This window comes from Nylanderia fulva, unplaced genomic scaffold (genome assembly GCF_048542155.1).
Source record: "Nylanderia fulva isolate GAGA-0341 unplaced genomic scaffold, ASM4854215v1 Scaffold9, whole genome shotgun sequence".
Lineage (NCBI taxonomy): Eukaryota > Metazoa > Arthropoda > Insecta > Hymenoptera > Formicidae > Nylanderia > Nylanderia fulva.
The window spans coordinates 3,865,940-4,895,930 of NW_028191026.1; the positions used below are offsets into that span (position 1 = coordinate 3,865,940).

Below are 1,029,991 nucleotides of genomic sequence, written 5' to 3' on the forward strand. Positions count from 1 at the left end.
AATATTTATTAATTTAACTTGGTCAATATTTACAATCGAATAAATATAAATTCTCAAAAAGATCACTTTGCAACATGTTTAAAAAATCATTTTGATTAAACTCTGATTAATTTAACCGGCAAATTTAATTTTGTTATGAGTAATTCTAATTGAACTAAATATTTATTAAATTAATCAAAGTTTGATCAAAATAGCTGTAATAAATTTTGTAATATTTTAGTGGACATTGCATAATAATGAGAACTTAATTATTTTGATTACAGTAAATTATTTGTTGGTCCCATAAATATCGATTCATCGGTTGTATCAAATTAATATTTGCTCAATGCTTTAGATGGATTTGTATATTTTTATATAAAATAATATCATGTTTAAACTTAATAAGCTTTTGCTTAAAATCGTATATGAAAAATGAATATTGTTTAATGAAAATTTATAATTTTGTTAATTTAATAAAAATAAATATTTAAACGCTTATGTATTTCCTATTTTTAAGCATTCCAGCTATTTATTTTGTGTCTTTATTTTGGTCTGAGCATAATTGTTTGACAATAATGTTATAATTATTTTAACGATTAATAATCTATGATTTTTTTTAAATTTTGAATTCAGATGTTTAACTTTCGAAGATATCATACCTTCTTGATTAATTAATTCTATTACTATTATTGTCCCTGTTGCAGTACGATTACAGCAAATATTTAACACACATAATACAGATATATGTATACATATATATATATACGCTAACAAGATTAGGTATTCCATCTTTTAAAAAATATCATGATTAACACTTTCATTATTGTTCCTATTTTAACGACGTATTTTAACAACTATAGAATATTTGCAAATGAAATGGAGATTTATGAACTAAATTTTGAAGAGAATAAGTAAAGGAAGCAAAAACACAGATATGCGCAAAGTGATAAAAATGACAACATGTCACGTACATACATCGATTTTACAACATATTTATAATTTAAATTTATAACATATATACAACATAATTACTTTATTCTAGTACATACAATTTCAACGTGCACGAAAATTATAATAATGAAGAAGAGGTTTATCAAAAAGACTTATTAATTCTTCGTGGACGCTTGAAAGATTGTAAATTATTTCGGTGGGAAATCTATATAGATATAGGAATGCACAAAGTTTTTTCATTCATAATGGAATTACATGACTGATCATATGTTCTTGACATATCAATCGGAAAAGATTGAATACTCACAATCAAAAATAAAATTTTAATGTCAAATAAATAAGGACCGCGCGTTTCGAGAAATATTTTACGTGTGTGCAAAATTAAACGTCAAAAAATAAAAAATTGCGTTAACGTCGCTGCACACTTTTTCAACGCCAAACGTACAACTTTCATTGCACAATGTACTTACAAGGATATTTTCTAAAAGGAATTCACGTAGTAACATCGAGACGGTGCTCGAGGCGAAAGTGGCACAAGGCGACACACAATACTGCAATACATCTATTATTATGCTGCTAACATGCATCCCAGCGACCTGCGACGACTAATTTCTGACAGAGCGGTTGTTTTAAGATGCGTCTCTTTACACGGAACAAAAAGGAAGAGTGTCGTAATCGACAAATGGTCGGTGAAAAGATTTCAATGTACGCACGCATTATTTTAGACAAAATTACAACGCGTTTCTCAAATTATATTATACGCTGGCAACAATTTTACGTCCAGTTTTACATAATAAATTACTTCCTCGTAATAACATACTGTAATATATAACATATTAACATTCGCATATATAGTAACACGTGTGATCCTGTCCAAGGAAAGGAAGCATATGGCGATTGATTTTATTTTTGATAGGAACAAGTTTCGAAGAAATTGAGTCTGTGAAAAATCAATTTAAACATTTTAAGCCATAAACTTTCCATCTTTGGACAGAATTATTATGTCTATAAATAACAATATAACAAGTATCACGCATTTTCAACTTCTATCTTTATACATTTACGTTGAGCGTTTACGGGATTATAGCTTCAACGGAGTATAATTCGATAATTAGGTATCGATGAGATGTAAAATATTTGTTGATTGTTAAAATATACAGAAAGCAGAGAGATATCTATACAAAATAAAATATAGAGATAGAAGGATGAGTTTTTAAGGAAAATATTCCTCATAGAACCTATTTATGAATTCTTAATTCGACACATATAGCAATACTCCATTTAAAAAAAGTAATAATTGTCAAATAAAAATATCAAAATATTATGTTAGAGACAGAAACATGACTATAAATAAAATATTTATCAACATAACAAGCTTTCGAAAACTTTCATTTTTGAATCGCTTTCGGAACTTCAACGTTATTGCACAAGATGATAATTTTTCGTCGCCTAACGTTACTCGCTTAACTCTACTTGGTCCTCAAAAGTCGCTGGGACATAAGGAAAAATCTCGAGCTAAGATTGGTTGCAGGTGGCAGGAGCCAGCGATCTACAACCGCGAGCAATTTGAGCGCGCCATCACTTCGTAAGTGATTGCTCCTCTAAAACCTCATTAGTTCTCAGTTTGATCTCTTTCCAAGAATACTGTATGTCCTTGCTCTCGCTGAATCGAGAGCAGACAGCGAATCGTAAGAAATACGTGTCTTTTATCTTTGACGGGACGAGATGGATATTTCCCGCGCCATTGATTCGCTTTAGGAGGATTTCATTCAGTTCGTTAGAACCCTGTAAATCGTACCAGAATTATCTCTCTTTCTCTAAGTGCGATTTATATAAAATATAAATAAAATAGTTTTGCAAAAAATGCATTTTATATGCAAAATATAGAATAGTTTTACATTTTGTATTCCCATTTTAAATGCATCTATTTCAAATAATATACAATTGTAATCTCTGATTACAATAAATTATAAAACACTAGATATAGCATTGTATTAGATATTATTTGAAATGCAAAATGTAAAATGCACCTGTTGCACTTTGCATTTAAAATACATTTTCTGAAAAATTTCAATTGATTTACCTTTAATCGAAAGCAGACCAGTCCCATGAGAACTTCACCCACAATTTCGAAACGAGGATCGGAGAGCACCAACGCTTCAAATTCGTGCGCTTGAGCGATATGCGATCTTATGTGGTTCTGAAGGTTTTCGACTCCGTATAGCCTTAAAACGAACCAGAGTTTCAGAGCTCGGAATCTACGGCCGAGTGGAATTTGCCAATGCTGTAACAAAATATATACCGACTAATTAATGAGTAGTACTTTGCACAAAATCGTTTCAAGTAATTTCACATCAATCAGCTCAAAGGATGTATGTCAAAGATCCGCGTTACATGTTAAAATCAATTTAAGCGAGACTTTCGAAAGGTTACCCTGTAATCAGGTGCCGAACCCTGCATATCGTGCTTCAGGTACAAGGGATCGACATTGAAGGCGTTTATGACGTATGTCGGATCCTTGAGCCACATTGTGGAACAATCAAAATTAACTAGCATCCATTTATGAGGGTTAAAGTTAAACGATTCCGCCAGCTCGATACCTTTCATAAGGTATCGATATTCTGGACAAATAAAAGAAGATCCTGCAATAAAAATAGATTATTATATTATTATTATTATTATTATTATTTTGCACATGACAGTACACCGAAAAAATTATATTCTCGAAGTAAGAGGAATATAAAATCCCTTTTTTACCAGGTATTCTAAAAAACAGAATCCTGCAAAATTAAGAACATATTCTTTGTCGACAATAAACGGTCGTATATTTTTTATGCGGATTGTTGATTTGACGTTATATGATCATATCGTTGCAGCTATATATATAATTATATAGTGTTGTAATTCACAATTAGGAATATCTGACATTAATCTTTAGAGGATTTTCCTCTTAAGATAAGAGGCTTATTTTCGAACAAGATATTCTAGAATAAATGGAAAATTCTTAAAATAAAAATATAATTTTTTTCGTGTAGCGATAATAAGATTGATTCATACCTGCATAAGCAGCATCCACATGCAACCAAATGTCTTCACGATTCGCTACAATGCCCATTTCGTCGAGACGATCGAAGGCGCAATTAACGGTTGTGCCTAAAGTAGCGACAGCCTGAAACAATAAGACAACTCTTATATATGTATAAACTCAAGAGATTAATATATTATAATTTATATATAATTTTTAATTTATTGTCAATATATATATAGGTCGCTAGTAAATCAAATAAAAAATACTTTGGATTTAATTGACCAAAAACTAGCAATTTTATTAGCTTAATAGTTCACTTGGTGAACTTAAGTTTTTGGTTTTATAATTTATGGATTGGAAGTATTTTTTATAATTTATTGAATCAATTATTCTGGATCTAATGTGTGTATCAACATTTTTTACAAATTTTTAGTATAAAATTTTAATCATCGAGAAAAAATAGAAATTATGAACCGTGACAAATTGTTCGAGAATATCGGTTAAGCTGGACTTACGTAAAACGGTATAAATCCTTGCTCCTTATCCTTTCGGACTGCCTCGGCCATCGTGTCACCCCGCAACTTATATTTCTCGTCGACTTCCAATTGTCTGAATTTTACTCCACCGAGGAGTCCAGCTCGTTCAACCGAACTGTGCGCTTGACCTAAAGAAAATATATCTCGTCACAAAATTAATCCGATTAAATTATATTAATTATCTTTGACTGACGAAAAATTTACAAAATTATTTTAGATGCAGCCTTTCTCATTTTATTTTTTTTCGCTATTATATCGAATTATTTACATGACCGCAACGTTAATTAGCAATATTAATAGATTTACTATTTATATATATAATGTCAATATATTTAATATTTATGGAAATAATATTTAACTTGCACAGATTACTAGGATCTGGTATTGTATGAATAAATAGATAAATTTTATTAATTATTATCAATTATAAAGTATGAAAGCATAATTACTTCTTCAAATTATTTTTGGAATATTTTTCAACGAAATGTAATGTTTCGTAATTTTTCAATATCTGTAATTGATAGCGACGAAGGAGAGAGAAAAATTGTAAACATTTTTCCAATCATTATTATAGCACAGAAAAAAATAAAAAAATACTTTATTCTCTTTGAACAATGGGCGATCCATATAGTTTCGTTCGAGATTTCTAATCAAAAAACCAACTCATCTATTATAATCGTCGACGATGAACTATATATATTTTTATTCTTTTATTTCGATAGAGCTGCAAAATTATTGTGGGAATTGAGAATAGTAGAGAGAAAATTCGGTCTGTGAAATATAACTGGAGCGGTTATTATATATACGAGTTGCCATGGCGACAAAGTGCTGCTTGATGAAGTACCATGAACTACCCCCCTATATTCACCCTATCACTCCATTCACCCCCTCTCATTCCCTCTATTCACGTGCCTTTGAACTGATTGCGCCTGGTCACTGAAAGCGACCGGACACTTTTCAGCACCTTGATACGCGTCGACGTAATGACGTAATGTAATAAACACACGAATGAAAAATTGCATGAAAATTATCAAACAATGATACACTATGTTAATCGTATAAATAAATTATCGTATAAATAAAAAAAAAATTAGTAAGTTTATTACTCTTGTCATATTCTGACAAAGAGTTGAATTTACAAATTTTAGGTAAAACTATCCATTCTGTTACAAAATCCTTTTCATTCGCTGTAATAATATATGCATAGTTTAACGAACGTATACGTAAATACAAAGAATTGTTTTAAAACGTTCGAATAAATTTACGAATAACACGTCATATGTTAAAGAATTAATATACATATAAAAGGCAATAAGAGCTAATTAAGTTCTGTTATTAATATTTATTTGTGGAAAAAAATTTTTTAACATAAAATATTAGACAAAAAAGTGGCGAACTTTTTTGTCTAATATTTTATGTTAAAAAATTTTTTTCCACAAATAAATATTAATAACAGAACTTAATTAGCTCTTATTGCCTTTTATATGTATATTAATTTTTAAAGAGCTGTTACAAATTATGTTAAAGAATTAATTTAAACGATCCTTGTAGGGATTTATTTTGAAATTTTATAAAACACTATTCTCTTCTATCTTTATTCATGTATCCGTTGCTATTATAAGTTAAATGTGACTCGCATAGCTAATTCATACTCATCGAGGTATATGTCACAGTTCAAGTGTCTATTAAAGCCATTGAATTTTATGCATAATTGAAGACGTATTCTCTGTCGTTTTTTATTCGATAAAAATCAACAAAAATAATTGACTGAGAAATAATTTATATGATTTAATTGATACTTTATATGTCGATATTTCATGTATAAAATTATTTTTAATTTGAAAAATAGTTTGAACAATAGCTCGAACTGCTTTACACAAATTGTTTTTGACAAAATGCTGCTAATTTATTATAAATTTTCGCATTAATAACAAATATTATAACAAAATGATTAAATATGTACTCACAGGAACAGTATGCGACTAGCTTGCTGATGATTTGGTTTTCCGTCCAATCGGGATGCTGCTCTTTAACTTGCTTTATTTTCCTGGCCTTCGCTCCCAGTAAAGCTACCAAAGTAGCTTCGCTAGCAGTTCCCTATAGGTGAAAATTGCAATTGAAAGACATTTTTAATAGCACCTTTGTTCTCCTCGCGAATGAGATTGTATCATCTAGTACCTAAAAGCAGCTTTTACAAATGCAACAGCGCTTTCAAAATATTGTTTACCTGAATAACGCCACCACCTCTTCCGCCGCTGCAAGCAAGAAATTCTTTCGGCAAATCCAACATTTTTCCTAACCAATCTAACATTACTACTTCTAGTTCAGTACAAGCAGGACTCGCGATCTAAAATTGAGGAAAAAAATTACGCGTTAAAATTAACTACAAAGACAATGCGATGTTAATTTTAGTCTCGGATTTCTCTCTCTTTTCGCCTTTCCATCAGTTTATTATAATATAATTTATTAGAAGAGATATTTTATTATGTTTGATATGATCTTAGCTGTGTGACCGACTTTTTGTTACTCTATGGAAAATTATAAAGTAAAAGTATAAGAAGATAAGAATTGTGTCATCAATAATATTGCAACATTTCTACGTCGCAAGATAGAAAGATGCAAAACTCACAAGTAAATTCTCAAGATATGAGAAAAATATTTAATCAGAAAATGTTTAAAAAGAAAATATTTAAAGAGAAAATATTTAAAGAGGAAATATTTAAAGAGAAAAATATTTAAAAGTCTCTAATTTTACTTTCTTATACTTACCCACGTGAAACCGATACAAGCAATAGCTCCACTTAACATATCGGCCAGAATCGCTGGATACGATTGTGCCGTCGGAAAGTACGCATGGAATTTTGGACTATGCCAATGAGTAACCTAGAAACAAAATTGTTGCTATAAATAATATAATATAATTTACAAAAATATAATTATATAATTATAATGAATTAAATAAAAAATATAAAAAATAAATCATAAAAATATTAATTATATTTAATTATATATATAATTCAAACAAAATTATTTATGCTAATCTAGAACATTTAAAATTGCTTACACCAGGCATTATTATTCGTTCGATGTCAGTCATTATATCTTTCCATTCTTCAGGGGTATTCGGTGCCTCGGATGGCAAAAGAGGCTTCATATATCCCGGTTCTACCGTAGGCAAAACTCTTCTGTCTCTAATATTTTCTAAATAATTTGTAATATATTCCGCCATATCTTTTGCGTAATCCTTGAAACTGTCAGGATCCATGATTTACTTCCTATCGCCTGTAATATATATTGAGACAAAAATGATTATTGATAGAATATAATGATGTCCAAAATTGAATATGTACTGTTATTGATGAGGAAACTGTAGGACAAAGTGATATACTGTGTGCAGTTGGCATATCAGTTTGTTCTTAGGCATTTTTTTTGGTTTAATCGTCAGAACAATTTGTTTAAATCATTAATAATTCTAGTTCTGTTGAAAATAAAGCCAGTGATATGCTAGCTTTACGTAAACATGTAGTAGGTGTGGTTCTGACATCCTTGGCGTGTAAGTATATGCATATAACATGCACTTTGAATGAATCTAATACAGGCATAAAACTCGTAGAATTCTTATTTCCTTTCAGGAATAGGCGTTTGATTACAGAATGACACCGATTCAATTTCCGCATATTACGTATCAAAGATTGATATAGATAATGATAAGAATCTTGCTGACATCGCAATATCCTGCAATAATAATTTATAGAAAACTAGTGAAATATAGATGAAGTTGTTTTGTCAGATTCAAGGAGACGCATGCTAAACTAAAAACTGTGGTTGCCGATAAAAAGTGAAAGTGATACTTGTTGCTAGTTTCTGTCTCTAGAATTAATGAAATTGCTATAAGAAATTACATAAAATAACGCACCACATTTTTGCATACGTATGCGATTGCATATGTTATATAGGCTCAGTATCGCTGATTTTAACAAGTGGAATGATTAAAATTATTTTATCCAATATATAATACATATACGTCAAATATGCGAGAAAATATGAAACAAATGAATTATCATTGAAATAAATAAATAATGTTTTTTAATCTTTATATTTTTTCTGTTAACAATTATTTTAAAAAATTATTAAGTACTCTATATATCTTCTTTTTCACATTTACTTTATATATATTATGTGTTCGTTCTTGAAACTATATTTAATAAAGAAAAACTGACAACGTAAAAGATACATTTACTTTATATATATTATGTGTTTGTTCTTGAAACTATATTTAATAAAGAAAAACTGACAACGTAAAAGATTTATCACGTAACTTAAAGTGACTGACGTTTTTATTTGCGTCACATCCTACTTTCCATCATTTTCGCGAAAAAGTACATGACGATAGAGAAATAAAATATATACATTTAGCCTTTCGAGCAAAATGCTTAACAAGTTAATCAATAATTAACTACGCCTCCAATGACGTAGGTCTTGAGAAACTCAGCAGCAAGAGTGATCGTTGTTGGATAGAATGTCTCGACGAGATCGAAAGTGGTAGGAGAAGGACGACGAGAACGAAAGAATGTTCACGCGACGATCAGCAAAAGATCGCCTTCGTAGAGAAGTAAGAGTGAATTCGTCCGTAATGACCATGACTCATTTTCATTGAGGTTTCGTTCGGATCGTTGTTTATCTCTATCGTGATTTTTGTCTGCCACGATTTTTTTTAAACTTGCTGACCTACCCATGGAATTTCGCAAATTTTAAAAGTACGGTCGCACGAATAAAAGTTGAAATTTTTTTATTCTTTCGCAATACTTACCGTACGGCTCGCACGTGACGAATAGAAGATATTTCCGCGTGGATTTTTTGCTTTTGTGTCATACTTAATATTATTGTTCTCATTTCAAGAGTATTGAGTCACTCTTAGGATAAAGACCTTAGCATAGTTAATGGAGAAAGTAATAGTGAATTTTGCGTAAAAATGTCATTATGCGAAAGAGCTACTTACACTATAATGGAATTTTATTTATTATTTTATATTATCATTTCTTATACATATATAAGATTATACAATTTGTTTGTTATGATTTTCCGGTTTATCAAAATTGTGAAATTTAATTAATCATAATAATTAAAAATTGATATGGCTGTATATTATATATTATGGGAATACCTATATTCTATATTATACAGGGAAATACCCGCGGAAATGATAATCAGGGTTTTTTTGAAAATAATTAACTATTTCCGAAGCGCCTTGACACGTGAGGAAACGAGGATATACAGAAACGAATGACTCCTCACGCGATAGAGAAAACTCCCGCGGCGCTCTTGGGGAATCCCCTCTTGATACCTCTGACAGCAAATATTTCTTCGAAGAGAAATATAAATGCGTCTTCCGCATGAGTACTTTATAGATTACGGGTCGTATCAAACTATTTTTTTAACTGAGAATGTTTATTATAGAACGTCATATCGCGATTAATATGTTTGTGAGTTTGGACGTTGACAGATTATACTATCCTTTGAAATTATTACATGTATCAGACAATTGTTTACGTATGCATATATACGCGTATTATCTATTATTTTCTTGATCTACTCATTGAGAAAAAATTTGTGCATAGACTTTGACTTGTATTTTTCTCTTTCTCTCGCGTTATATACATTAAATGTGATACGTTTAGATCATCAACTGTATTGTTGAGTTATAAAATATATTATTGTATATTTCATAAAATATCTGACCGATCAACTGTTCTTTTAGATTTCACGAAAGGATATAAATAAAATGTCAAGTTATCAAACCATCTTTTATCATTTATTTTTTACGAATTAATTAATCGGCATTGCATATTTTTGCCATACGAAATATTTTTTCTTATATTTCTGTTATGATAATTGCTTATATAATTTTTTCAAATAGTTTCTTAAAATTCTATACTATATTTTCATGCAAATGACAAAAAAACCTATACAGAATGTTTAGCAAAATTACAAGAAGGCTTGGTTTAAATTAATATTACAGATAAGAGAATCAGCTTGATTGCGTTTATCGATTCTTCTCTAACGTATCAATTATCAAATTAAATATCGAATTAATTATACTTATCACGCACAAGCATATTATGTTGTAATGCGGGGAAAACTTTCGATGAAATATAAAATGACATTAAGTAAAAGTGCATATCTGAATACTTTTCGATAAGGAAAATGATAGCGCTCTATCTCAATAGTATATCTTTCGCTTATTATAAGTGTTTTCCCAGATATCATTTGATATTCTTCTCTAATGATTTGCAAATATATAAGAGACCGTGTATAAGAGGCCGAATAACATCGCAAAACTAAAATATACTCTCGGGATGTATTTATGTAGATGTCAAATATAGCGAGAGTGAGCGTCGAAACGTTCCTTATTCGTATAATTATATCCAGACAGCTTTATTTATAACGCATATATACATGAAAATAGCTCGAGATATTAGATAATCTTAAAGTAATATTTAGTTCATTTTCGTGTAAAGTTTCATCGTCGTTTTTCTCGAGAGCGTAACAGATTAATTCAGCGAGCTGATGCAATTATAGTGTGCTCTTCGATCTCTACTATGTCGGAGCGGAAAGCTTAACTAAGCGAAAGCTCAATAATTAGCTTTAGACCGTTGCGAGTTTAGAAAGCTATTATATATAGTTCATACAGATATAGATCTTTTACAATTTTAAGCATTTTTATCATAAAATTGTCGTTATGAGATTTTTTCTTATTTTTGCATATAAACAATTTATCAAACACAACAAGAATATTGATATTTTTCTCCAAATTTTTCAAGCTCTTTTGATATATTACGTTACATTACAAGAAATGAAAAATGTCAAGAGAACTAGATTAATACCAGTTACAAAACTTATCGCGTGAGCATTTCTTTATTAATTAGTAATTAATTAAATTCTAAATAAAGCCGCAGTTATAATTGTTACGAAATAAAGTCCAAACTCGACTCACCTTTTGAGTATTGAGCGAGCCTGGATTCGCAGGATGATTCCCTCTCGTCGATATATCCACGTGTCTGCGGATGACAGGTCTGCGTTCCCGCGCGACGATGATCAGCTGGTATTCCACGGTGGATTGCCGCTCCGTTCGCGTCGCGCCGCGTTTTATGTAACACCCCACTCTTCGTCGTTCGCGAGCGGCGTGATTGTGGTCGCATATACGTCGAGATTCGCTTACCTTGTCCCGTTGCGTGTACCGAGGACCAAGATCGATAGCGGATATGCAAGATCGATAAAACGACCGGTCACTCTCGACTAACTATGTAGACCGCGCGTCAATTTTCCTTCTTCTACACGTTGACAAAAAAGTGCGATTTGATTTTATTTGGTTATTCAGTTTTTGTTTATATATGAAGATTAATGATTGAATAGATGATGAAGTTATTTGGTTCGCGATATCATTATTTTATCCTCAAGATTTTTATTTAAACTTTTCATGACTTTACACGAGAGATGTGCTGTTTAATATTACGAAAGAAGTGTGTCAGACTGATGAAATCATCATCATTAAAAAATGCCTCCTAGATTTAATGATATCATACATAATGTCTGGAAACTTGATTTGGCACACACATAAATTGTTTTATTTATATTCGTTGTTTTAAGTAAACTGTTGCTGAAATGTGTTATATTGGATAAACACCACGTAACATGATCTTTCGCCTTAAATTATTCTGTCAGTGGATCATTTGAAATTTATGTCGCATAATATAGTTTAAAGAGTTTCTTTAAAATAATTATAGTGTATGCTGCAAAAAGAAATTTGATCAGCCTACCAACAACAGAATATTTTAAGGTGATCACATTTAGGCAATTCGCCCCGTATATAGTTTTTAATTAATTTCTTCCAAGATAATGAAACAAATGGATTACGTAAAGAAAGCGACATCGCGAAGTTAAAGGGGCATAATGACATCTTGAAGGCGAAATTAGGACGTTTAGAGCGAGTGCTCATCTACGATTTGATTACAGACGCGAAATCAAGGAAGCATTCAAGTGACAAGTGATCGAATTAGCTCTGGATAAGCTCAATTCTAGTTTCCAATTGTATACGTCCTCCTCGCCAACGTCAGAAGAAATACTTGACACTCACAGGTTCTGGCACAAGATCTTAGGCAATCGTGATCTAGAAAGGAATCTTAGCGAAAACAATCGTCCTTTCGCAATACCTTAAGTAAACGAAGGTTACTTCACAGGAACTGAACAGAAAAGTTTCCTCGGCTTTATTCTTACTGAATTCGTCGTAGCACTTTACACGATCAATTGCTTCATAATTGCAAAAATTATCTCCGGCGAAGAAAGAACGCATCTTGAATTTTATAATGTCTGTACAATAAGAAAGAAGTTTATGAAACTATTGATTTCATGCATAAGGGCGGATACTTATTTAAACGTTTAGAAATCTACACATGGCATTAGCGGATGTCTATACATATATTGCACTGATTGCATGGGTCATTAGTGAACACGCATAATAATTACAGGAGCGCTCGAATCGGAAATAATTATATGTATCAAGTGTTATATCTTATCTTGATTACATATTAATTTAAATCCTGCAAATATGTCATAATGTAAATTATTAAATTGTACTACTGAATATATTGGGCAAAAGTATGAATAAAAATATTAATTATAATAAAATAATTTATAATGATTTCTTTCGCTGTTTTTGTTCGGATAAAACTTATTTCCATATTAAAACAATGAAAAAATGTTACGTTCAAACGCGAATAAATTCATGTCAGAAGAGACAATAAAATTTTATAAAATTTTCATTTACTCGGATAAATATTCCTATATATTCTGACAAAATGCGAAAGTAATCATTTAATATAATAAAAGATTTGATTTTATAATAGTATAAGAAAGATGAATTCCCCGAGCGCAGATTAATTCATCTGATATGCGAAACGGAGGACGGGAGCAATTCGATAATAATCCTCGAGCATAAGAATGAAAGTAAGAAGTTCCTCGGTATGTTCCCGAGAAAAACCCATTTCCTTCCCTATTCGTGAGAAAGGAAGAGGGATGACGACGAGAAGGACGCGCTAAGAGCGGTCGACTTTCCTCTTTTCGAGGACCCTCGCTCGCTCGGATTTTCTTCCTCCTCTTTAACCGTACTTTAACTCCCCATGCCTCTTTTATTGCCGTGCTCCTTGCGCGTCAGAGGAAGTTGAATCTCGGAAACGAATGTACTTTTTCCTCGGTGCACTGTGCCGTCGTCATGGTTACCCGCCAAGTTGCACTGTATCTCGTAATCGCTGGGAATTTCCGCGAATGTGTCGCGAATCATATTGGGCCACTTTTACGCGTGGATCTTCTTATTGCGAACTTGTATCTCTGACGTCAGAAGCTGGGCCGCTCCTGACGTCGATTAAGGAAAGTACAGCAGATAGCGCGAAGAGAAACGTTCATTCTCGGAGCGATCCGGTTTACCATAAAGATACTTCGATTTTTATCTTACGACTGACGTCTGCGCGGAGTAAATTTTATTATAATAAATCATATAAATAAAAAGATAAAAATATTATACTATCTGTTGCAGTATGTTTTAGTCAATTAATTGCGTAAATATTAAATATGTAATTTTATAAATACATTTTATTTTTATATTTTTTTAATAAATTTTTTTATTATATGATTAAATTTTATTATATATTTAAATTATTTACAAGCGATTTTACATATTTTTCTATGGAGAATAATATCAATATTTTTCTCCAATGATAATCTTATCCTTCAACCGTAATCCGCATTTACGTAGCGAGATTGTCAACCGCATAAAGAACAGACAAAGGGAGTGGATTGAAGAGAGAGCAATTTCCTGAAGCGCTCTACTTGAGTGCCCAAACTTATTCAACTATACTAGGTCTGTGGAAGTGACGAGCTTTAACATCAAATCCCTACAGATATTGTGAAAATCGTAATATATATCGCTATTTTACTACTTATTTAATTATCGATTTACATTTTAAATTTTTTAACAAATATTTCCGACCCATCCATAAAGTAAAAAAGACCTGTCATACATAATAAAAAATAATGAAATGAAATTTATCGATTTACATTTTAAATTTTTTAACAAATATTTCTGACCAATCCATAAAGTAAAAAAGATCTGTCATACATAATAAAAAATAATGAAATGAAATTTATTTGAAGCTTCAATGTACATAAAAATAAATGTATACAATTTTGAGAAAGAGAGAAACGTCAATGTTCTTTACACATTTAATTTGCTCCTATATAAATACAATGAATTATTTAAAGTATTTGATATAATTTACACACAAAAAAATAAGAGACCACAACTTTTCAAAAATTTATTTGCTTTAAGTCATTTTCATAATTAAACATTCTTAGGATCAGTATGAATTAAAAATTACGATTTTTATATTCTTTTTTTGTGAATGATACCAATAATCTTAACTCGCAATTTCGATTTAACAAATAGAAGACCTTGTTATTCAACGTCATTTGTTTTCGTAGCAGCTACAGAAACCTTATCACCAAATGCAATGCATTATGTATGAAAGCAAAGTACAAACCCCATTGCTTATAGAAAGTATACAGATCCAAAGAGTATAGTGGCTATTGCAGAGAATAATGGCCTCTCCTTTTTATTGAAATGATAAACTAAGAAATAGTAGCAGTAGAAATATATAGGATGTAAATTTGGCAAAAAATTAATAATCACTTTAATGACTTAAAGTAATTAAAAAATGAAGGAGCGAGCTTCAAAATATGGGAGACCATCAATGAAACGATCTTTAATTTTATAATAAAACATTTTGAAAAGACACGTGTCCGCATCAAAAATAATGATACGTAAATCGGGACCTTTAAAATTAAAAAAAAATTAATTATCGCTTTTATGGTTGAAACTAATAGTTTCAAAAAATGTTGTATAACTATAGAACTCGTACGAGATGAACAGATGCGAGATGATCTTGAAGTTTATAACGTTACATGACAGTTTAAAGAAAATTGTAACCTAAGTCCTCGATGTGTGCGCATCGAGATAATAATATTGCAATGATAAATTAATAGTTGGTGCTGCAAGCTACAATTATCTACATCGACATTTGCTGATGAATACTTCAGCAAGCAGAAGAAATACATTCGTGTCAAACATTCGCGTATCCGTGATTTTCTGTTAATGTCAGAAATGAAACATTAACCAAAGAAATTTCTCCGAAAAAAGTTTTGAGTTTGCAAAAAAAAAAATATATATGTGTAACACTATAAAAGCATCGTTTTATAATACTGTTTTCTTCTTGATTTATTCTCATCATGCAAGGTTCGTTTTTGGGATAAACAGATATATATATATATATATATATATATATATATAGTTTGATATAATTTATTTCATATTAATGTTATTTAATATTTTAGAAAATTTCTTGTTTATATTCAATTTAAATTTTACGAAATTAGAATACAGTTACGAAAGTATTTTCTTTTAGGTTTAGTCGATCCATATTTTGATCCGAAATCGTGAGATCATTAGGAAACGAGAAACGTATAATTAGAGAACGATTATTTGTCTTAAACCCTTGAAAACTGTCGTGTATTAGTTGAAAATGGAAACAGTGAAATATTATGCCAGATTCATAGATCCTCACTGGATAGCCGTAGTGGCAACAGGATTGTACACGCATCTTCGACAGATTTGTATAATCGGGCTGTGTTTCGAGGAAGATAATCTACCTTTCGATTCTTCATATGCATCGGTACTTTTCGTTTTTTCGGTTTTATGTCTCTTAGCGGAATATAGATTGTGGCCTGTAACCCTTAAAGAACCACCGATTCAGTTGCTGTATATTTATGAAGTAAGTATTTATATATAACATTACCTTATCGATTTAAATAGATAATAAAAGATTGTATTTTTGTGCAGTATTTTTTTAATGAGAAAGCGAAAATAAAATTTTATTAATATATAAAAAAAATAAAATATATATATAATTTTGTAGTAATTTTGGAGTATAAAAGCAATAAAACATTAAAATTGATTAATATCTGTAACTGGTACGAAAAAAATAATGAGAGATTATCTCATTTAATTATAATAATAATAGTAAATAATAATTAATAATAATATTAATTATATTAATTATAAAAGAGTCTCAAAATTTATATAAATGTATAAATAATATTAATTGAAAGCCGATTTTATTATACAGATGTTGATAGCTGCATTGAGTACGAATTTAGCAATTCATACGGTATGGATACCAATAATGCACGCAATCTTTTGTCTAACTCAAGAATCCAGTAAATGGGTATGTAATATTCACAAAAGATATAATGCTGTGGTTTTTTGCAATTTCCTTAAATCGTAATTTTAATTTCGTCAATTATTTATAAAGTTAAATCTCATAATTTTCTTCAAAAATTTCTGTCAAGTGTTATATAAAATTATATAAAATTTTCGTCATTCGACACAATATATAAAGGTTTTATAAAATTCGAAGTTTAATCAGTAAAACTGTCAAATTCATGCAATGACATTTCAATGAAAAAACTTTCATACTTTCCTTATCGTCTCATGTTTCGCTGATTATGGTAAGATTTGATTGAAATAAGTCATCAGTTGATTTTTTTCAGTGAGTTTTTACATTGTACAGCTATATTTATAAATAAAAATACTACTTATCAGATAATATATTTATTCCATTGAAGAGAATGTTTGTTCGTTTCAATTATTTTTGTTGGTTTTTTGTTCGTTTTAGTTGTTTTGGTTGAATAGCACGATAGGTCTGGATAGCTATTCTTGGTTGACTTCGATCGCGGATTACATGGCTAGCGAAAATGCAGCGATTCACATGGCGTTTTGCATGTCTTTATTATCTTTCGTGTGGATGCTGGACGCCACCGAATCTCTGGAAACATTTCTGGATACGTGGAGCAAGTAGTGAATCCTGACACCTTCCAAATTTTATCCGCAAAATTGTCACTGACATGTAATAAAATTACAATGTATAATTTTTTATGAACATATACAATTTCTCGTCTTAATGAAAAAAAAATTTGCCTCTCTCGCAAGATACTTTATAATATTTAAAACAACGCTTATACATTTCGTTAGACTCTCTCAGCAAAGTTTCATTCTTATTAAAATATGTATTAAATTTATTAAAATATTATTTTAATTATTTATAAAAAAATATAAATTCCACGTTTGTTTAGTCTAATAACAATTTTTCTTATTTCTCTTGTTCTCGGAAGACGTTTACAATTCGTGAATGTTGCAAAAAGTCGCAAACGTAAAAAGAAGAGGATTACATTTAGCAATCCTGAAGTGACCCAATCGTTCTTTTATCGGCTTTGTCGAATGAATTCGTTTATGACAAATCACAGAAGTTAGAGCTAATCTGTTACATATTTATTATTTACATATTTGTTTTATGATAAATTTTTTGTGTTTTAATAAATATTTGTAAATTTTTTTAAATTATTACATTTGTCATTATCTGTGTATTGCATAAATATATATAAGAATAAATCATATTTCTCTAAACTTTATCGATTTAATTCCAAAACAAGGCAGAATTTATAGACATTATGTCAGCAATTTTAGAACAATGTTATTTTACATACAGATTTATATTTAGTTTATTTATTATAATATATATAGCGATGCTTTTTCTATGACAAATATAATATACACATTTTTATTAAGTTTTTTCATTTTTTATTATTTGAAAGAATTATGTTCAACAAATCTGACCAATTAGAAATTGCAAAGCTGACTTCATATCATAAATGCCATTGAAAATTATTTGCTCCTCTTCTGATTTAGAAATTTTCTATTGGAAATCAATATAATTAATAAATTAATTTTGAATGGATAAAGCACGATTATTTATCGTTTTACAACATGGTACAATTGTTGTGTACGATATGGGCATTAATACTCAACAGCTTAAAAATTTCGACATTTCAAACGTGCTTTGCTAATGCTTTGGAAGACGAATTCGGTTATCCTCTAATATCAAGCCCACCGATCACCATATTTTTAATTGCAACAAGTGTCTACATTATCATCGTTAATTCAACAATATTTCCACAATCTTTTCGACAACCAAAACCTGTTTTTATGTGTTTGTACGAGGTTAGTGACAATGAGTATGTTCTACTTCCTTTTTTCACAAATTTAAATTGGAATTTTCATTTTCGATTGCAGTTTCTCGTAACAGCATTCTTTCTGGAATTTGCAATTGCTTGTATTTGGACGCCGATAGATGTATTCGTCTTAAGCACGTTGCCAAAGAAAATTTGTCACGTAATGATATCTGCTCTATTTCATTTTAATTTTAATTATTAACAAAACGAGAGAGATTTTAATAAAATTAAAATATGTAATTAAATTATTTTATTTTAAAATTTATATTCTAATATTTATTTATATAATAAATATTGTATATTTATATTATATAATAAATTATATAAATAATTTATATAATAATTATATAAATTTATATAATAAATTTATTTATATAATAAAATTATACTTATTCGATTTGAATATTTGCATACATGAATATTTTACTGAAATTTTATAATCAATTTATGCCAAAGTTTATATTGAATTGAAACTTAATTTAAGCAGACACTTAGACGATTGGGATTGGAAAACGCAGCCGAAGTATTCAATGCGAATAAATCGTCTATGACGATTCTTACAAATGGAATTGCAACAACAATTTTTCTCATTACTCTTCATGTTACAAAATCTGTCGATTTCAAGGAGCTTACGTGAGTTTGAAATCCCATTCTAAAAATGATCATCTTCTTAGTATTGTAATATAAATATACAGAATTTTTATTTTGAAAATTACTAATTATAAGTAACGTTGGGGCTCTTAGTAAAAGATGCTTTTGAATTTTGATTTATTATACAGGGTGATTCAAAACAATTAAAATTATGTCGAGACATAAAAAATTCGATGAATTAAATTTGTGTCGCAACATAATAAAAATTCGATGTATTAAAATTATGTCGCCACATAATAAAAAATCGATGAATTAAAATTATGTCGAAACAATTTTAATTCTTGAATTTTTATTATATGGCGACATAATTTTAATTCATCGAATTTTTATTATGTCTCGACATAATTTTAATTTAATTTTTATTATGTTTCGACATAATTTTAATTCATCGAATTTTTATTGTCGTGACATAATAAAATTCGGTGAATTAAAATTATGCCGGGACATAATAAAAATTCGGTGAATTAAAATTATGCCAGGACATAATAAAAATTCGGTGAATTAAAATTATGCCGTGACATAATAAAAATTCGGCGAATTAAAATTATGCCGAGACATAATAAAAATTCGGTGAATTAAAATTATGTCTGGGTATAAAAATAATTCCCAATTTTTATTATGTCTTGACATAATTTTAGTTCATCGAATTTTTTTTATGTGGTGACATAATAATGTTGTTTTAAATCATCCTGTATATTATTTGAAAAATGTAATATAAATTAATCGTAAATTCAGGGATAACGGAGTAATGTATTTCCTATCGCACTTGAGAATTAAACTGTGGCAACGTATACGAAAAGAACTTCCAGAAGCTAAGAATAACAGAGAAAATGAATATTGTTCTAATAACCACAGGAAAAATCGTAGTAAAAACCGTAGTAAAAATCGTGCGAGAAATCAGCGCAGATAACATTTTAATATTCGTCGAAGATTTGAAATAGAAGATGGAAATTAGAACTATCTATTCTCTACATAATAAATTTTCACAATAATTTCCGCACATTGATATATGATTCCTACGAATAATTTAAAAAAAAGGAAAAGGGATAATGTATTTGGATCTAATAAGAATAAATACGCTTTCCACAACATTATCATTCCATCGGCCGTTTTATGAAAAAGAAGGCATTTATTTCGTTCGAACTAAAGTGTAAAGTACAAATGGTATAGATAATATAGTGGTAATAATGTAATAATTATAATCATTAATAAATATCAATTTAATTAATAATACGGTGTGTCCCAGTATATACTGCAGGTTATTAATATTATTATTATTAATTATTATTATTATATACGGTAATTGTACTAATGGGATGTGTTCAGTGGCAGCGTTACATTATGTAGTAATATGTATATTTTACAGATCTCTCTTTTCTTCAATCAATAGATAATGCCATCTCTCCTTTTTTTTCTTTCGCTCTACGATTATTGTTTATTTGCGTTGCTCCGAAGAGGCACTATGTAATCCATGAATCCATTACGAAAGAACTTCTCGTAGATATGAATAAATTGCTTGAAATTGTAAGAATCGATTATTTTTGAAGCTTCATTTTTTTTTTAATGTCTCGTAATGAAATATTTTAATAAAATTAATTTTTAATCTCATCAAATTTTTTCTCTTTGTATATTTTAACATTACATATTTGCATTTATTATTATTAATATTATTATGCATTTATAATTTATTATTGTGTTTAACTTTTATAAAAACAATAATTTAAGAACTTAATTTTTTAAATATTATTTTTGCAAAAAAATTATACAATTTTATAAAAAATAAAAATAGTTTCTTCTTGTTCTTGGAATAATGCCTCTTCAAAATTTTTCTTTGTCTTTCCTTCTCACATCTGTCTCTCATTTCAACTCTCTTTGAAATTGTGAACGGAATTCATTGTCAGTTACATTAATTATGAGTTTCGCTCGCGCTCGGCCCTGTAATACCCCATTTACAAAGTATAATCTTTGTGCACGATTGGGCAGTGCTCAGAGAAAGGGTTGAGGATATGTAGGATGAGCGTAATATCCCTTTCCTTTTTTTATATTTTGCGAAAAATTTTCGAAAAGATTAATCCCGATCTTTTTCGATAAAATTCAATGTAAAAAAATGAGATCTTCATTTTTAAAAAATTCCGTAAGTACGATACTTAGACGGTAAATTTCCCTATATATTACAAAAAGGGAAATGTTCCAATTAATTCGCGCCTTCATTTACAATATTACCAATTTTTTTTTAATTACACGCACGAATCAAGCAAGCACAGATACTATAATCTAAACGACAATAAATAACTTTGAGCCGAATTTTTTTTCTTTTTTGACTATTAATTATATTAATAGCAACGCGAAATTGCGTTTTGGAATGGATTTAAGGAACGTGTCGTTTATTTTATTAATTTTTCTTCGTCGTAAATCTTCAACACTGCTCGTTAAAAGTAAGTACGAGTAAAGTCAGTCGATCGCAAATGAAATCGTGTATTTCTTTTTATCTCTTTTTTCTGATTTATATAAACTTTTTGAAGATCTCACGCAAAAATTGAAACCGATTTTTAGCGTTAGATACTTTAGATACGTCAACTGACGATTTTTACGAATGATACATACAACATATTATATGATCTTATTAGAATATTACAATCTTATACATGTGTAATAAATAAATTTTAAAATTAAATTATTTTTTACTTAAATATAAATTATTATATATATATAATAATTATATATAAATAAATTATTTACATATATAAAGACTATCTTTTTTTATCGTATCGAGAAATTTTAATTTATCGTGATTATACTGAAATCAATTCAAAATATTATTAAACATATTATGAAGGTATTTAAAAATGATCAATATAAGGAAAAAATATTGAATCTTGCAGAAGTATATTTTAAATGTCGTTGAAGACGTCTCACAGATATTTTCGCGCTGTTAAAGTACCGGTTTCAATCTTTGCATTCCTTCAGCCATCACTTCGGAACTTTAGATTCCGATCTCTTGCCATCGTCGCGCTAGGCGCACAAGTCCTTCGCAATGTTTTTACTAGCGAAACTATCGGAGGTGTACTCGGGTCGAGCGAACGGAGGAGACTTCGATGCCTCGTCGATGCATAGATCAACTGTTATCGCAAAAATCTTTGCGTAAAACGAAAGGGTACGCGAAATCTCGATCGCTGTATCCAGTTTGTAAATTTAATTAGATGAAATCCGCTTGGAATAATTTATATCTCCAAACGAAGATCGAATACATTGACACTTTAACAATCGAAAAATCGTTCTCATTATTATTTAGATCAATCGATATCCATTTTGGATTATACGTTTTAAATTAAAGGGACCAGAAATTTTATCTTTATCTTGATCCTCAAGTCGATCGCATCTTCATCGACGTGTGTTTACTCGTATATAATCGGACTGCCTTTTTTTCTTTCTTTTTTTTCTTTTTTGCCACTGCACACACGCAACGCGCGCTCGCGCGCTACTCAATACAGTTTTACTCAACGATAATTCTTTCGTTCTTTAATAATAATCCCCATTCAAATACTGTCTCTGCTTAGAATCTACAGGTTCGAGCACATGACAAGGAATGAATAAACCTAGGATGAATCGGGCGTGCGGGCACCGAGAGATCATGACAGTTTTTCAAATAATAAACTGTATATATACAAAAGTCTTTAAAAAATATAAGATTAGAATTAATTAAAATTTATGAGATGAAAAAATTTTCGGCGATTTCTTTAAGCTCTTCAAATAACCCATTTGTCTCCAAAAATAAATCTTTTTATCTATTTTGGTGCATTAAGATACATCTGTATATCTTTCTCTTTTCGAGAATTCTTTATGCAATCAATTTTTATTACGAATACACGATCGAGTTAAATAAACTCAAATTTTTACGATGACACATGTAAAACTGAACTTGTATGTATTGCTAGTGAACTTATTGCTCGCATGGGATTTATTGCATGATAAAATTATGTTCGGACATTTGTTGTAATGCGAAAAAATCTATTTCTTCAAAATTCTCTATCATTAATCTATTCACTAATTTAGATATAAAGAAATTGGAAATTGCAACAGTTATTTCATAGCTGTTTCCCTTGAAACTGGTTATTCATATAAATTCTAAGTCTAAAAAAATGTTTCTTCGTTGGATGCGTCAGAGCTCGGTGCTCGCAGCCCTCGGGAGGCAACGATTGTACGCGGGACGTGTATTTAAATAGGTAGATGTAGTAGACATACGCAACTTAATATCACAAATTCGTTGAGAAACCATACGCAAACACGATCATCGGTAGGACAGTTATACAGCGTTGACGCAGGATACTGCGCGCGCCGACACACTCATACACATGTTAATTACAATATTCGTACAAGTGCTTACGACGTACATCTTTATAACGCCATCTCTTTCTCTCTCTCTCTTTCTCTCTCTAACTGGTAATAAATTGACTATTAATAATTCCCATTGAGAATTTTACAGGTTTCAGTCGGGGCTCAGTGCGTGGAAAATCTTTTACGCGAAAGGCTGCGACGACATAATTCAGTGTGCACGAGGATTATTCCGCTTCTTATTTAAGGATCTCTTTTTTTAGGTCGATTGATTCACTTTCATTCTCTATTCTTCTAACTTTATCGAGATAAAAAATCTGAAGTATCCTTAATTCACTAATTCAATCTAATCTAAAATTGACATTTCTCCCCTATTTTTTATATATTGATTTTCATATCTTTTTAAATCGAAGTAAAAGAAAAAAAAAAAGAATTTTCGACAATTTAGCGTTAGATAGAAATTTTATAATTTTACCGTACTAGTATTATTTTTATGGAGAACGTTAAGGAAATCCAATTCGGGATGACTAGAATCCGAAATCCTACATTTTTTTCCGGTTCCCTCCTCGTGCACTTCTATTATCTCATGTATCATCCCGTCGTGCCTTTTCGCGTTCCAAATTCTCCTATATCTCCCCTCTCTCTTCGATGACGTAAAATAAATATTAAAACTATTTCGAGATATATCAACGTGAGCATAGTTTAGCGGATGCGTATTCATCTCATTTTTCTCGTGTTGTCTGTATGTTCGTACGTGTCCTCTGTCTGTATGTATAATATATATTTGTATTTATATTTATATTTATATATATATTTATATATATATATATATATATTTGTATTTATACTTAGATTTTTTTTTTACGTTCGCTATATTAAAATTATAATAATTACATTACGCACACGGTAAACTCGTGCTCTTTCTCTGTGAGCTTTCTTTCCCTCATCTCTCTTTGCTTGGACTTTCTCGCTTTTCCGCTTCGTGCGCTCTTCTATATATATATATAAATATTTATAATATATATTATATAATATTTAATAGTATATAATACTATCACTAATGAGGATGGTGATGACGATGACAATGACGACAATGAGCCGATGTCGCGACAACTAACGATACCTTAATGTTAATCCCTATTATGGCAGACTATCTACGGTAGGATCGTCCGTCACGAACGAGAGTGCACTGTTCTTAGGACTCCTTCGCTTTCAGGACAATGAGAAATGTACTCATCGAGGATACGTCGTGTCCTGTGGGAGGACTCGTGCAAAAGAACGAAGAACTAAAAAAAAAGTTTGGGCGACAGAAGTCGTCGCTGACGAATCATGATACGCTGAGAGGATTGATATCGTGTTAACATGTATCTGTGGTCTATGTGTATGTGTATATGGGAGTGTGAATGCCCTTGATTAATCGTTACAACACATCTAACGCGTTCGCCCGAATCGCGACGATAAATAAATAAATAAACGATCCCGGTTGCGCGAGGACGACACGCTGATCTAAGATCCAACACTGATGACAACAACGTGATATACACCTACACGTATATATGTATGTATATATAAGTGTACGCACGCGGGGAGAAGAGGGGGTGAATGAAGGGAGGAAGAGAGGAATAATTTACCCCGATAGTGATCGATGAGCGAGGAATTGATGCAATGAGGGAGGGAGGAGGGAAGGATCCGTTAGAAAAAATTTCGTCACGTAAATCTTTGGATATTTCACTACACGTTGCTTTACGTTACATAACGTACTATACAGATATAGGTATGCTGCGACCTTTTTCTCTCTCTCTCTCCGCCTTCTCATTAAACATCTCTACCATTCGTCTTAACCATCGCATTTTATTGCAACGTTCGCCTTTTTTTCGACCCCGAGTATGTATGTATATATATATGTGCGTGTGTTGTATGTGTTTTTTTTTTGTGCACGCACCGCGGATGACACTGCGACGTGTGACGTAACATTTAACGTCGCGTGTGTCATAGTACTTTCACTAGCCGCACACAACTATGAGAATATATATGCTGCCGCTCCTCGAGAAATTCATCACTCTCGCGCGAGGATTTTCGCGCGTGCATCCCTCGAGATCCTCCGAATGTTCGTGATGTAGAGCCCTGATCCCCACGATTTCGACGAGGTTCAGGGTCGCCTCGATCAAGATCAAGAGCACTACTCATTCGGATGATATGGATCGCGTGACTTGGTGTGGTGTAATGTAGAGACTACTCGGCTGTATTGTTTTTTTTTTTTTTTTTGGACGCTAACTTAGTCCTCCTCTTCGCTTATCTCCTCCGCGGGACCGTACATGTCGGCCAGTTTGTCGAATCTCGGACCCCAGGCGCCTAAATACTCGTACTCGTGTTGCTCGTCATCCGTACCTGCATGATTTGATGAATAATTATATTTCAATATTTATTAATTTACAGTATATTTATTTATATATTTTTCTAATTAATAAATTGTTTATATATTTGTATCTGCATGATTTTATTAATAATTACATTTCAATATTTATTTATTCTTAATTTGCAAATGTATTCTTAAGAATAAAAGGAAAGATTTTTCGAAAGATGCTGATTTCTTCAAAATAAATATTTCCAAAATTCTCCTTTTCACATACCGGAGGCTAATGATTCCAGAGATCCCGCGGTACTTCCGCCACCCTCGTAAGCGTAATTTCGCAAATCATCGAAGGGCGGTGCATTCGGGTCACTGTCGGCTCTCTTCTTATGATCCTCGATGAAGATGCCGACATTCGGTTCCGGTCCAAGTGGATCTAAAGAAATGAGATGTATTCTTGTTGTTATCAGTTCTCATAAAAAAAAATAATGAAAAACACAAAATGCGTACAGGCCACTTTACACGGAGGCATCTTGCCGCCCATTTCCGGAATCGGGCCACCGATCGGGATCTGCAGAGGCGTGATGTCGAACGCAGTCATGTCATCCTCTCCGCCACCCTCGTCATCGTAGTTGATAATATTCTCCCTCACGTCATCATCCGGACCAGGATACTTTATGTGAGATTCTCGTCTTCTGTTGTAGACGACGAACACCAACACGAGAACTGAAATAGATAAAATAATTCGTATTATTAAATGTGCAAAAAAATTCATCATTTTATCAATGTCAAAGTAATACTTCTCTTTTCAAGGAGTTCAAGCAAGTGCAAAGGGTAACAAAGTCCATCGCGGAAACATAAGTTTTACGATGTTGCAATGTACAAAGCGGATATCAATCTTGTCAGGTAAAACATCATTTTTTTTAAACGAAAGCTTATTTTGAAAGATTTTTAAAAGTGCAGTTTTTATTAGCGCGAAACAAAAATTAAAGCAGTTTTCAAAGAGAGCGCAAAGAGAAAATGGTGTAAAAGGAAAAGAAAATAAAGAAACATATAAGCTTTCGTAATGCAATTTGTTTTATTTTTCGATCAATCAGCTGACTGTATGTGTGCCGCAGCAAATATAACTGAAACATAATTGGACGTGCTCAAACATAAAATAAAAAATCAATAAAAAATCAATAAAAATTTGGAATAATAAAAATAATATAAAAAGCATGCGTTATAAACTTATTTAGCATTCAAAATATTCGATATAATCGACCAGATTGACTATACTAACCAAGAATGATCAGCAGACAGACGAGAATGGCTGCCAGTGCACCCATACTCAGCTTAAGCGTTTGACCTTCTTGCACCAGTTCGCAGTTTTCACCCCAGAAACCATCAGGACAGATGCATCGATATCGGAATCGCGGATCCTGATTGATGCATCTACCACCATTCAAGCAAGGATAGTCGATGCACTCATTCTTGTCCATACATCCTTTATTATCCGGCGATGGAATCCTTCCTTCTCCGCAGCTGTGCAAGATAAGAAAAATATATATAATATCGTAACAGTGTCGCAGAAATAAAAGACGTAGAGTGTAAAAGTGATACTCACGTGCAGTCATACTCGTTCCACAGATCGATGCACTCGAAAGGATCTTGGCAAATGACGTTGGCGCACGGTTTATTCGATGGACAGTTCCTTTCCAAGTTTCGCGCCATCGTTGCCTGACCCCACTGTGTCCCGTTCATGGCAGGTGGTAACGGAAGATGTTTTCCTTCTAATCTTATGTCGTCCAAGCAACCTGAAATTTTTATTTAAAAAAAAATTTGTAGACATAGCAACAACTTTCCTGTATTAAAACAAGTCGAAATTCAATTAAAGATTATTACATGCATATTTATAATTACTTTTTTTGCAAAATGACCCAACTTACCTTTCTGATAGTCCGCATAAACCTCAAATGTGCGGACACCAGTATATTCCGCTTTGCCACCAGCGTAGACACCTTCCTGCTTGTCCACCAGGAGCCACTGATGTCCTTCGAAGGAGAAGGTCTCGTTGAATCTTCGTCCTTCGCCACCGTCCAGTTCCAGGGTAGCTGCAGATCCGTATCTTGATACCCGCACTGTATGCCATTGCCCGTCATCAACGGCTATCGCCGAGAGCCAGATATCTCGCTCCTCTGTTCTAAGACTGTTCAGATTATACCTGAAGTGCAGTCTACTGTCTTTGATCTGGAATTACAAGGATAGTCATATCAGCTGTTCTACCTTTCTCAATGAATTTTACTTAAATAAAAATAAATTTCATAAAGAAAATTACAAAGAAAAATTGTTACTAAAGAACAATTAATTTTACAATTATAAAATACGTCAAACACTCACTTCCAAAATAGCGTATTCCCTGTTGTGTTGATCGCTCACTCTAAAGAGTTCACCGTGAATCTCGCGAGTGCGGAATCTCAATTGTATCTGCGTGGAATATTTGTCCGGCTCGAAGGATAACGCGTACTTGACGTAGCTCTGCGGCTTGAAGGTGGTCGGAATTGTCGGTGTCATACATCCAGGACCGGTCCAGCCAGGATTGCACTGGCACTTCGCGTCGGTGAAGCTGCCTACGCAGGTGCCGTGCTCCCAGCAACGGAACGTCGATTCTTGATTATTGCAGATCTCTTCTGTTTGCGGACAACCGGCGACGCTGTTTCGCGACAGACCCGGATGAGCGAGATCGTACAGTTTGCTGTTGTGGAAGAGGTTCTTAATGCAGCCGTCGAAGCCCTTCCCGACCGGCATGTGTTTCCATTTGTAGTGCGTAGGGTCGAATTGTTCCACGTAAAGTCCACCGATCTGCAGAGGCGCGTTCACGTTCAGATATTCATTGAAGGGTGGCACCGTTCCCGTAGCCTGGCAACTATTGTCGATGAATTCCGGCGGGCTTCCATCCTCCAACTCGGATATATTTGCAGTTTTGCAGTAATCGATGATGAGTTTTACAGTCTGCAGAAAATAAAACCCACGTTTAAAATCGCTTCGAATTTATGAAGGAGAATCAAGAAGCGAAGAGCTACGGATTATTTTTACCTCTGTATTCCAGAAAATATCGAGTCGATGCCACTCGCCGTTGTCCAAGGGTTGTTTTGGTTTCACCTTCAATTCCAAAGTGCCGGAACCAAAATCGATCAGCAACCTCGGTGCACCACGTTCCAATTCGACCGAAATAAAATCTGTTGGCGCGATAAGAAAAGATTATTAAGACATTGTTAATTTTAACTGATGACATAATTAAAATGTAAAAGAATGAAAACCTTACCGGAAACCATTACTTCATCGGTTTCAGGAGGAACGATTGGACCATTGTACAATAATAATCCGTCGGGCTTCTTTGTAATAAATTCGAAGCTCAAGTGACTGTTGTCGCACATTTCCAAAGCAGGATACCACGCCCAACCGTTGCCTCGGAAACTTCTGGCAGTTTGTTGACACCTCGGACCATTGTAACCAGATGGACATTGACATCTAAAATAGTAAAAGGAAAAAACGCATGAACTATCGTTGACGATCGAAGAACAAAAATTCATATAAATGCATATAATGTTAGTGATATGAAATTTGCTTGATTTTCACACTTACGATAATCCAAACCGATCTTCCACACAGCGTCCACCATTGTAACAAGGACTGTTCCTGCAGGACTCTCCCTTACTGAAGTTTCGTGCTCCACAGGTACATTCGGCTATCACATCCACTCGTACACCAACAAGGGCAGTTCTGTTTGCGTTCACCATGTATGGCAGGTTGCTGATGTCAAGGGTGTTTGTACAGCTACCTTCACACATCTCATTTTCGTAGTAACACTCGTCGATGCCGACCATAGTTATATTGATACCCACGTCTTTCTCGATCTGCCAATTAAAAATGCGATTTTAATCGACACTATTTAAAAACTTGTTAAATTTTTTTTTGCGACTTATTGATGAAATTTACCTCTTCACGATGCATAAGTACCATGCCATTAAGCCTGACTGGTTTATAGTACAGCGAACCATGTGCAGCAAATCTAACATCTGTCAATGGTGGATGTACTCTCCTTAATTGAACGCTGAACACGTCTACATTATCCCTGTCTATGCTCAACAGATGCGACAGCTTGTCCTTAAACAGATCCGCTTTGCTCCTAGATAAAGTTTGATTCTGTGAACATTGAAAAAATCTCATATTATTCTTCTGATTAAAATAAATTTGAAAAGATTTTATTAATAAAAATATATTAATAAGTTATATATATATAAATATATATATTTTCTCACCTGATAATTCCAGACTCGAATAAAATCTTCGTCCGTTATCCCTGATATTCGAACCGACCCTGAGTTTAATACTGCTTCATGCGGAATACTCTTCACGGTGACAGTCACGTTCGCAGGTACGTCCGTTTGCGTGTGCTTCCGATCGTAGACCTTAAACCGTAGATGATATTTGCCATCGTGCGTGCCGGACTTCATGTAAATCATTCCTGTATCCTCATCGAGTCTAAATTGCGCGTGTTCCAGTCCTTCCCAATAAAATTTCTTATCCGGTAAGTCCCAGTCGTCCAGATCGTACACATACACCCTACCTATTTCGGTATCTGGCGATTGTCCCTGAAAATTAATTATGAAATAATTAGATCATTTATTACATCGAGAAACCATAATGTAAGAGAGTGCAGTTAGAATTTACAACTAAAATCTGAATGTAATTAATAAAATTTAATGTAAATACATACTGCGTAATTATATACAAAGATTTCCTTAGAACCAGGCTGCATTTTATTATCATTAACATCCCCTATGATAACTGTTAAGGTACTGGTCCCAGACATAGAAGGATTTCCAGAATCCTTGATGACGATGGGGATTAAAAACTCCTTCTGTTGTTCCCTGTCAAAGGATCGTAAGGATGACACTACAGCCATTCCATCTCCATTGGCTCCCTCTGCAAAATAGCAAGAATATGAGTGATGGATATATTATATTTTCAATATTAAAATATTTTACTATAAAATAGTACAAATGACACATTCTCAAAAAATAATTTAGAGCATAAAAATATTGGAGAGAAAACTTGTAGCAAATTACTTTAAATATTATAATTTTGTATTAATCAAACTTACTGTTATCGCTTTCAACTTTGAAGCTAGCTCTGATAACATCGTTTGCATTAGGATCCATCCTGAAAGTGAATGGAGGGCCGTTGCTCCTCGACCGGTCATCGTCATCGGTAGCAAGAATCTCGACGACCTTCTTCGTTTGTGCGTATTCGGGTAAAACTGGACGATAGTCCTTGAGGAACCTCGGCGGATTGTCATTAATGTCTTGTACAACGACTGTCAAAGTGGCTGTCGCGGTCTTAGGTGGTATTCCATCATCGATCGCCAAAATTTTAACCTAAGGGCAGCAAACCGTTTATGATTTTCATTACGATTATTTAATAATAATTGAATGTATATGTAATAATTTATATCTGTTAATTTACATCGACATTTTATAATTTACCTGATGTCGAGGCGTCTCTTCGCGATCTAGACTTCTCTGTATCGATACGGTGCCATTTTCATTGATGAAGAACTGCCTCTTTCGATCGGAACTTCTATCAATAGAATAGGAGACCTTGCTCTTTCCACCTTGGTCTGGATCAGTGGCTTTGAACGTTTCCAGGCTGCTACCTATGCGGGCGTTCTCCGGGACAGTAGTTTCGATATTGGCTTTCTCAAATTGTGGTTGATTGTCGTTGATGTCTCGCAATTTCACAACTACCCAAGAATAGGCCACGTGGTACTTGTCATTATCGTTGTCTTCGCCCTAAAAAAATATTTACTGATCAGCTCAGAATATGAAGAGTCACTTCCATTGAATACTTTTCTCGTAATTTATTAGACTAAAATCTTCTTAAAAAGTTTTGTAAAATTTAATTAAAAAAGTTTTTTGAAGAGAGAAAGATATATTTAATTAAATTATACTACAAATTTTCTTTGTATTCAAGTTCTTAATTTTTTTATATATTTCTTTTAATTCCCTCATTACTCACCTTATCGTTCACTTGTATTCTAAATCTAAAGCCGTTACTCTGCAGTTGGTCCTCGTAATCCAGCGACTGTACAATTTTCAATGATCCTGTGCCATCGTTGTTTCGTACCATGGTAAATTTATCAGCACCGTAACCACTGTTTTCGATTACCTGAAAGCCGCGATAAATATTCACCCTTTAATCGCTTGACTTATTTATTGGCATTGAATAGAAGACACAACGATTGTATTATTTCAATTATTGGAAAGTAGTAGCAAGAATAATAAATGTGCTAAAATACTTTGCGAAATTACTAACAATTTCAATATTTATAATTGCATTCTACTATCAAACTTTATTGTATCCATTCTTATTTAACTTTGCGTCCGATTGAAAATAGTTATATCGCGCAGAAATGCGAGAGATACCTTGTATTGGAATTTATTGGTCTCATCTTCGTCGTGAACGGTAACAGTGAGTATCGGCATTTCCGGCAGATCTGGCCCCTCTGTTTCGTCCACCTCGGTAAACCACTCCTCTTTCGTAAATGCTGGCGGCATATCGTTTATATCTTTTACCCGTATCGATGCCGTCCCGGTACCTGAGAGGAAAAGCATATGCAATGTTCTACAATAATGTTCTCGGATGGGAATATCCCGCGGAAACGCTTAAAATATGCAAAATCCGCCCGGAAATAGCCTAGTTCTATGCACACGGCGGGTGCGGACTTCCAACTTTTTCGAATGAATACTTGAAACCGGAACGTGACTTGTAAGATACATACAAAACACAATTGACGTTCTTAGCCCGTTGAAATGTAAAGCATAATAAAAAAGTATAAAATGTAGAAACAATGCCTCTTTTTACTTTTTTCTACGATTAATATTCTGCTGAATAAAATTTATCACGAATTATATTATTAAATCCTCTTTCTTTTCGATACCATCTGACATGAAAATCTACTAAATGCGACATTACTAATAACTGTAATTAGAGAAGAATCTGTGCGATAAATTTTGAAAATTAAGTTATTCCTACTAAAATTGAATTGAAAATGGAATTGAAAGAAAATTCTACCTTTTAACCCCCCTCCATCCATTGCAACGACTTGTATAGAATAATCCGGTGTACGTTCTCGGTCCAAGCAGCATACTGCAGTCTTGATTACACCAGTTTCCGACTCAATCTCGAAAATGGGCGAGCCAGTCTCCTCCTCGATGACATTCTTCTCGATGGAATAAATGAGCCTTGCATTCGTACCTTCGCTCGGATCATCATAATCCACGGCTGTCATTGTCATCACAACCATTCCTAATAAAAAAAGAAAATCAAAAGCATATTAATCCATAAAATTCCACCCTTTTATATCGATAAGAATAAGAAATTGAATTTTTAATCTATATATTTTAAGATAAACTCTTTTCATCTAGTCTATTTAACTCATTATAAGCTAACGTTGAAGTTTTGTCTCTAGAGATTTTTATGGATTTTGTTTATTGGATTGTTTCAGTTTTCCCACAAACCTGCGGTGCCGTTCTCGGTGACGTTGCCGAAGTAGACTCCTTGCGGGAATATTGGAGCGTTGTCATTGATGTCCTTGAGATTAACCTGAACGTCGGCATAACCCACAAGACCCTCTCCACCCTCGTCTTGAGCAAACACGGTGAATCGCCACTGCGGTCGACCAGTCGGTTGATCTCTGTCAAGCGGCTACAGGAAGAAAAAGGAGAGTCACATGAGGATCGTTTGGAGAAGCCAGTCAAACGTAGGATTCTCTAGGCGAGGATGTCATATATTGACCCAGTCTTTACCCGAAACTCAATATCATCTCGCGGAGCCGATATTTGAATTATTATTCCATCGCGATATTGCAATAGTGCACACACGTGCACAAATATATGCATTCTGTAGTTAAGGAAGAATTAATTTCTGCGTCAACAGCTGTCGGATTACGTCAGGTGTTTAAATATCGATTTAAAATTAATCTTTGACTTATGAAGAGAGATAATTGAATCATCTTTTTATTTTTTTTTTTAATTTTAAATCAACCCTTCGTTAAAGTAAAATCCATCTCACATTACTTAAATCATGATGACGTTATCTACTGAACATTTTTTAAATTAATTCGATAAAGCTGTTTAATTCTGTTACGTCAGTTTTTATTTTATAATTATTAGTAAAAGGAACACCGGTGTCATTTTTGTTTAATTCGATTACAAGTATTAATTAAACACAAAGCTAAAATTTTATTGTTGTATAAATATAAATAATAACATTAGTGAGAGAAAATTTTCTTTTTTCATTTCAAATAAAATCTTCGTTAAACAGTAAAACATATCTCAGAATTTAATTCTGTTACGCTAATTTATTTTGTATTGATATAAGAAACATTGTTTTTTAAATTCGATTACCGGTATTGATTATTTATTGGAGAATGTAATAATGCGCAAAAATGCATTAATAAATATGTATTTATATTAATAAAATTATATCTTGCTGAAATTATTGCTCTATAATATACGTTGATAATTTTGTGCAATTGTCATATATTGCAAGAATTTTTTTAGCAATAATATTCATTACGAGAAAAAAATAATATTGATAGAACTTGGAAACAAACCTTCAGAACAAAGATCGCGATGTTACGCTAATTTATTTTGTATTGATATAAGGAACACTGATGATAATTTTTTTTAAATTCGATTACCGGTATTGATTATTTATTGGAGAATGTAATAATGCACAAAAATGCATCAATAAATATGTATTTATATTAATAAAATTATATCTTGCTGAAATTATTGCTCTATAATATACGTTGATAATTTTGTGCAATTGTCATATATTGCAAGAATTTTTTTTAGCAATAATATTCATTACGAGAAAAAAATAATATTGATAGAACTCGGAAACAAACCTTCAGAACAAAGATCTCTCCGGTCGTACGGTTGATATCGAACTTGCTGTTAGCAGGATTATCGGGATCGATACCTTGCCCGGTTAGGAAGTAGACAATGTTCTGCGGTCTGTCCTTATCCCCGTCAGTCGCAGTTACCTGAGGATCAAATATTAATTGCAAATTTACCGTAAATGCGTCGTGGTCAGCGGTAAATGTTCATTCAGACTACACAAGTTCAATGTTACATAAGGAGAGAGAACAATTACCCCGAGCACGCGTTTCGGCAGAGTCCTGTCGTCCTCCTCCGTAATTTGTGTTCTGTAATTTGGTCGCTCGAAGACAGGCGGGTTGTCGTTTACGTCCTTCACGTGAATTACAACCGTCGTGTAATTCTCCTTCAAGTTATCCGAGGCAGTAAGCCGAAGCTCGTACTGCAAAAAGCACGCGCGAATTTTATCGTGAAGAATGTACCATTCTTTCGAATTCTTCTACGTCTATTAAATATCTTCTATGTGTATAAAAAAATTTCAAAAAAATAATTAATTAAACTGCAATTTTATTTTTATTACATTAAATGAGATTATTTCATTCTTATACTGTATCAAAGACCTATTTTAATATTGCATATATAAGTAATGTGAAAAAAATAATAAAAAATAATTATAATTAATCTTCAAAAGAGACGATTTTTTGAAAATGTATAAAAAAGAAAGCTTTATTATTAAATTTATTACTTTAAATGGCTTCTGAACGTAAAAAAGACTGACACTAACAATAAAATCTAAAGTGAATTAAATTATCTCCTTTTTTATACTGTCCAAAAAAAATTAATTATATAATTATAATTAAAGATCATTTTTGAAAAATGCAGAAAAAAGATTTATTGTTAAGCTTCTATTCTTCTATAAAGGGTGATACCTTAAATAATTTCTGAACAAAAATAAAGATACTTAACTCCTCTCTTATATTGCTCTCAAATAATGAAACTATAATAAATTATCCTTAAAGATCATTCTTAAAAAACGCAAAAAAAAAAGATTTATCGTTAGATCTATTCTTCTGTAAGGAGTCACATTAAATAATATCTGAACATAAATAAAGGCACTAAGGAAGCTATAAAGTGGAGTAAAGTATCTGCTGCTTTTATTGTCCAAATAATTAAAAAAAAAATATATATATATATATATAATTAATGATTAAAAAATGCAGAAAAAAAAGACTTGTTATTAGGTTCATTCTTCTGTAAGGGGTGTCACTTTAAATAATTGCTGAACGTAAACAAAGACGCCAAGCTATAAAGGAGCTAGGGAGTAAAAGTGTCCAGTCGGCACGCTCGAATGACATTAATGGGGATACCAACCCTCTTCCTCGTCTCATAGTCCAACGCACCCGCGACGTAAATGGCGCCGGTCATGTTTTTCACGGCGAATGCACCGCCTATGTTCCCGCTCGTGATCTCGTATCGAATACGCGAGGCTGGAATAGAGAAAGGAGGGTGCGCTTTTAATAAAAGCAAGTCTCGCGCGCGACTTTTCCTCTCGCTCTCGCTCTTTTTTTCTTTCCAACATTCGCTCGCAATCGAATGAATTTCAAGATAAAAGTTCTCTCTGCGAGGGAGTTTTATCGCGTAACAAAGTTCGGAGATACAGGCGGTGTCGCCTTCGATCGTTTCACCCCATCTCCTCAATTTTATTCTCGATCTGACTCACCGATAATTCGAATTCGTTTTATAAATACGAATTTGCAATAAAATGTTGACAAAAATAATATTCATTAAAATCGATCTTGTATATTACTTTTCGTATCGTGTAATATGTTCAAATTTGATTTTAATGAAATTTAGTTTTCAACATCCGCCGTCATTATTCCCTCGATGCGTAATTTAAGGTGTGTATACAGCGTTATTTGCGTGATTTTTAATTGGAACAATAAATATGGAAGAAAATAATGACATGCACACGTACACACACGTAGGAGAGAACGCGATGCATTTATTTATACGGGATTTTAATTGCATAGAGCCTGCATCACCCGTCACGTACCATCACGTTAATGTGTTTACGCAATGTTGGGCTACGTTTAAAAAGGATACAGTCTGAATAAAATATGTGAATATTTCTTGTATGCTTATTATACATTGAGGAATACAGATATTAATTTCGTTAACATTATTAATATTTATTGAATCACGAACGAAATGTTTTTCGGCTATAAAACTGTGCAAATTTGTGTATATATTTCACCACACTCAAAAAGATAAAATATCGAAATAAATTAAATGCACCAGGGGAAACTTTGTTTAATTTACATACAGAGCATATTGCAAATACAATCCTCACAAATCGCGTTTTATTATCGAGCTGAAGTGTCTCGACCGAAATGAGAATCAAAATTTTCATGATACAAATGTAATTGTAAATTTTAGACTATACGTTGAAGAACAAATGGAATAATTCGAATTTTCAGAAATGATACTCCTTCTGTATGAAATATCATAGCTGAAAATGATATAATTTCATAAAAACATTATACTTGCATCACATTAAACTTCTCATCTTGCAAGAAACAAAGATCATAATTCGAAGCTCATATATATTTTTAGAATTAATATACACTCCTCAAAAAATTAAAGGATAAAAAAATTGTCCAAAAATGGGCAAATTTTAAATAACTAATTTTGTTTCGGAAAATGATAATTTAAATTTTAAAAAAGAATTTTCAAGCTTGAAATCTCATCTTTCGAAAAGTCATAGCTTTTTTCATTTCGTCCAATTCTGATATTTTTTACATACAGAAAACGACGAACGACAACATAACGAAATGGAAAATTTTCTCTCACTTTTATAGACATATCGCATACACAAGATAAAAAAATTTTTTGACGTTTGCACGTTAAAGCCTGAAATTTTCCCTGCAAAATCTTTTTTTAAATTTAAATTTCGATCTTTCCTCATCAAGTTATCTCAAATTGAATTTTTTTTAACTCGTACTTTTTACAAATAGATGAAAATAACGAAAAAATTCGAGTTTTCTTCTTTCTGTTTAAACTTTGAAAAAAAGTTACGTAAGGTGACTACAAAAATTTTATCGACTGAAATTTTTGTGCCTCCTAATACCCCAAACTTGGCTGTGGTTTTTTGCCAAGTAGAGATTTCAAGCTTTAAAACCCTTTTTTAAAATTTAAATTATCATTTTCCGAAACAAAGTTTAACAGCTATTTAAAATTTGCCTATTTTTTCGACAATTTTTCTTATCCTTTAATTATTTTGAGAAGCGTATATTATTTAAAATATCTTCGAACACATATATTTCAGCGATCTGTCTAAATAACATAATTATATAAAATAATATTTATGTATTACTAGTTTATATATTATATAAATTATTATCATTTAATAGATTATAAAATGTAAAAAAATATATTATATATAAATATATAAATATAAATATATAAATATTATATAATTTTTTACATTTTATAATATAATAAATTTATAATCATAATTAATTATAAATTTATTATATTATAAAATGTAAAAAAATATATAATCTATTAAATTATAATTTATAATTAATTGTGCATATTTATTTAGACAGGTCGTTGAAAAAATATATCGACAGAAATTCACATAATTACATATCTACGTGGATTATAAATTTTATTATAACTTTGACTGTATATTAAGCAAATGAAAGCGATATTAATGCGGCAATATCAATCAAGTACTTACACTCGTCGTGATCTTTGGCGGTGACGGTGAGTACCGTGTGCTGAATGTCTTCATTTTCATCTACCTCTGCCTCGTAGAGGCCCTTGTCGAAGTACGGGGGATTGTCGTTCTTGTCAGCTATCCCAATTCGGATGAATTTCGTTACTGTAACAAAGAAATTTCAACCATGCTAAATAAATTATATCGTGGTTATTTCAAAAAATTAATTTTGCAAAATTATTATCACCTGTTTAAAAGTCTAAAAATCTCCGATTCGAGAGATGAAAAAATCGCGAGAACTTTTTCAACCTTGATTTTAGTTAGTCTCAAGAGTTTATTCCTGCTTAAAATTTAAATGGTTTTAATGATTCATAAATAAAGAATAAAAGTATATTTGCATCTAACTAGAGAGTCTTTCAATAAATCAAAAAGCAAACTAGATACTAGAATCAAGATATATTTCAAGTCTACCTCCTTTTGAGGGAATGATATACTTTACATATCAAATACAATAAACAACTGGAAGCATCTACTTTGCACACTATTGAGTGCAAATGCAAAATTCATACGGCGAATTAGTTATATTTTTGAATTCCGGATAGAACCTCGGTAATATCCATCGTTTCTCACAAGAAACTTGTGAAAGTTTCTGCAGAAGAGCGCGCAGACAATTATATATTAAAATCTCGACTGAATAGTGACGAATCTCTTATACCGCGTAATAAAACTCATTAATATACGCGAGAAAGTTTTTCCGTAATTTTGTAAAAAGTCGGAGAATGATTTTAAATAAAAATCATTCGTAATTGCTTACATTTCGTGCAATTAATTAAATTTTTTTTTTTATATACTAAATAGATGATGCTTATAATATTGAATATTGTGTAAAGTAAAAAATGACCGATCAATGAATGAATGTATCGTCGAAGGTATAATCAAATAAATAAAAATAAAAATAAAATTAAAAGAAGGACATTATATTATAAATGACGTAAAAGGGAGATAATATCTCCTCGTGAAGTTTTTCGAAACTCGCCATCCTGACTTCATTCTACGCATTATATATCGGTCTTAATGTACTTTGCGCTAAAGTATGGAAGTTGAGCGATAAAGAATCCCGGGGACCGTTAATCATTTTTTCGCCCCGCTACAGAAATTTAAGATGGGCAATTACCGGTCGCCGATGGCAAGAAGGTTAAGTAGTTTCAGATAACGGCACTTCATTCCAGAAGTAGACATTTATTGATGGAACTAGGTTGTGGCCGTTAGGAGAAAAATGTATAATTGCGGACGCTTTTTCTCTAGATTGGTACATTAAGCTCTCAACCGCATTTTATAGTGGTAAGAAGAGAGTCGGCAAACATCATTAATTCTGCTTAATGCATATAACGAGGATTTGTCATTTTATATCAACGCGATACGATACACGAAGTACATTACGAGGAGATTTAAACGAAACGTACGATTAATTACGCATCGCTCTGGCTTATTAAAAGTTCAGACAGAGACCCGTATATCGCTGTCATTTAATGAGCCGAGTTGAATTTACTTTAATTAATCGCCGAATTAAATCAATGGAATAGTCGCGTTTTATATGTATATTCGTCGTATATTGTGTTGAAGGGAAAAAGGGAGAGAGAGAGGATGAAAGCTATTTAAAAGAGGCGCAAATCGAGCGTCTATTTATTTAGTAAAATTACTCGAATCCGAATGTATGAGTTCGAATCGATGTGAGAGAATTCGGTCACAGCTTCGGTTTCTATAATGTAAAAATAAATAATTTCGTACGATTTTTTTGTTGAATCTTTTTCTATTTATTTAACCGATAAATGTATTTTAAATTTAGAATTTAGTTATGTATATAAGTAGATATTTTGAAAGTTCAAGATTTTAAGTTCAACAATAAAATTAAATTAAGAAATATTACTTTGACAGATGAGTGTATTAAATTAAAAATTCAATTATAGTATATAAGCAAATATTTTGAAAATAGTGTACCAGCAACTAATAATAATTTTTCAACCAAATTAAATATTTCATAAGTTTAATAATTTTATTACAAAATTAAAACATTTCTTTCGCAGATAAATGTATTTTAAATTTAGAATTTAGTTATGTATATAAGTAGATATTTTGAAAATTCAAGATTTTATATTAAGAAATATTACTTTGACAGATGAGTGTATTAAATTTAAAATTTAATTATGGCATATAAGCAAATATTTTGAAAATAGTGTACCAGTAACTAATAATAATTTTTCAACCAAATTAAATATTTCATAAGTTTAATAGTTTTACTATTCAATTAAATTTATTCCGATAGATATGCATTCGAGAAGCACGTTAAGCAGAAAATCTATTATATTAAAATGTATTCCCGTAAAAGTCCATTCGCATGACGTCTGTGATATTGCAAACCGCGGCCAATTTGCTCCAAGTATATCCTGCCAAGAATTCTCTCTCTCTCTCTCTTCATCTTATTGCTCGAGATCGTTTCCTTTCCTCGACAAATACTCAGTTGATTAACTTAATCCGGACGCGAGTCTCTCTCTCTCTCTTTTACTACTTCACAAAGTGCAATAGTTGAGAAATAGAGGGAGGAGCACATGTGAATCTCTTAAATGCAATTGTGTTGTTTAATTTACTGAAAACCAATTATGTATATTTAAAAAATGTTTAACTATGATTATTTTCTTAATAGGATACGAAAATATTTTACAAGCAAATATGATTTTTTACAAACAGCGAATAACACAAATTCATTAACTCAGCGAAAATTAATACTCCCAGAAGCATATAAACTCTTTGTAATTATGTAATTATGTTATTTAATTTTTTAATGATACAATAAACGCGCCCGGAAAATAAATCGATTGACAGCTCCGATGTACATTGCCGAGTGTTTTTCTCTCTCTCTCTTGTTTCGTTTACCGAATAAATATACTTCACTCCATTCGAACATGACGATTTCAAATATATAGGGAGCAGTCGGGGGAAACTGTTGTAAATTACATGAATATGTAATACGATTCAAATATTATCGCGAAACGTGACTGGAGCTCGCATTAATCTAATTTTCCCTATGTAAATAAACTCGCAGAAAGCAATACGTATGGTATCTATCTCGCGCGCGCATCATCAATATGCACAATTACGCGGCTACATAGACCGATCTGACGCGAGAGAAAATTTGTTATCGCACCGAATGCCGTTAAATTCCGGGCGCGCGTTATTAATCCATCGATCGTTATTAAAGCATCGTCGGGGCGAGAAATTTATTTTCGCGTCGGCCGTAACTGACATGACGTAACAACTCGCGCATCCAATTTTTATACTCGAGATAAGAGGTTCGGTACATTATAAAATCCCTCTCAAGATATTCTTGAGTGTTTGCAAAAATTAAAATAAATAAAAATAAGAATGAAGAAAAAATTATGAGTTTTTTTTATATAAAAAAAATATATAAATTAATGGAATTATAATATAGTAATTTCAATATCAAAAATTTAAAAAATTAATCTAATAATAAAAAATTGAATTCTAAATGGAATTCGAGAATTTGATAAAGGATCGAATCCACATTCAAAAGGGGGATGTTTTTTCTCGATTTTGTAAAGATTTAATTGAAATTAAGAAATTTAATAATATAACTAGAAGAGATATAATAATAAATATAAAAAAGATAAAAACGTCCGTCAAAATTAAGATTATATTTCTTTGATAATAAACAGTTTTTTTTTTCGAACCGTTCATCTGACGTCATATAATCATATTTTTGCAGTAAAACGTATATATAATTATATAATGTTGCAATTTATAATAGTGCAGTGCAGTGTTGGTCTCTACATGGTTTTAATTTATTAGGAGAATGGATGAAGTTAATCAGTGGCTCGAAAAACGAGACTTAGCGACTTAAGCGACTCACGAGTAAATAACGTGTAACGACATAATTTAATTTAATCGTTCAGCAGTCAGGTCTCGTACGGTTTATACATATATACTATGCTTTCTTTACGGTCTTATTTTTTGCCTGTATGCGCTGTAAAATAATGTAATTTTTTATTAATGTAAAAATAAATCCCATCGCGTCTACATTTTGATAAGTTAAGAATATTTATTTTTAATCTTTAGAGGACTCTCTTCTCAAGGTAATCCTCTTTTAGAGAATAAAGTATTGTAAGTATAAGTGAAAAATTCTCGAAAAGAGACTACAAATTTTTTTCAGCCAGGAAAATAAACCCGCGGTTTATTTTCGCCAAGATAATGGATTTAGAAAAACGTCGTGATTGATTTGCTTCCAACATAATCGGGAGGTAAAGTTTTACATACGTGACGCATATATCTCGTCACAAGTGCATGATGAGATGAGATGATGATACATGAAATTTACGTAATGATAATTCATCATTGCGCTTATCGTAAATGTGCTCCGGGTTGTACATCATTGTTAACGGAGGAACGTCAGAGAGAGTTTTCCTTTTAATAGATTGCATCGGCTTTTGGGTAACACGATGTGTTTGCATTTTACGCGAATCGCATTACCATAATCGAGACAGATCGTGCGGAATCTTTCGGAAAAGTTACGGGATTTTATCCTTGGGAGAGAGAAACGTTGATGGTACACAATCCCCGGAATTAACGAACGTACACGTATAGTAACTGTCCTCGTTCTCCTTCTCTCTCTTGAACTTTCGACTTTTATTCCTATACATCTTTATTTCGCGCAAACTTTCCTTGGGATTTTCAACTTTTAATTAACACGCGCCAAATACTAAATTTAATGCTTTCTTCGAAATTCTTCGCGAGGAAAGATTCGCTCCTTTTTTGCGTAGCGGAAAAGTAATTGAATGATAATACATTTAATAACTTCAAGACTATATATAATTATCTCAATTCTCTTTATAACAAACTTGAATTAGACATATGATCGAGAATGATTTAATTGCAGGTAAGGAACGTTTTCAGTTATATAGAAATAATCTGTTCAATGTTTCAAATATATAGTAATGACACACGTAAATATATACATAGATATACGTTTAGTGAATTATCAGCAAACAGTTTAACGCGGCTAATGGACATTCCAATTAATTATTGATTTATTCGCGTGTATTAATGGAACTTGATGCAATAATACGATATATATATTATATAACCCATTCAATCGCTGAACAATGATTCGAGATGCTGGGCGGCGATTAATCCAATTTATTTATTTGGAATTTCTTTATAAACGAGACTCGCCCAACTTCTCTCGCTAATGTCGCAAAATCGAGAGAAAGAGAGACCCGCCTCCGAGTCGTAAAACAGCCAAAGTTCGGCGCGTTCTAACGAGAGGATTAAGCACCCCCGTTCGCGGGTAAAAAGCCAACGCGAACGATCGAAGGGACAATCGAAGGGCGATTTTCTCGAGCTCGGTGCATTTTGCGGCGCATCAAGATCTCTCTCTCTCTCTCGCGCGCGCGAGAGAAGCTGCGCCCAATGACGGTCCACGAAACGGCGTTACTGGGCCACGGGGTAAGAAATCGATGAAGCCCCCCACCCCCGTCTCTCTCACCCTTCGTTTCCTACCCCCTTCATCCCACAACCCTTTGCCACCGAAGCGTAGCCCCGACGACGCCGAGACGAACATTCGCTTCTTAGCCGCACCCTGCAACACTCGATTGGCTCCTATAAATACGAGCACCCTCGAGGCTTTTCACCACTCTCGATCTCGAGGCGACGCAGGGTTGGTGGGTCGGTTAACACCGAGACGGCTCCCCCGAGACGTTGCGTTCGTCTCCGGTCCAGGAGTTGTACACTAGTGAATTAAGACCTCCTTTTGCACTCGGTGTCACTTAGTATATCGCGACTGCTGCGGGTGAAATTCCGCTTCGATTAATTTGCAGAAATTTTGTTAACCTCTCATCACCTTAATATCCCCCGATGCATCTGAGATATGTATATCGCGTGGCAGATGTTGTATCTCGAAGCGTTTCTAGCTTCCGCATTTGCTTATTGATATTTATTAAATAAAGAGTCATATTTTCGAAATAATTGTATACCACTTAGAGGAATTCAAAATCGTTTTATATCACTTAAAATATTTGAATACCCCGTGATCGTATTGATTTTTTTTTCTACTAGTCTTAATGTGATTATTGCGAAATCTTTGAAGGCGTAATTATTTATTCAATGAATAAAATAAAATTACATATGTGTGATCAATCGACTGATCAAGTATGTCGCGACTGCTGCGGAGAAATTCCGCTTCGATTAATTTGCAGAAATTTTGTTAACCTCTCATCACCCTAATGCATCTCAGATATGTATATTGCGTGGCAGATGTTGTATCTCGAAGCGTTTCTAGCTTCCGCATTTGCTTATTGATATTTATTAAATAAAGAGTCATATATTCGAAATAATTGTATACCACTTAGAGGAATTCAAAATCGTTTTATATCACTTAAAATATTTGAATGCCCCGTAATCAACTTGGTTTTTTTAGTCTTAATGTGATTGTTGCGAAATCTTTGAAGGCGTAATTATTTATTCAATGAATAAAATAAAATTACATATGTGTGATCAATCGACTGATCAAGTATATCGCGACTGCTGCGGAGAAATACCGCTTCGATTAATTTCCAGTAATTTTGTTAACCTCTCATCACCCTAATATCCCCGGATGCATCTGAGATATGTATATCGCGTGGCAGATGTTGTATCTCGAAGCGTTTCTAGCTTCCGCATTTGCTTATTGATATTTATTGAATAAGGAGTCATATATGTATCATATCCTGTTTATATTCGAAATAATTGTATACCACTTAGGGGAATTCAAGATCATATTATATCACTTAAAATATTCGAATGCCCCGTAATCATCTTGGTTTTTTTTATAGTCTTAATATGATTGTTGCGAAATCTTTGAAGGAAGCAATGATTTATTCAATGAAAAAAATTATATATATGTGATCAATCAATTATATCTATCTTTTGATAATTATTCATTCAGAAAAAATACGATTATATTTATCAAAGGATCTATAAAGAGTTACACCCATAAAGATTTTTTGTGGTTGATCTAGAACCTTGATACTTTTCACGGTTTCGAAGAGACTCATGATGCATTTTTTATCCGCTCGCCTCTTGATTGCTTTATAGCCCATAATGCACTTTGTACCTTGTCAGTGTAATAAAGCGAATGCATTGACGGTTTTACGCTGAGATAGAGAAGGGAACGGTTTACCGCCTCTAGTAAAGTTTTATTACTGCTCAACTTTTTGTTTTGTTATCCTGAACAACATAAACCGAATATGATGAATGACTAGTTGAAGAGTAAACCGTTGAACGAGACACTTCATTCTTTTTTTACATAAAAATATTATTTTTCCATTTTAACTATATTAATAAGTTTCTCTCCAATGTAAATTTTATGTAAAAAGGTATTATTCAAAATTCAGAAGACTAATAATATCGTTATTGAAATATATTTTAAATAAAAAAGTTATTAAATATTCAAAATGATGAATTATATATTAATTATTAAATATTAAAAATTGTGAAAATTAATAAATAATTAAATATTTGAAGTAAAATGAAAAATCTCCCTTTCTCTCTTCCTCTGCGTATTATTTTTTATAAATATATATACATTAGAATAAAGATTGTGTAAAAGAAAGATGTGATAAAGATAGAGGTCAAGCATACGATATTCAAATTTTCAAGCGATTTAATTTCATGCAAGTTAATCTTCCAGAAGAAGGTAAGACTTTTACCTCTTGATGCTGCTGCATCCTCTGATTCTGTTTAATTGAAATCGCTATTGGATTATCGAAACTCTAAGAGGAACGGTCGCAACATCGATTAACGTAAATCCTAATTAATTCAATTCTCGGTTTCTTCAACTACAATCGACGGGACGATTAAATATTTTTTAGATGCGATTTTCACGAGGGAAAAATTTTTTTGCTCGAATCCCTTTTCGAGCATGATCGCGTTTCAACGATCTACAAAATGCGGGCGTAGGAATGGGATTGGAAACCGGCCAATTAATCGATTAACGCAAATTACAGAATACGTATCGTCGAGAGATACCGCCGCGGAATTTCGCCGCAAATTTATAGCGATAGCACGCGCGATGCAAATTCATTATCCGGATGATCAACTCCTGCGTTGCGGGAAGTTTATATCATCGCGGAATGGAGAAAAAAAAATCGGCTCGAAACTTCGTTGCACTCGTTAATGTAATTGGGATACGTCGCCGTCTCGTCGCTGACGTAACCACATTATGGCTAATTCGCGTAATAGCGAATGTTCTGTCAACGCGGTTTTTCGTCGGTACACCTTTATTATACGTTTATTATGCGCTAATAAGGATGCGGACATAAAGAGAGTCAATCTAAAAATGAGATAATCGATTAATCGAAGCCGCCATTTAATTACTGCCAGAGCAACTCTGCGTTATCTCAAGAGAGAATCATTTGTTAAAATCGCAGTAAAAATGGAATTCTTTAAAATTTGTTATTCTTGTAAATAAAAATAAATTTTTTAAATCAAATAAAATACATTTTTTCTAATTGTTCAAATAGTTAAAACCAGCCGTGTGAATAACATTGACGTGTAATCGCGTGTAAAGCATTTTATTAATAATTATTGAAATCCACAATTTGCAGGAAATAATAAAATCTCATTGAAAGATTATCGCGATGCAAGTGTACTTGCAACTATATAGTTATTAGCAATCATATAATTTTCTGTAATTAAATCACGTTGCTTTCCGATCATTTTATTTACCGCACTCGCGTTTATCCGCGTTATTACGCATTTATTTGCCAAAATCTATCTCGTGGGAGATTATCACATTAAAATATATCCTCTTTCCCTAAAACCGACTTTTGCAGTTAAAATTTCTAAATTATTCGCGATATTAGTGATATCGACATAATTAACAGCATCGTTACTAACTTTCATAATCGAGAATCCAGGGAACAATTCCAGCTACCGTCCTACAACCACCGTGAGCTTATTAATATCTCGATCCCCCTGCTAGCATCCTATGTTATAAAGCCAACGATTAATTAGTCTTCCGACGTTACGTGCGCAACACACGCTTAGTTATTAATCCCGCACGAGCGGAGATGCAGCGAGATGAGCGATCGATTCTGACAAAATATCGAAGGGGAATGTATGACTTCATGAGACTCCGACGGATTGTAACGAGACAGAGATTGATTCACCGGGATTCACCGCAACGTCATTCGACATCTCTCTTTCGTCATGGCTTGGTGAAAAATCGACCTATCGGGATGCGAGGTAATCCGCCGCAGCACTTCAGCCATCTTGCTCTCGTTTCCTGCCTTCCGTGAGGATTTGGCGGATTGAAAGGCGGAGACTTGGAAATTCTGTTCTTTGCGCAACAAAAAAAAAAAGAAAAAGAAAAAGAACCACGAACGAGTTCGCAACGGAACTTCCGCCGTCGCGAATGACATCATATAATCCCGTCGCGACCGTATACTGCGAACTTTTTCGCACATTTTTAACTAAGTACAAGTCTGTGTGTATCTTCCTCGTTTTAATTCTGTTTCGAAAGTATATGTGTCTCACATCGTTCTGTATATATATATATGTACATTAATGTTTTTCAATTTGACGGAGATATGTATCTTTGATATTTCGCGATGAATAAATCGCAGGCTGTTTTCATTCTTCTAAAAAGAGAGATTATTCAGCTGGATAAATTTGTACAGAAATATTGTCACAATGTAAAGACGAGCGGTGGTAAATTTGCGCTCAGTTTACCGATCTTATCTGATCTTTCTCTTTCTGAAATAAAACTGCGAAAAAGAACGAGGTGTGAAAACGCTCGAGAAACTGACTTAAAAATATCTTTTTCCTCTCACGTCTTACAGTTAACGCTTTTTCGCAGTTTTCTGTTATACGTCTCGGGTGAAACTGCGTGAAATAAAGAGACATAGTGCACACGGAAATGTTCTTGAGAAAAAATGAGAAATTCCGTTCACACACGAAAAAACCGTGTCCAAGTTAATTATTGAGTTAATTCATAAATAAGTTCCGTTTCTTTAAAATTATTTGCAATAACTTCAAATCTGTCGTATATTCTCCATTTTTAAATACAACCAATTTTCATTTAGATGATAATTTGTTAGTTCCTTTCTCGAAGAATGTTGAAGATTTTTACAAATTTTCATCGATTTCAGCATTATGAATTTTTTTTTCATTTAATAAAGTTTTGGAGTGACTTTAAACGGATGGAAATCTGATGGAGTAAAATTCAGAGAGTAAGGAGGGTGAGATAGAACTGGTTACGAAAGTTCCAGAATTTTCTCCTGGATTATTTCAGCCGTATGTAGTCGGGCAACAAAAAAAAAAAATTTTTGCGATTGACAAAAGCCGGTCGTTCTTTTTTTCTGCATTTTCTTTGCACACTCGCCTGCGTCCGCCGCGATTGCTTCGTTTCGTTAAAAAAAAATTCAGTAATTATCTCGAGCAAAACTGTGTCATGAATCAACCCCAAATTCTCCCGTCTTTCGCGACATGATGCGGAATAAATCTCGAACATGGGAGCAACACCGATATATCGGCGCGAAAAAATGGTGTCGCGCGAGTATAGAATCCACGTGGTATCGAATCCACGCGTGATATCGGATCCATGCTTCACGGCGAGATTCTACAAAAGAGGACGAGGGAGAAAGAGAGAAATCGGATGCTCTCGTGGAGAGAGAATGCCGACACAATGTCGCCCATAATTCGCCCTATACCAGTCCCACCAGCAGCTGTCCGCCCGCGCGACTTGAACAAAACGCGCGGATCTGTTCCGTATTTCACTTGTCAGTCTACGCGAGAGAGACTGTATCGCTGCGCCATTACTCGTCGCCGTTTTGCTCCTTGGGATATAAATCGCGGGGAACGATGTGCGTATACACCGGCTGTCTCGACATCGGTCGTATCTCCTTGCGGCCGTAAATTTTTCTCAGGATTAATCTTCCGGCGGGATACCGAGTATATCCCGGATCACACACGGGGCTAACCTGGGCTTCGCCACAGCCCGTGTGATACTACACTTGCCTCGACTCTTTGATTAATCCCGATCGATCTGTTCGCATCAACGTTGTGTGTGTCCACCAACGTGTCGCAGAGATACATGCAAATAGCGACCGCGTCAGAGATACGCCCTGCCAAGATTATTTGACAGAATTAATTATGGGAAATTGCTAATTCGGAATTCATTGGAATTAGATTAGCTCTCGAATTTTCGGATTTTCAATGAGGAGTTTAGATATGGGAAGGATTAGTGAGAGATAGTAGGCGGGGCAAAATTATTTTTTAATTTTGACGTTTCTTATTTTGACGTTTAGGAAGAATCGAAACAATTTTGTTGCCTGATGTCTATTCCCGCTTTTTAGTAGCCCTTCATATCTAAATGTGTGTATTCATTTTTATATCTCATACAGACTCAGAACGTGTCTGTTACACTAAGTACTCTTTTAAGAAGAAAAAAATTACGATAAAAAAGAGTTAAACGGTCTCACGTGCCGCAAAGTTATCGCGTAACCACGTGCAGACGCGTATATAATGGACGGATCGTAAAAAAGCCCTGAGAAATTGACGGAGAACGCGAGAGAGCTCGTCCTTCGGACGAGACAAACTTTTTTAAACGCGACAGACGTGGAATTTCAAACGAGTCCCGCGACGACGAGAAAGAGATTTACAGCCATCGACTCCGAAATTTCCCTCGCAAGTTCGTTCTCGCCGAAAATATTCGATATTTTTCCCCGTTTTACGTACAGTCGGTTCGGAGAAGATGCGGCGAGTGGAAATTTATCCATCGACTTTGCTAACTCATGGGAGTTCGGGGAGGAAAAGGATGGACAGAGAGGGTGTTAGCGAGGGCCATATATCTCTCTGGACCGGGCGACGTCAAACGCTCGGCCGGGACGATATATTTTGCTTATCGGGAAATGTTAAATCCGCGCGCGCACGCGACGAGGATTATTTCAGCGGTAAAGTCACTCGACGTAGTGAAACGCCCCGAATATCGCGGTCGAAAATGTCGTCCACGAGAATCCCTCCGCGGATTATTATTATCATTTTTTTCCCTCTCTCGTTATTTAGCGGGACTCCGGCTCGCCAGAGTTTCACCATCAGCTTAGAGGATAGTATACGTTGCATCGTTGCAAATCTCCGGTTAAGCGAAGAGATTTTTCCTCTCGCGTCAACCATTCGCCGAGATTGCATTTTCGGTTCTACCGGGTGTATAATGCAGAGAGACGGAGAATTAGTTGAAGCTGGTAGAGAGAGAGTTTACTTTATCTTCGCGCTGCAAGTAGTTGCTATCAGTGAAGCAAGACGCTAAGTAGTTACTGCGTAGAGGAAGTAAAACAAACTTCAATAAAGTATCTTACTCCGTGGATGAAGTATATAGCTTGGGAAAAATCAATCTTTATATTTCAACATTTTTAGATTATTTTTTAATTCGCTAAAATTTTATTCCGCGTATATATGAAGTAATAGCGTGAGAAAGCAAATATTTTCACAGTTTCTAAAATTTTACATATTTGCGAAAACGAGCGCAGATAATTTCAATTACTATAGCAATTTATATTACGACAGAAATTCTTCCAAGATTATTTTATACCTGTTCTTTCTCCGAGATATATATTTATGCTCGTGAAATTAAACAAACGATAATACACTCATAAATATAATAAAACTGTTCGAGTTTTTCGACAATTATTATACACTTATATTTATTACATGTTTTACAAGAGATCGATATAAATTTCTATTATTTTATATAAATGTTGTATCAACTATACAATATTATTTTATCATATTGTTCAATTTCGTTCAAATAAATTGTTACTTTCGAAAATAAAAATGTATAGTGCAGCGTTATATAAATGTTGAAATTTAAAAAAATGTCCTAAAAAGTGCGTTTTAACAAGAGAATTATATATCTCCTTTCTAGTTTCTCTATCTCCCATTACGTACAAAACATTTCAAGATATCACGAAAACTTTCCTTCGAAAAGGCTTTCAGTCTCTTGAGTCTGTCAACTTAAAATCGATCTTTCTTTCGGCGAAAGTTTCTTGACTATCTTTTGTGTTACTCGACATACAAAATAATAGAAGCATTACATTGTAAAGTGCGCATCATCGTTCTTTGGCCACGTGTTTATCGGAGGATACTCCACGTGCTCGTATATATTCGAGCAACTTTCTCGGGTCTTGTTTGCGTAGAGATTTATCGACACTGCTAGAAAAGAACTTCTTTGTGGGTTAAAGTAGAATAATGTTGCCAAACGAGACTATGTAGCGCGGTGACGTTGATCCACGATCGGAAGCGTGCAAAATCGGGAAAATGTTCCGTCCCACACAAAGAAATGTTTGTATCGAGTTGAAAATTTGCGCAAGTGGCGAAGAAAGGCAAACAAACTAAGTTTTCCCTACGACTATCATTAATTCTTATCTAACGTGGCCATATTTCACGTCAATACCGTATTCGATATACGCGTCAGATTGACAAGTCTGCGTTAAAATTGACAAAATACTCTTACAGAAATATATATAATTGAAAAAATACATGAAATAATTTTACAAGAAATGGCTGTATTTAAAATATAAAAGTAATAAAAAAAATAATACATTAGATAATTCTGATTAATAAATATGTAGACAAATACTTACAGAAATATATAATTAAAAAAATACATGAAATAATTTTACAAGAAATGGCTGTATTTAAAATATAAAAGTAATAAAAAAAATAATACATTAGATAATTCTGATTAATAAATATGTAGACAAATACTTACAGAAATATATAATTAAAAAAATACATGAAATAATTTTACAAGAAATGGCTGTATTTAAAATATAAAAGTAATAAAAAAATAATACATTAGATAATTCTGGTTAATAAATATGTAGTAGACACCATAATTCAAAATGTCTATTATAATAAGTTTAAATTCTTAATTTTTTTGTACCTGTAAATATAATAATATTCAAATTTTCAAGAGGAAAGTCTTTAGACGACTTCTTATTGTTCGTAATTTTTGTTATAAAAATTAAATCCTCTCAAATATGAAGTTACTCGATTTCGGAAGGACATTTTAACAATCAGATTAACATTTTGACGGAAAATTGAAAGAGAACCGAAAGAGTTGAAGAGTACTTGAAGAGTTTTATCACAAAATTCATCATTGATAGTTGATATGGCAGCAGTTTACTGCTGATGCTATCTGTTCTGTCAATATTGATATTTACATTTCAATATCGGACTTTCGCGCGGCCATTTGCAATCGAAAATATTTCCCTTCAAAATATATCTCAGTTTAAGTATTTTTCGTGCAACGGCGACAATTGAAACGTGAAGGAGTATCTTCGGGTCCCCGACAGTGGAAAATATAAAATATTCAAATACGAGAGAAGAACAAGTCAAGAAATAGCGCAGGGAGAATTTTCTAGATGGGATATTGCATCGTCCAACTGAGTGCACAATAGAGAAAGAAATTCGCGCGTCGAGCACAAGAAAGATTAAGAATAAAACGGCTACGCTTTTTCCGAGTGGCGACAATATTATCCTGGAAGGAAAAGTGCCGTAATCTCCGGCGTTTCCATACAATTTTTTTTATGTGTCCGCGCGCGCGATCTTCTTTCGTTTCGATATAAAATGAAAAGAAATGGAAAAAAAAAAGAGAATAGAGCCTTGCGTGTGCTCTCCGGAAACGCTTTCTGAAGAGGGTCCGATTCACCGGAAGCTTTATATTCGACGTAAAAATTTCAACGATCCACTCGACATCGAATTTATACCATATGAACGCGAATTTCCGGACCGAAGAGACTCGACGTTTCCATCAAAATCATAAGAAAGGGTAATCAGATTTATTCATGAGTGGTAATCAGAGTAAACCTAAACTCGGGGAAAAATCGTATACTACGATGTAAAGAAATTTTTATAGAACCGCGAAGCACGTTTCTAACGCACATTTTTCAATCCTATAAAATTACCCGCGCACTGACTTTGATAAAAATTGAATGTGTCTGCAGACACGTCACGCGTGAGATTTGATATGCAATCTTACGTTTTCAATCAAAAATCTAACAAAGACCTTCTTTTGATTTTTTAAATAATTATTTAATAATTATATATTACTTTAAAAATTATTAAATTCGTTCATTTTTATGTCCTTTTATAAAATCACACAATATCAATTTTTTATCACAATTTTTTATTTACATATCTATATATTAATTTTTGTATTGTACAAGTCTAGAGCAGTAACGAAAATAAATATTGTTATTAATTTTATAAAAAAAAAAAAAAAAACAATATTAACAATTATAAAATAAAAATCAATTTTTAAATCTTTATTTCTCAATATTTTCCCCTGCTATTGTGCGCTCAGTTTCTCTCTCTCTCCGGGGTTTAATTGAACAAATACAACCGAGAGATATTTTCACCGCGAGACGAGTAATTCGGGCGTAATACGAAGACAAGAGTCGGAGTATGAAGATCATACGGTGCACTACTTGGGGCGCTTTATTATCGTCGCGTTGTTTAATCGCGCAGGCTGCCACGATGTGTGCAAGCATGTAATATACTTCATGTTTCTCATGACATTTTCCCGGGATAATTATATGGAGGGATAATCACTTTTCGCGAAATTACAATCGCGCGCGCGCGCGCAAGCGCTCCCGACAGTTTACATAATATAACGAAGCGGATATAATCATGCGCCCGCGATGGATCCTTAGGATCCCATTCATCGACCGTGATAAATGGCAGAATTTTATCCACCATCATCTCCCGCCTTTAACGAACGTTCGTCGCGGTGATTACGTGGCTCTTGAGAAGCGGATTATTTCTAGACTGATGCGAAAGCGTGCCTGCAAGATTTTAATTAAATTGAAGCCGGAGGCAACATAATCCTTTGAATACCTGAAGTTTCTTATATTTGTCAAAAATAAAATTCTCTGTTATGACTTGATAAAAATTCCAGAAAATATAGAGCAGAATTTCAAAATAAGACGACGGAATGTTATGCATTGCTCGTCTTCGTTCAAAGAATTTTTTATACTTTGTTTTCAATTACGAGATTGCAATTTTCTTAATGCCTATAGGTATATAAATATGTCCATAGAATTAATTGGATAAAATTATGATGTTGACATTCATAATGTTGTATTAACATTTTTCGCAAAATTATGAATAATTTGTGTAACGAAATATTATTTCATCATTATAAAAGTCACTCGGAGCGTAAAAAAGCCGAGATGAATGTATATTATTGTACAATTATATGTTGGTTTCATTTTTGCGCGGGAAGCTTTTTGCCGTTTCCGTTTTGACAATTTAGCCGACACAGCTTGTGCAAGCGAGCTATTATATATTATAAATTCCTCTTTATGCAAATACGGGACCGCGTGAACAATGCTATACTAATTTGCGGACTGTTCGTTGGAACTTACTTGTTGGCAACTGGCTACCTATTATTCGTTGTTTTCCCAGGCACATACGTGTAAGCGAGTATCATTGGACCATCCCAAGCTTCCCAAGTACATACATAGTGTAAAACCCTATATAGAATATCTCTTTGACAAATGCAGACGTGTAATTCATTATATCAAAATTATATTACGCGCAATCAGCGAAAAACAACCATGTGTAATTGTTCCCGATATAAATTTAATGTACAAATATTTTTATCTGCTTTTATTAAGCATTTCAAATACATTACTGCGATCGATTGTTTTTTTTTTATTTTGATAATTAAAGTCTCAAAATAAAATATGTCGTTGAAATAAATCAAACTGGAAATTAAGATGCTGTTTTCGACGTGATTCTTAAAGATTAATAGATAAAATCGTTTCTGTTTGATAATGAATAACCATCAGGCTGACAAAAAATTCAATCATAATAATAAGTAATTGTTCCCGATATAAATTTAATGTACAAATATTTTTATCTGCTTTTATTAAGCATTTCAAATACATTACTGCGATCGATTGTTTTTTTTTTTATTTTGATAATTAAAGTCTCAAAATAAAATATGTCGTTGAAATAAATCAAACTGGAAATTAAGATGCTGTTTTCGATTCTTAAAGATTAATAGATAAAATCGTTTCTGTTTGATAATGAATAACCATCAGGCTGACAAAAAATTCAATCATAATAATAAGTAATTGTTCCCGATATAAATTTAATGTACAAATATTTTTATCTGCTTTTATTAAGCATTTCAAATACATTACTGCGATCGATTGTTTTTTTTTTATTTTGATAATTAAAGTCTCAAAATAAAATATGTCGTTGAAATAAATCAAACTGGAAATTAAGATGCTGTTTTCGATTCTTAAAGATTAATAGATAAAATCGTTTCTGTTTGATAATGAATAACCATCAGGCTGACAAAAAATTCAATCATAATAATAAGTAATTGTTCCCGATATAAATTTAATGTACAAATATTTTTATCTGCTTTTATTAAGCATTTCAAATACATTACTGCGATCGATTGTTTTTTTTTTATTTTGATAATTAAAGTCTCAAAATAAAATATGTCGTTGAAATAAATCAAACTGGAAATTAAGATGCTGTTTTCGATTCTTAAAGATTAATAGATAAAATTGTTTCTGTTTGATAAAATGAATAACCATCAAACTGGCAAAAAATTTCTAACAAAATATCTTAATCGTAATAATAAGTGTCGAAAAGAAGTTGCGGCAAATTTCGAGAAAAATCGTGTGTACCGTCTGCTCTGCGAATTCTACGATAGTCCAGGTCGCGGATGCGCGCTATAAATCAGGCTTTAAACCCGGGACAAGGTGGCTCCGGCCTCTTCCCCACCGTTGTCGTTGATAATGAAAATCCTCCAGCGGATGTTCGCGGATTCTTCCCACAATTCCGGGGGTAAAGCGCGCGCTTGAAAGGCTGCCAAAATAATTTTGGGGGAGTTCGAGGCGAAGGCAACATGTGTGCAATTTCTCCCCGAGGCGGTTCACCGAGTTTCGCTGGTTTCCTTTTCCCGAGATCAGTCGAATTCGCGATGTGGTAGATTAGATCAGCCCCTTTGCGAGATTAAAAATTCTCGTTTCTCTCGCGCGGAATAATTCGAATGTTCGCGATAAAGGTTCTCCTTCCCGCGTCGAGCCATAAATAATCTCTTTCGATACACTGCGCTAAATCCGTGCACAGGTGCACCATACAGTATTGATTTATACACAACGATGCCCTTAGATGGTACACGATGAAAAATTAGTCGCGATTCGTTATTGGGTGTATTCCGGTTTGCCTCAAGTTGGTTTAATTCATTGATTTGAAGGGAAAGAAGAGAAAACAGTTGACATTTTAGAGATTCGAGAAGATTTTTTTCGCTTTATGTGTCGCTTGATCAAATTTTATTGTTAGATATTCTATGCGCTACTATTATTCATACATTGTCACCGCGAGTATATATATCAATTTTGATGAATTCCTGCTTCCATTTTTGTTACAGAGGATACTGTACATCAAAGTTCAAAATTTTTGATGAAACACAAGTTTTAAAAAATATATTTTATTGTTAAGAAAATTATATCAATTTTTTAAGAAATCATGAATTTGTAATAATAAATAATTTGAATACTTTCTTTTACTTTTATCAAAACTTTTTCCATGGAAAAAGAAAATATCTGAAAATATCGATATAAAAATTACATTTGTAACACACGAGTAAGTCAAGATGTATCATCAATCTTTTTCAACATATCGTATTTTGTAGCTAGATCAATTTGTGTTCAAATGTTAATTATACGTAACTTTATACAAGACGGAGCAAAATGTTAATGCAAAGATAACTCCATCGTTGTCTACGACAGCTTGACATCTAAACTTTTCGTAACAAAATATTAATATTAATATGATATTTGCATTAACAAGATGATATTATAGTAACACACGCGAGTATGGATATATTGATGAAGCATTCTATTTTCGACGGAATTATAATTTCATGGAATGGAGCATTTATTAATCGCGATTGATGCGATGTAATTTGTAATAATGACTATGCATGATATGGTAACATAATTACATGATTATATGTACATTATTTTACAGCGGTTATTGTCAGCACTATCGCGACTTTATTGAAGTCCTACATATAATGATTGTCATTTCATTATTAACATATATTTTATTAATTTTAATAATTTTAATATCATTCAATTCTTGAGATTTTTATTTCATGTAAAAATTAAATTATCTTCGATAAAAAGCAATATTCTTACACAAGCGACTCTCGTTATTCCTCCGACAAAATTTCCTAAAAATCCTATAAATATCATAGGGCTAAAGAATCGCTCGTTCTATACCACCTAGGATTCATTAAAATCATTCGCGGCTCGTAATTTGAGGGTTGCGGTTATGGGGACGCAAAGTGCATCGGGAGAAGTTCCGGAAAACTTCTTCCGGCGACGTCGTCTGTCGCTGCGGTTAGAAAGACGACGGCGAACTTCCCGTAGGAATGCGGCCGGTTGGTAGGTGTGCAAAATTCCAGCTGCGTCAGGGCAAGAACCGCTGATGAAGTCGTACTATCGTCCTCGTTAAACGGCTCTCTCTCTCTCTCTTGGCTCGGCCTCTTGCGGAAAGCAAGACGGATGCGGAAAGCCGCCTATTTCACACGAGGAGGAAATTCTCGACATATCCCTGAGAAAGAGAGAGAGAGAGAAAGCATGACGGGAATAAGAATATAAACTACGAGCTCTCTCTCTCTCTCTCGAGGCTGGTTGGCAGACAGGTCGGCCGCATTTTCGTTCGAGAAGATACAAACGCTCGCGGAATGCGCGCCAGGAATTCGTGTTGTATTTGACTGGCTCGGGTGAAGAGTTACTTTCGGAAGCAATTTTAGGTTTCGCGATCCCGCATCGTGCCGAGAGAGTATCTTTCATTCGGACGGATGGATGGATCCGCATCCCTCGATCAAACACGATTGCCAAAACTTTGAATGACTTATCGTATACGGCAAACAGCAATATATCGTACCACTCTGTAGCACGAGGTAGAGTATATATCTGTCCTATGAGCGTTGGAGAAGGGAATTTTGCCTCTCTGAATACAATTCTTAAAATTCTTTCATATGCTGCCAACATTCCGCGGAGAACAAAAATATTTATGAAAATGCTGAATGAAAGTATAATTCAGCTCTTTCATTATAATATTCTCTGTATGTTTCTGTAATTCTGCCAGAATCTTACTCTGAATAGAGAATAATAAGCGCGCTTATTAATATACAAAAAAATACTTCTCTAAATAAACACGAGAAATACGGAATAAAAAGTTTTTTACGAATTTGAATAGCGTATTTTTTAATTACAAATTAATTAAAGTTTAATTAAAATTTGATAGTTTAGTACGCCATTACCCAATAATAGCGCACTCTAGTAATACACGAAAAAATGTTGCAAATAAACACGATATATTAAATGAATAATACTGAAGAAAAATATTTTTGAAGAAAATTTTTACGGATTTTAAATACTAAAACTTTCATGTATTTTTTAATTTAAAATTAATTAAAGTTTAATTAAATCATAACAGTTTAATATGTTGTTGCCAAACTTGTTAATTATCTGTTTTTGCAGCGTAAGGCTGCCATATCAATCATAATATTTAATTATAGATCGCAAACAAAATTATTTGCAAGATATTACATTACCTAAACGCCGATAAAATTCCTTTTCGATGACAATATTAAATGAGATTATATAAATCGAAAATATTCATTTTTGATTTACGCACATAAATTTGACAATGCGAATAATATAATCTATAGGATATTCATGCAGCAGCATTAATATGTACTATGCAATAATGTGCTGATTTCGATTAAAGGCTTTAAAAATATGCATGGATGTTGAGCGTTATACATATATGAGATGATAAATGAACACTAATGAAAAATGATGCGTGAGCAGCGGAATAAATGAATTTTCCGACCGAGTGCAAATTAATTTACAACCCAGCTGTATATTTTAACAGCAGAACCAAAGTTTCAACTCGCACACTTATTTCGCGAGACGGAAAATGGCGCGATTCTTTCTCGTAAACATATTTTTTCCTCGATCGAGATAATTTATGCTTGATAGCGGGATTAGAAAATTTTCATCGCTTCTATTAGTCATCGATTCCGGAAATGAGTTTTTTTTCTCGCGCTGATTAAAGTTACATCGTGAAATTGCGCGAATTCTGCCAATTTATACGAGCGTTAAATTCTTATCGACTTTCGACTAACGACATATTTAACGACTAACGACACCGATCGTTGAAAAACGCTTGCAACTTGATCGCCCGACTTTTACTACGGACTCGTTTTTTTTTTTTTTTTACGGCGCGATTCGCGAGTCGAATATTAGAATTTTCCGTGTGAGATGATTTTTTTTATAACCGCGGGGTCCGAATTATTAAAAGGTTCGTCGAAAGTTGGAACGACGTTTACGACTCTGTCTGTTACATACTTTCTCGAAATGAGATTTTTAAGTACATTTCTGAAGAAACCAAGATATATTTCCATCTTTTTTTTTGTAAGTAAAAATCTCTGGTCAAATTTTTGATCAACGAGATATCCCAATGTTTGACAAATGCATATACTTATTAAGAAAATATTCTTTTGCACGTTTGTGCAATAAAGTTATAAATAATAGCAATATCTTTTAGTTTTCAAACGCTGACAGTTTTAATGAAACGTACTTAATAAAAAAATACAGATGTCTGTTAAGATGATTATAATGTTCAAAGAGATAAATCGAAGCGTGTTATCCGATATATAGACGAAAAAAAAGCGTATTTAGGTGATGCAAACGTTAATAGTCAACGTAAACTTCTTTGTTTTGCGACGAATTTTAACGAGCAACTATCACAGGACGTCGAAATTATTACTTGCAATGTCACAACAATCATTAAACTTAAATCGATTCACTGAACTTGCTTGTTATCCCGCATCGAATGGGATTTCTGTGAAATTTCGCTATGATCCCCGACGAGAGATTGTGATAAGAATCTCCTGTGAAAGGAGATATTGATCTAGAATGAGAAATGGCAGCTAGTTGCCTCCTATTGCGAGAATAGACGAAGTAATCAGAGTCGCGTCAAGTATCAAGTTGAACTAGCCGTAAATGGCGAGATTATAAATAAAATCGCAGATATATCAGGTCAGTTAAAAATAAACTCTCGAAAAATATCCAGTCTAAATACATTAAATAAAATTTAAAAAATTGGACAATTATTTTTAACCCCTTAATTATCTTGAAAAATGTATAAGAAATATGTTCACATATATTTAAACGAATTTAAATTGCCCTCTTTATTTCGAGTTATAGCTCTCTCATTTCCTGTTTTCGTATATAATTGTAAATTAAAATAGAGAGAGAGGAAGAGAGAAATATAATTTTTCCTCGTTTAAAAAAAGTCCAGTTTATCGAGTTTATTAAATAATCTATAAAATCCTCAATTTTCAAGCAGTTGACATATTATATATAACGCTCCAACATCTTATTTGATGTTAGTATTTCGCTTAACGTAGTGTCATCAGACAATTCAATTGCCCCTGCGCAATTCGTCGATGCAATTAGCTTGTCGCTTTTGATTAAACGCATCCTCCATACTGTCGGCGAGAGCAGTAAATTCAATTGGCTATCGTGAGGGATGATAAACATGACGGATGGTAAGACGAAGGACCGGATAGTCCGGGTTTGGCCATTAGAGCTAATACGATAAATGCATTTCCCGCTTGTCGAATGACAACAACGTACTTCTCTCTCTTTCTTTCAGAGACACTTTCAGGACACTCTTCTTCAAGCAGAGCTGAAGAGACTAACCTGCCGGAAATCGTTGCGCACGTCTCTGTCCACTTCGGCAAAATGGGATGACTTTTATTTCCGACACGATTCCTCTGCCGTATGAAAGTGTATATAGGGTACTTCACGAAAACGAGATGGCAAACTTCCAAGAGTGTACCCTTTCACTTGCGGTCAATTGCCACGATTTGCAGTTATTTTTCTTCATCTAAAGTTCGATTGGTTATCGTCCCTTATTTCTCCTCGCGATTCCTTTTTCAATTTCTTTGAACGTCAAATAATTTAACTATATAAGTTTCTAGTTGTTTAAAATTTTATTCGACTTAAAAAAATATGTGGCCATTAAATATAACGTTTTTACCGCGAGAAGTTGAATCGCTTGTAATTAAAAAATTAACATCTAATCAATAATAATTTTATCGAAAAAATATATTCCTACGATTGATAATTTATATTATAATCAGTCACACATTAGGAAAGTTATTAAAGGAAGAGAGATTAGTATTCTACTTATTGTTAGTATTTCTCCTCGCGATTCCTTTTTCAATTGCTTTGAACGTCAAATAATTTAACTATATAAGTTTCTAGTTGTTTAAAATTTTATTCGGCTTAAAAAATATGTGGCCATTAAATATAACGTTTTTACCGCGAGAAGTTGAGTCGCTTGTAATTAAAAAATTAATGACATCTAATCAACAATAATTTAATCGAAAAAATATATCCCTTTTTATCTTCTTTATAATTTATATTATAATCAGTCACACACTAGGAAAGTTATTAAAGGAAGAAAGATTAGTATTCTACTTAGTATTTCTCCTCGCGATTCCTTTTTCAATTTCTTTGAACGTCAAATAATTTAACTATATAAGTTTCTAGTTGTTTAAAATTTTATTCGACTTGAAAAATATGTGGCCATTAAATATAACGTTTTTACCGCGAGAAGTTGAATCGCTTGTAATTAAAAAATTAACGACATCTAATCAACAATAATTTAATCGAAAAAATATATTCCTTCGATCGATAATTTATATTATAATCAGTCACACACTAGGAAAGTTATTAAAGGAAGAGAGATTAGTATTCTACTAATCAGAGTAAACATAACTTCGCCTCGGCGAATCTCCTATGAATTAAGAGCAAAAGCGGTCAGAAGCCGCAAAAGCCGGCCTCTTTGAAGCGCCGAAACCGCGCTAGGATATGTGGTTCACATTATTTGCCATCTCGACTAATTCATTTGGCGAGATACACACCTTGCTTACTGACGTTTGTTCGTGTGCGTCTGAGCTGCATTTGTGAGTTTCTCGATTGCGTCCTTTTGAAATTGCGATGTAGACTAAATGCGAAATTGCCCTAATCGTGGAAATTTGTAAACGATTCGAATGCGCACCGAGAACGAGAGAGGAGATTTGAGAATACAATGCACGCAGAAGTGCATCAATGCACGTCGAAATCATGCGCTTCTACTTAGTAGATTCTCCGTCGAAACAAAGCTTTAAAAAATTCGATTATATAGAATTATATCATAAAGCAATATTTTTAAATTAATGTTCAAAAATAATGTTAATAATGTTAATTTTGAAATTAATAAGAAACTTCTAAAGAAAATGTGTAATTGTTGCATAACTTATTACATTATTATAAAAAATTATAGCAATTAAAATTATTAAAATATTATAAACTTGTAAAAACGTAATATTTTACGTATTTTTCAATTATTTAAAAAATTGTCAATACTTATTGTCAAGTATTTCGAAGGAGAAAAAGATCGTTAATTTAATCCTTCAATATTAGAGTGAAATTCGAATATACGTATATTTACACCAAAATATGAAGGCGAGTTAAATCGCTTTGTAGTGAAAATATCCATGACTAGCGTTAAACAATAGAATCAGCTAACACGTGTTATATAGATGACTTTCATGGAAAAAATACAAACACGGGCAGCTTTGTGCACAGGGCGATATTTTTTTCACCGATCTTTCATGTCACGTACAAAATGCTGATCATGCATATATGAGAGAGCAAAATTGATTGCGGCAATATCGTTAGAAAATATGCGCATTGATGTACGTGATATATGTATATTATTGTTAAACTTATAGAGACATGTGATATAAAAAAATATATGCCAATTTATATCAATTTGAATTTATATACAAGTATGTTAAAAAAAATAATTGGTAATATCGCTATAAAAATGGATGTTCGGATACAATTTATATTGAATTTATTAAATAACAAACGGTGTTACGTGAACTGTATTATTTAAAGTAATGCCCTACAAATCCTCTTCCCCATTTTTTTAATGCATGCAACATAAGTCTTTAAATCAGTCGCGCATTTATTTTCGAGCCATTTGGAAAACTGAAATATCGCATTCAATACACAAACAATTCGTATATATTATGTATATTCATCTCGCAATCCCTCAGAACGGTCAATTATTATCAATTTAAATTATGTACATATACGCTGAAACAATTGATAATATCGCTGCAAATGAATTTTCAGGACGATTTGTATAGAGTTTATTGAGTCGCACACAAGTCGCGTTATGCTGCTTATTTAAATTTAAAGTGTGTTACTACAACAGGTCCTCTTGCATTTTTTTTTTTTTTTTTATATTCATGCAACATAACGGGTCTCTCTAAATCAGCGGGCGTGCATTTATTTTCGAGCTATTTGGAAAACTGAAATATCGCGTCGCGCAAACGACTCATACATATTCGTCACTCTCGGTCGAAAGAGATACCGAAAGTGCTTGGCTACAAAGCGACGTGATTGATTTCCGGTAGCGTTATACGGAACCGCGACGTTCACTGACAACGACTATGCGGTGGCAAATTGAGCGAGAAGAGGGCAGAGGGTGAAATGCAAGCACACCTTTTAAAACGATGTAAACGCAACATTACCTCGCTCGGAAAATTGTGTATTTTTTGGGGAAAAAAAAAACTGTCGAATTTCGACGACGAAGTTAATTTCGTCGCCGCATACGTATGAAAATATCACGAGTGGAACGCCATTATTTTCCATCGAAAATTGTATTATCGATCACGCATTCATTGGACGGGCAATAACTATCGTTTAATATTAATTAGGAATAAATCGTTAATTGGTTATTAAACGGTAATTAATAAATATTGATTTTCCTTTAATTAAATATCGCGATTTTACATATTTTGTGTACTATATAATCGCGCTTATGTATACAATAAATGAAAAAGTTTCTTTTGGGAAAACGTAATTACTTGTAATACGTGCTTTAAATTCTTCTCGGCTCAAGAATATTTTATAAATGATGCTGCAATATTTTAAACACCGAATTGTAAAAACCCTCGATCACAGAAAACCGACCTATATTTTAATCGAAAAATGTATTTCCACATAAAATATTTTGTTTGTATATTTCTCTTTTTTTTTTCTAGAGAACTAAAACAAATTAATAGACGTGTGTCGGACATAAAAGTTGATTTTTAGAATAAAACCAGAAAGGAGAAACGGAAAAATAACAAAAAGGATAATGCGCAGTGTTGTTCGCTTGCGCGAATAATAACAATAATAATAAATAATAATAATAATGATAAATAATCAGTTTTTTTGCCCGTTTCGATAATCGAACGTGTTATTTATTTAACGAATAGCATTCGTCGGTAAAAAATAATGATGCAAGTTTCGTTATTAACGGCAAACGAGATAGAATTTGCGTGACCGCGATATTCGCGAATCTCCCATCCGTCATCGATATTTCATCTCGTTAATAAAATGCACGCGCACCTCGCGGCGCTAAATGCATCGTTTCATCGGGTAATGACGTCGATTGTGCCCGCTATATGCGGCCGTCATTGCGTTTTCGTAAATTCCATCTCGTCACCCGGGAGCGTTGTCCTTCGAAATTGCTCTTGCCGAGGGAAAAGAAGATTTCTGCGCACAATACGTCGCCGTTGAATAGGCGCGCTTCGGGGATTTGCTATGCTTTCGCGTGAAAAGAAACGGAAAAGAAATTCTCTTCTGAACGGGATGACGGAGAAAAAGAATTCTTAGAAGAAACAATTAATTTTCCTAATTTTTTTTCTGTCATAATCGTCGAACGTATTAAAGGAATTCGGTTGAATGTGCCGAGAGGATAGTTGCCGCGAAACTTTTAATTAAATGCACGTGAACGATTTCAACTATGTATTTAAAGATTGCGGGAATTTTGCTCCCGCGTTTTCAAGAGTTTTCAAGATTTTACTATAGGTTTTCGTAATCTCTTAAAACTTTAATATCAGATTCCTTTTAAATAATTCGAGTTTCCCTTAAGAATAAATTCGGGCAACATTTCGTTGGCGGTAATTTAAGTGAAATTGCTTAATAGCATTTAAAAAATAGCTACGACATTATTTTTCAATTTAATCAATGAACTAATTTTAAATTAAATTGTTTTTAAAGAACACTTTCTTTCGCGATTTTTGTGTTTATCTGAAACAACTAAATCGGAAAAATATTTAATTCATAAACATTCATTCTGCAGTCTTTCTCTACCGATCGCTTTTACGTTATAAATACCTATATTTTGTTTATTTTAATTATATATTGTTCAAATTAAAAGATCGTGTTTATTCTCGATATTTCTCATATTCAGTATCTGGCAGACACGATAAATATTGTCAGCATGCAATATAAAGTGATTGACGTTTTAATCAATATTATTCACGTGTCGCGTTCCATGTCGAAGCGAGCTTGTTGGCGAACGAGCATGAAAATATTCAGATAGCACGTACATTCAAAGAAGTTTCCGATAATGAAACTTTCTTTGGCGCATGAAAGACAACTTTACATAATTCGATTCTTTGCAGATCGCAAGCGAACCGCTTTTCGTAACCAAGTTCTTCCCTTGTTATCTCTAATAATGAAAATTGACCGTATAAAATTTTGATTGTAGATCAATGTAAAATTAACATTTAAATAATTTATCTTCTCTTTCTCTCTCTATCTCTCATTTTTTCATTTGCGATAATTAATTTAGCCAGATATATGTTCAATTTCACAATAAGTATATTAATATTCTATCACATCATCCGTTCTTAAACATTAACATTACACATAATATTGTATAAAATAACAATATAAAAATTAATAATAAAATTTTTGTGCAAATTTGTAAATACAAAATTGCTCCTGAAATATAAAATCATTTATATAGAAGTGTCATTCAGAGCCAATTTTTATATCTACAAAAACTTTTTTCTACATGAGAGAATAAAATATTTCTTCTTTTTTTTAATTTTATACTTTTGTATTTTTGATGAGAATCGGGATTAATAAATTTAATTAACATATAAATGCAAATCCATTTAAATTTAAATTTAAATCTGGTGAAATGTAAAATGGCAAATTTAAATTGGACTTATATGAATCTAAAATTATAAAATGCATACGCATGTATTCATATTTTCAATAATTCATAAAACATTTTAATGTTTTAGTTAAGGTTATAACAATCGCATAAAGCAATCGATACATCTAATTTATTCTTCAATGAGTCATATTTTATGGTTCTTATATCATTATATAGTTTTAACAGTACTACAAAATAAACTGAAAAAAAGTTTAGAGGAAAGATAAGGTAGGATTAAGTTTTTAATACAGCATGAAAATTATTTGGCTTGGCGATAATAACCAGCATTAAAGCTCTAATCATTTTCGATTTACGACTTATAATAAATTGCGGATATTCTACCGTGAATAAAGAGCTAAAGTTAGCAAGGAATCCCTAGACATTATAAGATTATATTAGAAACATAAAAACAGTTTTAGACGATATTTCATTGAAATTACACAAGTTCGACGAACACATCGATAATTCTATTTCAAAGTCCTCCGTTTAATTAAAATATGGTTTTTTGTTAAATAATATACTGTTTGAGAAATATTAAATTTTCTGATCTTTTTGGCTAAAGAAAAAAGAAGAAAACATGTGTATCCATTAATTTTTGAATGGAAGCACAGAATGCACTAGAGAAATCTATCGATAAACTTTCAAAAGTAGTTTTCAATAAACTTGAACTTTTTCTTCAGAGAGAGAAAGAGAGACAGAGAGGAAAGAGCGCATTTTGTAATAAATTTTAGCTTTTGCTCAACATAATATATTAAAAAAATGTTTCAGGAATTTTATCGGAATTTTTTCGTAATATAATTAAAATAAATATTACAAATATTTTGATCGATAATATTTAAGACACAATTATTAACGAGATTTAAAGAATATTTATCTTACATTTTGCGCATGTAAAAAAAGATATATATATATATTTTGTCGCTTTATTTGAAATACTGTTGTACAAAATTTTTCCAACGGGAAAATGTGTAGTATTTGATTCACATATGATTTATATACCTTACCACCACCGAAATTCTGACTTTCTCACATTTACTGTTCAGAGTATAAAAATACAGATCTATTGGCACGAAAGCCGCGGTGAACATTAATCTCTTAAAATATCGGCATGACATTGTGTTGTAACTCTGTGTAACGTTGAATATAAAATCCTACGTGAAAACTGAACGTTTCAAAAAGATATTGTTACACGTTATGTATAAAATGTCTGTATAAATGTCTATCTCTATGTAAAATTTCATATTAAAATTTTCATTTACATATATCATAATGTTGATTAATTATACCAGTCAAAAATTGAAAAAAGAATGTTACCCGAATGGAATATATAAAATCAAATATAAAAATTTCCTAGATTTATAATTTAAGAGAGATGAAAACAGTATAATAAATCTGTAGCCAAAAAGCGCGAATCAGAAAGCGAGAGAGAGAGACGGGTCGGATTTTCGAATATTTTCCGATTTTCATGTTTTATATATTCGTATTTTCCGAGGTAGAGTTGTCATTACATGAACCGACGGCGTTGCCGGCAAAATCGACGGGCGTGTCGTCAAGTTCTGCAACGACAAAATCGGATTTCCGTGTAACGCAGGATCGGGTAATCGGATGCAAATGATAGGAATTCCGAAAAGGTCGGAAACGAGTGATTTCCGCATGAGAAAATACGTGCGATTTTCCACGGCGTGCATGCAGCTAAATACTGCATATGTATATGTGGCGTGTTTTTGTACGCGTATATTAGTGACTGAATAAAACTGTAAATCATTCTTAATCCACGATTATGTCGGTGATATTTCGTTAATGTGATATGTTGCGAACTAGAATAGAAAGAGAGAGGGCAGAAAAACAGGCGCCTCTATATAACATTTTAACAAAATCCGCCATGTAAAATTCAACATCTCTCTTCAGCTGTGAATAATTTCTGAATTAATGATTAAATAATGAAAAATAGTTTAAAGTTTTATTAGAATTTCTCACAAGAAATCTCTCGCATTAATATGTTATATATTTAATGACGTAAATCGATAAGATTATATATATTTCTAACATGTGTGGTGTGTCAGAATTATTGATGAAAGTATATATCGTTGATAAATTTTTTATCTTCGAGAACGAGACTATTTTTTTATTTTAATCGTGTTGAATTCATCTTCATTCTTCTTTATTTCGTCTATTTATTTTTCAACATTAGAAAAATTATAATTAGAAAAATAAATAGGTACCTCTCTCCTAACAAAAGTTAAAATATTATGAGTTCTTCCTCCTTTATTTTATTTTTTTCGTTCTAGTTTCCGTTCTAGTTTACCCATTTAATTGCATCGCTAAGCGTACTGAAAATAAAAAGATGTATAAAAAATCTGAGAAATTTTAAAACTACACATACATATATAGGTTCTCGATATACAAAACTCTTTTTCCAATTTAAAGTTTGTTAAAATAATCTGGTGAAAATCCCGCGTGAATTCACTTGTTTAGAACTTAGATCAGGCAAAAAATTGAATTAAAATCCGTCACCAATATTAATATTTATACGAGCGAGAACGGATGTGCATACAAAGATGGAACAATCCCTCCGGAAGTGTCTCGCACAAAATTTCTCACACGGCGCATGGATACCCGTATAAAATTTTCCCTTGGGAGGAAGATGTGATAAAAGTATATCCTCGGTACTTATCTTACACAAACACACACACACTTATTATATTTTCTATTTTTAATTTACATCAGGCTAAGTCGAGACAAGAAAATAATTTATAAGATTTCTAAGGAGAGCTTAAAAGAGAGCGAAAATAAACAACCCTAATTAAATTCGTCATACTCTCTCACTCGCCAAGATCCAATCAGCGATCGAATCGGGTCTCTTCATCGCGCTGAAAAAATTTTAATTAACTAATGACGACGACGTTGGGGTCCGCAGTTCGTGTTTGATCTCGTAAAATCTCTCATTCAAAGCCGGCCATATATTTTAATCGAATTTTCCTTTCCCTGACGCGGCACGAAAATGCGGCCGATATATCCGCATGCAGGCGGAAGCCGTCGACGCCTCGCGAATCTCTCCGGAAGTCCATTCGTTCCTGACGCGACGATATCCCCGGGATGCGCCACCGCCGGGAGACATAAAAGCCGGATGCTGCGACGCGGCGAGTTACGGGCGTAACATCGTAAGGAAGTTTATCTCGCTGTTCGCAGAACGTAAAACGTGAAACTAGCCGTGTTTTCATTACAGTGTGTACGCGCGATGTAAATATCTACGCTCGTAAAATCGAGCTAATGTAGGCGAGAGAGATAGAGAGTCGGAATTAAAGAAGAACCGCACAAATAGGTGTGCACCATTCAAATATTTACAACAGCTGACTAAACAGAAAAAAGAAAGAAAATATAAAAGTCTTCTCACGAATAATTGTTTATTTGCGTTAGAGGTTCTTTTCATGTAATAAAAAATATAAATTGTGTACTCTAAAATACATATTAAATCGTATGTGCTAAAATGCAATATAATGTCCTCTTTTCAACTAATGTGAAAGATGTAAAAATTGTAAAAGATTTAACTAAGAATTTTTTAAAGAGAAATATTTGAAAAAAAGATCTGCAATATATATGTCAGAAAATATGCGTAATACGATACAATCGTCTAAAACATGAGTACACAATCGTTCAACGCGACAGTTGCTTTGACCGATTTGCGTATAAGCATGAAAGAGAAACAACGGTATATAAATGTGCTTTTACAGTGTTGTAAAGGCGTCTGGAATACAAAAGAGACGAAGTCAAAAGTCATACGAACGCGAACGAAAGCTTCTTATCTGCTCGCAGAAGTGGCTGTTAAATCATCGATATAAAAGTCGAATGCGCGATTCTTAACATCCACTTGTGCTCTCTCTCTCCTCTCGTTTCGCTTCTACTTTTTTTATTCCTCTTATGTCGCGATAAACGGCATTGAGAAGATTTACTGCACTGACGATTCGAGAAGTGGCCCGCATGCTTCGTTAATTCGAAAAGCGTCGGAAGCTATATAGAGTATCGTTTTCATATTGTAATGGTCGGATGCTGGAGATCGTGTGAGAAGATTACCAGATATTTTACGTTTCTATTCTATTATATGTACCATTATCATATTAATTTTTTATTATTGTCCAAAAATGTAAATTTACTATCACTGAAAAAAATTTAGTTAATTCTTATAAGTATTTATTTCGATACTGTCAAATAGATCATTTATTTGAAACTAGTAATATTTATTTGACATGAAACATATTTATTTGATACAAGAAAATTTTTTTTAAAAGAAATAAATATTTATTTGTTTTAAATTAATGATTTAATTGGCAGTATTGAACTAAATATGTATTAATTTAGTCATTTTTTTCAGTGTACTCCGTTAATTTTCTAATGACAACTTTAATGAAATACCAAATAATTATAAAATTAAATAACATTTTTTTCCAAAATATCTGATGTATCTACCATTATCATATTAATTTTTTATTATTCTCCAAAAATGTAAATTTACTACACTGAAAAAAATTTAGTTAATTCTTATAAGTATTTATTTCAATACTGCCAAATAGATCATTTATTTGAAACTAGTGATATTTATTTGACATGAAAAATATTTATTTGATATAAGAAAATCCTTTTTAAAAGAAAATAAATGTTTATTTGTTTGAAATTAATGATTTAATTGGCAGTATTGAACTAAATATGTATTAATTTAGTCATTTTTTTCAGTGTACTCCGTTAATTTTCTAATGACAACTTTAATGAAATACCAAATAATTATAAAATTAAATAACATTTCTTTCCAAAATATCTGATGTATCTTAAATAAAACAGAGATACAGTAAAAAAATTGCACGCGAAGTTTAGATTATGCATGAAGTATATCAAGAAGAATTGTTGAAAAATAAATGTAATTTTAAAGAATGAAAGATGAAATCAAATTTAAATAATATAAAAGACACGAGAAAATAATACAAGACGTTTGCTAGCTGTCTCATATCACTTTATAGAGATAAAATTAGTCTCGATTTCTCTTTCTCAGAGATGCAGAAAATTATCAAAGAGAAGCTTTAAGAAATCTAATGCAAGTTCTTCATTGAGAATTCATTCATTAACATTCCTTTTCTCGTCTAATATTATCGTCAATGTGACATTCATTTCTCGAGATTCGAATCATTTTGAAATGCCCTCGATTCATGTTCATCATGAACTACTCTTCATCAGCTTCTGGCCAGAAGCATCGATTTCGCGATGAGCTTATTCAGCAAAGACGAATATTCAGCGATAGTTAAATTGACATAGAGATAACAACCGACTGACAATCGAACTTGATTTGTTGAATCTGATAGATTAAATTCAAACATACCTAACAATATTGCAAAATAAATGTTATAATATATAAAAATAGATAAATAATAAAATTAATGACATATGAATTTTATATTTTATATAAGATTCTCTTGAGTTCAATAGGTTGCAATGTTTGAAGAAAATAAAGAAAATAGAAAGAAAACCTTGAAAAAGATTACTTTGTCGGAGAATATTCGTGTCTATATTCTAAAATATATATGCATTAGCATATATATTATAATTATCCTATTATTTTAGAGAGAAGATGTTTCGAATTCTTATTGCAAAAATTTAATTGCTATATAATTACGTGACAGATGTCATGCAATGAGAAATGAAATATACGCGGAGATAAAAGCGAAATAAAGTTATAATTTGTTGAAGCTTTCATTTAAATGAAAGTTATTCATGAATAAATAAAACTTTTTTAATATCCCAGTCATTACAATGACCGAGCAAAATTATTTTTCGCGCGCAAAAAAAAATAGAAGACAAGATTATTCTTTTTTCTATTTTTACTCTACATGCATTTTTTAAATAAAATTTCTAAAAGTTTCAAGCAATTTTCTGATTCAAAGATTACAAATCCAATTTTGCGCACACATAGGAAGAAATTTCTCTCCAACATTAGTTCACAAATTTTTGGCGCCTCCGTTGCATCGCGCAACTTCTTATTAAGCCCCTAGTGAATACCCGCTAGTAAAGTAGTTAAATACTTGTTAAATTTCGCAATCCCAATGGTATACAGAATTACAATACTGTTTCGCTGCTCTTGTAATCTTTCCGAGATTCGTAAATGTAACAAACAGCTCGAATAAATGCAAATGGAAGCTTACCGAGAGGAATTTCGTAAACAATATGAGAAACAGATTGCAAAAGCCAAAGATTGCTTGGCGAAAGATTAACTTTATTGGAATGCCGCGGCATTTGCTTGAATCTAAATTTCTTTTTAATTTGACTTGTCATTAGATATCCATTAGATAGCTCTTCGATTTAAAAATAGCTTCATTTTCAATTTCGCACGGAGTTATCATCGTGATAAAGATTTTGATAAAGTTATTAACGGGAAATGATCAAGGAAAGAGCAATCTTTTAACTTTAATGTGTCAAATATATTTTTAAAATATTATATACGTATTAATTTTAAATTAGAGAATTAATAAACTTTTTCAAAATAACATTGTACTCTTCTTACACACAAATATTTTAAATCTCTTTACGAAGAAAATTTTCTTCGATTACAAATTGTTTTCCATATTTTTAATTTCAAAAATCTGCACACACATAATCAGTTTTGAATTTTTCTTCTTGAACACATACTATATCTGTACTTTTCAGAAGAGGTTCAGTCTATATAAAGTTTCGTGACTATATAAAGCAATGCGCATATATATAAAAATATATTCCTTGTGGAAATTTCATGCAAGAAAAATACACAATTTCCTGAGAGAGAACGCGAGAACAAGCCCGAAGGTGCTTTTTATCTGCTCAACTTGCGTCCTCTAACGCGCATATTTTTAATGTAAATAAATGCGTTTAAACGTTGTGTCTCTAGAGCGAATAAACGCGTATTTCGCTCGCTTCTTCTGTGCTTCGCTATGCATTGATTGTCAGCGAGCATCGCTTTGTTTACGCGAATTTTCAACGACGCGGCGTCGGCGCCGTCACGTAACAGGAAGGGGGTGGAAAAAGGGGGAGGGAACGAGGGGGTGGTAATCCATTTTATACATTGTCGTTGATGCTGAAGAATATATACGTCGGAACCGGAGGAGTGAGGATTTTTACCGAGCAAGCAATTTCTTCGTCTTTTTTTTTTTCCCACTTTCTTTCTTTCTCTCCTCGAAAACACGAATATTGCATATCTCTTTTGCGCGGGAAATCAAAATATCGGCGATTTACATCCCCGAGCGATCGAGTGACTCCGATAAGCAAACACTAACGGGGGTGCATGAGAGTAAAATGCAGTTCGATCAAAAAGACAAGCCTAGATAGTGTCGAACCAGCTCCTAGATTTTTCCCCCTAGATTTTTCCGCGGCGTCAAGCACAAACAGCTTTTTCGTTCTCTCCCGTCGTCGTTCTTTTTCCCTTTAAATTATTCTCCGCGCGGTTTTTACACGCGTCCGCTATTCGTCATTTTTTTTTTTTTTTTATTTTTCGGATTGCGCGAGATTTAGAGGATCGAAGAAAATAAAATCGAGAGACAGCGGCGAACGTGAAAATTTTTGTGGAAATAACTTTTTCCTTTTTTCCTCCGCACGCGATAATGTGACAATCGAAATTCGTCCTGCGTAAATATATATATATATATATATATATAGAACAGCGTTGTACGAATTCACCGAATACGTGAATTGACGAATGCGCGCGTTGTTTGACGCCGGTAACAGAAACAAGAGTGACGACCGAGAGCTTCCCTTTTCGCGAAATGCACAAATGTTTGTGCATGTGCACGCATTACCACGTTCATGAAGGTAGAGAGTGTAAAACGACCAAGTGCGCACGCTGCGAGTGAAACATGTTTGTTCGTATATCACTCGGTGAGTGCGTGTATTCGGTTGTTCTGTCGTATATCTATGCAGAAAAACCATACGGGATTCGCACAAAAAGGGGAGAAAAAGAGACGATTGAATACATTTTCTCATTTTACGAACAAAGCCCGAGAATTCCATGTTTTTTTAATTCGAACAATATTTTCTTCCCTTAAAAAGAAAAAAAAAAAAAATTTTTTAATTCAACAAAAATTGTTTGGTTTGTCTATTTATTTAAATAAAATTTCTTTCTCTCTCTCTTTTTTTCCTTCTTTATTACACACTTTAACCATTCGAAATTTTGCTTGTGCTATCTCCATCGCATCTCTTCATCGTATTCTTTTTCCGACGAAAAATGTTGTAAAAAAACACGAGCTTCTCTATAGATACGTTTAACCGGGGATGAGATACAATCAAGGGGATGTGTCGCAACATCCACTTCTATCGGCGGATCAGCACGTGCGCGTCACGAGACAGGAGAGAGAGAGAGAGAGAGAGAGTGCAATAGCATACAGCTTATGCATATCCATGGGAGGTAATTAAATGCCGCGGCATGCTCCGTTTATATGTATGTGCGTAACTTTTTTTCCTTTTTCTGTTACCTTTCGCGCTAGATCGCTGTAGCCTGATACACGAAACGCGCGCGCTCACGAGTGATAAAAAATACTAATTTTTTTAAAAAATCTGGGTCATTCGTTGCTGGAAAAACCGCTCGCAAATATTACATCGTGTAATATACGTGTTTCCGTAAGATTTTAATATACGACTATTCGGTCTAGCACAAGCATATATTAATCTTACAGCCATTCATTGCGAGAAAAAATATTTTTAGACGAGTAGATCTAATAAGTTATTTTTTTCTTTCCCCCGTTTTAATAAGCGCAAAATTTTTCGAAATTCAATAACTCTTTACGTTTTTTTCTTTAACCTGGATTTCGCAGAATCCGAAAGTGTTTCACTTAAAATAATCGATAAATAATATTATTTTGACATCTTTTTCTCACGCTGTAGGAATTGTTCGATATTTTTATTAGAGGAAGAAGACTTCAAATTGTGATCAAATGACTTATTGTTATTGAAATTACATGCCTCGCGAGTTTTATGAAGATATAATACTCTATGTAATAAATATTTATTCAATGCACACTATATAAAAAAGACTAGAAAAATGATACACGCAAAATTAGAAAATGATAAACTATCGTTTTACGTATTCATTACACGTGACGGTGTCATTATCATTGTTTCAAACATTGCAAAAAGTTGCGGAATGAATTTTCATCTGTAATGAAGACACAGGTGCACATAAAGAAAAGTTGCTACTAGTTTTGATGACATCTGCTTCGCCGGAAGTAGAATTTTCAGGCTTTGAAACTGCTTTAGCTCTTCAAACTTCTCGCTTTTCCTCACTTTTGTACAAGCAAGTTTTATTTGACGTAAATTAACGTGATTATTAAACTATTGAATAACTTTCCACTCGTTTTTATTGATAATAATGTCTTTCGGACGGAACGGAAATTGTACGTTTTTTCCCTTCAAAGAATATATATTTGTATCCAAATTATGCGAAAAAGCGATATAATTATAAATCATAAAAGAGTAAAGGTTGTAATATATAATTTGTAATATGTGTTGTGCTTTTCATAAAAGCACCAATGCCTTTCATTCCGAAAATGACAAATCTCTTCATATATTAAATAATAATTCCTCTCATATAATATAATTTTCATTATCGAATAATAATTTTCGCAACAGATTAATATTGAATAACATTTTTAAAAAAGTGTAATGTGTTCATTTTCACGATGATAAAAAAATAATCAAATGCGAACATTTAATGACAGCGGTGTATTAAATTCATAATATAAAATTCATAATATTTGAGCGTCAAATTCATACTAAAATTCATATAATGCTCTGCAGCGCAACACGCTGCCGCAACAATCAATTAAATCATTATCAGGCGAAATGACGGCGGAATCATTAGCACAGCTACCTTTTCCCATCAGTATCACCAAGCGTTCTAATAAAATTGCGCTCGCTTTCCGACCTCGCTTATTTGTCGAGCATCGTTTGTACCCGGGGAAACCATATCTAAGTCGGTAAAACCAATTATGCGTCGTGCAAAAGCTCTCGGGAGTCGAGATTATTACGTGGAAATTCGCGGAAGGAGTGTGAACGATGTAGCATCTCTTTAAAAAAAAAAAAGTCCTAGATTTCTACAAAGCGCAATATAGGAAACGTTAATTAGCCTTCGAGATAGACGGAGCGTAGAGCCGGGCGTGAATGCCATATAATCCGAAAGAAGGAGGATTAAATAATAAAACACCCTCATTACGTAAACGAGTCTGTAACCCGTGTAACGTCGCGTGCACAATCCTATGCATTTATGTTCGCGGTGAGCGAGCGTTCGGATAAAAACTCCGAAAGGAAACGTTCTCTTCTCTCTCTCATCCCCCACTCGGAGAAGGATTTTCCAAGGGGTCGTTCCAAAGGGGATCGTAAACTCGCGCGAGAAAGAGTCCACGTGCATTCTTTCCCGTCGCAGGATGAGTAAGAATTTTTATCATTCCGCGTAAAGCGACGACAGGGGAGAGACGGAAATTTAAACAACCTAAGAATTTTAAAAGAGAATTTTTCGAGTGCTTGATGGAAATTTAAATAAAGTGTTTAAGAAGAGATTTAGAGGTGTGTTTGCACACGAGGAGAGGAGATATTTCTTTGCGTAAAACGCGAAGTAACTGTGTGTGCCGCCGTACTTAATTTTTTACCTTCAATTAAAAACGATGATAATGCAAGAACACGTAGATATATTGTAACGTGTTTTATGGATATAATATTACATATAAGAATATTATTTTAAAAACTGTGTGGATTTCTTTGCACAAAAATTAATTATAGAAAAATCGTTCATTTTAATGTAATATGTAACCAATATGTGAGTTGGCATAATTAATTATTAGAAAATTTTAGTTTCAAGTTTCACCAAATTGCATTATATTTTAACTTTAAATATTTTTATTTTATACAAATTCTTCACCTTTATATATTTGTATTTTATATAAACTTTACGTCAGTAATATATATGCACGTATATATTTTATTAAATATTGGCATGCTGCAGTTTTAATATAATTATTTTAAAATTTTGCTTTGACCGAATTTTTATAAATAGAAAGCAAAATATAAATGACATAAGATAATAAGTGCTTATATCCCTGGGCATAATCAAAAGAATATTTATTTTAAATTGAATAACCTCGCACAAATTATTCGGTTGTGTAAATGATTTGATGTAATAAATAATTTTTAATATAATTCTTCCTCTTTCTTTCTCTTGCATAACATAAAATTCAAAACTTGATTATTTTTAAAACATGTACGGTTGTTTCAATTATACGTTTTCGATAATATTTTAATACGCTTGCTATATTTGTTTTTCTTTTAAATTAATTAAAGCCGTTCCTCTCTCTTTTGCTATACATATACATATTTGCATATAATTCAAGATGATAATTTGTTTGCAGTATTTTTTTTCACGCTACAAAATAATGGTATACATTACATTGCAAGTTATATCGTCCTTCCTCAAACACCCTGGATAACTTTGAATATCAGAAATAAATTCTGTATGCAAAATAAGGGAGACAAATTTTACCGAGCGTGAAAATTTTGAACAAGTTCGAATATGTTCTATCGTTATGTATAACAGTATATTACGTATAAGCATGAAAATTATGATATACACGGGATTGAATGCAGAACATTATCCATTTATCGGTACATTGAGGCATAATTTAATTGCAACGAAGCTACAAGCGATGTAGTAATATTCTCGTACAACGTGTGAAGATTCGAGTTATACGAAATAGTATTTAGTAGTTTCCCACAAACTGAATTAGCCGTATCAAATCTGTTCGTCAAAATCACGATCAAAATTGATCTGGTAATATCTCTAAAATATTTCTCCCGTGTCTATACATTTTCGGTACACATTTTATCATCAGCTGCCGTAATTTTCGAATACACTACAGTATACCTTATTTTGCATATAATCGATGTAATAAATGTTTTGTATATAGATTGCGTACGAAATGCAAATTTACATAATAGTAGCGATGTAAATTCTCTTTACATATCGCGTCAATGTGTCAACATTACAAATTTACGTAAGTATCTCACGAAGCGAAGCACACAATGATGAGAATTCACAAGCGTGAATACATGTGACAAATTACGCGAAATTAGCGGCACGCGAATTAATTACGACGCAAAATTCGAATACGTCTGAACGAATTAATCCGCAACTCGATTCATGCTTCGAAGGATAAAAAAAAGGAAAAAGGTCCCGCCTTCTCTTTTATATAGAGAATATGGACGAAGCTTGTTTAATCAGAGCTAACGAGCTGCTTTATTTCGATTACAAAAGCTTTTCCGAAACTCTTTTATATTCTATATGACATTAAATCGAGTATCGACACAAAGCGCGCGCACATGTACACACGCAGGAAATATCGCTGGAAAATAATAAACTTATTACAGGCTCGTTAGTAATTCTCGCGCGGTATCAAATCATTCTGCAAACCGCGAACAAAAATATGAAAAAAAAAAAAACCTAGTCCACCAATTTGCGGCAACACAAATCGGCCGCGACGGATTTAACCACAATTCATCGAGATCTGATGATACACACGTCCACGATTTATAAAATATTTCCATCATCGTGTGACAGATAAATGGTTGCTCGACAGAGACAGAGAAAGAGAGAGAGGGTCTACGAATATCACGTGTTCTATCCGTAAATGATATTTTCTGTTACAACGTTTGCGTACACATGTATAATGACATAATGCTAGTAATATCTGATTTGCGGTCGCAATTAATCTCGCGATACAAAAATCCGAACCGCAGGGATGACGATATGATATTCATGTCGCGATAGGATAGTTGAATATCCGAAAAATTTAATAATTATATGTATATATTTTACTTTAAATAAAACTTTTGACGGATAATCTTCGATATGAACGTCACTGATAATATTACGTTACTGATTGTAAATTTGCAGAAAGGTTTGCTGCAAATAAAAATGAGTTTCACGTAAAAATTAATATTTAATAATATGCATGAAATTTAATAATAATCACACACGCATATATTGATTATTGACAGATATAATAATTAATATATTAACAGATACATTTATTAGTAATAAATTACGCGAAAGAAATGGCCAAAATGTTTTAAAAAATGTAAATTCTATATAAAAAATTGATGTTATAACATTATATATTCTCTCATAGAATGTTGACGTACAAATGTAAAATATAAAACTTGGCAAACTAAAATATAAAATATAAAATATATATATATTACTTCGCTTTCAAATGTAATAACGTATTAAATATAAAAATATACCGAACACAGAACTGACGGGAAAATTAGAAATATATTGTATATATACATATACATATATCAGAACGACGTACACCGAGGCATCGTTTAATTTCAAATAAAGACTTCTCCATTCACAGTATACACGCGAGCATAAAAAAATGTATGCGCGATCGCGATCCGGTCGCTCTCCGCGATTTTCGTATATTAAATGCGGTCCCTCTTTGTTTTCAGCTCGCGTGTCTATTAATCTTACGACGTCGTCCGACGTTCTCCCGTAAATCCACGACGACGGAAATGCGTTACGTAAATAGGATTTGCGGTTTTACGGTAGCATATTTTATGCACCTGTACAAACACAACCCGCCGGATTACGGTCGGGGAGGAAGATACAATATGTACGATTTGTATCCCTGGACCGCCGAGAGAGAGAGAGAGAGAGTCTCATAGCGCCGGAATTTTTTCGGTGCACCTCGATATAATAGCAAAATTCCGCGCACAATAGCATTTCTTTCGAATCCGGCCCGTCCGTACGGTACTTAACATTAATCCCGCCCGGTTCTTAATCCCTCGCCCCCGTTTCACCCCCTCCCACCCCCAGGTGGTCGTAAATGAAATTTTCCGCAACGTACAAAGCAGACAATTCTTTCCCAACGTCCGGCTTCTTCGTTAAAACGCGGCGGGTAATTGCATTCCTACGAGAGAGAGAGAGAGAGAGAGAAAATAATTCATGCTCGACAGGATTTTATCGTTAGCGCGACCGTTTTAGAGGCGTAGACAAAATGAACTTGTTAATTGTTATATCGTTCATTAAAGCCACGAGCGTATGTAAAAATCTTTGCAAACGCGAGTCCGTGCATTGTAACTAGAGCGAAGCTAACATCATTCCCAGTATTTTCTCTACATTCTGCAAGCATATTAAATGCAGAGATAGATGGTGAATGAGTAAAAAAAAAAAATAATAATATAGTGTGTATGTACACAGAAAAAACAGTATCCTTGAAAGAATGCAAATGTGCCTTGATTCAAGTACATTTTATCCTTATAATAGCGCCGAATATAAATAATTTTGGATAAAGGATAATTTATCCTTAAAACAAAGTGCAAAATATTTCTTGGTTGAAGCTGAAATTTACTTATAAAAATTCTTAGTTCAAATGTGTGACTAAGTTTGTTTTTACTATATGCGATTTTTAAAACCAGAATATATCTGAAGGATAAAATATACTTCACGCAAAACTTATTTATTATTCAGGCGAATGAAAATTTGTGATTACAAAGAGCATTCTATGCTTAAATCAATCAAATAGCGTTCGAGAATAAAACTATATACTTGAATCAAGGATTCCTTTTTTTCTGTGTATGTACATACACGTAAAGTGAAAGAAACACGATTATATATAGGTACAGCTTTTTTAACCGGGGCTCTCGCGATTCTACGATCCTTTCTATCGTTTCCCGTCGTATGCGATTGAGTTATGATCGATTGTACATTTTCCGATGCTTCGCGTAGTCGACGTAGTTTAACCGAAAAAAGCACGGGTCCTTCAAAAGCGAGATATCGATGGCTCTCGATGGGGAGAATAAAAAGGGGTGTCTCCTTCACGGCTCAAGGGACTCGCAAAGTGCCATAAATCGCAATCTTGCGGGTAATGCAAATATATGAACGCCGAAAGTGAACCGGATTGAGCGACGTCCCCTTTCTCGATCGACCGTCATAAATCACACAAGTGATAAAAGAACTCGGAAAAAAAAAGGGAAAACGATAGAGAAACGTGTCACCTATCGCATATATGCGATCGCACGCGTTTGGATCATTCATTTTTTCCTCCCTTTTTCACGAAAATGGGAACTACGTTTCTCGGCTTAATCGGTTTCATTCGCGTCATTTTGACGCGCGAAATAAATGACGTCACTAATTGTCAATTTATAGCGCTCGATGCACATCCAGCGGAAACAAAAGCTACATCTATATTCTATGTCGGATTTTCTTTTATCGCAAACACAGATTAAAATGTTAGGAAGATAATGCTACACGGAGTTATAAGAAAATGTACTTTAATTAGAGCTAATTAGGAAAAATGTTTTCTAAAAATTTATAACTCGTATATTTCCATAGCATTTTGTTACTCGTATGAGAACTGTACATACATCAAAATTACGCGATATTAAACAATTTATATTCTTTATATGACAATATTTTGATAATACCTAACAAATGTTTTATATTTGTATTTACACGTTCAGCAACGAAAGAAGAAAAGAGCTATTAGTTAATTATAAGAGTTATTTAAGACACGTGCAAACGACGATAACTCGATGATAAATCATCGACATACCCGGTATATAATTGCTAAATTACAACGGGATGTGATTAAGGAGGTATTTGAACGAGCACATGCGCGCGCTCGCGAGTGATACAATAATGCATACAATACTTTGTTCCAATTTCATTGTGAAACGATTTTCAGCTCGCTATCTCGTTCAGAGCAACGTTGCAATAAATAGAATTTATTATCGCCGTCTCGCACAATGGACGGCCTTTTGCGTGTGTAACATGGCGTGACATGTGTCTGTGCGCTCGTGTGTAGGTGGGATAAATATAAGATTTCCGCGGTAAAAAGGCATTTTACAGTCGGCTGCGCATTTTGTTGTTTGATCGGGCTGCGCTTGATGCACTAGCGCATTCATTTCGTTTCCATGACGGACGATGCATTATGCAACACGTTGCAGGCAGAGAAAGAGGAGGACAGAAAGAGAGACGGATTGAGATAATATTTTCATACTAGCAATGACCGAAAAGTCTTTGTCGCTCGACTGTTTGTAAAATGCATTACAAATACTTTGATTTCGCGAGAGCGGCAACACATGGAAAATTGTTTTCGCGCGAAATAAGTAGAAAAAAATTAATCAGAGAGAAATAGTTTTATCGGCTCTCGATATTAAGAATATAAATATATTTTTTAAATCGGCCAACAGAGAGAGCCAAAGCACGAAAAATTAATTATTCGGAACTGTATCTCTTGGTTTGAGATCACTAAGTTCCATATATAAATTAATCTCGAAACTTACATATGGAGAAATAGGCGCGAAAAATATAGGTAGTGATCTCAAACCAAGAGATACAGTTCCGAATAATTAATTTTTCGTGCTTTGGCTCTGTTGGCCGATTTAAAAAAACGTCAAAAAAAAATAAATGTTATAAAAAATCTTAAAACTCTCGTAAAATTTTTTCCGCGCTGGTAAATTTAAATTCATCCCTTGAAGAATTTTATAATTTTAATTTCACGATACGCTACGTAAAATACGTAAAATATGTTGATAAAAAATTTTTTTTCCTACTTGAAGTAATATTAATATGAAATTTTTAAAGAATTTTCAACGGAGAAAGCCTTAGAGAGACTTACTATTTATTTCAATTATCTTTAAAATAAATTAAATATGTTTCTTCGATATAAATATCAGAAACGCGACGATTTCTTAAGGCATTTTGGAGAATCTGAATTTGGATAAAGTGAAGCTTTCTGCAAAATAATCCTCAAACAGATAGGGGACAGAGAGAAAGAAAGAGAGAAGATAGATAGATAGATAGATAGATATATATATATATATATATATATATATATATATATAGAGAGAGAGAGAGAGAGAGAGATGAAATGCGCAGCTTCATATTTGTCATGCACTATGTAAACGTAAATATGGTCTATTGACGAGAACGCTCTGAAATCGTGCAAAATGGAAAGCATACGAATGAAACTCCCTCTGTATTCCCATCTATAATACGCCGCTTTCTGTCGCTGTTAATACCGCGTCGTTAATGTTTATAAGCGCCCAGCTGACCATTTGTAATATTTTGCCCGCGTTCATAAATTTCGGATTTGCTGATTAAAAGCAGGTCAATTCCGCAAAAATGGAGAATCGCTGTGTACGTCATCAGCAACATGGATCCATAGAGATTATATTACATGTATTTTAGTTCATATATTGCATGTACATATTTTTAAAATTGTCTCCGATTAAATTTAAAATTGTCCTCTATTATGTTGAAATTAAATAAAAGGATATCTCGTTTGTCCATCTCCCGACTATTTAAACTTAAATATTCTGATAATTAATCGGAAAATTGTTATTAAATAAAATTTAATTTATATTGACAATTTCATTTTCTAATAATACGTTTTAATTGCCATTATCAGGTAATTACACGTTATTAATTTTACAATATCGTAATTATCAATACTTTTCTTAATATAACAAAATTCTTCTATCTAGCTTTTTATCGTTAAAAATACAGATTATATTAATTAAAAGCCAGAATCGCGCATGCAACTCTCGTGTTTTATCTCCTGATTATATGTTACGTATTTATTTAACACAACGAGAACTCGCATTCTTCGCGCTTTGTATATGTAATTAAGTCAGGACACTCGTTTTCCGAAGAAAATATTATATTATTAAAACGCGCGTGCGCGTTATAATCTGTCTCTGGAAATGAGATGGAGACAAAAACGTCGTGTATTTGAATTTTCAAATTAAAAACTAGTGCTTTGCGGTAATTGCGGCCGGCAAAGTTGTGGAATTACAAGCACTTGAAAAGTTCCATCGCTTTAATCGTGAGAAATTATTATTTATGCCGTTGAACGTTTCGCATTTGCATCTTGTATATCATTGTGCGAATTACTGCGGAGAAATTAATAGACAAAGAAGGGAAATAATAATAAAATGATCGGGCGAATAATTTGGTACAGCAAGGGATACACATACATATAACATCGGTGACGTTAACACACAAAACCATTTAATAATAGAATTTCCAAAACATTTGTTACGTGCATAATGCGTAAGAGTAGCTTTTTGTTCGAATATAATGAATGTCATATGTTTGGACATGCTTGATTTAAAAGTTATTATATAATAAAATATTAAATTGGAATTAAAAGGGAAAGAGATATTTTGTACATGTATTTATAAATATATAAAATATCTCTTTTCCATTTAATTCATTTATATGAAGAAATTTATGCAATGTTCTAAAAATATATTCTAAAAATGAAAAATATGCGTTATATGTTGAAAGATTAATATTGACGTTAACAAAAGAGCCATTATAATCATTCTGTAATTTTGTCTAACGGCTTTACTTCGCTTGCTTCGAATTGAGCGACAACTCCCGACAAAGGACAACGTCGTTTCCTCATAAAGGGAGAAAAGTTGCGAGGAAAAGTTCCGTTATGAACGCTGTGTGGCCGCACAAAGTAACTGACAAGTCAATTATTATTGGCAAAAAGGTACCGCGCGGATCCTCTAATAAATGTCGCGCTAAAATAACGGACTGTCAGTTAAACAGAGGCTCTTAACAATGCAGTTTTAATCTATCGAGTAGACCTTTAACGGAGAAAGGACGAACCGAAGGAAGTAGATTCCATTTGGTCGACAAAGACGTCCCGGTTTCGTCAGAAATGAAGGGATTATTCGAGACTTATGGGAATTTCTGACCCAGAAGACGAGGCACGACGGAAATCGAGCACAGGGAAAGGAACGGAAATACAGAGGAAAGCAGAAAGGGATCGAGAGAGAGAATAATAATCTTTCGTCAGTCGACAAACGTGAATAGTCGATAATTGAGGCGGCGAGACACAGATGGGAAAATGAAGGAAAAAAATTGCATTTGCAAACGCAAATACGCACAGTAGCGGAATTAAATCTCAGCACTTTTGTTCGTATGGATCTACGCGATGAATGAAAAAAAAAAAAAAAAAAAAAAAAAAAAAAATGCACACCCACACGTACGAGAGACAGAATAGTAGATTGTAGGAGAGAAGAAAAGTAATCAACCGCGCGCGGACATGATGACCTGAAATCGACGAATGCATCCTTGGAATGATGCATGATCGAGCAGCATGAATGCGAGTTCTCGGGAAGAATCCTGAGGTTTATTAAACGATGGCGGACACGCGAGCATAACCGGGAAGAAAATGAAGAAGGAGCTTGTTTGCTCCACTTAATGACGTTGAGGCGTCGTTTCGAATCCTAAAGAAGCGATGATTAAATCGGCAGACATAGAACATCGTTACTCGACAGCATGACGGATTTAATCAATAATTCTACGATAACAAATGCGCGTGACGATTCGATTATTATTTACATTACGTGCTCGTCGCGTTGCTTCAAGATTTTGATTCTAACTTTCTGCTTTCTTTCGAAAACTAGTTTTGTTCAACAAGGGTGAAAAAATATAACTTTGCCTTGCGTTTAATAATGTATTGAAAATTTTATATTAAATTATAATATTCTGGGGAAAAAAAATAAAGTTTATTCAAATTAAAAATTTTAATTAATGCCCCAGTTTCCTAAAATTAGTTTGCGAATAAAAGCTTTTTACAAAATAATTTTGTTCATAATCATTTAAAATATAGCTTTGCATTATACATATAACAATGTATCATATATTTTAGCGTGTGATATTTAATTTATGATATGGGAAATATATTTCGAAAAACTTTTAATAAATACACTGAACGATATATTCTAAAAAAATAAAGTGTATTCAAATTAAAAAAGAACAAGGAACATTTTTAATCAATCTTTCCCATCATTTCTAAAATTATGGTTTGCGAATGAATCAACTTTATTTTTTCAGAAAAATATGCTTATTTCATGTATTTAAATTACCACAATAATTCAGCTCAAAAATTAAAATCAAAGATCCGAGAGAATACGGAAAAAAATTAGCTACTATAGCTAAATTTTAGCTGTCCATATATTGCACATAAAATTTAGGCATGATAACTAAATTTCAGGTTGTAATATATGGACAGCTAAAATATAGCTATGGTAGCTAATTATTTTTTCCCGTAGAAAACACACACAGAAAAATATGATTCTATCGCTAAGAAAACTAATTATTCATTTTCCTTTCCTTATTTTAAGTAACAATTAGCTTTAATAAAGAATATTTTCTTCCTATAGACTTAAAATAAACTCGACACAAATATTAGAAATACTCATTATCATACATTCAAAAGAAGAAATTATTTTCTTTTCAAGAATATTATAAACTTTTATCAAAGAATTTTTTTAATGTAATATTTTTTATTGAAATATTAAACTTATTAGCATTAAGAACACATTTTGAATAAACTTGATGCTTATGATGAACTTATGAAATATTTACGAAACAGATATTTACAGTATATATTTTTCTGTGTGCACCCGTAATTAAATCTCAATCCCTTGAATTTTCCGCGAAGAAAAGGGCATATCTCGCGTTTATATCGTCGTGCATTTAATCTCCTCTGGTTTGCGCGAATATACGCCAACAATTTTGACGCGTTACACGCATCTATCAAAGACGTCAAATAAAAAACAACAAATAGAATTTTTTTAAATGTAATATTTTTTATTGAAATATCAAACTTATTAGCATTAAGAACACATTTCGAATAAACTTGATGCTTACGATGAACTTATGAAATATTTGTGAAACAGATATTTACAGTATATATTTTTCTGTGTGCACTCGTAATTAAATCTCAATCCCTTAAATTTTCCGCGAAGAAAAGAGCATATCTCGCGTTTATATCGTCGCGCATTTAATCTCCTCTGGTTTGCGCGAATATACGCCAACAATTTTGACGCGTTACACGCATCTATCAAAGACGTCAGATAAAAAACAACAAATAGAATTTTTTTAAATGTAATATTTTTTATTGAAATATCAAACTTATTAGCATTAAGAACACATTTCGAATAAACTTGATGCTTACGATGAACTTATGAAATATTTGTGAAACAGATATTTACAGTATATATTTTTCTGTGTGCACTCGTAATTAAATCTCAATCCCTTGAATTTTCCGCGAAGAAAAGGGCATATCTCGCGTTTATATCGTCGCGCATTTAATCTCCTCTGGTTTGCGCGAATATACGCTAACAATTTTGACGCGTTACACGCATCTGACGTCACACGTCACTATATACCGCGAGGGATGACTCGGCCGCGCGCAAATCCTCGAGATTTATGCTATGCGTGTCATCCGCGGCATCCCCATGATTCGGCCCCGCTGTCGCCGATGGGGATCATTCATCGGCCCGAGCCGGGCGTAAACCCAACTACTATGCCCGAAGAGGGGCATAAATCCGCGGATGTGTGCAAAACGTGCCTATGGCACGCTTGTCCCGCGATATAAATCCGCGATTCGGCCGAATACCTCGGCGAGGCTCGCGTACGACGTAATTACCAGCGACCTGCCGGATTGATTTTCCGTTCGTTCAATGGAACGATACCCCCAATTGCCCGCCCGATCGAACACAACACACACACAACACATCGTATCGGGAAATACCCTTTGAAGCGGTGCCCGATGGCTCCGATTGGCCGATTGACAAAACTGCGCTGCGTGCGATACATCGTTTGTAATGGTGAAAAGAATCGCCCTTTTCGCGGCGACGACGACGACGTGTAGGAAATTCTCACTGAGGAAAAGGGCAAACCCAGGGGTATTGAATTTTTGTCGCCGCGCACTTGCTCCGGATAACGACCGCCAGCAATTTTTCTCGGGTTCGTTTTAACACCTTCGAAGCGATCGAAAGAACCGAGGAAAGGACAAGCTCGTGGAAAAAGGAGCGAGTCGAATGAATGGGATTGGCGGCGGGTGAATAGGATTTTAGATGAACCCTAAGAGAGATGGGGTAAAGTGATTGTCTATCAATGTAGCTTTTACGTTCGGCGCTGATGTATAAAACAACCGTCGCTAGAAACGGTACATCGTTCGCGTATCTTTAATATCGACGATTAATCCGATGAATATAAATGTCAGATCAATACAGAGAGAGAGAGGTGAAATATTGTATATATCGAAAGAGATTATTGAGAAAAATTTCTCTAAAATACTTTTTCACAGTAATGTCGAGAGAGAGAGAGAGAGACGCGGAGATTAAAGTCCAACATTAATTTGTGACGCTAATAAATTCCTGCTCCGTCGCGAGACGTAATTTTTCTAAAATTACCTCTCAGAATTACGGGGCCCTTCCGGATTTACCGGAGGAAAGCGTATTGTACTCAAAGTATTGATCGGTAGTGCAGCAATAATGCCGCCACTACCAATACTCTCGTATAATCTCGACTATATGTATACTATGGCAAATTCATTTCGATCTCTCGACCGAACGAGTTGTACAAATTAAAAAAGATAGAAATAATGAAAAAACAAGTGCAAACCGCAGAACAAGCTGCTTTTAAACGATTGGAGTAGAATGAAAATTTCTGATAGCCTCTGAATCAGGGTCCATATAAAAAATTTGCGCCATTATTTTCACGACAAAAAAATTCTCTCTTCCTTTGCGATTTATTACTTTTTAACGTTAGAAAATGTTTTTTTCGAACGCTAAAGTATTCTCGTTTATTATTAACTTGATATTATATTTTATTATTTTTTTAACGTTACAATTTCTTTTGGAAAAATACAATATTAGTCTTTAACAAGCTTTGTAAAAATTACAAGCATATGTACCTTCTCAGTAATTTTTGCATGAACAAAGAACATCGCTTCCTTATTTCTATCTAACGAATATATCTCAGCTATTCTCGGTAAAGTAAGCCCGAGAGCGCCGTCTGCGTTTAAAATTTAGAACGGCTTAACTCGTCGACGAGGCGCGATTATCGGACCGGATTTGAATGGAGAGAAGGAACTTAAATTTTAATTCCCACCCATTTCCCGTGCAAAGAAGTCCTGCGCAAGATAGCCATCGATACGCTTAAACACGATGAAAACGCGATCGCGATTCGATGTTCCTGCTCCGCTGTCATGAATTTTTCAGTGAGCGAAGTTCATCGGCGATGAAAATGATGGGAAAGAAAGAGAGAGAGAGAGAGAAAGAAATGGACAAATTTCCGCTGGGGAAAAACGTGCGGTTATCCTGCGGTGCCTTTTCTTTTCGAAAAGGCAAACGAGCACATCCGATAATGACTCGCTCCGGAACGAGAGGAAAAAAGTTCCGACAACCTGCCAACTTTTCGCGTAGCTCGTGAAAGGCCAAGACTGGCAGAGTGCCTTCTGCAACTTAAGCTCGCTCGTTAACCCGGTTGATCACCTGTTGGCAATCCGGTACAACGAAGATTCAACATCAATCTGTAATTCCGGTAGGAATGGGGCAAACGACTATCGCGCTTCGAGTTCATTTGCGTTTTTAAAACGAAACATATTGCGTTCTCTCGTATTCATAGGAATGCGCTCTCTCTCTCTCTCTCTCTCTCTCACTTTCTATATATAGGTATGGAAAACGAAATTTAAAACTACAAAGATCGTAACGAATCGCAGCGGGATAATATTCGAGAAATTTTTCATAATTCTCGCGGTACGAGGTCTTAATAATTCGTTGATCGAGCGCAATCGAGAACAAAGCTTCAACGTGAATATGTAATCTAAAAAGAGAGCGAATATCAAAAAAATTTGCAAATTTCGCGAAGCGCAATTTTATTGCGCTCATACTTAATATTGCAAAAACACCCTCCCTGATCTTCTTTTAATATAAAATGTACATATATTTAATATAACATCTTTTCTTATAAAATAATGCAGAATTTTGATTTCGACATTTAATTCTAATTGGTTTTCCACTTTTTATTTCAATTATAATTCATTCACACTTCCAATTAATAGTATCTATCGTTCTAAATATTTTCTCCAAATATTCCAATTCTAATTCCGCATATATGTACATTTCTTTAAAAAATGTCACATTATTTATTATCCCTGATTTTCTTTTAATATAAAATATATGTACATATATTTAATATAAAATCTTTTCCTATAAAATAATGCAGAATTTTGATTTCGACATTTAATTCTAATTGGTTTTCCACTTTTTATTTCAATTATAATTCATTCACACTTCCAATTAATAGTATCTATCGTTCTAAATATTTTCTCCAAATATTCCAATTCTAATTCCGCATATATGTACATTTCTTTAAAAAATGTTCAAAATTTTCACATTATTTATTAGGCACGCGAGGGAACCAGATTCGCGGATTATGTTAACTCCCGTCGCAGTTGGAAATATTGTATAGCTGACGAAATTGGAGGAAATGGACTATGCGCAGAGTATATATATATATATATCCCATTCTCTCTCGCGGTCGCTTCTGGATATATCCAGAATATAACTCTTAATAACCGCGAGCACGGCGGCTGAATATAGAGAGGCGCGATTGCGCGGCTTCGATTGCAGAGGCGGCGATTTCGCTGAGGAAAACACAGAGAAATGGGGAGATGCGAGAGAGAGGAGGAAAGGCTTTGACTTGATTTCCCGCTGAATCAAACGCGCTCTTGTTTCGCGCCCGCGGGCGCGCGTTTAATTCGTCAGATCGCGCGCAAGCAATTTGCGAGGGTGTGCGCGTGATGCACATGCAAAGTGCATCATCCAGGGCGACGCGACTATCATGGGGGATGAACGCGGCATTGTTTCGACGACTGTCTACAAAGTTTCTTCCGAAAGAAAGGGGTTTCGACAAACTCCTTTGGGGGAAAAGACGATGCGGTTTTCTCGAGAGCGCATTCTCCACGAAATGCTTGGAATGTCGGTATATATAGTTTTCTCTTTGTCGAGACGGGCGAAAAAACGAGGGTGGGAGGGAGAAAGACTCTTTGACGCGAAATACGGTAGTTGCAAATTTCACAAAGCGAAGTGGCTTCGACGCCGCCTGCCGTCAGTTTTACGTCGATTACCACTCGGCAACAGCATTCCGCGAGATGCCAACGAGCTTGTTTTTGTCGATTCGCGCGTTGCAAAAAACATCCCCTTCCCTCAACCCCGGGTGTGCACTTCTCACCGCGATCACGTTACGAGAACACGACTCTTGTGTAACGACAGGGATGGATTGGAGGGTATCGAGCGTGTAACCAAGCTTCAAACAGTCTCGATGTATGCACATGCACGGATATTTTGCACCGTTGCTGGTGATTGTGATCTCTCGTTAAAAGATCCTTCTTTTCACTTCCACATCTTTATCATTCGGAACACACATAATTACCTACACTTTTTTTTATATAACTGCATAATAAGCGCATCTCGGATACGAAAAAGCTTCGATTTGACAGATGTTTATATAATCGGCGCGAGTGTAATTCAAATTTATATCGATGATTGTAATGAAATTTTCGACAGCAAGGAAAAATATTTCTGCTCTCTTCTAGCGAGATTAAAATATTATCCCTTTCACCAGGTGATTAAACATTAATTTCAATGGCGGATACACATTTAGAGATGCAGCAGAGAAAATGGGATACAATCGTGATAATTACGAGAATTTTTAACATTTCGTGTATAACATATATTATATACAATTCAGCGGAGAGTGCGAATTTTGCCACATTACATTGAACCACTTGTGAAATTACTCTCTTCACCTGTGCATTGAAACACATAAACAAACAGCCGTGTAATTGTGTTCCCATTTTCCCCCGAGGTCCTTCATTCACAAAGAGAAACGTACCTAGGTAGGTGCTGTTGGTAATAACCCAGAAGAGTTTTAGCGGATCAACCATTAAACCACGTTCACATCACATAAACGAGCCGGTCCGATGAAACCGACGACGGACCCACAAGAACTCCCAGGGAACTCTCACCCACCAACAAAGATCACTCCCGATTATTCACGCTTCCGAGCACTTTTCGGAGCGCATACGCACTCTCGCACTCTCGCACACATGCACGCACAAAAAAAACAAATACGGGGACGATACACTGTCAAACCACCTTCGCCACTATACGTTCCCACGTAACGAGACGGATCTCTCTACTTCCTTTCGGCGCGGATACTTCCTCGCGTCAGCCGCTTCCGTTCGCTTCTGGCGAATTCCCGCCGCGCGCGGCCGCGTCGATTCCGCGCACTACACTTCCGGCGACGCGTTATCTCCGCGCGGGCCGGTACCGACGTATCGCAACGAGTCCCGTCATCGACATGCCTTCATCCGCGGATATCCCGTACGACGTGCACGTGTGCGCGGCAAAAGGGATGCATACGAAGAATCGCGAAAGAAACTGGAGAAAGAGAGAGAGAGGGTAACGAATGACAGAGAGGGTTGATAGGAGGGAGGAAGAGTGGTCAGGAGAGAGGAGTCCTATATTATACGATGGGGCAGAGGAGCACACACAGGGCTATATACGTGCGATACGTACGCAGGGAAAGCAATGGGTAAGGTATATGGAGAGAGAGGAGGCCGATGTGGTGGCCGACGTGGGGCCCCCAGATTTGCGCAGCCGCGCCAAATCAGTCGGCGGGGGACGAGAAGGCGCGCGATCCACCCTCAGTCAATATACTGTGTCACCGTGTTACACTGAACGCGGAATCGCCTCGGAATGCGGTATATTCCGTATATAGTTTACGAGATACACACCTGGCCCTATGGGGCGAACTCGGAGAGAGAGAGAGAGAGAGAGAGTCGCGTAACAACTGACAGCCGACACCATCATCCCTTTCTGTCATCCAAGCACGTGTCGCGACGATCGCGGGTAACTCGAAGGGCTTAGGGTAAACTAAACGGCGGTTTATGTTACGAGAGTAAAGATCCTCCTCGTGTGTATGTCTCTTTATACCGGGAGGTGAGAAAGCAGGGGGTCCAGCAGACTCGATGAAAAAAATTCCCTGAATTTTTTAGTATTATTTTTTCCAAAATATGTAATTTGCGTGTAGCTATGTGATAAACTAATTAAATGTTAAATTATGAAATCCTTGAGATATTTTTGTCAACGATGAAAAGGTTCGGAAGTTAAAGAAAAAATTAAATTAATTATACAATCTGCATTATATGCACGATAATCGAGACAAACATGTCACTATAAATTATTTAAATTATCATTTTTTTTATTTATATTCTATCAAATTTTTTTAGTTTTATCTCTATTAAATACATTGAAATATAAAATAACACGATGATGAAAATAATAAATTAATGAACACGCTGTAGATGAATTGATTCTTAACACAGAAAATTAGCGTGCTGGGAGTCAAGAAAAATATTTATATTTATGTGATAAAAAATTTCAAATTATTGAGATAAATATGTAGAATAATGTGAAAAAATCCAGATAAATAATAAAATTTCCTGACTTTTTAGTATTATTTTTTTCCAAAATATGTAATTTGCGTGTAGCTATGTGATAAACTAATTAAATGTTAAATTATGAAATCCTTGAGATATTTTTGTCAACGATGAAAAGGTTCGGAAGTTAAAGAAAAATTTAAATTAATTATACAATCTGCATTATATGCACGATAATCGAGACAAACATGTCACTATAAATTATTTAAATAATCACTTTTTTTTATTTATATTCTATCGAATTTTTTTAGTTTTATCTCTGTTAAATATATTGAAATAAAATAACACGACGATGAAAATAATAAATTAATGAATACGCTGTAGATGAATTGATTCTTAACACAGAAAATTAGCGTGCTGGGAGTCAAGAAAAATATTTATATTTATGTGATAAAAAATTTCAATATATTGAGATAAATATGTAGAATAATGTGAAAAAATCCAGATAAATAATAAAATTTCCTGACTTTTTAGTATTATTTTTTTCAAAATATGTAATTTGCGTGTAGCTATGTGATAAACTAATTAAATGTTAAATCGTGAAATCCTTGAGATATTTTTGTCAACGATGAAAAGGTTCGGAAGTTAAAAGAAAAATTTAAATCAATTTTGCAATCTGCATTATGTGCACGATAATCGAGACAAACATGTCACTATAAATTATTTAAATAATCACCTTTTTTATTTATATTCTATCAAATTTTTTTAGTTTTATCTCTGTTAAATACATTGAAATAAAATAATACGATGATGAAAATAATAAATTAATGAACACGCTGTAGATGAATTGATTCTTAACACAGAAAATTAGCGTGCTGGGAGTCAAGAAAAATATTTATATTTATGTAATAAAAAATTTCAAATTATTGAGACAAATGTGGAATAATGTGAAAAAATCTAGATTTTCTCTGACAATCCCAGATTTATAAAATTCCCTGATAATGCCCGGTTTTCCAGATTTCCCTGGCCACTAGACCCTATCTCTTTATATCGGGGGTAAAAAAGAAAAGCAGTGAAAAAAAAATCGGTTGTGATTTTATTAGTAAATTATTATCACTTGCGTTTTTTGATGAAAAATCGATAATCTCTGTTGGATGAAAGATATTCTCTCTATTTGAAAACTGGGTAATAACAAACCACTTCGAATTATTTAACTCATTAAACAAAAGGTCGAAACTTGGCTAAATGTGTGCCGACTGTGTATAAACGTTAGGTATATTTCATTTCAACTATAGCGTTTCCACATTGATCAATCTCCAACGTCTGAGAGAGCTGGACAATGAAATTTCTATATGACTAACCTGAAAAGCGCTGCACAATTGCACATGAGAATATTTCAAAGTACTAATTCTATAATAATTAATACCTTTCTCGGAGCAAAAAAAGCTTTCAAACATATAATCATCATCCTAACGTATTATATGTATATTAATCCTCATTTCAATTATAATAGAGAGATAGATGAGACTAAAATATAATAATAAAGAAATTGAATATATAATTTTATAACTTCCTCTTTTAAACAAAATTACTAAAGATAATTTAAAATATATTTCATTATACATTATTTCGTATTATATTTGATATCTTGTTTTACATTATAGTTGTTATAAATTGTATATATAAATAGATTTCTATCAAATGTGTATCATTAGGAGTCATGTGTTCTCTATTCAGTATAATTTTATTACTCCCTATTTTGAACAACATTAATAATTGTATATATAAATAGATTTCTATCAAATATGTATCATTAGGAATCATGTGTTCTCTATTCAGTATAATTTTATTACTCCCTATTTTCAACAAAATTAATAATTGTATATATAAATTGTATATATAAATAGCTCGTATAATTAGGAGTCATGTGTTCTCTATTCAGTATAATTTTATTACTCCCTATTTTAAACAAAATTAATAATTGTATATATAAATAGATTTCTATCAAATACTTATGTATCATCAGGAGTCATGTGTTCTCTATTCAGTATAATTTTAGTACTCCTTATTTTGAACAAAATTAGCAAAAGCAACATAGCTTAAAATATTAAAAATTTTACATTATATATCGTTAAATCTTTTATAATATATATATTATATTATATTATTGCATAACGACTGAATAAATATGCATTGTATAAGTGGCATTGCTATCAAATATCTCGCGGGGGAGCCTTGTTTCTCCATTTAGTCTTTGTTCTCGGATCTTTGATTATTTCGAATGCGATTCCGAATAGTTTTGCATACAACGATCGGGAGAAGGAGAATCGTGGCACGTGCTTCGAGTTCAGTGGAGCCGAGAACTTAGATTCAACACTTATTCAACGCTCCATTTCGGTACGTCCCGACACTAAATTCGCGTAAACACGGGCACGCTTTCCTTCCTGCGGAAGGGCCGCAGAAATGTAAATGGAACAACTGATTCTCGTAATATACCCGACATTCATATAAAGCGCTGCCAAAATACGAAACGGAAATGTCTCTTTCACGCTCTCCTTCGGACGAAATATCGCGATATCCTGTCTAAGTCGCGAAAGACTGATCCATCCTATAAGTAACTGTCAATATCCTGCATTTATTGACACGCATATCTTGCGAGAAGAGAGAGAGAAAGAGAGAAAAAAAAAAAGCTCGTCGTAGCTCGAGGCAATTTTCAAAGTTAACTATCTCGGAAGTTAATTCTCCATTAAGTTTCCGTGAAAGTTTTCCATATGAAGTTAACGCAAAAATTTCATTACCAATTTTCAGCTTGAAAAATTGGACCAAACTTTTGCTATCAGGTATTCCCCCCTGAGGGAAATTCGCAACGTTAACTGAAAGCTCCGGGAATATGACGGATATATCGAAGCGTATACAGCGGCGCGTGGTATGTGGATAGTTAATAGTGCTCTCGTCAACAGATTATTCGAGATTACGGCGACTATCTAATACTATGACGACGTCCGTTTAAATATACAGTTACATTTGCTTTGGATTAAAGCGCGCCGCGTTAAATCTCGGTCGGTACAGTTTCCGGAATTCACGGAATGCCATCCGCAAATCCGGGACATTCTACGACGACGTGCTACACACACATATATATATATATATATATGTATATGTATATAGATATATACATAGATGCCGTAAACAGCGGTAGCAAAACACGGTGGTGTCGGTTAGCAAAGAGCTGCTCGGATCTCCGTCTCCTCCATATTATAGCGAATATTGTAGCCCTCGACTAATTGAGTGCGCGAAATGCTAGGGAGTTACAATTCTCAGTTGTCATATAAATATATAGATCGATAGATGGACATCGAAGATGTGGAAATGACAAAAATGAAAATTAATCTACTCAGAGAGAGCGATTCTCAAAATCATAATTTTCTTCCTCATAGAATCCTCAAAAATATTTCCCGATTATTATTACGGATCTAATTAACGCGAACCGCGCTAATAAGATTCAAGATATATATATACTAAAGACTGCTTCTCTGGAAGAAATATATTTAGCAATGAAAGCAACTATTTACTTTGCCCGCGATATCAATCTGTCTCTGATGAAAACGCAAGCGCAATAGAGAGACTGCATGTCAAACGAGTTTGCGGATCACTGTTTACCTTTACCTCGACGATATTTTTTTAAACCGGTACAATACATCATCCGAGCGTTTTTTTTCCACGTGCGCAGGCTCGTCAATTAGCGTTTTCGCGACACGTTGCTCTTTCTCTGGTGGTGGAATTATTTATAGATAGCCGCAAGAGAGCGCGAAATGTGGCTCGCTCCAAATCTAATGGCATTGTATATCGATATCGAGGGATAATCCTGGATTCATCACGCGTTCGAATATGAAATGATAAGTGTGAGGAAGGACAAAAAAAATATACGATACAATATATACGAAATGCGCGGCACGCAAAGTGTCATCTGTCAAGAGAAAATGCGCTCGATATTTTGCGCTCTTTTTTTCGCGTGTTTGCACACGCGCTTTTAAATCCCCATCGTGTCTGACGTTAATCGCAATTGGATTTTCGGCCGGTAGAATTCGGCGAATTCGCGAAATATCGAATTTCCGCCAAGTTTCCGTTAATGGCCGGACGAATATGTTACGGCCGAATTCGAGAATGAATTTTTCGACGAAAAAGTGCGAACGGTAGCGCTTGTTATTATTCTCCCTTTTCTCGTTTTTTTTCTCGTATTTTATTTTTGCGCAAGCTTCGCGAAAACAGCATGCTAACGACAATTCTCCACGCGAGAGCAAAGGATATTATTAAATTTCGCGAAAATTCGGCATGTTTTATCCTCGGCGAACACACAGAAAAAAATGTATTCGATGATTGCATTTAATTTCGATAATGATACATATCTCTTTTGGTTGTTTTGAATTTGAAGGTAATTTTTCGATAAAAAGACTGGATAATTGACCTAATTAGCTATATTTATATAATTAATATTTTTTATATAATTTAGCCAAGCAACAATCTGTAAACGTTAAAAATGTTCGAGTATTTTCAAGTTGAATTTGCTTCAAATAAAATTTAATTAATTTTAATTGATACAATAAAAAATATGCAGCAGCAATAAGTATTTATGAATTGCGACTATATGATGCAATTTCTATAAAAATGTTACAAAAAATGAGTTGCAAATTTATATTTAAAAAAACCTATAATAAAAAAAAAACAAACTGTAAGCTATCGTTATATTGTAGTTACAAAGAGTTCTTAATTATTTAATCATATTCAAATATGAAAACTTTATAATTAATGCTCTGCTGTTAATTAAACCCTTTAATGACGTAATATGATTAAAACCTAAATGAATAATGAGATTTGATATACTATTAAATCGACATTAATTTCTTACCTTTTATCACACATATACGTATCTCTCCATTTTCAAATGATATTGACACGTGAAATAAATTTTGCATAATTAAGTGATTATTATATTTCATTATATTAAAAGATTAGGGAGATGTAGTTAAAATAAAATATTAAATGGCAATACAGATAAAATGTTATAGAACTGTACAATTTTTACTACACCAGTCATTCTGAAATAAAAAAGAACGTGGCGTAATGCAATCGTGAAATATGAAATTTAGCGGTTCCACCTTTTATGTACGAATATAACATGGTTATTTCGTATTTTAATACAACGAAAATAGTCGCAAAAAATTTCTATATATTTATATTATATATTGGGGGAAGTTAACTTTTTATATTACGTTTAATTTAATAGACGGCAAGAGAAATTTTATAGGATTCAACGAAGTTAACGTTTAAACAAAACTCGCGAGTAAACATAACAACAAAACGCCGCTGGCTGGTTAGATATATTTGTATAGAGCCGAGAGAAAGCTTGCCCAAAACACATTAATCTATTTTAGTAACTAACTTTTCTAGCAGTTTAATATAGAAAGAAAAAGGAAATCGCAAAAAGACAATCATCCTTGCTGCAACGTGGTTTTTATCAGTCAGCGGTCAGTTTAATAATTACGAGACGCTCTCGCCTCATATTTAAACAAGAGTAAAATTTTGATGAATCTTTCTCTCCGCGGTATCGTTGTTACAAATTGGATTCAAGCGAGATATGAACTTTGTAAAAGTGCCGTTCGTGTGAAACATCGAATACATTATTTCCATTGGGGCCGAGTAAACTTCGTCGAATAAATTTTGCATAGAAAGGAACGGTATTATTTTTTCTAACAACTTGGTTTTCAGATTATTAATTCTCACCTCATAGAGAGAGAGACACAATTTTATGTCGAGATAGGCAAAGTCTATTTTATATCGAAAACAAGGATCAAAAATATAAAAATAATTAAATTCACTTTTTAAGAATGGATTATGAATTATTTCCTTTTTTACTTCGTGATTTTTAGCATTAAATGTATCTTGTTAAATAAATATCCAAAGTTACGATCTTTAAATTATCTAAAAGCTTTAAATTATTTAAAAGTTTAAAGAAGGATAAAATTATACCATCGAGTATATCTAGAGTTTAAGATGTAAAAACATTATTTAATGTAGCTTGTAGCGTGAAAGTTATCGAACGTAATTCTTGGAAAATTTATTATTTTCTTTAAATTAATATTTGCGTACATACGACATATCCTATATATATATTGCAATAATGATAATAATCCTGAAATAGCATATCTGGTATATCGGATGCGGAAGATTGACATTTCGCTGCTTAGCATCTGCGCATCTCCGTCATCGTTATTTTATGCAACAAGGCGCGAAACAAGGGCAGAATAGAAGAGGAAGTAACTATAGAGTAAAGACAGTAGCTCGTAAATACAAAAATTTCAGATACAAATACAGAGATCCCGCGAATCTATCTATCTATCTATATAGCGATGCAGGAATAATGAAGCGCGAGATTCGCGCCGAAAGTTACGGTAACGTCGTATCATCAATTATGATCTCCGTGCAATATAAGGAATAAAAAAAAAAAAAAGAAGAAGAACCGGTCGGCTCGATATCCTCGGGTTCGATGGCGCTTCTAGCCTTGCAATTTTTAATACGATCGATCGGTCGACGAGCGCACACGTCTCTGCGATCTCTCTTGGAAATTCAGGAAGAAAGGAATAGGAAGGGAAAGAAAGTGTACCCACATAACAAAGTCGGACATAAAATAGGAGAAAATTAAAATTAGAAAAAATACGCCGTTTGCTAATTTTTTGCTAGGCAAAAAAATTGTTTTCTGCTTTTGTTGTACGGAAGAATCCCATCCGGCGCATAAATTATGTGCGATGACCGGTGTGAGAAGAAAAAGCGAAGAGGAAATGGGAGAGAAGGAAATAAAGAGAAAATGAGAGATAGAGATGAGAGATGCTGTGATAATCACGTACGTGAATCAATGATAAAGCGACGTAAAAACGACGCATTAAAAAATTTCGAATGCGCAAGAACAGTATTTTTCCCCGCTGACAGTTTTCGAACAGGAATGGATTTTATATCTGTCTGTAAATATATACGCATATGTGTATAATATACAATATGCCAATCCTATATAAATTTTTCAAAATATGAAGAGCTTAAGGACCAGCTTAAGCTTAATACATAAATTCTTAATTCAATTTGTTTTACTATTATACGAACATTGATTTATTTTATAAAAAGCAAGCAATTTAAAATCTAAAATATAATATATACTTAATATTTCTATTCGTTCTTATCTTTTCTATGTATTTCTAAAAAAATTTTACGATATGTCTCGTATTACAGGAAAATATTTCATCTTGATCATTTGATATTCATATATCATGACTTAGATTTTGGCATTTTATATGTATATGCGTCGAAATTAAAATGGCTATTCTTTTGCGCGTTGTTTTACTAAATCGAGAAAGTTGAAATTACAAGATGTGACTCGCTTTTTTACGAGCGTTCATAAGAATCTTAAATAAATCTGAACAAAATAAATTACGTATCTTTTATACAGTTTTTAACGACATAAATCGATATGAGACCAGAGATCAGTGTCCATAAACTATAGATTAAAGATCACAGACGAAAACCATAGATCAGAAACCAAAAAATCAAAGATCACAGACCAGAGATCATAAATCATAGACTACTGACTAGAGATCTTAAATTATCGTAGACCAGAGACATGAAAAACGAGAGATCATAAACCATAGATCAAAGATCAGAGACCAGAGATCACAAACTAGAGACCAGAAACCAAACTTTTTGAAACTTAATGAATGAGAAAAATAAAGGTGGAGACGAGAAAAAGAGCGTAAAAGGGATAACAACTCTTTCATCTAGTTCAGCGAAGTCGCCAAATGTAGTTTGTACAAATTAATCTATACATCTATAGTATATTGATAGCATAAATTATATACTTTTTTGTAATTTCATATTTTGTGATGAGAGAATAAGGAATATAAAAAAAAGAAATATATATATATATATATATTTTATTCAACATCTAAATAAAAATAATTTTCTTTTATTATGAAAAACCATAAACTAAAAACGAGAAACGAGAGACCAAAAATTAAAGACTAAAAATAATATTAATCAAATACGTGAGTAATCAGCTATTTCTAATATTCGCGACACAGTCAAATTTGAATTTAATAATAATTCCTCGATTGAATTCCTTGCATTTTGTATAGAATAAAACGTAAGATTGGAACGTCGAATAAGAGGGCAGCCGCGGATGCAAAGAGAACAATAGTAAGAAAGGTACTTTCTGCGTTGAAAAACGACTTTTCGGGTTGTAGTCGTCATGATTGTCCGTATTGTCGTGACTGGAAAATGCTAAATGCTTAGGGATGAAAAGATAAAAGCTCAAGATGAAAGCCGAAAGGCCGATATTACGTTTCTTACCGCAATTTTATTTGAAAAAGCAAGCACATAATATATACGAGTTTATTTTGTTCCGACATATTCATATAAGAGTCTATAAAGATGACATGAAAATTTTATGCAGGTTTATTCAGAAAGATGAGACCTCGTGCACATTTACGCAATATGAAAGTAGTAATAGGGATAGTAGAAAAGTATATTTATCCAATAATAAAGCTTAATAAAACATAAAAATTTCTGGTGTATAAAATTTTATAAAGAAAAGAGAAATATATCCACACACAAGAAATATCCATTATGTCTTTACATGATAAAGATGAACGTATAATTTTTAGATTAGTCGGTTATGTTTATGTATGTCTCGAATATTACATACAATAAACGCAAATTATGTAAGATGCTTATTGAAAAGTGATCATATATTTCTTTAAAAAAAATTAAAAATTTTGCAATATCTGTATCTTCAATTTTTATTTATATACAATATAAGTTACTAAATAATTTAAAATTTATATATTTGAAATATTTATTTACACACTCGCGATTTATGTACTTATAAAAATAATATAAAAAATATTTTAAAGATTAACATATATTGTACATAAATAATATATTACAGCACGCGGGAGAAAATAATAGCTACTACAGGACATATAATCCCTCAATTTTTTTAAATTTATTTATTTACTTTTATAAAACAATATACATATTTTAAGCGGTTAAAAAATTTAAATACCTGAGTGCTTTTAACCGCATTTCGATATCGAAAACTCTCAACTTCTCTACCAAATGAATGTTTGAAAGTGCTTTACGCCAATACATTTACGATTATAAAAGCATTACACAAAATTTATATAAGAACTCTAAATCGAAAATTCGAAAATATAATATACATATATTACATTTGCGTGTTATTGTTAGTAAATTTTATTTTTTTTCTCCATTTTTACAGAAAAAGAGTAAAATAAATGGATATAATTGGAATTCAAAATTAAACTGTGGACACAGATAAGTCATAAAACATAAAATAAAATAATGTTACTGCACGATAAGACAAACACATACATCCATGCAATCGCTCTTGAGAGTTTCGCGTGTAGGATGTTTTTATTTCGTCCACGCAAGCGATACTTCGCGGGTGGGGAATCGAGATCGACGCGAAACTACATTTGGCGACTTCGCTGAACTAGATGGAAGTTATCCCTTTTACGCCCTTTTTCTCGTCTCCACCTTTATTTTTCTCACGATTCAATTCCCATCACGTCGACGAAGTCGGAAATTATTCTGCTTGCGGCGGCTAGGAGCAGAATCCATATTCCACGTGATTTCCGCGATTGTTGGAAACTTCGACTTCCAGCACGCGTTTATATATACAAAACAAAATCAATATCTCATTTTAAATATAATATTCCTTTATTTATCTCCATCCGTTCTTTCGCATATATGCAAAAGTCAAACACGAATTAAGTACAATCAATTGATATTTTAACAAATCTGTTTGTATATAATAAATCAATTATCTAAAATGATTGATTTTTAAAAATTAAATCAGAGATCACAGACAAAAACCACATATCAGGGACCAAAGATTAAAAATATAGATCAGAGAGTGTAAATCATAGACTATAGACTACAGACCATAGATCATAGATCGTAGACCAAAAACATGAAAAACGAGAGACTATAGACCAAAGATCAGAACTAGAGACTATAAATTATAGACCAGAGACGAGAAACCAGAGACCAAAAAATCACAGATCATAGACCAGAAACCAGAGATCGATAATAATATTAATTAGATAATATATTCAATAAGATATATTTTTAAAAATCAATTATTACGTACAATTGTTTTAACTGTACTTTAAGCAGATATTTAATAAATTGCATAATTACCAAAGTTTTTTAAAAACTTTGAGATATACGATAAATAAAAATATAATTTAGAAAATGTAAAAGAATATATTTTTAAAATAATATAAATAAATTCAGCTCTTCCGCGGTAAAACAAGATTTTACTGTGGTTTCCTGACATTGCAAATTCCATTAGTCGATTTATAATGTATAACGTAAACTGATCGACAGATTCAAAATAAATCTGAAGAGAAAATAATAACTCGAGTTTTCTATGCTACGCCTGCAAATTGCAAAAAAGAAAGAGAAAGAAACATTTCCCGATGTAATTTCGTTATGCACAGTAATATGCTGAATTCTCGTTTATTGTATATTTATTTTTCATTACGCCCTGAATGTAAATGTTTTGAAAGCTTCGATTTTTCTTACAATTAAAGATTTTTTTTCATATTTTGAATCAATTCTTAATGAATATTCGCTTGCAACCTCTGCTACTGATTATTTTTCGATATTAAATATTTTTATTCAAGTTCCGCATCAAATCTATTTCTAAAAATTTTGCAAGCTCAATTGCAATTTAATTCATTGAAATTCTCTTGAATTTTTCATTGGTAAATTATAAAATTATTATTATTAAATTATGTCGCATTGAATTATTCATTTTCCTCAAGTATACTATTAGTTACATCAAGATTCAAAATATATTCTCTAACATTTTTATTATATAATTATTTAACTAATCACATATTAATGACTCTGTTACATTAATACACAAGATAATTTACTTGTATCATAGAAAACGCAAAATATACCGAGTCACAATTGCAATTTAATTCATTAAAATTTTTTTGAAGTTTTCATTGGTAAATTATAAAATTATTATTATTAAATTATGTCGCATTGAATTATTCATTTTCCTCAAGTATACTATTAGTTACATCAAGATTCAAAATATATTCTCTAACATTTTTATTATATAATTATTTAACTAATCACATATTAATGACTCTGTTACATTAATACACAAAATAATATACTTGTATCATAGAAAACACAAAATATACCGAGTCACGACTTGTATGGATTATGTTTAGGAGCTTCACTGAAAACGGCGTTATTAATCACTCGTAGCTTAAAGTTTTCCGCGATTTCTCGTAAATTTCATCTAACTCGCATCCAACAGAGTTAGAGCAACTTGATACTGGGTCAACGATATGTAAGATGCGAGTACAAAGTGTTAGGTGCCGCAGTTTACGTCCCCGAGCATTCTGCGAGATTTCGAGTTTCGCTACGTGGCGTACGGAACAAGTACCCGTAATTAAGTCGATTCCGTCTATTCGCGTTAACTTTGATAATTTATTTTGGAATGCACATCCTACTTCTCTCGCCGGCGTGCTACTAAACTTTAGCTTCGCGCGACGCGATGCTTCGTTCTCAGCCATAAATTAACAAACTCGAGACGCAAATTTTTTTACCCGTTATATTAGACAATAATGGACACAAAATATTTAAAGAATTTTTACAGTGTTTATTTTATGTATATCATATTTTGCCAATGAATAAAAAAAACTTCGCGCGACGCGATGCTTCGTTCTCAGCCATAAATTAACAAACTCGAGACGCAAATTTTTTTACCAGATATATTAGACAATAATGAACACAAAATATTTAAAGAATTTTTACAGTGTTTATTTTATGTATATCATATTTTGCCAATGAATAAAACAAAAAACTTTTAATGTCAGTATAAAAAGGACTAATATAAGAGCCAAATGCGAGATAAAGATGAGAATAAATTAAATTTAAATTAATTTATTAGTTTAAAATAATTACGTTAAGTTTCCTGTTACTTTTTGCCCAATTATTCCTGTAATAAACGATTTAATTTCCATCTTAAATAAAATCCTACAATATTTCACGATCTTATATCCGTAAACAGGTCAAAGAAACATTCTATATAGTTCCTTCAATTTACTATTCGTTTACCGCAATTTGAATTTGATTTTCCTCTCGCGGAACAGCAAAGAGAATATTTGAATATATTACAAATTCGGTCTTAGCTATCCAGATGCGCGAAATATCGGCGGTTCACCCTATAGAAACGAAAGAAACAAGGAATTCTGTTTTTAGGTGAAACGCCGATTTTCGCCGCGTCCACAAATTCGGGAATTCATTTGCGTGACGAATATCGATTTCGCTGCCGGTTTTGGAACACCACCCCTGGAGAGGCGACTACCCCGAGTTGCATGACGGGAAAAGGGTGGAGAGGAAAGGGGATGGCTCCGCACCAACTATTCCCCTTATTGCACGTACTTCCTGTCACGGCGTATTGACCCGGAAACCCATATATTCCGATGACAATATCGATGCCGGTCTCGGCCGGTGAGGCCAGGTGCCATGGATATGATTCGGGATAATACCCGGATCGCTGTGCTATCGAGTGTAAGATTTAACGCGAGCCCCCGAATACCTTTGCCCCGAAAGCGTCGATCTCTTCGACGCCACTCAATTCTTCTTTCTTTAACGAAAAATATTATATAAAATCGCGAGACGACCGATGTGAATCTGACGTTCGTGATCGAACTTAATAAAAATTAATATAATTTATAAAAGCTTATTAGAAAATTTTTATCTACAAATAAAAAGGCAATAAGAGCTACATAAGTTCTATACTAGAAATATATATATTTGTGAAACGAATTATAACATAAATTATTAAAAATTATACAGAAGTAAGTTCAATTCGGTCGTCGTACGTTTCGGTTGTCTTTTCCAACCTTCTTCAGCGCAATTAATAATTAAAATATTAGTATAAATTAACAATAAATTATTCATCGATGTCCGGAAAATAAAAATAAAAATGTCCGGAGTCAAGTTATATGATATAATATGCTGTAAGCATATAACTTGACTCCGGACATTTTTATTTTTATTTTCCGGACATCGATGAATAATTTATTGTTAATTTATACTAATATTTTAATTATTAATTGCGCTGAAGAAGGTTGGAAAAGACAACCGAAACGTACGACGAATTGAACTTACTTCTGTATAATTTTTAATAATTTATGTTATAATTCGTTTCACAAATATATTTCTATAGTATAGAACTTATGTAGCTCTTATTGCCTTTTTATTTGTAGATTAATAAAAATTAAAAATATGTAATACAGTTCCTCGAAGGATTAAAAGTTTAATACTTTTCAATTTACGGTATATAATGACCTATTTAAAACAAGTCATCAAATTTTCAGCCGACTAATTAAAACAAGCCAGAAAAATTGATTGGCTATTTAAAGCGAGTCATCGAATTCAGCCAACGAATTAAAGCGAATCAGAAAAATTGACCGGCTATTTAAAGCAATTCATCGAGTTCAGTCGACTAATTAAAACGAGCCAGAAAAATTAATCGGCTATTTAAAACAAGTCAGCATTTGTTTTAAATTACTTTAATTAGTGTAATTATTATTATGTAAGGTTGTATATAAATGAGATTATATAACATGTAAATGTATGTAAATATATGTAAATAATATAGAATACATATATGTACGTATCAATATATATATATATATGCATACATTGAAAATTCATAATTTCGATCAATCGCAGGGGTTTTAAGACGCTTACAGTTAAATTACTCGAAACAATAATCCGCTTTCGTTATTTTTGTAACTGTCATCAAATTGTCTGTCATTATATTTTCCCGAGTCTAAGCACTTTTATAATTCTACTCGAAATCGGAAATATCAAGCTTTTTCATGCGTGAGCAATATACCTACACCCGAAATATTTTACCAAAAATCGCGCGGATTTTTTGCCAAAAATATTTCGCCCGAACAATTTGCAATTGTTCACGCATTCGCGATTGCCATTCCAATCCATCGGATCGCGACGAAACTTCTATTTGATGGGTAAACTTCCCTCTCACTTCGAACGCCAAACTTCACAAACAATTAATCCCAGGGCTGACCCGTCGAAAGATTGCCGACCAGCATCACATTCCGTGATTCTTTTTGCGACTGCGTGGCCATATTTTGTGGTAATAGGAATATAACAAAAATATTGTAGTCTGTGTTGCCAGAGGAAATAATGTAGTTTAGAAATATGATAATTTCTTGTACATGATTGATTTTATATTTCTCTTCTTAATTTTGAATCGGATTTAAAAATTATACATAACTAAAATATTTAATTACAAGAGTGACTATTATAAATAAAAAAAGGTTTTTTATATTTTTTTTTAAATGTGAAAAAGCCAGTTTAATGAGATCACAGACAAAAATCACAGATCAGAGATTATTAGAAACTAGAAATCATAAACTATAAATTATAAGAACCATAGATCACAAATCGAGACAAAAAACGAGAGACCAGAAATCACAGATCAGAAACATGAGACTAAAGCTGATTGCTGTCATGCATCTTAATTAATATTATCTTCTTTTATATTCGCGACATTATCAAATTTAATAATAATGTTGACAAATAAAAAAAATCTTTTTCCAATAAAAAATATATGAGACCAGAGATTATAAGCCACAGATCAGAAATTATAGACTAAAACGCAGAAATCAGAGAGACCAAAGAAAATAAAAATATAATTATATTTCTAATTAACAAAAATAATATATATTTTATACTATTACATTAATAACGATAAATGTACTCTCGTGAGATAAATGAGATAATGATATTTTTAATGCTTCTCTTAATTTTCAAGCAACATTAGTATTTTCTGGAACAGAGACCATTTTAAAGAATGTTAAAAATGCTCTCTTAACGCGAAGATTTACGAAACGCGATAAAATCAGCTCGAGTGAGTGAAAAACAGTTCCGCGAGAGGAAAATAAAGATTGTCGGAAAGGCGCCTCTTGTTTTTCGACGAAGCATAAATCCTTTGTTGGTGTGAATCCTTTAGCTGTAGCGCAAAAATTAAATTGCGTCGCAAATACGCGTAGATGTATAATGTAAGTTGAATTCAGTGATTCCGCAAATGTCGCGCTCATCGAATTCAACGAAAAACTGTCACGTCTCGGGAATTTCTCAAATCGAACGATCTTCGCGTCTGGATCCTCGTGAATATTTATGAGGTGGGAAATCTCGAGTGCGCGAAACTCCGTCTCTATATACATCTTCCGTAAACTGTATATACATACGAATTCGCGTATTTGATTTTTATAACACATTTATAATCTCTTCATGTGCAATTAATGCAGATGTACGATTAAAGATAAGTGATGTTTCTCGATAAACGTGAGAAAAAAAAATACACAATTTTAAAATATATAACATAATTTCCCTGATCTGTGGTTTTTGGTATATTTATGTACCAAAAATATACTAAATATTTGGTATATTTTTGGTACATGAAAAAATCATCAAATATACAAATCACGAAACCAAAGAATATGAATAAAAACATAAATTATATAAAGAATATGAATCATATTTAAAAATCTTTAACAAAGAATTAAAAGTCAGTTATTAACCAAAAAAAAATCATGAAAATATAAATCATATAAAGAATAATCATTCAAGAATAAAATTTGTACATTTTATAATAATTTGATTTAATAAACCATTCTTTAGCTTTATTCTTTGATTTAAACTCTTAGCTTAACAATTTGCTCCGAAATCTTTTATATGGATAAACCATATGAAGAATATGAACCATATTTAAAAATCTTTAAAGATATAAATATATGTATATTTATATAAGATATATTTTGCATACACATAAATATTTATTTTATAAATAATTATTTCTTTCTCCCAGTATATTTATTTGAATTTGTATATAATCTACGAACATAGAAAAAAATAGAAATTGAAATAAAAATTAAAACATACTTCAAGCGCTATAAAAATTTTGAAAATAATTCTAAAATGAAGAGTTATAAAAACATATCTGTAAAATATCTATAAAAATTTGATTAAAAAATAATAGTAAATTCGCTAAAAGATTTATAAACAAAAAAGCAATATAATTTTCTTTTCATGAAATCAAAAGAACAACACAGATAAGATAAAATAAAGATTTATTTATTTAGATGATTCATTAACTATCAGACTCATTCTATGAAAATTGGCAGATAACTACTGATAATAATTCAATATTATCGAACAGTTACGATGCATTATTGTCAATTAACGTCAAACTCAGGAACCATCAAAACCCGCGACTTTAATAGATAGTTTACAGAATGAAATATTACCTAGGATGCGCCATATATAGTTGATGTTGTTCCGATATTAAACGGATGCGATCGAATCACGTGACGCTAGCGTTAAATGTGCTCGTTTTAATGGAATTACTTAGTGCGACAGCATCCACAAACGCGTACTTAAATACGCAATGACGTAAACCCCATGTAAAGTTTCGTTTGCGTAATAAACTCTTGAATTTATGAAAATGCACTCGCCTGTTCGTACTGTGTTGTTTATATGCCGCATCAAGAGTATGAAATTAAAGACTATGTTGTACCATAAAAATATAAATCTTATTGAAGAATAAAATTTGTTTATTCTATAATTTAATATGAACCAAAAAAATATGAAGAATATTAAGCATATGAAGAATATTTTGTATGTTCTATAATAAGAATATAAACAAAAAATTATTTATATTTAATAATCTTAACGAAGATTTGGGAACCAAAAAAACACGAGTAACACGATGGTATAATATGAATTGATTATACGACGAACGTTTGTGATTCTTTGAAAAATCGAAACAATATATTCAACTATACATGATCGTACGTTTTACATTTTTAGAGATTTTTCAAAGCATCACAAAAATATAAATGTTTTCATGTATGAAAATACTTTTCAAGCCATCCTTTTTACGTAATTTCAAAAGATTTCATGTTTACCTTTGTAGAACTTTTATTTAAATTTCTCGGTGAGAAAACTTTTTCGCAAAAGTTGCAGCACGAAATTTTCGCAACAACTCCGCAATATATTTTCTCTGTAAAAAGATAAATTGATGCGTTGCATGATAAATATGACTTTATCTATCCAGAAGAATAGAGTCAATTACCAGATTTCTCCACGTGACATATACAGTCTTGACTGCTTGTCTCAGGGTATGATCTAACTAGTCTTTGGTACAACTCTAACAAGATTACTCTATGCAGCGTATACACTGTCCTAGATTAACTTTGCACGATCTGGTTTGACCTAGCTAGGGCATCTAGTTGGAATAATCTATAGCGAACGCGAATTGCATTATCAACGATGGTCAGCGTTAAACACCGACTTGCCGCATTAAAGCATCGTTTCATTTATGATATTATATAAATAAATAAAAATTAAATTTGGGGAAGAAAAGGAGGGGCAAGATCCAGAAATATGTATTATTTTATTCATTTTGAAAAAGTGATTGGAATATATAGAGATATTAATTTTATCGAAATATACATATGTCAGCTTAATTTTTTGGGGAAAAAAATTTTGCATAATTTTGCGCTGATGGAGTAGAAAGGAGCTATCGTTCGCGGGTGTCTTTTCACAAAACCGGTCACGTATTACGAACATGGATTTTCGGCGGAACGCTTTCGCCATGTTGAAAAGCAGGGAACAGAGCAGACAAGCAATTAGTCTCCTGTGGACTAACTATACTTAGGAAGTAAGTGCATCATCATCGTACCGTAGCGCGGAACGCGCGAGTAGTAAAAACTTTCTAACGTCGCAAATTTTCCCGTTGCGCGTAAACAAACCATCGATGACGCCAGACACGACGCGCACAACGAAAACGTAGTGGAAAGAGAGAGAGAGAGAGAGAGATGGTGGATGCATCGCTTCGTTGCACGCCGGTAAATAACGAGCGCAATAACGCTGTAGCGTGCCTCCGATGCATCTCGATCTCTCGCAGAATCGATTTTAACAGGGTCGAAGCCGCGATGTAGTTTTGATATCGCTCGATACTCTGAGATATACATATATATATATATATATATATATATAGATAGTTTCATAAAATATATATATATATATATATATGAATTTCAAGACTGAGTATAACTCAAAAAATAGTAAAAGATTTGAGAACTAATTGTTAATCAAAAAATATGAATCATAAGAATATAAACACTATGAAGAATATGAAACACTGAGAAATAAAATTTGTATGTCTTATAATAATTCAAAATAAACCATCTGAAGAATATAAACCATATTTAAAAATTTTTAACGAAAATTTGAGAACTAATTATTAATCAAAGAATATGAAACATATATGTAAGAATATAAAACATAAAAAATATAAATTATTCAAGAATTAAAAATTAATAAAATATTATAACTTAATTAAGTGCATTATTTTTCCTAATATCTGTGACTTTAAATTTGATTAAAGAAGTTGAGGGCTATGCTCTTTCGACATTCTTAGAATTTTAAAATTTTGCACAGTCAGGAGGAAATTCGAGCAAAGTCGCGCATCTGTTCGTGCAACTACTTTCAACGGCTGTCGGGATATTACCACGATCCACTGGATCTATCATCCTTCATTGAATCTTCAAAGAGCATTTCGCATTCAGCTCTGACATTCACTAATCTATTCCCGAACACGATAGACGAGATCGCACGTCAGTGCTCTGATTTATATCTTCACAAAGTGTCTGGCACTGAACTTGATGAAATTAGATATATTTGTAGATCGAACGCTTGCAATTTTGTCATATACATTTTTTTAATTTCAATTTTAAAGACACGAAAAATCTGCGAAAAACTAGATAAGATGTATCAAAAATTATCGAAAATAAACGATTTCTTATTTCTCTGTAAATATAATAGTATATTATTATTTTTAAAACATCACGAAGAGAGTTTAATTTTTTTCATTTTTAATAGATAGTACTGATAGTTAGAGTTAATCTGTAGTCTTGATAAATAATAAAATTCAAAGACAAACTGATTTTCTCGTTCGTTGAAAACTTGCCAAGATTCGTCAAAAAAGTCAAAGGAAAAACATTCGTAAATATTTCTACGAAAAGGAGTTTCCGATCTAAAGTATCAGACTTTATTTCCGAAGAGACGCTATGCAAGTTGACCCGATAAATAATACACGAATCGATAAGGCCGGAAGTCATCGCACGACCTCTCGTAGTATGCACAAAAATATAACAAAATAATATATAACATATAATATAACAAACTATAGTATGACATTAAATAATATAAAAGATTAAATAATATAAAGAGGTTAAAAATGGTCAAAAAACGAATGGTATAAACACGGGTAGGTACATATAGGAAAAATCGTCTTCAAATCGCCTCAGGAATCTCCCATTAACGTGTTATATAATAGGTCTGGGACACCCTGTATATATAGTTTCATAAAATGAATAATAAATATATATGAATTTCAACACTGAGTATGTACTAAAAAAATAGTAAAAATAAGTAAAATAATAAATGATTTAAGAGCCAATTGTTAATTAAAAAATATAAATCAAGAAACAATCTGAAGAATATGAACCATTCAAGAATAACTATATTGTAAATATTTCTGCTAAAACTAAAAGAATGTACAATTGTAAATTCATTGTGGCGCGAGCAAGCATTTTATAATGAGACCATTTTTATAAAAAAGTTTATATTGCGGTTAAATTTATTTTAATCTGTACGCGGTCATTTAATATTTAAGTTATGCGACTCTACAACTAAGCGCTCGCTTTTATATTACCGTAGTTTTTTTACATTACAAATTGTTATTTTCTCCGAAAGAAAACGCGACGTGAAAAAATATTGAAATTGTTCAACAATTCATCCACGGAGAGGTTCAACCCTCGTGCGTGTATTTTCATAAATATTCATAAAGAACCTATAAAAAATAAAAAAATGTCACATGCCGGAATAATATTAAAATAAATACCATTGTTAACAAAAAATTCTATAAAGATATTTTTTAATATCATTTTTATAATAATCGATATAAATGTTATTATAAAAGATTGAATAAACATCGATTTTATATAAATCGCCGATTATATATTAAAGTTTTAAAAAAAAACTGCACCACAGATTTGGATTATAAGTTTTGACGCGACGAGCTGGAAAATATCAAATGTCAAAGAGGAAGAGCAAAAGCGACGAAGGGAGGGAATCGAAACTTTCTGAACGTGCGCTCCAATATAGTCGATCTTCGCGTTCTGTCGTTCTGCGGTCTTTCCGTCCATCGGGCACCAGTCGAACAAACGGATTCGTGAGCCCGCATGAATTTGCCCGGAGGGTCGAATTTTCGATCAGCTGGCGATGTAGTGACGCCGGAACGTCGTGCCTGTCAACGACTTGTACCCGACTTGTCGTACGAATATGCGAATCGCATTTCACAGGAGGGATGAGAGAAGTTCTATATCCCTGCACGTATAATCATCATCCGGTCATCCAATACGTCTTTCTCATTGATTGTGCATGTCAATTATCGAGAAAAGGACTTTCGTCGATATTATCATGTCGCGTAATTTTTACTTTATTAGAAAGACATTCAAGTGTAAATTTTTGAGAATTTATACGATAAAATCATCGCAAGATATTTGGTCGTGAGATATAGATATTCATGTCCATATCGCGAGAAATCTCTGCTATTCTGTTTTTTCAATTATTCAGTTGTAAATGTCAATGAAATCTTCATTGTCGATTTGCATATTTAATATTTGCATATCTAATGAAGAAGAAACTTGCTATTATTAACAATTCCGTAAAAAATCGAAATATTAAAAAAATTATTAAATTAAATTTATTTATTAAATTTAATTGCGTGTAAGAATATTCTTTTTCAAATGTGATGCAGAAACATTACAATTATTAAAAATGAGATATATTGACGAGTAGAAATATATATTTAAATCCTCGGTATAAAATATGAGATTAAAATGCTAAATAAAGAAATTACAAGAATTAATTAGAGATGCAAGGTATTTTTAAACAGAATATGCTCTCTAGCCAATACAATTTATAACTTGTTTTCAAGAGTCTCATTGACTTATTTTGAAATATTATTGCAAACTTTTTTCTGAAACAAACATTAAATTTGCTAGTACAGTTTTTCTGTTATATTGTTTACATATTTACATAGTAATATCAATTTTACAGCTACTAGTATTTTATTATGTAAACAATATAAAAGAAAACTATACTAGCAAACCTAATGTTTATTTCAGAAAAAAGTTTGCAATAATATTTCAAAATAAGTCAATTTATGTCATACAATTTTAAAGTTAATGTTTATATTTCGAAGATAATATAAGGTGACTCTTGTGTATGTGTAATACACACGCATGGCATTACGTGCATGGTCACCGCTAAATTGATGGTTGCATTAATAGTTACTATTTATGCTACTCGATCCCGCGAAACTCATTATCGACGTTTACGTAACAATTGCAATGTAATTAGTCTCTATATGCATAGCAAAGGAGATGGACCAGTTGATAATCGAAATTGCAACAATCGTATTTTCTAGAGTTATCTGGTGAAAAAATTTCCACCGGTCATTCCTTTATATAAATATAATTACAGAATGGTAAATAATGCATTCAAAAAGCATCGCTTTTTCAGTAAACATATACGTATGTATGTTGCACAATATTTGCTTCCTCCGATATTAGTAATATCAATTTTTTAGCCATTATAACCGAGCGAATCCGCGTGTTTATCTCGAAATGTGTGTCGTTGTTTCAACATGTAAGTAATTAATTAATATAGCATGTTATAGTAGATATAGTAGTTATGTCAATAAAAAATTTTGTTAAATATTATAAAGCCAATTTATGTAATTGATGTATACATATGTATGTATACAATTTCAAATTGAAAATATTTTCTTATCAAAAATGTATCAGGAGATATATATATATATATATATATATATATATATATATATATATATACATCGAATATTCGCGCGCACAAATGGATATTATTTTATTCGTTATTTATGTAAAGAAATTATGATATAAATCTTTTTGAGAATATAAAAGAAGAAATATAAAATATATAAATTATATTTTATATCACATATTATCGTTTTGCAGAGTGTAATCATATAATAATTAAAAATACAATAATACAACGCGTTATTTGAAATCTTCGATATATGGTGCGATGAGGTTTCTCGTGATAATGCGTGGTTGGTTGTATTAATACACGATCGATTTAATCTTAAAATGAATAATTGATATCAAGAAAGGAAATTGCACTCGCGATCTGCGTTTTGAACACGTGTTTATATATGTTTTGTTTTCAAAAATATTAAATTTGATATCCCTCTTGTACATTATCTTTATATCTCCTTCTTTTGCTAAAGACGGATTTTATTTTAAGAGTACACTGGTTGATAAAACCATTTCTAAGCGATAAAGTTGTAATGGAATACTGTTTGACCGTTCGCCATTTCGCTTGCCAAGTGGAAAGAAAAAAGTGAGATATTTCAATGTCGGAAGTTTCGAGCCGAGAGCTGCTGACTTACTTGGAATTAATTTTACAGAGAGGGAGATGATATTTCAGGCAAAAGGGTATTACTTTGGATTAATTCCTTAGGAAATGGATTTAAGATGATAAAAGAGAGATGATAGTGTTAAATGGACGAGCGAAAAGTCCTTTAATCCTATGATATCCACAATGTCATTTCTCGTCGTAAAATTGTTACATTTAGTTCGCTTAGCAAGAAAATTTACAATTCGTCAAACAATAATTGTTGATCATTATCGCGAAAAGCCAAAAGGCAATCCGCGCAACGATTATTTAATCGTGCAATTAAAACAACGTTCGAAATTTTCTGTTTTCGAATGAAAAATAACCTCAATTAAACATGAATATTGTTGATTGATTGATAGAAATTAATGAAAAGTTCACATATTTCGAATATGGATTAAAATTATAGCTGCTTCTTTAAAGATACATATATATTGTATCAATATTGATATCAAATATATTATTTTCGTTTTTTAAGCATTGCAATTGAAAATATATCGCACACTTGCAAAAGAATAAAATCAAATAATTAAAATATATACAAAAGCGAAGAAGGAGGCGACAGAAAGTGCATCGTAATTAATTTAATCTATAGAATCTGCCCAGCAAATCGACATCCATCACGACACGATATGCATCCATCTTAAATCGGTGCATCCCATTTGCCTCTGCAAATGCAGGGAATTGCTGGTATGCAATCTAGACTGGCGACGACATGACCGAGTCGACACAACGCGATCCTATCGATTCCCAGTTCTCGTACATAGTTTCAAGACACAAGCTCCAAGATAACGATTGGCCGTCCGATTATATCAACAACGCGGATTCACGGAGATGAAATGTTACTGCCTTCGTTTCACGAAGAGCGTCTAGCTTTACGCGAATATTCATGCAAAATAAGAAATGCACGGTAATTGAAGTGAAACTTGGGACACTCGTTACCCTGAGATTCTTTGAGGAAGGAAAAAGTTCCTCGAACTCTTTGAATGCGTTTCTGTCTTCGCGTTTCTCTTATCCGCGCTTCACAATTTTCGTTCTCCTTTTTCCCTAAGCTTTCTCATCTCGAGAATTTTGCTATGATTCTCATGTGTTTTTCTCGCTTTGAAGATGAAGAAACATACAATTATTATGCTAAAAAGATTCAAAAATGCAAATTTTACACGAGCGATCAAGAGTCATGGAAAAATATTATTCGTATTATTTTTTTTAATTTCTAGCGTCGCTCTCAACTGTCAAAAAAAAGAAGCCAGTATTGTTGCAAAATTTTCGTTTTTGTGCAGATTGTAGAATATATGTATATGAATTTTAACACTGAGCGTATACTCAAAAAATAAAAAAGATTTGCCAATTGTTAATCAAAAAATATGAATCATAAGAATATCAATAAAATGAAGAATATAAACCACTGAAAAATAAAATTTGTATATCCTATGACAATCATATGAATCATATAAAGAACATAAATATTTAAAAATTAACAAAAATTTGAGAGCCAATTGTCTAATCAAAAATAATCACAAAAGATAAATCATAAGAATAGAGAAAGCGTAGGGAGGGAAGGCAAGTTCTCTTCAGTCTGTTCATTTGGATATGTTGTGGGATACCAAAGATTAATAGCCCGGAAGCTCGAGAATCCACCAGCCCGTCCCTTTATACGCAGATTGTCACAAGATTGAGAAACCGAAATCAGTAGCCGGCAAGCCATAAAGCGGAGAGTGTTTTCGAAGTTGTTCGAGAACTACCTCGCAGAACATGGAACATGAAAGACGAATTGGGATATTTTGCGAAATCTATCGACCACTTCTCTACCGAGTCAGTTGTCCGGAAATCGAGTTCTTACAATCTAACGTAACTTACGTACCGCTAACTTGGCCTGTGAGAAACGCGAACGACAGATCGAGTCGACGTAAAAATCGCCGCCAAGTTTCACGCCATAACTCACCAGATAAGTTTCGAGCATCCGAGTTAAGCGAAACGAGCACAACACGAACAACTTTGTGTGTTAATTCTTAAAATTTACGTTAATCTAATTTCTTTAGCTCTTTTCTCTGATGATAAAAATGTGAAAGATTTATAAAAATATAAATTAAGTAAAGTTTACACACTTTATTCTCTAATTTTAATATATTATCCTTGAACTAATTTATATTTTTTTAAAGAAAAAAAATACGAAGAAAAATCTATCATTTGTTTAGAACTCTTACTGTTATTTATAATCCATTAAATATTTCGAGAAATTAAATATTTAACAAAGATTTTAGAATCGATCAATTATATATTAACTAATATAAATATATGAATCATAAGAATAACCATATTAAGAATATAAGCCATTGAATATAAAACCATATATTAAAAATATAAGCCACTGAAAATAAATTTGTAATTTCGATGTAAACATGGGCCAAACTTTAGTGATCCGATCACGTTTAAGACTAATTCCGCAATCAGGACACGGGCCAATATGCCGGAATTAATTCCGGCCGTTGTAATTCGAATCGGGAGACGAAAGGATTACACTCCGGAAAGGAGGAGAGTGAGACCGTTGATTGAATAGACATGAAATGACGTCACGTTTGCCTTCACTGCAGCATTTAATTCTCGTTCGTGCCACTAAATCGTACAACTCGGAAGTGCATCGTTGGAAAATCGCGATTACATCGAAAATACAGCTTGGGACATTCATTATTTTCCCACCGATCCCGCATTGCGGTCGTCTTAATGTTGATCAAGTGATTAACTTTCGTAATATGTTATATACATGCATATATACATATATATATATATATATATTGTCTCGCAGTAACGGAATTTCTGAAATTTGTGCCCGGTTTAATAACTAATGTTAAATTGCGGTTAAACGCACTCTGGAAGGTTTCCAGGAATTTTCGTTCGTCCATTGCTACTGATCAGCTGTGCACGATGTGTGCGAGAGTGGAAGAGAAGAGGAGAAGAGAAGAGGCGAATGTACAATACGATTAAAATCCGCGCCCTGCAACGAGATTATACTCGCTATTTTCCATCGTCCGCGAGAACCGCAACGAGACGCGATGCATAGCTAATGAGCGATCGATAGAGGCCGCAATCCCTTCGGCTACGATTACTTTACAAGAGCCGCTCGTCCATTAAAGCTATCTGCACGCATAATACTGATTACATATACCGGTTACGTCTAGCGATACGATTTGCGTGGCATTGACATCTTTGAGCACTTTGTGGAAATAGATTTTTCTTTCGCCGATACATAAAATTATTATTTATATTTAAATATATGTTATGTGAAAAACAAGTATCTGACAAAAATGATTTTTTCTGTAGAAAATGTAGAAATATATGTGTGTGTGTGTGTAAATTCTGTATTATTTATCATTAATATCAGTATAATATTTTTCAATTTATCAGTAATATTTATCATTAATAAATTTTATTATTCATAAGTAATTAAAAAATTGTAAAAATATAAATAACTATCTCGCTGAAGATAAAATGTTTTAATTTATATAATTAAAAAGTACTTTATTTGTTATAAAATTGTGTTATTAAGATACATGAATATTAAAAGTAAATATAATTATACTGCGTAAATTACTCGTTATTACAATTAAGGCAAATGAGAATCTGAGTGACGCATCTAGTCATTATCTAATCTTTGACTGCTTGCGATATCTCGCGCGTGTCCGACAGGGAAACGTAATGCAAATGACAGTTGCAAGCAAACGTCATTTCACTAAACGTGAAACATGACAGCAAAATAGCTGAGAACAATCAAGGATGATGATATGATAGACTTAACTCTGAATCGTCAATCATTAGATTACAATGTATATATATATATATATGTATATATATATTCGGCGATTGCAGTCTATAATTTTAATTTTTTTTTAACCAAAGCAGCGCGAAACTTTTTCAACACGTATTTTATGAAAAGAGATGTAGACATCAGAATTTCGACAAATATACATTTTGCTTTACCAAATCTTAGAGGAAATGTGCTCTCAAGATATTTCAGACTTTCTGGTAAAAGTATGTCCCATGATAATTCGATGTACATCATATAAAATATATATGAAGAATACAAACCATATTTAAAAGACTTTAACAAAGATGTGAGAGTCAATTGTTAACCAAAGAATCATAATATGAATTATAAGAATAAAAACCGAAAAATATAATTAACAATTTTTACCATATAATTATAAAAGTCCATGTGAGAAATCAAGAGATCGTAAACTGTCAAATTGTGTGTATGTACGAAAATGAGACGAAAGCATTCCCCCAATTGTTAACCAAAGAATCATAAGAATAAAAACCATATAAAGAATATAAACATTGAAGAATATAATTTTTATGTCCTATGATAACTCGATATAAATCATACAAATCATATGAAAGAATATAAATCATATTTAAAAGTTTTTAACACAGATGTAGGAGCCAATTGTGTTAACTAAAGAATATGAATTATAAAAATAGATATAAATCAGATAAACCATTGAAAAATAAAATTTGTATGTTCTGATAAAATTGGATGTAAATCATATGAAAAATATGAATCACAAGAATATATAAATCATATAAAGAATATGAAAAATTTGCATCCCTTCGCGAAATAAAGGCACATTTTCTCTGTCAGTTGGAAAAACATATGAATTGAAAATGCCTGTATACGAAGAACAGACAGCGAGGTGCGTCATAGTTACGAGAATCTTACTTACTGTGTGTGTGTGCGTGTATAACGATGCCTCGCATCGCGTTATCTCACGGTAGTGAGATGTGTCAATATCCTGTCAAAGTAACAATTTGCATATTGACGTTTCGCTTACACGCACACATATAATTTTCTAGGGGAATGCTTTCGTCTCTTTCTCGTACATACACGTACGTACACACAGTTCGGCAGCCTACGATCTCTTGATTTCTCGCGGACATAGACGGGCATTATGCGAGAAACGCATGAAACTCCAAGTTGAAATCAGTGACATTTCGAGATGGAGAGTCTACATCTACGATGTTGGTAGGCAAAATCCAATTGTCGTTCGCCAGTCCATTAAGTCCCTTGTAAATCTCATTTCGTGCGAAGTCGCGAAAAGGAATACGGCGCAATAATTTGTGTTTTATTTTATTTTTCTGGAAGCAGTCTCCCATTAATCGTCACTTATTGTTAGCATTTATTCAATAAATATCTTCAACAATTAAATAAAATTGACTAATTATATAATAAACAATATGAACATGAACCATAAGAATATAAACCATTATAAAGAATATAAACCAATATAAACCGTAATAAAACGAAATTGCCGTGTTATATTAACTGTGTAACAAATTTTACCGTATGATTATAAAAGATGATGAGATTAATTTCATTTAATAATTTTTTAAAGAAAGGGATTATTGAAAAGTCTTTTTCATTAAAAGAAAAAGTTCTTTATTTTATCCAAATGAAGAATATAAATCACGTTTAAATATTATCGTAGCCAAAATACTACTTGTGAAAATATTATTCCAACGTAAGTGTTATCGATTTTTCATAAAAGGCAATTTTATCTCTGCAGCATGGCAAATGTATAGTACAAATATTATTAATTATTATATATATGTATAACGACAAAACAAATGAGTAACATTTCTGAATTCAATTTTGAAGGGTTTATATCTAAAGTAAACTTTGACAAAAAAAAAATGAAATTTCTGTTATTCTCGTAAAGGCGTCTTGCAACGAAGTTTTTTTATACCCATCAGTATCTTTGATATCAGAATCGTCCAACGTAACAGAATAAAAATGTGAGAGAACAAGAACGGAATAAAATGCATATCTCTCTTTTCTATCTTTCAACCTTTAAAAAGTGTTCGCCAACGAGCGCAACTTAAGAATTCTGAAAATTGAATTTTCTGTATATTGAATCATATTTCTCTGCTCTGTACCGCGTTCACAAAAACCTGCAATTTCCATGTGAATTTTTTTTTTTTTTTTTTTTAAGGAAACGACGAAATCCTGAATTATAATCTGCTTTATGTTTATGCGCGCACTTGCATTTGCGAAATAAATATATTATGAGTCAACACACGTACCATTAGAATGTGTAATTTTTTTTGCTACACAAACATTTTCTTAATTTTAACATAACTTGTGTCTCGAATAAAAGTAAAAAAAATTAGAAGTGTGTAAAAATGAGATGATATATAATAGTAATTTTTACATTATTTTCCATCACCATAAGAGGTGGAAGATGATTCCTTCCCCCTTTTAAAATCTGAATTTCTCATGTATTCGAGATATTAGAAGCAAAACGATCCAGTATAAACCTATCCGACATGCTAAACGCGGTCAACCTTAACAATCTTATAATATACAGAATCTGCTACAAATAATCCAGGAGGAAACATTTCCGATCCGATGTTTACAGAAACTTTTGTTGTTCTTGGTCTCTCAAACAATCTCTCAAAGTTTGTAATGGGAATTTTGATTTATCCTATGCAGTAATCCGAAACGTGTATAACGTTTCGCTTCACTTCCTTTATACGCTATCGCACTTTAGAAGTACTTTTATCTTCTTAATCAAAATAGAAATGGCAATAAAATGGAAAATAATTTTGGAGTAAAATAATAAAGATTATATGACATATGTGATTAATATTTAAATATTTCAACTTGAGAAACGATCACGAACTAAACGCATTTTCACCAATTATTAATTATTAAGAATATATAAAAATATGAACCATATTTAATAATCTTTACATTATTATCCTCTCTCTCATACACTGGCAATTATCGTTCATAATTATTTTAAATATACGTGTAAGAATATTAGTTAATCAGTTTAAGGATTCTAATATTATCGATTCTCCTTTTCGAGCTAGTGGTACTGTCATGCAATCAACTAATGCAAGACGCGTATTGGCTCGGACATCGTAATCATGTTAATGCACGAAACTTCACACCATAAAGGTCCGATAATGCAAATCACATGCTCTGTGAAAAAATCCCAAAGAGCCTCCGTTGGCTGAAGGTGCCTACACAAATTTCCCAGGGGATGTGCTCTCGCACACGTATTCGTGGATGATATTAAAGTCACCGATATATCGATTGTCGCTGCGACTCGATAATTCTTTTGTAAAACGCAAAAACTGGTACTCAAATCCGAATCATTCATCGTCACGAAAATAATAAAAGAAGTTTCGCAGCACCGTAAAACACAGCAATGAATATAAATTAGAGAAAATTCTATTCTCTCTTGGAGAAGTGAGAAATAGATTACAAAAGTAAAGGTAGAAAATACATAATGCAATTAATACATTTTATAACTTCTGCGCGACCGAATCCGTTAATTTATAAAAATTCCAGGTAACATGACTTTTTTTTTCTTGCTGCCGGCGAGCGATAAGCTGAACATTCTACCTCTTTACTATTTTATACTGTAATTTCGTATGGTCTGCACGCATTTCACATGAATATAAATATTATTCTTCTACAACCCATTATTTACTCGAATTTATCAAATGCGCGGAAGCAGAGTGTGTGTGTTTGCCCCTTTCATATCTCGGCCATTTCAGTCACGATTTCAAAAACAACAAACACGTTACTTTCAATCTCTCTTTGGTAATTAATCTTTTTCAGCTGACGATTAATCTTTTCTTGCATTCCAAAAATTTTTTCTAAACAAATGTTTCGAAAACGATGACACTCGTGAAATATGACTGTAATGAATTTACATGATTTTGAATGCAAGATTTTCTAACGTGAAAAAATATCAGCTATACATATAAGTCATATATCTTTAAATACGGATTTATTACATCAAGCTAGAGAGGTGTGAGTTTTTTCCGCTGCAATATCGTTTATTTATACGATAATTTTTTCATGGTTGACATACTCTCAGAGAGAGAACCACCCATGAACCTAAATATAAATATACTGCTGCTACGGTTTATTATTTATCGTGTAATAATTTATAATGTATATACAATATACAAAAGTTTGGGAACCAATTGTGTTTTCCAGATAATTTCGATTATTCATTATAAGTAATTAATATTTTATTATATTTTAATTTAATAGAAAATTAAATTTAGTTCGACACTGCCAAATAAGTATCAAGAAATATACTAAAAAAATATGAACCATAAGAATATTAATTATATGAAGATTGTAAACCAATATATATCACGGGGAAAGTATTTATCGATCAACAATATTTTTCGAAGAATGCAATATAATTTTGTAATATATAAAATTTATTACTGGTTACCTGCGTACGATTTTTCTTGCGTTCGCCTGGTGCGAATTATTTAGCCGTACCCCGAGCTCGATGAAACACACCTTCGGTATTAATGCGAGATTATGGAATATTCGAACCCGTATCTCTCTCACCAGTTGTACACCGGTTCCATCTTTTTCTGTATATCTAATAAGAAACGCATTCGTGCCGAATGCATTCGAAAAAGATCGAACTGCATGTTCAATCATACATTCCGTACACCATCTGCAACAACGATATCCGCAGCTTCGGATTTGTAGGAAAGTAAAAAATGTGAGAGAGAGAGAGAGAGAGAGATCAACTGTTTTTAAACGATTGAATGTTTTTGTTAATCGTACATGTGTTACAACAATAAATGTTACTTAAAGAATATGAACAAAAGACAATTAAAAAGAGATGTATTTAACAATTGTATAGCAAATTTTGATTAAACTTGCAATAAACATGATCGATTTTTAATTAATACTTTTTTTTATTTAAGTAAAGACTAATATTTGTCGCAATGCAATTTGACGGCACAAGCTATATTTTTCTACCAGAAAAATAATATAAAACACATGTATAAATCATGCGAAGAATATAAACCATGGAAAAATAAAATGTGTTTGTTCATTCGATATAAAGCATACCTATAAATCATATGAAAAATACAAATCATATTTAAAAGACTTTAACAAAGATTTGGGAGCCAATTGTTAATCAAAGAATCATAAGAATAAAAATCGTATAAAGAATATAAACTATTGAAAAATATAATTTGTATATCCTACGATAACTCGGTATAAATTATATCAATGATCCTATTATCTCTACCGACGAATATAAAATTATATCTAGAGATAATTGATCACGCCCAGACCATCCGAACTGTTGAAAAAATAGCGGTTGGGATTCTCGCAAAATTGGATACGTGTGATATAGATCAAACGTATCAACAGAAAAGCCATATTGCATGAAATCGTAAATCACTATCAGCCGTTTAGGGCAACTAATCTTTACAAACGAAATTGTTTTTCCCATACACCGATACGTAAGAATTTTTTTTACTTTATTGTATATGTATCAATCAAAATTTGGAAAAAGGAAAACGAAAATATAACGGCATACAAAACTGTAAAATCTTACGCTTACAACATATTTGTAATATTTCGAAGTAAGATTTAATTTTATCAAGACATTTAATGTACAAAAAAATATCAAAATAAAACTTAGTAATTCAAAAATTATGCATGAAAATAACATTTAATTTTCTGTAAGGCAAGACTTGAAGTTGATAAAAAAATTGATAAAAATGACATAAGCGATGTAATAGTTATATCGCGTATTTTCTAATGAAATTTTCATTTTGCTGCGCGCGCATAAAGAATAACAATTTCAATAATTTCTGATTTGCTGAGCTGAAGATTACCTTGCGGCAAAATTATTCCCGCTTACGATGGAATTAACCTAAATTTTGTGTTATGTCAGCAAATAATCGGATTCAAATTGGATTTTCTATTAAAATAGTTTACGACTGTGTAAAATCTAGAAAAGAAACACCAAATTTGCATTATAAAGCAGGCTCGCTTTACATGAACTAGACGTTAATTTGGGCTAATATGCCATGAAATTTCAGACGATTTAGACGAAGTTTGAACTTGATCGATATTAGATTTAGTCTGAGACTGCGATTCGGCGTCGATTAGAGTTGCGCGAGAAATTGAGTGTTAGCCAAGATTTGGTTAGGATCGAACTAGGAACCAGTTGCGTTAGTAACAAATTTATGGCACATCTGATCTAACTTAGAAAGGATTAGCTGAGCATAGACTGACGTGAAAGGAAATGCAGAATATATTTCAAAGAAATGATAACAAAAACTAAATGTATTTAATCAAATTAACAATTTTTTTTTCAACGCAGAGAAAAGTCAAGCATTTAAATAAAATAAATTATTCAAATTGTAGGTGTAAAGAATATGAACCATGTGAAAAAATATGAACTATTGCAAAATAAAATTGATATATCTTATGTGGAAAATATAAACCATATTTAAAAAACTGTAACGAAGATATTTAAAGAACTGTAACCGTAACATAGTTCATATTCTTTACACTTACAATTTGAACAAGTTATTTTATTATATATATATTAACTTTGCAAAGTCACGTCTACATCAACATGTTCTATGAAAATTATACGAGGAGTTAATATATTGCGTCGCGCCGTCTACAAAATATCGCTTATTTCCTGCCGCGTTTGTATAAGCAGGAGTAATTTTACTTTCTTCAACGCGCCTGTGCGTCTCTCCCGTCATCGTCGCATCGTCCTGCGAATGACGTTAAAAACCTACTTAAGGGAAAAACGGAGCTCGAAGCGAGATTGCACGGATCTCCTATAAAAGAAGCAGGAACTGCTTCTTTTACTTTGCAAGACCATTATATGTCGGCGCAGATAAGTCGGTGCAGAGAGTGAAATCTCGTTTAAGCAATCGCGATATTCGCCGGAGTCGAGTTGACCATATCGGTCATTCCGTTAATAACCAAGATTTATAACATTTTCGACCGACAGCTTCCGTTTTCGCAGGATACGCGGACAGACGATAGCTGTAAGATAAATGAGCGCGTCGCCAAACTTTTCTGCACTCGAAAATAATTAATAACGGGAAATATCTTCGCTCTCTCGCCGAATTGGCGTCATCGCGATCGGGAAACTTATCGACACTTTATGCATTTAAAACACAAATGTTAGATTTATAAATGCCATAGTTTGATTTATTTCTCTCGAATGCAGTATATTTAATTAAAACAGTCTTATAGAAATGTATATTAGAATATTTTTATTCGGAAAATATATATAAGAGAAAGAGAGCAAATTGCGTCGGTCAGATGTAATGAAGAATATAAGTATGAACCATAGAAAAATAAAATTTGTATGTTCATTCTATATAAAAAAGCATATAAATCATATATAAAGAATATAAACCATGTTTACAAATCTTTAATGAAGATTTGAGAATTATTAATAAATAAAACTAATCTCATCATATATAATTTACACAACAAGATTCCAACAATTCATATGAAGAATTAAAATGAATCATTAAAATGAAAAACTTTTTTATGAAATAATCATTTTTTAAAATAATCGTCTTCTCAAAATTTCTTAATTAAAAATTTAATTTAAAAACTGTTTCCGCGAAACAATGACCATGTCGATTATAAAAATTTGTTATAGCATTTTCAAATCTGGACTGAGAAATATGAAAAATTCACATATTGAATAATTTAAAATTATAAATGAACTCGATTATAAAAATAATTAGCATTTATAAAATATTTCATATTTAAAATAACAAAGTTATTCTATATACCTACACACATATAAATAAATTGTCTAACTATTGATCTGTTTATATCTCGAGTATTCTATCTTCAATCCTGGCGTCAGAGAATCGAATATTTTTAAATGTGTGAATATTTTTAAATAAAAAAAAAAAACAATAATGTCATATATGAGAGGAGAATTTTTCGAGCAAAATGACGGATCATACGACGTTTCTGAAATTAAAACGCACAACGATCCAAATCTACTTTCCAAGTAAGCTGTTCAATTAGGGACGTTTCAGCAATCTCGCGGCGCACTTCCGCCAGGATATCGATTCTGTCCGATGCAATCTCTGACCACCGCACAGAGGCGACTGGCTCGGCTCGCTTCTGGTTCGCCGACCCCGGCGGCTGGCAAACTTACCCGGGGAAAGTTTCAAAGCGGGGGTGTACAATCCCTCTCTCTTTCTCTCTCTATCTCTATCTATCTCTCTCTCCCTCTCGTGTTTATCCGGGTGCAATGTGGCGACGTAGCGAGCTCAGGGAGGCGTAAGGGCGACTTAAGGGCCAGGTCGGGCCGAATCGAGGCCGGGCCAAAGGGAACGTTCCCTGAATTCTGATTTCTAGCGCCACTTGTGTGTCCCTTCCGATTTTCCTGACAATGGCGCGATACGCCACTGTTATCGCTTTCGGCGGTTTTCGCCGGCGGTTCGCTTGTGGTTGTGTCACGAGCGAAACTACCGACGGTTTATTGCCGCCCAGATTACTCCGCGTTAAGGCGATCGCCCACCGATAACGTGGATTTGGATTATTTGGACAATCGTCGCTTCGAGATGAATCGCTCGTATATTGGGCAACCGATTGGAAGAATGAAACAAGGATTTGAAGCTAGTTTATCAAGCTTCTTATTTTAAGAAAGAGTGGCAAAAAATATCAAACGGAGGCATTCTGTTTCTACTAATTTTCTACTCGTCCGGAAAGACTTTACGAATCTTTTTTTTTTTAATATATTATATTTAATAATTATATATATAAATTGATTTTTTCATATCCGAGAAAATAATTTTTTGCAACTTTCTAAAATCGCAATTCGATATTGCGCCATCGACATTGTAAAAGTTTTAATAGTACACACTTTTGCATTATTCATTTAGAATAATTTTGCCGAGGTCTTTTTTATTTTTTGTACCGGACATATAATTTCTGTCACAAGTTTGATGGTAGAATAAAATTTTAAGAGCGTAGTCCATTCACCGCGAAAGTTCCGGTCCGATGGTGAATTTAACTGCATTCGATGCACTGTATTTTGGGGTGGGACATAGAGAAAGAGAGAGAAAGAACGAGATTCGCGCGAACGTCTCTGAATTTCGATCGCTGTACTTTTGTTCGTCGCGAACATGTTACACGCAATACGATATCGCTTAACACGCTGCCAATTCGTTGAATGTGCGTTCGCGTGGTAAACTGTAGAATCACGCGGGCGTGGAATTTCGCCCGCGGAGTTTCCAAGAATGATTTCACGTGCCAATAAATCACCAATGACGGACCGCATCGAAATAACGCGGAAATAGGGAAACAATTCCCCGGGAATATGTAGAACTTTCATTTCAAATTTTACTGTAATTTGCGAGATTTTTAATTTTATTTTTATTAATGGAATTTAATCATCTCGGATAATATATGATGGTTTTTAGATTTTCTATCAAAATTAATTAATAATACAAACCCTTCGAATATTTCAAATATTCAGCATGTATATATATGCCTATATATGACTCTCTATAATCGATATTCATGAATTCTCGAAAACTATATCGCAACAGCACACAGCTATATCTCGCCTAGATAACAATACCGAATTGCGCTCAGCATTTTCTCTATTACGATGCGCACTCAAACGCGCTGTAAAAGTACAGGTACCGCTACAGGGCAAACTGCGTCGTCCAATCAGATAATGAAGAATGAACCAGAAGAAAAATAAAATTTGTATATCCATTCGATATTTATATATAAATCATATGAAGAATATAAACCATGTTTAAAAATCTTTAACGAAGATTTGACAATTGACCAATTATTCAACATTAAATAAAACAGTTCATTGTTAAATAAGGAAGAAGATTAATAAAATTTGAATGTCCTATGATAATTCGATATAAATCATACACCGAAAAAATTGTATTCTAAGCGCCAAGAGGATCCTCTTAATTTAAGAAATTCCTCTAAATTTTTTAGTATATTTTTTTCTAAATATAAGAATATTATCTTAAATTAAGAGGATCCTCTTGGCGCTTTAGAATACAATTTTTCCGGTGTATAAACATTATAAATGATAATTCGATATAAATCATATAAACATTATAAACCATATGAAGAATATGAACCATTGCAGAATAAAATTTGTATTGTCCTGTATTGATAATTTGATATAAACCATAAAAAATATCAACCATATTTAAAAAACTGTAACAAAGATTTGGGAAATGTTTATACTTTTAATATAATTTATGGTTCATACTTAATTAATAGTTGAGTACTGAAGAATATAATTATAATATTTATTAATATATAATTTATTTTAATAATTATATTACATTGTCCTTTAAACGCAACATCGCTTCTATTACTCAATCTGATTAAACCGTGTTCAATATTAGATTATTTTTCATTTCTCGTATATATTTAGATAAATGCAAAAACGAAAAACACATTTTGCCAAATGCTTTCTTTCTTTAAAAAAGTAAAAATATTTTAAGATCTAATACATCTTAAAAACACAAATTAAAAATGATTAGAATATTTTTCCTATTATACATTACGATATTTTTTTCCAATAAATGTTTAAATATTTATTATAAAGAGCAAATTTTTTATTTTTTGAAAATTTTCAATAAATTTTTTTCAACATAAATATGTACGTTTCATACTGTCCATAAATTTTTAAACTTAGAATCACCAATTTATCGACATTAACATCGTACAGCAACTACTTTTTCTACTTTTTTGTACACTTCGATTCGTATTAAATGTAATTAATTAACACTCTAACTGCGCCGAGTGGTTGCTCCAAACACAATTCGCACACTTCCGTTAATTAAAAGCTAGATCCAAGAACCTCGAGAGCAGATAATTAGTCCTTAACGTCGATATACGTTGCACGCCGCATCGAATCGCATTAATGTTGCATTATAATGCACAAGACATATATAGTTCGCGTCATCGTAAATGAGATTGATTCCTATTCGATATTCGTCCCCTTTCCGCCATTAGTTGCCGAGAAAATTGCGTTCGCGAAGATATATGGTCTGAAAGGTTGCGCGAGATTAGACGTTTCTTATGAAGCTCTTTGCGAGAATTTTTACATCCAATACCACGACGATGTAACTCCCTTATTTTACAGCCTTCGGCTCGGGTTCTCCTAAAATCCTAAATTATCGAGAAACGAGCCACGTCGGGCGTCTTCCTCTCTTGTCTCTTTTGAAAGCTTCGCTTATCAGGAAGTGGCTTTATAACATCCACCATCATGAATATCTTTCTTAAGCCCACGGCTATATTTCCAGTAAAAGCCATATAGAAATTGTTTTAATGTTTAATCGGTGTTTAGAATTCTCTTTCGAGAAAAAGAAAGAAAAAGATATAAAGATTAATGTGATGTTATAAATTGATCAATTATTAACCAATATAAATATGAATCATAAAAATATAAACCATATTAAGAATATAAGCCACCGGAAAAAAATTGTATAGATGTGATAATAAATGTATAAATATATAATCAAGTGACTAAAATTTAAAAAAGCTTTTTTATTGAGCTAATAATTTCGTAATTTACAAAAAACGCAATTTTATTATTTTATTAAATAATTTCTCAAAGCAAAAACGGCTAAATTTTAAATAACCGTAAATTAATAATAATAAAATATATATTTATAATTTATTTTGAATAAGCAAACAATTATTTATTATTACAATAGTACCCAAACAACTTAAGTGATTTTTATAAAATTGTTATATTTGAAATTTAAAAACGTTATATACCTTATCGTTTTACTTGCAAATTAATGTAAATGCGTGTCTGTTGCCAATTTCAGGAAATTGAATTTGTTTTATCAATTTTAGTAATGCTTACTTTTGAAATGAATTTATACATCTCTTTAAAAATACCAAAAAATACAATAGTATTAAACTGGTACGATCGAATTGATCTGTTTAAACACAAAATACACGCATCGGTGAAATTATAACCGTGTTTGATCAGCGATTTATATCTCGCTCTGCACATCGCGAAGATTACATAGTTGTATAAAAAAAAGAAATCCTGCTTTGGAACTCGAGTTACTCTTATTCGCGCGTTGAAAGCATATTTCCATTTGCCTCTTGCATCGCTTTTGAAGATTTTCATGAGCATCTGTCGGAAAAGTTGTGAACTTTATTGACTTTTCCTCTCTGCGGAAGGTCGAAAGAGCACGTAAGTTGCAATCTCTGTGTAAGCCTCGATCCTACTTATTTCTAATAAATTCATGATTGATTCGATGCGGTGCGCCAACATCAATTCCTTTTACAATCTTCCGACTACAAATTGAGTGATTTTGCACAGTCAGACGAAGCAAATAGTATTTCTCGACTAAAAATTCAAAATTTAATTTGAGATTATTGAAACGTGTTCTCGCACGTTAAATCGGAAAATTTAATAATACTTAAAATTTAAAAATATATATTTATTAAATATATTATAAATATAAAGAGTACGAACTCCAAAGAATATAAACCATGTGAAGAATATGAACTATAGAAAAATAAAATTTGTATGTTCATTCTATATAAAAAAGCATATAAATCATATATGAAGAATATAACCCATGTTTACAAATCTTTAATGAAGATTTGAGAATTATTAATAAATAAAACTAATCTCATCATATACAATTTATAGAACAAAATTGTGGAAAATGCAGTAAAGTTTCTGTGAATCAGAATTACGCTAAAAACTATCAAATATCTCTTGGAGAAATTGCCCTACAGATATAAAACAAAATCCAATTTTCTTCGTATTTTACCTTGCGTGCATATACAAACGACACATGTCTATATGCATCCATGTGTCATGCAACATAATTCCATACGATATGCCGCAAAACTTGGACCATATCACGGAAAGAGTCAGAAATATCCAGATATGAAATATAAAATATAGATTTATAGTCGAAGAAAGTTTTTTCCGTATTCTGTTCAGGACGGTAACAAAGTGTCAAACACAAAAATTATTCCTCGATAATAAAATAAATTTTGATTAAATCGTGAAATAATATTTCAAATTTATAATACCTAATTTTTTTAAATAAATGCAAAACAATAAATATGGTTCATATAAACCATATGAAGAATTTAAATTACGTTTAAATCCCGTTTTAATGTATTTTCTCTACGCGCAACTTTTATTAAAAAAATTTTTTCAGAGATGGATTTTATGGAGAAAACTCTGCAAAATAGTTCCATAAAGATAGTAATGGAGTCTATATAGTAAAACTAGATTATCCGTTTGGCTGTATTACATATATGATAATGTAAAACGATATATATATATATATATATAAAAAGAACTTTTATATTGCCTTCGTCACGTATTCGCACTGGCGACATGACAGTCCGCGATGCAAAAATTTTCCTGCGGAAATGTTATATTTGTCTTTGTCGGGAAATTTCGTCAAGTATTTAAAACACCTGCTCGAAAACTGGCAGCAAGAAAAAATATTGTTCTAATCCCGCCCAACACAAGAATGCGAAACTCTAAAGAATATGAATCATAAAAACATTAATTACATTAGGAATATAAACCATATAAGGAATATGAACTATAAGAAGTATTATAACCATATGATTAATTCTCACGGTTATATTTAAAACTATTCAGTACACAACATCTGCTCGAAAACCAGAGGACAAACTGCACTCGACTCGTCGACCGAACTTCGCTAGGGAAACTTTCGCGAAACTTTATTAATTATAAAGTCCACTCGACAATTTCTGATCGTACGTCGTGAAAGTAATACGGAAAACAATACGTTTCTCGATAGACGGAAAGTCTGAACGGACTCGACACGCGACATTTTACAACGACGCGAACTATTCCGACTCTTCCCGCCATTATGCGATTCGTGACGTCACACCGTAACCGATCAACAATATTCTTCGAAATTTTCACGAATCGGAATTGCGTCTAAGATCAGAGAGGACGTCTCTTCTCCACGTGCGTTTGTTATCTTTCTGGAAAACAATCTTGCACTTTCGCGAACATCCCTTTGATGTTCGTCAAAGTTGAAAAAGTAGGCTGGAAGCCTTTGACGGAGGCTGCAACATCTTCTCGTTTTTGTTACATCTGTTGTGCAAAAAACTTTCTTTCGATGTGTGTTATGGAGTGGACATTATTATTTTCGCATATCATATAATAGATAACAGCAGTTACAGAGTTTCAAATTAAATTTCTGTTATCTAACAAAGTTCTCTTTTCAACACAGCTCGTAAAAAGCTCTGGTTTCTTCGTCATACATAGCGACGAACGAAAAAATATAACGTTGAAGAAGAAATTGAGAATAAAAGACAAATCATTTAAAAAAGATATAGTTAAAAATAATTCTATAGCAAATTTTGATTAAATTTGCGACACAGAGATGATTGATTTTTAATTAATATTTTTTTATTTCAGTAATAAAACTTTTTTATTTAATCGTTGAAAACTAATATTCGTCTCAATGCAAATTGACGGCAACTGATAGACTTTTCTATCAGAAAAATAATATAAAGCACGTGTATAAACCATATAAAGAATATAAATCATATTTAAAAAACTGTAACGAAGATTTGGGCGCGAAATGTTAACTAAATATGAACCAAATCATATTACAATTATAAACATTCGAATTTTTAATCAGTCGGTAGTTTACAAATTATATATATTTTTTAAATTTCGCTACTTATGTATTGGAATAATATAATGGAAAAAGCTACAATACTTTTTGCTCGTGGATGAGGCATTCAGAGCACTTAACTTATTCATTTACTTTCTTGCCAGAGCGGTGGAATGCCAGCAATAGGCGGTTTTGGATTGAATGGAAAATAAAAACCGACGGAGGGAGATAAATATGAACGAGGAATTCCGCGAGGCTCCCGCATTGTTCTGTATATAGCGAATATTGAAACTGAACCCAGGATGTTCTCTTTGCGTCGCTCGCTCTTTTTTTCCACGTATTCGCGGATTATCCTCGTTTTTGTGTTATTTATCTTTTTTTTTTTCGAAACGCAACGCGACAACTCTCGTCCGCTATGGATAATTAGCGAACATTGAGATCGTGCACGATGAATCGTCCATCGCCAGTTCGCTAGGATGGATTACGCGAGTTCAAGCTCAGATGCCCGGGATAATTACAGCTCTGTTTAATTATCCGGAAACTTCATCAGTGAAAAATGCTCTCGTTAAATATGATACTTTATAAATATGACGTACCAATTTAATTAAGGTAGAAAATATTTTCGTACAAATTTTCGACAACATTTCATATTATAATATGTTGCCAAAGTATTTGAAGAATTATAAAATTGTGTCCATACAATAAAAATTAGCTTCGTGAACCATCTTATAGTTTATAATTAATTTTAATTTTATTGAAAGAAACAGAAAGAGAAAATGTATCATTTTCTAAAAAAAGAGAAAATAGTACAAATAAAAGTATATAAATATATAAAAATAGATTTTTTTTATTATATTCTTCTATATATTAAAAAATATAATGAATTACATTCTTCACAGTACTTTATATTTTTAATATATCTAACACTTTCTTTCTTTTTTCTAATTATCACAATACTCAAATTTTTTAATATTTTTAAATATAATAATATTTAAAATAAATTTTGTTGTAAATTGAATTTGATACTTAATTTTCCTATTTGAAAATGAAAGAGTGAAGATTGCGAGACTCTTTTTCGTATATGAATAACCAACGTAACTTGTTCATAGAAATTATCATTGACATAAAGAGAAAGAACGGCAAGCACTTGGCAATCCTAGAAAGATAAAGCACCGAGGGTATAAAGGACCCGAGGATTGGGAGGGCGGGATATTATAAAAGCTCAAAGAGAGAGATACTCGCGGACGTTATTGATTGCACTCGTACGCCGAGCGCATTCCGCAACATTTCATGCCAAGGAGCAAGAAACTCGCGTTAACCTTTTCCTTCTCTCTCCTACCTCTATTCCTCGGAAAAGAGATGAACGTTCGCGTTTAGTCGAGCAACGGAGTGCGGTGCCGAAACTGCAAATGCAATTTAACGTTTACCGTTTGAAGCGTGCATTCGAAGAAAAACACGGCAACAAGCTTGAAGTTGCGATGTAATTCGGCTCCGTCGGTGCCTAGAGAGGTATGCGTCTACCTAGGGCTCCGCATGTGCAGCCCCTTTAACCTCCGGGAACCCAAGAAACGTCCGAGGAAGCTGTGCGGACCGCGAATGCAACGGGCGTAAAACGCTATCAGTTTTTCTGGCCTCGCGAGTGAGCGCGCAGAAAACGTCGGGGTCGCTAAAGCCACCATTTAAAACCGCGGAAAAATATCAGGCGCTCTCTCTGTGTGTTAGCGGGTCACAGAACAAACAAAAATAATCACCGTAAATGCGAACGAAGATCAGAGAGGACGTCTCTTCTCCACGCGCGTTTGTTATCTTTCTGGAAAACAATCTTGCACTTTCGCGAACATCCCTTTGATGTTCGTCAAAGTTGAAAAAGCAGGCTGGAAGCCTTTGACGGAGGCTGCAACATCTTCTCGTTTTTGTTACATCTGTTGTGCAAAAAACTTTCTTTCCATGTGTTATGGAGTGGACATTATTATTTTCGCATATTATATAATAGATAACAGCAGTTACAGAATTTCAAATAAAATTTCTGTTATCTAACAAAGTTCTCTTTTCAACTCAGCTCGTAAGAGGCTCTTAATTTTTTAAATATTATTATATATATTTAAATATATTTAAAAAATGTTTTAAATGTTTTTATAATATTAAAATTATGAGATCCTCTAATTCACACAACTACTATATAAATCTATCTTCATCTCATTAAACTATAAAATACTTTGTGCAAAAATACAAAAAGAAGTCTTTTCTTTAAAAACACAAAAAAAGAAGGTAATTTATGATATTTACAGATTTTTCACAAGCATAAATATATCGGTATATCTCGAAGCAAAACAGAGATATTCTCAATGTGTATCGATCAGCTGTTTTGTGTCAAAACCACGCGCGTATTCATTGAGATTCATCTATATCTTGCTGTTAATTATCGTTCGCGATATGCGATTAATTACAGACAGCATTATATGTGTATGTGTAAAACAAGTGGCCGTTTGTTCGCGGCAGAGAACACGGGCCGAATTTTACAATGATTTTGACCGTATTGTTAATTGCACGCCGTATTGTTAACGAGCATGTACCGACCATATAATATGCACGTTCGCGCCCCCGAAAATGGCACGAAGTTCTCGGCTCGGTTTAGCATAATTGTAATTTAACACTCGCTACTGGGATGATACCTACTGTCACGCTCGTGCCTGAAACGTGCACACGAAGAAATAACCTCGATCGCGCGTGCAAGAGCGATGTTACTGTTTGCAGCAAACTCGAATTTAACGTTGTCTGTCAACCTGGACCGTTTTCACATCTGTTGAAAATAAACGTTTGCAGAAAGAAAATGTTAGGATATACCTTCGTCAAACTTGTTGTTTGCTTAACAAATCTATACGTATACAGAATGTTTTATTTGTATAAATATAGTCGAACATCGCTGAAACTGTTACGATAAAATTTTTCATACCAAGTGAAAATTTCGAAAAAAAATTGTATCTTGATAATTTTGACTATCTCTTCTAATATTATTTTTAAGTCGATCTAGTTTTTAAATGGAATCATTCTAGTTTTTTATTTTATTTATTTATTTTTACTTATTTTATTTATTTTATTTTTTATGCCTCATAATATTTGGTATAAAATATAAGAATAAGATGGACAAAAAGTGATTAGTTTACAAGATATTTGGTATATTTAATTTGATATAATTTTATATAAAATATGTTGTAAAATATTCACTTTTCAATGAAAATTTTTAATCTTATCTCAATATTTTTATACACAAAATAATAAGAGGAATTAATTGGTATAAAGAAAACATATATATATGTATAGTTGTTTCTCAAGATTATCGACTTTTTCCTCTCGAAACTTTCTAACTTTTGTATATGAAATCTTTTCTTGTTACATCCATAGTTTCAACAATATTCGATTATTAATTAAAGTAAAATAACTGTGTACACGTAACTTTGGACAAATATAAATTGTAACTTAAAGTATTAAATCTTGGGAATAAAAATCGCGTGAAATAATCTATAAATTAAATCTCGAGTCGAAGATATTGACGTGAATTTTCTTTATAATATCTTTGTAATATAACGAAACTTAAATCAAAAGTTCATAATGTTTGAGAATATATTGATGCTTGTGAAAATCGTATTAACGATTTAATTCTCACATACATGAATGTTAAAATCACTGATATTAGCTCGTTTCTCGAGCGCTCTACGTGCACGAAATGCATTTCCCTATCTTTTCCATGTTAATGTTTCATGTTCCTCGTGCAGCTTTTTATTCTGCGCGCAAAGGGAGAAAGAGAGAGAGAGAGAGTGAGAGAGAGAGAGAGTGGCTAGACTAATATAATCCGTTAGCTTAAAGTCGAACTACTTGCGCCAGGAGTCGTGCTTGGAAATTCACGGCTGTACATTCCGTTTTCCCTTTAACATCCGACGGTGTAATACGGTTTTGCATAATTGCGATTTAACGCTTCCCATTAAATTCTTTCGTTTATACGGAGCAATATGGATGCACTTTGCTATACTTAAATCGACGTTAATGCGATTCTTGTATCTCACGTTAATTTTCAACTGCAATTTAAACATTACAGAGTTGGCATAAGTTTTAATGAAGGGTCGCAAATAGATTTGTTAAATATTAACGATTCCTCGAATCTGAATTTCTGAATTTTTCGTTTTTTTTTTTTTGTATAAAATTTGTGACTCTGAATACTTTTATTCGCGTCGGAGAAGAATCGGTGAAAAATAACAGAAATTTCTCACACAAACTTTTTGTATATAAAATTTTTCTAAATAATATGTTTCTGTAACGTCATTTGTAGAAAAATACGAGCACTTTCGAGTTTCCATGTTATCATCGATTGCTTCATATTTACTCTGCGCAAAATACATTGCACGTAGCATGTGTTACCATTGGGAAAGAAAGGCTTACATGCAATGTTTACGATTTTCGACACATCTAGACGACAACCGCGAAGTCAACACTTTTCTCTCGAAGTTGGTAGTCGAAATGGAAGTCGGGCCAGTATGAGAAAAATACAAGATACAACTCTGTGACGACATGGTCGGATTTCCAGAGTTGCAGAAAAATTTTCTCCCGATGTGCGATGTAATACATAATATTAGAATTTAATTTGAAATTTTTTCAAAATATTCTCACATTAAATTGAAAAATTTAATAATATTTAAAATCTCGAAAAAAATACAAAATTATATCAATAGCTCTTTTTATGACAGAAATAAATAAATATATAATTCTGCATCGGAGTTGTTTGTTTCGATGCGATGTCTTGTAATATACGATATGGTATATTTGATGAAAGAAAATAATATAATACAAGAAAGAATATTATACTTTTAATATTTTTATTTATAAACTACATCGATATTCTGTCAAAATATTATACGATAGTTGCGAATCTATATTTGAAAACGTGTAAAAAATTATAAAATTTTAAATATAAATATACATTAAGTGTATATTAAAAGTAATGTTTGAAAAAAAAGAAAACTATTTAATTTAAACGTTAAATTTTTATAAAAGAAAAAATGTTCAAAATCATATATTTATATGTTTCTATTTAAAAAAAACGCTATTGAGAAATACAGATTTATATTCTTTTCTATTATATATTATATTAATATAATTTATTAATATAAGTATGTCTTATGATAATGTGTATAAATATAAAGCATATATAAAGCATAAAATTATAAATCATATTTAATAATCTTTAACAAAGGTTTGGAAACAAATTGTCAAGCAAATTTCTGTTATTTATCATAAATGAAGTAATTAATATTTTTAATTATTATATTTTAATTTAACGGCGAATTATAATCCCACCCAACACAAAAATGCGAAACTCTGAAGAATATGAACCATAATATATTGAGAAGATAAACCATAAATATAAACTATGTTTTATATTGAATATTTTTTAATAACCATAAGAATTAATTATATGGTTAATAATTCTCAATTAAAAGATATTGAATATAAAACACCTATCGAAAACTGACAGCAAAAAAAAATATTGTTCTTGCGTATAAAAAAGAATTTTAAAAATCCTAAAGTTAGTTATCCTAATGTTTTATTTTTCATAATATTAGTTTTATTTTTCCTTACGTTAGTATTATTTTTCCTAATGTAACAAACAAAAAAATAAACTCACATTGCGTTGAGTCAATTTATCTAACCTCTCTGCTTTAATATATCCGCCTTAATCCACTGCTGCTCTGCTAATCCCATATGGTTTGACACTTACACTAATCATTGCACTGTTTTTTCTATTTTATATTTGCAATAACTTATCGCACTTCACTACACACCGATGCACTTCGAAATGAACGAATACGAAAAAAAAACGGAAGATTACTCGCGACTATTCCGGGAAAGCGAGCGTCCGAATATTAATGCCCTTACAATTAGGTTAAGTCGCGACATCTCCCGGCGCGCCGCGTCATTACGTGACTTCGTGAAGTGAGCGGAAAGTGTCATGGCGGAGAGACGCTCTTGCGCGCCGTTACGCGGATAGTCTCGGTACCAATCTCTCAAGCAACAGGCGCCAACTTCTCCACAATTTGACCCGCCGATTTCGAAGAACTCGCGCTTTTCGAACACTTTTACCGATACTCGGGCACTCCTGGAGACGCTGGAGTACTCCCGAAGCTCCGTGTACGTCAAGATATAATCGAAATGTAGTCAAAAACGATATCTCAATAGTACCTTCCCTCCTTCCTACAACCCTCCGCCACGCAGCTTGCTAATTCCGTGAATTCGCGAGACTCCCAGACACCCGTCGACGCCCGGATGCTCTTCGAGAATTTACTCGGCCCATCGCGTCGAAACACGACACTCCCGGACTTGCACTCCCGATTATTCGTATTATTCGCGCACAAAATCCAGACAAGACGCGGGAGCACGACTCACTCGCGACCGCCATCTTCGGAATGGAAAAAAGGCGCAATTTTGTGCTTCTTCACGATGACGTCACCGAAGTGATGCCAACCGCGAAAATTATTTATGTATTGCGAAAAACAGCAATTTGATTGATCGATCGAGGGAGCCGAGAGATTACCTGATTGGTCGACGTAGTTTGCCCTCTCTCTCTATTCGCGATATCAACCGTGACATAAAAAAAATGAGGAAATAATAAAAATTGATCATTGTATCCAAGAATGTCACTTAATTACTTGTTAATTACTTAATGTGTATCTTAATTTAGGCTCTCCCTACACTTTGACAGTCATTCGCGACTGAAATTCTTTCGTCGCGACTACAAACCCGACATACAAGAAAATCTCAAGTAAATATGAAACGCGACCAGGGAAAAAATGTTCTATTATATAACAATATAAAATTATATAGAAATATATAAAATTATATATATAATCGCAAAATTATATTTAAAATATTTTCATACATAATTAGATAAAAGTGATTTTATATACAATTATATAAATGTATATACAGGGTATTAAAAAAGTGTCGCATATGCCATTCGACACAGAATGGCAATCTAAGAAAAAATGTCTAATACTATTTTTCAATACAATAAATACTTTCGCCGTAATTAATTATTGTAATCAGTTAATTTTTAGACATAAAATGTAAAATATCTTGTAAAATATTCAATTGTCAATTCTGTGCATATAAATGTATTAAGGTAATGTTACCGAGATTTGAATAATTCATAAGATTTTTTACATTATGTCTAAAAATTGATTGATTGAAATAATTAATTGTGGTTAAACTATTAATTGTATTGAAAAATTATATTAGACATTTATTCTTAGATTTCCATTCTTTATCGAATGGCACTAAACGTAAGCAAATTTTAACATCCGATATATATGTATATAATAAATATTTCTTTATATATAAATATACGTTTCATATATAATTTAACATAATTATATATGAATTTTCATAATTTATATATATAACCGTAATAGCACAACATATCCAAAATATATTCAGAGGAACATCCTCCCCAGCAAACACAATATATAAATGTTATATACTTAAGCATGTTACATGTAACGTATATGTTAGTTGTAATTTCCCACTCATAGATGTAACATTTTTAATATTACATATATTACATTGTAGTTATATTGTCATTATATCCCAAGATAGCACTGACTTATCAATACATCAATGTGCTATTTGGTATATAATTACAATATAACTACAATGTAATATATGTTATATTAAAATGTTACATCTATGAGTGGGAAATTACAACTAACATGGATGTTACATGTAACGTTCACGTTATATTACCTATTATATTCCGTTTTATTATAGCAATGTAACAATTATATATCGGTGTTTGCTGGGTCAGGATGCTCTCTGAACGTCTTCGGGATATGTGTGTTGTTGGGGAAATTTATATAATTATGTATAAAAATAGACATATGTCACATTTAATTTTACGATTATATGTATAATTATACAATTATTTATATATAATTATATATAAAATTTTTTTTCTCGTAGAGTGAAAACAATGCACATAAAGGCGAACATTGAATTAATAGTTTATACATACGTCATACATACGCGACAGCCAATCAGAGCATTTGATCGCTTTTCCTTAAAGCCCGTATCGCACGCGATAATTGAAAATAAAGGATAAAAATTTTCGACTTCGATTAATAAAAGAAAGAAGCTAATATTTTTTCTATTCAATAATTAAACTTTAATCTTTAATTTCTATACGTAATTAAAAACGAAAAATCTGATTGGTCATAAATAATCACTCATATAGTCGCTATATACAATAAACTTTATCGCCATAGACTGTACATGAAGTATATAGACTGCAGGTATAAAGTTGCAGGACTACCAACATCAATTGAGCGTCTCATCTAATGTTTTCGATAATAATTAATACAAGTATTAATTACGTTAAAGCATATCAGCGACAATATTTTAATTTTTATACATATACGAATATATACGAGAATAATAGATTTTATTTTTATGACAGCGAGACGCCGGCGTCTCTGTCATTATTTTGATGAATGCCGTATGTTTACATGCAAGCTGTCGTCGATGTGTCATGTGCCGTGTCGCGGTTGTCATAGCAAAAGAAAAGAGGTAAGTTAATTATTTCAGTCGCGAATAAATCTCATAAATTAATATCAAGATTGATCGAGACGACGCTTCCAAAAATGCCAAATAATGTCGTTCAGCAATTAATAGCATCGCTTGACATTTGTCATTGTCGTCTCGAACATATTATTTCGACTTCCCTTACTTTCTCAGATACATCATTCTTTATTATTTACTTGCTAAAATTTTGAATGGCACTCATCTAATATATATTGTTCAGTTCATGAAAATGTGATCGAATTCCCGCTCGAATCTCGCGAGCCGTGAAGTTGTCTTGGCGTCCCTTTGGTCCTCTGCATCTTCAGACAGTTTCGCGAACGGAATCGGCACGGGCACGTTTCACGAGGGCTCCTCGTTTCGCGTTACACAATTGTTTAATTACACGTTGCACAGTGCGTCTCGTATGTGACAAGTGTCGAAGGAGTCGAACTGAACGACGAGCGATCATGGAGAAGCGCGGAATTGGCGAATAATAATATTATTTGACATTTTTCGAGGCGTCGTCTCGTCAGTCGGAGCCTTGGAATTTTCGATGCATTTTAATGCCTCGTTTCTCGCTTCTTGCTCGATCAAGGTAAAGTAATACGATTTCGAGGATCATTGAGATGACTCCTAATTAATTGAGGTAATAATTAATTATTTTTATGATATAATTTTTCAGATTTGTGATCGTCCCGTGACGTCACGACGTGCAACGACGTGAAGTGCTCGTTGCGTCCCTACAAGTTTTTCGAGTACGTCACGCATCACGTGATCAATTTTGGCGCAAAATGTATCACGAGCGCAGTGAATGTCGGGAGTTAATCGAGAATGCCGAAAGTGTAACGACGGACGTAAGTATTAATTAGTAATTAACAGTATTCCTCGATGTTTGGTAATCTGCACGTATGTGTGTTGTGTGATCTATCAATTGAAACTCATTGTCTTGTATTTATTATTTGCTCAACCGAAATAGATTACGCACAATCAATCAGCAAAATCGCTGAATAAATCTTGTAAATATTTAAAGTACATAATAATATAATTAACTATTATTAGCCTTATAGTATATAAATTCTAATTGTGTTATATAGTTTTTCAATTTTATGTCACTAAATATATCGCAAAATGTATGCGCAAACAGGAATAATGTGTGAAATGCGAGAACAAAAATTGTTAATTAGTGATAGTAATTAGTAGTATATTTTTCAGATTGCCTGGTATCAATGAGAATATTCAATGAGCAACGGAACGACCTGACGAGAAATTGACGGCGAGAACATATTATTCTCTCAACCGAAACAGTGCACAATTAGGAATCGTCAAGTGGATCTTGTAATTAATTAAAGTATGATAATATAATTAACACTATTATTAGCCTTGTGTGAATTCCGATCGTGTTACATACACTGAAAAAAAATTTGTTAACTTGACCAAACCTTTCAACTAAATATTATTTTGTTAATTGAACATATAAAAATATCTAAATGAAATGTAACATTAAATCTAACAAAACGTAGACTTAAATACTAATATATGTTCAATAAACAAAATAGTAATTTAGTTGAAAGGTTTAGTTAAGTTAATAAATTTTGTTTCAGTGTAGTTTTTCAATTATATGTCACAAAATATATCGCAAAATCTGTGCGCGAGCAAGAATAATATGTAAAATGCGAGGGTAAAAATCGTTAATTAGTGATTGTAATTAATTATATTTTTTTCAGATTGTTTGATATCCATGCGAATGTTCAATGATCAACGGAGCGACCTGACGAGAAATTGGCGGTGAGAACGAATTAACTCGTGAGTAAATAAATTCAGTTATTATATTTGCATGGTTAACTGTTCTGTTTATTTGATGATTGCAATTGCGCTTTAGCGCGCGCGCTTTATATCGTCGTCAATTGCGTTGTCGCAAATTAACCTTTGAATTGAATTGTCGGTCTCTGATATTCGATGTTGATTTATAATTTGAATGTTTGATAATATTAAGAGAATAGTAATTCAGTAGGAGACTAATGTGGACTATATGAATAAACAAAACTCATAAATAGAGTAAAATAATTCTGGCATATTTCGGAAGAGAAAAAGAATATTTAAAATATTTTAGAATTTTTCATATGTTTGAAAAAACAAACATTTTTCAATTTTTATTATTTTGTCATTACATACTGTAACGACTTTTCTATATATGGTCTTCCCCTTTTTAAAACTACAAATTTTTGCTAAATATTTTTTTATATAAGCTAGATTTTTTATTTTTAATGAACCTTTTTGTCTGTAAAATTGTTATCAAAAATAACAAACATTAATATTAAAATAAGTGCGCGAAACCGGCTTATCGATGTTAAGCATACATAATTGAAGTTATTACAAATATAATTAAATATATAATTTCTCCAAATTTATGTAATAATAATAATATAAATCGGATATTTGTTGACTTCATATTTACGTATTCTATATATGATTACGTATTATTACGCGCATTATCTCTAATTTAGCAGAAAATTACAATTCGCATGATAACAATTTTCAGTATTAAAACGGTTAGAAAGATTATATAGTATATTTTCTATAACATGATGGAATTATACAAGAGAAAAGAAAGATAAATACTTGGAGATTCGGTTTACTAATGTCACTGCGGTCACAAATATAATCCCGCGACATTTTCCGATATATGATTTAACGGAAAATGAGTACTATATCCCGAAAAAAATTTAGTTAATTAAATAAGCCGCGTAGAAAATCCAAAGCTCGTAGAAAATCCAAAGATATCAAAATAAATAACATATTTTGAAATGTATTGTAGTAAAAACACGATCTCTCCGCGCTCGTTGTAAATCCATTGCTGATTTTTATCAATAAGAGATATTTTTATTCACATCTTTTTGCTCTTTTTATTGTCTTGTATTGAAAGGACGAATTACTGTTGTTCTCTTTATCGAATAACTCAGAAAATTCGTACACAGAGAGAATTTTCTCTTAGAATTTACCTGAAAATCATGGTAATTGTGGGACAATATCGGACAATATAATATTGGAAGAATTTTCTAAGAGTTTCTTTGATTAATATTTATCACAATAAAAAATATTAATATTTACCACAATAAGATATAAAATATGTTCGATTAATTTTACTGTACATATTAATATTTTTTATTGTGATAAACATTAAAGAAACTTTTATAAAATTCCTCCATATTGTCGCACGATTACCATAATTTTCAGGGTAAATTCTAAGAGAAAATTTTCTTCGTGTATGTGTGTATATGTCATTCAATCGAATATCATATAGGAACATACTCGCAAGAGAAGAGAAGCAGAAAAAGAGAGAGAAACATTGTAGAAAAAATTATCGGAAAAATCAAGCGTTATTAAGTTGGATCAGCAAAAGGGCCGACACCGATCGCGAATTTTCCAGAGGAAAAGGCTGCCTGCGTTTATTGCAAGATGCACTTCAGAAAGTATACATGTATGCGAAGCGATATCGTAAGCGCGAAATGTGCGGCAACCCTCTCTCTCTCCTTTACTATCTCTTCCTCTACTGTCGAATACACTTTACCGTGCATAGTACGGAGCGCGATGCAGCGACTTAATGATGCTCGTCCAATTACCGTTATTAATTGCCATTGTGATATACATCGCGGTACGTACAGCGGTTGCTATATTAACGTCTGACTGTGCTTACGATGCAAAGACCTTTCAGAGATCCGGGAGTTATGCGCTTAGTTCGCTTATTATTAATTGTAAGTGCACATCGATCGTTTAGAAAATAACGATGCATTTTCCTCGCCGACTGTGAAACAATTCATTCGTTTCCAAAAGCACACGAATACGAATCAGAATCAGAAGTTGATTGAACGCGAGCACTTAATTGCAACTGTCTGTCAAGAACTTGTGAATTATATATATATATATATATATATATATATATATATATATATATAATACTTTGATAAAATAAAATCTCTAATCTTTTACGAAGGAAAATCTGCAGCAAATTAGTTGCAAAATAAAAGCGAGATTTGTTACGAAATTATACCTTTGCGGTGAACTCGGAAAACTCTTTAATTATCGATATCGTTAATATTAATGCAAAGTAAAATATTTCTTGAGAAGAAAAAAGGAAAATGGGAAACTTGCGTGAAAAACAAATTCTTTTCTATATATTCTTATAAATATATTTTTAATATAATATCTCAAAACATGCATCTTTAACATTTAGATATAAATAAAAATACGCGGACTAACATGCAAGTACATGAATATTTTTAATACCATATCGTATTCTACGTATAAATAAAAAAAATAGCACGCTGTAGCTATACAATTTTTTCGCGAAAATTGGAATATCAAAATGGCAAAGATAATGATGAGAACGCTTCATGTTGACACAACTATCGAGGAAATTTTGCAGCAACCACGAAACATAGTTAATCGCGGAATTTCATCCAGCAAAGTAGTTTCCATCCAAAATTATACAGCAACGCGTTTATATTGCACGTTTACTTTATAAACTGAAATGTGAACTGATATGTTTTCTCACTTGTAGAATGAAGATTTTAATTGAATCATTATTAATATTAAAATTCGCGAATTTTTATTGTCTACTTTTCTATATTTTAGAGCTTAATTGCACAATATTATTAATAAATTAGTAATAAGTAAATATATATATATATATATTATATTTAAAAATTTTTTAAGTAAATTTTATAAGGTTGAATATATTTAATTTTAAATAATTAAATTAAATACATTTTTTATTGGCGACTATGTTATAAAAGAGAATAGAATAAATTTGAGACAGAATTAAATTATTTTTGAAATTCTCAAGTTCTGTGTTTAGAAATTTGATATCTTCATTATAATATACTTTGTACAAAATATTTAAGTGAGATTACTTGGTTAATTCTGGTTATTATTAAAGTAATAACGAGACTAGCTGTAGTTAAGGTAACGCATCGTATTCTGAAGCCGTCAACAAGTTAGCACTGAAATTCAATAATACTCATATGACAAGCTCGCAGTTACTGATATTAATAATGGGAGGAGTTTAATTGGAGACTAATGCAATTCATTATGTCGACGCGTTTTTGAATATGCAAATTTTCCATCTACTCAAATTAGGAATTATATATGCCATCGCACATGAATGAATATAATACCATAGATAATGCACAATTATACCGGATGCATTCATTTCTCATAATTTCTGGAATAATGTTTATATTTCATATAATGATCCAGATTTACTTCGCGTTGACATTTATTATTTTGCCAAAGTTACTCGATTTCATAAACTCATTGTTTAAGAGAAAAGTGAATATTATTGATCATATCTTTTTAAAACATTTATTGCAATTTTTCAATAGAAAGGAACAGTTGAACAGTGAATTAAATTATATCAGTATGTAGCAATCTCCATTTTTATAATTTATTATTGCAAAAATGAGAAATATTTGTAAGAACGTGTACTATTTTTACTAAAATGGAAGGATAAATCAGCTCAAAAATATTTTCTCTCTCTCGAATTTATGAAAAATTCATTCTTGTCAATGTAAGAATTGAATCGCAAAAATATTAACAAGATCTCCGTTTGTATTTTATTTTTATTAAACTGACACTATAAATCATCAATTTAATGTAAAATTTTATGGTTACCAACCTGATTCAGAATATTGAGATCGATATTTTAATATAAACGGCAGACTCTTATTTTAGTAAAGTTCATAAAATTGATTAAATTCTGAGCTTCCAACAGGATCAAAGCGTCATTTCTGATATAAGCGTAAGAAAATAATAGATTCCTAAGAAAATTAATGCCAACACAATTTTTTGCTTATGGTAATTTCTTTTCGAAAGTTTCATTATTTATCCTGTTTTATATTGATTTTTAATAATATTTTTGCATAAAATTTACATTTTTTTCTATTTTAAAAATATTCTTACAATTTCTCTCTATTTGATAAATATTCTTTTGAACGTTAATCAAATGCAAATATATGTATCAAAATATCGGCGATTGAAAAAAAAGGCTTACAATTAAATAGTTCTCCGATTTTGATTGCGAAAAACAAACTGTATTTAAACATCTACGATTCGCTGCCATAAAATACGCAAACTGTGGGACGAGACCTTTACATAGAAGCTGCGCAAACTGCAAGTCGATAGTCAATCCTCTATTGTAGTCGCGCACACAACATATCACGAGTAAAACAAAGAGAGGCGTCAAAGCACCTACACCATTTTACACATCCATTCTAGATTACAGGAATCCCTAGTCCGGATTTCACGTTTGTATCAGTAGCGCGTATTGTCGCAGAAACTTTTGCAAGCCTGTCCTTTTTTAACATTCTGTTTGTCGTTATCAACTCGGTCAAATCAATTGTCGTCAATTTTGCCGATCGCATAACACGATAATATCAATTGGAAAAATATCGATATCATATCGAGATATCCGATCGAAATCAAACATTATAAAATCTGGCAACGCGTGCGATATAAAATGAAAAAAATTTATTTAAAGTATGCAGATAAAAAGAAATTTTATTAAATATAATTTTAGATTCAAGCTGATGCGCAGGCAAATCTGTTTGCAAATGTCCTAACTATAAATGTGAATAAAATTAAATATCTGATTGAAATCACTATTTGATTTTTTTCTCATTTTGCCGATAAAGAATTAGACTTTTTATTTAATATTATTATAGATAAAATTCAGAAATTTTGAAGACAACTATTTTTTAAATATTTTTCTTAATGTTGAGTTTTAATATTACAAGCTATTCTGCATCTGAATTAAAAATCATATGATAAAATTGTATTTCAATTTTTTACCTTTGCAAACATTTTATAACATCAAATATTTTTTTCAAAGAGATTGATGGACAATTTAAAAAGGGCCTATCTGTTCTCTATATAGGATAAGTTATTATCAAAAACCATGTTTATTGTACGCGTGTTTCACAAATTCTTCATTTTAAACATACGACGGCTTCGTAGATAAATTATCTCAGCTCAAAGCTTCCACGTTAACCTTCGTTATAAGAGCCGGCAACATGACATGTAATTAGATGTGCCGTGTATTACGTTCTCCCGAGAAATTCCAGCATAAAATATAGAAATTGATGAGTACAGTATAAAGCCGGGTATTATCGTGCACACTTTATTTTATATCGCGTTGCGCTCAATTTTATGGGGAGAACCCGCATGAACGTTATCACGTTCAATAAAAGTTAGGATCTGCATATTGACTGTAGGGATGTGTGCCGCTTTTTGACTATTCCGTTGAACTATTGGCAAAATACTATGTCCAAATTGCAATCATAGAATCTATAAAATTATAATTTATTTTTAAAGGACGTTACATTATCGAAGCGCGCATCTTGTGAGAAAATTGAATAAAAATAACGATTTTGTTAAAAAGTGAAAAAAGTCATTAATTATATAGGAGAATAATTTTCATTTAGGAAACGCACGTGACTCTAGAAATGACAAAAATTATTAGATTGAAAAAAATATGATACTAATTTATTTAATTTGAGTTACTCTGCATTGTAAAAACGATATATCCATATACAAATTTAAAACTAAAAAAGAATAAAAAGTAATAGAAATAAAAATGTCAAGCTTTTTTTATATGATGTTAAAATAAAAATTTATCTATTAACTAGATTTTTCGCATTGAAAGAGATATGCATGAAATGCAATTTGTCAATGAAAAATGGACTGGATATTGTTTTAAAATAACTTATAGAATTATATACAGATCTACATTTTATTACATTATTTGCTGTCATCAGATATTTAATCTATTTTTAATTTTTCATTGATAAATGTCAATTATTTTGTAAACACGCTTTCGTAAATGTGATTATATACTGACGTAATCAAATAGAAGAGAAAAGACAGAAAGAGGACAAAAATAAAAATAACGAAAGATTTGTAATTATCTGAGGAAAATGAGAAACGATGAGAAATGAAAGTTTGAAAAGCGAAAAGAAAATGTTAACCCTCTTCTTCATTTTGATTCTGCCGGTGACCAATCGATGATAAGCCTATTATAAGTTTTGTAACAGAGTTAATGGCTGTCTCGCTAATGAAGCGAGAACTTCGCGTTAAGGAAACTAGAGATGCTTTCAAGAAATAAATGATAGATGCCATTCGCGCAAAGCAAGTATAAAATAACGTTGGCGCATTCGAAGAGATGATGCGTGTGTGAAGCTGGCGTTTGATTTCGTAAAAATTCATAAATAATTAAAAGTTCTGGCTTTATTTTCAATAGAGTTCCAGAGTTCTTGATAGTTTAAACAAATAGTTCTAGCCATTAAAGCAACAAAAATGCCTTGGAATAAACTTCACGCAGCGTCTCACTTTATTTTACAGCATTTTTCTTATTAATAATTACTTACATATGTCATGTCTGTTATAATGTAAAAAATAATAAGATGTATTTGGTTTGTTATTACAGGTAGTGTGATTCACGCGTCGCGTCGGGAGTGCCGTGTAAAGTATCGCGCGTCGGGAGTGCCGTGTAAAATTTTACATGTCGGGAGTGCCGTGTAAAGTTTCGCGCGTCGGGAGTGCCGTGTAAAGTGTCGGGCGATCGTAATTTTGCGAGTGTCGTGAGTGCTAAGGACCACGAGAGGAGGAGGAGGCCTGGGGAAGGCATCGGGCGACATCGGGGCAGCTGTGAGGTATGCAAAATAATTAAATATACTCAATTTATAAAAAAATATTGCGCATTATTACTTCGAAATAATAATTACTTGTACATTAATAGGCATTTCCCTATATTATATGTGCATAATTTGAATATTTTGTTTTTAGATCCATGTGGCTGTGTATTACAACTCTATTGCAGGTATCGGTGAGTGAGAAATTGTTTATTTTCTAACAAGGTTGACCCCGCGTTCAGCACGTCGGATATTTTATACTAGATCGCTTTGCTTTTAATATCTCGAATATATGAGAAATTCAGATTTTGATGAAGAGGGAAGGAAACATCTTCCATCTCTTATGTTGATAAAAATTTTTGTTATCCAAAATTTTATATTATTCTGCATTAAACTAAGCTGACCGTCCATTTATCGTCGATTTTTTAATAAGGTGGTAATTGCATAGAGATTTAAATCAATGTTCGCAAATCACTCCAGAAACTTTTCACAGTCTCTCTGATTAATCTTTTATTCTATCACTTGTCTAAAGTTTAACAGAAAAAAATTGACGAGTATATTGATCAGTTATATTTTAAAGTCATAATTAACCAGTTATTTTGCGAAGACATTTTTGACTTTTTTATATTTGATTTTTTTATTGATAATTCATTCATTAACCGTATTATATATGTATATCAACGATTATTATATGCCTACGTATATGCATATCCCTGCATACACAGACAGATCAATGCACATTTTATGGTGCGGCGGACAGCTTTGAAATAAAATTTTCTACATCACCTACCTGAATTTGGATGACCATTGCTGTTGGGTCTCGCTGAAGGAGCTCCATCTCTGGCCTCCACCTCGAGGGCGTAAGCGCCCTGCTTTTCACGATCGAACATTACTTTTGTGAAGATCTCGCCGGTCTCCCTGTTGATCTCGAAGTAATCCTTGCCCTCGTTCCTGTCGCTCTCCACCACGTAATATGTAACCTAGATAAACAACGCGTGTAAAGTTTATCGACTTCACCTATGGTCCACGTACAAAAATAGCTAACGAAGGATTATCCGGAATCCCACTCGGCGAGCACAAAAATTATATTTGTTTGCATTAACCTAACCGAATAAATCTCGGTTAAGTCTAGCACAGCCGCGTAAATTAACGAGATTTTTTTGTTTACTTGAAATTTTCGTATGAAACACAAAGATTTATGAAATTGTAGTATAAAATATTATATATATTTCGTAATGTTCTATAATTATATACAATGAGATATATGTCTTAAAAAAGCATTAACGATTCATTTACGATAAATTATAAAAATAATTATATTTTATATATGTATATTATATTAAAAATTATTAGAATTATTAAAATTACGAGAAAAACAATATAATATAAAAAATAAAATATTGTTGCAAATATAATATATACAATTACATATAATATAATATTATATTATATTTGCAACAATATTTTAATTTTTATACTATTAATGTTTTCCTCGTGATTGTAATAATTATAGTAATTTTTAATATATAATACATATATAAAATATAACTATAAAAAATATTATTGTAAAAGAATAGTTAATGTTTTCAAGATATATCCGCGGTTTTATATCATTCAGGGATATGGTTTCTCTCGCGCACTACATACTGAGCATGTCATGAGCTCTTTTACAATCCGACTTACTTTACCTTTATTCGCGAAAACTTCCTGTTTCATATTAAAGTGCATGCATGTATAAAGCACGTGAAACGCATAAAAATGCCACGGTCCGGATCGGATGATGATTCCGAGAGTGAGGAACTTTCATAAAGTGGTTATCGAGAAGTACAAGAAAATTTGAATGAATATTTTGCGAGAGAAGATTTTTCTTCGACTAGTTTTAGAATTGTCCACGCACTTTGCGCGTTTCAATTTCGTTTTAATGAAACGGTAAATGATATTACTGCATTTCAAAGAAAAAGACGTATAATAATAGATTAGTTATCTCTCTCTCTCTCTCTCTTTCGAGCTGCTTTATACTTCTTTTTGAACCTTCAATTAAGAAGGCTGAAGGAAACAAACTCAATTAAGTCATTAGCATAAATTCTTGTTACCTAGTTTTTTTTCAGCAAAAATCAAATATTCATCATTTGGGGGAGGGTACATTTTTATTGGAATCCTACACATTAGGTACATATTATATCTGTTGTCATATTAATTCAACTTTTTTCATGTTTCCTGTAATAGATTTATTAATAAAAATTAATAAATGTATTAACTTTTGTTAATAAATCTATTACAGCGAAAAGTGAAAATTATAAAGATTATATTTTCTATTATTTCTATGTATTCTATTGTTATCTCTGCTATTCATAATTAATTTCTGTAATATTTTTGTCTCTATATATTATCGCAAAAATATTTTTTTGCCCCGCAATTGTCAGTAATGGCGCGCATGCAAGAAAGAATAGACGAGCGAAGAAAAGGCGATATCGAGTTTGCAGTAACGCGATTACAACGCTCGGCTACACGTTCGTCCACTTTCGTCGTATCCCTTTTGTCTCGTAAATTTCTGTCGTACCTAGCGCCCGTAACACGTGCAAATGGAATGCGCATATATTTGACAGATCTCGCGTGCGCGAGACACTTTCGCGCGCGCTTTTCTGCGAGATTTACAGTCGCGTGTCCGCGTATCTCACGAGTTACCTAATCGGCAAATTTCCAGCGGAAATTCCGCTATGTTATGCTTTCGTTTATGCCGCGGAGGGAGAGCCTTTTTTCCTTTCTACAGCTACGTGCGCCCCATTTTCACGAAGCTACTCGTTTAAGAATGCTCTTACTTTTTGTTTAATGTACAAAGGATGAAAAAAAAATTCACTCAGCAGCAGTAAAGTGCATACGAGATTTTTCTCACCCTACAGATTTCTTCCAAGTTCTAGTGTATATAAATATTTTGTGAAATATAATGTGCATGTGTATAACGCTTTGGATGCAGTATTTATGTCATTTTCTAAAAATACGGAAACAAAAGATTCACACGGTAAAGTGAAAAAGAATTTTAGAAAAATTAAACCTTGAATTATACATATTCCTGAATAAAAAATATATTTTTGCGTAATTAATCAGTAATGAAAATTTTCTCCTGATTCTACAGAATAAAGTCCTTTCTACGCGTTCGAATTTTAAATCAGAATTTTGAAAAGATTATCATAAAAATAACGATACAAGTCCGAGTATTGAATTTTCCAACAAAAAGGAAATTAATCCAATTTAAGCTGAGGCTCAAACCATCCTATATCTGCGTTTGATATCTTGTTCCTCCTTTCTCCCTCGAAAGCCTCCAGCAACTAACATCTCAATATTCAGTGCGTAATATCACGTTTATCCATAATCGCAAAGCTCCACCTACACATCGCAAAATACGTTTCGTAGCAGCCAGGTATCAGACGCAAAACGAATGAGATAATCGTGCGCGATTAAACATCGACATGGTAATATATACCCGTCGTTAACGCGTGTATCCATAATAATGCTCTCGTACGTGATAAATTCAACGCCACTCAAACACGATCGTCGGAATTGCGTTACTCCGTTACGGAGTTTATAACGGCACAGCGAGAATACCTACCGGTTTTGCTGTGCATGAAATCATTAAAGTTTCGACGCGACGATCTAAGTTACAAGTCTAAAGCACCCCCGTATTCCCCAATTCCCGGCCGTTCTTCCGCCTCTCGTCCCTCAATCAGGACTTCGACGACTGAGCTCCCTTAAGTCCCGCTCAAGTGCCCCGGGTCTAGCGCGATACGAGTGTGTTCTTTTGTTCTTTTGTGCACTCTCAATGCAATCCCTCTGCAATTGATCCGCTCGAAATCGGATCTGCGCGATAAAGAAATGGAAAGACCTATGTCGATGCGCCTTTTCTAGCTATCTTTCATTATGATCGAGAGCTAATTTTCTCAATAATATTATTTTACAAACGCACGATAAACGTGGGTAAATCTATGAAATATCTTGCTCCTTCTTTGATAAATTTAATTGCGTTCGAATTGTGCATCAAAACATCGATATTAAAAAAATTGAAAATAGCACACTGATAAGTTTATCAAAAGAATATCGAAATATTTCATACGCAATTTATATTTTTCCTTACATTTTAAAATTATGCCTAGAAATAATTGCCTTTAGAATCAACAAGTTTCTAATTGCATTTTAAAAATCAAAAACACCCCAATGTTGAGAATTAATTTTATCAAGAGCATATCAAAATATTTAATATTCTTTCTCATTTTAAAAATCAACAAAGATTGATAGGTATATATATATATATATATATCACGATGATTTTTATGCTGAAATTTATATATGTATGATTCGCTTCATATAAATTCACTTTATATGATTCGAGACCTATATATTTCTCCGAAGTGTACTTCAAATATTTAATTAACATTAGGTGACCCATGTATATCCGAAAAATATTATTTTTTCGCTGTATATTATCACGGTTGCGGAGACATCAAAAGGAAGGACGTAAAATCAATAGGGCAGAGTCCGTATCGCGTGTTCGCTCGTTGTCTTGTTAAATAATTGGTCAGTATCGTAATTAATTGATTGCTATCGCTATATGTGTCGCCTGAGTATACGTCGATCTGTTTCACTATGTGCAATAACGCTTGCTATCGATTTACCTGATTATTGGGGAATGTCCCGTCCTTGTCGATCGCGTTCACCTGGGTGACTTTGCTGCCCACCGGTTCACCTTCGAGTACGGTTTCCTGTTCTCGTTCGGTGAACAGCGGTATCTCATCGTTAACATCCTCTAGCTGGATGAACACGGTCGCCTCGGAAGCTAGCTGTTGGGCTCCATTATTCTGAAGGAATAAAATTGATTCGCGATTACAAAATCGTACTTCTCGACGACACTCTTTGTTTTCATTGAAAGTAAAATTGCAGTCAAATATTATTTTGCTATAATACATTCACGGAAAAAAATTAGCTACCATAGCTAAATTTTAGCTATCCATATAAGCTGTTACACATAAAATTTAGTTATCATGTCTAAATTTTAGCTATGACAATTAATATTTTTAGCTGTGACATTCTTCGTCAAATTATGGCTAAGAAATATTAGTTACCATTGCTAAAATTTAGGCATGATAACTGAATTTCAGGTTGTAATTACGGACAGCTAAAATTTAGCTATGATAGCTAATTCTTTTTTTCGTGTTACTTTTATTAATAATCAAATTGTAACAGAGATAGCGGGTGCCGCAAAATCAGATATATATTTTTTTTGTCATAAAAGATATACGAAATTATTACTTTTTGTTGGAAGAATATTGCAAATATAATATCAAAAGGTACTAAAATAAGAAATAAATATTTGACAAAGTAAAAGCTTGAACGCGAGTAAAAATAAAATGTCTATTAAATTTTGTTGCGTATTATTGCATATTACATTTTTAAAAAATATATTTTTGTTGAACATACTAATAATATAACACAAATTTGAGAGTCTGATTTTAAAAATCATAAAAAATGCGATTTAGTAATCGTGAAGTAATACTAATACATTTGATATCGCGATTTATGTTTGTCATTTGCATTTTCTTGAAAAACTGTCTTTCCGTTTAAGTATGTTCTCCGACATACTTAAACATAATATATAATATATAATTTCCACAATCCAAATAAAATTATGTAGATAAAACAATTCCACAAAAATTGAATTAAACATATCGTTAAACATTTTCGCTGATGCAGATATAAATATCGGATCTCGAGTTTTTTTTTTTTTTTTTTAATAAAAGATATTCAATTGCGCGAGGATTTTCTGAGATGATATACAGAGATGCGAAAAACGAGCCGTACCTCCACTCGTATGGTGAGATTGTATTCCTTTATGCTCTCATAGTCCAGGGGATGGTTAACCTTAATGTCGGCCCAAGTCACCGATTGATCGGGGCGTTGCTGAAGGTAAAACGTATGAAACTTGTTCGTCTGAGCCGTGGAACCGGGCATTAAGTGGTAAAAGACCGTCGGATTATTGTCGATTCCAGAGCTGTCGACACACACAAAGGCACATATTACAAAGGCACCACTGGTTGCCCGGGAGCGCCGTGAACGGCTTAACGAAACGGAAACGGAAAACGGAAAAACAGAAACGAGAACGGAAATTTTCTAAGATAGAAGTGAAAGAGAGAGAGAAAAAAAAAGAGAGAGAGAGAGAAACGAAAGGCTGATATATATACATATCGATATTTTGAAGATGGAACAACTGATATCCTTTACGTGACTCGGGAATCGAAGGACGATTGTTACTCGGTTATGTAACAATGTTTGACCTTTTCGCGAAACGATATTGGTTGTTCCAGTTTCAAGATAGAGAATATACAGAAATGCCCCGTGGCTAAACATGATCCCCTTTCACCAATGCCATGATATTCGTATTCGATTCGCACATATCTTTAACGTAAATAGGAAAATTTGAAGTTTCATTTCTATATAAAAATTGCATTTATTATTTTTATCATGCTGGGAAATATGTAGTCATATTTAATGAAAAATATTGAGTGAAATACGTGGATGCAAGTTTCTTTTGATAAATAGATCGGTATTATTTGGAAAAATATTATTTATTCAATTTTTTATTAGAGGACATTAATTAATGACGTAATTTTTTTTTTTTAAATGCAAATGCATCGAATTTTTTATATTCAAATTTTAAAAAATATTTAATTTTTAAATAATAAATCAAATATTATTCATAAATATACATATATACTTTATAATAAATATAAATAGTAAATACATTTTTTCAGAATATTTTTGCACAATAATGTCTTGTTTTTAGCTTTTGAGTTGCATTAATTTCAAATTTATTTTAACATTGTTTCAACCGTTCAATAATTATTCAGAATCATTTGAGAAAAACAATCATACAAAAATTGAAACTCTATTCGATGTCATTCAACCAAATACCTGTCGAAGAAAAATAAATTGTTATTGCGTTAGTTATCTAAGAACTCACAGATAAAAGAAACGATAGATGCTTCAGGGCATTCTGTATATATATGTATATATATAGAACTATTGTTACTGCCAATATAACGAGAAGAAAAATAAATTTTGAAAAGATATCGTCATGCCATGTGTCGTATACGCGCCATCGTATACGTACACAGTTAAAGAGAAAGAGAAATTACTAAATAGATAGATAGATAGAGAGAGAGAGAGACAAGTATAAATAGGGTTTTTTTTCTGTTTTTTAAACGCCCGATCGTCTTTATAGAATAAAGAGTCTTTCGCTGGGGCGTGTCAACACATCTAATAATATAAGATAAAACGACGATTTCTCTCGTAGAATAGAGAGTTTACAACAACAAAATCTCACTGATCTCTACACAATAACGCTCATCATCCGCGTGGTTATCCTTGCTCGAAACCGATATAATTTCACGGATCTCCGAGCAGAATATGCATTATATGGAAAAATGAGTTAATCCGTGAAATAAAAGAATGAAAAAAAAAGAAAAGGATTTATGTACATTTTTGCGCATGATAATCAGCAACATGAAACAACTCCGCATTTCAAATTTAATTTACGAAAAAACTACTGCTCACAATATATGGGTCGACTCATTTTTCCATAACACCATTTTTTCCTTTATATACAGACGCGGGAGAAAACTATAATTTCAACATATAATGAACACATCGACCTACAGCAATTTGCTACGCGAATCGCAAATTATACATGGATGACACGTATTGAAATTATATCGATTGACATGTGACAGTGATCAGTGGAGTGATTTCTACCTAAAATGCGTCATATATTTTTTTTTCTTTTTCGCTTCCCGTCGTCGCCCGCGTTCCTTCTTTTTCCCTTCCGTTTCTCTATTTGGTGCGCTTAATTAACACACATTTGCGCGTGTACATACAAAATCGTATACGTGTATAATAATATATATATATATATATATATATATATATTTATATTATTATATTTTGCATATAACACACTCACACAGAACGATAGCTCTTGCCGAAGAGCGGCCATAATCTTAAAGTTCACGCAGTCAAAAGATATTTATACGTATATATCTGCTGCTCTCTAGCTACATTCATCCCATTTGCTCGCGTGAGCTAATTATACTATCCCCAACTTTGTTAATTCAATAGTAAAAGTGTTACGTTTCCATTGTATGTGCCGTGTTAGAACGCGCGAGTCTTACTCGGGAAGCTTCGCGATTGAATTATTAGTCGATCAGACTGTTATTTGTTAATGTCTTTATTGTCTGTTAATGCAGTTTGCATGTTTCGACATGATAACTTTATTCCAAGTTTGCTTAACTGACGAATCTGATTATTAGAATTTATATATTTTAAAGATATGCAAGAATATAAAACTGTATATATTTTGAAGCATGATTGCTTATTATGATAATATCCAAGGAAATGGGCTATCAGTTAAATGTGTAAGTCGATAATGCAAGTAGTTCACTCGTAAAATTCGTAAAATTCCTTCTTGGCGATTTAAATTGCTACGGCAATTCTATTACCGTGAGTTTAAAATGTTAAAACCAATATATTCGTTGGAAAAAGACATAAGAAAGATCTTTGCAGAATTGCTCGATGGAATAAGAAATTAGCGTTATTATCTGGAAAAGGTATTTTACATTTCTTTCCCTAAAATTTATTAATCCAATTTGCGATAACTGGAAAATATACTGGTATAATGAGATACGAAAGCGATGCAGAAAAGAACAAAATTGGAAATATTAACATTAATCATGATATAAAATTGATTAATATTGATATAGTTTAGGAAATAGTTTAATTAATAATTAGCACGTATATAATTATTGAAAAATATAGACACATTAAAATTTTCATTTAAATAATTTATCATTATACTCAAATATTATTGCTTACTTGAATATTACGCATACAAACACATGTACACCGTGTGTATTTTTTTATATTTGTTAAACAAATCTCCCAACAGCTTATTTTATATGAAATTATTAATTAACAAAATCAATTAGTACATATAAATATTTACGTCATTAAATATTTTATTATATATATGTATGTATTATATTTTCAAATTTAATGAATTATTAAAATTATTTCTATAAGTCTATAACACAAAGTCTACAATTTATCTCGCGACTAAGTACCGGATAAAAGATGCAGGGTAAACTTCTGTCTAGGAAATTTCGCTCGAGCGATTATCGCGCTTTGGATCAATAATAGTTACGTAAAATTCATTAACTGCAATTTGTCTTTATTTACTAATTTGCGATTTGTGAAATGCTCTATTTGAGATTAATTATTTCAATTGCGCATTATCGCTTGGGTCTCTAATTCGATTTAAATAAATTAAATTAATTATCTTCTCGAAAATGCACAAATGTATTCCACATAAATGATTACATTAAATAGAATTATACAACCAGAATTGTTAATATATAATATATATATATTTTGAATTTATATAATTAAAATTCTTGATTTTTAATCTTTCAAATTGAAGTTTGACGTTAGGGAATTTTTCTAAACGTAAAATGAAATACATTATCTTAATCTTGAAATAAATTTGACAAAAATGTTTAAATCAATTTTTTAGCTTATGTATTTGTTTTTACGAAAACAAAATAATTTTTGTTTTAAGCAAATTAGATTGGATCTCTCTTAATTAATCCTTCCCTCTTAAGATTCATAACAGTCTGATTCAGTATAATTATTCGCATATGTGTCTGAGCTCAGCTCATTAATCGAACGTATCTCACGATTGTATTACATGCTCGATTATTACGTGTTCGATCGTATGTTGTCTATGCACGCGCACATTGTGTGTATTGCGTGTATATATAGGTGTGTGTGTATGTGTCTAGTATGTGTGTGATGCGTGCGTTTCCTTGTCCCATGCGTACGAATAACGCACCGCGTATACGCAGCTGTCATGTCATCCGTTAGACGTCCACGAAATGTCCATTGATACGGAAGGATTCCGCTGTCTCTTGAGAGGAATCCCTCTCTGATTCAGATACGCGACCGAAATTGACAGCACCATTTGTCAACTCAAACACGGACACGGAGTCGTGACATCTCCGTACGATGTTCCGAAATCGCCAACCGTAATTTTAATCATTGATTATCATCAAAATGTCTTCTTGCGGATCAGGCTGAAGTTTATTTGCCTTTAAATAAAATGTTTGAGTACTCTAATCATTTTTAAATTATGAAAACAAAAGTGGAAGAATTTTTTAATTTGTCGAAATATGAATAAACGTTTTAAGCTCATTTTTAAACTTAAATAAAGAAATGTTGTCTTGTTTTATTATTTAATTTATGAAATTTAACTATCTTTTGAGATATTTATATATCAGATTTTAATAACTTAGGAAGAATTCTTGCAAAATCTTGTTCTTGGAAGAAACATTGATTTTAAATTCATAAAATGATTATATAGTATTAAAATTACGGTTAGTTTTGGGAACATTTTGCATAAGATTTTAAGAAGAGGGAATGAGATGGAAACAAAAAAAAAATAAATTTTTAGGCGACTTTTTCTAGATGTTCCTTCGGCAAAAAAAATTTTTTTTTTTGTAATTCGAGAATAATTGAAAAATTACATTAAATTACCTTTTTCTGAAATAGCTTTATTTCTGAAAACTAATGGACCTTTCATTAAATTTATGTTAAGAAAGTTATTTTATGTTTAAAAAATAAAATTCATTCCGATTATGTCTTTGTATTGAGCGCGTTATATAATGGCTGCTTATCAAAGTTAACTCTCAGACTGCCTCTTTTATTACGTGCAAATTACGGACGGTATCAAAGTGCCAATATAAATGACACTTACGAAATTATTACTTTTTGTTGGAAGAATATTGCAAATATAATATCAAAAGATACTAAAATAAGAAATAAATGTTTGACAAAGTAAAAGCTTGAACACGAGTAAAAATAAAATGTCTATTAATTTTTGTTGCATATTATTACATATTAATTAAAAAATATATTTTTGTTGAACATACTAATAATATATTGTGCTATTAATAAATATTTTATTTAACATCTTTCAATCACAATCTCGGTAAGTTTTTTTATAACACAAATTTGAGAGTCTGATCTTAAAAATCATAAATAATGCGATTTAGTAATCGTAAAATAATACTAATACATTTGATAACGCGATTTATTTTTGTCATTTGCATTTTCTTAAAAAAAAATGTTTTTCTCCGACATATTTAAACATAATATATAATTTCCACAATCCAAATAAAATTATGTAGATAAAGCAACCCCACAAAAATTGAATTAAACGTATCGTTAAACATTTTCACCGATGCAGATATAAATACCGGATCTCGAGTTAAATGTAGCAAACATCTCCAGCCATTGTATATCATGCTTAATGAGATCTGTGAAAGATTCAATCCCCAGACATCGTTCTGCGTTAGCGAAACGAGCTCGTTTGTGAATACGCAAAGATCTGTTAAGTGCTCGTGTTTCGCCCGGAGCTCAATCATTTAGGTCGCGCCGTATTACATTTTGAATCCGTCGCCATGTTAAGTTTGCTCGAAGACCAAGATATTGCGAGAGACGTGCACTATCTCTCCTGTCCTCGTCGCTTAACTTGGAATGGAAAGTGAGTTTCAGCATTAAAATATCATTTCCCACGGATATATTCTTAAAACGTCGTCCGGAGATCTTAAGTCACGTCCGTCCCGGAAGTGAGAGACTGTCTCTTCCGAACGCGATCCAAAACGAATTTAAATTCGGATTTACTAGAAATTACATTAAACCGCAAAAAGATTATGTTTGAAAAATGTTGCAGAAATATTCCCGCGAATATACGTTTTACGACCAATTTTATTTAAATAGGCGAGAGTATCACCGAATTGCGGAAAATGCCACTTTTATGTACGGATGGAAGGATTTTCCTATGAAAAATGCTGGCATCCTTTTACCAGAGATGGCAAAACTGGCATGGTACGACGTATTTTATGTTTAATCCCGATAGCATTCTTTTTTTCTTATATCAACCATATTTTTCCGGTCTAACATAAAATCCATGTGATACTATCTATTTCGTTACGAAAGTAACAGCCAGCGGGATTTTAATTCATGAATCATATTTATTTGAACATGTTTTATGTTATAGGTATGTTAACGTTGAAACGATACAAATATAATTCCATTATAAATTAATTATTATGATTATATTTCCCTTACAAATGAAAATTTCAATATTCGTAACTTCCTGTTTATAATTTCTAATATCGTAATTCTTAATTTATTACACAATTTATTGAGAAGAATATTATATAAAATATTAAAATTTTATTAATATATAATTTTATCTTTGATTTTTTATTATTAAATTTATTAATGTGTAATATTTTATTATTAATATATAATTTGGCAATATTATAAAAAATAATTTATATAAAATATTGAAATTTTATCATAGGACAAGTATTTTTAATGAAACAATAATAAACGTTGTCAAAAACTGGTACATTACATAATCGATATATTTTCGACTAAAAAAGTTCTCTTTTAATATTTTTTAAACAAATTTATTTCCGCTCGCGCATCTATTCAAGCACATTCACGGCAACCTTTTTCCGGATCCGCGAAACAGATAAAATAGATATCAAAGACGCAAATACTATGAGTGATTCATTTACTATCGCCACCCATAAACGCGCGATACATTTTTTACATTTTTTTCACGTTTGTCGTGCAAAAATCTACGGAATCGCCAAAAGCGACCGGCAGCGGTGACGAGGAATAACGCGATGTATTGGACAAATGGATGGTAATATTGACACACGCGGACACGTTTTTGACCATTAAAAATCGCAAAGGATACTTTGTCGCAGTTTAACAGAATATGAAAAAAAAATGGCAATTCAGTGATGCGGTATGCGATGTGCGCATCACGTTTTCATACGCACGCAACTCGACAGTCTGATCAATATTGAATTCCAAAATACATTTTCAGCGGAACTTAAGTGCTGATGTGAATGTTCAATTTAACACGCACGATTACAAAATAGCGCAATATATATATATATATATATATATATATATATATATACGCCTAAATACTTGTGATTTTTGCTGCAATCATTTCATTTATCTCTCTACTTATAATATATAGTATATTATATATAGTATAATATATAGTATAATATATAGTATAATATAATATATAGTATAATATATAATATATATATATATATATATATATTTATTTATAAATATTATTATTATGAATTACTTTAAAGTTTTAGCTTGTTCGATTGCAAGTTGAGTTTTTATTGTGTAATCATTTCAGACGATAAAATAAACAACTATGAAAAAGTTATTTTAAATAGACCAACAAAATCTTATATTTCAATTCCAAGACATCTGTATTTAGTTAAAAATGTAATAAAAAATTGTATTCTATTACATATTGATATATTTAATATCAATATTAAAAAGATGATAGTCTACGATTAAATTTTCTCCGAGATAAAATCGATTGCAGTATTGTCAATTTGTTATTAAAAAGAAAAAAGAGGAGTATCCGGGGACACACTGTATATGTATAATACCAAATAAATAACGGTTTATGCTGTGAGACTGAGCTGCTATATTAGGTATTCCATAGCGAAATAATTTCAAAACATAATTTTTGCAATATCGAAGCTGTCTCGCAACACTCATTTAAAATTCGTTTAAAATGCGGAATATATAGTGTAGATTAATATCTGCAAAATATCGAAGAGCAGCTTTGAAACGCGATTAATGTCTCGTGATATGAAAACGGTGTACAAACTCAATCAAATTTCAAGCCATCGAACACAAAAGGCTCTAACAATGCCATCATTTATTACGTTTATCATCTTTGGAAAATTGCATCTACCAGTGCCATTATTTTGATTATAGATAGCACACATATTAGCATTTCGCTTTTCGATTGTGCGCTAATTAAGAGCATTAACTTAGTTATAATTAATATTTTTCAATATAAGCATTTAAAGATAAAATTATCAATTTATTAAAAGACAACCGATTTTTATATAATAATAGCTTTGCGAGATTAATATAGAAAAAAGTATCTTCAAAAATAACATAAACATATATTGTTTCGCGTTTCTAAAATCTATATCGATACGTGTGAACATGCAGGTGCCCAGACTCTCCGAAATTCTTTTCGATTTTTATTCATCCAATTTTCTCTTGCAATTTTCACATTTTGCACTTTCAGTAGTTTTCGACATTTCTTATGAAACAAAATTCGCGGAAATTGAACGGAACAAAAAAAATGCCTCGTTGCTTTAAAAAAAGAATTACGTTCATTTACCCCATATTGGTCCGTTCGCAAAATTACTCGATGCTAAATGTCTGCTCATCCAAAAGCTCGCAATATTAATATCGATCGGTCGTTCGAATATAAAACCTCATTTATTTTCTCCTCCACGAAATTTAATTCGTTTATTAATCGCTATCGAGCCACGTATGAAATAAACTCCACGTCACCGTGTGCGACTTTTCGCTGATTAATTCCGATTGCTCGTTAGTGGTGCCATCGGAACCGAATGTTAATTTCGGAGAAATTTTCACGTTGCTGTCAGAATAATGACGCGACCCGTGCTCGTGACGAATGCGGCTTTGACGTTACGGCGATTTTAATTGCTCGTTATACGTGGACCTCTGACGGACAATATTCTTGCGTTCGCCTCGAGCGATTTATACCGTATCACGCGAGTGTGACAGTGTTGGTTAGTATATAGTACAGGAATTAGTATATAGTATAGCTCATAAGCGTGACCCTTAAAAGTCCGAAGGTTTGCGTGTGAGAGTGAGTATGTGAATGTGTGCACGTTACGTGTATACACGTACAAACTACGTCAAGTATGTGGACAAGAAGCGAGCTTGTAAAAGACTGTCGCACAGTCGCGTGTAGTCGAAAGTTATGGTATAGAAAGGGCAAAGTTTAGAGAATGTAGATCTTATATTATATATCCCCACTCGGTGCATAACCGCTCCTGAACCCTTGGTGCGCGGTGAGACGATGCAAATTGTGTCCGTATATATGCGTGTCCTGTATGTGTGATTATGAGTGTACACGTGAGCATATCGTTCATCAGTCCCAATACAATTTTATCGACAAATTTTTCACGTATATATAAAACAATCTTTATTAAGAAAAATAATCCTGAAATACTTGACTCATGATTTGACTATTTTCAAAGAAAATAATTTTTTATGACAATAAAATTGTATTAGAAAATTTCACCCTTCTGTCAATGAATGGATAGCCCGATTTTCAAAGCAACAATCAATTTTAAGAATGTATGGGAATTTTTCTCTACTCAAAATAAAATTGAAAAAAACTTTTATATTTAGAAATCTCTCCTAAAATATAACGGAAAAGAATATTTACTGCCCAGCTGTTATAAAAAAAATTGTCGCAGTTTATATGTGTCAAAGACATGCGGTTGACATCCGGGTATATCGATGAATGGGCGAAAAATTATACATTGACAGAAGGGTTAATTTCAGGTGTCAGCTCACTCGCCAGAAGGATGTAGAATCGTTTTTGTCTCGTGTGAATCCATAATATCCTTCTCTTTCCCTGTATGAAGAGAAAACGATAAAGAGAAAGAGATCCTCGCTAATCGATACCTGAACATTTCGCCGGTCAATTGTAGCAAATGCTTTTGCTCGCTCAATTTTAATTGCAAAGATAAAGATATATAAATCACACACTACACTATACTGTCCGACGTATACGAGATACGGTGATTCCAGCAATTAAAAAATATGCTCTAACTATATCATCAACTCAACAAATCTAAATCGTCTGCTCGACTTGCTGTCGAGCGGCGCAATAAAAAAATGAAAAAGAAAAAAATTGTCGCCGACAAAATGACACTACGAGAACACACTACGCTCTCGGAGAAAAAAAACGGAGAAAAAAATCAGAAGAACGTGATTGCACACGTTAAAACCTAACGCAAGAGAAGCAATTGACGAAACATGCCCAAAAATTAATTACGGCATTCATGGAACGTAATGTCGATGAAGGTTAAATGCGTGTCCTGGCGATTAACCAAGATTTTGTGAATCGTGACGATTTACAAAAAAAAAATTGATAACAACCAAACAGTGAGTGTCGAAACGAATATGTATGTACATACTTATATGACATACTTATATATATGTTGCGACTTGTCTCAAGTCAGGCATTATCGGAAATTATAATTGCTCGAGATTGCATTTGCGGCCACAACTACTTGACTGACTCGCGACTCCGATCACCGATGATTAGAGTGACAAGACGTCCCAGGCAGGAACGCATATACAGCAACGAAAAAACGAGACCAAAGTAAATTTTGAAAAAAGCCAATCCGATGCGTGAAAACGGAGTAACTCAAAAACGAAAGAAGACACGCATGATTGAGTACAAAATTATGAAACAAAATTATGAAGAAAAAAAACGAGAGACAATGGTTGGTCAAATCAATAATATATATGTATATATAAACATATATATATATATATATATGTAGTTTCTCAGGGGGAAGCAATCTATTCGTATAAAACATGCCCAAAAATATGTTTACGGCACACACAACAAATGTATGAAAAGATAGATAGGTAGATAGATAGAGAGAAAATTCTGCGTCTAAATCCGTCACGCAAAGTTTTCGTCAAATTAGCTGGCAATGACTTTGTAGTATATGATAACGCTTTAGAGTCGCAGCACAAGAAACAAACACGTGACTTAAAATACTCATTGCTCGTTAACACGCTGCGTGGCACGAATTGATGTTAATGCGTTTCTTGCTGGGCCGCGAATTCCCGACGAGAGAGAAAGAGAGAGAGAGAGAGAATATCGGCCGATGATGTCAAAGTATGTATGTATGTATATGTTCGCGTGTATATATATATATATCTATATATTCAATTACATCCCTGCGTGTCGAGACTCGTGTGCGTGGTCGCGACGTTGATGAGGAAAGTTGGCGGAAAATGGCGAACTAACGCCGAATAATGAAACGTTTTGCTGCATCCCTTTCCGACTGCCATTAAACCAACGTCCTAACGAGTAAACTCATCGGAATTAATCCTTCGAAACTGTCACTAACGTTACTAGCGTTGGTTTTGCTGGAATTCGTGTCATCTGTCGGAAAATCCTCCGAAATTTTATTTCATTATATACATATATATATTTAATGTAATTTAATAATATTTAATTTAATATTTAATAATATTTACTGTATTCAGACTGAGAAATTAACGTGACATAAAAGTTTTTGTGTAACAGATGTGTAGGTGTACAAAAAATATCTAGTTAATTGCATTTTATCGCATTTTAAAGCAATTAAGATTTTTTAAAATTATTAAATAAAATAAAAATTTATATTTTGCACTAAAATTATTAATATAATTAAGAAATTAAACTGTACATAATATTTGATTTTTTACATGAAAAGAGAAACGAAAAGAGACAAATATAATTTTTTATCATTCGTTCTCCAAAAAAAAAATGTTGAGGCAAAAGTTACTCAATTTGTAGCGCGCTGGATATTTCCGTTAAAGTACCCGTAAAAAATCAAATTGGCGCGTGTTCAGACCAGATAAGCACCGGGAATATTTGTATGGCGCGACACACGGAAAGAATTCGTTCGAAAATGTACAGCGAAATTACAATAAAATGCGCATACCATCTTGTAACGACAGTAGCGTGACGATGGCACCTGGCACTTTTCGCGCGTACGTGTACGTATGTAATTAGCCAATTCGTTTTCGCCGGAAGTCTGCGAGACTACCCGTTAAAAGCGATATGTCAAGCGCAAACTACCCATTACTAACATTTTTTTTTTCGACGCGGCTTTCGCTACGTTTTTGCTACAAAAAGACACATCGGTCGGCTCGATTTTTTCCTCTCTTTCCCGCCAACCAGCACGACTCGTTTGCAATATTTTTTTCAAGTTATATTTTTATTCGAAAAGTCGGACTAAAAGATGGCGGAAAATATCTTTGCGAAAAAATAAAAAAATAATACGAAGCTGTATTACATTTCGAAAATTGATCGTCATAGTTGTAATATTTTAGATGATTAAATTAATACGTATTTTTGATTGTACAATATTTAATTATACTAATCAGCTTTCGATCGAGCATCTCTTTTCCATAAACCACCGCGACTCGTTCGCAATATTTTCTTTAAGTTAAATTTCTATTCGAAAAGTCAGATTAAAAGATGGCGGAAAATATTTTTTCAATCTTTGTGAAAAAAAAAAAAAAAATAATACGAAGCTGTATTACATTTCAAAAATTAATCGTCAAAATTGTAATATTTTAGATAATTAAATTAATACGTATTTTTGATCGTACAATAATTAATTATATTAATTAGCTTTCGATTGATTATCTCGACAATACGATACGATACAAAATTTCCATATCCGTTCTTTACGTTTCGCGCAAATTAATAGTAATTCTCAGAGTAACAATGAACCGGGCGAATTAATATTTAATGCAATAATAGCTAGAAGCTCTACCTGTGTCGATTATCAGGAGCAACAATGGGACACGCTCTTTGTTCGGAAAATTGCACTCTAGTGATAAATACGCGCGTCGAGACAGACAGGCTCCTCTTCTCCAGTAATGTTTCTTATATATACATATATATCCTTGCAAATTACAAGTCACGATCTCTGAGTAAAAAGCAGGGTCTTTGATCGCGTTATTTATTCAATTTAAGTGCATAGGAGGAAGAAACGCCTTCTCGTTACCTTGTGACGGAGAGGAATTAAATCTTGCCACGAAATCGATTAAAGCTCCACCGCGAGATGAATGAAAATGGTTTCGTATCTGCTTGTGTCGAGAGATGCAACAAAACGTTTCGAGAACGTAATCGGCTCGGTGGGAAACCGATACACAACCGCATCATTTGCTGCACGCTAAGTCGAAAAAAATGAAGCGCTAACGAGACCGATACCGCGATCGCAAATAGCTATTCGCGTCATAGAAAAGAGAGGGTACACAGCGTCTAAAAATGTGTGTGTGTGTATGTGTTTGGGTAAATACGATATGCATTTATATATATTTTTATTTATATACAGAATGTTTCATTTTAATTAATATATAGTCGATATATCTCTGAAACTATGGCTGTAACGAGAAAATATTTCATACAAAAGGTAAAAGGTTTCAAAAGGCAGAAAAAAGTTAATAATCTGGAATTTTAATTAAACTTCTTTTAAATAAAACCATCCTAATTTTTTTAAATAAATCAATTTTTCTTGCAGTATTCCGCATAAAGTTATGAGGATAGAATGGTTAAAAAGTGAATAGTTAACGAGATATTTAATTTGACATAATTTTATATAAAATATCTCGTAAAATATTCATTTTTATTATACTCTTATCTCAATAGTTTTATGCACAAAATAATGGAAGAAAACAATCGATAAAAATCCTATAATTGTTTTTTAAGAAAATGTATGTAATTTGCCAACTACATATTTAAAAAAAAAATAATTATATATTTCATATATGTTCGAATGAATATGAACGTAATTTGAAGCAATGGTTCCTACATGAAATTTCGCGGGGAAAGTTTAGAATTAATAAATGCATTTTAATAACAATATTAATACAATGAAGCATTTTAATTATTGAATGTTATTGCTCTATATCTGCGATAAAATGACTTAACTTCTACTTTAATATTTGTTCCCATTTGAAGCTTATATTTCTTTATTCGTTAACTCTTAAAAAAAAATAGTTCGTGCTGCTTTAATTTTCTTTATATTAAATTCACGTTCGAGAATCATATCGCTCTAATAAAATACGATCTTAGAACTTCCGGTATATTTTTCACGTACCCTCTCCTCCTCTCACTATATACTCCGACATCCGACATTACGTTTCTCGCGATTCACAACTCCCTGTATACACAATTATATTTCTACGATATATGCGAGCGAGCGAGCGAGTATATATGCTTGTGTGCGTGTATATATTATGTGTGTTTGTACGTGTCGAGATGCGTGTAATGTGGATTCGTACACAATATCAATTAACGTGCACAAGAACAATACTGCCACGAGATTTGCGTGCAGGGCGGGTTCGTGCAGAGAGCCGCACGGAGCATTGACAGTGTGACAGACCTGGCTTTAATAGACACAACTCTAGCCCCGACGGCCATGTTCTCTTTAATGTAGATCGGGCCGTACACTACGTAGTCCCATACGGGCGGATTATTTGCACGGTCCACAACGTCAATCTGTACCTCCACCGTTCGCGACAAGGGTGGGTAGCCCCTGTCTTTGGCCATCGCTTCCAGCTTGTACGTCTCGCGCTATGCGGCCAGACCGCGTGTATATAACAAACGGGAACAAAAAAACAACGGCGTTAGTGTCAAGGCGCCAAAGCTCGTGGGCAAAAGGTGGTTGACATATGGTCGTTGCTCTTCGTCCGATGGTTTTTTTTTCGTTTCTCTCTTTATTATTATTTTTTTTTTGAGAGAAGAAAGGAAGAAGAGCCGGACGTGTTCTCTTTCTTCTTTGCGTTCCCCCAAGTTTTGGCGAACACCGCCCGGTCTCTCTCGGGTCTCGAACCTTCGCCTGGAACGCGCGTCATCGTGCGTGCACTTCCTCGTGCCTCGCCGATACGACTTCGGCTATACAAAGGTATTACAGCGATAAGAGACGAATGCGCACGAATGCGTGTATTAGTGTAGCTCGTACGCAGGCCGGAAGCTGAATGAGATCTGGATGGACGATCGACGACACCCCACGGACACCTGCATTCTGCGCAATTCATTACGCAAAAAAATGGCACGCACCAGGATCTCTCTCGCTACATCCTCGCCTAATTATTGTATTACATTTATATTAGCACGCTAGAGAGAAAGAGAGAAAGAGAGAGAGAGAGAGAGAGGCGCCAGTAGGAAATCCCGCTTTGCCTTCCCGCGTTCGCATAATTATTATTATGTCCGCTACGGTTTGTGGCGCGGCGATCGCTGTGTCTGTCGAATCTTTGAAGACGCACGGTTCCTTCTGTCGCTCTTCTCCTTACCGAAAAAAAAGCGAGAGCCTGTTCAATTTTCAAATGGAACAAGTTTTCTTGTTTGATAATTTTTTTTTCCTCGGAAAAAATTATATTTATGCAAATTATTCCATTAGAGAACTATATCTCGTTATTTTACCTACTCCAGTTGAAAATCGAAAAGCTCGATTATATTTCCGAAATGATTGACTGCCCGATCGAACACTCGCTGCCTCCAAATATCGTCTAAGAGCGATCGCCGCGGCTCGCTACAGTATATGTTAGGAAGAGATAGTGGTATAGTAGTAATAGTAACAGAAGTTGTTGTAGTAGGAGAAGGAGTGTCCGCCAATCAGCGATTTACCGCGCCGCGCTTAACCATAAGTGCTTCCGCAACCAGAAATTAAAAAAGAAAGAAAATTATGTGTGTCTTGTGTTTCTGTGTGTGTCTAACGAGATAATTAAATAGACATAAGGAAAGGTATCTATGAAATGGTTAATTAAGGAGAAAATAGAGAAATTAGAACTTGAACTCGTAAAGTAAATTCGAAAGGGAGAATCGCGAAGGCGATTTTATAGAATATAAAAATATCCTAACAGCACACATATCCAAAAAAATGTTTAGAGGACATCTAGTGGATGTCCTTTGGATGTCTTTTGGATATGTTGTGCTGTTGGGGTAATTGAGGTGAAACTGAAGTAGAGAAAGGAAGGGAACGAAAGAAAATTTGAAAAAAAATCAAATCATAAACCGCGATCAACAGTAGTGATACCGGACAGGAGGGACAGCACTACATGGCACGGCACGGCATGTCACGTGTCTTGTCTCGGTCATGTCGTGGCATACAAACCTGGCTTTCACCGACGTCACTATAGTACCCACTGTGACATTTTCTTTGATGTGAATGGGGCCGTATACATTCGCATCCCACACAGGTGGTTTATTGTTTCTGTCTACGACGTCTAACTCAACGTCCACGTCTGCGGACAAGACTGGCATCCCTCTGTCGGAGGCCCGTACTCGCAGGCGATAGCTGTCACGCTAGTGGCAAAACATTGGGCCGTCAACTTACAGAACACTTTTTTTCGGGAGTTGGCGGTTTTTTTGTGATTTTTTTCGTCACTTTTTATACTTTTTTCTTTTTTTTTTTTTTTCTTTTTTTCGTTTCCGATTTCGTCTTTTTTCTGTTGGAAGTTTTACTTGGAATAGAGCTAAGGCGTCACTCGGCGTCGAGCACGTCCACACGAGATAGTACTCGATGGTCTTTCTGCTTTTTTTTTTATTCCGCGAGCAAGATTGAAAACGGAAGAAGAAGAAGAAGAAGAAGAAGAGAGAAAGACAAACAAGATAGAGAGAAAAAGATAGAAAGAAAAAAGACGGAGAGAAAGGACCGTGCAGTCTCGTAGGTATCTCGATGGATTCCATTGCGTGTTATTTCGGTGATAAATTCGCCGTCTTCCTAACGGATGAGAATTTTATATATATTTTCTCCTAATAATTTTCTTCTTCAAATTCAAATCATAAAGTGCATCGCTTATAACAAGATATTTATGCAATGAACTCAAACATGCCATGAGGTGAATAGTTTCATGAGTAGTTTCGTGAGTATAATTGCAACATACACGTGACGTAGCATGATGACGATGATGATGCTGATAATGATGATGGTGATGATGGTGATAATAATGATGAGGGTACTACATCGCCGATTTCTGTTGATTAACATAAAGCAATAATAATATATCGATACGCAAATATGTGCAATCTGTAATCAGTTTCAATAAATAATCAAATGAGTAGATTGCAAATAATCGTAAGCAAGTGTAGACGATGTAGTTGTGACGCTATACTTACCTGTGGGATGCACAGGCCTGCATATTTGAGCTCATTGCTAATTATATTGTTAATTGATTGACATTAGCAGACAAATAATTGTTTGTCTGTGCGATACATATTTGATTTTGCATCAAAGATACTTCGATAATTCCATAACACCGTTTTTAATAATATATCCTTAGAATTGAGATTTTAAAGAAAAGTGGAAAAGTGCATATAGGTACACAAAAATTGCATTGAATGCTACAAGTAATGATTGCATGGATCAAATGCGTATTCTTGCTCATCCGAGATAACACGAAAGCGGAAAATATACTAGATATTCTAGAATTGTTTTTTTTATTTTTATAAATATTTTTATCTTTTGTTGCTACTAATATTTCTTTTTGTTTGTATCATAAATGTTTTATCAATTTTTAATACATTTTATTTTTCTATTCTAAATTTTCTCTGCGCACACAATAAAGTTTTCATTTAATTTGCAAATATTATTTTTTCCCTGGAGTATTTTAAATTCTTATTTACATGTAGAGAGATCCAAAAGTATCTATATTTAAAATTTAACTTTATAATTTATTCTAAAATATCTAGTATAATAAAATAGCGGATGAATAGTAATTAGAAATAAACAGAATTATAGTAAAAATATTTATATTTTAAAAAATATAATTGTATATATCTACATAACTAAAAAAAAACTGATACAATTAATTTCAATTATATAAGATTGACTAAATTTTTAAAAATTTTGAAATCTTAATTTTGTAAATTTAAAAATTGTCGAGATTCTATTCATCCGCTTACAAGGTTAACATCGTAATTTTTAGAAAGAACACATTGCATTATATTAACCATTTGGAAATCAAGTTCATGATCGGCATTTCTTTTCCAAATGAATGCTTTAGAAATATTTGCCTATAATTGAGATCTTGCTATCTCATAACATTAATAATGAGATCTATCGGCTTCCTGGAACATTAAAAATAATTATTGAAGCTGTTCCAGAATTTTGTATAACATTTAATCCGACGGACGTTAACTAAATCACTTTGTGATTTTACTAAGAAATGTGATTTACATAGAAAAAAGAGATATGAAATATAATACAAAATACTAAATTAATATAAATACTAAATTAAATATGATGTGATCATGAGCTTTCAGTAGTCAGTTTATGTTCAGTTCACCTTATTAAATAATTGATAATATAAATCAATAAATTCTTATTTCTATTTATCATTCAAAAATTAAATTTAAATAAATTTATTCAAGTTTTCCATCTCTTAAACACATTAAGAGCTACTTTAACCAAACTCTGATTAATTTAATCGACGATTAAACTTAATCTTCGTCTCTTTTTAGACGCGTTCTTAAAAAGGGACAAAGATATAGTTTAATCATCGATTAAGTTAATCAGAATTTGGTTAAAGTGGCCCTCTAAGTATTAACTTTTTCGTTTAATCACCTAAAAGAATCTTTTACAAATTTGATAAATTCGGAGAGATTTAAGCTTTTTAGTGACAGCCATTATTTACGATATTTATTTGTCAAACGTCCGTCGGATATCCAGCATCGCGAGAAAGACAAATTGATAGGTCACCGGTGGTGTAGGATACCAGGCATCGAAATAGCATCCTTCACCTACGGATACGTACGAGACCAGGACAAAAGAGCGAAAATAGCGCGGTAGCACACGTGTGTATGTACATAAAAATATAACGCGCGTGATAGGAAACAAAACTTTTGAACGAAAACATTTGAAGAGATTGACGATAGAGAGAAAGATTTACAGAAAAATTGAGCGACAAGAAGAGAAAGATAGCAGAGAAAGAGAGAGAGAGAGAGAGAGAGAGAGAGAGTGACGTCTCCGAGTGACAACAATAACAACAGAGGCAAAAAATCATCGAAACGATATAATGTTGAATATAATCGAACGGAAAGGCGCTCTAGTATTTGCAACGAATATTATACTTTTCTTTTGGCGTAGGTAACAATGCTGTCACATCATAATGTGTCTCGATGCAAGATGTGAAACACAAGAATATAGATCCTACTTACTGGAAAACAGCCCTTTTTTTTTTTTGTTCATCATCAAATCCGAAGAAAGTAAATGGTGCAATAAACACAAACATAAACAATAAGAAGTTGAAATTAGTTCCTTTACGAAATCAATCAATGCAGGCATTTGCATGCAAGCGAGAATGCGATAAAGAGGCATTAGGAGAAAGGATTGGGAAAAGGAAGGAAAAGAGATGGAGAATAGAGAGACAGAGAGAGAGAGAAAAGAGAGAGAGAGAGAGAAAGAGAGAGTGAAAGGTTTGTTGATGAGGATGGATGTGAAGGTTTCGAAGAAGGGAAAAGGGCGGGCAGAGGGTTGTTACATGGGGGATGTTGAACTCTGGGGATGGGAGAAAAAAAACTATGACGACCCCTCGTCTGATTCGTTCTCGTTTTTTTTTAACGACACTCAAAAACCGATGGACGTTATTTTCTGAATCGTCGTGATAGTGATAGTTATATAATCCGCACGTTTGGTTTTTTTCCGACTTTTATTTCACTTTCATTCGCTTTCTTCCCGTTTCGTCACGACAGTGGTATGCCGCCCCAATCACAGAAGAAAAAATGTCACACCACGGACAGTTCTCTTATGATCTATACATATGTATATGTATATATACATTACTAAAGCGCTCTCGATCAAAAAATACTTTTCGTATTCTTTCCTTTTCTTTGTCAGTCATGTCGTGGTATACCGGGAGAGTGGGATGAAAATCGGGAAACGTCAGAAAGATTGAAAAAAAAAAAAATATATATATATATATATATAAGGAAAAGAAAAGATAAAAATTAAAAATTAGAAAGATGTAGAAGAAATTATAACATAGAAGTAATTTAAAAAGGCATAATAGGAAATAAAGAGTAGAGGAACTTAGGCTTTGTTTTTCACGTACAAATTGATTAACGAACAAAATATAGATAGATAGAGAAACTAATTAGGAAAGTAATCAACGCAGCAAAATCAGTAAATCGATAATCAGCAGGCACATATTTTCCAAATTAATTATCAACATAACAGGAAAATACAAAATGCAACATACGAAAAGTATATACATTTTTATATAAAGAAACAAACGGAAATAATAAATAAAAGATAAGAAAAGAGGGAGATACAGATAGAGTAAGAGAAAAAGAGAGAGAGAGAGAAAGACAGGGTAAGGACGGATGTAGGAGCGAGAGCGAGATCCGTTCCTGTAAAGGAATCAAAAACATATCATTCATATAAAATATGCAAGCATTGTCAAAAATTGTTTATGTCTGATGCACCACAAAATGCGTAGAGGTTGAAGTACACCGTACGTGGGGCTCAAAAAATGTCGTTCCCACCTGCTCCTGGAAGTTCAAAAAACATCACTTCCCTTTTGAAAAACATTCACAATTAATAATGTTAGTTGATTAATTAAAGATCATATTAGTTTGCTCCGAACGTTTCCATTTCTTTTTTTTTTTTGTCACATCTCTTATCTCATCATCATCGTTTTTTTTTATCACCGTCTTTCCTTTCCATTCTTTCCCGTTTTTCTCCAACGCGTATAATACGTACAAAAAAAATGAATTATACATTCTTTTCTTTTCGGGAAAAGTATGAAAAGTACACACGTTTCTTTTTCGAGTTCGACCGGCACGTTTGGGCCGATTGAAAATCATGATTGGTGTCGCGATACAAAACGCGGAAAACGCGACAAAACGAACAACGGAAATTGAATTTGAAAAGAGAACAAGAAGGACGGAAAAGAAAAGATGTACAACGCGCATGTTTCATTTTTGTTCTTTCGACCGCTTACGATTCGTTTACGTATAACTCGAGGACCGATTCTCGACGAAAATTGAATGAAAAAACTGGACAAGAGGTATCAAAGCTTCGTTTGGAATCTTTTTAAAAGGTACTCGCGCCGCGAGTATGTTCTCAATAGAGAGAATGAGAGAGACAGAGAGAGAGTGTTTTGTTGCAAAAATAGCCCGAACGGTCGATCGATTCAGGTACATGAAGCGTTTGAGGAAATCAGGCAGTAGCTAAGTATTTACCATAGTGAACACATTGTGCATATCAATGGGAATTAAAAAGTTCTATACATGTGCCGTAAAAAGGAAACTCATTTCGTTGCATATTAGTGATGAGAGAAATAATTGCCGACCAAAACGTATATTAGTACAAGTTTATCCGCTTAGCAACAAAACGGATTCGTGTTAAATATAATAACGTAAGTCAACGCAAACGTATACAATATATCGGCAGAAGGTGTACACTCAAGTTTTGTATTTATACGATATATCATATATGTACGTATATATATATATATAAATAGATATAGTATATACTACGTATATAGCCTACGCATTCTCCTGGGACACGCGTACACTTATTCAGGACGAGCCTATATCACATTCGCGATTTTCATTCAATAATATATCATATAATCGATCACGAAATATCAATGATACGCAGATTATTCTCGCGCGAAATATCACAATTTTTAATTACCGAGGTAACATTTTTTTTTTTTTTTTGAAGTAATTATCGTGTGTATTATCGTAAAGAGACGTCAAGAGAGCATAAGAAGCTGGCACAAAAGCCGCAAAGAAAAATTGCAAGCCTCGCCCACGAAAAAAGTGGGAGTGTTCCAGGAAAACGATGCTGTTTTACTGCTAAAGAGAGACGATATGTAAGATATTAGCGATATTATTATAGAGATACTTACGTCTAGGGGCTTCTTTAATACGATCCAACCAGATTCTGGTTGGATCTCAAAGTATTCCAGATTCTGCTCGTTGTTGGGCGAACTCAGCGAGTACACGATCGCACCATTATTGTCAGCATCCTCGTCGGATGCCGACACTCTCAATATATTTGTTCCGATGCTCGCATCCTGCTTTACATTTTCTACATATCTCTGCAAAACGAAAACAAAAGTTTTCAATCTGCTCGGAGTATTCCGACGCGCTGATTTTACGTTTAAATATATTTTATAAAATATATCCAGATAGAAAATAATATGTAATTACGTAATTATATGGGATTTATTTATAATATATATATATATATATATATATATATATATATATATAATTAATAATATTAGTCAATCTCTCTCCTATATAAATTACGTAATTATCTTTTAATTATTAACTTTCAAAGTTTTATTTGAATAGAAGTGTTGGGAAAATTTTTAAATTTCTTATATTTATTAAACTCGTCTGTATATAAGTCAAACTTTTCTCAAACATTCACAAATGAAAACTTAAAAACGAGGGATTATACTCTCAAAGTTTGACACAAATACCTTGCAAAACACGCTACATATGTTGTAACATAACTATTTTAAAATAGAAAAGTGAACCGAGTCCATAATTTATGAGATGCACTTTAGATATGATATCATGCCGCGGACTTTACAAATTATGGACTTGTGTTATACTTGTTTCGCTGCAGAAAATCTTGTATGTACGAGGTGTCCTATTTTTGAAAATATGCTTAAATATATAAAAAGCATGACGTTTTACAAAAGTTTTTAACAAAAATTGCTTGATTTTAAAGCGGAAATAAATTAATAATCCTGAATTTTAACATATTTTTTTTTTTTTAAGTATATAATTTGTAACTAACAGCTACACATTTTTCTTTACAATAATTGATTCCTCTCATTATTTTATGCAAAAAAATATTGCGGTAAGCTCGTCGGAAAATAACTTTTCTTGTCGAATATATTTCGAGAAATCAATATAAAAAAATTAAAACGATTCTATTTAAGAAAACTAAATTAATTTCGAAAAATGATATATAAATTAAAATTCAAAAAATTATTGAAATACGTTTGAACACTTTTGTATGAAATATTTTCTCGTTAAGTTACAGTTACAGTTTCAGACATATTCGACTACACGAATTAAAATGGGACATCCTGCATATACGTATTAAATCGATAAACGACAATGTATGCATGTATCTTGATCGAGTTAGCAGCGAAACTAGCCCAAAGTTACATCGCTCTTTCGAATTATATGCATCGAGAAACATCGCTGGTGGTTTCGCCAGCGCACGATCTTACTTCCGGACATCTGCTCGCGAATTTCTATCCCGAATGGGGTTCTTCCCTAAACATTTGCCTTCGAGTTCTGGTTGAGTGTACCCACCTGTCGGTCGAATAGCGGCGGGTTGTCGTTCACGTCCGTTATTTCGACGGTAAATGAGCAAACACCTTCTAACGAAGGTTCGCCCTGATCCGTCGCCTTAACAGTGACGGACACAAATTTCCCATCATCGCCTTCACGATCAAAAACCTGAAAATATCATATTTTTAAGTACGAATGAAACGAAAAATATTGTCTCTTTAATCAAAAAAAGTTATATAGAATATCTCAATTTTTGTCTCTAATATATAATATATATAGAATAATATATGTAGGACAGTGATATTATATGTACATAATTGAAGCAACAAAATTAAGCAATTCTCACAAAAATGATTTCAAAATTTTATATATACAATCAGTAATAAATAAAATGTATAGCAATTTTTTTTTATTAATTAATGTAGCGAAGTAAATATAAAAAAGCGAGAACTAAGTAAAAACACGTACTGACATAAAATGAACATATAGCGTTGATATCTTATTGTTAAAGATCTTTATGGATTCGCAACACGAGCAATAATTAAAGTGTTAAGTACCTCGCGTGTTTATCGTTCGGTCTGATAGATGGCAAAGTAACACGGTAAAAATGAAAATTAATGATTGTTAGATACTTGTTAATATATTCAAAGAATAATTAATATTTTCCATATATTACATGCGAGAGTTTCATTTATATTAAAGTTATTCTTTTAAAGCCGATCTCGTTGAAATGTTCCCGTTTCATATAATCGACGCAACATTTATGTACTTTATTAAAAACTTTAAACAAAAAGGTCAAATTTAAAAATTTGCATGATATAAACTTTCATTTATGCATTTTGTCAAAAATATAAAAATATAAAAATTTATTTTCTCTCTTAAAAATATAATAAAAAATAAAATATATACGGAGAGAATTTTCTCTTAGAATTTACCCTGAAAATCATGGACAATATGGTATTGGAAGAATTTTATAAGAATTTCTCTGATTAATATTTATCACAATAAAAAAATATTAATATGTACAAAGTAAATTTTGCTATGTACATAGTAAAATTCGTCGAACATATTTTCTATTTCATTGTGGTAGATATTAACGAAAGAAATTCTGAAAATTCTTCCAATACCATATTGTCCACGATTACCATGATTTTGAGACTAAATTCTACGAGAAAATGCTCTCTGTTTATCGATATACCTTGTTGGTCAAGACTTGACCGGTCTCCTCGTCAACGGTAAACTTGGTGCCCTTTTGATTGGGCTGCTGCACGATCGAGTACTTGACTTGGCCGTTGACACCCTTGTCCTCGTCGGTAGCCTGTACCTTGATGACGGTGCTGCCGTTGGGCGCGCCCTCTTCGACCTTCGGATAATACATCCCGCAATCCTTGAACACCGGCTTGTTGTCGTTGACGTCTGTTATAAAGACGACGACTACCGCGGTGCTGGTGTGGATGGTTTGATCCCCGTTTGGGCAGCACGCGCCGTCGTCCAAGGCGGTGACGTTTAGCTCGTACTTGTCGCGATCCAAGGATATCTCCTTGCCGTGAAGACGAATCACTCCCGTAATCTCCTCGATCACGAACTGTCCCGACGTCGTGTTGCCGCCGACGAAGCGGAATCGCACGTTATCGCCGTCCTTGTCCGACGCCACGACAGTGGTCACCAGAGTGTTCGGCCCGGCGTTCTCGTCGACGTTAGGCGTGTAAACTTGCTGGGAGAATTTCGGCTCCTCGTCGTTTTTATTCTTCGTGTAGATCCGCACCGTCGCCGTTCCCGTTTTCGACGGTTCTCCTGGAAGATCGAAACCCTTTAGTCGATAATATTATTGAGTAGACTTATTAGTGTGAAGCTGGCTTCTGATAATTCAATTCATCAGAAATTTGGGTTTATTTTCAAGTTCCAGAGCTCTTGGTAGTTTAAACAAATAGTTATGGCCATTGAAGCAACGAAAGTGCCTTAGGACAAACTGAGACGTCAATTTCATGCAGCATCTCACTTTGGCCTTCGGTATTTTTCTTGTAAATAGTTATCTTTAATTCTAGCTTACGTATTTATATTGTGTATGTTATAATGTGAAATGAAATATAAAATAAATATAATTTTTAATATACTCAATTTAAAAAAATTGCGCATATTAATTTGAAATAATCATTATTGTACATTATTAGGCGTTTCTCTATATTATATACATAATTTGATTTCTTCTTGTACATATTTGTATTGTGTATGTGATAATGTGAAATAAGGTATAAAATAAATATAATTTTTTTTTAATATACTCAGTTTTAAAAAAGATGCGCATATTAATTTGAAATAATCATTATTGTAAAATACATAATTTGAATATTTTGTTTTCAGATCCATGTGCTGTGCACTACAACTTTGCTATTGCATCAACATCGGTGAGTGAGAAATTATTGATTTTATTTTACATTTTCATGTCCAGGTAATGGAAGTAAATTATATTTTGCTCTCTAAAAGAACAACAATAATAATGCGTGGTTTTTCTACAAAACATAACCACGTGATATAAGTCGCGTCCATCGCAGTATCGATTCGAACATTATGAGAATCGCGCTGTCATAATTTAAATTATTGAATTTCGGGATGTATGTGACAGGAATGCGTGTCGAGCGAGGTATTTTTTACAAACGTCAAACCTCGGGCGAGGTCGACGTGCGCACATGAACGCGCAATAAATAAAAGCGCTCACATGCCGCTTCGGCTGCTTTATTTCCAATTAAGCCGCGACTTGTTTTGGAAATCGTCCCGCATTGGAGCCGTATATATGCAAATAACATAAATTCGAGTCGCTACGCCGGATGCGAGCCTTGATATCCGCTCGGCGACACGCAAGACGAGGATTTGGAGCTCGTTTGAAAACCAAATCGGTGAGATTTAGCCGCCCGGAGCTGATCCTCGGCTTGCTGACAGAATAAGGGGACTTCAATCTTCGCGTTTTCTACGTCGCCAAATCTCCGAGTCGCGTTTAGGAAACATTCTTTTTCAGCGAGAAACGTCGTCGAAAGTGATCGATCGACGTTTGATCAAAACAAATTGGAAACCGGATTCGATCAATTACAAGTATACGGAAAAAAAGAGTCAGCTACCACAGCTAAATTTTGACAGCTAATATTTTTCAGCTATAACATTCTCCGTTAAACTGTGGCTAAAAATATTTGTTATCATAGCTTATTAAATTTAAGTATGATAACTATTGTAAGGTCAGGTTGTAATATATATATGGACAGCTAATATTTAGCTATGGTAGCTAATTCTTTTTTTCCATGATAGATAGGTTACATCAGGAGAGCTTCTTATATACGCACAGAAATATGCATATATTTTAATTAATTAAATTCGTAAAATTTATTATATCTCTTCGTTACTTACCCTTATCCTTAGCGGTGACGATGAATTCGTAATAAGCATTATTGTTATCCGCATCGAGCTGTTTATTATTAACGATAATGCCATTCGAGTCCACGCTGAAATGATCGTCGGACACTAAATATTCTATTTCCGCGTTTGCCCCCGAATCAGCGTCGGTTGCTTTGACTTTCAGTATATTTGTCCCCAGCGGAATATCCTCGTCGACATTGTGAGCTTGATAATCCGGCAATTCGAATTTGGGTGCGTTATCGTTCACATCGGACACTCGGATCGTTAGCTAAAAAGTTGAACAATCGGGCATTAATACGAGCAAGACGCGTTGCTCGAAACATTTAAATATATAGCTTTCTCTTGTTACTTTTTTTAATTCACAAAATTAATTGTGGAAAATGAAAAAGTACAATAGGCTCGAATTATAAATATCATAGAAGAATTGAAAAATTATTTTAATTTGAATATGATACGATAATTGTATAAACGAGAGAAAAGATACTTTAATGAGTTTTTCAGAATTCATTTCAAACTATAGTTTATTCTCTCTTCTCCCCATTGCGTTATAATTGATATCTAGCTTATTATAAAAAAGAGAATATTCTATTTTATGAAACAAATTTAATAAAAATTAATAATTAATTTTAAAAATACGTGGAAAATTCTTAAAACAAGAAACCAATTTTTTTTTTTCAATGTAATTCTAAAAATGAATAACTTGCACTCGAGGAAAAATGAAACAATAGCACGCACGTATACGAGAGATACGAGGGTAGAAGGAGAAATGTCACTTTTATCGCGGTAGCAACAATAACAAAGTTCGAGGGAGACATAAATCCACTTACCTCGACGGATGTCGAGAAACCGCCGGAGTCCTCCGTCGCCGTCACTATCAAGGAATAAATGTGAGGCTGTCGTAGATCCTCAAAATCCAGTTCCTTCGCAAGTTTCACGATACCCGAAGTCGGCCCGATGTTGAATGTACCCGCAGCTCCTTGACCTTGAGCTTTCAGCGTATAACGTATCTCCCGATCGGCGAACGACTTGGCTTTCACGGATATTATGCTAAAAAGTTTCAATACGTGACATTTCTACTACGAGAGCATCCTCGCGAACGACGCGCAAAAATAATTGCAAAAGGCGCGAAAAGATGCGCGATATAAATAAGGAACAGGTCTGTCAAATAAGTCTTGAATGTGTGTCGTCGCAAAGGTAACTCGGTCGAATTCAGATTGAAGTTGGAAAAGTCAACGAGGGCCTTTCGAAGACAAACAATTTCGAAAGTAAACTCGATTCTCGAGTCGACCAGTTACGATAATCAAACGCAAACGGGGTCTTGTACTAACAAATAATATCGGAGAGCAAATAAAAGAAAGTAAGCCAGTCGGAACGTGAAAAAATCATCGCGTAAAAGCCAATGAACTCGCAACGTTCATCCGTTTGAATCTCGCCAATATTTAATTTCAAAAAAGGATATACAAATAAATCTTACAACGTTACTCTAATAATCTTAAATTTCTTGATACTTTCGTATTTATATTGGCATTTTTTATACAAATAAATTGCAAAAAATATAATTTACGATCCAACATAATTATGAAAAATCTAGATTTCTTTTCTATTCATTTTTTACAATAAATAGCGATAGTTTAAGATTAAAACCGCGATCCACTATCCCACACAAAAATATTGAAAAATATTAATTTTTTTTTTTTTTTATTTTTAACAATTTATTTATAATTACACGGAGAGAATTTTCTCTTAGAATTTACCCTGAAAATTATGGTAATCGTGGACAATATGGTATTAAAAGAATTGTATAAGAGTTCCGATTAATATTTACCACAATAAAAAATATTAATAGGTACATAATTGTGCTAGATATTAATATTTTTATCGTGGTAAATATTAATCAGAAAAACTCATAAAATTCTTCCATGATTTTCATGGTAAATTCTAAGAGAAAATTCTCTCTGTGTATAAAAAATGATTGATCAATTACGTCTCGAGATGGGAATTCAGACCTGTTTCCTCGAAACACATATGATACTCGAGGAATAGAATGATTGGATAAATTGACTTGCGAACTAACTCGGAGTCTTTCTTCTGGTTTTCCGGTATCTCGGCCTCGTACGCCGTCATATAGAACTGCGGTGCGCGTTTTCCACCGACGATCGATAGTCTCTCCTCAGGAGTCGACTGGAAACGCCTCTCGTCGATACGGCCGTTCTGATCCTCAGCTTTCACGTAAAGGACATACTCCATATCCAGCTGGAAGAGGTCAGTGCCACGAGTACGTACGACCCCCGATCTCTCGTCGACCTCAAAGCGGCCACCAGCTGCGTGTGCATAACAGATAATTCATTAATTAATTAATTGATCAGGGCGGCCGTTATCTTCGCGATAATCTTGCCAGTGAAGATTCCGCTCAACATTAATTGCACGACAGTTTCCGCGATTCTCGCATTTAAATTACTAAAAAAATGAAATAATATAGAAAAATTACCCTTCCATATTTATATAATGTTGAAAGATTAAATTGAACTGGTTGCTTAATTTACGCATATATATGAATTATACAAACGTAGATTTCTACCCAAAATCTGAATGAACAATCGAGCGTTTAGGAGAATCAAATGGTAGTTTAACATTTGATAGCATTTAAGCTATTATTCGTCAGTGTAATATATTACGCATCGCATTAATAATACGGCGTTAAATTACAAGCATACTCCATATCGTATACTATAATGCGCAACAAAAATTCTTTATAATATTGAAATGCGATCGTGAGGGAAAGCATTCGGCATAATAGCGTTATTACATGATATAATCCTATAAATTGCAAAATATGATACCGGGTCACCGGCGTAATCATCGCGTGCGCATTTTCGATGACGTCGATGTGCGATTTTACACCGATATGTTGCGTTGGCTAGATTAATAATTAGGCCGTACGCGCGATTGTTCCGCATGTTTCTATGCACATACATGCACTCAGATATTAAATCCACATATTTCTCGTGTAATTAATGAAACGATATTATTCGATTGGCTGAACACAATTTTTCATATAATGACAACATCGAACTCTTTGACATTTACCTAAACCAAATAAGACAATTAGTCTTTTTGATTGCTATAGTAATTTTCAATATTGGTTGCAAGCACAGCTGATATGAAATTTAATTTCTTTATAAGCTCAAAGAATTTCAATAAAAAAAGATATACAGAGAATTATTAATACAACCATTTTTCAAGATATGTAATTTTGGTTGTTTCTCTTTTTTTTTTTTTTTTTAAGAAAAAATTGTTCTGAAATTTATTCGATGAAAATTATTCTAATTTATTAGACTGAATTATTTTTTATGACGAATTAGAGCTTTATAAAAATTTTCAAATACAAATAATGCAATAAATGTTTGTGTAATGCAAAATAAAATTAGCATCAAATTATAAAATCTAGCCGTACGATAGCTTTATTTTGACGGATGAGAATATGAAAACAGAATATATATGAGAGACACTTCCTATAAAAATTATTTTAATTACATATGTTTAAAATTCTTAAACAATCGCCGAGAAAAAATCAATTATCCATTATGACACAGATGTATTAAATTTTGTTCTCATGTGTTATTATGACACAAATTACAGCTTTACAAGAATTTTCAAATTAAGTATTAATGCGATGCGCGCGTTTGTATTACAAATAGCATCAAATTATATTTTGACGGATGCGAATATGAAAATAGAATATGCAAGAGAATATGTAAGAGAAACTCCCTATAAAAATGGTTTTAATTCCATATTTGTTGCTTAAACAAATATTGCCAAGAAAAAATCAATTACTCTATTGAAAAAAATTTGTTAACTCGACTAAACTTTCCAACTAAATTACTATTTTATTAATCGAACATATATTAGTATTTAAATAAAATATACGTTTTGTTAGATTTAATATGTTATATTTAATTAAAATATTTTTATATGTTCAATTAAGAAAATAATATTTAGTTGAAAGGTTTAGTCAAGTTAACAAATTTTTTTCAGTGTCATTATGACAGAGATGTATTAAATTTTCTTGATATCTTTTCTTATTATCAAAAATTATTTCCTCGATCGAGCTTTTCGAATGCAACACAGCCTAAATATTAATTTTTCGAAATATTTTTCTTAAACGGAGTATAAAAATCGCATAAAATCGTAAAGCCTTTAGGAGGGTCAAGTATATATCTCTCACAATTCGCGCTTTTATAACATCGACAGATTAATCTCCCCGTACTTATTACATCATCAGCGACAGAGTTGGGTGAAGAGAGAGCGTTAATGATCGAAATATCGAATCTCGATTGCTCATGTTATTACGTACTTCGATCTCGCACGATGAAGTAATGGATGTTATGGTCGGTGTCGGGATCTCTGGCTTGAAGGGTAAACACGTGAGTGTTCGGCGGTGCATTCAACTGGACGACCGTTTGCATCGGTAGAGGCCGATTAATGAAATACGGAGGCTCGTCGTTGACGTCCTTCATGTTGATGATGACGCGCTGATTGTCGGTATCTATAACGTCACATCGATTACCGCATATACGTAGCAGCCATAAGAGCACTATTAGCGTGTTAAAACAATTGCTGGTTCGCCATTTGCGTGTCACTACAATTTTTGTCACTACAGTAACACTATTTTTATCTAATCTTTTTATTAAATAAAAAAAAAAATATTAATTTAAAAATAATTTAAAAGTTAATTATATTATATATTTTATTCAGAGGCAAGGAATTGGATTTTTTTATATATAAAAAAGATATTTTGTTGAAAACAATTTATATTGAATTTCATGAATATTTAATCCAATATATTTCTACACGCTAATACGTAATTACACTTGCTTTTGAAAATGAAAGAGAGTCGATTGGATTTTTAATGAATAGCTATCCTTCAAAGAGTTTCCTTATGTAAATACATACATTTTTTATTTTCATTCACAAATAGCGTTCAGCGTCGATAAATAGTAATTTATTTTGCAATCTCGAAAATTTTACTAGAAGCGTGTAAACAAGAAAATGTGCTTTTACAGAAGATTTTTAAAGATTGATATACAATGTGAAAGCAATATGGTATGTATCGATATTCAACATTATTTATTTAGTGTTGAAGTGAATGATATGAATTGCTACTTACATTGGAATCCTTTGGAAGTTGATGATGCGAGAAAAGAGAAAAGAGAGCCATCATTATTATTAGTTCTACATACATGGGAATAAGAAATTATAAATAAATAAGGCAACAAATATCTGGCGTACAACACATGGCTAAAAGAAAATTATTAATTTTCAGCTACAAATATATTTTATTACAAATTACAATTATATCAAAAAATTAAAATTTTATAAAGAAACATTAAAAATATAGTTTCAAATACATGTTTAAATATTTTTTGCCGTATATATTTAATAATTTATTATATCTGTATGAATTATATATTTGCTGCCAATATTCTTATCCACCTCTAATTTAATCAGATATACCGCAACCTTTAAATAGAGCTTCAGAGATAGAATATGAATTAGAAAAAAGCGTGAATGTGTAAGAATGGTCCGTGAATTTTGTGACAGTCGACTGAAACTATTTCAGGCAATATTGATTTAAAGAAAAACATTATACCATCCCAAAATGGGCACGGGACACCGAGTGGGGCATATTGTGCGCATGGCTCTTGACACGTGAAACATCGACAAGAGAGTACAAAATTAATTAAACAATAAACAGTAAAATTTATTTAAAAATATATTATCGAATATCGTATTCAAAAATATAAATTAGAGTAAAATTAAGCAGGGTGTCTAGCGGTCAGGGAAATCTGGAAAACCGATCAAGTCAAGAAATTTTACTATTTGTCTGGATTTTTTCACATTATTCTAAATTTATATTTTCATCGTCGGGTTATTTTATTTCAATGTGTTTGATAGAGACAAAACTAAAAAATTTAATATATAGTATAAATAAAAAAGATGATTATTTAAATAGTTTATAGTGACATATATTTGTTTCGATTATCGTACATAATGCAGATTAAATAATTGATTGAAATTTTTATTTTAACTTCCAAACCTTTTCATTGTTGACAAAAATATCTCAAAGATTTCACGATTGAACATTTAATTGATTTATCATATAGATATATATAATTTATATATTTGGAAAAAATAATACTAAAAAGTCAGGGAATTTTTTTCATCGAGTCTGCTGGACACCCTGTCAAAATAATAATTCGTAAAAAATATATCTCTTTCATATAACACCTGATATAATAATAAATAGAAATAAAAATCAAATGAAATACTTACAAACGAAATATAACGACAGCGAGCTGACCAATGATCTATATGTATAAAAAGATGTATATGAGAAATTGGGTGATATTACCTGTACCTGTGTTCGTGATAGTAACCCAGAAGTCGATAGTCTTCTCCGGACCCAGTTCCTCGTAGTCCCACTTCTGCTTGACCATGACAGAGCCGTTCGCGCCCACGGTAACCCATTTATTCTCGTCTCTTATCTTATAAGTCTCCTTCTCGTTCTCCTTCTCGAGATAAAACGCGATCTTGCCCTCGATATTTCCATCCGCCTCCGTGAAATCGACCTTCTTCGTCGGCCGCACAGCCCGGGTGACTCTTCTCTTCTCTATCCGGTGCACCTCCGGCGACTCGTCCGGCTCCGTGGTGAGGAATCTCACGATGACCTTGGCCGGTCTCTCGGCACTGCGACTAGGCGTGTGCAGATCATGCGCCTCGACGATCAGCTCGCATTCGCTGTCCTGCTCCGAGCTGACTTCCGGCTCACCAGCGAGCAACAGTTCGCCGGTCTGCGGCACGACTATCAGCAGACTGCTAGGCGTCACCAGCTTGTACGCGACCCTGTCCCCGTCCGCGTCCTTGGCCGTGACCTTGCCGACGGTGGAGAACCTCTTCCAACCGGGCAGCGCAGTGACGTCGCCACCGTTGCGCAACGTATCCAGATTGGTCGGCCTGATCTCGAAGACGTAGAGCTCGCGTTCGAAAATCGGACTGTTGTCGTTCACGTCGAGCACGTGGACGATGCCGCTGATCTTGGACGTGCTGAGAAAGTTCCCGTCCGACGCGTGTATCACGACGGTGTAGAGACCACGTGACTCGCGATCCAGCGGTTTCGCGCTCACCACTCGGACACCCTGCATCTGGCTCTTCAGGGTGAGGTTGAAGCCGGTCTCGTTGGACTCGTTCTCGCGTAGAGCGAACGGACGTTCCCCGTTATCGTCCGGCAGGATTTTGTAATGGACCGGAAAGCTGCCACGCGCCCGCAGAACCGGAAATCCGTCTATTTGCGTGCCGGCAACCGCGTTCTCCGCCACTTCGCCCTCGCCGAGACGGTCGTGCGAGAAGGTCAGCATGTTCCGGCGATTGATGACGTAGAGGTGAAGGTCGTGGGTCTGGGTGCCGTTGGCCAGTTCCTCCAGGACGATCAGGTTGACAGGACGGTCCACGAGCGGCGTCAGATCCGACGTTGTCATCACCAGGCCGTTGCCAAGCACGGTGAAGTACTTGGAGAAGCCGGTTTCCAGGAGGCGAAAGTTCGAAGGCCGACTCGCCTCGCCCCGGAACTGCGTCACCTCGTAACCGGGGTAAACATCGTGCGGCAACACGGCCACCTTGGCGTAGGTGACGGAAGTGGCTGCTAGGAGGAAGACGATGACTCGTACGCGCCACATCCTGCTTTATTTCTTCTTTCTTGGTCTCTCGCTCTTTCTCTCTTAGAACTCCAGGACCTTTACTAGAGCATCAGTGCTGACGCCAACTGAAAGTAGATAACGGGGAAGATTATTTTATCTGTCGGAGAAAGGAAAAAGTGTATTTAAAGATAGCTATGGATATACGTATTAGGAGCCAATTAAGTTTATTACTAAGTCATTTAATTAGGTATCAATTAATTATTTCACTATTTCTATCTTTTATAATTGCTTCATTTATTTTCGCTTTTTATTGTTATTATTTTAATTTGATACAGAAATATTGTTGAGACTTGTATATTTGGAATATTTTCTGCTGGTATCGTTGCAGTTTTTATCAAATCAATTTTTTATAAAAAAATATTATATAATTTTTTTTTTTTATAAAATGTCAAATCTTTGTAAAAAAAGAAAATTCACGAAGAGTCTACGATTATCTGCTATAAACATTGAATTACTATATATCTAAAGAATTCTTTCCTGTTATAAATGAATAATGTTAATAATGCACGTATATTTAATTTTACAACAAATCGTTACATTTAAACTAATCGGGTGGAAAATACTGCGAAACGTTTGGATCGCAGGAAATTAGTGCATAAATCTTTTGTGTAACGTGATAATAGAAGGAAATGCATCACGCTCGTAACATTTTGTATGTCTGACAGATATGTTACAAATTTATCGAAACAGATGGATTGATGGCATATAGCCATAATGAGACCGTGATGGCTAACGTTCGCGTTTGAGCATTTCCGGTGTGCATTTTGTATGTATTTTCAATCGTTCCGTTTGGAATGTGAACGGCCGAGAGCCGTAAATTCATTAGCCGTGAACAATTCGCGCTACGCGACTCTATATAGCCGTGACGGTATTTATTCGCGGCAATTACGCGCACATCGGCCGCAACGTGAGAAAGCCTTCATGTAGATTATTAAACGTGTGTGTGTGCGTGCATGACCCGCGTTACGTATTGGAAGCAAACGCGGCACAAATTAACCTTAATTTTATTTTCCATCGAACACACCCTATACATGACTATATAACGTTGAACAATCATTTCCTGTGAGGTGTATTGGATAGTGCGCATTTTTGTCATACTCTCTTCTCTTTTAAAAATTAAACGGAAACATTTGGGGAACATGACAAACATTGACTGAAGTTAAAATTTACTCCAGATTTTAATAATAATATATATTAATAATATTTTTATTTAATCGTGAATGAAAAAAAATATTTGGATTGATTAATAGAAGCATTTATATTAATTGAGTTGTATAGGAAAATTCTAGATTACACACCCTATACCTATATGATTATAACACTCATTTCCTGTAAGGTATATCAGATACTACGCATTTTTGCATGTCATTCTCTCTTCTCTGCTTTTAAAATTTAAAAGGGAAACATTTGGGAAAATATATAAACATTGACTGAAACTAAAATTTACTCCAGATGTCTACAGATTTAATAATATTAATAATATTTTTATTTAATCGTGAATGAAAAAAAATATTTGGATTGATTAATAGAAGCATTTATATTAATTGAGTTGTATAGGAAAATTCTAGATTACACACCCTATACCTATATGATTATAACAGTCATTTCCTGTAAGGTATATCAGATACTACGCATTTTTGCATGTCATTCTCTCTTTTCTGCTTTTAAAATTTAAAAGGGAAACATTTGGGAAAGTACAAACATTGACTGAAGCTAAAATTTACTCCAGATGTCTACAGATTTAATAATATTAATAATATTTTTATTTGATCGTGAAAGAGAAAGAAATATTAGGATAATAGAAGCATTTATATTATTAATTGAGTTGTAGGAAAATTCTCATCTCAAAATTACGTACATTTGAATAAGCTATTTATATCCTTATAATTCATTTTTGATTATGTGCAACGCAATATAAATTGTAAAGTTCTTGTGTGAATATAAAATTTTATCTGTCTTTTTGACTTAAAATTTTAATTTTACACTTTGTATTCAATTACTGCGAAAGCAGTGTAATCACTCGCATGAAATCGGCTTTATATGAAACGTTTATACAACTTCGGTATTATAATAATAGTCCGAAAAGGGGAAAACTCATAATTCTAACGATAAAGATGCAAGCTGAATGTAAAACAATGCAAATTGAACCATTCTAATGGTAATTGTACGCGTTTATGAAAACACCTTTCTCTAGACACACACACACATAACGATTATCCCGATTCTTACGAACTTGCATTTACCTCGTAATACGTGTATATCTGAAATTGGATTCTGAAAAAAGTTGATTTAGAAAATAATAAATTAAACGCAAGACGTTCAAAGCACAGTTATACAATCTAAATATTCAATCTAAATTCATACATATATCAATTTAAATATTCAATATAAATTTAAACACAGCAGAAGACGTTTCAAATAAATAACACCATGATAATACATTCATTAATAATTTTAATTAATTTAATATTAACATAATTGTATCTTTAGAAAAAAATTAACGAAATGCACGGCAAAAAAGTATCGTTGCCTAAAGTAATTGAGATGCAAAAGAAAAATAGAATACGACAAGCGACGCGTCTTTGGCTGTCATACGCTACGCAGGATGCGATGAACAATGTCCGCGTCGCTGTACCGGAAATAAGAACCGGCGCGTACGAGTTGACCATTGTCATTTAGTAACCCTCCGTTCCATTTGATTCTATTCACGCCCCGAGAGAACCGGATGTGAGGTCAGCCGCGGCTCGTTTAAGTTTGGAACGGCCGTACCGAAAAAAAGAAATATCCGAACATAACTGTCTTTGTGATACAGCGCGCTTGAAACACGACCCTCAATATTAAACTATATCTCTGTATGTGATATTATATAAAATAAGTAAGTGAAAGATTCATCCTTGACAGAATTATGGTTGCCGGAAGAAACGCGGTATGATTTTAATGTTATCGGATATTTTTATGTCAGCAAAAGAAATATAATTTTGTAATATATTATATAATAGTTTTAGAATATTACAAAATTATATTTAATGTTATAATATTATAATAATTTTATATGTAATGTTATAAAATTAGAGCTTTAATAGTTTTATGATATTAAACGATAAAAATATTTATATAATATAGAATAATACTAATTATAACACGAACTTTAATTCAAAGTTTTATTAACTGATAATATAATTTGACATAATAATAATTTAAAAATAATTAGTCAAGCATAATTAACCGAGGAAAATAAGATATAGAATTATTTTTTATTTGCAAGATATTTAAATGAGGGAAAATATCACTGAGATGTTAATACGATCAAAAGTTTAAATTCGCAAGTAAACATTATTTTTTCATTAAAAGCGAATAAATTACACGTATATGTAAAAGAATCAAAACATGTGCAATCTTTCGAAATATTTAAAAAATGTGTATTTTTTAGCTACGTAATTTAATATCGACTCTTTTTGCACAATACAGTTCTTTCAACCAACATATGCCAATTAGAAGTGTGTGCGTACATATGTATGTACATTTTACGCACAGTCCTCAAGTTTGCATACTGCTTCATATTTCTGCGTACTTATTTATTTTTTTCTTTACATAGTTCTTATTCCTCGAAACGTAGTTAGAAACAGATGCGCTGTAACATACATCCAAAAGCATTCGTTCACCATTCTACCAACTGTTGCGTTAATAGCATACGAATTTCCCGTTGCATGCAACGATAATAAGTTCGCATGTGTCCCTTCGCTCACAGGAACTAGGAAGACTATCTTTGTGCGCGAACCGCATATTCATAACAGGACAATACCGCAGTGCATTTTCAAGAACTCAATATACCGCGCGCAACAACTGTTTCTAACAACGCATAGATCCCACGTAAGAACTTGCAATTTCTCGAATATATATTTTCGGCAAATATATCTCTCTTGATACCCCGCAACACATTTATCAAGGAGACTGATTCGAATTTGATCGTCACAAGCGCGCAACAAATCTTATGGGACCATTTATTATATAATAGTATATAATAATATATTTTATATATATTTATATATAATATATTTTATACATATTTATATATATTTTATATATATATAATATATTTTATATATATTTATATATATTTTATATATATTTAAATATATTTTTACAAATATATTATATATTAAATATATTATATAATAACAATATATACTCTTCTTCAGGATGTTTCCTGAACAACAGTTTGAAAATTAGCTGTATATACGAACAGTATCTAAATTTATAATAATTCAATATATTATAATATATCCACACTACATTTTAATATGAAATACCTTATTCCATACCTATTTCAACGTTTTCAATAACTCCTTGACAACTGAATCGCGTTAGCGGCAGCGATACGTATTGAATTCATCTACGACTATGTGTCATCCCTATACACACGTCTCTTTCAGTCATAGTCTATACTCGCACACATTCACAATCCGTTTATATGCTCGTACATAACAACACTCTCTCTCTCTCTCTCTCTATCTCTCTCTCGGTGTTTCCAATCTCCGAGTCATCTCCCCAGCGGCCTCGAGAAGTCGAGACCTCCAGTCCCTCTGGAGGGACACGAGTCGAGGGCTTGGAAGCAGATGCTCTGCCAAGTCTGGCAAGCCTACATTATACGGTTAAGTCCGACGAAACACGACACCTAATCCCTCCTCGAAACATATTAAGTGACTGCCTTCAGCCTGGGACGACCGGGCTTTCGAGTGAGCACGAAAAACGATACATCGCGCATCGCCGGCAGCAACAAAAAATAACGCGGCTTATTCCGGCGCGCTGACCTTGCGAGATCGGTGATGCACTTGCGGGTGTAATGCACCCGCATAAAAGACCTCATCGTCGAGTCCCTGTCGGGGATAGCTGGGCGGAAGAACGTCTCGAATTTTTCTCACGAGAGAAAGGGGTAATCGACAGGTGCGCTTTACTTTGTTAGATATTTTTTTTTTGTCAAGTTGTAAGTAAGAGCATTCTTTTATTTATTTGTATGAAACTTACGATAAAGTTAATTTAATATGCTCAGTTAATATATTTGCGTATAGTATCTCGATCTTGACTTTATTGGAAAAAAATACATTTAATAATTGAAATGCCATTTGTATAACCGTATATTCTTCAATTATCGGTCATCAATAAAAATTTATTATTAATTGTCTTGTTCCAATTTTCGCCGATGTAATCTGAAACATTTGTCATGTTTATTGGTGCTTTAAAATTAAGAATTGATAAAATCAAATGGCTATTTAATAAGCTAAAGGGGCAACTATATATATACATATTATATTTGGAGAAAGGATTGACACAGAAACCTACATTGAATATATTTAATATTTTATTCGAACGGTTATATATCGAGATAAAAATTAATTGCTCATAACTATAATCATTATAGCATTGCATTAAATATTATCCCGATATCACCTGATTATTTATGAAATATTTTGTGTTGTATAAAATTTATTACTTATATTATTAATTTCTATGCGAGAGATATTCGCATCGTTATTCAATTAATTATTTCCTCACATTATTAAGAAATTAATAAACATGTATTTAAAAATTGCGTATTAAGAAAAATTATCGCGATATATATATTTAACTATTGCTACGCTTATAATTTTTTACATTTATTAGTTACATATTTCTCATTTATTTATTAAAATAATCTACAAGTTATTATAGGAATAATATGTATCTAAAAGAATCGATTAGAGTGGAAAACCTTTTTTTTTATTATTACATATATGTTACAACAATTAGAACGGCGTATTTAAAAAAGAATTTTAAAAATGCGAAGAGGTTTCGCAAGTTTCAACTGCGTCAATTTGATCTGAACACGTAAAAGTATCTGAATATTTTTTACGACTGTTTGTTTCTATGATGACTATGTATCTTCACGATTACCACGCGTTACCGTAGTAACAAAGAAGAGCGTAGATCCAATAACTCGACTTTAATCAACAGGATTAATAGCCATTCTGTATAAAGCGCAATAGATTCATCAAAAAGAGAGAATGCTAATTAAACCGTTGTTGAAGCGGGATAATTATACGGGATGTATAAGTTGTAGACATAGCAATGCGAAATATCTCTCCGTTTGTGAAACTAAACGCTAAGTGAAATGGAAATTGCACATTTACATCTAACAACAGTCACATCAAGTAATGCCATTTAATTACATCCGATACGGCATATTTGTAAATCAAGGAATTTATTGGCAAGAACTCGTGTTAGAGAAACTGAACTTGTGTAGCTTTGTTTAGAAAAGACGATTAAAATTCTCAGATTTTCGGAAGGATTACGTAATAAATTGTTGGGAGTGTCATAAATATTAATCTTACAAACGTGCACGTCGCGTGTAATTCTGATAAAAAATTATATGTGTTCTAAGTATCTCCTAAATATATTGTTGCATCGGAATGCACATTTTGCCCTCTGTCTCTCTCTCTCTTTCTGTGTTTTTTAATGCCGTCCCATTTCTCTAGCTTTGTTTTGCCTATAGAGATAAAACTAATAGAAGGTGCGCGGAATTAAGAGGAGAATTTCGCTTCACCGTAATGCTGAAACTGTCCCCATATCTTGACACGTGCACGCTATACAAGTAGTTATAGTGCATACATAATATATTGTACAAGAGAAATACCTAAAATTACATTCTACAAAACACGCAACGTGTTTGACGCTCCAATTTTAGTTATTAACTCAATTTATAGAAGCAAACAGGGTTTCTGATTTCTCACGACATCTTTCATCTTTCTAGAAAAGAGAAGTTTATTTTAATTCGTTGTCTGTCAATTTTTAAATTAAAGAAAAATTATAAGTATTCATCAAAATTTGTATATTTTATTTTATTCATATTTAATTTTATAATATATTCTATTGCATTTACTTATAATAGCACAATCAATATTGGATTAAGTAAATTGCTGTGTCAATTATTTGAACCACAAAGAGCAAGTAGAATTTCCTTAATTTTTTCTGTTCATTTTTGTTTCTATAATTTAAAAAAATCTCGCAGAAAATTTCTTCATTGTAAACATTTGACATTCTTTCAATATTATCATTTGGAATAATCATGTGCAAAAGTAAAAAGAAAGAAATCTTACTGTTGTCACAGAATTAAAACTTCGGGAGTCCCTCGCAAGTTTTAATTCTGATTTTCTTTCGCGAAATTCTCGAGAGTGTATTCACAGGACGAGAGGAACAAAGTTACAAATAAAATACGATAATCACTGAAACCGTTTCCTTGACGCGATGGTTCGTTGTAATTCCTAACAAAACGCTCGCTATAATAGATGAACTTCGGAAGAACCTTACCGAACTTATATAAAACCGTTTCAAATGGACTGCGTGAAATCGCGTGGGCTGCCGGATAAATCTTGCCAGGCTAATAGGCTTATGTCACGGTTTAAATTCGCTCTCTTTGGATCGGTCTTATTTCCCACTCGGTGAACGAGAAAGGAAAATCCACGACATAGGAATTCTCCACGATATAGGAATTTCGTTCACGCGTCATAAAAGAGAAAAACTTTAGCTATGTATAACTCGTCCCGCAAAAAATTCAATTTCCATCTAGATACAAACTCGAGATATTATAAGCTTTCTTCAATTTTTATAGCATAAATCCTGGAATTATTTAATTATAATCTCTAGAATTATTATTTAATTTTAAAATTTGCAAAGATTATCTTTTCGTGTTTCGAAATAATTAATCTTCTTTCTAATTTTTAGAACATAAATTTCTGAGATTATTTAATAAGAAAATTATGCTTTTTGGAATTAATATTTAATTATAAAATTTGCAAAATAAGGAAATTATGCTTCTATATTTATATATCTTACATAGATTCGCTCTTTTTAGAATTTGAAATGTTATTAAATTTTACAATCAGTGTATAGAGTGAATAATAAGATTCAAAACTGCCGTGTCGATAATATTTACTCGTATTACGGTGACTTATTTGCAGCTGAGATCGTTCAAAACATAATAAGCTGCGAGTTGCTCCGATCGTTTTGTAAAGAACGCTTTAAACGCACTTTATTCGTTCTCTATCGTAATTCCAAAGGCTCAGTTTAGTAATCTTATCATCGGATCCAACTACGATCCTTACAACAACGGAAGAAAAGGCATTTAAATGCGCCAAAGAACATATTGCCACAAACCTCTCATAGCGTAAAGCCCTCGCTTTGTGCATCACGGAGTGTTCATTATAGCTGCGATTTCTACGAAGGAATACAAGGCATGCTTTATCCGTCGTAGATTTCGAACGCGATCGCTATCGAGACAAAGAATTCGCATTCTCTCCACCTGTCATCATGCGTTTAGATTTCCTTTTTTTTTATTTTTTATGGAACACAAGCAACCTTAATTAGCTCTTGTAACATGACATCGACTTACATCTAAAATGTCTTCGCGCAGAATAATTAATGCATATTAATTATTATTGTCATGTTTATTTTAAAGCCATGACTTTTTCATATAAAAATAAAAAAACAATTTTTTAGAAATATATTTATTTTTTAAATACTTTAAATAGAATAATTTCTTAAATTTATAACTTTTTCTGAACAGATGTGAATATTACATTTAATGAAATTTATTTTTTTGTTCCAAAGAATTCGTGTAAAGCATTTTGTTCCTACCTGACACTATGCGTTTATATCTTTTGCAATTGATTACGAAACACAATCAAGGTTAATTAGCTCTTGTAACATGAAATCGATTTACTTCGATAAATACCTTCGCACAGAATAATAGAATAATTAATGCACATTAATTAACGTTTATGTATATTAACACGCGGTTTTACATACAAAAAGAAAGAGAAAACAAACTTCCTTAAAAAATATATTGCTCTCAAATACTTGATGAATTTTCCCTTTATTAATTTTTTTCTGAATAGATATGAATATTAGCATTCAATAAAATCTATTTTTATATCAATTTTTATATCTGTTTTTTTATAAAATCTTGTGTACGTTAAAGGATCACTATTTGTTGACATTGATTCAAGCGAACGTGATGAAATAGTTAGCGGATGCTTTCTGATTTTCTATGCATACAAATTGACTCGTTAGAGATACACGGGATACTCACATGCAATCGGATCAAATACTCATGATTGCACGAAAGTATAGACTAGTTGCATTCGGAATTGATACTGATTTAACGCGACGCGCGTAATTATTTAGCTCATATAAATAATTATATAATGTTTTTTTTTGTTAAAGATATCATAAAAAATATGTAGGTTTTACGTCGCGGAATAAGTGTAAAAGTAAATTTGAAAAAAAATAAAATATTGTATAATTTTTAAAAATCCTGGATTGCTTGGAAAAAGAAAGAAAAACGACCAATTACACTTGTTTTCCAACTGCGTTCCATATATATGGGTAAAGCACATATTTGTATGAATCGGTAAGCTAGTAAATAGAAGCGTACTTCGGGATTGAAAAACATAGAATCGTAAGCGACTGCATTTGTTTATCGTAGCCTGCCATCACGCAAATACTAAACCATGTATGTATGTCGCAAATCACTGTGTGATAATAAATTGCGATCGTCAGCGATCAAAGACTTGAGTTACGTTGAGAAAAAATATTGCTCCCGTTACGAGTCAACTTGTTGAATGATAATTATTATAAAAAACATTTTATTACATACAGTTTTAAATTCTCTCGTAATAGCAAAACTATTTTTATGACGGAATAACTCTCATTTAATACATCATTATTCGATACTTATATGAGTACGATACATAAATTTAATATAATGCAGTGTGTTTAACGATATTGAAATTTATTATGTATTAATTTCAAATGTTGAAGATTGGAAATGTATGAATGATTCTAGACCCCTATATTTATTATTAAATCTATGTTATTAAGATCATTATGGAAGAAACAAGAGAAATAATTAATGGCCAGATTATTAAACATACTCGTATTTAAATAAAGTTATGTATATATACATAACAAACAGAAATAATAATTAAAATATGACCATTTAAATCGCATTGTTGACTTTATTTGGAATTATTGTTCAAAAGTTATTTTAAAGTGATTGCTTTCGTTCCGTATAATGTGACACGCAATTGAAAGGATACTTTGTATTGACATTGTTGGAAAAAATATACGCTAATTGTTAAAAACACGAATTTTAATCGGACATCACTATTCGGTTCAATGTACGGATATACGGTTTGCATACAAACGCTATTTGGTGAATGTTGTATTGAAACAACGTGACTGTTTCAAACGAACAAGTTACCTGATTCGAGACGAAAAGTCGGCACGAAAATTATTATTATTATTGCCCTCGTGTGTGGAAGAAAAATGTTAAGAACTTTTAATCGAAAATCCAACGTTGATTTTTTTATATATTTAATTGCATTAGTTCTTAATGAAGTTAATTAGTGTGATTAACTGTAAATAAAATTAAATTTTATTTGCAGAATTTCTTGTCGTTCATTACGAATGCTATTAATTAACTGTTATTCCATGATAAATTATAAAAGTGTGCTAAATTTAATATATAAGAATGTATATCAAATTCTTTCTCGATTAAAAATTTCAACATATAAAAAGCTCGATGAGAGTAATGTTTGCATGAATGTTTGCATGCATTTTTCTACACTGCCAATACAGTTAATTAACAGTATATTACGAAAGCTAAATTAAGCGCAAAATCTGCATATTAAAATTTTTGAGAGAAAACTCTTAAAATTAAATCAATTATTCATTCGCAGCTTTCCAAACATATAAGTTATTTGTATGTTTCCATTAATTTTATTTAAAAAAAAAATGCATTGAACTATTTTTTTAGTTCTTCTCAACGTGTTCATTACTAGATACAAATAATTAAAATTTACTTTAATTTTTTCTGCATACAGAGAGAGATATATCAATTTGAAAAGGATATTTAACTTGTCGCGTAAAAAATACGACAAGCTTCTTCGCGCAAAACTCAATACTCGATAGAAAGAATTCGCAGAGGAACAAACTGTCAACATGTCAATCCACATGTTCGTCTCACCGTTGACAAACCAATATTTGACTACACTAAAACTCTATGCGCGAACGCGGATTAAATATTTTTTTTTTGGCGTCGTGGTAAAAATTCGCGAACGCGGGACGAAAGTGCATGTTGCAGTTTGCACTAGGTGGAAGAGGAGAGAGATTGCTCGTTTCGGTTATGAAATGAGGCATTTCGGCGGACGCGGAGTTTCGGCGTGAACGCAGTACGAATCGACAAGCCGTCAGTTAACGTCAGTATCAATTTTAAAGTAAACCGGGGACCGGTTAGGTAGGGCAAAACGGGGATTGCCGCAAAAAAAGCTAACGTGTGACTGACGGCGGTGTATTTGCCTCCGATGCGACAATTTTAATTAACCAATCAGCGGGTCAAGAACCCGTGGATTAAAAGCTCCGGTTATCGATAGTTTCGATTTTCTCCCGGTTTGACGCACGGTTTTGTAATCCGTGGCTTTTTCGACGATTAAATCGAAAATTTATTTTGGGGAACGACAATGCATTTCTTCGCCCATTGTTCGTTTTATTAGTCGCGCGTTGACTGTTAACTGTTAACTGTAATTTATATCGCAATTAGCATCCAGCTGAAATTATGCATCTGCATAAGATTATCATTTACAAAATATTCATAAATATTCTCTCTTTATGTAATTATATATTTTATATTAATTATAATAAATTCGGAGAGCATAAATGGACAATTTGAAGCTTTATCGAATATTTGGCTTATATGTGTATAAATAAAAAATATAATATAAAAATAAAATAATATATCAAGAAAATTTACTATATAATGCATATGTGTATAAATAAAAAATATAATAGATACATCAAATATAATATAAAAATGAAATAATATATCAATAAAATTTACTATATATAATGCATAAATAAAATTGCGTCATAGCCAATATACAATTACAATAATTTTTAATGATGGAAACAACATGAATTGGAGTTGAAATGAAATTTGCACTATGACGTCTCTCTGACATCTCTTTTGTTAAATTACCCTCTTAAAGAGGCGCTCATTTTCAGAGGTAACGAAGCGATTGTTCGGACCAAGTGTACGTAATGGCTCATCTCACCTTTCGCATAAAGGTGCAGGCAGCGGAACGTAGATCGAAGTAAAATATATACGGGAGGATATACATTGTACTTTACGTGGCGATGAAAATTGATATGCCGTGCGTGTCGTTTTAACAAACACTTTGCACGTGCAACGTCGAAAGGGTGATTTAAGACCGCCGACAGCAGCTGTTTGCGGGGAAGTTATCCTTATTAGAAGGAGCGAGCAACACACTCTCTCTCTTTTATTAAAGATCAGGCGCGTGCGATATTTCCCAGTGCACCCTGTGATCCTCCTTGCGGATTAGAGGGACCTTTTAATCTTTTCATCTGCTGTCCGTGCAAGTTTAGCGAAGTATCGCTTTTATCGCTCTGCGAAAGTTTCACTTTTTCTCTCTCTCTCTCTCTCGTCGTATATCTTTTTAAATTGGATAACTGTATATTATAAGATATTATCCAGTTACAGAAATTTGCTGACGATATTTTCTGTTCTGGGAAAGAAATATTGCGACGTCGTATCTCTCAATATTTTTGTTTTTTTTTTTTAGATTAAGCGAACACATTTTTCAGTGGAAAAATACGGGATTGATTTTTCATAAAGTAATTTTTTTTTTTTTGTTTTTAACGGCGACGCGATATTTTAAATTAATGCAGTCACGACTTCGGTTTTTCGAGAACTCGCTCGTAAAAATTTCTTTACTCGACTCGTCCGTCACCTCTTGACAGTAGTAGTCTTCCCTACGGGAAAACTATATATAATAGTACGTGATAAAATTAAAAATTTATCCGTACAAGAGTACAAGGTGTTTCAAAACTTGGCGAAAAAGTTTTTAACGTGTCAGATTCCTGGTATCATTTGAAGACGATTTTTCCTTAGCTGTATCTAATCTTATATTTTTTCATTCATTGTAGATTATATATAAATTTTATATTTTTTTCTTGATTATTTTTTATTTTCTTATATTTTTTATATATAAAAAAATGTTGAGGGAGACCATCATTTTTAGCATGTTTCCAATTTGCCATTCTAGCAAATAAGCCTTATATGAAAATTCTATCAAAGCAAACTCTATCTAAAATTAATTGAAGAATGTAGTTCTGTTAATATTGTATTTCTACAAGGCTTAGTTTTCAAAAAAAAAACCTTATAATTCGAAAATGATTGGTGTCTCGAAAAATCGTCTCCGAATGATACCAGAAATCCGCCATAAAAAACTCTTTCAACAGTTTCTTTCAACACCCTGTATACTTCGCCGGAGAAGAGTTTCAGGCGCGCACTCGTGTCAGCGATTAGCGATGAACGTGAAGAGCTCCATTGAGCCAATTAAATGGCCGGGGAGAGCACATGCTAACGAGCTGCGTAATGCTTTCTGAGAAAGTGACGCGGCCGTCTGGACGACGGCGGAATGTCCGTCGTAACGAACAAAGAAGGGTCGCGGTAAGAGCGAGGGAGATGGAAAATAAAAAGGAGAGAGATCGATGACAGGAGAGAGAGAGAGAGAGGGATGAATCGTGCGTACTGTAATCGTGAACGGGGTTAATGAGGGGTTAATGAGCGCATCGGCACAAGTCGCCGCGCCGCCAAAGAGACTTCCGATCGATCTTTCTTTTTTCACCCCCGTAGAGACGGTAATTTGCTGTGTAAACTCGGAAACCGGAATATCATCTCCGCCGATGATATTCCCTCGCGATCTTCCTCTCGTCCGCGAAATGCGATCCTACGTCCGTTTCAAGTGCCAGTGGATTCATTAAAAGCTGCTTGACAGCGCGATTTAATAACGATTATATAATTATGAGATATACAGCGACGTGTTATAGACATGTATCTAATCCTATATTTTTTTCATTCATTGTAGATTATATAAAAATTTTATTTTTTTTTTCTTCATTATTTTTTATTTTCTTATATTTTTTATATATAATTTTATATTCACATCTCTCTATGGATCTTTTTCCAATAATTGTCTAAAATTAAGGGGCTGATTTGGTACGTCATTAACGACCTTTTCAATGTTTCAATTTTAATTGTAACTCACAAAACAAGCGCCATTTCATTAACATGACATTTTCCGTTGTACACGTATATTTTATTCTCGCCAAGTTATTTATATTCTATAAATTTAGTGCAGTCATTTCATGAAATAAATTGAAAAGCAAATTAGTCGTTCGAGTCATCACCTGACTCTAATTAGTCGCAACGCTAGTGTACCACGACGCATGCAGCTCGCTGTAATTGCTTCTGGAGAAAAAGCACTTGTTGGACAAGTCGTTAATTATCGCGGAATATTTTGAGCGATAAAATCAAATAACGATGCAATTCTATAATGGCGCGCTCGTATTTAAATAATTATTTAAATTATATAAAATCGAATTTAACAAGGTGACATTAATCTTTGCACAGGAGTTGCTGCGTTCCGGATTAATTACATCACAATCAAAAATTTTCATTTACTATTTATGTGTAAATATATATATATATTTAGTATTGTATAAGCTTTAACAAAAAGAGATACAGAAACAAATAGCAAACTTTTGCAAGAATCATCCCCCAATTTGTCACGAAATATCTCAGCAGATGTTTGAGGTAATCTAACCCTCGCGATATCCATCCCGTGGATTGTTTTACATTCTTCACTGTCGAAGATGGATGTGATCTCTGGACAAACTCTAAGCGCAAGAAAAATCGTCGGGATTAATTCGGTAGTGTTTTCTGCTGGTCGGTAGACAGACACATATTTATCTCCGGAAAATTTCCGGACGACGATTGTGGGCTCTAACATCGTGAGCGAGATACCAGCATTTCAGCTCCCACTGAAATATCATAACGAGGATCCGCCTGTTCTTAAGCGAGTCAGAAACCATTAGTTGCTACGAACTCCAAGTCTCACGATCACTTCGGGATAGTTTGCCGATAACCCTGATGAACTTGGAGAGCGAGTCTCTCCGACAATCAGCGACAACGGACAGGAAGAATAGAGTATCTAAGTTATTCGTACTTTCTTTTATACAAAAAGTCCCCTTGAAACGGATCAACATTGTAATCATTCGAATTTGAATATTAAATATAGCTTTTAATCGTATTAATCTAAAATATTATCAGATTAAAGTTTTGTACTCTTTTGTCTTCGCATTATAAATCCATTATTTGATAGTTTTATTTTTATATAGATACTTTGATTAAAAATAGACGGATAATATTTTTCAAATTTCGATTGAAAAGTATTTACGCGCAAGGAAGAGATATTCCGGGATATTCTGTGCCTGCGCGATAACAATGTCATTTCCCCTGTTCTCCGTTAATTAATTTGAGCATCGATATATCCTACCTTAAAGCGCGCTCGATTAATTTAGGGTGGGTGGGAATGAGGGAGGTGTGTAATAACCCGCGGATCGATCGAGAATGCAGCTTCTTTGGATAATCTGCAGTCGAGAGTGTCGGTATGCGGCCGGTTTTCCATCGTCGACGGATTTCACCGCGATAAAAGCCAAATCCTGATAACGTCGGATGAGAGGAAACTCGCTGGCGATAAAATGGAGGCGAATATAGGGGACCGTGGAAGAGAGAATTGCAGAATGCGGGTGTATATAAGATTTTTCGGTTACGTGAAAGTGTATTACCATGTGAAGCACAACGCGGGAAATTCGGTGTGCATTTCCTGTGCACTCGTGAATTGAATCTTGCCTCGGAGAGACTCGAGAAATTCTGCTGAGACAGTTTTCGAGAAATTTTAAGGTAATTTTCCGTCGCGCTGCGTTGCTCGAAATCTTTCCATTATTCGGATTTTCTCGAAACAATTATTTATTTATTTTATTTTATTTATTAAAATATTTTTAATATTATATTATTTCAGATTTTTGTTCAAGGAAAATATGAAACTAAATTTTTATAAAGAATGAGTTCAGTCGATGTTCACTCTACTTTAAAATTGATAACGCTATCTATAAATGTATGAAACATTCGAAAATAGCTCCGAAACGATTTATATTTGACATAAAACACAGTGTGTCACCTGTGAGATGTTTTCGTTCAGTTCCCTTCGGTACCTCCCGTATATATCCCATTTACGGTTAGTGCCCTCATCGTAACTCAGAAGTTACACCTCGTGTAACTTCTTCCGGCACCCGCGACCAAACTTTACAGCGATTTATGTACGACGTGTAGCCATGCGTCTCTCTCTCCCGCTGTCAACCGCACGACCATTATAAACTCCAAAAACCTCATGTTTAATGTAATTTTGCATACAACTGACGTGTAATTTATTATTTCGCGCCGGTATTATATGGCAATTTTTCGCGAGCGCGTCGTATGAACAATAGTCGCAATAATAATGTATATATATATATCTGTCTCCCTTAAGATCAAAGGGCTTATATTGTGTAGTTTACATCCTGTTCATATACTTTTCTGACTCGACGCAGTCATGTAACCAATAGTAACAACGGCGAGTTCTCCCAGCGGATCGCCGCAGGCATTCGGTTAACTAGATTCTCCACTTTCCATTCGAGCAAATTCTCCGGAGCTCGCCCCCTTCATTTCCTTCGATAATTACAACTTCCTGTCCCGAGAGAGAAAGAGAGATGTAGTAAAAACGTGAGGTGCGCCGAAGACGCGACCTTTCGCATTCGCGAGAAGAACATCGGAAATCGAGGAATTCTTCTCCGATTAAGAAGAAGGATTCTTCACTTTCTTCCCCTATATAGTCCAGTAAAATTAGACTTTGATTTTATAAAAATTAGGAGCAAGCTGAATTTTTGTATGAAATCCTGAAAAATATTCTTAATTTCATCCAGGGTGTTTTTTATGGGGGTAAAAGAAATAAAATTTAGTTTTTTCCCATTATCTCGAAAACTATCAATTTTTCGAGAAAAATAGTTATTATTAAAATTGTAACTCATAAAATTCCCTACGAAAAAGATTATTATACTTTTTTTCGTGGAATTAACCGTTTCGAAGATACAGAGCGAAAAAGACGCGCCCGCAGTACTCTACTTTTTTTACGAACTATAGACATTGCAACTTTACCGTTTTACTCAAAAACGCTTAGTTGTACGAAAAAAGTATACCGACCTTTTTTTATAGAGAATTTTATGAGCTACAATTTTGGTAATAACTATTTTTCTCAAGAAATTGATAGTTTTCGAGATAATGGCAAAAAACTAAAATTTGATACTTTTCAGGATTTCATTAGAACATTGAAATAAAGGTTTCCACAAAAATTCAGCTTGTTCCTAATTTTTATCAAGTTTTGCCCTTTTCAAGTCTAATTTTCCTAGACTATATAATCGGCCATCGAACGAGCGAGTCGAGTCAGGATGAAGAAGGCAGGAACCACCCGCGGCGTCTGATCTTCGCACATCGATTCTCGCGTGCAAAGGCCGCCGGCGCAGTTTAGCTCGTAAAATATTTGGTTGCTGGTTCGGAGAACGACGCCATTTCCCCCTTTTTTTCCCTCTTCTTCCTTCTCTTTCTTGCCTTTTAATCTATCACCCTTCTTCTTTACTCCCCCATCATTTAATATCCTTTAGCTGATCCTCGTCGCACCCTCTCTCCATCCTTCTTCGGCGTCTTTGACCTTCCACCATCATCTCCTTGGCTATTTTCCTCTCTCTCTCTCTCTCTCTCCTGATGTCGGGAGTCGACGAAAAGGGGAAGTCAGAACTTTGCGATCTATCTGTCTCCTTCGGTCTCGGCCGCCGCGCTTTGGGCATCTCTTGATATAAAGGGAACGCTAGGACTAGGGGTCTGCGAAAACCCAGCAGCGACACGGGGAGTCGACCGAGACGACGACGACGACGACAAACTCTCAGCGGGAAAGGCATTCTGGAGCGTGGCAGACGCGGCAAAGAGCGCGGGTGAAACGGGATAGATATAGAGAAGGAGAGCGTGGAAGGCCGACAGACAGAGAGAGAGGGAAGAAGTGCAAGAGAGCTGACAGGGGTGGCGGATGTCGTTGCCAAGAGAGGGAGCCAAAGTGGAAGAGAGAGAGAGAGTCGACAAACGCGTTTCGGTCCAAGGAGCACGCGTGTTTGCGGCGTTAGAGAAAGGTTGTGTAAAAAGAAACAAAGACGAAATAGGGAAAAAGAAACGAAATTGTATTTAAAAGAAAAAGTTTATTTCATTCTGATATTGAATTTTCCCACGGACACGATCAAAAATTGTGAACGAAGGCGCGGGTACATTTTAATTTTTATATCGCAACTACATGAATGTGCAAATTCGTTTTTCCAGAGAGAATGAGACAGGAACAAGATGAATAAGCAAAGAGATCTGTTGAAATACGGGAAGAGAGGAGGAAAAAAGAAATGGAAAAATGGAAACAAAGAGTGAGATACAATTACTACTTTACTTCATCCTGGGATTGAATCTCCCGAGAGCGATTACAGATATTATACAAACTGATATAATGTATAATTTGATAGAGCTATAAAAGCGGATACGAATTTAGAGAGAAACAGAAGCGAGGATACGAGAAAACGAGAGGAAATATAGAGAGGCAGGAAAATTTATTTTATACCGGGATTGAGAGAGAGAATTCTCTAAGGATCAGTCAAAGATTATACAAACCGGTGGAAGTTACAACTATATAAATGTTCGAGCATACGTAGAGTAATAGGAAACATCAGGGATAAATAATGAATGAAAACCGTGGAAATGCAAAAAGGAACGGAGAAGAGAAAGAGAGGGAGAAAAAATTTCTTCTCCTGAAGAGATATAAAATCCTCGACTATCGTAGAGATTATACAAAGTACTATGACTTATAATTTCATATAATTGCGAGAGAGCGCGAGTTCGCGAGAGTTAAAGTTGGATCTCGCGCGATTCAGTGGTATGAATTGTTGAAACGAGTCTCTGATAAGACCTCGGAGCGAGAGAGATACCGGGGTTACTTGAATTGATTGAGAGAAAAGCTAGGCGACGGCCGTCGTCGTCTCCTCTCCCGCTGTCTAGTGGCTTGAGATCGTGCTGGTATCACAGTTATGGTGGTAGCAGTGGTGGTGGTAGCTGTGGCGATGGCGTAGCTGCGCTGGTGGGGTCGAGGGTTGTCAATCGATAGCGGTTGCATGCGTCTGAAACCACCCTTGTTGCCACGTTCTCCCTCTCGTTCGCCCTTTCTCCTTCTCTCTTTAGCTATATTATTGCCACAGGCAGTTAATCTGCAAACTTTTCCCGACGATTCTTCTCGCACGTCGCGATAGCGTTTAGAAACTTTCAGGATTCGTTCGTGCGACCGTACTTTCGTACCGCGAATCGCTGCATTTCCCCGAGCGAAATCATTCTTCCCTATGCGGTCATAGATTTTTCATAATGTAATAATGTAATCGTGTTGAATTCTATTTCGATGTCAATAGCAATGTCGTTAATACCAGCTGGTTTGATACACTTTTGTCTCAAGCAGATCAGGTCAAGTCTATAGCGCGGTCAATGGTCCTTAACACGGTTGTCGTTGATGATGAAGCGATTACGACGTCTCTCGTCTTATATAATAATCTTATGTGACACAAAAAAGGTATAGTCGAACGCGTAAAACATAGTTTTCAATAATATATGTATTTACAGTAATTTTTCAAGCTATTTTCTCATTAGATAAAAACAGCATAAAATATTATAAAACAAATTTTTTTCAATAAATTAATGAACCGAAATTTCTTTTTTATTAATAAAAAGATGACTGACGTCTCTTGTCACTTTTGTAAATTATGTGTTGTGCGCGTTATATAAATTTGAATTGTGTCGGATGAAAATCTACAGTTATTTCCTTGATGATACAGAGAGAAATGGCGATCTTGATATTTAAATCATTTAATATACATCTTTCGGATGTGCATGAAGAGACATACATATATGTTCGTGTCTCTCCGAGAATGTGAGATTCTACTTCTACTACAGTGATGCATGTATGTGGAAATGTAACTCTCGCATAAAAAGAATCCAGGAATCTCGTTTTCACAACATGATCTCGATTCACTTTTTGCGACGCATCATCGCACGAGAGCTCTCATTTATTTTCCACGTTCCAAATGCGATGACACAAATGCATTTCATCGTGGCATCTCTCTCTAAAAAAATAATTCTCTCTTTATGTAAAAAAAGAAAAAAGTAATAAAAGACTCTAACGTAACACACGGTATTTCTATCCACTCGAAAATCGAGTAATCATTCAATGTTTGATGTACCTGTCGTCCGCGAGACTGTATAATTTGACAGGAATCGCGATTCTAACGAGATTGGAAAATGAAAAAAAATTGCGAAAAACTCCTCTCGCGCGTGTAACCGAGTTCATGATGGACACTGTAGGATCACGACATCTGATAATTAGGAGCGGCACGGAAAATGCCGGATGTTAGCGCAAACTCGCTTAGTAAATACGACATTAGTCGGAGTTAAATTTCATCGTTTGTCATAATAATTGTCACCGTTGATAACATCGGTTTAATAACGGGGCTTGAAGATGAATTTTTCCTCGGCTCGATGTATAATAGCATAATTACCTCTATTTATTTCCCATCGGCTTTGCACAATTTTGTACATTTATAATAATCTTAATTAATTTGTTCTTTTTATATAACATTTATATATTTTTCGTTTCAACTTTAGTTTACACGGAGAGAATTTTCTCTTAAAATTTACCCTGAAAATCATAGTAATATGGTGTTGGAAGAATTTTCTAAGAGTTTCGATTACCATGATTTTCTCTGCGTACATTAAGAATTATAATAAATGAGATTAAAAGTTATTTTTATGTATCAGATGAAACAAAAGTGGATGATAATTGTCAAAGATGACAATTGTCAATTGTAATTTAGAGAGGATGTTTCCTTTGCAAATGATGGAAATTTGTTATTTTGCGAGACGAAACACGCAAGACACGTTGATGAAGTCGGAATTTAGACGTAATATTCTACTCTCTTTCCCCCATTATATCTCAAAATTATTCTGAATCCCTAAGGGTTAATACATATAGCGCGTGTCATGTACATCTCATTGTTATGCTACAAAACGGTGTCGTCGTGGCTGTCGCATGCTCGTACAATGTTGATGGAAGGATGTCCGTGATGGGTTAGCAACCTGCTATCGGACGACCGTCTCTACTAAATCAATGAACACGCTGGGATCCACCAGATGTTTGGGCAGAGCCATATCATTAGAGAAGCGGAAGAGTATATCGGGTGGGAATATATATAAACTTCGTCGAAAGAGAGAGAGAGAAAGCAAAAGATTGTCACGCACATACGTGCCTTTTGATTTTGTTGTGATCGATACTACTTTGATCTCTAACGCGCCATTTTCTCAACAACCTTTCGCACGCTATAATTTATCCTAAGTATATCTCTCGGTTTTATTTAGCGGCTCTAATCTATTTCAAATTGATCTGTATTAACATCAGCTCGCTAGCTTTACAGTGCGGATGATATCAATCTATTCTATCGATTTTGCTTTATTTTTCTGAAAATAAGAGTGGTTGTAAAACATAAAAAATTGTTATGGATAAAAATCACGAAAGTGTGTATAACTCTTTCATATTGAATGCAAATATGTTCGCAGTTTTTTTATATGACCGTATTGTATTGTTTTTTAGAAAAATTCGTTTTCCAGATTATTTTGCGCGTGCACGTGCTGGCTATTATGACCTAAATTTCTATCCATGGTGAATTAAACGAGTTCAGTTTTAGAGTCGGTAAACTTTTAGATAGAAGACATTAATAAACCTGATAAAATCTAATTGTTAATTGGATTCACAGTTTTATCTAAGAAAAACAGATTTACAGAAAGAATGATTAATGTTCATTTTATAATTTATTGTTAGCTTTCTTCGCAGATAATAAATGAACGGATAAAAAAATGGATAGATAAATTAATTAGATAATTTAATATTATTTATAACTTCTTCTTATTTGACTTATTTTTGTTAGATGAATTATTATAGATACAGAAGAGATGAGAGAAAGAGAAAATATGCATAAACACGCATTTATCACTTTTGAGCTACATGCATTTATATTCAAGTATAATCTCACAGATTGTTGGAGAACTTGAATCCGCGACACAAAATATTTTATGTTAAAATTTCCGATCTCGTAGATCGGCCATATACAGTTTCGCAGTTTGCTCGAATGTCGCACTCGCGATTTTCTGATGCGCGAGGGAATATTTCCATTCGATGGAATAAATATGCCAGAATTTCAAAGGGGACACGCGACGTGTTGGGGGCTACCTATTTGAATATACGAAACTCAAATGGCGAAAGATATATCTCGTGTAACGGAATAAATGACTTGACAGAATTGTACATTGCCAACGTTTCTCTCTTCGTTCCGGTATATATACAACAACGACTGTAATCGTATTAAAACGGCTCCCATATATGTAGGAAAATTAATGCAAAATTTAATGCAACATTTTATTCATACTTCAATCTACCGCAACGATTTCACACGCGTATTTTTCTTACACGCACATTGTCGAGAAAGAGATGGGGAAATATAATATTTAAAACGCGAATACAAAATTGTTTTCTGGAAAAAAAAAATTTTTTTTTAAATTTTGTAAACACGTTGAACATATAAATATCACACGTTTAAATTTTTTCTTATTAGTGTCAAATTAAATTATATTTTACTTAAAATAAAAGCCAAAGGAGAAATTAAGAAAGAAGCTAAATATATTATCTACATAATGTCTCTACAGAATTCGACCTCATTTTATACGATAAATTTAGAATAATTTTCTCGGACTTTATCTCGAACAAAGTTTCAAGAGAAAAGAGCTACTTTTTTCTATACCCATAAATTCTCTAATATTCAATTTTATAAATCTTGATAACTTGATTAAATTTGGATCTCGATTTCTCGATGTAACGCACACAAACTTTTTTTTGTTATACTATAATATTATATTTGATCGATAATTCGATGATATAAAAATAGAGAGAATTAACTGCCTTTGAACTTTAAGCGAAATTACATTTTCAATACGTGCAACTTTTTTTTTCAAAACGCGAACCAAGTCTTAAATGGGAAGGTATTAGTACATATAACGATAAAAGCTGCTGCGATATCAGCAGACGCCATTGCTGTGTAGTGACCTCCGCGTACCGGAAGAAGTAGATGAAACGAGACGTATCGTTGCAAAACACGCCACGTCCACTTTGCCCGTCCAGGTTCTTATTTTTCCCGAGTAATATTGCAGGGACATTAAGGGGTAAAGTGGATCAAGTTGGTATCGCAGCGACCCACTTGTGCTTCTCGGTTTTCAAAATTTTCTTCTTTTTTTTCTTTTTGTTTTCTTAGTCAACCTGAGGAAAGTCCTGTGAGCCTGGATAAGCCATCGCTCGACGTGTGCTCGAAAAGCGTACACGTAACCGGATTTACGTGGTGCATAGAATCCGTGGAAGACATAAAAAGCGTAATGCCCGTAATTCTTGGGACGCGTACTATGAGGATGCCCTGACGAGAAACAGGACTTTACTCTTTTTTTTTACAGATTTTAAGAATATAATCTCAATTTGAAACTCTCCTTATACATTTCATAGCATACGAATCTCCCTTTTAAGCTATTAACAACTTGAAATTATACTGACAAGCGAATAAATGTGACCGTATAACCGCTTTTAGTCTGTAAAATATTTATAATATATGATATATACATGTACATAATAAAATCTATTTGAAAGAATTACGTTTATCTTTTATAAAATATATTATAAAAGATATACGTATATTATTTAATATATATAATATACGTTTATAATAAAATATGTATATAAATGGATGAAGACCGAAGTAGGAAATAGTTGAAATTTAAATCAATAATTATTTACATAAGATATTTGATTATTACAAGTGATAAAAATTTTATATTCAAAAGTCTGCCTTTATTGCAAAAGGCTTCTGATTGCTTTGAGTAGATGAAAAAAAAAAAAAAAATACAAAATATGCAAAATTCTCCTTTTACATAAAACAGTTGAAAGAGAGAGAAAGAGAGTTACAAATTCTTTTATTAAAAATTTCATTATCCGGATCATTCATATGCGCTGACATGACGCATATATTGCGACGAAAGGAAACACGCGTAAATAAGCGAGCCTATTTGTTAAGAGTCCATTGAAAGGACTGATGACAAGGAGTCATTAAGATCGGGTACCTTGTCTTCGCATATTCACGCGTCACCGTCCCTGGAAAAATGAATAGTCTCGTGTATATCGTATCGTCATTTGCGACAGAGGAACCGCGGAGGCGCGTAACACGGCAGCCCGAGCGTGAAACGCGTGTAAAGAGCGCCTATGGTCCAAACACAAAAGAAAGAGCCCCGGAATCCTCTGCAGTAGCCCCGAGATGCCGGTCGAAAGAGAAAGAACGAGAAAGAGAGAGCGAGTCTCCAAGATGAAAGACTGAGCGCGCGAGCGCTTTTAGACTCTCTCAAGGACTGGCGCAACCCTTTGCGCTCCATCGACACCATATGGCGTGACTGAACTCCATAATAGTCTCTCGGCGGATATGTAAAAGCGTGCAGCTAACTCGGCGATTCACGTGTATTTCCGCTGCGACCGATCTGTAAAAATAGCTGGCACATCCTGCGAATAGAGGGTCCCTCCGACTTCTGCGAGACGCGTTTTGCCCACATCGGCGAAATCGTATCGATAACCTTCTGTCGAAGGCGATATTGTCCGGCTTCGCGATATATTGTTCCGCTCGCGTTAAATTCTGCCTCCCCAGCAGCGGGTTTTTCTATTTTATTTTTTAGTAATTTTTATCGCGATTCTTGTTTAATAAAAATTTGCGATTGTACAGATTCTTCGTATTTTATATAAGCGAAGGTTTCTTTTTTATATCGGTTGAAATATTTTAATGAAATAAAATATAAGTTATTGTCGCATTATACTTTTTTATACTTAAATTGATCTTTCTATTAAAGAATAATTTGTTGAATATATCTTAAAATTCTCTATTATACACTAACAATTTTGATAAAATTGATATATTATTGACTTCTTTATTAATATGCTAAAAATCGATCTATATTAATGAAGTTTTCTTTAAAAAAAATATCATTTACTTTAGAGGATATTTAATCGAAATCAAGTAAGCTATAAAATTTATTTTATTAAGATAAAAATTTTATTTTTTAATAATTTTTATCGCGATTCTTGTTTAATAAAAATTTGCGATTGTACAGATTCTTCGCATTTTATATAAGCGAAGGTTTCTTTTCTATATCGGTTGAAATATTTTAATGAAATAAAATATAAGTTATTATCGCATTATACTTTTTTATACTTAAATTGATCTTTCTTTTAAAGAATAATTTGTTGAATATATCTTAAAATTCTCTATTACACACTAACAATTTTGATAAAATTGATATATTATTGACTTCTTTATTAATATGCTAAAATTGATCTATATTAGTGAAGTTTTCTTTAAAAAAATATCATTCACTTTAGAGGATATTTAATCGAAATCAAGTAAGCTATAAAATTTATTTTATTAAGATAAAAATTTTATTTTTTAGTCATTTTTATCACGATTCTTGTTTAATAAAAATTTGCAATTGTACAGATTCTTCGCATTTTATATAAGCGAAGGTTTCTTTTTTATATCGGTTGAAATATTTTAATGAAATAAAATATAAGTTATTGTCGCATTATACTTTTTTATACTTAAATTGATCTTTCTATTAAAGAATAATTTGTTGAATATATCTTAAAATTCTCTGTTATACACTAACAATTTTGATAAAATTGATATATTATTGACTTCTTTATTAATATGCTAAAATTGATCTATATTAGTGAAGTTTTCTTTAAAAAAATATCATTCACTTTAGAGGATATTTAATCGAAATCAAGTAAGCTATAAAATTTATTTTATTAAGATAAAAACTGCATCATAGTAGTGTACATTTCGCTGAAATATTTATTTTTATTCCTACAATTCAGTATAGTCTGATAATGACTCGATGAACCGATATTCTTGAAGGGAATTTTCAGGCGATTCCTCCGCGACATCATTTCGACTTCGATTAAAATCGATGCCGAGATTTACTGCGCGTTTTATCATCTTCGAAAGGAACGAGCGCAAGTAAGTAACGGCGATAATGGGCAATGATAAAACAAGCATTATGTCGTCAGGGCGATCGTCGAGTACGTTATTCGTTCGCGTAAATCGCTCGCGAGATAATCCCGATGGTTGATATCTCCCGACAATGCTTAATCAGCACAGTTATAACTTCCCTTGCGCGACTTCCTTCCACTGCTCCGAGATTCGCAGCTGCCGGCCATAAAATCGTTCGATTGAATCATCCTCTAGCGCCTAGAATAATCCCGAGCTGGCTATTCCCTATTTACAAAATTGCGTTTCGTCGACCTTCCCGCTTCGAACTCTCATTGTGCACGTCCACCCTTCGCTGAAACGACCCTCCCTTCATTGTATCGCCGACCTAGGAGGTTCGTGGTGAGCGATTTCCCTCGCGACGCTCGCAACTCAACCCTGGGGCCCCGTTATTGGCCTATTGCGGACACGCTCCTAATTGGTATGGATGTTTGGCCCTTTAATGTCCCGCGGAGTTTACACCCGATCAAGGTCGAGAGGAAGAAACGCAAAGCACGAAAGGAATGAAGAGAAAAGCCTATGATCTTATACGATAGTCTTCGTTTCATTTTTTGTGTCGAAAAGCATCAAAATCTTCTTCTAATCATTTGAAAAATTATATTTATATTTTTGAAATAATTTTTCTATATAATTTATGCATTACGTAAATGTATATACTGAAGTTATTTTATTCTAATTAATGTTTTACTGCTTAGTTTAGGAAATATATTTTTATAATAATAACTGTAACATACATAAATATATATATATTATATTATAATAATCCAAAAAATTAATTTTTTCCTTTTTATTTTAGGTAGAAGTGTTTCATATAGTACTGCCCACCTTGTCGAAAAATATCAAAATCTTCTTCTAATATTTTGAAAAATTATATTTATATTTTTGAAATAATTTTTCTACATAAAATTGATGCATTTCGTAAATGCATATACTGAAGTTATTTTATTCTAATTAATGTTTTACTGCTTAGTTTAGGAAATATATTTTTATAATAATATCTGTAACATATATAAATATATATAACTTTAAATATATATATATATATATATATATATATATTATATTATAATGATCCAAAAACTATATTTAAATTAAAATATTGTTAAAGTAAAAGATTGTTTTTTATATAAATGGAGACGTGTTAAAAATATTAAATCACTGATAAATTAATAGAACAGAATTTTGCTAATAATTAAAACATAACAAGAGTAGATATTCATAACACATTCTAAAAAAATTCTCCATTAAATCATATGTTTCCGTGAGCGGTCGTTTTTTTTGCCTCGAAGCTACCTTTTTACTAGCGTTCCTACATCCGTGTTTTATTCATTCGTATAACCACGAGGATTCATAACCCTCATTAATAATCATTATAAGTGGAAAGGCCTCCAATTTATCAAGCAAAACAGAGAAGAGACTGAAAATTACACGATATGTAATTTCTGTGTTTATTACTGATTTACAGCTGATTGCTTAAACATCACGAAACATTATAGATAACTTATAACTTATTTAAATTCCAGATGTGTGTGTGATAATTTCCTTATATGAATTCCATTGGAATCCGTAATTATTTCTCTCGCAATATCAAATCATTATTAGTAAAATTATTAGTTGCATATTTAAAGCCAATATAAATTTAGAAAATGTTTAACGCAATATATATCCTCTAGATAAAAAGTTGTACACAAATGGAAGAAAAGAAAAAACGTAGAATTCTATCAAATTGTGTGAAACTATTTTATTTTTATTTGCTGCAAGTACAATTGCAAATATACATTGCCTGCTATACGACATAAAAAACCGATAATACTATTTATATTCGTTTCAACTTAAACTTAAATTTATTTCTGATCTAAACATTCAAAGCATAGTATTAGAAAAATTTGTCCTCGATACATTTCAACTATAATAATTCTCATTGCTCGGACATGTGCTGATATTAAATATTAACAATATATAAAACAAAGAAGCTTAGAAATAATTTCATAGGAAAAAAATAGAAGTTTAATCGTTTCGTGTGAGAAAAAATCACCGCGGTACATTTCTCTTTTTCACATTTATATTCAATAACGATTAAGAAAGTCTGCGATAGAAGGTAGGATGGGACGATCGATACATGTTTTCGAAACACTTTCCAAAGTTATTTGTCGGATTTAATGCGGGAGATTACGAATGCGGGAGATTACCTGCCACCAAAGTCGATACGCGCTAAGAAAAGGCGACAAAATCGAATTTCGATATTACGTAATAGCACGTCGATATCGGAATTACTATTGACAAGCTCCATAAATGGCCTTATCGGTGTCACTTGGATAACACGATTCGAATAGAACATCGTGAAGGAGGGTAAGAACGAAGGGAGGCGTGTAATGTAAAATTTTTACTCAGCTTATCAAGTCACGATGAACTTAAATTTAGAAAGTGGTCCACCTTTCTTTGTCTTGAAACTCGAGAAAGATCTCGCTAAATGTGGAAAAAAGAATCAATTTTTAATACGATTCTCATTCTCTCTTTTTTTTATCGCGTGACCGATATTTTTAAGCGACAGAATAATTAAGAAACGGAAAGGTCATACACATATACATACGCTAGACAGTTTTAATTAAATAATTAAAATAATTAAACGCTCCAAAAAGACGTGTATTAGGATAAATTTATTTCAAGGATTGAGACATAAATCTTTTATGTTAGGTATACATAAATAAATTCTACCTAGAGAAATGTAACAGAACGATAAAAAAAAATATTCCTATCATGGGCGTTCCTTGAAATTATTTTGAAAATTAAGAATTTATTTGCATGTATTTAATATAAGAAAATTAAAATAACAAAGAAAAATAAGATTTGAAAAAATAAAAAAAGAAGAGAAAATTTATACTTTACGAAGAATATAGGTATCTGATCGCACCCAAGTTGGGCTCGAAAGTTCGTTCGTGAAGAGGGAAAAGCGATAACCAAGCGGAACGGAAGCGGTTTTCGTGTTACGACCGCGTCGTCGTAGTCTCGCGGATTTAAACCCTATACGTGCGCAAATAACAATGAACCCTAATTAGACGTTTCTAGGGGGTGCGAGGTACGGCTTCGCGGGAACACCCATTCGTGGTAACGATCCTCAAAGTTCTCGCACAGCGATTTCGACGACGACGGAGAAAGACCAGCTAGCTATCTCGGGCTTCCTCGACGAAGGCGCGCGTCCGACATAATGTCGTAGCGTCTGAAAAGGCTCTCCTCCACGGCTCGTTAGCGACCATGGAGAAAGAGACGAGGGAGAGAAGTATGTAAATTTCGTTCCCGATTTCGCGCGCGCGACGATATTGCCTCAGGAATCAGCGCGGTATACCGAGCGGAAGTGCGATATTCTCGCAGCGGCCTGATAAACCCCCGACTCTCTCTCGGTCGACTTGGACAATGACAAACGTCAGACGTTCGCGCTGCATATTTCAGGGCATCAGCGACGCTGGCTGGAGTCGTCGGTCGGCCGGCGACGTGACGTGACGTTCCTGCTTCGCGAAGCGTTCCGTTTCCGCGATGAAGCTGCGCGAACCGCGTGCGCGAAGAGGGAGATTCATCCCTCCGTGGACGAAACGTTCGTGCGAAGCACGATTTATACTTGCATCATGGAATACCGCAGTGCGCACGCACTTTTATTTCCTTCTTCTGGTGCTAATTTTTTAGTAATTTCTTTAATAGAGAAAGAGTTTCCCTCTTTCTAAAATCTGAAAAAGTCGGGCAATTTTTTTTCATCGAGTCTATTGGACACCCTGTCTTCTTCTGGTCCTAATTTTTCAGCAATTTCTTTAACAGAGAAAGAGGGAAAGAGGAATCAAAGAGAACGATTGATTTTGTCGGAAATTGATATATCTCTTTTTATTAATATATTTTATTAAAAAGAAAATTTTTAATATCTTTAATATTTTTATAAATAAATGCGCAAGCACTTTTATTTCCTTCTTCTGGTGCTAATTTTTCAGTAATTTCTTTAACAGAGAAAGAGTTTCCCTCTTTCTAAAATCTGAAAAAGTCGGGCAATTTTTTTTCATCGAGTCTATTGGACACCCTGTCTTCTTCTGATCCTAATTTTGCATCAATTTCTTTACCAGAGAAAGAGGGAAAGAGGAATCAAAGAGAACGATTGATTTTGTCGGAAATTGATATATCTCTTTTTATTAATATATTTTATTAAAAAGAAAATTTTTAATATCTTTAATATCTTTATAAATAAATGCGCAAGCACTTTTATTTCCTTCTTCTGGTGCTAATTTTTCATTAATTTCTTTAACAGAGAAAGAGTTTCCCTCTTTCTAAAATCTGAAAAAGTCGGGCAATTTTTTTTCATCGAGTCTATTGGACACCCTGTCTTCTTCTGGTCCTAATTTTTCAGCAATTTCTTTAACAGAAAAAGAGGGAAAGAGGAATCAAAGAGAACGATTAATTTTGTCGGAAATTGATATATCTCTTTTTATTAATATATTTTATTAAAAAGAAAATTTTTAATATCTTTAATATGTTTATAAATAAATGCGCACGCACTTTTATTTCCTTCTCGTGCTAATTTTTCAGTAATTTCTTTAACAGAGAAAGAGTTTCCCTCTTTCTAAAATCTGAAAGTCGGGCAATTTTTTTTCATCCAGTCTGTTGGACACCCTGTCTTCTTCTGATCCTAATTTTGCATCAATTTCTTTAACAGAGAAAGAGGGAAAGAGGAATCAAAGAGAACGATTAATTTTGTCGGAAATTGATATATCTCTTTTTATTAATATATTTTATTAAAAAGAAAATTTTTAATATCTTTAATATCTTTATAAATAAATGCGCAAGCGCTTTTATTTCCTTCTTCTGGTGCTAATTTTTCATTAATTTCTTTAACAGAGAAAGAGTTTCCCTCTTTCTAAAATCTGAAAGTCGGGCAATTTTTTTTCATCGAGTCTATTGGACACCCTGTTTTCTTCTGGTCCTAATTTTGCATCAATTTCTTTAACAGAGAAAGAGGGAAAGAGTAATCAAAGAGAACGATTAATTTTGTCGGAAATTGATATATCTCTTTATTAATATATTTTATTAAAAAGAAAAATTTAAATATCTTTAATATTTTTATAAATAAATGCGCAAGCACTTTTATTTCCTTCTTCTGATGCTAATTTTTCATCAATTTCTTTAACAGAGAGGGAGAGCAAGAAAGTACCTAACTGCGTTTAAAGAGAACGATTGTTTTTGTAGTATAGCCTGGTACAAAATTATCAGAAATCGATATATCTCTTTTTAGTAATATACTTTGTTAAAAACGAAATTTTAAATGTCTTTAATATTTTCATAAATAAATTTTGACATATTAATAAATAACGTATAATAAACTTATCGAAATAGATGAAATAGACATTGTCAATATTTGATTTTTTTTTGTTGCTTGAAATGCAGTTTAATTTTTAATTGTCAGTAATAATATCAGATGTTAATTATTTATATTAAAAATAATATTAATAAAATAAAATACTCTCATAAATTACAACATATTTAAAAATATAATTCCCAAGGCTTGGGTGCCCAACTACTTGATTCGTAAAAATATTTGCATACAATATCTGGATGCTTGAAGAAACTATTAAGATAAATTGAGATATTTAATAATATTGTTCGTGTATTTAATAGTTTGAACATGACAGAAAACTTAATATCGTGAAGAGAATTAAACTTACAATTAGAGATGTGTTATATTGCGACAACTCTAATTTTCTCTTAATTGACCTCATTGAGTCTTAATTTATCCCATGACATCACACATATAATATTATTTCTCGAGAGACCTCCGTCAAAAATTAACGAATGCAAGTGACAGAGAATATTCATTTCTAAGAATATTTAAAAGCGTAATAAACTTATGTTGTTCTATTAAAATTTTAATTCTCAAAACTGTCATATCACTTAAATTTTATCAATATCGCGCAATTGAATACTACTGATATTTTCGAAAAATTAAAATATTAAAACCTTTACAACGCATAATTGCAAAAAGTTAAAGAAAATTATATGCATAAAGAATTATTAGTCTGTCGTTAAACAACTTAATGTTATGACAATTAACATCGATGTGTCTTCTTGGTCTCGCTGAGAAATAATAGTTCCCGATCGAATGTTCCGTAGTAACATTAAGTGTATATATCTTGGACGACCGATATACGGAAGTTGAGGGGATTTATGGCTCTATCGGCGTTCTCGTGCACAATCACAACATATTTTTACGGTCAATCGGAAGCGGCCAATTTTTGCGCCGTAATTTCACCGTTCGTTTCCGAGAATAAAAGTGGTCTCGAGGTTCCGTATGGCCTGTAGTCGCACGATATATACGGAACGGCAGATTGTTGCTCTGTAATTACGCGAGTAAAATGTACAATATATGTATATACATATATATGTACTTATGTACATACTTGATCAGGTCGTGGGGCAAACGTGAACTTTGATCTAAGCTGCGGCTTAGAAATCTCGCTTGCACGCAAATGTTAAAGAGTCGTCTTAGCCTGAGTGTACAGGGAGCTACAAAGAGAATTGATGTTAAGCCCCGTGCACAATAATAAGGCCGCGGGAATTAACACTTTTGAGAGGAAGCTCTCCGAGAGCTTCAAGAATTAACGATTCTCGTCGCGACGAAGGGAATGGAAAGGTTTCGCGAGATTTCTAGGGCGAACTTACATCCAGAGCGATCGATAAGCGACGACTGTGATAAGAATATCTAGTCTCGTTATTTATTGACCGACTCTTGCGGAACATTATTTATTTATTTATTTATTTAACGAGTAGACCCTTTAGTTTACAAAAAATACGTAACAATAAAATAATGTGTCAGAAGAGAAAAGAAAAGAAAAATATGTATGTTATGCATTGTATTTACATATTTATACATATTAAATTTGGATGTTATATTACATATTTGTTTACACGCGTTAATCTCTCAGGAATTTAAATCTCAAATAGAATTAATTTATTTTGTTTTTTCAGATTTATATCCGGTTATATAGAAATAAATTCGAGGAACAAAAGTTATCGCAGTTTTATTGTGTGCGAACGGAATAAAATCTTTTCAATATAAATTCCGAAATCCCTTGATATTTCTTTTTCCATTCTGGAGTTGAATCGAAATTTTATAAAATATATTTTCCGACTCCGGGGAGAGAGAATCGAAACGAAATAAAATCAGGAGTGATTTTAATTCGAAATCCCGGTTAATTTTCAACCTTTCCTATCGCGACAATGTAAATGTGTCGTGTTGCGAGATGCAAGTCATTTTTCTGATAATCAGATCAGATTCGATTCTCATACAAATCACGGGAACAAACGTTGATTGATTGTGACGATTTTTTTCTTTCTCGAATTGAATTTCTTAGTCGAGGAAATAGTCAATGTATTCAGGTTTTAAAATATATTTGATAATATTAACATATTGTTGGATATAACAACAATATTATAACAAAATATAAAATATATAATACCAACAATATAATAAAATAAATATATATATATATATATATATAAATTAATACAATGTCGCTCGTATATTGAAACAAAGTGATAAATATAGGAACAGAGTGTTGAGATGTTCATCATCCACCATTTGACAGACGTGTATAGTTTAAAACACTCGTCGATTTTTGTTTTAAACTTAACGAAGTTAAATCTTTAAAACGTGGAGAGAAGGGTTCGACACATAATTATGAAATAATCGTACAGTCACATAATATCGAAATTAATTATAGTAGTCAGACTCAATGTTTTGAGTATTAACGCGTGTTTTCAATCGTATGTACTTTGATATTCACCTTCGATTTGTTAATCTACGGATAGTTCATAAGTTTAAATTATGCAAATTTAACTCTGATTCTCTCCTGCATTTATGAAAACAAATTTTCCTAAACGTGTCCAATTTCCAATTATCCCCTACAATTTAGTGCATAAGAATATTGAAGAAAGCTTGAACGATAATTTTCTAGTTATTAAAATTAATGTACACATAAAAAACAAAATATTCGAAACTACTATTTTTATACCTCTTATCGATAACGTTTTTATGTCAAATATCGAGGAATCGATTTGTATAGAATTAAATATTTTTTTTAGAAACTAGGTTATCTTACAAAATAAAAATGATGTAAATAAGTTAAATTCAGATTCACTTTTTCCTTTGTCTTTCAATTTTGTACAAATTTTTTTATTACATTTTTTCTTTACTTATATTACAGTATACTCTGAAGAGCTAAATAAATAATTCTTTCGATTTCCTGATCTTAACATTTGTACGCAATTAAACGCAAAATTTCATATTATTATGTGGTTTCCCGAATACTGGCGAAAGTTTGTTAGTCCAACCTTAATATTAATTTTTTAATGAATGTTATGGTCGCATGCTTTTGTTTGCCTATATAAATCATTAAAGCAAACTATCTAATTAACCAAAATTCGATTGATATGTTTATTTACTTTTTCAGCCTTTAATAAATGATTGGTCCGATTTTGGGAAAATCTTCCCTAAACCCGAACATTTGGAATTTTTATTTACCAGTGAGACCGCAATTCTCTCAATGGATCCCCTCATATTACAAAGGAAGACCAAAGAATTTGTTTTATGACATCGGGACTTCGTTACGGCTTAACGTTTCGGTCTTTCGTATTTTGGCCTTGGCGGGTCTCTACATGCCGCCGCTGGGAATTGATCGTTTCAAATCCGGGGGAAGAAAATTTTGTTTAAACGAACGATTACGGGGTAACATTGCTTTCGAGTCTAAATAATTAACTGCAAAATTTTCTTTGAAGAAATTGCGGTGGAAAGCACTGACGTTGTCGCAAGGTAATATATATTCAACTCTTGTGTGGCATATTTTATAAATATGATATCCTCTGATAATTTTCTCTTTTATACAATAGAATTTTGGATTAATATTCTAAATAAAACAAAAATCAATCTATGTAAACCTTTGTTCGACCAGTGAATTTAAGCTGTATGATATTTGTTAAGAATTATCAGCAATAATATATTAGTAATAGAGGCGGATATTATGTATCTCCAATACGAAAATAAAACACAAAATGCCCAAATTCAACGCTTGAAATGTATTGCTCAAGGATCCTGAATAACCGCGTAATCGAAATTAATTGGTGAAAACGAATATAATAGGGGTCCAAATTTCTGTTACAATTATGTCATCAATGTAAATTGTAAATCCAATATATTTTAAAAGCTCCCCCCAATTCCGTTTTTCTGATTTTATATCATGATCAATGTGTCACTTATTAATACGTCAATCGCAAGATCCAGAGGAACGTTCGTAAACAAAGACACCACATCCAAGGAAAACATCCTATCATTCTCATCAATCTTTTTACCAGACAATATGCTGTACAAATCAAAACTATTATTAATATGACTTTTCGCTTTGGGTAGACTAGTTCGTAAGGTGTTTTGTAAAAACGAAGCCAGCGAGTATAGAGCTGTATCAACCGATGAAACTATGATTCTAACTGGATAGTTTTCCTTATGGATTTTCGGTAATCCATACGCTTTTGGAAGGAGAGAATCACTACAACGTAATTTATAATATTCGTTTTTTGAAATATAATCTTCCTTAAGCCATCTCTTCAACAAATCATTCAAATCGTTCTCTATTTTTTTGCACGGATTTTTTTTAACAATAGTGTAAGTGTTGACATCTTTTAAAACGTTTTCCATTTTGTTAATATAATGAGATCTTTCCATTGCCACCGTAGCATTACCCTTGTCCGCGCGTGTGAATAGAACATTCGGATTGTCTTTACAAAATTTTATTAAATCTCTGTGTGCACCAAGTAATTTTTGTTGACTTACGTCATTTTTATCCTTCGTGTTCAGAAGTTGTGCAAATTTTGGAACCGCGATATTTCTGATTGTTGTGAGATTATTAATATTATTTCGTTTGCTATTACTCTCTATGTCCTTGATGAATTCATGTATCGCTGTTTTTTTACTAATATTCGGAAGACAGAATTTATCACCCATTTGCAACAGATTAGAAACGTTAGGCGGAATGTCTGTGTTGGAAAGATTAACAAACCATTTTTTATTAGTATTTTCCAAAGGGTTAATTGTATCATTGAGAAATTTATTGGCTTCTATGTGTATATTGATCTCCTTGGCATCATTAGTGATTGCCCTGAGAGAATTTTGTGATATTTTCGTCGGTTGTGAAGTTTCAAAATGTAAAGAACAATGTATATCTATAGGTTTGATGCTGTTGATATACTTATAGTGTTGTTTTCTCTTAAGCCAATTGAATTTCTTTTCGTGTGCAGTAACCAATCTGTTGTGGCAATTTTTAAAAGCAATGTTATGATGTTCGAAAATTCTATTCCACGCGAGTACAGGTAAACGATTAAATAACCCGCTGGTGAGATGAAAAATCCTATTTTGTAATGACTCTACCTGTCTATGCAAATCAAAGATTTCAATGCTCATCGCATTTGTTTTGAATTTGTACAACATACTATCTAGTCTTCTGATCGATCTGTGATGAAAAACGTTAAATTTAATGCGGCAAAAACCTTCTAAATGTGTAGGAAAAATATCGCCATTTTTACAATTTCTTAAAAATTCCAATTTTGCTCTCGCTCTTATTAACAAGTAATTCGCATTAATCCATTGTTTAAAATAATCTGCGGTTATTCTTCCAAAAACTCTATGAATAAAATTAAAATTAAAATAGTAATCAGTCCGTTTTGTGTTAAATTGACGCATTGTAAGGCCAGCGTATATTAAAAATAAATTAATACAATTGTCGCTCGTATATTGAAAACAAAGTGATAAATATAAGGCCAACTTATCGAGCTGAATATTCGAGATGTTCAGTCAACTACCATTTATTACATGTATAAATTATAAAACTACAGTCATTATATTAAAACTAACGCAAATTACAATCATTCTATAAACGTTTCGACCGCACGCGGTCTTCTTCAGTATAATTATTGAAATATAAATTCTTACAATTCACATAATATCGAAATTTAATTATAGTTATTCAGAATCAAGAGTTTTTGAGTAATTAACGCGTGTTTCAATCCGTCCTGTCCAACAATGTTCGCCTCGATATGATCCCTGATTTTGTTCAGATCTCGGATAGTTTCATCGTTAATATGCGAGAAATTAACCCGTTCCGTAGGCGCTGCGATTTATAAAAAATTACCGATCAACGCATGTCCAAATTATAATATGTATCCCCTACAATTGGTAGTATGCTTACCTATCATCGTTCTTCTTGATAATTTTGCTACTTATTAACAGTTATTAAGGATGACACATAACAAACCAACAATACAGAAAGACAGCTCATTTTAAACTCTACTTGATCGGAGAGCGTGCGTGTTTATATATGATCTAATATCTATGTTTTACTCGTTAATGTCCTATTTGTCCTATTATTATTTCTTGTTCGCTAATATATCCAAAATATCAAAATACGACTCGCTAAGTAACTCAGTATCTTTGTTTAAATTTAGTCCATTTTTTTGTTCCTTGATATGTAGCATCTCAGAAATGAGTCTTTTATAATAATTATTTTCGTTGTCCATGATCTTAACATTGTCCCAATTAAAAGTATGATGTTCATTTATTATGTGTTCAGAAATTACTGAATGTTTCGTTGAGTCCAACCTAATATTATTTTTATGTTCTTTTATTCGCGTCTGCAATTGCCTCTTTGTTTGGCCTACATAAGATGCATTACAATTATTGCAACTGATCTTATAAACCACATTCGAATTGCATGGATGTTTAGTTTTATCTTTCTGCGCTTTAATAATATTGTCCAGTTTGTTGAGACATCTATACCCTACCATACAATTTTTATTTTTTACCGAGGAAACAATCATTTCTGAGATCCCATCTATATACGGAATGACAAAGAATTTTTTATTGACCGAGTCATTTCTTATACTTTTTGTTCTTTCTATGTTGGCCTGTCTCTCTATAATGCTCCCCTTAGATATGATGTGTTCTATCCGCTGATTAATTTTGTTAAAAATCAGATCAAGAGGGTAACCATTGCTTCTGAGTATATTAATAATTAACTCCAAATTTTTATTAAAAAATAGTGGATGTGATAGCAATAGACATCTGTCTACAAGGTTATATATTATTCCTATTTTGTGGCATAGTGGGTGGTTTGAATAAAATGATAACGTCCTTCCTGAGAAGGTTTCTTTTTGATACCAGTCTATATATATTTTGTTATTAATAATTTTAAGTGATAAATCTAAGAAATTCAAGCTATGGTTAACCTCTTGTTCGACCGTGAATTTAAGTCTTTCATGATAGTTGTTAAAATTATTCACAATCTGAGTCATATTAGTCATAGAGGTGGCCACTATTATGTCATCCACATAACGAAAATAAAACAAACATTCCAAATTCAACGCTTTGAGAACTGTATCCTCAAGATCTTGCATAACCAGGTCTGCAATAATTGGTGATAACGGTGACCCCATAGGGGTCCCAAACGTCTGTTTATAAATTATGTCATCAAATGTAAAATATGTAGAAGTCAATATGAATTTTATACCCCCCAAAAATTCGTTTTTCGGTATTTTAGTATTTATTCCAATGTGATCCCATCTATCGTTAATACCGTCAATCGCAAGATCCAGAGGAACGTTCGTAAACAAAGACACCACATCCAAGGAAAACATCCTATCATTCTCATCAATCTTTTTACCAGACAATATGCTGTACAAATCAAAACTATTATTAATATGACTTTTCGCTTTGGGTAGACTAGTTCGTAAGGTGTTTTGTAAAAACGAAGCCAGCGAGTATAGAGCTGTATCAACCGATGAAACTATGATTCTAACTGGATAGTTTTCCTTATGGATTTTCGGTAATCCATACGCTTTTGGAAGGAGAGAATCACTACAACGTAATTTATAATATTCGTTTTTTGAAATATAATCTTCCTTAAGCCATCTCTTCAACAAATCATTCAAATCGTTCTCTATTTTTTTGCACGGATTTTTTTTAACAATAGTGTAAGTGTTGACATCTTTTAAAACGTTTTATATATATATATATATATAAATAAATAATATCAATACTTTTAATTTATATAATATTGTTATCCGAATATTGTGAACAGAGTTTGACGATCATGTTCTCGATCTCCACGAATCTGACAGCGACGTTGATGCTTTAAACTCTTTTGTCGATTTTCTGTTTTAACTTTTTGACTTTTACGAGAGGTAAATCTTTAGACAGGAGGGAGAGAAGAGAGTTCGGACACATACATATGTACATCACATGTATGCGTCCAGCATATGTCAGGGTCGAATCAATAAATTCGTAGACTGTCTGACTCTATGTTTGTGATATGCGTGACGCTTGTTTTATATATCGTATGTATCTTTGATATTTCCACATCTTCGCATGTGTATAATCTAACGTAATTATCTAATAATTGTTTTAAATTTACTTGACATATTTATCTCTGATATTTCTCCATATAATTGTTGCAAATTACATACAGGTACTTTTCCTTAAAAGTGTCCTCTTTCCAATTAATTCCTCTCATTATTTTGTGCATAAGAATATTGAGAGAAGAGAGCTTGAAAAACGAGATATTTTAGTTTATATAAAATTATGTCACACATTAAAAATACAAAATATCTCGTAAACTACTTATTTTTTTACCATCTTACTCTTATAACTTTTTATGTCAAATATTGCGAGGAATCGATTTGTATAAGAAATTAAAATAATTTTATTTTAGAAACTAGGTTGATCTATACAAATAAAAAATGATTGTAAATAAGTTAAAATTCAAGATTTACCAACTTTTTCCTTTGAAATCTTTCAATTTTGTACAAAATATTTTTTTTATTACAATTTTTGTTCTTCTACTTTATTTTTTATAACCAGGTATAATCTGAAGAAGCAAAATAAATTAATTCTATTCAGATACAAATTCCTGAGTAACGTATAACAATAAATAATGTATACGCAATATAACGCCAAAATTTAATTAATTTGATCTATGTACAGAGTGTTCCAGAACTGGCGAAAAAGTTTTTAATGTCAGATTCCTGGTATCATTTGGGGACGATTTTTCCTTAATGAAAATGTTGAGGGAGGCCATCATTTTTATAAAAAAAAAAAATAAAAATAAGCCTTATATTAAAATTCTATTAAAGCAAACTATCTAAAATTAACCGAAGAATGCGGTTCTGTTAATATTTTATTTCCACAAGGCTTAGTTTCCAAAAAAGCCTTATAATTCGAAAATGATTGGCGTCTCGACATTTTCGCCGAGGAAAAATCGGTCTCCGAATGATACCAGGAATCCGCCATTAGAAGTTTTTCTGCCAATTCTGGGACACCCAGTGTAGACGCGCAATTCTCTCAAATGGAATCCTCCTCAATACTGGTATTCTAAATTGGTTTAAGAATCTCGAATCGAAGCTATTGTTCTTAATGAACATCCCATCCTGGGAACTTGGCGTGTACGGCCAGCTTGGAAAACGTTGACCCGCGAATAGAACTTCCGTCGTATATTTCGGGACACATTGGCGGGCTTCCACGCTGCGCGGCCGCTCGGGTCATTGACCTCGTTTTGCAAAATCGCTGGAGGGCGAAGCACAAGCGGCGATTTTGTTTTGATGCGAACGAACGCAATTAGCGGCCGGTTACATCTGGGCTTTCGTCGACGTCGCCCTACGAAATTAACTTGAAAAATTTTCTGTTCGCACCCAGGAAAGTTGCAGCGTCGAAGAAAGCCTCGTTACGTTGCGCTGAAGCGATAAAATAAATATTGCAACGATCGTTGTTAAGGAATTTTATAGTATGTATATACTTGGATATTTTTCAGTCTTATTTAAAATAGAATTCTTGGGATTGATATTCTAAAAAAAAAAAAAACAATCTGCAAAGTAATAATTGTGTCAAGCACGAAGTGAATTTTGGCACACGATTGATAAACTTTGACGTAAGATATATATAAGCAATAATAATGTGTGTAATAGAGGCGAGATAAATATATACGTATCTGTCCCAAATACGAGCAGTGACGTTCAGCACGTTTCGGAAAATGCACGTAAAGTTGAATGCAACTCGATAAATCAAACAGCGTATAATAGTTATTGACAAAATTAACAAGAGTGGAAAATACCTGAATAACGACGGCGAAATAATCGAAAAATTTAATTGGATTGAAAGAAAGAATATATAATTGTGTCAAAATTTCGTTACATATTTATTATCATCATTATCATTCGTATATTTATCCAAATATATTTTAATCATGCTCTCCCTCCATCCCTCCTCTTTTTCCTCCCATTTAATCATACAAGATAAATTGCAAAACTTGATAATTCACTTAACTATAATGCTGATCCTACTTTATGTTGTTATTAACGAGAAAATACGTTACGGCAGACCATATTGGATATTCGCATTTGGGTCAGAGTTTTGATTGAAGAGCCGCCATTAATTGAACAAACGGACATCTTCGTATTGCCACACCTGCTAGTTTTACATCGTATGACTGATGATATGGCGCATATACACGGACGTGTCCTATAATACGACAGTCCCACACAATCGTGCTTTTCGAGAGAATATCGATAGTTTCGCAATACTATACCATGGCGCTTTATTAGGCGAATACAATTACGGATCAAAACGCGATATTCCAAACATCCTAAATTCCGTTTTGGGTATTACGGTTTCGCGGATGCTCATTTCCTGGGATTAGTTCGCCAGATGCTTACAAATCGAGGTAATACTACATCCATTCCATCATCTAATCAACCATCGATCATTTCCTATCCTCGAGAACTATATAATTCCAAGTTCCATTTTTCCCAATGAAAATTTCACGCTAATTACGCTTGCGGGGACTTTATTAAAACGCTGCGGCATTAAGGGTCGCGCTGAAAATTTATTTGCTCGCGAGATTAATTAAAATCGTATTATCCGTTCGCGCATTTTTTGCAGCTTAATTCACGCGATCGAATCTGAAATATTCCATATTTATATATCCCGATTCTATTATCAGCGCGGAGATTTTGACGACACTTCCGACCGAATTTATATACAAGCAGATATTTCTCTAGTATACGGTAAATATACATTTTTTTTTTTATCGTGTTCGCATTATTCTCGACGAAGGCAATCCGCCCTTATTTCCTGACCGCTGTGACATCGCACTTTACCTCGATATTATTGACGTTTTTGCCGAGATATTTGGACCGTATTGATAAACCCATTTCACGATACGACCTATACACGAACACACGCGAGATGAAAAGCAACGACCGGTGTGATTCGATGGGACGAAACCAATTAATCCAACGTCCCGACAGTCATCAGAGAGAGTCGAGGCAGCAGTCATCAGTCTTCGGTGTTCTCCCCCAGATTATTGTCGCAGTCGTTTTCGACGATCAGATTTTCATCGAGGAAACGAGAAATGGGGAAAGACGCGAAGTCTGGCGTCGCGATGCCGCGAAGGCAATTAAATTTTCCGCGTCCAGGAATATATAGTTACCGCGATGCTATACCTCGAGACACTATTGACCGTTCTTCCCCTTCCCCACCCCTTCGTCTCCCACCCCCTTTCCTACCCCCGCTGGGCACACGGGGATTTAGAGATAAATCCTATTTTGCGGGGCATTCAAAAGCGAGGAAATTATACGAACCACTCCAATTTCCAGGATTAACTTGAAAGCGCCGACTATGCGCGTTTACCTGCCTGCTGTCATTAAAGCAAACATCTCGCGGCCGCGTTACGAAATAACGACGTCGAAAAATGGACGTTTCCGCCATTACTCTGACTTGACTGTTTTTATTTTTTTTTTTATTTTTTTTTCGACGAAACTCTCGATCGCGATGAATGACGACTGGGGACGTTATACTTTTTTTTTTTAACAATCTACACAAGTTTGCGAATAATGTTTTTTTTTTTTTTTTTTTTTCTCAAAGAAACATTCTAGACATACCGTTAGGGTATCTCGCGAGTGTGCCAAATAATTTCAGAAATAGTTGCGATACTTCTCTCTCGGATGCGACAAGACACGCCTATGTGCTATTTCTATCAAGATGCCTCTTCGTCGTAAAGAGATGTTGCTCTCCGAAATACGCGAAATAGATTATTTTTCGGAATGTTGCAACTATTTATAGCTTGACATTGGTTATAAAATAGGGAATCCTTCACAAGGTTTATTTAAGATCAATATTTTTGCGCACGACAAAATTGTATTCTTTTATATATATATGTATGTATATTTATAATGTGTGTTTTTATGTACTGATATTTATTCCATATATTTTTAGATATTTTTTAGAAATGGTTTTTACATTACATTTGATAGATGAAGCTTAGAAATAGAATTCTGTCGCGTGTCATTTTAATGCCTGTTTTCTAATTTCATTATTAAATGAGTAACACAAACGTTATTGGAAATGATGGACGGTAGAATTATGCATATAAATCTTGAAAGTCTGTTTAGTTAATGTTGAATTTCCAAATAGTTCCTTTATGAATAACCGACAAAGTTTATATAAGAAGTGTAATGGATGTTATCATGTATTTATTCGATAATTTGCGAGTTGAGGAACTGCACAATCTATTTAATTTATAAAGCAGTTACATTGTCAGATATTATATTACATGTTGTTCAATCTTGTCTCATCACTGCATTCAAACACATACGTTGCTAAAATTATACTGGAATTATCTTTACAAACATAAATATATAATTCTCTTTATTTTTTTAGAAATCTCTTATCAGTACATCGGATAAATATTAGTTTTCAATACCAAAAAAAAAATAAGCTGCATAGCATAACAATATTATTACACATCGAATTTATATTCGAAAGTGAATTTAATTTTAACAAAATTCTGGAAAAGTATTAAGAAACATTATTATTATTATTATTATAATAGATAGACGATATCTTTTTTCCTGCCAACTATAAAAACCAGTTGTTCTAAACAAACAGCAATTTTTCTCCAAACCTCCGATAACGTTGTTAGAGGTCACGTAGGCTCCAATATCGATGATTCGAACGAGTGTTGCGTAAGAACGCTGATAAGGAAGCGATCGGGAGAAACCGTCGCGCGAGAGAGAGAGAGAGAGAGTTCAAAGGGTCAAATCCTTCGCGGAGGCGGCCTCAGCCGAATTATTATCGATCCCGCTCGCTCGCCGAATTCACGGAGGCTTCTACGGACGGAGCGTGACAGAACGATATCGTCCCGTCGCTGGTTCACGTGGCTTTTATTGATCTACTACGAGTCCGCCGCGCCGGTTTCACGAAAGAACCGCACATCGCCGGCTCTGTCTCTCGTCTGCGAAAAGTTGGATCGATCCCCCCCTGGGTGTCAGTCGGAATCTGCCCGTAACCGCTGTCTGAAGTACACTTTAGTCACGCTACTATACGCGACAATGTGCCACTGTAGGTTCGTTGACACTACGGCGATGATGCCTAACACCTCTTGGCGAGGGAACATCGAATTTTTGATCTTCTGGAACCTTTGATTTTTCACGTTCAACTCTCAAATAATATTTTTTCATATATTTTTCAAATAGAAGACAAGACACTTATATTTCTTCTTTTATGTCATGTTATCAGTGTAACGGCCATTTATTAAGCTGGGGATTATATTTGACTTTTATTTAAACATTAATATGCTCTTTAAAAATTTAGTAAGACCTAATCTCTTTTGAAAGCTTTTTTCGAACTATTCGAAAAAGATGGATAAAAGGGATCAATAGTTATTATAGATGATGATACTTCAGGAATTCAAGTAATGAAAATAAAAAATGGTGAAAAAACCTAGTAGATATCCGCCATTGTTTTTTTTACGCGTAAGAATTACGTGAATTCTAATTCTCGAATTGACGATAAAATAGATCATATTTTTAGGAAAAATCGAAAGACTGGAGTGTAGATCTTTAAAGGCCACGTAAGAGTTGCATGGTTATACAATCTATCGACGATATATAGACACGACAAGGTCTCGCGTCGATCAAGATGATAAGATAGAATACTTTCGGAGTAAATGGCAACTATACGCGACAAATTCCCCTGGTAAAATTGCAATTGTGACGTAATCGATAGCGTGTCCGTCCTTGAGGCGCGCTACGATATTTCGTGATCGTCTTTAATTAAATAATTTTAGCGTTTATTATAACATCGCTTGTGTGGTCGAGATATATTTTGAAATAAATGAGAAAAATATTTAAAAAATTCTTTTTCGTGCATCCAAGTTTAAGAACGCTTTAAGAATCTCGTCCCGGGACAATATGATACACTTTGACAAGCACAAATACGTCATCGATCACATCAATTGCAATTATGCCGAAGCGTGGTTTATCTTGTCAGCGCGATGCACCCAGGATTCACGCCGGCGCGAATCCATTTTATATCCTCCATGTGCGACTCTTCATTTCCCAAATATCAAATATCCTCCCGAGAATACAATTCGCACCACACACAAACACACGTAAAGACACACCGCGTGTTTTCGCCGAGTTTCGACGACCTCACTCCAAGATATATATGTCATATCTATATCCACACTGTCTGCTGTCTCGCAATCCTCTAGGAGCCAAAAAAAAAAATCGATTCGGAAACATGCATTCGACGTAGGGCAACGTCTCGTGACATATCGTCGAACAGCATGCAGCAACGCCACGCGCATTTTCGGAAAGAAGGGTATGTGTATGTGTATAGGATCACCTAAGTTCACCTGTGCTCGTCAGAGATACGCAGGATCAAGGACAAGTTATGGGACGAGAATGCGATGGATGGAGGAAGAACTGAAACGGAAAGAGAGGGAAAGAGAGCACAGGCCGCAGGGCGTACGGGGCTACATCTGTACCTCCTTACTTGGGCAAAATCAATAACCTGTTTGGGGGTTGTAGGAGAGAAGACCTAAGGAAGAGGAGAGACTCTGCGTGTATGTAACGGCGGCATCGCGTCGCGCTCTAGATTCAGATGAGGAACAAGTTGTGGGATACGTACGGTATCGATGCCAGGTGCTAATGCGTCCCCGTAAATACACACACACACAGCGAGAGCGAAGCACGGCACCTCCCCAGGTCTTTCTCGGTGCTCCGATGTTGCGCGGGAGTTGCGCGAGGACACCCCTCCTCGTGTGCACGCCACCCCCGAGTTCCTCCGCACCTGCGACACTCCCCGTGTGTACGTACAATCAACCTACACCGCCACCCCTTGAAACCAGCTCGACGGAAAAAACACACAGGCCGCTGGTTCTAGCCAATATTTTGCGGTTCGAGACGAGTGTAGTAATTCGAGTCGGCCACCACCAGCTTTCTCTCTCTCCTGCACCGGAACCAGTACTGGAAATATACCGGAAGTGCCGACAGGTTCTTCTCCTCTATCCCGGACACTTTTCACCCGCACGTCTGTTTTCTCTCGGACCAGTCGAGCATCCACCGACGCGATCCGAATAATGTGTACACAGTAAAAAGCAAGCAACACACGATTACTTGGAAAATAATATAGCGACGTCAAGATTCTTATTAGCTTCACACTTCTCTTTTACATTCGATATACCTTCGACAGTGCACACTTCTCGCGGAATCTCGCGATGAAACGCGACGAAACGTCACGCCGACGACGACCCCTTTCGCTGGGGTGGCGCCCTCGGGAGAGACTCTCGGGTACGCGCGGTCGTCGCTTTCACCGTGTACCGTATTACACACCACCGCCACCACGCTAACCCTCCTTCTTCCTCTCTCTCTCTCTCTCTCTCTTTCTCGCTCCAACTTCACCCTCGCGCGCAACTCTCGACGCGGAGAAACGCGGCGCGCGCGCTTCGAGCTGTCGCGGCTGTGGGGCGCGGGCCACTACCTCGACGAGCCTCCCGGATCGTTGGATAAAACTTGGTGGGGCCGTTCCGGTCGACGTGCGAACTCCCCACCATCTCTCGGTCGGAGAGTCCCCACTATCGGTCTCGTTCAATCTCCCTTCCTCGCTCTCTCTTCTTCCCTCCACTATACGTTCCCCTTTCATACGCGCGCTACTCGACTCCACCACCACCACCACCTCCACTGCCGCCATGAGGAACGTAGTCGTCGACGAGGGGTTGGTTGCAGGGTGCGCGCGCGAACCCTGCTTCGCTCGTGTACGTTGCCTGCGTGCCGTTAAAGTTGTGCCCTCGCGCGCGTCACCCCAACATTCACGATCGAGAATGAAGATAACGCAGGGCGAGCAGGGTGGTCGAGACTTATAGGGGGATGACGCGACGGGGTTGCCTCTCGGATTCGATGACCTGCGGATTCTTGGCGAGCGATACTCTCGTTAGATAGGGGAGAGAGAAAGAGGGAGGTTTTGGGACAGATTTCTTATGTAACGTGTATGTGTTGGAAATGCGAATCTCTCGGATTCTTTATCGCGCGATTGTTCTTATTAATCTCACGCGCTGTCTCGCGTTTGCCAAAAGAATTCGCGACGTATTTCCGCGAATTTATGGGATTTCGCAGTAATCCAATCCGTGGCGCGCTTTGTTGTTAATTTTCTCGTACGAATTGAATTCCAACAGTTTGCGAAGATATTTCGTTCATTTTAAGCTAAGCCGGAGCGCAGTTATTTAATGAGCGACCTTTCTAATAATTAAGAGTCTTGCGCGTATACGTTCAGTCTCGCTATCGCGAAAACTGCAAACCTGAAGACGAATAAATTTTATGCTGTCGTCGTTGTCGGAGAAAAGCCTTCATAATAAAACATAGGCAACGTATAGCAATCTCTTCTTGGTGGATACGTGAGTTGGCAAACGAAACTTTGCAGGAGAGGACACGAAAAACTTCCTCGCGAGAGGAAGATCGATGGAGGAGGGTTTACCTTTATCGAAACGACGGGGTTTAACGACATTTCGAAGTTAATCAGTGTTGCGTAACTCTACTCTTTCTTTTTTCCTTTTTCTCCATTTTTACCGTAACTACTGACGGATAAGTCGTTTCATTTGCATATCTCGTTCGAGTCGGTGAAGCTACGATAAGAGATCGAGGTGGTGGACCGACTAAGCTCGTTAGTGAGCCGGAAGACACGCGTAATACGAAAGAGAAACGCGAATGAATAATTTCATCTTGTGTTAGAGCGTATGCCACGGTTGAAGTTTCGAGTTTCGATCTCTCCTCGTCGCGAATGCGCAATCTCACGATACCGCAACCGATTGCGAATTTGTTGCCCTACTTCGAAAGGGACATACCTAAAATTCATCTTGGTGTACCCCAAACGCCCGGCATCCTAAATGTCGTAATCTCGTGCCGAACGATCTCCCAGTTGATGACCACTAAACCTGCCTGGTATGCGTGGATTTCACCTATTTTCATAACCTTCGATTTCATATTTTCACGTACAACTGGCTATATATAATTAAGAAGCCTCTTCGAATCATTAAAGTGAATAATTGCTTCGATAAGAATTTATGAAAGATGGAATTGCGGTAATATTTTTTTTACGTTTATTATGTCTGTTTATCGATAATTATAGCAACAAAATGTATCGATAAATTCACAGAATTTTAAAACTTTTATAGATTTTAAATTTGTTTTTTTAGTGTATTTGTTTAAGAGTTATTATAATAAAATTAAGTTAGAAGGGAGACATAGTTGGGTAAAAGGTAGAGGCAGCTGCATACTGCAAGACACGTATTTAGGGTGACATCAATAACAGAAGGGTGAGAACTATTGATCTAGAATAATAGGAGGCGAAATAGTGACAACAGAGTATTGATTCTTGGATAAGAATAATTTGCCAGTAAAGTAGAGAGACAGATAAGTTTAATTTTGTATTGATATTATAATTATACCTTTCAGTTTTTAATATTTAAACAATTATAGGTCTTTTAAAATTTACATTAAAGTAAAATTAGTTTAAGTAATTTTGAAATCAAAAAATTTCTCTCTTATTTATATATATATAAAGTCGATACATTTTAATTTTATTTAAAGCGGATTTTACTTTAATAAAAATGTATATTTATACGTATAAATAATTACGTATACATCCTTGAGACGTGGTTTGTCAAAGCTTTGTAATTTTCAATATTGAACAGCTTGCGTAAATATCACGTAACTTCGTCATTGAAACCCATTATTTTTTCAAATTGTTCTTTAATATCCGCGATCAAGATTGCACGCGATGACTCTAGAATACTTTGTGCACGAGCGATCGACCTCGCCTTTCGCCCTTTCTTCCCAAGACACGTTTCTCAACTTGCCTGGCCCTCGCGCAAAGCTGTAATTCGGACTTATTATAGGCAGCCGGACGTATGTCGCGATATTGCACACCCGGATGTCAGAAGCGCAGCACGCGCCGTGCTCGCTCGTGCGCAGCACCCTTCTTTTTGTTGTCTTTTCCCCATTCTCGGCAACGAAACTCGCGCGAAACGCCGTAATCTTCATCGTAGGGTGCCCCCATCTCCCTCGAAACGTCACGATTCGCACGGCTGCAGTCCGACGAATGACGTGATAAATGACACAATGACGAGGTATCGAATGAAACTGAAAGATTAATGATCGCACGTCAAGGCGATCCCCCACGAACTTTCAATATAAACGAACGAAAGCACTTGGCCATAATCACAATCACAAGCTTTAATTAACTAACAAATTCCGCGGGATCATTTTCTTCACGCTCTTAAAATTTAATTTTAATTTGATGAGATTTATATGTACATTTATGTATATAAATATATAATTATATATTTTAATTATGTATATAATTTTATTATATAATATATAATACACTCGTCTAAATAATTAAGGGATCAAAAAGAAATTCTCGAAAAAATAGCAAACTTTAAATAGCTGTAACTTTGTTTCGAAAAATGAGAATTTAAATTTTAAAAAAAGGTTTTAAAGCTTAAAATGTTTACTTTGGAAAGGTCATAGCTTTTTTCATTTCCTTCAATTCTGGTATATTTTACAGACAGAAAACGACGAACATAACAAAATGGAAAATTTTCTGTCACTTTGTAGACATGTTTCGTACACAAAAAAAATTAAAAAATTTTTTTTGACATTTTCATGTTAAAGCCTAAAGTTTTCCCTGCAAAATCGTTTTTTAAAATTTAAATTTTGACCTTTTCTTATCGAGTTATTGTAAATTGAAGAGAAAATGTCATTTTCACTTTAACTGTTTATAACTCCGTTATAAATAATCGTACAGTAATTTTAAGAACGGATTCTTAAAGCTGAATCTTTGCTCTATAATATGAGAGACAGACTTTTTTTAAACTTGTTAACTTTTTACAAATAGGTAAAAACAACGAAGAAATTCGCGAGTTTTCTCTTTTTTGTTTAATCTTTGAAAATAGTTACGCGCAGACAAAGTTACAGCTATTTAAAAGTTGCCTATTTTTGTATCCTTTAATTATTTTAAGATGTGTATATATAATTTATATAATAAATTATATAATATGTAATATATTACATGTATATATGTATCGTATATATAAGCTATGTAGTGTGATACATTACATATTGACGCCATTATTGTTTAAAAGCTAATGCGATTAAATTTTATTATCATAAAAATTATCATATTCCAGATATTTCATCCATACGTATGCCCTATATGTCACTATTATTATCACATGTATAATTAATTTGAACGAAATTATTTATATGTTTACACGCTAATGTCGCGTGAACAAAGGCGTCTTTATAGTTTCATCGGTTTATGTAACGCGACTGCGACGAAGAGAGACAGAAATATACAGCAATATATGTATTAACGATATTTATTAGTGAAAACGCCAGTAAATTACGGCTCGTTGTTAAAACGAAACACGGTCCTGTGGGAATGTATGTAATGCGTTCGTGGTAATTTTTCCTCAAAGTTACCGGCATTATTTAACCCACACACGCGCGGGTAACCTGCTCTTTAACGAGGATTTATAGCTTTTATGAAATATACACATCTCTCCCTCTTTCTCTCTCTCTCTCTCGGCTCGGCGCAAAGGATTCAATACAGACTCTGTGAATTTTTCTGGCGAGATCGTCGCGGAAGCATAAATCCACAAATACACCTTCTTTTTACGATCCTTTTGCATACAACTCGCTTGGGCTGGGATGCGTCTCGTCGTCGTTCTCGTCTGCATTCGGATGCAAATTTATCGCCGATCTTAAATCCGCGTTAACAGTTTAAAACTCATACGTAATAGTGCCTTTCGGCGGACTTTTTGTCCCGCAGAAGCAATATATATTTCTGAAATATTCGCCACATCAAATATCGTATATACTCGGTAGCACAGCTACATTTTTGGATATTTAATTCATATACGTCAAAGTTACGTAATATTTTCATACTTATAAGTTGAAATGAGAGAAATAATTATTTTTGTATATCAACTGACGTGACTGCTTAGATATTTCATCTTTCCTTTCAAATTTTGTCAATCTGTCTGTAGAACCTGATTAATAATATGCATTAATACTAAATACATGTTATGCATTCGAAGATACGATAGATGCATAAGATCAGAAATATATATGTGCTATATAAAATATTGAAGTTGTTAGAGACATTGCATATCTGTTTTATGAGAAGCTGACATCTCTTAAATCTAGGAGAAATAAATCATTACTGTAGCCTGTTATTGTTATCTCTTCTGCTATTCGTGATTCTAGCAGAGAAAACGGTGGAAATAATTATTCTTCTGACAGTATCAATAACTGGAGAATGCATTATCAGCGAGGAGTGAGCATAATATTTATTGGAAAAATTCTCTCAACATTTTTTACTTCCACAAATATTCGTTGCTTCGTATTATCTGATATACGAACGTTATATATCTAACATGAACAAGATATTTTTGTACATTATTCTATTCATCTTTAACGCATTACGCTTTCATCGATGTTATACAATTTGCAATTCAATTATTCATGATTCCCTGGATGCAATGTAATTTATCTAAAAATTATCTCTACTCGAATTTTATCTATTTATATTATTATTTTTATTATTTTCATCGAATACTTGCTATAACCATAAATACGGTCCTGTCATCGCGATGCATCCATCATTGTATATCCGAAAGAAAACAAGATACGCGTTACCTTGCAAGAAAGACAATCAGAATCAAAATCTCGGGCGCAGACCCCGAATGCATCCGTGTTGATCCAAGACTGCTCAAAGCCTATGTATTCGCCGCGGACGAGAAAATCCTCCCTAACAGCATCTGAATATTGCAGCCTCATCCACTCTGACGCATCCACTTCGCTCGAGCTCTCTCGCTCGCAAGGGTTACAACCTACTTTAAAGACCAACAAAAGCTTCATCTCGAGCACGCATGACAAAAACTCTGGTAATGACAAAAAAATTCACGTACGTCGACTGTGAACGGCGAGGCGACAAAGAATATGCCATTTTTTAAAGCGTCTACAAAAAATAACTATCAGATATTCGAGATTTCTTTGACATTCGCTTAATTGCTTGCACGATATTAACTATCGATGATGCATCTCATAATGGAAGACAAATTTTCGTGCTATGCAAAATATCTTTTTTTTTTTCCTATCTTATATAAGTATTACAAAAGAAATATTTTTAATAAATATTGAGATGAATCGATTCTTCTTTATATGTATGTGTTCCGGGATAAGAGACTTTATATATTGGGAGTGTGAAGGATTGGATAATTACAGGGGCAACTTAGTCGTTAGTCGATTTTCATAATAAATATTTGTATAAATTTTTTAGCAATATTTGCCGATGCAATGCATATATAATCAGTAATTAATTCTATTTTAGAAAATAATAAATAAGTAATATTTTTTTAATAATATGTATATATACAAAGCTTCGCTCATTTTCTTTTCATCTCTTTATCTCATTCTTTGACAGACTAAACAAGAATTAGTCAGTTTGCACTTAACATATTGTTTCTGCACTTATAAATTTGTGTTAGTAACTTTACAAAAAACTAAATACGAACAAAATCATACAAAGCTTTATGCTATACATTTCTCTTTGCAAAAAGAGCTTCTTACGTTTCTTGTGAATAAAACACATGTATAAAATAATGAAAGCAGAAAAATAATTGCTATATCACAATAGTACTAAACCGCTGAAAAACATTTATTCCATAATGCTGTTTCAGTGGATGAATTTAAATAAGACGACATTTTAAAATTAAATTTCGCATTTTTCTATTATATAGGAGAAAATAGAGAGGGAGAGAAAGAGACGAGGAGAACTATTATATAACACCGGCAGATCGCTTTGTAGTAATCGGCTTTTGTTTGGCGGAAACAGCGGTTGAGTTTCAAAGTTCCGATCCAAGCAGTGAGTTAGATTGTCATTGCTTCTTAACCCTCTTCCACTTTAAGCGTTTGTTAAGCTTTCAAATAAGTTCAGCAACGCCCCAGGCCTTAGCTTGCTGAAGATCGATGGAGTTGTTTTCGCTGTCTTTAGACATTCGAGGAAGACCTATCCTTGGAACAATATTTTGCCGATCGAAGAGATGAGTTGTATTCCAATCTCGATTGTTTTATACGGTTTGATCAGCGCAGATTTACATTGACTATTCTCGCAAATACGGAAGAAGCTTTCGCCAATTCGATAACTTAAATATTGATATACTTCAGTAGTATAGTCGAGCTCAATAACGTAGTCTTCCTCTGACATATTTCGTGCAAGTACAATAATATCCATGTTATTAATAGCGTTATCTCAATTTTTATTTATATATATCTCTCTCTCTTCTCGTATTATATATCAAGAACCTCGCATAATAATTATAGAAATTGAATTTCGGTGGAATTAACTATTTTTTTTTCGTATATTGCAGCTTACGATCCGCTGAACAAAAGGTTTTAATAGCCTCAAAGCTAAATAATGGACAGTTACACTGAGCTACAGCCAGTCAAACAACTCGCAAAGCCCGAGTTTCTCATGTTCAACTGGCTGTAAATCAGTAACTGTTTATTATTTAGCTTTGAACCTATTACATTTTTTGTTCAGCAGATCATAAGCCGATCATAGCCAATTCTATCAAAATTTAATTTCAATCTGGATTGTACAGGATTTTCTACGACGAGACAACAATTACGAAGTAATGTATAATTTTTTCAAATGATTATAAAAACTGTCGGTGTGAAAGATCGCCTGCCATTGCCGGTCCCGATTTTTCACCATTTGCTCACGACAATGAAAATAAAGATCTCATCCGTGCACGGAGTAATATCCGCTCAGCTGCATTAAGCGATTGGTCGTCGTCGTCGCCTTGATGAGATTAGTACTTAAAGTCTATCACAGCCCCGACCTCGGTCTATTTATTGTCGGGCCGTATTCAAAAGGCCTCAGAGCAGATCCGAAGCGGGAAACACGAAGCGGTAATGACCACTTTACCCGAGGTATTTCACCGAAAATGTCTTAGCTCCATTAGACCTCGACATGACGTCGAACGTCTTACGTATATATAATCTCGTTTCAGGGCGGGAGAGAAAGAGAGAGAGAGAGAGAGAGAGAGAGAGAGAGAGAGAGAGAGAGCAGATCGATATACGACGGTCGCGGAATTTCAACTCTATGATTGATCCGATCCGGGAGGAGCTGATGTCATTCGATCGCGCGGATGATGAGGTGTTGTACCGAGAAGATGACTTCTCTTATCCCGCCCGAAACGCGACGGGAATCCACTATATGTTGTACTTCTTCAAACTTCAATCGCGAACGAATGTGTACGCGGAATGACATTTAAAGCTTGTACAAAATTGATCTCTCTCTCTCTCTCTCCAGTTTTCTGTTGTACGCCCAGGTTATTGATTAGCTAGTTTTATTATAACAACCGCAGAGACAAATCGTATTCGAGGAAGCATATCATGTTAGGTTGAAGATTCAGATATTGGTGGTACAATTTTTGACTAATAGGTTTTTTTTACTGAGATAATATTTTCAAAATTCAAAATTATTACACAAATATATACATTGATATTTATATAATATTTTTAATTATTAACAATGTAAATTTAAATTTATATATTATTTATTTTTAATTGTCATGTAATTTCCAAAGTGTTTATTATCCGTATGACACGTATAATTAATATTTAATAATAGATTGTAATTAAAAACGAATCGTTCAAATAGAATTATATTTTTTCTATCATAATTTTGATGTAATCTAGAAAATTCTAACTTTGTTATTTCAAATGTCAGGATGACGCGATAATTTTATATAATAAATGAATCCAAAATTGGGACGAACTTGCTCCAGAGAATTTATGTCATGACTCGTGACTGTAGATATAATGTTTAATACTTGAGCGTCTTCAGTCTTTTCCCACCATGTCATTATATATCATGTTTGAATCATCTTTTGGGGGAAAAATAAATTCCATCCTTTTTGAAGATATATCTATTTCAATTCTGATAACTATAAATATTTCCATAAACATTTATACATTAAGTATATTAAACATAACATTTGCATTTATATGTAAATATATAAATAACATATTATTGTTAGAGAAATATAACTTTTAGATATATAAAATTAATTTTTTTTAAACTATTGCTATAAAAAATTGCATGCGTACTTTATTACGTACGTACATTATCATAATTACAATTTGTTACTTTTTTGTTGATATTTATGAAAATTCTTTAAAGCCATACAGACTTTTAATGTTATTCTTTCGTTATATCTTCAGTAATAACATTTCGTTTTCACATAATATTTTATAGCAAACAAAATTTACTGCAAATGGATATCGTATTTTTAAGTGACTGTTATTTCTCTCAATACTATACTTAGATAATTTATATTCAAAGCTGTATTCCTTTTTTATTCCTAAGGCTTTATTGGTAACCATTACGGTTGATTAAAATAACGAGTGAACCAAATATTTACAGTTAATTATATATTTTTTTAGTTTATATGTCAATATATCTATATTTTATTTTGAAAAAGGTAACACTATAAAAATTCAAAAAACACTTTTATTCATACATATAATTAGTTCCCAAATATATTATATGCGCATATATGTAGTACTTTATATTTTATTTCTTATTTTTATAACTTGTTATATCTCAATTTTTCCTTTTAATTTCGAAATGGTCATTTATTCGGAGCTTAACATTTGTCTCTCTCGTCGATGTTTCTTCGTGAGAATTTTATAACTGCGATGATCATCGCGCGACGATCGCGAATCCAATTATGCTGCTACGCCGGGCGTGCCGCCTTGAAATTATTAATCAGGAATCGCGTTCGATTCGCATTAATCTCGTATTACGCCTCGCTTTATCGGTTTCTACCTCGAACGAGCTATTCTGCGCATTTACCTGCAATCGAACTCTCAGCACTCGGTGGAGCGGAAAATTCTGTTGCAGAAGGTACACACGCGCTGAGACGGGAATAAAAGACAAAAATTAATCATTATACATTTATGTCTCGTGCCTTAATTATAATTTACAATACAAATAGCTCCAGAAATTTCACTGATCAATAATATTCGGCAGAATGAAATTTCTCAAACACCTGAATCGATTTTGTTGCAAATTACTTAAAACAAGAAGGAATTTTTAGTTTACGCAAAATTATTATTATTATTTTTTTTTTTATGAAAAGACGTGAATTTTATAAATGTTAAATTATAAAATATAAATAAAAGTTAGAATTTTCTAGATTACATCAAAATTATAATAGAAAAAATATAATTCTATTTGAATGATTCGTTTTTAATTACAATCTATTATTAAATATTAATTATACGTGTCATACGCATAATGAACACTTTGGAAATTACATGACAATTAAAAATAAATAATATATTAATTTAAATTTCTCAAACACGAATCGATTTTATTGCAAATTACTTAAAACAAGAAGGAATTTTTAGTGTACGCAAAATTATTATTTTTTTTTTTTTTATGAAAAGACGTGAATTTTATAAATGTTAAATTATAAAATATAATAAAATTGTACTTTTGTATATATAACGACATATAGAAGAAGTTTAGAAGGAGTCGAAGCAGACTTTGTAAGTATCGAAAGATGGATAGGGAGAGATATATTCGAGTTTTGTTGCGAAAATGACGTATTCTTAGACGAGAGAGTTCACCAAGTCTTGAATAACTCGAATACAATATCTGGCGAGGCGCGAAGGTTTACTTGAGTCTAACTTCTGCTCTCAGTAATAACATAATATCGTTTATGGCATAATCATATTGCAACCTCATCTCTTATACGTTTATATATTCTCAAATGAATTGCTTCTCTTGACAATATGGCATTCTGAGCCGAAATATCCACAGCATTATTATTATTGCTATTATATACTTTGCAAATCAAAGAGAGAAAGAGATTATTCATGCATTTAATTAATTATTTACGTAAATTGGAAAAAGCATCAAAAGTAAAGATGTATTTTTGCTCTGTAGATATTTATACATATAGATCAAGCATAAAGATTTAAAAAATAGTTGCTCCAAAAATTTAAATATCACTACTTTCACAAATACTTATTCAAACCAAAAAAAAGTCTGAATGTTTTTATCAACGATTGAATAAAATGCAATATATTCTACGCGTTTGTCAAATTTATAGAATTGATTTGATTATAAATAAAAATAATTAAATAAGTTCCGCTAGAAATAATTACTTAAAAATACTGAATCACTTCTTCTGAAAAACAAAAAGTTTTTTTTTTAAATCGAAACGAAACAATCGCAACGGATGTATACGTGTTCCAAACTACAACGAGAAAAATTGCAAAAAAAGCGACCCGCTCTCATCAATCGCAAAAATCTGATTTGCTTCGCAACGCCCGATCACACACAGCTAAAATAACCCAGAAAAAAATTCTGAAATTTTCGTGGTCAGTTCTATCTCATTTTCCTTATTCTCGAAACCTTGCTTTATCAGATTTCCATCTGTTTAGATCTTTTCAAAATTTATTAAATGAAAAAATTTTCATAATGATGCTGAGATGAATTTAAAGAACTTTTTTTGCATCAAAATCTTCGAAATTCTTCGAAGAAGGAATTAACAAATTATTATTTAAATAAAAACATAAAATTGTATTTAATAATGGAAAAGAATATAACAAGTTAAAATTATTCTAAATAATTTTAAATATAAAAATTTAGTTTGTTAAATAAAACAGAGCTTATGAGTCAACCCAATATACATATGTACATACTCAAAAGGAACAAATATAATTCATTCAAAGCTTTATATTTTGCTACATGGTTTGCTTGTCTCACGTATACATACATATATATGTAGTTGTGAAAGGTGGAAGCTAGTCGTTTGAATTATGTCAGAAGAAAGAATGATTTATCCTGAATCAGTTTCTACGTTCTAGTAAAAAGATATAAATGCATGAATTATATATTTTAAGATTTTATCTGATCGATTTAGGGATCACAAAAATTTAAATGTTTCTTTATAAAAAGTAGTATTACATGGAAATTATTTAAAAAATATTTAGAAAATGTGATTCATGAAATTATATTTTATGTTTCTTATATTTCGTGTTTGTGTAAAGTATTTTTGTTTAAATTTTAAAACATACAACATACTAGATTATATTTAGAATCGTGAAAATACAACTAATTCCTTTTCACACAGAAATCTGAAGTTTAAATGTAAGAGTGCAATGTGTAATGATAAAATTAATATCGAATATCAGAAATTATAATAATTTTTTAATATAAAATATTTGGAAAAAAAATACATCTTACATAGGATTTGTAATTAAAAATAAAATGTTCCAGCTTTGTCATACAAGACTTACAATAAAAAAGAAGTTGAATAACTTCTAGTTTTATAACCCAGAACAAACGCTTGCTTAAGACTTTGACGTTTAAACTCATCTTCTGAGCTTTCATGTTGTCTTCACAAGATGCCACCATAAACCCTGCTGTACGAGCTTCAAGATAAATAAGCTTGTTTTGTTTTAAAGCAAGTTTGAAGAATTGCGATTTTTTAAAGAGATATTTCAAAAGCTTCCTCCTAAATATCTGTAAATCTTTAGGCTTTCCTATGATGATGATTAATAAGCATAAATTATAAATATACATTTTTGAATTTTAATTCTAAAAAAAATATTAAATTTCACAAATCACAAAATGTACTCATAGAAAATATATTTTCTAATTTTTGAAACATTAGAGGGTTTTTTAATACATTGTTTTTATATGTTTGTATGTAATATCAGTTTTTATTCGCTCTTCTTTGTACACTAACGCCGTAACATTAATATTATCACTACAAGAGTATCTCAAAACGTTGGCAACGAAATATTGTAGTAACGAACGTGCTGCAAGTTGTTGGAGAAACAGGGCAATTTTCCTTTTCTTTCGTTCCTTTGCGTGCTTTCTCTCTTTCTCTCGTTTTTGTCAGAGAAACGCGAATAGCGCCCGTGATTTATGATGAAAATAAATATCTATTAATATATCGACCGGGATGCATCGTTCATTTTTCCAATACCACGATAGTATTCAGATAGAAAACACATTCAATGGATTCGGGAAAAATTATTATGCTTTTATTTTAAATAGAGTGAACACTCACGCGTATATAAAAAAAAAAGCAAATCGAATATAAAACAAAAATACTTTGACGAAGTTTCAGATACAATGTGGGTCATCTTTTTTTTACATCTTTTTTATATAAATATTTGCAATTTGAAGAACAATTGGGAATAAATTCTTCTTGAACAAAATCTGGAAGTGTCGAGGATTTTCGGTTATTATTATTCTTTAGAGAAAACGAATAGTTGAAATAGTATTCTCTTTTAAATAAGTAGTATATGTATGTAATTTTAATAGCAAGAATTAATAAACATTTAAAGTTAAATGTTACGAGAAAAAGTCGATCAAAATAAGAGGATGCTGCATTGCGACAGAGTACAATATATTATTATTTATTTTTCTTGTTCGATATAAACGTTCGATATAATGTTATATTAGAAATGCGCTTAGTGAACTGTGTGAATCATACAAAGTGCTTTCAAACTCGAAAAGCTTTATGCAAATCAGTACGTAATGCTTTTTCCAATGACTTGAATATAGCACTACCAGGATTGTTGAACCGCAATACATTTTATCGAGACATTTAATAGTATTAGTTAAATTTTGCGATTAAATTGTATATCACATTATATAAATAAAAGTAGCAAGTTAATGATTATGAAACTCAGAAAAAACAAAAAAAAATTATATTGAGAGAGAGATTTCTAAGAAATATAATTAAATTAAATATTAAATATAATTATTAAATATAATAAGTAAAATTATTACCACCATTTAGGAATATTTTGAGTAAGATACAATTTTCTAGAGAAGTGATATGTGATTTTTAAGATGTAAATTATTTAAAATAGACTAAACTAATGGGAAGAAAATTTTATTAGGGATAATGGTACACAAAAATATTTTTAGAAAGAGTATCTTTCTATTTTCGGAAACGATAAAATTCCGAAATGTAACAACTGTAAATTTGCAATTTCCTTTCATTATTCATTTTCCTCTGAATGAGAAATGCCTCAAAATCACTATCATTATGTAGTATTTTACTGTCTAGCAAATAGCTACGAATCATTGCGCTATTATTACGCTACGATTCCGGATATTTTATTGAATATGTCTGGAACATTCACCTCGCACGAAGATCCGTTTTCATTTGCTCGTAATTAATTTTATTACAACTGATTTTATGTGTTTGTTCATATTTTAAAAAAATATGAAATTCAAACTTTTTAATAGAACGCAATTTTTATTTGTATTTATGTCAAATTTATAAAAATTTGATTATTGTCTCCAAATTAGATTGGATTATACATTTAACCGCGAAACGAAAAAAAAGACCGCAGTTTTATAAATGGCACTACTTGGTTTATTTTTCTGCGATTTACTCCAATTCTGTTGTTCAACCATTTCGACCGCACTCGGATTTTATATGGTATTACGATAAATCTTTTTATAGAAGAATATAACGTTCAAATTTCGCTCCCAATTAAGTATTTCGATAGCACGTTCCATGATATCGATAGTCCAGCTATGGCTTGATCGCATCTCTAATTGAATTATCCGAGATTTACACAGGCAAAGTACATACATGCAAGGTAGATACATTTCTGGTTCAACCGTAATAAAAAAAAAAGCGAGAAAGAGAGAAAGAAAAATGGAGATGTTTTTTAAAGGCGGAAAGAGAAATAAAGCGTAAGAATTGAAATGTATAATTAAAACTGTAATAAAATTAAAACTAAAAAATAATAACATAAAAATAGAATTATAGCTCATTATAATTGACTGGTGAGAGCAAGTTAAAATAAACTTTAATAAATCAATATCTCTCTCTAAGAATAGAAAAATAAAATTATATATCCAGTATTCAAAATTATTTTTGCATCTTTAAATGCATAAATTATTAACAGTAGTACCGTCATAATTCGCAAAAGAAAAAAATCACGACGATGCTCGACGGATTCTAATTTTTGTTATTCTGCTATATCTCTTTGCAACAAAATTTATAACGCTGCGAATTTTTTTGTCCCTACATTTTCACTGTAAAAACATTTTTGCACCTGAAAGTATGATGAAAACGTGGCTATAAAAATTACGCACTGACCTATAGTATTATATTATAAATTACATGCGCAATATTACGATAGCATATATACGAGTATGTATATATATATTCCGATTACATTTATTTAACCCGAGAATTGATGTAGATATGTATGAATAAATGTAACTTACATGATGAAAATGATATTCTACGATATTATTAGAGCAGCAGAAATTACTCGTATAAAATATACTTGAAATGAGTGATCGTTTATTTCGATAAATTAAATTGATAAAAATACAGAATTTTATTTCTGTTTCCAAAAATTTATGTGGCATTCAAATGTATACATCATCTCTTTTGTAAGCTTTGCTCGTCCCAATCGGTTTCTGAAACTGCCGAAAGCCAACAATTTATAATTTCTGTCATGTGAATTCTTCGTAAAATCAATAGCAAGCAGGGTAACGCCCATTTTTTGAGTTGACTTCTCGCAAACTCCCCTTTCAAACGAAATTTTGTTATGGCATGCGGCCAACATCCCAAGTTGGATCGATTGTAAGATACACCAAGTTTTGCGAAAATCAGTTTAACCATTTCTGCGTAATGTGTGTCCGAACAATAACATATATATTATAATAATAGACGATTCGTCTTTTGCTATGTAATATATAATTTTATTTGAAGTCATTAAAAATTACACAATTTTTTTTCTCAGGATGTAAAAATATGAAAGGAGTACTTAATAATGATAATAAAAATAATTGACATAGATACTATTTACGTTTCAAGTAAAAGTAAATTTTATTTCTTTATGATTAATAAATTATATCTTAATAATTAATAAAATAATTAATAAAATTACTAAAATAATTAATAAATTAAATCTATATATATATATTTATATCGATTAAATTTTACTTAAAAATAATTTATATATATATAAAGCACAATTATTATTATTATTAGAATTTAAATAATTAACAATCGTTGACAATAGTTTGTTATTAGAATTCTGACAAATATACAAAATTAATTAATCGTTATATCTTAGGTGACGTTAACATGTTCACAAATTAAAGCGCAAATAATAAGTCAATCATTGATTTAATATAAATATTAATTTCAAATGCAAGGAACAAAATAATAGAAATACATATTCGTGACACACATATTTCGCTTTGTAATACGTAAAAATATTTCGGAGCAAGAACAACAAATTAGCCGGCGCGCGGTGTTGTTTATTTTTCCCGCGCAGCGGAGAAAGAGAGAGAGAGGATGCGTGTGACGTCGCGACCTTGTCATTCGCAAGGTGAGAGCCGAGCCGACAGGCAGCGAGACAAGTCGCTCCGTGTCGACGCGTTACTATTTCCCGTCATTAATCACAATCGTGAGTATGATTATGAATTCGCACGTTTAATTAACTGTCTAGATTTAGCGATTATCATAATATGTTGAGACGACGAATATTATATCTTTCGAGACAGTCGCATTTTGCATGATTTATTCGTCGGTAACAAACAGATATATAATATAATAATTGTTTCATCGCGATCAATTAATATTCCCTCATCGATAATTATTTTTTTCCATGTAATTAGACTATGTTTGTATTCTATTTCACACATATTTCGATATATTTTTATGTGTTTTTAATTGAGAATAATACACACGCGAATCGCTGGATCGAGTGATTTGAGGTAACAGAAAGTCGTGGAAAATCTCGACTTTTGTTAATTACGCTTTGGAATTTTAATTTTTATGAATTTTTCGTGCTCAAAATGCATTCGCGTCAAACATCAAATTTCGATTGTATACATATATATTTTCGCTCGATTCATCGTCTCGATTCATCTAACCTAAGTTGACTCGCGTAGTATCACGTGGTATGATCACGTGGTACCAGAGTGAAGTTGCCGGCATCATATGTTCGCTCGTAAAGAAAACATTGCGCGCACGGGACGGATCGCGAGTTGCGTTTTATTAATAGGTACAGTAATTAATCTAGTGTGTTAACATCTGTCATTAACTGTCAATGCAGCATTAATAGCAGTGTTTGTATCTCGACGATTTGGTACGATCTGATCTGCGCGAGATTATTCGATCGAAATTCATCGTGCGTCCAGCATCCCCGAATTTTGCACATTCCTTCAATTTAACACATTTTACTTTAATTTAACATTTAACAACTTCAATTTGACAATTAACTCAATTGAGCTTATGCATATTTATTGTGTTCTAAAATTCTTTGCAGCATATAATGACAATTATATGTTCTATCTAAAACTAACCTATCTGTTATTTGTTGTTTACAGTGCGAGAGTTGCGAAAAGCGGAAGTGCAAGTAGAAGCGGAAGAAGCAGACAAGCGCCGCGAACGAAAATATTTACGCGGCAAAGTTGGTCGCGCGCGATTGTCGGATTCTATTCGTCGTTCGAGAGAGATATTCATTAGTATTAATCTGTGCGCGAGACGTCGAGTCGATTGCGTTGATTTTTTTCGCGTTATTATTTTCGTCGCGATGTAATCAAGCGCGTGTCGCGTACGATTAATGTGTCGGGAGTGTCATTCAGAGTTCTGTGCGCGCGTACTTAACCTCATTTCCGTTCCAGCTGACGAGAGCGAAAGAGGAGAGAGAGAGGCATCGCGGAAAATAGCGGGACAAACTACGAGCTCGGTGAGTTTTAAAAATTATTTATTTTTATATATGAGTTTAGGTATCTCATATAAATTTTCCATTTTCATGTGCTTGACAATTCAGGTGATTTCGACATCTTTGTTAAAATGATTTGAATTACATGTATCAAATATTTATTCCATAATTACGGGATACTTACAAGAAAATTAGAGATACAAAAGATGTATGTAATTATAAGAGAAAGTGAGTTTTAAAAAATATTTATGTTTATTCTCCATTTTCATGTGCTTTACAATAAACATTCAGGTGATTTTGATATCTTTATTAAAATTATTTTAATTACACGTATCAAATATTTATTACATAAATAATAGATACTTACAAAAAAAGTAGAGATACAAAAGATGTATGTAATTATAAGAGATAGATATATTTATATATTATACATACAATAAATGTAGAAATATAAAGATATACATATGCACAGGAGCAAAAACTAAGGCTGAAAAATAATCAGCGAGTTAATGCAAATATTTTCGATGTTTCTTGACGATGTATTTTTCTTTTTAATATGAAATTTCCACATTGACGAAATTGCTTCTCCCCATGATTTCTGCCGTTTTGTAGTGATGCCTTTCGCAAAATTCTTGAATCCTTTGACAAGCTTCTACGAGCATGTCGTACGGTACGGTGATTACCAGTCTCATGTAAGAGGGATAATCAAAGCACTAAATTAAGCAGGAATATAAAAGATTAATCAAATTATTTTACATTTTTAAGAAGCTGTTTTTTTTAAACTGACATGCTTTTATGATTAAATTAGACTTTTCTTAAATAAGCTATTAAAAATTTAATATATATATATATATATAATAAAAACATGAAAAATTTATTTTTATCCTAATAAATTCAAAAAAATAGATTAATAATTTTTAAATTAAATTATTTTATTTTTAAATTATTATACATTTAAAAGAAGTGAAAAATATGTATCTTATGTATTATAAATAAAATTTAATGTTAAATGTAGAAAGCTAAAGAAACAAATTCAAATTGAGATTTATTGATAAATATCTTTCGAAACTATCGCATAAGCGTTTAGTACCCATTCATTGCAAAATAATTGCAAAAAATTTGTTTTATGGTTTGTGAAATCTAATAGCATTTGTGAAAATTTGCATTCACTTCTCATTAATTGTTGTTAAAAGGAATTTATATTTAAATATTTATCCGACAAACATCATTGCAAGATAATGTGTTTTAATTTTTTTACGATACTTCAATCGTCTGCATTAAATATATTGGCATACCGTAAAATTTAATTAAAAAAGCTCTGGTATTTTATTGTGTGTATACGCACGAAGAGAGAGCAAATTGCAGGATGAACATTTAGAATTAAAAAATGATCAGTTAATAATTTAAGCGTCAGAAACGAACCTGGCCGGGTAGGCAGAACACGGATTCTTCCATTAGTAGTCGCTGCACGAATTCCAGGTCGGAATTAAATTCCGGAAAACATGGTAGATCGATGTAGACCTAGAAATCGATTCAATAATTTATAGCCCGTAAATTGTAGTCGGTCCACCTTACTAATGGTATTTGTGCATTAACGTATAAATGGCGGTCGTGCATCGACTAATTGTACGACCTGTTTATCGGGCGCCCAATTAACATTTACGGCTTTATGCCACGAGCTACGGACCGTCAAACAATCAAACACTACGATTTTTGGAATTATGCAAGGCTGTTGGCCGAGTAAATTTCACGGAAATGTGATTACCATCATATACATCGCTCCGTCCGGCATTATTGGTTTTAGGCCCGAAATCTTTATTATGCAGCTGTACGCCAATTTGGAGTGCGACTGTAACATCGCGAATTTTGTATAATTATTTGTACATGTATGTTTATCTTCTAAATTGAGAAAACTTACGTGTAAGGTATGGATAACATCGTCGAAGAAATTTTGCGGTGTTTGACCAAGTATCGCGGGTAAAGCTCCTTGAATAATAGTATTACTACCAATTATCCGTTGACTCAAGCAATGCAAACCTTTGCGAATCTAAACGACAGCAATAAATTACAAATTTATTTTTATCTATTATTATCTAATTATTACATATCTATAATATATATCTATTTATATCTGAAAGAATACGGTTTATATAAAAAAGATTATACATCAGGTTGTCTTGTAAATTTGAACAGATGTAGAAAATTCTCAAAAGCGAGATCTGAGTTAGACATGTCGAATTCAATACGAAATCATTTCTAAAAACTTGATAGTATTTTTCACAGACTTCGAATATTGTGAGACATTGAACATGTTGCAAATCGACAGATATTTATCAGTCTATTCAATATTCGTCTATGAAAACACTATCAGAAAGAGTCATACAATCAATATTTTCTTTTAAAACGAAAAATAATATATATACAATGAAATAATGAATATAAAGATGTGTGGAAAAAAGAAAAATTATATTTATATTGCAAAAAAAGAAAAAAAAGAAAAAAAATTAATCGCTTTTTTATATGTTAATATTTTAGAAATTTACTCTTATTGTAAACTTATTTGAGAAATTTTATTATAAAATTATAAAGTGTAGCAATGAGAAAGAAATACTTTAGAGTTAAAGTGTCTTACATAAAAATATTTTTGCAGTAGTTAAGCAATATATTTGTGAATTATATATATAAACTTTTTGATTAGATTTTCTCTCAGAATTTTTATTTTTATTACTTATTTAAGATGAGGAAACAACTTGCAAAAGTTATTAAAAAAGCTCAACTATATATTCGTGTAACGATACGCGAGATGATGGTTCCAAGTTTATCCAAAGGCGATACACCTTTTGCAAGGAATTAAAGATACGATTGGCATCGGTGGCCAAAGGATTGAACTTTCATAGCGGAATAAAGTTTAATCAACGAAATTTAATCAAATCTGTAATATGCCGAACTCTCAGCGATATGTCCGGTCTCGTTACTCGAAGAACAATGCTACCAGAAAAGCAATTATTTTCGAGCTGTGATATATTATACCGTTTACCCACCTCGGTCTCGAGTACATTCTCACGATCATGGATTATTATCCATCCCATACGCCATCCTGGAACCAGAAATCTGTAAAAAAAAGAACAAGATATAACTATCTCTCGTCAGATTTTATTTTACAGATTACTATCAAAGTTACATAATTTCTTTGAAATAATTTTGTATCGCAACAAAAAGTTTTAGTTTAAAAATAAAATACTTTTCTAGATAAATAATTTTCAAGAATAATATTTAATAATAAAAAAATTATATATAAATAATATTTACAATTATAAAAATTATATAAATCGTTCTGACTATTTAAAGCAACGAAAATCCCTTGGAATAAACTGAGATCGACTTCTCGTAGCGTCTCACTTTGTTTTATGGTATTTTCTTTATCAGAAATTATTTACATATTTATATCATGTATGTTATAATGCAAAAAATGATAAAATTGCTCTAATACATATATGTATTTTGTTATCACAGGTAGTGCGAGTCACGTGTCGTATCGGGAGTGCCGTGTAAAGTATCGCGCGTCGGGAGTGCCGTGTAAAATTTTACATATCGGGAGTGCCGTGTAAAGTGTCGGGCAATCGTAATTATTCATATTTTCGCGAGTGCCGTGAGTGCTATGAAGAATCAAGAGAGGAGGAGGAGGTCTGGGGAGGCATCGGGCGACGTCGAGGCAGCTGTGAGGTATGCAAAATAAATATAATTTATAACATATTTTGTTATATTTGTTTAAATATCTTTTTAAACGACACGAAAAAAATTTGCACATGATTTAAAAAAATTTACACATTAATTACTTGGAAATAATTTACTGTACATTAATGGACATTTTCTTATGTACAATACATAATTTGAATATTTTTTTTTTTTTTTTTTCAGATCAATATGCTGTGTACAACTTCGTTATTGTATCAACATCGGTGAGTGAGAAATTTATTTTATAACCCAGAATTACCCCGATTGATAGAAAGGCGAATGCTAGGCTTTCATAGAACAACAAAAGTTGTTCTTTTTTATTATTGTACAAATGACAAAAAAAGTTTGGCGTGCAAATTTAATATATAAAATGTATCCTTTATTCTCTAAGATAATTATTTTATCTTTGCATATGAAAGAGAGGCTTAATCATAATTAAATACACATTTTAATCTGCTATGATTGCATTAATAACGTCTATTATGAATACGGTTAACGATAATCCGATATTATAATAATCTCATTTTCACATTGATTTTGTGGACAGAATCATTTTACTATTTCTTTCTGATTTTTCTTTTCATTAATGCGAATATAACTGTTAAATAAAAGAAGCATATAGCCGTTACAATTCGCATTTAATTAATTTATTCGAAACGGATCAGAGTATTCATATTCGAGAGAAATTATTTTCAAAACCTCTTTGAGAGAAAGATTCAATTAATTTTGATTATAAAATTAATTTTAATGTATATTTCAATTATCATATTTTTGCAATAGAAATTCACATGGTAATTACTGATTAAATCATAGGCGTAATCTGGGTTTGCTATTATTATATTGTAACATATTCGTATATAATTCATATATTCTGATTGGATTCATCCATCATTTATTTTGTATTTGAATGTAAGTATGTTATATTTAAATATATATCGTTGAGAATCTGCATAAAAATGCGGTTCAATCTCAATATCTGCGAAATCAACTGTGCTGCAAAAAATTCGCAGTGTATGATAAAATATACTGTACATTACAATGAAAGACTTAATATAATAGCTGCACGTATTTGTTTACAACTAGTGTAGAGTTTGTAAATGAAGTTGCGTTTCAAATCTGATATCGTCAGAGTAATGGAAGCATAATCACGCGAAACTTCGTTCTTTCGGCTTTTTATTCACGCTCAATCAACTTTCGTCTTATTTTTGAAAATCGGACGAAAAATTTTACGACGGAACGCGCCCGCCTTCGCTCCTAAGAAATCTTTTCGTCAACTTCACGAATCGTTAGTTTCGCTACGTACTTTTATTCTCAATGAAAGAAGATAATAGAAGGTAACGTACTGAAAATAAGTAAAAACCGGTAAAAACTTGACAAAATATTGAAGAAAATGTGGAATTTAACAAATATTTAAATAGATAAATGAATCAAATTAATAAATTTTTAAATAAATATATTTTTTTTTAAATCATTTTTAACAATCGTATTTATGATATTTAAAATAAATGTAAAAAGGTATGTATTTTTCTACGTTTTTTCTCTCAAGAAGATAAATGTAAAAAGGTATGTATTTCTATTTTTTTCTCTCAAGAAGCTAAATATTCAGATTTTGCTTTAAATCCTTTGATTTTGAATGCCTTTTTTGGATCAAATGTTGAAATTTTGCTCTGCGAACATTCGTAGTACAATTGATGTCAACCTGTTTAATCACTTTTGACTTCTCCCTTGTTTTTTTCATCTTTAAACATTAAATAACATGACGGTCTTTCAAGAGGTAGATTAGGTATTCGACCGTTTTATTTAATATACGCGAAAATTGCATATTAAATTTGCGCGTAAAAATTCCAGGATGTTACACAAAATCTCGCGCCCGAATTTCAACGTCGAAATACGGGATTTTTACTAGTCACTTCACGTTCCAACATACCTTTTAGTCAGTCCGCTGCACGACAAAATAGGAACTTCGGTCGATAGAGACGCTAACGAGTGGAAAGTCCGTCCTGGAAATACCTGAAAACAGTGGAGAGGCGAAAAATGTATTTGCGCATAATAGGCACGTATGTTTCGCCTGCATGTGACATAAAATGACACAAAATCGTGACAGTCAGACGTTACTTTGTCTCATTCAATTGAATTAAAAAAAACACTACTACAATTATACGTCACGCAATAGAATATTGTGCGTGTACTTTTATATTTTAAACTAGAATAACGAAAATTAAGTTATAAAAACTCATAAAATTCTTATATAGACATATAATTTTTTTTATAACGCAAAAAGAAATTTTTATTCTAATTCGTAAAAAGAAACAATATGAAGTAAAACATAATTTAATTATTGTAAAATATTTTCTTTACGATTAGATCACAATGAATCTTTGCGACGTGTAATTTTCGTAAGCGAAAATTCTCCTTCCGGGATTTTGCATACTAGTTCCGTGAATGAATTGCGTGTTCCCTTGGAAACACAAAAGGACGTCGCTTTATTTCGAAGTCCGCAAATGAAACGATTTGTCACTTGATACTTGCGAGAGGGAAGCGTAATATTCGGGCACGTACCATGTGCTCGTAAATCTCATCGGCTATAATGGGTACGTAATAACGAGCGGCGATGTCGAGAATGTCAAGTATATGGTCGCGACTGAACACGGAGCCGCACGGGTTCGAAGGATTGTTTATAACAATCGCTGCGGTCGACTCGTCGATTTGCGCCTCCAGATCGTCCAGATCGATCTCCCAACCGAGTTCCGGCTGCGAAATGAACGATTAATATTAATAGGGTGCATTCGCGAGATGTCCTCTCCATCTCTTTCTCTCGGACATTCATTTTCTCTCTTTTCTGTAATCTATAATGTACAAGGGGTGTCTCGGAAAAATCGCCTGCAATTTTTTTTTATAGATTCTTTCATGGTTTTGAATTTTTTCGCACAAATTAAATTTTACTGTGTGTAAAAATATTTCGATTATTTTTACATTTCAACAAAATTCTTTCAACAATTACATGTTAACAAAGAATAAATATATTTCAAAATATTCTATCGCGTTGAATTAAAACAATCGATGATCTCGAATTAAAAATAATTCATATATATTTTTGTGTAGATGCTTTCGCATTTAAATAAAATAATATTTAGAGAAATATATTGAATAGGAATAAAATATACACACATAGATATTGCGAAGCAATAGACTGTATACACAAATATATAAAATTGCCAAAACGTTTATGTACGACAATATTTATGCGATTCATAAATACGCGACGTGTGAGAAAATGCATAGGATGGTTACAAATTCCTCGCGCATTTCATTTTGTAGACAATTAAAGTTACAGTATTACGACTGTAATTACTTCTTAGGAAAGTAAAATACTTTGTAGCGACACATAGCGAAGGCGAGTAAGATGTTAAAACTTGCCGGTAAGCAAAGTTGAAAAGAGAGGAAACTGCTTCATTAGCACTTGAATTTAATGTTTGAAGGATCTCAAAGCAAAAGTATAGATATCTCGTAATGAACAATTTAAATATGATTCCGTGTTCTTTAAAGTCATTACGCAATAATAGCTCCAATTGGTGGTCCAATTTTTTACATGATTGCTTTGCGAAAGAAACGAAATCTTTACAAGATCTGAAATTAATAAAATTTCTTAAAATTATAACATTATTTAATATTAAAAAGATACATACTTTTAATAAGAGCGAATAAAAAAATGTCAGATATTTAAATATTACCAATTGTACTTTAGATTTTATTTTGAAAATTTGCAGGAGAAATTAAAGTTTAAATATAAATTTTCACTTCTTGATACGTCTGAAGAAATACAATATATGTATATATAAAATTAATGTAGTTATGTGATAAAAGATTTCGTCTCTGCACGCTAAAAAACGAAACATTATGAACCTTTATTGTTTCTCGTGATATTCACGCCTTACAGATGGCTAATAAATTTAAAGATATTAATGAAATGGAATATTTTTGCATAGAAAATCGTTCGTACGCGCGCATGCTAATCCCGATTGTCTCTTGAAGCGTTTTGTAATAATGCGTATAACTTAAGAAATATGGCAGACGTCTGTTATGCACATTTCTTATTAATGACGATGTAACACGGTAGCGTGTAATACTGCCTTCTCTTTTACAGGCGCGATTATTACAGAGTAGCGCTGTCGCTGCGGTATCGATCAATATTTTGCATGTTATCACGGGAATATGCAAGCAAGTGTTCATTATGCTGTTCGTTATCTATAAATGATTCAGAATGCATATTAAACAAACAAATCAATTGTTAGACAATTTAAAATTTGAAAAGTTGATATAATGTTTTTAAAACATTCGGATAATTAATATAATTTAAAAAATTTATTTATTTCAAAAGCATGATTCTTAAAATTTTTATATTTTTACAAACAAATGAATTAATTTAAGTACGCTCTTTATGGAAAATTCTTTATCACGTGTTTTTTTTTAAACAGTTATTTTATATTTGTATTCGAAATATACTCTTTAAAAAAATACTTCAATCTATATTAATGTTCGGATCATAAATTTGTAATTGCTACGATATATGAATTTTAAATTATCCATAGAACTACCTGGTCAAACGTGTAGTTCACGTGCAGTTTGCGTGTAGTTCACGCAAACTACACGTTCTTGATTAATTATTATTCAGAAGCAAAACTGAAAACCAGTAGTTGCCATGCATACATTGATAAGTTTTATTATATTGAAATCACATGCGTACATGCAAATGACATAATTCGTTCTCACAATTGTTGACCAACAAGCGGTTATTGATTAGTTACATTTAAAGCTTGCTCGTTTAAGATAATCTTTTTTTGTACTTTGAAAATGACGAATAACGATATATTCGTGCAAAATATCTTTTAAATTAAATCCAAATATTTTATATAAAATTATTATATATACATATATGTATATGTATAATAATTTTAGTAGAAATTTTATTAAATGAAAATTATAACAACTTTTACCATCTATAATATTGTTTCACTTCTTCATTATTAGATACAAATTTTACTGCATAAAATATATGTTAAATGCGTGTAAAGATATTGATTTTTTTTAAAAAAGATACTCACACGTAACTCATATGATTTAACCGTAATACCAAGACCCTCTGCCAACGTTCGATAGATCGAAAAACCGGGACGTGGGATTAGGATGTTTTGGCCTTCTCGAGCTAAAACCGTGATACACAAGTCAAGCGCGCAAGAACATCCACTACACAGGATTACGTCCTATGGCAAAATATAGAAATACGAAATAGATTATTTATATTGCTTTCGCGTCTCTCATACACGTAAAAATAAAAAAGCTTTCCGCGCTAAAAATTTTTTATTATTTTTATACTTTTTACACGCTCTTTCTATATTTTTTAAAGAATTTATTCGATACATTTTAATAAATTTTAATATTATATCAAAATTAAAAAACTAAAATATATACGAAATTTTCAAAACAAAAATTGGATAAAAATTTTGATGAATGGAAAGGAGAATTTTTATCGCAAGAGTTTCAGTACAGAAAAATGAGCTGTTTGTATTGTATTTACGTGCAGATCATAATTGGACGACACGGATATAAAAGGACATAATTAAAAATCATCAAAAGAAAAATAATATAATTTCAAGCTTAATTTCACGTTCTCTTTCTCTCTTCTTTTATCTTTGTCATTCGATAATATAACATTACATTTTGCCGTGTAATTTTATATTTGCTCTAGTAATTCAATAAATTGTTTATGATTAATTCGAAATTGATCTGCTCATTCGTTTTCAGTATTCTATTTCATTTTATCGATGTATCTCTTTTTCCGTCTGCATCGGCGATTTCCATCTCGCGAGATTTCACAGCGTCAAGTTAATTAACTATCCTCGAGATTGTACAAGTGTTCGGAATATACAATACAATCGACGTCACGGAAATAATTCCTGTAATGTAATACCTAGATCGCTTTTTTCTCTCTCTCTTTCTCTTTATGAGTCTGAAAGAAAAATTTATAGTATCTCTTTCACGTCCTGTTATTAATATTCAAACAACTTTGGCAATTTTGGCGCTTCGCGCTATTCTTGTGAATAAATAACAATAAAATATTGATGTTGAATAAATAAAATACGAGCGCGTATAAACGCGTGACGAGAAACCTCTACATCGGTGATTTCAAATTTGTTCGCGACACGTGCTCGCCGATCTGTCATCGATATTCGATGTAGGCATATGTTTTACCTTAGGATCGACTTTTACGAATTCGTTCGAACTATATTCAGCTACAGCTTCTCGCGCCCTCTGATAACCTGCGGAAAATGGATAAATCGAAATCATTTTCTTACATTATTAAATAGATATATAATTACTTAACGTCTAGTTAGTCTATGATATAACATATACGATTTATATCATAAAATAAATAAATATATCATCACATATATAATTAGTAATTATTTTATGACATTTATATATATATATATATATATATATATATATTTAAATAATTTATCTATGATTATTTAAAAAATGTTAATAGGGGATATTTTCTATGTTAATTTTCTATGTTAACAGATTTATTTTCCATCATTTCTCTCATCAGATTTATTTTTCATCAATTATACTGTAATTAAACAAAGATTTAGATTAGGATTTATGAAACTTAGAATAAAACGTTACCTGTGCTCGGTGCATATCCGTTGTACAATTGCGAAGCTACACTCTCTTGAACAGCCTCGATCACCTCTTTTGGCGGCTTCAAATTGCCAAAAGTCGTAGGGTCACCTTTAAAATAGAACGCGTAATTTTTTTTTAAACGCCATGAACACATTGGTTTATCGATTATCCCACGATTGCAATATAAACTATCAATTGTATAAATCTAGTTTGCCACTAGATTTATTTAGTTTCGCGTAAGGCAGTTAATTACGTATATGTGTTTCGTTTGTAATTGATTACTGTGTTTAAACTAGCCCTAGGAAATGCTGTTTACAGATGCGTTGTCAAAGTGTAACGAAACAGTTACTACTCGGTTCGCGTTCTGGATATATTGTAATGGAAATTAATTAATTGTTTCCCATGAAGCTACGCGTCATAGTCAATCTCTGTTGCAAAATGTCTATTACGCGGCAAAATAAAATTCGAGTACCGAGTACCATGAGACATAATTACAACTTCGTCGCCTTTAATCGGAAAGAATAGCGTTTCGACAATGTTGCGGTTAACATTTTCCAATATTAAATTTCGCATTTCAATGTTTTCTATTACAATCGATAACAATTAATATCGATTCACGCTGAAATCTTTGGGAGAATTATCAGAGAATTATTAATTACACACATTACAGACATATTACAACGTCGAGAAGTTTGGAACTTTTATAAATAATTATTTTTATTTGTTGCACGTAACTAATTTTTAGTTTGCATGTGTATTTTACTTTATACTATATGAAAAAAATATATTCTACATAGAGTATGGATAGTTTTTATTAGATTATGTAACTAAAAAAAATTTTTTTTAATTAAATACTCTTAACTTTTCTCTTTCTGAGAAAGTTTTATATACATTTCATTTTATTTTTAGAGCATTTATACTACTTTTTTCAAATGGAATCGTTTTTTTGAAAGTATGAATTTCATAAAAAGTAAAATATGTTATGAATATTTCTCTTACATGATAGAAAAAAATGTAGTAAAATTTCTTGTTTGTCTTATCGATCTTTTCGGCATGTTATGAAACTTATAAACCGGTTTTGGAATATTTTTGGAGCAAAACCATACATGAAACTTTACCGAAAGCGAAACATTTAATGTACACATCGTGGCATACTTTTTTTTGATAAAAAGAATCTGAAAAAGGTTTCCCAAATTGTCAAATTTCTCTGAATTTTTATTATTTTTTTTATAAAAAGAATCAAAATATTTTTAAAAAACATTATTACGCTAATCTCAATAATTTAATACTACACTTTACTCTTTTAAAAATAAAAGATAGCATTTTTCGAAAATTTTGACGCTGCTATTTTATTTTCCGACGTTGTAATCTTCTTAAAATTGCATATGTATAGAATAAAAGAAGCTTTAAAAAATATAGGTATACATATATAGCCACTAGCACATCCGGGTAAGATTTGTTTCGAAATATATTTAGATTAGTGTGTTCATGTGTCAGTTCTATTCTATTCCGGTATAAAATTTACTGAGGATGTTTTTCCGATACATTCTGACACATCCGCATTTTGCATCACTCGTACTCATACAAATGTTAAGAGGACTCAATACGCGTCACTACCATTTTAACTTTTCAAGCCTTTTAACTTTTCATCGCTTATAAAATTCTGCACCTATACATATAAAGTTAACATTGCATACCTTCGTGTGTAGAAGTTTGCAAACTTCCTAAAGAATTACAAACAAATATACAATTCAGGCATGAGATAAAATTCTTGAGATGCTTCACTTTTATGTGCGTAACTCTTCAAAATAGTTTTTCGCAGCCACTCCCATTTTTTTTCTAACAAAATACTGCGAGGAAATATTCTTGGAAAATCATTTATTGAAACATGTTTTAATTTACTCTTTGGTTTTTAATATTTTCTCTCAATGTTTTATTAAATATTGGGTGAGTAAATTAATTTTTTCTCTTTGAATATAAAACCGAATTTGTAGAAAAATTTAATCTAAAAAAATTGAAATTTTATGTCAAAAAATTTGCATCTAGAAATTTGCATCTTATCAAAGGTGATATTTTTTGAAAAGCAAAGAAAATATTACAATATTATTTTTGTAATATCATGGAATATGCTAATATATAAGAAAAATCATGATATTATTCAATAATATTATATATGTATTATATTTTCCAAAGGAGTATTGTCATTATCCAAATATTTTGACACATACATACACCTACATAATTGTTAACGACCAATAGAACAAATGTATAATTTGCAATTATAGTACTATATTTTAATGCCATTGTCATCTTCAAGATTTACAATAAATGTAAAAATGAATGCATTTTCCATGTAATTTGTACTGTAAAATTTTCTCCGCATATACATTATATTATATTAATTATTTTCTTCATATTTATCAAAAAAAGCGCAGTTCTATTTTATTTATACGGTCCTTTTAATTTTCTTAACGTACATAATATTTTCAATTATCTACCGTGGAAAAATTTTCAATATTATAAAAGTAGCGTTTTTTTTTTTATATTAAGCGTCACAGGAATTTGATCGAGCCAAGTATATTGGAATTATTTTATCGCTTAGGAAACTTTTATCCGATAAACTCTCTTTTGAAAAAGTTGTTTCTTTTAGAAATACAGCAGAATCAGCAAACGAAATATTGTCTATCTTGCACCGCGTGTCTGCGTATCAATATTTTCCAGAGAGCGAATTGTATATTAAGTTTCAATACTTTTGGATAAAACAGATCTTACGACGAAGTTAACTTCATGTTTTCTTTTATCCAGATTTTTAAAAAGTTGAAGAAAAGATTTTTTATTTTTTATTAAACAAATAGCAAGATTAATGTAACAATTAAGATAAACAATAAGAATATACGCTGTTATCTGAAAATTTTTTCCATTATATGTAAATGACTACAAACAGAGAAATAAACGCAGACATATCACATAGGTTTTATAAATTTACAAATTCTGCAAATTTATGAAAAATAGCCATCATAGTATTCGTTCAGGCAAAAATGGCGTATAATAAATAATTATTATAATATCCATATTTTATTAAACTCCTTTAAACTGACCCTATCTCTATAAATCTAACAATATCAGAGAGTTATTGTAATGATAAAATTGTAGATTTATTATAGTGATAAAAGAAATTACACGCACAATTACAAACATTAACATATAACTTTTTTAATTTAAATTTTATTGAAAAAAGATTAAGTTGAATAATATTTATGGAAAAATAAATTTGAAATATTATGCGAAAATGATAGATTGTTATTATTAATAGTAAAAATTTACTCCAACTATCGCGTGCAAAAAATAATATTAATATTTTATGCTTTTTCAAAAGCGCGAAAAGGCTGAACCGAACGCATTTCGATATTTTCGACGTAATTCCTGCGGAGTTTCCAAGTTAATCAAAATACGCTTTTTCATATTCCAGCATATTTTCCTCGCACAGCATATTTTTGACCTCCTATTTTGTACCAATCGATATATCAAACTTTTTTTTCGCAAGCGGGAGATCATGCATATTGAAAATCTAGGAAATAGCGAAAGTTTGCAATTTGTATGCATTTACTGACATTGTGGCCTTTGTAGGTGGCTTTCTATTTGCGTAAAGTTTTCCGCAATGTGCCTCAAATATAAAATAAATAAAAATCTAATAATTTTATATATTAATTTTAGGAATGTAATTATGACGTTTCGTGCAGTGACTTTACATATGAATGTAATTTTGCAGCAAAACGTGCAATATACTCCATATTAAATTACCTTTCAATTACTAAATTGTTTCATACGTTAGCAAAACTAAAGACAGATTATATTGTATAGTTTTACGCTCGCATCATTTTATTTTCGTGCAATTTTTGTAATAAAGAATGGACGCGACGGACAATCTCTTTTTCACCTCAACGGAAAAAGATTGGTCGGGTCAGTTTATATCGTGTTATCTTTTGTCTCGCGTAAAAAAATAATCGCTTAATTATACCATCGTGATACATTGTCTCGTGCTTTTCTGTGTTTCATCTCTTGTCGAGTAAAGAATGAAAATTCAGAGAAATATGGCGGGATTGTCAAATAAAATCATCGTCATCGAAAAATGTGGAAAATTCTTAAAATCGCGCTCAGTAATCGAATTTATTATTATATATGCATATACAAATTTATTAACACATAATAACAATATATTCATATCATTTATATAATAAGTAAAATTATTTTTGTATTCCAAAGATACTATATTTCTGTCTCTTTTGAATATAGAATAGTTCTACTTATTATATAAAAGCTTAAGTGATATTAAATTATTCATAAATTCATATAATAGATTTATATAAAATTAGCAAATATAAAAATAACAGATTTAATAATAGCTCGAAAACTGTATAATAAGAAAGAGAATATAGGATATACATATTATAAAAGAAAAGAAATATCCATAAAAATATAATTATTAAAAAATGAATGTATTCATTCTGCTTCATCCAATCGCTCTAGTTCGCGCGCGATTTGAAATAATTGTATTAAAATATTACTCGCGCAAAACTACAGCGACGATTTTGACTCGTCAGCTCACCAATAGATAAGGCGATCATCGGCTTGTTCGGGTTCGGCTCTACGACGATGTTCTCCACTATCGATCTTATAGGATTGTGTGTCCTTCGAGCGATGTTGGAGGCGCAAACGTTCCAACATTCGCGGAAACTAGATTTGGACATCTCGTCGTGGACGGAAGAAATGTCCTGCGAAAGCTTCACTTGCCGATCTCTTTCCGGTTAGAGAAACAATGAGATACGTGTGTTCTCTCTCTCTCTCTCTCTCTCTCTCTCTCTCTCTCTCTCTCTCTCTCTCTCCACAAGAAAGAGAATTGATCTGCGTATCTCTCGATAACGCAGATATTTCCTCTCACAGAAAAAAACAGTATCCTTGAAAGAATGCAAATATTGTTGGATAAAGAATAATTTATCCTTAAAACAAAAGTGCAAAATATTCTTGGTTGAGAAGCTGAAATTTATTTCAATTAAATATAATTCTTAATTTAAATGTAACTAAGTTTGTTTTTAGCATACAACGATTTTAAAACGAGAATATATTTTATTAAGGATAAAATATACTTTTCACAAACTTATTTATTATTAAGGCAAATGAAAATTACAAAGCGCACGCTATGCTTAAATCAATCAAATAGCGTTAAAGAATGAAAATATACTTGAATCAAGGATTCCTTTTTTTCTGTGCTCGGTATTTACTTGGAATCGACTATTCCCGTTCGGCTCGCTCTCTATCACTGAGTCCCAATCGAGATCGCACGCTAATAATCGAAATGCTCTACGGAGGCTCGAGGACAAACGAACCGGTCGGATTGGTCCATTCGAACACCACACCTTCTTTCATAATTAATTAAATGGATTCCGTGCTTACGTAGAAAACGAGTACCTTGAGCGACTATGTCAACCATGTGTTGTCATCGTGACGAGAGCAAAACAAGAGTACGATCTTTCTATTTCTCTCGTCCCGCCATCGTCTTTTTCTCTGTCGCGCCATCAAGAACTCTCCAGAATGTGGAACCTTAACTCCTTCGCTAAGTTCCTATTTTGTTCCGTCTGTCGCTAATGTTTATGCAATTATACCTCGTAACTGTTTACTCCGAGTTACTACGGTCGCGGATTATTCTAACGCTGCGCTTCGTCGTCCGACGAAGATGTCATGAACGTGCGTTTGCTCGTTAATTGAGTTTAACGTTCAGACTACTCTGTTGGATCCGCCCGACGAATGTTAGGGATGAACGGCTGAATGAGCGGAATGAAACAGAAATAACTGCTATCTGCCAGAAATTAGAAAATCATGAAAATACTCGGTTGAAGAATACATATAGACACGGAGAAGCTAGAATTGATTCATCATGATTTTTTTATAAGCTTATCGCATGTATTTTCCCCGTAGACTTTTTATAATTTAATATATTATTATAAGATCTTATTTTTCCTCAAAAAAAAAGAAATTAAATGATACATATTATATATTATAAAATATTATTTATTATATTATGAAAGAATTAAGAAAATAAAATATTCTTAATATTGAAAGAATTATTATATTTTTATGGATATGGTAGATTTACAGAAATATTTTATATTTTTTTAAGCATTTTTATTAGATTTACAATATATATCTTTATATATATATATTTTTTTTATTATATATAAATATCTCTATTATAATAATTTCTACAGTTAATATTATGCTAAAATTGCCATCTTGTATAATAATAATAATAATAAATTTGTTAGTATAATTTTATATACATATAATGAGAATTTTAAAACAGATTATATATGTACAGGAAAGTTACATCAATTTTAATTAAACAGAAGTATTTCGGGGCATATTGTAGTATTTATATTAATTTCCATGCAATACTTGCATATTTTGCATTCGCGAAATTTTGTCGCGATAAGCTATTCGCGAACTCACTAAAATAGCAGAAACATCGCAATTTCCATTTGTATTGTATTTCTGTCATGATCTTTGCTCTTTATATATTTGCGATAAATCCAACAGAGAGATAAAAAAATTATTGGACAGTATTAAATTAAAATCCCCCGATGGAGGCTTCTTTTTTCCTTTCAAAATGAATCTCGGGAGGAATGCTGCGATGCCGGTTTCGATGTTGTCAAAGTTTGCCGAGGACTGGGCCAAGATGGAATTTTAGACGTTTCGTGACTCTATTTTACAGAACACGGCACGTGTGCCGAACCAAGGCTCCTCTCGTTGGAGGCTCGACTGCTTACTATGCTAAACACATTGGCCTCAGCAGGATTCCTTTACGACGGACGTCCCTCCTATAACTGTGCTCTTTGAAATTCTCCCGTAAACTTTCTCACTACGCTACATCAGTCGATACTGATATATATATATATATATATATATATATATATATATATATATTACTTATATACATATTGGAAGTTTCTTCACGACGAGAATTTTAAGTAGGAAATAATAGAGTGATAGGAGCAGTATAGTTATTCACAAACGTGATGCCAAAATATTACGAAATATAATGTCATCTTTAATTTACGTGAAAATGTATGAAATGTAACGGCAAGAATTTGTTTAATTTATTTCCATTATTAATTATTGAGAACATTATTTTTTATATTGATTTACAAAAAAAGAGGACTTTTACTAATCGATTGAAAAATATAAAAACCAGCATATTGTCAATTTATTTAGACATTTAATCCATTAAGATTGAAATTTAAACATTGATTGTGACTATATAACATCATATATTGGCACAATTTTTGTAATTTTACGTTTAAATAGATTATAATTCAATGAAATCTTGTTTTGTGAAAATAATTTTTGTATAGCTTGTTATCTGAATTTTCGCAAATTATCACTTTAACGAATATATTGCGCGAAATAAAAATTTTAGTGGCAATCTACATTTATACGTATATCAAAAGTAATGAGAAAAGTAGTGAAAAATTTTAGAAAATGCTTACAAATTAATATTAGTAATGTCAAATTTTTAGAAATTTATTGTCACTTAAGTATCGCGTAATAGCTATTTTCTCGAGTCGCAAAGACACGTCATTCCTCATTAAAATATTCTGATTTATTGGTTAATTAATTGAATATCTTATACGCAATATTTAAATACGCATCATGCCATACTGAAGTATATCTTCTGTTATTTAAAAAAGAGGAACTATTTGAATATTCATAATTTTATTTCTTTGAATGCATAGTTAATTCTCCTTTGGAGGCTCGCCTTTAATTACTATGCTGTGAACATGTTGACTAACTTTAGAAGAACTTGTTGACAGTGAGTCAAAAATTGTTATGTATCAGATATGCTGATGTTAAGTTGTTATCGACAAAATTCATGAGTTCTGCAATCCAACATATTTATTGCACGTTTTCCCCACATCATAACACTTTGATATCACATCAATATTATTTAATATTGTTTCGAGATTATTGTGCATCATAAAATTCTTTATTTTTGAGATTTATTTAAATTTACAAATAATAGAAATAAAAACAATATTTATGTTTATATATTTTATATGTTATAGATATTTTTAGACAACGATAAACTTATTATATGCAGATAATAATAGCATAAATTTAAAAGCTTTACTCGGTCGAAAGGCACTAATGATAATGCGCTCATTTGGAGCATGCAGACACCTAAAACAAAGCGTGAATCACATTGCGTAAACGCATTTCACAGAGAATAAATGAATTATAATTATAGATATGGATGCTTTAATGCTGACGTAATTTAGCAAAATTAGACATTTTTATAAGAAATTTTTTAAATATTAAATAGGAATTGCTTTAAATAGATTGTTGATAAAGTTATTTTTCCAATTTGCTATATATATATTTGTCACACTCTTGTCTAATTAAAATCTTATTTTTGCAAAATAAAGTAAATTATATATAATTAATTATATATACATACATAAATTATGTATATTATATTATATATAATATATGTACGTCTTATTGGTAAACATGTAATATATAGGTTAAAATAACAAGAATTAATGACAGTAATGTAATATCGATAACATTGCTTGATTTTTTCCCACGATAATAAACAATATAATTATCAAGAAAAAACAGATAACTGCATATATTTTTATATTTATTATCAGTACACAATTTTTTGTGAATAGACAACGTATTCCGTTACAATTTCATGCCAAACAAAAATAAATTGATCAATGAAAGTTTTCCCTAAGGAAGATTGACTTATTAAGATTTATTAAAAAATAAATTAAATTAAATATGTTAAGTTAAAATATTATATATATATATATATATATATATATGTTTATAAATATGAAATAATGCATCTAAAAAGCAGAATAAAAATGTAGAAAATTGGCAACACAGTAGGAAAGCGTGCGACGAAAGTCGTACAGTTGAAAAATAAATTCGCATATTGTCACTCTACACTTTTGCGCATATCGTATTCTGGAGCACTCAAAGTACCGCCCGGGAGTCAACTTGATGTATGCTCGAGGAAATGTCGCAGTATTTCTCGAAACTCGCGAAAGAGTGCAAGCTCGATCGAGAGTCTCGATTCAGTTTTCGTGCCATTCAATCGAGGCATCCGTTCATGCCCGATCGAACGTGGCGTTACAAACATTGAAAGGCGGTGCTGTTTACACGTAATGAAAACGAAAACATATGCTAATGAGAATCATTCTCAACTACTGCGAAGAAAATATGCAAATCAATCTTATGTATCGCGTTCCCGTTCGCACTTTGATCGAAATTCAAGAAACTCTGGCATCATCAACAGCCTTCGAATCAAAATTCATCCCTTTCTTTATCGGGGTTTATAACAATATTCGGTTTTATTTTCCTGAAATATAATACAGAAAAAATAATCTATAATATGTAGATATTAATTATGGATATTCTATTGTAAGAAATTAGAATATCGTTTATTAAGCGAAATATCGATTTTGTATAATTTTCACTAATATTCAGGTAATTTTTTAGAAAATCGCATATTTATAAATGAAGTCATTTTAGTTATCGTTACTGCATTATCCAAGTGGCGAATTAATTTTAGAATCGTTTCTACCTCTAAAATCTCAAGAGCTTTTAGAGATAGAAATGTTATACGTTATTATATATCTTGTTATTATTTACCTATATTTGAATTGCACCTATTAATTATTTGATCGCCGAATAATGACCTGTTATCTTTGGAATTAAAAAGTTGAAAAAATATATATATACACATATATAAAATATAAAAGAATTATTACTGTTATTATTACTTTTCGCACGTATAAATTCAAAACTCATAACAGATCTAACTCTTTTCCAGCTGATCAGTTAAACGGTTTTTGACTGACATTGATCTTGATCAGTCTCTTCCAGAATTTCGTGAGCGTTTTAACTTTCTCGACACGAAGACAGCCCTTCGAAACTTTAAAGTGCCCCGGCGTTAGTACGCTATCGATTTTTTTTCCTTGGGGAAAAAGATTACCATAACGAGATGATATTTGAGCATATGCGTAAAATCGCCATCAATGACAGTTTATTCGCGTGCGACACGAAAAAATAAATTACCTTGCGTGTAACGATGCACGAAACGCATTTAGGTTTGCGAGAGAGAGAGAGAGAGAGAGAGAGATATTCTTTAATGAAATAGAGTACATTTTATCGAAAATTTAACCTCAGCCATTTCTTATCTACTTATTCATCATTTATATAGAAGGAAACTATGAAATTAAAATTTCTGTTATATGTTACGATAAATCCACATACTTTGAAAAATCAATTAGAAATTAAAATTACCTTCATGTGAAATTCATGACGAAACTTTTAAAATTAATATAAATTTTACTTGACTTTTAAGAAATACTTCACATTCTTCGTGAATGTACATTTGTATATCTACATATTTATTAACGAATATTTTACACATATATTTGTGCTGACAAGTTATTTTCTGATTATCATATATACATATAATGAAAAGATACGGTGGTATCTGCAGATAAAATAAAGTATTCTAACAGCAGTGATTAGCGGGAATAAATTTCCCTCTTATTCTTATACGATAAAACGAACGCTCTACGTCTCTTGGATTCAATTAAAGGTCTTGAAATAATTATGCGCGCTGCGTAAAAAGAAACTCGAGAAAATATTTCCTACGAACAGAATTATTAAAGCACATTTTTCCCTGCATTTTTTAATTAAATTGTGTAAAGGACGTGTATAACAGTAATCGATATAGATATTAGTCGTCATTTCTACCATTTTCAAAATATTCTCTCGTGAAATTTATAGATCTACATTAATGGATAATGGATTTTTTCTGTTCTTTTTTTTATTACATTTCCTCTTACAAATGAAGCTTATAAAAAAAATTCATTGTTTCATATAATATATAAAAATTTCGCTTATATACTATTTAGGATCGGATTATACAGAGAAAGTAAAAATATGAATCGGTCAAGTTTGAAAATAGAATTTTATTAGCTACGTAGCAAAATACCTATTTATTTAAATATTTGGAGTCACACGATTACCAGGCTAAGATCGTTTATATTAATATACAATATGTAAAATGGGCCATATTGAATATGGGCAGTGTCGTTACGATAAACTTAGACTTCAAAAAAAAAAAAAAATACGAGATTCATACGAGATATAAATATATATTATTTTACATGCTAGAGTAGTAGTACGCTAGAGGCACTTGCTTGTAAAGTTATACATATAAAGAGAGAGAGAGAGAGAGGAAAAAAAACACATATGGCGAAAAGGAGGAAGCGCTCGTGGGAACAGATAAAAGAGCGGGTAACGAGCGAGAGGAGGATGGCTCTCAAGGGTAAAGAACTTATCCGGGGTGGAGTATAGACACGGTGAGGGTCAGAGAGATAGGAAATAATGAAGACAAGACGGTTGCGGAACACATCCGGCGGAGAAGGAATCACGAATAAGAGAGAGAGAGAGAGAGGGATGCGTCGTTCTCTTTATTTCTCGACGCGGATCAAGCGAGTCCTCCTGAACTTCCATTCCATCGCGTGACGTTACTGCTCTTTTCTTCCTTGTTATCGGGGATCGAAACCGGCGTAATTCCGACAAAGTCTAATTTTCCGCATCGCACTCGCGGCGAAATGTATCGAACGCCTTTTCATCGTCTCGAATAAACATAGAGATCTTTTTTTTATTTTTTTCCACAAAATCTCTAACGTCGAGATCCGAACTTTGGACGAAATCACGTTCGGTTTCGATCGTCGTTTAATTTTTTAATTTTTTTTGTTTTAGACTCATAGTGATATATTTTCGCTTCTATTCTCGTGTAGAAAAAGGGGAGAGAGAATACAATGTATCGTGTGTATAATGTATGTGTGTGTGTGGGTGTTTGTTTCTCGTGTAAACAGTGGGTGTGTTTACGTGTTCTTTATACAAACTTGGCAGCGACTTATTCGGGACCTAAGATTGCCCGCCTTTAGGGTTTGCTTCTCGGGGTTCCTGAACTGCTGGCCATCGTCTACGGTAACCATCCAGAAGCTGTACTGATTAGAATAGTAATGGCAGTGTCCTTTAGCGCCGTTACACTCGATGAACGGTGTCGCGCGGAAGTCCTCCAGGCAGGATCCAGGACTCGACAGAGACTGGCCACCGCCCTGAGAGCCTGCGCCGGTGTGCTGAAACGATGGAAAAAAATTGTCCCTTTAAGTAATAAAGCCTAGAAGACGTGGTTCGACACTTGAGTGATCCGCAAAGTTATAACTGTCCAAAATCCATTTTCTCCCCCTTTAATCGAAAAGATATCATATCACGAAGAGAATTTACCCTGAAAATCGTGGTGATCATATGGTATTGGAAGAATTGTATAAGAATTTCTCTGATTAATATTTACCACAATAAAGTATAAAATATATTCGATGAATTTTACTATGCACATAATAACATTTTTTATTGTGATAAATATTAGTCGGAGAAATTCTTATAAAATTCTTCCATATTGTCCACGATTACCATAATTTTCAGGGTAAATTCTAAGAGGAAATTCTCTCCGTGTATGAATCAGTCGCGCGTCTTATCAGTCTATTCGAGTGTCGTTGTTGAAGAAATTTTGATATAAGGAGAATGTCTTGGGTGAAATGGATCTCTTTCGGCAGAGACAATCTTTACCTCCTGAGCGATGGAAGTTTGCCTTATTTCGGACATGATTGATCTCCTCGTGGAGCGAATTCCGAATTTAGGTGATAGTAAAGAAATCATCGTATAAATATGAGACGATCAAAATGCGATTTTTCATCAAACACACATCACTGTTTGGCAAACACAGATATTTATCAATATTGATGTTGTATAATTGACACGTATAATTATTACTTCTTCTCCCTCTTTTATTTATTTGTGTATACATACATTGAATTTATTTGATTTATTTGATTTAAATTAATTACTCCAGTTCTCGTCAGGTTTTATATTAAAAATAAAGTTAATATACACGCACATGAGAAATTTTGTACTGGTGGAATAATAAATGATTTAATTTTCCCATCTCTATTTTTATAGCATTGTAATAAATTCGTTCAATATTTTTCATTAATCTGATATATGATTTAAATTTATTCAATGTTTTGTATTGTATATCTTCTATACAGCTTTATTACGGTTTATAATTTTAAATTGATTAAATATTTAATTTACAATATTGAGATATTTATGATTATTTATAATATAAAAGTTAAAAATTATATAATTTTTAACTTTTATATTACAATCGAAGTCATTAATATATGAGTATTAATACCTGATAGATTAAATATTATAGGTATTTAATCATCTAAAAATTATAAACCTGCATATAAGACATAGAAAAAACAAATACATCGAATAAAATAATACAATAAATAAATAAAATAAATTTATTTTCATAAAAAATAAAAATCTAAAATATATGAGTTATCATATAAATGAAATTTTTTGAGGAGAAAAAGTTACTTACCATTACGAAACTATAACCGATCCAAAGAGTAGTCCATCCAGCCGGACATTCTGGAATGCTTATCGATTGACTGTGTACCGCTATCACATTAGCCGGAACTTCGCACACCACGCATCTGTCGCAAGAAATTGTTATTTACCAAGTAAACTTGTGTGAACAGTTACCTAAGTGTGTCATGTAACACTTATAAAATACGTATTAATCAAGTATTTTTATAGTCTTACATTCTTAATTTAATTGGATTTTAGAGTGATACTTGAATTTGAAAAAAACACACTGAAAATATATCTAATTATTAATATATATATATATAAATTAATAACGTGAAAATAAGAGAAAATATCAAGAAAAGACAAACTTTTTATATAAAGGTTTTGCTAAATTCGACTTTCAATTTAAATGTGTGGCTGAAAAAGTATCCGGTTTTTGTGTTATGTATATTTTCTATAAATATCCATTTTCTAAATGAATGCAATTTTTTCTACATTCGGAACAAAAATCTCAGCGGGATACAACGCGCATATTGAACGTACCTGGAAATATAATCTCGTATCGCCGTCTCTTCGACGGGCATCATGGGAATTGGACTATTGGTCGATAACCAATAAGAACGATCATTGCGACTAGCGTAATGGCAGACGTTGTTGACGTCGCAGAACAGGAAGGGCATCGTCGAGAATTTTCTGACACACGAGCCGGCGTAACCTGTTTTGCAATAATTTATAGGACGAGTTAGATTGATTTGCATTTAAAAAAAAATTTAATCGCACGTCAATCTGTTATCATTATTTCCCCAGCGATTTGAAGTCGACACAAATCTCGCATTATCTCGTAGAAACATAGTATCCGATGCAGAAACACAGGGAAAAAACAAACTTGCTTTACAAAATGCAAATAAGCATTAACTGGAGAGATGCTAATCAGTCTACGTAATCACACAAAAATATATGACGCGATGCATATAAATTCGTTGAATAATGAATTTAAGTGCATAATGTTCAAATACCAGCAATGACAATTTAATGCGTATAATCGAGATTAATCGCACAAATCTCATAAATCTCTGGCAAATTACATCCAAAATGCGGGTCAAAGATTATGCTCTATTTATGAATATAATTAGGAAAAATGATAATAAAAATTGAAACGCGAAATCTTTTAATATATTTTTTATATGAGTTTTACGCATAATTTTAATAACTATGCTTATAGTTTATTTTTAAATCGAATTAGAAATATTTATATTTAGATATACATAATATCAAATAGAGACCATAATTTAAATAAATAAATTAAAAATATTATCTTGCACAAATATTGACAATGATATACAGAAAACTCACCTAAATCTTGAGAATGCGCTCTTTCGTCCCCATCGGTGTAGAGTAAACTGTATCCATCCCAGAGCTTGATGTGACCTGGCTCACAACCTGGCACGCTTTGACTTTGACTGTGCCTGACCAAAAGAATGCCAGTAAGATAGTCAGGTGTCGCTTCACACGGTGTACCAGGTTCGCCAGTAAGTCCTGGCAAGCCGGCCGGACCTTGAAGACCCGGTAGACCGGAGGAACCGACTGGTCCAGGTAATCCCGGCAGTCCGGGAGGTCCTGGTGGACCGAGGAAACCTTGCTCGCCTTTGATACCGTCTAAGCCAGGGAAACCGGGTGGACCCGAAAGTCCTTTCTCTCCCGAGGGACCAGGCGGTCCGGATGGTCCTGTGAAAACATTTATGTTTTTATAATTTCAATTGCATTTTGTGCAGAAATAACGTGAGATCTCAATCTCGTTACAAATATTTTTTTAATAAAAAGATGACGTACATTTTTTTATAACTTGTATTTTTTTATATTAAAGTTTTTCAAAAAAATATTTAATTATTTAATTATCATTTAAATATTTAATTATTTGTATTTTAAACTATATTTTTAATATAGTATTATAGAATTTATATCAAGATATAAAAATTGTGTGTAAGTACAAAATATATTTTATTAGAGAATTTAATATAAAGCTTACCGGGATATCCGCGATCTCCTTTAGGTCCCATCGGTGGCTCGATACAGTCATCACCCTTGTCACCTTTCTGACCTACATAACCAACAGCACCTATCAATCCGACTGGCCCAGGGAATCCTCTATCACCTTTCTCGCCAACCGGTCCAGGTAAACCATTAACACCGTCCCAACCTCTATCACCCTTTTCTCCCGCAGGTCCATCCAGTCCACTTGGCCCTTAAAATAAATAAATAAATAAATTATCAATTATTTTTTTTAACTTATTAAATATATGATTCTCTTTATTGGATTAATGTATGTGAAGATAAAGATATAAATATATTACATTTAATGATAAGAAAGAGATAATAAATTTTTTTGAATGAATATTTGTTGAATAATAAAAATATTGTATATTTTCCCGAAAAACTATAAACTTATATTTATATATAATATATTTTTTATTATTCAATAAATAATATATTTATGCAAGGAAATAATACTTATTATTTCCCTTTTTTATCATTAATTGAATATATCTATATTTTTAGTATATTATAAATTTTCTACACATACATATAAGAATAAATATATTTATAATACCTGAAAGACCAGGTTCTCCTTTTTCTCCTGGAGCGCCAAATAATCCAGGCAGCCCTTGATCACCCTTCGAACCTCTTTCACCAGGTAATCCTGGTACACCTTCAAGTCCCGGAGTTCCGTCACGTCCTGGAGATCCAGTCAGACCTGGTTGACCTGGATTACCTTTTTCACCTTGTGGTCCAATTGGTCCATAAGGCCCAATGTCTCCCTTCTGTCCAGGCAAACCAGGCAATCCTGGTTCACCTTTTTCTCCTAGTCGTCCTGGTAATCCATCTCTACCGTGTTTACCCATTAAACCTGGTAGACCTTTCTCACCCTTTACCGTAACTCCGGGAATTCCAGGAATTCCAGAAGGTCCTTGATCACCTATATAAGACATACAGTTTTTTATATAAACATTCATATAAAATATTAATAAAATTATTATGCATATTAATGTAAATAAAAAATTACATGCCTAATATTAATTTTTTTTCTTTAAATCTTCATTATATAAACACATTAATGACTTCTAAATTTTTTTATTATTACTTGTAGAAACAATTTTTTATATAAATATTCGTATTAAATATTAATCAAATTACTAAAAAATACGGTAAATAAGAAATTATATACTTAATATAATTTTTTTTTTTAATATTTATATACACACATTAATGATTTCTAAATTCTTTTTATTATTAATTAGTGAAATTTTATATAACTAAAGAACATACCTTTAGATCCAGGCGCACCGTGAGGTCCAGGAGATCCTTCTGGTCCAGGTAAACCTCTGTCACCCTTTTCGCCATCATAACCAGGAATACCTACGAGACCTTGATCTCCTCTCTCTCCTTTCCCTCCAGGAAATCCGGGAATACCTGGTTCGCCTTTCTCACCCTTAATTTGAATTATTGGCCCTGGAGGACCACGATCTCCCTTTTCTCCAAGTGCTCCAGAAATACCGGGCAATCCGACAATTCCTGAAATTCAGTTTTGTTTAGCACGACTCATTATGAAGTGCTTTATATGTTTAATTTTTATATTAATAATACGTTATTGAATTTTATTAAAATGTAATACACACACACACACATATATATAAAATACAATACGCGAAATTATTCAATATTAGATAAAATAATTAAAATAGAGATTGATTTATATATTTTTGAAAATTAATTATGAAAGAATGTGATAATTTTAACAATTAAATAAAATTTATTTTTAATTTATTAAATATTCTCTCGCTCTTTATTATTAATTCTAACTATTTTATATTTATTACAATATTTTATTCTAAATTCCAAAATATTTTATATTTGTTAAATGGCATTTATACAGATTTGATATTTATGTCTTACCTGGCAAACCGCGATCTCCTTTAACGCCATCAAGTCCAGGTCGACCGGGAGAACCTATATCACCGTCAAGTCCAGGAAAACCGGGTGCTCCTTGTGTTCCGACTTCACCAATTTCTCCAGGAAGTCCATCTATTCCGGGCGGTCCTGGTTCTCCAGGTATACCCGGTGGGCCCTATAAATAATAAAAACGATAAAAAGAATCGAAATAATTAGAACATTCTGTTTTAATGCTTTTGTTTTACATTATTTAAACTCACAAAGTCGCCTTTTATTCCCGGGAATCCGCGTACGCCAGTATCACCCTTTTGACCTTGGAATCCTGGCAATCCATCCCGACCAGGCGTACCTCTTTCGCCTTTCACACCAGGCAATCCATCACGACCAGTACTTGATCTGCCAACTTCTCCCTTTGCTCCGTCGATACCGTCTCGTCCTGAAGGACCTTGAGAACCTCGTATTCCAGGCATTCCTGGCTCACCTTTCTGTCCTTTTTCCGAAACTTGTCCTGGTTCTCCTTTCCTTCCCTAATTATAACAATAAAATGTCGTATGTACATAATAATATATTTATGAATATAATTTATATAATTATGAAACAAGAGAGAATTACCGGTAATCCCGGTAAACCAACGTCGCCTTTAATTCCTTCGTAACCGATAAGTCCCGGTAAACCGGGTGAACCAGGTAGTCCCTGATCTCCTTTCAAGCCAGCTATACCAGGACGACCAGGCTTTCCTTCCATACCCGGTAATCCAGGGAATCCTGGCGAACCTTTATCACCGCGTTCTCCCTTTATACCCGATACACCATCCCCACCAGGTCTACCTGGAGTACCAGGCAAGCCTCGTCTGCCTGGATATCCTTTCGCTCCATCAATACCTAGTTCACCGCGATCACCTTTTGCGCCTGGGAATCCTGGGAGGCCTGCTCTACCAGGTTCGCCCGGTAATCCAGGCTCGCCTATAAAATAATTATATTTCATTATGTTAAATATAATTAATATTTTTTATTAATAAGAAATTAATATTATATAATTAACATTATATAATAAATAATTATAATTAATATAACAAATTGTGACAAATTGTGAAAAAATTTTTCAACAAATTAAATTATATCTCCTGATTTATTATTAAGTAAAAAGATTCTTATTTGCTATTGAGATTACAAATATTTAAAAGAGGCTTTATTATATCATACCTTTGTTTCCATCGATTCCTGGAAGACCAGCCACACCTGGGGGACCAGGTGGACCAACTGGACCAGTATCTCCTTTTTCACCTGGTGCTCCTGGTAAACCATTTATTCCTGGTGCACCAAGGTCTCCTTTCTCGCCAGCAAAGCCTGGTAATCCTGGATAACCTACCGGACCTTCTTTTCCGGGTGGTCCTGGTAGACCCTTCTCTCCTTTTTCACCAGGAGGACCTGTTAAACCGGGACTGCCCTTGACGGATATTCCGGGCTCTCCTTTATCACCCTTGGGAGCTGGAGAACCCGGGAAACCTCTAGGTCCTTCCCGACCAGGTTCTCCTGGGAAACCCATCGGTCCCATGTTGCCTTTATCACCACGTGGTCCAGGTAAACCTCTCGCACCTACGGGCCCAGGAGCGCCGATTGGACCTGATACACCGGGTGCACCCTAATTTTTAAATAATCTACATTATTTGAGGAATTATACTTCTCATAGATAAATCATAGTATTAATTACTATTTGTAAGTTTTTCAATAGCTTGTTTATTTTTTTTAACATTAAAAGTTTAAATTAATTATATATTTAAATTAATTAAAAATTAATATATATAATTTATAATTTAAACTTTTAATGTTAAAAAAATATATATATATTTACATCTTCTGATAAAGAGAATACATACCGAAAAACCTTGCAAGCCTTTATCACCAGGCAATCCATCTAAACCAGGTGGTCCAGGTTCTCCCTTATCTCCAGTTAAACCTCGATCGCCTTTGAAACCTTTCATTAAGTCAAGTGGCGGACATTGACCTAGTTACAGGAAAAAAAATATATCTCTTAAAATTTATATATGTATTTGTAATATTTTTCTAAAATATAATGAGTTAATCTTTGTCTCGCCAGTGAATGATAAAATAAATAAACAAAATTAACGACTTTAAGTCTTGATTTAATAATATGTCTTATTAACAATAAAGATATTTTTATGCCAGTTGGGTCGTTAATTTTGTTTATTTATTTTTTTAAAAATATTAAATATTTTTAAAAAATATCTAAAGAATTTTAAGAACACATAATAATTAAACAAAAAATTAATAAAATCTTACCAGGTTCGCCTTTAAAACCGTACAAGCCAGGTTCTCCTTTTTGTCCTGGAGATCCTGGTCTACCTGATTCTCCTGCCTCACCCTTTATACTTAATCCTTTCTCTCCTTTACGCCCAGGCGTGCCTGATCTTCCTGGAACGCCATCCTGTCCAGGAAATCCGCGATCTCCCTAAAAAGAGTAATGAATAATTCTTAACTTGATATAGTATAAAAATTTTGTCAGAAAAAAATTAATAATTTTTTAAATTAGTAATTCATTTTAAGGAGTAATAATAATTAGTCTTACTGGAGTGCCTTTAAGTCCTGGGAATCCTTCAAATCCAGGGCGTCCCTTCTCTCCCGCAGGTCCTTCTGGTCCTGGCGGGCCTTGTCGACCAATCTCGCCACGCGCTCCTTTATCACCTTTTTCTACCTTGAGCATACTCCGTGTCACAGTCGCTGGATTTCCAGACTCTCCTTGAGGTCCTGGAGCACCGGGTATACCATCTTTTCCCTAATTGAAAAATTATATTTTTTTTATTTGACAATGTACATATACAGATATATTGTATAACTCTGATTTAATTAATATAGTTTTTTAATATTTGTGCACAAAATATATTTCAGATATGTGTGCGTGCGCGCGTGTGTATGTATATCAATTTACATATACGTACATCACACAATTCAATAGTTAAATATTTTAAATAAAATATATATTGCATATAAACACATAAAATTTAGAAATATTGTCCAACGTGATCAAATATTCGATGCAATTAAAAGAAATATTTTATATTATAGATTTATAAATATCGATTTAAAAAAATATAAGGAAGAATATTTTAAAAGTATCGAAGCGAAGTTTTACTGTTGGAAAACGAATATAAATTCTGCCATAATAATATATAATTTAAAGCGACATCAATATCGACATTTCTTTTCTCGCATAAAAATCTTTTTTTTAATAAAAATTCTAATTTAAATATACTTTTACTATGTAAATGCAATTATAAATATAATGAGAAATTAAATTAATATATATCGCGCAATTTTTCTTCTATTAAAATATATTACTTTACAATCGTTTTTATATGTCACCATAAATTTAAATATATTTAGCGCGAAATATTAAAAAACTTTTAATTCAATCAGAATTATTAACGTACCGGCGGTCCCGGAGGTCCGATCGCGCCTGGTAATCCGTCCAATCCAGCTTCTCCAGGAAAACCACGTTCTCCAGGCGGTCCTCGAGGTCCGGTAAGACCCGGGATACCGTCCAGACCGCGATCTCCCTTAACACCCCGCAATCCCGGTAAACAATCTATGCAGCGACCGCCAAGATCTCCTTTCTCTCCGGTTGATCCGCTAAGACCCGGTATACCGTCTCTTCCTGGTGCTCCCGGTTCACCAGCCTCACCCGGCGCACCAGGAGCTCCCGGAATACCATCCAGAGAATCTCCCGGTCGGCCTCGGACACCCGCGTAACCTCGCTCTCCCTTTTGACCCTTTTCTCCATCAAAACCGGGCGTTCCATCCATTCCTTTCGGGCCCTGTGCAAGATATGTGACGATTTATATTTTTTTTTTAATAATGAATTTTTTAAATAATTAATTTTTTAATAATTAATTTTTTAAGTAATTAATTTTTTAAATAATTAATTTTTTAAATAATTAATTTTTTAAATAATTAATATTTAATTTTTTTTAAATAACAATAATAATCGGTCAATTAATCGTGATGGCGAAATACATAAATTTATATTTACCATTATCGACAATCCTTTTTCTCCTGGCAATCCTCGCGGTCCTGCTGGTCCCGGTGGTCCGTCAAATCCACGTGGCCCTAGACCTCCGGGAAATCCTGCCAAGCCAGGCTCACCTTTCCCACCTTTCTCTCCCGGTAAACCCTCCGGACCTGGAATGCCAGGTAATCCGGGGCCTCCTTGTAAACCTAGAGGACCTCTTGGTCCTGGATCTCCGGGAAAACCGTCTGCTCCCCGCGGTCCAGTGGATCCTGGGAAACCACGTGGTCCTTTTGGTCCTGGTGGTCCTGGTCTTCCTTTACCACCCTAGAACATAATATTTAATAAAATTATATTTGAAACATTAATTTAATAAATGCAATATCTACTACTAATAATAAATATAAATAAAATATGTATATTTTTTTTATTTTATATATATATATATTTTATTTAATAATATATATTATTTTAAAAAATAAGACTTACTCCCGGTGATCCAGGAGGTCCTCGTAATCCAGCATGACCCATCGGTCCATCTCGACCGGGTTCTCCTTTCTTTCCGGGGCGTCCAGAAAGTCCTTCTAATCCATCAATACCTCGATCACCTTTTCGTCCAGGAGGTCCGGGAGGTCCAGAAAAACCATCCCTACCCTGAAATTGATGAAAGATCGTTTTTTTTTTTTTCATATTTTTTTCATTTAAACAATTTTTTTTAATCATAAAAAATTTTATACTTACACGAATACCTGGAGCTCCAGGAAGACCCTTTTCTCCCTTTTGACCTAGTCCTCCGGGTATACCTTGATCACCTATAAATCCGGGTTCTCCCTTTTGTCCTTCCGGTCCCAATTCGCCCTAAATTTAGAAATTCAATTAAAATACATATAACGCAAAATCAATGATATTTCTTCACGTACCTTATCTCCCCTTAGTCCTTGTTCTCCAGGCGGACCAGTTACTTCCGAAACTCCTTCGAATGGCATAATAGGCGCGGTCGTACCGGGCGGTCCCGGGTCTCCTTTTTGTCCTTTATCTCCCTTCAACCCTTCGAATCCGAGACCCATGTTTCCTTTCGCTCCTTTCGGACCTGGTATGCCGGCGGTACCCTGAATTTATATATAATATTGCGTAATTATGTAGAAATATTTTTAATCAAACTATAATTGACACTTACGTAAGGGCCTCGTTCGCCCTTCGGGCCAGACGGGCCTCGGTCTCCCTGTAAACCAGGTGGACCTGGGGGTCCTCTTACGCCGTCCATACCGGGTTCACCTTTTTGACCTACGGGAAAAGCACCGGCATATGCTGGCTGACCCTTTTCTCCTTTAAGACCAGGCGGACCTCGCAAACCACGAGGTCCCGGTTCTCCGGAAACACCGTCACGTCCGGGAGCACCCTAAAATATAGCATCATAAACTTGAAACATTTTCTCGTATCAACATGAATATTATAATATATTGATATATAATCTGTCACGTTAATATATAATATATTACATATATTATATATATTATATATTAATATATTAATATATTAATATATTAACATATATTACATATATTAACATATATTACAATTACATTAATATATTAACATATATTACATATATTATATATTAATCTATTAATAATATTAATAATATTAATAATAATATAATCGCGTTTTTAATAATGATATACATTAATAGAAAATTAATTATTAGATAATATTATGTATTGTTTATAACGATCTTTAATTTTTTAAACTTATATATTTAAAAATTTAAAAGACAGATATCTATTAAGGGAATAATTATGAAATATAATATTTGACAATTTTTTTTTCTTACGTCCGTTCCGTTGCAACCATCACGACCGGGTAAACCAGGAGCTCCCGGTCCTCCTTGCAGTCCTGGCACACCATTTATACCGGGAAAACCAGGCATACCCATTTTTCCCTTTAATAACATAAAATTATTTCTTGAAGAAAGTTTAAGTTTAATGTTATCATCATACGAGAAACACGTACTCTGTCACCTTTCACGCCATGCGGACCTTGTGGTCCGGGATCTCCTTTTTCACCTTTGGGACCTAGAAGACCTTCCGCCCCCGGGAATCCTCGTTGTCCTTTAGGACCTTGCGGTCCGATTAATCCAGGCGGCCCCTGAATAAAAAAATATCACGATTAATAAAATTATTGAGTATTTAGGAATTACAAAAAATATAATAAGTGATCTATTATACTTCATTATTCTTGTAAAATTGTATTCTATGGACAATCAAAAATTTCTATATCTCAATTATTTATCCTTATCAATCTTTGCGACAAATACATAGAATAGTTCAACCATCGCTTTGACGTTTTTAAAATGTTAATTTTTGTCAACTAACCCTTGAGCCTTTTTCGGCGAAACACTTGGGCACACAGCATCCTGATCCGCTGCAATTACTGGGCGCTCCAGGCATAGGCACCACTTGATAATTGCTCGGATAATTTTCGTCGTCTCCCGCGGCGGCGTAACCACCTCCGCGACCAGCGCCATACGTATTTCCGCTTCCGCGGTCGCCACCGTAAGATGCTCCTGCAGGAGCGCGGCCGTAAGAATCTCCTCTTTCGCGACCACTACTTCCGCGACCATAAGAATCCGCACCTCTTCCATCATAATTCGCTGCGAAAGTGCCACTATAAGGATCACCGGGACTTCCTTGGCCATAACTGTAAGGACTTCCGCCTCCTCGTTCACTTTCACCGGCGCCTAAAAAAAAAATTACGAATTATTTTCATTAATTCAACGAGAGAATTTTCTCTTAGAATTTACCTTGAAAATTATAGTAATCGTGGGACAATATAATATTGGAAGAATCTTGTAACAGTTCTTTTGATTAATATTTACAACAATAAAAATATTAATATGTACATATAAATATAAATATATTATAAATATTAATATGTAATAAATAAATATAATTAATATAAATATAATTAATATGTAAAATTAATCGAACATATTTTATATCTTATTGTGATAGATATTAATATTTTTATTGTGGCAAATATTAATCGGAGAAACTCGTATAAAATTCTTTCAACATTATATTGTCTTACGATTACCATGATTTTTAGGGTAAATTCTGAGAGAAAATTCTCTCTGTGTATCTCTGAGAATTAAAAAAAAATGCCAATTTTTGACGTTATATTATATATTAAAATATTTATAATTATAAAGAAATCTGATTTCTCTCTATATAAACTTTTCCTATTTTAAACGCAATTTGTCTCATATCTGTCGAGATTAATTACCGCTGTATGTATCGTAATATCCTTCACCGCGTCCGTCAGGATAACCGCCCGGTCGATTTTCGTCAGTTCCTGATCCTGACGCGCCGCCGCTGTCAGGATATCTAGGATCGTAGCCGCCCTGCGACGTTCGATCGTGAGGATACCGCCTATTAGTATTGTAAGGATGACTCCTGTTTCTATAATAGTTCCATTTACGAGTCCACTCGTCACGATCGTAAGGATCAGTCCCGAAACTGTTGTTCCGTTTCCTCGCGTCCTCATATCCTAGACATACCGATCAACAAATGTATATAATGTCGAAATTTATATAATAGTAACTTCCGAGTATTTTTATTTCGCTCATTATATTGCCAAAATTTTGAAAATGAAATAATGACTCGTTGCACGCGATGAAAATGAATGTTCAACTCGAAAATGACTTCTCTACATGGAACAAAGTATACTAATATTTTGAATATATATTTTGATTTATTTTCATTTTGCAATAACAGATATAAATTGTGCAAAAATGCAGCTATTTAGAAAAATGTATTTTAATATAAATATTTTTTTATACAAATTCTCAACCTCTCTCTTTTTTCTAATTATCAATTTTAATTGAAAAATTGGTATTAATTAAATTTTGAAGACTGCATTTCGTTGCCAAGTGATATTGCAATACTGAATAGATCAAGAGAAGGACTAGATGTAATTGTATATTATACATCCTTCTATTTCTCACATAAATCATAGCAGCGAAAATGAGGCGGCATGTTGTCCAAGTACCTTCGTTGTCCGTAATAAACGATCTGTTTAAGTCTTTCCATCCCGACGAACTGTCGTATTCATCATCGCTACTGTTTGCAGGCCCACCGATATCACCTCGTTCCAAAGGCACGACGTGCAGCGGCCTTGATGTGAGATTGTTAAATTGCTAAAACAAATATTTGTGGATGAACAGCTTCGTAAATATAGAATCAGAAAAGTACGCGTAGAGCTCCGATCAATAAAACGCGATATCAGCGACGGATTAAGGGTGTATATGATGAAAAAAGCTGCAAATCGCGTCCTTTGTCAACCTCACCAATAACAAAATTGTTCGGACAAAATAATACCGCGATTAACGAACCGTGATAGAAATGTCAATGTGTTCGAAAATTTGAAAAGTATATCATTTAAAGCGCCGTAGTTGTAAAATATCATATGGCACTCTGTTGTTGTGGTTTTACAACGATTCTCGTTTCAAGATTTTTCGAGCTATTTTCGGAGCAATAGCGCAGAATATATAAATGTCAAAAAATTCGAATAATTTCTACGATATGAAAAATAATTTTTATAAATTTATCTTTATATATAATAATATAATATATGGTATATGTTATGTTATATTATTATTAAATATAATATATATATATATATATATATATAACATTATATAATATATATTATATTTAATAATAATATAACACAACATATATCATATATTATATTATTATATATAAAGATAAATTTATAAAAATTATTATATATATATATATATAATATATAATATTTATATTAAATTTTGTATACAAAAAAGATTAATTTTTTAAAAATATATTTAAAATAGGAAATTAAAAAGTATGTTACGTATATTAGCGATTAGTACATCAGTGTGTACCGAATTGATTTAAATTGAATAAAATTAACATTTAGAGAGATCTATAGAATTAATAACGGCAGGGGAACATATATCTTCTTGATTTGCGGAAGATCTAGCAGCAAGATTGTTCTCGCGAGCGCGTGCGAATGACGGTTTATTCGTATAACATTAAGTTGACCTCGGCGTGGTGCGCCCATTAAATGGCATTCTTATGAGATTTATAGGTATGCATTCCGTGACACGTGCAAGAGAGGAGGGGAATGGGCTGTAAATTTAACGAACTCGCATTTCGCGCGCGGCCAAGATTTACGCTTTATCCACCGAGAGAGAGAGAGAGAGCTTCGTTCTTATTACTTTGCCTCGTGGCGAATGCCGCAAAAAGGGCCGCTTTTATACCGACCGATTGTACCAAGTATTATACGAAGAGGAGATAAAACCGCGTTTCTCTTTCTCGACGTTAGTGGTCACTTCTAATGTCTCCATCGTGTCTCTTCTTCGCCAAAGTTTCTTGCCACCGGCGGCCGTTTTTACCGAGATTAATTATGTTATCAGATGGGGAGGTTTCTAACAGGGAATCTCACTTTTACAATAGAGGAAACGCGAGATTAACGTTTAATATCTCGACGATTTTACGGAAACGAATAAGAAAATCAATTCCATCAATATTTTAATTTTTATCAATTACAACATAAGTATGTCTGCATAGGTCTTAATTTCAAAGATATTTAAATTATTTAAAAAATCAGCCCAACTTTTAATTTGTAATTGTACATTTCTTCGTTTATGTATTACTTCATTATAATTTAATTAATATACTCAGAAAAGCTTGAATAGTGATACATTAAAATAATGAAATAATCCCTTTAATAAGGACAGATTTATTAGCTTCTTTGTACATTTCTTCGTATTGTCTGTTCTTCTTGATAATGCTGTCATTTTAAGAATGTATAGCCTCTTAATATTTAATCTTAATTTCAAAAATCACAAGTACCACATTATTTAAAAAAAGCAGACAAGCTCAGTATAACATTATTTGTAATTATATATATATATATATATATATATATATTACTTTATTTTTCTATTACTTTAATTATGTGTATTTTTTATTTATATGTAATTACTTTATTATAATTTAATTAATACATTCAGAGAAATTTGAAAATTGTATAACACATTAAAATAATTAAACGACAAGGACACTAATTAGGACACATATTTATTAGCTTCTCTTTTACATATATAAATATTTTAGTATTTAAATATCACAAAAGGAACGATTATAAAAAGCTAATTCATGCGACGAAAATGAAAATTAAATTAATTAAATTAAATAAAATTAATCCGTTTCCCTAAGAACCTCTAAGGCTTGCATATTATGCATTTTAGACTTGCATATTATGCATTCTAGACTTGCATATTATTCGCATTCGGCACGAAGACAAGATGAAAACAACGCGATCAAGTGGCGGAATGCGCGGCTTTCCCCTTCATAAAGAAGCGAGAAACGATGTATGCACAGAGATTCGCGACGAATTTCCCAGAAAGTCATTGCCCCCATTTTCATGTTTTTGTCCTTTCCTTTTTGTATTCCCGAAGATGTGCCACGCGCTGACAGGAAGCGCGCTGGGAGATAGCCGGTTATCGTTTCGAGATGACGTACCGCCCTCGAACTGAGGCTGCACCGCATATATATATATATATATATATGCATATACAGGATGTCCCAGAACTGGCGGAAAGGGTTTTAATGGCAGATTCCTGGTATCATTCGGAGACGATTCTTCCGCAGCGAAAATGTCGAGACACCGATAATTCTCGAATTATAAGCAATTGAAAATAAAGGCTTTTTTGGAAACTAACAATAAGCCTTGTGGAAATAAAATATTAACTGAATTACATTCTTTAGTTAATTTTAGACAGTTTGCTTTAATAGAATCGTAATATAAGATTTTTATAATTAGTTTTATAAAGATACGTAATAACAAAAATTAGAAACATGCTAAAAATGATGGCCTCCCTGAACATTTTCATTAAGGAAAAATCGTCTCCAAATGATGTCAGGAGTCCGCCATTAAAAACTTTTCCACCAGTTCTGGGACACCCTGTATACTGCATATACTACATTATGATAGAAACGACGATAGCGTTCTTTGAAAATTTCATTCATCGACGCGCGAACTCGAAACCAGCTCGTCTCGTAAATACAGAAAAAAAAGCAGAATCAGATCGCGAAATTTTTTAATTAATTTAATTTTTGCCTCGAAGTAGCTAAAAATCTTGTATAATATTGTAATATCTTGTTTGATTGTTAATTCTTCATTAATTCCTTTAAATTTATTCAGACACAGATATCGTGAAAAAGAACAGCTAAAATAAATATTATCATCGACTTTTTAAATATCATTTCTTTTCTCTGAAATAATAATAATTTATTATCCTCAAATCTTTCACATATAATTCTATATAATATTTATAAATCAATTTTACATATATAATTTATTTATTTGAAGTTAATTTAAATGCTGTAATTTAAGAAACATTCGAGGATTAAAAATCGAGAATCAATTTTTTGCCAAAGAGAGTTTATTCAAAATTCTCTAAAGTACGACAAAACTCTCTCTCTCTCTTCATACAAATCTGAGTTATTTCTCTGACACGAATTATTTCATATTATAGATTTGTTAACATTAATTCCACATCTAATTCCTCTCTCTCTCTCTCTCTCAATTTGGTCCAGCACGAAATCCGATGATACAGACGTAAATCGCGCAAATAGCTCGCATCAAAGCGGCTTGAAATTTCTCTCTCGCTCTCTGCTCCAATATATTCAATTCCGGCTTATTGCACACTCATACGTCATCATCGCGTCCACGTAGATCATGCGAATGGGGGAAACAGAAATCAAAGCCATATACGCGGAAGTTGCTCGTGTCGGCCGCTAAACCCCAAAACCCGGTAGGAAAGCGACGCAGGGAGGTTTTGTCTCGACGATATAAACCCAATACGTGGCCGACAATAGGCTTTATATACAGAGGTAGAGCCGGTACGAATCTGGTAAACCGTGAAATTATCTCTTGCCCGACGTTACGCGATTCATGAGATACGATTTATGCAGACGGTGACTGCTAGCGCGAGTTGATGCAACGGATAATGTGAGGAATGGAAGGATTGGAAAGATTAAAAGATCCAAATGTGGATTGCGCACGTGGCAAATTGCTTCTCTCATACATGTGCATTTGTATAAAAAAAAAATGACCGAGTGTTATTTTTTAATTCAATTATATTATAGGAATTCTGTATGATAATTAATATTTTTATATGAAAAAAAATCCTGTTGCAAATTATATATATAGATTATAAAAATTATAGAGGGAGATTATGTTATCCTAAAGATGGTATATAATTGTAGAGACATATATTAAGAATTATAAATTTATAAATTTTACAAATCTTTAAATAAATTTTACTGTATTTAAAATACTAATCTAAAAATAAGTATATACTTGAAAATCAATTTTCACCAAGCTATTTAAAAATTTAATAACATGAAAAAATGGAGTACACCATTCACGAGATTTCTTCAAAGAAAAATTTAATTCTATCGAGGCTTCTATCGCGACTTTAAGGATATACTTTATACAAGGTGTCCAACGGTCAGGGAAATCTGGAAAACCGGGCATTATTAGGGAAAAGTCAGGAAATTTTACTATTTATCTGGATTTTTTCACATTATTCTACATTTGTCTCAATAATTTAAAATTTTTTATTCAATAAATGTAAACTTTTCTTGACTCCCAGCACACTATTTTCTGTGTTTTAAAAATCGATTCATCTACCGCGTTAATTTATATTTTCATCGTCGTGTTATTTTATTTCAATGTGTTTGATAGAGACAAAACTAAAAAATTTGATGTAATATAAAAAAAAATGATTATTTAAATAGTTTATAATGACATGTTTGTTTCGATTATCGTACATAATGCAGATTGTATAATTGATTGAAATTTTTGTTTTAACTTCCGAACCTTTTCATCGTTGACAAAAATATCTCAAGGATTTCATGATTGAACATTTAATTGATTTATCATATAAATATATAGATATGCAAATGATATATTTGAAAAAAATAATACTAAAAATTAATTTCTTCTCTGACTTGGAAAATCTGAAAAAGTCAGGGAATTTTTTTCGATTGAATCCGCTGTTTATATATTAAGAGAAAATTAACATCTTCATCACTGACCAAAATCTCGACGTATTAAAATTCTTCGTGTATATATCTAAGCGCGTGTATAAAATATGCACCCCCATAATCTGCGAAACGCGATAGGCTATTTTCGCGTTAATCGAGAAGCCTGCTCGTCGCGAAAGAAGAGGCCAGGTCGAAAATGCATGCGCATTAATCTTGCAACGGCGTGATACAGCACCGTGACCGGGCCGGGTTAACGTCCCTCGAGCTAAATCAAGGCTTCCCGATCGGTCGATTTACAGCCATTACATCAATGGTTCGGAAGACAGGAAGACGCGTACGATATTACATGCGCGAAGGCCAGAAACCCGATGGGCGAAATTCGTGTGAGCGCGGTTTCAATTTCAATTCACGACTCGCCGCGCGGCAATTTCGTTTAACGAAACTATTCTAACCCAGTTCTCTTATTTTAGATACGCGATATCTTTTCGTGACGGTTCAAGAATTGTCCCTTTTATCGTCTATCTCGGCCGCCTTCGTGAATCCGCGATTACGCAACGTCGGAGAGTATATTATTGTGATGACCGACCGCGATGGACCCGCATTCTCTCTCTCTATGTGTGTGTGTGTGTGTGTGTGTATGTGTGTGGATCCCTCTCCTCTTTCTCTTTGTCCCTTCCCCTCACCGGCGACCTTCTTCTCGACGTCTCTTCTTCTTGCTCTCTCGTCTCCTCTTTTTCTCTCCGCCGCGTCTCGACCCGCCCGCGCCTCTTTTTTCATCTTTCGCCGTCACATCCCGCGCTTAAGACGCTGACGTTAACTCAGCGTAGGACGCCGGGGCATACGCTAATTCGTTTATTTTTCCGGATCCCGCGGCACGCGTATTCGTGAACGTAAATATACGCACCCGGTATCCGATGACGGAATTCCGCGATTTTTATTCGTTCACTTGCGCCATTATTTGCGGAACATTTGTGTCAGAGATATTTAATTAAGGGACAGAGAAGTTTGTAATTTGATTAATTAACCGTTAGCCATCGATACAGAATTTTGTGAATTTTATTAAATTGTTATAATATGATGTTATAGCAATACACTATATATAGTTCTTATGTAGCACTTAAATACTTCATAATTAAAACTCGCTGCTCAGTCTGGAATCTCTTTCATCTTCTCTCGAAAATCGCAAAAATTAAATAGAGAAATGTTAAATATATTTATTTAATACTAGATGTCTCTTAACAATTAAATAATACGGGAGCAAAATGAAAAAAGAAAATAATTCGCAAAAATAGATCTCAAATACCAATCTAATTTATCCGTAGCACATTTCCTGCACAAATCACACTTCCAAATTTTCTCAATTACAACAAAGCTTCAAGAAGTCCCCGCGTGAGAAATTTTCCGAGTGAAAGTGGACTTGCATATAGGAAAAAAAAAAAAGACGCAGCAGACGGAGACGAAACGAGACGCGACTGGTCCTTATCTCGGTGCATCCTCCTGCAAGGAGGACTCGAACGAGTGCTGTACTAAACGGGAAAAAAATCACTAGTCCCCGATCTTCCAAGCTCAATTGCCGACTATTTCCAGTAGTGACTAAGCTCGCGTGCACCGGGTATACGAGAAAGATGGGTGGGAGTCGCAGAGGTACGCGTATGTAATGCGTGGTAATAAAATTACGGTGAATGCAGTTACGGCGCCGTAGGCGGACGGGTCCGTAAGAGAGACGACTGCCCTATTTCAGACCTAACACCTTTCTTGTTCCCGTTCTCTGGGAGAAAAAACGGGGGAGGAACCCTGTAACTACGTTGACGGAAATTATACTCCAGAATGCAATCGGTAAATTATATGCGGAAAGGATATTTAACTAATATAGGAATTGTCTATATGTATTAAACCATTATAGGAATTATTTATTTTTGTAAAAGAACCTGTATAAAATATCTGTAAAATTTCTAAAAAAAAAAATGCAATTTTTCTTATTTTAAAAGGGATGCAGAATGCAATCGGTAAATTATATGCAGAAAGGATATTTAACTAATATAGGAATTATCTATATGTATTAAACCACTATAGGAATTATCTATATGTATTAAACCATTATAGGAATTATTTATTTTTGTAAAAGAACCTGTATAAAATATCTGTAATATTTCTAAAAAAAATGCAACTTTTCTTATTTTAAGAGGGATGCAGAATGCAATCAGTAAATTGCAGAAAAAATATTAAACTAATGTAGGAATTATCTATATGTTTAAACCACTATAGGAATTATTTATTTTTGTAAAAGAACCTGTATAAAATATCTGTAAGATTTCTAAAAAAAAATGCAACTTTTTCTTATTTTAAGAGGGATGCAGAATGCAATCAGTAAATTGCAGAAAAAATATTAAACTAATATAGGAATTATCTATATTTATTAAACTACTAATATAGGAATTGTCTCTTCTCGCAAAAGAAACCTGTATAAGATTTCTAAAAAAAAAAAATGCAACATTTCTTATTTTAGGAACGATGCATGGGAAGGGTGGCTGAATAATTTCTCATGCACTCGCGCAATGGGAAGTCGTTGAAATAAGCAACACTTCGTTAACTTGTCGCATAATTCACTTGTTTTATGGACAACGCAATTGTGTACGAATGTGTATACGTATATTGGAAGTTCGTCTATTAAAGTCGGTAGTCCACTACAATAAACCACATATAAGAATCACGTGACGTTGACGTCACTTTATAAAACGGAGCCCTGGGTGCTTCCTACTGTGCTATTTGGCTGCTGTCGGGCATTTCGAGGAATTGGGTCGAAGGAAGAGCGGCGCGAATCGCTTTGACAGGAGAAAGCACCTGGATGCTACTGCCGAAAAATGTTAAGCGATCTTGTAAATCTCTCGGCGATACTTAAAGATTAAAAAATTCTAATTATCGTCCTTAAAATGACTTTAAAAAAAAAATCAAAAATTGTACCGAGTCTTGCAAAGTCAATATTTCTATTTAAAAAAATACGATTCTACATGAAAAAATAATATGAATAATGTAAATTGGAAGTCTGCGTTTTATTTCGAAAAAAGCAACATCGTGATTTTAATTTAATGATTCTATCGACATTTTTCCCCGAATACGAAAATAATATTGGAATATATCGTAAATAAAAAATCACTCCTAAAAATTTGGAAAGATCTAATGAACGTGTATCGTATTATTGCTTGTGACAAGAAAAATAAAATATCCGGTTACATAATCGAACAGCAGATAAACATTAATCTAGTTAATGTCGGCTTTGTCTTTTGTATTTTATTATCGTATTTATTATTACTATATATATATATATATATATATGCACTTTATTATCCTATGTACATATGAGAAAGGCAGACGAGAAATCAAATCAATCTCTCCGAGTTAGCGAAATCCTGGCTACTGTTTTATTACATCCTCCGCGATCACCGCTATATTTGTCACATGCCTGGTAATTTTCCATAAAACGACTCTCTTATCGCCGAGCAGTAGTGTAACGTGCTTAAAATACAGACTCCGCCACTTACATGAAACCCCCTTTGCCTCCTTTTCCTCTCCCGACAACACTTCTCCCCTTTATGACATTTCGCGTACGAACGAGACGCAATGCGTAAGCATTTCCTTCTTTTCATTCTCGAGAGCCTCGACTTTAATTCAATTATATTTAATTCGGATAACACTGAACCAATTTCGCGGAAATAATTACCGCTTCCATGACAGGATCATTAAAATTCAACATCGCAATCGTGCGTCATCAGCTTCTTCGTATCTAGCGTCTCTTCGAAAAATATCATATATAATTAAAAATAAAAAATATCATATATAATTAAAAATAAAAAATATCATATATAATTAAAAATAAAAAATATCATATATAATTAAAAATAAAAATATCATATATAATTAAAAATAAAAAATATCATATGTAATTAAAAATAAAAAATATCATATATAATTAAAAATAAAAAATATCATATATAATAAAAAATAAAAAATAAAATAAAAAAAATAAATAAAAAATTCTTTCTTTAGAAACGAGCAAGATCGCGCGAAATCGAGCGCAACAAAAGTTGCTTTGAAACGCGATCCCGCGCAGTTGGCTATTTTTTTTTCTTCGCAGCGAAAGTGCTACAGAATCAGCGCGATGCGACGTGGGTGTCGCCGCACGAGAAACGCGTGCATAAAGCGGCGAGTGCACGCGCGTGCAGCAGCATGCAGCAGCACGCAGATGAATGGATCGACGGAACAAGCCAGTCGAAACCGGTCGCGATGTACCGCAAGATCGCGAAAATATCACCCCCTCCCCTTTTTTTGCCCCCTCTCCCCAAACGGGGGATGCCAAATTGCATCCGCTGATTTTTCGGTCTCTAATCGCGTTTTCGTCGTTTCTGGAGCAAATCGTGATTTTAGATTTTCGTGAAAAAGAACAATTATATCTTCGACGCTTTTCGTAGGTTTTATATCACTCGAAGAAGAAATCTAAAGATAATTGTGAAATGAAAATGTGTAGATTATGATAATTGATGATTTTGAACAGTTTATATAATACATACCCCACTAACTATCCCGGCCAGGCAAACTGCGGATGCGATGAATCTGAAAGCAAAAATGCAGGACACGTTATTTTGAAAAATTAAGTGGAGAATAAAAAAAATTGAAAACTCAAAGCGCGAAAATGTGAAAAGAAATAACATCCCTATTAAAACAAAAATTAGGGTCAACATTGTCATTTCGTGATTAAATAAAACTGTCCCAAAATAACCCGCTTCACTCGAGGAAGGAAAAAATACCTCTACATCACCGGGATATAATCGATCATCAACTCGCGCGAATCAATATTGGGACAGTACAGATTGAAACGACCTCATAAGGAACCGCTGGAGACCCAACGAGAGTCGTCGACCACAGGAAATGGAGTAATGAATATTCATCACCGAAGTAAAACGCAAAAAAATCAGCAAACACAAAAACACGCGCACGAACACACAAAAAAATCACACGGCTGCGTCGAGGCTGCGCCAGCAGGACAATCGTCCCCTGCGCACGACCTTGATCGTCCTTGGGGTCCTCTCTTCAGGAGTCTGCGCGCAACGAGGGATGAAACTCTCCCCTCCGGAAGAGTCGCCTCTCGGGCGACGAGCCAAGTGGAAAAGCTTGGGAGAAAAAAGAGCCCGAAGAAGAAGAAGAAGAAGAAGAAGAGGTAAGAAAATAAGAGAGAGAGAGAGAGAGTGTAAACTCACCGCAATCCCAACCGGGTCATGTCGACCTCCCTATTCCTCGAGGGGCCTAGGGAGCCGAGCAAGGCAAGCACAGCTTAAGGCACGAGCACCGCACAGACAGGCCAGTCACAAAATATCGCGCGGAACCGAGCGGACCGATGGTGTGTGCAGACCGTCCCATCCAGGGAGGGCTCTGAATGGTTAGAGGGAAGGAAGGAAGGTGGAGGCGGCCGTCCGCGCCGAGCCACGCCACAACGCTAGAATTCCTCCGCCGAAAGGACCGAAGCCTCTTCTTCTCTTCGGGCCTTCCGCTAAGTCTCGCCCCCTCTTATTCTTTCTCTCGGAGAGTTCCGAGTCTGCCTCCGGCTGAACTCTTTCTGGATCCGCGGAACGAAGAAGAAGAAGAAGAAGAAGAAGAAGAAGAAGAAGAAGAAGGTAAAGGGTGTACCCAGAAGGAAGAGAAGGAACAACCGAATGAACGGTACCCTCTCCAGGGTTGGTAGGGGAAGACGAAGCAGAGGAACCGAGAGAAGAAACAGGAGGAGGTAGAGAAAAGAAGGAGGTGGTGGTAAGAGAGCGAGCCGAGCGCTTCGCTCGCTCGCTCGCGCGGTCGCGCGTCGCACGAGGACTGTTGCGCGGTCACGAGGGACCCTACCGGTGTCTCTCGGAGCTTTGGGGGCCAGCCGCGCCACCGCCGGAGAGCCCGACGAGAGCGGCGCAAGGATACAGGCGCGAGAGAGAGAGAGAGAGAGAGAGAAACAAGGAGGGAGAAAACGGAGAGAGACGGAACTTCTTCTCCGCTGCCTTCGGGCCTCGAGCCTCGTGTCCGCCCTGTCTGTGTGTTAGGTTGCGATCAGGAGGACGGGCCAACCGACTGTCTGGCCCTTCGGTGACTCGCACCGACCACGAAGACGACCGCGAAGAGACTCGAGAGACGTCGTGTGCCGCATTTTTCTATCTCTTTCTCTCTGTTGGGGACCAGGATTCAGGTGAGGCGAAGAACCTCCTGGGGACCATCCTCGTCGTCAAGGTCAAGACGCGAGGGAGGAGGGGGAGGAGGAAGTGGAGGAGAGGAGGAGGACGACATGATGCGGCCCAGGGCCGCAAACATGTCAACAATTATCTCGCTCGTCCTGAGGAACCTGGTTCTTGCCCTACTGGTGCTCGCCGCCACGTGGATACCGGTCTCCGAGGCTGTGGTGAGTGAGAGACTTTTTTGAGAAATATATATATATTTGTGGTGCTCTTCTTGCCTTTTTGACGGATCGATCGATGGGTAAATTTGATAAAAGGCTGTTAAGAGCGGTAAATATAAAAATTCGAATTATGTTTGAAAGTGAAGTCAATATTCTTTAATCTAATGTCTAATAATGAATTGCAATGAAAGAGAATTAAACATAAGTACTCTTTAAATACAAAGCGATGGGCACCTGAAGAGGGACACCGAGATGGTGCTTCTTTGCGAAAAAGGATCTAGATCAAAGGTCGAGGCAGGTGGACTCTGTACGATACAGGTGGGGAAACGAGATAGAAATGTCAAATCGAAAGCCGCGTGAATCGGAGAACCGGAAATTGAGTGCGCACGTATATAGGATCGTGTATAATATAAATGGTTGCAATGAGAGCGAATTCTTACGCGTCGATCGGATTACATCGAGCTGTTTTTTTTTTTTTTTTCCGAGTCAATATTGCGCTCTCGTAGCCGGCTTCTTCTTGGGTTGGATGATTACGTCATCGGTTTGAGATACCCATCGCTTCGCGCTAATCAGCTGTTCATCGCTTGATATGCGCGCACATCATTTTTTTTAATACCACCCGTATGCAAAACTTTAATATTTTCTTCATTCGGTAAGCTCTCTATTAGAAGCGATGTGTTTTATTTTCTTCTGGAAGAATGATTAATTTATTCGATGTGTAAATCTCTGGAAAATAGTCGCATTTTCCATATTTTATTCCGCCATATTGGAATCGCCATTTTGTATTTCAGAATTATTATTCCAAAGTTAACAACTTTAGAAACCCCTTAAATATCAAGTTTGTTTAAAATTATTAAACACACTTTCTCGGCATTTATTACTTTTCTTGAAAAATATTGTATATCCTGCTAAATCAGATTATTGAGTAATAATTAATTGCTTTTATATTTTTTTCCAGCATTTTTTCGCAATTTTGCAAAATGACTTATAAGCACGAAAATCAGTTGTCATTATTATGGAATACAGAAATACGATAAATCTTTGTAGAAATCATTTCTACGTAGAAACAAACATTAATTTTATCAAGCATTTATTTGTGATAAGTCGTAAGACGCGTTTAACGTAAAAATTACAATCGTTTTATTTACTGTTAACTCAGATTGACTTCCTCTTTCAATGAATAGATAACGTGACTTAACACTGAAATGATTAATTTTTCTATTTTTCTATTATGAAAAGAAATAATTTAATTCCTTAGAACGATATTAATAACAGAGTATTTGTATATTTTTTTATATTGCATAGTCATAATATTGTATATGAGAAATTTTAAAACTTCTTTTCGCGCTTTTTATTAAAACATATATATTAAATATAATTGTTCCTATTATTGGATTTTCGAAATCTCTATTTTATATACATAAAAAAAATTGTAAAATAATTTGGAGGAATTTATCATAAAATATACCATAAAAGCTTGAAGTTTACGTGACAAATTTTTGTTTCAAAGTCACCAAATTTTTCACTGACTGCAAGCCGATTTTCCTTCATTCACAAAATAGGACACTATTATTCTAATCGACAATCAACTCTCGGCCGTTTCAGTGTTAACGAATGTAGGTGTGTTTTTGCCAAGTTAACGAATGACTATGACATACCGGGGAAATAGTCTAATATCATGCCATATCTGGGGCAACTTCTGTCGCTCTTAGGTAACCTCTATGGAGGCTAATTCCAGCCTTTCAAACAATGCGTGGGAATGTCAGATCAGCGGTTTAAATGCCGATATCATTAGTCTGCTTCTACGTATATACAAATATTTATTAGAATAAAATAGAAACGATACATGATTATTGTTATATGTAAAATGCGTGTCATTTTGTAATCTTGACAAAGTATTGAAATGAGACCGCGGAGACTTTCTATTTCTAAATGCGTCGTTACATATTGTACGTGCTTATTAGAGCGCAAAAATGACATTCAAATTTCTTTCTGTATCTTGAGGCGTTATTGGATTTCACTGTGTCATTCGACGAGATGATGATACGAAATTTATACCTACTAGCTTAAAACAATCATTTCGCTACACAATCGAGAGAAACATTTTATTCAACTTTATCTATCTTTTTTTTTTATTTTGACAATTTACAATTTTAAATATTTTATCATATATTGAATTAATGAAAAGCATATTTCCTTTCATAATATATTTAAACGGTGACGTATATTGAAATTTCAAATATTTTATTATTACATTGAATTAATAAAAACAAATTTCCCGTCATATATTTCAATAATCAAATATATCGAGATGATAAATAACGTCAATATTTTCGAACATATAATTTGCAATGAAATAGAATTACATAATACTTGTTTTGTATTATAAAATATTTAAAATATGTAAAAGATGCGTATACGTAAAAAAATGCATTCGTGATTCGAATCGAAACAAATCAATTTTACAGAACTCCGGGCGGTGGATGACGAATGCGGTCTATGAGTATAATGTGCATTTAACTAGTAACAAAATTTCGTGTTGTATGAACCGGTTCGTGTAACGATCGGGGGAGAAGATCGAGCGACGTGTAACGGATGATTAAATCGGGCGTGAAGCCGATAGTAATGCAAGAGACCCACGTGGAAAGCTTTCATCAGCATGACTTTGAGAGCGTCGTGTAATCCGAGAGCCCGAAATTGCGGCTATTTGACATAATCTCGTTGCAAAACGAGACATTATGGTATCTCGCTTATAATCGATGACGAGGCGTGCATGTCAATTGCCCTAGAGCAACGCTTTTCCATTTCGGCTACGCAAATTCGCGTATATTTTTAGGTATTATATATTTTTCGACGAAAGAATTAAATAATAATAAATTATATAGATCATTAAATCTTTGTAAAAAATTAATAAGCATTTTTATTATGTAATATAAAGGTGTATTATTATAAGAAAAATATAGTACATTGTTAGCTACAGATTAAAAATGTTGTGTATTTTTAGTTTCATATTACTGTGATGTGTAATTCAATAAATATTAATTTTCTTGAAAAAAATAATTAATAAACTACATATATATTCGAGAATTTTAATTGTAATATATATATATATATATATATATATATATATATTACAATTATATATTGTTTCAAGAAAATTAATATTTATTGAATTACACACTACAGTAATAGATGAAAATAAAAATACGCATTTTTAATCCTGTAGCCAAAACAATATACATATAATATTTTTCTTACAATACCTCTTTATATTACATAGTAAAAATGCTTATTAATTCTTTACAAAGACTTATGATAATCTATATGTGATAATTGATATAAAGGTGCGATTTTGCCATTAAATTTGAACGATGTCATTGAAGTCACCCGGTAGACAAGTACGTGGGCGATTTCGACGCTCGGGCAGAGGACACATTCGTTGCGGAAAACGTGAAAGAAAATATTCGGCACAAAGGGAGGGACTACATTTTTATTCTTATAATCTTCTCCGATGTGTCGTCCACCATTATGCCAAAGTCATTCAGAATCGTGAGAATCCGCTCCCTAGTGAGAGCTGTGAAGTCGTCCCCCGATGAATCCAACTAATATATCACGAAGAAATTTTACGCAGACTAACAATAAGAATCGTACTGTGCTCCTTTTTATTTTAATTTTGGGGATTATTATATTTTTTTAGAATATTTTCTATATAGTTAAATATAAGTTGCTTATAGAATTATATATCTATGCATACATCAAACGTATATAAACATCCGGTATGAATTACGCCTACATGAATTACTCAATACTGTCTTTTGTACCGTGTTTTCAAGCTTTAAACAAACTTTTATATGCTAACGTTGCAATAATATACGATATTATCTTAATCGAACATCTCCAAACTACAGCTGTAACAGTTATTTATTTTCGAGACAACGTAAGAGTTCGGTTGTTTGCGTAGGTTTTTATTACTAAATTATTCAGCAAAGATCAATATGCACACATTGCTATGCTTTGCTAAGATTTTTTATTTTTTTTTTATGCTCAGGGAATTATTAAAATTTATTTTGTGATTCATAAAAATAAAAACGCAATTCGCAACATTGCAAAAATGAAATAAAATTAAAAACAGATACGTGAAATAAGAAAGTAAAAAGTTATCTAGTAAAAAAAATATCTAAATTTTATCGACTTGGAAAATAAATTAAACAAAAATTAAGATAATTAATTTTAGCTATATAACATAAATATAAAAATAAATAAATAATTGCGTAATCCTGTAAAAGAGTATATAACGACGATAAAGATACGATCATGTTTGCAACTGATAGTATTATGAAATAATTCATCGAAACGAATCGCAATATGTAGGTTCGCGAAAAACTATAGAAAAAAAAGTCTGTCGTTGTCGCGATAACGATAAAGCTTTCCTGTCCAAAAAAGATAATCATTGCAGGAAGAAGCCCGACTCGACTGTTCGCTTTGCAGACGAAACATGACGTAGTACCAGACAGTCTAATATCTATTCTATTATATATTGTGTATGTGAGATATGTGTGTCCATTATATAGTGTGTTGGGGTCAATAACCAAAAGAATGAAATGATTTGTATAACGAGAGACAGAAAGAGAAAGTTTCAAAACATTCAACATTTAATATACATATGTTATCACCTATAAATTTAGCATCAAAAGTTTTTAACACAATAATTAAATAATAATAATAATAATTAAAATTATATTTATTCTAATTTATAATGTTATTATATTTATTTTATTGTTATTTTTTATTAATTATAAGAACCAAATTACGAGAAGAGAATTTAATCGATAAGAGTGAAACATGCTTGCGATTTGATTTTCTGTGCCGTAAACTTACACCCACCGCGTTGATGCAATATATTTCGAAATTTAATATATATCGCTTCGCGTGGTTTCCCGAAATATGTTCATTGAAAACCTCGCACAGCCGCGGAATATGTAAAGCAGTTTCCACCTACGCGCTCTTATACCGCGGAAGTCTCGAACGGAAGATACGTATAACTCTTCTTTGGGATTTCGTAGCTCCACTTTTTTACAAGAATCATTTTTTACCACGCACAAAAATAATTCATTGCAGAGAGCGTTCTAAAAAAATTTAAATTTCTCATCGCGCAGTTATATATATGTATATTCAAGGTTTTAATTAGCTTTATTGGATAATTTTTACCACATTCCACCAGTGAGTGACATCACGTTTTTCGTGTAATTGAACCTAAACACGCCGTTCGCATATCGCTATTAACCTTCCGTTTCGCGACATCTGATAATATATAGTATATAGTATGGGAATGCGGCGACGTAAGTAAGATACTTGACTGTTTTTTATTTGAAAGCAAACCCCTCGAACCACTTCTCTTCTCTCGATGCACTTGTCTAGGGATCTAGAGATGATGGAATGCGTCATCGCGAAGAAAGGAAAAGCGGTCGATGACATTCGCGTTCGACTAAAACGTGACGTTATTTATCGCAAAGCAATCTAAGAATACATATTGTCAATTATCCAATTGGATTAATCTAAATATAAATTAAGATAATTTAAAAAAAAAAATAAAATCTCTAATATATGTGATTTTTGTTTTATTTTTATAATTATATAAAATTAATTAAGATACATAAATAGCACGCAAATTTCCGGAGAAAAATTTTTTATATATACCAATATAAAATTATATATAGAAATATATAAAATTATATTGTACATATAATCGCAAAATTATATATGAAATATGTCCATACATAATTAGATAAAACTATTATAATTTATATACAAATTTATATAATTATGTATAAAAATGGATATATAATTCACATATAATTTTACGATTATATGTATAATTATACAATTATTTATATATATAAAAAAATTTTTCTCCCGGGTTGCTCGAAAAATCTATCGCGCTATTTTTGTCACTCGAAATGCGTTATATCGCGCGCGTACTATTAATGCAATTACATATAGGCTTCAAACAAGTGTGACATCACGCTTTAAATTAATTTATTGCGAGTCCGTAATACAGCTGTTATTGACTAGCGCATCAGTGTGCTTTTACGACGACGCGACTCAAGCAAAGTCAAGACACGCAGCGATAAATTATTATATAGATTCCTTCAGCTTTCGCTTTATAAAAAATTTTATTTGCAAAATTTTATCTTTGCGCATAAGTTGTAATTATAGTGGAAAAAAATTGTATAATCTATCTCTAAAATGAAGTCAGATATTATTAATCGCGCTCGCAGACTTTATATGTATATACTGTATGCAGTCACGTATATAATTTATTTAAAGGAACAGTCTCATCGATAAGCGCGAAATAGAAAGCAGATAAGCGGTTCACAATTATCAATGACACGTTTGTCTTTAATAACTGAAAACTGAGATCATCGTGACGCCCACATCATCGACTAATGTCGCGCGTATCCAATAATGCACGCACTTATAATAGCACTTGCATAGGCTCGTATTTACGACTCTATTATGTGTCGATAATTATAACTCTTCTGGAATTAATAGTGTTACTGGAGTTAATAGGTTTGCGTTTCCTTATTCTTAGCATAGTAATTTCCGACAACTCTATTTTTCCTTTCCTCTAAATATTTCATTTAATCATTTATATATAAATATTATAGCTTTATATAGAAACTGATGTATTTCCAGATTCTTACAAAAATCGATTTTTACGCGGCAGATAAAATAAAGAAAGAAGAGCATTTCGATCTGTCATTTAGATATAATAAATAAAATTTTAGATTATTAAATGAACTATTAAAACTGGAATTTGTCGAAATTATTTTCCAGAGTTAACGATGTAGCGTGTATTTTCCATGTTGTTTTACGATTTCGACGCAGAATCGTAAAATTTGTTGCAGTACTATTCTTGTCGAAATACGAATCGCTCGAAAGTTCCCGCTATTTTTAGAATCACATCGAACGAACGGAGTCGATGTTCACATTATTGCAACCGAGAATAGAGATACAGATGGAGGGGAGGATTACTTCACGATATATAAAATACAATTAGCTTCGGCTTTGACATAGCTATTACCGTCTTGTCAATTTAGTGACAAACCGTAGGCGCGATGATTGTCAATGACATCACGCGTTGCTGTCACTTATTACGCGACTGTATAATTCATTATTAAAAGCGATCGTCTATTCTAACTAATACGTATTCATTTTCCCTTATAGAGCCAATAAAAGCCTTTCTGACGTCCACAAAGATGCACTACTTACTTAGCAGCTCCAAAATTGCTCTGATTAGATTAATTAGAACGCTTAAGTTTAAACTTTTGATTTTCGATCGCGGATTTATAAGATATATCGATTTCTATAAAAATCTAATGTACGGAGCTTGTTTTATTTATTTTTGGTATTAGGTAAAAGTCACCGCATAATTAATTATGACATAATCGAGATTGAATTAAATTTATTTCTTTTTCTTCCGAATAGTTGGTTCTTTCACGCATGACGAAAGCAGAAAAGACGGTCAATAGTGGCTACTGACATGTTCATGTTAAATGGTTTTGGAGTATGATGTCATATGTACGAGCAGACGACTGTCTATACATAAACGCAAACCGCAGGCGTGGAATAATGTTCTCAAGGCGACTGCAAATAACTAATTTACATCGTGCATTGCGCGACATTGATCTTTATTATGAACAATAATAGTATAAACAGAAATTAGACGCACGCACGACTATCGATAGATAAACACAACTAAAATCTATTCAGATCTGTTCAAGGGAAAAATTTTTATTTCAAGAGTTTCCACTTATTTTTAGAATATCCTATATTCCAAAAGAGACATCTTCAAAGGGGAACATGATATCAGATATTCCTAAATTGTAAAGATGTAGGGGAAATACTTAAGAATATAAGAGGAATTAACGTATACTTCTTTCTCTCTTCGAGAATATAATTTTTTCGAAAATAGCGTCGGATTTCTTCTCTTCTTCCGTTTTTTCATATATTTTTTAATTAACAACTCATCATCATTAACATTATATTTTCGATTAGAATTTTTTGACAATTTTGGACTTGAAAATCTCTCTGCAGATGTAACTCATGCGCGATATACATCGCTAATGATACCCTTTTAAGATTACCGATTGGAAGGCATCAATGAAAGGCTCTGGTCAATTCGATGAATGATGGTTCAATCAATTATTCGTGTTATGATTCGAAGCACTAAGTGTGCTTCGCAGCTGCAGCGTCGAAAGCCTCTGCGACTTCCGTCGATGCATTCCCCGACATTTATTACGTCAGCTTAAATTTTAGCAGTTGATTTATTCATTTTATCTCGTTCGTCCAAATAATAACTCCTCCTAACTCTGCATGACGTAACGATCGATCAATTCGTCACAATCGCTTGTAAAGAAAGATAGATTACGCGCGCGATTATCCCGAGACAAAGATTACATTTTTTTTTTTTTTTTACATTTATTGTCATCGATCGAATCACGTGGATGTGTGTGATTTTTTTGCAAATTTTAAGTTTGCAAATCTTAATTTTTTTATCGTCTCGTAATAAAGTGCAACAAGTACACGCGTTCTCGGAGCGTAATCTTAATTCGCGCGTAATCTCGAGTCCCGATAGTCGACTTGCGTTTGTCGTTATTTAACGTACGTTAATTCCCTCTCTCTTGTTCTCGCACTGATATATATACTTTCGCTGGCCGCAAACATTTACTTCACCGCGAGTGAACGCTTCATTGCGAGCGATAAACGCGCGATAATATAATTCCTCGAAGCTGTTTTCAGGCGGATGCTGCGCGGAGCAGTGATGTCTCTCTTTCTCGTTCTCTCCTATCAATCGCGAAATTATTATATTACTAATCATCAATAATGGCCGTCGATGCCTTTCGCAAAATTAGATGTCTCGGCGCTGTCAAATGACATGTCACGCATTTTTGAAAAAAAGCTCTCTCACCCGACAATATTGTCTCGCAAATTAATTATTAAAAATATAAATATGATGTTTTTTAAATCGGCCAACAGAGCCAAAGCACGAAAAATTAATTATTCGGAACTGTATCTCTTGGTTTGAGATCACTAAGTTCCATATATAAATTAATATCGAAACTTACATATGGAGAAATAGGCGTGAAAAATATAGGTCCGAAAAGTTGACCGATTTAAAAAACATCATATTTATATTCTTAATATTGAGAGTCGATAAAAATATATCTTTCTGATTTAATTATTAAAATTTTGCAATTATAATTGTGTCATTTTACATGTGTATTTTAATTTTTTATTTTTTTAACATAAATATTGTACATTATTACAGAGCTCTTTCACCCAGCAATATTGTTTCTCAAATTAATTATTATAATTTTGCAATTATAATCGTGTCATTTTACATGTGTGTTTTTATTTTTTAACATAAATACATTATTTCCTTATCGTGTCGATGTCGCATAAAAACATGTGTCGATCTATAAAAAGATTTTATAGAGCGACGCCGCCATCGCTAATTCCGCTCAGGCTTCATTAAATTCGTGGATCGCTTGAATAATTTTTTCTTCTCCGCAAACATAGAAGAGAAGAAAAGAGAGTGCACGCGCGATTGGAGTATACATATAGCGGGTTATCGCGGAACAAGCATAAACGGCCTAATCTCCTTCACCCTCGCGCTCCCGACTCTTATCAGCTGATTGTCACGCTGAACTGTTTCATTCACGTTTATAATAAATAACTCTGGAGCGTGATGTCACTCGATAATCGCGTCGCCTGGACCTAATATTCGGTAAAATCGTATTGACCATCTATAATGCTGGTTCATGTAGCGGATACAAAGGCTCTTTATTCATATTATAATCCCTATACTTGTATACCAAATAATACACAAGTGAGTATAAGACAAGAGAATATTAATATCGTATTATCAGGGTTGGGTAATAACTAGTTAATTAGTCAAAAGTTAAAAGGTTAATAACTAGCTTAGTTTAAAATGTATTAATTTTTAACTTCAACTAGTTATTTTTGAACTTAAATTTCATTATTAACTTTTTTCCCAAGTTAAATTATAAATTTATAAGTTATAAACGTATTATTTTTTAAATAAAGTATTATTAATTTTCATGTTCATTTGTCATCAAGTGTAAGCACCAAAAAAATATATTTTTATATAAAAATCAAAATTCTAATTTAATATAAATAATATTTTTAAAAATTAACTTTTGATTTAACTTTATTTAATTTTTTTGTTTATGCAACTTTTAACTTAACTAAATTAATTTTATAAGCAATTAACTTTAACTTAATAACTTAGTTTAAAAAATTATATTAACTTACCCAACTCTGCGTATTATTATTAAAAATGTTTTGATGAAATATCAATTTTAAAAAATCGGATTTTGCGGGTTTTATTAAATAAATTGAACAATTGAAATGAAAAATAGTCCATTGAATGAATTAGCGATTAATTCCCTAATTCGATCGGAGACATATCTTATCCGTCAGTCGTTCAATCTATGTGGGACACTCAGGGATGGACGTAATATTTGTATCTCTTGCGAAACGTGTAACCTCGATACCTCGCTATCGGCGAATAAAACGCGGGAGTTCAAAGGGTTAGAAACGATGCGTAACATTTTTTCCTTTGAATCGCGCGCAGACCCGACGGAAGAATCCGATTTGTCCTACAGCTTCCTCCTCTCCATCGGTCTGGAATACGTCATACGCTTCTTCTACTTCTTCTGCTTCCGAGCAGAGGGGAATGTTTTCCCTCGGGAGTATATACAATCGGTTTATACACGCTCGGGGAATCTATTTTTGTGTATAGGAATCATGCGCGTTTGCCCGGGGAAAGCTTTAACACTTTCGTGGGTAGGCGACCTGGAACACTTTAAAATAGTATCGTTCATGTCTGGAAAGTCGATAGTTTTCAAATATACAGACTCTGTCTTGGAATATTTTAAATTCAATGGTGGATTGTTCCAGTTGATTTGAAACAGATTCTGGATTAAGAGGAACTTGAGATACTTATACATGTTATATAATTAATATGTAGCGGATGGTTTGGATTATGATTGCAAATCGCGCGAAATAATATAAATTTTTAAAATTATATATTATATACTATAATATAATATTATATTATATTAAATTAATAATAATATTAATATTTATGCTTTAAATAATAATATGATTGTTAATATTCATATTTAATAATTAGAGCGATATTAATATCAGAATATTCAGATATAATTTGACATATTAATTTTAAATTCTCATACTTGTCAGATTAACTTAGAAAAAAAATTCCCCTGTCTTACAAAACAACTCAATTCCGTGAAAATGAGAAATATCTCTAACTTGGTATCATCAACGAAATTTGTCCAGCCCGTGTCACATTATCTTTCGCGTTGTATCTCTTGACTGTTTAACAAATCGCTTCGCGCCTACCAGTCTTGAAAACACCATTGCTCATCTTTACTTGTTCTAGACAAGAAAGAGAGAGAGTCGTGTCGTGTTTTTTCGGGCTCGCGGGAACGATTAACTTCTCAACGATTTCTACGCACCCCCGGATATCGATTACGTGCCCCAAAAATAGGGCGGCTGCATATCCGTTTCTATTTCCGCAGACGGTCGACATATCCTATGCGAGATATTTTTCTCTCCCTCACGTGTCGTCGATAAATTAAGCCGGGAAAGTAGATCGGCGAAGCTACATTTCGTTGTATTAAAAAAAAAGAAAAAACGAGATCGAGTCTTAGAGAACGCAGGAAAAAAATATAGATCGTAATTCCTGTAATTTAACGACGCTCATAAAAAAGTGTTATCCGATTATCTTTTCTTTATTAATATTAACGAAGCGCGAATATTTTGTGAAAACACCTGAAAACATATTATAGATTAAGAGTTCTAATTAACAGAGATAAAAATGTTTATTAAATTTCACTTAGATTGTATAAAAAATACATTTAAACTTTAATTTAATTTATATAATTTCTCATTATTTTTATCAAGTTAGAAGAAGAATTAAATTAAATCCTATAATAAATTTTTTATTTTAAATTTCAACAATCTTTGAAATCGTACACGGAAAGAATTTTCTTTTACAATTTCTTTATTCTCTTAGAATAAAAAATATATATAATTTTATTGTGGTAAATATCAATCAGAAAAATTCTTATAAAATTCTTTCAATACCATATTATATATCCATGATTACCATGATTTTCAGGGTAAATTCTAAGTAGAAATTCTTTCTGTATACAACAAAGCTGTTTTTTTTCTTTTGCATAATTTATCTACATAATATTTCTTCGCAATAGTTCTAATTATATAATTGCCACATATATACATAAACAAGCATATATTTTTAGATGTTAATCGGGTGTGTAAATCGACTAAAAAAAAAAAAAAATAGTCGACATCGACTTGCTGACGCGGCTAACAATCCCAACGGCCCTGAATCGGATCATAGGCTCGATAAATTATTGCACTTTCGAAATCACGCTAGGGTCAAGGGTCGGCGACGAAGACGCCGAAGATCGGCCGCGTCGCGATTAATAACGCGGGATTTATTAGGCGAGTACGCTAAAATCTGACATTTGACACGCGCGATGGGGAAACGCGTGCGCGATCGATTATAAAATTGGACGCTAAGTGCTTACAATCCATTTACGCAACGTGTAATGCGAGGAAAACCTTGCTCTTCATCCGCGGATCTCCGCGATATTATGACGCGATCTATTTTAACGTCTGATGTCACAAAAATAGCGGAAGATAATACCGAGAGATCGCGATTCCTCAACGTTTTATTATGATTTGACGCTCAATGTTGATATATTTTCCTCAATTCTGATTAATTTACTAATTATGACACTAGCCTAAGTCGTATATGTTTCCTTGAACCTACTTATACACGTACTTGAACCAAATTATTCTTATATGGAAGGATTTTTTTTTATATAAGCTTTTACAGTTTAATTTTTTATATTTCTTTACATTAGAAGTTATTAAAATATTTTCTATATAGTTCAAAAAAGATTCCTCTTGGTCCACATAACGCTAATATAATTCGTATAATTTAATTACGCCTGTTGATATAATATATTAATATGAATTTCAGATTATAAATTGTTGCTCTCATTAATTATTTATAATAAAGTAATATTTTATTGATAATGTTAGATGAATTTTTTTAGATTAATGGCAAAATGTGTTTATAAGAGTTCAAAGAGTTTAAGTGATGATTTGTAGTTTCTACTATATACGAAAAGAGAATATTTTTCAATTTTTGTGAAATAAGATTTTTCGTTTACAAGTAATACAATTAAATATATTTACAACGTTCTCTGTCGCTGAACTAAATTACGAGCTTTCACGTCATCATCAATACTTCACGACAGAGAAGAGTCACAAAAAATTTCATACCATGGTGCATGCATCGCATAGTATTCGTTAACTCCGAAGATCATAAATCATTGACAGTGTCCCATCTCTCACGTTGTGCGGCAAACTCATCCCACACCCTCGATTATACAATTTTTTTACCATTATTTTCAATATCAGGGTCGTTTATTATAGTTTGATATAAAGAAAAACAACTTTTGTACGCAAAAACCGTGCAATAAAAAAAATATAATTAAATATTTCTTTATATCTATGAAAAATTCGACTTTTTTAAATTTACGATGATTCAAATTCTATAAAAAAAATAATTCAATCCTTTTAATCTAATGCTATAAATTTACCGCGTAAAATGAAAATAATGTTTTTATTTGTCGTGTGACAAGCGAATTTAATCACTCCTGCAAATTGGCAGTACAATTACAATTTTATTGCAGTTAATTCCACTAATTAATATACGATCTTCGTACGTAAAAAAAATTGTAATATTTTACTCAAGTTGAGCAAACATTATTGGGCCGTTTGTGGACAAAGATCCCGTTATACACAAAATATTATGCAAGGCTCATTGCACAACGTAATTAAACGCGACACGGTTTCTCAAGGTATAAAAAAAGACGCTCGAAATATAAATAAAATGGAACGATGCTGCTCCCATCTTGGGGCGATGTTCATTTACATTCTTCGACGAATTTTTTTAATGAACTGAAATCAATGATGAATTTAAATTTTTTCATACTACATGCGAACATGTGTTCATTTATGTGGCCAGAAATTGCGACGATTTGTCGTGTCAATATATAAATTTTATATATAAATATAAATTATATAAATTATATATAATATAAATTAAATTATTATGAAAGTGTATATTTCCGACAAAATCTCACGAGCAACACGATCTATGCAATATATGTATATCGTATATATTACAAAACAATTATTAAATCACACGATATCCATAGAAAGTGTTTATTCCAATTTCTCTCCAGATTGATACAGGAATAATTCTAAAATTTAATAGTAAAATATGTATATATCTGTTTGACAAGAAGATGAAAATTTTTCATTTTCATGCGAGAATTATTACGAAGTATATATTTCCATAGAGATTGTGAGAGAGAAAAATGATTTAATACTTATTCGCAATTTTCGAATTCGAGGCTTCTTGCGCACGTTCTCTCGAAATATGTATTCCGAGCAGATCTCTGCAGTTTTCAAGGAGGATCGCACGAGATAATACCGTTTTGCGCGATATCGATAGTGAGATCAACGCTCGCGGCTCAACCACGAATTCTCGATACTCCTAGGGACTCTCGATCGATCCTTCAAGGATGCTGCGAAGCATCTCTGGTTCATCTCGTTTAACCGCAAAGGGGTCGATATACATGGGCGTCCGAAGAAAGTTTTTTCCTCGTGCGATATGACGTTGCGAGAAATATTGTGGCTGTAATAAGAAATTAAAGAGTAAGAAACCAATCATAAAATTATGCTATATAATAGTACATATGCGACATTATTCTTACTAATAAAAAATACTATACGATAAAATAAATAGCATAGAATAAAATAAAAATATATTTTATTTTATTATTAAAATATATTTAATATTAATATATTTTTATTTTATTATTTTTTTTTTCAATAAAGGTGTTCAATCTTTATAGACAGTTTTAATTCAAATACGCCGCAGCTTTAATGATTGCAGGATTTTTTTAAACCTAGTAAAGCAGCTTCTTTTTAATTGTCTGTATTTGTAATTACGGTCACGCTTTCTCTCTTAATTATTTTATTTTCATTAGTATTCCACTGATACCAGGGTTCGCAATTCTCGTCATTATCTGAAATGAGGCGTCGATTAAGCCCCTTATTGCGGGCGCCCATGCACTCACACACGACGACACGTGGTCCTTTATGGGGTCAACACTTGCGCGAGTCACACTGACACTTCGACGAACGAGACGCATGATTACGACCATAAGCTGACCTAAGTCCGTAGGTACGTCTCGATGATCCTCCGATGTTGAAGCGAGAAAATAATCGCGCGCAAAATAGTACAGAGAAAATTTTCTCGTAGAATTTACCCTCAAAATCATGGTAATCCTGGGACAATATAAATTTTATAAGAGTTTCTGATTAATATATTTACCACAATAAAAATATTAATATCTATCACAATAAGATATAAAATACACTCGATTAATTTTACTATGTACATATTAATATTTTTTATTGTGGTAAATATTAAAATCAGAGAAACTCTTAGAAAATTCTTCCAACACCATATTATCCCACGATTAGCATGATTTTTAGGGTAAATTCTAAGAGAAAATTCTCTCTCTGTACATACGTCCCATATCTCGATATCCAACTCTCGTACTATACGCAATTTTCTCGAACAGCGCAAACACGTCATATAATGAATTTAATTAATTAAAGAAATGGGAATAAAAATTGTTAGAATATGTCCCCTCGATTGCAAGACATTTTAATCCAGAATAATGAGAGTTGACTTCGCCGAGGAGATTTATCTACGTAATTACCCGCGTTTCTAGGTTCCCATCATTTATTTCTTCTTCCGCCTTCTTCTCTCACCGTCATCTTCTTTCGCGCTAATTCCGTCTTAAGCGCGAAAGGAGGAAAGGTGGAAAAAAGCGCGGCTAAAAAGGAGACTTAATAACTCCTCCGGTTCCTGAATTGATTTTCGACGGTGGCGTCCGTCTCTCGAGTCTTTAAATATTTCTGCGCGCGACAGTCTCTCCTGGAGCAACGATCCGAGACACGTCGAGAGAAAAGAAGGTGGACCGGGGCTAAAGAGGCGGTGGAGATCGATGCGAAGAGAAAAAATGCGTCGGAGAGTTATTACGAACGAAGGAGAGGGAAAGAGAGAGAAAGGGATATGGCGTATGGGTTGAGGGAAAAAAGAGGGAAAGACCAGGGAGTCGAGAAAGAGATGGAGAACGCAAGGTGAACGAAGAGAGAAGGAACGATGTGAGAAAGGCGACGTATCTTCCTGAGGACGGCGATGTCATCCGGCCAAGTCCGCTTAATATTACTGCATGTTATGCAGATTCCGTGGAGCTGGTCCCCACTCAGGATCCCTCGCCGATTCTTGCATCGGCATCGCATAAACCGTCCGAAGAGACCGAAGAGACGATGAGTCTCGCCTTCTCGTTTCGAAATCTGCCATTTACTATAGGGATATTTCTATCATTAAATTTTATAATTACTAAACTCCAATTTGCAACAATTTATAAGATTAACATATTTATACAATACAGGCTTCAGTTTGCTAGATTTTAAAATTAAATTTATATGGTTCTTTGAAAATGTATATGGTTCTATAAAGAGACATAGGTATTTTTTTAAGTTTGCAAATAATACTTAAAAAACGCGCATAATAAGTAAATAAAAAAATCTTGAAAGACAGTTTTTCTTCGCGATAGTGTAGGAGGAATTGAATATATATAGGATAATGTATGAAATCTGGCATTTACCATAGGGATATTTCTATCATTAAATTTCATAATTACTAAACTCCAATTTGCAACAATTTATAAGATTAACATATTTATACAATACAGGCTTCAGTTTGCTAGATTTTAAAATTAAATTTATATGGTTCTTTGAAAATGTATATGGTTCTAAATTTATATGGTTCTATAAAAAGACATAGGTATTTTTTTAAGTTTGCAAATAATACTTAAAAAACGCGCATAATAAGTAAATAAAAAAATCTTGAAAGACAGTTTTTCTTCGCGATAGTGTAGGAGGAATTGAATATATATAGGATAATGTATGTGAAATCTGGCATTTACCATAGGGATATTTCTATCATTAAATTTCATAATTACTATACCATTGCAATTTATAATATTACCATATTTATACAATACAGGTTCCAGTTTGCTAGATTTTAAAAATAAATCTTGAAAGACAATTTTTCTTCGCGATAGTGTAGGAGGAATTGAATATATATAGGATAATGTATGAAATCTGGCATTTACCATAGGGATATTTGTATCATTAAATTTCATAATTACTAAACTCCAATTTGCAACAATTTATAAGATTACCATATTTATACAATACAGGCTTCAGTTTGCTAGATTTTAAAATTAAATTTATATGGTTCTTTGAAAATGTATATGGTTCTATAAAAAGACATAGGTATTTTTTTAAGTTTGCAATAAATTAAAAAAACGCGCATAATAAGTAAATAAAAAATCTTGAAAGACAATTTTTCTTCGCGATAATGTAGGAGGAATTGAATATATATAGGATAATGTATGTGAAATCTGGCATTTACCATAGGGATATTTCTATCATTAAATTTCATAATTACTATACCATTGTAATTTATAATATTACCATATTTATACAATACAGGTTCCAGTTTGCTAAATTTTAAAATAAAATTTATATGGTTCTTTGATATAAAGAGACATAGGTAATTTTTTAAGTTTGCAATAGTACTTTGAAAAAAATGCACGAATGAATATATAGAATAATGTATGAAATCTGACATTTACTATAGAGATATTCCTATCATTAAATTTCATAATTACTATACCATTGCAATTTATAATATTACCATATTTATACAATACAGGTTCCAGTTTGCTAAATTTTAAAATAAAATTTATATTGTTCTTCGATATAAAGAGACATAGGTAATTTTTTAAGTTTGCAATAGTACTTTGAAAAAAATGCGCATAATAAATAAATAAGGAAATCTTGAAAAACAATTTCTCTTCGCGACGGTGCAGGAGACGAGCTCTCTTTTTCTCTCTATTTACACCGATTTAACCGTAAATCCCACGCATCGTACACGAATCTAGATTACAGTAACTCGAAATAAGTGCGATTGAAAATCTGCGGGAGAGCATGTCGAGTACATTCCCGCATACGATTAATGCGGTGCAACTCGGCGAGAAAGTTTGGCGTCTCGTCGATATCACGAAGATATCGCGAAATGAACCGGTCGAACCTGAGCGAGTCGAGGACCTCCACTCGGGGGCTCTCTTGTACTTAAAAGCAACCGGGTGAGATGAGCTATATATTCGATTCGTCTCGCCGAAGTATTACGCGGTTAAACGCGACCGTAATTTAATGTCGAGGTGTCCCGAGTTGCGCCACGATTTCACGTCTTGCATTTCGTTTTAATTATACCGATCTTCATACTTAATCTCACGTCGAGAGATACTTTTTGTACGCGACCGTTTGACTTTCGTGCAATAAATCAGCAGGCGTGTAACAGATAATTTATCTTCATTTATTTTTATTTTAATTAATTTTATTTTATTTTATTTATTTTATTTTTCTTCTTCGGTCTCTGAATTTTTAGTCACTAATTGAATCTATCAATTTACAATATATTTTAATCAGATATAAGAAATCAAGGAAAGGGGGATCTAATTTCTCGCCCATAAATCGCGAATGTAAATTAGATAGGAGAAAATATACGCAGTCGCTGTTCAAAAGAACTTTTCGCGGAAGTGGCGCGTATCTTCTAATACCGCTTATTTTCGTTCTGTTCGAATGCACCTGTTGATTCTGACGAATTCAAGTGAGCCATTTAGCAAAGGCAAGCCATTTCATGGCGGAGCAAAGGTTCAAAGTGTGTGCATTATCGTTATCGTGGCGCTAACGTACAATTGCTGCAAGGGCGTCGACGTTGGCGAGCTACAACTAATCGAGAATGCAGTCGAGACGCACGTATTGGATAGTCCTGAATAAACGCCTTTACCTTTGCAAGCACTTCCTGGTGACGGTGAACCGTAAAAATTATCGCCATCTCGAAATCAATTTATCGATGGCTTGGAAAATGTTTATTTTCAACAAATACATTTTCTAATTAATATTGCTATAAAATTATGGCTATCACGAAAAAAATATTTAAAAGGTTTTGAAGGAGAACAAAGTTGATAATCTTAATTTTTTTGTAAATTGTTTTCTCGTAATATTCGACATAAGAAATTATATAAGGGTGAGATGGCCAGAAATTGAATGATTTACGAGATATTTTAACGTGACATAATTTTGAATAAAATGTCTCGTAAAATATTGAATTTTCGATTATCTTATCTCTTATGCACAAAATAACAAGAGAAATTAATTGCTGGAAAAAACACATTGTTTTTAAGAAAAGGTATATAATTTGCAAAATTATTTTGCAGCTACATATGAAATAAAAATATTGAAAATTAAAAGAAAAGAGAATCACTCTATTATTTAATTCTTCATCTCCAAAATCAATAAAAACCTGAAAGAAAATCGATCGATGAGCAAAACTTTTACATATGGATGCGGCATTAAATCTCGATGTAATAGGAGAACGTGTATCGTAATGGTGTAAATTTGGAATCGAGGTTCACGAACCTCCACAGCCTCCGAAGCCTAAATATTTGGTATGGCGGCTCGCATAAACGTCCGCTATTCGTCGAAAACGTTTGGGGCTGTACTTAGCTCTTTTTCATCGAGCACGTGTACGTGATGAAGAGAGGAGGCTTCGTGTACTTATACTTCGTGTACTTAAACTAGTCGCAGCCTTTAGCTATGATGATTATGCCAGTCGGTTTTCGTAAACGGAACCATATGGGATAAGCTTTTCATAATCCTTTACGTGTATTTAGGTTTATTTGCGCAACGAACGATTTTAAACAAATTCAATTTGAAAGAGCCTCGGATTTATCCCCATTTCTTCATATTAAATTAATGCTGAAGTAATATACGGAGCAGTCCATAAATGGAGCGACACAAATTTCAGAAGTATCATGCTTCGCGAACGCATTTTTTTTTTATCAAAAAGGACTTCGATATAAATATTCTTTTTTTTTTTTTTTTTTTTTTTCATGATAATAAAGAAGAATATATCAGGGGAGACCTTGACCATTCTGACACTAGCCTAATCTACAACTTGACGCTAATCTGTCTTACAATTAACTTAAATATTACTCTGCGCGCGATCTTTTCTTAAGAAGAGTTTTATAAATTGAATTATCTCTCCATTTGCTCTCAAATTTAGTATAAAAATTTCTTTAATTAACAACAAGAATCATAAGTCATTTAATTGTTTTTCGTGCGATATTATTTTAGTCTAAATTTGAATATGCAAAACGTTTATTTTAAATTGCTTTATAAAAAATTTCCTTAGAATATTTTATATTTAAAATATTTTCATATAATGAAAAATTCTATTACTTATTGTTGGATGTATAAGAGATTTTGGAATAAAAGATGCACAAGTTATTCCACAAAATCTTTACATAAAAATCATTAATTTATTTAAAAAATATCTAGAATAAATAAAAGGAGTAAACGAATTTAATTTTCTTGCGATATTATTTTAGCCTAAAATAGAAAAAGTAAACCGCTTAAATCACCCGATGAACAAATTGCTCTCGAATATTTTTCTATCGTGAAAAATGTATGAATAAACTTAGGAATGAGAAAACAAGAGCGATTGTACATGTACTCAGATGTACGAGATATTTGACATTAATGAGATGCACAAGTTATTCCGCGAAATCTTCGCGAAACATTCGTCTTCTCGGTGGAACGCGTATCACAACGCATAAACGAGGCATAATTCCTGACAGATCGCCCTCTCGCGCGCGTAATCGCGAAATTATGTCACGCGGCGTGGCCGCGCGAGGATTCCTCCTCGGGGCTGATGCTGGGGTTACGTCATGTATGTCGATGCGTGGAAACAGGGAGAGGCGCCTGCGTTACACATATTTGGTAGGATATCGTTATGCGACGAGATCGTGTGCAATCGAATGCATATATACGACGCTGATGACTCGCGAGACGCCAGATAACGGTTTATTTATGGATCAAAATTTATTGATCATTTTCAGCTAAGCTTTTATTATTTTATAATTTTTATTATTTAAAAAAAAAGAAAAGAATTTTTTAAATTTTATTTTTATATATTACACACACACAGTTTGAGAAAGAAATGTGACTCTTCGAGGGAGAAAGAGGAGAAATAAAAAAATTATATTTATTAAATTTCTAGAGGTATTTCTTATTATTTATTAATTTTGAATTATGTTAAAAGAAAAAAGAAAATAATGTGTGTGTTTTAATTTTATTTTTATATTACACACACGTAGTCTGAGAAAGAAATGTGACTCTTCTCTGACGAGGGAGAAATAAAAAGAATTATATTTATTAATTAATTTTTAGGTATTTCTTATTATTCAATAATTTTGAATTATTTAAAAAAAGAAAATATTATTTTATTTTTATATTACACACACACACACATTCTGAGAAAGAAATGTGACTCTTCTCTGACGAGGGAGAAAGAGGAGAAATAAAGTCGCTCGATGAGAAAACCGAGAGAGAGAGAGAGAGAGAATGAGAAGACGCGGAATCAACTTGCATTCGCCGAGATTGCCAGGAGAAGACGCGTTAAGCGATCCCACGCACTTAAGTTAATTGCATGAATTACGTTGACGACGCGATATTGATATTACAGGGGTAATATGCGCACACGTTGACTGCTTCGCTAAGTAGCACCGACACCGCAAATTTAGATAATTTTCGCGTCGGTATTCATTAAAGAGATAATCTGTCTGTCGTTTAATATTTATAAAAATTAGACTATCGAGAAAATAGTCTCTAACAGAGTAAGATTATTCATTGAAATTTTATCTTATATGAAAGTACATAGCTCAGTAATTGTATGAAAGAAGAATACATTTTTAAGTGCAAAGAATTAAGAATGAGTTATTATTTCATTTTTAGCAGAATGAGTTTAACGCGATAAGAGGAATATGCATATATATATATATTTTTTTTTTTTCTAGAATAAATAAAAATGGAAAGAAATTACTTTGGTCATTCTTACATTATTTCGTCGCAATATTTGGAGCCGCACACATTTTCAAATCTTCTCTGCCGCGATATTTAAGTAGAACGACATAGCTCTTCACAAATAACGTAATGACGACATTGAGATTATGCAGCAGCGGTTATATCATTGCATAAGTAACGATAGCATTGAGATTCCAGCGAGCTTTTAAAGCTCAAAAAGTCTCTCAAGAGAACACGTTTATCACACCGTATATGAATTTTTGCAATTATATAAATTTGTTTAACGAATCAATTATAACCATAAAGATAAATAGCGTTCTAAAATTATATATAATTTTAATATATAATCAAAAAACATTTTTTTAATGTATATTATTTTTTCAAGCCAATAACGATATAATCTTTCGGCCGTTATTATTATTCATTTACAGTAAAAAAATGTGTGTATTCTTGTTAAAAACGGTCGCCGTTAAAATTTTCGTGTTAAATATTTAACACATTCATGTGTTAATTTAACATATTACTGTTCTGTTAAATGAACTTAAATGTTAAATTATTAAAACGACTGAAAAAAATGGAAAAATAACATAATGTGCATCTATTTTTAATTTTACACAATAAAAATGTACAGAAAAAAATGTTGATTTTTTATTTTATAATATAAGTGGGGATGATAAAATCTAAATTAATTTTTAAATTAAAACTATATTAATTTTACACAAAAATTATATTAAATTACTTGAAATTTTGCATTTATTTTGTGTTAAAATATTAACACAATATTTGTGTCTCCATTAACGCATCCATATTATGTTAAATTAACAGAAAAATTTCTGTGGACCGTTTGGGACATGCGATATCTGTTAAATTTAACAGAAATTCGTCAACTATATTCAGTTTTTGCTCGTTATCCGTGCGATAATCCCTGAGTCTTGAAAAAAAGGCGTCGTATTCCGAGACAAAACGATAAGGTGTTAAAAGCTGAAGAACAGAAACGGGGCACGTGCAGGAAGATCGCGGATAAGCGAGGAAAAGGAAACGAGATGAACGAGAGAAACAATGATGCCCCGACGGAGAGAGTACGGTGTTACGAAGGTTCTCTGAAAAGTCTGGTCGGTCCTAGAGTGCGTCGTTGACACAAGCGCAGAACTTTCATCTACAAGGCAAATGTGTGGAAGCACGATTCCGTTTTCGTCCTCTTCCACGTTATTCAAATAGAGCGCGGCCTTCGTAACTCACTGGCGTAGATATCGCGGGATTATCGCGATATTAAATCTCCGCCATCGAAAAAAAATCTCTCGATATCCGAAATTTTAAACAAAAAAAACAAGCCTCAAGAACCATACTTTGCCCGCACGATAAATAATTTATCCGTCAAAACTGGGTAAATCGAGCTCTACAAAATGAAGCTATATTTAAGGAATATATATTGAATTAATTATATACAAATATATAATTTACAATTACCTGCATTTTTTTAACTATTATTATGTTCTCTTTATATCACTCGATTCCTCTCATTTGTGTATAAAAATATTGGGATAAGATCAATATTTTATGAGATATATTTTATATCAAATTACCTAAAATAAAAATTATCTCGTAAACTATTCACGAACCTTTTATACCGAATATTGTCGAGGAATCAATTTTCATGAAAAAATTAAAGTAGTTCCATTTCTGAAAAATTAGGTTGACCTTTAATAATCTTTAAATAATCTTAGATAGACGTCACAAAGTTTAAATTAGGATTACTATTACACATCTTTCTCTACGATACAGAACTTTTATTCCAAAAATAAAATTGCATATTTTCAAAGTATATTTAGTTATTAAAATTAAATTAATTCAAATAAATTGTTTTAATTTTTAATTTAAACAACGTTTATTTGCTCGTCTATAAAAAAAGAGCCTAACATTTTCAATTTGTACGAGCTTTATATTATATATTAATAATTATTAAAATAATTCACTCTGTACAAGCCTCATAATATTTAAGAGAGGTTTGAAGAAGAGATCGATAAATTTCTAAAAATTAAAAATCACAGTTAAATCGTAATATTAATTTCGATATCACGAAGAAAATAAGGAGAAAGAGGGTATGTGAGAAACATAGCGTGCATGTTTATAACTTTCATCTCTCGTCGCTTTAAATCTCAATCGCTCTGCGCCTTTGGCGAAGCAATCAGTGTGCTCTTCCTCTTCAGCAAAGTCCCTGTCCTCGATTCTGATTTTTTTAACGGTATAACAAAGCCGTTTTTAATCAATTTTTATCGCGACCCTCAGCGACGAGATCCGTTGCAGATATATTTTATTTCCATCCCAGATAAATGCAATTTATCATGTTATGTAATATAACGTTTTCTTTGTTAGCACTCGGCATACATTTCCCGTTAATAAAACAGTATTTTCGAGCATGAAATTAGAAATATTAATTTCGACGAAGCTTTTCCAGGAGCTTCCATTTTCCGCGACTTTATCCATACATATGATGAATATAATTTCATAAATCTCGATTCTCGGTTTGATCGTGGCTTATATACATAGTAAAACACTTCTAAAGTGAAATCCATATTTAGGTCATTATTATATCGATCCTGAGGAAAAATTAATATAACGAATTCTTAACAAGGAATTTTCTAACGAAAGCTTTTATATATGTTTCAGATATGCAAGGACTCGTACAAATGCAATTGTACCGGAGTAAAAGGGCAGCCAGGATTTCTTGGAATAACTGGACCCCAAGGAACAGAAGGGCTCCCGGGTGACATCGGACCCGATGGACCCCTCGGGCCCAAGGGCGAAAAGGGGGCTGGGGGAGAATATGGGGGTACCGGCGAGAAAGGGCATCGAGTGAGTAAATTTATTTTTTTATCATGACGTCATTTTATGCGCGAGCGCGCCTCTTCATTTTGCAGTATCACTGATAATTTATAAAACAAACATTTCAACATACGATTTAATTTAAAAGGTAATTTAATAATTGAAATTTTTATTTTTTATGTCATTTCAATCTGGAAATTTTCATGTTAAAAGAATTTAGTTTATTAATGAATATTAAAATTCATGAAATATAAAAAGAACTTTAATATACGATTTGATGTTAGATAATGTTGAAATTTAAATGTTGAACTTGATACAATTTAATTGAAGCTAATGCAATAATTATATCCGTATATTTTTAATATATATGCATGCGACTGCTAAATCAATTACAACGATAATTAGTTTCTTTCTAAGCGACGACAGCTTCATATTTTAATTAAAGTTCGCGACACGATACGGAGATTCGTTAGACGCGATAAGCGTTTTAATAAAGTAACAATTGATTTAATGGATAAATACTAATATGAATATCTGCAAAAAGAATCTTATTTCAACAATTTACATATAAATAACACGTAATGATAAGGTAAGTGAAAAACTGTAACTTTATAACTACAAACTCTAAACTTTATTTTATCATGCTTATAAATTCATTAAAACTAATAGACAAAATATCGTGGTGTAATTTATATATCATAAAATTTTTTTGTGATATAGAAAATTCACTACAAGAATTACTCACTTGCTATTCTTAGACTATCGCTAATTTAATCTCACTATTAAGAACAGATCGAGAAAATTATATAAAATTATATAATGAATAATTACCATAAAAATTTAAGAAACATTGCTATATAAGATTTTTTCGTTTTATTTAATCAAATTTTTAAAAAACTGAATTTTTTTTCAGATAGAATAGCAATATGAATTCACAAAAAAGTTTGACATACATATGTCCAATTTCGTGTGCAGTCGTTATTTTATTAAAATGTCAAAAATAGATTTCTCTTTTTCTAAATCTATAAAGATACCAATTAAATTTAATATTAGACAGTTTTATAAGTTTAATTCATATTTTTTAAAATTTGTCAAATAACTTGGGTGTCTTGAAAATATCGATTTAATATTCTATTCTCCATATTCCAAAATCACAAATAAAATCACTTTAATAACTCACAAATTGAGGATAGAATAGCAATATGAATTCACAAAAAAGTTTGACACGCATGTGTCAAATTTCGTGTGTAATTATTTTAAAATTTTCTTTTTCTAAATGTATAAAGATACCAATTAAATTTAATATTACACAGTTTCATAAGTTTTATTCACAAATTTTTTATCTGTCAAATAACTTGGGTGTTTGAAAATATCGATTTAATACTCCATTCGTCCACTCGAAAATTACAAATGTCTCTACAATTATACGCGCGCTTATTAGAAATAAGAAAAAAGGAATATCTCTTTAATTGGGTCGGGATGAAAGGATTGAAAAACGCTGATGAGAGACAGCAGACGTTATTCACATTCTCGATTCCCTATTCGAACGACGATTGTTCGTCGCGTAACATATGTTCGAATGGGACGCAGAAAAAAAAAAAAAAAGGAAAAAAATCAGACGAAAAAGAAGAAACGTGACGTCACCGCGGCCAGATACAGACCGCTTCCAAATGCGGAGGAAGAGGAAAGATCGCAAGCAGGGGCCAAGGAATTACTAACGAACGGACACCCACGATGAACCGAGAAATTGTTACACGCAGCGAGTAACTGCGTTTCGCAATTTGTCGGCCGGCATCGATGTGCGACACTTTGTACGATATGATATGAGGCGGAGATAACCGATAGAATTGCTCCAGTCTCGACACGCGACAGTTCATCCTAATTTTCAAAGTACGCATAGCGCGTATAATCCCCTAAATTGCTCCGACAAATTTTGCAGGCATTATTCCTCGCGTGCCCGATTGATCCGTATCTTTAATCGCAATTTATATTACAAAGAATCCAAAGATGTAGGATAAGTGAGTGTTCAGCTGGTCACAATTTTATAGAGAGATGTTTCGGTTAAATCTCTGTGGAATTATAGAAAAATTATATAATTAGAGAAAAATTATATAAGAATTATAATAAATTTAATTCAAAGCTTATTTATATTAATTTAAGCTTTTTCAATGAATGTGTAATTTGTGCAGAATCCCAGATTGTCTGCTCGAAAAATTGATTATGAATTTTAAAATGAGATATGATATGATTTAAAATTAATGTACCAGCTTTTTATTACAAATTAAATTACACGCTTGGATTACGTTATATTATTTTTTATAATTTTAAATATAAACTATGAATCGCGTTATACACATACATATATATATTTTTAATTTTTTTAATATCCATCTTTTACGTATTTCATTTTCCAAATTTTTATTCTTTTACTTGCTCTCAATCAATCGTTTCTAAGCTGTCAATATGGAATTTATCATTCGAATTTTCAGGAAAAAATTTACCGCACGATTGACAAGCAGCACTTAAAATTCGTACGAAAGCGAAAAATATTTGTCTGTAATAAAACTATAGAAATATCTTTTGTCTTACTTTGTCACTTTTGTACAGTGAACAAAAAATCTGGCTTGGTAAAAATTACCAAAATTTATATTAAATATAGTAAAATAATATAGTCGAGTCGCGGAAATGTATTATGTGTTATCGCGTTGTATTGCGTAAAATAATTTAGAACTGCCTAATTGCCGAAATGTCACGAATAAATAAAACCTCACAATCGCATGTGGCATTACAGAATATTGGTACTTATATCGATACATCTGACGCTTATTAATCGCGCGAGGGGTTAAATTATTCATTCGCGTGTGGGCTGCAAAACAGGACGTGTCAATTTTTGTAACTGTAACTTTTAATTAAACTCTGCATTGCAAAATTGAATAGCTTTATTATCACTTGATATTATTTACTTATCTTCATTGATTCATTGCGGTGAATATTCCAAAAAATAAATTAGCAGTTTGAGAATGGAATTATTTAGTTGATTCAATTATTTTTACATTGAAAATTTAAGCGATTAGAACTGAAAGTATTTGTCAATTGAATCTCGGACATATAATAAAATATTATTCTTTAATTAATTTCAAGCATGAAGAGAGTTTGACAACTTTTTAACTTTTAATTTCAATGTTACATTGTATTGAAAATATAAATTGCGATGATTTTTTATTTTTCACAAAATATTACATTATTCTATCATTGTATTAAAAAAAATTTTTTTTAATTATTTCAAAATTTAATTTAATAAAAAAAGAAACGCTGACTTCTTCCATTTAACTGAAGAAAAAGTTTGAAGAAAAACAGTAAACGTATCGGTAAACGCTTTTCACTTTTCTTGATAGGGTGGAAAATTAAAAAAGCTTATCACCCCTTCAGGAAACTTTTAATCGTACATAGGAAGCAGAAAGACGTCGCCATTACGCCGTAAATTCGTTGCGCAAGAACGAAAATTCTGGTTATTACTACGGACCATCGTGTTGCCGCATGTGCCACAATTTGCCAATTACACGCAGCGTGTCGCACGTTCTCATTTGCGGCGTGCATCGCTTGCTAATTATGTTACATCGATCGTTCGACCACGGTGCCGCTAACTTGCACCTTCGATCAATGAGATGTAATTGGACTCCCCGTGTAATAAGACCGTAAGAACATTTTTTAATTTGATGACTATCTTCAGAAAAATTCAACTTTCAGTGTTAATAACACGAAGTGATTAATAATCAGAAATGGAAAGAAGCGCGAGGAGACTTTCCCTTGATGGGAAATCAGAAGGGAGAAAGATATATAAATTTACAAAATTACAAAAATATTATCAACGCAATTTTATAATGAAGATTCGTAATGGATATAATTTTCAAAGCAATTGATGGACTCTCCAGATAATAGGAGCTGAAGAAAACTTTAATTTGAAGATTATTTATTTTTAGAGCGAAATTCAAGTTTAAATGTTGAAAAATTAAAATAAGACCGTAAGAACATTTTTTAATTTGATGACTATCTTCAGAAAAATTCAAATTTCAGTGTTAATAACACGAAGTGATTAATAATCAGAAATGGAAAGAAGCGCGAGGAGACTTTCCCTTGATGGAAAATCAGAAGGGAGAAAGATATATAAATTTACAAAATTACAAAAATATTATCAACGCAAGTTTATAATGAAGATCCGTAATGGATATAATTTTCAAAGCAATTGATGGACTCTCCAGATAATAGGAGCTGAAGAAAACTTTAATTTGAAGATTATATATTTTTAGAGCGAAATTCAAGTTTAAATGTTGAAAAATTAAAATAAGACCTTAAGAACATTTTTTAATTTGATGACTATCTTCAGAAAAATTCAAATTTCAGTGTTAATAATACGAAGTGATTAATAATCAGAAATGGAAAGAAGCGCGAGGAGACTTTCCCTTGATGGAAAATCAGAAGGGAGAAAGATATATAAATTTACAAAATTACAAAAATATTATCAACGCAAGTTTATAATGAAAATTCGTAATGGATATAATTTTCAAAGCAATTGATGGACTCTCCAGATAATAGGAGCTGAAGAAAACTTTAATTTGAAGATTATTTATTTTTAGAGCGAAATTCAAGTTTAAATGTTGAAAAATTAAAATAAGACCGTAAGAACATTTTTTAATTTGATGACTATCTTCAGAAAAATTCAAATTTCAGTGTTAATAACACGAAGTGATTAATAATCAGAAATGGAAAGAAGCGCGAGGAGACTTTCCCTTGATGAAAATCAGAAGGGAGAAAGATATATAAATTTACAAAATTACAAAAATATTATCAACGCAAGTTTATAATGAAGATCCGTAATGGATATAATTTTCAAAGCAATTGATGGACTCTCCAGATAATAGGAGCTGAAGAAAACTTTAATTTGAAGATTATATATTTTTAGAGCGAAATTCAAGTTTAAATGTTGAAAAATTAAAATAAGACCGTAAGAACATTTTTTAATTTGATGACTATCTTCAGAAAAATTCAAATTTCAGTGTTAATAACACGAAGTGATTAATAATCAGAAATGGAAAGAAGCGCGAGGAGACTTTCCCTTGATGGAAAATCAGAAGGGAGAAAGATATATAAATTTACAAAATTACAAAAATATTATCAACGCAAGTTTATAATGAAGATCCGTAATGGATATAATTTTCAAAGCAATTATTGGACTCTCCAGATAATAGGAGCTGAAGAAAACTTTAATTTGAAGATTATTTATTTTTAGAGCGAAATTCAAGTTTAAATGTTGAAAAATTAAAATAAGACCGTAAGAACATTTTTTAATTTGATGACTATCTTCAGAAAAATTCAAATTTCAGTGTTAATAACACGAAGTGATTAATAATCAGAAATGGAAAGAAGCGCGAGGAGACTTTCCCTTGATGGAAAATCAGAAGGGAGAAAGATATATAAATTTACAAAATTACAAAAATATTATCAACGCAAGTTTATAATGAAGATCCGTAATGGATATAATTTTCAAAGCAATTATTGGACTCTCCAGATAATAGGAGCTGAAGAAAACTTTAATTTGAAGATTATATATTTTTAGAGCGAAATTCAAGTTTAAATGTTGAAAAATTAAAACACGAAGTGACCTTACCAATTATAAGACGTATCTTCTAATTGGGAGAAAATTTTTAAAAACATTTTAATGTTAATGAATTCAAACATGAGACCTTACAAAAATTAGTAAAAATTTTCATTCAACGAATAAAGTCGATGGGCCACGGAAAATATCAGGTCGCTGAGAAGACAAGAACGATGCATTCGCGAAAAAAGAGAGCAAGCTTATCATCTGGTGAAGTAAGTGGCCATTTAAAAGGTGCAAGGCATGACGAATATGCATTTTGTTAGCGTAATGAACGTCTGTCGATTCGGGAACTCTTTCTTCTTCTTCTTCTTCTTCTTCTTCAACGAATCCTTTACCGTTTCCTTATTTCTTTTTTTCCTCTTCGGACATACGCGGATTATATCAGGAAGGGAGATGACGTCACAACCCTTTCTGGCCGGCCAAAGAGAACAAAAGTTTACCGTACGATCTCTGCGCCGAGATCTTTACGGATTTTATTAAAAAAAAAAAAAAAAAAAGTCGTTTCCTTTTTTCTTTCTCTCTCCCTGGAGCATCTTTGAATTGATCGAACACCCCGTGATTTTTAATACCGTCTCGCCTATACTGAGCGATCCGCTCCTCGTCTTAAGCCACTTTGTCGCAGAACGAGGACATTGATGGACTCTGGGATTAGACGGAATCCCCTGTAGGTTTAAGGAGATTGCACTTCAAGATCGTACGTGCGATCGGAGAGTTTCGGGAGAGAATTTCTCTGGGACGAGGTCGAGTGGCGATTGTATCTTAACCCTCTTGGTGAATACGAGAAGTTAAAATTGTATCGCAACGAAAAGGACGACTGCGGGATCTAGAAGAAAATACATATTCTTTGGAAATTATATATTATGTAGTTAAACTTTATATCAAATTGATGCGAATTTTTGTTAAAAAGAGATTTATACATTTTAAACACTTATTATAAATACAAGAATTTAAAATAAAGATGTGCTTTAGAGATTAATGCGGCATAAAAAAACTTGAATGATATTTTGTCGGAAAGCAAAATGTTCCGTCGTTCTCATTAATGTTATGTAACTGGACGACGGGAGTCTGGAACATTTGTTAAACGCGTTTGAAAGTTTACTCAATTCACGAGGAAACGACTAATTTTACGAGCATAACTCGTATTTTCTCATTGGTCAGTTTACATGATGTCAGTCTGAAAGCAACAGACGTCATGACCCTTTTCAATTCAGTAGAAGCAAAATAATTCAAGAAACAGTCGAACAGAAGTCTTATAAATTTAGTCTGTCTTTTATATGAGCTGCTTCCTGTCATTTCTGGTATTATTATTATTTTCTGTTATATTTGCAAAATTTTTTTAAAGCTAATTCACGCATCTCTTTACTTTTCTCATCATTATTTTTTATTTTACAAATTTAGGCACTTTGATATTTAGATAAATTAGAACTTGTAAAATATTTTGTCTAAATTGTGTCTAAATTTATAAAATAAGAAATATTAATATTTTATATAAATATCGTAGTTTTTCTTTTAGTTTAATATATTTATCTCTACTTTATATTTCTCTGCAATTACTTCCAAAATAAACAATTTTTAATTACCTTTATAGCAGATCATTTTTGAATAATCAAAATAAATTGATAATAAAAAATGATAACTTTGTTGGTAGGTAAATTTAATAACAGGAGTATAATAATAGAATAATTAATTGATTATTAATTTCATTTTCTGTACATTTCCAAATACAATTTTCGAGCTCGCTAGAATTTTAAGCTCGCTAGTCGCTTTATCCCAATTTCAGGAGTCAATCGTCGCGAAACATGTCGAAAGCGTAGATTTATCATTTAGTCATTTAACATCGTCGGCATATACGGTGTCACTCGTAAAACTCGGCGGGTCCGTAGTGACGTCATGGTCCTTTCTGGGCAGAGACAAGGGAGAAGAGACCGAGATTCGACAGACCTCGCTCTGAAATGATCATATACAGGGTGTCCGATAACTAACGGACCAACGATTTCAAATGGATTCTTTGGTCAATTTGGGAACGATTTTTCCTTAGCAAAAATGTCGAAAAAGGTCATCATTTTTTATTATGTATCTTTATAACTAAGCCTCAAATTAAAATTTTATTATAGTAAACTCTACCTGAAATTAATTGAAGAATGTAATTATGTTAGACTTTTAACTCCAAAACGTTTAGTTTTCAAAAAACCCATTTTTTTCAATCGCTTATAACTCGAAAATTATTGACTTCTCAACATTTTTGCTAAGGAAAAATCGTCTCCAAATTGGCCAGAGAATCCGCTCTTAATCATTGGTCCGTTAGTTACCGGACACCCTGTATATATATACATATATATATAATACAGCGGGAGAATCGTGGCACAATTCCAGCGCGAACTCTTCGGGTTTCGGCCTGGCTTTGGGTCGACGTGGGCGTGAATGATAAATTGCATCTCCTGCGTTCCTCGCGCACTAGCTGCATTTGGCATTGATCTCTATCTACGTAACGATTACCCAGATATTACGTGCATACCCACGTGCGAAGCGGCCGATCGAGCCGTCTCCGTCATCGTCTCGTTGTCTAGGATTGACACAAATTGACACTAAAACCGCCGGCTTCCATTACCGAGAACCAGAATCGGACTAACTAAGTCGACGTGGATCTCAAAACTTTCATCTTTCATCGACGGATGGGATCTCTTTTCTTCTTTCCGGGGATTTAGCAGAGGCACGTGATGGATCGGAGGACGTGTTATCTTTCCTTTGACACGCTTTCTTCGACTGCAGAGAGATATGAGAGCTATTAAGCTCGAGCTTTTTGTCTTCTCTTCTTCTTCTACAGTCGATAGAATCGATAAATGTTCCAAAATATCCGAGTTTTTCTTTCAGTTTAACGTGATCTATATTTCTCTCTCTCTCTCTCTCTCTCTCTCTCTGCAATTATTTCCAAAATAAACGAAATTTTTAATTACCTTCATAGCAGACTATTTTTAATAATTAAAATAAATGTGTAATATAAATTTCTAATTTCATTGGTAGGTAAATTTAATACCGAGAGTACTAATAGAATAATTAATTTATCATTAATTTTGCTATTAACTTTTTCGCCTAATAAAATGAATTGAAAATTATAATTAAAAATATTTGTAACAATAAAACTGAATTTATGATAAAACTATTTTATTAATAATTTTTTAATAATTAAAATAAATGTGTAATAAAAATTTCTAACTTTATTGATAGATAAATTTAATACCGAGAGTACTAATAGAATAATTAATTTATCATTAATTTTGCTATTAACTTTTTCGCCTAATAAAATGAATTGAAAATTATAATTAAAAATATTTGTAACAATAAACCTAAATTTATGATAAAACTATTTTATTAACTTTAGCGGAAAAATTTCATACCAAAATTGATAATAGAATAATAAATATAATATTTTACCCTATTTCTTTCGGTATCAAATTTTTCAATTATTAATATACATAGGTAATTAAAAACTTGACTATAAATTAATGTTTATCATTAAAAAAAATTATTCTCTTAAGAATATTTTTTCAAGGCGTCTCATATTCGATTGTCGAAATTTGTTAAAAAGTTGCCTTCTGCTTTTATCCCGTGAAATTGATCGGAAATGGGAGATGTGTGTAAATTCTAATGTGTAAGGTAAATTTAATACCGAGAGTACTAATAGAATAATTAATTTATCATTAATTTTGCTATTGACTTTTTCTCCTAATAAATTGAAAATTATAATTAAAAATATTTGTAACAATAAACCTAAATTTATGATAAAACTATTTTATTAACTTTAGCGGAAAACTTTCATACCAAAATTGATAATAGAATAATAAATATAATATTTTACCCTATTTCTTTCGGTATCAAATTTTTCAATTATTAATATACATAGGTAATTAAAAACTTGACTATAAATTAATGTTTATCATTAAAAAAATTATTCTCTTAAGAATATTTTTTCAAGGCGTCTCATATTCGATTGTCGAAATTTGTTAAAAAGTTGCCTTCTGCTTTTATCCCGTGAAATTGATCGGAAATGGGAGGTGTGTGTGTGTAAATTCTATTTCCTAGAGAGCCCGCGCTTTCCTCTCGCTCGCCCGTCCGGGAAAATTAAAGGGGACGTTGATCCGACGTCGCGGGAGGTTGAATAGACAGATTGTTAAAAGCGCAATGATCGCGTGACCGGACCCCATCAGGCGCACGCGAGAGCTTTTAGTTAGAGTCGCCGCGGCAATTTTAGAGCTGGTGCGCGCGTTCATTATATATATACACACACACATACACTTTCATCTTCACATATCTAAAACCGTCTCCTCCCCGAGAACTTCATCGCCTCCGAAAAAGCCCCGTTCAAACCAGCGCGGCACCGTTCTAATTAAAACGAGCGAGAAAGGGTTGAAGGAGGAGGCGAGATGAGTGAGAAGGAAATTCTTTTTAACGAGGGAGAGGATGTATCGTCCGCCCACGCGATGAAGGAGAGAAGACATGTGCGAGAGGACCCGTGATGCTGCGCATCAGCCTCCCTTTCTTTCCCGGTTTTGTTTCGCCACGTTCAGAAAAGTAGGGTATCTAAGCGCCGATAAAGAAATCACCGCCACGCGGTCAACTATAGTCTTCTCCTCTCGGTATCTCGAAGCTATACGTGTTAGATTGACGCCTGGTCCCTAGATGCTGTTGCTGAAATCGGAGTCGGATGCTGTTGTAGCAGTTTACTATCGAGAAATTCAATTTAATACTTGCTGAGAAAATGCGCTACATCCCCTGGATTTATCGAGAAATATTTATTTATTTATTTTTTATTTATTTATTTATTTATTTATTTATTTATTTATTTATTTATAAAGGGAGATATAATAGAGAAAAGATCTTGTATATCGTATATTTTTGTACAGATACAAGTTATATTTTTACTTTGGAAAGTTCTTGATGAAAAATTCCTCTTTAATTAAACGGTACCTCGAGTGAAAGATTTTTGTCGTAAACTATCGTAAAATAATTTGAAACTACGTAGTATGAAGTTTTTAAGATATTTAAATACTAAGCCCTTTACAAAACGTTTCTCAATGACTACGTAATCAATGTTCACCTAAACGAAGTGCTTTTTATACAAACTTTATTCTCGAAAAATATTTTTTATAAATATCTTTTACCTGCACTAAAAAAAAAATTGGTTAACTTGATGAAACCTTTCAACTAAATATTATTTTGTTAATTGAACATATATAAAATATTTAAATTAAATATATAACATATTAAATCTAACAGAACGTATATTTGACTTAAAATACTAATATACGTTCAATTAACAAAATAGTAATTAGTTGAAAGGTTTAATCAAGTTAACTCTTTTTCAATGTGTAAACTCTGAAGTTTAGTTAATCGTAAATGTTCCAGATCTCATTCTATATATAATTTATATATAATTACATATATTTTATGCGTTATACATATAATTTTTTAACACCTTTCATAATTTCTATTTCAGCTTTCCAAATAAATTGCTATATAATTACTAAATAATTCTGGGAGATTGATTTTAATGAAAATTAAAAAAAGATCTAAAATGTAATATCTTCGTGTGAACCCAAAGGATCAGCATTCGCGGGGATGATATATCGACAATCAGCGTCTGCTTCTCGATTCATTCATCGTAGATTCGTCACATTCGGCGCATTCGACGTACGAATACTGATAAGGGAGGCCGCGCACTGATAACGGGGACAAAACGGATACACGCGTCGCAGTCCTACGCGTTCCTTGCCGTTCCTTGATATCGCAAAATGCGGGGGTGAAACGCGCTTCCGGTCTGCCATCGCGAGCGTGGAGTTTGGCCAGAACTATTTTACACTTCGCGAAATCATTTCCGCACAATATTTCACCGTTCGAAATTGTTGTAGAAAAGGGATCTCGATTTCGCGAAACGTCATATTCAGAAAATTATTTTTTATATTTAATTTTATATATAATTTCAATATAAATTACATAGAATTTTATATGATTTTATATAGAATTTTATATATCAGTTTATATATAATTATATAGATTTTATATATAATTTTTAAACCCCTCTGTGTTTTAAAATATTATTTAGACCGGCTCAATAACGAATAATTTCTTTAAAAATGATTTTTTATATTTAATTTTATATATAATTTATATATAAATTGTATATAATTTTATATGATTTTATATAGAATTTTATATATCAGTTTATATAGATTTTATATATAATTTCTAAACCCCTCTGTTTTAAAATAGTATCTAGACCGGCTCAATAACGAATAATTCCTTTAAAAATGATTTTTTATATTTAATTTTATATATAATTTTATATGTCAGTTTATATACAATTATATGTATTTTATATATAATTATTAAAACCCTCTGTTCTAAAATATTTATTACCGGCTCAATAACGAATAATTCCTTTAAAAATGATTTTTTATATTTAATTTTATATATAATTTCAAAATAAATTACATATAATTTTATATGATTTTTTATATATATAGTTTTATATGTCAGTTTATATACAATTATATGTATTTTATATATAATTGTTAAAACCCTCTGTTCTAAAATATTTATTATCTAGAGCAGCTCAATAACGAATAATTTCTTTAATCGTTTTTTTCTTTTTAAATACTTTAATTAACTTTATCAAAATAATATACTATTAATAAAAAATTTAACAAAATTGATTCTAATTAAAATGAAAATCTCGTACGCTTCACTTGGTATATTTTTAATAAATAAAATCCCGACATATATTTCTATATTAATTATATATCGTTCTTCTCCTCGGACCAGGCTTTAAGTTAATCATCGCGACCTACTTTCCGGGACTTTCACGTTCGTTAAAAAAAATCAGGTCGCCTCGACGGGGAAACTGTCGGAGATCAAGCAGGACAAAAGCTGGAAGTTGAAAACTGGAAAAGGGAAGGATGACGCGCATCTCTGATAACGCACTTCCCACTTGACAAGTCACATTGTGAACTCGGTTCATTCTCGAAACCGGATGTGTCCGTGATCTCATATCCAGATATCCGCTCTGCCTATCCTTCCTCCTCAAAATTTCTGCGGTATGTTCTAACACGTGCAATCTGCTCCCCTGACGATATTTCGTTCTCCTTTTTTTCTTTCTCGTTTTTTTTTTTTTTTTTTTTTTTTCGTACACATCCAGTTTTATCTCATCTGTGCTCAGCAGCTTTAGATTCCGAAATAATTAAAATAATTTCTGTGGTAATTTAATTATTCTGTTTTGACGTTTCACAAAATCAAGATCTCTTCTTCAATAATAATTTTCCTAAATTTTTATTGCGCCCATGGAGAAAAATATAAATTTTAATTATTGAAGATAAGAAATTCTCGTTACTAGGGTCACAAATTCATGCGTCAATGAACTTTATATATTTTTTCGTGAAACAAGCAAATTTTGCAATACTAAGAATCAGATAAAATCACTTATTTTTGCGAAACATTAATAAAAAGAGATCGAATATCTATAATATATATACAGGGGGTTATTTTTATTTTAATCCGTATAGACAAACATTTGAGAAACTCTTTTCGAAAAAAATAATCAGACAGTGAAGTATATAACATCGTGATCTAAAATTGCTCTTGGATGACATTTCTCATTTTAAAGGTCCTCGTTTTTTTAAATATCATTTCCTAATTTTTAATAATTAATTCTTCGCAATATTTGGTATGAAAAGTCATGAGAGGATTACAAAAAGGTGAATAGTTTCGGAGATGTTTTATAATTTGACAATTTTATATAAATGATATATTACGTAAAATATCTCGTAAAATACTCATTTCTCGATGATCTTATTTCAATACTTTTACGCGAGGAATTAATTGAGACAAGAAAACATAGTTGTTTTTCAAGGAAAAATATTACATATATACTTAAATAAAAGTTAGAAAAATATTTGTTATACCCTGCGTTACTGGAATTTCGAATTATTACGTTTACGTATAAGTGTCAATTTCACGAAAGTATACCGCAATGATGGCTTCTCTTCCAAGAAGAGAAGACGTCAGCATCTCGCACATCTGTTGCATCTCATTTACAAATACATATATAATATTCGATTTGACCAGATCATAGCGGAGTCTTTCGTTCACACACCATATACATTAAATGCGTACACACACAACTATCCAATCAGTGCCGGGCCTTTAAAAGGCATCTCGAGTCAATTTTGTATCGAGCATATCGTGTCCATAAATGGTAAGCAACAGCATCTCTCGTCCATCGTAAAAATGCTTGTTTCTCAAACTCCGTTGTATTTTGACTTATAAATATATGGAAAAAAATTTTATATATATTTTATGAAATTTTGATGAGACACGAGATTTTGTTTACACATCCAATTAGTTTTATCCTTATTAAACGTTACATATCATTTTCTTTTTTCATCTATTTTTTTTATATTGCATATTATATTTTTTGATGATGCACAACACAAAATATCGCTTTTATATGACTTTTGACACCGCAAAAAGAAACTGTACGAGCGTAATTGCTATAATCCCCATTCTCGACTGCTATAGCGTTTATGATCAGACACGTTTCTTACATCTTACGCAAGAGGTTAACCGATAATAACTCGTTTTGAACGCAAGTTACACGCGTGTACATTACGCATTTATGCGTAGACATATGCGTGATCAGCATTGATGTCTGGTCGGGCTGAAAAATTTCGTACTGCGTTCTAACATAATATTATATCTCGCTATATTTCAGTTCGAAACTACTGTATTAGATTTAATGATATAATGAATCTTGAGTTTTTCGATCAAATTCGGAGAGAGAGAAAAGTATCTTATAAAAATTATTTATTACTTTTTTAATTATTATAATAGTATTTTATTAATTTAACATGTGTATTGATATTTTTGAAATCTTGAGTTTTTCGATCACAAATTCGGAGAGAGAGAAAAGTATCTTATAAAAATTATTTATTACTTTTTTAATTATTATAATAGTATTTTATTAATTTAACATGTACATTGATATTTTTGAAATTTAAAGTTAAAATCCCTAATTAAATTCCATTGTTCAATGATTTTATAATTAAATTGTACCTGAATATTTGCTTAAAAAATCAATCGGAGATAACCGATATATATATATGTATATATATATATATTTATTTATGATTAAAAATTACTATATATGTTATTACAAATGTAATAGAAATTTATACTCTTCATGTATATTATGATTATAATTTTTAGTTTACTCGTAATCATTTTAATGAAACATAACAATATTATCTAATTATAATGAACATCTTATTTTGTTGGTGCTTGGATAACTTATACGAAGATGTACGTTTAATAGCGATAAGCAATGTTGTCCAGCGATAAGCTTCTAAAGAGCAAAAATAGAAAAAAAATTGACGACGAATGCAAAGCTTGAAGAAATATCAAGAAAATTGTATCATTAAAATGTAACGCAAAATATTACAACGCATGATTACATTTTTCTAAACGTGCAAATAATATTTATAAACTATCGTACTTATAAGTTATCACACACACGTTATATAATAATCGAAAATAATATGTTTATCGCTTTCTACAAATTGACTTATCAATAACCATTTTTGCACTGCCTTTTACATAATTAAAAACAATGACTTCCTTTAGAAAAAAAATGTAGTTTTTTTAATATAATATTTTTTTATAACTAAATGAAGATAAAAAAATTTTAAATTTTACTTTATGATAAAATAATTAAACGCGAAACTGGCAAATGTCGAAATTTAATTAGAATTATAATTATATAAAATTATATATAATTGTATCACAATTTTTATTAAATTTAATTTTGTTTTGTAAACTTTTCTTGTCTTATTAAAAATATTGAATATTTACAATGAAATCTTTGAGATCTTTGTCGAGGGATTCGGGTAAACTCACTCTCGACGACTGTTAAAACTCAAAGAGTAATGTAAGCAGATAAAACAAGCAGATAACGAGTGCAAATACATCTATGAAATAGCAGTGTGAAGAAAATCAGTGAGAAGATGTAAAATCTGTTAGCTGTCCAGTACAAACGTATTTTTCACGAAAATTAACATAAATGTAGTAAGTTTTTTTTATAGATATAAATTTCGCTTTCCCAGTCGAGACTTTTTCACTTTCCAGAATATGCACAAATTTGAATACATTTATTTTACTTATCTTTTTTACATATGCATTATATACATATTTCTCTCTTTTCTCTGTTGAGTGTTTTTACAAATAATTTACATTTTTCAATATCTTATAAATATTGTATATATTAAATTATTGTAATTAATATTACAGTATAATATTTATATAATACATTATAAATCAATATAATATAAATATATGAATAATTAATTTATAATAATAATATATAATACATGAATGAATTTTTTATAATAATTAATATATAATCATACTTAATACGATTTAGATTCAATTGATTTGATTTATGTGGCGAAGTGCTGATATAAATTTTCGTCAAATGTCAAAACTTTACAAGCATTTCTGCGTTGAAAACATAGTTTTACATTTAGTTTCCGCTACGTTACGAGACGTTGAGAGATGTATCCTGAGATATGCATGCAACAAAAGGAGAAAACGCCTTGACGCATCATTAATTAGGCGAGAACGTGTCGATGTAATTGCGTCGCCGTCCTTTAATCAGCGTGAATTGAGCGTGATGAATGAACGCGTTGCGCTTATATACGTTTTATACGCGTGCTTTTCTACACGTGCATTCACATATACATACATCTCGTAATTTTATGATCTCGATTCTCCTTGAATAATTGCGACAGCGATGTCACGGCGACAATCTTCTTTAAAATCAAGGATACACAATGCAATTGCAACAGCGTATATTCGTCAAGAGATGTACTTAAGAACAGTTTTAATTATATTTTATTTATATTCTTTACATTTTTCCTAATGGAACATAAACAATATATGTATAGAGATACATATAAATATTCGCGATATCTTAAAATAAATTAAAGCAAATTGTATTATGTAAAATAAAATAAATTAATTTCTTGATTGTTCAGTTAAAATTTTATTAGATTTTCTGCATCATATATTTAAATTAATATAATAAACTAATAAATTAAAATAGTAAACAAAGATACAATGAATTGCATTATTTGTAACAGTTGTTCACAATATCTAATTAATAATATATTAGAATCTTGTTGGAAACTTCATAAAAAATTGAATGCATCTAATTTTTATTTCTTCTGTTTAGGGTGACGAGGGTATACGAGGATTTGTGGGAGCTCCCGGACTTTCCGTACGTATATAAAAATTGTTTTATTATTTTTCAAAACTAAAGACCACCATTTAAAATAGAAAAAGAGAATTATTCTAATAATTGAAAATACTGTGCAATTTCACAGTTTCATTTTATTTTACGTATACATATATTGTTACATATATTAATACATTTTAGGTAGCATAAAGCACAAAAGCTCCAATCATGTTTTCAAAAATAATTATAATAAATTCATAAAAATTATAATAATTTTATTATTTTTCAAAAGTAAAGGCCACTATTTAAAATAGAAAAAGAGAATTATTTTAATAATTGAAAATACTGTGCAATTTCACAGTTTCATTTTATTTTACGTATACATATATTAATGCATTTTAGGCAGCATAAAGCACAAAAGCTCCAATCATGTTTTCAAAAATAATTATAATAAATTCATAAAAATTATAATAATTTTATTATTTTTCAAAAGTAAAGGCCACTATTTAAAATAGAAAAAGAGAATTATTTTAATAATTGAAAATACTGTGCAATTTCACAGTTTCATTTTATTTTACGTATACATATATTAATGCATTTTAGGCAGCATAAAGCACAAAAGCTCCAATCATGTTTTTAAAAATAATTATAATAAGTTCATAAAAATTATAATAAGTAATTTTATTATTTTTCAAAAGTAAAGGCCACTATTTAAAATAGAAAAAGAGAATTATTCTTTTAATAATTGAAAATACTGTGCAATTTCACAGTTTCCTTTTATTTTATGTATACATATATTGTTACATATATCAATGCATTTTAGGCAGCATAAAGCACAAAAGCTCCAATCATGTTTTCAAAACTAATAATAAATTCATAAAAATTTTAATAAGTAATTTTATTATTTTTCAAAAGTAAAGGCCACTATTTAAAATAGAAAAAGAGAATTATTCTTTAATAATTGAAAATACTGTGCAATTTCACAGTTTCATTTATTATGTATACATGTATTACATATATTAATGCATTTTAGGCAGCATAAAGCACAAAAGCTCCAATCATGTTTTCAAAAATAATGATAATAAATTCATAAAAATTATAATAAATAATTATTCATAAAAAACATCAGACCAATTTTCTTACACAATTTAATAATTGGATTGATATTTACAGTTTTCAAATATAACAATTCTGGCTATTTTTTATTTCTTTCTGCAGCAAAAAAATTAAAAAAATAAATAAATAAAATCGTGCAACCTCTCTCTCTCTCTCTCTCTTCTATTCCCAAATCCAAATTTAACGAAGCTCCAATATTTATTGTTTGCTTTCACGACGCGACGCACAGTCGGGTCTCCAAACGCGAAAGAATCTTTCAGCGGGATTATATTAAACGTTCTTCAGGGGAATCCTGGAGTACCTGGTGTAGTGGGTCCGGATGGACTGGACGGATGCAACGGCACGGATGGCGGTGCAGGTGCACCAGGTAGACCGGGAGTTTTCGGGCCGCGCGGAACGACAGGACCCCTGGGAGATTATGGTCCCCCAGGAGAACCTGGTGATGGAGGCATCAACTCGGTCGGCGCCAAGGGCATTCGCGGGAATCCCGGTATCAACGGACTGGAAGTGAGAGCATTTCCCGTTTAATGGAATATGATTAATAATCGATCGATCAAATTGTACAGTGCTTTGACAGTATATTGCGTACTAAAAAAAAAAAATATCAAATTCGGTAGTAATTATTTTCATCGTGTGTGACATGAATTTATCGAGTTTTGTGAGCGCATGCGCTATTAAAGTAAAATAAATTAAATTGAAGTATCGATTTAATTATATTGCTACACGCATACGTAATTGCGCAATTATGCAATGTGTATAATTGATGCAATTATTTTTGGCTACTGTTGTAATCGTCATTAAACTTTGATTTATAATAGTAAGGCGCGACAAATCGAAATAAAATTCACGAGAGAGTTTCTTTATATATATCATTCGCGATTAAAGATTGTATTATTAAATTATTTCAAAAACGTTTGTAACAAATGACATTTTCTCGCAACTTCAGAAGTAACATGTACAGAGAATAGAATCATCCCTGATATAAATCCGCTCGATCCAACTATATAACTAATAGTCACATGTGATCACGTTTCCAGGGTTATCGAGGATCCCAGGGTTTCACTGGTGAAGTTGGTTATCCAGGAGAGACGGGCGACTTCGTAAGTAATAACAGGATCGCACTATACAAGGTGTCCGGTAACTAACGGACCAACGATTACAAATGGATTCTTTGGTCAATTTGGGAACGATTTTTCCTCAGCGAAAATGTCGAAAAAGGTCATCATTTTTTATTATGTATTTTTATAACTAAGCCTCGAATTAAAATTTTATTATAATAAACTCTCCCTGAAATTAACTGAAGAATGTAATTATGTTAGACTTTTAACTCCAAAACGTTTAGTTTTCAAAAAACCCATTTTTTTTCAATCGCTTATAACTCGAAAATTATTGACTTCTCAACATTTTTGCTAAGGAAAAATCGTCTCCAAATTGGTCAGAGAATCCGCCCTTAATCATTGGTTCGTTAGTTACCGGACACCCTGTATATCCCGGTTGCTTAAAGGTACCGTAATACCCTGGTCGATCGGTGTCGACTCGAGGGAGATCGGCGAACTTTGCGTTTAGATAGAGGTCCTCGAAGGTGCGCGAAGGAGAACAACCCGCTCGGGACGTTTCTCTTTCTCTCTCTTTTTTTTTTGTGCGAAATGCCACCTGCTCGCGTGAAATATCGTTCGGCGGCCAAAGTATTCCTGCCGGCAATATTTAACTGGTATAAGGGAGGTAAAGAATCTCGAGCGTGATATCGCATGATAAGCACTGCTTCGAGGGATCCTCTTACACAGGATACGGGTTAAAAGCTTGCCTTTGAAGTCGTAAGCTTCATGTAAAGATGTACGATCGAAATGGATGTTCACGTTACGATAATGGCACTTGTGTCCCAAAGCTAGCTTTTTCACCCCTTTTTTTTAATTAGTTGAAGGATTTTAGGATTATAATTAAAATATTAATAATAATAATTATAATGTATCTTAATTAATAAAATAAATATATTTCTTACAATTAAAATTAATATTGAATAATTCTAATATTATATTTTAATTATAAGAAGTATTTATTTTTTTTTATTATATATTTGTATAAATAAATGCTCTACGTTTTCTATATTTTAATTATAATAAAAATATAGAAAATGTAAATGATATCTATTCGAAAAAATACACGTATATAAGTTTGCAATTTAGAGAAAGAAGTCGTGTTCTCTTTTTTAAAGTAGAGGCATAATATGGTAATACATGATGCATATACAGCATCGCCAAGTACTTTGACTTGTAGTATGAGTAGACGAAGAAATTTTACGAGATTCTTAAGGTGCAATACAAACACGATGGCTTCTCGAAAGTTATCCGCATCACTTGTATCTGCGATATTCCAGCTTCGGGCCTGTAAAGTTCAATTTACGACAACGAAGGTTTAACATTTCTAACGTACCTTCGGTACTTATCAGCTATCTTTGATGCCGTAAAAAGCGTAGCTTTGCAATTTGCTTGACGCAACTTATTAGCGAATCAAATGATAATTTTTCTGTCAATCTCGAGATTCACAGCTTTGGTGAATAAAGAAGATATTTAAACAGTTCGCATATAGCTTCCATGTATTAATTTTATATTCACAAATAAATCTAACTTCTATTAAATTTTCACAGTTTCGTTTTGTTTTCCATTGATTCGTGTTATTTTGTTTGTTTTGAAAAAAACTATTTAAAATATATAATATATAAATTCTATAAATATATATATATATATATATATAAATTATTTATTATAAATATATATATATATAAATTATATAAATATATAAATTATATAAAATATTATATTATTTAAAGGTTGAAATGGTATCTTCATACTTCACTTAATCTTCATACTTTTAGAGAACAAGAGGAATCAATTCGAGTAAAAGCACGTAGTTATCTTTAAGAAAAAATGCAGTTGCTAGTTGCAAATTACATAATTTTAAATAATGAAAGAATAAGGAGAAAAGAAGGAAAGTATTGAAATACGCGAGGGTTTCGCGCTTTAATCGTTAAATACGAGAATGATCCCCGTTGAAATCCAAAGCCAGCTGCTATCTGCTGACACAACTGTCACTGATAGCACGAGATGACGAAGAGGAGATCCATTCTCTATCCGCCGACGAAAGAGAAGGTTTTCTTCCGAGAAACCCTCCTTAATTTTTTTTTCTTGTTGACTTCCGATAAAAATCAGCAAAAGCTTGCATCCGCATTCGAGAACCGATTCTCCTCATTAATTTCATGATTAATTTTTTAATGACGATGAACGAACTTTGCGAAGTCGGCACCAAATAAACGACGAGCGAATTCGACAAGTTACAATGAACGAATCTATCGCCTTCTCTTATGATCGAATCGTTTTCATAAGAATGTAATTATTTTTGATTCAAAAAGTTCATTTTTTTTTATTTTGTAACAAATATTCCAAATATAAAATATGTCATTTCAAAATACTATAATTATAACGATAATTAAAAAATACACATTTTTAATGCTAAGTTCTCCAATCCTTTTTTTTTTTTTTTTAATATATTTGTATAATATATTAATGAGAACGAGATGTCAAATACTTCTTGTCGATCAAAATAGTATCACAAAGTATATGTGTGTGCGTATATTTCGCTCCGAGAGTAAAAATAAACAGGGCTGGACCAGGACGTGCATTTAAATTAGCATTATAATGGATTCATAATACATGCACTTACGCTCTGCTACGCTAGATATAACTTCAATGTAATGCGTATGCAACATATATGCATATAGGCAGACCTGCATCGGGATGCACCGGGTGTCTCGAAGGTATCGTGCATAATCGTTCGACCATAGATCTCTTGATGAATTTAGGCTTTATTAATTAATCTAAAAAAAATAATAATAATAAAAATAAAAACTGACAGCTCTGACATATCTATATTTTTTTAGGGTTTACCAGGTGCCTCTGGATTGCCTGGTATGCAAGGTGACCGAGGTGACACCGTTTACGGTGTGAAGGGTCAACTTGGTGAACAAGGAGACAGAGGAGAGCCTGGTTCACCGGGTAAGGACGAGTACAAAAAGAAGGAAAAATCGACACCCGTGAAAGGTCCGGCAGGGCAAAAGGGCATGAAGGGCGACTACGGCGGGCGAGGTTACAAGGGAGAGATGGGTGCCAAAGGTCCACAGGTGATTCATTCGCAAATTGTTTTCATAATTTTAAAAAATTATAAAAGATATTTTCAAAAATTATTTTAAAAATGATAAAGAATGTAATAAAGAATAAATTTTGAAATATTTATTTAAAAATTCATGAGTTTCAAATTTTTATTAGAAAATGTAATAAGATAAAATAAAGAAAGTAACATAATGATAAAATTTGTTTAATAAGGATAAAAGGTATTTCAAAATACATTAATGAAAAAATGAAAAATCATATCTAATATATAAGAAAGGCAATAAGATAAAATAAAGAAAGTAACGTAATGATAAAATTTGTCTAATAAGGATAAAAGGTATTTCAAAATACATTAATGAAAAAATGAAAAATCATATCTAATATATAAGAAAGGCAATAAGATAAAATAAAGAAAGTAACGTAATGATAAAATTTGTCTAATAAGGATAAAAGGTATTTCAAAATACATTAATGAAAAAATGAAAAATCATATCTAATATAAAAACACAGATGCGATTGCGTTTTAGAGTTAAAATGTAAATTTCTGGCACAGGGTCGACCAGGTTTCTTGGGCATCAAAGGCGTGAAGGGCGAGCAGGGTGGCGATGGACCAAGAGGTAAACAGGGTGTCGATGGTCCACCAGGTCCGGCTGGCGAGAAGGGAGAGAAAGGAGCTCCAGGATACGCAGGATTGCCTGGTCGGGATGGTTTAGATGTAAGTGTATTACATGTTATATGTATAACAAGAAGAAAATAATACAGTCATATATATATATATCTGATTTTTATTAATCAGAATCAAATTGATCTAAATAAAATTTATATCGTATTAAACACGCCCTATTTATTATTTAATACATATTAATATTATACTCATTTACTGCCTTATTATTAAAGGGTGAATCAGGAGAGGAAGGTAATCGTGGTCCACCTGGCAGACAAGGCGCCGAAGGAGAACCTGGACTATATATTCCAGAACTTGATGAAATAATCGCCGGAAATATCGGAATTCAAGGAGATCTTGGTCAGTACATATTTTTTCCATCATCAAAATATATTTTAAAATATATATAATTTTATATGTAATTTTAGTCATGTTAATGTAAATATATCAATAAATATTTATTAATATTATATACATAAATCATTATTAATATATTTAAAAATATATTATAATATTATATTAATGATATTATTATTCAATAATATTATTTCTCGAAAAAATAGAGATCTATTTTTAATTAAAAATAACCTTTGAAATTTGTTTGCTTACAGGTCCTCTTGGTGAAGCTGGTGAAACAGGAACACCAGGTTTGCCAGGAAAGGTCGGTTTCATAGGACCGCCAGGACTACCAGGACCACCTGGTATTCCTGGTTTAGGTGGAGCGAAGGGTTCATCTATAAAAGGAGAACAAGGAGACGATGGTAAATGATTATTGCTTTTTACATCGATGTAATAAATTATTTTAGTACATTAAAAAACATGATAAATAATAATTGATCATTTATGAATTATTCCAGGCTTACCGGGATCCATGGGACCTCAAGGACCTCCCGGACCACCCGGTTCACCCGGAATTATAGGAGCTAAAGGCTTTCCAGGCATAACGATAGTTGGACCGCCAGGACCAGACGGTACTTCGGGCTTTCCAGGATTGTCTGGTCCCCCTGGCGATCGCGGTGATCCTGGTCCTCCAGGTAAAACCAGAACTTATTCGAAGATATAATCATAAAATTTTATAGATTATCAAATTTATATACATTAAGGCTTCTATTTTACATACGAAGTTTAAGAGACAAATTTATGAGTATAAAAACTTATGTTATTTTTCTATTATCAAGTCATTAATAATATCGTTCTATACATTTTATATGTAAATAATTTTAATTTACTATAATTATAATTGCTGCGTAGGAGAGAAAGGTTTTCCTGGGAAAGGTATAAGAATTCGTGGACCACCTGGAGAACGAGGTCTGCCCGGAACGCCAGGTATTCCTGGTCCCGATGGCTGGCCTGGCTTATCCGGGGCTAAAGGTTTCAAAGGTATTCGAGGAGATGACTGCGGCGTATGTGCACCAGGTAAGAAAGATATTTTAATTGATATAAATTAGGTGAACATAATTAAGAACATCATTTTTTGTTAATTATTATTTTTCGTTAATTGCACAGGTCTACCCGGTGAGAAAGGAGAACGCGGTGAATCTGGCTTGGACGGGTATCCTGGAGCTTCGGGATTTCCTGGATTACCCGGTCCTCGGGGATTCAAGGGAATACAAGGAAAACGAGGTTTAGTCGGACCGGCAGGACTTGAAGGTGATAGCGGAAGATCCGGTATTGCAGGCGCACAAGGACCCAAAGGAGAAGCGGGAATAATATATTTCCCGCCAGACGAACAGTTCCTGAGTCCGTCCGGTGACTTTGGAGAAAAAGGCTTACCCGGTCCCGAAGGACTCAGGGGTCCGCGAGGACAACCGGGACCTATCGGTGACACGGGTGTACCGGGACCAAAAGGAGAAAAGGTCTTATCTGACTTCATACACGTTTATTAAAAACAATAGGATTTATATTTTAGATTAATTTGGAAACTTTTTTCCGATCACTAATTTAAAGCTTTTTGTCATATTGTCTAATTCGATAATAGGGTGAACATGGCCATCCTGGATTATCGGGAAGAGATGGTTTACCGGGATGGGACGGCGTTCCTGGTGAAAAAGGTGACGATGCTTCGGTACCGATCGAATTTTTACGCGGAGATCCAGGATATTCGGGAGAATTTGGAATCAAAGGAATACAAGGAGACAAAGGGCTCAAGGGAGAACCTGGCGAGTCCGCGGAATACGTCGCGGACAGTAAAGGTGACAAGGGTTATAAAGGTGCCAGAGGATCTCCCGGTACGTTAAAACACTATTGATACAAATGAGATAATATTATCTTTTGTAACTAATTATCAATTATTCGAAAATTTTATAATTGTATAGAGGTAATTTGTACAAATACAACTTGTGTCAAAATATGAAAAATTTTAAAAGAATTTATATAAAATTTAATTTTGCAATTAATGGAAAAAAATAAAAACAGAAGTGTCAAGTATTCGTGATATTCTCGTAGGAGAGACCGGTTTTAAAGGGTTCCAAGGACATCCCGGTGACGAAGGTTTACTAGGATTACCTGGTGAACCCGGTTTCCCAGGTATATCACGGCAAGGTGCTGGAGGTTTGAAAGGTTATCCCGGAATGCCGGGAGAGCAAGGACTTCGTGGCACACCAGGCTCACCTGGATCGCAAGGACCAGTTGGTTTTCCAGTAAGTAAATTGAAGACGTTCAATTTCTACTATGATAATTCAGTTATAAATATTATCTATATAAATAAAATTAATAATTTTTTTGTTAAAATAACGAATTAAAACTATATTACACGAAAAAAATTCGCACAAGTAAAATAATGCATGCATATCTATTTATTGTAGGGTCGCGTTGGCAACAAAGGTGATCGAGGAGATCCAGGCACAAATCTAACTTATGGTGAAATTGGAGAACGGGGATGGTACGGTCCAAAAGGTGACTTTGGTGATCCTGGTCCTCAAGGATTACCTGGCCGACCAGGAGAGGATGGTCCAAAGGGTGTCATTGGAGCTAAAGGAGCACCCGGTTATGAGGGACTTCCTGGACTTGAAGTAAGTACACATTGTACACATTCTTCTTTATTAGAAATTCTAAAGATTATTTCAAATTAATTCAGAATAGTCTTATTAAATAATATTTTCAGACAAACTATACTAAATTTGATGTATGTTCTAGGGAGCCAAAGGTGTACATGGAGATACTATACAAGGTGACCGAGGTTTTCCGGGTACACCTGGTCAGCCTGGAATGCCTGGAAGAATCGGAGACATCGGTATCCGTGGTAAGAGAATCAATGTCCATGTAATCGTAAAACAAAGTCATTTGATACAGACACAATTTAAAATTTAGATAAAATAACATTAGATAATATTGATAGTCAGAGACCAATTCAAATTCCAGCTTTCAATCCGATTTATTGCTACTTGATTTTTTATTTTATGTCTATAAAATGACTTTATTATTTAAGAGAAAATTAATCGCGCATCCATTTTTAGGCCCTGATGGTCCTTCCGGTTTTGATGGAATGAAGGGCTTGAAAGGAGAGATCGGTTTTATCGGACGACGCGGTGACGATGGTGACACAGGACCTCAGGGATATCAAGGAATGTACGGGCTACCGGGTCTACCGGGTGCTCCAGGAGAAAAGGGAGATGTCGGCGAGATTGGCGACCCGGGACCAGTCGGCTGGCCAGGTTTCGATGGTATAGACGGAGCATTCGGTCCTAAAGGAGAAGCGGGAGACATCGGAATTCCCGGAGCACCAGGAGTGAGAGGATTACCTGGACCCCAAGGCGTTATTGGCGACAACGGTCTCGAAGGACTGTGGGGTGCTCCTGGTGAAAACTCGTTCAGTGGTCCTCAAGGTGACATCGGTGAACCTGGTTTTATGGGAGAAGTTGGACCATTCGGTCTGGCTGGATTTGATGGACGACCAGGATTACCAGGAGAACCCGGATTAGCGACTGATGGTTTTAATGGTTTGCCAGGACAGAAGGGCGAACCTGGCTTCGATGGATACGATGGCACCGTGGGACCAAAAGTAAATGCACTTTTCTTGTCGAAAAGTTTTAAGCATTTGATTATAATAATTATAGGATTATAATTAAACGATTTTAATTTGCGAATTTCTATTATGTATATAATTTTTGTTACGTAATTCTCGAATTTTTTATGTACATAGGAATTTACGACATCATGAAAATTTACATTTCAACATTTCTAATTTTACAGGGAGAAATTGGTGACATGGGTCCTGATGGATTGAAAGGTGAACGAGGCGATCAAGGTTTCTCCGGAAGACCAGGTTTACCTGGTATATCCGGTAAACATGGCGTGAAAGGTGAATGGGGTCCGATTGGACCTCCTGGATTCGATGGACTGAAGGGAAAACGTGGTCTCGATGGTGATCCAGGTCTAATGGGTAGACCAGGTAATATTCAATCTCCGTATATCTTTATGTAAATTACATATTTTATAAAATCTTTATACATTAGAATGAAAGCTCACCAGATCAAAATACATAAATTACAGTAGAATATATGTTCTATTAAATTAATAGGAATTTAAGTAATTAAATGAATATATGAATTCACCTTAAGTATTTTGCATCAGGAATGCCGGGTGAACCGGGTGTGAGAGGTTTCCCGGGTATTTTGGGTGCTCCTGGACCGAAAGGCCATGTGGGCGAACCTGGCTTACCTTCTTACTCCTTCGCGGAAAGGGGTGACCACGGTAACCAAGGTCACGATGGTTTGGCTGGTGTGAAAGGAGAACTAGGTAATTCAGGATATATCGGAGTGCCCGGCCGTAAAGTGAGTGGACGACTTTATAATTGAAGTAGATGTCAAACTTTAAAGAAATTATTGACTTCTTTGTGTATATAGGGTGAAATTGGAGACAGAGGATATCCGGGTTCCGTTGGTTTCCCAGGATTACCTGGTTTCCCTGGTCTACCGGGTGATCAAGGACTTCGCGGAGCTCCAGGTATAAAAAAAATGTGTATTTAATTAATCAAATCAGATGTATAAATTCGTGAAAAATATTATCTGTTCAACTTCTTTGCCATAGGTCTACCTGGTGAGTTCGCCGAACCCGGTGAAATTGGTCGCGCTGGTCTGGATGGTATGCCTGGTGTCCCAGGTCGTCCTGGACAAAAAGGAGCTCCTGGTGAATATGGTCCGAATGGACCTAAAGGAATCTCTGGTGACAGGGGCTATAGCCTTCACGGTCCTAAAGGAATTACGGGAGATCCAGGTATCTATTATCATTACACATTTAATCGATTCTTTTTGTTTTTAATATAGTTAATTCGATAATTTATTCTTTCCCCGAGAGAAATACTTTGAGCTTTATAATTTATTACTACGTTCTGAACAGGTCCTAGAGGATTCGTTGGTATACCAGGCGCACCAGGTTTGGAAGGATTGCAAGGCTTCCCCGGAGCACCAGGTCCGAAAGGTTTCCGTGGAGAACCAGGAATATCCGCGGGTAGCCGGAAAGGACAACCCGGTGAACCTGGATGGCGTGGATTAGATGGTCGAACCGGACCGAAAGGATTAAAAGGTGACTCCGGTCTACCTGGTTTTGACGGATTACCAGGACCAAAAGGAGAAAGGGGAGAGCTTGGTGAACCTGGCCAATATGGATTACCTGGTCATGAAGGACCACAGGTAAATTTCGCGAGTTCCAATCATCGTGATTAGGTAGTAATATAATTAAATATAATATAATATAATTATTTAATATAATAATATATATTAATATATAATAATATATATTATTTAATTTAATATAATTTAAGAGAGAATTAAAATTGTTTCGACATAATAATTCAATGAATTATAATTATGTCACCACATAATAAATATTCGATGAATTAAAATTATGTCGAGACAATTTTAATTCATCGGATTCTTATTAGTATTTTTTTTTCATGTAGATATATTTAATAGAAAAAAGAAAAATACTTGAAATACGTACTAAAAGAGATCGATGTAAACTAAATCATTATGAGTAATTATATTTTCTCTGACAGGGACCAAAAGGAGAACCCGGATTCAATCCTTTCCCACCTTTCCCGAGAAAAGGACTCGCCGGTGATATAGGAGTTTCCGGATTGCCAGGTACTATCTTTTTCTTTCCAGTAAAATAATTATACTTTAATCAATGGAAGAGTACATACAATTAAAAAAATATTACATGGACAGGTTTCCCTGGACAACAGGGAATGATGGGTGAACCTGGCAAGGATGGTTTACCTGGACGAACAGGTGAAAGAGGTATGATCGGTTTCTCTGGACCACAAGGACCGGACGGTAAGGATGGACCTCCCGGATATCAAGGTCCTCCTGGAACAACCGGGCGACAAGGACCACCAGGTATATGTTCAATTATTTGACACTGAAAGATATAATTTTACTCTTAGAATCAAAACCTATTATCAGAAATTTAATGTCGATTATTTTTATCTATATTAAATTGAGAAAATCAATTTCTCAGGTTTCCAAGGCGCACCTGGTGCACCTGCATCGAACGGGATTGGCCCAAGGGACAGAGGTTTCTACTTTGCTCGTCACTCGCAAACCGAAATGATACCGACCTGTCCGAGGAACACTGTAAAGTTATGGGAAGGATTTTCTTTATTACATACTATGGGTAATGGCCGACCCTATACTCAAGATCTCGGTAAGTAGCATATTAATTATTTTTCTAAACTAAATCATGTTGACATGTCGCAAAATTCAGTATATAAATAACTTTAATTTATTTCACGTAAACTTTCTAAAATTAAAACATCAATTTCACAATTATTGCCTTTGTAAAATATATATTATTAATAATTATAAGTATATAATAATTAAGTTGTTATTAAATATTAAGTAATTTATAATATACGATAACATTAAATAATTATATAATATTTAATTAAATATTAATATGTGTAATATATATAATTAATATATAATTAAAGAATGGTAAATTACACACAAATAAGCGTAATTCTCGAATAATAAATTTTTGTTATTCAGGCACTGCTGGCAGTTGCATCAGGAAATTCTCTACTATGCCCTTCCTATTCTGCAATTTAAACAACGTATGCGATTACGCCAATCGTAACGACTATAGCTACTGGCTTAGCACAACTGAGCCTATGCCAATGAGTATGACGCCAATACCGGCACCGGAAGTCGGTAGATACATATCCAGATGTTCCGTTTGCGAGGCACCTACAAGAGTAATAGCTGTCCACAGTCAATCCATGGCGATACCCCAGTGTCCGGGTGGCTGGAAGGAAGTCTGGGTCGGATACAGTTTCCTCATGGTGAGATAATCGATTCTCAAACATGATTCGATCAAAATTCCATTAATTTTTAAATAACATACGAACCAAATGCTTTAAATCAATATTAAGAGACATCAGTATTTTGGTGCTATCTTTACTAGCTAATTTTATATTTTAAATATATTTTCCATTAAGATAATACATTTCTTTTACGAAAATATAGTTTATCAAACTTGATATCTCTTGCCTATACAATATTATAACAAATATAATAAATTATTCCTTTTCCTTCATCTACTGATCAAACAAACTTTTCAACGGGGTTTCTTAGCGGAAATTATAAATACTTTTCTGAATTACAGCACAGAGACGCAGGCGCTGACGGCGGTGGTCAGTCCTTGGTCTCGCCTGGATCCTGCTTGGAGGAGTTCCGCGTCAGGCCATTCATCGAGTGCCGCGGCCTGGGCACCTGCAACTACTTCGCCACCGCGACGTCGTACTGGCTGGCTACCATCCGCGACGAGGAGATGTTCCGCAAACCGCTGCAGCAGACGCTCAAGGCCGACCACACGTCCCGGGTGAGTCGCTGCGCCGTGTGCATCCGCCAGCGCGGCAGCGAGGACGAGCCTTACCCAGGCAGGACGACGGTCCTGAAACCCTACACGTCGAACAACGAACGACCAACCAACAACGTCTACTACCCTCCGGCGCCGCCGCCTCGCTACCCTCCCGACTATCAGCCCTTGTCAGCGCCACCCTCGTCTAGGTATTCCAGCTACAACAGGCCACAACAGCACTTCCGCAGGAGAGGTCACGTGCGCGGCAGGCACGGCGAACGACCGATAAAATTGCCCGACAATCCATAGATCAGCAATGAGAATCAAGAGAAATCAGATCAGTGATGACGCAAGGGCGTAGCGAGTCTATGTATATAAAGAAGCAGGAGGAAATCTTTTTTTTTAATATATATAATTAGTTAAGTTATATTCCGGGCCAGGTGCTTTTAGCTGTAAATCTTATACCGGGTTTAAAGCAACGGATAACGCGTATAAATATTCAGGAATATTCTGCAGAGAAGTTCAAAATAAAACAGACGGTCTCTTATCTTATATTTAGAAAAAAACGTGTCGATTAATAATAATTAATATTAATAAAAATTAATATTCTACTAATAAATTTAAATGAATAAATCTCTTCATGTATTCCATATTTTTTCTCTCAAATTAAAAGTGTTATTTTCGAGACTCCTGTTGGTACCAGGAATTCTGGGGTCACTTATCTCCAAACATTCTTATCTCAAACTCCTCTGTTGCTCTTGAGAATTTGTCGGTGTTACTCGTTCTTATCCTGTACGTGCAAGGTTCATGCACCTAGTCTCTTCCTGTGTGTCCGATAAAAAGCGCCGCCGGCAAGCCATATAAACTGCCTTTAACAATGCCAAATAAAAAAAAAATAAAATCCATCGCCATCCGGCCATCGCAAACTGCCAAAAATAACATCGCGCTCGCCGTCGCGATGTTATTTAGATGAGATTACGAGAATATGATAATTAAATTAACGTTATGTGTACGTTGTATCGATATCGTATGACCATATACCGCATTAAATAAAGATCTTTTTGTATAAGCTAATTGATGTCTTTCCAAAACATACCATATTGCTCCTTTTCGTAAAACTTATAAATATCATAGCGCAAAAATGAATAATAAATTGAATATTAGCTATATATCAACAATTTCTCAAATTATCGATTTATAACAAAATTTTGTCTACTTGATGAAAAAAGTAAAGAGAAATTGAGCTTAATAAAATTAATTCTTGTACTTTTACATCTCGTTAAGATTATTTATAATCTAAAAATAATATATAACACTGAACTCTTCACTATATCTGAAAACTAAAGTACAAACGAAAATAATGAAAGGAAAGGAGAGCGTCAGGAATATATCTCTTATATAAGACATTGACAAAGAAACTATTTGAAAGAGCCAAACTGAAAGAAGCAGAAGAGCGTTGAAATTATTTGACATTTTAATAAAAGGCGAACGGGCCTTCTTTAGGACACGCATACAAGCTCGTCGTACGAAAATGAACGTACACGGTGAGAGATCGATATTATTATATTTATATTTATAAAATTATTCATCATTAGAAAGCACATATGATCTATCTATATGACGTAATTTGCTACGCACACCCGCGTACGAGCGTGCCTACGAACAACGCACGCATCCACATACATACACACACACATACACACACATACACTCTCGCACACACATACTACGCGCGTAAATCACTACGACGTTCTATCTCGCGCACACTGACATAAGCACGCACACGCGCGGACATACACAAACATGTACGTGCATACTTGTATAATCTCGTGATCCTTTTTTCCTGCATCTCTCACTCTCTTACTCTTCCTTTTTTTTTAATACCATTCTCTCTCTCTCTCTCTCTCTCTCTATTCTTTCTCTCTCGTACTATACGTATCCAGACGTTCACAGGCGAGTACATGCCTATGTATGTACGTGTACATATTCAGAGTACCTCACGGATGTGTTCTTTTTATAAGGAGATTACAACTTTGTAACTGCTTCTTTTTTTAATTGGAAGAAAAAGCAACAGGGGACACACAACAGCAGGCCAAATATTTTTATGTCATCACAGTATCAATCATCATCGCGTTATCATCGCCATCAATATATGTCGTTTTCCTCAGGACACAAACGTCTTATACTCAATTGCATACAAAATATCGAAAGCAACACTCTCGCGCGCGATCCAAAGTCTCTTTTTTTCTCTTCCATCTCCCTTTCGTTACGTACATACATTTCGAACAAAAGATTCCGAGCTGTACTACTTATCCGTAAATTAAATTCGAAATTTAAATCACACGAATCCCTTTTCCTTTCGCTGAAAGAAGACTTTTCTTTTAAATTTAACAAAAAAACCATGAGACGGACGCATATAAATATATATAATACACGCCAAATAACTCTATAAATATAATAATACACGCCAAATAACGCTAATAATTGCCACATGCACGTCCGTCCAAATCACATTTGAAAATCACGACCGAAACGAACCGGAAAAGAGAAACGTTCATACGAGAAAGACAAATTTTTCGTTCATGCAAAAAAAAAAAAAACAAAATAAAATAAATTACAATCAAAGTCAACCGACGTTTCTCGTGCTATTCGCGTTACATATTATATATTTGCAAGTCCCATCGCGTCACACTCATTCAAAAAACCTCCGGTAGCGATTTCTTCCAACTTTTTTTTTTTTTAAATAGATGTGGTGAACTTCCTGGAAAAATAAGACACTTGCGTGAGATTTCTTTCATATGTATGTATACACGCGTATACGCACATACACACGCGTAGCGCCGTGTGCATATACACGTGCAATAGGTGTATCGATTAGAAGATTTTTCTTTTTTTCTCTCTCATTTATATATAACAACATATGTATGTGTGTGTGTCGTTTAGAAGTAATTTAGTGTGCATCTAAGACCCAAAAGAGAATTATTATACCGAGCTATGCAAAATAGAAGATCGATTTCTCCTCTTTTCTTTCTTTCTTTCTCCTTTCTTTTTCTCTTCGTCTTCGCCACATGTATAGATATATAAATATACGTCAATTTATATATCGATTATACATAAATAATATCCGCTATCTATTACTTATGTATAACGCGTACATAAACCCACTATACATATATATACATATACATTTATACAATATATATTTATATTTATATTTATATATATAAAGGTACTCTTACTATTGAATAGAAATATGCATATTCCATTGTGTTCAATAATATCAATAGTGATATATATATATAATAATAATAAAATAATAATATATAATAATTATCCTTACTATCATATAATATAATAATATAGTAATTGCAACAAGAATATTGGTAATAGTGATAATAATAATGTCGATAATAATAATAATAATAATAATATAATAAAATAAAATAATTAATAGTTATTACAATATAATAATAGTTATAATCATATTAACACAACAACAAGTATTCTTTGTCACATTTTGGTTGCAGATTTTCTTTACAATCACAAATATATATATTATTCATAAATGTAATAGTCGAAAGGATGTTAAATTAAGGAGAATACGTGAATATAGAGTGCTCTATTTTCTTTCTTTTCTCTCTGTGTAGATAATTAAATCCTATAAATAGTATATCTCTATCTTCAACAGCCAGTGGTATTTTAGTAAAGTATACCTTATTTTTTATTTTTATCTTTTTTTTTGTTGAGGTACCTATATATAGTGTTTCCTCTCCTCGTTTTTCCGCCCTTCTTGTTGATATATATACCAAATACAATACTGACGGAGAACGTGACATGCACACACGCACACATACACAAATATAGCATACATACATACATACACAAATCTATCGACAGGTAAAATGCGGATGTGGGCTTATCGTCCGTATGCCTGCGATCTTTGCAGCGTATATATCTTTTCGTTCGTTTTCTAAAACTGGGGAGATAACGAGAGTTCGACGAGAGAAAGATTCTTTCTTTTTTTTTCCAAAAATAAACAAAAAGAAAGAAAAAGAAACAAGCGTCGCGAATCGATTCTTTCGCGCCAGCATTCTTGACAAAATCACAAGCGTATACCTCCTCTAGCAAATCTTTACACAGCCAAAACGAAAACCTAAACTTTTGGTCCTTCGAGTTTTTTTTTTTTTCGAAAAGCAAAAGGAAAGGGATAAAGTCCAGCTGTTCTCCCTTCCTTTTGCTCCATCTCTCACTCTTTATACAACATCTACATAATCCATCTCTATCTCTATATAATTTATTCTCCTTTTTTCTTATTTCTTTCTCTCGCTCGCTCGCTCGTCTCTCTTCTTTTTTTCTTCTCGATGTTGATCGACGGGCAACATTCTTCTAGAGAGCACCGCGCTAAGTTTTGCATTGTATTTGGTGATACGTATATGAATACTGACTCCGTGTATGGCGTTACATATAATACAATAGTATCCATTACGTATAAGAATGTATATGCATTTCATAATTTTTTCTCTTTTACCCTCTCTCTCTCACACACACACACACAAACATTCTCTCTTTCTTTCCCTCTCATTCTTGCTCTCGCTCTCTTCTTTCATGTTTTTACGTCCTACATCTCCGTGTTTCGATCTCTCTGCACACACTCAAACATATATTACATATAATCTTTTACTGCGTGACGGGATGGTGGCCTGCAGTCACTCGGACAGTAGCTTCTGCAGCAACGACGACTTTGGATCACCTCGTGCCACCTCCTCCATAGTAGTCTGAAATTAAAAGACTTCATAAGAATTGGCTTATTTGTATTTTTTAAATGTTTACGTGAATTTTGAATCCAACCGCGGAGAAAGATTTGTTTAAATATCTTGACAATTTATGAATTTTTTTATCAAGACGCTTCGCCAAAAATTAAGAATTTTTATAAGAATTTTATAAAATTTTTAATTTTTTATGACCAAGTATTTACGAAATCAGATGTTTCTGGTAATACAAATCTGTAAAGTCAAAGATACTCATCAGTGAAACTAAGAATTCACAAAATATTTTCAAACTAATATTAAAATTATACATAGATTTGTAAATCTGAAATATTTGCGAAAATGATGTATAGGTCCAAAGAATAAACAAAATCTCTAAAGCGGATTATATCTATATTTCTCCGACAATCGGTTTGATCATCACTTTAATGAATAATCTACTGTATTTTTTTTTCTATCGTACAGAATCGAACGTTGATATCTTCAAGTATATAATTTTTCATATTCACGTATACTTGTATAGAATAATATATTAATTGTTCAGATCTTTGTCAAATAATACAAGAATCTCAAATACCCATATTTTCAATATATTCAGATGCATGAATCCATTCAATAAGATTCAGATATGTTTAAATAATGTTTCAGCCTGATACAATGTTAAAAAATAAAATCATACTAAAGCCACATAGCAACTACACATTCAATATCTCAATGCACGATAATGGCTGCTATGGCAGTAAAATTTTTTTAACAAAAAATGCTCCGTTAATTGCCAATTGGATATTTTTCACAATTATGTAAATGAAAAATAAATCCTCGTCTTTTTACCAAGCAGATATCCAGCAGTATTGATAATTACTGAACTTTTCAATTTGTTTCATTTCCAGATATAATAAATTTTCTTTACATTCTAATAACTCTTGTATATAATAATTTGTATGATATTCTAAAAAAATAATATATTTTTATACCCTTAAATAAATTTTTTAGTTCTCTATTTTTTGTTCATCAAAAATATGATTAATATATTCTACATCATTTTACATATAATTCACACGAAAGTTGTCGCTGTAAAAGCGTTTATTTTATAAAAAAAAATTGAGGCTTGTATGTCAAAAGTCTATAATCACGTTCTAGACGAGTTGCCTCTTCAAATAATTTTATAATATATAATTATTTAATATATAAAAATAAAGAAAGTTATATGTATACTTCAAGATTCATATAAATTAGAAATTAGATTGTCTTTCTAGATACTACACCTCCTCTTTTCGTAGCACTAGCGAGTCTCCTCATGCAACAAGAACAATCGCTCTCGAAGGAAAAAAAAATTTTAAATAAATAAATTCAATTCAACGCGCAGATATCTAGTTGGCTCACTGTGAAAAAGCATTACGATACTAGACGCACGTTATACAATGCAACAAATGGTAGTACGATTACTAATTAAGCTCCAAATGAGCTGAAGCTTACAACACCATCACCCTGTAGATACAAAAGAAGACACTTTACTTGGCATCGATTATATAGACGTTTAATACGGTAATGAATGCATAGCGCTCTAAAATCTTAAAATTAAAAAAAGGACATTGAAGATCAAAAATCTAAAGTTCTTCTTAAAACGTGAGAAAAACTGCCTTCAATAATTAAGAGTTGTTTCTTTATTCATACACATATCTATATATTATATAGTACTAGAATGTAGTAACATAATAATATAGATTATCATTTGATCAATTCAGTCTAAATTAATAAAAGAAAAGCATTAATTATATAACTTTTTTTATAAGCTATGTTAAGTTTTCGATGACTTTTTTATTTTGCTGAGTGTATATGATCTCTAAAACTATTTTTAATGCAATGAATATTTTAATTACACATGTCTCATTAAGTTATATAATTCAGAATTGAATTTTTCTAAATAAAATTTCAACCGAATGTTACTATTATTTTTTCGTTTTTTTTTTCTACAAGATTAAATCTTTTTGAACTTTAAATTTAACTTAAAAATTAAAGAGTTTATTTAAAAGTAGAGAATAAATTTCATCAACTATCTAATTCTAACTCCTACTCTAATATATAAAATGTATATTTCCGACATTTATATTAATGAAAGTGGATAAAATCACAAGATTAATAGAATATTATTGATGACGTTATCAGCTGTTTACGTAAGAAAAAAATACAAAAATTATAAAAGAAAAAAATTATTTGCAGTTAATTTAGCGCGTGAACGCGCTACATTATGCAAAGGCAATTAATTAATATGTTTAGCTATATAATGCGCCTTAATCGAATAACACTTTGAACAAAAATCCAGTTGATATAACTTAAAATCAACTTGTTCAATATAGCTACGTAAAAGAAAACAGCGTTTCTTAGGGGCGTAAAACACTGAGTGTAAAACTTAAATGTCTTCAGTAACTCAAGTTTAATGTGTCTTTGGAAAACAATTGTGTTCCTTAGATAAAACTTTTACTTGTGTAAAAAATAAATATTCTTATTTTTCTCAATATAAAAATATTGTTTCGAAAACTAAAATAGATTACATAAATTTCAATTTATATATGAAGATACAACTTTAACTAATTGTTATAAATTAATATAAAAATTTCATATAATTTGTAATTGTAAAAGTCTATGCAACAATTAAAAGGCTCGACAAAATAATTGAAAATTCACGTTTAACAAAGTCGCGCGATATTCATGCTACAAAAAAATATGAAAATGGATAAATATAAATTTAAAAAAAATATATTTTCGTGTAAATGAATTTTTAATCATTTTGTGTTTTCTTTCGTTCCTTTCTTTACCTAAATAAAAATGTAAAGAAATACTACGATAATAATACTATTTTAATAAGCATGTAAAAAATATCTTTATAAAATTCCACACAATTTTAAAGATATTTTCTCCTTTCTAAATTTTAATCAGCAAATAAAATAAAAAAAAATAAGAATAGAAGGAAAAGTATATAAGAATAAATTCTACAACTATAAAGCTAATCCTTAACTGGGACGAATTAGAAATTCCTAAACTTTGCCAAATAAAGTCCATCAATTCTTCTTAATTCAATTATATCTTCAGAGCAAATTTTAATTCTACAGAGTAAATTCTACTTTAGCATACAAAAAAAAAGAAAGAGTTAAATTCTCTACTACTTCGCCATAATAAAAAATTCGAGAAGATATCGTCACTCAGGAGCAACGATATGCAACAATGCCGAGATGTAGTCATCAAATGACGGCCTGCGCATGCATATGTAAAAAGAGAGCGCTAAAATACGAAATTAAAATTAAAAAAAAAAGTAAGTATAATCCCCTACACAAGTTTTACGCTCAGTGCGCATAATAATAATAATAATAAAGAGAGAGAGAATCATTAAACATGTTTCGTGCACAATCAGTTCTGAAGCCAAGCGTATAGAAGGGAAGACATAGCATAACAAAATCAATAAAAAAAAAAATATGTAAAAGTAATTATATTGTCGGAATGTGGGGTTCTTACCCTGGAGGACGAGGGGGCACTTCCGGCACTCCCAATGGCCCAGCTCTTGGCGGGGCCATCGCTAACCACAGCCTCACCTAGTTGGGACATCGTAACAGTAGACGTTACCACAATCTTTGTAGAACAAGAGATATTATGCCTCTCTTTATTAAGAAGCGAGAGATTACGCAATTCAAATGAATCGGGAACGCACGTGCTGACACTTACACGTGTCTCGATCTATACTCGTAATATGATTTCTCAATCGAAGATTTCTTTTTGTCATAAGAGATTTATCTGGACACCAACGTCGTATGTTTGTTAAAATTCAATGAGACAGAAACAATTTTTTTTTTCTTAATTCACTTTTACATTTCGAAGATGTGGAAAATAGAATTTTATTAGGAAAGATAAGAATCTTTTGCGAATTCAGAATTATCCTGGAAAAATTATTCTATAATAAATATCACGAAGAGACGTGGAATCTAAGGGAGATGCGTTGTATAAGTGTTTTATAAATTGTAATAATCGCGTGCGATAACACAAATCTAGAAAATGTGCATGATCTACAAGGGGGAAAAACTATACATAACTGCCTGTAATACTTTTTCACAGTACTCATTCGTGAAATTCACGTCATATACGAGAAAATAAGGACTGCGGAATTACACAATGTATAACAGAGTTGTGAGAGATTGCGATTCTCGATCAAATTCAAGAAAAATAAAAATGGAGAATAATCCTCCTTTATGGAAAGAAATGCAGAGGGAAACAAACTTAATTAAATTTATCTTGCCTTATCGCGAAATGGTCAAGCACCTTCGAATAATTATAATTTTTCTATTTTTCGTGTACGCTTAAAATGTAAAGCGTATCACAAAATCTCAATTTTTTGCAAATAAATGATTGCTGAGTGTTTTATAATTTTTTTCTATTATCTATATAACTCGTATACTAATTTCCCAATTTATAATTATCTACAAAAAATTATATATACTTATTATATGTATTTTTATTGAAAGCGCAATAATCAGGGTAATATAGATGAAACTATATAATTACTCTCATTTTAAATGCATAATTATTATCACATATCGAAAGAATCTTTTAAAAAATATAGGAAAATTTAATTTCTTGAAAATTCTCAATCTTGCTATGTGAGCTTTCAATCATCAAAGAATTTCAGTTGTATAGCTAATCACATTTCATCGTTTCTATACGACTTGGTAAGTAATTTAAATTACGGAACACGATGTAAGAGCTATATGTATAATACACGCATACCTGCAGAAGACATCTCGAACGTCAGACCAAGTGCTTCAAGATCGTCCTGAGAAACTTGACCAGAAAGATTGTTCTGTAGGTTGTTGGGTACTCTCTGTTGCTGCTGCTGCTGTTGCGTTCGCGCACCAACAATCGCCCGCAATTCTTGTCGTACAAATTCCGAGGTAGCGGCATTACCTGAGACAAGAAGAAAAATTTATGTAAGCAAGTCTCTCTTAGTCATTGCACGTCGTAATTTTCAATTTCGATCTGTGCTGCCTTTATGATCTTAACAATATATATTATATTGATTGAAAAAAATTACATATTATGTGAATTTTACTCAACCATTGTCACAATACAAGATTATAATTATAACATAAAAATTCTACGACGATATCTCAGAATATATAAATAAGAGAAGTAAATTAATTACCATTTTTGATGAAATTTTAATAAATTAAAAATACAAATAACTTGTCATTCCTCTATAATTAAATTTAAATAATTAATTTTTTTCTATAAATATTAAAATTTTATGATTAACACTTCTTTGTTTATTTGTCAACAAAGTATTTTAAAAAATATCATCGTGTACTTTCTCTGGACAATATACATAGATTCTTTAATGAATCTGGAATAGACTTTTCTTTTTTAATAAAGATTTAAATTCGTGTTCACAATTTTTTTAAATTTAAGTACAGTGTCTCCCAGTTGTAAGATCGTGAGTCATATCCTCATTTTTTTAAGTAAACAATAACCCTTACTCGATGCCGAAATAAATTTTCTAAAATATCATCTACTTTATTTTTACCTCACCCTCATCCATAATTCTTTAAAAACTAAAAAATAAAAACTTTAGCTATTTTTCATTCTTAGGAAAGTTAAATGATTGTAAGACTAAATACTAGCAAAATTAAGACCTATTTATATTATATAGACAAAGACGCATATCTCGCCTTGTAATTTAAAATTATAATATAATTTTAATAAAAATAATTATTTTAAATAATTTAAATAAAATAATGTTTCACGTTTTATCGCATAGAAATAAATAAATTTACTGTAACTGATAATAAACTGTCAGTTTATCTTAAATTCGATACGCCGAATCGTCCTCTATTATACATGTACAATACCAATCACAAAACGGATTTTGACAACAGCGCGAGCGGTTTAGAAAAACATCAGAAGGCAACGTGTCACCAAATTGGAACATTCTAGATTCTAGAAGACGAAAACTAGCATTATATAACGGTACATTTTTGACTGTGCGTGAATAGATTTTCAGACAACGACCGAGCGTTTTCTAAAAGTAACGATCTTACAAGTAGAAGACAATATATTTCGATAACTAAATGGAAACATTCTAGAAGAAGAAAATTGACATTGTATAGCGAGGCACATCTTTGTCTAGTGTGAATAGATTTTCAGACAACGATCGTTTTCTAAAAGTTATGACTTTACAAGCGGAAGACAATGTATTTCGGTAAGTAAATTTAAAATTAAAATTATATTAAAATGTAGCATTAAAAATGTATAAATAACATTACATGATAAATAATATTTTATAATTTAATATTATTTATCTCTAGAAGATTAATGTGTCGACGATAAAAAGACACAAATAATATTCTATATACAAAATTGAACAGTCGTGTTAATAAAAGTCAACACATAGAATGTAAATTATTCTTAATTAATAAATTACATATTCTTCTTAATAGAATCAAGAATATAATAAATAAAATTTAATAATATAACTCAGACCCGTCTTCGAACTTTCAGTAATAATGAAAAGTCATGCAAAACCAGTCAAGGATAAACAGGAGAAACGATACAAACATGTTATTTGTTTTTCTAAGGATCCTAATATCTGTTGGCTTTTATTAGCTCGATTTTTCGGTTTTGTATATTGCAGAGCCGTGTGAATCTTTTTCTGATAATAATCTATTTTCTTTCTTTGCAATTAAAGAGAAAGTGCACGATGTATCTCCAAACTATCCTATATCTTATAGATATAAAAGTTGCATATGACGAAATCTCTTAGAAGACAAGTGGTGCATATACATTATGATATAAAGATCGATGAGGGGCTGATGCGCAAAATATAAAAATATTAATCACGTAAGCTCGATGCATTGTACATATAAAAGAGGCTTCGTCGTGTTAGTAAAAATGTTTCCACAGCACGGTAGAGATAAGCGGTGCTTGAATTTATCTTTTTACATTGAAATGTTATATTATACACAGATGAGAACACACAACACGTGACAATGATGAGAGAATGATGATCAAAGATGGTGTAAAACCCAGACAGACACATTTAACCACTCATTTTTTTAAGTGTCTTCCTCGCAAGAAAGATACATGAAAAAAAAATTGCCCTTTCTTCTCCACATTCCTGGAAATACTTCAATGATGTTGACGCGTCATTAGAATTCTAATGCAAGCTTATGGCTACGGTGTTCCTCAATTTACAAATACGCTTTGCACACTACGGAAAATATTACTATACAGTCAAGCTGCTCCTCTATAGTGTAGTCTCAAAATTTTCGATTCTCTATTCTATAATCCTTCGGATTAGGTAGTAAAAGTTTCGTACTTCTTCTGGTTTAGTGAGAATAGTCGAACGGACAGTAATAGTGACAAGCAGGTAAAAAAAAAAAAAAAAAAATTTCTTCCTCTGCCATATGCTTAGCAAATGATTCAGTTCATTGTGTATAGAAAAAGAGACACTTCCCATCATTTTTGTTCTCAGTTTTGCGTGTCTTTGAATTTTCGGTATTTTTTGCTTCTCTCACCCACATCTATTCCCACCTTATTTCTCGGTTATCTACAAAAAATTTAACTTATTGTTAGAAGAGTTCGACTGACTATAGAGGACTTGCTCGATGCCGATGAGTCGAGATTAAAGGCTAACAACATATATCTCCCCTAACTATTAATATACGATATTAATATAATACAACCGAATATATGTATAACAATGGCGCAATTCCGTGTGACGGAAACTTAGAATATTGTTAAAGCAAAGTTATTATGCGATGACATATGCGTGGACGATAATATGACATTTGCAATGTTAACATATTCACACATAATGGCATTACTTTCAACAATAATTTTTTCAATAAAAAAAAAATCAGTGTATCTTAAATATATAATTATTATTAATTATTACAGAAATTTTACCTTTATATATATATATATATATATATATATATATATAAAAGTTAAAATATATAACAATTTCGAGTACAACGATTTCAGAGTATAATTAACTATATAATATTCAGTAATATATTATAATATATAAAATGTGAGAGTGAGTAGTGCATATATAAAAATATAACAAATCGTGTATTTATACAGATAAATTTTTACATTAATGTAAACCTCTCTCCACATTTTCTACGTTGTCTTAATAAATATATAGAAGAGAGTTTTATTAATATAAAGATTTAGCAATATCTATATTTCTAATATCACATCCATATCACTCTAATATTTCTAATATTAAGGTGCAAATATAGCGCGCTGAATCTGATCGTGTCCATGTGTATGTTGCAGTGTACGAATAATTTTTTTTTAATAGATAGAAAGTCACAGAAATATGAAATATGATAAGCATTCAGCATTACAATCATAGTTATAACATGGATAATTAAAAGTATAAAGAAAGCATTACATGCAACATTTAACACATAATCCTATTACAGTTTATGGAAAATGCTAGAGTATGTTTAATTGTGTGTCAAATATATGTTAATAAGAGTGTAATTCTTTCAAATAATTGAGGCATAAATTTCATTAATTTGACAATTTACATATAATAATATTATCAATATAGTAATATATTTTAATTTATATATAATTATATATAAATATTTAATATTAATATAATGATATATATATATATATATATATATTAATATTTAATTTATATATAAATTAAATTATATACTTCTACATAATATATTTATATAATTCATATATTTTTTCTCTATTATAAAATTTAATTTATAATTGTTTTACGCGCACAGCGCGTTCAGATAATTAATTGAATTCGTTTAGGACAATATAAATAATATGAAAAAACTAATACAAAAAAAACTAATGAAATAATTTCATTAAAACAATATAATATTAACAAATAAATATATTTAAATGGATTGATATTATTATTGAATACATGGAATACTTAAGATCAAAAAAGATTATAAAAATAAATAATCAAATAATAAAAAATAAATATTCAGATATTTACATTATGAAAGAATCTATCTACATGGATAGAAGAAAAAATACGAAAAAGAGAGAATAATTCCATGCGTCCAACATCATCCATTACTCCGTAAATTTTTTTCGCCGTTTTGACGCCGGCTGCGCGTTTGTTTGCCTCTGTTGTTGTCTTTGGTGTTTTTCTGATTTTTGGTAGTGATGGTAATGGTGATACGTCTGATAATTGAGGTGCTGGTAGGGGTGATAATAATGATCTATTGCCGAAGTTGCATGGGACGGTGAGAATGAATGTGAGAATGAAGTGTCACATGACGTTAAAAAGTCATATGACTTACCACCCATTTGGTGATTGACAGGATTACCGGGAGGCAGTGACCTGGCCTGATCCTGCACCTCCCCACCAGACGGATAGAGCGGGACTGACGAGCGATCGTAACAGAACTGACTATTCTGCATGTCTGCCGTATTGGTGGTGTGTTGTTGGTATAGCAATGGGGTGTGTTGCTGACTGGAGAAGTGTTGTTGTGTATTGGTGGCGTTGTGTTGATTGTTGTGTGGTGTCGCCGGGCAAGCCGTGTGTGAATGACTAGGTGAAAGAAGCGGTTCTTTACTTAGACCGCTGTAGTGCCTTGGCGACGCAATTCCACCTGTAACATCAATCGTGTATAGCCTTCGGGCTGTCCTTGGCCAGCCTATATTTCAGACAAATCACGCTCCTATCGATTTCACGCTTTTGTGTATATATATATGTATCATGCCAACGTTCGCCAATGTTCAATAATCACGCACATAATATCGAGAAATCGAAATCTATACGTTGAAAAAATCCAAACATCTCACGCACCGAATTGCTTCGAATTATCTTCGAAAAGCGAATCTTGGTTCTGCCAACTGAAAGCTACAAGCAAGTAACGCTAAATAAATAAAACTCCCGTTGAAACTCGGACTTTTAATTTATCTGACGATGCTATTTTTATATATAAGTTTGCAAGTAAATACTATATATACACACTGAGGTTTTTTAATCATTGGACACGATTAAACATATCGAAAATATTTTCTAGCATTTTATAATAAAAAAAATATTTGTTTTCCTTAAACAAAATCATATGAAATGATTGTAGTGAGAGAAAAACAATTTTAGAGATTCATTTTAAAGAGAGAAACTTGTTAAACTTCTATTTTGCGAAGATGAAAAAATAAAAATAAATACGTACGTAATTTTTATATTAAGTATATACTTAAGACGAGTAAGAAAAAATTAGACCTAATAAGAGAGATAACAAAGCGTCGCAATTATATCTAATGTAACAACACCATTAGCCAATATTCAAAGATTATAAAATCATAGATTATGCAAAAAAGTCTGCTACATTACTCAAAATTACGATATCCTTTTCTCCTCTAGAGGATTCGTATAACACACTATTTATAACACAATTCTATTTATAGAAAAAACACCGAAATGTATACAGGCACACAAAAAGATACTAATAAAATCTATGCGCATACTCGACTAATCTACATATACGGCGTTTTCACAATGTTTAATAAAAAAAAGTTAATCTTAATCTGCACATACTTACCCACTTCAAAATCTTTTGTATATTTCGATTTCACGTCTCTTCCGTCGCGCGAAATGATATTAAACTATATCGACTTTAGTATTGTGAAAAATCAACTCGATGATCGTCCGCATAAAAACTATGTATGCATATATTCTAATCTAACAATATCTTTCTTATCTAAAAACGATGAAATCTAATCTCGATCTAATAAGTTCGAACACTTTGAAAACCGTACAGAAACGTAACACTTATTAATAAGTGAAGAGAAGAAACAATAATCACGCGCCACGACTTTTATATATATATAATTATTATATTTAATTAGTATAATGTTCTGTTAATTTATTACACAAGTCGATTTACCGATATTAAAAATTATCATCACATAACAATTAACGTAATATTATATTTTAAAAACAACCGAACAAGAGAATGTGATAAAAAAGATAACTGCACAGAAATTTTCTTGAAATTACTCTGCAGAGTTCTCTCATCAAATTCAAATATACAAATACTGATAAAACGACTTGTCGACTTTCGACGATGCCTGTCTCTAATCTTACAACTAGATGTGATATAGAATTCATCGCATTTTGTCTTCTCGCACACAATATAAAATCCCTTACTTGTCGTTATACTCCTACTCAAGAGTATTCTGTTTAATAACAAATGATAATATATAGAATACAAAATATATATCCTAATATATATTCCACATTCTATATTTGTAACATGATTTGTAACATCAATATATGTAACTCTTGTGAATAAACTTTTCATAATCGCAAAACCGATTTCTCTCATCATAAACACCTCTTCCGATTATCTTATAATAAGCTAGTATTAATACAAATTATATACTTCTAAAATATTCATCCAATGATGTCACACAAGTATACACCTCGTTGACCTGTTTCGTGAATCGACAATAATCGAAATACTCGAGAATAATCGAATAACTACCGTAATGAGGAACAGCACACGTACCTGGCAACTGAGTTGTAGCAGAAGGCGTGGACGTGGCTCGTTGCAACCGATACTGAGCCGACGGGTTCGGCGCACCGGTATTAGGACCCGGTGTGAACTGACTGGCCGTGGGGGACGTAGGTGGGGGAAACGCTTCTGTAGGAAACGGCGATTGCCGTGCGGTTGCAGGTGTCCCCGGCGAAGGCATCGATCTCTGCTGCTGCTGCTGCAATTGTTGCTGCGCTATGACCTGCTGCTGCGGCCTCACCTGGTTCACGTTGAATAATCTCGGTGTGTTGCCGTAATTGCCCTGGCGCATATATCACGATTAAACATACTAGAAATACTTGAGACACGAAAAGATATCCCTAAAGAAATAAAGGATTCCTAAGAAAATAAAGGAAAACGATGCAAAATAAAAAAAAAACTGGAACCGATCTTATCTTAACATTTATCTAACACATGTCTGACTCATTTGCCTAACGTAAAAACATTCGCATAATTTAGTTTAAGTTCTTCGTCTGTTTCTAGTTCTATCTCTAGAATGAGACAGAAAATCAGCTAATTTTTAATTAATTCTAACTACTTGCATATACAAGTACTCTTTCTGTTCTTGTGTTAATCTGATAAAGCAATAATATTATTCGCACTCACTTGCGTCACCCGTGGTGATAGTGGCTGTGGGTGAGGGAAGGGCAGCATACCAACCGGAGAATGTGGCGAGAGTCTCGCCGGAGCGGACACTTGTTGCCCACTGTTAAAGTTGTTGTTCACAATAGGGCTGTAAAAGAAAGAGTCCACACATATGTAGCAGAGAATGATACCTTTATACGGAATACTTACTGCTGTGGTATCGTTGACGGATGGGAGTACGAGTGAGCGAGTCGATGACCAGAAGCTATCTGGACGGATCCCCCATATCCTGGAGAGATTTGCGATTCTGGGACACTCGATCGCTGAATAAAAAAAAAGATTGCATATTTGCAGCGTTATTTTTATAATTTTGCGAATATTTATGACAAAGCATAGCACTATTTTCGTTAGATATGAATAAATTTCTTATGTATATGTATATGTATATATATAATTATATTTATATTATAAAATGAATAAAAATCAAATAAATAATTAAAATCTCAATTATTAATATTTTTTTCGTAATAAACTGTATACCTGCAACGATACGTTTGGCGGTGCAACGGTATTGTTAAGAAGATTATCGATGTTATGAATACTGCTGTTGATTTGATCCGTCGCGGTGGCATTTGATGGAATAACCATCTGCTGTTGCTTCTGTTGTTGCAATAATCGTTGTTTCAATTGCATTTGGTCCTTCATTTGCTCCTGGTGCTGCTGGTGTTGCTGTATAAGCTTCGAACGTTGTTGTAACTGCAATTGTTGTTGTTGCGTAAATTGACCTGGTTGTCTGACACCTTGCTGATTAAACCTCATTCTGGGCTGTGGGTACATTGGAGGTGGCTGGTAACTGTGACTAGTTGTCACAGGTGTAGTGCCCAACTAAAACAAATCAATTCATCATTTCATTGTACGTTACAAGATAGCATGATGTAAATTGAGAAATATGTGTATATACAGATAAAAAAATAGATAGAATTAAAATGTGAAATTGATGACTTTATTAAAAAAAAAAAGAAGAAGAAACTTACCGCAGTGGAATAGGCTGGGGGAGTACCAGGCATAGTGGTGGAAGACGTTGGATTCACGGCAGTCTCGCACAACATCAACGACTTCTGGATAGCGCTAATTGCCATTTTCTCGTTCATTGCATTCTTATCTTCGATAAGAGGATTTAGGAGGAGATTCGCTATCGGAGACGTATCTATTAAATAAAAAATATAATCTCTTCTTTATAATGATACAATTACTTTCACTGCTACATGTAATTTCAATTGTATTGTTATGCAAATGCATCATTGCTTACAGATCGAATCATATATAAAGTAAAGCTGTCGTGCTATCGAGAAATTGATTTAAATTTATTTAATTTATAGTACGACAGCAGAAGAGATATGTATTTAAAATAATTAATTTTTAATTTTTGACACTTCAAATGTTTATGAATTTAATTTGACACATCAACAAAGTTTTATGGATCATAAAATTAATATGTATATTATTACATATATAAAAATATTTATAAACAAATGTATTTAAGTTAAACTAAAATTATAATTGTAATGTAATTATATATCAGTCAATCAAAAGTTGGGAAAAAATGATTATTTATCATTTCAATCGCTATAATTACCCGCGCTAGGTTGTTCCGGGACAAAATCTATCACTTGATCCAAAATTTCCGAAAGATCCGGATCCGATGACTGATTATCCCAACTGGTTGGGTCGTTGCTAGTCTGACGGTATTCTCCGCTACTCGTAAATTCAGAATCAGTTAGTCCCATTTGGGGCCTTTGTTGCTGCTGTAAAAAAAGAAGACACGTTTAAAAAAATATTGTCTAAAATATTATATTAGCGATTTATTCGTAAAAATAATTCGTAAAATATAAAAAGAAATATCTCTATTCGCATAAAGACATAAAGTACAGAGAAACTTAACTATGTATCTTTTTTTCCATTCATAAAAACATTAAAATTAAATGTAATATATTAAAATTAAATAAATACTTACTTGACTTAGTATATGACTGAGGTAGGTATTGGTTGATTGACGAGGTAGTTGTCTCGACTGACTTTGGAGAGGACGCGCCGACGCGGTCGTCGTAATCGCGTTACCAGCACCAACTTGCATATTGCCACCTGTCCAAGGTTGCTGCTGCTGCGATTGTTGTTGTTGTTGTTGCTGTTGCTGCTGCGGCTGCTGTTTTACACGGGGCAATTTGTCCTGAAAATAATAAGATATTAATTAATAAAATATTATATAAATTCATATGATTGTTGCTGACAGAGTTGTGCGACAGCTCTCTAGAACTTGAATGCAACTAAAAAGCATCACTTGGATTTATTCGCCACTTCTCGACAGACAATGCACTGACGAATCTTAAGGAGGGTGATTTTAGGATTAAAACACCTTCCCTTCCAATTTAAAAGAAATAATTGTAACTCGATTTGCGAAAATATTTTTATATTAAACCAAATAATTTTGTAGAAACACTCACTCCACTAGCGACTTCAGGATTAGCTAGTGAGACAATGGCAAATCATCACCAAGAATATCAAAGAAAATCGAATCTACTTTAGCCTCGCCCAAAAAGGTTTGTGTTATAAATACATGTAGAGAAAGAGAGAGAAAAAGGTAACCACCTTGAATCTTTCAAATCTTTTGAAAATGTAAAAGAGACCCCCACTTTTGCATTCCACACCTTTGTTTCCTACAAAAAGATATAACATGGCCACCACGTTATATCTTTGTTAAAAACAAAGATGTGGAACGTAAAAATAATAATTAAAAAACTAATTTATTTTCATATAATTTTAATTAATAAAAATATTCATATAATTTTTTCATTTTTAAGTAGTAATTATATTTAATTTCATATACATTTTTTTAAAATAAATCATATACAAAAACAAAATTTAAGTGGAAACACGTGGTTACTCAGAGAAAACTATAAAAAATAAGGAAACACACAATAAAAAAGAATTCTTTTTGTTAGAAAAAATTATACTGTGAAACAAGCAAGGTAAAACCTATAAATTATTCTCTTCTTAATACTTTTTTTTCATTTATTTTCTCTCGATTCTTTACAATGCCCACCCTAACTGAAATACTACAGAAACTATTGTCTATTATTTTATTTCTTTGTCTGAAAAAAAAAGACATTTTTCAACGTACCATTTCTAGCTTTCTAATACATATATTTCGAAATGTAAAATGTATGTAAAATTATATTATACGTATTATATTTATAAAATTATAGTAAAATTATATAGTAATATTATTTATAAAATTACATTATACATATTATATAATTTATAAAAAGAATTGAAGTTAGAACACGAAGAGTGTCTCGTTTGTTACGCCTTACTTGCTGCGAAACACTACCATATCTCTTGATTCTGATATATAAAATATTCACAAACAAAATAGAAGCGAATTAATTAAGAGAATAAAAGTAAATCATGTAAACCATGCGCAAATTTTTCTTTCTTTTTGAAGAAAATCTGCTTTAGCACATTTTAGCAAAAAACAATCTAGTCGACTTTGACTGAAAATTTCTAGGTATATAAAACGGAGAAAAGCCTTTGTTTATACCACATAAAAATGATGAAAATGAATAAAAGTTTAGATAATCTACCGTGGTTATCAAGTTTAACAAGAATATGTTGAGAACGCATTTTCTCTTAATATTAGAAATTATTAGGAAATTAACTGAAAATTTCTACGTATAGGAGTGATAAGATCATGCAATCAAGGGAGAAAGTGTCGAAGAAAACTTGATTATCAGATTTCATACCTGTGGAGTTGCTGATATCACAGACGCGGGCAGCTTCGTTGGTACGTTCGTTGTTTGCGGCGGCTGTTTTGCTAGTAAAGATGCTAGCATCTTATTCTTCTCCCATAGCTTGCTGCCCGATGCGTTGCTCGTTCCTGAAGAAGATACTTGATGCGATCCGTCAACAGGTCGTTTCACAGCTACGTTCAGATCACCGTCTTCTCCTGGTCTCTTCTGGCCCACCTGAGATGCGCTGCTGCTGAGAGCTATGTGTTCGCTCGATTGCGATGGAGACGGTGTAGTGGTCCGAAAGCCAAGACTTCGTAAGAGAGGGTCGTCTTCTCGATTCTAACAGAAAACATGACATGCTATTAGTTCTCATTTACTCCCACTTTCTTCAAATGCTATCCCCTGCACTTTTTCCAAAACTTTTACTATTTGGGAACAAAGCAAAGAAAGAACAGTGCAGAAAAAACTATCTGCTTTTCGAACTTTGTATCTTTTCACTATATAAACAGTCAGCACCCCCTTTGACCAGACGTAGAATATTTTGTGTAGCCTGTTTAGACCTGTACTATATAACCTTGGTAAATCTTCACCGTGACTAAATAAAATATTCTAACACAGTAATGAAAATTTTTAAAGAAAGAAAAAACCAGTATAAAATTACGACTTGCGGAAAAAATCTGTTAAGTATCTGTTCAGATGAATTTTATAGTATACAACCCTCTTACTTAAAAAATACAAATTTTTTGGTGTACAGGTCTCATCTCTTTGGTGTACATTAATTTCAAGAACACTAGTTTATAAAATAAATTCCTTTCTTGTCATTGCCTGATATTACTTCCTACTTATTTATGCAAACTGTATGTGCAAATTCTTTATTTTGGAGAATCAAAACAATACATAGTATATTATCAATTATATACTTCAATAAGACGTAACAGATATAAAAAATTGGCAAATAAAATTAAAAATTAAAAAAGAAAGGAACTTTGTTTTATCAATATCAAGTTACGCACAACATCTGACAATTAAAATCCTATATGTATTATCTTGTTGTTACTATCTTATTGTATCATGATGTAAATATTATATACTCTCTTTTTTATTTTTCACATCTTACTTTTATATACCATTAATTCCATTTAAATTTTTGATATGAATACTAAAACAAACCTGTTGTGCTTGTTGTACTTGTTGTACCTGTTGTAATTGTTGGTCTGGTAGCTTTCTCTCTTCGTCTGGATCTGATTTCATCAATTGCAGAAGCAATTTTTCATTTCTTTTCTTCGTTCCACCACGTGTATCTTGTGTATCGTCCTCATCATCATTCTTTTCGTTTAGTAACTAAAAATGAAAAAAAATTTTAATTAATATTTATTTATTTATTATTTATTTAATTATTTATTAAATAATATTAATTATTTATTTAATTATTTATTAAATAAATAAGGAGTGCCAATTGGTCTAAATATATTAAAAAGTTGAACAATTTTCTGTAAAATTTATAATTTATATAAGATCTTGATACTAAAAATAGATTGTCAATAAAAAAAACATAAAATTTTAATAATTTTGACAAATATTAATATGTACGTTAGACATACATTTCTTAAGTACTAGATAAAAATAAAATTAACAAAAAAATGATTTTTTGTTCCCTGAAAATTTCCTAAATTTAACAAATTCCATAAAAATTTCCTGATTTTTCAAAGTTAAACAAAGTTCCTAGAAAATATATTTCAAGGTTTTTCCCAAAAGTATATACCCTGTAATCATCAAATTACCTGCAGTAGCATATTGTTTCCGAGCGACGGTTTATGCTCCATGCTAGGCTTTGGCATGTTGCTAGGACTCGTGCGCACTTTATGCTCCGAATGATAGTCGTCTTCGTCTTGCTGGTTCAACAGAGTCTTCAGTATCCTGTGCCTATTCGAATTATTCGAATCGTTATCCGTATTGTCTTGGCTGTCTTCGCTGGCATTCGGACCCATGGTCAACAAGTTTCGCAATCTACCGGACTCGGTGGATATCGTACTGTTATTTTGAGTCTCGACGGCGCTGCTTGTCCTCGCCGTCGCGTTATCCATGGTGCCGGCGCTGTTGCTAGTAGGACATCCGCTCTTGCTATTCTCTTCCGTTCGCTTGATGGTCGTAGCGATGTTACTGCTAACCCCGCCAACGTTTCCGCCATTAGTGCTGATGCTGGTGGCGACATTGCTATTCAACGTGGATGTCTGCGTAGTCTCTTGAAGAGGACTGAAGGAGTACGAATTACTGAAGGTGTGAGCGGTGCTAACCGAGGTCGGACTGAACGGTCGTAGAGGACTACAGTGAGATGCCACTGCTGCCGAGTTGGAGAAGGTTCCCTGCGGACTCGGTGACGTGGGGGCCGGTTGGGAAGACGGTCGAGAGTTCGGTTGTCCACTCGCTCTCGATTCCGGCCTATCCACCCATCCAGCACTACTGTCCAAGCTGTCCCAAGCTGTGGTACTAGGGAAAATGTCGAAACCTTCCAGGTCCATGTTTCCCGAAAAATGGTTGACGGTGAACGGATTGCCGCCCGAAGCACTTAGCGTCAGGGGGTTACACGAATCACTGTTACCACTGCTGGCACCGCCACCGCTACCGGTGGTACCTCCCGTGTTAAAGGCGATTGAGTTCGACGACGTCGCGACATGGGACACCGCCATACCACGAGCACTGATACCACTCACTTGACCGTTCAGATGCGCGACGGGCATCAACGGACCACCCACGTTATTGTTATTGTTGCCGTTATTATTATTACTATTATTCGCACAACGGTTACTAGGGTGTCCTGAGCACATCTTGTTGTTGGAAAGTTGACCACTCTCGATAGGTATTAAGTCATTGTCCCTATCGTAAACAAGAATTAAACATAATAAAAACAACATAAAACAACACATATTTGTCAATTTAGCTGCACATTTTCACTTTAATCTAAGATTAATTCATATAAATCGCAATTGGAACAGTTTGCAACAGTTTAATTATTTCTTTTCGTTCAATGACTACATATTATCTTATAAATTTAACGCAGAATAATAAAAAGTAATATTTGAAAAGAGATTTTTCTGATATATAAACTGTTATGTAATAATCTTAAATGCGATTTAAGTTATTGAAATATATTGACAGACATTATATATAATTAGCTTACTATACAAAAACAGTGTGTTTTATAAATTCTTATGTTGAAGAAAAGAAATAATTAAACTTCTGGTTTCTTTAATATATCAAGATATTAATTTTATATAATATAGTCAAATGACATTCAATAATATATTTTTCAATGAACAATCATCTATCGAGTTATAAGAGAATAAAATATGTGTGTAATGTTTATAATATTGCATAATCATAAATATCGAAAGTAATGTGCAAACTTACCCGATGATGGAATTAGTAGCCATCATGAAATCGTTATCGTTATTCATCGCATTTGCTTTGAAAAATTTTGACTTTGTTTGAATCTTAAGGAACTTATCAGAACCAACGCGCAATCGGTACACATCGCTCGTATTTTCGCCGAGTTGAAGGGTATCGGTCAAATGCTTCTGGAGCGTATTGAGATCATGACGGTGGCATAACTCTTCAATCGATTTGCCTATCAAGTTGTCCTGCAACAGAAAACGTTTATGAATATCTCTCAAGCAATTCTGCAATGCGTAAGAGAAAATAGAAAGAGAGAAAAGAGAGAAAAAGTCTTCCAGAGAATAATAATTATAAAATATTATTCTTATTGAAATTTAACTTAAAATATCTTATTTCACTTTTAAAAGCAATTTGTGAGAAAAAATTCTTTAATCCTCAACTTAAATACATTATTTAAAATTAATAATTCGGAAATTTCTTTTTCAATGTACAAAATTTTTTTACACTGTATGAATATTATTTATAATATAGAAAAGATTGTGTTTTTCAGTTAATTAAATACAGTAAAGTAAAATATAAATAGAATAAAAAAATGTAAAAATGATGTAAAAGTTCTTGATAAAATTATCATCAATTATATTAAATTTTTATTTTAAAATAGTAAGCAAACATATATAATTAATTTATACTCTAGCAAAAGAAAACAATAAGTTTTTGCGCTTGTTAAATATTTGTGATAATTATTAAAAACATTTAAAAATTTTCAAAACAAATCCTTATATGTTTCTTTTTAAATCACAATTTGCATTACAGATTAAAATAAGAAAATTATTATATCTCATTCTCGGAGTATAATTCTTCATAAAAAAAACTCTATTATTGAATTGGCGTAAATCGGAATGGAACATTACAGTAATCAAAATGTACGACATGGTTGTGCGCACCCTTACCTTGCTTAGGTAGTTGTAAACGGGGGATAACCAACTGAGATCAGCCCCGATAATTTTCCAATTGGTATCCAATTTGACGGTGAATTGCTCAACGGGGGCACCAATGGGTTTCTCGTTTGACGGTATTCTACGCGCTATGCACAACAGGCAAGGACTAATGTCTGACGACTCGGACACATCGCTCTCCAGACGATCGGCATTATTGGACAGAAGAACAGAATTGATTTGCATAGACTCGTACTTCGATATTCGCTGTTGCTTCTCTTCCATAGTCTCGTCCTTATCATCAGGAGGCTTCACTAAGAAGCGGCAATTGAAGACGCGATTCCTGGTCTGAGATTGCGGCTCGCTGGTCCAGTCTGTAATATACAAACTTGAGTGAGTCCTTTTTTTTAACACGAAAAGAATACTCTGCGTCACATGTATAACATTTTTAGGTATTGTTTTTATATTAATTTAAAATTAAGCTAAATTGAAAATTCTTCCTAAAAGAAAAAAAGTGACATCAAAATTGGTCTCAAAAATTATATAATTAAAATTCAAAGCAAAAGTATTTTACATAACTACAGGTATAATTACGATTATAAGTAAAGAAAAAAATTTGAAATTTCAGAAACGAGAATTAATTGACCAAGATTGCTGGTATATTTGTACACGTCATACAGAGATAACGAAAACCACGATGAAAAGAAGAATTTCTATTCGTTAGAAATGTGTGTCATCCCTCGATTTTATGAAAACCATCTTTAAATCCACAAATGACGAAATAAAAAAACGAGGAAATAAAACGTGAAATCCCGAGCAACAGAATCTCTGCATTTGAATTATTCATGATCTGCTAATTGCGCCTATTTACAATCTACTACACATTTGAATATTTACTACCCTTAAGAAAAAAAGTGACATTAAAATTGGTCTCAAAAATTATATAATTAAAATTCAAAACAAAAGTATTTTGCACAACTACAGGTATAATCACGATTATAATTAAAGAAAAGAATTTGAAATTTCAAAAACGAGAATTAATTGACCAAGATTGCTGGTATATTTGTACACGTCATGCAGAGATAACGAAAACCACGATGAAAATGAGTACCATCGCTCGTGATACAGTTAGTGAAAAGAATACATACTTAACGAAGACATAGGTAGCAAATTAGAATTAAAGGTGTGGTGATCCCCATGATGTATGATATTGTAAATATCCTTTTTGAGTACATCGTCCTTCGTGTAATTTATGTACTGCGCTATGTTCGTCGAAACGTACTCTACGCGGCCCTCTGTATTTACAAGAAGTATAAAGCCGTCTAGCGCCTGTATGAAAAAAAATATATATAATAAATGTATACAATTGAATTAGTGACAATACTTTTTACGAGTAAAAAAATACAGAGTAACATTTAAAATCTCTTTCATTTTTTTCCATTTTCCAATAATGACTTTCTCACAATATTTCTAACAATGAGCTTAGCTTGAATTATTTAATTTAATTTTACTTATTAATTCAAACCGAAAATACGAACCTCAAGTAAGAAAGGGCCAAGTTGATCGTTGGACAGTATGTTAGGATTCGACGAGGACACTTCCCCCTGTTGTATAGCATGACTATTGGAGCTCTCTTGGTTCCTAAAGTGCCGAATCTGCAAAAAATAAATAAATAAATAAATAAAACACGATTTGACGCATTTTGTAATTCGTATAATAGACTATCTCGAACATCATGTTTTTTCGTACAGATTTCTTGAAATCTCAAAGTCAATTTGCAATTTATTTTTTTAAAATGCCTCACATATAAAATATAAATTGTGCAATACAAGATGTTATCATCCAATTAATAATAACATTTGTTAATTACTTTGCTGGGTTTCTCGTGAGAGGCAAAGGAACAACATTTTACTGCATTTTATTACAAAACTTCTCGTATATAACTAGTAACTAATAATAAAAAGAACACGCATTGCGCTGAAAGCGCGCGGAAAAATGTAATATCTGTACCAAACTTGAATTCCATAAATTTTGCAAAGTTCTTTCTAACAAAGGCATGTTAAGTCAATTCTCGCAAGTATCATTATTGTTATATATTTTAAATAATATTATAATACTTTAAACTTAATTAACATTTTTGACAGATATCACCTGATTTCTGTCAAAAAAATATTAATCGAAGATAAAGCTTCATAACATATTATTTATAACATATTACTATTTTAATATTTTTAACATATTAGCATTTTAAAATTTAATTAACAAATTTACGCTTTATTAATATTTTTTGACAGAAATCAGCTGATTAAAGCGTTAATTTGCTAATTAAAATTTAAAATAATAAAATGTTACAAAAAATTTTAAATAGTAATATATTTTAAATGTTATAGTACTTTAAACTTGATTACTATTTTTTGATAGATATCAGCTAATTTCTGTCAAAAAATATTAATCGAAGATAAGGTATCATAACACATATTATTTACAACATTATTTTAATTCTTATGACATATTTTTATTTTTAAATTTAATCAGCTGAAATTGACGCTATAATCAGCTGATTTCTGTCAAAAAATATTAATCAAATTTAAATAAACTTTATATTATTTTTTTGATATTCTTTTTAATACAAAATAAAGAATAGCATACGCTTATATTGTTCGATTATCTTGTTTTGTAAAAGTTCTAGTAATTAAAATAAATATGCAATATCAATATTTATGCCTATCTCAAAGACTCGCATGAAAGCAAATCACTCACAATTAAATATCTAAAGTGTCTAAAAAAAATCTTACTACTATTATTTGATATAATTTGATACTTTACTAATTGATATAATTTAAATTAATAGCACACAGAATATAAAAAAATATAATTATGTACAAATTTTAACTTTCATAATTTCAATATTAAGAAGGCTGCGAGGAAGCTTTTATCTCACACTCGATTTAGGTAATAGTCGCTCATGCGTTCGTCTCGCCTCACTAATGTCCGTACAAAAGCATCTCCGTATATATAAAGCAACTCTGCGCGAGCGAAATAATGTTTAAGGTCCATTTACACTTGCCCATTTTATATCTGCATCGCATTCGATATTGTATTATATTCCATTACGAGAGACGAAATAAAATGATTTTTTTGTCATTAGCGAGAAAGTTTAAAGAAAAAAAAACGAATGACACCGAAGCGTATAGATGAGACAAACCGTACGAATAGATTTTGAAAACTGCGATGATCTAGTGGAAATAATCACGATTTTTTTCCAAGAAACGGCAGGTATGCGTACGAACAGAAAACGGACAGGTGTAAATGGACCTTTAATCTTCTCCATCCAATGGAGCGGTGGTAGCATTTCCATCACGACGTTCGCGTTATGCGTGACGTGATAATGCGAGGAAACGACTGACTCCGCTTTTTGTGTGATCCCGAACATACGCATCATCTCACGCATACACGAACAGCTACAAAGCAAGTTGCTCGAGTGATGTCACGCTGCGAGTGGCATTGCTATGTCATTGCGATGCAAAATTTCATCGACGTACAATTCCTTTTTTTTTTATTTTAAGCATTATCTCGTTTTATAAAAGAATATAAAGCGGATTTTTCCTCTATTTTTCATACAAAACTGTATTTTCTTTAATTAACGAATTTACATAGATCAAGTATTCATTTAAATGCAATGTGAAATCCTCGATATGAAGAATATTGTGTAAAGAATATGTATGAGTATAGATCTCGAAGATAATCACAAGGAAACCTCGCAAAAATCTGAAAATTCTGTTTTTTTATGAAACTTTGCATATAGGAGAGAATAAATAAATGAATTTATCTCGAAAAATATTTGAGATATTAAAAAATGTTTCATAGAGTAAAAACATCTCTATTTAACTACGTTAATATTTTAGAATAATTTATTTTAAATAAAACATTTTTTTTAATCTTTGAAATAAACAATTTTTTCAAAATTTTATTAATGTAGTTAACTAGAGATGTTATTATTATCATGAAATTTGTGTATAAAATATTTTTTGACATATTGAATATTTTTCGAGATAAAAAATTCATTTATTTCGTCAACATGTAAAGTTTGATTAAAATCGGACTTTTCGTGAGATTTTTTTTTCTCTACTCAGAAAAAAGATCTGCAATATTATTTTATGAAATATTATATTTTTTTCACCTAAGATTCTCTCATTTTCATGCAATATTATTATTGCAACTGCACATTAAATAAATGTTCTTATCGTGCAATTGTTTTTGTATGAAACTTTTTTAATATATTACATATTTTTCGAGATAAAAAAATTCATTTATCCTACATGCATGTAAAGTTTTATCAAAATTTTCGTGAGATTTCTTTGTCAGCAGCCAAGTGGATGCTTAGAAAAAAGAAGGTCATAAAATCGAAATATTTTTTCTCTACTCGAGAAAGACCTGCAATTATTTTACGAAATTTATTTTTTTTTCAACTAAGATTCTCTCATTTTCATGCAATATTATTACTGCAACTTCACCGTCACATTATCTTTGTACGTGCTGTCGTGAAATGCATGTTATTAAATACAGCAACTGAAAAACATTCGTAAGAGTAAGAAGTACATGAAAAATGTGTGGCATCGATTATACTTTCAAACTGTACATAGAATTCCACATGCCGTCTTCAACATGTGCATCATTGTACTGCGACGATGCACTTCCCAGCTCTATGCACATCCTCGATAAAATAAAACGAAACGCGACTGCGTACGAAAAAAAATACCTATATATACGAAAGCAAACTTTTGACATGTGTATCCTCCGTAAAATATACGGTCATTTTTACGGGACACGCATGCGATATCGATGAAATAAGAGATGATGTATATCGCATCGAATGCGAACAAATAATCCATTTGAACGGGATATTGGATTTTTATTGTTGCACATACACGTGTACTGTTGCTTTTACACGTCAAAGTATAGATTTGTCAGACTGGTTACGGCACGCAAGGATATCAGCAATTGCAATAAGGATAAAAAAGAGACATATAGATAGAAAAAGAAGACGCGTGATGTATCAATAAAAAAAGATAAAAGGAAACGTCAAATTATCTTAAATAGCAGTGCAAGTATATCGCAAAGTGATCTCGGCTGATTGTTATATAAATAACGTAAAATACCATCTAAAAAATGTGAAAAGATAATTGATAAATGAGATTGCAAGGCCTCTCCTGAAGAAAAAAAATTATAAAAGTGTGACAATTAATATATAAATAACTTTAAATTTTCATTAACAGTTCCAAGATGAATTGTCTCGATATTCTTGTCAAGATATATTCTAAATTAATCTAAATATGTATAAAAAGATACGGATAAGAAATATCTCTCTCCTAAATTTTAAGGTAAATTTTAAGAGATCGAAATGTCATATTTATATATTATATAAATATTGCATTGACACAAATGAGAAAACCTGAAAGTTTATATATTTATAAATATAAATTTATATATAAATATTGCATTGACACAAATGAGAAAACCTGAAAGTTTATATATTTAATATAAATGTATATATAATTTTTTTTCTTTTAAAACTTGAGGAAGGCAACTAACTTTTAAGTGTAAAAGTTTTTGTTTGAAAATTATTAAGTGTAAGAAACTATTGATTCTCTCAATTAAATTTTAAAACAGAGCAAGTTATATTTATAATGTACACTTAAAAAACAACTAGGTATATATTTTCCTTATCGACTTCTTTTATTATTTTCTGCATACACAATATTGAAGATTGAAAAATGAATTTTTTACAAGATTTCATATAATACAATTTGTAAAATTATATTATTAAAAGTATTAAACAAATCTTGTAAATTATTCACTTTTAGATCATCTCACTCTTATAATTTTTATGTCAAATATTGCGAGGAATCAATTAATAAAAAAAATTAAAATAATTCCATTAAGAAAACTAGAGTGACAATTAAAAATAAATTTGAAAAATGGTATTCAAGAGCAATCTTCTAGTTCACGATATTATATGTTCCTCTCGAAATCTTATAACTTGCTTAATATATTGTTTCCAAATATTTGCTGCTTAGAGATTAAAATGAATTCTCCTGTATATTATGAGAATAAATATCTGGACTTCAATTCGAGCCATTTTCGTTCTCGAAGAGGAGAAAAGCCGCTTCTCTCGCGGGGCTGAAATTTACTTCGCTCGACGAAGGAACTAAGAGATCATACGAATCCGTACACCACGGGATACCATGGTCGAAAGTGCGTGTGCAACGCTCGGTTTTTGTACTGTATACACAGTCCATTAGCCCTGTGAACGTCTGTTATCCGTTATTGCGTCAGACAGCTAACGAAACAACGACACCACTCAGGGAAGGCTATGTTAGGCAGTTGTCCGAGCAAGTCTCGTTGCCGAAATGTGTGAAAGTCATAACTCGATAGCATTCGTTTAAGTTTTTTTTTTTTGGAAATATAAAAAAATTAATAAACGAGAAAATGACACCCAGAGATAGTTTAACGAGATTTTTCGTTGCTTGGTATTTTGTCAATACTGTGACCATCTGTCCTTTATTTTAGAGGACAGTCCTTTATTTCAAATACCTGTCCTTTAGATTTATTCATTTTTCCAAAACTCAATTTTGTCGTTTATTTTAAAATATTGTTCTTTATATTTTACTCAATTTTGTCCTTTATTTTTTATGTCGCACACGGAGAGAATTTCTTTTTAAAATTAACTCTGAAAAAATATTAATATCTATCACAATAAGATATAAAATATATTCGAATTTTACTATGCACATATTTTTTATTGTGGTAAATATTTAATTAGAGAAATTCTTATAAAATTCTTCCAATATCATAATGTCCCATGATTACCATATTTTTCAGGGTTTCTAAGATAAATAAATTAATTAATTCTAAGACAAAATTCTCTCCATAAAGTATTAACATAAGAATTAGTACGAAATCAACGAAACCTCTTATCCGGAATCTATTTAAAAAACCAAGGATTTATTTCAAATCAGTTTCAAACTAAAAATATGTAAACTTCTGATAGTCACAGAATTATTTTTTTTGCTCGTCAATTTTTATTTTGATCGCAAACTGATTTGAAGAAAACATATTGAAATAAAGCCCTAAAATTGTCAAGTTTATCCTTTATTTTCTCTCAGAAGAGATAGTCACCGCAAAATATCAATGATCTAATGAATAAACAATTAATGTGAAAATTTTTACTCACGCGATGAACGTATAAAAATATAATGCAATTAATTCTTCCTGAAAGTTTTTTCATTTCACGTCGATTGAGACAAAGGGATTAAAAGAGAGGAATTTTGACATAAGCCGGTTACGCAGCATCTCTCGAATTGATGTTACGATTAGTAACACAATTACGTCACACGTAATACCATCACCGTTAAAGAATCGTCCAAACACTTTCTCCTCGTTCGAAAGATCGTTCCGTAAAAGAGAATAAGAAACGATTCAACACGCGTTTAAGATTATCTTTCCCTCGTTTCCATTATCACATACACACATTCGCACAAAATACCGCACAGCTTCATTATCATTCTCGACGCAATTTAAAGAAACGGCGTAAAAGCGCAAGTAGAACACATCGTATTATACCGGGTGTTCGTACAACAAGAATATTTTTGCAGCTGATTTTCTCCAATAAATCTTTGGAGTTCACAATCTTCCTTTAGAAATTTAATCTCAATTCAAAATAACAATTATTTTTACACGAAAGCAAATGGAAATTTAAAAGCATACTTACACACGTTTCATAACATTTACAAAAGTCGAGTATTCCAACTTTTAGTTTTTCCAACAAATATAGGCGGCACATTTTCCTCTCTTTTTTTAGAACTTATCTGAAGAAAATCTTCAAGGTGTACGTTGAAGCTTATATACCACGTGGTACACGTTGATGGTCAAATGTCATCTTATCTTAATCGTTACAAGAAACGAAAATACTTATGTCATTTATCATACTTTTAACTACGGCATTTAGGACCGATTTATCCAACTTTTTAGTACATTTTACCTGACAGATAGCATACCTTTGTCTCTTTTGTTTAGAACTTATCTGAAAAGAGATGAAGATATGCTACCTATCAGTCAGGTAAAATTTATCAAGAAGTTATCAAGAAGGAAAAATTGGCCCTAAATGTCGTAGTATTCTAAATAATATAAGTACCTTCGTTTTTGTTACAAATCTAACGATTTAGATAAGATGACATTTCTTACCATCAACGTATATAATTTTCAACAGAAAGATTAACCGTGTATTATCGTCAATTAATGCCTATATAATCTTCAAGATAAACTTTTCATTGTGATTGGACACCCAGGTATCCAAAATAACTTCAAGACTGTTGGAAATGTTTCTTTGTCCGAAAAGGCCTTTTGTATTCAAAAAATTTTCTAAGAACACAATAAGAGGAACCTTTCTGTGTTTAGTAGGTAGTGAGAAAAAATTGTCACGTGCAAACGGATAAAAAACCGCCAAAAAGGAGAAAAATTACATTTAACAGATTAGTCAAATTCGTTGGAAAAAATCGATCTATTTGAATTTTGTTATTAAATTTTCAGACGCGATCCAAATAATATAGGGACGAAATTCCTGCGTTACCGGCCAGAATTCACGGTCGTGCACGCTTTCACGCCCGCGTGCGAAAGCGTGCGGAAAAGACGCGTCCTTGAGCTCGTATCTCGCGGCGACGATAGATCGCGCGGTTGTAATCGACGCGGCACAATCTGCGAGAGTGTAACACACAAATACATCCAGGCCACACAATAATCACACACGTGTGTCGTCACGCACACAGTTGCTTGGAGCGCGTCTGCTGTGGCCTCGAAAAGTCGGTGACTCCGAGTCGACTGTGTCCGACTACCGGCTCGAATATGTGTGTGTGTGTCTGTATCTGTGTGTGCGTGTTTTACACGTGTATATTTGTGTGAGTGTGTGTGTGCAATGTTGCCGCTAGCCGCTTCTCCCCTTCTCTGGAAGTGGAGAACCTAAGTGTATGTGTATGTACGCACAGATATATGTATATATGTGTGTGTGTGTGTGTGTGTGTTTGTGTGTGTGACCGATGTATGAAAATGTGCACACGTACGTGTACGCATTTCTCTCGTCGAATCGCATCGCCTGCAATAAATTCTTCTTCGATGTGTGCGCGCGCTCGTTTCCACGAATGAGAAAAAAGGAAACGAGATGCGGAATTATAAAAAAGGTTTTCATTCAAAAGGGGAAGAGAAAGGGAAGACCGATAGCGAGATCCCCAGGTGATAGTCTCGCGATCAGACGAGAGGGAAAGAGATGCGAGGTAGATTCGAAAGGGATCCCTCGGGTAGGGATCGATTAAATCGTAAGCGTGACACACACAATGCTCTGAAAAATCGTATGTATGCATTTCGCAAAAGGCTGCAACGTGTATTGAACCGTCCCTCCCTTGTGCAATTCCTCCACCCACGGCTACACGTTGTCGTTGCAAAAGTCGCATCATCTCTATAGCAAACTGCGATAAGCAGTAAAAATCCCGAGATACCCGCGGGGGAAGAGAGAGAAAGGGAGGATCTCGCGAGATAAAGCGGATCGAAAAAGAGACATTGATGACACTTGTACATATCTTTTAGAAAATTTCAATCGACTCTACCTCGCTCAAATCACCATCCATCGCTGCGCATAATGCCATCGCGCAGATGACGTCATAGAATTCTCTCTCTCTTTCTTCTCCCCTTTCTCTCTCTTTCGCTCAGGTATAGGTCGAGTTATAGCGGTGTTTGGAAGGTTTCCTATTGGCCTCGGTGACATCACCCAAGGTCATGTGGCAAACTCTCGCTTGGGACAGGAGCAGCGATTCCTCCGCAAAACACGACCTTCCTCATCCGCAAGCTCGTTTCAATCCGCACAATTTTCGAGATTTTTCTTTTATTCCGCGGCGCCACTCCTGTCAACGCGCGAGCTGTCAAACGGACCGCGAACACGTGGTCCACCGCGAGCTGTCAAATGGGCGAACACGTGGTCCGCCGCGAGCTGTCAAACGCGCGCGGGCGATAACAGAGACGGGAAGTCGAGCGATTCCATCCTTCTCTCTCGTTCTCTTTTTGTTCTTCTTCTCCCTTCCCATCTTTCCGGTTGCCACGAACCGTGTGCCGGTCGGAAACGCGCGCGAATAGACGGATGAATGCGACCGAAATGCATTTCTGCAGTCCGCGACTCCGAAACTCGGCCGCGCGAGCATGCGCGCGAAGCAGCTGAGAGCGAGGAACAGCACATTGTGTGCCAGGCCGCAAGTGAAGAGATGAATATGTTATCGAGGATATCATTATCTCTTTGTTTTAGCATAACTTGCCATGTCTAAAATAGATGTGCGTTTATTTTTGCGACCGAGAGAAAGAGAAAAAATAGAGAAGCAAGAAATATACAAAAAGTATGATTAAAATAAACTGATTTCTTAATCAAATTTTTATATAATAAATATTGTGTATTAAGTATATAATTTTTAATAAAAATAAATATAATTAACATTTTTCGCGTACTCTGACAAGATTTTTTATTTGAGACTTAATTGCAGAGACAGATGATATTAAAATAAGAACGGACCATTGCAATATATATTATATATTATCTCTCTAATAATTAAAAAGAAATAGATTCCACAGAATCTAAATTTAAAATTAAAATGAAATAGAATATCGATATCTTAATAATTAGAAGTGATTAGGAGATAATATCAAGTAGCAATAACTAAAAGACTTTTGGTATTGATATCTCGGTAATTTAAATAATGGCAAGACATTGATATCCTGATAACTAGAACTGATTACTATAGAAGATAGTATCAAGTAACATCACTAATTAGAAGACTTCAAATGATATTGATATATTGGCAAACGATAGCCACAATGTTCAAAGACATCGAATAGCATCGAGAGATTTCAGAGTAATTTCATGTATATTTGCTAATCTCGAATAAAATATTTTTATCTATTATAAAATAATTTATTCTTATAATTTTTATTCTTGTAAAAATACGATTTATATAATGTACCTATTAAAAAAACCACAATTTATTACTCTTAATTGTGTCAGCATCAAACGTTACAGACGTTCTGTAACTTTTTATTATAATAAATAATTATAAATAAAATAAATAAAATCGTAAAATGCATAAAATAAAAAATAAAACAACAATCTAAAATAAATAAATTATAATAATTATTAAAATTGACGCGCTACGCTTTTTGAACCACCGCGTTTCATTTACATCTTCTCGGAGAGAACGAGATATGCACGTACCGTTCTGAAGCGACTTTGGTATGACTTTGATAAACCGAACGAGAAAGCGCGCTGCTTAAAATTTCAGTCGAGCAAGGAGGCCTTCGCTCGCCTAATGGCAGAGTTACGACAACATTATCGAATCCCCAAATTTCTAGACCCCCGAAAAATCTCGGACCGGACCTGGTCCCCGCCAATGGGAAGCGTAACCTCGGCTCTCAATCGCCAGTGAGTCAAGGGCTTAGCCTTATAGCGGCCGTTATGCAACTGCTCTGCCTCGCGTTTTAGCCGACGATCGCGCGAGCGAGGCAGCACACGGCTTAACAAAGGAACCCCCGGGACCTGTAATTATCGGCGTGTATCGTTAGCGGATTAATCGGCGTATCGATTTAAAAAATAAAAAAATGTTTAAATGAAAGATAAAAAAAAATACCCGTAACTGCGTCTTTGACCTTTCGCGAGCGGAGTAAACGATGCGATTATATTAGCGATAATAATAGGCTCCGAGAAATCGAATCAAATTTCCGCTAAGATAAAATAGGCCTGAAAGTGGCCATGGCGTTATGCAAAAGTGAATTAACTCGCCGAGCGCTTAATTCGAGATAATTTAAAATGCAAAATTTTATATACCGCCGACAGATTCACAGCCGTGTATATTATGTGCGTGTTTGCATGTATAGATATATACATGTCACTTTTTGAAATTCTATTTATTTTAATTCGTTTAACCGACTTCTGCATAATTCTGTTTCGCGTAATTTAGTCAGACTAATAATCCTTGGACAAAAAAAGCGTGACACATTTTTTCGTATTTTACACACAACTGTACGTGGCTCCAGAATTATACGTACATATTGTATAACTTGTTATAAAAATATAACACAAATTTTTCAGGAATAAAATTGAATTTTTTGTAATATTATATTGTATATTATTATTCGAAAAAAATATATGTATACTAAATAATATTACAAGTGTTATATTAAATATATATATATATATATATTACTAGTATTATATCGTATATAATAGGCGAGATTTGATATAAAACGACCGAATCGAAAAATGTAATCGGATTATTAAAGAAAAAAAAAGAGAGACATCAAGAAATATACGGACTGTCCAAAATCTAGTGACCGAATTTACTGAATCGCTCGAAATCTCTCGTGTTACTCGAATACCTCGAAAGCTGTCTCAAGCAGTTTAAATTATTTCAACGATGTCATGATCTGTCATACTATAAGAAAAAAAGTTGAAATATAGTTGATTTCTAAATTAGAAAAAAAACCCTTTCATTTTTGATAATGAGATTGATTTATAAAAAGAATCATTTATTTTTTATTTTAATACTACTATTACTAATTCTTGTAAAATATAAATGAGTAAAAAAATCTGAATTTTTAACTTCAAGGAAATTTTATTTTCATAGAATTTTAATTCAGACTTTAATTATAGATATCACACAAAGTCAAAAATTAAAAATTTATGAAATTAATGTTCAATTAATTTAATGTCTATAAAAGCAAATGTTTTAGTGTAAGAAATAACAAAAATGAGGAAATATTATATTTAACTGTTGGCATTTGCTTGGAAATTAATTAAATTTTAATGTTAATTAGCACAGTTATTTAGAAACGAAATTAAAGGTTTGCGGAAAAGATTCACAAAGTTCATCCGTTCTTTGAAATATTTCAGATACAAATAACAATAATCGTCGCGCATTTTTTCTAATTTTTTTCAGAATAAGAAAGAGGCTAATCAATTAAAAAATTTCTTTCAACTTAAAATTTAATTAAATAACGTTATAAATCATATGCTATAAAAAAGTGATTTAATATAAATGCAGCAAAAATATACTCATACCCCAACTAATTTTAATAATAAATTTGCCTACAAATATATAGAGATTAAATACTACGGACACATTTCGCAAGAAAGATCGATTGCCATCAGATAGCGTCGAAATAGAAGAACTTGTTAAGAACAAGTTTTTTAATGTTACGCGAAATTCTCATTAAATTGATGATACTGATGTGTAATGTCGCTTTCGAAAATACTGTCGCTCTTTCTTTCGTTTAGATCGATACGGGAATATGTGTCATTTATAAAACAGGGGACGAGACCTTTATATGAGAGAAATTCGCTCGCTCCAGAAATCTCTCAATAATCCTGAGTGCTTTCTCAAATATTTCATCGTCCTTCGCGCGGATTCTTCCCCGTCGATCCAAAAACAACTTCGATCAGATCAATATTTAATACATGTCGATCAATTTTCCGACGAAAAATGCTGACAGCAAACAACATTCTCTCTCCGATCGTCTTTCTATCCACCGCGTTTGTCTTTATTTCAATTATTAAAATAACTTCTCACCTTTTTTTTCCGTTCTAACAAATAAGAAAAAATAAAACGCACGGGACACCCGAGTTGCAAAGACGGCAAAAAAAAACCGTGAAAATAATATCGTTAATCTTAAATATTTTATTGTCTGCCTCAAGTAAGAAAGACTTTATAAAATGTCCCTTGTCGATCGTAAAATTGTCATTTTGTCTGAATACCGAGCAGTTATCTTCAATTTTATGACCCGAGAGAACGATAAAAATTTGTATAATTTTGCAAGTGAAACGTGAGTGTTTTTAGATAGCATTTTATATTATTTCGTCAGTGATTTAATCTTGGAATTTAAATCCCTCTCGGTGCGTTGTCAAGATAGAAATTTAGAATTTTCATCGCCTTTATCGAAAACATATTTGCGTTGTAAAAATATATAAGTTTCAATTTCCATTTAAAGTAATGATTAAGAGAAAAATATATGATTTTATAAATGATTGAGATTAATGATGGATTAATCGTATGACAATATTTACTTATATATATTGACATATGATCACAAAGGTAAGTTTTTTTTCCTCTCTAAAGAAAGGACATAGTTTATCTTGTTTTGAATTTGAGGTGTTTAAGTATAATAAAGAATGTGATTATATATCTCCCGACCTTCTCCTAATCTTGTCACTCAAATGGATGACGTTTTATTACCAAGGAAGGAAAAACGATATTAAAATGATAAATATCGACGGCACGTTACTATATGATACCTGTTATCAATCATCGAGATTCACGAGGGAGTATAGAGAGAAGAAATCTGTTTTCTTACCTGCTCGACGGTTCTCTGAAGGATCTGACATTTGTCAGTCTTGCCAGAGCTCATGTCCGTGGCGGAAATCAGCTCGGCAAGCTCATCAATATATGAGTTCTCTTGGTTCCGTCGTCTTTTTTCATTAAGGCACTTGTTACTGCAAAAGAATCAAAATACAAAATTAATGTGCATTCGCGATCTCAAAATAATATTTAACGCTTGAAATCCAGTCGTCAAAATACCGACGTCGGCAATTCTGACAATAAAATTCCCAAGCTTCCCTCTTACATTTAAATGTAATTCTCTTTCATTTAAAATTTAATGTCTTCCTGCTTGTCAAATTTATTGTCTATGACATAATTTTGATTGAATTTGCCATTTTGCATTAAAAATATATTACCAAATAATATTACGGTAATACGTATTAATTTAATATTTTTAATGCAAAATGATAAATTCACTAATACGATCAAAATTATACATCATAGGTAATAAATTTGAAAAGCATTTAAATAAAAGAGAATTACATTTATACGAAGGAGAAGCTTGGAAATTGATATTTTATTGTGGCGGACTTAAAACGTTTATAAAATATCTATTAAAATATTTATTAAAATATATAATCGAGATATATAATAAAGAATAAATATCTGCAACCTAATTTATAAAATAACCATGATAAAGTTACATTAAAGAAATATTAATACATAAAAATATACAAAAAAAAATATTATTTAATTTAGAAAATTTATATATCTCAATTAATATGCAAACATGTAAATTATTAGCTATTATTATGCAATTTTAGATTTTTCTTGTCTTTATGATATCGAAAATTATTCTCGTTCGGAACAAAAAAATATTCAGTGTTATTTAACTTCGTGTTAAAATTTAATAGGAGCAAAGGTGAAGTTTAAAGCGCAAAAAAGTCTTGTAAATTATTTGTAACTGGCGTTTTAATTGAAACGTCATCGAATCCAACTTGATCAAAAAGAATCCATCATTAAGATTGCTGATCGAAACATGCAATATAATACTGCCAGGCGTTAAAAAAAAATAAGCGATAAAAAATCCTGCGAGAGAAGATTCGACAATTTTATAAGAAGAAAATGATTAGATGCTGAATCAACTCGTCTTGTCCCGTTTGAAACGTTCAGTTGGCCTTGTGTGACGTCACGTCAGTCCAGCAGTGACTCTCACTATGTTGCTATTTCAATACCCCAATACGTGATCTTACTATCTCGCTACATACACTATACTTATGAGTGTTGACACTAATCGTTAGATTAAAAAAAACCTTTCTTTGACGAGTGCGTTAAATCTTCCATAAACATTATAAATTCGTTTTTTATACGCTAATATAAGGATCATGTTTTTTTATTGCCGCAAATAAACGTGAAAATCACTTGCATGTGTCTGTAACATTAAGATTTGAATTTACCGAAGTTTTATTATACAGTTTCAATCTCTAATTAAGCCATAATAGTAATCACGTTCTTTGTTCCTTTCTCTTTTTCTTATGCATTGTTCAAAATAATACATATTATCTGAAAAAGCAATCTTTCCTGAGATTTTTTAGTACTCTTGAAAACGTACTGATAACTATGTTCAATTTGAAATACAATTAAAATATATCAAATAATGTAGTATTTGTGATACTTTCATATATTCGGTAACGTTATTCCACAAATTTTAATATTTCAGAAATATTTTGCGCATTCTGAAATACCTTTTCTCTAGTAACCAACTATTTTAAATTAATGTAAAAAAATGAACATAAAAAGATAATTGACAATATTTGATTAACGATGTTAAAAGAAAGTATTATTATACTCTGTTGCTCAATTGCATAATAATAGATTGCTAATAATAAATTATTAACAAACACGATACTTCATAGAAATTCTCTCTGCATATTCGCGCACGAATAATAAGAATATCATTTATTCAATAATTTGATGAAATTTTATTCGTGCGCGACCGAACATTACTTTGACATTAAAGTCTGTTAAATTAATGGTGAACGCTTAAAAATTCGCGCGCGCGTGTTTGCCATTGATAATTCGATCGGAACGATAAGCTCTTTAGCAAATTGGATGGCAACGGATTACGCATCGTCGAACCTTTTAAATCACGGATTTCCAAACTTTAAAACCACGCACATCCCATTTAATATTTTAGGCATCCTGCCTTCTAAATAAAAACTTGGAAAAAAAAATTAATCCAGAGAACTTTTGCAATAAAGAAGGAATGTAAAAATATAAAGAATAAGGAAAGTTAACGGTGTCCATTTTTTTTATTGTCTTTATACGAAAGCTTAATACTTTTATACCGTAATAATTCTTTCAACGAATCGAAGTAAATGATAAAAGTGTGATACTTTTAAAAGCCACGCCACTTTACTTAATATTTTAGACATCGATCTTCTAAATAAAAAAGTAATCCAAAGTTAAAGAAAATAATTAAAAAACTTTTGCAATAAGGAATAAATAATATAAAAATATGAAAAATAAAGAAACTAATGTTGTTCATTTTTATTATCTTTATGCAAAAGCTTGTTTTTTATACTGTAAAATTTTTTAAATTAATTGTATTAAATAACTCGGGATCACTTTTTTTCTCGCCGACAAACTTGCATTTTGTGTCGAATATGCAGTGTGAAATACAAGGATTTATCATTTACTATGACGCCTAAATTGCGGATCTGAACTCATCGTACTTCAAAGGGAGATAAAAGACAGGAGATTGTGGTACTCACATCTGCGACTGAGGCTTCGCATCTGATTTCTTTCTTTTCTTGGTAATGCCGCTGGTAATCGTACTCATTTTGACCCACAACGGGTCTTGCAATTCATATGGGCCAGGCCTGCAACAAAAGAACAATCACGATTATGTAAAAATATTCAGCAACACATTTACTGAAAAAAAAAATTTTTTTAAAATAGGCTGCATATTATCGATTTGTGATACACAATTATGTGTATTGTTTTTTTCAGTTATATTTTTTCAATTTAAATTTTAAATATATATATATATAAAATTTAAAGTGAAACAATATTTACAATAAAATATTTTTCAAAAGCAATTTCGTCAGCTAGCAAAAATTGGTTAAAATGTATGCGATTTAATCGCCTGAAAAAATGAATAAATGTCAAAAATGTCAGAACTAACGAGTGAGAAACAAGCAAGATATCAATGTTTCGAGGATAATCCATGTCAAGTATCATTATATACTCGCATTATATGTCCTTTGCGGAGAATACCTTTCGCGGAATTTCATTCCGTCGCGACCTGCGGGTATTCAAATAATCCGCCCTCGATCGACTAATTTGCTACACGTGGACAAAAGTCGCGCGTGCAATCCCTATTTTTTCCTCTTTTCCCACCTCATTCTTCAGTTTTCTTATTTACGTACACATATACGCGAGTTACATCGTTTCTTTATACACTCATACACCGCCACCGATATTTCTTCTATTTTTCATATTCTCCTTTACCTCGAAATCGACAGAAGTTTCTTTGAGACGAGAGTCACATTGTGCTCGACAAAAGCAAAGTCGATGAAAAGGGCTTTGCGAAAAGCGAACATTATTGAAAAGAAATCGACTCTAACACCTACACATTTCGTCACCGATAAGATACAAATTGACAGTGATGTTAAATTGTTGCGGCAATATCGAAAACAGTTCGATATTCAGGTCCAGCAATCTGTGTCTCTCTCAATCTTTAAAAATTTAAATATTTCTTAAGCTTAAAATCCTTCAAAGACATTACGTAAAAAGCATACTTTAATTTAAACTTTCTTGCTACCTTCGTAATTGAAAATATACTTTAGTAGGTAGATACGTAAACGAGCAGAGAAAACAAGACATTTAATTTTATAATTTTTTTTTATTTATTCTTTATTTTTTATATAATAGATGTAAGACAATATATTTAATTAATTTTATATATATATATATAAATATTATATATTATATATTAATTTTCGTATTTATTAAATATTATACATTAATTCAATAAATTATCAAAAAATAAAGCTTCGAGACAAACTTATTTTCCCATAAGATCAGCACTCTTTAGAGCACCATATATGCAGCCAGATAAATAATAATCATAATACAGTATAATAATAATAAATTATTAAAAAAAAAACAAACAATTTTGAAAAATGTTTCTCCTTTGAAATAAAGCACGGCTCGTAATTTATTAAACGTTAAGCTCAAAGAGCTTTGTGCGGCGCAATTTCCAGACGCCTTTTAAGCGCCCTATCTACAGACGCACCCTCGCATCATCGTTGTTCGAGCACCCTTACGCGACACGTCGCACAACGATTTCCCCCCGATTGTTTCATCGAAATTGGATTCACCTCGAAATAATATGCCTTCGACGTAATGCAGCGTGCGATTCCTCGAGATCGTTCTTTTTTTTCCTCACGCTTTCTGCGGCCGCGTCGGTTTATCATCGCGCGAACGGCGGCGGCGCCGAGCTGGCCCTTTGTGTATATCCCTTTTCGGTTCGTTTCCCACGAATCAATAAAATTCCTTTATGACGACACACACGCGCACGCCGGCGACGTTATAATAAGCCCGGGAATCGGCCGGCTAACAAAGTGCCTAAAGATAACAGATAATCGCCGCGCGTAATGAGTGCTGAGAGCAATTAAAACGTTCCGAAACGAAATTTCGTTTATTATATATTTTCGCGAGGATATTTTTCGAAATTTTTCGCCTTTCGATATTCACGTTTTTTATTTAATTTTGTCGATTTTTTTTGAAAACAGCAAGTCTTCGTCGTGATTGAAATGGTTGATTGCAATTTTAAGACACCCTGTGTATGCTTGACAAACAAATCAGATGATCGCATTGTGTCTCCTATCGAGGCACTTGAAGGTCTGAGATAATAGCTTACCACGGATTTACGCATGAAATTACTTGTTTACTCACTTTATATGATAATCACGATATATAGCTTATAACAAATATCTCTTACAATGTGGGAAAAGATTATGTAATTTTTTAAAATTACATGACACTCTCTTTCTGTTTTATTCGCGATTAATAAATAACAATAGGATGTGATCACTTAGATATCTCGATGAAATATCTAAATGCGTTACGATTTTCTCGCGATCCTTAATTTATCGACGTGCCGATAACGTAATTAACAAGTTGTAAAGTGCACGGGTTATTACTGCATCGTAAATTAGACACGTGTTACGTCACTTTTCTGACAGACACGTACATGCTGATTTTCGACTATACTTGTATCCTGCTAATAACAAGACTGTTCTTTCTAAATGAGTTACGTATACTTTTGTTTCTTTCAGCTTTTTTTCCTTTCTCTATCTCTGCAACGTAAATGTTTGCTTATTTCTTATCAAACATGATTAAATAGAAAGATATATATGGATGGTGTATACTGTATAATATTTTTTTTTATATTTTGCAAGAATTTTAATATAACAAATAACAAAATATTTTTAATTAAATTAATTTTGGAAAAAAATAATATGTAGAATAAATTTAATAAAGTAATATGTGTATGACAAATTTCAGAGATAAAGAAATATTTATTTATATGAAATGTTTTTAAATAATAAAAAAAATATTAACAAATTTGAAAGAAAGAGAAAAGTTCAACAAATATTTAAATATTGAAATAAAAAAATAATATAACTAACAAAAGATAAAACAAGCAAATATTTTTATATGTCTAAACTCAAAAATATTGTGACGAGGAATGATAAATATGTAATCTCTGGGACACTTTGCGCGTATCAAACAGAATATATATAAGACACATATTTTTATATCCAAGCAAGCACACATTATAAATATTGTCGAATTGCATTATCGGCAAAAAACGCATAAGCAAAAATATTATATCTTTGCAATACGTTCAAGTATAAGTATTACATCCGAAAAATCGACGATAACTTATATCAGGCGATTCTTACGTTACACTTTATAATCGGTTTCGGATTTCAGCACGACGCGGCAAAAAAAAAATCGAACGAAGAGAAGGAAGGAAGAGAGTAGAGGAAATCGCTTATAAAATATCTGCGCGTGAAATACTACAATTTAAACCTCATTAGTCGGTAAACAACGATCAATTTGATTAAAAGTCACTTCGACAAATTTGGCAGCCGAGAAACGCTCAGCCTTCAATTTCCAGTTCGTCACATTAAACTTAATGACAAGTACTTCAGTTTTTTGCCGTCGAAAAATATTCCAAAATTATCAATGATAATTCAATATATATATATATATATATATTGGATAAAGTATTTTCCTTAACAAAGCAATTATTAAATTGATCATTAGACTGAAGAATCCTCTTTGCAAAATTAGTATCGAATCAAAACAGAAATCAAAATTAACGCATTAATACTAATCAAAATATGAAATATTATTTAATGAGTGTCATTAAATAATATTCGATATTTATTCAAATTTAAGTAACCAGCACTCATCAAGTTGTAAAAAAAAACTCTACTAAACTTTACTAAACTCTTTAAATTTAAAGTAATTTATATGAGATAAAAGATAAATTACTTAAAATTCTCCCAAGTATTAATTGGAAAATTTATTGTTTTACTGATATTAAATGCTAATAATTATTCAAACTTATTTAATTGTAATTTAATGTTTAAATAATAACTAGCTGCAACTAATAATGTTTCTTGACAATAATTTCTTACTAATAATTTAATAATAATCAGCATAGTAATAACTCTTAATTGTCGAAAGATTACTACAAGGAAAACTTTTTTCACATATAAAGTAATGAATGTATAATTTGAATAATCAAATTACGTAGCAATTGAGACACGTCATGTGTGAACGATATAACGTCGAGTTATTTTAGAAAACGAGAGAATTTAATTCCATTGTTGGAATACCGGCACTTTTAGCTTTAGGGCCACTAATAACAGGCTTATCGACGGTTTTATGACGAAGTCACGCGCAATTCTGTCTATCTGTCGATTTTTATCGGCCAAAAATAAATATATACTCATTGACTGCCAAATACGTGATATCGTTTATTCCAAGTATGCAAAATTATTGTATATTGCCGTGACTATTTCGAGCGATATTCCATGTCGATAACCTTGCTAAAAATGACATGCAAAAAGAATTTTAAAATCCGAAAAATTTTGACAACATATATATTAATTTTCACAAAACGGTACAATCACATGCAAAATATTTAAGCGAGATAGAAATAATAGCTATCAAAACAAAATGTGTTATATTCCAAAGTTTTTAATTAATAAAATCGTAAACAGAAAAATAATTCCACACGAAAAAAACATATTTTTTTAAAACAAATTTAAATATACCATAGAACTGACAATATTGGTATATTTTGGTCGAGAGAATCTTAACTTTCAAAATTAATTCATTTCAATAATTTTGTAATTACCAAAATTGTTTTTTATTTTTAAAAAATGCGTATTTCGCAATAAATAGATATAGGTATTTATTGAGAGAAATCAGCCGGTCGTGCTTCTCGAAACATCTCTCGCATGAGAGGAACAGTCACGTGTTGCATCTCGGACTCTTAACACAATAAAACGCGTAATAACGCAACATTCGGGACGAGTGGCGCGTTTAATCGAAAGTTCGACCTTGAACCGCCTTGATGGAATAATCGGACATTTTCGTAGGAGAGCTGGGGCCGGTTCTACGTCGACGTCAATGCCGCAAGTGCGTTTCGTGATGCGATGCCAAAAAACAACGAGGAGAATTGATCGAGAAAATTGATGACTAAACCGACAATCTTAAGCAAGTGGCAATCGAAAAAATTAAAAATTAACGAGATGAAAAGTATTGCGCAAATGATACATAAATAGTCTACTATAAAAAACCCTGTTAAAGTTATATATTTTTATATTTTATTATATTTTTATAATAATTAAAAAATTCAAGGAAATCAATGTTGTTCGACATTAATAATCTGACACTTGTGTGTTAGTTTGAAAAAAGTATCCTAGTCCTATATTAATTTAATTCGGAAGTTTGCTATTAATAAAACTAAGAAATCATCATATAAAAGAAAAGAATATTTCTTTTTACAGTTTGATTTATATATCACATTTTTATAAATCGTATTTTTTGTAAGTTTTTTCACGTTTTTTTTTATAATCATTGGTTTAAAATATATCAACATCGTGGGTTTTGTGATTAACAAGAATCATTTTTAAAAAATCGTCTTACCGCACATTTCGCTTTTCCATCATCGAAGATTTTCCCTTTTATATTCACCTACAAGCACTTTAACGTTTTTAACTTTAACGTCACGCTCGAAGGAACGTTTTTTTGGAAAACATAGTCAGATTTCACAGAATATTCAATTCTTTGCAGAAATATTTTTCGACGAATCAATCTCATAGCTACTTCGAGGACTCGCAATTTTCTGCACGAGAGTTGTAATTTGAACATGAAGTCAAGATACATCGAAATGAACTTTCGAAGCAAAACTCACTCTTGTCAACAATCTAAATCGATAGACCAAACACCCGTGTTGATGTTTCTTGTCCCGAGAATCCCCAATCTATTTTGCATTCACTCGACACTTTGCACTCGCAAAATATTATCCCAAATATATATATCCCAACATTCGTTCATCGAAGCGAACACTTTAATTCTAAGATTCCTTCAAAGTTCTAAAAATTTTCGATCTCATAAATTGTCAATTTTTTAACATAAACCCGATATATTGATATATTATATATTTATTATATATTATTCATACAATATCATTCGACTCTCACTCGAAGACACTCAGAAAAATTTATACCCCACACAATTATGAAATTTCAGGTAGATAAGAAAGATATGGCATTATCATCGAATTATGTTGCACTTTCATAAAATACTCTTAATTTCGCACTTGTCACTTTTCGCACAACTCCATCCAAGTCGTCTGTTTTATTTATTTTGTCAAGAGCTCCGAAACTCCGTTTCTCTCGTTGGCAACTTCTCGAGAGAAAGAGAGAGATAGAAAACACGCGTTCGCGCACAACAAGCCGAGAAATACTCTCGTGCACTTTTGCCGACGTCACCACTTATCGCGTAGGAAAGCACCTTGCATCACGAGCGGCGTGTATCCACGCAGCCGTCACCTAGTTGTCGCGAGGCACCGTCTTCCTTCTCTCTCTGTCGGCTCCTCGTGTTCCTCTCGCAATCTTTGTTTCACTCTCTCTCTCTCCCTCGCCGATAGACCACTTCTTCTCTCTCTTCCCCTTCCTCCTTTACGTTGGCCGCTAAACGAGCAGCGTGCACATGTATGTGAAGGTGATGTATGGCACACGTGTGTGTATGTGTCATGTACATATGTGCATTATGCATACATGTGTGCATACAGCGGCTCGCAATCGGTACCGCGGTATAGATGTGGCGAAATTTTTTGCTCAACCTAGTTGGCGACGATTTTTCAAGTTTACGTCACTTCTCCATTTTTTTCACATTTTTTTAATTTTCTCGAAATTATTAATTTTATCATTTTATTTATACATCACGCACACACTTCGCATTTATCATCTTCACTTATATATTTATTATATACACGTGTTATCGAGACGCACAATTATATATTTTTTTTACACACATAAGAGAGATATATTAATATTTATTACTTTGCTTATACATCTCGTAGTTCTTTTTTCTACTCGGAATCGAGCACCTCATTTTTAGCTTAATTAAATCCGTCTTAATTAAACGGAACCGCCGTCCGAAGGAATTCGCGGTGTTTATCACTCAGACCGAGAACGCGGACTGACGCGGATTCCGTTCGCGCGTGCCAGAGACGCCGGATAGACGCCTCGAAGAGGCCCGAATGCGTAGTCGCGCGCCGCGTCGCGTTGCGTTTGCATTGCGTTACGTTACGTCGCGTCGGCGCTTTTCGCGTCACTCGTCTCCGACTCTCGACTCGACGTTTCGCGACTGCTATCACAATGCACACGCGTGCGATACGTGAGCGAGAAACCCTTTTTCGAGTCCGATTAGAAGGATTGTTTCGCTAAAACTGAACTAAAAAAAAATTTTTTTTTATTTTATATTAAATTAAAGAGCACTGAAAGACTATGTATATTATATATTAAACTTGTCTTCTTTTATGTATTTATATGAATTTTATTATTTGAAACAATTGAAAAATATTGTGAAATTTATTCGCAATATTTTTACGTAAATGAAACGAATTAATATTTATGTTATTACAGAAATGTAAATGTTATTATATTATAAAGCAAATTATCCAACACGCCTTGGTAGCTTTATATATAAGAAAATTTCAATATCATCGAATATTCTTTTGAGCAGTTTCTTTAATAAATTCTCAAACTACTTTGCTTTAATTTATAGCCATTATTTGTCGAACTTTAAACTTCAGAATTGTAAATCCATATTGCTTTCTTATTTTAAAACACTCCGTAATTTTTCTATATATTATATGTACATGTATAATAAATAACTATTTAAAAAAGTAAAAAAAAAATATGTAAGACAATTAAATAAAATTGATAGACAAATTTAATATTTCTAATCGTCTGAAACTATATGTTAACAGACAATTAACTAGAATTAATCATTTCTTTCATTAAAAATAAATATTTCTGATAGTCTGAGACGAATCAGCACACAATTGGCTTGGATAATTAATAAATACACAGAGAGCATTTACTCTTAAAAATTTACCCTGAAAATCATGCATGGTAATCGTGAGAGAAAATATGTATACGTATTTAAAGAATTTTCTGATTAAAATATTTATCGCAATAAAAGCAAATTTAACAATAAGAGAAAACAGGGTGTCCAGCAGACTCAATAAAAAAATTCCCCAATTTTTTCAGATTTTCCAAGACCAGGAATTAATTTTTTCCCTGACTTTTTAATATTATTTTTTCCAAATATATATAATTTGCATATATCTATATGAGAAATCAATTAAATGTTAAATCATGAAATCCTTGAGATATTTTTGTCGACAGTGAAAAGGTTCAGAAGTTCTGCATTATGTACGATAATCGAAACAAACATGTCACTATAAACTATTTAAATAATCACCTTTTTATTTATATTATATCACATTTTTTTAGTTTTGTCTCTATCAAACACATTGAAATAAAATAACACGACGATGAAAATATAAATGAACAAGCACGCGGTAGATGAATCGATTTTTAACAAGACAAAAAATTAGCGCGCTGGGAATCAAGGAAAAGTTTATATTTGTTTGATAAAAAAAATTACAAATTATTGAGAAACAAATGTATAGAATAATGTGAAAAAATCCAGATAATAAGTAGTAAAACTTCCAAATTATTTTCCCAGACAATTCCAGATTTATCAAATTCCCTGATCAATGCTGGGAATCAAGGAAAAGTTTATATTTGTTTGATAAAAAATTACAAATTATTGAGAAACAAATGTATAGAATCCAGATAAGTAGTGAAATTTCCAGATTATTTTCCCAGACAATTCCAGATTTATCAATGCCTGGTTTTCCAGATTTCGACCGCTAGACACCCTGAATCTAGTCTTGGTATACCTGATGAAATCACGAAAGGAATCGCGCGAACGCGGACGAAACGTAGATAGGCGCGCGCCCGAGCACTATTCGATATACCTTCGCTTACAATCGTCCTTGACACACTTCCGGCTCTCTCCCTTCCCGCGCGTTCCGAATCGATGCGATCGCGGAAGTTACGCGCGCAATACCCCGACTGTTCTTTATCCCTCGGAATACGGGGTGTATTCCAAGTGTTTTACCCCTTTTCATTCATGAATTTCGCGAAAAGTCAATTCCGGATCCAGGTGTCGAGAGCGATGATGGATGGTCTTTATTTTTGACAAATCAAAATTCACCCCCGTGCGACGTTATCAGAAACACCGACGACGAGAGTCTTGAATTTCGCTTCAACTTGTATACACAACTTCTCGACGAGACGACACTGACAGAAATACCCGCGTTGCGCCAAATAGTGTACATCTATAACGCGCACGTGCGAGGGATATGCTTTGCATACGTCAAACGCCTCGCACAGAAGGAGGAGGTTCCATTCGCACCTGGTCGCGCTCGCGGTAACTTTGTATATAATTTTTTTTTACTAAAAAAAAAAAAAATTAATAAATCGCGAATTTATAAATCTCGAGTGAACACGTACTTGGCGCTCCATACTTCGGCGTTCCGGCGCCGACAAGCATCATCTTGCGGGCGATCTTCCTCGACCTCCTCTCATACACGCACGCACGCACGAGCCCTGAAGACGCACGCCTGGTTGACGCACGACGATACGAGACGAGGCGAAGCAGGTACCGACGCGGCCGCGACGCGGCCCGCTCCGACTTGGCGCGGCCGAGTATCGCTTGTGGGTCGAGACTCGTATATGCGGGACCTGTACACCCCGCGTGTAATATAGGTCAGTGGGCCAGGGCGATCGCGGACGGCAACGCGGACGTGCGCGTTGCTGCTTGACGTTGCGCTGCCGGCCTGGCCTGCCTGCCTTCTCCTTCCCCTTTATTCCGTGATGCATCGCGCGGGACGCTAATCTCCATCTCGAATATTTAAACTCTTTACGAGAGTTCAGCTTCCCTTTGTCCGGAAGGTATTATCTCCTCTCAGGGTGTTCAGCTGACTCGAGAAAAAAACATTGTTTTATTTTTAGTCATGCGTAATGCAAATATTATCAATGTTTTAATTTAGGGGGTTTTTTTAGTTGTTGCGTTGCATCGAAAAAATATGCATTCTCGAAATAAAAGAGAGAACTGTATATGTATACTGTAAAAAATATTCTTTAATATTCCTAGAATATTCTCTAAAACTAAGAAATATAACTACACCGCAAATTTATTAAGTTTGTTTTTTATTTAAAAAAATTTCTTAAATAAATTTTATATAATAATTTATAATTAATACATATAGTATTCCGTGATGCATCGCGCGGGATGCTAATCTCCATCTCGAATATTTAAACTCTTTACGAGAGTTCAGCTTCCCTTTGTCCGGAAGGTATTATCTCCTCTCAGGGTGTTCAGCTGACTCGAGAAAAAAACATTGTTTTATTTTTAATCGTGCGTAATGCAAATATTATCAATGTTTTAGTTTAGGGGGTTTTTTTAGTTGTTGCGTTGCATCGAAAAAATATGCATTCTCGAAATAAAAGAGAGAACTGTATATGTATACTGTAAAAAATATCCTTTAATACAATTATTCTTTAATATTCCTAGAATATTCTCTAAAACTAAGAAATATAACTACACCGCAAATTTATTAAGTTTGTTTTTTATTTTAAAAAATTTCCTAAATAAATTTTATATAATAATTTATAATTAATACATATTTGTATATATTAAATATAAAAATTTATTTATATAAAAATTCCCTGACTTTTTAGTATTATTTTTTCCAAATGTATTATTTGCATATATCTATATGATAATACAATTAAATGTTGAATCATGAAATTCTTGAGGTATTTTGGTAAACAATGAAAAGGTTCGGAGGTTAAGACAAAAATTATACAATCTACATTATGTATATGATAATCGAAACAAACGTCATTAAAATTAAACTAGATATCTAATTCGCTAGATATCCTGTCTTTTATTATTTGATAAATTTGCTCGGAAGTGTCAAACTGATCGATTCCACTTTTTGGGAATTTTTCAAATTTTTTAGTGTTTAATTATGAATTATTATACAAAATTTATTTAGAAATTTTTTTAAAATTTTTATAGTAAAATACACTGATCACGTGTAGAAATTTGCAAAATAAAACGAGGAGTTGATCAATTTCTGAATGAAAAAATTGTATCCTTGTTTTAGAATTTTCAGAACCTTATTTTTAGAACACTGTTACAAAATAGATGTCAAAAAGATCTTATTTTAAGAGGAGAATCCCCTAAAGATTAATATCAGATATTCCTAATTTATAAAACTGTAAATAAAATAGGATTTATTTTTACGTTAAAAGAGTACATTATTTCACAGCGCACAGATTAAAAAAAAAAAAGGCATAAAGAAAGCATAGATATAGTGCACATAGACTGACAATGAGCACAAGGCACGAGACCTGGGTCCTAAACGATTAAATTAAGTTATGTTACACGTTACTTGCTCGTGAACACTTCTTTTAAGTCGCTCGAGTCTTCTTTTTCAAACCACTTATTAATTTTATCCATTCTCCTAATAAAATAAAACTATTCAATGACAAACAGTGCACTGCATTGCATTGTAAATTGCAATATGATGTCAAATAAACGGCCCACATAAAAAGAAATAAATGTTTGTTATTAACAAAGAATATAAATAAATTTTTATATTAAATATTATACAAATATGTATTAATTATAAATTATTATATAAAATTTATTTAGAAAATTTTTTAAAATAAAAAACAAATTTAATAAATTTGCGGTGTAGTTATATTCTTAGTTTTAGAGAATATTCTAGGAATATTAAAGAATATTTTTTATAGTATACATATACAGTTCTCTCTTTTATTTCGAGAATGCATATTTGTTCGATGCAACGCAACAACTAAAAAAACCCTAAATTAAAACATTGATAATATTTGCATTACGCATGATTAAAAATAAAACAATGTTTCGAGAAAAAAATGGTCAGTAACCTAAGATTGATGAAAGTGAAGAACGCTTTTAAAACACACCCTATATAAAGATCCATCTGATCCACGATATTTACAAATGTTTAGCATTTAATGAGTATTGATGTAAAGACAACGTCTCGCGACAAGCACGTTTTGTGATAGAGATAGTAGATATGTAAATGAAATGTTGCGCGGAAAATGAGAATGATGAATGTTCGCGTGGAAGACTGAAAATGATGAATGATTCCGGCGGGAATCTCGTCGCTATCTTTTCCGTACGCAAATCGAGACAATATTTTTAAAAGCAAGTGGAATGTATCGATTAAATTGAAACATTATGCAGAAAAATCAACAACAATTGAATATAAATTTTATCGAGATATAATTTATATATTAAATATCAAAGACATAACATAATAGATTTATATGTTTGTGCAGAAGCGTAAAAAAAATATAGATATTATTTCATGATTTTTTTTTACAAGTGCAATATAGATATTGATATCATATGAAATACCGATATTAAGTAATTTAAGTAAATATCGCATTATTAATGCTGCCTTGTAAGTTAATATTGAAAAGGTGAAACCGATTCCTCACTTCTAAATATATGCTATAAAAAATAATCTTTATATTTTCCTGAATATGTATTATTTTATGGAAATAATTGTAATAAATTAAAGCTAATTTGCAACCTGCAATTTTCATGATAATTGTAGAAGATTATAAAAGTGTGCTACAACAGAGGAATGTATAAAAATACATCGTTATACAAGTAAAAAGCAAGCTTCATTGGAGTATCTAATCGATAAATTGCACTAGCATAAAAAGTGTAGTCGAAGGTTAATTCCAGGAGATTCTTCACACGCGGTTTGCATTTTATTCTTACCTTGATCACTCTGAATATCCTAACCCCTTCCCTTATTTTCCCGAGCCCTCTATCAATATCTTATCCGTTAATCCATATGATACACGATGAGCAGACTGACTTATATTTGCAATAAAGGAATGTGAGAAGAACTTAAAAGTATAGACTCGCGAAAGGGGAAAAAATACCGGCTTAATACGCTCCTCTAATATCTCGAATGCTGTTTCGTTTTTTAATGTCTTATACTTTTGCGTGCACTTTGTCTACCGAGAAACTGCGGAAAATTTAATTTCATCGTCTCTCCCGGTAGAATAAATGAAAGACATGAATAGTAAATGGCCAGCATCCGACCGATTTAAGTATTTTCCAGCAACGTACTCTCAGCAAAGTGCAACGACGTCGTCGCTGTAATCTCCGGAGAAAAAGAGAGGAAAAAAGGAGATGAACGATGAACTGCGCAATAGATACGTAAAAAGAAAAAAAATTAGCTACCATAGCTAATTCTTTTTTTCCGTGCAGAACACGAAATTAATATCGATAACCGAAATGACGCAATTACGTCTCGTACATAAAGTATGCTTTCTCTTGCCGATAAACAAAAATCTATATTCTCGATCAGATAAAAAGAGTTTGATATATTTTTTTCAATTTAAGTAACTTTAGTCATCGTTGCAGATATACTTTTTTTGAACTTCTACTATTAAACATTAGTTGTGTAAAATAAATTATAATAATTTCTATAATAAATAATTTCATGTAATCATTTATTTGTAATTAAATACATATATATTATTAAATATATAAATTTGAATATAAAAGAAAAACTTCAATTTTTTAATAATTGCCCAATCTGCATTTATTTTTTTCATTTCTCAAAATAATTTTTCCTGCGCTTTAAATTTTATCCTGTATTTGAATTTATTAAAATTTTTATTTTATTTTAAAAAAATCTTATAAAATTTTATCAAACCTTATATTTTTATACATTTAATATTCATATTTTTCCAAGCAATTTTTGAGGAAAAAAGACGCCGTTTATTATCGACACACCTATATCATCGTCACGTATTTAACACGCTAAAAACGCGCCTATTCGAATCTTATCTCGTATATGTGACAACGATTTTATATTAGTCAAATAAAACTTTCGTGCGTCAAACGATTATACTTATTGTTAGAGCTAATTATGATTAAATAGATCATGATGCGTTAAGATATATATATTCGTTATTTTATTTGTTTAATCTTAAGATTTGCAAATTTCACGCAATTTAATTTTCGTCGTTTTTTATTTTTCCGCGAATTATTACGGTGTATTTATTATATTAATCGTGAATGGTATGAATATTACACATAATATTCAAGCTTAATTTAACTATTACCCGCATTAATTTTCATGTGACTTATACACCCAACAGTTTATTACCATAATTTTCTATCGATTTCGCATGAATTTCATACATATAATTACATATTTTAGATGCTGTTTAATTATTTATTAATTGCTATCGATTATTAATACCGGTTATGAATTTTGCTTAGCCAAATTGATGAACTTCAATTTTGATAAATTCACGGTAAAAAACATTTCGTATTTCTGTTGAAATTATCTTGTGTAGAAATTTTTGTGTTAAAATTTTAACATACTCTTATGTTAATATAACATATTGTCGTTATGTTACTTTGACATTTGTCTGTTGAGTTAATATTCACTATTTTGAAGTGTTAAAACAACACAATTAAATGAAAATGTACGAATTTTTGCTTATATTATATTTTTTTGTGTTATTTTTTTACATATTACGTGTGTTATTTAATTACATAATTGTTTTCTGTTAAATTAACATTAAAATTAGAGTGGATAAATTGGGACATGTGAAATGTGTTAAATTTAACAATTTTTTTTACTGTGTTTAAAAAGTTGCGTTGATCAATTTGACTTCCGTGAAAGAATTCATATATTTATTATTATATTTAATTGCGATTCAAAATCGATGCAACAACTAAATATATTTAATCACAAAAAATCATAAATTAAAATATTGATAATATTTGCATCATGCATGTTTAAAAATTAAATAATATTTCGAGAACAAAAAGAAAAAATCTCAGATTAATATAAAAGTATAGCGACGTTTCTAAAACATCATATATAAAGATTTATGCTCATAGCGAGACTCGCACTTTCACGGTCGAGAACACCTGTTCTCGCGGCAATCAAACACGAGATATCACGTATCAATCGCGATGATACGACTGAGAATAGTTTGCATACTTTGACATCAGACAATCCACGAGACGCGAAGAGGATCGCGCAAATTTTATCTGATTGAGATTTACGCAAATGAGATATAGATAACCATTTCATGAAAAATCACTCTATTGTTCGCATCTGAAAAGATTATTGCGATAAAATTTTCATGGAATTATTGTAAAAACGTAAAATTATTGAGAACAAGAAAAATAAAAAATTAAAATAAATATATCAAAAATATTAGAAATTTATTTTAAAAAGCTATACAAAATTATACTTACATTAAAGATATGTTGAAAAAATATAAAAGTTATCTTCAAATAAAAAAATTAATAAAATTATAAAATTTTTTAATGAAAAATAAATTAAAAAAGACTTCATAATTTCATTTGCACTAAAGGCTTTATATAGTATTTAATAGAGTTCATTATATAAATGTTTACGTTGAAATTCTATTGCTTGGATATGCTTGAAAAAGCGGCACTGTTCTTTTGATGTAACCTTACGTTCTATCACCTTGAAATATTCTTTCACTTTTACTACGAAATAAAGATCTTAGGTTGAAAAAAATATATATATTTTAACACGATGCACGAATATAAAATCTATAGAGTATCATCGATCGAAAGCTTGGAATTTCTTAAAAAAAAAAAATCTCATGATTTTGGAGCGATTGAAGGGCAACTGGCCCCCAGGAATGAAGTATACCGTTATTCGCGTGTCGAGTCACACTTTACATAGCCGCAAAATTACGTACTCGAAAATCGACGTGTATGTTCGCGGGCTCGAAATGGCGTGGCGGCCAAAGTTAAGCGTTAATCGACTTCGTGAATCGGAGTCAGCGGTGATCCGTAGAAGGTGATCGCGCATTTAAATTGGTCGAGGTCTCTCGGTTACGCTCGAGTAGTAACACACTTCCCCGGTCTGGCTATGCAGCTGTAAACTGTTCTGCAGACGCGAGCGCAGCCACGGCCATCGACCAGAGTTTCCCCCCGTTCGCGTATACCCGGTGTCCCGAAAAAATCCGCACCGCTTGTCGTTTCAATCGGCGAAGACACCTCGATTAATCCCCAAACGATTTTTGCTTCTCGAGATATAACGAAACGGTAAGGAGTTTTTTATGCGAATTTTTCTTCAAATATTTACGATCGGTCGTCTGTTCAAAAATATTTTATGTAAATTTTTCGAGTTCTATTCCTCGAGAAAATCTTTTATACCTTCTTAGCGATAGTTTGACATTTCGATAAAAAAAAAAATTTGACTGGAAATATAATTTTCATTTGGACATAAAATTGCGGAGCACCCGGTACATCCGAGGCATTCTGTATATATACCTTTCGCTAATCCAGTCTTCCTATACCGAGTTCAGGTTCATACTCGCGTGCCCTCTTTATCACTGAAACGCGAGGGAACGAAACCCTAAAATGTCATGCGCACGCATTTTTTTTTTCGGCCTTCGCGTCGCGCAAAGTTGATTCATATATTCATCGGAGAAGAATATAGACAGTCCGCATATATAAATAATAGAAAGGAAAGTAATGAGCGACGCAAAGCTTGCGGAGAGCGACGCAAATATCAACGCTATTCTTAGCTTTGTTTATTGCAATTGCGTGATAGCGGTCTTGCGCAATATTTATGTAAGGAATAAAGATATCACGAACGAAGAGCGACCCGCATTTTTATAAGGAATTTTAAAAGCTTCGTCTCTTCTCCACCTACTTTTCCACCTCCCTCTCTTTTTCATTCGTCCTGATTGCGTAACGATGTGCAACTTGCATAATATGAATTATACGAAATGCTATTTGATCGCGTTTGTGTATGCAATTTAATCTTCCATCGTCCACGATGCAATTTTCGAGTCACGTACAGATTTCATTATCGTCTCGTTTCTTCCTTGTGCATTGCATTCTTTATTAACATCGGTATTTATATACATATTAATTGTATCTAAAAATCACTGATAATCGCGGAAAAAATATTCGTCGACATCTAACGTTTCAGAATTCAACGTTTTCTGATATTCAGGTATACAAATTCCAGCGCTTTATTATCCTTCCCCTTTCCAGAAGAAAGTTTTTTGCCTCGACACACATCCCATGATCAACGGTACCTACATCCCGATTCTTTAGTCGGCATCAAGCGGACACTCATACGAGCTGATCAAGAACGATGATAATTTTGAAAGTGAATTCAGTTATCCGGTGAGAGAGAGAGAAAGCAGTCGATCCGTCAAAAAAAAAACGAACACGGCGCGGTGAAAAATTTAATCTTAATCTGCATCGAAAAAATTGTGTTCTCGAAATAAGAGGACTGTCTAGTAAGTATAAAATAAAATTCCTCTTATAACAGATATTCTTAAGTGTTTCTAGAACATCCTCTAAAACTAAGAAAATATTCTTTGTTAATAATAAACCTTAAAAATATGGTAATATAATGCAATGCGGTGTTTGCCACTGAATAATTTTAATTAGACTTTAATTAAAATTTTAATTAATTAGAAAAATGGAAATATGAAATTAATAAATGGCTCGAAAAGGTAGAGTTTAGTTATGTTTATGTGCAATGTAATTTAATTCAGACCCCAAATACTTCATACTTTCTTTATGGTCTTTTTTGTAAAATGTAAAATATAAAAATAATGCTTTTCTGTTAATGTAAAAATAAATCCCATTTCGCGTCTACATTTTTGTAAATTAGGAATCTGATATCAACTTTTAGAAAATTTCGCCCTTTTAAGAAGGTTATTTCAGCGAAACCTATTTTAACCCTTTCAGTGGATAGATTCGGATCTTCAAGCAACTTTAATGTTAAAAATGTCGAAATTCCTTTCTCCATTCAAATAAAATTCGAAGGGCCTTTGTATTCGAAATCCTAAAGCAGAGATAATAAAGAATTGTCATCGTACAATGTGTGAGAAGCACAGCGGGTATCTCTAGCTATTCATATTTTGATGAAAAGATAAAAAATAAATTTTTAAAATGAGAATACCCTAAAATGTAAAAAATCTTCAAGCTTCAGAAATTTGTACCCGTGGTAAAATACGCAATAGATACTAAAACTGTGACTCAATTTATCGATAAATTATCGATCTAACTTCCACAATAAAATTAGTGATAAAAATAAAAAAATCCACTATTTTTCATCATGATTAATTTTTTTCATTTGCGAGAAGATACATCAAGAGTTTTATTTTTAAAATACATTTTGTGAAGCATAATAATTTGTATTTTCGCTAAAATTGGTGATCTCTTATTTAACATTCGAAAAAAATAAAACAGTTGACAGATTGTGTAAGCATTGAAAAAATATTGCCACGTGTACCTGCCGTACATTCAGCACTAAATGTAACAAACGCGATGATCTAAGTTTTGTTTGCTTGACGCGAAGATCGCGGTCAATGTCAACGTGAGATGAGAATTGGAATAAGCACATTCAGCGTTAAGATCCGTGGCGAGAATACGAGTCCAATATATCACACCAACCCACTCTATTTTCCAAAAAAAAAAAAAAAAAAAAAAAAAGTCATTCCAAGAATTATTATTTTAAATTTTATTTAAAGTTCTCAGAAAGTCTATGTGCTGTTTTAATATATAAAATTTATTTCAAAATTAATTATTCAGTAAAATAAAATATTGCATAATATTATATTTCTAAAGTATGAGCAAAGTATAAACGGTATACAAAAATATCTTTTTTAAGTCGGAGCAAAATACAAGCGATAATTTTAGCTCCTTTCTTTCTTTCTAGCATTTCTATAAATTCTATTTTATATCTTTTTTTATTGAAAAGGGAAGAGTATCCGACTGGAAATATTGTGTTCCCCTTTACCACTCGAAAATCTGGTCAATTTAAAAGATCGTCCTTCACACAACGTCTCCTTTTTCTTGCCCTTTTATTGGAATTCAGTTCGAATACCCTTCGCATTGAAGAAACTCGTCGGACAATAAAAACTCAACGGCGATTACGCAACGGATTTAATCTCCGACAAAATAATTCCGGAATACGAAACTACACACACGCTCGAAGTGAATTTTTTCTCATTTTTGTGGCCGCATTGTTTCGATTTATACAACTGGATCATGGACCTTTTGTTTTTGTTTTTTCAAGTGAACTCAATCTTAATTTTATTTAATTCGATTAATTTTATTTTAAGACTTTCAAACTGAGATATGAGATTTATATGTTAATGACGCGTACTTACATGCAAACTATTTCGGGTATTTCAAGAGACGTTCATTCATACAGAGTGTCCAAAAATTCTCTAATCATTATTTAGATTTCACACAGTCTGTCAATGATGAATAACATTCAATTTTAAAATTAAAAATAAAACTCTCGAAGAATTCTAAAAGTGTCTAGAATGCATAAGAGGCTCCTTTCTATGAAAATGAATTTTAATTCAATATCTGCCAGTTTGCAGGTGAGATGACGATGATAAATCGCGTATTCGAAGCTCTCGGAAGGACATGTCTCTTCGGTGAAATTGAAAGCAGAGTATAGTAGAGACACATGTTCATACGTCACGATCAATCAAGCGGCGATTTCAACGACGACATCGGTTATTTTTGTCCCACAAAATTGATTTTAAGATGAACAAGATTCTTCCCCTCTCTTTCCTCTCGCACAATATTTACAAAAAATTCCAAGAAAAAAATTAAAAACCTTTTATTAAATCAGATCTGATTTTGGCGCGAAAAGTGATAATGCATTTTTTTTCAAACATAATTCTTAATCATTCATTTATAAACGTACCAAATTTTTAAATATTAATGTAACAATACATTTTAACTATCCACTATAATTGTAACTATATATTTTTTCGTGCATAATTAATTAAATAATTAAATATATCTGATATAAAATTTTATCTCATAATTGACTAAAGATTATCATGTAAACTATTATAATTATTTTAAAACGCATCGTAAGGATTTAACATATACTTGATATTCAAATTGCGTGCCAAAGATACAGTAGATAATTCATTCTCCGGGAGGAGGATTGTAACCGAACACACGTTTTGACAAATTTAATCGGATGCTATCAACTTGGCGTCAAACTTGGCGAAGGGGAGGAGGTTAAATCAACAGGTCCTCGGGTGACAAATGCACCTTGAGCGAGTTCTCGAACACGTCGAAAACGCATCGTATCAAGAGTATAACTATATATATATATAAATATTTTTCTCACACAGAAACATTGCTTTGGTTTCATTCTCATCTATCCAATTACAACGCCAAAAAATTGACCTGTTTATTCTTCATACCTTTCCGCACTTCCTTTATCACGCACTTTACGAAGTTCATCCCATCGTAATAATTTCATCGAGATTTCGCGTCCGATCCCGAGCGGAAGCTTCACCGTTTGTTTTCCCGCTGCAGATATCACGATGCAAGATGGCCGCGGCAGGTGGCATCGCGGTGCCCTTAAATTCCGTTTCTCCTTTCCTCTCAGAGGAAAGAAAGCGTGCCGGCCGAGAGCGCGACGAAGATCGAACAAGGATGCGGATGGGGAGGTGGAATTCGCCGAATGATATTTAATACCCGTACCTCGAGCATGGCAGATATAAGACGAAATATGCTAATGGTAAACACGAGGCTGCGCGCGACGTGACGCGCCGACGAAGACTGGAAAGGGAAGGAGACGCGCGCGCGCACCGCGTTGCCATGACGACGGGCAAGACGCGCTTCGCCGCGATGACGTAACCGCGTACCGCGTCTTTGCCTTGCGTCACGAAGCGTTAGAGGGAGAAGGGTGAACAAGATAGAGAGAGGGAGAGAGATGGCCACGACGACGGGGAAGAGCACCGATGGGTTTAGGCTCACGCTTGTAGGGCACGACGGCTATACGGTTACGTAATCGACAACGTCGAGACGTGGTGGATCGATCATTTTCGCCGACGAAAAAAGGGCCTGCGCGCTGATTGGACGGCCCCGGGCTGGGCGCGAAGGTGCCCCAAGGATCCTGAAATAGTCGAGTTGCGCAGGGACACCCATTCCGAGTTCAGTAGAACGATATATATTTCGGTTAGGGGCTCTTGAAATATTATCCAGATATATATTATGTGCTACACTAATCTCGATATCTCCTTTATCATAATTCTACGGTATTATCGGAGAATAATGCTAACATAGATTAAGCAATGTTCACTTATCACGCGTCTATTTTTATACGATAATGCATATTAGAGTTAATCTGACATGTACTAGGGTGATCCGAAATCTTAGATGACGAAACATAAGATATTAAGAGATAAGAGACAAGATATAAGAGATATTAATTTTACATGCTTAAAAATGGAAATATTGATGTATATGTATATGTAATAAATTATATACATATATTTTCTATATATTATAAAAAATGTTTTATTTTTCTCTAATATATATTATATTTTTTATTTACAATATTTTCCATTTCCTATAAAACACAGAGAGAATTTATTCTTAGAATTAATCCTGAACTTCATGATAATCGTGGGACAATATGGTAGTGGAAGAATTTTTTAAGTTTCTCTGATTAAATATTTATCACAATAAAAAATATCTATCACCGGAAAATAAAATAGAAAATATGTTCGATTAATTTCACTATGTACAATATTGTCCCACGATTACCATAATTTTCAGGGTAAATTTTAAAAGAAAATTCTCTCCGTTTAATTGTGTATCTTAGAAAATAAATAATATATTTAATAACTTTAATAAATAATTTAAAGAAGTGTATACGTAGTTAATAATTTTTTCGTTCTGTGTATAAAATTAATTATGATTTAAAATAATTGTCGAAATTTGATAACTTTTCTAATTGTCTACAAAATCACTTTAATTATACTATACTATTGTATACATAGATTAAGTGTCGATATTTCCTTTCGTCTTCGGTTCAGAAAAAGATTCAGTTTCCCAACATTTATAACAATTGCTTTTATACACACAAACAGCCTTGGATAATTAATTTTGCTCTTAATCTGTTCAAGTACAATTTCTCCTCTTTCAAACACCTTTACGAAATAGATTGTTCAATTATACGCGAAAGCACGAAGTAGAAATTACGAGGCAAAAATTGGGGAATCGGCGGAACGTGAAAGCGTTGTGTAGAGAATGTCGCAATTATAAGAATACCCGGGCAATCTTTTCACGATCTCGGAGGTCTCCGGGGTCAATCTCGACCGACACCTCGTTCATCAACCAGGGTGAAAGCCACCCCTGTTCTATTTTTCACGAAAACTTTCCCTAATCCACGCGACACCAAAGAAACACATCCGAAAATTGATTGTGCGTCTCACATATACATTATTAATTTGATGTTATCGCGTCGAAGGTGACAAGTTAAATCTCGCCAAGCAGATTGGCAATTTTTTTCCCAGGAAACACGTATATAAAAATCAATTCTTGATTAGTATTTTGTTATTGTCGCAAGTATTTCGCAGCGGGAAAAAAAAACGAACTATTTTAACATACATATTTTATATGTATTTAATTTTAATTTTATACGTAATATTTATAATTTACATTTAATTTTAATTTTATATCTCTGCTCTTACGAAGAGAAGGAGTGAACGTGAAGTATTTATTCTCTCCTGCCCTTACTGGAAATTATAGATTCGCGGAGCGATATAAAAAAAAATCTCACGCACATTGTATGCCATCCAGTCGATACGATCGCGATCGCATTCCGATCGTTCGCCTCGCTCGCAGAAAATCACAGAAAAGCGCGTTACGGATTCGTGACGTACGAAGTAATTTCCCGTGGATATCGCGGCGCACTCGACGAGGATGATTGTCGCACGCGCGGCGGGATTTGAGCGATATTTAATTACACACGAGAATGAGACACGAGCGACGAGATGCGACGACCGTGGCGATTATTATCCTACTTAACGACTTGGCTGCTCTTGACGAAGAGAGAACGCAAACCGGCTGCTGCTGGTCGATATATATATACGCGCGTATAGGCCTTCTTCTCTTATTAAAATTGACAAGAAGAAATTATGACGCGAAACGAAGAACGTGACAGCAAGAGCACGTGGCTGAACGTTCCCGAATCCGGCCAGGGATGACAGCAATGACATGCAAAATCATTTTCTATATAATTTCTAATTTCTACATTAAAAAATTCTATTCTCGAAATAAGAGAACTTTATGTACCATAAAATTCCCCTCGACTATTCTTAAATTTCTCCTTTTTTCTGGAAAGTATTTCAAAACTAAGAATTTATTATTTGGTAATAAATGTAGTATGTTTCTTTGTGCAGAACCATTTAGCATTATATGGTTATATATTGTTGCAGCAATATATATGCTTATATAAAATGTTGTAATTTATTGCAGTACGCAGTGCAATGTTTGATACTGAATGATTTTATTTCATTAGAAGAATGGGAGGTGGAGTGTTAATAAGCGACTCGAAAAAAAAGACGACTTAATTATGAGAAGTGTTCACGAGCAAGTAACGCGTAATATAATTTAAATTAATGCTCCATCTATAGGTTTATACTTTTTTTCTGCCTATGTGTTGTAAAATAATATCTTTTTATCAATATAAAAATAAATCATATTTCGCCTACATTATTATAAATTACGAATATCTGATACTAATCTTTACAAGATTCTTTTCTTAAAAGATAAGAGAATTAAAATTCTTAAAAGAAAAATACAATTTTTTTTTTTAAATTACGAATCTATTTTATTATGCGCATATACTATATTGTATCTTGCGTATTTGCGTTTTGCAATTTATGTAAAAAAATTTAATTATGTCTTGTTATGTTTGTTCTGTCTTACGTAATTTTTATTTTGCATATCGTATATGTAATGCCTCGTGTATCCTATTTTATGCATATCGTATACACAAGATTTTTCAGTATCTTGATGTCATGTGTCTTGTATTTCTAGTATCTCACATGTCCTGCAATTTGTAATCCTTATAGAGTCTACGCTACACTTCCCTTTAATTAAAGACTTGAAATATGTGTGTGCGTGTGTAAATGTAAAAACAAGGCAAGAACGATGAATTTGAAGTAAATATTTTTGCACGCAAGATTATATTTTTAGCCGCTACTTTTCTTTGCTTTTCATCAATCTACACCTATAATCACGCTTCCCTTTCAAATCTCGCATTATTATTTTCAAATAATTTATTCACATTTAAAAAATAATTTATTTTATACATATACATATATATGTATTTACTTATTTATTTATTTATAATATATACATATGTGCTATGATTATATATAATTATAAATTATGTATAATATAAAGAATAATTATTTTTTGTATCTCTTTAATGTTACATACTTTATTTCTCTTATCGTAATTATACGTCTAGCGTCCTACACCAGAAATATCTCATTTCCACAGGTGATTCACGAGCGCTTTTCACCGTGTCATCTTCATCCTCCTCGCCGCGGTATAATAATTACGGCTCTGCCTTAACGAGCCGTCTGTATATAGCACAGGCCCGCGGTCGTGCGTATCAATATTTGTGTAGGTGGGAGGCACTTACTGCCGCAGGGACAGCATTGTTCGCGTGTCGTGGAACCGGCCGTATCGTTTGTTTAACACGCCGGAGACTCGTCAATTCTATCGACTTCGACATTGGCAGCAGCAAAAGTGACTCTAGCTACGAAGCGTTATCGAATCACTTTCGCGAAGTGAGTTACTCCTCTCTCTCTCCTCTCTGCTCTTCTATATTCCGACTCTCTTCACCGTATTTTCACCACATTTAACTGCTAAATGTGGCTGTCTTAATTGAAATGTCGCGATTGTGAAGTAACATGTGCTGTAGCACATGAAATACCGAACCTATTCTCCATAGAATTTCGATCTCGCAATTCAGTTAATATTTTGTATGTGAGATGAATATTAACCGAAATGTTCTACATTTACATTATTCGTTTTTAGAAACTATACTGATTAATAATTAAGTATATGTATATAATTTTCATTATAATTAAAAATGATTTTAATTTTCAACTCGTTTATAATTCAAAAAATTAATTTTTCATTCCAAATTAATTATTTATATTCGTATATTCTTTTCCCTTATTAAATTGCATTATTTTTACATTTATACAATATTTGTTAATTTTTATTATTAGTTTCATATTTTTATTAATATATTAATATAGCCTATAAAATATAATTGTAACAAATATATAGTCCAAATTAATTAATTTTCTCATTATTTCGAATGTGCATTGTTCTTTTCTATTTTCCACAATTACTTCCGTGAATTTTTTAAACTTTGTTAAAAAAAGAAATGACTAAGAAAAGATATATCACTATCTATATTTGAGTCACGCATACTTTACGCACTTCACTGAAAAAATTGTATTCTTATTTACAGAATTTCCCACTCATTTTCAGACTACCCTGTTCTAAAATAGAACGCTAAAAGGATTTTCTTATTTTAAAAAGGGAACTTTAAAGATTACTCAGATATTCCTAAATTAGAAAAATAAAAACAAAATGGGATTTATTTTTATATCAACAAGAAAACACATATTTTATAGCACACAGGTAAAAAAAGACCATAAAGAAAGCATAGATATAGTATATACAGATCAAACATAAGGCACGAGACCTGGTTCCTGAACGATTAAATTAAGTTATATTACACGTTACTTGTTCGTGAACACTTCTCTTAAGTCGCTCGAGTCTTCTTTTTCGAGCCACTTATTAACTTCATCCATTCTTCTAATGAAATAAAACCATTCAGTGACAAACACTGCACTGCGTTATAAATTGCAATACTATATAACTACGTACGTTGCAACAAAATATAACGGCCTACGTAAAAAAGACATAATTATTTGTTATTAACAAAGAAAATATTTTTAAACAATTAATAATGTGAGGGAAAAAATTAAGGATATGAAAGGATGTTCTAGAAATATTTAAATATATATATAAAAAGGAATTTTACAGTATGCAACTCTCATTCTTCGATAATATAATTTTTTTGGTGCGTACTTGACAGTAGCACGAACGAAAGCAGATGGCATAAAATAAGGACAAGGCGGCATCGTTACGTGTGCATCGCCCGTTATATTAAAATACGCATGCCCCGTTACGTTATACACATTGTCGTATCGGCGCGTAAGAATGTAAGAGCACTTTCTCTCATGAATCTTGTCCTGGTCGGATGAATAAGCTCGATCGTACCGAAAGTCCCGAGTTACGAAACTCGCCCGAATTGCATCCGGCATACGCATAACTTATCAACGCGGTTTAATTTACGAGCGTTGTATACGTGTTGTAATCGTTCAATGTTTAATTGCCCGATTAACTCGATGCGATTTCAATTTATCATTTTTACGAATTAGAACACTCTTATCGCGAAATAAAATTGCAATGCAGTAAAATGGGAATCCAATATATACTTCAATGATTTCGCACACCGCATAATTCATGCAAGAAAAGCATTAATAATCCATAAACGAAATTTCTAATAATCGAGTTTTAAATTAACTGTAATACGTAAGTAGTCCATGCACATTATATTTTATATCTTATTGAAAATACATTGAAATTGATTAGATTATCTTACATACGATATGTTGAAATTATCAGAAATTGTCCTAAGCTAATACACATAAAAAATTGTTCATAACCGATGAAATATTTAAAAAAAAAATTATCCACAATCAAGATTCCCCGTGAAAGATTCCCTGCAGATCTTAAAGTAATAACCATAATTCAAAACCGGTACAATTTGTGCAACATATGTTAAAAGCGATTTAAAGCGACGGTCAGAAAGCTGTTAAATACCGAATGCAATTTACGTCTCTTCGCGACTGCGAACGGTTAAAAGGCTGCTTCTTCGCGGTTAATTTTCCATTTCTTAACGCGTGGTGGCGCCAAAATAGCCGCAAGGCAAGAAGCCGGCTGCAGCTTCCTCTTCCTCGGTTTCACCCGCCCGTTGTTCGAAACAGCCATAAAGTTACAGTCGAATGAAGAAATAATTGATTCTGTCATTCGATTTGCATCGTAAACCGGCCTCCGTGGTTTAACAGCTCGCGAGTTCCGCGCCGCGCGTGTCCGCAAGATGCGTCCACAAGAAATGGGTCGTTTAAGTAGATTGATATTTTAGTGCGGTGATTGCGGTATAAAAAAGAAAAGAGATCTCGGTTACGCGATATATAAATTCATCGACGAACTCGACCTACTTAGCGAACAATTAATTATTGAATAATAGAAAATATATTAGATCGTATTAAAGAAATGAATTTTTAAAAATGTATAAATTTTATAAAATACTAGTTAGTTTTTACCAGCAATTAATTATTAAATATTAGATAATATATTAGATCGTAAGTAAAAAGTAATAATGCATGTTTAAAGGAATCAATTTTTAAAAATATATAAATTTTGTAAAATATTCCAATTAGTTTTTTTCAATAATGAATTCAATAATGTATCTGAACAATTTCTTAGCAACATCATTCATTTAATCCAAGTAGAATAAGTATAGTAAAATATTAAATTGTAAGCACATATATTTATATATATATATTATATATATTAAAAGAGAGAATATATATATATATATATATATATATATATATATATATATATATATTATCTATAGAATATTTAAAATAATTCGATAGAGTTGACCACATTACTTTATTTAAATCCAAATTAAATAATATTACTTTAATTTACTCGATCTCTCTTTAATCTATTCTAACAATTTGATCTATTCTAACAATATCATTAAAATCGATTACCACAAGCACGAATTATTTTAACACATCGCCCGATAAATTTATCATCAAAATTGATCCACCATAATAATATCCCCAAACTAGGGATTAAATAACATTTACATTAATATTAAAGTTGCATTAATGATCGGTAGGAAATAAATTTCACAATTTATATATTTCCCGTCAAAATTCTAACAATATTATCAGAAAATTATTTTAATATTTTCGTTCTCAAGGAAATATATAGAAGCTAATTCTGCTTGTAATTAATTAATGATAATAAAATAATTAATTAATGTATTAATTAACGTCATGTTCGATTTGCGTCGATAAGAAAAAAAACGGCTTGCAAATTTTGGCCCAGTGACACCCAAATATACGGATAACAGGTTGATAAACGCAGTCGCACACACGTCAAAAGTGGCAAAATCTCGCAAGAGAGACTTTCTCGCCGCGCGAGAATTCATTCATTCATGGTGCCGTTCTCGCGTACACACGATCGCCACATAAACGCCCACCTCTTCGTGTATATGCACACATTGAGAGAGAGAGAGACGCATTCGCATTCTCCGCTTCCCGCACAGCCTAAGTAGGTAACTCGATTTTACTATCCACTTTCGAGTTTGCGCAACACTTGCGCGCGCTCGCGGATCCCCGACGTGTTCGCCGATAATCGTGAAATCATGGTCGATGATGCTAAAATGCACGTTGTGACTTGCAACGTGTAACGCGCATATGTGTATACGTAATGTATCGACAACCGGTGTCGAGCACATCCGTCACGGTGTGAATTTCATTTCGCGAACACGCTTTATGTACGCGGATGCGCTCGTCAAAAGATAGGTGCGTTTTTGTTCCTATTCCGAGACGAAGAGGAACGACAAAATTCATCGCCCTTCCAGTTTTCGTTACGTTCGTTCGTTTTTGTTTTCTTTCAACAAATAAATTGTACATCGCGGTATGGGAGGATGAAAATTAAATTAAATACCGATAAAATAAAATTAAATTATTTCTTTTTTTTTTATAACTTCAATTTTTGGTTGTCCAATTTTTTTTACGCGTGACTCGGTTAAAATATCCCTCGCGATCATCTTTTTGCGAAAGAATACGCATTGTAAAATGATTTTAGTTACATATATCACACAAGATAGACGACAGACAGTGCCTTTAATCTCAAGCCGGATGGGTGATGGGCACAAGTTTCCGTGTTCATGAGATAATTATCCTGCTGGTGTGTATGATAAAGGACGACGTACACGTCATAGCTATGCATTTGGGGCAAGCTTAACTAACCGCGACTCGAATATATTGTATATATGTTATTCACTCCGTGTAATTACGTATTTTTCGCTTTTCGATAAACAAAGGCAAAACCTGAACGTCGATCGGTCAATTTAATTTAACAACTTTCCCATTAAATATTTGATTCCGAAAGATGAAAAAACCACTACCTAATTTATCAGGTGATATATTGATAATCGATTTTTTAAATACTAATGTTTTTCTTTCGTTAATATATTTTTTATCAATTTTTTTTCTCATCCGAAATCAGCCGAGTTATTTCATCAGCTGAAAAAATAACCTTAACTCTATTAAAATTACACGTAAATAAAATTCAATATTTGTGCATAACAGTGTACTGATAATAGTGACGATAAGGGAAACAATGATACTTCTCTGCGTCTCTTTAGAATATCGGGTGTCACAATAACAACACGCGCATCCACGAAAGCAACGCTCAGTGAAATCGTACCGGTATCAATCCTCGAAAATAGTTTCGAGTTTCATATCGACGCCTAGCCGACGAGACACTTCACAGAATGTGCCCGATCAAGCGAAAATTATTTGAACAACAGATTACCAAGAAAAAACAAATGACAAACCGTTCAAAGTAATATAAAATTCGTATAAAAAATAAGGAGGGAAGGTGAGATACGAGAGATTCTGTATATGAGATAAGAATTAAATTAGAATCCTAAACAAATTCCGAATTTTACCCTAAGTAAAAAATTCTATATGAAACACACGTGAGTTCTTCGAGAGATAACATTAAAATAATATATATAAATATATTATATAAAATCAGTGCCCAGCAGACTCAATGAAAAAAATTTCCTGACTTTTCCAAGACCAGAAATTCATTTTTTCCCTGATTTTTTAGTATTATTTTTTCCAAATTTATAATTTGCATATATCTATATAATAAATCAATTTAATGTTAAATCATGAAATCCTTGAGATATTTTTGTCAACAATGAAAAGATTCGGAAGTTAAAACAAAAATTTTAATCAATTACTATTTAAATAATCATCTTTTTTATTTATATAAATTTTTAATTTTGTCTCTATGAAACACATTGAAATAAAATAACACGACGACGAAAATATAAATTAACGAACATGCTGTAGATGAATCGATTTTTAACGCAGAAAATTAGCGTGTTGGGAGTCAAGGAAAAGTTTATATTTATTTAATAAAAAATTTCAAATTATTGAGACAAATGTATAGAATAATGTGAAAAAATCCAGATAAATAGTAAAATTTCCGGACTTTTTCCCTGTCAATTTCAGATTTATAAAATTCCCTGACAATAAGTACCCGGTTTTCCAAATTTCCCTGACCGCTAGAACACCCTGAATATGTAATAGTATACAAATTTAATTTTATGTAATTAATTTCTTTGACGGAAATAAATGAGAGATCTAGAAATCCCCGAATTTGTCGAATCTATTGTAGGAGAATAAATCAACATCTGAAATATTCCTCGAGACACCTCGTATATAAAATCAATGGCGATAACATGTATACGTTTGACGTGCCGAGACTTGGATCGATACTCGGGAGGTACTCGCGGCCTCTCTGGAAGAGAGAGGGTCGTCCTTCCTCTCGTTGGTTCCCACCGTAGCTAGGGAAGAGGGCTCGAAGGATCGTAGATAAGGACAGGCAATAAGGAAAGCACGTCGTGGAAAAAATTCCGCTCTAAAGTTCGCTGATCAAAGAACCTCTCGAAATGAAAAAAAAAAATCTCCCCCATTAATACTTTAGTGCAAATGTGTAATTCTAAATAAAAAAGATACTTTTCAAGAATTTTCTTCATATTTATTATTATCTTCGATAAATATATAAGCAGTTAAATATTTAATCGAAGTATTTGAAATTTAAAATATTCTCAGAAATATGCATATATTCGAAAAATTGTTTTCATTAAGAAAAACAATAAATAAATTATGTTCATACAATTTTATTGAAAAATTGCATGTTATCATCATTTACGTGTCTCGGAATTAAAATTAGAAAGAGGCAGTTAAAGTAACGTTAAAGTTAATTAACGTTGGATTAAATCGGGCATTAATAAGAGACTTTTCTTTTTCTTTATCCCGGACAATTCTAATTATCTTTTTTGCACTGCTCCTCTTCGTGTTACAGTACTCGCGCGGACTTTTATTCGGTATAAGAAGGAGACGGCGATAAAAGAGAGAACGAGAGGGAAAGAGGTGCAGAGGGTTCGTTATAAATTACGATCGCATTTCGGATCGCCGGAGCTTTTCACCGCGCCAGATAAACGCGTGTTTCATTAAACGAGACGCATTTATCGGGCAGCGTCGCGCGCATGTTCGCAATTAATATCGGCATATTGTGCTCGCCGGCACGCGAATAAATTGCAACAACCGGGCATACATAATCGAAATATACCCTGGGCATTTAAGTCGCGATTGTCGCGAGGCCCGAAAAATTAAAATTAAACCTTTGCGTTCTCCGATCGGTCCACAAACACGAACATTGAACGCCAAATTCGTCAGATTAAAGTTCTTTCATTTAATCCTATCTGGTAATTCTCTGTTCAAATTTGTGTGAACAGAGATAATGCTCTGTTCTGCTATTAACAGATAATGTTATTTTGCTATTAAATAAAATCATGTTATAAAGCATATCATACTCATAGTATATATTATTTAAGCACATTACATATGTGTGAATATATTTATATAATTAATGTAGAAAATATCCTAAGATATGGATTTAATTTAGAAATTAGAATTTCAATTTTATGAATAATTTAATAGACTCATGTTATGCAGAATTTCTAAGAATTCAAATTAATAAGAGTTTATTTCTTAAGAAAAAAGTCACTTTTAATTTAATTTTATCAATCTATCACCTGTTTATTCCTTTTCTCATTCTTCACTATCTTTCTATATCTCTTGAAAAAAAAGAAATATTTTTCTGTAGGAAGATGAGAAAGCAGAAAGAACGAATACGGGAGTTCTCCGAACCCCACCTTGTCTGTTCACTTGCTGACGTTAAAATTAAAATCCTATAGATGTGCAACAGCTGTACGAGATCAAGGAAGAAAGGAAAAAAGAAAGTAGAAAAAAAAAGGATTATATTTACTACTTTGAAACCTATCTCTCCAGAATCTCCTCTCCCTCCTTAAATGTTCCACAAAATGTATTATAAAACAAAAAAAATTATATATAAATTGCAAAATCCAAATATTGTTCTGATGTCTTGACAAGATGTAAAATTACGTACAACATATAAAAAAATAAACGCATGAAAAAATATAAATAAAAAATGTGTTTATATACATAAAAAAATATATATATATAATAAATTATAAAAAAAATAGCCTATGATTGATAACAATAGGGAGTGAAAAAATTTGTATTCCGAAGTGATGGTTAAAAAGAATTTTCTAGCCTACTACGAGAACTAGAATCTTTGTTTAGAAGCATTCGCCCATTCTATATAAACCATCCCTTTTCTTGTTGGGGGACTCAAAAGGTATTACTTTCTTCCGCTATTTCTTACAGCTGTACGCTTCTAAAGAAGAACGACCGAATTCAGGGACCTGCAGACGCCCCGGAGCGTATTATTGCAATATATACATATATATATATACATGCATCCGCAAACGTACGGAACGAAGGCAAACGGCGCCGCGAAGGATCTCGACGAGCTATTCCAGAAATTCCCAAGTGATACCGTGCGCGAGCTATTACTTCCGTCGCCGGATGCCACCCTCTCGGAGAGAACGAGGGGGCAGACAGACTCCCCTTCCCTTTCTTTCTCAACCTCCGTTGATGAGGCCCCCGGCGCGTCTACAACCTCCGCCAGGCGTCTTCATCGTGGGACTCGCCTTCAATGAACAGGCAGAATGGCAGATTAAGGCTGCGATAATTAGGTGGAATCTCCTAGACTGGCAGGATATCCCGGTGGTGGTTATTCGACGTTTAACGCAATATTTGTTACGTATATATTTATATATAATATATATATAATACATTATATAAGATACAATATATAATATATATATTATATATACAATATGTAATATATAATATATATATGTTATATAATATACAATATATAATATATATATTATATAATACACAATATATAATATATGATATATTATATAATATACAATATATAATATACAATATATAATATATTATATATTTATATAAAACCAAACGCCAGAAAAGACGGAAGGGGCTTTAAAGTCTGTCCTAATAATATAAGTCTGGAATTGTTCTATGGAGAAGATATGTGTACATATAGATAATTATTATCTGATATAATTTATATATCAGATATGTTATCAAAAGAATTTTTATGTAAGACAACATAATTGAAAATTAATTAAGACAAAATTAAAAAAAATAATAATAGTAAAAAATCATGTAATGACTTGCGAAAGAATATCAATTTTTATATACGTGTATTTTTAGATTCAAGTGCGCACGGGATTATAATATAAAATGTGAGAAATGTGTACACAGAGCGCACCAGTGTGAATGCGACTTTATCGCGCGCGCTAATGAACGAGGATGCTCGGCATACATTAACGTTCCAGTGTGAGATCTTTTCGCGGGCGATACGGTAAATTGTATCGCGATCGCACTTGCAAACATGTTTCTCGGATGAGTATAATATATATATATATGTATATGGTATACTTAGGAATTTGTAATGTCTAACTATGACATTTATATCACTTGCGAATAAATTAGTATACATTCAAGATACATTTTTTACTGTAACTGCGACTGTTAATTATTAATTAAAATTAGTTAACGTTAATTATCGATAATTTCTTACCGACGCTATGTGCAGTTTAATCGTTAATAACTAGTTATTAATGATCTGAAATATCGTTAACAAAGAGATGAGAATATGTATTCTATATTTCAAGTTAACTCTAAATTTCGAAATATTCAGAAAATATTTAATTCCACAGATTAGCGAAGATGGGACTTTTTCTCAACAAAAATCGTTTGAGCACTGTTTTAAGTGGCAGCTACGGTAGATTAGATTTGATAAGCGTTCGCGACAACAACACGAGCATGCATTTTTCCCGCGTATATAGTTGTCGGCTAACTGAACCTCGCACTTCAAGTGCTACTTTACACTTGTTATGAGATTCCTACTTACAATATTTGTACCGTTACATCGCAATTCTGTACCTGAGAAGCAAAAGAGATGTGCTCGAAGATATCGGTCTCGACATATATTTTTATGCCATAAAACAAATATAAATTACAGAAACACTCCAGTAAAGCTTTGCACAAATACAATTGTTTAAAAATTTAAGATAATATAACAACTGATTCTCGCACGTTAAAATAAAAAAAAACATGGTAATTTTATATTATAAATAAATTCAAATAAAAATTTTTAATTACATATTTATATATGTAATTTTGTATTAATTATCCCCTACCTACACTTTATTTATTTTGAGAATGCATGTTTGTATGACCTTGGACCTCTGTATATTCAATGATTGCATATGTTCAACGCAGCAAAAAAATAATGTCTAGAGTTTAATAGCAAACTTGTCGAATAGAAAAATAATTACAAGACAAAAATGAGGACGCAAACGGAAAAAATAATTGAGCATTTATCATATTCTATTTCAAGTCTACCAAGACACAAATAATATATAAAGATGTATCGACTCCCTTTTTATAAACGGATAAGAATCAATGCTAAAGTCAATAGCTTAACAGCTGCAACTGAAACGGATTATCAAGGATTATCATTCCGATAACAGACATTCTAAGTCGAAGACGTGTGTCGGATAAAATTTCTTGTCGGACTTAATACTGTTCAATAAATCTAAAGTATCTCGGCTATAAATTTTCAAATACAAATATTATTTTATTGCCTACTTAAAAAAACTTAAAAAAAGGTAAATAAATATATCTTGCAAACAAGATATATCTTAAAAAAATCTTCATCTTTCTATTACATTAATTTAAAAAAATATATAGGTATACTATATTGTAAAAAAAATATACAATGCATTTGCATTTATGAATAGCTACGGTTGAATAAATACTTATATTACCTTTGTCTAAATTATTCAATGTTATACTTGAAAATTAATAAGCAGCAAAATTTTTTTCCCTTATTTAAAAATATAATTAATATATATATATATTTGCTAATGATTAAATAAAGAATAAATTATAATAAATAAACGATCTCTCAACACGTTTTTTCTTTGTCTACTAATTGTCACAATTGTTCCTTTTCGTCGTTACAGAGAAGAGAGAATGTTTTGTAAAACTGCGCGAATCTTTCTCCTATCTTTTCACACGATCGCGCTATCCGGCTCGCTGCTTCGCTCAAAATACAAAGGGAAATTGATCGATCGATCGATCGATCTGGCGGTGCGCTCGATTCGATCTGGTCACAGACGACGTACAATCGGTTACGCGGCGAGGTGTCATAAATCGCGCGCGGTGCGAAACGCGAGGCCGAAAAAGCGAGGCCGGCCGGCTTTTTCTCATCCGCGCGGCGGATCCGCGATGGCACTCATCCACTCACTTGTACGAATGTATGTGTATATAGGCGGTGACCTCCACGCTCTAAGTGACACGTAATTCCGCGCTCAATATTCGCGTTCGCAAACGCTGCGCACAAAAAACGGGAGCGGCAGGAGAATCTGGCGCACCCGACATTTAAAAACTTCATTTTTTAATACGGAAAATGATTTCGTTCGCAGTTGTTTGTAATAAGAATAATTTCGTCCTTATAGATTTATCAATTAAAAACATTTTTAATTTTGTTAATGACATACAACTTAAATGCAAAAATTAAGGCCTGTATAAGTCCTAGGACATTCGTCCTGGGCTCATTTTTTGGGCAAAAGATAGAAAATATCTACGTACTCTCCCGATTAATCCATTATATTTAAATATAATATTTAAATATTACATTTGTAAAAAAAATAAGTCGCGACTAATGTAATGAAAAAATTAAGCAGTAATAACATACAAAAAAGATGGCAAATATTAATATAATATAATATAAAATATTCGGGTAATATTTAAATATTATATTTTTTGTTTCATATACATATATATAATATTTATATGTTAGAGAAAAAGAGCAGTTATTGTTCCTAAAACATAATGTTCACATATCTTCACAAAGTATTGCAGAAATTTTATTGGCATCATTAAATGGATATTGCAATTTAGCGCGAGAATGAGAGGACATACCTCTCGCCAAAGGCATCATTCTCATCTTCTTTCAGTTACATAAATTGACCGCAACTTTCGATCTCACTACGCGGAGTTTTTATTTTTAATAGTTTCGTTCTTCTTGTCGAGAAGAAACAGACACATTCAGGAGAGAAAGATATTAATTGTTTTTTCTCGAGCGCGTGCACGTGTCAAAAAATTTTTTATCACAATCTTACATTTCGAAAATGATTTTCACGTTGCACTCGAGCCAATAAAAGTACGACAATTGACATAAGATATCGTCTGTGATGTCTCTATGATCTCGAAATTGAACTTATTGAACTTACACATCGACGTTTCTCAAAACCGATCTTCAATAGTCTATATAAGAAACACGCGAGAATAAAAGTACCCAATCTGGAGCAAAAGGTTGCCTATATTCGAGCAAATGTCACGTACAACAGATACTAATTGTTTATGAACCGTATCTAATATTAAGAAATTAAGTTCCTAATTGAGACATTGTCTAAATTGCAATGTTTATTGCATTTTTTTTATTCGAGAAATACGGAAGAAACATTGCAATTTCGACAATTTCAAATTAAATAAAAATGCAATTTTTTATTACATTTTAATATTCGAATAAAACACATTATAATATTAACCATTCAAACTCCTATCATACGAAAAAAAGAGAAATGATTATTACTAATATAACATTTATCAGTTCTTTTTTTGTCCATTTATTTCCTCTAATTGTAAGTATGTATATACACACACCCCACTATTTAGAAGACGTGAGTATATATATATATATATACAAAAGAACTGATATAAGAACTGATTTGAGCGATATTAATATTTATACACAGTAAAAAAAATTGTGTTAAATTTAACACATTTCACATGTCCCAATTTATCCACTCTAATTTTAATGTTAATTTAACAGAAAACAATTATGTAATTAAATAACACGTAATATGTGAAAAAATAACACAAAAAAATATAATATAAGCAAAAATTCGTACATTTTCATTTAATTGTGTTGTTTTAACACTTAAAAATAGTGAATATTAACTCAACAGACAAATGTCAAAATAACATAACGACAATATGTTATATTAACATAAGAGTATGTTAAAATTTTAACACAAAAATTTCTACACAAGATAATTTCAACAGAAATACGAAATGTTTTTTACCGTGTAGTAATCGATATTGGATGATTAAAAATATTTACATTTAATCTAATTTAAACAATCTTTTTTGCGACGCGAATTAAGAGGCCCTCTTGGAGATGAATTACTTTCAATTATGACTTAAGCTTCGTTTGGAAACGAAATTTCCACCCACGCTTCGTATCGCGAGTCCTTGTATGGGATGCTTGAATTCATCATCCGATTGTTATTTTTCGATACCGTGATATTAAGTATAATTAATGGATTTTACAGTTTCAGAAAAACATACAATATTTATTATATTTTCCGGACATAAATATTTTCATACTTCCACTTATTACTTATTTTAAATATTTTTCAATACTTTGATAATATAGCAATGAGAGAAAATGAAACAAAGAGAACAAGTTTCCACAAAAATTAACAAAATTTCATTAAAAGGATTGCAATTACATTTTTCGTAAATCGTATTATATCTGAATCAGGAATTCATGATTAAATCATGAATTCTTTAATTCCTTATTTTAAAAAATAAATTATCCAATTAATGATACATAATAAATTAGCTTTATTAGGTTTTATTCTTTCGTTGCATATTGAATAAATAAACTATTTTCCAAAGAGTTGAGTGAATTCTCATTACTAATTTCTGTTTCAATCAAAAGCTTCAAGAATCAAAGTCGTTAAGGATGACAATCACAATCAGTGCATGTTGAATACGCGTAAGACTTATTGTATTGCTGTTCCCATCACATTACCATCCGGAAACAGACTCAGATTGCATTCTCGGAGATATTTTTCCCATTAAAAAATAAAAATCGCATCTTTGCAATATAATGATCCCCTACATTATCATATTATATGTAGGTATATAATTTTTCAATAACACATCGTATTTTGTTCTATCTGAATTTTTAATGTCTCGAAATTCTCGAAGCACAAAGACGAAATCCTAAAAGCCCGCAATTTAAAAAATCCGCTCTCGTATATTTTATTATTATCGGACATCGCAAACTCCATTATTCATCCTTTGTGTCCTCTTTGTTAATACCCCGTCGTGCTTCGACCCTCGTGCAGAAAGGGGGAACCCCAAAACGGGATGACTGTCAACGGTCGACCGCGCAAATGCCGCGGCACCGATCGGCTGGCTGGCCATGCGCGAGAGAGAGAGAGAGAGAGAGAGAGAGAGAGAGAGAGAGAGAAATACTGGCTTGACCTACCCCAAAATCGAGGCGAGATACGCGCGAATACAAATGGACACCGACGAGCGAGCTCCGTAGACCAAGGGGCACAGTTTGCATCGTTCTGTCGCCATTAGCTCTCTTGATGAAATTTCACTCCATCCGGTGTGGGGCATCTTTCACGGCCGTCACTCGCAATTATCGTCATATGACGATTTTTCAACGTAAATCATATGTCGTTTTATCTCTCTAATATAATTTTTTTTCCTTCTTCGGATTTTAAAGATAATTGTACGAATCATCCGCGAATGAAAATTTTATATAACAAGCTATGTATTTTTTATTCTATAAAAATTAATTGAAATAATTCCTCAAGCTTTCTCTTTTAAATAAATATTTATTGTATAAATATAAAAAATTATTAATCATAAAAAATGCTAAATTAAAACTGAATAATTTTGACAAATGAGGAAAATATATCTTTTTCTATAAAAAAAATAATTTCAAGCAATTCCTCAAGCTTACTCTTTTTGAAACAATATTTATTGTATAAATATAAAAAATTATTAATCATAAAAAAATGCTAAATTAAAACTGAATAATTTTGACAAATGAGAAATATTATTTTTCATAAGATAAAAAAATATATTCCTTTTGAAGAAACATTTATTATAATAAATATAAAAAATTATTAATCATAAAAATGCTAAATTAAAACTTTGAATAATTTTGACAAATGAGGAATATATTTTTTTTTAATTCTATGAGAGAAAACTAATTTTGGGTAATTTCTCAAGCTTCCTCCTCCTTTTGAAGAAACATTTATTATAATAGATAAAAAAAAGTACTAAATTAAAACTTTCAATAATCTTGACAAATGAAGAAGATTACGAAGATACGAGAAAGAAATCTCTTGCTAAGTCATTCCGTTTTTGACAATACTATCGTCTTTGTAGAGATATATGCTCGAATACTTGAGATATATACAAAGGAGTACCTCTCTAAAACCCGTTTTGATTTTTTTTTTCCTCGACGAGATTTTTACTCGGACGAATGCCAACGCTTCTGACATCCGATCATTACTGTCATCGTCAGTCGTGTTCGCAATCCTTTTCGCGGACACCCTGTATACGTCGGTCGCGAGCTCGAAAGTAGGTGACTGGCTGGATATTGCGGCTGCTGGGTGACGCTGCCGCCATCGTCGTATCAAGCCGGATTCACACAGATGCCGCGAGGATGACCTTCCGGCCTCCGCGCGCGCAACTTCGCAGCCCCGTAAATCACGTCGCTCCGACGCGATGGCAACAACAACGTCGTCGTTCTCGCTCGGAACCGACACCGCAAGCTTTGTCTCTTCCCGCGCGAGCAATAGAACACTTTTTCCATTAGATAAATGTGCCTTTGATAAAAAGTGTCAATAAAGAAATCAACATCAATTTGTACTAATTAAGATCTCTGGTTATGAGGAGATATACTTTCGATTTTTAAAAATTGTAAAAATCTTCTCTCTGCTGAGCAAACATTATTTTATATCCAATAAATTAATAAAAATATATACTATATGAGAAAAATTCTTGTACACTGTATAAATAAAATAGATATATTTGTTTTCCCAGGAGATAAATGTGTCTTTGATAGAGTATTATTATAAAATTAATAGAAAGATAATATGTATAAGAAAATTCTTGCAAGGAAAAATTTTTTTAAGATTATTCTCTGAAATATCTCTCACTATAATTTTAAATCAAAAATAATGATTTTCTTAGAAATGCTTGTGGTAAGAATTTTATTCTCTTCGTTAATTTCTCTTAAATGAATTAGAGTATATCTAGCTGTCTTAAAATGAAAAATTTAATGGGGGAGGGAGAATGCGATTGCATCATATCTTACACTCATCTAAGGTTAATTGAGAGAAAAGACCGACGATTTGTTAAACACTCTCTAAACAGGCTTATCGAATTATTTTCATAAGCTGACGATTTAACGCGACCTTTGATTCAAACGCCAGACCTCAGAATAATCTTTTTATTATCAATCCAAGTTGAATCACGTTATGTTCTCAATGCATCTCGTACATTAGTTTCAAGCAAAAATCTTTTGCGAAAAACTAAAAAAAAAAAAACATCTTAACATTTCATTACAAAATTCAAATAAATTGTCTTCTCCTATAGAAAATAATTTTAATATATTTTATATAATACAGAAATAATTATATCAAAGATCAAATTTATTTTAATAATATAACTTCATTAAACATGTATGAATTGTATTATCTTAAATATGAAATCATAACGAATTTTGATAACGCTTCTAAATCAACAACTTATTTCCCCAGAGTATTTAATAAACACGAAGAATCAACTTGAATGAAACAGAGAAGTCTGTATAATTACGAAAAAAAAGAGACAAACAAATATACACATAAAGAGATCCTAAAATTTAATTTCCACGCTTGATTGGAACTTCAAAGCGCGTTACTGATAAAAGCGCGAGGTATCCCGGGAAAAATATATGTACACACACGTTCGACGGGTCGAGGGGGTCCATAAAATACGAGCCCGCATTTTTATCCGTCAACCACGAACGCCGGCGCGACCGACCTTCTCTCTCTCGTCAGCTGCGCATACACAACCCCCAGCTGGTCATCCTCCCTCTTTGCCTTCCACCCACAGCCACCCGCGCCGACATAATGGCGTTCGCCAGAGCGGCGTCACGGTCGCAGTCACGACCTTTTGGGAACTTGGTTACGAAACGTGACTCCTCGTTGCCGCCGCCGCCGTCGCCACCATCGAAGGATCGATACGTCGACGTTTCCGACTGCACCGACGCACGCCGGATGGATTCATCGTCCTAGTGAAACGCGACGACGACGACGACGACGACGATGATGATGATGATGACGACGACGACGTCGACGAGGACGACGATCATCGCTGGCGCTAGCGTCGATGACGACGACGACGATGTTGCTGATGGTATGCGTGGACATATCGATCCGTCGACGGCAAAGAACGCGCGCCAGTCGAGGACGAGGGTCAAGGTCGTCGCGGATGTACCACGCCTCTCTCTGCCACCTATACGTCGACGACGGTGTCGACGTCGGAGGCATCGCCACGTGTTTCCAGGGTGTCCAGCAGACTCAATGAAGAAATTCCCTGACTTTTTCAGATTTTCCCCCCAAGACCAGGAATTTCTTTTTTCCCTGACTTTTTGGTATTATTCTTTCCGAATATATAATTTACATATATTTATATGAGAAATCAATTAAATGTTAAATCGTGAAATTCTTGAAAAATTTTTGTCAACAATAAAAAGGTTCAGAAGTTAAAAAAAAAATTTTTTAATCAATTATACAATCTGCATTATACGTACGATAATCGAAACAAACATGTTACTATAAATTATTTAAATCTAATCATCTTTTTTATTTATATCAATTTTTAGTTTTGTCTCTATCAAACACATTGAAATAAAATAACACGACGATGAAAATATAAATTAACAAACACGCGGTAGATGAATCGATTTTGAATACAGAAAATTAGTGTGCTGGAAGTCAAAGAAAAGTTGATATTTATTTAATAAAAAATTTAAAATTATCGAGTCAAATGTAGAATGTGAAAAAATCCAGATAAATAATAAAACTTCCTGATTTTTCCCTGACAATTCCAGATTTATAAAATTGCCTGACAGTGCCCGGTTTTCCAGATTTCCCTGACACCCTAGTTTCTCTCTCTCTCTTTTTCTATCGTCATATTTTGGAATAATCTCGAGTTCAAAACGACACTCCAGATTGTTTTTATATCATCTACTGCGAGAAAAACTATGCACGCGCGCGACTAATTAATCGTTTTTATTAACGCGACCAGGTGCCTTTCGTCAATTCAATCAATTAGGTATAAGTTTTTTAATTTAGCTTTTCTGCTCTTTTTTTCAATCGTATATCTATTTATTAAAAGAAATATTTGAATTTTTCGTAAATTGTACTCGTTTTTTTAAGCGCTCGTTTCAAAAGATTGCATAAAAGATTGTATCCTCAATCGAATTAGTTTTGCAAGATTCTACACTGAAAAAATAATAGTTAACTTGATGAAACCTTTCAACTAAATAACGTATATTTGACTTAAATACTAATATATGTTGATTTAACAAAATAGTAATTTAGTTGAAAGGTTTAGTGAAGTTAATCAATTTTTTTTCAGTGTACTTGGATGTTAAAAAATCAAGCAACTCGTGTGATGTCAAACAATGTAAAAATTATTCTTCGGATTCTATGAAAGATATTTTAGAGTTATATAATTATATCAATAAATTTAAAATATTGCACGGAAATAATTTTCTCTTAGAATTTACTCTGAAAATTATAGTAATCATGGGACAATATAATACTGAAAGAATTTTTTAAGAGTCTCTCTAATTAATATTTACCACAGTAAAAAATAATAAAAAATATGTACATAATAAAATTAATTGAATATATTTTATATCTTATTGTAGTAGATATTAATATTTTTTATTTGTAATAAATATTAATTAGAGAAAACCTACAATCATCATGATTTTCAGAGTAAATTCTAAGAGGAAATTCTCTCTGTGTACTGATCATTAAGAGTCCTAACGCACATGTGCTGCATTTATTATAATAAACATCGAGCCTTCAAAAAAAATCCCGCCCTGAAAAATGATGAAACGTCAAATTCGATATATATCATTCGTGTGTAATCTCTGCACGGCGCGCGACGCAATTTCTGAATTTGTTTAAATCGTTTATCATCGTAACAGAGTGATGAGGTATGACGGAAGATCCGCTCTTCGCGGCAATAATATTTAATTCAACGCCTCGTAATGTGCCTTTAAGACGCTTGTCGACATTATCTGAAACCTACCCGAGGTTGATAACGTGGCAGAATCACTGAACGACATGCGTTCCGACTGAAAAATGCGTCTGTAGAGACTGTATAAGGCTGGATTTTCACTTGACGCTTTCACGCTGAATTTCAGCGTCAAAAGATGTCACTTAGATGAAAAATAAGAATAGCAATTTGTCAATTTTGGTCACGTCTTTTCACGGCGAAATTCAGCATCAAAGCGTCAAGTGCGAAAATCCAGCCTAAAAAATACAATGGTATTAGTGACTCATCATAATTAGCAGCAGAATAGCTACCTGCTGAGATCCCACTGGGAGGTCCTAAATAAGGTCCTAAATAAGACTCTAAATAAGATCCTACATTTTTTCTTTATTCGGAAAAAGGTCTACAGACCTTTTTTCGCTTCTCACCTTTTGAAGTTTTCCTAATGCTATTGTGTCATTGTATAGCTGACAGGATAATCAAGACTGTTTTCCCTCAATATTTACATAGATCAGTGACATAAAGAACGAAGGTATTATAGAGCATTAAATACATTATGTTATTAATTTAAAAATGTGTGTCCAATGCATATTGTTAAATAGAATCGTCACGCGTTGATTAATGTGATTAATATGAATGCTTCTGAAATAAATTATTTCCGTGCCGGAATGAATTCGTCAGCTTCCACGACTCTAAGAACTTAGCTAAGAACAAGAAAGTGCCACTAATTAAATTCTTGGACACTGGCGCCTGGAGAAGAACGAGACCGCGTGTTTATTATATACCTACGTCTGTTTCGCACACACAAAGCTCCTTAATTCCGCTGAAATTTCATCAATACCGAGAAACGAAGAAAGTACCCTAAGCCTATAATATTATATTCTACAGTTCCTGCATCACGCGAAAAAAGTAAAGAATTTATTAACGGGATATTTTTTTAATCGGCGAGAGACAATATAAAAAATATAATGCAAATATAATGAATGACGCAATTTGTCTATGACCATAGAATTAATTGTGACCGAATCATTTTAATTGTTAAAATAACTAAACATTTTAAGAGCGTCTTTTTAAATACAAAGATAAATATGTACGACTTATAAATTATGTAAAATTATTGACTTGTCTAAGTCATTAAAATATCTCATTAATATCAATAATTAATTTAAACTTGCACTATTTTAAGATGGATGTGTAGTAAAGATTCTCATAACTGTTATATATTTATTATAATTTATCATATATTTTTATAATTCCATTTTCTCTGGATGCTTATAAAGCCAAGAATAATAATAAACTCAAGAAAAAATATATATACATTTTTTCATCAGTATAAATTTAAAAAATTTGTAAATATATTTAAGTGAAAAAATTAATTTTTTTAATCACACATTGCTAGATTAAAATTATTTTTTAATTAGATTTTTTTTATAAAACCATTTTTTTATCTTGATAAGAAATTAATGACTATAATTTGCGTACTAAAAATATATAACATTATATGTAAATCATTACACATCGCGAGCATTATATATATTAGAATTGAAGACAATAATTACTAACGCTCACCAATAAATAATATTTTTGCCGTACTCCATTCCGCCGTATATTAAATCCAATTAAATCCAATCGACAAAATTCTGGACACTTCATTTTGCACTCACAAATTAATACGCTTTTATATATTGATCACTCATACACAACGCCCGATATTAATTCGACACTCCCGCACTGACGACTCGCGAGTTACTTTTGACTCGGACGAGAAAAAACGACGTGGAAAGAAAACTTTTTATCAGACTGTACCGTCTATGACGTCGCAACATCGACATAAGGAGCATTTTCGCGTGCCTACGTCACTCGGAATTCGTACTTACTGCTCGCGTCCATTTTAAATCTCTCTCGACGCATTTTCTATTGTCTCAAAATACAATCTCGCGTGTCAATTATCGCGCCGTGATACTCATCCAACGTCGATTCGGCACCGGAGACACTCGCCGGACGTTAATTCGACCCTCCCGGAATTCGTTCGAGTTCGCAATTCATCTACGAAGAGGGAAAGATCGCGAACCTTCGTCGTAACGGTCGCCACAAATAAGTCAAGAAGGGTCATTTTCGCGTGACAAGGACGTTGCAATCTGAGCACTACGCGCGGTAATGTCGGCCACCGAGGCTTCTCCCTCTGCTTTGTCGATGTTTCGAATGGCTAGAATTATCACGAGATACGCGTGCACCGCACTTATTAACGCGACACAGCGTCAACACGACACACTCGACACTAATTCGCGCCCGTGGTTCGACTCAGACCGGGAAATATCGCGAAAATACGCCGAAACTACGCGCCGCCGAAACGACGAGCCGGCAGTCCGGCAGGAGACTCGACGAGACTACAGTAACGCCACCGCGCATGCGCGCCAATTTCGAAAACTACCGGCGTCCGCGCGCGTAAATAGAGAGATATTATCGCGAAGAATAATGATAAAATTGACAATGCTGTGTCGAACATGTACACATACATTTTTCTAAAAAATATTAATTAATCGTTTTTATTTGATAATAACATTTTTAAATAGACTAATTATTTTTAAATAATAATATATTGTAAATAATGTGTTATAATACCTTATCCTACATGATTAATATTTTGTGACAGAAATTAATTGATAACTATTAAAAATATTAATCAAGTTTAAAATATTAACATCTTATTTAAAACATATTTTAATTATTATATTATTTTCAAATTTTATTAACAAATTAACAAATTAAATCTGGTTTCTGTTAGGAAATATTAATAAAGTGTCAATTTACTAATTAAATTTGAAAATAATATGTAAAAATAATTAACATATAGTATATACTTTTTAATACTAATAATTTTTGACAGTATCAGCTGATTTCTGTCAAAAAATATTAATTGAGAATTAAATATCTATATATGTATATACATATAATTATCCAATAATGTTGTTTTATCTAATACCATCATGCATTATCTAATACCATTATCTAATATTAATTAGATTACAACGTTTCACAATATTTGTTACGAATAATTTGATTCTGTTATGAAATAAATTCGCGTTATTAATCAGCTGATGAAGAATCGCATGAATAAACCGATCATAAAATTAATTATAAAAACAAAATTAGTAAACTATAAGTTGCAGAAAAACATTAAAACATTTTATTTTTATATATAATCCTAATCTTTCTCAAATCACACACAATTCTTATGGACAAGTTTTTAGAGAATGAATAAGAATAAATTTTACTTAAGAAAATAATATTAATTTTATAAGAAATTAAAATTTTCCTCTTTTTCAATTCTTATATAATTTAAAATAAAATTTAATTTTTTAAATTTTCTTTATACATGATCCATAACACAACAGAAAACATAAATGCAAATTTACAATAATCTCTTGTTATTGTATTTACTTAAAAAATAGCTTATCTTTAAATTAAATTTTAAAACACAGTAATTTGCAAAGTACAACTGCGCTTGCTTCACTATCAGCTGTTTTAATGTCAACCGTACAGATTAGGCGAAAGTTAAGTGTCCGTTTTAACAAATCGAAATTTTCCGTATAATTTTCTTTGTGTGAAGATATAAATAATCAATATGATACTCACGAATTAACCCCAACGCATATTTATAATACTTCGGAAACAATAAAGAGTCTCGGACATTCTCGTTGCGTCTTGTTGGTTCCATAATTTGACGTGTCTACGTGTCGGAGCGATTCCGTGAGGCGACTATCGCCTCGAACCTTGACCCATAATGTCGACTGTGTCATAGACGTCGACGATGCGAGTGATTCGCTTTTCTCTCGTCAACGACCGAGCAGAATCAGACTAAAATATCGCGTATTTCCAAATCAAGTTTGTCGATCAATTTTCAATATATCGAGAATTTGACTCCGCAACCTATTCTAAATTATTCTTCAAATAAATTCTAATAATTCATGTTATTTCAGAAGCATACTGGAGTATTGAATAAGTAATGATTCCGTATTTTAATTACATCGACATCTCCCGTGATAGATATAATTAGATTAAAATTATCTACACAAGTGTGGTTTTCTCAAGACAAATGTTTTCTATAAAATGTTAAGATATTTTCCTTATATACACAATAATGATATGATATTGCATGATGGTGTTTATAAATCGAGAAAAACTATAATTGCATTGTGTCTAATATTTTATAGCAATTTTTCATCGTGTTGAAAATTTCTCAGATAAAAAAATAAAAAATCTTTAAGAATATTTTTAAACACTTCAACCATTTCTCGGAATTTTCAAGTGATCCATAGACGCTTAGAAAAATATCTACATAATTCATTGGTGTCTTTCAAGTAAGAATATATATGAATAGAGATCGTAAAGTATCGTAAAAAATATCGTTTTCCCTCACGCATTCTCAAATATAAATTCTGAAATTCCCTTTCCATGAATAATTTACATCCTGAACTGAATCTTATCTACTTTGTTGTAAATATTATAATGTAAGGGGTTTCGTATACGTAACCTCAGATTATCCATCCAATGTTAATCATCTCTCAAAATCACAACTTCTCTCGCGGTCTCTCGCTTCTCGTAAATAGCACACGATTCTAATGTATCGATTTTTTTTATTTTGGTACAGTGACGAGAGAGAGAAGGAGAATACAACATGCAAGTACACTTTGGACGTATGCCATGAGACTCATAAAAATATCGTCTTCACGTCACGGGCTTCGCATCTCACTAGTTTGTCCATCGAGTCGTTCTCTTCGTTTTGCAATTTCGGGCAGGAGGAAAAAAGCGACAAACAAAAAAAAAAGAAGAAAGGAACTTCTACGAATCCACCCCCTTTTCACGACGAGACAATTAATGACTTGGCTAATGAAGATGCTTTCGCTATCGAGAAATATTCGATTAATATAATTATGCATAGCGAAAAAAATAATAATCCACTTATAACAAATTTAAATACACAATATGGGAAAAAAGATTTTTTTCATAAAACGATAAATTTTTTTATTATGAATTATTTCAATAGTTTCTTTCTTTTCTTCTTCGTTCATCTCCCTCTCTCGCTTCTATCTTTGTTATCTTTAAAAGTACGTTTTTTTTCTCTTTCTACAGCCTCATCTCGACGATACGAAAAGCGCGCTTGTGTCATTTCCATGGTCATCGTCGTCACGTAACTTTCTAAACAAAAGTTATTCTACCCGCTGTTACAGTCGCCTCTATATACCTCACATCGTTCTCCCTGTCTATCTTTTCCCCCCCGCATTGCGATTTGGAATTTACAAATGCCCGCTGCGCCGTTATCATACGGGACCGGTCGATATTCTCGGCTATTCGAGATTCGACACCCGGCGGAAAGCTCCCTTGGCGGCTCTTTTCAACGATAAAGTCGTCGTTCTCGATTATTTTTTTTTTCTCGTTACATATGTCACTCCGATATAATAATTCTTTATTAGAAAAAATCTAGACGGATATAAAATTAAAAATATCCCCCTATGTACAATTTCGAAGAGGTATCTCTTCTCTCGAGAATAATTTGCATAAATAAAATTAAATAAAATCTAAAAAATAAATTTTTTTTAAATTAAGAAAAACCAGAAGATAAAAAAATTGAATGCCCTCTCCTGGAAAAAAAAATCTTATTTTTCTGAAAAAAAAAAAAAAAATCAGCAAGAGGAAAAAACGAACGCCTAATTTTATTTGTATAAGTGCATAATAACTATATTGATGCGATTTTATTTTCGCCCAGACACGCGTGCAGCTCTACTTGTTTCGCCTAATTTCGTCCCTCTCCAACGTAGCTCGGCCGTTACAAAGTAATGAAGGACACCGAAAAGGGTAATGCACGACGACGTCGACGGACGTACGATATAAATCCGATAGCAACGGTGTCGCTGGAAACCCGCCAACGCGGACATCCAAGTCTCGAATTCGTGGCTGACACACGCGCGAACAATCTCCGGATAATGTGTACACGTTGTGTGATTGACTTCGCCGTGACTCAAAAGGTAAATATTATTACCTGTTCAATGTATATTTCGCAGGAGACGATATAACAAAATTTATTAAATTTATTTAATTCGGTGTAAAAAAATAAATTAAGGTCTGCAAAGTTATAGGTGCACTTTTAAATATTAAAGTGGTGTCTCAACTGTAGAATATCTCTCTTGCAAAATTATATCAATTTGTCCTATTCATGCACTGAAATGACCCTATATTTACACTGATTGCTAATAATACATAATTAGATTATCAGAGATAGTAATAATACAGGATAATATTGAATTAAAATATTCAAATACAAAAGAGAATGAGAGACGTGGAACGAGAACTAATAAAATAAAATTACATTATTATAGACTTATTAACGTAACAGTGAAGTAGCTGTCTATCGAAAGGGAAAATCACTCCTAATATTTTTTCTCTGCTTGAGGAAGACCTACAATAATATTATTTTGATATATTGTACTCGAGTATTATGTGATATACTGTACAATAAAATTCCGCGTACGTTTGAAAGTGTTTTATGTGATTTTCAAAATACAAGTGTTACAATAATTTCTTCTGCGACAAAATTTGGTCTGAAAATCGCGTGCAAATAAAGCAGACGATACCTTCCCTCACGGTCGATCTAAGACAATGTCTCGGTTCTTTCATGCGCGATAAGCGCGAGCAGCGTCACGTTTATTCGATAAATGAGAATATAAACGCGCGACCCATTTTAATCGGCAGAGGAGAAGGATCGGAACTGATCTAATTAAGATTAGATGCGCGCTTTTCGCTTTCGGATTACTGTTCTGTCCAGCGCGAGACTATTTTAAGGTGGCCTACTCCATTCAACTGGAACAACGATTCGCTATACGTATAGAATATTGAATGTAATCTATTATTTATTATATATAATGTTTGAAAACCGATAAACGAAATGCGTATAAAACGCAAGGAATAAAGAAAATATTTTAATACGGTGACAATGCCTATATTGAAAATTATCGAATATTCGATAAGAATTCTCTCGTCAGAGCATACACGAACTTTTTATCTCACGGCATTTCCCCCAAAAAAATATCTCACTTTTTACATTTTATATAATATACTTCCAAATTAAAAGACCAAACTAATATTTTCCCAAATCTTTTATCAATTTAAATATGGAGCAATATAAATAGGAAAAGACATTAAATAGAAATTATTTTATCATCTGCGAAATATTTTGTCATATAGCATTTTTAATATCCCTTGTTTACTGTCGTAATTAAATATTAGTTTAATAAATATACCCCACACACAAAATATGCATTAAAATAAAAATACGAGTCACTCGAGCCACACTGTAAAATTTCGTCATATGTACAAAAACTTTAAAAAAATATCAATTTTATCGTACACTACTGTTAAAAAAAAAAAAAAAAAATTGCGCCGATTTTTGATGAATAAAAAAATGGGGAAGAAATCTTTTAAGCGCCGAGTGTTAATAAGGATCCGTCTTGCGCGCTCGCATAATAATAATTTTACGGCTCTCGCTTCCCTTTCTTTCCGCCCTCGCAGCTGCAAATGTTCGGCTTAAGAAAATGTGCTGCACGCGCGCGCGTATATAAAGTCCTGAATTTTTTAAATCAATCTTCCGCGCCTCGACGGCGCCTCTCGTGCCGACTCGCGGCGAGCCGGAACGCGCTCAAAACGGGACAAGACTCAAAGAATGACTTGTTCCCCTTGCAAAAATAGCCGGGCACCATGCGAAAGTAAACAAACCGTCGCCCCGCATACGTACAATCTCGTTACAGTCCCCATTTTTACGAGTTTATCTCTCGAATTAGTGTGCACAGAGATTTTTCTCTCTTAGAATTTATACCCTCAAAATTATATAGTAATCGTAGGACAATTATATGATATCAGACGAATTTTAATAAATTTTTTTCAGTGTATGCATATGAAATGTTATTTATATTCCTATGATTTTTTTCTCTTCATTTAATTTATTTAATTCTTGAACAATCTTAGGTTTGACAGATCATGGTAATTGTGGGACCATTGGAAAAATTTTATAAGTTTCTCTGTGTGTGATTAATATTTTTACCACGATAAAAAATATTAATATCTATCAAAATAAGATGTGTTCAATCGATTTGACTATGTATTAATATTTTTATTACCATGATTTTCTGGGTAAATTCTAAGAGAAAATTCTCTCGTGTAGAGCTGACTTGTATCTATTTAAATGTGTAAGAATGTGAAAAATAATAGAAGGATATTAAATAAAAAAAAAATTATTTTATTATTTGTAAATTATATCTCTCTTGTTTCCTGTCATAATCGAGAGTTGTCTTGTTTTTTCCTGTTCAATAAATAAAATATCCCACGCATAAAGTGTATATATTTAAAATAAAGTACAAGACTGGAGAGCTTTTAGTTATATTTATAAAAAAAATTCCGTCACATATATCTCTTTGATATTCTCCAAAACGAAAAAAAAATGAGATATGCATCCTCTTTTTGAGAGCCCCCTCATATATATCAATTCTATATCGGTAAAACTACTCATCGGGAGAGAATCATCTCTCTCTTTTTTATTCTATATCACCGTTCCGACGATTTAAGAGGAAAGATCGTGGTCGATCCACGTTCCGACTGGTTCCGTGAGAAGCACTAGGTTTCCTTAGTCTCCGTCATCCACCTTTCTCTTCGCAACTCGAGAATTCCCCCCTAGAACTCCCTTCCCTGCCTAACTTCCTGCCTCTCGTTCCCTTCTCTTCCGACGAACGTGCGGTTTTATTTCCCGACTTCGGACGAACGAGGAGCAGCGTTAAGATCCGCTGTTATAAGGATAGCTTGAGCCCAAAAGTTATCCTTCCGGCCACTTCCTTCCTCAAAAAGCATCTAATGTCAAGATGTATATTCTCAAATCTTATGAATAAATTCCGTGATTTTTTCCAGGTACTTTTGTTCAAAATTCCAAATAAAATTAAAATATTTAAAAAAATTTTTAATCAATTTTAAATTGAATTTTATTTTTTTTATACATCATTTTTGGACACAAAATATTTTTTAAAATTTTATTTAAAAATAAAATCAGAAGCAATTTTTATAAAAATTTCCTCAAGTTCGAAATAAATTCCATAAGTATTCCAAGATTTTTCAAGATAGAAAAAATTCCCTGAAAAAATTTTCTAGATTTTCCAGATTTTTCTCGGTAGTATACACCCTGAATGTGATAAGCAGCACCTACTTCAAGATTGACATTTATTAAAAATCCAAATACTCTCATCATAGGAAGACAATCTGGCAGCACCTAACAAATCTGCTGAACTACGCCATAAAAGGAGGAAGAAGAAGAAGATAAGGACGACGACGAGGATCGTTGTCGCAACAACGCGGTGCGTTTAATGAAATGTGAACGGCGCCGCGTTTACGGTGGTTCGGCGACCTTCATGTGCTCTTCTCTCATTTACATTCTCTCTTTCTTTCTTTCTTTCTATCTCGTTCGTTCGATTCTGTCTCCCGCTGCGTGGAAGCGCGAATAAACACGGCGCACAATGGCCCCGGGACCACGGCGGTAACAGACCTATGGTTTTATGTCCCAAGTGTGAGTCAAGTGTGAATCAAGTGTGGTAGCCACCGGTAGCGGAATTGATAAGTGACGAAAAGCACAAACGAATAAAGTATCGGATATGGGAGGAGTTATATCAGGGTGTCCAGCAGACTCGATGAAAAAATTCCCTGACTTTTTCAGATTTTCCAAGATCAGAAATTTATTTTTTCCCTGAATTTTTTATATTTCATCCAAATTATTCCTCCAAATATATAATTTGGAATTTATCATGAAATCCTTAAGATATTTTTGTCAACAATGAAAAGATTCGGAAGTTAAAACAAAAATTTTAATTAATTAAACAATCTGTATATGTACGATGATCGAAACAAACATGTCACTATAAACTATTTAAATAATCACCTTTTTTATTTGTTATATCAAATTTTGTAGTTTTGTCTCTATCAAACACATTGAAATAAAACAACACAACGATGAAAATATAAATGAATAAACACGCTGTAGATGAATCGATTTTTAACAAGATAGAAAATTAGCGTACTGGGAGTCTAGAAAACATTTAAATTTATTTAATAAAAAATTTCAAATTATTGAAACAAATGTAGAATAATGTGAACAAAAATCCAGATGAACAGTAAAATTTCCTAACTTTTTATTGCCAATTCCAGATTTATAAAATTCCCTGACAATGCCCGGTTTTCGAGATTTCCCTGACTGCCAGACACCCTATATATGTACAAAAAAAAAATAAATCTCTCCGTGCGATTATTAAGATAATAATCTCTCCTCTAGGAGTAGAAATATAAATACATTTTTTTTGCATTAATGTAAAAGTTTGTGTATGCTCACATCATGTATTTAACGCTAAAAATGTTTGTCTTGCTCTTATCTCTTATTGGCACTCGATGCCGCAAAGACGAAAGTCTTGGATCAAGTGAGAGAGAGAAAGAGAGAGGCGATAATTCCACCAAGGAAACTTACGGCCAGTGTTTCCTCTATCAACAATGACGTCCTCGCTCTCATTTTCCTATCATCGCGAACGATGATAAAGTACCTAACGACGACCGTTTCAAAGACACCTTCTGTACACGGTCTCAGGAGCGTCAAGATCTCTTAAAAGGAGATAAACGCTTAGTCTGACAAGGTCAAAGAAACCTCGCCTTCGTTACAATCTTTCACTATTATAAAAACTTATGAGAGATTCTCCCTCTTTTGATCTATATATAGTATTGCAATTTGCCACTAGGCTACGTATTTTTTCATAAAGACGCAATTATGTTTTCTTTACGCCAACCTTGATTCCTTTCATTATTTCGTGCATAAAAGTATCGAAAGTGAGATCGTCGAGAAATGAATATTTTAAGAGATATGTTTTATAGTTTTTTCAAATTAAATCGAATTAAAGTATAAAATATCTCGTATAAATTATTCATTTTTTTTACCATCCTTCTCTTATATTTTTTATGCCAAATATTGCGAGGAATCGATAATATTTATTAATATTTATTTTTAAACAATTGGATATAGTTCTATTTAAAAAAAAAACTAAGTTGATCTTGAAATAATCTTAGAAATGCTAGCAAAGAATAATTCTAAGTCAAGATATATTATGAAATTTCCCTCGAAGCTACGTTTGTGCTCATGATTTCCAAATATTTACCTGTTAAGATTAAAACGAATCATCCTGTACGACATAGTAGTTTAATCTGACGTTATTATTAAAGCGATCTATCTCACACTGTTTGTGAACTACGTGATAAAATTTCACATATTATCGTTAGATGACGATATAAATTGTGGACGCAGAAGGATAAAAATATATTCCAAACAACAAACTGATTTTTCTAATCTTTACAATATTACGACACATTATAATCCCCCTTATAAATAAATACAATTATTTTATCAAAATAAAAATATTGTTTCGTGCACATTAAATTATATTTCATTCGTTACGATTCTTCTACTAAATAATAACAATTAAATAATTTATGAATATATATATATATATATATATATACTACTTGTTACTTTAACAAGATATTTTATAATAAAAACAATTACACGCACAACATATAATTTTATCTTTCATCTGTGGTGTTTCTATTCTATTCAATGTAAAGTTATTAATAAAACAACAATAGCGACAATAATAATTCTTATTATGATCTTATTATGACGATAAGACAATAATAATGACGATAATAATGTGCAAGTATATTAGAAGAGATTTGAAAGATTTGGTGAATAAATATTCAACATCCTGCGTACAGCAAAACTGTTGCAATTAGCTGATATAAATTACACATCAATGTCAAACGCATCGCAAATAGCCGAGCACCACAGATTAAAGATATCTTCGTATTATATGTATAGTAAGAGAGCGTGGAGGCAACTAAAAATAACATATTTACGACAAGCATTGATATCGTCTCTCTCTCGCTCTCGCTTTCTTTCTCTCTTCTCGCTTCATCCCACGAGAGAAGTTGTGTGTTTGCATTCTCGCGTATATATAAAACTTGCATTAAAGCAGATTCTAGATCCTATTTATTAAAAAGAAGGATGTACATTTCGCTCGCGAGTTTATTCTGCACGAGACTATAAACAACCCGATTCAATTTATGACGCGTGGATCAGATTTAAGAGAGCTGAATTGTCGTTAATTGTAAGCAAAATGAACCTTTCATATTTATATTGATTCGTGCATACACATTGAATTGTATACGGTTATTTTTCGTTGGTTATGCGGTTTTTTACTAAATAAATCATCTTTGTATTGTATAATATAATTAAAAGAACATTGAACATGAAATAACTAATTCAATAAACTAGTTTATTTATTATTGTATTATTATATTTGTTACTTGATTAGTGAATTAAAAATTAATATAATTTATTTGTATATTATTTTTATAATTATATATATTTATTATTATTTAATTTATATTTAATGTAATATTTGATATAATTTTCTTTCGATTGATCCTTTATATACTATATTAAATTCCTTAAAGCCTTCAATTTTGAAAACTAATTGCGTTAAATATTTTAGGCACGATTATAAGATAGAAAACAAAATTATCGTCAATGTTGATAGCGGTTTAATAGTGTATTTCTAGGAAAATTACTATGTAATATCCTAATATTATAAGAAGGAATCAGTGTAGAAATTTTTTCGCCGATACTTTAGCCCACGATATAATAAAACGTCACTCTTCTCATTTTATGATACTCATTTGTTCAAATTATAGCCCGATAGATAGCGATTGTCGACATAACATTTTACTGATTTTATACTGATTATAATGAATCAAACTTACGAAATTTGTGTAATCGGTCCGAAATTCCCGTTCGTCTCGAGGTATCTCGCAAAACAAATCTTGATGAAAATAAAATCATAATTTTAAAATCGCTATTCTTCAGTCAATAATAATTATCACAAATCAATCAATCGATTGCTTAAAAAAAAAATCTTAAGTCATCGAATTATTTCGATCAATTGCATAAGTCTGTGTAACTTTTTTCCTCAATCGCGATTTCTGCAAAAAAATATTATCCTTATCAGACTTCGTTCTGCGACATTGTTGAGAAGAATTTGGAGTCTTCGACCGATTTATTTATCAAAGGCCTCAGCATGCGATTAACATATAATTACCCCTATCGTTTTCACCAAGCTGTAGCTGCTTAACCGAAAATGATATTTTGGGTAAACGCAGTTTCGGAGAAGTAAAGCACAGAGGCGTGACTTTCTCTCGAAAACTTCGCTCGACGCTGTCCTACTTGTACTTCGCTCAACAACTCGTTATGAAGATATATATATTAGTGGGTGTTAAGTGCTAGAAATAAACTCTCTAACTACTCGGTTAAATCCTGCTCTTCGCATGTTCACTCTGAAATTAATACGCGACCAAAGTCGCGAACTATCAATTGCTCTGAGATAATTCTCCTTTCTTTTATGACGAATAGATCATAAATTATTTTGCATATTATATACTTTGCCAGTAACATTAGCATATAAAAATCGCAGGTTTTAGTATAATATAAATCTACACTAAAAACTTTTTTTAATTCATCAAAACTCTGAAATCGTTGTTATTCAAGAAAAGGTATTAATTCTTTTTTATTAATAAAATTATTTTAGTAATACAAAAGTAAAATAAAATATTATATTTCTTGCAAGTCATTATTATTCGTATTAAATTCCTTTATTTTGTAGCATGATAGTATCCAAAAAAAAAAAAGTCAGACCTAATGAGAAATTTGCGGGTCGCAAAAAAGATGAATACATTTTCTCCGAAAACAAAGAAAATGTATAATCAAAATTTAAATCAGCATACAAGACGGTTAAAAAAAATATTTCGCGGAATTACGCACAATTCCCTCCCAAGAATTCAATGCATCGAAATGAGAAGCGCGCGGTTTTATCAGAGAATGATAAATTAAAGCAGATAAGTTCGCATGTGCTTCTTTACATTTTACATACACATATTTATGATACATGCGCGCTGTCTATGTATAATATCAAGAGAGAGAGAGAGAGAGAAAGAAAGAATTACAATATTCCGAGAGATGATTGAAGAATAGGTTACGCCAGAGAGACGTTATAAAGACGGCGTGTCTTGGCGCAACTTGATGAAGTATAATTGGCGGCGTGATTGGTTTTCTAACCTTTCGCTAATGTAAATGATTAGAGGATAGATAAGTGAAACGCGCCGAGCATTCGCGAGCGAGTCTTTGCCGAGAGAGAGAAACGATTAAAACTTTGTTTCAAGCCGCGCGCCACGTACTTTAGACCGAGTTTAATATGTACAGTGAGAATCGGTGATAGATAAGGCATCAACTTTCGCCTCCCTCGATGATTAACGCGTAAGACGAAACGAACGCAGCCGCCTGATGAAGACGTCCGCGCGAAATTATTCGAGTAACGAAATCTTTCATTAATTTATATTACATTATGTCGTTTTTCGTAAGACGAAGAGAGACGGCTAAATTGATTTATGAAAATTTTCATTGAATTTGATTTTAAGCGCGATGAATATTATATATATTTCGGTTAATTTAAGAAGGCGCTAATTAAAAAATAACACGCCAGCTATTATATTATACTTTATAATTCATGAAAATGTGTTAAAATAAGTGACAAGTATTATATCAAAGTTCTGTATAAAAGTAAATGTTCAATTAAACTAAAAGATAAATTACCGACTAATTTAATTTATGAGAATAATGAAGATAGAAATAAGAAAGGTATAAAATGTATTATATATTAACTAAAAAAAAAAACGAAAAATTAATTCTTAAAATATTTATAAGAATATCGATCAAATTATGTAATGCAATATTGTGTGTCTAAATCATTACATTATATTAATCGTTTTATGAAGCAGAGTATATTAATTGAAATATGGAAGAGATAATGTTATCTATAAAGTAATTTTTATGAGAATATTAATTATACATATGAAAAAAATTCAACTATATGACTTCTGAGATATTATACAAATTATACAAAAGTCCGATTAGTCGACCTATAAAAATTTCGAGTTGAATAAAAGACTTGGCTAGTAATAAAGCAATTTTATAGTTATTTTATGAAAACTTCAGAGTGATAATGATATCACTTCGAACACGGAAAACCGTTTCGCAGTTATTACATAATAATCGAGCGCAAGTTTCTCCCTCTTCTCTCTCCCGGCAGTCCAATAATTAAAAGACGATAAATGAATGAAAATATTCGATAATAAGCGCTAGATAGTAGAACTGTTAGAAACCGGTTATGTGTATACATATGTTAAATATACGACAGCGTAGACAAATGTAGAAAAAAATAATTTTAAGAAACGTCATTTGATATTTTATTTATACAGGATGTTTACTTTATTTATACAAAGTTTTTAATGTCAGATTCCTGGTATCATTTGGAGATTATTTTTCCTTAGTGAAAATATTGAGAAACCATCATTTTTAGCATGTTCCCAATTTTTGCTATTATGTATCTTTATAACTAAGCCTTATATATTAAAATTCTATATTAAAGCAAACTCTAACACTAAAAAATAAATTTATTTAATTCGAATAAGTATTTATTTCAATACTGCCAAATGAATCATTTATTTAAAACTAATAATATTTATTTGATATAAAAAAATCCTTTTCAAAACAAATAAATATTTATTTGTTTCAAATAAATGATTCAATTGGCAGTATTGAACTAAATATGTATTAATTATTAGTCACTTTTTTTCAGTGTACCTAAAATTAACTGAAGAATGTATAGTTCTGTTAATATTTTATTTCCAGAAGACTTACAATTAGTTTCTCCCTTCAAAAGGGCCTTTACTTTTAAATGCTTATAATTCGAAAATGATTGGTGTCTCGACATTTTCGCCGAGGAAAAATCGTCTCCGAATGAAACCAAAAATCTGCCATTAAAAACTTTTCCGCCAGTTCTTGAACATCCTATATATATATATATATATTATATCGCGCGTTTTCCATATTCGGCACACGCGTTACGACTCGCTGAACATCTCCGGCGTATCATAATGATATCCGGCGTATAATTCGAGCTAAATCGGACACCAACGCAAAAACACCTACGAGGATTTCAGTTTAAAATCCTGCGCGTTATTATACTTGCGTACCGGCAAGAGGCATTTGCGTCTGAAATTAATCAAATGGAAAATCCGATTAACCCTCGTCGGCCAAATCGCGCTTTCGGATGATAATATATGTAGGCCAGGAACGTGCCTAAATCTCTGCTGAATTGTTTCAATGTTACTTATATGTACGCAAAAATCGTCCGGAGATCAGCTGATTTATTCTCGCTCTTCCCCAACAAAAAAATTATTATATGTATACTTAATGTTATATAAATATATTCATATAATATTACGTATATTTATATAAATATATTTATATACATATAATTAAATATATATATTTATTAAATTTGTTTTTTATTATTAAATATTTATTATATATAATTAAATAGATATAATTATAATAAATATTATTTAAAGACATGTTCGATGCGAGATTTTGATCTCACCTTCTCATCGGAGAATAAACAAATTCCCGTGACACAAAAAATGCGAACAATCCGCGAGAACGTCGAGTTTCGCGCTCCATCGTATTTTACTCGCGCACGCGTTATTCCGCACGCGCGGCCCATTTTATTATAGCGGTAGATCAGCGCGTAAACGAAACGAAGAACCGTTCGTGCACGCGGCGTCATCCGGCGGATCGGCCGAACGTGCGAAGTGGTTGAGACCTGATTTATGACACGATTCGTGTAACGATCGCCACACGGCTCTCGTCAACGCGTGTATGTGTATGTCCTTGTGTATGTGTGTGTCACATTGTGTAATTACAGCGCCTGGAGATTACGATGCACTTTTTAAATTCCATTCGACAAACTTTCATTTCGTGTCCATTCACTCTGAGCGAATTAAAATAAATCGATGAAATAAAAAGAGTGAAACCTATGAATTGTAAGTATACGATTGTGATTTTTTTCCAAATTTTTTTTGTTCCCGAAATTACTCGTCGACGTAAATTTCTGTCGCTGAAAAAAAATGTGATAACTTGACTAAACCTTTCGATTAAATATGTTGTTAATTGAACATATAAAAATATTTAAATTAAATGTCACATTTTAAAACGTTTATTTGACTTAAAAACTAATATATCTTCAATTAATAAAATAGTAATTTAGTCAAGTTGACAAATTTTTTTTTCAGTATATAATTTAAAAAATTGAAATATAATTGTTTTCAAACTGAAAAATTCAGGGAGAATTTTATAGCTTAATATACAATACATATATACCTGTATATACACATATGCTAATTAAAATTAATTGCTACTAATTAAAAAATGTAGAACTATAGAATTCGTCGAAAACTATAAAATGCATTGGAATAAACTCGAAAAATGACATGATATGCTAACTTGACTAAAAGTTAGCACATCATTACACATTTTAGATTTATAATTTTATAGTTTTCGACGAGTTTTATAGTTCTGTGGCATAATTCCGACCGCGGGCTGCTACTAAATAAACATTTAAAAATGTCCAAAAAACTCGAATTTTTGAGTAATGTTAAATTTAACACAAATCTTTCAACTGTATATGTCTTATAATTGTTTTTTGATTTTTGAATGAATCTTCCTAAACGAAACAGATTTCGATTCTTATATGCAGCAACATATATAAATTTCGCAAAATCTGATTTAATCAATATTTTATCGATTTCGATTCAAATGTTATTCACGATGTAATATGAAACTAGCAAATCCGCGACATTACTATTATAATCCACGAAATATGAGCTTCTGGATATATGCGAACCAGCCACTTCCTCCGCAAAGCTCCTTATATGAAGGATTTAGGGAAGCACGTTCTTTCGGGTGAATCCTATCCTCGGGATGCAGGCACTTATTCTGATTGGATAAAGCGAGGACGAACGACGGAGAGATTAAACATACCTCTCTTATACACGTGTGTGTTACATAATCCGACAGATAGTCATACCGTATAATGACGAAAATTTTCTGTAATAATGTGAAATAGTAGCGTGCATAGAGAGCGAGCTCGTGAAAATTTATTTCTTTTAAGTGAACAAGAGAGAGAAAGAGAGAGAAAATATGCAAGCAAATTAATTCTAAATTCAAAATGAAGCATACTGTTTCATGTTGCAATATTAATGTAGTATATTGAGTGCTCATTTAGTATTAATCGAGTCATTGTGAACACTAATGCATATAAATAAATGAATTATAATCATCTGTAAAATTGAATGAATCGATGAAACTAAGAAATTGAATTTTATGCGATATGAATGCTATATAATAAATATTTAGCTATAAATTAAGCAGAAAAAAAAATTAAATGATATTTGTCTATATTTTAAATATTTTAAATATTTTTATTTCTCAATTAATATATTTTTTAATCATTTGTGCAAATGTGTATTTGATTGTCAGCGACAAGAAAATCCAAACATACTAAAACGTAACTAATCCGCTAATAAACGACTCAAGCGTGCACAAATAACAACGACACAAAGAAGATCCAAAATGAAAAAATATACTTTGCTTCCCTCTGCTTCGCATAATTTTTTTTCTCTATTATTTGTCCTCTTTTTCTTGTTTCAGGTAAATTACGTCAAAAAAATTTAATAAATTGACCATTGACCATAAAATATCAACAAATACTATTTAAATGAAAGTTATATCTCATAAAAAAAATCTACGTTAATTTTTTTAGTAATACTACGATTATGTATGTAAAAAAATATAAGGAAAAATATATAAACTTTATAAAAAAATAGATCAATTGTGCGAGAATTTATATTTAAAAAAATTTATTCCTTCGGCACTCGCGGCGTTTTAACATATATATATCTCGTATAAATTATTTATTTTTTAGTCATCTTACCCTTATAACTTTTTATTCCTAATACATTTTTTTTTTAAATCCTATGATTTCCAAATATGTGACTATCAAGATTAAAATATATGTATCACCCTGTAAGAGATAAGTCGCTCTTTCGGCTGTCTCAATAAAGTATATGCCTCACATATATAGTTGCTCGCTCATGTAATGTCACGCTGATACAAATCATATTGTAGAATTCCACGTGCATAGACACCCCGACGGATCAACCTGTTTCGCTTCTGTCGCGACCTGCATCCGCATTCCTCGCCGGGTCTGTCTATTCATACAATTTTGACATATCGATCATGTTTCTATTCGGACCCCTCGCGATATCGTCGAGTCCCTTCGGGACTCCGCTTCGCGCCCCAGCTGTGTCAATGATGAATAGAGTGATGAATCAAGTGACAAACTGTGACGAAATAGAATGCACTCTAGGATTGCGTGTTCGATAATGCGTGTGAAATTTTATATGTAAACAATTTTTCTCTACGAATAAAATTGCAAAGTAAATATTAAAATATTCTTTTTTTCGAAAGATTTTCATCTTCTTGAAATAAATTTAAATTCCAAAAAGTTCCGCAAAGAGATATTCAAATATCGTAGACTAAATTAACTTCGAATATACTATCGCTTGAAATGGATATACTATTAAGTAAAATGATTTTTCGATAATATATATTTGTGTAAATCAATTACCCATTTAAATATTTTAAGTTTAATTACCTATATATTTGTAACGTGTAATAAAAAATGAAAACATATGCAAAATACATAATGAACACTTAATTCACTGGAGTATTAAATATTAATTCAGAATTACATCATAAATTCTCTTTTCTCTCTTTTTTTCTCTCTCTATCTAAAATAAATTACCTCTCTAATTTAAAATGCTCTAATGATATTAAATAATTTCTAAAACTTGCCTAATTATTTTGATTTTAATAAATTACATTCTATTTAGCTATAATGGGAGGACCGCTAATTTAATGAGAACAAATACAGATATGACTGTTTTAAATTTCGCTATTTATCAAGCATTATCGAAATATTTCCAGCAGTTACAAGTTTCTATATATATATGTGTGTGTGTGTGTATAATTGTATCAAACGCTCCGCAAACACATCGGATGAAATATGATGAAACTTAAGTAATGAACTGAGAGAGACTCGAAACTCGATCTCCAGTCGACAGTAAATAAATCAAATAAGAGGAGCCGGGCTCTCATGTCCTAGTCGGAAAGATACATAGTATAGCGCCGGTACGGTTGCAATTACGATTTTGTGTGATTCCTATACATTTATCGTCAACAGGTCAGACCGGCTCCGAAGAAATGATCTCCACCTCAGCACGAAAACGAGGAATCTTTTGCAAGAGAGAGAAAGAAAGAGTAGATGCATATACACACATCAATCTTATATCGAAGTAAGACGGTATCGAATGTTTGCGTGTTTCGCACAACGAAAAAGTACCCTACGATATTTAAAACATCCTGTGCAACATAATATTAACGCTTGATCGCGCGCTTATGAGAGTTACATGTAAATCGACCTGTAATTATATACCGTACATCTGTCGTTATAAGAATTATCTTGTCTCAGCTTGTGCATTTTGTACTTTCTTCGCTCCAGATTAGGTCTTTTTAATACGATAATTATATATATATAGAGAGAGAGAGCGAAATTTGTAAGAAAATACTGTGGTGATTAATAAACATAATCGTCATAATTAAAAAGATCATCTTTGCTCATTTTACATATATTTTAAACGTACTTACTTCAACAAAATTAATATTATAATATTCTTTATCCAACTTTATAAATATCTCTTCGATATAATTTGCTCATTTTTTATATACACTGAAAAAAAATGTATTTAATTCAAATAAGTATTTATTTCAATATACTGCCAAATAAATCATTTATTTAAAACTAATAATATTTATTTGATATAAGAAAATCCTCTTCAAAATCGCGCAAACCAAAAATAAATATTTATTTGTTTCAAGTAAATGATTCATTTATTGGCAGTATTGATTTAAATATTCATTAATTTAGCCATTTTTTTCAATGTACAAATCAGTTTCAGTTCGGCAAAATTAATGTTCATTAAAATCTAAACTACTGCGCTAACATTTTGCCTGTTGAAATTTAAATTTGTAAAAAATTGAGAGCGCTAATTTCTTAATTGTCGATTCATCACGAATACCTCGAGTCATAGTTAAGCGTGATTATCTTTACGACGCACAGGACAATGGACGACGACGCGATTTAACTGTTTGTCATCGCGCGATAAGATGAACGTGTCTCAGCAATGACTCGAGTGTCGTCACGTGAAATCTATCTACGCAACAAAGTATAGCGTAAGTGATAATTAGAGAGAGAGAGAGAGAAAGAAAAACTGTTTTCTGTGCTGTACGCTAAAAAGCGACTCTAAGCGCTACTATTTTTACGATTCACGTGTCCAGGCTTGAAAAAAATGCTGCGCTCATACATCGGTTACCTCTGACGCATTCAGGGCGATTGCATATAAATGTGCAGGTTACACATTGATAAGGGAGCGAGATAGCTAGGTGAACCCGACTTTTTAAAGAATTAATTTTTTAACATGGAAAATGATGAATTAAAAAATAAAAAAAGAGTAAAAAATGACGCACACATTGAGATATCTCAAATCCGCTTGAGCAGTCTTTTTTAGAATCGTTTGTACTTGATGTGTAGTGATTTTGCTTTCGTTTGTATAGTTGCGCGGTTTAGAAATTACAATTGTTTAAACATATGGTCGAATGAATTTTTTAAAGATTTTTCATGTCTTTTTTTTCCTGGTGATTCAGACTCGTTTGTAGTTGTTTGTAAGAATTACGATCGAAATTAATATTGATACAAACAACAACAAACAAGTCTAAATCACCTGGAAAAGAACGGATTTGTAAAATTTTTTTAATTGATAAAGTTCATTCTTGACCATTTGTTTAAATAATTGTAATTTTTAAACCGTGCAACTACAAATGAAAATCACTACAAATAATTTTAGAAAAGACTGCACAAGAGAATTTGAGATATCTCAATGTCTCTGATACAAGTCTTTTCTTTATTTTTTAATTAATAAAACTACAATGCTATCATTTCCCATATTAAAAGATTAATTTTTTAAAAGTCGGATGCCAGGTTCACATAGCTGAGCGAGATCTTTTTCTTTTCTAGTTCATTAGGCAAAAAGTAGATAAATCGATCTAATTAATCGTGCATGCAAATGTCTGACGTACTATAAATAATCGACGAAAAAATTAAACGCGGAAACTTTATGTAATTTAATAGATCACTTTTTCAGAAAAAAGGCAATTGTAAAAGATTATATGTAACATATCATAAGCATATGATTATAACATGTAAGAATCGCATCATTAATGGCTAAATATTTTTATGACAAATTCGGAGTCACTTTTTCATTAATCAAATTTGAGTTTTATTTTTCCCATTATAAATTGTATAATTCTTATCAACATAAATTTAGGACTATGCTGCATTTCGAGCTGAAATTCAATGATCAATTATTTATTTATATTCTCGAATTTCGATAAAAAAAATCTTTAATATTTAATATACCAAAAATAATTCTGTTATCAACGGCTAATTATTAGTTGAGCAATCATAACTTATTCTTGGGTCATTCTGTCGCACATGTTTTAGATTAGATTTCTCTTCAGGTAGCACAGGCGCACACATAAGGTGTAATAAAAATGTCTATCTTACCAAGAGAGAGAGAGAGAGACGCGTTTCTAAGACAGACAGACGTAATAAAATTGCGCAAGCAATTCCATTCCCGATAGAAAATGGCGAGGAAAATAATTCGCGGCTAGTTTTCCCGATCGTCGGAATGTGGCGTAATTATTTTTCAATGCCACCGCGTCCTGCTAAATCACGGACGGGTTACGTTTATTATATAACAATAAGAGCAACAATAAGGTTACCCACATTACGCCACTTTCTCTCGACGGGCGTAATGCATGGCCGATGCGCATAAATCCAGTCTTTCGAGCCATTTCTGATCGAGTTTCTCGCCGTTCGCCACGACGAGAAATACATACTCGGGCGATAAAAACAATGATAAAAAAAAACACTGTGTGCACATATCGATGGAATTACTTTCAAAGTTGATAAAAACATTTTATCGAGTCTACAGGTGTAATTCTATCCAGGTTTTTCATTATTTACTCAATTCGAAAAATGAGAAAAGAATATTTTACTGATTAAATAAATGAATAATAAATATATTACTCCATCTGATTTATTCTATTTTAAAACGAATATTTTATAAAGTGCATTATTTATTAATAGTTATCATTTGTTATATCACACAGATGACTCAATATAGAATTATCATTATTTTTTATTTGTTCATAATTTGTTTGGACTTTCTTAATTAACTTGTGTATAATAAAATAAAAATTATATGGCCTCCTAAAATAATGTTTAGAGATAGAAAGATTTAGACCACGTTATTTGCTATTTTTCACGAGACGTCTTATCTATTTTAATAACACCTTTGATCAATTTGAAAAACCCACATTTCCTTAATTAAAATATAATGGAACATTAGTGATTTTGCTAAAAAATGTATAAATGAGAATTATTGAACGTTATAAAATCAAACTTTATGTCGAATTTTGCTCCATCATAAAATCAACACGATTTAGAAAATTATATTTCATCACTTTTAAATATTTTGGCAGAATTTTGTAACTTCTAAATATTAAGTAATATTGTCTACATATTTTTAACGTCGCAAATTAAAAATACATTAAAGTTCAAGCTAATGGTTTCAAATTAAAGGTTGCTAAATATAGATATATAGATTCAAAAATAAACGAGTTAATAGATATATAATTGACGAGCAGAGTCTATTTTCGGCGCTTTGACATTTAATCGCCGTGCAAATTTGTCGACACTTGGCCGCATCTTGTGTAAACATAATAAAATTATTACTAGGTATAAGCACTTTAGCAAATGGTCCATGTACGAAAGATTTCAAACGTAACTGAAAAATAACTGACCTATCTGAAGAGAAATATAAATATATGCGCAAAAAAATTAGAATAAATAGTTTTGCATTCCAACAGTATTGTGTAACTTTACACATGCGATCAGAAAATCTGCTGATAAATCGATAAGGAAAAAAGATGTTTAAATTAAAATTAGTAATCAATAGTTGTGTAAGAATGTGCATATATTCGAAAGGCGAATAATGAAATATGATTTACATTCTAATTATAACGTGAATTCTCATTATTATTAATTTTAAGAATAATGATTTGAAATTATTGTTTGTTAATGTAGGTTTTTCCTGAGCAAAGAAAAATATTCTAGAAAATCCCTTCTCAGCCACTTAATCATTCATATGATTTTAAATGGTTGTAATTTCGATCAGATCCAGGGTGTCCAGCAGACTCGATAAAAAAAATTCTCTGATTTTTTCAGATTTTCCAAGACCAGAAATTAATTTTTTCCCTGACTTTTAGTATTATTTTTTTCAAATATATTATTTGCATATGATAAATCAATTAAATGTTAAATCATAAAATTCTTGAGATATTTTTGTCAACAATAAAAAGGTTCGGAAGTTAAAACAAAAATTTTAATCAATTATACAATCTGCATTATGTACGATAATCGAAACAAACATGTCACTATAAACTATTTAAATAATTACCTTTTTTATTTATATTATATCAATTTTTTTTTCTTTTGTCTCTATCAAACACATTGAAATAAAATAACACGACGATGAAAATATAAATTAACGAACATGCTATAGATGAATCGATTTGTAACACGAAAAATTAGCGTGCTGGGAGTCAAGAAAAAGTTTATATTTATTGAATAAAAAATTTCAAATTATTGAGACAAATGTAGAATAATGTGAAAAATTCAGATATATAGTAAAATTCCATGACAATTCCAGATTTATAAAATTCCCTGACAATGCCCGGTTTTCCAGATTTCCCTGACCGCCAGACACCCTGGAGATTTATAGATTCCGACAGATATGGAAATAATGTCTCACTTATCATGAAAATAGAGACGCTTTGTAATCGCAAAAATGTTTTCCTACATCGACGCGTTTAGCATTGCAAGGATTCATATCGTCCCTGAAAGAGGGACAAGAAGACGGCGAGATTTTTGCAGGCGTTGCGTTTCTTTACAATCCGTTCGTGATAAAATGGAAACTCACGGAATTCCGCAAACACGGAGTTGACTCACAACTCGCGGCAGCGCGCGACCGGTCGTCGTTAAAATTAACTAATTATAGGGTCGGAATATATACGCGCGCGCGGAACATACGTAAGTATATTTATTCCTCCGCAGACTCCGCGTTTGAAATCCACAGAACACGAAAACGATAATTATTCGCGCCTCATTCGCCGATAACGGTATCGCTAAATGTAAATGCGTTTTAATTGTACGCATATAATTTTACGCGGGATAACATCGAGTATCATCATTTTTGTCGTTAGTCTTTATCACATATCTATAAAACACTGTATCTTTTCGTGAAATTTTTAATTCTGTATTTTTGTTTCTTTAGAATTTTTAAGGTGCTTTATAGTAATCATATGAAGATTAGGCTCTATACAGGGTGTAATAAATAAGTGCGACAAATTTTAGATGATTCTTTGTAGATAATTAAGGAGGGTTTTTTATATAAACAGATATTTTATATTTCTCCCTGAGGAGTTACACAAAATAAGTTTATATTTTTTTCTCAAATTTCAGACAAATTAAAAAAATAAAACTTGATGGATATTTTCGGTTTTATTTTTTTAATTTGTCTGAAATTTAAGGAAAAAAATTGAAACTTAATTTTTACCTCCCTCTTTAGAAAAATATAACTCCTCAGCAAGGGATATAACTCCTAAAATACACCCTGTGTATCTAAATAAAAATTTGATTTTTCTCAAGCAAAAGACAAAGCTTAACAAAAAATTGCTCCTGCAACGAATCAATATTTCGGAAATAGTTACATTCATTTTAATATACAAACTGAACCATACCATAAAACAGTATGGTTTTTTATTACATATTATACTATATGTGCCAAAATACATTTAAATTGCAATTGATATGACATATCCCGTAAAATATTGAGTACAAAAAAATAACGTGACAGATAGGCGATCGTGGTAGACCCGGACACCCTGTATATATACGGGCTTCGTTTTGCGCGAAGCTGCGCTGTATCCCACTTTTGCGCGAAAATACATATATCCTCCGCCATTCTCCGAATAAGCTACACACACACACACACAAACACACACACATATATATATATATATATAAATCCGACTGGATAGCGCACGCCGGGACTGCACTCGGCGAGATTAATGTGATTACCTGTGTTCAGGTAACAGTGACACGGTGTGAACTGCCCTTGAGTGTGAGCCTGCCTCCCTGAGATGCTGCGGCAACGTCGCAATTCCGTGTCACACGCACACATAAACGTGTGCACGTGTGCGCGCACGCGAGCGCGCGCTCTCGGCGCTGCCCTCGGCGGGATTTGAGTTTTCCGAACCGGAAAGAGAGAGAACCGACGCGTTTATACCGCAAAACTTTTGCATACCTTCGACACAACGGCACGACGATAAAATGGTAAACGCGGAGACTTTTTCGATTGTCGATATCGATCTCGAAAATATCGATAGGTACCCTTATCGCGAGTTATCGAGATGATTGGCTAATAATAGCCGAAGAGGCGCGATACATTTTATTTTACATCACTAATTAAATATCGATACAACTGTAAACACATTAGAAAGTATGCCTTCAAACTAGATGTTTGTTAGAAATTTTAATATTCAAAAATAGATTAATTAAAATTTTTATTCCCCTTCTATATCTGTTAATTGTGCACAGAAAAAAATCAATATAAATCAATTAACAAAATAATATTTAGTTGAAACGTTAGTCAAGCTAATAAATTTTTTTCAATGTGTTCGTTATAATGTGTAGTTTTCGTAAACTATGCACACTTCTTATTTATAAAAAAAAAATCATGAAAAATCTGACAATATTAAAATTTTATATAAAATAAGATGATATTGTAATGAATGATATATATACTTATATTAACAAAAATTAACGCGAACTGCACTTGAAGAAAGTGCAGCATTTCTGCCGAGAATGATGTCATGCTGTAAGAATACCGCGAATTTCTATAAGCGAGTCGCACTATAAATGTCTCGCATTATTTTTAGAGATCTCCGCCGCCGATAGATTAAGACCAGATTAGATAAGAAAAATATAAAGAGACAAATATTTCATGTAGCATCTTGGAACGCTCGGCTGACCGAAACGTTACAACCGTAAAGGAAATCGCGAAAGTCGGAGTGAATAATAGCCAGCGAGTAATCTCGAAAAGAAAGAAAAAAAAAGGTTAATCCGTAGCGAATTTGCTTATCTGGCTCGGAAGTTCCATCTCCGTGACGGGCATCTCCAATTGCGAATTCCATCGTTCTGTCAACTTCCCTCGCAACAAAATTCGCTAAATTCTTCTACAGAGATTAGATTATGATATCTCGACATTTTTGTCACGAATTTTCATCTCGTTCGAGTTTTTCCTTGACAAACTTTCGAGAGCCGGATATCATATTTTTTCAACATTTTTTAAAATATTTAATCAGCATCTATGAACGTGAAATGTCTCGAAAAAAAGTAATGATTTATATTGATATATTGTAATACGTCACAAAAAAATTAAGATTATTAAAATGAGATTAAATAAAATTCTCTTCTCTCTCTGTCTCTCGTCCAATTTTTAAATATGTATGTATACATATAGATATGAAGCATGCGATTAAAAGTTAATGACAACAGGCATATATCTTTGATCTGGCTTGATTATATCTTGACAGTGACAAAGAAAGTGATAATCAATGGCTGATAAAATCAAAGAAGACGACTGATGCGCAATAACGACTAGGCAAGCATGATGAAGAAAAGCAAAATGATTCAGAAAAGTCTAATTCAGATTTCGTGCACAGGTACGCACAATACGTCATAATAAAATTATTTAAAAATATGTACACATGATTAATAACAATATATCATAACTACAGCCACTATTTATTAATTTTTTTCAGAAAAAGAGAAAAATTTTTCTTCAGACCAAACTGTCAAAAACGTGTGTATTCACAATAGATACAAAAAAATTAAATTATAATTATAATTGAACTAAAATTATATTAAAAAATTGAATTATCATAATTATAAATTATAATTATTAAAAAGAAATAAATTGCATATTTTCGCGTCTATATAAAGTTTACGTTAAATAACGAGGCATAACAGAGAAGAAGCAGAGCATATTCTCTCTCTTTGATTTTGTAAACGCGTAATGAAACATCAAAGGAGGAGGGTAGAAAAGGGAGAATAAAACGATTTGTGCGCGCAGAGCGATTGTAATCGCCAGTCGTTATTCTTCGGCGTTTGGAAAAACCGTTTCTCTTATTGCCATTGTCGTTTCACACCATCCGACTACTTTGACCCTCGACCTTCTGCTTCTGCCGAGCGAGCTTATATGTACATACAGATACGAGGCGAATCATGCTCTTATATGCGGTTCGACTTTACCGCGGCGGTTCGTTTTATCCATTCGTTCCACGTTATTTATTTTATATATTATTAAATTTATCCTTCCTAATTATATGCAAATTATTATTACTATACCCTTCCTTCTTTTCTTTTATATGTATATATATTTTTTGAAAATTTTAATATTAAATATTAAAAAAATCATTTAAATCATTTAAAAGTAATCTAAAAAATATGTGCATTATTTTTTTTCATTTCTCTAATTTTTTCTATATTTTTAATATAACTCTTATTTTAATTTATTCAAAAATTGTTGTCTTTATAAAAATTGTAATTAATAAATCTTATATTTTTAATTCGATACTCGATTAAAAAGCGAGAAAGATTTCTCTTAAACTTTTACCAACAATAAAAAGAACCTATGTATTGCGTACAAACATTAACCATGACACGTTTTATCTTCGTTGAATGATTAATGTCTCTTTTCGAACCTCTCGTCTTTGAATCTAACATGATACATAATGATGCAAGAGACACTGTGTATGTTAATATATACAAATGTTGGAGAAAAATTTATAGAAATAGATGGTACCTAATTTTTGCTATATTGTTGTAACGTAAAAATTTTTATTTCCAAGTTATTACACTGAAAAAAATGATTTAATTAATAAATATTTATTTAAAGAATCAAGCCAAATTCAATAAATTTTTATTTCAGTGTAACAAAAACAAAAATAAGGAATGTTTTTTTATCTCTGTCAAATGAGATAATTTTATTAATATTAAGCGATATAATTTTGAAATCATGGAGACCGCGTGTCTTCGAAAGATATGAACAAAGAAAAAAAATAAAAAAATTGCGCAAGATATTTATCTAAAAAAACAAAGTAAAATTCGCGATAAAAAGAATGATAAAAAAGAGACTTTCTCAATCTCTTTCGATTCGACAAACCCTCCTCCTTTGTTTTCCTTTCTATCCGCGGGTGGATCTTGAAGACGGTGGCCGAGAACAAGATACACACGAGAAGGAAAAAAAAATCGATCGTCGGCGCGGGATTAAAACACAAAGGCGCTCCCGTCAAATTTTATCCTCTCTTTCCTATCTTCGAGATTAGCGGCCGAACTGTGTCTCCCTGTCTTGTCCGCGTCATTCGATGACGATGATGATGTAATATCTCCTTCTTTGTTCTACCGTGTGTGTTCGCAGACAGTTCGGGCGGCCGACGAGAAACGGACGGACCGGAATCTTTCCTCGAATCGTGCGAATCGACGCGAGGTATTCGGTATCGCAATTTCGCGGCGCACCGTAATTCTATCCCTCTCGAGAGAGAGCGGACTGATAAAAGGACTGTATAAGCCCGAGGTATCTCTAAATACGAGTATCTCCGTCGAATTAACATATCTCGCGATCTGACTCTGCATCCGTAATCGCGTCACGATTATCGAAGATGCCCGACGCGTGGATATTATTAATGGACTATTATCTTAATCCAGAATAGGGTCGAGTCGCGTTCTTTTTTTTTCTCTGCTCGAGAAGGTCTACGGATTTATAAAAAAATTTTTTTTATATCTGGTAAATGTATCGCTTTCTTCAATTTTACGTAAGAAACCTTTTTGCGCGGATTCTGAATTATTTTTCAGATAAATATATATTTCTATGCTTTTTTAAAAAAATTCTAATTTATTAGGATATTAAATAATAATTTCTTTGCTATATTATAATCAAAAATATAAAGCCGCCTGTTAAATAAGCAAAAAAATTTCTTTGAGAAAGACAAAAGAAATCATTATATAATCGTTTGCAAACGATAGTGTAAGATTCGTATTAAATTTACAAAGCAATCATCGTAGTAATATTTAATGAGCCGCGAACACATCGAATTATCTCATATGCTACTCGATATATTAACCGCTTCGTACCGCCTCTTATCGTTTGTTATCATGTGCGCGCAAACTCAAGATAGTGTCGTTTAGTCAGTAGGAATAACAGATAATCGCGAAATTAAGCTCGCAGTTTATTTGGATTGAGATTTTCTATGAAAGTTTCATCAATATTGATATTTTTCTCGAAAGAAACTCTGCACTTGTATCTTTACATACTATTTTAGGAAAACTATTTTTAATCATTTTAAATAATGAAAAATATAGATTGAAATATCTCTATCGAGTACATTATGACACATTTTGACACAGAAAATTAACGTGCTGGGAGTCAAGGAATAGTTTATATTTATTTAATAAAAAATTTCAAATTATTGAGACGAATGTAGAATAATATGAGAAAATCCAAACAAATAGTAAAATTTCCTGATTTTCCCTGACAACACCCGGTTTTTCAGATTTCCCTGACCGCTAAACACCCTGACTACACCGAAAAAAAATTTATTTATTTCAATACTGCCAAATAAATCATTTTACTCGAAACTAATAATATTGATTTGATATGAAAAATCTTTATTTGATACAAGAAAATCCTTTTCAAAACAAATAAATGATTCATTTGGTAGTATCGAACTAAATATGTATTAATTTAGTCATTTTTTTCAGTGTACCAATCCCAATGACAATAGCAACAAACGTCAGACACATATGACATCCTCTCGACATAGAGAATTCTACTTCCCGCCGATATCCTAGTTTACGTCACGTCTCTCCCTTTCTGTACCTCCGCTCGACGGTCGTGCGCATTAACGAAAATCAATAACCGATAATTATGGTCGCCGTAGCATCTCTCTCTCTCGTCGTCTTTGTCCCGTCGAAACAATATCGCGACGTCCGTCGAGAGATCGCGGGCTCTTCCGCGACGAGGGCGCGTCTTCGCAGATGCGAGGAGGAAAAAAATGCGGTCACGACAACTTTAAGGGTAAGGTAAGAAAAAAAGAGAGCCAAGGCGACGTCTATTTTTCCCGCACAGGATGCGTTATGGAACGCGTGCACACAATTGCGAGCCAACCGACCGACAGACCGGCCGGCCGGCCGGCTTTGACGATGACGAGGGAGGAGGCCTGGCAACATCAGAGGCGAGAAGAGGAGAAAGGAGAGAAAAGAGGATCTATATCCCGACTTGGCGAGACTCTCTCGGCGCGCTCGGCCAGCCTCGACAACGCTCGTCGCCGTCGACCACGTGACTCCCGGCACGTTCTCTCTACTCGCTATTCGGCAAACATCGGACCGATTTCTCATCCCGTATATTTCGCATCTCCGCCTCTGACGGTTCTGTGCTGTGCTTTTCGAGCGGCGCTGACCGATCCTATATGCGCCGAGACAACAATGGAGAGCGGAAAAAAAGGATGATGATTTCTGAATATTATATATATATATATATATAGAAATGATATTCGTGGAAATTTCGCGAGTAATTAATTTCGTCTCGCGAAAGATGAGGCGTAATAAATTCGAGTTGGACGCGAATGTTGATATGATGATGCGGATTTTTTTTTTCAGCACGTGTATACCTTGTTTCCTCATATTAGGCTATTTAGTATTCGCAAAGATACTATCACGTTGTTGCTGACGGCGGAGTCAGTTACGCGGCTAAGTTTCTATTTTGTTACATGTGGCTCGCACGCACGTCGACGGTGACGCATTGCGTATGCAGCTTTGTGTGCTACTTGCAGCCGCGAATAGCGGGCAATAGATAATAACGATGTTCTTTATCGATAATATCGAATTCGGTCGAGGTCCATTAGATATTACAGTCGAAACATGTTTATTTCATCGATATAGTGTACACTGAGAAAAAATTTGTTAACTTCACTAAACCTTTCAACTAAATCACTATTTTGGTAATTGAACATATATTAGTATTTAAGTCAAATATATATTTTAATGTTATATTTAATTTAAATAAGTTTATATACGTTCAATGAGCAAAATAATATTTAGTTGAAAGGTTTAGTCGAGTTTACTAATTTTTTTTTCAGTGTATATTAAATGTCCTTTATATATGATTTTTCTCTTTATTTAATTTGTTTAACTCTTGAACATTCTTAGGCTTGACAGATCGTTTACGGAAAAAAATTAGCCATCGTAACTAAATAATTGTCTCTATATTACATAGACTGAAATTTATATAGACATGCACAGAGAGAATTTTCTCTTATAGAATTTACTCTGAAAATTATGGTAATCGTGGGACAATATAGTATTGGAAGAATTTTATAAGTTTCTCTGATTAATAGGAATAAAAAATATTAATCTACCATAATAAGATATAAACTATGTTCGATTAATTTTACTTTGTACATGATAAAATTTACTATGTACATATTAATATTTTTAATATTATATAATTAATATTATATTATTTTTCAGGGTGAATTCTATAAGAAAAAATTCTCTTTGTGCAGAAATTACTATGCTTTCTTCATGTCTTTATCTTGATGCTTCTCATTATTTTGTGTATAAAAGCAGTGAAGATCGTCGAAAAATAAATATTATACGAGACATATATTTCAGTTTATGTAAAATTTTGTCGAATTAAAATATAAAATATCTCGTATAAATTATTCATTTTTGGTCATCCCACTTTTATAACTTTTTATATCGATATTAATATTTATTGCAAGAATCGATTTATATAAACAATTTTTTTAAACCCCGTGATTTACAAATATTTGCCTGTTAAGAATAAAATAAATCACCCTGCATGTTTGCAGATGCGATAGATTGTGGGAACGTGAGTGCAAATTTTGACATTTGCAAAAAAATATTTAATAACTAAAACGAATGTTTTTAAGTGCCATTTAACGCTAACCTGTAATTTTCGATATCTCATTCGAATAAATAAAAATTTGTTTGGCTGAGTGTAAAAATTGATCGAATATTAAAATATTAAAAATCGAGATATTCATTTGAAGAAAATTATAAATAAAGAAAAATGTATTTGAAACTTATATTAAATCTTGGAAAGTGTTCTGAAAAGCAAGCATACAAATTTTTTAAATTATTGTTCGTGTATAAATAGTTGCAACAAAGTATTCTTATTGAATCTCTTTCTCTTTGTTTTTCTCTAACAAGATATTTATGACATTTAACGAATGACATATATTTTACTCGTCACATACTAATTTTCCTCCATGCTTAAAACGACATCGATCGACGCAGTCGCAAATATCTGAAACCTTACTATCAGGTTGCGACGAATTAGAATGTCACGTCATCGGCTCGAGTTTTAAGTCTTTACGTAGGGTCTCTCACCAGAAACAGATCTCTTCTTCTCAATTTTTTTTAAATGTCAGAGACATATTTCTAAAATTACAAAAAAATACGTATGGTTTCTTTTTCTCCCCTTGTCAAATATAATATAGTTCCACAGTTCTCATTCAGTCCGTTTTGCATATTGCAATGAAATATGCAACTGCGTTGAAAAGAGCGCATCGTTGCGCAAGTCTCTTATCGTTTTCCGCGAGTATAACGTTCACATTCCCTCGTCGTTACGCGATATTTTGCGCTCGCGAGAAACGTTCTATCCGCGGGAATATCTCTCGCGGCAAGAAGTTTATCGATAAAATTTAACACACCGCCAACGGAACACGAAATCTATTATGACGATCGAGTGTTAAGTAGGCGGAGAGTGTTGCTTACACTTATACACGAGTGGTAACGAGACGCCATAAGCGCTCGAATTATCGGTCGATGTGCTTCTATAACGCGCAAAATGATTGCGAGACAGATTTTACTGGCGAAAAATGCAAACACACGAGAACACGAGATATCGGACGGAATTATGAAAGTTCGTGAGACTATTTTATGTTTAATTTTAATCTAAAAAAAATGTTCGAATCAATAAAATCTCAGCTCTGTGTAATTCTTTCTTATGATAAGCTTATACAAAATTTTTTACTTGAGAGAACGTCTAAAAAATATAATTGACATTCTTTTCTTTAAATTACTAGAACAAAAGTGCGCCATTTCTCAGTTTTCTTACTTTAGAATTTGCCAAAAATACATTTTTCCTAATATTTGTATTATTTTTCCTAATATTAGTTTTATTTTTAATATTAGTTTTATTTTTCCTAATATTAGTATTATTTTTCCTCAGATTAGTTTTATTTTTTCTAATTAATTAATTAAAAAAAAAAGAGAAGTCACTGTAGTAATTCCCTCCCAGAAAATAAAAAAAAGTTAGTACTCTGCATTTGAGCATTTAAATAATTATAAAGATTTTTTTACATAGTATGTATTCAGCTTAATTATGTTTATTCAAAAGTGTTACTATACAATATTGTATTCAAATTAGATATTTCATAATGAAAGTTTAATTTGCAATTGCAAGACAATCGCGATTGTAAAAAATAGAGATCAAATTCAAAGCTTCTTTAATTTGCCTTTTTTCAATTTCTCTCGAATTTGTGATACATAATTTATTCTGTAAATATAGATTAAATTTTAATTTTTAATAACGCACATTCGAGCAACGACTCTAACGAGTGTCGAAAAATTCAAACGTCAATTCTCTTTATCTGCTATACTGAGAACGAACATTTCTTTCTCGACGCCTACACGGTGTCTCGAACAAATATAAAAATAAAATGTTGCAAATAGGAATGACAGAAATGTTACATTACGACTATTACGTAGATAATTAGTCGAAGAAAACTGTATAGATACCTCTCTCTCACTCCTCTTTTTTCAGAGTATTACAACAATATATTTTAAATATAAAATTATCTCTGAAAATTTTTATTTCTGTTATTTCATAATTTTTAAATAGAATAAATAATTTTTCTATTTTATAATGTATAAATAATTTTAAAAATTTAATTCGGATTATAAAATAACGAATAGTATTTTCTAATTTAAATATTCTTATAGCAACAAGATGTACAGACATCTTATATTTCAAATTTTATTTTGATTACGTGTCATCTGCATCAATAAATTATTTTAGAAAGCTCAATAAGAGGTATGATATACAATTAGAGAGAGAGAGAGAGAGAGAGACACAGAACATTTTAATAGCCACATCAAGTGCACCGGTAGCATAAATATTGTTAAGTTAAATTTAAAACACTTATTTCCATTCGCTCTTTAAATAAATAGTTATATATAAATGTATTGTATAAATTCGACAGAGACGTGAAAAAAGACAAATTAATTAAATTTTAGTTATAGGCAAAATTTAATCAAGTGATATGTAAACTTGACTGTTCGGAAAATAATGAACAAAATTAATTTGTTGTCAGTTGCTAAAATTAATTTAACTTTTCATCATTTATCATAAAATAAGCGTTAAATTTGTAAATTAATATGTATTGATTCAATAAACTTTTATTAATATTTTCTTAAATTCATTATTAATTTTATAATTTTTTTTTTATTTCTAAATACAAATATGTATAAACGCAATATAATTTTTTATTATTTTCCAAACAATGTAACAAACAAAAAATAAACTCACATTGCGTTGAGTCAATTATCTAACCTCTCTGTTTTAATATATCCGGCTTTAATGTTCCACAGCTACTCTGCTATAATCCCATATAGTTTGGCACACACACTAATCACTGCATTGCTTTTTCTATTTTATATTTGCAATAATTATTTATCACTTCACTACATACAGTGCAATGCACTTCGAAATAAACGGACGATACGAAAAAAAAAGTAAGATCACTCGCGATGGCATTCGGCACTTTCGATCCCGCTCGATCACATTCGCGAATAAAATCTGTTCCAAAAATACTTTTTCGATTCCGAGTGTCCGAGGATCCCACATTTACGTTCATAACAATTATATTATCGCGATCAGAATATTAATCACATGTACGCATCGAAATGCCCTTAGAACAATTCGCGACATCTCCCGGCGCGCCGCGTCATCACGTGCTTCGCGAAGTGAGCGGAAAGTGTCACGGCGGAGAGACACTCTTGCGCGCCATTGACGGTTACGCGGATAGTCTCGGTACCAAAATATCTCAAGCAACGACCGCCGCCAACTCCCCTACAATTTGAATCGCCGATTTCGAAAAATTCGCGGACACTTTTTCCAATACTCGAGCACGCCTGGAGATGCTGAAGCACTCCCGAAGCTCCTCGTCGAGCGGATAATGCCGAAACGCTACCCGAGAACCACTGTATACGTCAAAATATAATCGAAATGTAGTCGAAAAATGGTATCTCAAGCGACAGTAAGGGGTCCCCGTCGACGCCCAGATGTTCTTCTGGAAGATTATTCGGGTCCAAACGCGACACTCCCGGACTTGCACTCCCGTTTATTTGCAATATTCGCATACGAAATCAGACGAAAATCGCGGGAGCTTGTTCGCGCACGAATAAAACCGACGCATCACTGCTTTTTTCAAGGAATTATCGGAGGGCCTCATCGAACGATGATGGCGACTTCCCCGCGACGCACTGAGAAGTCGCCGATATTCCAGAATTGGGCACGACGATCGCGACGTATACCGAGAACTCGACGACCGACGACCTACACTCTGCACGTCCAGAACGAGACTGACTCGCACGCTACGCGTCGCGAGGGACTGATCCCAATAGCCAATCACGAGGCTCCGTACGTATGGAGTCTCGTGATTGGTGCGCCGTAGGGTGCGCCAATCTGTATATAAGAGCTGCGTTAAACGATAGACCGGACAGATGCTTCTTGATGTTCTGATGTGACGGTCGGCGGAGGACGCTGCTTGATTAAATTGTATTATGAAGATTTTTGAAAAATAAATAGATAATATACACATTTATACATATAGCTATTGTATTATTTCAAAATGTATTTGAATTTTTTATTCCATTAATTATTCGTATATAATTATATGATTATGTACGAATAAATAATGAATAGATAAATAAGAATAGATAATATACATATAGCTATTATATTATGTCAAAACGTATTTGAGTTTCATATTAATTATTTATTCGTATATAATCATATAATTATATACGAATAAATAACGAAATAAGAAACTCAAAAATTCATGTGTGTATATTTTGAAATAATAAAGTAACTGTATGTATAATTAAATGTATTTTAGCTATATATTTTTAAAAATCTATATAATCATATGATTATATACGAATAAATAATAAAATAAGAAACTCAAATACGTTTTGAAATAATATAATAGCTATATGTATATAATTAAATGTATATTATCTATTCTTATTTTATTATTTATCTATATTATCTATTTTTATTTCATTATCTATTCTTATTCCATTAGTTATTCGCACATAATCATATAATTATATACGAATAAGTAATAAAATAAAAAACTCAAATACATTTTGAAATAATGTAATAGATATATATATAAACGTATATTATCTATTTATTTTGAAAAATCTTCATAATGCAATTTAATCAAGTAGCGTCGTCCGCTGACCATCGCATCAGAACATCAAGAAGCATCTGTCCGGTCTGTCGTTCAACGCAGCTCTTATATACAGATTGGCGCACCCTACGGCGCACCAATCACGAGGCTCCGTTCGTATGGAGCCTCGTGATTGGTGCGCCGTAGGGTCCGCCAATCTGTATATAAGAGCTGCGTTGAACGACAGACCGGACAGATGCTTCTTGATGTTCTGATGCGATGGTCAGCGGACGACGCTACTTGATTAAATTGCATTATGAAGATTTTTAAAAATAAATAAATAATATACATTTATATATTTAGGATCAGTCTCCCTCAACGGCCGCGACACGTGGCGTGCGAGTCAGTCTCGTTCTAGACGTGCAGGGCGTAGGTTGTCGAGTTCTCGGTCTTCGCGTACGCCGCGATCGTCGTGTAATGCCCAATTCTAGAATATCAGCGACTCCTGAGTGGATCGCGAGGAAGTCGCCATCATCGTTCGATGAGGCCCTCCGATAATTAGTCTTTATAAAAGCAGTGATGCGTCTGTTTTATTCGTGCGCGACATATATTGTCATTAAAGTATAAAATCTGTTAAAGTGGATACAGAATTGCACAAGTCGGAATTCAAACGTGACAAAATATACAGATAAAGATATAAATAAATAACAATAAAAAGTGCAATATATATAAATGATAAATCCAATTAATTTCCGCGTATACGTTTTACATTATATCTCATTGTCAGCTCTATGTAAGTCTTATTATAAGCTTGTACAAAATTTTTTACTTGAGAGAACTTCTAAAAAATATAATTGACATTCTTCTCTTTAAATTATTACTATAAATTAATCTAATTAAAAAAAATTATAATATATATAATACATATATTAATATAAATATTATATGTATACATATATGTAAAATATTAATAAACCATAAAATATGTTAAAGTGAACGCAGAATTGCACAAGTCGGAATTGAAACGTGACAAAAAATAAAATAAAATATAAATATAAATAAATAAATGTGTGTGATAAATCCAATTATACTTTTCGTGTATACGTTTTACATTATATCTATCGTACAAATCTATCATAATTTCGCTGTTATTTTTCCCTCCCTGTTATCCGCGAAAGAATTCCGATCCCGGTTGTTATTAGCGATAGAAGAAGGGCCGGAGAGATGCAAAAGAATAGTTGGCGGTCGCTTGATAGCGGCGGCAACGGATACTTAAACGTCTACGAAGGAGGGGCTCCGTCATCGCACAGGATACAAGAGGGAGGGTATATATATCTCTCCCAGATATATATAAACAGACCTGAAGAGGCACCTGAGAGGAAGGAGAAGGAAGGGTTCGGATGTGGAAATTGCGTGGAAGATGCCCAGGGAGGATGCAAGACAGGTACCCTTCTTCCCTAACTCTTATTCTCATCCCCCCAAAAAAGGAGCAAACCAGGCCAGGAGATGAGGCCTCGCACAAAGGATTTTACTATCTTTTTCTCTCCTCAAACTTAAATATAACGGCCAGTCAAATACAATTGTGGAATCGTGACAAGTCGGGACACCTTGTATATCTGGATGATGTCGAAAGTGAAAGTATCGGAAGAGTAAAGTATACGATAGTTTGGTATTAGTGACATATTAGCCCGGTATATATACAGTGTCCTAAAAATCTTTCTTCTTTTAAGAAGGAACATGCAGGGTGTCCCTGTCACGTGATTCGCGAATTTCGAGATATTCTCTGTGCTTTATAATTTCTTTAAAAATAAATTTTAAAAATTCGGATAATGTAGCACAGAAAAAAATTAGCTACAATAGCTAAATTTTTGCTATCCTTATATTACATATAAAATTTAGTTATCACATTAAAATTTTAGCTACACAGATTTTTTTCCTTAGAATTTACCCTGAAAATCATGATACTCGTGCGACAATATGAAAGAATTTCTCTGATTAATATATTTTTACCACAATAAAAATATTAATATCTACTACAATAAAAAATAAAATAAATTCGATTAATTTTACTACATATTAATATTTTTTATTGTGGTAATTATTAATCAAAGAAACTTATAAAATTCTTCCAATATATCATATTGTCCTAAGATTATATATGATTTTTATTTTAAGATAAAATTCTCTTTGTGCGTGTATGGTAGCTAATATTTTTTAAATAAAATTCTTAAACTATAACTATAAAAAAATATTAGTTACCATAGTCGAAATTTAGGCACGATAATTAAATTTGTACGATAGAAACAGCTATGAAAGCTTTTTTTCCATGAAAGAATATAATTTCATTGCAGTTTTTATTTCTATTTTTAATATTTCTGATACATAAATTCTTCTTAAATAAAAAAATGTAAATATACACTTGCAGTCTTTTTACGTCAAATCTTCAAATGTTTCACGTACGAAAACACGTTTTCGCTCCGTTATTCAAGAATCCGATTTAAGATGTAAGCTATCGAAAATTGGGGTATCGATATTCCTATCGTTTCGCGAAATGTCAAACGGCGTAAATCGGGATAAAAATCGTCGAGAAGAGAAGATTGAAGATTGGCATTTATAAGTTCCCCTTATAGACAGACGTTCATTGTTCACATCGCGATCTTAGTTAGCAAATTATTAGGATGTTTTTAGTTATTTGGGGTAATGTCCTGACCGGGTCACCGGTCGGTGGGTTTAATACCGTGCTGAAACTACGTCAGAGATGCCAATGACGTCACACTATCGCCTTTTAATTTCCAGAATTGCAGCGCGTGCGCCGTTCTTGGCTCAATCGTTGAGCTTGACCGTAGATCGATTCGAGAATTAGGTAACATTTATAATAAACAGAGAGAATTATACGTCAACACACACATTTGAATAACTAAAGTAGGGTTTTGTCCGTGTTCTTTAATTTAAAATTCATGAGAGAAATTTCTAGCAATCTAATCTATGTACATTAGCGGTGTAAATCGGGATAAAAATCGTCGAGAAGTATGAAAAAATAGGTATTTCCATCCATAAATAACTATAAAATAATTCCATCATAAATAAAGCAATCAACTAATATCGAATTATTATGGTATTTTTTAATATAATTAAATGTACAAATATATTATTAATCAAATCTCGCGCAATGAGATAAAAATTGATTATAAAATCCTTTTTACGTTTTTATTCTTAAATGAATAAAATATTAAAAATTTTAAAAAACGAAATTTTTACTTTTAGTATACCTACAGGATTTCTATGTCGTTTTTATCGATTATATTATCGGTCAATAATTAATACACTGTCCGATTGAATCTTGTCGGGCGCCGTGAAAGTTCGCACGGCGAATGATAAAATTGTAACTAATTGTAAGACAAATAGTGAAATTCGTGAGAGACTCACCCTGCATTTTCAGCGGCAGCAATGGACATGTGCCTCCTCTCATCGAGGGTGGGCGCGGCGTCGAATTGCCGAGGGAGATCCGTGGTAATGAATTGAGAGTCACGCTTGCACGCGAGAGATGTTCCCTCTCTCGTTTTCTTCTAGCGTTGACACCACTACCCTCGTGCACCAACAGAACTTTTCACCACCAACACCACTGTCGATGTCACCACTGAGCGACGAGATTGTTGACCATCACTCGCGGTCAACGCGTATCACAGAAATCAACACCTCTCGTCGCGATGAAAATAAAAAAATTATAATAAAAAAAAAAGGCCAACGTTAAGAGAAAAAAAGCGAGGTTCGCACCTTACTTTGTAAGCGCACAAACAAACCCTCGTGTCCCAAAAGTGTCTTGAGAAGTACCTCGGAGCTGCGAGGTTGTATACGGACGAGTGGATATCGTTCTCGCGATTAATTGCCGATTAGCCGACAGAGCTCAACGGTGACATCCGGTGATGAGTCGGAAGCTGCATCATCCTTCCACCGATGGTTCTCAACCGTCTTCTTCCCGAGCTCGACGACATTCGATATAGCCCGTACCACTGCCGACCACGCCGTCTCGTTTTTTTCTCTTCTCTCTCTTTCTTTCTTCCAGTCCGAAGGATACAGCAGACGGGCAGGTGCAGAGACGAGAAACGTAGCCTTGCACGAATCGGCTGCGAGATCACGGCAGAAATTTCGAGCGGCCTCAGCTCAAGAGAGAGCGATGGCGTGATCGACGATGGACGTGATCTCTCTATCGAGACGTGTACACGTCGTCAGGGTGGGTCCGTAGCACGAGCGAGATGGGAGTGTCTCTTCCCCGAAGAGAGCCTGGCCTCCCTCGATTATTCTCTTCCTTTCATCGGACTATTTCCGACGTTTTTTCGATGCTTTCTCTCTCCTAGAAAAGTTTTCGCGGAGTCGTTTTTTATAGCTTCAAGCTCTTCCTGCGCGACGAAAGCTTCTCTGGATCTAGTCGACAAAGTTTCTTGGTCCGTCACGTAGAAGAATCTTCCTGTTGATCCTTCCGTAGTTTCCTTTTTTTTTTCAAGTCCACCAAGTTCAATGGTTTATCACGTCAGGTAGGTCGTGAGCTTGATAAGCTGAGGTTGATCCTGGAAAACGATAACAATAAAGAGTGAGTGAATGAGTGAGAGTGACAATTGTCGGTGTGAGCGTTGAGAAAGGGAGAGAAAAAAGAAAAGAGTATTATGCTATAAAACATGTCCACGTAACACACGTTAATGGGCAGGACAAGTAAGAAAGATTGCGCGCCGCGCGTTACGTCAAATGCGTTACACGTTACGTAAATGCTTTGACGCATTTGCATTCGTTGACGAGCTCGTAATGCGCGCGTCGTCGTTCTACCTCATTTGTGAGATAATGGGTGGAATTATTAACGAATAAATGATTATCGATACCTCTTTGTTCGAGTGATATACAAGAGAAACAACTGATTATCGAATTGAATAGTAGATTCAACATTTCTTTTTTTTTCACGTATAAATATGCATCATTTTTATAAAAGCTTATTGCTATACATTGTTTTTTTTTTTCATATCAATTGTTTAATTTAAATATTGTTTTTATTTATTATTTTTCGGTTACTACCATTTATTTATTTCGTAATAGAAATAAAATATATTTAATTAAATATTTTATCGTTTGCTTTTATCATTACATAAATAAAATAATTCAATTTAAAAAAACTGTTACGTATGATAAGAGTTATAAATATAAATATATATATATATACATACATATATATATAGTACGTAAGAAATTAATTTTGTATTCTTTGATACATTATTACATTCTTTTTCATAAAACAACATATAAAAACAGACATGAGAAGATAAAAATAAAATATATTTAATCAAATGGTTTGTTTCTATATCATTATATAAATAAGATGATTATTTAAAAATTGTCGTGAGTAATGAAAATTATAAGTGTAGTACGTAAAAAATTAATGTTATACCTTTACGTTGATATATTTTTTTCACAGCAACGTAGAAAAAATATATGAAAAAAACAAAAACGTGAAACAAAATAACTTAAACATTATCATCATTTTACTAGAACAATGTTACCATTGTAATACCTTACGAGGTGATGCAACTCGCAATATAGTCGCAGTATTGTATTGGTAAAACCGTTTTAATTATTGCATATTTCTGGAAATTATATGACTCAAACGCGCAATATTAAAGAAAAATATAAGCTACACTTTACTTATTAAATAAAATAAAAACAAATATGAATTCTACGTGATTCCACCATAAAATCGTCAAAATATTAAGTAATGATGAGAAGTAAATGTTTACACTTTCCATAGTATATATATCAATCGAGAACTTGATGCTAAATAGTAGATGCAAGGGCTATTTTTTTAACCGACCCATCGTTTTCTCTGAAAACGCTAGATGTGCGTCATATATTTCTACTCCGACGAGCAACAAGCAAAAATTGCGCTTTCCGTAAAATCGCGAGAATTCGCTCGCTGCGTTTTTCCTTATTTTTTTTTCGGCGAGACGGGGAGCGAGCGGGAAGGTTAAACGCATCCGCAACTAATGACAGGTTTCGAAATTGCCAACCCAACAACTGTCGCTGTTCCCGTAGAGTCGTAGCCCGCGATATAACCACGCGCATCACATGGCGTCGCGCTCGGCGAAGAGGCGCTGCCATTAATACAATAGCCCCGGGTGCGTGCATGCGCGGCGCATGTCCACACGGCCCATTCTCCCGCTTCCGAAACATATGTAGACCGTGGGCGCGTTTAGGAAAACTCGGGAGATCGATATCGTCGTCGGCTGGTCGGCCGTCGCGTCGTCGTCGACGTCGCTCTCAGTCCGTCCGCGAATTTGCGCGATTTACGTATTAAAATTCCGACGAATATCTCTGCTGTCCCGAATCAAGATTTATTCATTTAAAAAATAACTATGACAAAAATAGAGTACATATTTTGACACTATTATAGACTGTTTTATTTTTTTACACGCGGAGAGAATTTTTTTTCTTAGAATTTTAGCCTGAAAATATCATGAGAGAATTTTATAAGTTTCTCTAATTAATATTTACCACAATAAAAAATATTAATACGTACATAGTAAAATTAATCAAACATATATCTTATTGTGATAAATATTAATCAGAGAAATTCTTCCAATATTATATATTGTCCCACGATTACCCTGATTTTCAGGGTAAATTTTAAGAGAAAATTCTCTCTGCGTGCAATGTATAGTAAGAAATATATAATAAAATACAGTTTATATAATAATAAAATAAAAATAGAATACATTTTTAGCTAATTGTCTGCGATAATACGGATTCATCTAATAATAGTCTATTAAATTTTTTTTGAAGTTACAACAAAAAAAGCGAAACTATAATAAAATAGAGGCTTGATTTAAAAATTACATTGGCCAATAATTGACTAAACAGTTGAAAAGAAAGATTTAATCTTTTTATAGAACTTTAACTCACTTTTATTCGTTCGAATTCAAATTAAATTTATTTTCTCATTTCATAATTAGTTGAAAATTTTTACAGTTCGTTGATTTGAAATAAATGTACTTAAATGTAGATAAAACAGATAAAAGTTCTTTTTTATTTGATTAAAACAAATTTCAGGAATTAAAAGAAAATCATATTTAAAATTTTTATCAAATAATAAAATTTCAAAAGTCTCACTAAATAAAACTAAATTAAATCTACTTTGCCGTTAAATCAAGTTCTTTTTCTATACGTCAAAATTTAGGCCAAGGATTTCGGAATATTCTTTTGAAGGAATTAAAATATATATCCTTTTAAAAAGACATTATCCCATTTAAGATTCGAGTAAATATTTTAAAACGTCTATTATGGAACATAAAACATTTTTCATTTGCTATATATTAAAGTGAGTCATCGTTCAACGAGCCGTCGCAAAAGTGTGATTGCGAAAATCACGGACACACACGGTCACAGAGCGTGAATTTAGAGGCCGCGGCGAAGCGATTGGCCCGTGTTTTTTCGGCTTCGCGCGTACTTGAACACGCCTTGTCATTCGTCGAATTTACGCCTCAAATGCGCCGAACATAATTAATTCGGATACCGCGAATCGCGTTGCATTGCGTTAAAAGGAGCGTTACGTCGTTCAATCATCACTTTCAGGTCTTCTCTAAAATAAACGTAACGCTCGCTTTTAGGATACTTACGTCAGCGCAAAACGCGGCTTAATTGCTATTTTCTATTGTTTTATCCGAACAAAACAGTTTCCATCAAAATAATAATTGCATCAAAAAATATCCGGAAATACATTACATATATATTATTTGTAATTTCAATGCAAAAATGAAAAATGTTTTGTGTACCATAATAGATATTTTAAAATATTTACGCGAATATTAAATAACATGTTTTTTTTTCAATATATTTTAATCTTTGAAAAGTGTTTCAAATATATATATAAAATATGTAAAATAATATGCATATAATAATGTCAGTTATTCTATTGTAAGATGTGAATGTTTTATTATCAAATAATTAGAAAAATGTAAAGATATTTTTATCAATATAAAATATTTTGTTAAATAAATATAAAAGAAATATTTGAGTTAAAAAATAAAAAGTTATTTCAATATCTCTTTAAATCGTAAAATTTCTAGATAAAAAATTATTTTGCAATGTTCACAATTTAAATTATAATTTTATGGAAAGTAAATCCAATATATAACAATAAGCAGTTGAGATATAAAATCCCTTGAAAACTGAAGTGTCAATTCGAAAAAAAAGGTCGATTAGAAATGATTCTAAAGAACAGAGCAGGAAACACAGCATGTGTGCATAATCCAGTCCCATCGACTTAGGACTTAGGTCATAACGTTTACGACACATCAGTTGTGAGGTTAGCACTTTGAAGTGTGAGGTCATTTAAATAACCCCTGTTGCTCCCGTGTTACGTAATTTAAAGGACCTTGGAAAATCTCTCGTAACTTTCTCGACTTGTCAAGCATTAAAATAGATAAAATATCCTGTGTGTGAATAAAGTTGTAATAATTTCTTATCACTATCATAGCCGCTTTTTTCGCAATTATCATTGATTCATAATTTATCAATATATATTTTACACACACATTATTAAATCAATTTAATTAATTAATTAATTAAATAAAGTATATATATATATATATATAATATTTGTACATGGAGAGTATTTTCTTAGAATTTACCCTGAAAATTGTGGTAATCGTAGGACAATATATGAAAAATGACAAATAATAAATATTGTACTATTTATTAATCGAATAAATTTTATATCTACCGTGGTGGATATTAATATTTTTCACTGTGCTAAATATTAATCAGAGAAACTTAAAAAATTCTCCCAATATTGTCCTCGATTACCATGCTTTTCAGGTTTAAATTCTCTTTGTGTATTATAAATTTATATTACATAGAATATTTTACATATCAATTATTTATATATATACATATATGTATATATGTGTATAGATAAAAAGTAAGGCTGATCACACACGATGTTGGTCTCCTTTCGAAAAAAATAAAAGGTTTTGCGTAACCGCGGTAGTTCTCAGGCGCTTTGTACGAGGAGTTCTCGAAACACACATCAGAATATCGGAGAGGCCTATAGAATTTCGTGACGCCGCGTATACACAATGCGAGTACATTGTAACTCCTTCCCCGAATAGAGGCGGCTTAGGCTACGCGATCGCGTGACATGCCCTTAGGACGACCGTGGTGGCTCTCTCGGGCTCATTAGACGGAGAAAAAGTTTAACGCAGAAATGAGGGAATTCACGGACCGAAATTAGAAGCGAGCACCGCGTTTCGTTCGTAGAATGTGCCACTGCCATTGTCCAATTTTTATCCTCCCATTATCGTGATTTGGCCCCTGAGGGCCCAAGAAGGTACGAAAAACAAATTTTTTTTAGGAAAGACAGAGAGAGAGGGATATATATATATATATATTTACTTCCTTTGAAATGTATTATATCGCACCATGAAGTAATCAATCTATATATCGCGGTTTTCGAGTTCAAAATAATTTCCTACCCGGAGCAAAATTTGCGGAATTTGCCCTAAAAGAAAACGTTCGAGTATATAGATTTACGGAGAGAATTTTTTGAGCGGAAAAAAAAGAGCGCGCAAAATCTCGCATATTTTAGGAAGGAAAAAAATCGTAACACGCGAAATAAAGGTTACTTCATACTGAAGATTACGTATATATGTTATGTATCGAGTACATGATTTACTGAAAATATTTATACGAATGAAAAATAATATTATATTTTCTCAAACGCGTATAACCTATCATCGAAAATATTTGCAAGATTCTTGAGCGATGACAGCTACATCAAATTTAGCATTTATACAACAAAATTTCAGATTACCTAAATAAACAAACTTCGTACTCTCTCTCTCTCTATTCTTTCCCCAAATATATACATTAGAGAACGTGACAAAATTCCTTCGGCAACAACATAGCACAATTCTCTCTCTCTCTCTCACTCGCTCCGAAGTATGTCACGCTAACCTTGAAAACAAACAACACTGGCTCTATAACCTTTCAATTCCTTCCCACTCGAGAAACCGAAACATTTCATCACTTTCGAAGGAAGAAATCCTTAATAGCACACATATCCCAAAAGGATATCCGAACATCCTCCGAACTTTGGGATATGCGTGCTGTCAAAAAAAAAAAAAAAAAAAAAGAAAAACGAATGAAAGAAGAAAAAAAGTCACGCACCTTTAACTCGTCTGTATATAATCCTCGGGGCGAATCCTCGCAGAATCCTGGAGTCCACGACGACGGACGACGCACAATCGAAAGCGCGATGGTTAGGTCGAAACACTGGTTCTCGAGAGCGGCGGCGCGCACAACGGAGCGCGACGAACTTGACTCTCAGCGGAGCAGCGGACCGTCCGACGACGGGCGAATAAAAACGGAACGCGGTAGAAGAAACCCGGCCGCTGCTTTCGCGCGGCGCCAAGCGCGATCCGGCGCGCCGCTGTCGGGCATTATTATTATTACAACAACTCGACGACGATGACGTCGTCGTCGGCGCGAGGGACCCGCACTCTAACGACCATTTTTCTTCCTTCGGAGAAGTCCTTCTATAACCTCGAAAAACGACGCGCGCGCGCACAGCTGCGAGAGGAATATCCGACAATTTCTCTCTCTCTTCTTCCTCCTCTTTCAGCCGCTCTCTTTCCGCAGAAAAACACAGCGGGGCGCCACGGGATACGCGAATAGACGGATATGTTGTCCGGTCTCCTTTTACACTCGCACGTGCGTTACACGCGGAAACTTGCCGTCGACGATGACGATGTTGTCGCCCTTAGCTTCCGGCGGCGACCTCGCCGCTCTTCTCATCCTCTTCGGCGACTATCCTCCTCGCGGACGCTGCTGCCGGACAACAGTACGCGTACTGTCAAGAAGTACGTCACGGCGGCGACGGAGCGTCCCGCGCGTCTCGTCTCCCGCCGCCGCCCCCTCCTCCACCCCCTTTTCACCGACGACTCGGCGAGAGCGCATATATATGTGTATGTGTTTTTTTTTTTCTCTTGTTTTTTTCCTATTTCTGTGTCTTTATCTTCTATTTCGCTCTCCTTCTTCACTCGAGACACCGCGTTGTTTCTCTTCTCCGTCTGTTCCTTTGACAGCGAGCACGAATATATGTTTGTACACACGGGACAGATAGGAGAATAATAACGCGCGACGACGGAATGGGAAAGCGCGCGCTGTCCGTGTTTGAATTTGCGCGCGCGCGCGTGTGTACTCGATTAGCGCGACCCGACGTGCGTGACGTCACACACAGCCGCGACGTTACATCGCCTCGCTCCCTCTTCTTCTTCTTCTCCTCCTCCTTCTCCTCTTCTTCGTCTCGCTCGAACTCGGATCTCGTTCTCCTTTCCCTCCTCCGTTCCTTCCTTCCGGCGATTGTCACTCGCGCGAGTGACGAAAAGCGACGAAAAGCGGCCTCGCAAAACCGGAACAAAACGGGCGTGGACGATCGCTGGCCGACTGGCTGGCCGTGATGGTCGACGCGAGATAGAGAAGGAGAGAGAGAGAACGGCTACGCTCGGATATCGCGGTCGCGCGATATATTTCGTGCTCGCCTCTCCTCGCTCGGAGTCGCTTCGTGTCGAACTTACAGAGGGACGTCGTCGACGACGAGGTAATATCCCGGTGCGACCGGCGGACGTGTACGCGGGGCAGGAAACGCGAGACCCGCACGCGGTTCCGCGACGCGCAAAACAATCCGCGGTTTAATCCACTCTCGTGAAACAACTGACGACTTCGCGTCGTACGACTGGCGCGGCGAGACGAGTAGGACTGGAGGCGCCGCGAGATGGCGCGCGCGCCGCTTGCTCTTGGGACCCCGAGCGCGCCCGAGCGCCGCCGGAGACGCCCGAGCCGCCACGAGCGCGACCGATTCAATATCAAGTGCACGACCCTCCGGGCTTCTTTCTTGTCTGTCTGTCGCGCGCGGATGGATGGACGGATGGATGGATGGATGGATGGATCGACCGTATGTAGGGTACTTTAATGAGTGTCGCGTGGTAACCAGATGAATTTTCAACGCGTTCGAATTTTCGTTTGGAAAATTGTTTCGGAAAAACGCCTGTTCTTTATTATGGGGAGAAATTGCTTTTTTATCGATCCGATGAGTTTTTTGTCGTTTCTTCTCCCTCTTCTTTTTTCTTGATATTTAAAAGCAATATTTATGTACAAGTTAAAAAATTATTCAATTTTTCATTTGGAAAATTGTATAGGATATCTATTCTTTTTTTTATATGGAGAAATTGATTTTTTTTATTAATCTGATGAGATTTTTTTATCATTTCTTCTCCCCCCCCCGCTTTCCTTGATACTTAAAATCAATATTTATGTACAAGTCGAAAAATAAACATTGTTTCTTTCCTCTTCGTAGAACATATTGATGGATAAATTTTCAACGTGTTCGGTTTTTCATTTGGAAAATTGTTTAGGAAATCTAGATTCTTTTTTATGTGGAGAAATTGATTTTTCGTCAATCTGATGAGATTTTTTTTATCATTTCTTCTCCCCCCTTTTTCCTTGATACTTAAAATTAATATTTATGTACAAGTCGAAAAATAAACATTGTTTCTTTCCTCTTCGTAGAACATATTGATGTTTTTATTAACCTTTGTTTTTCTGTCATTATTATAAAATTTCGAATACTTACTAAGAATAGATTTTCTAAGCTTATACATTTTTAATACTAATGTGTGTATGTTCCCAGTCTTATTTTGTATTGAAAAATCATAAACATTTCTGTATACGTTTCAAATAATGTTTCGAAAAACAAATCTCAAATAAAATATTTGTTTTACAAAAATATCAATATGTCACGGCCATGAATATTTTCTATTATCATTATTACTTATAAAAAAATGAAATATATTCAAATAATTTCAGCAAATTTCAATTTTTCTTATTTCCCTAATTTCTTTTCGCTATATTCGTATTAACTTGTCTGCACCAACTGATCCTCTTCATCCGAAAGTAATAGGTTGCTGTTCAACTCATTTAATGTATTTTCCATCTTCTCCTTCTGCGTTATCCACGTCGTCCCGAAGAACGAACTTTTCACTACATCCTCCTGGAATTTGTTTAACGTTTCGTTGTACGCCTCGGAGATCAGTTCCTTTGGAGTTTGTCCAGAGTTATCTTTGATGTTGAGGTCGGTGCGCGGTAGCAGCAACGTGCAAATGTTCGAGAACTGGCTGTTTTGAAGTGTCTCGACCGAACTGGCGTGCTCCGAGATAGCTCGGTGCAGGGCCGTTTTGCCATCCGTGTCCCTGAGATTTGCGTTCGCACCGTGGCGCAGCAACGTCTCGACAGTCGCAGCATGACCTTGTATAGCCGCACGGTGCAAAGATGTCGACTTGAGAGAAGGAGTAGTCGCGTCCACATCTGCGCCATGTTGCAACAGGATTTCGCATACTCGATAATGTCCGTTTCGGGCGGCGTAGTGCAACGGTGTGTAGCCAGCGGAGTCTTCTGCCCTGGCATCGTGGCCCCGCTTCAGCAACATCTCCACGCGTTCCACGTCGCCCTCCAACGCTGAAAATGCATGAGAAAAAAGTTTATCAGTCTATATTTCATCACTTTTTACATTTTTATTGAGTAAACACTGCAAAATTAGAAATAGACAAATTTATTTAGATTTACACGTTTTCAACAATGTATGTAGCGCAATACACAACTTTGTCACAACGATTTAAAATTCTATCAAAGTTCACTTTAAATGAGAAATTATGTTCTATTAGTTATTCTAGTTTCAAGCTTAATTTTGAAATAATACTAGCTTTCCTGTTAATTCGAAGACATCATGTATAATATATTTGTATACATGAATAAATATTTTATCACTTGATAAACAATTGTGTATGAAATACAAATAGAGAAACAATATAAAATGTTTTTTTTTCTCATATTGTATGTTTCCAAATCATGAATATTATATATATATATAGTAATATAATTATATAATATAATTAAATAACAATAAATAATTATATAAAATTATAATTTATGTGCCTTCCTTTTAATAATCACACATGTTTATGTAATTAATCTATTATCTGTTCAAAGAGAAATTCTTCCATCTTTTTGCGAGTTGTCTGTGTATGTACATACATTACATATATAGTAATAAGAATAAAACCTATTGAATTCTCTGTTAATACAAATCCGATATTGGAATCTATAACAAACGTTGAGCCAAGTCTGAATATATATGTCCATTCATTGATAATCTATTTTCTAATGCTTTACACATTTACCATCTCTTGCATAAATTTGAGTAAATATTCATATCGCAAATAGAAGTATCATACGTTTTCATATTTATTTACCTGCTCGCCAAAGCCCACGTTCGAACACCATCTCATCCAAAGTCTGGTGGACACTGGAGTTGGTTTGGCAGCATGCATGAGTATCATTGTGAGAGTGCGCCATTGTTTATTATATCTGCAAAAAATCATTAAGATTTTATCATATAAGTTTGACATAAGCATCTTACTATACATCTATATTTAAAAAAAAAAGATTACTTTTGTATTCTCAGGAGACAAAGATTTTTGTCGCATAAAAAATTATAAAAATTGTATAACACGAATGTATCGATATTTCTCATATATTATATTGTAAATAATTGTGTACAACGTTGAATTATAAGCTGCTCCAACTGCATCATATAAAGACTTAAGTTCAGTTTAAGACTGCTTAGGCGCGAAATTATTACTTTGTATAAATATCAAATAATAATTTATATATAAATATAAAATTCACCACTTTCGCGAATTTTAGTTCTCATGCTCTATACATTACAAATTGTAACAAAGTTCCTTATTCGCGTTACTATCATCGAATATAGCTTTTGATTTTCTTATATATAAATTAATATAACTGTTATACTATATTATATAAAATAATAATTGCTCTTTATATATTTTTATTCGATTTTACTTAACGTAAACAAGAAATATCAATCGCAATAATTCTTTAGACACATATTTGCAATAAGAAATATACGTTAATATACAAAGAGTAAACATCATCATAAACACTCTATATCAATAATAATTTTACATTTAAACTCTCTGGACCGTATTCGATCCGGACGATTTTTATCTCACACATAATACTGTACGATAAACCACCAAAAAATACAATACATATGGTGGAAGAAAGTACTACACTGCTGCTACATATGTTATGGTATATAAAGATATCATGTAAATTCTTATTTGTAACAATGTAATAATAAAATTTTATTCCCCACAAAAAGATAAACACTGCTTAAAGTCAGCGTGGAACCAACTCGGAATAATCTCTATTGCTCCGATTTGGACCGCAGCCTGGATTAATTGTACGAAACTCTCGTTTCTCAACTCTCTCACAATTAAAGCATTAAAAAAAACCCCATTTTTTCACGCAACGAGGTAAAGATATCACAAAATACAAGGTATAATACTTCGATACGGCATATAACGTGTGTCAACGTGCGTTTTGCTTTGCTCCGACCAATTTTCCAGCATATGCTGATAAATTATTATGCGCAACATACAGCACAGGAATGTTCAAGTGATTAAATTCTCCGGAATTATTACTCCCTCCCAGACAGTCTTATCACACGATCGTACAATTTTATCACGTCATTTTCAAAACTGTAAAAAGAAACTCGCGACATTGCCGAGATATGTACAAAGTGTCACATCCGATAACATACGAGAAACATTCGTGTTTATCGTTTACAGCAATGAGAATAACACATGTAAGTTTCCATTTTCATATCGAGCGAAATACATATTCTACATTTTAATGATAAGCTACATTCTTTATATACGTATCGTCCAACTTTGTAAGGTACGTATACATAATACAAGTAAAGATTAAGACTTTTGAGTTGGTCCACACAATATTACATGCTTTTAATTGTTATTGTAAAAAATTTTGTCAAAATATGCGATTAGATGCAGAAACGAATGCCAGAAATTCAAGATGTATAAATGAAAAATGTAGAGAAAAAAATAACATTACAGATCTCATTCACTAATTGCTATAGTTTGATTCATAAAGACAGATATATATGTAGATCTCGAATAAATGCGATTAAGTATATACAATATGTGTGTAATACATTAAGGCCCATTTTTTATATCATTAACATTCCCGCTGCAATGTCCAAAGTATCTCAGCCTCTCCAGTACTACAAATAACTCGATAGCCGAGCTCGGCTAGAGCATTTATGACGGAGAACGGTGTTCCTGAAATCAATTTCGCAACGTAAATTTTCTAAAAGATGCCATGAAAAAATTAATATTAATATTTAGAAATTTATAATACATTTAATTTAATTGATTATATTTTATTTAAGTAATGCTAACTTTATGTTCAAAGTTTTCATAAGTAATAATTATACTATTAATATACACAATAATGTAAATCTTCAATCTCATTTATATTAAATGAATCAAACTTTTAAAAATTATTAAATATCTTATAATTAACAAAATAATTTACGTTAATATTAGTATAATAATTATAAGATTATTTTATAGATAAAGCTGCGAAATTTAATATTTCTGATATAATTGGCTTTTTGTAAACAAAATTATCTCCATAAATTAATGCAATATTTATACAATTCATATTAAGAATTTATCATCTTGCGATTAATTTGTACTTTCATAAAATCACAAATAATTTTCTATAGTCATAATTAGGAAAGATCTGGTATTCGCTCTTCCGTGCACCATCTGCTAGCGTTTTCAAGTTTGATTTGTCATATTAACCTTTGAGCATAATTCCATTCACGACATTCGTACTACTGGGGGACAGCGGGAAGCGGCTACGTAGGGCCGACGCCTCTTTCGACGGCAGACCAAATACAGCGCAATCGGCCGCGAACGGGGACGCCCTTACACCGACGTAATAGAAAGTGTCGTCGTCCTCGTCGGCGGCGTCCTTTTTGGACGTGACGTTGGACGTGGTTGCCATTGCCACGCTAAAAGTACGTTATACCTCGTTGTGCTTTACTTCTAGAAGAAAAGCAAACGTGACGCACGTGAGTGACGATCGAAAGCCGATTTACCAGGAAAATGGTAATACACACACACACACACAATCACACTTTATACGAGAAGCAATCTCTTGAGAATATTTTTTTCTCGATTTCGAAAGTTCAGAAAGTTGCGTTTTATATGCGGCTTTTTTGTTATTTTCTCCAATTTTTCATTCATATTTTCTCAATTGAAATTCGATTTCAGAGATAAAAAGAACACCTCCACCTCTCAATTCTTGAGATCTTATTAGATTTGACATAAAGAGACATATGACTAGCTGTTCTTTTATTTTAAAAATATTTGTAGCTTCAAAATTTCTATTTTCCAATAAGGAAATATTTATACAAGAGTCTTACGCATATAAAATTAAGGTTTATGAAACATTGCCTTCAACAAAAGAATTCAAAATCTTTTTCTAAATATGGAGCACATCTTATCTTATGCAAGTTCAATTATTATTGCAGATAATATTTTTGATAAGATTTAAAAATAATATGATTAAAGCCACTTTCAGGATACATGGCGCATTTCTAATCAAATGAAATGTTGAATGAAATGTTGAAGCTGATATGATGATACAGTATCGTATCTCCAATAGAGAAAATAGATTGTTTGTAAATAATAATAACTACTTTTTATTGATTTCTTTTTATAATATTATTTTTTTAAGTATTATAAATAATTATTATCTGTCAAAATAAGAATTTCGATAGATGAAAAGATTTTCTTCTATTGGAAATGCGATTAGAGCATGTAAGCACACATATAATTATATGTACAAGTGATAGCTTGACTAGAGTACTAATAAACTTTCAATAAAAATTCATGTATGGATGTTCTGATGGACAAACTATTGTTCATAGAAGCATTAGAATACGATTGTGCATAATAAATGTTGCGACTACGCTATGCAATGTGCTCTTGAAGTTGCTTTTAAAGTTGCATTATACTAATTTTCGAACCATACCAGTTTTTACAACAGTATCAGGTTCAGGTTCTGAGAATTCTTTTCTCATAGTCCACATATACTCATTATAATCCTGCTTAATGCTAGTACTGGAAGATGCGATGACTTTGTAACCGAGTACCTCTAAAGCAGTCAATATTATGCAAGGATGTTGCAAATATACTATCGTTGAATCGTCGCAATAACCTATAGAGGTGAAGCGACTCAACTGCTCTATGTCAGCCGCTATAACATAATTGAATATTATTTGCACTTCAAGAAAACTTGATTCGTTATTACATTATTATATATCTACTTGCAATATTCTCTTAACTGTATCAAATATCATCTATAATTCTCAAAATATATCAATCTAAATGTATATTAAGTTTTAAATATTTGTATTATTACTAGCATATATAAAATGACTTTTAGTAAAATGTAATATAAAGAATTTTCAATTATGATAAGTTGCTGAACATATCGTTTAACTCTGGCATTTAAATTAAAATCAAAGGGAAAAGAGTAACATATGCATTTGTAAGAGGCCGAGTATGCAGAATTTCGTACCTTTAAGCCCTGACACATGAACCCTCCAAGGATATTTATGACTGTATGACGCTAGGTTACCACGTACTAGAATGTATGGCATAGTCAGCTAAATCAATCTGTAATATACGACATTCTATGGGTACACATGTAACATGTAATATTCACATAAACATGTTAGGTTTCTGTATCAAAATATTATAATGTTGTATATCAATCCCACGATTGGAAATTTATCAAAATTAAATGCCATAATCATTTTACAAGGTCCAGAGAGTTTAAAGAGATTATCATATTATTTGCAAACATTTTTTTCTGTATTTATTGCAATAAACAAGATGATTGCAGTATCAGTATTATATACACAAATGAAAAGGAAAAATAATATATAATAAAATAAATACTAAGAGCCAGTACCAAACAGGAAAAAATATAAGATAAACAATTTTTAATATAACGAGTAATTCAGAAATGTGTTCTCTTTCATTTTATAATATCCATTATATTAACAACTGGCTCATTTAACATGACTCGTGTTGTAACATAAATTAAGCTTTCGTTTATATAATTTTGATTTTGTAATTATTGAGTTTATCACATTGTTAGTTTATAGTCTTAAAGATCATACCATAAAACATGATTTTGAAACATGACAAAACAAACATCAAAATATATTCATGTACATTTTTTATGTCGCAATGTACAAATAAACATGACCTCCATGTTAAGTATAAACATATATATATATATATATATATATATATATAATGTGTGTGTATATATACATATACACGCATAATTTTGCACAATACATGATTAAGAATACAAATATTTTCAATTAATAATTAAAAAAATAAATGTTTAAAGTCACTTAAATATATATCATTGTAATAACAATTAAAACGAATGAAATGAGACAAAGTAAAACAAATCCAAAATATGCGTCGATAATTTACAGGAAGTAGACAAAGACAGGAGACAGGATGCAAAACTTCCGAGATACCATAATAAATCAGACATTCTTGCCTTATCGCAATCAATTGACGTCACACGGATTATCGTAATGTTATTAAGGTGGAGTCTCTTACCTAAGGAAATACGTGTCGAAAGTTCGGAAAAAAGCAATTAGTGTCTCAGCGATACGATTTAGAGCGATTCTGTGGCATGTACGTGATATCGAGATAATCTATCATGACCCACGGATTCTCCGTACTTTGACCTTTTATCCGAATTACGTACTTCTTCAGCTTGTAATTTACACTCTCGACAAAAACGTATTTTGATTTACAACACAGACCGACCACAAAAATACGCAGTACTCGGTGCTACACTTGTCGTCCATAGACTTGAGAAATGCAATAGATGTGCGTCCTTGTTGAGAAAATTGACGGGGAGAGACAACGAACGTGATTGGCTGCGCCATTTTGACGCCTCGTCCAATCGAGCGCGATGATTTAAAAAGGCGCGATAATTTAAAAACTAATCTTTCTCGACACTTGTTATTTACTAAATAATTTATGCAATTTGCATAAGTACACAATTAGATGTAATATAAAATTAGTTTTAATGTTACAATTTTATAATATTGATATATATTCACAACATATTTTTTATCCCAAAATAAAATGGAAGATATGATTTAAAAAATTCATTGATAAATAATATCAAATAAAATCAAACATGCGAAATTATTCATTTCAAGATACACGAAGTATTAATTAGCTGATAATGTAGATCACATGATTGCATAATTGTGCCATTTACCCACCACCCACTTTGAGTATTTCTTCTTCAATACTATATATTATATACATAATTAAGCTTGTGCTATTTCTTGCCACAAAAGAAAAAGAAGATATAATCATATAAACTTCCTTTTCCTCTTCCTTTTCCATGTTGAACCTAACCTAACCTCATTTAATCGATTATACATGGTTATAATATTAAGTATTTAAGATTTAGGACTTTATATGTATACATACATATATATATATAGATAGATTTAGAATGTTTATATCATATTCTCTATATATTCTATTTTCCTGCATATTAATGCAATTATTTATAAAAATACATAATTTATATATAATAGAAACAATCTTTCTATTTTAATAAGAATGTGATTTCGTGATCTATAATTTAAAAAAATACAATTTCTTTATGGATTTTCATTATTGAATTTATTATACAAATATTTATTTTTATTATTTAGTTAAAGAAAACTTATAAATTAATAATATATATTTTTATAGTATTACATAAAAGTTAACACATTTAAAAACAGAAAAATGTTTTAATTAAGAAAGAAACTTAACGACTTTTTAAAATTATTTCTTCTGTATATATATTTTTTTAATATTAAGATATTATTACCATCGCTGCTGCTTTAAATGTCGTCGAAATAGTCCACATGATCGCCAGCCTTATACTTATGTTTTTTTAATACTTCCACAAGACGATTAACTGTCTGTTCTGTAGTCAATACAGTGTTGGTTTCATGCAAGTGTTTCAATGTTTTTTTAGTGTCAGGATTGGCAATTGCTTCAACAACGTAGTGAAACATATCTGTTTTGACAGGTCCTGGCGAATAACTTAAGACGTTAACATCAGGATTTTCCAAAGCAAAGACCTGTAAGTAGTTAAAAAAGCATATTAATAATTCGTTAGAGAATGACAGAGCTGTTGCATTCTCGTGTATGAGAGAAATGCATTAATACAATACGTCATACATACCTTAAAATACATTTCTCGTGCTGCTTTTACTGAGCAATAAGAACCACAGGCAGCATTGGCTTGAATTGCATATAAAGATGTAATATTTATGACCAGTTTTTTAGTGCTATTGTCAAACAAATTCATAATCACTGCGTTTAAAACAGCAGGCAGGAAAAAATTTAAGGTGTAAAACTGTTTCCATTCATCTACATCCAACATCTCATTTAGAAATTTTGAAACATCACCAATCGTGCCTACATTATGCACTACGACCACTCGGTCAAATGCATCGCGAGTGGTTTCCTTTAGACATTCCAGTATAGTCCCTAGAATAGCAAAGAAACAAAATATTTACAAAATTGTCTTCTCAGCACATGTATTAATATAATTGATCTTAAAGCAAAAAAAAGGTACTCACTTTCAAAATCGGATTTCGTCCCTTCACCAAGATCTATACTGACAGTATGAACTGTCACTTTAGAAGGTATATTTTTCGCAGTTTCTTGTAGACCACTCAGATTCCTTGCTAACAAAACCATATGCGAGCCTTCTTGTAATAGCGATCCGAATGTTATTGCGATTTGACGACCAATACCACGAGAAGCACCAGTTAGCACCAGGAAAACCTTTCCAGATAGTGCTTCAATCGACATGGTGTCTTATATTACAAGTTATAATTATCTTTTGACTTAGTAAACTCTATTGATGGTTGATTTGCTTGTGATTCTTCCGTGATATCTTGTTGTTGCTCAGCTTCCGTGGTTGCTTGTAACACGTCTGCCTTCAACAGATGAATTAACTCGCTGGCTGTTAAAGCCTGTACATGAAAAATATAAACAGTTATTAGTTGTTATTAGTATAAGATGATAAAATGTAAATTCAAAGATAAAATTCTCTTAGTGAAATAATTTTACAACTTATTTTTTAGAAAGAATTTAATAGGAAATTATTTAATTTATTATTCAAATTTACTCGCCTGCAAATGTGGGGCTATATGTCTTATCAGAGGATTCGATGCCAACTCAGCTTCTTCCTCAGACTGCGGATTATTTCCAGAAGTGATTAAGCGTGCAATACAATCCTCTTTTGCTACTGACAACGATGTTACAAGGTCCTTTTTTGTTGTACCTCCTTGAAGAACTTTCAATCTAGAATCTGTTATATTTATTTATCAGAAAAAGCGTTGAAAATCATAAAAATCAATCGTGAATAAATGCTATATATAGTTTTCTTTGGACAAATTGTCTCGCTTATCTCTGACGTTATTCTACTAAAAAATTTATCTGTCTTTTCTTTCTTCTCTTATCTTATTTCTCTTATCTTATTTCTTTTTTCCAGATTGCGCGAAATTTAAAAAAAATTATAGTGACTACAAATTTCTTTCTATGTTGTTTCAAAATAAGATAATCATATATTTTTCAAGATTTCGATAGAGATGAGGAACGAGAAATTGCGAGAAAGGAAAGATTTTTGGAACATGAACCACGCCTATTTTATGCGTCATTTGAGACGAAGGATGTGTCTTACATAATTTCTGAAGATACTGCTCAGAGTCGGACAATCGTTGATGATCCTTGTCCAGGAAAGAGTCCTCGAAACGATCGTTTGGCGTGTCGTCGTTAACAGACGGTTGAACAGCTGATCCACACCAAGGATCATTAGTGTCAGTCTTCATTTTAGGCCGCGCCTTGTTTTTATACGTTTCTCACTGTATCCTTGACAAATTTACGTATGCACTCTCCTTTTTCCTGCCTCTGGCAAGCCGTACCAATCGATATGCAACGAATAATTTGACGATGAAAACTTACTGATCGTTACTTTGCCTGTATTTACGCAACCTGACGCAACGGGACTAATAAACACTAATAAAAACATGGACTTATTGATACCAAGAGTGAACGAACAATGCTGTTCCAGTGTTGTAAATTTACAATGGATATTTAATCAATTTCTATATTATTAAAGTGAAAACAAAGATAGAATATGCATATTTTCTGACAAATTAAACAAATTACATGTGAAACTGCTTATAATTTGTATTTTTAAATTAAATAAATTATTTTTCAGGAGTTATTGCAGCATACAAAAATTTGAAGAAATTATATTAGCTAAATATATTAAAGATATATAAAAACTATGGTAATAATTTTTATATCTTTTAATGGTAAAAGACTTTTAATGCCACATGCACATCCTTATGAAATTAAGATATATATTTTTTTTATTTCCATAATACCTTACAAAAAGATTTCTGTATGCAAATGTAAAGAGAAAAGATTGTTACACACACATTTGTAGGTGAATTTCTTTTTATTTCTGTCTTGCATTGATAACAGATCACATTGATGAATACAGACAAGTAGTAGATTATATTACAGTAAAGAAGAAATATTTTTGCACAAGCGACATTTTTTTCACAACGACATTCGCAATATATACGATTTCTTTTTCTCAATACACATATATAACGTATATAATTAGCTTGATACATTTCTCAAGCTATAATGTATACAAAAAATAAATAAACTGATATATTACTTTATTCACATAATTCACACACAATCAGAGCGCAATATACTTATATATTTAATAATAAATTATATAACTATTGATTTATTTTAATTCCAGTATTAAAAATAAAAATAATATAATAAATTAACATAATACACTTTTTGGTTTATTATTGTAATTGGCTGATAAAATAGAATAAATATATCTTAAGCAATATTTGGAATGCTCTTGTTGGTACATGCTGAAGATTAGCAGAGATTAATGATAGATATTGACTAATTCTCAGCTCTCCTTATAAATATTCTATTATAATCAATTTCTATGAGATGTGACAAATATTTAATTAACATGTGCACCATCATCTATTACGCATAATATACATGTGCACTTGTACAAATGCACTCAACAATGTACAACATATGAGAATATAACAGTATATTTCTTTGTATATATATAGTCACGTTTATTGCTATATTCAATAATTAAAAGTGAAATACCAACATCTCTATTCATCTTTTTATGGACAAAAGTCAAGCTGTCACACTCTTATAAACAATTATTTCTCAACTGCAAACTAGAACAGTATTTCCCAACATTTTTAAAAATATATAACTCTCTTATTAACATATATACGATATATTATTAACATGTAAAAAAATTGAAAATACTAATATAATTCCTCTAGGAGAAATCTTGCTTTTATAAGTTTTATTTTCTCACAGATTAATATTTTTTTTTTTACTTTATTTTCTAGTATTATTTGAAACGAAACAAAATATTTATTGTTTTATATGTATATGTATATACAATTTGAAAAAAAATTACTTAATTTAATAAATAAACTTTTATAATATAACAAAACATAAAACTTTAGGAATATTTTATAAAAATTAAAATTTCTAATTTTTTATCTATATATTGAAATTATATATATAAAAAAACATAACAAAAATAAAAAATATTTGTTAAATACTTTAAGTACAGTTATATGCATATACTTGCTTAATATATATGAAATAAACTACATTAATTATACATATATTTAATATATTAAGAGTGTCAATAATTATTGCATTAATAAACTATTGCTTTAATAAATATACTCTCGTATAATATAAGTAATTTTCTTATTTCTCTAACAATGCTCTAACAAAGTTGCAAATTTGTCACAATACTCTGAGTGGGAAGCACTGTTCTAGAATCACAATCAGTGTACATTCAAGATATTGTTCTGTTTCTGAAAAATATCTCTGTGCTGGAATAAATATATTTATATATATTATATATATAATATACGCACTATAGGAATGCATTTAGCTATTTACTTATAGCTGCTTTTATCGCAATTCTATATCTTGCGCTAATTGGTTGGTTATAGAAATCTTTCTCTCAATGATATAATTAAGATTATAAAGTTAAAGAAATCATTTTCTAAACCTTGAATATTGGTAATAAACAACTGTCTTTATGGTAGCTTTTATACATATGTACACACATATAATATATATATGTATAAAAGTACTTGTACAATTTCTCTGATTTAGATTTCTTACTGATTTAATTATGTATTGAAAATTTATACTAATTGTAAATCATAAAGAAGAAATGCACCTGACATTAAAAATAGACCATCCTTATATTTTAAAATCGGGTACTGTATATGTTATTTCGAATATTTCCATCCTTTTTACATATTTTCACATAGTAACTATACAATTGTACATTATTATGCATCAATCAAATATTCGTTCAACTTGGTAAATTCTTATACTTCCAAGCTTGCAAATTAATTCCCGTCAAGTCCGTGTAAAGGTATAAAATAAAGCAACTTATCCCTTTGTAAATTTTATAGAATTAGTAAAAATAAAGTTATATAAATTGAGATTACAGTAAACAGTTATTAGACACTGAAAATACTATATGTAAATTACTGCAATAATAATTTCTAGAACTGTAATAATGACTGTTTAAATATCATTTATGCATTTGTATTTCAAAATATGAATACGTTTTCAGATACACATCACAATGCAAGCTGGCATCATTTATTTTCTACCTTCTATTATGCGAACTTATTGTGACACAGAGAATCTAGATGTGTCTTTGCGTATATATAAACATTTCTTTCACTAAATTATTTCTACATAAATTACTACAATTTAAGGATACATTTGTTTGGGATAATGTCGCTTCAGCCCGAGTGCGCTAAACTTAAAACAAATCAGCGCTCAATAAAGCGCCTGCATTTTTTCTATGCTTCTAAAGTTATCGCATTCCAAAATGAAATAACACTTCTTATTCTAGGCCGCCTTCTTCTTCTAATTTTGATAAGAATTTCGGAACTCTGTAATTTGGTTCTACTTGACGTGCCATATCTATCAGGCAGAGCAATTTCTTAATACCGATGAATACCCTAAAATAAAAAAATGAATATTAAATTAATTTTGCAACTTTATGATGAGGTATTTGATCAAATATATTTATTTCTAACATATATATATATATATTAGAAATAAATAAATATATATATTAGTATATAAATAAATATATATATATTAGTTAATACCACATATGTTTCGATAAAGTTATTGAAATGTATAATGATAATATTTACCGTTTTCCTTGAAGCTTTGCATGTAAGGAAGCCATTTCGTGTTTTGAAAAAAGATCAACTTCTTCCAATACATTTAACAAATGATCAGGGGTTGACAAATTAGGCACATGAAGAACGGTATTAAATGCCGAGAGTATCTCGAGATCATCTAAAACTTGTCTGCAAGAAAAAATATATTGTCCAGAAAATAACGTGTTAAGTAATTTTTTTTGTTTGAATGTAGAAAAAAATCCTTATTCTACCTGCGACTAGAAGTGCATAGAATTAATAGTTTACGGCCAGGTGGCGGCGGCTTCTTTAACAGCACCAAAAGTGCTTGCAATGTCAGATTAGAGTATCTTGGTCCAATTGGGCCGTAATCTAGCAGACGTTCTATATTATCAACTAAAATACAGCTGAGCTGCGAACGATATGCATCATCGAATACCTAAAATGTATAAATGCGTAAATGATAAGAGATTGTTCTAAATTTTATACATATTTTATATTAATAATAATTTAATAATTTATTTTACTATATATAATAAAAGAAGAATTTTGAATATTGACCGTAAGAAGAATTTGAAATATTTGTAAATAATGTAAGTTGTACATTACCTTCCGTATAGAAAGACATTTTGCGGATTCAACAAAACCGACCATGTCATCGGGTGTACAAACTTTAACGAATGGAAAGTCTGAATCCTTGGCAATTTGTGCGGCAAGCGCTGTTTTTCCGCTATTAGGTGGTCCTTCCAAGAGAACAGACACAAGACCAGATCCCTCAGTCGCTCGAGCTTGTTGAATGCATAAACTGCCATCGGCACGGATTTCAGCCACTGGTCTTCCCCAATTGATAATTCCACGTATTAATAATTGACTCAATATTTCCTGGCTTGTACCGAATGCCTAAAAGATACATAAACATATCCTTAGTGATTATTATATAGAAATACTTAGAGATATTTAATTATCTTTCAAATTGATTAATACAATAATCACGCGTAAAATAAAAGCAAGTTTCATTTTTTTTATTTTAAAAAAAATAATATTAAAATATTTATCAATTATAGAAACTGTATTTAACCAGTGGAAACTACAAAATTGAATATAAAGTACAAATTAAAATATAGAATTGAATATCTTTGCATATGACTTACCGGTTTAACATCATGCTCAAGTGCATGGAAAAAGTCGCCTCTAGAAACCATAAGCTTCTCCATCGCGGATGGATCAACCTCTACTTTGCTGGAAGCTTTTATTAACCGATTCATAGCAGTACTCTGTGCAGCTCTGACTAGACCCTCTAATTCTGCACCGCTAAAATTCTTAGTTTGAGTCGCCAATTCTTTCAAATCTACATCAGGCGCTATCTTTTTATAATCTCTCATTCGAGCTGTATGAATATTAAGGATCTGGTGTCGTCCATGTTCATCTGGCAAGCTAATCTCCATTTGCAGCTTTAAGTATAGAAAATCGAGATTTATTTAGAGTGCAAAATAACAGTGAATATTATTATATTAAAATAATTATGTGAACAAACGAATTAAGAATAAGCTAGAATACGAAAATAAATTCACTTAAAATATTTCTCATCGTTTTATAAACAAATCGAATAAAATATTCCATTCGTATGACGTATATTTCTTTCAAATTTTAATAATGAAAATTTCTAATTAAATTCTCAATATATATTCAGTTTAACAATTTATTATTAAGAAACCTAGTTTCACCTCCAATCTGCCAGGTCGTAACAAAGCTTCGTCGATCATGTCTCTTCTATTGGTCATACCAATAACGAGAATATTATTTAACTGTTCAACACCATCAATCTTTGCGAGCAGCTGATTAACTACTGTGTCATGAACTCCTGTATTTCCAGCAACACTACCTCGGGATTTACAGATAGCATCTATCTCATCAAATATGATTATGTGAAGTCCACTATTTGGTCCAAGCTAAAAATATATAAAATTTTTTAAATAAAATATGTAGCAAAGATTAGTTTGATTTTTTAGAAAGAAAGCGAGGAAATTTAAATCTCTAAGTATATCTTTAAACATTGATATTTGTAATAAAATACACTTTCTGTAAAATTCTCTGTCAGCAATAAAACTAGTTTAATTTTTATTTAGATCTTCCACAGCCAATTAACAATAAGTATTTTATCCCACAAATATAATAATCCTTTAAAGATTCATATTAGTTTAAATATTCTAATTAAATATGTTCATGTAGATTTTTTTATTATTTACCCTCTTTTCTTCATCTTCTGCATCAGCAAACAATCTTCTGATGTTAGCTTCACTTTCTCCAACATATTTATCCAAAATTTGTGGGCCATTTACAATCTTTGGCTCTCTTGCATTTAACATTGTACCTATTTGCCGAGCCATTAATGTTTTTCCTGTACCAGGTGGTCCATATAGCAAAATTCCTTTTACATGCTTGCAACCCAATTGAGTGACAATCTCCGTTGGAAAAACGCGAGATGCAAATGCTCTTCTGAAAATGGCACTAAATTCCTTATCCAAACCACCAATACCCATTTTCTGAAAGTCCCAATCTGGATTAATAATAGTCTGGCGAACAGCTCTTCCTTTAGCTTGTCCGACGAGGTTTAGACTTGAGTTTTCTGCTTTCTCAAATTGTATTATGGTATCACCTAAGCAGCGACCCATCTTGGTCTTTTTGGGCACTGTGCTTTGGCCTGAACTGATGGCCGATAAATCAGCAGCTTCCATAGTTTTGACAACTAAACCAAGCAATTTCTTATCTTTAAACTGAAATGCCAGCTGCTGACCCACGGTGAATGCCTGGCCTGAAAACTGTAGCAGAAACTCCTTAGCCATTTCATCTGTATTATATGGCTCCAATGTGACCCTGAAAGAATATATATAGCAGTGCTGGGTAGTATCTAGATACAGTATCTAGATACAGTATCTAGATACATTTTGTGTATCTGAGTCTGTATCTGAGATATATTCGAATTGAAGTATCTATATCTGTATCTAGATACAAAACATGGTATCTTGCTTTTTTCAGATACATTTGCAGATATATTGTCACAATTTTTTTTAATAGCCCAATTCTTTAAATTTTTAAAAGATCAAGACTACAAGTTATTAACATATCGTCATCAACACCGGTTAAGCGATTATTAAGCATTGGTCAAATTTTAATACCATGGTCAAATAGTTTGAGTGATGATATCTTTGAGGCATTTTTCACGTGTTAAGACTGAGGAATAAAGTCATAATATGAACAAAAATATTAATAAAGATAAAAGAATTATTCAGTACATTTTGTACATATTACCATTATTATGATAAAATATAAATTTAAAAGTATCTGCTATATATCTGAGATACTTTTAAAGTATCTGAGTCTATATACATTTAGTATCTGTATCTATATACATTTTACTTTGTGTATCTGTATCTGTATTGAGATATATTTTAAATGTATCTTACCTATCACTGTATATATATATAATTACAATATTAATATGACCAAAAAAAGAGTCTTTAACATATTTGAAAAAAATGCCCTCTAATAGCAGATTTATTCATGACTTTCAGCTATTTAAACCCATATACATATATACATATATATATATATATATATATATATATGGATACACACACACACATATATGTATGTATGTGTATAGTAATATAAGAATTTTATCACAAATTTTTCTATTGTAAAAATTCCTAATATATATTGTAATGTAAGCCATTTAATAAGCATACGTTTTTTTCGCCAAGAAGTCAGCTTCCAATACAATGTTGCACAAACATTCAGTGTTAGAAGTAGGGTCAAAATGATATGGTCGAACCTCAATCTCTTGATTGAGAGACAATGTTGCCCATTTTCGTTGAGGCAAACTAAAGCCAACTGTACAACGTGGTACCTCATGATGCGGTCTCACAGTAAACACAAAATGATAATTTGGTGCTGTAGTTACTTCAATATGCCTGCAATAAATAAAATAAATGTAAATCAATAAAGAGAGAGAATACCAACAATAGGTTCTCATATAAATTTGAATAATTTAGAATAAGAATAAAATTGTTAATATTTTAAATTATTATTGATTGTTAAATTAAATTATTTATATATATATATTATTAAATGTAAAATATATAAATAGATGATGTAATATAAATATACATTAAGAGATATGAATTAAACCAATGTAAATACATGATGTTGAATTCTATTAGACTTTGACAGGTCAATTAAAATCACAAATAAATTCTCACCTGACATCATCAGGAAAATCATCAGGATTAATAATTGCACAGTTGGAGAGACTGAGCTCATCTGTAGGACATCTCACTGCTTTCATCCGCTGAAAGGGGAACAAAATTCAGTCTTCTAAGAGAGTTTTATGCGAAAAAGTTTAATATGAGAAAGGGAGTATTGATGAGATTTTCATATGAGGGAAGGAACAGAAGAAACAGAGGGCTGATCGAGAGACCGTCAAGAAAACATTTTCTCTCTCTCTCTCTCGTCGTACAAAAATTCACGAGCATGTTTGCGACGAACAAAACATCTTCGATACGAAGTTAAGAATTCGTCCTCGCGCTTGTACTCACCATCATGAATATTTCTTCGTCAAAATTCAACAGATCACAATCATGCACCGATGTAATTGAGTCTTCTGCCTCCTGCACCTCCGATATTGATGTGGTGAGGCTAGCCACGGTCATGCGCGAGACGAGGGAAGAGTGGTCTCGTCCACGTACAAGGCGTATTGCGCTTCTAATAAATTTCTTCCTGAAAATTATTCGTCCTTGCCATATTAGAAAAAATCACATGCATATATTTTTTTATACGGAAAATCGCAATTTCAGCGTCCCGAATTCGCTCTTTTCGCTGCAAGACACATGCATGATCATGATCTCGCAACTGTCAATAAAGTAAATTGTATGTGTGTGTGTATACATACATACATATATGAGATATATATATTCAAAGCGTGTTTCTGTCATGCGTTGCATTTGCGCGATGACGTCACGCTAACCATGATGTAATAACATCCATGACGTTTCGAATAATTGATTGCGCGCGCAATTCAAACATCAAAATGTGCAAATATATAAGACACTGTTGATCCGGTAATTAATTATTAATTATTTAATTAATTGTGAGCCTCAAGTCTATTATTTTAAAAATTTCGCGAGATCTACCCTCAAGCCTTCCGTCCTGATTTCCAAGAGTGGTATCTTATTTCTTGGAAGAAACTAGAAACTACCCTCTCATACAATCTGTGTGTGAACATATGTATGTATGTGATTTGGATCATGGTGGAAGGAAATAATAAATATAAAAAAAATATATATATATATTTAATATTATATTTAAATATATATTTAATATATTATATTTATTATATATATAATATTATATTTAATAAAATATAAAATATATATCTTCACAATTAATTGTTGAAATTGCATCTTATTATTTATAAAATATATATGTAATATAAAATATTATATATTTTATATTATATATATTTTATATTTTATATTATATATTACATTTTATATTATATTATATTATATTATATTATAAATATATATATTATATATTATATCTCCTTTCACCATAAGTTGGACCTTCCTAACCTTATCTTGGCCAATCGGAGCCAGTTCAATTCTGGAGGAGGAAGGAGAATGATGTCCTTTTAATTGTTTGATCGAAATGACAGATGAATCAATTTTAAAATCTCGAGATATGTCATCGTTTTAGTCACCGCGAGCTCTTTCTCGATTATGCGAATGCAAAGCGAAGTCTGTTTTGAGAAGACAGCCTTTTATGTACATTGAAAAGTTTAGGTTAGAATTCACAGCTTTATTTATATTCCAATAATATATCTGTATAAAGATTTCTCTCTTTTCTTTTAATCATATTTTTAATAATATAGATTAATAGTTTTTTTAATAATATGACAGATGTCAAAAAAAGGTATTAAACGCATTTCTACAAAAATCTTTTATACTCACACTCTTATACTTTGTTTGTAGCGATACATAGACAGAGAAGATATATTAATCATGGAGCGAGGAAAAACTGGTATTGGTAGAGCAGTAAAAAGTAAAATTGCCCAACATCCTTCTGATCTCTTTGCTCTGGGATCAAAGAGTTCGCGAAATGAAAATTCTGACTCTAAAAGCAGACCAGGTGTTATTCATTCAAAACCAAGTGGCAGTTCTACAAATTCTGGTACATAATTCATTCTTTTTCTCAAGTGGATAGTTTCTGTTTATCATTTATGTGATTCTGATTATTTACGGTGTAAATTATTGATTGTTGTGAACAATTATATATAGGTAATGATCGGAAGAAAGAAGCACCTTCTGGCTCACTTCAGTCATTCTCCTATGTTCCGCAGAAGAAACCCAAATTGGCTCACGTTGGTTCCCATCAACGACAACCTTCTTCTAGCGCAGAAGCATGGGAAGTTTTAGCTATAGATACTGATCCTGCAGATTTTGTGCCTATGGCACTCGAAGCTAACGACAATGATGAAGCTGACAAGGTTATTGGAATAATATGTGGCGCTGTCAAGACACTGAAGAATCAAAAATGGAAGCCCGATACATTAATTTACATGGGCTTATTATACCTAGCAAAAATCCGCCCATCCATTTTCTCAAATGATTGTATATTACATGCATTATCATCTCTTTTAAAGAGAGATCAGACTTATAACTTCAAGAGTAAAGGAAATCCACTAGTTCCTGTACTTGCGGCAAATCTTTTAATGAGAGGATTTCACGAGAAAAAGAACTGGCCAGAAGTATTTGTGAAGGTTCATTTATTTCCTGGCTTTTGTATTGCTTACCGCATAATTTTGTCATATTCACCTGACTTGATTTTTTTTACAGTTGTATATTGAAGACGCTCTGGGTGAGCGCGTATGGGTCGACCATGAGGAATGCAAGGGTTTTGTCGATAATATACTGACTGGTTTTAACACGAGGCATCCACCTAAGTCTGTGTTACAGCCAGAATTCCCTGTACTGATGCAGCGGGATTGTCACAGCCCATCTACAGTGGATGATGAAGATCCAGCAGCATCAATGATGTCATTGTCCGGGGACAAGGAGAAGATAGAATTTCCGGTGGGCCCACGATATGCGCATTGCGTGGAGAACATAGAATCTATAGTGTTGGAAGCTGTAAAGGAACAATTGAACAGACGCCAGGCTGAGACCATAACGAGAAATTTCTTGAAGCTGCTCTCCTCGGCATGCGGTTTTGTTGAGATCAGAAACATCGCCGTTCCTAGGCTAGAAGTGTGGCTGCATAATCCTAAGTTAATGAGACCAGCGCAGGAGCTACTTATTTATATTTGTTATAACTGTACGTCTCACACTCAAAGAGACGTCGAAGTCATAAGTCAACTGGTGAAGATGAGATTGAAAACGAAAGCTGTAATTAATCTGTATTTGAATGGCGTAAAGGAACTTATCGGATTACACCCAGAGAATCTGGCTACTATGCTGAAGCACACGATTTACAACGAATTGTCGAACGCGCGCAATCCAAACAACATGCCCATGCTGGCTATAATGTTCCAGACTCTGCCCGAGCAGGCAGCGAAACTGCTCGCGGAGATCTTTCAGGATCTGCTGATGAACCGCGAAGATTACTTGAGACCATTACGCGCGCTACTTAGGGAAATCGTGCGTGTATGTCGACATGACATCAATCTGATCGCATTTGCTCGAACGTTGATGGCCGAAAGACCGGACATAGCTCAACAATTGTTGAATTTTGAATTTAAAGATCGCATGTTCATCTCTGTAGCGGATCTGCTTTGCCTATGCATGCTCCTGGCTATAAGTCCCCAGGTGAAGGAAGCGGCGACGCTGTCGCAGAGGGCAGATAAGAAAGACGTAGCTCTGCTGCATCAATTTCAAAATCTTGTAGCCATGATACAGTACGAGTCTGTACTGTGGCTGCAAAATTTGGCGCAGCAAATGTACGCAATAGGACGAAACGAGCTGTTGCACGCAATGCACAAGATCTTACTCCTGGAGTCTCCTGAGCAATACTATAAACTGGACAATTGGCCACCGGAGTCGGACAGAGTATTCTATATACGATTAGTATCCGATGTTCCTTTGTTGCAAAGTACATTATTAAGGCTGCTAGTTCTCGGTTTTTCAAAGGTAAATCAGTTTTTTAGTTATTTGTGAAACAATTCTTCGTTTTAGAGAAAGTTTCTATTCTAATTTTATTTATAGGATAATGGCATTACTCATTCGGAGACGTTGGATTTGACTGATCAATTAATACGACGAGCTGCGGCTAATTCAACAGAAAATTTTCCAATGTTACAAGCCGAAAAAATGGACATAATCGAACTTATTTTTAATCTGTGCATTTATCAACCACCAGGGACAATAAATATACCTGCAGGGTAAGTGTACTATGCATATATGGTTTATGTATTTAAATATAATAATATTTAAAGGGGAAAATATATGTGTGTAAATTGATATAAATTGAAAAATTTTATATTTATATATTTAATATAATAATATTATAATATTATTTAATTATTAAATAATCATAATAATAATTTTAATCGAATTAATCACTAAATTTATTTATTACTGTTTAAATATATTTTAAAAGAGAAAATTAATATGAAAAAAATTATATAATTTAAAACTCTCATATATATATATATAACAGTTCTTAATTTTATAAAATTAATTTTAAAATAATTATATTAATGAAAATTATAATAGAGAATATATCTAAATTTAATTATTAATAAATATAGTATTTACATGAAATATACATTTGTCTTGTAGATATGTACCACCGACATTGGCGATAGCTAATCTCTACTGGAAAGGATGGATAATGTTATTAATTTTGGTTGCTCATAATCCATCCACAATTGGTGCACTAGCATGGAAACGATATCCTATATTAAGAACATTGATGGAAATGTGTATCACAAAGTGAGTTTAGCAATTTTTAAAGATTGGTATTAAATATTTTGCGCTGAAAGAAATAGCAATTAAATCACAAATATGTTTTCAATAATAAAATACGTGCTTTCATAGTCACTTTTCGTATCCGCCACCGACTATGGCCTTGCCGGAGATCATGGAGCAAGAGCGGGCAAAGGAACTGCAAGTTGAAGCCATCGAGAAACAAGAGATACTGGAGTACGAGTCACATTTGGCCGCGGCATCGAGTAGAATCCAGTTATCCGAACAGAATAGTTTTCTGCTGTCGCAACTGATCACCATGGAACCAACGGGAATCGCTAGAAGACCGCCACCGGCCGTTCTCGAGCAATTACAATCGTTGAATACGTCACACAGATTGGGTCACCTGCTCTGTCGATCGCGTAAACCGGATTTCCTGCTGGATATCATTCAGAGGCAACAGCAGAGCACATCGCAGAGCATGCCATGGTTAGCGGACCTGGTGCAAAACAGCGAGGGTTCTCTGAGTCAATTGCCAGTGCAATGCCTCTGCGAATACCTGTTGTCAACCAGCTCGCAAACGGTTGAGAAACAGCCAAGACAACAGCAGTTGCTAGCACATCTTCAGGCACTACTAACCGACCCAAAGCAGGATCAGCAGCACGCTTATGAAGTCTTGGAATATTTTTTGAGAAGGCTGAGCAGTCAGCAGAGCAGCAGCCGCGTCCAAGCGATCACCGGATTAAAGATGGTTCTAGATTCGATACCCCTCGAGGACGAGAGCATGGATATAGAGGGGGAAAACGAAAAGTGAGTACTCAAATGTATATTTTGGAAGAAAGAAATGGATTTGAACACTTTAACGATGTTTTTTCCAGGGAAATGTGGCTTCTACGAAAACTACCATCTATACCTCACTTTCTGTCTGTACGTTCGCTGGTTTCCACGGCGTTACGTGGCGCTTGTCAAGTCGAAAACAGTCCCGAGCTGGTGCACACGTATATATCTTATCTGGCCGCGCATACCATCGACGACGATTTGCCCGATTTGACCGACTTGGCGAATGAAATCTCCCAGTTGGTCGTCGAGCGTAGCACCATCATCGCGGCAATACTTCCCCAGCCCGAAAGTGACAATCGTCAGGCGAAACAAACGTTGCACGCCTTTATGGCCATCTTCTGCAACTACCTTGAAAAAGCGCGATCGCCTAGAGGAGAGGGTTACCAGTGGTCCGAGAGTCAGGATCAAATTCTAGTGCAATGGAGTAACGGCGAGGAGTGCACCATGCATATTCTAGTGGTGCACGCCATGATCATACTACTGACATATGATACGTCCGAGGACGATCCGTTGTTCAGCAACTTGTTAGAGACCTGGTTTCCGCTGACGGAGCCTCCAAAGGCCTTTCTCGTGGATACTAGCGAGGAAGCGTTGCTCATACCGGATTGGCTCAAGTTACGAATGATCAGGAGCAACGTGCCGCGCCTAGTCGATGCAGCGCTGAAAGATCTCGAGCCTCAACAACTTGTACTTTTTATTCAAAGCTTCGGAATACCCGTGTGTTCCATGAGCAAACTTCTTCATACGCTTGATGCTGGTGTTCAGATCGATCCCAGCTCGGTCGGGGAAGCGGTATTAGATAAAACTTATATGGCACAGTTGGTCGAGGTCCAACATCGAAGGGGCGCCACGGGTGGGCTGGTGTTTGTCCAGGTATTACAGCTGCTAGAGCCGCAACTGCCGGACGAGGGCATCGTGTCTCTTAATAAGCTGCAACAGCCATTGCCGGCTAGCGCGATGGTGCAGAAGCAATCCGTTATACAGTGCTCCGTAAAGACCGACGTGCCTCATTTGATAAACCGGCTGTTCATCGAGAGTATCCCGATGAATCAGAAAATGGACGCTTATCGGCGCTTGCACAAGACCCTGGCGAAGGATCTGCAAAAGTCGAACTTGAAAGAGAGCGGCGCCGTGGTACTGGCGATACAACACATCTGCAGCGTTCTGAGCTCTATGCAGGTCAAGCAGTTCCTGGCCTCGCTCGTCCACATGCCGCAGTACTCGTGCACGTTGATGCGCGTGATACTACTACCGCTGAAGAGACCGTCTACGTCGAAGCATGTGGTCGAATTGGCCCGCAACATGTGCATGAATCTGATTTCGCTGATAGGCGACGTGAAGGCGCCGGTCCTGTCGATCCTGCGGGACTTCGCCAACGTGCAGTCTACAAAGATGCCGCAACGTGCAGAACTGTCCATGCTGATGCAGAACCGCGGCGAAGGTCCCGGTACGATACTGGAGAACACCGACCCAGTGAATCTCGAGAGTGTCGGCCGTAAATTGCTGGATTTGTGTCTGAAACAACAGAAGAACGACGTCCTGGTGGAAGCCATGGCGAAATTACTGGTCAGCGATAATAATGAAGTGACGTTGAAGCCTCGCACGGGTCTGTTGATCGATTGGTTGGCCTCCGTGGAACCCGAGTTAATCGGTACTTGTCCTAGTCTCCAAATGAAGCTTCTGTTTGGAAAAAGGAAAGTGCATATTAAAATCGATAACGACGTCGTGAGCTCCTACTCCTGCAGACCTTATCTGTTAACGTTGTTGACGCACAGAGCAAGCTGGGCCACTTTGTACAAGTGTGTGGGAATCTTGTTGGATAAATATGACGATGGGTGAGTAGAGGTGGAGGAATAAACAATGTCTTTTTGCCGATATTTCTTCTTTTAATCATGATATTATTTTATCAACATGTTCTTACATTCAAATATATGCTTTACAGATACGATCCAACCGCGGTTCTGGACTTTTTGTGGGCGCTGACGTGCAACCCCAAGCTGTGGCAAGGTCGGGACAAATTTACGCCGAAGCATTACGTTCCTGAGAATATTCTGTTATTGGAGAAATGGCAGCTGCTTAATCTTGTGGCGTATCTAGTGTCCGAAGCTGTTATCATCTGCAGCACGCAGAACAGAAACGCCGCCCTCGCGAGGATGGACATTAGACTCGATCTACTTTTACATTGTATATCCACTGAAGACGACTTGATCTCCAGCGTGGTTCATTACTTAGCGGAACGTATGATGGACAATACGGAGTACGAATTTTACCATATCTTATACATATTTTTACAGCGTGCGACCAACTTAATAGAGCTAATCGATACTTAATTTTTTCAGCTTAAATTCGGCAGATATGGCGCATCAGTTTCTGCTACACATGTACATGAAAATTCCGAAGGTCATTTGCTACCTTGACACTTTCCAAGCGAACAAATTCGTCAAAGGGGCAATGATAACCGATTGGACGGGCTCTGTACTTGATTGCATGAGCCACTGTTTATTGACTGCGCTGGCGGCAACCCCGAGACAAAAATCCTGGAACGCCAAGTCCCAGGAATTTGAACTCTGCGCGAGAAAAATGGCCGCGGTACATCCTGTACTAGTACTACGACAGTTGCCAATGTTGGCGTCTTCCCTGATGGGAAGATGTTACCTTGACTTCAGTCAATTTAGATCTGGCCATCATCTGAATCTCTTTACTCAAGTTATGGGACTGTTGGAACTCTTGCAGCCGCATTTATTTAACGAGCAGCATGAAATTCCATTGGAGAACACATTGGGGAATTACTTCCAATGCTTTCAGGTATTGCGATTTGTGTAATTTCAAAAGATAGATTTCAAAAATATATTATTCTAATAATTATATATATTTCAATACAATATCGTTTTCAGAATTACGGTCATGTGAAAGATCTTAGCTCCTTGTTGAACAGATTCGTATCATTATTACAGTCGTATATCTCACATGATCCAAAGCGAGCACTGAAATATCTACACAAGCATGCACTAGTTCTACAGTAAGTTGCTTTCTGCTGAAATGCATATATTACACGACTTACACATTATATTTAAAATATGTAACTTATACGTACGTATGTACAGTGAATTGCAGATAAATTATCCTAATTTAGAGGCTTTGAGAATACTTGTATCGGGAATACCGATGCCAAGGGAAGGAGAAGATGCGGATGACATTTTAATCACCATAGCTCCCGCGCCACATCGTTCGGAACCTGTTATTCCGGAACACTGGCAATCGCTACTGGGTACACTCAGTAAATTGTATGGTGAAGGTATAACAAAAATATTGAATTATATATATATATATATATTTCGTTTTTTTTAATTACACTCTTTGAGATATAAAATATAAAGAGAAATTTATTTATCCATTATTTAAATTTATTTATCCATCATAACTATCAATACAAAAATCAATTTTCTATTTTTATTCATTTATTTTTATCTTATAAAAGGTTTATATATTTTCACTTAAATTTCCTTTTTCAATCTATACGAGCTAACATCTGATCAATGACAATGAAATCTGATTTTTTACTTATTAAACAATGTCCTGTTATTAAATTATTCTTTTCTGACAATATAAAATACAAGAAAAATATTCTAATAAATTTTGTATTCCACGCAGATGTGTTCAACGCACTTCAAGAGGTCGAGCATGTTTCGTCGCGAAAACCTTCGGTTTTGGAACCGATAACAGATAATATAACGGAACTGCTCGTATCACCTCAGAGCAATATCAGAACGCTCGCTCATACTTTACTCGCCAGAGCATTAAAGCATCGTCCTACACCGAATACGACTATATTATCCGCGTTTCAAAGATGCTTGGACAGCGATAGAGCGGACGTTCTTATGTCAGCTTTGGAAAAATTACCAGATATTGTATTATGCATGCAAGGTAAAATTGCGACAAAATTAAATTTACATATTTTGATGTTTATTTATGTCAATATAGTTTTATAAATTCTTATATCTTTCTTTGCAGAGCACGCGTTACCATTGATGCAGAGGGTATTTGAATTGGGAGTAAATTCCAATGTCAACACGATGCCTTACATCACTAAAACTATTGCTCTGTTAAATATGCAGCAAGGTTGTTAATATCAAAGAATTAGTCTATTAGATTTGTGTAAATAATTAAGTATAAAACCTTTTTTACAATTGAAACGACAAAAGACTTTTTCGTTCAAAAATATGTATTATATATGTATATATTTACACAAAATTATACATTTTTTTAAAAATTACATTAACCTCTATCTTGATGATTAATCTATTGAAAAGCTTCTGGAGAAACATCATTAACTGCATAATTCTTCATAAATGTAGTAATAGCATTTCTTATGTCCCAGCCTGCTTCTTGTAGATATTTATAACAATATCGAATATTCATTGTAGTAAGCTCACGTAAAAATCTAAGCAGTTGTTCCTTTTCCGATACACTAAGTACTGTAGGAGTAAATTTAGGCGCGGATTTTTGTTCAAACCTTGTTTCGTTAAATGCACTGGCCGGTGTACCGTCAACATAATATTGATCATTGACAATACAGTATTCATTATCGTCCTTTTTAATAATAATTAAAGTTCTATTGAATAACATAGGTGGGCAGAGTAATACTCGATACGAAAATAATCCTTGCACCGCAATAGCTAGACAATTATCTTCTTCATGCAACAAGTCAATATGAAATGTTTTAAAGTTGTGTGACGTTGGTGGCTGCCGTCTCAAAGCACTAATTATCTTTTCAGGTCCGCAAAATAAGAATTCGTTACATTTAGCATAGTCAACAAATTTCAATAAGTTTCTATTTGTGGAAAATGTCTTGATGATCTCTTTATGCACATGATTTGTTACAGTACCCAGTGTCATGGAATAGAACGCGTTTCTGTCATACAGACCATTCATAACTATTCTATCTTCTTGATCGTACAGGGTGAAGAAATGCTTGACAAACTGCTTGATCAGAGATATTTTTGTTCCACTGCCGAGATAATTACTTTGCACGCTCGGCACAAATTTCTTCTCCATTCCTATCACGATTCCATCTGACTTCTGCAAGTGCGGAAAAACGTTCTTTACCGCCTGTATGTACTCCTGAGAGTTGGTGTACCTTGTGCACAATGGATTTCCGTCCAACCACAATTCGCTGATCTTGAACTCGCAGAAGTAACGTAAATACTCCACGTCCAAAATCTGATTGTGCCTCAAGTCCAGCTTAGTTAAATGATAATTAAAGAACTTATCAAATAGAATGATAGCCGTCAGCTTGTTGTTTTTCATACTCAATTCGCGAACGGGCAATCGCGATTGCTGGGACTCGCGACTATTGCCCATAATCCCCATTTTGCTGCAACGCAAGACCAGATCCAGAATTTTTGGTATCGAAATGGGACAGAATATCGAACCCAGAGCTTTCTCGTTTTCAAAGTCGTCTAAATTGAATATCTTCTTCATCGGTTCGTATCTGGAATGTAAAGCTTGTGCTATGATTCTGTTCGTGTTCACTTGCAATTCCTTCGTACCAAGAAAACCCAATACAATGTCCAGATGCAGTTCCTGACCACGCGGCAATGTTACGCACAATCCTTGCTTCACTAGATTTTCTATGACATTGTTGCTACATTTCGCAAGAAAGCTACTTTTCTGCTTATCCTCGATGGTGTACATAATCGGGAGTAAGATCGCTGGCTCGCTGGCGGTTACGACAGCTCGCAGGACGTCGGTTCTTCCATACCGGGCGCCGTCGAAGATGATGAACTTGTGCCAGAGATCCTTGCGACTCGCGAGAGCCAATTCGTGACTGTCAAAGGATGGTTTGAGATATGTCAATCGATGCGGCTCCCATGATGGTGGATTCTCCGCTGACGTTGACGGCGATGCCATTGTTTACCCCAAGCTCTTGATATCACTGTTCTTGGATCATCTAATAAGATATAATAATATTAATTAATAGATAAATGAGAGAGGTAAATATTTTATTAAATATTGCAAACCTCTCTAATCTCTAAATATTTTTCTTAATCTCTAATATAAAAATATATAATAAATGAATATATATAATAAATATTTAAATGAATATTAATATAAATTTATATATAATATATATTTATATAAATATAATTATAATTAATTTATTATTAATATGTTTATATAAATAAATATTTAAATATTTAATCAAAATAATATTGAATATTCATTAAATATTAATGATAAATATTTCAAATTTCAAAAATATTTCTCTTACACTTACCAATTCAGTTTAGATTGATGATTAAGTCAAAATTGACATTTATAAATCATCGAAATTATTTTATGTATCGATAAAAATAGTTTTAGTATCCTTTTCTCTTGTTTACAAATTTTTGAGGTTAGATCGATGATTAGGTTAGGATTGACGTTTTTAAACCATCGATATAATCGATATAAGTATCGATACTCTCGAACTTCGATAATCGCGAGATGGGATGAAGCGCATCTTGTATACATATAAGGTTAAGAAATTAGGAGCATCGAACATTGTCATAAATACATTTGATAAAAAATTCGTATATTATCGTAGAAAGAAACTAAAGTAAGGATTTCAAAAAAATTGTTTTATTCTCTTGATTTATATCTCAAAATACAAATAATTATTTTTATGTGTGAGACACGTATAAATATATGTCAAATGTATAAAAGATGTTAAAAGATTACATCTTTTATGGAGATATAATAATTTCCAGTTCTCAAATTAAAATAAACTATAAACTTTAACATTAAAATTAATAAAGTATATAGGATAATTAATAGAATACAAATGTGATTCTCTTATTGTATAAATATATTAAAAGACCATCTTTTATGGGTTTTATATATAATAATTTTATATTATTTATTTTATATATAATAATTTCCAGTCAGCACAGAAAGTGTCTCAAATTAAAATAAACTATAAACTTTAAAATAAAAATTAATCAAGTATATAGGATAATTAATAGAATACAAATGTGATTCTCTTACTGTATAAATATATTTGTGAACGATATTGTTTTAATATTATTCTCTTTATAGGGAAGACAATAATCTAGTATGTCAAAGGTACTGGATGAGGAATTGAAGCAAGCTTTTTCAAAGCTGCATGAAAAGATGGTGGATACCAAGCAGAAGCTAAAGCTGGCTGATATACAAATTGATAAGCTGCGACGTACAAAGCAGCGGGCAGAACTCACTACAAAAGAAATTGGCTGCTTTCCCGAAGACACAAGAATATACGAATCTGTCGGTCGAATGTTCTTCCTAGATGATGTGAACAATATTAAGAGCAATCTGGATACTAGAATGAAAACATCTGATGAGAAGATTAAGACATTAGAAAATAATAAAATATATTTGCAACGTAGTTTAAAGGAAAGCGAAAATGAAATCAGAGAAATGATTCAACAAAAACAGAGTAAAGAATCTTCTGGTTAAAACATTATTAAATCATTATGTAAATGCTATTTTCATTTTTCTTGCACATTCTTTGAGCTTGTCAAAATCATTATATGAAACAAGTGTCTATAACTACCCACTTATAAGAATCTAATCTGTTAATTTGAATTTGTGCTTTGCATTTTCATACATTACTGTTGCATTTTCATATTTTGTGTGCAATATATTTGGAATAAAACTCGTTAATACTAGAGAAAAAGAGACAGAATTCAACAATTTATATAAATTAAATCAAATATGAAACATAAAATTATATACAAATTGTAGAACATACTTTTGTAAGAAGTAACATTGTATGCAAATAACATTGTGCGTCTATAGGAATTTTAATTAAATAAACATTCTGATTTTATAACTTAAAAAATTATATATATATATAAGGATAGTTCACTATTTTCATGTTTTCATATGCTAGGAAAAAATGTTTTTTATATTTGTTATTTAAAAAATTTTTATGTATTTTTGATTGATATAAAAAACAGAGATATATATTTCTTTTATTAATATTATTTATTAATAATATTTATTATCTTTTATTTTATTTCTTTTTCTTTTATTTCAAAATTTATGCCAATTTTCATTATATTCTTGTCAAATTATGTTTTTTTAATATATCGAAAATTCTGAATTTTAACATTTTTTGAGAGATTGACAGTTTAAAATAAAATTAAATAAAATTCATGAAAATTGGACAATAGTGTGCTTGTGTTATTTGGTAGATTATATTTTGCGAAGAGATAAGCAGTTACATGAGTAATAAATGTCTTAATACGTTCGAAAAATCATCTGAATTAATAAGCAATTAATTATAAACAGTTAATTATTCCTTCACAAAATATAATCTACCAGACATTTACATCCCTTTTTTAGAAAGAGATATTGCAGAAATTCTAAAATTTATTTTATATAAAAGTTTGACTGAAATTAAACTAGCATCTATCTGTCAAAAAAATATATTTGGATTATGATATTATTATATCATGATTATTCGATTAAATTATGATTTTTACATCATGGTTTGGATATTTTTTTATCTACACACACAAAGATGTGGCCGGCAATAGAACATAACCTCATTTGACAGTGAAAATTTGATTGAGTTTCCGCGTTAAAACAATGTCAACGTTAATATCAAGATCTTTTGCGTTATTTAATAGGACTTCTAATAATGTTTCCGCGAAGGTAATTTTTCTTAAAAGACCTATTAACATTCATTGACACTCTAAAGCTGCAATAATATTTTGTATTATATGCAACCTATTTTTTTAATGTCCTAATAACCTTTTCTTTTATTAAATTTTTACTAGAGAAATGAAAGTTTTATTATTATTATTAAAGTTTTCTTATTTTTAAATATGGCTGCAAGTCTATTTTATATCCTAAATGTCATAAAAAAATTAGAATGTTACATGATTCAATTCAATTCAGTATGAGTTCAGTTGCGAATAATATATAATTATTATATATAAATCCTGGCATCTGCATGCCATCTTGTCGGTTTTTTAATTTGTTTGTCTTAATTATTAATATATTTAATACAGCCTTTTAGAAAGAGATTTAATTAATGATTTTCTTTTTATGTATGCAGTTTAGGTATATAAATACATCGAAAGCATTATATGAACAGTCTGTCCTACCAAAGGATCCTAAAAAAGTAAAAAAAGGATCGCCTATTACATGGAAGAGTTTGTTAATTTCCAGCGTAGTTGGTGGTGGCCTTTTGTTATATGTGAATCATTTGAAAAATGAGAAAGATAAGCATATAGCACGGGAAAGAAGACGACAGCTAGGCAAAGCTAAAATTGGTGGAAAATTTGAATTAATAGATACAGAGGGAAAAACCGTGAAATCTGATGATTTCTTAGGTAAATGGGTATTAATATATTTTGGATTTACACATTGTCCAGATGTTTGCCCCGATGAAATCGAAAAGATGACAAATGTAGTGAATAGACTTGGTAAGCAATTGTTAAAAATTTTAATTGATTATATTGATTAGAAAAAATACTCATATTCTGTTCTCTTGTTTACAGTCCATATTATTTCTGTTTACAGAAAAAGAAGAAAACTTCAAAATACAACCAATTTTCATATCGGTTGACCCAGATAGAGATACACCCACTGTTGTTGGCAAATATCTTAAAGAATTCTCTAATAAGATTATTGGTCTCACTGGCAATACTGAACAAGTTGGAAAAGTATGCAAAGCATACAGGGTTTATTATAGTAATGGCCCTAAAGATCAAGATGATGACTACATTGTTAGTATATAAGTTACAAACAATTTAGTAATTTAGTAATTGTATGCTATTTTATGACATCATATTTCCTTATTTTAGGTGGATCATACAATTATTATATACTTGGTTGATCCAGAAGGCATGTTCGTTGATTATTATGGACAAACGCATGATGTAGACAAGATTATGACTAGTATTCTTGTTAACAAGTTGAAGTATGATCAATTAAACGAGGAGTCTTCTTCTTGGATGCCATCATTGCCGATCAAGGGAGTGTTATAAATATTGCAACATTCTTATGTATAGTTTTTATGTTGATATTACACTATAGAAAAATATGTGCATATATTAAAATTACATAAAAAATATAATGCATAAAATATACATTTTGTATATACAGTATAATATATTTTTTCAATATATTAAACAATGACAAAAAAAATTTTTTTTTTTTTATAGAAACTTAGCTGTAAAAACTGTATAAATAGTGATTAAGAAAAGATTACATTAATTTTCTTTTTGCTTTATTATATATCGATAAATAATTTACATTAAATTGATTTGTGATATCAAATATATGCATCGCTGATCTTAATACAAATATGTGTATGTATAATGTATATATATAATATATATATATACACATTTTACATACATGCAATGAGAGCTTATGAGGTAAAATGTTTAACTGAATATTTATTTCTGAAATGAAATAATCTTATCTTAGAATTGATAACACTCTTCACAATGCACAGTATTAATATTATTAATATCTTACTTAATGAGGACGACTTTTCAAGCACATATATTTTTATACATATATATTTAAAAATTAGAATTTATTAAGTAACATTTTTATTGATATATCGAGTAACGAATCAATTTAAAAAGCTAATGATATTGATATCATTTATATATAAATAATGAATAAAAGAAATAATTGATAATTTGAATGTTGTTATATGTAAAACATAGAATTTGCTTATTCTAATTAAATAAAATATTCTCTTTTAAAAGTATCCTAGTCATGCAAAATTTAATATTTTATTATGTATAAGAAAGTTATATAAAGAGAATTGATAAATAGAATAGGTGTTCGCAACGCGTAACAGCATAGCATTCATTATAAATTTAATAAGCTGCTTTCATTTATTTATACCATAGTGTGCATAGAAATCGTTGTGAATAAATGGACGTTTAACATTTTCACGAGCCGAGCACGTGCAACAATAGTAGGTGGCGTATTGAATTTCAAAACGTTGAGGTATATCGACAAGATATCGAATATTTCAGCACGTTTCAACGAATCTCTAAAATAGTAAAATATCGAACATCGACTTTCTCTGTACATTATACATATATATTTATGTTTATACAAATTAAAATTCACAACACGAATAACTATATAAATAATACAATATTCCTGTAAAAGAAGAAGAATTAACAAAACTCTCAATCTCTATAATAAATAAAAAACTACTCTAAGAAATTAAAAAAACTAAAGAATATGATTCTTTTATTTTTTTTCTGTTTTCTTCTTTTATATAAAAATTTATATTAGATTTAAAAAATTTCTTCATGTTTTTTTGTTTTTGTTTTCGGATATAATAAACGCATTTAGATGCATAATGCACATTTACAGGACATTTTCCCATATGTTTGAATGCGTTATCACTGATGTCCATGATGTTGCTGTAGATTCTGCAATTCATATGCGAGATGACAGCATTCTGAGTCGCTCCATCGATGTTGATCGCGGATTTTATCGATATTCGGTCCTGATGCATCCGACATCTGACAGAAAAAAAAATAGTTTATTTATATATATATATATATATATAATGTAGTAGAAATCCATTTCCCAGTAACGGGAAATAATACAAATAATCATTTGTATTATTTCGAAAAAGATAATTAGACATCTATTCATGCAGTAAATTTTAGGAAACAATTAGTAAATGTATATTATATGCATATATCATCTCTTTCCATTTAAATTATATAATTAAAATTTTTATCAATTTATATGAATTTTAAATATTTTAGCGTATAATTACTATAAGTATATAATAATTAGTATATTATATTAATTATTATTGAAAAATTAAATATATATGATATAAAACTGAAATGACATAAAACTTATTAGACATTACAGTGCAGTGAAAAAAGAAGGAAGAATGATTTATTTCGGCAACTATATTAAGGGATTACTTAGGAGATATTCGTGTAAAACGCACTTACGTTCGAGCAAAAAGAGAGCAGCGATTGATCTGTATATTTACTGCACAGGGGCGATGTATGATGAGCACGTTGATCTTGCGTCGTCGGCTGCGGAATCTGGCCGTTTGCGGCAGTTTCCAGATAATCCTTGTTGCTCGCTAAACTACATCCTCTCGTTCTAACATCTAAAATTTTATTACGTAAAATTTCATTATGTAAATCGCGTCATGTATACATTGAGCTATGTATATAAGCTATGAGAAATTACGTAAGCCTTTCACTGCTTCGTTTAATCGATTTTTTAACTTTGACTTCAGATTTAATCTCGGACTTTAAGCCCTCGAACACGCCAAACTCTTATCAACGTTTAACTGATATCCGTAGTGTATTATTTTTAGCTTATCTGTGAGACATATTTTAGCCTTCTTTGTTTATTTTTTAATCAACTAAAAAAAGGAAGGATTACATATATTTTAATTTAGATGCAATGTAATTTTTGATATAAATTTACTATTTTTTATATTTGTTTATATATCTCATATATATGTTTAGCGTAAAATATATGTGATTCATGCAAAAGCATTGATAGCAAAAATTTTTAAAGATTCGATTAATCGTTTTATTTCGCTCAAATTATTTAAACAGAGATCTGTATCTAAAGTATTTTGTTAGTTCTCAGACATTTTCAAAAATATTGATTTAATCGCCGACGCAGTCTTTTGTTTATCGGTTACTTATTAAAGAAATCAAGGTAAAAAAGGGATCAAAATAAGACTCCAGGCAGTGAAACAATGAAATATCGAGCACAGTGGACTTGACAAGGACAAAACGAAGGACACGACGTTCCGTAGGATTTAAGGGGACACCTTGTGTACTCGCCATCGAGTGGGTGGACTGACGGATGGCATGATCCTGAAACAGGCAAGGATTCGCCTTCCAGCGCGACTTCCACCATTTGGGTTTCCTCGAGTGTCGATTGCCGGACTTCGGGACATTGTTGCAGCTACACGTGCTGACTGAGTGCGTTGATGGTCGAGGGCCCCATCGTATTCCTCGTGTCCACTTGATGCTGCGAATCGTCCTGGACACCTCGGCCCTCACTTCGCCGTTCAGGAAGCAATACAATACCGCAACAAAGAAGCCCTTTGGAAACGTAGAAATAACTTCTGTTCGATCATTTTAATCTTTAGTGAATTAGATTTTTTCTAATGCGAATTTTTATAAAACTAGTTTTCCTTGTATACATCGTATTAATTGTATAAATATAAAAAAATATTTAATATGATATTAATTATATATAATATTATTTATTTTTTATCATTATTTTAATACTATTTAAAAAAAAATAATTTTAAGAAATGCAATATGGAATTGAAATTTTAATGAAGAAAAATTATTCTGTACAATAAATATTATAATAGAGGAACATTTTTTACTATAGATCTAAAAAAACAGGTTCCGCCTTTAATGCAATTTTGATGTATAAGATTGAATGATGGTATGAAGCTGCATAAATTCAATAAATAATGCTTTTAAGGAAATCAAGTTTAAAATAAAAAATGTCCTGCTCAGTGTACATATAATTGAATTTTGAAAATAAAAGTTTACTTAATGACTTAGTGTTAGTGAATTAATTCTTGCATATCATCTTTCAACTAGTTCAGATGCGATAGTCATTAAGAAGTTTGCTAAGAGCTCTTGCGGCTTTAAGACAGTTTGGTGTTTGGTATAAAGTAGATTACCGTTATTAGTAATTATTAATAGCATATTATATACCTGAAAAGACGCAAACAGCTGATCGCAAAACAACCATACGATTTCTACGGTCTCGTTTACGCCGATGCTGTACGACATCCCGATAAAAAACGCGTAATGGACGCCAAAAAGTGGCACCAGGACTAAGGTACTTCGAGCCCACCGTCTAAATATATCGAAACATATCAAATATATACAAAATTAATCGAAAAATTATATTAAAATAATATTAAATATATTAATATTACATATAAAAATACAATTTTATAATATAATTTTATGTATATGTCCCACTTTTCTCTAAAAATTTTATCAGGAAAAGTAAGACTCTCTTTCTTGTTAAATTTGTTTTATCGTCCTCTCATTACTATTAAGAAAACTATTATTTAAAAAAGTCAATGTGCTTTTTTATCAAACGAGAAATCAATTTTTATTATTGCAATTTATATTGCAATTGTTAAAAACTGATAAATCATTCTGTGACTATTTTAATCAAACATCATAAGATTATGTCTTCAAAATCATGACGATCGTTATGAGAGGACCACCCTGTATATTAATATCTTTTCACATAAAGCTTACTTGTATCTTTGCGTTTCCTCCGACATGGTGGACTTGAGTTTTACCAGCAGCACTCTCACGATGTTGATGAAGAGGACGAAATTTATCTGACGTGAGAGCAGGGAGAAGTGACGAATTTATTTGCGACTGAATTAATTATGGCTCAACAAACCTCTTTCTGGCAACCCTAAAGTGCTTACCAAAATAGAGAGCATCGTAGGAACTCGTATGAAGAGAAATAAGAGAGGTTTCACATTGGTCGTCCAGCAATACGTATCCTCGTATATGATCCTCGTGACTACCCAGGGCAAAATAAATACAGCTGGCAAACCTGAAAGAGGAAATTGTGTGTGACGACCGTAGAGAGACAAATTTACCAGAGATAATCCATCACGTTTATTAATAATAACATTTCTCCAAAAGCGAAAATGAATTTGATGAAGTATTTTCGACGAATATCAGTGATTTTCATGCTCGTAGAAAACAAATGTCTTTTTTCACAAGTACTAATTAAAAATTAATTTTAAAATAGTAGAGTCACAAAAGAAATATCAACATAATGAGGTGAAACTCAAGATGGAAATTGATTTAACGCTGTTTGGATATGTGCATGGTAAACTATAACTCGAAGTGATGTATGTCATTGTTGTTTGCATCGCTATGTAACTTTCGGAGTTCAGAGATGCAACAGTCGATACGATGTCATATTTCATGTATAGAACTATGTCGTGTTTTCGATAACACTTGAGAAAATCTCTGAACATCAAAGAATTTTTCTTTTAGAAAAATGTCTTTTACAGTCAAAGACGATCAGCATATTTCAAAAGAGATATCCAAGTATTTGAAGCAAATTTATACATTGTCTTTCTCATTGTATTTGCGGTTCACCACGACTTTCATTAGCAAAAATGTAGTCTTTATCTTTTATTTGTTTAATCTCAAAAAAAAAAAAAAAAAAAAAAAAAAAAAAAAAAAAAAAAAAAAGCTAAATTAAACGCTTATTTAAAAAACATTGCAGATATTAATCAAACAAAATAAAATTTATTAGCTGGCAAAGTAATGAATAAAAACCAAGTGATTAATAAATCTATAAATGTGTGAAATCGATTATTTCTAAAGATAAAATTTTACCCACCCCATCCGAAAGCGACGTAGCCCGCGATACTGGAGTTGGCGTCCGTGAAGAGTGCTAAGAAGATCAGATTGTGTAGATATATACCCTCCATCAGGATCCAGGAATAGTTGGCCAGGATGAAGTACTGCCACAGACTGGTAAACATCTTGCATTGCCAATTGCTTTCCTTTTCTTCATTGACCAGCCAGTAACCTTCGTCGTCCTTGATCACAGAGTCCGCCAGCCCGATGCCGGACACGAAGAGCAGGTCCTTGAGCAGCGCCATGAACGCTCGCATCACGAACGAGACGAACAGATGCATGTGCAATATGTTCCGGGAACATCGCAATTTCCTACGTCCGATGGGAGACAAACTTGAACGTGGCAACGCGAATTCCGTTTCGATTAAAATGTGCGGGATTTCGTGCGGCGCCATGAGACATACACACGATATCTGACTTTGAAGTTGGTCCCAATTGAAACTTGACGAGGACGAAACTTCCGAACTTTGTTATCAATTTAAATGTAGAATTGTCAATTTATCACTCAATTTCTCAATCTGATTTTGTGATATTAAAATCTCTACTTTATAACATGATCAATCGGAAGAAATGAAAGTACAAAGGTATATTCTCTTTAAAATGCTCTACAAAATGTTGGACAATTTTTTTTGTTAATGTTCTTTATTAATTTTTTTTAATTATACTTTGAAACGTAAGCACGAAACTGTTAAAAATTTTTAAAGCGAGGCGCCTCGTTAAAAAATCACATGCGCTGAAATCATATTTGCATAATTATACTTACTTGATAGTCGCCAGAATGCAAAACGCAATGATGAGAGTGAATAGCGAAATAGTGTAGCCGAGTTTCGAGATGGTTTTCACGATCGGGAAAAATTTCTGCAACACGCAATTGCATTTTAAATAAAAATTAATTAATTAGTACTAATGCACCTGCTCACAATTTTAATTAATAAAATAATTAGATATCAATATGGGTGGTAACCTTATAATTATAATTTTTAGTTAATTGTAATTTTATATTAATAACTAAGAAGTAATTCTCTAATTTCTGCATAAAATATTATTATAAGCATTGATTATTTTTAGAGATTTTAATAACAAATTAAATAATAAAATAAATCAACTTGTTAATGCGCTGGTGAGTGTCGCTTTTAAATACCATAATTCTATCTAACACTCGATACACTCTTAAATAATGCTTTGTAAAACAATACTGTCGTAAATGTGATCTCTATTCAAGATACGTTACAAAATTTAAGTATGTAAATTCCTTCATTAATGGCCCATAAATTCTTTTAGTCTTCTTTATTACATTCTTTTCTACTCAATTTTCCACTAATGGCATTCCTTATTTTATTGCGTATTCGCTTTCATGTCCATAGTACTTATAATGTTTAAGAAGATTATTTCTTATATGTTATCATTTCTAATTATCGCCGAAAGCTTCTCGTTATATAATGTTTATGGTAAGGTTGTCTATTTACTACAGAATACGATATATTTTAATTGAATTCGTTTGTATTAAAATTGCGATAAATAAATACGCTGGCATTTGATACTTTCATTCGATAAATTTCTCATAAAATTTAAGTCGAATTTCAAATGTACATGTATGTAACATTGCACTTAAATTGAATAACTGCGTCCAAAAATTGGAGAAGGGAATTATTTTTCCCCATTAATTTCTCTATTTATTTTATCTAGTTTATTTTCAGATATATTAATTATATCGCAGATTGAAAAATTTATGGAAAGAGAAATTGATGTTTGATAAAAAAAAAAAAAAATCCATTCCAGGTTGAGGATTCTGATTGCACGAGGCGTTACATGACGAAGGAAAACCTGACTATCGGCTTTAAAAATCCAGCACGAAAGTTCTCGGAGAAAAAAAACTTCTTAACATTTTCCAGCACCCGCGGTTTTCTTGACTAAGTATAGTCTTGTGCACTATAATAGTGTACTTATTGGCTCGTTTGTCTGCTCGCTCGTTTCATTATTCAAGTCTGGAAACTAATTTTACGACAATGCCCTGGATACTCGCGACTGTGTAAAGAGTCAATGACGACCCCACCCGGGGACAGAACGTCATTTGCAGCACTCATTTCCTCGTAAGAGCGAAGTGACTGACGTCACGTCACCGTGTGATTCCAATTGATCTCTTCATCTCCGCCGTTATTCTCAAGGCAAATGTATTCCCCCGATCGATCAATTGACATACATGATTATCTAAATCTCTAACAACAGAGAGTTCATCTAAATTCCGAATCATTTATCAATGCCGTTCTTCTTACATCTATTTACCTTAATAAGAGTGACGTTATTCGCCTGTATGTCCGACATGTTCACCAGGACGGTGACCAATTGTTCTTGATAGCACTGGCTGTAATTACTCCACGTTTTGTGGGTGTCGTCATTTATGTACCACTGGCCATTCGGCATACATTGCTTCGACGCGAATGCCTGAAAAAAATGTGTTTGTTATTTATACTTTAAAGGTAACAGACAAGATACAAATTATCTGAAGTTGTACAAGAGAAGTTGCAACAGATCTCAATTTAAATTCAATCGAATTTACACTTGAGTAAAATTTTACAATTCGCGAATTTCAAGACGTCTAAGCACAAGTGCCGAAAAGTATTGTAGAAATGAACGAAACGTCTGTTAAAGTTTTGCCTAAGAAAAAGTAGAAGTTGAATTTGTCGACGAAGCGTTTGGATACGTTTGGAAAACTTTTGACGTCAGACGAATGCCGGAGGCATCTCAATCAGCTGATTTCTCAATTGGGTCAGAAAAATGAATTTCACCGATCGATCAATGAAGATCTCGCAAGATCAGAGCACGACATTGTTAGATCGAGAAACTAATTTAATTAAGTTTCTCGCAGCTTTAGACGCGCTTTCTTGATATTAATTCGTTTCGATCGCAAAACTTTTATGTTGAATGTATACTTATGTAATTCAACCGGTAATATAAGTGCGAATTATGTTGATTCTGAAAAAAATTATTACATCAATCAATTCAATTATACAATCGCGAAACTATACATACACGAGTCTCGAAACCCATTATGTAAGAGGGACAGGGTTCAACTGCTAATTGTCCAGGTGCTGTCGAATTCCAACATAGTATTTCGTCCCAAATTTCCGGGCACCAACCTGAACAAAATCGCACCCAAATATTAGCACAAGAATTAATGGCGAAACACTTAAAGAAGCATATATTTGTCTCCACTTTTATTTTTATTTTATTTTCAGATTTAAACTGAGCTGTCAATTTTATGTGTTGGGAGCACATAATTTAAATAGCTCATATCTGTCGTGAGTGTTTATAAAATATATACTTTTTATAAATATTATATATAAAATATGTATATACTATATATATATATTTTATATATAAAATATACAAATGTAATATTCCTTGAAATAATTAAGGGATGAAAAATTATCTAAAAAATAGGTAAATTTTAAATAGCTTTAAGTTTAAATAAAAAGGAGAAAACTCGCGAATTTCTTCGTTATTTTCACCTGTTTGTAAAAAGTTCGTGAGTTAAAAAAATTTAGTCTATATCATATTATTCATCTTTAAGAATCCATTCTTGAAATTGTTATACAATGATTTTTAACGGAGTTATAAATGATCAAAGTAAAAATGACATTTTCTCTACAATTTGCGATAACTGAATGAAAAATCTAAATTTAAATTTAAAAAAAACGAGTTTGCAGGGAAAACTTCAGGCTTTAACGTAAAAATGTCAAAAAATTTATTCAAATCTTTTTATGTATGCGACATTTCTACAAAGTGAGAAGAAAATTTTTCATTTCGTTATGTTCGTCATTTTTTGTATGTAAAAAATATCAGAATTGAAGAAAATAATAAAGCTATGACCCTTCGAAAGTAGAGATTTAAAGCTTTAAAATCTTTTTCTTTTTTTAAATTTAAATTATCATTTTTGGAAACAAAGTTACGGTTATTTAAAATTTGCCTATTTTTTGGACAATTTTTTATCTCTTAATTCTTTTGAAGAGTGTATAAAATTGCTAACAAATTGAAATATATCTTTCTCAGTCTCTCTTTAAATAATATACAACGTATGTATATATATTTAGATATCTACTATTTCAGTATTACGAATAATTATGAATATCGTGGTTCGATGGAAATAATGTTTCTGTTCTTTGATATATGATAAAATACAATACATGTAGATCTAATTATATTTAAGTATTTCCACGCGTGATAATTAAATATGCTTTGTATTTGAACATTGCCGTAAGCTAGCATAAATTGCGTATATGGAAGTTACGCTATTCTCAAAGCTAAGTGAGAACATCACCCTTCCAGTTGGACAAGCAATCTTCAGGTTTAACATGGCTTATAGCAATTCATTAGGCAGACATGTGCGAACGGAAATGCATTTAGTCGTTTTCGTGTATATATTATATGTATATCGCGTTTGCGTGTGCTCTGTATCTATAATACGAACGGCTATGTGGAGCAGCAGGATTACCAGATTTGCACGAAACAATGCTATATGCTCAGTATTATCGAGGTTCATTATACACGTACGCGGCGTATTACAAGACCAGGTGTACTGTTCATCCGCTGATGCACTATCTACATTGCAGTACACAAGCTGCATTCGAAGTCGTGGCGAAGCCTTCCGATCGGTGTCGGATTTATTGGTCTTCGAGCTAATAAGATTTGCAAAGCCGAGATTCCAATTCGAATTTGGATGATGACACGAAATGATTCGGAGAGACGTGAACAACGGCATTACTTTATTTACGTATTATTTTAATTACGCGCTTTAAACATTTAATGCGAGTTTAAGAAACCCTCTTGCTTTTTTGTTCACTATGATTTAATTTTGTCTATTTACGTTATAATTTATTTTTAATTTATATATATATATACGCGAGAGCGTATATACATATATAAATTTAGAAAAATTATGAAACAAAATTCTATCTCAATTTTTATATAAATTAAATATATATAAAAATTATATTTATATATTATATATAAATATATATAAATTAAAAATAAATTATGAAACAAAATTCTAGTCCAACTTATATAAAAGATAAAAAACAAATGTTTAAAAAAAGATGGAAAAAGTACATGATACTTTTGATAAAAACGCGGTAGAAGATATTATATTATTTAATAAAAAAAAGTTTGCTGGCTTGAGTCAAGTGCTACCTAAAATTTAAAATCCTGGTGCTGTCAATTATGTATAATGACAAAACTGAATTATGTAAAAAAAAACAGCAAATTATTAAGAGTGGACTTTTAACTCCTGGTTGTGTGATGGCTAGAATTTATATCGCGATGCTTTTTTCTTCGATCCTTTATTCTCTCAAGCTGCATTTAAACACTTTGCTTCTTAACAGCCGCTAACATTAAAATAATTTACTGGAGCTTTTTCGTAATTATCTTCATTTTAACTCCAGTTTTTCTCGAGTTAAAGCGTTCTCTGTCAGTTAAATAACTAAGTATAACTATGTGAGAATGCAAGGCTTTGAAGGAGAATGGAAAGCTTTTAAAAAAGACTCTTACAGTTAATGCACTTGATTATCCTGCGCGTTATTAATTGAAAAATATTTATACGTGTGTTGAAATATATCCGGATGCGTAGAGTAATAAAATAACTACCATTAAATAAACACTGAAAGAAAAAAAATTGTTGATTATATCTTTCAACTAAATTACGAGGGATTGGTCACTGAGGTAATTTTTCGTACAAGGGCTAGGTAATTCAACGGTAATCCAAAGGAAATTTTGGATAATCCAAGGTAATTTTTAGTAATTCTAAATAATCTATAGTAATCTTAGGTAATCTTGGGTAACCTAATGGGAAATCTAAGTAATCTAAGAGTAATATCAAATAATCTGTAGGTAATTCTAGGTATTCTTAAGGTAGTCTGTAATAATCTGAGGTAATCTAAGGTAATCTTGAATTTTTGAAGTTAGTGAACATTATTGATAAATCGATGTTCTCGAAGATATTTGGAAAAATCTGGGGTAATCTTAGAAAATTTGAGGTAATTTTAAATATTCTAAGGTAATCTTAGGCAATTTAAGGTAATATTTGGTAAGCTTAAGTAATCTGAGGTAGTATTAGGTAATCTGAGGTAATTTAAAGGTAATCCGTATCAAGGGTAATTTTTTGTACACTATAACTAGTGACCAACCTCTCGCTAAATTTCTATTTTGTTATTGAACATATATTAGTATTTAAGTCAAATATATACGTTCTGTTAGATTTAATATTATATTTAATTTAAATATTTTTACATATTTAATTAACAAAATATTATTTAGTTGAAAGATTTAGTCAAGTAGTTGACAATTTTTTTTTCAGTAAATAAGATGATGTAACGCGCGTTAAGCAACATATATATATATATATATATATATCTACATATACACATACATATAAAACTTTCTATTATACAAAGACGTAATAAAAAAAAATCCGCACGAAACTCGTTTAGCTTTAAGCTTCGTAATCGAAATGTCACTTGTGTAATTAGCGGCGGCATATCGACTGCATCGTCTGATTTCGCCCGAGTTGCTTAAACAAGCCCGCATCATGATGCGAGATTAATTATGACATTAATTGCTCCGGAGACATTCTCTCTCTCTCTATACATGTATACAAGCACTGTTTGTTCACACGCGTGTGTACACACGCAAAATGTGAGCCGCGACACGTGTATATGAACGCTTGACATGAGTTTGTTATGCGTTGCGCGTGTGCATCATATCTCGGCCTTTCCAGTCTCTGCATTATGCAAATTTGTCGCTTGTGAGTGTGTTTATTTTCAATTATTTATTTGCCGCAAATTTGTCGGTCAATATAGACGGTGCGAATTATTTTGCCTCTCGAAAACAAAAATACATAAACTGGCTTGCGATAAAAATTAAAAAAAATTTAACATCTCTCTCTCAATTTTTGTCATAATTTTAAAGATGTCGAAAATTTTTTTAAATCGATACATCTCGCGCGACTGATTAAAATATTATAAAGCACGCGCTATTGATTTCCTTACGTCGTATATTAGTTAATAAATATTGCAAAATAAAATTCTTTAATTGAAATAATAACAATATTGAAATTTAGATTTATTTTGTAAAAAAAATTAAAAGATTAAATTGGAACAAATTAATTTATACTATTAACTGTAATTGTATCGAAGTAACGGATATTTTTATCAAAGTAAATTTTTATTTTTTGAAAAAATCAATGTATTCACAGGAAAAAAGCAACAATAAACTTGGGAATTTGCGAGAGGCTTGACTTTGATACATACGAGTATCGATTTAATATACCTTTTAAGAGTGGATATAAATGTGGTAACAATGCTTAATTAAATAAACACAATAATAATATTTAATTTAAATAAACACAAATATGGTAAGAAATAGATATCGTTAATTGAATGAATTTCCCTATAATTGAGAAATTAATATATGTATAATATTATTTACGATTCTATTACGAGAATGTTGATTAATTTGATTGCGTCACGTTCAACATAATTCCAACATAATTAAACGTAATTTGCCTATTGTGTTTATTTACGACTAATATAACAAAATTTAATCAAAATGCCATATCGTTTGAGATATCCAATGATCAATCGTTTTACGTAATAAAGGAATGACACGAGAAGTGATCGGAGTATGTGCTAACATGACGATTATAAATGATCTAACACGAAGCAGGCGATTAAATACGGCAATTTAAGATCATTCGTGCATATGGTGATCAGTTTTACTAAACGGATGCTTAATTGTGTCAGCCGTGAAACACGCAAACGTGTCTCTCTCTATCTCTTTCTCTCTTCGTCTCTCGCTGAAATATCAATAAATTAAAGCGTGACAATATTTCGCGCATTAAAATTTCTGGAAATATTATTCAAATACTATCTTGCTTACCTGTTCCCAATATATTTCCGTGCTTACAGCGTTCGGATTCCGTTTTCAATATTTCGAGCATCAGGTTCTGGATCCGGTCGATGTCACCATGTCTCTGAAACGAATTCAACAAAAATATGAATTAATATTGACAATTAAAAGTAAATTCTGATTGCGCAATTCGATTTCATAAATTTCGTTTTTAAAGCTCGTATTTTAATTATTAATCTGACTTCGTCCTATATCTTTCCGGAATTTAGGTATCTTAAATCTCTATTTTGATAGTATAGTAACAAATATATGATCACCCGGGGAATAATGCTGTAAGAGAAAATCTATTAAGAGCAAAGCATAAGCGCATATCTAACGATAAAACAAAGGGAGAAGGGAATTCAATAGAAATATAAAATGATCCCTAAGGCAAATATTAAGATTAAATAATGTTATGTTGCTGTACTATTTCACTTTGATACAATGATGCTTCCATTTATTTATATAGTAACACTTTTAAATTTTTATTTTATTCGTTTATAATTTCATATCTACACAAACCGAACAATACGAACTGAATCGGAGATTATTTAAAAATTTTCTCTCTTTTTCTCTCTCCCTTTACGTTAGTAATGGATACAAATTAATTTGTTGATATTTTATATGTAGACTTTTTTCATACTTCAGATAAAATATTCATTAAATAAAGTCAAGTTAAATAAACAATTTCATATGCTCTAAATCGAGATACCGTTTATCGCACAAATATTTCGAGTCTCTGTATTTAATTTACGTATCAAAATCGGTATATTAAAACGTCAAAATATATGTAAAATGTATGGAAAATGTTAACTCGTGTCTGTTTTCACGTAAAAATCAAAGATTTATTTCGGATAAACACATTTGTGATTTTTAGCTTGCCAAAGTTGATATCTTCGATTGTATTTTACATTTGTTTTCTGTTACAATATTTTCGAGAAATTCTACGATTCATTTTTTGCAACAAAGAAAAAAATATATGACAAGATTAAATGTTTACACTAAAAATATTTTAGATCTTTATCTACTTCATTTATTTGAACAATATACCTATATATAAATGTATATATTCAGAAATTTTATCGCTATTTTCAACAGATTTTTATCTCAAAATAAAGCTTTAATATTTAAAAAGTAATTCACCATCCTCTATTTTCATTAGCATAATAGCATCGTATAGCTTATTGTATCGTAGTTCGTAGTATGCAAAATTATTTAACACGTAATCATAGTTAATTAAAATTTTTCTTTCTCTTATATTTATATCATAATATTATGATATTGTATAAATAGAGGTAGAGAAGATTAATTAAATTGCGGTGACCATGAATAAAGCTAATGAAATTTTCCCTTATATTGTATCGTTTCATACTTCTTTTACTCTTTTTGTAATTAAAAAAATACTCATACTTTAAAAGAAAAGAAAAAGAATACAAATTGTGCAGTTAAGAAAGAACCGATAAAAAAAATGTGTTGCATAATTTCCGAATATTTATTTTCTTTTTTTACGTTTTCTCCTTCTTTATTATTTTAATAATTAAAATGTTTTGTAAGACATTGGAAATAATGAATATGCATTATCTGTACGTTCTATCTTGTGAAAACTTTTGACTCTGTTCCAGCCATTTTCATGATTATTTTCTATTGATTCACATCTTCAAGATATAAAACCAAACATTTTTATATACGTCTATATAAATTATATTGGTCATCGTAAAAGATTATATAACATATAATCTTTTACGTATAACGTATAGGTATACATATTTTGCTGCAAATATCGACATTATTAGAAATTTGAAAAAAATCGAAGAAATTGCATTAATACTAATTTATTAATTGAGAAAAGAAAGATTCAATGTTTATACTCAAATAATATAAATATAAAGGATTGAAGAAAATAGGCTTAATAATAAGAACCGTCAGAAATAAAAACGCAATAATTTTATATGTGTGTATTTATTCTTTGTTTGTTCAGTTAAACACACAAATTTATTACGTTTTTATTTCCGACGCGCCGACTTTTATTAGCTCAGTCCCTTCAATCCTTTATATTAATACATTAGAACTTATTTCTATCATAAGTTAATTAATATAATAGAGATTCTTTGAGATAACTTCGAGATAGTAGCATAATAAAAAAATATGTATACTTATATAGGAAACAATAAATTCAGGTCAAATAGACGATATAAATTTTCATAAAGTATTCAATCAATCATATAAAGTATGTAATTAACAAAATTTGCGAGAAAAAAATCACTGTTCAGAAGAAACTCTTGCCAGTATAATCAAAGAAAGATAATTCCAATAATTGCAATTAAAGAATTACAAGTAGTTGAAAAAGAAGTTTCCAATATTCAGAAATAATTTTGCAGAATCAAAATAAAATCAATTATAGTCTCCGATATTCGAAAAAAAAGAAAAATGAAAGAAAAGATAAACAAAATACATAATTAAAAATTCAAATAATCACAGATAATTATAGAAATTTCAAATTATGGCATTACATATACGACTCGAAATTAAATTTATCATTAACAAACATTAGATATAACGATCACAAATATTTCATATTATCTTACTTTACATTTCCACGTTGCATTACGTTGCATCGATGCGCTTTTTTGTTGCAAGTTTTGAAATCGCGAGTTGCACATTATTGCACTATTGCATTAGAATATCTAATTATATCGTAATATTGTACAAGCGCACAGAAAACTCCTTCTTGCATCTATTTTCTGCACTTTTTTTCTCTAGCGTCTAATTATTGCCTAAGTTCAACAATGATATTTTAAACCGCATTATCAAAGCTGATATCCCTCTTAAAAATATTTTTATTATCTCACTAATATTTTTATCAAGCGACAAAAATTGTTAGCGATCAATAATATGATCTGTCCCCACAATATGGCTACCGATTATTAAAACTGCAAACTAATATGCAAAACAGCATTGTTATAAATACATAAATTATTAGACAACGCTTCCTATATAGAAATTAAAATATCAATATCACTTTCATGAATAATTTATATATCATATCGCAGAGCTTATTTGAGTTCAAGAGTTTATCGCAATAATATTGTATTATAAATTATTATTCGTATTATATATTAGCAATTGTTATTATCAATGTGAAGAGGATAAAGTAATAGTTTAAAAAGGTTTAAAGGATTTTATATAAGAATGACATTAATATAAGAATGACATATTCACGTTTACAACTATCCTCGTAAAGAAATTCAGGTGATTTGCCTTCATTTATGGCTACTAGTTTCGAGCTTTTGGTTCATAGAAACCCATTGGAAAGCTTTCAAAATGGTTTCAATAGTTCACTGCACATTTCTTCTCTCGCGTTCACCTTCCACGATACTTTGACGAGGCAATAAAATTGTTTATTTTCCGTCAGACTTTTCCACGCTACCGTAGATAGAAGCAAGAGCTCTATCCCATAAAATGCATCCCGCGTATACACAACTATTCTAGGTCGCTTGCTCAAAATAAACTTCGCGGATAATTCATCGCGACAATTTCCGGCCAGCGCATTCCTCTTTATCTTACATCTACATTCGTGTTAATTTATTCCCGCAACAATCGAGGATAATTTCGAGGGTAGTTTAGCCGTTCCGTATACTACAAATTTCACTTTTACGCTGATGAAACTATCAGTGTAATTATTGTAATTAATTCTTGTAAAGCGATAAATGTGCACGCAAGAATTCTTGGCAGATTATCTCTTCTCGCAGAAATAACTACAATAAATGTAAAAAATAATTTTAAAAAAATGATGAAAATTAAATAAAAATTGTACAATAAAAATTAATGTTTAACATAGTATATATAGGGTTACAATTTTGACCAAATAATGTTTCGGAGAAAAATTTAAAAATACATTATTTCAGAGATTTATTCTTTACATAATTTCCTTAATAGAGAGCACAAGCTATAAAAAAGTTTTCTTCGTTTTTATTATATGGAAAAAGTAATGTGTGGATTATATAAATTTCTCATAAAGAGTTTCAACGAACCGTAACAGAGCAAAAAAGAGAATACTGTCGTTATTTTTCTAATAATTTCCAAAAGAACAACTTTAAGAAACATATTGCATGAATTTATATATGCATATCTTTCAGGAATATAAATTTTTTTCTCGTCGTTTCACACAATATAACATACATAAGATAATAATTTCACCTGACAAAATTGTATCCGAAGCCATATTTTTCCGCTTTTTAAGTCTCTCTTTCAGCATCTAAATGCGCATATATTTTGTTGCATATAGAGAGAAAATTAATTTATTTACCAACTTTCCGCGTGTAATTTTATATATATATATATATATATATATATATTTGAGCGAACGAGTCCCAAACGCAAATATGTCAAACGCGACGCACTGTCTTGGAAAAGGTGCATTTATACTTCACTTGTCGAGAGAAATATATTTTTATACCTCCGTATATATAACTTACAAACGGATCCTCATCTCGCTACATATACGACGTAAACGAGCATCCATATATATATATATATATATATATATATATATATATCTATATATATATTATATCTGTCGGAAAACTCCTCTACGGTTGGCAAATGAACGGTCATTCCGCACGGAAAGTTAGCCTCTCTATTGGCCTCTGGATTTCGCTCGAAAGCTCGAACCTGAGCTTTTTCTGCCGAGAGGACGTTTATCGTCGCATTGTCGAGAGCGTTTGAGATACGACGACTATCAATAACGTCGATTGCCGATACCTCGTGTCAGAAAGACACGAAATATACGTTCTCCCGATGTTTCAAATTAGCCCTTTCGACAAAATATCCGCTTTGCATTATCCGTGAATTATACACAGTAGAAAAATTTGTGTTTTCTTGTTAAAACCGGTCTCCGGTAAAATTTTTGTATTAAATATTTAACACATTCATGTGTTAATTTAACATATAAGTGTTCTGTTAATTGAACTTAAATGTTAAATTATTAAAACAACTGAAAAAAATGTAAAAATAACACAATGTATGGTATATCCATTTTTAATTTTACACAATAAATATGTTCTGCTTTATTAGTGTCTAAATCTGCTTTATAAAATCTAAAATTAATATATTATTTGTTAATTTTTACATGCAAAGTTTGTTAATTTTACACAAAATTTATTTTAAATTATTTGAAGTTTTGCATTTATTTTGTGCTAAAATATTAACACAATATTTGCGTCTTTATTTAGCATATCCATATTATGCTAAATTAACACAAAATTTTTTGTGGACCGTTTGGGACATGTGATATCTGTTAAAAACAGAAAATTTTCAACTGTGTATATACGATAATAATTGTATCCTAGCTTTATCTCAATTTCGTAAGCAGGTCGTATATAAAAATTGCGAAAAATGTAGAAAATGCATTCTGGGAAAGGGAGAGAAAGAAACATATCCTGGAAATATATTCAAGATTTCTCTAACGTATATTTGTATTTGTATGTATGTATGTAAAAGATTTTTGTAATATACCAAAAATTTATTACATAACAATTTCCTCAGTAACAGTTTATACAAAGTACAGCAAACTCTGTACATGCTATACATATTACATGTAAAGCGTCCTCAAACCCTTTGGGAAAAGTAGATAAACGATATACCGGAGTTACACGATTCATTCTCCTAACTTTAATGCACACGTGACAAATAAATGACAGTTAGTCAAAAGTGTAATGGCATAAAATATAAATTCACGACAATCTGCATCTGTACCTCGGGGATATAAAAGCTTTTCCGAGGAAAGAGAGTCGGATTATTTATTTGGACGCATTAAAAAGTTAGGAGAAGCGATGAGTCACTCTCCGAATTCTTCGAGTATAAGATTGGACCACATGATGTGAATAAAATCAGTACACAAATCTGTCTCAAAGGCAAGGAAGTGTCAGGGAAATTTGTTATTGAACAAAACCGACAATCGCTCGAAAAGGTTGAAGTTTCGCTTTGACTTCGTTCGAAGAGTGCGGACTTTAGCGAATACATGCATAGCAAAGGGCACTTTAAAGCAAAGGGTTTGTTTTCCTGCGATGAAGGAAATCCGCATATGGGAAAATGTAGGACACGGGTTACTTTTTGCCGTTCTTAACGATAGTATAGTTTATGATCCGCGCAAAGCTTTCGCGTATAAACTCTCGTTCACGAAGAGAAAAAAATCCTGTTATATCCATTACGTACATGCGTGCAAAAAATACGTTGTACGAGCTTGGAAAAAACTCGTTGGGGACTCGCGTCTGCTCTCGAAAGCACACAGATATTATTAGAAACGGATACATCTCGTAATAAGCTGTCGATAATAAAATATCGGAACGAATCAGAAGCACGACGTTTTTTTTTTATTTTTCGGAAAAGTTCTTCTTATCTTACCTTCAAATAAAAATTTGAAGATAAAAAAATTCGCAGGACTCGAATGTTTTCTGATTAAGCAAGAATAAAGGACTTTGACACTTATTATAATTTAAATAATTGGTGAAAAAATATAATCATCGTCCTTAATTTTGTGATTATTTAAAATATATATTATAAACAATCAAATAAATTCGTAAATGTTAAAGCTGAGATTTCTTCGGTCAGTAATATTATGCAATATATTATAATCGTTAAAGCGACATTAATTCTAATGTGACATTAATGAAATGTCACATTAATAGCAAGCAATATCACATTAATGTAATTTTGACATCGCATGAATGCAATTTTGATTTTGCCGAACGAAAGAATGTGAGTTGCAACGAAAATGCAATAGAGTTGAAAATAGCATAATTGTTTTGACATAAATTACTTGGAACCTTCTTTACATGTAATTTTCGTGATAAATTGCATAATAACGCATTTCATAGCATAAAGATAACTACAATCGTGATCTTGATGATTAAGTATAATCTCGTCGGACTACAGCACACAAATTCATTTTGTTACAGGAAAACTTACGATAAAAATAATTTCTTCAAGAAAATAGTTTATCAAACATTATATGTGCAAGTTACATAATTTATTTTGAAGAAAAAATAATTTCAAAGATTCTATTATATAAAATAATCTCGATAAAGATTTTTCAATGTGTAATAATATATTTTTTATATATTTGATATTATATTTTAAATATATATATATATATATATATATATATATATAAATTATATTTTTTATTTGTAATCAAATCCTGATTTAAATTTATTTTTAAATAATTTAAAAATATTAAAATCAGATACGTTTTATTCTTTATTAATCAAGAAATAAATTCTGAATTTGTTTGAAAAATACAAAAATTGAATAAAGATTTAAAATAAATAAATCATACAGAATTTATTGAAATTATGATTCGCAATGCGAAATTATATCGCATTATTTTAAAACTAAATTGAAAAGAGACCGATATAAAAGAAGAAAGTATTTTAAGTAGCCTTTACCAGCTGCACGTGACACTTTTTTCCCCTTTTAAGATTCTTTACCTTGATAATTTAAATATTCAAAAGTTTTCAGAGTTTCTGCCGCGGCAAAGAAATTCAGAAAACGAAATTACGTAGTTGCATCGTGTAAAAATGGCCATCTGAAAACCGCGTCTATAAATATCTGTCCGACTGGCCCTTTCGGTGTTTTTTGCACACATCAAGAAAAGCGCCGGCCAGTTTGCTGATAGCTTGCAGTTGAGCCTTCAACAAGTTTATTTAGAGAATATTATCTCCCCGCAAAGATTTATAGATATTCTGGCACAAATATTCCACTAGTAAATATTTCAGTGGTGCAAATGCACGCAAATCGTAAGATCTCGAGATCCTCTTTCATCGACATCGACAAACTGAAAGGTCGACTGGCATCGAACATGTATCTGGCATATATTTGCATTGACTTATTATTATTACGGCAATTAACATTATTTTCCTAATTAAAAAAGCAAATTAAATTGCATTACTGACTGTTTTATAGGCTTTTATGTAGCTATTCTTTATAATTTTTTTTTATTTATTTTGTTTCTATTATTTTATAAAGCTTTTTGAGATCATCTTATTTGAGAAAGTATCACAAGTACGCACAATTATTGTTTTGACCTAAAAGATTGTTATGAAATGATGACTGAATCAACTGTTATTTGTTTTGAAATCTATTCGTCAATTTTAAAATACGCAATCATATATTTCCTCCAAGTGACGTGAAAAGCGATATCGAAATTTAATTATTGACGTTTGATTCATCATTACCACTGACGTACGAAGCAAAATTTATGACATGTTGATTTTTTGATGACAAATATTGAACGAGAATATTAAAATAAAAATGAAAAAATAACAATATAAAAAAAGTATAAAACAAATAAGAGATATATTTAATATTATATTTTTATTCATTTTTTGTGTAATTATTTTTATATATACGAAAATATATTCATACGACTGTAATCATATATAAAAGTAGTATTTAATATTAAATTTTGTAATTTAATAAAATTGTAATAAAATAATTTATTTTCTTGCTCTCGCAGTTTAAAAATATAAATATTGCTTCAGAGGAAAAAAACAAAAACAAATAATCAATAAATGTCAAAATTATTCATTATAAAATGTGCATATTACAATTACAGACATGTCATTCAGATTATAAAACTCAAATATTTTTATGTTAAGATTGTTCTACAGTTACGCTTTTCGCGTTTTTTAATAGTCACATTTACTGTTTTATTTTATAAAAAATTAAAGATTTTGTTTATAATTTTTTGACCTGGAAATTATTTCCAAACATATTTTTTAATGGTGAAAATTCATATTGCATCAGCAAGTGGTCGCTATTTGTGTTTCATATTATTGCTGCTTTCGATTGGTTTTATGATGTTATTTTTGTATTATTACATACACCATATATTTTATTTTAATTGATTTACAATTGTCGTTTGACAAACACAAACTGTTTTTGAACAGTTGTCAAAATAGTTATCAAAGTTTGTAAAAGGAAAGTGATTTGTGTATTAAATATTAAAATATATTTCTGAATATTCTGTATATTATACACAATAAAGATATTAATTAATTAATTAATGTTTCATATTAATTAACAAATTTTATATAAATTTCAAATTAATAATTATTATATTAATTAAAGTTACTTCCGCCAAATAAATTATTAAAACAGTAAAAACGCTATATATAAATACTATAATGTGCGTCTGTAATTTGCAGTTATTGTGCAAATATTTAATATAATTAGTAGTACTCACATGCGTCTCCATGGCGGCTTCTTGGATTAAACTAGAGTCCGTGAGTTAATCCTCTTCTCGCAGCTGCGTTTCTCTTCCGACCCTCAGAATGATCCGTTCTGAAACATATCGCGCACTTTAAATATTAATTATTAGTCATTGTCGGTATTCCCAGTATATAACGGCGGGGGACCACGCTCTATTTTTCTCTCTATAATCACTTTACGTAGTTGTTGCCGTCATATTCCCACCAATTCTGTAATTTTTGCCATTTCGGAACGATTGTGTTTAGATTATTAATTTTGGCGTGCGAACCGTTAATTATTGCATGGTGCGCTTGTATAGCTGTTGTAATGAGCTGCACGGTAGAAAATACATCGATTATTCTTCCGTTCATATACGAAGAGAGAACACTTTGACACGGCTTTGGCAATATTACCGCGAAAATCGACTGTTATTACCGTGAATAATTCGATATATTGCGGTGGTGGGCTGTTTAACAACAATTTTGATGAAAGAATTCCCGCTTCATTGTTCGTCAGAACGATATATCGGTGATAAATATCGACTCGATGTAAAAGCGATCTTTCATACATCGATGTTTTGAGAAATAAACGTTAATGCGATCGTATAACATGAATATGATGTGCGCATGTTTCCCAATAAAATATGTATATAAATTGTTGATCATTCTCTTTCTCCTCTGTTTGTCAACAAAGTGGATTAATATTGTAAAAATTTCCTGCAAAAATAGAGAGAATATTTAATCATGCTATTTGTTATTATTCTATGAATACATATCAGCTGTGTAAAAGAATTCGACAGGAAAAAAAATAATCATTTAGAGGCTGGCTCGATGAAAGATCGAACGAAAGTTAATCAACGAAATCTCGAATTGACGATGATAGCCGGAATGACCGGACGCGCCCTTGTTTGTCATTTAATTAGCCGTGTATTAGTAGGTCAAACAACACCTCTTCTTCTTTCGCGATACTGCACCCTCCGTCTATTAATCCGGATACGATAATCATTAGTGGCAATCGATCAGCAACCGTAGATAACAGCCACGGAATTTCGCGAAATTTGTTCAATGAACGAACTGACAAGGGTATTGAAGGATCCATTACAAGATTATATACTGCGTCCACTGACATACTAATTCGATTCATGTAATAGATATAAGCTATCACACGAAAATAAATAAATTAAGGAATTAGAGTAAAGATCGTCATAAATAAAATAAAATAGAAAAATACTCATTTGGAAATGATTTTTATTTAAGTCCAATTTTATTTGGAACAGAGTTAAATATTTTATTTATTATTCGACAATTCACCTATATTAGAAATTTTATCTTTTTCTATTATTCAAAATTGTTCCTTTTCTTATTTTTAATATTTACGCAAATATGTATTGCATATGATTTATATATGCAATAGATTTGTTTGATTTTTATAATAAGAAAAGCAAATGATTTTTTTACGCTTTTTGCATATGTCTGGAAAAGTTAAATTATCGTTCATTTTATTTAAAAAGTATTTATCGAAATATTAATCTGATTCACATAATTGTATTATATTTTATGCAACAAAATAATACACATTGCAGTCTTTGAAAACTTGATATATTAAATGCGAACAATTTGTCGAACTGACGTAGTTAGATCGTACATTTGCTACATTCGTGAATTTATGATGGGAATATCGATTTAGCACATTTGCTGACGCGTTATGTCTTCAGCAAATTATAATGTGCATGAATGCACATCAACTTTACATAGTATATTAATGCGAGGTTATCAAGAGTCATCAGCGCTTGATTAAAAGCCTACCATAGAGAAGAATAACGAATCACGTGCAAGAGAGATTCAATTATGCATTTATTTAGTAGTGTTGAATTTATTAGTTCTGCGATTTTAAATGGCAAGGATACGCTAGTCGAACGTCGCATTTATTCCATGTATATATACGTGTCCAAATGGTTATCGCTGTAACATATCGTTGACCATGATGTCGAGTTTGACAGGTTTGATAGAATCGAATTTATCTGACCCGACCAGGAGATGCAAGCTCAAACAATAGTTTACATACTGCATCTATATCTCAAATAATATTAAATAAAATTGTATTTTTTTTTTTTTGACGAAACTTTTTACCATTTTTTCCAGCTTTATGTATAACAAAATAAACAGAGTATAATTAAAAAAAATTTTATCCACAGCCTAGAATGATTGATATATGAGAGAGCTAGAGATCTCTCTTTTTTTATTAACAGTATCTTTTTAAAAATACTAAACCTTTTCCGCGATCTACGATAATACGATCGAAGTCTTAGAGAGTATAAATAGTCGTATTTGAAAAAAAATTCGTATAACTACGCGTGTGCTTTTTTTGCGTCTTATCAGTCGGATGGTCACGCGCTTTTCGATCGCGATTGAAGAACATCAGCGCGTATTTGTACGATTGCGAGAGAGTCTCGAGAGGCTGTGTTCGAGTGCCACGAGCACTCAAGGGATGTTCCGAGGGAAACGAAAACATTCCACATCGGTTGGCGCACGTGTCTATATTAAATTAAAAACACCAGGCGCAATTGGCGCCGTGCGAACTATTGTACAATGATGATTAACAGACGTGAACGGTCAAACAATTAGAGGAAAAGCCGTATCGCGCCAAGACGGCGCTTAGAAAATCAATTATACCGTCCCGAGGATTATCCATGGCTTCTTAATCAATTGAATGAGCCTGCGCGAAATTTTCTCGCGAAAACTGTTAAGAGCACTTTTTACGTAAAATATCGAGTCAGAAATAATGCGACATTTACATTTCGATTACGATAAGATTACGTCTCTCTTCTCATTTTTTAGATAAAAGTGCTTTTTATATAATTATATAAATTTATATATATATATATATATAATAAGTATTCATATATAAATATATATGTTTCATATATAATTTGACATGATTATATGTATATGAACCTTTATAATTTATATATATAAATTTATATAATTATGTATAAAAATAGACATATTTCACATATAATTTTACGATTATATGTATAATTATATAATTATTTATATATACAATTATATATAAAAATTTTTTTCTGGGGTTATTTAGAAGCTTTTTGCATTTCTAGAAATAATTCTTAAATTATTGTTTTATTGTTAATACGGATGTCCAAAAATTTGTATTTCACTTTTAAAATTGAATTCCTTGTTTGACAAATTTTACTTTACTATTATTTTTTGAAATTTACAGTTGGAGAACATTTTTTTATCGGGAATATCATAATTAATTAAAAAGTAACTTCACGTAGTAAACATATGAAAAATAGAGGAAATAGCGCGAGTATATTGCATTTAATTAAATGCTGCAATCTGTGAGAAAGGCATAACAGAATGTAATACTCCATGGAATGCATATAGTTTCTGGCATTTCATCTCACTGCAAACATTTATACGCTTACAGGAATATAAAGAAAACATTAACTTTACAGTATTATAATACTTGTCTTTATCTTAATATTACAGATCGCAATTAAAGTTTTGGACCGAAAGTTGAAATCTAGCTTAAAGTCAGGTAATGTTTAAGAGTGGTTTAACTCCATCGCGTATTCCTTCTGCCCTACTTTGTGTCGTTAAATTTGCGGTATTTCGCTCGCTTTGTGCTTCATTTAATTTACGCGAAAATATCGACTTCCCTCGTGACAAAGTTTCCTTGCTTTGATGATAAAAGAGACAAAGACGTGCAACAATTCAACATAATCCCTTTAGCTTTAAGTGCTCACATTAGACGTATATATTCGGTGTTGTGTAATGAATCTCCGCGGACGTTTTGCCGGTATTTTCACAATAAAAAAATTTATTTTAGGAGCACGCAGAATAATCGAAAAAATATGACACAAAATGAAAAGAAAATATTTTATAATAATATATACTCTCTACCCATTAAAAAAATATATTTCGCAAGAACGATCAAAAAAATGTATCCGATAACTATACAAATTGGAAAAAAAAAATATTAGAAAATAACGTTTTTCTAAATAAAATCACGTAGATGATAGTACACATATAATATATGTATGCATATATTTTCGTATATTAGTCAGGGAGGTTCGGTTTATCAGAAGATGAAACGAATGTATTCTATTGTAAATCTATTCGTATACACAGTTCGTCGATTTTGGTATCATATATAGATATATATAGTAGTACTGCGATGCAGAAATCATAAGAAAACTTTATTGTGATATCTGAAATGATTTTTGTCATATAAAGCAATTTTTTGCGAACAATGTAAAAAGATAAATTGATAATGCAAATAAAAAAAACTCTAATGATGTAAAACTAAAATTCTTTACATTATTTCTTGCATCGATAAAATTTAAATTGTAAAGAGCTTTAAATATTCTTTAGATTAAAAAATTCTCTTTACATTATTATTTGTATCAATAAACTTTGAATATAAAAAAACCTTAAAGATTTCCCTTAACTTATGATTGAAAAATTATTGGCTTTTATATATTTTATTTTAAATATTAATTCGATTATTTCTGTATTTGTCACAAAATTATGATTGTAGAATATTATAAAAGAAATACTCATATTTTGAATTCTTCTGTGACTTTTCTCTCACCTCATCTACATACGAAATATTCGCGCGTAAATTAGAATGTCAACAAACACATTTTGCAAACTTTTCTGGTAATGTATGTCGATTCTTCATTCTAATAAAATAATAATAATATATCTCTGTTTTTCTGCGCTTTAATATATGCTTTAAATTTTTTAAATTATAATTCAAATATATGCACATATCTATATAACAAATATGTATATAAATATGTACATAACAACCGTATCAGCTTATCATTTTTTAAAATCATTATTCAAACATGTACGGCGTTCAGAATTTGCATATTACAAATGCAGAAATAAAATTTTTATAATGTGGCAAATGGCAGACATTGAAAAGCACAACTTGTTGAACGTTGCAAAGTCCGGTCATATATGTATATATCATGAATTTCCATTCGCGCTGGTCGGTCAATCGGAATAAAACAAGCAATACGTGATCAAAGCATAGAAAATCGCAAATAAATATCCATTTGGTGGATTTGCGACAAGTGGAGTCCATGAATAGAATGAACTTCGCACTTTTGGATTTTTATGACATTTTAAAATAGGCCATTGGATTTTTTAAATATATATACACGTCATATCGAGCACGTTGAAATCCTATGGGTGCCTTTTGTCTCATCGCGTGACTTTTTCAGTTGTAATTTCATCGCAAACAGTATTCTAATTTTCTACGATGTTTTTTCTTCTCTCGACGACCAATCGATAATGCTCGTAATTGCCTCGTAATTGAAAAGAACTTTTCATTTGCGTCGTAAAGCATTTAAGGAAATGAGAAATTAAAATGAAAAGTTCGTTTAACGAACGATATCACGTAGAAAATGCTAATGTAAATCATGCGGAATGGAAGTAAAAATCAATAAGCAATGAAATTTTTCGAGGAAAATAAAATTAATGTTTTGCACGAGATTTAACAGATATAGTTTGCTATTAAATTATTGATCCCGTTGAGTATCTTTATAATTCATGTATCATGTTCTGTATTCATGTTCTGACGCGCTGATATGTGTAACATTATATAAATAATATAATGTATATTATAGAAATAAATAGTAAGTTAAATTAAACTACTATTAAATTATTGATCCCGTTGAGTATCTTAATAATTCATGTATCATGTTCTGTATTCATGTTCTGACGCGCTGATATGTGTAACATTATATAAATAATATAATGTATATTATAGAAATAAATAGTAAGTATGCGAGAAAGAGCAGGATTATGTATCCTATCTATGTAAAATATTTCCGTCACGTTTTAAGCAAAATTGACTTAAAACTCATTAGACTCGCGAAATGTTGTTTCGCATCGTCGTCTCATAGACACAATGTCAATACTTGTGTAAGAAAGATTACACTGGCGTGTGTGGCAAGAATATGAAAGCTCAGGTTTGCTTCTTGTGTTGTTGCTTGTAACATGAATGAGTGACGCTATTCTTCGAAGTGAAACGTTCGATCCATCTATATGAAACTAATAACATTCATGACAAGAATATATAAAAAAAAAATTGATGCAAATATAACAATAACGCAAATGTAATACTCGTATTAAAAAAATTGAAAATATATATAAAACTGACATTCTTTACATTATTTTTTGCACCAACACAATTCAAATTGTAAAAAATTAAATATTCTTCTGATTAAAAGTATTCTTTATATTACTTTCTACGCCAATAAAATTAAAATTATAAAAAAATTTAAAGATTTTCTTACAATTCACAATTAAAAAATTATTGATATTTCTATATATATTTGATTAAAAAGAAATAGTATTTTATTATTATTCAAAAATTAACTCTTTTTTCAATTAAACATTTTTTCAATAACATTGCAAAAATATTACGAATAAATTAAGAGCATTATACGCAACTGTATGATTAATTATTGCAGCGTTCTATTTGATTAGCTAAAATCAATTTTTTTCTATTTAAATTTTATATAACTATTCGTTATTACAAAACGATAATATCCTGCAGCGAGATTGAATGCTTTGTCCCAGTTGTCGATATTTTCCTCGCGACAATGTTTACGACAGCCTCCTCGTTTATACTTATATTGAGAGAAAAAAATATAAAACACAAATTTTATTCGAAGGGGCACGAAGGAATGGATTTTTTTTTTCTAAGGGTACTTTTATTACATCTGCAAGATAAATTACGCATGTAATAACTTAACGTTCTTTTCTCGAAATATTTTTGAAAAGTTTTCTCATTTACATATATTTTATTTAAGCAAGCTAAAAGCAGAGAATTTACATTTTGCGCCGTTTATTATTCTCTTTTTAAGAAAACTGTATGCGTCGTACATATCAATGTGTTTGTAATGTCTTTTAAAAATTATTTTCTTTTTTATTAGAAATTAATGCATCAGGAATGATTGTAACAGCATATAAACATATAAATTGTATATGTGATAAGAGCACAAAGTTCTTAAATTTTGAAAATTATACTAATATGTATTTCAAAAATTAATAAGTAAAGATAAAAAATATAATTATACATATGTAAGAATATAAATATAATAATTATAATATTATAATAATTATATTAAAATTATTATATTTATATATACTTACAAATTATATTTTTATTTATTTTTTAAAATATATACATATATGTGTATAATTATTAAGATTATTATATAATTATAAAGATTTGTTTAATGTTTCATTATATTATTTATTGCGAAGGTATGAATAATTAATTAAAATATAGCTGTATATAATCGTTTCTTCAAACGAAGATTGTGATATTTCTGAGCTTCGTTTTTATTTTTGCACTTTTATTTTCTGAACATCAAGGGAAATTATTTGAAGTCCCTTTAGGCGATGCTTGTAAAATATCTTTCACATTTCTCGAAGACTTTGCATCGCACGCGTTTGTTCATAAACGAGATTCTGAAATCTATGCCCACAGCTGATTGTGCGTGGCAGATTTGCCGACCCATGCAAGGATAATAAAAGAATTATGTAGAGTATAGACCGTTGTGGGGAAAGAGAATGTTGAAAGGTAAATTGGGAGGAAGCGGTTGCTGACCACATCATGAAACTTGTCCAAGATAATACGATTCGTTTCTTCCGAGGGATCCTCGATTTCTCGGGAGTACGGAATTTCAATTCCGCAAGAAACTGAAAACTATGCTGCAGATGCCTCAAAGTTCCTGAATCAAATGACATATACGAGAAAAATAATATTTTCGCAGTAATATTAAAATAACTTTCATGCGACACGTATGACTGAATTAATTTTCAGTGAAAAAATTTATATTTTTCTTAAATATAACATTTTACTCTTATAAATTATTTTAAAATAGTATTTTAAAATAGCATTTTAATATATCAGGATACTCTTATAAATAATTTAAAAAATTAGCATCTGCGCTTATTTTACATGAATACACTTAAATTTAGAAAAATTTATATGTTATATAACGATCTCTTTCCACAAAATTAATTTAACATTGCTTTGTATATTTACTCAGAATTTTAATATTGAGTAAATTACTTGCTATTTTTAATTTGATGAAAATTTCGAGCATAGTAAAGGGCAAACGGTAATTATGTGACATTTTATATTTATATTTTACATCTTGAGTTAAATAATAAAATAACTGTCTTTTCTTAAGACAATGTTGAATATGCATTATCTGTATAATTTTATATCGTCTTATTTGTCAACGAAAAGCGAAGACAAACGTAATATAAGTCGTCAGCACTCGTTCGCAATGAGTTAATCTGGTTTCGAGACATGACTGATTTAAACTTTCAAGTCTTCATCAATCTTGACGCCTACGAGACCCTAGATTTGTTAATGGCAAACTGTACTTTGAAATGCCTCCTCGTGAAGTAAGCTCGTTTCATCTAGTTATCCTTAAGAATCATTAGGTTGCCCAACTAAAATCCAATTATAATTAGGGAGCGTAATAACAGTCACGTCAAAAGATGGAAATTTATAAAATTCGCAAATTTTCCTGAATTCTATCTGTAAGAAATTTAGTTGAATTTACATTTGTACAATGAAATGTTTGTCGGTATTAATGATAAAAAAATGATTGCAACTTGTATAATAATTTATTGCAAAAATAGAAAGATATATTATTATAAGCTAGCTCGTAGCAGAATATTGCTATTGCCTTAAGCAATTCGTGAAAATAATGAATTCGTCCGGTATAAAAAAGCACTCAGAGAAATTTTCACAGCAAACATTTTTAAAATAAACTAGATAAGAGATAAGACACGACATTTTACGAGTCGAACAAGGTTGATGTTAAAATAGAGAAGACAAGACCTCTTTGTAAGCTCGGAACGTAAAATTACAGTACGTAAAGATTTAATTAAGTCAATTTTCAAGCAACAATTTTTCATCGAAGTGTCATATTAATTATCTTCATTTTACAAGTAATTTAGAAACATTGTTTGATTAATAGAACTTTCAGTAGTTTTTTTGTGCATAGAGCTAACGATTAATCACTCTTAGAGCTTTAATGTTATATCTGGTTAACAAAGCGAGGGCAAATGAAAATTGAACTAGTTACAATGAGTATTATTATTGGAAAAGGTGAATCTACAGTGTTTTATTGGATCAAGTGTAAGCTTATCGACATACTGGACTTCGCAATTTACGTAACACGTTATCCACAAAATCGACAGATCTCAAATCTTAATCCGATCGTTCTTACGCGTAATCACGTCTGTATATACTATTTTTGTGCATATAAAATATCTTGGAAATTTTATTTTAAAACTTTTGCTTCAAATATTTATAATAAAATATTTATAATTGAGAATTTATATATAAAAATTTTATGTAAATAATTATATAAGTTATTTTTATACAGTATTATTTATTAATAAATATCTAAACAGATAATATTAATAAATAATATTAATACTTAATATTATGTATATTAATACTTATATAAATCATATTTTATTTTATATAAAATCACATTTTATAATATTAATAAATAATATTAATACTTAATATTATGTATATTAATACTTATATAAATCATATTTTATTTGCAAAGACGCCTACACAATGTCTTAATAAAAATAAAATTGAAATATTGCAAACGAGAATAGCAGAAATGTTACATTACGTAGTAATTAGTGAAGAAAACTGTATACATGCCTCTCTCTCTCTTTCTCTCTCCTTTATTTTTTTAGAGTATCTCACAGCAATATATTTGAAATTTAAAATTCTCTGAAAATTTTTTTATTTTTTTTATTTTATATTTCTTAAATAGATATATGGAATAGATAATAGAAATATGAAATGTTCTCTGAAATATTTTTGTTTTTTTTATTTCATATTTTTTAAATAGTTAGAATAAATATATCTCCTATTTTATAATGTATAAATAATTTTAAAAATTTAATTCGTATTATCAAATAACACATATATATTTTTTAATTTAAATATTCTTATAGCAACAATGCTGTACATCTTAATTTTAAAATATTATTTTGATTACATATAATCTGCATCAATAAATTATTTTAGAAAACTCAATAAAAGGTATAATATATAATTATAGAAAGCGACACAGAACATTTTAACAGCCAGTGCACCGATAGCATAAATATTGTTAAATACACGAGTCAAATTTAAAACACTTTAAATAATTAGTTGTACATAAATGTACCGTACAAATTTGACAGAGACGTGAAAAAAGACAAATTAATCAAATTTTAGACATCGGCAAAACTTAATTAAATTTGATATGTGAAATTGATTGTTCGGAAAATAATGAACAAAATTAATTTGTTGTCAGTTCTAAAATTAATTTAACTTTTTATCATTTATCATAAGAAAAGCGTTAAATTTGTAAATTAATATTATATATTGATCAATAAATTTTTAAACATTATTGTAAACATTGTTCATTATTTTATTTGCATTAATTTTTATTTCCTTATTTTAAATTAATATTAATTTTATTTTCTAATTCAGTTAAAATTACTTTTTTCACTTCTCTCTCTCTCTCATTAATATTTTCTTAAACTCATTATTAACAAAATAATTTCAATTCTAGCATTAATATTATAGCAAAAAATATACATAATTTTATAAATTTTATTTTTAATGTCAGAAATTTTTTTTATATTTCTAAATTATGAATATGTAAACCGCAATATAATTTTTTATTATTTTCCTAAAAATAACAGTCAATCATTTTCCGAACAATGTAACATAAACAAAAAATAAACTTACATTGCGTTAAGTCGATTAACCTCTCTGCTTTAATATATCCGCTTTAATGTTCCACTGCTGCTCTGCTATAATCCCATATGGTTTGGCACTGATCACTGCACTGTTTTTCTTATTATTTAAATTTGTAATAATTATTTATCGCATTTTACTACACACAGATGCATATCGAAACGAACGGACAATACGAAAAAAATAAGATCACTCGCGAATAAATTTCGTGACATCGCGAAGTGAACGGAAAGTGTCATGGCAAAGCGACACTTGCGCGACATCACTCAGCGGACACTCGGTACCACAATTCTCAAGCAATGGTCGCCACTCCTTCACAATTTTAATCGCCGATTTGAGAATCCTCGCGAAGCTCTATGACGAGCGAAAATCACGACGGAACGTCCTTCCTCCCTTCGATTACGTCCATCGATTCACGATCCTCCGAAACTCCCGGGTCCCCGTCGACGCCCAGATGCTCTTCGAGAAGATTATTCGGTCCATCGCGTCGAAACACAACACTCCCGGCACTTGCACTCCCGTTTATTCGCAGCACGAAATCCAGACGAAAATCGCGGGAGCTTGTTCGTACACGAATAAAACCGACGCATCACTGCTTTCTTCAAGGAATGGTCGAAGGGCCTCATCGAACGATGACGGCGACTTCCCCGCGACGCACTCATGAGTCGCCGATATTCTAAAATTAGGCATTACACGACGATCGCGACGTATACGGAGACCGAGAACTCGACGACCGACAACCTACACTCTGCACGTCTAGAACGAGACTGACTCGCACGCTACGCGTCGCGGGAGACTGATCCCAATAGCCAATCACGAAGCTCCGTACGTATGGAGTCTCGTGATACTTTATTACTTCAAAATATACACACATGAATTTTTGAGTTTCTTATTTTGTTATTTATTCGTATATAATCACACACATATGATTATATACAAATAAATAATTAATATGAAACTCAAATACGTTTTGAAATAATATAATAGCTATATGTATATTATCTATTCTTTCATTATTTATTCGTATATAGTCATATAATTATATACGAATAATTATAGAAATAAAAAATTCAAATACATTTTGAAATAATGTAATAGCTATATATATAAATGTATATTATCTATTTATTTTTAAATATCTTCATAATGCAATTTAATCAAGTAACGTCGTCCGCCGACCATCGCATCAGAACATCAAGAAGCATCTGTCCGGTCTATCGTTCAACGCAGCTCTTATATACAGATTGGCGGACCCTACGGCGCACCAATCACGAGGCTCCATACGAACGGAGCCTCGTGATTGGTGCGCCGTAGGGTCCGCCAATCTGTATATAAGAGCTGCGTTGAACGCTAGACCGGACAGATGCTTCTTGATGTTCTGATGCGATGGTCGGCGGACGACGCTACTTGATTAAATTGCATTATGAAGATTTTTAAAAATAAATAGATAATATACATATTTATACATATAGCTATTGTATTATTTCAAAATGTATTTGAATTTTTTATTCCATTAATTATTCGTATATAATTATATGATTATATACGAATAAATAATAGAATAAGAATAGTTAATATACATATAGCTATTATATTATTTCAAAACGTATTTGAGTTTCATATTAATTATTTATTCGTATATAATCATATGATAATCATATGATTATATACGAATAAATAACGAAATAAGAAACTCAAAAATTCATGTGTGTATATTTTGAAATAATAAAGTAGCTGTATGTATAATTAAATGTATATTGGCTATATAATTTTAAAAATCTTTATATAATCATAATTATATACGAATAAATAATGAAATAAGAAACTCAAATACGTTTTGAAATAATATAATAGCTATATGTATATAATTAAATGTATATTATCTATTCTTATTTTATGATTTATCTATATTATCTATTTTTATTTCATTATCTATTCTTATTCCATTAGTTATTCGTACATAATCATATAATTATATACGAATAAGTAATGAAATAAAAAACTCAAATACATTGTGAAATAATATAATAGCTATATATATAAATGTATATTATCTATTTATTTTTAAAAATCTTCATAATGCAATTTAATCAAGTAGCGTCGTCCGCCGACCACCGCATCAGAACATCAAGAAGCATCTGTCCGGTCTGTCGTTCAACGCAGCTCTTATATACAGATTGGTGTACCCTACGGCGCACCAATCACGAGACTCCATACGTACGGAGCCTCGTGATTGGCTATTGGGATCAGTCTCCCGCGACGGCCGCGACGCGTGCGTGCGAGTCAGTCTCGTTCCAGACGTGCAGGACGTAGGTTGTCGGTTGTCGAGTTCTCGGTCTTCGCGTACGCTGCTATCGTGTAATGCCCAATTCTGGAATATCGGCGACTCCTGAGTGGATCGCGAGGAAGTCATCATCGTTCGATGAGGCCCTCTGATAATTAGTCTTGATAAAAGCAGTGATGCGTCTGTTTTATTCGTGCGTGAACAAGCTCCCGCAATTTTCGTCTCGATTTCGTGCGCGAATAATGCAAATAAACGGGAGTGCAAATCCGGGAGTGTTGTGTTTCGACGCGATGGACCGAATAATCTTCTCGAAGAGCATCTGGGCGTCGACGGGGACCCGGGAGTTTCGGAGGATCGCGAATCGATGGACGTAATCGAAGGGAGGAAGGACGTTCCGTCGTGATTTTCGCTCGTCATAGAGCTTCGCGAGGATTCTCAAATCGGCGATTAAAATTGTGAAGGAGTGGCGACCGTTGCTTGAAAATTGTGGTACCGAGTGTCGCTGAGTGATGTCGCGCAAGTGTCACTTTGCCATGACACTTTCCGTTCACTTTGCGATGTCACGAAATTTATTCGCGAGTGATCTTATTTTTTTCGTATTGTCCGTTCGTTTCGATGTGCATCTGTGTGTAGTAAAATGCGATAAATAATTATTACAAATATAAATAATAAGAAAAACAGTGCAGTGATCAGTGCCAAACCATATGGGATTATAGCAGAGCAGCAGTGGAACATTAAAGCGGATATATTAAAGCAGAGAGGTTAATCGACTTAACGCAATGTACGTTTATTTTTTGTTTATGTTACATTGTTCGGAAAATGATTGACTGTTATTTTTAGGAAAATAATAAAAAATTATATTGCGGTTTACATATTCATAATTTAGAAATATAAAAAAAATTTCTGACATTAAAAATAAAATTTATAAAATTATGTATATTTTTTGCTATAATATTAATGCTAGAATTGAAATTATTTTGTTAATAATGAGTTTAAGAAAATATTAATGAGAGAGAGAGAGAAGTGAAAAAAGTAATTTTAACTGAATTAGAAAATAAAATTAATATTAATTTAAAATAAGGAAATAAAAATTAATGCAAATAAAATAATGAACAATGTTTACAATAATGTTTAAAAATTTATTGATCAATATATAATATTAATTTACAAATTTAACGCTTTTCTTATGATAAATGATAAAAAGTAAAATTAATTTTAGAACTGACAACAAATTAATTTTGTTCATTATTTTCCGAACAATCAATTTCACATATCAATTTTAATTATAATAAGTTTTGCCGATGTCTAAAATTTGATTAATTTGTCTTTTTTCACGTCTCTGTCAAATTTGTACGGTACATTTATGTACAACTAATTATTTAAAGTGTTTTAAAATTGACTCGTGTATTTAACAATATTTCTGCTATCGGTGCACTGGCTGTTAAAATGTTCTGTGTCGCTTTCTGTAATTATATATTATACCTTTTATTGAGTTTTCTAAAATAATTTATTGATGCAGATTATATGTAATCAAAATAATATTTTAAAATTAAGATGTACAGCATTGTTGCTATAAGAATATTTAAATTAAAAAATATGTGTTATTTGATAATACAAATTAAATTTTTAAAATTATTTATACATTATAAAATAGGAGATATATTTATTCTAACTATTTAAAAAATATGAAATAAAAAAAACAAAAATATTTCAGAGAACATTTCATATTTCTATTATCTATTCCATATATCTATTTAAGAAATATAAAATAAAAAAAATAAAAAAATTTTCAGAGAATTTTAAATTTCAAATATATTGCTGTGAGATACTCTGAAAAATAAAGGAGAGAGAAAGAGAGAGAGAGGCATGTATACAGTTTTTTTCGACTTATTACTATGTAATGTAACATTTCTGTCATTCTCAGTCGCAATATTTCAATCTTATTTTTATTAAGACATCGTGTAGGCGTCTTTGCAAATAAAATATGATTTATATAAGTATTAATATACATAATATTAAGTATTATTATTATTTATTAATATTATCTGTTTAGATATTTATTAATAAATAATACTATATAAAAATAACTTATATAATTATTTACATAAAATTTTTATATATAAATTCTCAATTATAAATATTTGAAGCAAAAGTTTTAAAATAAAATTTCCAAGATATTTTATATGCACAAAAATAGTATATACATATATAATGCAAAATAAATTCTATGGAGATAGATCAAATAATTTTATCAGTAGGAAATTAGTAAATTGAGTATGTTGTATATATATATATATATATATATATATATATATATATAATTTATTACATAATATGACAATAATAACATAATAAATAAAAAATATAATTTATTATTTACACTACTGGTAAAATTACTTTAAATCCATGATTTTCATATTTTGCATCATATACTTATACTATTTTTATGTATGTAAAATATTTTAGAAATTTTATTTTAAAATCTTCGCGTTAAATATTTATAATAAAATATTTATAACTGATATTTTTTTATATATATAATATTTACATAGATAATTGTAGAAACTATAATATTTTTGTACAAAATTATTTATTAATACTTAATAAATAATATTAATAAATAAAAATTTTTACACACAATTTGAATATTTTATTTTCAGATCAATGTGGCTGTGTACTACAACTACGCTATTGCACGTATCGGTGAGTGAGAAATTATTAGTTTTTTTTTATTTTATACTAGTATGATGATGATATAGGAGATACCATAGCTAATTATTTTAAGATTATATTTAAATTATATGCAGAGACTCTTTCTGCTGGACGTTTTTGACAGATATTGAATTAAATTTATTTTTCTTTAAATTGAAATATAATTGATAATATTATTTATTTCAATTATGTTGGATTACGCAAAATTTCTTTATAACAGTTGGCCCCCGTTTCATTAAAGATTATTTTTTAAAATATGGTTTATGTGTTTTATATCGAATTATGATAGGACATACAACTTTTATTCTTCAATGGTTCATATTAATGTAGTTTATATTATCTTATGGACCATATTATTTGGTTTCTCACTCTTAACGCGATTTTTTGACATAACATTTGTGTCAAGCTGTTATATAAATAAAGCTTAAATGTATTTATTTCGAAACAAGGTAACATATCAAATTATCATAGAACAATGTACAAATATATACAAATTATATTCTTTAGTGGTTCATTTTCTTTGTAATAGTTAATTTTTTATATTTGTGTGGTCCATTCTTATTCTTCATTTTCTTATGGTTTATTTATTTTTATGATTCATATTCTTATTGAATTATCATAGAACATATAATTTTCATTCTTTTAATGATTATTTTCTTCATATAGTTAATATTTTATGGTTCATATTCTTTAGTTTATCACTCTTGACGCGGCATAACACATCTTGTAGAATTAAATTTGATTGTCCGTTAAATAAAAATATAATTGATAATATTAATTATTTCAGTTTTGTCGAATAACAGAAATTTTTTTTATAAAAATTAGTTCTTAAACCTTTATAAAGATAATTAAATGGATTCATATTTTTATGGCTTTTATATCGAATTAAATCATAGGACATATAAATTTTATATTTACCAACTAAATTAATTATTGACGAAATAATGATTTCGCATGTAAAAATCTCACATTGAGACTCACATATTTGTCGCATATTCTACATTCCTCAACGTATATCCTCCAATTTTATATGTAAAAAAATGCAGATTTGTGCATTGTAAGATTGCAAGTGAGATAACAAAATCGATCGAGTGCAAATATACATACACGCACAAATATTATAAAATGACAAGCTTTCAGGTAAAGAAATCAACAGCTGCTCTTCGATATATTAAAGTGTAGTACGAGATCAATAAAGATCTCTGAGATAAATAATAAAAAAATAATAGAAATGCAAATTTCACCATTCTGATTACCTACATCTACGAAAGCAACTATAATTAGTTTATTGTATGTATAAACTGTTACCTTTTTTTAACGTTTTATTATATCATTTAACATTTTTAATTCTTCAGATATAACGACGAATTTTGGTTGCAATTTTCAGGATTAACCCTCACATTGAAGTTTTCTTCATATTTGTTAACACTTTTATACATCTCGCGTGACATGTTCAACATCACGGAAAGTTTTGCGACATGCCAGACGTGCTCGAAACTATTCGCACACTGTTCGCGCGTCCGTCATCGAGTGGCGTTTAAACGCGACTGCCTTCCTGAGAAATATCGCTTCTATATTGTCGGATCTTACGCATGTCCGTCCGATTTCCGACTCCCTCTTCCTCTCTTTCCGCTCAACCCCGTCATCGGTGCTCGTTCCGTCCGTGGTTTTCCTCGTTGCACTCGTATATGCGCCTTTTGTGCGCCTGTCGACTCGCGTGAATCTCCCCCACCAACTGTTGCTTTCGCAGATATAGCAGATAGCCGGAATGGTAAGGGAAATATTTATTTTATATATATTATTATTTTTATATTTATTTTGGAGATCTTTGTTAATGCCGCACTACGCTTAATACATCGAAACAGCTGATTTGTTTTATTTTAAAGCTTGCAATTTTATTTGCATACACGTGCACTCAAGCGATTTCCCGCATTTCACTTGTGTTTATATATTTACTGTTTCATTTACAAAAGATCATCGATCTGATTGCTACTCGTTGGTTTTACAAATATTTTTCCCTATTTTTGTAGAATATTTTATATTTATCTTTTTGTATGTAAATTCACTACAAGTGTAAACATTTAATTTAATGTTTCCTTTTCCATATATTTTCTTTCATGCATATGAGGCGCACAAATTTGCATTTTATATACGGATCGATATATTTTAAAAATGTATTTTTTATATATTTATATTTTGTTTTATATTTTTATGTTTTTGTAGCTTTATTGAATTAATAAATTTTTCTCATTCTCAATTCTTATTCTCTTATAATTATGGTCAATTCTTATTATTCCATTTATGATAAATTCTCATTCTTCGTAATTTTTTAAAATTTACGTACAAAATGTATCAACAGATTGTAATGCACTGGCAAATTCACAAACAAGCAAACTAAAATCTTTGCACAAGATTGTGAACGATATAATGAAATGTTTTATCGTGTTTCAGTTTGAGAATGCAATTTTCTTCGTGCGATTAATTAAGATGTCATTTCACGAAATTGCATCAGGCGTATTGGAATAATTTCGGGAATTGCGCTATATTCTATAATAAAGAATAATTTGCTTCAATATTCTAACGTGGGAGTTTATTAGATGTTCGCGAATATCGTAATCAATCTGCAAATTTGGTGCAGTAGCGATGTAAATACAAATGTGTTCACATTGTTATCAAATATTCACTTATTATCAGATATCAAATATTCACTTTCTGAACATTTCCCACGATGTCGATTTTGTTTATCTACGCGTTACGATTAATTCTATGATAAATCGTACATGATGTATTATGCTATAGGCATTATGACGTAAATTGCTTGACTATATATCTGATTATTATTATAATATATCAATCATTTAATGAAACAGTAAATCTGTTATTGCTTCCTCTTTCACCATTGTTTTTCTTGCATATGTTATGATTTTATCGCAGGATATACGTTATGGAATATGCGACGAATATGTGTGAATTTTGATATGAAACATTTACAGAGATTCGCGGAATCATTATTTCGTCAGTAATTAATTTTTACGACGTGGTAGAGTGGTTTGCCTTGGGACGTACAAAAACGTTCTGTTAAACTCACGCTCATCCTCATAGGAAAAGTACAAATAATGGAACACATCTGAAATTCTGTTTGACATTCGATTTAACAAGCCGCGACAAATAAATTGGACTACGTACAGCGTTTATTCAAAGTTAAAAATATGAATCAATTTGATATACTTCAAAAACTTTTATTCGTTTCTCTTTCTTTCCTTTTTTTTTTTAATTTATCAAATTTCAGTCACAGTCATAAGCCTCTTCAAAATACTTCATTTAATTTATTCATTACATTGACAATTACATACAGTCTGAAATATACATAATTATAGTTAGAATTCTGTCTTTTATTAATGATTAAAATAATTAAAATTAAATATGAAATGTTTAAAATGTTTAAATTTTTTTATTATTATTGTATATATCTGGAATATTCTGCCCCTTTCCTTGATTTGTATCCAGATAGTGCAATTTAAATATATTTCTAATATACTATTACTTAAACATACATATTTATGTATGTTTATTGAATTTTTTAATTTTGTGATATAGAAAAATCACCATATTACACTTTAGTAGATGATTGTGCAGATTGAGTTGGTTCATTCAATTTTTATTCAGTTTTACTGTATTATTGCTGCTTGAATTATTGTTGAATTTGTTGCATTATTACATAAAAATCTGTTAAATTTTTGTGTGGTCTTATTAAAATAATTTAAATGATTTAAATAGTTAAAATGGTTTGAATAGCGAAATATTTAAATAGTTAAATTTTGTCTTTTTTTAAAAATAGATTATTAATTTAAATACCAATTGAAAGCCTTACGAATAAGTTCTTATTTGTTAATTTGTGCTTCTTTTTCAAGCAATCGTATATGTTTAACTTAAAATTTTTTTAATAGCAATAACATTTTTATTTCGACTTCGATTTGTCGTATTGTTTTGATATATTGATTTTTACGGAGAACTTTCTCTCCCTCTTTCCAGAGTGTACGTCCTTTTATTAAAACACACTAAACGACATACCTTTATTGACGTCAATGCGTATTAATTGTGATACGATGATGAAGTAAACCAATTAGCAATGACCGATAGTGCTATGTTAAGGCCAAAGTTTGCTCTTTTGGTTTATAGTATCGATCGACAGCTCGGTTTCTCACCATTTCGGCTTATACTAATGAATTAATTAACGAAGGAAGTTTTCTGATGATATAGGAATTCTGAACAATCTATCTTCGTGCAGCGAATAATTGCATTAGCAGCAATAATGCAATTAGTATATAATTTCATTTTGTAATATAAGTAAAAATTTTAGAATTACATATTTAAACATTTCATGCTAAAAAATTGCAATTAATCAACGAAGTTATTAAATTCGCATATACAAGAAGAAGAGAACATTTTGATTTAGTAATAGTTAAAAAAATGTATTTTTATATGATTAATGGGTAATTAAATGATTTAAAAAGTTTAAATAATTAAAATGGTTAAAATGATTAAAATAGTTAAATAATTAAGTAAAACATTAAAATAGTCAAATGATTTTTAAATAATTAAAATGATTTAAATGGTGAAATGTTTAAAATGTGGTTAATTTTTTTCTGTCCTCTTTAAAAAAAGAAAATGGATTATTTTGAAATTTAAATTGAAAGCTTTCGTAATTTCTCTTAGTTGTCAATATTTCTCTTCTTTCTTTTCTTTCCATACAATCTCATGTTTAATTTTTCCAATGGCAATATTTTCAGTGCGACCTTCGATTTTCCGTATTGTCATTTAATATTCTTCTAATAATTTTAAATTGGTTTCGAATAATCCATTCTTTCTTATAAATTTTGGAATCTTGAATATCGTTAAAAAATAGTTAAATGTACAAAAATTGTAAAAATTCTGTCTTTAAAAAATGATTATTTTTAATTCTCGTTTAAAAAAATTCTCGTCTTTTATTACAAACTCTTGTGCATTTCTCTAAAGAAAGGTGTTTATTTCTGATCTCCTTCACTCATCCAACAATATTTTTTATTTGTTACAGATAGCATTACTGATAAGTGCGCGAGATTCTCGAGTGTCGAACGGACGTTGCTTCGTGCGATTATAGTTTTTTTTATTGTACGTAAATATGCATGCAATTAATTAACGTGTCGCGTCGGGAGTGCCGTCAAGTTTCGCGCGTCGGAAGTGCCGTGTTAAGTGTCGGGCGATCGTAATTATTCGCGTTTTCGCGAGTGTCGTGAGTGCTATGAAAGACCAAGCGAGGAGGAGGAGGCCGAAGGAGGCATCTGGCGACAGCGGGGCAACTATAAGGTATGCAAAATAAATATAATTTATAATATACTCAATTTAAAAAAATCATGTATATTAATTACTTTTGAAAAATCATTATCGTACATTAGTAGGCATTTCCCTATATATATAACGTATATACATAATTTTGAATGTTTTGTTTTCAGATCGATGTGCTAACACTCCGCTATTGCACCGGTCGGTGAGTGCGAAAAATTGTTTATTGCATGACATTTCTATGTAGCATTTGTCGTTATGCACGAATTACGTATAACAGAGCCGATTTTTAAAGTCGATCGGACTCTGTTCTGTTTCACCGAAGTATTCTGTCGACTTTGACGTATTCGGTAGCGATTATTCAGCCTCTTATACCTTGAACGAAGACAGTCTTCGGGCATTGTCAGTCGCGTTAAGCTCGTATTATTGCGCTCGTAATTGTTGCGCGACCCGATAACTCGGCGATATTTTTTCACCACTTTTTGCGGATCTTTTTGTCAGGGTATCAATAAATGCGTGATGTCGCCGAATTCGTATTCGCCCAGGAGAACGCGAAACAGATCCCTCATGTTGAGATGATGGATCGTCTCGTTCACGTGAGCCGCTACGTAATCTTGAATCGGCGGCAGTATATCCGGTTTAATAATGTCCATTGCTTCCGGTGTCAGCTCCTCGAAGACCTGTGAACATATCGATTTATGCGATCGATTTATCGAGGCACGTACTTAAGATTTTCTCCTCCCAGTCTCCTCCGGAAATTTTTATTCCGCTCGATATCCGCGAAAAATATATATGAAAAATGATTAAGTGTACACTGAAAGAAATTGTTAACTTGATTAAGCCTTTCAATTAAATTACTATTTTGTTAATTGAACATACATTAGTATTTAAGTCAAATATACGTTCTATTAGCTTTAATATACAATATTATATTTTAATTTAAATATTTTTATATGTTCAATTAACAAAATAATATTTAGTTGAAAGATTTTTAGTCAAGTTAACAATTTTTTAGTGTACGGAAAATTAAACGTTACAGCCATTTGTGATTAAATGTACCTTGACTTTTTATTGCCGGTTATAACTACAATTAATTTGCGTTCACTTGGAAGTAATCGATTGACAACACGTGGTTAGCTTGACAGTTGCACATTTGAAATTTTGTGTTGCCGTCGAGGTGAGAGACACGAATAAATTGAGCGATTAATATTCGGGGAACGACCTGGAATTTTTCAGTTTCAATGACAGGACAAATGTGGCCTCGTGCCACTCGCGTGTATCGCTAATAAAAATTGCGACGGATATCGAGAAAACGGTTGTAATAAAATTTCTCACCGATAAATATTATAGCGATCGCAAAAAAAGGGCAACCGGTCGTAAAATGCACTGTGCACAAAAATGCAATACGCTCGAATATGAACCTTCGAATGTTATCAGGATCGCGCATGGAATCGTCTTTATATTACATTGATATTACGAAGAATATCGTAAAATAAAACTTTTTAATTCTCAAGACGCGATTTTATCATCTTTAGGTATGCGTATATAAATTTTATTCTGGCAATTCATATTATCTTGTTCTCTAATTATATAGACTGATATTTTTTTTAAATCAAGAAAATATTACATAATTATATAAAATTGTATATAATTATTATAAAACTATATAATATATAATTAATTATATCGACTGAACATTCTCAAACAATTTATGGAAAATAAAAATGATTATATTCCAGTAATTCTAATTTAATTTTACTTTATCAATTTTAATGATATATACATAGTAAAAAAATTTGTGCTTTTTTGTTAAAAACGGTCTCCGTTAAAACTTTTGTCTTAAATATTTAACACATTTATGTGTTAATTTAACATTACTGTTCTGTTAATTGAATTGAAATGTTAAATTATTAAAATAACTGAAAAACAATGTAAAAATAACAATGTGCATCTATTTTTTACTTTACACTTTACACAATAAATATGTTCTGTTGTATTAATCACAAGATTTATGTATCTATTAAAATTTACAGAAAAAGTGTTGATTTATTATTTTATAATCTAAGTAGGGATGATAAAATCTAAAATTAACATATTTTTTGTTAATTTTTACATTAAAAGTTTGTTAATTTCACAACAAAATTAATTTTAAATTATTTGAAGTTTTGCATTTATTTTGTGTTAAAATATTACCAGAATATTTGTGTCTCCATTTAATATATCCATATTATGTTAAATTAACACAAAAATTTCTGCGGACCGTTTGAGACATGTGATATCTATTTTTAACAGAAATTTTTCAACTGTGCATAATTTAAAATATTTATGTAATATTTAAAAATTAAATTATACGAGGTTGAAATAATATTTAATCTTTCAAAGAGCTTCTTTAATCATCGCAACATCTTACCTTGCTCATAATTTGCCCGATCTTCTCGCCGCCCATAAAGTTCTCCAGATATATCTCGATGGCACGCAATGAAAAGTCGAGGTCGAATCTCTTCATGTACATTCCTCTGGCGTAGCCCAGCACGGTGTTTACATACACACGGAAATCTCGTACGGTTGTTTCGAAGGGACCTGCGCCTCGTAGGGGATACATGTCGCCCAAAATGCCGGATATGTTGTAATAACCGGTCGCCAGGATCTCGGGAATGGAAATGTTGACGGAGATCGTAGGGCCGATCAGCGACAATTTGGCACGGTCGATCAGAAAAGTCGATAGTTTCCTCAATTCCAGATTTTCGATCACTAGATTCACTCTGGCGAACAGATTTACGATGACATACTTTACGAAGCGTTTTCTTGTTTGCCGAAGCTATTAACACATTTCAAACACGCAACGTTTTCGGTATCTTTTGTGAATAGCGAAGAGGAGAGAGAAATAAAGCTCATATATCAAATAGAAAATACTTCTTAATATCAGAAGTAAAATTGTTGGCACGATAATTTTGGTTCTCTATTTGAAAACTCATCATTTTACGATAAACAGGAAAAATTTGTTAACTTGACTAAATCTTTCAATTAAATTACTATTTTGTACATATTAGTATTTAAATATAATATATACGTTTTGTTACATTTAATATGTTATATTTTTAATTCAAATATTTTTATATATTTAATTAATGAAATAATATTTGAAAAGTTTAATCAAAACAAATTTTTGTTCAATGCATTAATCATTTTCTGACCAATAAATATCAAAATAATTATTATTTATTAAAGGAATTACATGTAATTTTCTATATAATTACTCTTAACAGATTTATTTATTTATGTGTAGAAAAATGAAATGTTAAATATTACCATTTTAAAATAAAATTTCGCCCTTTGGACATGGATTGAATTAAGTTAATTTTTTCAAGGCAGGGAAGGAGGCCCTCGTATTCTCATTTTTCCACACATATAAATAAATAAATCTATTAAGAATACATTTTATAGAACAAATACATGATGTCTGAAAATATAGAATTTTTTCTTGCTTTTCTCGTCTCCCCAAAAATACCTTCAAACCCGGGAAAAACTTTTTTATATAAAACAATATGAAATGATATAAAAATATAAATTAAACATATAATCGCAAAATGATACATAAAATATGCCTCCATACATAATTAGATAAAAGTGATTTTTATATACATATAATTATAAAAATGTATACATATATAATAAATAAGTATTTCTTTTGTATATAATTTGACATGATTGTATATGAACCCTTATAATTTCTATATAAATTCATATGATTATATATAAAAAATTTTTTCCCGGAAATCGATTTTATTTCTGACAGTTTTTGCAAACGCTTCCTCTCTAAAATCGCGCAATATCCATTTGTTCACCGGTGATTCTCGATAATCTCTGGAATCCAATGTCTCCCTCCCCCGTGTATCAATCCCATCGACTTACTTTCCTATTTCCGGATTATCCGTATCGATGTCGATCTCGTCGAGCGTGAACGGCTCGAGCGGAGGTATACCCAACTCCGGGATGCCGTTGCGCATTCGGGCGCGGAATTTCTCCAGGAATCTTCTCAGCTTGAATTCGAGACCCTTCGACGCAGCGCTGTCGACTGCGATTCGTGCAATTCGGATGATTAGCATAAACTGAGTGTACTTACGTATTTAAGTACTTAGGTGTACTTAAATATACTTGAAGTGTACAGGGTGTCTAGCAATCAGGAAAAACCGGGCATTGTCAGGGAATTTTGTAAATCTGGAATTGTCAGGAAATTTTACTATTTATCTGGATTTTTATTTACATTATTCTTCATTTGTCTTAATAATTTGGAATTTTATATTACATAAATATAAACTTTTTCTTGACTACCAGCACGCTAATTTTCTGTGTTAAAAATTGATTTATCTGTAGCGTGTTCGTTAATTTGTATTTTCATCGTTGTGTTATTTTATTTCAGTATGTTTGATAGAAATAAAACTAAAAAATTTGATATACTATAAATAAAAAAGGTGATTATTTAAATAGTTTATAGGGACATATAGTGTTTCCGTTATCGTACACAATGCAGATTGTATAATTGATTAAAATTTTTGTTTTTTTAATTTCCGAACCTTTTCATTATTGACAAAAATATCTCAAGGATTTCATAATTTAACATTTAATTGATTTATCATATAGATATACGCAAATTATATATTTGGAAAAAAATAATACTAAAAAATTAGAGAAAAAATAAATTTCTGATCTTGGAAAATCTGAAAAAGTCGGGGAATTTTATTGAGTCTGCTGGACACCGTGATATACTTTTTGATACTTACTGACTCCTGTCGTCATCCTGGTGGCGTTGATTAATAAATTTCTCGGTCTCTCCACTGCGTTAGTTACTACAATTAGAATACGAAAAACTTTCTCTCTCTGTCTTTTGTCTCGCTTGCATTCTCGTTTATCTTATTTACTGCGCCTGCTTGTTATTGCCGCTGCTCAGGCATTAACTCTTTCAGTGCCGAGAGTTTCCTGTGTGTTATGTCAATCTCTGTTTTATTGTTTATATACATATCGCAAAATTGTATACTCGTGAAAAGGCGAACTTTGTTTAATTTCGCGTCGAGAATAGTAGAAGACAAATTATACTCTCTACGCACTGTGTATGTATATATGAATAGAAGACAAATTTTATGGAACTTTATATAACGATGCGAGTTACGTATATTCATAAAACTCTTTTCAACTTTAACGATTTTCATTGACTGAAAATTATTACATTCTTAAAATATAAATTGTTTATTCAATTTTTTTGTCATGAAAAATAATTAAAAAATTATTTTTTATATTGGTGCTTTCTATAAGATTGCAAAAGTATATTGCCATACATTAAATGCAATAAAATTGCATTTATATGAAATCAATAAGTATGCAATTATAAACTCGAGGAGTAATACAAATATATACAGATTTCTAAATTATTATTAAGAAAATGCATGTTATTTAATTTATTATATAGAATGTTTCAGAATTATATAATTTAATTTCTATAATATAATATGTGTACGTAAAGAAAAGAAAATTATGTGAAAATGTCTTAATTGTACAAGAAAATTTGATAAGAACACACAGGTTTCTCAGCCTTAAAAGATCGAAGATAGAAGCGCGAAAGTAGTCTCATGCATAACATAGCGGAATCGTTAATTCATCAGCATTGTGATCATTTTTTTTATGTAATAATATTGTCGGTCTTTGACATTTACCATTTATATTTAAATATACATTACAGCGATGCATCGATACATTAATAATTTATTCCGCGGGTTCATTGAAGTATTTATTATACTGTTGTAGCCTCAATGTTCCAGTTTTCCCTGTTAAATTATTATGAGAAAGGTATTATAAGTTATTAATTGTTTGAACATGTATATACTATACATATACAATTTCTCAGGCGTGATCGGTAAATTGAATATTTATCCTGATTATAATTATATTTGCAAATTGAAATTATGGAAGTATTTATATCGTGAGAGTCTTTTCTTCGAGACCTTGCGCCTTTCCTTGCATTTTCCCGCGAAAGTTTGTTGGCGATTCTTACCGAGAAGTAGACAAATAGAACGTTCAATTCGTTCATTATTCGACGGCGAATGTAAATGAAGCGACTCGATACCATTCATTTTAAAAGGATTTAAGAAGCAATCTAGGTCGCGAATAATGCAATTACAAAAGCGTATCGTTCCGCGATATATAGAGAAATGCAATCTCTTCTCAATCAAATGCCCCTTGCCATACCGCGTTATTACAGATCGAATTACGCGGTATTACGGTATTTCTCCACCAGACGTACGTATATTTGCATCTCTGAGAGGGAAACTCTCGTCTCTCTATCCACGCGCATACGCTCGGAATTTACGTTAATGCAAATTACATTCTCCAAACGTGTTCCGTGGAAGTGCAATTGGTCGCTAATCTTTTGACATGCATTGCTTTTCTATCCTCGCGTTAAATAATATATGACGGATTTTGATAATGCAAGATATTTACAACGGTTAAAACGTGGAATGTAACAGCATGCGCACGAAAACGTGTGTACGTTATAATCATTATATAATTTCGGAGAGATCAAGCATCAAGAATCTGAATAATTATTAAGTATTCTAAATTTAAGAAATTAATTTTTTTTTTTAGAAGAATGTAAAAATAAAAATAATAGTTAAAAATAAATTTCTTCTTAATTACTCATACAGTACAAAATATTATGAATGTTTTAAAAAAATATTTCTATAAAATATTGCATAAAAAAATTTTAAAATAATTTTAGGAATATTTTTAAATGATTTAAAAATTTTTTGTGATAACATTTTTTAAGTATTTTTAGAAACTTTAAAAAATATTTTTAAAAATGTTCTTTTTCATTGCTCAGATAATATTTTCTTAAATATTTGATACATATTTTTAAAATATTAGTTTAAATCTATATTCAAAAATATGTTTTAAACATGAAAAAGCAGTCGTAGAAACATTTGAAAAATATTTTCGAGAATTATTTGATATTTTAAGAAATATTTTTAAAAGATTTTAAAATTATTTTGTGCTGTATGGGTAAATCTGTGTAATTTATACAAATAATAAAATTTTTATCTGTTACATTAAAGATATATGAAAGCATTTCATACGAGAGATTTGTCAAGATTTTCGAATAAAATCTCGCAAAGTTTAAGCTGTTTTTTTTTTATATTTCTTTATTTTTGTTGGGGGGAAGCTGCGCTGAAGCCCGCATTTAAGCGTGAAGTAAAGTGCGTAAGCCTTTAAATTATCATTGCATTCTCTGCGAAAACGTACTGTATTCCGCGGCAGTGTCCGTAACGCGATGCAATAGTTCTTTTTGCCGTTGCACGATTCCCGTTACTGTAACAAACGATTACATGTCAAGGGGGTACCCTTGCAAACCACAACCGATTAGTCAAAAATTAAAACGATATTAAACGGTATCAAAAGTTTGTGCAATAATTATTTAATTAACGTTTAAATATGTATATAATTTTCAATAGCGATATAGTAATTGTTTCTTAATATAACATTAATTTTTTTTTATTTGAAACACTTATTGGAAAATGCTATTAACTCATTTAAATTATTTAGCATAGGTGAAATTTTTTTCGCAAATTGCTCACAAATCAGTGACATGGAAGAATTTGATAATAATTAATTTGGACATTGGAATTTGATCATATTCTGTTTTCTCGTTAACAGTTTATCTATTGGCTTTTTATTTCTTCAAATATTTTTATGACTGGGATGTTTTTACTGATATAGCTATTTGCTTGCATACGTTTTTACATGTATTCCGTGCTTACAATTTCTTTTATAAAACGATAACTAGGATGTGGTGGATATTTGAATTAAATTTCAAAGATTTTTTCTTCTATATTTTATGTTTGTTATTTCTGATATTTCATTATATTTCAATATCAAGATTACATTTACTTTTCTCATTCTATTTTTTATATTTCTATTTGTTTATACATACACTGCAAGGTGCGGATATACATATAATATTTTTTGCCGCATACTTGGAGGCATTTCTTGTCATCGTATTTTCCCCAAATTCCGCTGGAGTTGCCGGCATAATGATTATTGACTTTTTTTTTATTGATTATTGACTAATCTTGACAACTTGTACTCGAAACTTTTCGTCGTATTGCAGTTTAAATATTGTTGGTATTTGCTCTGCAAATTAATTTCGTCTTGTACCAAATATTCGGACGTATATCGAGTTCAATAAAAATGTTTTCTTGGCTCCTTGAACCACGTGTGCTTTCTCATCTACGCAACATATTCTTTGGTTGACACATATCCAATATTGTTATCAAAACAATAGGATCGTTTTACAGTGACATAATTAACAATTCACTTTCACAAATTGAATTTTTTTTAAAGAAAAAACCCCATTCTGTCTAAACTTCACTTTTATAACATTTATTTGTTCAAGTATAATAAATATAAAAAATTACTTTAAAATCTATTTTCTTCAATAAATAATAGACCAATTTTTGCAGCATCATAAATGTCTTCAAATATTTGTGATTTTCATACCCATTATTTGCAATTATTAAAGTTATTTTTGCAATTGTGTTCAAAAAAAAAGATCAATCATTACACAAGTTTTTTGAGTAATTACTTTATTCACGCCATTACTTATGTTATAATAATTTCAATTATGATAATTTCCTTTGTAATTGAAATTAAATTGTTTTATACAATTGCAAAATACATTTGTTTCTCCCTTTAACATTTATCATCTCTGAAGCAACATGATTTGAAGATGTGTGCTATATATTTAATTATAAAAGTATTCTTCGTTAGTGCGTGAAATATTTTTTTTATTTTTCTTACGATTTTATTTTTTTTCTCGCTGTTTTTTCTACGTCCAAAGATAAACTGCATTTTACAAACGCTTTGATATTAATGCTTATCTCATACAATAGAGAAGATGTTCATTAAATCCATACTGCACGTTGCATTTAGCAATCAATTCTCAAAGCACCTTTATTCGCACACGTTTAATTAAACTGTTTATCGGCGCGGTGAACATCGGCTATCGTGAATTCGAGAATCTTCTATTCGAGAACTAATTGAATGCGTATATCGAGCAGTTTCCTGTTACAGTAAAGGTCCGCATAGTAATTAAATGATTAATCGAATTCAAGCATGAGTTTTGTTGTATGAAACACAGAAACTTCAACACGCGGCTCGACTTCCTGATCGAAAAGGGTTAAATGCATTCGGCGGTTTTCCCGCAGTAATTAAATGATTAATTGAGCTTCGAGAGTGGTGCAAGAATTTCGTTTTGTTGTAAGCAAGTTGTAAGAAACTTTCTCAACGTTTGCGTTTACTGTAACTTACAGAGTTAACGTGTCGCGCGAGAAAAAAATTTAATAAAGTATTGAAATATAAAAATAGACATATCGCTTTCGCCGAGTTTATGCTACCGGTTATGATTGATTTGTTACACGTTACGCTTCGATTTATTTAGCGTTTTACGAAAAATTACACGTCACATTTATTTTCAATGCATTTACATAATGATGTACAGGTACACACAGAAAAACATTATTCTATTGCTAAGAAAAATAATTATTTATTATACTTCTCTTATTTTATAAGTAACAATTAGTTTTAACAAAGAATATTTTCTTCTTAATACACTTAAAATAAACTCATCTCACAAATTTCAGAAATACTCAATATATTCAAAAAAAAGAAATTATTTTTTTTCAAGAATATTCTAAAATTTTATCAAAGAACAGTCATAGATTTGATTAATTTAATATTTTTTATTGAAGTATCAAACTTATTAACATTAAGAACACATTTGGAATAAATTTGATGCTTATGATGAACTTATTATATGTATATCTTTGTGAATATATATGAACTTGTGAAATACTTGAAAACAGGTATAATATTTACTTGTATAAGGTATGTATTTTTCAGTGTGTATATATACATAGAAGATTGTGATGTTGTTGACAATCATAAACATTTAGCCTTTTAATCTATGGATCAAGAGAAAATTGGTCGCTTTGTATTAAACTTTTTTTTTACGTAATGTCGCGAATGAAAATCGTGTAAGAGCATAATTCCTGTTATTAAGCGTTCAACTCACGTCAATATGCAAAATAGTCGTATCCGTAAATAACAGATGTGACTAATGCCGACGTTGGCGAGCAAAAAGCGTCTCGCGTCGATCGATTTTCTACATAACATGGAAATCTCATTCCATTAACAGATATTATCATTCAATGTAGGTACGTTAAATTCTCTTTAATACAATTACCAGTCCGCTGCACAACGAATGCATCTTTGTCTGAATCATCGTCGCTCCCACGAACAAACGTGCGAATGCATATTTTTTTTTTTTATAGCTATTCGCGGTATAAATGCTTTCCGATAATAAAAAAAAAACTAGCCTTTGGACTTATAGATAATCTTTATCTGGTATTGTATCGCTGAATATTAATTTCATTTGATTGAAAGCCGTTTTTTTCTTGAAAAGTTTTTTTTCAATTTTGAATTTAATAAATCGAGCTTAAATTAAATTTAATAATAATTTAGATTAATTCTATTTTCAAAGATAGATTTTTCGCGTTTAATAAGTTTGCATTAAATATATTCACGTTTTTGATATGACAAACATTTTAATATACAGGGTGTCCCATAGGAAATTGCTGAAACTTATCAGCTGTAATTTTTTAATGCACGCGCAATTATTGAGAAAACAAAAATTGTGTTGAAAAGAGGAAAGTTTGCAGTTTTTAATGGATATATAAATAAAATGGAAATTTAATGGATTATATAAATAAAATCTTTGTATACCAGTTAATTTTTTATTGAAAAAATGTAATTAAAAAAGCGCTAGTAATCACATATGTAAATTAATGATAAATATTTACGAAGTGCGCACCATTTATGGGACACTCTGTCTATTAAAACATATCTTATTGATATAATTTACGACCTCTCGATAATTTTAGAAATATTGGAGTTTATCTATGTCTGAACTCTACGACTATTTTTTTTTTTTTTTTTTTAGATAGTTGCATAATATATCGGAATGTCATTTCGAATGCCCCATGTGTGTCAATATATCGTACATATTTTTACGAATGTCCTCAATTTCTATCCTCCTGCCCCTGGTTAATTTGCATTTTTATAAAAATACATCGGTGTATGTAACATTTATCATTTTGCGTGCGACGCGCATAAATTATTATCTAAGGTCGTTCAAATTGGAATAATAATCTACAGCTGATTTTGCATTTGATTAAAAATTTGGGTCACCAGTGGATACAATAAATTTCGCATTTATGCTAATTATTTATGCAAGCCATAGCCGCAAGTTAAATGCCGTGTTTGGGAAACTCTCGCGTGAGTTACGTCATCCTACGATTCACAAGTTATTTAAATGGGTTACCGGCTGACTTAAAGGCTAACTCTTTATCTCTATTAATCAAATACTTTCAATCTCGCCGTTGCTTTGGCGAGGAAAGGCTTCTTCTATAATATCGACGGAGCTCTCTATAATATCGTTATCTAACATCTCCTCGTACTTTAACTTTCCATCCATCGCCTCATCCTTAATTGATACCGTTGTATCACTGTATTTGTGTTTTCACTTTCATTTAATCGACGATACTGCGCCTCGATATTCGAGCATCGACATTTATTCCTGTTGTGTTTAAGCTTCAATTCTAAAACAACTTGTTTAAAGTTTATTCTTTGTGATTGCTCAGATTGCATATTATTGATTGCAAAATATATGCGTGCAAAATAATATTAACATTTATTTATAACCGAAATACAATTTTGAATTAATCGCTTTTTCGATGGATTATCGAACAAGCTAAAATGTGATATTTTAATAAAACACAACAGTTTAATATTTTAAAGTAAGAAGTTATATACATCCCGCGCATTCGATTCGGATTACATTAATTAAAAATATTAAATTATTTGGTTTTTCTTTAAATTTTATGCTGTAACAGCTACAATAATTTTTTCAATTATATCTCATTCACATTGTGTGAGAATAATTCGTGCGCAGAAATGCATTATATGTATAATTGCATATTCAATTCCGCTATTTAATCATACAATATTAATTATTTATATATTTACTGCACAAACATTTATTAAGATGAATATTAATAATATTTTCCCAATAAATATTTTGTAAATTAAACAGCGTACAGGGACACATATGCATAGGCATAAATTAATTTTTCAAGCAGTAGATGAAAATATAATTCTAGAAAATAGTTTAGCCTACAATCTCCTGTTCATAGCATCTCGATGCAGCTTCGCGTGGTTATTCACTTTTTTTTATAACAATTTTGCATTTCAAATTTCTGTCCCTATTTTTTCCTCGTTTCGAAAAATATTTGCCAGCATCTTTGTAAATATTTGTAGAACATTCGCTAAACTCAGCGACGCGGGTATATAGTATATTCGAGATTGACATCCAGATAGACTCACGGAAATTGGTTGCGGTGTTCGCGACGTTACCGATGCCGCCTAAAAGGGCAGAGGGCAAGGGCTCGGTCGCCCTCGCGATCCCGAGGGAGACGACGATGACGCATATCAGCGTCGTCGGAAGTCGGCTCGTTTCTATGCGGTGGTACTTCATCGTTTTCGCGGACGCGCGCGCGCGCGCGTTTGACAGCTCGCCTCCGTCAGACGCGACGCATGGAGATCGGTTAGCGGAAAACGCGCGCGGGAAAAAAGGAGAGGCCGTGGCGAGACCCGCTCCCGTGGAAGCAGGAAGGCTGACTGACAAGATGAAAAACCGTCGGTATAGAGTTTACCGCTGCTGTGCACAAGTCACAAGCTCCTCCTTGCTTGCTTGTCACGTGCGTGTGTGGATGTGTCCAAGCGAAAGTGAACGCTCGTGCACGCGCGCACTCGCGTCGGCATTTACACGCTTGATTTCTCGCGTCGAAGTGCGCTCCCGGGCACTGAGTACGTTTTTTTCTCCCCTCGAAGTTTGCGCGTCCCGAATTTTCCCGAGCACCTTTCAACGATTATCAGGGTGTCTAACGATCAGGGAAATCTCGGAAACCGGGCATTGTCAGTACTAACAATAAGATAATCATATCTAAACATTTTTCAATTATTTTATCATTTAGAATATGATTATTCTGATGAGACAGATGTTTCTTTTGATTATTTATATAGTTAATTATTAGAATTATTATTCAATTATATTTAATTCTACGTTGGGGTTTGTCGCGAACGTCGTATATTTCTGAAATTTGTAATATCTTCCATCTAGAATCTTGATCTTTCTTTGTGTTTTCTACAGAAATTTCAATTATTAATAATTGAAATTTTGATAGAAAATATAAAGAAAGATCAAGATTCTAGATGGAAGATATCGAGAGTTGCAGAGATATTCTTAGTTTAAGATCTTAATCCTTTGTTATACTAAAATCTCAAATAAAAAAATTTTTTTAAATTACTGATTAAATAAATAATAAAAAAATATTTAATTTTAATTACTGGTTATCAAAGTAATTTTCCTAAATGTCAACATATTACGTCAATATAAAAGTGTGTTAGATAGTACAGATCTAATGTAATTCCTTTTTTTGCCCATTCCTAACATAACATAAATTTTTGACGTAATACATACGTAATAATTAATGCAGAGGTAGACACATTACCATAACTTCGCAATTTTTTATCAGTTATTAGATAATTAATAAAAACAAAATATATGATTTATATAATAGTATTTATATATTATATCAATTATAGTATTATAAGATTTACCATTTATTTAATTATATAAATATAATGAAATAAATACAATTTACACCTTGCAATAATTAAGAAGTGAATGAAATTTTTGAATTGAATAACGAACAACAATTGCACTCTGTTTCAATCGGCAGAAGTTTGCAAAAGAAATTGATGAAAAAATTAAACCTGTTGTATCGTCTTTGTTTAGAACACGTGTTACATGATTGCATTATGCTTTTTTGTCTCGTACACATTTTTGAGAATCCGAGAGTGACAATTGTTGGCATTTACGCAGGAACGAATTTTAAGCTCGCTACAGCTCGTTAATCCAGTTACATGTCGTAATAGTGCACGCGGAAGCAGCGAGAACAAAAACGTTACTCAATCCCGAGTAAAAAAGAGGGGAAAAAAAAAGGAAAATGTAATCATAGCTCGCAGTGTGACGGTCGACGATTCTTTTGTGCAAATATTTTTGCAATAAAGTTGCAACGTAATGTCAATATTCATGCAAGTGCAAGGTTGGCGTAAATATACGTAATATTCAAGGATGCAATTTAACATGCACGTCGAATAGTGTATTTTCATGTATATTTTTTTTATATTTGTTTATGACATATTCTAGCACTTGAAAAATCTAATCCCTAGTGCGATGCAACAAAGATAGATGTTATACTACTAATAATTTTATAAAATGTTTCCAATAGATTTTTATTGATCGATTCGGATTGTTTTACATAACAGACATCAATAATAATTCGTGATGAATCGTACAATCAATCACGTACGAGTATGTAAGACCTTCACTTTCCCCAGATTCCATTACATACATACATATGTACGATGAGAATCGAACTAGCACGATCCTTGGAATTCATAACACGTGAACATGCAAATAATAGATTTTTATTCCCGTAATGTCACGTGATCCGCGTGACAATTCATATCGCGTGGAAGCAGAGTGAGTACTTTCGAGTAGCTCAGACAGAGAAATATTTTATTTATGTATCTAGATAAAACGGTCGCGCAGAAAGTACACTTGAGCGACCCACGTGGTCGATTTCACCGGCCCGTTAACTTTAGTCCTATTTTAATGCTGATCTTTTATCTCCTTTTATTCTAGTTTCTCAGTGAAACCGGTCATCTCGGAATCTTGTAATAATATATACGTACGAGTATATAAAAAGCTGCGCCACTAAGTCGCGTTTTCTGTGTGTTTGGGCGTGTAAAAGTGACAGCTAGATTGATTCGTGTCCGAGTCACGTGGCTCTTGCCTCAGCAAAAAAATTTAATTTACTTTTTTATTTTGTCGAGCGCATCTAAAGAACGAAATCTGGAATTAATCTGTATTACATAACAATTGGTGTCAAACCTTCTTTTATGTCAAATACATTGGCATAACTTACCGTCTTTATTATAATTTCAGGGGTTGTACTCTTTCCCTCGTTTACTTTTTTCCCTTTTTTTATATTGATCTTCTCTTTTTTCTTAAACTCACACAATTTTTTATTTCCTCTATAATTAATGGCCAATAAAAAAACTTGGTTTTGATAACTTTTGATCAATTTTGACCTAATTAATCAAAAATTGACAATATTTATCAATTGTATTAACATTTTATCAATAATCGACATTGATTTGTTGGCTTTAAAAGTAAGATCAGCACTGGTAATTAATTAATACAAATACACAACATTTAAAAGATAACATTTTCTTTTTTTCTATCATGATTCTTCCCTTTTCCTCTGTTAAAAAAATAGAGAGTACAATTCCTGTCAATGGTTTTATATTTTATATGTTATTCTTATGGTTTATATTCTTCGATTTTATACTCGACGCGAGATTGCTCTGCACATAACACATATTCTCAAACAAAATTTAATTCTCTGTTAAATTAAAATATAATATTTAACTTTAATTTTATTAAATAACAAAAATTTGATAACGGTTGGTTCCAAACTTTTGTCAAGGATTTTTAAATAGATGGTTAATATCGAATTATCATAAGAACATACAAATTTTATTCTTTAAACTGTTTATCCTTTAATTGTTGCTGAACATTTATAGAATTTTCGGCATAAAATATTCTCCTTGGAGAATTAAATTCTAAGAATGCAGAGTTTTATCTCGACATAGTATAAAAATATCTTTTAAGGGATAACATCACGAAGATTCAGCAAAATAAAAACCGCGATTTTATACACAACAGCCTTAACATCACTTTCTCAAGTTACACAATTTATTCAGCGACATAAAAAGTCGATTCTTTTTTAGGTCACTCGTGAAAATCATTTATCGTGCCATTTGCTTGTATTTAAATTAAATATGTTAAAAATATATATTAATAAGTACATAATTACGTAATCTAATCATCGCTTACAGAAATGAAGACTGAGAAATGGGATGATTTTGTCAATTGTCTTTCTTGTACAATTTATATTTACTGGCAATGAATATATTTCGCAACCGGCATGAATGAAAATGAAAATCTACCCGGTTCCTTGGCAAGAAACTTCCTTGGTTATGCGGGTCGTATCGTTTCCCACGTATCTTGACCTAAATATCCACCTCTCAGAACTCACTAGTATAAAAAGTCTGCCAACGTTTAAAAATGCGTACTGTTCGTTTCGAGCATCGCATCGCTAAAGAACATCCGAGATTTCCGATATCATGGTAACAATACGGAGAATATTACGATAAGTCTTATTTGATAAAACTTCGCTAAAAATAGGCAGAAAAGACATTAAATAACAATTTATACAAGACTATAGTATAATAATTCTTCGTTGAAAAGCGAAGTGTTTTTCTTTAGTCGTCCTAATCTCGCATATATAATTAAAATATTGATAAGTATATAGAAATTTTTAATTTTATTAAATTCACGTAAGTCGCGTGTGCAAAATATATTATTAATAAATTTAAATTAATAACGAAATTACGTGAAAAATTTGTCAATAAATTTTAAATATATTAAAATTTTTTTAAATTATATATATATATATATATATATTTTTTTTTTTTAGAAATTATGTTCGTATAGTACGTGTCATAGTATATCTAGTATTTTAAATTATTTATTGATTTGCAATCTCGCGATTTCTCGATGTATTGATGTTATTAAATTGCCGTGCGAAATTGCGGATTTTACGCGCGAACGCGGAAATCACGGTGGCGATCGTAACAGTGAGAATAAATAAAGTCTAAACGATACATTATTCGAGTTGCTCCAACTCAATTATTGATCGTACGCTTCCGCCGAACTAAGTTGCGAATTAAATAAGATCTTTCGGTTTTCTCTTTCTGGGTACGCGGTTGATTTCTACTTAAATTGCACACCGACGATTTCTGCATTCGAAAACGAGCAGCTGTACATTCTTCTCATGAAAACTTATTGACTTGTCGATAATCGGATTATACGAACAAAAAATCAATTGTACATTACTATATTTTTGATCGAATTATTTTGCATTCTCGCGCAAAAATCTGGCCTTTTTAATATCATTATTGTATAATGATCGCGATTTATTGACGCAGTATGCAATAATAATTTTTTTTCGAATTTATTTATCTGTCTTTTTGTCAACAAGAAAATGAAATAATTATTTATGGAGTTCTCTAACGATACAAAAATCAAAGCGTTTGAGGTAACATTATTTCTGATTGATATTCCTTGCCTCACAAATCCAAATGTCTCACATTTATGCTGTATACGGAATATTTTGATCAAAACAGATCTATCATTCATTATATGCATGTGATCGATATACTTTGCTGCACAATTTAAATGTCACGCACCTACACATTTATATTTTTACTGCACGCGAAATATTTTGACGAAAACAGATCTATCATATTCCACGAAAAGACTTCGAGCAATAACTATAATTAATGACGATGAATTTGCAGTAACAGTTGATAGAATCGCAATAAATCTTTACTCTCAATAGCAGTTGCAACGTTATTTTAATTGAAAGCGGTGACGCAGAGTATGCATATTGCATTTATTATATATATTATTTGGCTTATATATTTCTCAGACTGACAGTTTGCATAGTTTGAATAGTCCTAGAGAAAGTAATGTGCTTAATCCACGTCGCTCTTTTTATCTAGGTGCGAGTGGTAATTTAGACGATTCGCAAGACCGGTAAAAGTTTACCGCATTAAGACGTCTGGCGGGAAACAAATTTTTGTACCGATATTTTCTCACACGCAATAGCACAAAGTACGAAAACAGCGTTGAAAAAAATAGTGTCTTAATCATGCTAACCAGTGGAAAAACAGGCAAAACTAGTCAGACTAGACTTTAGAAAACTAAATTATCATATATATAAATGAAAAAAGAACAATTATTCTTCAGAATTTTTAATACGTAAAAATATGTCATGCGTAAACGTGGAATGATCGATAAAATATTCTGCATTTAAAATATCTTTCTTCAATTTATATTTCTAAATAAATATGTTTACTTATTTCAATATTGTTAATTTAAAAATAAATTTTTTTAGGAATCGTCTTTTCAATTGTAAAATAATTAATCAGGGTGTCTAGTGGTTAGGGAAATCTGGGAAACCGGGCATTGTCGGGGAATTTTAAAAATTTGGAATTTTGTCAGGAAATTTTACTATTTATCTGGATTTTTTCACATTATTTTACATTTGTTTCAATAATTTGAAATTTTTTATTAAATAAATATAAACTTTTCCTCGACTCCCAGCACGCTAATTTTCTGTGTTGTTAAAAATCGATTCATCTGCAGCATGTTCGTTCATTTATATTTTCATCGTCATGTTATTTTATTTCGATGTGTTTGATGGAAATAAAACTAAAAAATTTGATATATTGTAAATAAAAAAGGTGATTATTTAAATAGTTTATAGTAACATGTTTGTTTTGATTATCGTACATAATGCAGATTGTTTAATTGATTAAAACTTTTGTTTTTTTTTTTTTTTTTAATTTCCGAATCTTTTCATTGTTGACAAAAATATCTCAAAAATTTCATGATTTAACATTTAATAGACTTATCATATAGATATACGCAAATTATATATTTGGAAAAAATAAGAGAAGAAATTAATTTTCTGGTCTTGTAAAAATCTTGAAGAAGTCAGGAAATTTTTTTTCATTGGCTTTAGTTCTCTCTTCCCGCGGAACAATTTCGCGAGTCGCCGTCAAACGTCAGGCATGTCATAATTCATCATCGAACGTTGTGTTCTCGCTTTCAGGTTTCGCTGAAAAAAATCGTTACTCTTGTTACGGCAGCTTTAATGGGTCTCGCGGGCGCGATACCGACTCCCGGTCCAGTCGCATCCGGAGCCATTACCGTTTACCCGATACCTCAAAGGCCGGCTTACGCACCGAATCCCTGGGTCTACCCGAAGCCCACTACGGTGCAACCTACGGGACGCTAATTACGGATTCAGCTTTCTTCCTCCCTTCGAACCGTCCGATACAGCTGACTCCGAGAAATTTTTTTTTTCCCTCGATTCGTAAATGTGTCAGTTTACAATTACGGCTATCAATTACGCAATGACACAGCAAGTGACCTGTGTAACGCGAGCATTTTTTTCTTCCAGAAATGTCAGTTAGAAAGCTACAATTAGTGATTAATTGTCGTGAGCAATTATTCGCCGTATTCTCTCGAGACTCTAAATTGTACTAATTGTTTAGTTTCTGATTAATATCGTTGATATGAATAAGTAGATTATATTTATTTTGTTATAAATTAGAGAAGTTGTAAGCCTGTTGTAACATATGTGCATTTGTAAATGCATTGCTGTAAATTGTTATAATTATTTATTCATTTTCTCGGATATAAATAAGAAGAAAAAAATTCTATCAAAATATAATATATAAGATATTTACAGAGATTAATTAAAGGAAGATATATTTTAACTCCAGAATGTTTTATTATTTATATCTCAATGTAATTTTTTCTATATACGAATAAGTATATTTCTCTCTAAATTATGGAGAAAAAAATTCATTACTTCTTTAATAAAAAAATCGTTATAGTTTTATGACCATTTTTGCAATTTAATAAGAATTCTACGGTTATTGTCGACAATTTTTATTTTCGCAAGGGGAATAAATGTCGGAAGAAAATTCGCAATTTAATAAAGACTCCGCAGAAATTGTCGACGAGTTTTACATATAATTTCGCAACGGAAACAAACGTCGGAATTGCACATCGACATTATCTCTCGAAGTATGCGCATTTATTCTCTCTCTCTCTCTCAAGGTAGCGACTTTTGACTCGAAATGTAATTCTCGATTACGATGCTAGGAGGATGCTTGTTCGAGGTGGAGAGCCACACAGGACGAGTCGACGATAACAATTCACGTCACGTAGTCTCACGCAACAAGTAAAGTACTTTTACACGCTCTCTTTATTCACGATGTCGACGTGACATCTATTATTGCGACAATTTACGATCGCCCGAGTATATGCAGCCACATGCGCTTCCGCGTCCCCAATATGCATGCAATGATCCTGTTGTACGTATGTTATTAATATGAGACTCCGAGATCGAGAAAACTGCCGAGGACGATTTGTCATGCAAAAGGAATATGTAAAAAATTAATAAAAAAATTAATATTACTTAACTCCATGGATAATCATAGTAAATAAAATCGAAAATTATTTGATTATTTGGAAAATCAAAGTCGAACATTTTTTTTTATTGTATAATCAAAGTCGAATTTTATGATCACTTTGTTAATCAGTAAATCGAAGTAGAAAATTTCATCAGTAATTAGAGCCACTGTAAAGTTGGCACTTTTGAAAATCAGGAGTTTTATCAGAGTTCTGTTTGCACTCCAAATAGTTGTATAGTTTCTGATAGATTTTAGATATTAGGCCTTGACATGCTTGTGCTCTTCGCACATGTTGAATGCTAATGAATATCACAGGTTTCATAGAATCGTCTTAAACATTGTGTAAATGTAAATTGCAACTTCGAAAATCAATTCCGCTTTATTGCTGTTTGTATAATGACAATGACCTTTTCGACGTCAATATTATTTTGGTAAATATTTTATGAGAGTTTTAAGGAGGAAGAAGTACAACAATATATCGAAAATTGTTCCCAAATAATTATAAATGAATCTTAATTTAGCAGAAATATAATACAATTTATTCATCAGATTATTCGTTATGTTCAATATTTTATTTTATATTTAAAAATTTCAAAATAAAATTTGGGTATAATGTGTAAGAAACATTACGTTTTTTTTCCACTGTGTCGACTTTGATCTTTAAACGATCGGAGTGATCTTGCTAATATTTTCAATTTGCACATATGCGTCATCACGATGAATATTTTGCATGTCATTTTTAATCACGTACAAATTATTCATTAATATCACGATGACACATTTTAATCTCACTTCATGATTCATATAATTATGAGTAAAATGACATTACTGACATTTAAGGAAAAAAGGGATGTTCTCGGTATGTTTTATCGTATTAGGTAATGAAATACAATTTTCCTTTTCATTTTCGATGAGTGAAGGATCATAAAAAAATATATATATACTTTTCATCATTTATACTTATCAATTATTCTAGTAACAGGAATTAATTATAAATGAAAAAAATATAAAAATGTAATAATATATTACATCTAATTCTTTAATTTCAAAAACTTAATAATATAATACTATTATACATATAAATAACCATTCAGATTCATAACAATTACATTGACGCATTTACACTTTAGAAAATTTTAATTTTCAGATTCTTAAATTAAATTTCTCTAAAATTAAATTTTTATATTCAGAATTGCTTTTGTATAACATCATTATAGGCACATAAAACGTTTTTTTGTATTACATATATAAGTGTATATTACACATAAAAATATGTCCTAATATCTCTCTCTCTCTCTCTCTCTCTCTCTCTCGTAAAAAATGAACATTTTAATTTGCGTATTATTAGATTCTATATATTTATGTAATTTAGTTTATATTTTATAAAAATATTAATTAATAAACTTGCTTAAATATTTGGTTTCTATGTAATATGCTTTATAATGTTTTATCGTATACGAATATAAATAATTGAGTTCTATTCTTTAAATACATTGTTTGCAAGGCTTACGAGATTACGAATGCATTAATAATTCAGCTTCCTATCTTTTAAATACATGCTTATAAAAAAACTTACAACTTTATTATAAGACCTAAAAAGATAATTTGATATTTTTCCTGAAATATAATGATATGTAAATATAAAGCTGACGAGCATATTTGAAAAAATTAAAGGAAACCTATTAAAGAGAACCCTGAGTTTTGTAAAATGCATTTTGTACATTCTTTAGATGATAGGATGAAATATCAATACTAACAAATTCTGATCTTTGATGTATTATAAAATAAATGGCAATTTCTAATATATTTTATCAGACTGTTTTTCTTTGAGCAGTCTGAAATTAGCTTATTGTTATACGGTTATATTATTGGAAGAATTAGCTTCAGAAGTATTAGCTAATGATGGAGCCACAACCTCGTCATCAATGTAATCTTGTTGTTCGGTCGCATGTTTAGACCACGATGAAAATTGAATCAACCTGAGAAAAATAATAGCTCGTGGCAATTAGATTGTTTGAATTCGAAACAATGTGATGTTCTAAGTTAAAATTTTTTTAAATTTTATTAAATTTAATTATTAATTAAATTAAATTAATTTATTAATTAATTTAATAACATAAATTTTATTCATTAAATTTATTTAATCTAATAAATTAAATTTATTTAATTTAATGAATTAAATTTATTTAATTTAATTGAAAAATAATGTTGTACAAAATTGTCTCAAATGCATTAGTAAAATTAAAATTCACTTACATAATAAGCAGAAGCACAGTGATCTGCGTGGCAAACGTCAACCAATAGAAAGAACTTGGTGCAGTCTTTATAGTTGCATTGTACAATTGAGAATATAAAACACCGCTGAATAGCGGGACCGCATTATCGCAAACGGAGAGCATCGCAAATACTTTTCCTAAAAATTGATACAATTATTATTTTTTTTATAACGGCTCTGAAAAGAAATTGTACAGAAATAACAATGTGAAATCCAAATCAATATTTGACGGATTCGAATTTCGAGAAAAAATTACATACAAATGATTGTATAAACACCTGTAAAATTATATGTGAAATATGTCTATTTTTATACATAATTATATAAATTTATATATAAATTATAAGGGTTCAATTATGTCAAATTATATATGAAACATATATATTTATATATATGAAAAAATATTTATTATATATATACATATATATATATATATATATATATATATATACATATATAAATATATAATATATATATATATATAAATTTATATTTTTATATAATTACATACATATGAAAAGCACCTATCTAATTATATATATGGACATATTTTATATATGATTTTGCGATTATATGTGTATAATCTTATATATTTCTATATAATTTTATATTGTTATATATATATAACAAAATTTTTACCGGGATGCGACAAATATTTTTAAACGTACCTCGTTCTTCTACGTCTACAAGTTTGGAGGTCATAGATCTGAGTACAGGGGCTACTACGGGTCCTAACGCAGCAACAGTAGCACCTGCAGAACGATAAATAAATTTCTAATTATTTTTTATGCGTAAAAATGATATGAACATCTTTTTTCTCACATGCGATGGTCGTATATTTCTACACTTGAAAATTTGAGATTTTTTAAAAGAGATACACATAAAAAAGATGCTTACCTACGTAAAACAGTTCCGGTCGTTCCGCTAACGCAAATACTATTCTTCCGGATGCGTGCGCTATTGCTCCGATTGCTACGATAAAGGTATCTCTCATTCCTATTAATTTGCTCATTATAGGCACCCCGATGAGCATTGCTGTTGAAACAAAATTTCTAATACATTACATTTTACACATCTTTTTTGTTTCTTATATTTATATTTTATATTTAAAAAAACGACGTTGTAAACGGATACATACACAATTTAATTAAATGCTTATAGAAGCTTTTAATTAAACATAAATTACAGTAATTAGTAATGTATAGTAGTTATAAATTAGATAGTAATTAATTATAGTAGTAATTAGTAATTAATAATTTTATATTCATTGACATAATAAGAGATAAATTAAGTTTGAGTAGAATTTAAGAAATTGAAAAAGAAATTTCTGAGAGATACGCGCAAATAAAAAGAGAAATTTCTTTTTCAATTACAATGAAGACTCGTGAAATGTCAAAGATTTAAATTCGATAAATAATTTGCCACAAACTGACCCAACACGAAGAGTGTCGATTGGAATGTTTTGAAGTTGCTGAAGTCTGTCACGTCCCATTTGAAGATCAGTGAGGTATACATCTGAGTCTTCGGTTTTTCGTCTCTCTGGAATGTATAGAGACACATAGCGAGCAGGAGACACCACAAGTGGAGTTTGCCGTGGTTCAGCCTCGACTTCACCAACGTTCGCATCGTCGTGGCGACATGTCTCATATCGAAGAAGTCTACCAGCCAATTGGTGCCGGAGAACGGTTGCTGTCGGGATGATGTTTGCCACTTGAGCCACACGAATGAATAAACAATCGCTAACGCAAGCAAGGTGGCGTTCACGATGAACATAATCGTGTAGGACGAGTTAACCAAGTGACTGAAGACGTAAGATCCAAGTGCGACTCCTGCAAAGAAGAAGAAATGCAATTATTAAATTGCATAAAATGTATAATATATTTTGTTCATATTTATAATCAGCATCAATAACCATCAAGCTGAGACAAAGAATAATTCATATTTCATAAATATGCAGCTCAAAATTCAAGAGCATAAAAATCAAGAAAGTATCTAAAATATACAAATTTTATGAAATATGATAAATATGCAGCTCTAAATTTAAAAACAAAAATCAAGAAAGTATCTTAAAAATACAAGTTTCATGAAATATATGATAAATATGCAGTTCTAAAGTATACTTCCTTGATTTTTGTCCTCGGAATTTAGAACTGCATATTTATCATATATTTCATGAAACTTGTATTTTTAAGATACTTTCTTGATTTCTGTTCTTAAATTTAGAGCTGCATATTTATATATATGTCTTAAAAATATGTAATTGGCAAATTTTTTGGAAGGAAGTGGATAATCATACTTTTTTCGAGAGGACAATTTTTTTCAAGAGAGAATCTCTCTGCCGAACTCACCCGATGGCATCGTACTGAGATAAACGACATCCAAAATTGTGATCCTCAGGGTTCTCTGTTGAACGGAAGACACGTCCGATATGTACGCGAAGCAGCTAGCGAAGATCGCAACGTCGCCTCCTAGCAGACTCATTGGCAGAGTGGCCGTGTACACCACCGTGTTCAGTTTCCACGTGTCCATCATCGAATTGATGACCACCATGAAAGAGTAGATAAATTTGCCCATCAAGCCAAAGACGAGCGGCAATTTGCGGCCACGCCGATCGCTCCAGTTCCCGTAGAACATCGCCAAGATGATAGGCATCACATGTCCGGCGATGTCGTTCCATTGATGGAATTGCGAGACGGTTATCTGCAAGATGATTTCTTTTAATGGACACTAATTAAGGAATGATAGTCCACTGACTGACGAAAAAAATTCTATTCTCAATGTGAAAGAATATTTTAGTTCGTAGCGAAGGAGAAATTTTGAAAAATGCACACAGAGAGAAAGATTGCTTATACTAATTTATTTAGTAAATTATTTGAGATGTCAGTTCGCTTTGTCATTAATTTTTCAATTACATTGCATTTTTTAGTATGCGCTTATTTGTTTAATTTATTTACTGAAAAAAAATTATTAAATTAATAAATATTTATTTCAATACTGCCTAATAAATCGTTTATTTGAAACAAATAAATATTTATTTGGTTTGACAAGGATTTTCTTATATCAAATAAATATTTTTCACATCAAATCAATATTATTATAATTTCAAATAAATGATTTGCCAGGCAATATTGAAATAAATATTTCTTCGAATTCAATACATTTTTTTCAGTGTTGCTTTTCATATAAGTTTTCGTAAAACAATAAAGAACGTAAATGCGAAGTTCCGTAAAATGCGCATTAAACAATTTGAGATGTCAATTCGCCTTGTAATTAATTGTTCGATTATATTGTATTTTTTTTAGTTATGCGCTTTATTTAATGTGTATATTGCTTTTAATATAAGTTTTCCTAAAATAATAAAGAACGTAAATGCGAAATTTCGAAAAATGCACATAGAGAGAAAGATTGCTTGCTAATATATTTACACTGAAAAATAAATTTGTTAAAGTAAGAAATATTTAATACAATACATTCAAATGAATCATTTATTTGAAACAAATAAATATTTATTTGTTCTGAAAAGGATTTTCTTATACTAAATAAATACTTATAAGAATTAACAAAATTTTTTTCAGTGTAGTAATCTGAGATGTCAATTCGCTTTGTCATTAATTTTTCGATTACATTGCATTTTTTTAGTATGCGCTTTATTTAATTTTATTGCTTCTAATATAAGTTTCCGTAAAACAATAAAGAATACGGAAAGATGATTTTATGTGCCCGAGAGAATATATTAAATTTGCTAAAAATATGAAAAATATGATACTACTTTGTGTTCATCTCGTACAAATATTTAACTTGATAGCTTGTTCTTATCTGCCGCTTATCTTCGTTCAATAAGCACTTCTTACATTGTAGTGCCCTTCTCACATTATTGCACTGCTGTGACTATAAGGTTGCAGATAAGATAATTATATTCATTTACATATATAATTTTTATCGTATAAGTTATCAACGCGGTTGTCAAGTTGAATATTTCTACACAATTAGCTATTTTTGATGGAATTCTGACGGTTTCACGAGTTGTTATTAAACTATAATTCCGATATTTTAATAACGGCATCTTTTTCCGCTTTCTCTCGCTTTTTTATTTTTTTATTTTTTTTAAACGATGTATTGTAATTTTTACCTGCACTTCGGTTTTTATCGCTTTATTATTATCATCGTTTAACTTGGAGCAGATTTCTTCGGAATATCCGTGATCGACCCGGCATGCTTTGTGCCTAAAGAAATCTTGCTCGACCACCGATGTAAACATAAATGCCATCATGTAAAGCCACATTGTTGGCTCTACCGATATATATTTTGTCCATCCAAAGAATTGTCTGCATCTGTTTCTGTAGGAAGATTCCATCTGTGATATCGCCTGCAAAACGAATACTAAAATGTAATCGAACGATAGAAAAATTGTTGACTTGAATTTATTTTTCACATTTATAACAAACGTTTAATTAAAAAAAGATTTATATGAAACTTGTATGCAGTAAGAATATATATATGTATATATAAAAGCTGTTTTTATTAAGAGTTATGAAAACAGTGATAAAATAATGAATGAGTAAAAAAAAATGTGCTTGACAGTTTAAAATTTAAAGGATAACATTAAATCTACGAAAAGTTAGAATAATCTAAACAAATGTTATTAATATTTTTTTGATAATTCTATTTAGTGTTGAATAATTGTAATTATAGCTCCGTCAATTAATGATTTTATATGTATTTTTAGGTATAAATATAATCTTAGAAAATATTATGGCACACGCTGAAATGAGAATTATCAAATGCAAAGTATATCAGGCCTTTTGTTTCCGCTTAGCTTTCAGCTTGGTTTACCGTTTACGAGATAACGTATGCTTTTGAACTCTTGACTTCTAGCTATCGAGTCGTGTTTTAGATACAGAATACTAATAATATATTCTGATATAAGTAATATTATGATAACAAGCAAAATTAAAATAAATACTTATGCTTGAGGAAAATATCTACCGATTTTTCTGTACAATTTAACCGTGTAAAAGAATAAATAATTGTAGAAGTTCTTCTCAAAGCTTCAATAAAATTGTAAAATAATTATAAAGTTATAAAATTTTTAGAAGGCTTGATATTTAATCACGATATTACGCATACGATATTAAACATACATCACTGGATTATTATTTGAAAGCTGCTCTTTTCATCTGATATAACTGCCTTTCTCTTCTAATGAGAATCCTGATTTAGTAGTTATGTAGTCTTTTTAGCGATCACCTATCATGTTTTTCTTGATGTATCATATTTAATTGAACTTTCTAGTTTACCGCTATATTAATTGCTTACATTGATTATATCGCCTTGTATATTGTATTGAGAAAACTGTTACTGATATAATTGCATATAATTAAATACTTTAAGATGGTATAGTAATAAAATAAATTTTGCTATATATAAATATAATTATTATGAATATCACACAGTTATATGTGCAACTAATTTTATACATATTGCTAAAAAGAGCCGATAACATAAATATATACAATATAATAATATAAATATATTATTATATTATTTGTATTAAATATATAATACAAAATAATATATATAAATATATATATATAATTAATAGGAAAGAAGTCTTACAAGAGAGAGAGAGAGAGAGAGAGAGCAAGAGAGAGAGAGATAATATAAAAAATATGAGAAAATGTTTTAATTATTAACTCTATACATTTATTTGAAATTACTAAATGATAGAATGCGATTGTGTTAAATAATATCGAAAAGAATTAAAAAGAATTTTTTTCACCAAAATATAGGTAGAGAGAAGTATATCTATTTCTTCTTTCTTTTTTTCTCATAAAAATATTTTTAGAAATACCATACAAATTTATTGAAATTTTCGACCTAACTGGCCAATACAATTTAATTTGAAACACTACGTTTCGACCCTTAGGTACGGGTCCTTTTCAAGTGTAACTGCACAATAAAAATATACAATGATTAAGATATGAGACAATAATTTACAAAGTTGTTAACGAAGAAATTTACAATAAATAAAAATAATGTACCTTTCAAGATGTTGATTCGACAGCAGTAAAATTACTAATGTTAAACTGGAGACAAGTAAAACGATTTAAGTCAAACATTTAAAAACACAATAATATCTCAGTTCGACAATACAACGAAATAAATAAATAAATAAATAAATAAATAAATAAATAGACAATCATATACTGTGGATCAACTTATCATAAATAGGATTTAGATTTTCTGTGTCCCTTTGTAAATTGATGTTACTCTTATATTTTTTAATAAAAAACATCTCCGCTAATTCTCTCTTCCTTCTGTGTTTTTTGCAATGTTTTTAGAAATGTTAAATTTTTAAAGAATTGAATTAAACACGCACTGAAAACAAAATTTGTTAAATTAAATATTTAGTTTGATCCTGTCAAATGAATCATTTATTTGAAACAAATAAATATTTATTTGTTTTGAAAAGGATTTTCTTATATCAAATATTTTTCATATCAAATAAATATTATTAGTTTCAAATAAATGATTTATTTGACAGTATTGAAATAAATACTTATAAGAATTAACTAAATTTTTTTTCAGTGTGTATTTTGTAAATTAAATCAAAATATAATATTTTGTAACTTACCTCGTCGGCTTTAATATCGCTACTAATCATTACAGGTTTTGCCATCTTTATTAAAGATTCCTCTTTTTTTTCAATTATGTAGGAGCACTTTTATAGCTTTTTCGAGTAGCCTATTTTATATATTCATTTTTCTTGCAAAGTCTCGCGAACCTCACGCGTAAAGTCTCTTTCTTTACTGCACATCTCACAGAATATACTAATAAGTTCGATATGCTTCTTGATTACTAAGCTAATTCTTTTTTTGTCTTTGACGAGTAAGAATGAGCGGGAATCGTTTATCTACGTGATGAAAATTGCTTATCAGTCAAAATTGCATGTATGCCGGCTCGTTTACGACTTTTCGTTATCAACTGCAAAATTTTAGAGCTCCAAGATTCTCAGCCTTTAAAAATTTAATTTTTTCTTCAACTGCCTTCAAGTTATTTCAATGAGTGGCGCGATAATTCTCGCAGTTATCTGGTCGAAAATGGATAAATAATATCGATTAATTGTCAATTAAAATGTTATACACATTTTTATATTGTGTTGCATTATATTTGTGGCACAAATGCTTTCGAGTTCATTGATCGGAAAATGGTTTTGTTGAAGACTTGCACAGTATCGATACAAATATCGAAATTATCACGTCGTAAAATAAAATATATCTATTGCTATTTTAAGTTATTTTTATGAGCACTTGTTATCATGTCGTTCCCAATGTGTTTAAATAATTGAAGCCGGACGAGTTTATGAAAATGAGACAATTAGAAGTTGAATATTAAATGCCTAGCATTTTACTTTCGATTACTTTCGATTTACGAAATTGTTATTGAGAAATTTGTTGATGCGCAAAGGATGATAGCAGATACGCTTATTTTTTTCATAATAGTACTTGTAATTATTATATCATTAGCATGATATGTTTAAAGACGCATTAGATTATTCTCCGATTATTATTGAGAGACGTCATTCACAACATTTTTTGTTATTATATCGATTTGATAACAGATAGATGTAGATATAAATATATTAAATTAATTGTATTGTATTTAATCTTATAAATTTTTTGATTGATTTTAATTACATATAATGTAATTAAAATCGATACAATCAATATAATAAACAACTTCAAGATATTGATTTTTTGTAAGTTTAGAAATCAATATGATTAAATGAAATTTATAGTTTAAATTGAATAAAATGTATAAGAAAACTTTTATAAGCAAGAAGAGTTTTAAATTTATGTGTAGTTTTTAATATCTAACTGATGAAAATATTAATTAAAGAATATTATAACACTATTTCTATTAATTATAAATTTGGGAGAGCTTAATATTCGTACGAAAATATCATGTTTAATATTCACAATTTTTTTAAATGAAACAAATTGAACTTCTGTTGATTGTCTTATTGTTAGTATATTAACTATAAATACTATTGCGTATCAGCTGATTTTGCCTTCAGTATGATAAGTTTATATCTGCATCCTTGATTTTTCCACAAATTTAAATAAAACAAATCAAACTCTTTTGAATGAAAATAAATTTGTTATCGCGTGCGCGCGCAGTTTTAAGTTGCATCAAAACTTTTTAATTTTTTTATTTAAATTCTATAATAAATTAAAATTTTTTTTATTCATATTTGTTGATAAAACAATTCGCTATTCACTCATTGGTTTATTTCGCTGATTGCACAACCGTTTGCCCACATGGTTTGCAATAATATTATGCAATACGCTCATCTTGGCACATGAATAAAAAAAATGTACGTGCAACCGCTGTAAAACCGGCAAATTATACACCTTCACTTTCGTACGACTGACATTCTCCGGTCGTGTCCGAGTCGCCTTGTGGACGACGATTTTACATAATCAGATCTTGACTTACAAATATTATGCAATCGCAAAATAATTTTGGCCAACGAGACACGCAAGATTATATCGCGCGCGAAATTCCGTACCACGTGCACTTTGGCGTGTTTGACAGTTCGAGTAAATTTACGAGCAATCACGTGTTTTCCCGAGTGTTCGCGGCGGCGTCTCATTCATGACTGCAGTCATCTGTGTTCTACCGTCAGGCAGGTTGGCCATCCTCTCGGACAGTTAAAAATAAAATCGACGACATCTCGCGGAAAAGTCAGAGACATTAATTTTGAAGCGACTTTCCGGTGAAGGGTATTTTTAGTTTGATAATTATCTTTTCATTTCTCTTTCGGTTTCGGAGCAGAAAAATAACTTTTCTAGAAGCGTTAGTTTATATTGGACTTTGCGTGCAGTTGGCACTGATACGCACTTATGTGAAGTATTGATCTAGCGACCTCAGTTTTGCGTGGGAAATTTGAAAGAGTCAAGCTTACTTCTGCTAGAATTTACAACGATATTATCATTGAATGTTATAGATTATTACAAAACTTGATTTTTTTATATCTTTGTTAACTCTTTCTTCTTTCCATAATTTAAATAATTTTTTAAAGAGATTAAATACAATAACGAGCGTAATATTAAAGTTATAAAAGACTTACTAAAGTGTTAGTTGATAAAAAATTGTATTAAAATATTTTTTATTATTATACTTTAAACATCAGAATTGAATAGCTATCAATAAAAATAGTTTTCTTTGTTAAATTATAATAAGTTATAATAAATTTTATTTTAGTAAAATAATTTTACACATTAGATTTTTTTTCAAAATTAGGAAAGTAATATTTTACAATATCACTTATCGATAAATTTATGTTAGTTGCCATTTGAATGATTTGAAGAAACTAATAATAAAACTATAAGAATAAACGCAGGTCAAGAAACCGGATAGGAAACCGGTTCTTCTTTTTACCTAAATGGATTAACTGGAAGGACTATGACAGTTTGTATGTGATATAAGTATAATATTCTGAGAATTTCATCAAATTTTTTTTTGATTGAATTGAATAAATTGCAGGAGTAAAAGTATTGATATAATAAATATATATAAATCTTGATCTCTAGATCAAGATAAATAATTTATAGATAAAAATATATATAAAACGTTTTACGTTTGAATAATTTTTTTCTTTTTGAAAAAAGTTGTAAGAGAGGAAAAGAATGCAGAGAAAAAGCACCATCTTTTTTTATTAAAAATTTATTTCATATCAGCATGTGTTAATCACGGCGCGCGATTATTATAACTATGATATAGATGTGTGTTTTCAGTAAAGACTGAACTTTAGGCCATCGAAAATTACATCAACATTTTTCTTGGATCATAAATATAGTCTTTACTTCTCGTTCTATTTCTCGTGCACTTTCGATTTTTATTTAATAGACTCTCAATCGATCCGTAACGTTACATATTGACTATAAGACTGACGCGACATTTTACCGACGTCATCGACGAAGTTTCCGCATTTTCCTGTGATAGACAAGAATTGTCATACGGAAATCTGGATGATATTACGATAAGAAGTATATCATAAGAAATTTGAAATTTACTGATCGATATATTTCAAATTTCTTACGATATACAATACTCCTTATCGTATTAATTTTAACAACTGTTAATTTACTGCCGACGAGTCAAAGTCATTCACAGTGTCTTAATTGTCTGCCCTTAAAAAAACTAAGGCTTTTATTAATTTTTTTAAACATTTGATATTTCTTTAAAAAATGAATTATTTTTTTCTTAAAAAAGATAAATTACTTCGTCGAACTTTAGATATTTTAATAATTTCAGAATGGAGTGTACTATAATTCTCGTCGACAGAACCAATGCCTATTCTTGTTATATTTCGACAATTAACTTTTTGATGCTAATAGGCTCCTAATAGGCTGTAACATGTAGTAAATGGACTTATGATGTAAGAGCTTACTCTGATACAGTATATGGTGCACAATAAGTTCGAGTTAACATGGATCATTTGTGCTTCGACGTTGTCTCGATGGTTTTGTACATTAAGTTCAAATTATTTAACAAAAAAAATCACGTGTTCTATGTATGTGTGTAACGATCGATGTAATGATGAGAAGTAGAACTTTACGGGAAAAATGTTCGAAACAACTTTGAATATATTAATATTTCAATATGCAATTTTATTTTTAAGTATAAGTTTGTTTATTTAAAAATAAAGTAAATTTGACATATAATGTGTATCAATTTTTCTAAATTTTATTATACATATATATTTAGGCAAACCCGGGAAAAAATTTTTTATATATAATTATATGTGAAAAGATGTCTATTTTTATACATAATTATATAAATTTATATATATAAATTATAAGGGTTCATATATAATCATATCAAATTATATATGAAACATTATATATATATGGAGAAATATTTATTATATATATATATAAATTTATATAATTATATATATAAAAAGCACTTATCTTATTATGTATGGACATATTTCATATATAATTTTGCAATTATATGTATAACTTTATATATTTCTATATATATAATTTTATATTATTATATATAAAAAATTTTTCACGAGAAACGTTCTTACGTCTTTGAAATTTGTTATTTAAGCAATTATGTTTCATCGTAATTAATGCATCAAAGGAAGATCTTAGCACAAGTGATCCCGCTGCTTATTAATATACGATTTGATCGCTTAATTCTTTGCTTTAACAATCGCATCTTTACACGATTAGCCTCGTCAATCGCTTACGTCAATCAACATTCAATATTAGCTGGACCTGCCAGCGCGACTGAAATTCTCACGAAAGCGTAAGCTTGATGTTTATTTGTATTTTATCAAGTATATCGTGTCCATCGATCGGCGATTTAATTTAATCGAGTGTTAAATTTGCCGCAGCACACATAATCAAATCGCGAAAATTAGCATTTAATTTCAATTCGACGTGAATCGTCTGACACGTCGTACTTTTTTGCTCACACATCTCATTTAACAGTATTTAATTGAATGATGTGTACGTGAAATACACTTACTCAATTATTCAATTAAGTTAATTAGACTTGTCAAAATATCTTTTATGTGCTCTACTAGTTTGCCTATAATAAATATAGTTTCTTTTTTAATTTATCGTTTGGAAAGGATTGCCTAGGCGCACAGAAGATCGATATGTATATTTTGATCGAGAAGATCGAGCTCGTGTCGCGCCGCGCCGACATAATTAATACACATCAACGTAATTAACATCTATGTATACCTTTTAGCCGAGTTTGTACACATACCATATGCTCTCAAGCGCTTCATATACATACATACATATTTACAAGTCTCTATGAATGTATCTAATGTATTAGACATTGAATATTGCAGAATATCGACGTTCTCGTCGAATTCGCATTTCGAATCGATCGATCGATCGTTTCTACGTAAACATTTCCTTCAGAGATTACGATTTGATAATTTCGATATCGTTTTTTTTATAAATTTCAATGTTTTAAATAAGGAAAAAAATGCGTTTTTTGCGCTTTTCTACTTTAAATTAAAAAATGATTTTTTTAATAGTTGAAATATTGATTCTGTAAAATTGCATTTATTCATTTATTCATTTTTTATTCCATTTGGAGGATTTTGCAAAATGCTTATCTTTTTATATCTTGGTATTCGCTGTCGCAACAGCTTTGTTTTTACTAATCAAAGCGTTGGGTTATTCTTTTTTGTCTTTTGAAGCAACAAAGAAAAAGTCTTTTTATATTTACTTACATTTCTCTTTCAGTCTTTTATTCTTGTGTTGAAAATTATTTCTCGTTTGTTCTCGTTTTTCATTTATTCTCTACAATCTTGTGACTTTTTTTATATAACAGTATGATAGTTTTTTAACTAATTATATACTGTGGCCGATAAAGAAAAATGTTTCTTAAATTAATTAACGCTTTTCAATGTTTATTTTCGTAGTTTTCTTTACAGATAATAGAATCAAATGCAATTTCCGGACATTCTTTTATAGACCATTGAGATCGATAAAAGAAAAAAAGTTATTCATCGATTGGTCGACGCCACAATAACATTGTGCAATTTCATTAAATTTCTGTCGGAAAATTGGTTAGCGTAGAAAATCGTTCGTCCGTTTTTTTCCTACATTCGCTCCAAGTTTACTTCTTTAATAATATAAACTTATTTTTACGAGCTAGAAGTCCTTTAAAATCTTGAAATCAAAATAGCTGCGGACGGGTAAAGGACTATTTAAAGCTCTTATTAATAGAAAAAGATGTCGCTTTATAATACTTAAATATGCATGACATTAAATTTTATAGGTATAAATAATTTTATGATAAACAAATTGCTATTCAGGAATTTACAACGATGAAAAATCATAATGTACAATCTATAAATCGCTTTTTTAATACATTTCCCAATCATAGAAGAAATGGAACAAAAAATTGTTTAATAGGATAAAGTTGCCTTTGTTGGACCAGTTTTTAATTTTTTTTTTTCATAACTTGCAAAAATTTTCCATATTTTAATAGAAAATTTCAATTATTGTGAAATATAATTTATGATTATTTAATTATGAGAATAAATTTTCTCAATAAAAGATTACCTAATAATTTTTAGCAATTTTTATCTTAAATTTATTAATTTCTAGATTATTAATTTATGTGAAGAATTTTCTTTAGGAATAATTTTTTAGTGAATTCTAGATTGAGAAATGCTTGACTCTTTTCTTGCTTAAGATATCGACTAGTATAATTGTAAAGAGTAAACACAAAAATATAAAACAAAAATAATTTCTTTTTCACATTTTTAGAGGCGACTACAATTCAATCGTCAATATACAATTAGTTTGCCGTGGTCCCCTTCTTGTTAAATCAAACTGTGTACATACATATATGAGGCTTGTTCATCCACGGTTTCGTTGTATTAGACTTAATCTTTTTCGACTTGGTTCTGATTACATACACATATATGCATATATTCATGGGAGACTTTTCATATTGACTAGAATAATATAAAAACTTGCATCAACATGTCTAACTTGCTACCTCTGAAGTTGCCATTTTTTTTTTAATTTCAAAAATTATATATTTCCGGATTTTCTTAGAATTTGCAATTTTCTTTAAAGTTATTTATGAAAATATTTCAAATAGTTCTACAATTTTTCTAAAATAATCTAACAGTAGTTATAGGATAGTTTTGCATTAATCTTTATTAAATATATAAAACAATAAACATTAGTTCTGATTTCTAGATATTTTGAAAAACAAAAAATTCGTCTTGCATCAAAGTATATACATATAAAAATGTTAAATACAAAAAAGTACAAAAAAAATACAAGAAGACAGATATTATTTTTATTGAGAGTTCTGCTCTATAAGGGTGTCCAAAACTAATAATTTTTTTTTATAATTAAAAAAAAGGTGTCAACTTTACAGAAGTAACGTGTTGGACACGAGAGAGATTTAATATTGCAATTAATTTAGAAATTATATTACAAATAATCAAGCTATTATTTACAAATCACATGTATTAAATGAAGTATTTGGGTCAATAACATGTTGAAACAAATAAAAAAAGGAGATTTTTCTCTTATTGTTAGAATGATACTTTATTAAAATTAAGTTGAAAATTTACTATATATTGCATATCATGTTATTTATAGCAATTTTTAATTGTTCTGTAAAGTTTAACATATTATTGCCCCAAGTTTTTAACTAATGCTGCATTTTAGACTAAATCCATAAGTTAACATTATGCGTGTTTATTTCTTCGAGGATGTTGGCGTTCTTATTGTTAATATTGGCGTTTATTGTTGTAAGAGAATAAATCTTTCTCTGCATGTAAAATTATTATTCTTATAATTGTTAAAAATTGTTCTGGTGTCTCTTTCAAAGACTATATTGACAAGTTATGAAAAATATTTAATAGCTTGAAATTTATACATATAAAACATAATTTTATTTATCTCGAAATGTGTATGAATATAATATAAAATTGAAAACTTTTCGCAATCTGTTTGAATTTTATAGGGAATTAAATGTTCTGAAAATATGATTGAAGAAATGATTTATCAGAAATGTTAACTACTTAATTGTAATGAAGTAATTGTGCGCTACTTAAGTTCATGAGTAAATTGAAAGTTGTTGTATATAATACTTCACTTAATTAGCATCGTATGTACTCATCCTCGAAAGAAATTTTCTAGAGAAGCGCGCCGACGCGTTTCTGGCGACATATCTTCTGTTCGCAGCACCGTATTATCTTAAAAATAATCCTCCTGATATCGCTCGTTAATTAATTTTAAATTAGCACTCGCAGAAAGAATTGAAGAGCTAACATACAATCACATACATTTTTAGGCATTGTTCAAGTTTAAGTACTGCATCTATCTGAGAGAACGACGGCTGCCAGCTTATTTTTATAACGTCTGGTATTTCGGTACATATTTATCTCGAGTTTGCTAAATATTTACAGCTGCAAACAATTATTTAAATTTATTTCTATAATCCACGCAATTTATATATTATTTAACATTTGCTAATGATGGTCCAAATCCTTCTGAGACCAAAACGATAAAAAAAATTATATACGAACGGAAAGAATATATATAATAATATTTCGTTGCACAAGTTTTGAAGGTTTGCAAAAAATATTTTGATTTCGAGATTTTATTAATTGGTCGAACTGTTTTTGACAGTTCGCGCTTCATACGCGGTTTTTACAGTTCCTTTAATCCGGTTAATTCAAAAGTGAGTGAACGAAAAACATAACTCGCTTTTGAAATCCGCACCAAAATACCAGGATTACTTTTGCGAGCGTCGATCACGCTTCGTTCGCCTTGAGACTCTTAAAACTAGTGGCGCAATTATTCCGTTTGTGTATCAGAGGTCGATTGACGTCGTTTATACGGCATTCGACGGCTCCAATTTGTGCAAACGCGCTTTAGAGATTACGCGGCCGTTTTTTTCTTTTTTTTTTCGGCTCCAGCACATGGAAGAAGTCTTAAATGATGCAGGAATAAAATAATTGGTACTTTCTATCGTCGGTGTGACGCGTCTTTCGCCGCGAATTCTTGCTCAAGCATTCCCACCTGTCGACATTATCGATTCATTAACGATCGAGCCAGAGGTGACGTTAAATATGAAAATTACGTGTAGACACAAGCAAAATAATTTATACAAAATTACATATAAATTGCAAGCATTACGTATAAATATGTATACAGAGGTCTTTCTCACTCGCAATTTTTTATTTCAAATATTTGCATAATGCGACGATAATATTAATGTACCTTACGTTTGGTGAAAGTTATTGTTCACAGTACATATAGATCGTTTTTTTTTTTATTAAAATATTAACATTTCGCAAAATTTATGGAATTCTAAATATCTCGATCACTGCGTATTTCTCGCGTTAAATATTCAATTATCATTTTGTACAATTTTCTGAAAGCGTACTTCGTTAATCGATTTTTGCACGTTTCATTTTTTGTGGACACAAACCCCTTTTGCGACTATATGTGAAATATTTCGCAAAAAGTCTGCTGAGTAACGAGATTTTACACAATAAATATCCATCGGCGTAGATGTTATGTAACTGATTGTGCACGTGTTCTCATCGATACACGCATATTTGTTCTGTGATGTGACGGTGCGGTTGAAAGTGTTACATAACGATCCCGTGACTGGTATTGGTGTAACTTGACATAGTGGCAACTTTACATTAACAAGATATTGTGCAATATGTGCGGTAAAATCTTTCACGCTAGACAAAGCACGAGTTTCGATTAATGAATGAAAATATACACAGTATTCGGAGAAAAATGCGTGTCGGTGGATTAATAATAACAAGGTTGCTTCCGTGCAGAATTCTTTTTTTTTAACATATTTGTTGAATGAATATCTTGAAGAAAGAAGAAAAATTGATGCACTTTAATCGATATGCAATTGATGCTGAATAAAATTAAGTTTTATTTGTTTTTATTTCTAAATTAAAACGCTTTATATTTTTTTACGAAGCGCGACTTAAATAAAATATCGAAAATTACTTATATTACTTTTTCTCTATATTTTTTTGATAACTTCAGATTGTGTATAAATTAATCGAGATAGATGATGATATACTTTCGAAGTCATGATTGACGTATTATAAAAGTGGAAAGTTTGGTTAAAAAAGTTGCGAGACAACCGCCATAAAGTATGATATACTCGGATATTTTGACAGCAATTTGCAAAATATTTCAGATAGATAATAATTTACGATCATGCATTACTGTTGATATTAGTTTCGTCTGAAATAATAAGCCTTTTTCGTGCGGTTTGTTTCTCTTGGCGAATTCAGATTTATCGTGAGTTAATTCCATCGATTATCGTGCCGATATAATATAATCGAAACATGCATCGAACATGCATCATACTTATGCAACAAATCGATCGCGAGGATAGAAAGTTGAACATTTCTTAAATCACGAAACAACATCAGATAATTTTTTCTTCTTGACAAATTCAACAATATTCTGATCTTTATTATTTCGTTACTATTTTATTAATTTTCTTTGTGTAGAAATGATGTCAGATATACACAAGAGATAAAATTATCTACTGGGTGTTTCCGGCGGAAAAGTTTTTAATGTCAGATTCCTGGTATCATTTGAAAACGATTTTTTCTTAGTGAAAATGTTGAGAGAGGCCATCATTTCAACATATTCTCAATTTTTGCTATTATGCATTTTTATAACCAAGCCTTATATTAAAATTTTATTAAAGTAAACTCTACCTAAAATTAGCTGAATAATATAGTTCTGTTATTTTTATTTCTACAAGATTTAATTACCAATACCAAAAAAGTCTTTATTTTTAACTGTTTAGGATTCGAAAATTATTGGTGTTTCGACATTTTTGCCGAGGAAAAATCGTCCCCGAATGATACTAGGAATTTTTCAAACACCCTGCATATGATAGAGAAATTTTACACATGCTCAAAAACTCTAATATATACTCCAATATTAATTCTACGATTTTCAATGCCTATAATAAATAATACCAATCAGACAGTCCCGTTGCTGGTGTTGTTGACCGTTGTTTTGTCTGTGGCGTCGTTGTTGTTGGAATTCGTCCTGGTGACATCCACCTGATTGGGTTTCGCAATATCCTTTGGGCCGTCCAGGAAGTACGTCACCATACTTCCTTTCCCTTTTACCTGGATCGTCCCACGACAGGTGAGCGGGTATCCTTTGGTGACCAGGATATCGTGCACCTCCTGGGTGACTTGAATCCCGTCCAACACGCCCGTCGAATCCATCCTGGAGGCCACATTCACGGCGTTGCCCCAAATGTCGTACTGCGGTTTCCTGGCCCCGATCACGCCGGCGACCACCTGCGTAATTTATAAACATTATGAAAATCTATAGCAAGTTTATCAATATTTTTCCGATTAAATTTTTTTTTTTTTTTAATTATTAAAATTTTTTGCGAAATTACAGGGTGTCTAGCCGTCCTTGAAATTCTTAAAATCTTTTAGAATTTTGTTTTTTTTTTTAATCCTGGAAATGTACTTGAATTTTTTGTAGATCTTTATGATTTTTTTATTGTATAAATAATAATACAAATTTAATATGAAGTTGAATAAAAAAATATTTTAATGAAAAAATATTATGCAGTATTCCTATAATCATATATATGAAAATTCCATAATTATATTGTAATTTAATTGTTAATTTAAAAGAATTTCTATAATTCTGCATATTGTGAATATAACTTTATATATTATTAGTTCAAAAATGATGTATGGTTCTTTTAATACAAATGTTTAATGAGATTCAACTATAATACTGATGAATCAATATTACGTTTAATTGAATCAAAGTCATATTTTTTTTTATTCAACAGCATTTTTTTCTCAGTGTATGATTTTCAGAATAAATTCTAAGAAAAAAATTTTTTTGTGTCTTTAAAAGTTCCAAATATAATATAAAATAATACTATATCGAATATTTGTAACGCATATATTAATTTTCATTAACGTGCAATTTATATCGACTCGATAGAAACAATAAAATTTTCGGTTTTTTTTACATATATTTATCATACTATTGGAAAATCGTGCAAATTTTCTTGAAAAGTTCAGGAAATGTTCTTGAATTACATTTTCAAATTTTACTAGACACCCTGAATTAATATTTCCATATAAATTTATTATACTATTTTCTCGATTTAAAATCAAAAATTTTTATTGCAAATTTCTGATGTCTTCTCGAGCGATGTATTTTTGTTGTAATAATTTATGCATTATATTAATGACGACACGGGGAGGGCGCGATTGAAAATTACAGTTGATGTATTTCGATTACCGGTCCGATGTTGATGCCCACACGCATGCGGAAGTTATTAAAGCTGTGTTCATTGACATAGGCCAGCTGCTCGCGGATTCTCAGAGCGTAATCCGCCATAGCGACTACGTGCTTGAAATCCCGCATGTCGCAGGTGCTTTTCGTTAAGCCTGATGTAACAAAGAGAGAAAGAGACAAAGGTTAACTTAGCGCGACGGCATTCCTATCGCGGTATTCTTCCTCGTAATGTGATTAGCGACTGTTAGGAAATTGTAAGAAAATTGTTACGGACGTCGTGGAAAATTAGATTTCTCTTTTCGTGCAAATATATAAAAACAGCAATTTTTTGCGAATAAATACCAAAGATTATACACTGAAAAACAATTATTAAATTAATATTTATTTCAGTACTGTTTAATAAATCATTTATTTGAAACAAATAAATATTTTTCACATCGAATCAATATTATCAGTTTCAAATGAATAATTGGAAGTAAATTTTATTCAAATTTAATAAATTTTTTTCAGTGTAGTTACAAATGTCCGATGAAGATTATGTATGTATTATTGCGAATTTATTGTACATCCGCGAATCGCCGGAACGAATTAGAGAATTATTAAGATAATAATTCGATTAATTTCGGCCGAGCTAGCGATTAAATTGCGCAAGCAAACGCCGGTTCTTCTGAAATCGGCAAAGGAGCCGATGGCTCGGAAAGCCGCCTTCGGGGAGGAAAGCGAATCAAAGGCTCGTCGAAGTGTGTCGTCGCTTAAGAATTCTTCGATGGGGACTTACCCGAAGCGGCCATGTATGTGGCACCCGTGCTCTTGATCTTTTCAATGTACTTGAACTGTTCCTCAGCGAGTAACTCGTCAAAGTCAGCGATGATCTCGTTGAGAAGCCTGAGGCATTCCACGCCCTCGTTATTCGCTTCGAGCTCGACGTAGAACTCCGAAAAGTTCGGAATCGAGGCGAACATAATGCACACAAAGTCGCATTGTTCGTGGTACAACTCCTGCGAAACAATAGATACAAGTGTGTGCTGTGTCTCATCCTTTTTCATCGAATAAGAGATTGAGATTTTTTTTAAGGCATTTATCAACTTATTACTACACAGAGCGAATTTTCTCTTAGAATTTGACCTGAAAATCATGGTAATCGTGGAAAATAGTGTAATGGAATTTTTCTGATTAATATTTACCACAATATAAATAGTAATATCTGTACCACAATAAAATATAAAATATGTGCGATGAATTTTACTATGTATATATTAATATTTTTTATATAAATTATATAATTTGGTGATAAATATTAATTAGAGAAATTTTTATAAATTCTTCCAATACCATATTGTACATAATTACCATGATTTTCAGGGTAAATTCTAAAAGAAAATTCTCTTCGTGTACTAAATATATGCTGTATAATAATTTTATAATTTTTAATCTTTGGTAAATAAGAGATTTTGAGATTTTTTTTAAAGGAACCTATTAACTTTTACTACTAAAATGTTGTGTAATAATTTAAAGTCCAACAACAATTATTTTGATAATTTTTGTAATGTTTGGTAAATATAATTTTCTGATTTTTATTTTAAAAACGCTTGCATGAGAGAAGTCAAGATTCAATTTTCAAGCACATTGAAATGTACATCTTAAGTCTCGAACTGGTTTAAATTTTAGAATCGTTTCTGAGCAAGACAAATTAGGCAAATACCGTTGAAATTCTCCATTTCACGTCAGTTACTGTACACAAACTAAGGCATCCTAATTTATCTGCAAAGCTAGGATTAAATATTGAAATTCTAGCAATGACTCTTAATTGAACTACTAAATATGCGCAGTATCGCTCGAGTTAATTCTTACGCGTCTCTTTTCACAGTCGAAGACTAACTAAAGTTCAGCAACGTAAAATTATACTTCAGATATAATTCATAAATTTAATTAATTTAATTAGATGAATTAAAATAACGAACAAAGTAAAAGAAGAGCAAAGATATAAATTGTTATACTTTTATCAATTGTCGCCGACAGGAGATTCTTACAAGAGAAGGTTCAGAAAGTTAGTTAATTTTATTAAGATAAACTTCAGGATGTCTATACAAGATATTATTTCCCTTTTCAGATGTAAATTACTATTGTAATCTATAATCGCTTAACCTCGTTAGCAAATGTCAAAATGCATATTGCGAATATTTCCTTTCCTTTGTTCAATTATTCTATTTGTCATGCAAACCAAAAGAATTGATTAGATGTCGAACGGACAAAGCGAGAGATCATTAAATTATATTTTATTCAAATCAGAAAATGTAATATACAAGGTGGATCAATAACTCTGTCCACCTGGAATATCTCCGTTATTTTTAGAGTACAAAAATATTGTACTTACAAAAGTTGTACGGTCAAGTGAGCCATCATAGGTCACTAGTAATTTTCTTATAGGTGCAGGCACTTCAAAGATTTCAAGGTCGTCATCATTTTTTGAAATGACATGCTATACTTTTTTATCCTTAGCGTAATAGCGAATGTTTAGACGATTTTAACGACCAATTCTTTACTATAATCTAACGATATACAAAGATATTGTACGTACACATTTCTTCTCAAATATAAATATTTTTACATTTCTTACTATTTATAAAAAAAAACTTGAATTTTTATAATTACTAGCTTTATCAGTCAGAGATTTCTATATCCTTTATTCGTATTTATTTCTTACTATAATTTTTTTAAATAAATTCCAGAGGTTTTAGACTTTAGTATTAGTAGAGTTTTTAGGGAGTAATCAGTCTATTTAGTTTAGTATTCATGTGATTTTCGTAATTCAGTCTATGTGAAAATGTTTTCGTTTAACGAAAGTAGATATACTCGTGTATGGAAAAACTCAACATCCAGCGAGAAATTTAACACACAATTTTTTAAAATAAATAACAGAAATTTTAGACTTTAGTATTTGTAGAATTTTGAGAGAGTGATCAGTCTATTTAGTTTAGCTTTCGCGTGATTTTGGTAAATCAGTCTTTGTGAAAATGTTTTCCTTTCTGTTAGAAGTAAGAATCATTGTTTTACACTTTTATTTAAATGCCGAATGACTTTATTATGTCGTTTAAATCGTCTAAACATCTGCTATTATGCTAACAATAAGGATAAAAAAGTATAGCATGCCATTTAAAAAAATGGTGATGACTTTGAAATCTCTAAAGTGCCTCCACCTACAAAAATATTATTAGTAGCATAATATGATTCTTTTGATACAATTTTTGTAAAAACAATATTTTTGTATCTCCAAAAATAACGGAGATATTCCAAGTGGACAGAGTCATTGGTCTATCTTGTAGAACAAAGTGTATATATATTTTTCTAATATGTATAGCAAATATATATCGTATTTTGCATTTAAGAGGCTCGAGAATTTTCGCGAAAATGTTCTTTAAAGTTTTTACAAGGAGCTTACGTCTGAATTGACAGTAGACAGGAAGTGGGCGGCCACGTGTTCCGGAAGTATGTTCGCGAGCAGTTTCTGGTTGTAGGCTTTCAAGTGTTCCATTTCCTCTTTCTCCTCGGTCGCTTGCAACTTCCACAGGAAGTCTAATCTGTATTGATGCAAAGAGTACGTTAATGTTCTTCTATAGCACGAGAAAGTTTATGATTCTTTTTCATCTGGCAGACTCGAAATTTACGTCTTTGGAGTATACGGAATGTTTCACGCGTGGATACAGCGTTGAGAGATTTTTAATTTATATTTGTTATTGATTTATCAACAAAAAATATTGCGTGTCTTTTTAATATATATAATTTTCAAAATTGAAATGTGTTACATTATGTATAATTGTATTTGTTTTATAAACATCAATATTAAATTTATTCCGCGAATAAATTTAATCTCTCTATGCGTTTACACATAGTTTCTTGTTTTGACTACGAAATTATTACGGAAGTCAATTCACAGGAGAATGATCGTCCGCGAAGCTTCTTGTGGGAAATTCCACAAGGGCCTTAAAAGCTAATAGGGTTGCACAGCTTCAAATTATATCTACGAGCTGACTCCGCTTAAGTTTCGGGTGGACCATTGTGCTTGTGTGTTCGAATTTGTCGGACCTGTAAGTCGCTTCCGTGTGTTGGGAGTGTGCCACTAAGCAGGCCATGAAGAAAACCACAAGAACGCCCGCAAGCCATCTTCCGACGGGCTCGACGTCGTCCTCATTTAGTGCCTGGTCAATGCTGACCCCGAGATAAAAAATCACGACGATGCTCAATACGGTTACTTTAAAGACCAACGTTAGGATCTGGTACACCGCGCATGTCACCATCACTAACATCACCAGAACCGGAAACAGCTGCAATCATTATCGGTTAGCGTGAAGTATATTAGTCGAGCGTTATCATTATTTCATCAAACACAGGGTGTCTAGCCATTCTTGAAATTCTTGAAATGTTTTGGAATTTTGGTTTTCCTTTAAAAATCCTGGAAATGTACTTGAATTTTTCGTAGATTTTTTTGATTTTTTTTTTTTTTTTCGTTGCTTCTAAATATTCAGCTAAAAGTGTCAGCTGAGAATTCGAGTAAAAAACATTTAATCTTATATACTTTATAAATAATACAATATATTTCTTATTTACGGAATTCAAAATGTGTTGCGCATAAATTGTTTATACACGAAGAGAATTTTTTCTTACAATTTACCCTGAAAATTATGATAATTGTGGAATGGAATCGAATATTTGTAACGCATATATTAATTTTCATTAACGTGCAATTTATATCGACTTGATAAAAAAAAATATTTTCGGTTCCTCTTACATATTTATCATACTATTGGAAAATCATGCAAATTTTCTTGAAATGTCCTGGAAATGTTCTTAAATTATAATAGATTTTCAAATTTTACTAGACACCCTGAAAAAGATTTGAAAAACTTTTTAAAATCTCGTTTAAGCTTGTTTAAGGAATTACAGAAAACGAGACAAACACCGCGTATTTTTAATCGTATTAGATTAATCTAAAATTACAATCTTCCAATCCGCTAGAAAAATTTTACGTCAATTATATGTATAGAGGTTGATAAATTTTGTTATTAAAAGATTATATTATTTAATCTTCCGCGGCTTTTTTCGCGAAGGGAGAAGATAATTACTTTAATCTCTTTTGAAATTGTTTGAAATTATCTTCTATTATTTGACAAATAAGAAATTTTTATCGTAAACGTTTACATTTGTTTTTTTTTTATGCAACATTTTTTTTGTAAAAAAGCTGGTTCGAGTCTCATACGGCTGCATAAAAATGATATAGTATATAATGAATGCAAATTAAAAAATTGTATGTAAAAATCAGATAATATTATTACTTAAAAAAACTACAGAATATCTTCGTAATATGAAGTAACAAATAACTATATACAAGTTAAAAAATTTTGTTATTAAAAGATAGATGATTACTATATTTTTTAATCTTGCGCTACATTTTTTAATCTCTTTTTTTCGTAAATTAAATACATATACATATAACGGAGAAGAAAAAACGTGAGAATCTCTTGAAATTATTTGCTTATCACTCGTGCATATTTTATATGACTTCGCGGAATAACAAATGTCTCTTTCGTCGATTTGCATTACCACTTACATCGCAGAAAAGAATGTAATGACATATGTCGCTATCGTTACTTCTCGTCGGTATTCTTTGCACGGTGGAATTCTCGTCCAGCCATTCGGCGAGAGGCAAAGTGTTATTGCTGGCGCAAGCCTCGCTTCCTTCCAGCGTGACCTGCGAGAAAAAGATACACGAACCGGCCGTTATTTACCACAGTTTTATTGCGTGAACGCGAATTCATTCGATCGCTGATGGGGTAAAAAAAAAGAGAAAAGCAATATCTGGCGTACGATCGACGATCCCTTCCGTCCGCGTGTGATTTAAACGTTTTCGCAGCAATACCGTTATATTCCGCCCATTTATGATTAATCGTCGTATCGACATGCGCGCGATTTATATCGTCAAAAAATTTTTTTAATGGCTGCCAGAATTTTAATTTCACTTCGCCGCTATAATTTTGCCATAAACGAGTTTTCTGATTGAAAATATATTGTATATATATATATGTAACACAAATTGTGATGGAAAAAGGCGCGTATGTCCGAGAAACTTCAGCGAACCACTTAATAAATCAGTGCGAAATTAATGCTTCGCATCAAATGTAATGATTATATTAATAATAAATGAAACGCAAACGGTAGCAGACGTAATTTATGTATCGATCACTTACCAGTGGTGACAATACCGTGATGAATGTCAGGAAAACGACGATGGACGCGATGCTTTGCGCGACGATGCGGTTCTCGAAGATCTGTAAGGCCGTGCTTCTCACCCATTGCGGTACTCTCTGTAAAACATGTCTATTATCTTCCATTTTCTCTTTTCTATTAATCCTGTTAATAAATAAAATGCCTTTTCCTCGAAATAATGAAATGCGAGCCCCCGAGAGATTCCTATCAAGTAGCCCACAAAGTGACGCTCGAGAGATTTGACGTAAAATTTCTTATGTACCCTTCGAGGTTTTCCCCTTGTATATATACATAAAAAAGGGTACCCTAAGCGGAAACTTTAAATGTTAAATATTTATTGAAACTTCTCTCCGTCCGAAATAAATTGCACTCACAGAATGATTAATTAAATCCCAGAAAATTTAGCGGTCAGGAAAATCTGGGAAACCGGGCATTGTCGGGGAATTTTATAAATCTGGAATTGTTAGAGAACAGTCAGGAAATTTTACTATTTATCTGGATTTTTTCACATTATTCTACATTTCTCTCAATAATTTGAAATTGTTTATTAAATAAATATAAACTTTTCCTTGACTCCCCAGCATGCTAATTTTCTGTGTTAAAAATCGATTGACCTATAGCGTATTCGTTAATTTATATTTTCATCGTCGTATTATTTTATTTCAATGTGTTTGATAGAGACAAAATTAAGAAATTTGATATAATATAAATAAAAAAGGTGATTATTTTAATAGTTTATAGTGACACGTTTGTTTCACTTATCGTACATAATGCAGATGATATAATTGATTAAAATTTTTAACTTCTAAATCTTTTCACTATTGACAAAAATATCTCAAGGATTGCATGATTGAACATTTAATTGATTTATCATATGGATATATGCAAATGATATATTTGGAAAAAATAATACTAAAAAGTTAAAGGAAAAATCAATTTCTGGGCTTGGAAAATCTGAAAAAGTCAGGGAATTTTTTTCATCGAGTCTGCTGGACATCCTGAAATTGCATTCACAGAAAAATTTATTAAATCTGATAGATAGGGAGATGATCTGCAGGTATCATCGAGTAATCGCGAGAAGGAAGGAGAGAACTAAAGGGAAGGTTATTACTTGGATCGATGATTTTGACAGTGGCCTGGAAGCATGTCGCTTGATCAAGGTCAAGAGGAAGTGGCACTCTTCCAGAGGGTCTTCGTCATCGACCCGAGGTGGATACGTGATGTATCAAGCGATTTAAATATCACGCTCGTTATATTAATAGATGTATATTTTTTGACATCATTGTGTGTCGTCGAGAGGAGAATTAATTCCTTCTTAAAATGAAATTTTTGCAATATTCGTAAGATATACGTGTGAAAGTTTTATGTGTCTTTTAATGAACTTACCTCGTTTTTTTCCGTGAATAAAATTGCATTGACCAAGGCTATCACCAGTATGCTAATCGCGGTGCAGACGTAAAAGTATACGCTCCTACGAAGATAAGGAATTTTAGCGTGATTTTCTCGAGCTTATTAAAATTAAGTTTGAAATTTATATCTGTTATGCCAAAAAATTACAAAATAATATATTCATAATATAAAATCTAGAAATACAAAAATAAATATTAAACACTATATTCGTTATAATTATAAAATAATATAAATAAATGCATATAAACAAATATATTAATAACTAATATTCTCTTAACATATTAATATAAAATATTTTTGTATTATTGAATAGTTTCTATTAATATTAATTGAAGAACAAACTAGCAGACTGCATAGACATTGTGGATCATGAGCGTAGTAAAGTTGCAGATACCGCGTGCGGTTGTACAAAGTAGGATTTATTGACCACGTGTATTTACCTGGCGAGGGTGATGGCGATTGCTACCACAACGACCATGTAGACGAAACCGGAGCACACAAAATAAGCTGAGAGCATTCTGTCCCTCTCGCGCGAGTACTGCAACAGGTCATTAAAACAAGTCGATATCGCCCATTGTTTCTATTTGTACTTTAACAGCCGAGTGTTTTTGCTAAATGCAGCGTGTTTGTTTTAACCATATTTGTTTGCTTTCCCATTGTACACGATTCAGTTGTGAAATTTTTTTCTCTCGACCGGAGAGAGAATGTCGTTGCAAATTGATTACGAGGCGCGATTAAGTCACGCGGATAATCCAAACGGAGCCGTTTAGCGAATTAACTAAAATTAAATTAAATTAAATTTAATTAAATTAAATTTGCACGGACTTTGTATTAAACGACGGATTACCGCGTCGATTGGTTAAATTTAATTGTATCAGTATGAACGCGTAATTATGACTCGTGTTATTTTCTACGTGTTACTTAAATTAATTACGAACTCTCGAAATAATATAAATGGAACCTGACTCTGAGCGTTTTAAATATTTTATAAAAATTATATATAAGTATTTTATAAAATTTCCAACCGCGCAAAAATTCGATAATACCTAATTCTAATAAATATCATTTCGTTAATTAATCTCACAGTTTTGACGTTGAAATCGATTTTATGAATAAATGCAGTTAAAAATATTTTTTTTATAATTGGACACAATTTGACGTCGTCATAATTTAGCGGTTATTTTTTCACTTTAATTCATTACCTTTTCCTCGACATCCGGTCTTCGAAATTTCAGTATAAAGGGCGTACAATGTTCCGCTCTTAATCGATCTATACTTCTAGCATCGATTGCTCGCATCAGATATTCATTCACCTCATCTTCGGGGTCCTTTTCGCCCTCGATGATTTCGCCGAAGCCTAATCTACTAAAATGCACGAATTTAAGATGATTTATATTATTTTTATCAATTCATTATACATATATTGATATTTTTTATTCATTATATTTTTTCGAGGACGAAGAATATAGGAATAATTTATTTTACATTAAAAGAAGACGCGGTTACATGGGATTATCTTTTAATTAATATAACCTTTCAGGATATTTCTCGCAACTTATTTGGGTAATGGATTCTGTACATCGTCGTTTATGACGTTACCACGTCAAGGGTTAAGAGATTAAGCATGCATGAATTTAAGATGATTTTATTACAGATGTGATTTACGTTATTTTTATCAATTCATTATACATACATTGATATTTTTTATTCATTATATTTTTTCGAGGACGAAGAATATAGGAATAATTAATTTTACATTAAACAAAGACGCGGTTACATGGGATTATCTTTTAATTAATATAAAACGAAGCAATGCCTCGCCGTCTTTTCGCAACTTATTTGGGTAATGGATCCTGTACATCGTCGTTTATGACGTCAAGGGTTAAGAGATTAAGCAAGCAATAATTGAGGAGCACTTACCTGGTTTGTTTCCCGTGTTGCGAGCCGTGACCCATAACCCTCATCTCTTTGGACACATTACCATTCGCCGGGAAGCTCTTTCGCATCCCGGAGCTAGTTATGTTGTCCTTGAACGTGTCTCCAGGGACAATTAAGTAGGTTCTGATATTGTGGTCCTTTAAATACGCGTTCCTCTCGCCTCCACGGCCCTCCTCGACCTCGTAATATCCACCCAAGCAGTCTAAAGTCTCTTTCGTGATGTGCACGCGTCTGCGAAACACCATATCTTCCATCTAATATATTAGCACCGTTGATATACCGACGTTTGAGAGATTGCCTCTCTCGACAGAAATCATTTGTATTTTTTATTTTTATTAAAGATCTTTTTTTTTTTTTTTTTTTTTTTTAATTTAAAGAAAATTTTACTTAAGAGAGAGTACGAAGGCGGAGTATATTATATTTGATATAAGGAGAATGAGGTCTCTCGACAGGAATTATTTGTATTTTTTATTTTTATTAAAGATCTTTTTTTTTTTTTTTTTTTTAATTTAAAGAAAATTATACTTAAGAGAGAGTACGAAGGCGGAGTATATTATATTTGATATAAGGAGAATGAGGTCTCTCTCGACAGGAATTATTTGTATTTTTTATTTTTATTAAAGATCTTTTTTTTTTTTAATTTAAACAAAATTTTACTTAAGAGAGAGTACGAAGGCGGAGTATATTATATTTGATATAAGGAGAATGAGGTACACACTGACGTAATTTATCGTCGTCTCGATCGCAGTTGAGGGCTGACATACCTCGAACAAAATTGCTTGTACTCACCCGGGTATCCCTCCGCTTTCCATGTAATTGGCTAGAGTCACGTCGTTGCTCCAGACATCGAACTGCCATTTTCTTAGACCGAGAACCCCACAGTGAACCCGGCCCGTGTGGATGCCGACTCTCATATTCACGTTTACGGCCATCACTTCGCGAACCAATCTGCAATGAGACGCGTAAACTTATTACACTTCTTCTTTAATCTTCTTCTTCGTCGTTGGACGAATAATCGAGTCAGCTGCGTGGAAATAAAATAAAAAAAAAAAGCAAACTTTTGGGGCGTCTAGCGGTCAGAGAAATCTGGAAAACCGGGCATTGTTGGAGAATTTTATAAATCTGGAATTGTCAGGGAAAAGTTAGGAAATTTTACTATTTATCTGGATTTTTTCACATTTTACATCTGTCTCAATAATTGGAAATTTTCCTTGATTTCATTTCCTTGACTTCCAGCACGCTAATTTTCTGTGTTATTTTATTTCAATGTATTATATATATTTCAAAATATATTATAACATTGCTTAAGAATTATAATATTGTTCAAGAACTTTATTTTAATTTAAATAACTTTTAGTTTATTCAATTCGACCAAACTGGCATGTTACAAAAATGACAAAATCTCACGACGTTTTGTTTATCCAGGATTATTATATGTCACTGTTTTGTATTATCAACATTGCTAGTAAATTATTATATAATTTTTGTAGATTCACTTGATAAGGGTCAGTAATTGATGGCCGAAACGTCGTGAGATTTTGTCATTTTTGTAACATGCCAGTTTGGTCGAATTGAATAAACTAAGAGTTATTTTAATTATCACTGGCGACTTAAGTTATTTAAATATTTCATTTTAATTTATTTTTTTTATTAAAAATTAATACATTAATTTTATTAAAAATGTTTTATTTAAAAGTTTTGTTGTGATATTAGATATCATTAAATATGTTAAAAATAAAATTTGATATAAATAAAAAAGGTAATTATTTAAATAGTTTATATATAGTGACATGTTTATTTCGATTATCGTACATAATGCAGATTGTATAATTCATTAAAATTTTTGTTTTAACTTTCGAACCTTTTCATTGTTCACAAAAATATCTCAAGGATTTCATGATTTAACATTTAATTGATTTATCATATTTATAGATACAAGCAAATTATATATTTGGAAAAAATAATACTAAAAAGTCAGGAAAAAAAAAAATTAATTTCTGGTCTTGAAAAATATCTGAAAAAGTCAGGGAATTTTTTTCATCAAGTCTGCTGGACACCCTGCGAGTCAGCTGCGTAGAAATGAAATAAAATAGCAAACTTATCGTTACAGCTGGGAGAGAACGTTGTTTCAGTGTTCGAACTGTAGGATAAGTATCAAAGTATTTTCATTATCGATATGAAACGGCAGAAGAATTTTATATATATTGACAAACATTGATTTTCTTGGCGACCCACATTCTCAATTACAATAATTGTTCTTCAGCATCGATCTTCTCGCTTCTCGTACGTGACTTCTCGGGCGTTTTTATATTCGTACGTTGATTTTGCTATCGATTTGACAGGAAGGGAAATTTTTTTCGAGAATAATAAGAACTTGAAACGAAGAAGGGTTAAAAGCGACGAAGAAATTAAAATCGAAATCCTCGCACAGCGATTTAACCCGTGCAATTCGGTGACCCGTGTGGAAAGAGGTCCTTGCGGAAGGATCCTTCATGGTAAAGCCGTGTTTACTCGATTTTTAAGCCAGTATATATATCGGCCTCAATCGCTGCAATGTTCATGCTGCGCTGCCCTCCAAGGAAATCTTCTCTTTGACGGTGAAACGCGTTTTATGAAAACACGAGCGAAACGAATACGGGACATGATGTAGGATACCACCACCGTCAGCTCTCTATCGGGGTTGATTTTCCGCGGTCGTCTCGCCGATACAAACGAAAAGCGTTGCTTATTGCCGGCATGTTACTTTGATCCGTCAAGTTCGTTTCCCGAACAGCTTTCGATATTCTATCTTCGACCATTTCTATATTCCGCCGTTTTCCTTTTGTCCGATATATCAATCGCGTATACATGGAATACTCGAAACCTCTGTGATATATGATATTTATTTTGTTATTTTGTGATTTCAAATGTACAGATTCGTAGCTGGGAGCGCGATAAAGCTACGCTACATTTTTTATAAATTCTTTTAGAAAATTATATATATATATATATAAATTTCTAAAAGGACAATATATAAATTTTATATATATATATATTTTTTTAATTCTATTTGGAAAAAATAAATAAAGAGGCAGGGAAGAAATTAATTTCTAAAAAAATTATATATATATATATATAAATTTCTAAAAGGACAATATATAAATTTTATATATATATATTTTTTTTTAAATTTCCAAACTTTTTCACTGATGACAAAAATTTCATGATTTAACATTTAATTGATTTATCATATAGATATATGCAAATCATATATTTGGAAAAAATAAATAAAGAAGCAGGGAAAAAATTAATTTCTAAAAAAATTATATATATATATATATATATATAAATTTCTAAAAGGACAATATATAAATTTTATATATATATATTTTTTTTTTTTAATTTCCAAACTTTTTCACTGATGACAAAAATTTCATGATTTAACATTTAATTGATTTATCATATAGATATATACAAATCATATATTTGGAAAAAATAAATAGAGGCAGGGAAAAAATTAATTTCTGGTCTTGGAAAATCTGAAAAAATCGATTCATCTACATCGTGTTCGTTAATTTATATTTTTATCGTCGTGTTATTTTATTTCAATGTGTTATAGAGATAAAACTAAAAAATTAGATATAATATAAATGAGAGAGAAAGGTGATTATTTTAAAAAAATATATATTATTTTCCGAAGCCTTCTTACAATGAGGATTTAACGAAGCTTATTGTTAGATGAGTTAGAGAAAACATTCGGACTTACGTTATTGCATCGATCATGTCCAATCCCATTTCTACGCAACAGTGAGCGTGATCAGGTCGTGGTTCCGGAAGTCCGGAAACGCAATAATAACAGTCTCCGAGAAGCTTTATCCTGAGGCAGTGGTGCTCAGCTGCTAGCCTGTCGAACCTGCGGAATATTTCCCAAGGAATTTAAACATCCTGATTTATTTAAACGTACATATAATAATATATCGGAGAGAAATACTTGACTTTTTCTCTCCCTCTCTTTCGAGCGAAAAATTCAGCTGTTAAAGTCGAGCTGAAGAAGCCGAGAGAGACCTTTTTCGCGAAAATATATACGTAACAGTTGTGGTTTTTGCGGTTAAACTGACGGAAGCCGCGTTTATAACAACGCGCTGTTTTTACAAAAATATCTACTATTTTTCCCCACGTGTACCTCTACGTTTCATGGTAAAAATTCTGTAATATTTTTTTAACGTAATTTCATACGAAAGCGTGAAGGAAATACCGTGCAATTTTCATCGAAATATTTTGTTATGATTTTCTCTTATAATTTTATAATTAAGTTTCTGACCATATTTTGCATTTCGTCATTATATATTTTTTTTATTGACTCAATACACAAACGTGATTGAGTAGGATAATAAATTGCGTAAAATATAAAATTTAAAACAGCAGAGAGAGAGAGAAGAATCCTCAAAATAACCTGAAAATAAAATCGCAATATCCAAACTTTCATCTAAAATATTTTGTTAAAAAAAAATTTCCTTTGTAACTTATAATTAAGTTTCCAAAGTTTCCTGTATTTAAAATATCATTATTGCCATCTTTCTCTTGCCTGACATTGACTTTGATTGGCACTGACTCGATTGACTCGTCAATACGGAAACGTGATTGAGTCGAATTATGTGGGATAGATACGATTAAATTAATTCGAAACGATGAAGATGGAGATAGAGAGCACGTCGACAACAGGAGAGGGACCCCAACAACCGGGAGATAATCGGTTTATTCAGATTAGATATTCAGTAACGTCGCACTCCGTGCGGCGCATATTATACGAAATTAATTCAGGACGCCGGAAGGGTGATATTAATATTTCACGCGCAGCAAATCCGCGTAACACATAGGGTATATATATATATATATATATATATATATATATATAATGTTAAGCTAGTTTAATATGATATATATGTATATACACGAAATAACAGTGTCGGTGGAGCTGTGTGTGTGCAGTCGCGACGTGAATATATGGCAATTAAATAATTCAATTATTAACGTATTATCGCATAAATCTGTGAGAGTCAAATCGATAATAGAGCATTTTACGCCGACATTAACAGGGTGTCCAGCGGTCAGGGAAATCTGGAAAACCGAGCATTGTCAGGGAATTTTATAAATTATTTGGAAATCTCAGGGAAAAGTCAGGAAATTGTATATACTATTCATCTGGATTTTTTCACATTTTTACCGATTTTTTCTCTCATCCGCAATATCACAAAGTACGAAAACAGCGTTGAAAAAAAATACTATCTTAATCGTGCTCTAATCAGTGGACAAACAGGCAAAACTAGTCGAGCTAGACTTTAGAAAACTAAATTATTAGGGATATATACACTGAAAAAAACATTATTGGATTCAGATAAATATTTATTTCAATACCGCCTAATAAATTATTTATTTGAAACTAATAATATTGATTTGATGTAAAAAATATTTATTTCATATAAGAAAATTCTTTTCAAAACTGATAAATATTTATTATATAATTATATAATAAATTATATAATTATATTATTATATAATTATATATATAAAATTAAAAAAAAAAACAATTTTTTAGTGTCTTGATACGTAAAAAGATGTCATGCGTGGAATGATCGATAAAATATATTCTGGATTTAAAATATATCTTTCTTCAATTTATATTTCTAATAAATATCTTTAGTTATTTTAATATTGTTAATTTAAAAATAAAATGTTTAAAATAAAATATAAATTTTTATTTTTTTCACTTCTGAACTTTTTCATTGTTGACAAAAATATCTCAAGGATTTCATGATTTAACATTTAATTGATTTATTATACAGATATATGCAAATGATATATTTAGAAAAAATAATACTAAAAGTTCAGGAAAAAAATTAATTTCTGGTCTTGGAAAATCTGAAAAAGTCAGGGAATTTTTTTTCATTTAGTCTGCTGGACATCCTGATTAATAGATTACGCGCATTTGTACACTGTATGTATACAAAATGCACAAAAGATATCCTTTTGGTACATGTGTTCTTTGCGTAAAAAATATTTATAAATAACCGATTCTCGTTATAATTTTGTTTTCTATTTAACATCCGACATATATATATTCGAATTTTTTTTAATAATACCAGGATGAGAGAAATTTTATCTGACATTCTTGATCGAAATTCGCTATTTACATTCTTTTTATATTCTCCAAGCGTTCTTTTCAAGAGTTAATTTGCTTCTTTCTTGTGAGAATGAAGACGTTGCATTCGCAAAATCCCAGAAAGTGATCTCGGCTGTACTGATACATGAAAAAGCTGCCTTTTAGCAAATCCCTCTTGGTAGTAGGACCCTATTGACCCGAAAAGTTATTAGGGACGTGAAATCTAAAGCTGTCGAAGCCTTTCTGAGAGCTCGTCGGACCTGAGGAATATGATTTGATCGAGGGAAACTTGGAAAGTATTAAGGGTGCCAAAAAACTCTCGATACAACAAATATAAGACAAATAAGTATTCATTAAGATAAGGGGACAACATTTAATAAATATACAATTAAAAATATATTTGAAATAAACTGGCTTATAAGAGGCGTTTGATGCGTCAATGAGAGCAAAAATCAATTTTTAATTAATTTACTTTTTGCTGTAATTGACACACCAACATTCACGTTTGACTCTTGTAATCAGTTTATTTAAATACATTTAAAAATTAATCTCGAAAGTATATTTATATAGAATATTATTTATTATTAACACGAATCTAAAGTTGTTATAAACTTTACATATATGTATGTTAATAGTTTGACATCAAATTTATTTCATGTTTATAAATCGAAATAGCCGGATCAAAGGATTTTTACGGCGACGTTACGTTAATTCAATTGGAAGATTACAACAATGTAACTTGTACGTATTACAAAGGGGTGTTTCATATCTGCGGCTATATGAAAAGAGGATTCTGTAAATCGAAGGAACAAGAATTTTTACGAGACCCGAGAGATCAATGCTGCAAAAAAAGAAAGAGAGAAAAAGAAATTGATATTGAATCAAATAAGCTAGGAATAACGTTGTTGATTTAACATGATTTATCTCGCTGCAATAATTTTTTTAAATGTCACCGAGTCTATGAAAAGTGTATGAAAAAAAAATATCTTGATTTATGTATGTAATACAATAGCGTGGGTTTTCAAAATGTATTCATTAAAAATTTTATTTTATTTATTGTGGCAATATTGATTCTACACGCGAGTACCATATACATAAATTTCGAAAAATTCGTAGATAGAAAAAACATGTAAAAATATATATGATTTCAAAAAGGCAACATTAAAATTATATTTAAAATAAATGAAAAACGGGCTAATTAAGAGGCAGGTGTTGTAAACAGACTTTTTGTCTTCTGATAAAATTGATTCATCAGTTAATTATATAAATATCGGATGTTCGGTTATTAAATTGGCCATTGTCAGCAAATGAATCAATACTTAATTTTTTGTTGCGATATTATAGTCACCTGACAACAATAGCAATTCGATTGATTATCTATCGTGATACGTATAGGATTTTAATTAAACAAGTTTCGAGCTAATATCGATTTTTCTCTTATTGTTATTATAGTCATTATTATAAATATTATTAGTGTTTCTCTTACCGTGCAAAAAGTTCGTTGAGCAATCTGACGAGCTCTTCGGCAGTGCATTGATCGGAGAGCGAAGTAAATCCACAAATATCGGCGAATAGAATGCTGAAATATATTTGAAACTAAATAAATACGCAAAGTCAGTCGATCTTTGTACGATTAAATATTCGCCTCAATTATAACAGTTTCTGAGCAAACCACTTTTGAAAGAATATTTTTTTTACATTGTAATTTATAATTAATATTAACCGTATAACAGGTTTTTTTAAACGGAATATTATAAAGGAAAAATTGTACAACAGAGAAATATTGACTTAAGCAATTTGAAGAGGAAAGAATGGGAACTGGTAATGAAAAATTGTCGCGAGCTTACGTGGAGGGGAAACTCATTAAAGTTAAATGAACATGGTACGTTTGCTCTTTGCAAATTCGCCGGTTAAGTTAAATTGATCCGAGCTCGGCGAAATGTCAGATATATGAGAGTTTGGATGTTACATCTCAATCCACAGTAAGTCGATCTAGAATTCTCTCTATGTCAAATGCGTACATACTTAAATCGGATACATATAACGTCGCGGTGAATTTCCATTTCGAAGAAATTTCGTGATCGAGTGATTACGTGTGTTATTTTGAATTTGCCAAATAATAAATAATAAATTTGACGTTACTTATAATATCTACACAGTAAAAAAAATTGTGTTAAATTTAACACATTTCACATGTCCCAATTTATCCACTCTAATTTTAATGTTAATTTAACAGAAAACAATTATGTAATTAAATAACACACGTAATATGTGAAAAAATAACACAAAAAATATAATATAAGCAAAAATTGGTACATTTTCATTTAATTGTGTTGTTTTAACACTTAAAAATAGTGAATATTAACTCAACAGACAAATGTCAAAATAACATAACGACAATATGTTATATTAACATAAGAGTATGTTAAAATTTTAACACAAAAATTTCTACACAAGATAATTTCAACAGAAATACGAAATGTTTTTTACCGTGTATATATAGAAATTGTAATCAAAAATTCCTTTAAATTATAGTGACAAAGTGGAAACGAGTTTCATTTGCGAAATGTCAAAGTAGCATTTTTAAATAAGTTTTTTTTAAACACAAATTTTAAATGGGTCCATTTGATGTGACGTACCTCACGTTGTCGTGTCTCTGAATATAAATTTTGTGAAACATCGTATCCTTTGGTTTTCCTGCTATATCAGCTTTCATTTCCATGGCTACATGTCTGGGTAATACGCTGAGCAGAAGCCTTTCCTGGAATATAAATTAATGTCATATAGAGAATATTTAATTTTACACAGTTTAAAAATTTAATAAAATGAATCAAAGCGATGAAATATAATTAAGTATAAAAAATCTATATATAAAAATTTTATTATTATTGTTTTAATTAATTTAATTAATTATATGCTTTGCAAACTCACACATTTATAGATTTTAATATGAGATATTATAATTTTGAAGATTAAATTAAATTTCCTGTATACATATAATTTTGTTAATTACGTAACGTAACTTCTCTGACAATTCCGTCATAATTCGTACATGCAAAACCAATTCTACTTTTCATCAGATTTGCTAACATAAGATTATGCTATCAAACAATCGCTTCACTTACGTGATAATGGTTTGCTAGCATCATTAAGTTAGTCCTTGGGAAGGATTCTCTCAAGCAATCTGTATAGCAAGGATTATAATGGATAGGCCAATGTATGAGGGACATGCGGGTGTTAATACAGTCATAAGAGCTAAAGTGCATTACTCGGATAACCATCCAAGACATGCATACACACTTATATATATATATATATATATATCTCGTCTTGAGAATATGCGACGTGTCAGAATCATTCTTATATTGAATATTTTCCAAACACTTAGGCGATTTGTATTCTACAATTTCGAGACCTTTTTAGAAGATTACAAGCGAAAGCAGAAAAAAAAAGAAAGCGAACTAAATAATAAAATTCTTTAGCGTCCATTTGAAATTCAACTGTTCAGAATTTAGATGGAACGTTAAACATCTCGCATATAGCTACGGAATTATTTAATTATTTATTCGCGCGAAATTGTAAACTGCGAGTAAACATTCCCGCTTTTCGAATATCTCGTGATTTCCCACGATGGAAATCGAAATGGAAATCGCGAGCCGAGGAACGTAAGAACGAGCTTCGCGATAGCCCGGTAATCTTCGCTGTTTCGCATCGAACTATGTAACACGACCTGGTTGCACGCTGCAATATTCCACGGCGGCTTTGTTCGAACACGTGGAGAGCTCGTCAACATCGTGGGAACTTCTCAAGTGCGGCCGAAGTCGACGACAAGCGCGTTCGAGAGTTGCACATTGATGGTCGATACGTCGGACATAGAGTCGTGCGCTTTTATTGTAGAATCGCGATGTTATGTTCGCGTAATGCAGAGCACTGCACTACTACGATTCTGCATAAAGCTCTCGCTCCGAGAGCTTTTATCGAAACCCCGATCGATTTCGATGCCGCTAACTCGATGTTGACGGAATCATTAACCGGATTCGGAATTTAACAATTTATTTAAATATTATAAAAATATATATAAGTCCTATTCTAAAAGGAAATATTCTGATAACTAAAAAAATGGACTCGAATGATATCGAAGATAAATTATTTAATTATAATTTTAAAGATTTGTTAAATGAAAGTAATTTATAATCGAACGAACAAAATGTTAAGAAAGTCTATTATTTTTTTTTATGAAATATTAAATGTATTCACTAAATTTCATATTAATAGAAATTTTTAATTTTTATTAATATTTTATAATCAAGGTGTCTAACGGAAATCTGGAAAAACGGGCATTGTCAGAAAATTTTATAAATTTGGAACTGTCAGGAAATAAAATAATTATAAAAATATATAAGTCCTATTTTAAAAGCAGATATTTTGAGAACTAAAAAATCTATTATTTTTTAAATAAAATATTAAATGTATTTACTAAATTTCATATTAATAGAAATTCATAATTTTTATTTTATAATTTAGTTGAATATTAAACATAAAAATAGAAAAAATCTTATTTAGCATTATTTATTAAAAATTTCTAGTAAAATTTAAATATAAATTTTATTTTTTAACACCTTTCTGTTGAAAGCTTATTTTTAATTCTCCAAAAACGCGAATGATTTTCGGCGCTACTTTGACGTGATTCATTCTTTTCTAGAATTAGAATCATCGTTATGATAAGAAACGGGTGTGTCTCGATGCACATTGTTCGTCCTTAAACGATCACATGCACATTTAACGTTATCGCATATACTGAATGATGGGCGAGCAGACGCGAATAATAGTCGATGGATATCGCGACAGGTCACAGATTTCTGATTAATAGCATAAAGCCAGCTCGTCGTTGGCCGATCGTGATTATGAGCACAAGACGCTATCTTTAATAGAACCTCGCCGCTTTCCGTCAATTATTTCGGTTTCGGTTATTTCGGTTCTTCGCTTGAAATAACTCGTCATCAGAGAGTTGGAGAGAAAATTCCATTTATATCTTTCTATCACATGATGGTGAAATTTTAAACAATGGATATATAGTGAGAGTTGAGTACACCGTTTGCCAAAATTTTATTTTAGGTCTTTTTTACATAAAACATTTTCGGATTGTTTTGTAAAAAAATATTCAAATTATTTTTCTAAACAAGCCTAGTATTCCTGAAGAAAAAGCATTTTTGATTTTTAATAGTGTAAGGCATAAATGCATAAATTGAAAATGATAAATGTTAAAGTCTATATCATTATCTAATACAGAATTTGAAATATTTTCCTATTTTTTACTCACATTGTACAAACTCAAAAATGTTTCTTTATGGTCTATATTATTCTAATAAATTCTTTGGGTTGTTAGCACATTTTTCTTCTTTTTAATAAAATCTTGCAAGATTTAGAAAATTCCCTTCTTTTCATCTTAAAAAATTTTATCTTCAAAATTTCTCTTCATCTTTATTTTTATCTATAAGCTCCGAAAAATAAGAATCTTATAAAATTTATTATAAGGTACTATAAAACACTAAACGTATACCTTCAAGCTTTTCATGATATTATTTTTTATGATTTACGTGCAAGGATGCACAACATCATTGCATTCTTTTACCTTTTCCTGCCGTTTAAGTGAAATTATTTAGATTGCATATAATTTTTGCCATTATTTTCAAGAAAGTAATTGTTGACAATTGAATTTTTGATTAAAAAAAATTAAACAAAAATAAATCTTGATTATGTCCTATTACGAAAAATACATAGAATAACTACGTGAATTGAAAAGTAACATCATATTTTCCTGCAAAATTTATTAAATAGAAGAACAAGACTAAACAAGAAAAAAGAAAAACTATATAAGTGGATTTTAAGAAATATTTAAAAATTATCAGACAAAATTATTGTATTTGCTAAATAGATCAAAGATATTTCTGTTTACAAATTACAAATTTTAATTGTGTTAAAATATATCTATGCAGTGTGTTCTCTATGCAAGTGCAACAAATAAATTTCTACTGATATGAAATTTAGTGAATACATTTAATATTTTATTAAAAAAAAAAAAATAGATTGTGTGTTTGATTATAAATTACTTTCATTTAGTAAATGTTTAAAATTATAAATAAATAATTTATATTTTCTATATCATATATAAGTCCATTTTTTTAGTTATCAGAATATCTGCTCTTTAAGTATAATTGCTTTTGTAATATATAAAATTAGGATTATTTTTATAAAATTTTATAAGTAATACATAATATAAATATAAATAATACATTATATTTCGGCTTTTATTTTAACGCCCATAAATTTTTTGTTAAGTTTGCAATCAAATTATACATTTCATCGAACCGCGACGATTCTAAATAAATAATCCAGTATTATTATTCTCGAATACTGGGATTGTAGAAATAATATATGATTCTATGATATTAAATGAGAATTTTTTTAAACTTTGCGAAACGTAATTCAAAACCTTACATTATTTTTAAATAAAATAAATATCTTACGCAATGCGTCAGATGTAGAGCGAAATGCTCGAGAAATGGAAATGAATAAAATTCGCGCGAGTATATTTTCCGCGAATTATTTCTCTCGCGTATATATAATCAACGTGCAAATTGACGGGAAGCAACGTTTTACGTCGCAAAACTAGATGGTTTAAATAAACAACGGTAAAACATAACCGAATCAAGCTGCAATTTGAATAGGACTTTGCTGGATCCTCTGCCGAGCGCGCGTATATTATTTATTAATTGTTAATAATTTTCGCGGAAACTTTATTTCGTTGGAGTGCGTTGAACGGGATGCGATATATTCGCGGTGTAAAATAATTAATTATTATTTGACAGTATATCGCCCACTGTTACTTCACTGTTGCTAATAGATGGAAGTTGGCACACACATCACGCGTATTAAAATAATACATATTACCTGCGTATGCACGCATATATGCGTATTGAAAAGCACGTGAATCCGCTCGGAACGTGAAGCGGTCGGCCAACAAAGCCGCGGTAAATTTATTTAGCGTGAACGTGTTGTCCGGCAGTCGAAAAATATAATGGACGAATTGTTTGCGCAAGATTTCAATAAAACCGCCACCAAATATTCATTAACTATTTGTTCGGGTTCAACCGTAAATTTAGTTTATTGTGTTAAAGCGTGCGCACACTTATACAGGGTGTTCCAAAACTGACGGAAAAAATTTTAATGGCAGATTCCTGGTATCATTCTGAGACGATTTTTTCACAGCGAAAACGTCGAGATATCGATAATTTTCGAATTATAAGCAGTTGAAAATAAAGGCTCTTTTGAAAACTGTCTTGTGGAAATAAAATGTTAATAGAATTATATTCTTCAGTTGATTTTAGGTAAAGTTGCTTTAATAGAATTTAAATATAAAACTTTGTTATGAAGATACATAATATAAAAATTGGGAACAATGCTAAAAATGATGGCCTCCCTCAACATTTTCATTAATTGTAAGAAAAAATCGTATCCAAATAATAACAGGAATCTGCCATTTTTTTGCCAGTTCTGAAACACCCTGTATATATGCGCATTTTTTCCTCCCTTTTTTTTCATTGTTTAAATAAATTTCTCATTTTTGGGAAAAAACAATAAAACATACCTCGAAGCAATAATGTTTTTGTAAATAATTAAATATAACAGAATTCCAGCTTTAACAATTTATTTGACATGTATGTATATCAATCTTTCTAATATTTATTTCCTGTTATATTAATTTTGAATATTTGTCGTATTATATTTCCATTTATTTTCTTGCATAATGCACTCTAGTATAATTAAAATTTTGTGATTTGTATAAAAAAATTGATTGATATACACAACATTATGCATTTTTATCTTCATGTATAAGTTATAAAGTTAGGCGAATATATTTTTCAACAAAAAGTTTTTGCATTATCAATTTTAGGCTGCAAATTATCATTTTTCGCTTGAACATTTAAAATATATAACGTTAGGTATTAACAGGGAAATTTTTAAACGTAATTTTAGAGTCATGTTCTTTTACAGATAATACTGTTTTTTGTTTAATTTATACTTTTGTCGAATGTAAATCATGTGCTTAATATTCAGCCGTCGATTAACATATCTGCTATTTAAACAAAAGTCAAAATTAAATCGCTCGTTGTTGCTTTTTACATTCTTTGTTTAAGAAAGATTTTTTTTAATCGCGCAACGAAATATACGCAAGTTACAAATTTTTATTCGAGGATCTACGAAACATCACTGCTGTAATTTTTGTGCGTTCAATACATTTTTTTAAAGCTACTGTCATTTAATATTTTCCATCATGGAAATTATAAACGTCAACATATCTTACATTACTACAAAAAAATTTATTAATATTTTATTAAATTTCTTAATATTATTCAATTGATATTTCTTCTGTTCTAGAAATACATGCAATATGTTTTTCTAGACTTGTCAAAATAATTAAAAATATATTTGGATTATTCTCGTTACGCAAGTTTCATTAATAATTTTTCTCTTATTATTGTTCAAGTTTAAATAACGTTCTATGTTAATTGTTCTTGTATGTAAGGATGTCTGAGAGAATGCTTATTCATTGATGTGCTCGAGCGGTTTGCGGTTTCTAAATATAGAACACAAGGATCTTCATATATTCACATGCTCACGTTGCAGATTACGTGAACATTGCGTTATTAATAATCGATAAAGACGTCAATTATTCGAGATTCCAATAGGATGACGTCCCACAGGAATAAGATAATAATCGCTATTTCCGTGACAGGGCTTTATCGATTTGTCGATAAAGGAGCTAACATTTAAATAGATCTCCCGGTTATAATTATTGAGACGTTTCCAGACGTTTCACAGTTTTCTTAACAGTTGAAATAGAGAGTTATGATATTTAAATCAGCTGCATTTTCTTAATTTATGGGAACTATTATAAGAATGTAGTTCATCGAAACACGAATCCATAATTACATGACACTTATTGACCCTTTTTGTCTTGAGATGTCTTTAATATAAATTATTTCCTTTGCTTTTAATTTTTTTGCTCATTTCTCATAACTTTATTACTAATTACATTTATTACATTTTAAATTAAAAGTTTATATTTTTAAATGTATTTTTTTAATATAAATGAGATTTTTTAATTTTTTAAATGGAATTCTCAAAGTTCTTTTTTCTGAAACATTACCGCTTTATGAATAATTAGAGAGACAGTTATTTGTTTCAAAATTATAAATATTATAATTTATTCTCCTATTAATAAAAAAATTATATTAAAATATAATATTAAAAAATTTTATTTTTCAATTAATTTTATTATATTACGTCGAGCAACACGTAAGTTGAGATGCATAGTTTTCCGTAAATGCAGCAACGTACCTGTTGCTGATTCTCCCGCTGCGTGGTCAGACGTGCTTCAACGCATTGTCGGGTTTCGAGGAAGGCCTGTCTTTGCGCCAATTCCCGGGGGTGATGTGTTAGTGCGCCGGCCACGTTTGTTCCACCGACCACCACGATTGAACTCAAGAGCTGGAGACAAAAATAATTTTACGATTAGATCAGTTGAATTCTTAGCGTCTCCGGATATCCTCCAAGTTATTTTAATTAATTTATTAGGATTTGTAGGCACACTTAAAATTTTTTTTATATATAAATAATTGTATAATTTTACATATAATTTTGTAAAGTTATATGTGAAATATGTCTACCTTTATACATAATTATATAAATTTATACAAATTATAAGGGTTCATTTATAATTATGTCAAAATATATATGAAACATATATTTATATATATGAAGAAATATTTAGTGTATATATATATATATATATATATATATATATAAATTTATATAATTATATATAAAAACTTTTATCTAATTATGTATGGACATATTTTATATATAATTTTGCGATTCTATGTATAATTTTATATATTTCTATATAATTTTATATTGTTACATAAACATTTTTTCCGGGTAATGGAGAGAGACGTATTGATATAAATTATTTTTAAAACTATTAAAGTATGTTTTAAAGACTATAGTATTAAATTAGTCCTTAAGTATTGAAATCGGATGTTGAAATATTAAAAGCACTGCATTAGGATTTAATTTATTGCAAATATTTATTGAAAAAAATTATTAGCGGAAATGTTTTAATAGACATTTCTTTTAGTTTGATAGACAATTTGAATGAGAATGTCTCGTGAAAATTATAAGGAGGTTCAGAGATATTTTTGACTAGAAAAGCTATATTTCTCTGCTTGATTCAATCGCGTATCAACCCGTAATTGGAGCCACAATTTGCCATAATATGATAGAATCCTTGCCAATTTCAATGGATATATCTTGTCGAAATCACCATTGAATACGATGATAAATGCACTATTGTCGAGATATTGCGCACAATTATGGGAAACTAAATACCTTTCATGCCAATTAAGCAAAGGCAACAATTTATAGGGTTGCTTTTAAGGTCTGTTTTATCAAACCTTACAAATGGCAATACAAAAACTCTTGATATAATGAATATCACTTTTCTTTTTCTTTCTTTGATAATTAATTATCAAGATATAAATTACAATTTAAAATTAAACGTAACTAATATAAAATTATTAATTTCTGATATGTATTTTTATTACAATTTACGTATATGTATTATTTTATTATTTATGTTAATAAAATATTGGGAAAGAATATCGATCACTCATAGTGAAAAATATATTAAGTAAATAAATAAATACATATTTTTTTAAAAAACTAAATCTATGAAAACAGCTCGACAATTTAAAAAATCATACGCATTGTTTTTTTAATATACGAAAAAAATAACAGTATAAAAAAATACAAGTTTTGTTCTTTCTATAGTTTTTTTATCCTTTATATGCGTATTAGTCTATTTTTTTTAAATTACTTATTTGTGATCAATATTATATGCGCCTTTGCCTTTTGTTAATTTCATGGTTGATTTCAGTAATATGTTAATCTCCTTTACGAATCTCATAAAAGCATTCTGCAAGGTAATCAGCTGATTATACGTCATGAAAGGCATCTCGCTTGTCAGGTTAACTTTTTAAATCCTCCTACGAAATTCGGCCTCCATTAGAGCAAACATATCAGTTGAAGTGTGTTTCTCTCTTTCTCTCTCGCATCTCTTTTGCTTCTGCCGAACATAGACACATACATATACATGTATGAGGGCAGCTTGGCTCGTCTTTCTGTTATGCAATATTCAACAGAGCTTTGTAGAATTCTCCTTCGCAACGATCCTATTTGCCGCGAATCTCCCGAGACCTATGTAATCCTTTAAATAATTAAGCCCACCCACACAAAACTGATCTCCGCATGTTCTCCTGTTTGACAGAATCTTAACTGACAGATAGCGAAGTATTGTCCAAAATTAGCTAGATCGTGCATTGCAAAAGCTTACCTATCCAGATATTCCTTTTAGCTCATTATCAAAATTATATTTATATTTAATACACAAAAATATATTATATATTTTAAATTTATTTAATACTCTTAATTGCGCAATTAAATCTGCAAATTAATTATATAATTTTATTTCGCACGAATTTGTGAGTGGTTTTTGTTTCAGGATTCCTGGGAAACAATTTTTTATATATATGTATAACACTATAAAATTATACATATATAATCGCAAAATTGTATATGAAATATGTACATAATTAGATAAAAGTGCTTTTTATATATAATTATATAAACTTTATATATATAATAAATAAGTATTTTTTCATATATATATATATATGTATATGTAATTTGACATGATTATATATGAACCCTTATAATTTATACATAAATTTATATAATTATGTATAAAAATAGACATAATTTTACGATTATATGTATAATTATACAATTATTTATATATAATAAATAAATAAATAAAAATAAATAAAGAATTAATTATATATAAAAAATTTGTTCCCGGGTAGAGCAGAATATCGCAGTAAGAGACGTAACAATTCGCCACATTAAATATGCATTAACCGTGCGCAATTAATACATTAACTGCGTGGCAAAAGTGCGATTACATGGTTGACAGTCAAAGGCGAACTTATAGCGACTTGCGAAAACAATGAGACAGTAAATTTCTCACGCATCCTCGGACGAGCGGGAAAATTTCGTGACAAAGAGCCCCGGTTCTATCAAAGGGACTGCTCATTGAGTTTGCAGAGTTTCGTAGACGCTGTTGCATACGAGCACACACAGGGCCCGTGTTATGTTACGAACTTCTCATCTAATGAAAGCCTGAATATCGGCGGGTTATTATCGGGACACCTTGTACTGGTGGTTTGTACCTTTTGCGCGGCTCTTTGATCTATCTTAGGTATAGGGAAGGTTGAACAACTACCTATCTGCGAACGGTCGGTCGACCCTCTAGTTCTACGTGGACTTTCAAAGAGGATCACCATCGGATCCCGCAGCGAAATTGCTCCAGATTGCTCGTATAACTTACTTGTAATCTTGGACGGATTTATTCGCAACCACCTGTAGGATCGTCACCTCGGAACCTTTAAGTCACTTATTTTTATAAGCTACGTTTTTCGGCGCTATTTTTAGAACGGTATATAGTACTTTACGTGATCCGATAAAACCATCTCTTCCGAAAACAAATTTTTTAATAGAGACATTTCCATTTAGATACATACATATATTTCAAGTAATAATATATCTGTGTGATATAAAGGTATTATAAGGTTTTATTACATTTGTTTTTAAATCTGTTTAAAAACAATTGTGAGCTTTTTAATCACTTTATTTCGTTTATTTTTTATTAATGTTCCACTTTTCTGGTGCATAGTTTAATTTTTAAAAAATTATGCGTTACATATTATATATATTATTTACACAGAGATATAAAATTTAGTTTTCCAACTTGACTTTTATCATGTAAAATTTTGGAAATTATTGGAGATATTTTTTTCATAATTTACTTTTACACAATTCGCGCATTTGAGTCTAACAATACGTACCTTCATTATATAATTATATTATCTTATGTTAAATCCAATCAAATTACAAGACATCGGCGCACTAAATAATGAGTAACCTGTCCATAAATTCTAAATTAAAAAAAAAAAACATTTTTAAAATTTTTTAATAATTTTCTTCATTATATATCATTGTCAAATCTATGACAAACAAAGAGCAATTACTGGAAATATGCAATACTTTGAAGATCTCTTATTTTTCTAAAGGGGTGAAAGACGGATCCATGTGGGCGCGTTTGATAAAACGATTCCGATAAGATTCTTTGGCAGCTAAATATTTGAACGAGGGTTTCCGGATAATAAATATCGTCGCAAACTTATTTAAATATTGACCAATGTGACGGACAAAATGAGAGCTTGGCTTTTTGGCGACCGGAAGGTTTCATCCGATCGTTTCTACCGATTCCGATCATCGATTTTTTTTTCGTCGTCGTTCTCTCTTAAATACTCGCCACGTCTCTTCCTCTATGGTATGAAAAAGAAGACGAGGGTCGCCGCTAATCCTCCTTCATTTCACATTGTGCTTATTGGATCGTGTAACAGAAACATGTTAGGGTTAGGGATCTAAAAATAAGGTTGGTGTCAATCGGTAGCTGAACCTTCTCCGAGAGATATTTATTCATCGAGAATGAAACACTCGTCCCTGTCGCTTCCTATACGAGGAAAACTTCCTGCAATACGTATACTGATAATAATTATCAGTAGATAGATTATGTCATTATGTAGACACGCCTATATACATCATTATCTAGCGCGACATCTTATTATTTTCTCTTCTCATCGCTGATCGTCAATTTCAGGGTGTCTAGCAGTCAGGGAAATTTGGAAAATTGAATATTTTCAAGAAATTTGATCGATCTGAAATTGTCAGAGAAGAATCAGAAAATTTTACTATTTATCGGGATTTTTTCACATTATTCTACGTTTGTCTCAATAATTTGAAATTTTTTATTTCAGATTTTCCAAGATCAGAAATTAATTTTTTCCCTGACTAAATAAATATAAATTTAAATATTTTAAATAATAAAATACTCTAAATAAATATAAACTTTTTCTTTACTCCCAGCACACTAATTTGCTGTGTTGTTAAAAATCGATTCATCTCGGGCGTGTACGTTAATTTATATTTTCATCGTCGTGTTATTTTATTTCATGATTTAATATTGATTTGATTTATCATATAGATATAATCAAAATATATATTTGGGAAAAATAATACTAAAAAATTAGGGAAAAAATTAATTTCTGGTCCTGGAAAATCTGAAAAAGTTAAGGAATTTTTTTCATTGAATCTGCTGGATACTCTGATTTTATTCGTCATCGTCACAATTATTTTTAAAGCAGGGTGTCTGGCCGTTCTTGAAATGTTCTGGAATTTTGTTTGTTCTTTAAAAATCCTGGAAATATGCTTACATTTTTCGTAAATCCTTGATTTTTTCGTTGCTTCTAAACATTCAGCTATGAATACAGTCGGACTATTCGAGTAAAAAATATTTTATCGTACATTGTAAATAATACATTTTTTTTATTTAGAAGTTCAAAAAAATATGAGTTACACACAAGTTAATTATTTATAAATTTTAAGCGTTTAAATATAATATAAAAGAATATATATATATATTATATCTAATATTTGCAATGCATTATATTCATTTTCATTAACACACAATTACATATACACGATAAAGAAAATAAAGTTTTCAGTTTCCTATACATTTTTATTATACTATTGAAAAATCGTGCAAATTTCCTGGAAATGTCCTTTTTTTTTTAAATTTTATTTTCAAATTTTACTATAGAACCCTGTTAAAGTTAATTTAATTCGAGACTATAAAGTGATGAGATGTCAGGGCGGATGTTTCGCATGCGTGACAATTTTTATTTTATAATTTGCTGCACACACCGCGCTTTTTGCGTATCGGATTCAATTTAGCTTCGCGGCCCTTCGAGCCTTTTGTTCGACGCCGATGCAGAATCCCCTATGCATTTCGAATCTAACAATCGCTTTCGCGATTCTATGCGCGCGCGTGTGCGTGACTTCGTCAATCCACATCGACGTTATTCACTGTCCAACCAGTTTCATTCGGCGAACTCGAATGCGAATGCATCGCACGTGCTTTATGCAGCTGTACACGTGCACATGCGCTTCTGTTATGTTTGCGCGTCGTATATATCGTGTGCATTTGCAGACTTTGGTAAAATAATACTGATACTTTTAACTTACATCGACGAAATTTAATCGGAATTTAATCGTACATGGTAAAAAAAAATACGAACGATTTTAATTTAATCCGTTGTTTGCGATATTCGCGATATTATCGAATTAATCGCATTTTTCTGTCGTAGAGATTAAATTCTTTTGTTATCTGTATTGACACTTTTTCTCCTCTACTGCAATAGAAATCTTCGTTCTCCTTCTCGATTTTTTCTCTTTAAAGATGAAAAAAAATCTTACTTTCTGATTTGCCTTTCATTAAGTTTATAAAAAACTGCGAGCGTTAAAAAAAGATCCATTTCTCTTTCTTTTTATTCTTTTGGAAATTCGTAACGGGATGGAATTCCTGCAAATCCAATTTTACATTTACGTGGGTTTATACAAATATATGAGTCGCATATCGTTCATTACTCTTCTTTGCCAGACTGTTAATCTCTCTCTCCTTCCACTTTGCTCTAATCCAGTATTAGACTTTCTTTTCTTATTGCGTTTCTTCTTCCTTTCTATCTTCCGATCCGTGGCTTATAGCCACAGATCCGGCATTAAAGCTCTCCTTAGCAGTCTCGTTCTCAATCCTCGCTCTATGACATTCATAATCCACTCGTTCCTTTTTTTCTTTGCTCGTGCACACGTGTACGATTTTGTCGTCACAATGGGAAAAATTAGTTTTTTTAGAAAGTATATAATAATTAATTATTACGTATTTTTTTTTTAAAGTTTGTAATATCGATACCTATTTTCTCGAAGATTTCTATTTTTCTCTTCTCGAAATCAAATTACAGATTTTTTCAGTGCGTCCAATGCACCGAATTTGCACTTTATAAAAAATTACATAGTAATTAATTTCTTACAAAGTGCAAATTCGGTGCTCTAGACGCATTGAAAAAATCTGCAATTTGATTTCGAAAAGAGAAAAATATAAACCTCCACAAATAGATATCGATATTACAAACTTTAAAAAAGAACGTAATAATTATTATATACTTAATTTGTTATAAAGTGCAAAATCGGCGCATTGGACGCATTAAAAAAAATTTGTAATTTAAATCCGAGAAGAGAAAAATATCCATAAGCCAATCAAATTTTTTATTACGTAATTTTTTCAAGTTGGTAATTTCGACACCTATTTTTGAAAATTTACTTTCACGTATTTTAATCTTTAATGAATTTTTAAATGAAGACATATATCAGCGTATAAATAAATTTCTATACTTCCTGATAGGTGCAATTTTATTTTGACGATTTTGGTGGAACAGCCAGGTTAATAGGTCTTATTCGATCATATTTCCCGTTTCTGTCCGTGCGATGAAACCCTCTTGACTTCAAATGCCAATTGAATTTTCCGATTTGTGCTCGCCGCACGATGACAGGTCCCGATTCTCTCTCCGTTTTCGTTCTATCGTCTTTTCCATCTGTGAGTTTACAGCATTTTAAAATTGTGACCAGTAATTGTCACGTCGACAGTTCGCGCATTTTAATGGCACTTTTTGTTTCCAATCGTGACATGGATGTGATCGAAGAATCGCGAGTAAAAATCTGTGAAGTTGATTTTTTTTAAATCTTAATCAAGTCTTGTCAGATTAATATTATACGATTTATGAACATTCTCGTGTACAAGATGACAGATGAACATTTTTATCTCCCACACAATTTATCCTTCCATGATTTATGTAAAAATTAATTTATATCTATTAAAAAATTAACAAAATTAGATATAGTATCTTTTACATGTTTCTTCAAGATTATAAAAATAAATATATATATAGAAATACAATGTATAAAAATGACAATTCGTATTTATATATCGAAGCTTTTTCAATTATATCTTTTATATTATATTTTTATAGCACATTTAATGTAACAGCAAAATCGACATTTGGTTTTGATCGAAAAATATCTCGATTTTATAGTAATTCGTAGCTCGTGAAAATTCCAAGTATACAATGATAAAAGTTTTACGAAGAACTTACACTTGTCGAACGAAGACTCAAATACAAACCGCAAGAAGGAAAAGCGGGAGAAGAGTATACAAACTATAACTAGTCGCTCCGTATTCAGGTTTCTACTACTAAACGCAGACTCATATATTCGCGCCGTTACTACTGAGAGATATATTCCCTCTTTTGCGTTATGCGTTTTCACTATTTTTTTCTTTCGAGATTTTTTATTTTTTTTTTAATATATTGAAAATAACAAGAAATATTTAATATTAATATAAATGAAATTCTAGTGTCCAAAAATAAACATTTGAAGCAAAAATTTAATATCTTACAGATATCGTTTTTTCAAACGGACTAAATTATTTTCTTTTGATACGAGGATTTTTTATTGTTTTTAATATATTAAAAATAAAAATATTTAATATTAATATTGACTGAAATTCTGGTGTCTAAAAATAAACATTTGAAGCAAAGACTATATCTTCTTGCATAGATATCATTTTTTCAAACGGACTAAATTATTTTCTTTTGATACAAAGATTTTTTATTTTTTTTTAATATATTGAAAATAAAAATATTTAATATTAATATTGACTGAAATTTTGGTGTCTAAAAATAAACATTTGAAGCAAAGACTATATCTTCTTGCATAGATATCATTTTTTCAAACGGACTAAATTATTCGCGGAAATATTACGCAGTTGATATGTTAATTTTATATTCATCAAAAAATTTGTCGCTTTTTATCAGCTCTCTTTAATAATGGTACTTTACACTTGACTTTATCTCGATCTGTTTTTATTGCGATGCGATAGAGCGCGGAAATTTATGTTTGCTCGCAACAACGCGTTTAAATGTTTTACAACCAACTGTTTCCGGTGCACTTAAAAAGCATGTGCTTGCCGTTTCGTTAAGCTTCGTTTGCTGAAAGAATTGCTTTGCGCGATTAAGCAACACGTGGTTAATGAAATTAAATTGCGGAAAGACGCTCCATCTCTTGCATATATGAAAAATTTCACAAGTTGTATAATATTAATTCAACAAGATTCTACTAAGATTTAAAAAGAAATCAACCTCAGAAAATTTCGCTATAGATTAATCGAAAAAAATTTATTATATATAAACAGGGTGTCTAGTGGTCAGGGTCATCTGGAAAACCGAGTATTGTAGGGGAATTTTATAAATCTGGAATTGTCCGGGAAAAGTAAAGAAATTTTACTATTTATCTGGATTTTTCACATTATTCTACATCTGTCTCAATAATTTGAAATTTTTTATTAAATAAATATAACATTCCTTTGACTCAGTATGCTAATTTTCTGTGTTATTTTATTTTAATGTATATTAAATTTCAAAATATATTATAACATTGCTCAAGAATTATAATTTTGTTCAAGAACTTCATTTTAATTCATTTTTTATTAAAAATTAATACATTAATTTTATTAAAAATGTTTTATTTAAAAGTTTTGTTAGGATATTAGATACCATTAAATATATTAAAATGTATGTATTATAATTTGTTAAAATATATTAAAAATAAAATTTGATATAATATAAATAAAAAAACGTGATTATTTAAATAATCTATAGTGTCACGTTTGTTTCGATTATCGTACATAATGTAGATTGTAATTGATTTAAATTTTTGTTTTTTTTTAACTTCCGAATCTTTTCATTATTAACAAAATTATCTCAAGAATTTTATGATTTACTGACATTTAATTGATTTACCAGAAATGATTTTTTTCCCTGACTTTTACATTTATATATTTGTAAAAAATAATACTAAAAAGTCAGAAAAAAATTAATTTCTGGTCTTGGAAAATCTGGAAAAGAGAATTTTTTTCATTGAGTCTGCTGGACACTCTGTTAAATAATTTACCAGATATACGAATTGATTTTTCCGATCAATTAGGCGAAGTGTTAGTTTTGTAAAACGCGCGTCAATTTTTTCATAACACTTAAATTTTTTCTTATCGCCTGGATGCAGGTTTGCCTCGCAACGAAACACGCTTTCGACGGCAGGCATTTTTATAGCGAGTGATCCATCAGAGTTATCGATGAATCTGATGCAAGCGGACATGTTGCCGTCTTCATGGTGCAATGAAGGCTATAGTCGATATATATGTACGTCGACGGATAAAGCGCAGCTTTCGAGACGAAAAATCACATCTCTTTCACGTCATCGCCCATGACATTTTTCGCGTTACATATGCAATTTTAATGCACCGTCTATTCGTCGTATTCCGAAAGCCGGAAATAGAAAAATTCATGGAATCGTGTGATACGATTATATTATATTTTCCGATGTAAGAAGGAAAAAAGAGAAATGTGACACACGTAGCTCTATATCTGTCTTTACTTTACTCTCTTCATCGTCGCGTTTTTAAACTTTCATTTATGTTGTGAGATGGAAAATTTGCACAAAATTCAAATTCATACATCTCTCTTGTGCCACTAAAAATCTCCGTTTGCACGGAGCTACTTTTTCAAGTATTAACGCGTCTATGTCTGCGGCATTATATTTTTACATGCATGAAAATAAATGAGAGCTTTCGCGTGAAAGGGCTCCATTTGTCAAACACCTGCTTGAAAAATGATAACTCGTACAATTAAGTTCTCTCTAATTTTCCCTCGTTTCGTCGAGAGAGAAAGAAAACAGCAATTAAGCGAGCTTCGCGATGTTTTTCCGTCCACATCATTAGAGTTTCGTCACAGAGTTAATATCGACGAAAGAGAGAGAGGCTCGAAGTGTATTCCTTCGGGAGCAAGAAATATCGATTTATCTTATTCCTCTCCGGCCTCGCCGTCGAGAGAGCATCCACGCGACTTCCGTTTCCGACTCCGTAAGAATTCACCCTCGGGAGAGATTCGCGTCCGGTAGATTCGTGGATTCCCGAGACGCGAAACTCGCGTTCAAACACAGAAATGAGAACATGTGCTCGCCGCAGGATTCATTCAAATTTTAACAGCTTCCGCCAAACCATTTTTTCGTTTTTGCCCTAAGAATGTTACAGTGTATCTCGCAAATGCTAATGTCTTTTTTGATGATATCAGTGAATTCGCTTATTATTTTGATTAGGATATTATAATATAAATTCTTTACATTTATTATTTATTATAACTTAATGTCAGCTTAGCTTCTCAATTTTTTCTTTAAGTCTGTCTGATATATAATTATTACATATTTATTATTTATATTACACATTTATTATATAAATCTCATGAATTTTTATATTGTATAAGAGTTTTACTTTCTGTTAAAAAATTTTTTATGTATGATATAAATTTATATAGAAATACAATATATAAAATTATACATGAAATATGTCCATACATAATTAGATAAAAGTGTTTTTTATATATAATTATATAAATTTATATATATATAATAAATATTTCTTTATATATATATAAATATATATGTTTTATATAATTTGACATGATTATATATGAACCCTTATAATTTATAATTCCAAATAAAAATGGACATTTGACATATAATTTTACGATTATATGTGCCTATAATTATACAGTTATTTATATATAATTATAAATAAAAAATTTTTCCCGTGTTTTCTATATTTTATAAAACTGCGCTCGGTTTTTCCTGAGAAAAGGGAGTAATGTCACATTGTTTCTTTTATAAAGAGAATCGTTATCTCATGGACTGGTCGTTCCATTTCATCCGGCTTTTATCTCATTTTTGGTCGTTTCTTTGGAATTTGCAGGCAGAGAGAGAGAGAGAGAGAGGAAGTCTCGATTTTACGGAGAAATCTGATCATATGAGCCACAGCGATCGGGTTTCTTGTTGATGAGATCGTAATTACACCTGCACCATCTTGGATCATTACAGATTCTCTCTTATCGAAAACCTCTTTGAAACGTGATTCAATGACTTTATCTCTCTGATTAGCAATATTATTTTTAGGAAACCTTATACACAGAGTTTACTTTTACTCAGTTTATTATCTTCATTAATTAAACGTTGCATTTCCAGATAATGCACTGAAAAAAAGTGTTAACTTGACTAAACCTTTTAACTAAATATTATTTGTTAATTGAACATATAAAAATATTTAAATTAATAAAAATATTTTAATAACGTATTAAATCTAACAAAACGTATATTTGACTTGAATACTAATATATATGTTCAAAATTTACAGAATAGTAATTTAGTTGAAAGGTTGAAGTCAAGTTAACAAATTTCTTTCAGTTTGGTTACTTGAAAATGTCTATTTGGGAATTTTTGTCACGGTTTTTATTATTATATTAAACTTAATCACAATATAAAATAGTTTCTTTAAATAATTTTCTTTTTCGTTGCTTCTAAATATTCAGCTAAACGAGCAGTTGGGACTATTCGAGTAAACAATATTTCATTTTACTTTGTAAATAATACAATATATTTTTATTTAGGAGTTCACAAATATGAGTTAATATAGATTTTAAGTTATCTATAGATTTTTAAGTGCACAAATATAATATATGAGAATATTGGTAATGTATATATTAATTTCCATTAACATGCAATTATGGACTTGATAAAGAAAATTTTTAGTTTCTTGTACATCTTTATTATGCTATTCGAAAATCGTGCAAATTTCCTCAAATTTTATGTTCAAATTTATTTATTTATTTTCAAAAATTTTACTAGACACCCTGATAAAATAGGAACTTTATTGCAGTCTCTACTCGTAGTGTCATTAAAAGTTGCTAATAAATCAGCTGTTGTGTTTCGCGCATAATGAAAACCCACTTGTACACCTCGGAATCGCTGATGAACTCTTGACACAACTCTTGTGACTCTTTTTGACTCGTCAATTTTATTAACGACTGTCGATTTGGCCGCAACGCTTTGACTTGATCGAGTACAATATGGCGAACCCTTCTGGCTTAGAATTAATGAATAATTCGTGGGATCGAGAGATCGCTTTGTTCCTTTCGTAATTCCCATCTCGCAGCTCTCGTGCCAATTAACGTAACGCGAAATTCATTTTCGCGTTATTACAACGCCGGGGATATTTTATGCGCATGTCGGAATATTTTATGCGTCCCCGCGTTTCAAGTTTTCAAACTCTCCCAAGAGCGGAGCTGAATATCATGTTGCCCTCTCTCGTTAAATGCACACTTGCGATATCAAACTTTTAGGTATCTTCTGCATTCGATTTTTTCGGGGAAGAAAAAACTGACATGAGTTTAATATCGCACACTGAGAAAAAATTTATTAAACTTGAATAAGTATTTATCTCAATACACTGTCTAATTTTGTTTGAAACTAATAATATTGATGTAAAAATATTTTTTATTGATATAAGAAAATAATTTTCAAAATAAATAATTTTATTTTTTAATTTAAACATTTTTTCAGTGCACAATGCTAGCGAATAAATTTAATATTTTTAAATAAGAAAAACTATTGTGAAAAATGAGTATAATAATGTTGACGTAACGCGACAAAGTTTTTTATTTTAGTTAGAATGTATTTACATAATTATTCCAAAATCTTTACTAATTTTCACGATAATTTTATTTACGCAATTTTTTTCTAAGTTTAAAATGCGGCTTTCAAAAGTTAGATTTTTGATCAAAGGCTCCGAAAAATGTAATGATTTTTTTAATAATAATGAAAAATTGACAGTAAAAACCAATGCCTTATTCGAGTGCTATTAGATTGATTAATTAATCAAAATTAGGCAACAACATAATGCACGAATAGGTCATAGTTGTATCTTCTTCGGTTTTGAACTGTATTAAAATTAGTGTCAATTTCAAATTGCAATTACAATTTATCTTTGTCCCGTCGATGCATTAAATTCAATTTTAATTAATTATTGAATTTAATAGTACTTAAATTTTTCAAATATATTTCGTTGGCTCCTATTTTCCATATTAAAAAAAATAGTGCATTTTTATATTTTTGTTTTAAAAAGATTTTATTTATTACAATTTCTTGATATGTACATATATATTAATGCGATTGCGACACTAACGATTTAATTACGCTTGTCGCGATATAATTCTTTCCCATTACGTTAATTGAAAATTGATTAAAATTCGCCAAAAGAAAGCAATAAGGTAAAATACACGAGGGAATAGAAAGGAGAAAAAAGAGCATGTAATTTACGGGAATGAGAATTTAGTGCCGCATCCATTGTGGTTTATGTACACTATGTACGTAGTTCAGACGTTTGCATATTACTGTAAAGTTGTTGCACCTAGAATGTAACCAAAGTACGTGACTCTGCTTTTTCAAGTAAGTCACATTCGATTTTCTTTCCTCTTATTTACACAGTTAAATTTAATAGATATTACATGTCCCAAATGGTCCACAGAAATTTTTGTGTTAATATTTGAACACAAAATAAATGCAAAACTTTGAATCATTTAAAATAAATTTTATGTAAAATTAACATACTTTTAATGTAAAAATGAACGAAAAAAATGTTAATTTTAGATTTTATCATCCCCACTTAGATTATAAAATAGAAAATCAACATTTTTTTCTGTAAATTTTAATAGTTTTATATCTTGTCACTAATAAAGCAGAACATATTTATTGTGTAAAATTAAAAATAGATTGTGTTATTTTTACATTTTTTTAGTTGTTTTAATAATTTAACATTTAAGTTCAATTAACAGTAATATGTTAAATTAACACATGAATGTGTTAAAAATTTAACACAAAACTTTTAACGGGGACCATTTTTAACAAGAAAACACAAATTTTTCTGTGTAGGAAATTATTCACAATTTTAAGTCTTTAAGTAAGGAAAATTAATTCTGGAAAAAAAGATTTCTCTCGCGTTACACATTTCCAATCAATAAAATATGTTCACCATTTAATATCGCTACGATATTATTCATACTCGCATTTCGTTTACGTAAAATAGAAATGTATATTTATTTTTGAGCTGACGTTGCGAGCTGCAATCAAAATAAATATGGTAAAATACGCAGTAAATTAATCGCTTGGATTTTGATCGCGGAAAAGAGATATGAAGCGTATAAATAAATAAAAAAAGTACATCGTGCGGCGAAGAGAAAGTCACTTCCGTCTCTGGCAATTTCTTTTTCTTTTTTTTTTTTATCAATGTGAAGTTTACCTCGTCACGTTTTATGACGAAACTTTCTATCCCTATTTATCTCGACTTCCGTAGTAGGGTAGATAGAGGCAGTTCTCGACCTCATTGAAAACATAAATCAACGATCGCGTCGACATCACGAAAGGTTCATGATGTTCTTTAAACAGGGTCGAAGTTTCCATCGAGTGTATTTTAATAATACGCAAATCGCCACGATCATTATAAAAGTTTACGTTTGTGAACTGAAGCGTCAAGAGTAGAGCGAGTTCTCTTAAAATTGGCCTGCAAAAACGCGAATAAATCGCGAAATGTTCGGTACGAGTTTAAGAGGCGCCTAAATAAAGTCTGTACTGGCAAAGAAAGGTCCACGTGATTGAATTATTTTACGCTTACGAGGAACTATCAACACATTGCAGTTTCGCATTTTAATGATATATGTTATATAATTTATAATATATAATATATCGTATATATTTTATTTATATCATATCTTACATGAAATATAATATATATTATAATTATTTATTTTACATATAATTTATCATATATTTTTCTCTTTTTAATCACGCTCTGGGAAACGAATTTTTATATATAACAATATAAAATTATATAGAAACATATTAAATTATACATATATTGCAAAATTATATATGAAGTATGTCCATATATAAAAGTGCTTTTTATATATAATTATATAAATTTATATATGTATAATAAATAAATATTTTTTCATACATATAAATATATATATTTCATATATAATTTAACATGATTATATATATATGAACCCTTATAATTTATATAATTGTGTATAAAAATGGATATATTTCACAAATATAATTTTACGATTATATGTATAATTATACAATTATTTCTAAATAATTATATATAAAATTTTTCCGGGTAAATATCCTTGGAAATTTTTTCCAAGACAATTAGTCACACGGGTTTTAACGTGAGAGATGCATCTCGCGGGATTGAAAATTCGTTCTATTTGCGAAATAAGATTTGTCTCTTCATATACATATATTCGCGCATTGTTCTCTCTTGATGCTTTCGAGCTTGAAGTGGTAAAGGCGAACGACACAAATGGCCAAACTGAAACGTTCTTGTTGTCGAAATAGCGCGTCTTTTCACCAAACCATTTCATTCGGTCCTTTGTTCTCGCGTTTTCGCCCCAGAAATATTCTCGTGTTTGCGTTTGTTGATTTGCGTCCATCGCAAATGCGTTTTCTTCCGCGCACGCATTTTGCATACATATATACGGAAATGTATTATTTTGTACACGTGGCACGTCAATTATCTCCTAATCAGTTGCCATGACGAATTTCCATGCTCAATTTAGCCCCTTCTTGCAACTTTAAATTTTATTCCAGAGAATTATGTATTTCTCGCCGCGTTATTTTACATGTTTCCATCTCTCAGCAGTTGAAATCTGCCGAGAGTTGACGTATCATTTTATCAGCGTATAATTTAGCAAAATAAATTTTGTAAAATGAAAAATATAAAGTTTTTTTGAACGTTTGTAAGAAAAATATATATCGATTATTTCTTTTTTTTATTTATGGTAAAAAGTTACTTCTATGTAAATTTTGTATAAACTCTTGTAGCATTTGAATAACAAATTTTGAAACAAAATATATATGTTGATAGCATGCAAAATATATCGATACGAGTTTTATATTGCAAAATTTTTTAAACATTCGTAGAAAAAGCACATTAATTCTGTTTATTCATTTCATAGATATTTACTTTATATTCTATATCTAATTTATCAACAAAATTTCATAAAATGAAAAATAAAAAGTATTTTTAAACATTTATAAGAAAAATATATATTGATTATTTTTCTTTTCCATTTTGTAGAAAGTTACTTCTATATAAACTCTTGTAGCATTTGAATAAAAAATTTTGAAACGAAATCTATAATTTGTTGATAGCATGCAAAATATATCCATACGAGTTTTATATTGCAAAATTTTTTAAACATTCGTAGAAAAAGCACATTAATTCTGTTTATTCATTTCATAGATATTTACTTTATATTCTATATCTAATTTATCAACAAAATTTCGTAAAATGAAAAATAAAAAGTATTTTTAAACATTTATAAGAAAAATATATATTGATTATTTTTCTTTTTCATTTTGTAGAAAGTTACTTCTATATAAACTCTTGTAGCATTTGAATAAAAAATTTTGAAACGAAATCTATAATTTGTTGATAGCATGCAAAATACATATCGATACGAGTTTTATATTGCAAAAATTTTTTGAATATTCGTAGAAAAAGCGCATTAATTACTTCTATTTATTCATTTCATACATAGAAAGTTTTTACATGCAAATTCTATATAAATTCTTGAGTAAAGAATTTTAAAATGAAACATATACACAGTGTTGCGTGCGTGGTACCTCGAGAGCACTCAACTAATCGAATCGCGTATACCGTGAAAAATCGTTGATGCAACATGCAAATATGTACGTACATATATCGTGAGCTTCGTAGAATTTCCTACTCTATGGGAAGCAAATGAATGGCAGTCCCGAGAACGCGATTGATTAGAAGCTACGATATAAACCGTTCCGCGCTGTCGCGGAAAATTCTCTAATGCCATTTCTTCCGCGAGCGAATTCGACCGAATTGGTTTCTCCGCCGTGGCTCTTCTTTTTATTCTTTTTTTTCTCTTTACGAACGAGTTGCCGATTGTACGTCGAGAATCGATGATAATCCCCCGAGATGGAAATGCGACGGGACAAGGTTTTTTGCCCGGGGCTTCTCCTTCCTATTAACCTCATTGCGCGTTGCCCCTCTTTTAACCCCCTTTTAACCCCCTTGATTTCAGCGAAAAAGCACCCTCGATGCCTTCGTCGCGTGTTATCCGGCGAAATCCCTGACGTGCAACCACGAACACAGCGTCGACAAAGCCTTTCGCCGCTTTTTCCGCCTCAAACAAACACAGACACACACACACACACATATATGCATGTATCCTCCTCCAGACGTGATCAACTTCGGCATTGCATTTCGTGCATCCCGCATAATCGTTCGCGCTATATATAATCCAATCTCGTCGCGGAATAAGGCTCTTTCGCGGTTATTATCTGCTTTTGTGATGATTATCGCGGAAATCAGTTTGGAGGAGAGAGAAACGCGCCTGACAGTTCGCTTTCTGACAATCAGCTGTTCTTGGATGCGTATCTGACTCGCGTTTACAGAAAGGGATTATTTGATTGTTTTTTTATTCTGCTCTCTATTGTGGGTCATATTTAGAATAGGGTGTCTTAGCGGGAAAATCTAGAAAACTAGAAATCAGTTTGGAGGAGAGAGAAACGCGTCTGACAGTTCGCTTTCTGACAATCAGCTGTTCTTGGATGCGTATCTGACTCGCGTTTACAGAAAGGGATTATTTGATTGTTTTTTTATCCTGCTCTCTATTGTGGATCATATTTAGAATAGGGTGTCTTAGCGGGAAAATCTAGAAAACTAGAAATCAGTTTGGAGGACAGAGAAACGCGTCTGACAGTTCGCTTTCTGACAATCAGCTGTTCTTGGATGCGTATCTGACTCGCGTTTACAGAAAGGGATTATTTGATTGTTTTTTTATCCTGCTCTCTATTGTGGGTCATATTTAGAATAGGGTGTCTTAGCGGGAAAATCTAGAAAACTAGAAATCAGTTTGGAGGAGAGAGAAACGCGCCTGACAGTTCGCTTTCTGACAATCAGCTGTTCTTGGATGCGTATCTGACTCGCGTTTACAGAAAGGGATTATTTGATTGTTTTTTATCCTGCTCTCTATTGTGGATCACATTTAGAATAGAGTGTCTTAGCGGGAAAATCTGGAAAACTAGACATTGTCAGGGAATTTTATAAATTTCTAGAATTGTCAGGAAATTTTACTATTTATCTGGATTTTTTCACATTATTCTACATATGTCTCAATAATTTGAATTTTAGTTCAGATTTTCCAAGAACAGAAATTAATTTTTTCCCAGACTGAATAAATATAAATTTAAATAAATATAATACTTAACTAATGAAACACTATATATAAATATAAACTTTTCCTTGACTTCCAGCACGCTAATTTTCTGTGTTAAAAATCGATTCATCTACAGCGTGTTCGTTAATTTATATTTTCATCGTCGTGTTATTTTATTTCAATGTGTTTGATAGAGACAAAACTAAAAAATTTGATATAATATAAATAAAAAGGTGATTAAGAATTTCATAATTTAACATTAAATTGATTTATCATATAGATGTATGCAAATTATATATTTGGAAAAAAATAGTACTAAAAAGTCAGGAAAAAAATTAATTTTTGGTCTTGGAAAATCTGATAAAATCCGGGAATTTTTTTCATTGAGTCTGCTGGACACCTTGTTAGAAGATGCGCACTTTAAACGAAACTTGAAATACGTCTGGCGTTATAATAATGTAGACGTCATTAACACCGTACTGCGTTCAAGATAAGTTAAAGTTTCTCGCAGGCAGAACTAGAACAAGTTACTCGTCTTGAGAAATGTTATATATATAATTCTAAAATACAATTTATTTGTTCTCATTTTTATTTTTTATTTAATTATATTAAGAAATAAAGACAGTTATAAAATAGCGTATAAATTGTGAGAGAAAATATTTCGATAGATGAGGATGTGGATATTATATTCGGATTTATTTTAAATAAATTAATAATATAAATGATCTCTAAAATAATAAGTAAATTATATTTAAAAATATCAATTATAGACTAAATGTACGCTAAAATGTTAAGTATATATAAATAATTATTATTGTCATCACTACACTGTATTTTTATTTTAATTCGGAAGAGAGAGAAAAATATGTAATATTATTCAGACTTTTTGTTAAAAAAATAAAAGTATAATTTATTCCTGGAAAGAATATGTTTTCTAAAACTTAAAAAAATAATTACAAATTATAGAGATGTCAGAAAAAACGTTATTAACGTCTCGTGACAAAAAGTTTATCAATTATAATTTATACAGAGTATAATTATTACTTAGAATATAATAATTATAAATTATTATTTTTAATAATTAAAAAAAAAAATACTAAGCATACATATACATGTAATTTATCAGTAAAAAAATGTTAACCATCTTTCAGACTCTCCCTAATCTATTGACATTTCAATTTGCTGCATTACATACTTTATCATGGACATATATATCTTTATTTCGATTCGAGAAAAGGAGCTACTCTTTCCATTATTTTATTCTCCTTCGATTCGATAATCGTTCTCGCAATTTTCCCGCCAGTGTGCCAACTGTTTATCTTTATTCGAGCATCGACATCGGAGTAATGCGATAGCCATTTACGTTACGTAGTTTACACCGTAGGCTATATTCGGGCTAAATTATTTTAGTAACAAAATCGATAGTTACCGCCGGCTATTAAGATACATACACGGCTCCAACCCTTCGGAATGATCCTCGGCATCCTCGAGGCTGCCCACGACACAACGAGGTCGCGTTACACTTTTCGAGTGGAAAAGATTGTCGGTGGGTGGCTGAGATAAGGGTCGACACCATGTCGTCCCTTCGTTTTTCATCGCAAACTGTCTTCTTTTTCTTTTTTTTTTCTTGTACAAGAAACGAGTAAGAGGAAATTACAAGAAGGGAGAGCGTTGTCCTCCGTGGGAGATAGTGGAATATTTAATCATCTCAGTTTTTTCTCGCGAATAGCTCTTTTACTTCGCTTATTAGCCCCTTAAGTAGACACGACGTGAAAAATATCGGTACCAAGAGATCTAAACGATTTAGCTATCCCTTTCGAGAGAATATATATTAAAGGGAATTTTTCTCTGACCATTGAATTAAATTTAAAAAAATTTAATTACCAGGTAATTAAAAAAAAATTGCTATAAAAATTATTCTTCATGGAAACGCTATATAATATTTTTTTTTAATATTTCAGTATTCAATCGACCATATTGTAATAATATGAAATTAATGTTAACACATCTATTACCAAGAGATCTAAACGATTTAGCTATCTATTTCGAGAGAATATATATTAAAGGGAATTTTTCTCTGACCATTGAATTAAATTTAAAAAAATTTAATTATTAGGTAATTCAAAAAAATTGCTATAAAAATTATTCTTCATGGAAACGCTATATAATATTTTTTTAATATTTCGGTATTCAATCGACATATTGTAATAATATGAAATTAATGTTAACACATCTATTACCAAGAGATCTAAGCGATTTAGCTATCTATTTCGAGAAAATATATATTAATATAATTAAAAGGAATTTTTCTTCGACCATTGAATTGTCAGGTAATTAAAAAAAAATTGCTATAAAAATTATTCTTCATGGAAACGCTATATAATGTTTTTTTAATACTTTAGTATTCAATCGACATGTTGTAATAATATGAAATTAATGTTAACATATCTATTATCAAGAGATTTAAGCGATTTAGCTATCTATTTCGAGAGAATATATATTAATGTAATTAAAAGGAATTTTTCTCTGATCATTAAATTGCCAGGTAATTAAAAAAAATTTGCTACAAAAATTATTATTTTTTTAAATATTGTAGTATTCAATTTGACATATTGTAATAATATGAAATTAATGTTAACTAGAATCCTAAACATTTGATTTAAAAAGAGAGCGAGGATTGAATTTTTTTCTAAAGCGGGAAAAACGAAAATAAATTATCTCGCTCAATGTTTTCGATGACGTAGTCTTGACTTTTTCATGTGTCAGTCAGGATGACGCGACGCAGGAAGGATCTCCGTAATATAACGAAGTGCCTTCCTAATGTATATCCAGATCATTTCTTTCGTGACTTCGATATTAAAGATCGAGTGTGATTGATCGCGTACGTCATCGAGTGATCCGGTTTCACGGTCATCGATGAAAATACTCGGATTTAGCGCGCATAAAGTGGTGAGAATGTGATTCCTCTCGTGATCTCAAAGCGAAAAGTTTCACGTTTAACTTGCGAAATGACCTGGAAGATAACAGAGTTGAAGGTGCATAAAAATGTGAGACTTAAATGAAGAGACCGCATTCGTAAAATGGACTTATTCGAACTTGTTATCGGACTTCGCTTTTTATTTAGGGTTTATTTCCTCTTTTATTTTCTCACCGGCTCTCTTCTTTGTTCTTTTATTTTGCGGCAATCTCTTTATCGCTTTTTCCAGCATGCCATTCGGATTCGTTGTCCGATTTGTTTTCGTCGACGTGGGAAGTTACGTGAATATCGGCGAAATTTTTACGTCGAGTTTTTCGCGATTTGTCTCGGCAACGGTTTTTCGATTAAAAAATGTAGCTGACCCCTTCGCATTTCACGTCGTTAATATCCGTTTTTTTTTTTTTCGCGGGATAAACACCGTGTGCATTTCCGCCGTGTAATCGCGCGATTACCAAACGCGCCGGAAATTGAACGCAGTATTGCATTTATGGCGGGAAAAATAAAGAGCGCGCTTATCGAGTTTTCAGGGGGATAGAAATTTCTCTGGTTATGTGGGGAAGAACACTTAAAGGAAATTTTAAAGTGAACTTTAAACGTTGGAAGATATATCAACATAAATGAATTCAAATTGAAAAATATATATATTCTGTTTTAAAAATTATTTTCTTAATTGTTCAAAATAATGTTTATAGATTAAGACTCTCTTGTCTATGAATTTAAATTTCATTGCGCTTTATTTTTTGTATAAATAGTCTTTTTTCACAACTCTTTATAAGCATATTTTTATAGTTCGAGTATAGCAGAGAATAAGAATTACTCAGCAGAATTTACGAGCTTCGCAAAAAGCTTTTCTTTGTCGCTTTACCTCTTACTCATTATCATTTTATTCATTGTTTATCATCTCTGCATGCGAGAGAGAGAGAGAGAGAGAAAACAAGATTTAATTATTTTTTTCATTATAAACCTCATATAATGTGCGCGATTGTAGATATTTAAATATAAAACACGCTTTCGTAAAACACTTCGATGAGAGAATTTCCATTCAGGAGTTTCTTTCCTTTATCTAAACTTTTAATATTTAATACTAAATAGCGCTTGGCTTTGGAAAACTATTGAAATAAATCTTCGCTAAAAATATCTTAACATAGCAGACACTGCGTAGAAGAAATTTCTTATTTTAAATGTAATTGTTCCGATCAATATACAATGCAAAGAAGGTATAGTCATTTAGATCAATATTTCTGCAAGTTCTAGGATTAAGAAAATAAAGAAAAATATATATAAATAAAACAATAGAATAAAATTATATTTCGGTTTTATATTTTTGTTAAAGCTAAATTTCTTTTTGCTCGTTTGATATAACAATTTATGTATTTATATTACGCGAATCGTACTTGAAAATTCTCTATTGCGTGATTAAAAAACCAGGATACATTTTTTTATAAAATAAAAAAATTACTAACCAATTAATTAATTCCGGTCAAGTTTACCAGTTTTCTCTGATTTATTTCAATAATATTCTGTAATCAAAAATAATCAGTGAAGACGCAAAAGAATCTATTTGATATTTATATTTTTATCAAAGCTACATTTCTTTTTGCTCGTTTGATATAACAATTTATGTATTTATATTATGCGAATTATACTTGAAAATTCTTTATTGCGCGATTAAAAAACCAGGATACATTTTTTATAAAATAAAAAAAATTAATTAATTCCGGTCAAGAAACGTAGCAAAGTTTCCTCTGATTTATTTCGATAATATTCTGCAATCAAAAAAAAAAAAAATCAGTGAAGGCGCAAAAGAGTCTTCTTTGTCGCGTATTTATTATCTTTCGTTATTTTATTTTCGCACTTGGCGACGTTTGTCTTCAATATCCACGTTGAAAGAAAGCTTTTCCGACGATGGGGAAATGTTCACGCGTTGCGTTGCACTTCCGCCGTCTTCATTTCCGGGGCTTGTTCCGCAAATAAACCGACAGCTGTGCGATGTCACAAATTGTCGCGGTTCTCTTTTCGCATTTCCGGTCGATTAGACGCGGTCCATCGCTGCGGTAAAGTGATTTCACAAAGAGGCACTCAGGACTCTCCCGACAAATGGACGCGGGATAAACTGCGCCAGATGTTGCACCTTACATCGACAAATAATCGACGTTGAAGTTTCGAATTATTTTGCTGTGAAAATTTCGTGTACGAACGATCGCACCTATTTTTTTTTTCCTTTTTATTTACACACCTAAAGAGAAGTTAATTTTTATTCCGCAATTTTACGCGTCAATAAATGTGTCGATAAATATTTTACGAACGTTTATTCGATTAAATGCTTGGATATTTATGTTGTGTTCAATTTTTTCCCACGAGGCTTTTTCTGTTATACATATACATAACGCATTCGTCGGCGATATATAACTTATATCAATACCGTACTGTTACATCACGTACATGTCACTGCAATTTCTCATTCTGTGATATTTTTTTTCCGTATCTGCCGTTTACGATTTATTTTTCTCGAATGAAGAGCGTGTCTAGGCACGTTTATATCGTTTAAGCAAATTTTGTTATTGCATTTACGAGAAAAATTTAAGAATACTCTTAATTTTTAAAAATACCTGATAAATAAAATTTTATATAAATAACGTAATTGAGAGAAAAATTATTTATTCTATATATAAAATTCTAAGGATTATTTATCGAAATTACAAGTTACTAATGATCTTGAAAATACGGGTAGGATTATTTTTTTTATAAAAATAATATTCAATAAAATACGTTTGAATATTTTTCAACTTGTTGGGTAAAATTGATACGATGAGATGAAATTTTTTGTCGTCGAAAGACATCCTGCAAGGATATATCATTTATAGGATTCGCATGGATACACTTGCGGGCGTACTTTTTATCCACGATGTTTTTTGTTGGCTATATTGCTCTGCTTCCGGCAAATCCCCATCTCGATCGTTTGAGCTCTTCAACTGTCACGTATTGATATTTTTTCCCTTTTATTATGATTCGTAAAAATAACATTAACAATCGCGTACATGTACTTTTGCATATAAATCTACTCATCTTACTAAGATAGAAATAGAAATTGTGAGCGACTAAAGTAGATGCAAATTTTTGCTGTAAAAATTGGAAAGACGTGCTGTAAATAATTGCGATCGAAATTTTTGTTAGCATTCTAATCCATCATATATATATATAACAAAAATTTCCACATGGAATGCGAATGTTTGGTACAATATGTGAAAAGAAACGAACGAATTGTTCGTGTAACCATTTTTACGGTACACAGGAGATATAACAGGGACAATCTCGGTGTATCGATCATTTTTGCACGCTCGGATTATCAACGTAGAATTTTTTTCTTTTATTTCAAAAAAAGCGTAAAGGATTATTCGGAGTATCCGGTTGAAAGTTCGAAACAAAGTCCGCGGAAAATCTCGTTTGCCTCGCTCGTAGTAATTAGTACTTAATTAACTCGAGAATAATATAAAGTTACTTAATTTTTATCTTTCTATTTTATAAGAGAGTTTTCACTCGATAAGCCATGGAAATATGTAATTAGGTTACACAAACAGTCAATAATTAGTTTCTTACGAGTTAGATATGATAAATACTTTTGAAAATTCTATCTTCTCGTGTCTTTAATAAAATTAAATAATTTATGCATTTTTTGTTTACGTACATATGTTTTTAAAATACAGAATTACGCGTTTTCAGTTAATCCCATTCTCTAATTTTCCTGATTCTTGTACGATTTAAATAATGAACGCTATTTTTTTATGGCTTTAAAGAACAAAGAGATACACGGCTATCTGTATTTTTTATTCCATGTTTCGCGTATATAAATATACGTTCAATTGTTAAAAGATTTGAAGTACATTAAAACAAGAAGTTTTATATCGTGATACTAGAAGCGGAACCAATTATTGGATGCACTCGCATCAATAATTATTCCATTTTGTAAAATCCGAAATTTCTGTATACGAATCCGTGATTTCATACGATCGATGTTAATCATTTCGCTAATCCGAACAAACGTGCACTTGCGAAGTTTCTGCACTCGCGATGGGTGCTTTAATACTTTGCAAAACAATTTTCACCAGCAGCTGGAATAACGAATCCCGAGAAGAGATTCTCCGATCTATATATTAGTTTTTTTCTATTTTCGAACATTCATCGTACGCACTTACACACGCTCGAAACGAGAAGTATTTATTCGAAATCGTGTTTATACATACAATTGAGTGCACATCGAACTTCCATATTTGCGAATATCGCAGCGACAAACTGTTAAAATAAATAAAAAAGAAAAAGTGAAGAGAAAAAATGTGTGTACTAAATAAAGAAAAGTAGAGGGAATAAAAGAGAAGAACTCCTTCAAGATACAAAGCTAGATCTTACATTCGCGAACAATGATAAATAAATAAATGTTAAATAAATAAAATGTTCATTGTAAAAAAAAATTATTAATTCGACTAAACCTTTCAATTAAATATTATTTTGTTAATTGAATATATAAAAATATTTAAATTAAATCTAATAAAACGTATATTTGACTTAAATACTAATATATGTTCAATTAACAAAATAGTAATTTTGTTGTGATTTATTGAATAGTTAATTGAAAGGTTTAGTCAAGTTAACAAATTTTTTTTTAGTGTTGTTAGAGTACTTATGCAATAAATAGCTAGAATTTGTTCTTGTCATCAATTTGTTATGTTGTAAAAAAAAAGATATCCCTTAATGTTATATTGTGCGTTGTTAGGTGTAATACGCATTTTGTTTGTTTATTTTTTTTGCTCCGAAAATACATTTCGAATGTCTCTTCGTAGACACAGACAGGTGGATTCTCATAAATAACAGCTTTACCTTCTCGTTTCTCGCAGCGAGGAAGAAGTAGCCAATGAATGTTTTATTCAATGGACCTACTCGTCGTATGAGATTTTCATATTGATGACAAAGCGTCGAATTACGTCGATAACAAGACTCGAAATGATTTATGAACGCGTCTAGATGTGCTTTATTCGAGAGAAAAAAAAATAGAAATGACAGACCGATATAAATTTGATGTCTAACTTGATAAAAAAGTTAAATGGTAATATATTTGTTCGCACTGCCTTTTATTCCGTAGTTCAGAGAATTCGGAACTTACGGCGGATTTTTTCTATTTTTATTTTAATTTTATTTTCGATATAATGTTAAGAATAAATAGTAATAGGACATTTTTAAGTAAATCGAGTTTGACAGTAAATCGTGTGATGTGTCTTGCATAAATCCGCTGATAATTTGCATAAACAATATTTTGTAAGCTGTATTTTAAAGCACTTGTTAAAGCGGCATTTGCATATATATGCATATTTTGTTACATATATTCGTGCACAAAAAGAGAAGAATAAAATAATATTAAATGAAGGAATATTTTATCAACATAAAATTGTTATAAAATATTGTTATTGACGAAATATATAAAATCTGTTAATATATAATTATACTTTTTTAGATGTATTTTTTAACGTTCGGAATAATCATTAAATTGTTCACACAGTATATAAACCGATTAGTGTAGAGAGAGAGAGAAAGAAAGCATCTTTCACTTTATCTTTACCCAGGCTAAACGAAAAACACGCTAAAGTTGTAGCATGAAGGATTAAACGGCGGATAGTGCACATGCAAAATATTATTTTTATTTTTTTTTTACACAATTTATTTTTAGCATCATATAAAATGTTAACATGATTTATATTCAAACTTGAAAAACCAATTAAGATAAAATAATCTAATAAAATATGTTTTGCAAGAGAGCTTCTCGTAATAAAACGTAAATTACGCAAGCAGTAATAAAGCTTACTGCGCTATTAATCTAATTTTAATAACTTTTTACAATCACTTTTTTTGCGTCATGCTACTGAATTTTGTAAATTTATCTTTGAAATTTCTTGCAATATTTGTGCATTAATTATTATAATTATTTTTATAAATAAATTTTTCTTTATATTTTATGATTTATATCGAGAGATTGATCTAGTGTGTCGCAGAAAACATCTATCTCTTTTGCCACGAAAATAAATTTAACAATCCAAGAAAGAGTACAATGTAACCGCAAGCGCGATCGCATTTTATTGTTGTTGATTTAAAATTTTTACGGTTTGTTGGTCATTCCTTGGGATTCAGTGCGAGTATTTCGCGGTTTCTCAAATTGCCGCAATGGGAGTTGGTTTACGAGCATTCTCAATCTTTAATAAAAAAACTATGTAGTGTTATATTGCGCACTTAAAATACGTTTAAATTTGTATAAAATATATAATTATATTACATATTTATGTAATACATATATAATTATATATTATATAATTATATATTTTATTTAAATATTAATTGTATAATTAATTTATTTATATATTAATTTTATATGAAGTATATAATTATATTATATAATTATATTATATATTTATATAATACATATATAATTACATCTTATATATTACTCCGTAGTCTTAAATTAATTTATAACAGAGCTTGACAGTTCTTATATTTCCAAAAGAAAGGAAGGAACTTTTAATTTTCGGTTCTCGCGATAATTTAATATTCCGAATCTCTTTTTCTCGCAAAAGTTAACTCGTTGCACTTTATTAATTAACCACAGCTGCGTTGCTCACAGAAATCCATGATTCTTTTTCCCGTCCAATCGCTTTGAATCGCTTTACGATACGTCCTTTAATAACTGAAATGTTATCTTTCACCGTGAGGTAAAACCTAAAAAACTGTTGAGTCCTCTAACGATATCAGATCAGAAAATCGCCGTATGTATTGTACCCAGCGGCGTGAAAAGCAATTACGGTCCATTTTGCAAAGCGACGTGCTTGCAGCGCCCGGCTTGAATGAAATCGTCATGATATTATTCCCTCTCGAACGTGAAAATAACCAGGTAAATGAATTATAAATATGTCGACGCGAAGCGCGCATCGCGGATTTCAACGAGGCTTTGCGTTTCAACGAAATTGCGATATGTAGGACCCATTACATAACATTTCCCTTCGCCTACCTAAATCAACAGTTTGTCGCTTAATCCGATAATATCTCTCTATATATTGTCTAAAAGTACATATATAAACTCTTGTATATAAATATATATTAATATAAATTATATATTAAATATATAAAATATACAAAATTAAATATTTTTTTTATATATTTTATATAATTATAATATTTATATACTTTAAACAATTTTGTACTTTTAAAAGAAATTGAAAAAGTTTTTGATTTCTTTTATAATTTAATGCAATCTATTTAAAACACTTTTTATGTACTATTTTTTTCTTTAAATTAAATTTTAATTAAATTTAAAAAATTCAATTTTCTCTATTAATCTTTTAATAGTATAAAATTTTTTTGATGAAAAGCGTTATTAATTCAAGATTTCAATGATCTTTTATTATTATTGGTACAAAATATCTGACATATTATTGACATGCGATTTTTTTTATTAACATTCAATTACTTGAGTCAGTAAAGGATCTATTTTATTTTTGCCACGACGATGTTACTTTTAAAAGATCAGATAAAATCTCTCCGGTGACACAACAGAAAAAGAAAGAGAGAGAGAGAGAAAAAGGGAGCACGCGATCTCGATATATTTTTAATTACGTAGGATTCTGAGTTTTTTGACGTGATATAAAAATAGATTGCGCAAGAAGAGAAGGAGAAAAGAAGGACGACTTGATGGATGGAAATGTCTATCTGGCTGGAGATCTCCAATAAGACCAAACCTTTTCCACAAGATTTCGCAATAAGCAGGGTTGACATTTCGTAGCTCGAATGAGCTATGAAAAATTTTTTTGGCTTTTTGTTGATTTATTTCTTTATCTCTTTTGAGAATGAATATCAGATGTTCTCGATGATTGCAATAAGATGGCTAATAAAATTGTAATGAATACGTGGAAAAATGGCAAAGTGCCATCTTGATGATTGATTTGTTTGTTTAAGGTCGCGCGTTTGTTTAATTATAATTAAATGGATTCTCAAGAGTTTGTGCTTCAACGTTGTTCTTAGAAAATTATTTAAGATCGCAAATATCTCTTGACACAGAGAGATCTGTTGAATTTTCCTTTTTGTTGTTTAATATTCCTAACTTAATTAAATCTTTTGTGCAATCGACTTGCAAATGAATGTCTCGAGACATTTTTTATGTCATTAATATCGATAGCGATAATTTGTTTTCTTTATTCATCGCTTTCTTTTCTTCTCGTGTGCCTTTATTAAACTTACGAAAATACTTGTGCGGTAAATTTGAAGATAGAAATGTAATATCAATACCAAAATGTGCTTTCCCGACAAATATAGCAGATCAAGAGAGAGAGAGAGAGAAAGATCGTTCTAATTAGATTTCCAATTCAGAGTTGGCCAGCTATTTGCGAAGCATACACCTCGTTTTGGGTATTTGTGTCCACTTTGTACGCCATTAATAAATGGATTCGTGTACGTTCGTCGGATATTATGTCACGCACTTCGTGTATTCTATCCGCTTCTGTTACGATGTATATATTGATTACCGTGCAATTTGGTTAATAATCGTTCTGTTATTCACGCCGTCATTTGCCACGTCGACAGTTACAAATTATATATAGCGACGCGAAACATTTCAAAAATATTTTATGCATTTGTTTTATTCGATGGAAAAATTTATTATTATGGATCTCGGAGCTTTATATTCCGAATTAAATCGAAAATATTTAGAACGTAAATAAATAAAAATAATATAATATTAATAGAGATTATAATTGTCTGATCCAGCAATTTTTTAAAATTATTTTTTGTACATTAAATTAAATTTAATTATACTTATGACAGATATGTATGTTTCGCGTCACACGTGGAAAATATAGAAAAATGTTTCCAAACATTTCTTAATTCTCCCAAGCAATTTTTAATCTGAAAGACATTTCGAGGAATTGTTTGAGTTAATTCTCATTACATGCGGAATAATAAGCAATAATATTCCGCTAACAATTCCACTACGAGCAATATCTTGATGGCAAATAGAGATCGAGATCCGACATGGCAATACCCCAGAATTATACAGAAACGTACAATTTATTATACAGTTCTGCGTAACATTGATTAATTAATATCATCGAGTAACCTACTTTCGCTAATTGCTGTGCGATGCACAGTATAGTATATGTACAAACTCGATCGTTAATTAACGCGAATCTGCAGCTTATAATTGTCACATTGATCGCAACGAAGCGGAACATTTTTTTGAATCGTCTAAAAATTAACCAAACACCTGTTATATCAAATATCTTTGAGTAATTCAGGACATTTCTAACGATGGACTGACTATATTACCTTCAAAATTATTGCTATACGCGGAGCATGAATTTTTAAAAATCCATTAAAAGAAGATATGTAGACATTTTTAATCTAGAATGTCTACATATCAAATTAAGGCTCGTCAAATTCAGAATTAATCATGCAAGAGCTACCCAATTATACGATCTCTCTCCCAATGACAATCTCTCAAACTTTATTACATCAAGAGAAAGCATTGAGAATTCTCCAGAAGATGGTGTCTATCTTCATTATTCGAGTCTCATAAAATTACTGGAATAACTTGAGAAGATAAATTCAAGAAAAATAAATTGAGAAAAATTTTTTTAATTAAAACATATTTTAAATTAAATCGAAACATTTTTTGCTGCATATAAAAAAATTTACAAGGCCGCAAAGAGTGATCTAAACTCACGTGCGCTATCATGGATGGATAATCTGGGTAAAGCAGGAAGGCTCCGACGAGATGAGCGGCCGAGAAGACGATGCCGGCGATGCAGGCGTGCCTGAGCCTGATCGGCAGAAGAGCGTAGGCCATGTAGATGAAGAAGCAAACCGCCAAAGCGGCGGCGAGAGGTCCACCAGCTCGAGGATGTCTGAAGAAGGGCGACGAGTCGTCGGCATCGTCGCGGCTCACCTCGTGCAGGCGGGCCAGATGAATGCTCAAGGTCACCTGAAGGGCCAGCAAGGTGATCAGGACCGCACCGCTGACAGCCGCGAGCCATATCTCGTTCATTCCCGGTCTGGAGATGGCTGCCAGCAAAACTGAAGAAGAAAGATTTATCACTGCTTGGGAATTTCGAGCTTTGACATTTTTTATTATTTAATCCTTCTATCATACAGGGTGTCTAGCCATCCTTGAAATTCTTGAAATGTTCTGGAATTTTGTTTTTCCTTTGAACATCCTGGAAATATACTTGAATTTTTCGTAGATCTTTTTGATTCTTTTTTTTTTTTTCGTTGCTTCTAAATATTCAGCTAAAAGAGTCAGCTGAGAATTCGAGTAAAAAATATTTAATCTTTTACTTTATAAATAATACGATATATTTTTTATTTACGGAATTTAAAATGTGTTGCGCATAAATTGTTTATACACGGAGAGAATTTTTTCTTACAATTTATCTTGAAAATCATGATAATTGAGGAATGGAATTTTATAAAAATTTCTCTGATTAAATATTTATTACGACAAAAAATATTAATATTTTATTGTGGTAGATATTAATATTTTTTATTGCAAGAAATATTAATCAGAGAAACTCTTATAAAATTCTTCCAATGTTTCATGATTTTCTGGGTAAATTCTAAGAAAAAATTGTCTCTGTAGATTTTAAAAGTTCCAAATATAATATAATATAAAAAATACTATATCGAATATTTGTAACGCATATATTAATTTTCATTAACGTGCAATTTATATCGAATTAATAAAAAAAAATTTGTTTTTTATTTCTTTTACATATTTATCATACTATTGGAAAACCGTGCAAATTTCTTTAAAATGTCCTGGAAATGTTCTTAAATAACACTCAAATTTTACTATACACCCTGATCGTAATTTTTTATCTTTCAATGTACGGATGTCTGGATATTCGATAAAAGAGCTAAAAATGTTTGAGAGATTGTTATAAAAAAAACTGCTTCCAATTAATTAATGCAAAATAAATGAGTGAGAAGTCTCGATATTAGATCTTTTAGCTAATCTGAGAGTACAACGTTTATCATAGTTTTCCAAGTTACACGACTTTATACAAATAAGCTTTCGCAGATAGGGACTCGATTAAAGTTTCTGGTACAATATTGCTCGAGCTTAAATTCAGCTCAGGAAGGAGATATGAAAGAATGAGCTCTGCGATGTCCCTGTCTGCAAACCTTGTCGTGTTTTCTGATGCTTCCGGGAGAAAACTACTTGTAGGCAATATTCTTGTGCATTATTTATGCCGTAGTAGCATGAAAACATAATGTCACGGCTCGCAGATAAGACAACGAGAGAGACATTCTTTTACGTGTCGGATAAAATGTGCGTTTTTTTAGTGTTTGTGATACTTGACAATGCTGTGTGCATTTTGGCGACTCTAACAGTATTTAAATTGCATATTTTACGAAAACTCGACATTTTCGTGTGAAGATGGATTTTACACATTTTTACATATAGATGTGATGTAGCAAATATTCCGTTTATTTGCAAACTTTACTGCGAGTAATTTCGATTCGATATTTCATTGACAGAAATATAAAAAATCCATGAAAATTTAAAAAATTCTTTTACGTTAAATTTCAGATTTATACATACGTAACAAAATTTTAATATAATTACAAAAAATAGATTGACCAAAATTTTATATATATATATTTTTGATGGAAAACTAAAGATTTTTTAAAAGTATAATTGATTTAAATGTTTGTTTTAATTTCCGAATTTTTTCATTGTTGACAAAAATACCTCAAGGATTTCATGATTTAACATTTAATTAATTTATCATATATACATATATGCAAATTATACATTTTGAAAAAATAATATTAAAAAGTCAGGGAAAAAATTAATTTCTGGTTTTGGAAAATCTGAAAAAATCAGGGAATTTTTTTTTATTGAGTCTGCTGGTTCTAAACTTTTCGCCACCTTTTATTATAGTGAGAAACTTTGAATTAAAAAAAATTGGGGAAGCAAATGTAAACTCGATATTTGAAATGAAATGTAAATTCTCTTACCGATGTAAACAGCGATACAAGTCACTAGAGTGACAGCTAGGGAGAAGTTTTCAGGTCTCTGTAAAAGCGTGAAGAGCGGCTGATCGGTCTGCATCAATTTCGCAACAAGTAGTAGGCCTAGTGCTAACGCCAAACCGACTAGTAGAAAGAGCACGTGTGTCATATTACTTTGATTCATGCGTAGGAAGTAGCGTTGATACAGCATTTCAACCTGAAACACGATCAAAGAATTCGCCATGCTTTGTTAATCAAATTTTCGTTAGTAAACTGATAGTAGGTATTAAGAGTATGTCTTATGATAGAGATGAAGTGAATATCTGAGATTTCGTGAAACAGGGTTTTGATGACATATCTGGGAAAATATGTGTATAATATATAAAATATGAGTTTTCTTAAAGATATGTAAAATATTAATATTACAATCTCTCTCTAATCACTATAAATTATTTTTCCCCGATAATAATGGATAAAGGAATAAAAAATATGTTTTATTCGAACTAGAGAATTTTATATCGTAATATTATTTTATTTAATATATTTAAATAATTATTTTAAAAAGTAAAATTTTAATAAGGAAAAATTCATTATATTTTATACAAGAACATCGTCTTATGATAAAGATGAAATGAATATCTGAGGTTTCATAAAACAGGGTTTTGAAAACATATCTGGGAAAATATAATATTTATAATATATAAAATATGAATTTTCTTAAAGATATGTAAAATATTAATATTAAAATCTTTAGAATCACTACAAATTATTTTTTCTCGATAATAATGGATGAAGGAATGAAAAAAATGTTTTATTCCAACTAGAGAATTTTATATCTCAATACTATTTTATTTAATATATTCAAATAATTATTTTAAAAAGTAAACTTTTAATAAGGAAAAATTCATTACATATTTTATGCAAAAACATCGCAGATTAAAGAAATTGTCTAAAATATCTGTTATGTAACATATTTACGGGATATCGGCAAAGTACTGTCGCGTTAAATTAAAAATTGTCGAATGAACTTGTTGAATGAAAATATACGAGATGAAATATTCGTTATAAAAAGAAAAAAAAAAGAAAATTATCAGTCACAAGTTACGTCTGTGTTGAAAAAAGTGCATGTAATTTCCAAGTGCATTCGTAATGTTGCTCAATCGTACGCGTGCGTTTCATACCATGATGATGGATTAAAATACTAAACGAGATCGAAATGATGAATGGACCGGTATCCCTTGTCGTTTGCTATGTCTACTAAATAACTCTCGCCGAACATTCCGACTGTATTGTCGATGACGGTAATTCCAACGTGGAACACGATAAGGTCTCGCCAATTCTATAGACAAAAATTCGCGAGAGAGAAATCGAGCTGCATCGTATCGATCGGACGATTGTTATCCATCCGAGGATGTCTTCCTACCTCGATTCTTTTCCTCGCGTGCCGCGTCTCGAAATTGAATTTAATCAAACTCAATTTTTACGCTGGCAATACTCCGGAAAATACAATTCGTCCGACGTCGACAAGCAAAAATATTTTGCTGATTACATTTCTTCATATCTTTTTTTTTACTAATATTTGAACGTATCATCATTTTTATACTGTGCGAACAAAATAAAAGTAGAAAGGAGTTTCTATTAATTTGCGCTTATTTGTTTATTGTTCATTAATACGTTTCTTTATAAAAATATGGAGTAACATCTGTGATATTTTTCGAATGCTAAATAAGAGAAAAATGATAAAACTGTAGTTATACTGAACAAAAATTTCCATTACAAATGACAATAAATTTAAATTAATACAATAAATTGAAAAAATTCAGACATATAAATAATATAAATACATAGATAATGGATGCAGATATTAGACTTAAAACGTAATTGTTTTTAAATTCCTCTTTAATTATTTTGAAATAAACAAATAATTTTAAACAAAATTAAAGAGGAATTTAAAAACAATTTTGTTGCCTTAATATCTCACTTTTATTAGTTCTTTTCATATCTGAATAAATTAAAAAATACAGAGTTACAAAAATGTCAAAAAGATTTATAAATAATTCATATTAATTCAATTTCATTAGTTTGCGAAATTACTTTTTTTCCTTTATTTTTTTTCTGTAAAAACGTGACATTATCGAAGTATATTTCTCGAGAGGGATGTATAATGCATCTCTAAAAACGCTGCATTGCAGACGTATAAATCAGAAATGTGCTAAGGCGCCCGAAGTGGAAGAACGCATAAAAATCAAATTTAATCGTTTCTGGTTTTTCCACTTCTACGTCACGTCGTTTGAGTTGAGTTTGATTAAGTTGCATTTTCGACAGATGGTTTGCAATCTTCGTGGAAGACTCGCGATTCGCGTTACATGCATACAAATTGCAGCAATCCCCTTGAATCGACGTTATGCACCCTTATCAAGAGTTTTGGCTCTTTCACCCTCGTCAAATAAAGTCGCACCTGTCAATTAATTTAGTGCTAATTATGTGCAAAATGAGCAGAGTTATCCAATTAAAATTTGTGACAAATTGTTGATTTTTATTATACTGCTAATTAGAAATTAATTCATTGAATTTCGTATATATTTCGATACATTGTGATTATTTTGGTAACAAAAAAATGGAAACAACAAATTCTTTTAGTTATTTTTATTTTTACTTTATATTTATTAAAAATAAAATTTATTTATTAATAATCTTTTAGTTATTTTTATTTTTACTTTATATATTTATTAAAAATAAAATTTATTTATTAATAATCTTTTAGTTATTTTAATTTTTACTTTATATATTTATTAAAAATAAAATTTATTTATTAATAATCTTTTAGTTATTTTAATTTTTACTTTATATATTTATTAAAAATAAAATTTATTTATTAATAATCTTTTAGTTATTTTTATTTTTACTTTTTATTCATTAAATATTAAAATTTTTAAGCTATCTTTTATATTCAAGCTATTCTATATTTATAGTTTTTTATTAGCTTAATGTTAAACGAGCCTCTCTCACTTCGAACGTAAATTCCTGTTAAATGATTCAAGTAACAGAATCCAGATTACAGGAACAAATTAGTACATAATTAGCGCACAATTAACTAAATTGATAGGTATGATTTTATTTGGCGATAGTGAGGGAAAGCAGCTTAATAGGTATGCGTACGATGTATTGTGCAAAATTTAACATCACAAAACAATATAATCTGTGATCGGGTCGCTGTAAATGGATATCTTTGTAACGATGTGAATTTCAAACTGTTTTCAGAGATCTTCTGAGAATCTGAGATATTCCACACCGATATCTAAATAGTAAATATCTATCTTTCTTGATACATCGAAATATCCACATTATATGTGTATATATATTTTTTTTATTTTTGTTTGATTGTATTTAAATAAGGACGTAATGCATAAATCTAGTATTATTGTAATTATATAATGAAATATATTGCCTTCATATACATTTCTACTTATATTTCATATCATGCATGCGTATTTTATATCTCGCGAATATATATGATAAATATAATACCATACAATCTCATTAAATGAATATTTTTCTTTTTACCAAAGGTATATATTTTAAGCGTATATTTTTGTGCAGAATTTACATTATAATAAAGACCGACAAAAACTCATTATAAAATGCATCGCGAGTTGCAAATATAGCTGCAGCTGTTTCCAAAAATAAATAGCACGTATAGCTAGCTGCAAATATAATATATCGTACAAACAAGAAAAAAAATTATTTTTGTGCTAAGAATAAATCGCGTAAAATCAATTTTATTTATATTGCAATGCTTGCGAGAAAAGAAAAGCTTTCTTCTCTCTTCTGCCCATATTTAAAAAAATTTTTTTAAATAGATTTCAGAAAAATGTTTTAAATAGATTTCTATTATAAAATTTTGATATCTATTTCCATAAATTAAAATGAAATATATATTGGAGTGAGAAAATAGCGAAAGAGAGAGAGAGAGAGAAAGAGAGGAAATGCATTGTTATTCAATATATCGTTTGATCTATTTTCAAAAATGCTTTCACGCGCGAATGTAATGTATTATATAATCCATTGTGTTGCGTTCAAAGGGAGAAAGGATGCCCTGTGGAAATTTGTGACGTAAATCGCAAACATAAATCGCGGTGAAACCATCTCGTTTAACTCTCGGTTGTGTATTCTCGTTTCCGCGGATTAATCCGAACTCCAACGATCCGGTTTTCTTATGGTGGTTGAAAAATAGAAGTTTCTCTCGTTAAGGAAATACTTTTGTAATGACGATACAACGACAGAATGTTGTAAAGTGCAAGTGCCGCGAATTACATCGAGCTAAAATGATGGATCAAATTCTTCGGAGCAAAAAAAATCTTTCGTCGTTTCTCTTTCTCCGTTTTATCGCGCTCAGACGACTTCCGGGTAATCGAGCGTTGACTTCCGTCTGGATGCGATTTTATCGCGATTCATAGGATTGCATTCTGTGACTTTGCTGCGCTGCGATTGCAAGTCGATAACAATCGCGACGGGGAATGACAAATATTGGATGGATTAATTCGATCACGAAGGGAGATATCGAATTATAGGTATAAAAGATCACGAATAAATTTTGTTAAAGTTGTATTGCAATTTCAATTTTATTTTTATTTATTTATTTATTTATTTTTTTTTTAGGTCTCCGGAAAAAAAAATTAAATTTATTTTTTAACGATTTATATTTTCTCTGAATGTAAAAAATGTTTTTTGGATGATCGATGAAATATTAATTAACTATAATAGCGTATATGCGATGCTTTAATTTGCGCAAAGGAAGCGGAAACACAATTGATTTTTATTGTGCGACGAAAAATTAATGATTGCATATATGCGACCGAGATATATTCCGAGAAGTAAATGCATAATTTTGTCGAGAATTTTCCTTCATTTGCATACATTTATGTGTACCACATACAATAGTTACTCTTTGAAAAGAAATATCTTTTCTCGCCGCCTGCGGGTTCGTGTTACTGACATGCAGTATTTCAATACTCGGAATTACGAATGTACGTTTAATTATAATGAAAGCGTTTATTAATGATTAATCATTACTTCTGTTATTTTTGTATCTGTTTTTTGCCTATTTTTTTATATTAAAATTTCACTTTAATTAAATCCTTTTGAACGCTTTCAATTTATTATCCGTGGAAGCGATATAAGATCTGTATTTTTCAAAGTTATTTTTTCTGTAAATTATTTTTTAAAATGTATTATTACAATCTACATTAACTGCATTCATCTCCGGCATTTATATGGAAATTTTCCAAGTCCAAATTAATCCGGGCATCTATATGAAAATTTGAGTATAAAATAATCACAGTGTTGACGAATGAGAAATGACATTATTTAAACCATCCGATATTCTGTCAATTCTATCTCGCAAAAACATCCCATATTATTATCGTGTAGCTCAGCGTTTGCTCGAACATATCGATAAAAAGAACTATTTTATCTCGTCTATCGGGTATATAACGACACAGCACGACAGCAGTTAGAATGACGGAGAGATTTCCTTCGGATTCGTCCCTTCTTACGAAAGAGTGATGGCGAATAAAAGAGCCCGTCGAAGATATTGCATCGCCGGCAGGAATATCCCGTTGGATGCAATCAAATCGACACCCTGCTCTTCCCGTTTCCGGTTTCTACGTGACCAGGCAATGCGAATTCTCCCTGCGTCTGGAAAAACGTTGTGTGACTCGTATCGCTTTTTATTTTTTTTTCTTAATTTTTTTTTTTTTTTTAATTTTCTTTCTTTTAATTTTTTTTTAATTAAAAATTTTTTTGATCTCTTTCGATTATCCGATCACGTTTCTGTGACAATGGTGTGGCGGGCCAATTTTCAAATTCACGGATCGTCACCTTCGAATTCCCACGTGCGTCGACTCGTAAACGCGGGTAGCGATTTTTGAACGGATATTACGTGCATTTCTGTCAACACATTCGTTTCACGGATCGTGTAACTCGCGTAATCCTGAAACCTTCATACTAATTCCATATTTTTGATCCGCCGTTTATATAAGATTTCCCTTTTGACAATTATTGTTCTCATCGGGATTCATTTATATTATTAATATTAATTAAATTTATTAATTAATATTATTAATATTAATATTAACTAATTCCCGCCTATTGTATTTGGTATTTTATTTATTGTTCACTCTTTACTTGATAATATTATATACATAGAGTTTTGTAATATTAATGGAATATTCTTTTATGACATTTTAAAATATAAGAATAATGACAGTAGTTTTATATTATATATAAAGAGATATCAAGTTTATGCAGAAGTTTATGTAGAAGATTGATTACTACGGTGGAGATTACACTATAATATATTGATGGACATATTATTGATATAGGAGATAATAAATAAGGCTTACTTTAACATTTACTTGAGCTATTTGCTTAATATTAACGACAGTTAATGGAGTCTCAACTTGAGACTCGAGGTCCAACTTGGTCAACTTTAATGACCTGGTTATTCGAATCCAGTCGCCATGATGAGTTTGTTTTATATAAAATTCAGGATTTGGATTTTGGACTGAGTTATAAACGAAGAAAATAACTTGTCAAGAAAATTAACAGCTTGACAAACGTATTTGATATTTACGAGATTATATAGGATATTTGTGTTTATAAGAAAGTGATATGAAACTCTGCTAAATAAATGAAAAATGCATTCGTCTCGATTTTCTGTAAAATTCCAAACTTTTGAAAATAACGGAAAATAGGAAAAATAGCTTTTGACATAGATAAATAGCGTTTTTTGTCAGAAAATCCTTCGTTGAAATCGTTTTAAAAATACTGCAATATTACGATGCAATATCGTAAAACCTCCTGTTGTTTTTGAAGAATACATTATTATTTAACAAAGCAGCTGTCTAGTTTTACATAGTCTGAATTTTTTTCCTTTTCTAGAAAGATTCAAATTTTCTTAACGAGAAGTATTTTTTAATATAAAAACTCAACTCTTAAAAATATACAATAAATTGAACGATGCATTTTTTTCGAAATTTTTCAAATAATAGTTTCGCATACAGAAATATGCGATTTTACATAATATTGAAACAGATAACATTAACAAAGCTTCCGCGCTTTGCAGTCTAGTTTTGAAGTTACATTCGATTACGAGACAAAGTAAAAACTTGAAGTCGGGAATATTCTTCGATCGTAATATTCGCGTATTGAAAATTCCAAAAAAAGTAGTTCCGCGATATCGGAGCTTTTGTTGGAACGCGCGCGCTGCATTTGACAGGTGAGACATTTCGATATGGTTTCTGTACGAGCCCTACGGGCGATAAAGGGCTCGCTAACGTGTTTAACCACCAGTTCGTTGCCGGGATTTCGCATCCTCTGATGCGTCGTGCATCATCGGGGGATCTTCAAGGCATGCGAAAATTGTATTTTCCATCGCGGGAAACCGCGATGCAACGCACGGATATACGGGGTGTCCGGTAACTAACGGACCAATGATTAAGGGCGGATTCTCTGGCCAATTTGGAGACGATTTTTCCTTAGCAAAAATGTTGAGAAGTCAATAATTTTCGAGTTATAAGCGATTGAAAAAAATGGGTTTTTTGAAAACTAAACGTTTTGGAGTTAAAAGTCTAACATAATTACATTCTTCAGTTAATTTCAAGTAGAGTTTACTATAATAAAATTTTAATTCGAGGCTTAGTTATAAAGATACATAATGACAAATATTGGAAAGTTGTAAAAAATGATGACCTTTTTCGACATTTTCGCTGAGGAAAAATCGTTCCCAAATTGACCAAAGAATCCACTTGTTATCGTTGGTCCGTTAGTTACCGGACACCTTGTATCTATTCGTGGCATACAGAGGAAAGAGCAGGGCGTCTAGCCGTTCTTGAAATTCTTGAAATGTTCTGGAATTTTGTTTTTTCTTTAAAATCATGGAAATGTATTTGAATTTTTCGTAGATCTTTTTGATTTTTTATTGCTTCTAAATATTCAGTTAAAAGACTCAACTGCGAGTTTGAGTAAAAAATATTTAATCTTACTTCATAAATAATATAATATATTTTTTATTTACGGAATTTAAAATGTGTTGCGCATAAATTGTTTATGTACGGAGAGAATTTTTTCTTACAATTTATCTTGAAAATCATGATAATTGAGGAATGGAATTTTATAAAAATTTCTCTGATTAAATATTTATCACGACAAAAAATATTAATATTTTATTGTGGTAGATATTAATATTTTTTATTGCAAGAAATATTAATCAGAGAAACTCTTATAAAATTCTTCCAATGTTTCATGATTTTCTGGGTAAATTCTAAGAAAAAATTTTCTCTGTGTAGATTTAAAAAATTCCAAATATAATATAATATAAAAAAATATTATATCGAATATTTGTACCATATATATATTAATTTTCATTAACGTGCAATTTATATCGACTCGATAAAAAAAAAATAAAATTTTGGGTTCCTTTTACATATTTATCATACTATTGGAAAATCGTGCAAATTTCCTTAAAATGTCCTGGAAATGTTCTTAAATTACATTTTCAAATTTTACTAGACCCTGAAAGAGAGACATTCATTTGTGGTATTAAATTTGTGTTTACGAAATGTCACGAAGCTCGAAACAGTTGCGGATTTTCGCCCAGCCAAAACTTGTTGCGCGATTTTGCATATCTTTGATGTAAAAATTCATGTTTTCTCTTATTTTTTTTTCCTTTTTTTCTCATTTTCTTTCTGTCTCTTCACCGACGTGTCTGATCAAATTCCTATATGCAGGACGCGTCAATCTACGCCATCAACGTTCTCTTCTCTTCTCTTGTGCGTGTCTCCGCATGACAAACTTAGATTAATCCCTGATAACGTCGTTGATTTGCATGACAAAACGAGGAATGTCGCTACCATCAGTTCAGAACAGATGCTCAGGATTGGCGGGTTAGTAGTTGTTGGTGACAGCTTCTTTGAAGAATCACGTCGTTTAACGAGATGAGAAAAATTGATTACTAAGGAACTCGGGTGAAAAAACATGTATATATAATATATTATAAAATATTTGCGTCTGCTCGTGAAGATAAATTGCTACTTTCGTTATTTTTTTATCGTAAATACTATAAGAAATTTATCATTATAAACTGTGAGCGTATAATAAAAGAATTATTATTACACACAAATAAACTGTAAAAGAATTGTTAATATCGAAATTACTTATAATAATTAAAATTTATATTTTTATCAGAAATAACATTAAATCGTGAAAAGTTCATTATTACAAGCTGTCGAAGAGATTATATTGCATACAAATAGACTGCAAAAATTGTGAATTTTGAAATAATATATAATAATTAAAATGTGTATTTGTATATCAGAGGAATAATACATCAAAAATAATATTTATCATAATATGCATTAAAGCCATTAGCAAAATTAGTTCCCTTCACATAGTTACAATTTCAAGAAATATAAATAGTTATTACGGGTCACATCGAGAAAATTGGCGCAATTTTAATTTAGCTAATTACAATACGTTTTTTCTCTCGGCTGCGTACAAATGCTGCCTTTACATGTGTGCTTGACTTTACGTTAATTTGAATTCCGCCTCAATTCCGATATTTGCGGTGAAATAATTCCCGTTTTGATAGAAAGTAGATTCGCCTGTGTATGATCAGACGCGCATGATTGCGGACGTTTAATCATGTCACCTTTGACTGAGCGAATTCGCAACTTACGTCGAATATTCATTATCCGATATTTACCGGGTGCACTAACTGCAAAGAGTGTAATTACGCTCTCATTAGGAGCGAGATATTCGAGTAATTACTCGGAAGCGCGCGCGGAGCAAAAGGAAAAAAAGTAGTATGTATAAAGGACTGGAGAGGCGGCCATCAAGAGTGTCTGTTTCGCCTACCTGCAGATTCTTGAAGCGATGAGAGCCGCATAAAGAGCTCAGGAACCTGCTCAGAGCGCATTTCGGCGTGCGCTGCGTAATTCCTGCGTTCGCCGTCACTTCCGTTATGGATTCCCTTCCGGTCGTCGGCGCCATGCCTACCTCCGAGCCTCTGGCCACCTGGAAACAAATCGAGATATACAGGGTGTCCGGTAACTAACGGACCAACGATTACAAATGGATTCTTTGGTCAATTTGGGAACGATTTTTCCTCAGCGAAAATGTCGAAAAAGGTCATCATTTTTTACAACTTTCCAATATTTGTCATTATGTTATTTTCATTTTTTATTTATTATAATTTATTGTAATTTATTAATTCACGTATTTATTACAATTTTATGAATGTTATAAAATACAGAAAATTTATAAATTATATAATAAATACATGAATAAAATGAAATTATATATATAATATAATATATACAGCGTGTATCTAATAGGCGTGAAGAATTTTAGATGATTATCTTTATAACTAAGCCTCAAATTAAAATTTTATTATAGTAAACTCTACCTGAAATTAACTGAAGAATGTAATTATGTTAGACTTTTAACTCCAAAACGTTTAGTTTTCAAAAAACCCATTTTTTTCAATCGCTTATAACTCGAAAATTATTGACTTCTCAACATTTTTGCTAAAGAAAAATCGTCTCCAAATTGGCCAGAAAATCCGCCCTTAATCATTGGTCCGTTAGTTATCGGACACCCTGTAGAGGGGTGTCTCAGAACTGGCGGAAAAGTTTTTAATGGCAGATTTCTGGTATCATTCGGAGACGATTTTTCCTCGGCGAAAATATCGAGACACCAATCATTTTCGAATTATAAGCAGTTGAAAATAAAGGCTTTTTTGGAAACTAAGCCTTGTGGAAATAAAATATATTAACAGAATTACATTCTTTAGTTAATTTTAGATAGAGTTTGCTTTAATAGAATTTTAATATAAGGCTTAGTTATAAAGATACATAATTACAAAAATTGGGAACATGCTAAAAAATGATACAGGAATCTGCCATTAAAAACTCTTCCGCCAGTTTTGGGACACCCGTAGAGTGTCTCAAAAGTAACGGAATATATTTTGTGTACTGTATATAATTTCCGAAGATACATTTTTCAAAATAATTAAGGGATCAAAAATAATTGTCGAAAAAATAGGCAAACTTTAAATAGCTGTAACTTTGTTTCGAAAAATGGGAATTTAAATTTTAAAAAAGGGTTTCAAAGCTTGAAATCTCTACTTTTAAAAGGTCATAGCTTTTTTTATTTTGTTCAGTTCTGATATTTTTTACGTACAGAAAACGACGATCGTAACAAAATGGAAATTTTTTTTTCACTTTGTAGACATGTCGCATACACAAGAAGATTTGAAAAATTTTTTTGACATTTTTACGTTAAAGCCTGAAGTTTTCCTTGCAAAATTGTTTTTTTAAATTTAAATTTCGAGCTTTCCTTATCGAGTTATCTCAAATTGAACAGAAAATGTCATTTTCTCTTTAATTTGAGATAACTTGATAAGGAAAGATCAAAATTTAAATTTTGAAAACCGAATTTGCAGGGAAAACTTTACGCTTTAAAGTGAAAATGTCAAAAAATGTTTTAAAATCTTTTTGCGTATGCAATATACACAGTCTACAAAGTGAGAGAAATTTTTCTATTTTATTATATGTTCGTCGTATTCTGTATGTAAAAAAATATCAGAATTGGAATAAATGAAAAAAGCTACGACTTACCAAAAGTAGAGATTTCAAGCTTTAAAATCCTTTTTAAAATTTAAGTTCTCATTTTTCAAAACAAAGTTACAGGTATTTAAAATTTGCTTTTTTTGATCCCTTAATTATTTTGAATTCTTTAAAAATTGATTACATACAAAACAATTTTTTTTTTCAAAATTAAAATTTAAAGCAGAAAATTTTGGAGTAATAAATAAAAAATTACATATATATTTATCACTGAGTTGAAAATAGATTTCGTAAATGTTATTTTTAGACGCTTTGAAAATAAGCGAATGTGTAAGTATTCGAAGTTCGCGATATAAAACGAATTTGATCATTTCAGTTAATTTCTGGGATACCCTGTACTGTTGCTGGATATAGCGATTCCACGTGCAAACAGCACGGTGAATGCACGATGCATTAATGTAATTTAACGAAAGGCATACACTGAAGCCGACGAACGTGTTTGGCAGTGTTTGTCTGTAATACGATAATCGTTGCCTAGGCCAGTGCGATTATTTGTTCATACGTCGACCGCGGGTGTATGTATACAGTTTCCATAGCGATTATTCCTCTCATATCGAAGAGAAATTCATTCAAATGCGTGCGCGAAACATAAACGTTATTGGCAGATTTTTATTAATATTTGTTTGTCCGCTTTTATTGTTTCTCCCTCGCGTCTTTTCCTGATAATTTTTTTTATTAAATTTTGCCACGCAATTCTTTCCATTATTAAAACACGTTTATAAAATCTATTTTGAACTCAATGACGAATATACATGTTTAATTATTTATTATTGCTTATTATTATCTTCAAAATTGTTTTAAAAATTCTTATCAATTTATATTATTTTTCAAAATTTATATTATCTTTTTTTAAATTATATGTATATATATTTTTATTTTTATATTAATATTGATGGGGATATAAGAGTCAATAATTTGTAAAATTGGCGCACGATAAATATAACAAAAATTCCAACAGAATGAGTATAAAAAATACAAAGCGCGAATCAAAGTTTCTCGATCGATTATGAAATCTATTTTAAGTTCAACGACGAATATACATGCTTAATTATTTATTATTGTCTCCAAAATTGTTTTAAGCATTCCTATCAATTTATATTATATTTTGAAGTTTATATTAATTATATATTATTTTTTTTTTAAATTACATGCATATATATTTTTATTTTTATATTGATGGGGATATAATAGAGTCAATAATTTATAAAATTGGCGCACGACAAATATAACAAAAGTTCCAACATTATTATTGTCTCCAAAATTGTTTTAAAAATTTTTATCAATTTATATTATCCTATTTTAAATTATATGTATACATATTTTTATTTTTATATTAATATTGATGGAGATCTAAGAGTCAATAATTTGTAAAATTGCCGCACGACAAATATAACAAAAATTCCAACAGAATGAGTATAAAAAATACAAAGCGCGAATCAAAGTTTCTCGATCGATTATGAAATCTATTTTAAGTTCAACGACGAATATACATGCTTAATTATTTATTATTGTCTCCAAAATTGTTTTAAAAATTCCTACCAATTTATATTATATTTTGAGGTTTATATTAATTATATATTATCCTTTTTTTTTATTACATGTATATATTATATATATATTAAGAATTTAACATTGTCTCCAAAATTGTTTGAAAAATTCTTATCAATTTATATTATCCTATTTTAAATTATATGCATACATATTTTTATTTTTATATTAATATTGATGGGGATCTAAGAGTCAATAATTTGTAAAATTGCCGCACGACAAATATAACACAAAAATTCCTATAAAAAATACAGAGCGCGAATCGAAGTTTTTATCAATCATATTGACGAAATTGGTGTTTCGTTGTTTATTGGCAAAGTTCAACATCGCGTGCAATGTGTGCGATGTCTCGCGCCACTCTGTTGAAAATCGAGCGGACGCATCGAATGGGGGTTAAAAAGGATCTGACAAAGTGGTTTCGCCTTTCCGCATCGTTTCCTGTTTCCTCGTTTTGCTCTCAACGATTTGTACCTTTCCCGATGGACTACCGACTCGGCCGCGATAATGGGAAACGTGATGCGCGTGCGGCGAAGATATCGAGCGATTGTCTCGTTGTGCGTCGGGGGTTGTTAATGAAGTACCTTCTCTTTCCCGGCGATAGTCGAAATTTTATCCGACCGATAACGAGGAAATATCTCCCGCAACGAAGAAAGATTCGATATTCCCGGATAATGATAATTATTCGTCGAACGGCTTTGAAGTTGATCAGGATTATGCGTAATAATTCTATATACACTTCCACACTCTCCCTCGTAATCCTGTATCTAGTTATTAATATTACACAAAAGACTGTATGCAAATTGCGCAAATATCGTACGTGAAAAGTTTATTAAAATTCACGAGATGATGGATTAATTGCTCTCTTTCTCTCTCTCTGTTTTTCTTCTCTCCAGGGGAAAATAAAAAATAAATTATCTTAAAATAGAAGTTTATATTCAGTTTTCTCGTGGGCTTAAGTATATAATCTCGTGGAGAGGTTGGTAATGACATATAAGGTAAAACATTGATGCATAATTAATTATATATAATAATTAATACATGATTATATATTAATTGTATGTAGTTAAAAATCGATATATAATTAATATATAAAATTAAGTATTAATTATTAATAGTATTAATAATACGATAGACATCAAAATTACTCATTGCTATTAGTTTTTAACTAATTATATAATTATTCCTTTGATAAGTGTTCAAGTTAAAAAATTAATTAGCGCAATCAGATATTAGTCGTTTAATTATAACTGAATAACACAAAGAATACATACAAAGTTATAATTAAATATAATTTTATCTGATTATTTATTTATTTTTTTTTTAACTCGAACAGTTCTTTTTTTATAATCTGTAATTTTTCACTGTAATATAATTAAATATAGTATACGATTTTATTTTAATCTTCTTTAATCACATTTAGCAATTAACTCGATGTATTTTATTTATTTAAATTATAGTATGAAATAACTGATATTTCTTAATTCTTGATTATATCTGCGATTGAAAAGGTATAAAAGTATATAATTATATTAAAAATTTAAATTAATTAATGAAAGGCTCGTATAAATTAACAAAATTGAACAAATCAAATATAGTAGGCCAACTGAACGAGCAAATAAATAAGATGTAAAAAATTTTTTATTAATAATTAAATAATTAAATTATCATTCCGTTACAGAAACAATATAAATCGTAAACGTTTCGACTGTGTACAGTCTTTTTCAATACGTAAAAGTTAAATATTAAAATACAAAGTTAAATGTTAAAAATACAAAGTTAGTTAAATATTGAAATATAAAATTAAAACGATTCTTCACTGTTGACCAATAGATGTGCAAGACGATTGGTCTGAGATGCCAAGTTATGCGACATTTAATCATGCTGCGGATATATTACGCGAATTAAATCAATGTCAGATAAAATTAAAAAATCTTTCAACTTACATTATCGTTTTAACAAGTCCTTCTTCCCGATATTTCAAGTGTGTGTTGCGAAGTCTGAATAACAAATGTCAAAGTAGAGAGCGTGATGTATTTATTTATTATCAATGTTTTTTCTAAACTATGATTCAGCAAATTTTTTAAGTATGTCAAAATAACTACTGTCTAACAATTCGGTGTCTTTATTTAAATTAATTCCATTTTTCTGTTCTTTAATGTGGATCATTTCAGATATTAGCCTTTTATGGTAATTCTTTTCATGATCCATAATTTTAATGTTGTCCCAGTCAAATGTATGTTGTTCGTTTAGAATGTGTTCCGTGACAACCGAATGTTTAGCAGAGTCTAATTTAATATTATTTTTATGTTCTTTAAGTCTTGTTCCTAACTGTCTTTTTGTCTGTCCGACATATTCAGACTTCGCAACACACAGTGCAGTCGAAACGTTTACGATTTATATTGTTTCTGTAACGGAATGATAATTTAATTATTTAACTATTAATAAAAAATTTTTTACATCTTATTTATTTGCTCGTTCAGTTGGCCTACTATATTTAATTTGTTCAATTTTGTTAAAAATTTAATATAATCTCAAATAATTAAAGATTAATTTAATTTAACAAATTTAAGAAAAACGTATTTTATTTACTCAAATTATAATATGAAATAACTGCTATTTCTCTTAATTCTTGATTAGATTTACGATTGAAAAGGTTTAAGTGCATATAATTACATTATAAAAATTTAATAATTTTTAATAATTAAAAATTAATTCAATTTAACAAATTTAAGAAAAACTTGTATTTAAATTGTATTTAAAAGTATTTATCCTGAAAATCATGGTAATCGTGAGACAGTATGGTATTGAATGAATTTTATAAGAGTTTTTCTGTTTAATATTTACCACAATAAAAATATTAATATCTACCACAATAAAATATAAAATATACTCGATTAATTTCCTATGTACATATTAATATTTTTTATTGTGGTAAACATTAAAAATCTTGTATAAAATTCTTCCAACGCCATATTATCCCATGATTACCATGATTTAAATTCTAAAAAAATTCTCTCCGTGTATTTAAATACAACTAGTATATTTAAAAATGTGTCGGACAGTATTTTGTATCTTATATTTAAATATTTTGTTTCGAAATAAACGTGACGACTCACCGTAATGATGGAGGGTCGTGGCGCGCCGGTGAAGTGCTCGATGACCTCCCAATTGGACTTCTTAATTGGTGGAGTGTGCGGTGTTTTTGGTGTATTAGGCGTGTGCGGTTGAGAAGACGGCGTCGAAGATTTGGAACCCGACGTGTCGAACAGTAGTTCGACCCGGGGTTTGCCGCCGTCATTGCCGCTGCTCACGTGTTGCCTTAGGCTGGCCCATCTCCTGGTGGTCCTGGGGGCGCCAGATATCGTTTTGGGCCCGATCTCGCCCTGTCGAAAAAAAAAAGACAATTCATACGACTGAGAAAAAAATTTTATATTCATAAATATATTCGCGGGTGTCTTTTTTTTATTAGTCACTGATAGATGTTAAAAGGGTTTTTTTTAGTTATTTTTTTAAATTTCCATTTTTCATGAGAACGCTTGGACTGTATAATTAATTTTTAATTATATACAAATACATATACATAGAACTTGAATATAAATATAAATGTCGGTGTATAAATATTTGTGCAGAGAAAATTAATAATTTTATGTTTATTGTTTTGCTTGTATTATTTATTGAATGTATATGTTTTTTTATGAATAATTAAAAATTGCAAAAACATAAAATGCAATGAAAAGAAGAAATAATATATGATTCTGACGTTATATTCGATCTATTTTATTATATTACATATTGTATAGATATTATTTTTGTTTTATTGAGAAAAGATATACTTTTAACATCGGATCAGAAGAAAACTGTGTCATGCCATCGGAGACACCATTATTTATGTCGCCTCAGGCACTGAAAGTATCTGCTCGGTTCAAAGCAGAGGCGAAACAGCTCGAGCAACGTCAAAAGAAAGTCAACACCCGTTACGTAAATTTTCGCAACTTTGCGTAGAAATTGCAGAACGCGGAGGGAAACGTGAAGCCGCGTTCTTGTTCTACAATGCATAACGTCATGCATAAGTTGCACTTGTGTGTCAAAAGTTCAAAAAATCTTCCTTTTTCTCATTGATCACGATTCTCTCCTTACTATCTTTTTACGTACATATTTCAAATTATATATAAAAATATCTTTTATCATTTCATTAATTCTGGATTAATTTGGAGAACAAAAATTATATAACAGTAATGTTCCATCGTATTGATAAGTGATGTATTTTGATTTTTTTTGTTGCTTTTTATAGAAAAATTATATTTGCTTTATGATTAACATTAAATATAATATTGTATATTTATTCATTTTTATTACATATATATGTAATATAATATATATTTAATATTAATCATAAAAATATAATTTTTCTATGAAAAGAAAAAATCGAAATACATATAATACATATATATATATAACTATTATATTAATTACGTATAATAAATATTATATTATTGTTCGTAATATACATATGTATATTACAATTTTAAGTAGTTGCAAGGAGCTTAGGAAAATGTTCTCGAGTTCAAATTCATAAAGAAGAACTAAAATGAAGTATCAAAGAAAATAGAAAACATTGTGTGCTCTTGTTAGGATGAACGCACGTGGTCGTGTGTCAGCTGTCAGAGCTTTCAACATAGTCATCATCCGCATATGCGGTTAGATCCGTCGTTGACGGTGATAAACGCGATGCGAATCGTTGATGCGAAAAGCAGCCAGGTATACCTATAATAACTATCGCATAGCTTCGGAGCTCGTTTTTTTCAGGATCGATGATCACCGACCGCTTTCGAAAGGACGCGCGGAAATTGAAATCATGGCCCGTATAAACATGCCGCATCGCGTCTCGGCTTTTCGCCTTTTTCTCTCTCTCCCTTTTTTTCTTATTTTTTTTTTTTTTTTTTACCCTATATTTTCCCGGAAAATTCTTTATGCCGTCTTCAATGCCTCTCGATGCCGCTGCATTTTCCGCAATGGCGCATGACATTTGTGCATACAAACCGGAGCAACGAGAATCCTCGCATGCCACGTGTAGGAGAAAAGTTTGCATAAATACCGAGAGTTGTTTTATTACACAATACGCAAATATACATATAACGGCGAACGGGTTCGCGTTGAATTATTCGAAGTTAATTTCATTGTACCGGGTCGCAGAAAGTGGCTGACTGTGTACACTTAGTTTTAGTAATTAGCATTTTGCGTACACCGAGTTTAAAAATGAAAAAAAAAATCTTTCGAACTTTTCCGTTAAAATTCGAGAGCTCAAGAATAATTAAGGAAGATATTCATTTATAGGCTATCATTTTATTGTTTACGCAGTATCATAGATTCCTTATTTTTTTACAGTATTGTAGATTTGCATATTTCTCTTATTTCGTATTTTACGATTTAATTTAATTTATACATTTTTTTAGTTAAATATATTCAACATACAATATAGGAAATTATATTTTAACATTATACAAGAAATCAAAGCTTCAAAGGGAGAATAAAAAGAAATGTATTGGACATATTCTCCTATTTTAATAATGATTCTCTTATTTTATAATAATAGTATGCAACATTCGATTCTTTTATAATTATAATACTCGACGTTCGAATCGAATATTCTGCTTTTATCTGTCATATAACAATATGTCGCACCCTTATCGTCCAATTCTCGTTACATCATATCGCACTCTCCGAACAAGAGCAACCCTGAAACGTTAGAGTGAAAAAGAGAAAAAAAAGAGAGAGGAGAAAAGAGGAGCAAAAATGAATAGAAGAGTCGAGTTTTTTTTCGTGGAAAATAGAAATTTAATACGATACAATCGTCGCTCTTTGTGGATCCTATATCGCGCAGAAATATTCGTGAGCAAGTTTTATTGAAAGCATGATTTTGTTTCAGATCTGTTTCAGATACATTGTTTATAATATATGAATATTCGAATAATTTCATTCACATAATTTTAGTATTTGAAATATTTGTGAGTTTTATTGAAAGCATGATTATATATATATATATATATATATTCGAATCTGTCAGATAAATCATTATTTATAATTATTCATTATTTGAATTATAATTGAATACTTCATTTATAATATTTATAAGCGAGTTTCAATGAAAGCATAATTTTTTATCGAATCTATTTTAAATACATCATTTATAACGCGTCTAAAAAATATATAATATATTAAATATATGTAAAATTATATAAATAATAAATGTAAAAATACACGATAAAAGCTATACATTTTCATCATTTATCGTGTAATTTTACACTTATTATTTATGTAATTTTACATATTTTTATGTAATATTATTACATATTTTTTTACAGTGTGTATTAAGTGTAAATATAGCTTTTTTAAATATATAATTTAATAATTAACGATTGCGCGATGACACACTCTTTGAATATATGAATTCCATTTCGCAAATTTAAATTACGCGCACTGCGTATTTAAATCATGACACTTTTCCGAAGGTTGATATGACGTCACGCATATTGTCAACAAACAATAGCGAGCGCGCGCGGCTCGTTGTATTATTTTCTCCTTCCAAGTCTCGTGTAATTCATGGAAGAGCGATACTGAATAATAGACTTCAGGGTCAATGTGCGGGATCGGAATTATTCGTGTATTTTCCATGACATGAGAACCATTATGCGAAGACGGATCGTTCGGAGTGGATGAAGGAAAGACAATGATTGGTTGCAGCAGCGTAGATTCTGGAGTATCCGTGAGTCAGATGATTTTCTATTCTTTTCGAAACTTCTATAACAACGATCATTTAATGCAGGACTTGTTCATTTAGACGCGCGTTAAAATTAAAATATAAAATATAATTGCTCGTATTTTAATCTCCTAATTTCGTACGTTATCGACAAACGTATTAATGAACGATGGCAGTAACCTAACTTCAACAGCAATGTTCGATTATGTCAGCGTTTGATTGACAGTAATTTCAAGTGCACCGAAATTTGATGAAACGATGTTCGATTTAAATTAAAATTTAGAAATTCAAATGATTTTAGGATTAAGAATTAGGCTTCGTAATACTTCATTCTTTTATTGTTGTATTCTACTTTGTTTTTTTTTTAAATATTTATAGCGTCTATTTTTTGCTACAACGCTAAGAAGGATACACATTTATTTTTTGATAAAGTTAATTTTAATAAATGAGTACGGCACTTCTTTTTTCCTGCAAAGATAATTTTTCATATTCAAAGAATAGAATATACATCAATTCTATGAAAAACCTAAATCAAATATGATGCGTAAACTTTTTTGATATAAAATTAAATAATAAAAATTGTAGAGATTTAACAAAAATATGGAGAAATAATATAAATTAAATATAACGCGCGATACATTTTTTACATAGATTATCTCGAAATTAATGCTATTTTGAAATAAATAAATCCTCTTTTCAAACTCTAAAACACGGGATTTAGCTCTTTAAACACACATGTACATATATATATAAATGTATGTACGGGATCTGATTATTTTATGCACGTGACGAAGGTTCAATCGCACGTGTTTTCTATTCTTATTTCCGACCTCTACAAGATATATATATACATCCCTTGCACTCTTAGACGTTCTCGTTTTCCGATTTCGTGCTCTTTGCCTCATCATTCGTGTATCATCTCAGTCAGCTTTACAAGCCAGTTTTCAGCTCAGCGAAGCTTTCACTGCAGGCTTATTCAGTTTTCGCGATAACGATATTATATATTATATATACGTCGTGTAATGCATTTCTTAACCCTCCAACACGGCAAGTTTCGTGTGCGAGAAAGATATTTATTTTGCTATGAATATGACGGAAAAATAAGACGGTTTCGCGTCTGAGCGCCTCGGCGAGGAAATATTTTTTTCTCGTCAGAAAAAAATTCCAATTTTTTTTCTAACGCTATTATATATACTTTTGTAAAAAAATGCATCCTCAATTTTTGCGAGAAAAACTATCACTCGCGGAAAGCGGATTATTTATTTTTGTAGAGTTAAAATGTTGCTAAAGTATAAATGTTTAAAAGAAATATTATTAGTATTTATTTTTCGTAGAAAAAGTTGATGAAAAATAAGTATGTTATCTTCCTTAAAAATCTCTTCAACGAATGAAAAAGATTTCAATACAATACAAAATTGCCGCATTTCTCTCGCACTCTAACCTAGTGTATTTTCGTATTGTGTGCTTTTTGATGTCGTGCTATCAAAAATTGCTTCGTTATGACCGACGGTTTCTGAAAAGAATTGTAAAAAGGAAAGAGCGTCTTGCCTTATATTGTCTCATATTTATTTTACTTTTGTGTCGGCGCATTCGTTGACATGTTTCACTTAAGTGCGCCGCCGAGAGAGCGCATTGTAAAATTATCATTTTTACATATATTCAGATAATATATTTCGATGAATAATATTCGATGACATTTATTTATTGAAATCTTCGTTTAAACGCTCATATAATTATTACATCTATAATAATAATAATTTTTTGAACCGTGTTGAATAATAATTTTTATTTATTGAGAGATATAATAATAATTAATTATTATTATTATATTTATTATAATAACAATAATAATAATTATTATTATTGTTATTATAATAAATATAATAATTATTATTATTGTTATTATAATAAATATAATAATAATAATTAATTATTAGACTTAAGATATATAATAATAATAATAATTATAGACTTAAGATATATAATAATAATAATAATTATTATTATTATATATCTTAAGTCTTGATAAATTCACGGATTTTGCGTTAAGCTTGAAAGTTTAATGCTATTATTACAATAACATTTTAGATTTATTCTAATATACGGGAATTATGGCATATCTTGCAGATATTGTTCTAATTTATATGCTTTGCGAATGAAATAAGCACGCCAATTGCAGAGTGTGCTTAAATGGAAGAAAGAAAGTTGTGTATTTGTTGCCTCCCCATTTCTCATGAAATCTTTCTCGCAACGTAATCGTATCAAACGTAATTTTTTCCCCTTTTACTCTGCACTCTGTTGATTAAGCGAAAATGCTCGCGCAATTTCCTTTACATCGACATAAACAATTGATTATTCTGGATTGGTACTACGCTTCATTTCGTGTTTTTCCATCGATAAACTTTAATTATCGAATATATTGAGTAAAGTATAATTAATTTTGCTTATTGAATAAAAAAAAGAGATTGCATTCGGTTGATCGAGCATAACATGTTAATATTGTATTCGACAATATTAATTATACATATGGCAATTTATCAATGTAACAGACATAACAGCTTAATAATATAAAAATGCTATAGTACACACGGTATATCACATAGTATATATATCAATAAATCGAATAAAAAGCAAAGAGAGATTTTTATTTCTGACTAAAAATACAATATATATATTATATATATATATATGTATAAATATTTATACGAATCTTATAAAAGTTTCTTAAATAAATTTTTTTTTAGTTTATAAAATTATTTTATCATACAGTATATTTATATAATTTATTATACACCAAATATAAAATTCGGCGCATCCAATAATAATTTAAAAAAAAAATAATTTAAACGCTTCTTTAATTTAGATTTTACATTTTTATGTTACAGGCAACTTGTGTGAACATCAACTACTCCGCTGTTGTGCATCGGTGTCGGTGAGTGAAATAAACTTTATTTAATTTTAAAGCAACGGATTTGTAGATTGTAGTTTTAATAGATTCGTTGTTTGAAAATTTGGATGGACTAAAATAAATTAGAAAAAACTTATACATAATTAAAGAATTTTACACATATATACAAGTGTAAATTAAAGCAAGATATAAAGAATTTCAATTTAAATTTTACTTATTTGTTTTATTTAATATGCTCTTGTGATTTTATTAATTATGCATAGTAACAACTGCTTTACATATAAAAATAATTTATTCTTTAACAAACGTTATCCCAATTTTTTTGTAATCCATCCATCTATGTAATATGACATATAAAAATATTTTATTTTGATTTATGTAAATCAGAGTTATCGATCAAATAAGGTATGTAATGAACATTTTTAATGAATTTTATTTTACAAATTTATTAGTAATAATATTATATATGTATACATATACATTATGTATTATACATATACGTTATCTTAATGTATGTTTTATCTGAAAGTATTTGCATATATATATATTTTCACTTGACGTTTCTCCGCGATTCGATCAGTTCCTTAACGGAGTCGCTCATTTTGCACAAATATATCGGTTATACAATACGTAATCGTTTAAATAGGGCGCAAAGTAGCTTGCAGTGCCAGATCGTTGCGCACGCATCACGCGCGGAAATTGCCGCTCTTAAATTATTCAGCTTTTCCGCGGACGTTTGTTCGTTCGTTCGTTCGTGCTGATTAGGTAGGGAAACTCTCGCACGCTTCGCGCGAAGACTTCGCGCTCTCGTTTGCGAATGCTATATTTCATCGCGTATATTTCACCGAGAATACGCTCTCTTTCTCGTGTTTCTCGACACGTCCCATTTCGAGGCACTTCCTTTTTTATTCCCTCTAACGACGTACGTGCGCTTTTCTACGTCGGTCGCCAAGACGAACGACATTTGTAACGATCGGGTATCGAAGAAATATTCTAAGAAGCGTATATGTGCTTTTAGTAGTAAACGTCACAGCAAACACGACGACAGATAACGAGAGCGAAATCTATCATTGTTTAGAAAAATAAAATCTTACCTGTGATTATATATATTTAATATATATTTAAATTATTTATAAATAATATATTATATATATTATATTATAATACATAATATATATTATAATATATAATATATATATTTAATATATACTTAAATAATTATAAATAATATATTTAAATAATATTTGTGTTTTCTCTTAAAAAATTAATTATTTCAGAATACTTTGATTATCATGGTTTCTAATCAAATTAAACTAGAACATTAGCTTTCTTAGGATCTTAATTTCAATTTTGCATGGCCGAGCGCCTTCGTTTGCATTATTACCGTGTTGCACTTTAAGTACAATAGATGAGAATATTCGTTGCAACGTGCTACCGCGCCTGCAGCATGCATAATTAGGGAGTCGCAATATATTTATAATTATCTAATTGCGAGGTAAGAATACTTTTGAATCTAACTGTAATGTTATCAAGAAAAAAAGTGCAATTTATTATATCTAAATATTGCACTAAAATTTATTTTCATCAAAGTATGTTTATTGCATGAAATATATCCTCTGATAAAAAATATTCGTAGAAAAGAGTATTTGCATGAGATATCGAATCAAGTAAATTATAAGATACTTTGAAGCAAATAAATAAATGATTCGATCTTTTATTTTATATATATATACACAAGTTTTAGTCTTATATTATAATTTCATCAATAAATGAAACCTGTACGACAAAATAAGAAATATAGGTATATATTTTTATGAAGCGAAGCGCGTTAAAATTTACTAAGAACCATTTATACAGAAATATGTGCTAATGAGATATCGTGAAGAGAAAAAAGACGTGAAAGAAATGGAAAAAGTATTACGACAACTGCAGTGTCATTCATTATCGCCGTATGACAATGCGACGATAAAGGGACTAGATATGAAAATTAATTGTTTCGCAGTTTCTGCCGCATGATAATCGAGCATACAGTGCGCAGTACAAAATATATTATAATGTAAACGTGTCTGGCAGCATGGCATTTTAATTATACATCGCAATTAAAGTCTAAGAATATATTCATTTTATTCTAATGTTTCTTCCTTATAATTTTTCCAGTTGACTAGATAAATTAGAACTCAAAAATAACTTTTAATAGTACAAAATCTTGATTTTCCAGTTACCGTCTTTAACACTTTTTTTATTAATACTTTTAAAAAATTTTTTTGTTGAATATTTCCACTGAAATTAATGTCAATAGTTAATGAGTTATGTAACGCACTATAATCAGAATTTTTCCAGTACTTCTCTACATCGTTAAATGGAATCCTACGGCGTGAAATGCATTTAAGGAGAGCTTTTGCTCGAACGAGAACATATATATATATATATAATATACATATACATATATATATATATATATATATATATGTGTGTGTTTCGCGATATTCCGCGCACATGCTGCACCAATATACATATATTACACGACAAGTTAGTTGCGGTGAATTATAATATGCGTTATAAAATGCGTATTGCGAACGCTGAGACTCTGCTTCCTCAACTAGAAATTACTGCACCAGAGCCAGGAGTATTAAGGCATTACGGGCGTTCCTTGGCCGGCAAATGTCTGAGCGAACGAGCACATTCAACCGTGATATAAAATAATGTAATATATTATAAAAGGGAAGAACGTTAAAACGCGATAATATCGCTTCATTACGAGAAACGTGCTACGATTATCGCGAGAATGATTCGCGCGTTCTCGTTAATGTCATTTAAACGCGCCGCTTAATGTTGGTCGCGCCAAGTTAATCGCATTGCGTTTACCATGCAATATTCATTTTTGAAGAACATCGTGCCTCCCCGACCGCGAGATTACGATATTATCATCTTTCCGTTCAACACTTAAAGTCTCATCATTATTCAGATGTTTAATATGACTTTTTATTTTACATATTTTTTTTATTAGATATATATTATATAAAAATCTAGAGCTATAGGCTTTGAAGGTGTTTAGCGATCAGGAAAACTGGGAATTGTCAGGGAATTTGATTAATTTGGAATTGTCAGAGAAAAGTCAGGAAATTTTACTATTTATCTGGATTTTTTCACATCATTCTACATCTGTCTCAATAATTTGAAATTTTTTTCAATAAATATAACATTTTCTTGACTTTCAGTATGCTAATTTTCTGTGTTATTTTATTTCAATGTATTATATATATATATTTCGAAATATATTATAACATTGCTCAAGAATTATAATATTGTTCAAGAACTTTATTTTAATTTATTTTTTTATTAAAAATTAATATATTTTATTAAAAATGTTTTATTTAAAAGTTTTATTGTGATATTAGATACTATTAAATATATTAAAATATGTGCATTATAATTTGTTAAAATATATTAAAAATAAAATTTGATATGGTATAAATAAAAAAGGTGATTATTTAAATAGTTTATATATAGTGACATGTTTAATTTCGATACATAATGCAGATTGTATAATTCATTAAAATTTTTGTTTTAACTTTCGAATCTTTTCATTGTTCACAAAAATATCTGAAGGATTTCATGATTTAAGATTGAATTGATTTATCATATAAACATATGCAAATGATATATTTGGAAAAAATAATACTAAAAAGTCAGGGAGAAAATAAATTTCTGGTCTTGGAAAATCTGAAAAATCAAAGAATTTTTCATTGAGTCTGCTGGACACCCTAGCTTTAGTTAAGACTTTAGTTTTGGATGCAATAAATCATCCAACGAATTAAAGTTCGTTGATTAATTAATTTATTTGAATGAGTGTGATAAATTATGCGTCTTGCAAATCCAACACTGCTTACGTATGATAATACAAATTACCATGTATACGTCTTTGCGTCAATTTGCATCAATACGACGACCATTAATGTGCATTAGTGCGCACTACTTCATCCTACTCACATCCGAATTCGCAATAAGCTATCTATTCTGCCGAGCTCCACGTTTTCATCCCATCTGTCAAATCGCGAATACATCATAAGACAATCGGATTATATTATATGTATAATAACTGATTTTATTTCTGCTCGTCTCGTTGCATTAAAATTTCAAATTTTGTACGATTAAAAATTGTCATATTCATAATGTGTTTAAAGCAGTTTCTAAAAATAAAAAAAATATATATATAAATAATATATATATAAATTCTTAACGAAACGTCAAATTAGCGATACGTTTGTTGAAGCGCCTTGTGACGATAAAACGAACTGAAACGCGTTAATGGACGTTCGGTGTCCGCTCATGAAAGCTAGATAAAATTCTAAACATTCGGAACATCTAGTACCGTAATGCCTTTATCCTTCGTCGACGCGTTCTTAACATATGCGCGCAATGTGTGTTTCGCGAGGGGTTGATAACACGCCACCTGGCACGTTGTTATATCTCTATAATTTGTAATAAAAGTTCGTCTCCGAAATCTCCATGTAGACCAAAATTTTTTAAAATAATTCGCGACGTATGTAATAATCAAAAATATTTTTACAAAAAAAATAAACCAAAAATTTTTCTTTATATCAAAATTGTAAAAATATTTTCGATTATTGTATATACGTTAGGAATTATTTTATGTATAAAAGAATGAAAAAAAAAGTTTCTCCATGGATATTATTATATATATGTATGTGATATAAGCTCTATTTGCTAGCATAATAATGTTTCTTTAATCTAGATTTACATATCTTTTTCATTGTGCAAATTAACAGAATATTGGATTTGAAAATTTATTTCCACACATGCAGACGCCATTATATTATTATATTGTCATATCGTTGCATACTTTATTTTAATAGCGAGTGTATATTATAGTATGTCATAGCGTATAGAATAATTTTATGCTCTCGAATATATACGATATTAATATCGATATTAATATTGATGAAAGTAATGACAATATAAATTTTATTACGAATGTGCACATGCAACGATTGAATTACGTTTATGTCAATCTGTAATTATCGGGAGATATATAACATAAAGCAATTATACGTACGCTCCGGAAATAATACAGGCGCCATACATACGTTCGATCTTGTTTGAAACGCTTTTATAACATGATATCTCGTGACGACACATGAAAAGTACGCTTTAATGCATGATACGACGAGTTCAACACACGAACGTTTAGTTTTTAGAACGGGAAACCCTCTTATGAATAATGTATGCAAGAGGCATGCATCCCTTGCACATGTGCAATTTGCACACGCAGTCTTCACTTCATTTCTTTTTATCTGCAATCGTAGAATGTATAGCACGGCACGCAATTAGGAGTGATAATTATAATCGATAATACAAAGCTGGAATATTAAATGCAATTCTCAAACGTGAGTACGTGTTAGGAAAAAAAAAGAAAAATCTTATTAATATTATTTTTACGGTATTTAAGCTTAAAGCCTAAGAGGAAATTGTCGCGATTAGAATGAAATATCGAAAATATTACTTAAGAACGGGTATTAAGTTATCAAGTCGAATTATCAGAACACGATAAATTATATACGAAATTAATTTGTCGAGTCTTGCAAAAAAAAAATTAGCGAATAAATGCCGCACTAAATATTAAAAAATTGTTAACTTGACTAAACCTTTCTACTAAATTACTATTTTATTAATTGAACATATATTAGTTTTTAAGTCAAATATATGTTTTTTTGTGAGATCAATATACTTAATTTAAATATTTTTATATGTTCAATTAACAAAATAATATTTAGTTGAGAGGTTTAATCAAGTTAATTTTTTTAGTGCACATGTATAATTTATTATGTTCTACTAATTTAGTTTATTTAAAAGATGAAATGTTTTAATACATTTATAAATATACTTTTAAATACAATTATTTAAAAAATTTTTTTATTATATACTATATACTTATACTATTTGTAATTGCTTCAATATTAAGTATATAGTATATAGTATATAGTATATAATAAAAAAATTTTTTAAATAATTGTATTTAAAATTTCATTTTTTAAATAATAGTAAATAATCTTTTTGTAATTGCTTCAATATTAAGTATATAGTATATAATAAAAAAATTTCTTAAATAATTGTATTTAAAAGTATATTTATAAATGTATTTAAATGTAAATGTCAAAGAGTATCTTGTATTTAAATATTTTGTTTCGAAGTATCTGCCCAACCCTGACTTATAATAATATATTTTATGCGCGCGTGTCTCGATAATGTGTCTCGATGTTCTAAATAATGCAACTCTCGATGGAATAGTTACCTCGTAAGCTCTTCGGCTACCGCGAAGACTAAGCCTTTGACTCCATTCTCGTTTCGGGAAATCCATGCCGTATTTTCTCCCGTGTCACCAGGTCTTTTGCCTCCAGAAAGCCCTCTGGGGCAACAATGGACCGCTTTCTGTTACTTCATGTTTCTCCTGTACAAAAAGAAAATTACTATAGTAAGATTCTTCCGAGGAGTCACTAGGGATTATAGTGCACAAAATATTACCCTGGATATGGATTTCCTTTAAATTATATCTCAGAATACCTAATACTACCTTATTATTTAAAATTACCTCAAATTTTCTAAGATTATCCCAGATTTTTCCAAATATCTTCGAGAACATCGATTTATCAATAATTTTTACTAACTTCAAAAATTCAAGATTACCTTAGATTACCTCAAACTATCTTAAGAATACCTAGAATTACCTACAGATTATTTGACATTATCCTTAGATTACTTATTAGATTGCCCAAGATTACCTAAGATTATTATAGATTATTTATAGAATTACTAAAAAATACACTGTAAAAAAATTTTGTAAAATTACATTAAAAATATGTAAAATTACATAAATAATAAATGTAAAATTACACGATAAATAATGAAAAGGTAAACATTTTTATTATTTATCGTGTAATTTTACACTTATTATTTATGTAATTTTACATATTTTTGTGTAATATATTACATATTTTTTTACAGTGTACCTTGGATTACCCAAAATTTCCTTTGGATTACCTAACCCTTGTGCGAAAAATTACCAACCTCGGATTCTTCCTTTCTCTCTCTTATATACATTTATATCTCTCTCGACGTCGACATGTTTTTGCGATCGCTTATTCGACTAATTACAGTGAGTGCTTCGATCATGTCGTAAATTAATTAATTAATACTCGATGCACACAACTTAACGTTCAAGGTAACGTCGTCAATATATAATGATTCGCGTACTATTGCGAAAGAGCTTTTAGATATATGTATATACCTCGTGTCTCGTTAAGTTTTAAGTAGCGCGATACAAAGTTACTGCGGTATAATATACATATATTCGCACCATATCTGTGCATTTCGCATTTTCTTTGCAAGTATACTATAGTTTTGCAGGTATCTGACGATGAAAAAGTTATGATGAAAGCTTACCTAAAAATAGAATGTTTTCAAGCGTGATTGCAATAATGCGAGATGCAATATGCGCGAGACGCTAAAGCCATTTCCATCAAGTCTTTAGCGTTTCTGGAGTAACATTATATTTTATTACCGCGAATCTGCTTTCCGAGAGTTTATTCAGTACGATAAGCGTTTTATTTCTTTCGAAAAACTACGATGCTGAGGATATTTCTATATAAAGATCCTCTGAAATATTCGTGTAATCTCTCTTTATTAATCTCTTTTTCTAGACCGTTGAAAATCATTTGGAAAGATTGCTGAATAAAATTGCTCGAGAAAGAAATCATTAAAAATTCGACGAATAATTGATAAATCTCGAAAAATATATAGTAATTAATTCGAGCAGCCGTGTTTCGCGATAACAATTTAATTTAATTTTTCATTGTCACGTATGTGTATATAGTCTCGCAAATTCCATCTAATTTTCCGCAGACATAACATAATCGTTGTTGAAAGGACTGACCATCCCGAGGGACACGTGTCATTTCTCGCACCATGGGACGATTTTACTCGAAGAGAAATTTCACTCGTTGTAACTATAGAGTTCACAACACCCGTATCGCGTCTAGACAAATAATTTTCAGGTTTCTCTACCGCTTATGTTCACGACCAAGGGAAAAATCCTAGCTGCGCACACGATAGAGAAAAAGAGATTAAGAGAAATTGTTTCGTCCGAGATAATAATTCTTCGATTTTTTTTTCTTTTTTTTTTCGAAATATCACGCGACGAGCTAAATATAATTATTACAGTAATAAACTTTATTTCCTCTTTCTTTATCTAACGACAGTTATATTTTCTAAAATTATTTTTTGAAATAATCATAAATTGTATTTTTTATCGAATATAATATTTTTTATAATTTATTTTTCTAAAAATTCCCCGATAAATATAAATCGAGAAATTCACGAACGATATCTAAAATCGTGCGTAGACGATAAAAAATATTTTTATGACCACGTATACTTATCTATCTGTAAAAAAATTTTTTACACGTGCCGATTTATAGCGGAATTACTGTTCTTGTGTATATAAAAATAATACACGTGTGTGATAATATTTGCCTTCTAACTGCGAATTTATTTGCGCCTCGTGCTGTATCTATCGATACTGTGTGTTAATTTCCGCAGTTTGAAATTCATAACGTCGCACTTTCGCGACCGGTGAATTAGCCGCAACAAATATAATTATTCCGACTGTCGTCGTGTAGTGGAATAAACTTCGGGAGAAATTGATTATGGGACGCGCATGATATTGTGATACTGGCGAAGCAATTATTAATACCGGCGACATACAACCTGATGCGTGTGTATTATGTTATATAGCGAAGTGCAAGAGATCGATAGGCGAAAGTAATTTATTGCCTCGAAATTGCAAATATCTCTCTTTGTCGGATGTCATTTTCCCGATTATTTTATTCACTTTTTCTATTTCTCGAACGCTTTTTTTCAAAAATTATTTTCGGAAAATCAAATTATATCGCGTCAAAATCTATTTATAACGATTTAATATGTCCTGGATTTTAACAAAAATATATATAGAACGAACGACTTATATATATAAAAGATGTCACGTATATATAATCTCAGAATCGACTTTATTCAACAAATTTTTTTCGTTATTTTTCTTTCTATTTTATATTCTATATTGAAAAAAAATTTGTAAACTTGAGTAAACTTTTCAACTAAATATTATTTCATTATATTATAATATTCTTAATATTAAATATTATTTTGTTAATTAAACATATACAAATATTTAAATTGAATGTTACATGTATATTTGATTGAAATACTACGTTATAATATGTTCAATTAACAAAATAGTAATTTAGTTGAAAGGTTTAGTCAAGTTAACACATTTTTTTCAGTGCACTACACTGTAAAAAAATATGTAATATATTACATAAATAATAAGTGTAAAATTACACGATAAATAATAAAAATATTTATCTTTTCATTATTTATCGTGTAATTTTACATTTATTATTTATGTAATTTTACATATTTTTAATGTAATTTTACAAAATTTTTTTACAGTATAATTATTACGTTGCGTTTAATTTGAACTAAAAATCTGGCGATAATTTTTTTATCGCGACAAGAGATATATCGTTGAATCTTTTATCGTAACGATTATCGTCGATTTTCAAATTATTTTTATTTTCGTACGATTCGTCGATCCCGAAGGGAGTTAAGCGGACGTTTGTCGCTTAATCGGAAAAGGAAAGGCTGGCGTAGAGTACAGTACTAAATTCCATTAAAGTTTTCATTACTTTAGAACTTGCGACGGGGATGAAAAGTACGTCTCTCACCACGGGAATAACAGTAGATACGCGTTATAAAGTATTTAATGACTCGATATACTCGTTCTCGTTCTTTGTCTCGATGAAAACGGCATTTGATCGAAAGTGTCAAAGGCAATCGCAAAAATGTTGTACCTACAGTAGAAAAAGCGGCATTCGATTAAAAAGTAATTAAGAGGTTACACGAACAATTCCACGAATCGATCTATGCCGAGCAGTAGAAACGTAATTCGATGTATTCGGATATTTCGAATTTATTTGAAAATTAGAATCGCGTTCCGATATATTTATATCTCTTTTTTTTTTTTTGTATCGCTCAATTTAGATATAAAATTTCAGAGATATACTCTGTATATTGGAAAAAAAAAAAATTAACGAACGGAACGATGACACTAGATGAATGTGTCAAACTCGACGCAAGACTAAGTAGGATGCCAACGAGTTTCATCGTCAATTAGTGTAGTATACAGACTCGCTAATCACATTCACGAAGATATACATGAAAACTACGAACGCGCAGTAAAGCGCTTTCGTTGATGGTCTTACAAAAGAACAATTCATCTCGCGATAACTGCTTCGTTTATCCTATCTGCGGAACAGTTGTTTGAAAATTGTTTTTATCAACTCGAGAATCTTGACGAAAAAATAAAAATATAAATACATATACAACTTTTGCAGCGTTTAAGTTCAATAAATTTGTAACTTTGTGAATTGTGATATTTAGAACAGGTTTTGTGCATTAATTGGATTCTACTATCCATATATTGCTATAATAAATTGTAACGCTTTATTAAATATTTGGACTTCAAAAACACAGAGATAGAATATTTTTCTTACAAAATATCAAATAAATAATTAACCTAAATAAAACCTCTGAAAAAAGAATTTTTTTCTTAAAAATAAATTATAATTGTGTCACTGATTAATAATGAAAATAATTCGGAAAAAACAAAATGCGCTCTGTAAAATTCAACAAGCATTCAATTAAATCCTCTCTTGTCACGTGTTTTAATTGTTACATTCTCATTTTCCGAGGACACGCTTCGCGGCTTGCGACTACGTCTCTTCGCAAAAATTTAATTTCCTGGCCTACCGGGAAAATCGAATTCTACCCACACGGCAGTATTGCGAACGCAATCGGTTGTATACGCGCAGGAAACGAAATACCAAACAATGTTGGCAATCGAAAGTTTTCGTGTGTCGAGGGCGAAATTCGACGCCGTCGAAGAGAGAAAAAGAGAGGCCTCGTGTCGGAAATAGAGGGCCACGATGCGCACCGCAAACTTCCGCTTGTCACGTGTATATTATGTCACTCTCCCTGTCCTGTCACCGAGTCCTGTCACTTCTTTCGAAACGATATATCGAGCTCGAACCGAAAATCTGAAAATTTTCCGCCGGGCGTCTGACTTGAAAAGTGCAATAAATTCGGCGCATTAATTTTTCGCGAACATCTGCTCTATTGTACTTTAATTAAATCGTTACGGCGCGCGACAGCATTTAATTTGATCACATACAGTCCCAAGTAAATTTTTTATTTGGAAACAATTTTTCCTCCGCAGAAATATTGAGGCATCAATAATTTTCGAGTTATAAGCGATTGAAAATAAATGGTTTTTTGCAAACTATATATAAGCCTTGTGGAAATAAAAAATATTAACAAAACCATATTCTCCAACTAATTTTAAATAGAATTTATTTTAAAAAAATTTTTTTAAATTTAAGGTTTAGTTGTAAAGATATATATGATGGCGAAATTGGGAACATGCAAAAAATAAGCGAGTTATATGGTAAGCGATTGAAAATAAATGGTTTTTTGCAAACTAAGCCTTGTGGATGTAAAAAATATTAACAAAACTACATTCTTCAATTAATTTCAAGTAGAGTTTACTTAAAAAAAAATTAAGATTTAGTTATAAAGATACATGATGGCAAAAATTGGGAACATGCAAAAGATAAGCTATTGAAAATTAATGCTTTTTTTACAAACTAAGCCTTGTGGAAATAAAAAATATTAGCAACATCACATTCTCCAATTAATTTCAAGTAGAATTTACTTAAAAAAATTTTTAATTTAAGGTTTAGTTATAAAGATATGTGAAAAATTGGGAATGTGAAAAACTGATGGTCTCGACATTTTTGTTGAGGAAAAATCGTCTCGAAATAACGAGATAGATCTACTTGTATATTTTCGACGTGACACTTGATGTCAGACACCCTGTATATGTATTGTATATGAAATTCAAGCGAAATCCCCTTTAAAGGGCGAATGATACATTATTTACCTTTCGTGCGCCGCGTTTCGAGTGCAAATTAATTAAAATTAATTGTGATATGTCATAAACACGCTGGTTACTGCAGCTTTAATCTGTCGGGAGGTTTGTTTTAATGCATCGCGCGATGCAACTATATTTACATACCTAGTCTTCGTTGCCAATTACATTACTACTAACCAAATTCCGGTGTGTATAGGATTGGATGGAAAGCGGGCAATTCTGGATTGAGCGCGAAACTCCATCTTGGTCATCTTCGCCATCTACGATTGCTTGCACGAGCGAGTGATTTAACGTCCCAGGGTGTTTGTTCTCGTAACATTCTCGGGATTTGCACACCCGGATAAAATCTTAAGGGGATCCTAAACGTCCTTGAGAAGTCTGCTGTTCTTTTCCTGTTTTATCGACAAAATGTGAAGTTAGATAAACTATAAATCTATTTATTTATAATATATGTATATAATATATATAATATATATAATAATATATATAAAAATAATATAAAATTATTTATAACATATATAAAAATAATACAAAATTATTTATAATATATATAAAAATAATATAAAATTATTTATAATATATATAAAGAGCTTTGCCCTTTGTTAATATTAAATATTTGTACAAATTAAAGTATTAATATTAACAAAGGGCGAAACGCTCTAATTTTAAATAAAAAACAAACCAGTAAATAGATTTATAGTTTATCTAATCTCACATTTTGTCGATAAAAACAGGAAAGAAACAACAGATTTTTCAAAGAAGTTTAAGATTCCCTTAATCGCGATTGATTCGACCGGCATCGATAGAGCGACTCTTGATCTCGGAAACGCCGTTCTAATTACCGTCCCTAATTAAATCAACACCGGTTTGCTATTACAAGCGAGCGAGAGTTGTAAGATAATAATATGGGTGCAGAATAGACCGGAAGTTTCTCCCGTTCTCGATAAATTCGAGCGCCAAGTTCGCGCACCCTTGTATTATTATTGCGTATCATATTATTATTATTATTATTATTATTATTACATATATATACATAATACATTTTCTCGAAATTTACCCACTTAGTTTAAATCTTGTTACAATTACACACTTATTTTTAATCCTGTACGAAACAGTTCATGTGTATAATTATTCTAAATACGAGCGGTTGATTTTCTCTAAGTTTCTCCCTTATGAACAATCAAACTTTAATTGTAAAATATCAGAAATGTCGTGTATGGAACCTTGGAATTAATTATTATTTTTCTGACAGACCACAATTTCTCTTGTAATAACTTAATACGATATAGTCAGCGACCTAATTAAATTTTAATAGGATAAAGTTGAGTATGTCATTAATAGAATGTAATAAAAAGTAATAAGATACATTTATATTAGTAATAAGATCAACGCAGAATTTGTCGTATATTTTATTCTATATCAAATTTTCTTATACTACTCGATTAGCGGGATTGAATAAATTTGATATCTTATAAGTCTTGCAAATATTATTATGTATATGACAATTAAATATGATCGACGAATAAGATGAAAAAATAATCCAGTCTTTTTTTTATCACAGTTTTGATAACACGCGTCATCGCCGACAAAGTCTTGTTGTCTGTAAAATAACAATTGCTCATAAATTATGCAGCAACGCATCGTACTTTGTATCGACTTTTCGATCGGCTACACTTCCGTAATTATTAATGCAAGTGTCGACATGGATCATCATTTTTCCTGATATATAACAACACGCCGTCTTCGCGAGTTCGTCAGTAGTACAGTCAAGTTTTGATCAGACAGAGAAAAGAAATATTAGAATCGAATCGATCGCGAAAGAGTGAAAATTTTATTTAAAAAAAAAAAAAAATAATAATAATAATAATAATAAATATTAAATTCACGCATTTATTAAGCTTGGTCTAAAAATATCGTATCTCTCTCTTGATTTTTCTAAATAAACAAAAATAATAATGGCATATCGATATTATTATACATCGTCGAAATCTGAAAAAATATATCGCAATTGCGAAATATCATTCTCTTCCTTTTTGTGCGCGGAACAAAAAATTGCGTCGGCTTGTATTTTGTTTCGAAGGAAAAATGAAACGCGCACTCCAATTTTATCGACATAGCAGAATTTTTCACTTGGCACGACGTGCCATGCCATGAATGTCACTCGATACATGAAATTCCAACACATTCCCGTTATAATATAATACGTAAAAATACCATTAATATTACAATATTTGAGTTAAGAAAAAAAATCACGCAAAAAGATCTATTGTGCGCGGATAATTTGATGAATAAAGTGACGTAGATGAACGGTCTTTCTGCTTTGAAAAAAGTAAATTAATACTTCGATGTTTCATATATATTATACATATTCTATTCATATATTTCAAACAAAACATACAGAGAACCATTTAATTGGGCAATGTAAATTATTTCGTCACTTCAACGAAACAGCGTGCATGTGTCGGCAAAAGTTATAATGACATTCTATTGGCGAAACGTAATTCTCTCGATTTCATCATTCGCTATTCGATATATAAAAATAGCGTCAGTTTTGTCGGGAGTGGTTACACATGTCTGCGGATTCGCCGCAAATATTAATTAATCGTTATTGTTTTGCCTACTCGATCGAATATCGAGGTACAGCGAGATACAATTAAAATTGTTGTTATCCTCGATCGTGAAGGGAAAAGATGAATATAAATGCTGTAGCATTTATAATATATTTATTTATAATATATAGCATTTATAATATATATTTATAATATATTGTACACATATATATAGATGTATATCTTGTTTTATGTTAATTTCCCTGATAAGCCTTGGATTATATGCAACGGGGGATAGATATAAAGGATATTTTTGCGCGCCGTCGACGAGTTTCTTCGGGAATTTCGTTCGATAAATTTACATAACGTGTGTTGTATACAGTGCATTCCGCTGTTACTAAACGGGGCGTAAAACGTTAGCATTAAGTAACTTCGCGATCGAAAACGCGATAACGGCTTGAAGCTGGCTCGTTAATCTTCCTTAGAACGGACAACCTTATCGCGTATCGACTTCCGCGTTTAAAGAATAGTCACGTCTACCTAAACGAGGGAGAGAAGTATGCGGCAACATTCCCGGTGTTTGACAGCCCTCGAGATTCTACGAGATGCTAACCGCATGCTAACCCTTACGCTTCTTTTCAGCATCGAAATTAGGGCTGTCAAATCCTGTGTTTATTTCGCGATATGATATTCTATTTATATTTTCAGTCAAATGTAATCTTTCATGTCTTAAATCATTTTTTTTAATATAAAATAATTTTACAGTTTATAGCTCGTACGAATTAATATATAATAATAAAGTATCATTATTTTTTTTAATTATTGCATTTAATGTATTTTATTTATATAAATATATTAATATATTTAAAAAAAAATATATATATATATATTATATGCATAATGTTATAATATCTTGTTTATATTTTTAGTAAATATGTTTATTGTGTTTTAAATCATTTTTCTTAAAATTATTACAATTGATATCTTTTAATAAATATTTGACGATAAATATGAATTACACATATATGTTATATTAAATATAACATACATCATATATAATATTAAATTATATACATAAATAAATCAAATCTCTTTATTTCTGTAAAAATATATCGAGTTGAGTCTCTTTTTCTTAACATTGATTTTTTCTTCTTTATCAAGATTAAGCATTCCACGGGGTTAAACTTTTTTCTGTATTAATTCTAGTTCCTTTCTTACATCCCCTGTCGAAGAAATTAATTTCCCACGCGTTTCGGAAAGGTAGAACAACCCCCGTATTCTATCACCCTTTGGATTTGTTCAACAAAACAGAATCTCGGAGGCCAACACGAATCGAGATGGGAAAATCGCGCGTGTTTGTGCCATCCTGCGCCTTATCGCGCTTCGGGGTTGAAACACCCTTCGGTCGAATCCTCCATATATACTGTACATATATTGGTAAACAAGTAAACAGAGCATGTGGCGGCGTAATAATTTCCTTATCGCCAATCGTCGTGTAATCGTTCTCGCGTGACTCGCACGAATCGCTTAATCCAATTCCGTTTCTTAGGTGGGTCTGAACTTACGCAGGACAGCGCTCTTCCGTTTCTACGCGAATCTTTCCTCGTTGCATAGCGCGATGCATAATGCATGAGAGAGGGCGGAAATAGTGAGAGAAGCTCGTTTGAGGCTATAATAATAATAATAATAACGCAAGAGCGCCAGAGACATATGTATGTAGGTTTATTATTGCTAATAAATCGAAATTAGCAGCTGCGCACAAAAGCCCATTTTATTACACGCTCAATTAATCTGAAACTTTTCATTAAACCGTAAATAAAATATTTACCTCGTTTGAAACAAAATATTGGTAAATTTTATTCCATCGCATTATTTAACCATTCAGGCAGGAATTTAATTTTCAAATAATCTGCGTCGTATGAATTTTTGTGTCGAGTGAAAAATTTTTTAGTTGAAATATTTTAACACTAATATATATATATATAATTTTTACCTGTCTTTAGAAAAGTGTAACACCTCAGGGAGGGATATAAGAGTATATATTTATATGAGAAACCTCCTATAATTTTCGTCAAAGATAGATCTAAAATTTTTCGTTCTTATTTAGATACATCCTGTATATATACATATATTTAAATATATTTATATGATTATTAAAAGACATTAATTAAAATAATTTTAAGGAAAATTATTTAAAACACAATAAATATATTTGATTAAAAATATAAACGAGATATACATTATATTGTACAATACATTATTTTGATTATTTACATTATATATATATATATATATATATATATATATATATATATGATGTTATAATAATCTTCTAATTGATTTGTGCGAAATTTGATACAACGGAGGACAAACTGTACTTTGTAATCGCATTAATGTGTCAAACTAATAGAAAATTATGCGCGAGAACGAATGGCATTGTTGCACATATCAATCTGCGATTGTCTCGTCGATTGCAAATGGGATTGCGATTCGGCCTTCCGTGACGATTAATTAATTATTATGTAGAGATCGGACTTTAATTAGCACTGCACAATGCTACAATCAAGTGCGCGCATAACGCGGCCCGATAAATTAAACGCGTCATAAAACTGACGATGGCGATGTTTTCGATGCACCATAAAATTGTTGCCCGTCAGTCATGCGTTCTGCATTGCATTTTCTCATCAAATCTATTTACCGTAACAATACTTTTTTCGATGAATATATTTATTTATAGCGACCACCGTCAAGTTTACATTACAAAAGTGCGTCACGCAAGCCGCGGTAAACATTGTGTTTATATACAGATTTATTGCACTGCATCTGTTTATCTCTCATCACTCTCTAAATATTATTTACTTTTATTTGGTTGGTTGCTGCTTTTTTTTTATTTAAAAATTTCTCTCTGCATGCAATCACTTTTGTATAGAGTAAAAACTGTGTTCGCGCACCCGGAGTTTATAATTTAAATTTAATTTTTATATTAAATCGGACATTTAATCGATTACTTAAAAATTTATAATTTTTAAATCGTTGTAATGTATATTTTTTTTTATAAATGTTGTAATGAGTTTTTATTCGTGTAAGATCCTATTTATAAAATTCTTTCTAAACTTGAATGTAGAAATTTGCTGCAGACTGTGACAAATATTTGTGGCATTTAATGATTTACTCTACACTCTATTCAGTAATAACATATTTGTTTCAATAATGATGCCTTAAATTATCAAGCTTGATGGCTTTGAAAAATATTCGCGGATATTTAAATTTTACAATTTGTTCGCACTTTTTATATTCACTTTTTTTCTCTGCAACACAACTCGCTCAGCAAACTTGGACAAATGCATAAATGAATATGTATACGAAAATTATTTTTATCTTCTCGCACATTTTACTCGCATGGCAAATCGCGATTAAATAAGAAAGTGTACTTTTTCTATGTAAAAAATTCATATACGAGATATCAAAAATGAAAGAATCGAAAGTAGGATAACTCGATTACGGTTCAAATAGCATTAAGGCACATTTACAGAATTCTCTATCGGCGAACCATATATATATATCCTCGGTCAACGACCTTGCCCGCATTTTAATCATTCTGACCTCTCGATTTCACGATCGCAAAAAGCAAAGAAAAACCAAGCGCTTTTGAAGTGACGAATAGGTCGAAACGGCTGGCCATTAAAGCCTATTGCGGGTCGAAACGGCCTTCTTTTTTTCTCATTCTTTTTCTTCGAAATCGCCATGCGGAACTGGAGAATCAAGAGAGAGAGAACCTAATATCCGAGCGAGCAATCAGCCGAAACGAGAGCGATTTCTGTTGGCGGGTTTCGCGCGCGCGTGATTCTGATTTATCGGCAAAACAAATCACACGTCGATGCACGCCGCAATTACAACGTTGGGGTGGGTGCAAAACACGCTTGAAAATTTTTGCAAGCCACCCCCGGGGTTGGTCGAAACTCGCAGTTAGCGAATGCACTGGGGGATTAAAATAGCGTCGCGTGAGCAACTCGGCGTCGGAAAGACGGCGTGCCCGGGTTCAGTTTCAGTTAATTCTACATAGATAATTCGTCTGTTGCATGTCTCGAGTATAGCACACACCCGCGTGCTGCACCCGTTATGTAAGCTGCAAATTTCGATTGCAGATTATTATTATTATTATTATGTTTGAATCGTTAGGCAGAAGACCGATGCTCGGTTCGTTTCACTAGAAATTATTCATCGGAGTCTCTTCGAATAATTTATTACTGTGTTCCGAGAAAACGGAGAAACTTTTAAATAAATTTTTAATTTATTTTATTATTTATATTTTTAATACTTTTAATTATTTAAATAGTTTATAGTGACATGTTTGTTTCGATTATCGTACATAATGTAGATTGTATAATTGATTTAAATTTTTTTTTTTTTTTAACTTTCGAACCTTTTCATTGTTCACAAAAATATTTGGAGAATTTTATGATTTAACATTTAATTGATTTATCATATAGATATATGCAAATTATATATTTGGAAAAAATAATACTAAAAAGTCAGGGAATTTTGTTCATTGAGTCTACTGGACACCCTGTTTTATCAAATAATTTCTCTTTAATCAAATCGTTAATTTTTATTCAACGACTTTTCAAGATGTACAGGGTGTTTAGCGGTCAGGAAAATCTGGAAAACCGAGATAAAATTAAAAAAATTTGATATAATATAAATAAAAAAGGTAATTATTAAAATAGTTTATAGTGACATGTTTGTTTCGATTATCGTACATAATGCAAATTGTATATAATTGATTAAAATTTTTGTTTTTTTAACTTCCGAACATTTCATGATTTAACATTGAATTGATTTATTATATAGATATATGCAAATTATATATTTGGAAAAAATAATACTAAAAAATCAGGGAATTTTGTTCATCGAGTCTACTGGACACCCCGTTTTATCAAATAATTTCTCTTTAATCAAATCGTAAATTTTTATTCAACGACTTTTCAAGATGTACGTTTGCATTCTTTTTTTGTAACGGTAAAACAAATACTTGTGAGCGAAAACAAATTTAATTAAGAGGGAGAAAAATATACTTACATACATATATGTATATTATTTACTATTTCCGATATATCATATGTAATGTACAATACTATCCACGCCACGAAACGAGAGTGTACGATCATTTCGATTAATCAAGCCCCAATTATTAATAACGCTTCATCCGGTGATCTCTCGAATAAGGTCACGAGAACGGAATGCGAAATAAAGAGCCCTCTCTTCTCTCTTTATTATCTGATCGTGTATATACGCGATAAACCCGCTCTCTCTCTCTCTCCCTCTTTCTCTTTCTCTCTCGATTGCCTGATTATCTCGTGGTCTCGCATGTGCAATAGGTCTTAAACTCGCGATCTCGTGCGCGACAAAAGCATTTCGCGAACCCGACCACGCTGGAGAAAAACGAGATATCTTCGGGGATCGCGATACTAATTGTAAGTACAATTTTCCTCTGCATTTCTAGAATTCTATACATTTTCAACTCGAGAAGCGGATTTTTTCCCCCGAGATTCTGCACCTCATCTTTCATTTTTGCTGTACGATCAATGAAACGATATTAAATTTTTTTGATTTTATATTATATTCTAACCCGTGTTTTATACAGACTGTTTCAGAACTGACGGGAAAGTTTTTAATGGCAGATTCCTGCACTGTAAAAAAATATGTAATATTATATAAAAAAATATGTCAAATTACATAAATAATAAATGTAAAAGTACACGATAAATAATGAAAAGCTATACATTTTCATCATTTATCGTGTAATTTTACACTTATTTTTTATATAATTTTACTTATTTTTATGTAATATTATTATATATTTTACCATTCGGAGATGATTTTTCCTCAGCGAAAATGTCGAGACACAAATAATTTTTTAATTATAAGCTGTTAAAAGTAAAAGCTTTTTTTTGAAACTAAGCCTTGTGGAAATAAAATATTAACAAAATTAATTATATTCTTCAGTTAATTTAGGTAGTTTGCTTTAATACAATTTAAATGTAAAATTAGTTATAAAAATACATAATAGCAAAAATTGGGAACATGCTAAAAATGATGGCCTCCCTCAACATTTTCGCTAAGGAAAAATCGTCTCCAAATGATACCAGGAATCTGACATTAAAAACTTTTTCGCCAGTTCTGAAATATTCATGTATAATCATAAAATTAATTGTATTTATAGATTGAAAAATCCTCCACAATAAAAGTACTGATAATAATAAAGGGGAGCACTGTTTGGCAATTAATTTTTGCTGTTTTATACCTCGGCATCGATTCCGCACGCAAATATACATACATAATTAATTGAAGAACGAATCTTTTGATACAGGCTTTTAATCTCATTTGTATTACTTCTGTATTATTCTTTCACGTCATCTCTATTGAGAACGCCATATTTTGTGCACAAATAAATCGCAGAACTTTTGTATTAAATAAGTATTGTTACGAGCTGATGCAAGAGACCGATAAAAAACTGTAATTTTTATTTTTTATTTTTTTTATACGAAATTACAGCGCTCCCCGTTCATTATTATCAGTATTTTAATTGCGGAGAAGGATTTTTCAATCTGTATAGCCAATAAAAAAAAAAAAGGCCTTGAACTGAAAGTCGGTAAAACAGTCATGGTCAGCATCCTCTTACTAAACTTTACGGTCTAAAGGACAAGTTGGTTCCTGACGCTAAGGAGAAAATCTAGAACGATTGATTTTTACCATTATGTATTTTCGATGCAAAAGATTTTATCTATAATGCTTCTCTCTCCATTATTTATTCAGCAAGAGCAGCCCGTTGCTGAATATTTATTTAAAATGGGTCGAAGCTACACAGAAGGACCAAAGAAGTCCTGATCCCTCCACTGGAGGCTTTTTGCCTTGATATCGACTTTTAACGTCATCTTTGGTCGGCTATTTACGGCTTAAGATCGCATCGACTCTCGCGTCTTTACTTTGTTTACGTTATGCGTCGGCTTTAAAACCGGAAGCGGAAACTACCTGGCATACGTCGTCTGTCAAACTGGGTTAACGCTAATGCGATTTTCCGACTTAGCGAGCAGGAATCCGATTAGTCTCCTCGATTTTTCAATCGTCTGTCGCGCGCGATTATGACGGAAGTGTTTGCGGTTTTCCTCTTCAACTTCCGGTTTGGGTCGAAACATCTGTCAAAGTCGGTCGATCTTCATCGCGATTTGCAAGTAGGTAATCAGCCTTATCGCAACATCTTCTTTCCTACAAACGTCGATTCGGATCGGGAAATGAGGGAATTTATTCGACGCGGAATCTAGAAGAAGAGATATTAAATATAATTGTAAAATAAAGCGAAAAATATGTATATCGTATAGTTTAATCCAAACTGTGTTATATGCAGTTGTACGGGAGAGTTATGAATAAATTATGCAAATTGATATATATAATTCGTGTGAGCTTAAAAGGCAGGAGTTGATCGAACCTTATTTAAATTCTGAATAATTTTTATACGCGATATCCTATAGTTATACATGTTTTGCATGTAATATTTTAACATTAGCTCTCTTATTTTATTTCTCGATGGAAGAAAAATTATATTTTCCATAACACTCATGTTGGAAATTTCACAAATAGTTTGCTGGATGATAAAGCAAGACAAATTGGCCGAAATGAGAAATATATTAAAAGTTTTTATACACGATAATTTATCCCGGCACACGTCTGACATTATCACGTATATGTTGTTTAATCGCAATATATTTATTTTAGCCATTTTTCGATAATATATTCAAATATATATTTTAATAAATATCCCTTGAAAAAAGAGCGAGAGAGAAAGAGTAGAAATATTACATATTTTACCATCGCGAAATCGATGATATTTGAACAGGCTGCTTGAATTTTTGATGCCTCTTTTTAATATCATTGGATTTAGAATGGAAAGCTTTTTTTTTTTTTGAAATCGCGAGGAATCAATTAAATATTAAGGAATGCCATTTGTATGAAAAAGAGTGCATATATTAAAAATGCGCTCGATTACCTTTATTACTAATATATTTCCTCGAAATCATATCAATTGTTACATCACTCGAGTTGATAATTAGAAATAATCCGGATGCCGTTTTCCACGTTTTCGTTAAGCTTTTTCAATTCTATTTATAGCATTTATTTCGAAGATTAATGTTTAAGTGATAGATATACCATTATCTCTATACAGCTCGGAATGATTTGACTTTGACAGTTCGTAAATGAGTTCTGTCCATTGGATCTCTCTGTTCGTTGGCAGCTTTCCTATCGCACATATAACAAAATTCTACGGTTATGCCAGCGATGGCGCACATCGGAGAGAGAATAATTTAATAATATTAATTTGATATATATTGATTCAATCGCATCCCTCATAACCGAATTACTTCCCGTAATATACGCACGTGATATATTCCTTCAAATTTTTTTTAGAAACTCCTAAAATCAATCCTGCCGACAGCGTCTATTCGATTTCTTATTCGACGGAATAAATTTTTTCCGCAAATTTTTCGAAGTGACATATATTTTTCTATTCGCATAAAATTGGATATTATTTATTTGCGTCAAGTATATATATGCGTGTATCGCTGAAAAGTTTTTCCGTAGGCGAGCGGAAGTTTTAAATGCGCCAAGCTGCTTTCGCGAAAACCATATTTACGCCGGGAATATTTTTCAAAATGCTTGGTGAAACGGCGAATTTCCATTAGCATTTATTTATGTGTTACACGAATCCCGTGGATGTGCTATACTATTTTCGTCATTTCGATATATAATGCAGAAAGCGAAAATAATTCACGCGGCTCGGAGATTTCGCGAAACTCCGCTATTTATTTACGCACATCAGACCATTCGAAATTGTTTGATTTAATGAAAACCAAGAACTTCTGACTTGTGCTCGTTTTGCAATTCGTTTGCGAATCTGCGAATGAAACAAAGAATGGAACGTGACACGGATGAGTTTCTTTCAAACAACGATGCAATTAATTAACGAAGTGTCGACTTTATTAAAGTCGATTAAAACTTTCAATTTCTTTATGATCCGCGAGATCAATTCTCCTCAGAGAAGCTTCAATGAAATTATCTTGTTTTTTTTAAACTTCGCGATCATCCAAGTATAAACTCTCGTTTCTCTTTTAATTTCTTAATGTTATTTATTTCGCTGCGACCTTTTTCAAAAAATAGCTACCGATTAATAAGAGTCAACCGAGTTACTGCATCGGAAAAATTAATATATTAAGAAAACCAATATATTTATATCTCAGAGTTTATAGAAATATAATATTTGGTTTATAATATACGATGTACAAATTATTATATTATATTATATTAATTAATATAATTTTTTTCTTTTTTACACATTTAAAATATTTATTATTATATATGCAAGATTAATAATTTTTTAAATATTTTAGTAATTAATTGCGCGATTAAAATTTATCCTGTTTTTCACAAGTTTTGGCGCATAGATCGTTAATTTTCAAATTTATACGGGAAGCCTAAAGTGTGTGTGTTTTCGATTAAATTTCACTTAGGGCTTCACAACTTCGAACAGAGGGAGAGGCAATTATACAGGGGGGGAGGGAAGTTTGCGCACGCTTTAAATGAACAATCCAAACTTTCGCCATAGTCGATAACATACTTACGAGTGAATGACCCTCGGTTGAGAAGAACAAGTGTCCGAGGTTATAAATAAATATCGCGCGCGCGTGTGTATCTGCTTTAGAATCGATCTTCGCGTTAAGCGACTTGAATGCCTGGTTCTTTGATTAATCCAGTAAAATTAGACTTGAAAAGGGTAAAACTTCATAGAAATTACGATCAAGCTGAATTTTTGTGGAGACCTTTATTTCGATGCTCTAATGAAATCCTGAAAAGTCCTTAATTTCATCCAAGGCGTTTTTTATGGGGGGTAAATTTTAGTTTTTTGCCATTATCTCGAAAACTATCAATTTTTCGAGAAAAATAGTCATTATGAAAATTCTAGCTCGTAAAATTCTCTAAAAAAAACATTTGTATATTTTTTTCGCACAACCAATCGTTTTTGAGTAAATCGTAGAGTTGCAATATCTGTAGTTTGTAAAAAATACGAACTTTTCGTTCTATATCTTCGAAACGGTTAATTCCACGAAAAAAAAGTATAATAACCTTTTTGTAGGGAGTTTTATGAGCTACAATTTTGATAATAATTATTTTTCTCGAAAAATTGATAATTTTCGAAATAATGGCGAAAAACTATAATTTACCCTTTTACCCTTTTACCTCCCATAAACAAGAATGCCCTGGATAAAATTAAGGAGACTTCAGGATTTTATTAGAACATCGAAATAAAGGTCTCCCCAAAAATTCAGCTTGATTGTAATTTTTATAAAGTCAAAGTCTAATTTTACTGGACTAGAGCGTCGACAAATTCTTCTTCGAGATCTCCCGAGTGATGAAGTATTTTCGATATTCGAATCGAGTGTCATTTTTCCCTTCTATCATTGTCTGTCCACATGTCGATCATTATCACTTGTGCGTTATTTATGACATATGTGCGTATATAAACGAAAATCGATCATTATCGAAATCTCATTGGAATCGACTATCGGCGCGAATTTAGTGGCAACATGATCAGATTATTTTTATTCACGCGTGAATTTCCCTCGAATATTTATATCGATCAATTCTCAAAACTCTTCTGAATTTCACTACAATTTCGTCAAGATATACTTATTTCTCGCGTATTGTTTGCTCGAGGAAAAATGCAAAACATTGATATCTCTCGTGTTAAAATAAAGTACCGACTTTTGCGAATTGCATTTTCAAGATATAATTTTGTCAGATATTATTTTGACAGATATATTTTTCATTTAGTCGTTTACTCTCAATTTATTCTATTATTGAATATTGAATATTCTATTTCAAATAAATTGAAAGTCGCGAAAAGATAAAATTAACAGAAATCATTGAAAATTTTATATATTAATAATTTTCAAATAAAATGTAATGAAACAATCCTTAACGAGACTATTTTATTTTGATAAAATTTATTAGATAAGCAAGTATCGAAACGTATCGCTTAATAATGTGTAGATTTATTATGTTTATATAACAAATGTTCAACCTAAAATAATTACATTTTATTTATAAAACGAGCTTAATTTTATCATTAATTTATTATTATTTTTAAGTATTCCGAATATATTTCAAATCTATACTTATTGTTTGGAGCTCAGTATTGTTCTAGAACGCATTACGGGAATATATGATATTTTATTAATTAGTTGACTATTGTTTAATTTGGCTATTGTTTCGCATTTATATAATACATTATTGATTTTTTGTATTATTACTGATTCCATTATCATTAAAAGTTTGTAATATGATATTTGATCCCTACTGACATTTTGCATCTTGCAAGATATCTACAGAATGTCCCAAAATTAATAGTAAACCTGTTAATAGCAGATTCCCAATTTTTGTCATGTATCTTCATAATTAATCCTTAAATTAAAATTCTATTAAAATAAACTGTATGAAATTAATTAAAAAATATGATTTTGTTAATATTTTCTTTTTCCACAAAGCTTAGATTGCAAAAAACTCCTTATTTTGAATCGTTTATAACTCGAAAATTATTTGTCTCGACGTTTTCGTTGAGGCAAAATCGTCTCGAAATTATTCCAGGAATCTCATTAACAGATTTACTACTAGTTCTGAGACACTGTGTAACAAGCAATTTGCGAAATTTCTAAGCGACGGTCGAGGGTCAGGGAAATCTGGAAAACCGGGCATTGTCAGGGAATTTTATAAATCTGGAATTGTCAGGAAAAAAGTCAGGAAATTTTACTATTTATCTCGATTTTTTCACATTATTCGACATTTTTCTCAATAATTTGAAATTTTTTTATTAAATAAATGTAAACTTTTCCTTGATTCCCAGCACGCTAATTTTCTGTGTTGTTAAAAATCGTTCATCTACAGTGTGTTCGTTCATTTATATTTTTATCGTCGTGTTATTTTATTTCAATGTGTTTAATAGAGATAAAATTAAAAAATTGGATATAATATAAATAAAAAAGGCGATTATTTAAATAGCTTATGGTGACAAGTTTGTTTCAGTTATCGTACATAATGCAGATTGTATAATAGATTAAAAATTTTCTTTTTTTAACTTCCGAACCTTTTCATTGTTGACAAAAATATCTCAAGAGTTTCATGATTGAACATTTAATTAATTTATCATATAGATACATGTAAATTATATGTTTGAAAAAAATAATACTAAAAAGTCCAAGAAAAAATTAATTTCTGGCCTTGAAAAATCTGCAAAGTTCTTTTTTTAACTTCCGAACCTTTTCATTGTTGACAAAAATATCTCAAGAATTTTATGATTGAACATTTAATTGAATCATATAGATATATGTAAATTATATGTTTGAAAAAAATAATACTAAAAAGTCCAAGAAAAAATTAATTTCTGGCCTTGAAAAATCTGCAAAAGTTCTTTTTTTAACTTCCGAACCTTTTCATTGTTGACAAAAATATCTCAAGAATTTCATGATTGAACATTTAATTGATTTATCATATAGATACATGTAAATTATATGTTTGAAAAAAATAATACTAAAAAGTCCAAGAAAAAATTAATTTCTGGCCTTGAAAAATCTGCAAAAGTTCTTTTTTTAACTTCCGAACCTTTTCATTGTCGACAAAAATATTTCAAGAATTTTATGATTGAACATTTAATTGAATCATATAGATATATGTAAATTATATGTTTGAAAAAAATAATACTAACAAAAGGTCCAAGAAAAAATTAATTTCTGGCCTTGCAAAAATCTGCAAAAATTAGATAATTTTTTTCATTGAGTCTGCTGGACAGCCTGAGGGTCAACAACCGTTTCTGTTAGACGATGTTAATCCTTAATCGAAACATTCGGGGCATTCGTGCTCGCAGGGCGTATCCGTCCGGACACGTCAGGTCCATTCCACTTAACTTGGACTCGCAGATAAAGGCGTCACGATTATGATAAATGTGAGTTCCGAGTTTTAGGGTAGCGCGCCTTTAGTTAATTCTCGGACGGACTCGCTTAAGGAATTTTATCTTGTCGTTATCCAAGAGGCCGAACATAACCCGATTTAAGCATTTCTCCCTACTCGCTCTCGTAATGTAGTATCCTGCTAAATTACAAGTTACACGAAGCTCCCGAGAGCCGGGATGTTAAATACCGCGGCAAATTCCTAATCTCTCGATACGCACGCGATCGTATAACGTGAACCGATTTTTGCGTCCCAATTTTCTCCCGCTTTTGATGTATGAATATTAATCGGACGGCTTTTTAACCCGTCTGTTGATGCATAATTTTTTAACGATATGTATGGATAACTACGTATTTTCGACATATTATATATTGCGATAATTTTTTTATATCAGCTGATGGGCATTTTTATTTTAGCTTTCCGAACACAGAGAACTTTTGTATTCTGTTTCGGGCAGGAAAAAGTTTGTTTGCCGGAAATATACTCCCGATATAATATATAATAGTATCATAAATAATAATATAATAAATTTAACAAATAATGAACACATTTTTAATATTTAAAATTTGCTTCAGGTACTTTGATACCTATTTTTTCATTACCAGAAGCGTTGTTAAACGAAGGGAGTTTGAATGCGACTATTTTTTTCTCGGGAATATTTTTCCAAGGTATTCTCTCTCTCTCGTCGAAAATTATTTATATATCAAAAAAATATTGAAAGATTGATAGATTCATCTATAAGATACACGATGAGAGAAAACATTTTTTTTTGTGCATTTTATTATGATCAAAATTTCAGAAGTTACATGACGCTTTTTTCGGGCAGAGAAAAGTTTGTTCGCAAACAATTTGCTGCCGTTATAACAATATATAATAGTATAATAAATAATAACATAATAAATATAATAAGTATACAAAATACATAAAGTTGCTTTGGGGAGTTAAATACATTATTTTTTCTCGAGGATATTTTTCCAGGATACTCTGTTTCGTCGGAAATGATATTTGTATGTAAAAGAAAAGTGCTCAGAAACAAATGTCTAACGTTGGGTGGTCGATAGCTTTATCTATAAGATACGACAAAGGAAAAAATGTTTTGCGCGTTTTATTGAGATCGGAATTTCGGAAGCTACATGACGCGAGATGTTTCATGTTTCCACACGCTCGTTAGTCGTATTACTTGATTAAGAGTTAATTAGAACGCGCGCACACGTGCCCGCACGTGTTGGAGCGTTCCGTAGCTCTTACAAGCGACCTCGTGCAAGTTTGTAATTACGCATGTAATGGAATGCCCCGCACGACCATAAATTGCTTCTCGCGGAACGAAGAACAGAGAACTGGTTACAACTGGCACTTACATCATTCGCGATATTTTTCCCTTTAGTTTGCCCCCTGCACGCTTATCTCTATACGTGACTTTTTAAACGAAGGAATCCGAATTCTTCATGAATCGTGTGTTTTATATATTTATATAAATAATCCTAGACTATTATTGAACAGGTGAATTTTGTTAAAATCTTTTTGCGCTCTTCGTTCATATTGCATGAACTTCAAGCTCCGCAACGCTAATTTAGTAAATAAATTACGTCACGGGAAATATTGAAAATAATAACTCTACATTTGTTGGTTCACGTGTAAATATTAATTTCTGTTATGCAGAAGAATAATATCAAATAAATAAATATATATAATGTGTAATAAATTTGGACGCAGTTATGCAACATGGGGAACCAACCACCTATTTTTTTTTTTTCGAGATTTTTATTGCAAATTGTGTCAGAATATATTCAGTAAAAATCTTAACGTAAAAAAAAAATTGTGATTGATTGTTCCATATTACATAATTACATCTATAATAAATATATAATATATATTTTAATTAATACATATTTTATATATATATTTTACCTAAATATATATAAAATATATATTAATTAAAATATAGATTAATTTCTGTTATCCAGAAGAATAATATCGAATAAATAAATAAATATATATAATATGTAATAAATATATGCACGCAGTTATGCAATATGGGGAACCAACCACCAATTTTTTTTCTCGAGATTTTTATTGCAAATTATGTCAGAATATATTCAGTAAAAATCTCAAAATAAAAAAATTAGTGATTGGTGGTTCCATATTGCATAATTACATCTATATATAAATATACAGGGTATTCCAAAACTGGCGGAAAAGTTTTTAATGGCAGATTCTTGGTATCATTTGGAGACGATTTTTCCTTAGTGAAAATATTGAGAGAGGCCATGATTTTTAGCACGTTCCTAATTTTCGTTACTATATATATCTTTATGTAGTTCTGTTAATATTTTATTTCCACAAGACTTAGTTTCCAAAAAAAGCCTTTATTTTCAACTTATAATTCGAAAATGACTGATGTCTCGACATTTTCGCCGAGGAAAAATCGTCTCCGAATGACACCAGGAATCTGCCATTAAAAACTTTTCCACCAGTTCTGGGACACCCTAGAAATATTTTACACAACTATATCGTATAATATTTATTATCGATGCGGAATCGTGGTCATAAAGCGATATACGGTCGAATGTGCTAAAGGGTTAATTATCGCGAGATGAAACAGTGGTCTTAGATCCCATCGGGCGTCATCATCGGGTCATCAATTAGTAATCGAATGTAATGTATGCGAACGTGAAGTGCGCGCGACATCGACATCGACGGACATAATGTATGGTAATTTATTCCGTGGAGATTTCGCGGTCTGGCGGATTAGAGATGGGACGATAAGACGACCCGACGTTTGCGAGGATAACAACACGCCGGCGGCTCTCTCGAATTAACATACAGTGCGGCTCCGTGATGCGAACTGACACGTCTCCGCGTCCACCAATCATAATTATTATTCACGAGCTCAATTAGTGTGTCACGCCGTTAACGAGGTTTCGCCGCCGACCGACCTCGTCGTGCTGCAGCCTCGATTTAACAATGTCGCGACGCCGGCAGCGGCTTTGATAATTAATTAATTTGTCGCTAAGCCGCGATGCTCCCTTACAAATTGTCCGGCACTTTTATTCCCGCTACGCATAGCAAGAATGAAGTCTTAATCTCGCCTCATTCATCATATCGCCCACATTGTGCGCGTTAATTTCGCACGGTCCTACGATAATACTTTATTTGTTTCTCTGTTTATTTATTTATGTATATATAGAGGAGAAAATATATTTGTTTATTGTTACGTGAAAAAAGAACTTTTTTTTTTTTCAGTACAAAAATGTGTGACTATTTATTACAATTACTAACATTAGCGAAAAATGCGGAATAAAATGCTAATGAAAAAAAGAATGATATGAGAATAACAATAATAAAGTGCAATAAAGAAAAAGAAATCCAACGAAGATATAATGAACGTTTAGAAAGACCTGAGAGATATGAGATCGCGATTGGAGATTTTGCTCGTTAGTAAATAATATAATGAGGATAATAAATGTTAACTATAATAAATTATAGTATAAGTATAATAAATATACATATAATAATTATAAATAATGTAACTGCGATAAATAATGAGATAAAATTCTTTCGCGAGATAAACTAATATCTATCATTAAATAATGCAAGACTGAAAAAAATTTGAAACGTGAAATTTGAGATTTAGCAAAAATAAGGGCCATATTCTTCGATATAAAAAATTCTCGTATACAATAATTTAAGATGCGTATGTTACCTGAGAGAAAATTTTTCTCGCAACATTTCGCGCTATATATTTTCAGCAATTTCAATTTACAGGATGTTTAACGGTCAGGGAAATCTGGAAAACCGGACGTTGTCAGGGAATTTTATAAATCTGGAATTGTCAGGAAAAAGTCAGGAAATTTTACTATTTATCTGGATATTTTCACATTATTCTATACATTTGTCTCAATAATTTGAAATTTTTTTATTAAATAAATATAAACTTTTCCTTGACTCCCAGCACACTAATTTTCTGTGTTGTTAAAAATCGATTCATCTACAGCGTGTTTGTTAATTTATATTTTTATCGTCGTGTTATTTTATTTCAATGTGTTTAATAGAGATAAAATTAAAAAATTTGATATAATATAAATAAGAAGGTGATTATTTAAATAATTTATGTAGTGACATGTTTGTTTCGATTATCGTACATAATGCAGATTGCATAATTGATTAAAATTTTTGTTTTCTAACTTCCGAACCTTTTCATTGTTGACAAATATATCTCAAGAAAAAAATGATATATTTGGAAAAAATAATACTAAAAAGTCAGGGAAAAAATTAATTTCTGGTCTTGAAAAATCTGAAAAAATTGGAATTTTTTTCGTCGAGTCTGTGCTAGACACCCTGATATTTTCAGAAATTTCAACTTACAAAGAAACGAGAATTTACTCACTTCGCATCTCGCGGCATCTTGACGCGTCTCCCATCCCGTTGTAGGTCTCTTGTGTTTCCCTCTTCTCGTTTTCCTTTTTCCCTTAAGATTTTCCTCAGCACCACATGCCACGATTATCGCCTGATGAAATCAACCTTTTCACGAGACGCGTCGATTCTCTTCAAGCACGATAACAGATAGCATGATGCACTCGATTATGTGAAAAGGCGCGTCCTAGGTCGTCCTTATCTCTTTCGATACCACCGCAATAAGAGGGTATCTATGCGATGAGAGCCTTCTAGTGCAACTGGGTGGCATCTAACAATAGGTTTGTCGAATACAAGGTATGGAATTATCGAATCGCGAAGCGACGTCGCGGATTCAACACGCGAACTCGATCGTCTCCTGGTCGAGAGGACGAGATGACGAAGAGATCGAAATTATCGAGATCTCTCCGTTTCATCAGTCAGCAGATTTTTAGAGAGGGGAGCATTAATCCGATATCGGAAAGGGGATTATTTCTCTTTTCCAGGGTAGTTTCTTTCCGCTGGGAATCCCGCCTGGAATTAAGCGGTTTTATCCTATCCGCGTTTATTATTCCCACTCTTACTACTTCTATTATCTCGCGAGAGCAATTGTGTAGCCAGAAAGGAGGGACTTCTTTATTCCTTCTTCTAGAGTTCCTTATCCCGCGAGAATTGTTATTACAAGTTTCTCGAAACGATGCCTCCGCCGAGAGAATTTCGCGGCGATATATTGCGATATATATAAAGGCGCCTTTCTCGTTTCGCGAATTTGCGCGGTTGTTATATTATCTCGTATTAAAGACCTTCGGGATTATTTGCTGTATCCTCTCAGGATCCTCTTTCTTTTTTTTTTTTTTTTTTTTTCTACGCCTTACATCGTTCCATTCGCGTCTGGTTCGGTTCAAAAATGAAGATACACCATTATATTATTGAAATTGTATTTATTCAGTTTTTTTTTGCGTGGAGAAACTTAGCATCGGCTTTTATTGCCCAGGGATTCTGTATTTTTCTTCCATTACCCTCATCTTCTCATTTCCAATCTTTATTTGTATTTTATACAGGAATTATATTATCGTGCGCGCAATTCAAATCCCGATTCGATATATCGGGCGCCACTCGATTCCGCGCCGCCTCGTCTCTTTGGCTCGATTCTGAATTTAATCGGCGCGTGATCGATCCCGATTATCCCTCTTCTCCTCGTCAAGTGTTCTCGATGTTCGCTCGTAATGCTCGCAACGCTCGCGCGTTCCCTTAATGCCCTTAATGCGTGCAGTCACGGAGGTGCGTGCCTCGTCCTATAGCGATTATCGTATAAGCGAGTGTATGTTCAAGATAGAAGGAGGATTGCTCCAAAGCGTCTTTTGATTTTTTAATTTTTTTTTTTTTTTTTTTTTTTTGCTTTTTTAGAGGGTTTTTATTTTTTATTTTCTTTCTCTTCGATTTTCTTGTGGTTCGACCAAAAACCGATTTCGATTGATCGATTATCCTCTCGCAAATATATATTTGACTCCGAATCCGGATGCACTTCTCTTCGAGCCACGAATCGCACTGTCGATCGATCGATTTATATTCGTTGTGCGCAAGAACGAACGTTCTTTTTTTATTTTTTTTTTTTTCTCGGAACACGAAATCTCGCAGGTCGTGTCAAGGGTTCGTCGACCGGCTTTTCGATCGACCCTCCGGCACGAAGAACGAGCGCGATACGCCACACACGGATGCCGCGCGCCGACTGAGGTTGACTGCGCGGCCCCCTCGAGTTTTCACACCGATTTCAGGCCGTCACGTGACCCGCCGGCTACCCCGACAATGACGCGACGTCGCGTGGCGTCCCGACGCGCATAGGACGGCCCTCTTACCTGTGTATCGTCCCCCAAGAAGCCACCCCTTACGCGATCGATACATTTATCGTTGATGCGAGCATCGATTCCAGCTGTTTTATATGGAAAAATTATTAATACCTGGATATCTGTTATTTTCTCATTACAAAATTGTAGGTTTAAAAAAACTCTCGTTACATGCGCATATTATATAAATTTCTTAAAACATATAGTTTTTTAAAACAATATAAATATCAATTTTATTGTATTTATTTTAATTAACTTTTAATTTAACTGATACGTGAATTAATTTGACAGATTTGAAGGGATTTAAAACTAAAATTTGTACATAGTTTTCTCATCTGTAGCATTCCCTTAAAAATCGATTTCAGTTGTTACATGAAAAAATTATTAATATCTGGATATCTATCATTTTTTTCTCTTTGCAAAATTGTGGGTTTAAAAAAACCCTCGCTACATGCGCATATTGTATAAATTTCTTAAAACATACAGTTCCTTAAAAACATATAAATATCAATTTTATTGTATTTATTTTAATTAACTTTTAATTTAACTGATACGTGAATTAATTTGACAGATTTGAAGGGATTTAAAACTAAAATTTGTACATAGTTTTCTCATCTGTAGCATTCCCTTAAAAATCGATTCCAGTTGTTACATGAAAAAATTATTAATATCTGGATATCTATCATTTTCTCTTTACAAAATTGTGGGTTTAAAAAAACCCTCGCAACATGCGCATATTGTATAAATATGAATTTAATTGTCTGGCATATCTGAAGGCATATCTGATTCAAAACTGAAATTTGTATTTAGTTCTATAGATAAATTATTAATACTTTGATATCTTGTATCCTCTCCTTACAAAATTGTGAGTTTAAAAATTTCTTAAAACATACAATTCCTTAAAAACATTATATAAATTTCAATTAATTGTATTTTAATTAACTTTTAATTTAACTGATAGGCGAATTAATTTGACATATCTGAAGGGATTTCAAAACTAAAATTTGTACATAGTTTTCTCATCTGTAGCATTCCCTTAAAAATCGATAAAGCATCGATTCCAGTTGTCACATGGAAAAATTATCGATATTTTGATATCTGTTATCCTCTCTTCACAAAATTGTAGATTTAGAAAATTTCTTGTAACATGCACACATTGTGTGTGTGTATATATATATATATATATATATATATATATATATAAATTTAATTATATTTATTTTAATTAACTCTTAATTTAAAAACTCCGATAAGCGAATTAATTAATTGTCTGACATATCTGAAAGGATTTCAAAACTTTTGTACATAGCTCTTTCATCTGTAACATGCCAAGAAGCCGCAACTCTGATGCGATTGATAACATTTTATCGTCGAATTAAATTTTCGATTCTAGATATTTATGAAAAAATTATTACAAAGAAATAAAACTTTGATGTTTTCTTACCTTTTTACAAAACTGTTAGATTTAAAAAATCCCTTGCTTACGCATATTATAAATATATCAATTTAATTATATTTACTTTTTAAATTTTTTATTTTTAATTATATCTGAAGATCTCTCATCTGTATTATTTTCTAGAAAATCAATCCTATGGCGATTGATATATTTTTCATCGATGCCATCGATAGACTTTTTTAGATCTATTTATGAAAAAAATTATTAATACGCGCGAAGAAATAAAATACTTCGATATATTTATTTTCATTTGTTCTTTATAAAAGTTGTAGGTTTAAAAATTTCCTTACACGCGCATATTATAAATATCAATTCATTATATACTCGCTCAAACTAATTTCTAATTTAATTAATAAACAATTGAATTTAATTATATCTGAAGATAGAATTTCACATTCACTGAAATTTATACACGGCTCACTTGACGCGAAAGCAAATATAATACATGTTATGCGATGTTAATTCACATATTACTCGCGCTTTCTGCGTTTAGAAGGTCGTCGGGTCAGATCTGTCATATCAAGCTGTAACAAAGCGACATTATGTACGCGCTACTTACGAACGATTGATGCAAATGTAAAACCAAACTTGGTTAACTAGCCGTCGGGCTTTACCGTGCTTTGGAAACTCGTTATAGGAGAAATGTCTGTTTAGAAAATCTATATAGAGAGAGCGAGTAATCGTAGCAACGATGTGTTCAGTCATTCGACTCGGAAATGGAAAGGCCGGGAAGTAGACACGCAATAGACAAATCGTTTCGCGTCGAATCACGTATCGCGTGCGAATCCTGGGCTTTTTCATTTTCGATCGCAACTTGCCTCTAAGAAGCGTTTCGTTCGATAAATGAGAGTTCGGCATTTTTTTTTTAAATTTTAGTTGAGGGAGAATTCAGATATTTCGCACTTAACACGCGGCGATTTTTGGAAATCCTTATTAAATTTGTTTTAGAAACCCGGGAAAACATTTTTTATATGTAACAATATAAAATTATATAGAAATATATAAAATTATACATATAATTGGAAAATTATATATATGAAATATGTCCGTACATAATGAGATAAAAGTGCTTTTTTATGTATAATTTAATTATATAAATATATATATATATATATATATAATAAATATTTCTTTATATATATAATTATATATAAAATTTTTTTTTCGGAAATCTTACAGAAGTAAAAGAGGAACGACTGTAAAAACGTTCTATATTCCTTGATTGAGTTATAAGTCCCCCTTATTTAATTAAATTATCTTTGTATTAATTTTATTGACCAAGTCTCGACTCTTAATTTCAATGTGAGAGAAGATTCATGTGACAATAAATGTAATTTCGGCGTTTTTTCTTTTAATTTAGAGATTTCGGATTAACACGCTATTTTTTTCAAAATTTAACAAAATGTATATATTTTTTAAAATCTTATAAAAGTGCTAGAGAACCAACTATGAAAATTCTTTATGGTCTATACATTCCTCGATCGAGTCGAGTCGAGTCTCTCCTTAAATAATATTTAATTGAATTATCTCTATTAATTTTATTGATCGAGAATTTATTTTCTGCGCGAGAGAAGATCCATTTAATAATGAATGTAATTTTTCGGCATTTTTAATAAATTCGAATTGAAAAAAATTAATATTTCTGTTTAATTAATACGCTGTGTTTTGAAAATTTGCAACAAATGTTTCTTTTTACAAATTTTATTAATCTAATTTCTGTGCGAGTAAAGGTTCATTATGAATGTAATTTCGGCATTTCTAAAAAATTAGAGATTTCAGTAAGTCTTTGTAACAAAATATTTTTTTTTTAATTTTATAAAAGTGTTATAGAGAACCAACTGTGAAAACTATACGATCGAGCCGAGCTCTTCCTCTCTCCCTCTTAAAACTTATTTAATTAAATTGTCTGTATTAATTTTAATCATTTAGAATCTAATTTCTGCGCGAGAGAAGATATCACGGCTCGGGATCGAGTTGCGGTAATTAATGGAAATAATTAATAGCTGCCCTATCGCGTACGGATAATGCAGCTGCATCACGATGGCAAATTACACCGGAATGCGTTTCTGTGTGCGAGAGATTACTGCATCCGCTTCGGGGATGAAAATCGAACTTAATCAAATCTGTATTGTGCGGTGGATATATTATTACGAAACCAGAGCAATATATCCCACGCTTTCGGGATTTCGGTTACGTCTATCGTCTCGTCTCGTAAATCGAAATTTTTTCGAGAGAGATAGGTCGACTCTCGCATATCGGTCTTTTATATCTCGATTGATCCGCTGTCCCTCTGTCGAATATTAACGAGAAAGCTCGAAACAATTTTTTTTTTTTTTTTTCGTCATGTATCTGATACGAGAGATTCGCGGATAAGAGCGCAGAATAAAGCTCATTTTACACGATTTATAATTCGCGAATTTTATTTATAATTTTATGTATCAAATTATGAATATAATTATTCATGTGGAAAAATTTTTGTACTACACGAACCATAATTTAATTTAAAATTATGGATAAAATATTCGATTGTAATTGATAGATTTTACTACATATAAGCACAAGGATATTTCTTATATTCACCTAATAAACCTGTTACCTGCTCCCGGGATTAATAATTATTTTAAAAAGATATTTTATTTTTATTAATTATATTTAATTTTTTAATATAATTAATTTTAAATATTTTAAAATATTTTAAATATTTTAGATATTTTTCTTAATGCCAAAGTACCGACACTTTTTAATCAAATATTAAAGGTTTTTATTTTCCAATCACGCGTGTAAATAAATTAAGACATTGTCACGTATATTTTTTGTTCTTCTATAAATTATTAATCAAATACGAAATGTTAAATTGTAATTTATGTCTTTATGTCATTTACAATTCACCAATCACGAATATTTGTACACTACGCATATTTCATGCGTCTTTTCTATTCGTAAAAAAAAAATAGAGCATTCTAGTTATAATTTGATTGTCACGTGTTTTCTGTATTACACGAGGCATGAAATTAATAAATGAAATTTTGTCGCGAATTATAGATCGTGTAAAGTGGGCTTTAGGCGAAAAATTTATAAAAGCAGAAAAAATGTAATCACCGACACTGTATATCCCGCGATATTGTATAAATCCAGCTATTATATTCTTATTATATCCCTTCGCTCCCACACGTTTACGTATATATTTCTGTCCAGATTTAGAAATTATTGCCTCTAATGACCTGTGCGTGTTGTTGACGTAAGTAAAGTACGTAAGATCTCGTAATAATTCTCCGTAGAATAATTTATTACGTCGATATTCGTAAGGCTGATACACATTTTCTATTTCAGTGGAAATTTCTATCGTAACAATCATTAGAAGCGAGTGAAAAATAACGAGTAACTTTTACCATCAAAAAAAGACTGAAACTTTAGCTTAAAGAACAGTAGATAATTCGAACTTGGTAGAATCTTCACTCGATGACATTATCATATTGACAGACATGATTGACGTAAATTTTTTTGAAGAAGCAAGTTCTTCAGAGAAAATCTTGCTTCGTTTAAATTCAAATGAAATTTATGATAATTTTAAGTCGCGATTTATTTTTCAAGATTGCAAAGTTTCGGAAGAAATACACATCAGTTGATTAAAATCTCTCTCGACATTTCGAGACAGAGGGACAATATGTTTATTTCATTAAAGCTGAAAAGGTCTGGGTATACTTGGCCTTTGATAAATGCAGCATGAACGCGATCATCAAGAGTCGCCTGGGATGCGCAAAAGAATTCGCATCTCATTTCAAAGTTTAAAGTCGTCCGGTTTTCACTTCTTAGAGAGGATTCGCTCAAGAAAAAAAATTGGTTTTTTTTTTTTTTTTTTTTAAATTTTCCATCACAGGATCAAGTAAAGAAAGAGCATCTCGCGATATTGGAATCGCCGACGAAAGGGATCTCTTAACAAAGAGTTAGCGAAACACTTATAAATTAGCTTTATATCTCAATTTACTCCGGTATTTTTTTTTCCTTTCAATGAAAATGTAATCGAATTGTGTACGAGACACCCTTTAATTTGGTTGAATAGCCTCGTGGTCCGTTTTGCTTCCGATTTCCGTCGTCCTTTGATAGGAATACAATTATATACGGGCATTATATCGAGATCGGTTGATGGGCTTTCGCTAACTTGTCAGCCAGACTTCGATTATCCAAGTGTCGGTTCAATCAACCAATTCCGTTAGTCGCAAACAATAGCAATTACCAGGCCATGGAGAGCTGTTATATGATTGTACTGTATATATGTATGTATATATATAGAGTGTCCCAAAATTATCGGACAAAATTATTTCTGTTAACAGAGAGATTCTTAAGATTATTTGGAGACAATTTTGCTTGGCGAGAAAGGTCATCATTTTTTGCATGTTCTCCATTTTTATCATCATGTACACTGAAAAAAGTTTGTCAAATTAATAAAAAATTTAGTTCAAATAAATAATTTATTTGTTTTGAAAAGGATTTTCTTATATCAAATAAGTATTTTTATATCAACTAAATATTTGTTTCAAATAAATGACTTATTTGAACGTATTTATAGTGACATGTTATGTTTCGATTATCGTACATAATGCAGATTGTATAATTAATTAAAATTTTTGTTTTTTTAACTTTCGAACCTTTTCATCGTTGACAAAAATATCTCAAGAATTTCATGATTTAACATTTAATTAATTTATCATAGATATATGCAAATTATATATTTGGAAAAAATAAAAAGTCAGGGAAAACATTAATTTCTGGTCTTGAAAAATCTGAAAAAATCAAGGAATTTTTTTCATTGAGTCTGCTGAACACCATGTTAAATTAAAATTCTACTAAAGTAAACTCTAGCTGAAATTAATTAAAAAATGTGATTTTATTAATATTTTATTTCCACTTAGTTTGTGAAAAACTCTTTATTTTGAATCGCTTATAACTCGAAAATTATTGGTGCCTCGACATTTTTGCTGAGGAAAAATCGTCTCCAAATAACCTGAGGAATTTCCCTATTAACAGGGTGTCTGGCAATAAAATACCCTGTACATTGTCTATCAAATTCTCTCTCTCTCTCTCTCTCATTAGATTCGAAAACGATGCTAAATATATACTGATGTATAATGCAGATATTTAATGCATTATTCGCATAATATCGACGCAATGTATCATTGTTATTGTATTTATAGCTGCGTTTAGAGTAATGTAGGATTTATATGCAGATTTTACACGGTCTTCTCTTAGATTTATAGCACTATTATCCCAATTCACGCGATTAAACTCTCCGCTCGAAATAATAGCTCTTTTTAGAATACTGATTCTTTTTCCTTTATCGTTTTTTTTCTCTCCCTTTCGCACATTTTTCCCTTCTCTCATCCTCTCGCTATTCTTTTAATACTACGTTTCTTCTTCATTCAACATTGCCAGACTCGAGTTTAAATGCGCCATTGAGAAACGCATAATGCCATTGTTGTGTGGACAGAATAAAAATCAGTCTACTTCGCAATTTTCCGAAACTTCAACTTCTTGTAGCCACCACTTGGCCTATACCCTAGTTCCATGTAAATTTTAGTGGTTTATAATTGTATGCGAAATGAAGAATTCGCGAAAAAAAAAAGATCTTTTCTCAAAACACAATTTTTCGGAATTTTTCAAGAATTGTCAAACGCATAAAATTTTTTGTTTTATTTTTTTTTTAATCTAAAAACACTACATCCTTTCTTGTAAACGGATATTTATCTCTTTCACAGTTTGCTGATCCGGCTATTTTTTTTTCAAAGTTTTCTCTGAATATTTTTATCTCTGAATATATATATACAATTTTCGATCAGCCATACGATGTTACATATGTCAAAAACTTTTAGTTTTCAATTAGCACGATGTTCGATTATGATGCTCGCACAAAGTAATGATGATTAATGATGATTCGCGCGATGTCCATTACATTATGGGATTAAGGGAATGATTTAATGCATTCTAGTCGATGTTGCGTTGCTCTCAATATATTCACGACGAATAATTCAGAATTTTCTAAATTAATTCAGAGAGCGTGACTTGTGTTGCACATATATGTATATATTATCTTATGCTCATGCGCAAAATCAAGACCGTACATATTGCAAGAGGCACATCGTCATCTCTTTTTAATTTTTTTTTTCATTTTTTTAAATTACTCTCTAATTTTGTATATCGTGAGAAAAAAGATCTATCCCAGGAAGCAAAAAATCTTTGCTATAACGTTATTATAGTTGTCAAGTATGTAGTTTTTAACATTGTATGCAACTTTGACATCAATTTTTTCGAAAATAACATTTTTTAAATATTTTATTAATATTTTGAGAGCAATATGTTATTAAATAATATTTTTAAAATATTTATAAAACATTATATCATAACGTTAAGAAAATTTATATAAAATCAACATTTTAAAATGTCGATTAAATATTTCTCGCGATTTAATCTTTTTTATAAGATTAAAAATATTTAATGAATTTTTATTTCATTTTTCCGACGAGATCGATTTTTCAGATTTCAATGTGCAATTAAGCGTAATTTGACACGAACGTTACATTGAGAGAAATTTTATTTCGAGCTTAATTATCCCGGGTATTTAATGTTGAAAAGTGAATTTTGCGGCAAATGATCGCGAGTAATCTATTCCGAATATTTGATAGGATCTCTGCAGGGACATTTATTCTCTCTTCCTTCTGTTAACGGTTCAACATATATCCATTATACTGCTGAGCTTGCACGTGGGTGGACTTTATCTGCTTACGTAACTAAGCAAGATTATTTGTATTTTTTTTTTACTACACAGTGTAAAATCACTCGAAAATATAACAGACTTGATAAGGACAGAGAATATGGGACGTATGCAAGTGTGTGTATTTGTGCATACATATATTTATTTATTACAACGTATTATATATAATACAGATATATCTGACTTTGACGTAACTAAATAAGCTACTATTTGCATATTTTATTTTTGTTACGCAGTGTAAAATTACTCAATGATATTAATGGCAAGATAAGAAAGAATGTGACACGTGTACCATATGCAAATGTGCGCGTACATATTTATTTAATGCAACTTATTATTATACATTTATATATAGGTGAGTCTAATTTTGACGTTTGTTTCTGCTGCATCTTTATTAGATTCACATTTATTCTATTTAACAGGAAATACGATTTCCTGCTAATTTAATTATTATCCTTCGAAGACTAGATTTAGTCTTGAATATTAAAAATTAATAATAATTAGAATTTTAATATTAAATAATTATATATTTATCAGATTATGGTGAATAATAAATCTTAAATAATATGATTGAAATATATATTGAATTATTCTAAGCTAATAATTTGTAAAAGTACGTGATTAAACCGATGTTGTTGAGGCTATTTAATTCTTTATCTACTTACGTAACTAAACAAGCGATTATTTTTCATATTTTTTTATTGCATAATATAAAATTACTCAATGATGCAGAAGCTTGATAAGAACAACGAATATGGCACGTACCATATGCAAATGTGTGCATACATATTTACTTAATGCGACGTATAATATTATATATATATATATATAATAAACAGACGTGTCTGACTTATGACGTCTGTTACTACTTAGCAGCCTTAGTTTTATATTTATATTTATCTCCTATAGGAGAAATGTATACATTTAATCGATTAATCTTATAGTTTCTCCAAGACTATATTTAGTCTTGAATATTTAATAATATTAATATACATTTAGTCTTCAATTAATAATAATCACATTAATAATGTTGTGTGTGTATGAATTATTATTGACTAGATTATATTGAATTATTCTAGAACCAGTATTGACGTTGCAAAAACACTTGATATTACATCACAATATTTATTTATTATAAAGAGACATTTTTTAAATTAATTTTTATAATATATATTTCCGACTCTACGGTGAAAAATTCGACGAGGAAGGATCGACAAAATTAATCGATTGCTTTTTCCGATGGGGTATGTGAATTATTTTTTATTGACCAGATTATATTGGATTATTCTAGGACTAGTATTGACGTTGCAAAGATGCTCGATATTACATTACAACATTTAATTATAAAAAACATTTTTTAAAATATATTTCCGATTCTACGGTGAAAAATTCGACGAGTAAGGGTCGAAAAAATTAACCGATTGTTTTCCCGTTGCAAAAATACTCGATATTACATTACAATATTTAATTATGAAAAAACATTTTTAAAATTAATTTTTACAAATATATTTCCGACCACGTGAAAAATTCGACGCGAGTAAGGGTCGACAAAATTAATCGATTGCTTTTTCCGCTCGCGAAGTACGGTCCTGGCGACAGACTGGCGGCAGAGGCCGCAGCACAAAGAGGCGCTGTCCTCGTCATTAACAATGGGATGAAGTCGCGGCTTCTGCTAGCTTGCCTTATCGCGCGACTCAGTGCTCGCGATCACTCGCGATTAACGCGTGCCGCGGTGTCGTCATCGTCATCCGTCATCATCGCGCGTCAACGTGGCCGACTATCTCGCGGAGGAGACACGACGTTCCAGGATAGCCGGGGAAAGAGTTTCTCCCGAGGGTGGGCGGTGTCAGGTTAGGTTCCCTCGTTAAGGGTGAGTCCGAGATATTTTTCCTGCACAAGCGTGAATTTTTAAACAACGCGAATTACTTTTTTTTTTTTGCGCTGCTCTGCTCGATCGATCGTTCGTTTTTCTCGGAAGGTGACAGCAATGTTTGACATATCGTTGACAGATAATTCTGTGTATATGCTGATAAGCGATCTTGGTATATAGGAGAGATTCTACGTCTTACCCGATGACAGGTGCTGCTTTGTTTATGTGGCGCTTTTTTCGGAGCAGTGCATATTTTTTGTGTCCGGTTTTTTTTTTTTTTTTTCGTTCTCTTTGTATCAGTGTGGTCCACAATAACGAGATTTTTTCCGGAAAATCTCTTTAGTTATCAATGAAAACTTGGTCATTTTTTTAATTATCAAGTGAAATATGTGAATAAGATAAATTCTGTCGTATTTATGCTGTTCATGATTAAAAATCGGGTTATTTATATTTATTTAATAATGTTAACATTAATTAAATCAAGTTATGAAAACTGTGTGTAATATCTTTTATAATTATTACGTTACGGTACTTCATTATTAAATCATGAAATAATTATAATTTAATTAACATTACAAATATTGATATTTTGTTATTTATGCTTACTTAATACTCGCTTCCGATTATTCGTTAGAATACTAATCGATGAAAAAAAAATATTTGATAAGCCATATATTTTATTTGCACAATAATATTTTTACAAAAAATATAATGTTTCGCATAAATATATTTTTTTTCTATCGTGTCACAAAATATATAGAATGCATTTACAGTGTAATATTAAAAGCAAACAGAGTCTTTATCTCTCGGTCGTTCATTGACACGTAGATATCCATTAGAATCCACGAAAAGGGCGAGGTTCGCGAAATTCCGCGTTTCAGGATCGTAACTAGAAATTAATTTTATCAGGTGCGAAAAATATTTTACTTTAATAAAAATAAATATAGATACATATGTAACATTACAGTATAATGAATAAATGTAATTCGAGTAAAGGCAAAAGCAATTGTTGTTTGAAATATAAAATAAATTATCCATGTTTTTTAAATATATATTTTTTAAGTTAGACGCAGTTAAGAAATTGATCGAATCTTTTTCTTTTTCATTAAAAACTGTTCTCCGAAATTGTGAAAGTTAGTCCTTTCATTACTCGTGTGCCATATATCACACACTTTCTGTGGTTGCCATATATTCAATTCAAAGCTGGATTCCTTATTCAAAACGTTATGAATACAGTCAGACTTAAATGCGACCGTCTAATTCTCAGCTCATAATATCAGTAATTTAAAAATAGAATGGAATTATTAGATTTATTTTACATTTAAAAACATAATAAGAAATTACTTGATTTGTTGATCTCAATATAGCAAATTATTTTATTTAAAATAGCGAATTGAAACGATTATTTTTATATCATAATTTATAACTTACAATTAGTTGAAAATAGATGTCACTTGCATTAAATAAAGATACAACGAAATCAAGGCAAAATCCATCGATGGCTAAAATTTTAGGCTACAAATGTGTTATCGTAAATATTATATATATTAATAACAATAATAATAATAATAAATATATATATATATATATTAATTATATATATTATAAGCTATATGCATTAGTTATTAAAAATTAAATAAATTAAATATAAAAATAAAATATTTAAAATATTATGAGAATAAAAAATGAAGATTACACTAATTGTAAGTAAGTTCGCCCTCGTTTCGCCAGAATAACGAGAAAGCCGTCAAGCTGGCGAGCCTAACGAGCTGCGTGTCGACGATGATGGACGACGAGGAGCAGGAGGAGCTCCGTTGCACCGGAAGCGACGTCGAGATCGAGGAGTACACCGACACCGAGGAGTCGCCATATGTCGCTTATCAGGCCGGAGGCGATAAGCTGTTCGATACCGATCGCGAGAACTGGCAGAGGCTCCGCTTCCTGGCCACCCTCGTGTCCGTCGCGATATCAGTTACCGTCCTCGTTATCACGTATCCGCTTTATCTCGAGAGCGTCGCTGCCGTCTCCAGCGCTTACACAGGTATAGATATACATAAACATGTAAATACACATACGTATGTATGTGTGTGTATTGTATATATATATATATATATATATATATATATATGTACACGTGCTTAAAATAGGTACGGCATACATGCATGAATTGATCAGAATTGACCGATCGATCGTTGAGAGGCTCCTCGTAATTCCGGGATTCGAGAGAACATCTCGCGATTATTATGCGCTAAAATGATTTATGGCTATTTATCAAGGTGTCTAGCGGTCAGGGAGATCTGGAAAATCGGGCATCAGGGAATTTTATAAATCTGGAATTGTCAGGGAAAAAAGTCGGGAAATTCTATTATTTATCTGGATTTTTTCGCATTCTTAATTTGTCTCGGTAATTGAAATTTTTTATTTCATGATTCAACATCATTTCACATGATTTAACATTGAATTGATTTATTATATAGATATATGCAAATTACATATTTGGAAAAAATAATACTAAAAAGTCAGGGAATTTTTTTCATTGAGTCTTATTCGTCCATTTCCAAAATTACGGGCTCGACGTCCGATTTGCGTAAGTTATCTCTAGGAAAAAAAGTAATTTATTTATGCGAAACACTCGACTGAGCTCTCCATACTGATGCCTGATTCTTCAAGCGGAAGATATTTTCCATATCAATATGTAATAACAATCATAAAAGAAAATATTCAAATTGACCTTTTCGGATCTTCTTAGATTTAATTTTCCTCTCACGTTTGACATTTGGCTGAAACACGTGGATGGAAATATTTATTCCATAAACGAAATAGTGTCGTTTTTTAAACGTTCATTAAAACATGTTCATCAATTAAGTTTCAATTTAAATTAATTTAATAATTTCTCGTGAAAGAAATTTTATTTCACAGAAAATTAAGTAAAGGTAGAAAAACGAGAATGAATATTTTTAGATACACGTATATCATTTATTCTTTTTCTTTAGAATTTTTTATAGGAAATAAAATAAATTAATTTAAATTGATTTTTTTCAATCAATTTTATTTAAAATAATTTCAGTTTTAAAAAAATGTTTCTTAATTCCGCGACGATTCGCAGGACTCCTCTTCACCGCCTTCAAAATGAGAATGAATATTTTTAGATATGTGTATATTATTTATTCTTTTTCTTTAGATTTTTTATAGGAAATAAAATAAATTAATTTAAATTGATTTTTTCAATCAATTTTTTTAAAAATAATTTCAGTTTTAACAAAAATGTTTCTTAATTCCGCGACGATTCGCAGGACTCCTGTTCACCGCCTTCAAAATAAGAATGAATATTTTTAGATATACGTATATCATTTATTCTTTTTCTTTAGATTTTTATAGGAAATAAAATAAATTAATTTAAATTGATTTTTTTCAATCAATTTTATTTAAAATAATTTTAATTTTAAAAAAATGTTTCTTAATTTCGCGACGGTTCGCAGGACTCCTCTTCACCGCCTTCAAAATGAGAATGAATATTTTTAGATATACTTATATCATTTATTCTTTTTCTTTAGATTTTCTATAGGAAATAAAATAAATTAATTTAAATTGATTTATTTCAATCGATTTTATTTAAAATAATTTCAGTTTTAAAAAAATGTTTCTTAATTCTGCGACGGTTCGCAGGACTCCTGTTCACCGCCTTCAAAATGAGAATGAATATTTTTAGATATGCTGTATATTATTTATTCTTTTTTCTTTAGATTTTTATAGGAAATAAAATAAATTAATTTAAATTGATTTTTTCAATCAATTTTTTTTAAAATAATTTCAGTTTTAACAAAAAAATTTCTTAATTCTGCGACGGTTCGCAGGACTCCTGTTCACCGCCTTCAAAATGAGAATGAATATTTTTAGATATACTGTATATTATTTATTCTTTTTCTTTAGATTTTTTATAGGAAATAAAATAAATTAATTTAAATTGATTTTTTCAATCAATTTTTTTTAAAATAATTTCAGTTTTAACAAAAAAATTTCTTAATTCTGCGACGGTTCGCAGGACTCCTGTTCACCGCCTTCAAAATGAGAATGAATATTTTTAGATATGCGTATATCATTTATTCTTTTTCTTTAGATTTTTTATAGGAAATAAAATAAATTAATTTAAATTGATTTTTTCAATCAATTTTTTTTTAAATAATTTCAGTTTTAACAAAAAAATTTCTTAATTCTGCGACGGTTCGCAGGACTCCTGTTCACCGCCTTCAAAATGAGAATGAATATTTTTAGATATGTGTATATTATTTATTTTTTTCTTTAGATTTTTTATAGGAAATAAAATAAATTAATTTAAATTGATTTTTTCAATCAATTTTTTTAAAATAATTTCAGTTTTAACAAAAAAATTTCTTAATTCTGCGACGGTTCGCAGGACTCCTGTTCACCGCCTTCAAAATGAGAATGAATATTTTTAGATATGCGTATATCGTTTATTCTTTTTCTTTAGATTTTTTATAGGAAATAAAATAAATTAATTTAAATTGATTTATTTCAATCAATTTTTTTTTAAATAATTTCAGTTTTAACAAAAAAATTTCTTAATTCTGCGACGGTTTGCAGGACTCCTGTTCACCGCCTTCAAAATGAGAATGAATATTTTTAGATATACGTATATCATTTATTCTTTTTCTTTAGATTTTTTATAGGAAATAAAATAAATTAATTTAAATTGATTTTTTCAATCAATTTTTTTTTAAATAATTTCAGTTTTAACAAAAAAATTTCTTAATTCCGCGACGGTTCGCAGGACTCCTGTTCACCGCCTTCAAAATGAGAATGAATATTTTTAGATATACTTATATCATTTATTCTTTTTTTTTTTTAGATTTTCTATAGGAAATAAAATAAATTAATTTTTTTCAATCAATTTTATTTAAAATAATTTCAGTTTTAAAAAAATGTTTCTTAATTCTGCGACGGTTCGCAGGACTCCTCTTCACCGCCCTGTGCTCCGCCTGCATCTTGGGGATGGTGTACGTTGTCGCGGACAGAGTGTCACCGCCGCCGCCTCTGATACCTAACAGCTTGCGAGTCAGGATACCCCGCTGTGGCCTGATCAAAATAAGCACTCTGTATGCCCTTTCGGGCATCCTAGTCACCCTATCTCTCGATCGGAATAGAGTACTGTGCCACTTACAGGATCCAATAAAAGGCATTACCCTCGTCTTCTCCCTCGTCTACTACTTCTTCTTCTGTCGGAAAAGTGAGTGTCTTATAGAGCTGTTGTTAGCCTGTAATATAATTACTATAATGAACGAAATAGCTTTACGGGAGAGAAATTTTATTTCGGGGAAACTGAATTAATTGGGTGAAGAAAAATCACGAATAAATATTTTAGATTTATCCTTTCTTTTAGAATTTATACGAGATAAAAAAATAAAATACGAAATAAATTTAAGTATTTTATATGTAGTTATATAAAAAAAAAGTTACGGAGAGAAAAATCTTTTCCGCGACTGTTTTCAGTGATGAGTCTGCAACGAATATTCTCCAGCACGACCATAATAGTGGGTCTATTTATAAGCGTCGATTATGGTCTCTGCGACGAATTTCGTTGTCGTGGACGGGAAGTTTCCTCGCACACGACGGCCGGCACCAGAGGATCCTGGGGCATCCGAGCAGTTTGGACGTTTGTTTACGTGGGTGCTCTCGCTTCCTTCGCCATGTTCTTTACCTTGTTGGAGCGGCATTATACCACCGGGGTAATTTAACCGTCGACCTTTTCGACCATTGAGATTTATTTGCAGTATCAGTGAGATTTTCAACGATACTTATATATATATATATATAGTGACGTAACTCTTATTAAAACTGATCCCGAGAGAATTTTTAATTCCGCGCGATCCTCATTCTCTCTTTCAGCGAAGATAAAAAAAAATAGAATTTAAATTAATTAGACAAAGAGGAATATTTAATTCCCACATACGTACAAAAAATATTCTTCGCTCAGTGAATGATGACTTCAATGAAAGAGATCGTTGAGAGATCTTTTTTTTTTCTTTTCGTTGCGGAATTTTAAGCGGATCGCTTTTGCTTATTCGGCGGATTTTCGTTTTCCGGACAACGACTGACGTCCGCGATCTCTCTGGTTTTCAGCAGCAAAACGTGTGTCAGATGTTGACGACGCAGCACAACTCGTTCTTGTACACGGTGTCCCGCTTGGTGTCTTCCCGCGACATTCGTCGTCGTGGCTCGGAAGAGGAAGGCGGTCGACTGCTGCACGTGACGGATCCGGATCCCACGATAAAGCCAAAAAGCTACCCGAAACCGCCGGTGATGCAAACCCTCTTTTACATACACGTCATCGCTTTCTTTGCCATCTTGACCTTCTGCTGGCTCGACACTCTGCCCGGCATCGGCAGGGTGAGTGGCGCAAAAAGAAATGTGTCTCTTACGTGTGTGATTGCAGCTGATGATGACAAGTCGAGCTTTGTAAATTTTTTCCACAGCAATTTTTTAATTTCAAATCACACTTGTGTATCTAGAAAGCGAAGAAAAGTCGACTTTTCAAGCTAATATTCAGTGTGACTTTTTTTATAGAGACTGAACATGACAGGTTGAGCTTTGCGAATTTTTTCTCCGAGATTTTCTCAATAAACATTTTTTTAATTTGAAATCACACTTGTTAAATTTTTTTCTCGCACTGAATTTATTCCAAGTTTATGTCATTGTGATTAGAAAAAAAAATGCAACAAGCGAAAATTATTATTTTAGCTTTTACACGACCAATTCGTTATTCGATCGAATAATTTGTTTTTAATGTCATTTCAGGGTTTGTCGCCCGTACAATTGTACCGTACCGTGGAACAGGGACTGATGTGCCATTTCAAAGGCGGCAAACTGTGCTCGAACGTGTCCAGCCACGGATGGACTTTTCTATTTGCTTACATTGTGTTCTCGATCTCAATCCTCAACTTCCTGTCCTTATGCGAGAGCGCGGTATTCAGCGTGGCCGTCGCAACCGTGTCACTTCCGCTGTCCGGTATCTGGTGGAGCATTTACAGGATGGACGTCGACTCTCACGGAGGTAAGTAAATTCGAAGCAATGTAACTTCGATCTGCAGCTTGTTTTACTGCAATTGGCAGATACCAATTATTTTTGCACAAGTAAATAGGAATTTATTTTTCGCAGAAATCTTTATATATTTAGGAAATTTAACAAGGTGTCTAGCCGTTCTTGAAATTCGTGAAATTTGTTCGGGAATTTTGTTTTTCCTTTAAACATCCTGGAAATGTATTTGAATTTTTCGTAGATTTTTTTGATTTTTTTTTTTCGTTGCTTCTAAATATTGAGCTAAAAGAGTCAGCTGAGAATTCAAGGAAAAAATATTTAATCTTGCTCCATAAATAATATATTTTTTATTTACGAAATTCAAAATGTGTGTTGCGCATAAATCATGTAATTGTGGAATGGAATTTTATAAGAATTTCTCTGATTAAATATTTATCACGATAAAAAAGTATTAATATTTTTTATTGCGATAAATATTAATCAGAAAAACTCTTATAAAATTCTTCCAATATTATATTGTTTTACACTTACTATGATTTTCAGGCTAAATTCTAAGAAAAAATTTTCTCTGTGTAGATTTTAAAAGTTCCAAATATAATATAATATAAAAAATACTACATCGAATATTTGTAACGCAAAAATAAATTTTCATTAACGTGCAATTTACCATATATCGACTTGATAAGAAAAATAAAATTTTCAGTTTCTTTGACATATTTATCATACCACTGGAAAATCGTGCAAATTTCCTTGAAATGTCCTGAAATTACATTTTCAACTTTCACTAGACACCCTGTTTAATATTTAATTTAAGAAAAAAAATGTCTATTTCTACAGAAATATTTTGCTTTATCGAAGGACTGAATTTTTCTTTAATTCTCGCTTCTGGTCTCTGCAAACTCGTACGCATTTATTGCTGTCTCACAAGACGACGATTGCATGCATTGTAAATATCTCTCGAGTTTGGCTGTAACGCTTGAAAATGAAGCACGCTTCAGCATAATTCGATTACGAGCCGTTTCTGAAGAGAACCTTGAAATAGGTTCCGTCTCCTGGTCGCCAGGAGTGACGGGCGAGCTGATCTGCGTCTTGCTCGGTCTTCCCGTTGTGCTGCTGGGTCTCGGTCTGCTCGTCAGGTCGCACTTCAGGGACACTCAGCTTCCTTACCAGACAATCCAGCCGCCCGATATTCAGCCGCACGAGCCTTGTCACAGATGAATCTCTCTGTAACGCGTTCGGCCCGGCCTCACGACCTTCGTATATTGACGTTGATCGGCGCAAATGAATTCTGATCGAGTCGACGAAACGAAATGTTGCTTCTTGCGCGTCGAGTCGATCTGGATTCATCGAAAGTTTTCACCGAGTCCGCATAATGTTATTGTTGTACACTTGACAGATATATTTTGTCGACTGTTTTCAGAACTACAAAAACCGACCCGTTCCTTCCTTCGATCAAGAAGGTAAAATTTGAACTCGCATTTACATCTCGCCAATCTATACAAGATTATATAATCAGTTCCACCAATGTCAGTTCTTAATTTTTTCTTTTTTTTTTTTTTTTTTTTTTCTTCTTAGAGATAAGATTTAGAGAGAAAATAAAATAAGGTAAAAATATTGAACTTTCTATTACTATATAAATATATATCTTAATTTTTGTTTAGTTAAATAATAATTGTTATGTACGTGTAGATTAATCGTCAACATTATTCACGTTGCAAGAATTATAATGGTGTAATAAATTTACAATAAGAATTAATCTAGGATCAACAACTGACATTGGTGAAAAAAAGGCCGAAGATTTTTGAACGGCCATATTGTGTTTTAAATGCGACGTGTGCGTTCGCAAAATGCATTTTTTCAAGGACGGAAAAATGAGATTGCGAGATGCACGCGTGTTTTGTGATAAGGAATAGCGCCAATATATCGATAAATTCCCTTTTTGCGAGAAATAATAAGAATAATGTGTGGAAAAAGAAAGGAGAGAAAACGACGAAATGCTTCCTATGTATTTGCCAAACATAAACGCGCGCACCGTTATAGCCGATTTATATTTTATTTTGATAACAAGATGTTTTATATATTTTTTTGAACAATTTCAGACTACGTGTAATTGAAAATTGATTATAGAAAAGTAAAAGAGAGCAAAGGATAAGCGGAAAGTACTTTTTTAGCTGCGAACCTGCGTGCACAGGAACTTCTAATAAGATTATATTATTCTCGACTTAGTTTTTGAACTCGAACGTATTCATTATCGAAGAAAAAAGAGGTAGAAAAGTTGAAAAAGAAAAAATTATAAGACGATGAAGTCATATGAATCTATTGCAATTTTTCGACTGGTTCTAAATTGCAAAATATTCATCGATTTATTTTGAAATCAACATAAGTCGAGTATTTGATCTGTTGAATTATATCTACAGTTTATTAAATGCAGTATCGTTAAATCGATATAAAATACGAATGTTATTGGAACGAACAGTCAGAAAAATCTTGAAAAATCGAATCGTCGACAGTTTTGATCTTCACGATAATATGTTTCACACTCGAGCAACATCGCAGTTCCTGTGCACGCGATATCGAAGCGAATTTCGTCCAAACTTGTGAGAAGGCAGCGCTGTATCTGTTGCACAAATTTGCAGCCACTGCTTTGATATCTCCTCCACAGTGTGGAAATACCAAGGTAGTAAGAGTAAGATATGTGTGTGATATTTCTCTACGATGTTCCACTAACGCGATAGACATTACTCTATCACTAACTTCAGCGCACAAACTACAAAAAATAATTATTTGTCCTGACTGTGCGTTAACAACATTAATATTTAACTATATTATTCATAATTTTTTCCATCATTTAAATAAGGTGGTTCAAAATTTATTTTTGTAGGTTTTTTCTTTTTATCTTGACTTTCGTATTTTTTATTTCTTTAAAATAATTATTTGTCCTGACTGTGCATTAACAACATTAATATTTAACTATATTATTCATAATTTTTTCCAACATTTAAAAAAGGTGGTCAAGACTTGACAGTTCAAAATTTATTTTTGTAGGTTTTTTCTTTTTATCTTGACTTTCGTATTTTTGATTTCCTTCATTATATTTTTCTCATTTTACATGTTTCTTTTTTTATATATATTTTCTTTGTTGTGTTTTTTATTGTCCCACAATATTTTGTTCTAGATTTCAAAATTCTGCTTTCAGCAACAAAATAATTACATAATCTTCCTTTACTTAATGTCATTAGAAAATATTTTTTTATTAAGAATTCTTTCATTGTTTTCTTATTGAATTTTCTTCTTCTTGCGCAATTGATCTCTTGGAAATTGTAGCAATAGTTTTCTCACGTCCTTCCTATAAAACTTGATAATGGATGAAAGTTTCCAAATCGCGTTAACCATCCCGTTTACAAGAATTCCTAGACATGTCTTCCTCTTGTGAATCAGAGTGCCAATTATATTTTTTTTATCCATGTATCTTTAAGTCTTCCATCTACGAAGAGTAGCTTTTTCATAAATATATATTTTGTTATTATACACAAAATTATTAATATTAAAATTATATATTTATGTAACACTAAAGAATTTTTTACGGATTATTTTTCATCTTGTAAGATTATTTTGTATTTTATTTCAAATTTTCTATATGTATTTTTTTTCGTAAGGTGATTATAAATGCAAAGTATTTATATAATACAGAAATGTTTCGTTTATATATTTTTATGATTGCAAAATTAAATTTTATTTTATCTTATATTATTTTTACAATAACAAATTTATCCATAAAAAATTCTTGAGTGTAACATAAACACATAATTTTAATTATGTTTATTATATATGTGTACGAGAGCGAGCAATATATATCTATGAAAAAGATTCTTTCTGATTAAATTTTTTTCATAACGTATTGTACATTTTTATTGTTCTTTGTAGACCGCAGAACATCTGTCACTTGTCGCAAACTTTTCATTCCGACTTTATACTTCTCCCCGGAATGAAATCACTAAGTAATCAAACTTCTCTGAAAGAACAAAAAGAAAAATCAAAAGTTCAAAAGCGGCTCAGAATGAGGAAGAGTGATCTCAAAATGAACGAAAAAAAAGAAAGATTATTCGTGCCAAAAAAAATACCGACGAGTCTCGAAGGACTCGACTTAAGATAAGTGTATTCACGCGTTTGCATAGTGGTTGCGTTACTGTTTCGAAAGAACAATAATGATAATAACAACAGTAATAATAATAAAAATAATAATACGTAAGTGTCGTTATACAATATATTTGTCATGTGTCGAATTCGACACGCGGCGTAGTTCGTTGGCAGCGATTACCGAATTCAGGCTGTAAGTTAATTAGACCGTAAGTCAGAGAAGGAAATATTAACTTTGTTGGAAGTGTGTCAATATCGTATTCTATATATATATATATATATATATATGTATATACATATTAGGGTGGTCGTTATATAGGTTTTTTCAAAATTTTAATGTTGGATGGTCGTAAACCAGCTCTAAATGTAGAAAAAAAAATCTCTAATTTTTTCAGATTTTTATTTTGAGTCCTGAGTCTCCCTGTTGGCATGTAATTTTATTAATAATTTTATTAATACCACAATTCTACAGCTGCTTCTGTCATCAATTTTTGTTGTAAATAGTTTGAAATTTTAGTGAAAAAAAGTTGAAACTATTTGAAAATACCGAAAATATAGTATAAAATAATATAAAATAGTTCAATATTGTAATATAAATAGCGGAATAGCCCATATAATATTTATGACTATCTTTTATGAAAAATTAAATAATTTTGTTCACTACTTTTGCAGCTGACTTTATCTAGAACTGAATTATAAATTAAATATTTTTTTAAATTATAAAAAATATAATATAAATAATATTTAAATAACATATAAATGAACTGATATAAGAATATGAAAATAAAAATCTGAAAAAATTAGAGAATTATTTTTTCTACATTTGGAGCTGATTTATGACCATCCAACATGATGTTCAATTTAACGACCACCCTAATACATATATATGTATATTGAAAGGAAAACAATTATACGTCCACATTTTTTACAATAGCATTAATAGCGAGGCGTTTTAAGAGAAAGTAAGTAATTAACGGTTGACTGAGTGCAACGATAATAAAATTAGGTGCGCCACTCTCTCCGTCTCTTGCAGTCTCAGTAGCTTCGTCTATTATAAATCGACTATCGCTGAATGTTCAGTAGTAGTAGTAGTAGTCTTCGTAATAAAGTTGATTATACTCTTGCGCGTTGTTTAGCATAAAATAACTAAACTAATTGAAGGCTTTGGCGCAAGAAAAAAGCGACAAGTCCATTTTATGATTTTTTTTTCTCTTCTAGAGATCCTGACGTTTCTTCACCTCAACGTAAAATCGGCGTAGATAATTTTATTTGTTATTTTTAATTTTTAATATATACGGTCACCTTTTTTTTTTTTTTTAGTTGCAAGAAAGATGTAAATTAGAATTCAACTCTTTATACATTGCGCCAGAGCTCTCTCCATTTCAAAAGAACAAATTTCTTCCGTATACACTTTCTACATATATATACACACATATATGTTATATAATATTCTACATATTTGTTAACCTCTTAATTAAATACATAAATATGTGTGTGCGACGGGTAGTGTAATTAGAGATATACGATAATTTATTTATAGACGCCAATATATACGTCGCACTTATAGAGGATAAGCAAGCCAAGAACTCAGATGAAGGAATTGAAGTGCAATTTGAAGAATTGTTAGACTCAGTATTTCCCTCCCTCATGTTCGTCCTTAATCGATTAAAATTAAACTGACGAGACCTTTAGTCAAAATAATATCTAATTCGTTGCGCAAAATGCAATAATTTTTTTGCACTTTAAATATTTAGATATTTCATTGCAAATCTCTGTCGCATGGATTTCTTTATAGATATATATCTCGACTTCACTGAATATTTATTATACACTAGGTGTCTTCCTGATAACGCATTGCGCAGAATTCCAAATCGTGGCGCCTTTAGAGAGAACAAATAATATGCGTGATGATAGTAATTATTGTCGAACACAGAGACAAATATCATAAGCAATAGATAAATTATTTCCGTCGTCAATGATTCCGTCGTCAATATCCGCTAAAATCGCGGAAGTTACATAAATTCGCATAAGATTGTTATCATCTTTCGTAGCTTTGTCAGAGTACCTTCAGATGCAATTGCAATCAAGTCAAGACGTTGCAAATTGTGTCAAGAATAATACACATTATTTATTATTGTCCGATATTTCGCTTACAGATGTCAGGTCGCATCGTATAATTTTGTGAGAAATTATTTAGGAATAAAAATGCAGTTTCGCTCAAAATTATAATGCTGTCTTCATGCATCATAGTCTTGAGCGTTTTCAGTCATTAATATATTATAAATATATATTATAAATGTATTAATATATACATCTATACATATATATACTTATATAAAAAAAAAACATTGTTATATTTTTGTATCTCCTACCTGTGTGTCTCATTTATAATTCAGTTCAAAGTTAAATGACAATGTAATTCTTAATCAACTTAATAACATGTTTTTCTATTCATGTTATTAGCAGCCAGATAAATTAGAAGAATAGATATTTTTGAAACTACGATTAAAGCTAATACTGATACCTTAATGAAATTAATCTTTAATATTTTAAAGGGCAGTGTAAATAAGCAGCTAGTTAACTACTTTTTGATTTGCATAAATATTCTTAACGTTACTATTAACGTATCACTGTCGAGCTATTGAACTTATTAAACTAACATATTATTATTTATATAATTTCATATATATTATCGCGTTATTTTGTTACATTATCATGTTGCAAATTATTCTGACAATAATACTCTTAAATCAAATTATATTGTTTTCCCTTTCAAAACAAATTTTAAAAATTAATTCAATTTCTATATAAAGTCGATCGACTTCCGTTTACTCAAAATTCAAGCATATAGAAATCGATATCGTTAAAGTTTGCGGGCGACAAATTTGACCGTTTTGTGTAAATCACCTATCCTGTCCGACATTTTCTTGCCACCGCGTACATAATCTTCATATCGCATTTCGGCGAGAATCTCAAAGTCTAGTATTTTCATGATTCGTTGACTATATATCGAGGCAGCGACGCAGAATGCTACTTCCGGTCGTACGTGCTCGTTAACGATTTTGTCGGCCACGCAGATTTGCTTCAGTCTCCTGGTGCGCAATCCGCGAGCGACTTCGAGGCTTTTCTCCGTGATTTGTCGGCCGATTCCTTGTGCTTGACACTTTGGATCTGTCCCTATATAGAAAATTTCCATGGCACCGCGCGCGTTGTACTTCTCGTAGATATCTACTCTTGATTCCATCTGTCAACACAATTCTTGATAAAATTTATTGAAGTTAATTATTATATAAATATGTTGTAGATCAAACGATTATAAAAGCCTACTGTATCACGTAATTAAAGAAAACGTGATTTATCCTATGCTTGAAAGCTCTCTTGAATTATTAAATCTGATTGTGACGTAATAAAATAAAAAACAAAATATAGTATTATACTATTATTATTATTATTAGTATTAAAATAAAATACAAAAATAAAATAAAATATAAAAATCATAAATTTTCAATTACTGATTTACTAACATTACACAACATAGAGTCTTATACATTATAGAGTCTACATTCAATTATGTAATTAAAGAAAAAGACGCGCTACGTTTTGCTAATAATTCATAAACGATTAATATAGATGCATATAATTTTTTTAATTATATATTTTACGGAAACTTTTTTTACACTCTCCTTCGAAATTTTATATTTAATGAAGAATTATTTTTGAAGTCTTTTATATATTTATTAGAATTTTAAAACAAATGACTACTTTAGATCTTTTATAATTTTTAAACTTTAAAGTACAAACGCAATTAACGATGCGATAAGATAAAATCGCTTTGCACAAGAATTATTTTATTTTACTTGAGACAAACGTGAAATCTCTTTAAACGAAATAATGTATATAGATGGCTTAATTGAAGCTTAATTATCACGCGCAAAAAGTCGCGATAGCTGCAAAGCTTATCTTTATTTACGAAAGAATTTTAAGATATCAAGGAAATTTAAAAAAAAAAACTTATATTGACACTGTTGATTGCAGCGTGTATAAAATGATTTAAGTAACAAACTCACATCGTCGAGGAATTCAATCAGATCCCGGCACGAACGATGTTTGATGTTGTTTTCTACAAAAAGAGCGAAGGAATCCGTTTCTCCAGGTTTACGTGGCTCCTAAAAATATTTTAAAAAATTAATATTTTGTGTGCAAGCTATAATAAGCAAGCTCCTGAACTTTATACTTTAATACGTGTATTTTACATTTTATTTTTATATTCATATTTTATTTTATTCTCGTATTTGTTATTTCATACACTGAGAAAAAAATAATGTTCAGCCAAAAAAAATTTTTTTAATCTAACTAAATGCGGCGGTCACGGGCTGTCAAACAAATATTTGTCAATATGAAAAAATATTATGTTCCAAATTCATTAACATTATATTTTTCTCAGTGTATTAGCAATAATAGTAGTAATACTATAATTTGTTTTATATTTTATTACGTCGCAATCAGTTTGAATAATTAAAGGGAGCTTTCAAGCACAGAGTATTTATTACTATTAATATATACTGAAGATATAAAATGTGTATAAAATCTAATCGACGTATTAAAGATAAAATATGTGTATATAAAATATCAAAGATGGACGGAGATGGCTAATTATTTTCGAGAACGTCGAGCATTTAATCGAAACTGATCTACTGATCCCAGCAAACACCGATATATAATTGTTACATTGCTATAATAAAACGGAATATAACAGGTAATATAACGTGTACGTTACATGTAACATCCATGTTAGTTGTAATTTCCCACTCATAGATGTAACATTTTTAATATAACATATATTACATTGGAGTTATATTGCAATTATATACCAAATAGCACATTGACGTATTGATAAGTCAGTGCTATCTTGGGATATAATGACAATATAACTACAATGTAATATATGTAATATTAAAAATGTTACATCTATGAGTGTGGGAAATTACAACTAACATATAACGTTACATGTAACATACTTAAGTATATAACATTTATATACTGTCCCAGTAACAGGTAATATAACGTGTACGTTACATGTAACATCCATGTTAGTTGTAATTTCCTACTCATAGATGTAACATTTTAATATAACATATATTACATTGTAGTTATATTGTAATTATATATCAAATAGCACATTGACGTATTGATAAGTCAGTGCTATCTTGGGATATAATGACAATATAACTACAATGTAATATATGTAATATTAAAAATGTTACATCTATGAGTGTGGGAAATTACAACTAACATATACGTTACATGTAACATACTTAAGTATATAACATTTATATACTGTGTTTGCTGGGATGTAACGTTTCTACTTGCATGTAACTTGTTGAACGCCACGCCGACAACGCGGTCCGATCGATCGACCGCGATCACCGTACACCCGTCCTTGATGACCTCCCTGAAGACCAGTTGCATCTCTTCGGCTGCACCGGGATCATTCTCGTACATCCCCATGCCGATCGCGATGCACTCCTGGCGCATCGATTCGTCCTGCACGATCATGGCATCCTCGATCCGGTCTTTGCTGAGGATCCTGAATTCGATGGCGCCGGTGGAATCAGTGCCGAGACAGACTGGCATAGCTGATCTGATCTGAGTTTCGTCTGGAAGAAAGGCTATATGGCATCGCTAAAAGCTGATCGATACAAACTCCCGGGTTTACACTTGTCTTGCGCATCCCCTTCCGGTTTTTCTCACAACATTTCGCATCGTATCGAACCCGACGACACAAGGATTAAGTGGAGCGTAAATTTGTGTGTACTACGAGCGTTTATAGTATATTGGTAGAATATGGACATCACTATGCATAAAAAATATAGAGCAGATATTTTGTTAACATTTAAAACTTTTTTGATATAAAAAAAGAAGTCACTTATTTATTCGATTCACGATACGAAATTTGTAACTCTCAGAACATCCAAATATTTGATAAATGTACCATTTACATATTTATAATTTATAGAGAAGGTTTAGCTTTCTCTGTTTTGTTTAGATTACATATAGTTAATTGGCAAAAACAGTCTTCACTTTGAAGCATCAAACGAGTATGTCTAATCTACCTTGACGTCTTACCTAGTTAATTCGCGAGCGATGTCTTCTGCCGGCAGAGTGCGGCTCTTTGTGTATGCGGAATAATCGGGATAAAAAATTGCATCGCAAACTCCCCATTGCAGTACAGTTCCGTTTGCAATAGTATCACAGATACTATATCGTAACAACATTTGATAACCGTTCACTTACGTGACTAGCATGTCACTGTAGCATATTGCCTTGTCATCTCATTGTCATTTTGATTACTCCTTATCGTATTGAAGAAGTATCTTATCTCGTGAAATCGGAAGCGAGATTCTGATTTATTAATTCTTTACATACTCTATAATTTTTCATTTTACTTAATAATTAATATATAATTATATATTGCATTTTAACCGAAAATACTTATTTATTCCTTGATGAAATAATATTCGATATAACATTGATGTTGATATATGAATGATACAACGAAAAAATTGTGAATAATATAATTGATCTGTCCAAAGTAACGAAGTAGTTAGAGGAAAGACTCATAAGAAAAAGAAAATTGCAGAATTATCGAAAAAATTCTAATTTTAGATTCAACGAATTTTATAAATATTTGAATATTTTATCCCACTTTGTAAAATTGACGTTGTATTGATTTCGGTAAATAACGATAATTTTTCTATAAATAACGTATAGCATTATGTAATTTTTTAAGATATATACATAGCTAATTTTACTAATTTTACGTTATTGCCATTGCATGTGATTGAGATCTTCGTGTCTGACAAGTTTTTCCTCTTCACATTTGATTACATTTGTAGTGTGTGTATGTGAGATGTCAGGGAATAGCTGTTTTGAACATTATCCTAATTCTATTACTGCATTATTGTTATTACTCTAGCGACCTATTCAAGTAACATCAATGCGCAATCAATTTGTCCATCCACTGTGATGTATTTGCATGAATTTACATGCAAATGTAACATATTTTATAGCATATTTTATTAAACATGTTGCATATTTTATAAAAAGCAACATTTTTCGATCGCATAGAAAGAGAGAAATTATTTATACATTTTAGACAATTCAATTTTTTAATTGCATATTTTAATTGCAAGTTGTTTACGAAATTAGATACAAAATATGAATATTTCTTTTTCTAAATAACAAGAAACTATCAAATAAATTACTTAATTCATGCACTAGAATCTTGCATAAAAAATTCCTTCAAATCTAATTTGTATAGTGTTATATATGATATTAATTATTTATCTAAGAGTTTTTAATTTAAAATAATATTTTATAAAAAATATATATATTATTAAGAAGAATATTTTTTACGCACTAAAAGTAAAGAATGATAGAAAAAATAAGTAAATGACATATAAAAATGAACGCGATATTATGCAATTTTGTACATGTATGTTAGTATATTGAAGAGATAACAAATATCTAATTAACCGTTTAATTAACTTTTTGGCATTTAATAAAAACGCATATCTGTTGTTTGCGCTCTGACATTATTAGTTTATTTTGCTACAAGATATTTCTTCGACAAACAATGTGAAATTATAAATCATTCATTGACTGTTCCATGCATTCTGAAGGTGCAGAAGAATGACTTACGCGCTTCTTTAATTTTTCTATTGCATATATATAACTTTGAAAGCTTACATAAAATTAGATCTTACTATATCTACTATGTACTTACGAAATTATATTACATATATATAAACATGATAAATGGATATTATTATATATTATATGTTGATATACTATATTATAATTTTTTTAAATGTGTAACATGAAAATCTGATAGTGAGAGTTAGGGATATAGTCAGAATGCAAAGACGTCGTTCATAAATCTGTAATTTTTGTTTGCGGAAACGCCAAAATTGCACGATGAACAACTATACTGCGTGTATTATCTTGGCCACTAAGGTGCACTTTTTCTGTTTCTCTTTTTCTAGTTTCTCGCTAAACTTTTTACCATTGAATTCAAACTCGTCGTAGGAAACTTCAATCAACTGATTGAAGTGGAGTTTTGTGGCGATTCGTTGCGAGTAACTGGACGTCATGATCGCGGAAGCCAAGGTCGGCACCTTGTCGGCGTTTGTCAACTCGTTGTTGCCATTTATCGTGATGGGTATCTTCTTGATTTTGTCGCGTCTCAGTTCTTTACCGAGCGCTAATGATGAGGCGATTAACGACTCACCTATTCCTCGTTTTCCATAGGCAGGAAGAGTCGCCAAGAACATGAGCTCGAGGATACAATGGACATTGTAATGCTTGAAAAGATTTATCCTCGAGTCCACGTCTATCATTAAGTTCATCAAATACTTGGACGACTCATATTTGCAATTGTCGCGGAATTGCTCAAAGAAACTCTTCTCCGAGCTGTCGCTGTATACCTAAAAATAAAATGTATTAATTAAAAATAAAGAACAAATAATTATACATAGTAAAAGTTGTTATTAAAGTTAAATTGCTGTTAAAGTAAAATATTGTGAAATGTGTCATAAATTTAAATCTTTTAATGTTTTATATTAATTATTAATATAATATTAATTAGATTAATGTTTTATAGGAACTTGAAGAAAAAAGGATGTCTGCTCACTTGAAGTTTATTAAAGCAGACGCCAACAACCTCGTTCGTGATAATATCGATAGCCACTACAGTGACACCGTCCTTGGCCGCGTTTAGACAAAGTTCTATGAGTTCCTCGGATGCCCCTGGTTCAGACATCAACTCTACGGCTTTACACACCGACTCATGGACGCAGAAGCTCTTCCTTATCACGTCGAGAGCACCCTGCAAGGTCTCGTCTGTTAAAGTTTCGAATTCTATCCGGCCATCCTCTATCGAGCCCCAAGGCTGATAATAACACATCCTTTCGCGAGTTTTGCTGGAAAACAACATCGTATGAGTTTCAAAAAACAAAATTCAACAAAATTAACTTTTAGAGAACAGGAAGCCAATATTTTGGCTCTATAAGGATCGCTTATTTTTCATAGTACAACACTATAATAAAGATATAAAAATTCTTACTTCAAATTATAAAAGTTTACGAAAAAATACGCCCGTTCTCTAAAGGTTCATTAACTTAAAAACTATTGTAAAAAATTGATGAAGTATGACGCCATATCATGTTATATTAAAAAATTAAAATGTAACTAATTCTGTTTTTAATTGCACATTGTATTTATATATATATATATTGAAAACTTTCTAATTATGAAATATTGCTTATTTATTATTCAAGTTGTCAATTACACTTAATCTTTTAAAAGTCTCTCGAGGCTATATATACTCAATTACACACATATACACACAATAATTGTTAAAAGTATATTAATCACACAAATGAGAAATATAACTCTTCAAAAATACTGTACATTTTTTAACAGATAGCAAGTAGGATAAAATTACGTGTTTTCCTGTTGCAATTCAACAAACAATTGTGTATACTTTATTACATGGCAAATTCAATGCTCGCAAATAAATTAATTAAATGATTTTAGCATACTAGTGAAAATCAAAATTCAAACATTCTTTTCTATCGCGCGATAAAATTTTCATATATTACATTTAATTTTTACATCTTATCTTAATTTTTATATATATTATTTATAATTATATCTATATTTTATTTATATTTTATAATATAATTTTATTTATATTTTATGATTATATTATTATATATCATTTTACATATATATTATACATATATTATTCTATATAAGCATATAAGAAAATTTTGATAAAGTAACATTGGAAACAAATTTAAAAAATTTTTTAAATAATTTAAAAAATTAAAAATTTTTTTCTATAAATATAAAAGATAAGAAAAAATATGCTAATAAGAGCCAGATGCAGAAATTAGGCATAATAAACTTGTTCTTAATTTTTTAAATTTAATTTTAAGATCTTTTAAACAGCAGATTGATTTTTAAAAAATGCAAATACATATCTGTCTACATAAACATTTATTTGTATTTATATATCAAAACTTTTTATTTTATTAGTTTTTTTATAATTATTTTTATTGTTATCGCTTAATTATTTTTAATGTTATCGTATATTAAAGAGATAATACACTAAATATATTATTTTAAAATTCTGAAGAATATTCTGGTAATACCTCATATCTGTAAAATGATCTCTTAGCACGATGACCGTTCCTCGTATACTAAAATTATCGATGATAAACAAGCTCGTTAAAAGGAACTGAATACAAGCCTGTATACATATTATATTTAGGGGACCCTAAATATATATGATTAGATATAATTTATCTAAAATATAAATTAAGTTAGATAGATGCACAAATAACGAGCATATTATAACGAAATTTATTATTTAATAGTAATAATAGTGTAAAAATGTACAAATAATTTTTTAGATTATATATTTTACATATAGGAATAAACATTTATACATGACGTCTATAATTATTTTAAATTTTGTTATATTAATTATATTATTTTATAACACAATTAATGACGAAATTTTAAATTAAATTTCTTATTTTTTTTAATTTATAGACTTTCTTTCTGGATTTATTTATGTTTTTTAAGATGTATATACGTACATTCAATGTATGTTTTATTTAAGGAGTATCAAAGTTGTAATTCTCTTTTTCTTAATATAATGCAATTGGAGAACTTCCAATGCGCTTGTAGATAAATACAGCCCTGATAATACAACGTTTTATGCACACATTGATAATACGTAAACACATGCAAGGATAATGTATCGTATAATAACATTCACTCTTGAAGGTCTCACTGTATTGCGTTTTCTCTTTCTGGACACATGTTTATGCAGCAATATTAGTTATCATCGTGAGAGCATTGACTCCAATTTATTGAATATACATAATCAATGTGATTGCAACGAGAATGCGATTCATTCGTCTGTTCTCGACTGATTTGTAGAGCTATTTGCATTTTTTCAATGACACGAACAACTCTTGAAAAATAATTAGACACGCAAACCAAGCATTCTCCGTCGAAGTTATCAAATTTAATTGGAATAAATTATACATTTCAAAACGACAAGATCGACCTTTGAACAAAGTGCAATTAAGAATGTGCAAATGGAAAAAATATATCCATGTTATGTATTGTATCATATAATTACATTAATAACAAAATTATACAGGATGTACCAAAAATATTCGACTTAAGTTTTACTATCATATTTTCTACAAGTTACATATATTAATGAAAAAATAGCATACGAATATACGTTTGTGAATATAATTTTTCGTTGACGTAAAAATATTAAAAATATGTATTAAATATTAAAAATTATATTCTAGCGGAAAAAATATGTGAATATTATTTACGAGTGATTTGATGCGGAAACAAATATTTATTTTAGTTTATCTTATCAGCCATGAATTTCTAACAAAATCTCTCTGTTCTATTTTTATTTCTCTCTATTTTTAAGCATGAATAATTTTAATAATTTTTTGTTAAAATTGATATGTATATATTTATATTGAGAAGAAGATATTTACGAACTATGATATTTTTTATCAGTTAGTAGAATACACTGATCTATTTAGCCAGATATATTTTAGGAACATTCTGCAATATTTATTCATAACAAATAATATGGCGTTATATGTATAATTTATATTATGCTACGTTTTTCAACATTCCTTTTATTTATTAATATAGTCTAATTATAGATGAAATAATATCGATAATAATGTCGATACAATATTGAATATGCGATAAGAATACGAAAAACCAGACAGAGTTACATCTCTTGCGTGTCATTATTTATGCGTCAGAATTGCACAAGGTCACAAGAATATATATATATATATATAGTGAGACGAACCTCGACGAATTATCTTGTGCATCCATTCTCGCATCATTTCTATAAAAATGATAAATCGCACAAAAGAATTATATAAATCGCGTTATTATAAAACTCGCGCTCTTAAATTATTTAACTCTGATAATTAAATTTCGAACGACAAAATTTTTTTTAGCGATTAGAAAGACTTGACATAAGAAATTCTGTCTATAAGAATGCTATAAAAACTATAGAAATAATATACATAATAGCTCTATATAAAAACAATACAAGAATATGATTTGACAAGAACAAAAAAAAACATCTTTTTATTCTATATATGTGCATTCCTTTCTATATATAATTTCTGGATCTACATATGAGTATTATTTTTTTCAATAAAATATTATAAATATGAAAGGTTTTATTTCTAAATATTCCGAATGGATGAAATCACGAAATGTTAATATAAATGATAGTATAATTATCGTTTCTTCATTAATTGTTAAAAGATATCGAACTTATATATAAATGCGAAATAAGTAAAATCTAGTTCAAGAAAAAAAATTCCTCAACGGAATAAAAGAAATATTAAAATATTGTTTTTTAAAACTAAAATCATGAAAAAAATTACGGAATAAATATTAGCATTTTATTTATTATTTACCTTTGTGATAATTAAATGAAGAAATTGAATTACTTACAAGATGATAGATGAAGCAAATCGGAAACGTGAGGCTCTTTCTCGCTGATTGACACAGACTGACGTTTCGTTATAATAATAATCGATCGCTTTGCGTGATCTTTCTTCAACAATAACGTCTCTCTTGTAATTATGCTATAATATTATCTTTGTGTAAACTGCGTCGTCTCGCTGTTCATTAATTATCGTCGGGGAATTCTTTATCACGTTTAAATATTTGTGAGAGTGTATTTCGTGATGCACTCTCGATTCGAAGCTCTCGAGGTTTCGATTACGTCTCGATTCGCACTGCAGCCATAAATCAAAATGTTCTTGCATCCATCGGCAGTGGTGCCACATATAGGGAAAGCGTGAACAGTCACGAAGCACGAACAATTTAGATGCAAATCTCTCTTGCATTCCGGAAAAAAGTCCTAGGAGATTTCTGTTTGTCCAAGCTCTTGCAAGAGTATTCAGAGCAGAGAGAAACCTGAGAGCGACCACCGCGATTCGTTTGACAGTTGTGACAGAAAAAATAAGTAATAATTTATAAGATAGAAACGTTTGTACAATTTTAAAATACGTGAATTTTGAACATTAAAATCGTTTTATATATTAATTTAATTTGTTTTTTAATGTTGTTCGTTAGTTGGCCTCAATTCGTCACTTTAATTTATTATTCAAATACAGAGAGAATATTTGTTCATTAATTTTATTTACATTTTATTATTAAAATTCGATATATTCATTCACGACTTATTTGAAAATTTTTGTCCCTAAGAAACACGACTTTGCATTGGTTGTCAGGGGCGACCAATCGCGCGCGAAGACGCGTCGCGTCATGCGAGCGCGCCTGTCAAATCTGCTGCGCGTGCGTGGTTCGCGCGCGACAGGCAAAAAATAAGATGGCCGCCCAACGAAACAAATAGAGCGCCGTCGTAAATAACACAAACCGTCCGACCACGTTTCGAGCGTGTCCCTCGTAGAATTCACACGTGCGTACCCGCGCCATTGTCATCGTCGGCGACACATCAATTATTTCGCGATCCGCTCGCGGCGAGCTCCATTTCGGCGCAAGAAAAAGAAAGAAAGAGAGAGAAAGCACGACTCCGCGTGTTCGCTCGCGGTAGCGTGATTCCGCGCTTGCGGGAGAGAAAAATCCTTCCTCTACCTCTTCCTCGTCGCTTGTACACTCGATCTAGAGTATCTAGCCTCGTGGTGGTCCTCGTCGTGCGCGAGGAGGTGGGAGCGCGGTGCCGGTGACAGGAGCTGTCATCCAGAAGGAGACCGAAAGAAGGAAGAATAGAGTGAGAAAGAGAGAGAGAGAAAGAGATAGTGGTGTCGTCGCCGGGTTGACGACGCGCTCGTCGCCAAGATGCGATCGTGCGAGTCGCACGAGACTCGTCTGTCAGCTTCACGTAGCCAATACTCGCGGTCCCACGCCTAGCTCCTCATGCTAGTCTCGTCTTCCGAATTGCTTGGGGCACAGCATGAAGGAGATGCTCGGAGGGTGCTGCGTGTGTTCTGACGAGAGGGGTTGGACAGAGAATCCGCTGGTGTACTGCGATGGACAGGGCTGCACTGTTGCTGTACACCAAGGTACTTGTGTGCTCTTAACCCTCCTGGAGCGAGTCATTTTATTCTGATTGTAACAAAAGTGTTACGATTTCTTGCAGCTTGCTACGGCATTGTCACTGTACCAACAGGTCCGTGGTATTGCAGGAAGTGTGAGTCACAAGAACGTAGTGCTCGGGTGGTACGTATAGATCTTTCCCTTACGATGGATGCTCTATATCTATTTATTTATTATGATGTATTAATTTATATTGATGTGTCCTTAATTTTCTTACAATGGATTAGATAATCGATATTCTTTTATTTATTGTGACAGAGTATAAATTTATATTGATGTGACTTTTATAGCGCTGTGAGTTATGTCCGAGTCGAGATGGAGCTCTTAAGAGAACAGATCAAGCTGGATGGGCGCATGTTGTGTGTGCACTATACATCCCAGAAGTTCGATTTGGTAACGTAACTACAATGGAGCCAATTATATTGCATCTTATTCCTTCAGAAAGATTCAGCAAGGTAAAAAGTTTGTTTTTATATCAGATATGGCTAAAGAAAAGAAATCTTATTTCATTGTGCTTAGTATTACATTAATATGTATATTAATCTATATAGCAAAGTAAAAAATTCGTTTTTATGTCAGATATAGCAAAAGAAAAGAAATCTATATTTCATTATACATTATACAGACATGCTACATTTGTGAGGAACAAGGTAGAGGTAGCAGAGCAAACGTAGGAGCCTGCATGCAGTGTAATAAGACAGGCTGCAGACAGCAATTTCATGTAACTTGTGCACAAGCTCTGGGCTTACTTTGCGAGGAAGCTGGCAACTATCTCGATAACGTCAAATATTGCGGATATTGCCAGCACCATTATTCCAAATTGGTGAATAATTTATACACTTGATAATTACGGTTCCCTTGAAAATTCATCAGCTAATATAATATAATACATAATTACTATATATTATTTATTATTATTCATTATTTATATTATTGTATAATATAATTATATAATATAATTTTCAGAAAAAGGGCGGAAACGTGAAGACGATACCGCCGTACAAGCCGATACCCGCCGACAACGGTTCGTCGGACTCGTCGCCGGAGAAGGAGGCGGAGACGCCGATCAAATCGTCGAGCGGCAAACGGAAGAGCCTGAGCTCCAAGTCCACCGCGAATTCTAAGAGTAAATCCAATGCTAGTCCCAGTTTAGAGATAAATGGCATCGCGGACGATAAGAGCGGCGGTAGCGGTCGTAATACGCCCAAGGATAATTCCACGAGTTCCAGCAAGTTCACGACATCTAACTTTGTAGAGACAATAGTGACGCAGTCGGAGAGCGTGTTTGGACACGACGGCACCACCGGCACCGTTACCACCGTCGCCACGACGGCGGTAGCCGCCGCGATGAAGACGAGCAGCAGCGGCAACTCGAACGCGGCGCACAAGAGCATCGGCGGCCAGGGAAAGTCCAACTCGTCGACCTCCAATAAGACGTCGAGCCACACCAGCAAGAAGAGGAAGACCGGAGCGCGTACGCCGACTGTCCTAGGAAGCGAGAACTCGAATCAGTCGGTCAGCTCGGAGACGAGCGGATCAGTCGTGGTGGCTGTTAGCACTGTCGTGCAGCAGACCGTCCCGAGCAACAATGTGCAGCCAACGATCACCGAAGCTACGAGTTTAAGTACAACGACAGAACCCGAAAAGTCAAAGAAGGTATAAAAGCCTTAAATCTATACAAAGCATAATATATATAATATAATATAAAATATATATTTTATATATATATATATATATATATTATGTAACATTTATTATATGATATATATATAATATATAAATTTTTTCAGTTACTTTAAACTCATTGAAAAAATTCGATTAAATCCTGACATTAAAATCTGTTTTGTAATAATAAATTGTGTAAATATTTAAATTATGTTTTAAAACTTGAAGATGATGCTAGAGTTTTGATGTTGAATTAACAATTGAAACACGTTACAAACAAAAATATAGATATAATTCTCAAAAATAGTAATAACTGATGTCAATCGTTTGACATGTTACAATATTCACATGCAACATTAAATGTACACTTAGCAAAGTTCACTCGCAACTTGTGGATAATTATCTAGGATAATTGTTTCTGGTTTAGAACAATGAGTTTAAAGAAATAATCTGACTTAAAAATGTAGAAGAATGAATATTTTTCAATTTTCTTAGCTATCTCTAGAATATTCATATATGCATAGTTAAAATTTTACGTTAAACTTTCAAGTATTAATAATGTTATGAAATTTTTAAGTGTAGGAGGAGGAACAGAGGAATGAGTAAAAAAAGAACAGAAAATTCGAAACTGTGTAGAAAATTATGTCAGATATGTAATAGTTTTAAAAATAGTTAAAGATTTACTGCTTCTTATTTCTTATATATTACAGATATCTGTTGAATATTTTTGTTTCGAATTTTTATATATATAATACATAATACATAAAAAATATTGTTCTGATTACAAATATTAGTTTCGTTTCAGTCGAGAATTTAATCAATTGTATAATGATATAAAATAATCATCACAATCGAAAAATTTCACAAGTGCTGCAAATGTGCGTACAAATCTATAAACAAAATTCGTTTATGTTCAGGAGATGACAAGAGGAGGAAGAATTATAAGACATATTTTAATTAGACCGAGCCATTTCGTGAAAATCCAAGTAATGAATATAGTTATATTACATTGTCCATTTTCAATGTTTAATGTATTTGTCTCCCTTTATACATATTTATAGATCAAACTTGAATCAACTTAATCGACAACAAATCAGTAATACTCGCAGTATTCTATTCATAATAAGAATCATTAATTTTCATTATTTTTTGACACATGGAAAGAGAGATAAAATTAAGAAGCGATGAATTCAGGAATTTGAAATTTTTTGCCACAGGCAATTGACTTAATCATCGTCGATTAAGTGGACGGGAAAGTTTCCTCTAATCACGTCTTGAATTTCAGTTACTCGTCCATAAAAAAAACTTGAACTAACAATTGAAATATAAATGTGTGACAAGAGCTATATATTTCTACAGCTCTACATATATATAAATCCAATAAATGCAGCATTTTAATCATCAAAATCTCCACAATTGCAGATTCCAAAAATAGATAGCCCAATCCAGTCATCGTCGAGCACCCCAGTTGCTACAGAGGCAACAACTACACCTGTGATAATGACGGTGACGCAGTCTCAGTCGTCCTCGGTCGTCACCCAGTCGCCGACGACCACGTCGAACAGCATCGTCGTCTCGGTACCGCTGACAGCCACCTCGCTCGCCAACACGGTCCAGAGTGTGGTGACCAGCGCGCCGACCATTTATCAACAGGTGCAGCAGAGCATCATCACCACGGCCGCGAACACAGAGCCAAGATCCAGCGCGATGGTGACCGCCGAGAGGTTCGCCACCGAGGAAATCCCGCCAAAGCGGTCCCGGTAAGTTTCCTCCAAGAGAATTAAGAATCGAGGAAAATTAAGAGGATTATTTCGCCATCGAAAACTGGCTCTTATAATTATGACAGAATTTTGACAGCCGCGTTGTAACCAGAATAAATGTATAATTTTATAATAATTATTATTATTATAAAATTATATATTCTATAAACTTATTTATAATTAATTTTGTTTCTCATGAATATTCCAATTTAATCAAAGGTGAATTAATTGGATGTAATCTCTTTCTGAAAATTCGTGTGAAATTCAGAGGAATTTCCAGGAAGAGATTACATCCAATTAATTCACCTTTGATTAAATTGGAATATTCATGAGAAAAAAAAATTAATTATAAATAAGTTTATAGAATATATAATTTATAATAATAATATATTTTTTATAATAATAAATATATAATTTTATAATAATAATAATTATTATAAAATTATACATCTATTCTGGCTACAACGCGGCTGTCAAAATTCTGTCACAATTATAAGACCCAGTTTTCGATAATTAATTAACGAGGAAAAGCATTATTCTAATTAGTAGTGTATTATGGAAAATTTTTCCATTTGGAAAAGAAATAAAAAAATCAAGTATCACCAGCGAAACGCGGTGAAATGCAATCGAATTGGCGCGAGTGCAGGTGCACCCGAGGAAGTCTAAGGCGTATGCGAGTGCGTATCGGTCGTGGACCGTTTTCAAAATGGCGGGCGCGACTGGTAAACAAGGTGGCTGGTTCTAACCTCTTCCCCGATCGAGCGCGTTCGATTTTTCCGAGAGGGGGAAAAAAAAGATCTCCATCCGGTCGGGAGAAGAAGTGCTGCGTCGCGGCTCCAAGGTGACGTTCGAACTCGACTCGTGGAAGCGCGAGCGACGAGGACGACGTCGAACGAGAGAAGTGCCAAGTGAAGAATGGAGTGTGTTTATAACAGTAGTCTGCCTATGTATTGAGCACAATAGTTCACTCGAGGTCATTCGGCGCGCGCTGCATAATAATTGCATCGCGGAACGGTCGCAACAATAATCGCGCGTCACCGCGTCCTGAACGAGGAGGCGAGGTGGAACCTCGAGGAATCCTCTCGTGACTCTGTTAACGCGGAATCTCGCGAATTGTGGCGGATAAGAGATATCAAGGTTATGTTTGTTTTCGCCTCGGCGAGGTGCCTCAAAGGCAACGAGCGACGAAAAGGTGTAACGTGACGCTGTAAATGGCACTTCATCGCGGTATTTCTCAGTGTGCGTTATCCTACTGCTTTATTATGTGTCATTGGAAACCATAATTTATTCAAATATCATATAATTACATTTATGTATATAATATAATTATATATTATATAATATATTATATTATATAACATGATATATATAATATAATAAAATAAATAAATATATATATATTATATAATAATATATATATATATAATATAATAATATACATATATAATTTCTAATCATATGTCAAAACTTTCAAAATTTAATTATTGTGCGCTGTCAATATTAATATTCTGTCACATTGCGTGTGTAAAATAATTAATAGTTTCTATTAATAGGGAAAATGAATGAATCTTGCACTGTGACTTGATTGCGATCACACTAAACATTTGAAACATGTTACTTTTCAGTTCCCAATCGTCGGATAAGCAAGAGAAGTCTCGCAAACCGAAGCGTGGCTCGTCCAATAGCCAAGCATCACTGCCGCAATCACAGACTACAGCCTCGTCAGTCGTAACTTCCATATCCAGCACTGCAGTTGTGGCGACGTCTAAGAGGGGGGCGAGGAACAACCATCAAACTCCTCCGCCCGCCGTCACAGTGCCTCCAGTGACCTCGGTAACATCAATCATTCAGGGCCCTGCGTCAGCTACTATTGGACACTTCAGTAGTATAAGTGGCACAGGCCCATCGAACATTATGGGACCGACAGTCAAGGAGTCACCGCCTAGTAGTCCTGGATCCGAAAGTATGAGCAGTACTACCAGTAAACGAAAGAGGAAAGCTGCTGTGTCCACACCTATTCCATCTGCATCGTCTACACCGACCACCCTTACTACAATAAAGGAAGAGAACAACGTAAAATTGTAAGATTTGCTAACAAAGAGCCAAAGAATTTGTCCATCAAACATGCAGGATACAGCTGACATATTTTCTATTTTCTTTAGATTTCAAAATGGAGTTAGTGCACCGCATATGCTAGGAAATCAGTTGAATCCCACTTCAACGATGGCGCAAAAGATGTCGGATACACTTACGCAGGAGCTTGAAGCCCATTCTATTTTTACAGAAGCGAGTAACTCCAATACAAACTTGATTGGACCGCAGCTGCACAGTAGAGTAATTGCATCTGTATGTCATCGAAAATTATCATTAAATTTAAGACACCTGTATCTTATTACACTTTACAATATATTCGATGTAATTTATGAATAGATACGGTCTAGCCAACCAGGTGGACCGCCAACTTCGTTTTCTTCGGTCTTCTCGAGTGGAAGTAGTATGAATCCTATAGCTGGTACTAGTGGGGCTCTAGGTGGTGGAGCAATTCCACAGACACTGGATCAACTTCTCGAAAGACAGTGGGAGCAGGGAAGTCAATTTCTAATGGAACAAGCTCAACATTTTGATAGTGAGTATATAGCGAGACAAAAAAAACTCACGCGATTGCATGGGTTTAGTGAGTGACGAAGTTCGCGCTTTTTTTTTCTACGAAGAATTATTTTCTATAAGAAAAAACCTGCATGGACACGCTTTTTATTATACGTTTGTCTTGTAACGAAATTGTCTTTTCTGTTCTTTATATACAATGATTTTTTTAAATTTGACATTTCTGCGTGCTTTGATCTTTTGATGTTAAATATGTGTCCTTACACTTATAAGTAGACTAAACCAGCAACATTATTGAAATCTGTTGCAGTTGCATCCCTGCTTTCCTGCCTTCATCAGTTGAGAGCTGAAAATCTTAGGCTAGAGGAACATGTAAATAATCTCCTTCAGAGGAGAGACCATTTATTGGCTGTGAATGCTAGACTCGCTATTCCGTTGACAACTCAACCTAGTTCACATCCAGGTTAGTTAGATTGGCCATTTCATATCTTTTGTATCTTATCGATATGAAATACAACACATTTGCAGTGTTTGTATACCTTAATTTTATTTTCAGTGAATAATATACATCCAACGGTGAATCCGTCTCATCCTAATGTCTCTCACTCGGAAGTGCCGCCTGGCGCCCCGGCTCCAGTACCTAGATCGAGTCGCGAACCGCGAGTGAATAACACGTACATGCCTCACTCCAGTTCCAGTGCTCATCCGACGACGTTGGAAAACGGTTTGCCGCCGGATCCCTCCCCACCTGCGGCGGCCTCTCTCTCCCAGTATCAGCATCGTGGATCATTGGTCGCGCCGCAACCAAGCCCAACAATCAGGTATCACATCCGTTCTTCGCGAAATATTCTTAATATGATTGAAACATTCTTAATATAATTCAAACATTCTTAATATAATTCAAACATTTACTTCTCAATGAAATAGGCATAGTCCAGCTGGAGCTGGATACCTTCAAGGTCAGCCAAGCAACATAGTGTCTCCGGCGCCGGCGAATACTTCCGGCGTTGTGCGAAATTCGTCTGTCACGCCGGATCCGCTACGCGGAGTGCCGAGGTAAATAAAATAGTGTTTCATTTTGGTCATCTGCGCTATTTCATACTTTTAAACACATAATGTATTATATATTATTAATTAATATATTTATTATTAATATATGATTATTTATAATTAATTACTATTTATTAATTAATTATTAATCGCTAGGTCGGCGTCGCAGTCGTCGAGCAATTATATGCCGTCGATGTATCAACCCACCATGTCCAGTCTCACCGGCAATCAAGTGGGCAGTGTTCACAATCTCCATCCTCACGGACCTTCGCCGACCAGCCACGGGCCACCGGGTAAACCCAGCTGAAGGTAGATACAAATACAATGTGGCAGCAGCATATCTAATTATTAAAACACGATTCTCGTTGCCGCGTATATATGATATTGTCGAATATCAAAGAAGCCAATCCTATTGCAAGAGAAACCTAACTGCGCTTCTTCGCGAGATATTGACTGACATTTCATATGTATATACATCATATACATTTTCTATGCCACGTTTCATCATTTTCTTACTTTATGACAAATGTCATTCTAGTGATGTCCATTGCATTTTACAATCTATAGACATATAGACGATTTATATCTCTTTGTATCTTTCCACGAGATAAAATTGTTATATAATATTATTCAGTCATGCACTGTACAAAGTTAATCTTTGCACGTATTTGATAGAGATGGTGGATCTCATTAAAAGATAGTGTGTTCACGTATTCATTCAATCAGATATATTTAATATCATTCTTTTATTACTTTGTTTTAACTTGTACTTTTATATTGCATAATTTTATACAAGTTATTATATACATTGCAACTGTCGGAATATATTTAGAGGCTCGATTAAAATTTATAATTATATAACAAAAAATGCAATTTAAAAACCGAAGCAGCAGTTAGGAAGATTAGTCTCTAGATTTCTTTGAAAATCTAAAGACAAATTTTCCATAAAATTTATTAAAATTTATTATTAGAATTTGATTCTCACAGAAATTTTACTTAATTAAATTTTTTTAATCACGTTAGACATACATTTCTTTAATCATGTTAGGCATACATTTGAGACATCTTTATCTCTCTTTGTAGGCATCATCATATGTGAACAGCAAATCCACAGATGTACAAATCTTAGATTGTAAGTTAATCTAACGCGTTAAATAGCAATAATACAGTAAGTGTACATTCTCTAATCGACGGTAAAAGCTGTGTACATTTCTGGTGGTGCGATAAAAGGATACGTGTGGGATTTTTCACATACGCAAAAAATACAAGAATTCAAAATCACAAGAATTTTGCAAAAAATACAAGAAAAAAAATCATGTTATCAATCTACTTCGATACGTTTGTCGTATCCAGATTTGTCATACGTTTGATTGCATCCAATAATTTGAATTTAATATACACAAATTTCTATTCTATAACTTGAGAGCTTGATATGCTTATTAAGACAGCTATATTTCTTTAGCGCACCACCATTGAGATGTATCGCAGCACTTGTATTATACGACAATGATGATATTGAGTGCAACCTATTTCAAAGCTAATATTTAATGTATATTCTAATCTTACGCATAAAGAAAAACGGAGAATATTCAAATGTACAAGACGAGCACTGCCTTTCGCCAACAAGAGCTGTGAAGTAGGTTGATCGCAATTCGACATTCTCTAGCGAACGCATGATCGTTTTGTTTAAACATCTCATTTGCTCTCTCATTTCATTTTCATTCATAATTTTTCGATGAATTTCATCGATATCACTTCTCATCAGCATCGCTGCGCAAATCCTCAAAGAAATGCAAATGTGCCATCGTTTGATCTATGAATTAGAAACACTTTTATTTCAATGATTTATTATTTAGTTAATAATTATCTAATTGCATTTTAATGACAATATATAAGTCTAGGCTCAATAATATTGGTGTTTTTAAATACATACAGAAAACATATTTTAAGTTTTCACTATTGTCTATATAATAAAATTAATTCATATTAAAGTCTGATCATTGCAAAATATTAAATGACTTGAATTAATGAATTCTGCACATGTCAGAGTTTGTATATAAAAATAATATTCTATAGTAATTACGATATTTCGAAATATATACATGCAACAATTTGAGTTTGATTTTATAATGAAAAAAATACGATTTTCTCTTTTTGTAATAAATCGGTTTTTTTTATTTTTTTTTATTTTTTTTTATTTTTTATTTTTTTATTATTATATAAAACTGATCAAGAAATCTTGTGGTTAAAATAATTAAAATATTATTTGAGGATGTAACGAGTAACGAGATCGAACCACGGCACAATCTTGGTAACGCAAAAACTTGTGAATACTTGCGATACACATTTTATATATGTATTCATATGTGTATGTATCTGAGTCGCGATACGCGAGTACAGTCGATTGTCCGATTGTGAAATCGTCAGGACCAAACACTATTCTTATTACAAAGTCTTCCCTCGATCTGCATTTTTTTCTTCTAATAACATATGTGCGGGATTAGAATAAAAAAATTACGCGCTCTGTTCTTCGTTCGCTTTTTCGCCCCAAGAGCGATAGAAGTAAGAGTAAAATGAAAGAACGGAGTGAACTGGAGGAGTGATTTTTCGTCATTTTACGAGTATATATAGTTGATTCATAAAATAGACAAAATCGCAATACGACGCATCGCTAACATACGGACATTCGGCTGTAATTCTGTAAGTAGAGTATGGAACAAAAACGATCGTATAAGAGCGAAATTACGTTACGATTGCTTTAAAAAAAAGAAAAAACAATGTATATGCTTGTATATGGGAATTGAAGTTGATCCGTTTTGTGCTGCGTTTTTGGTGAAAATAGCGTTAAAAATTTTTCTATTCACTTTCTCATTGTTTTATAATTTCTCCGAGAGCGAGCAATGCGTGCAAATCGCAAAAAGAAATCAAAAAGTACTGGACGGTAGAGAACATTTTTAGAAAATAAGATTTTGTAAGAGAATATATAAGGTTTTTCGCTCAAGGGCTACGATATATAATACAAAGTAGCATGTGTTTTTTGATAAGTCGACGAGGAAAAAAAATTGCATGTGATACACATATGCAAAAATCACAAAATGACATGCAACGACGTAAAAAACGACGCGGTTGTAAGAGAAAAGAAAGAAGAAAAGAAGGTATTGGCATCAAGAATCGTCCGCGATTGGCCCGATAATTCGCTCTGAAAAATCGGAACATGGCATAAGTATTTGGAAGAAACGTCAAGCAAGCGGAGAGAGATTTACTGACACTCGCAGGATGATACGTTTTATGCTGTCACTTTATTTTTGCACCGTGGTTTACGAGCATAGTACGAGATTTCTCAGCCTCGCAAAGGATACTAGTTGAACGAACTATAAATATGATATACACATACGTATATTCGAATTCATCGTACAAAACTGAAGCTTTTTTCCCTTAAACCACCTTTACGATGTCTTTGTTTTTTATTTTTTGCCGATTTAACGGCAAAGATGAGAAAAAAACTGCCCGCGAAAATTTCTAAGAATTAGAGATCGACTGACATTATACCGTATTGTGTTCTTTATCATTATCGTAAATCCGATGTGTTCTAAATCCGAGATATCGAGATGTCACATTTTTTTTCCTTCCTCTTACAAAAGAAAAAAAAACAAGTATATATTTTACGTAAAGTATTTTAGCATCTCAACCCGAACACGTTTTTAAGAGGTGGTTAAGGGATAATAAGATAAAATAAGGGAATCGCGATTATACTTTCGAATAAAAAAATTTGTAAGTCCGATTAGTGATTAGAGACACGGGATTTTTAAGCGAAAGAGAAAACTCTTAATTAAGGAAGTCTAGGCTTAAACACTGTACGATATAAAAAAGAGGTAATATTGTATAATATTTGCGACGATAAAGAAAGAGAGAGAGAGAAAAAGGCGCAAGAGGAGGGTAGCGAGATACAGGAGGTGGACATGAAAACACCAAACCTACAGAATAGCTTATCACCACTCAGGGAGAATCAGTTTATTACGCAAAATTCTGCCGAGTTTTCCTTGTGGACGTCGATTGTACCGCGGGAGTACGACATGTAACACGATTTAATTGTCAAATTATCATGCATTCTTAAAAGCCGCGATAATTAATGCTGTTTTTTTTTTTAAACACAGGCTTACCGCAAAATATTTTCATGATATATTTTATCACGATTTTTTCCAAATTTATAATTGACTACAAAGCGTCTTTTCTTACATAGATTTGAAATTCTAACTTAAACATGAATCAAGTGTTCTGTCATAATTTGTATAAATTCACTCTGACCAAAAAAGTCTGCAGCTTTTCAAGAATGTATGATGAAAAGTATCGAACTTTTAAAACTGCGTATTAATCGTACTGATTTGGTGACTTTCGTGATTGACGACCTTGTCGAAAGTTCGCTAGGATTTCTAAAAAATGAAAGAAGAAAAAAAGTGAAAAATAAAAAAAAATATCGTAATGTCACAAGAGAGAAGACATCGCGTTTATACTACTGAAGAGTATTTTATTCATTATCAGTATAGTAATGTCGACTGTATTGTTAGAGAATATTATATGCGAATACGTGCGCGAGGCGATATTACAGGAAAATAAAATAAACGCAGCGTGGAATAAACACAGTTGTACGATATCCTAGCAAAAGAGAAGAGGACGAAGAAAAAACGAAGTTATAGAGAGAAAACAGTACGATGATATTTTTTCACAGCTAATCGTGCCAAATTTTTTCAACCGAATCATTGAACTTCTCGATTCCTTAGACGGCTTTTTTAAAAACGTAGAAGATAGAATGAAAAAAAAGAACTCGGCGCAAGAGAAGGCTATTTGCACATTTATTTAGTCATTGACACGAATAAGAGTCGTTATCGTCGTCATATGTGTATGTATGTGTGTACGTGTGTATGTTTGAGAGTCGGTGAAGCTTCTCTTTCCCTCTTCGGCTGTAATCGTCCGTCATTTTACTTCTCTCGGTGAGTTACTTATATCGTCATGTCGCGTCATTTCTGCCAGGTGCAAGAGGCAACAGAAAGGAAGAAAGTTCGATTGTCTGCGTTTCTGTGTTCAATCTCTCCAAGTGTCAGGAGGTACAAAGAAAACAATTGTGTTCCTAATCATCCGAGAATCGGGGCTCTCGCGACCGAGTTAATTAAGTAATTTTTTCCTTTCTTTTTTTTTTTTTCTTGTCTTGTATCCAAAGTACTCTCCAAACGACGTGGGAGAGGATTTCGCGTGATTACAGAATTTCACGATCATTGGGAGTCGTATTCGATATTATTAACGATCGTGCGTGTAGGTTTACTTTCGTAGATAAGATCTTATCTCTCTAAGAGCGATGCGATTAAAATCTCATGTAATGGACACTTTTATCAAATAAATTGTCACACTTTCCTACGATACTTTCCTAAATACTTTATGTCTCATCGTGTTCTTCTCGTGAAAAAAAAAGAGGAAGAAACATTTTTCCAATTCCTTTTTTTTTTTTTTAGATTTTTTTGTTAATTTTTCGTTATTCGCGTTCGTAAAAATCCCTCGTAAACAATTCACGTATTTTTGGATATAATTATGTATACATCAGTACATGGATCACATTATTTATGCATTTATAGTAACTGTATCGCATGTCATTCGCATTTAGGAACATAGGTACCGGTTCTTACCGCGAAATCGATTTGTAATTAGAAAGAGAACAAAGACAAGAGAGACATTCTAGATTTTTTATCGTTCTATAGACAAGATACATATATGTATGTATATATATATATATATATATATATACATATATATTGGTTGAATAATAAATATGGCAATATAAGTAGCGTATATGTAAAAAAACAAATTATAAAATATTTGCATCAGTTTGTGTAAATGAAAATTTTTTCTCAAATATTTAGTAAAAAATGAATGAAAAATGAATTTTTCTTAAATTCATTTTTTTATATAATTTTGAGATTCTTTCTAAAATCTGGTTCGGATCAATCACGAACGATTGCAAATAAATAACAATGAAAAAGTGTTATTAATTATAAAATAATTTTATACAAAAAGATTTAAAAAATAACGTCTTTTTTGCGCTTATTTCTTAATATTAATTTACACTCAGTTTAAGGAAGATCAAGAAATACAAAAATTAATTGGTACGATTTTGTGTGTCGCATATAATATTAAATTGAAAAATTGCTATCATAAATTTTCTTGTTTTATATGTGTAGGGAAAACAATTCTATATATTAAAAATATTTGATTCTATAGATTTGTCTAAAACTGCAAACACATATTTTACAAAATTATTGCAAATGTATTGCAATAATTATTATTTAGTGCATCTTGTCGGATAAAATCATAGAATTCGATATTGAAATGTCAAAAATACAAAGGAGATAAAAAATTGCATCTTGCCATGTCGCATCTCGAATTCTTTTGTATTTTTATATCGCAAGAATTGTTCTCATAATGATCTATGTCAAATTTACTTATTTTTTAACCGTATAATTTCTTGTTACTGCAAAAATAGATACTTGCGATTTTCTTAAAAATCAGGATCTCTACGATATTCCTCAAAATTATATTTTTTTCAGGACATATCGTCAATCCCGATTCTTCCAGCATTAATTCTCGGATGCATGTAGCTTTCTTCTAATGGAAAGTACTGTAAAAATTCAAATAGAAAAATAATACCGATAATTTTAAAATCTAATTTAGAGAAATTATCTAGAAAATGGAAATTGAAGATATTAAAATATTACATAAAATCTGAAAAAAGTCTTATGCATCCAAGAGTTAATGGGGAATAAATGCTAAACGCTGCCGATTCCAGCTCTTATATTATTGTATCGTATAATAATTATGCACGCAACAAGGACGTGATCTCAAGCAATCACAGGCATTGTACTTTTTGTACTAATCGCTAGTTGCTATTTTTACTGTGAAAAGAGAAAGAGAAAAAATTGTCACACATGAAATAATCTTCGACGTTCGTGAAATCGTGTTGGAATCTTTATTTTGTCGCATGCAAAATAAAGATGCAGCGTTTTCAGTGAAATGTCACAACTTTCCGGACGAGAGATAGAAAGAGAAACAGAATATTCTAACGCGAGAAAAGGCTGAATTGTTCTTTTTTTATTGCAATGCAAAAGATGTAAATAAATAGTCGTCAATAACGAGGACCACTTTTCTGATAGACGAACGATATGACGAATCGAAAAGATAAGTTCATAATTCGTAAAGTATCTCTGCAAGTAAAATGAACTTTACCAATTATGAATTTGTAATAAGCACGCTGTTTTCACTCGTTTCAGAAATCTTGTTCCCCCTTGTATAATTCGAGCGAAGAATGTAAACAAGCTGATGATATACGATTTTGTAATGTAATATTGTGCATATGACGCATATAATAAAGAAGACTAAATGATCATATGCGATACAATCCCGATTTGCTCCGATAATCTTCCTACGAATGTGCGTGTTTGTCTTATGCACGATCTTATCATTTTTTTCCAACAAAGTTTAACAGTATACAATTAATGTATAATATGCATCTATTTTACAGAATTACCGATAATAATTATATATAATTATATATATGTTTTTGTCGCATAAATGTATAATATAATTTCTCGCGTGTACATTGTTAAAAAATTAATAATTGTCTAACAAATATTAATTTGCATATATTGAATGTTAATAATTAATAATTATTAACATAAACATGCTTGCTTATATAAAAAATTTTAGGAAAAATAATTGCATTGTACAATATAATATATATAGTTGGCATTTTACAAAACAGCAACATAAAATTTCAATGGAATTGAGAAATGCCATTAAAATAGGTCAAAAAAAGATATACCTCAAGTTGTAATGCTTAGAATGACTCGTTCACGGGTATTATTTTCCGCAGAAAACATGAGACTTCGAGATTCTCTGAATCGAAACCTACAATTGGGTGCAAATTTCTTCTCCATTATCTACCTATCTTTCGCTTGTCGCTTCGGTGCGGCCAACGATCTGGCAAGTTACTGTCATCTCTCCCAAATTATTTGATATTGTGTACGAATTTAACCAAGACAGTTTACTTCATTGTTGAAGAGAGAATGTCCAACCTATGTGTATTTGAACGAAAAATATTAATAATTGTATACAGATTCACATATTTATCTAAAGCCAAATACTTTGCTAATCTCTTTTTTTCTTTAATAATTGTTAATAATTAGGAGAAATTAATAAATTATAAAAATTAGTTATGTTGATATTATATATTATATATTGAGAAAATTTTTACTGAGTTTTAAAAAGGGATAAAAAGATTGAAAGAGGAAAACAGATAGCCACGAAAATTAATAATATTTACTATAATCTATAAAAATTAGCGATATTTCTACTAATCTAGACTTATTTTGTGATTAAAATACATTTTAAATTCAGTGTTGTATCTTTCATTTATAAACCAATGCCTTTGTTTTGATGTGTACATTTCGAATAGTCTTTATAATATTAGATTCATTTGCAGCATTAACGTTATCCCAATCAAAAGCATGTTTTTTATTCATAATATGTTCAGAGACCACAGAATGCTTGGAGGAATCAAATTTAATATTATTCATATGCTCTTTTAGTCTAGTGCGTAATTTTCTTTTGGTTTGCCCAACATACGAAGCTTCACAATCCTTACAATTAATTTTGTAGACAACATTATTATTATTGTTATGCACGTTTTTGTCCTTGTGGACTTTAATTAATTTGTTAAGATTATTTAGACAACGGTATCCTACTCTGAAATCTGATTTTTTTATTGTCGATGCTATTGTCTCAGAAATGTTATTAATGTATGGAATGACGAAAAATTTTTTCTTGCTATTATCTTCTGCAATTTCTTTTTTTCTATTGTTGTTAAACTGACCATTGTTTAAAACTCTTATTCTCTTATTTATTTCTTTAAAGATTATGGATATGGTTCATTTGGAGTAATGTATAAGTGTCACTCCAAGTTTTTATTAATAATTCTAATATATTTTATGAATAACCGGACGAATCATTCTGCTTCTAATTGGGTTCTTACTTTGTTGAACTATTTTAATGGTCTCAATTCATTGTAAATATATTTTGCGTTTTAACTATGACTCAACTATATAACTTATATTGACTATGTATTGCGGATTTTTTATTAGAATTTTATGTATTTATTTATTATCGTTATTTATTATCACTATTTTTTTGCGCACTGAAGAGGAGCAAGTAGAGCTCGAAACGTTTGTATAATTATTATTTCAAATTAAGAATTTTCTTCTCAATAATAAAATAATATCGTATTGCTCGTTACACATGGCCTTAATTTAATAATTTATCATTGTTTTTATTGTCATACGAGCTTGAGCATTGGTATGTGATGTTTTGATTAGGTATTAATTTAGCATTAATTTTTTTAAAAATTAATTGATACAAAATTATTAATTTTTAATTTATTTATATTACATATTTATATTACTTTTATATTTATTTATATTACATATACATTAATTTTTTTATATAAAATTCTTTAAAATTTATATATAGAAACAAAATTTGCATGATATTGAATGTTAATAATTAATAATTATTTAACAAAACATCGCTTTGCCTTATATAAAATTGTTAGAATTTATGTAGAGAGAAACAATTAATTTGCATTGTACAAACGTTATATATATATATATATATATATATATGTTGCGGATTTTACAAAACAGCATCACGATGCACAAACTTGTCAAGCTGGAATATCTCTGAATGAAGTGCGGTCGATTGTAAAATGGACAAAAAAAAGATATACCGTGTCGGAAAGTTGCTCATTATGCTTTAGAATGACCTCGCTTCACGGGGGATATTATTTTTCCGCCGAGGAAAACATGAGACTTCGACGACTTCCTCGTGCAATCCGAAGACCGCGCTGACAATTCCGCGGTGGCGGAAATTTCTCTCTCTATCTATCTATCTATCTCTTTCGCTTGCTCGCTCTCGGTGCGGCCAACGATCGTGGGAAGTCTCACCTGCGACCTCGTCTCCGGCGAAATCAATATTATACGAAAGCATGCGAGCAGTCTGTGTACCGCGGATAACGCCGAAGACGAGTTTCTTGTTGTTGAAGAGAGAAAGTCGCAGAATCGCTTATTGTGTCATTTTCGATCCAGTCGCGAGCGAAATTATATTAATTAATCTGTACGTCACAGATTCAGCATATTTATTCGTAAAGAGCCAAATGGACTTTGCTAATTTCTCTTTTTTTTTCTCCTTTTAATAATCTCTTTATGTATATATTAAGGAGAAATTTATATATAAATTATAAAAATTATATATATATATATATAATATATATATATGTGAGAAATAATTTTTAACTGAAAGTATTAAAAAGGGGATAAAAAGATTGACACAGAAAGAGAAAATCATATTAAGACACACGGAATAATCTAGCATATATATTTAATATATAATTATATAATCAATTAGCGAATTATTTTTTCTCACTTAAATCTAGACTTATTTTTGTGAATTAAAAATATAATTTTAATTCACTGTTAGATATCTTTGCATTTATAACGTTCCCGTGAATGGCGAACTTTAACAATGGTTTGATATATACATTTGCGCACATGGTCTCCCTCGTAGTAAGTCGATAGAGAATCCATTGTTGCAGCATTAAATGCATCCGCAACGTTGACCTATGTAAAATATGAACTAATAGGATTTCTTACAGATCGAAGTTACACACTGCGAATTTTCACGCTGGATTTAACGGTAGATTTTAGATTTTTATCGAGATGAAGCGAAAAGGATTTGCACGCGATTTTATCGGTTCCGAGGACCGAGAAGTCCTTTCAGGATATTCAAATGAAAATTATGGATGTTATGTCTTTTCTAATTGTTATATGAATGAAAATAATCGCGAAAACTATATTATCGGAAATGTTTATTGATAAATTATGATAAAAATAATGTATATCGCAAACTATAAAAGAGAAAGACAGTCTAACGCGACATAATCTTTATATTATAATAAATTATTAATGCAATTATATAATATTTTTATAGCATGTTTATAAGTATTATGCTTTTATTTTTATTTTTTATTTATTTAGACATGTCAAAATTTTTAGTTTATCAAAAAACATTCGCTTTATATTTCTTTTCTTATATATATAAAGCGTCAAATATTTATACGATGGCGTTTTATAAGAACAATATAGTCTTCTTTTAAAAAATTACAGTTAAAAAAATTATAAAGGCTATCAAGTATACGATATTTAAAATAATTATATACATTGATCAATATTTTAATTATCATCATGTATTATATGTAATTTCTACAGTCGCAAAAAATTTGGATTTATTTCTTTCAGTAAGAAATAAGAATGAGCGATTTTATAAAAAATTCTTTTTTCACATTATTTGTTATAATTGTGGCACTGCAGAATGGATTTATGATCGAGCTTAAATCGGGGTGCGGGAGAAATAATTGGAATATAATAAAGTCCGTAGAAGAGCAAAAAAAAAAGGGGGGTCATTTTGAAACCGATGCAAGCGCGAAAGCGAATTCTAGAGGCTTCAGGGGGAGATACATTTCGGGATGGACATCTAGCAATCACACTCGAGGGGTGCAGCTGCCTAGGTATTTGCGTGCCCCAATTTTAATCCCCCTTTTCCTCCCCCCAGAGGGTGAAACAAGCCGCAGGGTGGATGAATGCTCTCTTCGACTTAATTCTGCATCACTTTAGTCTTTATTCGCGAAGAAGGGTGTATTTAACAAGTTCTCTGTACTTTGCATAAATTATAAATAATGTGATAAATCACAATTTCGATTTATCGAAACAAACCTGAAAGAGACGATCTCGAGTAATGTAAATTAAATTTTTGTCAGACTCTTGCATTTGAATTGTTGAATATTAATTTACATCATTTACACAGAAATTTTATTTTTTAATTTTCTCATTACAGAAAAATACTTCTCAATCTATTTTTTTTTGTTTATTATTCGATATCGCGGTTTAAATTAAACTAATTGAGTATAAAAATCTTCAGCATCTTTTAAAAAAAATTATTTATAAGAACAGAATTATTTAAATCGATTTAATCAAAAAATTCTCAAAAAAAACACATGTAACCGTAGATGAAAAATATCGCGGTTTAAATTAAATTAGTTGAGTATAAAAATCTTCAGAGAGCATCTTCTAAACCTTCTAAAAGAATTATTTATAAAAACAGAATTATCTAAATTGATTTAATCGAAAAATTCTCAAAAAAAATACGTGTAACCGTAGATGGAATATCGCGGATAGAGGGTAGGGGATTGGAGTATTATATCTTCATTCGCTGTTACATCTCCGCGTTACGTTGTAACGCACGGATGTCGGGTACCATTATTACGACACGAGAATCGAGAATTAATACTTTATTTGTGTGTCACTCCAGCTGCGAGGATCAACACAAGTGTCCCCCTTGTGACAAGAGGGTACTCTTAATGCGCAGTCTCTCGCTTTCTACGGTCGGGGGCTGGATTCTATGGTTTGCTAATTTTCACGGGATCATCGTACCGTGACGTTGGAGCAGATTAGGCTCAATGAAAAGCATCGAACTTTCGCGCCTCCCGATAACCGCTTCTTTTTCCGGTCGAATTACCGATATAATTCGGCTATCGCGAATAAATTATAAATTTATCTTCGCTCTTTTATACATTTTTTTTTTATCTAACAAACAATTGTTAAAAGGTAAAATTGAAAAATAAATATCTCCGGAAATGTTATTTTTGCTGAGAAAAATTATCATGATTTTTTTAATACAATGCAGTATACATATAATTTATACGTATAAATATATTTATTTAGAACTCTCTTATATATATATATATATATATATATATAAATCTTATTATTTACTTAGCTCGTGTATTATAGGGATAAATCGTTAGGAAAATGATGTGCCTCGATCGAACATGCAAACGATAAGGGCAGGTGCATCAACACACCTGCGTCAATCCAAGATAAACTCTCAATCAAACATTGCATAAATCAACTCATATTTTCTTCCGAGAATATGTCTGATAAGAATCGATAAGGTATCTTTTTTTAGCATTATGTATCATCATTTTTATTGATTTCTTATTTATGTGATCGTTATTATCAATGTGCTGGAAAAAAAAACAAGACACTTCGAAGCTATTGCAAGTTCTTCTTTTCGATTCTATGAAAAAATTGTAATCAATTTTCTCTGTTCTTGTAAAAAAAATATATATATTAATATCCATATCTTAAATCACATATGTTTTTGAATATTAAGTCTTTTTATAGAAGCTTAACAAATTTAGCTGGATGTTTTAAGATCTTTGAAAATTTTATAATATCCAGCTAAATTTGTTAAACTTAAGATATTAAATATTAATATAATTTTTTGATTACAAATGAAATTTTAAATAGAGAAAACAAGTTTATCAAGAAACTATATTATATTTCAGTTTTATTAAATTGCTATACTGGAAAAAAAGTTTGCTAACTTTTCTAAACCTCTCAACTAAATATTATTTTATTAATCATATAAAAATATTTAAACTAAATTTACATCCAGAATTGAGTAAGTTAATAATTTTTTTTAAACTAACAATAAGTTAAGTTAAAGTTAATTGCTTATAAAATTTTCCCAAGTTAAATTTCTTTTATCTCTAAATACCATTATTGTTTTTTTTTATAAGTTATAAACGTATTATTTCTAAAATAAAGTATTATATTAATTTTTATGTTTATTTGTCATCAATTATAATTAAAAATTAATACATTTTAAATTAACTTTTAAGCTCGAGCTTAAAAGTTTTAACTTTTAACTAATTAACTAGTTATTACATTCGATTTAAATACTAATACATTGTATTAACAAATTCTTTAGTGTAAGAAATAATTAAAAATTATGGATATTTCACGTTGTTCAATTCGGACAATCGAACCGAATCGTGCGTTAAACATCAGGACACTTTATCGAGCAGAAGACGCGTCTCTTATCAGACGCGAGGTCGCGAATCGATCGGTCCCCCTGTGCCACGAAATCGTCCCTAATTGTCCACAAATCGACGGCCACCCTCGATTTCCCGAAGCGTTAAATACAGCCCCCGGAGGCAGCAATCGAACGATGAGAATAAAGAAAGGGAGCAGTGGTGTTCCGCTAGCCCCCTTGGACATGGGGTGAGTTCGGGTTCACCGGGCACACACCCCGTGGAATATGGATTCAATTACACCTCATTGTGCAGCGGTGTCTATAAACAACGCTGTTTTCACAGCTGATAGTGGCCCACCATCCTGCGGGTCGTGCACTCTCCAAGTGAATATATATTTCACGCGTGTATATTCTATCTCTGGTTCTGATTGACAGATCATTCGAAATTTCGGGGGTTTCTTTATTTCTGTTTTTAATTTATATATATATATTTTTTTTATTCTTATTTCTTATTGAAAGAGATCGATCCAAATTTGTTTTGCGACTCTAGAAATTATGTACATACATATGATGCAGTTAAAATATTGATCGATGTATATAATTATTTAAATATATGTATTACTTGATATGTGACAGCCTTTGCAATTTTTTTAAATTTAATTTTTCTAAAAGAAGACTAGATTGTTCTTATAAAACGCGATTGTATAAATATTTGGTGCTTTATAAAATCGCTATCTTATTTCTTATTGAGAGAAGTAAATCCAGGGGGCTGTAGAAATTATATGATGCAATTGAAATATTTATCAGACAATGTATATAATTATTTACATATACTTGATATATGATTTTTACAATTTTTAAAATTTAATTTTTCTAAAAAGAGACTAGATTGTGTTTATAAAACGTCATTGTATAAATATTCAGTGTTTTAAATATAAAGAGACGTTTTATAAAATCGCTAAACTTACAAAAAGTCTGCGACATACATGATTGTTTATATACACGATTTTTCATTATGATATATATTTTATAAAACCATGAAATAATAATTGCATTTTTACAGGGTTGGGTAATAACTAGTTAATTAGTTAAAAGTTAACAAAATTTTAATAACTTTTAACTTCAGCTAGTTATTTTTAACTTTCGACTTATTATTAATTTTTTTCCTAAGTTAAATTTCTTTTATCTCTGAATACCATTATTGTCATTTTATAAGTCATAAACGTGTTATTTTTAAAATAAAGTATTATTAATTTTTGTTCATTTATCACCAATTGTAATTACCAAAAAATATATTTCTACATAAAAATCCAAATTTCTTTGTCATTTGCTATTATAAATTCGAAAAGAATTAACAAAATTCTAATTCAATATAAACGTTCATAAAAATTAACTTTTGCTTTAACTGCAGTTAATTTAACCCTAGCTTAACTTTAACTAAGTTAATTTTTGTACGTGCAACTTGACAAAATTAACACAAGCAATTAACTTGAACTTAATCATGAACTTACCCAACCCTGCATTTTGACAGAGCGCGATATTCATTGCAAATCGCGACCAATGATCCCCGATATGCGTGCGAGCGCGTAATAAGCGCAACGAGAGATTGAAGTTCCTTATCTCTCACCGTGTTTGCGGCTTTGAAGTTGTTAATGACGATAATGACGTGCGATAATGAAACGGTCGAGCAGCGGACGGCAATTCGGACGAGATAGGGAGGACCGTTTCGGGCCCGCGTGTCGTCGCGATGACGAGGAGGAAAAACGGAGGATCGTGAGAAGACTCGCAGCCGTCGACGCCATTATCCCCTGTGAGTTGCAGGGCGTCGCGACGCCGCAATATCGACGTCCCCGCCTACATCTCCCTCCGTTTCCTGCTCTTTTTCTCTCCTTGTCCCATCTCTCTCTCTCTTTCTCTTCAAATCCAACCCCACGCGAAGCGCAAGGAGCACTTTTAGGGTGTTTCGGTTATCAACTCTACGGCGTTTTCGGCCATCTTGCCGAGAACGAAAGTTCTTGGGATGCGAGATTTGTGATGGGTGGAAAAGATACCTGCAATCTTGCAAATGTTCGATTTCTTTTAATTAGACTAGATGTCTGCTGAAAAATTCGTGATACACGGGGATAATTTTCTCTTAATATTTATTCTGAAAATCATGGTAATACGTGAGACAATATATGGTATTGGAGGGATTTTTCTGATTAAATATTTATCGCAATAAAAAATATTCATATGTACATAGTAAAATTAATCGAATATATTTTATATCTTATTGTAGTAAAAATATTAATCAGAAAAATTCTGATAAAGTTCTTAAAAATCCAATATTGTCCCACGATTATCATGATTTTCAGGATAAATTTTAAAAGAAAATTCTCTCTGCGTAGTATTTGATTTATTACACAACAACATGAATTTTTAAAATGAAATTTTGTGTTGATTTTGGCGGGTAAAAGAATTTTTATTGTCAGAAATTTCTAGGTGAAGGTTTATCTATATGCATCAATTTTTAAGCTGTCAAAAAGAAATGTGCGTTTTATTTCACATTAATTGCACTTATTAAGGGTCTAGATAAATACGACGAATTTTCAGAACTACCTTTATTTGGCTTTGTTATTCACAATGATGATGATGCTCGCTGCATACATCATCTCTTACGCGATAATTATGTATAAACGATGTTCTTATCCCATTAGAGCCTATTTTGATCATTTCTATTTACAAATCACGTTCTCTGTCGAACGTTTGTAAAAATACCTCGTGATATCTACTCGGATGAATAGATTTGACCATGCAAAAGTGAAAACTGAATTGGCTATTGCAAAATAAACCCGACTCTTTTTCAAAATAAAATCTAAATCAGGAAGATCAATTACTCTATTTAATAAAACAATTATTGAACTTGAAAATCCAAGTTCAAAATATATTTAGAATGCATTTATCTACAAAAACGCGTAGATGGAATCTTGCAAAACATTTGTTTCTCTCGTGACGTGTGCATTTTGCAACGGCTAATTCGATTTGTTACAACAAATTTCAATTTTCGATGAAATCGCGAGAAATAAATATATATTAGCGATTATATTTCGCTGAAAGAAATCTGAAAAAATTACAGAGGCTTGATATGAGAACGTACAAATCACATGAGACATGAGGATCGGTGACTAGAAACGTGTTTTTCTCCTTAGACACTAAATAACACGCGAGATGAGGAACGATCCTCTTCCCTTGTATAAATAGAGTCTTACGAGTAAGGTCGTACATTCTCTTTTTTTATCTCGTCGATGTTTTTCGACGTCTACTCGAAAGCCGTCCCGCTTTTCGACGCTCGCGGATCCTCCGGGGTCCAAACTTTCGCGTACATCGTTCCGTTCGGCGAGATGTCAGATTTTCTCGACCACGAGAGCGAATGCGAAATAAACGGATTTCCACCGCATCCTGAAAATGAAAAAGTCGCAGTTCGGCAAAAATTTAATTTATCAAAATTGTCAAAGAATACGATCGACGTTAATTAATTTGTGAAAGTAATAACCCAGTGAGCAAGAAATATTTAATCAACATTTGAAAATGTTGATTTTATTTATATTTTCTGAACATTATGATATAATGTTTTATCAATAGGTTTTAAATATTTTTATAAACGTATTAATAAATGTTTAAAAAAGATTTTAACTCGTGTTTTATAAATGTTTTAAAAATATTATTTAATAATATATTGCTCTCAAAATATTAATAAAATATATTTTAAAAATGTAAAAAATGAAAATCATTATAATAACGTTGTGTGTAGCAATGATTTCTTGCTTACTGGGAATCGTTTTGGGAAAAAAGTACTAGCACCTCCAAATAGATGAGAGTTTGAAAAATGTTATAAAATTTGTTAATTCAATTTTTATTTTAATTAAGTTGTGACGGGCATATGATCATTATCATTTTGATAAAAATACGAACTTGAAAATTGTGTAATAAAATTTTTTCATTTAATTAAAAAATATCGGAATTAAAGTATGGCTGTAACTTGTGAAAAAACAGGAAGCATAAATAATGCGGGAACAGTTTGCGCGGTTCCCAAAATTTTTGATAATCTCTCAATTTCGCTGAACAATAAATTCACCGCGAAGCACCTCGTATCTATATCGGGGAGGACACCTGTCTTGGAATAAAATAAAGGGTAGATGGGTAATTATGATAAATCGACCTGTGTGATGCCGAGGCGGAAGTAGTCAGTCCGATGTTAATATGTTGTGCACATATAATATCGAAATAGCGTGAAGTGCGACACGTGCATTAAACTATAATAAATCTCACGCGCAGAAATTGTAATCAAAATCGAATCACGGACGAAGTGTCAGCAAAGTCGGATTGTCAAATCTAAATTGTGTAAATTACATGCCGTGCTCAAAAAACTGTATCGTAGGAAAAAGTTCTCGATATTAAAATATATTTTTGATTACTTATCAAAGTCGACTCATATTTTTTCAGTTATCAGAAATATCAATGACTTTTTGAAACTTTGTGTCAATTTCATAAAAAAAATTTTTAATATAGGATATTACGATAATTATTGTTTATTAATACGTTTATATTGTGTGTGGTATTATTTTATACATATTAAAAATCTAAGCAAGCAGAATTTTCTCTTAGAATTAATCCTGAAAATCATAGTCAATCAACAATATAGTATTGGAAGAATTTTATAAGAGATTCTCTTATATTAAAATATTTACTACAATAAAAATATTAATCTCGGAAATAAATATTTTTTTTTTCGGCAGAGCAATATGTTATTAAATAAAAAATATTAATATATGCATAGTAAAATTAATCGAACATATTTCATTTCTTATTGTGATAGATATATTGTCCCAGGATTACCATGATTTTCAGGGTAAAATCGAAGAGAAAATTCTTTCTGTGTATATAGATTTTTAATACATCTTTACGCGTGAAGCGATTCGTAGCGATGGATTTGAATCGTGAGATCTGTAATCGAAATTGGCCTCACCACGGACTATGATCTTCTTAGAATCGTCCCGGCTGGAGCATCTCGAGAGACCGCTGTTGCCCGTCAGCGGATCGTTACCCTTGTCCGCCCGGACGAGCTCGTTGAGGAAGTTTATGTAACCGATCGCCAGCTTCAGCGTGTCGACCTTCGACAGTCTCTTCTCGTACGGTAGGGTCGGTATATGGGCCCTCAGGCCCTCGAAAGCATCGTTTATATTTTGCATGCGCCTTCGCTCTCTCATATTCGCCGCTTGTCGCTGCTGAACCTGCACCTGTCTCGGGCATTTTCCCGATGCACCGCTGCGTCGACTACCTCGACTACTTCGTCTACGAAAAATTATCCGTTCTATTTCTAATTCTATAATTTATATTTAATTTATTTATATATGTGTGATGTCTCTCTCAAAAAATTTCCAATACGATCGGAAATCGCTGGGTTTAACTCTTCTGTCAATGATTGGTAAAGTAAAAAAATGTTAAAAGTATGTCGGAATTTTTCTTCGCTTCAAATAGAATGTACAAAGGACCTTTGTACATTCGGAAACTTAAAATTTAAAATAAACAAATTGTCGCGATTGGTATCCCATCGATAGAAAAATGATTTAACAGAACTGTCAAACGAGATGACTATCAAAGCTACAAGAATTGCCTCTCCAATTCATTGAAAATTCGAGAGGCTAATTCGCGGGCATTTTCTCTGCCCGAAATAAAATACAAAGGATCTTTGTATATTCGGAAACTTAAAATAAAAATATTGTCGCGATTGGTATCCGGGTACCTATTGATAGAAAAATAATTTGACAGAAATGTCAAGCGAACTGACTGTCAAAACTACAAGAATCGTCTCTCCAAATCATCGAAAAAATTCGAGAGCATTTTCTCTGCCCGAAATAAAATACAAAGGACCTTATATATTCAGAAACCTAAGATAAAAAAATTGTCGCGGTTGGAAAAATAATTTGACAAAAGTGTCAAGCGAGGTGACTGTCAAAGCTACAAGAATCGCCTCTCGAATTCATCGAAAAAATTCGAGAAGCTAATTCAGAGGCATTTTCTCTGTCCGAAATAAAATACAAAGGACCTTATATATTCGGAAACCTAAAATAAAAAAATTGTCGCGGTTGCAAAAATAATTTAACACAAGTGTCAAGCGAGGTGACTGTCAAAGCTACAAGAATCGCCTCTCGAATTCATCGAAAAAATTCGAGAGGCTAATTCGAGAGGCATTTTCTCTGTCCGAAAATAAAATACAAAGGACCTTGTATATTCGGAAACCTAAAATAAAAAAATTGTCGCGGTTGCAAAAATAATTTAACACAAGTGTCAAGCGAGATGACTGTCAAAAGCTACAAGAATCGCCTCTCGAATTCATCGAAAAAATTCGAGAGGCTAATTCCGAGGCATTTTCTCTGCTCGATCTAAAATACAAAGGACCTTTATACATTCGGAAACCTAAAATAAAAAAATTGTCGCGGTTGGAAAAATAATTTGACAGAAGTGTCAAGCAAGGTGAACTGTCAAAGCTACAAGAATCGCCTCTCCAGATTCTAGAAAACCTAATGAGAGAAGCATCATCATCATCATCATCCTCTGGGATACTCACTCCCTCGTGTGATTCTCCTGGTCGCTGCTGTAAACGCTCTCGTTGTCGCTGCTGTTCTCGTCGTACAGGTAGTGCTCGCTACCACTGGTGCTGCCGGTGCTACCGGAGGGATGATGAGACGACGGCAGCTGCGAAGGAATGACAGCCGGAAGTGTCGCCGTCGTCGGCACCCCACAATGCGGCGGCAATGCCGGGATCGCCGGGTTCCCCAGGAAGCTATGCGCTTCGTACATGTAATGCCGGTTCATCATGTCCCGCTCGAGATTGTCCATTGAATACATGATGATGATGATGATGGGGTTCAGTAATCGCTCGAATTTTAGCTTACAATTGTATTATTTACAACACTTTTTTACGAAGAGTCCAGATCAAATTAATTAATGAAAGGGATATGACTAGATTTCTGACTAGACGTAGACGAAGCTGGCTGCTCACGTCATTCGGATCCTCGCGTTAAGCATTTTCGATTGCGATAATTGGATTCGGAATCCCCTTGAGAATTACATATCGTGTATCTCGCTGGAATTTCGAATCGCGCTTATAAGCACTCGATCACGTCTCGAGGATCGAGAGATAGGATCGACACGTGTCTGGACGCGTGCAGGATAATATTTCTAAACACCACGGCACGTGCCTTGGCGAATCGTTTCTGGCACGTGTCGAGATTTGTCGTGACACTTGTTAATCGCTCGTTTAAAATGCCTTGGCTCGCATCCAGCCACTTACGACTTCGAAATAAAGATATTCGGACTTGCATCACTTCGCCGATCGCGCGTCGCAGACATTTCTTCGCAAATCACTTGCAAACACTCTCTCTCTCAGCAATGCTTCTTTGAAAATAATATTTTTATTACACTTTTTTATATTTTCAGATTTTTTCATACTTTTCACAGATCCTTATTTCATCCATTTATTGAACGTATTAATTGTATCGGTTTAAGGAGTTCAGGATTTTTTTGCGTCACTTTTTTTATTAATTATTATATCATTTATTGAGCAGATTGCTTTATCTAGTTTTTTATTAATATATTGCGTTTACGCGAGATTGCGAGGAAAAACTTTAACATGATATCTTTTTAGAAATTTTTCGTCAAATGTTTTATGATGCAGGAATGGATTCTTTCATGTATCAAATCAAGATAACATTTTTTAATTATATCCTGTTTTTTATGATTTTTAACAAAGCGTCAGCCTTTAAATATCACCATTGCGTGTTTAACTATTTTTTTTCATTATATAAATTTATCCAATTCTCGAATGTCGTTCAGAATGTCATCCTTCAATTCTCAGATTGCATTTTACAATTGCACCGATCGAATTTATTTATTACATAAATTATTCTGATTGTGCATCGTGTTTGTAATTCTTCAAAAATATATTACTGACAAAATTTATTAAATTTATAAATATTCATTAGAATGTAAATCTCTTGTCTGACTTCACTTTTCACTCGATGATAAAATTTGCTCACTTATTTTTTCAAGCTTTCCCCATTATACTCAAGTGTCACAACTGTCGTCCGCAATATTTCTTCCAAAAGAGAACACACTATTTCGCGCAATTTGGACAGTCTTGGAACACTCTTCAGGTCGTTTTTCAGCGAGGAAGTCGAGACCTCTCGCAGACCGACCGACCACCTATCGTGTTCCGGTCGCTCAGGTGGTCTCTCGTTGCACTAAAATCGAAAAGCGGCAAAGCGGAAGCCATGCCGGGGTTGAAAGCCCAGCTACAACCCCATTCGTTGAACGCTCGACTGGCAGAGCCTGCCTACCCCTTGGTTGCTGGGGTAGCGGCGCCGCCTCTTCATCGATCTGATAAGGAACCGCTGTCGTTCTCGTTCCTAGATACCGTCATGGAACATTGGCCGCGAAAAATCGCGGCCCGCGGCCAATCGAAGCGTACAAAATTTTATCGAAAATAAAGAGAGATGTCCCTTTTGAAACTAACAATAAGACACCGCTTGTGTCAAAAATATCGAAAAGCTGCTTCGAAAAAAAATCAGGCGCGTATCCCATTTAAATAAAAGTAATATTATTTTGGGGTAAATGCATTTAAAGATCTCTCTCGTTCCTATAGGTACCAAAAATATCGAAGAGCTGCTCCGAAAAAAAATCAGGCGCTTATCCCATTTAAATTAAAAGTAATATTATTTTGGGGTAAATGCATTTAAAGATCTCTCTCGTTCCTAGGTACCAAAAATATTGAAGAGCTGCTCCGAAAAAAAATCAGGCGCTTATCCCATTTAAATAAAAGTAATATTATTTTGGGGTAAATGCATTTAAAGATCTCTCTCGTTTCTAAAGGTACCAAAAATATCAAAGAGCTGCTCCGAAAAAAATTCAGACGCATCTCGATTTAAATAAAAATATTATTTTGGGGTAAATATATTCAAAGATTTAAATTGTGCAAAAATTGAGTATTTAATAAAGTCGCAGAACTTTATTAAATATGTGATAAAATTATATTTCTCATTTATTGACAATTAGAAAGTATTATCTGAAAATAAAGATATGTGTCAGCAATCAAATATTTAGAAATTTAATTGAAGAATCTTCGGAAATGTATGACGAGTATAACTTATTCATGTATGTTCACGTGTGAATACCTATTTCATTGAGAAACCAATCGGTTGTATAACGTATTAAAAACCTTGAGAGACTTTACGTTCGCAACTTCTCAGACAGTAAGTTAATCGAGTCAAGTAAATACATACATAAATATTTTGCAAAAGAGCAAATTTGCTAAGTCTTCTTTCATCATTTAAGAACGCATTCCTTTCAAACTTGTAAAAAAATAATTAAAAAGATATATATATATATCTAATCAAACAGTAACAGTTCGTTCTAGTGGTATTTCACAGACATTTATCTATCGAAACTGCATTAAATTAATAATACGCAGTACATAATATAGTCGCTTGGCATTTTTCGCAGAAAGTTTTGATCGTCATCGAATGCATGTTATTCGTTATTTGCGAACTTGCCTAATCATAGGTTTCGCATGCTCTCGCCAAACCTATAGAATTTTCAAGTACAGTCTATAGCTGCTTCATGAATACGTAATTGTCTGACGGATGCGAGCAAAAGTCCATCGCAGCAAAGAATATCGGTTATAAACCGGCAAGAGAAAAAAAAACCTGCGATGTAAAATAACGAAGCATTTAAATATTATTTTTTTCTTGCACTCGTATATAGCCACATTTTTCTGTCATGTTCTTCATATTATAAATTTACTCCAAAATGCGTAATATATTATGTACATAGAAATACATAAAAAAAATATTATATATTAAAATATATAATATTATTATTATAATTAATATGATATATTATTATTATGTAATATATATAATATATATATTGCGTTAACCGGCGAGAGAAAAAGAAAACCTGCGATGTAAAATAACGAAGCATATTAATATTATTTTTTTCTTGAACTCGTATATAGCCACATTTTTCTGTCATGTTCTTCATATTATAAATTTACTCCAAAATGCTTAATATATTATGTACATAGAAATACATAAAAAAAATATTATATATTATAATATATTATATTATTATTATAATTAATATGATATATTATTATTATGTAATATATATATATATATATATATATATTGCGTTAACAATGTAAAATATGTAATAAAGATGTGTAAAATATTTCTGTACATCGCTCTTGAAGCTTAATCGATGCTTCGTCCTGCCACTTTAATTGTTATCTCTATAAATTGCGCAAACAGCGAAGAGTGCATCGCCAGGAATCACGGATAAGTCGTAATAAAAAAGAAATTGGTCGCACGTGACTTGCACGTGCGACCACAACATCGCGCAAAGGGTTGGGGTTAACCGCTTCGGCGACATTTGGCCCTCTCGGGCAAGCCTGTAATTATGCGAGTCGTAACAGGTACTGATCTGATTTCTCCACCGCGTTATTATTATAGAAACGCAAGATAATTATATTTAATAATATCCTGCGAGAACGCCGGCAATATGTTGTCTTTGCCGGATGTACGCGTCTAAACCGGATAATAAACTTCGAATGTAGAAAATAAATTGCATGTCGCATACACGAAGAGGAGTGTCATCTGTTTTGTATTCAATTGATGAAAAATTGTCGACTATTATCATAAGGAGTATTTAAATGAAAAATAAAATATTTTTAATTCTTTATAAAGAATTAAATTTAAAAATATTCATTGTTCGAATAATAAATATATAATTTTTGTAGAACGTAAGATTGATCTCAGTCAATCTTTCTTATGACAATAATAATCAATGCGAATAATATAATTATGAAAAATTTTTTTTTCTACAATAATGATAATATAATATTACGTTTATGAATATAATCATATTTTCTCTTAAAATATCTTTCTGAAATTCTTCTTAAAATATATTCAATATTCGTGACAACATATTAATAATTAAAGCTTAAATTGAAGCCCAAATAAATTTAAGGAAGACGTTTTCTTTGATAATGCCGACAAACTAATAAACTAAGCTTCGTTACAAATATTCGTTTTCGGATCTCGTCCATTATATTTCGATAATTAGCGGCCCTAAATTATGAGGCGAGGGTACGTCGGAACCGGATGAATTATAGGTCCATCTGCGATGCTTCTTCGGAAAGAATCCGGAAAACGGCGCGTTATATTTCCCACGGTTGTAATTAAAAACCCCCTCTAGTCCAAAATTGCATCGCAAATGTTTTTCACGTATTACATTTATATTAATATATAATGAAAATATTTACATAATTTATTGCAATTACATTGATAATCTAATAATCCTTCCGAAAGACCGATTAATTCGGATTTATTTAAATTACATCGTTTCGAAAAGAATTCCCTCATTGCAAATCCGCGATGAATATACGATTATAAAAATATCGGTATAAATTTTTCCATATCTTTCTGCGAGAAACTTATTGATATAGTATTTTATTTAAAATCGAGCGCGTTATTCGTAAAATAAAACACAAGAGGCAGATTTTTATATTGTTTTATATATATCTGCCGATCGAGTTTTCAACAGGCCGCAGCTTGTTTCGCTGTATAATCCGAAATGAAAATACTGCGTCGGGACAGGTCCATTGTGCCGCAGTATTTTTGATCCTCGAGATCGAGAGATAACCGAAGGGATCTCGGATTTAAATCGGCAAAGCCTACGGCCACGTGTGCGCGCTTAAATGCGATTCCGGAGGGTCCGGATTTGCTCGATCGCGGCTTCGCAATCGGATAAATATTATCTCTACTCTGCGTCCGAAAAATCTGCCATCGTCGATCGTGATGTAAAAAGGTATAACGAAGCGTCTTAAGCACACACACACACACAGAAAAATATCATTCTATTACTAAGAAAGCTAATTATATTCATTTTACTTTCCTTATTTTATAAGGATAAAATATATTTAATAAACTCATCATAAATATTAGAAATACTTATTACATATATTCAAAAAAAAAATATTATCAACTTTTATCAAAGAATAAGTCAGATGAAAATAAAACAAATAGAATATTTGTTTTAATTTCATATTTTTCATTGAAGTATCAAACTTATTAGCATTAAGAACATATTTTAAATAAACTTGGATGCTTATGATGAACTTATTATATATTTACGGATATATGAATATACAGTATGTGTTTTTCTGTGTGCAGAGAGCGGATAATTTGGAAATTTAAAGCTCGAGTGACAATTAAAAAAATTTGCATCTGTTCCCTTTCACGGTTTTCCTTTCAGAATTCAATCGTGAAAGATTCCGGACGAACCGCGCTGTGGATAAAGCGATTTTTCACGGTGCATCCTGACAGGAGAAAACACGGCTAACACCTGGTACACGGAATATCCCGCTACGTCTATCGAAACGCAATCGTAAGTGTCTATTAATTTATACTCAGCGGGAGTGTGAAATCGATTTACGTTTATAAATTGCGGCGAGGGACACACATTTTGGACTATAATTTTCCGTGAGATCATTAATCTTATCGACCATACTCGAATTATATTTTTTTCAAACATATATCGTAACAACATGATAATGAATTATTCACATTAATAGTCCATTTCCCACATTAGTTAGATAAATTATTAAATTATTATACAATAAATCATTTTAACATAAAACAATTTTGTTTAAGGATAAATCTTATTTTTTAAGGATAATTCATCATATTAAAATTCGTGAAAAAAAAAAAAAATATTGTATAGTAAAGATATATACACAGGGTTGGGTAATAACTAATTAATTAGTTAAAAGTTAAAAAGTTAATAACTTTTAACTTAGCTAAGTTAATTTAAAATGTATTAGTTTTTAACTTCAACTAGTTATTTTTGACCTTAAACTTATTAACTTTTTTTCTAACAATAAGTTAAATTTTCTTTATGTCTGAATACCATTATTGTTTTTTATAAGTTATATAAACGTATTATTTTTAAATAAAAGTATTATTAATTTTTATATTCATTTGTCATCAATTGTAATTACCAAAAAAAACTATATAAAAATCAAAATTTCTTCGTTATTTGTTATTATATATTTTAAAAGAATTAACGAACCAAATTCTAATTTAATATAAATATTATTTTTAAAAATTAACTTTTGATTTAACTTCAGTTAATTTAATCTTAACTTAAATAAACTGACAAGTTAATTTTTTGTTCCTAAAACTTTTAACTAAACTAAATATTAAGTAATTTTACGAGCAACTAACTTTAACTTAACTTTGTTTAAAAAAATCATTAACTTACCCAACCCTGTGTATAAGTACATATTAATAATTATTTTATTGCATTTGTTGGAATGCAAAAATTTTGATAGATAAGACGAAGTGGATGCAAAATGTCTAAAATAGGGAAATAGCGACGATCAAAGCTCTCTGTTCCCTCTAGCACAATGACGAGCCGCAGTAACAAATCGATTGCACGGATGACACACACGCATATATATACACATATTGTACACACTCTATCGAGGGAAGCAGAAAAACTGGGAAAGGCGGTGCATTGGAGCGTGGAGTGTTTTGGGGTCCCGTGCCCTTTTTACGGGGGTCGCGCGAGGACACCGCAGGGGGTAACATCCCTAGATACCGGAAACTGTTAGGCGGCACCGGATACGGGAGGCGCATTATTAGACAGGTGGCTGGGACTCTGTACACGAAAGCTCGATGACTAGGATAATTTTTTTGTCAATCAAGTATAAAAATGGAATAGAGAACAAACCGTAAAAAAAAAGAATAAAAAAGATATATAATTTGTATGATATTTTAAATTATAATAATTAAATAATAATATTTATATTATGTATAATTTGAATTCGTCAATACTATTATAAAATTTTTTAGCAGGTTTGACGTTTATCGTGTTATGCCGATAAAATTCACGAATGTTATGTAAAAATAAAATATTCGTGCAGATGTGACTAGGATAATTTGTTTATCAAGTATAAAAATAAAATAGAGAAAAAACCTTAAAAAAAGAATAAAAAAGATATATAATTTGTATGATATTTTAAATTATAATAATTAAATAATAATAATTATATTATGTATAATTTTAATTCGTCAATACTATTTTCATAAGGGATATATAAAATTTTCTAGCAGGTTTGACGTTTATCGTGTTATGCCGATAAAATTCACGAATGTTACGTAAAAATAAAATATTCGTGCAGATGTGACAATCGAATGTTCTATTCATGTATCTGCGTCGAGATAATTGTCAAGATAGGTTTATCATCGTTTGTCAATGAGAAACATCTCGTTAAACGCTATTCAAAGCTCGCACGCATATGAGATATAATCTATGCATTAACTTTCTTGATTTTTGCGACTGCTCATGCTTAGCTAGTAGTAATTTGATGTTTTTATTCGTGAAATTATAACGCGCGCGTTGTATAAGAGCTGTAATATCTTCGATCGACAGATGCACCGTACACGTGTACGATGTGTTAATTGTCGATCCACGTCATGCTCGTAATGACAAATCGCATTTAACCCTCGTTAAGATCACGTTTAACTGTAACGATAAATATAGAAAAAGATACCGTAAAATTGCGCATATATTTATTGTTAATAAAAAAGTGCGCACAATCCTAATCTTAGAATTATAATATTTAAAAATTTTGTTTTTATTTCTAAAAATGTTCAAAGGGCCTCGTACATTTTATAGGAAAAGATCGCTCCGATCAATTCGGCTGAAATTGAAATATGTTGTAGTTTAGATGATGCTGCTTAAAAGTTTTCTGAGGCAAAAACGCCAAAAATCAAAAGTATAAAAAATACGATGGCTTTTTTAAAGTAAGTTTATTTGGAGTTTAAAAATTGTATTTTTATATATAAACCTTTTATATATGTTAATTTATAAATGTATAAAAATATACATATATATAAATATTTATATATGTATATACGTTTATATATATTTATATTTTTTCATACATTTATGTATTAACTTAATATATATATGTATGTTTAAAAATGTATTTTTAAATTCCAATTGCATTTACTTTAAAAAAGCTACTGTATCTTTTTTTTATACTTTTGAAACTTTTTATACTTTTATACTTTTCAACATCGCCTATACTATAACATATTTCAATTTCAGCCAATTTGATCGTTTTTTCTTATAAAGTGTGTGGAGTCCTTTCTAAAAATATTTAAAAATACAGCGTAATAGCGTTTAATCAACTGCATAAATTATCACACAAAAAATAAGCCTTTTAGATAGTGTAATAAATGATCATTGTATAAAATATCTAACAATAAGTCTAAATGTATAAAGATGCAAAATCGAAATTCTTTATTATTATATATCGTCAGTATTGCATAAGAATTCTTTAATTATATATATTTTTAATATTATGTAATTATTTATCTTTGATAATAAATGGTGAAATGTCGCTTTTAAGATTAGCGTTGTATTAAGAAAAATCAAGAAATAAAAAAGTATGAATTTCGACTATTGCGAAAAAAATGATAATCTATGTTTCTCGTTTGTTTTGCAAATTTCTCTCGAACAAAGTAAAAATTTTAAATAGTTATGTAACGATAATAAATAATATAATTTTCTTGTGCAGATATAAAAATATTTATTCTTTATATTTTAAATGTAGACTATTAGATTTAACCCTTTTTAAGAATGTGTTGAATCAATCACAAATTTTTATTAAGATTAATGATTAATTAAATAATTTTGTAACAAAGTATTAACAAAACTATATATACTATATATAAGCCGCAAAAAACAAATCAAATACTATATATTAACAACTAAGATTAAATTACTATATATTAATTACAAGGCTAATTTAAGACAGTTAATTTTGATTGCAGAAAATGTAGCGATTTAGACATATCGAATTAATTCAGAAAAATTATCCGCGACAAAATGAAAATGTAAAACGCATCATTCGATGCATTATTATTCGTTGTTTTTTTCTTTATGTTGCACTTATACGATATTAATTTCTCTCACGAAAACACGGTTAATCACTTGCAAGTCGTTAATCAATAATTATATAATAAAATAAATAAAGATAGGAAATAATCGCATTTCTTCGAAAAATAATTCGATGATATACGAAAAGCAGCTGAATCTTGCACGAAAATGATAACAAGGATATAAACACATGCTTGATAATAATTAATAATACGCCAAAGAGGCCAAATATCGTGATAGTTATTTGTTTTCGTTACAAAATATTTCACATTTCATAATATAAAAAAATCAGGCAAAATATTTTTTGTAATTTATATATATCAAATTAAATTTGATGAGATGATATATTAAATCGCAATTCAAGATTAATTTCAAGAATATATGTTTCTAATTATTTCGATCAAGAAATTACTTATTCTTGTATACTTAATAATATATAATGATATATAATTTGCCTTGTTGCTAATTGTAAGCATAATTATAGGCATTATATTGTTTATTGACATAAACATTGCTTAAAAGAATAACCTACAAGAGTATAAAAATATCAAATTAATTTTTACTTTGTTCCGCCTGTTTCTCCCACCAATTTCTTCCGTCAATTTCTTCCGCCAGTGTTCCTTCCACAACATTTCACGAGTTTGCAAGTTTTAATTAATCTTTGTACACGAAATATATTAATTATCGCGTACAGAGAGCGACGCGCGCGACCCGTCTCCATCGTCGTTTACGTTCGAGTCTCGACGCGGCGCGGCGTGACGTCACGATACCTCGCAGATCGATACCTCGCAAATCGATACCTCGCAGATCGATATCTCGCAAATCGATACTCGCAGATCGATACCTCGCAGATCGATATCTCGCAGATCGATATCTCGCAAATCGATATCTCGCGACCACGTGACCACGTTGCGACGCGTCACCCATCCTGTCTCGTGTCGACAGTGTCGACACACGCGCGAGCCTCGTCGGGGGAGACTATATATTTTTGCTGAGCTGGGGCCCCCCCTTGTTTACATCCGGAGGATCCGCGAATCGCGTAGCCGCCCGTCCCTCGTCGCTATTCAATTCGCTTTCGCATTATTTTTCCCTCCTCGAAAATCTTTGCCGATAAACGACGAGAAAGAAAGAGAGAAGAGAGAGAGAGAGAGTAAAAAAAGAGAGAGGCCGGATCTCTCGTTGTGTCGGCAGACTGCGTATTCATTCACTCTCTTGGGACTCCGTCTCGCGAGCAGCAAGTATGAAGGTGACGGTGACGACGCTCAGCGACGACAGCGTCTTCGTCCTTGACGTGAGCGAGGAGCTGGAGCTGGAGAACTTCAAGGCGTTCTGCGAGATCGAGAGCGGAGTGCCGGCCCACGAGATCGTCATCGCGTTCAACGGGCGGCCGCTCATGGACGACAAGAAGTCGCTGAGGGACCACGGGATCCGCGACGGCGACGCCGTCATCCTGCAGCACATGCATCAGAGCGGCAGCGACCTGAATCTGCAGCCCTTCAACAGAGGTGGGCTGTTTTCTCCGTCCGTATCATCTGGAAATATTAGATATTAATGATAATTATGGAAATAATTGCTAGATATTCATTATAATTATAGAGAAATGATTCTGGACGAAGGGTAAAGGATATCTGTACTTGCCTCTATTTTCATGAATCGTTGCAACGATGATTGTGGCAGCTATCGTTTGTCTTGTTTTCATCGACACAGAAGACTGCAAACCTACTTGTGGTCAAAAGCCTTGAATGTCGAAATCTTGGCCTTTGACTCTAGCTTAATTATGCATACATTTATCCTGTCCTAGCTCTTTCTCTCTGAACGTCACCATAAAGCTTGTTTCGCTATCTCTTTCTACATTTCATGTCTTATACCTGGCATTGCATTTCATTCTGTTACGATGCTATTTTGTGCAACTATAGATCTGTTCTTTTCATCTGAACTGGCTGCACTAGTTCAGAATTGATCTCATTCTTTCCAATGTGGAGTAAAAAAGAAACTCTGAACTAGTGTAGCCAGTTCAGCCAAAAGGAACAGATTATAGCGTCTTATAAAAAAATGAACTTACTAAATTCGAAGAAACGTCACTCTAGCCATTCCATTACTGGACTTCAGTTCCATCAGAGTTCCCGATATCAGCAACATTCAACAGCGTCAGCCAATCACGAATAACAGAGTGCAGAATCCCCGCAGCGAGGATGATCCAGCGATGATAAGGAATATGTTCCTGGCTAATCCAGATCAGCTGGCACTGTTGAAGCAGAATAATCCAAGATTGGCCGACGCTCTGCTGTCAGGAAACCTCGGTAAGCAGTAGCTCTGCAATCACCATAGTATAACATTGTACCTCTTGCACCTGTGGGGTCTAAATATTCGTGTATTATAGATAGATTTTCGACTGTACTCAGAGAGCAGATAGCCGCTCGAGAAGAACGGCAAGCGCAACGGCTGAGAATGATGAACGCGGATCCATTCGACACGGAAGCTCAACGGCTGATCGCCGAAGAGATCAGGCAGAAGAATATCGAGGCGAATATGGAAGCGGCGATGGAGTATAATCCGGAGACCTTCGGCACCGTCGTTATGTTGTATATCAATTGTAAAGTCAACGGATTCCCAGTTAAAGCATTTATTGACTCAGGTAAATCGCCAGCAATCTGTTCACAGAAGAATCAAATGTTGCGTTAATGCGCGCGAAAAATATTGAGATTATTTTTAAACGTCTTTGTTTCGTTGCATCTCGGCGACCGCGGCGTGAGTAGTCTATTTATTTTTAAGTACAACACATATTGATGAAGCATTCTGCATGGCGTGCGGAAAAACAATTTAATTTTAGATCTTACAACTTTTTTGTGACCTTCGTCTGCAAAAAGAGAGAAGCACGAGAGGAAAAGAATTTGTTTTCGATTTAAATATAATCTGATTTCTAAAAATGTTCGCGCGATGAAAGCATTTCGAGATCGAGTCTGCGCTTATTATAATATTGAAAACTCACTTTTGTGACTCAAGGTGCTCAAACTACTATTATGTCAGCCGCTTGTGCCGAGAGATGCCACATTATGCGTCTGGTGGACACAAGGTGGGCCGGGGTCGCCAAGGGCGTTGGAGTTCAACGCATAATCGGTCGTATACACATGGTGCAGATACAAATTGGCAATGATCATCTTACGACGTCGTTTAGCGTCCTCGAGGAACAGCCTATGGACATGCTGCTGGGCTTAGATATGCTTAAGAGACATCAGTGTTGCATAGATTTGAAGAAGAATGTCTTGAAGATTGGTACTACAGGCACTGAAACTTCATTTTTGACGGAAGGTCTGTTTCTTCTTATTCTCTACAATTAATAAAATTTATTCTGAATGTTAATTGATATTAATATTCTAAAGAATGTTGAATTGAGAAATATTAATTATGTTGTTAATTTTATAGGTGATTTACCTGAATGTGCAAGATTAAGCGGGAACAGCGACGAATCCTTAGATGATAGGGATCTCCAACGAGCTCTCGAGGACAGTTCGAGAGATGCGAAGAAGCAGAGGCAACAACATGGTAAGAATCAAGTCTTACTTCTTCCGTTCATGTAACATCTTTTCTATACATTTCTTTCTTCTATTTTCTTCTGCGAGTAGTTTCCATTTTCAGTATATTTTTATTATTAAGTAAATTAATTATGTAATTTTCTCTCTCTCTCGTATTTTTTCCTTTTGATGCAACTTAAAGTTATATAAATATATATATATATATATATATATGAAGGTTTTCTCGTTATTAAAAACGTACAAAGTTTGATAAGTAGATTTTAACGAAGAAGAGCTACTTTACAATTTGTCAATAATGAATATTTTCATTGAAATATTTCAGACGGACAAGGTAGCAGTAATCAAGGCTCGTCAAGTAGACCGGCAGCCTTAGAAACGACAGTCTATCCACACGATCCGTTCACGGAAGCCACTGTCAAGGAACTGGAGGCTCTGGGTTTTACCAGGGCGCAAGTTATTGCGGAACTGCGGAGATTTAAGGGGGACAAAACGCAAGCTACCGCTGCGTTGTTTGCAAAATCCTTGAAATTCTGAATATCGAAAATTGTCGCACGTGATTCAAATATAACGCAAATCGTTAGTTAGAGACAGATATAGCGAATTTGTGAATATATTATTACACGCAATAAAAATGGAGGGGGCCCACGCTATGTTCAAAGCAATTTTTAAATATCGTTTAAATAACTAAATAAAATGATTCAAAGTCGCGAGAGCTGAATAAAATTGCCGAAACATACAACTTTGCACATTTTCATATATGTGCGTTTATAAGTAAACTGTGCATTATTTCCAATTAATATTTGTAAAATTGATTATATATAAGAGATATCAAATTTTTATGACCTAATACTTATTGATATTGGTTGCGTTCGCTTTGACACTTTCAGTGCTATAAGCATCTTCTATCTTTGTTGCATCGCAGCCATAATTAATTGCAATACATAGATCTGCGATACGCATTGGATTAAGATTCAGTTTGGAAATTATGGTCTTATAAACGCGACATGTATATATCAGCTGCTGGATAGATATAATGAGCGATAAGATTTTTCTACGCATTGCGAAATATATACGTACATACATTTCGCGATATACTTTGTAATATTCCGTTTAAATGGTTAATATGGACAAACTGTATATATCTAGTATTTAGATAGACTTCTAGATAAATCTCGAACATGAAAAATGTGGGATAGACAGAATCCTCACGTGAGAACTTTATGCTGTTTGGTAATGTTTCAAAGACTCGTATTTGACGTTGGACACGGCTCAAACTCAGTTCCTCATTCTTTACTGAAGAAACGCCGGCTGTACATACATAACATAATAATGACAGGCGAATAAGGTGTTTTCCATTTTTTTACAAGCTATTGTTACAATAGGAGTTATGAAAAAGCGAAAAGTACGTAGAGACGTCGCATCGATCTTACAGACAATATCCATTTTGTATTGCTATTTTCTTTTTCGACATGGTAATTGGTACATATTATTATGCAATTCCTTTGCTATTTATATATATAAAAAACGTGAATTATATGCGGCTTGATTTATTTGTTATCGGTTAAACAACTCACTAATTTAGCACATAAGTTCTAATTATAAAGTATAATCAATATTATACAAAACTTGTGCGAATTAATATATTTTGAAAAGCACGCAATTTTTTTCTCCATTGTCCTAATAAAAAAACCAAAGGAAAAATTTGTTACTGTTTGTTATAAGATATTATAATTTAGTAACAAATAATACTTTTCAACGGAAATAAATTTTTTTTCATCTGTAATAAATTCACATTTATTGTTAGTATAATATTTATTACACATCCGCACTCTTGTTTTTTCTAGGCTCTATACATTTAATTTTGCGTAAAACTTATTGAATGTGAAACTAATAAAAAAATCAATGTTTTTTTTTATTAATAATGAAGATTATATAATTCTCAATTTTATATTATATTTTATATAATCATCATTTTTAATAGCATTTAATACATGTTAATTCGAAATGTTATGTCGTATTCTTTTTATCAGTTACATATACGTATACAGTAAACATTCTTTTAAGATGTACGTAAAATTCTACGTATCGACCAGTCTCGTCGAAGTCTCTCATTGAACATCGGGCAATTCACCCTTCGCCCAGTTCAGCTCCACGACTTTTCCTTTACGAGCAGCTTCTTCGATCGCTGTAGCGACCTTGCTCACCGCCAGGATTTCCTTCGAGTGGACCTTTGATTTGGCCTTACCGTGGGCTATGTCGACGAAGTGATCGAACTCGATTCGGTAGCCGTTCATGAATCGGCTGGCGAACGAGTACCAGATCGGAGCGGTGGTCGACCCCTGAAGGTCGTATCGCCGACGAACGGAGTTCGGCTGCTCGTTCTGGGCCTCCACGACGCCTTTCGGACCAAACACTTCTAGTCGTTGATCGTACCCGTAGGAGCTGTTGCGCGACAGATCAATCATGCCGACAGTACCTGAGGGAAAGTGCATGACTACCGCGACCGTGTCGAAGTCGTCGATCGCCTTGATCTCGGGGATGTTCGCATCAGCCAGCGCCGAAACCTGAAATCACATCATTATCAGTCTCATCATATTGTTGCAAAATTGACTATTTATTTTATTATTTTTCTACATATTTTCTGAAGTAACTTTTTTTTTTAAATTAGCGAGAAATTTTCTTCTTTTTAAATTACATAAATTAAGCAAAATAAAAATATTTCTGCAAAATAAGGCTTTTCTGGAAATCACCCAGCAAACACAGTATATAAATGTTATATTATATACTTAAGCATGTTACATGTAACGTATATGTTAGTTGTAATTTTTCCCACACTCATAGATGTAACATTTTTAATATTACATATATTACATTGTAGTTATATTGTCATTATATCCCAAGATAGCACTGACTTATCAATATACATCAATGTGCTATTTGGTATATAATTACAATATAACTACAATGTAATATATGTTATATTAAAATGTTACATCTATGAGTGGGAAATTACAACTAACATGGATGTTACATGTAACGTACACGTTATATTACCTGTTATATTCCGTTTTATTATAGCAATGTAACAATTATATATCAGTGTTTGCTGGGGTAATTCATGAAATGTTTTTAGACATGTATAAAAGTGAAAAGGCACCTTGTCTGGATACTCTCCGAGAACCCAGGTGATCATGTCGATATCGTGAACCAAGCAATCGTGGAAGATACCACCGGAGTGTTTCAGGTAGTCTATAGTAGGCAGAGGAGAATCCCGCGAGACCGTCTTGATCATGTGAACGTGTCCGACTTCGCCTCTTCGAACTCGGTCTCGCACCTCCGAGTAGCTAGGATCAAATCGCCGATTGAACGCGCAAAACAGCGGGGTGCCTTCTTTCTCAGCTATCTCGTAACACTTGACAGTGTCCGCCCGATTTTCCGCTATAGGCTTCTCGCAGAAGACCGCCTTCTTCGCCTTCAGGGCCTTGATCACGATGTCCTCGTGCGTGTAAGTCGGCGACGCCACGACAACCGCATCGATACTGTGCAAATGATGAAATTCCAGAATTAGAATAATATTTATATCCGCAAATTTATAATATTTTTAGACTATTAATATGATAAATGATATAATAATAAATAATATGACTAATATAATGTGATAAAAAATTATTTTATTTTCTGTAAGTATTTTTTAATATACTTTTCATGTATATTTCATATATATTCAGCAGATTTATTTAAAAATATACATTAATAAAAATATAAAAATTAGTCGTTGACACAGAGGTCGTTGTAACACTTTTTTTAATGGGTTTATGGATTTAATTTTTTATTAATGTACAATTATATATATATATATATATATATATATATATATATATAATTTTAATAGAATTACTTACTTGGGATCTTTGAATACTTTGTCGGATTGCTTGCTATTCAGGAAGCTAACATTCTTTAGATTCCAGTATTTACGCATACTTGGCCAATTGCTCTCGACATCATCTATGATATATACGAGCTCGACACGTGAATTAGAAATTATAGACGCTAAATGTATCGTTCCAGCTCTGCCTACACCGAAGAGGGCCACTTTGAGTATCGGATCATTTCGGGAATCGATCTTCAACGCCATATCTTCCATGTTTCTGAAATGCATTTTTATTACGTTAATAAAAGCAAGAAGATAATCTTAAAAATTTATATCCAATATAAACTCTGATATATAAATCTATAATTATAGGTATGAAAAGAAATGCGGATTTATACACGTAGATTTTTTTATTAATCGATATGCTGAGGACGATTCAAAGGCAAAACCGAAATTCAAAATTCTATACTAATGGAGAAATTTTAAAATAACTTTGTTGCACCCAATATTTGTACTTAAAAAGTTTTTAAAATACTTGTTCAAAATATATTCGATGAGATATAAATCAAATTAGATTGCCTACTTGTTATAGAGATAATCTTCCTCAGGTGGTGAAGGTTTCGGCTTGACGTAGGGAGATGTTGCCTTGAATTTTGCAGTTGCCATTTTGTCACGATTTTTTATATTCTACGCCAAGTAAAATTACTTCTAAAATCTTTCCCAATTCGAGACCGATTCGTCCAATGATGTCCGGCTAGCTTCTTATATATGCGAAGAGATATAAAGAATAGAAGTGGGGGCTGGCTAATATGACGTATATTATTCACAAATCTAACACTGGGGGTTTATTAAAACCTAACCATCTAGGTTTTAATAAACAAGATATATTTTTAATCTTTTGAGATAAACATCATAGTGTCTCAATAAATAATGCATAATTATTTTATTAAATAGATCTATATTTAATTGAATCATTTCGAATCACTCCGAATTGCTACTCCTATAATTTTTCTAGATTTTAATTCCCTTCTATTTTTAACGATCGATGTTTTTAATATAAATTTCAAACGATCTAGTCGACATACAAAAAAATAATTCACATGATTCTCTGTTGCAACACATATTATCGAATCATTAATTATGTAAGTTCGACACATATTATTATATTTTTAAATATGCTTTGTACATGTTTCAATTTATTTTTCTTCTTTAATTTGATGAAGAGAACTAATTATTAATTTCTCTTCCTCAAAAAATAATTTAATTATTTATATTAAAATATAGTAAAGTATGATTTATCTGATTCTTTTTCATAATATTATATTTTTAAATATGCTTTGTACAAGTTTCAATTTTTTTTTTTAATTTGATGAAGAGAACTAATAAATTAATTTCTTTTCCTCAAAAAATTATTTAATTATTTATATTAAAATATAGTAAAGTATGATTTATCTGATTCTTTTTCATATTATTATATTTTTAAATATGCTTTGTACATGTTTCAATTTATTATTTTTTTTTTAATTTGATGAAGAGAACTAATTATTAATTTCTCTTCCTCAACAAATAATTTAATTATTTATATTAAAATATAGTAAAGTATGATTTATCTGATTCTTTTTCATTCATTAAAATATATTTTTAGCTTTATTATAGCTAGTGCCGAAAAGAATCAGCTGTTTCATTAGCCTGCTTTTTCAAACATTTTTTACGCTATTTTTGTTTATTCATTATTAACATCTTAGCATATTAGTCGCTGCTGAATAGAGGCACGTAATATCGGTTGCAAGTAAAGTTTCCAGACAGTTCTACCCGTTCATTAAATTCATTTACGAGGTACAATCACCCGAGAGCCGAGTAGAACTAGAGAGAAAGAGAGATGAGATTCGTTCCACAAAGAAGACTTTAATTGTCTCTTGTATCCGCCTAGGTTCGACCATGTCTCGACTACAATATAATGCGGTTCATATATTTATGATGTATTATTACGAAATGAAATTGCGGTTTCGCGTTCCTCTACACAATCACCGATACCGCTTCATTTCTTGCATAGTTATCATCAGCGACCTATAACTCACCAAACGTACTGTTACCGATTTCGTTTGCTTTTAAAAGTTCAGCGACGTCTTGGAAGAATTGCAAATTATAAATTCAGCGACGTATATCAAAATATTCGCAGTAATTGCAAAGCTACTACAAAGTAATTACATATCGATTAATGCTGAATAATGCTGTCAATTATGAAATAATATGATAAACTGATGTAAATTTCCATTGTCATCTTCGCTCAAAGGCTAGGGATTATCTTTGAATTATCAGGTCGTATGTTATGAAGCAAAAATAAATCATAAAAAGTGCCGCGTATATATACATATGCATCGCACACACTTTTACATTGTACACAAATTAAAGATCAATGAACGATTGCATTATGTGTTATGAAATGAGATATCTGCACTCGAACGGATTAAATAATTTATTCAAACAACAAACAATGTAATAAATAACAGCGATATCTAGAGAGCCAGAATGCTGAATCATCTCATAGATGACGATTCAGTCATCAGTCAAGTCATCGTGGCAAGACGTGGCAAGACCCAGCGATATCCAAATGGGTGTTCTTATCCTGGAATCAATTCGGAGACGTGTTTTTATTTTTTGTGACAACGATCACGTTCAGCGAGTTAAATAATTTTTGGGGAAAAATATTTTTAACGAGAATCTCGAAATATGGATAATTCTTGTTCCTGCGGCAACTGTTGCGTTCGCTGAATGTGCTCAATGTCAAAGAAACTGTAGAATTTGCGAGAAGACCATCAGATTGTGCCAGCGGAAACTTCACGAACGAAGAAATAAAATTTTCAGTGAAAAATCAATGAAAAAAAATGATGATTATCGGCCGAAAAAACGGAATAAAAAGAGAGCAAAATGTGCGTTTGGTTCTTTATTAAAAGCTAGCACACACTGGTATCTCACAATTCGTCGTTTGTCTTACGATATGCTTTCTGCGGCACGAAAACAACTTCGTCGTCGTAGCTTTCCACGTATGCCGCCCTTTTTCTTCTGTCCCTTCCTGGATCAGCATCGACGAGAGCTATACTCGATCTAGTGGATCTTAAAATAAAAATGTATTATTATTAGATGAAATATTTTATAAACTGTCATCTCAAAGAAATTTTTCCGTTTAATTAATTTTTCTTTTTATAAAAAAATTATTAATCGTAAATTGAATGTCAATAAATTTTGACAAAATAAATTTAATCTTGACAAAATAAAATAAGGTAAAATTAAAGTTTAATATATCAATTACAATTTTTTTTAAATATATTGAGATATTTAATATTAAAATTATCAATAAAAATTAAAAAAGAACGTCGATAAAATTTAAAATTAATCAAAGACTTAAAAGATACATTGAATCTAATTTTTACACGCTCTACGTATGAAATTATAATAAAAACAATACCGTGTCTAAGAGAATTACGCGGCATAAAGCGTATTTTTTATTAAAACATTTAATAGAAATCTTTTTCATAGATTATAGGATAATAATTGATGATGTTCTTATATTGTATAATTAACTTCGTGTATTGTGAAGAAAATCGATTATATCTCTATTAAGCTTATGAATAATTGAAAACACGCGATAATTACAACACTCTCATATCGAAAGTGAGTTGCATTAATGAGAAAAAATTAGCATTGTAATTATACCTTCTCTTGCTGCCATTTAAATCCGCGGATACCGTCAATTGACGCGGTTTTGAAAAGTCACATTCTAATGTAAAAGCAGCATCACCTGGTGTCAATAGCTCGTCATCGTGTTGGATGACTACGACGTTGCTATATTTTTCTCCGTCCTGATTCCAAATTTAAAAAAACTAGGTATTTTATTTATGACATATTTTTTTATCATTCTAAAATATTATGTAAACACAAATAAAACGAGATATTAAAGTATAAAGAAAGGAAGAGAAAACGCTCGAATTTGATTAATTTTAGCAAACGTACGCAATTAAAAAATATTTTCGATTTGTTTAATATCGCGATATTTTTTAGAAAATACTGTATGTATGCTAATATTTTTATCAGTTTCACTATTTACTTAAAATCATGAATAAAAATAAGAGAGAAATCTGAGAAACTAATTATAAAGTGATATAATTAATTTAAAAAAGATGTACTATTGTATCCACTTTCACCGAGTATAAATAACTTTTTATTATAGATTATAGATAATATTATATACATTTCATGTCACATAAAAATAGATGGGTAAATAAAAGAATGTCAACTGTTTAAAAAGCAGTATAAAAAAATTATCGTGAATTTTCTTGATAAATTTAGACGATAGTTTTGCAAGAAGAAATTAAAAAAACGAAAAACGACATTAACTTAAGTGTTACTTGCCCTCTCGGTATCGCATTTGTTCAAAGGGATGTTCATAGTAAAACTTCTGCCCCGAACTGGATCGAGGAAGCAGGATGGTTCTCGGGAGTAAAAATTACCCTGTGTGTAAATCACTCCCGAAAAATCCTCCGTCGTTCTGAATTCCACAGTCATCTTTTCGGCACCGCATCGCAATCCTACGCGATCGTAGCCTTCGACGGATGCACCTATTTGCATGTCTTTAGACAGGTCCTGCTGCCAAATTTCCTCTACAATCAGACAGTCAGATGGTTAAAAAAAAATATATATATATATTATATATTATATATTTTTTATATTTACTTTATATATTTTTATATATTTTTATATATATAAAATAATTTATATATAAAATACATAAATATAATATGAAGTAAAAATATAATTTATATATAAAATATATATTTATATTTTTTATATTATAATATTTAAATATTATAATATATATATATATATATATATATATATATAATTATTCAGATAGGAAGAGCAGAACTTATATTTTATATCTTTTTATCAAATTATATATATTTATATAGGATTTATATTAAGTATATATATTTCTATATACAATATATATTTTTTTATAATATACCTAAATAATTATATATGAAATATATAATTATATATAACAACTAAACATTTTTTTAATACAAAATATCGTGTCGAAAAAAGGAATTTATTTCGGAGTAAATCGGTATAAATTTTCTCACCTGCGTATGCCTCGAGCTTGACATGTGCCAGGACGATGAGCAGCAAAATCGCACGCATGATGCAGATAGAAACGGTAAGCTCGAACGAACGACCGTGAACTGACGGTAAATTCAAGTTCGTTCAATGCCGAGGTGCCGTCTGCCGCTTTATTACCTGTCCGCAGTTAAACTCCCCCTTCCGAATCGAATACTTTCACCGCGTAAAGACGCGTGACAGAAAAATAAAGCTAGCCTATTCTCGCCTTTTTTTCTTTTCTCTCTTTACATTTCAGTCATCGTCATTGTACACGCATCATCGATCACAGTCGCGGATCGCTGATTCGTAACTGATGCAGTTCTTCGCGCCGTTTCTTGCAAAATTCTACAAATCGGTCAATTCGATTAAATCCATTTGCGAGAATAATAAACCTCCGCTCTTTTTTCTGCCTTAAAAAAAAAGAGCTCTCGAAATTATTCATTAATGAATCTCTTGTTTTTTTTTTTTTTTCATAAAAATTGTTGCGCGCGCTAAAGTGTGCAATACACGTATAATATGCATGTTTACTGATGATTATAAAATTATTTTTTAAAATTAATTTTTATAAATTAAAAATTCTGCATTAATTTTATATTTGATCATATATGACACATAATAAATAATATAATTTTAAAAACAAAAAAGTACGAAAAGAAAAAATATGTACAGTTGCAGATAATTGAATTAAACAAAAGAAAATAAAGTTGGCGAAAGTTAAATAATATTAAAAGAGAATGACAATTCTATATTATTGGAATTAAAAATATGATATGCAATGATAATTAATCGAATAATTGACTGAAAAATGAACTGAATAATTAACCGAATAGCCGATTAATAAGTATAATTTCACGTAGAATAGTCGCATTTCGTGTGTTTAATTAGTATTTAATAATAGCCTACAATTTAATGACATATAACAAGTTTTAAATTCTTCGCGCGAGCTCCGAGAACTTGGCCGGTCAATTTTAACTTTTTTGTGTAACTATAATTATTTTTTATTTATCTAGACGATTTTATCTTTGTTGAAGTCTAGTCTCTTAAAAAAAAAGAAAAAAATTTATAACAATTCGAAAACTAACGCAAATTTATAACTATATTTTTCTTGATTTTTCAAATAAATGTACCGATAATTTAACATCGATTAAAATGTTTTAAAAATAAAATCCGGATTAAAGGAGAAATTAATAAAAGACTAAATCCTTAATGTCTATTATTAAACTCTTGCATGCTTGATACTTATTAATTCGCGCGTTTGGAAGAGAATCAGTAACTTTATCGGCGAGAGTTGGTAAGAGATTGTGACTATATACTTGTCCAGGAAACAGCTTTGATGTCGACCGACACTTAACTACGAGTGCCTGAATCGTCAACATGTCTGCCAGCCGTGTGTCGCAGATTCTCTTCTCACGCGTGTCGCACGCAATCCGAAAGCCGCAGCATCTCATCACGCCTGTCAAATATTACTCCTGTAAGTGCACGTGAGCACAGATTTTTTTCTCTTTCTCTCTAGCCGCCAATTATCGCCAATCAATCGAGATTTAACTGCGCGGACACCCGGTATAATCATTGCGCTATCATTCATCAGATGGAGAACTTGTTTTCGATGTGGCAATGTTCTTTTTTTTTTGTACGCGCACGTATCAATCTGTTGTATTAATATAAATAGCTTGAGATGACTCGTCAAATTGTGTATTTAAATTTTTGTCGAATTATTTTATTATTTTATTAATTTCTGCTATAGATATATATTATATATACGTATATAATTTTCAGAATTAAATTATGCAACTATTTATTTGTGCCATATGCATGCGTAACGTCATTAATTCTTGTACATCAGAAAATATACATGTGACCTATGACTTTAAATTACAATATGAAATCACTTTTATATTTATTTTATGTTAAAAAAAACTTTAGACGTATATGTCATAGCATATATATAGTTTCAGAGTTAATTAGAATTAAATAAAATATTGTTTCATTATTTCTCTGTTAGTTTAAGCGTACAAAAAGATTTTTTAATATTTCTTTAACAAGAAAAATGTTTCAATTTAGATAAAAAATTTTTTAAGGAAAAATTCTATATTAAATATAATATAATTTATTATATTTGTTATGCAATCCATATATATCTGTAAATGATTGCTATTTAGGCACTTAATATTTCATAATTAAATTCGATTATTTTTAGAGAAGACGAAAAAATTCTCTAATAATATATAATGATAGAAGATTCTATTAAATGATAAATCAAAAGAAAGTTCGAGTAATTGTTTTTCAGCACCAAGCATATAAAATTCATCTAGTGTCTTACAAATGATAACTATCGGAAAATAACATCGAGAAACCGCAAATTTTTCTGTTCTCCGAAATATTTTATTTAAAAATGTAGATACTGGAAATAATTTTTATATGCATATTAATTATCCGCATAAAGAATATACGAATTATATATAAACCGAGGTTATTTTATTATATTAATAAACAAACTTGGGCTCTTTATTTTAATAATATTACATGTTCGTGAATTTACAATTACACAATTAAAATTTTCTTATGATAGATGTTATTTACTGCACGTAACTCTGAAACTCTTTATCAATTTAATCAGTGTAAATCTGATGTAAAAAAGGAGTAATCTTGTTTGCCCATGCCTATCTATTGCGTAAACACAAACCATATTTATGTTAATTTAAATTTAAATTAAGAAGAATATTTATACAAATAATTCTTTGTATATTCTGCAAATATACTTTTCACGACAGAGATATAAAAAGATTTATCGCGTAAAAAATATTAATTCAATACTCATGCCTTATAATTTATTAGAAAAATCACGTAGCTAACTAATTTTCTCACGAATTTTTTATCGTGGAAAAAAATTGTTATAAAAATATATGGCGAATTTTAATTTCTTAAAATAAATAGTATATTTTAAAATCGAATTCACAGCTCAAGTTAACAATTATGAATGCATCAAGACCGAAATTGTGGGTGAAAAGAAGAATGTGGGCCTCATCACCTTGAACAGGCCAAAGGCTTTAAACGCTCTGTGCGAACAATTGATCAATGATATAAGTCATGCTGTGGATCATTTCAATAAAGATAAATCGATCGGTGCCATCGTGATTACCGGAAGCGAAAAGGCGTTCGCTGCTGGTAAGATTATAAATGATGAAAAAAAATTTTATTCTGTGTAAATCTTTCTAATAATATCTCCTATAACTACATCTAATATATTATATATTATATATACATTTTACATATTATATATTATATATTCTATATATATTATGTTATATATATATATATATATATATATATATATATAATATATTTTTTATATTTTTTATATATATTTATTTAATATATTATATATTTTTTATATATATTTATTTAATATATCATATATTATATATTTTCTGGAGAGATAAATATATATCTAATTTTTAAAGGTGCCGACATCAAGGAAATGGAAAATAAAACATACGTGTCGAATCTGAAACACGACTTCATAGGTGAGTGGGATAAAATTGGCAAAAGCAAGAAGCCCCTAATTGCTGCTGTAAATGGTTATGCTGTAAGTAGTTGCAGCCTTCCTCTGCAGAACATTCCTAAAATAAATGCGATAAATCATTCGATGACACATGTTCGCTTTATATCACAGCTGGGTGGTGGCAACGAGTTGGCGATGTTATGCGACATTATTTATGCCGGCGATAAGGCCAGATTCAGCCAACCAGAAATTGCATTAGGTACGATTCCCGGAGCAGGTGGTACCCAGAGATTAACCAGAGTCATCGGAAAAAGTAAAGCTATGGAGATGGTGCTTTCCGGTAATATGATTACCGCGGAGGAAGCTGAGAAGACCGGTGAGTTAATTTATTCACAAAAAAATTAGCCATTATAGCTTTTAGCTATCCCTATATTAAACGTGAAATTTAGTTGTCATGCCTAATAATTTTTTAGCTAAAATTTAGGCACGATAACTAAAAAATTTAAATTGTAATATAGGGGACAGTTAAAATTTAGTTATGGTAGCTAATTTTTTTTTTTTTTTCATGTTATAATCAGAATTTTGCATTTAAATATATATGATAATTAATACTATAATATTATAATAATATAAAAAAATATTATATAATAATATTATAATAAAAAATATATAAAATCATTTATTCGATGATTCTAAAATTTCTGACAATTCACAAAATCAATCAAGTGAATTCGACAGAGCATATCATCATTATTCTATATATATTATATTCTAAGATTATTCCAATAATTAATTTAAAAAAAACTAATTCTATAATAATTATTTTTTTACTATGACATATATGTATACTTTTATAGATATTCAAGGTTTAAAAAATCTTATTTTATTTTATCTGCCTAGGTCTGGTCAGTAAGGTTTTTCCGAGTGATAAAGTGATCGAAGAAGCGGTGAAGTTGGGTGAAAAAATCGCATCTCATTCGCAAGTCGTTGTTTTACTAGCCAAACAGGCTGTTAATTCAGGTAATTAAAAATTATTTGAAGTTACCTGAAAGAAATTATTTAAGCAAGTCGATTCGCGTAACTTAAACTCATGTCGTATTTAATTTTAGCATACGAAACAACATTGCAACAAGGACTTCAATTTGAAAACAGACTGTTTCACAGTACTTTCTCTTTGGTAAGAATTTCATTTGCACATATACAATTTATGTGATCGTCCCGTAAAGTAAGAAATTTAATAACTTATTAAAATGTGAATTTTTCAGACGGATAGAAAAGAAGGAATGACGGCTTTCCTCGAGAAACGTCCGCCGAAATTTACGAACGAGTAATCCACGATAATTATGCGCAAAAGATGAAGCAAACGAATATTTTTTTAAGTATTTTTTATATCTCTTTTGTATATATAAAATAATCCCCTAACTGTACCTTTTTTCTATCTCTGTTGCTTGTAACTGACATGACACAATCTATCAGATTGCGGTTGAAAATATTTTATAATACTTGTCAGTTAAAAGTTAAACAGAAAGTATTACCTATTGTTTGTTATATGAGATATATATTGCAATAAACTTTTTTGCAAAAAAAAAAAACAAAAAACGAGTGAGTCGTAAAAACATGCGTAATGTCCATGAAACTTTTATTCGAGTATATTGCTGCTCTTATAACGACGTGGACTTTGAATATGATACATTTAAAGCTTATAATATATAGCGTTGCAGTTAATATTATAAAAGGAATAATAATAATTAATTATTATTATTATCGTAATAAAGAATGGGAGGGATACAACAGTCGATACAAGTGAGAATGTATAAACTGTTATCGTGAATGACAATGTCTATAATACTAGCGAGAGATATCTCGAAGAAACGATAGGAACAATAACATTTCGATAAACACCAATATAATTTGAAGTTCAAGTGTATAACGAAAAATGCGAATACTTAAACGATATAATTCCACCAAGTTCCTTACGTGTGTGGGTGATACGTATGAATTTTTTTTCGATTGAAATCCTAAGATTGTAAAATTTTCGAACTGGTAAAAAAGAGTTAAAAAATATACTTTCGAGTTTTGTGTTACAAAAGAAGCCGATATCAAATCCGATTTTTGCTAGTAAGAAAATCGACCGGGTCTCTCTTTCGGATATACGAATCTTAACGATGTTGACTAGCTAATACCTAATCGGCACGTATCTCTTTTACGCTTAATACCGATCACCTACAATTCGCGCCTTCTCCGCGTTCTTGCTTATTCTTTAAGAAAAAATAAAACTAGCTAAACTCTTAAATACTACACACGTGTATATTTCCGTGTCGCTGCCTTCGTTTTTTTTTTTTTTTTATTCCTACGTTTTCTTTAAGTACGTGTCAGAAGATGGGAGTTATATATATTACCGGGCACACATTGATCGTTACGCGTTTCGAGAGTTTTAAGAAGTTCCCCCGATATATTTCGAAGAGAGTATATATGTACAGCGGAATTGTTCGAACCATCCTTATATAAATTTGTTCGTTTTCCGATTGCATTTTTTCTACTCTTTAATTCCTCCTTTTCCTTCTCCCTTTCTCTTCGAAGTTTGAATCTGTCAATTCCGTTTTAAATATTTAAAAAAAAAAAAAAAAAAACGCAGCTAAAAATTTGTATTTGCGGAGTGCTTTTCTTTCAATACCTTTACTAGGATACTTATGAGGAATCGAGGGATTTGAACACAAGGAAATTTTTATCTTTCTTTTTTTCAAAATAAAGATTAAGTACACGCTCCATTTTTGCATTTTCTAAATTCATAGATCACTTCTTCTTATTTTAGAATTTAAAAAGGGTAAATATAAATGATATATACCTGTGTCTTTCTCTTCTCTTCGACCTCGGCATTGATTATAACATCTCTCGTGATATGTCGTAATAAAAATGCTGGTCCAAAAAAGTGTGCGCGTCTTTTGACGTATGGTATAAAAACTTATGCGCTTAGATCCGAAATTTGTACAGCGTCGATTGGTCCTCGGTCTTGTGCGATTAAATTTCGGGAACCTCTTAAAATTCGGCAGAAGAATCGTCTCGGTACGGGAACGGAACGGATGGGGGTGGACGAGGGTAGAGATGGAGATGAATTGGTTTTCATATGTATATCACAGTTGCAAGCTCTGCTTCGTTAACTACGCTGGTAAAAATGATCGAGATGACGGAGAATATAAAGTATCGGTACGCGACTCTCTTCACGTTCGTTGCTCTCGGGGTTTAAACCGAAGCTTGGGGATTTATCGTTTATTGCGATTTTTCATCGTAAAACGTCTCCAGAAATTGCCGCTCTTTTTCGTGGGTGTCGCGGCCGGAGCCTCGTACCCATAGCTGGACTCGTCGTCCGTATCCTGGGCACTGGGCGTCTCCCTCGTCGGCGAACCTCCATGTCCCGAATCCCGATCCCCGTCCGTTCCGTTCTTCTCCAAACCTGAAACGCATAACAATTTCATATAAATATATATGAAGAAAAATTCGTAAAAAATATCTAATATACGATTTTATTTTGTAATTCATAATTTCTCAGTATACATTTTTTTAAAGAAAATCAATAATAAAAACTAGTTTACCTGAATGTTTTATTGATTAAAAATGCGATGTAAGAGAGCAAAAAATTGAGAAAGTCCCTGAATTTGAAATAACTGGACAAATTCCTTACCGCCACCGCGCAACATGTCGAGGAACGTGCTCTCGGCGTTGCCACGCGTGCGTCCCTGCTTCTGGGACGGCGTGCCGAAGCTCAGGCTCTGGATATTGATCTCCGCCTTGAGCTGCTCCGGCGGTATGTCGTCGACGCGAAACTCGTTCGGGTCCTCGACGAAGGCCTGCTGCAGATCCCGCATGATCTTCTTGCGTATGGTCTTCTTCATCGACAGGTGCCGCTCCAGGTGTTTAACGTCACTTTCCGTCAGCGTCTTGCTGTTGTCCCGGCGACGGGACTTCTTCTTCTTGCTGTTCTTCGGGCTCTCTTCCTCACCTGATGTAGAACCCACCGAAACCGCGCTGTCGTGCGCCTTCTCCTCGGCGTGGCCACGTGCGTCCCATTTGTTGCCGAAGCTGAAGATGTCCCGCAGATGAGGGATGTTTCGGTCCACGGTCTGTTGTCTCGCCATGCCTCTCTTCGTTGGTCCTTCGAACTTGAAGAGAGCAAGAATCGCCCTCGAGGTTCCCCTTCTTTAGATTTGTCCTGAAAAAATATATAAATTATGAATAAAAAATTTCGGACGATTACGAAATAATTCGGAAATTATTTGACAGCTCTAGTTCATCTTTCTCTCTCTGAACGGGAGGGAATGAAATTCACGCCGATCGATATCTCGCGTTTTTCCTCCTCTACCATACTTTCTGATGAGAAGCCTTTCGATTTCATTTACACACGAGCCTTCCATCGCAAATATAGCCTTGACTCAATAAATATTTAATATGTATCCTTATATCCTGCACGTGCGTTTATCTAAGACTCTATTCTTTTCATGTTCTTTCTGTGCTTAAAATATATGTTCAAATTTTCAAATAAAAAAGAAGAAATTACAATAGAAAAATAGTAAAAAATAGAAATTACAACGCAGTAATAAACGAAGAAGAAATAGACTTCTTTTGGGAATTTATTTGGGACGACAGAGAATTCTCTAACAGAGAGCATAATATGTTATTATATTTTAATTATTTTATTAGATATCTTATTAGAGATTATCTTATTAGATTATCATATATAAATTTAAATATCTTATAAGGGATAGAATACACGATAGGAGAAATTGTTTGCATATTTAATTATTTCGCGTTATTTCGAGAAATCAAGCTTACGTAAAATGAACAGACTATAATAGCTACAACTCGTTCCTTTTATCTCGTTATGAGTTCTCCAAAATTGTGCAGAGATTGTACAGCTTGACAAATCCAGAAAGCGTGGGTATACTCGAAAAAGCAATCGTTTCTCCATATACAATAGGCTTAATCTAGGCAGGGGATTAAAGTCGTATAACGCTGTGTGTGACGGGGCTTGCATATTTCAAATATTGTTTCGCGATATACGTGCATATAGGGTGGTGACAGCGACAGTTTATCTTCGATCAGCCGGTTTTCCGTCGCCGCCGACGCGTTTCCCGGTTTGACAGAGAGAACTCGTTTATGGGGAAAAAAAGTCATCGACCGGGATCGCGTATGCATTGTGAGCTACCAGTCAGCCGTAAATCCAGTTTACGTGTAATCGACTTGCCAACGTTACTGCAAGTACTCGGGATGGGAATTTCGAACAATGAAAGATTTTTCATTGTAATTTCATTTGGAAAAATGTGATTAAAAATAAACGCAATTTAAAAATTTTCGGAGCATTGGAAAATAATCTGACAGCTGTCTTGTCAAAATGTCAAATCAGGTCGATCGGTTGATTGAAAAGTTAAATAAAAAAATAAAGATTCACATTAATTACGAATATTGAGCATCATAAATTAGAGCAATGTCACTGCCATAATTTTCAATGTTGCACGTGAATCATTTAATTAGGATTCGCTCTGCATCTTGGGAAATCGTGTCGTGCATGTTGAGCATTTTAGTATTTACGTAATGTTTGCCTAATCACACGTTCGCGCAATTTTTCGTCCAAGAATAGACAAACATAAAATATAGTCTTTATTTTATGCTATTCCATCTAGATAATAAGGAAATAAATATAATCGATTTTTGAACATGTTTTACCAATATTCAAAAGAATTACTTAATTATTGAATTTCAACAATACAAACTGAATTTTCAGCGACCATAAATGAATTGTTTCTCAACTATAATAATTAACAGAATCTTCAAAATTAAGACAAATTAAGCTCAGATTTAAAAGGATTAATCTAACAATTTAAGAGTTTAATTTTCTCCTTTTTTAAATTAATCTCCTCTTTAAAGTATTCTAAGTAAAATCTAAAATGAAATAATATTAGGAACAATTAGATGGTACCCGATGAGATTGCAAAATATAATTATACACAGGGAGAATTTTCTCTTAAAATCCTGGTAATCGTGGGGCAATTTGGTATTGGAAGAATTTAGTAAGAGTTTCTTTGATTAATATTTACCACAATAAGATATAAAATATGTTCGATTAATTTTATTATACTATGTATTAATATTTTTTATTGTGGTAAATATTTAATCAGAGAAACTCATAAAATTCTTCCCACACCATATATATATTGTCCCACCATTATTGATTACTATATTTTTTAGGGTAAAAAATTCTAAGAAAAAATTCTTTCCAAGATGATTAACGTAAATTATCAATGATCCAGCTTGAAATATGATTGTGCATACATTAAAGCGTATTCTTGAGGGACTCAATTTCCAAGAGAGGCGTCGCTAAAAGGGATACTCTCGATTGATTTGGCTCCTATAATCTCGGCGAACGCCGCGCAATAAGTATATGTATATGCGGGTGCGGATAAGACGTCGCGCGTGCATTACCGGGCGCTGTAATTACCGTACACGACCGCAATCGAGGTGGTTGAGCAACGAGGAAACGAGGAACGATCTCTCTCTCCACCTGGGTTGCTCAGAGCTCGGCAAGCAGAACCCGAGATACCGGCGAGATATACCGGTCGCCACATCGTGAACCAGAGACCTTTCACGTTCCCTTCGCATCGGTTCTGTTATCTAACGATGTATACCGGACGCTATGTGCGGTTAGCCGATATATATATATATATATCTATCACCGATCGGACGATTAATAAGTAGCTACGATCGAAGGAATCGCTCCGATTCCGATTCTATATATTGTGCACAGTAGGAAAATTTGGTTAAAAATGGTCCCCGTGAAAATTTTTGTGTTAAATATTTAACACATTCTTGTGTTAATTTATTAACATATTGCTGATGTGTTAATTGAACTTAAATGTTAGATTATTAAAACAACTGAAAAAAGATGGAAAAATAACACGATGTGCATCTATTTTAATTTGTTTTTGTGTTAAATATTTAACACATTCGTGTGTTAATTTATTAACATATTGCTGATGTGTTAATTAAATTTAAATGTTAGATTATTAAAACAACTGAAAAGAGATGGAAAAATAACACGATGTGCATCTATTTTAATTTTGTGTTAAATATTTAACACATTCGTGTGTTAATTTATTAACATTTTGCTGGTGTGTTAATCGAACTTAAATGTTAAATTATTAAAATAACCGAAAAAAGATGTAAAAATAACACGATGTGCATCTATTTTTAATTTGGGATTTCTTGTTAAAAACGGTCCCCGTTAAAATTTTTGTATTAAATATTTAACACATTCGTGTGTCAATTTCACATATTGCTGTTGTGTTAATTAAATTTAAATGTTAAATTATTATAGAAAACAACCGAAAAAGACGTAAAAATAACGCAATGTGCATCTGTCTTTATTATAATTTTACACAGTAAATATGTTCTGTTTTAATAGTGACAAGATTTATCTGTTCAAATTTACAGAAAAAAATGTTGATTTTTTATTTTATAAGTAGGGATGATAAAATCTAAAATTAACATATATATTTAGTTAATATTTATATTAATTTTATATAAAATTTATTTTAAATTACTTGAAGTTTTGCATTTATTTTGTTAAAATATTAACACAATATTTGTGTCTCCATTTAACAGATTCATATTACGTTAAATTAACAAAAAAATTTTTGTGAACCGCTTGGGACATGCAATATCTGTAATGATACGTTAATCGAAGCATAAAATTTGGATAAAATAAATTATCGTTTTAATTGTTGAAACTAATTAAAGAATGTTGTAGAACTATAGAATTCATCGAAAACTATAAAATTCATTGGAATAATCTCGAAAAATGACATGATATGCTAACTTGGCTGAAAGTGAGCACATCATTTTAAATTTGAACAATAAAATTTTATAGTTTTCGATAAGTTTTATAGTTCTGTAGCATAGTTCCGGATCGTGGGCTGCCACTAAATAAATATTTAATCCAAAAACTTTCTATGGATCGTTTGAGACATGTGATATCTGTTAAATTTAACACAAATTTTTCAACTGTGCAAAAACTGTCCTAATATATAAAAATTCATGGAAGATAATAGTGACAAAAATTATAACAGCAAGATTTCATCGATTATAAACTCCTAAGAAATATTTTCGCATATTATATCATTTTAGATTCAGTGCAAAAAAATTGAGATTATAAGGAGAATTAAACACTTTAATACATACAATAATATTCAATTGAAAGATAAATGTTCAGGCTACATGAAAGAATAATTTTCTTATATATTGCTCATATTCACAACATTACAGAAAAGAGATAGAAAGATAGAGAGAGAGAGAAGAAATATACCGTAAGTCCAATAATATTCCACAGACCTAGTTTTTAAAATTTCAATCTAAAAGTAATTAAATCTAATCTTCTCACTTCGATCACGAAAGAGCGCACAGTTAAAATAACTCGAGATATAAATGTAATTCTTACACTCTGCTCGATCCTGCAATCTATTCCGAATTAACGGAACATTCGGCAAAAAATAGCTGCGCCCAAAGGAGGGAATGATTTTGGGAGATTATTCCGCGAGACGATGAGATTTTTTGGTACAATAATTTCCCGCACACCCACTGGGCTGGGCAATGGTGTAACATAATTACAATGTACCGTAAGCCAGACGGTCGAAGCCTTCACGCGTGGTAGACCGAAGCGAGCCAAAGCGCATACAGGACGTGGAGAACGGGTCTCCTCGTCGTGTATGTATCGATTTGTGGTTCTCTCTACGAAGCGGTAGTCCGCCGAATGCGACGCGACGCGTATATCAATATTTCCCGTATCCTACAAACCGTTTCTTAAAAAAAAAAAAAAAAAAATCGGAAGCTGGATCTGCATGGTTAAATAAGCTACAATTTTATGTATCAAATTTTTAAAACAAGGTATATATGAGTAATATATTTTTAATCCAATACTCTGTTTGTTCTCAATTTTTTGTTACTTGACGAGGAAATAAGATGCTCTCATATTTTAAAGAATTTTTGGAAATTTTTAATAACGAGAGAGAACACAATAACAAGTCCTACGAACCGTTTCTTAAAAAAAAAAAAAAAATCGGAAGCTGGATCTGCATGGTTAAATAAGCTACAAATTAATGTATTAAATTTTAAAAAAGCGCTATATATAAATTATGTATTTTTAACTCCAAACTCTGCCCGTTTTCAATTTTTTATTTGACGAGGAAAAAAGATACTCTCATATTTTAAAGAATTTTTGGAAATTTTTAATAACGAGAGAGAACACAATAACAAGTCCTACGAACCGTTTCTTAAAAAAAAAAAAAAATCGGAAGCTGGATCTGCATGGTTAAATAAGCTACAATTTTATGTATCAAATTTTTAAAACAAGGTATATATGAGTAATATATTTTTAATCCAAAACTCTGTTTGTTCTCAATTTTTTGTTACTTGACGAGGAAATAAGATACTCTCATATTTTAAAGAATTTTTTGAAATTTTTAATAACGAGAGGAACACAATAACAAGTTCCATGAATTCTTTCTTGTAAAAAAATCAGTACCTGGATTTGCATGACTAAATAAACAATGTATCATATTTAAAAAAGGTAAACATAAATAATATATTTTTAATCCAAGCCCTACTTGTTAAAGAACTCTCACATTTTAAAATAACAAATCTTTATTCGGAATCTATGAGTTTCAATATTTCGTTCCTCAATATCTACCTTTATCTCGACCCGTAGAACTTTATCGAACGAGATTCTTACTCTTTACGAAGATAATATCTCAATATTGTGCCTTGCCTTAATCAACGCAGCCGCTCAAAGAAGCCTAATTAATCATTTGTCCGACGTAACTTCGATAGATTCGCACGAACACGACCACAAACTTATCCGAGCACGTATTCAAGCTTGGCCAGGTAATATTTCCGTTATCGCGTGTTCACGAGAGCCCGAGGTTAAGCCTTTCACGAGGGAATAATATCCCAGAACGGCTTTTACAGACTTAACTCGATTCAGCCCGTTAAGACTCTTTATTCATCTTTTTACGCGGTCATATTTTTTTGACATCCCTTCAACAATTTTATAATTAATTTTCATTATCGCGTACGGGAAGATTATATCATAGTTTCATTGCGATTCTCTAAAAGAAGAATCCTTCAATTTATCCGTCAATCTGCGAGACATAATATAAAAAAATTAAATTGTTCTATTTAGTATTTATTAAATTTATTTAAGATTATTCGTGTCAAATCGAGAAAAAAGTGACAATAAATAAGGCTCTTATATATTTTATTGTATTATAAATATGAAATAATTAGTGCACTGAAAAAAATTATTAAATTAATAAATATTCATTTCAATACTGCCTTATAAATCATGTGTCTATCTGTTTCGAGAGAAAAGGATTTTCTTATATCAAATAAAAATTAAAATTTTTTTCAGTGCGTGAATAGCGTGCATTTTTTTACAATACATAATTTTCCAATCATTTTTATTGATCACAATAAAATATATACGAGCCTTATTACGTTTGGCTTTTTTAAAAATTTCAATTTGATTATAGTCAGAAGAGTCTTTATAATTATATATTATTTGCGTCATCAGCCTTGCTTCATCTTCAAGAGTCCATCTGACTTCCAGCAATATTTTCATCCTAGCGCTGTTAATAAAAAACGCGATCGATCGAAATTCGATCGTCCGACAATAACGGAGGATGACTACTCGCTCGTGACTGGTCTTGCTACTTTGGCAACTACTACTCATCGGGACCACGAAAAATCGCCACGTCGCGTCGCCGACAATCTCGGAGTAATTTCGAATTCGTAACGAAGGATCGCGATGAAATCAATGGCCGGCATGCGGGATAACTGTTTTTCGAACCGAGCGATTCATATTCCCTTCGCCATCGGCGACCATGTCCGCGATCTATAATTTGCGGAAGAAAACCTCGGTCGCGAGTAATACCCGATTTCTTCACTCCCCATGCTCGATAAAGTGCGTTATTACATATAGTTAGAGATTACTGTTATAATTCTTTAGCGACTGACCGAACGTGGCGCTTGTATACATCGTTATGTAGTTATGTTGTTATGTAGTTTGAGAGAGCGAGAGAGAGAGAGATTACTATTACAATTCTTAGATTTCGCCAGATTTTTCTACAGAGAAATATATGTGCAATTTGCTGCGAGAGAAATATTCCTCTCTTCCCTTTAATATCGAAATCTAAAGTTATTTTGCGAAGAATGTACAATCATTTTCATTTTTCACATCATTAAAAAATATCTTTGCTTATTTTAAAAATTCTTTTCCATTTTTTTAATCATTAAAATCCAAGTGAAATTATTATATTTTGTCTCTTTAATAATTAAATCTAAAACTATTTTACAAAAAATATAATTTTCGCAAAAAATCCTTACATTAAATTGTCCCATCCTCAATTTAATGATCGATTAAATTAAATTTCTGATTTAATGAATACCTTGATATTTTCGTTGAAGGAAAAATTTTGATAAACTAATTTACGATCATTATTATAATTCCTCATAAAGAAATTTTTATAAAAAATCGATTGCTCTAAAATTCGCGATATATCTCGTGTACTCATAAATACAATTAAAACTAGATCGACAAAAAATCTTTGCCTTGCTTTAAATCGTCTTTCCCTCGATAAAATTTATAATTTAATAAATACCTTGACATTTTTCTATAAAAAAATGTTTACCAAACTGTTCCAAGAATATATAGCTATATAATTTCGAATTTTAATTCACGTCTATCAAATCTGTGAATAAAAATCCGTCGATACACGAGTCAAGATCGCACCTTTCGAACGTCCGATGAAGTCGGAGCGCTTTAAATCCAGTATCACAAACACGTAACACATCGCACACCGTTACGCACGTTTTTCCCGCAAAAACGTAGACTGGTTGCCGAACCCGTTCAAGACTGACCGCGAACTGACCGCGGCACAAAATACAGAACGAGACGCTGGGCTGGCTGCGGCGCGACTGAACGCATCGCCGCGCCGATCGGAGACTTTCACTTCGATAATCGAGAGGCCCCTTCTTCCCATCACGTTTATGCGCGCGATGCACCCACGCTCTCGCATCTCGATCGCAACATAATGCTCGAACTTCCTCGCGAGTCTGTTTGTGAGATATGCTCCGATTTTATATACTTCATGTACACGAAAATAAATAATAATAATACACAGTAGAAAAATTTCTGTTTTCTTGCTCGTCCCCGTTTATAAACGTGTTCAAAGTTAATTTATATTTAAAATTAATTTATATTTAAAATTAATTTAATTTTAAAATTATTTATATTTAATTAATTTAATATTCATTTCTTATATAATGATATAGTTATAGTTCAAATAGTAATATATTATAAATAGTAAAATAGTAATATAGTTCAATAAAAATTTATTTCAAATTACTTTTGCATTTATTTTGTATTAAAATATTAACACAATATTCGTATCCCCATTTAACATATTCGCATTATGTTAAATTAACATAAAAATGTCTGTGAAGCGTTTGGGGCATTTTATAACTGTGTCATAAAAATAATAAATAAAAAGTATAATGTAAACAACGATACAATACTGCTGTAAAAATAAATCGACAATTTTATCACTCAAATTCGAAAAATAGTATAATATATAGTTAATAGAAACAAAATATTTAAAAATACAATTTTTATTCCTCGCGAATACATCGAGGAATATGCTCCAATTTTTTATATTTATATTTTTTAGCACAGCTGCAACAACTGTGCTATAAAAATAAATCGGCAAAATGGCTTGTTTTAAATTCGAATACAGTAAAGAATTATTAAATATAGAATATAGTTTTTAGGAATATGATGCGTCAATTATTTTTCCGCAAAAAATATATATAGCATTGCCGTGGGAGGAAGAGTTGAAAATAAGTAAAATCTTGACCTAGTGAAGTTAGAGAACGTTGCAAAAGATGATATCAGTCGGAGCTACTTCTCGTAACTCACATTGTACGCATGCAAATCTCCCTTTCTATGTTAATCAGGTTAACAGGCTTTCATCTTGAACGGCGGTGTTCGATATTTGCCACGATTAGCCGCAGGGGGCGAAATCCGCGAGAGAGAGAGAGAGAGATTATAATAAATCCGCATTAGGTGCATCGGACGCGCAAATTGCATCCGATGCACCGGAGGACGATCTTATCCGGGCAGAGGTCTGCGGCTAAATTATGCGCCGCGTGTGAGAAAGGCCACGCATCACCGAGTCGAAAGAGAATAAAAAAAATAATAATAAAACTTACTCTCGATTGTGTCGGCTTCGAATTTCTCACGCGGAGTCTGCAAAAATCTGTTACGCGAAAAAAGGAGCGTGAAAAGCGTGAAAACCGACTTTTAGAGATTCGCGTGCTAGATTTTTTGTTAGGAAATCTATGCAACAAGTTTTAACTTGTCCCATTCTTTTTTCTAATTAAAAGAGAATTAATATTTTAAACTGTGATAATAAATTTCATTGTTATATTTGAACTTTATAACTATAATAAATTATTATATCTCATTATATATAAGAAAAGATTATTAAATTAATTAAATATAAATTAATTTTAAAATTGTAAACACGTTTATAAAATATACTCATTGTCGGTAACTTTTTTCAAATTATAATTATAATATGTACTGTATATAAAAAATTATTATTAAATTAATAAAATATAAATTAATTTTAAAATTGTAAATATATGGTATATTTATAAGTTCTATTTTTGAATCTAAATTAATTTCTGGAGTTTTTGCTGCGCTCTCGAGATGAACTTTTTTGGGTTTTTTGAGGATTTCTCGATTCAGCTAATGATCGAAATTAAATTTCTATATGGAGTCGCTTCCGTGGTGAATAACTATTTTATTAAGAGTGCGTGTTTAAGAACAAACGAAAGCGGCCGACCGATTTCTTACATAAGCAATATTCCTTTCTTTTCTTGAGCGCAACTCCTGCCATTCTTTGCACGCACATCCTTTCAAAGGATATATCACTCGTGAATTTTCTACGCATCGATTTCATGTTCGAAACTAACGATCCGTTTATAACAATAGATTTTGCAAGAGAACGCGATGTGCAAAGGGAAAAAATATCGCGGCTAATAATCTTGTTCCCGTAAAATATAGAGTGATTGTCAGATTTTGCAAATTATCCTTTCTCTAATTTTGGAACTTTCGATTTTGCCCTAATAAAGATTCATTAAACTTCATATTTTCTCACAACTTTATAATCATCAATATTTAATATCTTAAACTGCAAAAGAGCATAAAAATAAAAATTTTATTCAAATCAAATTTAATTATAATTGTAAATATATGTAAAATATAAAAGATTCTATCATATTTATTTGTAAACCTAATACTCCTAATTAAATGCTTTTCATTATTTTATAACGCAAAATATATCAGTTTCAACCTATTTATTTTCGATAAAGAGAGATATCGAGTTTTTTTTTTTCTAAATTGCGAAAATATAAAGCTTGAGACTTTAAAGTCGCTCTATATGTCTTTCACTAATTTATTCAGTGTGTGAAAATCCCGTTTTCTGATCGGAGATAGATAAGAATCCCGTGCGATCAAAGATAGTTGTAATAATTAATAATTTATTACACTTCATAAACAACAATAATTGTTCGCTTCGTCGACGTTAATGACGTTTTCTGTTGCGCGTTTCCGCTCCGGCAATTTCATTAGAACTCCCATCGCGTCTCTTCTATTGTGCACACCGATTTCTTTCTCACTGTTGAATGTCTATTTCTACATCGCCAATAAAACGGGCCGTCGCGTTAATTAACAGTGGCGTTTAATGAAAAGTGATCAGTTCTAAACAACGTGTCGGTATTACTCAAAATAATATGGAAGAATCACTTTGTATTGGATCCTTTTTTAATATAATAAGACATTTAAAATAATAAAATAACAAATAATTAATAATTAAATATAATGAATAATTTAGACATTAATTAATAGCAGAATATATATTATATATACACACATCTTAATAAAGTTTAAACTGTTTAAAATAAAAAATATATATTAAAAATATAAATTAAATATATTATATATAGGTACATATATATTAAATATATATTACATTATATATATATATATAATTAATATATATTTTAATATATATATATATATATATATATATACATATATATTTAATATATATTAAAAATATATATTATTTCAAAGAAATTTGATAAAAATGAATGAGATAGTAAAGTCTCCCTTTGAAAATAAAACAATATTAAAAGTGAACGAGATTCGAAAATTTTCCGATTAATTGCAAACTTTTCTCAAATTGCATACTTATTACGGTTGCCGTTATTAGCGTTATCACAGTTTAGCCGATACGTAATCAAGCAGCAGATTATGACGGCAGCTGTGATCAATTCCCTGACTTTCCGCAGTTGTACAGTTACTTCAGGGTGAAAGGTGAGGGTCTTCCCTGTGGCATGAAGAGGAAGAGAGAGAATTTACCGGTGTTTTTCTTTAACTATCAACAATAACGCTTCGAGGATTCCTTCGATTTTGCTTATCATTCCTGATGAACTCTAGGAATGCACATCGCAATACAATTAAATGACGTCGTCATTCCAAGTGTGACGTCTATCGAAAAATTTGATTCTAAATATATGGCATAGGACTAGTGAACTCTGTGATTTGTAGATAATTAATATATAATTGTATAATTAACGATGGAAAAATGCAAGTCTCTTCAATACAGTATTTTTTTCTTACTGCAATAATATAATTTTTAGAATTAAATTTTTATAAAGTTGTAATTGTGGCAAAAAATATTAATAGCGTAATTTTACTTCAACAAAATTATATTCATTTCATTTTGTATAAAACTGAATCTAACAAAATTTTGAAGCTTATTTGCAAAGATACGTAATGTCAATAATCAGAAAATTAAATGCTAATAAAATCTCCCTGATATTTCTTGAAAAGTTTACCTCTACTTTAGTCGCAAAACACATAAATTTCCGAGTTATGCGATTAAAATGCTACCTTGTCGTAAGGTAAATTAATCCTATAAAGAACTGATCCCGAATCTGTAAAAGCAAGCGAGACCGCATTTTACTCGGCGTTTAATCCGCGTTTTTGCGAGACTAATTCATAATAATTACGGAGGCTAATTATGGAGCCGACATGCGGCGTTTTTCTATATTAGGTGTCTCGTAAAGAAGGCACGGCGTCAATTAAAATTTAAAAAAAAAAAAAAAAAAAAAAAAAGAAGGGAGGGAGAAAAAAATTGGGCACGTGGATGCGTCTGTGAATCCGTTCTGCTAAAGGTTACGACCTGAGCCGACGATTGTGTCAAACGAACCGACGAAGATTCTCCGACCGACCCGGGGAAACCGGTATTAGAGTCAATGAGAACTGGCACGTCCGGGGAATATGATGTCACTTTCGTCGAGCGAGCTTGTACGATATTCTCAGAGTCAGCGTAAAAAAAAGGAACAAGCAACAATACGCGAGATGAATAATAAACGCGAGAATTATGACGTTGCAAGGCGATCGCCTAGCTCCAATTTTTTTACATTTTCCCTTGACACTTTTCTAAGCAAGGGCGATATAATTCTGCTTTTATAATAGCTAGCTTTGTCAAAATAAATTTTTTTTAATTTTCCTGAAATCTTATAAAATTAGAATTGTATATAAAAATAAAAAAAATAAAAAAATAGTAGATTAACGAATATGTTATTACATTTTCCCTTGACACTTTTCTAAGCAAGGGCGATATAATTCTGCTTTTATAATAGCTAGCTTTGTCAAAATAAATTTTTTTTAATTTTCCTGAAATCTTATAAAATTAGAATTGTATATAAAAATAAAAAAAATAAAAAAATAGTAGATTAACGAATATGTTATTACATTTTCCCTTGACACTTTTCTAAGCAAGGGCGATATAATTCTGCTTTTATAATAGTTAGCTTTGTCAAAATAAATTTTTTTAAATTTTCCTAAAATCTTATAAAATTAGAATTGTATATAAAAATAAAGAAAATAAAAGATTAGTAGATTAACGAATATGTTAATGTGTAACACGTTTTTAGCGAAAGATAACACTAGACTCTTGTTTTAAAAAATAGGTTACTCGAAAGAGGATTAAATGTCACGTACTGCATTTTTTTCGCAGCGTTGCAGTTGCACTTTTACGTGGATGCACATTACGCTGGTCATTATCTCTGTATTCTTGTGCAAACTAAGCGAAATTAAATTAACGCGCTTCACACGTTTGACAAATTAAAACGCATTATGTAAACTATATTAAACTCCCACTTTACAGTTTTTTATATAAAATTATTATATATATTTTATATATAATAATAAAATAATAAGATCATTATATAATATATATAAAATTTTATTATTTTATATTATTAAAGATAAAACATTTTAAATATATAATTATATATATTGTATTTTTTTGATGATTAAAATCTTTTCTTTTATATTAAATTTTGTATAAAATTTTATACAAAATAATTATATATCTAAAATCTTATGCCAATTGTAAAATCAATGTATTTTTATAATATATTAATTTGAATTAATTAATTTATCTGCACAAAATAATAAAAAGGAGAATTAATGTTGCCTTTGGACTATTAAATTGTACCACAATCGTCAGCGAAAGGTTAACGATCATTATCGAAGTTAGTAGAGTATCTATTCGAGGGATTCCTGTCTTCTTTGGCGAACAAAAGGGATAAGTTTACCGAACGCGCCCGAGAGACATTGCCTCCTTCGTTCGTCGGTTTTGTTCTCTGGAGGCGGCCTGCTGTGCGTGCACGCTACACCGAGCAGAAACTCCGATCTACGTTACATAAGAGAAAAGTTGTACACACGTTACGCCGCTGCAGAGACTTCTTTCAGCCTCGTGAAGCTGAATCGAGTCAGACGGATTTAATTATAGACGCGATTGAGTCTTCTCTTTCCTCCCTTAAAGGACGGGGATTATCGACTCCTTTTCAAACATTTTCGTGATATCAATTACGAAAATGTGGAAGAAAACAAGAATCGAGCTTATAGGGTAAGTGCTGTTGCATAGAAAATTGAAAAAGAATTATTAAGAGCTGAAAAAAACTTAGAACTGTGAAAAAAATTATTAAATTATTAAATATTTATTTCAATATTGCCTGATAAATAAATTTAAAGCAAATCAATATTTTTCACGTCAAATCAATATTATTAGTTTTAAATAAATGATTTATTTGGATGTGTAAGACAAAAGAATTGAGCTTATAAGTGCTGTTGCATAGAAAATTGAAAAAGAATTATTAAGAGCTGAAAAAAACTTAGAACTGTGAAAAAAATTATTAAATTAATAAATATTTATTTCAATATTGCCTGATAAATAAATTTGAAGCAAATCAATATTTTTCACGTCAAATCAATATTATTAGTTTTAAATAAATGATTTATTTGGATGTGTAAGACAAAAGAATTGAGCTTATAGGGTAAGTTCTGTTGCATAGAAAATTGAAAAAGAATTATTAAGAGCTGAAAAAAACTTAGGACTCTAAAAAAAATTATTAAATTAATAAATATTGATTTCAATATTGCCTGATAAATAAATTTGAAGCAAATCAATATTTTTCACGTCAAATCAATATTATTAGTTTTAAATAAATGATTTATTTGGATGTGTAAGACAAAAGAATTGAGCTTATAGGGTAAGTGCTGTTGCATAGAAAATTGAAAAAGAATTATTAAGAGCTGAAAAAAACTTAGGACTCTGAAAAAAATTATTAAATTAATAAATATTGATTTCAATATTGCCTGATAAATAAATTTGAAGCAAATCAATATTTTTCACGTCAAATCAATATTATTAGTTTCAAATAAATGATTTATTTGGAGGTAATTGAAATAAATATTCTAATTCAATAATGTTTTTTCAGTGTAGATACTTGCTAAATAAGGATGCATCCTTAAAATAGGAAAAATATTTCTCACGAATCGCACTCTAATTTTGATAAAATAATAAAAATCTAACGATAAAGTTTACTTGTAGCGATCGTGAGACTAAAAGCCGTATTTTCTCTCGATATTGTTTCCGTGTATATTTTGCGTAATCTCCTTTCACGTTCTCGAAAATATTCGTGAAAAAGATTCGAGAGCATTTAATTGTGCGTGGTTTTCTAATTATTTACGCTCTTGTAATTCCGACAATATGTCTGGCAACTTTCTCGGGTTGAACTTCGCCCTATTAAACTCCGTTTAACAACTCAAAGTTAAGAAAACAAAGAGAAAAATCGTAGAAACGACCATTAAAAATTATATAATGCTTCGCGATAAAAACATTTTATAACCCCATACAGCACAAAATATTTTTAAAATCTTTTAAAAATATTTTCAGAAATATTTTTGAATTAGATTTAAACTAATATTTCAAAAATATGTATCAAATATTTAAGAAAATATTATCTGACAGATAAAGAAGAACATTTTTAAAAATAAATCATTTTAAATCATTTTAAAATATTCTTAAAACCATTTTTAAAATGTTTTTATGCAATATTTTATAGGAATATTTTTTGAAAACATTCATAATATATTGTGCTGTGTGGGACCATTATATAATTTTATAAAAATCTCGCGCGCGCATTTATCGTCCTTTTTTTCATTAAAGTTTATATGTCCATTTCATCTTTATATCCTGTTATATCGAGATGCGCATTTGTGTCGTCGCAGGTGTTTTCCGCATCATGTTTTTTTTTTTTTTTCTAAAGCACAACTCGGTGCACTCTGCAGTGACGATTGCACCAACGAGACAAAAACAAACGATCGCAGGAATACGCGCGAATAATCCTGCCGCAACTTTCCATTCTTTCTTTTCTGGATCCTCGTGATTTAATGCGGCCTCGATTTACGATACAACAATGGCACGGCGCGCAATGAAAATGCATTTATAATTTTCCCTCTCGCGGGAACAAGTCCGATAAGCCGGATGACGAATGGCGTTTCTTTAAGTGCCCGTCCGTCATCTCTCTCAGCTGCATATTAATTCAGCTGCGGGTTTCCGGTGTGAGAATATCGGCAATAATAAATTATCTTCCGTCCACGAAACAGATATTTAAAAAATAAATGACGCTTTTTTTTCTCTCCTTTCTTTTTGATATTAATAAATGTTCCACGTGCATCGCTTCAAGTCATATATGTTGTCGGTTGCCATCAGCATGTGTTAATTTTTTTTGGAATAAAGAAACTAAATACGCAATTCATATTCAGCAATCGAAATCGGCATTGGGCAATTTCAGAACGAGTCTTTTATAAAACAGATGTAACAGTGGCTATAATAAATTTCTACGACATGTATGGCTCAAAAGCTTTTTGATATAAAAAAATAAAAATTTATATATGATATTGTATACGATTAAAATATGTTTAAAAAATGTATTTAAAAAAAATATAATTTTTATGTCGGTTGCACATGTAACTTACACATTTAGAAAGATTCTTTAAGCAATAGGACATTTATAATAAATTTCTATAACATGTATGGCTTTTTAATATAAAAAGAGAAAAATTTATATAATATTGTATACGATTAAAATATGTTTAAAAAATGTATTTAAAAAAATATAATTTTTATGTCGGTTGCACATGTAACTTACACATTTAGAAAGATTCTTTAAGCAATAGGACATTTATAATAAATTTCTATGACATGTATGGCTTTTTAATATAAAAAGAGAAAAATTTATATAATATTGTATACGATTAAAATATTGTATGTTTAAAAAATGTATTTAAAAAAATATAATTTTTATGTCGGTTGCACATGTAACTTACACATTTAGAAAGATTCTTTAAGCAATAGGACATTTATAATAAATTTCTATGACATGTATGGCTTTTTAATATAAAAAGAGAAAAATTTATATAATATTGTATACGATTAAAATATGTTTAAAAAATGTATTTAAAAAAAATATAATTTTTATGTTGATTGCACATGTAACTTACACATTTAGAAAAATTCTTTAAGCAATGCGACATTGATATACTTATATACAAACTCCATTTTCGTTACATCATCTTGATTCATCATATTATCCTCGTGATAGATTTGTAATTTCTCATCGAATCCAATTTCTATGCCGATTTTATTTTTTTCTGACTGAGAATGTTGAAAGAACACGACTTCCTTTAGAGTTTTTATAAACGCGGCGATCGCACGTGCCACATGAGATTATCGAGATTTCGCAGCAGCATAGAGCGCTGATTGTTATATCATCAACTTGGCGAAGCCAAGGACACGACAGATCGACCAAGTGTTATCGAGGTCGCGAATCGTCATCCCGTTCGATCCTCGATTCGTTGCGATACTTTTTTCCCTCCTTATCCTTTTTATAAACCAAGATCCTTTTACTCGCCTTTAAAGCTAATCTTTGAAGCGCGCAGATGATCTATTAGTTATCCTTTCGCATAACAAGGATTTCGAGTGATTATTTTAGGAATTTTAAAGCGACATAATTCCTTCCAAAAATTTTATATTTTAATTTTAAGACCAATTTTATAAAAAAAAAAAAAAACCCGAGAAATAACGTTTATAATTTCAGCGCAGAAATAATTATTAACAGATGTAAAAATATAAATTTAATATATGAGGGAGAAGAAAATTGTATTGATAGAAAAATTTTCAAGATACATACTTAAAAGTTTTTTCTTTCCTTTAATCCGACCTCTGTCGCCTTAAAAGTTCCACGATCTTTCCGGAGTAATAAAAATGTGAAGAATGCAATTACACGGTTTATATCTCACTGAAACGCACTTATTTTTCTCATCGAAAATATCTGAAGGGCGTTTACCTCGACATTTCACGCGCGAATGGATCGATGAAAAGTTTAACACGCTTCCTTGTTTAATTCTACCTTGTATCTACATCGCAAATATCACAAAACTTTTATAAAATACAAATTCAGGTATAAAAAAAATTAATAAGAGCCAGGTACATAAATATTATATGCAACAAAATTTTTAATTTTCTCTATATTTATTTTGAACGTTTCGGTCTTTCTTTTACATCAGGATGCAAAAGTAAGTTCAAAATAAATATAGACAAATTGAAAAATAATTTTACTGCACCTATGCCATGAATTTGTATTTATATGTATGTAAGGATCTTTTTAATTAATATTATTTTTAAATTTCTCTATATATTTATTTTGCACGTTTCGATTTTTCTTTTACATCAGGATGCAAAAGTAAGTTCGAAATAAGTATAGACAAATTTAAAAATAATTTTACTGCACCATAAATTTATATTTATATATAAGGATCTTCTTAATTAATACTATTTTATTTTATAAAATGTATTTGATCAATCAGCAAATATTTATTAACACGTAGCCAGCGACACGTACAACTTTTTAATGACCACATCCTCCATCGAGACACGGTGATTTTACTCGTGTCCTTTCTCTTTTCCCCTTCCTCCCTCACCACCTTGTAAACTCCTTCGGAGCGGGATGATACGAATTTAATTGCATCTAATGAAAATTTAATGCCGGCAGAAATTCCTGTTACACATTTCTCTAACGGAGACTCCGAGATTCGTCCGTGACAGCTCTGGTCGAAGGGAAACCGATATTTTATGTAAAATGCAAGGCTCGCGTTTGTTGTCACATTTGTGCATGTCAGACATTCCGTTGGAAAGTCAATAAATTTATTTTAAAATACGACCCGTCCTTGCTAAAATGTTATACATCCGATAATTATTTTATTTCAATTTGTCATCGCGCTGCAAATATTTTGATTAAAATATATATTGTACATGTCAAATATATAGTTTATGTGTTAATTTCACATATTGCTGTTGTGTTAATTGAACTTAAATGTTAAATTATTGAAACAACTGAAAAAAGATGGAAAAATAACACAATGTGCATCTGTTTTTAATTTTACTAAATAAATATGTTCTGTTTTATTATTGACAAGATTTAATTAACTGTCAAAATTTACCGAAATAAATGTTGACTTTTTATTTTATAATATAAATGGGGATGATAAAGTCTAAATTAATTTTTACATTAAAACTATGTTAATTTTACACAAAATTTATGTTAAATTACTTGAAGTTTTGCATTTATTTTGTGTTAAAATATCAATACAGAATTTTGTGTCTCCATTTAACATATCTATATATGATATTAAATTAATACAAACATTCCGTGGACCGTTTGGGACAAGTGACAACTTTTTCAACCGTGCCATGCAATAACGTAATAAGAAGTAATTTGAGAAACACATATCTATAATCGTCCTTGTAATATAATTATGAATAAGTATAGGAAAAAAAAAATAATAAAAATTGCGAGAGATCTTCAAGTTTCAACAGAGATATACGAGATAATAAATCACGCGAGCGTAAAATGACTTCCACTTCCCAAAGGTGTCGTTAATCTCGACGAATATTAGCTACACAAGCGCGTATCGCGACCAAGTAGAGGCAGCATCTAACTTCGCGGATGGTTCAACGTACCTCAAGGCGAGATTAATTGAAAGTAGAGACAAACACTTCTACGACGACGTTGCTACGTCGTCAAGAAGACGAAGAAGAAGAAGAAAAAGAGGAGGACGCAGCAGAGCTTACTTTCGTGAAGGAAGTCGTTTGCGGTCGAACGAATCGGACCTTGAAGAGAGCCCACCTTAGACAGCAGGGATCTTAAAGGAGGTTCAAAGAGTGTAACACACTCGTCGTGGGGAAAATGAAGAAAGGCTGAGAAGGAGAGAGAAGCTGTGTGTCTCTGTGTGGTACCGTTCGACCACGAGTCAAACAAGCTATCGCTTCAGGTAGAATTCATCCTAACCCATCATCGATATTTCTCGTATTCCAGTTTCGATCGCTCGCGAAAAGATCTCGAGCCCCTGGCTCTTATTTTTTATTTCGTTATTACGTTATAAATCGTACATATATGATCGTGGAAAAAAAAACTAATTTTTTAGCTATAGTTGAAGAAAGAATTCTATAGTTAAAAAATATTAATTATCATATAGTTGAAATTAATTTGTTTTTCGAAGCAACGTGTTATCAATAATCTTGATTAATTGGAAAATTAATCTTACACTGAAAAAAATTATTGAATTCCAAATGAATATTTATTTATTCAATACTGCTTAATAAATCATTTATTTGAAACTTAATCATATTAATTTGATATGAAAAATGTTTATTTGAAATAAGAAAATTCTTTTCAAAACAGATGAATATTTATTTGTTTCAAATAAATAATTTATTAAGCAGTATTGAAATAAATATTTATTAATTTAATAATTTCTTTTTCAATGTATATACATGATTGCAAAACCTGTAGAATTTGACAAGCAAAAGGTGGTTCTTTTGAAAAAAAAAAAAAAAAAAATATATATATATATATATATATATATGTATATAATATATCCTGCCAATTTCTGCGTTCGGTCACGCTTAGGAAGTAACGTTTTTCCCACAGTTCTGAGCAAACTGTCGCCAAAGTTCTGGTCGGCTGGGTCGGTGAATTGTAATGAATTCATCAGGTTACCTCGCGTGGCGTGCAATTTCGCCTTGGCTTAAGTAAATGACCGATATTAGCCAGCACGATAGCGCGGCTGTCTGACTATATAAGAAAATTCTATAACATCATACTAGATTCGCGAGAGTTAACCGCTTGAGTAAACACGAGAGGCGTGATGTAGTTTTCATTTTATAAATACTTATTTTATTTACAATTAGATATATTAAGAGATTTAGATTTTTTAATATCACACAGTAATATTAACTCATTTATTTTATATATACTTAATACTTTTAAAAAATTATACAAAGTAATATTAAAAAAAGAAATCTCTTCCATTAATATTATATGTAAAATAAATTCGTTTATTTTATATATATATATATATAATGTAAATTTTTAATATCACAGTAATATAAAAAATAAATTACTAAAAGGAAGTGAACTCACTTTATTGTATTATAATCACGTATCAAGAAAATAATTAAAGAAATATTCAAAAATAAATCTGTTCTTTATAAATATTATATATAAAATAGATGAATATTTTTATTATCACTATGGAATATTTAAATGACAAAAACGTGTGTGCCGATTCATACATAATTCGATCTTATTCATATATTCAGTATGTATCATCTTCGCTAAATTAATGCGCGCGCAAACACGATTTTGAGCTCATCAAGGTAAACAAGTCCGCGATGACAAACCTTGCACGACGTGTGTAGCTTCGTAAATTTTCTCACCTTGCTTGATAGCGTATACGAAAAATTGTAAAATGGAGTGTACAATAATGACAGTCGATTATCGCGTGAAAGAAGCGACGTGCATGATTATTCACTGCGATTTTATTGGGTCAAGTCGAATATTAATAATGTATAGACACATTTTCTACTAAGGCTTCACGCGGACTTTCACCATTGCGCCTCGCGCAATGGATGAAACGCTTATGCATTCTACGATTAATTATTTTTCCACTCTCTCGCGGAAAGAATCAATTATAATAATAATAATCCCGCGGAGGGAATAAAATTATAAAGAATTAAAATGCAGAATAGAAATACGAAGAATTTCGCGCGCGGCGATATATCCGCGTGAAATAATTCACGTTTCCTTGTAAGATGATCGATGAGAACAGGACGTCCCGTCTCTATCAGATCAATTGTTAATAAACTCTTAATTAGATTATTAATTACACTTTTCGAAACGAGACCCCGAAAAATTTTAAGAGTGAAGAGTTTTTTGCAAACCAAATTTTCCAGAATTTTATTTATTATGCTATTTTTCAATAAACAGTGTATAGTTTTCATTTTCTGTACACGGAAAAAAAGTGTCAAATCAAAACTTATATACTTGTACACGGAGAGAATTTTCTCTTAGAATTTATCCTGAAAATCATAGTAATCGTGGGACAATACGGTAATAATTGGAAGAATTTTATAAGAGTTTCTCTGATTAATATTTACCACAATAAAAAATATTAACATGTACAAATATAGTAAATTTTACTATCTCTTTTTATTACTATTAAATTTACTGTGTACATAGTAAAATTAATCTAACATTTTTTTATATCTTATTGTGGTAGATATTTTTTATTGTAGTAAATATTAATTAGAGAAACTCTTATAAATTTCTTCCAATATCATATTGTCCTACCATCGTCAAGATTACCATGGTTTTCAGAGTAAATTCTAAGAGAAAAAAAATGTATTAAATTCAAATAATAAAACATTTATTTGAAACTAATAATATTGATGTGAAAAATATTGATTTGATATAAGAAAATCTTTTTTAAAACAAATAAATATTTATTTGAAACAAATAAATGACTTATTAGGCAGTATTATAAAATAAATATATTTATTAATTTAATAATTTCTTTCCGTGCAGATTTCCCTGACCGCTGGACACCCAAGCAATGCATAATTAAACTCGAAATGCATTCGAGATGCGCCTCGAGCTCCGCGAATTTTTCCATATTTTTCGATATTTCTCGCTCGCGAATTCATCCAAGATTCAATAGCATTAATAACGGTGAACGGTCCGATGGGACACCCTGTGCATGCGAGTGTCGGTTCCGCTTTCCGCGTGCGTCCCTTTTTCTCCCGGCTGCATACTGGATGCTGCGCGGACCGTTATGCAACCTGCAGCGAGCAAACAGCGAACGGGCGGTCTTTTGCTCGAGCCGAGATTCCCGTTGGTCTGTCCCCGTGTCATCCTGTTTGCTGCGGCAGGAGCACCCCGGACATCGACAACGACGACGACGACGACGACGAGAAGCTGTAAAGTCGAGTCGTTCGCGACTACTGACACTGATACGCGCCTCTATGCACATCGGATGCTGCGAAAACGCCGGCTGGGAAATAATAAGCGAGTTATCGGCGAGTATTTGCTGGATTTTGTATTTTAAATATTTTCAAGATATTCGAGAAGACACTCGGAAATATGGTACTTCCAAAAAAATGAATATTAAAATTGAAATGAAAAATATATTAATATTAAAATTATGTTAAATATTAATTAGGATAAAAGTTGTATTAAAAGATAATTTGTATAATTTGTATAATTTTTGTGACACCATTAGCTTTTATAAATAATTAAATAATATTTGTAAAAATATCGCCTCTATGCACATCGGATGCTGCGAAAACGCCGGCTGGGAAATAATAAGCGAATTATCGGCGAGTATTTGCTGGATTTTGTATTTTGAATATTTTCAAGATATTCGAGAGGACATCCGGAAATATGGTACTTCCAAAAAAATGAATATTAAAATTGAAATGAAAAATATATTAATATTAAAATTATGTTAAATATTAATTAGGATAAAAATTGTATTAAAAGATAATTTGTATAATTTTTGTGACACCATTAGCTTTTATAAATAATTAAATAATATTTGTAAAAATATCGCCTCTATGCACATCGGATGCTGCGAAAACGCCGGCTGGGAAATAATAAGCGCGTTATCGGCGAGTATTTGCTGGATTTTGTATTTTGAATATTTTCAAGATATTCGAGAGGACATCCGGAAATATGGTACTTCCAAAAAAATGAATATTAAAATTGAAATGAAAAATATATTAATATTAAAATTATGTTAAATATTAATTAGGATAAAAATTGTATATTAAAAGATAATTTGTATAATTTTTATAATTTTTGTAACACCATTAGCTTTTATAAATAATTAAATAATATTTGTAAAAATATCGCCTCTATGCACATCGGATGCTGCGAAAACGCCGGCTGGGAAATAATAAGCGCGTTATCGGCGAGTATTTGCTGTATTTTGTATTTTGAATATTTTCAAGATATTCGAGAGGACATCCGGAAATATGGTACTTCCAAAAAAATGAATATTAAAATTGAAATGAAAAATATATTAATATTAAAATTATGTTAAATATTAATTATGATAAAAAAATTGTATATTAAAAGATAATTTGTATAATTTGTATAATTTTTGTAACACCATTAGCTTTTATAAATAATTAAATAATATTTGTTAAAGTATCGGGAAATAATGAGCCAGCTATCGGCGAGTATTTGCTATTTTATATTTTCAAGATATTCAAGAAGACATTCACAAATATTGTACTTTCAAAAATAAAGTAAATATTAAAATTAAAATAAAAAACATATTATGTTAAATATTAATTAAAATACAAATGTTATCAAAAGATAATTTATATGACTTTTATAATTTTTGTGACACTACTAACTTTTATAATTAATCTACTAAATTTTATAATTCAATATTTGTAAATGTCGGGAAAAAGTGAGTGAGCTATCGACGAGTATTTGCTATTTTAAATATTTCCAAGGTATTCAAGAAGACATCCACAAATATTGTGCTTTCAAAGAAAGTAAATATTAAAATTAAAATAAAAATATATTATGTTAAATATAAAAATAAAAATTTTATCGAAAGATTATTCATATAACTAAAATTTTATTAAAAGATTATTCATATAACTTTTTTAATTTCTGTGACACTACTAACTTTTATAATTAATCTAAATTTTAAAATTCAATAATATTTGTAAAATACCAAAATTTTTTGAGAATTATAAATCTGGATCAAATTTCGAAAATGTCTTATTCCTTTAATGTAGAAACTAAACAGCTTGATGCTTAAATACTGTAACACGATTGCATAATCTTAATTTTTGTAAAAACGGAGTAACATCTGCGAGGATTAATAATTCCTTTTATTCCTCTACATGATTCGAATGTACCAATACCAACACATTTAACGTAATCTCGATCAAATAATTGCGCGTAATGCGCCCGTTAGTGCGCAAGTTTTGCGTAACGCAATCAAAAGATAATAACGAAGATAATCTCGGTCCGATTGTACGAATAAAATTTCATAACTTTATCATCCAACACGCTTTTCTCTCTTTCTCTCTCTCCCAGATCTTATAACGGGTTGTGCGAGATATAGCAGCTATAAAACTTGTAAATGCACCGGCATCACACACACGAAATCATTAAAAGCATTGCCGTGCTGGCATGAACGGGAAATAGCAATCGATTTTATATTACTGGTTTACTGTACTGCGATAGAACAGGATCGAGGGCATTTTCCACAAAATTTTCAAATTGCAAAACAACTACAGCAATTATGAAATAGTTTGTATATAATATAGAAAAATATTGGAAATAAATATTAAATATTAAGAATATTTAATATTTTATATTATATTATATTTTGAAAAATATTAAATATATTAGGAATTATTTTAAAATAAAATCGACACTCTATGATATACAAATACAAATTCATATAAAGCTCTCGTGCCCTGTGCATAATCGAAAAAATATTATAAGAATAAATATTGAATATATTAATATTTTTATATTATATTATATTTAAAAAAATATTAAAATATTAGGAATTATTTTAAAATAAAATCAATACTGATATACAAATTCATATAAAGCTCTTACTAGTTTATTAGTCCTTAATACTCGAATTTGTATTTTGATATCAGAGTCTTTTCTATTTTATTATTTTAAAATAATTCTTATCCCTAATATTTAATATTTATTCCCAATATTTTCTCTATTTTGCGCAGGATCTAATAATACATACACGGAACAAAATAAGTTAAATTTTAGTTGCCCTTTGCAACTTGAATTTTAATTATCATGCCTAAATTTTAGCCATAATAACTAATACTTTTTAGCTATAACAAAAAATTCTATAACTAAAAAAGATTAGCTACCATAGCTAAAATTTAAGTATAATAATTAAATTTCATGTGTAATATACAATAGGATCAGGACAGTTAAAATTTATAATAGCTATGATAGTTAAGTTTTTTTTGCGTATGTTTTTTTTTTCAAAAAATATTGAAAAATGAAATAAAAATGATACAGTAGATTTTCTCAATTAATAATTTCTTCATTAATAATCGCCTATGTCCATAAGCTATTAACTTTTTTATTCTATCTTTGTTAGAGATTGAATGGATGATAAATGCATCGACGTAGAAAATAAGTATAAATCTATATGTCTTGCAGTAATATCTTAAAATAACTATCACGTATGTATGTGTCTTGTTTGCTTTTTTTTACATAGCGTGAACTTTATTAAAAAAAAAATAAGAATAAAACCGAATAAAAATTTACACAATTTTTAATTTCATCTAATTTCAAAGCGATTCTTTCTTGTACTATTTTTCTTTCCCAAAATGCAAAATTTATTCGTTTATTTCGCATGTAATTTAACTTTCGAAAATTTCGCTGAAATTGACATCTCGGTTAGTTTCGCATATAATCTTAAAAATTCGTCGAATTTAGCGACTTTGACAGCTCAATTTTATTCGACAGAGGAGAACCGTTTTTTTTTAATCTCCAGCTCGCGATTTCGCGATACTTCGCCCACGACGATCGCACAAGAGAGTCCAAAAGCTGGATTTATCGTTCTCTCGATACACCTCGTACACATTCGGTTACATTCGAACGCGGCGCGAGTATTACGACATAATACGCCGGGTTACCCAAGATGCGCGTCGTGTCCGGTAGTTTCTCCCTGTTCCACTGGCTGAACAACCGAAGAGAGGATCCGTGAATACATTCCCACAGGTATGTATACACCCATTTCAATGACCGACCGCTCGTCACGGACTCGCGCCCGAAGGCTTTTCGAGAAATCGCCGACGAAAAAGAAAAAGACCGCGAAAACGCGCGCGAATCCGTAAGAAAACGCACCGATCAAATAAATCAATATTTTTAATAATATATCAGGGTGTCCAGCAGAGTCGATGAAAAAAATTCCCTGACTTTTTCAGATTTTCCAAGACCAGAAATTCATTTTTTCCCTTTTAATTTTAATATTTTAATATTTTCCCTTTTAGTATTATTTAGACTTATTTCGACTTTTTAGCATTATTTCTTCCAAATATATAATTTACATATATTTATATGATAAATCAAAAAATTAAATGTGTTAAATCATGAAATCCTTGAGATATTTTTGTCAACAATGAAAAGATTCGGAAGTTAAAACAAAAATTCAATCAATTATACAACCTGCATTATGTACAATAATCGAAACAAATATGTTACTATAAACTATTTAAATAATCACTTTTTTTATTTATATTATATCAATTTTTTTAGTTTTATCTCTATTAAACACATTGAAATAAAATAACACGACGATGAAAATATAAATTAACGAACACGCTGCAGATGAATCAATTTTTAACAACACAGAAAATTAGCGTGCTGAGAGTCAAGGAAAAGTTTATATTTATTGAATAAAAAATGTCAAATTATTGAGACAAATATAGAATAATGTGAAAAAATCCAGGTAAATAGTAAAATTTCCTGATTTTTCCCCGACAATGTGCGGTTTTCTAGATTTGCCTGACCGCTAGACACCCTGGATAAGAAAACGCACCGATAAAATAAATCAATATTTTTAACAATATATTAATAATTTTCTGTGAATGTTCTTTATTAAAATCAAAAAATTGTTTTTTTCAACCGAGTTAACTCGGGATCGAAGTGAGATCGGGTATAGATTAATCAAAAAATTCCTCATGATTCATCCATAAATGAAGGATGACTCACCGAATTTTTAGAGACACACTCTGTATAGGTATAAATTAACGAGTATATTTATCGAAAGACAAGCGGTAGTTCGTTAGCGGTTTCGTGATTTTTTCAAGATCTTCGTCTCGAATCACGTCGCGTCGAATCCTTCTATTCAATTGCCATTAATTATTGTTATTATTCATCACCTGGACACTCATTTCGCCTCGACCGATCGTCGTCGAATGACATTTGTACAGACCATTTGGAGAGACAATGATCCACTTCGTTCGCGACGTGAAGCAAATCCTTAATCATCCGTCCGTGATCCTCCGGTTCCTTGCACCGGTTCTGCTCCTCCTTGTCCTTTCTCACCTGGTACGTGCAGCCTCTCGCTTTCGCACCGGATTACCTTGGTCCAGCGCACCATCCCTTCTTTACCCTGACTGCCTATACGATATCGAATCGCGCATAAAACTGACGATAAACGCACGAGACCGAAACCTCAAACGGGATGCATCGAGTTGCATATTTTGTCGCATGAATTAATGCGCGAATTCGTCGTTTATATATGGAAAATACAGAGAGATTTGTCAAGAAGACAGGTAAAGATATATAAAATGAAAATTAATTTTTCATTTCTCTTGCCATTATATTTTTCAATTAAAATATTTTATAAAATAAAATCAAACTTAAAAAAAGCACTATTAATTAATATAAATATGTGATATAATATAAAATAATACAAAATATTTGTAATATTTATATAAGATATTTAATTAATAAAATATTAAATATTTATCCCTTCTTTACCCTAACTGCCTATACGATATCGAATCGCGCATAAAACTGACGATAAACGCACGAGACCGAAACCTCAAACGGGATGCATCGAGTTGCATATTTTGTCGCATGAATTAATGCGCGAATTCGTCGTTTATATATGGAAGATACAGAGAGATTTGTCAAGATTAGACAGGTAAAGATATATATATAAAATGAAAATTAATTTTTCATTTCTCTTGCCATTATATTTTTCAATTGAAATATTTTATAAAATAAAATCAAACTTAAAAAAAGCACTATTAATTAATATAAATATGTGATATAATATAAAATAATACAAAATATTTGTAATATTTATATAAGATATTTAATTAATCAAATATTAAATATTTATATAAATATAAAATATTTGATCTGTGGCCGAGAAGGAGGTGTATATCGTATAAAATATTTGATTAATGTAAGTGAAATTGGAAATAATATTAAGATTTGAATGATGTGCGAAGTGAAACGTATATACTAAAATAATAAATGATAAACGTGCGAACCTCGATCGAGATAAGGAAAGAGCTGCGTGAATAAAATGATACGCAATAATGCGTAATTAGAGAAAAGCTGTATTTGCAGTAAATTTCAAAATGAAATTATCGAACGAAAAAATGCTCGTTTTTTTCCGGTAACTTCGTTCTGCCTTTCACACTCGGTATACCTTCATTTCCTTTCATCTCTCGAATGTTATTACACGTAACAATTTATGTCCTTTCGATAAATGGAATTGTAGTCACGTGCCGCGAAATGCGGTCTTAATTTCAAGGTTTTCATTCGCGCGACCCATTTACTTTCGTTCACATCTTGAAAACCACCGATTCCATTAAGAAAGGTAAATGAGAAGCGAAATGAAATGACGTTTCGATTTCTTTTCGAAAATGTCATTCGAGCTAGAGCTCTTGACACATTAAACGTAATCATGGTAATTAAATATTAAATAGGAATATTTCGTTAGAATACATAAATGCAAAAAATATATTTAAATTTCAAAGGTTTGACATTTCTAAGACTCTACCAGATCATCCCTATAATTTATTTTCTCGAATAAAAATAATATACTTAAGCATGTATATATTAAAGCAAATATTAAAATTTCAAATCCAACAATCTGTTCGCACCTTTGTACATCTTGAAACTAAAATGCCAATCATCCTTCTGAATCCAAGTCGCGAAAGATAAAAAAAATCTTCATTAATTATCCAGCTCCGAAATGAATTGACTTTGTGATTCTAAATTTCCAACTAATTAACCGCCTCTATTATTGCAGTTTTACCGCTTCCGTAAAATTTCCAGCGAGGAAGGATCGGCTCGAAATTCATCGGGGAATCTATAATCGGGAGAAAGCGCACGACTTCCGATGCGCTTCGCGTTGCATCTCGTGCAACGAAGGAAGAGGCGGCTCGAGGAACGAAGGAATAAACGCTCCCACGAAGCCGCCCGGTCTCGGCGTCATCGACCATCGTGATCCCTGTTTAGTCACTCTCGGTATATGGCCCCGTGTCGCTCCTTCCTCCTTTTCCTCGTTCTTTATTCTCGTTCCCGCTTCTCGCTCTTTCGGTCTCTCGCCTCTGCTCTTTTCTCCTTCGCGTCTCGCTCCAGCGACTTTACATGGCGGACCGAGGTCTCGATAAATGTCGCCCTCGCAAACTCGAACATCGTCTTCGTTGGTTTAAATCAGACTCGAAAGCGATTTTTCGTGTTTAATGAGAATTGCAAAATCGAGCGAGAAAAGCAAAAATGATTTACGAATCACCTTTATTCGTTCAGAGTGTCCAGCAGATTCGATGAAAAAAATTCCCCGACTTTTTCAAATTTTCCAAGACCAGGAATTTATTTTTTCTCTGACTTTTTGTAGTATTATTTTTTCCAATTTTTAATGAGAATTGCAAAATCGAGCGAGAAAAGCAAAAATGATTTACGAATCACCTTTATTCGTTCAGAGTGTCCAGCAGATTCGATGAAAAAAATTCCCCGACTTTTTCAAATTTTCCAAGACCAGGAATTTATTTTTTCTCTGACTTTTTGTAGTATTATTTTTTCCAATTTTTAATGAGAATTGCAAAATCCAGCGAGAAAGACAAAAATTATTTATGAATCATCTTCGCTCCGATATTAATTAATTTTATACTCGACATTTTCAAAATTATTTGAGTGCGTAGACGGAGAAAATTTGGAAAAGTCTCAATGGTGAACGGAGGAAACGAAGAATGAAGAGAATTTCGTTTGTCTCGACGAGCCGTCGTATTTTTAGGCAAACTCTTAACTAAAGTAGAAGAAAGGGTCCGAGCCCACCGGGAAAACGAAATGATTTTGCCTTCTCCAGTGAATGTTTCATCTCGCTTATTCGTGTTTCGACGTACTAAGATTAATCCGAGTTGTATTAATAATATAACGTGTTGAATTTTAATCGATACAAAGCGACAGAAATATTTTGGTTCCATCTCTACCAATTATTCAAGTTCTCGAGGGAAACCTGAATTTTAAAAATTAAAAGCGAAAAACGCCACGTAATTAATGACATTCGTATAATTATGTATATCTATCAGCTGTTTCCGAATTAAAAACGAGATCGTGAAAAGAACTCTTGACTCATCGAAAATATTGATCGAGTTTCGAATGACGAGAGATCATTTACACTGCTCCATTTATTAGGGATAGTCACGATCTCCGGGGGCTTGATTAATTTCGTCGCACCCCTATGAATGCACCCCAAAATACGAAGGATGACTCACTGTCCCGATCGTGCCAATTTCCGGCTAGTTTAGCTCGCCAAAAGGGAAGCCACATCTGCGGTTGCATAGTAAACGATATTGCTATACAGCCGCAATAATATATCCAATTTCGAAAGAACCAGGTCGAAAATTGTCAGCAAATTAGTTTAACAAAATTCGTTATAAAATAAAATGTAATTAAATATAGAGAATGTTGTATTAAATACAAATTATTCAATTTACTGAAAATAATCACGAATATAGATATATGTAAATATCTAGCATAAAATATATCTCATAATTTTATTATTTAAATCATTTTGATAATATTTACAATAACAATAATTAATTAAAATGAAGAAATTATACACGGAGAGAATTTTTTCTTAGAATTTATCCTGAAAATCATGGTAATCGTGGAAGAATTTTATAAGAGTTTCTCTGATTAATATTTATCACAATGAAAAATATTAATATGTCTCCCCAGAAATAAAAATATTGGATTAATTTTATTATGTAAAATTTACTATGTACATATTAATATTTTTTTATTGTGTTAAATACTAATCAGAGAAACTCTTTTAAAATTCTTCCAATGCCATATTACTCTATGATTATCATGATGATTTTCAGAGTAAATGCTAAGAGAAAATTTTCTCTGTGTATAATTGCTTAATTTTTATTAATTATATAATAATTAATTCCTTATATAAATTCTAAGAGAAAATTTTCTTCCTATAAGAAAATCAAGTATAATTAATTGATACGTGAATAAAAAGAACTTAAAATAAAAATACAATACTCTTGGCGGATAAAAATGTTTGCAACTCGATTTATCAAGAAAAATCGCCACTGATTTTCTATATATTTTATTTTAATCCAGTATTATCCTATACACTGAAAAAAAATTTGTTAGTTAATACATATTTAATTCAATACTGTCAAATATATAATAAATTGTTTTGAAAAAAATTTTCTTATATCAAATAAATATTATTAATTTCGAATAAATGATTTATTTAACAGTATTGAAATAAATACTTAAAAGAATGAACCAAATTTTTTTTCAGTGTATAAAATAAATACTGAAAATTCTAGCCTAGATTTCAAAATTCCCTCTTTCCATCGACTTTTTCCTCTTTCACGGTCGAGAACACGACGTTCTTTGTTTCCGCGGTCTCGATTCCGTACAATGTACGTGAAAAAAAGGAGAGTGGAAAGGAGACGAAAGGACAAACACACGCGTAGGAAGCGTAGGAAGACAATGGTTCTTCGAGACAGCGATTCTACCAGAGACTCTGCTCTTGCAAAGAAAATCCGAGGACGAGACCAGGATTCTTCTCTCCGCGCAAACAGGATTTTTTTTATAATGACGAAATGAGAGGCGCGATATATCGTAAGTCGCGAGGAAGAGAGAAAAAGAGAAGTCATGTAATAAACGCGATGCAATTCATTCCGAGAAGATTACGCAAATTTGCGATGACGTATCACTTGTATTAATTATAATCGATTTAAGTAGTAGTCGCTAAATTTTTCCCTCTTTAATTTTCCTCATTCTTTCATGGAAGAGATTATTTGAAAATAATCTACAGAAAATTCCCTGACGTTTTCAGATTTTCCAAGACCGCAGAAATTAATTTTTCCTTGATTTTTTAGTATTACTTTTTCCAAATATATAATTTATATATATCTATGATAAATCAATAATGTTATTTAGAATGCGCAGAAAGTGTTTAAAATTAAAGGAGCGTCATTCATTATTTGATCCATCACTATCACTATGAAAATTATGATGTAACACCTGGATATTATGTAGATATAATCAATATATATTTATAAAATATTCACAACACAGGCTTTATTTTTAAAAAGTTATGCAATGCCATTTTCTTCCGAACCAGCTGAACCAGTGTCACCGAACAAAAGTACAATATGTTTATATAAAAATAAAGATTCTAAAGAGCTATGAAGGCACATGGATGGTATTTGCATTATAATGATCGAACGGCGTATTTTCTCAATATTCATTGAGAAAACGCGTTTATAAATACGATATGCAGGCATCGATCGAGTGTCGCGACAAAGGGTCGAGGATGCGTGATAAAAATGTCATTTCCAGCCCCTTTCATAGGGGTTGCTCCGAGATGAGGTTTATTGAAGGTCAGGAGTTGACGAACGATCGATTCTCGCGACAAAGAGGCGATAATTAACGATATCGCGAGGACGCGGCTAATTATAATAATAATCGTACGCGACTCTGAATTTTACCTCTGACCCAACCGCGTAACCTTCTCTCTCTCGAAAGGTTATTCATTATTACGGGGTCAACGAATCCATGCCAGAGCTTCGCGAGAATCGATGAAAGCGACACGACGCATCGTTTCACTCTACGTCGCAAATCGCTTCTTTTATATGCCACGTGCTTCGGAAATAAAAGAGAGAGAAAAAAACTTAAAAAAAATAAAAATATTCCTGCAAGCAAGTTTCCGTGCAAATAGCAGAGTTTGTTTTTAAACATCTGTCTCGTATCAGTGAATTGCTATCATAATAAAAATATGAAATAATAATCTGTGTAATGCGTAATTAATACAGAATTATAAAGAGCAAAATATAACTATATAAAAACTGGAATATATAATATTATAATATATAATATTAAATATAATATATAATAATAAAATATACAATTATTTATATAATATATATTTTATATTTTATTATATATATTATATTTTAATTTAAATAGTTAATGGACAATTAATCTGAATATAATATATTGTCTTTTCATCAATGTTAACGAATAGATATATCATCTCCAATTAGCGTTAATATATTGCCATGCACTTAATTGCGTTAGGTACAAATTGAGTTGGCGTTGATTAGCGCTGATTAACGTCGATCTTTCAGCGAAAGGCCGGAACCATTTTCGACCCTCTCGTATGAAATCAACGCACAGCGGGACAACAATAGGACCCATCGAGATCGGTCGAGCATATACTCTTTCAGGTCACAGGTCACGCGCGAGTGAACTTAACGACAAGAGCTTTGCACCACTTTGCAGTCACTTTAAATCCCAAAGAAGCTTTTTAAAAGAGGAAAAAACCGATAGATCACGAATTTTTAAGATCTTAAAAGCACCACACGAAAAAAAATTAGCTACCATTAATCAATTGTAGATGTCCCTATACAGAGTGTATATAACTTGATTTTCTCTCCTTTAGAATATTATATCTGTTCCTTATTCAGGGTGTAAAGCAGACTCAATGAAAAAAATTTCCTGACTTTTTCAGATTTCCCAAAACCAGAAATTAATTTTTTCCCTGACTTTTTAGTATTATTTTTTCCAAATATATAATTTACATATATCTATATGATAAATCAATTAAATGTTCAATCATGAAATCCTTGAGATATTTTTGTCAACAATGAAAAAGTTCGGAAGTTAAAACAAAAATTTCAATCAATTATACAACCTGCATTATGTACGATAATCGAAACAAACATGTCACTATAGACTATTTAAATAATCACTTTTTTTATTTACATTATATCAATTTTTTTAGTTTTATCTCTATTAAACACATTGAAATAAAATAACACGACGATAAAAATATAAATTAACAAACACGCTGTAGATGAATCAATTTTTAACAATACAGAAAATTAGCGTGCTGGGAGTCAAGAAAAAGTTGATATTTATTGAGTAAAAAATGTCAAATTATTGATACAAATGTAGAATAATGTGAAAAAAATCCAGATAAATAATAAAATTTCTTGACTTTTCCCTGACAATTCTAAATTTATAAAATTCCCTGACAATGCCCAGTTTTCCAATTTCCCTGACCGCTAGACCCTGCTATATTACACATAAAATTTAATTATCATGTCTAAATTTTAGCTATGATAGCTAATATTTTTTAATTATAAAATTCTCCGTTAGACTATAGCTAAAATATATTAGTTCCAACTTAAAATAGGGACGGCTAAAATTTAGCTATTTTTTTCGAACGGAGAAAGAAACAGAGCAATCGCCAATAATAAGCTATTAATCCTTCGATTCATTTATGAAATGTTTTTTCCTCGAAGTGTTTTAATATTGGAAATATTCGTATATCAAAGTTTGTTATTTGTCGATGGGATATACAGAATATATATACAAGCATGAGCTTGGATTCGCAATCACACATCCGTCGTTCGATTCAAACCTCGCGGAGAAAGGCCTCGCATTAGGGTCGCCTCCGTAGAAACGGATATTAGAAAACGACTCTATGCACCATGATCTTAAACCTCTCTACGATCACGCCGGCCTCGACGAAACGTGGCTGACAAATCGCGTGAATCGATAACGCGCGTATATTCCGCGACCTCGATTCGCTCACCCAAGGATAGATATCCCCGTGTGTCAAGACCTGACAATGGAGACAATCTCGCGGCTCTAAATGAGAGCTCTGCGACTTTATAAATCCATGTCTATACGCTTTCGCCTAAAATTTATGCCCACGCAAAAATTGCGCGAATTGCTAAATCAAGGATCGAAAGCATTACAATATTCACGTTCACAAACGCGAAAATAATCTCATCGCAATCTTCAAATATTATTTAAAAAAATTTGTTGATTTGATTAAACCTTTTTTTCAACTAAATTACTATTTTAAACATATATGAGTATTTAAGTCAAATATACGTTTTCTGTTAGATTTAATATGTTATATTTAATTTAAATATTTTTATACGTTTAATTAACAAAATAATATTTAGTTGAAAAATTTAATCAAGTTCACCAATTGTTTTTCAGACTATATTTATTTATATTTAATGCATCTCAATTTTGACAATTGAGTAAAATTTTAAATTAAATTTTTGCCCGCCTAAAAATCTCGCGAACTGTTAAATTAGGAACTAAACTCATTCCATTTCAATATCCACGTTCACAAATCCAAAAATAATTTCTTACGATATAATTTATATATTTTTATCCATTTAATGCAAAGATCTCTCAATTTTGATAATTGAATAAAATTTTACAAAATATATGCCCACACAATTATTAAATCAAGGATCGAAATCACTACAATTTCAATACTCACATTTACAAAAATAATATCTTTACGATTTCACAACATTATTCATAAATTTTTATCCTTTTAATGCACCAATTTAAATTTTAACAATTAAATAAAATTTTGCAATAAAAAAAGTATACTTGGTTATAATTAAAAAAACTTTCTAATATAAATTTCTAATTTAAATTATGAAAAAAGTTGATTGAACAAAATTATACGGCTTAAAAACCTTTTACAAAAGTTTTTATATTATAAATTTAAAATTATTAAATCGTTTAGTTTAATTATAAAATCAAAAAATTGTAGAGGGACACTTAAAACAAATCATCAATATTCTCAAAGATATAAAAAAAATAATATTATGTCGCTGACGAGAATAATTTCAGCAGAAATTCAAATTATTTTTCCTGGGTTGTATTTCAAAGCAATATTTTCACACATATTGCGGGCTATTCACCCTGTATCACCGCCCACGCCATTTGCAACTCTCATTGATTATAAAGAACTCCCCTTGCCTCCTCCCTCTCCCTAATAATCGCAATTATACTCATTAACTTCGATCGATAGAAAATTTCATCGACCAGCAAACGCCATGCTAATTGGACGCTGCTCTTTAACATTCAATAGTCGCAAATTTCCATAAGATCTGTAGAATCCACGGAATTCTCTTTATTTATATATACAATCGTTATAATTTTAATAAAAAGTCATGTACAAAGAAAGCTATGGGATCTCTAAGTTTAATTTCCTACCAGCACGACTTAATACATTTAATAAATATATACTTATGATTGCAAAATGAATGTAATTGAAAAGGCGTGTACGTCCAAATCGAATTTTAAATGAGAAACTCTTCTTTAAATATTTCGAATCATCTAAATCTCTATATCGCTTAATTACTTTTACTCACAATCATTATACGTACACTGAAAAAAAAACATTTATTATCTTTACTAAATCTTTCAACTAAATTATTAATATTTAAATATATTAATATTTAAACCGAATATAAATGTTGTTAGATTTAATATGTTACATTTAATTTAAATATTTTTATATGTTCAATTAAAATAATATTTAGTTGAAAGATTTAGTCAAGTTAACAAATTTTTTTTCAGTGTATAAAATGATTGAGACATTCTTCGAAAAGTTTAATAATTAACAAAAAATGTTGAATATATAATAATTTTTCAATAGTGAACGATTCAAAAGACAACTCGACCATTTCGGCGAATTATTCTGCGTCAACGATGCAAATATAGACATAGCTTATTCTTCATCTAGTAATACCTTACTCTTCAAAATGAAGAGAACTCAAGCATATATTTCACGTCAAAATTTTATAAATCCCGCGAAACAAATATGGCGCAGAAAATAAAGTTTATTCCGCGGACAATTTCAAGCGGAACTGTAGGCATCAAAATTCGATGCCCAAAAATTCACGAAAAGACACGGCATATTATTACACATATATATCGAATTCGCGAGCAGAGGAGGAATCATTTCGCTTTTCGGAGACCAGATACAGTCTACACGTAACAAAAATCTCGGTATACACCTGTCCGATTCGATTCGCCCTCGGCCCGCGATTTCACCCACCCATTTCGCCGAAACGGCGTACGTAAAAATCGATCGACTTACCGGAAGAAGAGCGGGGCTGGGGGTTCTAATCTCCCTCGCTGTGCTCTCTCTGTCTTTTCCGGGGAAGAAAGCAACCCAGTCGAACCACCCGGGTCGTGGGATTGATAAAACGCGAGGATTCGGCTCCGAGATATCGTCAGACCGACGCGAACTCGCTCGAGTACGGACGGAGAGTGAGTAACCGCTGGAGAGTCGTGAAGTTAGCCGGAGACCGAAACGCCGCGTGCGCGCGTCGCCGCGTCAATGAAAGCGCGACGCGGCGCACACTTCAGCCTCCTCCGGGCTGCCGTGCACTCCCACGCGCGGGCGACACGCGCGCGGCGTGAAGTTTGCCCAATAGGGGGACAACACGACGGCGGGAGCATGCGAGATCTCGACTCTGTGTTTGCATTTAAATTACTCCGCTGTTAATGATTTTCGTTCGTCTTCGAATTATTTGGGTCGAGCGTAATTAATGTTTGAGAAGATAGAGAGAAATATATGAGAAAATGAAACATAATAAATATGAAAATATTGTAAATACATTTTCACGTATAAGGAATGCGCGTAAAAAATTCAAAAAGTTTTATTTTCTTTTGATATCAGAGATGTTAATTTACCGTGCGCTTTTATGGTAATAACGAAATTTGATTTGAATAACATATTTTTCATTGGTATTAAATTTCTAATGAGAATATGCGTTGCCCCAAATTAAACCCAACGGCGAGAATAATTTTGTCTGTTTGCATTTAAATTAAAATTTTCTGTTTGCAATTAAATTATTATTATATCATTCATTTTAAATAAGTTGTTTAGCTTGAATAATGTTTGTAAAGACAGAAAAAGTAGAAAGAGATCAAATATACATATAATAAAATATAATAATAACTGTGTATAAGTACACTGAGAAAAAAATTTGTTAACTTGACTAAATCTTTCAACTAAATATTATTTTGTTAATTGAACATATAAAAATATTTAAATTAAATATAATATATATACTAAATCTAACAAAACGTATATTTGACTTAGATGCTAATATATATGTTCAATTAACAAGATAGTAATTTCGTTGAAAGATTTAGTCAAGTTAATAAATCTTTTTCAGTATTATAATACAAATAAATAAATATATTTATATAGAAGTGTTGGGTATAAAAAATTGAGAATGTTATTTTCTATTGATATCAAACAGAGATATAAATTTATCTCTGTTGTGAATTATATGATAATAATGAAACTTGATTTATAAATAACATTTATAACTGCTTAAGTTTCTAATGAGAATATGTTGTATGACCACAAATTAAAATCTTACCTTGAAAGAAGAAGATTGATTATCATTTTCGTTTCTTTTTGTTTTTGCGCATATAAAAACAAAGATTAAGTACCAATTAATAAATTTTTCAGGAAATTCTCGAACAAATTTCGCCTATTAAAATCGAGCTAAAACTGCGCTATCTTAATTAAATCGATTAAAAATTAAAGTAAAAACTTTCTTAATATCTCTTGTTTTATTTGTTTGAACTGCAATTTTCATTCTGCAGTTCAAAACAAAATAAAAATATGGGCAATGTGCGAATGATTTTCACAAAGTTTCACAATATTCACACACCGGAAGCGCGAATATATTGCACAGTTAGCTTAGTAATTGCATAAAGGAGAAATCTCAGTTTCGATTTCATTAAGAAAACCGCTATCTACTGATACAAATCCTATCGCGCCAAAAGACTAATTAAAAAAAAAAGATTTTCATTTTCGAATAAAATCACGTTAAGATTATAGTATAAATTTTGTAAATATATAATTTTATTTTCCGATTAATATGTATAATGCGGAAAAGTTAATAATCCTCAATATTGGAAAATGCTGCAATTACGTAATTCGTGCGTTATACGATGTTTTTCACGTTATACGATATAATTAAATGCAAATTTAATACTTCACAGTCTCTATTTTTCCAGATATTAAATTTTTATGTTTAATTCTGTGTTTCGAATTTAAAATGTTATCGATTATAAAAAGTAAACCATAGAAAATAAAATCATAATTAAGCTCACGGAAGAGCATCTTTCAATGTAGTGACTTTATAAATTTTATTCTTTATTGTTAAAGTAAACTTCAATTTTCAATATATAAAAATCTCAAACTATAAAATTTAGTTTAAATAATCAAAACATCGTTTGACATTAAATTATGGATTATTTTAACGAAGAAGCAAATTCAGTTCTTCAATGATAATAAAACTCGATATTTCGTATATAAAGATTTGTATAATATAATAAATAAATAAAAAGATTTTTATTTTAAAAAAGGTACTCACGATTTCGAAGTATCCGTAGATGCTAGATAACTTCAACGAAGAGTCACGTGTGGTGTATCTATTCTCACATAGGCGCGCCAACGTCATCTGTTTTTAATTGTCATTTTCCGCAGCTCACGTATTGTCTGCAAACAAAAAGATTTTAAAAGATTTAAAAGACTTTCGTAAAATTGTCTAAGCAAAGATTTTCTCGGCAAAACGAGTTCGCAGTTATCCATTCGCGTTGTTAATCATTCGTTTCCTTATTCGGTTTCTTATTGCGTCCCCATTGTCCTTGTCGTAACATGCTTTCTCGCCTACCTATCTGCAGATAAGCACGTGTACACACATATCTATGCATTACAACCTGGATACTTCCTAACGGTTCATAAAAGAATTTCCAACCCTTTTCCTTTGACGCATTATGCAAAATCGATGCATGAAAAACTCTTAGCAAACATTATGACGTAGCTTCGTCGTATACGTCATCATGTTCGCTATTTTAAATATTATTACGTCAAAGAATGTGTAATACTTTTATTATGTTAATAATATAGACGTTACTTTATACTTTAACATCAATATCTACTACGATGTAGGCGTGAGACGAATATAATAACCATTCAAGGTTTAGCGGAAACCGTTTTTATATAAAATCCTACGATGTGTCTGTGTATGTGACATAATATTGTTTTTAATAAAACTCGATAATGCATTATCTTGTCATCCGTTACCATCATTCTATGCATAAAAAAAGTCATCGCTATACTTATAAAAAGAAATATAAAAAAAATAGTCAAGTAATCCTTAATTATACAATAACTTAATATCTCCTAATATATAATAATTTAATATGTGAAACTCTACTTTTTTTAGACTTACAGAATTAACAAAAACATTGAAATTTTGCCATTCATTGTACTACTAAGATCTTATTGTGTTATACAATTAATAGAATTGCTTACTAAAATTTGAATTTGATAGAGAATGTGTAATATCGAAAGGCATTAACCTTTTTGGTATCCTGCAACGTCGTGGGAACATAGTGGGCATTGATCGCTTGCGCCATAGTACAGTAGTCACGATACAAGATATATTGATCCTTTAAGCATCGCCTGATCGCCGAAACTCTCTCCCGAAGCACGACATGCTGATCCAGCTTTGATTCCAAGTCGATTACGTCTAGAAAAGGAATATTTTTATCAAAACATGCATCAATAAATCAAGAATATATAATACAAAGAGTATTCGATAATATATTTAAATACACTTGTATTATATAACGCATCTATCTGAATGCGAAATATATTTAATATAATCTTCATGCGGCTGTACGTTGCTAAATCCGTTAGTGGTCTATGTTCTCATTGTTTCGATACAATGCAGATTCTTTCTATTCAATACTAGAATTGCAATTGTCAATGCGTTCACTGTAGCATGACTAACTGCACTTCGCATTCAATCAAATATGTATATAAACATCGCGAAAAAAAAACGAAAAAGCGAAAGAGAGGAGACAATCCAAAAGATTTTTGATTAAAAATAAAAAAAGAAATGAAGAATAAGTAATTCGACAATATAATAATTCGATTTACTTAGAGAAAATGTTAAATAAAATATAAGAGTCTAACTTTTTAATGTATAGATATTCATTGAAATAAAATTGTTTAGGAAAATTAATTTATATAAGTTTTTCTTTTTATGTATACTTACCAGGAGGCTTAAATTCGGCGATCTTCGGAAATTCCAGGGGACTGAAATAGCTTTGAGTAGAATCCAATTTCAGTCTTGAATTCTTTAGTTCCTGAAGATATTTTTGGAGCTCTTCCCGTTCCTGTTGCAGTCGCAGTTCGACAATGCGTTTCCGAAGTCCGTGCATTTGTTTCTCATCAAACCTTAAAGATTTGTCTTCCTTACGACTTCCGGTATTACGAGCTTGCGGTGACTTCGAATTTGTAACTTTAATGCTTTTCTTCTTTTTCTGGCTGTTAAATTTGTGACCATACTAAAAATATAAGAAAAATAATATTAGAGATAATAAAATAATCATTTTTTACTAAACTATATTACATAATTATTGCAAAATAATTTTTTCGTATTAAAAAAATGCGTTAACGACTCATCTCGATCTTTATCATATTATTAAAAGTAACGCAAAAATATTTTTTTGTAAATTATTATTTTTAGATAGGTATATTTACAATTGTAAAACGCGTTGTGTACAAAAATTAAGATAATAGAAAAATACTTCCGAGAAATTAAAATTTTTAAAAATTTGACAATAATTTAATAATTATGCAGAAGACAAAAATACACAATACTATAATACTCACTATTTTATTTTCCGTTAAAGAACGATTTTCGTTTTCTTCTCTTGTTTTCATCTCCTTAATCTCAGATTCGATTTCGCTCTCAGAAGATTTTTTCGACACTTTTTTTGCGTTTTTCGAGCTCGCATGTCTCTTGACCAAATGCATGTCTCTTGACGCATCAAATGCATCTTTGTGCAATTTTCTGAACACTTCTTCTTCGGCGTCCTGGAAAATGCGTTGACCCGAACTTTCTTCGAAAATGTTTTCTTTTCTTGCTTTAATTTTCTCCGATAAATTAGATTTGATTATGTCTTCCTCATCTGCTGCAGGCGGTCCAGTGATATTTATCATTGCGCGTTCTCTTATTTTATTCAATGCTTTCCCGCGCTCTTCCTGCCCGCTTTCTTGCCGAACAGAAGTCATCCTGATCTCCGGTGAGTTTTTCTTCTCGTCTGTCTTCATCACATCACCGACTCCGGTCAACGACTCCGAAAAATCAGATATGTTTTCATCGAAGCTTGTGGCTAAAAAATTCGTCAAATTAACCGCATAATATAAAATAATTTTTTTGGTTGAAAATAAATTTTTGAATCAAAATTTTAAAAATCTTGATAAATTTTTAAGGGTGTCTTCTAATGAGAAAACTGATTTGACACAATTACAAATATTGGTATATTATTAAAAAAGTTAATTTAAATGAATTTTATGAGTATTTCAAAAATATTCTATTAATAAGATAAAAGAAAAAGTAATAATTATGCTTATTAATAAAAAAAAAGATAAATTTTAATTTTAAATATTATATAGAGCATGTAAAATATTATAATATATGAATATATATATAACATTAAGATAAATATTAATTAAAAAGTTAAATTATTAAATATATTTACTATTTTCATTTAAACTAATTTTCTCAAAAAAAATACATATCTCAAAAATAGATTTTCCGATAGTAGCATTCTATCAAATTGGATTGACTCCAATATTGACAATGAAATCAATTTATTTAAAATATATTATTTATTTTACCACTTGGAATGTTCGTTTTGAATGATGGATCTGGTCGATGTTGTTGATAGCGTTTCTTCGAACTGGTGAAGTTTGGCGATTTAATCAAGCGCATGCTCACGTTATCTGAATTCACCTTGCTCTCAAGATCATTGGCATAATTGGATAGATCTAAATTAACTTCGGTTGCGTTTGGTTTGGAATCCATAAATTCAATAACGTGTCTGTCCCTGGAATCAAATATAATACATATAAAACCTTTCCACTTTGAGAATTTAATGGTTTCTCGAGAGTATCGATATTTTTTTCACTTTGCATTCGTGCTTATAATTATAATAAATCACTGATAAGGATCGCGACATATATCACGAGCTATGACCTTTCCTGTCATACATATTACTGTTATCACTGCTCTATATATACATATTACAATATATGTCAAAGAGCAATACAACTATAAAACATGATATTTAAAATAGTTAATATTTATTATTCTTGTTCTTCAAATCTAAAATATAATTATTAATTCATAATTTCTAATAATTAATTAATATTCATGAATTACATTGGGTTAAATTTAAAGTTAAATTCTTTTCCTTTCATTTCATATTTCAATTTTCATAAAAAATAATTAAATTTTGAAATTAGTAATAGACAAATTATTTCTCTTTTGTTTTATTTTATTTTATTTATGAAAAAAATATGTAATACTGTTAAAACTGATAATAAAACTAAATATAAAGTAAAAATAATATCTCTAATGTATCTATTAATTAAGTTACCTGGTGCTCTTGTTATTTTGATGATATTGCTCGAATAACGCCGTGTCGTTTTTCTTTATACTAGATCCTGTTAAATCTATTTTCTTCTTCTCATCGATTATACATTCGCGCTGCGATTGTGATTGCATGGTCGAGCTTGAAACGTCCTCGAAGGTGTCGTTCGCGTATCCGCTTTCAATTGCCAGCTGACTCAAAATCGTCGCAGAAGTGTTTTCAGTTGCCGAATATTTAGAGGAATTTTTGATAGAATTGTCGGTTTTAGTACCTGTCTTAATGCGAGAAAGTTCGGAAATAATTTCACTGCCGTTGTCCACTGTGCCAATCGATTCCTCGATAACGCTATCATCGCGCAAAGACCTTGAACGATCTGAATTTCGATTAGCCGCTTTCGGTATTTTCGCTTTTTCTTCAATCGAACGCTCTCTCGATCTCGGGCCAGCAGAACGCACTTTCAAAGTCTTCTCGTTGGATTTTTCGAGCAATCTCGATTGCTTTGCAATCGACGAATTGCCAGATGACGCTTTTCTCCTAGAATTATCCGATGATATATCGGATTCTCTTCCTTTTTCGTGCTTCGCGGTCGTTCTTGTCTTCTCTTCGCGTCTGGAAGATTTATCGCTGGCCGTGGAAGAGTTTCCACGTGACGTTTTCGAGCGTGAGAGTGATTTCGACGAAATCATCGAGTCATCGAGTACGCTTTCGATCGAGCTGTTCTCTTGGATACTCGTTACGTCCGAGATGAGACTTTCTTGCTTTCCTGCGGAACGCTGCGATTTGTCTTTCGACGGAATCGTGACATCAGGATCGGCCTCGTCGACGTCTTCGATGAAAGGTTCCGGACTCATCTTGTCCGGCGTTGATTTTTTACTCTCCGATGAAAGTTTCGTTTCCTCCGCGCGTCCTTTGACTCGCATATCTGGTATCTTTATGTCGAGCTTAAGCTTCCTCGACGATTTCTTCGATTCTGTCGAGATTTTTTCCGAAGGAATTATCGAGACGCTACTTATCGAGCTATCCGTATCCTAATTAAAAAATGTTGCATTAGTGTCATGTATATTTAACATCACTATTTTGTAAAAATGCTCATTTTAATTTCCAGAAACACAAAGTTTTATCATTAAAAATTTTTAATTTTAATCTCTATAAAAGCTGCCATTATAATCAAATATTCGAATATGTATTTATTATCTTCCTCCATCTTAAATATAAAATAAATAATAAAAAAATTTTACTAAAGATATACTTAAAAATAAACTTAAAGAGATTAAAATATAATTTTTGCAAGCTTTTAAAACTTCTCGAAATTTCTGTTTAATAAACATAAATTTTTTAATTCTTCTACTTTCTTATTTTTAAGGAATACTTACTTTTTGACGATTCCATTCGTCACGTTTTATTTTGTATTTTTCCTCGATTTCTTTCAAACGTGCCAACGCGGCATTCGCTTTCGAGGAGAGCATTTTTTTCTTTTTTCAGCTTTGTATGTTCAGTCGCTAAATTTAGCCAGCGAATTCCTGGCTTGACTTCTGTGTCACTTGTAAATTTCAATTATTCGCCAATTAGAAAAAGGAGGTTTTGTTTTCAAGTGAGTCACGAAATAGATTGTTCAGCTCGTTCTCCGGCGAGTTTACCTTTTCGTTACCAAGCAACCTGTAGATAACAATACAATACATATACTGTAACTGGAACTAATATGAATACATTATAGATTAGAATACTATCAACGGTGCTTTTGACATAATTATTAATGACATCTCGATAATAATCATCAGTAATTGAAGTTGCACATAAAATATATTTATGGATACGAGTTTAGAAAATGCTCCAATGTATCTTGCGAGGTTATCCTCCTTGAGTCAGAACAGATATTACAAATTAAAGCACAACAATCATATCTTATAGTTGATAAATGCATAGAAACATACGATTGAAAAATGACAGATCTTAATTAATGAGAATTTACAAAAGTATAAATAAAAATAATCAAACATTACCTACGATCTACGATTTCACTTTTCTGTCCGCTCAATTCAAAATGATCCAGTGGTACCAACCGCTTAATTGCACTCGAACGTGATTGGTCCTTACTTTTAGAACCAACGAATTAATACTCTACGTTGATTCGTCGGTTCTAAAAGAAAGAACCAATCACGTTCGAGTGCAACTAAGCGGTTAGGTCGGCTGAATACGACGCAAATAATGTTATGAAATTATTTTTATTAGAAATTAACAGAAATTAATTAAGAGATAATTAGGACTCTTCATAAAAATATTTTTGAAAATATACCTGATAATAATGACGTGACAACCGATCAGCTGTTCATATAAATCTCATGTAAATCCGACTCTGCTGAACACGACCATATAAATATGTCATTAAATTATTTTTATTCGAAATTAATAGGAATTAATTAATAGATAAGTAGGATTCTAATCATGAAATTGCTTTGAAAATGCACCTGATAATAATGACGTGACAGCCGATCAGCTGTTCGTGTAAATCCGACTTTGCTGAACGCGACCATATGTCATTAAATTATTTTTATTAGAGATTAACAGAAATTAATTAAGAGATAATTAGGACTCTTCATAAAAACGTTTTGAAAATATACCTGATAATAATGACGTGACAACCGATCAGCTGTTCATGTAAATCCGACTCTGTTGAACACGACCATATAATATGTCATTAAATTATTTTTATTCGAAATTAATAGAAATTAATTAAGAGATAAGTAGGATTCTAATCATGAAATCGCTTTGAAAATGCACCTGATAATAACGACGTGACAGCCGATCAGCTGTTCATGTAAATTCGACTCTGCTGAACGCGACCATATAATGTCATTAAATTATTTTTATTAGAAATTAACAGAATTTAATTAAGAGATAATTAGGATTTTTCATGAAATCGCTTTGAAAATGCACCTGATAATAACGACGTGACAGCCGATCAGCTGTTCATGTAAATTCGACTTTGCTGAACGCGACCATATAATGTCATTAAATTTTTTTTATTAGAAATTAACAGAAATTAATTAAGAAATAATTAGGATTTTTCATGAAATCGCTTTGAAAATGTACCTGATAATAATGACGTGACAACCGATCAGCTATTCACGTAATTAAATTATTTTTATTCGAAATTAATAAGAATTAGTTAAGAAATAAGTAGGATACTAATCATGAAATAGCTTTGAAAATGCACCTGATAATAATGAATAATGTGCAGCCGGAACAGCTGTTCATGTAAATTTGACTCTGCTGAACGCGACCATACAATGTCATTAAATTATTTTTATTAGAAATTAATAAAAATTAATTAAGAGATAATTAGGACTTTTCATAAAATCGCTTTGAAAATGTACCTGATAATAATGAATAATGTGCAGCCGAACAGCTGTTCATGTAAATTTGACTCTGCTGAACGCGAGCACATGTAATGTAATGAAATTATTTTTATTAGAAATTAACAGAAATTAATTAAGAGATAATTAGGACTTTTCATAAAATCGCTTTGAAAATGTACCTGATAATAATGACGTGACAACCGATCAGCTATTCACGTAAATCTCATGTAAATCCAACTGCTGAACACGACGATATGTCATTAAATTATTTTTATTCAAAATTAATAGGAATTAGTTAAGAAATAAATAGGATACTAATCATGAAATAGCTTTGAAAATGCACCTGATAATAATGAATAATGTGCAGCCGAACAGCTGTTCATGTAAATTTGACTCTGCTGAACGCGAGTACATGTAATGTCATGAAATTATTTTTATTCGAAATTAATAGGAATTAGTTAAGAAATAAGATAGAATACTAATCATGAAATCGCTTTGAAAATGCACCTGATAATAACGACACGGGCATCCGATCAGCTGTTCATGTAAATCCGACCTTCCTCGAGAGCTGCCATATCGACGACAGATAATCGAGCCGCGATAAGATAGTTAGACGACACGAGGTTATGTGCGACGCGGCACGACGCGGACTGTCGCCACGGTGTGGCGCAACGTCGGCAGAGCGTGGTCGGCGCTGATTGGCTGGCGCGCGCCAGCCAATCAGCGCGTTCCATCTGTCTAGCCCGATGGCCGCTAAACTCACCAACCACGTCCGCCGAGGGAACACTATCGGCCAGTTCGTCGTGGTGGCAGGTGCCTGTTTCGTTGTCGTCTCTTCGGGATCACGTCGTCCTGTCGGCGTCCGAATATGCGGTCTCCCTGTGCGTTCGTCGTACTCCTAGTGGTCGCCCTTGCTGCGGCAGAGATTTACCTGGACGAAAAGTTCAGCGATGGTGAGTAAACGAGGATCGAAATCGTCGAGTTGAAAATCGCGAAAAAAAAAGAGAAATACCGACCCGGCCGCTTCCTCCTCTGCCACGAGGCCGTGTCTTTCGATCTCCTCTCACGGGATACGGAACCACACCCTCGCTCGTACGTCGTCATCCTCTCGTCCGGAAGAAACGGGAGGACGAGGGATATCGAATATTCTTCGTACGCGTGTCATCCTGTCGCAGGGGACTCGAGGACGCGGCCTCTCCTTGGTAACCGCACGCCCTTTCGCGGCTCTCTTGTCGTCTCGGTCTGCATCTGTCATCCTTAGGACGTGCAGGACGAGCCGACCGCGATCGGAGCGAATCATTCATTACGTACGAACATATATTCGGCTTTTATATATAGATATGTATATAGATATATATATTATATGTCGTGCCTTGTAACTTTGCTGAAGCGGTATCGGCCATATGCGCCACGACGCGTCGAGGGTGGGAGAGAGAGAGATAGAGAGAGATAAAGAAGACCGACACGCAGTCGGAAGTGGTCTCTCGTGGCAATCGTCGTGCTAGCGCGGCATCCCGTCCATCGCCATCAGCGCCGACATGACGCTGCCAGATCGATCCGTGGATCCTGAACCCTCGAACCTTCTGCTGAAGGACGTGACGGAAGGATCGCGATTGTCACCTCTTGTAGAGAGAGAGAGATAGATAGAGAGACGAGATTTCGATGCCGGGAATGCAAAAAATCACTTTTCTCCTGGACCGGTCAATTCTGCGTTCTCATCCTGCATTTCCTTTCTCCGCTTCTGAGAGATCCTCGTCTAAAGCTGACTCCTTTTCGAAGATTCTCGACGAACGGATCTTCCGACTGACGTGGATGTTTTTCCCGTTAACATTCAGATTTCAGAGGCTGTCCCCGGCAAGACGGGAATTATCTCGACGTTCCTTCTTTAACTGTACGCGTCTGTCTCACCTGAAATGCACAAAGCGTAAAAAGCATACGTGTGACAGACCTTGGTTCTTTTTTAGCTACATTTTTTTTTCTTCACACTCCGCGCTTATGTAAAACGGAGTAAGAAATGGATACTCGGACGTTGGATATGAGAACAAGGCAAGAGCTGTAAACAAGCAACTTATACAATATTTATTCGATGACGGTGGAATGCGGCGATTAGTTTTATTTTTCTTTATTTTTTTGCATAGAAATTTTGCCGAAATTGCCGACGAGAGAGGAAGAGAGATAAAGCATTATCTTTCTCTTTTTTTCTACTGGTACAGTTATATATCGTCGCCTTTTTAATTAATTTTTAACCGGTTCTTGCTTCCTCTTCGGAAACGCAACAAGAATTGATTTTATTATTTATATATACGTTGCATATTTTTATGTATTTTATATATATATGATATATTTTTATTTTGTATTTTATTATTCAAATATATTTTTTATATTGTATTGCAAATATTATTGTTTTACATTTATTATTTTTCAGCTGGATCGCAGAATTTCGCGAAACAATTGTGATTTTTCGTACACAGAAATCGCGCAAATAATCACGAATAATATATTTAATACGAATTAATTAAGGATCATTGAGATTGAAATAATATACTGCCTGATAAATATAATATTCAAAATTAAATTTTTCTAATAAGTTTTGATTTTGTTGATTGATAATTGATGAATTAATAAAATTATCTTGTTATTCAGATTTAATATCTTAAGCTCAATAAATAATAATTTAGAATTTTATTAATAATATATATCATATATAAAATACAAAATAAAAGTATATAAATATAAAATACATAAAAATATGCAATGTGTACATAAATAAAAAATAAATAAATACAAAAAAATATATAACATATAAATATAAAAAACATAAAATATATAAAATCACAATAGTAATATATATATATATATATATATATATATATATATCTTGTAATGTTACATCTTTTATGTATGTATATTATGTCACAGAGAAACTATTTACATTTCAGATTCATGGGAGAAGACCTGGGTCTACTCCGAGCATCCAGATAAGGAATTTGGAAAATTTGTTTTAACTCATGGAAAGTTCTGGAATGAACGAGAAAATGATCTAGGTATTTCTAAGAATACATGTATAATACGTGAATCATTTATGAAATATAAAATTTTGTTCATTCACATTTTTCATTTTTTTTTTTTTCAAATTTTTCTCAGGTATTCAGACATCACAGGATGCAAGGTTTTATGCTCTTAGTAAAAAATTCAAGCCATTTAGCAACAAGGATAAGACCCTTGTCATTCAATTCACTGTTAAACATGAGCAAAACATAGACTGTGGTGGTGGATATCTCAAAGTATTTGATTGCTCACTCGATCAGAAAGGTCTGCATGGAGAAAGTCCATACCACATTATGTTTGGTAAGTTTTCTTATCAGAATATTATCAATAACGAACTCGTAATTACTGATAACGATCCCGAGCCTAGAGTCACTAATCATACCAGTGTATGGTGAGTGCTAGAGGACCTCGGATAACAATATTCTTTGATATGCCCTGTGTATAGCAATTATGCATATTGCAGGCACCAGATAAGATACATATATTATAAATTAATCAGCTTAAATAAAATTTAACCCAGTTTGCTTATTTTGTAAAATAAGTGATTTAAAAAAATAATTATTTTAGAAATTTATATCTATGGTTATTAAAATTTAAACTTTTATATATTTATACATTTTAATTAATTTAAAATTATATAAATTTTGACTATGCAATATCTGTTTCTCTGTAGGACCTGACATTTGTGGACCAGGAATCAAAAAAGTGCATGCCATCTTTAGCTATAAAGGCAAAAATCTTTTAATTAATAAGGAAATTCGCTGCAAGGATGATATCTACACACATTTGTACACATTGATTGTTAAACCCGATAATACGTACAAGGTAAATACTTCACTACTAAAAAATTCGGATCATATTATAATATGTACACACACGAATTATCATGTCGAGCCTAGAGTCTCTTGTCTTTCTAACTACCATGGAAGACAAGAGCTAAAGGACCTCGTAAAGCGAAGATTATCTTGTTTTGTTTCTTGTACACGAACGATATGACTCGACGTGCACATACGACAAAGATCAACATGTCAATATTATCGTCAAGTTTTGTTTAAGAGCTATTACCAGAATATTTGTTCAATTCGATAATACCTCAACGAAATAATTCTTCAGGTACTCATCGATAACGAGGAAGTAGAGTCTGGCGAATTGGAAGCAGACTGGAATTTCCTGCCTCCAAAGAAGATCAAGGATCCATCTCAATCTAAGCCTGCAGATTGGGATGATAAGATAAGCATCGACGATCCGGAAGATAAAAAGCCCGAAGATTGGGACAAACCCGAGCACATTCCTGATCCTGAAGCTGTCAAACCTGAAGATTGGGATGACGAAATGGATGGCGAATGGGAAGCACCCATGATCGATAATCCTGACTACAAGGTATATTGAAATTAACATATATTTAAAATTTTATCTGATACTTTGTAATTGCTTCTAAAATTATGCCAATATATTAATTTAATTTTTCTAGGGCGAATGGAAACCGAAACAAATCGACAATCCCAATTATAAGGGACCATGGATTCATCCCGAAATCGATAATCCTGAATATACGCCTGATTCCGAGCTATACAAGCGTGATGAGATCTGCGCTGTTGGCTTTGATCTGTGGCAGGTCAAATCTGGTACTATTTTCGATAATGTTCTAATCACCGATGATCCGGAAATTGCGCGTAAATTCGGAGAGGAAGTTTGGAAACCTACTTTGGTAAGCATTCGATTCTTGTTATCAGAATATACTTTTCTTTTAGCTATCTTATTATATATGTATATAACTAATAATTGATTCAGCGCATAGCAATATTTAAGTTTTTATGATCTAAATAATAATTGAAAAATAATTTGTCTATTTTAAAAATTATAGGAAGGCGAAAAGAAAATGAAGGAAGCGCAAGACGAAGAGGAAAGAAAGCAAAGGGATAAAGAAGTAAAAGAAAGCGAAACCAAGGATGATGAAGATGACGAGGATGAAGAAGAAGAGAACGTTGTACCAGATACTGAAGTAAGTACCTACAGATTTAAACTTATATATCTTATTTTAATAAGATTTTATAGAAGTTTGCACATATGATGTTTACATTTTTTTCTGACATCTACTGATGATAAATATTGGAATTCCTCGTTTCTGAATGCACTCAATCTGACAAATCTATTGCTTGCGATACTATCTCAATTATACTAACAGATTTTCTCTCTTTACAGGAACATGACGAGTTGTAAATATAAATAAATGTGTCGCGCGTGGACATAAACACACACAACAGACTGTATTCCAGGAGCTTTGTGGCCGCGACACGAATTAATTCTTCACAGGCACAAAATTGTAATCTAAAAACATTGCAATAGCGAAGAGAACAGGATAATAGCCTCGTCGATTCTGTCGTCCGCCATATTGTCCACGAGGACGTCACATTAAATTCGGTTTTAAGTATCAAAATAAAGTCTCGCCCAATTTTTCCAACATTTCAGTAATTATTTTGGCCTTCATATTATAATGCCTAAACATTTTTAATCGCCTGATATAATTCAGTTCATTCGAGTGCGAATTATCCTGAATCATAACATGTAAGCATGAATCGTGTAAGCATAGATCGAGTGATTGATATTTCCACGAGATACACCGGCTGTGGAATAAAAGAAAAAGAATATTAAAAATTAGAAAAAGAGAAATAAGAGGAGAGTCATCTAGCCTGTGCAACCATCGGCGCAGCTCCACAAAAGACTCTAAGTTGTTCCGTTTTTGTTTGTCAAGTGTTTTATATACATTAAAAGATAATTCAGATGTAATTTAAATAATAATGCTATAGTATAATATATAATTATTATTTTAATTTCTTCGTACGGTGTAATTATAAAAAAACTTGTTCCAATTATAAAAAAAAAAAAGCATAAGAATGAATGTGTGCAAACATGACTGAATGATAATTGGTACGATGTATCAAAAGCAACACAATACAATAACCCATGTAATAAAATAAATAAGACTTTTCTAGATATGTGGTCAGAATTTATTTTCATGGGTCCTAAACATTCCTTTCAATCAAATTAATCTAATCCATCCTTATTGTCTATAGGAATGTGTACAAATCAACTATATAAATTGCTTCTAATTTCGTTTTTATATATACATACATATACATGTTATTTTGTAGTATTGTGTTTTAAATACAGTTAAATCTTATAGTTCAACTTTTGTGTTGGAAAATAAAGCGATATTGATATTTGAAACTATTTTGGGATATAAGCATTATTTCTTTTTGGTATAACGCAACTTGAAAGAGCAGATTTACCTCGTACATTGACGAAATCTACAGTAATATATATATATATATATATATATGTATTAAATATAATATATTAGATATATTAAGCTTGTATTTGTATCCACGCTCACAGAGCGTACAAAAGAAAAATTTTTTATTTGTATAATTTATATGAATAAATTAAAAAAGAAAAAAATTAACACACAATAAAAGGAACAAGTATGTCGGCATAAAAAATGGTTGATTTTCTTTCTTCGATAATTCTTCACACATCAATAGAATCTATTTTATGAAGCAATAATTTATAGAAAATAAATCATTTTTTACACTGACTACACGAATACCTTTCTTGCGCGATTTCTATTTACCTAATTTCAGTTCAGTTTGATCTGTCCCTATGTGGAAGCCACATAAGTAAACATGTTCCTTCGACTTCTTACTCTTATATAGTTCCATACAAAAAACAAGAACACTCTATACGCATTGTGTCAAAAGCCAATCGAGACCCTGCAGAGTACCACTGGCATTAGTAACTAAAGATGAACCCTGAATATGCCATACTCTGGCACAGCAAAGTTTATGCAAACCAAATATATCAACTAGCTCCTCAACGCTTGCACAACCTGCTATATCCTGTAAAAATATATATTTGCCTAAAATTACACTATACAATCTAAATTAATTATAAAGTGTATAAAATCGAGTTAACAAATTATAAACTTAATATAATCCAAATGTCATCATTGCATATATAAATATATAAAAAATATTTCATCGAAAAATTAAATACAATAATACAATCTACATAAATGAAACAATTTACATAAATATAATAATTTAAATATATATAAATGAGTAAAGGTTACATTTACCTGTTTATTAGCGTAAATTAAAAGTAGAGCATCCTTCAGTTCTCGTTCATAAAGTATCTTCGATAATTCATTCTGTGCTTCTTCAAAACGAGACCTATCACTGGCATCGACTACAAAAATGACAGCTTGTGTATTATGGTAATAATGTTTCCACAGTGGCCTGAATTTCTGATGGCCGCTGACGTCCCAGAGAGTAAACACGAGATTCATATATTCTAAGCTCTCGACATTGAAGCCGATAGTGGGAATCGGTGGACTTGACAACGTGACACCACGCATGGCGGATAGAATACTTGTTTTTCCCGCCCCGTCCAGTCCTAAGATCACTACTCGCATATCGATCTTTGTTCCAATATGTATTCTATTATCCTATAACAAAAGAGTGCGTTAGAATAAAAAAAAATTTTTTTAAGATAATAAACGAAGCAAATCATATAATCATATAATTAGATCATTACAATTATAATTGAAATAGTTTACTTTAAATAGTTTGCAAATAAAAGAGATCAATATAAAAATTTATTGTTATTGTAATTGCTTTATCAATTTTACTCTGAATCAACTTATTCCATATTAAAGAACATCTTAATATAGTTGAAACAATTGAACAAGAAATTAATTATAATTCATCAAACATCGTTTATCACTTTAGAAACATTAACAAACCCTGCTAAATATAATTGGTATGGAGGACTCGGGGCTGAGAAAATCTGGTCCTAATTGCGCGTAATGCTGTTGCTGCTGCTCCAAAGTCGCCAGAACCTCCTTGACTTTTTCTGAATTACTCAATAATTTCCAGTCTTCGGAATCGAGTATGCTCTCGCATTGAATACACACACCGGCTACATGCGACCTCGTGGTTGTGAGATCTTTCTGTTGCTGTCTCAGGGCGCACAATCTACCACGAGTCTCTGTCTCAATGTACGCCATCGCTGTTTTCTCCTGTTCGGCCAGAACGGTTCGTAGTTCCTCAAAATGATACCGCACTCTCCTCCTCGCGTCTTCTATTGCCCAGCCTTCCAATTCTTCAATCACTATTTCTAAAAATATAAATGAAAGATATATGAAGACAAAAATTCCTTATTAACCCTTATTTTCTACTTGAATCTTTGTATTTATATTACTTTTTCATTTTATTATTGAATAAACAAAGTATAGAAAATAAATACATATGATAAAGATTTATATACATCCACAAGATAAAGATTTATATTTTCTTTTGCAATTTTAAGAGAAACATTCAATAATAAAAAAACCCACCTATTTTGTGGGCAGTGTCTCTCATGCTTTCCATAAATTGTGTCATTTTCTGCAACGCTCCAATAATGGACTTCCTGATGTTCTCGGCCTCCTCCTTTACTAATGCCGGCTATCATTCAAAGAATAAAAAAATTGTACCAATGTATATAAACTGAGAAGTTAACTGTTATAAATAAAGTCACCTTGTGTGTGCTGTGTTTGCCATACTCTTTACACAAGTAACACATCAAGGAATTATGACAGCCTTCTTGGGTGCACGTAAACTCTGCCACATGTTCCATGTGTATCGAACAGCGAGGCTTCTCACGTGGCTTCTCTGACAATGGCACTCGTCTGTGTTTGCCTAATGTTTTAGACGAGTGTGTGGCGGTGTCGCACGTCTCACACAGATGCGTGGCACAAACTGTGCAGTAGAGAACAGCTGTGTGAGCTTCATCTTCATCGCACAACTGATTTGACTGATGCCTCTCACGTTCCAGCACCACCGTCTTGTCACTATTGGATTGCTCTAGTCTTTCGAGCAGCTCGATAAGAGCAAAGTTCTTCTTCAGACTGTAGACACTGTTCTCATGGATAGCAGTAGGTTGTCGATCAAAAGGGCACAGCAGAAACTGTTGATCTTGCATGCAATTTCTCAATCGTAACAGACAAGCGTGGCACACTGTGTGTCCACAGTGCAGTAAACGTGGTACTTTCACACCATCCACGCTGAAAACTTCTTCGCAGACACGACATTCCAGCACCTGAAGCAATCAGATACATTTTATGAACAAAAAAATAAGACAAGATTTAATATTAAATTTGACAACTAAATATTTGACAAGCTTGATCAATTTAAATGTTGCTATTGGTGCTAAAATATATCTAATGCATCTCTCTGCTAAATTTCTCAACTAATTTATTGTAATGTTGTATTAATATTGTCCTAAAATAAATAAATATCTCTTACATTCGATTTAGGCGCCGTTTTCAGCGAATGCTTTAGATATTTACTCAATTGATTGGCGTCCTCGCTCATTATGCGATAATTTAGATTTCCTTCCGCCTTTCACCTAGAAATCTAGTTGCAGTTTTCACAATTCGAGCACAACTGACGGAGGTTAACTTTAAATAGCAAAATTGGCTCTGCGTGAAAGGGGGTTTAAATCATTTAAATCATGCTGAAACCGCAGAATGGCGCAGAAAAACTATACACATAAGAATGACACTGCATGTTATTTTGTATGCTATTCTTGAGCGTTTCTCTCCGCGCTTTCATTCCTATTTAACTCCTTTTACAGTTATAATTTTTGTGAATAATCATAGAATTTTTATACGCTTTATTTTTATTTTTAATTGGTTATCTCATCTTCGAGTTCCAGCAACAACTCTCCTCTTCTAGTTATCTTTATCGATCCGGTTCATACACAAGCGAGAAAGAGATACTTTTCTCAGCTGGGACGTAGCCAATCAGAGTGCTCGACTTCGCGAACAGGAAGCTTATGATTGGTTTCGAATGCGCGTCTTATTTTATTAGCGTCAGCATGAAAATGCACCTTTATATTTTTTGAAAATATTTACAGAAAGAAATATATATATATATATATATATTTTTTTTTTCTGTAAATATTTTCAAAAAATTGTTTTCTTATCAAGAATATGTGTATCATTTACACATGTGGGCGAAAATATTTTAATAATAGCATATACGTATTTATAAATTTAAAAAAATACAATTTTTATACAATTTTTCGCAAAAAAAATCAGCTATTATAATAGGTCTGTTCGTTTTGGCTACACTATATGGCCACACACTAGTTCAGAGATTTTTTTTTTGCTCCACATTGGAAGGAAAATCTATACATACACGTATACTTATAGTTATTTCCTGACATGTGCGTTTGTCTATCTTTAAATTTAAAAGAAATATACATACTGATTTTAAAAAATAGAAATTACAAATATTAATATTTTACGTTATTGTACAAAGAGAGATATTTTTAAAATTACTCTTTCAAATAGACCAAGCTTTACAGACAGTTCTATCATCCAGCTTTTCGCCAGTTCGCCAGCTGTTAACATGACAGTTTGAAAGCAACACAAAGCTAACCACGAATTCAAATTTTTGATGGCTTACAAAAATGTCAGAATTCTTTGCTGAAAAGTGAAAATATCGAATCATTACGATGGGTTATTTAAAAAAGTGAAAATATCGAATCATTACGATGGATTATTTAAAACATCCAGTATTTACGATAGGAAATGTCAATGAAGATATTAATCTTTCATTACCACCTACTTCTGGAGAGGAATACATTAAACGAGTGGTGTAATTTACAACAAGATTTATTTATCTCAGTTGTAATTTTCGTACTGTTTTTGCAGTTTCAATCATACATAGATTATTATTTCATTTTATTGCAAAAAACCGTGAAGAAATGTGTAAAAAAAAAGGAATAAAAATAATTATTTAATCGCGTCAAAATTTGGTCAAAAATATCTTCAGTATCTTATTAAAGATTTTAATTTCAATCAAAAAATTCTCTTATCAAAACATGAATATATATATATACATATATATATTTTTTATTAACATTAAAAAAAAAACAAAGGTTGTAATTAAGTATAAGAAATAATTAACAATTGAAATAAACAGTGAAAATTAAAAATGACTAATATTCTAGAATAGAAGCTCGACAATGTGCAGACATAGTAGTGGCTGATATAAATCCATCGTGTATAAAATCGAGAGGCTGCATTAAAACTGTAAGTAGATTCTAACAAGACAACAATCCAACCAATGTTGTACACTAATGTGATTATAAAGTTAGCAGGATGTGTTCAAGCACCGCCAAGCCTCAGTCCAACTGTGGAGTGGCAACAATATCAGGTCTCCGACTTCTCTAATATAAGACTTTATATAAGTCAATTAAAAGACGAGATACAAGTGGGTAAACGTAAATGGAGACCACCTGATATTCATCTGGTACGTAAATCTTTTTTTTAGTATTATTACATAATAAATAAATAAACTTGCCTAAAATCTGAAAGAAATTTTGAATTATTTTTTTAATCATTTATTCCCTTTCTTCAATTACAGCCAAACATAAAAGACGATCAAGATACTTGGATCAGCTTCTGTCTAAATAGCAAAGAGAAAATTGAACCCACATTGAATACTCTGTTTTGTTTCAATCAATCAATAATAGAGCAAGTACTTGAATATCTCGTACAATTTGTGGAAACTGAAAGGAAGATCGAATATAAAATAGGCCAATGGATCTACTCTTTACTCGCAATCTTGGAGCAACCATTGCAGCCTGATACCTGTTCGTGTCTGCGTTCGTTGGCACGAGCATGTTCCGTCATCCGCGCAGATTCTGTAAAACTTACCAAATTTAATATCTGTTAACGAACTTAGTATTATTCAAGTAAATTAACCAATGTCATTCTGTTTTGAAAAGAGAGGAGAAAATGTTCACAAACATTACATTTACATTTGTTTAATCTTCTTTATATCAACAATTAATATTTGCAAAGTGTAGTCTATAAAAATCGATTAATATTGATAATATATCTTCAAATAATGAAATAGAAAAAGTAAGAAAAAAATTTTTTCCATTAAATAGCTACAAATAAATATTTTAGTTTTTTTACTTTCAGCAAATAAAAAAAATTGATCTTGCATTAGTTCTTGAATAGCTAGCTACTTTTTATTTTGTTTAATATAACATAAAATGTGTTCAAAAAGAACATAAAATAAATTTTAGATAGCAGTATTATTACATAGTGAAAAAGTATGATTTATGATGAAAGTATGATTCTCTCTTTTTTACACAACACACACACACACACACACACACATATGCATGCAAGAATCGAATTTTTTATGTATTATCATTAAAGTAGAATAACATTGGTTCTTTTATAATTCTAATGTATCAATTTAACACAAAGAAAAGTTCAGTTAATGTTTAATATATTTTGTTTCTTATTACTCGCTAATCTATTGATATTGTTAATATAAAATAATATAGGGAAAAGAAAAACAGGAGGAAAACGTTTAATTTCTATTAACAAAACATGTTTATTAGAGTAATTTCTTATTTACTCTATTCATGCTATTGCAATGTCATTTCCAGTGTTAGAAAAAGGTTCAGGCGATAATAAAAACATGTGTTTATCAGATTACAAAAGGTTGAGAAAATAAGAGACTGAACTTTTCTTCTATATCTGAACTAGTTCGTCGTCTCGTTAATATCTACAAAAGTTTACATTAAAATTTACTAACGACGTCCTCATCTTCTTGCTCTTTTTTTTTTCAGCGAGAGTTGGACGCGCAGGAGCTGGGGGCGGTGAATTTATTCATCTGTTTGGTGGCGAGATACTTCCGTCAATTGGATCTGGCAGATCCTTGAGAATTTCCCAATACAATAATTAACTAATTATGATATAATGCGACACATGTATACATATAGCGATTTTAATAAACTGACATTACGTTTAAATTTTAACTTTAAACGTAAAGTGGTATGCTCCAAACCTTATGCTCGTACGATTTAAATACATTTAATTACAAAGTACCAATTATCGGGAGACGCAATATATATATATATATATGTATTTATATATATATACATATATATAAATATATATATACATATATATAAGACAATGCTTCAATTAAATAAACTCATACAATAATTAATCGGTAAGCAGAATTGAAAAATCTTGAGTTAGTCTTAAGCTACGTTCTCTTGGTCCTGGAGTAACGCAATGGCTAGTCTCTCTAAATCATCATAACTAAGGCTATTCACTTTGTTTTTCAAGTCCTTTATCAACTCATTGACTATGGACTCTGTCTCAGATACTGTGTAGTAATGCCTGAGCACCCGGGAAATTTCATCTCTCAACAAATGAACGCCCGACTTCTGCTGTGGCGAAGATTTGGCTTCGCTGGAGCCCTCTTCCGCTTTCTTAATTACCAAGAGATTTAATTTACTGCCATCTTTGATTCCTGGATAGAAACTTAGAGGATTCTCATCTAGAACATATCAAATATATAATTTATAATAACAATTATATATAATATGGACACATGACGGTAGATAACTGAAGATATTCTTACCCGCTAATGTCTTGCCAGTGAGCAATAATCTTTGTTGCGGTACATCAATGCCCAAGAGATCGCTCACTTTGTGTTTCAACTCCAACACTGTCTCCGATGGCAATATCTAAAAGTCATACAAATACAAATGTTTATAGCCAAAAAAAAAAATGTTTACAGCCATATAAAAACTAGTTCGAAAAAAAGACTGTGCCAGCGAATGTACTCGAAAGCACTCCTAACCTCTTATTCCGTAAACGTTTAAATATATATTTTCTCTCCCTCTCCGATTCACTCGAGATCATCAAAATTTATTATCAATTTAACATGAAATTTAGCAGTCGTACGACAGAATAAAATACGAATCCAAAATACAAGGAGGAGCGACGACAGCTACGTCATACACACTTACATCAACGACGCATTCTTTTCCCTGCAGCTTCTTCACGATCACTTTCATGATGAGCGGCTTCGATAATGATTGCGGAAACGAGGTCGGACGTGCCTGGATACGCGCACTCGCACACTCACGCACGCGAAGAGGAGCGCGGACGACGTGATCAGGTTTCTCCGGAGAAAAGCGGTGCCACGGTTTGCAGGGACGAGAGCTGGGGCATCCTTCCTGGGAGAGGTTATATTTTGCGTTCGCACGATTCGGCGGCGCGTAGCGTCATCGGCGTCATCGACTCGTTGTTTCCTCCTACCTTCGGGAGCAGCGATGCGACGCGGCTATCGACGCGATCGCCTGCGCGGATATCGATAGCGATACTCTCGGTGTCTCGTGACGACAATCCTCCCGATCGACGACGCACTTCACTGGCATGTTACTCCCCGTCAACCGATGACGAGCCGCCGTCGAATCCTCCACGCGCGCGAATATTTTATTTTCCCGAAGAGAGAGGGAGAGAGAGAGATAGTGTGTCTTTGTGCACCCTCAACCTCTCCTCTCTTTCCCACCTTTTCTTTTTTCCCCCTTTTCACGTCGTGATTGATGACGACACCCCACTCGTGGTACTCCGGGCGGCGACTCGAGCGACAGTGGCTCCACCTGTCGGCGGAATCGCGGACTATCGGGGAAACGATTGTCGATATATCGAATCGAATTATCGATTATTCTCGAAATATCGAAATTGCAATAATCTTTCCTCTCGCCTCGTCGCGGATGGAAAAGTTAGGTTAGGTTGAATTGCAGAAGAGCCGATTGACAGCTGTCATTTTAAATTTAAATTTATGTCAAATTGTAACAATATAAGAATCTTTCGAAAAAAAATTGTAATAAAATATTTCCCGAATGTTTAATGTTTGTTTAGAGAAATCAAAATATTCGCGAAAATTCGAATATCTTACACGTCGTAATAAAGGAACAGAGATGAAGAAATAACTTTTCGCCTTTTTTTGAAATAAACATTCTTCTTTAAATATTACTCTAAGCTCACATATTTAAAACATCATTTAACAATTTATTACGGTCGACCCTGTGCTTGGTGCAAAAAAATACGAGCAGGGATACATACTCTTAGATTATTTCTGACAGAAAAAAATTTATTTGTTAATAAACAAAGCCCGGAAGAGATCCGCTTAAATAGATATTTACTTATACGCGCACATACACGCTTAAATACTCATTTAACAATTTATTACGATCATCTTTGTGTTTGGTTCCAATAAGTATACGAGCTGGGTTACATGCTCTTAGATTATTTCTGACAGAAAAAAATTAATTCGTTAATAAAGAAAGCCCGGAAGAGTTTCGTTTAAGTGGATATTTACATATACACGCTTAAATACTCATTTATTAAAACAGAGATATAAAAAGTAAGCTGACTTATTATAGCCGGTCAACTTCGGCTTTTAAAATTTTTTTTTTTTTAATTGTTTGTTTGTCATTTGTTGGCGATTGTTCATCATATACGTGTGTATTTGTCTATCCATATATATAGAGGTTCCAACAGAATTTTTTTTCAACACATAAAAAATCATTTACAAACCACAGTCGATTATTTCAAAAATAATCAATTGTGATAGGTCAATTTCTTACGATACTCCATTGTAGAAGGTTCTTAATAGAAGCTTTAAGCCTTCAAAAATTGACTAATCATCAGGGTTGGATATGTTGGATAGGTATAATATGTGAAGTATTTTACAATTTGACATGACGTATATTATACTATTGTATTATATATATACGTAGTAAGTTTTCGACATGTATAATAATTTATGTATAAAACTTAATTACAGATAACGCTATACACATAAGCCAATAATTATTGCAGCCGATGCAGGTGCATCTTTGATTAATAGTTATTAAAATTGTATTAAAAAAAACAATAAATTATTTATAAATCATGGTGAGCGACCGCAACATTGTTATTAAGATAAAGGAAATTTAAAAAAAAATTAAAAGACCCAGATAGACAAATATATACTGATTAATTGTGCATTATGTTAGTAGAACGGTCTTTAGACCGGGTTTACAATAGGTGTAGTAAGCTATCTAAGCCTTAAGAAATTGATCAATCACAGTCGATTATTCCTCTCATTCTTCACTGTGATTGGTGAATTTCTTAAGGCTTAGAGTTTACTACACCTGCTATTGTAGATCCGGTCTTTTATGGAAATAAGCCTTAAGTTGTAAGAAATAAACCAATCAGATTCGATTATTGTTTTACATTCAATTGTGATTAGTCTATTAAATTGTAGATGCAGCTTTAATGTGAGAGATAATTTTTTGTTTTTAAGACAAATGAATCAACAATAAACGCTATAATTAGACCAACAATCACCAACAAACAATTACGCATTGATCAGACCATTTTTTAATTAAAAATAAAATTTTTCCTAATTTAACGCTAATTTTTTTTTAATTAAAAAAAATTCAGAACCAAAAAACGTTGTTATTAGGCCAACAAATGACCAACAAACAATTTAAAAAAAAAATTAACAAAACCGAAGTCAGCTTACTTTTTATATCTCTGTTTTAATAAACATTTTAAATATGTGAGCTTACAGTGAGTAATGTTTAAAGAAGAATTTTTATTAAAAAAAAAGACGAAGAGTTTCTTCATCTCTGTTCCTTTATTACGAGATGATATATATATATTTTTTTATCGTTTGTTGGTCATTTGTTGGCCTAATTACAACGTTTGTTGGTTCTGAATTTTTTTTAAATTAAAAAAAAAATTAGCGTTAAATTAGGAAAAATTTCATTTTTAATTAAAAAATGGTCTGATCATTGCGTAATTGTTTGTTGGTCTAATTATAGCGTTTATTGTTGATTTATTTGTCTTAAAAATACATATATATATATATGTAAATGGTAAATAATTTTCGCAAATATTTTGATTTCTCTAAAGAAACATTAAACATTCGGGAAATGTTTTTCAGGATTTTATTACAATTTTTTTTCGAAAGATTCTTATATTGTTACAATTTGACATATTTAAATTTAAAATGTCAACTGTCAATCGGCTCGTCTGCAATCTAACCTAACCTAACTTTTCCATTCGGGACGAAGCGAGAGGAAAAAAAAAAGGAGATTGCAGTGACATGTATCCATATGTTTGAAGGTGCAATTTCTAGCGGAAAAACACACGATGCGCATTTAAATATCGCATAACAACACGTCTTGTATTCTCTTTTTGATGAAAATCCCGCCGTCTAACAATATCCGTCGATTTCTTCATGTTTAGCAAATCTAACCTCAAAATTGTATGCAGGAGAAACAAGTTTTTTTTTCAGAAGACATGTTGAAATATGTAACTAGAAGAAGATATTTGATCAGCAAGATTGTCACAAAGTAAAACAAATTGTTCACAAGAGACTTTGCGATTTTGCAGCGATTTTATTTCTATTTAAACGTTTATTATTGTTTACAGTTTGTCAGAGATTGATGTGCGCAATGGGGGAAGTAAATGTGTGCTTTCAAATTGACACTGACAATCGTGAGAACTTCTCATCCGGCCTTGCATTTCAAGCCTTCAGGAAACAGAGGGATGCTTTTTACGATATATTGAGGATTTGGGAGGAAAATCACTTGGTGCCAGGATGGGTGTTTCAGATTGCGCTGGGTGGCAGGATACGAAGTATGTTGACGATGCACAATGACTGTACCAATTATTATCACATCGCTAGGCTATTTAAGTCACAACTGCTGATATCGTGTATTAAAAATGGACATCAAGTAAGTTTGATGCTATTAATATTCTCTGTTGCATGGTTTTAAGTTTTAACAAGATCTTTAGATTTTAGAACGAAATAATTATACAAATTATATAAATTGCAGGATGTGGTGAATGACGAGAGTTTGAATTTTCTGAAATCCTTGAAACATGTCAATCCCGAGAAACTGACACAACTCAGTAAAAGATTTGTGACTCCCTTGCCGTCACAAAATCAGACTCTTGGCCCTTCATTTTCTGGCATACAAGAATTTTTTAAAGATTTTATATTACATGCATTTCATCCAATATTTTACACCCATCTGGAAAATTGTATCGTACATGAGATAATGGAGCTAAATGATACCCAGTTTGCTAACAGTGAAATAGAAGATTCAGGTACATTTTTTATTACTTTAATAACAATTATTCAGTTATTCATAATAATTTTAAGAATACAATGTTTTTCTTGTTGCTTTCTTTACAGAAACAATGGTTGACGAACAAACACAAAAGAATTTTATTACCTGTTTAACTAGTTTAAGACTTCTTGCAAAAGTATTAGGGCTTTTAGTTTCATTACCATACAGATCTGAATCTAATACTACTAAAGAAATTGTAGCAACACAAATCGAGATAAGAAGCAAGGTATTTGATAAAAATTCTAAACAAATGTTAAAAACTATGTGTTTTGTTTTACAAATTTTCAATAATATTTGCAATTATTTTGTTATCTAGATTTTACCATCATTAAATTTGCAAGCATGTCTTCAAAATGCCATACTTGAAGGCAAACTTTCTCTGACTATACCTTGGACAGTCAAGTATCTAGCCATGATGGATATAGTATCGCTTCGGTTGCCATATTACAAGCAGATCTTAGAACTATTGTATCACATTTATCATGCTATCAATCAGACCAATCTTTCTGCTGCTGATAGCCTAATCTCCCAACAAGCTGTTTTGTTGCTCAAATCAAATCTGTGCTGGTTATTTGAGCTACCAAATTATCCTAAGGATTACCACATCGCCTGGCAGAATTCCTGCAAAGTTAAAGAATTAAAGAGTCTCAAGCAGATCGAAAAATTTTCTGAAAAGAAGAAGAACTCACATTCCACAGATTGCGCAATTTCCGCCAAGAGCAATCTTGATAAATTAGATATAATTACTGATCGAACGATGCGTTTATGCTGTTCGCGAATAGAATCGACTCTCTCTGTATTTCATGGGAATAGTACAAATTTGAGTATCAACTCCAACAAACATATTACACCTGTTACAAGTCAGTTACGTAAATTAGGAGGCACTACTCGAGCAAAACACTTAGAAGTATGTTTATATTATTATAATTATATATAATTATATTTTATATTTCTTATATATATATATATATATATATATATATATATATGCATTGCGCTATTATATACAACAGTATTTCATGTATTATATATATATATATGCATTGCGCTATTATATACAACAGTATTTCATGTATGTTTGAACAATAATTTTATATTGCAATTTTTCCGTTTTATGTCATAGTTTCAACTGGAAGAAGCTTTCTTTCACGGTCAACCAGCTTCTACAAGGAAGACTGTTGATTTTGTTTCTGAAAGAGTTGCATCAACCTGCGTGAAATATATATGCAACACCATGTTAGCCTCCTCGCGAGAAACGAATTTAATTGTCTTCAGGAGACTTTTAATACAACGAGGCGAGAAAGATGAACAGAGCGAACTGTCGACGAACTACTGTGAAAAATTTAAGGTAAGACATATTTATAAAGGAAATTTCATATTATGTAAATGTAACAAGATATTGAATTGTGTTTTAATATTCAGGCTTCGTTCTTGATTGAAATAAATATGTTGGCGAATAAAGTGTCAAGAGATTTGAAAGATCAGTGCGAGCAAACAATTCCGGCGATTTGTGAAACACGAATCGCAACGTCAATAGAATCTCTATTGGCAGAAGACTCTCTAATGGCGGTCAAAGAAATGTGCATAAGAATTGCGACCAGAATGGCGATGGAACGAATAAATCAGTGGATTCAATCGCACATTGTTGGTGGTTCTTTATTTATAAAGGATATGGAACTTGAAATTAATAGATTCTTGCGGAACAATAGTCCTGTGCACTCCAAACAAAAAAAATGCCACAATATAGATGCTCCTAATCCCACTGCAGTGATAGATGAGCTTCGAGTAAGGATATATCATTATTTAAATTTGAATAAAAAATTTATGTGTGTAGCATGATAATTAAGTTTTTTTTGCATATATATTATAAAATGTACATTTTTTTTCATGCTACACAAATATTGGATTATATTATTTTGAAAATTTTAAATTTTAACTAACCTTGAAAGATAAATCTCAATTTTAATTTTCTTAAGTTATTAATATTTAAACATATTTGTTTCTGTTTATAGGAATTAATATGGCATGTATTGGATAATCACGGTGTGGATTTAACTGTACCATCTATATTGAATATTTTAACTAAACTATATCAAGTATTCAGTGAAAGAAATGACTTATTACCAGGACCACAGAAAGTTTTATCTAATCTTAGTACTGACTTTGCATTATTTTTAGGTATGTTTACCTGAAATTAACACTATGAAATGTGAAAAGAAACAAAATAAAATTAAGCATAATATTTCGCGTTTTCAGTTGCCTACAGGACGGATCTCTTCACGCAAGAGACCCAGGACAAATTTATTAAAATATGGTCATTGAACGTTCTGACAGATCACAAAACTGATTCGCCTATAAACAGACTCTTGTGTTCTAGAAATATCATGTTGTTGGCACAATCTCAAAATGATACAATGTGGTCGATCTTTGGTAAATTTCTGAAAAGATTGTTAGAAACAAATATACTTGATGGAGATAGTCTGAGTGATCAATGTGTAGCTTTATTCAGACAAGATTGGCCCATAGTGAGTACAAATTTGATGTAATATTATTTATTAATAACTTATAATGACTCGAAATATTAATATTAATCCTCTTGTTTGTAGCCATTGTTGAAACTTTTATCAAAGTGCCTGAACGAAGCTATCGAGGGTTATAAAGCTACTGATGAGGCAACAGAGAAAGTCAAGTACCTTCTTGGTTGGGTAGCGGAGACATATCATGAGATTGAATTTTGCAACGATTACAGTTTATAGACTGACGCATAGTAGGAAGTTTACGATGCTGCGATAATTGGAAAGTACGATTGTTTAAATAATTTTCTGTAAATATAATTTACCATCTTTCTATCTCTACGTGTATATTGTCGTAATTTGTCGAGTTTTTAAACGACATGAGGCATCCTTGTTCTACGTATGTTCAAAGATGCGTACATGCAATCCGCGGGTGTGTATCGAGTATTTTACGAGAAAGAAAAATAAATTCTAATTTTTTTGTATATGCGACAGTTATATTAAATATATAACAATATATTTTATAGTTAACGAATATCATAATATGTTCCTCCGTGATATTCCCGCTTGGAGGCACGCTGCTTTGTTTTTTAATAAATTAGGTTCCTTTTTCATTCTAGTCTTGTGACTTCGAATAGCCGACTATTTTCCTATGTAATCTAATGAATGTACTTTCAACTCTGCAATTATGTAATGAGATACACGTCTTTAAAATCTCTATTATCGAATCGCACGCGAATCAATTCATTAAAAAGTAATCTTACTTGAAACTCTTTTTCTTTGTTTCTATTTAGATCATATCTTAAGTATAATAAAATATTAAAATATTAAATAATTAATATTAATTGCTTGAAACAATTTTAAATTTTGTCAGACAATCTATTCACAAGAGTAATAAACCTTGTTGGACGGTTTTGTCGACAGGACTGGTCTACTAATTTATTAATAAACAAATTAGCTCACCTCTGTAACGAGCCCTGTCCCATCTCAATTAACATATATTTCACTAACACATATTATGTTTAAAAAAATAATACTTTGAATCTATGTCATAGCTTAGAATACTCATGCCTCCGCAATTCCTTGTCCCAAGAGTGCTTTTCCATCTCTCCGAGGTAATATAATGTGCACTGTTATCACTGTCAGGCACACAGGCTACAACTACAGCTAGTATCAAGATTAGCTGCATAAATCTCGCGGGATCAGGGCGTAAGTAAATTATTAATTCATATAAACTCTTCATGGAACCAAGATTAGCAAGCGATTTATTATCATTTTTCTCGATATTATATAAAAAATTAATTAATTTGTAAGAATTAATTTATTGGAGAGTGAAGGGAAAGAGGGTGTATCCTGTTCTATATATTTGTAATCTATAGAAATTTGTAAAAACATTTGTAATAACATTTTATGTTGATTTTAATTTCAGTTTATAATTTATATTCTTTCCGTAGAGTTTCTTGAAATAAGGATATCGATAATCCATGAAGATCCATTTTTTTGAATGCTCCTGTCATGCTCTCCCTGACGGCACATTGTCACGTCGCAACGGGAATGGTCCTTTTGTCCTTTCGAAAGTGGGTCATCCACCTCCGTTCCATTATCATAACTCTGAATGGTCGTCCACCCTCTCACCCGATAGTGGTACCTAATCTCAGCTCGTTGCTCACGAATGACCGCAAATTTTCTGGCCTCGTAAGTAGCAGATGGACATTTTCTTTCATAATTTATTCAGTAATCATCTATCGATCGATAGACAGGGAAATTGATGTCACAAGATGTTTAAGAGAAAGAACGAACAATAATAATAGCATTAATAAAAGAATGATTAATCTATGTTATACAATGCCATCAATGTAATTTCTAGAACAATGATTTTATAATAGAAATCAATAATAATTTCTTTAATAATTTTTTAAAATAAATATTAAACGCACACGCAACCTATTATTATATTACTGTATTCATTAATTTTTATAATCATTATTTTTATATTTATTATTTTTATATTCATTTTATTGAAAGATGGCAATGTTATAACATAATTTGAAGATGTATTATCTTTAGTTTTTATTTTGAGATTTTTAATGAAAAAATATATTTTTGATTATATATTATTAAAAATTATTAAAGATTGATTTAAAGTTGTACCAGTCATGAAATTGATATAATTTTGGAAAGAATTATATATTGGTCAACAATTGTCATTTGTAATGTGTTATACTAACTTTAATTATTTGTACATACAATACATTTTATTACTAATTGGACTATGTTTAGAAATTTCACAATATTTTTTTGAAAATACTTTTACAAAGATATTTATTATTTTAATTTTATAAGGAAATACTTGAATATATATTTATCGATTACATTCGTTATCATTCTCTGAGAATCTTAAATGAATGCAATTAAACTAAAAAAGTCACGTGCATATAAATTTTAGATTAATAATCTCATCTTAATCCAATTAACATTTAATAATTTAACGTGGAGAGAGCGTAAATATTCAAAGATGCAATATTCTTCAAGTGTGTTAAAACACGTTTTCGCGATTTTATAAAATATTTTTTAGACGTGGAAAAATAGTTAACTTACTAGTTAATTCGTTCAAATAGAATGATTTCGAAAATAAAAGAGAAAAGTGTGCACACCTTTATTTTTTCATAAAGGTATTTATGTGCTGTCAACTGTCAACCGATTAATTATTTGTCTTCTTTATATCTTTGTAATCTTTAGTCTTAAGTTAGGTTTAAGAGACTTTATGTATTATTGTATAGATTTTTTTTTATTATTTTTCTTTTTCTTTCTTATTATTTCTTTTAAAATGATCTAAATAGTTTTTAAAGATTTTATTCTAAGATTCTTAGACTAAAGTCTAACTTAACTAGTTTTTTAAATTAGAATTTTATAATATTTTATAATATATAATAATTTATATACATATATATATATATAATATACAATATACTATATGATACATATAATATATGATATATTTTAAATATATTAAATATATATTTAATACTTGTAATATACGATATATTTCTAAAAACGCGAAATTTCTAAACATAAAACAGTCCAACTGGCAATTAAAATATTTTGTGCATAAATTGGGGACTAATATAATATAATTATTTTCAAAATTTCAAATTAAATCAATTTCACGACTGATGCAATCAATCTTTAATAATTTTAATTTCAGTCTTATAATAATATATATAATTTATATAATTCCGATTCCGTTTAAAAAATATTTTATAAATCATAATATATATACATTAAAAAATCTATATATATAATTTATGCAATAGATAAATATATAATAAATTCTAAAAAATACACTCGCGCGTATGTAACCGCGCGCGGGAATCTCCACTCCCCCTTTCGCGATTGGGGCAACTTCACGCTGTATACACAGTAGTTGCGCGCGTATGTAGTCATGCGCGGCGCAGTTCCGCGCGCGCGTTCGCGGAGCGCGAACGGATCGTAGTCGCAGTCACGGTCCGCGGGCCGTCGCGTTCGCGTTCGTCGTCGGTGCATTTCCGTGCATCGGTGCTTCATTTAACTCCGTTTTCGCGATCGTATCACTTGGAATCGATTCGTTGATTCCGCGATTCCGGTCTTGTCGCGCGACCGCGTTTCTGACAGTTGAGTCGCCGATTTCCCTCTCTCTCTCGCTCGAGGGAGGAGAAGCCGCATCGAGAAAAGGAACACGCTTTCGAGGGACGACGAGACGATCGAGAAATGAGAATAGCAACTGCCGATTTTGGGAAGATTCCGCGGAGACAGCGCGTAAAAGCGTAAAGGTAAAAGATCTCATCCAATTTTCGTCGTCGAGCTTCGACGATTCTTGCTTTTAATTAATTCTGTACAGCCTCTGCATTAACGCCTCTTATTGGCGAATATTCGATTCCGTCGAACGAAGAGTGCGTGAATTTTGTTCATGGCGTGAGAGAATATTAGATATTTTTCGATCGAATTTTTTTTTGTGAAAATTACAGCCGCCATATTGCTCATTTGGGCGCCAATTTTCGTACAGTGAAGTTAGCTTGGCGTCCCTCTCGCTGAGCGATCGAACGATTCGATATGACGCGATCAGAATCGATACCTAATCGATAGCGAGTCACATACAAACTTCGATTATTCAACTTCAATTGACATTAAAGTAGTCCCATGATAAATCGTTATACTTGTCGTGTATTATTGTTGTGAAAAAACTTTTCAGATAAGAGTGTCATCGCAGAAAGTGGAATCTTCCGATGTAAAGGAACACCTCGTCCTCGAGGCCGAAAGCGCGTAACGAAGGACGCGATGAATTTGGACGCGCGACGACCCGTCATCGGCACTTAACCCTTATCGCGGCGGCAGAGTGATAACACACGTCAGGAAGGCAAATCTTCCCCGATGCACTGCAGGTGCCGGCCGGTACCGGCCTCTTCGTCAGAGCACGCGAAGCGTCCGTTTTTCGCGCGTATCACGTGGCTGTGAATCATCGGGTCGCGAAATATGCAAGACCTAACCTGCAGTTGAGCCTTCGAATTATTTAAATTTTTTGACGGCAGCGTCTCCGAGCACGTAAGGTACGTTTTATTTATAAGTTTTATTTATAGGGGAAAAGAAAGAGAAGCAGAGAGATACTCGGAATTTTTTTCACCCGTTGAATGCTGTAATGTAATTATTATTTACGTAACGAGTATTTTTTCTGATACAGTAAGATATAAAAATAAATTGTGCATACATTATATATATATATGGTAAAGCTTGATAATATATTTAATAAATAATAATATACCTATTGATAAATTTTGAGATAATTATAAAGAGAAGAGAGCGAGTGAAATAAAATAAATATATTTTTCATCATATTTATTCATTATATTGAAGATATCTTTTCATTTCACAATAAAATGTGAACTGATATTTAACATAAAAATCTAAAAATATCTTTATATTTAAATTATATTTCTTCTCTCTCAAACAATATTATAATAACAAATATGTCAATTGTACAAATTTTAAGTCAACATTATTTTCTTTCTTTATATGTGATAATTTAACAAAAAATAAAAGTTAGAATATATTTATAAGAATGTTTATAGAAATCTTTCTATAAGAATATGACAATATTAAGATACTTTATTTTCAAATATATATTTTAATTCATAATTTATTTAATATGCAGATTCTAAAATAAATAATTAAATTCTTTGCATTAATATTTTATATTAAGTAAGTTTTAAATTTATTTTAGATAATTTATAAAGTAGACAGAACTCGGAATAGAATTTTGTTTATGATTTTACGCAATGTATAACAATGGAAAACATTGGAAGAGAAACATGAGAATATGCACATAAAATTATAAATAGAATTTTGTTATATATTTTGCTGCCAATTATAGATCTAAAGTATCAGATAAAATTTCTTTCGGGAGAATAAAATGTACCGATATACAAGCTACGCGTATTTATAAATAAATACGAGTTAATATTAGCTAAAGTAAATATGAGCCGTATTATTTTTTTTCCGTCTCGAGAACTCAAGGTTTAATGTACATACATGTCAGCGCATAAAACTTTGCTCTTTTCTATTTAAAAAAAATTGTAGCATTTTGTCGTACGTACGTTACAAGGCGGAATTATGCAGTCCGATAAACCGGTGGATCCGTCGTTTATCCATTGGCCGCGATTCGCTATAAATACACTGTGATCCGGAAATATCGCGGAAAGTTGAGGCTCGAAACAAAGTAAAACGACGGCCCAACGGATATCGACTCGCGCGAACGTTCATCGAAAATGCAGCTCGTGTTCGATATTATTTGCCACGTACTTTTTTAATGCGTCTTTCGGCAATATTGTTTACAATCGATTCCTGACGCGTCACGGAATGACATTTTACGCGTTATCACGTAGTCAGCAACTGGTGTTAATTGATATAGTTAACGCGACATGCCCCAATTCGTACTTGCAATCGATTACTCGAGTGGATCACGTTCTCGCGATACATCAGATGTTTCGACGTCTCGTGTTTCGAAATTATATTATCTCACAGAATATAGAACAATCCCTGAACAATTGACCGCGTAGATTAGAACACAAGCACGAATAAGTACGAATTTTTCTTTTCTTTTAATAAGATTTAGTCGGTTTTAATTTTTCACGATCTAAGAAGATTTAAAAAATTGATTGATATTATAATTAAGTTTTTAATTTCGATATAATGTATAGCAGTTTCAGAAATTTTGAAAACTATGGATGCATGTAGAAACTTTTAATTTTCTATAATATTATACAACATGTATTCCGCGGAATTTTGTCTTTCAGTGTTATTAAAACATTTAATATTGATAATTAATTAAAAAACGATAATTAAAAGCAATTTGATATTAAGTTAGAAATAAATTGGCTTTATATTTTTTCGAGAAATATTTACCATAAATCGAAAAAAATAGTGAATTTCGGACCAGTGTGTATAATTTATAGCATGCTAATTATCGAAATATGAAGAGAAAGTAGGAAGAAAGAAGAAAATTTGCAAAGTTAAAATATTATGCAAATATTAATTATGCACACATGTTATTCTCATAACGCGCGGCAGAAATGAGTTTTATATGCCAACGAGAAAAGTACAATTTTTGCGCGCTTTCGCGTCGTGAATACCGAATAAGGGCCGGAAGCCTGTTAACGTTTCGCAGCAGTTTCGGCGTCGTACAGCTCGCTTATTCTAAAAGAAGGCATCCTGAAAGTTTTCAAAATGGGCGATGAATCCTTCTACTCTAAAGTGCATTAAGTCACAGAGAAAGGAAAGTCGTGTTACATGTAAAGTCCATCGTCTATCGCGTTTAATTAGTGTGTGAGATGAAAATTTTAAAAGTACAGAATATAATTTTAATATAATGAACGAACGACAAGTTTGATAGTTTGACAATTTTGTTAATTGTGCGATTAATAATTATTTGATATTAATTTCGTCCTCTCTGCCTCTCTTTCTTTTTTGAGCAATTTTCTATTTCCATTACTTATTATTAAACGAATATTTTATATTAATCGTATTAATCAATTGTATTAGTGACAATATTAATTTAATAACAAATTTAATTTAAGCTTATTAAAATAAACATGGATGATTGAATGATGAACAGGATGTGTAAGAAACACATAAAGGAACGTTTGCGCTGCTCGCGCAAAGTTTAAATTATTAACTGAAAACTTTAAAACGCTTGATTCAATTAAAACTTGATGATTGAACAAACAATTTCAAAATTAACTCTCGGCGTATTATTTAAAATTAATTAAAAAAAATATTTATTTGCTAGCCAGTTCGCGAGAAAAATCGATTAATTCGTCGTTACGCGAAATTCTCTTTTTACCCGCACATCGTTACTCAAAGTTGACAATGCAAATATTGTGCTCACAATTAACAAGTTAATTACGTTTCATCAGTCAACATCATCGCTGAGTATGAGCGTATCTTGTGTACACATTCGCGTACGTTTGTGTTTTTCCTAGCGAAATTTGCGTACATAAATTATAAAACCATACACAATGAATTTATGCAATAGAGCCAATTTTATTCAGACAAATAAAGTCGTTAAATGTAATATATGTACATATATACATAAAGTATTTGTTAAATGTAATATATATTTGTGTAAAACTCGTATAGATATTTTATTTTATTCATTATATTATTGGAAATGTGTCATTGATTAATATATTGTCCGCGAAAAATAAAACACATATGTGATCTTTCTCTCAGAGATACAAATTTTCAGTTTTTTCATAATGATAATTTTTTCTTGGAAAGGAAAATAAAAATTATCTGAATATGTAAATATAATATATAAATTTCAAAGGATTGCTTCGTAAAAATATTATATATGATATCGTTATGAATACTCTTATAAGCAGAATTTTTAATTATAATACATGATATAATTATACTTTAAATCAGATTGGAATGATTTAAAAATTCTAAGAGTAATTTAATTATATTTATAAAAGTTAATATTCTATTCTTGCAAGTTCTTGTGGCTTAGTTTCATCACGTAGAGATTCTTAATTACCTCGGTGAATCTTTTTTGCTCTTAAAGCGTAACGCTCGCACTTGTTCTCTCGCATTTAATCGTACACGTGCGGGCTCGGTGTGGGATCAGTGATACGGACAAAGCCTTAAGCCGACATGCGCTAGACAGTGGAGCGAATTGAAACAAGTCCGGCGCTCGAGCCCGAATCGGACGAGTCGAGATCGCGGTTTGCATTGCTCGGACAAGCAATTTGCGGAAAACCGTTCGCGGGGAAAACGACAAGCAATACGCTCCGCGGCTAATTGCTTTTACCGCTGATTGAAATTTACGAGCGTCAGAAGCGTTGTAAACTTGACGCCGCGCTATGACTTTCGTTTTGCGCACGCATCGGAATCATTGTTAATTCAACCAAGCCAAGAATATTTCGCCGATTTTTCGCAAATTCTGCTCCTACTCGCGATCATTTATTCGTACGGAGTCATGTTTTTGTTCAAAACTTTTCTTCGAAGATATATATCAAGCCATGCATATAAAGTTTTCCTCTGGAGGACTTTGCATTTTTTTCTGTTTAATAAAATTCCCATTTTATTATCATTAACCTAATTTTTTAAGTCGAAATATTCTAAAGACACTCTCCGTATTTTCTCATATCCTTTAGTTTATTGTTTAAATAACGTTATAAATCTTTTTTCTGATTGTTGAAAATTTATAGAAAGAAATATTACGTTACAGTGAGAAAATAGATGAATGAGAGAAATGATTATGTATTGTATTTTACACAATTTTCTCAAAGAAATAAGATATTTTTATGATGAGAAAATAAAATTGCGATATTTTACACACGATATACGGTTTTCTCTTCCTCGGCAACGTTAGAGTTCAGGTATACACTCACTTTGGATTGTATTCTGATATCGTCTAACGCGATATATTACAGTAACATGAGCAGCGGTTTGAATATATTACAGAGGACTGTTGCCTTCGTTGCGATAACTCTCTGATATCTATGGTGTTTCGAGTTGTCAAAATCCGTTCGCGAGAGTTAATGGTTTTCGTTATTAATTAAAATTTGCGGAGCCGAGGTTATCGCGGTTTCCCCGGATTGCGGTTGAACGTTTACGCTTTTAATTTAACTAACGAGGATAGCCGACGAGGATAAATGACGAAAATATTTACATCGCGTTGCCCGCATTAATTTAATTCGAATTAATTAAGCCCGCTTCCTATCTCTCGATTAGCCACTTCTTCGTTTAATTGAGCGTGCGACCCGGAAATTAAAGTATCGAAAGCAAACACACGCAAATTATCTTTCTCTTTCTAATTGCATTCTGCTCCTTTATATTTGTCTTTCAATTGTATTTCGAGTGCATAATTGAATTTTGTCTCGTCACAGATGTTGGCTTAACGGCGACATGGAGACGCTGTACACTGGAGCGATTCACGGTTTTTCGCCGCCCGGCGGCGGAATTGCTAATGGAGTTTCCACGGGAATCGCCAGTTCCTTTGACCAGGACGGCGTGCTGAGTCTTATCGTCGTCCTCGGGGGAAGTCTGTCCCTAGTGGCCCTGGTATTTGCGTTCATCACATACAGGTAAGTCTAATTCTTAAGTCAGACAAAGCGTCTAATATCCCGATATTATGAAATGTCTTTGTCAAAAATATACATGTGCTGAGACAAGAAAATATCAAAACTATAGAATATAATATAAAAAAATATTAACTAAAGAATATATTAACTATTATTGTACACGGAGAGAATTTTCTTTTAGAATTTACCCTGAAAATCATGGTAATATTAATAAAAAATATTAATATGTACATAGTAAAATTCATCGAACATATTTTATATTTTATTGTGGTAAATATTAATCAGAGAAATTCTTATAAAATTCTTCCAATGCCATATTGTCCATGATTACCATGATTTTCAGGATAAATTCTAAGAGAAAATTCTTCTTGTGTAGAATTAAATAATTAGATTTATTAAAAAACAAATTATAATTATTATAGAACAAATATGTATATGTGAAAGAATATAATATAGTTTTTGAAATAAGATTCCATTCTATTATGTATGATGTAACAGAAAGTTTTTATTCACGAAGGCTTTATAATATCGGTGATATTAGAAATTATGTACATCTTTACTATTTTCATTTCTCTCTCTCTCTCTCGTGACAAATTTATTACGCGAGAGATATTTGCCTTCCTGTTGTTTAATTATAACTAGAGAAAGAAGAACTTAATTAAACGCTCAGATTAATTAATCTCTGAAGCGTCCTTTGCTCGATGCACCTTTCCTGTTTTCCCTGCGTTTGAATTAATCGTTCATTACTTATTTACTTGTTGTTTCGTGTTTGCCTTATTTGTATCCTGAATCTTGATAAAGAATTTAATGCAAGATTGCAGGATGAATTATAACAATATTTTATCCTTCTCATATTTTCTTGTCAGATTTTTCTCGAAAAAAAAAATCTAAATATATAAATATAATATGTATAATTTTAAAGGACTGCTTTTTTACAAAAATGATTTTCTATATAAATTTGTTTTATATAAAACCATTATGAATTATTGGTAAGTACATTTTTTATTCAACTATATTGATCTCATCAACATACGATTAAATGTTGGAAAGAGAATAAGCGCGAGCGTTATTATTTTTAAATGAAAAATGATTGACTGATATATTAATCAATAATCTACATGATAAAACTAATCTACTTATATCCCAAAAATTGGATATTAATTGAATATATATTTAAATATTAATTTATAAATATAAATACAAATCACTGATTTTAGTCATTAAAATATATTGATTACTTCATAATTTTAAATCATTTTTTAAATCTAACGTGTTTTAACTGAAATACTTATATATATTTAATTAACAAAATAGTAATTAGTCAAGTTAACAATTTTTTTTTCAGCGCAGGCTATAAAAATAAATAAAATCTGCAAACGTTGAACTATATGACGATCAAAATCTGCCAATGGCAGATCATTGAAATACATTTCCTAAATTTTTTTGTTTCCTATTGCGTTATATTTCTAAAAAATGTGCAACAATTTATTTCGGAAATTGGTCGGAAAGTTCTATCTCACGCCAGTCACGTCCCCTTTATATCCTTCTATTTTATCCTCAATTTTCGGCACGTTGGCGATTCCGTTCGTGATTCTTATAGATCGCCGATTCACACAGGGTGCTAATCGGTGTACCCTTAAGTCGAAAGACGATACCGCCGGAATATCAAACCACCTTATAGCTTCCTTCCTGACCTCGCTCTCGAAAGGCTTTCTCGGAAGGAGTATCTTTTTCTTCGTGTTTTTCTTCGCGATTTAATATTGTGTTTACTTACAGCGCGACTTCAGAATTTTTATCTCGCTGATAAATCGAAAAATCGATGAATCGCGGCACCCCATCTCCGTCAATGACATTTCGACCTTTATCTTCGAACGCGAATTAAATCGCCGACGAAGGAATGGAGCAAAATCAAACAGAAAGAGAGGGAAAAGGAAGAGAGAGAGAGAGAGAGAAAGTTTCATGATCGATCATCGTCCATCGCGGAAATTGCCGGGAAATGGGAAAGCGCAGCCACGAGGTTCCCCATCGCACTCGGTTCCAAAAGAGTCAACCGTCCGGCGATCTTGGATGTGGGAAAAAGACTGGACAAAAAGTTATCGCCGCAAATGGCGTCGATAAAACGCGTCGAACTTCGGTGCTTTATCCCATTTTCCTATCAAATGTAAATTCCTTCCAATATATTACGTTTTCGGGAAGATTTTTCGATATATCGCGAAAATCGATGATAAATTTTGCGTGTATATAACAAGAACGATCATTTCTACTAGAACATATTCATATTTTTCTTTCGAGATATATTAACAAAGATATATTCACGTAAATGTAAAATATCGTAATAATAGTTAAAATGACTATCGATCTTTCGATTCTTTTCGAGTTGTTAGCGAAGAAGCGAACGTCGCGTGAAAATAAATTACATATTTTCATCACGGGAAGTTTAAAATTTTTCGCCGAATTTCTCCTCGTCGAGTTCAACAGGTTTCCACGCACAGAATTTCGAACTTATAAAACAGTTTTTCTCGCTCGTCACCAGCTTGTCAAGTATCACTATCTTGAGTTTCATCTCTATAATTCAAAGTGTTCAATTTTCATAAATTTTGCTTAACATTATTTTATTCTTAAATAATTATTTATCGCTTTATTTAGCGTATTACTTTATCATTAATTTTAAATTTCTCGAATGTCTAAATATCTTTGAAAATCAATTTCAAGAGTTCACTTTTTTATCGTTAAAAAAACACTATACCGCGTCAAGGAGATAAAATCATCTCGCGACTGCGACCTTTATATTTATTTTTCCTTAATGGAATTTCATATCTTCAAAGACCTCCCTCGCTGCAGCTAATTAGATTCGTGGCAGGAATAATTTTCGCGCGAAATGTTATATTTTCTTAGATAAGTACTCGCGCGTAGAAAAGCTGTTTTAGTTAGTCGGCAGGATAAACTAGTCAAACGACTCGTTGTAATAATAATAATAATAAAATCCCTCTCTTCCTTTTCCTTTATTTTCCGTACGAATTTTGTCTTTCTACCCACTATATATTTTCCGGAGAAAACAAAGCCTGCGCACGTTCGTTTATTTGCGTTATATACTATATCGCGCGATATTTCAATATTCCGGCGACCGAGTTGTTATTTTTTCATTACGTGTCGCTATTTTCATTTCCCCTTTATTATTTTTTCTACTTATTGCTATTTTATTTAATTTTTCTCCTCGCTGTCGAGAGAAAGAAATACGAGTTTCACTCCTGATAGGTATATCGCCGCATTTTGATTACGTTATTTTACGATTATTCTTGTATGCATTTTAATGTTCCGGAAATTGCGATTTTCCCGCTCTGTGACGTTACATTACGCGGTTTTTTATATATCTTTCACGATAAACGGAATGCTCGACCTCGTTACAGCGATTCCATCGATTTGATGGCGTTTTCGCGCGAATTGTGTTTGCGATCGCCGTGAAATTCATACTGATATTTAATCAGTGCTCAATGATATTCAACGCGTATTCAATCGCTCATTGATACCACTCGTTTATCTCGTTCATCGCGACCGGCATCTGACAGCTCTTGGAATTGACCTTCTATTTACCTATTTATCATTGTGATTCTGCGCGTTTTGAATCAGTTTCCTATATATAGAATTTACAAGTTTCATTTTATTTTCCATGCAATTATATATCAATGATATGAAAAGGCTCAATTATCGGAGTTAAAATCATTAATTTTCTGTAACACGAAATGTGAAGGAACGGAAACTACACTGAAAAAAAATTTGTCAACTTGATTAAATCTTTCGACTAAATATTATTTTGTTAAGCGAACCTAAAAATATTTAAATTAAATATAACATATTAAATTCAACGAAACGTATATTTGACTTAATTACTAATATATGTTGATTTATCAGAGTTAAAATCATTAATTTTCTGTAACACGAAATGTGAAGGAACGGAAACTACACTGAAAAAAAATTTGTCAACTCGATTAAATCTTTCGACTAAATATTATTTTGTCAAGCGAACCTAAAAATATTTAAATTAAATATAACCTATTAAATTCAACGAAACGTATATTTGACTTAAATACTAATATATGTTGATTTCACAAAATAGTAATTTAGTTGAACGGTTTAATCAAGTTAACAAATTTTTTTTTTTCAGTATAGCTATTTTATATTTTTGTATGTCTTAAAATTATATTATAATTGCATTTGCAATAATAAAATTAGGAAAGGATTATTACATTATAATCCGATTATCAAATTAGGATCCTTTGTAGGATAAAATTGACAAAGAGTTAATTTGACGCTAAATAGTTGAATTATTTAATTTACTTTTAATTGCAAAATAAAATAATTATTGGACTTTGGAATGAAATGGCGAGTGGCGAACGGTGGAAACTAAATTACGTTTAATTAATACGGTTATGAAGATTACATTACTCTCCGAATTCGAGTAAAGGAATACTTGGGAGAGCGCGGAATAAAATTGAATGCCGAGTAATATTTGAAACGAAATATTCCATGGAGACTTTCATAAGGACAGTGTTTTAATTTCCGTTATTCCGTTACATATAGCCGCGTGAGAGCTTCCGCATGAATGTACATGCACACATGCACACGTATGCACGCAGGTGTGAGCTTTAAATAGAGGCTTTTTGCGGGACGCTATTGTGGAGAACGAGATTACGATGTACATTCAGTAAGCTGCCCGTACATTATAATAGTTACAAATTTAATGCTTCCATTTCGAGAGCGTTAATAGGTTAAGCTCACCGCACAATACCGTGTGACAATTTTTAATTAAAAACATATCATACATATATAGACGCGCACTCGGATTTTCTGGTTATTACATACCGCAGTAACGATGATATATATCATAAATGTCTTTAATCCGTTGACATTTAGAATGAAATATATCATAAATGTCTTTAATCCGTTGACATTTAGAATGAAAGTAATTAAATGCGCAATCTAATCCCACTATAGCGTGAAATAATGCAATAAAATCCTATCAAGTGAACATTTAGGTACTCGCCAATTTCATTTTAATACGACGGGGCAAGTATGAAAATTTTAACTAAAAGCTGAAGAATTTACTCCCTCATATACGTATATCGAGAGACATAATCTTATGAATATCTAAAATTAACCAAAGTTACCTAATTTTAATAGGGAGTATTAACGAGTTTGAATTTAATTAACTGTACATTTACCTTCGCTCACTAAGCCATACGTGAAAAGCGCTCTGGTTTATTCAATATATCAAATTCGATATTAATTCACCGATCTAATGAAAAATCACACGCGAAATTAAGTCTCGGTATAATGAAAATATTAATTGTTTGGAATTACGTTCGATTCAGTTCCTCGCCAATTTACCGATATTTCATTATTTTAATACGTGGAAGAACACGGCGTTGAAGGATATCCCAATTTTTATATTCGATCCCAAAAAATATCGATAAATCGCGGAGGACGATATCTTCGTCAAGATATCTCCGATTAAATGGCGTTATTGCATACAAACCCCCGGCATGCAATTTCGCGACCATTATTCATTCGCGTCACGCGAGAGCCGCGATTCGGCAGTCCTGCCACGATTATCCTCCAAATTTCGAAACGAGGGGGCTGATGCTGATAATAATTTATACCGCCGCTCGCGGCTTGTGCGTCGCATTATTCCGCGTGGCTCGTTACAATATCCCCGACCAATATTCTCGCGGGACGTGCAATTTCATTTTACGATGCGCCCTCATTGTTATCCGAAAGCGTAGATCACGATTGGTCGCTCGACTAATGATGTTAATTGCTATCCAATCGATTATTTCGCGATCGCGGGATAAATCTCTCGACGAAACTAATTTGCGAGGTAGTAAGAAGATTTTCCGCAACAGCAAATCCGCATCTTATATGTATATACTGTTGTTATTTATTATTTAGTAAAATGTTGCATTTTTTTGCAACAGCGTATTATGATTTGTTTTTAACGAAGGATCGTCTAGAATTATATTCACAATAAACGTAAAATTGCATAAATAAGAGAATATTCAGGGTGTCTAGCGGTCAGGGAAATCTGGAAAACCGGGTATTGTTAGGGAAGTTTATAAAATTAGAATTGTCAGGGAAAAGTCAAGAAATTTTATTATTTATCTGAATTTTTTCTACATTTGTCTCAATAATTTGACATTTTTTACTCAATAAATATCAACTTTTCCTTGACTACCTGCACGCTAATTTTCTGTGTTGTTAAAAATCGATTCATCTATGTTAGAGCGTGTTCATTAATTTATATTTTCATCGTCGTATTATTTTATTTTAATGTTTTTAATAGAGACAAAACCAAAAAAAATTGATATAATGTAAAAAAAAAGGTGATTTAAATAGTTTGTAGTGACATGTTTGCAGATTGCACAATTGATTAAAATTTTTGTTAATTTCCGAATCTTTTCATTGTTGACAAAAATATCTCAAAGATTTCATGATTTTACATTTAATTGATTTATCATACAGATATATGCAAATTATATATATTTGTGAAAAATACTAAAAAGTCAGGGAAAGAATTAATTTCTGGTCTTGGAAAATCTGAAGTCAAGGAATTTTTTTCATTGAGTTTGCTGGACACCCTGTATATACTATATACATTATTATTTATTATATAGGTATATATTATTATTTAATAGAAAGTTGCATTTATTTCTGCAACAGCATATTATGATTTATTTTCAACGAAGGATCGTCTAGAATTATATTTACAATAAACGTAAAATTACATAAATAAGAGAACATATGTTAATAGTTTTTGAAAAATACATACACATATACAGTACTATATACATTATTATTTATTATTATAGATATATATTATTATTTAATAAAAAGTTGCATTTATTTCTGCAACAGCATATTATGATTTATTTTCAACGAAGGATCGTCTCTAGAATTATCTTTAAAATAAAGGTAAAATTGCATAAATAATAGTTTTTGAAAAATAAAAATCAGATTGTAGGCTCGATGTCTTGGATCTCTCGAAATTGCACGCTAAAGCGAGATCCAATCGTTAATTGACTCCATCGTAAATGCATAATTATGCCATTAGGCGAGGCCACGTCGCTTTATCGTAGGTCTCTTATTAGACACCGCCGGTTAATTAAATGTTCGTACTCGGAAAGTCGAGCGGTATTGTGTTACATAGTACGGAAATTATGTTAAGCGGGGGTTCATGTTCCGGCAAGGTGGGCGACTGCAATTAAGTGCATCTTGCGCCGCATTGCATCGAGCCGGAGCGAGAGATAGATAGATAGATAGATAGAGAGAGCGAGACGTATCGAGGGGAAGCATTTAACTTCGTTTTCACGTTACCCTTGACGAGGTTAAAATCGCTGTGACAATCTATCGCTGGGGACAATATCGTTAAGCCGCCTATCGTTACACCCGATAGATTTCAGCTGGCCGTGCGCCGCGAAATTCATCTTTGTTAATGGACTGTCCCTTGACTAACAGAATACCAACCCCGAATAGTCGACTAATACACGCGTGCCGTGCATGACGACGAAAGCACATTCGCTCGAGAGGATTCGTTCGATGCGACGTGCACGGTGTGTAAAGGAAATTAACTTGGGATTGCGTCACGTTAAGCAAATGACGTCACACACAGAAAAATACTGTATATAAGTAAATATTACCGATTTCAAGTATTTCATGAGTTCATATATCTGCAAATATATAATAACTTCATCATAAGCATCATATTTAATCAAAATGTGTTCTAATAAGTTTGATACTTCAATGAAAAATATTAAATTAATTAATATTCTATTTGTTTTTTTTTATCTGACGTCTTTGATAAAAGTTTATAATATTCTTGAAAAGAAAATAATTTCTTCTTTTGAATATATGACGTTGAGTACTTTTAATATTTGTGATGAGTTCATTTTAAGTCTATTAGGAAGAAAATATTCTTTGTTAAAGATAATTGTTAATTAAAATAGGGAAAGTAAAATGAATAATTAGTTTTATTAGAAATTTAAATATATTGTTGTTGAAATGAAAAAAATATTTATGTAAAATTAAATGATTTTAATAGGTTTTTTTTCGAGGATAATAATGAAATATTGATATATATGAAGATTATAGATTATATATAATTTAATATGAAATATATATATTCTTATATGTATATTTTCAAAATTAAAAATATTTTACTGAACATGGAATTTACACATAGGAAATGCTACTAATGTTAGAAAATAATATTATAAATAAAAATGGATAAATGGTTTTTATAAAATAAAGTTCTAATATTTACATAAAAATAGTAATTTTATATATATTTTACATTAAAATGTATTTTCACTTTAAAAAATATGGAAAAAAATTACAGTGATAAGTGAGTAATTTTTCCAGTTTTGAAAAAGTCGTTTCCATTTAAAAGTACATGGAATTTTTCAGTGTAGATCTTGACTGTTTATAATTTATATTATTTCCTTTATATTGCAGAAAAGATGTGAAACGTTAAAAGCGACGAAAATAAATTTATATTTTTTTAACAAAATTCATTTTGTTATAATACTTTGACTATACTATTTCGATGCTTTGAATTCAATAAGGGCGATTTATTAATTTGCGAATAAAATTCGGGACGTAATTTATATTTCTGTATATGTGAAATATAAAAGAAACACATTTATGGAAGTAAAACATATATCAGGATACACAAGTAGGATATACACATTAGAATACACAGTACATAAAATTATAAGTAGATCTTTATCTTGAATTTTATCGCAAGTTACATCTAAAGCGGGTTTTGAAGCTACTTTTGTAAATATTGTTTGAACAATGCAGATTGTTTGATGTAACATTAAAGATCAAATCACTGCAAAACTTTGTTGAAGTTTAAAGCGTTCTTAAAGCAAAAATTTTTAATTTGCTTATGTTAAGCAACAATTTCAAATTATTATATTTTTATATTAGAGAAAGACTTAAACCAATTTATCTCGTAAAATTGCTCATCTGATCAAAAATTATCTCTAATAAAATTATTTCATGTAATTTTCGCAAAATCCATTATTTAGAATCTATATATAAAATATAAAATAATTTACTTTCATCGATGCGCAATGATAAAACTGTAATATAACAATATTGAGAGCCTTGTAAAGTACAAATATATTTAGTTATAAAGCAATATCCAAAAAATTAATATTTACAAAAATAGTTAATTAAGTTTTTATTTTTTTTAGATATTTAAAAAGTTATATGATTTCTGAAAACAAAGCTTTCGAAAATATAAATTTGTATGAAATCTGATAAAAGAGATCCCATTTTTACGTAAACAATTTAAATAATAAATCTTAAAAGTAAAACATTTTATATATATTTATATATTGTAAAATGTTGAAAATATTTTATGATAGAAATAATTTAAGCGAGTATTTTAAAATAATAAATATGATATTTTATGTAGTTATTTTATATTATATACAATGATACAAACTGAAGCACCACGAAGATAAATGAATGTCTATTACAAAAAAGTAAAAACATATAATTTGTATAAATTGCTTATATCACAAAACACATATATCTTTGGAAATCTCTCTTTTTGTTGTTCTTCTTTTACTGCTGCTTGATGCACACATTCGCTCGAAAGCACAGTTTTTACGATCAGCTGATCGGGTGACATTTTGCACACTCAACATTTATTAATCGACGCTCACTTTATTATATCGCAATAGCGAGCAAAATGTGAAAACCGCAATTTACGCAATATTAAAAAAAATTATAAATGTACGCACTATCTGACAATGGCAATATGCTGTTTCTGTTATTAAATAATTGAACACGCTCGTGCGTTTTATGGCATTTTTGCTATCTCGTGTGTTATAATATAAATGAATAATTCAAAGTTAAAATTGAAGATAAATTCGTAGAATATTTCGTAGCCGATGTTTCGACCGAATAATTCGTACAAATGGCGAAATTATGCGCAATTGACAATTATCAAAATATGACGTTGTTTTCACTACACAGAGAGAATTTTCTCTTAAAATTTACCCTGAAAATCAGGGTAATCGTGGGACAATATGGCACTGAAAGAATTTTATAAGAGTTTTTCTGATTAATATTTACCACAATAAAAATATTAATATCTACCACAATAAGTCGATTAATTTTATTACGTACATAGTAAAATTTACTATGTACATATTAATATTTTTTATTGTGGTAAATATTAATCAAAGAAACTCTTATAAAATTCTTCCAACATATTATAATTCTAAGGGTAAATTCTAAGAGAAAATTCTCTCCATGTAGTTTTCAGTTCGACTTGTGAATGATAAAATCACATCAACAATAGCACTAAACGACACCAAAGCCACATTATTAACAGTTGCTTGCTGAAATATTTTACACATGACATATGTATATAGACGCGAAATCTTAAATTATTTTTTTAAAGCACTTTGCAATATAAATAAATTATTTATTAAATAATTGTATTACGTAGTTTATTGTCACGTTAAATATTTGATTGTTTACTCGCGCGTTCGCGTTTCCAATTTAAATCGTCGAGAAATCGAAAATAAATTTGTCTCGAAATATTATCGAAATATTAATTATCTAAATATTTTAAATATTTTATTATCTAGATATTAATAAATATTAATTATCTAAATATTAAATATCTTAGGGGATAGCGACATATTCGCGTTTCACATATCGTAATATCATGCCTCATATATTATACGAAATATTCGATTATTATGTTTAATTATTATATAATTAGCATTTATTAGTACGCACGATTATTGTAAAATTTAAATTAAGTAATTAAGATGGGAAGTAACGAATAATTGTGATATAAATCACGTTTAAGATTTCTCATTATTTGTCACGTGAAATAATACACGATACGGTTGTTGTTGGAGTCCCGTCGCGTAATAACAAAGTTATCGAGCAAATGTAAACAATGGCGCTTACAATAATACATACTTGATCTTCTCATATCAGCAGATATCGATATAAAACGTGTTTTGTGTGTCGTATTATCTCTTGAAATACGTCAAGTGTCAAGAGAACAAAATGCGGATTTATCTTCATATTTTACCTAATTCCTAATTTATCCAATTGTGCTATAAAATGCTGTAAAATATAATATTAAATTACCATTTATTACATCGTCGTCGCTAAAATATGGTCCATAATGATCGCTGATAATCTTACCGAGTTAATCGTAGTTTTATACGATCGTAATTTTGGCATTATTCCATTATCGTAATATAATATAAAGTATGGCGTACGCGATTAATCGCGATCGGGAATGCCATTTAAAGTGCAATTAAACGTGTTTTCGCGAATGAGCCGTAAAACAATAGTAAAAGCATAAAAGAGAAAAAGGAGCAGAAGATCCGGCGACAGCCAGTCAACTGTCAAATAAACAAATGTGATATGATTTTAATTAATTTAATATTTGTAGTTTGTGGAATTAATCACTCGTTTATCTTTGCGATAATAATTAAATCATTTTAAAAAAATACTCAGATTATTTTATATAATAAAATGTATAAAATAATTAATACCTATATATTTTACGTTTATTTTTAGAAAAAATCAATTATTTTTAATTAAATATCTATAGAAACGAAAAATGAAAGATTTAATTTCGAGCATTAAGTATCTTTGAAATATTAATTTTTTTTTAATAATATTATTTTTTATAAGCTGTACGTAAGTTATAAATTCTCGCGAAAATTATCAGATAAATCAGTTGAAGTTTTTTTCTGACGTTTTGGTTTGTTGCCTGTGTTAATATTAGCAAATGAAAAATTGTTGTTTCGAAAAGCGAATTCTAAATTTCAATGTTATGTTACAAATTCGCGTTAGTTTGAATCGTAGAGATAGCCTCTCAAATTCTCTCGTTATTCCCCTTTATATAAACTTACCGTATGCAGCTTTGCTACAATATTATCTTTCGTTCGAGCAAAAGAAGAGGTAAATTTACCTAGTAAAATCGGATAAGATAAATAATTTAACAGTCTCTTTTTCTCTGTGTGTACGTCATTACTGTGCGCCTCTTATATTTACACGTTAATGCAATTCACGGTACACGAAAGGCAACGGCTTCCTATATATCCGCGTTAAAATGATTAACATATACTATGTAACGATGCAAGACCTTCGAGAATGTCTCGGGAGGATAATATCTTCTCTCGAATGTATCCCTGGATAATTCAACGCGCTTCTCCTTAATACGCTCGTCCTGATAACGGGTTATCAAGTTGCCGCCTATTGTTAGGTTACGTAATTTGAGTTTAATCTCCGCGTAATTAGCAACATACATCTCGAGTAATTTGCCGCATTCAGGAAGCGGAGGCTGAGAATAGATTATGCACCTTCTATATCAACGTTTCAATCGCTCACGTGTATTTCGGACGCTGCTATGTAATTTAGATATATGCATATTTAATTGCAATTTAATGCAGGCTCTTTTACAATTTCGCGTTGTATTGTTCGATATCAAATTATAAGCGTTTAGGGTGATCATTTATTTATTAATTGTGAATTTATCAGCGCAAAGAAAACATTAAATAATTATAATAAAAAATAATTATGTAATATATACAATACATATATAGTATTAAGAAAAGGGAAAAGGAGATCATACATATAAAAAAAATTATATAGCTCGATATTGCAGTAAATAATATATATTTTATTATTATTATTAATTGGAAATGTATATGAAAATATTTCTAAGCATTCTAAATACACTGAAAAAATTCGATGTATTTTTACATGGAAATTACTTGTTCAGAATTGGAAAATTACTTGCTTATCACTGTAACTTATTTTTCTATTTCTTTTAAAGTGAAAATACATATTAATGTAAAAATACATGTAAAAAATATAGGTAAAATCACTATTTTTATGCAAAAATCATATGTAATTTTAAATTTACTATTTTTCCTTTATTAGCACTTTATTTTTAAAATATTTATCCATTTTTTATTTATAACATTATTTTATAGCATTTATACATTATTAGTATTTCCTATGTGTAATTCCATGTTCAGTGAAATATTTTTAATCTTGAAAATATTTAAGAATATATTTCATATAAAATTACATATAATCTATAATCCTTTTGTATAAGTAGCAATTTGCATGATTATGCTGGGTCGAAAAAAATCCTGCATAATCATATAATTTTTAATATTTTTTTCAGTGTGTATTATAATAATTCTAAACATATTCTAAATAATTCTAAATATATTCTAATAATTTCTAAACAATTCTACATCTTTCATTCAACAATTTTAAGATTGATTTCCGCGTGCGCGAAGGGATAAATCTTGTTTAATATTTTATTGCCAATTCAATTTATATATTCTTATTTACGAATATATTTATTATTATTATTATTAATTAAAAATGTATATGCCAAATATTTTTAAATAATTCTAATTAATTCTAAATATATTTTAATAATTTCTAAACAATTCATTTAACAATTTTAAGATCGATTCACGCGTGCGCAAAGGGGTAAATCTTGTTTATTATATTTATTGTCAATTGAATTTTTTCAAATATTCCTTGAGATATTCGTCGAACGGATTAATGGATTAATTTAATTGTCTCGTCACAATGCAAATGTCGCGTGACGTTGTTGTTTTCGCACGTTGACATCTGGCCGGTTAATCGCCTCGAAGCCGCGCCCCAGGGTGAGAGCACTTAAACTCGCGAACTCCGAATGCACGAATTCTCGAACTCTAACGAGCCACAATTGTGGCGGCGCGCGATATCCGGATTAGTCTAACTTTTCGAATTTACAACCGTTGTCCTCGTTTAGATCCGTGGAGATGGATTGGACCAGCTGATGCTGGTCTAATCTGCCCACGATAAGATTAAATCGATATTTGCGTACGAGTAATTATGCGAAACACGATGGAGCATCGTTACTGTGTGTAACCCATACTCTCGTATCACAGCAATGTGTAATTTAATACGAGAATAGTAATATCTATGATATATGTAATTATAATTATGAATTATTTAATTTATATAATAACAGATTATTTGTTTATTTAATTTATAATTACAATTTATAATTAAAATTTAAATTTTCCACTGACGACACCACACTAAATTTCAATACATATTTAATTTATATATTTTTTTAATTATTATAAATTATTTTTTCAATTAACGCGCATCTATGATTTTCTATTGCAGTTTTCTAAATAAATGTATTTATATGTATAATATTAAAATGTGCATAATTTTTTCAAAATTGTTGAAAGAGTAAACAATTTTTTAAAAAATTTACTTTTTAAAAATTAAACGTTTCTTGGCAAAATTCTTTACGTTGTTGTCTTTTTCTCGTTTATCTCACTCGTATATCGCTAATTAATGAAAAGTCAGACGCACAGCGAAGAATTAATTACGCTTGAACGTCATCGCGAAATTAATCCAAGAGTATTGCTAATTGGTAATGAGTTAAACTTCAGCCGTTTAAACTGAATCAGCCTTCGCCCACGCAGTTTCGCAACTTCGGAAGGTGGCGGCGGCTTTCGTTATTCTCATCAAGGTGATTTAGGCGATTCCGTGTTGCCGACGAAGTTCAACCGCAACGCCGCGTCGGTTGCGGTCGTGTTCGCTCACAACGGAATATCTCGAACGGATGCGGAAATTGGCGAATCGCGAAATTCGTAATTCACAGGTAGAATGAGGTTTCAAACCGCAGACATATCAATTTCGAATGGAAAAAAAATATTTTGTCGTCTTTTTTTAAATTATTATTATCAGGGTTGGGTATTTTTTCGTTCGAATTTTTGCGATGTCAAACTACATAAGTATTAAATCTCAATTATTTAGAAATTGTATTCGAATTTTTTTATATTTATATATATGCACACAGTTGAAAAATTTATGACAAATTTAACAGGTATCCACAGAAATTTTTATGTTAATTTAACATAATATGGATAATAATACTGTGTAATATTAGGGTTGGGTAAGTAAATTTTTCTAAGCTAACAATAAGTTAAGTTAAAGTTAGTTGCTTATAAAATTAATTTAATTAAGTTAAAAGTTTTATGAACAAAAAATTAACTCAGTTAAAGTTAAGTTAAGATTAAATTAACTGAAGTTAAATCAAAAGTTAATTTTTAAAAATATTTTTTATATTAAATTAAAATTTTGTTTGTTAATTCTTTTAAAACATATAATAACAAGCAACAAAAAAATTTTGATTTTTATAGAAATATATTTTTTGGTAATTACAATTAATGACAAATAAACATAAAAATTAATAATACTTTAATTTAAAAATAATACGTTTGTAACTTATAAAAAAACAATAATGGTATTCAGAGATAAAAAAATTTAACTTGGGAAAATGTTAATAAGTTTAAGATCAAAAATAACTAGTTGAAGTTAAAAATTAATACATTTCAAGTTAACTAAGCTAAGTTTAATAGTTATTAACTTTTTTTAAAACTTTTAACTAATTAACTAGTTATTATTCAACCCTGATTATTAGGTATTATATGAGATTATTTTCGCGAATTATTATAATCCAAATTTTTTTCTTACTCTTTTCGTTATTAATAATTTTTTCGACGTATAAAGAGAAATAAATTACGTGAGTTAAATATTATTATTTTTTTCTAAGATATTGTGTTTTCAAAGTTTTTCCTTGGAGGTAAACTGTGTACGTATCGAACTTAAACGTTGGCTGTGCATCGCATACGTAACGAGCAGTAAGTTACATCACACCAGTTAGAAATAGATAACTACTAGTTACCTACTTATCTATTTGAACTAGTTCGAAATTTCGAGTTAGGATCGTGATGCAAGAGCTAATTGAAACATTTACTTCTCTCTAAACATATCCTTTTGCAAACTAATATTTTTTTTCGCAGTAGGAAAATTTGTATTTTCTTGTTAAAAACGGTCCGCGTTAAAATTTTCGTGTTAAATATTTAAGACATTCAAATTTAACATATTGCTGTTGTGTTAATGAAACTTAAATGTTAAATTATTAAAATAATTGAAAAAAATGTAAAAGTGACATTATTAGTAACAAGATTTATCTGTAAAAATTTACAACAAAATTTTACTCAAAATTCATTTTAAATTATTTAAAGTTTTGCATTTATTTTATTACAGTATTTGTGTTTCTCTTTAACATATCCGTATTATGTTAAATTAACAGAAATTTTTCAACTGTATTTAAACCAAAGAGTGTAATTAGAGGCAAAATTATAACAAAGCACGCGCTTTTCTCGTGCACATAATACGTTTTTTTTTTATTTGATTATATCTCATTTGATTATAACTACATCTCGGGATTTTAAAATTGGGCTTGTATACATTAGACAGCTTTATTCTAATTAATCGAATTAATTGAAACGTGCGACGGATATTATTGTACATGTCGCGTTTCGCGAAGCGTGTTGGGTTGTTGGTTCATTATGCTCGAAGCGCAATCATTTATTTAAATGTGACGTTCATGTCAATCCCGCCGGCCGTTTAATTAAATGTCACGGAGCATGAAAATTATTTTAGCGAGAGCCTGCGATAATACTACCGAATCGCGTACTGTTTTACGCAATATGTACATCGTAGGTATATTTATATACGTTTGATATATATACATTCCGCCATTAATTGTGTTTAACGTTTACATAGTAAACAAACGATGCACTTCCGGAAAATATTCAGCGAAATCCTTAATTACGAAAATACCGGTAATAAATTAATATTGGGGTAAAAAACAAAATTAATCAGGAAAAATCTATATCTTTGCTTAATATAAAATGAAAAAAATAAAAGAACAATTTCTTTAATCTTATTTTGTAAGTGTAACATTGGTATTGTTTTAAAGAGTCGAAATATCGATTAACTTTCATGAATATATGGATATATTCGCAATAACGCGCGAAATGAGATTTTCATTTGCTGTAATTAACTATGTAACCACATGTGGAGCTTTGAGTCATTTTATGACACGATTAAATTCGCGCGCGACCTTCCGCGTTTAGCGACTAAACTGAAAAAGGCTAAACTGGCCGCGAGCTGCAAAGGTCCCGATCGGCCGTTTATGCACTTCATGAATAAATGAATAATACGTTGTTCCCGAGGGTCGTTCCGAAGAGAGGAAGTAGTTTATATCAACGTTCGCAGAACCGGTTCCACTACGAACATGTTTATCCACTTTCTCATCTTGAAGTTAAGTTTCACATCCCACAACGATTAATCCACGGAAATTAATTATTTACGAGGGACATGTTAATATAATCTCTCTTTCTCGAAAAGAGAGTCTTTTTTCTCTCTCTGAAATTTTCCAGAAACTTGTTAAGAATCTGCAAATATTGATATTTTTGTTTTTGTGACAATCACATCTTGGAAATTACACTAGAGATATCTTACATACTACATTTTATATTTGTGTTAAAATATTAATCAGGGTTGGGTAATAATTAGTTAAAAGTTAAAAAAATTTTAAACGTTAATAATTAAACTTAGCTTAGTTAATTTAAAATGTATTAATTTTTAACTTCAATTAGTTATTTTTGATCTTAGACTTATTAACTTTTTTTTCAAGTTAAATTGTTTTATCTCTGAATACCATTATTGTTTTTTTATAAGTTACAAACGTATTATTTTAAAATTAAAGTATTATGAATTTTTATGTTTATTTGTCATCAATTGTAATTATATCAAAAATATATTTCTATATAAAAATCAAAATTTCTTTGTTATTTGTTATTATATGTCTTAAAAGAATTTTAAGAACTTTAACTGAGTTAATTTTTTGTTCATAAAACTTTTAACTTAATTAAATTAATTTTATAAGCAACTAACTTTAACTTAACTTATTGTTAGCTTAAAAACATCATTAACTTACCCAATCCTGATATTAACACAGTATTATTATGTTAAATTAACATAAAAATTTCTCCGGATACCTGTTAAATTTAACATAAATTTTTCAACAATGCATATATAAATATAAAATTGGAATAAAATTTTTAAATAATTGACATTTAATATTTATATATACACTGAAAAAAATGTGTTAACCTGACTAAACCTTTCAACTAAATTACTATTTTGTTAAATCAACATATATTAGTGTTTAAGTCAAATATACATTTTGTTAAATTTAATATGTTATATTTTAAATATTTTTACAGGTTCAATTAACAAAACAACATTTAGTTGAAAGGTTTAGCAAGTTAACAAATTTTGTTTTCAGTGTAGTTTGGCATCGCAAAAATTCGAACGCTGTCTTTTAGTTACTTTTATTCTGCGAGGCCTTAATTCCCTCTCTGTTGAGAATCTCTTCGTACACTTAATTCGCCTCGTTCGCTTGCGAGAGGAGCAACGAGATGGGTTTTAAAAAACCTATGGGAAAAGGATCGGAGAGTTCTTGTCTGGCGAGACGGGGAAAATAGAGTGAAGGCTAAGGTGGAGCGAAGATTTTTGCCCAGCTAAGCGGCTTATAAGGACTGTGTCATCACTGAGACGCGATATATGGGAGGTTGATACGTGTAAGAAAGACGCGTTTCGAATACGTTTCTGGAAGGACGATGGAAAGGCTTTTTCGTCTTCAAGGGAATAGAAAAGATAATTAATCATTATTTTTTGTTCGAGAAATGTATGTATACGATGGAAGATAAGATTGTGACATATAATTTTAACTATTTTCTCTCTTTCTTTTATGCACAAAAATCCAAATTTTAGCTATTATTTTTATTTAAAAATTTTATTCCAATTTTATATTTATATATCCACACAGTTGAAAAATTTATGTTAAATTTAACTGATATCACATGTCTCAAGCGGTCCACAGCAATTTTTGTGTCAAAATATTAACGTAAAATAAATGCAACACTTCAAGTAATGTAAAATAAATTTTGTGTAAAATTAACATAGTTTAACGTGAAAATTAACTAAAAATATATTAATTTTAGATTTTATCATCCTTATTTATATTATAAAATAAAAAATCAACCTTTTTTCCCTGTAAATTTTAATACATAAATCTTGTCATTAATAAAACAGAACATATTTATTGTGTAAAATAAAAAATGGATGCGCACATTGTGTTATCTTTACATCTTTTTTTAGTAGTTTTAATAATTTAATTAACACACCACCAATATGTTAAATTAAAACACGAATGTGTTAAATATTTAACACAAAAATTTGAACGGGGACCATTTTTAACAAGAAAACACAAATTTTCCTACCATGTGTGATTTTCACGCATATTTGATGCATCTCACATTTTGCATCATTAATAATAATTAAAATACAGCACACAGACTGCGACTATGCTTGATTAAAATATTTCGGCATCAAAGTAACCGCTATATGGTCAATCTAGCGTTAAGCGACTGGAACTGGTTAAATCCATTTCAGGTAACTCGCGTACAACAATGTTGTCTGCGGTCATGTTCGATCGTTGTTCTACCCTAGCAAAATGACACGAAACATCCTCGGCGAATTCTCCCTTGACATTCTCGATTATCGCAAATCGGTTTATTCGGCCTCTCTTCCCTCTCTCTTTCGCGAGAAAGCAATTTTGCGAGTCTTCAAAGGCTTAGGTAAATACAAAATGGAGATTTTAAATCTTCGATCCCCGTGTGTCTGCGGAGAGAGATTTAAATTTTAAATCAGCCGCGCGTGCACGCTTTTATTCGCGCGTTGAACTTTCGCAAAAAAGTCTAGTGACCAAAAAAATTCTGCGAACCAAAAAAAAAAAAAAGAGAGAGAGAATGAAAAAGGAAAAAAAAACGGGGCCGCGAACCGGAAGATTCCGCGGTGACGCCTCGATTTTTTTCACCGGTGAAATATCAATTCCAGAAAGATGGGCGAAAAAATTTTAATTAAACGTGCCGCAGCGAGCGCGCACGATTGAAAAGTTAACCGTTTTGTTGCCGCCGCTCTTTCTCTCTGTTCCGATGCCTTCCAAAAACTTTGAGGCGAATTTTTTCCCTCCGACAGATTTAAATGCTCGTTTTTTCGCGACGGAATGCAGTTTCCTCTCTCGTTTCTCGAGCTGCGGCAAATGTTTTCGTCGTCAAGCTCACGAAAAAATTCAAAAGATGCAATATATATTTTAGAGTATTATATGTATATTTGTGTAAAAGATTTTTGCATACATTTATTCTCGCATTATTTAAAATAAATATTAGCACTCTTTCTGAAGGAAATAATTGATACGAAGATGAATTAATTTAATTCATTAATTCATCGATTCTTTATTTTCTCAGGAAGCTGAATTAAATATTTTGTAACAATCTTTTCCATAATACATAATTCGCTAACATATATTGCAAAAGATGCAATATATATTTTAGAATATTATATGTATATTTGTGTAAAAGATTTTTGCATACATTTATTCTCGCATTATTTAAAATAAATATTAGCACTCTTTCTGAAGGAAATAATTGATACGAAGATGAATTAATTTAATTCATTAATTCATCGATTCTTTATTTTCTCAGGAAGCTGAATTAAATATTTTGTAACAACCTTTTCCATAATATATAATTCGATAACATATATTGCAAAAGATGCAATATATATTTTACAGTATTATATGTATATTTGTGTAAAAGATTTTTGTATACATTTATTCTCGCATTATTTAAAATAAATATTAGCACTCTTTCTGAAGGAAATAATTGATACGAAGATGAATTAATTTAATTCATTAATTCATCGATTCTTTATTTTCTCAGGAAGCTGAATTAAATATTTTGTAACAATCTTTTCATAATATATAATTCGATAACATATATTGCAAAAGATGCAATATATATTTTAGAATATTATATGTATATTTGTGTAAAAGATTTTTGCATACATTTATTCTCGCATTATTTAAAATAAATCTTAGCACTCTTTCTGAGGAAAATAATTGGTACGAAGATGAATTAATTTAATTCATTAATTCTCATCGATTCTTTATTTTCTCAGGAAGCTGAATTAAATCTTTGTAATAATCTTTTCATAATATATAATTCGATAACGAATATTGCAAAAGATGCAATATATATTTTACAGTATTATATGTATATTTGTGTAAAAGATTTTTGCATACATTTATTCTCGCATTATTTAAAATAAATCTTAACGCTCTTTCTGAAGGAAATAATTGATACGAAGATAAATTAATTTAATTAATTAATTCGTCGATTCTTTATTTTCTCAGGAAGCTGAATTAAATATTTTGTAACAATCTTTTCATAATATATAATTCGATAACATATATTGCAAAAGATGCAATATATATTTTACAGTATTATATGTATATTTGTGTAAAAGATTTTTGCATACATTTATTCTCGCATTATTTAAAATAAATCTTAGCACTCTTTCTGAGGAAAATAATTGGTACGAAGATGAATTAATTTAATTCATTAATTCTCATCGATTCTTTATTTTCTCAGGAAGCTGAATTAAATCTTTTGTAATAATCTTTTCATAATATATAATTCGATAACATATATTGCAAAAGATGCAATATATATTTTACAGTATTATATGTATATTTGTGTAAAAGATTTTTGCATACATTTATTCTCGCATTATTTAAAATAAATCTTAACGCTCTTTCTGAAGGAAATAATTGATACGAAGATAAATTAATTTAATTAATTAATTCGTCGATTCTTTATTTTCTCAGGAAGCTGAATTAAATATTTTGTAACAATCTTTTCATAATATATAATTCGATAACATATATTGCAAAAGATGCAATATATATTTTACAGTATTATATGTATATTTGTGTAAAAGATTTTTGCATACATTTATTCTCGCATTATTTAAAATAAATCTTAGCACTCTTTCTAAGGAAAATAATTGGTACGAAGATGAATTAATTTAATTCATTAATTCTCATCGATTCTTTATTTTCTCAGGAAGCTGAATTAAATCTTTTGTAATAATCTTTTCATAATATATAATTCGATAACATATATTGCAAAAGATGCAATATATATTTTACAGTATTATATGTATATTTGTGTAAAAGATTTTTGCATACATTTATTCTCGCATTATTTAAAATAAATCTTAACGCTCTTTCTGAAGGAAATAATTGATACGAAGATAAATTAATTTAATTAATTAATTCGTCGATTCTTTATTTTCTCAGGAAGCTGAATTAAATATTTTGTAACAATCTTTTCCATAATATAACTAATAAATATTATTAGTTTCAAATAAATAATTTATTCGACAGTATTGAAATAAATACTTATAAGAATTAACTAATTTTTTTTAGTGTACATGTATAATAATTAATTAAATATAATAATAATTAATTAAGTATAATAATAAATAATTAAATATCACAAGCATTCAGTCAATAATTATTGAAAATGTTGGAGATCGCGCATCCCTTCTGACGTTTACCTCCCGTTTATCCTTACACGTTTAAAGTCCCAACTATGCGAGCTCACTCTCAAATTTACTCTCGCCGAAGTTAGTTCTTATTCTTATGCGGTGCCTCAAACGCTTCTAATCCGCGCATCGGATGAGACTTACGCTCGCTCAGAGAGCAATTCCGAGGGACTTTGGAGCAATCCAGGGCGCGTACGCGGCATAAGCGAATGCTTAAAACGGCAAGCCTCGACGAAGTTGGACTGATTTAGTTAGTTTACGCGCACACATCGCCCTAGTAATCTCTCGTGACCTATCGCCGTTATGTTTTCCCACGTACTTTGGAATAATGTTTCGCTTTCCGGCGCATATCGATTGTCCCAAATTTCGACACTAAATTTCGTTATTTGCGTGACTCGCTTATATCTCTTATTCCTACACAGTTGAAAAATTTCTGCTAAATTTAACAGATATTCCAAATGGTTCATAGACATTTTTCTGTTATTTTAATATAATATGTTAAATAGAGATACAAATATTATGTTAATATTTTGACACAAAAGAAATGCAAAACTTCAAAAAAATTTGAAATAAATTTTGTGTAAAATTTTAACATATTTTTAATGTAAACATTAAGTAATTTTAGATTTTATCATCTCTATTTATATTATAAAATAGAAAATCAACATTTTTTCTGTAAATAACAGAAAAATCTCACTAATAAAGCAGAACATATTTATTTTGTAACATTAAAAATAGATGCACATTGTGTTATTTTTACATTTTTTAAAATTCTTTTAATAATTTAACATTTAAGTTTAATTAACACTCCACCAATATGTTAAATTAACACATGAATGTGTCAAATATTTAACACAAAAATTTTCACGGGGACCGTTTTTAACAAATTAACACAAATTTTTCTACTGTGTAATATTTTTTTTATAATGACACTTTGCTTAATTTTTCAAATCTGTTTTTTTTTCTGAGAGAGCATTGTTTAATGTAGAAATATTTTGATGAGTTCATCGGGTAATTTATTTACATTTGATCGAAAAATTGTTCTGTTTCGGATGCGATAATACAATATATTCGGATTCGATCGGATTCGCATACGAAATTTAATTCCACAAGAATATGAATATATATGTATAAATTTGAGATCGCATATTTTATCGTAAACGTAACCTATGATATTAACATTTCGATTATTCGTTATACAAATTATTTTATAGAATATATTTTACATTGCTAAATTATTGCGATGAATATTTAATGTTATTATTTTATGTAATTAATAAAATCAAAAAAAGATATGATCACACACTTCATTTATTGCGCGTTTATATAGAAAATTCAATATGAATATATGCATTAATGATATTTTTGCGTAAACAAAGTTAACGTAAGAGAATATTATTGTCTTCAGTAACATTGTATTAATAAAACAGTTGTTTGTTAAGTATCGATCTTTGCGAAGTGGAACTGTCATTGCCAAATCAGAGATCTCATCTATCGTGAAAAAAAATATTTCTACAAGGATGATAGATATATTGTTTCTGACCTAGTTGCGTAAAATTTGATATGTAAAGTCCGATTTTACGTGCGTTTAAAGGTGATCGATTTGAGCATAATTCCATTATAAACGAATCGTGGAAAATTCGTTCTCTGAAAAAATAATACACGCAAATAAAATAAAAAAAAAATCTCTTTTAAAAGCTACAATGATTTGTTGATAATTACAAAAAAAAAAAAAACGTGTATAGCTTACACGTTTTTTATTTACAATATTGCGCGCGTATTATATTACAGAGATATATTATTTGATATTAAAAAAAAAATTTCAATTAATTGAAATGTCGTTTCGAGCACCCGTCGTATACACGGTTTACATTTGACATGCTTTATTGTCGCCAATATTGCATATTGGATTGCACGGATCGCGATGTAGATGTAAATTACCTTCTTTGATGCTGCCAATCGTTTTGCGCGCGTGTGTCACTATATTAGTAACCGCGTAAGGTCTGGAACGAACAATTAGATATTAGCAATTTGCCGAGAGTGCTTTTCAGCGAGTGCAATTTATCTATTAACGAGAGAAATTGTTAATTTATGGGAACGGTTAAATTTACATCGTGTGCACAGTAGAAAAATTTCTGTTATCTTGTTAAAAACGGTCCCCGGTTAAAATTTTTGTGTTAAATATTTAACACATTATTCATGTGTTGATTTAACATATTAGGTACTGTTTTGTTAATTGAACTCAAATGTTGAATTATTAAAACAACTGAAAAAAATGTAAAAATAACACAATGTGCATGTATTTTTAATGTTACATAATAAATATGTTCTGCTTTATTAATGACAAGATTAAATCTTTTAAAATTTACAGAAAAAATATTGATTTTCTATTTTATAATATAAGTGAGGATGATAAAATATAAAATTAACATATTTTTGTTAATGTTTACATTAAAATGGTTAATGTTTCACAAAATTTATTTTAAATTATTTGAAGTTTTGCATTTCTCTTGTGTTAAAATATTAACACAATATTTGTGTCCCCATTTAACATATCCATATTATGTTAAATTAACACAAAAATTTCTGTGGATCGTTTAGGACATGTGATATCTGTTTTTAACAGAAATTTTTCAACTGTATAATTATAACTTCGTTAATCTTCTACAGCTATTAAAAAAAATCGGATAACACGTGTACGCTTCAAATATTTTATTAGCAATTATATTAAAAGATTTTTATAAAAAATTAACCGGAGCAATCGTTGGAAAAATATGTTTCTATCTCGAAACGCTTTTGACGAAGTTTGACTAATTATAACTCCAAGTTATCGTCGCGTAATTAATCGAACGCCATCGATTCCTATACTTTCAGTTGAACAATTCTACTCCAAGATTATATTTAATTTGGAATTTTATTGAAAGTTTTAATTATTTATTTAAGATTACTGACGTAATTAGTATGATTTACTATCAATGCGCATAAATTTAATTGACGATTTTATCTCGAGACGTTTCCTGGCATTTCGAATTTCATGAAAAGTTTATCTAATTAGTTCGAAACTACCGATATATACAGGGTGTCCCAAATTAATAGTGAACTTGTTAATGGCAGATTCCTGGGATCATGTGGAGACAGTTTTTTCCTTAGCGGAAATGTCGAAGAATTTTTGTCATCATGTACCTTCGTAATTAAGCCTTAAATTAAAATTCTATTAAGATATACTTTACATGAAATTAATAAAAGAATGTGATTTTGTAATATTTTATTTCCACAAGATTTGATTTGCGAGAAAAATGATGATTTGGTTTTAAATATATCTATATATATATGGTTATAAATATATAAAAGACTATATATATATAGTCATATTTTTATTTATAAATTTTTATCATTTACTACTTAAATTCGACTATTAAGATTAAGTATTTTTATGTGCTATGATTCTAAACCAAAATTATCTGAAAATTATTTTAGAAAATTTAAAGATAATACTTTTTATTATCTATATAAAGATAAGATGACGCCAAAATCATCTATATAATTTTATTTAGATAACAGCAAACACTGCTTATAACTCGAAAATGATTAATATTTCGACATTTTCGTTGAGGAAAACTCGTCTCCAAATATTCCTATTAACAGGATATCCGAAGGTAATTTTGGGACACCCTGTATATCTATATCGTTTAAAATCGTTTAAGGACGATTCTCGCAGGATCAAGACATATTTCGTCGAAGGAGAGATAGGGATCGTTCTCCGAGGGAGTTAATTCGATCAAAAGAGCCTTTATAACCCTGCGTATAGATGCACTCGAACTGCATCGACGACATATACGTGATAACGTCGTTGCTGCACTACGAGCTATTCGTGTTACGTCTCTTTGAAAAGCTATTAATTAAGTAAATTAATGTCGGTTGGCTTTCTAGAGCTATCTCTCTCCGTCAAGATGTCGCGAAAGATGTTGAGTTACGAATCTTACTTAGCTTAACGGTTGTTAGTTAAAGTGCAAGATCTTATCAAACGGACACTGTTGAAGTGGATGGAAATTCGTTGCGCGAGTTTCTCTCGCAATTCTGCAGCGAGTTGGAAGTTATTATGCTTGTGCTTTCTTAAATTAATTACATTTACCGATTCTCCTTCTTTCTATAATCAGTCAAAGGGATTCTTCAATAATGAATATACAGTTTCCTCTTTCGGAGAGCATTACATCATTTTTAGGTAGCTATCCTATTATTATTCCTTCATCATGAATTATAATATACTAATATATTATATTATAAGATATTTTAATATATTATAATAATTAATTCTAATATATTATATATAATAATATTAAATATAAAATAATAATTAAATTAATATATATAAATTAATATTAATATTAATATATATAAATTAATTAATTTAAAATAATAATTAAATTAATATATATATATATATATATATATATATATATATAATAATAAAGTATTTTGAATCGCTTTCTGTTATATTGAATTTCCGACATCAAAGCAGTTCTAATAACTTTATCTCTCTCTCTCTCTGATCTTCCAACTATTTTCTGATCCCTTTAGAAAAGTCGAAACCGTGTTCAGTCGAATTCAAACGATGCAATATCGGATCGAGATGGCCAAAATTACATCAGTCAAGCACTCAGAGTATTCTGCGAGATCAAAATAGGGGAGAATATATATATATGTCTTAGAGACATTTCCATCCGGGTTAATTCAATCGGGAGACACTTCTCAACTTTAGGAGTATCGCCTTCGTAGCGTATCATCGATCGGATAGATCGGATCTCTGCATCTCGGTACTCTTGGAAAATCAAAGGCATGCACGAGGTTCTGAAAGGTCGTCTAAAGTGTCTCTCGAGGTTGCCATCGCAAGGTGACATCGCGTTTCCTCTCCTTTCGACGAGCGAAAATTACGAGCAAATTATACCTTATCGATATAACGACGCTGGCGCGACTTATTAGACCATTATCCTTTGAATTTAATATTTGCCTGACGTCTTAATATGCTTCATTTCTTGCGTTAAAACATGTTTATGAACTGATCATTTAGTTTATGAACGAATCAACAGTTTATGATTTAAAAGGATTTAACTTGTGTGCAGGACTGGGCAGATACTTCGAAACAAAATATTTAAACACAAGATACTGTTTGACATATATATTGAAATACTATTGAAATACTTTGGTTTTGAAACATATTTAAATACTAATTGTATTTAAATATATTTATAAATACTTTTAAATACTATTATTTTTTAAATTTTTTTATTATATACCTACTATATGTTTAATATTAAAGTAATTACAAAAAGATGATCTACTATTATTTAAAAAAATTCATTTTTCAAATAATAGTGATAGTACATGATTTTATTGTAATTACTTTAATATTAAGTATAATATAGTCTGACGGTAGAATTATATGAAAATAATATCAAAAATAAATTAATTTCAACACTTTGAAAGATAAATATAATAATTAAATAATAAATATATGTATATGTAATTACATAAATAATCATTTAAATACAAGATACATTTAAATTAAATAATTAATTACAAAATTCGAAATACTTGATTATTCGGTATTTAAATATTGTCTTTAAATAAGATACTTATTTAAATATGTATCTCAGATACTTTAAGATACATATCTGCTTAATCCTGCTTGTGTATCTTTCTTCTTAATATTCGATAAATTATTTACCGAGGTAAATTTAAATTGGATACATGATATAAGGCAATAGTTTTTTTATTAAATTTAAAACTGATCTTTTATTAGTAATTTCACATTAGAAATTAAATTTCAGGAATATATAAGTATCAAAGTTTGATTTTATATTTAATCTGAAATTAACTTTAACTTTCTTGAACTTTCTTTGAAAATATATACGTTTAAAAGTTTAAACTAAAACTTCAAATACTTGGAAGGTCTTTTTTAAATCAATTTTTGCAATTGTGTTTAAATATTTAGGACAAAATTTAGGAAATCAAAAGCATCTTCTAAATTGGAAATTTTTATAAATAATTTAAAATTATTGATTCTCACATCTCTAAATTGATTATGTAATTTAAAAGGAGGTACGAGATATTGTCGAGATGTAGTTAGTTAATTAACCAAAAGACCCCCGATGTAACCGAGTTCAATTAAGATAATCAACCGGCGGATCAGTTTCAATTATCGGTGACACAATCCGTTCGGAACCGAAGACAATTTGGCGAGATCTCGTCTCGAGATCGCTGCATGCATAAATTTATGAGTAGGAAAATAAAACACGGCATGAATAATAATGGCTTTATGAATTGTCCGACAACCACGAGAGTAATGCAAGAAGACCTTGGTAAAGGTTTTCCTGCAAGCCCGCCGACATGTAACCTTGCGTATGTATGTACATACTGTGACTTTAGCATTTTGCTGCGGAAATTGGCCGCATACTGCTAGCAAAACGTGTGTCACGTATATGCAACGTGTCGCATATAGAGATTCGAACTTGCCCCATATAGATTGAAAATCCAAAAAGCACACACTTCGCAACAAAATTCCCCGTTCGTATTTTAAAACAGAATTTTTTTAAATATATAAATTCCAATGCAGAGCAGATGACATTTTCAGCGATTCGCTGAGAGTAAAAGAATATCAGATATAATAAATTAAAAAAAAATATATATATAATATATTAATCTAATATATGTATATTATATTATTATACTATATTATATAAATATATGATAATATTAATTGATATTATATATTCATTCGATTTTATTTTTTGTAAGCATAATAAATTTCTCAAATTAAAAAAAAAATATATATATATATATATAATATATTAATCTAATATATGTATATTATATTATTATACTACATTATATAAATATATGATAATATTAATTGATATTATATATTTATTCGATTTTATTTTTTGTAAGCATAATAAATTTCTCAGAGTGTCTAGCGCAGCGGTCAGGAAAATCTGGAAAACCGGGAACTTGATTTGATATAATATAAATAAAAATTATTTAAATAGTTTATAGTCCCATGTTTGTTTCGATTATCATACATAATGCAGATTGTATAATTAATTAAAATTTTTGTTGTTTTAACTTCCGAATCTTTTCATTGTTGACAAAAATATCTCAAGAGTTTCATGATTTAACATTTAATTGATTTCTTGGAAAATCTGAAAAGGTCAGGGAATTTTTTTCATCGAGTCTGCTGGATACCCTGTATTATATTTATTCGAGTTTTTGTGAGTATCATAAATTTCTGATTTGCGAGATAATTAGCAGAGTAATTTGTTGGCGTCGAAATTTATCGTCGCATTCGAAGTGTTTCGCGCATTGGCGATAATAAGCGACACGCGTAAAATTGGTCGCGAGGAGGGCAAAAGTTATCATAATTGCATTGTTACCGTGCGTCAGGCGCGACAGCATTCTCCCGCCTAATTAAAGGGAAACTTAGTTTCGAAGCCGGGATTGAAAGCCCCACTGTGTTCGGCGCTTGAAATCGGGAGCCGCTAATTCTGGCGCGATCCATGCGATGATTTACTACGAGAGTTACCACATCGCACCATAAATTATCGCGCGCACCGATAACAACCGGCAGAATTCTCCAACTCGCAATGAATTTCACGAGCGACACGCTGGAAAAGTCCTCCAATTTCCCCGAAAATTTTCTTCAACTTTGATTCACGAGACTGAATTTCGATACGCATAAATTTAGATTTTTTTCTGAATTTTATACACGTTTTTTCGTATCGTATAATTATTGTGATCTATAAAATGATAAGTAGAGAACTCCTATATAATCGAAAGAATTAAGGACGCTTTAATTTTCTTTCGAGATAAGCTTTCGAATAATTTAACACAAACTATATTATTCGCAAAGAATTTCACGAGCAACTCGTTAGAAAAGTCCTTCAATTTCCTCGAACATTTTCTTCAACTTTGATTCATGAGACTAAATTTCGATACGCATAAAAATCTAGATTTTTTTCTACACAACTGAAAAATTTGTTTTTAACAGTTATTAATATGTCCTAAACGGTCCACAGAAATTTTTGTGTTAATTTAACATAATATGGATATGCTAAATGGAGACAGAAAATTTCGTGTTAATATTTTAACATGAAATAAATGCAAAACTTTAAGTAATTTAGTTTTAAGGTAAAAATTAACTAAAAATATGTTAATTTTAGAATTTATCATCCCTACTTATATTATAAAATAAAAAATCAACATTTTTTCCGTAAATTTGAATAGATAAATCTTGTCACTAATAAAATAGAGCAGATTAATTGTATAAAATTAAAAATAGATACACATTGTGTTATTTTTACATTTTTTTCAGTTGTTTTAATAATTTAACATTTAAGTTCAATTAACAGAATAGTAATATGTTAAATTAACACATGAATGTGTTAAATATTTGACACAAAAATTTTCACGGGGACCGTTTTTAACAAGAAGACACAAATTTTCCTATCGTGTAGGTAATTCAAGATCTAAATTTTATACACCTTTTTTATATCGTATAATTATTACGCTCTATAAAATGATAAGTAGAGAGCTCCTATATAATCGAAAGAATTAATGACGCTATAATTTTCTTTCAAGATAATTTCTCGAATAATTGAGGACGAATTATATTATTCGCGATAGGGTGGATTTAATATTCTTTTGTCAATTTATCTATATCTTCGCGAAATAGAACATTACGAGGGAACGAAAATACCGGGAGCGTTGCGTGCACAATGTCACATATCGTCTTGGTGCAAATAAAGGAGCGGCGAGATACAGTTGACCTTAATTAATTGAAATGCACCGGTAAACGATATCCAAGGAAGATTAAAGCGTTTCTTATATATAGGTTTCTTCGTGTTTTTATTGTGTCAATTATATCAATTGGATCGCGACATAGTTTATAATATAATGCACAATTGGTTTCAGCAAATTTTATATATAATTTTCAAATTACTATTAGAAAATTTAGACATGAAAAGCGATAATAATAAAATTAATTTAAAATTTTTTTATATTTATTTTGTCTTATATATACAAAATAAGAATATAGAAGAATTTAAAGATATACTTTTATTGCATCTCTGTGAATTTGCATTTATATATCATAGCCTATTTGATTTATTATTTTATCAGGAAATTCATTCGAACGTTTTTTTCTTTTTATAACATTCGCTACATTTTACAATATAATGCACAATTGGTTTCAACAAATTTTATATATAATTTTCAAATTACTATTAGAAAATTTAGACATGAAAAGCGATAATAATAAAATTAATTTAAAATTTTTTTATATTTATTTTGTCTTATATATACAAAATAAGAATATAGAAGAATTTAAAGATATATTTTAATTCCACCTCTGTGAATTTTCATTTATAAATCAGAACCTATTTGATTTATTATTTTATCAGGAAATTTATTCGAACGTTTTTTTCTTTTTATAACATTCGCTACATTTTACAATATAATGCACAATTGGTTTCAACAAATTTTATATATAATTTTCAAATTACTATTAGAAAATTTAGACATGAAAAGCGATAATAATAAAATTAATTTTAAATTTCTTTATATTTACTTTTGTCTTATATATACAAAATAAGAATATAGAAGAATTTAAAGATATATTTTAATTCCACCTCTGTGAATTTTCATTTATAAATCAGAACCTATTTGATTTATTATTTTATCAGGAAATTTATTCGAACGTTTTTTTCTTTTTATATAACATTCGCTGCATTTCATCGTGAATTTCTCGTATTACATTTCTGTATGTTGTTCCGTATGTTGTAAGCTTTAATTAACGTACGGATTCAACATGTTGGATTGACAAATTAAAATTACAGAGAACTGAAATTTGTCGGTGATGTTTCGCGGTATATCTACGATATCGATCCCATATTGTTATCTCGAATCGACATATGCTCGTTCTGACGCATTAATCATCTCGTAATCGAAGCAACAATTATTCATATACCGCAATGTAGCCATTTGCAGCTGGAACACATTCGCGCAAGTTGTAGCATAGAAAAATCGATAGAATCTCCTTTCGCGCATTTTCGCGTGCCGCGGAAGAAAGGAACGAAATGTACCTAGGGACCCGTATGTTTATCTCTCGTCATCATCTATGTACGTCCAGATCGATGAAAGGTCAAGGCCGAATTGTTTTTCCTCTGACCGCCTTCTTTCCTAACTTCCTTTCTTCCTTGCTTTCTTTCTCTCTCGCCCCGAAACGATTAGCAGATCGAATTCTTGGCAAAGGATTGCATTCGTGGTAAAGAAATTAGCTATCATAGTTACATTTTAGCTGTCCATATATTGCACATGAAATTTAGTTATCATGCCTAAATTTGAACTATGACAGCTAATATTAAAACTATGGTTAAAAAGTATGAGTTACGATATAGCTAAAATTTAGGCATGCTAACTAAATTCCAGGTTGTAATATATGGACAGCTAAAATTTAGCTATGGTAGCTCATTCTTTTTTTCCGTGTTATTGGAATTGCGTTTACGCCAAGCCGGTTTATTGAATCTCGCAATGTCATATTTTTGTATTTTGCGCATTTAAATTTCGAGACGTGTGACGTAAAATATTGATAACATATACACAATTGAAAAGTTTGTGTTAAACTTGACAGAATCTTTGTGTTAATTTAACATAATATATTGTGTTAATATTTTAACACGAAATATATAAAAATTTCAAATAATTTGGTGCTAAATTAACATAGTTTAATATATAAAAATTAACTAACAATATGTTAATTTTAGATTTTATCATCCCCACTTATAAAATGAAAAATCAACATTTTTTCCTGTCAATTTTAACAGCTAGCTAAATCTTGTTACTAATATATAATGTTATTTTTACATATTTTTTCAATTATTTGAATAATAATTTAAGTTCAATGAACATAATATGTAAAATTAATGAACATGAATGTGCTAAATAGTTGACACAAAAATTTTAACGGGAACCGTTTTTGATAAGAAAACTTAAATTATACGTCAGGCCGCTTTATTAAACCTCGCACTATCATATTCTCGTATTTCGAAAGAGATTGCGCATTTAAAGAACGTGTGAACTTAAAATATACTCGTATTATAGAGATGCGGGAACGCAAAGAGCTCTCTGAAATTTCTCGATTTTATTTAGTTTACTTTTGGAAAAGTGCGGAAAGTTCTTTCGGAAAATGGAAAAGTTTTCGTCTCTTTAAATATAAAGGAGAAAAAGGAGAAACTCTGTATATATGTATATGATTGACGAGAATTTTTCAAAGTGGAGATAAGCGAATTACTTTCTTGGTCATGGAGTGTTTCTGCAACATTTGTTCGCCGCGCGATGCTGAGTTATCTCTTTCGGGGCGATCTAACTTTGCGTTACAGAATGTTATCAGTGTTGGTTAATGCATCTTGCACGCTACGTTTTCGTGAAGGACGGTTCTTACAAGTTGGCTTACGGTAAATCACTGCTCGCGATCAGTCTACTACTTTTCGGGAGAGTAAAGCTGCCCGTTTCTTAGTAATTTCTTTACGAGTTTCGCCTTTCAGAGCGGATTCGAACTTTAATGAAGATGAACGTTAAAGAAGAAAGTTGCTTTGGGACGCTCGGGCTTTTATGTAAAACGTAAGTTTCCGCGAATCGATCCGTCATAATTTTGCAACCATGTATGCATTCGATTTTAAATCCCATGAAGAGAATTGAACGAAAATACATTTGTAGAAGAAACTATTTTCGCTCGATATAATAAGTACAAAAAATCCTTAGAACCGAAAATGTGAACCATGTATTATTATTAGACTAATTTTAATTAATTAATTGGAATTAAAATTAATCAGTAAAACACTGTATTACAGAGTTAATATATATTTATATATTATTTTAATATTTTTAATAATAGGTATTTTATATTTTATATATTTCGTACATTTATACACAGTTGAAAAATTTGTTTTTAACAGATATTACATGTCCCAAACGGTCCACAGAAATTTTTGTATTAATTTCATATAATATGGATATGTTAAATGGAGACATAAATATTGTGTTAATATTTTAACACAAAATAAATGCAGAACTTCAAATCATTAAATGTTGTGTAAAATTAACTTACTTTTAATGTAAAAATTAACAAAAAATTTTAGATTTTATTATCCCCACTTATATTATAAAATAGAAAATCAATATTTTTCTGTAAATTTTAACAGATAAATCTTGTAATTGAACATTTAAGTTTAATTAACGGAATAATAATATGAAATTAATACATGAATGTGTTAAATATTTAACACAAAAATTTTCACCGATATTTTCAAGCAATATGCTGTTTCGTGAATGGAAATTAATCGTCTATTTAATACTACATTAACACACACACACACATATAACAATTTTTTACGTAAAGAGAGATGAATAGTTTATCATTTTATTTACATCGCGGTCGCGATGTCTTCTAAATCTTACAAAGCTTAAACTGCGATGTCGTTTAGTCAACTCGGAGGAATTTTAAAGCTCGTTTGGCCATCTGGGGATTCGGAGATATGATATATCGCGATTTGGAGCGACTGTCTTTGATCAATTTCAACTTCCGACCAAAGATTTTACCAGAGCATCTCTCTCTCTTTCTATCTCTCTCTGCACTCGATATCTGCCATCATCCGGGCAGAATTGTTAAGCCGACTGGCTTCTGACCTAATTAATTGTAGATCTACCAATCATCCATCGCGGACGTCTTACGGATAATTCGACTGTCCGGCGAATATTCGAAATCCAATAGACTAGAATGACATTTTTAACTTTGCCAACGCGATCGCGTTGAGCCCGAATAATATAAAATTCCTCTCTCAATTCCTCTATCTTGATTAAAAATTGTTTTTTTTTTTTTTTTTCAATCGTAAAGCTAAAGGTTTATTAATGATATACTGATCCGAGTAGCGATTGAACGAACTAACGATTTTGTACACATTTTTAAATAATAATAGAACTGAGCGACGTTTTTCTCGTCGTTATATGTACCATATATAAAGCGAAGTTGATGGCATAATTAACGCAATGTCATTTGGTCAGATGCGATAAGCCCTCTTTACGGCCAAAATAAATATTTGACGTTGCAAATGCGTCGCACATCGGTAAAAGTAAATATTTGATGGGCTGAATTTATTGGAGAAAATTTTTGCCTGTGTCCCAAACATTATGAGTATCAATTCTGGGTTATATTGCGGTATAGCGTTAAATTTAATTTCAATTTCATATATATTTTTTTTCATATATTTTTCAATAAATCTCAAAGTTTTAATAACGAAAATTTATTAACAGCGAAATGGGAATCGATATTTTAAGTATAGACGTGATTAATATAAAAATTAAAACTTTATTTTTATTTGTCAAAAATTTTAATAAAATCAGGATGTCTAGCAGTCAGGAAAATCTGGAAAACCGGGCATTATCAGGGAATTTTATAAATCTGGAATTGTCAGGGAAAAGTTTGGATTTTTTCACATTATTCTACATTTGTCTCAATAATTTGAAATTTTTTATTAAATAAATATAAACTTTTTCTTAATTCCCAGCACGCTAATTTTCTGTGTTGTTAAAAATTAATTCATCTACAGCGTGTTCGTTAATTTATATTTTTATCGTCGTGTTATTTTATATATTTTAATATATTATATATTTCAAAATAGATTATAACATTGCTCAAGAATTATAATATTATTCAAGAACTTTATTTTAATTTATTTTTTTAATAATTAATACATTAATTTTATTAAAAATGTTTTATTTAAAAGTTTTGTTGTGATATTAGATACCATTAAATATATTAAAATATATATATTATAATTTGTCAAAATATATTAAAAATAAAATTTGATAATATAAATAAAAAAGGTGATCATTTAAATAGTTTGTAGTGACACGTTTGTTTCGATTATTGTATGTACATAATACAGATTGTAATTGATTTAAATTTTTGTTTTTTTTAACTTTCGAACCTTTTCATTGTTGACAAAAATATCTCAAGAATTTTATGATTTAACATTTAATTAATTTATCATAGATATATGCAAACTATATATTTGGAAAAAATAATACTAAAAAGTCAGAGAAAAAATTCATTTCTGGTCTTGGAAAATCTGAAAAAGTCAGGGAATTTTTTTCATGGAGTCTGCTGGACACCCTGAAAATGTAATTACCCGCGTGAAATATATGGTATAATATAATATCGAAAAGTTAAGCTATCGATAAAAGATATAAACGGACGCAAACATTTGACAGCCAATATTTCGACGTAGATTAAAGATCCGCATTAGTTTCCCGAGATGCTTTAAGCTCGCCAAACGGACTTTTGCAATGACAGTGATGAAGATCGTCGATGATGGTCGTAAGATCGCGTTCTGGAATTTCACGGCAAGAACCAGGAGGGACAAACTACGCGAAGTTCGCCGCCTCTCTTCTGAAATTCGCGACTTTGAGCTGCGGATTCCCTCCGGAATTTGACGAAGCTCTTAAGAGGGGTTTTCGCCGAGACGGTGAAATAAGCTGAAGAAATGCTCCAAACATGCCGGTAAACAAAGTACTAGCCCGAAAGTTTCGCAACTGATTTTTTTTTATTAAAATACTACACTTCTGCACGGAAAAAAATTTATTCAAGTCAATTTCTTTGAATTTAATTTTCTTAATTTGAAGAAGTATTTAATAATTTTAAGAAAACAGTTTTATTTAAAAAAAAAATGTTTTTTTAAAAACAAACTTAATTAAACTAATTTTTTTTATATAAATATTTTTATTAATTTTTTTAAATATGAAAAATGTAAAATAAATTTTTGTTTGTTTTAAAAATAAGCAAAATGCAAAAATACTATTTCGTGAATTTAAATAAATTATTTGCTTAATAATAATCATTATTATTATTATTTTTTCCAAAATAAATAATTTTTTAAAATTAAAAATTTTTATTTCCTTTAAGTAAATATTTGGTCAGGAGTATTCAAAAAAATTAATTTTTTAAATCAAAGTATAATATTTTTGATTACAATATATTTTTTTTTGCAGTGTGATAACTCTACATTTCTATTATTTTTCCGCGAATAATTCTGCGAGTATTTTTAATCTCCGTGAACTTTGAAGAGGCGTTTGTTTGCACGAGTAATGTCGATTTTTATTACGATGATATATCCGACATGAGTTTTACATCAATGAGAGCTTTCATCAATCGTTTCGAGAAATATTTACATTCAATTTCGTTTAAATCCAATTACACTCTTCGAACGAAAGAATCTTTTAAAACGCAAAACGAAATTAATTCGAAAGAAGAGTATTATTCTGGAGATATAATTACACATAAACTTTTTAATTCTTTGAACGAAGAAAGTAATTTTTCCAGACAATTGAGAATAAATTTGCCGAAGAATGACTTGTATATAAAATATCTCGTTAAAAGTAAAAAGAGTGAATTACTACAGGACGCGTTAAATAATTAAGGGCGCGCGTTAATAAGGTCGCGTGCGTTTTCCGAGTAAACAGAGGGGATTCTGCAAATCTTAAAACAGGGATGCAAGCAGCGATATAGCGATAACGCGCAGAACACGTGGGAATTATATTACGGGATTTAATGGTAGCCGACATTAAACCGTGAAATGTTGCTGTCCATTAACGGACGAAGTCCCTAGATGGTGTATCTCGTCGGGAGAGACACGTAATTGAATTATATTATCAGAAGTTCGGCTGCGATTATCGTCACGGAGAAAATTATATATCCGAATTTAAGAACGCGACGTCGCGTTATGCCATTTTCTGTCCTCGGCGGCGAATCAATTTATTATTAATATGTATTAATATTATTGTATAATATTATATATAGATTATATAATAGTATTATTATGTAATATCAATATATTATATTGTATAATATTATATAATAATATATAATAATATATAATAATATATAATATTATATTATAATAATTATATTAATAATATTATTATATAATATTATATACTATTATTAAATTTTATTATTTTATCCTACGACAAATAAAATATTCGCGCTTTATCGTAACATAATAAAATTATTTTATTTTCCTCCGAAGAATCTTAAATTCCTTAGAAAAATTAAATAAAAAAGATAAAAGAATCGAATTAATAACTAATTAGAAACTCTAATTAAAAAAAATAATTTGCAAAGTTTTTATGTATATCCCATGTATAATTTTTGAACTAGTTAGATGAAATAATACTTGAAAAATAATTAAAAAATATTTTCTAATATATACAGCGCTATTAAATAATAATTACAAAGTTTTAGAATTGATTCGGTATTCGAAATTTTTCTGGTCTCGCGTCTCGAAATTTTTCATTGTTTCCGCGAAGCCCATTTGCAGCTTCGTAGATTTATTTCGCAAAGCTTATCCTTTTGTACTTTTTCCATTCATTAATTGTGAGATTAAAAATGAACTTGAACGTAAAAAATTGTGAAATAAAAGCCGCGGTTCTTTCTAAAATGCGTCCCGCGTTGCAACATGCATTATTCGTCATATCGTTGTAATTTTATCCGTGTTACTCACTGTTTTATATTTTTTTCACCAGTTAATTAGTTTCTAATTACGGCACGCTACACTATATCTGATTTTTTGTTTCAACAGTTGCGTTTACTTAGTATACTCTTTTTCCTTATAAATTATTTTTTTCGAATTTCTGGAAACTTAAAAAAAAATTAAAATTAAATTAATTAAAATTTTTATTTGCTAGATATTTGAGGTTTTCTTATTGATATTACAATTTTTTATACACGAAATTGAAATAAAATTTCTTTACTACAGCTATTCAATGTCATGTGTAACTACTATATTTCTTTACATTTAAAGTATGCGATTCTTGACGGACAGAAATGCAATTTCTCGAATATCCCTCGACTACCTCATCACATTTTCTGACTCGACGTGACAGATAATGCAAATCTCGAGACACTTGAATAATAATCATCCGACATGAAGGAACCCCAGGACGCAGTTCAACTTCTCGCAGTTTTTATCGTTTACTAGAATAGTGAGACCCGAGAGAAATCGAGATTTCGTTTTTTTATGTAACGTCAGTTCGATCGCTGCATTAGAATTTTCTGAGATGTAAAAGGGGCTTTTTCATCAAGGATTAGTCATTATCGGAATTTTTTCCGACATCGAGATTTCCATTCATATTTCAATATCACGTATTCTACCAGCTTCAACACGATATGATAAGCGTTATATTATCATAGCTGCATTTTACAATATTAATATGCGCAATCATTTCGTAAAGAAAAGAAAGATCGAGGAATAAAAGAATATTACGTTACTTTATGAAATAAAAAATTAGATAAATATACTCGGAAAAGCTTTTAGTTCACATAGGGAAAAAAATACTTTAGCGATATTATATAATTTTACGTAAAAAATTGTACACAGTATAAGAGTTTTTTAATGAATTAATGCGGTATGCACATTATACTATTGTTGTGAGTTTCTTTGTTGAATTTTCTATTTTTAATTTTTCTGTCTTTTTAATGATATTCTTATTAAATCTCTCTCGAAGAGGGAGAAATTCGATGATTGGTTTTTGTTGGAACGTCGGGTGTCTAACGGTCAGGGAATTTTATAAATCTGGAATTGTCAGGGAAAAAAGTTTGGATTTTTTCACATTATTCTACATTTGTCTCAATAATTTGAAATTTTTTATTAAATAAATATAAACTTTTCCTTGACTCCCAGCACGCTAATTTTCTGTGTTGTTAAAAATTGATTCATCTACAGCGTATTCGTTAATTTATATTTTCATCGTCACGTTATTTTATTTCAATATGTTTAATAAAGATAAAATTAAAAAATTGGATATAATTAAATTAAAAAATTGGATAATTAAAAAGGTGATGATTTAAATAGTTTATAGTGACATGTTTGTTTCGATTATCGTATATAATGCAGATTGTATAATAGATAAAAATTTTTGTTTTAACTTCCGAACCTTTTTATTGTTGACAAAAATATCTGAAGGATTTCATGATTTAATTAATTTATCATATAAATATATGCAAATGATATATTTGAAAAAAATAATACTGAAAAGTCAGGGAAAAATGAATTTCTGGTCTCGGAAAATCTGAAAAAGTCAGGGAATTTTTTTCATTGACCTGGATACCTCGAAGGTGAACTATATTCAAACAGTAATCCCGTTTATAAACTGCACAAATGCATGTTGATCCATATGTGAGTCATGGTTTTTCTTTCGAGCATCACGGCAAGCATTACGCATCGTTTTATGAAAAGGGCGAAGTGTTGTACTTCTTGCTGGGTGAAAATAAAATATTTACCTTTTGGATCACACGATTCCCGCACATCCTCGTAACACTTCTGCATTCTTTGTGCTTTTGATATTGGATATCCTTTCAAGTCTTGCACGTAAGTTTCTGACAGAAGATGCAACGAGCTTCGAGAAAAATAATCATAACTGAATATTTTCTCTTTAATATATCCCTCCGATAATAATAATGCACAGTTGAAAAATTTCTGTTAAATTTAACAGATATCACACGTCTCAAAGAAATTTTTGTATTTATTTAACAATATGGATATATGTTAAATAGAGTCGCAAATACTGTGTTAATATTTTAACATAAAATAAATGCGAAACTTCAAATAATTTAAAATAAATTTTGTGTAAAATTAACATTTTTTCCTTTAAATTTTAATATATAAATCTTGTCATTAGTAAAACAGAACATATTTATTGTGTAAAATTAAAAACAGATGCACATTGTATTATTTTTACATTTTTTAAGTTATTTTAATAATTTAAGTTCAATTAACACATGAATGTATAAAATATTTAACACAAAAACTTTAACAAGACTGTTTTTAACAAGAAAGCAACTGTGTATTAATATTAGTTTAATTTCTTGAGATATAATTTATATTTTTTTTCTCAAGATTATTAAATCTATACAAGCTGTTTCAATATTTTCTTTCACATACATACACTTCTTAATTAAACGTCGTATATTTTGTATATATCCACCTTTCGCATACAACTTTAAATGACTTTGTAATTATATACACATTAAAGTTTTGCTAAATTAAAGCGCTCTGCACAAAGAGATACGCAATATCATTTCGGAGCTGAAAATTTCGCGGAGATGATGGGATTTCGTTAAATAAGAGAGCTATGTACGGTCTCTTTGTATACGATATGTAAGACTTTATAGCCACGATTGACATGTACGAGCGTAAAATAGCCCACGATGAGTAAAAGAGAGGAAGCGACTCGGTTGCATAACTGCGGGATGAGAAGTCAGCTGGTTATAAAGCGACAACGTGATATGCGAGCGAAAGAGACGAGGACGCGAAAGCGATGGCTTGAATTTCAAAAGCTTCTCTCCGCGGTTTTCCCTCTCCTATTTTACGGACCGGAAACGATGAGCCGCTCGTGCCGAGGGCAATTTATACTTCTTTACTCGACAAGCGAAATAATGTGCAGTGGCAATATACAGAGAAGGCATCCCGAAAGCTGCATCTTCTATTGATTTGTGAAACATGCTCGCGTTATTTAACTCGTTATCGCTTTTGCGAGAAAATTGCTATTTTTTTCCCTATAGAGTCTACATATATGTATGTGTCTTTATTAGCATTGCAGAGTTCTTTTTCTAACATTCTTTTCCTAATTTAAAAAAATGCTGCAAATTAAAATAATTTATTTTATTTACAAAGATTTCAGGGTGTCTGGCGGTCAGAGAAATCTGGAAAACCAGGCATTGTCAGGGAATTTTATAAATCTGGAATTGTCGGGGAAAAGAGTCAGGAAATTTTACTATTTATCTGGATTTTTTCACATTATTCTATATATTTGTCTCAATAATTTGAAATTTTTTATTCGATAAATATCAACTTTTCCTTGACTCCCAACAAATATCTCAAGAATTTTATGATTTAACATTTAATTAATTTATCATATAGATATATGCAAATTATATATTTGGAAAAATAATATTAAAAAGTCAGGGAATTTTTTTCATTAAGTTTGCTGGACACCCTAGATTTTACAGATATTTTTAATTACATCTTGGAGACATAAATATATTTTATACTTAATTGTAAATGTGCGATGGGAAATTTTACGATATTTTTTTAGATTTGATTTTAGCAAACGAAGAGTTAAATCGTTATTTGTTTCACAAGTCATTGTATGCAAAATGTAAATTTACATGACTAGAAAGAACTGATTGAGATAAGAAATTACAATTGCAAATATGTCATTTAATTATATTATTCATATACTATTTTAAATTTTAAATGACATAGTTTTTGAATGAAAAAAAAAATGGAACATTGTTGCAAACGTCTGCTAGAATTCATTAGATAAATGGAGAGGCAGAGCGCATTTGCTGTTTGCGAAATCTGTTGGTAAGATTTGAAATCCACGCTATTCGGGCGCGCATTTTCGAGTAACTTTCGCGCGACCGTAAATTTTCAATAACCCAACGGGGAAATAAAGTTTAACTGCGCTGCGTTCTTTCCGGCCCGATGGTACTCACAGACCCGTTGGAAAAATAATGTAGCTTTCAGCGTTACAGTCACATTTTATTCCCTCTATGCGAGTTGGAAAGTTTAAATTATAATTTAAACTGAGTTGTGTTTATGCATATTTTTTACACGGATACGAGAAAGGAGGATTTAATTATAATATATTATTTTCAAGTATTTTCTTTGTCACGTCTTACATCATTCTGGAAAATTATTTTCCTTTTTTTTTATAATAGTTATTTGATTCTCTCTCGTAAAGAGAGAAATAAATCACGTTCTCGAACGTTTTAAGGTTTTTCTCGTCCGGTGTTACGTTTAATAATAATTACGCGACACTGGGTTTATTCGAGAATACAATTGTCATTAATCAGGGTTGGGTAATAACTAGTTAATTAGTTGAAAGTTAAAAAAAGTTAAAAATTTAATAACTTTTAACTTAGCTTAGTTAATTTAAAATGTATTAATTTTTAACATTAACTAGTATTTTTGACCTTAAACTTATTAACGTTTTTCCTAAGTTAAATTTTTTTAATCTCTGAATATCATTATTGTTTTTTTATAAGTTATAAACGTATTATTTTCAATTAAAGTATTATTAATTTATTTTATGTTTATTTGTCATCAATTGTAATTATCCAAAAATATATTTCTCTATAAAAATCAATATTTATTTGTTATTAAATAGTAAATTTTTAAAGAATTAACAAACGAAATTCTAATTTAATATAAAAATGTTTTTAAAAATGAACTTTTGATTTAGTTAATCTTAACTTAATTTTGAATCAATTTTTTGCTCATTCAACTTTTAATTTAACTAAATTAATTTTATAAGCAACTAACTTTAGCTTAACTTAATTTCAAAAAATCATTAATTTAACCAACCCTGTCATTATTACTCCAATTTTTTTTACGCGGTATCATTTATTGCTCTTACTTAGTTTAAGGATCAAGGAAGATTTAATTTAACTAAATTAATTTTATAAGCAACTAACTTAACTTAATTTCAAAAAATCATTAATTTACCCAACCCTGTCATTATTACTCCAATTTATTTTTTACGCGGTATCATTTATTGCTCTTACTTAGTTTAAGGATCAAGGAAGATTTAATTTAACTAAATTAATTTTATAAGCAACTAACTTATTAACTTAATTTAATTTAAAAAATCATTAATTTACCCAACTCTGTTATTATTACTTCAATTTTTTTTTTTACGCGGCATCATTTATTGCTCTTACTTATTGTTAGTTTAAGGATCAAGGAAGACCTCACATTTCGCTTCGATGAAAAAGCGTGCTCGGATTGGAAGTAAATTTCCCGACGATCGCGCCATTTCAAACATCGGGAGACCCTCGAGATTTCCATTGCAAATCTGTCTCGCGTGATAAAAAACAAACGTTCTGCAAAATTCAATTCATCGCATCCGACAGTGACGCGAAATAACAGTGTAGCTGTGTGCGATCACGACACTGTTGTTTGTTAAAAATTGCAAATCGCGCGGATGCGAAAGGATATTAAAGGCTGACGTGAATGCGGCAGCGATCTTTTTTAGTCAGAAAAAATCAATTATTGATTAAATATTACATGATAGAATTAAAGTTCAAATATATGATTAAAACTAAGAGATACACTTTTGAATTAAAATTTTATTTGACAGCTTTCTCTCTCTTGGTCGATAAAAATTAATTAATATAATTAAATTAATATTACAAAATTTAGAATTGAAATAAAATTTAAATATAATTCCAAATAAGAGGAGAAATTTTTAATTTGGAATTTGATTGAAATAATTTGGTGAAATAATCAGACGATATTATAATATGATTTAATATAGAATATATACAACGCTTGTAAATAATTATGAAATTAAATAATGAATTTATCTCCTGAAATGTATAGAATTTCCGGAGATGTATAAATCCATGCACGTCGAAATGAAATATTATTTGCATAATTCCTTTGTTCTTACTATGCACGTAAATTTTGTTACGAAGGAGGTTACGAAAGGATTCGCGCTAACAAGCTCGAAAGTTTCGCGCCGACAAACTTCGAGGAGGCGTAACGGACTTTCTGTGAGTGCGATTTGGATCTAAAAAGGGAGCGTTAAGTCGAAGAGGATCTCATCGACTTAGAAGGTTCTTGTTCGTTCGATGGCTCTTTTTTTTTTTTTTTGCCCATTTTAGGGAATTCTTCTCCGTCTCTTCGCGAAAATTTCGCCCCTTTACGATCCTTCTCGACTATAAAAACGTCGTGACGTTTGCGATTATTCCGTCATTAACAGCGGATGTGATGTCAAACTATAACGTCGTCGTATCACGCGAGCTTTTTTTCGGGAGCTTGTGAATTTTACAGAGAAATAAAGTGAATTCGAGGAACGTAGGACTGATAAAAATATTAAATTGTACCAGTAATCGCAGAATAACGTGCACGTATGCTAAAGAAAGCAAAGAAACATTTTATGTGTGAATACATATTTAATTTTTTTGTTTTATCTCTTCTCTTTCTCTCTCCCTTTCTTTCTCTGTCATAAATAAAATTCGAATAAATATTTAAATATTGCGTATATATATTTATATTAAATATATATAAATATTTATGATATTATACATATATCATAAATAAAATTCACATAAATATTTAAATATTGTGTATATATGTATATCTATATTAAATATAATTTAAAAATAATTATTATACATATAATATTAATGAGGAAAAATATATATATGATAGATATATCATTTGAAACGACGATATAAAAATTGTTTCCCAAAATTTTCGTTAGTTTCCCAAATTATACATATATCATAAATAAAATTCACATAAATATTTAAATATTGTGTATATATGTATATTTATATTAAATATAATTTAAAAATAATTATTATATATATATAATATTAATGAGGAAAAATATATATATGATAGATATATCATTTGAAACGACGATATAAAAATTGTTTCCCAAAATTTTCGTTAGTTTCCCAAATTATACATATATCATAAATAAAATTCACATAAATATTTAAATATTGTGTATATATGTATATTTATATTAAATATAATTTAAAAATAATTATTATATATATATAATATTAATGAGGAAAAATATATATATGATAGATATATCATTTGAAACGACGATATAAAGATATAAAGATTGTTTCCCAAAATTTTCGAACAAAGTTTCAAGGTCCTCTTGATTTTATAATATACAATATCACCCCTACTTGATATTACGTTTACTTTATATTACATTTTGATTTAAACCCACTTTGATTAAAACCAACTTCGTGAAGACGAGGTAATTCAAGCTGACGATCTCTTAAATTCCGCTGGCGGTGCTCTTCATCGAAAACCTGATCGAACTGTCTTGAATATATGATTACAGCGGTTGTTGCTATCGATATCCGATAATACTTCCGATAGCTGCCTCGTTAGCTTTTAACTTTGGTCGCAATTTGATAGAGTTGCCGACGAGATGGAAATTTGCGGAAAGTACTCATGTATTTTTTTCATGCGCTTTGTAAACATTTCTCGATTTTTGTCAATATTTTTCGAGCTAATAAACTGCCGGAAGGCAAATTATAGGCGAAGAAACGAATGGCCAGAGCGCAGAGAACCACCAATAAATTTATCGAAATTATATCGCGGGCGCAAATATTTGTTATCGAGTTAGTAATTTCAGACCTTAAATACACGAGCTCGTATATCAAGCCGGAGGCGAGTAAATATATATAATTAGTTGCGGGAAAAAACGTCAAACAGGGGAGAAGAAAGTTTCGCGCTAGTCGAGATTCGTGGTTTAACCTTCGAGAACTCCCTCCCTTATTCACGAGAGAACGAGAAATTTCGGACGAAAGTTGTCGGATAATATAAGTCCGGTTTATGGTAGTTCCTCGAAGCTGATGCTGCCATTCTGTGGATACAAAATTAAATTTGCAAGTAAATAATAAGAGACAGATATAATATTCTGACGGAGAGAAAATTAAGTTATATGTGTACAGATGAGAGGCTAATCGAGTTTTACTTGTATCGGCAAACGACGACATCGGAATAATTGAAAGGAGATTTTGCTGTAACAGGAATCGTCAGAGTGTTCGGCGGAAATCTGGAAAACCGGGCACGGAATTTTACTATTTATCTGGATTTTTTCACATTATTCTACATTTTTCTCAATAATTTGAAATTTTTTATTAAATAAAAATCTCTTAAATGCAATTAATTAGTGAGATTTTAGTTTTTAAATTTTTATTCTTGAAATATAAAATATAAAATTGTATATAATAAAAATATATATAATTATAAAAGATATATAACATAAAAATTAAATTTGCAAGAATATATGCTGATGAAAATTAAATTAATGATGCACGACGAAAATTGTCTGTTAGAATTTACCCTGAAAATCAAAGTAATCTTGGGACAATATGATATTGGAAGAATTTTATAAGAGTTTCTCTGATTAAAAAATATTTACCACTTTTCTTATTGTGATACATAATATTATTGTGGCAAATATTTTTAATCAGAGAAACTCTTATATAAAATTCTTTCAATACTATATTGTCCTACAATTACAGGGTGTCTAGCGGCCAGGGAATTTTATAAATCTGGAATTGTCAGGGAAAAGTTAGGAAATTTTATTATTTATCTAGATTTTTTCACATTATTCTACACTTGTCTCAATAATTGGAAATTTTTTATTAAATAAATATAAACTTTTCCTTGGCTCTCAGCACGCTAATTTTTAGTGGATTCGAGAATTTCATGATTTAACATTTAATTGATTTATCGTAGATATATGCAAATTATATATTTGGAAAAAATAATACTAAAAATTCAGGGAACTTTTTTCATTGAGTCTGCTGGACATCCTGAATAAGGAATAGATATATAATATTCTAATGGAAAATTAAGTTATACGTATACAGAGGAGAGACTAATCGAGTTTCGCCTGTATCGGCAAACGACGACATCGGTATAATTGAAAGAAGATTTTGCCGTAACAGGAATATCGTGGTAAAGTTTTTAGTTAGAAACTTTTAGATTTAGTTGTCAGGACATTTATCCGCGAGTTACGATTGTATCGCGCGATATACCGGATTAAAATAGACGAGAGGTGAACGCGATTTAGATTCAGGGTTAAGATTAAAGGCTCTCGTACATGTAAACGTCGTTAGAGGTGGATTTTAACGAAAGACGCGAGATTTCCGTAGGTTCCGATCGCGGCCTGTCAAGAGTCTTGATAAATCGTGGCGCGACGTCGCCGCTTATCAGCAGACTACGTCCTTAATGGCACCGTCGTCCTTCGAGATATCAAGCTCGGACGTTTATTGCGCACCTTTCGAGATACAGCTCGATAGATATCCCGCAATATTCTTTAAACATCCTCATGCCTACACTGTTAAAAAATTTCTGTCAAATTTAATAGATATCTCACATGTCTCAAATTTAAAAATAAAATAAATTTAAATAATATATTTCTTGAAGAAAACACTTTTCTACAAAATTCGCGACATTCTTTAAACATCTTCATGTTTACGCTGTTAAAAAATTTCTGTCAAATTTAATAGATATCTCACATGTCTCAAATTTAAAAATAAAATAAATTTAAATAATATATTTCTTGAAGAAAACACTTTTCTACAAAATTCGCGACATTCTTTAAACATCTTCATGTTTACGCTGTTAAAAAATTTCTGTCAAATTTAATAGATATCTCACATGTCTCAAATTTAAAAATAAAATAAATTTAAATAATATATTTCTTGAAGAAAACACTTTTCTACAAAATTCGCGACATTCTTTAAACATCCTCATGCCTATGCTGTTAAAAAATTTCTGTCAAATTTAATAGATATCTCACACGTCTCAAATTTAAAAATAAAATAAATTTAAATAATATATTTCTTGAAGAAAACACTTTCTACAAAATTCGCGACATTCTTTAAACATCTTCATGCCTACGCTGTTAAAAAATTTCTGTCAAATTTAATAGATATCTCACATGTCTCAAATTTAAAAATAAAATAAATTTAAATAATATATTTCTTGAAGAAAACACTTTTCTACAAAATTCGCGACATTCTTTAAACATCTTCATGCCTACGCTGTTAAAAAATTTCTGTCAAATTTAATAGATATCTCACATGTCTCAAATTTAAAAATAAAATAAATTTAAATAATATATTTCTTGAAGAAAACACTTTTCTACAAAATTCGCGACATTCTTTAAACATCTTCATGTTTACGCTGTTAAAAAATTTCTGTCAAATTTAATAGATATCTCACATGTCTCAAATTTAAAAATAAAATAAATTTAAATAATATATTTCTTGAAGAAAACACTTTTCTACAAAATTCGCGACATTCTTTAAACATCTTCATGTTTACGCTGTTAAAAAATTTCTGTCAAATTTAATAGATATCTCACATGTCTCAAATTTAAAAATAAAATAAATTTAAATAATATATTTCTTGAAGAAAACACTTTTCTACAAAATTCGCGACATTCTTTAAACATCTTCATGTTTACGCTGTTAAAAAATTTCTGTCAAATTTAATAGATATCTCACATGTCTCAAATTTAAAAATAAAATAAATTTAAATAATATATTTCTTGAAGAAAACACTTTTCTACAAAATTCGCGACATTCTTTAAACATCTTCATGCCTTACGCTGTTAAAAAATTTCTGTCAAATTTAATAGATATCTCACATGTCTCAAATTTAAAAATAAAATAAATTTAAATAATATATTTCTTGAAGAAAACACTTTTCTACAAAATTCGCGACATTCTTTAAACATCTTCATGCCTACGCTGTTAAAAAATTTCTGTCAAATTTAATAGATATCTCACATGTCTCAAATTTAAAAATAAAATAAATTTAAATAATATATTTCTTGAAGAAAACACTTTTCTACAAAATTCGCGACATTCTTTAAACATCTTCATGCCTACGCTGTTAAAAAATTTCTGTCAAATTTAATAGATATCTCACATGTCTCAAATTTAAAAATAAAATAAATTTAAATAATATATTTCTTGAAGAAAACACTTTTCTACAAAATTCGCGACATTCTTTAAACATCTTCATGTTTACGCTGTTAAAAAATTTCTGTCAAATTTAATAGATATCTCACATGTCTCAAATTTAAAAATAAAATAAATTTAAATAATATATTTCTTGAAGAAAACACTTTTCTACAAAATTCGCGACATTCTTTAAACATCTTCATGTTACGCTGTTAAAAAATTTCTGTCAAATTTAATAGATATCTCACATGTCTCAAATTTAAAAATAAAATAAATTTAAATAATATATTTCTTGAAGAAAACACTTTTCTACAAAATTCGCGACATTCTTTAAACATCTTCATGCCTACGCTGTTAAAAAATTTCTGTCAAATTTAATAGATATCTCACATGTCTCAAATTTAAAAATAAAATAAATTTAAATAATATATTTCTTGAAGAAAACACTTTTCTACAAAATTCGCGACATTCTTTAAACATCCTCATGCCTATGCTGTTAAAAAATTTCTGTCAAATTTAATAGATATCTCACATGTCTCAAATTTAAAAATAAAATAAATTTAAATAATATATTTCTTGAAGAAAACTCTTTTCTACAAAATTCGCGACATTCTTTAAACATTCTCATGCCTATGCTGTTAAAAAATTTCTGTCAAATTTAATAGATATCTCACATGTCTCAAATTTAAAAATAAAATAAATTTAAATAATATATTTCTTGAAGAAAACACTTTTATACAAAATTCGCGACATTCTTTAAACATCTTCATGCCTACGCTGTTAAAAAATTTCTGTCAAATTTAATAGATATCTCACATGTCTCAAATTTAAAAATAAAATAAATTTAAATAATATATTATTTCTTGAGAAAACTTTTCTACAAAATTGTGCGATCAATTTTCCCCGGAAGAAAAATATCTATTTGCACACTATTGTAATGTAAAAGGTATTCTTTTATGGTTTCGCAGTTGAGAAATTTGTATTAAATTTAACAGATGTCTCACAGAATTTTTTGTGTTAATTTAACATAATACGGATATATGTTAAATGAAGACACAAGTATACTGTGTTAATATTTTAACACAAAATAAATGCAAAACTTTAAGTAATTTAAAATAAATTTTGTGTAAAATTAACACAGTTTTAATATAAAAATTAACTATCAATATGTTAATTTTAGATTTTCTCATTTCCACTAATGAAAAATCAATATTTTTTTCTGTAAACTTTAACAAATAAATCTTGTTACTGATAATGTTATTTTTACATCTTTTTTCAGTTATTTTAATTATTTAACATTTAATACGATCAATTAAAATTAATATTAATCAAAATTAATATTGGTCGCTAGTGGTGAAAATAAGCTGAGAAAACTTGACTTCGACGTAACTAGCAAATTTTATTTAATTATTTCACAGTGAAATAATTTCACAGTGAAATAATTAAATAAAATTTGCTAGTTACGTCGAAGTCAAGTTTTCTAAGTTTAACATTTAAGTTCAATTAATACAACAGCAATGCGTTAAATTAACACATTAATGAATGTGTTAAATATTTGACACAAAAATTTTAACGAGGACTGTTTTTGATAAGAAAACACAAATTATACGTCAGGTCGCTTTATTACAATAAATCTCGGAATGTCATATTCTCGTATTTCGATGGGGAAAAGATTGTGCATTTAAACAGACGTGTGACTTAAAATAAAAACCGATAATATATATATTCGCATATAATTTAAAACCGAAAAATATAATTTGCATCTCTCGTTAAATTCGCTCAGACAAGAAATTGAAAAATACACGCAGTAAAAAGAATTGATGGCCAAATTTTACTTCATTTTAATTTTTTGCACGTAAAATTTTTACTCGTGGAATTATTCACGTACATTAATAAAAATAAAAATTAATAGTTACATTTATTTAATGCACACGCGTATTTTATTTAATACACGAGATTATTTAAATAAAACTAAAATAAAGAAGTTAAAATGAATACAAACTTGAGAGGAACTGTCATTTCGCGAATGTTGATAATCCAAATGACATTTTGCTCGGAACGTAATTTCTTCTAAACTTTAAAATTAGATTTGCGATTGATAGGGAATAAGATAAATGGAGCCTTAATCGGATAATTAATATACAAAGAAACTCGCTGTGAGATAATCAAATTTAGTGAGATCACTCTCGTTGGAGGAGAAAAAAACGAGCGGTTATAAGGTCTGGGACAGAAATCCAGAGAGATGAGTTTTCGGCTGTTTCCTATAGAGAATTCTACGCGCGATCTCTCGTTTCGACGTCCACCTTCTGAATAATTCATATAACGATAAAACTTTCAATGCCGGACGCAGAGGGACAAAAAAGTGCCTGACATTCGCGAAAGGTCGCCTAGAAACGGATCATTACGTTTTTAACCGCCTCGAGTAAATTTGCGATATCTCATTGATATTATATTCCCATGTTATTAAATTCATTCAATCGTGTATATAATTGTAACATTAAACATATCATAATACTAAATATGATTAGTGATAAATGGACTATTAATGCTCCCGTTCTTAATTTATTTTCAACGAACGCATTAGAGCACGAATTTAATTTTATTCATTTTATAACTAATATATAGCGTAATTGATGTTACATCTTTGTCTTAATTTATTATATTTTTAAATATATTTTTTTCATATTTTTTCAAACCTGCAATATAACTGTATCATTTATTGAGTTTGTTATTAGTTATTTTCATTCAATTGTGAATTATTAGTTGTTCTCGTTGTTCATATTGTTTCGTATTCTTTTTTATTTATTTATCATCGCTAGCTCTTTTAATATATTTTTTGATATACATATTTTATTATATTTTTTATCAATCTTTTAAAAATCTACGATATAACTGTATCATTTTTTATTGAGTTTGTTATTAGTTATTTTTATTTTATTTATTAATTATTAGTTGTTTATATTGTGTTATTTATTTTTTTATTCACCGTCGCTGGCTTGCACGTATAAATGTCACGTGGAAAAATACGAGCGAACAATTGCGATACGAAGCCGCGAAAACGACAGATTCGAAGACCGTGATTTCAATATGAATTCCACGGATCCAACTTCCCACGGTTAAGGAATTTTAATAAAGAAAGAACGGATCGCGCGTGGAGAGGTTATTCTTTCATTGCGATGTACTAGAAACACACACATGCACACAAATACCACACGCATACTCACAATGGTTTCTTGCCCCTAGCTTCTATCAGATGACCTAGAAAAATGCATACCGATGTTTCCTCGCATAAGCGGAATATCGATTCCATGCAAATGGCGAATAAATCAAACAAATTCGCGAGATCTGTACATTCCTCGTCATATTAATGCAAATTTATGTGTTACCTTCTATCGCTGTATATTTAAAAAAAAAAAAAAAAAAAAAAAAAAACGGATGCGCTAACTGATTCATACATTTTCCCTATGTTAACAATACATATATATATATATATATATATATATATACACATTACTGCTCAAAAGTATTTGCCCACCTAGATTTTGTTTAAATGACTATATTACTGAATTGTGGAAATGACTATAAATAAATGACTATAAATTAATGACTATAATTAATGACTATAAATGACTATAAAATTTGTCTATTACTCTTTTCGGTCTTATGAAGTCCGACAATTATACCTCTCTTCTCTTCAGATAATTTCTTTTTTTTTTTTTTGACCATTTTAATATCACGTGAAAGAAAAAAAAACAGAAAACTATTTTTGCAAAATATGCGTTGAAAGATGTTGTCTGTTCAAATGGCAGCAGATAACTGACGCAAATCTATATTCGCTACATTCTAAAATATCAAACAAAAAAATTACTTTTGAGCGATAGTGTATTTACATACATGTATATGTATATATATATACACACAGTAGAAAAATTTTTCTTGTTAAAAACTGTCTCCGTTAAAATTTTTGTTAGATATTTAACACGTTTATGTGTTAATTTAACATATTATTGTTCTGGTAATTGAACTTGAATGTTAAATTATTAAAACAACTGTTAAAATATGTAAAAATAACACAACGTGCATCTATTTTTAATTTTACACAATAAATATGACTGTTCTGTTTTATTAGTGACAAGATTGATCTGTTAAATTTACACATTAGAAGTATGTTAATTTTACATAAAATTTATTTATAAAATTATTTGATGTTTTGCATTTATTTTGTGTTAAAATATTAACACAATATTTGCCTGCATTTAACATATTCATATTATGTTAAATTAATAGAAAAATTTCTGTAGACCGTTTGGGACATGTGATATTTGTTAAATTTAACAGAAATTTTTCAACTGTGTGTATATGTAATATATTGACATATAATATATATTAAATAATGTTATATATGTACATATCTACAATATACAATGCATACAATAGGATTGATAAATCCTGCTAGCTATTAGATAATTTACATGCGAGTTTATTTTCGATAAAAATATTAATCAAGCGTTATTATAGAACTAATTAATATTGATTCATTAAACTTGCTCTCGCGATCGAACTTGTGACTAAAAATTGCATGGGATATATATAATAATTAATGAGTACGCAGTCATTCGCGTAATTGTACAATTTTCGTAAAATCATAGCATTTATGTTTAATGGAGCTTTCAAATCGATATATATAATTGTACGGAGTTCACGCATTTATAACAAATCTCGCGGAATCAATATCGAAATGATCCCGATTCTTTTCAAGGAGATCTCTTTAGGAAGCTTACAACTTTTTCTCTTGAAATGTATGTCCCTTCTTTTTCCTCTCTTCTTTTTTCTCAATATTTTCCGAGATATTGAATTGTCACGCTGGCTTAGAAATTGCTTGCACTTTTACCTTACTTGGACCATCCTTCTCCTATTATAGGAGTCTGCAGAATTTTTTCTTGAAGAGGGCATAATTAAATTTTTTGTTTTTATAAGTTTTTAAATTTTTTTTGCTATCTTATTTTTATTTTTTTATTAATTTTATATTAATAAATTTGTATATTAATTTTTTATATTTTTAATATATTTTTGGTATTAATTTTATATTAATAAATTTTTATATTAAAAATAAATTCTAGTGTTTATTCGAAAGGAAAGCAAATTTTAAATCTTTGTACTAATTCGCCCTATTCTCGCCTTTGTTCTATTATTAATCACATTTTTCCGCGGTGGCCGTTCTTTGACCGGGACGTTTCGCCTTTGCCTCATCTTTGAGATGGAAACGAAACAGCTCTTTCACTCGTGTAACTTTTCCTCTATCGCGGTCGTTCCCTTTATCTTCGTCTCGATGCGGACGATGAAGAGAAGGCCGTCACGCTGCGAGAGAGAGAAGTCGTTCGATTTATGAATTATTCACGGAACCGGCAAATTTATATATTCACGAGGACGATTGCACGAACGGTTTGCGATGCTTATAATTGTAGGCAACCGGAATGCAGGGCAAATCCATAATTTAAGAGCGCCCACGGCTTTCGTCGCGTCTCGGTTGCGATAAATAAAGGAGCGACATGGTTTTAAACTTCTGTATTAATTAGAACCGCATTCTTGACGTGCCCTCGAGAGAAAGATGAAAATATAAACCTGACGTCAATTAATTAAGTAGGGAACATATATAAATCTGACAGAACGCTGCATCGAGTGTACGATGATGATTCTTTTTAAAGTTTTCTGTAATTGCTTTCAGATTTAATTATTTTTTTTTTTTTGACATTTGAATTGTCATTATTATTATTATTGTTACGTTATTAGAGATTTAAAAAGATTCGAAGTACTTGAATNTAAAATATAATTTTGTTATAAACCTGGAGTGATTTAATTAATTATTTGGAGAAAATAAAGATTTGACAGAACAATATCTTATATACGATTCTGTTTTTCTGTCATTGTTTCTAGATCTGATTTTTTTATTTTTCAACAATTTATATTTTGACGCGAATTTTTAATTCGTTAATATATATATGCGACATGGTTTTAAACTTCTGTATTAATTAGAACCGCATTCTTGACGTGCCCTCGAGAGAAAGATGAAAATATAAACCTGACGTCAATCAATTAAGTAGGGAACATATATAAATCTGACAGAACGCTGCATCGAGTGTACGATGATGATTCTTTTTAAAGTTTTCTGTAATTGCTTTCAGATTTAATTATTTTTTTTTTTTTGACATTTGAATTGTCATTATTATTATTATTGTTACGTTATTAGAGATTTAAAAAGATTCGAAGTACTTGAATTTAAAATATAATTTTGTTATAAACCTGGAATGATTTAATTAATTATTTGGAGAAAATAAAGATTTGACAGAACAATATCTTATATACGATTCTGTTTTTCTGTCATTGTTTCTAGATCTGATTTTTTTATTTTTCAATAATTTATATTTTGACGCGAATTTTTAATTCGTTAATATATATATGCGACATGGTTTTAAACTTCTGTATTAATTAGAACCGCATTCTTGACGTGCTCTCGAGAGAAAGATGAAAATATAAACCTGACGTCATTCAATTAAGTAGGGAACATATATAAATCTGACAGAACGCTGCATCGAGTGTAAGATGATGATTCTTTTTAAAGTTTTCTATAATTGCTTTCAGATTTAATTATTTTTTTTTGACATTTGAATAGTCATTATTATTATTATTATTATTATTACAATTAATTAAGTAGGGAAAATATATAAATCTGATAAAATGCTACATAGTATATACGATAATGACTTTGTTTATATTTTTCTGTAATTGCTTTTAGATTTAATTTTTCTTATTTTTGACATTTTAAATTGTCGAAATATATTGTTATTAAGTTATTATTATTATTACGTTATTAGAAATTTGAAAAGATTCGAAGTACTTAAACTTAAAATGTAATTTTCTTTTATAAACCTGGCGTGATTTAATGGTTCAATTAAAGAAAATAAAAATTTGATCTTTTTTTTTTTTTCATTTTCAACAATTTATATTTCGACGTAAATTTGTAATTCATTATCATTAATATACATATTATCATATTATTATTGCACATTGTTGGAGATTTAAAAAGATTCGAGGTACTTGAATTTAAAACACAAATTTTTCCTACCTCGTGACGCTATCATAATATGCCAGAAAATTTTCCGAGCTTAAATTGCGTTTAATTAAGCTTCTTTGGATTAATGTACGAGGATGGATGTAATTGTAGTATCTTTTCGCTGGCAAAATGCCCGCGATTATTACGCTTATTTCTCTTATAACTCTTACGAAATTCGTTGCCGAGCATTCGACTTGATATCGCGATATCTCTTGCATGAACGAGTGTTCTCGCGCGAACATAATGTATTACATTCACCTTTATATTACGTTATCATCCTAGCGAGAATAATGTAGCTACGTTCTCGGGCAACCGTTCGATTATTTATGACCCTTTGTTATTGAATCCGCACAAAAGGATTCGATATATATTTCACGCGCCGGCTGTCTCTCTTTTTTTCTCCTTCAGTTATTCTTACCACCGTAATTTTTCACGAGTGATAAGTCACTTTGTAACCCGAGGTGAAACGCGAATCGTCGTCTTCAATTTATACAAGCTTTGTGTAAAACTTATTTCTCCGTCTCTCGAATCCTTTTCTTTGCTTTTCTTTTCGCTAATCAGTTGATGGATTTATGTTGCAGCCTCTTCTCCGATTTGAGGAGCCTGGCAGGTACGACTTTGATGAATCTTCTGGCAGCTCTCTTCATGGTCCAACTTTTGTTCATCGTGGGAGCTGGAGGAGTACAAGTAGGTTTTTCTATTTTATTTATTGCGAGACACGGTATATATTTTTGGATATCTACATAGAAACAGCTTTCTGCAAAAATAATATTGCAAAACTCGTATATGGGAACATTGAATTATTATTACATTTTTTACTATATATTTTTCGAATTACAAGAACACGATTCGAAAATGCGAATTTATAAATAATATATAGGTAAACTGAAAAAAATTTATTGAATTCGAATAAATATATTTATTTCAATACTGCTTAATAATAGTAATATTGATTTGACGTGACAAAATATTTATTTGATATAAGAAAATTCTTTTCGAAACAGATAAATATTGATTAATTTAATAATTTTTTTTTAGTGGAATTATAGGAAAGACGTAACTATTTTTAAAATAATTCTATATTAAAAATCTCATATCAAATTGAATTAATATCGAGATGTGGCCAGAAGAGAAGTCAGATCTACATATATTTTAAGATCTTTTTCTAAGAAAAATCCTTTTCGAAACAGTCAGGTTACATATATATTTATTCGTTTCAAATTTATTAGGCAGTATTGAAATAAATATTGATTAATTTAATAATTTTTATTAGCGGAATTATAGGAAAGACGTAACTATTTTTAAAATAATTCTATATTAAAAATCTCATATCAAATTGAATTAATATCGAGATGTGGCCAGAAGAGACGTCAGATCTACATATATTTTAAGATCTTTTTCTAAAAAAAAATCCTTTTCGAAACAGATACATATATATTTATTCGTTTCAGATTTATTAGGCAGTATTGAAATAAATATTGATTAATTTAATAATTTTTATTAGCGGAATTATAGGAAAGACGTAACTATTTTTAAAATAATTCTATATTAAAAATCTCATATCAAATTGAATTAATATCGAGATGTGGCCAGAAGAGACGTCAGATCTACATATATTTTAAGATCTTTTCCCGTACCTAAAATTGCTTCCAAAAATTCAAAATTTACCGATAAATATTAGTATCACACACAAGTACGAGAATCTCACCTCGGATCCGAGATGTGAATTTCGGTGTGCTTTTTGCTCCGCGAAGATAGTCGGGAAAAGCTTCCGGTACTTCCTCCGTCTCATATTCCGCTCTCTAAAATCCTCTTTAATTAAGCTCCGGGATCGTCGCGCGCGAAGACGCGAAAAGAATCCCTTTGTCTCCTTTCGCCGGGAAAATTCGGGCTATATATGACGTAACATATATGTATACATATGTATACGCGCTATATAATACGAGGATGCCTGACATTGTCGCGCGAATTCTTTCGGCGAACCGCGAGTTCGCGAAAAGCATTCCACGGAGAGGAAAAGATCCTCCGGAGAGAGATTACATCGACGGAGAAGAGAAACAGGCCGCAAAAAGGTAGGAGAAAACTCAAAGTGAAAATTGCCGACATTCCTGACTGCCAAGTTTTAATTGTGTGTTAGTGGACTTTTCGTCGAAAACACGTGACCGCGCGCGACAGCATTTGCGCGGGAAAAGTGTTTCTCATTTATTCTCCCGCGAGTTCGAATATATAGGGCGTTCCATCATTTTGTTCGGCAACGCTCCGCGTCGTTCAATTAGCGATAAATTGCGTTTAATGGCTTTGACAAGATTAACAGAGAGTATCATTGATCATCTCTCTGCGCTCTGTGTTTCATTTAATCGTCCGTATTATTCGGACGGATTCATTAAAATTTTGTAATTAGGCTCGGTTAAAAATCAGATATATAGGTATCTGTAAATTTGGTTAATTACCTGCATTCCCATACTGGCGAATTTAATCGTCATGCTATTGTTTCTCTGCGAACTGAATTTTCACCCTTTGCGCGATATAATTATACACAATATATATCGCGCGTGTTCCATAAAATCTGTGCAATATTTATTCCTCAATTTTAATATTACCAGGATTGGGCAGATACTTTGAAACGCAATATTTAAATATAAGATACAAGATGCTGTTTTACATATATTTAAATATATATTATTGAAATACTTTGGTTTTGAAGTGTATTTAAATATTAATTGTGTTTAAATACATTTAGAAATACTTTTAAATACTATTATTTTTTTATATGAAAATGATATCAAAGTAAGTTAATTTCAATACTTTGAAAGATAAGTTTATTTATTTGAACTTCAAACTTTGTAAAATAATAATAATTAAAATAAACATATAACAGCATATATTATATTATATATGCATAATAGCATGAATATAATATAATATAATTATATATATATATATATATATATATATATATATATATATATAATTGCATAAATGCATTTCAATACAAGATATATTTCGATTAAATAATTAATTGCAAAATTTGAAATACTTCATTATTCGGTATTTAAATACTGTTTTTAAATAAAATACATATTTAAATACGTATCTCGGATACATCTGCCCAACCCAGAATATTACAAAATTCTTTTTACAAGTTTTTTGCCATTTTTTGGATGGAAAAATTATTTAAATTTTTATTAAAGATAATATAATTATTTTATATGTAATATAATATTTTTTGACATTTTGTATAGTAATTTCTTTTCTCTCGGATACTCGGCAAATATTCTTTGTAATTATCTTTTATTAAGCATATTGTGAAGCTGGGAATTAATCACCAACCTTACAATCGCAATGAATAAGGAATGTTTGGGGAATATCACGTGCAAACCATCAGTTCGAGAAAGACCAGGATTATTACTCACTGAGAAAAATAAATTTCGTTACATTGTTCCGGTGGAAACGAAAAGCTTGTATTACATCGTATACCTTCGTTTTGAAAGAAGCTAACGAGAAGAATCTCCTACATTCATTCAACGACGAAGAAACAAACGTATTTTCGTTTCCTCGTCTCTGGATGAAAGAAGGATTTGCTGAACCCACAAAGATAAACTCTTTTCGTCATCATCGTAATTAGAGGTAGAAGTAAAGAGATTCGAGAGAGAGAAAATATTTTTTGTTGCAAAAAAATTCCAACGAAAACGAGAATCTTTTAGGTCAAACGTTTATTCATCGCGATAGTTGTCATTGCAAAAATTCTGGCCTTTGATCCTCTGAGGTTTTTGCGGCTTGCAAAGCATTCCGCAAATTTTTTCGTTCTAAAAACCGTAGCAGAAACGTGGGAATATTTTCAAATGTTATTCATCATGATAGTCCAAATCAATACTCGGTTTTACATTCTATGAGAAGTAGTGAAATATTATGGTAGGATATTCGTCTCTCCACGTGCTTGATCTATCAAAGTAGAGAAAATTGCAACTGAATATATAATAATTTTGAATATACGTGATATGAAGAAAATTTATTTTTATAATTTAAATAAATCATATGATATACTCGTATACACTGTGACAAGTAATTTCGAGATTTTTCTCTGCTTTTAATAAAAAGAATGGACATATATAAATTTATTTTTTTATCTTTTTAATTATTATAATCCACAGAAAAATAACACTCGAGCAATAGTTATAAAATATATAAAATCCTTTCTTTAAAAAAGGTATTATCTCGAAGTTTGCTTCGCGACTTAAATCGCAATTAAGTCGTTTGACAGTTTTACAGTTTACGGTTAAACATAATTTTATATTTATATAATCGAATTACTATTATGTGCATTTTAATTTGCCGCATTTCTTTTATGTAAATAATTTTAATTCGCTGAATTTTGATTACATAATTTTATCTCTCTTGTATACAGAATTTATTCTTGAATTTTTATTATATACATAATTTTAATTCTTAAATTTTCATTATGTCTTAAATTTTGATTTGCCAAATTTCTGTTATGTACATAATTTGTATTCTTGAATTTCTATTATATATTTATAATTTTATATGACCAAATTTTTATTATGTACATTATATTAATTAGTCAAATTTGTATTATATGTACAATTTCAATTATTTACATAATAGAAAAACAGCGAATTAAAATTATGTGCAGTAATAGAAATTCAAGAATTAAAATTATGTATGTAATGAAAAATTAAAAATTAAAATTATGTGCATAATAGAAAGTCGGCGAAATAACATTATGTTCATAATAAAAATTCGGCAAATTAAAATTATGTACATAATTGAAATTTGGCGAATTAAAATTATGTACATAATTAAAATTATATAAATGCTGAAATGCAGAGCACTAAATTTTTTTCTTATTTGGGAGGGAATTATTGCAGTGACCTTTTTTCAATTAACTAACATTAAAAACTAATATTAGGAAAAATAATACTAATCTTATATCGTTCTAGTATATATAAAATATATAAAATATATGAAATATAGTCTTTTGGATTTTCTAAACTTCCAAGAGCTATTAAAATTGACACAAGTCGAATAAAAAAAATGGGTGAAAGCTAGAAAAATGGGCAATTGTTTTTTACGGGCGAACGGATAAAGGGAAAGGTTACTAAAGTCGGTGGTTTTTCTACAAGGTACTAAATTTCGCGACCGCGAACGGAATGAGGCTCGTTTAACGCCGGAACGACCCTGGTATAGTGCGAGTGGTTTATCAGTGTCATGTACATGCAAAAGGCGGAGAGAAAGAAAAAAAAAGAATTCACCACACCCCAAAAGAGCGTGTACGAGCGGATGCGTTACATGTTCCGAGATCAGGGTGTCGCACTCCGACATAAAAACAACCCCCTAATTGCGGTCTTGTTCTCTGTCGGTGCGTAAAGACAAATTTACGCGAGATGTTTGTGAGAAAACGCAAAATTTTTACTTAATTTTAAACTTGAGATAAATTTAAAATTTTTTAAATTATTATATTGCAACACGAAAGATTGAACTAAAATTACAATCGTAATAATTTTAAGAATTTTTACTTTATTTTTATTATAATGTATAATTATACATTACAGTAAAAATATATAGTAGAAATGAAGATGAAATCAAATTAAATAATCAAATGTAAAAATATATTAATTGATTAGATCGAAAGATCTTTTTTTACAATATTGATTTAATCATTCAATATATGTTTAAATCTATCAATTCTTGAAATATCTGTTATGAGTAATTTATTGGCAATCAATCGCGGAGAATCGACAGTATTAATTGAATATTAAGTATATTAAAATTATTTTCATAGGAGATAATCGCGATATAGCTGGGGTGGGAAAAAGAGTTTATTAGAAGCGGAGTAACTCCGTTCTGTCATAACTTCTAGAGATAAATCTTCGTCGGTCGTAATCTCGCTTTATTGGTACCCGATTCGGATTCAAGAGGGAAGAAAAATAAATTCTGCGGCAGGCTTCTCTAGATCTTTTTTCTCAATTTCGAGCAACATCAACACACGGCGCTCGTTTTTGTAGAAATCGAAGAGGATATAAAAAGGGAACGGGAGCAATAGAGGAGAAAGAGGAGCAATCGCTTTATTATTCTGATGTACGAATGGCAGAAATAAGGAATACATATTGCATAGAATGAAATTGGAGAGAAATAACAATTCTATAAATCTAAAAAACTAAGGTATATTTATAGAGGAGGATAGTAATAAATTTTATATATCTCATTTTTATTTTCTTCTCTCCTTCATTTGTGAAAAAAATTATCAGATTTTCTAAAAATATTTAATAAATTTAATATATTATATATATATATATATATATATATATATATATTAAGTATATTTAATTATATATTTAAATATATTCGTATTATTTAATATATATTTAAATATATTTATATTTCATATAATTATCATATTTTTAATATTTAAATAAATTATCATATTTTAAATATATATTATATATTTAAATATATTATTTAATATATATATTTAAAAATATGATAATTATCGCAAATAAAATTAAATATACATTTATATTATAGGTTTTATAAACGAGATTCTCTGTAGCAACCTTTACATTGCGCTCGTGTGCATTTCCGCGTACTCCTGCGACGCTTCCGGTTCCGGCCACCAGTAAAGCAGCATACTGCATTTCGCGTGCGCCTTGCAGCTTCGAGAAATATCGCACTCGCACATTAAGTCAGACGCGTTTACGGGTTCTATTACCGCAGCCGGAGATGCTGGTAGACGAGATAAGGTCCAGCAAGCGAGATAACATTCCGACCGGAACTAAAAGGTATACGAAGAGGGAAGGATATTAATTCGTCTTAATGTCGGATCGAATTGGTTCGGAGCTTTTGCTAACGAGTTCACAAACGCCATTAAATATATCGTGAGGGGATATAATTGCAAATCGCTGACACGTGCATTTCATTATAATAAATCAACATATAAGATTATAAAGCAAATATATATTTAAATAAAAATATAATTTTTTATTAATAAATGTAAATGAAGATCATAAGTACTAATTAGAAATATTACATATATATGTCAGATTAAAGTGAAAAGAAAAAATATAGAGATTTGAAAAATTATTTAAACTGATAAATGTATCTCTTGCGTTCATATAATGCATCAAAATACTTGACATCATAAATTTGCTGAAAGTTGCTATAAGGTTTAAAAAGTCATGCAGATATATATAGATTTGAAAATATGACTGAAAATAAAAAATTCATCGTGCGAAGGCAATTCTTGTGCAGGAATATTTCGCGTTAGAAGAAGATTGATAGCGAATTCCAAGGATTCAGGACTTGTCAGTGATGTACGGCCTCCTATCGCGTTAATATTAAGGAGACCGTTCCTTGAACAGGCGGGTTTAATAACGCGCACGTTAAATCACTATAATTAGTACGATTATGCGTGTCGCAGGAATGATATACCTCCTACGTCTGAATAAGTTATGTGATATATCACATTCCGTATTAAGTGAAGCTCGTGTTTCAGAAGGGTTGGTCGAGGAATTAAATAAATTTCTCCAGAGGAAAAATTATCGAAATTTTAATATCCGATTACGCTGCATCAATTATAGACAATTGATATATCAGAAAAAAATAATTATCTTTGAACGTCATAAAAAAAGGGAAAAATTAGAAATTTTCGTGAAACGAGATATTTCAATTATAGACAATTGATATATCAGAAAAAAATAATTATCTTTGAATGTCATAAAAAAAGGGAAAAATTAGAAATTTTCGTGAAACGAGATATTTCAATTATAGACAATTGATATATCAGAAAAAAATAATTATCTTTGAATGTCATAAAAAAGGGAAAAATTAGAAATTTTCGTGAAACGAGATATATGTAAATATATTTATATATTTATATATTTATATATTAATATATATTTAAAGATATGATAATTATCGCAAATACAATAAAATATATATTTATATTATAGACGGTTTTATAAACGAATCACGTATACAGGGTGTCTAGAGAAATCTGGAAAACCGAGCATTGTCAAGAAATTTTACTATTTATCTGAATTTTTTCACATTATTCTACATTTGTCTCAATAATTTGAAATTTTTTATTAAATAAATCTAAATTTTTCTTCCCAGCACGCTAATTTTCTGTGTTAAAAATCGATTCGTTTATTTATATTTTCATCGTTGTATTATTTTATTTCAATGTGTTTAATAGAGATAAAACTAAAAAATTTGACATGATATAAATAAAAAAGGTGATTATTTAAATAGTTTATAGTGACATTTATCGTACATAATGCAGATTATATAATTGATTTGAATTTTTGTTTTTTTTAATTTCCGACTCTTTTTATTTTGTTGACAAAAATATCTGAAGGATTTCATGATTTAACATTTAATTGATTTATCATATAGATATTAGCAAATTATATATTTGGAAAAAATAATACTAAAAATTAAGGGAAAAAATAAATTTCCGATATAATTGGAAAATCTGAAAAAGTCAGGGAATTTTTTTCATTGAGTCTGCTGGACACCCTGGTACTGATTACAGATACATATACTAATTAACTGTAGAATCTTGCATAAGGATATTAATATGATTAAAATAATCTGATTACTTACTACAGTACGATATAATATGCTTTTACGAAATTGGACAATTCTCGGTGAAATTTGTGCTGAAAGCTTAAACGTTAAGCTTCTAAATATTGAGAATTGTGGATTTCCGAGGCAATTTGATTACTACATACATGAGATAATAAATTTAAATTTGCACATGATTACTCCATCGGCCATTAAAGTTTTACGTAGCACAGAAAATTATTCAATTATAAAAAGTAGAAGAAAAAAAAGAGGATGAGTTTCTATTTAGGAATAAACTTTTTCTCCGGATTATTTTCATCGCTAAAGATTAATTATATATTATAAAAAAAAATTGGATTGCTACTTTTTTTAAATAAAATTTCAAGTCGTTTAATGCAACATCTACTCTCGTTTACCGTGAAATAATGAGGCACGAAAATATGGTTTTATGCACAAAATATATAGCGCAATTTACGGAGCTCGAGGATAAGTATATACCTACATATATAATAATCTGGCTAGAAATTCTAGACACACGCCGTAAGTTTCTTTCGCATTAGAGCGCGCTGGCTTCTTCTTACGTCGTAATTACAAAAAACGCGAAAAGTTCTAGATACGAAAATTTTTTCCGTCACGCGAGTTAAGTCCGAAATTTCGTCGAAACACGGAATTCCACTCTCTGGCGAAAAATATACGCGAATTTATACGAGAGTAAACGTACGGTCAAACTTGTCAGTTGACACATATATCCGACTCATCCTTCCTCGTCGCGAAATAAAGTGATTTTCGCGGACGAGTCTTACACTAGTTTATAGGAACAATTCCACGGAGATTTGTTTCGAGATGCGCTATATTACGGAGGAAATCTCTGGGGAGGATATTTGACCGACGGATCAGGATCAGGAGGAACGTTGCGATGCCGAAAACGGGTATAAGATCTCCATGTCTGGCCGCGACACATGGAAATGGAAATGCAACTGCTGTATTGTGATGGCGAGGAAATTCGCATCCCGTCGAGAAACCCAGGTTGCGATCTCCCGGGAGATCGCCCGTCCGAATACTTTGATAAATTCCGGCGATCGTATATACAGGACTTTCCGATTTGTCGATTACGATAAAACCTTTCGATAAGGAGTAGAATAAAATAATACGCTGCACGAAAATTTTACATAATTTATTATAGCATTTGGGAGCGATAAAAAATTCTTTGGATTAAGCGACAGCATTTAAAAAATTCACGTTTATTATAATAATTCGGAAAGAAAGCATAATTATTTGAAATATTATAATTCGAAAATAATAAAATTATTTTAAATTATAATAAAATTAGATTAGAATATAATACAAAAGTAAAATAATATAATGCAGGTTTTACTATTTGCATAATTTAAGATTTTATTATTTCAAAATTATAAGATTAGAATATATATAATACAAAAATAATATAATATATAGAATCAGATTAAGAAAAAATTAAAATGCAATGCTAGAAAAATTTAAATGCCTTAACATTGTTTGAAAAATAAATAGTTGATAAATTTATTGTACATTGTGAGAACCCAAAGTGTCAAAGTATCGACATTTAAAAATTATTATCGCGCGCGATGATATTATATCTGTCAAAAGAGTTTTTCTCCAAGTATCAGTTCTTTTCCATCCTTTCTCGTCGCAATTATTTAAATTATAATCAATAAAATTATAATAAAATTAGATTAGAATATAATACAAAAGTAAAATAATATAATGCAGGTTTTACTATTTGCATGCATAATTTAGAGAGAAAACATAATTAAAAATTTTATTATTTCAAAATTATAAGATTAGAATATATATAATACAAAAATAATATAATATATATATTGTAGAATCAGATTAAGAAAAAATTAAAATGCAATGCTAGAAAAATTTGAATGCCTTAACATTGTTTGAAAAATAAATAGTTGATAAATTTATTGTACATTGTGAGAACCCAAAGTGTCAAAGTATCGACATTTAAAAATTATTATCGCGCGCGATGATATTATATCTGTCAAAAGAGTTTTTCTCCAAGTATCAGTTCTTTTCCACCCTTTCTCGCCGCGACTGGATAAAGTTTCAGTAAAGTTCTTTTCTCTTAAGCACGACAACGGGATCTCGTCATTCCGAGAGATCGTGTGCACAAAGTGTAACGAGAATCTCCAGCGAGTGGTTCCGTCGAGTGGTTTTTAATTAAGCGCGAAAGTGTCCAGGAGACAAAGCGGCGACAATTCCCGAAGCGTAATGGATCCCTTGGATCAACTCGTTCTTCTCTTCGAGCAAAACAAAATTGCCGATTGGAATGGGAAATCAATCACGGAATCCTCCTACTTCTCGTTCCTCGAGGATATGCGAATTAAAGTCGCGACCCAAATGTAACTTATGTCTTTCCCTGCGAAGGAGATATCCTAGATTCTAGATTTTCGCGAAGATTGCACGAGTCTCGTGCATAATTTATAGGAACATAAGTTTCCCTCGATGTCTTATGTGTGTGACTATGATTCTTTTAAATCGTTAGATATCACCAGTTCATTATTTTGGAGCTGGATTCAGGGGATTTAAAGTTTTCCGTGAAATTTTATACATTTTCAGGAATGAAAAGAAGATGGGAAATACAATATTTTTGCGCGGAAAAATCTCGTTATTTTTAATCCAATACTTTAATCGCGTTGCGTTTTAATTTAAAATATTTATTTTTAAAATAATAAATCGAAAAAGCTCTTAATATTAAATTTATATATATGTGAATGATTATAAATTTTATATATATATATATACAATATATATATACATAAATTTAGATAGAAGAAAAGAGCGAGACACAAATATTAAGTGCAACAAAATTATTTTTAAATTCCTCTATACTTATTTTGTAAATACGTAGAATCAAATAAGTATAGAAGAATTTAAAAATAATTTTGTTGCACCTAATATATCTGTTCCTTTTCATACCTGAATTTATATTTATTCCAATAAATATTTCGACACTTTTATAGCTCCTTAACAATCCATAATTTAGAGTCGATCAGATTAATTCTTTATTCGATTTATAGTATATATATTCGCATCTTCCCGCGTTTTTGTTCGCGTTGCGTTTTGATTAAAAATATTTATTTTTAAAATAATAAAAAACTATATATATATATATATATATATTAAATTGATAATTATTTACATATATATAAATTTAGTATTAAGAGCTTTTTATTATTTTAAAAATAAATATTTTTAATCATATATATATATATATATAAATTTAGACTAGAAAAGAGCCAGACACAAATATTAAGTGCAACAAAATTCTTATAAATTCTTATTTTGTAAATACGTAGAATAAAATAAATACAGAAGAATTTGAAAATAATTTGGTTGCACCTAATGTATATCTCTTCCTTTTCACACCTGAAATTCTATTTATTCCAACAAATATTTCGGCACTTATAACTCTTAACAATCTCTAATTTAGAGTCGACCAGATCAATTCTTTATTCGATTTATATATATTAGGACTTAATTGAAAACCGCATCTTCCCGCGTTATATTGTTCGCGGCTGTTCGATGTCCGAAGGTATAAAGCGCGTTGCATTGTTACGTCGATGCATTTTCTCGCGTCGATGTCAGGGAGAGACGCGAAACGCGGAGTCTCGTTATCCGCACCGGTTATCGATTACGCCGACGGCTTTGTTGCCAGGGATTTTTAACAATAAGAGCCTGTCGGCGCGCCTGCGATTTAACGATTCGCCGACTGACATCTCCACATGCATCTCGCAGGGGGATGAAATCACGAGAGAATCTCGCGGTTATATACAGACAATTATTTATATATATATATATATACACTCGGAAAAATACACTGTATATTTATTTACTTGGAAGACGCATATCCAGATTTTTATCAGCGCGATAAAATATGCGCGAGCCTTAGAAATGTGAATATAAAATGTGTAAAGTAATTTATTCAAGAAACTCCTCGATAAAATAGATCGCATGATAAACTCACGAATTTTTAAGATTTATAAACCGCTTAAACGAGATCGTGTATCATTTTTCTGTTTACGTAAATTTATTATATCTGTGCAGCAGCGCGAGAATAATTTTCTATCTCGTTTATCTCTGAGATTTCTGCATGCTCCGCATTATTATTATTCCATTTTAGATTTTTAAGAACACGCATTCTTTTTTTTTTATTTCAAGAATCAACAAAGCCAAATTGGCGAAAGTGAACCTTTGAGAGAGCAATGATAAAATTTGGAATCGCGAATAAAAACGATGTATTATTTGTGCCGGAATAAATTGACCGCGAGTTCGCGGTTCGGGATGTAAATAAAATAAAATTCGTCCGTTCTGTATTTCGGGGGTGCAACCGAAATTTCGAAACCTCGTCGATTTTCCGAATGGGAGGGCATTTCGGCTCGTGCACAGTTCGAGCTCGCGTTTAATGCACCGTTTTTTTTTCTCTCTCTCTCTCTCTATCTCGATCGTTTTCATGAAATTGCGCGTCCCATCCGAAAATCCGCATTGCAGTATATTCTATAGGATTCTAAGCCACCGAGTTTGCGGATTATTCTAATATTGAGCTTTTCTATTCGTTTACATAGCACTGTGCGCTGTTAAAACGGACATTTGATCCTATCGAGGAATTTGTTTCGATTTATCCTATTAAAATTTTTCAAGGCGAATGAAAATAGTATACTCCATAGATTTAATGATCCGTGTTACTTATCTGCTAACGCGATATCGATAATTTTTTTTTTTTATTAATTAGGGGATTTTTATATTAATTAATATAGGGGGTTTATTGAATGACTTTTGAATAAATCTTACGCATCGTGTGTTTATAAATAGAGTAATTGAATTTTAATCAGGCACTCTCTATTGTTTGTGAATTATTATAATTAAAAAACAGCCATTTATTTAAATAACTTTTCTTAAACAAGATTAAATTCCTTTCTTCTTTGAAAATCTCATCTATATTATGCATACATACTTTATATATTTTTCACATGCGCAAGCATCTATTTACTAAGATATCTAATAAATGATATAAAACTATGAAGTCACCAGATGATAATTAAAAAATGGTAATAATTCAATCGACCAATTCTGACAAATAATTAAATTTATTGAATTTTCACAACGTTTCGGCCCTTATCAAGTGCTATAAAATATAATATTAATTATTAGAAAAATAAATATAAAAATAATAAAATATATAAAAATATTTACACGTTAATACGCAACCATACCTATGTTCTTAAATCAAAGTAAATCACAACTTTTTTAAAAAACAAAAATTCGTATGAAAATTCAATAAATTTAATTATTTGCCAGAATTGGTCGATTGAATTATTACCATTTTTTAATATCTAATAAAATTAAAGAAGGTAACTGTGGTAAAATTGAAGAAAAATTAAAATATAATAATGAAAGTAGTAGAAAAAAATAATAAAAATAAAAGACGATGTCCAATTGAATATTCGTTAAAGAGGAAAATTGATTCCAAATAAATCAGGCACTCTCTATTGTTTGTGAATTATTATAATTAAAAAACAGCCATTTATTTAAATAACTTTCCTCAAACAAGATTAAATTCTTTTCTTCTTTGAAAATCTCATCTATATTATACATACATACTTAATATATTTTCCACATGCGCAAGCATCTACTTACTAAGATATCTAATAAAATTAAAGATGGTAACTGTAGTAAAATTGAAGACGAATTAAAATATAATAACGAAAGTAGTAGAAAAAATAATAAAAATAAAAGACGATGTCCAATTGAATATTCGTTAAAGAGGAAAATTGATTTCAAATAAATCAGGCACTCTCTATTGTTTGTGAATTATTATAATTAAAAAACAGCCATTTATTTAAATAACTTTCCTCAAACAAGATTAAATTCTTTTCTTTTTTGAAAATCTCATCTATATTATACATACATACTTAATATATTTTTCACATGCGCAAGCATCTACTTACTAAGATATCTAATAAAATTAAAGAAGGTAACTGTAGTAAAATTGAAGACGAATTAAAATATAATAATGAAAATAGTAGAAAAAAATAATAAAAATAAAAGACGATGTCCAATTGAATATTCGTAGAGGAAAATTGATTCCAAATAAATCAGGCACTCTCTATTGTTTGTGAATTATTATAATTAAAAAACAGCCATTTATTTAAATAACTTTCCTCAAACAAGATTAAATTCTTTTCTTCTTTGAAAATCTCATCTATATTATACATACATACTTAATATATTTTTCACATGCGCAAGCATCTACTTACTAAGATATCTAATAAAATTAAAGAAGGTAACTGTAGTAAAATTGAAGACGAATTAAAATATAATAATGAAAATAGTAGAAAAAATAATAAAAATAAAAGACGATGTCCAATTGAATATTCGTTAAAGAGGAAAATTGATTCCAAATAAATCAGGCACTCTCTATTGTTTGTGAATTATTATAATTAAAAAACAGCCATTTATTTAAATAACTTTCCTCAAACAAGATTAAATACTTTTCTTTTTTGAAAATCTCATCTATATTATACATACATACTTATATATTTTTCACATGCGCAAGCATCTACTTACTAAGATATCTAATAAAATTAAAGAAGGTAACTGTAGTAAAATTGAAGACGAATTAAAATATAATAATGAAAATAGTAGAAAAAAATAATAAAAATAAAAGACGATGTCCAATTGAATATTCGTTAAAGAGGAAAATTGATTCCAAATAAATCAGGCACTCTCTATTGTTTGTGAATTATTATAATTAAAAAACAGCCATTTATTTAAATAACTTTCCTCAAACAAGATTAAATTCTTTTCTTCTTTGAAAATCTCATCTATATTATACATACATACTTAATATATTTTCACATGCGCAAGCATCTACTTACTAAGATATCTAATAAAATTAAAGAAGGTAACTGTGGTAAAATTGAAGACGAATTAAAATATAATAATGAAAATAGTAGAAAAAATAATAAAAATAAAAGACGATGTCCAATTGAATATTCGTTAAAGAGGAAAATTGATTCCAAATAAATCAGGCACTCTCTATTGTTTGTGAATTATTATAATTAAAAAACAGCCATTTATTTAAATAACTTTCCTCAAACAAGATTAAATTCTTTTCTTCTTTGAAAATCTCATCTATATTATACATACATACTTAATATATTTTTCACATGCGCAAGCATCTACTTACTAAGATATCTAATAAAATTAAAGAAGGTAACTGTAGTAAAATTGAAGACGAATTAAAATATAATAATGAAAATAGTAGAAAAAAATAATAAAAATAAAAGACGATGTCCAATTGAATATTCGTTAAAGAGGAAAATTGATTCCAAATAAATCAGGCACTCTCTATTGTTTGTGAATTATTATAATTAAAAAACAGCCATTTATTTAAATAACTTTCCTCAAACAAGATTAAATTCTTTTCTTCTTTGAAAATCTCATCTATATTATACATACATACTTAATATATTTTTCACATGCGCAAGCATCTACTTACTAAGATATCTAATAAAATTAAAGAAGGTAACTGTAGTAAAATTGAAGACGAATTAAAATATAATAACGAAAATAGTAGAAAAAAATAATAAAAATAAAAAACGATGTCCAATTGAATATTCGAGGAAAATTGATTCCAAATAAAATCTGGAAAAAAGGCGCACTCCGTGTGCATTCGCAAGTGCACCACACCCTCTGCGCGTGCAAGCACCTCATATATTACCCTCGATGGCGCGCGTAGGTTTTCTTGCTTCGTTTCATCGTAACGACCGCTTTTACGACGACTTTACGTTCTTGCGCGGTCACGTCTTGCCTGTAAGAACTCGGGCGACTCGTGACACTCTTCTTCATCGAACTTTCCCATCTCTTCTCTTTTTTATCACACACTTCCCGGTGGCCGCGATCGAGTGCACTCGCAATGTCGATCCGACGATGTTCATCATCATTCATCTTTATTGCGAGCATGCATCCCGAGCTATTTTTTTCCGAATTTTAAACGTTTCGCGTAAAATGTGTAGGAAATATGTATTATCCATCACTATCTTATCTTAAATACGAGATTATCATATTTATACATATACTTATTATACATCTTATAAAATATACAATATATTCATATTTTTTGTGAATGTTATATAATATAATATACATACATTATATGCATTTATGTGATAAAAAGTATGAGTGTCAAAGAGAGAGAGAGAGAGACAAGTGCTTATATATATAGGTAAAATATTTTTTCAAAAATTGTCAATACACAGATTTTATCAATATCTATCTAATATTGATTGAAATTCGTTCAGTTCGCTCTTGTTTCCGACTATTCACGATTTTTTTACTTCATCACGATAAATATTCAACTTGCAAAAAAAATGGAGATTACCGATGCAGCGATACGTAGTGTGTATGTACATTTACAAACGATTTCGCGTATATGGTACGTCAAAAAGTTTGTTTCCATCAAAATCTCGTTTGAACATATTTTGTAGTCGTCAACAATGGCGTAAAAAATTCATTCGCGCGAAATTGTTGTGAAAATTCACACGAAAATCGCGACGCTTTTGCGAGAGGTGATACAACATTGTGGAAAGGATAGCTTTTAACGGATTGTATGTCATGGAATTCTCACCAATTTTAATATAAGAATATCAAGCAAAGAAAACAGCTGGGTGTGGTTTGACGTCACACTTGACTTGGAATTTGAGGCCAAATATATTCTGGCTAAAAATAATGTAACCTTTAGCTTACAATTTTTTATTTTTTTAATAATATATAATAAATAAAATTATATATTCATACGTCTATATGAATTATTTTTATTTAAAATTTTAATTCGAGATTTATTATTAGTTACAAAGACTTTATTTGCGTATAATATTGGAAATGATGAAATAAATAAAATAATATTTTTTTTTCGAAGAAAAATCGATTCCAAGTCTGTCGTTGAAATGAAGATTCTTTTAAACACACTTTGCACGTTGATTTATCACTTCTTACGCGAGTAACGAAGGAATTATTTTTATTTAAAATTTCAATTTGAGATTTATTATTAGTTACAAAGACTTTATTTGCGTATAATATTGGAAATGATGAAATAAATAAAATAATATTTTTTTTTTCGAAGAAAAATCGATTCCAAGTCTGTCGTTGAAATGAAGATTCTTTTAAACACACTTTGCACGTTGATTTATCACTTCTTACGCGAGTAACGAAGGAATTATTTTTATTTAAAATTTCAATTCGAGATTTATTATTAGTTACAAAGACTTTATTTGCGTATAATATTGGAAATGATGAAATAAATAAAATAATATTTTTTTTTTCGAAGAAAAATCGATTCCAAGTCTGTCGTTGAAATGAAGATTCTTTTAAACACACTTTGCACGTTGATTTATCACTTCTTACGCGAGTAACGAAGGAATTATTTTTATTTAAAATTTCAATTCGAGATTTATTATTAGTTACAAAGACTTTATTTGCGTATAATATTGGAAATGATGAAATAAATAAAATAATATTTTTTTTTTCGAAGAAAAATTCGATTCCAAGTCTGTCGTTGAAATGAAGATTCTTTTAAACACACTTTGCACGTTGATTTATCACTTCTTACGCGAGTAACGAAGGCATTATTTTTATTTAAAATTTCAATTCGAGATTTATTATTAGTTACAAAGACTTTATTTACGTATAATATTGGAAATGATGAAATAAATAAAATAATATTTTTTTTTCGAAGAAAAATCGATTCCAAGTCTGTCGTTGAAATGAAGATTCTTTTAAACACACTTTGCACGTGTTGATTTATCACTTTTTACGCGAGTAACGAAGGAATTATTTTTATTTAAAATTTCAATTCGAGATTTATTATTAGTTACAAAGACTTTATTTGCGTATAATATTGGAAATAATGAAATAAATAAAATAATATTTTTTTTTCGAAGAAAAATCGATTCCAAGTCTGTCGTTGAAATGAAGATTCTTTTAAACACACTTTGCACATTGATTTATCACTTTTTACGCGAGTAACGAAGAAATTATTTTTATTTAAAATTTCAATTCGAGATTTATTATTAGTTACAAAGACTTTATTTGCGTATAATATTGGAAATGATGAAATAAATAAAATAATATATTTTTTTTCGAAGAAGAATCGATTCCAAGTCTGTCGTTGAAATGAAGATTCTTTTAAACACACTTTGCACGTTGATTTATCACTTCTTACGCGAGTAACGAAGAAACGATGCGCGCATCTTCACCGTTTCTTGAGAGACGCCCTACATCAACCCTGCGACAAGTCGACGGCCTTTATCGAGGACATTTACGTTTTTTAACCACACCGTCGCCGATGATTCAACTCGTGCGGAAATACGTGCTCGACGGTAATTAATCGATGATGATGATGATGATGAGGGCTTATTCGCTCTTGCACACTCGCTTTAGGTCCTGACTCACTCGGTAGACGAGATGAGACGATGACGACGACGACGGCCCTTTAATTAGCAAGCGACTTGATCGGGAGGAGATATTTTTACATCCGCACAAATCAATGTATCCTATGTACGAAGATATATCGGTAACTGTGCCAAGCCATAAATCGCGTCGGCTTCTTTTCTTCTATCAGGGTGTCTAGCGTTCAGGAAAGTCTGGCATTGTCAGGGAAGTTTATAAATCTAGAATTGTGGGAAAAGTCAGGAAATTTTACTATTTATTTCGATTTTTCACATTATTCTACATTTTTGTTCAATAAGTGTAAACTTTTCCTTGTATTTTTTTTCAAACAGACGAATTAAAAAATGAAACTTGGTGGATATTTTCGAGTAATGAAAAGGATATTTCTTAATATTAAAAAAATAAAAAAAAATAAAAATTGTTTATATAAGAAACCGCTCTTAATTTTCGACAAAGAATCTAAAATTTGTCGCACTTATTTTAGATATTATTGTAATTTGCAGCAACTCATTTTTAATTTGAATTGTTACATTACAGAGAAATTTTACTATTTATCTCGATTTTTCACATTATTCTACATTTTTATTCAATAAGTGTAAACTTTGCTTTGTATTTTTTTCAAACAGACGAATTAAAAAATGAAACTTGGTGGATATTTTCCACTAATGAAAAGGATATTTCTTAATATTAAAAAAAAAATAATAAAAATGATTTATATAAGAAACCGCTCTTAATTTTCGACAAAGAATCTAAAATTTGTTAGATATTATTGTAATTTGCAGCAACTCATTTTTAATTTGAATTGTTACATTACAAAGAAATTTTACTATTTATCTCGATTTTTCACATTATTCTACATTTTTATTCAATAAGTGTAAACTTTTCCTTGTATTTTTTTCAAACAGACGAATTAAAAAATGAAACTTGGTGGATATTTTCCACTAATGAAAAGGATATTTCTTAATATTAAAAAAAAAATAATAAAAATTGTTCATATAAGAAACCGCTCTTAATTTTCGACAAAGAATCTAAAATTTGTTAGATATTATTATAATTTGCAGCAACTTATTTTTAATTTGAATTGTTACATTACAAAGAAATTTTACTATTTATCTCGATTTTTCACATTATTCTACATTTTTATTCAATAAGTGTAAACTTTTCCTTGTATTTTTTTCAAACAGACGAATTAAAAAATGAAACTTGGTGGATATTTTCCACTAATGAAAAGGATATTTCTTAATATTAAAAAAAAAATAATAAAAATTGTTCATATAAGAAACCGCTCTTAATTTTCGACAAAGAATCTAAAATTTGTTAGATATTATTGTAATTTGCAGCAACTCATTTTTAATTCGAATTGTTACATTACAAAGAAAGACAGATGAAGAAATTTCTCCACTTTCGTGTGAATATAGTTCAGGAATTATTCACTATCCGGTAAGCTGCCGACGCGCAGCTCGATATGGGTTTCGGGAGCAAAGCCGGATCTTTGTTCCTAAAACCGCTTTGTTCTCGGCGCGGATACGAGGACGACGGTCGGAGCCGATAATATGAATTAATTGATATTCCGCGGCCCGCGAGAATATCGGCCGATGCGAGAACTGCTTTTAACAGGCGAGTTAATTGCTTCATTAGGATGAGCTCTTTTTCCTCTCTCTCTCTCTCTCTCTCTCTCTTTCTCTATAATCCTAGAATGCCCTTTTTCCAATGTTCGATCGAATATGCAACAACTGGCGAATAAACCGGAGTAATTCACCGTCAATGACATATCTCGTTTCGCACTATATTGCTCATGGATCCTGTTTCCACTATACTTCAGTATCGACTCTATATAGAGTTCGGTTCTCATATATATCGTGTGGCATGCAACTGCGAGATCAGTTTCCCTCTACTCGAAAAAGTAACTAGCTTTTTATTATTTTATCCGCAGTCATATATTCGACTAGTATCGAATTTGCGATTTTGACAGATTGAATGATATTATACCTTAGTGAAAAAAATTTCAGCATATATTAAATATATTTTTAAATAATTTATCGAATATTTCAATAATTCCTACGTTTCTTATATTTAGTCTTATTAATCATTTTTATTTTTATTTCAATAGATATCTGTTTTATCAATTATTTACTTTAAACTAATAATATTGATTTTATGTGGAAAAATATTTATCAAATAAATTATTTGATAAGGCAGTATTGAAATAAAAATAGTTATTAATTTAATAATTTTTTTTAGTGTTGCATTGCAATAGATGTTTAAAAATTATAAAAAAAATTCTTTATAAAATTAAATATAAGAGATGTAAAAATTATTGAAATATTCGATAAATTAATATTTCTAAAAGATTTAATATATGCTGAGCTTTTATCACAGATTTTTGTTTTTAAAAATATCCGAGATATTAAGTATAAGTTCATATTAAAAGTTGCTCAAATACAGGATTATTATAGTGGAAATGTAAATTCATTATTCGCTCACTCTACACACCATATTTTTGAAATGCATTCACTTACTACACACAAAGAATTCTATGTTCTCTTGTACGCATTATTTTACGAGACGCAAAATGAAAGCTATATTTTTAATTCCGAGTTATTGAAAAAAAATTTTCGATCGAAGAAATTGTAAAAAATAATTTTTTAACCGTTATTATACTGAAAAGTTCACGTGCAATAAATATAAATTAATTTTAAAACTAATAATTGCAGAAAATAACTTTTTAACAAGAGAAAACTATATATACATTCCTCGTCTCGAGGAAAGAGAGTCTACAATATAATCAAACTTTCCATATTGCTTCGACAGAGTAGACACGAAACGCCGAGTAAGAAATTTAATTAAATCATAAGATTCGAAATCATTTCGGACGCGACTGATTCTAATTTTAAGATAACTTCAATATAATCCGTAGATGTGCATATAATATCTCGTGGAAGGTTTATTCAGGGCGGATCAATTCTTCCTGTGTATATGTCATGTCATAAAAGAAGAAGAGGATAAGGACGTTCGTTAAAAAACGCGCACGAGTGCTTTCGAGAATAATTGATTTTCAGATAAGCCGCAAACCGCTCTTGAATAGCGTATCGACGATGCCCCATTCTTTTCTCATCCTCCCTTTTATTTTTCATCCCCTTTCTTTACGACAGCGTCCGAGTTTCGCGCGTGTACGACGCGCTTTATTGACTTCGTTATCCGTTAATACGGGAGCGCATCGTGACAGACGTGGGTGGTTTTTCTTCTTTTTTTTTTTTTTTTTTTTTCGCAAAATGGGTCATGCGTTCTCTCCGCGCGGCTTTCATTATCCCGGAATATTCATATTTTCCGCGCGCGCTTCCGTTTATATTCCCTCCATATTTATTTCGGCCGATTCTTTTTTTTTTTTATTTTATTTTATTTTTTTTTTGTTTGCGAATACGTCCGCAAACACACTCGTCGCTCGCGGGGAAACTCTTTTTTATTTTTGTAATTCGATGTGTGTTTCTATATATTTTTCGCCCTTGGTCTTTTCCCCCCAAATTGATTCGTCGGGCCAATATTTTTAACGACTTTTAACATTTCAGCGATTACCGATACAGACAATTTTTACCGGCGCGGTTGACAATTACAGCGCTTTCAACGCGCGTTTTTAATTATTCATCGACACGTAAACAAAATATTTTTTGTATGTAAAAATTATATATCAAAACTTTATAAAAAAAAAAAAAGAAACAATAGCTGTTGTTGCTCGTTTTATAATTTCAAAAGTCATCGTATTCAAGGAAGTTTTTAACAAGAGACTTTCTGACTTTTAAAAATATTTTTTAAAACAGTGAAAGAATTTTCTTTCGAGAGAAATAGAAAAATTCTTGTCCCCGCGGAAGATGATTCTGCGAGGAATTTCTCGTTACGCGGATAAAATGTTTTCATTCTAAAAATAGTTTTCCGGAAGGGAGTCGGAATTTCGTACCACTGTAAAGAAGAAAAACTTCTCATACCTAAGAGTTAATGTGACTTTCTCTCTCTCTCTCTCGTCAATTTCCGGGAAAAACGTCGTCGTGGATTTCGAATTTTCGAGTTCGTTCACGGATATATAAGAACAAAATTGGACGATAATCAAGAAGGCTCTTTCTTTTGTTCGAGTGTTGATTTTTCCCGCGTTTTTCTTGCCGTTTGTTACCAGGATATTTAGTGGTCAGGGAAATTGAACAAGGAATTTTTATAAATCTGGAATTGTCAGTGAAAAAGTTAAGAAATTTTACTATTTATCTGAATTTTTTCACATTATTCTACAGTTGTCTCAATTATTTGAAATTTTTCAAATGTGTTTGATAGAGACAAAATTAAAAAATTTGTTATAATATAAATAAAAAGGTGATTATTTAAATAGTTTATAGTGACATGTTTCGATTATCGTACATAATGCAGATTGTATATAATTGATTTAAATTTTTATTTTAATTTCCGAACCTTTTCATTGTTGACAAAAATATCTCAAGGATTTCATGATTTAACATTTAATTGATGTATCATATAGATATATGCAAATTATATATATTTGGAAAAAATAATACTAAAAAGTCAGGGAAAAAATGAATTTCTGGTCTTGGAATATCTGAAAAAGTCGGGGAATATTTTTCATCGAGTCTGCTGGACGTCAAAATCTCTCGCCGAGCTGCTACACTTGGCTATATACGGTCAAGTAAATTCCCGGCCTGCCGATGGTATAATGAATCACGACGTGGCTCTGCGACGTAATTTCTCGAGTTCGAAAAATTATTTATGACCGCGCGAACGAACTTAATAACCGATGACGGCGCGACGTCGATGTAGAAAAATCGTCAGCTTCATGAATCTCATTAATCTTCCGTCGCCGTCGATGCCCGGTGATTTTTATTCGCGCATAAATCACAGATATACGACGCGTTATGCGATTTTTCCGACCTTTTCTTTCTTTTTATTATATATTATATATTATATATATATATATATATATATATATATATATATATAATATATATTATATATATATAATATATATTTATTATATATATATATATATATATATATATATATTGATAAGCTATAACAATGCGTCATCGTTATTTCTGAATTCTGCGTATCAGGCGTTCGACTTTCGTGTGAACTTAAAACTCTACTTTAATGTAAGACGTAGCATTAAAGCAGAATATTAGCGAGAAAAAAGAATTTGTTTCGAGGAAAAAAAATTTCCCAACTTCCTGAAACTTAAAGATATCGATTTTTCTCTTTTTTAATTTAAGAAAATTGGTTAAAGTTTATTCTGCTCTTTTATCCGCGAGCTAATGATGCATCTTAATTTCAACGGGGGCTTTTGTTAAATTGTTTGAGGAATTTCTTCAGTATTTTTCACGGAAAAAAATAATATTATAATAAGGAATTTTTTAATTTATTCTTTTTTTTTTTTTTTTGGAGGGTGGAATTATTATATGAATTTTTTTCGGAAACATCCTTCTTTCCATCGTTCTTCATTTTGAGTGTAAACATTAATTTTTATTAAACATGCACATATACAAGCACTATCGAGGGACTAGCGCAGTAAAGGAAAACCAATTTGTTTCGAGCAAGTTCTGAGCGCGTTATAATACGGTAATTTGTAACCTCCTGGAAATGAACGAAGAATTTCTCGACGAAAAGAACAGCGCATGTGGTGAAGGTAGCTAATAACAAAATTAACTATCTGTCGAGGATATTATACTTTTTTATTACATGAAGCAAACAAAAATTTTATATGAATTATTAATTCACAATAATTATTATTGTAATCTAATAATAAATAATTAAGATTATTATAATTTTTCCATTATACAATTTTCTAATATAATAAATTAAATGTTATTAAAGTATACATCAAATTTAAAAGAAATTATAAATATTTCTCTTATAGTTTCTATTCTAATTATTGAAAAAAAAATAAATAATACATTTTTTTAAAGAAATAAACTTTGTCGCGAAAATTTAACTCTTGAATGATAAAAAGATAGCGAAAACATGATACGATGCTGAAGAAAACGTATCTTTGATACGCGTGTGTCGAAGCATGAAAGGAGGAAGATGATTAAGGAGGAAGGAGGGTAAAACGACATTTTGTGCTTCTTGCCACGAAATAAAGGAGATATATCTCCGCAAAAACCCTCCCGCATATTCTCCTAATGGTTCTCAGATAATGGTACACGTGTACGATGGATGAGAGCTTATTTTGGTAGCATAGGATTTGCTGTCGTGACTCGATTCAGTCAAAATAATGCAGGACAGGATAAGCAATAAAAATAATCCCGTGTAAAATAATAATTCTCTGTACTTGATTGATTTATTTTATTTGTGATTTATAATCCTAATTTTATACATGCTTCATTGAGAGTAAAATAACATTTATTCACATAAATTATATAAGTATATAAATTGGAATTGGAAGTTATTCAAAGCTGCAAGGATTAAGAAATAAATAAATAACAATAAATAATAATTCCGTACAATCGAAATTTAGATAAAACGTTTTCTCGCTGGACGAGAGAGTTTTGTACCCGAGAGATTAAATATGAATAATTTTATAAATATGAATTATAAATATCTCCGCTTTTTCGCGAGTATAAAACGATGAGAAGAAAACTTGAATTTTTTTTTATCGACGAGAGAATCACATTTTTTGTATTACACTGAAAAAACTGAAAAGTCTGAGCTAGAAACGTGGATAAAATTGGCACTTTTTTGCCTCCTGGTCGAAATATATCTCGATTCTTGCGAGAACGCGGCTTACATATTTCCGATATTAACTTGGCTATATAATCTCTCGACGGAAGAGAGACGCGGCTTAAATCGATCGCGCATATATCCGGTCGAAATTGAGAGATCACGAGGTGAAAAGTCCTAGCGAAAAAGACGCATTCCCTCTTTATTCATGCTACCTTCGTCCGCGAATCCGCGAAATTGAAGAGGATAGTAATTTATTTCCTTACTGCGTTGTCGAGAGATCAGGTTGTAAGTCTTACCATCTTTTTTTTTTTTTTTTTTTTATTTCTTTTTGCGACGATAATCGCGAGAGAAGAAATGGAATCCGGGCTAGGCACAATTTTTTCAAATCCCAAACTCTTATATCAATTTCTCATCTCTATTCCAACTGCTCAGTTTCTTTAAAATGAATAAATCGGACATTTATATATGAATCAGGTGAAATTTATTCGTTCTTTATTGCTCAGCTGGATTTGATTATAGCTATTATTTAGCATTGAAAATAGATGGTTTTAATCATCTTTTATATAAGTTCGCGAAAATTACTGAAAAGTACCGTTTCCAATATTTCACGTCGGTAAGAAATATTGTAAGAGCGATATAACCGTGGCGCTTGCGCTTGGTTTTAAACGGGGGAATTAATAAAAGATTTAAAAACAGGTAATGTAATAGCGCTTATACTCGTTTATACTCGCGCTTTTAAAAAACGACCGTAGCGATATAAAAACTTTGCCAATTACTGTTGCAACCGAGGAAAACGATACTCGCGGGAATGCGCCCGTTAAAATCTCACGATAATCTTCTGCGAACATAACATCCCGAAACTTATTATGGCTATTTTTAGATGTATACGGATTGTTTGGCGAACTTCTAATATTTTTTTTAATGCCAAAGTATTGATAATAAATGATTAAAAGTTTTTATCTTCCAGTCACGCGTGTAAATAAAGTTTAACATTTTATTTAACTTTAAGTAAACTTTTGCAAAGCTTCAATTAAGTTTAAAGATTTGTATATGTGTGTCGATTATAGATTAATAATTATTTTAAAAAGATATTTTATTTTTATTAATTATATTTAATTTTTTAATGTAATTAATTTTAAATATTTTAAGATATTTTTTAAAAATATTTTAAATATTTTAGATTTTTTTTTTTTAATGCCAAAGTATATCGACACTTTTTTAATAAAATATGAAAAGTTTATTTTCTAGTCACGCGTGTAAATAAATAGTTTAACATTTCATTTAATTTTAATTAAGTATAAATGTTTGTATATATATGTATCGATATTATAGTCTAATAATTTTATTAAAAAGATATTTTATTTTTGTTAATTATTTAATTTTTTAATATAATTAATTTTCAAAAATATTTTTTAAAATTAATTATTAAATTATTTTAAAAAATTATAATAAAAAATTGCAGCGAAAATATGCGATAGTAACATGAATGCGATGCATTTTGTTATATTATAGTTGACAAAATCCTTTGAAAGTCGGTTCGCGACGGAATTGATTTTTGTCGAAAGGAATTGTTTGACGTCGAGATCCCGATATTTTACGTGGCTGTTAGACACAAGGATAATCCAAGACTTACTCGTGCATGAAAGACGTCGAACGCCGAGCTTTCGACGCGGTTTTCCAACCTTTCTATTTTCTTCTTTCCGCTGTATGCGAAATGGCTGCGAATAATTTAGGAATCTCTAAAAGACTTCTCGCTCGCGGCTCGATACTTTTTTAATCCTGTTCTGAAATACCTTGTTCGATTAATCGAAATTTTTAGCAACTAGAGATTGGCTCGAATTTATGCCAATTTTAATAGATCTGGAAATCCTTTTTTGTAAGAAAAGGCGGCGATTTAAGTGAAAAAGTGAGCAATAAAAATCACAAACAGAATATTGATTGCGAAATTACAAAATATGAAGTATTTTACGTGTTAATAAATTTTTGACATAGAGTTTTTAAAATAATTTGAATTAAATGTAATTGGAGATTACTCTATCTTGAAGCTAATTTCAGAAATCTTAACAAGGAGAAATATTTAAAAATAGATAATTAAAAAGTTAAATAAATGTGACAAATTTTGATCTCTCATTTACATGGAAAAAATAATTAACTACACTGAAAAAAAATTATTTACTTCGAATAAGTATTTATTTCAATACTGCCAAATGAATCATTTATTTGAAACTAATAATATTTATTTGATATAAGAAAATCCTTTTAATAACAAATAAATATATGTATTAATTTAGCCATTTTTTTCAATGTAAAACCATAGCTAAATTTTAGGTATTCCTATATACATAATTAATATTAATATATTAATTTAATGGGAAGTTTCTTGTTAAACTAGTTCAAAAATATGAATTACCATAATCAAGATTTAGCTAATATTTTTTTCCGTATGCAGAAACAAGGAAAACAAACATCTTTTTAAAAGAATCTTTTTGAGAACGTGATATTTTGTAATGTACCTATACATCCCTTGTGCTCGAGTTACACGTCCGTTATCGCACACACACCGTGTCTCTAATTTAACCCGATATTGCTGCCAGTTGGAAATTTTAGGTCTCTTTTCATTAATCTCATTAGCGCGAAGCTGGAAACTCGCGACGTTTGCAAGAACATATTATTTTCCGCCGCGAACTTCTAATCTAGCGAAAAGGTCGGATACATTTCTTTTTTCTTTCCGTCTGACTAACAACGGATTTTTCCACTTCGGAGTGATTATGCGGCGATTATGCGAATCGAGAGAGACCACGACATTTACAAAAATATTATTTTTCTCCACAAACTTATAATTTAACGAAAAAGTCGAATACATTTCTTTTTCTTTTGTCCGTCTGACTAAAAACAGGTTTTTTCACTTCGCGACGGCGATTTTGAATCACGCTAATCGAGAGAAATTTAGTACCGTAATATTTGCATAAGAATATTATTCACCCTTCTGTAAACTTCTAATCTAGCGAAAGGATTGGATACATTTCTTTTTTCTTTTACTCGTCTGACTAAAAATAGGGTTTTTCACTTTCCGGCGGCGACTGTAAATTATGGTAGAGTATCGCGTCGCTCGAGAGAGACTACAATATTTACACAAACATTATTTTTGCTCAGAAATTTATAATTTATAGCGAAAGGATTGGACACGATTTTTTTTCTTTTGTTCGTCTGACTAAAAACGGGTTTTTTCACTTCGCAGCGACTATTAATCGCGGCGATCGAAAAAGATCGCGACATTTGTGTAAGAGCATTTATTTTCTATCGCAAACTTATAATCTAGCAAAAGGATATTAAATATATATCTTTTTTCTTTTACTCATCTGAATAAAAGCAGATTATTTTACTTTGCGACAGCGATTATAAATTGTGGTAGAGAATCGCGTCGATCGAGAGAGACCACATTTATAAAAACATTATTTTCCCCCCCAAATTTACAATTTGGGGAAAGTATTGGACACGAGTTTTTTTCTTTTGTTGTTCGTCTGACTAAAAACTGATTTTTTCACTTCGCAGCGATTATTAATCGCGGCAATCGAAAAAGATCGCGACATTTGTGTAAGAACATTTATTTTCTATCACAAATATAATTTAGCGAAGAGATATTGAATATACATTTCTTTTTTTAATAGGAACGATATATTAAATTCGACCCAAACTAGCCAAGAAAATTTTTATTTTATTTTCACAACATTTCGACCATCTGTTTTTGGTCCGTTTTTTGACGATCCATCATAACGATAAGATGCGGTTACTTTCTTTTAAAAGTTTTTTCAAATGTTTTAAAAAATTCCGATAATCATATTGTTTAATGACAACAGTGCCAACTAACTGCGCTTTTATTAAAAAATTTCTCATTTGAAAAAGACCAAAAACAGATGGTTGAAACGTTGTGGAAATAAAATAAAAATTTTCTTGGCTAGTTTGGGTCGAATTTAATATATCGTTTCTATTTTAAATATCACTAGCGACGTTTTAAATATTCAATTTGATTTTTTTTCTCTTGTCTGACTTAAAACGGACTTTTTCACTTTACGATAGCGATTGTAAATTGTGGCAGAAAATTGCGCCGATTGAGAGACGTCATGACATTTTTAAAAATATTTTTTCTTCTACAAACTTCTAATCTAACGAATGGATACATTTCTTTTTTCTTCTATCCGTCTGACTAAAAACGGGGTTTTTCACTTTCCAGTGATTATTGTGAGTCGTCGCAATTAAAAACATCGCAACATTTGTGCGAGAACATTATTTTCTATTACAAACTTATAATCTAGCGAAAGGATATCGGATATATTTTTTTTCTTTTATCCGTCTGACTAAAAATCGATTTTTCCACTTCGCGGCGGCGATTGTGAATCGCAAATCGAGAGAGATCGCGATATTTGCTCGAGACCATTATTTTCCCTTCCGCAAACTTCTAATCTAACAAATGGATCGGATACATTTCTTTTTTCTTTTGTCCGTCTGACCAAAAACGGGCTTTTTCACTTCGCAGCGAATATTGTGAATCGTGGCGATCGAAAAAGATCGCGACAATTGTGCTAAAACACTATTTACTATCACAAACTTATAATCTAGCGAATGGATCAGATATATTTCTTTTTTCTTTTATCCGTCTGACTAAAAATAAATTTTCCACTTTGCGGTGGCAATTATAAATCACGCCGATACATTTTTTCTTTCGTCCGTCTGACTAAAAACGGATTTTTCTCCTTCTCGACAGTAATTTTAAACTGTGGATAATTGCGTCGATCAAGAGAGACCACGACATTTATAAAAATATTTTCCCCCACAAACTTATAATTTAGCGAAAAGATTGGATACAATTTTTTTTTCTTGTCTGACTAAAAACAGGTTTTTTTACTTCGTAGCGACTATTATTAATCGCGGCAATCGAAAAAATCGCGATACTTGCAGAAGAACATTATTTTCCCTTCCGCAGACTCCTAATATAACGATCGGATTGGATACATTTCTTTTTTCTTTTGTCCGTCTGACCAAAAACGGGTTTTTCCACTTCGCGCCGATCGAGAGAAACTACATTTATTTTATAAAAACATTATTTTCCCCCACAAACTTATAATTTAGCGAAAAGATTGGATACAATTTTTTTCTTTTCTTGTCTGACTAAAAACAGGTTTTTTCACTTCGTAGCGACTATTATTAATCGCGGCAATCGAAAAAAATCGCGATATTTGCAGAAGAATATTAGTTTCCCTTCCGCAGACTTCTAATATAACGATCGGATCGGATACATTTCTTTTTTCTTTTCTCCGTCTGACCAAAAACGGGTTTTTCCACTTCGCGCCGATCGAGAGAGAAACTACATTTATTTTATAAAACATTATTTTCCCCCACAAACTTATAATTTAGCGAAAAGATTGGATACAATTTTTTTTTTCTTGTCTGACTAAAAACAGGTTTTTTTACTTCGTAGCGACTATTATTAATCGCGGCAATCGAAAAAATCGCGATACTTGCAGAAGAACATTATTTTCCCTTCCGCAGACTCCTAATCTAACGAATGGATCGGATACATTTCTTTTTTCTTTTGTCCGTCTGACCAAAAACGGGTTTTTCCACTTCGCGCCGATCGAGAGAGAAACTACATTTATTTTATAAAAACATTATTTTCCCCCACAAACTTATAATTTAGCGAAAAGATTGGATACAATTTTTTTCTTTTCTTGTCTGACTAAAAACAGGTTTTTTCACTTCGTAGCGACTATTATTAATCGCGGCAATTGAAAAAATCGCGATATTTGCAGAAGAACATTAGTTTTCCTTCCGCAGACTCCTAATCTAACGAATGGATCGGATACATTTCTTTTTTCTTTTGTCCGTCTGACCAAAAACGGGTTTTTCCACTTCGCGCCGATCGAGAGAAACTACATTTATTTTATAAAAACATTATTTTGCCCCATAAACTTATAATTTAGCGAAAAGATTGGATACAATATTTTTTCTTTTCTTGTCTGACTAAAAACAGGTTTTTTCACTTCGTAGCAACTATTATTAATCGCGGCAATCGAAAAAATCGCGATATTTGCAGAAGAACATTATTTTCCCTTCCGCAGACTTCTAATTTAACGAATGGATCGGATACATTTTTTTTTCTTTTGTCCGTCTGACCAAAAACGGGTTTTTCCACTTCGCGCCGATCGAGAGAAACTACATTTATTTTAGAAAAACATTATTTTCCCCCACAAACTTATAACTTAGTGAAAAGATTGGATACAATATTTTTTCTTTTCTTGTCTGACTAAAAACAGGTTTTTTCACTTCGTAGCGACTATTATTAATCGCGACAATCAAAAAAATCGCGATATTTGCAGAAGAACATTATTTTCCCTTCCGCAGACTCCTAATCTAACGAATGGATCGGATACATTTTTTTTTCTTTTGTCCGTCTGACCAAAAACGGGTTTTTCCACTTCGCGCCGATCGAGAGAAACTACATTTATTTTATAAAATCATTATTTTGCCCCACAAACTTATAATTTAGCGAAAAGATTGGATATAATATTTTTTCTTTTCCTGTCTGACTAAAAACAGGTTTTTCACTTCGTAGCGACTATTATTAATCGCGGCAATCGAAAAAATTGCGATATTTGCAGAAGAACATTATTTTCCCTTCCGCAGACACCTAATCTAACGAATGGATCGGATACATTTCTTTTTTCTTGTGTCTGTCTGACCAAAAACGGGTTTTTCCACTTTGCGCCGATCGAGAGAAACTACATTTATTTTAGAAAAACATTATTTTGCCCCATAAACTTATAATTTAACGAAAAGATTGGATACAATTTTTTTCTTTTCTTGTCTGACTAAAAACAGGTTTTTTCACTTCGTAGCGACTATTATTAATCGCGGCAAACGAAAAAATCGCGATATTTGCAGAAGAACATTAGTTTCCCTTCCGCAGACTCCTAATCTAACGAATGGATCGGATATATTTCTTTTTTTTTGTCCGTCTGACCAAAAACTGGTTTTTCCACTTCGCGGCGGAGAATCGCGCCGATCGAGAGAGACATTTCGAAAATTATTTCTAGCGACGTTATCCGAGAATCTCGCAGCTGCAACCCGCCTGTGCAAAACTACCACGTCGTCGTCGACATTTCACGCACAATGACGCAGTAACACAATTCTCGACGCGATGCGAATGTTGTTTCATTACGCGCGAGAATTCATTTCGGCCACGCTCACGCACATTGTGTAGCAAAAATAATTGCAGAATATACCTCGACTTGACAGTATTATATCGACTCGAATCAAATTAAACGATAACAATATATATTCGCAATTGCATGCGTATACAAAGCGCGACGACAGTTTGTATCTTTCGGGGAAGAGGAAGGAATTGAAGGGGCTTGAATTGTGAAATTGAATTCCGTGGCGAAAATTCGATCGAATAAGAATGTTGCTTCGCAACACGGAGGGATAACTCGGAACTTTACGTCGAGCTTAGTTTCGCGGGCGTCCGCAAACGCCCGTATTTTCATGTTGTATAACGAAATTCCGGAAGAGAATTCTCGTATATCGAGACCGAAAGCGAAGATAAACTGAGTTATATTACTTCGCCGCGGTATGTATACTTTATACATATATATATGTATATGCAATATTCGTGCAGCGCATCGAAAATACTAATTCCGTAACACGATATTGTCCGCGGTTTTCTAATGCTGAATATGGGAAGAAAGTAAATTTTGAAACCAAATATTCCGAATATACACAGAGAGAAGACATTTTTCATCAAGAGAAGGTGGACTCTTCGGAATAAAATAATAATAATAATAATAATAATAATAATAATAATAATAATATAATATAATATAATATCGAATTATGAATCGGAAAACTGGCCCGAAAACTGCAGGCAAAAGAGGAATCGTTTCGACATATAAAATCAGGGTGTATCTAGCGATTAGTAAAATCTGGAAATCCGGGCATTGTCAGGGAATTTTATAAATCTGGAATTGTCAGGAAATTTTGCTATTTATTTGGATATTTGTCTCAATAATTTGAAATTTTTTATTAAATATAAATTTTTCCTTTATTCCCAGCTAATTTTCTGTGTTGTTAAAAATCGATTCATCTACAGCGTATTTATTAATTTATTTATATTTATATTTCTTTACTTATATTATTTTTATTGTCGTGTTATTTTATTTCAGTGTTATTGATAGAGACGAAACTAAAAAATTTGATATAATTTAAATAAAAAAGGTGATTATTTAAATAGTTTATAGTGACATGTTTGTTTCGATTAGCGTACATAATGCAGGTTGTATAATTGATCTAAGTTTTTGTTTTTTTTAACTTCCGAAACTTTTCATTGTTAACAAAAATATCTCAAGGATTTCATGATTGAACATTTAAATGATTTATCATATAGATATATGCAAATTATATATTTGGAAAAAATAATACTAAAAAGTCAGGGAAAAAATTAATTTCTGGTCTTGGAAAATCTGAAAAAGTCAAGGAATTTTTTTCATTGAGTCTGCTGGACACCCTGAATATGTATATATAATTATAATAATAATATAATATAATATATAATATAATTAAAATATAATATAATATAATAATAATATAATATCAAATCACAAAGCGAAAAGCTGACTCGAAAACTGTAGGCGAAAGAGGAGTCGTTTCAATGTATAAAACGATTCGTCTCGAATTGACGCGATTCGACCGTGACTTTAATTAAGATTCTCGTTTCGCTTCACGCACTTACCGGTATATTGTATTGTATTACGATTAAATTGAGTCGTCAATTTTGCTCTGTCGGAACGAGGCGGGAAAGTGGACGGGAAATGGATGGTTTAATGGCGCGCGAGAATTGCATGCACGTAAAGGGATTTGTGCGTTTGAAAAAGACGCGTGTGTGTCCATGTAAAATTTGTTCTCCGACGTTTCGAACGCAATTTCGCAGACCAGGTCCTTTGTATCCCGGCGCGAGCCGCCAGAATTCCGGAAAGGCACCTTTCGCGCGCACTACTCCAATTTATTTCCGCTTCCGTTTCGATGCGCGAACACGAACGCTCTCTCTTTTCTTCTCTCTCTTGTTCCTGTCAACCCACGTACGATTGTTGCATTCGCGAGAGAGTGTATCGGTTACGAGAAACAGAAAGCCCCGGCTTCTCTCTCTCTCTCTTTTAGCGTCACGTTGTAGCAAATCGCTCACGTAGTTGATTTGTCAAAGGCATACATTGAATGTATACACATTTACACACTGAAAAAGACTTGTCAATTCATTTAAGTTGTAAGAGAAATGTGGGGGTATCATGTAGCAATCTGTTACGATACTTTTTTTCTGAAATATTTTTTATATAGCTCACAAAAGGAAAAAAGTTTTTGACAAATCAAGATCACATCTTGACATTTCAAATATTTATTTTATTTTAATATTTAATAATTAATAAGAGTATATTTTTTTTAAATTCTTTAATTAAAATCAAGTCGATTCCTTTGCGTGTGTTCACAAAGTGGAAACTATATAATAATCAGTCACGTACATGATCCTTTTTCTGAAATATCTTATATAATTCACAAAAGAAAAAAAAATATTTTTTGACAAATAAAAATTGAAATTACATTTTGACATTTCAAATACTTATTTAATAATTAATAAAAGTCATATATATATTTTTTTTTAAATTAAAATCAAGTCGATTCCTTTGTGTGTTGACAAAGTGAAAATTATGTAATAATCTGTCATGTATATCCTTTTTTTATTTTATATAGCTCGCACAAAAAAAGAAAAAAAATTTTTAAGTCGGAGAACAAATAAAAATCAAGATCACATTTTGACATTTCAAATTTTTATCTCATTTTAATATTTAATAATTAGTAAGAGTTATATATATATATTTTTAATACTTTAATTAAAATGAAATCGATTCCTTTGTGTGTGCACAAAGTGAAAACTATATAATAATCTGTCACGTGCATGATCCTTTTTCTAGATTACTTTATATAGATTCTACTAGGAAAAAAATTTTTAACTTTTATATATATATTTTTTTAAAATAAAATTTTTATCTTATTTTAATACTTAATAATTGCTGTCAAAAAATGTTATATTTTTGAAATACCCTAATCAATTAAATTGATTTCATTGTGTATACAAATAAGAACTGTGTTTTGATCCCAGTTAATGATAGTAATTGTTATCGAATGTTCGATTCCAATAACACCATTGCCGGCTTTATTTCGCATTACAAGGCTGTTAAATTGATTACGCGTTTATCGATGGAAATTTATTGTTCTGAATTTCACGGTACACACAGCTGTTGCGGCAAATTATTTCGGCCGCGAAGGTACAACGGAGGGAATTAAGGGCTTTCATACGTCATTACAACATAGTAATATTAATCCCGTGCTATTTAATGAATATACGCGAATTATTTCATAAATTGGTGAATCAACAACACGCTCGCTATAGTGAATGATTGATTGATTATTTCGTGATATTACACGAGTAGATGTATATCGGTCGGGAATTGTGGAATTTTCCACGTGGAATAATTTGCCGGTTATATATCCCATCTACCATTCGCGGATCCGCAGGTTTAGGCTACTATCGCGAATTACTCATATTTCGCCGTTTATCATGGATCAAATTGACGGTGACGTTTATTCCCGTTGGAAAATACCGTCCAACGGTTCCGAGCACGAAATTCATAGTCCATCGTAATCCATAAATTGAACGAGGAATATCTTGTCCCGTTCGCTGCTCGACACTACCGCGTCGCGTTTCTCTTATATTTTTTTTTATTAAGAATAATAATAAATGTGTTTCAAAAATTCTCGGTATTTTTTGCAACGCGCGATATTGCTAGCGTAAATTTTATTTATTACATTCCCTCAATTTTTCCTCCGGATCAAAAAATTCGTCGAAGGAATTTTCCATCTTTTCTGTAATTTTTTTCTTCAGTTTTGAATTTTCTATAAATTATATATTTTTTAATTATTAATTATTAATTTTTTAAATTTAATTATATGTTTAAAAAATTTTTCTTTCCTCGTTGTGAACATCACCACAAATTATGATTGTAATTATAATAGAATTTTTCCGGAATATGACCCGGAGATTTTAATTTTCAAAATTGTGGAATAGATTTTTGAACGCCGTTTGTTTTTCAAATTGCAGGACTCGGAGCTCTGCATCTCGCTCGGAATGAGCTTGCAGTACCTGCGGGTGTCGGTGGTCTGCTGGCTGGCGGCGATGTGCCACCATCTTTACGCAACCGTGGCGTCGCTGCCGCGTCGCGACGACCCGCCGACTTATCTAAAGTACAGTCTCTTCGCCTGGGGCGCGCCGCTGATCAGCCTCGCGTTGGCGACGCTGCTGCAGAACCGCGAGGGCCGCGATTTCTGGAACGTCGTTGACCTCACTCCTTTCAATTGCTGGTAAGACTCCGTGATTGCCACCAATCATCGTTATCTTTATTCAGAAAAAATGTTCTCTCAGAATTCACCCTAAAAATGGTAATCGCGTGAGACAATATGGTATACTGAAAGAATTTTATAAAAGTTTTTTTGATTAATATTTATTACAATAAAAATATTAATATCTTCCACAATAAGATATAAAATATACTCGGTTAATTTTACTATGTACATAAAATTTACTATGTACATGTTAATATTTTTTATTGTGGTAAATATTAATCAGAGAAACTCTTATAAAATTCTTTCAACATCACATCCTATGATTACCATGATTTTCAGGTAAATTCTAAGAGAAAATTCTCTCCGTGTAGCTTTATAGCTCCACAACAGCGTCTTTTTCAGAAGTCTCTTCATTCTTTTCTATTTTTCACTCTCTAGCTTTCAAATTCCTAATTTAAAAAAAATTTTTTTCCATTTGATCTCTGTATCTTCATTCTCCCTTTTTCTGCATTTGAAAAATAAAATATCTATTTTGCTGAATATAAGTCGATCATTTTCTAAATTATATTTTTAAATTATTTTTATTATTAATTAATTTTTAAGTTTCGCTGAGTATGAAAGTCGATTATTCTCTAAGTTATATTTTTTAATTATTTATTAATTATTTTTTGATAATAAATTACTATTTTTTAAATATATTTATTTTGATTATTCGTGATTGCCATCAATAGATGTTAATTGACGTTTCCGAGAATTTTCAATCAATTACGTGAACAATAAAAAATTAACGATTAAATATATAAAAAAAACCGTTTTTATTTATGATTATAATATAATTAAATAATTATTTTTATAATTCTTACATATACAATAACTACTTAGTAATAATCTTTCTCGAAATAATTTTTTGCGTGATTCATCGAGATCATTAATTTTCAACGTTGAATGTTAAGTATTTTGTGTAAAACTTTTTTTTGGCTCGAGCTATCGGCTTCAACTTCCTCGTTATCTCTCCATTTCTCGCCTCTCGTTTCCGCGTCTGCATTTGTCCGCTTCAAACTTCTTCTCGACACAGCTCATTTGCCCCTTTTCTGCTACCGAAGCAAGAAACCTTTATATTATTCCTACATTTTATTTCCACGCTTGCATCTTGCATATATCACAAGCGAAGTTTCAAAATTTCTATCTTTAAAGTTTCGATTCAATTTTCATGAAAAATCGCCTGATTTAAGTCGACATAGCAAATGTCTCTTCGCAAAAAAAAATTCTATTTAAACAATACAATATTATTTTAATTTTAATTTGTATCTCTTTTTACTGTGAAATTGATAAAATGAACGAAATTATGTTGTTCAATATTTTGAGGTGACATCAACTCGATTCACAGAGCAACTGCGTCAAATTTAAGTCGATCCATTCCATCTTTCTCCTCGGTCGAGAGAAAACCTCCCTTATTTCCGAGAGTGAAACTTAGCGCACGGAGAAAATTACCAGCATTTGTGTCTCTCTGCGAGAAACGGTGCGAGTTAACGGAGTGATATAACTATCTGTTCCTAATATTGCACTCGCTTTGTTTACCCGAGGGTTCAGGGGGTTGATTGTTTTTCTCAAACGACGCGAGGTCTCAAAATTTCTATCTTAAAGTTCTCATTCAATTCCAGGTACAAATTGTTTTATAATTATATATAAATACATATGTGTAATTATAATCGTAGAATTATATGTGAAATATGTCTATTTTTATACACAATTTTATAAATTATAATCATGTATAATCATGTCAAATTATATATGAAACATACATGAAGAAATATTTATTATACATATATATATATATATATATATATATATAAATTTATATAATTATATATACAAAGCACTTTTATCTAATTATGTATGGACATATTGCATATATAATTTTGCGAGTATATGTATAATTTTATATATTTCTATATAATTTTAAATTGTTATATATAAAAAATTTTTTCTTGCAAATATTCCTGATTTAAACCGATATAGCAAATGTCTCTCCGCAAAAAAAAAAAAAAAATTAATTTTAAGTACACGCAGGAAAATATATAAATTCGAAAATTTACTGAGCTCACTCCGTTTTATCTTTATATTATTTAAATTTTTATTTGTGTCTCCTTCGAATCTCCGATCGAAAGGAAGAAGTCCTTCGCTCGGATTCTCTAGTCGGACAGGATATCGGATGGAAAAGATGCGGAAGGGACGCGTTCTCTCTCGGCTTCGCCGGAAGACCTTCTCTTGCAGGAATGCCGTGTGTATACAACGCAGATCATTTATTTATTTCTTTCCGATTCTTCTCGGTCCACCTCTTTTTCTTTCGTCTTTTCATCTCTCTCGTCCCACGAGATACCACCGAACGACCAATTTTCGTTAAATCAGATTCGTCGACGACGGCGAACCCCGGAATACCGAACCGGAACGAGATTCTTGCCATTTTTCAAAGCGAGGTATTTTATAAGAGCATGTATATCGCGTTACATTGTGCGCAGGTATCCCGCAATATTTTTCTTTGTTCAGCTTTGCGACGAGATGGTTTATTATTTGCCTTACGCGATATTAATATATTAATATTATAAATAAAAAATATTATTAATCTATTAATAATATTAATATTATTAATATATTAGTATTATAAATTAATATTATAAATTAATATTACAAACATATGCTTCTTTGACATTTATTTCGAAAAAGCGTTCCTTTATTCAAAATATATTGGGAAAACTTTATTTCTTTTTACAAATCAATTTTCTTTTATAAATATAGAATTTTAAAAAGTCATTTAAAATAGAGATTTTTTTAACAGAGAATCTCAGTTACATAAAAATAGTAATATCGAACATTTAATTGAACATTTAATATTCATTTAATATTAAACATTTCAGGAGGAAAAAGAAAGAGAGGTCAAATTTCAGATTAAATTTCTTTAAAGGTTAATTATAAAATCTTCTCGAAATATTAATTGTATATCACAAACCACAGAATATTTATTACACTATGCATATTTGAATTATCATGACAGCAATTTTCTTCCAAGAAAATTTATTTGCGTAGACGTTAAACTTCCAAGAATTATTCACGCATTTTTCCCCTCTGTTTTGACATCATAATCTAAAATTGTTGACGTTAGATATTAAGGATTTTAATCTGAATTTTTTCTCTGAGAGATACTAATATATTAATTTCATAATTCCAATACTCACTTGTCAAATGCGCGAGAGAGAATAGAATTTTAAAGCGTAAAAAGAAATGAATATAAAATTAAAATATATGAAATATCTCAATGCAACTTTATGCTAGACAATTTCGAATTTATTTCAAGTTGTTGGAAAATCTGCTCTCGAATTTTCACCTCAGAATGCATTCTTACCGAAGACTGTGTGTTCCGCGCGATGATTACGATCCTGCGAGAAGTTCCCGAGAGGATTTTCGTTCGTCGAGCTTACACCTTCGCCTCTGCTTCCGAATATATACAGGGTGTCCGGTAACTAACGGACCAATGATTAAGGGCGGATTCTCTGGCCAATTTGGAGACGATTTTTCCTTAGCAAAAATGTTGAGAAGTCAATAATTTTCGAGTTATAAGCGATTGAAAAAAATGGGTTTTTTGAAAACTAAACGTTTTGGAGTTAAAAGTCTAACATAATTACATTCTTCAGTTAATTTCAGGTAGAGTTTACTATAATAAAATTTTAATTTGAGGCTTAGTTATAAAGATAATCATCTAAAATTCTTCACGCTTATTAGATACACGCTGTATATATTATATTATATATATAATTTCATTTTATTCATGTATTTATTATAATTTATAAATTTTCTGTATTTTATAACATTCATAAAATTGTAATAAATACGTGAATTAATAAATTACAATAAATTATAATCAATAAAAAATGAAAATAACATAATGACAAATATTGGAAAGTTGTAAAAAATGATGACCTTTTTCGACATTTTCGCTGAGGAAAAATCGTTCCCAAATTGACCAAAGAATCCATTTGTAATCGTTGGTCCGTTAGTTACCGGACACCCTGTATACGCGAGATGCAATCGAGGAAAATAAATGCGGCGGGGAATATTTCTCGTGTATTAAAATCGGCGAACACCGAAAATAAGTATTCGATATCACTCGAGTGTTCCCCGATAAAAATCGGCCGTTTCACAGACACTCGTTCTTCGATTTGCTTCCGTTGAAAGGAGCGACGGGATTTTAGCTATTCTCCTTTCATATCGCGATTCACAGAGGCGAGACCTTATATATATATGTATATAAACGGCGGAGCTAATAAATATTTCTCTAGCATCTCTTTCTTCTCGTGAAACGAGAATTGCTACGTCGAATTGTATTTTCATTACGATGAGCTATATTTTCTGGCTACGTGATATATTTTTCAATTATTTCATCTCGCGGATATTTGCTTAATATATTCGTGATAAAAATTTGTGCAACATATATTTTAATATATTTTTTAATATACATTGTAATATACATGTTTGAATATATTATATTTTAATATACAGATCTTAAATAAATACGATTTTTTTACAAATTTTAACATAAAATCTACAGATTTTTGCAAAAGGAAAGATACAATTTTCGGAGACGTTTAAATCGATATTTATGATAACAAAAAATTGAAAAAAAAATTTTTTTATTTAATAATTTGAATTCGAGGACACAATATTTAATGCACGTTACATGCTTTATTGATTTCAGGTTTCTGGGAGTAAAAATCTGTACAACATATATTTTAATATATTTTTTAATATACATTTAATATACATTGTAATATACATGTAATATATATTTGAATATATTATATTTTAATATACAGATCTTAAATAAATACGATTTTTTTACAAATTTTAACATAAAATCTACAGATTTTTGCAAAAGGAAAGATACAATTTTCGGAGACGTTTAAATCGATATTTATGATAACAAAAAATTGAAAAAAAAATTTTTTTATTTAATAATTTGAATTCGAGGACACAATATTTAATGCACGTTACATGCTTTATTGATTTCAGGTTTCTGGGAGCCACGGCGACAATTTACGCGTATGGCTTGCCGGTCATCCTGCTTCTCCTAACATCCGGTTACTACCTCGTCAAGGCTGCGATCGTGTCAAGGTATAGTTATCTCTCGACATTAATTTAACGATCTCGAATGGACGACGGCACAGAGATACGATTAAAAAAAAATTCTCTAAGTCATAACAATTTATCGACTCATTTAACGCTGGATGCGTTTTGATCGATTATACAAGAAGGGTTGCTTATATAAAAAAAAAGTTTCCATATCAATCACGAGGCTTAAAAAAAATGTTCACGAAGACACATATATTTGCATATAAAATTTGCGCAAAAAAAGTCACACACGTCGTCTAAATCGCATACGCGCAGGTACACGTGCAGCATGCAGCTCGAGATAAAGCAGCGCGAGAAGATGAAGAGGAGACGAGGTTTGCAGCTGATGCTCTTCCTGAAGGTCAGTCTGATCGTTGGTTTGGTGGCCGGTTGCGGAGTCGCGTCCAGGGTCTGGAAGATCCCCTTCCTGTGGGCAGTCTTCTGCACGGGCCATTCGCTTCAGGTATATCTCGGGGGTTGTAAAAAAGCGTCCACGGACCATTTCGCTTCGAATGCGTATAGTTAAGGGAGGTGGTGCTCGACGCAAAAAAGTCTCGAAAGATATGCCCGAGAGCGTCATTCCTTCCCTTAGTTTTCCTTCCCTTAACGGCACATCTTACGACCGCGATATTTCCATCGCAATTTCGGGAGATTATATGGCAGGGATATAGAGCTATTCGAGCGCGCGCTCGTAAGAGACTGATGACGGTGTGAAAGGTGAGGAGTTTTATTGACTTTACGCGGGTAACTCGCCGCCTTCAATCTGTCAGAACTCAAAAAATTAATTATATATTTATTTATTTTTTTTTATTGAAACTTTATTGCGATTAATTTTAATTTTAATTAATTTAGTTTAATCAAAATTATTAAAATCAAGTTTATTAAAAATTAATTGTTTAAATATAATAACTACAAATAAAATAAAATTATATAATAAAATTAATTACGATTAAACTAAATTAATTAAAATTAAAATTAATCGCAATAAAATTTCAATAAAAAAAATATAGATATATAGTTAATTTTTTGAGTTCTGACAGATTGAAGGCGGCGAGTTATCCGCGTAAAGTCAATAAAACTCCTTTAAAAATTTTATTGTAATTTATTAATTCATAAATTTATTGTAATTTACGAATTTTATATAAAATACATTTATATAAAATTCATAAATTATAACAATATATATATATATATATATATTGTTATAACTTATGAATTTTATATAAATGTATTTTATATAAAATTCGTAAATTACAATAAATTTATGAATTAATAAATTACAATAAAATTTTAATAAAAAGTATATACGCTGAAAAAAATATTATTGAATTTGAATAAATATTTATTTCAATACTGCTTAATAAATCATTTATTTGAAACTCATAATATTTGATTTGATGTGAAAAATATTTATTAATATAAGAAAATCCTTTTCAAAGCAGACAAATATTTATTTGTCTTAAATAAATAATTAATTAGGCAGTATTGAAATAAAAATTTATTGATTTAATAATTTGTTTAGTGTATAAATCACTATTATATATATATATATTCACTTTGAATCACATTGTTGGAATCATGATGTGGACCATTATTCGGCTGAAATTCGCGCGTGAACCATTATTTGGACCATTATTCGGACCGCATTCTTCTCGCATTGTCCCATCCGTAATTTATATCCCGAACTAAGTTTGAAATTTAATTAAATTTCTGCCGTAAATTTTCAAATATTCCGATTATCATACGGTTCGCGGATTTAGCTCCCGATATTACACCGACTTCATTTCCGACATCGAGATCTCGGTCGGTGTCGCGCATAAAGAGGGCAAACGCAAGAACGCGCGGAATCTCTTTCCCTTGCTCTTTTACGGCAAGTTTCAAGGAACTTGCGCTGCCGACGCGTTCGATCTTGCATCAAGCGTAAGCAGCTTTTCTCTCTCTTCATATTATATATATATATATATATATATAGAGTCCACTTCCATATTTCTTCCCAAGTTTACCGAGTCGAATCGAGTGTTCTTCAATAGCGAGAGCTTTTCGCGATCGACAAATCTCGAAGTGGCGGACTTCTCTTCTTATTTTATCGTCTGTGTCGAATCATGTGTTCCTCTCCTTTCTTTTATTCATCTCTTTTACTTGCTTTTACCCCTTCGATAATAATAAACTTATAATTTTTCCAAATTTGCAAAACTTTCGAGTTTTCCTTCTTAAATCATCATACTATGGAAATTAAATATTTAATATTTTATTGGCACACGCGAGTTAATTTTATATATAATATTTTTATATAAAAATGTATTTTATATTTTATATAAAATACATATTCTGTATGTATTTTTCTTTGTCCTTGGCATTTTTTTATTTTTCAATGGCGCTCAGAAATTTCGAACATTTGCGGTTTTTCAGAGCATAAATCTCTCGTTGACATAAATGTTGTATAATTAATATAACAATGTTGGCAACGTGGAGAATACATGAGATGCTTTTATTTATTTTTTTTTTTTTGAACGGAGGCATCTCGAAAACTTTTCTAATATTTCCTTTTTTAACGAGACGTAACGTAAGCAAGATGGCTCGTGTTTCTTTGGTCTGTAACTCGATGATATAGCTTTATCTGGCTCGGTTGTCCTATTACACACGACAATTCTACCGTACAGGGATCAGCAGTGGCGCTCTCCGTCGCGTGTAACTGCAGGGTCTTGAAAGTTTACGCCAGGAAATCGCACAAGCAACCGGAACACCAGGTACGAATTCTTCTTTGTCGTCAAAAAGCTTCGTTTATCCCAAACCGCAAAATCCTTTGATTAAATTCTTTCGCTTGCTGATGGTCTTTGCTGGTCTTGTATGTGTTTCCTCAAATTGTTTTGAATCATCTCGTGAAAAATTGGACTAGGATAGATCCATTCAAGCTTCTTATCTATGTTAATCACCTATTTTAATCTCTTTTTTTTTTGCTCGCAATTGTTCTCAAATAATATTATTTTATTAGCCTAATAATATTATTTTATACAGGGTGAAAAAGCTTCGTTTATCCCAAACCGCAAAATCCTTTGATTAAATTATTTCTCTTGCTGATGGTCTTTGCTGGTCTTGTATGTGTTTCCTCAAATTGTTTTGAATCATCTCGTGAAAAATTGGACTAGGATAGATCCATTCAAGCTTCTTATCTATGTTAATCACCTATTTTAATCTTTTTTTTTTGCTCGCAATTGTTCTCAAATAATATTATTTTATTAGCCTAATAATATTATTTTATACAGGGTGTTCGGTAACTAACGGACCAACGATTACAAATGGATTCTTTGGTCAATTTGGGAACGATTTTTCCTCAGAGAAAATGTTGAAAAAGGTCATCATTTTTTACAACTTTCCAATATTTGTCATTATGTTATTTTCATTTTTTATTTATTGTAATTTATTGTAATTTATTAATTCACGTATTTATTACAATTTTATGAATTTTATAAAATACAGAAAATTCATAAATTATAATAAATACATGAATAAAATGAAATTATATATATAATATAATATATACAGCGTGTATCTAATAAGCGTGAAGAATTTTAGATGATTATCTTTATAACTAAGCCTCAAATTAAAATTTTATTATAGTAAACTCTACCTGAAATTAACTGAAGAATGTAATTATGTTAGACTTTTAACTCCAAAACGTTTAGTTTTCAAAAAACTCATTTTTTTCAATCGCTTATAACTCGAAAATTATTGACTTCTCAACATTTTTGCTAAGGAAAAATCGTCTCCAAATTGGCCAGAGAATCCGTCCTTAATCATTTAGTCCGTTAGTTATCGGACACCCTGTATATCTAAATAGCGTGGCACTTTTTTGTGACAAAACATATCGATTTAACTTTACGAGAAGAAGCAATCTTGCTTTTTTTTTTATTTGCAAAACTTCGGGAGTTTTAATGACGACATTAAATATCTCGAGTTGAAAATACGCGCGTCTGACCTTCTAACTTTCCTCCCGTTTGTCGCCGTCAGAAATCCTCGCATGCAAATTATTTAATCCGCTTGATTGCGACGCGTCCTCGTTTTCCAGGTCAGACTGAATTAAACTGTCGCGCCCTTCTGTTCCTTATATTTTCGGTTACCCGATGCTATATATATTTCTCGATTTGTCGAGATATCTGGAGATTTATTTCTAGCATCAACGTGCGATATATATCTGAGAGAGAGAGAGTTGTATCCATGTAACACGCTTTTTTCCTAGACAATTCTAGCTTTCAATTTCCTCAGCTTTATGTCTTGTGAAAATTACTTTACCATTATTTTCATTTTTTATTTATTGTAATTTATTAATTCACGTATTTATTACAATTTTATGAATTTTATAAAATACAGAAAATTCATAAATTATAATAAATACATGAATAAAATGAAATTATATATATATATAATATAATATATACAGCGTGTATCTAATAAGTGTGAAGAATTTCAGATGATTCTTGTCGAAAATCAAGGGAGGTTTACAGGATCAAAAAACATTAATAAATATCCTTTTTATTAGTGGAAAATATCCATTAAGTTTCATTTTTTAATTTGTCTGAAATTTAATTATCACCTCCCTCTTTGGAAAAGTGTAATTTCTCAGGGAGAGATATAAGAACATATGTTTATATAAAAAACCTCCCTTAATTTTCGCTAAAGAATCGCTTAATATTTTTTGCGCTTAGATTCACTCTGTATAATATTGTAAATATTTATATTAATATATAATATTAATTAATATATATATAAAATAAAATTAATAAATTACAATAACAATAAAAAATATTCTATTTAAAAATAAAACGTGTTAAATGTCGTTAGACTTATTCGTTGGTAGTAGTGGCTTGCTGTGGTCTCTGTCGTGTTTTTTGTGATGCATGGGCCGTTCGATTAGGCACTAAACGTTAAGCGCCAGCGATCTCTGACGTTGCAGATCGCGAAATCGAGCAGCAGCATGCAACTGCTCGCGCCCGCGCCGGATCCGGTTTAGGCGAACTTCCGGGGGCTGTCCTCGGAAAGGATAGGGGCAGAAACGAAGAGGAGAACCTGGCTGCACTCTAAGGCGTAAACTGTTTTTACATCGAGGTGTGCGTGTGCGCTGATATTTCGCTCCTAACTTTGCCGGAATTTTCCCTCCGCGACGTGCGATTTCAATTTCGATGTTTTCATTTTTATCTCCCTCTTTAGAAAAGTGGAATTTCTCAGGGAGAGATGTGAGAACATGTATGAATCAGCGAAAATTTTTCGCACTTATTTAGACACACCCTGTATAACAATTATAATAAATTATAATAAATATATGAATAAGATAAAATTATATATATATAATATAATGTATACAGGGTGTGTCTAAGTAAGTGTGAAAAATTTTAGATGATTCTTTGTCGAAAATTAAGTGGGCCGAGAGTTTCCGAAACACTTATCGTAAAGGCTGATAAAAGGAAGAAAATAAAGAGAATTTTTTAAGTTATATTTTTTTAGCAATGTGAATTTGTAATATATTGATTAAAAATATTACAATTTGAATATACAATACTTCAAATTTTTTATGATATGTTTCATTGTATATATTTTGCATTTTATAATTCAATTATAATTAGATCATATTAAATATTGTTTTTTTTTGTTGAAATTTTTTTTGCACATAAAGATTCAATCACTAACGATAATTGTTATTAATTATATATTTTGTATAAATCTTGCAAACTATTTTAGATGTATTATCGATTTATTATATACATACATTATAGGTCCTCTATAAATTTTGATCAAGTCAAGCAATACTATATTACAATACTTAACACAAACTTAAAAGAAAAATGAATAAAATGAATACGAAATCAAACTTCTCGAGTGAAAGGACTAACTGCAAACTTTTCAAAACTTTTCCAAGTAACGTTAAGAACTCAAGAGGATTAATAGTTTATTAAAGTCGATCTCTAGATGCGAGAAATGAAATTGTAAATTATTTTCTCGTGTATTAAATTATTTTATCGACAAAAAATAACCGTGAATTTGAATGATTAATTAATCATGAATACAAAAATCTATGTATTCGTCGGTCCCAAATTAGGAGAAATTAATTAAATTCTGGTCTTTGGGAGACTAGAATCGCACGTCGCCTGTAATCCTGATATATGCATGTTCCGCAGTCTGATTACTAGGTTTGTGACGTCGTCACGCGACGTTACAACGGTGTAATGCGACGACAATTTCATACGGTTTTCGATACATATATATACCTATACGACAGAGGGAGAATTTCGTGCTCCAGCGAGGAATACGCAATATATATCGCAGCCACCTTATGTGATATGCATATCATGTTAAATATGCTATAACTACAGAATGCAATCCCGCGCGAATGATGAATGTTTCGTCAATGGACTTCCTAATTATTATTTTCAGTATACGCACTTCGGAAAGTTACATTAGATTGCGATCCGCAGGAATATACACAGTTGAGAAATTTGTGTTCAACTTAACAGATATCACCAAACGGAAATTTTTGTGTTAATTTAACATACATGTTAAATAGAGACACAAATATTGTGTTAATATTTGAACACAAAATAAATGCAAAACTTCAAGTAATTTAATTTAAAATAAATTTTGTGTAAAATTAACATAGTTTTAATTTACAAACTAATTTGGATTTTATTAGCCCTATATATTTAAAATAAAAAGTCAATATTTTTTTGTTAATTTTAACAGATAAATCTTGTTGCTAATATAATGTTATTTAAAACTTTTTTCATTTCACCAAACGGTTCGCAGAAATTTTTGTGCTAATTTAACATACATGTTAAATAGAGACACAAATATTGTGTTAATATTTGAACACAAAATAAATGCAAAACTTCAAGTAATTTAATTGAAAATAAATTTTGTGTAAAATTAACATAGTTTTAATTTACAAACTAATTTGGATTTTATCAGCCCTATATACTTGTAAAATAAAAAGTCAATATTTTTTTGTAAATTTTAACAGATAAATCTTGTTGCTAATATAATGTTATTTAAAACTTTTTTCATTTCACCAAACGGTTCGCAGAAATTTTTGTGTTAATTTAACATACATGTTAAATAGAGACACAAATATTGTGTTAATATTTGAACACAAAATAAATGCAAAACTTCAAGTAATTTAATTGAAAATAAATTTTGTGTAAAATTAACATAGTTTTAATTTACAAACTAATTTGGATTTTATCAGCCCTATATACTTGTAAAATAAAAAGTCAATATTTTTTTGTAAATTTTAACAGATAAATCTTGTTGCTAATATAACGTTATTTAAAACTTTTTTCATTTAATTTAATTTTTAATTTGTTTCAATAATTTAACATTTAAGTTCAATTAACACAACAGCAATATATTAAATTAACACATGAATGTGTTAGATATTAAACTATGTTGATTTTACACAAAATTTATTTTCAATTAAATTACTTGAAGTTTTGCATTTATTTTGTGTTTAAATATTAACACAAATATTGTGTTAATATTTGAACACAAAATAAATGCAAAACTTCAAGTAATTTAATTGAAAATAAATTTTGTGTAAAATTAACATAGTTTTAATTTACAAACTAATTTGGATTTTATCAGCCCTATATACTTGTAAAATAAAAAGTCAATATTTTTTTGTAAATTTTAACAGATAAATCTTGTTGCTAATATAACGTTATTTAAAACTTTTTTCATTTAATTTAATTTTTAATTTGTTTCAATAATTTAACATTTAAGTTCAATTAACACAACAGCAATATATTAAATTAACACATGAATGCGTTAGATATTGAACACAAAAATTTGAACGAGGATTTTTAACAAGAAGACACAAATTTTCCTACTGTGTACTCAATAATTGTTTAATGTGCAACCATATAATAACAGTATCATCTCGTCGCGTAACTTTTCTCGAGGTCTGATTAGCGGAATTTCAGAGAGACATGCATATACATAAAAGGGATGAGATACAAATATCCGTATTTTATGCAAATTTACCAACTTCTTCGGACAAACTTGAGAGGAACTTTGTACTTGATATTAATTATCCCGAATTTATTTCAACTCGAATATACACTCATAATGTGCGCAAAATTATTTCTCTTTTTAAGCGCGACCCAGATTTCTTGGATTTGTCCCCACGAGGGATTAATCCGGTCTCTCTCTCTCTCGATAGAATTTTAATGCGCGATTAGAAAGAAGTTATATGGTTCCACATTAATTCTCCGAATCCCGAAACTGGAGCAACTTTATATACGACGTTATGTCCGCCATCGCGCGATATCCAGCTCGTTTTAGCGGCGGTTTTCCGGGGCCGATGATGGATACCGTAGGGTATAGAGCGACGTTGTACACCGTAATTCAATTTGTAGAGGTCACTTAAGGAATGAAGTGCCGGAAGGAAGGTGAATGGAGAATCCTAATAGAAGGCGCCGCGCGAATTTACTCTCTCTCTCTCTCTCTCTCTCTAGCGGAAGGTTTAACATACCCTTTAACCCGGAACAGGGAAGGAGAAGCCGTGGTGATCGATTGATCGAAGAATCGATTCTCCTCCGCGATTCTCCTCTAACGAATGTGAAGGGCGAAAGCTCTGAAATACGCCGGTGATGTATCGATACCCTATTGCTTCTATTTCGCGGACGAGGACGGCATTCGCGCGTTTCTTCTCTCTGAATAGTGTCTAATCAAGGATGGCAGCAGTGTGTAAATTGGGCGCACTGCCGGTTGATTAAACGTAGATATGAGAGGACAGGGTGTGCGTGTATGGATATATATTTTTTCAATATATCTTTATTACAAATATATGTACTATTTAAAATATATACATACTATATATAATACTATTAAAAATATATTATATATATTTTTTTTAGAGTACACGTTTATATAAGAAATTCCTCTTAAATTTTCAACAAAGAATTATTTCCAAAAATTGTTCGCACTTATTTAGATGCACCCTATATATATTTTTAATAAATATATATATATATATATGTATATATATTTTAATAGTATTATATATATATATATATATATTATATATTTTTAATAGTATTATATATAGTATGTATATATTTTAAATAGTATATATATTTTTAATAAAGATATATTTAAAAAATATATATGTGTATATATATTTTTTCAATATATCTTTATTAAAAATATACATACTATTAATATACATACTATATAATACTATTAAAAAAATAAATAATATATATATATATATAATACTATTAAAATATATATACATATATATATATATATATTTATTAAAAATATATATAAGGTGCATCTAAATAAGTGCGTGATTTTTGGAAATGATTCTTTGTTGAAAATTTAAGAGGAATTTCTTATATAAACGTGTACTCTAAAAATCAAAAATTAAATGGGAATTGTTAGTTTCATCTTCTTATAACGAATACAGGAAGGTAAATCAAAAAAATATTAATAATATTCATCACATTTTTTAATTTATCTGAAATTTGAGAAAAAATAAAAACTTAATTTTTACCTCCCTTAATTTTCGACAAAGAATCATCTAAAATTTTTCACTTATTTAGATACACCCTATATATATATGCATATATATATATATATATATATTATTAATATATATTTATTGTATATGTATATATTTTAAATAAATAGATATATATAATATATAGACATATATGAAAAAATATATATGCATGGAATGGTCGAAAGGATGTAGAAATATTTCTTTAATCTCTGCTGAGAGAGCAACACGAGTCAAAATGTACGGATTAAGGTAAACGAATATTAAATTAAGCACGTACGATTAAGCATCTTATATATTTAAGTAAGGTAATGAAATAAGGAATTTTTTAAATATACATACTATCGAGTTGTGTGATAAGCATATATCTAGTGACAATGATATAGTTGCTGTGTTTTAACAAGTCATTGAATTATCCTAAATCGCAGAAAGGGGAAGAAATGATGGCGTATATACGTTTATTTAGCGATTGGTATATCGAAACGCTCATACAAAAATGTATATCATTCGAGAACAGTGTTGTGCTTAGATGATTTAAAAATTAGCTAGATAAAGACGAGATAAAAATATGTAAATTTATCTTAGATAAAATAAAGATGATTCTGTTTTAAATATATCTAGAAATTATATGGCGATTCATCTAGATAATTTTCTAGACAAGAATTTTTAAGACTGCTTATGTAAACACAGTTATAAAAAAAATGAAAATTACAAAAGGGATATAAAAATACATGTATATTAATATATGTTTATTTCTAAATTTTTCTCGCTTACTGCTGAAGTTCTATTATTGAAAATTATCCTTTTTTCATCCAAGATAGATATAGACAATACATATTTTTCTTATCTATATAAAGACAAGATTGATCTGGATGATCATCTATATATAATTTTATTTAGATAACGGCAAACACTGTTCGAGGATGAATGAAGAATGAGATTAGGTTCGATCGAGTGCGTTTAGTCCTTCCGATCCTGTCCGAAGGACTTTGAGTGAGCGAGAGATACTACCTATAAAACGTAGGCCGACATATCAATGTTGAATAATGTTGAATTTTCTAAGCGGATCGAGAATGTCGGGCGCGCGAAATTGTTTGTACGAGGACCTGTTCGTCCCTTGATTCGCGGTCTATCCTTGATCGATACACGAACTCTCGGCGAGAATCTCGACCCGTTCTGTACACAAACGTCGAACGAGAAGTGGGTGCTCGTCGAGTCCAACTTCGAGGTCGCGCTATCAATTTGACGTCTATCTCGCAGCCAGGAGAGATCTCTGTCAGTCGATGAATAATCCGGAGCAATCTCGTGACAGTAATTGTGACAGTGGGATAATTATGGCTCTCTCTCTCTCTGTGCATATATGTATACGTTGCTATAATTGAATTCACGGTCACTGCAAGCTCATTAAAAATGGCATTTTATTGCAAGATTTGTTTTTCATATACGCGCTCTCTCGATTTCAATTCTACTTTTAATTGCAAAATTTTACTTACCTTATCATTTTTTTTGTATATAGTTTCTTTAGAATAATTCTTATAACTTATAATTAATTTTCTATCTAAAAATGTGTAGCCCTTATTTTCTTACAATATCTTATAATCTTTGCAATATAATTTCTTTATAATATTTCTTATATTTGTAATTATTTTCGAGATAAGTAGAATGAGAGAAATCGAAAAGTATTTTCCATCCAGAAATATAATCACAAAAATTCTTAATTTTGAAGATTAATAATATACAATTAAAATGCTTATCTCTTGATTTTAATTTTATTTTCAATTTAAAAATGTTTTTATTCTTCTTCTTTATAATAAAATTTCTTATAACTTATTATTAACTATATTCTCGAGATAAATAGAAATCATGTCTTCATTAAGTGTTCTACAACTTAACAATTCAATATATAATTCATTGCTATTTGATATTCTCAACCGAGAGAGCCACATTTTCCTTCATTAAATTAATAAAAGAAAAAAAAAACAGTTTCATCATACTAATTGACATGTATATATAAAAGAGCGTCAAAAAATTCCTTTCCCCATGATATCATTTCCGAGTTAATCCAACTCTTTCCGCGTTGGAGCTTCTTTTTCTCCCCTGGATTAATCGAGCCAACTCGACATCATGAAAAAAAAAAAAAAAGAAAAGAAAAAACTGACGATACGACACAAACAGTGTCTACGTAAACACGCCTAGGAGTAACACAGTCGAGGACAAATGTCGCTCTGTTATAAGCTTGGAGAGACGTCAGACGTGTCGGGACGACATGTATATCGCGGATACCCCATCGATCGTTCAATCGTTGTGGTGTTGCACGTTCACGCAAACAAGCCCGCAATCTGGATTCCCGTATACAGGAGCCTCGGTATATATCCTCGATTAACGTCGCGATATCAAGTGTATTCCGCGAGCGATATATATCGATCGACGCGCGTGAATATCGATCTCGCATCTCCCGAGGAATCCGCAGCCCTGTACGTGCGTATATGTGTATGCGTGCTCTCTGGGTTAATATACATATACGTGTACCGTGCGTATATATTTGCGTAGGTAGGTGGTTTCGCGACCGACATTCCCGCACGACGCGAATTAACACTTGGTAATGACCTATGTTGCAGCTCTGCGTTAGTATACTTGTGTAATCGCGAGCACACGTGTAAACGACGCATATGTATAGTCACGGCGAAATAATAAAATATTTTGAAGTCTTGAAGGAGGAGGAGATCTCATCCCGCAGCCTGATCCTTCTCCTTCAGGTTCCTACACTGATAAAAAAAATTTAGTATTTATTTTAATACTGTCGAATGAATTATTTATTTGAAACTAATAATATTGATTTGATATGAAAAATATTTGTTTCATGTAAGAAAATCTTTTTCAAATAAAATATTTATTTATCTCAAGTAAATGATTTATTTGGGAGTATTCAAATAAATTTTTATTAATTTAGTCATTTTTTTTTTTTTTTATTGTATTTTCTTATTCCGTTTGTTAAGTAATTTTTCATTAATGGATACTCCGAATTTTTTTGACAGCTGCTGGATTGAATATTTTTTTACTGGTATATTAGATATATTTTAGGAGGTTTCAGAGTTTAAAAAATATAATCTTTATATTTTGTTTCGAGTACACAGTTGAAAAATTTGTGTTAAGTTTATTAACAAATATTACATGTTCCAAACGGTTTCTTTTTGTGTTAATATAGATATATATTAAATGGAGATACGAATACTGTGTTAATATTTTAATATAAAGTAAATGCAAAACTTCAATAAATTTTGTGTAAAATTAACATGGTTTCCAAGTAAAAATTAATTAAAAATATGTTAATCTTAGATTTTATCATCCCCACTTATAAAATACAACATCAATATTTTTTTCTATATAAATTTTAACAGATAAATCTTGTCACTAATAAAACAGAACATATTTATTGTGTAAAATTAAAAATAGATTGTGTTATTTTTACATTCTTTTTCAGTTATTTTAATAATTTAACATTTAAGTTCAATTAACAGAACAGTAAAATGTTAAATATTTAACACAAAAATTTGAACGGGGACCGTTTTTAGCAAGAAAACACAAATTTTTCTACTGTGTATCGCACGTGGCAATATACAATACATTATAGAAGAATTAACACTTATTTCAGATGCCCCTGCGATATGTTGAGCTATCGATTCTCGAAATATATGCTACGAATGACTCGTTTATAATTACTTCGAACGAGCGAAAGAGTCCGTGTCATTTTTCTCGCCGAATGACCTGACATTTAATTATCGGGAATCAAGTAGTGCATTCGTTTTTTAGTCCACCCTTTGACATCATTTTACACTCCAAAAAATTTATTCCGGCCAATAAGTCGTTTTTTTGTGATTTTATTTTTGTAGCACTTAATTTTAAAAAAAATTGCATTTTCCCACAAGCACATTCGCAGCAAATATATTATTGTCTGCTTAGGTCTTAAAATCGAGAATTAAATTTGGGCGATCAAGCAATTTTGTTAAAAAGAATTCAATTTTGTCGGAAAAATATTTTCGAGCTCAATTAGGTCGTAATAATTTACGACTATGAAAAATGATTCAGTAATAGCTGGGATTTTTTTCTCTTCCTCGTATTTTTTCGTATTTCTGGAGTATATAAACATTTTTATAATATAATTTATTACATTGCGATATGCTGCATAAACTCTGAATTTTATATCACACAAAATTGAAAACTCAATTTTATATGTACAATTTTATTTTACACAAAAAAAATCCTTACATAAGTAATGTAAGACGTAGCTACATGATATAATAATTAATATGTAAAACAAAAAATTTTATATATAAAATTGTTTTTTTTCAATTTTGAGCGATATAAAAAATTCAGAATTTAAAATCAAACAAAATATCACATAATTAATAAGTATGTAATATTTCGTTTTACAAAAAATACAAGACATACATGATCGTCTCGAGTCTTGTGTTCTCGATGTTAATCCTCAGAAAAAGCTTTGATAAAGAGCGAAGCTCCATTCTTGCGCGCTAATTACTCCGTTATTAACTCCGCGTAATTACGCGAAGACTTACCTCGCGAATTCGTAATTTCACGCGAGACGACATTCTCTGGAGGCGAATTAATTAGAACATTTTTTCGCGTCGTTCTCTTCTGGAGAAATAGCTCCGGACCAGTCGAATTGTTGCTCCATGAATGTTCGGGTCGACAATAGGATTCGTTAACGGAGTCTTAAAGCTTAATGTAGGATCGTTAAACAGAACTGCGTCGACGCTGGTACGACCGACCTTTACGACGTCGTATATAAGTAACCGCGATCGCGACACAATAGTCGGCATCCAATGCCTCCCTCTCGTGTTCCCACCCCTTCTTGTACGCTATTTAAGGGAGTTAGACGCTATTGGGACGAACTGTAATCACGGCCCCTTCAACGAGTTTCCTTGAACAGGTGGGCGCTCCGACGTAAGTTTTTTAAACTTTTCCTTTAGAATTGAAAAGCCTCCTCTTTCCGTTCTTTTCCTAGGAAGAATTTTCTCTTAGAATTCACCCTGAAAATCATGGTATTGGAAGAATTTTATAAGAATTTCTCTGATTAATATTTATTACAATAAAAAATATTGATATATGTACATAGTAAATTTTAGTACGCTGGAAAAAAATTATTTGACTTAAAATCTGCGGTGCAAATAAATATCAATGTAATAAGAACTAAATATTTTGTTGAAAACAACTAAATATTTTATTTTTAACAAAATATTTAGTTTTATTACATTGATATTTATTTGCACTATTCAATCGCAGATTTTGTTAGGTCAAATCATTTTTTTTAGTGTATGTACATGACAATATGGTATTGGAAGAATTTTATAAGAATTTCTCTGATTAATATTTATTACAATAAAAAATATTGATATATGTACATAGTAAATTTTAGTACACTGAAAAAAAATTATTTGACTTAAAATCTGCGGTGGAATACGTGCAAATAAATATCAATGTAATAAAACTAAATATTTTATTTTTAACAAAATATTTAGTTTTATTACATTGATATTTATTTGCACTATTCAACCGCAGATTTTGTTAAGTCAAATCATTTTTTTTTTAGTGTATGTACATAGTAAAATTCATCAAACATATTTTATATTTTATTGTGGTAGATATTACTATTTTTATTGTGGTAAATATTAATCAAAGAATTCTTATAAAATTCTTCCAATACCTACTATATTATTCATGATTACCATAATTTATATAAATTCTAAGAGAAAATTCTCTCCGTAACTGTATCATGAATTATAAAAAAATAACGTTTAAATAATAAAATAAAAAAACTAAAAAATAGAGAACAATAAAATTGAAAAAAATAAAAAATAAAGAACAAAAAAATAAAAATACGTATTTTTAATCGCAAAAAAAGAAGATAAATGGGAATTGCATGAATGAATTATTTCGAGTAGGAATCTTGCGAGCGAAAAAAATTGATTATTGAAATTTTTTATTCGACACGCGTTGACAGCTTCTGCGAAAGTGCGAAAGCTTTCGATGAAATCGAGAAAGGAAAACAGAATAATTGCGGGTTAGTTTCAAAAGAGAAACAACATTTTCCCCTGCCGAGTTTTTACAGTTCTGTTTAAAAAGGATAATTGTGAAGTGAAATATAACCGGAACTAATTTTCGCTGTTTTACTTTTAATCCGTAGGAAAGAAAAAAAACATTCTTGTTTTCTGTTCGAATAGAACGAGTTACTAACCAATAGATTAATGGGTTTTCCTTCCGTACTGTGCCGTGAAAATTGGATTACTTCAGTAGTTAAGGAGGAAGGCTTGGAAAACACTTAACGATTAAAGACACGTTCACCATGTGAACAGGGTGAAAGGTTCCATCGTAACTCTTAGTTTTTCAAAGGATGGAAGGGAAGATTAAGTGCAGTTTTCTGGAGCAAATATAATTTATGAGATAATTTACTATTCATGCGCGGAATAAACATTTTACGTTCATTCTTAGGTCTTCTATATATAAAATATAAATTTTATATTTATTATGGAATTTTTTTTTATATATGTGAACTATATAAATTTTCTATATACAACATACTAATACTTTTATTTATGTAATATTGTACAATTATATAAATATTAAAATTTAATAACATTTATATACTTTAAAATCTACACATCAATGTGTTATATATAAATTACATCGTAAATTTTTATTTGTGTATTCTCAAAGTATAAATTTTATATTTTATATACAGGGAAGAATAGAAAAGCGAAATTAATTTCAATTATCTGTTTTTTAATACGATAATATTATTTCAAAGTAATTAAAAAGAAGAAACTTTTATTTTTAATTATATACTTCTAAAAAGATTGATCATAGTTTTTATAAAATTTCACATTTTATTAAATATAGTAAAGAAGGAAATGTGATATATATGAAACAGAGAAAGAGAGAAAGAAAGCAGAGATACAAACACAAGCTATAATCTATATATTTTTGCAGGATCCAAATATATATATATATAATTTCATTTTATTCATGTATTTATTATAATTTATGAATTTTCTGTATTTTATAAAATTCATAAAATTGTAAAAATAAATTCGTGAATTAATAAATTGCAATAAATAAAAAATGAAACTAATGTCAAAGAAATTTTGACAAGACATAAAGTTGAGGAAATTGAGAGCTGGAATTGCATTTGACAGTTGATCTATATATTTTTACAGGATACACACAAATATATATATATATATAATTTCATTCTATTCATGTATTTATTATAATTTATGAATTTTCTGTATTTTATAAAATTCATAAAATTATAATAAATTCGTGAATTAATAAATTACAATAAATAAAAAATGAAACTAATGTCAAAGAAATTTTGACAGGACATAAAGTTGAGGAAATCGAGAGTTGGAATTGCATTTGACAGTTGATAAGATTTAATAAGTCACTTGTTGAATAAAATAGCGATCGTGCTTTCGCCAGATCCTTACTCGCATCTCATTTACGTTTGATACCGGATATGCAAACACGCTGCTGGGTCATGACGCGAAGCACCATCCGTCTTCTGCGTTCCGGAATACGTCTCAAAACAAGGAGAGATTCTCCTTGTCGGTGCCAGGATGTCTGGAGCCGTCGACATCGACCCGCTCTTTCTCTCTTTCTCTTCTCGTCGAGAAGCCAAGGCTGCTCTCGAACTGACCTATAATCCAGTTTCGACTTCGCACCCGATCATGCAAATTGATCCGTTATATCATCTCGTGATGCGTTTACTTTATCCTACGCGCGACATCTGTTCTTTGTTTTATTCGCTTTATTTTTCTCGGTTTTCTCGGCTTTTTTATTCGAGTCCCCAGGTGGGAAACGACGACTAGTAAAGCTACTCTCTTTTTTATTTAGCCTTAAAGCAAAAGTCTCGATATATAACAAAAGTCGTAAGATGAAACTATCTGTATATAAAAATAGAGATTGATTAAATCGAGATATGATTAAGAGAAGAATACATTATTGTTATATTATTAGTATTATTTTCTTAATAAAAATATAGTAACTTTATTCTTCCGAATAATTACCTAGAGTCTTATAATGAAGATAATTATGCAATGAGAAATAATACACATTATTTAATACATCTGCTCGTTTTATTATTTTTTATTATTATATAATATTATTATATTTTATTATATAGTATTATTTTATTATTATATTATTAATATTATTATACACAGAGAGAATTTTCTCTTAGAATTTATTCTGAAAATCATGGTATAATTATAAATAATATGGTATTGAGAGAATTTTATAAGAATTTCTCTGATTAATATTTACCACAATAAAAATAGTAATATTTATCACAATAAAATATAAAATATGTTCGAAGAATTTTACTATGTACATATTAATATTTTTTATTGTGATAAATATTAATCAGAGGAATTTTTATAAAATTCTTCCAATACCATATTGTCCATGATTACCATTATTTTCAGGGTAAATTCTAAGAAAAAATTCTCTCCGTGTAGAAGATAAAATAATCATAAATAGAATATAGAAAATAAATAGCAATGCAAAAAGCTGATGTCAAGATAATTTAATGTAATTTAATTTATTGTGGAATTTTTAAGATATTCATGATTCATTTTGCGCGCATTAAAGTTATGAGATTTAAAAAAAAAAATAAGAGAAAGTTTCTTCTGAATTATTTGGAATTACTAAATTATTTAATATTGCTCGGCATGTAAAGATTGTTTTATTAATTACAGAAAAAAAATTGCGCGGTCTATTTAAGTATATTTATACAAGAGATGTGTCTTAAGACATCCGAATTTAATATTACAGGACGTGGATGAATATAGATTCCATTTACATAATTTAAAATTATCTTTTTCTCTTCTTTTAATTGTAATTTCCGGAAAAGCAGCTTTTACTTGCGACTTCTTTCTCTCTTGTAACACAGAGTGCATATATTTACGTATTTGAAGCTCTATCTTTAATGAGTTTATATAAGAAGGTGTGTCGAAAAATTCAATTTTGCTCGTGAAGGAAGAGTTGGTCCTTTTCCAGGACTGTATAGGATATAAAACAAGGATAATCCCACATTTACCGTTGAATTTTACGGTAGATTTAATCATCAATCCCGAATCTTTTTCGCGAAATCCCACTACGAGGATTAAGATAAGAAATTACATCTCTCTCCTCTATAGTTACAGTTCGCGCGACTTATTTACATGAGTTTAAGTTCGGAACTTTAGCTTCGCTCCGGGGAGATCTCGCGGAATTTCCGCAGCGGGCGACTTCTTCTTATACTTTTTTCTTTTAGCGTATTTCAAGTATGTATATACTCGGAGTAAAATGGAAATTAATATACCCTGCTGCCGATAATTCCGACGATAATTCCGATAAAGTAGCTACGCTTTTCTCTTCTCTGCGAGAGAGTTTTTGCATTCTTTTCTTTCTTCTTTATTTTTTACATCGGAGTTTTCCGACGGTTATTTTTATCCCCCGTACTTTTGCCAGGCGGATTGGGGAAAATAACAGGTGGTTCCCTCGCATATGTAAATGCCGACGTATCCGATGGCGGTCTCGCCATTTGCGTGCGCTAAAATCCTAAATAAATAAAGCAACGAAATGAGCGTCCCTTTATTTCCGCGGCCGGAGAATAGAACGACAAGAAATGCCGGGTGAGTTTCCGCACGTATTTTCCGCGCGTATCTCGCGAAACGACCGTGTGAAATTTTAATCGTGTTATCTGCGCACGATTTCGAAGGTGGACGTGTATGTATATTTAAATCCGGCTCTTTTTTTTACAATTGCACGTAAAATTCTAGAGAAAATTACGGTTGCTCCTAATTTATAATGAGTCCGTATTGATATTTTTGCATTTTGATTTAAAAGAAACAATATATCTAAAAAATATTTTTCTATTTTTTTAATTATGCGTTTTGAATTAGAAACAATCGTAGAAGCAATTTTCTCAAGATTACTACGTGCAGCTGTATTTTTTGTATTATGTTGATATATTTTTAATATATTGATAATTATTTGACAAAGTTGAAAATATTTTTATACAATATTATATATTATATATAATATAATAATATATTTTATAATATAAAAAAAATATTTTTCTATTTTTTAATCATGCATTTTGAATTAGAAGCAATCGTAATTTTCTCAAGATTACTACGTGCAGCTGTATTTATTATATATATATATATATATATATATATATATATATATATTATAAAATATATTGTTATATTTATTATATAAAAATATTTTCAACTTTGTCAAATAATTACCAATATATTAAAAATATATCAATGTAATACAAATACAGCTGCACGTAGTAATCTTGAGAAAATTACGATTGCTTCTAATTCAAAATGCATGATTAAAAAATAGAAAAATATTTATATATATATATATATATATATATGATATACTGTACTTATGGCATATTTAATTAAGCAGACGTATTGTTTTATCGCGTAATTATCTTTATTGATTCTAGGGAATTATTCAGAAAAAAATAAAGTTATATATTTATTGGAACGTATTGTAGTCGAGGATAGAAAAAATCAATAAACGCGACATCCAACAATAGCGATGGAAAAAAATATCCATTCCTGTCGGTGAGACATCATAAATTCCAGAGTCGTTACGACTGATGTCTCATCGCATCCTGCGAAAGGGGATTTATTGCGAGGGAAAATGCAGAAGTAATATTTCAATGTTGCAGCATCAAACGCCGCATTGTAAAATCTCGTTTACAATCCGTTATATCTTCGGCAGAATTTTTATTCTCGCTCAAAATGCACGCAAGTGCATCTCTCTCTCTCTCTCTCTCTCTCTTTCGCGCGACAATTATTATTTTTTTTTCAACCCTTTTTTTCGCCGTAGGATAATGATAAATAACTGTATCTCTCTCGAGAAATAGGAAATTTGTATTTTATCTTTTTTTTTTTTTTTTTGAGTTAGGATAACACTCCCTTTTCCATAAAACCGAGCGAGCAATTATTATTCTCGCAAAGAAACTCCCATATTTTATTAAGTCGCGCTTATATATACAATGAGAACTCTTTCCCGTTAAATTAGCCACTCCTGCGAACTTTACGCAAAATTATACGTCAAGTTTCCCGGACATGCATTTCACTGCAGTCGTAAATTAATTGATTCTCAAACGTGTGCGCGGATGGAGGTAAAAAGAAATTATTTATTTCGAGCTGGGATTTATAAAAAAGTGCAGCTCTGTTCCGCCGACATTCGATTTCAATTACTATTCAACGCAACTAATGGATCAGCGGCGTCAAAAGCGCCTTTCGCTTCTCTCTCGGATCTCTCCCTTGCACCCCTTCAGGAAAAAAGCGCCGAGATTTATAATAACCTCGATATATACATTTTTTCCGCGCGTGTTTACGCGCCGGAAGCGCGAGAGAAAGAGCTAGAAATTTATCCGAAGGGATGAGGAAGAAAAAAGAAATCAAATATATAATAAAATTAATAATGAAATTATATTATTATATTGAATTTTTTTATTTTATATTAATTTTATTATATCTAATTTTAATATTTATTAATAAAAAATTTTAAACATTAAATCTAATGAAATTAAATATAATAAAATTAGATATATAATAAAATTAATAATGAAATTATATTATTATATCGAATTTTTTTATTTTATATTAATTTTATTATATCTAATTTTAATATTTATCAATAAAAAATTTAAAACATCAAATATATAATAAAATTAAATATAATAAAAAAAAAGAAAAAAATATAATAAACGGAATAATAAAAATTCAAACGCACGCACGTCGATTGAAATTGGGGGGTGAAATGGGGGTGAGTTCATGGGAAGAGAAACACGTGCGGGCGCATTAAAAAGATCAGCGATATAGATGCAGGGAATATAGAGACCGATATTTGATGACAACGTGCATGTATGTTTTACTCTCGCGTCACACGCTCTGATGCAATTCAAATTGCCCCGTGTGTCATCCATCCTCTATCTCTCTCTTTCTCTCTCTCTTTTTCTCCTCCGGCTTCTCTCTCTCGTGTCGAACGAGAGAGTATAGCAACTGCGAATGACGGGCCCGAAGGCAATTTCATTTTTTTTGTACACGAGCTCGACACATTTCGCCAGTTTTTTTTCCTTTGCATCTTAACGAGAGGCGATTTTCGGGAATATTTATTTATTTATTTTTTTTTGTTCTTATCCGATGATTAATCCGCAGAACTGATGTACGTAATAATGCATTCGTTATCATAATAATAATGTGCAATAATAATAACAATAATAATAATGATAATAAAACGTGAATACATAATGATTGTATGTATATTTGAAATGATAATTAATAACAGCAGCAGCATGCTAATCAATTGCGATGCAATTGCATGTTATTAATTATTTTATGTCGTACATTATTAATTTGATGATAAATATTATTAAACACGTGCATTTATATATATTAATTAAACCGTACAAGAATAAGAGATAGGAACAATCGGTCGCATAAATAGTAAATGGTACTTTATCGTGATTATACAATTTTTTAAATTAACATTTAATATTAGTAACGGCTTATATATTGCAAAAAAAAATAGAAAAATGCAGTATAATAATAAAAAAAGTTGAGAAAATTATGATTTCTTCTAATTCAAAATTTAAAAAATAGAAAAATATTTTTTTCTATTTTTTTAATTATGCATTTTGAATTAGAAGGAATCGTATAATTTTCTCAAGATTATTATGTGCGGTTATTTTATTCATTTTACGGAGAGTAATATTTTGAATATATTGATAATCTTATTTGACACAAGATCAAAATATATCTTTTTATATATAACATATCTTCTACTTACAAGTGTATTGTTTCATTGCATAATTATCTTTATTATAAAACTCTAGGAACTTATTCAGAAGAATAAAGTTATCATATATTTATTGGGGAAATACTACTAACAATATAATAAAAATATATTAAATATATTAAAAATAATAAAACGAGCGGATGTATTAAATAATGTGTATTATTTCTCTTTGCATATAATTATCTTCATTATAAGATTCTAGGTAATTATTCAGAAGAACAAAGTTATCATATTTTTATTAGGAAAATAAGACTAATAATATAATAATAAAATATTACAATATATTAATAATATAACAATATTAATATATTTTAATATTTTATTATTATATTATTAGTCTTATTTTCCTAATAAAAATACTGATAACTTTGTTCTTCTGAATAATTACCTAGAGTCTTATAATGAAGATAATTATATGCAATGAGAAATAATACACATTATTTAATACATCCGCTCGTTTTATTATTTTTAATATTTTTATTATTTTTAGTTTTATTATTTTTAATATATTTAATATATTTAATATATTTTTATTATATTATTAGTAGTATTTCCCCAATAAATATAATGATAACTGTATTCTTCTGAATAATTTCCTATATAGAGTTTTATAATAAAGATAATTATGCAATGAAACAATACACTTGTAAGTAGAAGATATGTTATATATATATATTTTTCTCGCCTATTTTTCTCTATATGTAAGTTCGAGATTAATTTATATATGGAACTTAGTAATCTCAAACCAAGAGATACAGTTCCGAAGAATTAATTTTTCGCGCTTGGGCTCTATTAACCGATTTAAAAAATTCATGTATTATTATTATTAATAATATTGAGAGCCGACATATATTTCTTATTTATAATAATATATTAATGATATAACGTAACAACATAATAATAAAAAATAATCAAACAAGCGGATGTGTATTAAGCAATCTTTCGCGTTCACGACGTTGCACAAATTTTGGGTGGGCATTTAACGCCGGCAAAGTTTACCCTGTATAGTGTTTCATGCCATTAACCTATGCAGTCTCGACTGCATAGGTCGAGCTCTCGTTCGCCGCACCCTGCACAATCGGATGCTGCAGTCGGACGTGTGTTTCATCTACATCCAAAGTCAAACACAGACACGGTTGAGCAAAGACTCGGTGGCTCGGTTGAATTAACAATAAGCAAGCAGCGCCCGCGGGAACACTTGTCCGTGTGTTTGACTTTGCATGCGCTACAAAAGTATACCTTATTTTACGAGACGTTCGTTAAAACCCTTGCAATTTACATCTCCTCCGCTCTTTGAGGCGTTTTTTTTTTTTTTTTTTTTTCCTAATTCTCCCCGAAGCTCTCGAGCGCGCGAGAGACACGTGGAAGCCGCAGCAACGTGTCCCAAGTAATCGCGAAGGCAAATGTTTACCAAAGGGAAGCATATATGAATTGTTTATTCTGAAGAAGAGAAAGGGAGAGCGCTGTTCAGAAAATTTCGTTTCCGAGGTAACGTGGCGCAATATTTTTGCAAGCGGAATTTGATTAGAATTTGTGAAGGTAGAGACGTCTAGCGCGAGGATGAAAAATTAATCGACTTTTCGGTAAACATATTTCCCACGTTTGACAAATAAAATTATAATACAGACGCAGTTTTGTGCTCGCGAGGTAAATATCACTATCGCGTTTATTAATTGAATTTTCCCGCGACAAATTGAATTGCAAATTTTGACGTGAAATGTGTGACAATCGTTGACACGTTATTAATCTTGCACTCGCAGTTGAATTTAATAGTGACGTAATTATGCGGGGGAGAGAGATATATGATAAGGCTTTAAATGCGAAAGAATCAATTTTCTCAAGATTACTACGTGCAGCTGTATTTGTATTACGTTGATATATTTTTAATATATTGATAATTATTTGACAAAGTTGAAAATATTTTTATACAATATTATATATTATATATAATATAATAATATATTTTATAATATAAAAAAATATTTTTCTATTTTTTAATCATGCATTTTGAATTAGAAGCAATCGTAATTTTCTCAAGCTTACTACGTGCAGCTGTATTTGTATTACATTGATATATTTTTAATATATTGATAATTATTTGACAAAGTTGAAAATATTTTTATACAATATTATATATTATATATAATATAATAATATATTTTATAATATAAAAAAATATTTTTCTATTTTTTAATCATGCATTTTGAATTAGAAGCAATCGTAATTTTCTCAAGATTACTACGTGCAGCTGTATTTGTATTACATTGATATATTTTTAATATATTGATAATTATTTGACAAAGTTGAAAATATTTTTATACAATATTATATATTATATATAATATAATAATATATTTTATAATATAAAAAATTATTTTTCTATTTTTTAATCATGCATTTTGAATTAGAAGCAATCGTAATTTTCTCAAGATTACTACGCGCAGCTGTATTTGTATTACATTGATATATTTTTAATATATTGATAATTATTTGACAAAGTTGAAAATATTTTTATATAATAAATAATCGTTGACACGTTATTAATCTTGCACTCGCAGTTGAATTTAATAGTGACGTAATTATGCGGGGGAGAGAGATAGGGCTATAAATGCGAAAGAATAAATATTTTATAATGTCGATACATATGCATTTCAATTTTCATCAATTATAATCAATGTTTGTCCTTTATTTCGGTGTGACAGTTTTACGTTTCACTCGAAGAAGCTTCAATTGCCACTTGAGACATAATCAGCATAAACGTCAGCGACAATATTGCACGTGCCATCGCGTTTATAGAGTCAGCACGATATTCGTAATCGATATCCTGATATTGCAACGGCGACATCATAAAATATCGCTATCGCAATCCGGGACGTCGCTTCGAAATCCTTCGATAGAACTTGATGTTTGCAAAAACACACACACACACACACACTTGAAAAAAGATGAAACATTGCGCAGACCTGCTTTTCACATTTTCATTTTCTTTATGAATAATGGAAAATATAAAGATTTTTTTTATTTTCTTTCTGTGCATATACATATAAGTATAAAATCATTAATTTCTATAAAAATATCAAATGAGCAATAAATCGTGAGTAAATAGAGAGATAATAGTTAATATAATTAAATTAATATTTGAAAACAATGATAAAAAATTATTAAATAAATTTTAATATAATTAAAAAAAAATAGAATAAATAAAATAACTTATTAAATATTAATTTAATATCTTGATAAATTTTATGCAATTATTGTAAGCGAAAATGTGTCGACAATTAAAGCCAAATAATATATTCTGTGTTGGATTCTTATTCAACGCGAATTATTTTATTCGTAATTGAGAGCATATTTATTTTAAATAATTAATTCTTCCATCAAACTCAAGTTACATCTCTCGAATCTTATATAGTATTTTAATACAGTTTGAAAGATTGAAGGAAAAAATGTTAATTAATTATGTCTATACTACTGCATCAATTATAATCACGGTGACCATATTTTTTGAGAAAAAATTAAGTACGAAATTTTAGAACTTTTTTCGAACATGTTTGCAAAGTGGAGATGGACAAAAAAATAATTCTGTGACTATCAGAAGTCTACGTTCTTACTTTTATATAATCAGATAAGAGATTCTGTTGTTTTGAAACGTTAAATAAAAAATAAAGGGCAAAATAAGTTTTGGAAAAATGGATAAATCTAAAGGACAGCTACTCGAAATAAAACACTGTCCTCTGAAATAAAGAACGGATGGTCGGCGTAATTATAGTAGCAAGGTCAAGTGTTCGTAATAATCAATATTTAGCGAGAAATTGCTTTTTCAATTTTGAACGTCTCCATAATTAAACCGCGAAATATATGTATAATCCTCCGCTGTAAAAAGTATCGACGTAGAGGAAAGAAATCCGCGCGACTATAAAAGGTTTTTACGGCGTGATAAAAAGTGTAACATCCCCGATGCACCGAAAAGCGGCGGCTTTTGTCACGTATAGCCGAGGTGAAGCGAGATGCGTTTCTACGCGCCGGAAATCCCCTTCGTTGTAGAAAAGACTCGATAAAAACGCGAATAAAACCAGGTTTTAAAAATCCACGCGAATAAATCTGGGAAACGGAAGGGATGCCACTTTTTTTCCTCCTTTGTGTAACAAAACGATAATATCGCAAATTCGAATAAAATTGCATTTGGTGGGATGCATATACAATGAAGCATCGGGAATAATACAGTATTGAGAAAGAGAGAGCTATTTTGGCGAGTCATAAATTCAAGATAATCCGAAATTTCTCACAGAATTTCTCGTAGAATATAAATCCGCAACCGAAACATTTTGTTGCGGTAAAAAAAATGACATAAGAGAGAAAGAAACATATATTTATGTTTAATAAATAATATTATGTTTGATTAATTTTTATATTGCAAATATTACGAGAGAAATAATTTATCGTACATTTTATTCTCCGAGTATCATTTTGTTAAAATTGTTTAGTACAAATTGCAATTATTTTAGTAAAAAATAACAAACTACTTTAACTTGATCATATCATTTGATTTACGTAATTCTCTCTCTCTCTCTCTCTCTTTGCACTTGACAAATTCCCACTCCAAATTTGCAAATTCTAAAGTACTCTCTTTTCCTTAATTTTATACACGAATACGTTCAATGTAATATTATTTTAATAGGTATATAAAATAAGCATCGGGTAAGAGAGAAACCAGCAAAATCCGACGAATCTACAAATCGGTCGTGACATACAAATAAACACAAAATTACAAATCCGGCTAAAGATGTAATTATTTAATCACCTTACGTGCATTCAGCTTTCGCTCGTGCAGAATACTCTCATTACGACGCAATTATATACTCCTTTTAGCAAATTTTCGGAAAGGATGAGGTAAGATTGCACGAGAAATGTCATGCATATACATATATATCGAATAGTTCGTAAAAACCGATTCTATAGTTCTGTTCTCTGTCTGTCATGTTATGAATATTAATATATTTTATTAATTATATATCGTATATATATATATATATATATATATATTATATATATTATATATATGTATAACATATATAATATATTAATATAATATAATACATATAATATATATAATAATATAAATATAATATATAATATAAAATATATATAATATTAATTAATATATATTTTATGTTATATAATAAATTCATTATTAATAATTAAATTAATAAGAGCTCAGATTTTTTTTGTCTTTTTTTTTGCATGATTCGCGCGAGAAAAGTCCCCGATGCGACTTGTCAAAGGCTCCGTGAGAACGCATATGCGTTTTGACATGTTCTGTATGCCCCGACATGCGCTGTACACGATATGCATCGGAGATGCACTCGTCGCAGTTTCCTCGTCGCGAAGTTAAGTGGCTTCAGCACGTCTAGCTTGACGACACAGAATTTAACGCCAAGGGCTACGACGATTTGGAACAATGAAAGTGACATGTACGGAATATGATGGAGATTTAAGGAGTTGCTTAACTTTTTTTTTTTTTTTTTTTTTAATGTGAGAAAAAAGAAATTCAAAAAGAATATCTTGTCTAGTAAATATGACGACATGCTAAGAATAACTGAATTTAGAATTCTTTGTTTTTACCACGAAAAATATGTAAGGAAAATATAAAATATTTATACATATAAAAGTATAAATATTTATAAATGAAAATTAATGTACGAAAAGAGATTGCAGTGAAAAATTTGTTGGCTTTATATAAATGGAAATTTTGATATACATTTTTCATATAGTTTGTAAACCAAATTATTACATAAACAGAATTATACGTATATAATTTATGAAACGAAAGTGCAACTGCGCCTGACTCTCTTCGCACGTGTCTCATATATTTGTGGATATATAATATTTAATATTATTTTTATTATACATCACGTTTTCATCATATAAATCTATCCTTTTAACGTATTTAATATCTATATGTTTATTCCATATTGATTATTTTTTAATATCAATAAAAAAGTAACGAGAAAAAAATGCGAGATATTATTACTAATATATACTATATTATTACTAATATAACATATACTATATCTTAATTTCAAAAATTTTTTTATTTCTCAGCAAATATATATATTTGTCTTTCTTTAATAATAATTTTTTTAAATATAACTTTCGAGATTTCATTGATTGCAATTTATATTGTAATGTGTATACGTGGTTTATCGTGAATCGTGGTTTGATACATTCAGTGTCATCTGG

The 1,029,991-nt window shown here is 31.5% G+C and overlaps 38 protein-coding genes and 4 long non-coding RNA genes across 91 annotated transcripts; 18 read left to right on the forward strand and 24 right to left on the reverse strand.

The window, feature by feature from the left end:
* Positions 1–507: 507 nt before the first annotated feature.
* On the reverse strand, positions 508–11,612 carry Ddc (aromatic-L-amino-acid decarboxylase). The gene is made up of 10 exons (XM_029301688.2): positions 11,489–11,612; positions 7,559–7,776; positions 7,264–7,377; positions 6,722–6,841; positions 6,462–6,591; positions 4,474–4,622; positions 3,988–4,099; positions 3,364–3,572; positions 3,014–3,214; positions 508–2,715 (listed from the first exon to the last, which is right to left on the reverse strand). The coding sequence occupies exons 2-10, from the start codon at positions 7,757–7,759 to the stop codon at positions 2,509–2,511; spliced, it is 1,443 nt and encodes a 480-aa protein (XP_029157521.1). The 5' UTR covers positions 7,760–7,776; positions 11,489–11,612; the 3' UTR covers positions 508–2,508.
* A 4,471-nt stretch (positions 11,613–16,083) lies between these two features.
* LOC114929845 (uncharacterized) lies at positions 16,084–17,501 on the forward strand. The gene is made up of 3 exons (XM_029301517.2): positions 16,084–16,373; positions 16,728–16,826; positions 17,277–17,501. Exons 1-3 carry the CDS (start codon positions 16,125–16,127, stop codon positions 17,457–17,459), a joined length of 531 nt encoding a protein of 176 aa, XP_029157350.2. The 5' UTR covers positions 16,084–16,124; the 3' UTR covers positions 17,460–17,501.
* Positions 17,502–18,424: 923 nt separating this feature from the next.
* Positions 18,425–20,230, forward strand: LOC146719675 (uncharacterized). The gene is made up of 4 exons (XM_085489715.1): positions 18,425–18,658; positions 18,731–18,829; positions 19,157–19,302; positions 20,056–20,230. Exons 1-4 carry the CDS (start codon positions 18,425–18,427, stop codon positions 20,228–20,230), a joined length of 654 nt encoding a protein of 217 aa, XP_085345841.1.
* Positions 20,231–20,411: 181 nt separating this feature from the next.
* Positions 20,412–239,996, reverse strand: LOC114929917 (neural-cadherin). 7 transcript variants are annotated; one of them, XM_085489612.1, is made up of 37 exons: positions 239,140–239,996; positions 191,534–192,934; positions 190,766–190,816; positions 189,470–189,661; positions 187,190–187,436; positions 185,943–186,162; positions 185,107–185,383; positions 182,909–183,504; positions 181,732–181,878; positions 180,300–180,491; positions 172,826–173,016; positions 158,499–158,688; positions 157,316–157,498; positions 153,439–153,628; positions 38,672–38,815; positions 36,301–36,416; positions 35,207–35,371; positions 34,959–35,096; positions 33,565–33,751; positions 33,119–33,352; positions 32,470–32,642; positions 32,063–32,212; positions 31,531–31,836; positions 31,149–31,422; positions 30,762–30,970; positions 30,304–30,636; positions 29,981–30,187; positions 29,627–29,898; positions 29,307–29,512; positions 29,078–29,220; positions 28,382–28,993; positions 27,931–28,231; positions 27,609–27,798; positions 27,285–27,526; positions 26,513–26,728; positions 26,283–26,438; positions 20,412–26,040 (listed from the first exon to the last, which is right to left on the reverse strand). In XM_085489612.1, the coding sequence occupies exons 2-37, from the start codon at positions 192,846–192,848 to the stop codon at positions 25,928–25,930; spliced, it is 9,078 nt and encodes a 3,025-aa protein (XP_085345738.1). In that variant the 5' UTR covers positions 192,849–192,934; positions 239,140–239,996; the 3' UTR covers positions 20,412–25,927. The 7 variants fall into 7 exon arrangements, with proteins under 7 accessions (XP_085345738.1, XP_085345739.1, XP_085345741.1 ...); XM_085489613.1 differs by lacking the exon at positions 172,826–173,016 and adding an exon at positions 174,557–174,747; XM_085489615.1 differs by lacking the exon at positions 190,766–190,816.
* Positions 144,509–152,568, forward strand: LOC114929921 (uncharacterized). The gene is made up of 5 exons (XR_003819340.2): positions 144,509–144,559; positions 144,647–144,818; positions 145,177–145,312; positions 145,689–145,767; positions 152,444–152,568. It is a non-coding gene; the product is annotated as an uncharacterized LOC114929921 (long non-coding RNA).
* A 17,614-nt stretch (positions 239,997–257,610) lies between the features above and the next one.
* Tat (Tyrosine aminotransferase) lies at positions 257,611–273,070 on the reverse strand. Of its 4 annotated transcripts, none has more exons than XM_029301636.2 (12): positions 273,017–273,070; positions 272,344–272,534; positions 267,741–267,845; positions 267,303–267,370; positions 266,156–266,314; positions 263,613–263,804; positions 262,981–263,063; positions 260,360–260,429; positions 259,237–259,365; positions 259,084–259,167; positions 258,741–258,839; positions 257,611–258,031 (listed from the first exon to the last, which is right to left on the reverse strand). In XM_029301636.2, the coding sequence occupies exons 2-12, from the start codon at positions 272,483–272,485 to the stop codon at positions 257,870–257,872; spliced, it is 1,293 nt and encodes a 430-aa protein (XP_029157469.1). In that variant the 5' UTR covers positions 272,486–272,534; positions 273,017–273,070; the 3' UTR covers positions 257,611–257,869. The 4 variants fall into 4 exon arrangements, with proteins under 4 accessions (XP_029157469.1, XP_029157468.1, XP_085345753.1 ...); XM_029301635.2 differs by having other exon boundaries at positions 272,344–272,692; positions 272,977–273,057; XM_085489627.1 differs by lacking the exon at positions 273,017–273,070 and adding an exon at positions 272,977–272,992 and having other exon boundaries at positions 272,344–272,771.
* Positions 273,071–278,765: 5,695 nt separating this feature from the next.
* On the reverse strand, positions 278,766–304,193 carry Col4a1 (Collagen type IV alpha 1). The gene is made up of 27 exons (XM_029301629.2): positions 303,592–304,193; positions 302,905–302,947; positions 293,289–293,436; positions 292,524–292,787; positions 291,614–291,978; positions 291,252–291,386; positions 291,073–291,180; positions 290,419–290,640; positions 290,162–290,350; positions 289,983–290,099; positions 289,731–289,895; positions 289,266–289,568; positions 288,667–289,050; positions 287,805–288,011; positions 287,519–287,687; positions 287,095–287,222; positions 286,421–286,859; positions 285,831–286,180; positions 285,479–285,745; positions 285,222–285,393; positions 284,595–284,840; positions 283,879–284,244; positions 283,297–283,512; positions 282,624–282,995; positions 281,814–281,985; positions 281,281–281,395; positions 278,766–279,967 (listed from the first exon to the last, which is right to left on the reverse strand). The coding sequence occupies exons 1-27, from the start codon at positions 303,609–303,611 to the stop codon at positions 279,710–279,712; spliced, it is 5,940 nt and encodes a 1,979-aa protein (XP_029157462.2). The 5' UTR covers positions 303,612–304,193; the 3' UTR covers positions 278,766–279,709.
* On the forward strand, positions 303,712–361,573 carry LOC114929916 (uncharacterized). The gene is made up of 27 exons (XM_029301630.2): positions 303,712–304,769; positions 329,664–329,849; positions 346,754–346,798; positions 348,158–348,379; positions 348,910–348,972; positions 351,807–352,046; positions 352,589–352,750; positions 352,933–353,059; positions 353,311–353,460; positions 353,557–353,733; positions 353,951–354,115; positions 354,206–354,555; positions 354,678–354,927; positions 355,145–355,338; positions 355,504–355,710; positions 355,835–355,940; positions 356,155–356,699; positions 356,891–357,089; positions 357,272–357,471; positions 357,544–357,643; positions 357,728–357,913; positions 358,037–358,329; positions 358,695–358,782; positions 358,867–359,037; positions 359,159–359,344; positions 359,689–359,981; positions 360,305–361,573. The coding sequence occupies exons 1-27, from the start codon at positions 304,656–304,658 to the stop codon at positions 360,806–360,808; spliced, it is 5,523 nt and encodes a 1,840-aa protein (XP_029157463.2). The 5' UTR covers positions 303,712–304,655; the 3' UTR covers positions 360,809–361,573.
* A 382-nt stretch (positions 361,574–361,955) lies between these two features.
* LOC114929945 (uncharacterized) lies at positions 361,956–495,768 on the reverse strand. 10 transcript variants are annotated; one of them, XM_029301663.2, is made up of 22 exons: positions 494,178–495,768; positions 487,401–488,539; positions 402,719–402,826; positions 399,979–400,117; positions 387,084–387,200; positions 386,694–386,874; positions 385,561–385,919; positions 384,626–384,855; positions 382,999–384,091; positions 382,388–382,558; positions 381,230–381,556; positions 379,444–379,656; positions 379,066–379,234; positions 378,464–378,636; positions 377,970–378,314; positions 377,640–377,752; positions 377,451–377,577; positions 376,818–377,106; positions 374,598–374,909; positions 370,039–370,215; positions 368,776–368,852; positions 361,956–365,274 (listed from the first exon to the last, which is right to left on the reverse strand). In XM_029301663.2, exons 2-22 carry the CDS (start codon positions 487,427–487,429, stop codon positions 365,206–365,208), a joined length of 4,818 nt encoding a protein of 1,605 aa, XP_029157496.2. In that variant the 5' UTR covers positions 487,430–488,539; positions 494,178–495,768; the 3' UTR covers positions 361,956–365,205. The 10 variants fall into 10 exon arrangements, with proteins under 10 accessions (XP_029157496.2, XP_085345744.1, XP_085345748.1 ...); XM_085489618.1 differs by lacking the exon at positions 494,178–495,768 and adding an exon at positions 493,965–494,039; XM_085489622.1 differs by lacking the exons at positions 487,401–488,539; positions 494,178–495,768 and adding an exon at positions 482,105–482,123.
* LOC114929946 (uncharacterized) lies at positions 371,159–373,177 on the forward strand. The gene is made up of 3 exons (XR_003819345.2): positions 371,159–371,506; positions 371,993–372,144; positions 372,271–373,177. It is a non-coding gene; the product is annotated as an uncharacterized LOC114929946 (long non-coding RNA).
* Positions 495,769–496,468: 700 nt separating the features above from the next.
* Positions 496,469–503,675, reverse strand: LOC114929902 (uncharacterized). Of its 3 annotated transcripts, none has more exons than XM_029301612.2 (3): positions 503,612–503,675; positions 498,317–498,431; positions 496,469–497,522 (listed from the first exon to the last, which is right to left on the reverse strand). In XM_029301612.2, the coding sequence occupies exons 2-3, from the start codon at positions 498,417–498,419 to the stop codon at positions 496,924–496,926; spliced, it is 702 nt and encodes a 233-aa protein (XP_029157445.1). In that variant the 5' UTR covers positions 498,420–498,431; positions 503,612–503,675; the 3' UTR covers positions 496,469–496,923. The 3 variants fall into 3 exon arrangements, with proteins under 3 accessions (XP_029157445.1, XP_029157446.1, XP_085345754.1); XM_029301613.2 differs by lacking the exon at positions 503,612–503,675 and adding an exon at positions 502,545–502,587; XM_085489628.1 differs by lacking the exon at positions 503,612–503,675 and adding an exon at positions 500,759–500,823.
* On the reverse strand, positions 501,973–503,677 carry LOC146719676 (uncharacterized). Its single transcript, XM_085489716.1, has 3 exons — positions 503,612–503,677; positions 502,545–502,642; positions 501,973–502,220 (listed from the first exon to the last, which is right to left on the reverse strand). Exons 2-3 carry the CDS (start codon positions 502,624–502,626, stop codon positions 501,973–501,975), a joined length of 330 nt encoding a protein of 109 aa, XP_085345842.1. The 5' UTR covers positions 502,627–502,642; positions 503,612–503,677.
* Positions 503,678–504,068: 391 nt separating this feature from the next.
* Sptr (Sepiapterin reductase) lies at positions 504,069–505,891 on the reverse strand. Its single transcript, XM_029301588.2, has 3 exons — positions 505,657–505,891; positions 505,257–505,564; positions 504,069–505,152 (listed from the first exon to the last, which is right to left on the reverse strand). Exons 1-3 carry the CDS (start codon positions 505,889–505,891, stop codon positions 504,910–504,912), a joined length of 786 nt encoding a protein of 261 aa, XP_029157421.1. The 3' UTR covers positions 504,069–504,909.
* An 11-nt stretch (positions 505,892–505,902) lies between these two features.
* Positions 505,903–507,122, reverse strand: LOC114929884 (uncharacterized). The gene is made up of 3 exons (XM_029301589.2): positions 506,766–507,122; positions 506,215–506,393; positions 505,903–506,055 (listed from the first exon to the last, which is right to left on the reverse strand). The coding sequence occupies exons 1-3, from the start codon at positions 506,911–506,913 to the stop codon at positions 505,903–505,905; spliced, it is 480 nt and encodes a 159-aa protein (XP_029157422.1). The 5' UTR covers positions 506,914–507,122.
* Positions 507,123–507,529: 407 nt separating this feature from the next.
* On the reverse strand, positions 507,530–515,274 carry LOC114929924 (vesicle-fusing ATPase 1). The gene is made up of 10 exons (XM_029301640.2): positions 514,947–515,274; positions 514,611–514,699; positions 514,098–514,322; positions 512,598–513,225; positions 512,076–512,300; positions 511,503–511,802; positions 510,961–511,251; positions 510,606–510,790; positions 510,364–510,522; positions 507,530–510,162 (listed from the first exon to the last, which is right to left on the reverse strand). Exons 1-10 carry the CDS (start codon positions 515,058–515,060, stop codon positions 510,045–510,047), a joined length of 2,334 nt encoding a protein of 777 aa, XP_029157473.1. The 5' UTR covers positions 515,061–515,274; the 3' UTR covers positions 507,530–510,044.
* A 711-nt stretch (positions 515,275–515,985) lies between these two features.
* IntS1 (integrator complex subunit 1) lies at positions 515,986–524,424 on the forward strand. Its single transcript, XM_029301582.2, has 14 exons — positions 515,986–516,191; positions 516,381–516,579; positions 516,687–517,168; positions 517,245–518,534; positions 518,610–518,785; positions 519,186–519,338; positions 519,444–520,121; positions 520,190–521,986; positions 522,094–522,408; positions 522,491–522,956; positions 523,046–523,170; positions 523,256–523,446; positions 523,803–524,075; positions 524,163–524,424. Exons 2-14 carry the CDS (start codon positions 516,411–516,413, stop codon positions 524,276–524,278), a joined length of 6,231 nt encoding a protein of 2,076 aa, XP_029157415.2. The 5' UTR covers positions 515,986–516,191; positions 516,381–516,410; the 3' UTR covers positions 524,279–524,424.
* LOC114929878 (nuclear RNA export factor 1) lies at positions 523,871–526,568 on the reverse strand. Its single transcript, XM_029301583.2, has 2 exons — positions 526,429–526,568; positions 523,871–526,101 (listed from the first exon to the last, which is right to left on the reverse strand). The coding sequence occupies exon 2, from the start codon at positions 526,059–526,061 to the stop codon at positions 524,451–524,453; it is 1,611 nt and encodes a 536-aa protein (XP_029157416.2). The 5' UTR covers positions 526,062–526,101; positions 526,429–526,568; the 3' UTR covers positions 523,871–524,450.
* A 74-nt stretch (positions 526,569–526,642) lies between these two features.
* On the forward strand, positions 526,643–528,012 carry Pfdn1 (prefoldin subunit 1). The gene is made up of 2 exons (XM_029301641.2): positions 526,643–526,749; positions 527,229–528,012. Exon 2 carries the CDS (start codon positions 527,247–527,249, stop codon positions 527,625–527,627), a length of 381 nt encoding a protein of 126 aa, XP_029157474.1. The 5' UTR covers positions 526,643–526,749; positions 527,229–527,246; the 3' UTR covers positions 527,628–528,012.
* Positions 528,013–528,327: 315 nt separating this feature from the next.
* Scox (Synthesis of cytochrome c oxidase) lies at positions 528,328–530,272 on the forward strand. The gene is made up of 4 exons (XM_029301626.2): positions 528,328–528,830; positions 529,237–529,606; positions 529,704–529,909; positions 529,988–530,272. The coding sequence occupies exons 1-4, from the start codon at positions 528,765–528,767 to the stop codon at positions 530,168–530,170; spliced, it is 825 nt and encodes a 274-aa protein (XP_029157459.1). The 5' UTR covers positions 528,328–528,764; the 3' UTR covers positions 530,171–530,272.
* Positions 530,273–530,913: 641 nt separating this feature from the next.
* Positions 530,914–570,276, reverse strand: LOC114929851 (secretin receptor). 6 transcript variants are annotated; one of them, XM_029301530.2, is made up of 13 exons: positions 569,916–570,273; positions 552,765–552,862; positions 543,512–543,605; positions 538,613–538,719; positions 537,866–538,024; positions 536,346–536,440; positions 535,563–535,894; positions 534,628–534,758; positions 534,449–534,534; positions 533,888–534,032; positions 532,978–533,254; positions 532,133–532,296; positions 530,914–531,682 (listed from the first exon to the last, which is right to left on the reverse strand). In XM_029301530.2, the coding sequence occupies exons 2-13, from the start codon at positions 552,774–552,776 to the stop codon at positions 531,560–531,562; spliced, it is 1,725 nt and encodes a 574-aa protein (XP_029157363.1). In that variant the 5' UTR covers positions 552,777–552,862; positions 569,916–570,273; the 3' UTR covers positions 530,914–531,559. The 6 variants fall into 6 exon arrangements, with proteins under 6 accessions (XP_029157363.1, XP_029157360.1, XP_029157361.1 ...); XM_029301527.2 differs by having other exon boundaries at positions 535,563–535,915; XM_029301528.2 differs by lacking the exon at positions 569,916–570,273 and adding an exon at positions 563,603–564,380 and having other exon boundaries at positions 535,563–535,915.
* LOC114929853 (uncharacterized) lies at positions 565,737–573,947 on the forward strand. Its single transcript, XR_003819338.2, has 3 exons — positions 565,737–566,676; positions 568,556–568,598; positions 573,682–573,947. It is a non-coding gene; the product is annotated as an uncharacterized LOC114929853 (long non-coding RNA).
* Positions 573,948–573,988: 41 nt separating this feature from the next.
* LOC114929852 (uncharacterized) lies at positions 573,989–586,704 on the reverse strand. 2 transcript variants are annotated; one of them, XM_029301534.2, is made up of 6 exons: positions 586,416–586,704; positions 581,220–581,285; positions 578,711–578,776; positions 577,842–578,004; positions 576,340–576,691; positions 573,989–574,609 (listed from the first exon to the last, which is right to left on the reverse strand). In XM_029301534.2, exons 1-6 carry the CDS (start codon positions 586,564–586,566, stop codon positions 574,427–574,429), a joined length of 981 nt encoding a protein of 326 aa, XP_029157367.1. In that variant the 5' UTR covers positions 586,567–586,704; the 3' UTR covers positions 573,989–574,426. The 2 variants fall into 2 exon arrangements, with proteins under 2 accessions (XP_029157367.1, XP_029157368.1); XM_029301535.2 differs by lacking the exon at positions 581,220–581,285.
* A 3,599-nt stretch (positions 586,705–590,303) lies between these two features.
* Positions 590,304–593,573, forward strand: LOC114929976 (uncharacterized). The gene is made up of 2 exons (XR_003819351.2): positions 590,304–590,351; positions 592,904–593,573. It is a non-coding gene; the product is annotated as an uncharacterized LOC114929976 (long non-coding RNA).
* Positions 593,574–595,290: 1,717 nt separating this feature from the next.
* Positions 595,291–605,232, reverse strand: LOC114929867 (putative peptidoglycan muropeptide transporter SLC46). Of its 5 annotated transcripts, none has more exons than XM_029301560.2 (9): positions 605,050–605,232; positions 603,185–603,463; positions 600,680–600,916; positions 598,899–599,250; positions 597,984–598,379; positions 597,448–597,585; positions 597,219–597,302; positions 596,532–596,688; positions 595,291–596,254 (listed from the first exon to the last, which is right to left on the reverse strand). In XM_029301560.2, the coding sequence occupies exons 2-9, from the start codon at positions 603,227–603,229 to the stop codon at positions 596,128–596,130; spliced, it is 1,536 nt and encodes a 511-aa protein (XP_029157393.1). In that variant the 5' UTR covers positions 603,230–603,463; positions 605,050–605,232; the 3' UTR covers positions 595,291–596,127. The 5 variants fall into 5 exon arrangements, with proteins under 5 accessions (XP_029157393.1, XP_029157390.1, XP_029157391.1 ...); XM_029301557.2 differs by having other exon boundaries at positions 603,185–603,640; XM_029301558.2 differs by having other exon boundaries at positions 603,185–603,640; positions 604,965–605,232.
* A 1,020-nt stretch (positions 605,233–606,252) lies between these two features.
* LOC114929866 (adenylate cyclase type 6) lies at positions 606,253–731,122 on the reverse strand. Of its 5 annotated transcripts, XM_085489720.1 has the most exons (24): positions 729,393–731,122; positions 709,581–709,795; positions 703,653–703,808; positions 690,791–691,057; positions 684,355–684,513; positions 674,446–674,656; positions 672,149–672,498; positions 640,552–640,701; positions 633,789–633,910; positions 632,636–632,728; positions 628,756–628,902; positions 625,800–625,958; positions 624,993–625,241; positions 624,275–624,437; positions 623,513–623,610; positions 623,049–623,133; positions 621,644–621,760; positions 621,007–621,147; positions 619,485–619,723; positions 618,841–618,979; positions 616,180–616,399; positions 615,405–615,553; positions 614,099–614,431; positions 606,253–612,146 (listed from the first exon to the last, which is right to left on the reverse strand). In XM_085489720.1, the coding sequence occupies exons 3-23, from the start codon at positions 703,716–703,718 to the stop codon at positions 614,102–614,104; spliced, it is 3,654 nt and encodes a 1,217-aa protein (XP_085345846.1). In that variant the 5' UTR covers positions 703,719–703,808; positions 709,581–709,795; positions 729,393–731,122; the 3' UTR covers positions 606,253–612,146; positions 614,099–614,101. The 5 variants fall into 5 exon arrangements, with proteins under 5 accessions (XP_085345846.1, XP_085345850.1, XP_085345845.1 ...); XM_085489724.1 differs by lacking the exon at positions 709,581–709,795 and having other exon boundaries at positions 624,275–624,434; XM_085489719.1 differs by lacking the exon at positions 709,581–709,795.
* On the forward strand, positions 694,371–761,773 carry LOC114929868 (uncharacterized). 6 transcript variants are annotated; one of them, XM_029301568.2, is made up of 8 exons: positions 694,371–694,437; positions 697,317–697,363; positions 743,065–743,374; positions 746,303–746,578; positions 746,842–747,077; positions 747,472–747,738; positions 748,147–748,402; positions 749,430–754,736. In XM_029301568.2, exons 3-8 carry the CDS (start codon positions 743,116–743,118, stop codon positions 749,603–749,605), a joined length of 1,470 nt encoding a protein of 489 aa, XP_029157401.1. In that variant the 5' UTR covers positions 694,371–694,437; positions 697,317–697,363; positions 743,065–743,115; the 3' UTR covers positions 749,606–754,736. The 6 variants fall into 6 exon arrangements, with proteins under 6 accessions (XP_029157401.1, XP_029157399.1, XP_029157396.1 ...); XM_029301566.2 differs by lacking the exons at positions 694,371–694,437; positions 697,317–697,363; positions 749,430–754,736 and adding exons at positions 741,105–741,333; positions 761,187–761,773; XM_029301563.2 differs by lacking the exons at positions 694,371–694,437; positions 697,317–697,363 and adding an exon at positions 741,105–741,333.
* On the reverse strand, positions 754,628–758,844 carry LOC114929871 (arylalkylamine N-acetyltransferase 1). 2 transcript variants are annotated; one of them, XM_029301574.2, is made up of 4 exons: positions 758,651–758,844; positions 757,895–758,181; positions 756,592–756,690; positions 754,628–755,768 (listed from the first exon to the last, which is right to left on the reverse strand). In XM_029301574.2, the coding sequence occupies exons 2-4, from the start codon at positions 758,156–758,158 to the stop codon at positions 755,388–755,390; spliced, it is 744 nt and encodes a 247-aa protein (XP_029157407.1). In that variant the 5' UTR covers positions 758,159–758,181; positions 758,651–758,844; the 3' UTR covers positions 754,628–755,387. The 2 variants fall into 2 exon arrangements, with proteins under 2 accessions (XP_029157407.1, XP_029157405.1); XM_029301572.2 differs by having other exon boundaries at positions 757,895–758,193.
* Positions 760,101–765,422, reverse strand: LOC114929870 (uncharacterized). 3 transcript variants are annotated; one of them, XM_029301569.2, is made up of 4 exons: positions 765,116–765,422; positions 764,454–764,492; positions 761,217–761,505; positions 760,101–761,010 (listed from the first exon to the last, which is right to left on the reverse strand). In XM_029301569.2, the coding sequence occupies exons 2-4, from the start codon at positions 764,477–764,479 to the stop codon at positions 760,510–760,512; spliced, it is 816 nt and encodes a 271-aa protein (XP_029157402.1). In that variant the 5' UTR covers positions 764,480–764,492; positions 765,116–765,422; the 3' UTR covers positions 760,101–760,509. The 3 variants fall into 3 exon arrangements, with proteins under 3 accessions (XP_029157402.1, XP_029157404.1, XP_029157403.1); XM_029301571.2 differs by lacking the exon at positions 764,454–764,492 and having other exon boundaries at positions 765,116–765,421; XM_029301570.2 differs by lacking the exons at positions 764,454–764,492; positions 765,116–765,422 and adding an exon at positions 762,742–762,862.
* A 579-nt stretch (positions 765,423–766,001) lies between these two features.
* Positions 766,002–781,232, forward strand: Alh (coiled coil domain containing protein Alhambra). 2 transcript variants are annotated; one of them, XM_029301622.2, is made up of 15 exons: positions 766,002–766,692; positions 766,770–766,849; positions 767,017–767,181; positions 767,352–767,549; positions 767,693–768,382; positions 769,309–769,377; positions 769,814–770,151; positions 771,777–772,232; positions 772,314–772,497; positions 772,582–772,777; positions 773,066–773,218; positions 773,312–773,576; positions 773,683–773,811; positions 773,962–774,114; positions 774,889–781,232. In XM_029301622.2, the coding sequence occupies exons 1-14, from the start codon at positions 766,584–766,586 to the stop codon at positions 774,110–774,112; spliced, it is 3,183 nt and encodes a 1,060-aa protein (XP_029157455.1). In that variant the 5' UTR covers positions 766,002–766,583; the 3' UTR covers positions 774,113–774,114; positions 774,889–781,232. The 2 variants fall into 2 exon arrangements, with proteins under 2 accessions (XP_029157455.1, XP_029157456.1); XM_029301623.2 differs by lacking the exon at positions 769,309–769,377.
* Positions 781,233–790,358: 9,126 nt separating this feature from the next.
* Positions 790,359–796,183, reverse strand: Fer1 (48 related 1). 2 transcript variants are annotated; one of them, XM_029301712.2, is made up of 3 exons: positions 794,381–796,183; positions 792,782–793,104; positions 790,359–791,211 (listed from the first exon to the last, which is right to left on the reverse strand). In XM_029301712.2, the coding sequence occupies exons 1-3, from the start codon at positions 794,659–794,661 to the stop codon at positions 791,072–791,074; spliced, it is 744 nt and encodes a 247-aa protein (XP_029157545.1). In that variant the 5' UTR covers positions 794,662–796,183; the 3' UTR covers positions 790,359–791,071. The 2 variants fall into 2 exon arrangements, with proteins under 2 accessions (XP_029157545.1, XP_029157544.1); XM_029301711.2 differs by having other exon boundaries at positions 792,779–793,104; positions 794,381–796,182.
* An 8,557-nt stretch (positions 796,184–804,740) lies between these two features.
* Positions 804,741–809,159, forward strand: rngo (DNA damage inducible 1 homolog rngo). Its single transcript, XM_029301584.2, has 6 exons — positions 804,741–805,328; positions 805,911–806,123; positions 806,204–806,458; positions 806,827–807,132; positions 807,247–807,366; positions 807,679–809,159. Exons 1-6 carry the CDS (start codon positions 805,064–805,066, stop codon positions 807,888–807,890), a joined length of 1,371 nt encoding a protein of 456 aa, XP_029157417.2. The 5' UTR covers positions 804,741–805,063; the 3' UTR covers positions 807,891–809,159.
* On the reverse strand, positions 808,631–811,986 carry LOC114929880 (uncharacterized). The gene is made up of 4 exons (XM_029301585.2): positions 811,811–811,986; positions 811,259–811,504; positions 810,514–810,895; positions 808,631–809,920 (listed from the first exon to the last, which is right to left on the reverse strand). Exons 1-4 carry the CDS (start codon positions 811,891–811,893, stop codon positions 809,465–809,467), a joined length of 1,167 nt encoding a protein of 388 aa, XP_029157418.2. The 5' UTR covers positions 811,894–811,986; the 3' UTR covers positions 808,631–809,464.
* A 1,702-nt stretch (positions 811,987–813,688) lies between these two features.
* On the reverse strand, positions 813,689–816,779 carry LOC114929881 (uncharacterized). Of its 2 annotated transcripts, XM_029301587.2 has the most exons (5): positions 816,369–816,777; positions 815,638–815,885; positions 814,942–815,087; positions 814,223–814,341; positions 813,689–813,853 (listed from the first exon to the last, which is right to left on the reverse strand). In XM_029301587.2, exons 1-5 carry the CDS (start codon positions 816,424–816,426, stop codon positions 813,849–813,851), a joined length of 576 nt encoding a protein of 191 aa, XP_029157420.1. In that variant the 5' UTR covers positions 816,427–816,777; the 3' UTR covers positions 813,689–813,848. The 2 variants fall into 2 exon arrangements, with proteins under 2 accessions (XP_029157420.1, XP_029157419.1); XM_029301586.2 differs by lacking the exon at positions 813,689–813,853 and having other exon boundaries at positions 814,200–814,341; positions 816,369–816,779.
* A 938-nt stretch (positions 816,780–817,717) lies between these two features.
* Echs1 (Enoyl-CoA hydratase, short chain 1) lies at positions 817,718–822,416 on the forward strand. The gene is made up of 7 exons (XM_029301701.2): positions 817,718–817,855; positions 819,343–819,549; positions 819,846–819,970; positions 820,058–820,262; positions 820,787–820,906; positions 820,996–821,063; positions 821,152–822,416. The coding sequence occupies exons 1-7, from the start codon at positions 817,759–817,761 to the stop codon at positions 821,215–821,217; spliced, it is 888 nt and encodes a 295-aa protein (XP_029157534.1). The 5' UTR covers positions 817,718–817,758; the 3' UTR covers positions 821,218–822,416.
* Positions 821,509–862,014, reverse strand: LOC114929972 (uncharacterized). 2 transcript variants are annotated; one of them, XM_029301702.2, is made up of 3 exons: positions 861,750–862,014; positions 823,566–824,093; positions 821,509–823,337 (listed from the first exon to the last, which is right to left on the reverse strand). In XM_029301702.2, the coding sequence occupies exons 2-3, from the start codon at positions 824,017–824,019 to the stop codon at positions 823,147–823,149; spliced, it is 645 nt and encodes a 214-aa protein (XP_029157535.1). In that variant the 5' UTR covers positions 824,020–824,093; positions 861,750–862,014; the 3' UTR covers positions 821,509–823,146. The 2 variants fall into 2 exon arrangements, with proteins under 2 accessions (XP_029157535.1, XP_029157536.1); XM_029301703.2 differs by lacking the exon at positions 861,750–862,014 and adding an exon at positions 831,720–831,892.
* Positions 862,015–863,519: 1,505 nt separating this feature from the next.
* LOC114929968 (uncharacterized) lies at positions 863,520–873,381 on the reverse strand. Of its 3 annotated transcripts, XR_014926403.1 has the most exons (9): positions 872,249–873,381; positions 869,503–869,785; positions 868,136–869,157; positions 867,375–867,583; positions 866,364–866,866; positions 865,744–866,035; positions 865,043–865,212; positions 864,052–864,176; positions 863,520–863,597 (listed from the first exon to the last, which is right to left on the reverse strand). XR_014926403.1 is itself a non-coding variant. In XM_029301698.2 (8 exons), exons 2-8 carry the CDS (start codon positions 869,593–869,595, stop codon positions 864,135–864,137), a joined length of 2,331 nt encoding a protein of 776 aa, XP_029157531.2. In that variant the 5' UTR covers positions 869,596–869,785; positions 871,993–872,103; the 3' UTR covers positions 864,113–864,134. The 3 variants fall into 3 exon arrangements, 2 of the variants coding, with proteins under 2 accessions (XP_029157531.2, XP_029157529.2); XM_029301698.2 differs by lacking the exons at positions 863,520–863,597; positions 872,249–873,381 and adding an exon at positions 871,993–872,103 and having other exon boundaries at positions 864,113–864,176; XM_029301696.2 differs by lacking the exons at positions 863,520–863,597; positions 872,249–873,381 and adding an exon at positions 870,130–870,192 and having other exon boundaries at positions 864,113–864,176.
* On the forward strand, positions 872,338–877,529 carry Calr (calreticulin). Its single transcript, XM_029301700.2, has 8 exons — positions 872,338–872,438; positions 874,425–874,529; positions 874,630–874,833; positions 875,207–875,358; positions 875,647–875,913; positions 876,005–876,241; positions 876,398–876,535; positions 876,736–877,529. Exons 1-8 carry the CDS (start codon positions 872,354–872,356, stop codon positions 876,751–876,753), a joined length of 1,206 nt encoding a protein of 401 aa, XP_029157533.2. The 5' UTR covers positions 872,338–872,353; the 3' UTR covers positions 876,754–877,529.
* On the reverse strand, positions 877,023–881,332 carry LOC114929969 (E3 ubiquitin-protein ligase TRIM23). Of its 2 annotated transcripts, XR_003819349.2 has the most exons (7): positions 880,878–881,332; positions 880,111–880,671; positions 879,929–880,037; positions 879,335–879,708; positions 878,669–879,037; positions 878,165–878,429; positions 877,023–877,841 (listed from the first exon to the last, which is right to left on the reverse strand). XR_003819349.2 is itself a non-coding variant. In XM_029301699.2 (6 exons), the coding sequence occupies exons 1-6, from the start codon at positions 880,944–880,946 to the stop codon at positions 878,271–878,273; spliced, it is 1,641 nt and encodes a 546-aa protein (XP_029157532.1). In that variant the 5' UTR covers positions 880,947–881,332; the 3' UTR covers positions 877,848–878,270. The 2 variants fall into 2 exon arrangements, 1 of the variants encoding a protein (XP_029157532.1); XM_029301699.2 differs by lacking the exon at positions 877,023–877,841 and having other exon boundaries at positions 877,848–878,429.
* Positions 881,333–881,808: 476 nt separating this feature from the next.
* Positions 881,809–884,449, forward strand: Gem2 (Gemin 2). The gene is made up of 5 exons (XM_029301648.2): positions 881,809–882,236; positions 882,592–882,673; positions 882,735–882,893; positions 883,008–883,289; positions 884,233–884,449. Exons 1-5 carry the CDS (start codon positions 882,133–882,135, stop codon positions 884,323–884,325), a joined length of 720 nt encoding a protein of 239 aa, XP_029157481.1. The 5' UTR covers positions 881,809–882,132; the 3' UTR covers positions 884,326–884,449.
* On the reverse strand, positions 884,375–886,007 carry LOC114929929 (ubiquitin-like protein 4A). The gene is made up of 3 exons (XM_029301649.2): positions 885,427–886,007; positions 885,036–885,141; positions 884,375–884,951 (listed from the first exon to the last, which is right to left on the reverse strand). The coding sequence occupies exons 1-3, from the start codon at positions 885,472–885,474 to the stop codon at positions 884,650–884,652; spliced, it is 456 nt and encodes a 151-aa protein (XP_029157482.1). The 5' UTR covers positions 885,475–886,007; the 3' UTR covers positions 884,375–884,649.
* Positions 886,008–888,478: 2,471 nt separating this feature from the next.
* Positions 888,479–892,632, forward strand: dlt (codanin-1 like protein dlt). Its single transcript, XM_029301717.2, has 10 exons — positions 888,479–888,810; positions 888,890–889,194; positions 889,297–889,570; positions 889,659–889,819; positions 889,910–890,500; positions 890,717–890,941; positions 891,016–891,378; positions 891,606–891,771; positions 891,850–892,118; positions 892,200–892,632. The coding sequence occupies exons 2-10, from the start codon at positions 888,904–888,906 to the stop codon at positions 892,347–892,349; spliced, it is 2,490 nt and encodes an 829-aa protein (XP_029157550.2). The 5' UTR covers positions 888,479–888,810; positions 888,890–888,903; the 3' UTR covers positions 892,350–892,632.
* A 2,910-nt stretch (positions 892,633–895,542) lies between these two features.
* On the forward strand, positions 895,543–1,008,009 carry LOC114929988 (adhesion G protein-coupled receptor E3). Its single transcript, XM_029301722.2, has 9 exons — positions 895,543–895,915; positions 896,335–896,689; positions 901,529–901,726; positions 959,490–959,595; positions 995,903–996,162; positions 1,001,209–1,001,310; positions 1,001,584–1,001,770; positions 1,003,968–1,004,054; positions 1,006,259–1,008,009. Exons 3-9 carry the CDS (start codon positions 901,548–901,550, stop codon positions 1,006,313–1,006,315), a joined length of 978 nt encoding a protein of 325 aa, XP_029157555.1. The 5' UTR covers positions 895,543–895,915; positions 896,335–896,689; positions 901,529–901,547; the 3' UTR covers positions 1,006,316–1,008,009.
* The last annotated feature ends 21,982 nt before the right edge of the window (positions 1,008,010–1,029,991 follow it).

Coding starts and splice junctions, on each gene's coding strand:
- LOC114929917 (XM_085489612.1), bottom strand. CDS start 192,848: ATGTGGCGCGTACGAGTCATCGTCTTCCTCCTAGCAGCCACTTCCGTC. Junction 29,513..29,626: donor GAAGATCGGTTTGGATTATC/GTAAGTGTGAAA, acceptor TTACTATTTTAG/ATGTCAATGTCCATCTGGTT. Junction 29,221..29,306: donor CGATGAAGTAATGGTTTCCG/GTAAGGTTTTCA, acceptor TCGCGCCAACAG/ATTTTATTTCGGTCGAATTG.
- LOC114929902 (XM_029301612.2), bottom strand. CDS start 498,419: ATGGCGCACTCTCACAATGATACTCATGCATGCTGCCAAACCAACTCC. Junction 497,523..498,316: donor ACGTGGGCTTTGGCGAGCAG/GTAAATAAATAT, acceptor ATGCATTTTCAG/CGTTGGAGGGCGACGTGGAA.
- Alh (XM_029301622.2), top strand. CDS start 766,584: ATGAAGGAGATGCTCGGAGGGTGCTGCGTGTGTTCTGACGAGAGGGGT. Junction 772,233..772,313: donor GAAGAGAACAACGTAAAATT/GTAAGATTTGCT, acceptor TATTTTCTTTAG/ATTTCAAAATGGAGTTAGTG. Junction 772,498..772,581: donor ACAGTAGAGTAATTGCATCT/GTATGTCATCGA, acceptor ATTTATGAATAG/ATACGGTCTAGCCAACCAGG.
- Fer1 (XM_029301711.2), bottom strand. CDS start 794,661: ATGTATTCAATGGACAATCTCGAGCGGGACATGATGAACCGGCATTAC. Junction 793,105..794,380: donor CAGGAGAATCACACGAGGGA/GTGAGTATCCCA, acceptor AATTTTTCGTAG/ACGAAGTAGTCGAGGTAGTC. Junction 791,212..792,778: donor TAAGAAGATCATAGTCCGTG/GTGAGGCCAATT, acceptor TTTCATTTTCAG/GATGCGGTGGAAATCCGTTT.
- LOC114929969 (XM_029301699.2), bottom strand. CDS start 880,946: ATGAGCGAGGACGCCAATCAATTGAGTAAATATCTAAAGCATTCGCTG. Junction 880,038..880,110: donor GCAAACACAGCACACACAAG/GTGACTTTATTT, acceptor TTTGAATGATAG/CCGGCATTAGTAAAGGAGGA. Junction 879,038..879,334: donor TACCAATTATATTTAGCAGG/GTTTGTTAATGT, acceptor CTTTTGTTATAG/GATAATAGAATACATATTGG.
- LOC114929880 (XM_029301585.2), bottom strand. CDS start 811,893: ATGGCAACTGCAAAATTCAAGGCAACATCTCCCTACGTCAAGCCGAAA. Junction 810,896..811,258: donor AAAGTATTCAAAGATCCCAA/GTAAGTAATTCT, acceptor TCATTTGCACAG/TATCGATGCGGTTGTCGTGG. Junction 809,921..810,513: donor TCGGAGAGTATCCAGACAAG/GTGCCTTTTCAC, acceptor ATGTGATTTCAG/GTTTCGGCGCTGGCTGATGC.
- Ddc (XM_029301688.2), bottom strand. CDS start 7,759: ATGGATCCTGACAGTTTCAAGGATTACGCAAAAGATATGGCGGAATAT. Junction 6,592..6,721: donor GAGGTGGTGGCGTTATTCAG/GTAAACAATATT, acceptor TTTCACCTATAG/GGAACTGCTAGCGAAGCTAC. Junction 4,623..6,461: donor GCTAGTCGCATACTGTTCCT/GTGAGTACATAT, acceptor TATTTTCTTTAG/GTCAAGCGCACAGTTCGGTT.
- LOC114929884 (XM_029301589.2), bottom strand. CDS start 506,913: ATGAAGACTGACACTAATGATCCTTGGTGTGGATCAGCTGTTCAACCG. Junction 506,394..506,765: donor GCAGTATCTTCAGAAATTAT/GTAAGACACATC, acceptor TAAATATAACAG/ATTCTAGATTGAAAGTTCTT. Junction 506,056..506,214: donor ATATAGCCCCACATTTGCAG/GCGAGTAAATTT, acceptor TTTCATGTACAG/GCTTTAACAGCCAGCGAGTT.
- rngo (XM_029301584.2), top strand. CDS start 805,064: ATGAAGGTGACGGTGACGACGCTCAGCGACGACAGCGTCTTCGTCCTT. Junction 806,124..806,203: donor TCTGCTGTCAGGAAACCTCG/GTAAGCAGTAGC, acceptor CGTGTATTATAG/ATAGATTTTCGACTGTACTC. Junction 806,459..806,826: donor TAAAGCATTTATTGACTCAG/GTAAATCGCCAG, acceptor TTGTGACTCAAG/GTGCTCAAACTACTATTATG.
- LOC114929867 (XM_029301560.2), bottom strand. CDS start 603,229: ATGGCAAAACCTGTAATGATTAGTAGCGATATTAAAGCCGACGAG. Junction 597,586..597,983: donor ATCGACACTCTTCGTGTTGG/GTCAGTTTGTGG, acceptor TTGTTTCAACAG/CAATGCTCATCGGGGTGCCT. Junction 596,255..596,531: donor ACTGTGCTTCTGCTTATTAT/GTAAGTGAATTT, acceptor TATTTTTCTCAG/GTTGATTCAATTTTCATCGT.
- LOC114929871 (XM_029301574.2), bottom strand. CDS start 758,158: ATGCCAGTCTGTCTCGGCACTGATTCCACCGGCGCCATCGAATTCAGG. Junction 756,691..757,894: donor TGGCGTTCAACAAGTTACAT/GCAAGTAGAAAC, acceptor AAATATTTTTAG/GAGCCACGTAAACCTGGAGA. Junction 755,769..756,591: donor TGATTGAATTCCTCGACGAT/GTGAGTTTGTTA, acceptor TTGTGTTGACAG/ATGGAATCAAGAGTAGATAT.
- Col4a1 (XM_029301629.2), bottom strand. CDS start 303,611: ATGACCCGGTTGGGATTGCG. Junction 288,012..288,666: donor TCGGACCTCCGGGACCGCCG/GTACGTTAATAA, acceptor TTTTTCAATTAG/GGAAAAGATGGTATACCCGG. Junction 286,860..287,094: donor AAGGCTTGCAAGGTTTTTCG/GTATGTATTCTC, acceptor TTTAAAAATTAG/GGTGCACCCGGTGTATCAGG.
- LOC114929881 (XM_029301586.2), bottom strand. CDS start 816,426: ATGCGTGCGATTTTGCTGCTCATCGTCCTGGCACATGTCAAGCTCGAG. Junction 815,088..815,637: donor ACAAATGCGATACCGAGAGG/GCAAGTAACACT, acceptor ATTTGGAATCAG/GACGGAGAAAAATATAGCAA. Junction 814,342..814,941: donor TTAAATGGCAGCAAGAGAAG/GTATAATTACAA, acceptor TTTTATTTTAAG/ATCCACTAGATCGAGTATAG.
- LOC114929866 (XM_085489719.1), bottom strand. CDS start 703,718: ATGGATTTCCCGAAACGAGAATGGAGTCAAAGGCTTAGTCTTCGCGGT. Junction 623,134..623,512: donor ATCGCCATCACCCTCGCCAG/GTAAATACACGT, acceptor TTATCTTCGTAG/GAGCGTATACTTTTACGTCT. Junction 616,400..618,840: donor TGTCTACTGTCAATTCAGAC/GTAAGCTCCTTG, acceptor ATTGTTTCGCAG/GAGTTGTACCACGAACAATG.
- LOC114929878 (XM_029301583.2), bottom strand. CDS start 526,061: ATGGCATCGCCGTCAACGTCAGCGGAGAATCCACCATCATGGGAGCCG.
- LOC114929851 (XM_029301527.2), bottom strand. Junction 534,535..534,627: donor CTACGATGCTCTCTATTTTG/GTAAGCACTTTA, acceptor CTCTCACGTCAG/ATAAATTTCGTCCTCTTCAT. Junction 533,255..533,887: donor AGCTGTTTGCGTCTTTTCAG/GTATATAATATG, acceptor ACGTTTCCAAAG/GGCTTCTTTGTTGCGGTATT.
- LOC114929868 (XM_029301568.2), top strand. CDS start 743,116: ATGATGGACGACGAGGAGCAGGAGGAGCTCCGTTGCACCGGAAGCGAC. Junction 746,579..746,841: donor CTTCTTCTTCTGTCGGAAAA/GTGAGTGTCTTA, acceptor GACTGTTTTCAG/TGATGAGTCTGCAACGAATA. Junction 747,739..748,146: donor CTCTGCCCGGCATCGGCAGG/GTGAGTGGCGCA, acceptor ATGTCATTTCAG/GGTTTGTCGCCCGTACAATT.
- LOC114929916 (XM_029301630.2), top strand. CDS start 304,656: ATGATGCGGCCCAGGGCCGCAAACATGTCAACAATTATCTCGCTCGTC. Junction 329,850..346,753: donor CCGGCGAGAAAGGGCATCGA/GTGAGTAAATTT, acceptor TCTTCTGTTTAG/GGTGACGAGGGTATACGAGG. Junction 353,060..353,310: donor CGGAATTCAAGGAGATCTTG/GTCAGTACATAT, acceptor GTTTGCTTACAG/GTCCTCTTGGTGAAGCTGGT.
- dlt (XM_029301717.2), top strand. CDS start 888,904: ATGTGCGCAATGGGGGAAGTAAATGTGTGCTTTCAAATTGACACTGAC. Junction 889,820..889,909: donor AAATCGAGATAAGAAGCAAG/GTATTTGATAAA, acceptor TTTGTTATCTAG/ATTTTACCATCATTAAATTT. Junction 892,119..892,199: donor TCAGACAAGATTGGCCCATA/GTGAGTACAAAT, acceptor TCTTGTTTGTAG/CCATTGTTGAAACTTTTATC.
- LOC114929988 (XM_029301722.2), top strand. CDS start 901,548: ATGGAGACGCTGTACACTGGAGCGATTCACGGTTTTTCGCCGCCCGGC. Junction 1,001,311..1,001,583: donor AAGGCTGCGATCGTGTCAAG/GTATAGTTATCT, acceptor GCATACGCGCAG/GTACACGTGCAGCATGCAGC. Junction 1,004,055..1,006,258: donor ACAAGCAACCGGAACACCAG/GTACGAATTCTT, acceptor CTGACGTTGCAG/ATCGCGAAATCGAGCAGCAG.
- LOC114929870 (XM_029301569.2), bottom strand. CDS start 764,479: ATGGATGCACAAGATAATTCGTCGAG. Junction 761,506..764,453: donor GCACAAGATAATTCGTCGAG/GTTCGTCTCACT, acceptor GTTGTTTTCCAG/CAAAACTCGCGAAAGGATGT. Junction 761,011..761,216: donor TCTGCTTTAATAAACTTCAA/GTGAGCAGACAT, acceptor TTTTATTTTTAG/GTATACAGCGACAGCTCGGA.
- Gem2 (XM_029301648.2), top strand. CDS start 882,133: ATGGATTATTTAAAACATCCAGTATTTACGATAGGAAATGTCAATGAA. Junction 882,894..883,007: donor GACCACCTGATATTCATCTG/GTACGTAAATCT, acceptor CTTCAATTACAG/CCAAACATAAAAGACGATCA. Junction 883,290..884,232: donor CCGTCATCCGCGCAGATTCT/GTAAAACTTACC, acceptor TTTTTTTTTCAG/CGAGAGTTGGACGCGCAGGA.
- Tat (XM_029301636.2), bottom strand. CDS start 272,485: ATGTCCAAATCTAGTTTCCGCGAATGTTGGAACGTTTGCGCCTCCAAC. Junction 267,846..272,343: donor GATGATCGCCTTATCTATTG/GTGAGCTGACGA, acceptor TCTATTTTAAAG/GTGACCCTACGACTTTTGGC. Junction 258,840..259,083: donor ACGGAGCGATGTATATGATG/GTAATCACATTT, acceptor ATCGATTTCTAG/GTCTACATCGATCTACCATG.
- LOC114929929 (XM_029301649.2), bottom strand. CDS start 885,474: ATGAAAGTGATCGTGAAGAAGCTGCAGGGAAAAGAATGCGTCGTTGAT. Junction 885,142..885,426: donor GAAAAGAATGCGTCGTTGAT/GTAAGTGTGTAT, acceptor TATGACTTTTAG/ATATTGCCATCGGAGACAGT. Junction 884,952..885,035: donor CACTGGCAAGACATTAGCGG/GTAAGAATATCT, acceptor GATATGTTCTAG/ATGAGAATCCTCTAAGTTTC.
- Echs1 (XM_029301701.2), top strand. CDS start 817,759: ATGTCTGCCAGCCGTGTGTCGCAGATTCTCTTCTCACGCGTGTCGCAC. Junction 819,971..820,057: donor CTGCTGTAAATGGTTATGCT/GTAAGTAGTTGC, acceptor TTTATATCACAG/CTGGGTGGTGGCAACGAGTT. Junction 821,064..821,151: donor TTCACAGTACTTTCTCTTTG/GTAAGAATTTCA, acceptor TGAATTTTTCAG/ACGGATAGAAAAGAAGGAAT.
- IntS1 (XM_029301582.2), top strand. CDS start 516,411: ATGGAGCGAGGAAAAACTGGTATTGGTAGAGCAGTAAAAAGTAAAATT. Junction 517,169..517,244: donor GGCCAGAAGTATTTGTGAAG/GTTCATTTATTT, acceptor TTTTTTTTACAG/TTGTATATTGAAGACGCTCT. Junction 518,535..518,609: donor TAGTTCTCGGTTTTTCAAAG/GTAAATCAGTTT, acceptor TTTTATTTATAG/GATAATGGCATTACTCATTC.
- LOC114929852 (XM_029301534.2), bottom strand. CDS start 586,566: ATGAAGTACCACCGCATAGAAACGAGCCGACTTCCGACGACGCTGATA. Junction 578,005..578,710: donor CAGGATGACGACAGGAGTCA/GTAAGTATCAAA, acceptor CACGAATCGCAG/TCGACAGCGCTGCGTCGAAG. Junction 576,692..577,841: donor GATAATCCGGAAATAGGAAA/GTAAGTCGATGG, acceptor TCTGTTCGCCAG/AGTGAATCTAGTGATCGAAA.
- LOC146719676 (XM_085489716.1), bottom strand. CDS start 502,626: ATGCCATACATTCTAGTACGTGGTAACCTAGCGTCATACAGTCATAAA. Junction 502,221..502,544: donor TCATGTGTCAGGGCTTAAAG/GTACGAAATTCT, acceptor ATTATGTTATAG/CGGCTGACATAGAGCAGTTG.
- LOC114929945 (XM_085489617.1), bottom strand. CDS start 423,024: ATGAAATTATTACGATGGGATGAACTTCGTAAAGTGCGTGATAAAGGA. Junction 377,578..377,639: donor CCGTCAACGATACCACAGCA/GTAAGTATTCCG, acceptor TTTCTTTTACAG/CCCTATTGTGAACAACAACT. Junction 365,275..368,775: donor GTGCCCCCTCGTCCTCCAGG/GTAAGAACCCCA, acceptor TTTTAATTTCAG/ACTACTATGGAGGAGGTGGC.
- Sptr (XM_029301588.2), bottom strand. CDS start 505,891: ATGTCGATTGAAGCACTATCTGGAAAGGTTTTCCTGGTGCTAACTGGT. Junction 505,565..505,656: donor GACGAAATCCGATTTTGAAA/GTGAGTACCTTT, acceptor TTGCTATTCTAG/GGACTATACTGGAATGTCTA. Junction 505,153..505,256: donor CACGAGAAATGTATTTTAAG/GTATGTATGACG, acceptor AACTACTTACAG/GTCTTTGCTTTGGAAAATCC.
- LOC114929845 (XM_029301517.2), top strand. CDS start 16,125: ATGGAAACAGTGAAATATTATGCCAGATTCATAGATCCTCACTGGATA. Junction 16,374..16,727: donor AGTTGCTGTATATTTATGAA/GTAAGTATTTAT, acceptor TTTATTATACAG/ATGTTGATAGCTGCATTGAG. Junction 16,827..17,276: donor CTCAAGAATCCAGTAAATGG/GTATGTAATATT, acceptor TGTTCGTTTTAG/TTGTTTTGGTTGAATAGCAC.
- Scox (XM_029301626.2), top strand. CDS start 528,765: ATGTCAACGTTAATATCAAGATCTTTTGCGTTATTTAATAGGACTTCT. Junction 528,831..529,236: donor CTAATAATGTTTCCGCGAAG/GTAATTTTTCTT, acceptor TTATGTATGCAG/TTTAGGTATATAAATACATC. Junction 529,910..529,987: donor ATCAAGATGATGACTACATT/GTTAGTATATAA, acceptor TCCTTATTTTAG/GTGGATCATACAATTATTAT.
- LOC114929972 (XM_029301702.2), bottom strand. CDS start 824,019: ATGGCGAGACAACAGACCGTGGACCGAAACATCCCTCATCTGCGGGAC. Junction 823,338..823,565: donor CGACATGTTGCGCGGTGGCG/GTAAGGAATTTG, acceptor TATGCGTTTCAG/GTTTGGAGAAGAACGGAACG.
- Pfdn1 (XM_029301641.2), top strand. CDS start 527,247: ATGTCAAAGGTACTGGATGAGGAATTGAAGCAAGCTTTTTCAAAGCTG.
- LOC146719675 (XM_085489715.1), top strand. CDS start 18,425: ATGGTACAATTGTTGTGTACGATATGGGCATTAATACTCAACAGCTTA. Junction 18,659..18,730: donor TTTTTATGTGTTTGTACGAG/GTTAGTGACAAT, acceptor TTTCGATTGCAG/TTTCTCGTAACAGCATTCTT. Junction 19,303..20,055: donor GTCGATTTCAAGGAGCTTAC/GTGAGTTTGAAA, acceptor TCGTAAATTCAG/GGATAACGGAGTAATGTATT.
- LOC114929924 (XM_029301640.2), bottom strand. CDS start 515,060: ATGACCGTGGCTAGCCTCACCACATCAATATCGGAGGTGCAGGAGGCA. Junction 510,791..510,960: donor AATGTCTTTCTATACGGAAG/GTAATGTACAAC, acceptor TATACATTTTAG/GTATTCGATGATGCATATCG. Junction 510,163..510,363: donor GCAAAGCTTCAAGGAAAACG/GTAAATATTATC, acceptor TTTTTATTTTAG/GGTATTCATCGGTATTAAGA.
- Calr (XM_029301700.2), top strand. CDS start 872,354: ATGCGGTCTCCCTGTGCGTTCGTCGTACTCCTAGTGGTCGCCCTTGCT. Junction 872,439..874,424: donor GGACGAAAAGTTCAGCGATG/GTGAGTAAACGA, acceptor TTTACATTTCAG/ATTCATGGGAGAAGACCTGG. Junction 875,359..875,646: donor AACCCGATAATACGTACAAG/GTAAATACTTCA, acceptor ATAATTCTTCAG/GTACTCATCGATAACGAGGA.
- LOC114929968 (XM_029301698.2), bottom strand. CDS start 869,595: ATGCTCTCCTCGAAAGCGAATGCCGCGTTGGCACGTTTGAAAGAAATC. Junction 869,158..869,502: donor ACGAATGGAATCGTCAAAAA/GTAAGTATTCCT, acceptor TTTTTTAATTAG/GATACGGATAGCTCGATAAG. Junction 864,177..865,042: donor CGTTGCAGGATACCAAAAAG/GTTAATGCCTTT, acceptor TTTTGTTTGCAG/ACAATACGTGAGCTGCGGAA.